Genomic DNA, 1,153,433 nt, shown 5'->3' with positions numbered 1-1,153,433 from the left:
GTACTATAATACAAGTAAAGCAGTGGAATTAGGATAGTTGTTGGCACACAGGCATGCAATAATGTAGCTCATTTTATTATTCTAATATTATATCTAGGGAAAGAGGCTTTAGAAAATTGTCTTGCCCAAGAACATACAGATAACAGTTGGCAGTGTTTGACCTTAAGCTTTGTTTTCCTGACTAATTCATACTCTTTATTTTTGAATACACTTTGCATTTAATGCCTCATGATTAACACTGAGGAGAGAAATGCAGACCTAGCTCCTGCTCTGAAGATACTTTCCTAATCTCTTCTTTTTTGTCATAATAAGCTATGGAGAAAGGGTATTGGCTTATATCTTACTTAACACTTATTAGATTTTATTCAAGAAGATTGGAAAGTTTTCACTGAATAGGTTCAAAGATATTTAAAGATTTTCACCGAATTTTCAAAAAGATTAAATTGATGAATAAAATGGCTTTAGTTGATAATAGCTTTAATGTGGGAGACTAGCAAACGTCAGAGTATTCCCACTGTTTTTGCAAACTGAAGACTTCTTGGACTGGACCAACGGAAGATACATGACAAACAGAGAGGCTCATGTGGAGGGGAGGAATGGGTCTAAGAGCATGGTATAAAGAAAGTACACAGCAGCATTTTCCCTTCATATGAATCTACTTCATTCTCTCTCCAACACTCTTCAATGATCCCCATTGCCAAAAGCTTATAATCTAAGATGCTTAAAAGACACCGAAAGGCTTTCCAAGAACTGAGCTTCCTCACTTCATCTCCCATCTGTCTCCCACTCCTTTCACTCTATGCTTGAGGAACACTGGACTGTTCAGCCTCAGACTAAGTGATTCTGTATATGAGTCATTGTTCCCCTTTGTCCTGCTGCCTGGGATACTTTTGACATCAATTATTTGCAAGACTGAAATCTACTGTCTCGACTCAGACTCATACCTTCCAGGAAGCCTTTGCTGATAGAGTTAAAAGCCCATTCTCACCCACATAGCATCTTTATTGTCGCTCTTATTTCATCATCCTAACTTTATGTGTTTTCCCCCTCTACTTCTTCATTTGCATTTCTTAGTCTTTCATGGAACTTGTCCTTTTTCTTCCCTGCTGATGATCAGTGGCCATATCTCTCTAGTAATACATCAGATCACTGTGGGGAGCAGGCAGAGATCCCCCACAAAGACTCACACACATGGAGCCTGAAAGTAACATTTTTCTCCTCATCTCTCCTCATCGCTTACTCAAACAGAAACATTTACCTTGGAAGATGAGATTTATCAAAAAGGTAGAATGCTCCTTTTATATTTTTATTTCTTATTTTTTTATTGCATTTTAGGTTTTGGGGTACATGTGAAGAACATGCAAGATTGTTGCATAGGTACATACATAGCAGTGTGATGTCCTGCCTTCCTCCCCATCACCTATATCTGGCATTTCTCCCCCTGCTATCTCTCCCCAACCCCCCACCCCTCTCTGTCCCTCCCCTATTTCCCCTCTACAGACCCCAGTGTGTGATGCTCTCCTCCCTGTGTCCATTTGTTCTCATTGTTCAACACCCACCTGTGAATGAGAACATGCGGTGTTTGATTTTCTGTTCTTGTGTCAGTTTGCTGACAATGATGGTTTCCAGGTTCATCCATATCCCTACAAAGGACACAAACTCATCGTTTTTGATGGCTGCATATTATTCCATGCTGTATATGTGCCACATTTTCCCTGTCCAGTCTATCATTGATGGGCATTTGGGTTGGTTCCAGGTCTTTGCTATTGTAAACAGTGCTGCAATGAACATTTGTGTGCATGTGTCCTTATAGTAGAAGGATTTGTAATCCTTTGAATATATACCCAGTAATGGGATTGCTGGGTCAAATGGAATTTCTATTTCTAGGTCCTTGAGGAATTGCCACACTGTCTTCCACAATGGTTGAACTAATTAATACTCCTTTTTTAAAAAAAATTATTGAAAATTATTTTTTCTCTTTCTCTTTTTGTGACTGCCAAGTATTTCTGTAGCAGAAAAATTTCAAAATCCCTGAAGCATAAGGGCATCATATAATATAGTATGCAAGTATCCCATGACCTGATTTTTGCTCAGTTTGTCAACATATAAATTTTCTAGGGACTCACCAATAAGTTTATTGTCCAGACAATCCTCTTGTATTAGAAGCACACTGACTGCCAATTAATCTTGTTATATATGGAATAAAAGGTCAATTCTGAGACTTACAAAAATCATAGATTCATTGAGTCTTAAATTTCTAAAGTGGTGGATCTACAAAAGCTTAGATTTTTTACTACTTTAAGCCAAATAGAAATCTTCTGTGAGCAAGAATGATTTTTGTTCCCTGTTCCTCCTCTGTTTGTGTCCCCTTTCTTCTCCTTCTCCCTACCCCTCTTCCTCCTCCTCCTCATTTTCTTCTACTCCTCTTCCTCCTCCTCTACTTCCTCCTTCTCCTCTTCATGCCACATATTACCTAAATAGCTCTGAAATGTTTTGACAATTTTAGTGATATAGAATTGTATTACTTATTTTCCCTCAGAATAGCTTTAATACACAGGTACTCAAATACAACTCCCATTTCTATAGATTTATTTCATAGAAAAAAAGCTTTATCTATCTTCTATTCATCATTAAACCTTAACTCAGGTATCAGCTATACAAGAACACATATATATGTATTTATCATATACCAGGTAGATTTAAATACATGCGTGTGCACACACACACACACACACACACACACACACCTTATATAGCTTATTTATTATATACCAGGTAGATCTATCTGTCTTTCTATTTATATATTTAAATCCCTGAAGCACAAGGGCATCATACACTATAGTATGCAAGTATCCTATGACCTGATTTTAGCTCAGTTTGTCAACATATAAGTCTACTAGGGACTTCTATTTATACGTAACTATATATACTTATAGTTACGTATAAATAGAAAACTATTAAAGATGAGATTTATAGACTCTGAAGATTGTTATGGTATTTATTGAAAGAGGAGGATTGTTCTTAGTATGTTAGTACATACTAACATGTGTGTGTGTGTGTATATATATATATATATATATATATATATAGAGAGAGAGAGAGAGAGAGAGAGAGAGAGATATCTACCTGGTATATAATAAGCAATACATATATTTAATATCATTATATTTAATATATTATTATATGTGCTATTCTTTTTTATATTTGCCATATTTATCATATATACATAATTGGTGATACATAGATATCAATATATACATATTGATATATATAGACATATATAGATAGATACATAATTGGTGACATATATATATGTAAACCTGATATGTATATCAATATAACTGGATGTAAATATATATATACATATATATATAGCCAATTACGTATCTGTCTCTCTCAGAGTCCCTAGAGCACTGCTTTCCAACTGCAATATAATGTGAACCGCAAATTTAGGTCATATGAAAGTTTAAATTTTTTAGTAGTCATATTAAAAACTAAAAAGAAATGTGTGAAATAATTTAAGTAATATCTTTTAGATAATATATCCAAAATGTTGTTTCAAAATAGAATCAATATAAACAATAATTACTGAGGTATTTTAAGTTCCTTTTCAGTACTAAGTTTTAGAAGCCTGGTGTGTACATTATATTTTCAGCACATTTTTATTTGGACTGTCCACATTTCAGATGTGTTGCTGGCACATTTGCCTAATGGCTCCTGTATTGCACACACTGGTCTAGAGGATAGGGAGTATTTTCTTTGCCTCTCTATTTCTTTGCCAGTGCAAAGAAACAGACCCTGTGTTGTAGGGGGTCCTTAATATATAGCTCTTACAGTGGATTGAATAAATAAAAACACAATTCAAATACAGAAAAATTATAAATATTAAGGATATAAATATATTTATATAAGGAAATTATACCCCTTTGTGATTGATATATTGGTTTTTTATTTCCGTAAGCTTGGAAATGAGAATTTTCTGGCACAGATACAGTATTTTCCAGGGAGGGCAGAGATTTAATTTAGTGGGAACTTAATGGCACAAGAGAGATTATTTAGTCTGTGGGAACTATTCATACCAACACTTTAGAAGTGGAGGACCAATAAGGTTTCTTGCAAGCATAGGATTTTATTGCGCTGATGGTCCAAGCAACATAGCCATGAATGCGTAGAGGTGGAATAGGGTTGGGACTGTATTTTCTACCCTCTCACATCTAAGCTATCTTGATAAATATTGAATTATTTAAAAGACAGACAAGTCTAGTAGGGTTCACAAACCGCATAAGAATAGCACTTTGCCACAGGAAGTTGACAGGTCTGCTATCATTCACTTTTCACCAGCTAAAGATCATTTTATTTGTTGTTTTGTTGACTAAATTCCATATACTCTATGACCTACACTTTTGAGTCAGCATCTCTCTGTTAATAAAGAGTTGCTCAGTTTCTATCTTTTTCCCCTACTCCCTGTCTCGTTCTTGTTCTTTGGCATTCCTCCTAAAAGTACTCAGAGACAAAGGAAAAATTCATATGATTCAGACATAATTAAGAGTTGGAGCTCTGTGTGGTGGCTCATGCCTGTAATTCCAGCACTTTGGGAGGCTGAGGCAGGTGGATCACAAAGTCAGGAGTTTGAGACCAGCCTGGTCCAACATGGTAAAACCTTGTTTCTACTAAAGATACCAAATTAAAAACAAAAATAGCCAGGCGTGGTGGCATGCACCTGTAATCCCACCTACTTGGAAGGCTGAGGCAGGAAAATCACTTGAAGCTGGGAGGCAGAGGTTGCGGTAAGCTGAGATCACACCGTTGCACTCCAGCCTGGGTGACAGGATGAGACTCTGTCTCAAAAATAAAAAAGAGAGTTGAAAGGATTTCTCTTAAAGTTTTGAGACTTTTCCTGAACCAGCTTGACAGAATTTTTGTGTTCACAAGATTATTGGTTTCTATTGTAATCTTCTCAGAAAACATTGTACTTATCCTCACAGTATTGCCCTGGTAAGAATATTCTTGTGACTTCTAATGACTTTGATTTCAGGGTAATCTTATAAACATCCCCAAATATTACTTATTTTGGTAGAACATTTTGTTTTCTTTCTGACATACTACACCCCTTAGTTCAGTAACCCACATTTATTCACAAGTTGTGGATTAACTTTTGCCTGTTTGCAAAATAATATTCACCTAAAAAGAAAATGATTTATTTTTATTTTTATTTATTTATTTTTTATTGTACTTTGGGATCTGGGATACATGTGCACATCCTGCAGGATTGTTGCAGAGGTACATATATGCCATGTGGTTTGCCGTCTCCATCCCCCCAACCTCCTTCGCCTACATCAGGCATTTCTCCTGGTGTTATCCCTCCCCAACTTCCCCACCTACCCCACTGTGTGTTGTCCCCTTCCCTGTGCCCAAGTGTTCTCATTGTTTGTCACCCGCCTATGAATGAAAACGTGCGGTGTTTGGTTCTCTGTTCTTGTGTCAGTTTGCTGAGAATGATGATTTCTAGATTCATCCATGTCTCTACAAAGGGCACAAACTCGTCGTTTCTTATGGTTGTATAGTATTTCATGGTGTATATGTGCCACATTTAAAAAAATGATTTTCGAAAGGCTTGAAGGCAGTTCCCAAAAGATGTTGAGCAATTAATAGTATTATTAGAGTGAGTATAACAGTGTCTCAAGGGAACTATTCCGAAATAGCATCTCTTGCTTAAGTGAAGAGTTTGGGTGTCCCAATACAAGTTAGACTCATTTCTAACTAACTCCGAGTTAAGAGAATATGCAGGTACTTTTCCTATTTGCATTTGACACCATCTTCTGGCAAGGCCTGTAAAATTATGGTACAGAGTATGATATAGGACATAATGTCTCATATATTGGTAGCAGACAATGAGACATCCTACATCTAGATTATAAGGTTTTACATGGCAAGCCTGAATTTACCTCAATTGGTTTGGAAATATTTTCTGCCTAACTGTGAAGTTGGTCTATATCCAACTTTACCCACTCTACTTTTTGCATAAGCTAGAGATTTTCTGTATATTTCTTTTTCCATTCAGTTCACCATCTGCTGATAGAGCACTCACTCTGCCAGCTGGGGCCGCAGACATGAGGCAAAACTGTCCTTTAGCATAAAGAATTTAAAGTTGGTTAGGGAACCTGATGTTTAAAGAGTTTTAATTTCTTAGAGTGTCAGCACTATGGTAGAGGGATGTAGTGGCTTGTATGATGCAAGATCATTTATTTACCAAATACTTGCTGTATGTGCACCATGGGGAAAGTACTCATGATATAAGTAATTGGATGGAATTTAGCTCCTAGGTGGAGTTTATGGAAAAGTGGAACATATAACAGATCTTGGTCACCAAGAAGAAAAGAACTCATTTGTTTCTCCAGAGTTTTCTCTCAGCTCAGATTGATCTGCATTTTAGGAAGAGTTTTGTATCTCTGGGAAACTTCTATTTCCTCTGGTTCTAAAATCTTCTGACCCTTCTGAATTGCCATATAATTCCATGTTTTCGTTCACTGAATTCAAATCTCTTTCTCTACTTTTTTATTCCCCTCCTTTTCTGAATATCTGTGATTCTGTTTTCCTCATTTACATTCCCAGCTCTTATGTTGATCTAGTGCATGAAACTTCTTACAAGTGAGTCTATGGCCCAATGACTTAACCATTGTAGATTACATTTGAAAATACACAAATGACATTCTATCTATGGAACAAATATTAAACTTTTTTTTTCTGGCTGTTGGAGTATGAGTATATCCCTTGTAATTCAGAGATACAAATTGTTCAGTCTATAAATGGTTTTGCATTTAAGATACATAAAAATTTACAAGCCAAAACCAAAAATGGCCCAAAGAAATTCTAAGCATTACTTTTGTTCCTTGTAAGATATTAAAGCACATGTGGCTGGTTGCTCTGTAATCTGAGCACTTTGGGAAGCTGAGGTAGGTTCCTTGAGGCCAGGAGTTCAAGACCAGCCTGGACAATGTGGCAAACACACCTCTCTACTAAAAATACAAAATTAGGTGAATGTGGTGGCATGCATCTGTAGTCCCAGCTACTCAGGAGGCTGAGGTAGGAAGGAAGATCACTTGAGCCAGAGAGGTCAAGGCTGCAATGAAACTAAGGTTGTGCCACTGTACTCCAGTCTAGGCAACAGTCTCAAAAAAATAAATAAAATAAAATAAAATAAAGCATATGCAATTTGTAACCTCAGCAACACTTTCATATCTCATTTTCTCTTCTTCATTTTTAATATACAATACTCAGGAGATTCTCTCATGCATGATCCTTCTAGTAACATCTATACAATATTTCTATTTCCAGTCAAGGCAGCTTTTATTCTACCTCCTATTCTGTTCTGTTTCTCTTTGTCTGTCTCTGTCTCTTTCCCTCTCCCACTTTCTTGTCTCTTACATATTATACAGATTGACTTAACCTTTTGTTTGCCACTTTAACTCCTTTTTTGGGCTTTCTCTGCTTTCGTTCTGATCCTGCATCATATAAGATTAAGAACTAGTCTGACCAATATTAAATCTTCTAGGTTGAGAAGAGGGGGCTGGCACTAAGTAGGACTCTCTTTGAAGGACTGGAGGAGTAAAAATAATTTGCAAACACTCCCATTTTGTATTTTTTTCTTTATATGTTTATATTTATAGCTCTCATATACAGCGAGATGAAACATTTTTTTTAATCCAAGGTAAACTGAACAGATTCTTTAAGCAAACCATTTACTTCATCCTGGTTTTGTATTAATAAACTCAGTGTAACTAGACCTTACACTTTATTTACAGCTCCCATTGCCATAAATTGATGTCCAAAAGCTTTGGATCCTTTCTTCATTAAAATCAAAATCTGATGTTCTAGGAATGGCAGTTGTTAGATGTGGCTTTGCCCCCAACAACATTTTCCAAATAATATGTTGCAAATGCTGAAATAGGGTGCCGGTGAGGAGTGTTCTGTAACAATTGGACAATGCAAACTGTGTCTTCGATAACAAACGAACACAATGACATCTACTGTTGGCTTCTCCAGTCTTTTAGCTTCCTGGTTTTCAGAGAAGGCTGTGGATGTTTTTCAAATTGGAAAAAGCCAGAAGGAAGAAAAACAAGCCTTGTTTACTTGAACTTTAGGTTGTTTTCTAGGAAATGTGCTTTGTTAGTTCACATTTTGCTTCATTTTCTCTGAATTTCCCAAACAACTATACTATAGTTTAAACCACACATTTTAGGGTTTAACAATAATTTTGCACTTGTTTGTTTAATTTCTGTCATCTGTGTGTCCCTTAACGACTTATAAAATACAGAGAAATAAATGTATTTTGCACTTATTAGTGAGACGGAGTTTCACTCTTGTTACCCAGGCTGGAGTGCAATTGTGTGATCTCAGCTCACCGCAACCTCCGCCTCCTGGGTTCAGGCAATTCTCCTGCCTCAGCCTCCTGAGTAGCTGGGATTACAGGCATGCGCCACCATGCCCAGCTAATTTTTTGTATTTTTAGTAGAGACGGGGTTTCACCATGTTGACCAGGATGGTCTCGATCTCTTGACCTCAGGATCCACCCGCCTCGGCCTTCCAGAGTGCTGGGATTACAGCCTCAGCCACCATGCCCGACCTATTTATTTATTTTTGATGCAGGTATCAAAAAGTTCTAGACTCAGTCAAGTACAGACATGAAATTGGATTAAAAAAAAAAAACTGCTCTCAAACCTGCTGTGTCAGATTTCCCTTCTCCCAGCCTCTGACTGGATCTCATGAAGTCCTACCTGTTCCAGCCACAGTTGGAGAGTCTCATTTTCAGGTTCAGATAAACTTTTCCATTCAAAACTTCTCCTCCTTTCAGATCAGAATTATCCCTTGGTTTCCATGATAGATCAATGGGAAAGAGGACGGTCTGTTCTTCATCTCTCTCTACCTCCTTCCATTTTCTTTCCTCCTTCCAATTCATTTTCCCCCTTCAATCCCGGTGATGCTTCTCGGTTCTCCAAGTTTAAGAAAGTGAAGAGCAATGAGAGGAATAAGTTAGTTTTGTTCTCTCTTGACTATTCAGTGCCTTCTGCGTGGCAGATGCTCAAAACTTAGGTGTCAAATGAAAATGGGAATATGTAAGTTTATTAAATTGTTTTATGATAAAGAAGGCCTTGGTTAATATGGCCTTTTATTTAGAAAAGTCTGGCGGAGAAAACTGTGAGGACACAATTGAGAACTAAGAGTAGCAAGAGGGGAAAAGCAGTCAAGAAGATTTCAGTGGATAAGACATTCAAATAATCAGAACTGGTAAAAGCAGTCAAGTGAAAGGCAAAAATGATTTATGAAACAGATGCACGTTTATTGATATGAATAAAATAGAGAAGACATGTGAAGTTGATTCTGTGTTGACAGAGGAGATAAAGGAGATACAGCCTGAAAGATCATCTGCCTTTCCATTTTCCAAGTACACATTCATTGAAATTTTCATTCACAACATATGAAGATTTGATGGAGGATTCTGTAATTGCTAGTCTCTATTCAGAGGTTTGATGTCAAGAAATAATAGGCAAACTCACAATAGGGATTATGTGTTGAAGGATAAGGAAGGAATATAAAGAAAGATAATGAATATGTGCTTTCATTTAACAAAAAACATAGTTAAGTTTTACAAACCTATGGGAATTTTTATTTCCAAAGGAGTTTGCTTATATCCCATCCTATTAAAGTTTAGCTAACATCTCTGACAGCATCAGCATGTTAATTGCTTATTTTTTGTGGCTTATTCTGTGGTCTACCAGACTGTTGCAATCGGATTTCATAACTTTTATCTCTGGTCGTATTTATTTAAAAATTGCTTTTGAGTGGCTTTGTATTTTGCTGTAAGTGTTCACAGAAACATAAGTGGATTTCTTTAAAAACATTACAAACTATGAAATTTAAATTTCTAATGAACAGTAAGTGTTTATTATAATGTGATATCTGTTTAGGTAACTAAGACTGCGGTAGCAAAAAAAGCACAGCTACAAGGTAGATATATTACATTAATCTTATTAAAAATTACCAAGACTGGAATATATTGTAATTATTAGACATTAATCCCTAGTCCTTGAGTGTCAGTGAAGGCTCCACAATGATAACAATAATCATCCTCATCAGATGTCATTGACCCTTTCCTCCACTAGTTCACATGGGGCAGCAACATCAGTTCCCTAAAGCATGAGATACTCACTGGTAAAGAAATTGTTGTGTGGTGTGGTATTTCTCTCTCTCACACACAAACAGACATGTCCACATTCCATTGTCTACTTCTCTACATCTGCTAGGTATGGACTACCTTCTACAATATACCAATCTTATAAAATACATAAAATCATATATTTGAAAACAGCTATACATTCTCAACACCAAGCCTATAATAGGGTTCAATCATACGGCAGCAGGAAAAACTCTGGCCCTGATAAGGGAGACAAGGGGCAATAGTCCTAAAGAGCTTTAGTACCAAGCCAGCAGACATTGGGAGAGGCTGGGAGAGGATTCATGCAAGTAGATTCTGAAGGCCTTTGATCAAGAAAGCTGGAACATAATGTTTAGTAAGGGAGAGTTTTTCAATTTGGGAGAGTTCTTCTGAGACCCAGAATTTAATGTCCTTGCAGAAACACCAGGTGATAATGCAAATGGGCTCTGGAGATGACTCCTGGAAGAACAGCAAAACTATTACAGGAATTGCTATGGCAGGTAGATTAAAATAAGATAAGAAAAGTCTCAAATATGTGGGCATACTTGGGTGAATATTCTATGCAAAGCCAGAGAACTCAGCAGAGAACTATGTCCAATGGGAAGAGGTTGAGATCGTGCACTAATTGAGGGTGATGCCATTTCCAAAGCCTATTTCCAATTGGTGCCAGTGTGGAGCTAGAAAGTTGTTTTAAGACTTGAACAAACAAGGGTTTTTTGTTTGTTTGTTTGTTTACTCTAAGCTCCTTTTTGAGTGCCAACACAATTTCTGTGGAAGTTTAGTAGCTTCTGTTCTGTTGCCAGACAAATTTATATACTAGTATTCACATGAAGGTTCATTTTTATATGTGGTTCTCAAATCTGCTCTTTTCCTCTTTCTTCATGTGACTCTCTCTTTCAAATTTAATGATGGCTGCTCTAAAGCTCCTGGAAATAACGTGCTGTAGTAGAAAAGCCTCACCTGTGGATTTCTGTTCGCCTTAGGTTTGAATATTCATGAGCCTTTTTGTCCAAATCTTCAATAGGCCTATATGTTGTCATTTGGTGTGATAGGTAGAATGCTTGCACCCCACTGCCATTTCCAAGATATCCATATCCCAGACCTGCAAAAATGTTACCTGATATAGCAAAGTGGACTTTACAGATGCAATTAAATCAAGCATTGGAGATGGAGCCAGTGTCCTGGATTATTCAGGTGGGCCCAGTGCAATCACAAAGTCCCTTATAAGAGGGAGTCAGGGAAACCAGAGTCAGAGAAGAAAATGTGTCATCAAAGGAGAAAGCAGAGAGATATGGAGCCATAAACCAAGGAAGGCAGGTGACCTCTAGAAGCTAGAAAACTTGGGGTCTGCTTCCCAGTAATTCAGGGCATTATCATTTGCTTCTACCACTCCTATTTCTTAAACACTTCAGCTTAGAAGTGGCATGTCACAATTCTACTTACATCCAGTATGTGGGTACTAGCCACATGCTGCTCAGAGATGCAGGAACAGACTGAGAATGACAGAAGTGTAGGAAGAAGAGTAAAAGCCTTTGTTGAACACATAGGAGTTTCTGTCATAGCCAGATGAGGTCTTCTTATGGAAGGTTTTTATCCTGCAGTATCAATAAAGGAACTAATCAAGGGAAGAGATAGTGAACTGCTTGACATAAATGAAATACTTAATAAATATAAATTAAATGAACACATGAGTGAAAGAAAAGGCCTTGGACAGAAATGAGTGCAGCAGTTTAAGAAGCAGAAGATCACTGAGAAAGGAATGAAATGAACGAAATCATGAATATTTGATGAGGAGGATAAAACGAAGGCAGGGACTTGTCAGATTTTATAGATGATGCTAATGATTCTGCTATTTGTTTTAGGTGTAATGAGATTCATTGAAGAATTCGAAGAGCAGAATGAGCAACAGATTTTCCTTAGTGAAAGCTTCTCTAGCTGCTACATGAAGCATTGGATAGACAAAGGTATAAGTGGATGTAAGAAGACGGATGTGTGATTGCCACAGTAGTTTTGTGGGGGAAATGGTAGTTATACCTTGGCTTAAAGAAATTAAGATGAAAAGGAGTGGTTACGTTTGATGTATATTTGAGAATTTGGGTCTTTCTTCCACTGGAGTCACTTATCCCTTCCAGTTTGAAATCACACACAAACACACACACACACCCCACATGTGTGCCAAAAAGTTCTCTTTTCATTATAATCATTGATAAATAATTACTCAATATTTTAATTCCAAAGGAGCAGCTGAGAGTGGGGACAGAACTGTGGAAAGTGTACATTACATTTAGATTAAGAAAGTTATATTGACAGCAAGTACATTGTCCTGAGTGCTGATTTTAATGGACTGACTTGCAATATGCTGAGAAGAATTCAAGGCCAAATTCAAGGCCAGAAAGACCCTTTATGTCCCCCGTGGTGACACATGTGCCATGTATTTGCATTAACATTTTGGAGGTGAGACAGAACGTCTTGTTTTTCCTCTGCCTCCGTTTTTAGATCTTCCATTGGATTGAGGAAGGTGAAAAAGGCATGGAAAGAGAAATAACATGCCAGGGGAGGGCACTCAGGCACTTACATCAGCTGCCTTGAGACAGTGAATTATAATGAAAATATTATCATAAAAGGGATACAATACATGGTTCATGATTGCAAAACCATATTGAAGTTCCTGTTTATTGAAGTCATGGTTCACATATGGTACATATGCATATTTGGAAATCTCACAATTGCATTTTCATGAAAGAAGATAAAGATACCAAATGCCGTACTAAGAGTATTTATTTGTTTGTCATTTATTTGCATGAAAATGTGGTAAAGAGAGAGCAATGCCTGGGCTGGGCAATAGCGTTAATAAGTCAGAGGAAAACCTTCTTTGTAAGAAGTTACATCAGAAGTTGCAGACTTTGATTTAGCATAAATTAATAACTGAAGACTAAAACAAAACACAGATGGCATAGAGTCAACCTAGAGCCTTCTAGAATCCTTCATTAAGAAAAAAATCATGAGAGAAAGTAAAGACTGACGGTCTCAAATCACAGTAACTCAATTACTCAAATCACAGATTCCTCCTTAACTCAACACTTACCTTGATTGAATTTTCATGATGTCAAAGCTTGTAGATAGTTGGATAATGAGAAAAAATGAGAAAAATGAGAAAAAAGGACAGTTTGATGAATAACAGAACCTTTGACTTGTCATCCAGATGTTTTGATCCATTAATGTACATATATTTTACTGTGGATGATAGTAATTTGGCTTCAATATGTTACATAAAAATATTTTTTAAAGACTAATATTATATACAAATATTGCAGGGTATCAACATCTAACACTCATCTTTGTAATTATCAACAATTCTGACATTTTGTACTATAAACATTTTGCCATGTTCAATGTTTCCTTGCCTTGAAGAGGCAGATGAAGCAGACCCCTAATCTTACTCAATGGCTATAGTGTGAGTATCCAGAAGAGGCAGGGGCTCTTGTAATCTGTTTCTTACCAAAAATATCAACAACTCCATCCAAATTTTTTGTTCTCATTTAATCTCAGTTTTTTCTCCTAAATAAATAAAGACATTAGGGTTAATAACTATAACACCAATACTTTTGGCTCTAAGTGGCAGAAACCTAGCTAATAATAACTTAAATATAGGCTTATGTTTCTTATATAAGTGGTTTGGAGATGACAAATTTAACACATGGTCAGTGGCTCTATGACACTCACACTTCCTGTTTGCTTGTCACCTCATGTTCATAAGTGGCAGCTACAGCTCCACACTTCGCACCTACGTTCAAGTCGGCTACTTGCTATGCTAGTTTCTTATATCAGAAATCTTTTTTTAAAAAATTAGATTTTTGTCTCACATATCAGCCACCAGAAATATGTCACATGGCTACCTCTAGCTGAAAAGAGAAATGTGAAAACAGAGACCTGGGCACATTTTTGCCCCAAAACAAAAAGAGGCTTTGTCTGCAAGGAGAAGGTGGAAAGTGACTATTTGGTATGCATCCATTTCTGCCACAGGGACCACCAAGGCCCCTTTCAGCTTCAAAATTGTGATGGAGAAAGTTATGCCACATAAAGTTTAATGCCATAGGCAAGCTAGTATTGGGAAATCTTTGTCCTGTTCTTGTGACTGGAGAGTTGCCTGGAAGTGAGAACTTTGGGTCCTCTCATTCATGATTACAAAATGTAACTTTCACCTAAAAAAATTACATGGTTAAAAGAAGTAACTTACACCAAAAGTATCAGGATTGCTTCTGAGTTCCTGGAAAGATTATCAGCACTACTGCTAAGATTCGTGAGCTCTGTGAGAAAATGTTTGCACAATTTCCAATTAAATTAGCTGTTGTCAAGATGTTGCTTTTTTGGTATGGTGGCCAGATGTATCTTTTTAATCTGATTGTACTCATGTTTTTTCTGCTTTTCTGAAAATGGTTATAGAGGAGTAATATTTTAAAATTTGGGTTTGACTCTCTAGATTCCTCCCATTTTCCTTGTGTGTGTGTGTGTGTGTGTGTGTGTTTAATAACTATAAATAAAATTACCATAGGTTCTTGAAAGTTCAACATAGAGAAACAAAACTTAGCTAGATTTGGAAGTGTTCAGGTATCTTACTGGCTATTCTCTTTTGCTGAATGATTAAAATCAAGTAAGTGTGTATGAATACAGAGAAGTTTAGGTTATTCAACCACTCACTAAACAAATATTTATAAAGCACCTTTGTTTATTATATGCTATATGGCAGGTATCGTTTTAGGCTGTAGGATTTCAGTGATAAACAAGATGGAACAAATTAAAATATAACCTTCATGAAGCTTATATTTTAGTGAATATATAGAAGTAAAAAGTAATGAACACTCAGTGCAATAGAATAGAGAGTGACTAGGTGTATTAGTCTGTTTTCATGCTGCTAATGAAGACATACCTGAGACTGGGTAATTTATAAAGGAAAGAGGTTTATGAATTCACAGTTCCACATAGCTGGGAGGGCCTCACAATCATGGTGGAAGGCAAAGGAGAAACAAAGTCACGTCTTACATGGTTGCAGGCAAGAGAGCTTGTGTAGGGGAACTCCCATTTATAAAACCATCAGATCTCTTGAGACTTATTCGCTACCACAAGAACAGTATGGGGGAAACCACCCACATGATTCAATTATCTCCACCTGGCCTTACCCTTGACACTTGGGGATTATTACAATTCAAGGTGAGATTTGGGTGGGAACACAGCCAAACCATATCCCTAGGCAAGGTGAGGGTGAGCTGCAATTTGAGATAGAGTGTTCGGTGGAGGTATATCAGTGACTTTTGAACTAAGGACTAATGTTTCTTCCTTCTATTTACACCAGCTGTCTCTACTTACTTTGCAAGATCCTTCGTAAACATAACTCTTTATAAAAGATTTTATCCTTCCACAGATAATTGAATTATTAATCATTTTTCTAAATAATTCCCAGTACACACCTTAGGAAGAATCCAAATTTTTGGAAGTTGATATACATTTACCTTAGGGGGAACCCTCTTTAGAAAAAAAATACTGTAATTGCAATTAAAAGCTAGATTCAAATGCAAACGTGTTAAGAAAAAGTACAGCAAATTTGGGTTTTTAAAACCTGACAAATAACATCACAACATTCGAAAAAGTAAAAAAGCAACAATATTTTTAGTAACTAATTGGTTAACACACCTCTACACCCATTTTCCCCATATATTTTGACTGCAGTTTTTGTTAAAATTGTCAAAACTCGATATTTTCTATAAAAAATTAAGATGATTTAGCTTTGCCTGTGTCATGAGAGATCAAATTTTTAATATACATTTAGAATGCCTAGAATATGCACATTCCCAGAAAATGTCCTCACTTTATAGATTGAGCTCTCACACACACACACACACAAATCTTCCAGTGGTGAACATTTAAAAAGAAAAGAAACAGAGCAGAGAAATTTGATTTTGATTAGTTATCAATTAACAAAATTGTCTCTTTAAAATTTTACTCCTCTTCGACGGAGGGGCCAAGATGGCTGACTAGGAACTGCTCCGGTCTGCAGCTTCCATCAAGACCAACGCAGAAGGCGGGTGACTTCTGCATTTCCAACTGAGGTACCCTGTTTCATTTCATTGGGACTAGTTAGGCAGTGGCTCCAACCCACGGAGGGTGAACAGAATCAGGGTGGGGTGTTGCTTCATGCGGGAAGTGCAAAGAGCGGGGCGGGGCGGTACTCCCTTCCCGGCCAAGGGAAGCCTTGAGGGACTGTGCCACCCAGCTGGGTTACTACGCTTTTCCCATGGTTTTTGCAATCTGCAGATCAGAAGATTCCCTCTCTCTTGTGCCTATACCACCAAAACCCTAGGTTTTAAGCACACAACTGGGTGGCTGTTTGGGCAGACACCAAGGTGCAGGAATTTTTTTTCATACCCCATTGGCACCTGGAACCCCAGCAAGACAGAATCATTTACTTCCCTGGAAATGGGGCTGAAGCCAGGGAGCCAAGTGGCCTTGCTCAACAGGTCCCAATCCCATGAGGCCCAGTACGCTAATACCACTGGCTTGAAATTCTCACTGCTAGCACAGCAGTCTGAAGCCGACCTGGTGTGATCGAGTTTGATGGGGTGAGGGGCATCTGCTGTTACTGAGGCTTTAGTAGGCAGCTTTTCCCTGATAGTGCTAAGGAGGCTGGGAGGTCTGGACTGGGCAAAATTTATCACAGTGCGGCAAAAATGGTTATGGTCAGACTCCTTCTCTAGATTCCTCCTCACTGAGCAGGGCATCTCTGAAGGAAAGGTAACAGCCCCAATCAGGGGCTTACAGATAAAACTCCCATCTACCTGGAACAGAGCACCTGGGGGAGAGGCAGCTGTGGGCGCAGCTTCAGCGGATTCAGTCATTCCTGCCTGCTGGCTCTAAAGAGAGCAGCTGATTCTGACAGAGGCTTCTCCCAGCACAATGCACCAGCTCTGCTAAGGGACAGACTGCCTCCTCAAGTGGGTCCCCCGTGCCTCTTAACTGGGAGAGACCTCACAACAGGGGTCAACAGATACCTTATACAGGAGTTCTGGCTGGCATCAGGCCAGTACCCATCTGGGACGAAGCTTCCAGAGGAAGGAGCAGGCAGCAATCTTTGCTGATATGCAGCTTCTACTGGTGATACACAGGTGAACATGGTCTGGAGTGGAACTCCAGCAAATTTCAGCAGACCAGCCGAAGAGGGGCCTGGCTGTTAGAAGATAAACTAACAAAAAGAAAGCAAGAACATCAACATCAACATAAAGGACCCCCGTACTAAAACCCCAACTAAAGGTCATCAGCCCCAAAGATAAAAGATAGATAAATCCACAAAGATTAGGAAAAACCAGCACAAAAATGCTGAAAATTCCAAAAACCAGAATGCCTCTTCTCCTCCAATGATCCCAACTCCTCTCCACCAAGGACACAAAACTGGACAGAGAATTACATTGATGAATTGACAGAGGTAGACTTCAGAAAGTAGGTAATAACAGACTCCTCTGAGCTCAAGGAGCATGTTATAACCCAACGCTGGGGCAGGAGAATCACTTTAACGGGGGGCAGCAGAGGTTGCATTGAGCCAAGATCATGCCACTGCACTCCAGCCTGGTGACAGAGCAAGACTTCTCAAAAAAGAAAAAAGAAAAAGAAAGAAACTCACTCAAAACTACTCAACTACATGGAAATTGAACAACTTGCTCCTGAATGACTACTGGGTAAATAACGAAATAAAGACATAAATAAATAAATAAAGACAACATACCAGATTCTCTGGGACACAGCAAAGCAGTGTTAAGAGGGAAATTTCTAGCAGTAAATGCCCACATTACATCAGAAAGCTGGGATGATCTAAAATGGACACCCTAACATTACAATTAAAGGAACTAGAGAAGCAAGAGCAAACAAATTCAAAAGCTAGCAGAGGACAAGAAATAACTAAGATCAGACCAGAACTGAAGGAGATAGAGACATGAAAAAACCTTCAAAAAAATCAATGAATCCAGGAGCTGGTTTTTTGAAAAAAAATTAGCAAAAGAGATAGACTGCTAGCTAGACTAATAAAGACAAAAGTAGAGAAGAATTAAATAGACACAATAAAAGTGGTAAAGGGGATATCACCACTGATCACATAGAAATGCAGACTACCATCAGAGAGTGTTATTAACACCTCTACACAATGAACTGGAAAATCTAGAAGAAATAGATAAATTCCTGGACACCTACATCCTGCCAAGACTAAACCCGAAAGAAGTTGAATCCTTGAATAGACCAATAACAAGTTCTGAAATTGAGACAGTAATTAATAGCCTACCAAACAAAAAAAGTCCAGGACCAGACAAGTTCACAGTCGAATTCTTCCAGAAGTGCAATGAGGAGCTGGTACTATTCCTTTGGAAACTATTCCAAACAATAGAAAAAATGGCACTCCTCCTGAACTCATTTTATGAGGTCAGCATTATCCTGATACCAAAATGTGGCAGAGCCACAACAAAAAAAGAATATTTCAGGCCAATATCCCTGATGAACATCAGTGTGAAAATCCTCAATAACATACTGGCAAACCGAATCCAGCAGCACATCAAAAAGCTTATACACCACGATCAAGTCAGCTTCATCCCTGGGATGTAAGACTGGTTCAACATATGCAAATCAATAAATGTAATCCATCACATAAACAGAACCAGAGACAAAAACCACATGATTATCTCAATAGATGCAGAAAAGACCTCTGATAAAATTCAACATTCCTTCATGCTAAAAACTCTCAATAAACTAAATATTGATGGAACATATCTCAAAATAATAAAAACCATTTGTGACAAGCCCATAGCCCATATCACACTGAATGGGCAAGAGCTGGAAGCTTCCCTTTTGAAAACCAGCATAAGAAAAAGATGCCCTCTGTCACCACTCCTATTCAACATAATATTGGAAGTTCTGGGCAGGGCAATGAGGCAAGAGGAAGAAATAAAGAATATTCAAATAGGAAGAGAGGAAGTCAAATTGTCCCTGTTTGCAGGTGACATGATTGTATATTTAGAAAACCCCATCGTCTCAGCCCCAAATCTCCTTAAGCTGATAAGCAACTTCAGGAAAGTCTCAGAATACAAAATCAACATGCAAAAATTACAAGCATTCCTACACACCAATAATAGACAATCAGAGAGCCAAATCATGAGTGAACTCCCATTCACAATTACTACAAAGAGCATAAATTACCCAGGATAATTACCCATCCTTACAAAGGATGTGAAGGACCTCTTCAAGGAGAACTACAAACCACTGCTCAAGGAAGTAAGAGAAACAAACAAATGGAAAATATGTGTACGCTCATGGATAGGCAGAATCAATATCATGAAAATTGCTGTACTGCCCAAAATACTTCATAGATTCAATGCTATTCCCATCCAGCTACCATTGACTTTGTTCACAAAATTAGGAAAAACTAGTTTACATTTCATATGGAAGTAAAAATGAACCCATATATACCACAAGGCTACAGTAACCAAAACACCATGGTACTGGTACCAAAACAGATATCTAGACCAATGGAACAGAATAGAGGCTTCAGAAATAGCACCACACATCTACAGCCAGCTGATCTTTCACAAACCTGACAAAGAAAAAAACAAAGCAATGGGGAAAGGATTCCCTATTTAATAAATGATAGGAAAACTGGCCAGCCATATGCAGAAAACAGAAGCCGAACCCCTTCTTTATGCCTTATACAAAAATTAACACAAGATGGATTAAAGATTTAAACATAAAAGCTAAAACCATAAAAACCCTAGAATAAAACCTAGGCAGTAGCATTCAGGACATAGGCATGGGCAAATACTTCATGACTAAAACACCAGAAGCAATTGCAACAAAAGCCAAAATTGACAAATGGGATCTAATTAAACTAAAGAGCTTCTGCGTGAACAGGCAACGTACAGAATGGGAGAACATTTTTGCAATCTACTTATCTGACAAAGGGCTAATATCCAGAATCTACAAGGAACTTAAACAAATTTACAAGAAAAAAAAACCCCATCAAAAAGTGGGCAAAGCATATGAACAGACACTTCTCAAAAGAAGACATTTATGCAGCCAACAAACATGAAAAAAGCTCATCATCACTGGTCATTAGAGAAACGCAAATCAAAACCCCAATGAGATACCATCTCAGGCCAGTTAGAATGGTGATTATTAAGAAGTCAGGAAACAACAGATGCTGAAGAGGCTGTGGAGAAATAGGAATGGTTTAACACCGTTGGTGGAAGTGTAAATTAATTCAACCATTGTGGAAGACAGTGTGGCAATTCCTCAAAAATCTAGAACTAGAAATACCGTTTGACCCAGCAATCCCATTACTGGGTATACACCCAAAGGATTATAAATCATTCTAATATAAAGACACATGCACATGTATGTTTATTGCAGCACTATTTACAATTGCAAAGACTTGGAACCAACCCAAATGCCCATCAGTGATAGACTGGATGAAGAAAATTTGGCACATATACACCATGGAATACTATGCAGCCATAAAAAAGAATAAGTTCATGTCCTTTATAGCAACATGGATGAAGCTGGAGACCATTATTCTCAGCAAACTAACACCGGAAAGGAAAACCAAGCACCGCATGTTCTCACTCATAAGTGGGAGTTGAACAATAAGAACATGTGATGGACACAGGGAGGGGAACGTCACACACAGGGACCTGTCTGGGGCTGGGGGCCAAGTGAAGGGAGAGCATTAGGAAAATTCCTAAAGCACGTGTGGCTTAAAACCTACACGGTGGGTTGATGAGTGCAGAAAACAAACCTGCACCTTCTGCACATGTATCCCAGAACTTAAAGTAAACAAAAAAAAAATTACACATCTGATGACTTGAAAGTTTTTGCACTGGTAGCTTCTGGATGAGGACATATTAAAATTGGTTTCTCTTCCCATTACCCACCTACTTCTGGTGCCTGGTGTCACTGGACATATTAGCATTGTAATACAACTTCTGGCCCTGCACATATGTGTCATAGTGTGTCAAACCCATACAGGTCAGCTAGTAAGAACTCTGCCTATAAGTAATATTTCAAATCTAACATAATTCTGTTTCACTAAACCGACAGTCAATTTCTCCGCATCCCAATTTCCCATTAGTCAGATCCCACAAACACTGGCCTGCATTCCAATTCCCCCTTAATATAAGGAGAATTGCGGCAGAGGGGAAAAGCAAAACCTAGCCACTGATGTTATTTTTCCTGGGGCAGAAACTTCCTTCTGTGCTCTTTTTCAGGTAACAGATTATATCCCCATCTCTTCAGATAGAGAGTTTTTGGAGAAATTTAAAGTATGCAGTTTAAAATTTGTAAGGGCCCCAATTAGTGCATACCTGACTCATTGGCCTTCTAGGTAGGCTCACGGTGAAAGATGGGGCTAAAAGCAGGCATTCTGTTCAGATTCCCTTGCCCTGGTATTTGAATGAAAACAAATCAACATGTATAAAACCAATTACCTTCCGTTTTCTATGAGTTGGGATGCTTTGGATTTCAAGAAACAGAAATTCCAAATCATGTCAGAACAAGTTACAAATCATGTCAACATGTATCTGAAAGGCCAGAGGTAGAAATAGGGTAGGATATAGCAGTTTATCAGTGTTCGCTCCAGTTTTAAGTGATTCTTTTGGCTCTACCATCTTGCTTGTATGTGGGTTCAATTTCAGGCTTATTTTCTTCCTGGTAAATTAAAGATGCTTCAGGTCTAATATCCATATCATGCTTCATCTTGTCTCCAAGATAATAGAGAGAGAGCTTCTATCATCTCAGACTTACATCCTCGTTGTATCCAGGGAAACTTTCTGTGCTCATTTTCATAGGCCTAGATATGTGTTCATCCCTGAACCAATACTTGAGGGAAGTAGGGGTAGAATTTCATCAATTGAACTAGACTGTTTAAATCTGTCTTTCCCAAGCTGATTTCACAAAGGGGAATGACAAGAGCAGATTCTAAGGGTATAAGATTTGGCTTGTAAATGTTCATACAATAGTGTTCAATTGAAAAAATTACTTATATATATATTATATGTGTGTGTGTTTGTATGTATGTGTGTATGTATGTATGCTTTAGGACTCTCCAAAAATTCTTTGAAGCAGATGTGGCCATCTCCATATTTTAGATGAGGAAACTGAGGCTCTATCTTTCATGGTTTTCATAGAGGAACTAAACAACGGAGCAGAGAACAGACTTCTTTACCTCAGTCTGTCAGATCATCTGGTTGAGATGCTTTGAACCACTATCCCTAGGCATTTAATACCTTTTAATGGCTTTTAATATCATCCAGAGAGTTGTATCTATGGAGAAGGGGCCTGAGACTGCAAAGATTTCATGGGGATTTCCTTAGCTCAAAGGGCAGAGTATGTGCAGCAATGGCATCTGTTTCTTGATGTCCAAATGTACAATATAGGACATAGTCTTTATCATCCAACAGACAATCAGACATTTGAGGCATATTTTCTACGTACAATTTAAAAATTTTAAACTTAATTTAATTTTCCTATAACAATTTTTGTCCTTTAATGGAGGTTTTAAAAATTTTCCCAACTACAACAACTTGAACAATGAACCTAAAGAGAATATGAAGTGGTTTCAAAGAGGAATGGGGAGCCAGGAAATTTTTCAGAAAAGTCTTGGTTCTAGCTCTACTAGTTTGTATGGTTTTACACAAGTTATATGACTTTTCTGGGTTTTTCTTTCACCATATTAAAATAAGAAGTAAGAAACTGCATTATAAAGTCCCTCAGTGTCCCAAACTAGAGATATATGTTGACTTTATGGGACTTGAGATTGTGGGTGACGGGAAGGGAATGAGAAAATAAAAGAAGATTGACAAACAGACAATATTTAAAAATCCATATTTATAATTCCTTTTCTCCCCTTTTTTGTGAAGGCCGCTTCGGGAAGGCCCTGTCAGTAGAGATCACCCAGGCGCAGAGCTGGTTCTAGGAAGGCTTCTCCCAGAAAGCTTCTGTGCTTGAAACTGAAAAGGTAAGAAAGCAAAATTGGATCCACATGGGACAGCCAAGAACCAAAATGGAGAGGAATGTTAAAACATGTTGTCAAAATAACAAGGGCTTTAAAAAGGCATTAGAAGCTGTAGAGACTGAGGAAATTAAAGTGAACACACACAAATGAGAGACCCAGGAAGCTGCTCGCAGGTGAGTGGATCCTGTCACCAGTGGTCCAACTCTTTTTATGTTCAGTGACATTTTGAATCATAATTTCAAATCCAATGATCATGGGGACATGGGGTTATTTTTGTAAATGATAAAAATGATGGAATTAGTGAAGTAGATGTCATATTGGAATATTTTAATATTTTGAATCATATTTAGTTTTCAATAGCACATCTTGCAATAGGTATGCCAAGGAATCTTCCGCTGAATTCAGAGTGGAAACTCATTTTTGTTGGTTTATAATAGGTCTGCCTCACCCCATGTGAGATAAAAATTATTGATTTTTGAGTCATCTATATAATTTTTAGACATTATATTAGATAAAAATATTTGCTGTGAGTTTGCATATGTCACAAACTATTGATAATATTTTTTACTTATTGTAGGAATATAGTAGAAAAAGATAGTTATATTGTTGGGAATTTTAACAGTGGCTTTATATACAGCCATTTAAAAAATATTAAATTCAGTAAACCACTAAATATTTTGCAATTTGTCTGTTAACTAGAATTTTTAAATCACACTTTGTTTCCAAAAATGTTTAGCTGTTTGTTGTTGCTAAAGAGCCTTTCAAATAATACATTGAGAGAGAAGTAAAGTGTTTTGCTGAACTTGTACTGTGGAAATCTAAACTTACTTGAAAGTTTAGATTTCGATCTTTATTTTTTGCCTTTCACTTGTCTTGTTGGTTGAGTGCTCTTCAGTTAGCTCCTTTTAGGTTTCTTTACTGGCTATTGCTGTTTTTAATGCTGAAAAATACCAGAAAGACAGTTTTCCTTCCAATATGGTAGAAGTCAATGAGGTACTTTACTTAGAATAGCTTGGGATTGTGTGTATGTGTATGCATGTGTATTTGTGTTGGAGGTGGGGTGGGTTGCTATGGAGAGTGGATGATTCAGTCCAGATGTGTGAACCTTAATTCTGCCCTGAGTCAGGAGGCAGGGGTATAAAGCTTGGCCTAATGCAGAAGAATATCTGACATTTGGGGAGGGGAATTATCTCTTACTTGAACAATTACATTAAATAGTAATGTATACAATTTTTTAAATATATACTAATATAAAATTTACCAATTTTGTATTTAGTAAACGAGTACAAGGTATTATATTCATAATGAAAACTAAAAGAAAGATTTCATAGAGATGTTTGAAAATTACTGAATAGTCGGTTAAGAACACTTTATGTTAATAGATTAAAAAGTTGAATATATACTGATTTCTAGTGACTTTACCTCCACATTACTGTGAAGATGTTTCTTTGTCACTTGCCATGGCATGGGTGGTTTATTTATCCTTTCTCTGTTGTTCATGTATATATTATATATTAGCAAGCTGTACTGGACAAAAGTTATATGAAACAGAAGTAGTCATCAGTCTCCTAAAGGAAATAAGCCCACACTCATCCAATTGCATATGTGGAATAAACCAAAACTTTCGAATCAGAAAGACCTGGAACAATAACATAAATCTACATCGACGATTTAATTGTGTTGCACTGTCAATAAATATGTACTTTCATATTAAAATAAGCTGCATAACTAAATTGAAGTTAATTTTTGAGGATTCATGAGAAAACTATTTGAAAGGAGGTATGTGAAAGGCACATTTTCTTTGAAACCTAAATAAAGCATGTTTGTAATGTAAGTAATGACAAGAATGATCATGCTATTGCAGAATGCAATAATAATAGGAATAATAATTGTTTTTCTGTGTAGTTGGAGTCACTGTAACAATGACTTTTAGGAATTGAAGGATCACAAGCATTAGCCAGTTCATTATGAAAACATAAAAGAAATATGTATTCTTTATTCTTGAGGAGGCCCTAAACCAGCAAAGTAATCTAAATGCAAGTGCTTCAAAGTACAATGCTACATATTCTCATCAGTAATAGAGCCTGACTTATTAATGTAAGCAGAAGCAGACAGGGTTATAGTTTTGTTTTGTGTTCTTTCCTAAAATTTATTTTCTTTATTACCAAATGCTGTGTTCATTTGCTTCTGGGAAGAGAGTGTGTGTGTGTGTGTGTGTGTGTGTGTGTGTGTGTAAGCTACAAACTCAGGACTGAAGTTTCCTTCACAGTAGAGAAAAAAATATAAAAAAAGAATGTTAGAGTGCTACATAAGCAAGACTCTATGCCCCATATATATTTAAGATAAAATTTTCCAGATGTGGAGATATGCAATGATGTCTCTCCGACAGATTCAGATCCGTAAGAACAAGTAATATGTTTCTTGTTGTTTCATTGCGCTGTTGTTTGTAATCACTGAGCATCTGGTATCCCAGCACAAGGCCTGGTACCAGAAATTACTATATAGCTATTGAATATATAGATTAGATAATTATTAAATGAGTAAGTATCTACCAGAGTGTATAGATGTTACCATTATGCACACCATGAGGCTAGAATTTAGTTCTTTTTTTTTTTTTAATTTTTTATTGGATTTTAGGTTTTGGGGTACATGAGCAGAGCATGTAAGACAGTTGCATAGGAACACACATGGCAGTGTGCTTTGCTTTCCTTCTCCCCTTCACCCACATTTGGCATTTCTCCCAAGGCTATCCCTCCCCACCTCTCCCTCCCACTGGCCCTCTCCTTTTCCCCCCAATAGACCCCAGTGTTTAGTACTCCCCTTTCTGTGTCCATGTGTTCTCATTTTTCATCACCCACCTATGAGTGAGAATATGCGGTGTTTCATTTTCTGTTCTTGTGTCAGTTTGCTGAGGATGATGTTCTCCAGATTCATCCATGTCCCTACAAACGACACAAACTCATCATTTCTGATTGCTGCATAATATTCCATGGTGTATATGTGCCACATTTTTCCAATCCAGTCTATTACCAATGGGCATTTTGGTTGATTTCAGGTCTTTGCTATTGTAAACAGTGCTGCAATGAACATTCGTGTACATGTGTCCTTATAGTAGAACGATTTATAGTCTTTTGGATATATACCCAGTAATGGGATTGCTGGGTCAAATGGAATTTCTATTTCTAAGGCCTTGAGGAATCGCCACACTGTCTTCCACAATGGTTGAACTAATTTACACTCCCACCAACAGTGTAAAAGTGTTCCTTTTTCTCCACATCCTCTCCAGCATCTGTTGTCTCCAGATTTTTTAATGATCGCCGTTCTAACTGGCGTGAGATGATATCTCAATGTGGTTTTGATTTGCATCTCTCTGATGACCAGTGACGATGAGCATTTTTTCATATGATTGTTGGCCTCATATATGTCTTCTTTCGTAAAGTGTCTGTTCATATCCTTTGCCCACTTTTGAATGGGCTTGTTTGTTTTTTTCCTGTAAATCCGTTTGAGTTCTTTGTAAATTCTGGATATCAGCCCTTTGTCAGATGGGTAAACTGCAAAAATTTTTTCCCATTCTGTTGGTTGCCGATCCACTCTAGTGACTGTTTCTTTTGCCGTGCAGAAGCTGTGGAGTTTGATTAGGTCCCACTTGTCTATTTTGGCTTTTGTTGCCAATGCTTTTGGTGTTTTGTTCATAAAGTCCTTGCCTACTCCTATGTCCTGGATAGTTTTGCCTAGATTTCCTTCTAGGGTTTTTATGGTGCCAGGTCTTATGTTTAAGTCTTTAATCCATCTGGAGTTAATTTTAGTGTAAGGTGTCAGGAAGGGGTCCAGTTTCTGCTTTCTGCACATGGCTAGCCAGTGTTCCCAACACCATTTGTTAAACAGGGAATCCTTTCCCCCTTGCTTGTTTTTGTCAGGTTTATCAAAGATTGTATAGTTGTAGATATGTTGTGTTGCCTCCAGTGCCTCTGTTTTGTACCATTGGTCTATATCTCTGTTTTGGTACCAGTACCATGCTGTTTTGATTACTGTAGCCTTGGAGTATAGTTTGAAATCCAGTAGTGTGATGCCCCCCGCTGTGTTCTTTTTGCTTAGAATTGACTTGGCTATGCGGGCTCTCTTTTGGTTCCATATGAAGTTCATGGTGGTTTTTTCCAGTTCTGTGAAGAAAGTCAATGGTAGCTTGCTGGGGATAGCGTTGATTCTGTAAATTACTTTGGGCAGTATAGCCATTTTCACGATATTAATTCTTCCTAACCATGAACATGGAATGTTTCTCCATCTGTTTGTGTCCTCTCTGATTTCGTTGAGCAGTGGTTTGTAGTTCTCCTTGAAGAGGTCCCTTACGTTCCTTGGGAGTTGTATTCCTAGGTATTTTATTCTTTTTGTAGCAATTGTAAATGGCAGTTCGTTCTTGATTTGGCTTTCTTTAAGTCTGTTATTGGTGTAGACGAATGCTTGTGATTTTTGCACATTGATTTTATATCCTGAGACTTTGCTGAAGTTGCTTATCAGTTTCAGGAGTTTTTGGGCTGAGGTGATGGGGTCTTCTAGGTATACTATCATGTCGTCTGCAAATAGAGACAATTTGGCTTCCTCCTTTCCTATTTGAATACCCTTTATTTCTTTTTCTTGCCTGATTGCTCTGGCTAGAACTATATTGAATAGGAGTGGTGAAAGAGGGCATCCTTGTCTAGTGCCAGATTTCAAAGGGAATGCTTCCAGTTTTTGCCCATTCAGTATGATATTGGCTGTTGGTTTGTCATATATAGCTTTTATTACTTTGAGATACGTTCCATCAATACCGAGTTTATTGAGGGTTTTTAGCATAAAGGGCTGTTGAATTTTGTCGAATGCCTTCTCTGCGTCAATTGAGATAATCATGTGGTTTTTGTTTTTGTTTCTGTTTATGTGGTGAATTACGTTGATAGACTTGCGTATGTTGAACCAGCCTTGCATCCCCGGGATGAATCCTACTTGATCATGGTGAATAAGTTTTTTGATTTGCTGTTGCATTCGGCTTGCCAATATTTTATTGAAGATTTTTGCATCTATGTTCATCGTGGATATTGGCCTGAAGTTTTCTTTTCTTGTTGGGTCTCTGCCGGGTTTTGATACCAAGATGATGTTGGTCTCGTAAAATGATTTGGGAAGTATTCCCTCTTTTTGGATTGTTTGAAATAGTTTTAGAAGGAATGGTACCAGCTCCTCTTTGTGTGTTGGTAGAATTCGGCTGTGAACCTGTCTGGACCTGGGCTTTTTTTGTGTGGTAGGCTCTTAATTGCTGCCTCGACTTCTGACCTTGTTATTGGTCTATTCATAGTTTCAGCTTCCTTCTGGTTTAGGCTTGGGAGGACACAGGAGTCCAGGAATTTATCCATTTCTTCCAGGTTTACTAGTTTATGTGCATATAGTTGTTTGTAATATTCTCTGATGATGGTTTGAATTTCTGTGGAATCTGTGGTGATTTCCCCTTTATCATTTTTTATTGCATCTATTTGGTTGTTCTCTGTTTTGTTTTTAATCAATCTGGCTAGTGGTCTGTCTATTTTGTTGATCTTTTCAAAAAACCAGCTCTTGGATTTATTGATTTTTTGAAGGGTTTTTCGTGTCTCAATCTCCTTCAGCTCAGCTCTGATCTTAGTTATTTCTTGTCTTCTGCTGGGTTTTGAGTTTTTTTTATCTTGCTCCTCTAGCTCTTTCAATTTTGACGATAGGGTGTCAATTTTGGATCTCTCCATTCTCCTCATATGGGCACTTATTGCTATATACTTTCCTCTAGAGACTGCTTTAAATGTGTCCCAGAGGTTCTGGCATGTTGTGTCTTTGTTCTCATTGGTTTCGAAGAACTTCTTTATTTCTGCCTTCATTTCATTGTTTACCCAGTCAACATTCAAGAGCCAGTTGTTCAGTTTCCATGAAGCTGTGCAGTTCTGGGTCGGTTTCTGTATTCTGAGTTCTAACTTGATTGCACTATGGTCTGAGAGGCTGTTTGTTATGATTTCAGTTGTTTTGCATTTGTTGAGCAGTGCTTTACTTCCAATTATGTGGTCAATTTTTGAGTAGGTGTGATGTGGTGCTGAGAAGAATGTATATTCTGTGGATTTGGGGTGGAGAGTTCTTTAAATGTCTATCAGGTTTGCTTGCTCCAGGTCTGAGTTCAAGCCCTGGATATCCTTGTTGATTTTCTGTCTGGTTGATCTGTCTAATATTGACAGTGGAGTGTTAAAGTCTCCCACTATTATTGTGTGGGAGTCTAAGTCTCTTTGTAACTCATTAAGAACTTGCCTTATGTATCTGGGTGCTCCTGCATTGGGTCCACATATGTTTAGGATCGTTAGCTCTTTTTGTTTTATCGATCCTTTTACCAATATGTAATGGCCTTCTTTGTCTCTTTTGATCTTTGTTGCTTTAAAGTCTATTTTATCAGAGATGAGAATTGCAACTCCTGCTGTTTTTTGCTCTCCATTTGCTTGGTAAATCTTCCTCCATCCCTTTATTTTGAGCCTTTGTGTATCCTTGCATGTGAGATGGGTTTCCTGGATACAGCACACTGATGGGTTTTGGATTTTTATCCAATTTGCCAGTCTGTGTCTTTTGATTGGTGCATTTAGTCCATTTACATTTAGGGTTAATATTGTTATGTGTGAATTTGATACTGCCATTTTGATGCTAAGTGGCTGTTTTGCCTGTTAGTTGTTGTTGATTCTTCATTATGTTGATGCTCTTTAACTTTTAGTGTGATTTTGGAATGGCTGGTACTGGTTGTTCCTTTCTATGTGTAGTGCCTCTTTTAGGAGCTCTGGTAAAGCAGGCCTGGTGGTGACAAAATCTCTGAGTACTTGCTTGTTCGCAAAGGATTTTATTCTTCCTTCACTTCTGAAGCTCAGTTTGGCTGGATATGAAATTCTGGGTTGAAAGTTCTTTTCTTTAAGAATGTTGAATATTGGCCCCCACTCTCTTCTGGCTTGTAGTGTTTCTGCCGAGAGATCTGCTGTGAGTCTGATGGGCTTCCCTTTGTGGGTAACTCGACCTTTCTCTCAGCTGCCCTTAGTATTTTCTCCTTTATTTCAACCTTGTTGAATCTGACGATTATGTGCCTTGGGGTTGCTCTTCTTGCAGAATATCTTTGTGGTATTCTCTGTATTTCCTGCATTTGAATGTTGACCTGTCTTGCTAGGTGGGGGAAGTTTTCCTGGGTGATGTCCTGAAGAGTATTTTCCAGCTTGGATTCATTCTCTTCATCCCCTTCTGGTACACCTATCAAACGTAGGTTAGGTCTTTTCACATAGTCCCACATTTCTTGGAGACTTTGTTCATTCCTTTTTGTGCTTTTTTCTCTGATCTTGGTTTCTCGTTTTATTTCATTGAGTTGGTCTTCGACTTCAGATATTCTTTCTTCTGCTTGGTCAATCGGCTATTGAAACTTGTGCATGCTTCGTGAAGTTCTCGTATTGTGTTTTTCAGCTCCTTTAATTCATTCATATTCCTCTCTAAGTTATCCATTCTTGTTATCATTTCCTCATATCTTTTTTTAAGTTCCTTAGTTTCTTTGCATTGATTTAATACATGTTCTTTTAGCTCACAAAAGTTTCTCATTATCCACCTTCTGAAGTCTAATTCCGTCATTTCGTCACAGTCATTCTCCATCCAGCTTTGTTCCCTTGCTGGTGAGGAGTTTTGGTCCTTTCTAGGAGGCGAGGTGTTCTGGTTTCGGGTGTTTTCCTCCTTTTTTCGCTGGCTTCTTCCCATCTTTGTGGGTTTATCCGCTTGTCGTCTGCATAGTTGCTGACTTTTCAATTGGGTCTCTGAGTGGACACCCAGATTGTTGATGATGAAGTATTTCTGTTACTTGGTTTTCCTTCTACCAGCCTAGCCCCTTCGCTGTACGACTGCTGAGGTCCACTCCAGGCCCTGCTTGTCTGGGGTGCACCTCTAGCAGCTGTGGCACAGTGAGGGATGCTACCCATTTCTTTTTCTGCTATCTTTGTCCCAGGATGATACCTGCCAAATGTCAGTCTTTTGGATATAGAGGGGTCAGGGAGCTGCTTGAGGAGACAGTCTGTACTTTTTTGGAGCTCAATTGCTGAGCTGTGAGCTCTGTTGTTCATTCAGGGCTGTTAGGCTGCTATGTTTGATTCTGCTGCAACAGAGCTCATTAAAAAAACCCTTTTTTTCTCAAATGCTCTGTGTTGGGTGGTTCGGGCTTTATTTTTCGATGTTCAATGAGGTGTCCTGCCCAGCTAGAAGGCAGACTCACCACTGTTTGGCTGCTGAGGCTCCGCCCTGCTGTTGTGTGATTCGCCCTGTTCCTGCAGGCTCTGCTGTGGTCTCCGCCATGCCCTGCGGTGGAGTCTCTTCGTTGTAGCGTGTTGCCTCGGCAACAGCAGGCTGCGTCAGCAGTGGGCTTGTATCTCAGTAGGGACGGGTTGCCTCGGCAACAGCTGGCTGCGTCAGCAGTGGGCGTGTATCTCAGTTGGGGCGGGTTGCCTCGGTAGTGGTGGACGCCCCTCCCCCACAGAGCGTCTCAGACCGTCTGCTAGGGATAGTTTGAAATCGCGGTTTTTTTTGTCCCACTGGGTACCCCGAACGCTCTGTCCCTGCAATCCCCTGGGGTGGCCTACTGTCCAAGTCTCGTTCAGTCTCAAGTCCAGCCCTCTCAAGTCTCAGGTTGCCAGTTCAACAGGGCACCCGGACAAGCGCGCCCTGTGGGGATTGCTGGGTAGGGCCGGCCGCCGCCGCCCCGGTGGCCAGCTTCGCCAGGCAGAACTACTGCCTGGCGTCCCGTGTCTTTTTTATACTTGGGAGTTTCCCCGTTCTGTGGTCAACAAAGATGAGTCTGGAAATGCAGCTCCGACTCACCTGTTTGCAGTTTCAACGAGAGCTCCAATCCTGGGTTGTTCTCACAGCACCATCTTGAGTCCTCCCCCTAGAATTTAGTTCTTTTGAACTTGTGGAAGAAAGTTTTTCTGTCTCTGGAGCTATGAGAAATTTGGAGCTGGACCCCATGGCATAAAAATAGAAAATGATTCTTACTGGTAATTACCTTGCCTTCAGCTCACAAACGCAGCAGGGGCTATGTGGATGAACTTGGTCTTTGTTTTTAGGAATATCTATTTCTGATAGCGGTCAAAGTGTTTAATTAATTAAACTTACTGTATTCATTTGTTATATATATATATATTTATATTTATTATATATATGCTTACACATTTATTTAAATTATCCTAAAATTATAAAATATCCCCAAACTATTATCCTAAAATTTATTAAATGCTGTAGCCTGGAATTAGCAGTGATTAACCTGATGGCACATTTTTAGGTGCTTTGAAGGAATCAGGTCAAAGTAGGGTGATCAATTAGAGAAAGAGAAAAAAGACAGAGTAAAGCTGTGAGGCATGGACATGTTTTGGAGGGGAAATATCAGATACTGCTCTGGGAGAGGAATCTGGTAGAACTAGGAATTACAGGACTTTGGAAATAACGAAATTCAGGTATGAAAGGAAATGTCACCACATTGAGGTCTGTGGGTACATTCACATGACATCCTAAGAAATCAGCATCTGGCATGTATGGGATCCTCCTAAGGTGGTTATTGTTGCTACTATTGTCTTCTTTTGCAACTACTGCTGTGATTGATACATTGCCCAATCACATTGTACATGAAAAAGCACTTCTTAAATGCCTAAGCCTTTGAAAATGTGATAGATGACATCTAAACTTGGCAATACTTGCAGTAATAAATATAAATTCAGTTCTTCAGATAAGGCATTTGTTCAGGTCAACAAAGACAATATATGATGAAACATAAGTTCATTTATTACCTGGTATAAATGCTGGGAATCTTATTCCCAGGCCATTTGACTCAGTGGCCTGAGTCTTGCCTAATTCTGGAATGGAATTGGAGGTCATGGTTCCAAGACAGAAATCATCTTGCCTCTAGTTGAGAATAAGACAGAGATCAAAAGATGTTTCCCAGCAGTGCCCACATACCCTAAGAATTGAGAGGAGGCTTAAAGAAAGAGTGGGAGTAAGAAATAGGACATGGTTTTCAGGTCTTACTTTTTGCCAAAGAAAATGAATGTCATTTTACTTGTTTTTTTAAGAGACACAAGTAATGTGTGAAGATGCTATTATTGTTGTAAAGGAGTTCTGACATTGAAAATTTATGGAAAAGGAGGCATCTTCAAAGGAGCCATAAATTTCTAATTTCTTCCTCAAGACTTGAGAACAAGTGTGGTTCTTCAATGCTCAGGACAATCTAATTTGGAAATGAGCTAACAGTTTCCTCTTGAGTAGCCTTCTCTATTGTTGTTAGTCTGAAGCAGAAATATCCAGAGAGGCCAAATGTGTGTTCCTGTGAAATGTCACTGGCAACAGAGGAGACAATATTTTGGCCAAATATTCAAGCCAAAACAATTTTTCATATGAATTACACAGAATATTAATATTCTGTTTTTCCTTATATGTTGGGCCAGCATTCTTTGAAAAGAGTTATTTTATGATTTTCTTTTGGAACATGGACTTGTTAATGGAAAGACAGAATGGGCTCTAAAAATATAAAGGTTAATAAAGTTTTATGAAGAAGATGTAAAGACCAATTATGTGGTTTCTCTAAAGTCTTGTTGCTTATCATCCTAGTATAAAAAGGAAACACGAATTGACTTTCTTAAGAAATGTTAGAACGGCAGCTCCCTTAGTTTACATGTTCCCAAATGAAAAGTATATTACTTCATGTTACCTAACTGGTGCTCATCATTAATACTTGCTGAAAACTAGAGAAAATAACTTGTAGGGAAGTTGAAATGGAAAAAGTAAGTCTAAACATAAACGTCAAATTCCGAAGCAATTAAACTATGGAAAAATTTTAAAAGTTCATCAAATTCGGAATTCGTTTAGACAATCTAGGGAAAATGATAAACTTACCCTTCTGATTTAATGACCAAGGACGCACACAGGAAGCGCTTATCTAAGTAATGGCTATATGGAGAGCACACAATTTATAAATAAGACATGAGTGCGAACATCAAAGAAAGAAGCGTGCTTTGCAACGGGGTAAAGAGTGAAAACAGGGCAGTTTACTCATTCCTTTTTTTCTTTCTTTTTTTTTGAGACTGAGTCTTGCTCTGTCACCCGGGCTGGAGTGCAGTGGTACAATCTCAAGTCACTGCAACCTCCACTTCCTGGGTTCAAGTGATTCTCCTGCCTCAGCCTCCCTGGTAGCTGGGATTACAGGCATCCACAACCAAGCCCAGATAATTTTTATAGTTTAGTAGAGAATCCTGAGGTCAGGAGTTCAAAAGGACCTCAATTCAATTCTGAGGTCAGTAGAGAATCCTGAGGTCAGGAGTTCAAAACCAGCCTGGCCATGCAGTGGTGCCTATTAGGTACCTAAATATAGTTTGGTATCTACTAGGTACCTAAAATGGTGCTGGGGGCTAGTGATAAAATAAGGAGCCAAAATGAAGGAAAGGAATATACGGCATAACTATCTCAAGGAAAATACACTTTCCTAGATTCTTCTCCACTCTACCCAGGACTTCAAGTGTGAAAACAAAACCTGTTGAACCTAAGATGTGTTTATATATAGGCAGTCTGCCCTTCTCTTTTAAACTGGTGAACTGATAAATATAATTGTATCTGTAGTTTTTAGGGTTCTGTGATTCTAAGAATCTCAGAAGAAATGATAAATCAAAACTAAAATCTGAACCAGATGCAAAGGACAAGTGCTGTTTTCTCCTGGCTTAATATATTGACAATATGCTGTCAAGATCTTTGACCCAGTTCTGTCAACTCAGAGAACACAACTGTCATAGAAGAAAACACACTATTATGTATTTTTCATAGCTACCCAGATGTACTCCACATTACCTTATGGCTACGGGATTCTTGATGTTCTTTTACTCTAATGTTGATTTTATTGTTACCAGATACTTGGCCACGTGCCTTCCGTTATCCAGGTTCATGGCCCAACAAAGAAAATAAAATTGGAATCATATTGAGTACCTACATTTGATGAAATAATGATACATAACAGAAATAAGAGGGATAGCACTGAGGAGGGAAAAATTGTAAGTGCTATCTCGTGAGGGCAGACACCCAAAAGCCAAGAACCTTTTAGAACTGAATTCAGCATTCTAAAGAAAGCTTTAATGTGGGAGCTAATTCCAGAGTCCACCAGGACAAACTGTACTTATATGTGATTCACAAAGCTTTGTTCCAAAAGGCTATGAGAAGGACCTACTGCATAAGTGATGAAATGCACACTCCTCTCACCTCCAAAACCTCATTGAACTGACTTTTGTCAAAGCTTGTCTGCAAGGTTTGATTTGAAGTTAGATTTTTAACACATTTACATATATATGTTTAATTTTGGCAGATGCTTTTTAGTAAATCCCTACACTCAGCAAATCATGCTAAACAAGTTACCTTAGAACATGGCCTTTCCTGTTGCTCAAATAAGCAATAGCCGTGTATTTAGTAACTTAAGATTGAAATGTTCAGACCATTCAGTTGAGCTTCACCACACAGCCTGCCACCTTCCCTGGCTCCTGAATTCTGATATTCTTTAACTGGCTTATTGAGTTACTACCTCCAAAAACTTGACAGATAGGAGCAATCAGTGACATACGTGCTTGTAATGGAAATGAATGTGGGACTCGAAGCCAGAAAACCTTAGGCGGAGTAACAGCTCTGCCTTTCATGAGCTGGAGAGCATTGAAGAGTTACTACCTCTCTGAGCCTCAGCTTCAGTATTCTTATCTATAAAAGGGAGAAGAATGCATATCTTGTCTATCTGATAAGATGGGTGTGATGACTTAATAAGAACGTATGTGGAAAAGCTTTGCAAATCAAAAAGCACTTTACAACTGCAAAATATTCTTGATGTGAAAATAACCCTTTAAAACTAAAACTTCACATTGAGTGCATTTGACATGTAATGTTGATATTTTAATAACTATTTTATAGACATTTACACAAATTCTAATTAACACACACTTCAATTTATTCTCAAATCCTTCTGATTTGGGGGAGCCCTGATGTGCTGTAATGTCCACGTTATTGACTGTTCAGGAAATATCAGGGGTAAGAACAAGATTAAGTCCTTTTATGTTTATATTTATGTTAACACAATTGAAAACCAAACACAGGATGGCAACCTTTGACTTCCTGATTACATAGTTCACTTTCCTAGCCAGAACATAGAAAAGTTCTTAATATACATTTTAAACTCACAGAAAGCATGGCATAATAAAATTATAGTAAGGATTCTCACAATATGCTAAATGAACATAGTAGAAGATATTCCAAATTATATTGGGGCCTACTGACAAAATACTGGGGAAAATATTGGCACTAGCTACATGAAGGTAGAGGACTGGCACATCCTGAAATCTGTGAGATAGTTTAAGACTTGAGACCATATGACACAGATGAGGAAGTAAAATAATCTTTCGTGGCTGGAGGAAAACCAGCATGCAAGCAAAAGAGACTGTAACCTGTCCTATTTTTTAGAAGACTTCATATAGAGTTCTTGTACTTTATCTCACAGTGTATCATAGCCTAGAGCAAATACACTTATTTCTGCTCAGTTCATCTTTATCTTAATTTATGGCAGATAATATAAATTATTTAATCATTTGAGCATCTCTTGAGTACTTGTTATATAGGCTAGGGCTAAGTTACACAAGATACATCTTCCATATTCCCTGTAATTGATATTTCATTATATAAAAACCTCTTCATGTTTTTAAATATAGTTCTTTTAACAACAATTTGTTGAGTTTCTGGTATATGTCGGGTCAAATGAAAGACGCTGGAAATATAAAGAAATAGCTACCTTTGTTTTTATTTATATATTCTATTTATCAATGTTTCATCTTTTTTTTTCTGAGTAAGGCCCAGATCCTTCAAGATTGTCTTTAGTTATAAATCTCTAAGTTATGACGCCATTTTAATAATTTCTGTTATTTGTACCTTAGTTCATATCCTTGAGGATAAAATAACTGTATGTTCATTAGCCAGCCATTGGGTTGGTTTCCTGTGGATTGTGTCCATCTCTGGCCTAATCTTCTGTGGTTTGGTTGTAAAGCAAGGAGAACTGTTTCTGTATAGAGTTATGATCAGAAAAGATGAAAATAGAGTTGTCAAAGGCCAACTGTGGTGTGGAGTATGCGCACCACACTCAGGAAAGATGTGACCATCTTTCCCCTCTGTCCTGCTCTGGTTCTATCTACAGTATTGTGATGTTTGGAGCATTTTCATTTTTGGAAACTAAAATCAAGATGAAGATGTTTCAAAGATTATCCAGGCCCAGTGCGGTGACTCACGCCTGTAATCCCAGCACTTTGGAAGGCTGAGGCAGGCGGATCATTTGACGTCAAGAGTTTGAAACCAGTCTGACAAACATGGTGAAACCCCATATCTATTAAAACAAAAACATAAGCCAGGCATGGTGGTGCATGCCTTTAGTCCCAGCTACTTGGGAGGCTGAAGGAGGAGAACCAAGTGAACCCAGGAAGTAGAAGTTGCAGTGAGCCGAGATCATGCCACTGCACTCCAGCCTGTGTGACAGTGTGAGATTCTCTCTCAAAAAAAAAAAAAAAGAAAGAAAGAAAGAAAAGAAAAGAAAAACGATTATTCAGGGGGATTGACTTGACAATTAATAATATTCTATGAGTTATGTTGGCAGATGTAAGATAAATAAAACTTGAAGACAAGAACCCATTAGTTGGATAAACTGAATAGGGTGGGATAATTGTGTCTACATTCAGATACTAAAGCTTTGCTATATGAAAAACATATCAGCTTAATTCTTCTTGTGTATATCAGGAACCATAGCATTAATATTTTAAAGTGCATTAGGCAGCTTCAAAAGAGAATGACGTGCATATTACTAGACATGGTCAAGCAAGAGTGACCAGCTGGTATATTGAAATTTATAGAACTAGAAGTTTATGGCATGGAAATTTGCAAAAGCATAGGTTTTAGACTCAGTCTGGTGCACAGTAGTTGCATTATTTAGGTATAATTTCTTCATTTGTAAAGTGACAATAATATTAGGTAGTATCTACTTACTAGGTCTATTACGTTTCATGAGAGTAATTCATGTGAAGGATCGACAAATGGTAAGCATTAGATGATCATTATTGTTAAATATCACTATTTAAATTATACTTATTTAAATTTTGATGTGTCATTATTTTTCATGTTTTCATATCTTCTAGTACATCTTCCTTCAGTTGAAAACTAGGACCTCACATTCTTTTTACTTGCTGCCTGTCAATTCTAGTTTTTTGGTATGCTGTATAGATATTCTGGAACCATCCCCGATGCTATGGACTGAATTGTGTTACCCCACAATTCATATATTAAGCCTCTAATCCCTCAGGTGATGGTATTTGTAGATGAGACCTTTGGGAGGTAATTAGGTTAAGATGAGATCATGAGGGCAGGGCCCCCATGATGGAATTAGTGCCCTTGTAAGAAAAGGTACCAGAGAGCTTCCTTTCTCTTTCTCTTCCATGTTAGGACACAGCAAAAAGATAGCAGTCTGTATGCCAGGAAACAAACCCTAATGAAGCCCTGCATCTACTTGCACCTTGATCTTGGACTTTTCAGCCTCCATAACTGTGACCAACAAATTCTTCATAGGGCCACTCAGTGTATGGTATTTTGTTATGGCAGCCAGAACTGACCAATACACCCTGCTTAATGATTTCTACACTAGTAATTTGGTTTTGCCTCCATGCTGAGTTTTTCCCAATGTGTTCTATGGTCTTTTTCAGTCATAAATGATCTAGACGCATCTTTCTTCAGTCATATTCTAAATAAAATGAGGTAAATTACAACAAACCTCAACCTCAAGTGCAAATTACATTCACTGAATCCGGTTTCAAAACTCATCTGAGACCCCAACATTTTTATTGCCTAACCATGAATAATTATATCTCACAGCTCACACATGTGGGCTCAAGAGTATCCACAGATTGATTCCAATTTCTTTCACTCAAATATTAAATGAACTGCAAGAGTTAAAAAGCAGTTACATAAATTCTCTAACACTCAATAAATAAGGACCAGGAATGATGGCACAAGCCTTATAATTCTAGCTGCTCAGGGAACTGAGATGGTAGGGTTGCTTGAGGGTAGGAGTTCAAGATAAGTCTAGGCAACATAGAAGACCCCTATCTCAATATGTATTTAAACACCAACCATATGCCATGTACTAGAGGGTACCAGAATATCCTGAAGGTTTAGGCATCTGTGCATTTAAATTCTAGCTTTGTCACTCATTAACTAATACGATTAGTGTAAATCACTAAAATTTTCTGTTTCATTTCCTAACCTTAAAAAAAAAAAATTAATGTTGGCACCAGGAGTGGTGACTCACACCTGTAATCCCAGCACTTTGGGAGGCCAATGTGGGTGGATCACTTGAGGCCAGGAGTTTGTGACCAGCCTGTTCAACATGGCAAAACCCCGTCTCTACTAAAAATACAAAAATTGGCTGGGTATTGCATGCCTGTAATCCCAGGTACTCGGGGAGCTGAGGCACAAGAATAGCTAGAACCTGGAGGCAGAGCTTGCAGTGAGCTGAGATTGTGCCACTGTACTGCAGCCTGGGTGACAGCAATATCGTGCCTCAAAAAAAAAAAAAAAAAAAAAAAAAGAAAAGAAAGAAACAAAAAGTGTTGTACTAGACCAGAGTTCCTCACTTTCAATATATCAACACAGTTGTGGGAACTACAAGTTACTTCTTATTGATAACCTTTAAAACACTATAATATCTGAAAATTTTTTGATGAAAATTCAGTTTTATCTCTATATCTCTATTAACTCCTTTCACCACTGTGCTAACAAATATTTTTGAGAGACATGAGCTGTGTTGAAGAGAATGTCCTGAAATGTGCACATGACATTGGGTATACATCAAAGTTTGTTGCACATGTTAGTATCATTTATGTTGTAGCCGAAAACAAACAAAAACCCTTTAGATACAGTGGGTATATGATGATCTATTCTTAAAGTTACCATGTCTAAGAATTACTCAATGAACTTGGTCACATACACATCCTGGTCTCCTACCCAAATATTCTGATTCAGAAATTCTAGAGTAGCTCGAATAAATTTACTAGCGCTAATAGTTCATGAACCACTTTTAAGAAACCCTGAACTGATGCTCTCTGTGGGACATTTAGCATCAGTGCTGTGATTCAGAGACCACTGCAGTGGTTCAGAACACAGGCATTAAAACCCATCAAACTTGGCTGTAAAACCTGGCTTTAAGGTATTCCTTCTATGTGATCTTCTAAAACCAAGGTAACTATCAACCAGTTTCAGCCTTACTTTCCTCATCTGTAAAAGTAAAGTAGTACAGAACATTATTTTCTCACATACTCTACCTGTACAACTAGCTGCTGTATATATTTTAGAATTTTGATTTTTAGATCTTAGAATGAGACTTGGCAGTGATAAGTGTTGAATAAATGTTGGCTATTACCATTAATCTACTATAAATATAAAATGTTTTAAACTTCTAATTTGTGATTCTTTTCAAATGTTAGTTTAATATTAAAAGCTTAAAAATAAAAATGTTATTTATAAAGAGATCCACTTCCACCGTGTTTTTATCACTATCAGAGATCTAACAGCTCACCCCATTTTCCTTAGAAAACGCTTCTGTTCTGGAGTTTGGGATCCTTTTGCACGGAGGGGTTATAGAACTTTGCAGAGTACACAAAAGCTGAGGCTTTTAGAGCTAGTGAACCAGAACATCTGAGAGGAGAAAGTCTAGACCATAGGTATACATTGGTTCACTTAACTTGGAGGAGGTAGGAGCAGCACATCCCCAAAGACATGTGACTACACAGGAGACATTAACTCGAATCAAGTGACACAATGGTACCTGGAAACTGAAGAGTTAAAAATTGTGCCTTGGGAGTTTTAAGGAAGAGGCCAAGTGCCATGGAGAAAGTGGTTTCTACGGACAGCATACAAGTGGAACATCAGCCCTTAAGCAGACCACACAAACTTCAACACCAGCATTTTCTAGGATGGATAGCTATCCATAGGCCCTTTCCTCCTAAATGTTCTGCACTGCATAAGCTCCCACATTAATGTGTTCTCCTGTGAATCAGAGAGAGACTCTTGGTCTCCAGGTCATGGATGAAACAATTTCCTGCCAACTTTGAAAAAGATTTATTTTGATAAAGAAAAATAATGTAATTTTAAAAAATCTGAGCATCATGGAGGATAATGGTATCCATTATATTTAACTATCCAAGGACTTTAGGAAAAGACTCTTTCAGGACCATACCCATGTCACATGATAGAGCATGGCCTGCTTTGCTTCATGTATCTGTTCTTTATTGCTGCAATGGGGTAGATGAGTGGAAAAGAAACTAATAACATCAAATGTTCTTTCCACAAACACCAAAAACATAATTGAATAAATTGGAACCATACGGGGTCTAGGGTTATGCTGAATTAGAAGGAAGGAAGCTCTAGAGAATGTGAAAGGCCCCGTAGGGTCACCTGTGAAAAAAATGGACACCGCCAGCAACATGAGATCGTGTTTCATCAGAAAGGCTTGACCAGCTAGAATGGCAAACAAGTCTAAGGGTGAGGCAGTACACTTTGAATGTGTACAAGTGGAGGCTGTGTTGAGAATACCAACATGCCAGAATGTGGCATGAGCTTGAATCCCAACTCTGCCATTTATTAGTTGTGCATTCTTGGTATAGTCAGTTTTCATTTCTTCTGTAGTAAAAACTGGTAATGTAATTGTCAATTGGGCAAGATTATTATAAGAATTATATGGATAATTCACATATGAGAATCCCTCATGCAGTACATGGCACATTTTAGTAATTCAATTGGTTCAAGCTATTTCAGTCAAGACCATTCAAATCAGGAGTAATTTTTTTTTAATCGGTCAAACATCTGGTTGTTTGGTGTTATCCAGACATGTTGGATTGACTCTTACTTTCCAACCAGATGTAGAATCTTTTTGTATCCATCAAGATACTTAATGTTGTGCAGACACACTAGGATTATGCTTTTAACTATGAAAGGACAGCCAGTGATGTGCTATGCAAATAAATATGCATGCAAAGACAAAAATAACAAATTGGGCCTAAAACGTTTGAGAAGCTCCGACTCTCTTTCCTCATACATTTTATCAAGTGTTCCAGGAAACTTAATTTATAGAGGAGATAAACAGCACTGAGATTGCCTTAAAATCGTTTATGTAACATTCAGCCTGATACATATGAGCAAAAAGCTAGGGTGGATGACCTGAAGAAAGACAAGGTGCAACCAGTTGTGCACTCTAGACTAGTGATTTGAAAGAAAATGAAATATAAGCAGAAACTTATAAACTTTTAAATCAGTGACACAACCTTGCTTTAAACTGGCTTCAGCCAGAAAGGAATTGTCCACATAACCCAACACTTTAAAAAATCCAATGACAGATCTGTGGTCAGGCTTGGTTACAACCAAAGACTCTACCACTGTCACTAAGACTTAACCTCTTTCTATCTCTCAGCTTTTTTTTTTTTTCATTTTGAACTTTTCTTTTAGGCAAATTCTCCTTTTGTTTTGATGATATGGCTACCAGAAACTATTCCGAATTCAACTTTCAGCAGCTCTATTACATCAACAGAAGTGAGGAAGATGCCAATTCCGAGTGGTATCAGTAGAAGTCCTGCATTTGGCCCAGTTGTACAGGCTTTAATCATTTTCCTGTTACTCTAGGAGATGGAACTCTAATTGATCTGTTCTAATATTGGATGGTAATAAGTCACCAATGGGAGAAATATTACGTCCACTTAAACAAAATGGACTGTGAGTCAGGGCAAAGATTAAAGAAAAAAAATAACAGTGTTGTTACTGAAAACGGGAGAATGTATGTTGTCCACTAAAGATCCTTTATGCAGATACAAATCTTGGAGGAAAACTTATATCATGTAAAAAATACAGAAGTCCAAAGCTGGTCTGATTTAAGAAGGGATGGTGATCAAGAGCTTTTCGCTCAGTTACTTCTTATCAATCTCCAAGAGGTCCTTCTGATAACATTAAGAGAACTCCATTTCTCCTCAGATTGACGTAGAAATAATCACAAGTGCCTCATTCAACCTTAAACTCTGGCTCAATAACATTTGCTGTCAATTAAACAAGGTTATTCATGTAAATTGTTTAGAAAAATGCTAGCATAAACACTCGGTAAATGTTAACCATTAGTGTTATTAAATCCATGTTATTAACTATTAATAATTATTAACAAAACTAATTCTGCCAACACTCCAAAGATTTCTAACACCTGTTAAGTGTTGTAAGTTCTTCCATGACTACTCAGTACAGTCACACCCATCCACTCTCTGTAACCTAAAATGCCTATAAAAGCAAGAGCCGAGAAGTTAAATAAACCTTTTTTTGCTGTCTGGACATTTTGATTGAGGTCCCAAAGGTAAAAACAATTACTATTAAAGTCCCTTACATTCTACAGAAAAGCTCTTAATCATACATGAAGGCAGTGCAAAGAAGTATCCCAAACATGTTATTTAGAGTATTTCTTATCATCCACCTCTGTCCATCATAAAAGACAAGCTAGGCATTTCATCATGGAAATTTATGAGTACTTCTGGGGAAGATTTTTCAGCCTGGCTGGAAATGGCATGCATTGATTCTTCCCCCTTTTTTGGGAGGAATAGACAGGCATAATCCTACCATCAAAAAAAGTAAGGGGGAGTTGAAGGGGCCCATTTATAGCAAGTGGGAACTGTTAGAAAGAGGGAAAAATTGCATCTCTTACACTTTGTCTAGATATTTGATGATAGGAAAGAATTTGTAGTTCCATCGTAGGTCACCATCAGAGAGACTCAGAAAGACATTTTTAGGAAAAGTTTATACTCCAGGGTGTATTATACGGGTAGTACTTTTCTTGTGTCAGAGCGATAATTATAGAAAGTACAGTGATTGGGTTTGAGCCATCTTGAAACGAATCTGACCAAAAGGGATGTTTCTGTGTCTGAATAACCATTGAAGTAAGAGTTTATACAACCTACAACCTGTGTCACTGGAGTAGAAATTGAGGGCACAATGGAAAAAAATCAGCTAGATTCAGCATTATCCCTTTCAGGGAATGGTAAAGTTACCAGCTATGATGATGGTAGGGGGCAGAAGGAATTCACAGTACAATAAAAGTCCCTTATAAGGACTTTTTATTATGTCCTTATATTGTTAGCCAGCATTTGGATATCTACTGGATGGAAGTCATTCATTCACCTCAGAGAAATATAAAAAACATCATACAAGTAAAAAATCATTTTGCCATTTTACTTGTTTCCTTTTTCCTGCTTCATACTTGAAACAAACAAAAAAAAAAACAGCAAGAAAATGGGAAAGGAGTATGCAAGGTCAGAGAAGACACCAATCACATCCCCCTTCCCCAGCAAGTTAGTGAGCCTGGGTTGAACACATACTGGGAGGAAACAGAGCGGGGAAAAAAGAAGAAATGAATAAACTAAATGGAACTTTTTTTTTCTTTGATACCAAGTCTCACTTTATTGCCCAGGCTGGAGAGCTGTGGTGCAATCTAAGCTCACTGCAACTTCTGCCTCCCAGGTCAAGAGATTCTCCTGTGTCAGCCTCCTGAGAAACATAAAAATTAGAGCACAACTTGTTGATAATATATTTCTATTTTAATACATAAAATGGAGCTATTCTAATAATTGAAAGTAACCCAAGATCTTGTATTTTCTTGATACTCTGACAAAGGGCAGGAATAAGCTTTGAAGAAAGTAAGACTATTTGCTGGGTTAGTGGCTCACATCTATAATCCCTGCACTGTAGGAGCTAAGAAGGGAGGATTGCTTTAGGCTAGGAGTTTAAGACCAGCCTGGGCAACATAGCAAGACCCTGTTTCTACAAAACAAACAAACATTAACCGGATGTGGTGGTGTGTGTCTGTGGTCTCAGCTACTCAGGAGGTTGAGGTAGGAGGATTGCTTGGGCCCAGGAGATTGAGGCTGCAGTGAGTTGTGACTGTGCCACAAATATTTGTAAATATTCAAAGATTATACAATTGTGAGGAAATGCTCATTAATGAGCAAAATTGTGCTATTCTAAAAATATGTTTGAGGCCAGACACGGAGGCTCATGCCTGTAATCCCAGCACTTTGGGAAGCTGAGGTAGGTGGATCATCAGAAGTTTGAGACCAGCCTGGCCAATACGGTGAAACCCTGTCTCTACTAAAAATACAAAAATTAGCCAGGCATGGTGGTGGGTGCCTGTAATCCCAGCTATTCAGGAGGCTGAGGCAGGAGATTGGCTTGAACCCAGGAGGCAGAGTTTTCAGTGAGCTGCGATCACGCCGCTGTACTCCAGCCTGGGTGACAGAGCAAGACTCTATCTCAAAAAAAATTAGAATGAAAATAAAATGAAAGTAAAAATATTTTTGAATGCCTCATAAAGAAAAAGAAAAGTCTTGGCTTTTAATAAAGAAAAGGATCCCTAGCCTGTGAAACTTCTTTGGGAAACAAAGAAAATATTTAATGCTGAAGAATTTTGTTCACAATTTATCTTGTGAAAATGGTGTATGTATACACACACACACACACTTTTTTTTTTTGAAACAGAGTCTCACTGTGTTGTTAGGCTGGAGTGCAGTGACATGGTCTCAGCTCACTGCATCCTCTGCCTCCTGGGTTCAAGTGATTCTTCTGCCTCAACCTCCCTAGCAGTTGAGACTATAGGCAAACACCACCATGACCAGCTAATTTGTATAATTATTTTATTACAAAAAATTATAGCTCACTATAGCCTTGATTTTCTGGGTGCAGGTGATTCTCCCACCTCAGCCTCACGAGTAGCTGGGACTACAGGTATGCACCACCATGCCTGGTTAATTTTTTGTAATTTTTGTAGAGACGGGTTTGCCATGTTGCCCATGCTGGTCTCAAACTCCTGGACTCAAGCAATCTGCCCAACTAAGTTTCCCAAATTGCTGGGATAATAGGTGTGAGCCACTGCACCGGCCTACTCTTTATTTTCTATTTTTGATTCATTGTATCATTAATTAAAAACCACAGGCTAATAATAACCATTTTACACATAACATTATTTGAAAGGTCAAATACAAGGAAAAAAACTAAGTTTTCAGATTCTTTTCATTATCTATACAGTTTTCAGATTCTTTTTATTATCTTTACAGTTTATTATCTTGTTATTATCTATACAAACAGGTTTTAGTATCTTCCCTTAGACAATCAACTAATACTTTTAAAATTTGTTTTGTTCTAAGCTCTAAGTGATATGTTAATACTTCTTACAATAAAAAATGTTCACAAATAATATTTTTGGAAGAATGAATTTGGTGGATAATTTCCTCTCCTTTGCGATATGTTTTCATAATGAGGAAATTTCCATTAGTGTAGCACATTGGTCACTTTATTTATTCCTCTTAATAAGAAAAGGAAGTGGCTTGTTTAATTAGGAAGGTTTGCAAAAAGGAACTGGGCATGCGTGATTGAACTCCTTTCTGTCTCTATTTTTTTTTTTTTTTGTCTTCAACTTCTAAGAAGCCCTAATTCATCTCTGATCTTCTATGGTATAACTTTTATGAGTATGGACCTCTAGAAAGAAGTCTTATGTTTGTGTGAGTAAGTATATGTATATCAGTCAAACTATTGTTACAATACACCATCAGCTTAACATCTGTTTTTTTAACTTGGATGGGAAATAAGAATATTATTTTCTACATCCATCAAACTCTAGAATGAATGAAGTTAAAAGAAAATACAAGCTATTTCTTGAAACAGTTCTGTTTTATCTCCAGGCTTGAGTATTTTATAATTAATTGGAAGTATCCTGGAAAGAGGTTATCATTGGTTATATATATTTGGAATTCACTGTTCTAAGGTAATATTTAAAGCTATAAGTGACTACAGTGTCCAGAAATAACATGAAGGATGGAAAGAGAAGAGGACCAAGGAAAGAGCTTTGTGGTTGAAGCCATGGACTATCAGGCAAGAAGTAAAGAGAGGAAGTGTCTATTAATAGAATGGAATGAAAGTGAGATGCAAAGTGGTATGCAAAGGACATAAGTGATATTAAGGAAATGAGAGCACAGAAGCAAAAGACATAGGAAAAGCAATCTTGGCATTTGTGATTTTAAATAGCAATTCGGTGTAACACATAGGCCGTGGTTATAGTTGTGGAAGTAGTAGCTGAAGTAGTCATGGTGATAACTACTGGTACTGAGGAAGATAAGGAATGGGAAATATGTAGCTTTGGATGAGTTATCTCTATCATATCCTAGTAATTGAGTATGATGGCAGTTTTTTGTGTGAAGTGGCTAGATTTTAGCAACATTGCATACTCTTAAAGAATGAATGAAATTAATCTATCGCTATTGAATGTGTTAAATGCCAGACACGATTCTAGGCACTAGTGATTCAACAATAAACACTGCTACAAGTTTCCTGATTTTCTTCTGCTTATATTGTAAGGCAGAATAAAATAATTCATAAATTAACATTTAAAAAGTCTCATGCTGATGGGCTTCATGCGGAGTTTAATAAAAGCTGTGATACAAAGTCACAGTGTGATATGGTTTGATTCTGTGTCCCCACCCAAATCTCATCTCAAATTGTAATTTCTACATATTGAGGGAAGGACCTGATGGAAGGTGACTGGATCATGGAGGTAGTTTCCTTCATGCTGTTCTTGGTGATAGTGAGTCCTTATGAGATCTGATTCTTTAAAAGTGTAGCACTCCCCCACCTAACTGCTGCCATGTAAGGCATGCCTTTCTCCCTTTTCAGCTTCCATCATGATTGAGGGTTCCTGAGGCCTTCCCAGCCATGCAGAACTGTGCATCAATTAAACCTCTTTTCTTTATAAATTACCAAGTCTTGGCCAGGTGCGGTGGCTCAAGCCTGTAGTCCCAGCACTTTGGGAGGCCGAGGTGGGTGGATCATGAGGTCAAGAGATAGAGACCATCCTGGTCAACATGGTGAAACCCCGTCTCTACTAAAAATACAAAAAATGAGCTGGGCATGGTGGTGTGTGCCTGTAATCCCAGCTACTCAGGAGGCTGAGGCGGGAGAATTGCCTGAACCCAGGAGGTGGAGGTTGCAGTGAGCCGAGGTCGCGCCATTGCACTCCAGCCTGGGTAACGAGCGAAAAAAAACTCCGTCTCAAAAAAAAAAAAAAAATTACCAAGTCTTAGGTGGTTCTTTGTAGCAGTGTGAAAATAAATTAATTCACAATTTGACTGGTACCGAAGAAGGCTTCCGTGCAAATAAGGAATGCCTTAGATTGATAAAAGACAATGCTGGGTTGGGTAGAGCATGTCATGAACCACACAGGAAGATGGGTTCTGGGTCCACCAGTCCTGTTGTGCCAGGAACTGATTCCAGGAATAATGGCTCTGCCTTTCCCTTCTAAGAAAGGAACAAGCAATCCTTTTAACTCTGTCACATTTATTTGTCAGTAAGTTTATATATGTTTTCAACAGAGTGGGACTTGACAACCAAATACATGTAAGTCAGGAAAAGGAGTCATGGTTCAATCTTTTCAGAATATTAGAAATGTACATCATGGCAAGTTATATAGTTTGAGTTGGGCATATTTTCCATTAACTTTAAAAGATGAGGAAATTGAGTCCCTAAAAAATGAGTCATTTAAAGCAGCATGTTGATTCTGGTGCTCAGCCCAGGCCAAGGTTAAGCTTTCTGGTTATACTTTATAACATTGGCATGTTCAGACTCATCTGACTAAGCCAAAGTGACATTTCTGGCTAATTTTGCATTACATATTGAACACCCATATTGCCCTGGCCACTGGATGGATTGACAATGAGAAATTAGGCTGTTAGAATATACAATGACTAACCACTAATATATATTCAAAGAAAACAATGTCAAACATCCAGAAATACACAATTTGGACTACATTTCAAAGTCATATTGAGGGCCCATCTCATAGAACCAAAGTGGAAGCTCACCAAAAGTATACTTATTTGGGCTTTGGCCATTTAGAAAAATGTAAGTTCCAAAGGCAATCACTTCAAGCACATATGGATTCTCTTTTTCCTTTGTTTCAACCCTCTTCACTTTCTGCTTAGTTGTCAAAGATAACTTGTACTAGCAAATAAAAAATGCAAATGTAGCATTACATAGTAGAAAAATATTAGAATGAGAGTAATATTTTCCACATTATTTAGAGATAGGGAAGGGAATAAGTACCAATGATAATTAGTGCTTTAGCAAAATTCATAAACTCCAGTAAGAAAGTTGCTTAGTCAAAAAAAATCTGAAAGCCTGTCAGAGTCTTAGATAAAGATAGGCAATATAATTTAGCTCTGTGTCCCCACCCAAATCTTCTATTGAATTGTAATCTTCAGTGTTGGGGGAGGGGCCTTATAGGAGGTAATTGGATCATGGGCGCAGTTTCTCCTTTGCTGTTCTCATGAGATCTGGTTGTTTGAAGGTGTGTTGCACTTCCTCCTTTGCTCTCTCTCCTGCTGGTCAGGTGAAAATGTGCCTGCCTCCCCTTTGCCTTCTGCCATGTTTGTAAGTTTCCTGAGGCCTCCCCAGCCATGCGTCTTATGCAGTCTGTAGAATCATGTGTCAATTAAACTTTTCTTCTTTATAAATTACCCAGCTCAGGTATGACTTTAGAGCAGTACGTGAATGCACTAATATAGATAGAAAGCATGTACTGTTTATGTTTATTTATAGAGATTGCAAATAGTTTATAAAATCATTGTATAAGGGTTTTGATCAGCTTGAAACCAAAACAGCTGAAATAAGACTTTATCAAAAGGTCTTCATCTGTGAAGAGAATGAGTGAAAGATTTAAGCTTTGGATATTTTGCTGTACACAGAGAGGGCATCTGACAACCCTTGCAAGAGGTATTCATGTTCTTACTTGAAGTCCTTTAAGCATTTCAAAGGAATGGAGCAGGGAAGGGGAAGCAGCTAATAAATGTGCACTTAGGTTCAACTGTGTATTTATTGAGGGCTTATAAACAAAAACAAATTAGACTTGGTCTGTGCTATCAGGCATTTATAGCCAAAAGAGAAAGGCCTATAAAAAGATGTTTTGAATAAAATATTAACATGGGGATAATAGAGGTTTGCTAAGGTTGTTAATGGAACGTGTAGGTGGGGGGATCATCCAACCTAGAGTAATAAGGAAAGGTTTCCTTGGAAGGCTGTGTATTAGCAATAGTTTGTTAATTTCTCCTGAAATTGTTCTTTTTAGTGACAGGGTCTCCTTCTAATACCCAGCCAGAATGCCGTGGTGAGATCATAGCTCACTGTAGCCTCAAACTCTTGGGATCAAGAAGTCCTCCTGCCTCAGCCTCCTGAGTAGCTGGGACTACAGGTGTGTACCACCACATCGGGCCCTCAAAATTGTCCTTTCCTATTCTAAACACTGACTGATGCTGTTATTTCATTTTAACTTACTTTGTATGTGATATACTCTATATGTTATTTACTCTATATGTGATATAGAGTAAGTAAGTTAAAATGAAATAACAGCATCAGTCAGTGTTTAGAATGTGAAAAGAATATTCAAAATCTAATGTACCAGATTCAGGGAGGTTTTATTCTTGAGCCCAAGAAAGTCTGTGACAATGGCCAAGACAAATTGAGCCATTACTTGATATGTAAGGTTCCAAATACATTTTCACAGGCTCCTCAAGGGAAACCCAGGCTAATTGTAATGCAGTCAAGGTATTTTGTTTGATTAAATTTACTTGGTATTATTATAAAAAAGCCAGTAAAGTTGATGAGAAGAGAATAATTTTTACCTTCGAAAACATGGACTACAAATGCTTTCTTGGGCACACTGTTTTTAAAATTTAGAATTATCTGTCTTTTCCCCTTAAGAATAGCCCTGTCTATAGCCCTCAAAACCAACTTTACTTAAGGTCATTGATTTAAGTTCTATTAAACTCTTCCAAATCTATTGGTCAACAAATAATTATTTGGCATAAAATAGTTGCCTCAAATGATCTTTCATCTAGGTACAAAAGTAAATTTGCATTTTATCTCAGGATCAATTAAAATATTAAAATTAAAAAACAATAAAAATTAAAGATATGTAAATACATATATTCTCAATCTATTAATGCTCAGGATTATACAAATGTGTTTAGCACTCACATTTCAGAATGTACTATGGGATCTACCTCCTCTTTGTGGAAATAAAAGATTCTTCAAGCTCAAAGCTCAGGTACAGCTGTTTGGCAAAATAATGTACACATAAATACATGAGAAGCCCATTTTGATGTTAAAGGTACATCCTTTTTATTTTTATCTGCTTTTTTATAATTTATTTTATTTTTGTGGCTTTTTCTCGTCTGCTTTTTGACTTTGGAAATAGTCGAAGAAAAAAACCCTCTTTTTAATATATTGCTTTCTAATGCTTCTCTGATAATTATCAAAAACTTAATGATGTACATGGTTTAATTACCAAACCAGATTTATTTTACAGTTCTAGAAGTCGCAATCCTAAATGAGTCTGACAGGGCTAAAATAATCAGAAGTCAATGTTTCCCCTGAAGCCTTCGGGAGGAATCTGTTTTCTTGCCTATTCCAGTTTCTAGAGGCTATCTGCTTTCCTGGGTCCATTACCCTGCATCACTCCAACTTTTGCTCGATTGCTGTATCTCCATCTTCGACTCTGACACTCCTGCCCTCCTCTTATAAAGACCCTCGTGATTACATTCAGTCCACTCAGATAATCTGGAATTATCTCCTGATCTCAAACTCCTTAAATTAACTATGTTTGTAAAGTTCTTTTTGAAACACAAAATAACACATTTACAGATTTCAGAGATTAGAATAGCTATTTTGAGGGATCTATGATTCAGACTACCATACAATAATTTAAGAAAAAAGGAATAAAAGTCCAGTAATTAAGAATAAAGAGAAGAAAAATTAATCTTTGAAAAAACAGTAGCTTTGAAAGAAATAACTATGAAGGATTCTTCTTTATTTTCCCCTCAAAATAATAAAAAACACAAAGGCACCAGAATATCTTCTTATTTAAATAGCACAATATAAATTCAATACAAATGAAATATAGAATTTTAAGCTTCTTCCAGGAAGTAGATGAATTTTTGCCAAGTAAGTCATAGTTTCTAGTTTGTTCAAGGACAAATAAAAAGCCATTCCACAATTTGATGAAACTATTTGATATACATGTAGAGAAGAACTTATTTAAAAGCACATTATCTGCCAAAATAAAATTACAATTATAACCTACCAATGTGAAATTAGACAGAAATTTCAAATCTAATTTAGAATCATAAGCTTGGAGGAATTACAGGCAACACCGTGTCCTAAATGTGCAAGACAGATGCTTATTTGTGCCAAAAGTCAATGCTCAATTATACTCTGGATGTCATCAGCTAGGATGCTACGGGTGGAGAAGTGGACTGGAAAGGGAAGATCAGATATTAAAATACTAACAAAAATGAGAAAAATCAAATCAAATAAAGTGATCTCCAAAGAAGCTAAAGAATACAAAAAACAAAACAAACTACCAATCACTGTCTACAGGGCTAACAATACTTGAGTATAGAAGAGAGGTAAGACATTGACATTCATTGAACATTCTATCATGTGTTTAACACTCCTCATGAATTATTTAATTTAATTATTTTGGGGATTCTGTGAGATAGACATATTCACACCATTATACAGATGAGGACCCCAGAGAAAAAGGATATAGCGATGAGATGAATGTCACATAGCATATTTGGCAGCAGAGAAAGAATTCTAAATTGGGTCTTTTACTTCCAATGCCCTTATTTTTGGCTTGCTCTTTTATGCTGTCACAAATTTTATGGAAAAAATGTCTTCTTATTGTAGTTTTTACCTTGAAAGATACACTTAAAACATAATAGTGTTTTTTTCAAGTTTACCATAGTCATTTAAAAAAAAAAACTATTGTTGGAGATAATATTGTGATGGGTAGATATGGTACCTAACATACTATATCAAAAAAATTGTCTTTTATGCCAACACTCTCAAAATTAAAACGAAATCTATTTTTTTTTTTTTTTTTTTTTTTTTGAGACGGAGTTTCGCTCTTGTTACCCAGGCTGGAGTGCAATGGCGCAATCTCGGCTCACCGCAACCTCCGCCCCCTGGGTTCAGGCAATTCTCCTGCCTCAGCCTCCTGAGTAGCTGGGATTACAGGCACGCACCACCGTGCCCAGCCAATTTTTTGTAATTTTTAGTAGAGACGGGGTTTCACCATGTTGACCAGGATGGTCTCGATCTGTTGACCTCGTGATCCACCCGCCTCGGCCTCCCAAAGTGCTGGGATTACAGGCTTGAGCCACCGCGCCCGGCCCAACGAAATCTATTTTTTAAAAATAACCCTAACCCTAACCCAAAACAAACAAATAAAAAATCTTTATCAAGTGCCAGGTATTGTTTCAGGAGTTAAATATCCAAGGATGAATAAGGCATGTAGAGCTCCTTGGCAAGTCACTGTTTCTGTGAGGGTTAAAGACAAATGATTATATTTACATTGATAATAAAGAGGGATGATTATCATGATAACATAATTTTGAGTTATGTATCCAGAGAAGGGCAGCTGACTTAGTTTCTAGAGGGCCAGCCATGCCTTCCCAGACGAAATGGCATCTCCAGTGAGATCCAAAGGCTAGTTAGGAGTATAGCTCTGAGTTAAGGTAGAAGCTGGCTCGGGGATGTTATTAATGTATCTTTATATTTCAAGCACCGCTAGTCAAGTGCCTGATGCACTTAGGTTTGCAGTGAATACTTGAACTTATTTTAGAAAAGAAATGTATAATGATGAGAACCATTCATATTGGCAGTTAAGAGGATATATGACTAAAATCTGTATCATCTGTAAAGATGTAATGCTCGTCATGAAAGGGGATGTTGGCTTCTTTCTTACACCCTGGTTTACTAGAACCAGGTACAGGAAATTCTGGAAAAAAAAAAACATACACACTTTTAAATATTTTTAATGGTGTAAAAAAAACTCTGAGACTTACTAGACCTTAGAATCAATTAGCTATATTTTACTTCTTTTCAAATTTCCAGTTTGTACCCAGAACATAGGCGAGTGCTGACCTAGTGTTCCTGTGCCTCTATGGCAATATTGTCCAATAGACCTTATTGAGATGATGGAAATGTTCCGCATTACTCAGTATGGTGTTCATTAACCACCTATGGCCATTGAACTCTTGAAAAGTGACTAGTGCAACTGAAGAGCTGAATTTTAAGTTTTATTTTACTATAAGAAATATAAGTATAAATATCCTACTGAACAACGCAGATCTATTGCATGAAGGAATGATGGAACATATTACTTTCTAGAAGAGGATCATGTTAAAATGTAAAAGGGTTCAGCTGAATCCAGAGTCTTATTGTTAATTTATATGATGTGAAGAGCATGCTCTTCTATAATAGATGTCAAGGGGTCAGAGTCAAGAACTGAATGTTGCCTAGAAGACAAAAGGTAGGCCGTAGTTTTGCAATTTATGAGGCTTAACACTTACTTAAGTGTTAAGTGGAGCTTGAATTAAGCTCCATATTGATCTTCCATTTAGTATCTATAAACTTTAGTCAAATGTTTTAACCTCTTTGAGCGTCAGTAGCCTTCCCTAAAAAGTGAGAATATTAATAACCACAAAATACCATATGCTATTTGAGTAGTTAAGTCTCTATCATGTATTAAGTTCTTAAGAGAGAGGAGTCAATTATATTTTCCAAGATTATCTGTCTCATTTAGAAGAAGAATAACTTGACCTTTGTGGTGCATTGCATATTGTGGATTCTTTTGTAGGTACTTTTGGGCAAGTCAATAAAGCATAAAATAGGAGTGGTTGTCAAGATGTGGATGGTGAGGTAACTACAGAAAGAAAAAAAACCTGCAACTGGTTAATTTCACACTACCCTGAAGAGCCAAAGTGGAACAATAACTGCATTTATCTATTACAAATCATGATTGAAGTTAAGCTGCTGCTAATCCTTAGAACTATTTCGACTTTCCAAGGGGGAGGGGTGGGAGAAGAAAGAAAGGAAAAGCAAACCCACACAGCTCTAGGTAAATCTTTGCAACTGTTTACAAGACAAAAAGAAACTCTCTACAAAAACTGAAATAAACAACATATGTTATTAAACTCAAAACACATGAAGGAATAAAAGAAAGGCACATATATTTTCTCAGTGTGACAGAGTCTAAGGCAAGTTTTTGGGTAAGTTGAATAAGGCCACAAAAAAGGCCTTGGCATCTTTCAAAAATCATTAAAATACCCCTTTCCCCCCTAAAAAGGATTTTCCTCTTTAATATGGATGCAAGACTATAGAATATGTTAAATTCTTAGAGCACACATCCATTATCATGTGGTGGAAACAGCTATAGCTGCATAATCTACATTTATAATTGGATAATTAAACTCTTTCCTGTGGAACCCCTGGAAACAGATGGGGTTTTTTCCCCTGAACTTATCTTTTTAGGTTTCATTATCATTAAAAAGGATAGTGAATATCATTCATTTTAGAATTAGTCTTTATAAACATGGATTGTCTGTATGTCAGTTTTCTATGGTTGGGTAATAAATTATCACACACCCATTTGTTAGCTTTCAGTTCTATAGTCTAGCATGCAGTAGCTGGGTTTTCTGTTAGAGTCTCCCACTGCCGAAGTCAAGGTGTCAGCTGACTGCATTTCTGTCTGAAGTTCAGGGTCCCCTTCCAAGCAGATTTCTGTTGTTGGTAGACTTTGGTTTCATGCAGCTATGAGACTGAGGTGAGCTCTCTGTTTCTTTACTGGCCATCAGCTGGGGGCCTCTTAGCTTTTTAAGGCTATCCACATTCTTTCTCTTGCGGGTTCCTCATCTTCAAGTCAGTGTAAAAGGAAAATCTTAGGGCCCAAAAACTGCTAATCTAAGGGAAAAGTCAAGTTGGGAACTGCTCGGGACAAACCTGCCTCCCATTCTATTCAGTCATCTCTATGCTCCCTGGGATAGATGCATATTCTGATTGCCTCCTTTGGAAAAGCTTATCAGAAACTCAGAGAATGCAACCATTTGTCTCTCACCTACCTGTGACCTGGATGCTCCTTCTCTGCTTCAAGTTGTTCCTGCCTTTCTGGACAGAACCAATGTACTTCTTACATATGTTGACTGATGTCTGAGTCTCCCTAAAATGTATAAAACCAAGTTGTGCCCTGACCATATTAGACACATGTTGTGAGGACCTCCTGAAGCTGTGTCATGGGTGTGCATCCTTAACGTTGGCAAATAGACCTCCTAAAACGATTGCTACTTGTCTCAATCATTTTTCTCAATTCATGTCAGCAACTGTGAAAATTCTCAAGCTGTGAATCTCTCTGACTTCCTCTTTCTACCACTAGCCAGAGAAAATTGTTTTTAAAACAGTTCATGTGATTAGATTAGACTCACCCAGATCATGTTCTCTACTGAGGGTGAACTATATCACATGACATAATATAATCACCAGGAGACAGCTCATCGTCTCTACAGGTTCCAGGGATTAAGGTGTTGAATCATGGGATTCATTTCTAGAATTCTGTCTGCCACACCCTGAGTGGTACCCACAGGACGTCTTCTGTTTAAATCAGGTAATGTCAGCAGCATGTGCTCTTTTATCTAAGTAGGTTTTCCTAATACAATTCTTTTTCCTATACCCCATTATTCCCTGAAAACTGAAAATTGAGTATCGGCTTAGTTCCTCTAATTCTGAGTATATTCATTTAATTAAAAATTTTTGAGCCATGCTATGTGTGAAGACATGTGCTAGATTCCGTGAACACCTACTTGAAGAAGACAAGGTTTTCTGCCCATGAGGAAGTTGTATCTTAGTTTGGAAAACGGATACACAAATCACTACCATAAAATGAAAATGTGCTCTACGTTATTCCAATTCCTATATGGAGAGCCTTCTCCTTATAACCCTTGATAGGTGAGTGATAGTCTCTTTAATGCAATGTAATGTAATGTAAAATACTCCATTACATTGAGGGGATTTACAGATGGATTTCACTACTTACTCTTGACCCTTGGGTTATTTACTTAACTTTCTTGAGCCTGAATTTATTAATGTATTTAGTGGAAATACCCAAACATACCTCATGGGTTTGTTGGACAATTATAAATAAAATAACACATATGGAAGTGCACAAGTAGCTCTTGGCATTTAAATCTCTGTTTCTCTTTCACAGAAAGTTTTTGCTAGGTAAACTTCAGTATTAACCATGGAAGTTCAGACAGTTCAGCAAAGTTCAGCAAAATGAGGAGTTTTATTTTCAGGCTCATATAGTTGCGGGAAAGATCTTCTCCAGCAACTGCCCTACCCATAGACCTCTCAGTCTTCCATTTATTGGGTTTTCACTAAGGCTGGATGAATATACAGGTCACTTAGAGTATAGATATAGAACAATAAGTATTTGCATTGTTTTGTTTTGCAAAGGCATTCAGATTACTTGTGGAGAGTAGCCACCTAGTATGTGAGGACAAGTATCCTGAAATCACACAGGTCCCAGAAGAGGGCTTAAAACAGTTGGTCAGTTCTTGAACTATTATTAAATCCCTTAAATTTCTCTCTAGAATTCTTACTTGCATGATATTAAATTGTTTAACAGATTTTTCTTCACAGGCAGATAAAAAGATTTTACACATAATGTCCAAATGACTCCAGGTTCTAACTTAGTGGGATCTGAATCAGTAAGATATTCATCAGTGTACATGTTCTTTCAGGTATTTTTCATGTAGGTTCTTTGCAAACTTGCAGAATTCATTCCATGAAAGACAATTTCTGCATTAGGCTTAATTCTAAGAAATTTGAACTTCCTGTGTTTATAAGTAAACCCCGGGAATTTGAGATGACAGGGCTCTTTGCCAATCTCCTGATAAGTGACTTTGGAAAGGCGAAAGGATCCAAGTATAAGATAAGGCCAAAACAACTGGATTGGGTTTCTAGGTTGCCTACACTTTGTCAATTTGTGACATTTAACTGTAAAGTTTATTCGCAGTAAAGTAATAGACAGCTCACAGTAACTTTCTGGTCCTGGAGTTGAAAAGAAGCTCAATTAAGAAAATTAAGTCTTGTCAGATTTTAGTGTCTCCCCTTCCATTCTTAATCAGGTTTCAAAAGAACAGAATCTTTTTTTTTTTTAGCTATAAATTTTAAATGTAAATTTTCTTGGAGTATACTGTATATGTGGAAAATACACAAATTACAAGTGAATACCTTCATTAATTTTCAGACAATAAACATCATCTATATTACCAGAATCCAGATTAAGAAATAGAATATTATCACAATCCTAGAAGCCTTCTTTGGCCTCCTAGTGGTCCCTACCCTTGGTCACCAAGGGCAACCACCATCTGACTTATAACCTCAGATTATTTTTGCATGCTATTGAACCTTATATGTAATTATGTTGGACATATATCCTAGACTAGACTTGTTCAATTACTGCATATGTGTGTATATTAGTTTTCTAATAGTAACAAATTACCACATATTTAGTCTGGCTTAAAACAGCACACACTTACTGTCTCACAGTTCCCTTGGGTCAAATGTCTGGGCACAGTTTAGATGGGTTCTCTTCTCAGGCTCTCACAAGACTGTGACCAAGGTTTCAACTGAGCATCATATACATGACATTAGCTCCACTCTTAGTCTTCAAGGCTACCTGCAACTTCAGGTAGTAATCTGATCTTTTTTATTCTACTTAGTGATCAATGCTCAGTAGCAGTTTAACAGAGAGCAGATGAAGATGATATGGATATTACCATCATTTTTAACACTTGGGGAATAATGTTGATCTGCCCTTTGCCTTTCCACGGAGGAGGACATTAGGAACATTTTATTCATATATATATATATATGACTGTGTGTATATATGTGTATGCATGTATAGGTATATGCATGTATAACTTACTACATATGTATGCTATACGATATAGCCTGTTTCTGAACAGGAAACCTGTTCAGCATGTGACTGTACTGAAAACTGTAGGCACTTTTTTTTTCTTGTTGCATTTTAGGTTTTGGGGTACATGTGAAGAACATGCAAGATTGTTGCATAGGTACATATGTGGCAGTGTGATTTGCTGCCTTCCTCCCCTTCACCTATATCTGGCATTTCTCCCATGTTATCTCTCCCCAACTCCCCACCCCCCGCTGTCCCTCCCGTTCCCCCCCCCAGCAGACCCCAGTGTGTAGTTCTCTCCTCCCTCTGTCCATGTGTTCTTCTCATTGTTCAACACCCGCCTATGAGTGAGAACATGCGGTGTTTGATTTTCTGTTCTTGTGTCAGTTTGCTGAGAATGATGGTTTCCAGATTCATCCATGTCCCTACAAAGGACACGAACTCATCACTTTTGATGGCTGCATAGTATTCCATGGTGTATATGTGCCACATTTTCCCAGTCCACTCTATCATCAATGAGCATTTGGGTTGGTTCCAGGTCTTTGCTATTGTAAACGGTACTGCAATGAACATTTGTGTGCATGTGTCCTTATAGTAGAACAATTTATAATCATTTGGATATATACCCAGTAATGGGATTGCTGGGTCAAATGGAATTTCTATTTCTAGGTCCTTGAGGAATTGCCACACTGTCTTCCACAATGGTTGAACTAATTTGCACTCCTACCGACAGTGTAAAAGTGTTCCTATTTCTCCACATCCTCTCCAGCATCTGTTGTCTCCAGATGTTTTAATAATCACCATTCTAATTGGCGTGAGATGCTATCTCAATGTAGTTTTGATTTGCATTTCTCTAATGAACTACAGGCAATTTTAACACAATGATATGTATTGGTGTACTTAAGCATATCTAATCATAGAAGAGCTGCAGTAAAATACAATGTTATAATTTTACAGAACCACCATCATATATGTAGTTTGGGATTGACTGAAATGTCATTATGTGATACATGACTGCATATATGAAATAAAACAAGCTTTAAGATATATCTAACTAGGCCGAGCACAGTGGCTCATGCCTATAATCCCAGCACTTTGGGAGGCTGAGTTCAAGACCAACCTGGCCAAGATGGTGAAACCCCGTCTCTACTAAAAATACAAAAATAAAAAATACAAAAAAATTAGCTGGGCATGGTGGTGGGCACCTGTAATCTCATCTACTTGAGGGGCTGAGGCAGAGAATGGCTTGAGCCCAGGAGGTAGAGGTTGCAGTGAACCCAGATCACACTCCAGCCTGAGTGCCAGAGAAAGACTCCGCCTTAAAAAAAAATACAATCACACACAGACGCACACGCACGCACACACACACACACACACACACACACACATATAACTACTCCAGAAAATTGTTCCTAATTTTTTAAGAGTAAGTCATGCACCACATTCTCTGTACCATGTTCCAATTAACCTTCTTTTACTTCTAATCTATAGAAATAACTATTTCAATTTCTTAGGTTATTTGGATTTTTTTGTTGTTGGAACATCTCTGCTACGATTCTATAAACTCCGAGGGTACTACTAACTTTAGAAGTCTATCATAATCATGTGGCCCAGGCCTTTCGTAGTCAATGGTCATTGAACTGAAATGAAATTATGATCATAGTTCTAAGTAGTAAATTTAGGTATCTGAGTTCATCAACAAATCAATACATGCATATGCCTTTATTGACTTCTATTTGGCCTAATTTACTGATACATTTCTGGGTCTAATATGGACAAAAACATTAGAAGTCTTAACATTTATTACAAGTCTGGAGACTATGTTTTCTTAGTCGAGGCAAACTTTTCGATTAAAATTACCCAGACTATAGCAAACTTAGTTATTGCTACTCTCTATTACCAAAGATTGAAATTATTGTTATAATTTGTGTCTTGGAAAGGCCAATGGCTTCTCTCTTCCTCTTTTCAGTCTGGCAGACTGTGACCATTTTACTTATAAGTAATGCATTTTCCATAAACATCAGTACTAACAAACATAAATGCAAAATCGTAAAAATATAAAATATTTTATGAAAATACTACATGATATAATAATCCAAATATACTAGGAAATATATCCATGATATAATTATTTAGCAGTACCACAGATTTTCAATACAAGCTGTATATATATAAACCATATACATAGTATATTTCCTCATCAATAATAGAACCTTGTCTCTAATAGGGTTTGCAGAAACAGCATATTTAAATAGTTTTTCCCTTTTAGAAAACAAAACAAAACACTTCATATCATTCTACATCTTGAAACTCTGCATTTCAACTCTTGTTTTAAAACATACTTCACAGCTTTATGTTTTACACTTTGGTAAAGAAGTCATTTATCTATAGTTATTCACTAACAGTTACAACAATAATCTAAAGTAACAGTTACGGATCTCCATTTAAAGTTCAGGAATGAAAGAGCTGGGATTCAAACACATGTCTGTCTTACACTTCAACCTCTTCTCCTTCTACTCTATGAGCTATAGATGGCAACAGCAAGTTATTAAGCTACTTACAAATTAAGATCCCAGACTTTTCAAAATTATACCACATATGTACACACTACACATCCACCAAAGATTTTCAACTTAATAAGTCGTAATGTATTACCATTAGTATGTTTATATGCTCTAATTTCAATTGAAAAATTTTTAATTGTAATTTTCAACCTAATAAACAGACTTTCAGATACTAAAAGCTACTACTAATTTAGAGCTACATTACCAGCTCTAAATTGATAAGAACATCAGTCTGAAAGTGTACATCATCCTTTGAAATGAAACATATAAAAAGATGTCTGTGTCAACTTTCATCCTTTGAAAGGAAACAAACAAAAAGATACCTATGTCAAAATGTCTTGGTCTTCACTCTTTTTGTTGTTACCCTGGATAGAAGATGGATCTTATGGTTTCAGATACATGTGAGAGGTGTGATCACTGACTGCAGGGAGGCAATAACGGTGGAGAAAGAAACTCTTTATCCTTAAGCAGTTGGCACTTTGTCAATGCAGATTGGGGCTAGTTCAATCATTGTTCTCCCAGCATAATAATCCCCCCACATGGATAGATGGAATTGTGTGGTTTGTTCCATAAACTTAAAACCTTGAGAATTTTTATTTTAAAATTATAGTGAGGATTTATAAAATAAATTACCATTTAAAAATTATTTATATAAGATTTATTGCACAGCTTGTTGTGATTGAGGGCTGTGGGGGAGGAGCTTCAACTGCTTCTCTCTTAACTCAGCTCAACTTCCCATTGCTTATTTTTGAAAATGCCCTGTGGACACTTTAGTCATCAAATAGTTATTGAAACCCCATGTAAAATAACCAGAACATTTGTATTTACTTTCCCAATGGATTATGCAAGGTTTCCAGAATAATGCGAAGTATACTTGGCTAGTTTGTTTTGCACTTTGTGAACTTCACATTAAAACAACCCACAGAAACCAACAGTTTTTAACAGTATATGAACCTAGCACATAGACAGCTTTGTCAATTAGGTCACTGACAGGAAAAAGCTATAGAACTAAAGTCCAAAGAATTGATTTTAAAAACAAACAACAAATAAGATGACCATCCAGCAAGCAGTAGGGTTATAGTCAGAAAAGTGCCTGTAAAACAAGAGTGTGAATGAGTAAGACCTGTGCTTGGGGTCAGATGGACAAGGGTTTCAGTACTACTCTGCCTTTTACCAGTCATGGGACCTCTGACGAATTATTTTTACTTGCCAAGCCTCACTATTCTTACCTTTTCCAAGTATAAAATAGGAAATAATGGAATTATAATGGCATTTTTCATTCATTTATCTTCCACATGTGTTGAGTGACTATTCTGTGCTATATACACTCTTCTGTTACCAGGGAAGTACGATGTTAAAAGCAGACAAGAGTCTCTGACCTCATGGAACTTACCTTTTAGTGGGAATGAAGAAAAAGATACACAGTAATTAAGTAAGTGCGTAGTATACTGAAAGGTGAAAAGAGTAAGTCTGAAAGATGGGGTATACTAGAGAAACTTGCTGTTTTAAGTAGTGTAACTAGAAAGAGCCTCAGTGTTATACCAACATTTGAGCCACTGTTTTAAAGACGAGGGAGTGAATATCCCATACTCAGGTGAAGAATTCCAGAGGGAGTGAAAGTGGATCCACATTTTTGGTCACAGTGCTCTGTGCTCCAGAATAAGAGCAGTTTGCTCCAAATACAGTTTCCTATTAGAATCAATGGGGTGGTAAGGCTCAATGAGACTTGATTCCAGGTGATTTCTCTAACTGGGAGGGAGTCAGAGATCTCCCTATTTGCGTTAGCATGTTAGAGTTAGAAAGACAATCACATGTGGCCAGTATCCATCATATATATAATAGCGGAGAAACAATTCAGAAATACTCTTTCAGAAATGGACAAATAGGGTTTTAAATCCTTAGACTGACAGTTTCTCTAATGGCTAAATTAGTCATGAGAACAGGAAGAGAAAGAAGTCTTAGTAATACTACTATGAATGAGCGTTTAAAATCAGACTTTCTTTGCTTGGATGCAGAAACACTTTCTTAATTAAAACTGGGCTCTGCTGATTCTTTTTGCAAGTTTTCCCCTTCACAAACCATTTGTTATTCTCCAGAAAAAGTCCATGCTAAGAAAGGCCCCATTCTAGAAAGTCTAGTTTATTACTATTAAGTTGAATATTGAGTTGCCTTTTTTTTTTTTTTTTTGTATTTAGGAAAGGCTTAGGAAATGCCCCTTGTCTTATGAGGGGCCAATAAACTTATTTGGCTATTTTCTCCCAATTACTTAATGAGAACCTGCTATGAATCATTTTGTAAGACAAATCATTCTCAAGTTTTCTGAATGTTTAGATGCTCCTATACTGTATTTTTTTCAGTATGGGAAACACCTGCTTCTTCAATAGGAAAAATAATTCAATGCTACTGGAAAATAACGCTAGTCACTTTCTTCTCTTTACTCTGTCCTCCCCAGGCTTACTCTTTGGTAGCCCAGAGAAGAACTAAGTTGAAGCAGCCATTAGAATGCAGTGCACCCACCACCATAAGTGAGTGCTGGTTGGCCTGCTGGTGACTTTTTTTAGCATTCTCACAGTTCACTCTAGTGAATGGAAAGGACATATCAGCAGCCCAAGTGGAACAGCTTGTGTTCACCATGTCCCTGGGAACACAGAAGGGAAAGTTCCTCCACCTCTTGCCCCACATGTATCTGAGCGTATGTGGATTTTGCTCCCTGCTTCTCCAAGGCATCCTCTTCCACCTGCTGCCAGTGTGATTCATTTTCTCTCCAAAGAATAACTGCTTGATCCTGTTCTTCTCCATCTCAGTTAAATTCACTTTCCCTGTGCAATTTGAAAGATATTCTACTTGTGTGTGCAAACATAACAGAAGCAAATATAGAGGCCACATTCAATGTTGTATTGGATTATTTGTTGGCCCACTCAGATAACTGTGAATTTATGGTTAGCACTTACATCTGGCCACTTATAACAGGATCCACCATATGAAGTCTGTCAGCCTGGTAACCTCAGGTCTGTGTGAGTCACAATCCAGATTGTTGGGTGAATACCACTTCCACCCATCCACCCACTCTACCTTTTAGTCGTACATAAGCCACCATGGAAAAGCCATGTTTCATCCTCTGGCCTGATCTGCAAAATGCTGCTTCAGCTTTTGCTCATTTATAATTCCAGGTTATAAGAATTATGTATAAATGCTAGTCTTACATCTGAGAGCTTTGGTTAGAAGATTTTGTCAGTAATTAACCAGGGCAATGACAGTATGATAATGCCTTAATTTCGCCTGCCAATAATAGTCAATTCTGGGGAAATTGGGGAGAATTATGGCTGCGTATTTTAGAAAGTGCAAACTTCACACTCTCATATACGAGGGTAAGCTACGAAAGGAATTTAGTAAATACCCTACTTAGAGTTAATCAGAAAATGCTGTATAACAATAAATCAAATCGGCAGTCATTTTGAGTCGGCATTGTGTGCCAGGCACTGTGCAGAGTACTGTGGAGGGTACAGAGGTGACTATCCACATAGGGCCTGCAATCTTGTAGAGAGAAAGTAAGCTTCTTTAAGTGCTTTCTCTGCTTGGAAACAGAAACGCTTTCTTGTTGGTTTTCTCCTACATTGTTGTCTACATGGATCGCTTCACTTTTTATTTGTTTTTGCTGGTTCCTCAGTCTATTTAGTCCTTGGATTTTTCTAGGACTCAGTCCTTGAATTCCTTTTCCATCTGCACTCACTTCTTTGGTGACCACACTCTGTAGCAAGGTTATTACTGCTATTTCTATGTTGAGGACTCCAAATTTATATCAGAAGCCTCAACCTATTTGCTGAGCTCTAGACTCATCTATCAAGCTGGCTACCCAACATAACATAATGGAAATCTTAAAATCGGCATGTCCATGAGAGATTTCCTTATCCCGCAGTATCAAATATAGCTGTCTCCATCTCTGTATTTGATGGATGGGAGATTTTTATGTTGCCCGGGCCGGCCTCGAACGCATAGCCTCGCCTCCCCAAGCTCCAAGACAACTGGCCACCGTGACTTCCCCAACTCTGTATCTCTGTATTTGAAAACTCAGTGCCATAAGTTGCTCAGGCCAACACTTGATTGTGTGTGTGTGTGTGTGTGTGTGTGTGTTTATGTGTATATTCAAAATTCACATCTAATCCATTAGTTTATCCTGACAACTTCATAAAGTTTGTGTATTTGTCCCCACCTAAATCTCATGTTGAATTGTAATCCCCAATGCTAAAGGTGGGACCTGGTGGGAGGTGTTTGGGTCATGGTAAATTCCTCATGGCTTGGTGATATCTTCACAATAGTGAGTTATTGACAGCATCTGGTCAGTTAAAAGTGTACAGCTTCTTTTTCCCACTGTCTCTCTCTTTCTCTCTCTCTCACATTTGCCCCTGATTTTACTATGTGATGTGCCTGCTCTCCTTCATCTTCTGCTATGATTATAAGCTTCCTCAGGCCACCCTAGAAGCTGAACAGATGCCAGCATTATGTTTCCTGTAAAGTCGGCAGAATTGTGAGCCAATTAAACCTCCTTTCTGGTAAATGACCCAGTCTCAGATATTTCTTTATAGTCATGCAAGAATGGCCTAACACATAGCTCTACCTTCAATATGCGACCAAAATTCAACCAGCTCTTGTCACCTCTACTGCTACCACCCATGGCTCAAGCCACTCAACTATTTCACCTGAATGGCTCTAACATCTCCAGCATGGAAGCAGAGTCAATTTCTTAAAAGCAAGACAGATCATGTTACTTCTCAGATTAACTCCATTCAATGACTTATTATCACAGATAAGGCAAAATTTAAAGCCTTTATAATAACAACTAAGATCCCACATAGTTTAACCCTCTTACATCTCAATTCTCATCTCCAATATCCGCTTTTCATCCCTTCCCACCCAACTTTTCACTTCGTTCTGGTCTCCTTATTGGTCTGCAACTATGTCTCAAGACCTTGATACTCAATACCTCCCCCAAACTTCTTCCACATTTATTGTATGTCAATGATCAAACATCTTTTATGAACAAAGCACTCTCTGATCAACCTGATTTAAAATGGCTTTTTAAATCCTTGACACCTCTAACCTTTTTTCATTGGTTATCTTTTTTCCATAACAACTTATCACTATGTGACATATGTATTTATTGGTTTACATATGTTTTTCCCTAAGAAAGTTAACCTTATTATCTGTTTGTTTCCATATCTCTAAAATGGAGATTTAGCATAGATGATTAAGGTAAGGATTAAAAGTGATCATATTTATAAAGCATTTAGGATAGCTCCTTAAACATGGTAAGCACTTAGTATATATTAATACTTGTTAGCTCTTATTCATAGTTGTTGATTGACTAATAAGGTGCCTGTCATTTGATACTTAACTAAAAAATGAAATAATTATTCTCTCAATAATATTTTATTGCATGTCTTCCACCTTCCAGAATCATCCGTAGGCCTTGGGAATACAAATATTAATAATAGTTTCTTCCATCAAGAAAAGCATTTTCTAGTGGAGAAAACAGACACATAAATCATGAATTTTAATACAGTGTAAAAATTATGTAATAGAGTACATAAATATATAGATACTACTTAATTATTTGTTTATACTTAGTGTAATAACTTCCATGTATAAAAGGGTTGGAGCCCTGGTATCAACTGACACCTTCATGCAACTTACGAGCTAGATTAGATTTTCCTGAAACTTTCATTAACATGTATGAAAGAAGTCAATATTCTTTTCTTCAAGGATCTGGCTTCTTTTTTTACTGTTCTCATTCAGCCCAAGTCCTTCCAAAAATTACAATTGGAGCTTCATAAATTTCAAAAGAAAAATAATGTGCAAAATCAACTGGAAATTATAGGGAGTGGATTATATCAAATAATAGAAAATTTTAGACCAGATACTTCTGTTCTTTTGAGCCATTTTTAGCCACTGGGACTCCTCTCTAAGCCATCCCCCTGTTCAGGCAGGGTCAGCGCAGAACCTTCCATGAATACTTTGTATTTTCTTTCCCCTTTTTGCCCCTCAATCCCCTCCTATACTTCCCTATTGACTTCAAAGAGAACTTTTTCTATCTTGCAGGAAAACTTATCTTTTTCTTATGTCCTATTCACCCAATTAGTTAAACACATCAAGATATTCACAGCAACAGGATCTGCTATTTATAGTATTAAAATTCCTAAGAAGACAACTGTCTTTACAGGAATTAATTTTACTGCTACTGGTACTACTAAATACAAATCTATTTATGTAAATAATGCTTATTGACTCTTTAATAACACTAGTATGATACTTTGCCCCTAGATAAGGTTTTAGCAAGATATATACTTATTTTTTCAACTAACTCATAAAGTCTTGCAACAAGGAAGTAAAAACAAAGCCCTAATCCTGAATCTGTTCACTTCTTTCAGCTCATCCTTAATATAAACTACCACAAAAAAAACCTGCGAGTACTTGTGTTGATCCTCAGCATTACTCACTGACCTTACTTTTCTTCATTTTCTATTTGTGCTTGTACATATACATTTCACTTTATCTTTGTGATGTGTTGTCCATCAGGAAGAATTCTTAAATCACCCTTGAAGTTTAGGGTGAGTGGTGCCAGGAGTAATAATTTTGATTAAGAAAATATTCAGGAACCAGAAAATAGGGGAGAAAGAGAAGGATACAGACTAAAATAGATTATTTATTTTCCTCCGTTTCTGTATGTAGAAAGAGTAAGTGTTGTCCTGGAGTGACACTCAATAGAAAACAACCTTTTGGAATTATGCCATTAATCTCTTTTCATGATCTGCTCACTACTTTGGTTTGTTCATATGCGCATGTTCGTGCATTCTCTCTTTTGAACCAGTTGGGCTTAGCAACCAAAGGAAAAGAGGGAAGCAGTAATACAGCCTGGGAAGGGACAGAGAAAGTTTTACAGAGTTGACAATAATTGGCTTTAATTCTAAAAGATGATGCCTCTATTTGTATAAAAATGGGTAAGGAAAATCAAGGTAAAAGAAGTAGAGATTGCAAAGGCACAAAGGGTAAAATCCCTAGGCTTGCTTTGAAAAGTGATATAAGTTAAGCCTTAAGTTATGGCTTTTAGCTTTGCAGAGATGAGAAGTGTAACTTTCTATCTTAATTTGGATTCCACTTGAAAAAGAACCTGAGGCAAAGATGAAAATACTTGTAGTTTACTGCTGTGTGATACCAGGAAACACATTTAAGGGAATAAGAGGGTAGGTAGGGAAGAGAAAGAAGCTACAGAAAGATAAATTGTGTAGCCATTTATCACTGTGGGCAGCTGGAGCTCAATCTCGTTAGGACATTCTGGAAGACTCCATGGAATATACATTCCAGAAGCCTTCATGGATTCCAAGGGCTGAGGAAATCGGGCATTTATCAACTAATTACCCCCTCATCATTGGATAAAAGCACTAGTTCTGGCACTTCTGGCTTGTTTTGTGCATGGGTCAAGTATTTTGTAGCAGTGAAAAGAAGCCTTTGGTCAGAGTTGCAAGTGTTTGCAGTAAGCAGCTTTCTGAATGTAGAAGTAAATTTGAGGTGGGGTCCCAAAAGTTTCTGCCAAACCTCCCTCTGACTTTAATGCTATTCTCCTACTCATCTGCCCCCTCCCCTCTCATGTTGGCCTCTACATGACTTAGAAACACCTTCAACAGGATTCTAAACACGTTGGTTTCTTTCAGGAGGAAATGAAGAAAATAAGTCCCATAAACTCTAAATCCCCAGCGCACATACTATTTTGATCTGATGCCCTCCTATGGACCCATTCATAGACCTGGTGGGTGTCAAAGTCATAGAATAGCTGATGAATTAAAAACGAGTAGAACAAGCTCCTCCTTAATAGAAGACCCAGAGGCTGAGAGCTTTCTTTCAATGAGGGTTTTGACAGTCTCCTTTGAAACAACCTTGCTTAAAATACAGCAGCTCATCTGTGTGGCTTAATCAAAGAATAAAGTACTTTACTATTTTTAGATTTTATAACATCAAAAAGAGAATTCACTTTAACTTTCAAATTCTTATTTCCCCTTTATAGTGAAATCGAGGTTGGAAGATCAAGAGTCCCTGGTATTTCTTGAACTGGTATTGAATAGCATTGTACTCAAGGAAGTTTCTGGTTCATGGTCAGTTCAAGTTAACATTTCTAGTGCATCCCAAGGTGACAATTTGTTACTGAAATAGATGAGATTTAGAGATCTGAGTTTGAGCCACAATTTGACATTAAATTGCGTTACCTTTCTGAGTATCAAGTTCTTTACCTGTAAATGGGAATAAAGGTAACTACCTAAAAAAATAATTGAAAACACTAAATATTTTATGTATATGTAAAGATATATATATATAAAGTACACAGAGCATGTATTACAAATAATATATATTCCATATATTATACTATATATTATTATATAAATATATGTGCATCAACTCCAAGGCTAAAACTAACTTTGTTGACCATAACTAAGTAATTGAATCTCACTAAGCACATGTACCAAATTTGTAAAATGAATTGGATTAGATTGATAGTTCTCAAGTGGAGGAATTGGACTTTTGTCATTGTCTGAGACATTCTTCATGGCCACAACTGAATGGGGTGTGCTATTGGCATTGAGTGCACAGAGGCCAGAGATGTTGCTAAGCATCATACAATATGTAGGATAGTCCCCCATAACAACAACAACAACAACAAAACGGGGTCAAAATGCCATGGTGCAAAGGTTAAGAAACCCTGAAACACTGCAAATATTTATTAACACTAAGATATTTTTTATTTCCTAAAATGTTATTGCTTACATAAATTATAAATATTTGTTAAAGACTAACAATTTCCCATTATGGTTGAAGGAAATGTCAAATCTTGGCCATGACCTACAGAGCTCTGTGCCTTCTGGCACTGGCCTGCTTCTCCAGCTTCGTCTCATGCACCTTTCATCTGTTATTCTTTCTGGTCTGGCCATACCAGCTTCCATCCTGATCCTTGCATTCCTTCCTTAGGATTTGGATGTCCACTTTACTAGAAATCTCCTCCAGATCTCTGCTTGTCTTTCTCATTTTATTCATCTCTGTGCTCAGATTTCACTTCATCAGACAAATGTTCCCTAACCACCTGATTTTCAATGCTTCCACTCTGCTGCATCTTTATGTACTTAGACTGCTTTATGTTTTGATCACTGTATTTTGTTCTCAGATTGACCCTAGCACCTAGGTACAGAAAAGCTACTTAGTAAACATGTGTCAAATGAATAAATGATTTGGGACCCCATGTTAGGCACTTTAAATAGAAATGAAATTCACCAAAAAGACTTATAAGAATTATACAAATTATAGATTTCTTTCCTTGTGGACACAAATAGCAGTTCTTTTCATATAATTGTCTGCAAGGATAAAGTTCTCATTAGGGAGATAAAAATTTACAGGAAAAGGCTTGAGGTTGTATTTATTTTGGAGACTAGTGATTGATAAAATAATACTTTCTGTGTGTTTGTTTTGGTTTGATTAGGTCTGTCTCAGACAGAAATTTCTCTCTTTCTCTCTCTGACATAGCCTGTGAGGTGCACCCTGACTCCTAATGAAGACAGCATAAGTATTAGTTGTGTTTGTGTTTGGGTTTTTGTCCCTAAAGCAAGGATTTGACAACATCAATTAATTTAACAATTTTTGGAATCAGTATGATTCATCCGGTGCTTTCTTTTATTTGGCTTGTTTGATTTACAGGAACACAATAATTGCTCCTGATTCATCCATGAAGAACTTTTTTGTGTGTGGTAAATAGAATCACCCTAAATTATACTAAGATTGGAAAATAAATCTTTGAAAAATTTTTAATATCCCCTGTGGTTAAAGTTTGGCTTTTATGTGCCAGAAATATCTAATTATGTTTATCAGCCTGCCTGTAGATATCAAGAACTGATAATAATCCAGTTAACATCTCCAAGTTTAACCTGATCTACCTTTAACTGTAGAAATAACCTTTTTTATTCTCAGGTTTCTTAGATTGCCTATATTTCTGACTTGCTAGGAGACTCTTCTAGCTTCCTGCAAGACTTATTCCATAGTCATAAACAAGATACCAAGCTAGTTACTAAGGAGAAATTTTTAGGCATCAATTTGTTTTTCTAATTATTTGTAATATGTAAAATTACAGAAATAAACATGCTTCTTCTACATGTTAAAAAAAGTATTTAAAAATTAAAAATATCAAGAGAATGAGAAGACAAGTCACAGACTGAGAGAAAATATTTGCAAAAGGTATCTGATAAAGGATTATTACTCAAACTGTACAAACAAGTCTTAAACTCAACAATAAAAAAATGAAAATCCCAGTTAAAAATGGGTGAAATATATGAACAGACACTTCAACAAAGAAGATGCATAGATTTAAAATAAGTATATGAAAAACTGTTCAACAATTGAAAATTAAAACAATGGTATCCCACTGCATACCTATTAGAACAGTGAAAATTCCAAACACTGGTGACACAAAATTCCAGCAAGGATGTAGACCAGCAGGAACTGACATTCATTGCTGATAGAAATACAAAACTGCACATCAACTTTGGAAGATGGGTTAGCAGTTTCTTACAAGACCAAACAAATCCTACTGAACAGGACAGCAATTGCATTCCTTTGTATTTATCCAAATGAACTGAAAAGTTGTGTGCACGCAAACATCTTCAGATAAATGTTTATAACAGCTGTATTTGTTATTGCCAAAACTTAGAAGCAAACAAGATATTTTTCAGTAGATAAATGGATAAGCTGTGGTACATCTAGACAATAGAATATTATTTAGTGTCCAAAAAAGTGCTGTCAAGCCATAACAGGACATGAATGAAACATAAGTATTTATTACTAAGTAAAATGGCCAATCTGAAGAGGCTACATGTTGTGTCATTCCAACTGTATGGTGATCTGGGAAAAGAAAAATGATGGAAACTGGAAAAAAATCAGTGGTTGCTGAGATTGGGAGAAAGAAGGAATGCTGGAGCAAAGAGGATTTTTAGAACAGTAAAACTGTTCTGTGTGATATCATGATGTTACATGTCATTACACATTTATCAAAATTTGTAGAATGTACAGCAGCAAGAGTGAACCCTAGTGTAAACTACAGACTTTGGTGATCATAATGTGTAGCTTCGTTGCAATGCATATGCCACTCTAATGCAGAGTGTTGATGATAGGGGAGGCTGTGGATTTCGAAGGCATGCGGTATTATTGGAACTCTGTACTTTCTGTCAATTTTGCTGTGAGCCTAAAACTACTCTAAAAAAACAAACATAAAAATATAGCCTTCTCTCTTCCTCGGTGCTGCCTACGGAGGTCACAGCCATCTCCTCCTCAGCATTGTGGCCACCCTCAGACCCCTTGGGAAGTCCAAGATCATCAAAAAGAGGACCAAGGAGTTCATCTCATACCAGTCAGACCGATAGATCAAAATTAAGCATAACAGGTGAAAACCCAGAGGTATTGACCACAGGGTTTGTAGAAAGTTCAAGGGCCAGATCTTGATGCCCAACATTGGTTATGGGAGCAACAAGAAAACAAAACACATGTTGCCCATTGGCTTCCAGAAGTTCCTGGTTCACAAAATGAAGGAGCTGGAAATGCTGCTGATATGCCACAAATCTTACTGGGCTAAAATTTTTCACAATGTTTCCTCCAAGAACTGCAAAGCCATCATGGAAATGGCTGCCCCACTGGCCATCAGAGTCACCAACCCAAGTGCCAGTCTGCCCAGCAAAGAAAATGAGAAGACAGCTCATGTGCACATTTTGTGTTTAAATAAAGCTGTAAAAACTGCCAAAAGAAAATAAAAAAATATAAAGAAAAGCTCTATGAATGGTGTTTTTTCTCCCTGTCTAGACATTGCATTTTAAAGGGAATAACTACCATCCATTAGAATTAATGCAAAAGGAATTTGGCAAACAAAAGACCTGAAGAAAAGCAGGTTCTGATGAGAAGTTGTACTAAATGATAATATGGTCTTTTGAAGTAGTATGTTTTCACCGAGATGGTCTGATAATTGATTAAATGACTGAATATGAATATTTTCTTAAGTATCAAGCAAAAAGCTTCAGTGTTTCCTCCATCCTCATGCCAGGTATATGGCATCTTCTAAATGGAAGCTGAAGTTTCTGAGCTTCTTAATTTTTCACAGACTTCTGCAAGTATGGGGGGCTTCCTGGCTTACTTTTTGCCAAAAGACTCAGGGTAATGACTTGCACACAGTAGGAATGCCATGAGTAGTTGTGTGTGTTTGGTTATTTGCTTTTCTGTATAAGCCAGTAAACACTGCAATTGCTTCACTCCTATTATAGGCTCAATAAGGAAACAGATTATGTTTTGGTTACCATTATAACATCAACACTGTCTGCACTATCTGCAAATAATTATAAAAAAAAGAATGCATAAGAACATTAGAACACTGTATTACAATTAATTAACCTTGAACTAGACATCAAACACTGGCTAAAGTGTTTTGGTTAAAGTTACAGTTCCATCCATTTTCTTTTTTTTTTCCTTATTTTTTTATTGCATTTTAGGTTTTGGGGTACATGTGCAGAGCATGCAATACAGTTGCATAGGTACGCACATGCCAGTGTGTTCTGTTTGCTTTCACCCCTTCACGCACATTTGGCGTTTCTCCCCAGGTTATCCCTCCCCACCTCCCCCTCCCGCTGGCCCTCCCCTTTTCCATCCATTTTCATTATCCTTTTCTAAGTTCTAAGTCTCCACTTCGTTATCTGAAACATGAGCAGAAATCAATTTGGCCTGCTCCTTCTAAGAGCTGCTCTGAGGATCTATCAGGGTAATGCAGATGGGAGACTTTGTAGGTGCTGTATCAATGCATGATCAGACATAGCAAGTCACCTTGACAGTGATCAGGGAAATAAAAATGAAGTGCCTGGGGAATGAAAGGAGGCAGAAGGAGCTTAATTTGCCAGAATTTCCAGGGGAGTATAATATGTAGTTAAGAAGAAATATTTGATAAACTACATGAGATAGTGAGTGGGGGATTCCTTATTATTCCTACACTGAAATGCATGTTCTACTTTCAAATAATGCTCAGAGAACTCTCTTCTAAGTGGGAAGTCTCCACATAATTGCAACCTTTCATTGATAGAGTGGTATAGAATTGTGAAGGTTCATTATTTTAGGTCACAGAAGATGAGTTTTCTCCAGCTAATCTCCTGGAAATTAATCAAAGACACAGATTATTTTTTTAAATTAAGACTCAGATGATTCCTGCCTGGCAAAATTCCAAATTACAAACCTGCCTTGGATGTACATATATTACAATGCAGCCTCACATATATTCATGTCAGAATCATATTAGGTTGTATTATACTTAAAGAATATTTGGCCTGTGTTCCCCAAAGTGAGAGTATATTAAGACAGGTCGGGCTAGGTGTGGTGGCTCACGCCTGTAATCCCATCACTTTGGGAGGCCAAGGCGGGTGGATCACAAGGTCAACAGATCAAGACCATCCTGGTCAACATGGTGAAACCCCATCTCTACTAAAAATACAAAAAATTAGCTGGGCATGGTGGCACGTGCCTGTAATCCCAGCTAATCAGGAGGCTGAGGCAGGAGAATTGCCTGAACCCAGGAGGCAGAGGTTGCAGTGAGCCGAGATGGTGCCATTGCACTCCAGCCTGGGTAACAAGAGCGAAACTCCGTCTCAAAAAAAAAAAAAAAAGACAGGTGGGACTAAGCTTAATTTTATCAGCCAGAAAGTTAATCTCACATAGCAATGAGGGGCAGACCTGGAGCCAGAACTCAGCATTCCATCTCAGTGTAGCAAATGTCTGACAGGTGATTACATTTTAAGTACTGATTCAAAATCACTAGACAGATCAGGTATTTGTATCACATTTTTTCCATTTCCCTCTCCAAACTAGACAGATATAAACTGTTAACAGCTTGCTAATGGATGTTGGAATCACAGCTCATCTTCGAGGGTTCTATTACTTATTCCTTAATTCATCAAACATGTATTAGATGCCTAAATGGTCCAAGCATCTGGAGTCACATAGGGAATTATAGTAAGTACAAACAAACACTGTGCATATGTGTGATCTGAAATGTATATTAGTTGCGGTACCAGAGAAGAAATATACCATTAAAATAAAACATTTGGTTCTTGGGCTAATTTCTAAAATAGGGTTTTTTTTTTCTTTTATGTCCACTTTCTATGTTTCCTCTTCATACTTTGTTGAATTAGGAAAGTAAAGTCACCAGAGATTTAACTACAGCCTTCCATTTCATTCAAATTATGCCTACTCACATCTTGATACTTTTTTTTTTTTGTTTTGTTACCCAGGCTGGAGTGCAATGGCACCATCTCGGCTCACCGCAACCTCCGCCTCCTGGGTTCAGGCAATTCTCCTGCCTCAGCCTCCCGAGTAGCTGGGATTACAGGCACGCGCCACGGTGCCCAGCTAATTTTTTGTATTTTTAGTAGAGACGGGGTTTCACCATGTCTGAAAACTTTAGAAAAGTTTAAAATAAACTCTTTCATATATTAATTCATTCAGAAAACATTGATTGATACCTATTATATGCCAATCACAGTGCTAAGTACTAGGGAGTAAAGACACAAATAAGAATGTTCTAACATGGTGAAACCCGGTCTCTACTAAAAATACGAAAAATTAGCTGGGCATGGTGGCACATGCCTGTAATCCCAGCTACTCGGGAGGCTGAGGCAGGAGAATTGCCTGAACCCAGGGGGCGGAGGTTGCGGTGAGCCGAGATCACGCCATTGCACTCCAGCCTGGGTAACAAGAGTGAAACTCCGTCTCAAAAAAAAAAAAAGAATGTTCTACGGAGCTTATTATTTGAAAATAGGCAGCAATTGAAGAGATAGCTTACAAGTCAGTGTGATAGTACAACTGAGGCACAGAGGGAGTACAGAGGCACTTGGGGCAGGGTAAGGTTAGTTGGACCTGTGAATTCAAAGAGGGTTCCCTGGAGAAAGTTAAGTCTAGGTTACACTAGAAAAGAAGAGTAGGGATTCAAGATAGGATGGGTATGTCAGAAAGAAGGATGAACATGCTCCAGAGAGCAGAAGCCAACAGCGAAATGGTGTGTCCTGGGAAATATAATCAATTCCCGAATGCTGGAGCAAAAAGTGCAAAGGGCAGAGCAATCAAGTTGTTTTAGACATTATTATCTTGGGCGGGAAAAAGCCCTCAGTTTGCATATCATCAGCTGAAATTTGCACAGGGTCTTTCACATTCTCAGGCCTTCCTTCAGACTAGTTACCTTTGTAATCATATAATTATGATACAGTTAAAAACAACAATGTTCTTGAAAAATATATGAACACACTTAATTTAGAATTAAATATATGACTACACAGATAAGATTGGAAAACCACTTTGAACTCTTTCTCTATGACCACAGTAAGTTTTGTCTAAGAGCTTTGCCCCTTCTTACCATTTTTCTCCCTAGTGTCTCTCTTATTTTCTAATAAGCTTTTCCATCTCTTCTTCTCTTTTTAAATTTTTATGTATGACCTTCTATGTCTGTGACAGCATACCCAACACAGACTTTCACCTGACCGAGTGGTTCTCAGCCTTTGTTTCCAGATTTCTTTAGAACTTCCTGTGGAGACTCCTTCAGGGTGACAGAGCCCATGGAATTCCAGGCTCAAGTTCTTCACCAGATCTCCGGCAACTTCACATAGATCTGTTATATAGATTAAAACTTTTCACAAGATTTCATTTGAAAAGAGAGTTATTATGCTTCATTAAGCCTTAAAATTGCTCCTTCTTGTCTAATTTTCATCTTTTGAGTCTAAATTAAGGCCCCCAGAGGAGAAGTGACAATATCAATACAACATAGCTATCTACACAGAACTAAATTCAACATGGGTCTACTCTTCTCAAATGCCCATCCCATTAGGTTATTCTAGGCAAGAGTATTTTTCTGCCATATTGCCCATACTAGGGACATCTGGGAAGTATAGTGACATGAGGGTCACCATGTGCCCAGTGTTTCCTCTCAGGAGCCGACTTAACTGCCTCTTAGACTTCTTTTATCCTGAATTGGAAACTCTCTGTCCATAATTTCTCTGTGTCATATTTAATTCCGTTTTGAAAACATTACCTAGGAGCTTACAGAAATGTTTGTGCTCAGCCCTGGAGACATAAGGTTAAATATATATGTATTTATAGTCATTGCAATGGAGTTTCTCACTGACTTCTTTGGGAACAAGGAATACAGACACGCATACATCTGACTCCTTCAATGAAGCAAGAGCTTCATTAGAGTATGTTGTTATGGATTAAACTGTGTTCCCCCCAAAAGATAAGTTGAGGTTCTAACCCCATGCGCATCAGAATACAGACTTATGTGGAATAGGGTCGCTGTTGATGTGATTCATTAAATTAAGATAAGATTACATTAGAGTAGGATGTTCCCCAAATCCAACATGGTTGTTATCCTTGTAAGAACATGGCCATGTGAAGACAGAGACACAGGGAGAAGATAATATGAAGGTGGAGGCAGAGAATGGCGTGAAGCATTTATAATCCAAGGAGCACCAAGGATTGCTAGACATCGCCAGAAGCTCAGAGGGAAACATGGAACAGATTCTCCTGCAGAGTCTCAGAAGAAACCAATCCTGTTGAGAGACACCCTGATCTTGGTCTTTTAGCCTTCAGAACTGTGAAACAATAAACCTGTCTTGTTTGAGTCTACCCAGTCTGTGGCACATTTTTCTAGCATCTCTAGAAAACTGATACACATGCATGAAGTTCACAGATAAAGAAGTCATTATTAGCTACCCTAGGGCTCCAGGCATACCCCTCTGGGAACAGGTACCCTTTTAGTTGGGCACTGAGCAGTGAGTAGGCAAGTAGGCATCCGTCAGAGGATAAAAAAGGGAGAAGGTGCATTCACAGCAGAGAAGAAAGCAGGAGCAAAGGACAGGATTTAGAAAGGTCTTTTTGTTTTTGAGCAACACTGAATAACCCTGTATAGCTACTACACAGAACTGGAGCTTGGGGTGCTTTCGGCAAAGCCTGTTGCAATGCACTTTTGCAAGAAGGGAGTTTACTTAAGTCAAGAAAAACTTCAAGTTTTGGAATCGTGTGTGTGTGTGTGTGTGTGTGTGTGTGTGTGTGTTTAAATATGTATCTATCCCCAGATGGTTTGTCTTTCTTTCTTTTAATTTCTTTTTAATTATGGAAGCTATTCACCAAGCATGTTTTTGTTTATCTCAAACTAAGTATACAGTTTCAACATATGGAGCATATTTTGTTTTGCTTCAGTTTATCTTAAGAAATCAGCTTTCCTAACTCTTGTTGGCAGTGGACCCAAATGATTTCTTACTTTTTATTTCTCTATTTATTTTCTCTTCTTCCTTTTCTTTCAACTATGACTTATTCCTATCTCCTTTTTAGCCTTCTTCCTTTCTTTTCTTCTTTTTCCTACTGGAACGTTGTAAAATATTTCCTGTGTTAATGAACTGCCCCATTTAGTAGCAGAAACCAATAGCTCCTTGGCTTGTAGACACTTAGTTAACTTAGAAATCACACAAACTGGGAATGGTGTTAATAAACAAGTCAGGGATATTATTTGTACTTTATAGTATCATGAATATGGCATTCAAATTTCTTCATAATCTGGATTCGCACCACTTGAGCTGGCCTGTTTGGCTTGATGCATTTCAAACCTCAGTGCGTTCGGCTCTTCTGTTCTTCCTTTCCTTGGAAAGCTTGTTTTCACCTCCTCAGCCTTTTGTGCTCCACTTATCCTTTAAGATGCAGCTCAAATGTCCCTCCTTTTAAACACATTTTATGGTGCTCCAAGGCAGAACTGATCATTTTCCCCTGGATTCCCCTGGAGCTTTGTCCATTCTTCTATTATAGCTTTATTATGCTTGGCATTTATTTTCGTGTATGTTTCCTCCATTGAACTAAGGCAAAAATGGTTTCTCATTGTCACTAAAGTTGCAGGGTCCAACAGAGTGTGGCTGGCACAGAGTAGGCTCTTTGAATTCTCATTGCGGAAACTCAGAAATGAAAAGAGAGGGCAGTTTTCCCCCAGGGAGTAAAGAGCTTGTCTTCAATTACCCTGCAGCTCTTCCTTAACATCATTTGCCTACCTCCCAATTTGAAGAGCCCTAGAATGGTCAGACACTGGGTACTAGATGCAGAAAGCCACTGAGAACACTGAGGGTAAGATTGATAGGGGAATTTGCCCTTTCTTGATTTGTACATTCGTGTAGCAGAAACTGGGCATCCATTGGATGTCAAATCCAGTGAAGAGGCATAGAGATCTATTCATGACCATTGCTGGACCAAAGGGCTCACACCTCCTGCCAACTCTAAAAACTGGAATTGGTTACACTATGCTGAGAAAGTTTCTAGGGTGAGAGGACTGTAAACAACTCATGGAGCCCGTAAGAAGCATAAGAAGGAGTAGTGGCACATGGGATGTACACTTAGTATGGCTGTACTCCCCTTAAATAGGTTTATGTCTTTCACCTTAAAACCCTCAGTGTCCAATGCTACAGAAACATGCCTGGGTTCTCATCTTTATGTCATCCTTATGATAGGAGACTATTCCTCCCATATGGAAATGCATTCTCAGAGAGGCCAAGGACCAGAGACAGAGCAGTTCAGGAGTGGTGGAGTTCTAGGGACCATCTCTGTGACTTTCACCCTGGTCTGCTTTTGTTTTTGCTCCTCCAACCTCATCCTCAGAAACCAGGTTATCTCTGATAGCAACAACAATATGCGAACTTTAGTGGTTTTTAAATATAATTATTATTATATTTCTTATTTAAGTCAAATGTTTTATTTAAACCTAATGTTAAACAATCTAAATAAGGAATTTGTTTGTATGTTTAGAAGGGAATTTTCTAGTTAAACATATGACAGATCTGGATCCTGAGTGTCAGGTCTCCATATGCAAGCCTGGAGCCTGAAAGTCAAAGTCTGAAGTTCTGCTTGCCCCGGCTGATCATCTCCCACCCCCCCGCCTGCATTCACCATTATCCCTGATCGCCCAGCAGAGCTTCCCCGGACAAGCCCCTCACCCAACCCTGCCATCTTAACTGCTTTTATGATCATGTGAATACCTCTCACCCATCCTGCAATCTGAACTGCTCTTCAGCCTCACCCCCACCCGCCATTGTAACTGAACTTGTGGTCATGTATACTCCTTGCCCCTACTCCCCACCACTGTAACTGATCTTACTCTGCGACACCCCTGCCCTCCAAAACACTACCTCAGACTATAAAGCCAATTCCTACCTTATCCCCTTTGCCTGTCCTTTCTCAAATATGGCCCACTTGCACCCAAGCGAGAAATAAAACGGCCTTCTTGCCCACACAAAGCCTGTTTGGAAGATCTCTTTATAAAATGCATTTAATATTCGGTACTATTAGGCGTGAATAACACTGAGGCTCTGAGTGTTTAACACATGGCTCATTTGGTAACAAATAAACTGCGGTTGCAAAGCCAGTGCCATTGTCCCTTGCTGATGCACACTTGCAGGCCCCATGCTGCCCTTCTGTGACCGAGGACCAAGTTTACCAGGAGATAATAGTCTTTATAAGCAACAGTCAACATTTTAAGTAGTACATGGCAGGACTCCTAAACTACCTAGGCATTTAAACCCAGCGTCCTAATAACTCTCCCATACCTCGTTGGAACCTGTATTCAGCAGGCCATTGTTCTCAGGTGTCCCGAGTGAAAGAGAATGGTTTTGATAAAGAGGGAAATGGGCCGCCATTCCTATCACCTGCTCTGGTAGGAGGGCATGGTCCAGTCCTAAGTAGAAAGCAAACACAGAAGGCAGGTGGGCAACAATCTCAGGCAGGGATATGTTTTGTTTCGCTGCAGGACTTTTCAGGTTACCAACACCAGCTTCCAGGCTTGCTTCCCTCTCCATTACCCTCCTCTCCTAGGGGAGAAAGTCTCCTCTGTTCTCTGGACTATAAGACAGCGTGGGTTTCTCTGGCTCTCCCCTCATTAGCCAAGGAGCACACATTGAAAATCTAAAAAATATGATTAATTCAACCGTGAATGCATACTGTTAGTCGGAGGGAAGTTTCTTTAGAAACAGCCAGGAGCTGCGTATTTAATGCTTTGAAGCACATATTCACCCCAGGAGTTAAGCTAAGTTCCACTGAGAGTTTTCTTCAGCTCTGTTAATGTTGATACAGAAGCTATTGTAAACCCCAATTTCACGCCGTGAAAAGATTCCTCTCTATGCTAAGACTTTAAGAATAGAGATGTTATAGTCTTTTAAATAAGAAACCAGCAGAACTCCCACAAACATTCACACTAACATCTTGCTTTCTAATTTACAAAGCACTCTCCATTGGCTGGCCTTGCCTCTTAGGCATTAAATCACAAAACAGCCGCATCAGTTAGGAAGAGTTTGTCATGGGAATCTTGCCCCCCAACCTGCTCCCAGCTCCACGGATCGTGCAGGTCTTTAAAAAGAACCATGTTTCCCCTGACCAGCAGCATCTGCTCCCACCATTGTCTATGTTAGGACTTCCCAACAAAACCAGGCCCACTCTCTCCACCTTTGTCTAGTTAATTTCATCTTATCCTTCTGTTGTGAGCCCAAAGGACATTTTTTTCAGAGAAGTATTCTCTGATTACCTGCTCCCTCCAGCATTCCTTATGCACAATCGGGGAATCATATTTCTATTTTCCAAGGTACTTGAAATCAATTTCTAATTAGTCATTTTTTTCAGTATGATTACTTTGATATCCGTCACTCTATTAGGTTGAACATTATTTCTGTGTTTAGCTAACTATTGTATCTCTAGCACATGTCGAACATATAATGGCTCAATAAATATTTAATTATTAAATGAGTGACTAACTCTCACTTTCCTTTTATAGTCGAGAAATTTGAGGCTCAGAGCAACATGCCCAATGCCATGGTACTTATAAAAGACTTTTGGGGGTCAGAGAGATTTGAACCCAAACTTCAGCATTGTCATTTATTCACTTGGGTAATTTTCTTTCCATCTCTGATTCGTTTTTCCTTTACTTGTTAAATTCAGATAATAGAAACTAAGAGGATTGTTGTAAGTTCTACAAGAGATAAATTATGGATGGTGCTTGTGTACTATTAATATACTCTTAAATCCATTGCATGCCTTTCAAGTCTATTAGCTAAAATTCCAATTCCAGTCTGTGAAACAACTGATTTCTATGTTGTCCCAAAACATCAATATATCTTCCTACAAGTGGAAAATCTGAAGCCCAAATAAAGTCAGTGCTAAAGGCAATTATCTCACCCTTTGCTTTCTTCTTTAGCTCACAATGGAATGACAGAAGAGATTATAAAGTGAATTTTTCAAGGCAATAGAAATGGAAACAAAACTAACATTTATTTAGTGAATTAAGTATCTCTTAAAATGCCTGGCATAATCATGTTGCTTTCTTATTTGTTCAGATTAGCAATGACTGTCTGAATGACAAATGTTCCGGAGAAATGAATTAAAAAATTTCTCGTGGTGAAACGAGAGTGAACTCACTGTGTTTTTACTGGCAGATTTGCTAAGGGATGGAGCTAAGGAAACAGCCAAGATGGTAGCTAACGATGTTGTCAGGGGAGAAGGCTTACGCAGTTAAAAAAAGAAAAAGAAACAAAACAGAGGAGAGTAAGCATCAGATTTCAAGAGATGTTCAGCTCAGGTTTCTTGACACTTAATCTCATGTTTGATCCACCAGGCCACCTGAGGTACTCTATAATATTATTATGTTCAATCTATAATTTATATCTTCTATATCATATTCCTAAGCTATTAAAGGCAGAGCACAGACCAAGGGTATTTATAGAAATTATACTACTGTAATAGCCAAGGAATATGAAAATACTATATTTCAAGGATTCTGTTTCAGGCTAAAAATGAAGGAAGGATATTGGAAACCCCACACATATGTGATTTAACATACATCATCTACTTCGTTTAACTTCAAACTGCTTTAATATAGTTACGTCCGAAGCAGTAGTTACACATATTTAAAGTTTTAGCTGGAGAGAGCTGATCAAGCACCTTGACCTCTGCAATGAGATGGTTGTATATAAAAACAGGTAAGGGAGTTGGAGTCAAATGGACCTGGGTTCAAATTCTAGATATGCCATTTATGATGTCTGTGACATTTGGGCTAGGATATGAAAAGCAAGGATGGGTCACAGGGTGGATATGATGTAATAAGTTTGAAAATTGTATGAATATGTCTATTTACTAATACCTATAATATAGTCTAAATTTAATAAACACTGGCTCTTTTTCCTGAAAGCATTTGCCTTTGATTTACTTAATTTTTTATAAACAGAAGAGAATAGATAAAGTATCTTTGAAATACTAAATGCTGTGCATCTGCCCTGCTGCTGAAAACAAGAAAGGAAACATGCTTTGCTCAGTAGTATGGTGCCACTCATCCTCTGTGCACCCTGATTCCTTCCTCCTCCTCTACCTGAATCTTGGCTACTTTAAGGGAAAAAAAAGTGATTAGCAGTGATCAAGCTCTCCCTTTTTCCAAAGAGGACTGAAGGTCCTACACACACATCCAAGCATGCTGGGGATCTTCATGGAGGAAAAGGACTCAAGGTTTTAGTACATACTCTGTATATGCAGACATACCAGTTACTATCTTTTTGTTAACTGAACTACAATGTTGGCGAGATGTGATAAAGTTGAATATCATTGTCTTGCTCCTGACTTCCAGGGGAAAGCATTTATTTTTTCACCATTAGGTGAGATTAAGTGCATAATTTCTGTAGATGCATTTAGTTAGAGTAAGAAATGTCTTTAGGCTGGGCACGGTGTCTTAAGCCTGTAATCTCAGCACTTTGGGAGGCCGAGGCAACTGGATCACCTGACGTCAGGAGTTTGAGACCAGCCTGGCCAACATGGTGAAACCCTGTCTCTATTAAAAATACAAAAAAAATTAGCCAGGTGTAGTGACATGCACTTGTAATCCCAGCTACTTGGGAGTCTGAGGCATGAGAACTGCTTGAGCCTGGGAGGCAGAGGTTACAGCAATGAGCCGAGATAGCACCACTGTTCTCCAGCCTGGGCAACAGAGTGAGTCTCTTAAAAACACACACACACACACACACACACACACAAGAAAAAGAAAAGGGAAAAATAAATATCTTCTATTTCTTGGTTGCTGAGACTTCTTTTGTCCAGAATGGATGTTGTAATTTGACAATTTTTCTCCACATCAATTGAGATGATCACTTTTTGTAATCTGTTAATATGGTTAATTAAATTGATGATGTTTAATACTAAAATATTAAGCCAATCTTACATTACTGGGATTAAATTATTTTTGATCTTGATGTATTATCTTTTTTACGTATGGTTTGATTCAAGTTAGCAAAGTCTTGTTAAGAATTTTTCAATCTATAGTGATGAGGGCTATAATTCTGTAGTATAGCTACATTTTTCTTCTAATTGCTCACTCTTGTTTTGGTATCACAAGAGTGATGACCCTACAACATAATTTGGGATATGTTTCTTCTTTAAATTTCTGGAAGAATTTTTGCAGAATTCTATTATTTCTTCCTTAAATACTTGATATAATTCACAAAGTTTTAGAGCGTGGAGTTTTCTTTGTGGGAAGGTTTTTCACTGTAATTCTGTTAAAAAGTATAATGCAATTTAGGTTATCTTTGTCTTCTTTCATGAATCTTAGAATTTATTGTCTTGCAGGGATTGTTTTCCCATTTAATGCAAATCGTTGAATTTGCTTGCATAAAGTTGTACATAGTATTCCATTATATACATACATCTTTCATTGTAACATTGTTAAGTTGTGTCTTCTTTCTTATATACTATTAGTCTGGTTAGGGCCATGTTAATTTTATTGACAATCTGAAAGAAAGAACAAAGTTTGGGTTTCTACTATGATTATCATCATTATTGAGACGGAGTATCCTTCTTGTTGCCCTGGCTGGAGTGCGATGGCACAATCTCTGCTCACTGCAACCTCCGCTTCCCAGGTTCAAGCAATTCTCTTGCCTCAGTCTCCAGAGTGGCTGGGATTACAGGCCTGTGCCATCATGCCTGGCTAATTTTTGTATTTTTAGTAAAGATGGGGTTTCACCATGTTGGCCAGGCTGGTCTCAAACTCCTGACCTCAGGTGATCCACCTGCCTCAGCCTCCCTAAGTGCTAGGATTACAGGTATGAGCCACTGTGCCCAGCCTGGTTTCTATTATTTTTAAAATTATTTTTCTATCATTTACTATTGTTTTTCTATTTTCTATTTCATCAAGATCCACTGTGTTCTTTATTATTCCCTTTAAGGCTTCTTTGATCTTTTATTCACTCTTCATTCTAGTTTCTGAGGATGGACACTTACTGATTTGAGAAAGTTTCCCTTACTCATATGGTTATTTGAGGCACTCCACATCTCTAATTCTGCTTTAGTAGTGTCCCACAAATCTTGACATTGGTATTTTCATCTTCATTCAGTTCCAAATACTGAATTTTAAAATTTTCTTAGAAATGTGCTATTTAGTTTCCCGCATTTTGTATTTTTCAGATATCTTTTTGTTATTGATTACAAATCTAATTCCATTGTGAAAAATGAACATACTTTTTTTTTTAAGGAGAACTGGTATTGTTTTATTTTTATGTATGGAAATCTCAGCAGTGTACATTTAACCCAGTTTAGTGGCAAATTCTTTAGCCTTTGCCTTTTCAATGGTGATGCGAGCCACGGACTTGGGACCCAGGACATTTCTTCCCCAGTGATGGCGCATCTCATCATATCTGTCATTGTAATTGATCCTGATCGTTTCCACCGGCTTAGCCAAAGCGCCTTTGCCTTCCGAGTTACCCTGTGTAAAGGCAACGGTGGTGCAGGTCTTCCTGTGGACTAGACGTCCCAGTCTTGCCTTCCCCTTGATAATGCAGTAAGGGACCCCCATTTTACGACCCAGTGCAGGCAAGAAGGCACCCAGCTCAATGGGATCCATGTGCAATCACCACCAGCTGACCTTATTGTTCTCCACCAAGGTGGTGACCATGTTAACTCCTGCTTGAAGGACAGGTGGTCTCTAAGTGGGGACGTCCCCTTTGCCAGCAGCTTTCTTCTCCGCCCGGGCCAACAGCCTCGGCTTCTTGTCTTGCTTTGTCTCTGGTCTATACTCCTGGGCCAGCTTAAAAGCAGCTGAGTAGCTGTTTGGCGGTCCAGGGTCTGGGTGAGCTGGTTATTGCAGGAGGTACTTTCAGCAGCTTACAGAGCATGGCTCTCTGCCGCTGCAACCTGATATAGTGGGGCCATCTCACAAAGTGGTGAGGTCTTTTTTGGGCTGGATGTCCTGTCCAATGCCAAAATTCTTAGGCCTTTTCTCAAACAGGGGATTCGGCACTTTCTTGGCCTCCTGCTTCTTCACGACAGCAGGGGCCGGAGCCACTTCTTCCCCTTGGCCTTCTTTCCTTTCGGCCTCTTGGGCTGCGCGGGGAGAGCAAACATACTTTTTATTACGTGAATTCTTTCACTTTTTTTTGTCCAGAGTATAGTGTATCTGGGTAAATGGTCTGTTTGCACATAAAAATAATCTGTATTGCACTATTGTTTGGTGGAATGATTTGTTAGTGTCTATTAAGTTGCTTAATAGTATTGCTTTCATCTTCCTTATCTTACTGTTTTTCTGTGTATTTTTTCAACTAATGAGTGAGCACTATTAAAAATCTCTGACTCTCATAGTGGATTCACCTACCTCTTCTTGAGGTTCTATTACTTTTTGCTCTGTTTATTTGGAATCTCTGTTGTTTGGAACCTAAATATTTAGAATTGTTATGTTATCTTGATAGATTGACTCTTGTGATTATGAAATTACTCCCTTTTCCCTAGTGTAATTCTCTGCTCTGAAATCTATTTTATTTGATAGTAATTAACTACTTTGCTTCCTTTGATTAGTGTGTCCCCCACCTTTTTAAGCTACTTCTGTCTTTATAAATAAAGTCGGTTTCTATATATAATGTATAATTGGGTCCTACATTAAATGCAAATATTTCTTCAATGTCTTCTTCTTTGCATTGTCTCCAATGATAATATGTTGTTCTTTTCTTTGTTCATTTTTATATAATATGTTTTGTTTTTAAATTTGGCTGATCCTAAGTTATTCTTTTTACTACTGATTTTAAGCAATTTGATTATGATGTGCCATATCAAGATTTTTATCTTGTATGAAACTCTTGGTGTTCATTTAACTTTCTGGATATGTGGAGTTATTGTTTTCAGCAAATTTGGAATATTTTGAGCAATTATTTCTTCAAAAATTATTTCTGTTTCTTCTCTCTCTTCTCATTTGAGGACTCATCGGGCCTCTTGAAATTGTCTCCCAGATCATTGATTCTCCATTTTTTTTCCAGTCTTTTTTTTCTGCCTGTTTAACTTTGTATAGTTTCTACTGGTGTTTTTAAGTGTATTCTAATCTGTGTTTTTGCAATGCCTGATATGGTGTTAATTCCATATCGATTGTATTTTCCACTTTACACATTGTAGTTTTCATCTGTAAAATTCAATTTTGGCATTTTAAGTATTTTCGATATCCTTATGTAATGTTTGCAATATTTCTTCTTGTTTCTTAAACATAGAGAATACAGTTATAATATCTGTTTAAATGTCATTTTATTATATTGGCATTTTATATCTGTTTTAATTGATTGACTTTTCCCCTCACCCCTCAGTACTGTTTATATTTCCTTGCTGCTTTACAAGCTTTGGAATTTTTTGCTGAGTACCACACATTGTCAATTTTTTTTCAGTGTTGGATGATTTTTTCTTCTGTGCTGAGACATGGTTAGGTTACATGAAAGTAGCATGTTCCTTTGAGTCTTTAAGTCTTATTTGACAGGAACAGAACCATCTTTAATATAAAGTTAACTTTCCCCACTACTAAGGCATAACTTTTTGAATACACTACCCAATGCCCAGTACATTACAAGGTTTCCCACTTTACTGGTGGAAACAGACACTACTGATACTATGTAAACCCTGGGAATTCTTTCGCTGATTCTTCCCTCACCCTTGGGTGCTTCTCTCTTATGTTCTCTCTCTGTTAAGCTCCCTTCTCTTTGATACTTCCCTGTGAACTCTTGCCATTTGTTTCTTTCTAAACTTTCTTCTTCCTCTCAACTCAGGCATATAGGAGAGCTCTACCTGGGCTCCCCCTTCCCTGTAATACAGCCTGGAAATGCTCTCCAGGCAATAATCCAAGACTGTCATAAGATTCACCACTTTTGTCTCCAGCTTTCAGTTATCATTGTTCTTCATTATGTCCTGTCCACTATGCTGAGAAGTGTAGTTTTACATCTTTTGACAATTTTTCTATTTTTTTTTTTCTGGAATTAAGGTAAATCCTGTCCATTTTACCCCACTTGGCAAGAAGTAAAAGTCACAAATCAGATCCGGTTATTAGTTTCAGTTCTATTATTTCCTTACTTTCAGAAGTCAGTAAACATAATAAAATGATTCATTGATTCAGATGAAGGTTGAATATCTACTTTCCAAACATTTTTTTCCAAATCATATGTAATATTAGTGTGAGTGGCTAGGACCAACTGGCAGGCATATAATGATACTAGACTCTGTAATGAATCAACATGGTTTTACATTGCTTCCCTCTTTAGAAAGTTCAACCACATAGGAAAAAACATTTGAAAACTTAAAAAAAAAAGTGTAGTATGGAAATGGTTTAACTTGATATTAAATTTTAAATAAGAAGTCATTTTTTCTATCATTATTTTCTTAGACAAAAATCAGAATAGCCTATAGTGGAAACAAAAACAGTAAGAAACTCCTTTTTGTTTACTAAGTAGAGTTGTATTTCCTATAGTTATTTACCTTCTTTTAAGAATTATAGTTAGTGATAAATATTGTATAGTTTCAACAGCTAGAAGGAGGATTTTAAATGTTTGTCATTCCAGTAAAACACAAATCATAGAAAGCAACCTGAAGGGTTTTGAATTTTTACAAAGAAATACATCAGATCATGACACTTAACTGCTTAAACCATCATAATGCATTCTATTGAATTTTGAATTTGAATTTCACATGATTCGTGTAGTGCAGTCCTATTATTTATATTAAAATTTAAACTCTGCATGACCTGCAAGATTGTCCTGGATCCATCCCTTGTCTATCCAATATCAAGTCTTACCCTTCTTCCCTTGGCCTGTAGTCCTTCTTTTTCTAATACTTACAAAGTTAGCGCATACAACAGAGCCTCTGTACAAGCCATTTCTTCTTCTGGAATAGACTTTTTTTTAATTACTGCATGGCTTTCTCCTTCTCAGATTTCAAGTTTCAACTAAAATATTACTTCTCTGGGAAGTTTTTTCTTAACACACTAGTTAATATTTTATGCTTACCCACTGTACTAGTCAGATTCTAAGATGACCCATGACAAGAATACCCCGTATAATACCCTCCCTTTGAGAATGAATGGGGCCTATAAATATGATGGGATATTGGTGTTACAATCATGTTGTTATGTGGCTCAAGGGTGTTTGCGAATATGGTTAAGGTCTCTAGTCAGTTGGCTACAAATTCCAAAGAGCAATTATTTTGGGTGATCCTGACCAGTCCAGCTCTTTAAGAGAAGAAATGGTCTTCTGTTTATATTGTAGAAGCAAATGATCACCTGATAGTGGGCTCTATGGAGAAAGTCATAGGGCACCAATCTGAGGCAGCTTCAAAGTGCTGAGAACACCTCTGGTCTGTATCTAGTAAGAAAGCCAGGACTTTAGGCTGCAGTGGCAAGGACTTTAGGCTGAATTCTGCCATCAACATAAATCAGCTTAGAAGAGGATCTTGAGTTCCACCTGAGATTGTAACTCCAGCTGACATCCTGATTTGACCATGGTGAGACCTTAAACACAGAGGCTAATTAACTTATGCCCAGAATCCTAGCCCAGGAATACTGTGAGTTCACACATTTATATTGCTTAAGCCACAATTTCTGGAAATTTGTTATGCAGAAATAGAAAGTTTTTACAACCAGAGCCACTTTCATTATTCCCACTGCATTATTTTATATTCTTCATAGCAGAAGACTCTTTGAAATTTAAAAAATATTTTTCTTGTTTACCTCAGTATCCACACGGAATTATACGTTCCACTAGAAAAGCAATTTTAGTTGTCATTCTGCAAGGTAGGTTCTGACCATTCTGGCTGTTTGAGACATAGATTGGAGAGCATTATAAACCTGTTTCTATTTTTCTGTTTAAAAAAGAAGAGCTAATATAGACTGTATAATATTGAGGTTTCTAAGTGGCACAAAATAACTTTTTTGGTATTCTTCAATTTGCTAAATAATTAAATATGAGGGAAAGACTCAAAGTTCTTAAAAATGAAAGAAGTAACATGCCAAAAATTCGCATATATCAGAGACATGCAGCTCTGTCATTTTTCAAAGAATACAGTTATTTATGGAAGCCGTACAACATTTCAGCACATAATTTTATTTTGCATCATATTTGTTTTTGTAGTTACTACAGTTATTGTGACCACATGCAGTGATGGCACCAGAGCATTCCTCTTTTGCGTTGTATGCCCAAAGAGATCATCATACCCAGGGCTTTCAGCAGATCTATTTTGTGAATTCTTGTCATTATTATCCTGAAAAGATAATCAGCAATTGCATGTGCTAAAAGAGGAGGCAATGAACGAACTACATGCTTGACTTTTGTACTCTTATGGAAAGAACTGAGCTATGGAATGCCCTTCCTTAATTTTAAGAAATAGCAAGAAAAAAAATGTATACTTCATTGTTTTTAAATCATTATACTTTCAGGCAACTTATTCTGTTGGATAAAAAGTTTTTCAAGCCCAGAACTCTGTGATTTATTATATTTATATTCATCTTGGAACTAAATAAATAAATGTTGCTTTTAATAACACCATGAATGAAAATGTATTGCACTATTCAGTACTCTTCCTGCCTGCCTAATTTTTGTGGCTGTTGGCAACTGTAACTTTGCATATGCAGTGTCACTGTTGTAGAAAAAAACAGGATCTTTCACACAACCAGGAAGAGTTAGGCACACAGATAATTTGAAGGGTGAGTGTCTTTGAAGGGTGAACAGAATTTATTGGGTGAAAAGGAAACAAAAACCCAGCAAAGCTACAGGGGTTTCTGTTAACAGGCCTCCATCTCACAGATTGAATCCCCAGCTACCACCCAGGAACAGGAGAGGCCAGGCTTCTGCCCCCTGCAAAGAGTGCAAATTCCCCGATGCTCCACCCTGTCCTCCCAGTACATAGGCTGGTGGGAGATTGTCTGCGACTGGCAGTCTGGTTTTCCAGCCTTCAGGCAGTTTTAGGCTTGAAGCAGAGTTTCACCAAGGGACCCTTGGGTGCCTCTTGTCTCTATCATCACCTTTTAATCCCAGGTCTTCAAAAGGTTTTAAGATTATGTTCAATAAAAATGTTCCATCTTAGGCTGGAAAAATGCTAGGTAAAAGCCCTAAAACCCAAACTGTCAATTTAAACCCTTTTTCATAAAATCATCTGGATGCATTTCAAGATTTCAAACATGGCAGACAGCCTCAGACTTATTCATTCCATATATTTTTGGTATAAGTTAAAGGTTTCTAGAAATAACTCCATCCAAAATAAGTATGTCTCCCATTAGATCTCATTGGTGCTTAAAATTATACTGTTAATTCATTTTAAAAAATGTACATGTGTGCATGTGTGTGTGTGTGTTGCTCAAGATGTACTGATTTATTGCTGGCAAATAATGGTGGTAATATAACAAATCACTCATTTTTTACATCCTGTTCCCTGAAAGAGAGATCCATTTTGACATGGTAAATAGAAAAAACATATTGAGGAGGGAATAAAAAGGTAATTCTAGGGTCAAACATTGTCTCCATCACTTATTACAATAATTATAGAAATAGTATTCTCAAATATAAATAAATATACAAGATTCAAATAAGAAAATCTACAAAGCTCTTATGAAATAAATCAAAGAATTAAATAAATGGAGAGGTATTCTATGTTCATGCAAAGAAAGACTCAATTTGCCAAGGTATCAGTTCTTCCCAGCTTGATCTATAGATTCAATGTAATCTCAGTCAAAATCTCAGCAAGCTATTTTTTGTGGCTATTAACAAACTGATTCTAAAGATATTACAGACAGGTAAAAGACTCAGAATAGCCAGTGTGATACTGAAGGAAAACAAAGTCAGAAGACTGATACTACCTGACTTCAAGACTTACTATAATGCTACAGTAATCAAGACAGTCCACTATCAGTGGAAGAATAGACAAATAAATCAATGAAACAGAATAGAGAGCCCAGAAATAGACCTGCATATATAGTTAAATGATCTTTGACAAAGGGGCAAAGTTGACAATTTTTTCATCAAATGATGCTGAAATATCCACGTACCCCCCCCAAAAAACAATCTAGATAGAGGCTTCACATGCTTTACAAAAATTAACTCAAAATGAAACACAGACCTGCATGTAAAATGCAAAACTATAAAGTGCCTGGAAGATAGTATAATAGAAAACTAGGGAGTGGCCTTGGGCTTGGTGATGACTTTTTAGATATGACATCAAAAAATATGACCCATGAAAGAAAGAATTAAAAAGCTGGCCTTCACACTGAAGTTAAAAAGTTTTGTCCTGCAAAAGGAACTGTCAAGCCAGGCGTGGTAGCTCATACCTGTAAACCCAGCACCTTGGGAGGCTGAGGCAGATCACCTGAGGTCAGTTGTTCCAGACCAGCCTGGCCAACATGGTGACACCCTGTCTCTATTAAAAATACAAATATTAGCCGGATGTGGTGGCACATGCTTGTAATCCCAACTACTTGGGTCACTGAGGCACAAGGATCACTTGAACTCAGACGATGGAGGTTGCAGTAAGCCTGACTGCACCACTGCACTCCAGCCTCGGCGACAGAGCGAGAGCCTGACTCAATATGAACAAACAAACAAACAAACAAACAAACACAAACTCCCACATTGTCAAGAGAATGAAAAGACAGCCACAGACTGAGAGAAAATATTAACAAAGGGCTTTTGCATGTACGATAAAGGACTGTTACCCAAAATATACCAAAATGTCTCAGAACTCAACAATAAGCAAAGAAATAATTCAATTAAAAAATTGGCCAATGAATAAAATCTAGTATTCAGTAGCACAATAGGTTGCCTATAGTTAACATAATATCTTATGTCTTTTGAAACAGCTAAAAGAGTAGAATTACAATTTTCTTAACACCATTAAAGCTAAATAAATACGGCCTGAGAAAGACTTCGTATATTTTCTTCCTTGTGAACTAACCATACTGTGACTTAACAGGTTGACCAGACTGAAAACCTCACTTAGGAGTATGCATCTGTAACAATAGCTGAGTTTTGGCCAATCCAAGCAGCCATTATTCCAGCCACTCATACACTGCTGAGGGTTCAAACTGTGTTCAAAATGTTCAAATAAGGCAAACACCAACCTGTAACCAATCTAGCCGTTTCTGTACCTCACTTCTGATTTCTGTATGTAATTTCCCCTTTTTGGTCTACAAATTTGTTCTAATCATGAGGCATTCCTGGAGTCTCTAAATCTGCAGTGATTCTGGAGGCTGCTTGATTCGTCAGTCTTTTTTATTCTTGCTCAGTTAAACTCTGTTAAATTTAATTTGAAGTTTTCTCTTAACAACACAAAAAAAAGGATAAGTCTTTGAGGTGATGGATATTCCAGCTCTCCTGATTTGATCATTACACATTTTATTCCTCTATCAAAACATTACATGTATCCCACAGATATACACACGTTACGTAACCACAATAATTTTGTTTTAACTGGCCAGTAACTTCAAGAGGCACCTCAGCAAAGAAGACACAAAGATGACAAATAATTACATGAAAATATGCTCTACATTTATTTTATAAGGGAAAAACAAATTAAAACAGCAGTGATATATCACTGTACATCTATTAAATAGCCAAAATCCAGAACACTGACAACATCAAATGCTGTCAAGGGTGTGGAGAAACAGGAACTCTCGTTCATTGCAGGTAGGAAAGTAATGTGCTGCAGTATCATTGGAAGATGGTTTGACAATTTCTTACAAAAATAAACGTACTCTTAATTATACAATCCAGAAATCATCCTCCTTGGTACATTCCCCAAACAAGTTGAAAGTTTATGTTCACACAAAACCCTGCACATAAATGTTTATAAAAGATGTAGTTATAATTGCCAGAATTTAGAAGCAACCAAGATATCCTTCAGTATGTGCATGAATAAATTAAACTGTGATCCATCTAGACAATGGAATTTTATTTAGCACTACAGAGAAAGGTGCTATCAAGCCACGAGAAGACATGGAGGAAGCTTAAGTACATATTACTAAACAAAAAAAAAAGCCAATCCTGAAAGCCTACATATTATATGATTCCAACTATATGACATTCTCATTAACTATGTAGAGCAAAGCTATGGAGACAGTTTAAAGATCAGTGATTATAAAGGAAGAAAGGCTGAGCACAGAGAGTTTTTAGGTCAGTGAAAACTACTTTGTATGATTCTGTAATGGTAGATATATGTCATTAAACGTTTGTCCAAATCCATAAAATGTGCAACAGCAAGAGTGAACCCTAATTTAAGCAATGGTCTTTAGGTGATGACATGTTAATGTATGTTAACAAATTAAAGGTTAAACTTAAATGAGATGGGTTGGGTACTTTTCTTGGTGGATCTTGTGAGGTTTTGCGCACATAAATAGATTGAGCTGTTATCCAAGGGGGAAGGCTTTCATTTTGCCAACATGAACTGATGTTATGAAAACAGCCTTCTGGTCTTCTGAAATGGGAGTATTGAGATTTTATTAATATAACTTAAATTTTTAGGTAAAGGTGCTAATTCCAAGACAAGTCTGCTTAATTACTTTTCTGGTTGAAGACATTTAGATTTCATTATAGTTTTTGTTTCCTTTTCTGAAAAGGCTTTTTCCTAAGAGAAGAAAATAAAATCCTTTAGTGGAGATGAAAGAATTGAAATAAGAATGGAATTAGCACTTTTAGAATGTAGATATAGATTGCAAAACAGGAATTTGATGGAAAGAAGACACTTAGACAGCTATCAATTCAAGAAATTAAATCCATGATTATTAGCATTATGTTGGGCTAGATAGTAATCTATCAGGATGAAAATCTCCATACCTTTAAAATAAGTAAGAATAATCCATACTTCATTGAATTGTGAAGATATCTGAGACAGTCTATGAAAATTGCCTTCTACAAAATATTGTTTACCCTACCTTCCCCCAAATAATTTACTTTATTTTCAATTTCACTGAAGTCTCAAGAATTATCATTATGATATTGGTTCTACTACTAGGCATTGTTGCAGTTGTATGGAAATTTAGGATGTGAGAACAGGATATACTATATGGGCATTTTAGAAAAATTTGATTTAGCTTGATAATCAGATGTCAATAATAATCAAACAATCTTATTAAGACTTAAATTTGTTGTTAATGAAAAATTAATCTAACTTGTGTTGTTATTCCAATATAACTTTTTTTGTATGATCTGTTAAGACTTACAGAGTTGTAAGTTTTTGGACTTAAATTCTGAAAGAGAATTGAGTGTGAAACACTTTGTGCAACTTCAAATTTGTAAGTGAAGAACCCAAGGTTGCATATTTATAAATGTTGTCTATGATCCAAGATAGGCTATGTGATTATATATGTAATATAATGTGAAATTATATATAAATAACCATAGATAAAAATCTAGACACTATGCAGCCTGGTAGCTGACTGTAAGTTCATCATCCAGGACACTTCTGCAACCCTCCCTTGCATTCTTTAAACAAACAACTATAAACTCTTCTTTAATATTTTTGCTCAATTTTTCTTCCTTAGTAGTTGTCCCTGAAACCAAAATTGTCTGATACTCACTCACCTTCATGGCGCAATGGAATGGAACGTACATAGAATTTCTTTAGTGTCACAGTTTCACATTTACAATTTGATCTTTGCATGTGTTACTCTCTCCCTGTTTGTAACACCTTTCCAGATACACTCCAACAGGGCAAGGGTTGGAGTGCTCCCAGTGCTATGCACAAATGTGGGCTCACTGTATATACTTAATAAATACCCTACTGAATCAGCAATAAGTTAAAAGCAAAATGCAATTAAATGCCATTTTGGCAATACCCCCCAAATTCTAGTTTCCAGAGAAATTTTCCTGACTACATTTGTCATCCTGGTGGTCTTAAGAATCATGTCAATCTTCAGTTTATTCCTAATTATAATTATTTTTAAAGGACTTCTGAGATATCTATTCCCCTATATCACAAAGCAACTGTGTCTGTGTGTGTATGAGAAAAGGAGAGAGAGACAGAGAAAAGCAAAGTGTTAAGAAGCAATGATTAACTTGTTGCAAAGAAAAGAAGAAATTCAAAAAAAGAGAAAACAAATACCATATCTGATGAAACCCTGAAGACATTAAAACAGCTTTTCTAAATATAAAATAACAATTAAAAGTCCAAACATAATTATTACTTTTTAACGCAGTAATACATGTCCATTCTCTGATTTGAACCTATGTGAGATAACTATAATTATTAACCCCATTTAAATACAATAAAGTATGGTTAATAACTCATGTGGTTCTTACTATTTAGCTAAGTACTCTGTATTAATAAAATATATACATAAATTAACTTAGTTAATCTTCACAAAGATCTAACGATACAGGTATAATTTTCATCACCTGGAAGTAGAAACAGTCTTAGAAAGGTACATTTAGCTTAATGTCATATAACTACTTAGTTGCTTACTCTGAATTTTCTCTCTCCTCACTTCCCACCTCCACAGAAATGTGTAAATGGTGACAGTAGAGCCAGCCTTTCTGAATCCAGAAATATAAGCCACATTTTAAGGGTAGTGGAGTCACTGCAGAAGCCTGGATCCTTGTATAACCTTGCGGGAAAATCTACCTATAATTGACCAACCATCTACTTGAGGTCTCTTATATTTTTCATCTTATTTAAGCCATTTTAGTTAGGAGACAACTTATTATAGGACATTGCCTGGTGTTCCAACAAATAAACTACCCATGAAGTGGCTTTTATTTGCTATCTTGGGGTTGGCTAAAACATTCTCAAACTAGGTAGAACTTAAGTTTCGGATGAAAGATCTTCATAAGCAACATCAACTGCCTTGTCACAGTAGCAAAATGGTGGCTTGCCATTTCTTCCTGGAAATTATATATAGTCAGAATGTACCATGCTTTAGCATCTCTCAGTTATAGGCTCAAATATCTAATTTTGTCATCACACAGGACCAGAGCCATCTATTGGGCTAGATTAAAATTAACCAAGATCAGAAGACAAATGTGTAAAAACATTAAATTTTTCATTTACAATGAGACATACTTAGTTTCACGCAACCAATTTATTTTCTTCATGTGGTCAAGATAAATGATGCCAGATAGTAATCAGAGACTACTGCATAGTTTTATCAGAACTGACCTTACTCAAAGTCTGTAAAATCAGCTCCTTGAGTCCCCGTAGGCAGATGTACATAGGAAGCCAAATTTTAATCAGGAGATTGCTTCATGAACCTGGAAGCAGATGTGGGGAGTCTGATGATTCATATGTCAAATGGTGCATCACACAGCAGTGATGTTCTTGGCAATAGGGACAGACATGAGATAGGACAGCTTTAACTAAGATCATCGTCACAATGCTATCAGCATTTGCAGATTTAGAGTGGCTTTATTATGAGGATCAAAAAAAACTCAAAGTCCAAGCAAAGGCTAAGGATTCACTTCTGCTTCTACAGGGTGTTTATTTCCACTGCATTTTTGCCCTCTTTTCCCATAATTCTTCCAATCCACTGAATATATCTGCTATTGGACTACTTTGAACTAATTTGTCATAAGTTTTCTCCTTTCAAAAAAGTTGATTTATTGCTTAATTCTCAAAGTACAATATTGTTTCAATTATTTCTGGGCCCAAATTAAAGCACCTAGGTATTAACAATAGAACAAAGTTCTCCAGAAGTTCATTTTCAAAGACAACATTAAAGTCTTATTTACTACAGTTTACCAAATTTCATCGCTCCTTGTTTTTCCTGCTGTGACATTTGACTTCATTTATTTTAGCTTTCTTAAGGCATTTATGTATTAGTTTATAATTTGGTAATTTTATACCTCTACTGTTCATACTTCAGTCTGCAAGTGCATGAGGGGAGGAGCTTTTTGCAATTCATTACTGTAGTGCCTTCAACACATAGGAGTATTTTTTCACAAACATGGGCTTAACAAACATTGGAACAATTGATTCAGTAAAAAAATAATAAGAACACCTGGGGCTGAAAGTGTGATAAATTCTTTCTGTCCATATTCCATAAGTAGGGGATCCTAGCTAACATGATGACAATACTTTTTTGTCAACATATGTCACCTTATACAGAACTCCTTGTACTCCTCAGAAGATAATTTAAAAGTTTTACTGTTATACGTGATATAATCACATGCTAACATAATCTTAACATTAATGGCCTAAAATGAATACTTAATATATGTTTTATCTCAATCTCTCCCAAGTATTTTGAAGTGCTAGCATTATTATTCTCCTTTTCAGCTGTAGAAACCATGGCACACTAAGGGCAAATCGTTTACTGTCCCCAGCCTGTCATTAAATCCAGGATGAGTGCCCAATCAGGCACATGTCAGAGCCTATGCTCTTAACCACTGTGCTAAGCTTTCTCTTTGTGTTAGGCCATTCTCACATTGTTATAAAGAAATACCTGAAACTAGGTAATTTATAAAGGAAAGAAGCGTAATTGGCTCATGGTACCACAGGCTGCACAGAAAGTGTGATGCTGGCATCTGCTCAGCTTCTGAGGCCTCAGGAAACTTACAGTCATGACGGAAAGAGGGAGCTAGCACATCACGTGGCTGGAGCAGGAGCAAGAGAGCAAAGGGGGAGGTGCCACATACTTTCACATGACTAGATCACACAAGAATTCATCCATTCTCATGAGAACAGCACCAAGAGGATGGTGCTGAACCATTCATGAGAAATCCACTCTCATGATCCAGTCACCTCCCACCAAGCCCCACCATTAACACTGGGAATTACAATTTGACATGAGATTTGGGAAGGGACTCAGAACCAAACCATATCACTCCTGTATCAGGATTTTCAGAAATGATCTAGACTAATTTCTTTACTCATAGGTATGAAATAATAAAGATGACTTTTTATAGGCATGCTATGACTAAAATGTTGTGTGTGTGTGTGTGTAGGTATCATAGATGGTTGGAAGTTTCTTCTTTTTAACCTTTATATTATATCCTACCTTTGTCCCATATGTTTTCTTTATAGCTCTTTTTTCTGTTTTATTGTCTGCATTTAGTTCCTTGCTGCGTACACACACACACACATTTCTCATTGCAAGGTTTTTTCCCAGTCTAGGATCAAATTTTGTTTTCCTTAGGAAGTTCCTTCTGACCTCATCCCACTATGTGAACTCTTAACATTTTCTTTTTCACAGCACTTATTTCCAGGTAATGCATCTGGTTCATTACTTATAGGTAAAAGTCAACTCCTTGGCATTGCCCAAATCCTTTGGAATCATAGGGTCATAATCTTCTGTAGTATTTTAATATAAATGGGTTGAACTTTCACTTTATGCATGAAGTTCAGAATATTCTAAATGTTTTGGAAAGTAATAAGAAATTTGATTTTTTCCTTATAACTTCTGTATGCAAATTCTAAATAGCTGCAATGCAAGTTGTTGCTACATCTTGTTGGCTCTACATTCTGACCCATTTTTACACCTCCTTCATTCTCATAGGATATAAAATCTAATCGTTTCCTGAACAGAATACTAGCTAGTATGATTCAGACTGCTGAAAAGTTGGGCGTAGCGGTAGTGATGGTAGTAGGGGTGGAGTTTTTCACATTGCAACACAGCAAATTAAATACACTCTTAGACTCGCCTAACCTTAAAAGTTTCTCAGCCATCTGATCTACTGTCAGCCTCTTCTACCTTCTCATCATCTCCACTGAGTCTTCTTTTCCTCTCATGTTTTCCTTTCTTTCTTACTCACTCTTTGTCGAGTAGTTTTCCATCATAGTTAACCGTTAGAAACATCCAGCGAGCCTTACAAAAATCCCAGTGTTTGGATCCTACCAAAGCAATAAACTCAGAAGTTCTGGAGTCCAGCTCAGTCATCAGTTTTTGTCGTTGTCTTTGTTATTGTTTAATTTACCTAGATTATTCTAACATATAGCCAGGTTTAAGAACCCTTCAATACATCCAGTGTATCACGCTGAGGTTGTGATTTTTCATATTAAGAAAGGCCACCAAAATATTTATGTAAATAAATACATTCTCTCCACCAGAAAGTCACTCTGACTTCCACCTGACACCTTCCTCTGACACTTCTTGACTTCCTGACTTTAATAAAAAATAATCTTCCCCCAATATTTGGTTGATTTATTGTGTCATTTCTTCTTTTTTTTTTTCCTTGCTAGATTCTAAGCTTCATGAGAACAGGATTAGGGTATGTGTCTTGTTCATTATTGTTTCCTAGAAGAGAAAAACACAACAAAATAGCACCTGAGGGAGATTAATCACTCATAAACATTTGTTGAACAAGTCAATGGATTTACAATTGCAGAGAATTTGAAAGAATAAAGAACAAAAAATATTTTATCTATTTAAAAATTGATGTGGAAAGAGTACAAAAAGATATACATTTTATATTAGTTCTTAATATTTTTATTAGTTAAAATATTTCCATAGTTGTTTGGGAATATAAATTTACATTATGAGTAACTTTTATTTCTCATAAAATTATGATACATGATAATTAAATTTAATTGCAAGCAAAGAATCTTAGAGGAAATTAGCCGCCATTAATCTTCTAGTCTTTCAAACACTAACTCTCAAACTGGTTGGAATAAGAAAAGGAATTCCAAACAGTGGGGGATATTATCAAATATATTTTCCCAACAGGAAACAGGCAAACAGATTTGGGAACTTCAGCGGGACGTGTCTAGCAAAGATTGGCTGCCATATGAGAACTGGGAAAAGGACACTGGATAATCCTTGTCTGATATTTATGTGGGTCTCCATAAAAGAAAGAAAGGGAATGGACTTTTCCACAGCTGAGTTCCAGATGTATCCAAAGGATCACATTTTACTGTCACTGATGTCAACTGTCTCCTGACTCCTTTCACTAATTATTACAGACTAGGCATTGTAAACTCACATCGTTTCGGGAAAGGGCTCTTGCAGATCTTAATGTATGGCAGCAGTCTGATCTCTGCTTCATAGCTAAATATTAATAATATTATTATAACTATATTAATATTAACAATGATAAAATAATTGTCATGTAATGAGTGCCTACTGTTCACCATGTCTTAATATACATCATATTTTGTAATTATTACAGAAAAACTAGCAATAGATTATCACTATCTACATTTTCCAGATAAAGAAACAAATTAAGAACCAGAAAGTATAAGGAGATTGTGTTCACAGAGTAAGAAACAGTTCCATAGAGACTAGAGACTCAAACTGAGAGTTTTGTTGCAGTAATTTTTTCTACAAAGCCTTAGAAATAAATTATTAAAGAATAAAAGTCAAATTTAAATGTGACCATGTTAATTTCAATTTTTCTTTCCAATTCCTGGAACTACATAATGTCCAGGCAGCAATCCCTTTGTTCAGATTAGTCTTTGGACAACCAAACCATCAAATTAGTGACCAACCAACAGTTGATCACAAAAAAGCGAATTGTTAGATTGGTCTTTGTGGGATCAAAACATACAGTTTGTTGATAACATTTCCATAGTGTCATTGATCTTAGCATGGGAACTGATATACAATGTTTAAATAAATTAAAACAAGAATTTAAATAAATTAAAACAAGATATGTGCCTTGCATATCTTATGTGGTTTAGTTTATATTACTTCTGAGATTTGGTTGTTAAAAACTACATATATTGATCTTGCTCAGCCTAAAACATGTTTTCTAACCTACTGTCTAAGAAAGGTTTCAGACATAAGAGGCAGGGAGATAGCCAATTCAAACCTTCTTCCAGATGTTTGGGTTTTGAGATACATAGTCAGTGCTATTTGCCAGCTGGAATGTAAGCTGGATTTGGGAAAAGATAATTTCCACCATGAAATTTGAATAAGTCATCACTTTAGCCTTAAGGGCAAGATCACTGACAGAGATCTAATCCCAAAACTGTAGAGAAAATAAAATAGTTTTCCTAAAAGAAGGATGCAGTATATTGGAGACCTGATTTCTCAAAGAAAGCGATTTTGAAAGATTGTTAAGGGAGGCACAGAAAATGCCTTATGCTGTGATGATTCTCTAGTTACTGATAGACAATTGTTATTTTCATATGGCAATATGCACAATATAAGTCCCTGCCTAGCTGCTACTTTTTGCGTATAATTGCATAACCAACTCTGAGACTTAGCCTCAATCTTTGATTGTGTTTCTGCAACGTGATTCACATTTGTGACTTATATTTACTAACCAGATCCCTATTTTGTTCTTCGTACTTGGCTTTTATTTGGGAAATTTATTTGGGGTCCCATACCTCTAAAACTTGGATCCAGCTTTATTTTTTTCAAACCAGTTGCCAGGAGCTGAAGTTCTGGCTCTGACACTTTGTCTAATGCCTGAGGCATTTTTAGCCAGTCATAGATTTCCCTGATAACTACCAGCTACCTTGATTCTTAGCAGTTGCTCCAGACTCCCATCCCTCACTAGGCCTCTAGGTACACTTCCCCCCAACCCCTACCTCATAATAAATACCTTCTGAATACCATCTTGTCATTAATCCTTTGCATTGGGGGTTATTTTTGAAAGACGGGACTTTCTTCTGGTACCTGTGGCTGCTCTGTTTCCTCCACTCATCACTCCCAGAGTTTTTCTGTTTGCCCTATCCCATTGCATCACTAAACTTTGAGCAGACATATGACACACAGGACCCCATAAATCCTAACTGCTGGATAGGCAGACAAATATTCCATTCTGGCCAGTGTGTGGGGTTGCACAATTCCACATGCCATATAGCGCTGCTGCTGGCACATTCTCTTTTACGAACAATTCCTCTTCCTGGAAATAATCACAACCAGAAGAATCAAATTTTGCAACACCATGGGAAACCACTTGAATAATACTGTGAGAATGAAGAAGATATCAAGTGTCAGTCCTGGGACTGATTTTTATTAGAATAAGAAAACTGTATATGTGCTGTCTTGATCACAGCAATTTCTTCCTGCCTATTTTCAAAAAATACACATGATGATATTGCTTCATGCATTTAGGTAAAGTGTCTACATTTTCCTTTGAAAAATTTGAAAACATCTGAGCAATGGAAATGTTTATTTCTTCAGAAGTCTTTGAAATTAGGATATGTTCTCACTTATTTCAGATTTAGCACACAGGCAAAATTCTAACCTGATTTTCTGGCTTCATATCAAGCTCCTTATCTCTAGATCGTATTTTGCCATATGCATTTTTGCTCCTGAAATCCTATGTCATGTACAATATTTGTCATTAAAATTGGAGTTATAAAAACATATGTATATATAGACATATGTATAGTCACATGACATTTTACAAAGTACATGTACATACAATATTTTATTAAGAGCCTCAAAGTGTACTGTAGATTGAATATTACCTTCATTTTTATAGACACAGAAACAGAAATCTCAACTGGAGACTTTAGCAAACCAAAAAACTGAATTTAGGTCCCATCGCTTCAAATCTCCTGCTGCTTTACCAGGTTCCCTTCACTAAGCTTACTGCCTTAGTCATCACGCCTTCTCTGTGTTGTTTACAATTATGGAGTACATCATAATTGAAATGTGTACTATAAAAGCATGACATAAGCTAAATTTTCAACAGAGTATCCCATCTGGTAAATTGTAATATTTTATATTTTACCTAACCCTTAGAAGCATTACTGATGTACCAGATGACTTGGGACAGAAAATTCTATTACCTCCCCTTGCCTAACATGGGAGAAGAAAGTATCAAAAGCACCAAACCTAAATAATGAAAATGCAGCACAATGAATTCATTGATTTATTCATTTAATTATTCAAGCAACACAGTTTGATTGAGCATCTCTTGAGTATCAGGCACCGTGATATAAATAGAGAGTACAGAGGTAAGAAAAAAGACAATGTTTACTCTGAATTGCCTATAAGTCTAGCGGTGAAAGCTGTAAATGCTTTTAATAGAGATACCCTCAAATGGTTATAGGGACTTAGAGAAAGAGAACCCCACTCTATTAGCAGAAGCATGAAAAGTTTCATGGAGAAAAAAATCACATATAGAAGGCAAAGGAGAAAAATGCCCATTTACTAAATGAGGAATTAAGATTGAAAGAAGTCTGTCTATTATGGCTTAAAATGAAATGGCAGCATTTAAGGAGATCCTGAAATCTTCTAAACAACTCCTTAAATTTGGTTCCTGAATGCGGAGCTGAAACAAGAATTTTGGTAGTTTATTTAGGATGCAATTTCAGGAATCAAGGTGAAGGAATGCAGAAGGGGGTCAGGGAAAGGCGGTGTATTAAGCTACTTCTATGTTGCTATAAGTAAATATCAGACACTGGGTAATTTTTAAGGAAAGACCTTTCATTGGCTCATGATTTTGCAGGCTGTACAAGAAGCAAAACAACATCTCCTTGGCTTTAGAGGAGGCCTCAGGGAGCTTTCACTTATGGCAGAAGGCAAAGCCAGAGCAGGCACTTCACAAGGCAAAAGTAGTAATAAGGTGGGAGAAGGTGAGTGCCACACATGTTTAAACAACCAAATCTCACATCTCATGAGAACCCACTCCCTATGGCACAGACAGCACCAAGCTGTGAAGGATCCACCCCCATGACCCAAATACCTCCCACCAGACCCCACCTCTGACACTGGGAATTCTATTTCAACCTGAGATTTAGAGGGGACACTTATCTAAACTCTATCAGGAGGAAAGCAATTAGTGGATGTCAAAACGAATGGGTTAACCCTGTGACATCAGGGGTTTGATTCTGCTTGGGATTCCCTGGGAGATGTAGAGTGTACCATAGTGTCGTCTCACCAAGTGTGAGGAAGCTGAGACCTATATTCACAGGCTTTACTCTTCAACCATTGAGGGTAAATCTTGGGGCATTAATTATCTGGACTTCTAGTTTGGTCTATACCAAGACCACACACATCAGAGAAAGCCCTCAAGTAGAGAGAGAAAGCAAATATTAACCTGTAGGGGAACCATGTATAGGCAGTCTCTTAGGTGGGCCAATTTAATAGCACTAGAATGAGGATCATTTTTCTTTCTACAAAATGTAAAACAGTCTATTCTGGCTGGGAGGCGCCAGTAGAGACCCCCTTGAGGCCACTGTGAATTTTAAGTCATTAGAGTTTTCCTCCTTGTCATCTCCTTCAGTGAGTCCACCTCCATGGTAAATCCAAAACATACCCAAAATGTATCACCCATGATGAAGTCTACTGTCTGCTGAGTGTCAGCTTTTAAAAGCTGGGGCATCCAAATTGCAGTCAACAGGCTTCCTTTGAATGCCCATGGGTCTTGGGAGAGCAAACTGTGTGGTTATTATTTGTCCTCCCTGGGACATGCAGTATCAAGAAACACCGCCTACCTTCCAAGGCTTCCATCTCTTTTGTTGCTCCAGATTGCAAATGACATCCTTGTGTGGGATGCATTAAGACCTTTTGTGTCCTGGTATCAGCCAGAGGCCTGCTCAATGTATGCTCTGGCAGATCTCATTATGAAGAATAATAGGCAACATGTTTCCTTAAGATTTGTTATCTTTTCTCACTCAGCCCCAGCCAGTATGTCTGCTGGGCATTTTCTGGGCCCTGCTTTGGTGCAATAATGAGGAAGGCAAGATAGCAGAGCAGCATTTGTTATAGGATCCCAGCTGCAAATCTGACATCTGCTGAGTATTCTGTAACTTTCTTTGAACATAATTAAATACAATCAGCAGTTTCCCTTTGCCTCCCACCATAGACCCCATTAGAAAAAAGGAACAATCTGACATCAAACCTATGTGGAAAAATGCTGAACAATGGGAGTAATTCAGCCTCAATTCATCCATCCATTACTGCTGAAGAAAGATGTGAATCATTATTTTCCTAAAAGCTTTTCTGCTGTTCTTTTTTTTTCTTCTTTCCTTCTTCTCCCCCTCTGAATTTCTTTTTATCCCTATTTTTTCTTTTCTTTTTTTCTGCTAGGGGATGGGGACTTACATGGCTCAGAAAGCCTCAGAGTGTCCATCCTTCCTTATATATGCGTGCACATATATATGTGTGTGCTGCTAGTGAGCTGAGAAAGAGGTCTGGCAAAAGAGGTCACAAGGCCCTTGTCCAGGCTCCACCCAACTCAGAACAAATCAGAAAAGCTGTGGGCACTGCTCCAGCTAGTACATCCCCTAATCTGGTCAGTGTAGAGCTCAACAAACCTTCCTTACTGAATAGATAGCCTCTCCTCCTCTGCCTCCAAAAGGCCTTTGGTGGCGTTGGTGCTGACACACACCCCTTGCCCTTGCTGTTGGGAGGGTCAGCTGGAGAGCTCTATTCCAGCCTCTCACCCACAGGAAGGCACTGCTGTGCACATCTTCACAAGATGAGGGATGCTAAGTCACCTTACTCACCCAGGGTCACAGGAATAAAAGGTATCAAGGGCCAGCCAGGCCCCACTGGACAGCAGAGCTGTTTGTGGACTCTGACACTAGACCTTCATGGCATCTAAGGGACTCAGGCTCCCTGTTTGCAAAATAAGACTGTTGAGACCTGTGAGCTTTATGCAGGTCCAGGTGCTATCCTTTCATGGTTCTAAATGGTAGAAGGGAAGAACTGAATTCGGAAGCTGGAATCTGGGCCAGGCACAGTGGCTCATACCTGTAATCCCAGCACTTTGAGAGGCTTAAGTGGGTAGATGGCTTAAGTACAGGAGTTCAAGACCAGCCTGGCCAACATGGCAAAACTCCATCTCTACTTAAAAATATAAAAATTAGCCAGGCATGGTGGTATGTGCTTGTAATCCCAGCTGCTCAGGAGGCTAAGGCAGGAGAATTGCTTGAACCCAGGAGGCAGAGGTTGCAGTGAGCCAAGATTGCACCCTTCACTCCAACCTGATCAAAAGAGCGAAACTCTGTCTCAAAAAAAAAAAAAATTCAGCCAGATATGGTGGTGCACACCTGTGGTCCCAGCTATTTGGGAGGCTAAGGTGGGAAGATCACCTGAGGAGGTGCAGGCTGCATGAGCCATGATGGTGCCACTTCACTCCAGCCTTGGTGACAGAGTGGGATGCTGTCTCACAAAAGAAGAGGAGGAGGAGGAGGAGGAAGAAGAAGAAGAAGGAGGAGGAGGAGGAGGAAGAGGAGGAGGAGGAGGAGGAGAAAAAGAAGAAGGAGGAGGAGGAGCAGCAGCAGCAGCAACAGCAGCAGCAGCAGCAGCTGGAGTCTCTCTGGAAACCAGTCTTTCTATCAGTGCCTCTCTCACCCACTCATATACACTGAGTACGAAACTTCCATCAGGAAGTACACTCCCTCCCTCCCTCCCTACCTCCCTCCCTCCCTCCTTTCTTCCTTCCTTCCTCCCTCCCTCCCTCCCTCCCTCCCTCCCTCCCTCCCTCCCTCCCTCCCTTTCTTGTTTACTTGTTTTCTTCCCTAAATATTTAGTACATTCCAGTACACATGTGATAAGATAAACAGGACAGGCATCAGGCATATACCCTTCTGAATTTAAAATTATCAATTTAAAATGAACTCAGAAACATAGCAGCATGATTAGTGGAGAAAGCATTGGCTTGGGAGTAAGATAGGACTGGTTATAAATGCTTCTCAACCATTTCCTAATTGTTTCATTTCACTGGGCCTCCTTTGCTCATCTATACAATGGCAAATGTAATTTTAACTTCACAGTGTTGTTGTGATATATAAACTAGTTAATAAATCTTAGCACATAACTCAATACATTATAACTTTGCTTTTTTCCTACTTGCCTCAAATAGTCCTCTGAAGGGGGCTAAATACTCTTTGTGCTCTGAATAAATAAATATAGAAAGAATATATGAATGTCTGTTGGTAAGATAATATAGTCCCATTTTCATAGAAACAAAATGTTTCAAAGCTGGAAGGAATGCTCACTCTACATAGACTGGAAAATAAGCAACCTTCAGCACTTATGCCTCAAGTCATCCAGCTAACAGAAGTTGAGAGTTGGCTGGAACTAAAGACTCAATAATTCTTTTCCAGTACTCTTTTCTATTTCATTGCTGTAGAAAGTCAATTGTAGAACATAAACAGCCAGTGCAAAGAAGAAATGGAGACCACGCTACCCTAGTCCAGCTTCTCTCTTACCAGGCTTTATTCTGACTAGATTCATTTAACTTTCTTTAAAATGTTTATTATGCAATCACTGCATTTTTGTGGCAGAAAACATTGATTGCTTACATAGTAGTCATCCCTTTCATTTTCTTTTCTGAGAAAACCTTCATTGCACATAAAAACTGAAATAATTTCTACTTCCTTTCCCAGCCTCTCTGAAGCTAGGACGTGGGCATGAAATTAATGTTGGCTGATGATACATGAGAGGATAAGTTCTGTTATTAACAATTTACAGAATCATCATTTAAAAAAAACATAAGCAAATTCTTTAAATCTATAATATTATCTTGTTAGATTTATTTACATGTTTACTTGCACAAATATACGTGAGCTCACACATGTGCATGCATGTGTATGTACAAGGTCACTTGAAATCAATATTTTGTGACTCGTTCATATAGTATTACTTTAATTACAATTTAAAATTATTTTACCCCATTATTTTGGCTATTCAATACTCTAATTTATGTCCAAATAGACCTATATGTAAGCAACTCTCTATTGTTGATCATTTAGCTTATTTCCAACATTTTAACTTACAAATAGCATTTTAATGACCATCCATATAACTAGTTATTTTTCCTTCCACAATTTATTAATTTTCACAATACACTGTATTTCTAATAGCATCACTTTACCCAAGATCCTAGAAATACAAGTCACTTTGATATAGTTTTACACTTTACAAAATGTTCTTACATTCAGTGTCTCTTTTGAGTTTCTCAACTACTATTTGAGGATGACTGGATGACTGTTATTAACTCTACTTTTTTAGATGACAAAAAGGAAGTCAGTACAACTGAGGCTTGCAATTGGAGTGGCTTCCTTAAGAGTCAAACTAGTATATAGCAAGCCAGGAGCTATCAGAGGCTTTTTTTTTTTTTTTTTTTGAGACGGAGTTTCATTCTTGTTACCCAGGCTGGAGTACAATGGCGTGATCTCGGCTCACCGCAACCTCCACCTCCTGGGTTCAAGCAATTCTCCTGCCTCAGCCTCCCGAGTAGCTGGGACTACAGGCACGCACCGCCATGCCCAGCTAATTTTTGTATTGTTTTTATTATAGACGGGGTTTCACCTTGTTGACCAGGATGGTCTCGATCTCTTGACCTCGTGATCCACCCACCTCGGCCTCCCAAAGTGCTGGGATTATAGGCGTGAGCCACCACGCCCAGCTATTAGAGGCTTTTTTCAACTCAAAATTCTAGTATCATACATCTTTCCTGTATTCCCATCTTCCTATCTGTAGGCTCAACTCCTCTGTTTTTGAAAAAAGAAGACATATGTCTGTGTTTTGAGTTTATTATAATTCAGTGGAGGAAAGTGGCAAGTAAATTGATGGTTTATATTTTCATACAAAAAAATAGAATAATTACAGAATTAAGGAATAGCTCTTAAATAATCCAGCAATGCTATGAAAAGCTTCATAGGAAAGCTAAAATCTAAAAAACATTTATTTCATATCACGTTTAGAATTCTTATTGAGGTGTTTAAAGTTTCCTTCAGGTATTATAACCTCATTGCATTTTCATCCTTTCTAAAACTTCTGTCTCTCTCAATCCTACTCATCATTTCAAATCTTATTCAAGGTTGATTTCTTTAACAAAATCAGGTTCAATTCCTTTGGTTGTTCTTAGAAAATACAGAATTTTCATAGCATATTGGAGGAGACTGTAACCCTCATTCTGTAAAATTTTTCATTTTCTGACCACAATTAAAGAAACAACGGAAAGATTTGGGAGTAATTCTCAAACAGACATGGTTTTCTAAGAAAGGACTTGAATTCCAACCATTTTGAAATGGTGTGACTCCACTGAGGTTTCACTCTAGTGTAGCCAAGTAAGTTTACTTTTAAACAAGTGCAACATTGCATGTTATAAAATGGAGTTTACGACTCCCGGGAGGGGACTCAAGATGGCGCTGTGAGAACAACCCAGGATTGGAGCCCGCGTTGAATTCGCAAACGGTGAGTCAGTGCTGCATTTCCAGACTGATCTTTGTTACCCACAGAACGGGGAAACTCCCAAGTATAAAAAGACACGGGACGCCAGGCAGTAGGTCTGCCTGGCAAAGCCAGCAGCCGGGGCGGCGGCGGCCGGCCCTACCCAGCAATCCCCACAGGGCGCGCTTGTCCGGGTGCCTTGTTGAACCGGCAACCTGAGACTTGAGAGGGCTGGACTTGAGACTGAACGAGACTTGCACAGTAGCCCAGCCCAGGGGATTGCAGGGACAGATCGCTTGGGATACCCAGTGGGATGAACAAAACCGCGATTTCAAACTATCCCGGGCAGACGGTCCGAGACACTCTGTGGGGGCGGGGCATCCACCACTACGGAGGCAAACTGCCCCAACTGATATACACGCCCACTGCTGAGGCAGCCAGCCGTTGCCGAGGCAACCCGCCCCAACTGAGATACACGCCCACTGCTGACGCAGCCAGCCGTTGCCGAGGCAACCCGTCCCTACTGAGATACACACCCACTGCTGACGCAGCCTGCCGTTGCTGAGGCAACACGCTACAACTAAGAGACTCCGCCGCAGGGCGTGGCGGAGACCACAGCAGAGCCGGCAGGAACAGCGCGAATCACACAACAGCAGGGCGGAGCCTCGGCAGCCAAACAGTGGCTAGTCTGCCTTCGAGCTGGGCAGGACACCTGATCGGACATCCAAAAATAAAGCCCAAACCCCTCAACACAGAGCATTTGAGAAAAAAAAAAGGGTTGTTTAATGAGCTGTGTTACAGCAGAATCAAACATAGCAGCCTAACAGCCCTGAATGAACAACAGAGTGCACAGCTCAGCAATTAAACCCCTATAAAGTACAAACTGTCTCCTCAAGCAGCTCCCTGACCCCTCTATATCCAAAAGACTGTCATTAGGCAGGCATCATCCTGGGACAAAGAGAGCAGAAAAAGAAACTGGTAGCATCCCTCGCTGTGCCACGGCTACTAGAGGTGCACCCCAGACAAGCAGGGTCTGGAGCGGACCTCAACAGTCGTACAGCGAAGGGGCTAGACTGGTAGAAGAAAAACCAAGCAACAGAAATACTTCATCATCAACATTCTGGGTGTCCACTCAGAGACCCAAACGAAAAGTCAGCAACTACGCAGACGACCAGCGGACAAATCCACAAAGATGGGAAGAAACCAGCGCAAAAAGGAGGAAAACACCCGAAACCAGAACACCTCGCCTCCTAGAAAGGACCAAAACTCCTCACCAGCAAGGGAACAAAGCTGGATGGAGAATGACTGTGACGAAATGACGGAATTAGACTTCAGAAGATGGATAATGAGAAACTTTGGTGAGCTAAAAGATCATGTATTAAATCAATGCAAAGAAACTAAGAACCTTGAAAAAATATTTGAAAAAAGATTCGAGGAAATGATAACAAGAATGGATACCTTAGAGAGGAATATGAATGAATTAAAGGAGCTGAAAAACACAATACGAGAACTTCGCGAAGCAAACGCAAGTTTCAATAGCCGAATTGACCAAGCAGAAGAAAGAATATCTGAAGTCGAAGACCAACTCAATGAAATAAAACGAGAAACCAAGATCAGAGAAAAAAGCGCAAAAAGGAATGAACAAAGTCTCCAAGAAATGTGGGACTATGTGAAAAGACCTAACCTACGTTTGATAGGTGTACCAGAAGGGGACGAAGAGAATGAATCCCAGCTGGAAAATACTCTTCAGGACATCATCCAGGAAAATTTCCCCCACCTAGCAAGACAAGCCAACACTCAATTGCAGGAAATACAGAGAACACCACAAAGATATTCCGCAAGAAGAGCAACCCCAAGGCACATAATCGTCAGATTCAACAGGGTTGAAATAAAGGAGAGAATACTAAGGGCAGCCAGAGAGAATGGTCGGGTCACCCACAAAGGGAAGCCCATCAGACTCACAGCAGATCTCTCGGCAGAAACACTACAAGCCAGAAGAGAGTGGGGGCCAATATTCAACATTCTTAAAGAAAAGAACTTTCAACCCAGAATTTCATATCCAGCCAAACTGAGCTTCAGAAGTGAAGGAAGAATAAAATCCTTTGCGAACAAGCAAGTACTCAGAGATTTTGTCACCACCAGGCCTGCTTTACAAGAGCTCCTAAAAGAGGCACTACACATAGAAAGGAGCAATCAGTACCAGCCATTCCAAAATCACACTGAATGCTAAAGAGCTTCAACATAATGAAGAATCTACAACAATTAACAGGCAAAACAGCCACTTAGAATCAAAATGGCAGTATCAAATTCACACATAACAATATTAACCCTAAATGTAAATGGACTAAATGCACCAATCAAAAGACACAGACTGGCAAATTGGATAAAAATCCAAAACCCATCCGTGTGCTGTATCCAGGAAACCCATCTCACATGCAAGGATACACAAAGGCTCAAAATAAAGGGATGGAGGAAGATTTACCAAGCTAATGGAAAGCAAAAAAAAGCAGGAGTTGCAATTCTCATCTCTGATAAAATAGACTTTAAAGCAACAAAGATCAAAAGAGACAAAGAAGGCCATTACATAATGGTAAAAGGATCGATACAACAAGAAGAGCTAACGATCCTAAACATATATGGACCCAACACAGGAGCACCCAGATACATAAGGCAAGTTCTTAATGACTTACAGAAGGACTTAGACTCCCACACAATAATAGTGGGAGACTTTAACACTCCACTGTCAATACTAGACAGATCAACCAGACAGAAAATCAACAAGGATACCCAGGGCTTGAACTCAGACCTGGAGCAAGAAAACCTGGTGGACATTTACAGAACTCTCCACCCCAAATCCACAGAATACACATTCTTCTCAGCACCACATCACACCTACTCTAAAATTGACCACATAATTGGAAGTAAAGCACTGCTCAACAAATGCAAAACAACTGAAATCATAACAAACAGCCTCTCAGACCATAGTGCAATCAAGTTAGAACTCAGAATTCAGAAACCGACCCAGAACCGCACAGCTTCATGGAAACTGAACAACTGGCTCTTGAATGTTGACTGGGTAAACAACGAAATGAAGGCAGAAATAAAGAAGTTCTTCGAAACCAATGAGAACGAAGACACAACGTGCCAGAACCTCTGGGACACATTTAAAGCAGTCTCTAGAGGAAAGTATATAGCAATAAGTGCCCATATGAGGAGAATGGAGAGATCCAAAATTGACACCCTATCGTCAAAATTGAAAGAGCTAGAGGAGCAAGATCAAAAAAACTCAAAACCCAGCAGAAGACAAGAAATTACTAAGATCAGAGCTGAGCTGAAGGAGATTGAGACACGAAAAACCCTTCAAAAAATCAATAAATCCAAGAGCTGGTTTTTTGAAAAGATCAACAAAATGGACAGACCACTAGCCAGATTGATTAAAAATAAAAGAGAGAACAACCAAATAGATGCAATAAAAAATGATAAAGGGGAAATCACCACAGATTCCACAGAAATTCAAACCATCATCAGAGAATATTACAAACAACTCTATGCACATAAACTAGTAAACCTGGAAGAAATGGATAAATTCCTGGACTCCTGTGTCCTCCCAAGGCTAAACCAGGAGGAAGCTGAAACTATGAATAGACCAATAACAAGGTCCGAAGTCGAGGCAGCAATTAAGAGCCTACCTCACAAAAAAAGCCCAGGTCCAGACGGGTTCACAGCCGAATTCTACCAGACACACAAGGAGGAGCTGGTACCATTCCTTCTACAACTATTTCAAACAATCCAAAAAGAGGGAATCCTTCCCAAATCATTTTATGAGACCAACATCATCCTGATACCAAAACCCGGCAGAGACCCAACGAGAAAAGAAAACCTCAGGCCAATATCCATGATGAACATAGATGCAAAAATCTTCAATAAAATATTGGCAAGCCGATTGCAACAGCAAATCAAAAAACTTATTCACCATGATCAAGTAGGATTCATCCCAGGGATGCAAGGCTGGTTCAACATACGCAAGTCTATCAATGTAATTCACCACATAAACAGAACCAAAAACAAAAACCACATGATTATCTCAATTGACGCAGAGAAGGCATTTGACAAAATTCAACAGCCCTTTATGCTAAAAACCCTCAATAAACTCGGTATCGATGGAACGTATCTCAAAGTAATAAAAGCTATTTATGACAAACCAACAGCCAATATCATACTGAATGGGCAAAAACTGGAAGCATTCCCTTTGAAATCTGGTACTAGACAAGGATGCCCTCTCTCACCACTCCTATTCAATATAGTACTGGAAGTTCTAGCCAGAGCAATCAGGCAAGAAAAAGAAATAAAGGGTATTCAAATAGGAAAGGTGGAAGCCAAATTGTCTCTATTTGCAGACGACATGATAGTATACCTACAAGACCCCATCGCCTCAGCCCAAAAACTCCTGAAACTGATAAACAACTTCAGTAAAGTCTCAGGATATAAAATCAATGTGCAAAAATCACAAGCATTCGTCTACACCAATAACAGACTTAAAGAAAGCCAAATCAAGAGCGAACTGCCATTCGCAATTGCTACAAAAAGAATAAAATACCTTGGAATACAACTCACAAGGAACGTAAGGGACCTCTTCAAGGAGAACTACAAACCACTGCTCAACGAAATAAGAGAGGACACAAACAGATGGAGAAACATTCCATGTTCATGGTTAGGAAGAATTAATATCGTGAAAATGGCTATACTGCCCAAAGTAATTTACAGAATCAACGCTATCCCCATCAAGCTACCATTGACTTTCTTCACAGAACTGGAAAAAACCACCATGAACTTCATATGGAACCAAAAGAGAGCCCGCATAGCCAAGTCAATTCTAAGCAAAAAGAACACAGCGGGGGGCATCACACTACCGGATTTCAAACTATACTACAAGGCTACAGTAATCAAAACAGCATGGTACTGGTACCAAAACAGAGATATAGACCAATGGAACAAAACAGAGGCACCGGAGGCAACACAACATACATACAACTATACAATCTTTGATAAACCTGACAAAAACAAGCAATGGGGCAAGGATTCCATGTTTAACAAATGGTGTTGGGAAAACTGGCTAGCCATGTGCAGAAAGCAGAAACTGGACCCCTTCCTGACACCTTACACTAAAATTAACTCCAGATGGATTAAAGACTTAAACATAAGACCTGGCACCATAAAAACCCTAGAAGGAAATCTAGGCAAAACTATCCAGGACATAGGAGTAGGCAAGGACTTCATGAACAAAACACCAAGAGCATTGGCTACAAAAGCCAAAATAGACAAATGGGACCTAATGAAACTCCACAGCTTCTGCACGGCAAAAGAAACAGTCACTAGAGTGGATCGGCAACCAACAGAATGGGAAAAAATTTTCGCAGTCTACCCATCTGACAAAGGGCTGATATCCAGAATTTACAAACAACTCAAGCAGATTTACAGGAAAAAAACAAACAAGCCCATTCAAAAGTGGGCAAAGGATATGAACAGATACTTTACGAAAGAAGACATATATGAGGCCAACAATCATATGAAAAAATGCTCATCGTCACTGGTCATCAGAGAGATGCAAATCAAAACCACATTGAGATACCATCTCACGCCAGTTAGAATGGCGATCATCAAAAAATCTGGAGACAACAGATGCTGGAGAGGATGTGGAGAAAAAGGAACACTTTTACACTGTTGGTGGGAGTGTAAATTAGTTCAACCATTGTGGAAGACAGTGTGGCGATTCCTCAAGGCCTTAGAAATAGAAATTCCATTTGACCCAGCAATCCCATTACTGGGTATATATCCAAAAGACCATAAATCGTTCTACTATAAGGACACATGTACACGAATGTTCATTGCAGCACTGTTTACAATAGCAAAGACCTGGAATCAACCCAAATGCCCATTGATAATAGACTGGATTGGAAAAATGTGGCACATATACACCATGGAATATTATGCAGCAATTAGAAATGATGAGTTCGTGTCGTTTGTAGGGACATGGATGAATCTGGAAAACATCATCCTCAGCAAACTGACACAAGAACAGAAAATGAAACACCGCATATTCTCACTCATAGGTGGGTGATGAAAAATGAGAACACATGGACACAGGGAGGGGAGTACTAAACACTGGGGTCTATTGGGGGGAAAAGGGGAGGGCCAGTGGGAGGGGGAGGTGGGGAGGGATAGCCTGGGGAGAAATGCCAAATGTGGGTGAAGGGGAGAAGAAAAGCAAAGCACACTGCCATGTGTGTACCTACGCAACTGTCTTGCATGCTCTGCTCATGTACCCCAAAACCTATAATCCAATAAAAAATTAAAAATAAATAAAAATAAATAAATAAATAATAAAAAAAAAAAAGAAAAGAAACAACGGACTGCAACTAGAATTAGTTATTATGCCTTGAATCAGGGATATAGAGACATCTGTGGCATGACCATTACCAAGAGAAGGTTGTTGTAATGATTCAGAAATAGTGGGATGGTAGCTTTCCGATGAATTTCCTCTCAATAGGTCACTTTTACTTCTCTTCAATATATTTCTGTCTTTGTAGCTCTCTGATACAGTATGAGTATTAAATAGCAACGGTCTTGCTGGTGAATTTTCATTTTTGGTTGTTTATTGATTGATCGAATGGTTTGGTTTTCCTCCATTTTATGTTATGTATAGACTTGTTTCATTGGCAAATTACATATCATGGGGGTTTGGTATGCATACTGTTTCATCACCCTGGTAATAAGCATAATATCCAATAGGAAGTTGGATATCCAATAGGAAAACCCTCCCTTTTCTCCTATACTCCACCCTCAGGTGGCCCCAATGTCTATTAGTTCCTCCTGTCTGTCCATGCATACTCAATGTTTAGCTCCCTCTTATAAATGAGAATGTGTGGTATTTGATTTTCTGTTCTTGTGTTAGTTTGCTTAGGATAATGGCCTCCAGCTCCATCAATGGTGCTGTAAAGAACATAATCTCATTCTTTTTTATGGCTGCATACTATTATATGGTGTATATGTACTACATTTTCTTTATCCAGTCTACCACTGATGGACATTTAGGTTGATTACATGTTTTTGCTATTGTGAATAGTGCTGCAGTGAACATTTGCATGCATGTGTCTTTATGGAAGAACAATTTATATTCCTTCAGTATATGCCTAATAATGGGATTGCTAGGTCAAATGAAAAGTCCGTTTTGAGTTCTTTGAGGATTAGCCAAACTGCTTTCCACAATATTCCTTCCATCAGTGTGTGAGTGTTCCTTTTTATCCACAACTTCACCAGCATCTATTATCTTTTTACTTTTTAAATAATAGCCATTCTGACTGATGTGAGATGGTATCTCATCCTCATTTTTATTTGCATTTCTCTAATGATTAATGCTATCTTCTTTTGAAAAGTGTCTGTTCGTATCCTTTGCCCTCTTTCTAAGGACGTTGTTTGGTTTTTGCTTGTAATTTTTTTTTTTCAGTTCCTTATAGATTCTGGATATTAGACCTTTTTTAGATTCATAGTTTGCAAATATGTTCCCCCATTCTATAGGTTGTCTTTTAACTCTGTTGATAGTTTATTTTGCTGTGCAGAAGATGTTTAGTTTAATTAGGTCCCATTTGTCAATTTTTGTTTTTGTTGCAATCGCTTTTGGCATTTTTGTCATGAAATCTTTGCCATGGTCTATGTCCAGAATGTTCTTTTCTAGGTTATCTAGAAAAGTTTTAACAGTTTTAGGTTTTACATTTAAGTCTTTAATCCATCTTGAGCCAATTTTGGTACATAATATAAGGAAAGGGTGCAGCTTCAGTCTTCTGTACATGGCTAGCCAGTTATCCCAGTAGCATTTATTGATAGGAGGTCCTTTCCCCATTACTTGTTGGTGTTCACGGTGTCAAAGATCACATGGTTGTAGGTGTATTGGCATTATTTCTAGCCTCTCTATTTTGTGTCACTGGTCTATGTGTCTGTTTTTCTAACAGTACCGTGGTGTTATGGTTTCTATAGCTTTGTAATATAGTTTGAATTCAGGGAATGTGATGCCTCCAGCTTTTCTGTTTGTTCGTTTGTTGTTTGTTTCTGCCTTAGGATTGCCTTGGCTAATTTGAGCTCTTTTTTTTTGTTCCATATGCATTTTAAAATAGTTTTTCCTAATAATGTGAAGAATGCCATTGGCAGTTTGATAGGAATAAGATTGAGTCTATAAATTGCTTTGGGCAATATGACTATTTTAACAATATTTCTTTTTCCTATCCATGAGCTTGGAATGTGTTTTTCATTTGTTTGTATCATCATTTACTTCTTTGAGCAGTGTTTTATAATTCTCATTGTAGAGATCTTTCACCTCCCTGGTTGGCTGTATTCCTAGGTATGTTACTCTTTTTGTAACAATTTTGAATGAAATTACATTTTTGTTTTGGCTCTCAGTTTGCAAGTAATTAATGTATAGAAATGCTACTGCTTTTTGTACATTGATTTTGTATCTTGAAACTTTGCTGAAATTATTTATTAGATCTAGGAGCTTTTGGCAGAGACTGTGGGATTTCCTAGGTATAGAATCACATTGTCTGCAGAGATAATTTGACTTCCTGTCTTCCTATTTGGATGCCTTTTATTTCTTTCTCTTGCCTTATTGCTCTGTCTAGGACTTCGAGGACTATGTTCAGTAGGAGTGGTAAGAGTGGGCATCCTTATCTTGTGCTGATTCTCAAGGGTAATGCCCATTCACTATGATGTTGGCTGTGGGTTTGTCACAAATGGCTCTTATTATTTTGTGGTATGTTCCTCCAATGCCTAGTTTGTTGAGGGTTTTTAACATAAAAGGATATTGAATTTTATTGAAAGGCTTTTCTACCATCTATTGAACTGATCATATGATTTTTGTTATAGTTCTATTTATGCGGTGAATCACATTTATTGATTTGCCCGTATTGAACCAAACTTGCATCTACATACTGTAAAATCAAACATACAATTGGACATAAAACAATTCTCAGTAAATTCAAAACAACCAAAATTATACCAAACATACTCTCAGATCACAGCACAATAAAAACTAGAAATCAACACTAATAAAATTTCTCGAAACCATTCCATTACATGGAATTAAACAACCTTTTCCTGAATGACTTTTGGGTAAACAATTAAAATTAAGGCATAAAACAAAATTTTTTGAAACAAATGGGAATAAAGATACAAAATACCAGCATCTCTGGGACACAGCTAATGCAGTGTTAAGAGCAGAGTTTATAGCTCTAAATGTACACACTAAAAAGTTACAAACATCTCAAATTAACAATCTAACATCACATCTTCAGGAACTATAGAAACAAGGGCAAACCAACCAGAAGACAAGGAACAGAGATCAATGAATCCAGGAGTTGGTTTTTTGAGAGAATAAGTAACATTGAGAGGCTGCTAGCTAGACTTATAGAGAAAAAAGATAGATGACCCATATAAGCACAATCAGAAATGACAAAGGACGTGTTACCATCAACCCCAAAGAAATACCTACAAATCCTCAGAGACTACTATTAACACTTCTGTTCACATAAACAAGAATCCTAGCAGAACTGGATGCATTCCTGGACACTATACAGTTTCCCAAGATTGAACCAGGAAGAAATTGAATCTATGAACAGGCCAGTAACAAGTTTCAAAGTTGAATTAGTGGTTAAAAGCCTACCAACCAAAAAAACCTCAGGACCAGACAGATTCACAACCAAATTCTACCAGATGTATAAAGAAAAGCTGGCACCATTCCTACTAAAACTTCCAAAAAGTTGAGAAGGAGGGAGTCCTTCCTAATTTATTCTATGAAGTCAGCATCATGTTGAGACCAAAACCTAGTAAAGACACACACACAAAAATAAAATTTCAGGCCAGTATTCTTGATGAGCATAGATAAGTTATCTTAATCTCAAAAAAAAAATCAGAAGAATTTTGCAACTAGAAAGAAAATCAGAAGGCTAAAGATATGCCACTTAGTAAAGAGAATAAAATGAGCTAGAGAATGGAAGAATATCTTCAAATATACTACAAATAAGAGGCTCCCTGAGTAGGTGCTAATTGACAAAAGGTCTACTGAATGAGCTGTGCTTTTGGAAGCCACTCATCCTGGGATCTCAGAGATATCTGCTACTATTTGGCAACATCCTGCTGTTGGAAATGATATGTAGCTTCTTGTCAATAGACTTCACTGTAATTAAAATCAATCAAGGCATTCAGGGGATTTTGAGAACTTTACTGGGTTGGCATCAGATCTATGGCAACAGAGAAAACGTGTTTTGGTTGACAGATAAGCCACAGTCCTAGGAATATTACTCAAGAACTCAGGAGTTGGGGGAGGACTCAAGATGGCACTGTGAGAACAACCCAGGATTGGAGCTCTTCTCATTGAATCCGCAAACGGTGAGTCAGAGTGGCATTTCCAGACTGATCTTTGTTGCCCACAGAACGGGGAAACTCCCAAGTATAAAAAGGACATGGGATGCCAGGCAGTAGGTCTACCTGGCGAAGCCGGCAGCCGGGGCGGCGGCGGCCGGCCCTACCCAGCAATCCCCACAGGGCGTGCTTGTCCGGGTGCCCTGTTGATCCGGCAACCTGAGACTTGAGAGGGCTGGACTTGAGACTGAACGAGACTTGGACAGTAGGCCAGCCCAGGGGATTGCAGGGATTGGGATACCCAGTGGGACGAACAAAACCGTGATTTCAAACTATCTGAGCAGACGGTCCGAGATGCTCTGTGGGGGAGGGGCGTCCAGCACTACCGAGGCAACCCGCCCCAACTGAGATACACGCCCACTGCTGACGCAGCCAGCCGTTGCCGAGGCAACCCGCCCCAACTGAGATACACGCCCACTGCTGACGCAGCCAGCCGTTGCCGAGGCAACCCGCCCCAACTGAGATACACGCCCATTGCTGACGCAGCCAGCCATTGCCGAGGCAACCCGTCCCTACTGAGATACACGCCCACTGCTGACGCAGCCTGCCGTTGCCGAAGCAACACACTACAACGAAGAGACTCCGCTGCAGGGCGTGGCGGAGACCACAGCAGAGCCGGCAGGAACAGCGCGAATCACACAACAGCAGGGCGGAGCCTCAGCAGCCAAACAGTGGCTAGTCTGCCTTCTAGCTGGACAGGACACCTGATCGGACATCCAAAAATAAAGCCCAAACCCCTCAACACAGAGCATTTGAGAAAAAAAAAAAAAGGGTTTTTTAATGAGCTCTGTTGCAGCAGAATAAAACATAGCAGTATAACAGCCCTGAATGAACAACAGAGTGCACAGCTCAGCAATTAAACCCCTATAAAGTACAAACTATCTCCTCAAGCAGCTCCCTGACCCCTCTATATCCAAAAGACTGACATTAGGCAGGCATCATCCTGGGACAAACATAGCAGAAAAAGAAACTGGTAGCATCCCTCGCTGTGCCACAGCTACTAGAGGTGCACCCCAGACAAGCAGGGTCTGGAGCGGACCTCAGCAGTCGTACAGCGAAGGGGCTAGACTGGTAGAAGGAAAACCAAGCAACAGAAATACTTCATCATCAACATTCTGGGTGTCCACTCAGAGACCCAAACGAAAAGTCAGCAACTACGAAGACGACCAGCGGACAAATCCACAAAGATGGCAAGAAACCAGCGCAAAAAGGAGGAAAACACCCGAAACCAGAACACCTCGCCTCCTAGAAAGGACCAAAACTCCTCACCAGCAAGGGAGCAAAGCTGGATGGAGAATGACTGTGACGAAATGACGGAATTAGACTTCAGAAGATGGATAATGAGAAACTTTTGTGAGCTAAAAGATCATGTATTAAATCAATGCAAAGAAACTAAGAACCTTGAAAAAAGATTTGAAAAAAGATTCGAGGAAATGATAACAAGAATGGATAACTTAGAGAGGAATATGAATGAATTAAAGGAGCTGAAAAACACAATATGAGAACTTTGCGAAGCAAACAAAAGTTTCAATAGCCGAATTGACCAAGCAGAAGAAAGAATATCTGAAGTCGAAGACCAACTCAATGAAATAAAATGAGAAACCAAGATCAGAGAAAAAAGCACAAAAAGGAATGAACAAAGTCTCCAAGAAATGTGGGACTATGTGAAAAGACCTAACCTACGTTTGATAGGTGTACCAGAAGGGGACGAAGAGAATGAATCCAAGCTGGAAAATACTCTTCAGGACATCATCCAGGAAAATTTCCCCCACCTAGCAAGACAAGCCAACACTCAATTGCAGGAAATACAGAGAACACCACAAAGATATTCCGCAAGAAGAGCAACCCCAAGGCACATAATCGTCAGATTCAACAGGGTTGAAATAAAGGAGAGAATACTAAGGGCAGCCAGAGAGAAAGGTCGGGTCACCCACAAAGGGAAGCCCATCAGACTCACAGCAGATCTCTCCGCAGAAACACTACAAGCCAGAAGAGAGTGGGGGCCAATATTCAACATTCTTAAAGAAAAGAACTTTCAACCCAGAATTTCATATCCAGCCAAACTGAGCTTCAGAAGCGAAGGAAAAATAAAATCCTTTGCGACCAAGCAAGTACTCAGAGATTTTGTCACCACCAGGCCAGCTTTACAAGAGCTCCTAAAAGAGGCACTACACATAGAAAGGATCAATCAGTACCAGCCATTCCAAAATCATACTGAATGCTAAAGAGCTTCAACATAATGAAGAATCTACAACAACTAACAGGCAAAACAACCACTTAGCATCAAAATGGCAGTATCAAATTCACACATAACAATATTAACCCTAAATGTAAATGGACTAAATGCACCAATCAAAAGACACAGACTGGCAAATTGGATAAAAATCCAAAACCCATCCGTGTGCTGTATCCAGGAAACCCATCTCACATGCAAGGATACACAAAGGCTCAAAATAAAGGGATGGAGGAAGAATTACCAAGCTAATGGAAAGCAAAAAAAAGCAGGAGTTGCAATTCTCATCTCTGATAAAATAGACTTTAAAGCAAAAAAGATAAAAAGAGAAAAAGAAGGCCATTACATAATGGTAAAAGGATCAATACAACAAGAAGAGCTAACGATCCTAAACATATATGGACCCAACACAGGAGCACCCAGATACATAAGGCAAGTTCTTAATGACTTACAAAAGGACTTAGACTCACACACAATAATAGTGGGAGACTTTAACACTCCACTGTCAATATTAGACAGATCAACCAGACAGAAAATCAACAAGGATATCCAGGGCTTGAACTCAGACCTGGAGCAAGCAAACCTGGTGGACATTTACAGAACTCTCCACCCCAAATTCACAGAATACACATTCTTCTCAGCACCACATCACACCTACTCTAAAATTGACCACATAATTGGAAGTAAAGCACTGCTCAACAAATGCAAAACAACTGAAATCATAACAAACAGCCTCTCAGACCATAGTGCAATCAAGTTAGAACTCAGAATTCAGAAACCGACCCAGAACCGCACAGCTTCATGGAAACTGAACAACTGGCTCTTGAATGTTGACTGGGTAAACAACGAAATGAAGGCAGAAATAAAGAAGTTCTTCGAAACCAATGAGAACGAAGACACAACATGCCAGAACCTCTGGGACACATTTAAAGCAGTCTCTAGAGGAAAGTATATAGCAATAAGTGCCCATATGAGGAGAATGGAGAGATCCAAAATTGACACCCTATCGTCAAAATTGAAAGAGCTAGAGGAGCAAGATCAAAAAAACTCAAAACCCAGCAGAAGACAAGAAATTACTAAGATCAGAGCTGAGCTGAAGGAGATTGAGACACAAAAAACCCTTCAAAAAATCAATAAATCCAAGAGCTGGTTTTTTGAAAAGATCAACAAAATGGACAGACCACTAGCCAGATTGATTAAAAATAAAAGAGAGAACAACCAAATAGATGCAATAAAAAATGATAAAGTGGAAATCACCACAGATTCCACAGAAATTCAAACCATCATCAGAGAATATTACAAACAACTATATGCGCATAAACTAGTAAACCTGGAAGAAATGGATAAATTCCTGGACTCCTGTGTCCTCCCAAGCCTAAACCAGGAGGAAGCTGAAACTATGAATAGACCAATAACAAGGTCTGAAGTCGAGGCAGCAATTAAGAGCCTACCTCACAAAAAAAGCCCAGATCCAGACGGGTTCACAGCCGAATTCTACCAGACACACAAGGAGGAGCTGGTACCATTCCTTCTACAACTATTTCAAACAATCCAAAAAGAGGGAATCCTTCCCAAATCATTTTATGAGACCAACATCATCCTGATACCAAAACCCGGCAGAGACCCAACGAGAAAAGAAAACCTCAGGCCAATATCCATGATGAACATAGATGCAAAAATCTTCAATAAAATATTGGCAAGCCGATTGCAACAGCAAATCAAAAAACTTATTCATCATGATCAAGTAGGATTCATCCCGGGGATGCAAGGCTGGTTCAACATACGCAAGTCTATAAACGTAATTCACCACATAAACAGAACCAAAAACAAAAACCACATGATTATCTCAATTGACGCAGAGAAGGCATTTGACAAAATTCAACAGACCTTTATGCTAAAAACCCTTAATAAACTCGGTATCGATGGAGTGTATCTCAAAGTAATAAAAGCTATTTATGACAAACCAACAGCCAATATCATACTGAATGGGCAAAAACTGGAAGCATTCCCTTTGAAATCTGGCACTAGACAAGGATGCCCTCTCTCACCACTCCTATTCAATATAGTACTGGAAGTTCTAGCCAGAGCAATCAGGCAAGAAAAAGAAATAAAGGGTATTCAAATAGGAAAGGTGGAAGCCAAATGGTCTCTATTTGCAGACGACATGATAGTATACCTACAAGACCCCATTGCCTCAGCCCAAAAACTCCTGAAACCGATAAGCAACTTCAGAAAAGTCTCAGGATATAAAATCAATGTGCAAAAATCACAAGCATTCGTCTACACCAATAACAGACTTAAAGAAAGCCAAATCAAGAGCGAACTGCCATTCGCAATTGCTACAAAAGAATAAAATACCTTGGAATATAACTCACAAGGAACGTAAGGGACCTCTTCAAGGAGAACTACAAACCACTGCTCAACGAAATAAGAGAGGACACAAACAGATGGAGAAACATTCCATGTTCATGGTTAGGAAGAATTAATATCGTGAAAATGGCTATACTGCCCAAAGTAATTTACAGAATCAACGCTATCCCCATCAAGCTACCATTGACTTTCTTCACAGAACTGGAAAAAACCACCATGAACTTCATATGGAACCAAAAGAGAGCCCGCATAGCCAAGTCAATTCTAAGCAAAAAGAACACAGCGGGGGGCATCACACTACCGGATTTCAAACTATACTACAAGGCTACAGTAATCAAAACAGCATGGTACTGGTACCAAAACAGAGATATAGACCAATGGAACAAAACAGAGGCACCGGAGGCAACACAACATACATAAAACTATACAATCTTTGATAAACCTGACAAAAGCAAGCAATGGGGCAAGGATTCCATGTTTAACAAATGGTGTTGGGAAAACTGGCTAGCCATGTGCAGAAAGCAGAAACTGGACCCCTTCCTGACACCTTACACTAAAATTAACTCCAGATGGATTAAAGACTTAAACATAAGACCTGGCACCATAAAAACCCTAGAAGGAAATCTAGGCAAAAGTATCCAGGACATAGGAGTAGGCAAGGACTTCATGAACAAAACACCAAAAGCATTGGCAACAAAAGCCAAAATAGACAAATCGGACCTAATGAAACTCCACAGCTTCTGCACGGCAAAAGAAACAATCACTAGAGTGGATCGGCAACCAACAGAATGGGAAAAAATTTTCGCAGTCTACCCATCTGACAAAGGGCTGATATCCAGAATTTACAAAGAACTCAAGCAGATTTACAGGAAAAAAACAAACAAGCCCATTCAAAAGTGGGCAAAGGATATGAACAGATACTTTATGAAAGAAGACATATATGAGGCCAACAATCATATGAAAAAATGCTCATCGTCACTGGTCATCAGAGAGATGCAAATCAAAACCACATTGAGATACCATCTCACGCCAGTTAGAATGGCGATCATCAAAAAATCTGGAGACAACAGATGCTGGAGAGGATGTGGAGAAAAAGGAACACTTTTACACTGTTGGTGGGAGTGTAAATTAGTTCAACCATTGCGGAAGACAGTGTGGCGATTCCTCAAGGCCTTAGAAATAGAAATTCCATTTGACCCAGCAATCCCATTACTGGGTATATATCCAAAAGACTATAAATCGTTCTACTATAAGGACACATGTACACGAAGGTTCATTGCAGCACTGTTTACAATAGCAAAGACCTGGAATCAACCCAAATGCCCATTGATAATAGACTGGATTGGAAAAATGTGGCACATATACACCATGGAATATTATGCAGCAATCAGAAATGATGAGTTCGTGTCGTTTGTAGGGACATGGATGAATCTGGAGAACATCATCCTCAGCAAACTGACACAAGAACAGAAAATGAAACACCGCATATTCTCACTCATAGGTGGGTGATGAAAAATGAGAACACATGGACACAGAAAGGGGAGTACTAAACACTGGGGTCTATTGGGGGGAAAAGGGGAGGGCCAGTGGGAGGGGGAGGTGGGGAGGGATAGCCTGGGGAGAAATGCCAAATGTGGGTGAAGGGGAGAAGAAAAGCAAAGCACACTGCCATGTGTGTACCTACGCAACTGTCTTGCATGCTCTGCTCATGTACCCCAAAACCTATAATCCAATAAAAAATTAAAAAAAAAAAGAAAAGAAAAAAAAAAGAACTCAGGAGTTTTGGCACTGAAAACAAAGGTACTTAAAACTATTGCTGAGGGGTATTTCTATAGCCTGAATCTGAGTTGCCAAACCATTATTGAGGGCCAAAAGACAGATAAGTAATAAAGACCATTAAAGATTGTGTTGGAAAATGTAAATTAAAAACTTATCTACAGAAAGTTTTTATATTACAGAGGACCTGACCTGTCCACACAGAGAGCCACAGGTTAGCAAGGAGAGTCTCGAGGGCCCGTGGCTAGCAAAATGAAGTTCTATATATTTTAATATAATCATGGGTAGGATGTTCCATCTCCTTTGCCATATTGTATTGATTAAATGAAATCGCAGTGCCTCCCCCACCCCACCAACTCAAGGAGAGGGGATTGCATAAAGCTATGAACAAAGACAGAATTCATAACTACCACCTTAGATTCTGTCTGCCTGGATAAACTGAGTTCTAAACTCAGGAGTCACCTTTAACTTCTACGCTTTTCATCTCTGACTGCTGTCACAGTTTCCTAATGGGTCTCCTAGCCTTTAATTTCACCCCTCCAGAAAACACTGTTTACTTAAAATCCAATTTTAACATGTCATCAACTGGCTGTGAAGGAGACAGAGACAGAGAGACAGATAAAGAGAAAAAGGAAGGAGGGAGGCTGTAAGAAAGAGAGAAGAGAAAGAATTTCTGTGGCTCAAAAATTACTCTGTTTATAGTTCTTTGTCTCAAAACTAGTAAAACACTTTGCCTTACAGTTCTATAATCTGTACCTTTTTCCTGATAATAAAATCGTATTTAGTCTTGTATTTTTTAGTTTTGTATTTTAGTCTTGTATTTTAGGCAGTTCAACCAAGGCCGCACATGGTGGTTCACGCCTGTAATCTTAACACTTTGGGAGGCAGAGGCAGGTGGATCATAACCTCAGGAGTTCAAGACCAGCCTGGCCAAGATGATGAAAGCCCATCTCTACTAAAAATACAAAATTAGCTGGGCAAGGTGGCAGGCGCCTGTAATTCCAGCTACTCAGGAGGCTGAGACAGGAAAATCACTTGAACCCAGGGGAGGGCAGAGGTTGCAGTGAGCCAAGATCATGCCACTGCACTCCAGCCTGGGTGACAGAGTGAGACTCCATCTTAAAAAAAAAAAAAAAAAAAAGACAGTTCAACCAAAACATTGGCTCAGATGCCATTATTGGTATATAGCTAAACTATATCTGAGCATTGATGTAAATAGGTATTTTTATGACAATTATTCCTGTGAGAGTGTTTCTAAAATTTATGTGAACTCTATTTATTAATTGCCTATTGCTTTATAACATATCATTAGAAATAAATGTCTTAAAATATTTTTTTAATCAAATCTCATATTCAGTAGGTTGGACTTCACTGTCCTGCTGAGGTCACCTGGGGCTACCGTCATCTGGTTGCTTGCCTCCTGGGGTTGAATGGTCCAAGAAAACTTCACTCACGTGTCTGATAATGGGTACCAATTATTGTGGAGACTGCTGTGTCCACATTTTCTCATTGTTCCAATAATGCAAATACGGAAGTTATGAGGCCTCTCAAGGCCCCACTGAGAAATTGCACAAAATCACTTCTTCTGTATTCTACTGGTCAAGGCGTATTGCAAGTCCAGGAGAAAGTCACAAGTCAGAGAAATCGACTTCTTGACAGGAGGAGTTAAAAATAACTTGAGGCCAATTTTAATTCAAATGCTTATAGCTAGATTTTAAATCAAGTTCTAAAGAGGTCCATTCAGTCCTTAAAATAATTATCAGAATAGAAAAAGGAGTTTATATACATCATTGATTAAACAAAGGAAACTTTAAAAAGAGAATATCGACCTATTCATTAATCATTATGAAAATATTTTGTTCTGCTAGATGCACTGACCTGAAGCTGGTACTGGGGGTTGTCTGCACAGTCCTGTGATATGAACCATCTATGGGTCTCTCAGCCATAGACACTAGTGCCTGTTCCAGTGGAAGTGGCAGAGGGTGCAATGGACTCAGTGGGAGTCCTTAGCTTTAATGGTTTAATGCTTTCTTTGTGCTGGTTGGCCTCCTTCCGGGAGGTGGCGCTTTCCAGAAAGCATCAGCTGTAGCAGTGTGGAGAGGGACCAGCCATGGGCAGGGGGTCCTAGAACTCCCAAGATTAAAGGCCGTTTGTCTTCTGCTATCAGAGTGGATAGGGAAAGACCATCTGGTGGGGATGGGGCTAGGCCATCCAAGCTTAGGATCTCCTTGGGCGGATCTTGCTATGGCTGCTGTTGGGGATGGGGGTGAGATTCCCAGGTCACTAGAGTTGTGTACCTAGGAGGATTATGGCTGTCTTTGCTGAGTCATGCAGTTTGTCAGGGAAGTGGGGGAAAGCTGCAGTCACAGGCCTCACCCAGCTCCTAAGCACATGGAAAGGCCTGTCTCACTCCAGCCGTGCCCCTTCTCAACAGCCCCAGTCTATTTCCAGGTGGAGGGCAAGACAGGCTTGAAAACTTGCCCGAGGCTATCTGCCTCCCAGTTACCTGAGAAAAGGGCTTTAGTCCTCCCTGGCCCCCAAGAAGATTCTGAGCTCAGACAGCCTAACCCTGTCCCCACCTGACCATCCTTCCCTATCCACCCTGGTAGCAGAAAACAAAAGGCATTTCTTTTTTTTTCTTTTTTTTTAATTGCATTTTTTTAAATTGCATTTTAGGTTTTGGGGTACATGTGAAGAACATGCAAGACTGTTGCATAGGTACACACATGGCAGTGTGATTTGCTGCCTTCCTCCCCATCACCTATATCTGGCTTTTCTCCCCATGCTATGTCTCCCCAACTCCCCACCACCAGCTGTCCCTCCCCTGTTTCCCCCCAACAGACCCCAGTGTGTGATGCTCCCCTTCCTGTGTCCATGTGTTCTCATTGTTCAACACCCACCTATGAGTGAGAACATGTGGTGTTTGATTTTCTGTTCTTGTGTCAGTTTGCTGAGAATGATGGTTTCCAGGTTCATCCATGTCCCTACAAAGGACATGAACTCATCATTTTTGATGGCTGCATAATATTCCATGGTGTATATGCACCACATTTTCCTTGTCTAGTCTGTCATCGATGGGCATTTGGGTTGGTTCCAGCTCTTTGCTATTGTAAACAGTGCTGTAATGAACATTCGTGTGCATGTGTCCTTACAGTAGAATGATTTATAATCCTTTGGATATATACCCAGTAATGGGATTCCAGGGTCAAATGGAATTTCTATTTCTAGGTCCTTGAGGAATCGCCACACTGTCTTCCACAATGGTTGAACTAATTTATACTCCCACTGACAGTGTAAAAGTGTTCCTTTTTCTCCACATCCTCCCCAGCATCTGTTGTCTCCAGACTTTTTAATGATTGCCATTCTAACTGGCATGAGATGGTATCTCAATGTGGTTTTGATTTGCATTTCTCTAATGACCAGTGATGATGAGCATTTTTTCATATGTTTGCTGGCCTCATATATCTCTTCTTTTGTAAAGTGTCTGTTCATGTCCTTCACCCACTTTTGAATGGGGTTGTTTTTGTCTTGTAAATCTATTTTAGTTCTTTGTAGATTCGAGGTAGTTCTAGGACCCACCCACTGCTGGTCCCTCTCTACACTACTACAGCTGATGCTTTCTTGCAGGGCACACCTGATTAGTGCCCTCCCCAAAGTTCTGGCCAGGAGGCTTCTCACCCTGTTCAAATTGTTAAAGTTCAGCTAGAGAATTCCTTCTTCCTGTGGAGTTTTACGCCCTGCTCTGCTGGCCCCCCTCCCAATTAATCCTTGTGGTGCCAGGTGAGAATGGGCTGCTTGGGGACCTAGTGAGCTCCCAGGGTTTTTCTGCTGCTTCCTCTATCCCTGTATTTCACTCACTTCTCTAACTTGACTCAGCTCCAGGTAAAGTTGTAAACGTCCCACAAACAGACCTTCAGAGCTTCTCCAGTGGGGGTGTGTGTTTGGGAGAGGAGGGTCCACCTCCTTTCCTACTTCTGCAGTTGGGGCACCCACAGTATTTGGGGTGTCTCCTCAGTCCTGCAGGAGCAGTTCACTTTCTTCAGAGAGTCTGTGGGTCCTCTCGGGATTGCTGGTTTTTTTCTTGCAGTCAATCTGGAGCTAAAATTCGCATTGCAAGCCTGTGCGTGCTCCTCTACCCAGAACTGCAATCTAGACCTGCCTCATCCACCATGATCCTCTTAATCCATGTCTATGTTTTTTTAAATCACATTTTAAAAATCAATAAATAAAAGGTTGAAAGTTTTTTCCAAAGAGTTAGTGTAACTGAAGTGAAAACAAAAATCTGATTTTTTTTTTAATCTTCAGCATGTGCTTTGCTAACCCTCCACAGATTCAACTGACCGTGACTCACTGTTTCTGTATCTGTTTTACATCAGTTTCCTATCCCCCTAACTAACGCTTCGAAATACTTTCACATGCATATACTTTCCTTCTTAAGAGGCAGGTAAGCAATTCTAGTAGGTCAGAGACAATTAAAAGCTGCAATGAGATATAGAATGGTGTTAAGAGATTATCAAAAATAATTTTTTTTTGAGATGGAGTTTCACTCTTATTGCCCAGGCTGGAGTGCAATGGCACAATCTTGGCTCACTGCAACCTCCGCCTCCCGGGTTCAAGTGATTCTCCTGCCTCAGCCTCCAGAGTAGCTGGGACTACAGGCATATGGCAGCATGCCCAGCTAATTTTGTATTTTTAAGAGAGACTGGGTTTCACCATGTTGTTCAGGCCAATCTCGAACTCCTGACCTCAGGTGATCCACCTGCCTCTGCCTTCCACAGTGCTGGGATCACAGACGTGAGCCACCACATCTGGCCAGAATAGAATAATTTTTATGATGCAGTCATAAATACTACAAGAACACTGAAAACGATGGTTTTGTAAATGATGGGATATGAAAATCAATGAGTTTTCTGTTGTATATATTTAAAGCTATATTTGTCAATATAGCATAAACTGTTACATAGGCTCCTCCAGTTTCTAAAGTTACAGTGGGCACACTATGGCCCATGCTCCAAATATAGCCCACCCGCTGCTTTTATCTATAAATTTTTATCGGAATACAGCCACATCCATTTATTCATGTATGTTGTGTGGCTGCTTTTGCTCTACAATGGCAGAACTGGGTAGCTTTTAGAGACCAAGTGGCCTACCCAATCTCAAAATTTTCCCATCTGGCTCTTTACAGAAAAGTTTGCTGACACCTTTTCTTGGTCCTTAGATTTTTTTTCTGACTGGGCCAGTGACAACAAAGGTAGCAAATAAAGACAGGAGACATTTATGGTTTAATGGGACTCAGATTTTTTTTATCAGAGTATTGTCGAAAGTTTTGGGTTTGGATTTTAGCTGGCCGTTTGCTGGCTGTGCAATTATGTACACGCTATTTAACCTTGAGTTATTTAATTTCTAAAATCCCTGTAACTTTTATCTCTAACATTAGGATGAAAGATGATAAATATTCTCGAACAACTATGTGAACTGCAAAGGTGCAGTACATTTGTGAATTACTATGAATTTTAGTAATCATCTAGTACTATTGACACATGTATATATATGTTTTAAATCTTTCCACAATCTGTGGAAGTGCAGTTCCTTGTCTTCCTGAAGTAAGGTATGGCTGCTGAGCTGCTTTATCAATGGATCGGGAATCAAACTGATTTGCGTCACTTAGCAGAAGGAGCCATCTGGTAGGATTTTGGAATATATTAGTTAAAAATTGAGAAAATCCAAATTGTGTTAATTTTAGTTAATAATAATGCATCAATATTTGTTGGTCGTGACAAAGATCCTTTAGTTACGTAAGATGTTTACAATAAAAAGAACAGTGCAGGTTTTATGAAAAGCCTCTGGACTACCTTCACAACTATTCAGTAAGTCAAAAGCTAGTCTAAAATTAAAAATATATGTAAAATATTATCTTGATAAGAATTCCTAGGGACTCATATTTTCTGAATAGTATCAAGATTAATAATAATTAATAATAATGTCAAGGCTTAAAACAAATTTTTTTTTTTTTTTGAGACAGAGTTTTACTCTTGTCACCCAGGCTGAAGTGCAATGGCACACTCTCAGCTCACCACAACCTCCTCAGGTTCAAGCGATTCTCCTGTCTCAGCCTCCCCAGTAGCTGGGACTATAGACACACACCACCACACCCAACTAATTTTGTATTTTTAGTAGAGATTGTGTTTCACCATGTTGACCACTACTGGTCTGGAACTCCTGACCTCAGGTGATCCACCTGTCTTGGCCTCCCAAAGTTCTGGGATTACAGGCATGAGCCACCACGCCCAGCCACAAAATTAGAGCACACATCAAGGATTGCAAAGAATTCTCAATCCTTTAGTCTGCCATTGTTCAAAATTCACTCCTCATTCTCTGACATGCATGTCAGTTTAATTCATTCATTAATGCACTAATTATTTCAAACAAATATTGTTGAGTAGCTGCCTTATAAGAGGCACATACCAGACACTGTAACAAACACAGGAGACAGGTTGATGAACAGTTTATGGGGTTTAGTTGAACTTAATTATTTGACTTTATTTGACCAAAACAAAACGGCCCTTGGTCTAATCTAAATTATATTTGCTTTTATTCTACTACTATTAATATAAAATATTTATGGATAAAATCATCAGTTTTTAATGGGTGATGATACTTAATTCAGGCATCTCTGCACCAGGCGTTCTTTGATATTTTCTTCCTGCCTAAAAGAATGGATATAAATCTCGACTGGCTGTCTTGGCTCAAAGACAGAATGCAGAGATCCTTGTTAAGAGATGAAGATGTAATGCAGAAGCAGGGAGCGCAGAACAGTGCAGGAGGACACAAACCAATGCAATTCCCTGGCGATAATTGACCATGGCCTTGTTGCTGAATGCATTTAAGACAGACAGAAACTTCTTACATTCAGTGACTTTTAAACAGAGATCACAGAATAGTAAAGACCAGAGAATGAGGAGTGAACTTTGAACAACTGCAGACTAAAGGACTGAGAATTCTCTGCAATCCTTGATGTGGACTCGGATACCTGAAACCAGCCATGTCAATGTAAGAACAATTGAGGTAGAGAGGAATGTAGCAGAATATGAAAAGTAGAAGAAATTGACAGGGTTTTAATTCTTAGTGCTGAAAAGTTTGACATTGTTACAACTATATACTTTTTTTTTTTTTTTTGAGACAGAGTTTCACTCTTGTTACCCAGGCTGGAGTACAATGGCAGGCTCTCGGCTCACCGCAACCTCCGCCTCCTGGGTTCAAGCAATTCTCCTGCCTCAGCCTCCTGAGTAGCTGGGACTATAGGCGCATGCCACCATGCCCAGCTAATTTTTTGTGTTTTTAGTAGAGACGGGGTTTCATCATGTTGACCAGGATGGTCTCGATCTCTTGACCTCGTGATCCACCCTCCTCAGCCTCCCAAAGTGATGGGATTACAGGCTTGAGCCACCGTTTGTTTTGTGAATACATATACCCTTACCCAGAAAGGCACACATGCACATAAGCACACACATGTGGGCACACACACACACACACACACACACACACACACAGGCCCAGTGGAATCAATCTGACAGTTTCTTTAAACTTGTCATTTAGGTGTGCCAGATAATGAAAGTGCTGTGTGGTTTTGTATGCTCTCTCACTATAGCACTATGAGTTTAGAAGTACTATTCTCATTAACAGATTAAAAACTCTTCAGATATGTTAAACAAACTCTCCAATATAATGCAACTAAGTAGCATTGGATTTAAATTCAAACCCATTTTACCAATACATAGAACAAAGATTCTGATCATCAGAGTAGGCAAAATCAATTTTGATCCCTGTACCTCCTTTGGAATGCTGCATTAGCCAGAGTTGTTCCTGTATGGTATACTGAATATAAAATACATATATTCTAACCAGCAAAGCTGATCATGATAGGCTGTTTGGAAACAGTGGAGAGTCTAATTCTTTGCTGTGATGTCTTTAACCTGGAATGCATGGGATGAGGCTGAATAGAACCCCTGGATCAAGACAGGACTTACTTGTGAAACAGCAACTACAATGGAGTTAGTAGAATGGTGTGTGGGACATGCAGCAGCCAGCCTGCCTGCCCTCTTTTCTTCCTTCCTTCCTTCCGGCCTTCCTTCCTTCCTTCCTTCCTTCCTTCCTTCCTTCCTTCCTTCCTTCCTTCCGTCCTTCCTTCCCTCCTTCCTTCCTTCTTCCTCCTCCTACCTTTCTTTTTCCTTCTTCCTACTACCTCCCTCCTGCTCTATCATCTGTCCCCTCTCCTCTCCTCCCTTCTCCTACTCTCTCCTCGTCTCGCCTCCCCTCTTCTCTCCCGTCTCTTCCCTTACCCTCCTCTCTTCTCCTTTCCTTTGCTTTCTTTCATCTTCCCAATCTACTACTTCTGTTATCCTGTCTCATCTCCAGCTTACTAATTTTTTTGGTAATTTTATAATTGAAAGATATCAAACATTAATATGTGGAGCACATTTTGAATGGTTCAAATAATTATAACAAAATAAACACCTGAGTAAACAATACTCACCCAACAGTTTTATATCCACCAATCTATTTTTACCCATCTTATTTTCCTCTGAATTTTCTGAATTTGAATTTTGCTTTATTTCCTTGCTTTCCTCATCATTTTGCCATCTACTTGTGTATCTCTATTTAACAGAGAGGTTTTGGTTGGCTTTTACTCATGCTTCTTTTACCAACATTACAGTTTGAGACTCATCCCTGTAAATATGGATGAATTCTTGTTTCCTGTGGTTACTATGGTGACTTATGAATATGTCACAGTTAACTCATTCAGCTGGACTGATCATTCAGGGTTTTACCCAGTATTTTACTAATAATGATGCTATAACTAGAAATATTCTGCCTGTCTCCTAATTTAGAGCATATGTTTTAGGTTTATCTAGAATATGCACTAAGGGGAGAAACTTGTATATTAAGACAGGAAAATGTTCAAATATATTAGGTAATTTTTTTCCCAAAAGTTGTTGCACCAATTTATTCTTCTACTGGTGGTGGGTAATAGTCTTAATAGCTTTACATACTCATCATCATCCTCATTTTATATAATCCAGCTGCTTAATCTTACCAATCTTGTATAGGCAAAATATTAACTTAGTGGTTTTAATTTTTATTTATCTGATAATATGATTGAGTAACATTCCATATGTTTATGATAATTTTGTTTCTACTGAGAGATGCCTATTTGTGTCTTTTCTCTTTTATTTTCATCCTTTTTCTTTTTAATAACGAGGAATTCTTTATTTGTTCTGAACATAAGATCTCTGTCAATTATATGTGTTGCAAATACCTTCTTCCTTCATGGCTTGTATGTTTCACTCTCTGTGGTAACTTTTGATGATTAAGAGTCTGTGTTTTTAATTTTAATGTGGTTAAATTTATCAGGCTTTTCCCTTATGTTTTATGTTTTTATGTCCATTATGATTTCTTTAAATATTACTTTTGGGGGGTTTGTTTCTGGTTTGTGGAATTGTATTTCTCTGTCACATGAGTAATACCCACAAAAGCCTGTTTAAACGTAGTCCTCAAGTTTTTCTTTCAATTTAATCGTTCTCAAATGTTGTTCTGACCTTCTCTTTTCCATCTTCTCATCTGAACTTTCTTTGTGAGATAGTACCATAACTAATTGAAAATTATCCTACACACCTCCAATGTTCAAATTAATAATTATGGTGTACTGGCTTAAATTTCAGCTCCATCCACCAATTTTACCTCACATATGATACGCTTCCTGAAAGGTCAGGGACTTCAAAACTCTTTTTGTTTGTCAACCTTGTAACCTGAAATCACAGCAGTCAGGCTCTGTGAATTCCTCATTTCATCTGTAGAGAAATATTTTGAAAAAAGTAAAAAGAAAGAAAGAATAAAAGAAAGATTTTCTTGTTAATCCCACACAGAGATACAGTCATTACTATCGTCAGATCTACATCAAGATGCCATCCTGTGCTCTGATTTTTAGACATAGTTGAATGGATTGTTTACCTTCAAAATGGTGCAACTAAATATCTTCAGGTTTCTGTCCAGCCATGCAATGCGGCTCTTGGCCCAGGCTTGCTCCTAACCACAAAAATCTCCCACCAAACAATAGATTCACAGAACTAATTTGCAATCTTTACAAAAGATACAAATAAGCTTCTAAATGTTTTTCCTCCTCTTTATGAAATGCAAAGCAGTATTCTAGAGAAATCATTGAATTAAAGTTGAGGTGATGCATATTCTAACCTTAACATTCATAATAGAATCACTCTCTGTGCCTTAGTTTTCTCGTCTACCAAATGAGGGTATGGATTAACATATATATAAATACTTTGCAATATACATATTCACTGATTCAGCACTGTTTCTGGAAATAAAGACCCTACAGTTTCAATTGGTCATCAACATACATCCTTCTTATTTGTTAAGCAGATTTATTCTGGGGGAGAGTCAGTACAGCCCCTCAGAAACCTGATATTTGGGACAGGGAATGAAGGTAGTTCACAAGGTTTACGTATAACTGAGCGCAGTTTCTTACTCCAGACATTTCTCATTGGCCTTGTTTGCTACCAGAGCAATTAACTCTGCGAAGCTTTATTTTCTATTGCATTAGTCAGTGGGCTCAGATAAAAACTTACAATATTATTTTCAGTATAAGTTTTCTTTGACTATAAATTGATATAACACATTTCAGATTCAGTGCCAACGAAAAAAGGACAGACAGTAGCTTGCCCTTATTTATGTTTCAGGACTCCCGGTGAGTGCCTAAATCTGAGGATAGTACAGAACCGTATATAGACTATGTTTTTCCCTATATATGCATATCTATAATAAAATTTCATTTATAAATGATGCATAATAAGAGATTAACAACAATAACCAACAATGAAATAGAACAGTTATAACAATATGCTATAATGAAAGTTATGTGAATGTCCTCTCTCTCTCTCTTCTCTCTCTCTCTCTCTCTCTCTCTCTCTCTCTCTCTCTCTATATATATATATATATATATATATATATATATATATATATATGACTTCTCTACATTTCCAGTATGGTGATCTCAGGGCTCCGAGAGAGAATACTCCAAGGAAGTGGAGTTGCCAGTATTCAAGAATTGGTCTGGAAGCCAATCTAGTGCTGTGCCTACAATATTCTATTAATTTTAATGAATCACAGATCACATCCAGATTAGAGTGAGAGGAGTGTCATTGCAGTTGGCTTCTTATTGGGTTTACAACAAAAGGGGGACAATCTGCAAGTGGATGGTTAATCAATGCATACAGCACAGGTTGGAGAAAGAATGAAGGCTGACAATAAGTGTCTGGTGAGAATAAGTATTTCTACTTTAATTTGAAATATTACCTACGAAACCAATAAGTTTTGGTAGCTAAATCATCAAAATCTGAAGGAATTCTATTTGAACCTTTGAATTATAAATGAAATATGCATCTGTACAGAAGTCTGTTCACTTATGCTTAATTCCAAACCTGAAATATAGGTTTCCTATAGCTTTTTTTTTCCACAGCAAATTTTTAGAAATCCAACTTTGACTAATGTACGGTGGAAGAAATAAAATGCAATGCTTGATATGAAAAGGGTTACTTGCCAAAGAATCCCAAACAAAGAAAGCTAGTCTGTATTCCTGAATTATCTTCTAAACAGCACATTTTATTTATTCTCTTGGTAATATGAGAATGTTTTAAATTTGAGAGCTGAGAAAGACTACTCTTTGGTACAGCTATAAAAGTCAGTGTTTATTGTATTATGACTATATAATAAAATATTTATTAATAATGATTCATAATGGAAAATATTGGTTTAGTTCAGTAAATAGACTACATTTACCTGTAATGTAATGTTACCTTTGGATGCCATGTAAGGAAACTTCTATAGTGGCAACCAAACAGGCATTATACACATAGGAAGGCTGAGAATTGGTGAAAATGCAGTCTTCTCTATAGCCATCAACCTTTCTCATAGATACAAAAATGTGAAATTATCAAGTCAACTGTGGAGGAAGGGATTACATCATCAGCAGCAGCTGAAACAATCTGTTCATTGGCAGTTGCAGCTGAGAAACTCTAATCTCCCTGACAAGCACCTCATGTCATCTAGGTATTCAGCTTGGCACCAAGGAAGATCGTTCTGTGAGTTAACCTCATTGCTAAGAAAGGGGAATGGCTTGTAGTGAACCTTGACATCAGACCTGGAAGATCTCCTCAGGGACAGCCTTCAAGTCCAAATTCTAATGTTTGTCAGAACATTGGAATAGCTTGTTAAATTGCAGAATCCAGCTTAGTAGATCTGAATTGGTACTGAGATGTGCATTGCTCATCAGATCCCAGGTAATGCTGATGGGGCCAGTCTATAGAGCACCCCTTGAGTTGCATGTCTATAATTAACATATCCCTTTATTGAACTACTACAATTGTGATAAAACTTGAGACTGAACTGAAATAATATGTTATGATTCTAAATGTCTTATGAGTAAAGACAGCAGTCTCGTTATGGAAATTGAATAAATCACAGGTAAAGTTCAATAATGCTAAAGCTAATAAGAACTTTACCAATTGTTTTGTAGATTAACTGAAATTAAGAAAGATGGCCCAGCTAATAAGTAACAAGTGTTAAAAGAAAACTTCAGACAAATTAAATTATGGAGTTTAATTGAGCAAGACAAAAAACAATTCACAAATTGGGTGGCCTCTAGAATCACAGTGGATTCAAAGAGACTCCAGGGATGCCTCATGATCAGAACAAATATATAGATAAAAGGAATTGAGGTACAAAAATCAGAAGTGAGGTACTAAAACAGCTGCATTGGTTACAGACTGGGATTGGTGTTTGCCTTATTTGAATACAGTTTGAACACTCAGCAGTATATGAGTGGTTGAAGTATGACTGCTTGTGTTGGCCAAGATTCAGCTATTGTTACAGACACACACTCGTAAGTTAGGTTTTCAATCATGTCTACCTATTAAGTTAGGGTACGTTTGGTTCACAAGGACTCAAATATAAAAGTGAGGAATCCGTCTCAGGCCATATTTAGTTCACTTTAACACAAATCATGAAAGTGCCATGCATTTGTTTTCTAAACTATCACCAGTTTGGTCTAAAATGGCTAGGTACCTTGAGAAGAAGCTATCAAATTGTATGAGATGGCACTAAAGGACGGATGATATCCATGACAGTTTTCCATAGAGCTGATCATAAAGGTAGTAACAAAAATATAGAATCATTATGAGGATATGTTTAGAACATTATGACATATTTTACCCTGATTGTAAAGAGCTCTTTTGTGTCATTTTTATGATAAAGATCTCACCTCAAAAAAAATAGATATCACATACCAACTTTCTTGTTTTGGCAAACCACTCATAGAGCTCTCTATTACAGAAGGAAATTGAGCATGAGATAACACGTCTCCACCTATCCGTGCATAGCTGTTAGATTCTTTCTCATACACACCCTTTGTCATAGGTTAAGCATAACATAGCCTCTAGCTAGCTTTCACTCTGCCCCTTAATTAGATGGAAAAATTGACTTGCACAGAAGAAAGACTACAGAATTTTACACTAAAGGTTTTATAATGGGTGTGTGTGTGACTGTGTGTATGTGTATGTGTTTACAAAACCTTTTTTTTTTAATAAAGAAAAGACTGGAATATGAAGTCAACACAATAAATCAAGAGAAGAGGTGACTGGGAGACTTTTCTTGAATGGCTTAAGGAAAAGGAATTTTTTCAGCAAGTTTTACAGGAGAGTCAGTCATTTGGTTGAGTGCATGCTTTTCCCAGAGAGGGACTGCGGAAATAAGGTGTAAGCTGCCCAGGTCTATCCAGATCAGTACTCCGCTTTGGCTGCTTCAAATGGATCTGGTCCTAGGACTATCATTTCCAAGTACAGGAAAGGGAATTTGCTTCCAAATAATACTTCCTCTCCTATTATGAATGCTAGACTTTCATCTCACATGAAGACACAAATTGCAAATGCCAGCACCTCTGATAATATCTGTCTTATTTTGCTTCAGTATTTGATTTAACTTAGTATTTCCAAATTGATAGAGGAGTACAATGCGCGTGTTACTGTGCGAAGTACCACAGCCTAGGAGTAACTGAAACATGCTCTTAATCTAGAGTCTCTAAAAGCAAAGCTCAGAGAAAGGATAAAACTACTGACACTACATTTACAAGTCGGCTACATGAACGTGCAAAAGAATAAAAAAGTGAAGCAAGTAAAGATGAAATTCTCTGAGTTATATTGCTGGCCACATACTTACTATAAGCCTCAAAGAAAAACCGCTGAATGTTTCCGAGGAATGTTTTCTAGCACAAGTAACTTTATCTGGAGGGGCTACTTAGAAGACTGCATCTCAGTGTAGTCCACAGGAAAGGAAGAAAGATGTATATGCCCGGATCCCTCTCATCTCCTTCTTCACATTAGTCAGGATTTGCCCCATGGAGGCCTCGTTCTTTTAAACTTCCTAGTCATATCTTCTGATCCCTTTAGTGGCCACTCAGTAGGGTAGATCCCATGTCCCTAGTATGATATTTCAGCTAAGTCCAAAGAAGGACACATGGCGTGAATATATGAATAAAGTTCAACCTAAGGCTTAACATTACAGTGCTGAATGAACAGCAGTGGTCTAGTATGGGAGGAGGTGGTGTCTGATTATGGACAAATGAGGTGGTCAAGGATATCCGAAGTGGAACAAATGGCTGTTTAACAGAGTAGACTCCTTACTGAACCCCAGCTCAAGCTCTCCAATAGAGAGTTTGGCTGGCTGCTATACAACATTATGAGACACCTTTTAAAATTTATTTATGATTTTGTTGAGAGAGAATAAAGACAACTTCACTCATTCCAGAAAAGGAAAACTGTAAGTCCAATCAGATTCATGACCACCTTCAATACCTTACCTAGTTGTCATCTCCTGGAGGCCTAAGGTGATAAAATACTACCAAAAGCTCCAACGTCTGCTCCTGAGTTGGTTCTAAGACTGTAGGTATTCATTAGATCCCTCCTCCACTACCCATTTCAAATTCTGCTCCCTCTCACGCAGTGATCTGGTATTTAGCACATCCTGAAGGCAGCTGGTTGTCCCTCAACTGTGTGTTAGCTGAATCATCAACAAACTGCTCTATTATTCTATCAGTCCAGCTGCTTCTGTGTGATCCTGTATGTGGTGGTGGGTCCATTGTTGAATCTTGTTAATAAAAGTATATTTTGCCCCAAGGCAACGTTATATGGTAGAACATGCTTATGAATAAGGCATTTAGTAAGCACGTGTTAGACTGCTGACACGGGTGATGAGAACTGGAGTCTGAGCCGGAAAAAAAAAAAAAAAAAAGGCATTTAGTAAAAACCGCTATATAAAGTATGGATCGAATGATCTAAAGAAAAATGGCCACCCATTCTAAAGGGCTGCTTCCTTTGAGGAATCCTGTTTAAGTCTCTGCTTCTGGCTAGGTGGGCATTGGATAGTTCTCACAGTGGTGTAGCTGACTAAGGTGCCATAGAAATCTGGGCCATCTGTTTATGCACTTATTAATGCCTTTCATAGCCATGTGAGTCTTCTCTCAAATGCGTTACTTCCATGGCATGATGGGTTTGCTGCTGTGCACACTCCATGTTAGGACTCAATGTCATCATGGGTAGCTGAGTGTTGCATAGTCATTTGATATTCCATGTCCCGGTGCTTCAATCTCTACTAGCACTTCAGGAGACATGTTACAAAAGAACACTTGTTTTCTACTCTAGACAGCATGGCTTTGCTTGAAACTACAGGTCTGCATTGTGACTTTCTTATTGGGTCTTTTTAGAGAATTTTTACAGCATCCTTATCCAGCACAGATACATTTTAAACTATCAGATATGCTAGATCATATTATTCAAGAGGCAGAGTAAACTTCCAACTCGCAGCTTCCCATTTTACCCAATAACATGGTATAATAGTCTTCCCGAGTGCAGTATCTGTCAATTCTAAAATCTAAAAAGGCTAATTGAATGTCATAAGAAGTACAAGGTACAGAAATTCAATCTTCAGAGGAGATTGCTGACATGCCCCAAACCAACGGACCCTTAAAATTTTAATCATTGTAGAATGCATGTCTTACTAGATCATCTAGGGACTTCATTGGATTCAGTTAGCATGATGTTGTCTATACCGTGGGCCAACATAGGACTGAAAAATCATTTGACCATGGATATATGTTGTTGGACTACTCACTAACCTCTCATTGGACAGAGATTATGAAGGGTAGTATGTAATACAATGAATAAAATTTTGTTTCTCCTATGCTTTAAGATGTTCTTTTTCCCTGTCCTTAGGATGGAGTTATTTTGTTTCTGTCCAAAAACTTTATTAAGTTATCAAGGTGAGTGAGAAATATTAATTAATTCTGTAAGAATAAGTTGATCTAGAAACTGAGACATTGTGGTTTCAGAGAAAATGTTTAAAATCTAGTGAGGGAAGGTTACGTACACACTCTAGCTATGAGATGGCACTGAAGCTCTATGAATCTCATACTATTTATCAGCAAAATGGAGCTATAGTACATAATTGGTCACATTTTAGAGTTCATGGTGATCACAGAACATGATTTGAACACCAAAGAAGTATTTGAAAATTTAAAAGCATGCTAGGCACAAAATAGATTGTAACTTTGTTACTATCACCCGTGCTAGACTTTCTCTCACTGGCTCCAGCTGTATCTTTGTCTCTTTGTCTAAGAACAGCCCATCCCTTATTCTACGAGGCATTGTTTGGATTAAATGGGGCTAATGTGAAGTTATTGCTTATGTTCAGAAATGTCCCTTATATGGTGACCATGTCACTTTGACTAGTTAGGTGACTCACGCTCCCAAATGGTAAAACCATTTGTGCCATTAGAATTCTGTATAGAGGCAGAGTCCTCATACAAGTATTGACTATTCATAAGCCATATGCAGGAAAACAGGACAACATTTAGTTGTTTAAATGTTGTGTTCCCTGACCTAGGGACCTAGCTTCTGCCTTGTGGAAGAAAACCAGGACCTACAAAGCAGCAATAGATCCAGAAGGAAGATGACATGCTGGAAATTAAAGTCAGTATATTTATATTCATAGTGCTTTTCAGCTTTTCTTTTCTACTCTTAGAGTCTTTTTCTTCTCTTCCAATGATGATCTAAGAATAATAAAGAAGTCAAGTTACAAAACTGGTTCCAAAGACACCAAGTTAAACGATAGGAAGATAGACAAATTAGAGAGCTGTGTATGTCTCCCCTGCTTCCCTCCCCTGAGGACAGGTTGATCTCCTAAAGCCAGGTAACACTCCCTCCACTAAAGAGGTAAGCGTTCCTCTGTGTGATATCTGGAAGAGAGGGAGACTCAGGGGTCAAGTGGAAGTTTCTTCTTTTCCTTTCTGAATAGAAAAGCATCCGTCATGGCATCAACTCTTGTTTCTTACAAGAATTTATCTCAGAAAGGCAGTCAAGAGATTTGTTTTGGGCTCTGGCCATTGACTAAAGATATAACTACCTCACCAGCTAAACCATTTATATGTCCTGGAAGCCATATAAAGGAGAACAGTTGATGAGTAATGAAATGATGAGTTTCAGTTTTTCCTCTGTGTATTTCAGTTTTGGAGAGACACCTATTGATGGAGGTCCAAGGCTGGGAAGTTCTGGTCAGAGCAGTCTAATGTAAAATTGAGAAATCCTGACTCCATTTCACATGCCTACTGCATTTTTGAAATCTGCAGAACATTTTTGTCATCCCATTCAAAACTCACCACAGTTTGCCATTTTCAGATGAGCATTCCCAGATTCAGGGTGGGCAACTGACTTGCCAAAGTCACACACAGATAGAGCCAGGAAAAGAACTTAAGCCTTCTGATTTTACTTTCAATGGCTTTCAAATATATTCAGCTATTTCTATAGTAGCAGCCCGGTGGAGGATAAGAGAGAAGACCAAAATTTAAACAGCAACTTAGTATAAATTTTTCCCTAATTTTCTTGCACAGACTCACAAGGATTACATGCCCCAAGCAATCTTTCCCCATTGAGTAGCAGCTATGTGACATATATGAGTGAAAATCACAGAGTACAAAAGATCTATAACAAAAACCCAAGCACTGACACTGAATCCTGAATAGGTATTATCCATCATAGATAATAGAAATCTTTACTAAAATAGATTACATAGATCATCTTGTCACATTCTCCTCTATTTCTAGTCCCCTATACATAGAACAGGAAGTTAATGGAGCTGGGAAAATGGGCTGCCTTCAGATTCCCTTTTCTGTCTGAAATGAATACTGTACAAGTCTGTACTGGATGAGCTGTGTGGGATTAGGGTGGGAACTGAGGAAGGGATTCAGTCCTCGTTCTGCCCCAGCAAGCTTAGCCATTGTTTACTGTCTGTTGGGGCCGCAATACCAAGTTGTGTTGATGTGTTGACATATTGGATGCCTCTGGAGCTTTTCCTGACACCAGGATGAAAATATTGGAGGCACAGCAGAGGAACAAGAATCTGATCATAGATTAGGTTTGAGCCAGAGCCTGATTACTGCAGTATTTCACCAAAAGCAGCTAGATGCCTTGAGAAAGAAACTTTAAGAATCCTTGCCTCTAGCTCAAAACTAAGCAACAAGGGATGCAAATATTTTTTGAGTAGTTGGAGTAGATACTATCTTTTTCCTTGGTGGGGGGTAGGGGGAAACAACATTTCTCATATCCAGCACTCACAGAGTCTCAAAGAACAATGTGCTTTTAAATAGACAGTTCTGAATTAGACCCTAGCTGTGATATAAACTAAAATCAATTACATCTTGTTCTCCGTGTTTGAAGTCCCTTATCCATCTCTGGAAAGTGTGTTTATTGAGTGTATCTGTCTTGTTGAATCAAGAAAAACTAATTTGTGTTTTTAATTTTATTTAGTTTTGAAGAAAACCATATGTGAAACTTCCCATTGAAATTGTAATAGGTAATAACTGGAAAAAGAGAAAAAAATCTAATATTTTTTAAATTTTACTTTAAGTTCTGGGATACATGTGCAGAACAGAGACAGGTTTGCTACATACATGTGCCACGGTGGTTTGCTGCACCTACCAACCTATCACCTAGGTTTTAAGCCCTGCATACCTTAAGTATTTGCCCTAATGCTCTCCCTTCCCTTGCCCCCTACCCCGTGACAGGCCCCAGTGTCTGATGTTACTGTGTCTATGGAAACCTCTAATTGTTTTAGATGAGGAATTTGAGGTCCACAGCTGTAAAAAACTTTTCCCAAAGTCACCTAAGCCCTTAGTGGCACAACTAGTAGTGATGGCTGCATTTATAAGTTGTTTACTACGCACCGGGTACTGCAAAGCACTTTATACAGTGTTCGCTTAAATTTTCATTATAATCCATCTTCTACAAATTAAGAAAGTGAGAATTATAGAACTGATTTGTCTAAATGATAATAAGTCACAGAAATGGGTTTCAACCTCAAGATGTGATATGAGCCAGCCATGACTGACTGAGTGTATGTTCTAGGTTGGAATTCTAGAGCACCCAATTTTCTGACTACTTTTTGAGGCAACAGTACTGGAGATCTGTGGTCCTATAATATAAAACGTCATGGGGTAAAAGTAATAGAAAAAGGGAAAAGGAGAGAGAAAGGGAGAGACAGAGTCTATCCCTTTGTTCTGTTCTCCTCCTCCCTTTCTCCCTTCATTTTTCTCCCTCTCTCTCCTGCGGTGATCCTAAACCTAGTCTTGAATAATTATTAAGTTTAAAAAAGCAACAAAAAACATACTTCAGATATTGAAATTATATTTTTCAACCTGCTTCAATGTTTAAGATACATTTATCTTCATTTTATTTGGAACCTTTTTCATTTCCTATATGGTTTGAGGTTATTAAGTGTCATAAAAATGTCTTACTTTTTAGAGCACTTTATTGTTTTAGCTTCTAGATCATTCTTTGAAAACACAGCTTATGTTGTATAACTCCTATACTAAATAAACCTTTAATATCCTTTCCTTTTCCCGTCTGATTTTGTGTGTTACTCGAAGGCTGGGCTTTAGGACTGTCCATTCTATACCCTCATCCTCTTCATTCTGATTGTTAGTGTCCCATGAATGGTGCAGTCACAACAGCCAGGCTCTCTGAGCTTCACTTTTCAGACACATATCTCACTTGTCTCCAAGTGTTCAGATATTCTATTGTTTTCTAATATAGCAATAAATTCTTTTTTCCCTCCTGTCTCTTCCACCATTTCTTGGGTAAAAAAAATCTCCATTGGGTGTGGTGGCTCATGCCTGTAATCCCAACACTTTTGGAGGCTGAGACAGGAGTCTGAGGTCAGGAGTTCGAGACCAACCTGGCCAACATAGTGAAACCCCATCTCTACTAAAAGGAGAAAAATTAGCCAGGTGTGGCAGCACATACCTGTAATCCCAGCTACTTGGGAGGCCTAGGTAGGAAAATTGCTTGAATCCGGGAGGTGGAGGTTGCAGTGAGCAAGATCGTGCCACTGCACTCCAGCCTGGGTGACAGAGTGAGACTCCATCTCAAAAAGAAAAAAGAAAAAAGAAAAAAAACCCCACAAAACAAACAAAACTCCACATATCCATCAAACCAAATTATAGCTCCTATGTTCCACATCCTTTTCCTGTCTCATCTTCCAAAAATAGGATTTGCTTTCTTCTTTCTGTAAGTTTCTGTAACACTTTTTTTTCTGGTTAATTTTTATAGGTCAGGTTCCCTATAAGGCAGATTCTGATGTGGAGATTTATATGAAAGACATTAGTGGGTCATTCGCTATAGATCAACAGATCTGAGGAAATGAAGTTACATAGGACTGGGCAAAACAGGAGTTAGGCTGCAATGCTCTGTCTGCAAGGGCATGGCCAAACCCACGGAGGACTCTGGAGCTGTAACAGCCTTTTGGAATTGTTCTAAATCATTGCAAGTGGAGCTGGGCTTTACATCTCTGTCCATCAGTCACTGGATATGGGGACCTTGGGCAAGGTGCCTGTCTCCTGTTTATGGCAGTAGCAGAGACGAAGGATTTAGCTGTGGGCTGTCAGATGTCAACACTCCCAGTATCTGGGAGAATGAGTGCTTCTTTCCCAAAAAGATGGGAGGAGGGAGTAGAAATGTAAGCACCACACCACAGTATCTTCTACATCAATGTACATGGAATTTGGCACACTCTGCTTTCTAGGTCACGCCTTTATCTCCTGGAAACTGGAAATTGTATCCTAAATAGTTCTTGAATTCCTTGCAGCTGTTAGTAAACAAGAGGTGCTTGGTAAATAATTTGCTGAGATGAATGTACTTCATGCTCTTTTACAGAACTTTCACTTTATTTTATTTTATTTTATTTTATTTATTTAAGACAGCATCTCTCTCTCTCTGTCGCCCAGGCTGGAGTGCAGTGGTAGGATCTTGGCTTACTGCACCCTCTGCCTCCCGGATTCAAGTGATTCTCCCACCTCAGCCTCTCGAGTAGCTGGGAATATAGACGTGCACCACCACACCCTGCTAATTTTTGTATTTTTAGTAGAGACAGGGTTTCACCATGTTGGCCAGGCTGGTCTTGAACTCCTGGCATCCTGTGATCCACCCGCCTTGGCCTCCCATAGTGCTGAGATTACAGGTGTGAGCTGCCGCGCCCAGCCAGAACTTCCACTTTAAAGACATAATAATAAGACATACCAGACTCATATTATTTCTGTTTTACAGAAGATAAAATTAAAGCTTAGAGTGATCATTGCACTTGGTCAGTGACACAATTAATTTAAAAGTTTCAATGTATTAACCTAGGCCTCAGGACTGTTGGGGTGATTGTCCTTGTGAAAAAAAAAAAAATTGTTCAACTAACCAAATACAAATAGTAGCTCCAAAAGGGCTACGGTCAGGTCAAGGGTTAATAACCTTCTTCCCTAAACCCCTTCTCAAAAATTCCTGCTTCTGGACTTCCCTGAGGTGCCTTAACTTGATAAGTTATTAGACTTCCTTTTGGCACATATTCGCATGCAAAGAGCCAGAATTTTCAACTGAGATTTAAAACAACTTTGGCCCATTGCCCAGGGCTCATGCTGTGGAGACAGCAATAAGCATCCTCCAAGAATTTTTAAAACAACCACTACGAGGAAGATGACCTGAAGTACAATTCCTAAAATCGTTTTTGGGAGACTTGCCAGAGTCATAACAACAGGTAAAGTCACAAAGAAGCTTTTTTACAACGTTTCCTTCCCTCTCTCTTCCCTGTTCCCTGTCCTATCCTCCGTTCCATGCCAACATTCTTACCCCCTGCCCTACATTACAGCTTAAGCAGAGATGGCCCCCTGTGATGCAGCCTATTTCTAAGAAAACACTGGCAAGCCCCTGCTGCATGACTTGAGCCATGCACATGAATCTGTTTATGTTATACAGATTTGGCCCGTTACTTAGCAAGCTTTCTCACTGGCTGTCATGCCTGAAGACCCCGGATGACTGGGGTAGAGAGCAGGCCTGGTTCTACTACCTACAGAATTGAGTTCTCTTGGAATCTTGATGTGCAGGAAGAGACACCCATGTGAAATCACATACTGTGTAATTATTTGTGCCCTTGCCTTCTTTAGTGATTGATGGAGAAGATATAGTCTTCTGTTCAATGCCAGGTCAATTGTCCTTAAATGTGACTGTTGCTATATCATTTCCCTGTTCGAAAGCCACCAGTCACTCATGCTCATCACTATAACATTAAATCCTTAGCCTAGACTTCCTGACCCTCTGCAAACTAATTTCAAGCTCTTATTCAAGTTCTATTATCTACTTCTTCTAGGCATGAGCACTACATTTCAACAAAAATTGTCCTATGTATTATTTTTGTTTTTGTTTTTTGAGATGGAGTCTTACTGCGTCACCCAGGATGGAGTGCAGTGGCATAATCTCGGCTCACTGCAATCTCTGCCTCCTGGGTTCAAGGGATTCTCCTGACTCAGCCCCTCGAGTAGCTGGGACTACAGATGCACACCACCATGCCTGGCTAATTTTTTGTATTTTTAGTAGAGATGCAGTTTCAGGTTTCACTGTGTTAGCCAGGATGGTCTCAATCTTCCGACCTTATGATGCACCTGTCTAGGCCTCCCAAAGTGCTGGGATTACAGGCGTGAGTCACTGCACCAGGCCCTTTATATTCTTATATTAGAAATACTTTCCAATTTTGTCAATTTATTGCCTCCTTCTCAACACACTGACCGCTGACATACAGTTTACGATTTCCCCAAACCCTGAAATTGTGATTAGAGAAACGATTATTAAAGTCATATTCTGACACTAGAAATTATCTAGTAGATTTCTAATTCTTGATGCTCAAGTTATTGATGTTTCAGTGACAATAAATTCAAATGCTGGACTAGAGAGGCCACATCTAAGTTTTCGCATACATCGTATTCATACTTTGCATTTTAACATAAAGGACACACACCAACAACACTTACATTTTCATATTTACACAGTTTTGGGAACTTTTTTTTCTTTTCTGCTGAAATTATATTTCTTTTTTTCTTTTCTTTTCTTTTTTGTGAGACAGAGTTTCACTCTTGTCTCCCAGGCTGGAGTACACATGTGCGATCTTGGCTCACTGCAACCTCCATCTCCCGGGTTCCAGCAATTCTCCTGCCTCAGCTTCCCAAGTAGCTGGGATTATAGGTACACACCACTGTGCCTGGCTAATTTTTGTATTAGTGAAGACAGGGCTTCACCATGTTGGCCAGGCTGGTCTCATACTCCCAACCTCAGGTGATCCACCAACCTCAGCCTCCCAAAATGCTGAGATTACAGGTGTGAGCTACCTCACATCATAAACCAAAACTTATTCCTTGGAATTATATTTCTTATCTATACTGGTTGAAATTTTACTGAAACTTCCAAGCCCAACTCAGATGCCACCTCTCCCTTGAAGACTTTTGCTGGTCTGCCTTGTCATCCTTATGTGGTTCACAGCACTCTGCCTTGTGTTACTATTAATATTTGTGTTCATATCTTATCCAGTCTCATTTAACACATTTTCTCGTGATTTTTGGCTCCTTGGATGACCCTCACTTGTGAACTGCCTATTGGAGCCCTTTGACATGTGTTTAAATTAAGCTGTTGTGTTTGTCTAATTTGTAGAATTTAATTATATTTTCTGGATACAAGTTGTTTGTAAGATACGTGATTGAAAATATCTTCCATTCACTATGTAGTTTGCATTTAGCTCTCTTAATGATGCCTTTTGATGAGTAAAAATTATTCATTTCAATTAAATCTAATTTATCAATCTTTCTATGGCTAGCAATTGTTCGTGTGTGTGTGTGTGTGTGTGTGTGCTCTCCTTTAAGAAATCTGGCCAGGTGCGATTTAATCCCAGCACTCATTTAATCCCAGCACTTTGGGAGGCTGAGATGGGGGATCACTTGAGGTCAGAAGTTCGAGACCAGCCTGACCAATATGGTGAAACCTGTCTCTGCTAAAAATACAAAAATTAGTTGGGTGTGGTGGTGCGCGCCTGTAATCAGAGCTACTCAGGAGGCTGAGGCGGGAGAATCACCGGGAGGTGGAGGTTGCAGTTAGCCGAAATCACACCACTGAACTCCACCCTGGGTAACAGGCGATAGAACAAGACTCCATCTCCAGGGGAAGAAATATTTGCCTAATCCAAGACCATGAATATTTTCCTCTGTGTTTTCTTTTAGAAGTTGTGCAATTATGTTAGGTCTAAGGTACATCTGGAATAAAGTTTGGTGTATGGTATGAGCAAAGTGTTATATTAATTTTTTCTTAAGTATGTACAGTTAAGCCCTTTATCAAAAAGATTCCTCTTTCCCACTATACTGCCATGGTACTTTTCTATAAATGAATGACAACGTTTAGGTCTATTTCTGGGTATTTTATTATTTTCCATTTGTCTATTTCTCTATCTTCATGCTAAAATTACAGTTTTTAATTAATGTTTTGTTGCTGCTGCTTTATTTTTAGACCTGCTAGCATGTGTATAAAACAATGTCTTCCAACACTGTGCTTCTTTTATATTTTCTTTGATATTTTTAAACCTTTGGATTTCTATATATTTTGGAAATGAAATTAGCTTTCCAATTTCCATTAAAAGAGACACATGGGGTTTATATTTAGAGTTGTATTGATTCTATAAATCTATTTGGGGATAATTTACATCTTTAAAATAATAAGTTTTCCAATGTATGTACCTGGCATATATTTTCATCTTTTAGATCTTTAAAAAAATTTTCTTTTAGTAATATTTTGTAGTTTTCACTGTAGAAGTATGGAATGATTTTTATTAAATTTACTCTAAGATATTTGATGTTTTTGATGTTTTTTACTCTATTGAAAACTTCATATGGTTTTTATCTTTTTCTCTTAATTTGTGATTTATTTCCAAATGTTAAACCAACATTTCATTCCTGAAATAATTCAATGTGATCATAATATATTATTGCTTTTCTATATTTCTGGCTTTAATTTCTAATATGTTGTTTGGAATTTGTTGTGTTCATATTCATTAGAGATGTTGACCTATAATTTATTTTTTCTTTTTTGCATGGTTTTTGTCAAGTTTTGCATTAAGGCCATGTTTGATCCATAAAATAAGTTGGCAAGTGTTTTTTATTTTTTTATTTTCTGATAGAGTTTGTTCAGGATTGATGTTATCTTTCTCTTAAAAGTTTGGTAGAATTCACCAATGAAGATATTTGGGGCTTGAGATTTCTTTCCAAAATGTTTTCAGTTAAGAATTCAGCAACTTCATTCACTTTTGCTATTTCTTTCTGTGTTAGCTTCAGTAATTGTGTTTTAATCTAAATTGTCAGGTGTATTACAATGAAGTCTTCCTTAATGTCTTCTTCTTACTTTGTGATCTGTGAGCTATCTAAGGATGTGTTGGTTTTAGTTTTTGATGCTGATGTTTTGTGACTTTATTTCTTGATGAAAGTCAGGGATTTATCAAATTTATGGGTTTGTATTGATTATCAGTCAAATTTTTACTTTACGGTAATTGTAGATTTACAGGTACTTGTAAAAAATAATACAGAGAGATCACCTGGGCGTTTTCCCTACCCTCCTCCAGTGATAACATTGTACAATATTACAGTTATTTTCCTTCAGCAGTTTGGGGATGCCATCCCAGAGTCTTCTGCCTTACATCGCTTCTCAAAGTACTTTGCTTCTTTATTTCCAGACTATTGTTCTGATTCCCTTCCTGCCTTGATTTCTCTCTGGTGTCTTATACAGTTATTCCTTTTTAACTTTCATTTTTGCCTTTTACCTAGATTTTATAGTTTTTAATGGTGGAAAAATTGGTTTTCTAAAAGTTAGTCAAATATGGTTGTATGGCTGATTTAGTCCAACATTCCATTTTATTTTAGTCCTTTACAAATAATGATGCAACATTAGTATTTAAAGGAAACTTACAGATAGATGCTCTAGTAGCTTCCATTGTATATTTTGTGGAATCCCAAAGGGAATGACCATTCGTCCATTACAGTGGATTTCCTTTTAGATGTTTTATGAATTAAGGTTATACCTAAAATCTTATTTTAAAATTTGGGTTAGTTTTACTGCTAAAACTGATTTTAGTGATTAATTAACACTAATTAAAAATAAGTGTTCTGGTGATTCCTTGCTACATAACAAAACGCCCCCAAACTAGTGGCTTCAAACAACGATTGCTTTATTATTATCTCTCATGTTTCTAGGAGTTGACTGGGATCAGATAGCTGATTCTTTCTTGAGGTCTCTTAGGTGGTAGCAGTCAGACAATGGTAGAAACTAGAATCATATGAGTATTTGTTGACTCACATATATGGTAATAACTAAACAGCTGGAAGTGGAAGCAGCTGGAGCTCCTTGGGCATCTCCTTCTCTAGGCATTCTTGACATCTACGTATTCTCTCTATCATGATGGCTTCGATTAAATGAATGTCCTTACACCTCCACTCAGAATTGAAAAGGTACATATATGAAGAGAGATTGGCAGAAGCTTGGGACTCTTTTTAATCAAGCCTTGGAAGTCCCACTATGCCATTTCTGCCACATTTTATTGGTTGAGTCACCCCACTGAGATTCATCCACACTCAAAGGAAAAGGGCACAGAGTCTGTCTAGTGAGGGAAATGTGGCAAGATCCTGGAAGAGCATATGAGATGAGACATATTCTTGGGGCGATTTTTGGAAAATACATTCTGGCACAATAGGGAAATTGGAGCCCTAATTAGAAATACAACACGTCTATGATATCCAGGCATATTAGCTCCGATTTCTAGATTTTTATTCAATATTAAAAAATAATTTTAAGAAAAACACAGAAATCTCTATAGAACATGTTTAGGCAAAAAGAGAAACTTTTTTTGAATTAAGTTCTTGTAAGTTAATAGAATCATTGCAAAAATGATAAAGAACAAGAATAAAGTGTTATAAAATACTTTAAGCACTAAGATCTGGCTGAATCAGATATAATAATTCTCTGATGTCTAAGAAGATTTTTCAAAATCCTTAGCAATACTTTTTTTTTTTTTTTTTTGAGATGGAGTTTCGCTCTTGTTTACCCAGGCTGGAGTGCAATGGCGTGATCTCGGCTCACCGCAACCTCCGCCTCCTGGGTTCAGGCAATTCTCCTGCCTCAGCCCCCTGAGTAGTTGAGATTACAAGCACGTGACACCGTGCCCAGCTAATTTTTTGTATTTTTAGTAGAGACAGGGTTTCAGCATGTTGACCAGGATGGTCTCAATCTCTTGACCTCATGATCCATCTGCTGCAGCCTCCCAAAGTGCTGGTATTACAGGCGTGAGCCACCATGCCCGGCCCCTTAGCAATACTTTTTACTAAAATTCCTGATCATAAAATGATATAAAAAACAACTTACATGTTGGGCACAGTGGCTCATGCCTGTAATCCCAGCATTTTGGGGGGCCAAGACAGGAGGATCATGAGATCAATAGATCGAAACCATTCTGATCAACTTAGTGAAACCCTGTCTCTACTAAAAATATGAAAATTAGCTGGGCATGGTGGCATGTGCCTGCAATCTCAGCTATTCAGGAGGCTGAGGCAGAAGAATTACTTGAGCTCAGGAAGCAGAGATTGCAGTGAGCCACGATCACACCTCTGCACTCCAGCCTGGCGACAGAGTGAGATTCTGTCCCAATAAAATAAAATAAAAAAGATAATACTGATTTACAAAGAGTTTTAGAGATTTGAGTAATTGTTATTAATAATATTACTACTATGTGTTCTTTATTGATGTTCCCTTAGCCTATCCTTAAATATGTATAATAACTGAAAGACCATGATTTCATAAAACAGTTCAATTTAGTTTTGTTTTTTGTTTTTTTTTTGGTGGTGGGGGGTGTTTAGTTTAATGGCTTAAAGTGTTTCTTACATTCAGTCAAATCCTTAACTCTTTACTTCTGTCCAATTCTGTTCTCTGGATCAGAGAGATAAGTCACTCTTTCTCCTGTGTGATAGTTGTTTATATGGTACATAAATAGATGTGGAACATTACACCAAAACTAATAAAATAAAATCTGAAGTGCAGATAAATAAAATGCAGTATTCTATACTTAGATAAAAAGAAAAAAATCCTCTCCATATTGAAAGTGTGATATTTATTGCACATTTACCATGCATGCTCCAGGAATCACACAGATTGAACCATTTAGTATGCTGGCTCTACTATTATTATAAATTTCCAGTTGAATAAGAACAAGGCCTAAGCTGTTTATGCATAAGACAGAGTCCAAATAAGACCATGTTGTCTGAATCAGCAGTCTTTTTCACCAGGCATAGCAATCATAATAGGGCAGCATCATAAAAGGGGAAACACACCATAACATTTACCCTAACAAAAAGCATTTAGTTAAGAGCATGTATATATCATGTATCCATTTTTGACCTTCCCACCAATTCATGGCTACTCTTCCAACACAAAAGATAATTGCAAAATGCAGTCCTCAGGAAATTATAAACAAGTTTACAAAGCAGTAGGAGTTATTTGCAGCTGACTTTTTAAATAAAAGAATTGTAGACTTATATCCCTACTTCTCAATCCTCCATTCCCTACAAAGGGAAGTTAGTATTTTAAAATATGTATCAAAACAAATTACTTATTTAACTATTTAAAATATTTATCAAAACAAATTACTTATTTAATCCCTCCAAGGGATTTCCTATGCATCAAGAAGTGAACAGGCAGCCTACAGAATGTGAGAAAATTTTTGCAATCTATCCATCTGACAAAGCGCTAATATCCAGAATCTACAAAGAACTTAAACAAATTTACAAGAAAAAAAATTAACAACACCATCAAAAAGTGGGCAAAGGATACGAACAGACACATCTCAAAAGAACACATTTATGCAGCCAGCAAACATATGGAAAAAAAGCTCATCATCACTGGTCATTAAAGAAATACAAATCAAAACCACAATGAGATGCCATCTGACTCCAGTTAGAATGGCAATCATTAAAAAGTCAGGAAACAACAGATGTTGGAGAGGACGTGGAGAAATAGGAACACTTTTACACTGTTGGTAGGAGTGTAAACTAGTTCAACCATTGTGGAAGACAGTGTGGCAATTCCTCAGTGATCTAGAACCATAAATACCATTTGACCCAGCAATCCCATTACTGGGTATATACCCAAAGGATTATAAATCATTCTACTATAAAGACACATATGTTTATTGCAGCACTGTTCACAATAGCAAAGACTTGGAACCAACCCAAATGCCTATCAATAATAGAGGCTGGATAAAGAAAATGTGGCACATATACACCATGGAATACCATATAGCCATAAAAAAGGATCCATTCATGTCCTTTGCGGGGACATGGATGAAACTGGAAACCATCATTCTCAGCAAGGTAACACAGGAACAGAAAATCAAACACTGCATGTTCTCACTCATAAGTGGGAGTTGAACAATAAGAACACATGGACACTGCGGGGGGGAACATCACACACTGGGGACTGTCCGGGGTTGGGGGATAGGGGAGGGATAGCATTAGGAGAAATACCTAATGTAGATAATGGGTTGATTGGTGCAGCACAGCACCATTGCACATATATACCTGTGTAACAAACCTGCACATTCTGCATATGTATCCCAGAACTTAAAGCATAATAATCATTTTTAAAAACCCTGAATTATACAGTATAAATTGTGAATTTTATGGTATGTAAATTATGTCTACAAATAATGCATTGGATTTTACCAACGTTTTTCCATATCTATTGAGATTACTGTTTTTTCTTCCTTAACCTATAAATGGAATGAATTATATGGTAGATTTTTCTGACCTTGCCACCCCAGAATTCATGAAATAAAAGCTATTGATATAATATTGTTTAAAAAGGAAAAAAATTATAGAATGGGATCATAGTTCAGAAAAGATAAAGTATTGGGAATATCCCCTACCAAAAGTAGCCCAAAAAACCTACACAGTGGAAAACTGTGAAACGTAAAATGCATAGTTGTGTTTATTAGGAAAGAAAAGAAATTGGTAGGAACGAGAAATAAAGATGTAAGTGAAAAGTAGGTTAAGCATGTGCTGTGAAGCTTGGTGAGTTTACAGTGGATTTCTCAGAGGCTTGTGTTTCAACATGTTCGAGGGAACAGGAAATGTGGAAATTATATCAATAGAGGTGATGAGGTTTTCAAAGAGCTGTGTTCTCAGGAATGTATAATAGAAAGAAATTCTGCCAACCACTGTGACAGATAACAAGAACACTTCTCTTTTTCTACTGTCATCTTGGTGAATAGAAGCTATTTCTTTAAGAAATCAAAGTGTGGGTATTTTTTTGTATATACTTGGCATTCACATTTATGCTACCTGCGAAGTCAGAGAAATGAATATAAAATGTCATTCTAGACAGATATTTAATATGTCTAGAGAGATTATATAAAAAGTATTCTAGAACATATTACCTTTGATAAAGTAAATTCTGACTCAAACAAAATAAGCAACAACAGAAAAAAAAACCCACTAAGTGTAAATTCTTACGGGTTTGTGTGATTGGAAGAACAAAAGGAGAAATAAAGAAAATTACATATCAGCCAGGTGCAGTGGTTCACACCTGTAATCCCAGCACTTTGGGAGGCCAGGGAGGTAGATATTTTGAAGCCAGGAATTCGAGACCAGCCTGGCCAACACAGTGAAACTCCAACTCTACTAAATATACAAAAATTAGCCTGGCGTGGTGGTACATGCCTATAGTCACAGCTACTCAGGATGCTGAGGCTGGAGAATCACTTGAACCCAGGAGGCACAGGTTGCTTCCAATCTGGGCAACAGAGTGACACCTGTCTTAAAAAGAAAGAAAAAGAAAGAAAGAAAGAAAGAGAGAGAGAGAGAGAGAGAGAGAGAGAGAGAGAAAGAGAAAGGAAAGAAAGAAGAAAGAAAGAAAGAAAGAAAGAAAGAAAGAAAGAAAGAAAGAAAGAAAGAAAGAAAGAAAGAAGGAAGGAAAGAGAAGGAAGGAAGGAAGGAAGGAAGGAAGGAAGGAAGGAAGGAAGGAAGGAAGGAAGGAAGGAAGAGAGAGAAAGAAGAAAGAAATGTATGTATCCTAAGAAGGTACAACCACATTTGAAATTAAATACTTAAAACTAAAATAATTTATTCAATAACATTTAAACATCAGTAAAGGCATGAAATCACAGAGTAGATATAGCTGGGGAAGATCCTGGTAAGGGGACAGATGGATCTGAAGACACTATGTTGAATGTAGCCTTGAGAAATAAAGCAAGCATAAGAGACATGTAGATTAAGCCAAATGTGGTGGCTCACGCCTGTAATCCCAGCACTTTGGCAGGCTGAGGCAGGCAGATCATGAGGTCAGGTGTTTGAGACCAGCCTGGCCAACATGGTAAAATGCCATCTCTACTAAAAATATAAAAATTAGCTGGGCGTGGTGGTGGGCACCTATAGTCCCAGCCAGTCAGGAAGCTGAGGCAAGATAATTGCTTTAACCTGCAAGGCAGAGGTTGCAGCGAGCCGAGATAGTGCCATTGCACTACAGCCTAGGTGACTGAGCGAGACTCCATCTCAAAAAAGAAAAAAAATATTGATGATGGTACAATAGTCAAAGTGATAAATATTGAAACTTTTCAATAAACAAAGCAGCACAGTATGTCTTCCAAAGGATTAATAAAAGATAAAATTTTTCTAAGCCACATTTTTAATGAGCAAGGACAATGTCAAAGATGAGGAATAAAACATAAACAGACACAGAGAAAAATTGTTTTTAAGTCAATTTGACAGTGACAGTTCACATCTCAACAGAGGTCATTCAGACTTAATTCTAGTTAATCAGCTCCAGCCTGATTATAAAAATGTATATTGGTCATAGTAAGAGCCAAGTCTTTACCTGAGTCCAATAAGGATATTGATCAGGAAAGTGATATGGTAATATTTGTGTTTTTGTCAGATTCGTTAGGATTGTTGCAATGTATTAGAGAGCTCTTTGGACACAGATTCAAGAAGAATCTTCTGTCATTTCCTAGCGAATTAAGGCCGATAAAATCTCTATGATTTTTTGAGTAACTTATTTATTTATAAAATGGAAAGTTTTTAAAAAAAAATCTATTCTTCCAAAGTCATGGGATCCTGATCAGACTTAAATATTATATTTATGTGGAATCACCTTTTACTCACAGAAACATAGATATATTACATGCATATTCTATTTAGAGTAAAAAATAAGCAATGTGGACATAGTAAAAGGGAATGAATAGAGTTACTTGACAGACTTTTTCCAAGTTTAAATTAGAATCTCGACAGCAGGGATGCAAACTACCCAGGCCTGTACAATATTCTGAAGACTTTTGTATTCATGACTTACAAATTATTGCAATCCTTTAGGGGGTATTACTAGATTTTCTGGAAAAGCCTCAGAATTGATCATTTGCAAACTTAGAAAACTATATCCTTAAGACAGAGAAGTACTGCTTCCAGCTCCTTAGGAGTGGAGAAAATCATGTTATAATATATATACATATGAAAATATCTTACAAAATTATGCCTAAAGACCTTTTAATCATAGTTGGGCTACTGCCGCTTTATGGCCAAGGTTTTATCCTGCGTAGGAAATTTTCCCAGAGATATAATGAGACAAAACAAAATTAAAATTATTAAAACAAAACCTAAGGAACAGAATGGAAGGGGATGTGCTTGTGTATAGTAGAATAGGGGCTTCATAGATAATCAGTTGTAATAGAAGTAGGGTTTCACAGATAATAAGTTTAGGCATGGGTGTAACTTTAAGACTTTTTGTTCTCTAACAGGACCTTAAATTTGCATGTTACTTTATGTTCATGTCAATCAATATTTGCAAGTCAATATTAATTGGAGTAATTATATCCATTGAGATGAAGATGCTGAAAATTACAGGATTGGGCAGGGGGCTCTTCAAAGCTAAAAAGTGAAAGAGCTGGGATTGGTTTTTTTTTGGCCTGAAATCAAAGATTCCTTTTTGAATATTGCAGCAGTGCCTACTGAATTTTGTTTCTTGTATCTTGTTTTAGAGATACTGTTAAGTTAATAAACTGTAAAGATAGTGGAGGTAGTTAGTGTACAAGGAAGTTAGAAATGCATTAAATTTAATTTTGATAATGACTTAAGAAAAAAGAATCCATTTAATAGAAATGTCCTTTATAAGGAATATAAATATTATGTTATAAGCACAGATTATGCCATCAACTAAGCAAGTAACTATAGGTCAAATTTTAATTTGTTCATTAAACAAAAACTTGAAAGCTTGTTATATGACAAATACTGAGCTAAGACAGGAGAATAAGAAGGTAAATTAGATATGGACTTCGTTGTTTTCAAGGGATTAATGGTCAATTGCAGTGAATCTTTTAGCCTTTATGAATCACACTCTCCTTCTCAAGGATTCTAGCCAAGAAAATTGTAGAGGCGATGTAGACTTGTATATAAAATTCTGTTTACAATTTCAAGGATTTACAGATTATACTCTTTTTCCCAAATGAAAGATATCCATAGATTCTCCAGAGAGCTCTAAGCCTCACCTTGGTAAATCACATCAGCCTGAAGTAATGGAAAAGAGAAACTGGTAATATCTAAGGTATGTATTAGTCCCAGTGGTGGACTGCAGCAGGGTATGGTGAACTCTGCTAACAAGAGGGCAGAGGCGGCTTCTGAAAGGAGGAGATGCTTGGGCGGAATCCTGATGCATGAGCTCAGGGGTGAAGAAGTTTCTCTGGAAATTTTGTTTCTTAAACTGTATTATTCAGGGCTTGAAGATCTCTAAGGTTCTTTTCATCTATTATTTTATTTTTTGATAGATTTCAAAAGATGCTCATAAGCTGATATTCTCTCATCCGTTGACACCTTTTGACCCCATTTAACACCACCATTCAGCTATGACCGTTCTCTCAAATAGACATACTCAGAACCGGCTTAGTAGAAAGAGGAGGTCTGGAATAAGACCTTACACCATTGCAAGGAAGAGTCTGTGACTAAACATGCCCCCTATTTGAATAGAGAATCCTAAAAAAATTTTTTTTTTCCTACCAGTTCCTGCCTTGAGGATGTCTCTAAATATTTTGCCAATAAAGAAGAGAAGCCTGCCATCTATGCTGCTGAAATTGTGGGCAGGGTCACCAAAGAGTGACCACACAGGGCAGGAACACACAAAAACATTTCTTAGAAAACAGCGTTTCTCCCATTTCACTTGAGACAATGTTTTGTTTTTGTTGAAGAATCATAGAAACTGCAAGTGAATAAGTTGCATTGGGTCATCTAACTTCACCTCCAGGGAACTGAGAAGTTGCTACAACATATTCATTCAATTCTTTTCCAGTTTCACATGTAGACTCCAACAGGGTTTGTCACCACACTTTCTGGACAATCATTCTGTGCTCCAAGTCAGTATTGCATGAATGTTGCTGTGACTTTGGAAGGAAAAGGAGAAACAGCCTCTAACAAAAACATTATTTGTAGGGGATGGTTAAGAAAGATTAACTTTTTATATAAATGTTAAAATGGAATAATGATAATGAAACTATATTTTTCTAAACTGAACCAAGGAATATTTCATAACTTTCATTAACCAAAGATAAAATTGTCTTCCTTCCTTCCTTCCTTCCTTCCTTCCTTCCTTCCTTCCTTCCTTCCTTCCTTCCTTCCTTCCTCCCTCCCTCCCCCCCTCCTTCCTTTCTCTCCCTTTCTCTTTCTCTCTTTCCTTTCTATTTCTTCTTTCTTTCTTTTTCTTTCCTTCTCTCTCTCTCTCTCTCTCTCTCTCTCTTTATTTTTTTGACAGCTCTGTTGCCCAAACTAGAGTGCAGTGGTGCAATTTTGGCTCACTGCAGCTTCTGCCTCCCAGGTTCAAGTGATTCTCCTGCCTCAGCCTCCTGAATAGCTGGGATTACAGGTGCCCACCCACCGCATCTGGGTAATTTTTGTATTTTTGGTAGAGACGGGTTCACCATGTTGCCCAGGCTGGTCTCGAACTCCTGGCCTCAAGTGATTTTCCTGCCTTGGCCTCCCAAAGTGCTGGAATTGTAGGTTTGAGCCACCATGTCCAGCCTGGTAATTATGTTTCTATTTTCTAATTGCAGCTGCACTACATTGAGTTTATTAAAGATTGTGAGATTATTGACTTCTGTATTTTTTTATTTTAAAAAATTTTGGCTTTTAATATACCTAAGCATTTTAAATTTGCAAGAAATTCATTATTATATGTATGTTCCAAAGGATGAAGATATATATGTATGATGTATATACACACACACATAAATAATCTGGATTTTGTTAAATATTTTACACTAATTTTCTCTCACTCCTCATAAAACACTTATGTATTGTATCGCTATTCTAGATAAATACCAAAAGAAACAATAAAAAGCTGAGCTTTAAAAAGGCTAACAGCTTGGTAAATTTTATAACTACATAACTCATAACTCAGAATGGAGTTTTGAGCTCACGTCTTATTTCAAATCTCTGAACCACTATCTTTTACTTTATATTTCTTTAGTGCCTTACAATATTTTCAAGTATTATCAGGAAAATGGTTTTTGATGGGCTGCCCTTATTTAGATTAGAGAGGAGTGGTTTTTACTGAATTTTATGTGCATAGAGAACTTGTTTTGCTCCAGAAATATATGGAGAGTATAGATTGTAGGTTTCAGAACCGGCTAACTTGGTTCAAACAACTTCTTTCTTTTTTTATCCCCCTTAGGCATGCTACATAACAGCTGTGTGTCTTTCTCAGTTTCCTCATCTATAAAATGAAAATTTTAAGCTATGTCCTTCATAAGGTAGTTGTGAAGATTTAAGTGGACATATATGAAAGGCAGAATATATTGTTCAGAATAAGCATGTGATTAAATATTAATTATAATATATTGTACTACATATTTATGATTATATTATGTTTATTAATGCTCTCTTTGCACTTATATGTTTATTATTTATATTATACTATATTTATGTATTCTAATTTATATTATTAATCATTATTATTGTACATTTCCCATCTTTGGTCATTTGATTTGAAATCTCTCCATCATACATTTCCTTTTGATCCTAAGTCTCTCATTTTCTGTGATTGGTTCATTGAATATAAATTTCTCTGAGAGGAATATCTGTCTTTGTTTGCAATCTTATTGTGATTAATTTACCAAATTGCATCCCCCTACCCATAGTTTGGAGAATGGATTCCAAACCGATGAATATAGAAATCTAGAACATGGTAGGCACGCAGAAGAAGATGCAAGGGGCAACAAATTAAAATTAGAGTGAATAGTCCTCCCAGGAAAAGCTAGCCTTCTTCACAGTTTGCCCAGTGTATTCTCTTTGTTGGCTGATAACTGATGTATGTGAATGAAAACATGACTTACAAATGAAAACATGGCTTTCGTTCCTCTCCTCTGAGTGCAAGATTTTTAAGTTTTTTCAATAGCTTCAAAGACTAGACAGTTACTTAAGTTAACCAGCTGACACTAAAATGTTTTTAGGGTTGCAATTATACAATCATACGCTATTAAAATATCTATTAGTGCTTAAAATTTATGCCTATGAGAGAACACTGGAAAAAATGTATTTCATAGAAATAAAGGAAAATAAAATTATTTGTACTGCCAATATTCAATGGAAAGCAAACTTAACATTTTGTGCTATACATGTTGAGGCATTCGTGTTTGTCCTGTGTTTTTCTCTGTTACTTTTGTACGCATATGATAAATTTTGTAACCCTTTTTTACATAATTACGTATCACACTTTTTGTGGTTACATAGTGTGTCAAACAACTTTAATGGCTTGAAACATTAGTTCAGTAGATGTTGTTTCCATATTTCATTTAGTCATTCTTCTAAATGCAACATTTATTATTTGTATATTGTTTTGATTTATTTTACTTATAAATAATACCATAATGAGTGTTTTATATATAAACAAATGCTTATTGAGCCCTGAATATGCGCCAGGTCCAGGGCTTGGCACAGTGGGATCAACACTGAATTTGTCGTGACTCAGTCTGTAAGGGCCTTAGAATCTACTGGAAAAGATTAACAAATACATCAGTGAATGCAATTATTGGTATAACTCAGTAAGCACTTTGATCCTGTGTTCAAAATTTGCTTTGGAAGCAAATCTACTTCAGTCCGGGTCCTGGGAAGGACACCTGATTGGGTAATGCTTGAACTGAGGTTAAAGTTGAATAGAATTCAACCAGATCAGAAGTGAGAACAGAAGACTTTTTTTTCAAGGCACAAAGAGCTTGAGCAAGTGTGCATAATCTGAGGAATATTAACTAGCCTAATATGTCAGGAGAAATGACTAATAACAGGTAACACATTTGACAGATGCTGTATTAACAACTTTACCTTCATTACTTGACTTAATTCCTGTATCATCCTTCTGGACACAGTGGAGTAGGTATTATCTTTATCCCCATTTTTAACTAAAGTGAAAAACAAAACAAAAGCAAACAAAAAACAGAGACTAAATGAAATTTCGTAACTTGTTTATACATGCACAGTGAATATGCATCAGGTCCTGGATCCCTGCAATCTGATTCCTGAGACCAGACTCAACCACCACTTCATTTCAAAGGTTGGAGATGGGATTACGAAGCTCTTAAATGTTAAACTACATCTCCAAAGAGAACTGTTTACAGATTGTCGGTAATGCAGTGGTATCACTAGATTTTTTTAATTTAGAAATGTCAGTAGGCATTCGTAACTCATTTGAGCTTTTTTTCAAGTATGTAAATAAAAAAACTTTTGTTTTAACATATAGTAAAAAAAAAAAAATTAAACGAGAAAAGAAGCATAAGTCCTAGATTAAGGAAGAGGTTTTAGAAATGTACAAGAGAAAGTTTAGGAAAAGAGAGTAGAATTTACCAGGCTTAGCATTAGATCGACTATGGATGTCTAAATTCAGTTCCCTACAAGATGTTCCCATAGTGGAAGTTTTTGTTCATGGGGTATGCATATTTTCAAGGATTTTGTGTATATTTTCAATTTTTATTTTAGTGTATGTGCCAGTTATTAAGCTATTGTTTCTCAGCAAAATCTCTTTTGTAATCTGTTTTGTGATGCTGGTTCTTTGTAAGCCATTTTCCCCTTGGCAGCTGAATTGCTGTGAGATCCTTCACCATGGCAAAAATTTGGTTCTAGTCTTGTCTATTATTTTGTGCAACTTTGAAAACCAGTTCCCTTGGACATATTAAGAAGTATCAGCACTAGATGGCTCCACCTGCTTTCAGGGGTCTCAGTGCTGGATCTGCAGGGCCACTCCTCTATGCTTCTGAATTTTCAATGCCCCCTTTTCCCTTTGCCCCAAATCTAGCAGTGCTACATCTTTCTTATCTCTGTGTTACCACGATTTCCTTTTTTCTCATTTTCTATTCTCCATCTCCTGCTATTAAATTTTCTCTCATACAGTAACAGGTATGGGTTCAGTTTTTCTGACCAGATCCCAATCTATATGTTTTTGTTTTCTTTGAGACGGAGGCTCTCTCTGTCACCCAGGCTGGAGTGCATTGGTGTAATCACAGCTCACTGCAACTTCTGCCTCCAGGGTTCAAGTGATTCTCCTGTCTCAGCCTCCCAAGTAGTTAGGATTACAGGTATGTGCCACCTAGCCTGGCTAATTCTTTTGTATTTTTAGTAGAGATGAGGTTTCTCCATGTTGGTCAGGCTGGTCTCGAACTCCTGACCTCAGGTGATCCACCGGCCTTGGCATCCCAAAGTGCTGGGATTACAGGCATGAGCCACCATGCCTGGTGTGATTTTATTTTTTGTTTTTTTTTTTTTTTGGACAGAGTCTCACCCAGGTTGCAGTGCAGTCACGCAATCTTGGTTCACTGCAACCTCCACCTCCTGGGTTCAAGAGATTCACCTGTCTCAGCCTTCTGAGTAGCTGGGATTGCCCAGCGTAATTTTGTATTTTTAGTAGGAACCAAGCAATTACAGCATCTCTGTTACCAACAATATATTTCTTAATTAATTAAATAGTAGCTTGGCATGGTAAGTTAAAAATTATTTAAGGATTTTAAAAATTATCCTAAGAATAACATTTCATTGTTTCTGTTAATTAATACTTAATAGTTAATTAAATATCCTTACTAGAATACATTCACATAATCTATAGCTTTGAATTGTGATTTGTTATGTTTGACTTGACTTAATGGGCCTTTAAATATGCCTACAAGTCATCCAAACTTATAAATCAATTCACTTCCTTGATTAATTTGTGTTTAAAAATATTTGCAATGTCAGAGTTGTTTGGTTTGGAATCTCAAATAGTAAATTTGTCTTTGGAGAAACTGTAGAGAATAAAAAATGTTATTAAAGAATCACAAAATTATAGTAGATACTAAAGTATAATTGAAGTAAATTGATAAATTTAAATTATACAGAAAACTGGGAGAGATATTAATACGTTTCTATTTATTTAAATACTTAAACTGTGTCTAAAAAAAACTGAAGCAGATAGGAGAGGCCAAGGACATCAAAGAATAGAAAAACAGAGCCATGTAAGGCTGCCTTAAGGGCTTGAGCTAAAGCAAACTGCACTTTTTCCCATTTTAACATTTCAGAAACTGGTAACTGAATTAAAATGTATATACTCATTTACTATAATTTTTTTATTTTGTCAGAAAATGTCAAATTGCTAGTGCATTATAGCATTTGAAGACATCTTAAGATGAAGGAAATGTGATAAATACGCATATATATACACATTTATATTGTGTATACATATATTCTGCGTAAGGTAATTTTCCTTTCGTTTTGTATATATTTTCAGTTTTGATTGCTCCTGTATGGTTGTTGATTTGGACTTTCTTTTCATTTTCTGCATTCTGTTTATTTACTCATCAGTAGGTGGACATCAGGGTTATGGTTATTTCTGATTTACCTAATAATATTTTTAAATTTTAAATTTATTTTTAATTGACAAATTATTATATACATTTATGGGGTACAATGTGATCTTTTGATATATATTTACATTGTGGAATCATTAAATCAATTCAATACATCTGTCACCTCACATACTTATGAATTTTTGTGGTGAGAACATTTAAAATCTAAACTTTAAGTAATTTTGAAATATACTATGTACTATTAATTATAGTTATCATTTTCTGCAATAGAATCCTAAAGCTTATTCCTCCTGTCTAGTAGAAACTTACTATCCTTTGGTCAACATGTCACCATTCCCCAGCCTCTGATAACCACCATATTACTCTCTACTTCTATGATTTTGACTCTTTAGATTCTACATATGAGATCATGTAAAAATTTTGTCTTTCTGTGCCTGGCTTATTACACTTAACATAATATCCTCCAATTCATCCATGTTGTCACAAGTGACAGAATTTTTGAAGTCTGAATGGTATTCCATTGTCGACATATACATTTTTTTATCCATTCATTTGTTGATGAATACTTTGGTTCTGCACCTATTTCTTAGCTAGTAGAAATAGTGCTACAATGAATGCAAGAGTGTGAATGTACTTTCACATATAGTTTCAATTCCTTTGGATATATACCCGGTAGTAGGATCATATGGTAATTCTATTTTTCGTTTTTCTGAGAAACTTCCACACTGTTTTCTGTAATGGCTGTATTAATATATATTTCCACCAATGATGTAGAAGAATTCCATTTTCTCCACATCCTCCTCAACACTTATCTTTCATCTTTTTGATAATAACCACTCCAACAGCTGTGGTGATATCTCATGGTGGTTTTAATTTGCATTTCTCTGATAATTAGTGATGCTGAAATTTTTTCCCCTTGTATCTGTTGACTATTTGTATGTCTTCTGCGAATTATCTATTCAGGTTCTTTGCTTTTATTCTAGTGGGGGTAATTTGTATTTTTGCTACTGAGTTCTTTGAGGTTTTTTTTTATATGTTTTGGATATTAGCTTCGAATCAGATACATAATTTGCAAACATTTTCGCCCAATCTGTGTATTTACTTTTTGCTCTTGTTTATTACTTTCTTTGCTTGCAGAAGCTTTTTAGTTTGTTTAAATTCTACTTCTTTATTTTTGCTTTTGTTACCTGTGCTTTTAGGGTCTTATCTAAGAAATCTTTTCCCAGACAAATATCATTGGACTTTTTCCTATGGACTTTAAAAACTATTCATAATACATATCATGTTATCATTTTTTTCTACCTGGGTCTTCTACAATAAGAACCTGACCTAATTTAAGGAAAGAGGAGGAACTAAAACATTTTAAAAATTAATATTATGAATGTTGACGAAAAGAGCAAAACTCACTAGAATATTTAAAGATGTTTATTTTCAGTCAAATATGAGTGACAAATGGCTCATGACACAGCCCTCAGGAAATCCTGAGAACATGTACCCAAGGTGGTTGGGCTACAGCTTGATTTTGTACATTTCAGGAAAACATAAGACATCAGTTAATATATGTAAAATATACATTGGTTCAGCCTGGAAAGGTGGGACAACTTGAAGTGAGGGCTTCCAGGTCATAGGTATATTCGAAGACTTTCTAATTGGCAATTGGTTGAAAGAGTTAAATAGTTGTCTAAAGACCTGAAATCAATAGAAGGAAATGTCTGGGCTAAAATAAGGAGTTGTGGAGACCAAGGTTTTTATTTTGAAGCCTCCAGGTAACAGGCTTCAGAGAGAATAGATCACAAATATTTCTTATTAGACTTAAAAAAAAAAAAAAAAAAAAAAAAAAAAAAAAAAGGTGCCAGACTCCCAGTTGATTCTCTCCTGGATCAGGTAAAATATGTGGAAAGAAAAGGTAATTCTCCACAGAATACGGATCTTCCCCACGAGAGACAGCTTTGCAGGCTATTTCAAGATATGACAAAGAAACATATTTGTGGTACAATAGTTAGATTTCCTTCTTTATCTGTCATGTGATATTATGCCAGAGTCAGGTTGGAAAGTAAGCCATGCTATATAGGGTTAAATAAAACCCTTCTGATGAAACTTTCTGGTTTGTGGGGCATGACTCCCCAGGCCTTTTAGATAGGAATTTGGGCAAGAAAAGAAAAAGGTCGGAGTTTAGTCCTCAAGAATAAGATGTGCTATTGGAGAATATACACATGTAACTTTCCATTAAGCCTAATTTTCTGTAAATTTATTTTTCCTCTTCTATGATTAGGAGCCTTCTCTGAATTAATAATGCTAAGTGAGTTTACATTTGAAGAACTGAAAAACTTCTAGTGAAAAGTGTAACAAATGTGCTGAAAATAAGTATAAATAGAGTTTCTAATATTTTCTTCCTTCAACTTAATGATTTTCAGATTTTTCACACATCTCCTGATCTGCATATGTTTTACTTTGGCGCCACTACATTGCAAATATCATGAAAGGATTAGTATAATGCCCTCTCTATATTATAACCCTCATATTGACATTAAGATTTTGATTTACTTATTAATAAACTGTTTTTTTCTTACCCTAAGGGTTCATATAGAGAAAAATTTGAGGTAAAGACAAGTTGGGAAAGATTAAAAAATGTTAAGAATTTTTCAAGAATATTGAGAAATGAGTAAGAAATAATACCTGTTTTCTTGAAACCTTATATCTAAGAGAACACACTGACTTGAAAGCATTTGAGTGTAAAACAAAGCTGACTGGCATACATACAAAATACAAGAATGTATAACTTGCTGTTGGATTATAAGTGTCAGAAAAGATCATTCTGCCTACAGGCTCAGAACAGATTTCAAAGAAAGGAGCCACATTTTTCCACTATAGTGTCATCCCAGACTAGCTCAATGCATATACGACTCTACATTGTGAGCGCCACATCCCAGTATAGCTCTTACTAGAGCTGTGGTATCTTGATGTTGTGGAACAACTGAAAGGAACCAAAATGTCAAGATCACAGCACATTTTTATTTTTTTATTTTTTTTGATGCCATCAGTTCTGTATGAATCCTGTGTGAGTAAGAAAATGGATAGAATCAGCCCCAGAGTATTTTTATATAAATTAGAGAAAATCCCTTTTCTCATTGCAATATGTCACAATCTCATGTCAATTTCAGTCCAATTTGCTCATGGTGGCAATCACAGCCATCATGATGGGGGAGGAAGTGTCTAGAGCCTAAGGGAGTCTCAAGGCCTCATTGTAAGACAGTGAATAAAACTGAAGAGTTAATTTTGATCAAAGGGGCTTCTCGGTGACTCGATTCAGACCATCCTGTTAAATGTCAACCTTATCTAAACATTTCACTATGTAAAGAAATGAACATTTTATATATTTAATAAATGACTGGAAAAATCTATTTAGTTAAATAAATATTTTCACAATTCAAATATGCAAATAAAAACACTGCTGATTAGAACTATGAGGAAGATTTAACCCTTTACCCCAAGGAGCTTAGAATTTATCCTAAATAGCTTAGGATTTAGATACAAGGTATGCCTGCCTTTTCCTATATTTTCAGGAAAAGTTGGTATGCATACTTTCTCAATATTCTTCTCCTCAGCCAGAGCCCAGTATTCTTAACAAGAACATTGAGAAAGAGGAACAACAGCAGAGAAACTGAGTCAAAACAAAAGCAGCTTAATAAAGATGTAATTGAGTCCTAAGCAAACTTACAGCTATCCTGAGATCCAGCTCCTTTAATTTTTGAAAAGTTTTTCTATTTTTTTTTTACCTCCCTATATATTCTTGTAACAATCCTCAGTTGATGATCAGTCAGTTCCTGCCAACTAGCAGCTTTACACTTAAACATCGTAAAATGACTTGCCCTTTTGATTACCCTCCCTTTCTTTACAAAGTTATCCATCAAAACTGTTCATTTTACTTGTCTTTGGTGATATGGTTTTCTCTCCCTCCTTCAACTTCTGTTTACTCTTAGAACCTGATTTTATGGAAGGAGATCCCAAGCAACTCACATTCTCTAGTATACAGATGATGATTTTCAAAGCTTGCATCACAGGAGAAGTATGAATGAGCTGATTGTTTCTAAGACATTTGGAAACTGAAATAAGAAGTGTCCTTTGCAAGTGATTGTGAGGGCTTCTTCTGTACAAGGTTTACCCTCTCAGTATTTAAATTTCCTCTGGAAGCACTTCTACTTGGCTTTCTTCACATGCTCTATCCCGCTAGTGCTAATGAGAACCTCATGCTCTCTAGTCTGAAAGGATTATTTCTTCTATATTAATGTAAAGTGTGTCATTCTGGGCCCTATGTAGTATTATTTGCTTTTCTTACTGCAGAATCTGTCATGTAGATAGTTTTGTAACATCCTGAGGACTTCATAGCTTTACATCATATTGATACTTAATTCCCTGGTCTCACAGTCCAGCCAGATATATTTGATTTACTAAGAAACTAAGCCTCCTGTCATATCCTGGTAAGATCTGTAAGAGATAAAGTTGAGATTTGAGAGAAAAGTTATTCTGGAAATGACTGTCTTTTCCTTGATCTTACAAATGATTCTGTTTGTTAAGTGATTAAAGCTGGTCTGGACAGACAGCAAACACAAGGGTAGATTTATAGCATCTAAAAACAATACCTTCAAAGAGTTTCTACCAGAATGCATGGCCCAGAGGCATCCCTTTGATTGATCTAAGTCCCTAAAGAGTTGCTTCAGCAACAAAGACTTATTATGCTTCTTTCCTAAAAGACTTTCACATTTTATGGTTTTGTACAAAAATATTGAGCAGGAATAAATAGGAATCCTGTAGCCTTTCCTTACCTGGATTGTAGGCATGCTGTGTCCTATAGCAAAATCAGCTACTTCACTCTCATGACCTTACGTAGATCGTTACTTATCCAGTTTACTATGTCAAAAGCCATTACCCAAATACACTTCTCTTCTGGGGAGAAAAATAAGCGGAATTTTACTACATATCTACGTTTTGGGAAGTGACAACTTAGCAACCGGGGGAAAAATGGAACAGGTATTTATTATACTCATTCCCAAGTACCAAAAAAAAAGACCTTTTCAAAAATGCCATCTTGGAAAAGCTTCTGTTTTTACTATTTTAGTACTTTGCATAAAATATATTTTTTAACTCTGCAAAATTGTCAACCTTGCTCCACAAAGCAGTATAATTTTTGAAGTCTTCTCGGGTGTTTTAGAAAATTCTTATCACCAAAGCAGATTCCGTATGTATTACTGTCTTCTTATAGTATAGATGGGATCTGTTTCACCATCTAAAATGTGATCTCTGTCAGTACAAGAATCATTTTGTTTTATATTGTTGTCTATAACATATTATCTAACAATGATGAGATAAGAAGTACTAAACTCGTGTTTTAACGAGGAACAAACCCAAAGCATTGAGTATTTAAGTATCTGGCCCATTTCACAGCAAAAAGCAAGGTTGTAATTGGAAGACTTTCAATGTTATAACTAGAGAAAGCTCCTAGTATGACGTTGTGAAAGGAAACTATCTTGGGCCCCCAAAATCACCAAGCTAAAGGACAAAGTCAAGCTGGGAACTGCTTCGGGCAAACTTGCCTCTCATTCTTTTCAAAGTAACACCTCTGCTCATTGAGATAAATCCATATCTGATTACCTCCTTTAGAGAGACTAATTAGGAACTCAAAAGAATGCAACAATTTCTCTTATCTACCGATGACCTGGGGGCCCCTTCCCTGCTGAGTTGTCCCACCTTTCCAGACCTAACCAATGTTCAGCTTACATATGTTAATTGATATCTCATCTCTCCCTAAAATGTATAAAACCAAACTGTTCTGACCACCTTGGACACATGTCTTCAGGACCTCCTGAGGCTGTGTCACGGTGAGTGTCCTCAATCTTAGCAAAATAAACTTTCTACCTTGAAGTGAGGTAGCAACTGATGTATCTCCAATTTATGGAAGGAGAAGTGGAGGCAATGATGGAATTCACCCAGCCTCCCATGACCACCCCACATAGTTCAATACTGGCTTCTCCACAAACTTCCCTTTCTTTATTGACACATGTAGTTTAAAAAATATCAATGCACAGACTTATAACCTCCTAGTATCAGATTTCCTCATTCCTATGCAAAAAGGTGTTTTCCCAGTGAAGTTCTCTGGGAGTTTCAGAGTTTAGAAATCAAATCAACTGTCAGAAAGTTTGTTCAAACAGGACTGAGATTATATTTAGTAGTCTGCAGATGTAGTGAGGCCCCGCTATTTTAACTCTTTAAATTGAGGCTGAACAATTATTTTTTATGTTGGAGAGGGGGACTTTGCATTTTAAGATTAAACTAAATGACCTGTAGCTGTTTTCCAAACCTGTGATCTAATTCCTTTATGATTATCTAGACATTTTTAGAAAGAAAATAAGGAGGGAGAGAGTTGAGACTTGCAAGACAAGTGTTCAAGTATTTCCAAGAGAAAGGAGTAGATAACCTGCCTTCTTGTAGCTTTGCCAAACCTGTTTTGTGGGGCTTATTCTATCTTGAAGGGAGATAGCAACTGAAGTATCTCCAATTTATTGAAAGAGAAGTTGAGGCGATGATGGAATTCACCCAGCCTCCCAAGATCACCCCAAATAGTTCAAAACTGGCTTCCCCACAAAATTCCCTTCTCTCTATTGACACATGTATTGAGTAAATATCAGCACACAGACATCTAACCTCCGAGTATCAGATTTCCTCATTTCTATGCAAAAAGGTGTTTTCCCAGTGAAATTCTCTGGGAGTTTCAGAGTTTAGAAATCAAATCAACTGTCAGAAAGTTTGTTCAAATAGGATAGAGATTATATTTAGTAAGCCAACCGTTTTGACAACTGAGAATGTGTTCACTTTGCTGCTCCCTTGCCAAATGTGTAACATATACCTGGTTATGTGCTGATGAAAGTTGACATTTACTCAAAGCTATTGGATCCTCTTCCAACAGAACTTATTTTTCAGTAAAATAAATTGAGCTGGCTAGTTTGGCATAGAATATAAAGTACTATATTTTTTCTTAATTCACTGGCTGCTTTTCTTTTTTCATTTTGTTTTGATTGAACTTCCTTTACCAAAAAAACAATTCCTTTACTTTAGATTTTTGGAAAGAGTTATCATTCTAACTTGGGCTGAAATCCAAAGAACTCCCAACTAATTAGCATATAACGCCACTTACCCTTAACTGTTATCTTTGTTGCCAGCCAACTGTGGATGTCTTGATGGTGATTGATTTCCTTGAGGCCATGACTTGATTGAAATTCCAGTTGCTGAGTGACACAGGCAGGGAGGCCCCGTCCATTGACTAGCAAGATACATACTGTGGATATGAATCTTTTCCCAACCCTGGGAAACTTTGTTCCCCACTATTGTAAATGTGTGAACGCCAAGCCAAAGCTCAGAAAATAGCAATGAATTCAGTGCTCAGGTAGGAATATGCATGCCAGTACTGAAAAGTAAAATTTTAAAACAGTGAACACTAATATATAAAACTAAACTTCTAGTACTTATTAAGCACTAATATATAAAACTGAACTTCTACTAATAGAATACAGGTTACAGATAACTCACAATAGACTACTTCTCTGGGTGTTGCCTTTGCTTATGGAAGCAGTCTTGCCTAAATTTGTGGGCCCTCCAATGGGCTAGCCCATATCCAGTGAACGACCCATGCAGAAGGTGTAATAGCCTGCCCAGCTTGCCTCAGAGCAGGACAAGTTGGAATGGCCACCTTATCTCTAGAACTCCCTGTGGGATGAGTGAGACCTCCATTACAACTGTATTACAGCTCAATATTTTCTTCTGTTGAGTCTTGCTCTTCTCATTTCCTTAGGGATCTGGTTGTTGGTAATACTTCCCAATAATCTCTGGCTTATAAATATCCATAGCAGAGTTGTTCCCAAGGAACCTGATATGAGAAAGATACTATTCTTAGAACTGGATGGTGATGGTTGATTTTGTTATAAAAATTGATACTCTGTCCTCTGCTTGCTTACAGTATAGTAGAAGAGAGAGAATGATAAGCAGCAACTGTACAGTTTTTTTTCAAAAGGCCATTTCTTCTCCTAAAGAGCAGAATTCTGTTGCCCCTTTTCTTCGCTTCCAGACTTCTACTTTAATCATGTCATAATGTATAATATCACTTTGTTGTTGGTGGTGGTCTCTTACAGGAGGTTATGAGCATTTTGGAGACAAGGGTTTAGTTGTGTTTATCTTCATACCTTGGGCGTACTGCCTGCAATAAATATGCCAGATGCTCAGCAGTTTGTGTTGAATTGAGAAATAAATTAATGAGCAAAAATAAAAAACATGCTTTATAGTGTAATACAAACATTTATGTCAATAGAATGATAAAATTTTAGAGAAGACATGGAATTTGGGTTTGGCCTTGAAAACATTGAGTAGGTTTAGGGCATATGGATGTTTCAGACTGAGAAAGCAACATTGCAGTAGTCATTTAAATTATACATTTTAGTTATAACAACAAAAACCTATTCAAGCTAATTTGAAGCAATGAAGTGTCCTTATTGAATTACAATAGTGTATTTCATGGAACCACTGGCCAGCATTTCAACTGCACCACATGAGGGCTCTAATACAAGAAACCACAGTTGTTGAGGTTGTTTCTCCAGAAAATCAGCTTCCCTTCTCTATTTGTCTGCTCACTCTTTTGTTTCTTCACAAGTCTTTATCTTTAGGTCTCTTCATTCAAGAAGAGGTTACTTGAGGCTGTGAGTACAAGAAGAGAGATAATTGCCCCAGCTGTGGCCAGATACCAATTCCAGGTTCATCTCAATGTAGCAAGGCAGGGCAATATTCAACCCCAGGTAATACAGAGAACACCACAAAGATATTCCTCAAGAAGAGCAACCCCAAGGCACATAATCGTTAGATTCACCAGGGTTGAAATGAAGGAGAAAATACTAAGGGCAGCCAGAAAGAAAGGTCAGGTTACCCACAATGGGAAGCCTATCATACTCACAGCAGATCTCTCAGCAGAAACCCTACAAACCAGAAGAGAGTGGGGGCCAATATTTAACATACTTAAAGAAAAGAACTTTCAACCCAGAATTTCACATCCAGCCAAACTAAGCTTTACAATCAAAGCAAAAATAAAATCTTTTGTGAATAAGCAAGTACTCAGAGATTTCATTACCACCAGGCCTGCTTTACAAGAGCTTCTGAAAGAAGCATTATACATAGAAAGGAACAATCAGTATTAGCCTTTCTAAAAATATACCAAAAAGTAAAGAGTATCAACATAATGAAGAATTTATATCAACTAATGAGCAAAATAGCCAGCTAACATCAAATGGCAATAATCTTAAATTTAAATTAACTAAATTTCCCAATCAAAAGATACAGCCAAAACCCATCGGTATGCTGCATCCAGACCCATCTTACATGCAAGGATACATAAAGACTCAAAACAAAGGGATGGAGAAAGATTTGTCAACCAAATGGAGAGCAAAAATAAATAAATAAAAAGTAGAGGTTGCAATTCTCGCCTCTGATGGAATGGATTTGAAAGAAAGAAAGATCAAAAGAGGACATAATGGTAAAAGGATCAACGCAACAAGAAGAGCTGACAGTCCTGGATGTGTACGCACCCAATACAGGATACATAAGACTTGTAAAGAGACTTGGACTCCCACACAGTAGTAGTGGGAGATTTCAACATCAATATTAGATAGATCAATGAGACAGAAAATTAATAAGGATATCCTGGACTTGAACTCAGATCCGGAACAAGTAAACTTAATAAACATTTATAGAACTCTCCACTTTAAACACACAAGATATGCACTCCTATCAGTACCACATCACACCTACTCACAGGTTTAAATGAAATATTGGTTGGCCATTATTAAGCACAATTGATGGTATAGAGGAGGTTTTCAATACCCATTTTTAGACTGCATTCTAGCCTGGGCAATTAAGCAACACCCCTGTTCTCTCTCCCTCCTCCTCTTCCTCTTTTTTTCTCTTCTTCATTCCTTTTTCTTTCTTTCTCTCTTAAAAAAAAGAAAAGAAAAGAAAAAATTCCAGGTTCAATCCTTAAGGTCAGCATGGGTTGTGGGAGATATTTTGGAAATGGAGCATGGACAAGCCTATACATGGACAGATGAGTAATAGTAGAGATGAGGAACTCTAGGAAGTGTTTGCTGAGGTGCAAACCTCATGGTGGATTACAAGAATTCCCATTGTAAACAGCGGTAATCCTCATTAAATTTAACAACTTCTTTTTTCAACTTTTAATCCTGTGTGTGTGTATGTGTAACAGAGTTGATTAAATGATTAAATGGTAGCAGCAGACTTCCCTTCAAGATTATGTTTAGATTAGACTGATGTACAACCATTTTTAGTTCTTTGGGTATGTTTAGTGTTAGGGAGGAGAAGTACAAAACCTAGTTTTGTGAGATCACCTTTTTGCTTAAGAGTTGTCACATAAAATTATCAAAATGGACAGATCCCAAAACAAGCAGACTCTAGTGACAAGATTCAATGAGAGGAGAGTGAATAAAGCATCATTCTCATCTTCTAAAAGCTCATAGACTAACAGGTGTTTCCATGACAGGAGGGCAGGGAATCAGTAACATGCCGATAAAATATTATGATGTCTTACATGCAGTGATAAAGGAAGAACAAAATCCTCTGAGAACACTTCTTCCTGCCTATAAAGGTCAAGGATGTCTCAACATAGAAGACATTTGATTTGTGTTTATATCAATGAGTAGCATCAGCCAGATGAAGCAGCAGAAAGGAGAGTTCAATAAAGGAAACAACACGTGTAAAACCAGGCCATGAACGACATCGTGAAATGTTTGAATAATGGCAGAACATAACCACGTTGGTATCAAAAACAAATTCAGTTTGTTTTGTGAGCATGTCAGGGTAGGGGGCAGTTAGACAAATGAGACAAGGAAAAGAATTATGAGCAAAATTTGAAAGGACAAAAGGATCTTCATGTTTTACCAAAGCACTCTGAATGAAGGCTTTTTAGGCCACTGGATGCCAAAAAGCAAGGTGTGGACGTGGGGGAAGATTGTGCCCGAATCAAAAGTGTGGTCTCATTGCCGAAGAAATGGGACCTGAGGTAGCTAGGAGAGAAACTCTAGTCCTTCTGTCATTAGACTTGTAGGAGAGAGGGAGAGTGGGGAAGGGAGGGAGGGGCGAGGGGAAGGAGGAGAAGGAGAGATGAAGGGAAGAGAGAAATGAGAAGCGGGGAGAGGTTTCCAATGTGTAAATCCTTTAAAGGAAAACCAAAAACAAAGTATTTTTTAAAAGTCTGCTCATTTCCACAGAGCATTAGAAAACATAATTTTGCAGTATACAGTATTGTCCCTAATGAGAAGTCGTGTATTGAACTGGTATTAATTATCTACAGAATGCCAAGTAGCCTGATAACATTTTCTTCTTATCTTTTCTTTAAAATTCTCAAACTTAAAATGAAAATGAAAAGTTAGCTCAAATGTCTTGTATACATAATTTACTATACACACAGTTCTTTTTAGAAGGGAACAGGTCCAGGCATACCACAAAGGGGCAGTGTGGCATCATGGTTAAGAACTTAGAATCCGAGCCATGGAGTCTGGGTTCAAAATCCTAGTTCCACTCATTTTTCACTGTGACCTAGGCAACATACTTAACCTCTCTGTGCCTCAGCACATTCAAAAATAGGACTTAAAAAGTACCTTCGCCATAGAGTTGTTGGTGTGAAGCCAACATATCTTGAGACAGGTCTCAATCAATTTAGAAAGTTTATTTTGCCAAGGTTAAAGACATGCCCATGACACAGCCTCAGAAGGTTCTGATGACAGGTGCCCAAGTGGTCATGGTAAAGCTTGCTTTTACAGGTTTTAAGGAAACATGAGACACCCATAAATATGCATAAGATATGCAAAGGTTTGGTCCCTTAAGGCAGGACAACTGGAAGGGGGGCTTCCAGGTAGGAAGTAGATAAAAGACAAAAGGTTGCATTCTTCTGAGTCCTTGACCAGCCTTCCCATAAATAGACAATTTAGTCTGGCTCAGTGAATCCGAATTTTTTACGTAAACAATAGGGCAGAGGAAGCAATCATATATGTGCTTGTCTCAGATGAGCAGTCGGATGACCTTCTGTCTTGTGAAGACAAGCCATCAGTTTACATTGCCAGGGTGAAATTCCACAGGATTGTTTTTTGGGGTAAGGATCTTGAGGCTTACAAGGAATTCCTTGTGGACAAATTATGAGGGAGGTATGTCGCTTTTTTTTTTAATCTTTGTAGCTTTCTTATTTAGAAATAAAATGGGAGGCAGGTTTTCCTGACGTAGTTCCCAGCTTGACTTTTCCTTTGGCTTAGTGATTTTGGCTTGCCCAGATTTACTTTCTTTCCATATTTGTAAGATCCAATGAGTGACTACATGTAATGGACTTAGAACAGAACGTGGAATATACTAAATAAGTTGTTTTACTTGTTGTTATTAGTATTAAGCTGAATTTGAAAATGCTTTGAATTCTCATCTCCCTTTCAATATAACTTGCAATAGATATGATCTTTTGTTTCTCTCTAATTTGTTTCTCTGTGTCTTTCAAACAAGCACTCTTTTGGGAAGGAGTCTTCCAGATAAGCGCCTCCGGAGTGACTTGAAGAATATCGCTTCCTGACAAGGGCAGAAGACAATTCCCAGTGATTGACCAGCAGTGATTCAGGTTCACTACCCAGTCTGTCACTCATGTAGTACCGGAGTCCAGCCAAGCCTAAAGGAACAAAAGGTTTAGGGTCAAACATTTAGAAATGCTCATTGTAATCATTAACTGGGGCACCTCCCCATATATGCTCTCACACTCTCAGCCAGGCATTACCTCTATTTCTGACTTGTCTTCTCACAGAATGTCAAGTTCTTCACCAGCAGACACTCTTCTCTACTTCTGCCACAATACCTAGAATATTGCTGGCCTCAAGCAGGTGTTCAGCAAATACATGCCAAACAACACTTCCTTGTAAAGCTTTGAAATGGAGAATTAATGGTTGACTAATGTATACAGATGTGGTATCTGCATCTTCTGCCACAATGCCTGTTTCAATGTTTCCAAGCCCCCCATGTCCTTTTACGGCAAACTTAAACTTCTGCAGGTTTTCCAGAATCTGCACAATTGGATTTCACCACAGCTAGCCAGTTTTTAATATGACGACGAAAAGAGCTATTGTTAAGTGCTTGCTGGGCATTGAGCGTTGTTCTAAGATATTTACCTCAATTATCTCATTTATTACTCATAGTGATCATGTAAGCTAGGTAATGTTATTATATTTATTGTATGGATGAGAACGGATGCACAAGGTTTTGGAGACACAAGTTCAGCAAGTAGTAGAGCTGGATTTTGAATGCTCCTTCCCCAGAAGACTGACTCCTGTTTTTCTCACTAAACTCCCATCCCCCTGGGATATCCCATCCTATCCAGTCAAAATAGTCAATTTCAAAAATGTACCATATGTATCTTCTCTTCTTGCTTTCACTCTTATTATTCCTCTAAAAATAAGGGTCAGGATATATTTGTCTCTTGGTTAATGTCTTACTGCCAAGCAGATTCCTCACAATACTCCACCTAGATAGGTTTTCACATTATCTTAAACCTTCTAGAGTAGATCATGCTTAATGAAGTGCTCTCATATATTGTTCATGTATGTTCTACCTCTACTAACAGTCTGGTTTGATGGCTTCTCTCCCTAGAAATATAACTTTCTTTCCTCTACTCTGTGACATGGGATCCAGGGCTAAATTCATTCTATTCTCAATATAGACTTCAGAATTAGTGGATTCAGCTGGGTGCAGTGGCTCATGCCTGTAATCCCGGCACTTTGGGAGGCTGAGGTGGGTGAATCACCTGAGATAGGGAGTTTGGGACCAGCCTGACCAACATGGAGAAACCCCGTCTCTACTAAAAATACAAAAAATTAGCTGGGTGTGGTGGCACATGCCTATAATCCCAGCTACTTGGGAGGTTGAAGCAGGAGAATCACTTGAACTCAGGAATCAGAGTTGGCAGTGAGCAGAGATCACTGCATTGCACTCCAGCCTGGACAACAAGAGCAAAACTTTGCCTCAAACAAACAAACAAAAATAATTAGTGGATTCTCAGGAATGCATTTGAAAGCACGCTGACCCTGAATTTCATTCTTAAATAGCAACCAGGGGGGAATCTTTACAGCCACTCCATACAAAAACAGTGACACCACTAACTCTTCTTTAGTGTCTATGTGGAAAGTCTACATGGTAGTGGCGGGTGGTACAAAAGTCGACTGTGGGGTTTAATGACTTAGGGGAGGCACCCAGAATGGGTAGGTGGGTGTAATTCACTGTGATTACATAACACCTGTGGTAGAATGATACTTACATTTCCATGGGTGTAAACAGAAAAAAAAATAACGTGAGCAGAGTCTGTGTCTTTCCCAATGCCCACTCTAACCTAAATGACAGGCACGCTGGAGATGATGCAATCGAGAGCCAGGAGTCACAATGAGCAAGGTACACACACCATTGCTCTAGAATCAGTTTCCAAACGTTGTTTAGCAACCTTGTCTCCAGTGTTTGCTTCCTTTCTAGGCTCTGGGAGTAAAGGTCTCCATTTCGTAACTGCAATACTGCTGCATCCAGTGTTCCTGTCAGAATTCCCTTTGGTAGCAATGAGCATTTACTTTACAAGCTTTCTGTCTGGGGAAGTTTTGGCTGGGTTAAGTGATGGACGTGAGCAGGACAAAAAATAACTGGACTCAAAGTTGAATGAAAAATTAAAATCTAAGAATTTGTAAAGCCAATGAATCCATGGTGGAGACATTTTTCCAGAAGTTTCCATGACTTCTGTATCTGCTATTCAAAATCTAGACTCAAGGCAAAGACAGAAGAGGATCTCTTTACTACCTCTGCTCACTGATTCCAGATGAAGTCATAAGCACGCAAAGTAAAAATTCAGGATCTGTTCCGTAACCAAGCTGACATGTGGCTAATCAAGTCTAGTGTGGATTTTGGAAAACGTATATACAATCTATTCAAAAATAGCAAATAAACACATGTCAAAAATCAAACAAAAAAAAACAGTTGCAAAGAAAACTTTACAGATTGTCTCTTAAGCATATTTATAACAAAGAGGATTAGATGAGAAAAAAACACTAGTCTAGTGGGCATTCAACTGAATTGAAATCTAGCCCAGAGCCAAATTCTTCCCCCTGCCTACTGTGTACTCAGGTCTACTAGTAACCTTATGCCACATAAATGGAGTTAAAGAGGACATTGGGGCATGGGTTTATCCAAGAAGAGTGAGAGGTTGATCTCAGCAGTTGAAGCCGAGGGGTCAGGACAGAAAGAACAATGAATGAACAGGCAATTTTTAAAATAGCCTGTGGGTCCTGCCATTTGGCATCATATCTGGTTTGATCTCTTTCTGTGAGTATTCACCCTCAGGTCCCACTTCCTCCCTACATCATTCCACTCCTCTGCATTTTTAAACCATCTCTGCTCACATCTTGTTCTGCATAATGGAGACCACACAGCAACCAAGTAGGGGTGATGCAAAACTCTGTTTAGAAAAAAGGTTATGTATGACATGAGTCAGAAAACAGTGCTAAGACAAGGATTCAATCCTAAAACTCACTGAATCTGATTCTCCCAGAGTGGATGTGGCTTCCTGTGAAAAACACTTCTCATATTATGGGATGCATTGACAACTCCTTTTATGCCAGCAGGAGTGGCCTGTGCCCTGAGAATATGTCAATCACTCTTTTCACCTGAAGGAGTCATCCCATTCATCTTCTCTGTCTTTATTTATACTTCACTCAGCCCATTTTTGTTATCCTTTCCAGTATTCTACATTCTGTGTCTGTGCAAAAGCTCTTCTGTTACTGGAGTCTAACTGCCTCTGGAAAGTTAGGTCCACTTCAGTTTAGTTATTTTCTTACTCCTTTGAGCTTCCAAAGCACAAAATTTTGTATGGAAGTTATTTGCCTTTTTGGTGCCATGGACATATTCACATTCCGGTGTCAACAGTCTCTCTTAAAAAGAACGCAAAAGGTTTTTAAAAAAAATATTAAATAACATACATAGCATCACAACACAGATCAATTTTATAGAAATATACTTATACGAATATTAAACCAGTGTGTGACATGTATATGATTATTAAGAAACTTAAAAAATAAGGCTTATAGCAAGTCTATTATTATAATTTTGAAATAGTGACGAACTTGATATTTTTAAAGGTTTGCAACAATATTGTCTGATGTGACAAACTTCAAATCTAGTGAGAATTTGTAGATACTACTAAACCACTGTGTGTGTGTGTGTGTGTGTGTGTGTGCGTGCGCGCACATGCATGCATGTGTCTGTCTATGTGTGGTGTGATATGTCTTCCTACATTCATAATGGGAAATTTCAAAATGCTAAATTTAGTTAGAGGTTAATGAAAACCTCCAATGGTTCCTAAAGTCCATTAGGTTGAGAATCCTTGATTTATTACTTATTATTATTTATTCATTGAATCCCTTATCATTTATCTTTTGTTGAAACTAGCTGGTAAAATCAGAGCAAGAACACACGGCTTATTCTTTCTCTACACCTCCTACAGAGAATGAACTCACTTTCGGGCCCTTGTAGGAACTAAACATGAAATTGTTGACTATACTGAAATTAAATTAAACACCAACTTATGCATAGCTAAAATGTGCCAAGCCAAACACAAGCATTACTAGAATTGGTTACTTATAATTTTATGCAATGTAAGTTCAATTTTGCCTTGTAATATACTTAATTGTTTGCTTTTCTATCTCTTCCAGCAAAATGTGCTTTCTTAGAGGTAGGTTCTACAGCTGCTTATCTCTGTTCAGGTAAAGGGAGCTCACATTAAAGCGTCAGTAATAGTATGTAGATGGAATGGGTTGTTTTAATGTAATGAGAGGGAAGAATTGATATGTTTCTCAAGAGAATAAGGGGAGCCAAAGTTTGATGCAAGAATTTGGAATAGAGATTCTTGGAAAATTAATATAAATAGGAAAGCTAAAGCACAATGAGTGTGGTTGGGGCTTGCAACATAATGTTCTTCCATTTTGTACTATATTGCAATTACATTGTATTCCCCTTTAGAATACAACATAATCTGTAATTGTCTGAAACGTGATAGAATACGAAATATGATAGTCCATAAAATCAGCCTTGAAAATACTAAGATATTAGTCACACTTTCATATATTCTGAAGAAACCACATTTTCCCTTTCACTCAGAGGGTAACAGCAAGATCATCCCGTGGTGTGATCCACACTTGGATATTACGCTCTTTATTTTTGTTTCTGGGAGTTTGGGTGAGACTTTAAAACATAGAAGATAGGTTCTGTGATATCGTGATACTACAAAGTAGATATCTTGATACCTTCTCCATGTTATACAATCAGTCACTCAACCCATAACAATGTCTCAGTAAACAGCCAGCATATACAATGGATGTCCCATTACAGTATAAGGGAGCTGAAAAATTTCTATTGCCTAGTGATATTGTAGGCATGGCAGCATCTTAGGGCAACACATTACTCACATGTTTGTGGTGATATTGGTGCACTTTTATACTGCCAGCTGTATAAAAGTATAGCACATATAGGCTGGGCATGGTAACTTATGCTTGTAATCCCAGCACTTTGGAAGCCCGAGGTGGTGGATCACCTGAGGTTGGGAGTTCGAGACCAGCCTGGCCAACATAGTGAAACCCTGTCTCTACTAAAAATGTAACAATTAGCTGGGCTTGGTGGTGTGCCCCTGTAATGCCAGCTACTTGGGAGACTGAGGTGGGAGAATCGCTTGAACCCGGGAGGCAGAGGTTGCAGTGAGCCGAGGTTGTACCACTGGCCTCCAGCCTGGGCAACAAGAGTGAAACTCCATCTGTTAAAAAAAAAAACCAGAAAGTATATCACATAGAATTATGTACAGTACATAATACTTGACAAGGATGATAAACAACTGTGTTACTGGTTTATGCATTTATGTTGTGATTTTAAAGTATACTTCTTCTAGTTATTAAGAAAGTGTTAACTATAAAGCAGCCTCAGGCAGGTCCTTCAGGAGGTAATCCAGAAGACGGCATTGGAGATGGTAGTTACATGTGTTTTACAGCCCGAAAGACCTTCCAATGGGACAGGATGTGGAGGCAGAAGACAGTGATATTGATAATCCTGACCCTGTGTGGGTCTAGATTAATGTGTGTTTTTGTGTCTTAGTTTTTAACCAAAAAGTTTTAAAAGTAAAAAATACAAAATTTTTACAGTAGAAAAAACTTTTAAGAATATCAAGAAAGAAAATATTTTTGTACAGCTGTACATGTTTCTGTGTTTTTTCTTTTCTTTTGAGACAGAGTCTCACTCTGTTGCTCAGGCTGGAGTGCGGTGGCGCAATCTCAATTCACTGCAACCTCCGCTCCTGGGTTCAAGAGATTCTCCTGTCTCAGCCTCCCGAATAGCTGGGATTTCGCCATGTTGGCCAGGCTAGTTTCGAACTCCTGACCTTAGGTGATCCACCCGCCTCGGCCTCCCAAAGTGCTGAGATTACAGGCGTGAGCCATCGTGCCCAGCCACATGCTTGTGTTTTAAGCTAAGTGTTACTGCAATTGAATCAAAAAGTTAAGAAGATTAAAAAGTTTATAAAATAAAAAAGTTATAGTAAACAAAGGTTAATTTATTATTGAAGAAAAAAATTTTCTATAAATTTAATGTAGACTAAGTATACAGTGTTTCAAAAGTTGCTAACAGTGTGCAGTAATATCCTAGGCCTTCACATTCATTCACTGACTCACCTAGAGCAAGTTCCAATCCTGAAAATTTCTATATATGTACCATTTTTAATGTTATATATCATATTTTACCGTATCTGTTTATATTTAGATATGTGTAATTACACAAATATTTACCATTGTGTTACAATCGCCTACAGTATTCTGTATAGTAATATGCTCTACAGGTTTATTGCCTAAGAACAATAGGCTATACCACATAGCCTCGGTAGGTAGTTAGGCCAAACCATCTAGGTCTGTGTGAGTTCCCTCTGTGATGCCGGCACAATGATGAGATTGCCTAATGACGTATTTCTCAGGATGTATCTCCATCATTGAGCAACATGTGACTACATTATCCTCAAAACTAAAATATGTGTTTCCAGAGAAGTAAGTTTATGGTTGTCCAGCTTATAGCATTGAGGTCGCTGGGAAGGTCATTGGAAACTGGAAATAAAGAACTGAAATTCTGAGTGTTAGACTACAGCTTCCCTAGTCAGGGATTTAAAAATTTTGGGGTTGCCAACATATGCTAATTGGCTGTCTTGGGATATACTAATTGGAGTTTCTATAAAGTGGTTGTTAAGAGCAGAGGCTCTGCAGTGAAACAGATTGAGTTTATATTTATTAGCTAAAACATATAATAGACAGCATGTTATCTGGATCATAAAAATTGCTTAGTGAGTACGAACATGTTATTACTGAATGGCTGAATGAGGTCATACATTGTGATAACATTTTAAAAATCAGAGTATGGGTAACTTCTACGATAAAATTTTCAAAAGTAACTAATAAATTGGCTGAGGGAATGTAATAGGATAGACCAATTATCCTTGGGGAAGAAGCTAATAGAAAGAGAAAGGCAAACCAGAAGAGGAGTTACAGGAGTTATTGGAAAACAGAAATGGAACTATGACAACATGGGGACATTCAAGTGTTACAGAGACAAAAGTTTTCTTTATTAAATTTTACTTTAAGTTCTGGGATGCATGTGTGGAACGTGCAGGGTTGTTGTATAGGTATACATGTGCCATGGAGGTTTGCTGCAACTATCAACCCGTCATCTAGGTTTTAAGCCTCGCACACATTAGGTATTTGTCCCAATGCGCTCCCTCCCCTTGCCGCCAACCTCCCTAAAGGTTTTAAGAAAAATTAAAACTGAGAAATTTCATCGACTAGATAATTAGAAGGAGACTGATAAAAGTTTTGTAATTTTATTAAAGTTTTGGAAATATCATTGAGGAAAATGTAAGAAATAGAAACAGTAAATACAGAGCAAACTCCCTGCTATCCTTAGCTGGAGCGCTCTGTGCCAAGTTGTGGCAGGGACTGGAAATAGATGTATCAGGCACTAAATGATGGATGTTGCAAGGTCGTAAAACATTTTTGATTTGGAGACAAAGCAAAAACCAAACAAACCTTTGGAGAAGGGGTGGAGGTGGCTGAAGATAGAAACAAAAAGTGAGTTAATTGCTGAAGCCAAGTCCCCAAAGGGATGGAAAGAAAGTACATTTAGTGTCAAATTGAGGGGTAAAATTTAGGAGGAGGGACATATCTTTTTCTGAGTCAAGAAAGATGTAAGAAATGTGTATGGTTAGAGAACATTAAAGGTCAAAAGCTGGTAGATGAAGAAGCTCAGACCAGATGACCTGAATCTACTCATTAAGATGCAAAGCATAAAGGTGCAAAGAGGAGAATTGCTGTCCTCTGTGGCCCAAGAACCAACCTGGAATCATCAAGCTAAATATTTTCTTCCCAAGAAGTCCTTGAGGTCAAAGAAACTGGGTTGGCACAGAGCTCTCCAGCTAAGGAGAGCAGGTAGGGATGACGATGAATGCAAATGAAAGGGATCATGTGTGAGGCAGCACTTCAGAAGCAGAACGTTCTAAGTGGCCAGCAAACAGTGCATGCATGTAGGTCAATTAAGATTTGCCTACTTCATTGTTGAATACAAATCCTAACAGTTAATGAATAAAACTGTTTTTGGAGTTTGAAGTTAAGACCATTTAACCAACTGCAAGAATAATGTGATGGAAAAGAGTTACTCAAATTTTATCTTTTGGCATGAAAAAGGCAAGATTTACAAATGCCCTATATAAAATCCAGCCTTTAAAATGCTAAGACCAGTTGGACATCAATAGAATTCTGACACATTCACGTAGAACAATTCTAATTCCACCCGGTTGCTCATTCCTTTTCTCACGTAATGCAGCGCTGACAGAGTGGCCACATTTCCCAAGAGCTCCCCTCAACACACATGTTTTTCTAATCTTGATTTTTTTAATTGAATATTTTATATTTACCCATTGGTTTTTTTTTTCTTTTTTTTAATGATGTGACTAATTCAAACTATGGCCAAAGTTTGACCTGGCCTCTGAGACAGAGTCACATATCTGCCTTATTCTTCTGTTCGTGAAGAACTTTTTGGAGACTCAGGGGATGTCGCTGCAAATAACTAGATACTCTCCCATAGGTGCCCAAGTGACAATTGAGATACGCATTTTTGAATAGAAGTCCATTTTGTTATTTCAGTATTCCTGACCTACACACTATTCTTCTACCTTAAAGGAAAATGCATTGTATTACCCCCAGCATATATAAATTTGTGAATGTGTAAATTTGGTTTTACAGAGAATCTTCCATTTCAGACTGAAAAAATAACTCTAATGTGTTTGTGGTGAGTTACTCTTTACAACATCCTTTGGCAATTACATGTAGATAGAAACATTTCATTTTTGACACATCTGAGTTAATCAGGTGGGTCTCTACTCTCTACAGAATGCAGGGTGAAGGTCTAGATGTAAAATGCTACAAAATAGTCACACCCACTCAGATTACTGGGTTTTTTTTTGTTTTTTGTTTTTTTCAGAAAAGCATAGATGATAGAATGGGTAAGGGAGTGGAGGAGGGTAAGGGGAATTAAAGAGAAATTAATGCAGACCAGATGTTGGATGGCAAGTTTTCACTCTGAGAATAATAAATGCAGGCATTGGGCTGCCAGATGAAGTTGGATACCAACTTAATTTAATAAGCAATTCTATGCTCTTCAGGGGGAAAGCCAGTGCCAATTGAGACAAATAATGATTATTTTTAAAAAGTGCATTTTCTTTTCTTCTCTTTCCTCATCTTTCATTTTTATTTTGGGAAAAACATATATTCTTACACATGATCAGAATTCACAGTGACCCCAACTTAACTGAGCTTTCAAAATCCGAGGACCATAATAACGAAGGCCCAACATCCCTGTGGTATCGCTTCTCCGGAGCTCCTTACAAGGGAGGAGTGCACGGATCAAGAACCCCCAGAGGAAATGAAAAAAAAACAAAAACAAAAACAAAAAACTGGGTTCAATCCCATTTGCTTTGTGGCCAGCAAGTGCCTGACTCATTTATTGTTATCTCATTCCTTAGTTGATGTTCTGGGAGGCTCTATTAAGGTAGTTACTTTTTCAGGTTCCAGAGGGGAAACTTGAGTACGGATAGGCTATGTGATCATATGAAGGATATAGTTGTAAGTAGTAGATGAAAATTCTGATTATCAGCCCCTGTACTACAAGCCCAATGCATTATTCATCCTCCCTGTATCTGCCATGCAGCTAATGCCAGCACTGGCTTAGTTTCATGTAACTGCCATGAAAAAATTATCATCAACATAGTGGCTTAAAGCAACACATTCATTATATTGTAGCTCTCTGCATCAAGTCTGACAAAGTGGGCAAAAATGAAGGTATCAGCAGTGCTGTCTTCTTTTATGGTTACTCTAGGGGATAATCTGCTTCTTTTTTTGTTTTTCTTTTCAGTTTTAGGACCGCCCACATTCCTTGTCTCATGGCCACCTTCATCCATCTTCAAAGCTAACAATGTAGCATCTCTCTTTTACTTTTTCATCACATTTCCCTCTGACTCTAGTTTTCTGTCACCCTCTTCCACTTTAAGAATGTTTGTGACCACATATGGTTTACCTAAGTCATCTAGAATGATTGCCCCATCTCACAAAACTTAACTATCTACCTGCAAACCCCTTTACCATCATGTAAGGTTACATTCATAGGCTCCAGAGATAAGGGCATGTACATCTTTGAAGCCATTATTCTGCCTACCACAAGCATACAATCTCTCACTCTCTCTAGTAAATATTCCCCACCACCCCATTTAACATTGTTCCCAGGATTCATCTGCAGTTTTTTCGTGTGTGTGACTTTTCTTCTTTTCACATTTCTGCCTACTGAATGTCGTTCTTGGTTCTTATGTTCTAGAATAAATCCATGGTTCAGAATTAATTCTCTAAACTAATTTTCTTCATTGCTTGTGAAAGTGGGTATAATGTTACTTAATATTATTGACAATGTTATTGTGTCCGGTTAACTTCTGGGAAATTAGGCTCTGAGAAGAAGGGTTTTAGGCAATGTATTTATTAAGCATTTGTAACCAGCATTTAACTAAGGAAAGGAAAGTAAGCATAAGTGGACAAAGGGAGAAGCTGAACTGCAGAGACCTAGAAATGGCCTCAGACTACCCAGTGGTGCGGCATTTGGAGCTAGAATCATTCTTCAGCGACGTCCTGAGTTAGCTGGAAACCTACACCTTTATTTCTGCATTGATGTCTTTGATTAAAGATTGCCTCTTTCTGCAGGCAAGGTAACCTCTAAAGAGCTTGCTATCTGTAAGCTGTAACCATCAACATCCTCAATGGCTGCAGCAGGTCCTTTGTTGAAAAGGGATTTGGTGGCATATTGCAGTGCCTGCTACAAATGTCTTCTGTCATGGGCTCATCTTGTGGTTTGTTTTCTCTTTTTCTTTCTGTTTTTCTCTCTTCTGGTGTTACAGATTGAATCTTCACATCTATCCAAAATGTATATGTTGAAATTTTAATCCCAGGAAGTAAATCACCAGATTTGCTGATATATCAGGGTCCACCAGACACTGCAGAAAGAATGAAAACATTACCTCGAAATACAGAAAGAAACTTGTGTCTCAAGAAGAAATTGAATTTGTCCACTGTGAAGACCCAGAATAATCACTGTGGCTGCTGTTTGTAATCAGACAAAAGAATTACCTTTACAATAAAGGACTTCCAAAATGAAAAAAAAAAATAGATGGGTTTTAGAGCAGTTTTAGGTTTAAAGAAAAATCAAGCAGAAAGTATGTAGAGTTTCCATAGTTCCCCCTCCTGCTAATTTCCTCTGGTATTAACATCTTGGATTGGTATGGTACATTTATTACAACAGATGAACCAGTGTAGGAGTGTCACATTATTTCTAACTAATGTCCATACTTTACATGATGGTTCAGCCTGTGTTGTACAGTTCTGTGGGTTTTGAAAAATGCATAATGTCATGTATCTACCAGTATCATACAGGATAGTTCACTGCCCTGAAAATTTCCCTATGCTCCACCTGTTCTTCCCTTCCCCTTTCCTCCTCTCAGCCCCAGGGCACCACTAAACTTTTCACTGTATCTGTAGTTTTGCCTTTTCCAAAATGTCATATACTTGGAATCATACAGTATGTAGACATTTCAGATTGACTTCTTGCACTTAGCAATATGCATTTATGCATGTCTTTTTTGTGGCTTGAGAACCCATTTCTTTTTTCTTTTCCTTTTTTGAGACAGAGTCTCACTCTGTCTCCAGGCTGAAGTGCAATGGCGCAATCTCAGCTCACTGAAACCTTCACCTCCTGGGTTCAAGCGATTCTCCTGCCTCAGCCTCCCAAGTAACTAGGCCTACAGGTGTGTGCCACCACACCCAGCTCATTCCTTTTTATCACTGAATAATATTCTCTTGTATATGTACTACAGTTATGTATTCATTTATTTATTGTAGGATGTCTTGGTTGCTTCCAATTCTTGGCAATTATAAATGAAGTTGTTATAAACATTTGTTAGCAGGTTTTGCGTGGACGTAAGCTATAAATAGATCTTCTAAAAAGGACACATTTTATTAGATCAGGAGAGTTCCCTTTTACTCCTAGTCTACTGGGATTTTTTCATCATGAGTGGATATTGGACTCTGTCAACTATTTTTTCTGCACTATTGAGATAATCATCTAGCTTTTATCCTTTATTCTGTGAATGTGGCATGTGGTGAAGTACATTGATTTATTCTGTAAAACATGCTTATAACAGCCATTGATTGAATTTTGAATGTTAACTTTCCATTCCTGAAGTAAATCACAATTGGCTGTATTGTATTATCTTTTTAATATATTGCTGAATGTGCTTTGTTACATTGCTTTTGCTTTGTCACGTTGCTTTTAACCCCCAATGTGATCTTATTGGAAAGTGGGGCTTTTGGAATGTGATTAGGTCATGAAAGTGCCTTCGTGAATAGGATTAACACTGTCATAAAGGGAAATCCAAAGCGATTCTTCTTTTCTGCCACGTGAGGACATATTGAGAAGACAACTGTCTATAAACCAGTGGGCCTTCTGTAAACACTGAGTCAGTCAGCTGGTACTTTGATCTAGGACTTCACCTCTAGATCTGTAAAAAATAAATTTTCTTTTCTTTTTTTTTTTTGAGACAGAGTCTCACTCTGTCGTCTGGGTTGGAGTGCAGTGGCACGATCTCAGCTTAATGCAACCTCCGCCTCCTGGGTTCAAGTGATTTTTCTACCTCAGCCCTCTGGTGGCTGGGACTACAACTGTATACCACCACATTCAGCTAATTGTATTTTTAGTAGAAATGGGGTTTCACCATATTAGCCCGGCTGATCTTGAACTCCTGACCTCATGATCTGCCCACCTTGGCCTCCCAAACTGCTGGGATTACAGTCATGAGCCACCATGCCTGGCCAAAAAATAAATTTCTATTCCTTATAAGCCACCTAGTGTGTGGCAGTTTGTTACAGCAGCCCAAACAGACAAGGACACTTAATACCTTTTATTTTTACTTTGCTGTTTTCCTTTAACCATTATTGTCTTACTTCCAACAGTTTTGTGTCTGTTAAGTTTGCTGTTTATGTATTGAATGTGTTCATTTTGGGTTAGGAAGAAGACACAGGGCATTCTTCACGGCTTACATACTACATCCTTTATTCTGAATATTATACGATCATACAACAGAAGGAACTTATGGCCAACAGCACATTTAGTGTGGTTTATAGTCCTCCAACAAGTATTTGGTTTAAAAGATTCTTGTGCTTAATCAATTGGATTTTCTTTTGTGGTCTCATTACATTTTGAATTTTTTTCCGTATTTCCTTTTGTTTATGTCCTTTTATCATCATATCCTCCTGCATTTCTCCTTCCAAAGACAGCCATTTTAGTGTGCATACTGGTATATTTTTGTGTTGTGTGTGTGTGTGTGTGTTGTTTCAATTATACATTGTTTTTCTGTGCACTACACTTACTATCTCAGATAACCAAGTGTAGCATGGGATCTTCTGCTAATATCGCCATGCTTCCCCTGACCCCAACACTAGCACTGAATCACACAAAATGGGAATCGGACATGCAATTTTATGCCATTAATGTATCTTTACTTTCAGCTATTTTTTGACATTCCCTTGATATCTTCCCAGTTCAATCTGTGATTCCCTAACTTTCAAAATGCAGCAGTCTTCAGTCTCTTCCTAGGTCTAGTTCCTGCCCATGGTTTCCTCCAGTCATTTCTATTATGTAAGTTATAGCAGGTTAAATCATCTAGTTTCACAGCTCCAAGTATGCTTGCAAACCTTTAATAATTTTTATTAGCTATCTTATTTTTTTAAAAAAATCTGGTTTCCATCAAAATTTTCCAAAAATGTGAACTTCTAAAATATTTTAGTTTAGGCTGGGCACAGTGGCTCACGCCTATAAATTCTAGCCCTTTGCTGGCTGAGGCAGGCAGATCACGAGGTCAAGAGTTTGAGACCAGCCTAGCCAATATGGTGAAACCCGTCTCTACTAAAAATACAACAAAAATTAGTCAGGCATGGTAGCTGGCACCTATAATCATCCCAGCTACCCAGGAGGCTGAGGAAGGAGAATTGCTTGAACCTGGGAAGCAGAGGTTGCAGTGAGCTGAGATGGTGCCACTACACTCCAGCCCAGGTGACAGAGCGAGACTTTGGACATTATTAATCTCTGATTATTACTGGAAATTACTATTTATCCCGTTTGGGCTGGTGAGTAGTCATGTGGCTATACTTAGTTTCAAAAGTGAAGGGAAATGAAGAGAAATAGCATCTTTAATCCTGCGTAAGCATATATCCAGCTAAAAACAAAATTTGTGTCACTGAGGAGGAAAGATAGATTGGAGACTTTGGCGAGAAACTATCAACCTCTTCAACAATTACTATAAATATAAAGTTTTTTTTTTTTTTTTTGAGTTGGAGTTTTGCTCTTGTTACCAAGGCTGGAGTGCAATGGCGCGATCTCGGCTCACCGCAACCTCCGCCCCCTGGGTTCAGGCAATTCTCCTGCCTCAGCCTCCTGAGTAGCTGGGATTACAGGCACGCGCCACTGTGCCCAGCTAATTTTTTGTAATTTTTAGTAGAGACGGGGTTTCACCATGTTGACCAGGATGGTCTCGATCTGTTGACCTTGTGATCCACCCGCCTCGGCCTACCAAAGTGCTGGGATTACAGGCTTGAGCCACCGTGCCCGGCCATAAATATAAAGTTTTGAATGAAATTACTATTGTGTTGATTGGTCCCAATTTTCCAGCCACCCTTTATTCATGCCTTTGGTAGTTTCTTTCCAGTGTCTCTAGACTGGACAAGGTGAGTTGTTTGGCTGATGGATTCTTTATAAACTTGCCACTAGCAGAGATTTTTAAAGTACTTGCAGCTGGGTGCGGTGGCTCTCACCTGTAATCCCAGCATTTTGGGAGGCCAAGGTGGGTGGATTACCTGAGGTCAGGAGTTCGACACCAGCCTGACCAACATAGAGAAACCCCGTCTCTACTAAAAATACAGAATTATGGCGCATGCCTGTAATCCCAGCTATTCAGGAGGCTGAGGTAGGAGAATCACTTGAACCTGGGAGGCAGAGGTTGCAGTGAGCCAAGATAGCACCATTGCACTCCAGCCTAGACCAAAAGAGCAAAACTCCAACTCAAACAACAACAACAACAAAAAAAAAAACTTGTGTGTTGCCACTTTCTCTTTTGAACCCATGTAATACCATGGAACAAGCCCAGACCAGTCTCCTGGAAAAAGAGAAAGCATGCATTCCCAGCCTCGTCATCCCAATTGAGGACATCCTAGAAGAGGTAACCCTTATACAATTGACATAGATAAATGAGCAGGCTCAGCTGAGATCAGCCACAGCTGTCCCTGATGGGCAGAGCAATCCAGCTGACTTATAGACTTAGAAGAAATTATAAATAGCTGTCTTAAGCCAGTAAGTTTCAGGGTAGTTTGTTACATCGCACAACAAATTGTAGCTAACTGATGTAAAACAGCTGTCTATGTTCATTCTCTTTGCCAAACAAATTAGCTGAGGCATGGCTAAGAATCACAATAAGTGCCTACTTGGGATATGTTTGAAAAACTAAGAAATAGCAAGAGCTGGAGCAATGTAGACTGTCGACTATCCTCTCCTTTATTTCCTAGTTCCATTCAATACTCCTGTGTACTTGTCACTTACAGCTGTAAGGTAAGCCCACTTCTAGAGAAGATCTACAAACTTATGCCTCACTTTACAATGTTTGTTTGAACTTTATGTAGGCCTATTTAGTTCTCCAGCAATCCCTCTCTCAGGTAGAACAAATTGATTAATCCAATAAAATACTCTCTTGTCATATGCAGTGCTCATGTCTGTAATTCCAACACTTGGGAGGCCAAGGTAGGAGAATCTCTAGAAGCCAGGAGTTCAAGACCAGCCTGGTCAAGATAGCAAGACCCTATCTCTTAAAAAAAAAAAAAAAAAAAAAAAAAAAAAAAAAACTCTCTTTGGTGTAACGTTTTCAAACTGAAGATTTATCTACATATAATTATGCAGTGCAAAATTTGGACAGATTTTTCAGGCTACAATATATTTCAGAATTAGATCATTAATCTATATGAATCTTAATACACTGCATTATTTTAAAGTGTTTACATTTGCAAAGTATTCACAGGGAATTATGAAGAATACTTGAATTTGAGAAATATTGCCCAAAGAAATGTTAATTTGTACTGATATTTCCATTATGGAATGACCAAAATTGAAGGATGAGATACTTTGTTGCACTTTAACTCATTTTAGAAAGACAGATGTCTACTTAATACACACACACAAAATACATGGATATACATCTGCAAGTTTATTCTTTTCTTAAATAAGTTTGCAAAGACATTTTTATTTTATTTTTGAGGCAAAGTCTCACTCTGTCACTCAGGCTGGAGAGCAGTGGTGCAATCTCGGCTCACTGTAATCTCCATCTCCCAGATTCAAGCGATTCTTGTGTCTCAGCCTCCTGAGTAGCTGGGACTACAGGCACGTGCCACCATGACTGGCTAATTTTTATATTTTTTGTAGAGACAGAGTTTTACCATGTTGCCTAGCCTGATCTCAAACATCTGACCTGAAGTGATATGCCTGCTGCAGCCTCCCAAAGTGCTGGAATTACAGGCACGAGTCACCACACCCAGCCAAGTCTTTATTCTTTTGAATAAAGACAATTCATTAGCATGATTTTTTTTTTTACCTTGACAGCTGGATGACATCAGAATAATTTTAGTTGCAAGTAGATCCCTTCAACAGTATCTTCAACAAATAAGGGTTTCCTTTTTTTCTTTTTCTTTTTTAAATAACAGGGAGTCTGAAGATAGCTAGGTGCTGGCATCAGGTCAACAGCTGAACTGTGTCAGAGTGACTCTCAGATTTTCTTAATCCTTTACTCGTGGTTAGTGGCTACAGATTTGGGTATCACACTCCTGGATTTTAAAATGGAAAAAAGAACAGCTCCAGTGTATTACCTAAACAAACATTTTCCAAGAAGCTTATGTTTTATTTGTCCAGAGTGTTAAAAGTTATATCTGGATGAAAGGAAGGCTGGGGGATATCATACAATCCTAGTGTGTTGCAAAAGTTGAAGTACATAAGGGAAATGAAGTGCTTAGCCGACTGTCTAATGCATAGTAAGCCTGACAAATGAAGTATTACAAAACCCGAAACAAACAAAACTACATTCAGTGTTTTCAATTTTATAATAGCATCATCTTTCATTGTACTATGTCAAAATTAAATAAGAAAATTTCAGAGGGAAATGTATCCAGTTCCTACTGTGTCAGGCATTAATCTTGGATTTGGGGACAAGTGAGAATAATGCAGACATCGTGTCTCTATTCATACAAATCACTTTTAGCAAGGGAAACCTAATAAGCAAACAAATGTCTTCAAGGACTGGTAACAGTAGAAACTCTAAGTAGGTTAAGGGGCAGAAAGTGATTTGTGATTGCCAGAGGGAATGAGAGGCATTGTTTCAGCAAAGATAGTAAAGGAAGATCTTTCTGAGGCAAGGAGAAACCAGATTGATAAGAAGTAGAGCATTTCAAACAAAAAGCTTAACTAGGGAAAAGGCCTTGAGCAGATGAAATGTTTTGTGTATTGGAACACATTTCTGCCAGTGTGGCTGAAAATCAGTGCATAGAATGAAGAGCAAAGAAAGATTAGATGAGCCAGTAAAATAGGACCCTGTTTATTTTAGGGCATTATATTTGAATATAGTATAATGGAATACCATTATATTTTAATCAGTACTGTTTGTGATTTGATAATTGCTTTCTAAAGATGCCATGGCTCCAATGTGGATGATAGAATAAAAGGCTGCAATATGGCAGGGAGACCAATAGGAAGCATCCATGTTGTTCTTGTGCTTAATCAATTGGACTTTCTTTTGTGATCTCACTATAATTTGAATTTTTTTTTCATATTTTATTCTTTATTTTTTAACATCTTTAACTCATCTATTTCTCTCATTTATACATGCAATGAATTGAGACATCCAGGATAATGTACCTTCAAAATATATCCTGAATCTGATCAGTGTATTTCCACTGCTACGCTAATATTTATATTTTTCACCTAGAACAACATAGATGCTTCCTATTGGTCTTCAATTTATTTATTATGTTTCCCTTGCTGGAAGTGATTTCTATAAATAGACAAACCATGTCTGGTTATTCTCACTTTTCCTCAAATCCAAGAACTCAATAAATCTCTCTCTGAAATTGTCTGATTTAATTTTGGCATAATACAATGAAAGATGATGCTATTAAACAATTGCAAATACTGAATAAAGTTGTTTTGTTTGTTTCAGATTTTGTCTTCATGTGGGTATATTTGAAGTATCTTTAATTTTGAGCTTTTATTGTGATGGCCGTGAATAAAATAAATGTCTGATTAGTTTCCTCTGTAGTTCATATTTTCTTCTCTGTAGTTTATTGTAATTAGCTACACTTTTCACTTTCTTATGAATAGAAAGGAAAAATTATGAGACTCTAAAATATAATATCTTCAAAGAGACCTACTTTATATCTTTTGCCTTTAAATCAACGTTTTAACAAATTGATACTTCGACATGTAGCTTGAGAAATCTCAGGTTTGTTTTTAAAAGTTCACTGCATGTTTTAGCCCCCAAGGATGAAGTATCAGAAACAGAGTTAAAATAACGCGTTTCTCAATTTAAAAATCTTTACCAAAGAATAAATAATTCCTTAATTCCTTGCTCTGTTTTGTCGTAGTTGAGTGTGTCACCATAATACAGAACCCAGTGGTGACATAATTTTTCTTTTGTAGCCTCTCGACTGGCTGAAAAGTAGCCAAATGAGTATCTGGCATAGGACTTCTGCTCTTGCTTGGGAAGCCGGGTACCAGCAGTTGAGCAGCTTGTTTAACTCCCCTGCACTCCTGCTTCAAGTGCTCTGTGCAGGGTTACACTTCAGCTCCAAGTACTACTTAATCACCTAAAAGAAAAAACCTCTTTTGCCCAGAAAGACTCCATTTGTCAGTATACCCATAATACCATCATTTCTGGTAAACAGGACCAATTGGAAAAGTTCAAGAACTTGCATAATTTCTCTGGCAGCAGCTACCCTCTGTGTCTACGTAGAACTTACTACTGGTGCTACCCAGAAAGGGGTAGAATGCCAGAGTCTTAACAGTGTGATGTGGTCTGGCCAATTCATGAAATAAAGCCTTTTCAAATTTTATAGAAATGTGTTATTTCAAAGCACCTTCACGCTGTTATATTACTTTCACGATGACCCTGTAGGATACATGTAAAGCAGACAATATCATTCTAACTTTACAGATAGAGAGACTAGCACAGAGTTCCTATCTCAATTTCCATATTGCTCCTAATGTCACCGGTATTTTCCCAAGCAGAGGACTTAGTGTTCTCTTGGAAGTTCATCTATTTATTACTTTTCAGAAGAATCTACTGAGTTCTCACTAGAATTTCTTTATAGTCCATTTCTGGCACAAGCATTCTAGACCACAAATTCTTTCCACATGCCTATATATTACTTCCATAAATTTCCAGATGTTCTCCCTAGCTGTGTTATCTTTTCCTTTTAAGCTGTGTTCAGAAGATAGACAGTTACAAGAGATGGGTCAAATGCAAAGAATGATCCAGAGAAAGAGAATGCCAGCTTGGTGTATTCCTGTTCAGTGTCACTGGAGATTAGAAGATAAGGAGTTGTATGAGATGAGGCTAAAGATGAAAGCAGGGGTCATATAGCCATTTCTATTCTATGCCAAGGAAGATTTATCCTGAAGGCATGAACTTTATTCCGAAAGCACGGGCATTTTAAGAGCTCTACATATGAAAATGTTGTAATCAAATATGGATCCTCAAAAAGCACACTCAGAAAACATAACAGTATACAGGGAAACCAGTACAGTACAAAGAATAGGAGATAATTTGAAAGTCTGTGTCAGTACTCTAATCAAGTCATCATGGTATTCTGCATTACAGTACTGCAATGGGGTGGATAAACGTGAGTTGCTTCCTGTTTAAAAGCATACAGCAAGTAGTTAAAATACATAGCTAACAATTGGGAGTAGAAGTGACTATTGAATAAATCAAGAATAATTCACTAACTGTGACTTGAGAACTAGTTTATGATGACATTCTTTCCTGAATTGGTAACACAGGAGGTAAGTTTCAATCTGGAAATGATAGGCTTGAGGTGGATACATCTAAATGGGCAAATGTCTCATGGTCAGTTATTTGTACACGACAGAGGTCAGGAAACATATACACTTAAGCGTCGTCAGTATAAATGGAGCAGCTGCTGAATGAATACACAGATGCTTGAATGGAGCCTGTCTAGGCAGGATGCTGAAAAGGGTACTGTTTATGTCATTTGCCTTTTCTAGTTTGAGCACCAGGTTGGGATAAAATATATCAAGTAGGTTCTCTATTTGGAACAGGTATATTTAATTTTTGTAAAATGCCAAAAAGGTCATATAAAATCTAAAAAAAACTAATATGCACAGTCAAGTACTTACTATCAACAAGGCATTATTTTTTAAATCATTTGCTTTTTATGTCATTAATCTACCCTGAAACTCAATAGTAGTCCCACTTTACAGCAGCTCAAATACATAAAATAAAGGACCCTCATAAGCTTAGAAATCCAAAGATGGAATCAAATTACATATAAAGTTTCCTGAGACTGTGTGATTAATTTACGTTTATTAATGATTACCATATATCTAGTATCACACTAGATATTGGGAGCCAAAGTTCATATTTTAATTATTTTATGTTAAGCTAGCTACAACGGATGCCCCAAATGGTAATATTAAGTATAAATATAGACACATATATAAGCAGATACCCAAAGTAAGCTACAACTCATAGACACCTAACCTTAGTGTATCCACCTAACCTCAGTGTATCCACCTAACCTCAGTGTATCCTCAGTCCCTCTGTACTGAGACCACACAGCAAGGAGCACCATCTTCTTGCTCCCACTGCTGCCGAATCTCCATCCAGTGAATTCCTTACATGGTGGTCTATGGAAAGTTAACTTTCTTAAGAGTGAGCAAGGTTAACAAAGACCTTGTTGCTTTCATGCTTTATTTCCTGTTTGAAGAAGTCTTCAGACTAACATTTCTGATTTCCTGTCTATATCCTATTTTTAAGGTAATACTATTTGGATGGTCTTTTCAAAGTTTAAGTGCTGCGTTCCCATGCTCTTTGCTCATAGAGATTGTTTATTGGGCTCCCTGGTTCTAATTCTAATTCTCATTGATAAGTGAGGGCATGATAACCTGAAGTAACTGGGATATTCTTTAAGTATCTGCTTATTTTGGATGTATCTAGATTTTTGTACCCTGACTCCACACTTTATTCTAGGAATTATCTGTTTTGTACTGATCATTTCTCCTTCAGATTGGTTTCCTCACAAAGGGCAGAGAGACTTGTTATTGGACTGCTGACTCTTCCTGTGTTTTGGTGAGTTTCTTAGTCCTGGGGTGCTCTCTGCTTCTCTGCTCTGATATCCATTTCCCACTCCTTCCCTGCTTTGCTCTGTGTCATAGAAGTCTGATCTCTGGTGAAACCCCGTCTGTACTAAAAATACAAAAAAATTAGCTGGGCATGGTGGTGCGCGCCTGTAGTCCCAGCTACTCGGGAGGCTGAGGCAGGAGAATTGCTTGAACCCAGGAGGCGGAGGTTGTGGTGAGCCGAGATCGTGCCATTGCACTCCAGCCTAGGTAACAACAGTGAAACTCCGTCTCAAAAAAAAAAAAAAGAAGTCTGATCTCTGCAGACCATATTTCTCTGGCTCCTGGATGGTTTAACTAGCAAATGGGAAGTGTTAGCAATAGGTTGGAGACAGGAAGGAAGGGACCGTCCAGGGAACTCTTCCCCTAGGCTCCAGGCAGCAGTTCCAATAGTGGCTGATTCAGCCTCAGGAATCTAGCTTTTAGAGGGAGTGCTGGCTCCCCGTCAATGACCGCTTTAACTTGCCAGTGCTAGGAGTGTTACCAGCTCTCTTCTGTTGTTAATCTTTGAGTTGTTTCGCTGTCCTCTGGCTTTTCGGCATTTCTAGTACTTGTACAGCTATTCTGTGGTGTTAAACCTCTATCACCAAACTACCAGGTGTGAACTATGTTTTCTTGACTGGTCCCAGCCTGTATGTCTTTTCTTCTACCTTTGACTGCATTGGAAACTTCCAGCTGATCTGAACTAAACATGGATAGGATAACGATGGTCTAAAAATAAAAGTATTTTCCCTTTCATTTAGTCTTGATTCTTCTCTCTCTCTCTCTCTCTCTTTTTCCCACACTCTTGTTGATTTTTCTTAAAGTTATTTTCTTTAGGGGGCAGAGCTCAGTGGCTCACGCCTGTAGGCCCAGCACTTTGGGAGGCCAAGGTGGGCAGATCACCTTAGGTCAGGAGTTCGACACAAACCTGGCCAACATGGTGAAACCCCATTTCTACCAAAAATACAAACAATTAGCCAGGTGTCATGGCGGGCGCTTGTAATCCCAGCTACTCAGTAGGCTGAGACGGGAGAATCTTTTGAACCCGGGAGACGGAGGTTGCATTGAGCCGAGATCACACCATTGCACAGAGTAAGACTCCATCACACACACACACACACACAAACACACACAAAACAGAACAACAACAAAACAAAATCTTCCCTTGCCTACTTTTTCTTTTGCATAATTAATCATTCTATCTTTCTGGAGTCCACATTTGAAAACATTTCAGGCATGTCTACATATACAGGTTTTAAGAATATTCATCACATTCTATATTTTAACAAAATTACATCTTTTTCTTCTCTCAAATATAATAAACTTTTGAATAACTTTTGTCTTAATCACATTTGAACTTCTAACAGCCTATTCACAATACTTCACATAAAATAAATGCCAATACTTGTTAGTTGAATTGAACTGAATATAAGCACACTCAAATGTTTAAATATCAATAGTAATTTCTTGTCACTTTAAAATATTGTTAGACGAATTCTTTTTATCTTTGCTTAGTAGGTAATGCTATTTCAGGCTCCGAAAGTAATGTATACTTCCATAGCATCCTGCTTGAAAGAAATTTATGGCCCAGATTCCATAAGATTATGATGGAAATAACTTCTAGTACAAAACCTGACACTTTGAAAGAGATCAACAAATGGATGCTGACTGAACGAATGAATTACCAATTACTGAAGCTAATAATAAACGATGTCATCCTGACTTGTCCTAGACCTGCACATTCTTTCTTCTACCTCTAATTGCATTGGAATCTTCCAGCTGAATTAACTGAATATGGGTATGACAATAATGGTCTAAAAATAAAAGCATTTTTAGAACTCCTATTTTATTCATATTTTCATCGTTAGGATTCTTGGTCCCAAATATTTTCTCATATGCTTTCAAAAATTGAATAAGATAATTTTTAGAGCTTGATTTTCACTTGCTTTGATTTCTTTGTAGTCTAAATATGAATTTTACTGGTAGAGGAATAGAAAATACTATGCTATGCCCTATGAAGTATTTTGGGGATACTACCTTTCGACAGTGCATTTTACAATGAGATTCTTTTTTTTTTTTTTTTTTTTTTCAGATGGGAGTTTCGCTCTTGTTGCCCAGGCTGGAATGCAGTGGCACAGTCTTGGCTCACTGCAACCTCCACCTTCTGGTTTCAAGTGATTCTCCTGCCTCAGCCTCCCAAGTAGCTGGGATTGCAGGCACCCATCACCATGCCTGGCTAATGTTTGTATTTTCAGTAGAGATGGGGTTTCACCAGGTCAGCGGGCTAGTCTCAAACTCCTGACCTCATGATCCTCCTGCCTTGGCCTCCCCAAGTGCTGGGATTATAGGCATGAGAGATTCTTTTTATCATGTTGTTAATATTTAGCTCGTGATAAAATCCTTATCCTTTGAGCTCAGGTAAAATTAAACTGTGTAACAACAGTTATCTTCTTACACATAGTTTTTTGTGTGTGAATATTTTGTAGGTAGGAGAGGCATCATATTTGTCTGTGTTTTTTTAGAGCTTCAAATCCAAACACACTACCCAGTGCCATTCATGTTGTTGAAAATGACAGGATCTCATACTTTTTATGGCTGAATAGTATTCCACTGTGAATATGTACCACATTTTCTTTATCTACTCATCTGTTAGTGGACACATAGGTTGCTATCAAACATATTGTAAAGAGCACCGCAATAAACATGAGAGTACAGATATCACTTCAGTTTACTGATTTCCTTTCTTTTGGGCATATACTCAGCAGTGGGATTGGTGAATCATATGGTAGTTCTGTTTTTAGTGTTTTGAGGAACCTCTATATTGTTTAAACTGTCCTCCGTAGTGCTTGTCCGAATTTACATTCCCCTCAACAGTGGATGAGGTTTCCCTTTCGCCACATCCTCACCAGCATTCATTATTGCCTGTCTTTCAGAAGAAAGCCATCTTGACTGGGGTGAGATGATATCTCATTGTAGTTTACGTTTGTGTTTCTCTGATGATCAGTGATGTTGAGCACCTTTCCATATACCTGTTTGCCGTTTTTGAGAAATGTCTATTCAGATCTCTTGCTCATTTTTTAATCCAATTAATAGATGTTTTTCAAACTTAGTTGTTTGAGTTTATTATATATTTTGGTTATCAATTCCTTGTTAGGCAGAAACGCTTATTCTCTCTCCTTTCTTTCCTCCAAACAAATGGAGTCTTCTCTCCGTGCTGCGCTGCCTGGAGCTGAGTAAAGGGTGACATAAGCTCTTTTGTGGCCGCCACCACTGGGTCTGTGCTGGGTCAGACCCAAAGCCAGCACAGCACTGAGTCTCGCCCAGAGCCCACAGTGACCAGTGCCTGGCTACCATCTGTCTTCACTCAAGGCTTAAGGGCTCTACATTTAGCAGGTGGGGAATCCAGACAGGCTTGGGTCCTTCCCTTCAGGGCAGTAAATGCCTCTCCCCGGGAAGTTCCAGAGATCCTGTTAGGGAGCCAGGGCCTCAAGTTGGAAACCTTAGGAATTTATCTGGTACTCTATTCAGCTGCAGCCGAGCTGGCATCCAATCCACAAGACAAAGTCCCCCCTACTCTTCCTTACCATTCCTCAATTGAAGAGTCTCGTTCTGAGGCCTCCACTGCCCCAGACCCACGATGAGCACTACCTGGCTACTCCGATATTCGCTTAAGGCAAGAGGGCTCTTTAGTTAGCTCGGGGTAAATGCTTTCAGGCCTGGATCTCTTCCTTCAGTGAACTGCAATGCCAGTTAAAAGGAAACCTCAGAAATCCATGGGAAGCTCTGAAACTGGAATGACGCTCAGGGATAGTTTAAGTGGAAGCACGAAGCCCCCTTATATTTCAGCATCAAGCAGCCACCCTATGAACACAGATGTAAGGGTGGGACCATACCGTACAGGAAGGTGGCTCCCTTCAACAAGAGGTACTATTAGGGTGGTGCAAAAGTAATCACAAAAGGCATTTTTCCACTTTTAATGGCAAAAAGGCAATTACTTTTGTATCAACCTAAATACCTGGGAGGGACTCAGCTTTTGCTTAACAGTAGCCTACATTTGTGGCAGAGAGAGAAAAACAGATCGCAGACCGGATGAGGAATCTATGTAGCATACCCAGCATCAACAGTAGCCAATCGCTGTTAAATCTAGAATAATTTTCACCATTTTTTTTCTATTCTGAGTAAAGTTGAAATCATAGAACAACATAGCATGAAAGAATCCTGAAGACTGTTTGTTTAGTTCCATGTTCTCATTTGATTGATGCATTAACAGTAAATATATTTTTAAGGACATAAAATATCAACAGGATTAAAATCAAAATGATGTAGACTGTTTCTGGACCTCTTGACTATTTTATTCTCTACTTTATTAGCACAGATCATTTTTGAAGTTGTGGGTTTTAGTCAAAGATTTCAGTTTAAAATGGGCCTGTACTATTCACTGGATGCAGTATATAATTTATAATTTAAAAATGTTTGCTGAATGAATAAGTAATTTAATAAAAGAAGAAATTCATGCAATAGCCCTGAAGGGTGGGAGGCATGAAATAGCCAGCAGTACTAGCTACATGAACCCCAGTTTCTTTCTAATTGCAGGTAATATCAACCTTGTGTTACAATTGTGTGGCTAAATTAAGATGTGCTAAGTGCTTCTCATAATGCTTATCACGTAGTCACTGCTTGTTAAATTCAAGTTGCTTACCCCAAATTCCTCTATGTGAATTTTAATGCCTGAATCTTGCTTGGAGACAGATATCCATAAGCCATGAATTAACTATAAAAGTGATCATTATGGCCTGAGCTTTGTACAATAAAAGTCAATTGTTAGTTTAAATTGGCCACTCTGTAAGATCAGGTATCCATAGCCATATAATGACCACATTCATGACCAGATAGTCTGGCCTTATTCTTCCTAACCAACTTTGAATGTATGACTTCCTAACCAACTTTGAATTATTCTCAATTGTAGTGGCCATAGTCTGTTCACTTTCCTGTGCTTGCCACATCAGTTTCCCTTTCCAGCCACAAAATTTGATGGTCCACTCTAGTATGCTCCAGGAAATGAATGGTCACCTCCTTCTTACAGAGCCACATCTGAATGTCTTTTATCCATTTTGCACACGAGGGTCTATGCATTATTTCATTTCCTATATTTCTTTATATTCTCTGAAGTCTTTTAGCATATACTAATACATGATATCCTCTTTTATAAATCAGATGTTTAGGAGTAATTTTTATACATAGTAAAATTCTACTTTTGATTGTACCATTTGATGAACTTTGACAAATTTACACTGTCCTTTAACCAACGCTGCCATCAAGTTATAGAACATTTCCATCACCAAAAAAAAAAAAAGTTTCCTTACGGCTCTTTGTAGTTAATCCTGTACTTCCCCACCCGCAACACCTGACCTCTAACCTTCTTTCTGTCTCCATGGATTTTGCCTTCTTCAGATGTCATTTAAGTGAAATGTACAATATGTGTTTTCTGACGTTATGCCTTTTGGATGTTTCCATATTGTTGCACATATTGAGAGTTTATTTTAATGGCCAAGTAGCATTTCATTATATAAAAATACCACAATTTGTTTATATATTTACAAAACTGAGGGCTGTTTGGCTCTGCTCCAATGTTTGGCTACTATGAATAAAGTTTATGTATTTACATTGGTCTTTATATGGAAACATTTTTCTTCGGTAATAATTCTGACTTAGAGTGCTAGGTTACAAAGTAGGTATATGTGTAACATGATATGGAAATGCCAATCATTTTTCCAAAATGCCTGTACTATTTTGCATTACCGCAAGCAATATATGAGTGTTTCAGGTGCATCACATATTCACCAAAGTTGGTATTGTCAATGATATTTTTCCAACTTTAGATATCAAGTAGGTATGTAGTGACATGTCATTGTGGTTTTAATTTGAATTTTCCTAATGACTAATTATGTTAAACATCTTTTCATTCGATTAATATTCTCTGGTGGAGTTTCTATTCAAATCTATTGCTTATTTTAAGAATTAAGTTATCTTTATATTAATTCCAAAAATATATATATATATATATACATATATTCTAAAACTGCCTTTATTAAATATATGTTTTGCCCATTTTTTCTCTAGTCTATAGCTTGGCTTTTCAATCTATTGACAGTGTATTAAGGGGAGCAGAAATTTTTACTTTTGAAGAAGCACAATGTATTTTTTTTTCTCTCCTAGGTTATGCTCATACCTGTTTAAGAAACCTTTGCCTAATCAATAGTCATGAAAGTTCCTCCCCCCGTTTTGTTTTAGAGCTATTGGAATTTCAGCTCTTATATATATAAGTTCATGATCCATTTAGGTGTTTCCTGTCTAAGCTGTGAGCTAAGGACTAAGGCTCATTTTTTTGCATATGACGTCCAATTGTTTCAGTACTATTTAGTGCTGTAAAATATAAAAACCATTCTTCCACCTTTGAATTACTTTGGTATCTATGTTTTATAAACAATAATATATATGTAGAGGTTTTTACCTTTCATTTTGGATTAATGGAGAGAGAAACATTTTAGAATTATATTAGAATTTAAACTCTGCCTCTATCATTTTCTAGCTGTGTTTTCAAAGCCCATTTATCATGAATGGGTATCCTGATCTAGGTGAGTACAATATGTAACTTTTGATGTTTCTTTTTAAGTCTGTGAAACAAATAAGATACATCAATTTTGTTTTAATCTAGCAGATACTAAAAACTGGTATGTCTGTTAATTTCCAACAATTTGTTAATCTTTCTTTCCTAATTAAATTGGTAGTCTCTTAAAGACAAGAGCTAATCTTTCTACCTCTACAACAGAAGCCACAAACTCCAGAGTAGAAGTTGGGCTCCAAGATTGAGAAGACACTGAGGAGGTTTGAGTCTCCAAGATGGGTCTTCCATTGAAGGGAATGATCAATGGTGTGTGAGCAAATTCTTAAACTAATCCCTCCTCAAGGGATGTCAAGAATGTTGGGATGTGACTACATTCTTGAATAAGACACAGTACTTTGTGTCACCGTCACCTCTTCTTTGTTAAAAGGACAAGAAATCAAGTGGTTCAGATCAATGATTTGATGGCATTTCGTTCTTTAAAACAATATATATATAGCTCTTGTTACCCAGGCTGGAGTGCAATGGCCCAACCTCCGCCTCCTGGGTTCAGGCAATTCTCCTGCTTCAGCCTCCTGAGTAGCTGGTATTACAGGCACACACCACTATGCCCAGCTAATTTTTTGTATTTTTAGTAGAGACGGGGTTTCACCATGTTGACCAGGATGGTCTCGATCTCTTGACCTCGTGATCCACCGGCCTCGGCCTCCCAAAGTGCTGGGATAACAGGCATGAGCCACCGCGCCAGGCCATAAAAGAATAATTATATTATTTTACAAGATTTCTTCTCTTTATTCCCACCACTTGAAATTAAATGTTTATTTAAAATGCGCAAAATTCCCATCCATAAACCAGGCAATGTTGCTGATTAATTCGGGAAGAATTTGTGTAAGAAGAGGCAAGAAATCATTGCTCTCAAGGAATTTGTTATTTAAACTAGATGCAGCTATGTTTCAAGGACAGATTGTTGAACTGAAAGTCAAACAGTTGAGCTCAAATTCCACTTCTGGTTTTTAATAGAAAACAAGCTGTTGACCAGTCTTAATGTCAACTTTTTGTTTTTCTGGAGACGGAGTTTCACTCTTGTTACCCAGACTGGAGTGCAATGGCGCGATCTCGGCTCACCGCAACCTCCACCTCCTGGGTTCAAGCAATTCTCCTGCCTCAGCCTCCCGAGTAGCTGGGACTACAGGCACACACCACCATGCCCAGCTAATTTTTGCATTTTTAGTAGAGACGGGGTTTCACCTTGTTGACCAGGATGGTCTCAATATCTTGACCTCCTGATCCACCCGCCTCAGCCTCCCAAAGTGCTGGGATTATAGGCGTGACCCACCGCGCCTGGCCTAATGTCAACTTTATTATTAGTAAATTGGTGCTAATTTTACCTTCAAAGGTCTTTGCAAGTCTGAATGAGATAGTAAATGTGAAAGCACTTTGTAATCATTAGTATCCTATACAAATGTAACTCATTGTTATTACTAAGACTCAAAGCCAAATTTAGAAAAGAATGTTACTTGTTGATCAATGAAAATGACCCCTGGAGACCTCCTTCCCCAAATCATCCCACATTCTATAATACTGGTGGTCATTTGGCCATATGCATTGCTTTATGTTAAGTAAGCCTTTTCAGGTTTTCATTTAAAATGGAAATGCCTTTCAGAAGAGGAGAGTAATAATTAAAGAAACAGCCTGCAGTGAATAGGTCTCAAGGACCTTATGTTAAATACCTGACACCTAGGCAATATTGACATGTATTATTCTATTCATTCTTTCTGACTATGCTGTCAAATATAAAAACATTGAGCCTTACAGGACTTGAAAAGAGTAGAAGGGGGAAAAAATAACCCTGGACACTGGAGAAAAATTTGTTGGAGATAAGGCAAAAAGTAAAAGAGTTTACTTTTCCAGTTGGTTCGAGGTAAGCCCTGTAACTAGTAGACATTTGGGATAAACTGCACTAAACTGATATGAAGAATTGCATATACTGAAGTGTACAGTTTAATGAGTTTTGGCATCTATAGATTCCCATGAAAATGTCAGTGCACTCAAGAGCACAAGTTCATCATCCCTTACCCTTCACCCTTCCAATTTCATCCCTCCCTTAATCCCTCCCGTCTCTCCCACTTCCCTCTTTCCAAGTAACTTCTGGTCTGCTTTCTGTCATTCTGCATTAGTTAGCATTTCCTAAAATTTTATGAAAATGGAATCATATTGTATGTATCTTTTTAAAAATCTGCCTCATTTCACTCTGTGTAATTGTTTTGACACTGATCCAGGTTATAGTGTGTACCAATTGTTAATTCCTTTTTATTACTGATTCACATTTCATTATGTGGATACCACAGTTTTTCCTTTTACATGTTCATGGATGTTTGGATGTTCAGCTATTACCGATAAAGCTGCTATGAATATAAGTATACAAGCCTCTGTTTAGACACCTGCTTTCATTTATCAGGTAATTATCTAGGCGTGAAATAACTGAATTGTATGTCTGGCATATTTAATTTTGTAAGAAATGGCTAGCTGATTTCCAGATCGGTCACACCAGTTTGCTTTCCCAACAGCCGTTCATTAGAGTTCCAGTTACTCCACACACTCTCCAGCAATTGGCATGGTTGGTGTTGATCATTTTAACCCTTCCTAATTAGTCAAAGAGATATCATTTTGACTTTGATTTGCATGTTAGTAATGACTAATTATATTTAAGAATCATTGTATGTGCTTAACTGTCAGTTATGTAAATCATTTTTGGTAAAGTGTTTGTCCAAAGTTTTGCCTTTTGTGGTTTGGTTTTGTTTTCTTATCACTGTCTTTTGAGCGTTATGTAGTTTGGATAAAACTATAAGTTATATGCTTTGCAAATATTTTCTCCCAGTCTGCAGTCTGTCTTTTTCTTTTCTTCACATGACTTTTGGAATTTTTTCTGTATACTCTATTCTGTTCATTAATATTTGTCTTCCTTTATACTAATATCAGCTTTTGATTACTATAGCTTTAAAAAAAGTTTGAAATCAGATAGTATTAGCTTTTGAACATTTTCTTCTTTACAAAGGTAGGATGGCCATTCTACCTCCTTTGTCTTTCCATAAGTGTTTTTGAATCTGCCAATTCAGTAGCAGAAAGAGGAAGACAAGTCCAGAGAATTTAACTGTGGCTTCTCTGAATGTATCAGTCAATTTGGGGGAGAAGTAACATCTTAATGTTGAGCCTTACGATCCAACTTTATTACTACTTTTTAGCAATATCATTATGATGTTTTTTGTTTTAGTTTTCTTTCTGTTTCTTGTACTTGAGATTTACTGAATTTCTTAAATCTGTGAGTTAATGGTATTATGATATTTGGAAAATTTGTGGGCATTATTTCTTCAGATATATTTTCTTTCTCCTACTTCTTTCAGGGACTCCAATTTTATGTATATTAGGTCACTTGAAATTGCTCAGAACTTGTTCATGCTTTAGTCTTTTTTTTATAATTCTCTTTTCCATCTGTTTTTCATTATGAAGAATCTCTATGTCTTCGAGTTCACTAGTCTTTTTTCCATAATGTCTAATTTATATATATAATTGATAGACCGGGGAGAGCGCAAACACAGTCCCCTACTACCACAAATTATGCAGTTGAGTTTCCCATATTTGGGGAAATTGCAGGGGTCAGCACATCCAGAGTGCAATGGATAAGCCTCGCCCTGGGAAAACCAACTTCGTGATCATGGTAGCTCCCCTGCCAAGGAAATTGTCTAATTTAGATTTAATCCCATCTAGTGTATCTTTCTATCTCATAAATTCTAAAGTTCATATCTAGAACTTTAATTTGCTTTCCTGTTTATATCTTGCATACCTTCACTTTTTATTTTATTTTCGAGATTTTGCTCTGTTGCCCAGGCTGCAGTGCAGTGGTATAATCTTGGCTCACTGCACCCTCCGTCTCCCGGGTTCTAGCGATTTTATTGCCTCAGCCTCCCAAGTAGCTGGAATTACAGGCATGCACCACCATGCCTGGCTAATTTTTTGTATTTTTAGTAGAGACGGGGTTTCACCATGTTGGCCAGGCTGGTCTTGAACTCCTAGCCTCAAGTGATCCACCCCCGCCTCAGCCTCCCAAAGTGCTGGGATTACAGGCATGAGTCACTGCACCCAGCCACCTCTACTTAATTTTTGAACATGAGGTGTATTTTCCTGCTATTTTGTAAGCATAATATATATTTTTTTTACTGGATGTCAGACTCTGTGAATTTTACCCTTTTGGTGCTATTTTTGAATTTCCTTTTTTTTTTTTTTAATAGCGACAGGGTTTCACCATGTTAGTCAGGCTGGACTCAAACTCCTGACCTTTTTATCTGCCCACCTTGGCCTCCCAAAGTTCTAGAATTACAGGCATGAGCCACTAATAAGGCGTGAGCCCGGCCTTATTTTTGCATTTCTCTAGTATATTCTTGAATTTTGCTCTGGGATACAGTTAAGTTCCTTGGACACACAGTTTGATACTTACAGAACTTATTTTTAAGATTTGTTAGGAAAGAAAGATTTTTAACAGCAGTGTTCCATCCAGGGCTAATTATTTCCCACTTCTGAGATGTGATTCTTCTGCATATTCAATTCAATGTCCTGTGAATCATGATTTTATTTCAATCTGATTGCTCAGAGCAAACACTATTCCTGGCTCTTTCTAGGCATGGGTTACCTGTACCTCTAATCCTTTCAGATTGTACTTTCTCTCACCTCAGGTATTTTCCTCATGAAAATATGCTGAACTATGTAACAAACCAGCATGTTCTGCACATATACCCCAGAACTTAAAGTATAATCATAATAAAAAAAGAAAGAAAATATGCTGAACAGTATCCAGCCGAATGCTGTTACAAGCAGGAGAGGAGGTCCTCTGCAGTTCTCCAGAGTCATCTTATTGCACAGCTCTCTTCTTTCTGGTTCTCCACCTTATGAACTCCAGTTGTCTTAGTTTCCCCAGAATCTTAACATCATTTTCTCATCTCAAATGCTCCAATGTACTTTATCTGAGTTTTCCTTTTGCAACCTGAATATTCTTTCAAGGCAGGAGACTGTGACAATCATAATGTTCACTTCATTATTTTCCTTCTTTCTTAAAGATCATTCTCCTTCACTGATGTTCAATGTCTGGCAAACTGTAATTTTATATCTTTGGTTGTTTCAGTTGGGAGCAAATCTGTTCCATTTTGCTTCCTCTTATCTGAAAGCAAAAGTCCACACACTATGCTAATTAGGTAATTCTAAGTACAGTACATAAACATCTCTCAAGAATTTACTTATTCCTTACACAATCTAAGATAGTTCTTACTGCTAAGTAGACCGCACCTCTGTCCAGAGAATGGCTTTACCATGATCTAAGTCTTACAAGGTTTTTGAATCCAGCCAGTAAGAGGAGAAGTGAGTAGAAAAGGAAGCATCGTTTATTAATTACTTGGATCTGGAAGTGACATCACTTCTGCTTACTCTTCATTGGTGAAGAGATGTTTCCACCTGGATACAATGGTGATAAGGAAAGATAGTCTCTTACTGAGCATCATCAGTATCTTAGAACCAACTGGAAAGGAAAAGCATAGATTTTAGGTGGGGAAGAAGACGACCCTACTATGTGGTATTTTAATTTTTCAAAACACTGACATTTTATAAAAACATTCACATACATTACTTCATTTTTTCCTGTTCATGTTGTTTAAAGTAGATGTTTTTAATGTCTTCCTCTTCCCCAATGTAAAGTTGTAGGAAATGAGACTCTGTGAAGAGATTTAACTAATGTGAGGCTTATCTAGAACAAAAGCAGTGTTTTCTGATTCCAGTTCAGTCATTTTCTATTATATCATGCTATTCCTCCCTGGGTCCTAGAGCAGTCAACCAGATTTAATTATTTATACCAAAACTAATATCGTCCTTCTGCCACAAAATAAAATACTTGACCATACTCAAAATGGGCTTGCATAAACTTTTAAGAAATTAAAGCTAGTAAATTACCATATGCTTTATTCTTACTTATTCTCAATTAATTTGGGAAGAAAGCAATTGAATAAAGTGAGTATATGGAATTTGGGTACTATAAACATTTTTGTACATTTTCAAAATTCTTGAGCCATAGCATATTATTTATGCCTGTCATCTTTGCAGTTAGCACAATGTTTGGGAATAAATACATAATTTATTTTTGTTTGAGCCCTTCTTATTAGAGCTGAGATTGGGTGAGAGGAAAAAGTAAAGGTAGAGGGAATTAAGTGTTTGTTCCTGGAGTTGAATACTGAATAGTTACATTTTTTTTTTTCCTTAGTGCATTTTGAGCAAAATAATCCCTAATTGCTTTATGTCCAAGTTTCTTCTCCCAAGAATATAGGTTGGATATAAACATTGTATGTTGTTGCATTTCACAAATAGTTATTTTACCAATTAGGAATCTTGCTTCTGTACATGCTCCAAACTGGTATAGCTGAGTGAGATACTAGCTTTCTCTGTGATGGTCCAGAAGCTCTTCTTTGGGCTTAGCATCACTTGGCAGTCAGGCCACTTGAGTAGTCAACTTTCCTCCTTCTTGGCTGACTTCCCCTCCAATTTAATAGCATAGCATAGTTCCTGCTCCACTGGAGAGAAATATAAGTGAATAATAGTTTTGTAACCAAAGAAACATCATGATGTCCATGCAAATCCTCAAGTCAGAATGAGATATACCCGCATGTCACCATGCCAGGATTTAGGGTTAGTTGAATAATGCATTTAACAACAACCAAAAGGCTGCCAACATAATTTAGTAGTTAAGGCAGGCAAAACCCCTCAGCTTGAACTTTATGTAGCCTAAATATTGTGCGCTCTTCCAACTGCCCAAATGGCAGGAAGAAAATGCTCTGAGCTACTACATGTTGTACAGAAGCCAAGGTGTACAATATTCTTTCCTTTGTCACATTAATCTTCTGATTCCCTACAGCCTTATGCAATATTTTTAAGTGCATGTTCACATTAAGTAATTAATATTTTATATTCTTATTATTCTATACAATTTATAATATTTTAAAATTATTATTTATTGCCCCTGATCACATAGGAAAATGAGGCTCTGGAATGGTAAATTTGGCTTTTGACTAAGATGAAACACTTGGCAACGGATTTACTCTGCTACCTGAAACAAGTTAACATCCTGAAATATATATTAGAAACAGTAGTTTTGAAAACACTAGAAATCAGGAAAAAAAAGGATGATAATCCCTGAGAGATGGGAAACAAAATGAGATGAGCATAAAGATTTGTCTGATTTACTGCCTTGAGATAATTTCTAGACTTCAATGCAGGAAATAGGAACTTAGAACCCAGAGAACTCCCTGAATTGAGAAGATGGTACTGGGTTTAGAAAGAAGAAAGTGTTAGAATTTGGAGAACTGAGAGACTCTGTGTCTCCAACAACAACAACGACAGAGATTGGCCTTCTAACAAATGTTGCTGGAATGACTAGTACCCATATGCAAAAACAGTCACTTTGGTCCATACCTTGCAATATATACAATTAACGCAAATTAAAGTACTAATTGTAAAACATTAAATGATAAGCTATCTAGAAGAAAACATAGAAGAAATTATTTCTGACCTGAGGTTAAGTGAATATGGATATAATCTTAAAATTATGGTCCGTAAAAGAAAACAAAAGCGATAAATTAGGATTTCATTAAAATTAAAAGTGCCTATATTTTAAAAAACTTCTTAAGAAAATGAAAAGATCTCTGTAAGATAAGCTTGAACAAGGAGACAATATGCACAAATCAAATATTTAATATGTGACTTGTGCCAAGAACTTCTAAAACTCAACGAAAAAGCAACTCAATTAAAAATGGGCAGAAGATATTAGCAAACCCATGTAGGACCAGAGTCCTACAGGGTTGTGGGCTATCCCCTATAGCTGCACTAAGACACAGGATCCTAGAAATAAAGAGACAGGACACAGAGGAACTGGAGAAGAGCAGCTGGGCTCAGGGGCCACGCCGCCTGTGAGCGGAGACAGGGGAGGCCCCTAATGTCCAGAAGTGTCTCCATTTATTAGGTACAAGTCAGGGGGAAGGGTCGTTAAGTGAGGTCACCTATAGGCTTCGTGATAGGACATACATAATCATGTGAGTAACAAGCAAGGGGGCCACCCCATTAGGTCACCTGGGCAGAGAGTTGGGTGGTGAGGAGTAGGGGGCTATGCTTTGCCCAGTAGTAGAGGGTTGTGTACAAGAAAGGGGAGGACCCACTCCCACATGGGCACCCAGGCAAGGAGGTGAGCTGTGTGCAACAAGTATCATGTGCAGCACTTCTTATCTACGGGCTGGAGACTTCGAAGGATTCTTAGAGAAAGATACTGTAAACCAATGCAGTGGGAGATGACAGACTTGTGTTCTTCTCTAAGATATTTTATGGGAGGATGATTTGAGCTAGCACAGAAGCGAGAAAAGGCTGACAGGGTGTACAGCTGCCATGACCCAGTCACCCCAGAGAGGTTCTTCTCCCTTAATTATTTGTGGGATCTCAGGCCTGAGGCCTACTTTCCACAGGAACTGGATGCAAGATGCTACAGCTCCTTTTTCAGGAGGAGAGGTTCTTGCTCCAAGCCTTCCATACAGCGTATGCCCTTTCAGGCAGGGACGCCACCACCTGGGTCTTTGGTTCTTGTCCTGGTCTGGCTGTTTTTCCAATGTACTTGCTTCCGCTCTGTGACTGCTCTAGGCATTCCTCCTACTACAAACTACTCTATGGTTATATAGAAGGATTATATAAGTCGGCACTAAATATGTCCATACAGCTCCAACTACAATACCTATATAATTATGTAGAATATATATATGATTGTATAGACTATAATATTTATATGACTATATAGAAAGACTATATGGAACTAATTGTGCTAGATATAAGTACTAAGTATGATTATATAAGCTAGATATATGTAAGCAGTAAGTTATACTTCAGGCACTAATTGTTCCAATGATAAACTAATACATTATTATATATAAAGGATTATATAAAGGAAATAGCTGAGTAATAACACTACAAACTAAGATATTCTTCAGGCACTAATTGTACCTGGGGTTTGTACAGCTCTCCTTCCTCAGTACCCATGTGGGGGGGTTACCCACAAACCCCTCAACAAATAATATGTATAGATAGTAACTAAATGTGTCAAAAGGTATTCAATGTTATTAGTCATTCAGGAAAAACGAATTAAAACCAGATTGGATTACCATTAAACACATATTAGCATGGTAAAAATTAAAGACTGAACATATCAAGCTTGATGACAATGTGAAGGGACCAAAACTTGAATAAACACTGGGTGGAAATGTAAAATGTAAATGACTTTGGAAATAAGCTTGTTAGTTTCTTATAATCTAAATGCATACTTACCACATGGCATAAGCTTCCCATCTTATATATTTATCTAGGAGAAATGAAAGTAAATGTCTATACAGTACATGTGAATATTTATAGTAGACTTATTTTTAATATCACAAAACTGGAAACAACTCATGTCCATCAATAGATGAATGGATAAACAAAGTGGTATATCCACACAATGGAACACTACTCAGTAATATTGATACAATGAACTATTGATACACAAAAATGTTGACATATGTTCAAATAATCATGCTGAGTCAAAGCAGTGGGTGGAGGGCAGAGTATACACTGTGTATATAAATAAGTTTTATTTATAAAAATTCTATATAATGTGAAATAACATACAGTGACAGAAAGCTAATCAATGTTGTCATCTGGGGATAACAAGTAGAGGTGGGAAGAGCCAAGAGGAAGACATTGCAAAGAGGAAAAACAATTTGAGAAGTGATGGTTATGTTCTTCATCTTGATTATAGTGGTAGTTTCAGGAGAATATACATATATATCAACAGTTAACAATGTATGTTATATGCAGTTCATTGTTTGTCAGTTATATCTCAAGAAACCTGAATGTCAAGTTTCTTCCATTTATCCAACAAATATCTACTGAGCATCCAACAGGAACTATCCAAGATATAGGTGAGAGTGAGTAATAGAGAATGGTCCTGATAGGTTCAGATCTTATGGAGAATATAAATTCTAAGAAGGCATTACTGCAAAATTTGATATATGTTATACTATAATAAATACATGTTATTACAAGAACACAGACATAACTTATTAAAGATTCTGTTGTCAGTATTGAACAACGCCATGCAGTTCTAACCATGCAGGTTAGTTAATCCTCTAGGTCACTGACACATTTGTTGAACAGTTTCTATATATCCAAATGGGTTTGCACCTTAAGCCCCTGCATTTTCCTGCCTTGAGGTTTTCCTTAGTTGTAGGGACATAATCAGTTATCACAGGGGCAGGCTTAAAAGCCAGGGGTGAAGAGAGAATGCAACCAATAAACTATGAGAATTGCTGTATAAATCCCCAACTTTCTTCCCACTCTGTGAGACAATCCTAAGCTATATTCCATATGATTTCTCAGACTAGCCCAGAGATTGAGACTTATCCACTCCGGTAAACTATCCATTAATATACCACTTAGAGGCGTGGTGTATTATACCTCCCTTACTGCTTTCAGGTTCCTACTTCCTCATTATGCTTCCCAGGATCACCTTCTCTAAGATCTACATGTACACAAACTCTGGTCCAGAGGTCTGATTTTTAAAGACCCTAAATTAAAGCATTTCTTAAATTGGTATTATTTTAATATATTGTATATACCTTTTTTTGCTGTTTGGAAAATAATTTGGAGGGAATATGCCCAATTTCATGTAGATAGATAAGCAGTAGGTAAACACAAATCTCTTTTCTTTGTGCTGCAGAGCTTTCCTGGGAATATAGCATTAGACATATGTTGACCAAATTCACAGATACAAGTGGGCTGTGATGGAGAAAATGCTTAAGGCAGTAAATCCATGCCTTGTTCTTGCTTCTGCCTCTAACTGGCTGGGACATCCTAGGCAAGATCACTGGGCATTAGCTTTCCCATCTGTAAAATTAGGATATTAGTCCAGATATTATCCAGGATTCTTTCTGTTCTAGCATCTTATAATTCTATAATTATATTAACTCAGAATTATTTTTTTTCAAAATGCATATGCGGAAACTTTTTGGAGATACTAGTTGACCTCAGAAAATATATTAAACAAGGTTTGTTGGACAGTGGGTTTAAAACCAGTCATGTCTTCCATAGCATTCCTAATTTTACGTTGCTGTTTATTTGTACTAATATAGAATAATTAAGGTTTCTGAAAGATAATCATATAATTAAAATGAGATATTTCCTTAGAAACAAAATACTGGTTCAAGCTTCAGTTCTGTGACAGTGTCATTAGGATCTGCCATGTCTCCTAATATTTTTTCATTATTTCCTAAAACTGTTAATGAAAATAATAATACTAATATCCATATTCAATGGTTATGAGGATCAAATAATCAATATAATTGATCACTACCTAAGAATTTCATATATATCAGATTTTGTTAAAATGTTCATATAAATAACTTACTTTGATCCTGTGATTGTTAATTTTGTGTTCTGGAAAATATTGGCAAAGAGGAAATATAACATGTACTGAAATGGTAAAGAAGCTTTGACTTAGAAAACTATTATGATGGGAATGTGAGTCATTTACTCTGGGAATTCTGTTCCCACATGTAAAACAATAGACAAAATTCAAGCTGTTGTATACATTTTGGTGAGAACAAAAATTTCACCATCTACCATTTCTTCCTCTATGAACCAATGCTAACTTCTGGGTTTTAGGCCTAAATCACTCACCTTTTTCTGTAAAGATAAGGGAAGAATTAAATTAACAAATATTTTAAAAAGCCATGTGGTCGGTACATGAAATAAATTGTACTTAATGCTCATAAAGACACGGTGAAGTAGCTGCTGTTATGTATATTTCAGATGAGGAGTCTGAGGTTGAGAGAAAAAAAATTTTTCTCAGGATCACGTATCTGACTGTTAGAGACAAAATTCAAATGCAGCTCCATCTGGCACTTACCAATGATTTATCCAGTCTCTGGTTACTGTAGGACAGCATTTTAGATTAATGAAACTATGTTTGGAAAATGTATACATACTATAATTATAGATGAAGGGAATCTCTGAAAATATGTGTTTTTAAGGTCCCCATCAAAATAATATTAAACCCCAAACCTAGGTCCTCTCTGGCCGTACTCTGACTCAATAGCAAGAGGAGTGGGAGGTCATTAGGGATGAACTACTCTCAAGAGAAGAAAACAGCAACCTGTGTGATCCAGGATGCATTTTCTTGTCTTTCTACTAAACTTCTGTCAGGCAGATATACTTATTTTCCACACAATGGGCAACGACTTCAAAAGAAGAACTAACATTCTATACTACTGAATCGAAAAGATTTAATATTCAGTATTTAGAGGCTTGTGAAATCCAGTGTTAGTACTTGAGTCTGTTATTGGTTGTAAAATATTACGTTGAGCCTTTGTAATTTTACAGTTAATTAGTTAATTACAACAAATTAGTGCTAAATATAATCAAGATGTTAAGGAATTTGATTTTATAATGAGCTCTATTAACTAATACTGGTGTAGAAACACAATACCATACATGTTTTATTCTTGGTTTCTGTTGAAACATTTTGAGGGACAACTAACATTCTTTAAAGATTTAAGACTATAGCTCCCATCAATAGCCCAGCTGGTAGAACAGAAGACTATAATAGTAACCTTAAAAAAATGCCAGCCAAGATTTTTATATCTTGCCAAACTAAGCTTCAGTTAAGCTTCATAACTGAAGGAGAAAAGACACCTTTCCCAGACAAATAATGGCTAAGGGAACTCATCAGCACCAGACCTGCTCTATAAAAAAATCTCAAAGGAGTTCTAAACATAGAAAAGAAAAGACAATACCTGCCCTTATAAAGTGACCTACAAATACAAAGCTCATAGATTTTATAAAGCAATTATACAATTAAAACTCTAAGGAAACTATCTAACAACACAATGACAGAAATCAAACTCACGTATTGATATTAATTTTGAATGTTAAGTGGCCTAAGTGCACCACTTAAGAGATACAGAGTGGTAATTTGGATAGAAAAATAAGACCCAATCATCTGCTACCTACTAGAGACCCACCTATTGGCTAAAGTAGCTATAGACTAAAATTAAGGAGTGGAAAAAGATGTATCACACCAATGGAAAATAAAAGCAAGCAGGAGTAGACATCCTCATATCAGATAAAACAGACTTAAAATGAACAACATTAAAAAAAGATTAAAAGGGACATCATATAATGAATGATGAAAGGTTCAATACAACAAGACTTAACTATTGTAAATATATATTTTCTCAAAATTGGAACATCCAGATTTACAAAATAAATACTACTAACCCCAAGAAAACAGACTGAAATCAATACTCTAATAGTGGTTGACATCATTACCCCACTGACATAACTAGACTGAACATCAAGACAGAAAGTCAGTAAAGAAACTCTGAACTTAAACTGAGCTATAAACCAAATGGACCTAATAGACATTTACAGAACATACCATGCAAGAATTACAGAATATACATTCTTCTCATCTGCACATGTAACCTTCACAAAAATTGATCATACGTTTGGCTGTTAAGCAAATCTCAATAAATTTAAAAAAAATGAAATCATATCAAGTATATTCTCAGATCACAGCAAAATAAAATGTGGAAGAATACCAAGAAGAACTCTCCAAAGCACAGAAGTACATAGAAACTAAGCAATTTGCTCCTGAATGACTTTTAGGTAAGCGATGAAATAAAGGCAGAAATAAAACTTCAGAGAGACACAACATACAAAAACGTCTGGGATACAGCAAAAGTAGTACTAAGAGGAAAGTTTATAACATTAAATGCCTACATCAAAAAGATAGGCATTTAACAACCTAATATTGCACCAGAAAAAAATCAAACCTGAAGCTAGCAAAAGAAAATAAATAACAAAGATCAGAGCAGAACAAAATGAGATTGAGGCCAAAAAAAATTTAAAGACCAACTAACCAAGAAGTTGGCTCTTTAAAAGGATAAACAAAATTGACAGACCACTAGCTAGATTAGCCAAGAAAAGAAAGATAAAAATTAAATAAGTACAATCAGAAATGATAAAAGCGATCTTACAACTGAAACTAAAGAAATACAAAAGATCATCAGAGACTACTATGGACATTTCTGTATGCACAAACTAGAAAACTTAGAGGAAATGGTTACATTCCTGGCAATACACAGCCTCCCAAGATTGAACCAGGAAGAAATAGAAATCCTTAACAGACCAATTATAAGTAATGACACTTAATCCATAATAAAAAAATTTTCCATCAAAAAAATAAGCCCAGAATCACATGAATTCACAGCCAAATCTTACCAGATATACAAAGAAGAGCAGGTATCAATCTTACTGAAACTACTACAGAAAAATTGCAGAGGAGATATTCCTCCCTAACTCCTTCTATAAAATGGAATCATGCTGCTATCAAAAGGAGGCAAAGACACAACAACAAAGACTGCACGCCAATAACCACGATGAACATAGACGTAGAAATTCTCAAGAAAATACGAGCAAACTGAAAAGATAATTATTCACAATGAGGTGGTTTTTTTCCAGGGATTCAAGCATGGTTTAACATTTGCAAATCAATAAATGTGATTCACCACATGAACAGAACTAAAAATAAAAACCATATGATCATCTCAATATATGCAGAAAGGCATTATATAAAATCCAACATCCCTCATGATAAATAATCTTCCACAAATTAGGCATCAAAAAAACACACGTCTGGCTGGGTGCCCTGGCTCACATCCATAATTCCAGCATTTTGGGAGGCAAGTGGATCACTTGAGGTCAAGAGTTCAAGACCAGCCTGGCTGACATGGCAAAACGCTGTCTCTACTAAAAACACAAAAATTAGCCAGTAGCTGGGATTACACCTAGTGTAATCCCAGCTACTCAGGAGGCTGAGGCAGGAAAATCACTTGAACTCTGGAGGCAGAGGTTGCAGTGAGCCAAGATTACACCATTGCACTCCAGCCTAGGCAAAAGAGCAAGATCAATCTCAAAACAAAAACATACATCAAAATGATAAGAGCCATATATGATAAACCCACAGTCAACATTGTACTTATTAGAGAAAAGTTGAAAACATTCTCGGATGTTCATTCTCACCACTCCTACTCAATATAATACTGGCAGTCCTAGTCAGAGCAATTAGGCAAGAAAAAGAAATAAAAGGCATCCAAATTGGAAAAGAAGAAGTCAAATTATCTCTGTTTGCTGATGACATAATTGTATGCCTAGAAAACCCTAAGGACCCTTTCAGAACACCCTTGGACTTGATAAATGACTTCAGTAAAGTTTCAGCATATAAAAGCAGTATACAAAAATCAGTGGCCTTTCTGATTTTTAATTTATGTGTACACATAATGTTCAAGCTGAGAACCAAGTCAAAAACTCAACTGCATTTACAATAGCCACAAAAACTATCTAGGAGTACATTTAATTTAGGAGATGAAAGACCTCAGGTGATACAAACAAATGGCAAAACATCCCATGCTCATAGACTGGAAGAATCAATATCATTAAAATGATTCTACTTCCCAAAGCAATCTACAGATAGGATTGGTAGTCTCTATCAAATTACCAATGTCATTTATTTTTCACAGAATTAGAAAAAGACAATTATAAAGTTCCCTACCAAAAAAGAGCCTGAGTAGCCAAAACAACAAAAAAGAACAAAGCTGAAGGTAAATATTGCCTTACTTCAAATCGTACTATGAGACTATAGTAACTAACACAGCAATGGTACTGGTACAAAAATTGACAAATAGATCAATGGAACATAATAGAGAACCCAGAAATGAAAACCACATGCCTAAAACCAACTGATCTTCAACAAAGTTGTTAAAAATAAACAATGGAGAAAGGATAGCCTATTCAATAAATGATACTGGGAAAATTGCCTCACCATATGGAGAAGAATAAAATTGGATCGCTGTCTCTCATTATGTACAAAAATTAACTCATGATAGAATAAAGACATAAACGTAAGACCTGAAACTATAAAAATCACTGGAGAAACCCTAGGAAAAACTCTTCTAAACATTGGCCTAGGCAAAGAATATATAATGAGGACCCCAAAAGCAAATGCAACTAATGCAAAAATAGACAAATGGGACTTAATGAAAATAAGAAGCTTCTGCACAACAAAAGATGTAATCAAGAAACAATCTACAGAACGGGAGAAAATATTTGCTAATTATGCCTCAGAAAAAAAGACTAATATGCAGAATCTGTAAGAAACTGAAACAATTCATCAAGAAAGAAACAACCCCATAAAAAACTGGAACAAGCATTTCTAAAAGGAAGAAATGCAAACCGCCAACAGTGTTCAACCTGTCATCAGAGAAATGCAAATTGTAACCACAATGAGATGTCATCTTTCCCTGGTCAGAATGGCTATTACTCAAAGTTAAAAAGCAACAGATACCAGTGGAGAAAAGGGAACATTAATATACAGTAAGTTAGAATGTAAATTAGTTCAATCTCTATGGAAAACAGTTTGGAGATTTCTCAAATAACTAAAAATAGAACCACCATTTGACCCAGCTATTTCAAAGGAAAAGAAATCATTATATTAAAAAAGACACTGGCACCTGTATGTGCATCACAGCACTATTCACAATAGCAAAGTAACAAAACCAACCTAAGCATCCATCAACAGTTGACTTGATAAAGAAAATATGGTATATATGCACCATGGAATACTATGCAGTCATAAAAAAGAATAAAATCATGTACTTTGCAGCAACATGCATGGAACTGGAGGCTGTTACTCTAAGTGAACTGATTCAAAAACAGAACACACAATACTAGTTGTTCTCACTTATAAGTAGGAGGTAAACAATGGATACACATGAACATATAGATTGAAATAATAATGGGAATTACAAAAGGAAGAAGGGAGGGTAGAGGTGAGGGGTGAAAAATAACCTACTGGGTACAAGGTTCAGTATTTGGGTAATGGGTACCCTAGACAGCCAATTTCTACCAGTATGCCATAGCCCACGTAAGAAACATGCCCATGTATCCTAAAATAAAATTTAAATTAAAAAAACTTAAGAGTATAAAAAATTAGAGAGAAAAGCCTGTATTTGGAGGAGGAATGTCAGATCACTTCATGACCAGTATTCTGTTCACTTCAATTGTAATTGATTCCTTACAAACATGCAGGTTTTTTCACTTGTTATGAATATTAATTCAGTGCTCACTATATTTTTGGCAAAGTTCTAGATCCTGGATTGCAAATTTATATAGGGTGATAAGGAAGAGTCTTTAGCAGAAAATATCATTGAGCAAATACCTGAAATAAGAAAGTAAGTCATACAGATGTGTATGTGTTCCTGGGGTGGGAGAAGTGCATAATTGCAGGCAAGGGAAGCAGCAAGTATAAAGGCCCTGAGTTTGAAATGTAATGGTATAGTCTGGGAAGATCAAATATGATTAGAATGCATTGAGAAAGTAGGCAAGTAGTAACAAAGACTATCAGGTGACCATTAACAGGAGCCAGATCATATAAAGCATGGAATACATTGTAATGACTTTGGATTTTATTCTAAGTAACAAAGAGAAAGACCCATTAGAGAGTTTTAGAATTTTTTTTTTTTTTTTTTTGAAACGGAGTTTCGCTCTTGTTACCCAGGCTGGAGTGCAATGGCGCGATCTCGGCTTACCGCAACCTCCGCCTCCTGGGTCTAGGCAATTCTCCTGCCTCAGCCTCCTGAGTAGCTGGGATTACAGGCACGCGCTACCATGCCCAGCTAAGTTTTTTGTGTTTTTAGTAGAGACAGGGTTTCACCATGTTGATCAGGATGGTCTCGATCTCTTGACCTCGTGATCCACCCGCCTCGACCTCCCAAAGTGCTGGGATTACAGGCATGAGCCACCGGAGTTTTAGATTATTTTTAAAGAGAGCAATTTAGCTGTTCTGTTGAAATTAGACTGTGGCAAGATAGGGAAAGGACAGAAGAAGGGGATCCATGTGGACAGTATTTGCAGTAATCTTGGTGAAACAGAATGACAATGTGGCCAAAGTGGAAGCACTGTAACAAAAAGTGATTGCATTATGCATTTCTTTTGAATGTAAACTTAAGTAATAATAAGGATAGGTCAGATATGAGATATTGGACAAACATAAAAGTCAAAGGTAATGTGACTCCAAGTTTTGTGAAAGAATGGACTTGTTATAAATTTGATGAAAATGGTGAGGATATTTTTTGGTGTGATGTGGGTATGAGAAGGAATCAGGAATTCAGTTTAGTATGAGATTCTATTAGACAAAAGAGTGGAGATCTTATGTATACATTGAATATACAAATCTCAAGAATAAAAGAGGTTTCTCATTATAAACATGAATTTGGAAGTTTTAAATAAATATATATTATCTAAAGCCATGAAATTTGATGAGATTATTAAGGGAGTGAATGCAGATAGACGAGTTAAGAAGTGTAAGGAAATGCTTCAGAGCACTCAGTTGTTTAAGTCTCACCTCATCTTTTAAGAGATGAAAAGGAAAAGGAGAAGAGACAGAATTAAGAGCTAACGCTGTAGGAAAAACAACAAGGGCAGTGCGATGTCTGGGACACCAAGGAAGGAGTATTTCATGGGGGAGTGTTAAATTATTTTGATGGATAAAAATGATGAGGAGAATGACGTCAGCAATATCGAAGTCATTGGTGACACTGACAAGGGTAATTTTTTTGTGATGCAGTGAGAAAGGCAAAATTCTGTTAGTAGTGATGCATTTAGGAAGAATAGGAAATGAGGAGCTGGAGACAGTCTGAACAATTCCTTAAAGGAACTTGTCTTTAAAGAGAGGAGTGAGTTGGGATGACATCAGTAGGATGGAAGTGAAATAAAGAGTTTCCCTTGTAATAAAATGTGGGAAACAATAGTGTGTGTATCCTGATATGATTAATTCAAGAAATGAAGAAAATTGAGACACAAGGTAGGGGGCAGTTGATAGAGCAGCATTCTTGGGTATGTAAAAAGTAATAGCTCAGAGAGGAAGAAGTAAAGCTTAATTAGGGGTATGAATGGCTTATCTTCTCTAAAGTGGGAGAAAGCAGATCATGCAGACATTGATACTATAAACTAAATAGAGATAGCAGTAGGAGTTTATGGAAATTCTATTATGAATAACTCTATGAGAATCTGGTGTTTTATGGCTGTCTTTGCCCTACGTGATAGAGATAATATGATCCACAAAGCCTAAAATTTCTACTACTAGGACCTTTTCAGATAAACATTTCCTAATCTTTTTTTTAAATTGCATTTTAGGTTTTGGGGTACATGGGCAGAACATGCAAGATAGTTGTATAGGTACACACATGGCAGTGTGTTTTGCTGCCTTCCTCCCCTTCACCCACATTTGGCATTTCTCCCCAGGCTATCCCTCCCCAGCTTCCCTCCCCACTGTCCCTCCCCTATTCCCCCCAATAGACCCCAGTGTTTAGTACTCCCCTCCCTGTGTCCATGTCTTCTCATTTTTCCTCACCCGCCTATGAGTGAGAATATGCGGTATTTCATTTTCTGCTCTTGTGTCAGTTTGCTGAGAACGATGTTCTCCAGATTCATCCATGTCCCTACAAAGGACACGAACTCATCATTTTTGATCACTGCATAATATTCCATGGTATATATGTGCCACATTTTCCCAGTCCAGTCTATCATTAATGGGCATTTGGGTTGGTTCCAGGTCTTTGCTATTGTAAACAGTGCTGCAGTGAACATCCGTGTGCATGTGTCCTTATAGTAGAACAATTTATAGTGCTTTGGATATATACTCAGTAATGGGATTGCTGGGTCAAATGGAATTTGTATTTCTAAGGCCTTGAGGAATTGCCACACTGTCTTCCACAATGGTTGAACTAATTTACACTCCCACCAACAGTGTAGAAGTGTTCCTATTTCTCCACATCCTCTCCAGCATCTGTTGTCTCCAGATTTTTTAATGATCACCATTCTAACTGGCGTGAGATGGTATCTCAATGTGGTTTTGATTTGCATCTCTCTAATGACCAGTGATGATGAGCATTTTTTCATATGTTTGTTGGCCTCATGTATGTCTTCTTTTGTAAAGTGTTTGTTCATATCCTTTGCCCATTTTTGAATGGGCTTGTTTTTTTTCCTGTAAATCTGTTTGAGTTCTTTGTAAATTCTGGATATCAGCCCTTTGTCAGATGGGTAACCTGCAAAAATTTTTTCCCATTCTGTTGGTTGCTGATTCACTCTAGTGACTGTTTCTTTTGCCGTGCAGAAGCTGTGGAGTTTGATTAGGTCCCATTTGTCTATTTTGGCTTTTGTTGAAAATGCTTTTGGTGTTTTGGTCATGAAGTCCTTGCCTACGCCTATGTCCTGAATGGTTCTGCCTATATTTTCTTCTAGGGTTTTTATGGTGCCAGGTCTTATGTTTAAGTCTTTAATCCATCTGGAGTTAATTTTAGTGTAAGGTGTCAGGAAGGGGTCCAGTTTCTGCTTTCTGCACATGGCTAGCCAGTTTTCCCAACACCATTTATTAAACAGGGAATCCTTTCCCCATTGCTTGTTTTTGTCAGGTTTATCAAAGATTGTATGGTTGTAGATATGTTGTGTTGCCTCCGATGTCTCTGTTCTGTTCCATTGGTCTGTATCTCTGTTTTGGTACAAGTACCATGCTGTTTTGATTACTGTAGCCTTGTAGTATAGTTTGAAGTCGGGTAGTGTGATGCCTCCCGCTGTGTTCTTTTTGCTTAGAATTGACTTGGCTATGTGGGCTCTCTTTTGGTTCCATATGAAGTTCATGGTGGTTTTTTTACGGTCTTTGAAGAAAGTCAATGGTAGCTTGATGGGGATAGCGTTGATTCTGTAAATTACTTTGGGCAGTATAGCCATTTTCGTGATATTGATTCCTCCTAACCATGAACATGGAATGTTTTTCCATCTGTTTGTGTCCTCTCTTATTTCACTGAGCAGTGGTTTGTAGTTTTCCTTGAAGAGGTCCCTTACGTTCCTTGTGAGTTGTATTCCTAGGTATTTTATTCTTTTTGTAGCAATTGTGAATGGCAGTTCATTCTTGAGTTGGCTCTCTTTAAGTCTGTTATTGGTGTATAGGAATGCTTGTGATTTTTGCACATTGATTTTATATCCTGAGACTTTGCTGAAGTTGCTTATCAGTTTCAGGAGTTTTCAGGCTGAGGTGATGGGGTCTTCTAGGTATACTATCATGTCGTCGGCAAATAGAGACAATTTGGCTTCCACCTTTCCTATTTGAATACCCTTTATTTCTTTTTCTTGCCTGATTGCTCTGGCTAGAACTTCCAGTACTATATTGAATAGGAGTGGTGAGAGAGGGCATCCTTATTTAGTGCCAGATTTCAAAGGGAATGCTTCCAGTCTTTGCCCATTCAGTATAATATTGGCTGTTGGTTTGTCATAAATAGCTTTTATTACTTTGAGTTACATTCCATCAATACCGAGTTTCTTAAGGGTTTTTAGCATAAAGGGCTGTTGAATTTTGTCAAATGCCTTCTCTGCATCAATTGAGATAATCATGTGGTTTTTGTTTTTGGTTCTGTTTATGTGGTGAATTACGTTTATAGACTTGCGTATGTTGAACCAGCCTTGCATCCCCAGGATGAATCCTACTTGATCATGATGGATAAGTTTTTTGATGTGCTGTTGCAATCGGTTTGCCAGTGTTTTATTGAAGATTTTTGCATCTATGTTCATCATGGATATTGGCCTGAAGTTTTCTTTTCTTGTTGAGTCTCTGCCAGGTTTTGGTATCAGGATGATGTTGGTCTCATAAAATGATTTGGGAAGGATTTCCTCTTTTTAGATTATTTAGAATAGTTTCAGCAGGAATGGTACCAGCTCCTCTTTGTGTGTCTGGTAGAATTCGGCTATGAACCCATCTGGACCTGGGCTTTTTTTGTGTGGTAGGCTCTTAATTGCTGCCTCAACTTCAGACCTTGTTATTGGTCTATTCTTTTAAAGAGATTGAAAATACAGAGTTCCAGCTTAGTCATTTATTCAAAAAATCTTTAAAAAGTGTCTATTATATACCAGGTTCTTTGCAAGGTAGTAAAATAAAAGCACTATAGAAATTGAATTATTGTTCCTTCCATTCTTGTTCCTGCTTGTAATGTCTGATTGTTTTCCTCAACACATGATTAAAGCAAAGCAGCTCCTGCCAGGATCATTGCTGATAACTTAAATGCCCTGAACACTGTCCTGTCTTTCTCTTATTTGTTCTCTTGGCAAATTTTGAGCACATTGACACTTACATATAGACTGGAAGGACCTACATTCGAAAGATCCTAAAGTCTTACTTTCATTCCTGTTTTTCTCTCTCTCTTTTACTAATATAAAACTGTACCTATTTATGGAGTACATGTGATGTTTTGATGCATGCATACAATGTGTAATGATTAAATTTGGGTTATTAGGATGTCCATCACTGCTACCAGTTATCATTTCTTTGTGTTAGAGACATTTCAAATCTTCACTTCTGGCTGTTTAGAAATATATAATACATTGTTGTTAACTATAGTCACTGTATTATGCTATAGAACTTTCATCTCCCTTTATGTGGACAGGGAGATGTTATGAAACTTAACTTTCAGGAAACCAGAGATATTCAAGGTTTCCTTTACAAATTACTGAGAGTTTGGAAGGCATTTGCCTAGATGAAATAATGGAGAGGTGTTGAGTTCATAGAAAGAAGTTTTAAAGAGTGATTTATACCAGAAAGAAATGCAATTTTAAGAATCATTGGCATATAGGTGCCAATTTAACCTATGGGAGTAGAAAAAAATGAAAAGCCTATGGATTATTTAAGAAAATTAAAAATAGCCAGAAGAAGACAGTATGGTACAAGTCAATTCAATTCAATTATTTTTCTCTGAGTGCTCTCTATTTGGTAGGATGGGTGTAGAATTTGAGCAAAAGAATGAAAGCTGAAAATTAAAGAGGAAGAGGAGGAAAACCAACCTCAACTTTCTTACATTACTTGGCAAAAAGAAGTATAATGTGGGTCTTTTTGGGGAAATTTACAAAATGCATTTAACCGTATTTTCATCACATTTTTATGAATATAAATTATTGAATACATTGTCATTATTACATTTACACAGCCAAGTCACTCAAGCAGTATTTTAACACACAGTTTATTCAGAATATTATATTCTTCATCTGTATTCATTACTGCTGTAGGCTACCCAAAAGTGGCATCTTTGCTTTCGTGAGGCCACTTTTAACCCTTTACATCTGACTCAGAACATGCCAAAAATGGCTATATTTGTTGAATGATGACCAAAACTTGTTTTAAGATTACGACATTCCCTTTTATTTTTTTACTCTTAAAATACTGTTTTCCATGATAACAGAATCAAAAGCAATGTTGCCCTATAGTAATCTTCCCTTTCTCTTGTTTCAATCTATAGTGAGCAATAAAACTGTTCACCTCTTAATTCTTACTTTTCCCACTTTTCTCTTTACAACCATGAATTTCATGTATAATGGGGGAATCTGTAGTTGCCAGGTTGGTGAGCTGGCTTCTGAGAAGCCTACAGTTTCACAAAGAAAGCAGACTTTGGGTATTTCTCTCCAATATATTTTTTTTAAATCCTACTCCTTTCAAATAAGGGAAAGGAAAACAGCTAAAAATGTGACCAATCTGATTAGAAAATTAAAAATCAAATGGCACTAGGACTTCAACAAATTATGAAAAATGATTTAAACTAAGAAATAAGTTTTTGTTCTGGCAAATGTAATTTTAGAAGCAAAATATTTTAATACATAGGAATGCTTTTATAATTGATTATTTTGGCCTTAGTTTCCTTGGCTACAGTAGGTAAAGACAAATAACTGTTTTACAAAATGCCATCCCACTCTGAAATAATATTAATGTGAACCAACGTTTCCCAACTTTGGCACTACTCACATTTGGGGCCAGATCATTCTTTGTGAGAGGTTGTCCTGTGTATAATAGGATGTTCACCAACATCCCTGGCCACCAAATGTTAGTAGTAGCCCCCAAGTTGTGACAATCAAAAATGTCTCCAGACTATCAAATGTCCCCTAGTGGGAGTAATGAGAACAATTAATCTAAATGTAAAAATACAATTTTATGTAATTAAACTATTGAAGGAACAATCTGAGAAAGAGATTTTAGAATTTTGGCTCATTTTGCTCTTGTTCTTCTGTTTCACCCACTCCTTCCCTCCCTCCCTCCCTCCCTCCTTCCTTCCTTCCTTCCTTCCCTGCCTCCTTCCCTCCCTCCTTTTCTCCCTCCCTCCCTCCCTCTCTCCCTCCCTCCCTCCCTCCCAGACTCTCTCCCTCCCTCCCTCACTCCCTCCCTCCCAGACTCTCCCTCCCTCCCAGACTCTCTCCCTCCCTCTCTCCCTCCCTCCCAGACTCTCTCCCTCCCTCTCCCTCCCTCCCAGACTCTCTCCCTCCCTCCCTCTCTCCCTCCCTCCCAGACTCTCTCCCTCCCTCCCTCTCTCCCTCCCTCCCAGACTCTCTCCCTCCCTCCCTCTCTCCCTCCCTCCCTCCCTCCCTCCCAGACTCTCTCCCTCCCTCCCTCTCTCCCTCCCTCCCAGACTCTCTCCCTCCCTCCCAGACTCTCTTCCTCCCTCCCTTTCTTTTCGTTTTTCCCTTCCTCCCTTTCTTGTTTCTTTCTTTGCTTCAATAGATGAACCTTTAAAATCAACACAAATTATACATGGAAGTCCACTATGTAAAATTTTACATGAAATTCCAATACATGCAAAATTCTAACAGATGGGCTGCACTCCTTGACATGGTATGATCCTGAGATTTACTGTTTTTGCTTTCTGTATTTGTGAGGTTTTGACATTTCACAGAACTTGCTGACCAGAGATGACTGCTGCTGTGGGGGTTAGCCCTTTCTTAGAGATAAGAAAGGACTTGGCTAAGGATACATCTCTCATGTATACAAACCAATTAATCCCTAGCCTATAGGCCCAGTTGCCTCTTTATCTGATTCTCATACACCAAGTCATTATTTCCTTTGCCCTAAATCATCTCAGGCCAGGCAACTAGACTACCCCTATAGCCCAAACCATGCTGGAATCATTCAAACCAGCCAGCCCCTGGCTGTTTACTCTGCCCTACCTTGCTTTTCCTGCAGAAAACTCGCTCTTGTCTTCTTTGTTACAGTAAAATAAATGTGGCCTGAGAATGACTTCGTACTTCTATATTTGAGTTTTTGTGGATGAACTGCTTCCTAGCTTCACAGATAGACAAGACTGAAAACCTAACAGGAGGATGTACCTGTAACAATAACTAAGTCTTGGCCAGTCCCAGCAGCCATACCTCAACCATTCAAACACTGCTGAGTGTTCAAACTGTGTTCAAATAAGGCATATGCTGAGCTGTAGCCAATCCAGTTATTCTGAACCTCACTTCTGATTTCCGTATGTCATTTCCTTTTTTGTGTCTATAAATCTTCCGCCACGTGGCTGCACTGGAGTCTCTGTGACTCTGCTGTGATTCTGAGAGCTGCCCAATTCATGAATAGTTCATTGTTCAATTAAACTCCTTTAAATTTATTCAGCTGAAGTTTTTCTTTTAACATCTCTTCAACCAAAATCTGGCACTTTCCCTGTAACCCTTAATGGCATGTGGTGACTCCCATTCTGGGGCCTATGAATGTAATAAACTTCCTCCTTCTGAGTGTTGTTCTCATTTTCTCCTGTAGCCACACTGTCTTTAGCTTATCATATCCAACATTTACATTCTGAGGACGCTTACCCTATTGACTCTGCTATGTCTTTTGATTATTCAGTACAGTGTCTTTTGATTATTCAGTACATGAGCTGTCTATATATTGGCTTCTTTTTCTTTCTTTTCTTTTCTTTTTAAACTGTACTTTAGGTTCTAGGGCACATGTGCAGATCATGCAGGACTGTTGCATAGGTACATACATGGCAAGGTGGTTTGCTTCCTCCATCCCTCCATCACCTATACCTGGCATTTCTCCCCATGTTATCCCTCCCCACCCTCCCTATACCCCACTGGACCTCGCCTAACCCCCCAAACTCACCCCAGTGTGTGACGCTCCCCTCCCTATGACCACGTGTTCTCATTGCTCAATACCCACCTATGAGTGAGAACATGCAGTGTTTGATTCTCTGTTCTTGTGTCAGTTTGCTGAGAATGATGGTTTCCAGATTCATCCATGTCCCTGCAAGGACATTAACTCATTGTGTTTTATGGCTGCATAGTATTCCATTGTTCTATGTGTCATGTTTTCTTTGTCCAGTCTATCATTGATGGGCATTTGGGTTGGTTCCAGGTCTTTGCTATTGTAAACAGTGCCACAATGAACATATGCGTGCATGTGTCTTTATGATAGAATGATTTATCATCCTTTGGGTATATACCCAGTAATGGGATTGCTGGGTCAAATGGAATTTCAATTTTCAGATCCTTGAGGAATCACTACACTGTCTTCCACAATGGCTGAACTAATATACACTCCCACCAACAGTGCAAAATCTTCTTATTTCTCCACATCCTCTCCAGCATCTGTTGTCTCCAGATTTTTTAACAATCACCATTCTAACTGGCATGAGATACTATCTCAATGTGGTTTTGATTTGCATCTCTCTAATGACCAGTGATGATGAGCATTTTATCATATGTTTGTTGGCTTCATATATGTCTTCTTTTGAAAATTGTCTATTCATATCCTCCATTCACATTTGAATGGGTTTGTTTGTTTCTTGTAAATCTGTTTTAGTTCTTTGTAGATTCTGGATATTAACCCTTTGTCAGAGGGGTAGATTGCAAACATTTTTTTCCATTCTGTTGGTTTCTGGTTCACTCTAATGATTGTTTCTTTTTCTGTACAGATGCTCTGAATTTTAATTAGATCTCATTTGTTTATTTTAGCTTTTGTTGTCATTGCTTCTGGTGTTTTTGTCATGACGTCCTTGCCTATGCCTATGTCCTGAATGGTTTTGCATAGGTTTTCTTCTAGGGTTTTTATGGTGTTAGGTCTTATGTTTAAATCTTTAATCCATCTGGAGTTAATTTTAGTGTAAGGTGTCAGGAAGGGGTCCAGTTTCTGCTTTCTGCACATTGCAAGCCAATTTTCCCAACACCATTTATTAAACAGGGGATCCTTTCCCCATTGCTTGTTTTTGTCAGATTTGTCAAAGATCAGATGGTTGTAGATGTATGGTGTTGCTTCCAAGGCCTCCGTTTTGTTCCATTGGTCTATATCTCTGTTTTGGTACCAGTACCATGCTGTTTTGATTACTGTTGCCTTGTAGCATAGTTTGAAGTCAGGCATCATGATGCCTCCAGCTTTGTTCTTTTTGTTTAGGATTGTCTTGGCTATGTGGGCTCTCTTTTGGTATCATATGAAGTTTTAAGTGGTTTTTTTTCCATTTCTATTAAGAAGGTCATTTGTAGTTTGATAGGGATACTGGTGAATCTATAAATTACTTTGGGCAGTATGGTCATTTTCATGATATTGATAAACATGGGCTTCTTAAACCTTCATAAATAAATTAAGATATGTATCATCCTCAAGTTACATATAAGGAATTAGAAACTTAGCTATTAAGTGCTTTTTGACATAAGTATTTATTCATCTCTGTTTGGAAGAGACTCTTCCCTTGAGCTAATTATTTTTCATGTTTTATAGCTCAATCTATGCATTTTTCATCTTGGTGAAATCTTTCTTAATGACTTTCTTAATTCTCAGTTCTATGTTCTTCTATTCCTAATATATTTCAATAACAAATATAGCTCACGGTCATTACTCTCACTACATAATAATATATGTTTTGATGATTATCTCTTCTACTAGTTCACATTTTTTTGAGAACAGGTTGTATAATTAGTTTTATAGTCAATGCTTTGAATAGAGCTATGAATATAGAAGCCACTATATAAATCTTTGTTGAATAAATGGATTAATTTTATCTTAGAATCTTCAAGTTATGATTAGGTTAAATTTTATAATAATACTTCAAAAAACTAATTACCATTTAAAAATAGGACAGTCTCCCTACCTTGCCTAAAAAGTCCTACTGAGTGCAAATCTCTAGATGAGAAAAAGTGTAGAGAGCTCTATAGAATTGCATCACTTTTTTTGGAAAAACAGTTATAGGACACATGTATTTCTTACTGATTGCCCACAGGCACAATCATCTTTGAAGGTAAAGGATGGAATATGATATTTCAGGGAATTTTAATAATAATGAGAAATAGAGTACAATTCATTGAGTCTTCAAGTAGAAGGAAAAATAGTTTAAAGTTTCCAAATTAGGGAAATATATAAGCCACCTGGAAAACACATGTGTTTTAAGCTCTGAAATTGAAGCAAATGAATTGGGGGAGATAAATTATATGGAAGGGTTTTTTAGAAACATAGATTTTAGGAGATCTTGTTGAAGTGAATTGTATTCTTACAAGAACCAAAAATGACTAAGGGCATAGTATCTAAATGCTTAGGCACTGGAAGTCAATGGTTACAAAAAGAAAGCTCTGCAGTCAGGTAGACAAAGATTTCAAGGTGGTGTTTTTTGGTAACTTGCAATTACCCTATTCCAGCTGCTTTGTCCTTGTGACTTCTCAGTGATTCCATTTACCCTCACTCTTATTCCCTAAAACTCTTATTATTTTCTATATTCTTCCCATTGTGGTCAGAGGACTGCACTGGAATCTGAAGGAGAAATGGTGTCATGCCTTAGCCAGGTAAACTTCTTTCTTTGACTCTGGAAATGAAATCCATGCTCTCACTTGATTATTTCTGTAAATTAGACTAAATGTCATTCATCAGGGATAAATGCTTCTCTATTCTCAGAAACCATCCCTAACTAAGATCACTAAAGCCCAGCATGCACATAGCACCCAACAGTGATGTAATGTGTGAACAATTATAAAATGAGTCACTCAAAACCTCTGCCTTTGCAAAAAGCCTTTCCTTTTAAAAACAGCATTTTCCAAACTCATTCTTCCTTTCTCTGCTTCGTAGGCTCCAGTGCTCAACATTCTACTGCTGATCTTTCTTGAAGTAAAAACAAATGCCTGGACTCTCCCAGCTGATTATGTTTGAAATTCATGGAAGGACACCTCTGCTATAATTATGTGCAAAAGTTGCATTTCTTAAAACTAGAATTTCTATAAAGACTACTAAAACATTAGGCACTGTGTCATTCTTACAATAGTATGAGGTAGAATTATTGCACTCATTTTAAGGATGATGGGAGCAAGTAGTAATACAGTGCTGTTTTTCCCTTCACCTACTTTTCAGAATAGCCCACACAACTAGATAAAAGAACAACTTAAGTTCAGAGAAGAGTTAGGCTTTGCAGTTTGGGATACTCAGCAAGGACTTCCCAGTGCATCCAGGGCCCAGGAAGGACTGCTTGCTCCCAGTAGACCCATAGAATTGATTCACAAACCCACGATGATGCAGATGATAAGGAATAGGAGCACCGTTTAAATCTAGGCTAATATGACCATATAGTCTCTGCTCCATCATACTGAATTCACTTCACACTCTCCAAAGCACATCCCTACTTACTTTATTTGATATGCACTGTAGCCATTTATGGTCTACTGTTTATACTGTGTCTTCCTAAATCTGGCTCAACATTTACTATTTCCTTCTGATTCTGATCACATTTTACATACTGACTACATTTCATATTAAATATTTCTCAATATCTGCAGAGTCAATGCCCACTGTGCTAGTTACATAAAACTAGAATCACTGTCTCAGGCATGTGCTTTGAAATCAGTTTTATGACAGATGCTGTAGAATGAAAAGATTTTTTTTTCATTACAGGTTTTAAAATCTCACTGGAGAGGCAGCAAATAATATCTAACAGAGTGAGGGGAAAATTATTATCACACATGTGCACACAAATTGGTAGTACAGATTTTGGAACTTTTGATTATTGGAATTCACAGTAAATGTGATGGTGCTCTGAGACTGAGATTAAACTGGAAAACTTAAAAAGAAATGATGCCTCACCAGGTGACTTTAGAAGAATATAGATTTTTATTTAGCAGACTGGATAAAAAGTATTGTGAGGGCTCTAGGGGTATTGAGGAGGGAAATGAGTGGACACTTCTGGGGTTAGTACAATTAATAAGGTATGATTAAGACAAAATTAGAGGTCCACATGTTTTCCAAATTGTATACCTTCAGTTCTGATGTCCTCTTTTATTTCATACATACATATCTAACAGTTTACTAGATGTATATATTTCATTTTTCTCAAATGAAATGAAAACTCAGTGTATCCAGGACCAAACACTTCATTCTCCTTTCCATGTCACGGAACTCTTTTTCAGGGTTCCTTATGTTTATGAAGATACTGTCTTCACTTGTAGTTGAACAAGCCAAAAAGCCAGTCATCAAGGTTGGCTCTTGTCTTTCTTTCAGCCTCTATAAGACTTTGGTCCTATAAAACAGCACCTAAATATTCTAGTGTCCTTCTGTTTTTTACTCTTATTCATCGCCCATTCATAAATCTCCTAATCCAGGTTACAATCATATCTTGGAGTACAGAAATCACCTTCGGATTGTTCCTCATATCTTCACACTTGCCTTCCTCTAAAATGTTAAGTAGTGTGGCAACAGTTTGGGTTTTTTATTTAAAAGAAAATTAGTCACATTCAATCCTAAAATTACTCATCACATCACCTTTACACTTATGTATACAGTTCTGCCAAAAATACTTAACTGGCTTCTCAGAGGAAACCTTAACATTCTTCAGAAGTGACAAATTGTCTGGTAAGGCCTTCATTTCCAGACTCGCCTGATACCACTGTACCCCTCCCTCGAGATGTTTCAGCTTCTCTGGTCTTTTACTTTTTCAAAAGAGATGAGTTGTGTCTCTTTCCACATGAAGAACATAATGCTTGCTCTCTTTGACTTCTCCTAGTTGCCCCAGGTGACCCTGAATTGTTTTTTGTTTTTGTTGTTGTTGTTGTTTTGAGATGGAATCTCATTCTGTGTGGCCCAGGATGCAGTGCACTGGCACAATCTCAGCTAACTACAACCCCTGCCTCCTGGGTCTAAGTGATTCTCCTGCCTCAGCCTCTGAAGTAGCTGGGATTATACATGTGCACCACCACACCCAGCTAATTTTTGTATTTTTAGTAGAGATGGAGTTTATTAGAGATGAAGTTTCACCAGGCTGGTCTTGAACTCCTGATTTCAGGTGATCCACCCACCTTGTGCTGGAATTATAGACTTGAGCCACCACACCCGACCTGAATTCTTTTTTTAAATCTTAAGATGATCATTTCTTTAAGTCTACAATCACTTTTTATTTAAAAAACAAAAAACTCTTCTCAACTCCTTAGATTAAATCAGAGTATTTCTAGAATAAATTAAAGTGAACAATAAACAACAGAAGTAGATTGTTAGGAGAACTGTGAACTTAAAGTCAAAGGCTTAAATTTGTTTTTATTTATTAATATTTTTGTGACATAGAACAGTTAGAAGAAACCTGAACAAACATTTCTCAAAAGAAGACATGCATATGACCAGCAGATACATTAAAAAATACTTAGCAACATTAATCATAAATGCAAATTAAAACCACAATGAGATATCACCTCACACCTGTTAGAATAGCTTTTATCAAAAAAGATGAAGAATAACAAGTGTTGGAGAGGATGCAGAGAAAAAGGAACTCATATAATTGTCGGTAGGAATGTAAATGAGTACAGCTCTTATGGAAAAAAGACATTATAGAAGTTCCTCCAAAAACTAAGACTAAAACTACCATATGATCCAACAATCTTACTTATGTTACACACATCCAAAGGAATTAAAATCAATGTCAAAAGAATATCTAGGCTCTTATGTTTATTGTAGCATTATGCACATCAGCTAAGATAAGGAGGTACCCTATGTGTCGATCAACAAATGAATGGTTGTTGATTGACACATAGGTTGAAAGGAATGAAAAGAAAATGTGGTATATACATAATGGGATACTATTCAGCCTTAAGACAAGAAGGAAGTCTGTTATTTTGAACAAGGATGAACTTTGAGATTCATGCTAACTGAAATGTGCTAAGTGAAATAAACCAAGCACAGAAAGACAAATATCATATGATTTCAATAACATGTAAAAATTTAAAAAGTTAAATGCATGGAAGCAGAGAGTAGAATGATGGTTACCTGAAGATGTAGGGAGAGAAGAAATGGGAAATGTTGCTCCAGGTATACACAGTTTCAGATAGACAAGAGAAATAAGTTGTGAGATCAATTACACAACAGGATGACTAGAGTGAATGTATTATATGTTTTAAAATAACTAACAGAATAAATTCCAAATGTTCTAAAAGGACACTGTTTGCAAATAATTTGAATCAGCTATGGGTACTCTTATGAAATATGAATGTCATGGCAATCCTATCTGCCAGACAATGTTACGTCAGCTTCAAATTTCTAACTGGAATATTTAAATTGAAATGAGGAGGTAACTGTACAAATCCTAAAAGAGTGTGTTGGCTGAATCTACTGCTCAAATTATTCATGCCTGGCATTGCATAATCATTGCCTTTACGTGTAACTACCGACCTCATCACCACGTCAGTGTTGGCAACTTTTCATGACAAGCTTAATATCCCCACTGCATTCCAACTGCCTAGAGCAGACCTAGGCACATAGTAGGTGTTCCATGTCTTAAATAAACAAATATGTACATACACTGAGCACAAAATGAAGAAATGTAGAAAATTATGTTTATTTTTGCACTTCTACCAGTACTCTCTTGCTTAGGAATCTGAAATAAATAGGGATATTCTATATGAATATCTGATCACAGTCTGACTGAGTGATCTTGGCAAAGCATTTCAGTTGTCTGCAATTTTACTTCTCCCAAAACCTTTATCAACAAAATTGAGTTGGAAACTTCTATTAAGCAAATGTTTGGGAGAAAGTGGTTTCTCCTGTTATTCATTTACCCACCAAAGAAGAATGTACAAAAAGCAGGCAAATGTACTTGAAAGTGAACCTCCTGAGATACCCTGATTGCTGCACACCTTTAATTCGATTTCCCAAGGCTTTAATTTCATTGGCTGCAGAACTGTATGAAGAAATTTAAGTTCTCAACTGTGACCCTTCCTCTCACAAGTCACTGTAATGTATCCACAATCATTCAACAAATGATTGATTTCTTGCCTATTGAGGCAAGAAAGTGACTGGGATATTCAGATTTTCACAAGTGTAAATAAGGTAAGTTTTAGCAGCCCCTTACTTGAGTCCGTTAAGTATGAATTATTTGTCTCTTGTCCTCAGTGTTTGATATATGTTTGTCTTCACATTAATCACTCATATTATTCATGTTTTTATTCACGCTGAGAGGAGTTACCATTTCCCTGCCATAACAATAAGCCCTGGTTCCCACAGGCTGCCACCTTTTTCTTTTATGGATCCAGTATTTTTCTCTCTTCTCTTGCTTTGATACTTCCATTGCACTGCCTTGTCCCAAAGTACCCTCACATATGCTGAACAAATGACAGTAACAATTAAATTTTTTAGAAGTTCCTATTCTACATGTCCTTTAAGTACAGCTTACGTTTCTGCTTCTTTGACTGCCATTATACAAACTCTTGTTTTATTCTCATCTTTTGCTTTCTCATGATTTATTTTATGTATTTATTTTACATAACATGTAAAGGAATTTAGAGGCAGGATAGCATAGTGATTAAAAACACAAATTCTGGTACAAGATTGCTGGATTTTCCATTACAGCCTCAGCTCTTCATACTTATGTAATATTAGGCACTGAATCATTGATGTTCAGCTTTTTCCAGCACTTTGGGAGGCCAAAGTAGGAGGATCACTTGTGTCCAGGAGTTCAAAACAAGCCTGGGCAACATAGTGAAACCCCAGCTCTATAGAAAAATCCAAAATTAGCCAGGCATGGTAGTACATGCCTATAGTCCCAGCTACTTGGGAGGCTGAGGCAGGAGGATCCCTTGAGCCTGGGATGTTGAGGCTGCATTGGGCCATGATTGCACCACTGTACTCAGACTGGGTGACAGAGTGAAACCCTGTCTCAAAAATATAATAATAATAATAAAAGAGTGCTTTTCATACAATAGACACTCATTATCACCATGGTTGTTATATGCATTCTCACTATTCTACCAAAGCTATATTATCAATAACACCGAGGTAACTCATAATTTTGGAATCAGTGGAAATTTGTCAACTTCAGTTTTCTTAAATTCACACTTTTAAAACATGGTCTTGGTGACCACTGTGTCAGTAAAAGTCCAGTGCAGAACCAGAAATCACTCTACATAATGCAAGAAGAATGGGATTGAATACTGGGTATTTGTCTCTTACAAACACATCTGAGGGGTTGGAGGAGTGGAAGTCAGGAAGACTTTGCCTTACTATTGAATCCAGAGCACTTCCTCAATGATATGACTCAGAGGTCAGGATGCGGCTTCTGCCCTTGCAACTTGCACCACTCAAATACCATCTACATCCATTCCCACCTGTGGTCTGGCCATGAGAAAACCAAATCTGATGACTAAACTGTTTCTAAACACTCATATTTCATGCTATTGCTTGTCAACAGAAACTGCAGCAGGAAGGAGTCTTATATTTCACTTCATCCTTTCCAATCTCAGGCAAAGGAGTTTTGGGTATACTATATATTATTTAGATTTTTGCTCTCTCATTTTCCCTGAAAGCTCTACCTTGAGAGCTTTAACTGTCACATCTATACAAATCCTATCAAATCCCAAACCCCAATCTGAGCATCTTAATCTAATTTCAAAATATATAACTCAAAGTCCTTTTAGAAATTTTTACATGCATGCTATACCCTAGCTTCAAATTCAGCATATTTATAGCATAACCAAACACAATCAAAACTAAACCTAAAAGTCAACTCAACTGTCTCTCTTTATATATGATTTTAGTTTTTAGTAGAGACGGGGATTTCACCATGTTGGCCAGGCTGGTCTCAAACTCCTGACCTTGTGGTCCTTTTGCCTTTGCCTCCCAAAGTGCTGGGATTACAGGCGTGAGTCACCACACCTAGCCCCAGTGTTTTAGGTGCAAAACCTCTGTTTATTGCAGTCTCAAATTTCGGCTACTGTTGCTTAATACATGATTAAATGGTAGAAAACATAAAACAATGAATAGACTGCATGTTTTTCAAATGCTCCTCCATAAAAACTAAAGTCTTTTGGGCAGGTGTGGTAGCTCATGCCTGTAATTCCAGAACTTTGGGAGGCCAAGGTGGGAAGATTACCTGAGGTCAGGAGTTTGAGCCCAGTCTGGCAAACAGGGTGAAACCCCATGTCTACTAATAATACAAAAATTATCCGGGCATGGTGGCATACGCCTATAATCCCAGCTATTCAGGAGGCAGAGGCAGGAGAATCCTTTGAACCCAGGAGATGGAGGTTGCACTGAGCCAAGATCACACCATTGCACTCCAGCCTGGGCAATGAGCGAAACTCCATCTCAAATAAATAGTCTTTTATTTTGTCTTTTCTTAAAAAGGGTTTTGCCTTACTTTATATCCTATAAAATAGCTGAACTTTATATCCCTATCTCAGTTTTATAAAATTCTAGTGAATTACAGTACATTTTTATATTTGATCCTACACATTTGGGAGTGCTGTCATCCTTTTATGAAATTGAAGAGTTTAACAAAGAGACTCATTGGATAGAAAGTCAATACAACATAAAATGTAAAATTATTGCTTCAGAATTAGATACAATCAGATTCAAATTTTATCTTTGACACTAGATGTGTAACCATGGAGAAATTACTCAAAATCTCTAATCCCCAATTTTCTTAACTTTAAAACAGAGATAATATGATGCCTGCATAACACAGAGATCATGATGAAGATCGCAATAATGCTACAATAAAGTGTTCAATGTAGTGTCAGTCTCAAAACGACGACGACAAATTTGGTTAATGTTAATACTATCACTGCTGATATTGGTGTCACTTCTCCCTTCTATTGACTATGTTTTAGAGTAATGCTGCAATTGGTATGATTTGATAGTCATGATTATACTTCTTTGTAGATTCAAAGGTATGAAACTGTTGAGAAACCTTCAGGGAAGTCTTGTACCAGGGAAGAATCCAGGGTAATGTAGGTAACAGATGGACGACGTTGCATGGATTGGAAGATGATCAGAAATAAATGGACCCGGCTCTAGTCCCCAGAATCAATGTATAAATAATGGTATTTCATGTGATATCATTTTTGTGGGGAGGGAGACTTAGATACTGAACAGAATTTTAAAGTAGTTGGCCTGAGTAACAGGCAAAAATAGCTCTGATCTCCTAAACATCATGGTATACTATGTCAAAATGTATTGAGAGAATGTGTGTATTGTTTCTTTTTAGTTCAGCAATGTACTACAAATATGTTAAACTGAACAACGTAAAAAAAGTCTCACAATACCTGAGAAAATGTCAGGCTTCACTTATGACCCTATTTCTCAGTTTAAATGGTGGCATTGATTGTATATTTACATAAGATAGAAAAAGCCAGCTATAATAATAAATTACACATCACCAGGCTCAGACATCGTCTTACAAAATATTGCAACAGATAAGATAAGGAGGTCTCTGTAACTCTATACATGGAGTCGGCTCAAGAAATATTTCTTAACTATATGAACAAAAGAATTAATGTATTAGTTGATGAACTTATTTGAACTTAATTTGCCATTATATTTTTAATACGTGAACTTTGAAAACATAGCTAAGTTCCTTTCCTGGCAAAATCAGTAGCTTTTAGGAACACTTTCCTCTCTATACCAGTAGCTCCTAGATGCATTCATTTGAGCGTAATTGCCCAGCAAATATGGGAGGCCACAGAAGAATGGACTTGATGAAATGAGAACATCACAGGGAGGAGGAAGTCATCACCAAGGCGTGAGCACATGTTGTTCCTCACCACACCAAGTGCACGCCAGCCTACCGAGCACACCCTGGGATATCTCACTCTACATGCATTTCTGGCTTCATTTGGGAGAAGCAACAAGTTGCCAGTCTTCCTCATGGCAGTAGGAGTCTTGTTGGAAATTTATATTATTTGGGCTTGTCTCCCCGTGAAACGAAAAGCGTGACATCCAAGATCTGCACATGCCCGTCCCACTGTGACCAGCGGGTGGGGCAGGGTAAGCTCTGCCTGCTTGGAACACCCAGCTCTTTAACGGGAAAGAGCAGAGTTTTGCAAGGCAGGGGAGCTGGGGGAATGTTCTAAAACCACACCTCTGCCTTTTGGCATTTTAAGTAAACTAAAAAGCATTCCATGGGGGCCGGCTTTTGGAAGACTTCTATGCTCTTGATGAATACACAACTTCGAGTTCTAACAGGAGGTCTCTTGCAGAGCTGGACTTCAGGAAGTGAACGCAGAATGACAATCTTAAAGAAAAGCCAATGCCAGGAGGCGGGGGTGCATTTGGAACACAAGAGAACAGAAGACAACAGTCTCCTTAGAATTTCTCTCAACCAGATAGAGACAATGACATTACAGACTTTTGAGTAGAGGAGGAAGCTAAAATGCACAGAAATATAACCTTGGTAGGAAGAATTGCATGCAGAAAGAAACATACAGATAAATTTCTCAAGGGATAAAAAAATAGAAGAACAATTACTTCCATTTGGGAGATACTTAAAGTTTTCTGGGAAAAATAGAACCTGTGAACAGCAGTCAGTAAATCATAAAGATGGTGTAGTTAGAAAAAAAAAAAAGCTGGCAGTATATATTTGAAGCCTTATCTTAGGGTAAGGTAATAACATGATACAGGTAAACAGTAAGGTAAGGAAAAATAACATGACACAAAATCGATACAATTGTAAGGTAAGAATTGATACAATTCTGTATCATGTTATTTTAAGTTACCTTACCTTTTACATGTATCATGTTATTTTACCTTTACTGAATTAAAAGTAATTGGAATACCATTCAGCAACATTTAGCTCAAATACCCCACTGGAATTTTAAATAGGATTATATTACATTTGTAAATATACTCGGAGTGAATGGATATCTTACAAATATTTAGTCTCAGTCTACAAGCTTATCCCACTGAATGAACCCACTTTTCTCTAATTTGACCAAGAAGAGTGTGTTGTGTTTTTGCTTTCTCACATATATTCATTTTCCATGGTTCCATCATGCAATCTGTTTTGTTTTGATATTGTTTGGATTTCTTGTCCTTAAAATATTATTGGGGTTGGAGTATAGGGATAAGATCATAGAGTGACTCTACAAAAATAATGCCTGCTTCTGTGGTTATTAGAATAAAGACCGTGTAGCCTCGAGACAGAAAGTATTTTCCAGTTATATTCACTCTTATTGTGTGTTTTCCTAACCCTTGCCACACTCATCTTTCTACATACCCTATGCCTTCTAAAGTCTAAAAACAAAAAGTTAAGACTCCTTGATTTAGAGTGGATTAAAGGGATAAATTTGTGTTGAGAAACGTATTCCCTGTGGAGAGACCATGTTTCTACCCACCTCACAGGGGCATAACCTTTGAAATCAGCCATTTCTGTGGGAAATCATGATTATAATCAATTTTAAATTTTTGAGTAAAATATGACTAAGAGAGAAAAAGACATGTATTATTTTTCTCTGAACCAATAAACCATGTCTGAATTTCAGTACCAACACCAAAGCATTATGGTCTCTGGAAAGAGTCAATGAGTTATCTCCATATTGCTTAAGAATTGAATTAATATTTTTATAGATTATTAACTGCTTCACAGACACTTTAGGATAATGCATAGATAGAGATGCTTTTGGATTTAATTTGAAGGGTTTTACTGAGATCTTGATGGCTGTTCTTGGACTAAGGGTTGGTGGATGTCAGATTAGGAGACCATAATCTATTTTGTCTAAGATTAGCTCTATAACTAATAGCTGCAGGTAAAACTGGTGGAGAAAGGCCCAACCCCAGTGTGAAATGATGATAGCATCTTGTGCAAACTGGAAGGGGGCTGGGCATAGTGACTCACACCTGGAATCCCAGCACTTTGGGAGCCCAAAGCAGGCAGATCAGGAGGTAAGGAGTTCAAGATCAGCATGACCAACATGGTGAAACCCCATCTCTACTGAAAATACAAAAATTAGCCAGGCATGGTGACATGTACCTGTAATCCCAGCTACTCAGGAGGCTGAGGCAGGAGAATCGCTTGAACCCAGGAGGCGGAGGTTGCAGCGAGCTGAGATTGCACCGCTGCACTCCACCATGGGCAACAAGAGTGAGACTCTATCTCAAAAAAAAAAAAAAAAAAAAAAAGGAAAGAAAAGACAAAAGCAAACTGGAAGGGGATCTGGTATGAGCAGCACTTGTCATTTACAACTCAGAACATAGTGTTCCCGCAAATCTCTCCCCATAAAAAGAAATATATGTTTGAAACAAGTTGTTTAAACCATATTCATTTGCTTTGAAACTGAACACTTAGAAAATGATGAGAAAATGTCAGTCCAGCTATTCTACATCATGTTTCAAAACCTATATAATCAAAAACTTTATTTTTAAGGAAAAATATGTTATTTTTATCTTACAAATTCAGTAACAGTCTTCATTATACTCACTATCAAATCTTGTACCATATGAGGAAGGCTGTTCCAATTGTATACCTGCTTTAAAAGAATGGGACGTGAATTATTACTTTTAAAAACTTTGGTAACATAAAAATCTATGTATCTTAATTAGAGACTTCAAAACAGCTTTTATTATATTACCATTACAATCAAAGCTGCATTTTTAAGTATAAATGACTGCATATCCCAGTGGCAAGGAACAGGGGAAATTGTTGGACCAGAAAGTAAAGCTTCTAAGAGCAAACAGCATTGGAAGAAAAATTTGCCTTAAAGCTATGGTTTCTCGTGTGGGGTATGACCAACACTCAGCGAGAATCACTTCCAAGGCTTGGTCCCACATCCCTGAGGTCAGAGGGAAGTTACTGGCAACATTTCTTCCATGTGCAGGCCAATTTTTTCTACATTCTATCAAACCTCCTTTGAGCATGGTGATGAGGCTAGAAAATGTTGAGGCTGAAAACCTGGAAATGCTGATAACAAGAAGGCCCAGTATTTCTGTTCTGAGAAATAATGACAGTCTTAGAGGAACAGCCATCCAAACCCAATGAAAGAAACTCAGCTTTCACTCAAGACTTTGACTGAATTACAGGAAAAATAAATGGAGTAAAATTTAATGCTGGCTCTCACTAACGCCAGTGCTCAATTTGTACTGAACATAGGGCCAATACAAGGAAACACAGAGCAACAAACAGTACCAGAGGCAGATCCAGGTTTTGTGAAGTCTGAAGTTTATGTAATTTGTGAGTCTCTCTTTTAAGATTCTTTGTTTGTTTGTTTTGTTGAGACAGAGTCTCACTCTGTTGCCCAGGCTGGAGTGCAATGGCACAATCTTGGCTCACTGCAACCTCCACCTCCCAGTTCAAGTAATTCTCTGCCTCAGCCTCATGAGTAGCTGGGATTACAGGCGCATACCACCATGCCTGGCCAACTTTTGTATTTTTAGTAGAGATGGGGTTTCACCATGTTGTCCAGGCTGGTCTTGAACTCCTCATCTCATAATCCACCTGCCTAGGACTCTCAAAGTGCTAGAATTACAGGTGTGAGCCACTGCACCTGGCCCTAGGAAACTAATTTTTTAAAACTCTACTTTTGCAAAATGTGCGTGTCCAATCAGCCAGCCACACACACTGCTATGGTCCCCTGAAGGGTCTTGGAAAGAGCACACACAGTTTACAGATGTGAAGATTAAGCTTCTTTCACTTCACAGTGTAGCCACTTCTGAGAGACACCTACATAAAGAAGGAAGAAATAAATGGGCTGAATGTCTGTCTACCTAGTACACCTGTGAGGAAAATTAAATGTGATAATATATCACCTACAGTACAGTTAGCATTCATTTTAATGAATTTTTATTTCTTCTCCCACCCTTCTTTTTCTGTTTTATGTAGATATCAACAATTGATTTTAAAAGACAAAAAAAATGTTAAGAGGAGTCTTTGAAGTAGTTCCATAAAGGAAAATCTGTAACATTTTTATGGAGATTTTTTGAAATAGGGGATATTTTGATATGGTTATCTCAAAGCTGGCATTTCCCAGCAGGATGGGGATTTTCATATGTTTTTAAAAGAACATTTGAACATAGATTGATTGATTTAGTATTAGCTAATATGGAAGATTTTGTTGCTGGGGAAGCAGACTCTGAGATGGAAATTAACATGCAGGAAACTTACTCGAGAGTACTCCTGGATTAAACTGGGGGAAGAGAAGCATATCTGGGCTGAGAGGGAAGTCGGGCAATGATGCAATCACTCTGAAGGCTTCAGCCAAACCCAGAAAAAGCTATGAAGATGGACTTGCTATTGTTAATCCTCCTGAGATGGTGTTTTACCTCCCTACATCAAGCCATCATGAGATGCAGGCTGCCCGTGGAAGAGCATGTGACCTTTATAAGGTAGGTCTTTAAGCCAGGGCAACTTTCAGAGAGAGCTAACGTGTGAGGACTATCATTAGGCTGCACTCCCAGCAACTGGGGCAATGGATCCTTTAGTTTTGCAGGTTGAAAATAGGAAACGAAGCAGAGTCCACTGGAGCCTACCCCTTGCACCATCCAGACTGACTTTTTTGAATAACTTCTGGAGCAGCTCCTCCAGGATTCTTCTGGGCATCTTTAGTATGGCAAACTGGAGCTCTTTTTTTCTGCTTAAATTTCCTTGTCTCACTGAAGCTGATCTCATGATGCTCATTATCTCCTTCCTTTTTCATCAATTTCAGATTCATCTTCCCCTTAGTTAGCACCTTTACAGGTCTAGGTGGCTTACTTGTGGTGTGACACAGATGCTCATCCCTGTGGTGTATAAGCCTCTGGTCACAATGCCATTCCCAGACTCTAATTACTGCATTCATTTATTTGCCATAAAAACTGGCCAAGAGTATAGAAAGAGAGGCTGAAATGGATTACCTCTCTGTCAAGCATATCCCTTCTGTTCGCTTTCTGTGTGAGCAGCCTCCAGATGATGGTCAATTATCCTTGCTAATGTGGTAACTTCTTTGCTTGGGGTCTCTTCTCTTAAAATGAGGAGACTGGAGGACCCAGGCAGAAATAGTAAGTTTAAATAGGATCTTTTGTTGTGCTGCCTAGTAAAATCATTCCTCCTTGAACGAGGGCCTTTTAACTGAAAGAGCCATTTTGAAAATGAGAAGCACAGATTTCCTAAGTAAGTCATTGGAAGATGATAAATGAGACTGTTCCTGCTGTCACACCTTGGCTTCTGGACATATATTTTGTATCTGTTGGGCCTGACAGAACCCAGCTTTCGATGGGCAGTTCTAGTCTTGCTCAGGCATTAATGTTAATACCAGGAGACCTTAACATCCTGGGGGATAGTAAGAAAAATATATGTTTGCATTGTGATTTTCCTATTAGGGTGCTTTTTACGGCTATTCAGTCCTGTAGCATCTGCCAGATTGATGGCCCAAGTGCAGAGATACTTGTATTGTGGCCTAGACATGATGCTGAGCACTTCTCCTGCTCAGTGCTTTTTAATTCATTCCATCATTTGCCATGGCCATTCTGACATCTCTACCTAATGCACTGTGAGCTGTGCATTGTCTCCAAACTTTTAAGAGCCATCCTAACAATGTGAAACTCTCATCTCAAAGGACTTTTGCTCAGAATTAAATTTGATTGTTCTCATATCAATAACAACTTTCATATTAAGTTTTAGATTCTGCTCCTCTTCATCATGTACCCCCAAAGTCCAGGCCCTTCTGTGTTCCCCAAGGTCCAACTGTACGATACAAATAGATCCTGAAGATTCTTTGGATGTATGTCTTTTGGTACATTGGTAGGCCCAGCATTTTCCTAGACAAATTACGTGGTGACAATCTTAGTTTCTAGTCTAGTGGCAAGATGGGAAAGTGGAGGCAGATTCTGGAGGTGGCTCACAATCTTATATAAGAAATAGGCTTCTATGTCATCTTCATGCAGGAAGCAGGGAGGGATAGCTTCTAAGAGTGTAGTGATGGTACAGAACACTTGAGAACTAGTACCAAATCCTACTAAACTTCTTTTTCTGAAAACAAAGGAGGAAAGAACATTTTCTAATTTAGTGTACAAAACCAGAAAAAAAATCACAAGAAAAGAAAACTGTAGTTCTACGTCCTCATCAACATGGACACACAAACAGGTTCATCAATCTGTAAGAATAATGGACCATTCTTGAGGGAAAGTATGCCTTCTATAAGGAAACTGAGCCCGAAGCCTGCATATGTGTTTATAATGTGGTGAGTTATTAATGTTAAAACGTACACAAATCTAAGAGAAAAATGTCACGACTGCCTTATGTTTTACTATTACTTTAAAAACAATTTAGTTGATTTCCTAAATAATTATATATAAAGCCTTCTGTTTGTGGAAAGCAAAATAATTTTCCCTCTTTGTTAAAGGGAACATATAGTATGGTCTATTAAATTCTATTAAATTTTTTTTAAAAAGCTAATATTGCCAATGATCTGCCTTGAGAAGAGATGGACTTCATGTTGGAAGGCTTCAGTTCGAATTTCAGCCTTTTTGAATGGAATGTTGGGAAAAGTAACAAGTTACCTATTTATGAATAGTTTAAAAAGTTACCATTTATGAACTCTAGGTAAATTTCCCACAGATATATCTGTCTTACCCATTGTCACATAGTGTTTGTATTAATAACTTATTTTTAGAAACACTTTCACTAAAAGAGCTGGGTATTTTGAAAAAGCACAAATTAATAAAAGTTTTGGGTTTTACCACTTCATGGAATGATCTTTGCATCATTTAACTTTCAAAATAGTTCCAGTTCCGTGGTACCCCCACCTGCATATCTGGGCAGATATCAGAATGATAGCTTTTAGGTTTGTTGTTTTCACTGCATTTACTGATTTATAGGGTTTCTCCGGGTATACAGTAGCTGTGACTTTTAGAGACAGATAAGAAGTGAACCCAAGCTAGAAGTTTTAATTGGTTGGGCATTTCAATGAATTCTAAAGAATATCTTTCTATTGGTTCATTCAGGATTAGCATAGCCAGTTGTCTAGACTCTCTATTTTTCCTTCATGATATGGAGCTCTTTATGTAATATATTCATTGCTCATAGCTAAAGCTTCATTTAGATGCAGGGAAGAACAAACCTCAGAATTTGCCTATCAAATTGTTTGTTGATATATTTCTTCCTTAGATTTCAACTAGAACTTTTAATCTGGCTAATAGATCTATGTCATTTATCACACATAACACTCATTATTCTTTTGCATGTTCCTGGAATCACATTTTCCTGTGTGCTTGGCCAGCTTTCCTTCTTGCTTCTAGCATGAAATTTGCAAATAAGATTAATTGGGCTTGGGAACCCATTCTGACACTTAGTGTGACTTTGACCTTTCTCTTGCTTCCTCTAAGTCTTATGCTTTTCTGGAATTTACACATTCCTGGGCCAACCCCAGGCTAAGAGATAATGAATCTTTGTAGGTAGCATTGAAATTTGGTATTCTAGGCAGGTATCTTTCTTTAGTTCTCCTAATGAATGCTACTGCTCCAGTCGAGGGGTGGTCAAATAGGAAAAATGTACTTCATGATGAATTTCTTAACCATTTTGTTCTAATGCAGTTTAATTTTCTTTGTATATCTTTCTAAAAATCAATACATAATACTTTAATGATTTCATCTCCTTTGTATTCTTACACATTCTCATAGTTACCATTTGTTATCTATTTTTGAATAAACTGATACTCATAATTATTTAAGTTCCAACATATTTTTTTCTTTATGTCTGCTCTTATTTTCTTCTGCCAATCTATTCCATTATATTGCTGAATATTCTATCTTTTTCTTTACTTTTTCTGATGTTTATACTTGCTTGCCATTTTCTGAGTAAGTTTATTCCAGCTCACCATTCGCCTTTCTCAAGAAGTCACTCAAGAACTCCTGCTTTTTGGTTTGAAAAAAATCTTTTTGGAATATATTTGGTATGCAAAAAAGATGTCAGTATCTTCAGGGTTTGTAAATATGTGAATTACATACATGATTACAAAGAACTAAATTTAAGAAAATCTCGTGTGAAAGTCAAAGAAGCTTTGTTTGTTAGAAATAAATTTGTCTTTGGGAGGCCGAGGAGGGTGGATCACAAGGTCAAGACATCGAGACCATCCTGGTCAACATGGTGAAACCCCATCTCTAACAAAAATACAAAAAAATTATCTGGGCACTGTGGCGTGTTTCTGTAATCCCAGCTACTCAGGAGGCTGAGGCAGGAGAATTGCCTGAACCCAGGAGGCGGAGGTTGCGGTGAGCCGAGATCGCGCCATTGCACTCCAGCCTGGGTAACAAGAGCGAAACTCCGTCTCAAAAAAAAAGAAAGAAAGAAAGAAAAAGAAAGAAAGAAAGAAAGAAAGAAAGAAAGAAAGAAAGAAAGAAAGAAAGAAAGAAAGAAAGGAAAGAAAAAAAAGAAAAAGAAAGAAAGAAAGAGAAAGAAATTTGTATTGCTTTAAAAAACTTCTAAAATTATAGCAATCCATATTTCTCAAATTAATACAATTGATTGTGCGATGATAGCTTGTATATGTATACATGTATGCTCACACACATACAGTGAATCAAGACATCTTAGAAGTAAGGGATATGACTTTTGTTACTGTGTTTTCTATTCTATACATTTTTTATTAAATTAACTGGGCAATCAATTTGTACATTTGATTTTAAGAAAAGGATCTTCGTTAATATTTTTGGGGTGGGTTGCAAATAATAAAAACTCACACAAAGTAGTGTGGTAAAATAAACATGTACATGTTAGTGTCTGTGTATCCGTATGTGTAAAGAACAGATGCAGAGTCTAAGGCAGTGGCTATGTCTTTCTGTCATTTCTTCTCCCACCTCTTCATCTGCTTTCTGGTGTAACTTCTCTTTTTATATTTACCTCCTTTGTCTCACTTTTTATAAACCTAGCTTCCTTTCATGTCTTCTGCTAAACTTCAATGCCCTATAGCTCCTGAATTCATGTCTTCCACCAAAGTCACACTTTTTATAGAGACTGACTAAAACTGGCATGTCTAGATTCTATACAGCTAGAGAATAATGTAATTAATTAGATTCATCCTAAGGAAGTTAGACTCATAAGAAATAAGCATTGCATTTACTCTTTGGGAAAGTTCTATGCAACAGAAACAGTTGTTCTCACCAAATTATTTCAGTTGCACATGCTTAGAAGCATTTTCTCTCTTCTAACTGGAAGAAGATTGAAATAGTTCCCCATGAGACTCACATGCTACTGAGATAGACTTCAACACTTTCTCTTCCATTAGTCTGTGTCAGCTACTAAAAGATAAGGGAATTTCTGGGGCTTTTCTCTAGCTGGCAAAGCTCCTCCATCCCCTTAATTTTCAAAGTGTAACATCTTTGGCCAAAGAGTACTGTATAGACTTTGGCCATCACTGAAACACTTTGATTAAATTATATGACCATGCGTGGTTTAAGTAGCGGTGGACAAAGGACAACATCACTTGCTGCAGAAGAAAACCCTCTGGATAGCTATGCTTCTGAGAGCATGAAAAGCCATTTCTCAGAAAGGTGGGGCATAGGTTAGCAAGACAGCAAAAAAAAAAAAAAAAAAAAAAACCCGTCTACTACTTGTCGTCAATCACCAAATCCATTAGCTCTATTTCATAATTCATAAAAAAAGTGTCTACCACACACACAAATAAATCTAATATTAAATCACATATATTTCAGATATTGAAAATAAACCTTTAGCAGAAATGTTAAGATGGTAAGAAAGTCAAAAGTGTATAAAATGTTGGATTCAAATTGCAACTGACTTGACCTCTCTTCAGCTCCAAAGAGCTGGCCCAGAAAGATGTAACTTTCCAGAATACTGAGGTCTTCAATACACCAAATTTGATAATTTAATCACACTAAACTCATACAAAAAATAAGTATTTCTGATTGAAGGGCTTTACCTTTTAGTAACATGTATTTGTTCAATATACATGTATAAGCATCTGCTACATTTTAGGCTCCGTCCTGAGGAAAAGATGATGAAGCAATAAAAAAAATAAAAAATGAGGCTTAAATATTATTTTTCTACATCCAAAAGGAAAAAAATTAAAATGCTGATTACCACCATGTATTACCAAGGATTTGGGAAGACAAAGTATTCTCTCACACTTTGGTATATGTTAGTCTGTTCTCACACTGTTGTAAGAACTACCTGAGACTTGGTAATTCATGAAGAAAGTAAGTTTAATTGACTCACAGTTCCACAGGCTGTACAGGAAGCGTGACTGGGGAGGTCAGGAAACTTACAATCATGGCAGAAGGTGAAGGGGAAGCAGACACATCTTCACATGGTGGAGCAGGAGAGAGAGAGAGTGAAGGGGGAGGGGCTACACACTTCTAAACAACTAGATCTTGTGAAAACTTTATCATGAGACAGTACTAGAGTTTCTGATGGGGCTAAACCATTAGAAACTACCTGCATGATCCAACAACTTCCCACCAGGCACCACCTCCAACATTGAGGATTACAATTCAACATGAGATTTGGGTGGAGACACAGAGCCAAACTATATCAGGTGTCAGTGCAAACTTTAGCAATCAAATTGATGAGGAATTTAGCAAAATTTAGTATAAATCAACATGCATAAACCCTGAAACCCAGTGCTACCAATTTTGACTCAAAAAAACAAGTCATTTAAGGGAAATGGACACATACATTCACCATGACATTGCTTATGTCATGAGGATTTAAAGGCAAACTATTAGTAGACAAATGTGGGGGGCTTTTAAGCAGAATGTCATGCAGGGGTTGGACATACCAGATGTTTATAAAACTATAAAATACACTGCTGAGCCAAAAACCAGCACGAAATAAATAAACACTTTGTACATATTAAAAGCTATATACATGTACTAACGATATTATACATGTATACATACATATAGATATAGACACACACATGTGCATACATACGCACATAAAACATTTGAGTAGTTGTTTCTTAGGAGCAAATGGGACTAGTAAGGAGGAAAAAGTAGGGAAACCAAAGCAAATGAACATATAAACAAAGGAGAATCCTTGTTCAGACCAAAAACACCCGAAACATAGTTGACCTGTTGTGTTTAAGCGCCGATCTCTACCTTTCCCCAACTTACACACACACATGCGGAAAGAAATTTCTTAGGCATCATGCTGACCTTCCTGGGATTCTTAAGAAAAATGGCATCATGCTGACCTTCCTGGGATTCTCAGTTTAGCACAGTAAATTTATCAACTCTGTGGACTGGAAGAATAATGTTACGCTGCCAGGGTACTGGTTGCCCATTCTGCCATGACTCCTCTTGAAACAGATTTGTAGAAAATCCAAAACTAGAACAATGAGATATATCAGCCTATTCTGCATTTTAATCTATTTTGGGAGGGGAAGAGAGTATTTTCTTTTTTAAAGTTCTTCTCTTGGCCTCCTTTCCTTTTTCCTTTTGTCCCCTTCCTTCACCCCTCAGGGTGGTGTTCTTGCACAAGAACAGATAAGGGTTTGTGATAAAAGCATTACTCATAGCCCCGGGAGCACTTGGATAAACATACTTAGGAGCAACTTCATTTATTTGGATTTATGAAAATATATTGCAGTTTTTATTGAGAAATAAATCTAAACCAGAACTGTTTTATAGAACTTTAATATACATAAGCTAGACAGCTAAGATGTGCCTCTAAGGGAGAGTGACAATGTTGTCTCAGGGACTCTCTGCTGATGTTTGTTACTCTCCATGTCCCCCATCACAGGGTACTCCCATGATTAACTGAGAGCATCTTTAATGCTTGAAGGTTTTGCAAAATTTGCCCAAACTTCAATTCCAGGTTCTCAGGCAGCTGAAAGCCTACCTTATGAAATCCACATTTCTTCATGCTTCTTTCAGCTTCATTGTTCTTATGTCCTAGCTTCCCATGTCAGTTAGTCCCAAGTCAGTATAAATGCACACCTGACCCTCTTGCTGTCCTTCATCAGAATCCTGCTCAACATTTCACTACTTCAGTACTTTTACTAAGTATCTGAAGGCAAATCAGGCAGCATCACACTAACAGCCCTTGAATATTTTATCCCTCATTTTTCCCTCTTCAAAAATCCAAACTCTCGAAACACCACTTTCACATTCTATATTCAATCACCTAGAAATCTTTTTCTTTTGTTCAAACTGTTTCTTACATATCACTGACAATATGAGAATCAGTGAACATGGTTTTTATCTTACAATAACTATAGTTGTTTATTAACATGTTGATTCAATACATTGTGGTAGGCAGAGGTCTTTGTAACCTCAATCCCAGAATAACAGGTACCCATAAAGCATTTGTTGGTTAATAAATTGTTTAATTAAAGCACAAAAGAATGCCAAAATAAAAAGGAAGCTAAGAATAATGACGTATTATAGCAACAGACATATGTAAAACCACTGATTTCAATGGAAAGCAATGTTATAAAATGAAAGGAGAAGTGTTTTAGTAATCTGTAAAAAGCAGTTTAATAAAATAAAGTATGATGGGCAGTAAGGCAGTTGTCTCTGAAGATGTTCACCCAGTGAATCATTCATGCCATATTTATAATCCTTGTATAGTCTTCCCTCCCTTGAATCTTACTAGTCTTCTGGTTTGTTTTTAACAGTGGAGTGTGTAGAATAGATATGGCATGATTTCTGAGATAAGGTTTTATGTTGCCTTGCAATTTATACCTGGATATCTTTGAGCACTTGTTCTCAGGGAAGTCAAATTCCTCTGACTGTAAGGCTCTGAAGAAACCCAAGCTAGCCACAGACAGAAGCTATACAGAGATAGAGAATAAGAGAGAGAGAGAGAGTGCGTGCATGGTCAGACCCCAGCCAACTGTTCCATTTGAGATACCAAGCTACAGAGCATCGAGTCCAGAGTTGAGAAGACTCTGGACCAGTCACTGATGCTGGCAAGTTTTCTTGGATGACTGGAATTCTAAATTAATTAAAATGTCACTCACCTTAAAATAAAATCATACTTGGGCAATGAAACTCATATTAAATAAATGTCCTGATTCTTATTTTCCCTTGCATGTGGTAGAATTTGTTTCTTTGCCTTATATGTATTTGTATTTGTGTATTCAGTTTTTCTCATTTTTAATCTCTGTTACTTCTCAGGAGACTTTCATCTCTAAGATTGTATGGGAATTTTTTCTGTCATATGTAAATTTATGACATCATGCCATCTTCCTCTCCTAAATTAAGATGTATTGCAGGGTTCTATTTCAGTTGAATTTATTTTCAAATTAAGTTGTATTCTCATCAAATTCGCCTAATTAACTAGGCCTTTTAAAGCAAATAAGTCCTTTTTCACTAAAATCACCTTTACCACACTTCTAAAATCTGAGAAAAAAATCACATACTTTGTTAGGCAAAATAATCTTTTAACATGAAATGTTTATAAAAATCATCTTATAAACATGAAAAACAAAATAGTTTAAATAATGACTAATATGGGAAGTTACTGATTAACTTAAAATTTTCATTTAGTGTTTTTCTGAATCTACTTTTTGTTTCAGCTCTTCACTATTTTTTCTGCCCAAGAGAATACTCAACAATTTTAGCCATTAACTAGTTCAGCATCTTGAGGTGATCGTGGTTCAGTTTCTGATTAGTAACTTCAAAGTGCAATACTCTGGCTTCAGGTGAAAGTTGCAACTGGATTTCCTAGGTACATTTTATTATAATTAAATAATTTTCTGACAGCCTGTTTTACAGCACACATACTTTTTTTCCTCCTAAAATTTAAGTACATGAGAAAAAAAAGTTTGCTGATATAGGAGTTTGGTTATTTGAGCAAAAGTTACTGCAGTATGATGAGGCTTTTGGCTAAGTTTACTGCAGTCACATCCAAGTATAAGAGCAAACAACATGCAGGCCTTTTGTACAGTTCCTGCTCACAATGCAGTGGGAACTTAACCCACATCGTCTCTTTCCATTTATTAATATTTTCCAAAGCAACAGGTTCATGGGTTTGTATTGCTGGATATATGTGGCCTCAATATTCTCATTCTGGCTGGAGCCCCTAATCTTTGATATAATCGGATTGATTTTTGTGAGGCACATTCTCATAAGTGCAATATTAAAAATAATGTTCTAACCACTTATATCTACCCTATATTATTCTTCCTTTATATGGCACTCAGTTTGAAAAACAATACTCTGTTGATTTTTTATGTGTTTTTAAAAACATAGCATTAATTTCTGTTGCTTATTTTAATTTTTCTCATAGGCCTTCAGGATGAGGTTTAGTCTAATCTCCTAAGACCAGTCAAAAGCATAATGGAAATTTTTCTTCTAAGTACCATGCTCTACCCAGTATCAAGCTCTTTCACACTCAGGTTTACGAAAATTGAGATTCCCTAACCTATCTTCACTGAGAAAATTATATTTCATAGGCCTTTTAAAATTAAATGTTGAAGATAATATTCTTCTCTTTGACCATGTTGGTTTGTGTGTGTGTGTGTGTGTGTGTGTGTGTGTGTGTGTGCATGTGCATAATTTACCATTTTCATTCTAATAAAATAAAACATATACCCTTCAATACTGTAGCTTGTGTTACTTTTAGTTCTATTTATAGGCTTCCTGCCCCTACTTATCTAGTATCGCAGCACCTCTCCTATTATTGAGGCAGGTTTTCCAATCAGAAGGTGAGCTAATACAGCTTCCTGAATACTGAAAATAGCCCAGTGGGACAATAGGACCACATATACTCCAGATGCTTTACCAATCCCTCCACTTGCTACATTTCTTCCTATCAGTCTTTGGGAAAGGAGAGCACTTCCTTCGTAATCACAGGGTGATAGAGTTCTAGAACAAAATAACCCAAAGTGATATGCAAGCATGCTTTGATTCTCACATGCTGAGTTAATTCTTCCTCCCTTGGGTTCCTGGAGCACTTTCTGCTTACATCTATTACAGTGCAGTCGTCGTGTTGAATCTAACTGCATATGTTCATCTACTCATTAAACATATATTTACTGTGTGTCTACTATATGCCAGAATTAAAACAGACACATATCCTCAAAGAGCTTCTAATCTAACAGTAAGCAAGTCAGTAAACAAGATAAAGCATGGATGTGGTCACTGATGCCTCATGGTATGTGTTTCTCATAAGAGATCATTAACAGTCGTGGTCCTTAAAAAAAAAGACCAAGCTTCAGACCCATCTGGGGATCAGGAAAATTCCCAAGAAAAAAACCATGAGAACTCTAATGAAGCTACTATGGGGAGCTTGTATATGGCAGTTAACAAAGATTCTTTCATCTATTCCTTAAAACAATCCAGGCAGGTAGAAGTTTTCTAATATAGTCAATTAGTAGAAAATAAATTAGAGGCTCAGAAAGGAAAAGATGCATATGGCAAACTTGAAAGTAATTTTGAAAAGCAAACATCCAAAACTTGCACCATAGAATTATTAAGTGTCCATTCAAAAAAACTATTAGAAAAATCCATTCTTTTCATCTGTGCCATGTTACCTTGGAAATAAGCAGTCCAGTATGATGTGTGATTTCCATTTTACATGGTATATATATTTATAAGCCTGTCAGCCCCTTCCAAGGTAAAGGGAAATCAACTCTCAACTCAAGTATTGTCTCTTCTCCTTTTGCAAGGAGTCCACCTCACTCTTACGCTCACAACTACACAGAGGCCTGGAGAAGAAAAGCAGAGACCACCTAAATGTTAGCATCTTCACCCAGAGCAGTCTTCTTATGTAAATATCAATTGAGGAAAAGGTTATGACTGGGCCTGAAACTGAGCATTTCCAAGTACCCTCCCTCCCCAGTCTCCACCAGACACACACTCCATCCATCCCACATGGGAATAAAGAGGCAGGATTAATTCAGACAGAAGACACATGCTCATGGTAAATGAAGTGGGAAACTTTCTCCAGGAGGCAATCTAGGTAAATCTGCCAGTGTTTCAGACCTCCTACTGGGGTATCCTTGAGGTACAAAGTAGGTTGTGAAGTTTGGACAAAGTGAAGTATATGAGGAGCCAAAATATTTCTTCTCAGGCCTCGCAGATTTCTGCTACAAAACTCACCTGGGGAGAAGATTCCAGCTGTTTCTCGCAGTGCCAGTGGTTGGCAGAAAACTCCACTACACAGGCTCCAAATGCTTCTTTGACAGATCGTGTATGAGAGACCAAATATAAGGATATGAGGGCAATATCCTGGGGGCAAATTCCAGGTTTTATTAAAAGTATAAGTTTTAAAGTTGAGGAATGTGAGTTCCATCCTAACTCACATATCTTGTAGACACAATCATTTCAAACATGCTGTCACCACTGATATCAATGGTCATCTATAAGGACCCCCATCCTTCCATGTGCCCTGCCTCAATCTTGACTATCAATGAGCATTGTGACTTCCGCTTCTCCATTCTCTCTTTAACCTATAACCTTAATTGGGAACACAACCCTAGAGTAAAATTGACCATCAGCGTAGAATACGTATTTTTCTTAATACAATGTTGTATGTGGCCATTAGAAAAAATACAGGCAAAAATGGTAAGAAATGGAAATGTGAGCAAGCAATAATAAAATCACTCAGGTTATTAATTAGAAACACTAGTTATGTATATATTTAGGTTGACAATGGCACTGCTACTGATATCCGTCATGATATTATGAAGTCCTAGTTACCACTTACCACTTTTTTTCTCTTTTTCTACTTTCCTTTTTTTTTTTTTTTTTTGAGACAGGGTCTGACTCTATCACCTAGGTTAGAGTACAGTGACATACTCACAGCTCACTGCACCTCCAACTCCTGGCTTCAAGTGATCCTCCCATCTTGGCCTACCAAAATGCTGAGATTATGGATATGAGTCACCACACCCAGCCAATTATCACATTTGGATACTATTTTCTTTTCCTTCCCAGAATGAAAAATATATAGGATTCTGATGATGGCTAAAGCAGTCTTTTATTGAAGGTTCAGGCTGGGCATAGTGGCTCATGCCTGTACTCCCAGCACTTTCGAAGTCTGAAGCGGGTGGATCAGCTGAGGTCAGGTGTTCCAGACCAGCCTGTCCAACATGGTGAAACCCTGTCTCTACTAAAAATGCCCCCCTCCCCCCAAAAATAACTGGGCCTAATGACTATCACCTGTAAGCCCAGCTACTCAAGGAGGCTGAGGCAGGAGAATCTGGGAGGCAGAGGTTGCAGTGAGCTGAGATCATGCCACTGTACTCCAGCCTGGGCGACAGAGCAAGACTCTGCCTCGAAAAAAAAAAAAAAAAAGAAAGTTCAAATAGTACTACCAGCAGGATAGGGGAAGGAAATAAGAATTTAAATCTCTGGTCTAATTATTTTATTAGTTGTTACCACACAAACTGAGAATGTCTATTGCTTAAATCCTTGGAGGAGGTATACATGGGGCATCTTCTGGTCCCTAACTCTCTCTCTTCATTCCTCATGACCGTGCAGTCTTCTGATACTTTCTTTCTCATTTGGTGTCTTGTATTAGAGTCTCTTTCGAGATGTGCCACACCTTCTGTCAGAAAAAAAAAAAATACTATTCCAGTTGCCACTTACTATCCATTTTTCAAAATTGTAATCTTCAGAGCTGCTAGAATTCTCTGAAAGTCAATGACTTCTTCTGCCCAGTTTCTGCTGGTTTTGTGCAGGGAATGAGGTAAAGTTATGTGCAGTGTTCCACCAACATGGGACGAATCCATTGGGGAGTTTCCTCTCTGGGAAGTGTTTTACATTTTCTTAGGGTTTCTGAAACCATGTATCTTACAACCTTAGAACTCATTGGCTTGTAAAATGTACCTATTTAACTGACATGATATAGTTCATTGTGTCTAATTAACACAAATTCATCCTATTTTTTGCAAAGTAATAACTCTGACCCAAGGGAACATTTTCATCATCTTTCCCATCTATACACATACACACAGACTCTCTCTCTCTCTCCGTGCTAAAGGTGAATTCATAAAACTTTCTGATTTCAATTAGAATAATTTTAAATTACCCTTTTCATAATTCCTAGGCTTTTTCTTGACGTCATGAGAAGTTTGCTGTTCACCTGCTATTTTCTCCCTCATACATATTTGTCTCAAAAAAATTTGTATGCTACTGCTTTACTTAACCAGTATTAATATCTCTCTCTCTCTCTCTCTCTCTCTCTCTCTCAATTTCTCTCTCTCCCACTTTTACCCACCCTCCCACCCATTCTCTTCCCATCCAATTCTATTCTATATGATGTTGTAATCACTCTCCTGGTAGCTGAACCTTTTTAAACTAACCACAGTTCTGGCCTTTGAATAACGTCCTAGAAGTGCCACATCAAAGAGTATGAAATTTACAAGTCCATATAGTAAATTAGCTTGCTGGCAGGTTGCATTATTTTTCACTCCTAACAGCCATGTTTCAGAATGCTTGTTTTTGCAAAACACTGGCCATTTTGACTTGTTAAAATTCTCATGCATTTGATAAGCAAAAATAGCACCAAATTGTTATTATATTTTATGCATGGATATGTAAAAGAAAATATGAAGATGGGTTTGGGGGGAAGGTAATTAAGAGAAATCGGCTGGGCATGTGGCTCACACCTTTAATCCTAGCACTTTGGGAGGCCAAAGTGGGTGGATCATGAGGTCAGGAGTTCGAGACCAGACTGGCCAATATGGTGAAACTCCGTATCTACTGAAAATACAAAAAATTGGCCAGGTGTGGTGGTGTGTGCCTGTAATCCCAGCTACTCGGGAGGCTGACGCAGGAGAACTGCTTGAACTGGGGAGGTGGAGGTTGCAGTGAGCAAAGATCGTGCCACTGCACTCCAGCCTGGGCTACAGAGCGAGTCTGTCTCAAAAAGAAAAAAAAAAAAAAAGGTAGAATCAAATAGTGAATGCAATACATGTTGTGTGTCTAATTGGGATAGAAGCATGCATTTTAAGATGTATGATGTTTTTTAAAAGTCAGAGTACAGAGCTTAATTCTTCCTCAGACACCTTGCTTTTTCTCATTGGTCTATAGAAACATGTTATTTTTATTTTAGCGATTTGGTAAGCAAAAATACACTTCACATTTCCAGACTTTTAGTAGATTACAAAGCATGTTTCCAACTATGCCACAGTTGTTTGATGGGCAATTTTGTTCTTATTTAAAAATGATGATGAGGACATCAGGGCCCAAAGAGTTCAGACACTTCCCCACAGTCACAGATCTAGTTAGTGCCAGATCCAAGGCTGCAGAGGAAAAGAAAAGAATTGATGCTTCTTTTTGCTCTACCTCCTGGGAAATTCCCACATTAAAACTGGCTCAGTGAGTAATGAATAGATTCTTTCAGAAATAGAGTTGTCACAGTCTGACCTAAGTTAGCAAGCTTTTCATTTTGCTTAGACAAAGAAAACAAAATGTTAGGCTGGCTTCTCAGCCTGAGGGCCTTGGAGTGAAGGAAGCTTTCTATAGTGGGGATCCTTTCAGCTACACTGGGCATGAATTAGCCTTCTAGAAAGCACACATTCTGCATGGATGTGGGCACATCCGGATTGTTATTTACCTTCACTAGAGGGCAGGTAACCCGATGCGATCACAGACTCTCCAGACTTTAGCAGGCAGAGCAGAAGAATGTAGATTTGGATCTTATATTTGTATAGCATCGTTCAGACAAGACTTTGGGAGCCAATTGTCAAAACTACCATGAAGCTGTGAAACACTAGCTGTCCCTCAGTAAGTACACAGGAGGCCCTGGACAACAGATGGAGAGTAAAAATTCCTTTTACAGATGGAGAGGAAATATCGTGAAGATGAAGCAGGTTCATAAATAATTGCCCAGGCTTAATTTGGGAGTGAGATGAAGCTCCTGAAATGAAGCTCCTGAACATGATATCTTAGACTCAAGGGCTGTAATCTAAAATTCTCTGAACTCTATGTGAGGGGAAAATCTCCAAGGTGATTCAGTCGTAGTTAGGATCCCCTTAATTTTTCAGGGTTTTGTCTATCTCCTCCCTTACAATGTTTTAGGCAAATATAATCTTATCTGATTTATACCAGAACACAGACAGGTTAGTATGATTATCCCATTTCAAAGATGAGTACTAGCAGCTTAATTCAACTGAAAAAGCATATATTGCCAGGCACCATTACTTTCTAAAACAAGTACTTCCTTTTCCTGGTAAAAAGAAACCTGTTTGTTTTAGTTTACACTTCAATAGGTTTGGATACAAGAAAGTATTCTGAAGTAAAGTATGTCAGATAATACTAAAGAGAACTGAAAGGTTTTAAATAAAAGTGAGAATTTGGGAGTTTCTGGGGTGAACATGGGGGATAAGAAGAAGAAATGGGAATAATTAAGAAGGAAGAAGATTCTGGAAACCACCTGTGAAAATTTCCCCTAAAGGATTGACTGAAGGTACTTTTAAGTATGATTTGCAAGTAACATTTATTTGTGTTTTGGGGGTCCTGTGATGTAAAACCCCCCTAATCTTTAGAAAACAGAAGTTCCTTGGAGAGATTGTTTTAACATGAGTAAATAGAAAGTAGGGGATAATGATGTGAAGTCATTCTTTTCCTTCACAAAATGGATAGCTATATTTGGGTAAGGTTCACGCTTGAGAATGTTAGGACTGGTTCTTCAGAACACCACTAGGTCTCTAAAGACAAGAAATCCCCAGAAAACAACTCAGCTATATTCAGAAAATCAGTGTACATCTAAGACGTCTGAAGAAAGAGAAAGGGCTGTTTTTCATCTGTTTCCATGCTTCTGCATCCAGGGCCCTCATGTGGAGAGAAGATAAAGATTAGGTAAAATATGGATACACATGTCTAATAAATATCTACTTATATAAGACCTAAATAGTCTGATAAATACAGCCATATGCCATATAATGACATTTCAGTCAATGCAGACCACATATATGATCTCCAAGAGATATAATCTATAAGAAGATTATATGTGGAGCTGAAAATTTATTATCACCTATTGATGTCGTAGCCTTTATAACGTCTTAGTGCAACATATTACTCCCAGGTTTGTGGTGATGCTCGTTTAAACAAACCTACTGTGCTGCCAGTCACATATGTATGTATGTATGTATGTATGTATAGCACATACAATTATGTACAGTACCTAATAGCTGATAATGATAATAAATGGCTATGTTACTGGTTAATATGGTTAATGTGTTTGCTGTACTATACCTTTTATTGTTATTACAGAATGTACTCCTTCTACTCATGAAAAAATCAAAGAGGTTAACTGCAAAACGTCCTCATTAAGGTCCTTCAGGAGGTGTCCAGAGGCAGGCATTGCTATCATCGAAGATGACAACATAAGCATGTTATGGTCCCTGAGGACCTTCCAGTGGTGATAATAATGATCTTGACCCTGTGTAGTCCTAGACTAACACCTATGTATGCCTTAGTTTTTAACCAAAAAGTTTTTTAAAATTTAATAGGAAAAAAGCTAATAGAATAACAATTTTGTATAACTGTTTGTGTTTAAATGTTATTTTAAAAGAGTCAAAAAGTTTAAAAGAAAATTTATTTCCAATTGATATCCATTTTCATGTCCAGAAAGATTAATTAAGTACAATTATATTTAGAGCACAGTCTATGCAATCATCCAGGTATGTGCACTAGGTGGTTTTCACTTGTAAAAGATTTGCCCATTTAGATATTTAACTACTCTGTGCTTGAAATTGTATTAGGGTGGTGTGGTGGTGATTATGACAGGTAAAAAACCAGAATCTTTACCTTTTCAAGTGAGGCCTCTAAGGAATATGTAACAAGAGAGGTATTGGGGGCATTCTAAAGGGCTTTTGGTAGAGGGAATTACATCTGAACTGGGATATGAATAGCTATTAAATGAAATTGTTAGAAGTCATTTAGTGGTAAATCAGTCACGTATTTCTTGAGTCTCAGTGAACAGCAGGCCTCGATCTATCTACATATGTGAAAGACAGTAAGTGTGCACTGCATGTGGTTTTAGCTTACGCATATCCAAAGGATATGAATTCGCTCTAGAGTTTTCTCTATGCAATGGTACCTTTTTGAGTAGAATTGTGTGATTTGTGATGGTGATGATGACAATAGGGGAAAAGAGGAAAAAGAAGATAAATAATGTGGAGGAGGAAGAACAGGAAGGAAAAGAAGAAGGAGAAAGAGAAGTAATTAGTGCATTTTGGCTTTTGTTGCTATCACTTTTAAGATTCCCATTTTTATGTGACCTCCCCCAACAATGATAAGGTATCATCAAAGAGAATTGACTGTCAAATTAGTTCCCAAATTAAACTACAGCAGAAAATATCTCTTGGGGAACTGAAGAAATGAGAGACCTAATTTTTTTATGACATTAGAGATCATTCATCCAACTTTCTCATTTTACACATAATGAATCTAGGGCTGAGAGAGTTGAAATATCAGCTGTCAAATTCCACAGTGGATTTGTAGCAGAGTCTTATTGAAAAATAATCATGGTATTCTATAAAGGTATTGTGTTAAAGCACAAAAAGAAATGAACTCTGAAAAATAAAACAATTATCATGTCTTCTTCCATTCTTTAATATTGTTTTCACAAACCACAGTGTCCTTGACAATTATAAATTGTCATATATTTGCATGGTGATTTTATTTTTATATCTTTTTTCTATTTGTTGCCTGAAGTAATTTAGGATACAGCTTTCATTTTACACCCTTTCATATATTTTCTATCTTTGATCAATATACCTCACTCACCCACAAAATTTGGGTTACTTATTTTATAAACAATGTGGAACTTATTGGCTCTTACAAATTACTAAAGATTAGTTGAGATAAATGACATGAAAACTTTAGATACTTTTTGGATGTGGTACTACAGTGGCTTAAAAAAAGAAGTAAAAACACAGTCACATTTTAGTGTTAAAATCGTCGTGAGGACTTTTTTCTCTGATGTTTGTTATAACCTGAGATATTACCTGACAACCAAAGTTAATGCTTTTAAAGTTGTTTTTTTTTAAATAAAAGCCCTAAGATTTTTCCACACAGACTAGATCAACTTTCTCTTTTAAGTTACCCTACAATTATAAAAGGGTAATATTTACAAAGGAAAACAATGAGGTCCTAGTATGAGTTTTGTTTTTAAATGGTCAAACACTGTGTTATAACTTTTACATTGAAACACACTTATTTAATTTTTATATTGATTATACAGAGGCATTTTCATTTAATTTTTATATTAATTATACAGAGGTATTTTCATTTAATTTTTATATTGATTATACAGTAGTATTTTCATTTAATTTGTATATTGATTTTACAGAGATATTTTTAGATTAAATATATGAAAACTGAGTTTCAGAGATTGCATCTCCTTATATTAGGTCACCAAGATTCCTTTTGTCTTTAAAAATAAATGTCTTTACCTTGACTTGTGTGACCTATATAATTCTAAATAAATTCGGCCACTGCCCATGTCTCCCCTCGGATTTTACCAGTGTTTACCTTTCTTAGTATGTCACACTGGCTTTCCTCATTAGATTTTTCCTGCGTTTCAGCCTTTACATCTTTTCTTCTCTTCTCTTGCCTCTTCATAGAGCTGACTTTGTCCCTTACTCAAATTTTAAGTTTCATGCCAAAATGAAACTTATTTTTGGAATAACTAGAGCAGGTTAAGGTGCACAGAATATGTGAAACAATGAACACTTAAAAAGGGAAGAAGTCAATAAAATGAATTAAAACCAGGTATGCTTCACAGGTCTTAATTTGGAATAACTAGAGCAAGTTAGGTGCACAGGAAATGTGAAGAAATGAACACTTAAAAATGGAAGAAGTCAATAAAATGAATTGAAACCAGGTGTGTTTCACAGTGCTCATAGTTTGTGCTCCCTCCTCCACTGCTCCCATTTTATTTGTGATACTCCCATTTTATTTGTGATATTACACAGGTAAGCCACACCTACTTGGGTTGACTGGGATTATCTCCTTTCTCTGAACTCTGCTGCCCTCTAGGAGGTATAAGTTACTTACTTATTGGTCAATACTTTATTATCATATAGTTTATCTTCCCATCTTGACTACAACCTATGTAAGTCATAGTTTGTGCCCATGATAATGCTAGAGGATTTCTCATCAGTGACACCATCATATCTCACTGGCCAGAACTGGACCCAGGATCCAGTGTAACCATCAGAAGGCCAGGAAGCGAAACTTGTCACATGTTCAAAGAAGGGAACAACCAGAGTATTTGTGAATACAAGCAATGACTTTGATGAGAAGAATAAAGGAAGAGAGAAGGAATGAGAGAGAGAAAATGAAAACAGAAAAGAGCTAGAGGAGTAGAGTGAAAATAGTATTTGAGGATTATATTGTGACAGCTTTTTGGATGTGTCAACTTGGTTAGGCTAAATCTCTAGTTACTCAACCAAACGCTAATATAGGTGTTGATGAGAAGAGATTTTGCAGATGCAACTAAAGCCCTTAATCAGTTGACTTTAAGTAAAAGAGATTATCCTGGATAATCCGGATGGAGCTGACTTAATCAATTGGAAAGCTTAAATGTGGGGCTTAGGCTTTCTCTGACTAAAGACGTAAGAAAATGGCTTCAGTTATAACTTGTTGAATAAAATGAACTGTCTTTTATAAGAACGGCACTTTGAACAACATTTAAAATTCATATACTCAGTTCAAATCATGAAATGATTAACTGCAAAAAGTTGACATTAATTGAATACCTAATCAAATGCAGTTCTAGAAGAATAAGCAAAGCTAAATATTCGAAAAGAAAGTGTGGGAACCAATCACGGAAGTGAGAAAATGTTTCTTTTCATTCTCCTAAAAAACAAAAGCAAAAGCAAAACAAACAAATAAACAAAAACAAAAAACCCACAACTTTTTCTTAGGTTTTTTCAGTAAAGGACTGTGGATAAATTACCAAAGTTCCCACTTCCCACAGCGTCCCTTGTAGAGATTTGGCTTTGGGGGACTTTAGAGCTAGTGGCTGCCAAATTTTGACTCATTCATCTGGGCAAGTGCCATAGAGACAGACTTCTGAGGATAGCCAACCTAGTGTTTTAATTCAAAAAGAGATTGTATTGAAAGGAGACACCTGAGCTGGTTGGTGCCCCTTTCCCAAAGGTGCTATTATGGCAGGGTCTTAAATATTCCATGTATCCTGAAATGCCACTGCATTTCTTGATGCCATAAGAAGGTCACAACAAGGAAGTACTTGGGGGAGAGAAAGGATGGAGAGCCAAGTTAGGAAGAACCAGAAATAAAAATATATCAGAATGTGGGAACTTCTCCTTCTTGTGGTCACCTCTTTTGGGAAACAGGGCCAAATGCTCCCATCTTCTGAACAAAGAGTTATGTACCTTACCCAAGAACTGCCGTTAGACATGAACTCAGTAGTCTTGGTGACCATGATCATTTAGCACCTGTCCCAAAATTGCATACTCTCTGGGCCCTCAGATGTAGGCAAAAGAAACTTAGATGTGTATGGGTCAAGAAATTATGGAGGTGGAAAAAGGAAATACACATGACTTCAAGAGAAAACCAACTTTTCACAGGTCATGTTCACATTGCATTGTCACCACCCTGATGGTCCTCAGAGCACTGATAATCTCATTAGAAGCAATGTGTGGGAACAACACACTCTCCTCTTTTTAGTATGAGAGTCCATATGTTTCATGGTGATGGGGAGAAAAGAAGCAGAAGGGATTTGAAAACAGATCATTTCTTTACAAACTAAAACCAATTTTATTCTAACTTGTGTACCGTGAGGGAGCTGTAAGTCTATGAATAGTTGGCAGAATGTTGGGGGTTAGATGCCCCAATTCACCATCTACATTTTGCTAGACATTCACGTAGGCCAGGGAAACGCAAGTTACAGTCCACAGGCCAAATCTGGCCCACAGCCTATTTTTCTGTTTTATTAGAACACAGTCATACTTGCTTATTTATATGTTATATTTTGTCGCTTTCTTACTACAACAGCAGAGTTGAAAATGGCCTGCAAATTTTAAAATATTAACATAAGATCCTTTACAGAGAAATGTTTCTTGACCTCAAGTCTAAATTTTAAGGCTATTTGGAAAAATAAAACATTACCCTTTCTTTGTCCACAAAAACCCAATGAACTTGAAATAGTTTATTTTAGAATAACCTGATACATGTTAAGAAATAAAGTATACACACTATGCTATAGGATCAAAGAAGATGAATGCTGAAGTAAGCCAGAGTAATCAATGAGAAACATTTCCTAGAGAATCTGATCCCTGAGTTTGGGTAAGTCACTTTTTATATGCCTATTATATGCCTGTTTTCTTTATTTATTGTATTTTCTTTCTAACCTTCTCCAACTCTTTCTAGCTTCTATCTATCATGTCACTAGCCCTCATTATCTTTCCCCTTCTGGTCTTTGAATCATTGTGTTGTATATATAAATGAAATGTATTAATATTTTTGTCTTTGAAGTCTGGGTTTTAAGATATGCTAGAAAAATCTTCTATTCTATGGCAAATATTAATATTTATGTTAACCATTGTATACATATGGATTTTTTGGCTTTGTAGATGCAGCTGTATTTATATATATGGCCAGAAAACATTTATAACATTAATTGTGTAATTCACTTTTTCTAGATTATATTAGAATTTTGCTTTTCACATCCATATATATTTTTCTAATGCTTAACTACACTTTGTTTTAATGAACTAACATGCCTTTTCCTGTACTAGTACCTTACATTTAACAATTATGAAAGTTCTGAAATCTGCCAATATTTCACAGGGCTCTTCTACTCTTATTGCTAGTTTGTTCAAACCTTCATTTTTTTAAATTTCATACTTATTTTTATAAGTATATTTTAGAATAATAATGTTTTCAAATACCTCTCCAAATTTCTTGCTGCAGTGAGTTTACTTTTAATTTATGCATAAAGACAGAGCAAACTGACAATTTTACAAATTCCCCTTTTTCAAATCAGAAACAAATACATCAGGAGTTATATTTTCTAGTACTACAATCTAGGTGTTCAGAGAAACTTCCTAGGTATAGAATACCTGAAATATTTATATATACATTTTGAAATATACGGCTGATCTAGCAGAAAAAAAATACTTCTAGAGGGAAAAAATCATAAAAAGGCACTGATTCAGGTAGGTGAACGACGTTAAATCTTTCATTCGTCTTGAGGATGTTGAATTGCCCTTTGTGGTGTAGCACCTTGGTTTAAATGGACTATCAGTCTAGAAATAAGAAATAAAGCCTAAGGTCCATGCAAAATAAGATGTCTGTCTGGTCAGAGACCCCTGCAAAACACCTGAACCCTCAGAAAGATAGCCCAGAGTGAATAAATCAGAAAACATGAAAACAAAACTAACGGGCTTATTCTAAGAAGAAGATGTAACTATGTTTAGGCATGTAAATAGTAGTAGGAATAAAGAATAAAAATTTCCCCTAAGATTTTCTAACTACAAGCCTGATTCATGCCTATTTTGAGAGAGAATTCACAATCGCTTCACCAGCTGAAAATACCACAAATAAAGATCTTTTAGATGAAAAGGTCCCTAGATAGATAGGCTTATATGAAGCTAGAGAGCCAAACACAAATTTAAAGTCAGAATATAAAGATAAAGTCTCAAGGACTATTAACTCACAATAGATTCATAAGGCACAAGCCAACAGGACCAAGATTAAGTTTTAATGTTAAATGACAGAATCAGAGACAAAAGCACACTGATGTTGGAAGTATCAGATACAGGATATACAATAATTGATTTTAGTATTTTAAAAGTTTGTACAGGGTATCTAACTAAACCAGAGGCTATCAACAATAACCTTTGTAAAATATAAAACAGAAAATTCAAGAAAATTTAGAAGTACAGAAGAATTTAAATTAGAGGCCAGGTGCAGTGGCTCACACATGTAATTCCAACACTTTGAGAGGCCAAGGCAGGAGGATTCCTTGAACCAGTAGTTTAAGACTAGTTTGGGCAGTATAGTGGGATCCTGTCTCTACAAAATATAAGATGTTAAAAAATTAGCTAGGCATGATGGCACGCACCTATAGTCCCAGCTGCTTGGCAGGCTGAGGCAGGAGTGTCACTTGAACTGGATTGGTTGCCACTGTACTCCAGGCTGAGCAATAGCTTAAGACCCCTGTCTCAAAAATAAATAAATAACATATTGATTATTAATCCGTTTAAATGCAATTGCAAAGAGAGTAATTTGAAGATAGATAGGTTTTAAAAAAATAATGCAGCACAGAAGGACTAAATGATAGACCTATGGATAAATATTAAGCTAGGTAATAATAGAATATGCATTTTTAAAACATCTATCTAATTGAAATTTCCAGAAGTCAGAATAGTAAAGTAAAGGATATATTTGATATAGAGTTGAACACTGTCCTATCTTTAAGAAAGACAGGATTACATATATGTTCATTGTATTTAGAAACCACAGATATTATAAAAATGGATGCATCAAAATACTAGAATAAACCAAAAAAATTATGACATTAAAAGGATGAACAAAAAAATTAGTCAAAAATTGGAAACAAATAGTTTACTTGCCATAAATATCATTTTGCCACAGTAAAAAAAAATAAGCCTTAAAAATGTCGAATACTATTTACAATACGAGACAAGAAAACAACTCTCAATTAAGATACATTTCAAGAGTAAATTAAGAATTCAGACATACAAAACATGGAAAGGTTTACTAATACAGGGCACCACGATAAAAATTTAAAAATATACTTGACGAAAAAGAAAAATAATGTCAGAGTAAAGGTAAGAGATGGAAAAAGAAAGGATGATGAACCAAAAACAGTAAACATGAGAAATTCAAGAAAAATCAAAATACTAAGGCCATGACACTGAGTTATAAATATGATAATGACACCTAATTTTTGGATTTCTAGATCAGAAGATGGAACTTAATGTCTCAACTCCAGTAGCATTTAAGTCAGGAGAAAATACAACCCACTTTATCCTAATATGCTTGTATTGTTTGAAATAAAACTGTTTTTTAAAGTTACATATAAATTTAAATACAACTAGTACCAGGGCTGAAAGAGTGTGTTAACTTTTAAGTTGATGAAGAGGAAAAAGTAAGAAGATGAAAGCCACAATACTACATTTAAAGAAAATGTCCATTAATTAGAGGACAATGAGGTATCTTTTTCACAAGTGTTTCAGTTTGGCTTCCTCTCTGACAAGCTGTCTCTTTGCTTTCTAGAATTTCCATTTGCTTTATCATTTCAAATAGGGTCTTTGGGTATAGCCCACTAGACCATCCCAATAGAGCTGGTTTACTTAGGAGTTTGGGTTTCCTTTCAACTCTTTGTCCAGCTCTTGTGTGAAGCTTTTTAAAGGTTAAATCGCTTGGCTTGGATGTCACCAAATATAAGATATAGACAAACCCAGACATGTAAAATCCTTTCATCTTTCTCTTTAAAACACACAGAGCCAACCACAGAATATGAATCCTACTGTAAACCCTTTAAAAAAAAATGCCCAGAAGGAAATGACATCTAGATTTATTAGGTGAGTAACATACTAAGGAAGTGACAGCAGAACCACAAAGAGAAGAGCAAATCTTCAGGACAGGACCATTTGGCAAGAATCAACTATGCCTGAATGTGATGCTGAACCACATCCTTCTAACGGGATAAGGTGCTCTGCTGGGTTGCATGGAGTTTTGTGTCTTCTATAAGCAAGAAGTAAAACAGACTCCATGGGAACTCGCTAAAACTCAAGCCTCATTTCCCAAGTTTATTTATTTTCTTATTCCTGTTGACTTTTAATATAACACAGTCACCCAAGAAGTTTTACACCAATTAGTCTCTGATTTCACCATTTCCCATCCAGATTTCTAACCAAATGTCTTCTCCTAGAACAAGTTCTGAAATCTAATCTTTATTTCTTTGACTGCCTAACTTGTTCTTTTATCTCTGCTTGTCAGCTCTGCCCTTTCCAGCCCAGGAAGTTGTTGATATCACTGAAGAGTGGTAAAGGGTTTTGAACAAGGGCCAAATTACTTAGGTTTAGATCTTACCTTTGCAATACACTAGCTATGTGTATAATCTTGGAATCTCTTAAATGTCCCTTTTCTCATCAGAATAATAGAAAAAAATAATCAGAAAATGGAAAAAGTGTATAAACATACAGTTCACAGAGGAAAGACAGCAAATAATCAAATATATAAATTATAAGAGGTGATTTTTTTGGACACAGTTTTCTTTTATCGAATTGTTAGAATTTTAGGACAAATTTTGGTAATATCTAGTAAGGGTCTGAGAATAAGAACTTCAACAAATTCTTGTTAAAAATAAAAAATAATTCTGACTTTTTGAAAATAATGGTCCTCTCTCTAAAGTGACTTTTAAAATGTACTTCATATGAATGCTTGCACATATGAATATGTACAATAACATATACATAATTAGATATTGACTCAGAATGTTATATTGGCAAATAAGCAAACATCTGAAATATATTAATAATAGAATATTATCATGCTATATAATATAATAATGTTATATGTAGCATTTATTATAAAAATGTTCTTCTAATGTATTGTGAAGTGAAAAAATAGGAACAACAAATAACGACCATATTTAAGAACAATATATAAATAAGAACAGTTTACATTTAGTGCCATTTTCTAATCACTGCAGGTCAAAGTAGGATTGGGTGCTGGTTCATTTATTTAAGTCAATGCTTCTCAAACCTTTGAGTTTCATTGGTCAGAAAATTTCACAAGCAGGCTGGGCACAGTGGCTCACACCTGTAATCCCAGCACTTTGGGAGGACAAGGCAGGTGGATCACCTGACATACAGAGTTCAAGATCAGCCTAGCCAACATGGTGAATCCCATCTCTACTAAAAATTCAAAAATTAGCTGGGTGTGGTGGCCTGTGCCTGTGACCCCAGATACTTGGGAGCCTGAGGCAGGAGAATCACTTGAACCTGGGAGGCAGACCCAGATGGCGAAGGTTGCGGTGAGCAAAGATCCCACCACTGCACTCCAGCATGGGTGACAGAGTGAGACCCTGTCGCAAAAAAATAAATAAATAAATAAAATAAAAATAAATAAAATAAAACCAAAATGTTATTTCAGACAAAAGGAAAAAAATGATTTTGAGGAAAAATCAACTGTTTCACTCTAGTTTTTACTGTTCTAATAGTAGGTTTCTAAAAATTTTGTCATAGAACTGCACTTTGTCATTTATGAAATACTGATTTGGATATTTCTCTTTAATTAGTGTCTATTTCCAGAAAATAGAGAAAAAAGAAGCATTTTATACAGCTAAAAAAAAAAAAAGCCAAACTTTAGCTGGGATAGAAATGGAAGCATTGCTCAATGCAGAAGGTAAATTTTAATCTTAGAACCAAAAGTTGTCTTGCCAATAAGCCATACCAGCAATTCTCAACACAGGCTGTTCACGGGAATCATCTAGAGACTTATAAAAGAAATCTGATAAACGGATCACATCTCTAGAGATTCTGATTCAACTAGTCTGGTGTGAGGCCCAAGCTCGATATTATTTTAACAGCTCCCCATGTGATTATAATAAGCAGCAAGAGTTGATTGTTACTGATCAAATCTGTTTTTTTTTTTTTTAGTAATGAGAAACAGTTTATAAAGTGAATTTTAACTTATTTTCCTTTTAAAATAATTTGAAAAACAAACAAAATAAATTAAAAAACAATAAAGCTGGAGTTCCCAGCAATAATATTCAAATATCTCATTTTGCCTTAAAATACTAAGGATCAAATAATTTAAATGACTTATGCAGAGTTGCAGGCCTATATTAAAATATTAATATCAATGTAAAATATATACATAAACTTTTTCTTTGTGTGAAGTTGATTAATATTTATTCTAAATATTAATTTAGATTATTAAATCAAAAAATATTAATCTTAATCAACTTAGATTAATATTTATTCTAAATATTATGATTTGAAGGCATCCCCCAGAATTAATAATGCATTCTTGCATACTGATTTTAAGGTGAAAACTGAGCTGCCTTTTAAAAAGAAACTTCCTCTTCATGAAAGACGACTTGCATTAGTATAAGTCAAGGGTGTATTTTCTAAATTGTTAAAATTTGAGGACAAGCTTAAGATCTGATGAATCAGAAAGTGTTGATTCTCTTTGAACTAAGTACCCCAGTTAACTTTAGACCAGTATTTCTCAAAGTGTGATACTATAAATCACACTTGTATTGATATCTTACAATAGTCCAAAATGTAGACTATTTTTCTGAGGATGGGATCCTGAAAAGGGCTGGTGTTACAACTCTCTTCCTGTTTCTGATTCAAACCAAAATTTCAGAACCATTGCTCCAGGTCTAAATCAGGTTGTCCTCAGACCAGACTTTGAAAAGCATGGCTCTAAGTTCAGGATACAATTTTATCTTTTTTGTTTGTTTGTTTGTTTGTAAACAGTAGCTGACTTTCCTCTCGTGAGAGCTAGATGAAACATTTTGCACAGGCACCATTTCTGAGCTAGGTATCGCTAATCCAATGCAGTGTGATTCCTACTTAGAAGCAGTGCCTTAGAAATCTTAGTTCCATTACACGAGAACCTGGTACTTGCTGATTAGGGAGATTAACAGAAGTAAACACTAGCTTTTAATCTTTTCTAGACTTTCAGGCTCCTGTAAACCCAGAACTCCTCCTTTACTGTCAAACTAGAGATAAAGAAGCTTAACTGACACACAATTCTATTTCCAATATTTCTGTGGCTTTTAAAATTCGCTGTAGGAAAATTGTTACAAAAAACTCAGATTGTTTTTTGAGTACCTGTTCTCTGAGATTTGTAGCTACTGTATTTCCATGTGGATAGTAAGAAATTTCTACCATTGCAAGACTATGGTAGCTATAGCCATATAAAAAGTGGGAGGCCATCATTGCCATGGAAAAACAAATACCAACCTGATTGTAATTCATGGTTAGGATTTGTGGAATACTTCTCCATCTATAATTATTGTTATGGGTTTTTTTAGGTAGAAAATCAATCATAACAGTATACAGAAGAAATTAATTTAATTTCTTTTTTCACAGTCAAGGCAACTATGTCTCATACTATTTCCCAAGTTAATTTTCTACTCTAACCAAGTGATTGTCTACTGGGTCCCAAATACGTAATTTTTATCTATATTTTACATTTTTTTCTCTGCCTTCTTAAATTTGACTTGTTCAAAGTGCAGCTTATTCTACAACCAGGCTATCACTTCTACTGCATTTTTCCATTACAATTTAGAAAATGGTGTTTGTCTTTTTTCTGAACAAGTATTCTACAGGAAGAATTTCGATAGCAGGATATCATACACACTTCTATTTAGAATTAGAAATAATTATGTGGTAGGTATAGAAGATTCTATCATAGGTATGCAGAACTGAATACAAACTGTCTTTTTATCTGAAAATAAATTTAGTCATATATATTACAAGCCCTAAGTATCTATGACCTTTATGTAAATAACTTTGCCTCTAAAAATTTGTATTAAAAATAGTCATGGGGCTACCAATACTTTAATTGTAATGATGTTTATATAAAATGGTTTTTTAATAGAAAGCACTTGAAAGCATCTAAATATTCAACATTAGAAAATGTTTAATGATGATTAGATAACTTGTAAAATTATAAATCGAATATTTGACTGCTTCACAAATACTTTCCATATAATATTTAAAAATATGAAATAGAAAGTTGCAAATATAATGGCCTTGTCTTGTAAAGAGTACATACGTGCCTGACACTGTTTGGGGGGTCTAGGGATGCAACACAAAATAAAATAGACAAGAACACGGAATTTATATTCTAGAAAGATGGAAAGGCTAAACATTTTAGGGAAACAGGTAATCATCAAATAATACTCTAACAAAAAAAGGTAATTTCAATGAACAATAGATAAGTTATCATGAAGAAAAATCTTATGGAAAAAGGACTGTTGTATACTTTAGAAATGGATTTCAAGTATATGCTATCTGATGCAGTGATTTTAAAAATCAATTTCATCAAAATATAGTTTGCATATACTATCATTAAATATGATAAGGGAAACACAATGATCTTTTAGTGGTAATTACAGGTAATTTTAATTTCTACTTTATATGTACTTTGATGTTTAAGCATTTCATTTTAAGTCCAGAAAGAATTAAAAATGAAAAGCAAACTGATTTTATAGGATGGTGTAGGAAAGATGTCTTAAATATTCCTAACTTCACCAAACACATCTCAACAATCAATCAAATTGGTCCACTTTTAGCTCTGTCTAGATATCAGACACTCCTTTGTAAAATAGTGTTTCAGATGGCAAATGTGTTCAAGGGACAGATGCGTTAAGAATAAAAGAAATTTTAGGCTGAAAAAGAAAAGATTGAACACCAATCAATCTTCAAACTCCTGTAGCCTATCATTTTGAAGAGGGTGTGACCTTATGCTACTTGCTTCCTAGAGCCAGTAGGTTAACATTAAAAACAGATTTGAGGCCCTCTAAGTTCCAGTCCTACCCTGAGATTCAATGGTTTTAATCAACTGAAGATGCCAGAATACACATAATACAGATGGGGAAAAGAGTTTAGCTTACACAGATGTTAGTGTTACACCAACTCATTCTCATCTCATATCTTTCGCTCCCTTCTCAAGTCACTGTCATTGTTGTATTATGTACATTCAAGTACCATTTACATCTATTCATGGCTTCCTTTTCCATCACTACCATAACGATTGAATCACAAAGTCTCTCAAACATTCTCATTCCAGTCCTCTCATATCCAACGCTGCTGTTAGCTTTCAAATCCTCATGCTTAGATTTAGATATTGTCCTTACATACTTGTCCTACTTCCAACTTCTACATATATTACCTTTCTAAAACACAAAGCTCATCACTTAATTCTATTTCTTCATATTATTAGGTAGTTTACCAATATTCAGAATTGTTATTTGCAACCTTTTTGATTTTAGGTTAATAGATGACAAATGTTTAGCAAAAGAAGAGCACTTACTTTAAGTACTTAACAAATATCAACTATCTTTTACATCAGTAATTTCCAGACCTCCTTCATATTTTACTGACCATAGTCATTGTTTCCATTCATTAAGAAAATGATAAAATAAAAATGAAAACAATAATGGATTCTTTAATGAGTCTGCAGGAATCCCAGAGGCATCTACACATATTTGAGAAATAGTAAAACAGATGTGTGTGTATGTGTGTGTGTGTGTGTGTGTGTGTTATGGTCCATGTTTATGTTCCCCCAAAATTCATTTGTTGAAACCTAATCACCAATATGTTCTGGTATTAGGAAGTGGGATCTTCTGATGGGTGATTATGTTAAAGGGTGGAGCTTCCGGGGAGCCCTTTAATAAGGGATAAGTTATGAAAGAAGGCCAAGGGAGTTTGCTCACCCCTTCCCCCATATACAGCAAGAAGGCACCGTCTATGAAAAGTGAGCCCTCACAAGACACTGAATCTTCTGTAGCCTTGATCTTGGACTTCCCAGCCTCTACAACTGTGAGCAATAAATTTCAGTTGCTGAGAAACTCCCCAGTCTACAACTTTTTCTTAATAACAGCCCAAATGGGTTAAGACGTTGTGCAACACAGTTTATGGACAGTGCTTGGTGCAGCTATATAGTAAGTTTGCGTTCACTCTCCACCCTGACACCACCCTAAAGTCAAAGAAAAGACTAATTAAATTAGAGATTAGAGCCACAATTTCATAAAATATTTTCATAATCTCTACCCATGAAGCCATAATCTTGCAATTTATCTCTAACCCTATTTACTTTTCCTAATATACAGTCTCCAGTTGTCAAGTATCACTGACTTTTCTTTTTCCACTTTCATGTAAGACCCCACTGACTTTATGTTTTATGAAACATATCATTTTATAGATTTATACATATTGATTTATTTTTCTTTCTCTCTGTACAGTGGAATACACTAGGGCAAGATTGTGGCTTTTATAATGCCAAATCTTAACCCATTATTTCCTGACACATTTATCACTTTGTCTACATGGCTGTTTTCCACGCAGGAATTGTCATAATCAAACACACAGGACATGGAAATAATTATTTAAGCAAGTATTAGAGTAATTAAAATATTCTCAATTTTACTTTTTTAGTTGAACAGTTTCTGATACTCATGTGAATCCCTCATTTCTTTTAGGTGCTGCAGAAAAAAATTAGTGTTTAATGTCATAACTAAAGTACATGTTTGGTGACATGTGAACATGTCACCAAGTAACTTTTTGGAATCTGCTTACCAATATCTGTGTCCAATATGATTTGTTATGGAACTGATGACAATTTTGTATTTTGCCAGAGAAATGGGCACTTGTCTTCATTCTACTTTTAGTTGAAAACAAACCACTGATGGCCAAAAAAAAAAAAAAGCCTCTGGTGACTCTCAGAAGTAAAATGTATTGAGTAATTTATAGTTTTAGTTAAGTCCCTACCATTTATTTTTCATTACAAAATGACCACATATAATTTGACATGTTTGTGCAACATCATTAATAGGACCTGCTCTAGAAAGTTCGGCAAAGCAGAGCGTACATGGATCTCCATATCAGCCATGCAGCACATAAACTCAAAACACTGAATGTCTCCATAGAAAAAGCAGATGGAAAAAGCTTCCATCATATTGGAAGCATAATTTCACCCTGGAGTTTTACAGTGAGTCACCAAATCTCATCAGAGGAATGACTATGCTTTGAAATCACTGGTGGAGATGCTTTAATCATTGAATACGTTGTTACCTTAAGGAAACAACATATAGCTGATATACTTTGAACACCTTCTTTGTGTAAAGCACTGAGAGTAATCTCTAGAAAAGAGGATAATAAAAGTGTTCAAAACCAGTTCGAGAAATAGGCTCTTACCATTCAATCAGTTGGTAATCTCTGTACCCACTAGCTTTACTCCCTCACTTTTCATTTGCTCTCCAGGTTTGGCCCCTATGTGATAGTGGATTCCACTACTTGCCAGTCTTCATTTAAATTCTGCCTTTTCCCCTGAACTTTAGTCTTCATCTGACTTACCACCCAGGAAAAGGTTTCATTCCCAAGAATGTGTGGGGACAGGAACCATTAGAGAGTCCTTACAATTTGACATATATTTTCTTTCTCAAGAGTGGTTAGCTGATTTGGGTAGATACACTAGGGGAGGATTGTAGCTTATATAAGGTAAGATGGGTGATGGAACTAGTGATCTGATATAAAGAACACCTCTAAAATGACACTCTTAGCTAAAATTCACTTTGTGTCTTCATTTTGTCACAGTACCTGTCAATGTTACAGGTATTGATCTATTCCACTGAATATGTTAATAAAAAATATGTACTTATCTAAATTCAAATAAATATGGGTTTATTATTTTCAACTTTTATCAGAATAATGTACAACCTCCTATTAACAGAATAAAATAAAGGAAAATTAGAGATATTTTGAGCACTAACCCCATAGAGATGGTTAAGAAAATAAAGATCAAAATATTCTTTAATTCTCATCCTGACTTGGAAATATAAGGTCTCAGGTTGGTCACACACTAAGGAAAAACAAATCTAAAATTAAAATCAAATTATATTTCTTGCCAAACATGAAAATAGTTTTCTATACATATGTTTTGGGAAATAAAGGTATCAATAGCAGTCATACAGAAGGATCCATAGAGTTCTCAAAGGGATAATATTTTAGCCTGAGAATCCAGAGTCCAAGGAAGGAATGGCTACTGAGGAATCTACTTTCAGTGCAATCCTTTAGGAGGGGAAGTCTTCTGGCAGGGTAGAAGAAAGAAAGCCTTTCCTATTTTTGAGGTTGGATTCCTTTGATCACTTACTTATTTCCAAGAGGAAATAGCAAAGGTGTGCTATGCTGATAATATTAGGGGCTTAAGATTATATTCTTGAGTTTAATAAGATCATGTTTATTGAACCACTACTATGAGAATAAGACTTACACTTGAAACAAATATGATTAGCAGAAGATGATTCATAATTATCAGCCAAATGGACTGCTTTCAGGTAAATATAGGATTGGCTCAAACCAGGCTTCTGTCTGTGAATATTTTAGACTTGGTTAATTCAGGGTATATATTTTTTCTTTCATCTAATTCATCTCTTTCATGCTCTTCTAAAGGTTTAGCAGGCATCTCTAACCCTTTGTGGTTTTCCCTGAAATAAACTTCACTCAATATTATCAACATTCATATTTTTATTCTGGAAAAATAAAAAAAAGGTTACCTAAAAATTACAGAATTCAGACTGAGACGAAGCCTTAGAGCACATTTGTGTTTCTGAATTAAAAATCTGTAAAAATAACTACCATGAATTCCTTTGGAAGTCTGAATAAAACTATGAGCACTCTTGTTCTGAAAGATACATGCATTCTTGTATATATGTGTAACATACACACACTTATCCATTTGATACAAGTACTTTGTTCACAAATTCCCCAAAGCCCATCTATGAATCCCCTGTGTTGCCAGACTCCGAGAGAACAATATTAGTTCTAGGGACTTTACAGCCTCTCTGCCTTTTACTACTATCTTTATGTTTGGATAGTGTGTCTGAAACAACCAGTTCTCCTTTATTTCTGCAAATTGAAATCTAAAATCCAAAGAACTCTAAAGTTCTTAGAAATTAAACTTGATTTTCCCTGTTGTCAGAAAACCTAGTTTTCCTTTGTTGACATGGTTGCTGTAGTGTTGTGGGGATTTTTTTTTTTTTAATTTTTAGATTTTCATTTAGTTTTTGCAGCTATGGTATAGTAATCACTGTAACTGGTAATTTGTTTTAAAGAAACTTATTTTTGGAGAAAAAAGCATCGAGTATATTAAATTAGAAAAAGAACAAAGTCTAAAATGAGAATCAATTTCAAATTTCTGGAATTTGGTAATTGAGGGAAGTAATATGTTACAAAGGAATGATCATAGAAAAGAGAATCAGAAAATCAAATTTTTATTCTTAGTTATATTCCCACCCACGGCCAAGTCTGTCTAGGAAACTGAAGAGTTTGAAACTTTTTTTTTCATTTTCTTTATTTCTTTTTTTCTTTCTTCCTTTCAATTTTTTTTTTCTTTTTTGGTTCAGACGACAGTCCTTCAATATATTCAGAAGCCCGACATCTCAGGTTGGGCTTTCACTGAGATGGAATTTCAATTAATAAAAGGGGGATTTTATTATTATGACCTTATTTTGCATGTGCTGTCTCAATCATGATCTCAGAACACTGATTTCACTAACAGAAATATTTGGAATATAGAATTATGGAAGGCTTTGTAGCTTTCTTTATTCTTAGAAGCAGCGCCCTTTGAATAAAATGTTAGGAGATTTCCTGAAGTACTTGGTAGACCCATTTTAAAGGAATGTTCAATTTGTCAAGAGTTTTGTATGCTAGTAAGAAAATAACTACTAAATAAAATAGATCTGAACTCCCAGACACAGCCCTGCCATTTGTAAGCCATGTGACCTTGGACAAATTCTTCCTTTTGTACCCTTAACATGAAGAAAATACTACTACTTTCTAAATTAAGGTTGATGTTAAACAAGTGTTCAGAATGGTCAGTTTAGTATTTAATACATAATAGTCAGGCAAAAATTAACATTTCCTCTTCCCCCTGAAGTAGTCATTTATATTCTCTACCTTTAAATTTTGCAATATATGAAATCAATGTCATAGACTAAACTGTCATTTAAAGAAGCTCAAAATTCTGCAACAAATGGACTCAACAGCTAATTTGGGCTTTTGCACCTGGCTTGCATTGCTCACAGTAGGCTACTTCCTTTAACACACTGATATCACCAGAGACATAGAACAATCAAGTTCCCATGTATTTTATCAGAGTCTGTAGTGCCAGGAAGAACTGGAGAAACTGATACTAAAAAGGGGACAAGCTTTAGGTCCTTTAAATATCTACATAAAGGAAGAAGCCCTTACAGAATCCGCATGCAGTAATTTCCATGAATGTTTAACTCTCCATCATTTCAACAACATTCCAGTAAGAGAGTTTTCTTTGAAACCGCACAATGTTAATAGTACTATATAAAGTTAAATCGACATAGCAAGACTTGAATGTTACCATTACTTACTGTCTGAACTCAGGCCCCCTTGGTTGTAATGTGTTCCCTGGGCTAATTTTTCTTACGTTGAAAGTAAGTTTTAAGTTTCAATATTTTTCATCCATGATTCCAATATCATCCTTACCTTTAGAGATTCTCCTAAGACTCTTTAAAAACCCAATACTATATCATACAGCTCTGCCTAGAGTGTGGTGGAAATTCCCATGGTGTACGTAGTTTTGTGGTCAGAAAACTGGGGCTTTTTCAGGCCTTAGGATGTTCTTTGCCTGCTGATTATTTTGGGGACTCCATATGACTTATTGCCTTGATAGGACATTTCAAGCACTTACCACATAGTTGTTACATAATGACAAATGAATATAAATATTATTATTGTTGCTTACCTTTCCCGGATTTTGAAGTGAGGAGGATAATGATGAAATATCAGGCAGTGTAGAAAGAGCAGCTTTATATGGCAACATCCTAAACTTTATTGGAAGAGAACACATCTGGCGCCCCAAAACCAGCTTGACATTGGCAGCATTAACCTAGATGTTAGGCAAAATATGAAAGATAAGCAAATATTTACCACTCAGGTCAGCTCTAAGAGAATCCTGACATCCTAGATGAAGTAGAGGCAGAGGATGAGAGAGAGATAAAGGGAGAGAAACCGACCATAGAAATTTAGTATTTGGCCTTGGAAGAGCCACCCTTTCGAAATTTAAATTAATATTTATTAATTTATTTCTAATCTATAAAGTAAGTAAATCTGACAGATGACCCACGAGTTCTGTTTCTGTTCTCTCATTTGACTCGACTTCTCTTTAAGTCTCCATAGACTCTGCTGCCAATTTAGAAATTATTCATTCCTGTTATCTAAAAATTTTCTTCTCATATTTTACCACTGTAAGAAGCAACATGGACAATACATTACACTAGGAAAGTAAATAGGTTTGTACTCAGTTGTTCTTCCCCAGTTCTATGATAAGCATGCATATTTTCTGCCCTCGTGGGCTCTGGTTTTCCCACACAAAGAAGAAAGTCAACCTTTCAAAAGCCAATTCATCAATGCATCGTTCGTTGAAAAACTAACTTAGTCAAAACTACGAAAATTCTCTTTAATGATGACTAATATTTTTATAGCTGTATAATCACATTACTAAAATAATGCTCTTGAATACATTTAATTAATATAAACTTTTAAAAAGCATTTTTAAAGGGATGCTTAGTTTGTCAATCCTGAAGATTACCGGATGACAGATTTTCTCCTAAATGTATTTTGCTTATGAGTAAATCTAAAATTTTATCATTTCTTATGTGGGGATGTCATTTTATATTGATTTCTTTGGAATTATTTAAAAAGTTGTTTCTGATTTTGCCGACATTTTAGCATTTTTATTTTAAGATTATCTCCAAATTTTGCTGACTAAAAATTTTGCCAAAGTTGTTCATTTTAATTATTTAGACAATGTATAATGATTAATATTAATCTTGATGGTTTCAACTATATTTAAAGATTTCTGCAAAAGGTCATTTGGCCAGCTTTTCTTCTGCTATTGTAACAGCTAATTAGAAAACATTCACTAGTTTCTGCCCAGCTCCCGGAGGCTGGATCTTGAAACCCATGCAGAGCGAGGGGCCCCTCTGCTGGCAGAAAGACAGACCAGAGATTCAATGCAAAACGCTATGTCTGGGCCTGCCAAGAACAGAGAAGCTTTGATGCAGAGAAAGCTAGGGAATGAAGAAAGATTTGAAAGTGCTCATGTTCTCACGTCAAAACTCCACACACTTCACTTTAGCCTTGCCAATCCAACTCACATGAATGGCTGCAGACCTTATAAGTAGATGAAGATAGAGATTTGAGTAAACTTGATAAATTATATGAGCTGGCTGGTTGGGTATAGTATTGCATTGGTTAGTTTCCAGTGTACCAGTAGAAATGAGAATTAAAGGCGGTAGGATGACATTCAGAAAGTTTTACAGAATAGTCAATTTTTGACCTGATTTTTGCCAGTTGAAACTGGAAAAGTGGATTCTAAGGGAAAGTAATACATAATTTTGATTTCGGGAATAGAATATATTCCAGATTGTGGTAGATGATTGGAGTGAGACGGGGTATGATCTGACAGAAAGGATCCAGTATAAATATTATTGCAATTGATCATCATGGATAAACTGACACAGGAGCCCTCATGTTGCCTTGTGCAGACTGATAAGATATTTATTTAGAAGATGGTCAAAAATGAAAGTTGGATTGTAACATAGTCCCACATCGCAAAGAAAGGAATATAAAAACAGGAACAAATATTATGGGAAAGGAATTATTTCTAGTTTGGATTTGTTAATTATGAAGTTATGGGATACATTTACAAAGTCCATGAACTATCAATTGGTTAGTGACTTGGTGATAGAACTATCTCAAACTTTTCCAACATTCAGCTATAATTGTTGAAGATGATTATACTCTGCAGAGACAGGCTTTTAGATAAGCATTTGCATTATCTATTTATTTGTGTTGCTTATTTTTTATCCTTGCCTCTTATTGACCCTTGGTAAAAAGGAAAAGGAAGGCAGTCTCCAGCTGGAAGATTAATCCCCCTAATATTATAATAGAATTTTAGAGAAGGTGGCCTGGTATTCAACAGGCATTCTAATCTTACTCAACAAAGGGGAATAAGATTAGAAAGAAGCTGAATTCAATGGTCTGTTAAGATGTGGATTAATAAGATGTCCTTTTTTTTCTGGCTAAAAGAGAATTTTTACTTCCATATCAGATCTCAACATATTCCAACAGGTTCCAATAAATATAACCAGTGAGCTGGGCAAGAAAACTATTTGTGTTCAGTTTCCTCAGTTACCACTGGGTGTGTCAAGCTGGTTCTCTTTCCACTGCATTCCAAAAACCTTTCATTTCAATGCATTTCTATTAATATATCATCTAAAGCAATCATTTTGCTATTTAAAGTTTACAGTTTTACTATGATCTGAATGTCTCCTAAAATATATGTACAAAAACTTAAGCCCTATTGTGGTGGTATTAACAGAGGAAACATTTGGGGAAGTGATTAAGTCATCAATTCTGATATGAATTTCATGCCAGCAAAGCCCACCATTCATTTCAACTTTTTTTCCACAGGTGAGAACACTCAGATACCCAGATAGGTTCAGTCACACTATCAGCAGATATCTAAGATAGATCCTTTTGGGCTGTTTCCATGTTTTGAATCATCTTTGCATATTTCTTTGAGTTCTTTCCACATCCCCTCTGCCCTACTTAAATTGTTGTGTCCTGAGTCAGTCATGAATTTCTAACAGAACTAATTGAATGGAATGTTATGGGACTATGGGATTATGCCCCTTTAACATATCTCTCAGTCACTTTTTGTTTTTGCTTTGTAAATGATGCTCTCTTATAATTTATTACATTTGTATCAGGTGTGACCTATCTTTGGACACCTAAATCTATCCCTGTTATCAAATAATATTTAGGCAGTGCTCAAGCTGGGAAGCTCTGTGTGATGCTCACTCCAGCACAGAAGCTAAACACACCAAGTATTATCATTCTAATCAAAATAATAAGAAATATGCAATGTTCTTTGCCTAGCTAAATAAAATCTTTCCTTTTAAGTCCAATGAAAGATTATTTTCTTCTTTTCCCAGAATATAAATATTAGCCCTATATTATTGAATCTCATCCCAGTGGCTGAGTTTTTACAAGCTTGCTCGGAAGTGTTCTGTTGTTCACTATTCACTAACATCCAAAACACTCATTCGTTACTCCACCCCAAGGGACTCCTTGGGAAATATCAGACAGCAGCATATGGCAGACATTGGAACCCAACCCAGACTCTATTTTTCCATATTACTGTCTACACATTGTGAGTGCCATAAAGAGAGCAGAGCTCTGTCACACGTTTCTTAATGGATAAAGGTAAAACAATCACAAAAAGGAAGGATATTGACCACAGAATATACTGTTCTAGACAGGATTGTTAACACTGTTCAAAACCACTGAAGCGAGACAATCTGCAACTACTTTCCACCTCCATCTAGCAACTTTACAATGCGTGGCTCTCATCTCTCAGCCATGGGATGGGGTTGGTTTCATTTGCAATCTGTTGGATTGTTAGTCCTGGGAATTCCAGACCTTACTTCTACAACATGCAGTTTTGAGCCAAAGGAGGTCCCTATAAGACTGTCCACAAATGACCCAGAGGTGTATACATGTTTCCTACCATTTCTCAGCATGCTGGGGGCATGTCCACTGAGCACATGCACTGGGCCTGCCTGCCAGAGAAGGGCCCCAGCTGGGCTAGGCCACCTACCTCTCTGAGCCTTTGGATTTTTTTTTTTTTAGTTTATTTATTCTTATTGATTATAAAATTGAACTGAAAATTTTAAAAGAAAAGGGCAAAGAAAGTAATTGTAATTACCCAAAACCTAAACTCAGAATTAACCATTATAAAAATTTTTTAATGCATATCGCCCTTCTTTCTCTTATACTGAAAGGAAGAAACAATATGTATGATATATAATAAACATCACATATATGTCAGGATGATGGAAAGAAAATTTGGGGATATAGATAGAAATTACATATTTTTTAATATTTTCTTTTTCCAAGACATACAAAATGTATAAAAAGCGATAGCATATTTTACTTATTGATAAAATATACACATCAGGGTATTGATCACAGGATTTTAAAAAGTTCCTTTTTTTTTTTTTGAGACAAAGTCTCACTCTGTCACCCAGGCTAGAGGGGCAGTAGAGCCAAACTAAAAATTGGAACATTTGAAAACTCTCGACCCAGACTGGCAAAATGCTTTCAACAATATTGAAAATGTATTTTATGTAGTCTTTGTTTATAATTTTAAAACCTATACCAGACAAACACAAATCAAATTCACAAATAAGCATATTATATAGATACCCATTCGCTCTCAAGCAAAGAAATTCAAATAAAACCCAATACATATGTATTAATTAATAATATATATAATGTTATATATACATAGTATATGTATGTAGTATACATAAGGTATATGTATGTATATATATATACTATATAAGCGTGTGTGTATTGACTATGTTTTTTATCAATTTATTTTGGTGTTAAAATATTTATGTGCTTTTATCTAGCAAATCCAGGCTTTGAAATCTGTTCTGGGGGAATATTTAAAGATGTGGCTTGAGACATATATTTATATATGCATATTCAAGCATATGCATGAAGGCATTGTTTATAATGGTGAAAAATGCAAAATAGCCTAATAAATAAAAAATAAAGAATGCATATACACTGTTTTTTCAAAATTCATCCAATGTTGTATGTCACCACTGCACTCCAGCCTGGGCCACAGAGTAAGACTTTGTCTCAAAAAAAAAAAGAAAAAAGAAAAGAAACTTTCACCAAGTTTTAATCATTATTAATGTCTCATATTAATCCGAGAAAGGTTCAGTTTCTTTAGTTTCTTCTTATAAAGTGCCGCTAAGAGAGACAGGAGTAACTAGTATTTTGTATCCTCAATAACAGAATCATCTTCAGTTGTAGCTGTTAAACAGATGAATTTTTTCCCTCTCTCTATTCAATATTTATGCCACCCACCTTTCACACTCTCCTAATCTACATTCCCCACCAATTCTGCAAAAGAATTTACTGACTGTATGTTGACTCCTTGACTTGACTCACAAAGGCCCTTCTAAAACGTAGCATGATTCACACAACTTTTTCTTCACATGTGTGCTGTAGGCTATATGCATCTGAATCAGCTACTGTGGGCTAGAATGATGCCAATATTTAGAAGGAAGCAGAGTGTATTGGTCCATTTTCACACTGCTATGAAGAGATATCAGAGACTGGGCTATAAAGAAAAAGAAGTTTCATGGAGTCAACAGTTCCACATGGCTGGGAGCCCTCAATCATGGCAGAAGGTAAAGGAAGATCAAAGGCACATCTTACAGGGTGGCAGACAAGATAGCATGTGCAGGGGAACTGCCCTTGGTAAAGCCATCAGCTCTCATGAGACTTATTAACTGTCACGAGAACAGCATGGGAAAAACCCACCCCCATGATTCAATTACCTCTTACTGGGTCCTCCCATGACACATGAAGATTATGGGAGCTACAATTCAAGCAATTCAAGATGAGATATCAGTGAGGACACAGCAAAACCATATCACAGAGGAAGAGAAAGTTCACAGAATCAGTTGTACCCCTTATCCAACCAGTCTGAAAGTTTATCTATTCTTGAACTTACAAGATAAAAGAGCTACTAAATGCTCTTCATGTCATCTAGTTTTAGTTGAATTTCTTTTGGCTTTCAAATCAAATAATTTACCAAAAAATATAGAAATTTAAACCAGGATTGGAGTGTTTTAAGTAACATACTGTGAAACAAGGAAATGATTGAAAGAAAATGAGCTATAGATTACTTGGGAGGAGAGGTGACAGGAAGCTCTATCTCGGGTTAGGAATTTGACAATATTTGTTTAACACTAAAAAAAGAGATGGCAAAATTAAAATCAACTGTTACTTGATTTTAGAACAACTACATAACAAAACTAGGAGGGTAGAAAACTTACTCAAAAAAATCACATCATGTTGGAATATGTTAATTGTTTCTTACAGACTTTAGAAGAATTCTGATAGAAAAGAAGCCATTTCAGCCTCGGCATCATACCTGACTTTGAAGAGATGACGTGCAGTGCTTTTCTTTTTTAAGTTAGGAGGATGCAGGATCAGATAAGCCCTTGGTCTCCAGGAATTAAACACAACAAAATAAAACATTTTGCTCAAAGCTGAGGTGCAAATAGACCAGCAACAAATGCAACAGGGATGAGTTTTCAGATTCAGGGATATTTAGAAAATAAGTAATGTTGATTATTTTTATCCCACTCTTCCATCATCTCCTTCCCTTGACTTCATAAATCAAAGGTAATAATTGTTTCCATCTAACAGGATACCTCCTGGTAAGAACCAACTTTTGAGCTATGCTTCATCACTCATGCCTGTTCTTTTACATTGCCCTTGGTAGAAATCCTAATGGATGTCATTAGTCTGAGGCCTGTGGGAAAGGATAGAAGGGACAGAAGACAATTGCCTAGAAAAAGAAACAAAAGCATGATCTGGATTCAACAATTATGCAGTTATAACATTTCTATAATTAGCTTCTAATCTATGGTATTATAATCAAATTGACTAGCTGCCTAATAGGGTAATACAATTATTCAGAGAAACTCCTAACAATTTTTAAGAAAGGTCTGAAATTTTTTAAAACTGCAAGGTAGTTCCTAGGCCTGCATAATTTAGCCCATCAATTGAAATGGATTGCTGTCTGTCCTTTCTTATGTTCACTTAAAATGCTCTGAGTTGCATCAATGACGAATAAAATTATCTCAGAGAAAACTGTGTGCTCCCAGATGACCAAATCAAAGAACTCACACTATTATCAGAAGAGGGATTATTTTTCCCTACCCTAGCCAAATAGAACGTGACATCTTCTATATACAGATATTTACTGTATTTGCTTTACCTGTCCTTGTTTATCTAAATTGGAGTTTTAATGGTGTTCTCCCTGTACCTCTGTAATTCTGAAGCTTTTTCAGTGACTATATTTACTTCATCATATGTTTCAGGATAATCAGGGAGCCACATTTGACCTAGACGAGAGGCATGAAAATCATCTCAAAATTCTTTACTTAGAGCTAAAAACAGTTATTAAATGTGATTCTAAATTCTAAATTATCTCCTTATGGAGGAGACGTGTGTGTGTGTGTGTGTGTGTGTGTGTGTGTGTTTGAATGATTGTATTATATGGTGGTTGATTATATGTGAATTCCTTTAACTGCAAGGTAGTTCCTAGCCAGGAACTAGTATTTGGTCGAATACTAGTCTAGATGTTGCTGCGTAGGTATTGTTTCAGTGTGGTTAACATTTAGAGTCAGTTGATTTTATGTAAAGTAAATTTACTCCTGTCTTGGTCTGTTCAGGCTGATACAACAAAATACCATAAAGAGGGTAGCTTGTTAACATCAGCAATTTATTTCTCACAGTTGTGGAGGCTGGAAAGGCCAAGGCCAAGTTGCTGGCAGATTCAGTCTCTGGCAAGGAACCACTTTCTGACTCACAGTTAGCATTTTCTCAGGTGCATGGTAGAAGGGTGAGGGTTTCTCTGGGGCCTCACTTATAAGGCCACTGATCTCATTCATAAGGTTCTGCCCTGACAACCTAATCATTTCTCAAAGGCTCCAATCCCTAATACCATCACTTTAGGGATTAGGATTTCAACAAATACATTAGATGGGAAGAGAAACTTTCAGACCGTTAACAGTTTCCATAATATAGGTGGACTGCAAGCAACCCACTGAAGGCTTTAAGAACAAACACTGAGGTTTCCCAAGGAAGAAGGAATTCTGCCTCAACACTGTAACAGTAAAATTCTATGTGATTTTTCAGACTGATGGATTGCCCTACACTTTCTGAGTTGCCAGCTCCACCATATTATAAGCTAGAGCATTAAAAACCCTCCCTCTCCATTTCTTCATCTCTCTCTCTCTTTCTGTGTGTGCATGTATTTCTGTTTCTCTGATGAACTCTAACTCATATTGTGTAAAGGTTTTTTTTCTTTTTATAAAACCATTTTATTATGGTACAATTGGCATATATTAAACACATTTAAAGTGAACAGTTTGGTAAGTTTTGACTCATGTATTGTGCTATGAATTAGCAGCATAAGTAAGGTAATAAACATGCCTGTCGCCTTGTAAATTTCTTTCTGCCTTTTGTAATCTCTTGCTTCCAATCTTCTCCTGACTATTTCCACGTCTGTGGAAAACCACTCATATGATTTTGTCATTCCACATGAGCTTGCATTTCCTAGATTTGTCTACAAGTGGTATCATGATCATGTGCTCTGCAAATCAAGACAATTTTATGTCTTTTTTTAGTAATCTGTAAATCTATTATTTCTTTTTTTTCTGTTTTTGTTTGTTTGTTTTGTTTTGGTTTGATTTGATTTTTTTGAGAGGAAGTCTCGCTGTCACCCAGGCTGGAGTGCAGTGGCATGATCTCGGCTTACTGCAACCTCTGCCTCCTGCCTCCCAGGTTGTAGCAATTCTCCTGCCTCATCCTCCTATGTAGCTGGGATTACAGGCACACACCACCATGCCTGGCTAATTTCTTTTTTTCTTTCATTATTGCACTGGCAAGAACTTTAGGTATAATGTTGAATGGGAGTAAAGAGTCCAACTTTGTCTTGTTCCTGATCGTAGGAGGAAAGCCTTTATTCTTCTACTACTAAGATGTTAGTTGGGTTTTTGGGTATGTTTGGATTCTGGCTTTTTAAAATCACTCTTATTGGGTTAAAATTATTCCCCCATTCCTTCATATTACTCCATCTTGGTTGGAAAAGTTCACCTTTGTGATCATTTTTGGGGGGGACTGCATTCTTGAAATAAGGGGTGATGGGGATTCCAGGTATTCAAAAGTGATATATGGTAGATAGACATTGTGCCCTGGTAGCAGTGAGACATCCATTTCTGTTCCCTATGATGTGAGTTCCAATCACAATATCTAATATTGCTGGACACAAGGATTTGTTCACGTGTAGGCATGTGACACATGAGGGGAAAATCAGACTGTTACCATAGAATTAAGGATAGTGGCCAAACTGATCTCTTCCCATTGTGTTTTCTAAAATAGAAGAATATACATTTGGGACTCCTAATATATATCTTATGTGGCCCTTTAAAATGTTTGTAATAAAATAAAATGAGACTAACCTATAATGGGATGTAATTATTTGTTTAACACTTATGGAATGGGTATTATGTGTCAGGTATATCCCTAAGCACTTTATAGAGTAGAATTGAATTGTGGGAAGATAAAAAGTTTAAACCTTCTTTGATATTCTTTTGTCTAATTATGGTATGGCATGTGCTAATAAATTAAATGGCTTTCATCAATTGTATTTTTTGCTTGGGCAAGTTTGAATTGAGATACTATCATTTCACCTGAAATGACATGTAACATTGTTTTAAGTAACACTGAGTAACTTAAGTAACTTAAGGGCAGTGACAAAGAAATCCACATTTTTATTCTCCATTCTTAGCACTTTGATGTAAAATGAGAGTTTCTTTTTGTTTTTACTTTCTTGAAAACACAATAAAAATTATATAAAGTGTGATAGTTGTTATATTTGTCAGTTGATACTCTCTTCTACATAGAAGAGAGAAGATAAGTTGAAAAAGATTGTTGATAGACTAACGATATTGTTTTAGCCACATTATTACTGTTTAAGAGTGCATTTTCTTATCTATTTGCATATTTAAAAATCAGAAGTACATAGTACAATTATTCTATTTTATATATAACAAAAATGTGTCAGACAAGCTGTAATGTAATGAATTAATGGGGATTTACTAGTATATTCTAATTTTCCTTTCCAGTTGGCATAGTCGTCTTTTCAAACATATTAACCTGACAATTTTAGAGATTTTTCTGGGAAGAATTAAATGCTTAGTCCTTTATCATGGTAAAGTATTCAGATCTGGAACTTAGTGCTTTTCAGACTGCAATTGTTTGTTAAAAATGTTGGTTCCTATTGATTTTTTTCCCTAACATTGAGTAACTTAAGGGTAGTGAAAAAGAAATCCACATTTCTATTCTCCATCCTTAGCATTTAACCAAGTAGGTATAGGCTTTTGGTAAACATTGGCTATATGACTGAATTCCTGGATGGTAGGATCTTCAAAATTTTCATGCATAAAATACTTACTTATTGCCTTTTAAAAAAGAATCCCAACTGTACTTCATTAAGCTTTAACTAGTGTTTTCATTAAGGCTCAACTTCAAAAACATAATACAAATTCTGTTACTAGGAAATGAGAAGTCCTTATGGGTACACTAGGGATGGGAGTAGGTCTCAGTGGGACATTTTTTATTCATTCAATTATTTGTACAAAGGTTGAATTCAAAACTTGTGGTTTCCCCTCCCTCTCATAGGAACAACCAAATAACAATGCTGGCTATTTTTACGGGTGCCCATAGAGGCCTTCCAGGATTCCCCGACACGATGCAATCCTTAACTCACGCAGGCTGCTGATGAAAATGCCAAGTATTGTTCGTGAGACAGGGCAGGATTGTGGATGCTACAAACCCATCTGTGGTTTTACTAAGTCTGTTGTTTTAAGAAATAGCCTTCTTTGTGACTTGCCTGCAATTTCAAAGAGACAGTATGTCAGTCACCATCAAGCAGACTTGGCATTAACATAAAGATGCAACAGCTGAGGCTGTGAGCTCATTACTGGAAACTAGGAATCACTGTGGTCAAGTGTTTCCCTCTCAAGTAAAAAGGAGCCTTTGAAGGAGAGTCTGCAATTTGCAAATCTTTGCTGAGAATGTGTCCTTTGAGGTTCTTTTTAGGAGCTGAATTTTATGAAATGCTGAAAATAGAACTTTAAATAATAATTGTAGTGGTCATAAGAATTTTTATTTTTCTAACTGTCCTCATATCAAGTTCTAAATGCCAACAAATCCACTCATTTCTTTAAAAGCCTTGGGTTTTCCATTTCTGAATGTAGTTATACAAGGTTGTGTTCTCTTATTCTTTTGTATTTGTGTTGGTGTTTGGGACATTTAAAAATATTTTCAAGTTAACCAAAATAATAGCAAGACTGAGTTGGAAGCACTACATTGATAAAGACAATTTTATATTTCTAAACTGTCCTTTATTTAAGGAACCAAAACTCAAATACTGAGGTCTCCATTAATCTTGAAGATAAATATCTTAAAAAGGAAAGAAAAAAAATACATTTTGTCAGCCATCTTTCTGAAAAACATTCCAACACTCATATCTTTCATTACTAACAATGTATAATCAACTGTGTACCTGGTACTGAGATAAAAACATATATAATGCAGGAAGATTTAATCTAGCAAAGAAAGTCATGTAAATACTCAATAAAGTAATGACAAACTGAATGCAACAGAAAAAGCTTATCCATCACCACCAGGTAGGTTTCATCCCAGGGATGCAAGGCTGTTCACATATGCAAATCTATAAACATAATCAATCACATTAACAGAACCAAAGACAAAAACCACATGATTATCTCAACAGATGCAGGGAAGGTCTTTGACAAAATTTATCAGCCCTTTATGCTAAAACTCTCAATAAACTAGGTATCTATGGAATGTATTTCAAAACAATAAAAGCTATGTATGACAAACCCACAGCCAATATCATACTGAATGGTCAAAAACTGGAAGCATTCCCTTTGAAAACTGGCACTAAACAAGTGTACCCTCTCTCACCACTCCTATTCAATATAATATTGGAAGTTCTAGCCAAAGCAATTAGGCATGAAAAAGAAAAAAAGGTTATTCAATTAGGAAAAGAGGAAGTCAAATTGTCTCTATTTGCAGATGACATGATCGTGTATTTAGAAGACCCCATCATCTCAGCCCAAAACTTCCTTAAGTTGATCAGCAACTTCAGCAAACTCTCAGGATACAAAATCAACATGCAGAAGCGTCCCTTTACTCCAACAACAGACAAACAGAGAGCCAAATCATGAGCAAACTCCCATTTACAATTGCTACAAAGAGACTAAAATACCTAGGAACACAACTAACAAAGGATGTAAAAGACCTCTTCAAGGAGAACTACAAACCATTGATCAAAGAGATAAGAGAGGACACAAACAGATAAAAAAAACATTCCATGCTCATGGTTAGGAAGAATCAATGTCATGAAAATGGCTATACTGCCCAAAGTAATTTATAGATTCAATGCTATCATTGAATCAAGCTACCATTGACCTTCTTCACAGAACTGGAAAAAAACACTTTAAACTTCATATTGAACCAAAAGAGAGCCTACATAGCCAAGAGAATCCTAAGCAAAAAGAACAAAGCAGGAGGCATCATGCTACCTGACTTCAAACTATACTACAAAGCTACAGTAATCAAAACAGTGTGTTACTGGTACCAAAATAGAGATATAGACCAATGGAACAGAACAGAGGCCTTGGAAGCAACAACATCTTGACATTTTCTACATAGTCAATCCCTCCATCACCTTTTAGTCTTTATGTAGAGAATATATTTTTACTACTTTCCTGGAAACACCCAATCATCATAAAATTAAATATATTATTGTATAAGGTAAAAATCTAATTTTCTTTCTCCATATCATTCATAGCTATTTGACATTATACACACTGCACACACTAACATTCTATCATCTATCATCTATCTATCTATCTATCTATCTATCTCTCATTTGTCTCTTTCCATTTAGATAGTCAGCTCCATGAAGTTTCCAATACCTGCAAAAGTTTCTGACAAACAATTATTATAGGTTCTCTTGGCATATATGCTCAGAAATTGACCTCAATGGACTTTTAGGCTCTTTGAGCCTGAGTTATGTCACATATGAAATGCATATAAATAAAGCCCACTTCATAATATTTCTATGAGGATTAAAATAAATAATATTTGTAAGTTTGTAGAGCACTGCCTGGTCCATTGTAAGTGTTACGCCTGTTTGCTATAGTTTAGACTTATTTCTATACTCACAATAATGCAAACTGCACCATCACTACATGCATTATTTTGCCAGAGCTTCTGTAACAAAGCACCATACACTAGGTGGCATAAAATAAGAGAAATGTATTATCTCACAATTTAAAAGGTGAGAAGTCTGAAATCAATGTGTCAATAGGACTATGCTCCCTCTAAAACCTACAGAAGAATCTTTACTTACCTCTTTTACCAATACTGATGGTTAGCTGGCAGTCTTTGTTTTTCCTTGGCTTGCAGCTTTAGTTTTTACATTGATGTCTGTTACTAGATTGTATTAAGTTCTTTTAAATGTATAATATAATATGAATTTCAAGTACTCATGTATAATAAATTTTGCAAAATCCTTTTCAGTATTTATTGAATGAATGTGAGTGTGTGTGTGTCTGTGTGTTTGTGTGTTAAGTCTGCTCATATGGTAAATTACATTGATAGATTTCAAATGCTAACCTAATCTTGATTCTCCATGAGGGTGGGTGAGGAAGAAACAGAGAACTAGTGAGCTGAATGATTGCTTTATAGAGCTCTCACAGGATGGAAGACATTACAGTTTCAACCAGAAAAAGTAGTGTTCACTGATCATTTGCAGCATTCAGGAAAAGCCCCAGAAACTCATGCTCTGTGTAGTGGAGTAAATTATGCCTACATCAAAGGTGACTGTAGATAACTCTAATAAGATTAAAAACAAATCAGTGAAAATAAAATTGAATAAAAACTAAGTTAACTTTTTTCCAGGAAGAGTTTTTTAAAGCAAGGAAACAGAATCTAGTTACTCAAAAATATAGATTCATAAAGTCTAGCACACAATCATGAATTAATAGAAATGCCCAGAAGGAGGAAAATGTGACAGACAACCACACAATAAAATAAGTCAGCCCACAGATCATCCAGGCAGAATACTAACAAAAATATCTGAGATGTAAATTTGACACTTGACCAAATGGACCTAACAGACATCTATAGAGTACTCCAGTCAACAAAAATAGAATACACATTCCTCTCATGTGCATGTGGCACATACTCTGAGATTGACCACACGTTTGACCATAAAACAAGTCTTAATAAATTTTTAAAAACCCAAAATTATACCAAACATACTCTCAGACCATAGCACAATTAAAAATAAAATTCAATACATAGAAGATCGCTCAAAAACATACAATTAAATAAAAATTAATCTGCCACTGAAGAACTTTTATGCAAACAATAAAATTAAGGCAGAAATCAAGAAATTCTTAGAAATAAATGAAAACAAATATACAACATGCCAGACTCTCTGAGACACAGCTAAAGCAGTGTTAAGCTTTAGTATTATAGTACTAAATGTTCACATTGAAAAGTTACAAAGATCTCAAATTAACACCCTGATATCACACTGAGAGGAACTAGAAAAATAAAAGGAAACCAATCTCAAAGCTAGCAGAAGAAAATAAATAACCAAAGCCAGAGCTGAACTGAAAAATATGGAGATGCAAGAAACCGTCCAAAAGATCACAAAGACAAAGAGTTGGTTCTTTGAAAGAATAAATAAGATTGATAGACCACTAGCTAGACTAATTAAGAAAAAGAGAGTGAAGATCCAAATGAACATGATCAAAAAAATGACAAAAGGCGACATTGCCACTGACTGCACAGATATACTAAAAACCCTCAGAGACTATTAAAAACACCTTTATAAACAAAACTAGAAAACCTAGGGGAAATGTATAGATTTATGTAAACATATAACTTCCCAAGGGTGAACCAGGAAGAAACTGAGAGCCTGAAAATTCATTATTGGGTTCTGAAATTGAATCAGTAATAAAAGCCTACCAGCCTCGTTTTTATTACTAATTCAAATGGAACAGACAGATTCACCATCAGATCTTCCAGATGTATAAAGAAGATTTGATACCAATCCTTCTGAAACTATCCCAAAAAGTAAAAAAGAAGGGGCTCCTACCTAACTCTATGAAGCCAGCATCATCCTGACACCAAAACTGGGCAGACAAAGCAAAAAATGAAAACTTAAGGCCAAAGTCCCTGATGAACATAGATAAAAAAAATTCTCAACAAATACTAGTAAACCAGATCAGCAGCATATCAAAAAACTAATTCACTATGATCAAGTAAGCTTTTTATTCCTGGGAAGCAAGTTTGGTTTAATACATGCAAATTAGTAAATGTGATTCATCGCATAAACAGAACAAAAACCAAAAACCACAGGGTTATCTCAATATATGCATAAAAGGCTTTTGATAAAATGCAACATCCTTTTATGTTAAAAACTATCAACTAAACTAGGCATTGAAAGAACACACCTCAAAATAATAAGATCTATCTATAACAAACTCACAGCCAACATTACATTGAATAGACAAAAGCTGGAAGGATACCCCTTGAGAATCAAAACAAAACAAGGATGGTCCCTCTCACCACACCTATTCAACATACTACTAGAAACCCTAGTCAGAGCAATAGGTAAGAGAAAGAAGTAAATGGCATCCAAATAGTAAGTGAAGAAGTCAAACTATCCCTGTTTGCAGATGATATGATGCCATACTTAGAAAACTCCCAGTCTTTGCCCAAAGGCTTCTGTAACTAATAAACAACTTTAGCAAAGTTTTATGATACAAAATTGATGTACAAAAATTAGTAGCATTCCTGTACACAAACAAAATTTAAGCTGAAATCCAAATCAATCCTACAATCTCATTCATGATAGCCATAAAACAAGTAAAATGCCTAGAAATACAGCTAACCAAGGAGGTAAATGACCTCTACAATTAGAATTACAAAACACTGCTCAAAGTAATCAGAGATAACAGAAACACATAGACAACAGCCCATGCTCATGGAAAGGAAAATCAATATTGCTTAAATGGACATATTGCCTAAAGCAGTTTACATATTCAATGTGATTGCTATCAAACTACCAATGACATTTTTTCACACAATTTGAAAAAAAAAAAAGATTCTAAAATTTATGTGGAACCAAAAAAGAGCTCAAATATTAAAAGCAATATTAAGCAAAAATAACAATGGAGACATCCCACTACCAGACTGCAAACTATACTATGAGGCTGCAATAACTAAAACGGTATGGCACTGTTACTAAAATAGACACATAGGCCAATAGAACAGAATAGGGAACCCATAAGTAAAGCCACATATCTACAACCATATGACCTTTCAAAAAGCCAACAGTAACAAGCAATGAGAAAATTACTCCCTATTCAATAAACAGTGCTTGGATAACTGGCTAGTCACATGCATAAGATTGAAGCTGAATCCTAACCTTTTGCTATATACAAAAATCAACTCAAGATGGATTAAACACTTAAATGTAAAACCTAAGACTGTAAAAACTGTAAAAAATCTAGGAAATGCCATCTGGACATGGACTCTGGCAAAGACATTGTGATAAAGACTCCAAAAGCCATGGCAACCAAACCAAAAATTAACAAGTAGGGCTTAATTAAACTAAAGGGCTTCTGCACAGGAAAAGAAACCATCAATATAGTAAATACAAACCTACAAAATGAGAGAACATTTTTACAAAGTATGTATCTGACAAAGTTCTAGTATCCAGAATCCATAAGGAACTTAAACAAATCAACAAGCAAAAAGCAAACAACCCCATTGAAAAATAACAGGATAGGACGGGACTCAAGATGGTGCTGTGAGAACAACCCAGGATTGGAGCTCTCGTTGAATCTGCAAATGGTGAGTCGGAGCTGCATTTCCAGACTGATCTTTGTTGCCCACAGAACGGGGAAACTCCCAAGTATAAAAAAGACACGGGACGCCAGGCAGTAGGTCTGCCTGGCGAAGCCGGCAGCCAAGGCGGCGGCGGCCGGCCCTACCCAGCAATCCCCACAGGGCGCGCTTGTCCGGGTGCCCTGTTGAACCGGCAACCTGAGACTTGAGAGGGCTGGACTTGAGACTGAACAAGACTTGGACAGTAGGCCAGCCCAGGGGATTGAAGGGACAGATCATTTGGGACACCCAGTGGGATGAACAAAACCGTGATTTCAAACTATCCCGAGCAGACGGTCCGAGACGCTCTGTGGGAGAGGGGCGTCCACCACTACCGAGGCAACCCGCCCCAACTGAGATACACGCCCACTACTGACGCAGCCAGCCATTGCCGAGGCAACCCGTCCCTACTGAGATACACGCCCACTGCTGATGCAGCCTGCCGTGGCTGAGGCAACATGCTACAATGAAGAGACTCCGCCGCAGGGCATGGCGGAGACCACAGCAGAGCCTGCAGGAACAGGGCGAATCACACAACAGCAGGGAGGAGCCTCGGCAGCCAAACAGTGGCTAGTCTGCCTTCTAGCTGGGCAGGACACCTCATTGGACATCGAAAAATAAAGCCCGAACCCCCCAACACAGAGCATTTGAGAAAAAAAGGGTTTTTTTTACTGAGCTCTGTTGCAGCAGAATCAAACATAGCAGCCTAACAGCCCTGAATGAACAACAGAGCTCACAGCTCAGCAATTGAGCTCCAAAAAAGTACAGACTGTCTCCTCAAGCAGCTCCCTGACCCCTCTATATCCAAAAGACTGACATTTGACAGGCATCATCCTGGGACAAAGATAGCAGAAAAAGAAACAGGTAGCATCCCTCACTGTGCCACAGCTGCTAGAGGTGCACCCCAGATAAGCAGGGCCTGGAGTGGACCTCAGCATTCGTACAGCGAAGGGGCTAGGCTGGTAGAAGGAAAACCAAGTAACAGAAATACTTCATCATCAACAATCTGGGTGTCCACTCAGAGACCCAATAGAAAAGTCAGCAACTACGAAGACGACCAGCGGACAAATCCACAAAGATGGGAAGAAACCAGTGCAAAAAGGAGGAAAACACCCGAAACCAGAACGCCTCGCCTCCTAGAAAGGACCAAAACTCCTCACCAGCAAGGGAGCAAAGCTGGACGGAGAATGACTGTGACGAAATGACGGAATTAGACTTCAGAAGGTGGATAATGAGAAACCTTTGTGAGCTAAAAGAACATGTATTAAATCAATGCAAAGAAACTAAGGAACTTAAAAAAAGATATGAGGAAATGATAACAAGAATGGATAACTTAGAGAGGAATATGAATGAATTAAAGGAGCTGAAAAACACAATACGAGAACTTCGCGAAGCATGCACAAGTTTCAATAGCCGAATTGACCAAGCAGAAGAAAGAATATCTGAAGTCGAAGACCAACTCAATGAAATAAAACGAGAAACCAAGATTAGAGAAAAAAAGCGCAAAAAGGAATGAACAAAGTCTCCAAGAAATGTGGGACTAAGTGAAAAGACCTAATCTACGATTGATAGGTGTACCAGAAGGGGACGAAGAGAATGAATCCAAGCTGGAAAATACTCTTCAGGACATCATCCAGGAAAACTTCCCCCACCTAGCAAGACAGGCCAACACTCAAATGCAGAAAATACAGAGAACACCAAAAAGATATTCCGCAAGAAGAGCAACCCCAAGGCACATAATCGTCAGATTCAACAAGGTTGAAATAAAGGGGAAAATACTAAGGGCAGCCAGAGAGAAAGGTTGAGTTACCCACAAAGGGAAGCCCATCAGACTCACAGCAGATCTCTCGGCAGAAACACTACAAGCCAGAAGAGAGTGGGGGCCAATATTCAACATCCTTAAAGAAAAGAACTTTCAACCCAGAATTTCATATCCAGCCAAACTGAGCTTCAGAAGTGAAGGAAAAATAAAATCCTTTGCGAACAAGCAAGTACTCAGAGATTTTGTCACCACCAGGCCAGCTTTACAAGAGCTCCTAAAAGAGGAACTACACATAGCAAGGAACAACCAGTACCAGCCATTCCAAAATCACACTAAAAGTTAAAGAGCATCAACATAATGAAGATTCTACAACAACTAACAAGCAAAACAGCCACTTAGCATCAAAATGGCAGTATCAAATTCACACATAACAATATTAACCCTAAATGTAAATGGACTAAATGCACCAATCAAAAGACACAGACTGGCAAATTGGATAAAAATCCAAAACCCATCAGTGTGCTGTATCCAGGAAACCCATCTCACATGCAAGGATACACAAAGGCTCAAAATAAAGGGATGGAGGAAGAATTACCAAGCTAATGGAAAGCAAAAAAAAGCAGGAGTTGCAATTCTCATCTCTGATAAAATAGACTTTAAAGCAACAAAGATCAAAAGAGACAAAGAAGGCCATTACATACTGGTAAAAGGATCGATAAAACAAGAAGAGCTAACGATCCTAAACATATATGGACCCAATGCAGGAGCACCCAGATACATAAGGCAAGTTCTTAATGACTTACAAAGAGACTTAGACTCCCACACAATAATAGTGGGAGACTTTAACACTCCACTGTCAATACTAGACAGATCAACCAGACAGAAAATCAACAAGGATATCCAGGGCTTGAACTCAGACCTGGAGCAAGCAAACCTGATAGACATTTACAGAACTCTCCACCCCAAATCCACAGAATATACATTCTTCTCAGCACCACATCACACCTACTCAAAAATTGACCACATAATTGGAAGTAAAGCACTGCTCAACCAATGCAAAACAACTGAAATCATAACAAACAGCCTCTCAGACCATAGTGCAATCAAGTTAGAACTCAGAATCCAGAAACCAACCCAGAACCACAGCTTCATGGAAACTGAACAACTGGCTCTTGAATGTTGACGGGGTAAACAATGAAATGAAGTCAGAAATAAAGAAGTTCTTCGAAACCAATGAGAACGAAGACACAACGTGCCAGAACCTCTGGGACACATTTAAAGCAGTCTCTAGAGGAAAGTATATAGCAATAAGTGCCCATATGAGGAGAATGGAGAGATCCAAAATTGACACCCTATCGTCAAAATTGAAAGAGCTAGAGGAGCAAGATCAAAAAAACTCAAAACCCAGCAGAAGACAAGAAATAACTAAGATCAGAGCTGAACTGAAGGACATTGAGATACGAAAAACCCTTCAAAAAATTAATAAATCCAAGAGCTGGTTTTTTGAAAAGATCAACAAAATAGACAGACCACTAGCCAGATTGATTAAAAAGAAAAGAGAGAACAACCAAATAGATGCAATAAAAAATGATAAAGGGGAAATCACCACAGATTCCACAGAAATTCAATCCTTCATCAGAGAATGTTACAAACAACTCTATGCACATAAACTAGTAAACCTGGAAGAAATGGATAAATTCCTGGACTCCTGTGTCCTCCCAAGCCTAAACCAGGAGGAAGCTGAAACTATGAATAGACAAATAACAAGGTCAGAGGTCGAGGCAGCAATTAAGAGCCTATCACACAAAAAAAGCCCAGGTCCAGACGGGTTCACAGCCGAATTCTACCAGACACACAAAGAGGAGCTGGTACCATTCCTTATAAAACTATTTCAAACAATCCAAAAAGAGGGAATACTTCCCAAATCATTTTACAAGACCAACATCATCCTGATACCAAAACCCGGCAGAGACCCAACAAGAAAAGAAAACTTCAGGCCAATATCCATGATGAACATAGATGCAAAAATCTTCAATAAAATATTGGCAAGCCGAATGCAACAGCAAATCAAAAAACTTATTCACCATGATCAAGTAGGATTCATCCCGGTGATGCAAGGCTGCTTCAACATACGCAAGTCTATCAACGTAATTCACCACATAAACAGAACCAAAAACAAAAACCACATGATTATCTCAATTGACGCAGAGAAGGCATTTGACAAAATTCAACAGCCCTTTATGCTAAAAACCCTCAATAAACTCGGTATCGATGGAACATATCTCAAAGTAATAAAAGCTATTTATGACAAACCAACAGCCAATATCATACTGAATGGGCAAAAACTGGAAGCATTCCCTTTGAAATCTGGCACTAGACAAGGATGCCCTCTTTCACCACTCCTATTCAATATAGTACTGGAAGTTCTAGCCAGAGCAATCAGGCAAGAAAAAGAAATAAAGGGTATTCAAATAGGAAAGGTGGAAGCCAAATTGTCTCTATTTGCGGACGACATGATAGTATACCTAAAGACCCCATCACCTCAGCCCAAAACCTCCTGAAACTGATAAGCAACTTCAGCAAAGTCTCAGGATATAAAATCAATGTGCAAAAATCACAAGCATTCGTCTACACCAATAACAGACTTAAAGAAAGCCAAATCAAGAACGAACTGCCATTCCCAATTGCTACAAAAAGAATAAAATACCATGAAATACAACTCACAAGGAACGTAAGGGACCTCTTCAAGGAGAACTACAAACCACTGCTCAACGAAATCAGAGAGGACACAAACAGATGGAGAAACATTCCATGTTCATGGTTAGGAAGAATTAATATCGTGAAAATGGCTATACTGCCCAAAGTAATTTACAGAATCAATGCTATCCCCATCAAGCTACCATTGACTTTCTTCACAGAACTGGAAAAAACCACCATGAACTTCATATGGAACCAAAAGAGAGCCCGCATAGCCAAGTCAATTCTAAGCAAAAAGAACACAGCGGGGGGCATCACACTACCGGATTTCAAACTATACTCCAAGGCTACAGTAATCAAAACAGCATGGTACTGGTACCAAAACAGAGATATAGACCAATGGAACAAAACAGAGGCACCGGAGGCAACACAACATACATACAACTATACAATCTTTGATAAACCTGACAAAAACAAGCAATGGGGCAAGGATTCCCTGTTTAACAAATGGTGTTGGGAAAACTGGCTAGCCATGTGCAGAAAGCAGAAACTGGACCCCTTCCTGACACCTTACACTAAAATTAACTCCAGATGGATTAAAGACTTAAACATAAAACCTGGCACCATAAAAACCCTAGAAGGAAATCTAGGCAAAACTATCCAGGACATAGGAGTAGGCAAGGACTTCATGAACAAAACACCAAAAGCATTGGCAACAAAACCAGAAGAGACAAATGGGACCTAATGAAACTCCACAGCTTCTGCACGGCAAAAGAAACAGTCACTAGAGTGGGTCGGCAACCAACAGAATGGGAAAAAATTTTTGCAGTTTACCCATCTGACAAAGGGCTGATATCCAGAATTTACAAAGAACTCAAACGGATTTACAGGAAAAAAACAAACAAGCCCATTCAAAAGTGGGCAAAGGATATGAACAGACACTTTACGAAAGAAGACATATATGAGGCCAACAATCATATGAAAAAATGCTCATCGTCACTGGTCATCAGAGAGATGCAAATCAAAACCACCTTGAGATACCATCTCACGCCAGTTAGAATGGCGATCATTAAAAAATCTGGAGACAACAGATGCTGGAGAGGATGTGGAGAAATAGGAACACTTTTACACTGTTGGGAGTGTAAATTAGTTCAACCATTGTGGAAGACAGTGTGGCGATTCCTCAAGGCCTTAGAAATAGAAATTCCATTTGACCCAGCAATCCCATTACTGGGTATATATCCAAAAGACTATAAATCGTTCTACCATAAGGACACATGTACACGAATGTTCATTGCAGCACTGTTTACAATAGCAAAGACCTGGAATCAACCCAAATGCCCATTGATAATAGACTGGATTGGAAAAATGTGGCACATATACACCATGGAATATTATGCAGCAATCAGAAAGGATGAGTTTGTGTCATTTGTAGGGACATGGATGAATCTGGAGAACGTCATCCTCAGCAAACTGACACAAGAACAGAAAATGAAACACTGCATATTCTCACCCATAGGTGGGTGATGAAAAATGAAAACACATGGACACAGAAAGGGGAGTACTAAACACTGGGGTCTATTGGGGGAAAAGGGGAGGGCCAGTAGGAGGGGGAGGTGGGGAGGGATAGCCTGGGGAGAAATGCCAAATGTGGGTGAAGGGGAGAAGGAAAGCAAAGCACACTGCCATGTGTGTTCCTACGCAACTGTCTTACATGCTCTGCTCATGTACCCCAAAACCTAAAATCCAATAAAAAATTAAAAAAAAAAAAGAAAAATGACAGGATAACACCAATAAACACTTCAATTTATAAACAGAAGAAATGCAAAATATATTCAATGGTCCATAGCAATTCTGAAATATCATAAGACAGATACGGTGAAGGACTTTTACTGTGTGGCTAGTGTAGGCTAAATATATAAAGTTCTATAAAGCCCAATGTATTCTCTTATTTTAAGAAGGGTAATAGTGATTGATAAATCTTAACCAATTTTTAGCCGTAATAGGTAAAATCCATGAAACTCAAAAATATGTGTGTGTGTGTGTGTGTGTGTGTGTTACTTTTTAGTTGTAAGTTTACCAGGATGACAGTCACTTTTTAATGTTCATGGAGAAACACCTTAACACAGAAAAAGTGTCACATTGCTGTTACAGCACTAATAGTAGTGATTCAGTATGAGAAAGCATGATGGGTTGGGAGTAACAGATACTGAGATGCTGTGGACCAGCAGCAGAAACATGCCACTCACAGGAAGGAAAGAGAAAAAGTCACCTGCAGAGCAGGGATATTTCAAAGACAGAGAGATCAACTATTTTATTCATCAGGAAATTCAGCTTTTGAAAAAATAAACATAAGACATAAAGCAAGAAATTTAAAATTTTGAACTACAGTCTAATTTAACGTTTTTCCTCTTATGTGTCTTAGCCAAGAAAAGATTACATAACCCAAAGTTAACAGTGACTGATTTTCCCTTTTCTTCTCAAAAAAACTTTTAGTCTGGTTTTCCATTTCGGTCTATGAACCATTTGCATTAATTTTTATATGGAGCATGAGGACTGGACCATAGTGGAAATGAATAGAAATCAATAATAGAATAATGCCTAAAAAATAAATAATTAAGTCTGGGTGTAGTGGCTCACACCTATAAGCCCAGCACTTTTGGGAGGCCAAATCAGTATGATTACTTGAGGCCAGGAATTGAAGACCAGGCTGAGCAACATAGCAAAACCCTAACTTTACAAAACAAAAATATAAAAGGTAAGTTAAGATTAAAGAAGACTAAAATGGAAATGCAACATAAAACTTTGGAATGCAACTAAAATAGTGCTTAGAAGAAAATTTATAGCACTAAACACCAATATCAGAAAAGACCCAAATTAATGACATAACGTTTCACCTGAAGAAACCAGGAAATGAGAAGCAGAAGAAAGAAAACAATGATCATAGTGGCAATCCATAATATAGAAAGCAAAAAAACAATAGAGAAAAATAACTGAAGACTGTATTTTTTTTTTTTGCTTTTGAAGATCAAAAAATTGATAACCTCTAGTCAAAGTGATCAAGGAAGAAAAGGAGATGATACAAATTTAATTCCATTTTGTTTATAGGATAGATTACATGTGCTTTCAATTCTTTTAAAATACTGACACTTTTCAACTGACAAGAATAAGGTTAAACTGTTTCAAGACATCAGTAGAGAGTTTATAATGGCATTTAGGGGTGGTCAGACTGGAGTACTTCATGAGTGGTGAAAAAGGAACACAGGTATGTGACACATTAAGTATCAGTCGAAGTACCACCAAGTGCTCAAGTTCGATATGAACTAGATGGATCAGATTTCATGTTTCATCTCTACCCACCCATTTCATCCCTAGAGCAGCCAGAATCAGCAGAGCAGTTGGGAAAAACATTTAGCTTTAGACAGCAAAAGGGATATGATGTTTTATGGAATGGTAATAAAGACTGTTACATTTAATGGAATAGGACATATTTAAATCAAATGAAGATTTGAAACATTATTAGATCTTCTTTAATATCTGGAAATATGTTTTATCTAATATCAGAAAGGAAAGGGAATTAATGCAGTCTGCCAGGGACAAAGTAAGGTCAGTTTGAGGGATTTTTTTTAATATGGTTGGAAAAAAAATAAAGCTTTTCTGATTGTTACACATTAAGTTCAACCTGTTCAATATACTGATTCCACAGATAGTTTTACCAATGGTGAAATGAACTGACACAGAGAAGGAGCATATCTTTGATCAAATAAAGCTGAAATAGTACCCCTCATGGACAAGAAGCTAAGATTTTTCTAACACCAGGATGGACACACAATCCTTGAGATTCAGAACATGATAAAACTTGTGCTATTCAAAAGAAACTATCCACAGAGTAAAGACAACTTACAGAATGGGAGAACATTTTTGCAAACTATGCATTCAACAAAGACCTAATATTCAGCCTCTATAAGGAACTTAAACAAATTTATGAGAAAAAAAAAACCTCTAAAAAGTGGGCAAAAGATATGAACAGCCACTTTTCAAAAGAAGACATACAAGAATCATATGGAAAAAAATCTCAACATCACTAGAGAACATCACTGATCATTAGAGAAATGCAAATCAAATCCACAATGAGATACCATCTAATGCCAGTCAGAATGGCTACTACTAAAAAGCCAAATAATAATAATAATAACAGGCGCTGGCGAGGTTTGTGGAGAAAAAGGAATGCTCATACACTGTTGGTAGGAGTGTAAATTAGTTCAGCCATTGCTGAAGACAGTGTGGCAATTTCTCAAAGACCTAAAGAAAAATGTACCATTTGACCCAGAAATCCTGTTAGTGGGTATACATCAAGAGAAATATAAATCATTCTATTATAAAGACACATACACATATATGTTTACTGAGGCACTATTCACAGTAGCAAAGACATGGAATCCACCTAAATGCCCATCAATGATACACTGAATAAACACAATGTTGTACATATACATCATGGACTACTCTGCAGCCATAACTTTTAAGTTCAGGGGTACAAGTGCAGGTTTGTACAAGGCCGGGCATGGTGGCTTACACCTATAATCCAGCATTTTGGGAGGCCGAGGCGGGTGGATCACGAGGTCAAGAGATCAAGACCATCCTGGTCAAAAAGGTGAAACCCCGTCTCTACTAAAAATACAAAATTAGCTGGGCATGGTGGCACAGCCTGTAGTCCCAGCTACTCGGGAGGCTGAGGCAGGAGAATTGCCTGAACCCAGGAGGTGGAGGTTGCGGTGAGCCGAGATCGCGCCATTGCACTCCAGCCTGGGTAACAAGAGCGAAACTCACGTCTCAAAAATAAAATATAAAACAAAAGTTAAAAAGTAAAAGATTTTAAAAGTTCATGCTGTTCATTTTCAGGGAAGGGCTTAGCAACATTCATGGAGTCCCTATACCTTAGAGACAGCATCATTTTTTCTCTTCTTAGGGAGTCTCTCTGATTAATTCTTATTCAACAACCCAGATTTGCTTACTCTTCTTGTTGGTTGGGATGTGACACAGAGGAGAGAAATGTGAATTTATACATGTGACCTGCAGGGAGAAAAAGCATAAACAACACATATGCTTCTGATTTTTATTTCTTTATTCTCATACAGAAAATAAATATTAAGAGATACAAGTTAAAAGAGTGCTCCTGGTAATTGAAGAAGTACTACGAGTAACTCCTGTTAATATAATCTAAAATTGATATAAATATATAAAACATTAAAATACACATTTCTTTACATTAAATTTTCCCTTCTTAGTAACAGTATCGTTTGTTTCTTTGACTCTGGAAATTCATACACCTTCTTCAGAAAACTCAGTGTCTTATGAAAAGCTTTTAAGATTCTGCAATTCTCTCAAATAAATCGGAGTTTTCTTTAATTCATCACATAAACAGAACTAAAAAAAACCACATGATTTATCTCAATAGACTCATAAAAGGCCTTTGATAAAATTCAACATACCCTTATGTTAAAAACTCTCAATAAAGTGGCTGTTGATGGAACACATACCCAATATTATACTGAAAGGGCAAATGCTAGTCTCAAACCCCTAGCCTCAAGTGATCCTCTCACACTGGCCTTTCAACGTGCAGGTTAACAAGCATGAGCTGCCATGCCCAGCAAAGGATCAACATTTAATTTTTTTTTTTTTTCAGAAAGACTATTGGCATTTTCACAGGGACTGAACTAGATCTGTAGATTTATCTGGGTAATATTGACATCTTAGCAATATCATGTCTTCCAATCCATTAATATGGGCTGCTTTTCACATAGTTAGAGTTCCCATTATTTCTTTCAACTATGTTTTGTAGTTTTCAGTCTACACATCTTTAACTTCTCTGGTTAAATTTATTCCTATTTATTTCATTCTTTTAGATGCTATTTAAATGAATTGATTTCATAAATTCTTATACTGTTGAAATTTTAGCATCCTTTTTATATTATACAGGCTAATCTTTTGATAGATACATGGTTTGCAAATGTATTCTCCCAGAAAACATAAGGTGAAAACTTTCATTACCTTGGATTAGATAATTATATTTCAGATATGACACCAAAAAATAAACAAAAAAACTACTAAAAGTAAAAATACATTAAATGAACTTCAAAATTAAAAACTTGTGTATTTTATAAGTACTTTTTTCTTAATGGACACCATTAAGAAAAATTTTTTTTAAAGTTCACATAAAGGGAGATAATTCTGCAACACATGTATCTGATAAGAGTTTTTGTGCCTAGAAAACGTAAAGAACTATTAAAACTCAATAATAAAAAGAGCTACCCAATTTAGAAATGGGCAAAGATTTGAATAGATATTCCTCCAAATAAGATATACAAATGATGAATAAGTAGATAAAAATGCTCCACATCTTTAGTCAGCAGAGAAATACAAATTAAACCACAGTGAGACACCACTCCATACCTACTAGGATGGCTACAATAAAAAAGACAGACAATAGTAAGTGTTACCCAACATGCAGACAAAGTGAAACCCAAATACACTGTTGGTGGAAATGTAAAATGATGCAGCTGGGACTTTCAGAGGCATCTCACCTAACAAGTACATCAATTGGAGAGTATTGGCATCTTAACAATATCAGGCTTCCAGTCCATGATATGTGAAATCTTTCCATTTATTTTCTATGCACAGATTTTTTCTATAGTTTCCAGAGGATAAATTTGACATTTATTTTATTAAATTTATTTTAAGCATTTTCTTTCTTTTGATGCTATTGAAAAATTCTCAATTTCACTTTTGGATTGTTCATTTCTATTGTATAGAATAAAAATTCACTTGTTAATTATTTTTATTTTGCAACCTTAATGAACTAATTTATTAGCTCTAATTCTCTCTTTCTCTGTCAGTGTGTGTGTGTGTGTGTGTTTGTATGTGTGTGTGTGTGTTTGAAGAATATACTCTACACAATTTCAAAATTTAAAAAAAATATTGAATCTTGTTTTATGGACTAGTATGTGTTCATGGCATGATTGTGCCCATTATCTAAATCAGGAAATGTGGAAGCTAAATAGGCAGCAAAGCCAATGACATACGAAGTTTACAAATTAAACATCAAACAAAATATATAATTTTTCAAAGTACACAAATATGCAGATAATGCCAATGAACTCAAAAAATTAGCATATAATGTTCCTATCCTTCCTGATTTTATATGCTGTGCCTATCTATAGCAGCTTCCCAAACCCAGATATTTTGGTATATATATTTCTATATGACCCATTTCATATTTTGGGATTTTTATTTTTTTCTTTCATGAATTATTACATCTTTGCCTTATGCTTGAATACCCATAACTAGATAATATAACATATATAAAAATGTGAAGATAAAGCACAATGTATGGATACTATATTTAGTATATCCCCATTCTTTCTTTGTCATTACAGATTTACATCATTTTTCTTCTTTTATGGCCTGATGTTGGATATATACAACTTAAGCACTCATTTATTTGTGTTTTAAGCATTACTCACAGCTGTAGATATTCCCATTAAGTCTCTTTCATTTTTTGCAATGAAGTACTTCAATCTCAGGATTTCAATAGCTTTTGTCTTCCTCTTGATGGTATGTTCCAATGTGAGATTTTATAATTTTTTAATTAACAGACTAGAGATTTTTCAAACTAATGACTAATCGGTTCAAACTAATTTTCAAAAAATTTTCAAATATTTTCTTGTACCAATATTATCAATTACCATTGAAGCTTAATCTCTTCCTAGAGACACTTTTATATCATATGATAATAACTCAAAGATTAAAATATCTTACTCTAGTGAAAGAAAACAATATGGAAAATATGGCAGTCTTTGCGCATCACAAAGATATGTCAATCATCTGGTCCATGCCAGGTTTTGTGTTAGTAGCTGAAGTTAAAGGAAAATAGGTACATCTATTATTGGAAACCCTACTAAAGAAGAGGCTTACATTTGTACCCTAAAACTAGTAAATGCTAAGCTAGAAATGTGCAAATGTTTTGGGGAATTATTAAAAGTATTTACCAAATGCAACTTGGGAGATGATTTGTAGCTTCCTGGATAAGACAAAAACGCAGCAGAACTACAAAATTGTGGGAGTGAATGTGCAGCAAGCATTAAGGATGACATCTATTGTTCATCCTGGATTTTTCTGATGGATGCTGATGATTTTAACTTTGGTCATGTGGAATTTGAAGTATGCTGTGGGCCCTACAGAAGGAAATGTGTAACCCTCAGATGAGTATCAGATCCTTGGGGAAAATTTAAAAAAATTAAATCAGGGATTGATTTTAAGGAGTTAATTTTGGTATCTATCAGGACAACATCTGTACTTGAAAGAAAAATTAACAAAACTTCCAGAACCAAAGCTAAGAAGTATGCTACATGTCTATGTGGGTGTTTATGTGTTTCTGCTCTTAAAGACTTCTAGATTTAAATTTTATATTCTTGTAATTGCTGGGATAAAAATGAATTCAACCATGAAAGTTCATGTTGTAAAACAAGTTTAAAATCTTCAACACATTAATGCTTGCCTGTAGTGTCAGAACCATGTGCTTCTCTGTTCCTGATAAAAAAATTATCCTCTGTTACCACTGGCTTCTGGACAATTGCAATAAATATGACATTGGCAGAAAACTTTAGGGTGAAAAGAAGAGAACCCTTGAATATCATGTTTTCTTGGTACCTCTGGCAGTGGCTGGGTCTCCATGGTTTTAGCTACTGCCCTCAACATAACATCTATCCCTATTACAGTGACCTCAATTAGCTTACAACAGAGAACCATTACCACCTCATTTTCCATCATCTTCTTTCTGTATTCTATATTTTATTCAATTTTATAGATTTCTAATGAATACTTTTTCCATTTCTAAAATCCTCTTGGTTTTTCAATTTCAACTAATCATTGACCTCCTTTTCTGTATTTTAATATTGAATATTAAGTTGGCTTAAGACAGGTATTATTTCTCATTTACAGCTTAATCAATAATCCTATTTATATTTACTACCTAGTAGGTATCTAATATAATAGTTACTGAATATATTGATGAACAGCTTTCAATGAGGGAAATTAAATTGAATTAAGCTATGTATTCTATTGGTACTATGAGCATTAACAAAGCTAACTGAAAATCTTTTTGTATTGTTTGGGTTTTTAAAAAATGTATAAATTTATAGGGTACAAGCATAGTTTATTGTATGTATAGATTATGCAGTGATTAAGTCAGGGCTTTCAGGGTACCCATCACCCAAATAACTTACATTGTACCCATTAAGTAATTTATCATCATCCACTCCTCCATCCTTCTGAGTCTGCATTGTCTATCATTTTAAACTCTAAGTCCACTGTATACATTGTTTAGCTTGCACTTAAAAGTGAGAATATGAGGTATTCGTCTTTCTGTGTCTGAGCTGCCTCAGACACTGAGTTATCTCTCCAGTTTTATCCATAATGCTGCAAAAGACATTATCTCATTTTTTTTTTATGGCTGAAGAGTATTTCATTGTGTACACATGCCACATTTTCTTTATCCAGTCACCCAATAACGAACACTTAGGTTGATTCCATATCTTTGCTATCGTGAATATGGTTGCAATAAACATATGAGTACAAGTATATTTTGATAACATAATTTATTTTCCTCTGGGCAGATTCCCAGTAGTGAGATTTCTGGATTAAACAATGCTTATATTTTTAGTTCTTTGAGAAATGTTTGCACAGTTTTCCATAGTGTTGTACTAATTTACATTACCAACAATGTATAGCGTTCTTTTTTCTCCTCATCAATAGCCATTCTGACTCATTCAAGATGATATCTCACTGTGGTTTTACTTTGCATTTCTCTGATGATTAGTGATATTAAGAATGCTTCTATATGCTTATTGGCCATTTGCATGTCTTCTTTTGAAAAATGTCTATTTCTGTCTTTTGCCCACTTTTAAATTGGATTATTTCATTGTTTTTGAGTTTGGCACAGATATTGTAGAGCTTGACACAGAACTTTAGTGTGAAATCCTGAGAGTTTCACAAATTTGAATTTAAATAAAAATATGCTATTTGGTAGGTCCATAATTGCAGAAAATAAACTTTAAAATGGTAGAAATAACAAGCACTTATTATTTTAACTATCGATTATTTTAACATAGTTTGTCAACACTGGGTGAGACCAAATTTGTATAGGGACCAACTGTAATCCCAGCTTTTTGGGAGGCTGAAGCGGGCGAATCACAAGGTTGGGAGATTAAGATCATCCTGGCCAACATGGTTAAACCTTGCCTCTACTAAAATACAAAAAATTACCCAGGTGTGATAGCACATGCCTGTAGTCCCAGCCACTCAGGAGGCTGAGGCAGGGGAATTGCTTGAACCCACGAGGCAGAGGTTGCAGTGAGCCAAGATCGCACCGCTGCACTCCTGCCTGGCAACAGAGCTAGACACCACCTTAAAATACATACATACATACATACATACATACATACATACATACATACATACATACAAAAATATAAAAGGAGTATGAAGCAAGTGGAAAATGGGGGAGATAGTGCCAAGGTGGAATGTACACACTTTAATTGAAAGTTTTCAAATGCAACAAATAAAACAAATTTATTTAACCTATTAGTGATGGGTTTTAAAGTTTTAATTATGAAATTACTTACGTTATCTAGCTGAAAGTGAATGCTAGTTAATGGCTCTTCCTTTAATAATGGTATGTTCTTGAAATAAACATGCTCTGAAAAATAATCTTCTAAATTACTGAAGGAAATTGAACCTAAGTTATTTAAATGAAAGAGATTTCACACCATATAACATGAAGAATACTGCATTAGAAATTTCATTGTTCTCAGCCTTCTGTTCGCAGATATGCCCTACCTCTGCCTTGGAGTAGCGATGACTGGAAGAGGATCTGTGGCAATGTGCTTCAGCATTGGAAGACTATGTAGTCATGAATTCCTACCTACTGAAATCAGGTAAGGCTGAAGATTCCTCTGAGAAATGCAACTGGAATTGCATTTCTAAGTGGAATCTCAGTCTGCCTGGAATTTCCAGATGTACATAAGACTAAATCAAATGTCTATTTAAAGAAATTTCAGCAACCTCCCTCCCCACATCTGAATTTGTATATTTAGTGTATTATTCTTACAAACCCAAAGTTCTCTTGGGTTGTTTTAAAATAACAACCAATAGCTAATTTACAATAAATATTATTATGGTGTTACCACCTAATGTCTTATAATCAAGACCTCCAAATTTTAGACTTATTTTATTTATATATTGAGATGGACTCTTGCTCTGTTGCCCAGGCTGGAGTGCAGTGGCATAATCTCAGCTCACTGCAACCTCTGCCTTCCTTGTTCAACCAATTCTCCTGTCTCAGCCTCCCAAATAGCTGAGATTACAGGTGCCCACCAACATGCCTGGCTAATTTTTGTATTTTTAGTAGAGACAGGGTTTCACCATGTTGGCCAGGCTGATTTCAAACTCCTGACCTCAGGTGATCCGCCTGTCTTGGCCTCCTAAAGGGCTGGGATTAAAGACATGAGCCACCACGCCTGGCTGACCAAATTTGAGATTTATAACTTTCATAGTTGAAAGTGATAAAATCCAATGGTGGAATTAGAATTGCAGGCTCCAAGGCAGAGCGATACACCATGATCGATCTCTCTCTCTCTCTCTCTCTCTCTCTCACACACACACACACACACACACACACACACACACACAGCATTCCTCTGCTTTGTTGCCAGAGATAATCATCTGTGCTGTTAGCCTTAAATTAAAACTAAAATTAATATATATGTATATAACACATCTTGATTTTCTGGATTAAAACTCTCAAGTCTCACTCCCAAAACATATTCTTTAACATAGATAAGGCAAAGTAGTGCTTGTCATTGTTTGATTTTTATTTCTTTTCCTCCTTTTTGTAAGCTCTTAAGGGACAAAAGCTTAAAAGAGAGCAAAAACAATGTGTGACATCATAGCGCAGTGACTAAACATGTTCTCAATAAATAAATAAATACAAAAAAGGAGGTAAAATCAGAAAGGTTGGAGTCAGGAATATTTTACTTTAGACATTGATTTATTAACTTAGGACTTTATCAACCAAACTGATGTAGTCTTTGCATGTAAAAAATATTGATGAAAACTAAAGGAGTTAACAGAGGAAAATAGTACACTAACTGAAAATGCCACTTGTAAAGAAAAATATATAAATTGTGTAGATAACATAGAATACCAGTAGTAATAGAGTATATATAAACAAACATATCAGTAAATATATTAAATGTAAGTTGATTATTCTAAGTAAAAATCCAGGATAGTTAGTTTGTATAAAAATAACAAATCCAACTTTGTATTACTTACAATATGAACATTTAAAATGTAATGTGTAAAAAACAGTTTGAATTGAAAACCATCAAAAATACATGGTATTCAAAACCTAACCAAAAGAAAGATATGGTGATACAGATATCATATAAAATTGGATTTGATGAAAAACATTTTGCTGGAGATACAGTGCATTATTCTATAATAATAAGAGGTAACAAAATAGGAAGGCATAGAGACTTAAAATCATGTATATCTGAGATCATAGTTCAAAAATATATTAATTAAACACTGAGAAAACTAAAAGGATAGATAAACAAATTCCGAATCGTATTTTGGAATTTTAACATATCACCTTCAGGCCAAAGGCTTATTCAAAGTAAGCACTTGTGAACATCAAAATTAACTAAATTGACCAGATTGACATATTAAACTGTTATGCCAAAAGCTCTACATGATTATTGTATAAAGATAATGCATAAAATGAGACTTGACTAATTTTAAATGGCTGAAATAGTATATAACCTAAATATTAACCTAGAAATCAGTAACAGAAACTAGAAAATTATTTTATGTTAAGAGATTAGTAACCCACAATACATTTCTTTAAAGAAAGTATTTTTGCACAATACAGTATAAACATAGAAAACAATTTTGAATGAAACAATAACCAAATATGAAATATCAAAACGTGTGCAACTTGTGCAATAACCTAAATACTAGTTAGAGTAAAATCTACAGCTTTAAAAGCCTGTGTTAGAAAAGATGAAAGGTAGAATATATGTTATTTTTTCCTCAAAGCTAGGAAAAGAACAACATAATATATCTAAAGAAAGTAGTAGAAATACCAGCAAGTTTGTTTGTAAAAATTGTAAATTGATTCGAAAATATTGTATGTAAATGCCAACTGACAAGAATAGTCAAGAAGATCCTGAAAAAGACTAGAAAATTCCCCTTTCATACAGTAAGATTAATTAAAAGCAATGGCATTTAGCACAATACAATATTGATTTAAGGATAGACAAATATATCAATGAAACACAATAGCAAATCCAGAAATAAACACACATGTAGATGTTAGCCTGACTTAATGACAAAGACAATATTGCAATGCAGTGAGAAAAGGATGGTCTTTTGGAAAAAAAAAAAAGCCTGTGCTAATTAGATATGCCTATAGAGAAACATTAAACTTGGCTCATATGCTGCACACACACAAAAAAATCAATTCCAAATGGATTACATAGCTAAATGTGACAGGTAAAATTAGAAAGATAAAGGAATGATCAATAATCATAAAAGATAATTGTCATGGCTTTATAATAGAGAAAAATGTTGAGTAGAACAAAAAACTCACAAAAGAAAATTTTTAAATGAATAAAATAAGCTAAAGTATAAGTATGAACTTCTGGTTGTCAAAGCAGAACTAAGATGCTGAGAAGGCAGGCCATGGAGAGATGGATTATATCAGACTAAGGATTAATCAGCATATATCAAACAAATCAAAACATAAAATGCCAATAGAAAAACGGACAAAATCTTGATGTGTCTTCACAAAATTGGATATCCAATGTGACCAATGTGTTGATAATGGTTAAAACAAACTATTAGCATCAATAATTGCAAATTATATTTAGTACATGATCCCAGCTTACCCCCGCTAGAATAGGTAAAATGTGAAAGAAATTTTAGAAAATCAAAACTTAGGAAAAACAATGGGACATCTTAACAATATTGACTTTCAATCTAAGAACATGGACCCCTTGAAAGAGATGATGAACAACTCTCATACCCTGGGAAGGAGTGAAAATTGGCAGAACCCCTTTGCAAAACTCACTGCTACCGTCTATTTAAGTTTAATCTATTTATACCCTATTTTCCAGAGATTTCACTGTTAAGTTTATAATCCACTGAGAAGTCTAACACATATATCAAAAAACATATATGAAAATGTCCATAGCATCACTATTTAACTCTCAAAAGAAACTGACCCAAATTTCCATCAATATAATTTTGATATGTTCAAACAATAAAATACACATGGCAGTAAGAATTAATGATCTAAACTCTAAGTGGAAAAATAGATAATCTCACAAGAAATTGGTGAAAGAAGACAGACATAAAATGGTATATAAAATGAATCCATTTATATAAAGACCAAAAGCAGATAAATTTTTATATTTATTATTGGATATCAGGAAAGCATTTACCACTCGAAGGTGGGTAGTGACTAGAAGTGAGTAAAAGACCCCCTGGAGTGTTGATAATGTTTCCATTATTGAGTTTCCATGTTTAAAAACTTATCATATATTGTTCTGTATGCATTTTAAACTGAAATAAATTTTATTAAATGTATAAATGATCACAGATCTCCTAATAAAACTATAGGGAGTAACTATGAAATCTAACGTCAGCATTTTGACAATGTTTTATTTATATAACCTGGGGGAATGTTGGCTAGTATAACTTCTGTACTAGAGAACTGCTATCTAAGTACAAAATATTCGTTAAGTTTAAATTACTTGATATAATGCCAAAATCTGCCTTGACTTATTAAATTTTACCAATTACTAATAAAGATATTTGTAACTGAAAAACAATTTTATTAAAATTCTTACTTAAAGCCAAAATTCCTTCATAATGCATGTTAGTAAAATGGCACAGAGCCAGATCATTCATTTAATCTGTTAAAAGTAGGGGGAAATGATAACTTTTAGCCTCCTTGAATTAACATCACAGAGACAGACACTAGGAACATATCAGTGAATAACACAGACAGATTTTTGACCCAATAAATTTGAAAATTAATGAGATAAATTGACAAGAATTAAGTAAACTTTTATTAAAAAAACAAACCAAGCTCATAATAAGCACTCGGAAGATAATAGGCAGGTAGCCATAATGGAGCCAGGTGGAGGGTGCTATGGGAATTTTATTCCCCAAAATCCATATGGTACAGCCTAAGCCTCAGTGTGTCTATATTTGGAGTATGGAAGTAATCAAGATTAAATGTGGTCCTAAGTGGGAAGCCCAAATTCCACAGAATTAGTGTTCTTAAAAAGAGATCTCAGAGTGCATCCTCTTCCTCCCTGCCCTGTGAGGACACAAAGAGGCAACTGTCTGAAAGCCAAGAAGAGAGCCCTCAACTAAAACCAAATTGACTAGCATCTTTCATCTTTGACTTCCAACCCTCCAGAACTTAAAAAATATATATATACATTTCTGCTGTTTAATATACCCAGCCTATGTAGGCCACCCTCATCGGTAACAACACAGCCATCCAGGAGCTCTTGAAACGCAATGCCGAACAGTTGACAGCTATGTTCAGGCACAAGGCCTTCCTGCACTGGTACACGAATGAGGGCGTGGATGAGATGGAGTTCACCCAGGCTGAGAGCAACCTTAACAACCTGGTGTCAGAATATCAGTAATACCAAGACGCAGCAGCTGAGGAGGAGGAGTTTGAGGAGTGTGCTGAGGAGGAGGTGGCCTAGAAGCTTCCTTCTCCAGGTAAAGGGAGAAGTAGTGTGGATTCTTTAGTGTATTCTGATAGCCACTGTTACTTCTTTGTACCTCTTTGAGTCTTTACGTCTCCTCCTGCTACATTTTAAAGCATTTTTATAGTGTGTAGTTTGGCCTAATAAAGTATTTTTATGGCAAAACCAAAAAAACAAACAAAAAAAAACCATTGCTATGACAGTCTAAGCAGACTAAGATGGGGGGAGGGGTGGGGATGATACTAACAATGGATGGACATTTCTTAGATAAGTTAATTTAGAGTAGATCAATTGGCAGTTGTTCCCATTTATTTCCATTTGTTCCAATTTGTTAAAGATTTTTTTAAGTATAAACTAAAGACCCTGAGCTAGAGAAAAGTTTGGCATAAGAAAGTATCATTGGTATATAGTTAGCAAGGAGAAAGAAAATGAAAATTACAGCCCAGACAATCATACAGAAAGCCTAGTTTGCCATGGTAGCAACTGAATTTATTTTAAGGGCAGTGTGAAATCACTAAAGAGTTTCAAAAGCAAAAAGAACTAGTTCAAATTCCATTTATCAATTTGTATGCTATTTTGCTATTGGTGAGTAAGTCTTTAATATATACATTTAATATTGACAGAATTCAAATGATACATTGATCATATTGGGTTGGAAGGAGGTAACAAGAATAACTTTAAAAAACAATTGCTGAGAGAATGTATTACCATTAGACCAGTTTTACAAAAGATCCACAAAGGAGTTTTAAACAGAGAAATGAAAGAATGATACATGCTACCACAGAAACACACTTACGTACATAGGCTGCGATCCCTATAAAACAACTACATAATAGAAACTACAAACCTCACACATCAGTAATAACTTTGAATATAAATGGTATAAATGCCCTACTTAAAAAATACAGAGTGGCAAGTTGGATTAAAAACAACATCACCAGTTCATCTACTGTCTTCGGAACACCCAGCATAGAGTAACAGCACCAGTAGGCTCAAAGTAAAGGGTTGGAGAATAATCTATTATGGAAACAGAAAACAAAAAGGAACAGTGGTCACTATTCTTATATTAGATAAAACAGACTTTAAACCAACAACAGTAAAAGGAGGCAAATAAGGGTATTACATGAAGATAAAAGGATCAATTCAACAAGAAGAATTAACTATCATAAATATATGTGTACCCAAAATCAGAGAACCAAGATTCATAAAGCTAGTATTTCTAGACATACAAAGATTTAGCAAAAAATAATTGAAGGGAATTTCAATACCCCACTGACAGCATTAGACAGATCATCAAGGCAGAAAACAAATTCTGAAATTAAATTTGACATTCGACACATCGGATCTAACAGACATCTACAAAATACGCTATTCATTACCCACAGAATATACATTCTTCTCATCTGCACACAGAACATACTCTAAGATTGAATATATGCTCATCCATAAAGCTAGTCTCCACAAATTCAAAAAAGTTAAAATCATACCAACCATACTCTCAGACCACAATAGAATGAAAATAGAAATCAATACCAAGAAGATCTCTCAAAACCACAAAATTACATGAAAATTAAACAACTAGCTAGTGAATGACTTTGGAATAAACAATGAAAGCAAAGCAGCAATAAAAAATTCTTTGAAATAAATGAAAACAGAGCCATTACATACCAGAATCTCTGGGAAGCAGCAAAAGCAGTGTTAAGAGGAGAGTTTATAGTGCTAAACACCTACCTCAAGAAGTTAGCAACATCTGGAACTGATGTTCTAACATCACACCTAGCAGAATTAGAAAAACGAACAAAATAACCCTAAAGCTAGCAGAAAAAAAAGAAATAGTTCAAATCAGAGCCAAACAGAATGAAATTGAGACCCCCAAATCCACACAAATAATCAGTAAAACCGAAAGTTGTTATGTGAAAGGATAAACAAGAACAATAGACTACTATAGATAAACAAAGGGAAAAGAAGATTCAAATAGGTACCATCAGAAATGACAAAGGTAATATTACAACCAATTCCACAGAAATACAAAAGATCCTCTCACACTATTATGGACACCTCTGATTACAAACTACAAAATCTAGAGGGAAAAGATAAATTCCTGGAAACACACAACCTCTCAAATTGAATCAGGAAGAACCTGAAACCCTGAACAGACCAATGTTGATTTCCAAAATTGAACCAGTAGCAAAAAACCTACAAGGCAACAACAAAGCCCTGTACTAGATGAATTCACAGCTGAATTTTGTCAGACATACAAAGAAGAGCTGGTAAAAGTTCTACTGAAACTATTCCAAAAAATAGAGGAGCAGAGACTCCTCCCTAACACATTCTACAATGCTAACATCACCCTGATACCAAAACCTGGCAAAGACAAAAAAGAAAAAGACAAGTACATACCAGCATCCCTAATGAATACAGATGCAAAATTCTCAAAAAAAAAAAAAAAAAAAAAAATCCCAGCAAACCAAATCCAGCAGCACATCTAAAAGACAATTCACCATGATCAAGCAGCCTTGATTTCTGGGATGCAAGTTTGGTTAAACATATACAAATCAATAAATGTGATTCACCACATAAGAAAAAGTTTAAAAAAATACCATATGATCATCTTAGTGGAGGCAGAAAGGCTTGTAATAAAATCCAGTGTCACTTATTGATAATAACTCTCAAGAAACTTGGTGTCAAAGAAACCTACCTCAAAATAGTAAGAGCCTTCTCTGACAAACACACAGCCATCATCATATTGAATAGGCAAAGCTTGAAGCATTCCTTTTGAAAGCTGACACAAGACAAGGATGACCTCTCTCACAACTCTTATTCAGCATAGTGCTGGAAGTCCTCACCAGAACAATCATACAAAAGAAAGAAAATTCACCCACATCCGAACAAAAGAAGAAGAAGAAGGAGAAGGAGTCAAATTATCTATCTTCACTGACTATATGATTCTATACCTAGAAGACCCTAGAGTCTCTGTCAAAAGGTTTTCAGAAGTGATAAACAATTTCAGTAAAGTTTCGTGACACAAATCCAATGTACAAAAAAATCAGTAGAATTTCTATACAACAATAGCATTCAAGCTGAAAGCCAAATCAAGAACATCATCCCACTTACAATACCAACACACAGACACACACACACACACACACCCCAGGAATACCTCTAAACGAGGAAGTGAAATATCTCTACAAGGAGAACTACAAAACGTTCCTGAAATAAATCATAGATGACACGAACAAATAGAAAAACATTCCATGCTTATAGGGGAAGAATCAATAATGTTAAAATGGTCATACTGCCAAAGGCAATCTGGAGATTCGACACCATTGCTATCACTTTATCAAAAACCAGTGTCATTTTTTACAGAATTGGTTAAAAAAAAAAAACCAACTATTCTGAAGTTCATTTGAAACCATAAAAGAGCCCAAATAGCCAAAGTAATCCTAAGCAAAAAGAACAAAGCTGGAGCCATTATACTACCTGACTGGAAACTATACTATAAGGCTACAGTAACCAAATGAACGTGTTACTATCCAAAAACAGACATAAAAACGAAGAGAACAGAATAGAGGACCTGGAAATAAAGCCACACACATACAACCATCTGATCTTCAACAAAGTCAACAAAAATAAACAATGGGGAAAGGAAACCCTATTCAACAAATGGCGTTGGGATACCTGGATAATGATGTGCAAAAGGATGAAACTGGACCCTTACCTTTAACATATACAAAAATTAACTCAAGATAGAGTACGAATTTAAATGTAAGACCTGAAACTGCAAACATCCTAGAGTACAAACCTAGGAAATACTTTTATCAACATCAGTCTTGTCAAAGAATTTACGGCTGAGTCCTCAAAAGCAATTCCAACAGCAACAATAAAAAATTGGCAAGTAGGGCTGGGCGCGGTGGCTCACGCCTGTAATCCCAGCACTTCGGGAGGCCGAAGCGGGTGGATCACGAGGTCAACAGATCGAGACCATCCTGGTCAACATGGTGAAACCCCGTCTCTACTAAAAATACAAAAAATTAGCTGGGCATGGTGGCGTGTGCCTGTAATTCCAGCTACAGGAGGCTGAGGCAGGAGAATTGCCTGAACCCAGGAGGCGGAGGTTGCAGTGAGCCGAGATCGTGCCATTGCACTCCAACCTGAGTAAGAAGCGCGAAACTCCATCTCAAAAAAAAAAAAAAAAAAAAAAAAAGGCAAGTGGAACATAATGAAACTAAAGAGCTTTTGAATGGCATAAGAAACTATCAAAAGAGTAGTAAACAGACAAGCTACAGAATGGAAAAAATATTTGCGAACTACACAACTGACAAGGTCTAATATCCAAACTCTATAAGGAACTTACATTAACAATCAAAAAAACAAACCCATCAAAAATAGGTAAAGGACATAAAAAGACATTTCTCTAAAGACCTGCAACTGGCCAAAAAGAAAAAATGTTCAATATCACTAATCATCAGAAAAATGCAAATCAAAACCACAATGAGATACCATCTCACAACAGTCAGAATGGCTATTACTACAAGTCAAAAAATAACAGATGCTGGTGAGTCTGCAGAGAACAGGAATACTGTTGGTGGGAATATAAATTAGTTTAGCCACTGTGAAAAGGAGTTTGAAGATTTCACAAAGAACTTAAAACAGAACTACCTTTTGATCCAACAATCTTATTCCTGGATATATACCCAAGGTAAAATAAATCGTTCTACCCAAAAGACACATGTACTCATATGTTCATCACAGGACTATTTACAATAGAATAGTTGATCAACTCAACCTAGATGTCCATCATCGGTAGATTGGATAAAGAAAATATAGTACATTTACACTATGAAATATCATGCAGCATAAAAATCATTGAAGTCATGTGCTTTCCAGCAACATAAATGCAATTAGTGGTCATTATCCTAAGCAAATTAACCATAGCAAGAAAAAAAAAACAAATACCACATGCTTTTACTTATAAGTAGGAGCTAAATATTAAGTATACATGGACACAAAGATGTGAGCCATGGACACTGGGGAGTGCTGGAGAGGGGTGAGGTTAGAACTGCCTAGTGAGTGCTATGTTCACTGCCTAGGTAATTGGATCATCGATATCCCAAACCTCTCAGCATTACAGGGTGCTCCCATGTGACAGACCTAAACGTATACCATATGAATCCAAAATAAAACTTGATATTATTGACTAATAAATACAGTTGATTTATTGCTAATAAATACAGGAACACAATTTTTCTTTAAAAAAAGAATAATTACAGCGACAAATGTCAGCTTCAGAAGAAAAAAAATGTCAATTGTAATAGGATTTTTTTGTTTATTTAACATATTTTCTCCTTTTATAGGTCTACTATTAAAGGTACATTTATATTTATTAGCGGTCTAGAAGCATTTCTGGGCTCCTTAATATTGTTAGCCAGACAGTATTTTGCACCATTACTAATTATTACATATGGCATTCTGCCCATTTTGGCCTCCACATCTCTCTTCTTTCCACTAGAAATCCCAACTCTTCCACACATTGACACCATAAAAGATGTGGAAGAAAAGGTGAGCAGAGAGTTTTTTTAATTGCTTAATTTTTTTTTTTTTTTTTTTTTTTTTTTGAGACGGAGTTTCGCTCTTGTTACCCAGGCTGGAGTGCAATGGCGCGATCTCGGCTCACCGCAACCTCCGCCTTCTGGGTTCAGGCAATTCTCCTGCCTCAGCCTCCTGAGTAACTGGGATTACAGGCACGTGCCACCGTGCCCAGCTAATTTTTTGTAATTTTTATTAGAGAGTGGGTTTCACCATGTTGTCCAGGACGGTCTCGATCTCTTAACCTCGTGATCCACCCGCCTCGGCCTCCCAAAGTGCTGGGATTACAGGTGTGAGCCACCGCGCCCGGCCAGCTGTTTAGTATTTTTAATGGCATTTTTTATTGAGTACAGACATGGAAATGCATAAAATAAGTCACTTTTATTTCATATGGAATTTGAATACTTGAATACAGTTTATCACAACATTTAATGTTTATGCATAAAACATAAACAAAGATGTTAATATAAAATAATACTTATATTTTAACGATGAAATAATAAGAATAAATATAAACGTTACCATTTCACAACTGCTCACATGAGAGAAAAAAATTAATAACTGAATGGGGATATGTATAAGGCACCTAGAAAGGGAAGAAAAATGATAATAAATGGTTACTACTTCTTTACAAATCAATCTCTGAATTACACTGAATGCAACTGAAATTACATATTTTGATTCTTGCTTCAAGATATTCAACTAGATGCAGCCAGGAAGAACATGTCCCATCTAGGTACAGGGACATCAGCGGGACTGTTGCACTCCTAACAGATCTTCAGAGGGAAGGCATTGAGAATGAAAGCAGAGAAGACACAGATGCTGGGATGAAGAGGGAGGAGGCTGGAAACCCTGCATGGGGCTAGTATACATCAGGACTTGTTCCTTGCCTTGAACAACTCCTGCAGATGGGGGTTAATTGAACTGGCAAAGAGCAACCTGCTCTGGCCACAGGCCTCTGGAATCCCAGCAGGAGGAAACCTCTTTACCAGCAAGGACACTTGAGTTAACAGGGAAAGCTGCTTACAAAAGTGGTAGGGGCAGAACTCCAGCTGGTGTGGCACTCACAGGGTTTGGTATCAGAGTGCCTGTAGTGGAGCACAGCCAGGGATGCCTATCCCCTAGGCTCCACTTGATCCTATAGTAAACTTTAGCCCTAGGGGAACTGTTGGACATGAACTCTGCTGGGCAGTCTTGCCCATGAGATCAGGTGGTCCAACCTGAGCACCACCTCATCTGCTGGCCTCTCCTGGGGCCCTAGCCTGACTATGCCTGCTTGCAGTGCAAACCCCAAGTACTTTCCAGAGGTCTGCATCTTAGCTCCTAAGCTTGTGGACTGTGCCTGACCAGCAGTGCTCCATCAGAGCACCCCCTCCTCCCCACTCTATTAACCCACCCTCGCAAACACGCACCAGCCCATTTGCACTCTCCCCACACTGCAGCCTCCCTTGTGCCACTTTGCCTGCAGGCAGTCACCCACAGAGAGTTCCCACATCATTTTGTCAGCATGGTGTGTGCAGGAACAGAAGACCTTCCCTTCCCTTCCTCTCTGACACACATATACATGTGCTCCTTATGTGCCACTGGTACCAGCATGAGTGCACCCCTATCCCTGCTGCACTGAATTGTCTTCAAAGCATTGGTCAGCACGGAACCTACCAGCCCCACTCCCACCAATGCCCCAACCCTGTGCTCACATTGCCAAAGGGCTGAAAGTAGCACAGAGAGCTGAACTGTGAAACTGCTGCTGCTGCTGCTGCTGCTGCTGCTGCTGCTGGCACCTGTGAATTCGGATGGATCCTGCCGCCACTGCACTGCAATGTGCTTTGGCTGGCACCACTAGTCAGAGTATTGTGACTAGTGGTCTGGGGAGCACCTCAGCCCTCCAGCGACAAGTTCCTAACCTCGATGAGACAGACAGCAAGACAAGGACCTGATACCAGTCCCCTAGAGTAACTGCTTTCAATCCAGGAGTCCTAAGGTAAGCCTTAACATCCTAAAATCTTTCAGTAAGAAAGCCAGTCAATGGAACCAACCTTATTCCACAATCAAACCACCAAGGTCATCAAATAGGATAAAAGAAAAGAAAAATCCATCCAAAAAACAGCAACTTCAAAGATTGAAGGAACATCAACCGTCAAAGATGAGAAAAAACCAATGTGAGAACTCTGACAACTCAAAAAGCAAGAGTGCCTTCTTTCCTCCAAAGACTGCACTGGTTTTGTAGCAAGGGTTCTTAACCAGGCTAAGATGCTGATATGACAGAAATACAATTCAGCATATGACTAGGAATGAACATCATCAATATTCAGGAGGACACTGAAATCTAATCTAAGGAAGCTAAAATCACAGTAAAAGGACACAGGAGCTAACAGACAAAATAGCCTGTATAGAAAAGAATGTAACGAACCTGATAGAACTGAAAAACTCTACATAAGAATTTTATAATTCAATTGCAAGCACACCTTAACAGTGGGATAGACCAAGCTGAAGAATGAATCTCAGAATTCAAAGACTGGCATTCTGAAACAAGGCAGTAAGAAAAGAATAAAGAAAGAAGAATAAAAAGAAGTGAACAAAATCTCTGAGAAATATGGGATTATGTAAAGAGACCACATCTACAATTCATTGGCATTCCTAAAGGACATGGAGATAATGGAAGCAATTTTGAAAACATATTTCAGGATATCATCCATGAGAACTTCCTCAACCTAGAGAGGCTACCATTCAAATTCAGGAAATGCAGAGAACACCTGCAAAACACTTCAGAAGAATATCATCCCCAAGACACATAATCATCAGATTCTCCACAGTAGAAATGAAAGAAAAAATATTAAGTACAACTGGAGAGAAAGGTCAGGTCACCTATAAAGACTAACTAGTCACTCATCAGACTAACAGCAGACCTTTCAGCAGAAACCCTACAACCCAGAAGAGATTGAAGGCCCATATTCAACATCCTTAGAAAAAAGGGATTTTGATCAAAAATTTCATATCTGGCCAAACTAAGTTTCATAATGAAGGAAAATTAAGGCCTTTTCAGGCAAGCAAATGCTGAGGGAATTTATTACCTCCAGATCTGCATTACAAGACTTTCTAAAAGCAGCACTAAATATGAAAAGGAAAGACTATTACCAGCCACTACAAAAACATACTTAAGTGCACAGACCAGTGACACTATAATGCAACCACATAAACAAGTAAGCATAATAAACAGCTAGCAACCTGATGACAAGATCAAATCCACACATATCGACACTAACCTTCAATGTTAACAGGCTAAATGCCTCAATTAAAAGGCATTGGGTGGCAAGCTGGATAAAAAAGCAAGATTCAATGGTCCACTGTCTTCAAGAGACCCATCTCATATGCAGCGATATCCACAGGCTCAAAAGAAAGGGATAGAGACAAATCTACCAAGCAAATGGAAAACAGAAGAAAGTAGGGGTTGTAATTTTAATTTCAGATAAAACAGACTTTAAAACAACAAAAATGAAAAAAAGTCAAGTAAAGCATTTACATAATGATAAAGAATTCAATTAAACAAGAAGACCTAACTATTCTAAATATTGTAAAATATTGAGGAGGAAGGACCCCTTCTTATCTTATTCTGTGAGGCCAGCATCATCCTGATACTGAAACCTGGCAGAGACATAAGAAAATAGAAAACCCTTGATGAGCATTGATGCAAAAATTCTCAACAAAATACTAGCAAACTGAATACAGCAGCACATGAAAAAGCTAATTCACCACAATCAAGTACACTTTGTCCCTGGGAGGCAAGTTTTGTTCAACGGTGATTCACGAAATAAATGTGATTCACCAAATAAACACAACTAACATCAAAAACCACACAATCATCTCAATAGAGGCAAAAAAGACTTTTGATAAAATTTAACATCCTTTCATGTTAAAAACTCTCAACAAGCTAGGTATATTGTAGAAATACACCTCAAAATAATGGGAGCCATCTATGACAAATACACAGCCAACATCCTATTGAATGGGCAAAAGCTGGAAGTCTCCCCCTCGAACACTGCCACAAGACAACTATGGCCTCCCTTACCACTCCTATTCAACATAGTATTGGAAGTTCTGGCCAGAGCAATTAGGCAAAAGAAAGAAATAAAAGGCAACCAAATAGGACAGAGGAAGTTGAACTATCCCTATGTGCAGACAACATGATTCTATGTTTAGAAAACCCCAGTCTTAGCCCAAAAGCCCCTTAAGCTAATAAACAACTGAGGAGCAGTTGGGGGTTACAAAATCCATGTACAAAAATCACTAGCATTCCTATACATGAACTACAGCCATGCTGAGAGCCAAATCAGGAATGCAATCCCATTCACAACTGCCACAAAAAGAATAAAATATCTAGGAATAGAGCTAACCAGACAGGTGAAAGATCTCTACACTGCCAAAAGAAATCAGAGATGACACAAACAAATAGCAAAACATTCCATGTTCATTGTTAGAAAGAAGCAATATCATTAAAATGGCCATACTACCCAAAGCAATGTACAGATTCAATGCTATTCTTATCAAACTAACAATGACATTATTCACAAAACTAGGGAAACCTAATTTAAAGTTTATGTGTAACAAAGAAAAGAGCCTGAATAGCCAAGGCAATTCTAAGCAAAAAGAATAAAGTAGAAGAAATCACACTATCCTACTTGACTTGAAACTATATCACATGGCTAAAGTAATCAAATCAACATGGTACTGGTACAAAAACAAACATGTGGACTGATGGAACAGAATAGAGAGCTCAGAAATAATGCTGCCCACCTATAACTAACTGATGTTGACAAAATCAACAAAAACAAGCAATGGTATTCAATACATGATACTGGGATAACTGGAAAGCCACATGCAAAAGATTGAAACTGGACCCCTTCCCTATACCATATACAAAAACTAGCTCAAGAGGGATTAAAGATTTAATTTAAAACCTAAAACCATGAAAACACTGGAAGACAACCTAGGCAATACCATTCTGGACATAGAAACTCATGACGAAGATGCCAAAGCAATTGTAGCAAAAGCAAAAATTGACAAATGAGATATAATTAAGAGCTTCTTCACAGTAAAAGCTATCAATCTAGTAAAGAGACAACCTGCAGAATGGGAGAAAATATTTGCAAATTACGCATCCGACAAAGGTCTAATATCCTGAATCTATAAGGAACTTAAACAAGGTTACCAGAAAAAAGCAACCCTATTAAAAAGTAGGCAAAGCCCATGAACAGATCCTCTTCAAAAGAAGGCATACATATGGCCAACGAGCATATGTAAAAAGCTAAGTATCACTAATCATTAGAAAAATGCAAATCAAAACCACAGTAAGATACCATTTCACAATAACCAATTTTTTTGTTTTTGCTATTTTGAGATGGGGGTCTTACTCTATTGCCCAGGCTGGAATGCAGTAGCACAATGTTGGCTCACTGCAACTTGCACCTCCCAGGTTCAAGCAATTCTCCTACTTCAGCTTCCCAAGTAACTGGGATTATAGCTGTCTGCCAGCACTCCTGGCTAATTTTTGTAATTTTAGTGGAGACAGGGATTCACCATGTTGGCCAGGCTGATCTCAAACTCCTGACTTCAAGTGATCCACTTGCCTTGGCTTCCCAAAGTGCTGGGATTACATGTGTGAGCCACTGTGCCCGGCCACAATGGCTGTTACTAAAAAGTCAAAAAATTATAAATGCTGTTGAGCTTCTGGAGAAAAAGGAATATTTATATACTTTTGGAAGGAGTGTAAATAAGTTTAACCATTATGGAAAGCAGTGTGGCAAATCCTCAAAGAACTAAAAGAAAAATTACTATTCAACCCAACAATCCCATTACTGGGTATGTGCTCAAAGGAATATAAATTATTAGACAGCTGCACACATATGTTCATTGTAGCACTACTCACAATAGCAAACACAGGAATCAACCTAAATACCCATCAATGGAAGACTGGATAAAGAAAATGTGGCACATATACACCACAGAATAGTATGCAGTCATAAATAAGAATGAGATTATGTCCATTCCGGTAGCATGGATGAAGCTGGTGGCCATTATCCTTAGCAACTAACACAGGAACAGAAAACCAAATACCACATGTTCTCACTTTTAAGTGGGAGCTAAATGATGAGAACACATGGATGCAAAGAGAAGAACAATAGACACTGGGGCCTACCTGAGGATGGAGAGTGGGAGGAGAAAAAGGAGTAGAAAAAATAAATATTAGGTACTAAGCTTAGTACCTGAGTAACAAAATAATCTGTACACCAAGCCTCTGTGACACTCAATTTACCTATATAACAAATGCACATGTATACCCTTCAACCTAAAATAAAAGTTTAAATTTTCTTCAGAAACTTTTCTTCTGTATTTTTAACTTAATTGTTTGGTGCAAGAGGCCTAGTTTTTGGCTGATTTGGGCCTTCAATATGCTTTTGCTAAGCTTAATTATTTTTAGCTTTTGATTTAGGGAGACCCATTACTCTTCTTTGCTTGAACACTTGTTAATAGGTTGTTAATTGAAAGGTTGTTTATTGGCATAATGTCAATATTGTGTCTCAGGAAAAAGGGAGGCCCAAAGAGAGGAAGAGAGAAGGGTGAACGGCCAGTGAGTGGAGCAGTCAGAACATGTGGAAAATTTACCAATTATTAAAGTTACCATCTTCTATGGGTGTGGTTTGTGGTGCCTCAAGCCAGTTACAGTAGTTACATTGAAGATTCCTGATCTCAGATCACCATAACAGATATAATAATAATGAAAAAATTGAAATGTTGCAAGAATTACCAAAATGTGACCAAGAGATTGGCACTAACGCATTTTCTAGATACAGGGTTGCCACAGACCTTCAATTTGTGAAACAACAAGAAACATATCTGCAAAGCACAATAAAATGAAGTGTGCTTGTGACAGCTTTAGGTGAGGACATGTGAGATTTACAACTTGTTATCTAGTGTTTTTGCCCCAAACACTTATTTTTACCCTTCTGGTAGGCAAGGCTTCTTGGGGCTGGCTGCTTAGGCCTCTGTGATTCCTGATTAAGGAATCCCCATCTTCAGACGTGTAAGTTTTACATATCCCCACATTGCAAATTAGTAACCATTCATCCATCCACAATCTACTGTTTCTCGTTGCTTCAGTTATAAAAGGAGCAAAAATCATGCATTCCATTTGATAACTATTTTAATTCTCTTTTAGACAAAAGAAAAGAGCTCTGATTCCTATGAACTTCTGATTCCTCCCTTGTTGCTGAGTTTTGCTTTTTGTTTTTCACTCTTCTCATTTGATACTAGCTAAAACGGAAATGGAAAAGGGCATGTCATCCTGTATAAGGAGATATGGGGTCTGCCTCCTGATACATTGTCTGTTTGACCTTGGCCAAGTTACTTAATATTTTGCAGACATAGTTTTCTCACACATAGTACGGGAATAACTTACACCAACAAGGTCAGCTAGTTGTGATGAGGAGATGACAAATCTGAATGGTTAGCAAACTGTCATGTGAAATACAAATAACATTGCTTTTCTGGAACCATTGCATTCCTCACTGACATTTAACTCTATTTCTTGATTTCTTTCATTTCAGAGACAGATTTTGTATGAGAGAAGCACCAAGAAATGTCCTCTTGGAAAACACTGAGTGTTAAGAGTTCCATGAATGATTTTACTGATTAAAAAAAAAAAAGGAGAGGTTCTTAAAGCATCAGCCAAACCAATTTCTCTCCCTCACTGTAATACAAAGCTGAACTTTAAAACTTGAATAGAATCATTGTTACATTTTTATTTTAACATTTGGTAAGATAATTTCTGAAATCAGGAAACCTAGTTTCCAAATTATACACAGGCTTGCATTAATTGCTGTATCAGAGGAAACTCCAAAAATCTTTCAGAAATGTCATTTATGCATATGTCGATGTGTATTTCCTAATGGCTTTCAGAATGAATGTTAGGATCCTATGGAAAATAGTCAACATAAAATTGATTTGTGAAATAGGACTTTCAAATAAATTTTCATGTAAATATAGAAGAACAGTGTACAAATTATAAGTACACATTTTCATGATTTTCATAAAATAAACACACCCATGTAACCAATGCCCAAATTAAGAGCTCTATTACCAGAATTCCTCGGTCTCACCTCATTTTTCACCTAGTCACACTCCTCACTCAGAGAAACTGCTACTGGATTGCTAAAGCTATCACTTAGTTTTGCTTGCTGCTTTTTCTTGATTTTTTAAATATTGAGGTATAATTTACATATAATAAAATTCACAGATCTTAGGTGTTCAGTTATATGTTTTGAAAATTATATGCACTCATTTAATGACCACCCAAAACAATAAGAGAACATTTTAATCTTTTCAGAAGTATCTATCATGTTACTTTCAAATCACTTCTCCCTCCTGCTCCTCACTCAAAACCTCCATTATGCGACACGATTATTTTCTGATTTTTGTCACCACAGGTTAGCTTTCCCAATTTGGGACTTAATAGAAATACAATCACACATATCAAATTCCATTGCACCTATTTTCTTTCAGTCAAAATCATATGCTTGCAACTCACCCATGCTGTGTGTATTGATATTTGGTTTTATATCACTGCTGGGCAGGATTCCATTTATGAACATAACACAATATGATTATCCATATTCCTGCTGATGGACATTTGGGTTATGCCCAGATTTGGGCTATTAATCGACAAAGCTCTGACAACTGACAACAGGATTACAGGATTTCCTCTGTAATCATTTTATGTACACAGTCTTGGGATTTTTAGCTAGTAAATGGGCAAAAAAGAAAAAGAAACAAAGTACTCACACAGTATAAAGTATGAAATAAAACTGTCCCTTTTTTAGATAACATGATTGTCTGCCTAGAAAATCACAAGAAATCTACACAAAAAATTATTGAACAAGTATGTGGATTCATCAGGAATGCAGAATACAAAGTAAGCATATAAAAATTAGCCACATTTTTATACACAGGCAATGAATATGTGGAAAAATAACATAATGGCACTTGTAATCATTAAAAACTGAAAGTTAAATGCAGATCTAATAAAATACATACAGGATTTATATGCTTATAACAAAAAAGTGCTGATGGAGAAAATCAAAGAAGGCCTAAATAAATAGAGATAAACTATCTTCATGGATTGGAAAACTTAAGATAGTAAGTATTCCAATTCTATTTTATCAAAATTCTGGCATTGCTTTTGGAGAGTCAAATTATTTAAGCATTTTTATGGAAAAGCAAAGAAACAAAAATAACTAAAGCAAATATAAAAAATACAAATGAAGTGGGATAAATCACTTTACCTGATTTTCAGTCTTATATAACTATGTTAAGAAAACTTGTGGGATATTTGTGTAGTTAAAGACAGACGTAGCAGAATAGAGAACCCACGAATAGGCCAACACAAAATTGTTCAACTGAATTTTGACAAATGTGTAAAAGCAATTTAATGGAGGAAAGATATCCCTTTTAAGGCATGATGCTGGCATAATTGAGTATTTATAGCCCAAAGGGTTATGGGCAAAGAGTATAGAAAAATATGTGGTTAGATAACTACTAGCTACCTTTAGTTAGCAGAATATTTTCAAACTTTATTTTAAGCCCTTCAGAAAGGCATTTCCCCTTCCCCCTCTACTTTTTCCTCTTTTTTATTTTATTTCATTTTTCTGAGATTGCAGATTGGAGGCATGTTTAGTGTGCTTCTCCCACTTGGAAGGGCAGAATAGTTTGTAGAGATTTATACTATAAACCATCTTCATAAGAAGGAACATAGGGACTTAAAGGAAAACCAAAAGAATCCACAGACTCTTTGAAAGAAGTGGCAGGCTGCAGCCTATTCTATGAGTAAGGTAAAAAACTAAGTCTCAAGAGTGAGAGGGGGAGATAGTCTCTAGGATATACATCCCCGCTGGAAAATTTGAAAATCCATTTCAAAGAAGACGGCCTTCTTAACATAACCCAGAGTTGGAAGTAATTTGGGGAGCAGTGAGAAATAATAATGAATTAACCCAATCAGATGGAGATAAAGAAAAAAGAATAAAAAGAAATAAACAAAGTCTCCAAGAAATACAGGATTATGTAAAACAGCCAAACCTAGGAATAATTGGTGTTTCTGAGGGAGAAGAGAAGTCTAAAAGTTTGGAAAACTTATTTAAGGAAGTGATTAAGGAAATCTTCCCTGGCCTTGTTAGAGATTTAGATATCCAAATACAAGAAGTGCAAAGAACTCCTAGGAAATTCACTGCAAAAAGATCTTCACCAAGGCATATATTCATCAAGTTATCTAAAGTCAACATGAAGGGAAGAATTCTAAGAGCTGTGAGACAAAAGCATCAGGTAATCTATAAAGCAAAACCTATCATACTAACAGCAGACTTCTCAGCAGACATCTTACAAGCTAGAAGGGATTGGGGTCCTATCTTTAGTTTTGTTAACCAGAATAAGTGTCAGCCAAGAATGCTGTATCTAACAGAACTAAGCTTCATATGAAGGAAACAAAGTATTTTTCAAACAAACAAATGCTGAAAGAATTTGCCACTACCAACCCAGCACACAAGAAATGCTAAAAGGAGTTTTAAATCTTAAAACAAAAGCTCAATATGCACCAAAGTAGAACCCCCTGTAAGCATAAAACTCACAGGGCCTATAAAAGAGTAGCAAAATGAAAAACACAAAGTATGTAGGTAACAACTAACATGATAAATAGAACGGTACCTCATATCTCAATATTAACATTGAATGTAAATGGCCTAAAGGTTCCACTTAAAATACACAGAATGGCAGAATGGATAAACATTCTCTAACCAAGTATTTGCTATCTTCAAGAGACTCACCTAAACACATAAAAATTCATATAAACTCAAGATAAAAAGATGGAAAAAGATATTCTATACAAATGGAAGCCAAAAGTAGGTAGGAGTAGCTATTCTTACATCAGACAAAATAGATTTTAAAGCAACACAGGAAAAAAGACAAAGAAGAACATTACAAATGATGAAAGGATTATTCCAACAAGAAGATATTGCAATTCTAAATGTATACCTACCTACACAGAGCTCCCAAATTTATAAAACAATTACTACTATATCTAATAAATGAAATAGCCAGCAACACAATAGTAGTAGAGGACTTCAGTATTCTTCTCACAGCACTAGACAGATCACCAAGACAGAAAGTCAACAAAGGAACAATGGACTTCAATGATAACCTAGAACAAATAGACTTAGCAGATATTTATAGAACATTTTTCCTAACAACTGTAGGATATACATTCTTCTTATAAGTGCATGGATAGACCCATATGTTAAGCCACAAAACGAGTCTCAATAAATTTAAGAAAATTAAAATCACATCAAGTATCTTCTTAGACCACAGTGAAATAAATCTGGAAATCAACTCAAAAAGAACCTTCAAGACTATACAAATACATGGAAATGGAATAATCTGCTGTTGAATGATGTGGAGTCAACAATGAAATCAAGAGTAAAATTTAAAAATTCCTTGAAATGAATGATAATAATGACACAAGTTATTCAAAACCTCTGGGACATGACAAAAGCAGTCCTAAGAGGAAAGTCAATAGTATTAAAAATCTACATCAAAAAATCTGAAAGAGCAAAAATTGACAACGTAAAGTCACATCTCAAGGAATTAGAGGAACAGGAACAAATAAAACCAAAGCCAGTAGAAGACAAGAAATAACAAAGATCAGAGCAAAACTAAATAAAATTGAAACAAAAAATTACAAAAGATAGATGAAACAAAAAGCTGGTTCTTTCAAATTATAAACAAAATTGATTGACCATTAGTGAGATTAACCAAGAAAATAAGAGGGATGATCCAAGTAAACTCAGCTAGAAATGAAACTGGAGACATAAAAGTTCATTAAAGGCTACTATGAATATGTAAAGGTACATACACAAACTGGAAAATCTAGAGGAAATGGATAAATTACTAGAAACATACAACCTCCTAGATTAAATCAGAAAAAAATAGAAACCCTGAGCAAACCAATAACAAACAGTGAGATTGAATCAGTAATGAAAAAATAGCCAACAAAAGAAGTCCAGGACCAGGTGACTTCATAGCTGAATTCTACCAGACATTCAAAAAATTGGGGCCAATCCTACTGAAACTATTTCAAATATAGAGAAAGAGGGGATCCTCCCTAAATTGTTCTATAAATTCAGTACCATCCTAATACCAAAACCAGTAAAGGATATAACAAAAAAAAGGAAACTGAAGACCAATATCCCTGATGAACATGGATGTAAAATTCCTCAACAAAATACTAGCTAACTGAATCTAACAGCACAACAGCAAGATAATACATCATGATCAAGTAGGTTTCATCTCAAGGATGGAGAGTTGGTTTAACACACACAAGTCAGAAAACAAATAAAAAAAATAATTAAAAACAAAAACCACATGATCATCTCAATGGAAGCAGAAAAATCATTTGATAAAATCCAGCATCGTTTATGACAAAAACCCTCAACAAGCTAGGCATAGAAGTGACTTACCTCAAAATAATAAAAGCCATGTGTGACAAGCCCACAGACACATCATACTGAATGGGGAAAAGTTTAAAGCATTCCCACTGAGACGTGGAACAAGAGAAGGATGCCCACTTTTGCCGCTTCTATTCAACATAGTACTGGAAGTCCTAGCCAGAGCAATCGGGCAAAGAAAGAAGTAAAGGGCATCCAAGTCGGAAATGAGGAAGCCAAATGGTTGCTGCTCACCAATGATATGATTGTATAACTAGAAAACCTTAAAGATTCACTCAAAAGCCCTTTAGATCTGATAAATGCATTCAGCAAAGTTTCACATTACAAAATCAATGTACAAAAATCAGTAGCACTACTATATACCAACAATGAGCAAGCTGAGAATCAAATCAAGAACTCAATCCCTTTTACAACAGCAGCAAAAAATAAGACAGACAAACAAAACCCTTGGAATATACTTAAGCAAGCAGGTGAAAGAACTCTATAAAAGAAAACTATAAAACACTGCTGAAAGAAATCATATATGACAGTGTTGGCAATCATTTTGGCACCAGGGACCAGTATTGAGGAAGACAACTTTTCCACAGACTGGGGTTTGGGCGGGTGGACAGGGAGGGGGTTGGTTTTGGGATGAAACTGTTCCACCTCAGATCATCAGGCATTAGATTCTCATTAGGAGCATGCAACTTAGATCCTTCACAAATGCAGTTCACAACAGATTTTGCACACACTTCTGCAAATGGCACTCCAATCTGCTGTTTTATGCCTATATTACCACTGGAATCTATGGAATACAAGGGCAGGAGCAGTGTCTTATTATTATCATTATCATTATTATAATTATTATTATTATTGAGACAGAGTCTCAGCCTGTTGCCCAGGCTGAAGGGAAATGTCACCATTTAGGCTCACTGTAACCTCCACCTCAGACATTCAAGCCATTCTCCTGCCTCAGCCTCCCAAGTATCTGGGAATATAGGCATGTGCCAACATACCTGGCTAATTTTTATATTTTTAGTAGAGATGGGTTTTCACCATGTTGGCCAGGCTGTTCTCCAACTATTGACCTCAAGTGATCCACCTGTCTCAGCCTCCCAAAGTGCTGGAATTACAGGCATAAGCCACCATACCCAGCCATCTTTTTTGATCTCTGCTATAATTCTAGTGTCTAGAAAGCTCTCTGGAACTTAGCAGTCTCACAGGATTTAAAGTGCTAAAATAAGCCAAATTTCTTATCAAATATCTCATTTTTTAACCCAGCAACAGATCTTCTGACACTATTTTCTGCTTTCAGTTGCATCTGAACTTGTTTTTATTTACATTTTTCAATCAGATTTAGTGTGTGATAAACAGCCACTCAAATCATAGTTACAATCCTATGAGAATCTAATGCCCTCACTGATCTGACAGGAGGCAGAGCTCAGGCAGTAATGCTCACCTCCTGCTGTGCAGCCCGCTTTCCAACAAGCCACTGACTGGCGCCAATCTGCATCCTGGGGGTTGGAGACCCTGATACATGACACAAACAAATAGAAACTCATCCCATGCTCATGGATAGGGAGAATCAATATCATGAAAATGACCTTACTGCCCAAAGAAATCTACAGATTCAATGCAATTCCCATCAAAAAAACCATCATCATTTTTCACAGAGCCACAAAAAAAAAAAAATCCTAAAATTTACGTGAAAACAAAAAAGAACCCACATAGCCAAAGCAATACTCAGCAAAAAGAACAAGTCTGGAGGCATCCCATTACCAGACTTTAAATTTGGTAACTACGAGGCTGTAGCTGCCAAAACAGCATGGTACTCGTATAAAAATAGGCACTTAAACAAATGGAACAAAATAAAGAACCCAGAAATAAAGCTAAATACTTAAAGCCAACTGATCTTTGACAAAACATACAAAAACATAAATTGGAGAAAAAAATGCCTTATTCAGTAAATGATACTGGGAAAACTGGCATGCTACATGTAGAAAAATAAAACTGGATCTCCATCTCTCACCTTATACAAAAATCAGCTCACGATGGATCAAAGACTTAAGTCTAAGGCCTGAAACCATAAAAATGCTGGAAGATAACATTAGCAACATTTTCTGAACATTGGCCTAGGCAAAAAATTCATTACTAAGACCCCAAAACCAAGCGCAACAAGAGTAAAAATAAATAAATGGGACTTAATTAAACTAAAAGTTTCTGCACAGCAAAACAAATAATCAACAGAGTAAACAGACAAACCACAGAGTGGGAGAAAATATTTGCAAACTCTGCATTCAACAAAGGACTAATATCCGGAATCTACGAGGAACTCAAACAAACCAGCAAGAAAAAAAAACTTATCAAAAAATGGCCAAAAACATGAATAGACAATTCTCAAAAGAAGATATACAAATGACCAACAAACATATGAAAAATGCTCAGCATCTCCAATTGTTAGGGAAATGAAGATTGAAACCACAATGCAATACTACCTTACTCCTGCAAGAATGGCCATAATTAAATAAAAGATGTTTGGCATCAACGTGGTAAAAGTTTAAAGAGATAACTAATATAGCAAATATATATATATATACACAAATAAATATGAAACAAAACATATAACAAATATATAAATATATATTTCTTTTAAAATGATGACGTGGGTAGGTAGCAAGAAATATTAATAAACTGTGAAGGGAGGGCATTAGAACACTTTGTCTTCAGGTAGAACAAACTGTAAAGGGTAACTAATGTTCCAGAATCTGAATGCTAGTATCCTTTGACTTCTCAAGTGTCCTATGGTGCCAGGGTGAGGATTAGATTTCTCTTCTATCACAGATAACAACAGCCAGATTTACACCTGCTCTAGTCAAGGCAAACTTTACCTTTTAGTCTCAATTCTCTCTTGTCCCTATTCCCCAAATTCAGAGGAAACAGAAGAGTAAATAGGGTAAGCAGTCAAGCACAGGAAATTAAACCTGCCTCACCCATCCACACACATGTCCAGGCTGGTCCACGAAAATATGGAACATGGTCAGTACTAAATTGGCTGCTGGTTGCAAGAAAACCTAAATTGAACCTGAATTTTGATGTTAGATTTTACTGAACTATTTAATATCTACAAATTTGACTATCCTATCACTAGAATCTAATAAAGAAAACAATGGAATATTCCAGATGTATTATTCAGGTAGAGAAGGAAGTTAGATAAAGGTTTTGAAATATGGTTAAAAGCAAAACAAAACAAAACTTGTTTCCTGAATGGTTTACATTAAACTTAATCTGTTCATTGAACTGGTTAAACGAGTAGTTTTGCCAAAGCTAGTAGTTAACTCTCACTTATTCCTTGTCTCCTTACTCTCTTTGCTGGTTTCTGTCTGAATAGATATTTGCCCACTTCAAGGATCCTGCTGGGAAGAATAAAGATTCTAAATTTGTCTGTTTTAACTTAGACGTTTTTACAGCTCACAAAATATGTTATATGTAGTCAACCTTCAATACTTAATATAAACTGATGCCATGACTATTTGCTTCAGAGGGTTTCCTGAGAATAGAAATGTATAATATGTCTTTATTTTTTTCTAGGATGAGCATGTTTTCTTTTTGGGTTGTGATTCCTTTTTTCTTGACTGGCTAAACGTCATCTCTCAGAACTCTATATCCACAATTTTGTCTATTTCCCACTCAGTCCTATAAAGGTGTTGCTGCTTTTTTCAAAACACAACTTAAAGGGACACTTTATGATAGGTTTTCCAAGCACGGGACACTCCTGTTCTGCACTCATTTCTAGGAGCAGCACTCCAATCTGCTGTTTTATGTCTTTATTCCCACCAGAAGCAATTGAATATAAGGGCAGGGACAGTGTCTCTTAATCTCTGCTATAACTCCAGTGTCTGGAAAACTACCGGGAACTTAGCAGTCTCTCAGAGTTTAGGGCATTAAAACAAATAAAACTTCCTACCAAATACCTAGTTTTTCTTCCCAGCAACACATCTTTTAACAATATTTTCTGCATTCCGTCGTGTGTGAACTTAATGTTTTTATTTACATTTTTCATTGGGATTCAGCGTGTGATAAAAGCCACTCCAATCATTGTCACGATCCATATTTACAGCAAGGTAAATGACTGGAACACCGTTAAGTGGCTACTTTGCCAACAGGTGAGTTTCGACTTTTAATCTACAGGTGATTCAAAGATAATAACTAAGCAATATATTTGTTAAGAACAATGACATGCTGAAGGCCAGAAGTATATTTTTCAACAAGCAAAAAGTGACTGGGAAAGTTTCAAACCAATAAATAAAAAAGATGTATTGTTCAAAGAAGGAGTAACGCCTAAAGTCAGCAATGATAGACTTTCAGAAGTTAAGACAAATTAGAGGCTTTAAAAGTTTAAGAAACCAGAGGAAATTATGGTAACATTCTGTAATAGGACTGAAATTCGTAAATATGCAAAGGTAGGTGTCATGAAGGTAAGGAACGAAGAGCATAGAGGCATAAATTGGTTGCTTAACAATCACATGAGGGTATAATGAAAAGAAAGGTAAAAATGCTTAGATTCTGAAAGACTTTGAAAGACAAGCTAATGAGATTTTATTTTCTTCTTGGGTCATAGGGTGCCAAAAGTGTTACTGATATTTTCTGTGATATGATGGAACTCGGTTTATGAAGAAAGACTTGTCAGGAGCAAGAAAGGAAATTGGAGGACTGTGAAATAATAAATACACAGAAACTACACCAATAACAAACAAGAGAGGAAACTCTGCAATGTTGTAGGTATTTGGATACAGTCATAAGTGATAATAAAATATTTAAAGATGTTTATAAATGGAGTTTGCATATCTTAATTCTGTAAGTTAAGAAAAAAGTTAACATGGTAGAACCTTGAAAATTTATAGAGCAATCCTGATCTTCTCTTTTAAATCTAAGCACAAATACTGTAATGATTTAAATAAATGCTTTAAGCATTCTCTATTTGATTGCCGATTGAAATTCTTATTCTCTCTTTCAGTTGTAGAATGGATTTCAAGAAAACATCTGCCCACAATCACAAGAGTTCTTTCCTGTTGATTAGTAGTGGCCAGATTTCACTGGCTGGATTGGTTTTTGTCTTCTGAGAGTGGCACATACTTCAGCTCATCATCTCTGTGCCATATTTTGCCTTTTTTTCCGTGGTATGTTTAATTTACTTTATAGTTATGTTAGTTTATGGACCCTAGGAACTGAAGTTTTGTCATGTTGTTCTGGTTATCTGTTACTTTGTAACAAACTTAGTGAGTAAAAGAATAATGGTTTTTTTTCTCCCTCATTTCTGTAGTTTGACTCAGCTGGGCATTTCTTCATTGTGATGCAGTTAGATGATGGATGGGCTGCACCTGGCCCAGTATACTGAAAGATAAACTGTCACATGTGCTACCATGAAAACAAAATCTTTAAGCATATAAGACCTTCCTTTGGTTGACATAATAGAAAGCTCACCTGTAATAGGTAAAAAAAAAAAAAAAAAAAAAGCTAATTTTTAAATTAATCTTGTTGAGACTGTTATATTAATAACATGCCATACATGTCAAAATGAAATTGATAACAGAGTCAAATGAATGATCAAATGGAAGTATTTTGAAATAAAGATTAGGAGAAGAAATCGTATTAGAATTTCTATGTGAGTAGTCAAGTGAGGATACTTAAGAGGTATTTCCAGTAAAACACTTTTGCATCTTCGGATAAATCTACATTGCCCAAATTATGTAACGCTAGATTTGTTTTATATCATTTAATTATTTGTATATATTCTAATTATCTAGTGGGTTCTCCAATGTTTCATCTGTTTATTTTTTCCTGTTATTTTTTTACTTCTGTTTATTATATATCAAATTTCTCATAGTGATTTTTAAGTCCTGGTGCGCTAACTCCAACATCTGTATCAAACCTGATGCTGTGTATGGTGTTTGAATTTCTTTTCCTGTTCAGTCATGTGCACCTGTTTCTTCCACATGCCTAGTACATTTTAAAAATCAAATTATCAACATTGTGTATAAAAATCGAACAGGCTCTATGCAATGTTACCTACCTCTCAAGACGGTTTACACTTCCCTCTGCTGGCCAGGTAGAGAGGCAACTGTTTATTATAATCCAACTATGTGGCAAGGCTCAGTCCACCTCTGACACATGCCTGAAAGTTTGTTGTTTTTTTAATGAGGGCCTTATGTAATCTCTGTAATATCTCTTATTGTTGTGTCTGAATTTCTAATTTAGTTTCCCAAGACTACTCTGCTCTGTTTTTCAGATATTGTTTTGTGTTTAGCTTCCCCTACCACTTTGTATGTAGCAGTAACCATGAGGAGAAAAAAAATGCGACATGCTTGAAACCCCCTTGCTAAGATAAAAAGTTCTAGAACTTTAACTCCGGGTTCCTGCATATGCCCAGAATTGGAAAGTCTTATATTTTCATTTATAAATGACTAAAATATGCAATACATATGTTCTGTGATAGCACAGCATTTATTGCCAAAGAACTTGAGAGAAGCAAACACCTAGAAAAGCCTTATTGAGGAAGTAGATATTCTGCTTAGTTGCAACTGGATAGAGAATACATGCCAAATTGTGCAGACTGAGAAGAGCTACATCATTTAAAAGGGAGTTTTCTGACTTCGTCTAGATTCCTCTTAAAATAGATTCTAGGACAATGATCTATGGTTCAAGCTTTTTTTTTTTTTTTTTTAATTTGGGATGTGACCCAAGGGATCATGAATAGGAAAGTAGATAGGAGAAGTAAATCAATATAGGGCGTGTAAATCAGCAGGGTACTACTATAGAACCCGAGGTTCACTCTCCCTAGGGGCTTCTGGGAGACTGTGTTAGCATGCCTCAGAGTCGTGCCCCCTAAGTAGTAAAAAGATGGAGGATGTGTTTCCCAAAATGGTTAACTTTCTGGCACTTCCAATCAGCCCTGTGCAAACACTGACTTTACTGTTGTGGTCAGAGAAAACCCTTTGGTGGTGGACACAGATACTTGTCCTTAGAAGCCATCAGAATGTATGAGAACATTGGGTAACAAAGGAATAGGCAAGGCACTTATTTGCTACAATATTCCAGATGACATGAAGGCTACCTTGAGGGTTTTCTACTGGCTAATCATACAAGAAGTGAAATGAATGCTGTAGTCTGTTTCTGTAGTAGTAGAAATAAAAATAAGTGTTCAGAGATAGATACACTAAAAGTAATGTAGGAAAAGAGTAAATTGGATGATGTGCAGAGACCAAAATTTTATGTAAAATCACAGGGTTTTGAAAAAGTTTAAATTACAGCTTAAGAAATTTGGGTAGTAACCTGCATACAACAGGGCATAATTGAGTTATTGATATTTTGTGAGGTATGACGAAAATATTTATTTAGAAAAATAATATGTCAAGAGTAAGAAAAGGAGAATGGAGAGATGGGCATTAACATTGTACAAGTGTACTAGCTGGTATCTTAGTTCATTTAGGCTGCTAAAACAAAATATAACAAGCTGGGTGGCTTTTAAACAACAGGAATTTATTTCTCACAGTGCTGGATACTGGAAAGTCTAAAATCAAGAGGACTTCAGAGTCAGTATCTGGTGAGGGCTCACTTACTGGTACACAGAAGGCCTCTTTTCCTCTGTCTTCATATGGCAGAATGAACGAGCTAGCTCTCTGGGGTCTCCTTCATAAAGGTTCCAATCCCATTCATGATCTCTACTCTCATGACCTGATTACCTTCCAAAAGCCTCTACTTCCTAATACTATCACATTGAGATTTAGGGTTTCAGTGTGGGGGGATGACACAAACATTCAGACCATAGCAACTGGTTAGTCAAATATTTTAAAAGACTGAAATGCTGTAAAAATAAAATGGATAGAGAAAATATGAATGAAGAAGAAGGAATGGAAGGTCTCATTATGGAGGATGGTGAAAGAGATTATGGTCCCTGATTAAAGTTATAGTGAAGCCAGCAACAAAGCTGGAGAAATTTAATGGATAAAGATTTGTTTGAAAAGAGTCAGTCCAATGAATCGTCATTGAAAGCTTATTATCGTCCAGACATAGCTAGCTATAATAGTTTTCCTTTATCAGGGGATACATTCCAAGATCAGCAGTGGATGCCTGAAACCATGGATAGTGCAAAACTCTAAATATACTGGGCTTTTTTCCTATACCTATGATAAAGCTTAATTTATAAGTTATGCACAGTAAGAGACTAGCAAAAATAACTAATAATGTAAAAGAACAATTATAACAATATGCCAACATTGCAACTCTTGTACTTGGGGGGCATTATTAAGAACAATAAGGGTTACTTGAACACAAACACTGTCTCAACAGTCATCTGGTAACCCACATGGCTACTAAATGACTAACGTGCAGGCAGAGTATAAAGTGCAAAGACACTAGACAAAGGGATGATTCACATCACAGCTGGATGGAGAGGCATGAGATATCATCATGCTAATTAGAATGGCACACAATTTAAAATTTATGAATTATTTCTGGAATTTTCTATATATTTTCAGACAATGGTTGACCTCAGACAACTGAAAGCATGGAAAGTAAAACTGTAGATAAGGGGCCAATACTATACTGATATTTGTATGATATATAGAAACTATCTTGATTATACAAAGTTTGCAATCTTTTTGGAGAAATGACATTTATTAGAATTTTTCCATATGTTGGTGTAATTATAAAGAGAAAGAGAGAACAGAAAGTATAGCAGACATCTCCCAAGCAAGATATTCTCAGGATAATTTATACAATTGTACATTGTTATAATTGTTATACAACTATACAATTTTACATTGTTATAATTGTTATACAATTATACAATTTTACATTGTTACAATTGGTACAATGGCATATAAGATTTTTTTTTTTTTTTTTTAGATCATTTACTTACTCTGGTTTTCTCCCACATTTGGCTGGAAATCCAAGTTGTTGGCTCTTTTTTTCCTGTTCTTGGCACTCAGGTACTTGTTCAGTTTTGCTCGAACCTTCAGTTTACTGTGCAATAAATTTTCTTATGTCAACATTATTGGGGACGATATACAGCATTTATCTTGTACTCTGTAAGGTTGACTTCATTCTTGTCCTTTCTCACCTACTCTGTTCAAAGTTTTTAGTACACCTTTTATGTGACTATCTGTTGATACTTTTCTTAAGTTATAGAATGCATTCCAATCAATGCCAGACCCATGATGCTGACAGTAACATCTCTCCCTATGAACTCTGGCCAGGTGTTGCTAGCTGGACTGGCTTATGTTTTCTGACACTGGCACATGCTTCAATTCCTTATTTCTGTGCCCAACTTTGTGTTCTGTTTCTCTGACATAAAGACTTTTTTGTTTTCTTTGTGAAGATTAGGCACTGAAACTTCAATAAACAGAGATTGCTGGTCACTCTTCATCTCCTTATTTGATTTTTTTAAATGTACAGGAAAGGCCTCAATGTATAAATCTAAAAAATTCAGGCAATGCAATAAATTAAACATTCAATCAATTAAATTTACCATGGGTTCCTCACTCATACACCTCACTCATACACATACTCCACAACACACACACACACACACACACACACACACACACACACACACACACACACACAGAGAGAGCGAGAGAGAGAGAGAGAGAAATAATTAATAGGCAGAATGTTTCTTATCGAAAAAGAAATGTGGGATTAATTGAGCAACGATCATAATTTGGAGGAACTGAAGCTTACAAGACATATGGTGGAACTTCATTAAGGACAAGACAGGAAGATCTTTACAATATAAAGGTGGCAGTAGATTCCAAAATGTGGGGGAAATTTGAGGCAATAGTTTATTTAACATTAGTAACTTCTTTCTCACTGATATGGTTTGGCTCTGTGTCCCCACCCAAATCTCATCTTGTAGCTTCCATAATTCTCACATGTTGTGGAAGAGACCTGGTGGGAAATGATTGAATTAGAGGGTGGGTTTTTCCTGCGTTGTTCTCATGATAGTGAATGTGTCTCACCAGATCTGATGGCTTTAAAAATGGTAGTTGCCCTGCACAAGCTCTCTTTTTGCCTGCTGCCATCCACATCAGATGTAACTTGCTCCTCCTTGCCTTCTGCCATGAGTGCATGTGGAACTGTAAGTCCAATAAACCTTTCTTTTGTAAATTTCCCAGTCTCAGGTATATCTTTATCAGCAGCATAAAAACAGACCAACACAGTAAATTGGTATCAGGAGTGGGGTGCTGCTGAAAAGGTACCAGAAAGTGTGGAAGCCATTTTGGAACTGGGTAACAGGCAAGGGTTAGGACAGTTTGGAGGGCTCAGAAGAAGATAGGAAAATGTGGGAAAGTTTGGAACTCCTGAGACACTTGTTGAATGAGTTTGACTGAAATGCTGATCATGATATGAACAGTGAAATCTAGGCTGAGGTGGTCTCAGACAGAGATGAGAAACTTGTTGGGAACTGGAGCAAAGGGGACTCTTGTTATGTTTTAGCAAAGAGACTGGCAGAATTTTGCCCTTGCCTTATAGATTTGTGGAACTTTAAGAATGATTTAGGGTATCTGGTCTAAGAAATTTCTAAGCAGCAAAGCACTCAATAGGTGACTTGGGTGCTATTAAATGGATTCTGTTTCAAAAGGAAAACAGAGAATAAAACTTTGGAAAATTTGCGGCCTGACAATGCAATAGAAAAGAAAATCTTATTTTCTGAGGTGAAATTCAAGCTGGCTGCAGAAATTTGCATAAGTAATGAGGAGCCAAATGATAACCACCAAGAAAAAGAGGAAAATGTTTCCAAGACATGTCAGAGACCTTTGTGGCAGCCATTCCCATCACAGGCCTAGAGGCCTAGGAAAAAAAAAGTGGTTTCATCAGCCAGGCCCATGGCCCAGTGCTGTGTGCAGCCCAGGGACTTGGCACCTGCATCTCAGCCACTCCAGCCATTTCTGAAAGGGGCCAACATAGAGCTCAGGCCATGACTTCAGAGGGTGCAAGTCCCAAGCTTTGGCAGCTTCCACATGATGTTGAGCCTGTGAACGCACAGAAGTCAAGAAATGAGGTTTGGGAACTTCCACCTAGATTTCAGAAGATGTAATGGAAACACCTGGATGCCCAGGCAGAAGTTTGCTGCAGGAGCAGGGTCCTCATGGAGAACCTCTGCTAGGGAAGTGCAGAAGAGGAATGTCGGGTGGGAGCCTGTACACAGAGTCCCCACTGTGACACTGCCTAGTGGAGCTATTATAACAGGGTCACAATCCCCCAGACTCCATAAAGGTAGATCCACTGAATGCTTGCACCATGTGCTAGGAAAAGCCATAGGCACTGAACAACACTTCATGAAGGCAGCTGGGAGGGAGACTGTACCCTGCAATGCCAGAGAGGTGGAGCTGCCCAAGACAATGAGAAGCTACCTCTTGCCTCAAGGTGAACTGGACATGAGACATGGAGTCACAAGAGATCATTTTGGGCCTTTAATGACTGCCCTGCTGCATTTTGGACTTGCATGGGACCTGTAGCTCCTTCATTTTGCCCAATTACTCTGACTTGGAATAGCTGTATTTACCCAATTCTTGTACCCCAATTGCATCTAGAAAGTAACTAACTTGCTTTTGATATGACAGGCTCATAAGCAGAAGGGACTTGCTTGGTTTTGGATGATACTTTGGACAATGGACTTTTGAGTTAATGCTGAAATGAGTTGAGATTTTAGGGGACTATTAGGAAGGCATGATTAATTTTGAAATGTGAAGATATGAACATTTTCATGCTGCTGATAAAGACATACCTGAGACTGGGCAATTTACAAAAGGAAGAGATTTATTAAACTTACAGTTCCACGTGGCTGGGAAGGCCTCACAGTCATGGTAGAAGGGAAGGAGGAGCAAGTCACATCACACATGGATGGCAGCAGGCCAAAAGAGAGTGTGTGCAGGGCAAGGCCCAGTTTTAAAATCATCAGATCTTGTGAGACCCATTCACTATCACAAGAACAGCATGGGAAAGACACACTCCCATAATTCAGTCATCTCCCACTAGGTCCCCCCCAACCAACAACACATGGGAATTATGGTAACTACACTCACTCTCTCTTGAAAATTACAAAACCAAACATCAGAAATGCTGCTTCCAAATATAATAGTGAGAGGAATGAAAAACAAATGATCAGTAAAATAAAGTGTAGGTAAGTTAACTATTGAAGGAGAAAAATGACTTCAGTTCTCACCAGAAGCACTCCTGATAATCTGGAAATGTTGGGGTGTTCTGCAGAAGTCTCACCACCAAGGGAATCAAGGTCTCTGTAACTTCTTATCCTGTTTTGGATTGGCCTTCTACTCCATTTCACTGTCTTTGCCTCTCCTCAGAAAGGAAGTCATCAGAGTCTACCCTTTGACTGTATCTGGCAAATTGGGTAAAGCATTAAAGAAAATGAAGAGAGTGGCTCATTTCAGAGGAAGAAAAGGTGTTAAAGAGAATCTGCATATTGAAGTGAGAATAAAACAGTGATGCTTTAGAATTTTAAGAAAATCAATAAAAATGAATTGTGTGACCAACAATCAAAGGATAAAAGCCACTAAAACAAAAAATATCAAGTCAAAATACAGACAATGATGTTGAGCTTTTCTGGCCATGTCATTAATTCTATTAGGAAAGAAGAAAAAATGCTGCTATTTGCACACTACTAAAGATAGCTTGGCTGAGGTTGCATTGTATGTGATAATCACACAATGTAAATTTATTAAAAATGAAATTGTGGGAGTCACTTATCAGTTCAGGAAAGCTCCCTTGGAAGTTAGATGATGGTACTGATTTTAATGAACACCAATATCTGTCATTTTTCTTCCTATATTTCATATGGTCTTTCCTCTCAAATGTCTTTTTATTTCATGATTTTAGGGGCACAGATTAGTACAAACCACAATGCTGCTATGCTGCTGCAAAGATACTAAGAGAGGATTCACAACTGATAGAAAAGGTTTTGTAATCATTTTAAACTTGTGAGCTGGTAACTGAATAACTGTGATGACAAAAACTAACAGTGGACGATAATTGAAAAACATGGTTCCAAGAAATAACAGCCTATATTTCAATCCGACCCTTAGTGAATACATTATATGGAATAACGTCATTGCGAAACCACAGGCAATCTTCACAATGTTTCCACCATTGTTTGCACATCTCAATATGGCTTGGTTCTGCCACATAAAATTATTGCAGCTAAAAAAGTAAAGCATTTGAAGAAGGCCAGTTTTCCTCCTTCTACTCCCAGCAGAACTTATGTATGGCACTTTTTGGATATTTTGGGGGAAAATTAATGGATGAAAATGGAATCAGTGAGCTAAGACTTGGAAATATTCTTAATTCATAAAGAAATCACCCTAGAGTGTAATAAACATTGTGCCAGGTACCAAGTAGACAGCTATGACTAATTGTGCTCAGAAACTCACATATACATGAAAAAATATAATACACAGTGATATAAGGAAGGTATAAACAATGAGCCATGGAAATAACAAAAAATGATTCCCCCAAAGAAGTTAGTTTGTGGAATAAACTTTGTATTATATAAGATTTGATTTGTACTTGCCATTTAACCTCATTTAGTTCTAAATTTCTCCCACATAAAGTGGGAGTGATATTAGTAATTGCCTAACTTTCACACAGGATTTGAAAATAATTCAAGTAAGATGAAAATTGAAAATTCTTTATAATGTGGAAAGAACTACATGCATTTCCAATTGTATTCACACATCTTTCTAACAAAGAAATATTTATTTTGTTCTCAAGTAGGATTATGAAATGATGTGGAGGAAAATATGAAATAATTTTGGGGTAATGTGCATCAATGAATGCTTGTTACAGTTTTATTTTTCCCATCAGTGTTTTCTTTTTCTTTCTCTCTCTCCCTCTCTCTCTCCCCATATATATAATTGCATTTTTTAGGTTCTGGGGTACATGTGAAGAACATGCAGGATTGTTGCATAAGTACATACATGGCAATGTGGTTTGCTGCCTTCATCCCCCGTCATTTATATCTGGCATTTCTCCCCGTTATCCCTCCCTAACTCCCTACCCCCGCTGTCCCTCCCCTAGTCCATCCCCACAGACCTCAATGTGTGATGCTCCCCTCCCTGTGTCCATGCATTCTAATTGTTCAACACCCACCTGAGTGAGAACATGCAGTGTTTGATTTTCTGTTCTTGTGTCAGTTTGCTGAGAATGATGGTTTCCAGATTCATCTATGTCCCTACAAAGGACACAAACTCATCATTTTTTATGGCTGCATAGTATTTCATGGTGTATATGTGCCACATTTTCCCTGTCCAGTCTATGATCAATGGGCATTTGTGTTGGTTCCAAGTCTTTGCTATTGTAAACAGTGCTGCAATGAACATTTGTGTGCATGTGTCCTCATAATAGAAAGATTTATAATCCTTTGGATATATACCTAGTAATAAGATTGCTGGGTCAAATGGTATTTCTATTTCTAGACCCTTGAGGAATCGCCACACTGTCTTCCACAATGGTTGAACTAATAATTTACACTCCCACCAGCAGTGTAAAAGTGTTCCTATTTCTCCACAACCTCTCCAGCATCTGTTGTCTCCAGACTTTTTAATGGTCGCCATTCTAACCGGAGTGAGATGCTATCACAATGTGGTTTTGATTTGCATTTCTCTAATGACCAGTGATGATGAGCATTTTTTCATGTTTGTTGGCCTTATATATGTCTTCTTTTGCAAAGTGTTTGTTCATATTCTTTCCCCACTTTTGAATAGGTTTTTTTGTTGTTGTTGTTTCTTTTAAATCTGTTTTAGTTCTTTGTAGATTTTGGATATAAGTCCTTTGTCAGATGGGTAAATTACAAATTATTTCCCCATTCTGATGGTTGCTAGTTCACTCTAATGATTGTTTCTTTTGCTGTACAGAAGCTCTGGCATTTAGTTAGATCCCATTTGTCTATTTTGGCTTTTGTTGCCAATGCTTTTTGTGTTTTAGTCATGAAGTTCTTGCCTATGCCTGTGTCCTAAATGGTTTTGCCTAGGTTTTCTTCTAGGGTTTTTATGGTATTAGGTCTTCTGTTTATGTCTTTAATCCAACTGGAGTTAATTTTAGTGTAAGGTGTCAGGAAGGGGTCCAGTTTCTGCTTTCTACACATGGCCAGCCAGTTTTCCCAACACCATTTATTAAATAGGGAATCCTTTCCCCATTGCTTGTTTTTGTCAGGTTTGTTAAAGATCAGATGGTTGTAGATGTGTGGCATTGCGTCCGAGCTCTCTGTTCTGTTCCATTGGTCTACATCTCTGTTTTGGTACCAGTACCATGCTGTTTTGATTACTGTAGACTTGTAATATCATTCTAAATCAGGTAGTGTGATGCCTCCAGCTTTGTTCGTTTTGCTTAGAATTTACTTGGCTACACGGGCTCTTCTTTTGGTTCCATATGAAGTTTAAGGTGTTTTTATCCAGTTTTGTGAAGAAGGTCATTGGTAGCTTGATGGGGATAGCGTTGAATCTATAAATTACTTTGGGCAGTATGGCCATTTTCACAATATTGATTCTTCCTAACCATGAGCATGGAATGTTTTTCCATCTGTTTGTATCCTCTAATTTCGTTGAGTAGTGGTTTGTAGCTCTCCTTGAAGAGGTCCTTTACATTCCTTGTTAGTTGTATTCCTAGGTATTTTTTTTCTTTGTAGCAATTGTGAATGACAGTTCATTCTTGAACTGGCTCTCTGTTAGTCTGTTATTGGTATATAGAAATGTTTGTGATTTTTGCACACTGAGTTTGTATCCTGAGACTTTGCTGAAGTTGCTTATAAGTTTAAGGAGATTTTGGGCTGAGACGATGGGGTCTTCTAAATATACAATCATGTTGTCTGTAAATAGAGACAATTTGACTTCCTCCTTTCCTAATTGAATACTCCTTATTTCTTTTTCTTGCCTGATTGCTCTGGCTAGAACTTCCAATACTATATTGAATAGGAGTGGTGAGAGAGGGCATCCTCGTCTAGTGCCAGATTTCAAAGGTAATACTTCCAGTTTTTGCCCATTCAGTATGACATTGGCTGTGGGTTTGTCATAAATAGCTTTTATTATTTTGAGATACATTCCATCAATACCTAGTTTATTGAAAGTTTTTAGCATAAAGGGTTGTTGAATTTGTCAAACACCTTCTCTGCATCTAGTGATATAATCATGTGGTTTTTGTCTTTGGTTCTGTTTATGTGGTGAATTGTTTACAGACTTGTGTATGTTAAACCAGCCTTGCATCCCTGGGATGAAGCCAACTTGATTGTGATGGATAAGATTTTTGATGTGCTGTTGCAATCGGTTTGCCAGTATTTTATTGAAGAATTTTGCAACTTTGTTCATCATGGATATTGGCCTGAAGCTTTCCTTTCTTGTTGAGTGTCTGCTGGGCTTTGGTATCAGGATGATGTTGGTCTCATAAAATGATTTGGGGAGGATTACCTCTTTTTGTGTTGTTTGAAATAGTTTCATAAGGAATGGCACCAGCTTCTCTTTGTACGTCTGGTAGAATTCAGCTGTGAACCTCTCTGGACCTTGACTTTTTTTGGTTGGTAGGCTCTTAATTGCTGCCTCAATTTCATACCTTGTTATTGGTCTATTCAAGGTTTCAACTTCTTCCTGGTTTAGGCTTGGGAGTGCTCAGGTGTCCAGGAATTTATCCATTTCTTCCAGGTTTACTGGTTTATGTGTATAGAGTTGTTTGTAGTAATCTCTGATGGTGGTTTATATTTCTGTGGAATCTGTGGTGGTATCCCCTTTATTGTTTTTTATTGCATCTATTTGATTGTTCTCTCTTTTCTTTTTTAGTAATCTGGCTAATGGTCTGTCTATTTTGTTGGTCTTCTCAAAAAACCAGCTCTTGGATTTATCAATTTTTTGAAGTGTTTTTTTGTGTCTCTATCTCCTTCAATTCTTCTCTAATCTTAGTTATTTCTTGTATTCTGCTAGCTTTTAAGGTTTTTTATCTTGCTCCTCTAGCTCTTTCAATTTTGATGATAGCGTGTCAATTTTAGATCTTTTCTTGCTTCTCATGTGTGCATTTATGACTATAAATTTTCCTTTAGAGACTGCTTTAAATATGTCCCAGATATTCTGATATGTTGTGTCTTTATTCTCATTGGTTTCAAAGAACATCTTTATTTCTGCCTTCATTTCATTGTTTATCCAGTCAATATTCAAGAGCCAGTTATTTGGTTTTCATGAAGTTGTGCAGTTCTGAGTTTCTGAATTCTGAGTTCTAATTTGATTGCACTGTGGTCTGAGAGACTGTTACAATTTCCGTTCTTTTGCATTTGCCAAAGAGTGTTTTACTTCCAATTATTTGGTCAATTTTAGAGTAGGTGTGATGTAGTGCTGAGAAGAATGTATATTCTGTGGATTTGGGGTGGAGAGTTCTGTAAATGTCTATTAGGTTTGCTTGGTCCAGGTCTGAGTTCAAGTCCTGGATATCTTTGTTAATTTTCTGTCTCATTGATCTGTCTAATATTGACAGTGGAGTGTAAAGTCTCCCACTATTATTGTGTGGGAGTCTATGTCTATTTGTAGGTCATTAAGAACTTGCTTTATGTATCTGGGTCAACCTGTATTGGGTGCATATATATTTAGGATCATTAGCTATACCTGCTGCATTGATCCTTTACCATTATGTAATGTCCTTCTTTGTCTCTTTAGTTCTTTGTTGGTTTAAAGTCTGTTTTATCAGACACTAGAATTGCAACTCCTGCTTTTTTTTTTTATCTCCATTTGCTTGGTAAATCTTCCTCCATCCCTTATTTTGAGCCTATGTGTATCCTTGCATGTGAGATTGTTTCCTGGATACAGCATACTGAGGATTTTTGACTTTTTATCCAATTTGCCAGTCTGTGTCTTTTGATTGGGGTATTTAGCCCATTTACATTTAAGGTTAATATTTTTATGTGTGAATTTGATCCTGCCATTTTGATCCTAGCTGGCTGGTTTGCCCATTAGTTGATGCAGTTTCTTCATTGTGTTGATGCTCTTTACCATTTGGTATGTTTTTGGAGTGGTTGGTACTGGTTGATCCTTTCTATGTTTAGTGCTTCTTTCAGGAGCCTTTGTAAAGCATGCCTAGTGGTGATGAAATCTCAGCAATTGCTTGTTCATAAATGATTTTATTTCTCCTTCAGTTATGAAGCTTAGTTTGGCTTGATATGAAATTCTAGGTTGAAAGTTCCTTTCTTTAAGGACGTTGAATATTGGTCCCCACTCTCTTCTAGTCTGTAGGGTTTCTGCTGAGAGATCTGCTGTGAGTCTGATGGGCTTCCCTTTGTCCATAACCTGATCTTTCTCTCTGGCTGCCCTTAGCATATTTTCCTTCATTTCAACCCTAGTAAATCTGATGATCATGTGCCTTGGGGTTGTTCTTCTTGAGGAATATCTTTGTGGTGTCTCTGTATTTCCTGGACTTGAATATTGGCCTGCCTTGCTAGGTTGGGGAAGTTCTTCTGGATAATATCCTGAAGAGTGTTTTCCAGCTTGGATTCATACTCTCCGTCACATTCAGGTACATCTATCAAACGTAGATTAGGTCTTTTCACATAGTCCCATATTTCTTGGAGGCTTTGTTCATTTCTTTTTACTCTTTTTTCTCTAATCTTGCCTTCTCATTTTATTTCATTGAGTTGATCTTCAGTCTCTGATATCCTTTCTTCTGCTTGGTTGATTCAGCTATTGAAACTTGTGTATGCTTTGCCAAGTTCTTCTGTTGTGTTTTTTGGCTCCATCAATTCATTTATACTCCTCTCTAATCTGTTTATTCTCGTTAGCATTTCGTCAAACATTTTTTCAAGGTTCTTAGTTTCTTTGCATTGGGTTAGAACATGTTCCTTTAGCTCAGAGAAGTTTGTTATTACCCAACTTCTGAAGCCTGTTTCTGTCAATTAATCAGACTCATTCTCCATCCAGCTTTGTTCCCTTGCTGGTGAGGAGTTGTGATCCCTTGGAGGAGGAGAAGTATTCTGGTTTCCAGTGTTTTCATCCTTATTGTGCTGATTTCTTCCCATCTCTATGGATTTGTCTACCTGTGGTCTTTGTAGTTGGTGACTTTCAGATGGGGTCTCTGAGTGGATGTCCTGTTTGTTAATAATGAGGCTATTTCTTTCTGTTTCTTAGTTTTCCTTCTAACAGTCAGGCCCCTCTGCTGTATTATTGCTGGAAGGCCCCTCCAGACCCTGCTTGCCTGGGGATCACCTGTGGTAGCTGCAGAACAGTAAGGGTTGATGCCAGTTTCTTCTTCTGCTATCTTTGTCCCAGAAGTATACCCACCAGATGTCAGCCTGAGCTCTTCTTTATGAAGTGACTCTTTGGATATATGGGGGTCGGGGAGCTACTTGAGGAGACAGTCTGTCCCATATAGGAGCTCAAGTGCTGAGCTGTGATCTCTTTTGTTCTGTTCAGAGCTGCTGGACAGGTACGTTTAAGTTTGCTGCAGCAGAACTTGTAACCGCCTTTTTTTCCCCCAACTGCTCTGTCCCAGGAAGGTGGTGCTTAATATTTATAAGTTCCTGTCATTCTGCTGCCTTTTCTCAGAGATGCCCTGCCCAGCGAGGAGGTAGACTAGTCACAGTCTGCCAGCAAAGGTGTTGCTGAGTTGTTGTGAGCTCTGTCCAGCTGCTGTGTGAACTTCCTTGCAGTTTTGTTTATACGGGTATAGTTAGAACTTCCTCAGTAATGGTGGTCTGCCTCAGTAATGGCAGACTGTCTCTGTAATGATGGACTGCCTTGGTAATGGCGGACTGCCTTGGTAGTGGTGGACTGCCTCGGTAATGGTGGACGCCTTTCCCTTCACAGAGCTGGACTGACCCGGGTCCAGCTGTGCTTGCTGTGAAACTCTCAATCCAGAGCATTTCCGACTGCTGGTGTTTGTGGGGGTGGGACCAGCCAAGCCAGATCACCTGGCTCCCTGTTTCGGCCCCCTTTTTTTCAGTTGAACGGGTGACTCTGTCTCCCAGGTGTTCCAGTTGCCAGTTGAAATGGCACCCGGATTTGTGTTAGTTTTTGTCAGAGATCCACTGTGCTGGCTGAAACAGCCACACTGGTGACTCATGGTGCTTTCCTGCCTGGGAATCTCCTGGTCTGTGGGCAGTAAAAATTCATTTGGAAATGTGGTGATCACTCAGCCTCTGCATTTTTGCTGGGAACTGCACTCCAGAGCTATTCCTATTTGGCCATCTTGGATCTGAGTCCCCATTAGTGTTTTTAATGTGTGTTTCAAATTACTTTCATTTTGAAGATTTTGCAATCTATGATGAAAAAAGAACTTGTTTCTTTCAGACATAGTTTCAAAGAAAAAAAAATCATTGTCAATTCTTTGTGTGCAGCATAATCTTCTTCCTGTGTTTGCTGAAGTTTGTCTTCTCACATTATTCTTAATTATTAATTTTGACATTATCAAAACCGCACTAACTACATAGGTTCAATAAACTTGGTTTTATTGAGGAGGAGAAGTAGAAATATATGTAATTAAAAAAAAAAGAAACTCTAGACCTAGTATTTTAAAGTATATGTGTTTTTTTAGTTTTTTGTTTGTTTGTTTTTGAGATGGAGTCCCAAGTCTCTCTCTGTGGCCCAGGCTGGAAAGCAGTGGCATGATCCTTGCTCACTGCAACCTCCTCCTTCCAGGTTCAAGCAATTCTCCTGCCTCAGCCTCCCGAGTAGCTTGGATTACAGGCATTCATCACCATGTCCGGCTAATTTTTGTATTTTTAGTAGAGACAGGGTTTCACCGTGTTGGTCAGGCTGGTCTTGAGCTCCTGAACTTGTGATCTGCCTGCTTCAGCCTCCCAAACTGCTGGGATTAGGACTTTGGCTTGAGTCACCACACCAGGCCAAGTATATGTGTTTTATAGAGATTTGTGGGAAGATTAATTAGCAGAAATCTGAGTGTTTCATGGAAGACTCTAGTAGAATAAAATTAATTGATAGCACATTTTAGGAAAGAAGACCAACTCAGTTACATTAGGAAGCAATATTCCAGAATGAATAATAGCATCATGTTTTGAGTTATAGAATCATGCCAAACTTCTTGCTATAACACTTAGTAACTATGTAATATTAGGTAATTTGTTTATCCTGTTATAAAATTGTAACAGTACTTCAAAATGTTGCTTTACAGTTTATATTTACAACCTTCAACAAATATTTCTTTGGCCCCTTTGTTCATTATTCTAGGCACAGTATATCCAGCAATGCACAATATAGATAAAGCCTCTGCTCTCATTCTTGAAGGAGAGGAAAGTAAAAAGCAAATAAATACTTATATCTTAAAGTGTGGCAAACATCACAATGTAAAATAAGTCCTTGTTAAATTATAGAGATGAAAAACAGATCAGTTGTTGTCAAAGATTGAAGAGAAGGGAGGGTTAAACTGAAAATCCCAGAGATAATTCTTGTCCTCATCAAAAAACAGGTTGCTTGGCACAAATGTCTTTGTATTTCTCATATCATTTGGACTTTCTGTAACAGTGAAGGAGAAGATAATGTTTTTGACTTTGGTGTTATGTATTTGTATTCTAAGTATGGTGTATCCATAATTAAACAATATGATAAATATTTAAAATGTAGAAATAACAATAATAATGTATTTTAAAATGTCCTTTCATGCTCTATTCTCTTTCACAGATTTTATGTAATTTTTTCCCCTTTTTGGTCTGATATTTGACTCACAAAATTTACGGAGTTATATGTTTTTCTCTCAGGGTCTACTTGGAGTTGTGGACTTCCCAACAAAATGTCTTTTATTTTCTGCAATGAGAGTCCTCAAATGTGTTAATAGCTTTTGTCCCTTTCTTAGCTGATGTTCTACCTTAGTCAGACATTTGTTCCCCAAGGTAAGAATGGCAGTTTGGGGAAGAATGACAGTTTGGGGAGGATGTTTATCACAGTATGTAAATATTTGTTAAATAGTGTTTTTATGTACTGATGATATTAATGTGAGGACAATAACTTCACGTAGCTGGGTGGCATGAGCTAGTATTTTAACATCAAGTGCTAATAAAATAGCAGGGTTTAATATACATTATATTTAATTTAACTGCTTATAAATAAATATATTAATGCATTATTTTATAATGTATCAGTTATATCATATAATGCAATAAATTCTAATATAAGTTATATAATTGATATGTCATGTAATATAGTTGGTCTACAAAAATAATTTTTTATATATAAACTGATATAAAATATAGTTAATTGGTTTATATGTAAAAATTAATATATAACATATTAATTTAATTGATATGTATGTAATAAATCGATGGTACTGAAACAGGAAAAACTCTAATGTTTATTTTCCTTCAAGAAATATTTACTTATTATTAACATCACTAATTTCAGGGTGAGGCTGGGCTTTAGATAAAATTGATAAATTATACAGGTTTTCTTTGCCATGCAGAAACTTGCTTTGTGGAAGGGAAGTGCATAAAACATCATTAAGTGTAAATTGCCTAATACTAAAAGATTTGATTTGGGTTCTTTGAGAATACATAGAGTGATCTTTTCCTATCATTGGTGTAATAAGAGTTCCCAGATAAAAAAAGAGAAGAGAAAACAGTAAGACATTGAGCTGTGAGCTCTGCATAGAAGAGTGAGGAAGAAGTCAGGGATAAGCTCTAGGTCTCCCACTGGCTGGCGATGGTTGGCGGTGCCATTCACTGAAGGGGAAAAGACAAAAGAAGAAGGTTGGAAGATGGATAATGAATTCACTCAGAGGCATGATGAATTCAGAATGCCTTTTGTTAAGGTTGGCTATTTAATTTGTCATCCAGACTGTAAGCAAAGGTGAAATGCAGTTGACAATTACACCACTTTAGAAAGTGATATTTGGAACTGTCCTGGACAAACTGATCTATGTAAGCCTCAGAGGGGACTCTTCAGCAATAGTCACAAGCAGCAGACAAACAAGCATTTAAGTACATGGATGACTTGGAGTATAAATTTGATGTTCCTGATAGTACTAGAAAAGATTGATGAAAATTATTAGAAAATTAAAAGTAGGATCCAAGCTGGGAAAACCATGTGTAGATGATGAAGAATTTACCAGTTGAGGCAAAGAAACATAGTAGACAATATCAAAATCTTTAACACTTCAAAATAGTACAAATCAAGAGCACAAATGGAGAGGTGGGTGTTGAAGATTAAATATAGTAACAGAGAAAAGTATTTCCTTAATTTTGTCTGATAGACATCAAGCTGAATGTGTACATCTGATATAAGGGAAGTTAGTATATCTTTTGGCATTAAAAGGGTATAGTAAATATCTGAATTTTGACTGAGACAAACAGGAACTGGGAGCTTAGGCTATTGGGGGGAATCTTTTAAATAATTTGGCTGTAACACAATGATTTATTCAAAGAGAATATCTCTGAGTTTCTCTAAGTCCCAGCTACTTTTATGCCATATTTCAGGAAAAAATACAGTCAGTGGACTTTTAAAAATCTAGCATGGGTACCTAATCTTCTCAATGGTTTGAGAACATAAATCCATTATCAGTAGGTATAGAAATTGCTTATCCCTTCACCCCATTCTCTTTGCAAATACAGGTGAAATTAGGAGATTATTTCTAATGTATGGTACTTTTAGAAGTATTAACACTCAACTGAAGTTCTCTAAGTCAACATTCTAGATGCCTTGAGGCACACTGCAAAAATCATTGTACCCCTATTGCCTAGCCATGGTCAGAGGGAATTTTCATTTCTTAAAAGACACAGGCCTTTAATTACATTCAAATTAGATAAAAATTTTAATAGCTACTCCTCGTAGTAGTTTACCTGGAGTTTGGTGGAGAATGTTTAAGTGGCTTCTATTTCAGACTCTCAGGAGCATAATGCTGGGAAATTAGCTTTTCTATTAAAAATATCTGAATAAGAGAATAACGATAACTCCATAGATGCAAGAAATGTTAAATGGAAACATGTAACCCACAAAGAAGTAGCAAGTCAGATAGTTATTGGACAATCTTCCCTCAACACTTTTCCATCTCTTGATTCCTTAGATAAAAATTTAATCAGTCAGAAGGATTCTTTTTTCAAGAGTTTCTTTGTACATGTTTTTCTAAAATATTAAACATGGGTTATTATATATTTAAATATATGGCAAACTCACTAAGCTACATTTTAACGCCAATACAAGATCACACACAAATTCAAAATTAATACAGAATATGTCGAGAGGTGAATCCCAAACCTGCAGTTGTTATATGTATGATAAATATATCTATAATAACATAGATAGATACCTTAAATGTTCCGTAAATTTGTGGCAAAATTGTTTTTAGAAAACAAATTAGCATAAAGAAAAAATATTTTATTTTAAAACTCTACTTGAAAATCTAATAGAAGTAGATATAGTAATACAATATAGCAAATGTATGACTCCTATTAATTGTAAGTACCTAAAGACTATAAAAGCTACAACATTATTTAAGCTAAGACTTGGGATTTATCCTTAACTAGATGTAATTTCTTATGCTCTCAGTTTGATCATCATAACAAAAATGATTTGAAAGGATCTTTAGGTGTAGCCAAAAAGAAAATTCAGAGCCAGGTGCTATGGCTCATGCCTATAATCCTAGAACTCTGGGAGGCTGCAGCGGGTGGATTACCTGAGGTCGGGAGTTTGAGACCAGCCTGGCCAACATGGCAAAACCCCGTCTCTACTAAAAATACAAAAATTAGCCAGCATGGTGGTGGGTGCCTGTAGTCCCAGCTACTTGGGAGGCTGAGGCAGGAGAATCACTTAAACCCAGGGGGCAGAGGTTGCAGTGAGCTGAGATCACACCACTTCACTCCGGCCTGGGCAACAGAGTGAGACTCCATCTCAAAAAAACAAACAAACAAACAAAAAAAACAACAACAACAAAATTAGAACTAGAATAGTAGATGATAATGAAAACCAGATCAACAAACACAAGCTTCCAAAGTTCATCTTCATAATTTTTACTGAAATCCCTCACTCATAGAGAATGCTATGGAATATCTTCTGGTAAAGGACCATGTAAATTCAGTAACGTTTTCCTAATTGCAAAACACTAAGAGCTCTGAAATCAGGTAAATTTTACCTACATTATTTATCAGTAAAACCTGACCTGTCTATAACTCATTTGAGGGAAATCCCTACCTAAACTACTTAACACATTTCAAAATGTTAATCCCTCAGAACATGAAGAGGACAACATTTTTCTGCTTAAATATTAAAATGAGATTATAAGAGTATTGCAGACGCTACTGGAGTATATGGTATATGTATTATATTACCTTTTATAATCTAAAAATTATTGAATTCTAAAACCAATGTAGTATTGAGAACTTTAGCTATGACCTATGGAACTCTGTTATCAACTTCTCATGGCTATGCTGGGATTCAGGGAGCTACATGTTTTGAAGGTATCTGTCCCGGGTGCTGTGAAAGAGAAAATTTCTGTTTTCTTACTCCTTTTCTTTCTTTTACATGTAAACTTTTCTGTACAACTAATTAGGAACTTCCATGAATTAACATTTTATGGTAATTAAATTGCATGTTGGAAAAACCTTGGTATACTTTTGGAATAACCCAAGTCTTAAAATATTACAGAAATGAATGTACTCCTTCTGTAATACTTACTAGGTGTGTGATGATAGGGGACAGACTTAATCTCTTCTGATTACAGTTTTCTTCTAGTTCTACTTTCACTAAGAAGGGGCCTAGTTATATTTTGCATAATGTGTCGTACTTATCATCTCTCAGGCACAGGACCAAAATCAGAACATTAACAGCAAACTTTGGTGGAACACTCCTATGTGCCAGTCAATTTTCAAATATTTCACACATATTGTTCATGTAATCCTTACAAGAACTCTTAAATAGTACTGAAATTGTTCTTGACATATTATGTAAAAAACAGGTGCTTTTAATAATCATGCTAGGATAACAGTGATAAACTGAGAGTGTCCTGGAAAACCAAGGTGTAAAATCATCCTACCTTATACATTACAAACTAAAGCAGAAAGCTACTAAACTGTGAGTGACAGACCTAAGATTTTAACCCAGGCAGTCTGAGTTTTGAGACTTCACTTTTCATGACACTAGAATATTGCCAACACATTTAGTCAAAAGTCTTGTAAAAGGTGGTTTTTATTCTTTTTTTGAATATATAAAAATGGTGATCCATATTCTTTTTATAAATATATCAAAATGGAGAACTATAAAGTATAAGTCAAAGACATAAGGCTATACTTTTTGGCTTTGAGACCACATCCATCTGGGAAAAATATACACACACACATACCATAATGAAGCTAAAGCACTTTGCATGAGACTTGAACACTTTATATCTTTAAAAGTTGTTAGTTCTCATCCCATTTCCTTAAGCTTGAATATTTTGTACAAGCTGGAAACTGTCTTATATCTTATAAGATTCTGTCATGGATCTGCATTCAGTTCACTCCTGGTTACCTCCTATAAACCTGTTTGCTCAGTTGTAATGTAAAAGTAAAAATACTGTGGTCTGATGTCCACTCATCCAGGCATGAGTGTATCTTTCAGTCAGTATTATCCATGGCTGACACATTGAAATGTAAGAATTTCTGCTGGGTCTGGCAGAATCAACTGCATTACTCTGGCTTGTGATTTGGACCCATTGGGATGAAGACCCTCAGCAGGGCTTCAGCTGTCAGGTTTATGGTGTTGTTGACTTCAGATTTGGAGTGATCAAGCATTTATACGTTCTGATGGTGGAAAGAGATGGCCGCTGGCAAGTTATCCACAAGATCACAAGGGGATGACAGGATATTTAAAAATACACTAAGGGTAATTTTCAAAATCTGAAAGTTCCCACTGTTGACTGACTACCTATTATAGAACTTCACCAAAGGCCATGATATCAGCTGTAGAGTAACAGATTTTCCAGTATAGAAATGACAATCATAAAAATATAGATTTAATTAATTAAGAAAATGTTTTCCAGGCCAGGTGTGGTGGCTCCTCCCCATAATCCCAGCACTTTGGGAGGCTGAGGCAGGCTGATCACTTGAGGTCAGGAGTTCAAGACCAGTTGACCAACATGGTGAAACCCCATCTCTACTAAAAATACAAAAAATTAGCCAGGGGTGGAGTAACATGCCTTAAATCCCGGCTACTCAGGAGGCTGAGGTAGGAGAATCACTTGAACCCGGGAGGCAGAGGTTGCAGTGAGCTGAGATCCTGCCAGTGCACTCCAGCCTGGGGAACAGAGCTAGACTCTGTCGAAAGAAAAAGAAAAAGAAAAAAAAAGGAAAGGAAAGGAAGAAAACCAAACAAAATAAAAGAAAATGTTTTTCTAAACTAGAAAGTTTAAAAATTAAAGCATTCAGGTATTATTTTTAACCAGTAAAGTTTATTTTCCTATATTCTTAATAACATACTACAATCTAGTTGGATTATTTTTACTTCGCTGAAGGAAACATGTCCTATTTTATGACAGAGATTCCAAAGAAGAAACATCCCTGAGCAGACAATTGTGTTGAATTTATACCATTATTAGCAAATTGTAGTGCGTGTACATTGTAATATGTTACACTCAGCTCTCGGGAAATGGTGGTTTAAAAAATGTTAATTGACAAAAATTATTGTAAATATTTAAGGAATACCATGTGATGGTTGTATAATGAAGCTCGTGATCAAATTATTTAACACATTTATTACCACATATGCCATATGTTATTTCCCCCGAACCTCATCTTTTAACTGAAAGTTTCTACCCTTTGACCAATATCTCCTCATTTCTCTCTTCCCCTAACCCTTGGCGAACACTATTCTACTCTTTGCTTCTATAAGTTCATAATTTTTAGAGTCACATATAAGTGAGATCATACAGTATCTGTCTTTCTGTGTCTGTTATATTTCACATAGCATAATGTCCTCCAGGTTAATTCATGTTATTGCACGTGCTAGGATTTATGTCTTTTCCATGTATGTGAAAAAGTGCTCAACAACACTAATCATCAGAGGAATGCAAGTCAGGACCCTGAAGCAACATCACATGAAAATGCTAATCTCAGTAACTATATGCCAGTCCTCTTAGTATTGCTTGGCTAGGACTCAAAGATAATCCAAATAGCGCTGAGATTAAATGTTGCAATTTTTGTGAGCTCCCTTCTAAAACTTAAGGACTATTTAGGAGGATGAACAGCCAGTTATGCAGAGATAGCTTTAATAATTGCATACAGTGGATGAGTGCACTTAAAAATGGACTTATGAAATGAAATTCTTTTGTTATAAACAAAGAATTAGGGATGCTGACAACAGGAATTTCAATAGACAATAAACAGGGAAGGTAAAACAAAGACATAAAACGTACCCAGAGTGGCAATCTGCAGGGGATTGCAGAGGAACAGTGGCTCCCATTCTAGTCTACAGTAAAACCTACTAAACCATTAAATCCTAAAACAAGCAGGTATAAACACTAGAACCTTCCTGTAAGTACTGCTAACATTCTAGTCATTTATATTCTGAGCACATAACAGACTATTCCATGTATGATCACACGAAAAATGTTCATTGAGCTAGATTTGAGCGACTACTACTGTAAGGTCACAAAATGCATGCCTTCACTTATTAAAATTCATGTGTCCTTGACAAAAATAAATAATAATTCAATGAATTAAATTTTAAAATAAAAAATTAAAGGAAGAAAAGAACATAAAAGGTGCTTCCATGAGTTATTTCATTTGCAGTGTGTGTGCTCAGGGTATTCAAATAACCTCTCAGTAAGAGAAGAATATTAGTGAAATTAGTATAATTCTAGCTTTAAAATGTGTATTTTTGTACAATTTGGACTCTAAACGCAAGACAGCACTCCATTTAGCACTCTACACAAAAGCAAACATTTGTTACTACAGTTTTGCAGAAATTATACAGGACTTACTTGTAGGCAATTTGTTAATCTCCAATCATGACTATATATTTTAAGGACTATTTTAACTTCATAAGCCTTTATATTCATCAGCTGACTGTAGAAATGTTTATCTGAGTTGATGCTACCAGACTCTACTTTTATGTTTTGCTAACCATCCACAATGCCAATCGATCTTCCCTTAATACAGCAAATATGCCTCCATTGAAGTTTAACATTGTCATTTTATTTTCTAATTACTCTATATCACTCACTATTTTAAACATTCCTTAGGGATTGGCGACTCCACACTTTTATTTATAAAATTAACAGGAACTTGTCAAATTATTTCTAACCTTTGTGGATAAGTTAAATGTTTACTCTTCCAGGAAGCCAGCACTATTTACTCCAGCCTTTCACATTCTTTCATTTGATTGAATGACTTTGGAGTTACATGTCTAAAATTCTCATCTGGCTTCTATTCTCTACTGCCAATGCATTGCATTTAATGTCCACATATTTTGAACTCTCTCCAGGGCAATTTTAAAGCCTTTCATACAATAGGTACTTAGAGGGTTATGGCTGGTTTCTCATTTACTTGGTGAGACTTATTTGTCGGAAATGAGATCACATATAGAAGTAACCAGAATAAAACATGCTATACAAATACCCTGTGTGAATCATTTCAGGAAATGATAATCACATATTCTGTCCCACTGAAAAAAAAAAGGAATATAAAACAGTAGATAATAAAAAACTAAAAATGTCAACCATTAGGAGATCATAAATTAATTAATGAGTCTTATTTGGATATTGAATGACAATTTATAAATCATTTTATATCATTGACTGCTTGTTATATTTTAGGCACTGTATCAGAAGTGGTCAAGGCAGATACTGCCTCTATCCTAAAAGCTTAACATTTTGATGAGATTATAGGCATTCCATAAGTACTTAGAATGTAAGTAGCTGGAAATATGTTGACAGATAATAGAAGTTTACTTTTCCTGCCTTTCACTGCATCCAGAATGTTTTCTTCACCATCCTGGCAACAGCATTAGGTTTCTACAGAACTGTCTTCTAAGGGGATCACATTTCTAATTTTGAGATTGAAATAGACCTTGGTTTTAAAAATAAGTCATCTTCTGATATTCAAGAATCATTTTAGTGCAAAACATGTTATTATTAATATTGTTATCATTTTTGTTTAAAAGACTGAGAGCTTAAAATGATTCCATGCACAGAGGTAATAAAAAGAAAGCCATAAGTCAGACAAATGATATACGATGAGATGAAATAAATGCAAATATATACTGAAATGGAAAATTGAAAAAAAATCTTACTAAGTGGAAAATAGAAGCTGGGCAAAAAAATACAAAAATAAGAAGACAGCTTAGAAAGCACTGTGGACCACCTACACCTTATTACCATTCCACTTTTCCAACCAAGTTCTTGGCTGCAGATTGAGAGTAATGGAAGCTCGACGGAACCATTAATAGACCTTATTTGTGCTTTGCTTCTGGGATATACAACAAGAACTGAGAAACTCTGCACTTCTGTTTGGGCTAGGATAGAGTTTGAACAGTGGCAGAACAACTCTACAGAGACAGCCTGAGCCACAGCCCAAAAGACTTGATGATTCTGAAGTGGCAGGGGAGAATATCTAATTTTTTTGTGTGTGCTTTCAGAAGTGAATAACTTGACTGAGAAAGTTAGAGTATTCTCCATAATTAGAAAGATGAAGTGGCAGAGTGCTAGAGTCTTACAACTAGAATCTGTGATTTAAAAACTGGGACATGAACCATTTCTGATGCAACCAAGTTTAGACCTAGAAGCATATGTAGCATCTCAATTTAAAGAAAGTACTAAGGCAATAATTGCCTAGAATAGGAATCAGCAAACCACAGCCTCTGGGTCAAATCTGGTCCATGGCCTCTTTTTGCAACTAAAGGTTTATTGTCACACAGCCATGCCTACTCGTTTACACATTGCCTGTGGCTGCTTTCTGGCTGCAGTGGCAGAGCTGAGTGGTTGTGGCAGAGACCCATGAAGCCAAATGTTTACTGTATTAGGCAATTCTTGCATTGCTATAAAGAAATACCAGAGATGAGTAATTTACAAAGAAAATAGGTTTAATTGGTTCATGGTTCTGCAGGCTTTACAAGAAACATGATGTTAGCATCTGCTCAGCTTCTAGGGAGGCCTCGGAAGCTTACAATCCTGGTGGAAGGCAAAGGGGAAGCAGCCTCATCACATAGTGAAATCAGGAGCAAAAAAGAGAGCTAGCAGGGAGGTGCCACATACGTTTAAAGGATCAGATCTCATGTGAACTCAGAGTGAGAAGGCCGAAGCCATTCATGAGGAATCTGCCCACAGAAGCACCTTGAACCAGGCCCCACCTCCAACACTGGAGATTACATCTCAAGATGAGACTTGGAGGGAACATCCAAATTACATCATTTACTATCCTATGACGCCCTTTAAAGAAAACTTTTCCACCTCTTGGTTTAGACACATACCACTACTCCTTTCCCACAAATCTAGACGTCTCTTGAGGGGGGAAAAAAAGAAGATATTAGAGACTGAGAATTTAACCTAAGAAGAAAGAATAACCTATATGTGCTTGAATTTATAGACTTGCGTATGTTGAACCACCCTTGCATCCCTGGGATGAATCCTACTTGGTCATGGTGGATAAGGTTTTTGATGTGCTGTTGCAATCAGTTTGCCAGTATTTTATTGAAGATTTTTGCATCTATATTCATCATGGATATTAGCCTGAAGTTTTCTTTTCTTGCTGAGTCTCTGCCAGGTTTTGGTATCAGGATAATGTTGGTCTCATAAAATGATCTGGGAAGGATTCCCTCCTTTTGGATTGTTTGGAATAGTTTCAGAAGGAATGGTACCAGCTCCTCTTTGTATAAAATTTTGTTTGAGAATGTGTTGATTACAAATGCCTCTCATTACGTGCTCTGCTTAGGTTAGCTTACTTACTTTTTCCTTTTATTTCCTGTAAACTTTTCTGTCCAACTCAGTTGTCCATTATATGTTGATTTAACATTTTACAACACTTGTATGCATACTTTATCTAGTCTACTGAAATAAATATAGTATATTTTTAGAAAAATGTGATGTTTAAAGTGATATAGAAGGAGAAAATACTCCTAGCTATACCATTTATTAGCTATTTGAAACGAGCTTTCTTATCTTTTGTTTGTTCATTTGTAACTTGGAAGTATATTTGTTCCATACAGGTAGAGAGAGAATTAACCATTATTGCTCATTTACCAAGTACTATCAATATGCCAGGATAATAGTTAAATCATTCATATAGTAAGAATAGAAATAAGAAAACAAGAATATTAATGCCTATTATTTATTGAACACTTAATAATGCCACGCACTTTTCAAAAACACATTATGTGCACGAACTCACAAAATGTACACATCAAGGAAAAGCTTTAAGTTGCCCTCTGGTCAAAGCATTTATCCTTTAAATAACTCCAGCAGAGACTTAGGAGAAGATGATAAAAGTACTGAATCAAAATTTGCAAAAATTAGACTTCCCAAAGATTATTTACAGAGTGCATCAGTGGAAGCCAGCATGGCAAAATAAAGGCACTGGTTTGCGCATACAGAGGGATAGTCGGTAGCTATTTTTTCTGATATTTGCTTTAATATATTTGAGCTGTTCAAACTCTACAGCTTCAGACATGAACAGATTGAATCAAATGATTCCCAGGACGCCTCCTAGTTTTCTGATTCTAGAAGTAGAAACAGCCATGCTAATTTCAAGTTGTGCTGTCCACTCAGGGTGAAGTAAAGGAGTTCTATTGTATCTATCAACAAATACTGTTTTGAAGACCTGCCATGGGCCAGAAACTTTTCTAGGTAATAAAACACAGAAATGAGTGCAAGGAATTTTCCCAGTTTCCAAGGATCTTACAGTCTCTGGAGAGACAGAGATAAGTAAGCAGACAATTGCAATACAGTGTAGTGCATGGTTGATAGGTGATGAAGAAGCAAATGCTAATTCACAATAAGAGCTCTAATGCTTCCTGTTGAGAACAAAGCAATTCCCTTCCAGTTCCTTTTCTTAGAGCATTTACTTTAGAAAATTTATATGGTTTTTCTCTGTCTTTTAGATATGTATGTAAATATTTTTACAAGTCAAATAAGTTTCTTTAAGATCCAGGAATGTCCTTCTTAAGGACTTGGGAACCACCTCTTTGTAAGCATCAAGGATGATTAAAAAAAAAAAAAAAAAAAAAACAGGTCGGGCGCGGTGGCTCACGCCTGTAATCCCAGCACTTTGGGAGGCCAAGGCGGGTGGATCACGAGGTCAAGAGATCGAGACCATCCTGGTCGTCAACATGATGAAACTCCGTCTCTACTAAAAATACAAAAATTAGCTGGGCAAGGTGACGCGTGCCTGTAATCCCAGCTACTCGGGAGGCTGAGGCAGGAGAATTGCCTGAACCCAGGAGGCGGAGGTTGCGGTGAGCCGAGATTGCGTCATTGCACTCCAGCCTGGGTAACAAGAGCGAAACTCCATCTCAAAAAAAAAAAAAAAAAACAAAAAAAAAAAAAAAAAAAAACCTCTATCTCCCAGTTTCTGTGGGAGAGGAAAAGCCTCATTTTAGTAGGAATGTCTTTACCTAACTACTTTCTGTGATAAATATATGAGAAGTTTTTCTTTTGATTAAAACCAATTAACTAAAACAGTCACCCCAAATACAAGGTGAATTTAGGGTGAACATGTATGACAAATGGTCATACATCATCTGTCCTGGGAGCATATATGTAATGAGCTGTATCTGCTCAGCTATATAATATGGTCTTTCCATCTTTTAGAACGATCATCTCTTAGCGAAGCGTCTGTGATTCACATCATATTCTGGTAAAATGTTCATTCAATAATGAAATTGATTTTTCTTTTCTCCTCTATCTTTGGGCAATAGAGCTCACAGAGAGAAAGAAGAGGAGAATGGGAACAAACTCATCTTTTATCAGGAATCTACTCCTTGGATGATTGTATCAGTATATTTTTACACTGCTTTTAATAACGGCCTGAGACTGGGTCATTTATTTAAAAAAAAAGAGATTTAATTGACTCAGCTCAGCATGGCTGTAGAGACCTCAAGAAATGTATAATCATGGCGGAAGGTGAAGGGTAAGGAAGCTACCTTATTCACAGGGTGGCAGGAAGGAGAAGTGCTGAGAGAACGGAAAAGAGCCCCTTATAAAATAATCAGATTGGCCGGGCACAGTGGCTCAAGCCTGTAATCCCAGCACTTTGGGAGGCTGAAGCAGGCAGTTCACGAGTTCAAGAGATTGAGACCATCCAAGCCAACATGGTGAAACCTGGTCTTTACTAAAAATACAAAAATTAGCTGGGCATGGTGGTGTATGCCTGTAGTCTCAGCTACTTGGGAGGCTGAGGCAGGAGAATTGCTTGAACCTGGGAGGCGGAGGTTGCAGTGAGCCAAGATTGTGCCACTGCACTCCAGACTGGCACCTGGCAACAGAGTGAGACCCTGTCTCAAAACATAAAATAAAATAAAATAAAATAAAATAAAATAAAATAAAATAAATAAAATAATAATAATCAGATCTTTGAGAATTCACTCACTATCCTAAGAACAGCAAGGAGGATACCGCCCCTATGATTCAGTTATCTCCACCTGGTCTCTCCCTTGACACATGGGGATAATGGGGACTATAATTCCAGATGAGATTTGGGTGGGGGCACAAAGCTTAACCATAACAATCACTAACCCATTCCTGCAATAATGTTATAAATACATTCATGAGGATGAAGCCCTCCTGACCTAATCACCTCTTAAAGGCTCCACCTGTCAACAACATTGCACTGAAGATTGAATTTCCAACAGATGAACTTTGGGGAACACATTCACACCATAGCTCTGTTCAAACACTCTACCAGCTCCTCACTTTCAATCCACCAATCAACTAACTGATCAATCAGTAGCCATTTACAGAGTATCACCTGTCAGCAAGGCATCCAATTTGGTGTTATGAAGAACATAGCATATAAGATGTAATCCCTGCTTGCAAGGATTATCTGACACTCTTAAGAGTTGTAACTAGAACTCTTGTGACTATTGTGACTAGAATGTAGCATAATAATCTATTGGAACTGACCTAGTGAATACAGCTCGATTGCAACCTATATTTCACAAAGTCCATAACTGCTGGAACCAGAAGACAAGTTTAAGCCTACCTAGTTCCAGAACCCCGGAAATACCACTGCTGCACACTCAATATTATCTCAAGTTCTTGAAATTTTAGTTACTGACTAATTTATTTACTTGTATTCTTCCATGCCTAATGCATGCATTCGCGCCCAATTTACTGACTTACTGATTGCATGTTATTTGCAAAAGTAATAGTAGTTGTCAATACCTACTTGAAAGGCATTGTAACTACTTCCCCAGACCCATTACTTAAGGTTTAATCATATTCTCAAAGGAGGCTTCCCTGACTGCCTAAACATTCAATAAGTTCTTCCTACTCTAAAAATGTCAGGATGCTTGCTGTTTCACGTGTTTAGCTTGGCATGTTTTTTGGTACATGGTTTATTTCAGTAATGCCAAATCTGAAAAGAACATGGACAGAGGTAACTGAAAAGTAAATACTAAACAAATGTATCTATGCATAAATTTATTCTGGGCATGTAGATAAAGTGCCCTCGCACACAATGAAGTTTTTGTAAAGCCAGCATATGTTCCGTGAATTAACATATGCTCAGGTTCTAATATTACTTAAAAATATTTGTTGTCTTGAATTAAATTGAACCGATGGAACAGAGTGCAGGGGGTAAGATTTGTACACATTGTAAAGCTAGGAGAAATCATCACTGTTTGTCTGAATCCAGATGCCTTTCTCTTTGCCAGCCATCATAAAGAGAAGCTGAGAATTCTTGAGAATTTGTTTTCTTTAGTAATGGGGTCTTTTCATAAAACGGGGTAGGGACAATTGAAAAACAAAATGTGCAAGTAAACAAATCTCATTTTACTTCGAAGGGCAATTATACCAAATGTGCTTTCTAAGCTAGAGTGATGTTAATTAACAAAGTGCTTTGTATCTTTTGAAGGTAAACTCTCTCAGGAATCTATTAGCATTTTGGCCATGTGGGTTTTCTGTTAAACTCACACAGATGACAGGCCACTACTTTGCACTTCTGCCTTGATTAGTTATGGAGCAACCTCAGTGAGAGCCATAGTCAATGTCTTTCTCCCAGAGATCCACAGCCAGCTTCTAATACTTTAAAAGTGGTAGAAAGGCTGTGAGTTAACACAACAGTGGATTTTCCTCAGAGCATTGGCTGCAATTATAGGTTTTAAGAGGCAAAAGCAATAACCTACACCTTACTTAGACTGAGTAGAATACAAAATGCTAGCTGGGGCCTTTGAGTAGTTTATAATGTAACAAGTCACTTGCTTAATAACTGTTAAGTCAAATAAATATATCCCCTCCCCAAAAGCAGTTTATATATAACAAGTAAAGGAGAAAAGGGAAATGACGCATTGATGCCATGTAAAAGTTCTAAAGCAAAGATAAAATATCAAATCATAATTACAGAAAATAGTTCAGAGAGTTCATTGTCAGAGAGTTGTTTTCTTGTTACTTATGTGTTTTATTTACTTATATATTTTTGATATGAGTCCCTTACCTAATAAATAATTTGCAAATATTTTCTCTCAGTATGTGGGTTGTCTCTTCACTCTGTTGTTTTATTTGCTATGCAGAAGCTTTTTCATTAGACCAATCCCATTTTTCTACTTTTGTTTCTGTTACCTGTGTTTTTGGGGTTAAATGCAAGAAACCATAGTCCAAACAATTCACACAGATTTTCCTCTATGTTATCTTCTAGTAGTTTTACCGTTTTAGGTCTTACATTGAAGTCTCTAATCCCTTCTTAGTCCATGCTTTTGTACAAGGGGTGAGATAAGGCTCCAATTTCATTCTTCTGCATATGAAAAACCAATTTCCCCAACACCATTAATTGAAGAGGCTGCTCCTTCAGTGTAGTGTATTTATAATACTCACAATATAAAAATAACCTTAGTGCCTATCAACAGATGAATGGATAACAAAAATTGATGTATATATGCAATGGTATACTATTTAGCCTTTTGAAAGAATGAAATTCTGTTATTTGGAAAAACATGGATGAATCTAGAGGACATTATGCTAACAGAAATAAACCAAGCACAGAAAGACAAATATTGCATAATCCCACTTAACCATACAATGTAAATATTTGAATTCATAAAAGTAGAGAGTAAAACAGTGGTTACTAGGGGCTGGAGGGCAATGTTGGTAAAGGCTACAAAGTTTTAATTATACTGGAAGAATAACTTCTGAAGATGTATTGTCCAGCAAGTGAATATAGATAATAATGTATTATATATTTCAAAATTGCCGAAAGAATGGATTTTAAATGTTCTCACCATAAAGAAATGATAATTTTGTGAGGTAATGGATATATTGATTAATCTGATTTGCTCATTCCACAATGTATACATGTATCAAAGCATCACAGCGTATTCAGTAAATATATATAATTGTTATTTGTCAATTAAAAATAAATGCAAAATTTAAAATGAAAAAAAAATTTATCTTTTTTGAACACTCTAATTTTTTAAATTCCTATTAAAAGAAAAGATACCTAGTAGTCTAATCTAGGAAATAGGGTAAGGTAATCTTAAAATTAGGATTTAGCAGTCTAAAGGTGGTAACTGTAGCTATACCAGTGGAAGAGATTCTAATAAAAGCACGTAGAATAAGAATGAGACCTTGTGGAAACCTTGAGAACACGAAAGCAGTCCAAATTATTGTTTTGGATTGGGGTGAAACAGAATTGGGGTAAAACATTATATTTATTCAAGATGATTGATTTCCTGTAGAAAGTGGTTATTGAATCTCCCACATTCCCACCTAGCCTCAATTCTTGCTCCTATTAACTTGCCAAAAGCCGTAAGATTAAAAAAAACTAGAAGTTAAGGCCTCCAGTTTTTATGAATCTTTTTTAAAATTCAAAATGTTCCTAAAACAACTCTGCATTAGCTATTAACATACAGCATAGGTGAGCACACCAAACTACTATCTTTATGTCTGGAGAAAGCTTGGCTTTGTATGGTTCTATTACCAACAAGGTGGGAGTCCACCAAACTGGTATTGAATAATCAAATTTGCACCTCTAAGACTCAACCTGGAGTATTAATAATTGTACAACTCCATGCCTACCTGATTTGTGCTTAACTCTTACTAATTTTCACATTCTAACATGGTATTACCTGGTCCGTATCCACCTTTGTTGCCTCAATTGGACTATTTCCCTTGTTCTGATCAATAACTTTACCTTTATGCTCAAGTTCACTACTTCCCTCATCAAACTGCTCTCTCAGACACCTGCTGATCTCAACTCTATTGTTTAACAAGACTCTTCTTTCCCTTCCTCCTCCTTCCCTTCTTCCTCCTGTTTCTCCTACTCCTTCTTCATGAACTTTACTCATAGACAGTTCTTTTTAGCATAGAATGACACTCCCAGCCTCTGATCTTTTGCTGCCTCAGAACTTGGGGCATGAGTGATGGAACACAATGCCAGGGCAGAGTGGAATGGATTACAGTGCAGGACACTGTGTACCTGTGCATCAAGGAGTGGAGGAGGGGGACGTGATGGCGGTTTGTAGTCAGAAAGCAATGAAAGGGCTTTGCGTTCTTTTGTGGGAAGAAAAAATATTCAAGAGAAGTGGAAGAATTTTGAGGGGCAATAAGGTGACTTTGTTCTACAGGTTTTGTAGTGAGAGTTGTCTCAAAAAATAGTATTTTCCACTTGTACATTGAGGGAAAGCAAAGGAGGTATGATTATGTTTAGTGGAGTGGAACATGTTAGGAACATTTTGAATGAAAAGGGCTCCAGTTCAGTGGAGCTGCTAGATCATTCTCACCTTTCCTCCATTGCCCTGAACCTCACTACATTTTCCTTTCTCTATATTCTGAGCTCATCTGGTGAACTTGCCTGGTACCTATTTGATCACTCCATCCTCATTAGGTTCTACAAGGTTTCACCTGCAGTGTGACACCACCGATATTCACAAACCACTTTTTATGTGCCAGGAAGTCTTCTAAGTCATATTCATGCAAGATCCCAATTAGCACCTCAATAACCCTGTAAGTCAAGTCATTCTTACTCCACTTTACAGTGGATGAAACCTATGCACATAGAGGAAAAATAACTTCTTCCAGATCATACAGCAGTCAGTAATAGACATCCTCCTTATGGCCATCAGGTTTTCAAGCTATCTCTTGCTTTTCCTGTCTTCCTTCTTTTTTCTCCAAGCTTCTGTCCTGTCATCTTTTATTTCACCTTATTTCCTTTAGCAAGATTTTTTGACTGATCAAAAGCCCCATCCCTTACCCCTTTAAGCTCTGATTCACAGACATCTCTTTACTTTTAACATAATTTATGGGCTGAGCACAGTGGCTCACTCCTGTAATCCCAGCACTTTGGGAGGCCGAGTTGGGCAGATAACCTGAAATCAGGAGTTTGAGACCAGCTTGGCCAACATGGCAAAACTCCATCTCTACTAAAAATACAAAAATTATTTGGGCCTGGTGGCACGCACCTGTAATCCCAGCTACTCAGGAGTGTGAGGCAGGAGAATCGCTTGAAACTGGGATGCAGAGGTTACAGTGAGCTGAGATGGCGCCACTGCACTGCAGCCTGAACAACAAAAGCAAAAAAACTCCATTGCAAACAACAACAACAACATAATTTATGTATTTGTAGTAGGCAAGTCAGTGTCTAAACATCATTAGTAAGATGTTTTTAATTGGTTATGTATGCTTAGACAGGATTGATGGCCATTGAAATTGCCAATCTATTCTTTTACTGAGTAAAAAAGGACAACCTGTTTTATGCTGTCATATGATTCTTACCTATGGCCATGAGAGGCAGTATGGATCACAAATGAAGAGTGAAGACTCCGAAGGCTGTCGTGAAGACGTAATGAGTTAAAACATGTGCATGTAAGAAATGGTTTTTATTACTATGAAGAAAATACCTTTTACTAATACTGCATTATACATGCCAGATGACAAAACCTCTCTATCCGCCTAGCAAGTTCAAGTAACACTTAATAACATTGTTCAGTATTTGCTCACTTAGGCACACAAACTGTATATTCATTATTGTTAGTGCCAGTGATTTTCTCTTATTTATGAAAAGTATATATACTGATCTACAATTTTTAATAGGACAGTCAAATGATAAGTAGACATAGTTGAAAATATTCAAACCATTATTTATAAGCAATTGGCTGTTTTTTTTTTAAAAAAAATTAATGTTTAAGCTCCTAAAAAGAGAAACATACCTTGAGACACTGATTTTATATAATTGAAATGAACTCTAAAGATAAGCTAGGTATTTATTTATTCTCCATGAGGCCCAAAGAGACCCAATGAGATACTTCATGGAATGTCCCTAAAATAGAGACAGAGGCACATGCTGGGCAGAAACAAGCAGCCATGATTTTAATCTCATACTACCATTTTGAGCAAAAAGCTCCACTTTTATCTGTTTTACCAATTTTTCCTTAAAATTTTTAGAGAAGCATAGAATAGCCAAAAAGTTAGAAAAAATTGTCATTCTCCTTTAGTTTATAAATAGTATGGCAGACAAAGAGAGATGTACTCTTTCCCCGTGACACATAGAAAATTACAGTAAGTAGCAAATTCTAATTCTAACACCTGGTGCAGAATCTTCCCAGTATTCCATACCACCAGCTTTATCAGTTGTAGTTCAAGAGCTCTCAATATGGGTAGCTGCTGAGTGGTGCAGGACAATAATGGAAGAATCCTTAAATTGAGTTCTTGGGCATATATGGCATCTAGTACATTTAACTGAAAAGTTAAAATCTATTATCAGAAATCAAACAGAGGATGAGAAAGTTTTCTGAACAACAGACATCAGACAGTAGGTTAAAAATTTTTGTCTGTCTGATCCATCCCTCCTCGCTGGGCAGGGCCTCCCTGCAGGAACTTCAGCAACTCCAGCTAGGGGCTTAGGGACGGAACTCTAATCTCCCTGGGCCTGAACTCCTAGGGGGAAGGATGGCCATGGTCCCATGGACCAACAGACTTGGTCTTTCCCTCTGCTATCTCTGAGGAAACTGAGTAGCACAGATGAGTGAGTTTCCCCTCAGTACAGCACACCTCCTCCACCAAGGGATAGCCAAAGTGCCTTGTTAAGCAGGTCACAGATCCTGTGCTCCCTGACTGGGTGAGAACCCCCAACAGGGATCACTAAACATCTTATACAGGAGCATTCCTACTAGCATCAGGTCAGTGCCCCCCAAGGACAGAGATCCCAGAGGAAGGAACGGGTACCCATCTTTGATATTCTCCAGCCACTTTATGGAACATCTCCAGGTACCCAGGTTAATTGGACCTGAAGTAAACCCCTTGCAAACCTCAGAAGCCCTCCAGAAGAGGGGTTTGTTAAAAGAAAAACAGAAAGCAACAACAGCATCAACAAAAAAAGTCCCCACAAAACCCCATCCAAAGGTCAGCAGATTGAAACTAGACAACTCATGAAGATGAGAAAGAATAACAAAAAAAAGTGCTGAAGACTCAAAAGGCCAGAGTGTCTCTTCTCCTCCAAATGATTGCAACACTTCTTCAGCAAGGGCGTAGAACTGGGTGTAGGCTAAGATGGATGAATTGACAGAATTAGGCTTCAGAAAGTGTGTAATAACAAACCTCATGAGCTAAAGGAGCATGTTCTAACGCAAAGAAGCTAAGAGCCATAAAAAAGGTTACAGGAGCTGTAACTAAAAAACCGGTTTAGAGAGGAAAATAAATGACCGGATGCAACTGAAAAATAAGCAGCACAAGAACTTTGTGATGCAAACACAAATATCAATCGCTGAATTAAGTGCAAGAAGGAATATCAGAGCTTGAAGACTGTCTTGCTGAAATAAGACACTCAGACAAAATTAAGAGAAAAAAAGAATGAAAAGGAATGAACAATAACTCTGAGAACTATGGGACTATGTAAAAAAGACCAAACCTACGACTGACTGGAATACCTAAATGACACCAGGAGAATGGAACCAAGTTGAAAAACACACTTCAGGATATCATCCAGAAAAACGTCTCCAACCTATCAAGACAGGCCAACATTCAAATTCAGGAAATCCAGAGAACCCTAGTAAGATCCACAAGAATATCAACCCCAAGACACTTAATCACCAGATGATTCTCCAAAGTCAAAATGAAAGAAAAAATGTCAAGGGCAGCCAGAGAGAAAGGCCTGGTCACCTACAAAGGGAAGCCTATCAGATTAACAGTGGACCTCTCAGCAGAAACCCTACAAGTCAAAAGAGAGTGGGGACCAATATTCAACATTAATAAAGAAAAGAATATCCAGCCTAGAATTTCATATCCAGCCTAAGTAAGCTTCATTAGCAAAGGAGAGAAATAAAATCCTTTTCAGATAAGCAAGTGCTGGAGAATTTGTCACCACCAGGTCTGCCTTGCAAGAGATCCTAAAGGAAGCACTAAATATGGAAAGGAAAAACGGGTACCAGTCACTGCAAAAACACACTGAAGTACAAAGACCATTGACACTATGAAGAAACTGCATCAATTAGTCTACAAAATAACCAGCTAGCAACCTGATGACAAAATCACATTTACACATAACAATATTAACCTTAAATGTAAATGGGCTAAATGCCGAAGTTAAAAGACACAGACTGGCAAACTGGATAAAGACCCATCAATCAATGTGCTGTATTCAAAAGACCCATCTCACGTGCAAAGACACACACAGGCACAAAATAATGTATGTGTCACATTATTATATTATTATAGGCATGAAGGAAAATTTACCCAGTAAATGGAAGGCACACAAAAGCAGGGATTGCAATCCTAGTTTTTGACAAAACAGACTTTAAATCAGCAAAGATCAAAAAAGACAAGAGCATTACATAATGGTAAAGGGATCAATTCAACAAAAGGAGCTAACAATCCTAAATATATATGCACCCAATATGGGAGCACCCAGATTCATAAAACAGGTTCTTAGAGACCAACAAAGAGATGTAGACTCCCACATAATAATTGTGGGAGACTTTAACACCCCACTGTCAATATTAGACAAATCATCAGGATAGAAAATTAACAAGGATATTCAGGACTTGAATTCAGCTCTGGATCAGATACCTTGATAGATAACCACAGAACTCTTTACCCAAAAACAATAGAATATACAATCTTCTCAGTGTCACATGGCAGTTATTCTAAAATTGATCACATAATGGGAAGTAAAACATTCCTCATCAAATGCAAAAGAACTGATATCATAACAAACAGTCTCTCAGACCACAGTGTACTCAAATTAGAACTCAAGATTAAGAAACTCACTTGAAACCACACAATACAAGGAAATTGAACAAGCTGCTCCTAAATGACTGCTGGGTAAATGATGAAATTAAGGCAGAAATCAAGAAGTTCTTTGAAACCAATGAGAACAAAGAGAAAATGTACCAGAATCTCTGGGAAACAGCTAAAGCAGTTTTAAGAGGAAAATTTATAGCACCAAATGCTCACATCAGAAAGCTAGAAAGATCACAAATTAACACCCTAACATCACAGCTAAAATAACTAGAGAAACAAGAGCAAAAAATCCAAATGCTATCAGAAGACAAGAAATAACTAAGATCAGAGTGGAACTGAAAAAGATAGAGACACAAAAAAACCTTTGAAAAAAATCAATGAATCTAGGAGGTGGTTTCTTGAAAAACATAATGTAATAGATAGACTGCTAGCTAAAGAGAAGAATGACACAACAAAAAATAATAAAGGGGATATCACCACTGACTCCACAGAAATTCAAAACTATAAACACCTCTGCTCAAATAAACTAGAAAATCTAGGAGAAATGGATAAATTCCTGGACATATACATCCTCCCAAGACTAAGCCAGGAAGAAGTTGAATCCTTGAATAGACCAATAACAACTTCTGAAACTGAGACAGTAATAAATAGCCTACCAACCAACCAAACAAACAAACAAACAAACAAAAAAACCCAGGACCAGATGCATTTGCAGCTGAATTCTACCAGAAGCACAGAGAAGAGTTGGTACCATTCCTTCTGAAACTATTCCAAAAAATTAAAAAGGAGGGATTTCTCCTGACCTCATTTTATGAGACCAGCATCATCCTGATACCAAAACCTGTCAGAGACACAACAAAAAATAAAAACTTCAGGCCAATATCCCCGATAAACATTGATGCAAAAAACCCGAATAAAATATGCACAACCAAATCCAGCAGCATATCAGAAAGCTTACCCAGCACTCAAGTCCTCTCTTATTTCCTTGAGCAGTGGGTTGCAGTTCCCCAAGAAGAGATCTTTTACATCCCGTGTTAGCTGTATTCCTAGGTATTTTATTCTCTTTGTAGCAATTGTGAATGGAAGTTCATTCATGATTTGGCTCTCTGATTGTCTGTTGTTGGTGTTTAGGAATGCTTATGATTTTTGCACATTGTTTTTTGTATACTGAGATTTTGCTGAAAGCTAACCCCCCATGATGCAAGGTTGGTTCAACATATGAAAATTAATAAATGTAATTCATCACAAAAACAGAGCTAATAACAAAACCACATAATTATTTCAATAGATACAGAAAAGGCCTTCCATAAAATTCAACCTCCCTTCATGTCAAAAACTCTCAGTAAACTAGGTGTTGATGGAACATACCTCGAAATAACAAGAGCCATTTATGACACATCACAGTCAATATCATACTGAATGGGCAAAAGCTGGAAGTATTCCCTTTGAAAACTGGCACAAGACAAGGATGCCCTCTCTCATCACTTCTATTCAACATAGTATTGGAAGTTTTGGCCAGGGCAATCAGGCAAGAGAAAGAAATAAAAAGAATTCAAAAAAAAAGAGAGGAAGCCAAATTGTCTGTTTGCAGATGACATGATCCTATATCTAGAAAACCCCATCATCTCAGGCCAAAAGCTCCTTAAGCTGATAAGCAACATCAGCAAAGTCTCAGGATACAAAACTAATGTGGAAAAACCACAAGCATTCCTAAACACCAACAAGAGACAATCAGAGAGCCAAATCATGAATGAACTCCCATTCACAATTGCTACAGAGAGAATAAAACACCTAGGAATACAGCTAACAAGGGATGTAAAAGATCTCTTCACAGGGAACTGCAAACCACTGCTCAAGGAAATAAGAGAGGACACAAACAAATGGGAAAACATTCCATGCTTGTGGATAGAAAAAATTGATATCATGAAAATGGCCATACTGCCCAAAGTAATTTATAGATTTAATGTTATTTCCATTTAACTACCATTGACATTCCTCACAGAGTTAGAAAAGCTACTTTAAAATTCACATGGAACCATAAAAGAGCTTGTATAGCCAAGACAATCTTAAGCAAAAGAACAAAGCTGGGGACATCACACTACCTGACTTCCAACTATACTACAAGGCAGCAGTAACCAAAACAGGATGGTACTGGTACCAAAATAAACACATAGACAACTGGAATATAATAGAGATCTCAGATAGAAGACCACACATCTACAGTCACCTGATCTTTGACAAACTTGACAAAAACAAGCAATGGGGAAAAGATTCCTTATTTAATAAATGATGCTGGGAAAACTGGCCAGCTATATGCAGAAAATTGAAGCTGGACCCTTTCCTTATACCTAATGTAAAAATTAACTCAAGATGGATTAAAGACTTAAATGTAAAACCCCAAATTATGAAAACCCTAGAAGAAAACCAAGGCAATACCATTCAGGAAATAGGCATGAGAAAAGATTTCATGACAAAGGCATCAAAAGCAATTGCAACAAAAGCAAAAATTGACAAATGGGATCAAACTAAACTAAAGAACTTCTGTGCAGCAGAACAACAGAGTGAACGGACAACCTACAGAATGGGAGAAAAATTTTTACAATCTATCTACCTGACAAAGATTTAACATCCAGAATCTACAAGGAACTTAAATAAATATACAATAACAAATCAACTCCATTAAAAAGTAGGCAAAGGGGCCGGGCGCGGTGGCTCAAGCCTGTAATCCCAGCACTTTGGGAGGCCGAGGCGGGTGGATCACAAGGTCAACAGATCGAGACCATCTTGGTCAACATGGTGAAACCCCGTCTCTACTAAAATTACAAAAAATTAGCTGGGCACAGTGGTGCGTGCCTGTAATCCCAGCTGCTCGGGAGGCTGAGGAAGGAGAATTGCCTGAACCCAGGAGGTGGAAATTGCGGTGAGCCGAGATCGCGCCATTGCACTCCAGCCTGGGTAACAAGAGCGAAACTCCGTCTCAAAAAAAAAAAAAAAAAAAAAAAAAAGTAGGCAAAGGATATAAACAGACAATTCTCAAAAGAAGACAATTATGTGGCCAACAAACATATGTAAAAAAAGCTCAACATCTCTTATCATTAGAGAAATGAAAATCAAAACCACAGATGCCATCTCATGCCAGTCAGAATGGTGATTATTAAAATGTCAAAAACAACAGATGCCGGTGAGGCTGTGGAGAAATAGAAATGCTTTTACACTGGTGGTGGGAGCATAAATTAGTTCAATCATTGTGGAAGATAGTGTAGCAATTCCTCAAGTATCTAGAACCAGAAATACCATTTGACCCAGCAATCCCGTTACTGGGTATATACCCAAAGGAATATAAATTATTCTATTTTAAAGATACATGAACGCATATGTTTATTGCAGCACTATTGACAACAGCAAAGACAGAATCAACCAAAGTGCCCATGAATGATAGACTGGATAAAGAAAATATGGTACATACACACCATGGAATACTATGCAGCCATATAAAATGAGATTATGTCCTTTGCAGGGACATGAACAAAGGTGGAAGACTTTATCCTCAGCAAACTAACACAGGAACAGAAAAACAAACACTGCATGTTCTTACACATAAGTGGGAGCTGAACAGTGAGAACACATGGACACAGGGAGGGGAACAACACACACTGTGGCCTGTTGAGGGGTAGGGTGAGGAAGAGCATCAGGATAAATCGCTAACGCATGCAGGATTTAATACCTAGGTTATGGGATGACAGGTGCAGCAAGCCACAATGGCACAAATGTATCTATGCAACAAGCCTGCACATCCTGCACATGTATCCCAAAATTTTAAATTTTAAATTAAATATTTTAAAAAATTTTTGTCTGAACAGACTTCAGTGAATGTCAGGTTAAGGCAGAAGATAAAAAGAGACAGTGATATCGGGCACAAAATCAATATTAATTTCAAAAGAGCTATATGATATAATGAAAGGGATAGGATACAAAAATCCAATGAAGAACCTGGAATTGGTATCCAGAATCCAACCATGCAAAAGTGGGAAGCATGCTAAAAAGGAAATCCAAAATAATGAATAGTTCTCCACCCATAACACAGCAATGTCTGTCTGTGAGCCCAGGATCAAGGTGAGTTCCTCTTTGCTCTGTGTTTATTCAGAGCCCCAGAGGTACATCTTAGTCTTCTGCTAGATTTAAAACCAAAGAGGGACAGGATTTACCCTTGGACTTCCAGGTGGGCTGAACAGCTGTTTAAGGTTGGGATTTAGCTTGTGCTGGATGCAATAATTAGTCATGATAGAGAGAACCTCTTGTTTCCAATAGATCCCAGAGAATCCCTGGAGAATAATGAGTACCTTCATTAAATCAAAACATAATAGTTTTGTTTTCCATATGTTGGCTCCAATTAATGGTCTTCTTACTTATGCTGAAACAAGCCAACTCTCTCTCAATATAAGTTTTAAAAGGCCAAGAAGTGGCTAACAATATCTAACATGCTCATAGCTCAGAGCTACTTCAGGCAATGCCAGCTTATTTCTGACATAGGACAATAGCAGACCATGTATGCCCACTGTGGACAATAAATAATATACCCATAGCTGAATATTATTCTGGAACAATTTGGCAAGATTATTTTCTTAAGGTGAGTTAATTTCCTCAATTTTGCTTGGCTTTTATTGCTTTCTCAAAATTCAGACACATAATATCAAACAGATGGCTTCAACCAGTGAATAAATAGGTCATGAAAGAATTCTGTGTACTTCATTGTTGTGGTTTATGGCTAAATACAGCAATCAGATTTTGTTGAAACCCAGATAAAATTGCTGGTTTCACTTTGTTTCAATTCCAGGTGATCTGGAAGAAATAAAACTTCTCCAGGAGCATGTGTTCTTGGAATCCCTTCTTCATGTAATTTGCCCAAGAAAGTCATTCAACCCTTTGAGGTTTTCTAAGCTGTAGCTTAAAAAAAAAAAAAAAAAAAGACTAAGGAAAATCTTTATCATTATACATGCAGAACAAACATATTAACGAATTAGTTACACAGATATCACAAAGAATAAATGGGGAGAATGCAAATGATAAAGTAGGAAGGAAAGGTATGAAAACCCTGGAGAGGTGGTGTGGGTACTAGAAATGCAAAGCTTAAGTCTGCATTTAACAAATACAGACACTGAGCACCTCTCAGTACAAGAGCTGCTCTAGAAGGCAACAGACCACATTCAAACAAACTTTCCATAAGGGATTATATTTTCTTCTCTCTCCATTCTGAGAATCAAATTCTGCAATAAGATTGTCAACCATGGTCCTTTCTATATATAACTACCTGAAGAAGTTCTTTATTGGGATTTTATGAAAACCACAGAGAATTTGTTGATACTTAGACCCATACTATGTATTAAGCTACATGAGGCATACCAGTCAGATAATATACTGATTTCTAAGAAATTAGGGAAATATAATGACAGCAGTAACCGAGAGAGTTTATGTCAATCTAAAGTGGCAGATGCTGCTCACTTCCAGCCAAAGCTGCCATGCATTTTATGCCAAGACTATAATTTTTTCAAGAGAAACTAGAAATCTTCTTTCCCAAATTACGATAGACAAAACCTGATTGACCACCCCCAATTTTTGTGTTAAACTGCCTAATTTGCAAACAGATTGTCTGAAACCTGGGATGTGTAGGCCCCACATCACTGAGTGACCTGGGAAGAAGCAATGAACCAAGGAGTGACTAAATCTGAAGAGATCTGTGTAGCTACTTGGTCTAACAGTTTCACCTATGTAAAGCCCAAATGGCATCCATTATCCCTAGTAGATAGACTGTTCAGCCACTACTTATATATCTTCAAGGAAACTAATTGGCGAATTTATGAAACGTTGACACGTATACTTAAATAACACCTCAAAAACAATGTGGTTCACTATCATGGCCTCTATTTAGACCTAGTAAACTAGAACCAGAAAATTGATGGACTCAGTATTTTCATGCCCTCTGGAAGCATTTTGGTTGCTACACGCTGCTTGAAAGGGGGTCAGTAGAAGTGTTCACCAAAAACTGATAATTATACTATTATTTACATAGTATATAACATCATGTGCATTATATATAATGAAAAAATATACAAATATTTATTTAATGCAGTTCTACAACCTGAATTGGATCTTGGAACATAAAAAATACATCAATGGAAAAACTGGTAAAATTCAAAAAATGTCTACAGTTTAGTTAGTAGTAATGTGCTACTATTAGTCACTTCTCTATTTGGACAAATGTGCCATGGTTATCTAAGATGGTAACATTACAGGAAGCTGGGTGAAGAGTACATGAAATTTGTGTAATGCTTCTGCATCTTATCTGGAATTATTACATAATAAAAATTAAAATACATATTTGCAGTTTTACAGTTTCAGATACTACATGAATTGTATTGAATGGCACCAATTAAGAGAAACATAACAAAACTTAGGCTAACACAGAAGGAAAAGAGGCAGCTCCAGTAAAAGAACCTGAGGTTCTTAATTACCAGCTGGAGACTGGAAGATGTAAACCCATCAGGTCGGTAAATTAAACAGACCACATTACAAATTTGCAGCTTGTAATCACTAACTGAAACATTTGTCAGGTTATTCAATTTCTTTCCATTATTAATTCAGTGATAATTGGCGGAATGCCTATAATTTGCCAGGATTTATTCTGGGTTCTGGGAGATTCACGGGTAAACTACAGTTATATTTCAATGTGTGTATCTACCCCCCACTCCACGTTCCTGTCCTCATGGTGCTTATGGCCCCAGCTGGAGATACAAACAGTGAATTAGCACACAAAGCAATTTCTGTTTAATTCAGCCCTAAAGTCAACAGTATAACCCATGCCTCCAAGTAGTCAATGTTCATACAGATTCTGAAAGAAATTTTAAAATAGCATCTTATTTGTGTTTTAATTATACCTGCCAAATCTATATGTAGTCAATAAAGGAATTAGAAAATTTTCAATTGGATCCTCCACTTTATCCCATTAGCTCTTTCTCTCAACTTTTTTTTCACTATTGTATAGTCTCAATTCTTTAGAACTTTCATGTAACTCTCTGTTCTCACAGTAGTCACAGGATATTTTTCCTGCTGTGCCTTCTGTTGTGGGTTTCTCATTTGGGGCAAAAAGAGACAAATGATAATATCCTGCCTATATGTAGAATAGTCTTTCTGTCTTTCTACAGTTTTTCTTTTGTTGTGTGCAAAGTTTATTTTTATTTATATATTTTTTAGACAGGGTCTTGCTTGCTCTGTCACCAAGGCTGGAGTGCAATGGCACAAACAGGGCTCTCAAGAGCCTCAACCTTCTGGGCTCAAGCAATCCTTTCATGTCAGCCTCCCAAGTAACTGGAGCTACAGGCATGCACCACAACACCCAGCTAAGTTTTATATTTTTTGTGGTGTTGGGGCATTGCCATGTTGCCCAGGCTGGCCTTGAACTCCTGGGCTCAAGTGATTCTCCCACCGTGGCCTCTCAAAGTGCTGGAGTTACAAGTGTGACCCACTGCACCAGCCTGTGTGTCATTCTTATGACCTACTTTAAATTTGCTTATCCTTTTGGAATTTATGCATCATTATATACTTCTTTAAATTATTTTCGATAAAGAATGGCAAGATAGCATCTTCTTTACCATATTAGTTTCTTAGGGCTGCTGTAAAAAAAAATAGAACAAACACAGTAACTTAAAACAACAGAAATTGATGCTCTTGTGGTTCTGGAAAATAAAAATCTGAAATTGAGGTGTTGGTAGGGCCACCTTGCTTCTGGACTCTCTAGAGAGAATCCTACCTTGCATTTACCTAGCTGATGATAGTTGCCAGCAATCCTTTGGTTCCTGGCCTTCAGCTGTATTATTCCAATTTCTGTCTCTTTCTTTACATGAGCTTTTTCCCTGTGTGTGTGTCTGTGAGCATTATGATTAGGGTCCATCTTAATCCAGTTTAACCTCATCTCAACTTGATTATATCTGCAAAGTCCCTATTTCCAAATAAGGTCAAATTCACAGGTACTGGGGGTTAGAACTTCAACCCACAATATTTTCTTACCCAGATGGGCATATGAAAACCATCATAGTCTTTCAGCTTACATAGCTTTATATCCAACCAGAAAACACTCATTTCACTATTGTTACAGTGGGTAGCTAGTCAGGTATGCACAGGACAGGATAGAGCCCCCCACACGCACACAGCAGAAGTGTTGGGTGACCCCATGATCAGGCAGTTGTTAACTGTCCCTCTCAAGTAATAATTAGTCACAGCTGGCACCAAGGAAAGGCGGTCTCCTAATAGATAGAAAAGACCTGATACTTGATCAGCAGCTTCCTGATAAGATCTCAGGAGCTGGACAAGTGGGCTCAAGCGTGCACATGCAGGCAGTCCACCCCAAGGGAAGAATCAGGGGAAAAGTAACACAAGACCCCGGAATTATGCCATTGTATAAAACCTCAAGTTAAAAGGTTAAACTGTGTACTTGTCTTTCAGGTTGCCCATTTGGCCATCTTCCAAAGTGTACTTTCTTTCTTTTCATTCATGTTCTAAAGTTTTTTTTAAATCAACTTTCACTCCTGCTCTACAACTTGCCTTGGTCTCTCCTTCTGCCTTACTCTCCTCAGTTGAATTCTTTCTTCTGAGGAGGCAAGAATTGAGGTTGCTGCAGACCCAAATAGATCTGCCACCGGTAACATATTTCGGTGCTCTGTAACTTGGATACCTTCCACCAGTGACAATATTATTCAACACATTATTCAATCTCACTAAAAAGGAAACTCTTATTTATAACATTTTGATATGGTAGAATGAAGTAAAAATTGCAGTGGCTTGGAGGATAAAAAATGAGGTTTCCAGCCCAATGTCCTACCTACCATTCTAAGGACCACAAAATGCAAAGCATATATCAATTTTGTTCAATTTGGCTTGAACTCTACTTCCATCCCTTGCCAAAGCCCAAAGCCCTCCCATGACATGTATGGATTGTCAGCTACCTGCTTCCCCAGATTTCTCTCTGATTCAGCCTTCCTGCTTCAAGTTTGTTGCTTTAGTACTGCCTTGAGACTGTCAGAAAAAAATTGTGAAATACTTTGAAATGGGCAAAATTATCACTGGGCATTTTGTCTAATACACCCTCTGGGTTATCTGCGTCCTTTTGGTCTTTGAGCTATTTTAAAATGCTATAAGTTGTAGAAAATGATAATAATACTAATGATTCCTGTTCTCTCTCTCTCTCTCTTCTTTTCTTTCTCCTTCCTTCCTTCCTTCTTCCCTTCCTTCCCTTTCTTTCTTCTCTCTCTCTCTCTCTCTCTCTCTCTCTCTCTCTCTCTCTCTCTCTTTCTTTCTCTTTCCCATACATCAGGTTTCACTATGTTGCCCAGACTGCTCTTCAACTTCTGGTCTCAAGGGGTCCTCTCTCTTCAGCCTCCCAAAGTGCTAGGATTACAGGTGTAAGCCACCACACCTTGCCCAAAAATGCATTCTTTTAATTTATGGAAATGCTATTGGTTCCCCTCTTCCCACTAGAAGAAGCCAGTTTTGCACATGTTCATAAAATAAAATTCTGCATTCTTGTCTGTCTTTATAATTTGAATGAATATCCTTGGAACCTTCTTTTGAACTCCTCTTAATATCTTAGTTGTTCTGTCTGTAATTAGTGAATTATGGAATCTTTGTTAAAAGTTCATTTTATTCTTGCACAAGTCATGGTTTTACTTTATTGATCAAATTATCATTGAATAAGGCAAATCCCACTCCCTCTAATTCGAAATGAAATATATTCACCTCAAGCATTTCAGGTAAGTTTGTCAAAGTCTGGGTGGGGAGGGAAACATGGCAAAGAACCTTCCATGAAGTCTCTTTATGCCTCCAGATCTTGCTTACATTGTCTTTCTCTGGCATCCTTAACTTGAAAATATTCATCCATAGTGTCTCCAGGATTCCACAGTATTCATGTCCTGGAGACCAAGTAACCACTGAAAGGGTCTTACCAAATCATATTCTCAATGAAAATAGATCTCTTTTTGAAAGAATTTCGAGTTCATTTAAAGAAATAAACTGTCTTCAAGAAGAAAGGTTTCAAGCTTTAGTCACCTCATTAGCCAAACAGGGCTTATAATCATTATCTCATAGGAGTGCATAAGATTTAAACATGATAATTTGTAGAAAGGTACTTATGGCAGAAGCAAAGAGAGGAGATGCCATAAATTTTGATTGAACCTTAAACCACTTAGATTAGATGTGATTGGAATATATATTTTGTCTAGAGTTTATAGTCATGGTCTGTTCAAAGATCTTGGATGCTGACTATTCAAATACTTGTCATTTTTCTAAGTCAAGAGGAAGTTATGTTTCACATCCATTTTTATCTATCAATCAAGAATTGTTCCCAAAAGGAACTTCTTTCTCCCTGCTTTCATATACACAAATAATGCATGTCACTCATCTGCCAAGCAAGGCTGTACAATTTCTGTTTAGTCTGAGTGAGGCCCTGCCTGGTCATCCTCTTTTGGTTATGCCATTATGAAACAAAACAGTGCCCTTCTTCCATGTCCCCATGTGAACTCAAGGCTTGCTTTTTTCCCCCATTAAACCAGTGAAACTTTTTAGAAAGTTGGGAGTTACAGGAGGAAGAAGAACCAGGAATATCATGAGCGACTTTAAGTTAAATTTTCAATCTGTGTCTATATTAGTCCGTTCTCATTCAGCTAATAAAGACATACCTGAGACCGGATAATTTATTAAGGAAAGAGACTTAATTGTTCCACATGGTTGGGGAGGCCTCACATTCATGGCAGAAGATGAAGGAAGAGCAAAGGGATGTCTTACATGGTGGCAAGCAAGAAGAACATGTACAGGGGAACTCCCCTTATAAAACTGTCAGAGCTCATGAGACTTATTCACTATCAAGAGAAGAACATGGGGTAGACCCACCCCTACAATTCAAATTACCTCCCGCTGGGTCCCTCCCATGACATGTGAGAATTAGGGGAGCTACAATTCAAGATGAGATTTGGGTGGGGACACAGCCAAACCACATCACTGTCAAAAATCTAATTCTCGACAGAAATCATTCCTCAGGTGAGTCTATATTTTTAAGCCCTGCTATTTCCTAACAATTCATTCTGGGCAGTCTCTTTGAATCTCAATATCCTCATCTCTAAGATATATACCATTATTTTTCATTTTCCTTCCAACTGCTGAGTCTGTCACCAGTTTCATTCTTACCTAAACTTCTCATATTTCAAGAAGGCCCCAAATCTGAAGGTCAAGAGAAGTGGAAGAAGAAAAGTAATTGTGGTGAAAAACTTACAGAGGCAGAGGAAGGACAAGAAAAGGGAATATTTTCCAAAACTCAGAAAGAAACTTGCCATTAGGGTGAGGTTTATAGCCTTTAATGAAACATAGGAATGTTATCAATAGAGCATCCTTTTTTAGCATCCCCTTTATGGTAATGTTTTTGGTGTAGATTAACTCCCAGCAATAACTACTAATTAGCAACTTTGGCCTGAACAACTCATTCTAACAAAATATTAGGGCTTTGGTTATACGTATACATCATAACCAAAATTAGTTTGTTAGTAAGAAATTTTTCAAAAATAATAAAACTTCAACTTTGAGCTTGAATTTCTCTGTGTGTATCATTAGGTTGAACTGTGCCCCTCATTCCAAACTCACATGTTAAAGTTCTAACTCCCGGTGCTTTAGAATATGACCTTATTTGAAAAAATGGGTCACTGCATATGTAATTAGTTAAGATGAGATCATTAGGTTGAGTCATACTCCAATACGACTTACATATTTATTAAAAGGGGAAATTTGGACACAGACAGACATACAGGGAGAATGCCATGTGAAAAAGAACGCAAAGATCGGAGTGATACTTCTACAAGTCAAGTATCATGAAAGATCGCCAGCAAACCACCAGAAACTAGGAGAGCAGCAGGAAAGAGACTCTTCCTCTCAGTTCTCAGAAGAAGGCAATGCTGCTAATACCTCGATCTCAAACTCTAGCCTCCAAAACTGTGAATAAATAAATTTCTATTGTTAAAGCCCTTCAGTTTGTGGAACTTCGTTTCAGCAGCCTTAGCAGCTGAATACAGTGTGTTATAAAAGTAAGCAAAGATGTTATTGTATCACAATGATAAACAGCCAAATCTGTGCTAATGATTTTTTCCAGCTCACCTGCTGACTAGGACAACAGGGTGTACTCAGCACTAGTACTACATTGTTACGCAAGTCATAGATGTTCCATACAATCAGGCCAAATAATAAGACGAAATCCCATCTCTACTAAAAATACAAAAAGCTAGCTGGGTGTGGTGGCAGGTGCCTGTAGTCTCAGCTACTTAGGAGGCTGAGGCACAAGAATTGCTTGAACCTGGAAGGTGGAGGTTGCAGTGACCCAAGATTGCAGCACTGCACTCCAGCCTGGTCAACAGAGTGAGTCTCTGTCCCCACAAATAACTAACTAAACAAATAAATAACAGACCAATGTTAAAGGCTGAATGGTCACAATGTTATAATGTTATTTTGGTCACAACACAAACGTAATTTGATGTGAGATTATAACATGATAATTTGATATGAGACCACTGAATGTTTAGCAGCTTTTAAGCTCTCTCTATTAAAAAAGAGGCAGCTAAGAAATCACCATCACTATATTTTTTCTTCGGTTCATCTGCATTTTATTTTAAATAAGAGCTCTGTGGACCTTGCATGGACATTCTACATGGAATGTCCAGTAGATTATCATCATCAAATTATCATTAATGCCATGCACTGTTTACTGAATGGGTAGAATGATAAATATTAATATCTCCAAGCATAATTGTCTAATATGAATTGAAATGTTTATATATTTATAATTGCATCTTATCAATCTAGTGTGTTCTGTTAGAATGACCTACTAAAAAATCTATAAACTATGCTTTGTACATCATACAGAGAACCATAAATTTCCAGTGGTAAATTAATTGCATTAGTAGCCCCAATTAATGACTTCTCTCTATATTAATGATCTTTATCTGTACCTTCATAGTCCCCTTCCTCCCTGCTTTCAGTCTTGGCTATAGGACTTGCTTTGGACAATGGAACAGTAATAAACACAAACAGATTTAAAAAGCATGTTCACATTTCCACTTCCTTAAATCCTTACATGGACATTGTGACTTTCATGAGAATATGCCTCAGCTAACTTCCTAGAGGGATATGGCATGTGAAAGAGAATTGAATCACCAAGAAACAAATAAAAAATGATAAATTATCATTGTTTTAAGTCACTTCATCTTGGTATACCTTGTTACATAACATTATAGTGACAATTGACAACTGATACACTTTGTCTCTAGATTGCATTTTCCATAAAGACAAAGACAATGTTTATTTTGTCCACCACTGCACACCCTGGCGTACAGGAAGAACTCAATATATCAATTTTTAATAACTTGGAAGAGTTGTTTTATTAATTTGGAAGAGCAAGGACAAAAAGCAATGTTTTCCAAATATTTGAGATTAAATATGGACTGATTTGTTTCAAAGTATATAAGGAAAGAGAAGTAGATTAAGGTTCAGGAAAATACATATAAGTTTATCTTGGAAAAATCCAAGGCAGTATTAAGAAATCATGAACACTGTGGCCAAGCTAGTATTTGGAATTAATCCCAGATCTATCACTTAATAATGTAAACCATGGCAATTTATATAATCTCTTTAAGTATTAATTTATTCATCTTTAAAATGGTGTCATTAGTTTCTATCCATAAGCTTTTGTAAGAAGGGAATGTTATTTCAATGTCACCTTCACAGAAATTTCTTGACCATACCAACCACATATCTTATTGTCACTGATGTAGTACTGCAACGTTTGGGTTCATAATTTTACATATATATCCATATGTGTGTTTTCATATATATAGGTGTCTATATTCATATACACATATATGTGTTTGCATGTTTATAAATTTGTAAAATTTGATAGTTTACTTATTACCTATGTCTTACATCTATGTTGATTTTACACATCATTCTACTCCTAGATGCATAATACCTAGCACATTGTAGCTGCTCTATAAATATTTATATACTTAGTAAGTTAATTAACGACATATTTATACAAAAATGTAGGACTATTACCATAATGCAAGTACAAAGTGCTTAATAAATATTAATTATAATCACGATACCTCTAACAAAGGGTGAGCTATTTTATAAGGGCAGAAATACTAAATACAATGATCGTGTTTCAGAATTGCTGTAGTAAAATATCCTGCACTAATTGGAATTTGGACTCATTTGATAATATTCTGAGAGCTTCTGACCATGAGTTTTAACCAACAATAAGCAAATATAGAGCAAGGCAACCTCACAAAGACAAGCACATACCTAGAGAGAAGAAGAAATACTAAGACAAAAATAATCATAAAGATAGTCCCCGACTTAGCTTCTGATTGGCACATTTGACCTCTTTTGATTTGAGCGTGGCTTCCCAATGTCCCCAAGTTGAACATTCAATCTTTTGACCTCTTTTGATTTGAGCGTGGCTTCCCAGTGTCCCCAAGTTGAACCACCAAAAAAGATCTTAGATAATACAGTGACAATTCCCAGTCTCTTGTCTTACCTTGATCTAAATTACTGACATACTAAATAATTTATAATATAATGGTTAATAATTTTATATTGGCTTTCCTGGATATTTCAGTAGATTGTAAATTCCTTAAGGACAAGACTCATAGTTTTTTAAAAATATTTATATCATCATCAGTTAGAATATTCAGAAAGTGAGCTCTCAGTAGGTATATATCAAGTGGAAATTTATCTAGAATATTTAAAATTGTCCAATTGCAGAATATGTTAAGAACCCTACCAATTACAATCTCTGTGATATAGCATAGCTGTCAGTAATTTTGAGTTGGGGTGTGCTTTTGTGTAAGAATGAAATCATCTTTACTTTGAGTTTTGTTTGGAGTCACCTGTAGAAACCTCTGGGCCTTATGGTTTTCTGAGTATGAAACTTTTAACTAGGTACTCAATTTATTTAAATACAATTAGATAATTCAGGTTTTTAAATTTCTACCTGAGCCAATTTTGTTAACTTACATTTTTTCTAGGAATTTAATCATTTTGTCTAGCTTTAAATAAACTGACATAAAATTTGTAAAACAACGATCTTTAAAAAATCTGCTGCTTTTGAGTTATGTCACTTCATTTCTAAAATTATTTGCATTTTCTGTTTTCTTGTTCAATTTCAGTCAAGTCAGAGGCTTAACAATTTCATTAGTTGGCTCTTTGACAAGAGCCAACTCTGGCTTTGTTATCTGTTTTAGGAATTTATACTTATACTTGCTATTCTAGTACAGCATCTGGTTGAGTCTGAAAGTCCTTCTTCAAAAATGATGTAACAATAATTACTAAGCATGTGGTTGTAACCTTGATAGTCCAAGTATAGAAAACCTATTGGCTAAGAATAACTCTAAGGGAGGCTTTTGAAGGTATTTTACAATAGCAAAGACTTGAAACTCACCCAAATGCCCATCAATGAGAGACCGGATAAAGAAAATGTGGAACATATACACCATGGAATACTATGCAGCTGTAAAAAAGGATGAGTTTATGTCCTTTGCAGGGACATGGATGAAGCTGGAAATAATCATTCTCAGCAAACTAACACAAGAACAGAAAACCAAACACCACATGTTCTCACTAATAGATAGGTGTTGAACAATGAGAACACATGGACACAGGGAGGGGAATGTCACATACTGGGGCCTGTCAGGGGTTGGGGTCTAAGGGAGGAATAGCAGGGGTTGGGGGGATTGGGGAGTGATAGCATTAGGAGAAATAGCAAATGTAGATGATGGGGTGATGGATGCAGCAAACCATCATGGAACGTGTATACCTATGTAACAAACCTGCACATTCTGCACATGTATTCCAGGACTTAGAGTATTAAAAAAAAATCCAAGAGGAAAAGTGAAGCTCTGAAAAAGAAAAAAAAAAGGATTTTAGCAGGGCACGGTGGCTCACACCTATAATCCCAGCACTTTAGGAGGCCGAGGCGGGTGGATCATGAGGTCAAGAGATCGAGACCATCCTGATCAACAAGGTGAAACCCCGTCTCTACTAAAAATACAAAAATTATCTGGGCATGGTGGTGCGCACCTGTAGTCCCAGCTACTCGGGAGGCTGAGGCAGGAGAATTACTTGAACCCAGGAGGCAGAGGTTGCAGTGAGTCGAGATCATGCCATTGCACTCCAGCCTGGGTAACAACAGTGAAACTCCATCAGAAAGAAAAGAAAAGAAAAGAAAAGAAAAGAAAAGAAAAGAAAAGAGAAGAGAAGAGAAGAGAAGAGAAGAGAAGAGAAGAGAAGAGAAGAGAAGAGAAGAGAAGAGAAGAGAAGAGAAGAGAAAGAAGAGGAGGGGAGGGGAGGTGAGGGGAGGGGAGGGGAGGGGAGGGGAGGGGAGGGGAGGGGAGGGGAGGGGAGGGGAGGGGAGGGGAGGGAAGGGAAGGGAAGGGAAGGGAAGGGAAGGGAAGGGAAGGGAAGGGAAGGGAAGGGAAGGGAAGGGAAGGGAAGGGAAGGGAAGGGAAAAAAGAAGGAGAAAAAGAAAAAAAAGGATTTCCAGATAATCGGAGCATACATAGGTTCAGGCTTTTGACCAGGCTGCTGAGACAACTTACGCCCACACAAATGTGGGAATTGTGTTATTATCAGGAATAGAAAGAAAGATAATTAACTAGCTACTCTTAACGGGTTTCAGTCTAGTGGAGGGAAATCTCCTACACAATTAATAATTATATCCTATGATTTATTATAAAAGAGATATCTAGCAGTTGCTAGGAAAACATGAGTTTCTAGATCCTTTGTTTTCTTAAATATTAGATCTTATAGAAATCAAAGCAGACTTTCTTCAGGAGATAGTGCTTGAGATAAATTTAGAAAATGGTTCTTAATTTGATGCTCCTAGAGTATTAAAGTTTCTAATGTTATGCTCCAGAGAGTTAGTACTTTTTCTGTCAAATTTTGTGCACATTTGCCTTTGTGGCTCATAAATTTTACTGGGTACTCAAAAGCAGTGATTTTAAATATATAAATGTATAATTATAATCATATGCTCATAAATACATATATATTTGAATATATAGTTATATATATATGGGTGTACACATGTATGCCTGTGTGTGTAATTACTGTTGAAAGTTACAGCAGCCTGAATAAGGCTTCATTCATATGTAGTGAAAATGAGTGACAATGTGCTTGGAAAGGTAGGCCATGGCTTGACCTGTGTATTAGTTCATTATCACACTGCTAATAAAGACATACCTAAGACTGGGTAATTTATAAAGGAGAAAGTTTAATGGACTCACAGTTCCACATGGCTAGGGAGGCTCCACAATCATGGCAGAAGGTGAATGAGGAGCAAAATCGTCTCTTACATGGCAGCAGGCAAAAGAGCTTGTGTAGGGAAACTTCCCTTTATAAAATCATCAGATCTCATGAGACTTATTCACTACCATGAGAATAGCACAGGAAAGACCCAATCCCATGATTCAATTACCTCCCACTGGGTCCTTCCCATGACATGTGGAAATTATGGAAGCTACAATTCAAGACGAGATTTGGGTGGGGACACAGATAAACCATATTATTCTTCCCCTGCCCCTCCCAAATCTAATGTCCTCACATTTCAAAACCAATCATAACTTCCCCACAGTCCCCCAAACTTTCTACTCATTTCGGCATTAACTCAAAAGTCCACAGTCCAAAGTTAAGACAAGGCAAGTCCCTTTTGTCTATGGGCCTATAAAATCAAAAACAAGTTAGTTCCTTCCTAGATACAATGCGGGTACAATACATCTGTGCTAAATGGGGGTTATTGGCCAAAACAAAGGGGCTACAGGCCTCATGCAAGTCTAAAATCCAACAGGGCAGTCATTAAGCCTAAAGTTCCAAAAACATCTCCTTTGACTCTATGTCTCATAGCAAGGTCCTGCTTATTCAAGAGATAGGCTCCCATGGCCTCAGGCAGCTCTGCCCCTCTGGCTTTGCAGGGTACAGCCCCCAACCCAGCTGCTTTCATGGGTTGCCACTGAGTGTCTGTAGCTCTTCTAGGTGTATGGTGCAAGCTGTCAGTGGATCTACCATTATAGGGTCTGGAGGAAAGTGGTCCTCACAGCTCCACCATGCCAGTGAGGACTCTGTGTGGGGGCTCTGACCCCACGTTTCCCTTTTGCACTACACTAGAAGAGGTTCTCTATGAGGGCCCTGCCCCTCCAGTATACCTCTGCCTGGACATCCAGGCATTTCCATACATACTCTGAAATCTAGGCAGGGGTTCCCAAACGTCAATTCTTGACTTCAGCACACCCACAGACCCAACACCATGTGGAAGCTACCAAGGCTTGCATCCTCTGAAGCCAGGACCTGAGCTGGACTGTGCCCCCTTTTAGCCATGGCTGGAGTGGCTGGGACACAGGGATCTAGGCTACATACAGCAGGGGGTCCTTGGGCCTAGCCCACAAAACCATTTTTCCCTCCTAAGTCTCTGGGCCTGTGATGGGAAGGGCTGCCCCAAAGGTCTCTCACATGCCCTGGAGACATTTTCCACATTGTCTTCGTGATTAGCATTTTGTTCCTCATTACTTATGCAAATTTCTGAGCAGGCTTGAATTTCTTTCCAGAAAATGGATTTTTCTTTTCTACTGCATTGTCAGGCTGCAAATTTTTCAAACTTTTATGCTCTGCTTCCTCTTGAACATTTTGTTGCTTAGAAATTTCTTGTAAATTTTTTCTGCTAGATACCCTAAATCATCTCTTTCAAGTTCTAAGATTCACAGATCTCTAAGGCAGGTGCAAAATGTCTCTTTGCATAGCAAGAGTGACTTTTACTCTAGTTCCCAACAAGGTACTAACCTCCATCTGTGATCACCTCAGCCTGTACTGTACTGTCCATGTCACTATCAGCATTTTGGTCAAAGCCATTCAGCAAGTTGCTAGGAAGCTCCAAACTTTCCCATATCATCTTCTGAGTCCTCCAAACTGTTCCAATCTCTGCCTGTTACCTAGTTCCAAAGTTGCTTCCATGTTTTTGGGTATCTTTACAACAGCACCCCACTCTACTGGTACCAATTTACTATATTAGTCTGTATTCATGCTGCTAATAAAGACATACCAAAGACTGGATAATTTATAAAGGAAAGAGGTTTAATTGACTCACAGTTCCACATGGCTAGGGAGGCCTCAGAATCATGGCTGAAGGTGAATGAGAAGCGAAAAGTCTTGTCTTACTTGGCGGCCGGCAAGAGAGCTTGTGTAGAAAAACTCTCCTTTATGAAACCATCAGATCTCATGAGACTCATTCACTATCACAAAAACAGCATGGGGAAGACCCACCCCCAATTAAATCACCTCCCATCAGGTCCCTCCTAGGACACATGGGAATTATAGGAGCTACAACTCAAGATGAGATTTGGGTGGGGACACAGCCAAACCATATCAACCTGTAACCACATCTGATTAACAAGAATTACAAACAGTTTGTATAGAAAAAATTATTATCCATGGAGCAGCAACTTCAGATGGTTATCCATACTGAAGTACAAATATTTAATTTTTTCTCACCACAAACACAAAATAAAGCATACTTTTAAATTCTACAAAAAGATTGAGTGCTTATTGCCTATTCTGTGCTGAGCACACACAGATGAACACACTCAGTTTACTGGAATGGGAGGAATCCTAGTGCACTGAAAGAAATGCAAATAATGACAAAGTGCAGAGGGTGCTAAGATGCAGGTGAGCCCTGTGTGATGTGACATCCAAAAGAAAGAGGCTTAGAAGGGTTCAATATTCTATGTGTGTTCAAGGAGATTTGAGCAACTCCCAAATTTCTCTGGAGGCTCAAATTCTAAGTTCTAGATATGTGATCATTCTAGTGATATCAACAAGCCATTTCAGAAAAGATGGAGGAAAGAAAAGAAGGAAGGAAGGAATGGAAGAAAGAAGGAAGGGAAGGGAATAAGAGAATGGAGGGAAGGGAAGGGCAGGGGTAAGGAGAGAGAGAGAGAAAGAGAGAAAGAAGAAAGAACGAAAGAAAGAAAGAGAAAGAAGAAAAGAAAGGAAGGAAGGAAGGAAAGAAGGAAAGGAAGGGAGGGAGAGAGAGAAAGAAGGAAAAACAAGGAAAGAAAGAAAGAAAAGAGAAAGAAAGAAAAAGAAAAGGAAGGAAGAGAGAGAAAGAAAAAAACAATGAAGGAAAGAAAGAAAAAAAGAGGCAGAAAAGAAAGAAAGAAAAAAAAGAAAGAAGGAAAGAAGAAGGAGGGAAGGAAAAAGAAAGAATAATTTGTTCCTAGAACAGAATGTGTCCACCAGGAACAAAATTCTAGGAAGCCTTGAGTCTGCTATTTAAATGTATTTGATTTGCCTACGTTTTATGCTGCTTTGCCCAATATTAATGTTCAAATGAAAGGACTCTTGTCACTGATCGTTGTTTGCTTTGGCCTTGGCCTCTGAAGTTTTACTTGGCCTTGTCAGATACTGACTTTGCCCTTGGCTGTTTCACTTGCAGCTTTTTTTTTATTATTTATTTTTCATATTCTGTCAACAGAATGAACCCATATTTCTTTGCAGGAATGAAACATTAATTGATTGACAGAAGTTTGGAAAAATCTTTCACAGCCCATGGACAACATCTGTTGCAGATAAGCATGAAACTAAAGTGGACAAAAATTCATCTTGATGCTGTTGTCATTGTTGTTGCTGTTTGTTCGTCCTTTAGAGAAACACTCTGTGCTACCGGTTGCCAGGTAGGTTGAGTGTAGTGGAAGTTGTAGTCGAATCTGGAAAGAAAGATTATAAATATCTCAAAACTCTATTTTCCCATTATAAGAGTGTGAAGAGAGGAGGATTAAGTCATTACCTGATAATAATCGTGCAACTCAAAAGAAAAATAAACACCATGTTAGAAGAAACAAAGAGAAGAAACAGAACATGAATAACTCCAAGAAGGACGGGAAATAAACTATCTTCACTTATTTCTTAATATATTGAGTAGAGGAACCTCTGGACATTGATTAAGATCCAAGTAAATACACAACTGTCACTAATTTGAATTTAACAATGAGTGAAGGAGAGAGCTGCCTATAGACTATTTCACATGAGATGCAGGGAATGTAATGAACAGAGTATGATGGCCTGGGGAGCTGGACAGACCTGGATTCTAACTCCAGCTCTGCTTCTAGCTGGCTTAGTCACATTGTGGGACTGACTTGATCCCCTGGGGTAAAAACTTCTACCACAAATTGTATAGAAGTTAAATAAAAAATGTCTCAAAAACACTCAATGCAGCATCTGACAAATACTCCATGGTAATCACAGTTACTTGAGAAGATCTTCATATGACCTCTCCCTACCTCTTCCTCAAATTTCCCATCACCAATAAGATCAATATTCTATTATTGGCCACTCAACTTGTCTCCACTAAAAGATAACCCTTGTAAATCTCAAGAATTTCTAGCAAAACTCGGTAGAAAGTTTAAAGTGGCCATTAGTGAAATATCTAAAAGAAAAAAAAAAAGAGGAAATTCAGAGACCCATCCCCAATTCCCCTCCCCGACAGGACCATGCTTATAGTACCAATAGAGAGGGAAGTTTCAGAAACAGGAAAGTTTGAGAGTAAGTAGAACAATAGCTCAGCCTTGGCCACATAGGGTCCCTGCTACATACCAATTTCAAATAACATTTCCTGGTCACTTGGGGTTGCCAAGTAATGGAATATATTTACTTTATACTCCCTCATTTAATCCTCACAACAACCATTGTAGAATGAGGAAAAAAAAGGCTCAGAAAGGCAAAGAGATTTCACTTGGGCAATAAAGCTATTAAATATCAAATCTAGAATTAAAATGTAAGAATTCAGTTCTCATACTTTTTCATCTACACAACAGGTAGCTCACACAGGAACTCTGGCCTCAATCTTCCCCCTTAGCCCACTAAGTGTAGAGTTCTAGAGATCTGTGTGGGGAAGTTCTTGCCAAAGGGCATGAAAGGCTCATCAGTGAGGAAAGCTGGAGAGGGAAAAGGAGATTTTGTCTCATCCCTTCTCCAAAGCACTTTGCCTAGAAGAGCAGTGATGTGGGATTTAGAAAGCCCCTTCCTTCTCTGAATGTGAAAGAGATACAGAGGTATCTGGAAGAGACAAAAACAAAAATCAGAGATCTCTTACTTTATGGCCTGTCCCATATTTTTTTTTCTAATTCTAATAACCTCTCTTCTTCTTGAATGATGTTTGATAACTCATATCTTCCAGGATGCTTTGTAGAAGAGCTGGGTCACTACGAAATCAACAAGGTAAGTGAAACAAGGAAACTAATTTTGTCTACACAGCCTTGGTCCTTTCCTTAAACTGAGTAGGTTCCCATGGTGATGGCTTTGCCATTTTATCACATCTTTAGAGGTTAGGCTAGGGGAGCAGAAAGAGTATGCTTTAACTCCTGGGTTCCAGCCCATTCAAGTCAGCGCTGAAAGTAATTTGACTGCATGATTTCTCTCTCCCAAATGAACAAGAACTTCCTCACCTGCCACACCCAGCCAATCATGAATCCCTATTGATACCACTTCTTTTCTATTTCCTGAATCTGTCAGTCTACCTTTTGCAATCCTTACCCACACTTCAGACGACTATTATTCCTTCCAGGGACTATTACGGTATTTTACTATTGTAGAATTTCCCTGCCTTAAATCTCCCTATTCCTTCCCACTCTGTCTATTATTCATATAGCAGCCAAAATATACATCGGATCCAACATGTCCCATCACATCCTACCTTAAAACCCCTCAGTAGTTTACATTTGTGCTGAAATAAAATGATATGATGGGTGGGGATGCATTATTCAAGTATTTGTAAAAAGAAATAAAGAACATATTTACATTAAATCAACAGTGCTTGCAATTTTCCCAGTTCTACACTTCCACTATCATTAAGATGAGAGAGGCTGTTGTCTATCTTGAAATGTTTAATGATAGTGGTAAAAATAGGGATGACAGGAAGGCTTCTGGGTCATTCTATAATAGAAAAAAACAAAAAAGAGAGAAACTTCCTGGAGTGGGATGTCAGTGGGGAGGAATGAAAGGAAAGAAAAAGAAATATATTGGGTATGTTGAAAGAGTGTTTGGGGAAGTTTGAGGCCCGAGACTAGAGGACTTTGGAGATAGCTTCTACGTGTATAAAAGATGGAGAAGGAAGAAGAGGTAAGAATTTTGCTATGGGTGATGAATGCAACCTTCACTGTTGGTGTTTTGTGTTTTGTGAAGTGTAGTGAATAGTCAGCTATCATTTATTTGATTGTTTTCTTTCTTTAGAGCAGAACTGATGTGGCTTTGAATGCCACACCAAGAAAAATTTAGCTGACTTGACTTTATAAGACTATTTCCACCCAAAGTTTTTATTTCCCCTAAAATTCTCAGAAACACAAGCACAAAAATGTTTGGATTAAGCCTCAGCAGAACTGGCTGTGGTTATTACTACAATCCATTAGGTTGTCACCCATTCATGTGGTACAATCATTTGTTACCCCGTAATTTGTTTGTTGAGTCTCATCAACAGGGGCACAAGATACTCTGCCCCAAATTGCTCATTTATTCTCTCAGCAGCCTGATTACCACAGTATTTGCTGGAGAGAAACTAGAGCCAAGACTAATGGGGAAAAGCATATTTCTGTAACCATTTCCATATGAGAGTCATTATCATTCCAAACCTTCTCTATTGTTGGAAGATCTGGATTGAAAATATGTATACCATGTTTGTTACAATCTTCCTAGTCTGTTTGATAGCACCAGTGTCCTGAGAAAAATAATTATACCCACTGCCCATCCATACACTAACCCAGGCACTCATTCACCATATTAACTAGATAGACAAATGGTGTTGCTGCTCCTGTTGATGATGATAATGATGATGAGATGGATGGATGGATGGATGGGTAGACGGATGGATGGATGGATAAATGGCTGGACAGAGAGATACCCAGGTGATAGAATATGTACACATAAAGCATCCACGGACCTGATTTTATTTGACTGTATCAGTTTTAATAACTGTATTATTAGATAATAATAAGTGCTAATCAGAGTTAAATGTTTTCAAAATTTTATAACATCATAATCATTTTAATACAAATAAATACACAAATCAGAAGATAGCCATTGTCAAACCATGTGCCCTGGGCTGTTTTCAAAACACCACGGCCATAAACAGCAACATGAAATTCCACTTTGAAAACTGGAAGCCTGTGAAATTCCAGTTTGAAAATTAGTCGCTGTAGATCACCAGGAAGGCCCTGGGTCCTATCCCCTCAGGAACCTGGGCTGGTGAAAGTCAAGCACTGGGCTCAACAAAAAACAGTACTACTCTTTTCCTGTTTACCAATAGAGGACAAAGTAGTTGAGAGCCCTGGCATTGAGGTCAGAACTGGGCTGGCTCCCAGCTTGGCAATCACTAGCTCTGACATTGGGCAATTTAATTCCCCCCATCAAAGCCTCATTAAACCAGCCTGCAATAATAGAGATCACAACCCCACCTCCTAAGGTCTTTTTGAGAATTAAATAATGAAACCCAAGCTACAGTACTTGCAGAATACTGAGTGCAGAGCAAGTTTTTAAACTAATGTTAGTTATGATTAAAATTATTCATACCCTCAAAGGCAATGCATGAAATAAGGGGTCAAAGGAAAGGGTACCTTCAACTCTTGCCAAATATATGATATGAAATGTAGTAGCTCAGAGCAAGAAAGCCCCTTCATAAGCAAACACACTGCTGTTGCCTTAAAATACATTTCTTTAATTTTTTCATACATCTGAATGAAATGAGACTTTTTTTTCCCTATTCCTGCATTGTTTTCCGTTTTCATCACATATGTAAACAATTGTAGAACGTAACATCTCACATTGCTTCGGGTTTATCAGTGGTAAAGCTTTTGCTGGTTCTTTCTCACAGATTTATTTATTAAACCATCCCTTTTGTTTATCTTCATACTCTCTCAGTCACTCTCATTTCTTATATTTTCTTATGTTAGAGTCTCATTATCACTCCATCTAAAGAAGACGTTTGTTGGGGGAATACAATGCCTACCTATTCAATGTGAATAACTCTTAAGGAAAAATAATACATTCTCAAGGTACAAAACTCAGAAAACTCACATGGGTGACGTCCAGAATAACTTTTGCTAAATTTTCATCATTTAAAATTATTACATTTCTTGTTTCATCTGTAACTTATTTACTGATTTTTACTTTAAAATTTTTGTTCTTACTACTCATTTTTTTCTATTTTATCTTATATATATTTGATATTAAATTCCATTTTTTGTAAAATAAATTCCAATAGCCAGATGTATTAGGAACCCATATGGCAAAAAATAAAAACACCTTTGATATAGCTTCTTTTCATGTTCTTATAGGGAATTAGAATTGAGGAGCTTTCTATTGATGACATGTAAGCATGAAACATAAATAGACCTGCACCCCTACTATGTATATTAGACACCTCGTATACCCCACCTCACAACCTCTGCACATTTCTTACTCTAGTATTACTGTGGCATCCAACGCCAGGCAGATGTGACCCAGCAGCATCTTACTACTCCCAGACTGAGTATTTCTTGCATTTTGTTAGGACATTACAGCTGCTGTGAGCGATGCCTGCAGGGAGCTATACAACCATTCAAATCCACATTAGCAAATCTGCATGAGTGAGCAAGTTACTCTGCGGAATCATCCTTGAGAAATGAGGGATGGGCACAGGTGAGTAAGTCCTTTCCTTTGCTGTGTCTCAGGCAGACAATTCTGACGCACACTTCACACAGTTCCTCAGAGATTCCTGATGGGGTGAAGTTCCAGGTGCCCACTGCAGTAACCAGTTCAACAGCAGACAGTTGTAGTGGCGTTCCTTCTTGCCCTGTTACATTCTTTCCAGTTCCTTGAGAACACTTGGAAAATAAACTGGTGAATGCTTGTCTTAGGCTCTGCTCTTTCTATTCCAAAACTTGCGCCAACATGTTATATCTGCTTGAAAATGGGAAGAAAGTTGTTTTCTCCCGCCTTATATTCTTCAACTCCTGGTTCGAAATTCAGAGATTTTACTATCAAGAGAACTAGGCAACGACTCCATGCTCATAGTTAGGAAGAATCAATATCATAAAAATGGCCATAGTGCCCAAAGTAATTTATAGATTCAACGCTATCCCCATCAAGCTTCCATTGACCTTCTTCATAGAACTGAATAAAACACTTTAAACTTCATATAGAACCAAAAGAGAGCCTGCATAGCCTAGACAATCCTAAGCAAAAGAACAAAGCTGGAGGCATCACGCTACCTGACTTCAAACTATGCTACAAGGCTACAGTAATCAAAACAGCATGGTACTGGTACCAAAACAGAGATATAGACCAATGGAACAGAACAGAGGCCTCAGAAGCAACACCACACATCTACAACCATCTGATCTTTAACAAACCTGACAAAAACAAGCAACAGGGAAAGGATTCCCTGTTTAACAAATGGTGCTGGGAAACCTGGCTAGCTATGTGTGGAAAGCAGAAACTGGACTCCTTCCTGGCACCTTACACTAAAATTAACTCCAGACGATTAAAGATGTAAACATAAGACCTAACACCATAAAAAACCTAGAAGAAAATCTAGGCAATACCATTTAGGACATAGGCACAGGCAAGGACTTCATGAGTAAAACACCAAAATCAATGGCAAAAAAAAAAGCCAAAATAGACAAATGGGATCTAATTAAACTTAAGAGCTTCTGCACAGCTAAAGAAACAATCAATGGAGTGAACTGGCAACTAACTGAATGGGAAAAAATTTTCACAAGCTACCCATCTGGCAATGGGCTAATATCCACAATCTACAAAGAACTAAAGCAGCTTTACGAGGAAAAAAAAAAAAATGAACAAACACGTTCAAAAGTGGGTGAAGGTTGTGAACAGACACTTTGCAAAAGAAGACATTTATGAGGCCAAGAAACATGAAAAAATGCTCATCATCACTGTTTATTTAAAAAAATGCAAATCAAAACCACACTGAGATACCACCTCACACCAGTGAGAATGGCAATCATTAAAAATCTGGAGACAAAAGATGCTGGAGAGGATGTGGAGAAATAGGAATACCTTTTTTTTTTTTTTTGAGACAGAGTCTCACTTTGTTGCCAGGTACCAGGCTGGAGTGCAGTGGCACAATCTTGGCTCACTGCAACACTTTTACACTGTTGGTGGGAGTGTAAATTAGTTCAACCATTGTGGAAGACTGTATGGCACTTCCTCAAGGACCTAGACATAGAAATTCCATTTAACCCAGCAATCCCATTACTGGGTATATACCCAAAGGATTATAAATCATTCTATTATAAAGACACATACACACATGTTCATTGGGACACTGTTTACAAGAGCAAAGACCTGGAACCAACCCAAATGCCCATCAATGACAGACTGGATAAAGCAAATGTGGCACATATATACCATGGAATACTATGTAGCCACAAAAAAGAATGAGTTCATGTCCTCTGTGGAGACATGGATGAATCTGGAAACCATCATTCTCCGCAGACAAGCACAAGAACAGAAAAGCAAACACCGCATGTTCTCACTCATAGGCGGGTGTTGAACAATGAGAACACATGGACACAGGGAGTGGAGCATCACACACTGGGGTCTGTTTGGAGGTGGGCGGCCAGGAGAGGGACAGTGGGGAATGTGGGGGTTGGGGAGGAATAACACTTGGGAGGGATGTAGGTGACAGGATGGGGATGGAGACAGCAAACCACCATGGCATGTGTATACCTATGCAACAATCCCACAATTTCTGCACATGTACCCCAGAACTTAAAGTGTAATAAAAACAAAAAAAAGAAAATATGGGAAGAAATATTTTTTTTCACACCTTCTACTCTTCAACTCCTCGTTCAAAATTCAGAGTTTTTACTATCCAGAGAACTAGGCAATCACTTCTGCACTGTGTGGGGGATGCTCTCTAAGGGATCCCAATGTTGTGTTATCTCCTACCTCTTCTTCCACACATCAGTATCTCTATACATGGGTTACAGACTGTGACTCCTAAAATGATAGGAGAAATCATAGGGGATGGACAATGGCGGGAGAAAATAATGAGAGGAGAGGCTATCCTGTTGAGTCCCAGAAGTCTCTATAAATTTGACACTTAAGGTCAGGAGAGAGATAGAAAGGCATAATGGGCAATATAGGTTTTCCTACCCAATTTCAATTCATCAGAGGCTGATCAAAAAGACCTCAGCTAATCCAGCATGGCTGCCATCACTGAATAAATTCAAAACACCAGAATTCCTGTTTGTTTAGCATATTCTTACTTGGGAAGGAAAGGGGAAGGGGAAGGGGAAGGGGAATGGAAGTCAGGAAAGAAAATCACTGTAGTCATGATCTTTATAGGAAATTGGGGGTAAATATAATGAAGAAAATGCAGGGGACACTCAAGTAGAAAGAAGATCTGTCATACCTTGAAGCTAATATTTACAAATATTTTTACATGCTTTCTTACAAAATTACAAAGCCCATCAGTATGGGGTCCTTCCCCAACACTCACACTCTTCAAAACTCATATATTATGAGGTTTTAAAAAATCTATCTACATACACCTTGATGAAGTGTGTGTGTGTTGTGTGTGTGTATCTTTCAAAAGGAGATATATGTCCAAGTATGCAAGCTGCTACCTTGAAGAACTGTACGATTTTTTTGAAACTGAAAAACCTCCTGGCCACGCTCCACAGCTCATGCCTGTAATTCCAACATGCTGAAAGCTGAGGTGGGTGTATTTCAAGGTTTCAAGACTGAAGGGCCACGGCCCCACAGGGTCATGGGGTGTCCCTTATTGCTGTGTTGAGTGGCAGGATCCAAGAAATAGAGACAGGACACAGAAGGACTGGAAAAGAGCACCTGGGCTCTGGGGGCCACGCCACCTATGAGCAGAGATAGGCAAGGCCCCAAACATCCAGAAGCGTCTGTATTTATTAGGTACAAGGCAGGAGGAAGAGTCATGAGTGAGGTCATCTATAAGCTTAATGATACGGAATACATAATCATGTGAGTAACAAGCGAGGGGGCCACCCCATAAGGTCACCTAGTTAGAGAGATGAACTGTGCACAGTAGTAGAGGGTCGTGTACAAAAAGGGGGCCTATCCCCATTAGGTCACCGAGGCAAGGAGGTGAGCTGTGTGCAACAAGTGCCATGCACAACCCTTCTAATCTAGGGGCTGGAGACTTAAAGGATTCCTATAGAAGGATGCTGTAAACCAATGTAGTGGGAGATGACAGACTTGTGCTCTTCCCTAAGGTATTTTATGGGAGTATGATTTGAGCCATCCCAGTAGCGAGAAAAAGCTGACAGGGTGTACAGCTGCCATGGCGCGATTACACCAGAGGGAGAACAACTTCTCCCTCAGTTGTTCGTGGGATCTCAGGCCACAAGAACTGGATGCAAGATACTGCCACTCCTTTTCAGGAGGAATAACTCTTGCTCCAAGCCGGCCACGCAGCAGGTACTGAGTGCTGCCATCTAGGTCCTGACCTGCCATATTGCATATGCACTTTCAGGCAGGGGTGGTACTGCCTGGGTCATTGGTTCTTGCTCTGGCCTGGATGTTTTTCCTGTGTACTTGTTTCTGCTCTGTGACTGCTCTAGGCATTCTTCCTACTATATTCTGCTATATGAATTTATACAAAGATTATATAAATCAGCACTAAATATGTCAGTTCAGCTCTGACTACAATCCATTATATGATTATATAAAAAGATTATATAAAACTATGGTTTTATATATATATATATATATGCTAGATATAAGATTATATGAAACTAAGTATGATTATAGATATAAGTTAGATATAAGTAAGCAGTAAATTATACTTCACGCACTAATTGTGCCTGGAGTCTGCACAGCTCTCCTTCCTTGGTGCCCATGTTGGGGGTCACTCACACAAGACTCGAATGGGAAACATGGCAAAGCCCCATCACTACAAAAAAATATATACAAAAATTAGCCAAACATGGTGGCACATGCCTGTGGTCTCAGCTACTAAGGAGGCTGACATGAGAAAACCACTTGAGCCTGGGAGGTCAAGGTTTCAGTTTGCTGAGATCACACTATTGCACTCTAGCCTGGGTGACAGAACTTTTGCAACAGTCTGTCACACACACCAGACACAAAAGGAAATCTCCTGTGGGCTTTCGCTATGATGTTTCTCGTGGAGTGTTTCCCTCTGAATGCATCCTCTATATCCTCTTTGTACCGACAAAATTATCTTATTCTGCCTCTGTCTCTGTGTCTATTTATCTATGACCACCTCTCTCTATGTCTGTTTCTACATCTCAGTCTGTCTTTAACTCTGTATCTTTCCCCAACCTTGGCTCTTTCTCTTTGTTATGTAGTTTCCCTGACTATAATATACCCACAAACTGTCTCCAAATCTAATCCCAAATATAGTGACTTGATGTTGAATTAGATATAGGCAACTTCTCTGTCTTCTGTCAACTCAGTGTGAAGTTTCCCTCCTTTCTATGTAAGGAAGTAAATTATCATCTTAATCTTTATTTTTCAAATGCCAGTATGATCATCAGAAATTCCCTTTTAGCCAAATTGGTAGTATATTAAACTGCTTTTCAATTTACAGTACAAGTTTCCCACAGAACTAACATGAACTACACAGTGAACTCTAGTCCCCAAGCGACACTAACGTTTTTCACTTCCAAAAAACCAGAAGCTTCTATGTGATGTCTTTACTTTTTGAAACAGAGAATAGTTAAGATGGATTCCAAAAACAAAAATGATTTATGTTATTTGATGACCAACTAAAATGGCAAAATCTTATTTCATTGTATGATCTATATAAAGAATTAAGGATACATTATTTCATTAACATAAGTGCCTTAGGAGGAGGAAATCTGGAATTGGTTTAGAAATCAAAGCAGAAATGTTCACGCAAGTCCTAAGCAGGGTAATGGCAGGAGGACTACTGAGTCACTTTTGGCAAAATTATCAGAAGAGTTTAGATTTTCTGAAGAGTGGATTTCATTCATACTGTATCCACATGCAAAATAGTTTCAATCAATTTAACTAGTTCCCCTCAAAGTTAAATTTATTTTCTTTTTAACTAGTCTTTTTTTATTAATGGATGCTCTAAGCCTCTCTTAACTCCTTGCTAGCTGGAGGTCTTAAAATTCACTCTCTCTGGTGACCAATGCAATCAGGAAGTAAGGGACCAGAAATGAAAGTGCCTGACTGAATATGCTGGTTTCCTTTCCCTAGAGTGCTAACCCTTAATACACAGTAGAAAATCAGCTACTACCGTTTACATGTTGTAAAATAAAAGCATTTAAAATGATGAATTAGCATCAAATAGAAAGCTCTTTCACTTTTTAAAAAGTATGTTGGGGAATTTATTTCTCTTATATTAGGAATAAAATCTTGAAATCTCACTGCCCATTCACTTGGCAACTCAGGCACCTACACAGATTTATGATAGGACTTTTTTCTTCTAATTCAATATCGAGGGCTGTTTGGCCAGAAATGACTCTCGCACCTGATATGGGGAAGCAAATCAGAATTCTACTCTAATGCACACTTGATAAAAACAAAAAAAAATGTAGTAAACTTTCAACCACAAAAGACCCTGGGTAGCTTATCAGGTAATGGAATCCTCTGCCTCTAGGCAGGGCTGCAGCAAAGCTGCTTGAACCCAGTCTACTTAGGGATGGATTAAAAATGCCATCCAGGGATACTGTCTACTTGACATCAGTCACTGATGTGTTTTGAATGTTTTCTTCATCTCAAGTAGACTTCTTTTTTCTGTGCAGCACCTTAACCCAATTATTCCAGTGGCTTAAATGTGAAGGCATTTAGATTCATTGCAACTCTGACATAAAACTTCTGCTGAAGATAAATTCCTGTTAAAGTTATTAAGGTTAAGTTCATTGTATCCCCTCTTCAAATATCCAGATGTTTGGCATCATGTAAGAGAGAAACATCAAAATAATTGCCTATATTTTCCCTAAATAATACATCTCTTATCTACCTCACGTAAAGAAAGATTGTCTGTCAAAATCTGAGATCAGACATTTCAAGGTATCTCAGTCTGCGGTCAGAATGACTCCTTCCATAGGGAGAAGGCATATATATTCATAGACAGCAGGGGCCAGCCAAGTAATTCCTCCCCATTCAAAATTTTATAAAACATGCAGTAGCTATTTTTTTAACCAATGGAGAGTACAACGAAAAAGAGGAAATGATAGATGTTCATGTTTTTACATTAAATAATTTGATATTGTCTCAAAATTATCAATAAGCATGAATTATTTTTATAATTTAATTTTAAAGTAAAAACATAGTTACAAAAAATAGCCTTTAGGGATATGCATTAGCTATGACAATCATCAAAGACAACCACTGGCTTTGTCATCCTTTCAGTCATGGGCAGTAGTCATCCCTTGGGACTTTTTAGGGCGATAACACTGGAAAAGAAAAGCACACATAGCCTGGAAGTTCTGGGAAGCAGTGAGTTCAGAAGTCAAATCAGAAAACTCAAGTCTAGAGGTTAAAGAGTATATGGATTAGACTACATCTCCAATTCACTGGAAAGAAAATAGCCAGGAGTAGGACATCAGACCTACTCTGCCTTCTCATATCCTTAGCACTATCATTCAGTCCTATTCTGTTCTTCAGCTCATCTCAGTTAGGACAAGACAATTTTAGGAGTATCAGCTTGTGGGTCTGAAATGTGTGATGCTTCCATTAACTCATATGCATTGAGCTTGAAGAAGTCCTGTGTTTCCATCCACTCACTGAGCCATAATCTTCTCACACCGATTTCTTTATTAACTTACCTTCTTCCTTACTTCCTGTTTGTTTAGCATATTCTCACTCTGAAAGTGAGACTAGCCCAAATCTTGAGAACAGACTCATACATTGAATGGGAAATCCCATTCAACCCTTTTTTGGAAGATGAATTTCCCTGTGAGATGGTTTTGATGATAGATTGAGGTAAGGAGAGCTTCTCAACTATCATAGCACAGCTTTCATTTTGTCTGAGTTTTCAAAGGCTTCTACATCTTTACAATCAGTTTTAGGCAAGTGGAAATTTTTTTTAAATGATTTTATCCAACCCACCCATTGATATTTAACCATGCCTCACTCAAGGTCAGCCATGGCTTCAGGTTCTACTTCCTGGTCTCTGCCTCTAACTGAGGAAGACTTTTTGGTTTGGAGAAGCTGGAAGGAGTCATTCTTTCCTCCTATCCACCAATTTACTGAAGCTTGACCTTTAGCAATTAATTATCCCAGCTTTGGTTTTTATCTAGGATGACCAACAGTCCTGATGTATCCACAGCTGGCAGGTTTCCTGGAATACAGAACTCAGAACTGAAACAGGGATAGGCCCATTTCTGTGTCATCTCAGCTGTGGTTTTGAAAATTACCTCTGACACATTCTTACTATAAAATTGGCCAGATAAATTCTAGTAATTAACTTTGCCAGGTGAATGTAGCTAAACTCTGAAATATCAGGCACCATTTCCGAATTGGTCCCTGCAGATTTCATAGTTCGTTCTAATTAAATAGAAGACAAAATTTCTTTTGTTTTGATTTGTTTCCTCATGTTTTTAGCACTTAAAAATTGATCTGTAATAGTAAACCAATGTTTTAATTTTCTTTACTTAATTACCAATGAAAGTAAATGTTTCTGTGTTTGAATATAAGTCTTCCAAACAGAAGTCAAGTTTCAGTAGTAGATACTGGGGTGCACCTCCCAGAAACCCCCTTCAGGATGAAGGCACCCATTCCCCCACCTTCTGAGAGTATTGGCAATTGATGGTTTACAGCTAAGTGCACCCCCAGAAATTGACCTAGATCACAGAAAAATGTCTCACCCATCGTTATACCTCTTCCACAGAGGCACGACACATTTAAGAACTGGTTAATGCAGAAATACAAAGGCCTACCTCCTTGTTTCAGTTGAAGTCAACTCTAAAGGGCCATTTATGGTACAGAGTTCCAAATAGTATCAACTGATGCCACAGCTGCAACTGCATCATAATTCAATTTCTTCACTTTGCCCTTTTTTCTAAATTTTTATATATGTTGAGTGTCAGAGCACCCTGTAATAAAATTTCTCATAATTCTCCATCTCAAAGTCTTCCCATGAATCTCAATTGAAGACAGTTTCCTAACATATCTTCAGATTCGATTTATATAGTGGTAAATGGTGGTCAGATGCCTAGCTGGTATTTTAAAGGTTATAAATGCTTCTATCCACTCTATTTGATTGACTTCCCATGAACACCGTAGAAGTATATATAGCAAGTCAATGACATTTGCAAAAGCGATTACAAATTCACTTGCATATTGGCATATTAGAATTAAGAAAAAATTGATGTACTTTGATGAGAAGATAAAAGTTCATCACAAGAATTATAAATAATTGTATTATCAGTGGGTTAATCACTGTCATGCTTTGTCCACATAATCATAGCTTACACCTGTTGTCTAAAAATATTTGTTAGTGATGTCCCTTTTAATGCTCAAACAGATCCCAATTTGGACAACAAAATAAAATATCTGCTTACGTTGTTGTAAGAGATTCTCCTTATTTTATATGTTGATAAGCATGAGTGTCCTATTTATTATGAGGAGATGGACAAATATTTTCCAAAAGTATGCACCAAGAGTCAAATCACAATACATTACTAAGGAACAGTGCTTTCCTCTCTATGAATATGAGCAAATGGAGAGCACAGACTGGAATAAACTCAAAATCTATTTAAAGTGAAGATTTCCAGATACACACTAAGCCATGGGTTTGGAGTCTCTTGCATGCCACTGATATTGCTTATTATTAACTCATGTTTTACCATTGCTTCTCTGGCAGAGAATCATATCAATTGCCTGTGGCTTTAATAACAATACTGGAAAGCTTTTGTTTCTAGAGCAAGTACACCATTTGAAAGCTATTAGTGTGTCATCAACATGCTATAACTTGTGAAGCTGTTCTTAGAAGTTCTCAGAGACATTAAATTCTTCCATGGAATTAGCTGTTGATTCTCTTGACTTTACAATGATTGAGCCCTTAGTGAAGTTAGATATTGAAATCAAAGAGAGAAAAATTTTATATCACTGAGGGGGAAAAGGAGATCACATAAAACAATGTCACTTTGCAGAAGTGAGTACAGATGACTGTGCAATATATGAGACCAGATAGATGAAAAGATGGCAGCCATAAAATCAAAATCCAGCCTAGCTCTAATGTCTTACAGAGTTTATTATAGCAAATTGTAATAAAAATCTTCCATTCACTCAGCTCTTACAAGGTTTTAAAGAGAAAGTAAAAAATAAAATAAAAGGATCATTTTCTGCACATTGACTCAATTCCCCTCATTTGATTACCTGATTGTTTCTTAAAAGTTGTAAAAATAAATGTATCATAAGTTTCTGAGCTTTTCTGGCAAGGTCACCAACTGACCTGGAAGAGGAATAACAGTGCTGGAGAAGAGATAAATCAGTCCACAAAGATGTCGTCAGTTGCCTCTACCTTTCAATTTTATGCCCACAGAAAGTGATGAGACAGAGTTATGTTCAGAGTTACGTGCACCACGGTGAAGCATCAAGAAGCATTGGACACATGGATTCCAGAGCAAGAGCACTGAGAACAAAAGGAAGTTAATTTTTTGGACTCCTAAAGAGACTGCAATAAAATAAATGGTGTGGGACAGGGAGATGTACGAAAAGTTTGGAAATGCAATTAACTCAAGGTTAAACTCAAAAATGTTTGTCAGCTGTGACAGAAGGAAGCTGTGAGCTTCCAGCTGAAGCTGACTCCACTTGTGCCCCGAATATAATATTATAATTGCAAAAAGGTTACTATCTTCTTTTCCTAGAAAATTGAACCCAAATAATGATACTACACATAGTGGGGTAACATCCAACACCTTACACAAAAATTAACTTCAGATGGATTAAAGATTTAAACATTAAGAAACACCCTAAAGGCAGAGACCTGACTTTGTAATAATTGCTGTGAGAGATGAGGAAGGCACAGCCTGGAGGTGTTTGTGTCTTCCAGAGTAAGGAGCCCCTGGTTTTCGTGAGCAGTGAAGTGTAGGAGGATGCCTTTGCAAAACTTAATCTGGAGTTTTGACATCTAAACTTACATTTTCCACTAAATAGCAATGTAGGAATTTGAGGCACCATAGAAAGAAAGAAACTGGGCATAAAACCGTGTACCCTTTAGGAAAACGGTGTACCCTTCAGGAAATTGGAGAAAGTGTCAGTAAGTGCTGCTATCCAGTGAGACTCATCTGTCCCTTAAAGTCCATGTAGTGACAGCTCAAAGGATAAGTTCCTCTGAACCTGTCCACAGCCACAGAACCCAAACACTCTGCAGCAGGAGAAAAGAATCTTAAAGTTTGGCAATCATTAAAGCTAGTTCCTGGTATAGAGTTTAGTAGTCTTTTCTGAAGACACACAAGAATCTAAAATAGCTTTTGTTTTCTGAATAGGTTTAATTTTATTTTAGATAAAATTCACAATTCAACAGAAATATCACTTGACTTTGGGTTAGGAAACTGAGGTATGAATCTAATCCCACCATTCACTCTTTGAACTAAGTGCTTTATGCATGTGATCTCATTTAATTCTATAAAGTAGCATTATCTTCATTTGACACATGAGAAAAATGAGACACAGAAACACTTATATAATCTGCCAGAAGCCCCATCAATAATAAGGGGAGTGCCAGGATTGAACCCAGGTGTGTCTCACCTCCAAGCCTTCTTCTTTGTCTATCCTTTGTCTAATCTTCTCATCATACAGGTGTAAAGAGCTAGCAGACATGAAAGAGTAGCTAGCTATCATTCAATTATTAGATATTATTGTTAATAGCAATAATTGAAGCAAACAAAAATAATATTCCACTCAAAATAAGTACAGAAGAATAAAATGCCTAACATTTAGTAGTACATTTGATAGGCTCTAGACTTGATACATGTATACATTACTTATAATACTCATGATCTGTCTGATTCTTTATTACAGCTTATTAATACTGAATCTATGTGATACTCTGGAGTATAAAGAAAGAGAAAGGCCATGGCACCTACCCAGTTTGACAGCGGTTCATTTTTGAGTGGCAACAAAGGAATCCAGTAGTCATACTTGAAAAATGATGCTATAAGAAGCGATAAATGTGTTGTCACACTCTGGCAAAAAAGAAAAAAAAAAGAAAAAAAAAGAAAGCTTTTATTGGGTTGAAGCCCTGTGTTCTCCAGATTGAGTATTCTCCATTTCTGGAAACTTCATGATTTTCTTCTGTGGATATCTGTCATATGTTCTGTCACACAGAGACCCCAATCATAATCCAGATAACAGAAAGTCTTGAATTCCAAAAGATGAACCAGGTGCTATGCTAACATTTTCATTTGAATAAATTGTAACCAAAATTCTTTTTAAAGATTTTTTAAATTTAAAAAATAAAAGCTTTATAAAGAAAAGACATAGGAGATTAACTTTGCAAACCTGAGTTAAAATATTTCATGGAAAATACCCCCAAAGCCCTAACCATAATATGTATATGTTTGCACACATCTACACAAATACACATATTGTAAATCATAAAAATTAAAAAATTTTTTAAAAGACACAATAAAAGAAAATGAATAGGCAAGACACAGACAAGGAGAAAATATGACAAATACATATATGTCACAAAATGCTTTTGTCTAGAATATACACAGAACTTCTACAACTCAATAATAAAAAAGAAAAACAACCAAATGAAAATGAAGAAAACACTTAATAGACACTGAATAAAGAAATACAAATGGCTAAATAGGAATGCTTGTGATTTTTGCACATTGATTTTGTATCCTGAGACTTTGCTGAAGTGGCTTATCATCTTAAGGAGATTTTGGGCTGATAACAGAAAAAAAGAGAGCCAAATCATGAGTGAACTCCCATTTACAATTGCTACAAAAAGAATAAAATACCTAGGAATACAACTAACAAAGGATGTGGAAAATCCTCTTTAAGGAGAACTACAAATCACTGCTCAAGGAAATAAGAGAGGACACAAACAGATGAAAAAACATTCCATGCTCATGGTTAGGAAGAATCAATATTGTAAAAATGGCCATACTGCCCAAAGTCATTCATAGATTCAATGTTATTCCCATCAAGCTACCAATGACCTTCTTTGCAGAACTGGAAAAACAACACCTTAAACTTCATATGGAACCAAAAGAGAGCCTGCATAGCCAAGATAATCCTAAGCAAAAAGAACAAAGCTGGAGGCATCACACTACCTGACTTCAAACTATACTATAAGGCTACAGTAATCAAAACAGCACGGTACTGGTAACAAAACAGAGATATAGACCAATGGAACAGAACAGAGGCCTCAGAAGCAACACCACACATCTACAACCATCTGATCTTTGACAAATATGACAAAAAGAAGCAATGGGAAAAATATTCCCTGCTTAATAAATGGTGTTGGGAAAATTGGCTTGTGATGTACAGAAAGCAGAAACTTCCTGACACCTTATACTAAAATTAACTCCAGCTGGATTAAAGATTTAAACATTAAGACCTAACACCATAAAAACCCTACCAGAAAAACCTAGGGAAAACCTTTCAGGACATAGGCATAGGCAAGGACTTCATGACTAAAACACCAGAAGCAATGGCAACAAAGCCAAAATAGACAAATGGGATCTAATTAAACTTAAGAGCTTCTGCACAGGAAAAAAAACAATCATTGGAGTGAACTGACAAGCAACAGAATGGGATAAAATTTTTGCAAGCTACCCATCTGACAAAGGGCTAATATCCAGAATCTACAAAGAACTAAAGCAGATTTACAAGAAAAAAAAAAAAAAAACTCCATCAAAAAGTGGATGAAGGATATGAACAGACACTTTTTAAAAGAAGACATTTATGCAGCCAACAAACATATGAAAAAAAGCTCGTCACCACTGGTCATTAGAGAAAGGCAAATCAAAACCACATGAGATACCATCTCATGCCAGTTAGAATGGCGATCATTAAAAAATCTGGAGACAACAGATGCTGGAGAGGATGTGGAGAAATAGGAACACTTTTACACTGTTGGTGGGAGTGTAAATTAGTTCAACCATTGTGGAAGACAGTGTGGCACTTCCTCAAGGATCTAGAAATAGAAATTCCATTTGACCCAGCAATCCCATTACTGGGTATACACCCAAAAAATAATAAATAGTTCTATTATAAAGACATACACACATATGTTCACTGCAACACTGTTTACAATAGCAAAGACCTGGAACCAACCCAAATGCCCATCAATGACAGACTGGATAAAGAAAATGTGGCACATATCACCATGGAATACTTTGTAGCCATAAAAAAGAATGAGTTCATGTCCTTTTAAGAAACATGGTTGAATCTGGAAACCATCATTCTCAGCAAACTGACACAAGAACAAAAAACCAAACACCGCATGTTCTTACTCGTAAGTGGGTGCTGAAGAATGAGAACACATGGACACAGGGAGGGGAACATCAAATACTGGAGTCTGTTGTGGGGTGGAGGGCTAGGGGAGGGATGGCAGGGGGTGGGGGGTTGGGGAGGGATAACATTGGGAGAAATGCCTGATGTAGGTGACAGGGGGATGGAGATAGCAAACCACCATGGCCTGTGTTTACCTTTGCAACAGTCCTGCAAGTTCTGTGCATGTACCCCAGAACCTAAAGTATAATCATAAAAAAAGAAATACAAATGGTAAAAACATCATATGGAAAAGTGATCAGTATCAGTCATGAGGAAAATACAAATAAAAAGCAAAATGTGATACTACTACAAATTCAGTAGAATTGTGAAAAATATATTTTTTTATACTCTGATAATATAAATGGTGGCAGGGCTATGACAAAACCAGATTCTCATAGGCTTTTTGTGGAGTACAACTGGTATAACCATTTTGCAAAACTGTTTGGTGGCTTCTTACAAACTTGTGTATTTCCCAACATAGATAAAAATATATTTTGACATTATTTTGCAATGTTTGTAGCAACTTTATTAATAGTAGCCAAAACTGGAAACAATCATAATGTTTTTGTATAGAAGAACAGGTAAGAAAACAAAAACAAAAATAGTACATTGGTATAATAGGATATTATGCAGCAATCAAAAGGCTAATCTACTGAGATATGAGACAACATGAATGAATTTTTAAAACACTATGCTGAGTAAAATACCCAGACACAAAAGTATACATACTGTATTGTTCTATATACATAGATATCTAAAAGAAAAATATGAATTTATGGTAATAGAAATTAGAGCAATGCTGATCTCTGGTGGGGAGGCAATCGACAAAAGTGGAGCCTGAGAAAGTTTCTAGAGTGATAAAAATGTTTTTTTATCTTGATAGGTGTGTTGGTTACATGCATTCATTTGTCAAAACTGAACAGTTTGATTGAGATCTGTGCATTTCACTGTGTGCAAATTATAAGTGAGTAATGATAAGATACATGGAAATAGTGAAATAAATTAAGTGGATCTTGAAGAAGTAGAATTTTTTATCACTTCTGAGGAATTAATACTTTAATGGTGAATTCTCATGTCCTGATTTGACAGAGGAAATGAGTCTAACACCAAACTGAATATGTTGGAGGATGAGACATGCCTTTGAAGTAATTATGAATTTCCCAGACAGATGAGGGGCAGGGTTTAAAGGAAATGAAGTACCAGCTTTGGAATCCTCATCTGCTCCCCACTTGGTGTCCTCCAGAAGCATAACCAGGGATTTGGCATTAGACTCACACACAGATGGGAGGAAAACCCTGCAAATGCTCTCAGCTCTACATGCATGACTCCTGCGATAACCCACAACCTCATCAGCCAAATTTCACCCTTAAAAGGCTTCTTTGTTTGCAATCTATCCTATAGGGTATGATTCATGATGTCCTCAGTCTATGACTCTACTCTTCATAATGACTGTGTCAACTCCATGACTGTGTGTTATTGCCCAATGGGCCAGATTCTCATGCTCTATCTTAACTCTCAGGGAATCCAGGATGGAACAGAGCCCAAGTTAGTAGTGCTGATAGCCACAAATCTTCATCCAAATGCCTATGTCAATTTCAGAGCCCCCGCAGAATGTGGGTGGCCAGAAATATATTTCTCTGTGGCTACTACACCTACTGACTGCATAATTTCCTACTAAAAGTTATTTCCCTATTGATCCTGAATTGGACAGATCTGTAATAGACTAAACTATGGTAAATAAGCATAGCTGATCTTGCATACTGGAGACATAATATTGGTGGTTTCTATAGAAATTCAATAGCATAAGATAGGGTCTATTTGCCAACCCTCACCCATTGGCTCTAGCTTTCTGGGTCGCATTATGCCCAGGTTTAGAATAAAGAAGATTAGTTCACAGTGATTTCCACAAGGTGAAGTGCTAAAGAGAATAACAGTACACCATGCTACCAATTTGCCATCTCTGGTACTATTAAGAGAGACAGAAACTGGCTGTGAAAAGACCCTGCCTCTGATCCTAAATCTAACATGAAATAACTCTGTGACATGTGAAAATACTGCATCATTGTGGTTCTAACTTATTCTCAGGAAGAACAAAAAGGTAAACTCATTAAGAGTTGATCTCTAAACACCACTCCACTTACATTATTCTTTGAATCATCAAATCTGCACCACTTTCCTTATAGGTAGGTTCATGTCTTCCTGCTTTTTCACTCAACCCATAATACCCTTTAAGGGTACAAAAGAATATACACAAAAAATCAAAACAAAAACAAAATGTTATACATCCTTATCAATTGCCACCTTTTAAAATTCCCTCCATTAAAAAACAATATAATTTGGATGACGAGTTTGGCAATGTTTTAAATCAACATGTCTCCGACCCACCAGGGATTGTAGACTGTAAATTTATGCTATCATCCAGAATTTGGGGTCAGGTGCAGTGACTCATGCCTGTAAACCCAGCACTTTGGGAGGCTGAAGCAGGAGGATTGCTTAATCCCAGAAGTTCAAGAACAGTCTGGACAACATAGCAAGATCCCATCTCTATAAAAATAAAAAAAATAATTGGGAATAGAGGTGCACACCTGTAATTCCAGCTACTTGGGAGGCTGAAGGCAGAGGATCACTTGACCCTAGGAGGTAGAGGCTGCAGTGAGCTATGATTGTGTCACTACACTTCAGCCTGGGGGACAGAGTGAGACTTTGTATCAATAAAATATATATTTTCACTATTCTATTGTGTTTGTTTCCTTAAGGAGCATACATGAATATTTTCTCCATGATAATATTGTCAGATGCTTTCCAGTTTGCAAACCATTTTATCTTCATTCTTTTATTTGAATCACACAAGTCTATAAAGTTGGTAGCAGGTTATTATTACCTCATTCTATGGCTGAATAAGGATTGGGAAAATGAAGCAACTTGAACTGAACCAGCAAATGGAAGTACTGAGATTGAAATACAGATCTTCTGGCTAATCTAACATTCTCTGCTGTTGGAGAATAGGACTTCAAGTCTTCTACTTTCAAAGCCAATGGTCTTTCTACCTCTCGAGCTGTACTAATTGGTTCACAACCTAAAACCACTGGCTATATATCTGGAGTGATCAGAGGCTAAGGAACCATTTCCCTGGGTAGGGACATGATTGAGGAAATTCAAGCACTAAAAGACTTTTTTTTTTTTTTTTTTTTTTTCTGAAACAGAGTCCCACTGCATCACCCAGACTGGAGTGCAGTGGCACAATCTTGACTCACTGCAGCCTCAACTTCCTCGGCTCCAAAGATCCTTCCACCTCAGCCTCCCATGTAGCTGGGACTACAGGTATGCACCACCACAACTGGTTGATTTTCTGTTTATTTTTTATAGAGACAAAGTCTCACTATGTTGCCCAGGCTGGTCTGGAACTCCCAGGCTCAACCAAGCCTCTCCTTTTGGCCCCCCAAAGTGCTGAGACTTACAGTCATGAGCCACTCAGCCAGAAAAGATGACTTTTAAGATTTATTCAAGACCTAAAGTGTTAGGATCAGCTGAATGACAAAAATAAATATCTTTTCTTTCCATTGTGTCCAAGTGATTTTTTAAAAAAGTTTTTGCAGCCCTGTGCTTTTGTTCTTTCTTTCACTGCATTTGTTTGATTTTTATACAAGTCAGGTAAAGAAAAGATTAGGGATTCACATGTGAAAAAGCTTGGATTGCCATAGCAAAGCACTTGCATTGACCATTCAAGGGAAACAGATCCCTAAACAAATTAGGAAGATTTTGAAAACTTTGTACCACCACCTGTTGTTTGCGGCCACCATCGGCATCAGGGCCCCTACTCTCCTGGGTGCAGAAGCAATATATTCATAGAAGACATATTTTTGTTTATGTAACTAAAGGATAGAGGAAGGTCATGTAAAATTAGTTATCAGCACAAGAATACACAGGAGCAAAAAAAAAAAGAGAGAGAGAGAGAGAGAGTCATTACTACAACAATAACCAATCTTTTATTAGTATTTTCTAAATACTAAGCCATGACTTTTCCCTGGACAAAGGTTCCATCACTATAAAGAGGATGGCTAAAACATAAACCAGCTTTTAATGACTATTGAAAATCTGTGTGTATGTGCATGGGTATGGATATGTCTATGCATGTGTGGTTATTTCAGTACTTTTAAAATTTTCTGTCCCACACACATAAGTTATCAAATGGAAGCATTAATTGTTTTAAAGAGATACAAATCAACTCTAAATAAGTTGCCATTCTTCAAATGTTGACTATGATAACAAAAATAACAGTTAAAGCTAAAAATGTTAAGTCTGAAAAGAAATTATAAGCCTAGGAATGTGCTTTCAAAAAGAGGAGTAGTAAATAACTTTTATTACTTGGAGATACATTCTGTCAATACGAGTTTATTGAGGGTTTTTAGCATAAAGGGCTGTTGAATTTTGTCAAAGGCCTTCTCTGCGTCAATTAAGATAATCATGTGGTTTTTGTTTTTGGTTATGTTTATGTGGTGAGTTATGTTTATAGACTTACGTATGTTGAACCAGCCTTGCATCCCTGGGATGAATCCTACTTGATCATGATGGATAAGTTTTTGATGTGCTGTTGCAATCGGCTTGCCAGTATTTTATTGAAGATTTTTGCATCTATGTTCATCATGGATATTGGCCTGAAGTTTTCTTTTCTTGTTGAGTCTCTGCCGGGTTTTGGGTATCAGGATGATGTTGGTCTTATAAAATGATTTGGGAAGGATTCCTTCTTTTTGGATTGTTTGGAATAGTTTCAGAAGGAATGGCACCAGCTCCTCTTTGTGTGTATGGTAGAATTCAGCTGTGAACCCATCTGGACCTGGGCTTTTTTTGTGTGGTAGGCTCTTAATTGCTGCCTCGACTTCAGACCTTGTTATTGGTCTATTCATAGTTTTGGCTTCCTCCTGGTTTAGGCTTGGGAGGACACATGTGTCCAGGAATTTATCCATTTCTTCCACATTTACTAGTTTATGTGCATAGAGTTGTTTGTAATATTCTCTGATAATGGTTTGAATTTCTGTGGAATCTGTGGTGATTTCCCCTTTAAAGTTTTTATTGCATCTATTTGGTTGTTCTCTCTCTCTTATTTTTTATCAGTCTGACTAGTGGTCTATTTTGTTGATCTTTTCAAAAAACCAGCTCTTGGATTTATTTATTTTTTTGAAGGGTTTTTCATGTCTCTATCTCCTTCAATTCTGCTCTGATCTTAGTTATTTCTTGTCTTCTGCTAGGTTTTGAGTTTTTTTGATCTTGCTCCTCTAGCTCTTTCAATTTTGATGATAGGATGTTAATTTTGGATCTCTCCACTCTTCTCATATGGGCACTTATTGCTATATATTTTCCTCTGAAGACTGCTTTAAATGTTTCCCTGAGATTCTGGTATGTTGTGTCTTCATTCTCGTTGGTTTTGAAGAACTTTATTTCTGCCTTCATTTCATTGTTTATCCAGTCAACATTCAAGAGCCAGTTGTTCAGTTTCCATGAAGCTGTGAGGTTCTGAGTTAGTTTCTGAATTCTGAGTTCTAACTTGATTGCAGTATGGTCTGAGAGACTGTTTGTTATTATGTCAGTTGTCTTGAATTTGCTGAGGAGTGATTTACTTCCAATTATGTGGTCAATTGTAGAGGAGGTGTCATGTGGAGCTGAGAAGAATGTATATTCTGTGGATTTGGGGGGGGAGAGTTCTGTAAATGTCTATCAGGTTTGCTTGTTCCAGGTCTGAGTTCAAGCCCTGGATATCCTTGTTAATTTTCTGTCTGGTTGATCTGTCTAATATTGACAGTGGAGTGTTAAAGTCTCCCACTATTATTGTGTGGGAGTCTAAGTCTCTTTGTAAGTCATTAAGAACTTGCCTTATATATCTGGGTCCTGGAGAAACATTCCATGTTCATGGTTAGGAAGAATCAATATTGTGAAAATGGCTATACTGCCCAAAGTAATTTACAGAATCAATGCTATGCCCATCAAGCTACCATTGACTTTCTTCACAGAACTAAAAAAAACCACCATGAACTTCATATGGAACCAAAAGAGAGCCCGCATAGCCAAATCAATTCTAAGCAAAAAGAACACAGCGGGAGGCATCACACTTCCGGACTTCAAACTATACTATAAGGCTACAGTAATCAAAACAGCATGGTACTGGTACCAAAACAGAGATATAGACCAATGGAATAAAACAGAGGCACCGGAGGCAACACAACATATCTACAACCATACAATCTTTGATAAACCTGACAAAAACAAGCAATGGGGAAAGGATTCCTTGTTTAATAAATGGTGTTGGGAAAACTGGCTAGCCATGTGCAAAAAGCAGAAACTGGACCCCTTACTGACACCTTACACTAAAATTAACTCCAGATGGATTGAAGACTTAAACATAAAACCTGGCACTATAAAAACCCGAGAAGAAAATCTAGGCAAAACCATTCAGGACACAGGAGTAGGCAAGGACTTCATGACCAAAACACCAAAAGCATTGGCAACAAAAGCCAAAATAGACAAATGGGACCTAATCAAACTCCACAGCTTCTGCATGGCAAAAGAAATAGTCACTACAGTGAATCAGCAACCAACAGAATGGGAAAAAATTTTGCAATTTACCCATCTGACAAAGGGCTGATATCCAGAATTTACAAAGAACTCAAACAGATTTACAAGAAAAAAACAAACAAGCCCATTCAAAAATGGGCAAAGGATATGAACAGACACTTTAAAAAAGAAGACATACATGAGGCCAACAAACATATTAAAAAATGCTCATCATCACTGATCATTAGAGAGATGCAAATCAAAACCACATTGAGATACCATCTCACGCCGGTTAGAATGGCAATCATTAAAAAATCTGGAGACAACAGATGCTGGAGAGGATGTGGAGAAAAAGGAACACTTTTACACTGTTGGTGGGAATGTAAATTAGTTCACCCATTGTGGAAGACAGTGTGGCGATTCCTCAAGGCCTTAGAAATAGAAATTCCATTTGACCCAGCAATCCCATTACTGGGTATATATCCAAAGGACTATAAATCGTTCTACTATAAGGACACATGTACACAAATGTTCATTGCAGCACTGTTTACAATAGCAAAGACCTGGAACCAACCCAAATGCCCATCGATGATAGACTGGACTGGGAAAATGTGGCACATATACACCATGGAATATTATTCAGCAATCAAAAATAATGAGTTCTTGTCCTTTGTAGGGACATGGATGAATCTGGAGAACATCATTCTCAGCAAACTGACACAAGAACAGAAAATGAAATACCGCATATTCTCATTCATAGGCAGGTGATGAAAAATGAGAACACATGGACACAGGGAAGGGAGTACTACACACTAGGGTCTATTGGGGGGAATAGGGGAGGGTAAGTGGGGGGGAGCTGGGGAGGGATAGCCTGGGGAGAAATGCCAAATGAGGGTGAAGGGGAGGAAGGCAGCAAAATGCACTGCCATGTGTGTACCTATGCAACTATCTTGCATGTTCTGCACATGTACCCCAAAACCTAAAATGCAATTAAAAAAAAATTAAAGAGGAGTCACTCTGTCTGGGAAGAGAAAATACAATCTGTTTCAGAAAAATATAAGAATGAAAAGACTGGAATTCCACAAAAACTATTTCATAAGATCAATGGAATAAGCCCAAGTGTGTGAAGATCAGTTACCATTCAGCTATACCAGAGGAGGAGGTAAGCAGACATTCAGGTGCAAAAATCTTCAATTCTTCATTCTTTTTATTTCTCCCAAATATAAATGAAGTCAATGTCTACACAACCTCTGAACTTAAAATGACTTCAATTTTGTCGTGATAATAGGAATTGTCATACACGCCAGGTTTCATAGACAAAGCCAAGTTTAAATATTATGTCACACTGAAGGAACTAATATAGAAATATCAGTATCTCAGCAAAATGTAGCTGATCTAGTTAATGCAGCAAACCTTTAAATGAAAATAAACCTAAATCATAAAAAAATGAGAGCTACCAAAAATGGAGATACATAAAAATAATTTACATTATTCATGGAAATGTTTTCATAATGTACACATACCCACACAAACACACACAATAGCTATATTCTGTATGTCTCTACTTCTAACTATTTTAAATAGGCTGGGCATGGTGGTTCATGCCTGTAATCCCAGTACTTTGGGAGTTCAAGACCAGCCTGGCCAATATGGTGAAAACCAGTCTCTACTAAAAATACAAAAATTAGCCAAGTGAGGTGGTGGGTGCCTATAATTTCAGATACTCTGGAGGCTGAGGCAGGAGAATCACTTGAACCCAGGAGGCAGATGTAGCAGTGAGCCAAGATCACACCACTACACTCCAGCCTGGGTGACAGAGGGAGACTCCATCTCAAAAAAGAGGAAAAAAAAGTATATGTAGGTAGTACGTATCTAATTATAAAATCTAAATTCTTTTAAGTATAAATATCCTCACAATTCTCACTTCAATTATGGACTTAAAGTGACATTATAACACTAGTGACTTTTTAATGGTGCTATTGCATTTACTTTGGCTCTAGTTTGGAATTATTTTAAATATAGTTTAGATTATTTTAATAGAAAATTCCCTTTTATACTCTGGATGAGTACCAATATCAATAAAAGGAGTGTGTTGTCAGTCAGGGTTTTCAACTGTACTATCCTTCTTCAAAGAAACACAGAAGTCCTTAGGGAACATTTTTATACTTAATGTTGCTGTGGAATGAATGTTGCTCAGTGTGGGAAAAATGTGATCATAGCTCATAATCACAGACATGCAGTTATCTGACAGCTCTATAGCATCCAGAACTCCCAGAAACAACAATCACTTAAGATTTTTTAATAGAGTCTGAGGTAAATTAGACATTCTTTGAATAAATTATTTTAAAACTTAGTAAGATTTTTTGTAGCATCTTGATAGAAAACGTGACTGGGAGATAAGCCTAGAAAGGTAGTTAGAGCCATAGAAGATTATAAATACCATATAAAGAAATAGGTACTAAATTCTATCATTTATTTATCAGCAAAGATTTATTGAGCACCTACTGTGTGACAGACACTATGCTAGGGTGCTTGGGATATAGTGATAGACATGTTCTACTCAGTTCCTACCCTCATGAAACTTACATTCATTACATACATACATTTTTCAACCCACTGAGAATCAGTAATGACATTCTCAGTTGGCTGAAAAGAAAATATTAACTTTCAAAGCAAAAGGTAAATAGAGGTAATTCCTGCAGGCAAACAGAAACCATAAACATGTTTTCAGCATAGGAATAGAAGAGGAACATTTAAGATGCGGGGAATAGTAATAACAACCATCCTCTCTACCACCAAGTTTAGAATGAGCTGACAGGCAGACACAAGAATCAGACAAATGGAAATGAAAATTTCAGTTCTATTGCTGATAAATATTCACTGGAGAAATGGTTCAACCTGGCCCTGCTACTGGATTTTCTAAGATCCCTGTAGCCATCAAGTCTAGCTTGGGATAACCCCCTCATGAAGAAACATGGGTTTACTGAGCTAGTTCTCCCCAGATTACAGCCTCATATTCATTTGCCCCAAATATGTCAACCTCCATAGATGAAGAGAAAGAGAAATTGTCTCTAGCCCTATCTCCAGAAGGCAAACCACTTTTCCACTCCAGGAAGGAGTATCTCCTACCACTAAGGCAGGAGAAGGACATACTACAGCTAAAGGTGGCAGATCAAAAGAGAGAACCTTCAAAAATCTATGCCTTTTCTAAGTATCACAGATGAAATATCCATTCTCTTCCCTTGGTAAGGACAAAGTACTAGATAGGGGGACAGACCAAAAGGATTCCATTACCAGAAGCCCTCTCATAGAAAAGAAGAAATGGAAACAGCCCCTCTCCACAACTATGCATTAGGCTGAAGGGATTAAGTGATCTAGTGTAATGTAAAAAGAAAAAAAAAAGATCTATGGAAATTGAAATAGGCATTTTTAAAACCATTCCAAAGATGAAAACCCTGAGATCCAGAGCAATGCAAAAAGTCACTTAAGTTCATCAGCATGAAACTGGTCTCCAAACTTAAGTTAGGTGATCCAGTATCTAAGCTCTTTCTACATCTACTTCCAAGCATCCACGGACTTGTGCAGGTCCATGCCTTCTCCAAAAGACAAAATCATGATATCGATGGTTAAATTTTTATTGGTTTTATGATTTTATAATTGATTTATAAATTTGCTTTGATTCTATAGTTACCTAGGAGCTTTGAGCACAAGAATTTTATAACTATCTTTATGCTGCTTATGCTCACATAATATTAAAGTGAAGAAATCTCAACAATGAAAATATATGAGCTATTTTTATCTTTTAAAATGGCAATATACATGATTCATATTTGAGAATTATTACTCGAGTCCATAATGCATCTCAAGAAAATGACATTTCTCCCAGAAAATTCTGAAAGGGGTATGTGGTATGGTTTCTGAGAAGTGATTAAAAAATAAGAGATTTGTTTGGAGCTTGTTTTAATAAGAATATAAGAAATGTGAAACTACAGTATTAAAGATATTGGGTCTCACTATGTTGCCTAGGCTACTCTTGAACTCCTGGCCTCAAACAATTTTCCTGCCTCAGCCTTCCAAAGTGCTGAGACTACAGTTGTGAGCCATGGCACCTGGCCTGCCGATTTTAATAATAGTCTCATAACCAATCCTTTGAGTCTAGAAATGTTTTATATAAAAAAATTCTAATTTTTCAAAAGCTATATAGCCTTATCACAAGGAAATAGAGGCAAAAAAAAAATGCTATCTGGACCTAGAACTCAGAAATAATGAAGAAAGGCTGAGTTTTAGGGATTTAGGTCTGGGTTTCACCACTAGCCAATATCTTCCTTGCATAAGTCTATTCACTTCCTTAAGCATTGGAATTACTCCTGTGTAAAATGAGAAGTTAAAGAAATTCAGAAAGGCCTCTTATAGTTCTAATATGCCATAATTCAATGGTAAACTTAGTTTGAATGACACATGAGTAAAGGTTAAAATTAAAATGACTTGTTCAATTTATAGAGTCATAGAATGAGATTTGGAAGAGACCTCAAAGATTACCCAGGGATCGTAAAAATCTAACCTTGGCATTGTGAGATGACAGATTTGTTTCTAAAGAGAATGTTATGCAATAAGTAATTGTAGCCAAAGATTTTTTAAATAAAAAGCATATGAGAAGAATATTATTTTTGTTTCACTATTTTACTTCTGAAAATACCAGACTGGGAGAAAAACATGTTTTGTCATTATTTCAGAAAGAGAACTACCATTTATTTTATGCTTATTATTTTGTGGGTATTTTGATAGGTATTTCACACATTTCTAAATTTAATCAATCACAACTAGCAGTGGCTCGCACCTGTAATTCCAGCACTTTGGGAGGCCAAGGCGGGTGGATTACTTGAGGACAGGAATTTGAGACCAGCCTGGACAACATGGAGAAACCCCATCTCTACTAAAAATACAAAAATTAGCTGGGCATGGTGGCAGGTGCCTGTAATTCCAGCTACTTGGGAGGCTGAGGCAGGAGAATCACTTGAACCCAGAAGGTGGAGGTTGCAGTGAGCCGAAATGGTGTCGTTGAACTCCAGCCTGAGCAACAAGAGCAAGACTTCATCTTAAAGAAAAAAAACAAACAAACTTATAAGTTGTCTTAATATCCATGTGTAAGTTATCAGGAAAATGGAATTCAGAGATGCAAAAACCTATGTATAGGTTATTTAATTGATTCAAATTGAATATCTAGCAAGTGCAAATTCATGTATTTTCAAGCTAAGGCTGATTTGATTTTAAAATCCATGCTCGTTTTATGGCATAACTTGTCTCACTTTGAGATTAGTCTTGACAAGCACCTGTGTATAGGCTATTTAACTAATTCAAGTTGAATATCTAGCAAGTGCAAATTCAGACATTTTCAAGCCAAGACTGATTTGGATTTAAAATCCATGCTCCTTTATGGCATAACTTGTCTCACTTTGACATTAGTCTTGACATTGTTATTTTTATACAATGTGTATTCTTGGCATGCCTTACATTCGAAGCCAAGAGATTAGGAGATTCATCTCAAATAAGGAATATGCCATTGCATTTCATTCTATCTGATTGTTCATTTCTTCCTTAAAAATATGTCGATCCACAGAAAAAATAATCTATTTAACTAATACTCAGCCTCCCTAACTTCATATGATATTGTCTATAAAAGATACTCTGGAGTTACACTGAAATTGTTTGAAATTTTCCAGTTATTTTTATCCTCCATTGGTTATCATCATAATAGCCTTAGATCTCATAGTTATGTCAGATTTCTGGTAGGAAATTATAAAGGTGCATAAAGCCAAATATTTTAACTCTAGAGGATTTACACCTACATTTTTCTTCAGTTCAATATTCATTGTTTTATTCTGCATATCCTAATATCACAGGTTAGATACTTCTCAAAATATATCTGTGGCCATGTGTGGACTGAGATTTTTGTCTTTGTTTACACTCCTTTTAAGTGTATGTTTGAATGTTCTTTTGTCTTAAGTATGTGGTTATTTAAGAGAATGTGAAATATAAGTAAAATTTTATTCAGACTTGGAAATATGAAACAATAGCTGTTAGAGTAGAAAATATGTAATATTTCATATCACATCTCCAAAACTAAATTATCATATTAAGATACTTCCAATTGAAAATTTGGGTAAGTATCTTCTGGTTTTGGCAATATGGCTACTCTTAGATACTTAAACATGCTACATTAAAGTGGCCAAAATGAAGGAAATGTGTATATATATGTGCACTTATCCATTAGGATAAAATTAAATAGATAAATAAGATTAAATAAAACACACCCACCTCTACATACATCATAGTAAAACTGGAGAACAATAAAGAAAGAAAAGAGATAATGAAATAGCCAGAGTAGAATCAAATAGCCTAAAAATCTATTGATTATCACAGTTACAGTTGACTTCTCCTGAGGAACAATGGAATTCAGAAGACAATGGAATACTATCTTTAATGAGATGAAAGGAAAACATCCAAACCAAGAAGTTTACACTTAGCAAAACTTATTTTAAAAAATGACCTCAAAGATATTTCTAGGAAAGATAGAAATATTAAAAGGATGTGCATTAAATTATAACAATGGTTATTTTTGAGCATTGTGATTGTCACAATATTATATTTATACATAAGTGTTTATGGTAAGACATAGGTGGGTATAGCTTTGCACAATAATGCAGGATCATAAAAACTACATGCAAGCTGAAATCTCACAAAGTGACCTTAATAATCAATGGGGAAAATTAAAATGGTTCCATGACCTTTAAAACGTTTTGGTCAAAACATTAAATAATTTCTTTCTGTCAGTCATAAATATACAGCAAAATGAAGAAAACAATAAAAGTAGCATTTATTAAATACCACGGTTATTGAAAACATTAGAAACTTTGAGAATAAAAGTATCTTATTCTTTGTAAAAACTTATCGAGAGTGGTTTGGACAGTACTTGCCTTCTCATTGTATAAATTATAATACAGCACAAACATATTTTTCATGTCTTGACAAATTTTAATACCCAATTTTAAGTTTACATCAGCTTACAGCATTGTATCTTTTGTGCTTTCAATGTCATAAGAATTGTTTGATACGGTATTTTTTTGCCAGCATCACCTCCTCTGGCGTATCTTTTGTCATGACCACTTTCATTTATGTTGACAAGTTCCTTTTCACTAAATTTCTCTAGCTGTGTATCTATAGTATCTCAAACAACAGTAATGTCAAAATTCTCACAGGCACTATTCATTCTATAACCCCATTTACACATGATTCAGGTTTCACTGGCATCATTGTTGTTTTTTATTTTTTTTTAGCTGTACTTTCACCTTTCCTGGCCAATTGTCCTATGGTTTCTACTTTTGTAAAATGCTGCACAAGTTTATTACTGGAAGACTAGGGTAAATACTACATGCTTTGCCATTTATAGATAAAGTGAACAACGGGTGTCCAGTGACCAGTCACTGTCAGACTTTGAAGAAATAATGTGATTGGTCACTGATTAGAACAGCATTGGTTATTTTCACATTCATTTGTAGAAGAAAGAACTAGGAGCAAAGTTTGTATTTATTAAATTACAGTTAATACAGTATGGTTACTGAAATTTGGTCTGTGTTGATGTAAGACTTGTATATTTAAGTAAACCACAGCAAATGAAATTTGTGCATATCAGAAACATGCAAAGTGAGGATGCTTACATATGATAATCTATGATTCAACCATATTTCCTACAGTTAACATGTATTACTTTTGTAATAAATATGGCAACTTTCATACCAACAAAACTTGAGAACGTTTATTGCCAAAAGTCATTAAGAAAAGTAATTCTAAAGGATTGTGCTTCTAATAGAAAGAAAGTAACACCAAATGCGAGATCTGAGACACAAGAATGAAAAAAGAGAAAAAATATTGTAAATATGTGGGTATATCTTTTTAAATGGCCTTATTAAAATGTAAATCGTGAATAAACAAGATAGAATTTAAACACTGGAAAAAAAATCATTAATTTGGAAGAGTTGTGATCAGAAATAAATTATTCTAATATATTTTATTGTGCAGAAGAAAAAGATATCAATGACTTTCAGTATTGTATGTATGTTAAAACAGCTAGGATAAGTAATAAAAGAACATAGAACATGTACATTCCCAAAAGATGGAAAAGAAAAAATAGAAGAGAAATAAATTAGAAATTTAAACAACACAGACAGAAAGAAGGGAAGAGATAAATATAAAATAACCAGAAAAAGTAGAAAAGAAATAGTAAATTGGAACTACCAATATCTATTTCACACATTGCATGAAGACTAAATAATATAATGCATGTAAACATTGGGTTTACAAGTGACGATTGGATTCCAGGCATGTATCAGGTGTTTATTTTTTTATTTTATTTTATTTTATTTTTTGAGACGGAGTTTTGCTCTTGTTACCCAGGCTGGAGTGCAATGGCACGATCTCGGCTCACCACAACCTCCGCCCCCTGGGTTCAGGCAATTCTCCTGCCTCAGCCTCCTGAGTAGCTGGGATTACAGGCATGCACCACCGTGCCCAGCTAATTTTTTATAATTTTAGTAGAGACGGGGTTTCACCATGTTGACCAGGATGGTCTCGATCTGTTGACCTCGTGATCCACCCGCCTCGGCCTCTCAAAGTGCTGGGATTACAGGCTTGAGCCACCACACCTGGCTCAGGTGTTTAATAGATGTTAGTTGAATCTGAATCAGAGGTTCATCATGCATGTGGGATGAAAGAGGAGTTTTCCTTCTTCTAAACGTTTGAGATAGATCTTAGAGCCAGATCAGATTTGAAAATATGTGAATGCAACATTAGCTCTACAATATTAAAATGTGTAATTGCTTATCTAAAATATAGGATATTTGCGACATGTAGAATTTGCACGCACAGTACCATCATGATACATTTGGTTTGGGTCTACAATTTTGGTTTGGGTCTACTGATAGAACCTCTGGGTGCTCCAACTGGCTGGCCATGATGTTAATACTAAACTCTTAAGATAAACAGGGCCTTAACTCTAACAGCCCCCACTGGAGTTTTTCTTCACTAGGATGACATCCATGTCCATGTCTAAGGGAAAAACACACACCAGTGCCTGTCCTCTCTTTCTTAGAGATCTTAAGATCTGGAGCAAATAAAACTTGGTCCTCCTTTGATGATGGGTGGGGAGGGTTCCTACCTTAGAATACAGAATTTGATTTTGGATCTGGTAACTGGACCTAGTTTCAAGTGAGTTGGAAATCACTCAAGACAGTGAACTGGGTTGAAATAGACAACTGCGATAAAGCCCAGGGAAAATTAAAATTATTAAAATTAGGAAAAGTTACTGCCATGAAAAACATCAAAGAATTTTGTTGCTTACCCTAGGAAAATAAAAAGGTTCATCTTGGAATATGATATATTTAATAAAAATTATCCACTCCACAGAAAACTGGTGGTTGACAAAAAACAGCTTTTGGGTTTCATTTAAGAATACACATGGCAGAGATTTTCATAAGGCACTAAGCATAGGTTCTCTCAATGTAAAAGTAAGTGAAAGCAATGTTACCAAGAAAGGTCATGAACCTTCTTTCTCTGAAGACTTTGGGGAATAAGAGAAGAAAAGGGAGAACTACTTTTCCTTGAACATCTACTTATTATGTGGCAAGGTAAGATAAGGAAATAGACATAAGTTTGCTAGACAATATAGGGGCATGGATAGAAAGGTGATACATAGATAGAGAATGAGACACAATAATTTCTGAACAACCATTTGAGAATGAAGAATTACCCATCTCATTTTACACTAGATAAAACTAAGAATCAGAGATATTTAGAATTTTTCCTAAAGTCATACTACTATGCAATGAAGGATCCAAGATTTCAGTTTAGGGCTCTCTGATGGCAGTTTTTCTGTCCTTAACTCCATCCCTACCTGCAGGTCTCTTTGAGCTGATTTCACTGAATGCAGTCCTGCCTCCAAGTGAGTGGTAGAATAGTAGACAACCCAAGCTTTTCTAAACTCATACGTTAAGATTATTTCAGTGCAGAAGTGGCAAACATTCTCTGTAAGAATCAGACGGCAAATATTTTATGCTTTGCTTGCCATATGGTCTCTGTCACCACCATGCTGCCATCATTGCATGTAAATAATCATACATACCATAAATGAATGAGCCTTGCTGTGTTCCAATAAAACTTCACTTATGGACACTGAAATATGAATTTTACTTCATTTTCAGGCATAACAAAACATTAATTTCCTTTTGATTTTTCCCAACCACCTAAAACTGTACAAAATATTCTTAGTTTGTGGGCTTTACAGACAAGGAAAGCAGGTTGGATGTGGCTGATGGGCTGTAGTTTGCCTACTTTGTTTCTAGAAAAATCTAATGGAGGCCATTGGCCTCTGTAACTTTTATTGCCTAGTTTGTGGAAAATGAAAGCAGTCTTCTTTGGTTAGGCAGCTAAATAAAATCTGGACTGGAATTTGTTCGAAAACAAGTAGTTTTAATGAATGGTCTCCCTTTATCTATGCTTGGCAAGATTGTTTGTAATCAGGCATGTTATTTGGATTAAATTTAGCAGTCGGAGGTAACCACACTAGGCATTGGTTCATTAGCTTCACAATCAGAAGCTTTTGGCATCAAGGATTTAACAGTCCCAAAAAGGCCAATGGTTAGAAAGAATGAGAATTCAATCTTTAATCCCAAATTCTCCTGGAAAAACACAGAATGTCTAAATAAATATTATTGACAAGTCACTTTTCAAAAATAAATGTAGCTGGAGAAAATATGAAATTCATGAAAATGAAAGTTTAACAAGTATGGGCATATCTTGAGCTCCTGGGGATTTAAAAGAAGATAGACAATTTTCTTAAAAGGTTTAGGGATTAGGAAAGAGCACAACATCATCAGATTTGAGGTCCTCAGTGATTTCAGTCCTTTCAGTTCTAATTCAAACAAACTTGAGACTAATGATTCTGACCCAATGGGGTTTACAGCAGGAAAATACTCATGATAATTTTAGGTTGATTAGTTTGTTTATATTGCAAAGATTTTAGGAGATAATTATTGCACAAATCCTCAAGTCCTATTTATATCTGTACCTGTTGAATAAAAGCAATCATGAAAGACAGCTTGAGATTTGCTGCTTCCTCTAAAATCAGAGTTCTGGACTCAAACTAAAGTTTCTATTCAATAGCTGTTGACAGGAATAGGGACTACTTACTTCTTGTTCCTTCTGGAAAGAGATATCAGGCCATTACTGGCCTTAAATATTCCTGCCATTCATCCAACAACTTGTCAAATGTCAAATGTCTATTTTGCTAGTACACACATAAAAACAGGTAACACATTTTATTACTAACATATGCATAGCTTGTTTTCTTGCACTCAGGAGTTGTGTTTGATAAATGTCTAAAAGAATGATTTAATTTAATCAATGCATAAGTGACTTTACAACAGAAGAGATTTTTGTTGTCCAAGTTGAGTATTAAGAAGTAGTATTCATATTCTTATGACTCTTTATTTTATAGAAATTCTTATTCTTATGCATTTCCAGGGGCTATTGAACACTTCCTTTGTGCCAGTAGCTCATTTTCCCATGAGAGAAGTGCTAATATAATTCTTGTTTTACAAACAGGTAATTGAGACCAAAAAAAAGATGAGTAAATTGGCTAAGGTCATGCAAAAGGGAGCAAACTAAGACCAATACCCCATTTCTTTTTGACTTGTAACTCTAAGCACATTACTACTACGCAATGCAGCCTCTTGTTCCACAAGCTTCCCTTTTTCTTCCCCACTGAAAAGCTGACTGGAGAACGATCACTTATACACATTCTTCTGATCAAAATCACCATCACTCCCATTCTACTTCAGAACATTTCTGAGGAAAATGGGAGATCTCAGAGGCATATACAAATGAAAAATACAGGAAAATAAAAGTGGCTGGGGTGGGCTTCAGGTAAACAAGTCTCAGGAATGCTTCCCTTCTCTTTTATTTCTTCCGTTCCTGGTATTAACCTATACATGGGTTCTATTTGCCAATTTCCAATCCTGTTTTGTCCTTACAGAATGCCTTTGGTTGCCTTTTTAGATTTTAAGTCTTTCTTTTGGGTGTAGAGAAGAAGCAGGATGAACAGTGATTTATCATGCCCTTAGACAAGAACTTGCCAAGCCTAGGATCAAAGATGCAAAATGTGAATTAGCCAAATATGCAATACATTTTCAATACAAGAACAATTTTTTTTATGTTGGGATGGAGTGTGTAGAAGACAATAAATGTCTCCTCTTTTCTTAAATATTTTTTAGGAAGTAAGCTCACTTTTCTACAGAGGATGATTTGATTAATGGTGTGGGGTGAACACACTCAAATACAGATAAGTTTGTTGCAAAAGATCACATAGGCTCAGCCAAATAAGCACTCAATAGAGCTTCAGTGAAAAATAAATTTTAAAATATGGTTCCCTACTTCAATTTGTATGAACTCCGAATATCTTTTCTGTGAAATATTTGTTTTATAGAATCTGATTGTGCCTGCACATTCTACATTTGGATCAAGTATTAAAGGAGAAAAAAATTTCCCCAACAAAGTCAATAATAGTATAACAAGTCATCATGCACTAATTATGTAAAACAGAGACCACAAATGTGCAACTTACAGGCTTGTTTAATCTACAGGCATGTTTTATCAGGGACAATACTATTTTCAAAAATCTGATTTTCTAATATTTAAAAATTCATGTAAAAACCTATTTGGAGTTTTTAAAACTTCTCAAATGATAATTTATATATACTGACAATCAGCCGCAGCTGAATAGAGGCTGGCTCCAGAAGACGAAGTGCACACGCTCCAATTTAACATCGTACATTATCTGCCGGGCCCCAAAGAACTTGAGATCTCAACCCACTGACAGAAAAAGTTGACAACTTTTCATTTAATTATACTCTGTGTGAGGAGAAAAGATAAATCCTTAAAACTTTCAAATATGTTGAGATTTTACACCATAAAAGAGTTTCTTCCATCTTTACCCTTGTCATATTAACTCCCTTCTATGTTAGAATACTTCCATAAAGAACATCTGCTTCATAGGCTAGGCATAGTGGCTCACCCCTGTAATCCCAGCATTTTGGGAGGATGAGGAGGAGAGACAGATCCCTTGAGCCCAGGAGTTCGAGACCAACCTGGGCAACATAGCGAAAACTCCGGATCTACAAAAAATACAAAAATTAGCCAGGCCTGGTGCTATGCGCGTATAGTCCAAAGTACTCCAGAGGCTGAGGTGGGAGGAGTAACTGAGCCCAGGAGGTCAAGGCTTCAGTGAGCCATAATTGTACTTCCAGTCTGGGTAACAGGCAGAAGACCCTGTCCCAAAAAATAAAAAAATTTTAAAAACCACTCTTAAAGAAAGTAGGTCATATCCTTTACGTGAAGTTTATATGAAGAAGCTAGGAACATCTTTAGATTCTTGAAGAAATGGGAAAATTTGAATGCCTGTTCTATTATATATTTGATATTTGCCTCAGGGATTATTGAATGGAGTTCAGTTTGCACTATTGGCTTACACCGGTCAGTTAGTTAAACTAATTATGAAACATCTTTTGGCCTGATTATAACAGAGCAAATAACTTGCACATAATAAGAGGGTGACTATGGTAGTTGTTTGAAAAGTTTTCCAACATAGGAAATCTTTTCTCCTACAGAATCTTACATAATCTAAAATGTAAAGCAGATAAACTCAATGTTGCTGCAATGAAGAGAGATTTCACACTCTTTTAGAGCAACTGCACAACTCTTAGGACACAACAAATAAGGTTTTTTGTTGTTTTTGTTTGTTTGTTTAGAGATGGAGTCTCAGTCTCAGTCTGCCAGGCTAGAGTGCAGTGGCACAATCATAGTTCACTGCAGCCTCAAACCTCCTGGGCTCAAGTGATTCTCCTGCCTCAGCCTCCCAAGTAGTTGGGATTACAGGCACAGGCCACCATGCCCACCTATTTTTTGTTTTGTTTTAATTTTTTGTAGAGACAGAGTCTCATTATGTTGCTCAAGCTGGTCTTGAACCCCTGGCATCAAGTGATCCCTCCTCAGCCTCACAAAGTGCTAGTATTATAGGCATGAGCCACCACACCCAGCCCAAGTAAGATTTTGAAAACCATGGCAAAAGATTATACTTTATAGTTGTAAGTTACTTTCAGCTCTAAATATCTATAATTTGCTGACACTAGGGTAACATCTGTTTCTCATAAGTCCTCTTACTGGTCATATGACCTTGGCAGGTATCTTAATGTCTTTGAGCTGCTTTTTTTCATACAATAGGATAATAAATGTGACTGTAATATACAGAAAGAAAGAGACATACATGTGTGTGTGTCTGTGTGCATCTTGGGTCCACTTCTTCTCCATCATCAATATAATAGGTTTAGATAAGGTTGATTCCATTCCCTGATTCCAAAAGTGACACAAGACACAGGCTGAAGCTAGAAAAATCATGTCTAGGAGCTGTCAGGAAAGTGCTGCTTTTCTGGAGTTGCTGAATCAATAAAATGTAGATGATCCGAAGCTATATTTGCAGGCATATTTGCCACTACTTAAATAAAAACCTACCTGAGAATGATGCCAACAGAAACAAGGAAAAAAGAGGGAAAACTTGCTGACTGTGTTGCTTAAGCATCTGGATCCATCCATGCCCAGAACTATCCCAGATTTTGTTAAGTTACATGAGTGAATATATTTTCTTAATTTGAAAAGCTAGTCCTATGTTGATTTTTCTTTCATTTGCAACCAAAAAAAGGCTAATAACAGGATCTTAACTATCAGGTAGCTCTCTAAAGATTGAATTAGGTAATGAAAATGGAAACAATGTATATTTTAAGTGCTATCTTTATTTTCCTAAAGTCAGGTATTTTATGACCCATCATCCTCACTCAAAAAGAATTTTTATCTATTACCATCAAATTTCACAAATATTACTATTTCTGATTCGAGATGAATAAAACAACACTGTGTCTACTTCGTAGTTATAGGTCATAGTTATTTCAACGTCTACTAAGATTTAATATATAACTATTTCCAAACAGCAGCAGTTCTGTCAATTATGCTATGAATATATTCACTACCAATGTTTGCCAACAGCAAGTAAGTCACAGATGACAGATCATTGGAATTTTTCAGATTACTTTTGATTTGCTGAATGCCATGGCCCTCTCCATTTCTAGACTGTGAATAGGTTTATATTAGAATTCTAATGTATTGTAAAACACAGAAATGGACAAGATCAGGAAGAAAAGTTTGGGATGTAAAACTAGAAAAAGACTAAAAAAGAGTTTTTGATTACCTCAAGAGTATTTGAAATGTAGAAGCCTACTGTTATCATAGAAACTGAGGGAGAAGACTTCCAAGTATTTCAAAAGTTACATAAAATAGAGATGAAGATGGGAAAATGTCCACTGGAATGGTGATCTATGCTAGAGTATTTTCAGTACAGTTAAAGAGGTGGAACTAGAGTCAATGGAAAAAAGAATGAAGGAGAGAGAAGGAAGTGGAGGTAGTGATTACTGACTGTTTTTTGAACATCTGCAGATGAAAAAGAAGACTGAGCTTAAAAGAATTTTTTTTTAAAGTTAATGAACAGATGGCAATTGACCCACCACCATATATTAATCTAATTCATACATCATGCAATTGAGTTAAAAACTGAAACATTCAAACAGCCTCTGGACTGTTCTGATAATTCATGAGTTCAAATAGTCTATTCTTGAAGATAGAGATAATTCCTTCTAATTATTTGAATTTTCTACATCACCTAGCTCTGAATGGAGCAACGTGACTGCAGGATTGAAATAACCATGTGAATAAACCAATTAAAATGCTAATTCTGTCACAATTAATTAAAATGATTTCAGATTATCTTAGGCCTACTGTGCAAGAATTCTTTTAAAGGAAGAAAACTCTGAAGTAACGGAACAAATTTGAAGGATTATTTTTTCTTTAAGCATCCAGGCATAACAGATTTATAATCAGCAAGCATTAATTCACAAAATGTGTCTGACCAGAGAAAATAATGTCAATTCTTTTAATTAAAACACTAAGTTTATGCCTGAAGGAAAAGGTTATATGGATTGCATATTAGTATGTGAGGAAACAGTTACAAATCTGAGCATAAATCTTTCTTGGGTATGTCATACCTGCTGTCCATACTGTCTTAGGTCTAGTTTTCTGGAAGCAGAGCCTAAGGCAAGAGTACCTGTGCCAGGTGTTTATTAAGGAAGTGCTCCCCAGGGAGCTGGTAATGGGAATAAGGAAAACAGAAGAGGGAAAGGGGAGAAGCCAAGAAAAGATGAGATTTCAGGCCGACTCCCAACCTTACCTGGCCTGCTTTACTCTTATACCAGCCAATCATTGGTACAGGCCACTGCCTGATGGACAGTCAGGCAGTCAGTAGGTAAATTCCCAGATGGAGGTTAGAGGAGAATTCCTGGTGGGAGAGAGTGGCTCCAATAGCTCAAAAGTAATCCTCTAATCAAAGCTGAAGGTTCTAGTTTAGGAGCAAAGCACAGAATTAGGCTGATGGGTGTATAAAACCAGTATAAGGGATCAGAGAGAATCTAGAGAGAGTGCCAGCACTGCTCATATTCTAGAACAGCTACTTTGGAGCGGCCCATTCAGCTCTCTTCTACCCTCATTCTGTTAGCTCACTCAGCCTCTCTTCCACCCTCATTCTGTTAGCTCACTCAGCCTCTCTTCCACCCTCATTTGTTAGCTTATTCAGCCTCTCTTCCACCCCATTCTATTAGCTCATTCAGCCTCTCTTCTACTCTCATTCTATTGGAGAAGGTAGAAAGTCAAAAACTTAATTTTGCTGATTTCCTTGCAACTAAGTTTCTGTATCAGAAATAGGATCTATGAGATGTGGAAAGTGAAAATGCAGTGGAGAAATTTTGGTTATTGTTGCCATCTAGCAAGGTCATAATAAATATGAGTATTCCTGAGTAGTGTTATGATGTGCATTCCCCAGTATTGTGCAGGTCAAAAAGCAGTGGTGGAGCAGCAGAAAGAATAAAATACTTAGGAATAATCTTAACCAAGGAGTAAAAGACTTTTACACTGAAAATTAGAACGTATTTTTAAAAGAAATTTAAGACCCAAATAAGTGGAAAGACATTCCATATTTGTGGATTGGAAGACTTAATATTGTTAAAATGTTCATACTACCCAAAGTAATCCAAAGACTTAATGCAATCCCAACAGCTGTTTTTACAGAATAGGAAAAAAAAAATCCTAAAATTTATATGGAATTTTGAAGATTCCTAAGTAGCCAAAACAACTTTTTAAAAGAACAAGCATAACTGAAGGTATCAAATGTTCTGATTTCAAAATATACTACAAAGCTACAGTAATCAGTCTGGTTGTGGCATAAAGACAGACTATAAACCAGTGAAACAAAATAAAGATCCCACAAATCAATTCTCATATATGTGGTCAAATGATCTTTGTTTGACAAGCAGAGCAAGGCTACACAAGGATGAGAGAACAGTCTCTTCAACAAATGGTGCTGGAAAAATTAGATCTCCTCATGCAAAAGAATAAAGTTGAACTCTTTTTTTTTTTTTTTTTTTGAGACGGAGTTTCACTCTTGTTACCCAGGCTGGAATGCAATTGCGCAATCTCGGCTCACTGCAACCTCCGCCTCCTGGGGTCAAGCAATTCTCCTGCCTCAGCCTCCTGAGTAGCTGAGATTACAGGCACACGCCACCGTGCCCAGCTAATTTTTTGTATTTTTAGTAGAGACGGGGTTTCACCATGTTGACCAGGATGGTCTCGATCTCTTCACCTCGTGATCCACCCACCTCGGCATCCCAAAGTGCTGGGATTATAGGCGTGAGCCACCGCACCCAGCCTAAAGCTCAACTCTTAATTGCACCATACACAAAGATGAACTCAAAATGGATTAAAGACTGAAACTATAAAACTCCTAGAAGAAAACATAGAGGAAAAGCTCGCTGGCATTAAATTTAGTAAAGATTTATTGAACAGGACACAAAAAGCACAGGCAAGAAAAGCAAAAACAGACAAGTAGGACTACATCAGACTTTAAAACTTAACACAACAAAAGAAACAAGAGTTAAAAGGCAACTTACAAAATGGAAGAAAATATGTGTGAACCATATATAACATAGGGGATTAATATCTAGAATATCAAATAACTCCTACTACCTAACAACAAAAAATAATAATTCAATTTAAAATGGGCAAAAGATTTGAATAGATATTTCTACAAAGAAGTATACTAATGGCCAACAAGCATGTAGAAAGATGCTCAACATCACTGATCATCACAAATCAAATCTATAATGAGATGTTACCTCATATCTATTAACATGTTAACTAGCAAAAAAAAAAAAAAAAAGATAACAAGTGCTGGTTAGGATGTGGAGACTGGAACCTTCATACACTGTTGATAGGAATGTAAAATGGTGCAGCCACTATGGAAAACAGCATGGAGATTTATCAAAAAATGAAAATGGAAGTACCATGCGATCCAGCATTCCCACTTTTGGGGATGTATCCAAAAGAACTGAATACAAGGTCTCAAAAGAGGTATCTGTACTCCCATGTTGGTTGTAGCATTATTCATAGCAGCCAAGAGGTGGAATAATCTAAATGTGTATCCACAGATCAATGGATAAATAAAATATGTTTTATACATACAATAGAATATTACTTTACCTTAAAAAAAAAAAAAAAAAAAAAAAGGAGACTGGGCACAGTGGCTCACACCTGTAATCCCAGCACTTTGGGAGGCCCAGGCAGATGGATCACCTGAGGTCAGGAGTTTGAGACCAGCCTGACCAACATGGAGAAACCCTGTCTCTACTAAAAATACAAAAAATTAGCTGGGCCTGGTGGTACATGCCTGTAATCCCAGCTACTTGGGAGGCTGAGGTAGGAGAGTCACTTGAACCCAGGAGGCAGAGGTTGAGGTGAGCCGAGATAGTGCCATTGCACTCCAGCCTGGGCAAAAAGAGTGAAACTCCGTCAAAAAAGAAGGAAGAAGGAAGAAGAAGAAGAAGGGTGGGGGAGGAGGAAAATCCTTTCACATGCTACAACACGGGTGAATCTTGATGACATTCTAAGTGAAATAAATAAGACGGTTGCAAAAAGACAAATATGCATTGTTTCACTTATAAGAGGTATCTAAATAATCAAACTCCTAGAAACGGAAAGTAGGATGGTGTTTGCCGGGGGCCGAGAGGAGAAGAAAAAGGGAGTTTTGTTCAGTGGGTATAAAGTTTTAGTTCTGCAAGTTGAAAAAGTCCCAGAGATCTGATATATTGCAGTATGCATATAGTTAACGCTACTTAACTGTACACTTAAAAATGATGGTAAATTTTATGTGTGTGTTTTTTACATTTAAAAAAAAAAGCATTGGCAATGGTAACGGCTACTTGTGCTGACCTCCTATTACCGAGTTGAACCTCTGAGTGTTTATTCTCCAGGTTCTGGTAGTGGCTGGTTGGCTGTATAGCTCTAGCTGCACCTTAGACGGTCTCCTCTGGAGCAATGGCTCTCATGTTTTAATGCAGTGCACACAAATCACTGGGGATTTTTTTAAATTAGATTCTGATTGTTAGTCTGTGGTAGGTCCCGAGATAAACAAGCTCCCAGGTGATGCAACGCTGTTGATTCTCAGGCCAGACTTTGGGTGTCAAGGCTCTAAGATCAATTCTGTATAGTTCACTCTATGCCAAGTTTTATTCTGGGTTAGTGCTGGAATGGTTAACTCAAGGCAAAGTGTATGTTTTCATTAAGCTTACGTAACATCGGTGAGAGACAGTCAACAAATAAATATCTGTATCAGGTAGTGAAAAGTGCTCTAAGGCAAGAGGCTGATAGGTTGATCAGAGATGCAGGTTTAATCAGTCACTAAATTTGATGCATAGATGGAATGATGCCTGGGTCTTAGAGAAGGAACCAAGTGAGTGAGGCAATTGTGCTTCTCATGATTGGAAGGCCAGTCTCACACATGCATGGAAAGCCCAAACAGGGAAGAAGTGGAGAAGGACCAGGTAGGTGTCTTCCTCACCCTGAAGGTGCTGGTCAGGAAAAGTGAGTCTTAGGACATTTGCCTTAAACAGCCAGACAACCCAATAGACAGATGACAGGACTTTGAAGTCTGGGGAAACCTTTACAGTTGTAAATATAGGCAGCATGGCAATAAAGTCAAGGTGAATTAAGTAAGAAGGGTGAAAAGACAGAAGAGAAAGAAGAAAGAATAAGAGGAGGAGTTTGAAAAAGAATAGATGAAGAGAAGATTCAGAAGAAATGGTAAAGACAAGAAAGTGGCTGTCTGCAAGTTGTGAAACTCCACCTACTGATAGAAGTTTCTGTGTTAAATTTTTATAGAATCTTCTCTTGTAGGAGATAGCAAAATGATCCAATAAAGTAAACTGAAGGGGTGTTAGGATCCTTATATTTCACGCCTAATTGTGTGACCTCAGGCAAGCCACAACTTCAATGAGCCTTGGCAGCACAACCGTTTAGCCGTATCTCCTAGCAAGAAAGAGGTATTCAGAAAATATTAACTCAAGTGGCCAGTGTTGAACCAATGACAAATAAGAGAACTCACTAGGATTTACAGGCCATTCATTCTCCTCTTATTTGCCATTCTGAGGTGAGTTTTTTTTGGGGGGGCCCTGTTAGCCCCAGAAGAGACTTTCTCTGAAGCAGAAGGGTTAGTTTTGCACTTGGATGAACTGTAATACTGCATCTATCCACACTGTTTTCATTCTCTCTCATCTGAAGTCTTACTACAGCTATACCTATGGCACATTGTCGCACTTAACTTTTTCTAGTTTCAAGTAATTATGTATAGTTATCTTTTATTCATTGACTATATTCCATCTTGTTTTATAAGCATTTCAAGTTTGTTTAAAAAGACACAAATAATAAATGAAAGTGTAAACTTAAAAATAATGTCCTCAGAGTAGAATTAAATCGAGGGTACGAACAGATCAGATTCAGGAGTGAGATTAAAAGTAACATCAGAGCCCTCATGCTTTTGGCTCTGAGCTTTCTGACAGCCAAACGTATGGCTGACCATTTTCCGAAATGGGAAAGCTGTCCATCAAACAACTAAACAATTACTTACTAGAAGCATAGCACATCTTACTTCCATGAAAATCTTGCTAGAAAGGACACTGTGAGATATAATGATCTACATCCTTAAGAGACACAAAATGGAAATTCTTACTTATACTCTTCAGAGTAGCCTGATGTATCATGCTGAAATTAATTCAACAAAATCAATTCTGGGATAACTGCGGATATTGGAACAATATTTCCATTCGTGTTTAGATTTTGTCACACTTGGCTAATTATTTTAAAGGCTGTATAATGGCATTTAATGGGGGAAAAGAAGAGTCTAACAGTGAGGCAGTTCTGGATTTAAATGCCGCCCCCACTGCTAAATAACTTTGTGGCCCTGAGCAACATTTTAATGCTGCTGAGCCTCAGTTTTCCCACTTTCTAGATTAAATGATGAACAGGAAAGCAGCTAGCATGGGGCCAGGCACGTATTAAGTTCATTTTCTTTCTTCGAAGTGGGTAGCACAAGCCTCTGGAATTAGTAGGCACTCAATAAATACTTGCTCAACTGCATTGAGGCCTCTAGGATACCCTGCCTCTATTCAGTCCCTGGGGTCTGAACTGACTCATGGCTAAGTCCCTCAGGCCATCCTCAAAATGTAGATAGCTCAGTGTGAGATTCTCTGATTTTTCTTAAAACCTGATGCCGTGTAGGCAATGCTGTGAGATTGTAGGGGCCTTAGAGTGGGCCGTTTCTAAAAGGGTTTCCAATGACCCCTGCTTCCTGGTATTCATGGCCTTGTGTAATCCCTTTACCATTGAGTGTGAGCTGTATCCAGTGATTTGCTTCTAATGAGTAGAATGCTACCAGGTGACAGGATGTTACTGCTGAGATTAGCTTACAAAAGGCTAACTTTAATCTTGCTAACATTGCCTTCCCATCACCCTTCTCTTCCTTTGTCTCTCCCTCTCTACACACACACACATACACACACACACACACACACAGTTCTTCTTGCCTGCTTGCTCTTACAGAGTTGCCACGTTGTAAACTGCACTGTAGGAAATCTCATGTGGCAAAGGAGGGTAACCTCCAACCAACAGCCAGTGGTACTGAAGCCCTAAATCCAGCAACTCTTGAAGAACGGAATCCTGCTTTAACAACCATGTGCGTGACTTTGGAAATGGATCTTTCCCCAGTCAAATCTTTAGATGACTGCAGCCACAGTTAACAACACCTTGATTGCACCCTGTGGGAAAAGCAGATGGCCCAGTTAAACTGTGTCTAGATCCCTGCCTCACAAAAACTATGACATAATAAATGTGTATTGTTTTAAGCCACTAAATTTTGGAGTAATTTTTATGCAGCAATAGATAACTAATATATTCCTTTAGCCCAGTGGGCATAAATTCCCATCCCTGCTCTGACCTAAATTTCATTGATTCCTAATGAGTACAAGATAATCACAGACAAAATAGTAATAGTAATAATGGGAAAAAATATTGTATAGCAAAGCTAATTTGTGATTTGCAATTCTCTTGATTTTAGCTGGTGTTTTCGGCAGTAAGGGAAGCTCTGTGATTAGTTTTTGATTCCCTGAGCTTGCATTCATAAGTGACTCTCAACTGGATTCATGAAATTTGAGCTTTCGTTCCATTTCTGAATGGTCCTCCAGCTATTCTCTTCCATAGAGCTTCCTGGAAAAGTCCTTAAAGTGCAGCTCTAGCGCCACAGGCATTAAGAACATAGTATTACTATTAGCCTGGCAAATGCATAGAATTATAGACATTAAGAAATCAATCCTCAGGGCCAATCTATAGAACAATCCTGGAAGTAAAAAGCCTTTCCATTGAGAAGTTTTGTGCATCCATTAAATAAGCAGATTTCCCCTACCAGTTTCTCTCTTTCCCTCTGTGAGGCCTAGAAAGATGCATCTACTTTGTTTTCTGATGACTCTTTCCTACCCTATCCCAGCTACATTCCCCCCAACACACACACACGCACACACACATACAACTGAGATTTTACATGTAGGCAAATAACCTTTAGGAATAAAGAGGCATTTTTGACACATTGAAAAATGCTTGAAGAATGTGCATTCTTATAGGACCTCCTATAATTTCTATGCACATGAAACTCGTGAAGCACAGCACCTACTTCAGTCTCAGAGTTTATCATTCCTTCCTCGTAGACATCCATGAATTGTCCAGACAATATAGACTGATGGGATTCATTTCTGAATCTTCCTCCATGTTCTTCTTTCCCCATCTCCAACCTGAGAAGGGTTTGAGTAGACGCTATTTCCCCGGGGTGCAGGGGTAGTCAACAATTATCTAAGAGAGTTAATTTTATGTTCTTAATAAGTACTATATCTTTTGAATTTTAACTAATGTATGTGGAAAATCTTTAAAAATTGAGAAAATATTTGGAAAAAACCTTGTAACTTCCCAGCTAAGCAGTTACCATTTAGATATATCATCGTCTTTCCTTCATGCATATGCATAACACATATTGAAATAATAAACAGTAAATATACAAATTCAGTTCTTAAGGTAGAACTCAATTTATACTATTTATATTACTTTTGTTTCAATTAATAAACAATAAACATTTCCACCTGCATTAAATAGTCAAAATGTGACCTTATTGTCGCATGGTACTATAAGTTATATCAGGTACACACTATTGATTTAAAAGAAACATGCACATATCCTCCAAAAAACTGAGACATTATTTAAGCATTGTCCTATTTTCTCTAAGAATGGAACAATGCTGAGCATGTAGTAGATGCCTTCAGTAATATTCCTTATACTGAAGACAGGATCTCTAGTCACCTTATAGATATTTCATTAAATTTTCCCTCATAAAGGGTTATGTTAACAAAGGTCTTCAATCTACATATAATCAGTGAGTCCAATAAGATTCAGTGACAGACTGTATTTTTTTTTATTCATATAGGGTTCATGTTTCAAGATGGTTTGGGACTATTGTGGTAATTCCCAGGGAACTTCTGACTTGGTATAAGTTCAGTACAAAGAGATGCATTGAGGTAATACCACAAGTGGCAGTGGTATCACTACAATTCGGGTGATTTCTAGATACAGTTTCATATGGTTTGGCTCTGTGCCCTCACCCAAATCTCATCTTGAATTGTACTTCCCTAATTCCCACATGTTGTGGGAAGGATCTGGTGGGAGATCATTGAATCATGGGGGCAGTTTCCCCCATACTGTTCTCATGGTAGTGAATAAGTCTCAAGAGATCTGATGGTGTTACCAGGGGTTTCCGCTCTTGTGCCTTCCTCATGCTCTCTTTGCCTGCTGCCATCCTTGTCAGAGGGAACCTGCTCCTCCTTGCCTCCTGCCATGATTGTGAGGCTTCCCCAACCTTGTGGAACCGTAAGTCCAATTAAACCTCTATCTTTCGTAAACTGCCCAGTCTTGGATATGTCTTTATCAGCAGCGTGAGAACAGACTAACACAGAGCTCATCTGATAAACCTGCTAATTGCTCTGACCAAATTTTAAAGTAAAGTCTTGTCTCTCCCAAAGTCCTACATTTCATTATTTCATAAAAACTCATCTCTGTGTTAAGGAATCTGTTTCATGTCATAATGCCCTTTCAATGACAAAAAATTTTTTAAAAAGAATGAGTATCAGAAACCTAGCTCTGACTATTGGACTTGTATCTAGAGAAAGGTATCTCAACCTTGGCACTATTGGTATTGTGGGCCACACAATTCTTTGTCTTCAGCAAATGGGGTGTCTCGTGCACTGTAAGAAAATTAGCAGCATCTCTGGTGTTTTTTTATTGTACTTTAGGTTCTGGGGTACATGTGCAGATCATGAAAGATTGTTGCATAGGTACATACGTGGCAAGGTGGTTTGCTGCCTTCATCCCCCCATCACCTATATCTGGTATTTCTCCCCTCATTATCCCTCCCCATCCTCCCCATCCCCCACTGTCCCTCCCCTAGCACCCCGCTACTGACTGCAGTGTGTGATGCTCCCCTCTTTGTGTCCACATGTTCTAATTGTTCAACACCTACCTATGAGTGATAACATGTGGTGTTTGGTTTTCTGTTCTTATGTCAGTTTGCTGAGAATGATGATTTACAGATTCATCCATGTCCCTATGAAGGACACAGACTCATCATTTTTTATGGCTGCATAGTATTCTAAGGTGTATATGTGCCACATTTTCTTTATCCAGTCTATCAATGATGGACATTTGGGTTGGTTCCAGGTCTTATTGTAAACAGTGCTACAGTGAACATACATGTGCATGTGTCTTTATAATAGAACAATTTATAATTCTTTGGGTATATACCCAGTAATGAGATTGCTGGGTCAAATGGAATTTCTATTTCTAGGTCCTTGAGGAAGCGCCACACTATCTTCCACAATGGTTGAACTAATTTACACTCCCACCAACAGTGTAAAAGTGTTCCTATTTCTCCACATCCTCTCCAGCATCTTTTGTCTCCAGATTTTTTAATGATCGCCATTCTAACTGGCCTGAGGTGGTACCTCAATGTAGTTTTGATTTGCATTTCTCTAATAATCAGTGATGACGAGCATTTTTTCATATGTTTCTTGGCCTCATGTATACTTTCTTTTGAAAAGTGTCAGTTCATATCCCTTGCCCACTTTTGGATGGGTTTGTTTGTTTTCTTGTAAATCTGTTTTAGTTCTTTGCAGATTCTGGATAGTAGCCCTTTGTCAGATGGGTAGATTGTAAAAATTTTTTCCCATTCTGTTGGTTGCCCATTCACTCTAATGATTGTTTCTTTTGTTGTACAGAAGCTCTGGAGTTTAATTGGGTTCCATTTGTCTATTGTGGCTTTTGTTGCCATTGCTTTTGATGCTTTAGTCATGAAGCCCTTTCCTATGCCTATGTCCTGAATGGTTTCACCTAGGTTTTCTTCTAAGGTTTTTATGGTGTTAGGTCTTATGTTTAAATCTTTAATCCATCTGGAGTTAGTTTTAGTGTAAGGTGTCAGGAAGGGGTCCAGTTTCTGCTTTCTGCACACTGTTAATACTTTAAAAGTATCAAAGATAACTTCATACAGAAATAAATTATGTTTAGATCCTTGACAAAGAAATGATAGAGGTGGGCTGGGTGCGGTGGCTCAAGCCTGTAATCCCAGCACTTTGGGAGGCTGAGGCAGGTGGATCACAAGGTCAAGAGATTGAGACCATCCTGGTCAACATGGTGAAATCCCATCTCCACTAAAAATACAAAAAATTAGCTGGGCACAGTGGCACGTGCCTGTAATCCCAGCTACTCAGGAGGCTGAGGCAGGAGAATTGCCTGAACCCAGGAGGCGGAGGTTGCAGTGAGCCGAGATTGTGCCATTGCACTCCAGCCTGGGTAACAAGAGCGAAACTCTGTCTCAAAAAAAAAAAAAAAAAAAAAAAAAAGAAATGATAGAGGTGATTTTATCTATGGAAAGCTGGGCAGTTTTTGTTTGTTTTTCTGGTGACCTGCATAAACCACTGCCTTGAAAAGATCATAGAACCATCACCTTATTATACCTCATTTCTCCCTCCACCCAACTCCACCTGCTAGTTCTTCCCAGGCCTATGAAACCAACAGACAGAATGCTTCCTAGATATATCTTTTGGTCTCACTTCATGGCCTCAAGGTTGGATGTCTCAGGGTCTCTCTTTCCTAATGTCCCCTTGAGCCCTTGTGTAAAGATGGTTTCTCACATCTAGGCGGGTATTCTAGTCACTTACCTTTCTCATCAGTACTCCATCAAATCCGTTCACACTACCTCTTGCATATCAGGAGGATAAGGTTTTAAAATGAATCAGAAAAGCCTGCTGATTTATTTTGACAATATTTTCTATCACCGAGTTACCTGAGGACTTAGCCAGTTAATTCATGTGTATTTCTGAATCTCTCCATTTCTCCCTAAGAGAGGGATAGATATTCTCATGAACACAATTGCATGCCTAGATGGAGACTGGATTACTTTTCAGGCACTTAGCCACTGCCTGCAGATGCAAGTAAAAAATATAGACACAGAAAATCATACTGTGTCAGTGGGTTACTTATAGCCTTGGCAGCCTTGATCTTTAAGCATACCTCTAAAGACTGTGTTTTTCTCATTTAGGAAGGTTGAAAAAGTAGATGCCTTTGAAGCTAGAGACAGATGTAAAACTCCTTTACATCTAATACAGTTGTCTCAGACCTAAAAGCAATCAAAATCAAATAGAATGAAAGGCTTTAAATTTCTCACCATTTTAGCTCTTTGTTGAGAAATGTCTTGCAATGGATTATTGTCCATACATAGATATTTCTTCCTATTTTGCTAGAGTGCTTTTTGTTTGACTTCAGAAAAAAAAGACAGATACCCAAAACTAGCAGGAAAAGAATAATTTTCCCTTATATCCCAGATTTGGGCATTTTCTTATGTTTTTTAACTTTTATTTTAGGTTCGGGGATACACGTGCAGGTTTGTTATATAGAGAAATTCCACGTCACAGGGTTTGGTGTACCTATTCTTTCATCACCCATGTATAATAAGCATAGTACCGGATAGTTTTTTAATGCTCACCTTCCTTACACCCTCCAGCCTCAAGTAGGCCCCAGTGTCTATTGTTCCCTTCTTTGTGTCTATGAGTACTCAGTGTTTAGCTCTCACTTATCAGTGGGAATATGTAGCATTTGGTTTTCTGCTCCTGGGTTAACTCGCTTAGGATAATAGCCTCCAGCTTTATCCAAATTGCTGCAAAGAACAGGACCTCACTAATTTTATGGCTATGTAGTATTCCATGGTGTATATGTACCACATTTTCTTTATCCAGTTCAATATTGATGGGCACTTTGGTTGATTCCATGTCTTTGCTATTGTGAATAGTTCTGCAATGAACATACGTTTGCATGTGCCTTTATGGTAGAATGATTTATATTCATTTAGGCATATAACCAGTAATGGGATTTCTGGGTTGAAAAATAGATATATTTAAAGTTATTTGAGAAATTTCTAAACAGCTTTCCATAATGGCTGAACTAATTTATACTCCCACAAGCAGTATATAAGCATCACCTTTTCTTTACAACTTCTCCAGCATCTGTTATACTTTGACTTTTTAGAAATAGCCACTGACGGTTATTTCATTGTGGTTTTAATCTGTATTGCTCTAATGATTAATGATGTTGAGCATTTCTTCATATATATTTTGGCCATGTGTGCATCTGCTTTTGAAAAGTGTCTGTTCATGTCTTTTGTCCACTTTTTAAAAGGGCTGTTTTTTATTTTTATTTTTTGCTTGATTTGTTTAAGTTACTTATAGATTCTGGATATTAGACCTTTGTCACATGTATAGATTGCAAATATTTTCTCCCAGTATAGGTTGTCTATTTACTCTATCAATAGTTTCTTTTGCTGTGCAGAGGCATTTTAGTTTAATTAGATCCCATTCATCAATTTAGGGTTTTGTTGCCATTGCTTTTGGCTGCTTCATGATGAAATCTTTGACAGAGTCTATGTCCAAAATGGCATTTTCTAGATTATCTTCCAGAGTTTTAGACTTTGATGTCCTTAATCATCTTGAGCTGATTTTTCTATATAGTGTAAGAAAGAGGCCCAGTTTCAGCCTGTTGCATATGGCTATCCAGTTACTCTGGCACCATTTATTGAAGAGGGAGTTTTTCCCTATTGTTTTTATCAACTTTGTTGAAGATCAGATGGTTGTAGATTTGCAGCATTATTTCTGGGCTCTCTATTCTGCTCTATTAGTCTGTCTGTTTTTATACCAGTACCATACTGGTTTTGCTACACTAGCCTTGTAATACAGTTTGAGATCAAGTACTGTGATGCTTCATGTTTTGTCCATTTTGCTTGGAAGTGCCTTGACTATTTGTACTCTTTTTTAGTTTCATATAAATTTTAGAATAGACTTATCTAACTCTGTGAAGAATGTCATCGATAATTTGACAGGAATAGCATTGAATCTATAAATTGCTTTGAGGATTATGGCCATTATAACAATATAAATTCTTCCTATACAAACTATAGCATTTATTTCCATTTGCTTGTGTGTCTCTAATTTCTTTTGCCAATGTTTTGTAATTCTTATGATAGAGAGCTCTCACCTATCTAATCAGCTGTATTTCTATTCATTTTATTCTTTTGTGGCTATTGTGAATGAGATTGCATTCTTGATTTGGCCATCAGCTTGGATGTTTTGGGGTTATAGAAATGCTACTGATTTTTGTACATTGCTTTTGTATCCTGAAACTTTGCTGAAGCTGTTTATCAGATCTAGAAGTTTTGGGGCAGAGACTATGGGGTTTTCTAGGTATAGAATCATATCATCTGCAAACAAAGGTAGTTTGGCTTCCTCTCTTCCTATTTGGATGCCTTTTCTTTCTTTCTCTTGCCTGATTGCTCTGGCTAGGACTTCCAGTACTATGTTGAATAGAAGGGATAAGAGTTGGCATCTTTGTCTTATTTCAGTTCTAAAGGAAATTTTTTCAGGTTTTGCCCATTTGAGATAATGTTTGCTGTGGGTTTCTTATAGATGGCTCTTTGTTATTTTGAGGTATGTTGCCTCATTGCCTACCTTGTTTGTTGAGGTTTTTAACATGAAGTGATGTCAAATTTTATCAAAAGCCTTTTCTGCATCTATTGAGATGATCATGTAGTTTTGGTTTTAATTTTGTTAATGTGATGAATCACATTTACTGATTTGCATACGTTGAACCAACATTACATCCAAAGGATAAAGCCTACTTGATGGTGGTGGATGAGCATTTTGACAATGCTGCTGGATTCTGTTTGCTAGTATTTTGTTGACGATTTTTGCATCAATGTTCATCAAGGATATTGACCTGGAGTTTTCTTTTTTGTAGTGTCTCTGCCAAGTTTTAATATCAGAATGATGCTGATCTCATAGAATGAGTTAAGGAGGAGTCTCTTCTCCTCATTGCTTTCAGAACAGCTTTGCCAGTTCATTGTTTTACCACCTCTTCTTCATATATCTGATGAAATTCAGCTGTTAGTGCCTCTGGTCCTGTACTTTTTTGTTGTTGTTAATAGACCTTTTATTATAGATTCAATTTCAAATCTCATTATTGGTCTCTTCAGGGACTCAATTTTTTTCTGGTTCAATCTTGGGAGATTGTATGTTTCCAGGAATTTATTTATTTATTCTGGGTTTTCTAGTCTCTGTGCATGCATAGAGACTATGTATTACTCTGAGATTTTTTTGGTTTTCTTTGGGATTGATGGTAATGTCCCCTTTGTCAGTTCTGATCATGTTTATTGGAATCTTCTCTCTTTTTTTCTTTAATAGTCTAGCTAGTGGTCGATCAATCTTATGTATTTTCAAAAACTGGACTCATAGATATTTTGTATGGTTTTTCTAATATTAATTTCCTTCAATTCAGCTCTAATACTGATTCTTTTCTGCTAGCCTTGGGGTTGGTTTGCTCTTGTTTTTCTAGTTTTTTTTTTTTTTTTAATTGTGATGCTAGGCTGTTCAACTGCGACATTTCTAACTTTTTTTATATGGGTGTTTAATGCTATAAACTTTCCTCTTAACATTGCTTTAGGTGTGTCCCAGAGAGTCTGGTATGTTGTATCTTTGTTCTCATTAGTTTCAAAAAATTTCTTAATTTCTGCCTTAATTTCATTGTTTACCCAAAAGTCATTCAGGAGGAGGATGTTTAATTTCCATGTAATTGTATGGTTTTGAACAATTTTCTTAGCATTGATTTCTATTTTTATTGCATTGTGGTTCAAAAGTGTGGTTGGCATAATTTCCGTTTTGGGTTGTTTTTTTTTTTTTAATTTGCTGAGAATTGTTTTATGGCTGAGAATTGTTTTTTGGTCCATTTGGTCAAATATCAAGTTCAGTTCCCAAATATCTTTGTTAGTGTTCTTCTTAGATGATCTGTCTAACACTGTAAGTGGAGTATTGAAATTTCCCGCTATTATTGTGTGGCTAAGTTTCTTCATAGGTCTCTGAAAACTAGCTTTATGAACCTGAGTGCTCCAATGTTAGGTGCATAGATATTTAGGATAGTTAGGTCTTCTTGTTGAATTAAACTCTTTACCATTATGTATTGCCCTTCTTGGTCATTTTTTATCATATTTGGCTTGAAGTCTTTTTTGTATGAAATTAGAATAGCAAATCCTGCTTTTTATTTTTCTAATTGCTTGGTAAAGTTTTCTTCATTTCTTTACTTTAAGCCTATGGGTTTTATTGCATGTACAATGGGTCTCTTACAGACAACATACATTTTTTTTTCTTGCTTCTATATGCAAATTGCCACTCTGCCTTTTAATTGGCCCATTTACATTCAAGGTTAATATTGATATATGCAGATTTTATCCTGCCATTGTGTTCTTAGCTGGTTATTTTGCAGACATGATTGTGTGGTTGCTTTATAGTATTAACAATCTATGTACTTGTGTGTTTTTGTGGTGGCTAGTAATGATCTTTACTTTCCATACTGAGCACTCCTTTAATATCTCTTAAGACAGGGCTGGTGGTAACGAATTCTCTTAGCATTTATTTGTCTGAAAAGGATCTTATTTCTCCTTTGCTTATAAAGTGTAGTTTGGCTGGATATGAAATTCTTGGTTGGAATGTATTTTCTTTATAATTCCTGAATATAGGCCTCCAATCTCTTCTGGCCTGTAGATTTTCTGTTGTAAGGTCTGCTGTTAGCCTGATGGGGGTCCCTTTGTAAGTAACCTACCCCTTCTCTCTAGCTGCTTTTAACAATTTTTCTTTCAGTTTGTCCTTGGAGAATCTGATGACTATGTGTCTTAAGCATGGTTGTCTTGTATCTCATAGGGGTTCTCATCATTTCCTGAATTTTAATGTTGGCCTCCCCAGTGAGCTCGGGGGGAAATTTTTATGAATGATATCTTCAGATATGTTTTCCAAGTTGTTTGCTTTCTCTCCCTCTCTTTTAGGGATGCCAATGAGTAATATGTTTGTTCTTATAATCCCATATTTCTCAGAAGTTTCTCACATTCTTTGTTGTTTTTTCTTTATTTTCATGTGAATGAGTTATTTTGGGGAGGAGTTGCTCAAACTCTGAGATTCTTTCCTCAGCTTGGTCTATTCTGCTTCTGAAATTCTTGAAATACATTTTTCATCTCTCTCAGATCAGTTTGGTTCTTTCTTAAAATGGCCATTTTATCTTTCATCTCCTATATTATTTAATTTCATCTTTTATACCATTTAATTGTATTCCTTAGATTCCTCAGATTGGATAGTTTATTTTCATCTGACTCTACCTTCATTCCTATCCATATTCTGAATTCTATTTCTGCAATTTCAGCCATTTTTATCCTGGTTAAGAACCATTGCATGGAAACTAGTGCAATTGTTTGGACCTAAGAAGACACTCTGGCTTTTTGAGTTGCCAGAGTTCAAGCTCATGAAAATAGCTAAAATTCAAACAGACAAGAATGCAGACCAATTCAAACATTGCTAATGATAATATATATTGTTACAACTATTGTATGGTTACTTTTGATTTTTCCTTCACAACTAGTAAGCAATTGGAAGAAACACTTTATGAGAATGCAAACATGTTGCTTATTATGGCTTGTGTGTACCTATGCAACCATCTTGCAAGATCTGCACACATACCCCAGTCTTAAAGAACAATAAAAAAAATTCTGTCTAGATTAAACATTTAACTGACAAGTTTTGCCTGAAACACTCTTTATTATAATTATAAAATGATGAATTTCCATACCCCGTATTCCCTCTATATTTTCCAGTTAGCAAGAACTGTGATCAATAACTCCCTTCATCCCCATCTACCTATCTATCTACCTATTTCTTATTAAGATAAATTAGTAGATTGCTGATTTTTTTGATGTCTGATGATTTACTATAGTTGATTATTTTGCGCTCAAATTGTCCCAGATTTTGCCAGTAGGAATCCCCTGTGTCCTTGGGATATGCCCCAATATTATTATTATTATTATCTCTTTTTTTTTTTGAGACGGAGTTTTACTCTTGTTACCCAGGCTGGAGTGCAATGGCGTGATCTTGGCTCACTGCAACCTCTGCCTCCTGGGTTCAGGCAATTCTTCTGCCTCAGCCTCCCGAGTAGCTGGGATTACAGGCATGCGCCACCATGCCCAGTTAATTTCCTGTATTTTTAGTAGAGATGGGGTTTCACCATGTCAACCAGGATGGTCTTGACAATATTATTATTATTATTATTTATTGACCTTTTGACACCTCTTTAAAATTTTTAGTAGCAAATTCAGCAGGGATGCATTTCTTCTTTCTATGAACTCTTTAATATCTAAATCCCCCAAGCTCTCTCTTATACCTGTCTTAGCCCCCTGCTATACCAACACATTCCCACAAAGGAGAAAATTATTATTGCAGCTTTATTCCCAGTACCTATGGTATGATATGCACCAGGTGCCCAACACACACACATGCGTGATCTCGCTCTCTCTCTCTCTCTCTCTCTCACACACACACACACACACACACACACACACAATTTTCCTTCTTTCCCTTCTTCATGATCAACCCTATAAAGGTAGCCATTATCTCCCAAATTTCTGTTTCCTTGGTTCCCAGAACAGTGCTTTTCATACAGCAGGTACTCAATAAGCATCCATTGAATAAACAGAGAACATCGAGAGAGAGAGAATTTTTAATGATAAATTTTAAAATGTTGGCAATGCTGGGCAATGAGGTGTAGAGTGTGATGTGAAAAGACCAAAGCTCAATGTGTTGTTTTTCCAATCAGCTGTCCCTTTTGCATGTGGTAGTGACAGTGATTTCTGTGGCCAATGCCCAAGTTTCCTGAGTGACTCTGGCTTGTTGCCTGAATATGCTGCCAAGAGCTAATTGCCTTTCAAGCTGCTCTAACAGAAAAGACAACTGCCATTTATTGAGTGTATGGCATGCTCCAGGCTGTGAGATGGATGGTGACCTTCCTTCAATCTGTTCTCTGGACGGTAATAGGAGCCAAGGAGTGCACCGTTTGTGACTTCAAATGACTTGATATGTTATGGCAAAAATTATCTACACATCTTTCTTCAAAACATGGAGCAGCACAGATGAGATGCCATGATGGTTAATATTGAGTGTCAACTTGATTGGATTGAAGGATGCAAAGTATTGTTTCTGGGTGTGTCTGTGAGGGTGCTGCCAAAGGAGATTAACATTTGATTCAGTGAGCTGGGAAAGGCAGACTTACCATTAATCCGGGTGAGACCATATAATCCACTGCCAGCATGGCCAGAATAAAAACAGGCAGAAGAAGATGGAGAAGTTAGACTGGCCTAGCCTCCAAGCCTACATCTGTCTCCTGTGCTGGATACTTCCTGCCCTCAAACATTGGACTCCAAGTCCTTCAGCTTTGGGACTCAGACTGGCTTTCTTGCTTCTCAGCTTGCAGACAGGCTATTGTAGGACCTCATCTTATGACCCTGTGAGTTAATACTCCTTAATACACTCCCCTTTATATACATACGTGTGTGTGTGTGTGTGTGTGTGTGTGTGTATCCTGTTAATTCTATACCTCTAGAGAACCTGACTAATACAGACACTTAAGAAGCATATTTTCCTGTGTTAGAAACACATTTCAACTCTACAGATAATATCTAAGAGTTTGAATTAAAGATATATGAAAAAAACAAGAGAGAGAATAATTCTTTTCTAATACTTGCAAACATCATTAACAAAGGAAATCTTTAAAAATAAAAAATCATTAAGATCATTTAAGATAGGGCAACAATAATTTTTGAAACAATGAAACCAAGAGCAAATTCAAGAGTTATAGTCCTCAGGAGTCTCCCAAGAGACACAACCTACTATTTTTGAAGATGAATTTACAAGCTTTTAGTACCTAGAAATGAAACCTGGAACCACACATATGAATGTCCAATTTGCCCAGGAGTCACCAAAGGGACCATTCACTTAGACACACCTTTAATTCAGAATTCAGCCAAGATCCTGAACCACTATGATCACATATGTTTTGTAGTCCAACTACAAAGCAAGAAATCCTGAAATTTACCAATTTTAACAAAATGTATTAGTTCGTTTTCACACTGCTGATAAAGACACACCTGAAACTGGGAACAAAAAGAGGTTTAATTAGACTTACAGTTCTACATGGCTGGGGAGGTCTCAGAATCATGGCAGGAGGCAAAAGGTACTTCTTACATGGTGGCAGCAAGAGGAAAATGAGACAGAAGAAAAAGTGGAAACCCCTGATAAACCCATCAGATCTCATGAGACTTATTCACTATCATGAAAATAGCATGGGAAAGACTGGTCCCCATGATTCTATAACCTCCCCCAGTTCATTCTCACAACATGTGGGAATTCTTGGATATACAATTTCAGTTGAGATTTGCGTGGAGACACAGCCAAATCATATCACAAGACTATATTCATGATTAAATATATGGCATCACACAGAACCAGGTACCAGAAAAGACTGCATACAACTGTACATTGGTAGAGGAGAATTTGGTATTCAAACTTTCTTTGTGCTTTGTTTAGAAGAAATTGTTAAAGAAAATGTGGGGAAGAGAAAGAGAGCCCATAAATGATAAGAAACAATAGAGGAATACTTGAAAACTCTGTAGAAGAAAACCTATTATGTCAGAAAATTCTTCTGCAGATTAAGAAGAGTAGAGCATCAAGAGTCTGAGGGAGGATCCAAGATGGCCAAATAGGAACAGCTCTGGATGGCAGTTCCTAGCAAAACTGCAGAAGGTGAGTGATCACTGCATTTCCAAATGAATTTTTACTGCCCACAGACCAGGAGATTCCCAGGCAGAAAAGTGCTACAGGTCTTCAGCATGGCTGTTTCAGCTGGTGCAGTGGGTCTCCACACAGAAATGGACATCAATCCCAGCACTGTTTCAACTAGTGACTGGAATGCCTGGGAGACAGAGTCACCCATTCAATTGAAAAAAGGGGGGCTGAAACAGGGAGCCAGGTGATCTGGCTCGGCCAGTCCCACCCCCACAAAGACCTGAAATGCTCTGAATTGAGAGTTTCACAGCAAGCACAGCTGGACCCAGGAAGGTCCAGCTCTGTGGGGGGAAAGGCATCCGCCATTACCAATGTAGTCCACCACTACCAAGGAAGTCTGCCATTACTGAGGCAGTCTACCATTACTGAGGCAGTCTGCCATTAATGAGGCAATCTGCCATTACCAAGACAGTCAGCCATTGCAGAGAGAGTCTGACATTACTGAGGCAGACCACCATTACTGAGGTAGTTCTAACTATATCCCTGTAAACAAAACTGCAAGGAAGTTCACAAAGCAGCTGGGCAGAGCCCATGGCAGCTCAGCAATGGCTCTGCTGGCAGACTGTGACTAGGTTACCTCCACACTGGGCAGGGCATCTCCGAAAAAAGGCAGCAGAATGACAGGACTTTATAAATAAAGCAACTGGGGGAAAAAGGCAGTTATGAGTTCTACTGCAATGGACTTAAACATATCTGCCCAACAGCTCTGAATGGAACAATGGAGCTCACAGCTCAGCACTTGAGCTCCCATAAGGGACAGACTGTCTCCTCAAGCAGCTCCCCAATCCCCATGTAAACAAAGAGACACCTCATAAAGGAGAGCTCAGGCTGACATCTGGTGGGTTTCCTTCTGGGACAAAGATAACAGAAGAAGAAACTGGCAGCAACTCTTACTGTTCTATAGCTGCTGCAGGTGATCCCCAGGCAAGCAGGGGCTGGAGTGGACCTCCAGCAGGCCTACAGCAGGGGGGCCTGACTGTTAGAAGGAACACTAAGAAACAGAAAGAAATAACTTCATGAGCAACAAAAAGGATGTTCACTCAGAGACCCCCAACTGAAAGTCACCAACCACAAAGACCACAGGTAGATAAATCCACAAAGATGGAAAGAAACAAGTGCAAAAAGAATGAAAATACCCCAAACCAGAATGCCACTCCTCTTCCAAAGGATCACAACTCCTCACATGCAAGGGAGCAAGCTGGATGGAGAATGAGTCTGACGAATTGACAGAAACAGGCTTCAGAAGGTGGGTAATAACAAACTTCTCTGAGGTAAAAGATCATGTTATAATTCAATACAAAGAAACTAAGAACATTGTAATAGGTTTGACAAAATGCTAATGAGAATAAACAGCTTAGAGAGGAATATAAATGAATTCATGGAGCAGAAAAACACAACACGAGAACTTGGCGAAGCATACACAAGTTTCAATAGCTGAATCAACCAAGCAGAAGAAAGGATATCAGAGACTGAAGATCAACTCAGTGAAATAAAATGAGAGGAAAGATTAGAGAAAAGAGAGTAAAAATAAATGAACAACACCTCCAAGAAATATGGGATTATGTGAAAATACCTAATCTATTTTGATAGCTGTACCTGAATGTGATGAAGAGAATGAATCCAAGCTGGAAAACACTCTTCAGGATATTATCCAGGAGAACTTCCCTAACCCAGCAAGGCAGGTCAACATTCAAATTCAGGAACACAGAGAACACCACAAAGATATTCCTGAAGAAGAGCAATCCCAAGGCACATAATCGTGAGATTCACTAGGGTTGAAAGGAAAAAATGCTAAGGGCAGCCAGAGAGAAAGATTGGGTTACCCACAAAAGGAAGCCCATCAGACTCACAGCAGATCTCTCAGCAGAAACCCTACAGACCAGAAGAGAGTGGGGACTAATATTCAACATCCTTAAAGAAAAGAACTTTCAACCTAGAATTTCATATCCAGCTAAACTAAGCTTTATAAGTGAAGGAGAAATAAAATCCTTTATGAACAAGCAATTGCTCAGAGATTTCATCACCACCAGGCCTGCCTTACTTCCTGAAAGAAGCACTAAACATAGAAAGGAACAACCAGCACCAGCCACTCCAAAAATGTACCAAATGGTAAAGAGCATCAACACAATGAAGAAACTGCATCAACTAATGGGCAAAACAATCAGCTAGCATCAAAATGGCAGGATCAAATTCACACATAACAATATTAACCTTAAATGTAAATGGGCTACATTTCCCAATCCAAAGGCACAGACTGGCAAATTAGATAAAAATTCAAAACCCATCAGTATGCTGTATTCAGGAAACCCATCTCACATGCAAGGATACATATAGGCTCCAAATAAAGGAATGGAGGAAAATCTATCAAGCAAATGGAGAGCAAAAAAAAAAAAGCAGAAGTTGCAATCCTAGTCTCTGATAAAATATACTTTAAACTAACAAAGATCAAAAGAGACAAAGAAGGTCATTACCTAATGGTAAAAGGATCAATACAACAAGAAGAGCTAACAATCCTAAATATATATGCACCCAATACAGGAGCCCCAGATACATAAAGCAAGTTCTTAATTACTGACAAAGATACTTAGACTCCCACAAAAAAATAGTGGGACACTTTACACTCCACTGTCAATATTAGACAGATCAATGAGACAGAAAATTAACAACGATATACAGGACTTGAACTCAGACCTGGACCAAGCAAACGTAATAGACATTTACAAAACTCTCCACCCCAAGTCCACAGAATATACATTAGTCTCAGCACCACATCACACCTACTCTAAAATTGACCACATAATTGGAAATAAATCCTTCCTCAGCAAATGCAAAATAATAGAAATCATAACAAACAGTCTCTCGGACCACAGTGCAATTAAATTAGAATTCATAATTCAGAAACTAACTCAGAACTGCACAACTTCATGGAAACCGAACAACTGGCTCTTGAATGTTGACTGGAAAAACAATGAAATGAAGGCAGAACTAAAGATGTTCTTCAAAACCAATGAGAATGAAGACTCAACATACCAGAATCTCTGGGACACATTTAAAGCATTGTCTAGAGGAAAATTTATAGCAATAAATGCCCACATGAGAAGCAAGGAAAATTCTAAAATTGACATCTTATTGTCAAAATTGAAAGAGCTAGAAGAGCAAGATTAAAAAAAAAACACAAAAGCTAGCAGAAAACAAGAAATAACTAAGATCAGAGCAGAACTGAAGGAGATACAGACACACACACAAAAAAAACACCCTTCAAAATCTCAATAAATCCAGGAGCTCGTTTTCTGAAAAGACCAACAAAATAGACAGACTACTAGCCAGATTAATAAAAAAGAAAAAAGAATCAAATACATGCAATAAAAAATGATAAAGGGGATACCACCACAGATTCCACAGAAATACAAACCACCATCAGAGATTACTACAAACAACTCTATGCACATAAAGCAGTAAACGTGGAAGAAATGGATAAATTCCTGGGCACTTACACCCTCTGAAACCTAAACCAGGAAGAAGTTGAAACCCTGAATAAACAATAACAAGGGCTGAAGTTTAGGCAGCAATTAATAGCTTACCAACCAAAAAATGTCCAGGTCCGGAAGGGTTCACAGCCAAATTCTACCAGACATACAAAGGGAAGCTGGTACCACTCCTTCTGAAACTATTCCAAGCAATCCAAAAAGAGGGAATCCTCCCCAAGTCATTTTATGAGACCTACATCATCCTGATACCGAAACCCGGCAGAGACTCAACAATAAAAGAAGACTTCAGACCAATATCCATGATGAACATGGATGTAAAAATCTTCAATAAAATACTGGCAAAGCAACTGCAACAGCACATCAAAAAGCTTATCCATCACAATCAAGTAGGCTTCATCCTGGAAATGCAAGGCAGGTTCAACATACGCAAGTCTGTAAATGTAATTCACCACATAAACAGAACCAAACACAAAAACTACATGATTATTTCAATAGATGCAGAAAAGGCCTTTGACAGAATTCAATAGCCCTTTATGTTAAAAACTCTCAATAAACTAGGTAACAATGGGACATATTTCAAAATAATAAAAGCTATTTACAACAAATGCATAGCCAATATCATACTGAATGGGCAAAAACTGGAAGCATTCCCTTTGAAATCTGGCCCTGGACAAAGATGCCCTCTCTCACCACTCCTATTCAATATAGTATTAGAAGTACTACCCAGAGCAATCAGGCAAGAAAAAGAAATAAAGAGTATTCAATTAGGAAGGGAGGAAGTCAAATTGTCTCTATTTGCAGATTACATGATTGTATATTTAGAAGACCCCATCATCTCAGGCCAAAATCTCCTGAAATTGATAAGCAACTTCGGCAAAGTCTCAAGATACAAAATCTGTACAAAAATCACAAGCATTCCTATTCACCAGTAACAGACTTAAAGAGAGCCAGATCAAGAGTGAACTGCCATTCACAATTGTTACAAAGAGAATAAAATACCTAGGAATACAACTGACAAAGGATGCAAAGGACCTCTTCAAGGAGAACTACAAACCACTGCTCAATGAAATAATAAAGGACACAAATAGGTGGACAAACATTCCATGCTCATGGTTAGGAAGAATTAATATCATGAAAATGGCCATACTGCTCAAAGTAATTTATAGGTTCAACAATATCCCCATCAAGCTACCAATGACCTTCTTCACAGAACTAAAAAAAAAAAAAAACACCTCAAACTTCATTTAAAACCAAAAGAGAGCCCACATAGCCAAGTCAATTCTAACCAAATTGAACAAAAAAAGAGCAAAGCTGGAGGCATCATGCTACCTGACTTCAAAGTATACTACAAGGGTATAGTAAGTGAAACAGCATGGTACTGGTACCAAAACAGAGATATAGACCAATGGAACAGAACAGAGGCTTCAGAGGCAATGCCACACATCTCGAGCCATCTGATCTTTGACAAACCTGACAAAAATAAGCAATGGGGAAAGGATTCCCTGTTTAATAAATGGTGTTGGGAAAACTTGCTAGACATGTGCAGAAAGTAGAAACTGGTCCCCTTCCTGACACCTTACACTAAAATTAACTCCAGATGGATTAAAGACAAACATAAGACCTAACACCATAAAAACCTTAGAAGAAAACCTAGGTAAAACCATTCAGGAGATAGGTATAGGCAAGGACTTCATGACCAAAACACCAAAAGCATTGGCAAGAAAAGCCAAAAGAGACTAATGGGATCTAATTAAACTCCAGAGCCTCTGCACAGCAAAAGAAACCATCATTAGAGCGAAACAGCAAAAAACAGAATGGAAAAAAAATTTTGCAATCTACCCATCTGACAAAGGACTTATATCCAAAATCTACAAAGAACTAAAACAGATTTAAAAGAAAAAACAAACAACCCCATCCAAAAGTGGGCAAAGGGTATGAACTGACACTTTACAAAAGAAGATATATATATGAGGCCAACAAACATGAAAAAATGCTCACCATCACTGGTCATTAGAGAAATGCAAATCAAAACTACCTTGAGATACCATCTCATGCCAGTTAGAATGGTGATCATTAAAAAATCTGTAGATAACACATGCTGGAGAGGATGTGGAGAAATGGGAACACTTTTACATTGTTGGTGGGAATGTAAATTAGTTCAACTATTGTGGAAGACAGTGTAGTGCTTCCTAAAGGACCTAGAAATAGAAATTCCATTTGACCCAGCCATCCTATTACTGAGTATATATCCAAAGGATTATAAATCATTCTATTATAAGGACACATGCACATGTATGTTCACTGCAGCACTGTTTACAACAGCAGAGACTTGGAACCAACCCAAATGCCCACTGATGATAGACTGGACAGGGAAAATGTGGCACATATACACCATGGAATACTATGCAGCCACAAAAAACGATGAGTTCATGTTCATTGTAGGGACATGGATGAACCTGGAAACCATCATTCTCAGCAAACTGACACAAGAACAGAAAATCAAACGCCACATGTTCTCACTCATAGGTGGGTGTTGAACAATGAGAACACATGGACACAGGGAGGGGAGCATCACACACTGAGGTCTGTGAGGGGGTACTAGGGGAGGGACAATGTGGGGTAGGGAGTTGGGGAGGGATAACATGGGGAAAAATGCCAGATATATGTGATGGGGTTGGAGGCATCAAACCATATTGCAGTGTATGTACCTATGCAACAATCCTGCATGTTCTTTACATGTACCCCAGGACCTAAAATGCTATTTTATATATATATAAAATATATATATGTATATGTATAAATAAAAATACATATTGTTTTGGCCGGCACAGTGGGTTGCTCAGATTCCAGTGCTTGGAATCAATAAACTGGGAGTCCACTCAGAAATCCAACGGGAAAGGCAGTAATTGTAAAGATGGCAGATGGATAAATTTAAAACAAAGGGAAGAAACCAGCCTAAAAAGGCTGAGAATACCCAAAATCAGAACCCCTCTCCCTCTACAGGGGATTACAGTTCCTCAGCAATGGAACCCACCCTGATGGAAAAGGACTGTGTGCCATTATCAGAAGTAGGCTTCAGAAGGTGGATGATAAGAAACTTCTGGGAGTTAAAAGAACTTGTTCTAACCCAATGTAAAGAAACTAAGATCTTTGAAAAAGGGTTTGATGAAATGCTAACAAGAATAGACATATAGAGAGGAATATAAATGAACTAACAGAGTTGAAAAACACAACACAAAAACTTAGTGAAATATGCACAAGTTTGAATGGCCAAATTGATCAAGCAGAAGAAAGGATATCAAAGGTCGAAGACCTACTTAATGAAATAAAACAAGAAGACAAGATTAGAGAAAAAAGTATAAAAAGGAATGAGCAAAGTCTCCAAGAAATATGGGACTATGTGAAAAGACCTAATTTATGTTTGATAGGTGTACCTGAATATGACGAAGAGAATGAATCCAAGCTGGAAAATACTCTTCAGGATATTATTCAGGAAAACTTTCTGAATCTACTGAAGCAGGACAATATTCAACCCCAGGTAATACAGAGAACACCACAAAGATATTCCTCAAGAAGAGCAACCCCAAGGCGCATAATCATTAGATTCACCAGGGTTGAAATGAAGGAGAAAATACTAAGGGCAGCCAGAGAGAAAGGTCAGGTTACCCACAAAGGGAAGCCTATCAGACTTACAGCAGATCTCTCAGCAGAAACCCTACAAGCCAGAAGAGAGTGGGGACCGATATTCAACATCCTTAAAGAACAGAACTTTCAGCCCAGAATTTCATATGCTGCTAAACTAAGCTTCACAATTGAAGTAAAAATAAAATCTTTTATGAACAAGCAAGCAGTCAGAGATTTTATTACCACAAGGCTGGCTTTACAAGAACTTCTGAAAAAAGCGTTATACATAGAAAGGAACAACCAGTATTAGCCTTTCTAAAAATATACCAAAAAGTAAAGAGCATCAACATAAAGAAGAATTTACATCAACGAATGGATAAAATAGCCAGTTAACATAAAATGGCAGTAACCCTAAATTTAAGTCGACTAAATCCCCCAATCAAAAGATACAGCCAAAACCTAACAGCATGCTACATCCAGACCCATTTCACATCCAAAGATACACAAAAACTTAAAACAAAGGGATGGACAAAGATTTACCAACCAAATGGAGAGCAAAAATAAATAAATAAATAAAAAACAGGAGTTGCAATTCTCGCATCTGATAAAATAGATTTCAAAGTAACAAAGATATAGTGGTAAAAGGATCAATGCAACAATAAGAGCTAATGATCCTAACACCCAGATACATAATACTCATAAAGAGATTTAGACTCAACAAGACAGAAAATTAATAAGGATATCCAGGACTTGAACTCAGATCTGGAACAAGTAAACTCAATAAATATTTATAGAGCTCTCCATTTTAAATACACAAAATATACATTCTCCACCTTAAATACACAAAATATTGATCGGCCATTAATACCCATTTTTAGAATAAAGCTACATTCCCATTCTCTCTCCCTCTTTTTCTTCCTGTCCTTCACTCTTTTTTTCTTTCTGCCAAAAAAAAAAAAGAAAGATAGTATATCCTCAGCAACATACAAAAAAAAGAGAGGAGAGTGGTTAAGTCAGTGTCTCTTACGGGAATGAGCTTGAGCTTCAAGATACTTTTCTTGCTGTGAGTGTTGTGAAAAATTTTATAATCACTGGGTCTCAGTTTCATTATTGTAAGTGTAGAATAAAATATGTGATCAGTCTCATAGTCTTTACCTCAACTCTGGATGAATTTATAAATGAAACTAGAAGCCTGAAGCCACTGAAAAAACTGTCACCTCCAGTACCTAATCGCTTACGTACTGGAAGGGATAAAACCCTGAGCTGGTTAAAATTTGTCAGTAGATAAGGAATGGGTAATAAATATTTACATACAAAACAAATAAATTCTATCATTATTCTATATCATGTCATCAGAAAGGTGAACAAATCTAAAACTTAGATTTGGTTTAATAGGTACAAGAACTTGTAACCTTGAGAGTTTTTTTTAAATTATAGAAAACCACATTATTAAAATATTTGTTGTAGAAAATCACGTTGGTCCACTTAAACATGAAAGTACCATCACAGCAAGTTGGCTTCACACTTAAGCCATTAACCATAACCTTATTTCAGTTAGTATGCATACATTTCTAAAATTAGGAATAGAAATAAAGACACTACTTTTTGTAAAAAGTAAAATTAAGTGACTCCAAAAAACAAGCTTTAAAACAACACAAAGTCTCAGTTTGCCGCTATAAATAGGACTTTCCTTGTAGGCCATTAAAAGGATTAAATGAGATAAATGTGTAAAGTGCTCTGTGACGGCGTGTGACACACAGCAGGGATTTTGTGTTCTATTACTATGTTAGTCAGCAACTAGGATGTGTTCCTACTGTGGGCTGAATTTCATCCCCTCAAAATTCATATGTTCAAGCCTTAACACCCATGTGACTGTATTTGGAGACAGGTCTTTTGGAGATAATTAAGGTTAAATGAAGTCTTAAAGGTGAGGCCCTGATCCTATAGAACTGTGAGGGGGCGGAGGGAGAGAGAGAGAGAGAGAGAGATCCCTGTTCTATCTGCTAGATGAAGATACAGCAAGAAGGCAGCTTTCTATAAGCCAGGAAAAGAGCCCTCACTAGAAACTGAATCAGTAGGCACTTTGATCTTGGACTTCCCGGCCCCTAAAATTGTGAGAAATGCATTTCTTTTGTGTAAGTCTATGGTATTTTTTAACGGGAACTCAAGCAGACTAATAGTCTCCATACTCTGATACTCCATATCACCAAATTCCCTTTCCTTACACCCATCACTCTTTACTATGATATGTTTAATCAAACAGAGTGAAATAATTTCCTCTTCACAGTAGGAGAGAAGTATGGTTTATAATTAGCCCAGTGCTTCAGGTCTGTACAACTCCAAGTCTCTCTATCTAACATGGGCTGGTTTCAAACTGCCTTACTTTCTTAAGAATCAGTTTCTCAGGTGCGGCTTTCACATTTGAATCCAAGAGTATCCTTCCATATATGTTTATAGCCCAAGTCTATGTATTGCCCTCTTCAGGTTGTGGTAGAAAAAAATTTTTGCTCACTTGGTGTAATAATCACAGTCCTCCAGGGAGACAGAACTAATGGGATATGTGCATATAGGGAAGGGAATTGATTCGGAAGAATTGGCTCACACAATCACAGGGTGAAGTCCCACAATAGGTCATCTGCAAGCTGGGGATGAAAGAGGCCAGGAGTGGCTCAGTCTGAGTTTAAAACCCTCAAAAGCAGAGAAAAGGGAAGCTGACAGTGCAGGCTTCAGTCTGTGGGCTTAGGCCCCAGAGCCCCAGGCAAACAAATCACTGGTATAAGTTCAAGAATCCACAGGCTGAAGAACCTGGAGCCTGACGTCCAAGGGCAGGAGGGCAGGAAGAACAGAAGGAAACATGCAGCATGGGAAAAAGATAAAAGCCAGAAAACTCATCAAGCCAGCTCATTTCACCTTCCACCTTCTTCCACCTGCACTGTTCTAGTCACACTGGCAGCCAACTAGATGCTGCCCACCCACACTGATGGTGGGTCTTCCTCTCCCCTCCACTGACTCAAATCTCAATCTCCTCTAGCAACACCCTCATAGACACACCCAGAAACAATACTTTACCAGCTATCCGGGCATCCTTCAATCCAATTTAGTCAATACTTAATATTAACCAACAGATTTGGTAACTATAAAGAGTTTCATTTGGGCTATCCAAGTAGTTACCACCATCCCTACAAGAAGTGGATCTATCCTGCTTTAAATCATACATCCATTCATTCAGTGCTTGCCCCTCAAATGCCTCACGGTTGAGATAAGAAAGTTCTTGGGAGGAATCTCTAGCTTCTTTTTGCCACTCTGTAGAAACCTATGCTATTTAATTCTCATGTGCTGAAGTTTTTTGTTCATCCTCTCATTTAGTTATTCTCATTGCTTATTAAAAATGCTTTAGGTATAAAATTCATGACAGAGAAAATATTTTTTAATTTAGTCTTGGGAACAAACAAAAAAGAGAAAATATTTTTTAATTTAGTCTTGGGAACAAACAAAAAAGGCAAATATATAACTTAGAATTATAATAAATACTGTAAAGAATAAAAGGCATACTATGTGTGATGGTTAATACTGAGCGTCAACCTGATAGGATTGAAGGATGAAAAGTATTGTTTCTGGGTGTGTTTGTGAGGGTGTTGCCAAAGAGATTAAATTTGAGTCAGTGGACTGGGAGAGGCAGACCCACCCTCAGTCTGAGCACCATCTAGTTATCCGTCAGCATAAAAGCAGGAAAGCAAAGAGAAAACTTGCTGAGTCTTCCAGTCTTCATCTTTCTCTTGGATGCTCCCTGCCCTCGACCATCAGACTCCACTTTCTTCAGCTTTTGAACTCTTAGACTTACACCAGTGATTTGCCAAGGTCTCTCTGACCTTCAGCCACAGACTGAAGGGTACACTATCGGCTTCCTTCCTTTTGAGGTTTTGAGACTCAGACTTCCTTCCTGGCTCCTCAGCTTGCTAACGACCTATTACAGGACTTCACCTTGTGATCATATGGGTCAATTCTCCTAATTAACTTCCCATCATACATGCATTTATCCTATTCTGTCCCTTTAAGGAACCCTGATTAACACAGTATGAGAGTTTCTCAGTGGGGCAACCAGAATGACACCTCAGTTGACTTCAAAGAAGGAAAAGAGAACACATGGACACACAGAGAGGAACAACACATACTGGGAACTATTGGAGGAAGGAAGATGGAGGAGGGAGATGATAAGAAAAAATAACTAGCAGGTACTAGGCACAACAGTTGGGTGATGAAATAATCTGTCTAACAAACCTGCACATGTACCCCAGATCATAAAATAAAAGCTAAAGTTTTACAAAGATATTTAAAAAAAAAATAACAAAAATAATAAAGGAGGAAACAAAGATTTTTATACAAAGATCTAGGCTGAGATGAGAATGTGGGGCAGTGTTCAGGCAGAAAAATGGCCTCTCCAAGTTTCTGCACTGATTGGAGCTGAGTGGTCTGGGAAGGAATTAGCATAAAACAATGTTGGATAGATCATGTGGGGTTTTGTAGAACAAGATGAGGAAGGTTTTTCTTTTTAAATTCTAAGTGCAATTGAAAAAATTTTGAGAATGTAACCAGGAACATTTTGTAACTAGATTTGTGTTTTTGAAAATCACTCTCACTGCTCTGCAGAGTGAGTTGTTGGAATAAGAAAATAATTCTGTTACCAGACAGCAAATTTGACTGAAACTCAGTAGAAATAGCAAGATTAATATGTGTTCCCGTCATTAACTAGAAAATAGTCAGGTCTGAGTTCCAAATGAAAAAGGAACTGAAAGAAACATGAACCCATGGGTAGCTCATGTCTACATCAATGTGTGCGTTCAAAAACTGCTGAATAAATAAAGGAGCTAAAGTTCCTTTTGGTTCTATGGGGCAAAAAGACACATTTCCTCTCTATGTTAAGTTACCCCATGAGAATTGGGGAGGGGTGGACTTTTGCCATTTTCTTTCCTTTGAATTCCAGAATCAGAATAAATGGGATTTACAACAGTCACATGTGCCCTTATTAGCAGACGTTTTGTATATGTTCCAGAGCAACAATGAGTAGTTACATTGGATATGACTGAATGTCTCATTCATTATAATCACCAGAGATTCTGACATGTATATTTCAGGATTAATATCTTTAGTTTCGAGTTTTCCAGCACATCATAATGACTGTTTCACAACTGAGTCAACTGAATAGTTACAGAAACTGTTACACACACACATGTACACACACACACGTGCACACACACATGTACACACATACACACATGCATGCACGCACACACACATGCAAGTTTAGGGATCTGCGTTTAAGGGCAAATATGAACTAAAATATTCTCCTCAATAAGTCTTGGGTAGTTCTTTAAAGTTTGCACTTTCATCCTCTGGGTCATAAATTTAATGAGATTCTTGGAGAATCTTCACCTTTGAATTTGCATTTATGTTTATCCTTTAAAAAATCAAGAATTCTTTTTTGTTCAGGTTTATTTTGATAAATGTATGTAACACTGATCATTATGCAAGCAACATCACACAATGTTTGAATATTAAACTCAATATAAAGTCTTTATTCTAGACCTAAATATCTGTTTGAATATTGTAACAACTTTCAGAATATCTCTTCTTAGTGGACTAATAGCAAGCCATATTTAAAAATATTTTATTAGTAGATTTGAGGTCAACAGAAGCCAGCATAACCAAATTTACACTTAGGGCTATGCCAAAAAAGAAAATCAACCTTTAAATTCTTGTAACTTTTGGCTATTTATTCCAATAATTAACTATGGAGAAGCACCATAAATAGTGTTTTTTCTACAAAATTCCAAATCTTATCAATAGTGTTTAGAAACCACAAAATTTGTAATCAGTACTTAAACAGCTCTTCAAACTTTCTATTACTATGTATAAAGCATGAAACCTAACAAAAAGAGATCAGCATAAAAGGTTCAAAAAATCAGAATCTCCATCAGTTTGACTGCCTGTTTTCTTTCTTTTTAATTAAATATATTCGTTTAAAAATAAATAAGATTATATTTCTCTTCAGAATTAGTTTCACCTTTTCTCTGTTAATTTCATCAATAAAAATTTGGGAAAAAACCATGACTGTTAACAATATACCCTCTAGGCATTGTTATCAAGTCATTTTAAATTTAGGTTTATTACAAAAGTCAATTTGAAGGTCTAAATTGTTTTAAAAATATCTAAAAAGTAGCTCTGATTTATCAGTTTCTTTTTATTTAATTGGGTCACAGATAACAAGCATGGGGTATAAAAGGAGGAACAAAAAATGAGAAGAAAGAAGAATGTGGAGGTGAAAGAAAAATGAACAGAACTATATAGAAACTTTGTGTGTGGGAGAGATGAAAGAAAAGAAGAAAGGACAAAGTATTGTGGGATGTGGCTGTCTAGGACTAGCCATAAAAATTTGACAAAAAAAAAAAAAAAGAACAGTGGCTTTGATACTGATTACACCTAAGAATAAATACAATTTTGAAAAAGAAACTCAGGAACAATGTAGATGTAAAGACATCAGTGAAATTATCACTGGTGCTAAAAAACGGACTTGCCAAATTATTAGCTTTCCAAACTACTAACGTTCTGCACATTCTAACTTGGCCTTACTCCTTTGAGACAAAAATTGAAAACCCAACTTACTAAAGAGTTAGAAATCACCAATTCTAAATAAGAACATTTCACATTTATATTCTTACAGCATACCCCATCATGGGAGAGGAAAGAAAGATCGATGCAAATTATTTCCAGTTATGCTAACCTTCAAGACTTGTCACCAGGGGCAATTTTACGATATATCATTGGCAGTTAGGGTTGGCAAGTGGTCAGTACTTCCTTCCCAAACAACCTTGAACCTCTACAACAGCTCTCTTACTTAGAAGGATTCAATCAATTGTTATAACAAATGTTCTATTTTAATTTTATAACTAAGTTACTCAAATTAACCAAAAAAATCTAATTTTTGAGACATGCATCTGATGGGTAATTATGAAAGTGTGAACCCAGAAAGAAATTCAATATTGGAATGAGAAAATCATTTATTTTCATAAAAATTTTGAAATGATCATATTTTCATTAGATCTTGCCAAACTTTATTCTCAAGAGAAATAAGGGTGAGAGTAGAAGGGCAATGTGATGTATAAGGCGCTTTGCTAAGAGCCAGAGGACTGGAGTTCAGTCCATGATTCCTGTGATGACTTGGTATGTGTCCAGAGCAGATTTCCTCATGGCAGCTTTGATATCACCAATAAATTGGAGGCCCAACAGAAATGCCTGTTAGACTTATTCAGTGTTGGTCATAATCATATCAGTCATGAGAGGGTTCATTTTCTATCAGATGTGACATGATAGGATTTTAATGAATTTTATTGTATCAAAAGGAGAAGTTTTCCCATTGAAATAAAAGTTTACTCCTCATACTGCTACGTATTTATTCATTCTAAAAGATAACTGACCCTCCACTAGTAGAAGGGCATGATTAAAATTAGTCACAGGACAAAGAAGTTTGATTTGACTTTGTCAAACTACTTCAGTGACTAGCATTTCAAAATTTGTGCCACTTGGACAATTACTCTATATCCAAAGGTAAGATGTAGAAATTAGACTTGTCAGCCTTTCTTTTAAGCTTCTTACACAGCTACTATTTTATGCATGTGTTGGGCAAAAGAAGAAATCTATTCTAATTAAAGTTAATACAAGAACCCTTTGAAACAATGAGTGACTCCACTTACATCTGTTAAAAACTTTCCTGATACAAGGAAACAACTAACGAAATACCAGAGCCTCAAAGTTGCTGCATTATCACTGCCTTTCACAGGAACTGCCTGAAAGTTGATCAAGACATCCTCAAAGCACTTGTCCATTTGTCATTGTTAGTACGTTCCTAACCAAGGACTTGCTAGCCCCCAATAATAAGGTGGTTGTAAGCACAGCAGTGTGAAACCCATATAGCATGAGTAGTGCAATCCTGGTGATGCAGTAGAGGGCTACCATTTCCTACCACTTGTTTATATTATGCTTCATAGTGTTTTCATTAGATTTCATTGTCAGCGATACATTTTGGATTTTTGTCTTTTTTTATTATTATACTTTAAGTTCGGGGGTGCATGTACAGAACATGTAGGTTTGTTACATAGGTATACACCTGCCATAGTAGTTTGCTGCATCCATCACCCCATCGTCTACACTAGGTGTTTCTCTTAACGCCATCTCTCCCCTATTTCCTCCACCCCCTGCTATCCCTCCCTTGGCTGCCCACCCCCAAGCAGACTCCAGTATGTGATGTTCCCCTCCCTGTGTCCATGTGTTCTCACTGTTCAATGCCCGTCTATGAGTGAGAACATGGGGTGTTTGGTTTTCTGTTTTGTGTCAGTTTGCTGAGAATGATGGTTTCCAGGTTTATCCATGTCCCTGCAAAGGACGTGAACTCATTCTTTTTTATGGCTGCATAGTATTCCATGGTGTATATATGCCACGTGTTCTTTATCCAGTCTATCATCAATGGGCATTTGGGTTGGTTCCAAGTCTTTGCTATGGTGAACAATGTCGCAATAAACATACATGTGCTGTGTCTTTATAATAGAATGATTTATAATTTTTGGATATATACCCAGTAATGGAATTGCTTGGTCAAATGATATTTCTATTTCTAGATCCTTGGGGAATCATCACACTGTCTTCTACAATGGTTGAACTAATTTACACTCCCACCAACAGTATAAAAGTGTTCCTATTTTTCCAGCTCCTCTCCAGCATCTGTTGTCTCCAGATTTTTTAATGATCTCCATTCTAACTGGTGTGAGATGGTATCTCAATGCGGTTTTGATTTGCATTTCTATAATGACCAGTGATGATGAGCATTTTTTCATATGGTTGTTGGCTGCATAAATGTCTTTTGAGAAGTGTCTGTTCATATCCTTTGCCCACTTTTTGATGTGGCTGTTTGTTGTTTTCTTGTAAATTTGCTACCATATGTTAAGCGCAGGAACAGGACATGGAGAACAAGAATAATAGAAGAAACTCCGTATTCTTGTATATTATATACTCTCACAGGGTAGGAGGATAATGAAATAGGCAACTCCCATGCTGTATAATAAAGATAATAGTAGAGGAAGTTCAAGAGCAACCAGCAGGAATATCCAACCCAGTCTAGGAGCAGCAATTGAGGCATGCACAATTTCCATTATTAGCAGATTCTGTATTTGCAAAATCATTGATCACTAAAATGTGCTTGGAACCCCAGAAACAATACAGCACTTTCCCATCATTTACAGACATGCTCAGAGCGGTGTGCATTTTGACTGCCTCAACTCATATGTTCTCAGGTGAGCTTGAACAAGGTGAAACTCTTCCTCCTTGTTTCAGCTCTTATACAGACTTGAATGGAGGGTGGAGATGTAGAGGATGCGAGCTCCAACACTGGCCCAGCTGAATTGGGTTTGAATCTCAACTCTGGCCCCTGTGAGTAGAGCAGCTTCAAGCAAGTCACTTAACATTTCTGGACCTTTCTCTCTCTTTTGTAAAATAAAGAAAACAGAATCTACCAGAATGAGTTATTTTTAAGATTTAAGATTATAATCATTTCATATATATCCTCTAGGAGCAATAGTTTAATATCTGCTAATTTAGTGTTGCACCAACTTTATAAAAGATAAATAACCTTAAATAACAAGAATCAGCTTTAAATGCATAGGTATTAAAAGCCCCCCAAAAAAACATTAAAAAAGAGGAAAAAATTTCAAAGGCCAGTGGTAGCTGCTGCCTTTGAAGAACTGGAGATTCATAATGAAAATTGAGCTTCATGCCCAAGGAAGAAAGTGGTAAAATATAAAACCCAAGCAAACAGAGACAAATTATAAAGAGCTTATTGTGATCTTGAAATGAAGAGCTTAGAATTTATCCTAATGGGCACGTGAAGCTCAATTGAAAGATTTTTATTAGGGGAGTTCCACGGTTAGATGTAACTCAAGAAAATTGTACCAAGAGATATAGATCTACCATTGAGGAGTTTTGAGGTTTGATGCTACTGATGGCACTGTTTCCAGAAGAAAATGGGACTTTTTGTCATAAACATTACTGAAGAGAGAAAATGAAGAAAAAGTAGAACAAAGAGCCAGGAGACAACATAATGGAAACTATCAGAAATAGAAAAATAGTCTTTCTTCTAGGAAATCATTCCAGGTTCCACATGGTAAAATATAAGGTGAGCATAAGCAATATGACATTACACAAAGCTGAAGAATCAACTTCCAGAGAAGCAGAAAATGTTTTAGAACAGCTGGAGAAAGGAAAAATCTGAATCATAGCCCAATTATGTCAGCCAGGGTAGGAAAGTGTCTTATGTAGTAAAGCAAAGTGTCTTACTCTTAATATCTTCGGTATATGCTAATGGTTTTCTGGAAAGGTGAGCTGTAGATGAACTCTAAGTAGCAAGGCTCTTCACATTGTATAAACCCTAACCTCACCAAAAGGCACACATAGGGTCCAAAACGTCTGTGCATTTTTGAGAAAGAAAAGGAGAAAGGAAAATATTTTCCACTTCACAGACCAAAATGAAAATTAATGTTGCCAATAATTTCTCAATGTTAACTTTATACAATGGAGCTATAGCAACTATTTCCCTGCTTTATTTTATTTACGACAGGATTGGAAAAAGAGATATGTCAACCTAGCTAGATTAGTTGAAGTTTAGATTAGAGGAAATTTCTTAAATTTTTTAATCTGTTAACATCAGTAAAAATTTGAAGAATATTCTTTAGTCTTCCCCTAAAAAACTATGAATTTCTTGAAGGTGAATACTATGTATTGTTAATGTATTCTAATTTTTGCCACCTGACAGTCCTGGGACCTTGGGAATGTTGTCCATTTTCTCTGAGCCTGAGTTTCCTCATTCTAAAATGGAAATATTATATAAATTATAGGACCATTGTGAAGATTAAGTGAAATAATAAATGAAAGTAATTATTGCATAGTTAATGGTCAGTCAACTTAGATATAGGATGATGATGATGATGATGATGATGATGATGATGTACCTTTAACACTTGTTATAATGTTTACTCCACAAAGGAAACACATGGTGGGTGAAGAATGGAAGGTTAGATGACTGATATATTATGTCTACTCAACTAAGAAGATCCTTAAACAGTGCTTTAATGTACATTTTGTGAGTGTTTTGAATGAGTTAACTGGTCAACGTCAGCAGAAAATCAACATATTTTAGCTACCATCAAATTTGTCTGACGAGCAGAGCCAAGCATAGGAGAGATGTTCTAAACCAGCAATAAAAATAAAACCTGGATATGAAATGTGTAAATAATATGGACCATTAATAAAATCCCATTTATTTTCCTAAATTTCCTACAAAGTATTCTTCTTCTTCTTTTTAATAGATCTAATAAATGAAGAAATTGAGTCCTGGAAAGAGGAAGGAATTGGGATGACCCTGAACCAGGCAGATGATATATATGAATGGAGTAGGCTGAGTGTGGAGGAATAGTGGGAATTGTTGTTGCATGAGATGACAGTATCCCAACAGGAATAGGGCTTTGAACTTTCCAAGAGAGTCTGGAAATCACAGCCTTAATGTGAAATAGCCTAATGCATATTCTTAGTCCATAAGCCAATGCAGCCACCCAACATAGAATATTTGCCTTCAACAAGTTGGGGGCTGGACACAGTGGCTGATGCCTGTATAATCTCAGCACCTTAAGAGGCCCAGGTGGGAGGATTACTTGAACCCAGGAATTTGAGACGAGTATGGGCATTATAGTGAGACCTTGTCTTTACAAAAATAAAAATACAAATTAGGTGGGCATGGTGTCTTGGCACCTGTGGTGCTTTTCAGAAAGCTGAGGCAGAAGGATCACTTCAGCCCAGAGGTCAAAGTTGCAGTGAGCTGTGATCCACCATGCAGTGAGCCACTGCACTCCTGTTTGGCAATAGAGTGAGACCCTGTCACAAACAACAAGAAGTAAACTGGAACAGAGCCAGGCACCTCAGACCCAAGTCTTCAGCCTCTTTATTTGGTGTGCTCTCCTTATAACACTCTCCTGGATGAAGACTACATCATGTGTATATGAGATACCTAAAAGATACCAAGAGGGCAGCCAGACGGCAGAGGGACCTAACAAGATAGCTCTACAAACAAGCAGAGAGAAAAGAGGTGCTTATGGAAGACATTTTAAACATGATTGTCATCAGCAATAAGACTAACTCCTAACATTTTCTCTCAGCAAGATTCTTTCCATTCGATTTACTGGAAAGGAAAATTACACAAGAGAAACCTCTCCTTTCAGTTTCATAACTGTTAAAGTACACAGCAAAAGGCATTTCAGGACAGAAATAGAAGTAAAAAGCCAGGTACCCCAGGGCTTTTTATTATGTGTGTTTGGGGTCTTTATATATTAATTTAATAAAGAGTTACTGAGGTGGGGAGGGATAGCCTGGGGAGAAACACCAAATGTGGGTGAAGGGGTGAAAGCAAACAAAACACACTGCCATGTGTGTACCTATGCAACTGTACTGCATGCTCTGCACATGTACCCCAAAACCTAAAATGCAATAAAAAAATAAGAATTAAAAAAAAAAAAGAGTTACTGGGTATTTCGATGAGCTGGGCACTGAGCTTGATGCAGTCAGGCCAAGACTTTCAATGTTTAAGAGGCTTGTGTTTTATGAGGCAACAGACTTGGTTATAATACAATGAAAGCCAGCATAAAAGATGTTTGTGCTGTTACCAAAACACCACTAAAGTTTCCCCAGCTTGACTCAACTTTAGATACATTTCTTCCTGACTAGAGGGCCCTGATCTTCTTTTCTTAGAGCATTTATGGTAGGAAACTTTTAATTTTAAATTCATTCCTGACCCTTTGAGATGCAAATCTTCTCCCAACCTCCTGCGCCTTATACAACCCAAGAATGTCTTTCTCAAGGACCTGGAGGCTGTCCCTTTGAAATGTAATCATCAAGAAAGATAGAGACCCCATCTCCCAGTTTCTATGAGAGAATAGGACCTTAACTTAGAAAAGCAACAGTTAGCAAACACAGATGGCCTAATCACATTGACTAACCACCCTGCTAAAGTCTTTTAGGAATTTTCCACTAGCTCATCCAGTGCTCGAAAATCAGACTGCTTTTGTTTGAGCAGAATTGAGTTCAACCTTCATCCTCTATTGCAAAAGTCTTAAGTGAAGTCTTCCTTACCTGGTGTAGCTTTCTTGTCAGCTTGGAGAGGGAGAACTGAGTCCTTAGTAACTGAAGAGGAAGTATACAAACTTGATATAAGAGCAATTAAGCAGGAACTTTTGAAAGATAAATGTAAATTGCACTCATCAGAATGATACAAGATACTTCAAGCACGGAATCTGCCCAGCACCATCACAGAGGCCTGAGAGAGGCATGCTTGGAAAATGTCTTGAAATGACTTGTGGGCTGTGAAAAAGCTGATGCTCTTATTGTGAAAGTCTCCGTGGCTCTTATTTCTCCTCAAATTCTCCAATTTTGACTTCAACTTTTCATTCTAATGTAATAGTTACCTTAATTTTTTAAAAGACGAGATCTGTAATGGGAAACAGTCCCAACAAGAATTCATGTAATTCAGTAATCGACTAAATCCCCCAATCAAAAGATACAGCCAAAACCTAATGGTATATCCAAAGATACACAAAGACTCAAAACAAAGGATTGGAGAAAAATTTACCAACCAAATGGAGAGCAAAAATAAATAAATAAACAAAAAGCAGGAGTTGCAATTCTCACATTTGATAAAATAGATTTCAAAGCAACAAAGATACAGTGGTAAAAGGATCAATGTAACAATAAGATACATAAGACACTGCAACAATACCCAGATACATAAGACCCATAACGAGATTTAAACTCAACGAGACAGAAAATTAATAAGGATATCCAGGACTTCAACTCAGATCCGGAACAAGTAAACTCAATAAATATTTATAGAGTTCTCCATTTTAAATACACAAAAAATTGATCAGCCATTATTAATACCCATTTTTAGAATGAAGCAATATTCCTGTTCTCTCTCCCTCTTTTTCTTCCTCTTTCTTCCTCCTTCTCTCCTTTTTTTACTTTTCAACATCCTAGTTCCTCACCTCTACTCAATACATTCCTCTGAACACCTGAAAAAAAAATTCAGCAAATAAGCTAATATTTATTGAGTGCCTACTACATGCCTGGCAAACAGATACAGGTACCCTAGTTATAGAAAGGGTTGAGAGAAGGGGTTCTGCAGTCAGTCAATTTGTCTTCAAAGCAGCACTTTGTGTGAGGTGTGTGACTGTGAACTTGGGCAAGTGACCTGGCCTCTCACGACTCTTCTGTTTTCCTACCTGTAAAATAGTTGTACATAATTTTCTTAGTTGTTAAAAAGACTGAATGGATTAATACAGTCAAATAACGTATAACAATGCCTGGCACATAGTAATTGCTTTAAATCTTAGCTATTATGTAAAATTTATTAAAACAAACCTTTAACTATATTTATGGCTAGCTAATGCTCTGATCACAAAAACACTATTGCCAAAAGTGAAGACAGGAGAAGTCATTGCTTTTAAAAACAGCTTTTTGTATACCTCTTTTCTGAATATTCTCACATTAGAAAGAGGGAGAGTTCTCTGCCAATGGAAAACCCTGGCTTCTACTCTCTCACCATAAACAGCATGGTACAGGATCTTGTGCTTAGTATAACAATTTCACCTCAACTCTGCTCAGGGATTCTCTCAGCTTCCACTAAACTGGAGTGTTCTTGCTGCTTGGCCCATCAGAGTTAGTTAAGGAAAGACCTGAGTTCACTTTCTTGTCACCTCGCAATCTATGAAATGTGATATGTCTTCATCTTCTTTAAATTCTACTCCATTCTACAATGGAAAGAGAGGGGAGAGAGAGAATGGAAGAGTACGAGAGGGAGACGGAATGGTGTGGAGAGAACAAGCATGAGCAAGCAAGGGCGATCCTGTGACTAACCTGGAAGCCAGTTTTGCATCATGGCTAAACTCATAGGTTCTGGAGCTCGGCTGCCTGGGTTAAAACCCAGCCCCATAAGCAATGTGACCCTAGGAAGATGACTTACCTCCCTGTTCCTTAGTTTTCTAACCTGTAAGTCACGGGTAATAACAGTACTCACATCATGCAGTTGTTGCAAAAATTAAATGAATTACAGTATAATATAAAGCACCTGGAGCTGAACCTGGCACTTTCAGCTAATCATTAATCTAATTAGACTTCCCTGCTGAAATTCTTCTCTTCTCCATAAGCTTCCCATTTTTTTTTTTTTTTTTTTTTTTTGCATTTTAGGTTTTGGGGTACATGTGCAGAACATGCAAGATAGTTGCATAGGTACACACGTGGCAGTGTGTTTTGCTGCCTTCCTCCCCTTCACCCACATTTGGCCTTTCTCCCCAGGCTATCCCTCCCCAGCTCCCCAACCCACTGCCCCTCCCCTATTCCCCCCAATAGACCCCAGTGTATAGTGCTCCCTTCCCTGTGTCCATGTGTTCTCATTGTTCATCACCCGCCTGTGAGTGAGAATATGCGGTATTTCATTTTCTGTTCTTGTGTCAGTTTGCTGAGAATAATGTTCTCCAGATTCATCCATGTCCCTACAAAGGACACGAACTCATTTTTGATTACTGCATAATATTCCATGGTGTATATGTGCCCCATTTTCCCAGTCCAGTCTATCATCGATGGGCATTTGGGTTGGTTCCAGGTCTTTGCTATTGTAAACAGTGCTGCAATGAACATTCGTGTGCATGTGTCCTTATAGTAGAACAATTCATAGTCCTTTGGATATATACCCAGTAATGGGATTGCTGGGTCAAATGGAATTTCTATTTCTAAGGCCTTGAGGAATCACCACACTGTCTCACAATGGTTGAACTAATTTACACTCCCACCAACAGTGTAAAAGTGTTCCTATTTCTCCACATTCTCCCCAGCATCTGTTGTCTCCAGATTTTTTAATGATTACCATTCTAACTGGCGTGAGATGGTATCTCAATGTGGTTTTGATTTGCATCTCTCTAATGACCAGTGATGATGAGCCTTTTTTAATATGTTTGTTGGCCTCATGTATGTCTTCTTTTGTAAAGTGTCTGTTCATATCCTTTGCCCATTTTGAATGGGCTTGTTTGTTTTTTTCTTGTAAATCTGTTTGAGTTCTTTGTAAATTCTGGATATCAGCCCTTTGCCAGATGGGTAACCTGAAAAATTTTTTTCCCATTCTGTTGGTTGCTGATTCACTCTAGTGACTGTTTCTTTTGCTGTGCAGAAGCTGTGGAGTTTGATTAGGTCCCATTTGTCTATTTTGGCTTTTGTTGCCAATGCTTTTGGTGTTTTGGTCATGAAATCCTTGCCTACTCCTATGTCCTGAATGGTTTTGCCTAGATTTTCTTCTGGGGTTTTTATGGTGCCAGGTCTTATGTTTAAGTCTTTAATCCATCTGGAGTTAATTTTAGTGTAAGGTGTCAGGAAGGGGTCCAGTTTCTGCTTTCTGCACATGGCTAGCCAGTTTTCCCAACACCATTTATTAAACAGGGAATCCTTTCCCCATTAAGCCAAATTGTCTCTATTTGCGGATGACATGATAGTATACCTATAAGACCCCATCGTCTCAGCCCAAAAACTCCTGAAACTGATAAGCAACTTCAGCAAAGTCTCAGGATATAAAATCAATGTGCAAAATTCACAAGCATTTCTATATACCAATAACAGACTTAAAGAGAGACAAATCAAGGACGAACTGCCATTCACAATTGCTACAAAGGGAATAAAATACCTAGGAATACAACTTACAAGGAACGTAAGGGACCTCTTCAAGGAGAACTACAAACCACTGCTCAACAAAATAAGAGAGGACACAAACAGATGGAGAAACATTCCATGTTCATGGTTAGGAAGAATCAGTATTGTGAAAATGGCCATACTGCCCAAAGTAATTTACAGACTCAACGCTATCCCCATCAAGCTACCATTGACTTTCTTCACAGAACTGGAAAAAACCACCTTGAACTTCATATGGAACCAAAAGAAAGCCCACATAGCCAAGTCAATTCTAGGCAAAAAGAACACAGCAGGAGGCATCACACTACCAGATCTCAAACTATACTACAAGGCTACAGTAATCAAAACAGCATGGTACTGGTACCAAAACAGAGATACAGACCAATGGAACAGGACAGAGGCATCGGAGGCAACACAACCTATCTACAACCATACAATCTTTGATAAACCTGAAAAAACAAGCTTTCTGATTTTTTTGACAATTTTTTATTCGAAATTAATGCTCTGAGTACTGTGAGCTGAATGAAAACTGATTCTCCTACACATCATCACACAGACCAAAATGAGTGTTCCTTTGTAGTTGTTTCTCTCACTAAACCTTAAATTCTTCATTAAACCTTGTAGTTCCATATCTAGCACAAAGTTGGTGGCCAGTAAATGTTTGTTAATTTAATTATACATACTAAATATACTATGCAAATTTAATTATACATAAAATATATTATACTAATTTATAATAGAAATATTAGTTCAAAAATACTTTAAAATGTATTACATTTATTTTTAAATGACTAACAAAATGCATAATAAAGCAAAATAATTCATTCTGAAAAGTATTTGAAATGGAAATAGTATACCTGAATTTCATTTGCCTATGAAATTAAAGGATACTATACACTATAAAAATGCATAATGTTTATTAGTTTATAACATAATATGGGAAGAGAAAGTTTATATCCTATTGACCTGCCTCTGTTTTGTCAATTTCAGAATTATTCACTGTATCTAGATATTAATGAAGGCTGTCTTGCCAAAGCTTTGTAAAGAAGGAGGGTGAGTTGTCCCCCTGTGAACTGATTAAATAACAAGTACTACTCACAGAGCTGTTCTGATTCTTGTGAAGCCCAAGACAACACTAAAGCAAGAATGTCTAGTCCTATATGAGAGCCACTACCTTGGCTATGAGGTCCTATCTAAAGAATGGATAGCAGCATCTCTAGAGAAGCACTCTGAAATTAACAGGAGGCCAGAAATGTATGCTATTATTAGAATTGATCAAATAGTCTCGGCTGGCAAAGATGAAAAAAAGATTTACAAAATTGAATGTTTCCTCCTAACTTTCTAGTGAGTTGGGACTTTGGGAGGAATCAGAAAGATACTGGCAACTGGAGAAGTTTTAAAGTGTAACAGTAAATAGGTAACTGGAAAGATGTGCCTATGAAGAAAACTTCAGAAGAGTGGCATAGGATACCACAAAGAACCAGCAACAGTTGTGGAGTCAAAACACGTGGATAAAAAGTAAAAACTAGAGTCTGGTGACTGAAAATTATTAAAGATAATTATATTCAAGAAGACAGAAGTTGTGTGTGTGAGAGAGACACACAAGGAAAATAAACAGACATAAAGTCTACTGGGACTGTGGACCATAGGATCATGCAATTACCTTCTCTGAGACTCATGAAAACAGTGGATAGTCTTTTTAATCAACGTATCTCAACATAAATAGTCTTTCTGAAAGTAAAAAATTAAAGACTCAACATAGGGCACCTATTAGTTGCTATTTATCCATTCTCTTAAAAAATATAATGAGAGACACAAAGAGATAAAACTACTATATTTGGGTCATAAAATTCATTAAAGGAAAACCTAAAATTTGAAATTCAAGTCTCCTAACTATAAATCTATGCCTTTTAAGACCACAACCAATGATTACATTTTTCTTTTTCACTTAACTTTAAAGAACACTTTTAAGTTCATGGCAAAACTGAGCAGCAAGTACAGAGATACTGACTGTAGCCCCTACCCCTGCATCTGTACAGCTCCCTTCATATCACCATTCCCCACCTGAGAGGCACATTTGTTACAATTTATGAACCTACATTGACCATCATTATTATCACTAAGTCTACAATCTACACTGGGGTCACTCTTGGTATTGTATGTTTCATAGGCTTGGAAAAATAGATAATGGCATATATCCACCATTATACTATCATAGAGTAGTTACACTGCACTAAAAATCTTCTATGCTGCACCTTCACAACCATCTTATCCCCCTAAACCCTGGAAGCCACTGATCTCTTTATAGTCCCATAGTTTCACCTTTTCCTGAATATCACATAGTTAGGACCACACAGTATATGGCGCTCTCAGATTAGCTTCTTTCACTTAGTAAAATGCAGTTACATTTATTCCATGTGTTGTTGTGGCTTGATAGCTCATTTACTTTTAGTACTGAATAATATTTCATTGCCTGGATAGACCACATTTTATTTATCCATTCACCTGTGAAGGATATTTTTAATGCTTTCAAGTTTTGACATTATAAATAAAGTTGCTCTAAACACTCATGTGCAGGTTTTTATGTGGATGTAAGTTTCCAACTCCTCTGGGTAAATCTCAAGGCGTATAATTGCTATATCATTTGGTAAGAGTGTGTTTGGTTTTGTAAGACATTGCCATAGTCTTCCAAAATGACTGTACCATTTTACATTTCCACCAGCAATCAGTGAGAGTTCCTGTTGCTCCACATCTTTTCATAGAAATCAAGCATCATTTATGAACGGAAAGGATATTCCCTCATAGAGCTTAGAGCATAGTGAGAAGACAGACAATACCAAGTAAACCAAGAAAACCCCCTAATTCAAACTGTGTAAGTGCTACGTACAGAACACGGTTCTGAAACAGAGAACACTGAAGTAGATACCTGTTTAGACAGAATAGTCTGGAAAAGTCAGTACAATTTAAGCCCTACCCCAACCCCCCTAAAATGAGGAGAATGTAGGCATATGAAGGTGAGAAGTAAGAAAATTCTAGGCAGACAAAAGGCTTCGTAAAATATTCAAAGACAAGAAGGAAGTTGGCCTCAGCTTGTTGGAAAACTAATAAAAAAGTGTATGTGGTTAGAATCTACAGAGCTAAAGGCAGCCTATGCAGTCTCATAGGCCAAGATAAAGGATGAGGATTTTATTCTATGACTTGGGTGTCAATGATTTGACTCTTAAAAGTTGCATGGTCCAATATTCTTCTGTAAACTAATACTCTGGAGCTATACGGAAAGTAGATTAAAGAGAGCTAAGAGTGGAATTGGGGAAACTTATCAAGAGCCTATTGCAAGATTTTGGCCAAGAGAATAAGGTAGCCTCAATGAGGGTAGCTCTGGTAGAGATGCGAAAAATAAATAAATGATTCAATAAATATTAAGTAGATAGAATCAAAGGACTTGATGATTGAACAAATAATGGATGGTAACAGATGGAAAGTTCAAGGATGTTATCTAGATTTCTTTGACAAGAGATAGAGTCTGAAGAGCAAAAGATTCCAAAGAGAAATCAAAGGTTCCAATTCCACGTATTAAGTTTGAGGTGCCTGCTATTCACTCAAGAGGAAATGAGAACACATGAGGTGTGGAGCTCTGAAGAAAGGTCCATATTGAAGACTGATAATGAGACCTATGTAATGTATAAAGGCTTGCAACGGATGGAATCTCTTCAGGATACAGAGTTCAGAGAGTGAAGATCTGCCTTGAGCTTAAATGAACAGAACATTAATAGCCTGTTTTCACTCCTTTCAGATATCACTCCTATTGCCTCAATCTAGTTGTTTATGTAATCATGTCTTTCACTATGAATTTTGCTTTAAAACCAAATAAACCAAATTCCTTTTTTAATTTGGATCCTGTTAATTTAGAACTCTTGATAACTAGGAAATGTGTAGTAAAGAAGTTTACTTTTAAATTATGTAATGCAAATTAGAAATGTTTCTCCTATTTAAGTATTTTAATCCTGTTTTATAGTTATCTCTAGGCATATAAATTCCAATTAGCATTTATTGAGGACTCATTTTTGAACCAGATGCTATGCTAAATCTATTGGTTTATTTCCTTATCATATTAATAATTTCATTAATAATATAATGCTATTATCTGGAGTTTTATATGCAGAGAGATTAAAAAATCTTGCTTACAGTTGCAAAGTTAATATGAAAGCAACTGAAATCAAATGTATAAATTGTAATTCCAGGATCCCATTTCACCACTGAGATAAGCCACTTTTATTTAACTCTTATATCTCAAAATATTTTCAATGAACACTTACAGCTTCCCAGAGAAGTAGGAAATACAGGATAGAGATTTTAAAACTTTGAGATTCACAGACAATATTTGACTTGCCAAATGCACACTGTCAGAGCTGGAGAGAATATCTGCCATAGTGATGCTCTTCATTTATACTTGATTGGGAAAGACTTTGTAGATATTGAAAAATGATTGGAGGCACGTGGAAGACAGTGAATTACAATTGAATACATGAAGTTTCATCCCACCCCCTTTTTATTACTAAAAACTCAAAGCCTAGCCAAGTGTCCTTCTAAGGTTATTTTCCTATAAACCTAAATATTCACCTATCTCCCTAGATTACAAAGCACTATTGTATTCAAATGAATTGCAAATAGCTTCAGTCTCCTCAATGGAAAGAAGGAAGGAAGGGATGGAGAAAAGGAGGAAAAAAGAAAGGCTCTATTTGCTTGATTAAAAGATCTCTTTCTCATAATAATTCACTCTCGCTTTTTCAATACCACACAATGTTTCTCAAGGAAACATAAAAAGTGGACATTGTTCAATTTTTTAAAAGCTCACCAAAAGGGCTGTTTTGTATGTTGAAGTCCAAATGACCAGCAGATAATGAATTCTTTGGATCCCCATTGTTTATATGAGCCATGTACTGCTGAATGATCCTTACTTTTTTTGAAGTTTCTATTTCAAACAATATCTTTTCTTTTTTTTGGTTCTTTATAAAATATATTAACCTTAATTTGTAAAAAAAAAAAAAAAATAGTGGGCAAAATTTTGTAACACGCCTTGAAACTACTGGAAGCAACAACAGATTGGGAACTCCCTGGTGTAGCTGCAGCCTGAATCACTCAATTGTTTTGCTGTTGTGTAGACATCGCTTCCAGGGCCAGTGATGGATGAGCGATGGGGTCAGCCTGATTCTTCAAAAAACTCATGTTTCACATGGCAGCCAAGGTCAAAAGACAAAGCTGGCTGGATCTCTGCACCTAACATATCATTCCTGTTCTTTCGAGGGCTCTGGGGAGGACCTTCAATGTGGGGCCAGGCTTGCTATCAATCCACTCATTTTCTACTCCCCCATTCAAGGCACATTCTCACCTCATTTCCATGATAAACTCTTATGTTCTGGCCATCGTGTCAAAATGCCACCCATGTTTAGTGTCGAAACAGAAAAGAGAGATTTTGTTTGGCTGAGTTAATATGAATGTATTTAAAAATCCCACATAACAAATGTTGTCTGATTCAACCATTCCATTTCTTCCCAATCCTACTTACTGAGAAGTATACTTTGGCTCAAATGAGTATTAACAAGGAAATCTATGCTTGTGGTGACTGCTCTGAATGGGCTCCATTCTTACAGAAAGTCGTCTATTATACCAAAAGGAAAAAAAAAAAAAAAGCCTGATAGGTTGGAGGAGAGTAACTCATAAAGATGTGCTGACAGTTCTGAATGAATAGCTTTCCTCCTCTAGAGCTTCAACTCCAGTTGGCCCCCAGGCTCAGGGAACCTGAATCCCAGAATCCCAGAACAGCAGCCACATCCAGCTAAATCCTGGAAGTGATTAGAGAAGAGACCTCCTTCCTGAAAAAAGCAGTTTTCAACTAGCTACATGCTGTATTTTTTTTTAACTAGGGGATAGAATAAAATGAAGTTTTCAGACTCCAGGTTAATAGGTCCCCGATTTCTCTATCTACAAATGGCCTCCTGCGTTTGGTGCATGATACATTAAATGGAGCCACCATGTTGGAATAGTTGTGGGCTACTCAGGAGCAGAATAAAAGCGTGAAGCCTATGATGAACTGAGATTAGATACTATCAAGTTGTTGTTTATCATGACGACAAAGCAGAGGGATGGAAGGTGAAAACATAATGAGGGCTGTTGTCCTGATGTGTAGCATGATGGAAAGTAAAGAGCCCTGGTGGAGAGAAATAAGTCCTGTATTCAAGTCCCGGGTCATTGATAAATCTGAATGACACTTGACAATGTATTAAGATTAGCTAAGTCTCAATTCAAGGGAGAAAAACAGGTGGTTCCTTGCTGAATTTAGGCACTTGACTTTTTATTTCATTTCATTTAGTAATTTCATTTGTTTATTCATGTTTGCCTTAGATAGTCTTTACAACATCAGTTTGAATGCTTTTGGCACTGGGCATTCAGCCATACAAAAACAGACAGAGTCACTTCTGTCACAAAGTTGAAATTCCATCGCAGGGGATGATGGTTGCAGACAATTAAATTAACAAGCAAATAATGTGTCAGGAATTTAAGAGTTATGGCAGAAAGGGCACGGGACGAATGCTAAAAACCAGGATTGCATTTTAAGATCAAGTTTTTAAGTGAGGCCTTACTGACTTGGTGTTATTGGAGCAAAGACCTGAAAGAAAAGAGGCATGTCATGGACATATCTAGGGAGAAGATGTCAGAAGAGGGGATGCTGAGAGACAAGGCTTGAGTGGTTAATGCATTTGGAGTGCCCTAGAGCAGAGTGGAGCATGGGGAATGTTCGGGGGATGATGCTGGAGTGGTAGAAGAGGGAGGTCAGATGACACAGGGCCTTGTAGTCCATGGCATAAACACTGGTGTTTACTCTGAGTGCAGTAAGAAACGTTTAAAAGGTTTTTTTTTTTTTTTCAGAAACGTACAAGACTTCCCTTTTTTACTTAGATAAATATATACAAGATTTAGCATTTTAATAATTTTTAAGTGTGAAGTTCTGTTGCATTACGTATATTCACAGTGTTGTACAACCATCACCATCGTCCATCTGTAGAACAGTTTCATCTTCCTAAACTGAAAATCCAATGCCATTAAACACTAGCTCACTGTTATGTCCTCTCCCAGTCCCCGGCAACCACTGTTCTCTATGGGTTTGACTACTCTAAGTACTCCATAGACACAGCATCATACAATAGTTGTACTTTTGTGACCGAGTTTTTTCACTTACCACAATGTCTTCAAGGTCCATCTAAGTTGCAGCATGTATCAGAATTTCCTTCCCATTTACGGTGAATAATATTCCACTGTATACATATATTACATTTTGTTTATCCATTTATTCATCAATAAATTCTTGGGTAGCTTCCACCTTTTGGCTATTGTAAATAATCCTGCTATGAACATGGGTGTGCTACAGTGACTTGATGTTACAATTTATAATCATTCCATATACTTTTGACAATCCTGACTTGTGTCCGACAATTAATGTAATCCCATTCTACCCATTCTGACATGTAGACACTATAGTAATATATTTTCCCTACCAATCTCCTCTTTCCCCTTTACCCCTTAAGTACTTCTTTAGGAATACTTAAAGTATCTGGGAGCAGATCTTTCTCCTGAGGCACCACGGTGCTATATATGCATTGTTGAAAACAATTAATACTGAGACTCCTACTTATAATCTTTTGAAATCTGGGAAATTTTTTAGCAAAGAATTATTTCCATCACTATAACTACCATTACTACCATTCATAGCAACTGAAACACATTTGTGAAATACTCAGTAAATAGATAAATGGTAACCTGGATCTAGTCCCTCAATTATATACATGGAACAATTAAGCAAAATCTCTTAATTTGCTCCTTGTAGTTAGTGTCATTAGTAACAAGAATCTCTTTTTATTATTTTGATTTTTAATTGACACATATTTGTACGTATTTATGGAGTAAATAAAATGTGACATTTTAATACATGTGAATAGAATAGTGGTTACCCGTAACTGGGAAGAGGAGGGGGAAGAGAGGCATGGTTAGTTGGTAGATGCAAAGTTACAATTAGAAAGAAAGGATAAGTTCTGGTGTTCTATTGCAGAGCAGAATGATTACAGTCAACCTCTTAATTTTACAGAATCACTTGACTACTGCATTGAAAATACACTGGAGATTGATAAGTGTAGTTGCAACAAAGTTAGAAAGGCATGGCTAAGTCCCCATAAACAATAATGGTAGCTTGGATCAGGGTGACAACCAGGGAGGTGATGAGAAGGGAGCAGATTATAAAGATACTGTGAAGGTAGAGCCAACAGGTTGCTAAAGAATCATGTGAGATGTGGGAGAAATTTCCAAGCTTCTTAGCCTAAGCAAGACATGAAGTTGTTATATACTGAGAACAGAAGAACTAATAAGGTGCTATGTTTGGAGAGAGGAAATCTGGAGTTTCTGACATATCAATTTTAAAGTAACTATAACACATACAAATGGAGGGGTCAAGTAGGCAGTTGGGGATTGAAGTCTGGAATCCAGAAGACAGATTTAGGCTAGAGATGAAGTTTAGAAGTTAATGTTTTTAAAGTATTTGAAATTGACAGACCAAATGAGATCAGCTAGAAAATGAGTGTAGATAAATAAGAAAAGAGGTCTAAGGACTTAGGGAGATACAGAGATAACACCCTTTGATATCTACCCAAAGATAATGAAAATCTATGTCTATGTCCATGCAAAAACCTACACACAGACATTCATCACAAATTTACTCATAATTGCAAAAAATTGGAAGGGATCAAAATGTCATTCAATAGGTGAATAAGTAAATAAACTGTGGTACATCCAGATAATGGAATATTATTCAGCACGAAAGAGAAATAAACTATCAAGTCAGGATAACACATGGAGGAAAGTTAATGCAACTTTAATTACCAAATGAAGGAAACCAATCTACAAACCAATCCACAAACCGAAAAAATGCTAGCTACAGTATGATTCCAATTCCATCACATTCAGGAAAAGGCAAAACTATGGAGACAATAAAAGATCAGTGGTTGCTAGGAGTTGAGGGGAAGGAGGAATTAAAACAGAGAACAGAGGCTTTTCAGGGCAGTGAAGCTACTCTGTACGATCCTATAATGATAGGCACATGCATTATGTTCAAATCCATAGCATGTGCAATGCCAAGAATGAACCCTAATGTAGACTATGGGACTCTGAGTGATGATGTATCAGTGCAAGTTCATTGATAATAAATGTATCACTCTGGTGGGGAATGTTGACAGTGGAGGAAGAAGGGTATGCAAGTGTGGGGCAAGTGGTTTATGGGAAATCCTTGTACTTTCTACTCGATTTTAACTGTGAACCTAAAACTGCTGTACAAAATGAAGTCTATTTTCAGAAAGAGTATTGAGAATTGGCCTGTGAGTTAGGAGGGGACCTGAGACAGAGTGACATCCCAGAAGTGCAGTCATGGAAGTGACTAAAACATCCCATTTCAGTGTTAACCTGCCTGACTCCCACTCTATTCATCTAAATCAGAGTTCCTCAAACCTTTTCTGTGATGGTCCAGAGTATGAATATTTTCAGTTTTGTGAGCTATATGGTCTGTTACAACTGCTCAACATTGCTATTACAGTGCAAAAGCAGCCACAGACAATACGTAAATGAATGACTGATATGGTTTGGCTTTGTGTCCTTACCCAAATCTCATCTTGAATGAGATATCTCCACCTATTTCTCTATGGCCCATAATTCCCATGTGTCGTGGGAAGGACCTGATGGAAGGTAATTGAATCAGGGGGTGTTTACCTCCCTGCTGCTGTTCTTGTGATTGTTACTGAGTTTTGACAAGATCTGATGGTTTTATAAGGGGCTTTTTCCCCTTTGCTTGGCACTTCTCCTTGCTGCCATCATGCTAACAAGAATGTGTTTGCCTTCCCTTCTGCCATGATTGTTAGTTTTCTGAGGCCTCCTAGCCATGTTGAACTGTTAGTCAATTAAGCCTGTTTCCTTTATAAATTACCCAGTCTCAGGTATGTTTTTATTAGCAGCATGAGAATAGACTAATACAATGAGCATGGTTGTATTTCAATAAAATTTTATTTAAAAAACAGGTAGCATGCTGGGTTTGGCCACAGGCCTTTAATTTGCCAACCCTGATTTCAAATGGTGGATTTGGGCCAACGGATTCATAAAGCATTAAATTATACTCTAAAAGTATACAAAGTCTGTTTCTACGAAGACAGTCTAAGAGGAGTTCTAAGGAATTTACATTTGGATTTAGAATGTGTGAGAAAGGGACAGACATACACATCCAAACACCCATTCGCCCTTCCTATAACAAACCTCAAACTCCTCTTCTATCAGTCCTAGCATCAGAAAATATATAAAACAAATCCTCTTTCTATGGGTCACAGGAATAGAATTTTCATTTTACAGCTCTATTCATTTGGCAAATAATTGAGCTGATGTCCCACACTTTCCAATAATTTATCATGAAAGACACATTTGTATCATCAGAAGAAGAAAGGTGGGAGGTAGAAAGGTTAGAACCAGTACCATGTACAGATCTCTGCATTGTTGTTCAACCTCGGGCCTTAACTTACCTGAAAGGAGACTTCTCTATTAAAATGACACATTTTCTTGTGAAAATCTTGGATATAAAAACAATATGTTCCTACTCCAATCTCTCATCTAAATGATACCCATTTTCAGGAGACCCTTTAAGGAGTCTCAGAATTTCCCCAAGTTTCTAGCCAGAGTTTAGATAAACAGTCTCTATAATCACTGCAACTACAGCAATGCTTCAAGTTCTGCTCCTACCTGCCTGTCATCACTGCACTAAACTTTTTGTCTTGGGCTTTACTTGGGCTTTCTCTTTTTGTTCCCTTGAACAAGTAGCAGTCTTACCAGGTCCACCTGATTCTGATTTAGCTCTTCCTGCCAGAGATGCTCTGTGAGGTGGCATTCCCTTGGCTCCAAATGAGACCATGATGACATATCCCTACACCATCCCAGGTCCCCCAAATTTGCTTCCAGGGCATATCTAAAGAGGATATGGGGCAAAGTGCCAAACACAGTACAACTACATATTGAGAGGTCCTTCAAAGCCTCTTACAGTGTTATTCAACTTCACCACCCATCCTCCTCCCTACATGATAAATAAGAGAATTTCAAATTCCCTTTCTGGGTATATGTTTCTCTCATTAACTGTGTTTCTCTCATTAACCATACCCCAGGACAGGGCTAGGGAGGACCATGTGAGTTGCAATAGCACAATGACCCCTGGTGGACACAAGAACTGAGTGAGTGAAAGAAATCTCAAGAAGGCAGATCTTGGAAATAAGAACTCACATGGAGAAAAATCAAGACTCCGTACTGTGCCAGTTTCAACTTGTATCAGCTGCACAAAAAAACAGACAGATGTCTTTTGGCAGTTGGGTGTACCAAGTGAGTTTAGGCCAGCACTTAGAGTGTGATGGGCTGGAAAGGACTGTCTCCCTATTTCTTTAAGATGGAAATGATAAATAGGGAGACACTCTTCAGGTACTCCTCCAAATAATTTAAAGAACACTACAAAACAGCACTAGGTCCCTGTGGTGTCTCTCATGTTTAGGTTTGTGTTTGTGGGGACAGTGCTCAAAGCACTGCCAACTTCCTCCTATTTGAGCTTCAGTGGGGAGTACATTATCCCCCATGTGGTATCATGGTTGGGGCAACAAGGTGCGTGACTAGGAAGCCAGACCTGAATTCAAATCTCTGCTCTGCCATTTTCTATCTCTGTGGTTCTGAATAAGTTGCCTAATTTTTCTGAGCCTCAATTTCAACCTTTCCAGGAAGGGGATAAAGATGTCTACTTTGCAGCAGTTTTGAAAGACCTGCAGGAATATGTATGTGATTCATTTCCCATTAAAGGAGGCTACGTATTACATAAAAGTAGGACTATTTACAAGGACAGAAATGTATGTAAATATTTACATCTTGTTCTGAAAATGTACATTTGAGAAATGCACATTTTAGAACAAAATATAAATAAATGTCACTATGTTGGCATTCATTAATAGATACAATATTTGCTAGATCAAACAGTTTCATTCTCTGTTTAATTCTCTCTGGCTATCTCCCAGCCTAGACAAGAATGACCTTACCAGAAATTCTTTGACTTGAGTTGAAAAGTCCCCAACGTGCATTCACACCTCTGGCATGCTTCTGAGTATCAGAAAAAGCCAGGTTTCTAACACACAAAGATAAGGCCTTCAATCAAGATTAGAAGCTTATGAATTACATTTTCACCTTTTTTCTTTACCTTTTCCTTAGTAATGTAATCTTCCCCTCCTTATATAGACAACCATAACATCTCACTCCTATTTTCATTACTATTCTAATTTTCTTTCCCTTGACTTCCTACTTGAGTAATGCATTCTTGTAAGGGATGTGTTACCCAGGGACTTATATTATGCAGAGCTCACATTGTTCAAAGCAAGCTAAGTATTTCTGTTTACCAGCTAAGTGGGAGGAAGTAAATACACTTTACTATCTACTAAGTCCCTTACCTATGGAATTCTCCTCTTCTTAGTGAATTTTTAATTTGAAAGGTTTCACATTATTTCTAGTTGTATACATAAAACAAGGCTTCCCTAGAGCTTTTGTAATCTCACCATGTCAAATAAGCATGATTCAAATTAGCATAAGGTATGATTGTGTTTATACCATTTGGAGAAATTTCTTTCCCATGACCCTTCCTGAACTATGTCACAGAAGATAAGGGTAAAAACTGCTGGACTTAAAGAGACAAAAGGAGCTATAGTCATGAGTGAAGTGGTCACCTCTGAGCAGACACAGACAAGAGGGAAGAGAACCCTTTGAGGTGTCTGTAGTTTGTTCCCAAATCTTGCCCAGTCAGTGCTCTTATTTTATATTTAACTGAGTTAGGATTCAAAAAACATTGATTACGTGTTTACTTTGTGCCAAGGACCCACCAATTGCTTTCACATTACACAATTAGCATTAGCTCCGACTCTATTATTCTCATTATACACACTGAAGAAAGAGAAAACAAGACAGGTTGAGTTTTATAAACAAGAACACACACGTTATAAAAAGCAGAAAGAATTTAAACCCAAGTTTTCTAAACCCATCTCTTTTCAATATTCTATACACTCCAGTACCATTTTAAAAATCTACACAGGAATGAAATGTTGGAGGAGGGAATAGAATGAGAGAAGGGGAAATTATAACAAAATGCAATTTTCTTTTGAGATGGAGTTTCATTCTTGTTACTCAGGCTGGAGTGCAATGGCGCGATCTCAGCTCACTGCAACCTCCGCCTCCTGGGTTCAAGCAATTCTCCTGCCTCAGCCTCCCGAGTAGCTGGGGCTATAGGCTGCGCCACCATGCCCAGCTAATTTTTGTATTTTTAGTAGAGACAAGATTTCACCATGTTGACCAGGATGGTCTCAATCTCTTGACCTCATGATCCACCCGCCTCAGCCTCCCAAAGTGCTGGGATTATAGGCGTGAGCCATTATGCTCAGCCAACAAAATGCAATTTTGAAATCAGAATAATTTATAGTTTTGAATAAAGTATTAGTTGAGAGGAGAAAAAAATCAAGTTGGTTTTAGTTGTTCAGTAGTTATGATGCACTATGTAGCTCATGTTCAGCATGAATGTGTTCAGTGTTCATCTGGTGAAAAAACACTCTCATTCAGTACTTAAGTTAGACATTTATTGTATTTTATTCATTGCTTATTGGGTCAGTGGGATAATCAGCTAGATGACTGGCTGCCAGGTGACTTGGTGTAAATCATTCAATTAAAAATAGCTATCCTTAATGCCCAGGGCTATCTCAGGATCTTAAAGATTATTTCAGTAAGGGACCCAGTCCTGGATAGCACACTATACACACATCAAATAGGTAGATGATAGAGACAGATAGATGATTGATTGATGGGTAGATAGATAGATAATAGATAGGTGGGTAGATAGATAAAATAAAACAGGCACAGGGCTTTGTGAAGTGAAACATTCCATGTTCCCTTCCTTCTTTACCTTTTGAATATAGTCCTAGTTATTTAGGACCAGGTTTTAATAATGATACCATGCTCTTACAACCCGCCAATTTCAAATAACCCTTCTAGTCTGGCCCCACATGTTTCATGAGCTTCACAGCCACACCAGCTTACCCAACAAAACCACTCCCCAAGAGACATATGCAGAAGGACAATGAGGAAAGAACAGGCCTACCACATGCACAACTCCAAGGGGCAATGACCATAGAGTATCGCTTCCAACTGGTTCCAACCTCAGGACTCCAAGAGAACATATAGAATCTTAAACTGGATAGAATCTTAAACCTAGAAAGAATCTGAGCAATCAGTCCAATTACCAGACTAAATAGGTGAGGAAATGGTGGCTCAAATAAGTTGGATGAGATTTCTAAACATGGGTACACAGTGCAAGGGCTAGAACCCACCCCTCTGCAAAATATTCTTCCTGATGATATCTGCAGGGGGCAACAATTAACACACAATTCCTGTGTGTATAGTATGTCAACTATTTCATTCATTTTATCATTTGGGAAGCCTTGTTTATTAAGTACTAACATACCAGCAAGTTTACTTAATGAGAAACTGGGAGGATCTTCTATGCATCAAGAACTGTAGCACATTGTGATGGTTAAGAATGTGGGAAATGGAGTCATACAGACCTGAGTTTGAAACCTGCCTCGATGTTTACTAGCTCTTTGACTTTTGACAAATTCGTCTCTGAGTCTTAGTTTCCTCGTCTGAGGTCTTGATGAGAAAGAAAAGACATTCTGTCCATCCTGTGTGTATGTACATGTATATTCCATCTGCTTCATCATTCCAGCTCTACTTCCAACAAGTTCAAGCCTCAATTACCTCTCATCTGGACTCTTCCACCAGCCTGCATCCTATACAAAGAAGCCGTGATGTCCATCAGATTAGATAATTTCACTTCTAAAAATCCTTCAATGAATACTGCACTCAGAAGAAAATACAAATTTTGTGCTTGGCTTCTAAATCTTGCATGGCTGGAAAATTTGCCCACATCTCTATCTTCACCCACTGTTTCTGCTCACTACTTCTCATTTCACTGGCCTTTGCTTATTGAGTTTACAACGTGCAGAGCACTTCTCTGTCAGGGGTTTTGCATATGTTGATTTTTCTGTCTAAAAGTCTCCCTCCAATTTTACAAAGCTAGTACATCTTCATCCTTCAGCCTCAGCATCCTGTCCTACCACCTTATCTAAAGCTGTGCTCTATCTTATCACTACGGCTCCCACATACATAGTGCAGGTTTTTGCCACACAAAGGAGATTGCACAAGTTTTACCTATACAAAGGCCATTATGTAGGTTGTACCTACACAAAGAATACTGTGCAGGTTGTACTTACACAAAGGCATCCAACCAAGGATGGTCTGCAGGAGTTGAGCTCTAGCTCTCTTCTCCCCAAACTCTGTAGCCTATGCCCAGAGAAAGTGTCATATTCTAATTTCCTTGAAGAGACACACAATGGACCAACAGTGGCACTATCACTTGATTTATTTTCTTCTTAGAATTTTCCATATTATTTTATTTATGACTTTATTTTTGCTTTCTTATTTATCGGTCTGCCTATTTGAATCCACTGCAGGCAAATAATGATAGGTCCTATATGTTTGTTTCATTTACCATTACTGAGAGTGGGCACAAAAGAAATGAGGTTTGACAGAAAACACCAAAAAACACAGTGAAACTACTCTGATGGAGGAAACAAATGGGACAATGATGGCTACACAGAGCAAGAGGCACAGATGCTTACAGCTAGTGAGAAGAACAAGTTTCCCTGACTTCCATGTCTCCACGAAGACATGAAGCTGCCAATGAAACTGCATGTACAAAAACAAGATCTCATTAAAACAACTGCCAAATATAACAGTACATTGTGCTCTTATTTACTAGGTGCAGGAAATTGTGTTATTTATCACCACCAACCCTTAACCAACCTCCTGGTAGAGCCACAGCTCTCCTACACGGTGTTTGTGGGGAGTCCCCTCCCCGCTCTGCTGTAAGGCCACCCAACAGTTCCCCTGTTTTGTTGCTGTGGTTTGAGCCCTCCCACTTTGATATTAGCCTCATTAAAGCAAAGGAAAATAAACCCAGGGTCCTTTTAAGTCCTTGTTTGAGATCACCACTCTTACCTCCTCCTGAGCCTGTCTTTCCAGCTTTTCTAAATTAGTCTCATTAAGATATACCATGTCTTCTTTGGAGAAACATCTGTTTAAGTTCTTTGCTCATTTACGAAAAGCCAGTCACTGAAGGACAAATATTGCATGATTCCTCCACATGAGGTATCCATAATAATCAGAGACATGAAAGAAAAGGAATACAATAGTGTTTGCCAGGGACGGGGGTGGGGGCGGGGGTGGAAACGAAGCACTGTTGTTCAGTGGATATAAAGTTTGTCACACTAGATGAATGTGTTCTAGAGATCTGCTCTACAACATAGTGCCTACAGTTGACAATAAAATACTGTACACTTCAAAATTTATTAAGAGGATAGCTCTCAAATTTCCTTACCACAAAAAAGCGAAGGTGTTGGATATATCATTACCTTCGTTGTGGTAATGGTTATCACAAGGATTTGCAAACTCATCAAATTGAATATATTAAACATGTGTAATTATTTTTTTTTAATTGTGTTTTAGGTTTTGGGGTACATGTGCAGAACATGCAAGATAGTTGCATAGGTACACACATGGCAGTGTGTTTTGCTGCCTTCCACTCCTTCACCTACATTTGGTATTTCTCCCCATTTTATCCCTCCCCAGCTGCCCCCTCAGCTGTCCCTCCCCTATTCCCCCCAATAGACCCCAGTGTGTAGTACTCCCTTCCCTGTGTCCATGTGTTCTCATTGTTCATCACCCGCCTATGAGTGAGAATATGCGGTGTTTCATTTCTGTTCTTGTGTCAGTTTGCTGAGAATGATGTTCTCCAGATTCATCCATGTCCCTACAAAGGACATGAACTCATCATTTTTTATTGCTGCATAATATTCCATGATGTATATGTGCCACATTTTCCCTGTCCAGTCTATCATCGATGGGCATTTGGGTTGGTTCCAGGTCTTTGCTATTGTAAACAGTGCTGCAATGAACATTCGTGTGCATGTGTCCTTATAGTAGAACAATTCATAGTCCTTTAGATATATACCCAGTAATGGGATTGCTGGGTCAAATGGAATTTCTATTTCTAAGTCCTTGAGGAATCGCCACACTGTCTTCCACAACGGTTGAACTAATTTACACTCCCCCCAACATGTGTAATTCTTTGCACATGCATTATACTTCAATAAACCTGTTAAAAGTAAAAATGTACTATGAATTTGTCAGGCACCTAGAATTGGCGGTGGGAGGAGTTTTGCAGATAAGCTTTTATATTCTTTGCCATTAAAGAAACTTTATATTCTTAAAACCTGTCTGTTAGCATCCATTTGACAACAGCATCACTTTACCCACGAACAAGGGCCTGGAGTATGGGGGACACTTAATAAATATTTGCGGTATGAACAGAATGTAAGGTGCTTTTAATGCACAGGCCTGGAAGTGATGCACATTACTCTACCCACACTCCATTGGTTACAACTCAGTCATTGGGACACATTAACTGCAATGAGCATTGAAAAATGTATCTGGTTTTATTCCCAGGAGAAAAAAGAAATTGATTTGGTGAAGAGCTAGCCAATCTTCACCACATATATGTTCCCTGGTTTCACATTCAAAATCCCAATTGGCAAAAATATGTACAACTATTAGATATCAGGAAAAAAAAACTCCTCTTGAATGTTATTTAACTCTAGTTCATCAGGTTTTGTTCAAAAATGGGTCCTATTAAATGTCATCAAAGAAGTTGAAATTCCCTAATCCATTAAAGGAAATTACATATAGGTCAACCAAATCGGGAAAACTAGCCCCTGACTTGCTTGAAGAAGTCAAGCAAGTGCAAAATCAACGATTACGTCTTAAAGAGCTAGAGGAAGAAGAAAAGTAGAGAAAGATGATCATAAAATGTAGTTTTAGAAGCTGAAAACAAAGAAATGGCATAAAATCACTATAAGTATTCTGTTGTCCCTCTGAAGAAGATGCACATAAATATATTTATGAGCAAGATCCACATGTTTTGCAAAAACAATGAAACTAACAAGCAGCACAGAAATTACATAGTTTTCCTAGGCTGTTTCCTAGGTTGTTTTCCAGTGTATGCATCTGAGCAAGGATTGGCACAATTAAGCACGGAAAATAAGACAAAATGAGGAATCGTCTCATAAAAAAAGAGTTATTACAAAAAATACCAAATGAGTCAAGTGGAAAAGTTAAACTCAGGATCCAATGATGGGATCATGATGTAGCCTACTTGACTTCTGTTTTCCCTAAGCTTTCCCAGCAGAAACTAAGGTGAAAAGGGGAAAGTATCACACTTCCCATAGAGTATTAAGTTAAAATCACCTTGCAGAATGGATCATACTGGAAGCCTTAAGGATGACAGAAAGTATAAAGTAAGAAGTAGCAAAATGATGATGAGAGAGAGCACTGGTCCAGGAGTGAAGAAACACAGATCCTAGTCCTTATGCCTATGGGCATATAATGTTGAGCATGTTACTTGCCCTCTCCAGGTTTCACATGTGGATTTAAATAACCTGAAAGCATCCTTTCAGCTTGACCTTCTGTGATTCCAAGAAAACGTTCAACCTTCTCAGGTTGCTCTGAATCTTGAAGCAACTACTTTAGATGAATAAATAAGTGAAGTCATTGTTGAGACAACTAGTTTAAATAAATAAATGAATCAAGCCATCACCATTGTAAACATCACTGCTTTAAAAAGATGTTTTTGTTCAAATATATTATTAAATAGAATGCTTGAACAGAGGGAGCAGGACAGAGATCAGTTTGGGAGTATTATAACCTTATAAAAATAATCCGGAAGGATTTGCTATTTATCCAAATAGGGAAAAAATAGAAGCTCAGGTAAGCAACACCAAAAAGAAACAAATGAAAAAAGATACTGGTTTTGCTTCAGATAGTGACCTATCATATGAACTAGTTATGCAGAGTAACAGCAGTCTCTTACCATCCCTCAAACTTAAATCAATGAAGGGAAGCAAAAAGAGGAACACAACCATATCCAAATTAGCTGAGCATCAGAATGACCATGGTGTTGAGCATACAACCCTTTATAATAGTACTTTTGTGTTTGAACAATTGAAAAACCACTGAGCTAAAGTAAAAAAATTTTAAAGACTTGATAGGCAGATGTACTGGTAGAATTTCCTCTCTTTAAAGATTCCAAGAAAAGGAAAAGATTTCCTTTCCTAGGAAAGCTAGAAAAGGGTGGGTAGTTTTAAATTGTTCCTGCTTTTATGCAAGGTTTACCCTGTTCTCTTTTTTTTGGCAATAATAAAGCTTTGTAATACAAATAATTTAAAAGAGGTGTTGTTTCATGAAGACTGAACAATTCTAGAGACTACATGTGTTTCAAGTGTGTGTACATGTATAACTGTATACGTATATTTCCAGGGAAGGAGCCATTTGGAAGTCTAATAGTGTAGGGCATAAACAGCTATTTCATTTAAAAATTTCAGGAAACCTTTAAGGAAACAGAGCCTCAGGTTCTTGATAACAAGCAGGTGCATCCTCAGCAGCAGCAAAAGACATGGCTATTGCTGAGGATGCACCTGGTTGGTATCAAGAAACTTATCAGCTGTAGGTAAAACCAATGAATGCCCCTTTGAGAAATGTTCCAGTCTCTCTTTCTGAAACTCTGGTGCTAAAGCTTACCTAAAAAACTTCAGAAACTTTCCAAACACCCCAGGAGTGTGATTCTATCAAAAGACCCTCAAATTTCCTTATCATTCATTCTGGGGATTTCTTGGTTCCTAAAATAAAAAATAAAATCACTGTTTGCAAATCTCATTCATAGAAATGAAATGCCTCATCTCTTACTTCAGAAAAAAAGGTTTGATTTTAGTAAACACTAATTTTCTTATTAACTACTAAGGGAAAGCCTCTATTCTTTCTTGCAGTGGTGCGATCTTGGCTAACTGCAGCCTCTGTCTCCCAGGTTCAAGCAATTCTCCTGCCTCAGCCTCCTGAGTAGCTGGGACTACAGGCATGCACCACCGCACCTGGCTATTTTTTTAATTTATTTATTTTTAGTAGAGACGAGGTTTCACCATGTTGGCCAGGATGGTCTTGATCTCGTGACCTCATGATCTGCCCAGCTCAGCCTCCCGAAGTGCTGGGATTACAAGCGTAAGCCACCATGCCCAGCCACCTCTATTCTTTCTTAAGTGGTTTACTGTGAAGGTCTCAGAAGGCCTACACTATCAGAAATTACAGCAGTAAATCCTAGGAATTAAAGATAATGTGTAACTTAAAGTACAAAGTTTTTGTACTAATAGGTTTATCAGAGTTATTCTTTCTGAGATGTATTTCACAAAAACAAACTCATTTCTTCTAGGTAGTATGTTCATAATTTTGTTCAGAATGACTTCAGCAAAAACACTCGCAGCTGAAAATGTGCCGAAATTATTTACTACATGAAATGAAGAAAAAAACTAGATGGAGAACAAATACTTCCATTATGAAATTTCCTTGTTACTCCTCAAAGTCAGGCTAGTGAAGTAGACCAAATCAAAAGTGTTAAGTTAGTCTTTGAGTTTTGTTTGGGAGACAACCCAGATTGTATGAAATGCAAAAGCAGAAGAATCAAATGAGCAAGAATAAAATTAAGTGGAAACTGTCAGAACATGAATAATGACTGTTTCTGCATCTGCACAAAGGCTCAATAGACATAGGACAGTTTCAATTAAGCTGAATGTGTAAACACCTGTGTTCTAGTCCTAGTTTCTTTTTCATAATAGATATGTCACTTTGAACTGGTCACATAATCACTTTATTCTTCAGTTTCCTCATTTGCAAAGGAAAAAAAAAATCTTCCTATGTGATAGCCTGTTTGTTCGGACCAAATGTGAATGTAAGAGTGCTTTGTAAATTCTAACACAGGGTAAAACTGTTCTCCTTGACCACACAATATTTCCAAAAATGAAAAAGTGAATAAATTGCTATCATTTAAAAATTGGTAAGATAAATCTAGAGATTTAATGTCCAGCATGAAGACTGTAGTTAATAATATTGTATCACATACTGAAAATTTGCTAACAGATTTTAGGTGATCTTAATACAAGAAAAAAGTGGTAATTATGGAAGGTGATCAATATGTAATTTTGTTGAACTGTACTAAGCGTTTGACTATATATGTGTGTATATCAGAACATCATGCTGTAACACCTTAAATATAACTCAATAAACAAGGGAAAGTAGAACAGTGGGATCATATCAAACTCAAAAGCTTCTGCACGGCAAAGGAAAAAATTAAGAAAGAGAACCACTGCCCCCACCCACTGAGAGAAAATGGAGTTAATGTCCAAAATGTATAAGGAATTCAAACTATTCAAGAAAACAAACAGACCGATTTAAAAATGGGCAAATAAAAAAGAACGAGATCATATCTTTTGCAGGAACTTGGATGGAGCTGGAGGCCAATATCCTTAGCAAACTAATGCAGGACAGAAAATCAAATACCTCATGTTCTCACATATAAGTGGAAGCTCAATGATGAGAACTTATGAACACAAAAAAGGAAACAACAGACACTGGGATCTTTCTGAGGTGGAGAGTGGGAGGAGGGAGAAGAGCAGAAAAGGTAACTATTGGGTACTGGGCATAATACCTGGATGATGAAATAAACTGTATAAAAACCCCCCCATGACACATGTTTACCAAACACTCACATGTATTCCCGAACCTAAAATAAAAGGTAAAAAACAGAAATTTAAATATAAAAAGTAAAAATGGGCCAAGAAACTGAATAGATGTTTCTTAAAAGAAGACAGAGAAATGGCTAACAGATAAATAAAAAATGTTCACCCTCACTAATTATTAGGGAAATGCAAAGCAAAGCCAAATGAGCCATCACTTCACACTTGTTACAATGGCTATTACCAAAAGTGCAAAAGGTAAACATTGGAGAGAATGTGAAAAAGTGGGAACCCTTGCATGCTGTTGGCAGAAATGTACATTAGCACAGCCATTTTGAAAAACAATGTGAAGGCTCCTCAAAAAAGCTAAAAATAGGCCAGGCACAGTGGCTTGTGCTATAATCTCAGCACTTTGGGAGGCCAAGGCAGGTGGATCATGAGGTCAGAAGTTCAATACCAGCCCGGCCAACATGGTGAAACTGCATCTCTACTAAAGATACAAAATATTAGCCGGGTGTGGTGGCATGTATCTATAATCCCAGTTACTCAGGAGGCTGAGGCAGGAGAATCACTTGAACCCAGGAGGCAGAGGTTGCAGTGATCCAAGATTACACCATTGCGCTCTAGCCTGGGCATGACAGGGAGAGACAAAAAAAAAAAAAAAAAACTAAAAATAAAAAAACTAAAACTAGAACTACGATATGATCCAGCAATCCCACTTCTGGGGATAGATGCAAAGGAATTGAAATCAGTATGTCAAGGAAATAATCACACTCCCATGTTCACTGCAGCATTATTCACCATAGCCAAAATATGGAAACAACCTGAGTGTCCATCAACAGATGACTGGATTAAAAAAAAATGTGCTGTGTATGCCTCAAGGAATACTATTCTTCCTTAAAAAAAAAAGAGAAAATTTGCAACAATATGCATGAACCTGGAGGACATTATGCTAAACAAAATAACCCAGGCACAGAAAGACAAATAGCATAGGATCTCACTTATATGTAGAATCTACAAAGTCAAACTCATAGAATTAGAGATTAGAATGGTGGTTACAGAGACTGCAGGAGGGGGGATGGGAAAAGAGATGTTGATCAAAGGGTGGGAAGTGTCAGATAGGAGGAATAAGTTTTAGTGATCTATTGCACAGCATGCTATTGTTAATTATAACATATAGCATATTTCAAAATTACTAAAAGATTTTAAATGTTATCACCACAAAGAAAAGTATGTGAGGCAATGGATATGTTAGTTAGCCTAATTTAATCATTCTGCAATATATATGTACCACAACATCACAATGCACCGTATACACATACACAATTGTCTCTCAGTTAAAAATAAAATATGATTATTAAGTTAAAAAAAGAATATTTTTTAATTGGGAATGTTTCATATAAAATGTATATTTCAGTCTTCTCTTTAAAAAAATCAGACATTCTAGCAACACTGGCACCATATTCCTACATAGCACAGTTGTCTGGAAGTGAGTACTAGTGCTCCCTGGGAACAAGACACTCTTCAGTTTACTTAATCCCTATTACCTTACTCAGAGCCCACCCACGTACCCTGCTGGGGCTTCAGGTTTTAAGTTTACCTGCCTCCCTAAACCAAATAAATAAATAAATTGCAAAGGAAGACTAGTTTTTAAGGCCAAGAGTTAGTAGATTTCAAGTGTGAATGGGTTTATATGTATCAAGCTGTGACTTGATACATATATCTGACTATCACTACTAATTTAGAATTTCATTGCCTGGATTAGATTTTGATTCTGGGATCACTAAAAATTACAGGAGATGATCCATATACCACTCCTGTGCAATGAAAGTGTATGCCAATAAAAACAAACGAAAAACATGCTTTTTAGAATGTAGTTATTCGTGCTACCAAACAATGTTAGGAGACAGACAACTTTGCCAATAAGTATTACAACCACTTTCCTAAATTTAACTGCAATTGTCTTTACAAACAAAATGTTAAAATCTGAAAAACACACACTATGTAGTTGGGAAATTATTTTAAATCCCTATGCAAGAAGGCTTAAAGCAACCAACAAATTTGAAGCAATAAGACATTTTACCTTGAGAATCTTAAAAAATCACCAGATATTGTTCTAGACAAGCTAACCTCCCCCAATTGTACCTTTAACTGCAAATAACATTTTTGTCTTAGAGGTAGAAATTAATTCTTCAAGTCCAAAGCCAAGTCCTTTTGACTATTTCAAAGAACAGAAGAGGTGAGGTTGCTTAAACACAGACAACAATATGCCATCCAAAAATGGATTTGCCATTAGGAAACATTTCAGATTCAAGAGCAGAAATTAACCAACCCTCTTCTTTTCTAGTGGGGAGGACCCTGACCATTGTGAGTTAACAGACTCTAAGTAGAGGACCTTAAGACTATGTGTAAAATGAAGCAGGAAGCAGAAGACTACAATGATGGATGCCCTGGATAAGAGAGTTACCAGTTTAAGAAGGCAGAAAGGCAAGAGTTCCTGGGAACACATTGCTCCAAGTCTTGTCTGACTTCAGATAAGATAGAGTGCTTCTGGCTTATGGGACCAAATGGAATCAATTAAGGGTAAACACACATATACATGACACTAACTCATCTAATGGGATTGACAGATTCATTTTCTTTCTTTCCTCCCTCCCTCTCTCTCTCCCTCCCTTCCTTCTTTTGTATTTTGTATTGCTCATTTTCAAATATTCTTGGTTCCAAATGTTAGCTTCCATTTGCATAGATATGCCATGGGACAACACAGATGATCTACCTTCTCTGTGAGCCTCTCTGCCTCTGACATCACTTAATACCAGAGAAGCCACAGTGTGCAACTCGCCTTTTCCTGCAACTGGACAGTAGGCGTCACCTGTTCTCTGCTTATTTTTTTTTTCAGTCTAAAATGGATGCACATAAGGCCTCAACCACTTTTCTATTCCCAATTCTAAAGCTTGTTTGTCAGGAAAAATCAGTTCTACGTGAAGGTACAGCTCCTGAATCTAGTCAAACATAGCAGAAGAGATATCGCCACAGACTTCATGATTTCCACAGGTTTACTTCAGTGGAGTTTGATTGTCTGTCTACCAACTGTCTTTCTAGCTGGTGGTTGGTTGCTTTACTGGTTGGTTGGCTGGTCGGTTCGTTGGTCGGTCAATCGGTTAGGATAACAAGAGGTCTTTTCTGGTTATACATAACCTGAAAGTTATTTTCTAGAGAAAAAATCCAGAAGGGAATATAAACTTCTCCTACCATGTAATGTGTAGTCAGGAAAGTGCAAAATAGTGAGAAGTTCTGACCAGCAAGGGGGGAAGAACATAGACATCAGTTTCAAGAGATAGTAGCTTTGAGTTTATTTTGTAAAATACAAAGTAATTATTAAAATGTGGGGATCATGGACACTCTTTGAAGGCACTGAGGAAACCACGAGGCTTCTCTCCCTAAAAATGCACAACATTAGGCATTTAAAAAATCTCTAACCCAATCCATAGACTTCAAGAGGTACATGGACCTCAAATGAAAACCCAGAGTGAAGAATGTAAATAAACATGCATCTGTTTTTAATCAAAATCTTGGTAGGAACATCAGTTATACATTCAGGATGTTAACAGAAAATCTGTCAGAGAGACTTTTGTTATATGAAAATATAATTTTGTATACTGTAAATACATATGATTTTTACTATTAATAAAATAAAGAAAAATATTAAAAGAAAAATGCATAATGATCAGCCAGGAGAGCTTAATATGTTAAAATATGTTCAAATTTTTCACATCTATAGACCAAAGAAAATAAATCATATGAGCACCTTGATTACTGACATCTGATAAAGTTGAACAATCAATCCTATATATGTATATATACATGCTTTAAAAAAGAAGTTTTAGAACCTCAGAATGAAAAGATCCTTCCTTATCATGCTGAAGAACGTCTATTTCAAATGAACAACCAACATAATACTTACTATTCCTATGATCTCAAGAATTAGTCATATTTCCCACTACAATCACTATCATTAACCATTATTTAAATTTTGGAGATAGTCACATCCAACACAGAAAGATAAACAGAGAGGGAGAGAGACCTTTGGGTAATTAACAACTGAAAGACCAAAACTTTTGTGCAACTTGGATTCAAAATGCTGGTGCACCAAAGGGATTATTATTTATTGTTCTCATTTTAAATATTAGAAACTGAGGCCTAGAAAGGGTAAGTTGCCCAAGTTTATGGCTAAAAAGTAATAAAGCTAGAATTCTAATGTACCAAAAATCTAGGCTAATGGTGGCCCACTTATATACTCAGCAGGGTTCATAAGCAGTAAGTTTTCTTTTCCTCTTTACTTTGTAAAATCACTTAATTTTCATAGAGCATTTTATATCTTCATTGAAGTTCACATGACATCAAAAAAAGTGAAAAGTTCCATAGAAAGGCAGAGGAAGAAGGAAGATCATTTTGTCTTCAATCGAGGTATGACTATTATTATTTTAAAGACACTGCCTAAATATGTAATATAATGAAAAAAAAGCATATAGGTATCTAAATCCTTGCATTCTTGCTAAATCTCTATCAGCTACTAGCCAATAACTTGTCCAAGACTCATTGTCTTCATATACTGAAGGTGCTGACATATTTTCTAAGATTCTATGAGCCTGTGACTCAAGTTAGTGATAGAGAACTTTGGAAGACAACCTGAAGTTTAAGGTTCTGCCAACATATCATTCCAAGGACTTGTCCCTAATGGGCCAAGAAAGGACTGGGTGTCCCATCTGTGTTCCCCTGGAGTCTTCTACTTCTAACACAGCACTTATTATACTATTTATGTGATCATCTTCTTATTTCCCTTATTAAAATGTAAGTTCTTCACATAGACACAGGGAGGGAAACATCACACACAGGGGCCTGTCAGGTGGTCAGGGGTAAGGGGAAGGGGAGCATTAGGACAAATACCTAATGCATGCGGGGCTTAAAATCTAGATGATGGGCTGATAGGTGCAGCAAACCACCATGACACATGTATAGTTATGTAACAAACCTGCAATTTCTGCACACGTTATCTTAGAACTTGACGTAAATTTTTAAAAATATATATATAAGTTCTTTGGACACGGGCCTGGGTCATTTTACCATTTTTTGGAGAAGCAGAACAGCATACGGGACAAGAGCACAGACTCTGAAACAAGACTGCATTGCCTTTCAGATCCAAATCCACTGTCTCTAGCTTTGTGTCCTTCGGAGAGTTAGCCTACCACTCTTTGCCTTGAAATCCTCATATGCAAAATGGAGATAATGATGACACCTAACACAGAGTTATTGTGAGGCTTATGTAGAGTACGGCATGTGAATCATTTACAAAAGGAACTGACACCTAATAGATAATAAAGTCAAGTATTATTATCACTGGTGTCTGGCGTTTCTGGTATGTAGTAGATGCCCAGATAGTTGCTTTAAAAAAGTGAAAGATTGTTTTTATAACATTTAAGATGTGAAGCCAAAAGACTTCAAATTAATGGCAAATGCCTATGACTTTATTTTAATAAAAAATGAGGTGCTTCTATTACCTAGACTCATACTTTATATTATCCTAGGATGTATGTAAGAGCACTGTTGAGTAGTAACTTAAAATGATCTTGTGGCTGCTTTAAGGTTTTAAGCTCTGGTGAAACCCTGCCAAAACTTCACAGATTAGAGGTTGTGACAAAGGGAATCATCCCAATTGCCAGCCAGCTACCTTGGGTTATATACACAAACAAAGACTCTAATAGGATATGGTCAGATGAGAGACTTGGAAGCGCTATGAAAAACCACTATGGCATGACATTTTCTGACAGGAGCATGGCCTCAACTCTTCTCTCTGGGTAGTGAGCCTTAATTTATGAAAGTTCCTGTCTTGATAGGTTTTGCATCATTCTTCAGTGCAAATCCCTCCATTCTGTTTCCACTTTGTGCTTGGGTATGTGAGTGATCATATTTTCAGTTTTCCTAATACAGTGCTAACTTAGTTGTAACAATAAGCCCATTTAGAACAAATTTAGCTTGCAAATCGTGTTTTGGTGTACCACATCTTCAGCTAAATAGACATTATCTATCTATCTATCTATATATCTATCTATCTCTCCAAAATAACTTTCAGAAATCTGTGTCATGGTGTCGAGATAAATAGCTCCATATTTTAGCTTCTCTGTACTCAGAAAAAATAAAATCCTAATAGCAAGTTCTTAATAAGTATTTCATGAACAGTACATTTAAAAGGGAGCATTTTTTAAAAGTATCCAAAAGATCTGAACTGCTGTTTCTCCAAGAAATAATTTCTATGCTTCATAAAGAAAATTGTTTCATATACCTTTAAGCTCGATTTTCTTCAACAGACATCAGAGTAGGAAGGTACCACCCTGCTTCATGAAGTAAGCATAGATTCTTGACTATGTACCCTCTCTAGAATTTTGCCCTGAAATTAGGGGAGATAAAAAAGCGGCTGTCGGGACTCACCTCCTTGAGCGAGTGTCTTGACCTCTATGAGCTTGAGTTTTTCTGTTAACCAGAGGACTGCCAACTTACCATTCCACTCTAGTATCCCATACTCCTATAATCTCACCTCTGTCAATCATTAGATCAAATAAAACAATTTGCCTTCCTTCAACTCAGTAATTACCAAACTACACTGACAAAATACATAGCATACATCTTAACTTTGAAATATTTTGCTTCCAACATGGTTTCTTAAAACAATAATGATGCAGTTTAATTTGTCAGGTTGACATTAAATTGTTTTCTCAGCTGTGTTAAGCAACAAGAATCAGTTCCACACATTTATCACATGGACTATGATTTATAATTCCTGATATTTTCTTTCACTTGTATATTTTAAAATTTTAATTCAAACGCCATTTCTGCACCCCCCAAGTATCACTCCTTTAAAAATTTTCTTGATATAATACCTTGACTATATCAAGGTACAAGAGGAATCTTCAGATATACCCTCTTACGTTACTTCAATATATATTCTTTCCAGTTGTAGAAAATGAAGCAAATAACATTGAACATATAATGCTGCATATGCATTACAATGAAAGAACCGTCAAAGCTGCTTCAAAAGAAAAAAACTCTCTTAACAATTGGTCTGTATGCTCTCAGTAAGGCAACGCCAAATGCTGACAGGCAAAAACGCATTAACTTGCAGTGTGAACATATTTTAAATAAGCTTAATTGTGCAAGAAATTAGATCAAAGTCTGATTTTATAAGAAAAGGCAGAACTTTATCCAAATTTCCTTGTACAGTGGGATGTGGTCTGTTTTCAGAGGTTGAACAATCCCTAGATTTCCGTTCAATAAAGACTCTGATGGGATATGGTCAGATGAGAGACTTGTGCAAGACATATTCATCCCAGTGTCATCGTCACCACCACTACCACAATGCATGACTAGCCCATCAAGAAATAAGAGGCCTGGTGAAATCAGGTGGTTAGCTAAAAGAAGGAGAATATTCTCAGGCTCTTTTACATATATCTTTTTAATTGGATTTTCAGAGATTTTCCCAAGGCTAAGAGGGAAGACCATATCATGTTTTCTAAGGAGAGATTTTTGATTACTTTGATTACTAACAAAGGTAGCAATGAAAACAGATAATAGAGGGCATAAATGGGCACTTTAAATAAAATAACACCTTAGAATAACCCACAAAAAATGACAGGGTAAAATAAGTTGTTTTTTATTTAGGGAGAAAAATATTGTTTTCAAAACTAATCTACACATGTAGCACTTTATAAAGATGTTCTGTGTCCTGTAGTGCAGTGCTAGCATGAATTAACACAAGTAAGTCAAAAGGCTGAAAGATAAGACGTTTTTATCATTGCATTTGCTTCTAAATGCACAGCTAAAATTGGAGTCAGTTTCAGTTATTCTGTTAGAACTCAAAGCAGTGGTTCTCTCCTCACATGTTGTGAACATACATTAGATTATCCACAAGTATTTCCTGAATGAATGATGAAAAACTGAACATTGTTTATCTATTCAAGTTATGTCTAGATACCTCCTGCAGTCTGAGATTGCAGTCAAGGAGCAAGATGCTGATAAACATGCTACTTACTATATGATACCCTGAGAAGAATTTTTTAAATAATACTTTTAAGTTCTGGGACACAGGTGCAGAATGTGCAGGTTTGTTACATAGGTATACACGTGCCATGGTGGTTTGCTGCAACCATCAACCCGTCACCTACATTAGGTAGTTGTCCTAATGCTTCCCTCCCCTTGCCACCCACCCCCCCAACAGGCCCCAGTGTGTGATGTTCCCCTTCGTGTGCCCATATGTTCCCATTGTTCAACTTCCACTTAAGAGTGAGAACATGCAGTGTTTGGTTTTCTATTCCTGTGTTAGTTTGCTGAGAATGATGGTTTCCAGCTTCATCCATGTTGCTGCAAAGGACATGAACTCATTCTTTTTTCATGGCTGCATGGTATTCCATGGTATATACGGTGCCACATATTCTTTATCTAGTTTAATACTGATGGGCGTTTGGGTTGGTTCCAAGTCTTTGCTATTGTGAATAGAGCTGCAATAAACATACGTGTTCATGTGTCTTTCTAAATGCTACCACAGGTTTTGTAACCAATGAATTGCATAAGCTGGAATTTGTAAGATATAATTACAAAAGCAAGTTTTACCTTTCCACAAGCATCTTTATCTCTACACTTAGATGAAAATTCAGGAAGCTTCATAACTTGAACTTAGAAAGCTGCATCTTTGTCTGGTATTTTACTTTGATATTTCATGTCAGTTGGATCCAATTGCCACAGTTGAAATTTCAAATTCAGTATCTTGTTACTTACCTAGAGCTTGTGCTTCACTTTGAAATTTTTGTTATGGAAAGAAGAGTGATTTCTGCATTATTTGGGAAAAATGCTTAACTTGAGGAGGAAGGGGGAACAGAAGAAATGAGTGCAGAAAAATGTTTTAATGGAACAGAGTATAATAAGCTGTAATTTTTGGTGTCATACCACAGTCACATGGATTACTTTGACTTTCAGTAATTATAAAAATAGACCAAATATGTGTACATGCATGTGTACCCACAATCATATGCACACATTCTACTTACTCTTACAGAATTAATTGGGAAACTTAAGTCTTCCATAATTATTTTTCAATATGAACTTCATCAGTGATGTAAAAAAGAGAGCATCAACATTCTAGACAAAACACAAACTTCCACATAAAGAAGTGATAGACTGAAACTTTTTTAAAACTGCGTGAAGTAGCTGTTATCACCTTTATTCTATCTCTACAGAGCAAACGTAAGAATTAAGAATTCATTTAGAGTGTGTCCTACAGATTTTATACCAAAAAAAAAAAAAATAGTGTATGAGGGCCCGCTCCTCAGTAATAATGCTATCCGTGCACTGTTGCCGGGACTTCCCCGTGGCAGCTTATTTTCTTTGTGTTAACCTAAGATTATCTGATAGAAAGCAAGGCGTCTAAGAGAAGCAATGCATTCAGCTGTTACTCAGACATCCACATCTTAATGTGTACCAGAGTACTGTTTGTGTATCAAAGTATCAGATTTTTTTAAATTTTGAGACAGTCTTGCTCTGTCACCCAGGCTGAAGTCCAGTGGTGCCATCTTAGCTCACTGCAATCTCTGCCTCCCAGGTTCAAGTGATTCTCCTGTCTCAGTCTCCAGAGTAGCTGGGATTAAAGGTATGCACCACCACATCAGACTAATTTTTGTATTTTTAGTAGAGATGGGGTTTCACCATGTTGGCCAGGCAGATCTCAAACTTCTGACCTCAGGTGATCTATTCACCTTGGCCTTCCAAAGTTCTGGGATTACAGGTGTGAGCCACTGCACCCAGCCAGAATTGTCATATTTTAGATAGCATCCTGTGTAGCGAGCTATAACATTAAGTGCTGAGCACTGCTTAGAATGTAGGCCTAGATAGTTAATTAGGAGTGGAAAAGTGCAAGAGATGGATGAGGATTATGAAAGTGGATCCTAAATATTTCTGTATTTAATAGGTATCTCAATGATTAAGCTAAAATACATAATTTCCTCTTCGAAACTGTTCCTCCTTCATTCTACTCTCCTTCTTAAGTGACACTACCAGTTATTCACCAAGTTACTCAAGTCAAAAAGTCTGTGAGTCCTCCTAGATTACTCTTTCCTTTAGCCTCCAGATCAAATTCCACAGCACATCCTATTGTTTGACACCATCTCCATATAATATCTGATATCCACAAACGTTAGTTGAGTCAATCAATGAATTCATTTTGGTTGGCTTATGCTATACCTACATGATGCTAATATACTTAGAAGCAAAGTAAGAAACACAATCAATCACCCAGATATTTTAGGCATCGAAGATTAAACCTTGAGACACTTGAGAATATGCAAATAACTTGGTTTCTTGCTGCATAACCTGAAAACACATCAGCAGAGATATGCAAACTTAGATTGTCAAGTTCTCACAGACTGAGTCTTGGTAAGACTTACTCTTCTTAGTCAATTCTAAGTATAGCACAGTGCATACACTGAATATTAACTGTAACTCACTGAGTGTCTGCCATGTGCCAAGCACTTTGCTCTAATGTTCTTGAGAGCAGTAAACAAGACACAGCTCTTGCCCTCATGCAGCTTACATTCAGGTGTTTACTTTGTATGAAGAAGTAGTTGGACAAAATTAACACAGTAGTAAAAGTGAATAAGTTAACATATAATTATTTGGTTTTATAATTGCCTGAGAATTTTTTTTTAAATGAGATCCATTAAGAGTTGTTTTATTTGTCTTTAATATGTATCTGCTATGTGTCAGGTACTGTCCTTGGTGCTAAACATACAGAAAGAAAGAAAGAACCATTCTGCCTTCTAGATGTTCACTATCTAATAAGAGAAATTGTATGTATATAAATAAGCATTTCACAGGCAATAAAGAGAGAAATACACATCCAGGATTAACTAGATTGAGAAACCATCTCTTCCTATTTGAATATGAAGAAAAGATTATGAATAACATTAGCTATAAACTGATGCCAATAAAAATTGTGGATTAGCATGAGAACCTAATTATCATTTTACTAATCATAATGATTTACACGTATTGAGCGTTCACACACAATGTCAAGTGATGTTCATAGATTATACAACATGATTCTCATTCACGTTCTATGAGGTAGGTATTATTATCCCCAACTTACATATGAGGAAACTAAGTCTAAAAGAACTTAAGTAATTTGCTGACACTAAACTTACATAATCTTTAAGTGGCTTAGCTGAGATTACAAAGATAATTCAAGCATTTTCCCCACAGTAGGGTTATCTGAGATGGTCTTCAAAGAAGAAATATTTTTTAGACATTCAGAGAGTGAAAGGAAAGGCATTCCAGGTATAGCAAATGGTTTTTATTTCTAACTAGGACTGGATATAGGCCTCGCTCAGAAGAGTAGGAGACAAATCTTCAGTAATCAATGCTGAAATCAAAATCATGTGTATTCACATACATGATTATAAGCCCCTGTTCAACAAAGAGAGAAATACATACATGATTTTAGATAGATTTCTATAGATATAGTTTTTATTGAAATTGGCTTTGGATATCCAATTCTTGTTTTAGGTTTTCTGAAAGTCAAGACTGAAAAGTAATAACATTAAGAAGGAGTAAACACTCTAAAGAAGAATTAATCAGAAAACAATGGGTTATATATTTGGCAAGGAAACACAAAGGAAGCTCCACTTTGCCAAAGAGACTTAAAAATAAAAATATGTTCCCACAAGGCATAGCATAAAATTGACAAGATCTTACTCAAGATTATGAAATAGCTCAGAACCACAATATCAACACTGAGAAATACATTGTTGAATCATCTGCCCTTCTCTTATGAAAAAACAAACAGACTGGGCTTGGTACATCAGAAAGAAAATCCACAAATAATAGAGAAGAATTCAGACAGACCACGTATAGCTAAAACAAAACTCCTTGACCATATACAGAAAATCTTGAGACATGTACAACATTTTAGTATCTTAAAAGATTAAAGATTTTCACATGGGAATGGAGTGTAGTTAATTACTCATATTTAGAGTTTCTATATCATAACATTCTTGTAGTTGGGTGAGAGTCATTTTCATAGGTAATCTGATTAACAATTTTGACCAAAACTCAGATGATCATTTTCTTTTCAAAGAGAAAATTACCACATCTTCCAAGAAGGAGTTGCCCAACATCTCGGAAATGAACACACATTAAATGGCAGACACGTTCCAATCATCCATGTAAATCATGGAATTCAGTGTTAGTTTCCTAAAATGGGAGTTTTCATCCTCTGAAAATGTAACAGACAAAAAGCTTCTGTTCACATGTATAATACCTTGCTCTCTCCATCCTGAGGAACGAGGACCAACGTACCTGATTGGAGAGCCTGGCAGACAAATATGAACACGTCTATCTCAGAAGCCTTTTCCCTTCTATTTTAAAATCTACGTGTACATGGAACCAGTGAATTTGGTTCTGGTCTTTACACTGGAATGTAAGAACCTATGAGTTAGGTCTCATCTGCTAGAGCTCTTTATTTCTGTGATTGCTGTATTGGAGTTTCTGTACTAAATGTAAGGTGTCATTTCCGCTTACCTTCTCTGTAGAACTCAACTTCTACTGGGTTAACTCTATGTCTAGAATTAAGGAGGTAACAATGGAAGGCTCCATTTCTTGGTGAATCCAAGGAGCATTCTACAATTCAGTTTACCAATTATAGAGCTAACATTTATAAATCTCTATCTCTGTGATTCAAGAAAATTTGAGTTATTTTAGACCCATTGACCTAAGTACAGCTGAATATTAAATCAAAAGACTTAATTAAACAAAACAAATAGAATTTATTAATTCATCATATAATTATTGTGTTTCTCTAAAGTGCCAGTTACTACTGTTTCTGTTGCTGAGGATACAGCAGTGAACATGACAAATATGAGAGTAAACACATGCCCAGTTAAATGCCTGTTAATGAGCTATTCCCAGTAAAATAAAATGTGCTTTGCCTAATGTCATTCAAATTCAGTGGTGGGAGGGGAGTTGAAAGCACATAGAATTCACTGCTTCATAGCAATTCTGAAATCCGGCTAGGCATATATCCTTTGATGATGATGCAGTCCTACTGCCTGGGACTTTGTGATTCTTGACCTTTTATTCTGTCATCCTTTTTTTTCTTTTTTTTTAAACAAATGCCCTGTGTTTTCAGTTGAATAGGTTTTACAGCTTTCTTCTTAGCCAAGAAAAGTGTGGAGCTCTGAGAGCTCTTTTCATTTTGAATTGCCACTGTCCTTTTAAGTTCAATCTGATAGAACTTCAACAATATGGTTCTCTAATACTACATATCATCTGTGAACCCATTTCTGGCAGATTTAATTCATGATAAATTAAGTTTAGTCCAAACAAACAAAAAGCATGTGAACCTCCTATGAATCCTGCAATTTATTTCAACAGACAAAAGTTACACCCACAAATCTCTTGGAAACTTCCTCTCTGACCTGGGTTGAGAACTAGATTGTTGAGCGTCAATGCCATTTATGATTTATCTAATTGAAGAGGGTCTCTGAGGTATGCCTTAAAACTTTCTGAAGTCTGAGTAAAAGATTTTGCAACTATGCTTATAAGTTGATCAAAGAGGAGAAACTAGGTCCTACCTCTTAAGGTAAGAAGCAGAAGATACACACAAAGAAAGAAGAGATTGATGACAACCATGTTTGTAGACTATTTACAACAAAATTCCTTTATTATAAACATATTTTATAGTATAACAAATAGAGAATAGAAACTACCTGGAATTTTAAAAACTACTACAGTCAAATCATATTTGTTATATTGTTTTAATCTGTTTCCTCAAGCTCTGTTATTTTCCTTCCCTTGCTTACTCATTATTTTACAAATGCTATAATACCCCTAACCAGATTATTAGACAATAGAAGGTAGAAATTTGCCCTGTAGTATTTTAGATCTTTGGCATCTACCAACCCTCTAGATGTAGTCATTCTTCAAAATGTAATTGCATGTTCAAGCAATAATTAAAATTTCCTATTTTTATATATAATGTTATAAAACATCTTCAGGTACATTAGATCATTTACATATATTATCACAATTGGTATACAACAAAAACCTGCAGCTCCCAATTCTTTTGCCAAATAGAGATGAAAAATCTAGTACTGGAGGATATTGGAGCATCAATGGAACTTAGCCTTGTCCTGAGCTCTATTACTGCTCCTAGCTCTTCTTCCCCAATTTCTACTAGTTGATTTCACTCCCCAAAGTTAGTTACATATACATATACTTCATGACATGATACTCTAAACTTGTGTAAGCTATAAAGTACAACCAGAATAAGAAGATGAGGATTCTTTCACACAGTCCTTTTCCAAAGAGTGACTATTGCCCATTTTCCTCAGCAATATAAAAGCAGGCATTATCATGTGGAAATTTCTTCTTAGGGATCCCTTCCACAATAAAAAATGAATATTAAGTTTCTCCTTTAAATTTTGATGTATACATGACTATATCTACACAGTCCCCCACTGGTGTTTCAGAAAAGCAGGTCTATCTGAGTCAACATAGCAGAGACAGAAGAAGGCATGCCATTTTCAAAGCTGAACTATCAAAATAATTACATAATGGCTTTTGCACCAACCTAATATTAGAGTTCACCATCACCTCTCCGCCCAGTTTCCTGTCACTAAATGATCAGCAGAGAGAAAGAGAGAGACAGTGGGATATACACATATTTTTTTTCTAGGCCCTCAAGGGACCACAGCCTTCTATTTGTGATAGTAATAATATTAAGCTATCTATAAGTGAAATATGCCTAACTGAATTCAGCCCCAGATAATGAGACTCATTATACAATAATTAAAATTCACTACTGAGCAGCTCTTTTCCTAAGACATTGAAATGCAAATACATTAATGCCTTCATTCATACCAAGCCTTTACTAGGGATCTGCCATATGTAAGACGCTCTGCTGGGAACTAGCGATTGTGTGGCAGTCATAGGAGTCTGCTCTTCAGCTACTCCTTCAAGAAAGAAGCTGGTGCAAGGACTGGAGTGAGTGGACAGTGTCTAACTACTGCACTCTCTGATCGACTGTGGTATTCACGCAGAGGACATGATCTCATTGAGCTGCTCCCAACCAGTAACCGAGGGCTCCAGGGTTATCACAGCCAAGTTCATTCCCACCCAATGTGGGAGTCCTCTCGCAGGTGATCTTTTCTCTGGAGCTTGCAGTCAGCCTGGCTGAGACTTACTCAAAGGCATCTTATAGTCTGAGAATCTTTCTACTCAGTCTCCCTTTCTTTCCTCTCCCCTCACAGGAGTCAGACCTGCTTCACAGTCAAGCAATCTCCAACGATTCCCACTGCTTCACCCCTTTATCCTTCACACATGTTCCTAACTCTGTCTTGGTGTCTATTTCCCATAGGATCTGAACTGAGACAGATCATAAGAGGTGTTAAGATCCATTAACAAGGTAGGTCAAACAGTTTCACTGTGAGCAACTCCTCCTATTCCTCCTCACCCTGTCCATTTCAAAGACTAAGGTAGAATACAGAGCACCAGGCTTCCTTGGAGTCCATAATGTGCCTAACTGAATTCAGCTCCAGATAATGAGACTTATTATACAATAATTAAATCTGAAGAGCTTGAAGAACCTTGATGTTATTTAGCCCAATCTCCATATTTATTTAGCATCTTTTCTACAGCATTTTCAAAAATTTAAGCATCAGTTTGAGCACTTCTGAAGACTAGAAGTTTCACAATCAGTAGGACAGTCCAGGCTGTGCCTGCGCAACTTAGCTCCTCCCTTTGTTTTTTGTTTGTTTGTTTGTTTGTTTTTTGAGACAGAGTTTGGCTCTTGTTACACAGGCTGGAGTGCAATGGCGCGATCTCGGCTCACCACAATCTCCGCCTCCTGGGTTCAGGCAATTCTGTCTCAGCCTCCTGAGTAGCTGGGATTACAGGCTCGTGCCACCGTGCCCAGCTAATTTTTTTGTATTTTTAGTAGAGACGGGGTTTCGCCATGTTGACCAAGATGGTCTCCATCTCTTGACCTCATGATCCACCTGCCTAGGCCTCCCAAAGTGCTGGGATTACAGGCGTGAGCCATCGCTCCCTTTGTTAAACTGCCTCCTCGTTACTTCTCTCCACTGTGATTAGTTTTGTCTTCTAGGATCACTCATAATGGGTTTGTGTTCTCTTCACATAGTGATATTGAAGGGTAGATGCCTACTTAACCTTCAGATACAATATACCTGCTTCTTCCCGATGGTATCCATTTGATAGGATTAGCAGAGTCATAATCATTAAGCTTGTCCCTCTTTTGACACACCCAATTTCTCTATGTCTCTCTGAAAATGTATCACCCACAGCTGCAAATAATCATTGTCTATTCTGCAAAATCCACTGTCACTGTAAGCACCACAAGGGCCGATAGCAAATCCCTGCTTTTTATCACATAGTTAATTCATGATAGAAACTCAATGTATGTTTACTGAATTAAAGAGCTTTTTGAACAGTTTATTGAGCAAAAGTAATTGAAAAGGATACAACACAGGTCCTTTGGCTTTAGTCAAGATGAACCCTCCATGTTCTGTCTGAACATCAACTGTCTTCATGGTAGGAGACCTTCTATCTCCTACTTGGCTGAAGGGTACAATAATCTGAAGCAATTCCTATCCTTCTAATCAAAGTGACAGGAAGAATGCAGGCAAGATATTAGAATCATTGAGGGCAAGTGAGCCTGATTACTAGTAAGTATATCTCAAAAAATATTCTGAAATCCTACCAGTTTTGAGAATCATCATTCCCTCTGAGTGTAGACTGAGTAGAATACGTAATTAAAGAAGAAAAATATTTGATCTTAACTTTCATGGATGTTTTCAGGATATTTTATTTCTATTTCTTTTTGGGAATAAAATAATTAGAACATCATTTATCTTGTTCGCCATGATGCTTTTATGGTGTTAAGAGTGAACTATTTGGGGGGATTTTTATGTCATCTTTTGCACATGCACAATATACTTGTACACTATACTATGATAAGCTACACCAGACAACATAACTAGGTATATGTTAAAGTAGAAGAGTAAATAGGGAATATTTTTCTTTGGGGTACAGGGTGAACCTAAAGTAAGTTTAATTAATATTCTTTTCATTCTTTAATTTTAGATTTAGGGGTACATATGCAGGTTCATTGTATAGGCAAATTGAGTATCATGGGGTTTAGTGTTCAGATTATTTTTCCACCTAGGTAATAAGCATAGTACCCAATAGGTAGTTTTTTTATCTTCACCCTACTCTCTCCCTCCACTCTCAAGTAGGCCCCTGTGTCTGTTGTTCCCCTCTTTATGTCTATGAGTTCTCATCATTTAGCTCCCACTTATAAGTAACAATGTGTGTTCTCTGGTTTTCTGTTCCTGTGTTAGTTTGCTTAGGATAATGCTCCAGCTTCAACCACGTTGCTGAAAATAATATGATCTCATTTTTTTGACTGTGTAGTATTCCATGGTGCATAAGTACCACATTTTCTTTATCCACACTACCATTGATGGGCATTTAGGTTAATTCCATGTCTTTGCTATTGCAAATACTGCTTCAATGAACCTATGCATGCATGAGTCTTTGTGGTAGAAAAATTTATATTCCTTTGGGTATATGCCCAATAATAGGTCTGCTAGGTCGAATGGTCATTCTGCTTTGAGGTCTCTGAGAAATCACCAAACTCTTTTTCCACAGTGGCTGAACTAATTTTTACATCCCACCAGCAGTATATAAGCATTTCTTTTTCTCTGCAACCTCTCCAGCATCTGTTATTTACTGACATTTTAATAATAGCCATTCTGACTGGTGTCAGATAATATGTTATTGTGGTTTTAATTTGCATTTCTCTAATAATTAGTCATGTTAAGCATTTTTGTATATACTTGTTGGCTGCATGTATATCTTCATTTGAAAAATGCCTGTTCACTTCCTTTGCCCACTTTTGAATGTGGTTGCTTCTTGCTTGTTAAGTTTCTTATATATTCTGGATATTAAACCTTTGTCAGATGCATAGTTTGAAAATATTTTCTCCCATTCTGTAGGTTGTCTGATGAGTAAACAGACAACCTACAGAATGGGAGAAAATATCTAGTTTCTTTTACTCTGCAGAGACTTTTCAGTTTAATTAGGTCCCATTTGTCAATTGTTTTTTTGTTGCAATCACTTTTTGCATCTTTGTTATAAAATCTTTGCCAAGTCCTATATCTAGAATGGTATCTCCTAGGTTATCTGCCAGGGTTTTTATAGTTTTAGGTCTTACATGTAAATCTTTCATTCATCTTGAGTTGATTTTTGTTTATAGTATAAGGAAGGAGTCCAGTTTCAATCTTCTGCATATGAATAGCCAGTTATCCCAGCATTATTTATTGAAAACAGAGTCATTTACCCATAGCTTGTTTTTGTCAATGTATTTTAAGATTATGATTGCAGATGTGCAATCTTGGCATTGTATTTTGCTCCAATGGTCTATGTATCTGTTTTTGTACCAGTGCTAAGCTCTTTAGGTTACTGAAGCCCTGTAGCATTGTGTGAAGTTGGGTAATGTGATGCCTCCAGCTTTCTTGTTTTTGCTTAGTGTTGCGTAGGCTATATGAGCTTTTATTTGGTTTTATATAAATTTTTAAGTAGTTTTCCTAATTCTGTAAAGAATGTCACTGGTAGTTTGATAGCAACAGCACTGAATCAGTAAATTGCTTTGGGAAGTATGACCATTTTCACAGTATTGATTCTTCCCATCCATGAGCATGAAATGTTTTTCCACTTGTTTGTGTCATCTCTGATTTATTTGAGCAATGTTTTGTAATTGTTATTATAGTGATCTTTCACCTCTCTTGTTAGCTGTATTCCTATGTATTTTATTCTTTTTGTGGCAGTTGTGAATGAGATTGTGTTCTTGATTTCACTCTAAGATTGGATGTTTTCAATGTATAGGAATTCCACTGATTTTTGTGCATTTTGTACCATGAGACTTTGCTGGAGTTATTTATCAGAATAAGGAGTTTGGGGGCCAATATTATGGGAGTTGTCTATATATAGGGTCATGTAATCTGAAAACAGGAATAGTTTGACTTCTCTCTTCCTATTTTGATGAATTCTATTTCTTTTTTTTTTTTTGCTTGATTGCTCTGTCTAGAACTTCCACTAGTTGTTGAATAGCCAAGACAATCCTAAGCAAAAAGAACAAAGCTGGAGGCATCACGCTACCTGACTTCAAACTATACTACAAGGCTACAGTAATCAAAACAGCATGGTACTGGTACCAAAACAGAGATACAGACCAATGGAACAGAACAGAAGCCTCAGAGGCAATGCCACATATCTACAACCATCTGATCTTTAACAAATGTGACAAAAACAAGCAATGGGGAAAGGACTCCCTGTTTAATAAATGTTGTTGGGAAAACCGTGCAGAAAACAGAAACTGGACTCCTTCCTGACACCTTACACTAAAATTAACTCCAGATGGATTAAAGACTTAAACATAAGACTTAATACCATAAAAACTCTAGAAGAAAACCTAGGCAAAACCATTCAGGAGATAGGCATAGGCAAGGACTTCATTACTAAAACACCAAAAGCATTGGCAACAAAAGCCAAAATAGACAAATGGGATTTAATTAAACTCCAGAGCTTCTGCATAGCAAAAGAAACAATCTCTAGAGTGAACTGGCAACCAACAGAATCGAAAAAAAAATGTTTGCAATCTACCCATCTGACAAAGGGCTAATACCCAGAATCTACAAAGAACTAAAACAGATTTACAAGAAAAAAGCAAAAACAAAAAAAAACAAGCAAACCCATTCAAAAGTGGGCAAAGGACATGAACAGACACTTTTCAAAAGAAAACACATATGAGGCCAACAAACACATAAAAAAAAAAAAGCTCATTATTACTGGTCATTAGAAAAATGCAAATCAAAACTACATTGAGATACCATCTCACACCAGTTAGAATGGTGATCATTTAAAAATCTGGAGACAACAGATGCTGGAGAGGATGTGGAGAAATAGGAACACTTTTACACTGTTGGTGGGAGTGTAAATTAGTTCAACCATTGTGGAAGACAGTGTGGTGCTTCCTCAAGGACCTAGAAATAGAAATTTCATTTGACCCAGCAATCCCATTACTGGATATATATTCAGAGGATTATAAATCATTCTATTATAAGGACACACACACACACGAATGTTCATTGCAGCACTGTTTACAATAGCAAAGACCTAGAACCAACCCAAATGCCCATCGATGATAGACTGAACAAGGAACATGTGGCACATATACACCATGGACTACTATGCAGCCATAAAAAACAATGAGTTTGTGTCCTTTGTAGGTACATGGATGAATCTAGAAACCATCATTCTCAGCAAACTGACACAAGAACAGAAAATCAAACACCGCATTTTCTCACTCATAGGCAGGTATTGAACAATGAGAACACATGGACACAAGGAGGAGAACATCACACACTGGGGTCTGTTGGGGGGACTCGGGGAGAGTGGGGGGTAGGGAGGTTGGGGAGGGATAACATGGGGAGAAATGCCAGATATAGGTGACAGGGGAATGGAGGCAGCAAACTACATTACCATGTATGTACCTATGGAACAATCCTGCATGTTCTGCACATGTACCCCAGAACATAAAGTACAATTTAAAATAGTCTTAAAAATAAATAAAGAAAAAAGAAAAAAAATGAAAAATAAGAAAGTATACTCAAATAAAGCTTTTGGTTTTTCTATCCATCTATTTTTCCATCTCTTCAGTATAACAGAAGCAATCAATGTGATTTCTGACAGTCTAACCACCTTGACACTGGTGAGCAAAGATTCTCTACCTCAGGTACAAAGCAACCCCCAACCCCTGTCTTTGGTTCTGCATGACTCCTTAGATCTTTAGGAAGTCCAGAGATGATAATATCTCTGGAATTCAGGTAGTAAAAGCACAGAACTAAGGTATCTATACCTGTGATACTCATGGGCCTGGTTTTCTGCAATTAAGTAGAAAAAAAGAATAGGAGGTCCTATACTATCATTCACATTCTTCCACAGAGCTTACCACTATCATAAATTTGGAAGTATTTTGGCACTTCCTGTCCATTAATTAAAATAACCCTTTGACCACTCTTGCTGCAAGTCTTTTGTATGCATATTTTATTAGCTAGAACCTGAAGGGTAAGAGCTAAAGATAAATCTGAATTACTTAATTAATTTAACTAATAAGTTAATTGACTCAGTGACAATATTCATTCCCTAGTTGTTTTGGAAATAGGAAATTTAGAAAACATTTCCTAAACAGTGACATACAAAATACTATTAATAATTCCAAAAAGAGCAGTATGTGCTGTTTTTAAACATAAAATCTATAGTCAACTATGTTTGGGAAGTAAGAGTTAACAAAGTTAAGCAGGTTTTTTTTCCACAGCTTTTGATATCTAAAGCTCACTGCAAATATCCAAGATAGAGGTGAAGTTTATAATAGTTCCCACAATGATTTGCTCATGAAACTTGTTTGTTTTAAGTAGAGAATATTGGAGAGAGGCCCTCCCATAGAATCTTACTTTGAAAAAGTAAGATTTTAGATTTACAGTAATTCTACAGAGCAAACACCAGTTCTTAAAAGAACAAACGAAACCTCAATAAGAACCCTACTATATGCTGGACATCCTGCGTGACAATGAAAAAATTAAAATAAGAGAAAGTCTCTACTTTCTAAGAACTTATGTCCTGATGGAGAGGTAAGAACCAGAGAAGACAAGGTAGAAAACCAGCCAAGAGTTTGAGGCATCAGGCCTGATATGAAAAGCAGCTCTGCCTAAGGCTTTAGGAGAAAAAGAAGAGTGGCATGGGAGGAATTTATGAGAACTAAAAGATGTTTCTGGAAAGTATATTCCATGCAAGACAATGTGTTAGATATATGACATATTACAGTTCATATAAAAGTTCAAGAAGAACCTTACCAGAACGTGAATATCCTTTCAATAGACTTCTCTTGAAGTGACTGCAGATTAAACTGGTAGGAGGAAGGAACAGAATAAAATCAGAAGTATGATATTATGGGATAGTCACGGCTCATCCCAATGTTTGCAGCAAGAGTGGCATTGCACAGCAATGAGGAGCTCATCACACCTCACAGATGAACATCATTCAAACAGTGGAAGTATTGAAAGAAAAAGTTGTAAAGCCACAAAGAGGGAACTTTACTGCCAACTTGGAAGGTAGGCGGAAGAAACATTTAATTGGGAGAGAAGTTTTAAAAATAAATATGATAGCATTTTGAACCAAGAAGTATTTGAGACATCTCAACAAAAAATAAACTATTTCCACATTATAAAAAGTGATTTTTTGAACTGCTAGCCAGAGAAATCAGGCAAGAAAGAGAAATAAAAATTATCCAAATAGGAAAAGAAGTAAAACAATCTCTCTTACTGATTATATGATTATATACCTAGAAACCCCTAAAAACACAACCAACAGGCTCCTGCAACTTATAAATGACTTCAATAAAGTTCCAGGATACAAAATCAATGTCCAAAACTTAGCAGCATTTCTATGCACCAATAATGTTCAAGCTGAGAGCCAAATCAAGAAAACAATCTCATATACAATAGCAACACACACACACACACACACACACACACACACACACACAAATACCTAGAAGTATATCAAAGCAAGAAGGTGAAAGATCCCTACGAGGAGAACTACAAAACATTGCAAAAAGAAATCATAGATGACACAAACAAACAGAAAAACACTCTGTTATGTTTTTGGATTGGAAGGATCAGTATTGTTAAAATGGCTACACTACCCAAAGTGATTTAAAGATTCAATGGTATTCCTATAGATCTACCAATGTCATTTTTCACAGAACTAGAAAAAACTATCCTGAAATTCATGACACCAAAAAAGAGCCCAAATAGCCAAAGCAAGCCTAAGTAAAAAGCAATATAGTGGCATCACACTACCCAACTTCAAACTACACTACAAGGCTAGAGCAACCAAAACAACATGGTACAAAATCAGACACACAGATCAATGTAACAGAATAGAATAAAGAAACTAGAAATAAAGCCATACACCTACAGCCATCTGATTTTCAACAAAATAAGCAATAGAGAAAGGACTGCCTATTCAATAAATGTGCTGGGATAACTGGACAGCCAGATGCAGAAAGGGGAAACTGGACCACTGCTTTTCACCATAAATGAAAATAAACTCAAGATGGATTAAAGACTTAAATATAAGACCTCAAACTACAAGAATCCTGGAAGAAATCCTAGGAAACAACAGTCTGGACATCAGCCTTGGAAAAGAATATGACTAAGTCCTCAAAATCAATTGAGACGAATAACAAAAATTGACAAGAGGGACCTAATTAAACTACGGAGCTTCCGCACAGGAAAAGAAACTATCAATCAAGTAAACAGACCATCTACAGAATGGAAGAAAATGTTCACAAACTATGCATCTAAATAAGGTCTAGTTTCCAGAATTCATAAGGAAATTAAACACATTAACAAGCAAAAAACAACCCCATTTTTAAAAAATGGCAAAAGATGTGAACAGACATCTCTCAAAGGAAGGCATACAAGCAGCCAACAAGCATATGAAAACACGGTCAACATCATTAATTACTAGAGAAATGCACATCAAAACCACAATGAGATACCATCTCACACCAGTCAGAATGGCTATTACTACAAAGACAAAGAGCAACAGATACTGGTGATGCTGAAGAAAAAAGGAATGCTTAATCAATGATGATGGGAATGTAAGTTAGTTCAGCCACTGTAGAGAGCAGTTTGGAGATTTCTCAAAAAACTTAGAACTACCATTTGACCCAGCAATCCCATTACTGGATATATATCCAAAAGAAAATATATCATTCTTTCAAAAAGACACATGCGTGCATATGTTTATTTCAGCACTATTCACAATCGCAAAGGCATGGAATCAACTTAAATGCCCATCAATGACAGACTGGATAAAGAAAATGCGGTACACATACACCATGGAATACTATGCAGCTGTAAAAAGGAACAAAATCATGTTCTTTGCAGGAACATGGATGCAACTGGAGGCCATTATCCTAAGCAAAGAAAAAAACAAATATCAAATATTCTCACTTTTAAGTGAAAACATGGAAGCTAAACATTTGAGACAGACATAAAAACAAAAGATACTAGGGACTACTAGAGGAAGGATGGAGAGAGGCAAGTGTTGAAAAACTGTTAGGTATTATGCTCAGTACCTCAGTGATGGATGATTTATACTCCAAACCTCAGTGTCAAACAATATAACAGGTAGCAAACCTGAACATATATCCTTGAATCTAAAAGTAAAGTATAAAAGTGTCTTTTAAAACAAAATTATACCATGGAAGTAGCAAAAACTGTTAAAGGCATTCATGGGCAAGGGGAATTTCATTGAGACTGCTGCAGCTCTGAGAGTTTTGTACCCAAGGCATTCACTGTGCATGGGTTTGTGCAATAGCGATTGAGATGGAAATCATTAGGGGAGTACAAATATGTTGCAGAACTTAGATAAGGTAGAAATTTGGAAAGATTGAACTTTTAAGTGACTACAGATGAAGAGAAAGAAAACTCTGTAATTAATGTATTGTCAGCTCCAAAGCAAAAGTGCCCAGTCTTGCATAAAGTTCATCATGGACAAGAATGGGGCAACCTAAGAAATGAAGTTATGGACCTAGACTAAGGAAATGGAAAGGAAGGGAATCCAAACTGCATGTATGACCAATGCTCCCACCAAAGGGCTTCAGCCAAAAATAAATACACTTGGCCCTTCATATCCAAGCTTCCGCAACAGCAGTTTCAATGAACTATGCATTGAAAATATTTGGGGGAAAAAATAACAATAGAACAATAAAAAATAATACTAATTTTTTAAAATACAGTATAACAACTATTTACATAGTATTGTATTAGATATTATAAGTAATCTCCAGGTGATTTAAAGTATATGGGAGGATACATGTAGGTTTTATGCAAATACTATGCCATTTTATATAGGGGACTTATGTACCCATAAATTTTGGTATTGGGGTCATCCTGGAATCAATCCCCTATGGATACCGTGGGACAACTGTAGGGGCTTTCACAGGCCTCATGAAGTAGAGCAGGCAGTACCATAGCTATCTTTTATTCAAGGGTTACAATAAGACACACATACAGCCTATTGAAAGTAAATTTGAGATTTTACAACACATGCACTTCAGACTGATCCAAACCAGATTTACACAGTTGATTGCAACTGCCAAGGACAATCATTCTATCAAAATGACTGTGTCCATTCTGGAAGCACTTCAAGTCTGTTCATCTTTCCTCTTCCCCAGTAAATGTTTTTATGTGGAGTGCTTAATTTTTTTCTTCTCTACTTTTCAGGCAACAAACCCCATCTTTGGTAAATTAACACATGACAATTTTCCAACATCAGTGTTTCTTTATGGGTCTATGCAGGAAGAGAAGCAGAATGAATTGATCTCCCTTCTTTTTACAAACTTGTCTCATGATTCTGACCCACATTTGTTCCTCACTTCCACAACCCCTTTTGCAGTAAGTATATATATACCACAAATTGTTACCCCTTTATATGTGGTCAGATTGTTCTTCACTCCTCAAAAGCTTCCCATGGCTTCCTTCTCACACTAAATAAAAACGAAAAGAAAAACTATCTGAACTCCATACTATAGCATTATTATATCCCCATAGGAATGCCCTCTCTGACCTTAGTCTTCCCCGGCCTGCCCTGGCGTCCTCCACTCCAACCTCCCTGGCCTCCTCGCCCTTCCTCCAGCCAGCTCGCTCCCCTTAGCCTTTGTACTTACCATTTCCTGCCCGGCATGCTCTGCCTCATCTCCCAGGTGGTTTTAAGTTCATTTGGGCTCCGCTCAGACGTCACCTTATCGGAGAGCCCTTCCTTGACGGCTTGATGTGAATAACATGCCACCTGGATCCCATCCTTACCACTTGATACAATGTATATTTGTTTGTTTATTGTGTCTCTCTGCCCAGGAATCACAGTGTTTATGTATAATGCCGTGGCTGCTCAACTAAATGGGCTACATTAATAGACTGAAAGGTCTGTAATTATTTCTTCTCTGTATATCTTACCTGACTCACTTATGTGATCCCCCTAGGTCACAGGCAAAGCAACCTGCCTGCCCCTTTCATCTACCCCTACGGGTGGAGACAGACAAGTGGAAATTAGTCTGCCCCAGGAATTATTCAAAAATCCCATCAGAGGGCTCCTGTCCTATGCTTGTTTCCATGAGTAGACCCTCTCTCTCATCCCAGACAGCAAAGAGCCTTATGCTGGCAGATCCCTGTGCCCAAGGACTCCCCTCACCCCACCTACGCCTGTATGAGTAATGTACCTTTGAAATGCTTGTGGTTACTGACTCTGGTATGGTGTGTACGGACATTCGCTACCTGCAACAGGATGGCAGGGCAGCCCTGACCAGAGGCAAGGTTAGTCTGTAACACCCTGCCACCATCACAGAGCACCCCCAGGCAGAAGGAGACGGAAGACTCCACCATTATCACCCTGATTCAAAAGCCTTCTCTGGGAAACTTCCTGAATCTGAACTCAATCTGGCTTTCAACCCTCTCAGTTGCTAACCTCATTACTCATCCTACTATTTTCCTCTAGTTTCTCCCTGGGATGCCATATTAGGCCTTATTGACTCCCCTCAGGAAAGGTCTCAGTTTCAGTCTGATTCTGCTGCCACTGACCACATGTCAGTGGAGGAGACAAGTAAAGTGACACCCCAGGAACACGTCTTTGCTCTGAAGGGTTCTCTGCCATGGAGAGACAATGAGAATCCAGGTTTCCATAAACAATAAATATTTTCATTCTTCATAGCATGTTTAGTCATTTTCAATTAATCTTGTTCTTGTTTTTATATGGTTTTCAACTAAAGAACTCCTTCGGATATTTCAGGAGTCACAAAATCAAATATCTGTAGGAACCAGACAGGTATCCGCAGTGTGAGAAGTGGCTGGGTATAACACAAGAGATTGTTGAGACTCTGCCACTATGCACTGCAGACCTTACCTAGGGTCTTTGTAATTCAAGCATGTTTAACCTTGTTCTGTGATGGACAAACAAAAGAGGAGCTCATGGGCTACTAGATTAGAGCCCCTGAGATAGGGTTAATGAAAGGTACTAGAATCAGATGGGACAAACAAACCATTTGGACCAAGGTAGTGTTTTTCAACCTTGGCCACACATAATCACGAAGACACTTTAAAAAGTACGGATGCCAGGACCCTGTCCCTAGAGATTCTGACATATTACTCGGGTTTACCCAGGGCATCAGAGACTTTGAAAGTTTTCTGAATGATTCTAATGTATAGCCAAGTAAGCACTACATCCTCAAGAGTCCATTTTAATACAACTTACTATGTTTCTGGTAACATAGGTAAAGTCTATCCATCCAATCCTTCTTTCCAAAGTAGTCAATATCTTATTTAATAACAGATATCACAAATGTAGAAGAAAATCCAGTTGTTTAGAAAAGAAACAAACTAAATATTTAGTGGACTAGAGATTTCAGAGAAATACAGGGCATTATTAAAGTTTTAACGTAACAGCCAATGCCTAACCCAAAGTTTTCCCAACAGAATCTTAGTAGAACAAAATACTTTAAGCACATGACATACACCCTCATTACATGTCCAAAAGAACTGGTATTATTTCAGAAAGAACAACTCATCTCTAAGGGCTTGAGCAACATTTCTGGAATATCTTGACATTAAAAGAAACTATGTTTTCTTTGGAAGATTTGAGGGCACACATACCAGGAGGTTCATTTCATTCTAAACCCATGGATTTACCCACAGATGTTGTAAGCACCAACCCCCTCACCACCTTGTGGTGAGAATGATGAAACGGAAATCCTGCAATATAAGGAAACTGTGCTTCTCTACTGGAGTCATGGGATGGGAGACTGGATGAAGTCAATTTTCAGTGGGTTCACTTCTTTTTTGTTTGCCAATGAACCACATTCTTTGAGGGGGGAAAAAAAGCAAAAAAAAAAAGCGATTTGTAGAAATGTCTTCCATTAATAGTTAGGACCTTACATTTTTGGAAATTGCTACATTGAGATTCCTGGATGCCTTAACTGTGGGTTGCAGTCCTTCTCAACCAAGCTAACCTCATCTAGAAGCATAGAATTCATAGAGCTTGGCCGGACACAGTGGCTCAAGCCTGTAATCCCAGCACTTTGGGAGGCCAAGGCAGGTGGATCATGAGATCAAGAAATCGAGACCACCCTGGTCAACGTGGTGAAACCCCGTCTCTACCAAAAATACAAAAAAATTAGCTGGGCATGGTGGCACGTGCCTGTAATCCCAGCTACTCAGAAGGCTGAGGCGGGAGAATTGCTTGAACCCAGAAGGCGGAGGTTGCGATGAGCCGAGATCGCGCCATTGCACTCCAGCCTGGGTAACAAGAGCAAAACTCCGTCTCAAAAAAAAAAGAATTCATAGAGCTTGATGATCCTGCAGCTCTCCTTGGAAAGAAATGCAGTCTAAGAGAGATAATCGTATTTTGGTGTTGCTTATGATGAAGGGAATCACTACCTGCCTGTTACCCACACAGTGTAGTGATCATTAAATCTCTTGTTGTTTTGAATAAAGTGAAAGAGAATGTACCATTGTGCTTGGTGGGATGTTCAAAACAAGGAATGTACAGTAAAGTACATTTAGGGAAGGTGCACAACGTATCTCCCTTTCATAGATTCATGAAGCTAGTTAGGATAGTAAAGCCTAGGGGACGAAGAGGGGGAAGAGGTTTCAAAAAAGAATATCAGAATTGTTTTCTTTTCTTTTAAATTTCATCAAGCATTATAATCCATGGAATTAGCATTTAGGAGTGTACATCTTTTAAAACATTCTGTGTTTAGGGCAGAACATTGTGCTCCACAGCAGAAAGCCAAGGATCTGGTCCCTTATTTGACATGAGCACCTGTGTGACTGTGAGAAACCACTTAAGTTCTCTGTTTTAAGTTTACAAAACTATAAAAGGAAAAATTTTGGATTAAAATTCTAGCCTGGAGCTTGGAAATTTCTGGATTCCAATAATTTATCTACCATTCAATATTAATTCAGATCCAGAATCTCTTATTCATAATTTCAAAATACAAAAATGTTCTGGAAATTGAAAGGTTTTTCTAATTATTTTGTGACTAAATCTGGCCTGAACTTATGTAAGCATATATATATATTCACTTACCATGAATATATATATGCTTACATATTCACTTACTATGGATATACATATATTCATATATATATGCTTACATATTCACTTACTATGGATATACATATATTCATATATATATGCTTACCTAAGTTCAGGCCAGATTTAGTCATTATATATATTCACTTACCACGATCATTCATCTATTGGGTTGTAAACTGTCCAAGTGTTTTGTTATAGGGTGCCCCTGACCGTGCTGTAGCTATCATGTAAAATAAGTACTTGCCTCATATTACTTTTCTAAAATCTGAAAAATTCTGAATTCAAAAACTGAATTCTAACATTCTGAATTCTAATTCTAATATTCTGAATTCTAATATTCAAAAACTATTACTTTTCTAAAATCTGAATTCAAAAACAGATCTGTCCCTTAGGGTTTCAGATAAGAGACCATTAATTTATAGGAATACTTTGATCATCCTTACGTATCAGGCATTGTTCTGAATGCTTTAAAAGTATTAACCCATCATTCTCTATCACTGTATGAGGTAGAAACTGTTATTCCTATTTTCAGATATAAACACTAAGACACAAAACAGATAACTAAATTTGCTTAGAGGAACATAGACTGTGATGGAGCCAATTTACTAATCCAGGCAGTCTGTCCTACAGCCTGGCTTTTGACCACTATGTTAGTCTTATAAACACCTTTGGTTTCCTCATGTGTAAAATGGCATTAGCAACTACCTTTCAGGAAAAAACAACCAATTCTCAACGGCCTTTGCAAAGGAGAATCCACATTGAACAATCAGTAACTTTGATATAGTATTGTATCAGTTTTGTACAGGAGTGCAAGGGGCGACACAGCTAACTGAAAAGATCCTACATGAAGCTGGTTACTACTTTTCATCTAAAGCATTCCCACTCTCCTGTGTAATTTAGACACCAACATTACAATGGTGCTATGCCCAGAGGCACATTACAAATTACCTAAAAACACATTGCAACATGCCATTTAAAATGTAAATGAAACACTATAATCTCCAATCAAAGCAGTTTAATATCAGGAACTGTGAAGTTTGGGAGCTGATGTATAATGAAGGAATTGAGGGTCCTTTTACCAGCAGCTGTTCTAACAGGGCACCCCATGATAAACACCTAAAAATCAGCCGCCTGCCCAAACCGGGGTAACAGCTGGACCAGCCACCAGGGAAGTGGAAAGGCAATAAACCAAATAAGCTTGATTTATTTTTATACCTCCTCAGGGCTCTGTATATTTTAGAATTCAAATATATTTTGCCTTCCAGGTGCATTTGATTTCCATCTTGGAGTCTAATCTCAGAATCCAGTCTGGTCTTACCTTCTTCCTTATTTCCATACTACCTTTACCACCAGTCTGTTTAGCATTACCCTCCTGACCTTAGGCTGATTGTCTTCAATTAAGCCTAAGGATTTCCTCTTCCTGGACCAAAGTCAGGTTACAGTGCAGGAATAATAAAAGACTGAATGGAACTGTAGTATCATAGCCAGAGCCCCAATGTCAACCTTTTGAAAACAACCTGACTGCAGATACCCCATCCCACTGGGAGACTGAACACGGTGGCATTGCAATCCACCAGTTTCAGAGAATTGGCATCTGTGCCAAGGAATGTTTTCTCTAAGAATCTGGTTTCTCATTAAAAGAATTGGGCAGAGGGAACCAAGAAGAAAAAATGGTAAGTTAAATCAAAATATGATATGAGTTCATTTAAAAAAAAACTACTGTGATTAATCATACTACAAGTCATTTAATATGTTTGGAAGAAATTCAGAGCAAGTGAATTCACCAGCACTTTCAACAACTGTATGCTCTCAAAAGTAATCAATGCACAGCACATAAGTTAGGAATGTTTCTTAAAAGCTTCCATGATATTCGCCTTAATAGGTATAAAATGTATACAGGATAAGGAAATAATTGTAAGTAGAGTCACTTGTTGTCATTGAAAGTAGAATCTTACCTATATTTTAATACAAAACCAAGAATGGTGAAACATCTGTGCTTTACCAAAGACAATGAAAGACTAAGAAGGCAATATTTTAAACAATGCACATTTGGGTTTTTTGTATAACATTCTCAACTATCTCATCAGTAAAAATCCTCAGAACACTCCTGGGAAATAGGTAAACAACACGGAATAGTTTCTACTCCAAAATTAAATCCTATCCTTGTACTCATAACTCTCTCTCTTCCCCACATCCACAATCATGGAGAGCCTGAGACTGGGGAGTTGAGAGCAGGAAGGAATGAGAGCAGACAGCAGCAACATTTAGACCAGTAAATAAGTATGGATGGCTTTGTTCATGAACACCAATGTTTTTATTTTTATTTTTTGTGACAAGGTCATGTTCTGTTGCCCAGGCTGGAGTACAATGGCACAATCTCAACTCACTGCAACCTCCACCTCCCGGGTTCAAGCGATTCTCCTGCCTCAGCCTCTGATGTAGCTAGGATTACAGGTGCACACTACCATGCCTGGCTAATTTTTGTATTTTTAGTAGTGACAGGATTTTGCCATATTGGCCAGACTCATCTCGAACTCCTGACCTCAGGTGATCCACCTGCCTCAGCCTCCCAAAGTGCTGGGATTACAGGCATAAGCCACCACAGCCAGCCTGCTCATGAACATTTTATTTGCAAATCTTTCCCAATCCTTTCATTTATTCCAACACATTAGGCCACCTACCACCTTCATGCCCTTACCCTTTGCTGCCCATCTCAGCATCAACCCAATCCTAAAAGCACGTATGTCAATAAACTAAAAATGTAACAAATTTCTTTGTTACCAAATAAGTATATATTTAGCCTCAACTGTGATTGATTTTGCCCATCCTGTGTAGTTCCTGTGATAAACCAGGCCCTCCCAAACAATATGGCTCTAGACTGCAGTACCTCACCACTACTAATGGTGTCAACACACTCATCTGTGGCATTCCTGCAGATCGTGTCTGTTCGACTGCTTTGTCCCTCCTTACCTGATGCATTGGCCTTCTCTGCTTTGGTCCTACTTTGTCAACCCTCTTTCTTAGCTGCTGGACAGGTAGCCTGATTTTGAATGTATTATACTGACCTAGATTCTGTCACCTCTTCAGGAGACAGCTTCCAATCTACACCTTCACAGGATGAGAGGCACTCTATCCCCATGCCAGTCCTGCCCTCCGCACTACTATCAAGCAGGTTTTTCCTCACCAAGGTACTGTTCAGCAAAGGAAAGAGATTGAGTACAACTATTGAATCTTATGGCTAGAAGAAATACTCTTTGCAATGAGCTGAAATTTTCAGTTCCTGATAAAGATGCTTGGTATCATGTACTTCATACCTAACCACTAGCCTAGAGTCAGGAAAACTTATCTTTACCAATCCATTTGCCCTCACTTCTATGGTAGGAATTCTGTATTTGCATTTGTCTCCTCTTCCACTTTCTCCTGACTTCTAGCCCACACATTCAGATGGTTTAACTGCAATGTTGGTAGAGTTTATTTAAATTTTACTCAAGAGTTGAAACACGTGCATTTGCCTAACTTCATATGAAAGCAGAAAGATGAACAAACTATAATCTTAAAATTGATTTGCAGCCTAACAGAGCCACCCTGTCTCAATGAATATTTTAAAACTTTCCAATGTTCAGTTTAAAAGACACTTGTATTTGAAGCCTTTTTAATCTTTTCATTTTTAACTCTTTCTTCATTTTTTTGTTTACTTCAAAGAATCCAGGGAGTCAATTCATTAGGATGGATGGATAATGAAATTAATAGACAATTGCTAAACACAAACTGCCAGGTACCTATGCACAATTTCTTGATTATCACTAAGGTAACATGAGAACATGTGCTCTTTACTGTACAGCTTTGCCTTGTCAGGATAACTACACACCTTTACTCCACCATCTAGATGGTATGGTGTGAGCTTTCATAACTAAAGGGTAGATGCCTAGCCGTCTTGGGGGAAAATTACATTACCTGCCTCCCCACCTCTACTCCCTCAATCACAGTTCACTGGGCAATGGGTGGGCACCAATGCCAAATTAGACTAATAATCTCAAGTCTTTTCTTGAAATTTCAACTGGAAGTGAAGGATCATTCCTTCTGTGTGGTGGTAACTCCAAGATGAAAATCTTAAAACCTATAAGGTGGAGGAAGATGATGAGACAGAAAAACCACATGCAGAAAACAACAGAGACAAGAGACACAGCGTTACAATAGTGCTGAAGACCCTGCTTTCTGTTTTTCTCAAAGCAGACGCTCCCAGAGTCCTATTGATCCCATACTCCGGTTTTGAACACTACTTTGATGCTGTGAACTTATGACTTCTTCATTTTGTCCTAAGAAAGTCTACATTTGGCCTTGACTACTTATACCCAGAAAAAAACCTATATATAGTTTATTGATTAGATACTGCTATATAACAAACCATTTCAACACTCATTCATAAACTAAAAGGTTCTTCTGGTCTCAGTTGAGCAGTTCAGGACTTGTTGAGACAATGGTTTTTTTAAGCTCCAAAACTGAGAAATGGGTGAAAGAGTAATAGTTAAAGTTCAGTCTCTTAGGATGAACAAAAGCAAAAGTGTGGCCCCCACATGCACTGTCACAATATTTGAGGGGGTTAAGGCAGTGATGCCTGGAACCAGTTCATACTGGCTCAGCAAGAGCCCATGGTTAAATTTTTAGAAATTTGTAAGACAGTTGTTAAATACAGGTATCTATAGTGCTGAAATATAGGGTCATGAACATTTCAATGCAGGTGTCAATGGGATAACTACGTCTAATGTAGGCTGCTTACTTTTTTAAAATAATTTATTTTTGAAATAAAGGTAATACTCAAAACTCATTGTTTTCTAATTATTTTATAAGATCTCACTATTATCTATGCTTTCAAGTTATTCATACCTATATTATCTCAATGGTGGGTATGCTATATAATCAGATGTAATTAACTATATCAATGTGATGTAATTAACTATATCAATTACAACACAGCTTGAAACAGGCTATGGTGGGAGTATTTATGTCCTAGAAATCATAAAATGCTAGGAATCAGGGTTTGTTTTCAGAGAGCTAGTTTTTAAACCTTTATCAGTCCATCACTGGAATAAGCCATTTCAGATTTAAAATGGCACAGGATAAATTTTTTGCTAAACAAATAGTAAACAAAATGTCTTGGGGAAAATAGACATCTTTACAATTAAGTAAAGAGAGGATAAATGAAATCTAAGAAGTATGGCTGTAAGGTAACTATAACCTCCCTTGACACATGAAACTAAAATTAAACAGGTAAAAAGTATAATTTGGGGAAAATTACACTGCCTAAAGAACCACCAGCGTGGATTAGACATGAATGTGCTATTTGAGACATAAAACCAACATTGGCTTCCCCAGTTGTCTACAGGTAGATGGTGAGCTACAGTATCATTCAGCTCCTGAGTAAGGCATATTCGCCACTGCCCTCTTCAGGCCAGAGAGAATAAAGGAGAGTAAACTCCCAGAGGGTGGACCTAAAGCTCACAGCAAACACTGAGTAGGGAGATACACACTCCCCACAGACTTATCAAGGAAGATTCCCCACTCTGAGTCAGGAAATCTTGGTAATGTCTACCCGATAGAATTTCAAAATTGCTTCAGAAGGCTGACTACTATGTATCTCTCATAATTATGCTCTGTGAATGCAAGTATTGGTAAAGATAACGTCCGTTTTCTATCTTTCATATTAATTGTGTGGAGTTGGGAGTTAGTGAGAGGAACACAGCAAGAAGCCTTCTTAGTCCATAGGTCTCTGGATCAAGAGAAGCCACATTCAAACCTAATATAAAAGCCACTGCTTATCACTTCCTAATGCAGAAATCATCTTACATAATCAGAAAGCCTGTTTTTCAAGCTGAGTGATAGAAATGGATTGAATTTGGGAATTGATTCCTTTGAGGAGGCGATAAGTGTGTTCAGCACATAGCAAAAGAGTGTGAACAGGATATTGCATGACCACAAGTGTAAATGGTGGTAGCCACTATTGCTGTCTATCAAATATTTTCACCCCTTCTCTCATGCATTGGTGGGACTATATTTCCCCAAATCATTGAAGATGGGTGTGGCCCATATAACATGGAAGAGAAATATGAGCACCAGTAGCACGGGTAAATGTAAGAGCAGTGAGCAATTTATTTCTTCTTTTTTCCCTCTGCCACAATGGCCAGCAATATTCCAAACAGTGGCTACTTTCTATCAGCATGGGTCCTAGAGAGGATAAGATGGAGAAAAGCTCTCAGCCAACCCAGAAAAAAAGTGTAATATGAGCGAGAAATAAGCCCTGTGGTTTTCAGCAGAGATTTTGATATAATCTGGCCCATCCTGACTGGCACAACCACAATTCCATATTTTCTGGCAAAGCTTCCCCAGAAGTAGATAAAGCTGCGTTATATCTGATTACTGAAATATATGCCAAGGTATATTGCATACCAAGAAATGCAACTGAAGGGAGGAAAAAGTTGTCAAATCCAATGAAATAATTTAAAGAAATTTCAAGCAATGAAGGGCTGGTGTGACCGAGCTATGCCTCATTCAGGACTGCCACTACGTTATCAAATATTGATTTGTCTAAAGTTCACATGACTCTGAAGAGAAATTGCTTAACTTCTGATGTCAACATGAGATTCAACTGAAAAAAATGACAAATAGGAAAGTAGCAACATCAAAATGGAAGAGTACATCAGCAGTTCGGAAGGTAAAGGGCATAATAGTGGTAAAAAAAAAATCTGAGTTTTAATAATTAAAAATATTTAAGTGTGAGATATGAAGAAGTTCCTTCTTATATATAAAAAGTGATATGTAATAGAATTCATAAATCTAAATACATCAAAAAGAGCTCTTTTAACCATCATGACTCAAAATTCAAAATGTCAGGAAAGTATCGTTCACATTTCAATTTCTAGGATCACATCTTCATCCTTGGTGATACATAAAGTAATGATGCATCTTAAAAATCAATGGTATCTTAGCATTAATCAAGTAATAGAAAAGTAATAATAATCACTAATAATGACTACAGGATATGGCTGAATGCTAACATCGTAATTTGTATTCAAACGAGCCATTTACTCCAAGAGAGTAAAACAATTCGACTTTCAATACATTTTTCTTAATGAGAGAGAACAAGGCCCACCCAACAATAAAATACCTTTCCCACATGATTGTGGTTCAAAAATATGTACACACACACACACACACACAGACTTATCAAGGAAGATTCCTTTATTATTTTTTGGTTATTTTGTAAGTGAAGAAGGTAGAAAAATGTTTTGCTATAGATATACTTTGATACTTTCTTGGAAGTTACAAAGGAATGACATATTGGATGGATAAACGTGGTACTTTGACTTTCCCAAAAACTAAATAGAGGCAAAAATAGGAAATAAATGACTGTAATTCTTTCCTGGGAAATATTGAAAAATATTTCAAATAGACTCAACTCTCATTATAGAGCTAAAATTACATCAAATATACAGTATATAGGTATGTGACTACATTGCAGAATGTAACTACCATTAGAATGAGAAAGACAAACAGAAAGAGATTGATATTGAGATTGAGAAAACCCTGGGAAGCTGTGCGATGAAGCAGAATTAAAACGTGAATTTACAGACCCCAAAAGTTAAACAGTTAAAGTGATCATGTGTGAGTGTGTGTGTGTGTACTCATTATGATGGTTCAAGTGTAAACTTCCAATATAGGCCTACTCTTTATAAGGAATTTATGAAAATCTGAGCTAGATGAGGCCCATGATATCAGCATCAGAATTATCCAAGTTGCTTATTAAACTTCAGATTCCCAAGCATCATCCAGTCTTGAGTTGGAGCATGGGGTCTGGAGACCTAGCTTGGATTCCTCAGTAGCGGACACTGAGACCAGAATGGGTAAAAGAAAATGAGACAAGGTTATGAAGATACCAGTACTGAATATGTAATGAGAAGGTCACTGCTTCACACCTGGGGCTGAATCTCTGTGTGGGTCTGGGAGATGCCATAGAGCAGTCATTCTCAAATGTTTTGGTCTTGGAATCCCTTTGCACTCTTAAAAATTGTTGAGGACTCCAAAGAGTTTTTGTGTGAATTACATCTATTGATACCTACTATATTAGAAATTATTAGAAATTAAAACTAATATTTTTTAAACATGGGAATTCATAGGGATGACATTCTCACCTGTCAGATAGCCTCTGGGATACTTCATTGTACCCTTGTGATAGTATGAGAGTGAAAGAGGCAAGTGATACCTTGATAGTAGGTCAAAAATCATTTCGATCTCAAAGACCTTCTAATACAATTTTAGAGACCTTCTAGAGGTTCCCAGAATACATATTGAGAACCACTGGTGTAGAACATATTTCAAAGTTGTACAATTTGAAGAATACGGGAGTTGGGGTATTTGTGTCCCAACTCTCATTCCTGAATGTTTGAAGGTGTACTAACTCCCTGGAACTTCCAGGCTGCCATGCACACAGGTCGAGTATGTTTGTTTCTAGAGCCAGAGGGAAAGTTCCCAAGCAGAGAGTTATGGATGTTTGTGTATAGAGTCTTTGAGATACACAGGAAGATGAGATGCCCAAGGAATATGTGCAGGGCACTGACAGCAGCTGCCACACCTGCAAACCTCCATCATGTTTAATTTAATGCACACCAAAGCTGAAGTACCACTGCTTTAGGGTCTAGAAGAACCATCTCTGATTCCGTTCAACCAGTATTCCTTTTTGTTTTCATCTTACTAGTGTGCAATGTGATGATTACACTTCTACATAAAAGCATTTGATATTATTTTTAGAAAACAATCAGTCTCTCAGTCTACAATGGTTCGAAGTTCAGACCATTAATTATGGAGTGGTTCTCAATTGTGTTTCTTATAAGGTTTTGATTTCTACCAATATGCTTTACAGAAATTCTATCATCTGTAATTCTATAATTAATTGTTTTATTCATTTACTACTAAAACTCAACCCTGTCTCTGTCTCTTCACTATCCAGTAATCCATGTCTCTGTATTTCTCCTATAGTAGAGAAATTTATAGTCCCTAGTATTGGATCCAAAAGGAAAACAGTTCTTAATTATAAAGAAAAATTTTTGTTAGTCACTAACAGCACTGCTTGTCCCAGAGAAAAGAAGGGAAGGTTTCTAAGATCTTTCAACTCCATTCTCAGAAATACTAAAGGAGACAAGATTCAGGTCAGGCTTCTTTATCTAGAAACAAGAGTGGTTATCTGGGTTCCACTTGCATTGTGCTGGCCGACCCAGAGTCCCTGAGTATGAAGGAATGTGCAGGAGAGTTAGAGGCAGTGGTGTGCTGGTGACTCTTTGCACCAGCTTACAAGAGCTGAGTGCACATTTCTTTCCAACACTGCATCAGCAATGTCTAATTTGTAGCTTGAAACCTCCCATGGAGGGAGTACCAGGGGTATTTATACCATGAAAACTGGTGAACACTAAAACTCAGACCCTTTTGTTTTCTATTGGCCAGCTGTTAAACTTTTACCTGCACACCACAGGTAAGGAGTTCCAGTAATGTGAGGCTCTGCTTGCATGAGCAGCTTTCTTCTCGTCTAGGTATCTTCCCCAGGCTTATGCCCTCTCCAGTCTATTCAGGACAAATAGAGCACATTCCCTCTCCTGTCTACCCAGGACAAACAGAGCTCCTTCTGGGATTTTGAGATATTAGAATGGGCTGGTCACAAATCTTTCAGCAATGGCCACATAATACCCTATTCTTATGCCTAAGTGATCCCTTAGCATACAGAGATGTATTTGGAGTTTCCTCCCAGAGTAGCACCAGTCCTTCTTTCAGGAGTTTTCCTCACCACTACAGCACAGAAAGGCTAATGGAAAACTCAAACATCACCCTATTTATCATATTTTCATTCTGCTGGATGAAGAGGTGTCCCTTCCCTAAAGAACTCCATCCTATGGAACATCTAAAGAGTCCCCCGTGGATTCTCATGAACACAGAAGAGATGGAGTCAAACCACTGTGCTTATTCTGATCAATGAACTTATCACTGTTACCCCAGGTCACAAGTCTCCATCTTTGCAAATTCTATCATACAACCCCTCGCATTGCTGTGATTTTTCTTAAGTAAATAGAAAGAAAGGAAGACTATAACTTAGAAACCTGACTGATGAATATCAGAAAGGTTTTATACTATACGCCTTTTTAGGCTCTTACCGTGTCTAAGAGATACTGAGTCCTGCAGAGGTATCATTATCAGGAGGGTGAAATATAAAGAAAGCGATTGACCAGGGAGGTGAGCATCCACGAAATACAGTAGAGCAGGACTAACTCTAGCCTTAAAATGAACCAGCTTTACCACTCTCTTTTTTATGCAGCATTTCTCCTTTTAACAGAAAAACAATTGGGGTCTAAGGCTTGTTCTGCAACTTGCTTTCCTTTGGTTTATATCTACTCACAGAATGGAAGTTTGAAAAGTTCTGAGAGTCACCTTAATTCTAATTTTTCTTCAAATCATCATTTATGGTGTGCTTGCATGGTTGTGTGATTCAGGAATGGCTGGTCTCTGTTAATCTTGCTGTCGGATGTATCAACCATGAAAAATAACTGCCTTGGCCAAGTGGCCAAAACATTTTTTAAATAGTTCCATTGGCCCAAATCATTGAAACAGCGTCTGTCTCCCTCTATAGGCCACGTCTCTTACACCCAGTTACTGATCAATAAATGGAAATCTATTATAAACAAAGATGGGTAAGAATGTGACAAAATTAGTGGTTCCTCCCTGGAAACCACGTGTCCCTGTAAATACAAACCTTGAGTAACAGAGGTCTCCAGTATCTCTTTTATACAAGCTGTGATCTGGGGCGGGGCGGGGGGGAATATCTTTTGTATTGATGAACAATATTAGAATGATCAAAGAAAGTACTCAGTTTGATTCAAGAGGAAAAGGAAGGGAAAAAGTAATAAGTGCCCAAGAGATCGTAGACCCAGGTGGCATGGCTCACTGGATATGACTGTTAAATATTCATTCCATCCTCTCACACACACACAAACACACACATACCACACACACACACGAAGAAATCCACAGCTCCAGGTAAAAGTGTTTCAATAAGATGCTCAGTTCTCTGATCACACTGCTGCTGGCTTGTTATATTATTGGACGAGCTGACTTTGTCCCACACCATTCCTATCGTGACAAAATGTAATGCTACCTGCTTCCTCCCCATCTCAGCCATCATGGTACAAGCTGCCTCACATTACGAAACCTTCTCTTGACAGCTGTAATCAGAAAGTAAGTAAATACAACTCTGCTGATGCTTTTCACAAGGATATTGAAGGGAAAAGTCTGTCTGGGTTTTTCAGCACCAGGACTAAGAGATGCACCCACTAAGTCCTCAGAACCCAGATCTCTTCCTTCTAATCAGCTCAGATAGAACAAAAAGAACCAAGCCCCTGGGAGGGTTGCTTTAATGTACAAGTGTGTGTCTATGCATTTAATAACTTGATGCTAAAGAATTAGATAAACAAATTATTCTGATGTTGATAAATAGATTCCACCCTTCAACCTCTTCTCATCGGGATGACACAACTCTCTCCGTCATTTCCACAAATAACCTCTTGACAGCATAGAAGATATTTCCAAATGTCTCACTCTTTTTGAATGTATTTCGGCAAACACATTTCTTCCAAAGGGAGAATTTTGGCAGCTTCTTGGAGTTGACTAAAATTTTAGGGCAACAGCAAACAGTTAAAAAACTATATTGAGCCTCTGCTAATAGCAGAGTAACAGGGAATGTGGTGGTAGTTGAAAGCCCAGGTAGAACTGGGTTTGAACACCAGCTCTGTCACTTACCAGCTGTGGACTTTTATCAAGGCATATAGTATTTCTGTGCAATAATATCTCATATAGAAAATGTAAATGTAATATCCATTAGTCAGCTATATGAAAATTAAATGTGATAATCCATGTGAAAGCTTAGCACTGGGCCTGAGAGCATTTCATAAATTATCAATATTGCTACATGCCATGCACTTAAGATCCAAAATGAAGAGAAAAAGATCAGTGCTCTTAAGGATTCCAGGTTTCATAATGAGAATCTATTTAATTACATGAGGTCATGTTGGAACCATGAGAACCAAGAGAGAGTGGAGTTTTGTGAACAACTTTTGGGATACCTTCCCAATCTCTAAGACCTCAACCCACTCACAAGAGTGGCCTCCAGAAGTCATATCTGTGCCACACAACCCTTCCCTCTAACTTTGGCTTAGTGGATTTAATCAGGGAAGGACATTTGACTCAGGCCAGGACAATGAGATTCTAAATTCTTTTTTTTTTTAATTGCATTTTAGGTTTGGGGGTACATGTGAAGAACATGCAAGATAGTTGCATAGGTACACACATGGCAGTGTGATTTGCTGCCTTCCTCCCCTTCACCTATATCTGGCATTTCTTCCCATGCTATCTCTCCCCAACTCCCTACCCGCTGCTGTCCCTCCCTTATTTTCCCCAACAGACCCCAGTATGTAGTGCTCCCCTCCCTGTGTCCATGTGTTCTCATTGTTCAACACCCGCCTATGAGTGAGAACATGCGGTATTTCATTTTATGTTCTTGCGTCAGTTAATTCTAAACTCCCAGGACTTTCTCGAATTTAGAATCTCAACCAAGAGTATTGAGGAAGTCCTTATGAGTGGACTAGAAAATAACACATAGACCTCGAAACAAGCATGTGGAATGAAGGAGAGAAATCTGGTCTTCAGAGAAAGATCACTCTGCAGATTAAAAAAAAAAAAAAAAACAGGTGAGAATAGAGGAAAAACTGGTCTTTTCTCTCCTGAGGCCTGACTACTTTCTGCTTTTAAATTATTTGAGACATCTCTATACACATATGATATTTTCCTCTTTCTTGCTAATGCTAGAAGAGGTTGGTTTCTCTTACTCTCTAAAAAAAAATAATGCCAGGTGGAAGTTTTGCTTTCCTTTTGGCCAAAAATGGCCACTGAACAGAGGCTCCCAGAAGACAGCATAAAGTCCACAGGCTTCCATGCTTCTGGTCTTAACAAAATAGTTCGCTCTATACTATTTTGTCCACAATAGTCCGATACTAAACTTCCCCCAGTAGATATATTAGGCCTAATTATGCTCACATCTCCCAAATCCAGTCCACATTGCTCCTCTGAACTACATATAAATTCAATTGCATACTAAAACTAATCATCATCCATGAAGCACTGCTCTAGGCATTTTGCATACAATTGTTTTATATAATCTTACAACAGCATTACATTATTCCCATGTTACATATGAGGAAACTAAGGCTTGAAGAGTTTAAGTGACTCACCCTAAGACTTAGGGAAGCAAGGGAAAGGATCAAAGCATGTTGGACTCCACCCCAAGACTGAGCTCTTTCCTCTCCTATACGTTTTGTTTGTTTTTGGGGTTTGGGTTTTTGGTTTGTTTTTCAGATGGAGTCTTGCTCTGTCACCCAGGCTGGAGTGCCGAGGTGCAATTTGGCTCACTGCAACCTCCACTTCTCAGGTTCAAGCAATTCTCATGCCTCAGCCTCCCAAGTAGCTGGGATTACAGGCGTGCACCACCATGCCCAGATTTTTTCTGTTTTTTAATAGAGATGGAGTTTCACCGTGTTGGCCAGGCTGGTCTCAAACTCCAGATCTCAGGTAATCCGCCCACCTCAGCCTCCCCACTATGTTTCTTAATAGCTTCTCAAGGATGTCCCATAGTTCCTCATGATCAATGAATTAAAAATGAGTTCATCAGTCTGAATGTGGCATGGAAAAAGTTTAAATCCTGGTTCCATTTCTTAACACTTGCATGATCCAAGCAGTCATTTAAACTCCCTCAGGTTCAACTTATTCATCAGCAAACTCAGTCAATAGTTGCTGTTCTACCTACCTACTCAAGACTGTAGGGGAGATAAAGGAAGTTGATACATAGGTAAGGACTGTATGAATACTGAAAAAGCATGCCAATGATATACCATTATTATCATTTAGGCTTCATGGTTTCAGCATTTGTACAATTAGGAAAAAACACCTGGGCTGGGTGCGGTGGCTCGTGCCTGTAATCCCAGCACTTCGGGAGGCTGAGGCAAGCTGATCACGGGTCAGGAGTTCAAGACCGGTCTGGCCAACACACTGAAACTCCATCCCTACTAAAAATACAAAAATTGGCTGGGCATGGTGGCAGTCACCTGTAATCTCAGCTACTCAGGAGGCTGAGGCAGGAGAATCGCTTAAACTCGGGAGGCAGAGGTTGTGGTGAGACAAGATCGCACCATTGCATTCCAGCCTGGGCAATAAGAGTGAAATTCCGTCTCAAAAAAAAAAAAAAAAAGACCCTAATGTACATCCTTTTCAGAATCTTTAGGTAAAGACTTAAAATGTGTGTGAATATACTTTATAAATTCTGAAATGCTATGTAAACCTAAGAAGCATATTAATTTAACCTTGAATCATTGCATGATTGTATCAGGTAGTTGGTGATCTCATAAAGTTTGTAATTACTTAGGGAAGGCAGAAAGTTTAAGAAAGTAAGGACATCACGCCTTAAATATGATATGCAAGTTCTCCAATAAAAATATCTTTATCTGCCTCTTCTGCTATTGGTCTCTGACTTTACCTTTACCTGAAACCTTCTCTAAACCCCTTGTGGAACCACTTCCTGTGGTGCTATGCGACGGCCTACTTAGCCTTATGTATAATTGCCAGGCAAGTATTTGTTTCTGTGTTCCCAGTCTCCTTGGGACTATGCTCTGGTTGGCAGCAAGGTTCATGGCTTATTCTTCTTCGTATCATCAGCACCTAGCCAGGTTCGCTGGGCTGAAGTTTCAGTAAACTCATTCATTCATTCATTTAACAAATACTTACTGAGCACCTACTAGGTACAGACACTGAATATGCATTGCTGAATAAAATAGAAAACCCTTCCCTCCAGGAATTTATATTCTAGTTGGGATGGAGCTGGACAATAAACAAATAAGTAAAAAATATATTATCATAGATGGTAATAAGCACGGTGGAAAACAAGAGATTAGAAAAGAGAAACGTGGAGTATGGGGAGAGGAAATGGTTTCAATTTTAAAGAGGGCTAACAAGGAAGGCCTTAGGTGGCTGTATTCATTTCCTATTACTGTCATAATAAGTTACTACAAACTTAGTGACCCAAACAATATAGATCCATTGTCTTAAGAGTTTGGTAGGCCCTAAGTCTGACAGAGGTCTTGCTGGGCTAAAACTGAGGTGTCATAAAGGTTTTATTCCTTTCTAGAGGCTTGTATTACTCCATTCTCACACTGCTAAAAGAAATACCTGAGACTGGGTAATTTATAAAGGAGAGAGGTTTAGTTGACTGACTTACAGTTCCATATGGCTGGGAGACCTCAGGAAACTCACGGAAGAAGGGGAAGAGGCACTTCTTCACGGAGCAGCAGGAGAGAGTGTGAGCAAGAACGAGGAAGTGCCACATTTTAAAACTGTCAGCTCTCGTGAGACTTCACTATCACGAGAACAGCTTGGGGTAAACTGCTTTCATGATCAAATCACCTCCCACTAGGTCCCTCCCTTAACACGTGGGGATTATGAGGGTTACGATTCCAGATGAGATTTAGGTGGGGACACAGGCAAGCCTTGTCAAGGCTCTAAAGGAAAATCCATGTTTTGCCTCTTCCAACTCCTAGAAGCCACTCACTTTTCTTACTTTCCCTTTCCCTTTTCTCATCTTCAGAATCAGCAATGTTGCATCTCTCTGAATGTTATCCTGTATTGGTATCTCCTGATGCAGCTTCTTCTACTTCAGTCTTCCTCTTTTAAAGGCTCGTAATTACATTGAACACACCGGAATAAATCCAGGCTTCTTCCCCTATTAAAGCCAGTGGATTCACAATATTGATCCATCTCCAGCCTTAATCGCTCTTTGCCATGTAACAAAATATATTTACAGGTTCTAGAGCATCTTATGGGGGCCATGATTCAACCTATCACAGTGACATTTGAGAAAAGATGTAAAGAAGTTAATGAATGAAGCCTTGTGGATATTTAGGAGGCAAAGCTTTCCAGGAATAGGGAAATGTGAAAACCGGGGCTCTGATGGTGTGTACTCTTGGCATGTTAGAGGAACAGCAAGGAGGACAGTATAACTTGAAGAGTGAGAGAGCAGAAGGAAATGAAGTCAGAAGTGTAAAAAGGGAAGATATTGCTGTGTCTTGTAGGCCTGGTAGGTGAAGTAAGGACCCTGAGTAAAATGGAAATAACTGAAGGAAGTTTACAAGGAGAATGGCATGATCTAACTGAAGCTTTAATAGAATTCTGCTTGCTACTCTGTTGATAATTTACCTTAGCAGTCAATGTCAGAAGCAGGAGACCAGTTAGGAGAGCAATAAAAAAACATGGTGAGAGATAATAGTGACTTGAACCTGAATGAACCTGAATCCAGTAGTAGATATGGTAAAAAACAGTCAGATGCTATAAATATTTTGAAAGTAGAGCCAACAGAGTTTTCTGATAGAATTAGTTATTTGGTGGGAGAGAGAGGCCTTCACTGGCTTAAGCACTTGGAAGGATAAATTGCCTTTTACCGAGATGAGGATAACCACAGGAGGAGCACGTTCCTGGAAAAAGATTAGGAGCTCAGTTTGGGACATACTAGGTTTAAAAAACTTATCAGATAATCAAGTGGAGATGTCCAGTAAGCAGTCAGAAGAAGCCAATATATGTTATTTAAATCTATTTGATACCCAAGGGAATGAATGAAATGGGGGAAAGCGTTTAAGGATTGAATAAAAATTAAAGGAATGGAGAAAAGAAGGAATTTCCACTTTGGAGAAAGAGTAGTAAACCTAAAGATAATTATTTAAAATGTACAGATATGACAGCAATTGGCTGCTTTGTCCTTCCGTTGTTAAAATCTCATAGAATTGCAGAACATTATTTTTGGAAGAGTCACCAGTAGACATCTTATATCTTAAACACTCAGTACACAGTACCTAGCAGATGCCCAGTAATTATTTTCTGTATGAGCTACTGTATCTAGTCCAACACCCTCGGATTGTATGTTAGAATAGTACACGGGCTCCCCTTCACACACACTTCTGGGATCTACTCTTCCCTACTCCTCAGTTATTTCACAGGAGCTGCCATATTCCTACATGACCCCATGCTTCTCTGGCCATGGTTGATTTATTCCTCCATAAGTTTCTAACCCAAGCTGGGCCAACCAGAGCTTTTTCGTAGGATTTTGTTTAATTTTTTTAAATTAGAGATGAGGCCTAATTATACTGCCCAGGCTGGTCTTAAACTCCTGCCTTCAAGTGATCCTCCTATACATCTTCCTTGAGTCTCTGTAAGCAGGACTGCTCTCAAATCACAGCTGAGAGATGGGTGGCAATGGATGTGTTAACTGATTTGTGGCAATCATTACACAATGTATGTGTATATCAATCATGCTGTACGCTTTGAATGTAGGCCATCTTTACTTTTCAATTAAATATTTTAAAATTTAAAAAGAAAAACGAGTATCACCCACTCCTAATTGTTTCTGAGGCTCAGATGGGTCCCTGTTCTTCTTGAGTTTCATTGTTAAACATTTTATTGAAATCCATGAGTCAGCTAATTCCCCTTTATTGGACTTCTCTCATTATAGCCTGATGATTTGCAACCTAGAACTCATACAACAAAAACCTGAAAACCAGAGAAGTGAAGTCTTTTATTCACAGGTGATATCTATAGTTGGTGAGAAAGTCAGGAATCAATAGGGGTTTATTCCCCAACGGAATTCCCTTTGGAATCTCCCCACTGAATAATATAATCCAAATGATGAGTCCTACCTTAAACTATTTCCTGTATCTATTCCCTTTTCTCCATTTTCACTGCCACCTCCCTAGTCCAAGAAACCATCATTTCTCACCTGTACTACTGTTTTCATTGTGCCAAGAATAAAAACAAAATGCTTTAAAATTTGATGCAGTGCTCTACAATGCTTGCTTTTCTGGCCTCAGTTAGCTGTCTCTTCACCTCACTCAATGTGTTCCAGCCATGCAAGACTTCTTTCAGTTTCTAAATCTTGAGTTCTTTCTCCCTTGGAACACGTGTATACCTATTTTCTTTCTTTTTTTTTTTTTTTTTTTTTTTTGAGACAGAATTTCACTCTTGTTACCCAGGCTGGAGTGCAATGGCGCGACCTCGGCTCACCGCAACCTCCGCCTCCTGGGTTCAGGCAATTCTCCTGCCTCAGCCTCCTGAGTAGCTGGGATTACAGGCACACGCCACCGTGCCCAGCTAATTTTTTGTATTTTTAGTAGAGATGGGGTTTCACCATGTTGACCAGGATAGTCTCAATCTCTTGACCTCATGATGCACCCGCCTCGGCCTCCCAAAGTGCTGGGATTACAGGTGTGAATCACCGTGCCCGGCCCACCTATTTTCTTTTTCTGGAATGTTTTCCCTTGACTCTTTGTGTGACTAGCTCCTCAACTTTCACCTCCCTGGCTGCTTACGGGGACATCCTCTACCACCTATTAAGTAGGCTCCTACCCTTTATTCACTATCTTAGCACTTTGTATTTTTCATAATACTTTACTTGTTGTACAATTTTGAATTTGAATTAACATTGTGTTTGCTTAAAAAAAATCTCCCAATAACCTGTAAGCACCATGTGGGCAGTGAATTTATTTGTGTTCCTCACTACTACAGACACACGTCCCCCAGCCAAAAACATAGCATTCAACTTGACTCCTCAGTATCTCTCACACACTATGTCCAATCCATCGACAAATGCTGTTGGCTCTAGTTTAAACATGTATTTCAAATATGGACACTTCTCTTCATCTCAGCCACTACCACTGTAGTCAATGTCAATATAATCTCTTACATGAACTAAAGTCATGGCCTCCTAGAAAGTCTTCCTACCTCCTCTGTTGATTGCCTAAACCCTATGACTCCAAAGCAGCCTAGAGATTCTCTTAAAAATATGAATGTTGTGGCATTCTCTTCTTTAAAACTCTCTATTATCTTTCTATTATTAAAAAAAATGTATCCAAAACTTGGAAATAAGAAAAGAGGGTGATTATTTGTTACTTCTTTTTCTTTTCGGGTTTTTTTTTTTGGTATTATGCTTTAAGTTCTGGGGTACATGTGCAGATCATGCAGGTTTGTTACATAGGTATACACATGCCATGGTGGTGGTTTGTTTCATCCATTGCCCAGTCATCTACATTAGGTGTTTCTCCTAATGCTGCCCCTCCCCAATCCCGTCACCCCCTGCTATTCCTCCCCTTGCCCCCCACCCCCCAAGCCCTGGTGTGATGTTCCCTTCCCTCTGTCCATGTGTTCTCATTGTTCAATATCCACTTATGAATGAGAACATGCAGTGTTTGGTTTTCTGTTCTTGTGTCAGTTTGCTGAGAATGATGGTTTCCAGTTTCACCCATGTCCCTGCAAAGGACATGAACTCATCCTTTCTTATGGCTGCATAGTATTCCATGGTATATATGTGCCACATTTTCTTTATCCAGTCTATCATTGATGGGCATTTGAGTTGGTTCCAAGTCTTTGCTATTGTGAGCAGTGTCACAATGAACACACGTGTGCATGTGTCTTTATAACAGAATGATATATAATCCTTTGGGTACATACGCAGTAATGGGATTGCTGGGTCAAATGGTATTTCTATTTCTAGATCCTTGAGGAATCACCACACTGTCTTCCACAATGGTTGAACTAGTTTACACTCGCATCAACAATATGAAGCATTATTGAGGCTTACCTAAGAATTGTTTATCAAAGAGAATACACCTTAATTTGTCCTTGATACTTACATTTCACTTAAAGCCCAAATTCTAGGAAGTGACATGTTAAATTGTAGATTTCTGTCTGATAGAAAAGATAAACCCAAAGGTTACAGATATATTGTCCTTCTGCCATGATTGTAAGTTTTCTGAGGTCTCCCAGCCATGTGGAACAGTGAGTCAATTAAACCTCTTTCCTTTATAATTCACCCAGTCTTGGGTATTTTTTATAGCAGTGTAAGAATGGACTAATACAAGCCTCTAGAAAAGAATAAAACCTTTATGACACCTTGATTTTAGCCCAGTGATACCTCTATTAGATTGAAGACTTACTAAAGGCTAAGACAATGGATCTATATTGTTTATGTCACTAAGTTTGTGTTAACTTATTATGACAGTAATAGGATATGAATACAGCCACCTAAGGTCTTCCCTGTCAGCCCTCTTTAAAATTGAAACCATTTTCCCATCCCATACTCCATGTTTCTCTTTTCCTTCTTTTTTTTCTCTTTCTTTCTCTGCCTCTGTGTTTTTGTTTCTGGTTCTGGTTCTTGGCCAGGTTTGGTTCTGGTTTCATGATGCCCCACTCATTTTCAGATGGATTATTATACTGTAAAATATAGGAGACTGAACCTCTCTGGACTATAAGTTTAATAAATTAATTATTAGACTAATCATATTATCTGACATTCATCAAATGTTTATTATGTACCAGGTGCAAATACAAACACTTTATATGAATTATTTAATCTTCATATCAACTTTACAAAGATATATTACTGTTTCCATTTGACAGATAGAAAAAATGCATGCATACATATACTTTTGATTGTTAGTTGGTTTCTAAAGTAATTTCCACATACATTTCACATATATTACTTCACCTTGATAAAGACTCTATAAAATTGAAAGTGTCATAATTATTATCCCCATTTTACAGATAGAGAAAGAGATCCAGATACTAGATGGCTCATCTGAAGTCCCAAGTTTTCTGCTTTCAAATATAGTATTTTTGCTTCCATACTATACTCTCTTATTTTTGCTCTCTACCAATGAGCAAAAATTTTAAAAAAAGACATCACAACAAAACTCCCAAAAAATAAATAGAAAGAAGTTGAGGACTATACTCAGGGAAGAAATTACCTTAGATAAATCATCAGGAGCCAACTGAAATTTTTGAAAAAAAAAAAAAAAAGCTAAGTCTTTATTATAAAAATGTCTGCTACATTTAAAATAAATAAATACAGCATACACATTAAAACCAGAATATTAAACAGAATCTTCTTATTTTACCTTGGAGAGCACAAAGATGTTTTCTAAACTATTGTACATTGAAAGCATCAGCAGTAGTTTTGGGTAACTTCTGAAGTGAACCAAGAAAAGTCAATTTTAAAAATATATATATTTTGACAAGCTACTACTATTGTTCTTAAGAAATTATAGCTCTAACTTGAGCGAGCTCCAAAGGGGTTTCAATTAAAGTAAATCTCTCTTTGCAGGATTTAAAAATTAATGTTCACCAGACTTCTTGCCAACTCCACAGGAAGAAGTAACTTAAAGTCCAAAAATATGCTTAACATTAGATTCAAGTTACATGTCAATCTGAATGGAGGGAATATAATAACCCAAGAAAATGGAAACTGAATTTCCCTAAGAGAATCTGTACATTCACTAAGGAATTCTACTTCACATTGTCATCATATCTGAGATTTGGAGATTTGTATTAAGGGCAAAGCAAGACAAGATTTCAGAGTCAGACACTGAAAAGTGCTTCTATTGAGAGAGAATGAGGTTGAAGATTACTAAAATTGAAGTAATATCAAATGAACTTCTCAATCTACCCAACTCAGCTCTCCTGCTCTCTTAAAGAAGATGGTGGATGGCTACATATTAAATGGTGATTCACCTTTTATTTCTTCCTTCTTTCAAATTATATCCTAAAATACTTCTACTACTTCTAGAATATTTTTTGCTTGTGATATTAAAAGTTCCTATTTCAGTTTGTTCTTCAAATTACAAACCTCATCATTCTGCTTTAGTCATCCAAAAAAACATATTGATGTATTGGGCACTCACTGTATGCCAGGCTTTTTCCTTTTTTCTTTTTCTGCTAGATTCAGTATATTTAGAAAGACAATCTATCTCTGCTGCCAATATGTTTATTGGTATATTGTGAAGAAAACCTGCATTTGCACACACGCACTCACACACATATACAGTAATATGTGACAAATGCTAACTCATACTCCTCATAGAGGTTTTCTCTGACGTTTTTATAAGGCTACCACCACCCCTCTGCCCTTCTTGAAAAACACCATTAGCCACATTTCTACCAATCAGACCTGTAGCCATTTTTATGGCTTAAAGTTTACATCAACCCTGGGGTGAACACAGTGGAAACCATGGGTGGAGGGGAGTGCTATAAAAGAAATCAAGACATCAGCAAGACCAACATCAAGAATTTTATTTTTTTTATTGGGGACAGGGGGAAAAGTGGAGCTAAGTTGATACACCTGCTGCATGTGGCTTTACCTTCCAAACTTTGGAGATTTAGAGATTTGTATTGAAACAAGCCTCAGTTCAAATTCCGTCCTGCCTCTTATGAGTACCACAATCTTTTAAAAAATTTTTATTCTCCTATGCTTCAATTTCACTCACTTGTCAAACTGAGATAATAGTACTTGCCACACAATGCCAAAACCCCAAATAATGCGATAATACATGTAATAGACGTAGTGAGATCCCTGGCATGTAATAACTATGTTGGAAATGGTAGATATGGTTATGATTATTCATGGTGATTACCAAATATTTATTCATCCATTCAGCAAAGAATAGTTAAGCTTATACTGATGTATTTTCTCAATTCTGAGACCAACCCTTTTCCACATTTCTGCAATCAAAGCACATTAAATATACATAATAGTTTTTTCCTTCTGCAAAGATGTCTATTAATTTGCTGATGTATCATACAGCGACAATGTCCTAGATCTAGCCACTGTGCTAGAAAGTGGAGGGTGACAAAAACAAGTAAGCCCCTGCCCCTTTTACAGACCTTAATGCCTGGCAAAGAGACCACATGACTTCAGCCTTCAGCTTCAAAATTCTGAGCTACCATTACGTGCTTCCACATGCGGTCCCAATTGTTTGAAAAACTGGAGGTATCACAGATCACTTTGAGAATCTGATAAAAGTTTTGGGCTTCCTCTACAGGACAAAAGTACACATAAATATGAGTTTTACAAAGAATCTTAGGAGTTTTGTAGACTCTCCAAAGACAATCCATGGTGTCCCCTATAAAACATAGGGAAGAATCCCTGCTTGCCCTCTGAGGAAAAATTCCCAGTTATTCTGCAGGTCACTTCTGTGGTTCTGTAATCCCTGCAGTTTAAGCCTAAGTATGTCCTAAAGACGAGGAGTGGAGTGTAAAGCTAAGAATCACTGGCTCAGAGAGTTCTTGACAACAGTTTATGTTGGGCTGGTAGCCAAAAGAATCCAATGTAAGAGGAGAGAAAGGGGGTTTACATCAGCCTTAGGAAAAGCAATGTACAACTCATTACTTTCTTCGTTCATTTAGCACAAGTCAACCAACCACAGCATCAATGTTTGATTTACTCTCCCTCTACGATCACCCATCTTTGTCACTTCATGATCATTACTCTAAATCTAGACTTGTGATTTGGCTGCATCTCAAAACTTTAACCATAAATATCAATATAAATGCATATTTTCTAGAAGAACGACAAAATCCAAAACAGTTTATTTTCAGGAAACTAATGTGCAAATGTATCATTATAATATCCTTTTATCTACAATTTATAAAACTCTGGTCAAAGTGTTTGTCTAAAAAAATTTCTGGCAGGACACTGATAGGAGCCTCTAGGCTCTCTCTTCTTTAACATAGGCAATTCGTCAGGCTACACACAAAAGCACCCAAAAGTCTGCAATGGTTCTCTTTACATAAAGACTTGGAGCACGCAGGGGTCTTTTTTAGAAAGAGAAATAGAGGAGAACCCCAAGGTCAGGGCGCTATACACAGAACAAGGATCTTAAAGCAGGAAGAACTCACTTGTAACATGCTCATTGCAAGAGCAGAGATGAATAAAGCCAGACACCAAACCTGGACTCCCATGTCTAATTATTAAATCCAGTCAAGAAGATTGAAAAATCTATAGAAGACTAGAAGTGGACATTGAAGTTGAGTATTGAGTCAAAATTTGGAACAAAGGAAGAAATTGCATAGTTTAGAATATAAATGGTGAAAAGGGAAAGTAGGTAAAATGGGTGGTGGGAGCCTGACTTGAGAGATGATCTCAGACACCATCTGGATTTTGCAGCTTGTTTTAATGACTATTTGAGATGTGTTGCTTGTAAGGATGGATTTGGCTTACAGATCTGCAAATGGGGTCATAAAAATGCTTTTTTAATATGTGTAACTTTTTTAATAGCAGGGTACTTTTAAAAGCTATAGAAAAATCTCATGGTGCATTGAATTCTGAAACAACATATTACATTTGGAATATCTTAGCAGATTCCAACAAAGCTGAATATTTTAGTTATATTCATGATATTGCTTCCTATCTATTGGTTACTTCCCAGTGGCTTATAAAGCCAGGGTGTGTTTATAAATAGAGTCACATTCTTTCATTTGTGACTCCTTTCTTCACACACACACACACACACACACATATGTATACATATTATGACTATATACATACATATGCAGTCATATGTCTTCTGATTTAAAAATAATAATAAAACATGTTGCTGGGCCCTAGGCATCTCATGCATAATTATATTAAAAAGATCCTGGTTGTAAACACTTTTTTAGTTTTTGGTGGAACCCAATTCCTAAAGCTGAGGCTGAAAAAGAGACTCTAGGATCTAAACACAAAGGGAAAGGGTTATGGAGATAAGACATAATGTGGAGCATTATCTATACCTGACACAAAAGAAAAATGGAGCATGTCATCTCTTGATGTAAGATTTTGCACCCCATGGCTAGAAATGTACCATGTTTAAAAACAACTAGAGAACATGTCTCAAAAGCAAATGCACAGAAGATACCTTGGTGATTCTCTACCAGAGGTGAAATAACCCCACTGGGGGCTCCTGGGTAAGTAGGAGGGGGTTGGTTATCATTATAACCAGGAGGAATTTGCTACTTTTTTATAGGTGGGGAGAGCCAAGGATGTTAAATGCCCTACAATGAGTGGACAGTCCACCCAATGAAAACTGGCCCAGCCCAAGAAGTTAATATCACCTCTATGAAGAAGTCATTCAGGTTGACTTAGAAGACAATGTTTAACAAAGAGAAAAAGAATAAGAGACATTGTTATCTCTCTTGGCTGCATATGAACAAACTAGGCAATAAAATGTTCTGTTGAAAGATGGGTCATGATTGAAAGTAATGTTAGTTGTCACTAACCCTCTTTATGACAATTCCTTCATCTCTAAATGGGAATGATAGTAATTACTTCATAGACCTATTAATATTTCATCGAATTAATATATTTGAAGCATGTTCAATAATACCTGGCACATAGCAATCTCTAAATAAGACATTTCTATTTTATTATTTCTAAAAAAATTGAACTGTAAAAATTTCCTTTGAAGACAAGTAATTTTTATCTTTGCTTTTGAACAGAAGGCAACCAACACCTGTTCAAATAGCCTTGCTTCCACAATGCAAAGGTTTTCCTCATTACCATAGACGTTTTTCTCCTCTCTAGCTCCCTAACCCCACCCATCCACGGAAATGTCCTTTCCACCAGACCCTAGTGCTTCTACCAGCAGATTTCACAGCCCAAGGGGATTGAGAAAGAACAAGCTGTCTCTGCCAAAACATGTCTACCAGAAATCATCAGACCTGCTCTGGCCCCAGCTGTACTCTGAAGCCACAACTTAGGTAATTAGCAGTGGCCTTTGCCAACCTGCTGAGTTCACAACTCCTGGTTCTGCACTGCTCCAGAGCCTCCTGAGTCAACTCTGATGCCACAGCATAAGAACTGCAGTTCTGCGTGGAGTTCTTTCTTGGGGATGGCTCCAAGGAACTTACAGGGGGGTGCAGCCCGTCGGTACCACAGGGCCTGACATCTCCCACGTTGCAGTCTGATTCCTTAGCATCTCCCAGAACACTGCACATATGGTGCAGGTATAGCCATTTGATTTGACAGGACTCTTCAGCTTCATTTTACCACAAACTAAGAGACTTGGAAGATTTTCAGAGCACAAGGCTAATGACAGTTTGGGGAATCCCATAATTTATATCCTGATTATGTCTTAATCCATTGACAAAAACAAGACATATAAACAAAAACCTAGTTTTTAATCCCAGGAGCCTAATTTCAAGTCAGTACATCAATCTTAACAATGAGGGGGTTAGAGGAAACTGAATCCGAGGTGAAGAGTGTTTTCTAAATTCTAGTGCAGGCTCCACATCCACCTAAGGAAAAGAAAGTCCTGACTCTGTAGAAAAAATATATTCCCTTTTAATAGTATGTACCCATAGGATAAAATAATTAAAATTGGTTAGAATCTTGGCTCTACTGCTTACAAAGTATGAGATTTATGCAAGTTTTCGGGCTTCTCTGAGGCTCAATTTCCTTGTCATCAATTAAGATAATAGTATTGGCTGCCTCATAAGATTGCCATGAAGTTTAAATGTGATAAGATACTTCAGTATTTAACAAGTACTTGGCACACAGAAAATCCTCAATAAAAGTGACAGTTAGTATAACTATTATTATTTTCATTAGCATCATGTTTATTTTTTTTTTTTTGAGATGGAGTCTCACTCTTGTCACTCAGGCTGCAGTGCAATAGCACAATCTCACCTTACTGCATCCTCTGCCTCCCACATTCAAGCAATTCTCCTGCTTCAGCCTCCCAGATAGCTGGGATTACAGATGCCTGCCACCATGCCTGGCTAATTTTTGTATTTTTAGTAGAGTTGGGGGTTTCACCACGTTGGCCTGGCTGGTCTTGATCTCCTGACCTCGGGTGATCTGCCCACTTCAGTCTCCCAAAGTGTGGAGATTACAGGTGTGAGCCACCACACTCAGCCTCATTAATTTTTTTATTACATTGCCTCTCAACCAAATAATTGTGGGTCCACTATTCTTTAATTTACCAAATATTGATTGATCACCTAATATGTGTTAGGGACTATACATGATGCAGACAGAAAAGTTCTCTTTTCTAATGAGGTATACACTAGTGTGTGTGTGTTATAATACAAAATATATATTTGGTCTTTGTTTCTAATCTGGTGCCTAGCACAGAGCTCCTAAAACACAATTTTCTGAATGATTTAAGTACCTTTCATTATTCATGCCGGGAGCAGTGGCTCATGCCTGTAATCCCAGCACTCTGGGAGCCTGAGGCAGGTGGATCACCTGAGGTCAGGAGTTCAAGATCAGCCTGGCCAACACGGTGAAACCCCATCTCTGCTAAAAAATACAAAAAATTAGCCAGGCATGGTGGCAGGAACCTGTAATCCCCACTACTCTGGAGGCTAAGGCAGGAGAATCTCTTAAACCTGGGAGTTGGAGGTTGCAGTGAACCGAGATTGCGGCACTGCACTCCAGCGTGGGCAACAGAGTGAGACTCTATCTCAAACAAAGAAGTAGCTCCTTTTGACCATATCTGAGCTTATGCTAAGGAGATGACTCAGGGTGGGAGGGGAAGGGGAACAAGGAAGGAGCTCCACAGCTTCAGGATGAGGGCTGGTCACCAGAGAAAACAACCACAGGATTAGAGGGTTAGAATTTTCAGTCACCAGCCTCCAGAGAGAGGAAAGGGACTAGAAATTGAGTTCAACCACCAACAGCCAATGATTTAATCAATCATGTTGCCTACCTAATGAAGCTTTCATTAAAAAAATCTGAAACAAGGAGTCTAAGGAAACATGGGTTGGTGAACTCATCATTATGCTGGGAGGGTGGCACACCCAAAGTTCTATGCTCCACCCTCCACCCCACTTCCCACTCCCTCCCCCACTGTCACCCCACACACTGTGTGCATGTGCACATACACACACAGGCACACACCCCATCCCCAAACCTTGCCTCATTCATCTGTTTCATTTGACTGTTTCTGAGTTGTGTCCTATATGATAAACCAGTCATTGTGCGTAAAGCCCATTCTTGAGTTCTGTGAGTCCTTTTAGTGAATAATGGAACCAGAGAAGAGGGTCCTGGAAACCCCCATATTTGTAGCCAACTCAGACAGAAGCGTGGGTAGTCTAGGCACCTTGTTTGGGACTGCATTTGAAATGGAAGTATTCTTTCAAGACTGAGCCCTGTTAAACTCTGGGTAGCTAGTGTCAGAATTGAATTGAATTGTTACCCACTGTTGCCATCAGAGAATTAGAGAACTGGTTAGTGTTTGGAAAAAAACTACACAATGTGTTTATTGGGGTGGTGGTGGTGAGAGACAGTAAACAAAGAGATAGATAGGACTCACTTTTACAAAATAAATGCCATCATACCAATAAGAGTGGTACCAATAAAAGTAGCAGATGTGGTGGCCACATTTGATATGGTGGTAAGGGAGGCCTCTCAGAAGAGGAAACACCATGCTAAGTGCAACAAATATATGGATCATTGAAACCCTAAGCATTTAGCAATATATTCTTCATTTCATGGAAAAATATGCTGAAGAAGAGAGTTTAGATCATTTGCATTGGTCACCCAGCAAAAAAAAAAGTGCTAGAGCTAGAATTCTAACTTAATTCTGTCCCATCACTCCAACATCCCTTACCTATTTCAATCTGGTCCATGCTGTCCAGTGGAGCTTCCCAGGGACAGTTCAATTTCTGAGCTATCCTCTGATGGATATGTGACTATTGAGTGCTGGAAATTCAACTACAGACACTGAGAAACTGAATTTTTTTATCTTTTTTAATTTTCATCATTTGAATTCAAAGAGTCACATGTAGCTAGCGGCTTCTATCTTGCAAAGTGACAGTCTAGGATTTCTTTCTTGTGTGACAGCTCCCATCGCTTGGGTTTCTGCCTGATGTTCTGAAGCTTTCTGGACTCTGAGAAAGATGTCGGCTGGCAGCAAACACACCTGCTAACGATTAGCTACCCTCAACCCCCCACAGGCCTGTGTCATTCTAATTAGTCACTGTGTTCCAAACATGGGTATTAATTCTCCGTCTTTATTTCATTTTATATTTTATATACATGTTTTTTAATGGTAAAAAAAAAAACTGCGACGTTTTAGGCACACACAAATGCCAGAAGCCTATTAATCCGAAGGTGCAAGGGAGATGCTGATTGAGACCACATGGGCATTTTCTTAGAGCCAACCTTAGAGAAAAGAAAGGCGGTGTGAAGGGAGAACCTCTGCTGTATCATATGGCTGCAGCTTTAATTATTAAGAAGTAAGTGATGTTGTCAGGCAAGCCTCACAGACAGTGACCATGGATGAATTGACTTATTATACTCTTTCTGCATAAGTCCCAAAAGCAAAGATCAGCACTGCGAATCATAAAACAATGCCACAGTCCAAAACCATGCTCTGGAACTTTCTGTATTCTGATTGACTGACATGAGTCACGCTATGTGAACACAATATAGCTTATGTGTGATTCAAAATCCATGTGTTTCAGACCTAGCACAGCCACTCAAATTTGCTAAATGACTTGGGAAAAACATTTACCTCTCTGAGCCCAGCTGAGAGAGGTAAAATGTAGATAATAACAAAACCAGCTCTTTTGGTGTTTGCTGAAAATTAAAGGAGATAATAATTGCGTAGAATGTAGCATTACATTGGATATTAATAGTGAATATGCAAAAATGAAGAGATTGAGAAGGCAAGGTGGCTGATTAGGTGCAGCCAGGTGGAACAGCTGCCGCCGAGAGACTGAGGCAACTGGTGCACTCCCAACAAATCTTCAGAGGGAAGGCATTGAGAGTGGACGAAGGGAACCCACAGAAGCTGGGCTGAAGGGGGAGGAAGCTGGGAACCCTGCATAGGACTGCCTTGCACTGAGAAACTCCTTCCTGGCCCCCAACGACTCCAAGGGAATGAGTGAGTTGAACTAGTAAGGAGCAACTTGCTCTTGCCACTGGCCTCTGGAATCCTGGCAGAGGATCCAGAGACATTCTTTGCAGAACTAGAAAAAAACTATTTTAAAATTCATATGAAACAAAAAAAAGAATCCAAATACTTAAGGCAATCCTAAGCAAAAAGAACAAAGCTGGAGGCATCATGCCACCTGGCTTCAAATTATAGTAATATAATTTGAATTATATTATATTCAAATATATTCAGGGCTATAGTAACCTAAACAGCATTTTATTGGTACAAAAACAGACACATAGATCAGTGGAACAGAATAGAGAGTCATCATAGACACTTGAGTTGGCAAAGAGAAATAATAAGAGTAGCATAGTAGCTAATGCAGAGCCCAGAGGGTTTGGTGTGGGAGCATCTGCAGTGGAGCACAGCCAGGGAAGCCCATCTCCCTAAGCTCAACTTGCTGCCATAGGAGACTTTAGCCCTAGGGGAACTGTCCCATCTGAACTCTGCGGGGTGGCCTTGCTTATAAGATGAGGCCAGTCTTATCTGAGCCTCCCTTGGATGGCTAGCCTCTCCCAGGGCCTCAGGCTGACTGCACCTACTTGCAGGGCAGCCTCAAGCAGGGGTGAGAGGGGAGGGAACTGCATCATAGCTCCTGCACTGACAGACTGTGAGTCAGAAGAGAGCTCCAGCAAGATGACCCCCAGCAACACACCAACCCACCCACTCGCTCCCCACATTGAAGCTTCCCCCAGGCTCATGGCAAGCCCCCACATTGCTTTGCCAATGTGTGTGTATGCCGGAGGGTTGTGTCTTCCTTGCCCAGTCAGCATACCTGTGTGCATGCACCCTGCCCTGCCACTGCTGAGGGAATCCACTCTACCCCCCACAAAACCTACCCCACCCCCAGACCACCATTGCACTTGGAGCCTTGGCAGGCACAGAGCCAGTCAGCCCTGGCTCTGCCTGGACCCCACCTTTGCAGGAACTAGGTACAGGGAACAGTGGACCCTCCCCACTCCTGAGTTACCATCCCTGCCTGTGGTGCACAGATAGGCCTGCTATCACCAGCACCCCGCCCCTATGCTAAAATCACTTTTAGCCCATCAGTGCACACAGTCACCAGCAGGGAGCCCCCAAACCCCCAGCCATGCTTCCTCTACCACTGCTGTGAACTTTCATATGACTGCAAGCACCCTGGCACCAACTAGCACCCTACTGCAGCGAAAGAGCATGCACTCTGCCACTCTGCCATTACCGCTGCCTCTGGCACATGCAAATGAGGACAGATCCTGCTGCCACAGCACAACAAAATGTGTTGGATGACACTACCCAGCAGAATGTAGTGACCACCAGTCTGGAAGCAGCTTGGGGGCTCTCCCCAGTGCAGTGGATTCTTAACCTTGAGGATCCGAAGAACAATGTCAGGGCCCAATACAAGTCCTCCAGAGTCAGAGCACACAGTCCAGGATTTAAGAGCTGAGCACTGACCCCCTAAAATCTTCCAGAAACAAAGCCAGTCAGCTGAATCCAATTCATACCACAATCAAGTCTTCAAAATCATCAAATAGGTTTAAAAAAATCCAAAGTTCTGCAGCTTCAAAGACTGAGGAATCACCAACCTACAAAGACGAGAAAGAACCAGTGCAAGAGCTCTGACAACACAGAGCCAGAGTGCCTTCTTTCCTCCAAACGAGTGCACCACCTTTCCAGCACAGGTTCAAACCAGGCTGAGAGGGCTGAGAGGATAGAAATAGAATTCAAAATATGGACAGGAATGAAGATCATTGAGCTACAGGCATACAAGGAAGCTAAGACTCACAATAAAATGATACAGGAGCTGATAGACCAAATAGCTAGTATAGAAAAGAACATAACCAACTTGATACAGCTGAAAACACACCACAGGCATTTCATAACGCAATCACAAGCATTAACAGCAGAATAGATCAAGCTGAGGAAAGAATATCAGAGCTTAAAAAATGGCTTTCTGAGATAAGATAGATAAGAATAGAGAAAAAAATGAAAAGTAAAGAATAAAACCTCCAAGAAATATGGGGCTATGTAAAAAGACCAACTCCATGACTTATTGGAGACCCTAAAAGAGACTGAGTGAGTGTAAGCAACTTGAAAAACATGTCAGGATATCATCCGCGAGAATTTCACCAACCTAGCTAGAGGCCAACATTCAAATTCAGGAAATGCAAAGAATCCCAGTAAGATACTACACAAGAAGATCATTCCCAAGACATATAATTATCAAATTTTCTGAGGTTGAAATGAAAGAAAACAATGTTAAAGGCAGCTGGAGATAAAGGTGAGGTAACCTACAAAGGAAAGTCTGTCAGACAAACATCAGACCTCTCAGCAGAAATCCTACAATTGGGAGCCTATATTCAATATTCTTAAAGAAAATTGAAAAGCCTAGAATTTCATATTCAGCCAAACTAAGCTTCATAAGCAAAGGAGAAATGGGAACATTTTCAGACAAACAAATGCTGAAGGAATTTATTACCAGACCTACCTTACAAGAATTCCTGAAAGAATCACTAAATATGGAAAGGAAAAACCATTAACAGCCACTACAAAAACACACTTAAGCGCAAAGACCAGTGACACTATAAAGCAACCACACAAAACAGTCTGTATAATCACCAGCTAATATCATGATGACAGGATCAAATTCCTACATATCCATACTAACCTTGTACTGAGAAACTTGAAGCAAGGTACAGAACAGCTGGATTGATTACAGGTTGGCATTTGCCTTATTTTAACATGGTTCAAACAGTTGGTTACATTTAGCCAATACTCAGTGATTGGCACAGATGTAGGCTATGGTCAATTTACACTTCAACTTGTTATAGTTCATGATGCACTGAAAAACTTTTACACTGAACTTAAATATGTAAGAAGGCAACTTTAGGCTAAACTTGAATAACAGCACAATCAAATTAGAAATCAAGACTAAGAATTTCATTTAAAACCATAGAGTTGCATGGAAATGGAATAATCTGCTCCTGAATGACTCTTGGGTAAATAATGAAATTAACTCTGAAATCAAGAAATTCTTTGAAACCAATGAGAACAAAAACACAACATACGAGAATCTCATGGGCACAGCTAAAGCAGTGTTAGGAGGAAAATTTACAGCACTAAATGACCATATCAAAAAATTAGAAAGATCTCAATTTGACAACCTAAAATCACACCTAAAAGAATTAGAGAACCAAAAGCAGAAAGACAACAAGAAATAACAAAAATCAGAGCTAAATGAGACACTTAAAACCATTCAAACAATTAATAAATCTAAGAATTGGTTTTTTGAAAAAAGTTGGCAAAACAGGTAGATTGCTAGCTAGACTAATAAGAAAAGAGAGAAGATCCAAATAAACACAACTAGAAACAACAAAGGGGATATTACCACTGACCCCACAGAAATACAAGTCAGCATTAGAAAATATCATGAACACCTCTGTACACATAAACCAGAAAACCTGAAAGAAATGGATAAATTCCTAGACATATACACCCTCCCAAGACTGAGGTGGGAAGAAATTAAATCCCTAAAAAGACCAATAATAAGCTTCATAATTGAGTCAGTAATAAATAGGCTACCAAGCAAAACAAACCCAGGACTAGACAAAGCAACAGCCAAATTCTATCAGATTTACAAAGAGCTGGTACCATTGCTAATGAAAATATTCCAAAAAACTGAAAAGGAGAGATCCTTCCCTAAATCATTCTATGTGGCCAACATCACCCTGATACCAAAACCTGGCAGAGACACAACAAAAAAGAAAATTCCAGGCCACTATTCTTGATGAACATTGATGCAAAAACCCTCAACAAAATACTGGCAAACCAAATCCAGCAGCACATCAAAAAGCTCATTTGCCATGATAAATATGCTTTATTCCCGAGCTGCAAGGTTGGTTCAACATACACAAATTTTAAAATGTGACTCATCACATAAACAGAACTAAAAACACAAGACACATAATTATCTCAATACATACAGAAAAGTCTTTCAATAAAATTCAACATCCCTTTATGTTAAAAACTCTCAATAAAGTAGGTGTTGAAGGACATACCTCAAAATAATAAGAGCCATTTCTGGCAAACCCACAGCCAACATCATACTGAATGGACAAAAGCTGGAAGCATTCCCCTTGAAAACTGGAACAAGACATGGATCCCCTTTCTCACCATTTCTATTTGACATACTATTGGAATTCCTTTTTACAGCAATCAGACACGAGAAAGAAATAAAGAACATCCAAGTAGGAAGAGAAGAAGTCAGGCTAACCCTGTTTGTAGACATGACACTATATCTAGGAAACCTTATAGTATTGGCCCAAAAAACTCTGTAAGCTGATAAACAACTTCAGCAAGGTCTCAGGATACAAATCAATAAATAAAAATATGTAGCATTTCCATACACCAACAGCATCAAAGCCAAGAGCCAAATCAAGAACATAATCCCATTCATGATTGCCACAAAAAGAATAAAATACCTAGGAATGCAGCTAACCAGGGAGATGAAAAAAATCTCTATAAGGAGAACCACAAAACACTACTTGAAGAAATCAGAGATGACACAAACAAATAAAAAAAATTTGCACTCATGGATAGGAAGAATCAATATTGCTAAAATGGCTATACTGCCCAAAGTGATGTATATATTCAATGCTATTCCTATCAAAGTACATTCTTTACAGGACTAGAAAATGACATTCTTTGCAGAACTAGAAAAATCTATTTAAAAAATCATTTTGAACTAAAAAGGAGCCCAAATAGCCAAGGTAATCCTAAGCCAAAAGAAAAAAGCTGGAGGCATCATGCTACCCAACTTCAAACTATACTACGGGATTACAATAACCAAAACAGCATGGTATTGGTACAAAAACAGACATGTAGACCAATGGAACAGAATAGAGAGCTCAAAAATAAGGATGCACAACTACACTATCTGATCTTGGACAAAGCTGACAAAAATAAGCAATGAGGAAAGGACTCCTTATTCAATAAATGGTACTGGGGTAACTAGCTATTTGCAGATTGAAACTGGACTCCTTCCTTAAAACAAATACAAAAACTAACCCAAGATGAATTAAAGACTTAAATATAAAACCCAAAACTATGAAATCCCTGAAAGACAACCTAGGAAATACCATTCTGGACATAGGAATGCACAAAGATTTCATGACAAAGACACCAAAAACAATGGCAACAAAAGCAAAAATTGACAAATGTGATCGAATTAGGCTAATGAGCTTCTGCACAGCAAAAGAAACTATCATTAAAGTAAATGACAACCAACAGAACAGGAAAAAGTTTTGCAAACTATGCATCTTACAAAGGTCTAGTATCCAGCATCTATTAGAAACTTAAACAAATTTACCTAAATAAATAAAAGAATTCCACTAAAAAGTGGGCAAAGGACATGAACAGACATGGTATTGGTACTTTTTAAAAAAAAAAAGATACCTGCAGCCAACAAACATATGAAAAAAAGCTCAACATCACTGATCATTTGAGAAATACAAATCAAAACCACAGTGAGATACCATCTCACACCAGTCAGAATGGCTATTATTAAAAAGTTAAAAATAACAGATGCTGGTAAGGTTCCAGAGAAAAAGAAACACTTATACACTAATGGTGAGAGTGTAAATTAGTTCAACCATTGTGGAAAATAGTGTGGCCCTTCCTCAAAGACCTAAAAACAGAACTACCATTCAACCTAGCAATTCCATACTGTGTATATACCCAAAGGAATACAAATTATTCTATCATAAAGATGCTTGCATGGGTATGTTCATTCAAGCATTACTGACAATAGCAAAGACATGGAATCAACCTAAATGTCCATCAATGCTAGACTGGATAAAGAAAGTGTGGTACATAAACACCACGGAATACTATACAGCCATAAAAAAGAATGAGATCATGTCATTTTCAGGAACATGGATAGAACCACAGGTCATTATCCTTAGCAAACTAATGTAGAAACAAGAAACCAAATATCACATGTTCTCACCTATAGTAGGAGCTAAATGATGAGAACACGTGGACACATAGAGGAGAACAACAAATACCAGGGCCTACTGGAAGGTGGAGGGTGGGAGGAGGGAGATGAGGAAAGTCAACTCATGAGAACTAGGCTTAATACTTACGTGACAAAATAATCTGTACAACAAATCCCTGTGATAACAGTTTACCTATATAATAAACCTGCATATGTAACCCTGAACCTAAAACAAAAATTAAAAAAAGAAAAATAATAACAACCCTCACCTCAATAAAAAGTGACACCGCCACTGAAAAATAGTAAATGTTCAAAACAAGTGTTTTGATAATAATGATGATAACTAAGAAATTATTGTTTTCATTGCATGGCTATTCTTCCTTCTAGATTTTAATAAATATTAAAAAACAAATGCAGAGCATGTAATTCATAAGAGATACTCAGCTAGATGTTTCAGTATGGCACACTGAGTTCTCATGACAACTCTGTAAAGTCCACAGGGATCTCCGCAAGAATGCTGAAACTGAAACACAGGGAAGTTAAGATATTATGCAAGGACACACACAACCAGGTTGTCTAACTCGAATTTCTCAATCTTTTCTCTCTCTCTCTCTCTCTCTCTCTCTCCATTACCAATAATTTTTTATTAAGATCTTCACTACTGTTCTTGAATCTTTTAACCGTATCTTAAAAAACAACTTTTTCTTAATGATTTATTTTTTCTTTATATGAACTTTAAGTCACAATGCATATTTTTGGCAATTCTTGTTCTCCCTCTGTCTCTCTTTCCATCTTTTTCTAGGGCTTGCCACTTCCTTGCATTAGGCTCTGTTAAAAGATAAACTTAGGCACATTAACATTTTAAAGGTTTATTTGAGCAAACAGGGATTCGTGAATAAGGCAGTGCCAAACCACAAGCAGTTTGGACTCCACCGAGGAAATGAGAGGGTAAAGCTTTTATAGGGTGCTGGATGAAACAAAACAAAGAAAATATTTGATTGGTTAAGCAGAAAATTCCTGGTTAAAGATCACTTAATTGTTTCTGATTGGTTAAGCTTGTTTTGTTTTACTATTTACAGTGAGTTGGGTTTCAGTTTGCTTACATAGGAACTCAAGGCACTGGAGCTGTCTCAGCTCTATAACCTCCCAACTAATTATTGTCACTGCTCCACCTTTTTTATTTTTTAATACAGGGTCTCTCTCTGTCACCCAGTCTGGAGTGCAGTGGCTCAATCATGGCTCACTGTAGCCTTGACCTCTCAGGCTCAAGTAGTCCTCCCACCTCATCCTCCCAAGTAGCTGAGACTACAGGCCTGTGCCACTACACCTGGCTAATTTTTATTTGTTTGTTTGTTTTGGTATTTTTTGCAGAGATGGGGTTTAGCCATCTTGCCCAGGCAGGTCTCGAACTGCTGGGATCAAGCAGTCCTCCCCACTGGGCCTCCCAAAGTATTTTGATTACAGGCATGAGCCACCATGCCCAGCCCACCTTAATTTTACTATCAGCCACTAACTCTAAATATGGGACAAAGAAGCTAAGGACTCCTTTTCTCTAACTTGACTCCAGAAGCTTGAGGTAACAGCTCCCTGAAAAGTCCCAACAAGTAATTCTGGATTTTCCTAACAGGTATCTCACATGTACTCAGAAATGTAATAAATAATAAACAGGGATGCCTCACCTACTGTGACACTTGGAGAGCTGGTAGCCATCACTCAAGAAATCAGAACACGAGAAGATGGCATGGTAGGAGCAACTCAGGATTGCAGCTCTCAGTGAAGGCGCAGAGGGTGAGTCCAAGCCGCATTTCCAGATGGATCTTTGTTGCCCACAGAATGGGGAAATTCCCAGGTGTAGGAGAGACACGGGACACCAGCACAGCCCTTTCGGCTGGCGTGGCTGTTTCAGCCAGCCCCGCAGCGCAGCAGCACTCCACACAAAACGCACTGGTCTGGGTGCCCTGTTAAACTGGCAATCTGAGACTTGGGAGGGCAGATTAGCATATCCATCTGATTAAATGGGACTTGGACAGTGAGCCAGACCAGGAGATTCCCGGGAAGCGACATTTGAGCCAGCGCAGTGGGTCACTGAATGGGAAATCACACAGATCCTGGTGCCATATGAGCAGCCAACTGAAACACCTGGGAGAGAGTCAACTGCTCAACTTAAAAAAAAAAGAAAAAGGGCTCTCAGGCAGGGAGCCAGGTGATCAGGCTCAGTGGGTCCCACCCCCACAAAGACAAACAAAATGGCGATTCAAAACACTTGGGGTTGAGAGTTTCACTGCGGGCACAGCTGAATCCAGGACAGTGCAGCTCAGTGGGGGAGGGGCATCCGCCATTACCGAGGCATTCTGCCCCTACTGAGGTACACTCCCATTGCTGATGCAGCCTGCGGTTGCCAAGGCAACCCACCATAACAGAGAGACTCCGCCAACAGGGCAGAGCCCACAACAGCAGGGCAGAGCCTACAGCAACAGGGCGGACTCCACGGCAGCAGGGTGGAGCCCACAGCAGCAGGGGGGAGCCCACCACAGCAGGGCAGAGCCCATGGCAGCAGGGCGGAGTGCACAGCAAGAGGGCGGACCCCACAGTAGTAGGGCAGAGCCTTGGCAGGCAAATAGTGACAGAACTGCCTCCTAGCTGGGCAGGGCAGTGCAACGGATACTCATAAAGAAAGCCCGGACCCCCCAAGACAGAGCACCTGAGGAAAAAAAGGGGTTTTACAAGTTCTGCTGCAGCAGACTTACACGCACCTGCCTAACAGCCCTGAATGAACAACGGATATCACAGCGCAGCACTTGAGTGCCTATAAAGTACAGACCGTCTCCTCAAGCAGCTCCCTGATCCCTGTATATCCAAAGAATCACCTCAAAAAGGACTGATCAGACTGACATTTGGCGGGCATCATTCTGGGACAAAGATAGCAGAAGAAGAAACTGGTAGCATCCCTCACTGTTCTGCAGCTGCTACAGGTGTACCCCAGACAAACAGGGCCTGGAGTGGACCTCAGCAGTCATACAGCAAAGGGGCTACACTGCTAGAAGGAAAACTAAGTAACAGAAATCCTTCATCACCAACAATCTGGGTATCCATTCAGAGACCTAATCGAAAAGTCAGCAACTACTCAGACAACAGGTGGATAAATCCACAAAGATGGGAAGAAACCAGTGCAAAAAGCAGGAAAACACCAGAAACCAAAACACCTCACCTCCTACAAAAAACCAAAACTCCTCACCAGCAAGGGAACAAAGCTGGATGGAGAATGAGTGTGACAAAATGACGAATCAGACTTCAGAACGTGGATAATCAGTCACTTCCGTGAGCTAAAAGAACATGTTCTAAATCAATGCAAAGAAACGAACAACCTTGAAAAAAGATTCGAGGAAATGATAACAAGAATGGACAACTTAGAGAGGAATATGAATGGATTGAAGGAGCTGAAAAACACAACACGAGAACTTCGCGAAGCATGCACAAGTTTCAACAGCCGAATTGACCAAGCAGAAGAAAGAATATCTGAAGTCGAAGATCAACTCAATGAAATAAAACGAGAAAACAAGATCAGAGAAAAAAGTGCAAAAAGGAATGAACAAAGTCTCTAAGAAATGTGGGACTATGTGAAGAGACCTAACCTACGTTTGATAGGTGTACCAGAATGTGATGAAGAGAATGAATCCAAGCTGGAAAATACTCTTCAGGATATTATCCAGGAAATTTTCCCCAACCTAGCAAGGCAGGCCAATATTCAAGTCCAGGAAATACAGAGAACACCACAAAGATATTCCGCAAGAAGAGCAACCCCAAGGCACATAATTGTCAGATTCACCAGGGTTGAAATGAAGGAGAAAATACTAAGGGCAGCCAGAGAGAAAGGTTGGGTTATCCACAAAGGGAAGCCCATCAGAATCACAGCAGATCTCTCAGCAGAAACTCTACAAGCCAGAAGAGAGTGGGGGCCAATATTCAACATCCTTAAAGAAAAGAACTTTCAACCCAGAATTTCATATCCAGCCAAACTGAGCTTCGTAAGTGAAGGAAAAATAAAATCCTTTACCAACAAGCAAGTACTCAGAGATTTTGTCACCACCAGGCCTGCTCTACAAGAGCTCCTAAAAGAGGCACTACACATAGAAAGGAACAACCAGTACCAGCCATTTCAAAAACATACCAAATGCTAAAGAGCATCAACTAATGGGCAAAACAGCCAGCTAGCATCAAAATGGCAGTAGCAAATTCACACATAAAAATATTAACCCTAAATGTAAATGGGCTAAATGCACCACTCAAAAGACACAGATTGGCAAATTGGATAAAAATCCAAAACCCATTGGTGTGCTGTATCCCAGAAACCCATCTCACATGGAAGGATACACAAAGGTTCAAAATAAAGGGATGGAGGAAGATTTACCAAGCAAATGGAGAGCAAAAAAAAGCAGGAGTTGCAATTCTCGTCTCTGATAAAATAGACTTTAAAGCAACAAAGATCAAAAGAGACAAAGAAGGTCATTACATAATGGTAAAAGGATCGATACAACAAGAAGAACTAATGATCCTAAATATATATGGACCCAATACAGGAGCACCCAGATATATAAGGCCCTTCAAAAAAATCAATAAATCCAAGAGCTGGTTTTTTGAAAAGATCAACAAAATAGGCAGACAACAAGCCAGACTGATCAAAAAAAGAGAGAGAGAGAACAACCAATTAGATGCAATAAAAATCGACAAAGGGGAAATCACCACAGATTCCACAGAAATTCAAACCATCATCAGAGAATATTACAAACAACTCTATGCAGATAAACTAGTAAACCTGGAAAAAATAGATAAATTCCTGGACACCTGTGTCCTCCCAAGCCTAAACCAGGAGGGAGCTGAAACTATGAATAGACCAATAACAAGGTCTGAAGTCGAGGCAGAAATTAAGAGCCTACCACACAAAAAAAGCCCAGGTCCAAATGGGTTCACAGCCAAATTCTACCAGACACACAAAGAGGAGCTGGTACCATTCCTTCTGAAACTATTCCAAATAATCCAAAAAGAGGGAATTCTTCCCAAATCATTTTATGAAACCAACATCATCCTGATACCAAAACCTGGCAGAGACTCAACAAGAAAAGAAAACTTCAGGCCAATATCCATGATGAACATAGATGCAAAAATCTTCAATAAAATACTGGCAAACCGATTGCAACAGCACATCAAAAAACTTATCCATCATGATCAAGCAGGATTCATCCCAGGGACGCAAGGCTGGTTCAACATACGCAAGTCTATAAACGTAATTCACCACATAAACAGAACCAAAAACAAAAACCACATGATTATCTCAATTGACACAGAGAAGGCATTTGACAAAATTCCTTTGTCAAAATTTAGCCCTTTATGCTAAAAACCCTCAATAAACTCGGTATTGATGGAACGTATCTCAAAGTAATAAAAGCTATTTACAACAAACCAACAGCCAATATCATACTGAATGGGCAAAAACTGGAAGCATACCCTTTGAAATCCGGCACTAGACAAGGATGCCCTCTTTCACCACTCCTATTCAATATAGTACTGGAAGTGCTAGCCAGAGCAATCAGGAAAGGAAAAGAAATAAAGGGTATTCAAATAGGAAAGGTGGAAGCCAAATTGTCTCTATTTGCAGATGACATGATAGTATACCTAGAAGACCTCATCTCCTCAGCCCAAAAATTCCTGAAACTGATAAGCAAGTTCAGCAAAGTCTCAGGATATAAAATCAATGTGCAAAAATGACAAGCATTCCTATACACCAATAACAGACTTAAACAGAGCCAAATCAAGAACGAACTGCCATTCACAATTGCTACAAAAGGAATAAAATACCTAAGAATACAACTTAAAAGGAACATAAGGGTCTTCAAGGAAAACTACAAACCACTGTTTAATGAAGTAAGAGAGGACACAAACAGATAAAGAAACATTCCATGTTCATGGTTAGGAAGAATCAGTATTGTGAAAATGGCTATACTGCCCAAAGTAATTTACAGAATCAATGCTATCCCCATCAAGCTACCATTGACTTTCTTCACAGAACTGGAAAAAACCACCATGAACTTCATATGGAACTAAAAGAGAGCCTGCATAGCCAAGTCAATTCTAGGCAAAAAGAACACAGCAGGAGGCATCACACTACCAGATCTCAAACTATACTACAAGGCTACAGTAATCAAAACAGCATGGTACTGGTACCAAAACAGAGACATAGACCAATGAAACAGAACAGAGGCATCGGAGGCAACACAACATATCTACAACCATACAATCTTTGATAAACTTGACAAAAACAAGCAATGGGGAAAGGATTTCCTGTTTAATAAATGGTGTCGGGAAAACTGGCTAGCCATGTGCAGAAAGCAGAATCTGGACCTTCCTGACACCTTACACTAAAATTAACTCCAGATGGATTAAAGGCTTAAACATAAGACCTGGCACCATAAAAACCCTAGAAGGAAATCTAGGCAAAACCATTCAGGACATAGGAGTAGGCAAGGACTTCATGACCAAAACACCAAAAGCATTGGCAACAAAAGCCAAAATAGACAAATGGGACCTAATCAAACTCCACAGCTTCTGCACAGCAAAAGAAACAGTCACTAGAGTGAATCGGCAACCAACAGAATGGGAAAAAATTTTTGCAGGTTATCCATCTGACAAAGGGCTGATATCCAGAATTTACAAAGAACTCAAACAGATTTACAGGAAAAAAACAAGCCCATTCAAAAATGGGCAAAGGATATGAACAGACACTTTACAAAAGAAGACATACATGAGGCCAACAGACATATGAAAAAAATGCTCATCATCACTGGTCATTAGAGAGATGCAAATCAAGACCACATTGAGATACCATCTCACGCCAGTTAGAATGGCGATCATTAAAAAATTCAGAGACAACAGATGCTGGAGAGGATGTGGAGAGATAGGAACACTTTTACACTGTTGGTGGGAGTGTAAATTAGTTCAACCATTGTGGAAGACAGTGTGGTGATTCCTCAAGGACCTAGAAATACAAATTCCATTTGACCCAGCAATCCCATTACCAGGTATATATCCAAAGGACTATAAATCATTCTACTATAAGGACACATGCACACGAATGTTCATTGCAGCACTGTTTACAAAGACCTGGAACCAACCCAAATGCCCATTGATGGACTGGACTGGGAAAACGTGGCACATATACACCATGGAATATTATGCAGCAATCAAAAATGATGGGTTCGTGTCCTTTGTAGGGACATGGATGAATCTGGAGAACATCATTCTCAGCAAACTGACACAAGAACAGAAAATGAAATACCGCATATTCTCACTCATAGGCGGGTGAGGAAAAATGAGAACACAGGGACACAGGGAACGGAGTACTACACACTGGGGTCTATTGGGGGAAATAGGGGAGGGACAGCAGCGGGGGGAGCTGGGAAGGGATAGCCTGGGGAGAAATGCCAAATGTGGGTGAAGGGGCAGAAGGCAGCAAAACACACTGCCATGTGTGTACCTATGCAACTATCTTGCATGTTCTGCACATGTACCCCAAAACCTAAATGCAATAAAAAAATAATAAAAAATAAATAATAGACAATTATAGATAGGTGATAGATATATATTGATTGATTGATTGATAGGGAGATGAAGCTTCCCTGTGGTGTCTTATTTCCCTCCTGGTGCCATACCAGTGGGTGTCATTATGTCCACCTGCCATCCCCATCCTTTGGGCTGTGGCAACCTAAAATAAGAACATCTGGATGCAGCAGACATGCCCAGACCCTGCTATAGATGCACAGGAGCCCTCAGGAGAGCAAGCCTCACAGTGCTATGGCAACAAGTGGCTCATTTTCTCAGAGAAGCCAAAGCAGAGCCATTTGGTGACTTGCAGCATTTTAAAATAAGAGAATGTCTCATTCACTCTAACTTACACTGCTAACTGCATCTCCCTCTCCATTTCAGTAGGACTCAATTACACAGATGCTCCCCAACTTATAATGGGATTATGTCCTAATAAACCTATCAGAAAATGAAAATATTCTAAGTCAAAAATGCATTTAATACTTCTAACCTACTGAAGAGAGTAGCTTAGCCTAATCTACCTTAAACAAGCTCAGGACACTTACATTAGCTTACAACTGGGTAAAATCATCTAAAACAAAGCATATTTTATAATAAAGTGTTAAAATCTTCATGTAATCCACTGAATATTCAAGTACAGTTTCTGCTGAATGCATATCACCTTTGTACCATCCTAAAGACCAAAAATCTTAAGTCAAACCAAGATAAGTCAGGGATCATCTGTATTTATGGGGATCTGGCTTGGAAATATAATGTCAGTGAAAAATACTAGAACACACCATGAATTCTGCATCCATACTGAGGAGGAAGGTGAACTAGTCCCCTAGCATCATTCTCCCCAATTCTTCCTTAAGTGTCTCATCAGTTCCTCAAGTAGCAGGGGTTCAGGGAGACTCACATTTCAGTTATCCAAACAAGCCCAGGTAAATTTTCCCTAGGCTCAAGCCAAAGCACCTCTTAAAAACTGCTGGGTAAAATCCAAAATTCATTTCTAGGACCAAACACATACAAGGAATTCTGACTTGCATGAGAGAGAGTACGATTCACCCTCAACCAGCCCAGCACAGAGAAGTCTTTCAACACCAACACACTTTTACATGTATAGCCCACTCACCGTTAAATTCCTTCAGCCAGAGTCACACAGTTCTGTTGTCATAGAAAACACCTCTGGGCATACTAATTTTTCTTGAAGCCCAGCAAAATAATAACTTCCCAGGCCCTTTCAAAGACCTGCTCAGTAGGCAGGTTTTTGTTACATGAAGTGGGAGTGCTGGTTGACCTTATAAGCATCATCAACCTTCAGGATGCACAATCTGAACTTGTGGTGGACCAGTGTAGCCCAAACACCTCCGTAATAGTGACAGTAGTAACAGCTCTGTTTAATGCGACATAGTTTTCAAAACAAATGAGAGATATATCACTGTCATTCTCATTTAGAAGATGAGAATGCTGAGACACGGGTTAGCTAATTCACCCAAGGCAAGCTGGGATGAAAAACGAAGGCTGGGTACTTGCCATTTATTCACTGCCCTACCTGTTCCCCTCCCCGCTTCTTCAATCTTCTATTTAAATTACAGTTTCAGGCGGCCGGGCGCAGTGGCTCACACCTGAAATCTCAGCACTTCGAGAAGCCGAAGTGGTCAGGAGTTTGAGACCAGCCTGACCAACATGGTGAAATCCTGTCTCTACCCCCACCCAAATAAAATACCAAAATTAGCTGGGCATGGTGGCACCCTTGTAATCCCAGAGATTGCTTGAACCTGGGAGGCAGAGGTTGCAGTGAGCCAAGATCATACCACTGCACTCCAGCCTGGGCAAGAGTGAGACTCAGTCTCAAAAAAAAAAAAAAAAAAAAAAATTAGTTTCAAGTCACTCTCTGATCTCTACTTCTGGAGGATCACGTGGTTTTGCACTTTTAGCACTAATTTTTCAATGTTGGTCTGCTAATCACTTACCCTGAGTGATTCAAAAGAAGCATAAGGCAGATTCTTACCTTTGAAAAGCTTTCAATCTAGCTGAGGCTGTGACCAAGGTGTTTGTTGACATCAGTGCGGGCCAGCAAAAACAGGCACTTTAAAAAGGAGAGGTTGCTGCCAAAAGGAGATACTTTAAGACAATGACTATCTTGGAAATAATCTTGTTTCTCTTTTTATCTTCATTTCCAGAAAGCTCAAAACCAGATCTGAAGTTTAATTATCTCAATTTATAATTTCCCTTGAAGTATACAGAGCTGTGATATTTTCATTCTCTCACAGCACTAGGGTGTGGGGGGTAGCGTAATTTGTTATTTCTATTTTATATCTTTGCTGTTATATGTTCTACTGACACCTTAATGAAATTATCTGAGATAAAAGCTAATAATATTATAATGAGAAACTAAAACTGTTAAGGGATACAGTTTTAAATTTATTTATACTTACAGTAACATAAAATTTTTGCAACAACTTGTAAAAGTGAACACACTACAAAAGATGACAATTAGGTAAAAACACATAATAGAAATTAAGTTAAGGAGCAACAGTAGATAATTCCAAGTGCTTGAGGTTAGCTGATTATTATAATTGACCATAATTTTTTTCTTTAAATTTGATAACAGCTGACATTTGGGGAGAAGGAGAAAAAAGAATAAATACATTGTGTTTATTTTCTGATGAAAGACCACATGCCAAAGTGATCAGTTCATACTGAGATCAGCAGAAAACCTTTGAGCACATATTGAGTGCCCAGGACATATGCATATACATAAAAAAGATTCGTATCTATAATAAAGTGTTTCCCCTGCAAATATGGGCAAAAGTCATATTGAGGTAATTCACAGATGTACCAAAAGCCAGATAATATATTAAAATATGATCGGCTTTATTGATAATCATAGAAATTTAAATTAAAATAATTAGAAATCAATTTTACCTAGCAGATTGACAAAAAAATTAAGGATTGTTAATATGTTAGTATATGTTGTGAAAAAATGGTCACTTACTTTCATTGTTAGTAAAAATATAAACTAATTCAATATTCTGGAAGGGGATTTGACATTATCCATTAGAATTTACAAGGTGCATCCAGTTAAATGAGTAATTCAACTTCAATTAATCTGTAAAATCTCTCTTACCGAAATAATTGCACTTGGGCACAAAGATGTTCAACGCAGTATTGTTTATAATAGCAAAAAGACAGAAACAATAGAAATCTCCATCAAGTCATTTCATCATCACACTAGGTAACACAATGCAGCCTTTAAAAAGGGGGAGGGCTTTTAAAATGAGGAACTGAATACTGAGGAATTGAATATTGAGGAACTGAATATTGCATTGTCATGAAAACCTCTCCACAATGTAGCACTAAATGAAAAAAAGTTAATGAATAGTTGTCATAGTATGATCTCATTTATGTTTTCTGAAGGGCTGAATAAGTGTGTGTATATGTACATATTCAGGCACAGAAATGAATAAAAAAATGGTGTAGTGGATAGGTTATGAAAGATAGTCATTATGTCTGATGAGGGAAATAGGTGAATGAAGAGATGGTTGAGGCTGAGAAGGGAGTAAGAAGAAGGGTGGACACAAGACTCCGTATGCTTTGGTAATATTTGAATTTTCAATGATGAATACTCATTCACCAATACTATGTTATTTTTGAAATAAAATGAATTAAAAGTAACTAATTACACTGCAGTATGAACATGTCACCATTCTCGTCATTACTGATTAACTAGACAGCTAAATCACCCAGACTGACTATCCTGCATTCTGACCTGGCCACTCCCAAGAAGTGCATCTACACATTTCCACTCCCTTATGATCTGAGATTCTCAGCATTTTAAAGAATGTTAAGAGTCATCCAATCAATTACTTATTCAGTGCTTGAAACCCCTCTTAAATCTCTGCAAATTGATCTTGCAGCTTTTGTTTGATGCCTCCTCTAGTGACAGGGTTGTTGCTTTTCATGTCTTTCTACTCTCCCTTTCACCAGCTCTGATGGAATGGACTCCCTTGTCTTAAGCCACGATATGCCTCTATCCCTAATCCTACATGCTCTTCTTTTTGTTCTTTTTTGTTCTTTTTTCTCATTTTTCTTTTTCTAATGGACAGATAATAATTGTTTATATGTACTGGGTAAAATGTACGTTTTGATCTATGTATTCATTACAGGAAGAGTCAATCAAGCTAATTAATTATAGCCATCACCTCATCAATTTATTATTTTGTATGTATGTGGTAACAACTCTAAAAATCTATTGGAGAATCTTTAAAAAGCCCATCTCATAGAAACAGAAAGTAGAAAAGTGGTTACCAGAGGCTAGGAGAAGAAGGGAAGATGGAGAAAGGGGAGATGTTAGTCAAAGGGTACGGTTTCAGTTAGACTGAAGGAGCACATTTTAGTGAACTATTGCACTGCATAGTGCCCTTACACTACTCTGAATAGAGCTTATAGACCCCTCTTCCTCCTGAGAAGGAAGGCATTCTCACTGTATACCACCTCCCACTCCAGGTGAATTAGGAAACCTTTCTCTCTACCCAGTGACTTTCTCAGCACTTACCACACACTTAACGTAATTGTCTATCTACAAACGTAGACTGTAAGGCTTGAGCAGCAAGTACTTTTTATCCCAGTACCTAGGTCAATGTCAGGCTCACAGGAGGTTCTCAGGCCCTATGGTGTAGTGGTTTAAAGTATAAACTTTATAATAATCCATCCAAATATCAAGCCCCTTTGCTAAATATAAGTTCTCAATCAGATTAAGCAAAACTTTTGAGGCTTCATTTCCTTGGTGATGACAAGGAGATAAATACAGTAATATCTACTTCACAGTTTGCTTAAGAATAGGAAATAAGAATAACCAATGAATGAGAGAAAGAATGAGTGAGTAAACCCATCTACCAGACAATTTCGTATAGATTCTCACTATTCCCAAAAACCCTCCTTGTTCTCTGGAATTCTGATAGTGCTTTCAAAAGAAGAAACCACTGCTTAGATTTGGCTAGGACCAACCTGAATTCAATCAATTCTAAAACAAAACCAAGAAAGAAAAAAAGGAAGCCTGCAGCAACCAGTCACTACTTTCAATTTTCCGAGGAGGTAGGAATATGGATAGGATTGATCTCTGTAGCTTATTTTTTGAATTTGGGACAAATCTCAGATCTCATCTGTGGGGATTTCACAGTATAGCAATGAAGGGTTAAAACTTATATGAACTTCATTTGAACTTTGTATGGACTCCTCTCTTTAAAAATTTTTACTTTAAACTTTGTAGTATAAGAAGAACATGCAATTTAAATTAAAGAATTGGAGGAGTTTTGGGTATTTTTCAGCCTGAGTCAGCAAACTCCAAAGGCCTATAATTAGGTTTTCCCTCTGTTTCTTTTTAATCATTAAAACCATGAATGAGAATAAAGCTTTATCAGATAGATTGCCTACTCATCCCTTAAGACATGGATCTATTATAGATGCAAAATACTTTCAAGGATATTTTGTAAATAACTTCAAAATATTCTGGGTTGGCCTAGCAGATTTGGTTGGCTTTTATTCTGGTCTGTCCCATCCTTATAAATAATTCTAACCACAAAAATATATGATCATTCTTATTTTTTACCTAAAAATGCAGATTCCAACTCGAGGAAACTGGCTCTTTATTTTCTGATAATAGTTTCTCAAAATACATTTCTAAAATATAAGAAAAAAAATTATTGCCGAATTTCAGGCCTGTGGTCTATCTGATAGTGACACCAAAAGGTACATTTACGGTAAGAAATGAAAATGATAGTTTGCAAAATCACCTCTAAGACCTATAATTTCTCTTAATAAGTCATCATTTTTAGGCTATGTTCACATGGCCCATACACATCTGACTTTCTCTAGGATATGCAGTCTAATTTATCTAGTGGGAAATACACAGGTGGGATCTTGGTGCTTCTGATTCTAAGCAACATTATGGAACTCAGATGATGTGTTTATGCATCATTTTCCTTATCTATGAAATGGAGCTTTAAAGATGGTCAGGTGAGGGTAAGGAAACTCCCCCAAGACCCTTTACTGCGGGTTTGAGTCATGGATTCTGTAACCTATTCCCTACACCCACCTTCCCCTATATCACATACCCGTTATCAAACCACCCCAGTGAGCCACACACTGTGTGACACTGAAAAGGGGAAAATAATAAAGCTGGTCTTTGAGATCAGAGAAGGAGAATTTAGTCAGCCAATTGCAGACTCACCTGCCTCTGTATGACATATATAACAGATTAAAGAAATTCACCCAATAGTTATCAGTAACTTATATTGTAAGTTTATGTTCCACATAAATAAAAATTATTTTACAAACTGTATTATTTAAATGCTCTGTGATAGCTACCTCTTCAATCAATTGCATCTTTAAAAATATTTAAGACAAATAAGATGATCAAATTGTAATATATCAATATCAAACACCCCTATGGAACTGGAAAGTAATGTAATCACTAGGCGAAAGAGAGAGAAACAAACTTCCCTAGTCATGAATTAGTTTTGTTGGTAAAAATGTGGTTTCTTCATGGCCCCCCCCAAAAAAGGGTGATTATAAAACAAATTACATGACCTAGCACATAATAATTTGCAACATACCATTTTCTTAGGTGATCAGTTAAGACTCTCAGTGATGTTGTATAGTTACATAGAGTACGTGTATGTTGTACAGATAAAGATATAGTCTAAGTCTGTCACAGTGGTTAAGAGTCTTGCACAGGTTCGCTCAGTTAGCAAGTGGAAAAGTAAAAACTCCACTCTTGTTATATCTCTTGTTATATCCAGTACTTCTTCCCCAATGCCAATATCCTGCCCCCTCCCCTCATCATGAGATAATCTGCTCATGACACTATTCACCCAGGGAAGGCTAGAATCATCCCCACCTGCCACCACTGGCTTTGAAAAAGTTCTAATGAAGATCGAGTTTGACTTCAATGACTCCAGCCTGTCTATTCTATAATGTTTTGCCATAGCTTCAGCTCCCATTTTTTAGATGAAAAAATTCAGCCCTAGAAATAATAACTTTCTGGAGATCTCACAGTCTGTTCATACACCAGTTGAGAAGCAAATCCACGCCCACCTTACTTCAAACCATGCTGAGTAAAGCACAGTAGTTAAGAACCCTAGATTTGAAATCAGAGGAGTCTGTTTCAAATTCTTGTTCCATCAACCACCAACTGTGTGACTGTAAACCCTCAGGAGCCTCAGTACCATATTTTCTTGTAGTTATTCAATTAAATTATATGTACAATATAGTACCTTAAAAAGTAGCTAAGATATAATTACAATACATCACGTTGCTTTAAAGAGATGTATGATGGACTACAGGATTTTAGGCACTAGATTTGTGTTGAAGCTTAGGGGGTCCTCTCAAAATACCAAAATTCACATCACATAGAAATATATATGTTCTGTAGGGGGCAGAATCAGGAACAGAACCGTAATAGGTCTTCACGTTCAGGAAGCCACCACCATGAACCACCATCTCCTGCCCTAGAGCCCAGCTCCCTTCCTGCTTCAGCAGCCCAGTGATTCCCTCCATCCTGAAGTCAGCGCTGTAGAGAATGTGGGGAAGCAGCAGTTTTGAATGGATAAGCACAATAATGCAAAGCAGACAGGTCTCTCCAGGTACACTCTAGACTCAAAGATGAATGGTTCCCTTTGCAGATAGAGGTCACCAGGATGGCTATCAGTGCTAGGAAAGGATGGCCCCCTCTCATAATGTGAGATTTACACAAGGACAGACACCCTCTGTCACATAGAGAAAGGGTGAGGTTCCCCTCAGGTCTTCAGAGTCCCAGTCATGTTCCCCAAAGTAAGGATCTAAAAACAGAAGAGGGGTTTCTTATGATTATTTATTTGCTCTTCCTGCCTCCTTATTGTCTAAAGGCAACTGACACTGATTCATAATGCCAGGTCAGCCATGCCACATTCACCACCGAGCCCGTGATGGAAATAGAGTGGGTGATATTTTACAGAGCTGATAGCTACCTTGCATAGGGGAAATAAATGAGAGGAATATGCCTGCATAGTGGGCATGCAGCTGGCCTTGGGCAGTGATTCCTTTAGTATTCTTTTGGCTACAAGTAACAGAATATCCAAATAAAATTGGTGCTATGGAAAAAAAGTGGTGCTATGAACTGAATGTTCATGTGTCCCCTAAATCCATATGCTGAAACCCTAAATCCCCTAGTATTTGGAGATGGGGCCTTTGGGAGGTAATTAGGTCATGACAGTAGAGAATGATGGGACTGGTGCACATAAGACAGATGTGGGTGTGAATCCCAGGCTGTGTTAAGTTGGGTAAGTAACTTAAGCTCTCCAAGTCCCCCGCTTTAGCTTATGAAATCTGTCATTAAAATGTACTATTATTATTACCATCCATTGTTATTATGCATATATTTCTACCGTCCACATTAAAAGAGACACATTAATTTGTTCACTATATTTATGAGAGTATATTCTATATTTCTCATTTGCACCTCAAGATCCACTTTCCACCCTTCTACTCTGTGGCCCAGAAAATCTGCTATAATCTGTGTCAACATGTTCCCTTGCCCTCTAGTTTTCAGTTTTGTTCAACTGAAGTTGAGAAGCGGATATCAGAGATGACAGAGAATGAGGACTGAGTGTCCAGTCTCCTGCTCTGCCAGGATGCTATGGGTTAGCTATGTCCCTTTACCAAAAGCCACAGCTCCTATCACAGTATTCTTTTCACATATCTCTCTCCAGGTTACAGTAATTGTTCTCTCCACTTGCCTCTTCTGTACTGGATTTGATAATGGCGCCACACGCAGTGCACTAAGATACTGCAGTATGCCTTGTTGATTTCCCCCCTGCCTACACCTTTATACACAGTCTCTCTCTTAAATTCTCTGTAATTACCCAATTTGAGTCAGCCATCATTTTCCTACAGGGACCCTGACATACATCCATAAACTCCATAATTAGATCAAAGTAGCATTCCAGATAGCCATGACCAAGACACAGAAGCAGAAAATCAATGATTCATCGGTGCCTTTTTCTATGTATAAGTCCCTCTCCTTGGAATCTTCACCGTTTCCATCATAGCAGTCAACCTTCTATCCCTAACCAGAAGGTTATTATTAGGTCCAGACACTAAGCATTTGTTCAATCAACTTTAACCTAAAATATTGCTTAATTTTTTTGCAGTTAAACTGTGTTTAATTTCCCTTTCCTTCTTTTCAGAATGGCCTTTATACTTCCTTTTTCCTGTTACTGCCAACACTAGCCCTTCCCCCTTATTAACAGGGTCTCAGTTTCATGCTAGTATGAGGCACTGGTATACACAAGGAGATGGCTCCAGCCCCAGGGATAGATCATGATTGAACTTCTCCAGTCACCGCAATCTTCTCAGCCAGTGATGGTTTAAGGTGATAGCCATGTGTGCAAGATCTAGACTATGGTAAATGAGGGGAAAATCTGAAGAGGGACAGGGGAAGCAGGATGTTCGGAGAGATTTTGCTTCTTAAGAAAAAGATACAACAGAGAAAAAGTTCTTTTCCTTTCTTCTTTCTTTCCTTCCTCCCTGACTTTGATGTTGTTATTTGAAAATGTGGTGTTTGAAGTTTAGTCAGTCATCTTTTTACTGGAAGTCAAAAGAATCAGAAGGAAGCTGACCCAAAGCCCTAATGTCACTCAGCTTCTGAATTAGCCTCCCTCCAACGAACTCCAGATTTCTTGTTGCATGAGATAACAAAGCCCTCTGCATGAACCACTTGTCTTAGTTTGAGCTGTTGTAACAGAATATCATTAACTGCATGGTTTAAAAAGCAGATATTTATTTCCCACAGTTCTGGAGAATTAGAAGTCCAAGATCAAGGTGTCAGCAGATCAGATGTCTGTTGAGGGCATTATTCCTGATTTGCTGATGCTCATCCTATTGTGTCCTCACCTGGTGGAGATCAGAGAGGAAGCAAGCTCTCCATTGTCTTTTCTTGTAAAGGCACCAATCCCATGATTCCCTACTGTCATGGCTTAATTACCTCCCAAAGGCCCCATCTCCAAATACCAGCCCCTTGGGGATTAGGGTTTCAGCATATGGATTTAGAGGACACATAAACATTCAGTTCATAGCACCACTTTTTTTTTCGTAGCATCAATTTTATTTGGATATTCTGTTACTTGCAGCCAAAAGAATACCAGGGGAATCACTGCCCAGGACTAGCTGCATGCCCACTATGCAGGCATATTCCTCTCATTTATTTCCCCTATGCAAGGCAGCTATCAGCTCTGTAAGACATCAAATGTGTCTTCAAATTCCTGAAAAAAAGAATGAAGATGAGAAACTCATCAAGTGTTCTTTCTATGCTAGGGCCCAGGGTCCCACACAGTTAAGACTCTGGCTTCCTAATCCAAAGATCAGTGGCTTCAAAGCCTTTCTCTTTCCTTTTGGGATAATACAGGTAAGACAGTTCTGTCTTGTAAACATTAATAGAGACCAAAATTGGGGGCCAACAGTGTCTTCATGTTATTTTATCCAGCCCTAGCATACAAAAGTTGTTAAATAACTATTTAATGGATAAAAAGGTATTTTCCATTCATTTCACATAGAAGAAACTCATTACGATCAGTAGAATTAGGTTTGGCAGCAAATGACAAAAGAAGTAACAGTAGATTAAACAAAATGGAAATATGTTTTCTTCTTATGTGAATATAGTTGAGTTCGGAGCCTTCCTAACCCTTCCAGCCTCCTTCTGTCCCATTGTCCCACTGTCTTCAATGTGTGTTTTCACCATGTGCTGTAATATTTCTGCTCCAGTTCTCTCCATCACATCTGAATTTTAACCAGCATAAAAGAGAAGAAGGGAATGGACACACCACTTATATTAGGGATCCTTCACACAGTTGCAAATCCACTGACCAAAGCTCCACCCCATCGATCAGAACTGAATCTCCAGGCTTTCCCTTGGTGCTGGATGTTTTCTGTTTGTCCTTTCACCACATTCAACTCCACCCTTTTCTACACTGTCTTGTGCTGTCAAGAGTTTACCCAAATTGATGGCATCAGTGGGCCCCTGGCCTTCTGGCTTCTGCTGAGTGCAGCCAGTGGGAGACACACTCAGGAAAAGAGGAGGTGAAGGAGGGTAAGACCAGCCCTCCAGCTTGCTCTCTTCTAAGTCTATATGGGTTGGCACCATGCCTCTATCTAGTGCATGAGCAAGAATGGTCTACTTCAGGTTGCAAACAATAAAGGCTACGTTATCTGTAGATAATTTAAAAGCAATAATAAAGTGAAATAAAAGTCAACCGACTTTTTATTATCACCATGCACAGACAATTCTAAACAATGTCAATAATGAAACACTCTTTCTGCCAGGGACAGATCATTCCCATCCCCACCCCTTCCCTAGGGAAACCACCGCCACTCCCAAGGCACAGTTCCTGTCAATCACCCCTTCCTCAGTGACTCAGTGACTCTGGAGGTTTGGTGACCATTTCTTTCCCTGGCTTCTCAGGCCTAGGGTTGGCAGCAGCCCTCTGCATATGCTCCACTGAGTTTCTAAGGACCCTGCACACACCTTTGTAAACAGTCTCTTTATTAAACTCTGGTCAGTTATCCAGTTTCAGGGTGCATACATTTCTTACTGACATCCCAGCTGATACTACCAGCAGCAAGGAAGTTTTGATTCTGAAGTGGTAATGAGCCAAAATAGAGATGTTATTATTGAGGAAAAAAATGGATAAAATAAATATTGGAAGAAAATCGATCTCTGCCACCCTCATTTTTCTCTTTTTTCCAACTTGGAATTGAGAAATCTACCAAAGGAAAACATTCTTCTGATTGTTCCCAAAGCTTTCACTCCTCTAACAGCTTTTGCTACTTCCCTCCAAGGAAGCTTTCAAGGAAACTACCTCGATGAGTGCAACTGAATGATACATCCAATTTCTAGCCCTAAAGCCAAGTGAAAGGAATTTGGCTCAGTCCCGATCTCCATTCGCAGTGTTCTTCAGTAAAGATTGTGTTGGTATCACTGTCCAAGTCGCCAAGCAGCCTGGAACCCTAAGCAATTGGAACAGACATTCTCCAGGGTGCCATGGCAGCCTCTACCTGCTGGATAGCTTCCCTGCCCCTAGGAAAGCTGAAAGCAGAACAACTTGGCCTCATCCCTACACCCACTCACTCTGGAGGTCTGCTAACATCCATGTCTTTACCCACGTTCTGCAAAGTCAGGCCTATCTACACCAGCCCAGCCTTGCCTCCTGACCTGGATCAGTGCCCCCACAGGAGAGCAACTTGACAGATCCTGTTTCTTAACCTTCACTCCAGCAAGTGCTCACTTTTAGCTTGTCATTCTCCACACAGCCACTGCCCTGGAGTATGAGTTTTATTACAATGAAAGCAATGTTTAGAGGCAATAACATGGTTTAGGATGAACAATTAATTGAAGAATTTTTGTTTCCCTCTCAATCTCCAAAATAAAGTGTCCAGTAAATTTGGATTTCATTGTCTGGTTGCAAAACAACCTGCCCTGGGGGAGCCTCTGAAAGGAGTCTCCTCGCAGTGATGAGAGGTGCTTTTCAAAGCCATGTCACGGTCATGGTAATCGGCAGACAGATCCCTATTGTGCAGAGCCCGGCTGCAGGGCCCACAGGGCAGGGCTTCCTGTGAGTGGGCTGCTGGTTGCTTGTGGTTGCTACAACAGAGCCTCAGAGAGAACTTTCTGGAGGGCTCAGTGTTCAAAGTCCACACAAACCTGAAATCAGGTCTCAGTTCTGCTCCCTGAGGTTGACTAGAAATGCCAAGCTCTTCAGAAAGTGAGACAGAATATTATCCAGGGAAATGTGGAGGGTGAGTTTTGTTTAGACTGGTTGTTTTCATGTCTGTGCCAGACACTTCACACACACACACACACACACACACTCTCTCTCTCTCTCTCTCTCTCTCTCTCTCTCTCTCTCTCTCTCTCTCTCTCTCTCCACCTCTGATCCTCACAAGAGCCCAGTGAGATAAGTATCACTGTCCTTGTTTGCAGAAAAAAGAAGCTGAGGCTCAGAGACATAAATAACGCTGTGGCCCCTCAGCAGCTGGGAAACAGAACAGTGATTGGAACTACGGTTGACCTGACTCCAAAGCCCCATCCTACAGTCCCCCACCCACCTTTCCAAGAACTATGAAGAGGTCCAGAGGTAAGGCCCGGTAGATATAAACCTTCAACTCTGGCCTCCAGGGGTTGAAGTGGGCTGCACAGCAGACCAAGTTGCTGCCCTGGAGACAAAAACAATTATATCATCACGGATAGCATCACAGCAGTGCAGGCCAGCTGCTTGAGCCAGGTAGATAAGGTAATAATCAGCAGAGGATGAGAAAATAAGACCAGATGGGTTTGTCAGTTATCCTTTGCTATATGACAATCCACTTAGAAACTTAGTGAAGTAAAAGAGCAAAATTTATTATTTCTCATGATCTGTGCTTGCGCTGGTGGTTCTGCCCCACTTTGTATCCCACAGGGGTCACTCATGCAAGTGCCTCCAGCTGTAGGCTGGTATATTTTGGAAGTTTAGAGGCCTCTCTGAAGAGTTTGAGCCTTGGTGCTAGTTGTTGGCTGAGGGGCTTCAGTTCTTTTCTATGTGGTCCTTCATACTGTGTGGCATTTTACCTCTCAGGGTCTCTCCATGTCCTCCCTCTTCAAGAGGATAGCTTGGACTTCCTTACATCATGGTGGCTGACTCTGAGCAAACAAAATCAGAAGCTTCCAGGCCTCTGAAGAGCTAGTCCTGGAGCTGACAGTGTCATTTCTGCCACATTCCATTAGTTAAAGTAAACCACAGGCCAGCCCGGATTCAAGGAGAGGTGAAATAGACTCCACTCCTAAGTTAGTGGGGCAACTGGTGCACAGAGGGAGGTAAGAACTTGTTGACATTTATCTTTGGAGAAAATCACAGTGGATATGCCCCAGATTTCCTCAGGCAGCATATACCCTGCAGAGGCTGTGGGGAGAAAGCTGTCTCTGCAGCATGGTGAAGAGGCTTGTCTAGAATGCCAACTCTAGTGATAGGGTATGGCTGCCTGGGGTGCACAATGAAAAGGCTTCTGAAATAGCATCTAGGATCAGCAGGAAAAGCTTCTCAACTAGTCATTCATTCACTCATTCCTCCTTTGTTTGGAAAAATATTTATCAAGTACCTCTGTTGTCCTGCTCTTCCAGGCACTTGGGATAAAACAGTCAAAGCATAAACCAGCACTACCCCCTTTCTCAAGGAGTTCATCCTCTAATAAGGGAATCATTCAATAAATAAATCAATGTGTAATGTGTTAGGTAGAAATTAGTTCTATGAAATAAAACAAAATGAGTGAGTAGTGATAGGAGACTGCTATGGTCTGAATGTTTGTGTTCCTCCAAAATTCGTGTGTTAAAATCTAATCCTCAATGTGAGGATATTAGGAGGTGAGGCCTTTGGAGGTGACTGAAGGATGAGGGTGGTATCCTCATGAGTGGTATGAGTGCCCTAATAAAAAAGGCTTGAGCCCTTCCACTATGTGAGGACATGGCAAGAAGCCACTATCTATGAGGAATAAGCCCTTACCAGACAATAAATCTGCCCACACCTTGAGCTTAGACTTCCCAGCCTCCAGAATTGTAAAAATAAATTTCTGCTACATACAAATTAGCCAGTCTAAGGAACTCTGTTACAGTATCAGGAACAGACTAACACAGAGGCCTCTCTAATAAGGTAACATATGAACAGATGCATGAATGAAGAGAGAAAACTGGCTGTGTGGGTTAGGTAGTGAAGAACATTTTAGAGGGAATGCTAAAGGCAGAGGCTGTAGTGCCTCAGTCCGCTCAGGCTGCTACAATAAATTACCACAGCCTGAGTGGTTAAACACAAGCATTTATTTCTCTCAGTTTTAGAGGTTGGAAGTCGAAGATTGGGGTGTCAACAGGGTCAGGTGCTGCTGAGGGCCCTCTTTCAGGTTGCAGACAGTCAGCTTCTTGTATCCTTACAAGACAGAAGGAGAGCGAGAGAACTGTCTTCCCAAGGGCTCCCAGTGACCTTATTATCTCACCTCTAACACCATCACTTAAGGAGTCAAGATTTCAATAGATGAATGTGGGAGGATACCAGCATTCATTCTGTAACACCTAGGAAGGGCATTCCAGGCATATCTGAGGAATCCTGTGGCTTCAGCAGAGTTAGCAAGGAGAAGAGTGCTGGGAAAGGAGATGAAGGCAGCAGGGGCTGGAAATGATGCTCTGTTGTAGGTGGGTGAAGATGTTCCAGCTATGTTCTGTGTTGGCGCTGTTCGATAGAAATGCAGTGTGAATCATGAATACAAATCACATATGTCATTAAAATGTTCTTACACCTACATTTTATTTTATCTTTCATTTTAGGTTTGGGGGTACATGTGAAGGTTTGTTACACAGGAAAAGACATGTCATGGAAGTCTGTTGTATACATGATTTCATCATCCATATATTAAGCCCAGTACTCGATAGTTATCTTTTCTGCTCCTCTCCCTCCTCCCACCCTCCACCATCAAGTAGACCCCAGTATCTGTTGTTTCCTTCATTTTTTTTTTTTTTGACAAAGTACCACTCTGTTGCCCAGGCTGGAGTGCAGTGGTGCAATCTCAGCTCATTGTAACTTCTGCCTCCCGTGTTCAAGCGATTCTCCTGACTCAGCCTCCCAAGCAGCTGGGACTAAAGACACATGCCACCACACCCAGCTAATTTTTGTATTGTGAGTAGAGATGGGGTTTCACCACATTGGACACACTGGTCTCAAACTCCTGACCTCATGATCCACCCACCTCAGCCCCCCAAAGTGCTGGGATTACAGGCATGAGCCACCACACCTGGCCTGTGTTACTTCTTTGTGTTCATAAGTTCTTATTAGCTCCTACTTATAAGTGAGAACACGCGGTATTCAGTTCTCTGTTTCTGCATTAGGTTGCTAAGGATAACAGCCTCCAGCTCCATCCATGTTCCTGCAAAAGACATGAACCCATTCTTTTTTTATGGCTGCATAGTAATTCCATCGTGTATATGTACCACATTTTCTTCAGCTAGTCTGCCACTGAATGGGCATTTAAGTTGATTCCAGGTCTTTGCTATTGTGAACAGTGCTACAATGAACATTCACATGCATGTGTCTTTGTGGTAGGACGATGTCTGTTCCTCTGGGTACACACTCAGTAATAGGATTGCTGGGTTGAGTGATAGTTCTTGCTTTGAGCTCTTTGAGAATCACCATACTGCTTTAACCACAATGATTAAACTAACAGACTCCCACCAACAGTGTATAAATGTTCTCTTTTCTCCACAACCTCACCAGCATCTGTTATTTTCTTTTTAATGATAGCTATTCTGACTAGTGTAAGATGGTATCTCATTGTGATTTTGATATGCATTTCTCTAATAATCAGTGATAATGAGCTTTTTCTCACACACTCGTGGCCACATATTTGTCTTCTTCTGACGAGTGTCTGTTCATGTCCTTTGCTCATTTTTAAAGGGGTTGTTTTTTTCTTGTAAATTTGTTTAAGTTCCTTATAGATGCTGGATGTTAAACCTTTTTTAGATGCATAGTTTTCAAATACTTTCTCCCATTCTATAGATTGTCTATTTCTCTGTTGGTAGTTTCTTTTGCTGTGCAAATGCTCTTAAGTTTAATTATATCTCACTTGTCAAATTTTCCTTTTGTTGAAATTGCTTTTGGTGGCTTTGTAATGAAATTGTTGTTTCTATGTCCAAAATGGTATTACCTAGGTTGTCTTCCAGATTTTTTATAGTTTTGTGTTTTACATTTAAGTCTTTAATCCATCTTGAGTTGATTTTCATGTGTAGTATAAGGGAGTGGTCCAGCATCAATCTTCTGCAGATGGCTGGCCAGTTACCCCAGCACCATTTATTGAATAGTGAGTCTTTTCTTCATTGCTTGTTTTTGTCAGTTTGGTCAAATATCAGATGGTCATAGATGTGTGGCCTTATTTCTAAATTCTCTATTCTGTTCCATTGGTCTATGTGCCTGTTTTTGTACCAGTATCATGCTGTTTTAGTCACTGTAGCCTTGCAATATAGTTTGACATTGGATAACATGATGCCTCCAGTTTTGTTTTTTTTTCTTAGGATTGCCTTGGCTGTTCAGGCTCTTTTTTGGTTCCATTTAAATTTTAAAATAGTTTTTTTCTAGTTCTATGAAGAATGTCATTGGTAATTTGATAGGAATAGGATTGAATCTATAAATTACTTTGGGCAGTGTAGCCATCTGAATGATATTAATTCTCCTTATCCATGAGCATGGGATGTTTTTTCATTTCTTGTGTCTTCTCTAATTTCTTTGAGCAGTGCTTTGTAATGCTCATTGTAGAGATATCTCACCTCTCTGGTTAGCTGTATTCCTAGGTATGTTATTCTTTTTATATATAACCACATTTTTTAAAGTAAAAACAAATAGGTACAAACAAGTTTAGTAATAGATTTTGTTTAATGTAATATATAAAAAATATTATTCCAACATGTAATCAATATGAAATTATCAGAAATTTTACCTTTTTCATAAAAAAATCTTCAAAATCTAGTGTGCATTTTACACTTAACAGCACATCTCAGTTTAGACTAATGGTATTTCAGTAGCCACCAGTGGGTAGTGGCTACCATATAGGACAGTGCAGATCTTTAGCCTATAAAGCAGTATTTTTCATACAGAGGTATCTCAGAATACTGGTCTTGATATGTTAATAAATACACTGGAAAATAATCAAATAATGTGGTCTGTGCTCAAAAAAATAAAAGTGGAAAAATACTAGTAAAACAATTGTAAAATGTTTTCTTTCAGTAGAACACCTCGGAACTGTTGATATGATCATTTATTCTAGGAATCTCGTAAAGAGGCAAAAACTAAAAATAAAGGAATCAATCTATGTTCTGGAGTGCCATAGGAGCCTTCCCAGAGAGACTTTGGAGAAACTCCTACCATACCCTTTACAAAGCAAGTAAGCTCTAAATTCCCCAGTTTCCAGATCAGCAGTTCTACAATCATTTGTATTTGTCTCCTTACTTATCATTTAATATACCTCAATTGAAAAAGGGTTGTAAAGCTTTTCTAAAACCCCATGGGTCCTCTAAACAGCTTTTACACACACCTCAGAAGGTGGCCTTAGATGCTGAAAGTGTTCTTTAGAAAACAGCTTTGCAAAGGAGCTTGGGGGCAAACCTCACATGACACAGCCTCCTCTTCGGTGCAGACTCCCCTTGTCTTTGTTGTAGGCACAAGGAGAGCTGTGAGCACAGCCTGGTGGCACCTTACCCAAAACCTTTACCCTCACAGGCATGTGGCTGCTCTGATCTGGGCTGTTTATTCATGAATGCCCAGTTCCTTGTGTTCCCTTCATACAGGAGTGTTCTGCAGTTTAAAGCAAACCTGACACTTGAAGGACTAAGGCTGTAATTTCTGTTCGTACTGGGCAAGTGTAGCCCAGAGGTCTCCTAATGGCAAGTTGTCTCTCATCCATTTCCACCCTTGAGCATGCAGATACTCTGTTTAGTCCCTAAAAGAAAAGGCATTCCATGAGGCATTAGTGAGAAATATATATTTAATTAAAGACTCATACACTGTTGGTGAGCGTATAAATTAGTTCAACCATTGTCGAAAGCAGTGTAGTGATTCCTTAAAGAGCATAAAATATAGAACCACCATTTGACCTAGCAATCCCTTATTTATACTCCTTTAATACCCAAAGGAATATAAATCATTCTACCATAAAGACACATACATGCATATATTCATTACAGCACTATTCACAATAGCAAAGAACTGGAATCAGCTTAAATGCCCATCAGTGATAGACTGGATAAAGAAAATGTGGTACATGTACACCATGAAATACTATGCAGCTATACAAAAGAATTAGATCATATCTTTTGTGGGAATATGGATGGAGCTGAAGGCTATTAGCCTTAGCAAACTGACACAGGAACAGAAAAACAAACACCACATGTTCTCACTTACAAATTCTCATCATTTAATTCCCACTTGTGAGAACTAAATGATGAGAATGCATAAACACAACGAGGGAAACAACAGACGCTGGGGCCTAACAGAGGATGGAGAATGTGAGGAGGGAGAGGATCAGGAAAAACAACTAATGGGTACCAGGCTTAATACCTGGGGAATGAAATAATCTGTACAACAAACCCCATGTCATGAGTTTACCTTTGTAACAAACCTGCACATGTACCCCTGAACTTAAAATTTAAAAAGAAAACCGTGTGTGTGTGTGTGTGGGGGGGAGAGAGAGAGAGAGAGAGAGAGGCTAACTTTGTAGCATATGAAGAATGTCTGTACCTTGATATGATAGTTATATAATCAATATACTTGGTTTCTTGATCACTGTGCTTATTTTTTTCAAACTCTAACTAAAAATACTTAACTAGTTTAATTCTATTTTAGAAATTATCATTTTAGTTTATATTAATTTCGATTATATCTTACTGAAAAAAATTTTTAAAGACTTTTTTGGAGAGAGCAGAGTTTAACAAACAGTATTTCACTTTAGAAAAATTCCTGTGAGGCATGTTTCTTTTCACAAAATCTCTCCAGGGTGCTCCACCACTATACTGACTTACCCGTTTTCCTTCCTGTCTGTCTGAGTGCCTTTGTGTCTCATTCTGTGTGTTCTGTATGTCTCTTTATCCTTCTCAAGTCCTGTCTCTCTATCTCAATTTCTGTCACTTTGTCTCTGTTTGTCTCTCTGTCTCGATCTCATTCTCTATATACTCCATGTCTCTTGTCTACCTCACCCTAGCCCCAGCCTTCCCTACAGACAGCCTTCAGTCTCCTTCCATCTCATGGTTTCTGAAATGCTCACTTTTCTTAGGAAGAGCCATTTAGCTCTATCCCAGACTCCCACTCTCATCACTCAATACTCTAACCTGTGTGCGGTACTAGAGATGATCTCAAGGTCATGATTTTGATTGCACATAAGACAATCATAATGTGTTTTAATTCTTTTATCTGTCTCAAGCATCATTCCCCCAATGACACTTAAATCTATGAGTTAATTATATATCTCTTTATTTGCTGCTCATTAGAAGCCCCTGGATTGAAGTCCAGCTCAGCCACTCTCAGCTTTGACCTGTGTCATCCACTTAACCTACTGAATGGCTCTTTCCATATAGCTAATACATGGGCTGTAACAACTCTGTCAACAAGTTTTTGTAAGGTTATAAGTGAAAGTGCTTATTTCATCTCAAAACATTTTACAAATGTAAAAGACTGAAATCACTGCAGCTACTGCCTTCTGGTAGAAGCAGAAGCTCATAACAGCAACAGACAAGCTATGCACAAAAGTGAAAATAAGTAAGGTAAAGAGGGAGACAGGGTAACCAGCTAGCCAGGGAAGGTATAAAGGGAAGAAGCATCTGAGCCCTGATGCCTAACTCATGTGAGTGGCCTCTACACATTCTGATTGCATACTACATCCATCAGGGTCCCAGTGAAAAACAGATAACATGTTCAAATTAATCTGATGACAGTTTATTAAAAGGACTATTTTCAAGATGTAGCATGTGGAGAAACTTCATGAGAAAGAGCAGTATCCCAGGACTAGTAACTGTGAGGACTGGTACCACCACTTCTGGTCCTGAGGGGGAGCAGGGTAGGAGCACAGACCAGAACCTGGAGACAGACGGCCCTATGGAGAGGGTTGCTAGACAGTCGCTGTAACCTTCCATTGAAGAATGCACCCAACCTATGGGAATATCTCAGAGAGACAGCTGAGAGAAAAAATACCTTAATCCCACTCTCTCTCCTCCCTTCAATGTCTTGTCAGGACCCAGCATTGGCCAAACCCAGTTAGAAACCACAGAGGGCAATGAAGACATTAGTGTGGTCCATGCAGAACAAACAGCCTCCTAAGGCAGAAATCAAAGTGAAGAAGCATCCTCCCCTCTGGAGCATGGATGCGAAGGAAATAAAAAGATGTATAGCACACTCACTCCCATGTATAGATAGATCACAGATATGTTGGGAAATCTACTTGCGATTTGCCTGAGTCCATGAGCTCTGAGGAATTCGGAAATCCTAGAGGCATAAAAGCCTATCTGACAACGAGAACAAGCAAAGGTAGATAGGAAAAATCGAGCAAGGGAGAAAGACAGAACCATGATGAAGTGCTATTGCAGAAGCCAGAGAAACCTACAGCCAGCCATAACTGAAGCTAGACTGTGAGCTGATAGATACCATTTTTCTTACAGAGTTTATATTGCCTGTTATCAAATGAAGCTAAGGGATTCCCAAGGATGTTGTCTTACTATAAATGAGGAACCTGAGATGCCAAGAAATCAATTAACTTGAAAAAGCTCACATGCACACCAAGTGGCAGAGCTGTAATTCTATTCTGATTTCACCTCCAAAGTCTGTAGTTTGTGCACTCTCCACAATGAGACCCCATGATGCCCTGGAGTCTCTGGTTCTCTGAACCCTATTGTGGCCAAAGACTGTCAGACATGCTTTTTCCACTTGGGCCATAAATGTCTTTAGATGACAGATCCCCCTGGGGACACATTCCCATGGAACTCTTCCACTGTCTTGCACTTTTCTTTGTCATGCGTCTACACTGTCCTAATCTCCAAAAGCTGTTCTTCACAATCTAAACAATGAAAAGAAGTAAGAGCTGTGACTATGTGGTAAAGAGAGGAAAATAAATCTTGCTGATTTGAGACACAGCTACAAGACAAATACCCACAATAGCCTTTGGAATAAATGACAAGTTCCATTCTGAGAAGTGGCAGAATGCCATATTTTCACAATGGTTTCAACGTGAGCAGCCTGCTGGGAGGGCAGTGTTGGTGACGCTTTCTGAAAAATCCTTTTAAAAGATGCAGCATGCTTTTCCACTTACAAATTTGTTAAGAAAAGGGAGAAAATGTCATATAGGAAAAATAATAGGACTTTTGAAAACGTGAACAATGATATCCATTGATAAAATCATGAATGTAGCTTTTTAAAAAAAATGGAAAGAAAAAAAGTAACACTTCCTTTTCCCTTGGTAGAAATTTCAGAACACAGCAGTGTTCTAGGTCACAGAGTACATTCTATCTTAGTAACCGGATGCTCACCTTGTGGCCAAAACACTCAGACAAGGAAAAGACATAATGCACAATGGGGAAACCCCTAACAGCTCCTCCAAATACATACACACACAACACACATACAACATACACATACACACACAACATATGCACACACACAGCATACACATACACACACAACATATGCACACACACAGCATACACATACACACACCACACATCACACACAACATACACATCACATGCAATATACACACGAACACATAACACACATACACGTACACAACATGCACACAACACACACAACACATCACACACACAACATATACACAACATACACATACACACAACACACACATCACACACAACATACACATACACACAACATACACACATCACACACAACACACACATACACACATGTGCATGCACATGACACACGAACACACATCACATACAACATGCACATAGCACACATAACATACACATCACACACAATATACACATGAACACAACACACATACACAACATACACACAACACACACATGCAACATACACAAAACACACATACACACAACATACACGAATACCACACACAACATATACATACACACAACATATACACACGAACACACACATGAACACACAGTACACAAATCACACACAACATACACACATCACACATATACAACATACACACAGACATAAAACATATACATCACAAACACAACATACACACATGTCATGCATACACAAAATACACAGACATACACATCTTTCATACCCCAAAGGTTTTTGGCTTGTTAACAAATTAACTTAAATGAAATCAGTCTTAGAGGATGAACTCTGGCAAGCCAGGGGCTGACCCAAATGCAGCAGGAGCAGAGAGTGCGCTGACTTAGAAGATAGAGAAACATGAGCATTAAGTTTATCTCTGGCCCTTGGAGTTCCTCTGAATATTGAGAAAATTGCTTAACCTGTCCAAGCCTCATCTATAAAATCGGGATTTTAATGGTTATTATGTTGGCTTGCTACAATGATTCAGTAAGATAACATCACCAGTGTTTCAAAAAAGTAGTGGGTGTGGTGACTCATGCCTATAATCCCAGCACTTTGAGAGGCAGAGGCGGGCAGATTCCTTGAGCCCAGAAATCTGAAACCAGCCTGGGCAATATGGCAAGACTCGGTCTCTACAAAAAAATACACAAAATTAGCTGGGCCTGGTGGTCTGTGCCTGTACTCTTAGTCACCTGAGCCCAAGAGGTCCAGGCTGCATTGAGCCATGATTGCATCACTGCACTCCAGCCTGGGCAAGAGAGTAAGACCCTGTCTAAAAAAAAACAAAAACAAAAAAACCATAAAAAGTAGTTATTGTTAATTACTCTCCTGTAGGGACTGCTCAGGTCAGGTCTCTCTCATAAGCCTTCAGGCATAGCCCAGTGGTTCAAATTCTGGTGTAGTCAACTCTTAGCTCTCTAACTTAAAGACAATCAGATTTTGCCACATGAGAAATGACCACAAAATCTCAGTGGTGTGCAACAATAAGCACTGATTTAGCCTGAATGACTGTGGGTCAAACAATGGTCAGCTACTCCAGGCCGGGCTCAACCAGCTGCCTCTTCTGATCTCTGCTGCCCCTGCTCACACATCTTCCTTGGCCAGGAAAGGTTGCCTGAGGTGGCTTTCTCCACATGTCTCCTATCCTACTCCTGGAATCAGCAAACCATATGGCCCAGCCCCTGGGCATGTTTTCATGGCAATGGCATAAGTACAGGTAGGTGAGCAAAAACATTCCAGGTTTCCATAGCCTAAGCTTGACATAGGCACATCATCACTTCTGCCATACTCAGTTGGCCAAAGTCCATCTCAGAGTCAAACCCAAAGTCAAAGACCTTCAAAATATTCCCCGTCCCATTCACGTGAGGAGCTACAAAGTTACATAGGAAAAGGTGTACACTACAGGGAGGCTAAAGAATTGGAAAGGGGCTGGGCGCAGTGGCTCAAGCCTGTAATCCCAGCACTTTGGGAGGCCAAGGTAGGTGGATCACGAGGTCAAGAGATCGAGACCATCCTGGCCAACATGGTGAAACCCCATCTCTATAAAAATACAAAAAATTAGTATGGTGGCATGTGCCTGTAATCCCAAGCTACTCAGGAGGCTGAGGCAGGAGAATTGCCTGAACCCAGGAGGAGGAGGTTGCGGTGAGCCGAGATCCCGCCATTGCACTCCAGCCTGGGTAACAAGAGCAAAGCTCCATCTCAAAAAAAAAAAAAAAAAAAAAAAAGATTTGGAAAGGATGGCATGATCTGCCATAGACTAGCTACATAATCTCTTCGTTGTTTCATCTGTAAAGTAGGAATAATTGCTACCTACATAATGGGTTCTTTTAAATATTAAATAATTCAACACACTGTTTGGCTCACAAGGAGCACTCAAGAAAAGTAAGCTAATATTTTTAGTCAGTGTAGTGGTAGCATGAGAGGGGTGGTGCTCTGTTATGCATTTTCTACAGTGTTTTGGCATGCTTCATTCATTCATTCATTATTTCTATAATATTAACTAATTCTATGATATTTACTAAACCATGCACCATACACTTTATCACTGTGCTGACCACACAAAACACTGATGTCAGTTTGTATTTGCATAGCATTTTTATACCCAGAATCAAACTGATCAGTACAGTTTTCCTCATGATCTCAGTGATCTCTATCAAACAAGCAGCAGGCCAAAGATCAGAATCTCTTAAGTCAAGATTCTGTATCTAGGTATCGGTATAACTTCAAGCTGGGACCCTCCCTTCATGTCTCCTTCTCACTCAGAATTCATGGATTCTAAAATATTTTAGTGAAGCATCACAGTAATCCCATGCCACATCAAATACTTGGCTCTGTCCATTCTCTTATTTATTTACTTATGACAGTTGTAATAGTCAGTTCTCACACTGCTATAACAACCTGGGACTGGGCAATTGATAAATAAAAGAGGTTTAATTGGCTGAAAGTTTCACAAGCTCTACAGGAAGCATGGCCGGGAAGTCCTCAGAAAACTTACAGTCATGGTGGCAGGGGAAGGCAAAGCAAGCACATCTTCACATGGCCAGCAGGAGAGTGAAGGGAAGAGTGCTACACACTTTTACCCAATCAGATCTCATGAGAACTCACTCGCTAACGAAAACAGCAAGGGAGAAATCCACTCCCATGATCCAATCACCTTTCACCAGGTCCCTCTCCCAACATTGGGAATTACAATCCAACATGAGACCTGGGTGGGAACACAGAGCAAAACCATATCAGGAGTTATGTGTGGCTTGTATCCTGAAGGATAAATGGGTATTTTCCTGGAGAAAGAAAGAGAAGATCAGAGAAGGAAGGGCATTACAGGCAGAGACACAGTGTAAGCAAAGTCACATGTTGACAAACCTCAAGGCACATGGAGAAAGTACAGTTCAGTTATAAGGCATTAGTTTCAAGGCTGAGATGGAGGGAGATAATGTTGGAGAAGCACTCAGGCATTTATGAAGGATGACTTTGTATGTCATGTGGAGAAACTTGGATGTTAGATTATAAACAGTCAAGTGTCACTGGAAGGTTTTGAAAAGGGGCAGGATGAGGATAACTTTGAACTTCCTAACGGGCCTCCTGCTAGCTGTGTGGGAAAGGGTTCTGAAGAGTGTCATATCTTCATAAGGACACAGCCAGCAACCATTCTTCCACCTGACTACTTTGTAGAGATGAAGTAGATGGAAGGGCTGAATCTGTTAAGGTTTGTCCTGTCCTTAGGAACAAATGAGATGAAGGGATTCATTATACCAGCACAAAAGCAGGGCCTCATAAGAAGGTCTGAATAGAGCAACCCTGAGTTACTGAACTGCAAGAAATCTAACAGGGTGTTTCATCATCCCTCATTAGAGAAGAGAAAATCATTGTCTACCTTATGGAATTGAGCTGCCTCAGGTGATATAGGAGCCTCCTAAATCCCAGACCTGTTCTTTCCTCACCCCCATTCAGACATCCCACCTCCTCTGAGGTCAACAGGGTATCTGAGTACTTGCTGTGTGCAGGCGCTACAGAGGTCAGAGGACTGAATACCCGTTTTTGTCTCAGTAACCCCAGAACACTATGAGTGACGGCATCTCCTCTTTCTAGGTATGGCCTTGGGAAGCTCTACTTACCTCACACTCCTTGCACTCTGTGCCCCCATGGAAGCCAAAAGGACACAGACATCAAGGGCATGCAAGGCCGGTATTAGCTATCCCAAGAGAAGAACAGGGTCCTCCATCCAAGAGAATGTCTGGGAGTGACACAAAGGCTAGTGTTGTATTAGGAGGTCACTGAGAAAAGAGAAGGTGTGATCTGTGGTTCTGAGAGAGCAAGATCAGTATTAGAACACATCAGAGACACCAGGAGACCAGAGAGGAGTCACCGAGGCAGCTCAGCCTCATCTATTAATCTGTCCAATGGACACTGTCTTCATGGTGCAAACTCTATTGCAGTTTCTATTCCCCAGACATCTGAAAAGCCTGCCAGCACCTGACTTCTGCCTCTGAACTTAGTCTTTGCTATATTAAAGAGGCTTCAGGGCCAGGCGCAGTGGCTCATGCCTGTAATCCAAGCACTTTGGGAGGCCAAGGCGGGTGGATCACCTGAGGTTAGGAGTTTGAGACCAACCTGACCAACATGGTGAAACCTAAATACAAAATTAGCCAGGCATGTGGCACATGCCTGTAATCCCAGCTACTCCGGAGGTTGAGGCAGGAGAATTGCTTGAACCCGGGAGGCAGAGGTTGTGGTGAACTGAAATCATGCCATTGCACTCCACCCTGGGCAACAAGAGTGAAACTCCATCTCAAAAAAAAAAAAAGTTTCAGCCTGACTTCTTGGTTTGCACTTAGCGATCAATCAGTGCATATTACCTTGACCCAGCCATTCAAGGGCTCTGGGACTATTTCTCTCATCTAAAGATCAGATTAATATCACCAGCCTACTCACTTCCCACTTCAAATTTATTCACAATTCTCCCATGTCCTCAGCAGACACTTCACTTAAAATATACCAAAGGGAGGACCTTTGCTATAACAAAAAAGCAATTGTTACCATGAATCCGAGGAAAAAGAGGGAGGATTTAAAGGATAAGTCTGAAGAAATACATCTGTGGTTAATAGCCTCTTGGCAAATAATCTTTTCTTGTTTCCCCCTAAGGTATGTGGAAAGACATAGTGTATAATTAGACGAAAAGGCTCTTTTTAGAGAAAGATTAACTGTGAAACAGGTAGTTCAAAAGATAAAAGGCAGGAAACCTGCTTCTATTCCAGCTGAGTTGCCCCATAGGGTTTGTGCCAACTCTGTGGGCTTTGAGACTCTGCTCTAAAAACAGAGAGAATTGGGCAAGGTGATCCTCTAGGTCTAGGAGTCTATGATTTTAACCCAAAATCAGATTAAGGAAGATTAGAAATCAAGGTTCATGACCGCAGAGGAACTCAGACTGTCTAGGTTTCATTTAGTCCCTTTATTATTTCTTTTGTAGTTTCTTTTTCTTTCCTAATGATAAATCTGTCTTCCTACAGCTTAAAAAAAAAAAAGCCACTCTCAGAGGAAGGTCTGTAAATCAGTGGGATAAAAGGGGACAAGAAAAATCTGCACAAGGATAACACCAATGGTGAGAATCTAAGCAAACTTACGCCCCCAGCCCACTTCCTAGTAAGAAATTCAGGCCAATTATAGAACTTCTCAGAGGATATCAGGGTTCAGAACCACCCACACATCAGGCCCAGGACTGCTCTGGCCTGTCTCCTATTGCTAGCTGGCTTCGCATCTGATGTAGTCAAGAGCTGCATCACACATAGATGTGGAGCCAGGCTGCTCTCATATCCTGAGAGGTTCCCTTGGCTTGGGAGTTACATGGCAACAAATGCGAAAATAAATGTTTCTACTGAGAGCTTCAATGGATGTCAGATTTCTTGCAGCCAGTTTTAAAATAAATCTAAAATCATTTTTCCATTGCTCCTGTCTATATACCAAAGAAGATACTTTAACAGGCTCCTAAATTAGTTAGACATGTGAGTTTAGAGAATTTGGCCATTCCAGGGCCAACTATAAAAACTGAGTAACTGTATATTACCTAGATACAACAAAGATGCTCCTTATAGAAGAGGAGATCTTATTTATAGTATAATTTATATGTTCTAGGTACCAAGCTAAGCATTTGATCCTCACAGCTGTTTTCTAAGGAAGCACTTTTTTTTATTAATAGACTTTTTTTCAGCAGTTTTAGTTTTACAGAAAAACTGAGTAAAGGTACAGAGTCCTCATATGCTCCCTATACTCCCACCTCCATTTTCCCTACTATTAATATCTTGCATTAGTATACTATGTTTGTTAAATTGATGAGTCAATGTTGCTACATTGCTATTAAGTAAAATCCACAGATTGCATTAAGATTTACTCCTGGTATGCATTCTATGGATTTTGACAAATATGTAATGTACAATCACATGTATCCACCATTACAGTATTATCCAGAAGAGGTTCACTGCCCAAAAGAATCTCCTGTTCCCCACTCTCCGCTCCTTCAAAACCCTGGCAACCACCAATCATTTTACTGCCTGCAGAAAGCATCTTTATTCACTTTTAAAGAGGAGGATGCCAGATCTAAAGGGGTTATGAAATTTACTCAAGTGGGAGAGCGAAGATATACTGGGCACAGGCCGACCAGAGTCAAGTCTTCCCACTCCGCATTTATGACCCAACAGCGTCTTCCTGAACACCGCCAAGGGGCCAGCCCGGCACAAGTGCAGGTTGTGGAAGCAATACAATGACAAACAAAGCAATGGAGGGTCCACTCTCGGCAAGTTCAGAAATTCGTGGAAAGCAGGCATTCTAAAATATTGATAAAAAAAGAAGACTGAAAAGATCCATCTCTAGACTCCCCAACAAAAACAGCTTTTAAAAATTGGGCTTTCTTATTAAATTGTCTGAATAAAGGACTTTATTGGTTCAAAAAAAAATTGGAAATAGCCCTGAAGATATCATAAAAATGACTTTTCAAGAAATTTCCAAGAGATTCAAGTTTGGAGGAAATAAAAAATGCACAACAAGGCAACTTTATTCACAGTAGCCCCCCAAATTATAAACAACACAAAAGTCAATCAAAAGGGAAGTGAATAACGAATTATAGTTTAGCCTGGAACTTGAATACTACTCATCAATACAAATAAATAGTCTAAAATAAATATTCTACTGGTACATACCCAAACATGGATCCATCTCAAAAACAATTTGCTGAGTAAAAGAGCCAAACAGAAAAGAGTACATCTATATGATTCCATTTACATGAAGGTCTAGAAAAGCCAAAAACGATAGTGACAGAAAGCAGATCTGTGGTTTCTGAGGCCAGGGGCAGGAGGGGAAGGACTTGCAATGGGGCCTTCGGGAATTGGCAGCGGGGTGGCGGCGGGCGGGGGGGGGTTTGATGGAAATGTTCTGTATCTTGACTGTGAAAATGGATACACAGTGTATATATCTGTCAAAAGTCATCAAATGTTACACTTAAAATTGGGCCATTTTAATCATGTAAATGTGCCCCAAAAAGTTTATTTTAAAAGACAAAATAGTCAACAATTAGTATGTAACTTGCTCCTGATGACTCCATTATTTCATCCTTAAGTATTTATATCCATCTATTTTTGTCATGTGACTTTGCATGCCTCCTTAAGATCAAGCACGGAATACTTCTCCTCTATTATGCGCACATTTCATTTCTCGCCGCTTGAACATATTTCTCCCCTCAATGCCCAGGTGATGTCTCTGTGAAGCTTCTCTTTACCAGTTTCCAGAGCCATTGCTTCTACTTCTGCCTCCTTCTTCATTTATGTTGCCTGCCTTGTGTTGTTTTGAAACCCCAAAAACACAGAATTATGTTCATTGTAATCCTTGCTTTGAGATATACTATCACCATCAGTTTATACATAAACCTCTTTCATTCTCTTATATTTTTAAACGTTACAATAAACACCCTGAACCTACTGCCAATCTAAGAACAAGAGCATTACCTCTAACTGAGGTCTTTCCATGTGTTCTCCCAGACCCCTTCCTTTAAGTCCTCTTGAGATTGTATTCATAGCATTTATTACCACCTTGCTTCACTTTTTTTTTTTCACTTAAAGTGTGCAGATTTTTTTCCTGTTCGGTTTTTTAATTTTACTTAGCTTCGATTTTTCTAAAATGGGTATCATGCTCTACTGGGTCCCCTGGGATAAAATGTCAACGTAACACAGTTAATCCACTGTAACAGATGCATTGTCATCCATTGTTTACACACCCACAATATTTGTGTAACCGGGGGAGCATACCCAGTTCCCAGAGCTTGGAGGTTCTTGGCTTCTCTTACCCTGAAGAAGGGAAAGGGGCCCCAGAGGTGCAGTGAGTTTACCACTCAAATAAATATCGCAGACCCAAAATCTCTCTTTGCAGAAGAGCAATTTATTAGACAGAGCGAGAGAAAAAGACAGAGAGAGAGACAGCTCCCATGCTATTGTGAAAGGGGAACCCAGAGAGAAAAATCCGTTCAGGTAAGGAGCAGCTGAAGTTTTAACCCATGGTATATGCAAGGCTTGAGAAGAGCAGGTGTGTGATGGAAAAAAGATGGTGGATTTGAGTGCTAGTTTAGTTACTCACCAAAATTACTTTGTCTGAATCCCAAGCTTCTTTTCTGTAAAATAGAAACAGTAATAGGAACTTCTTAATAAGGCTGTTATAAGAAGTGACATATAAAGCAATAAATAAGGCATGGCATGGCTCATAGAAAGTATTCAATTTGTTATTATTACTCGTATTGTTCTTATTAAAAGTTTGAAAGGAGGTCAATGATCGTAGCTTTTCCATTTCTAGAAAATATGAAAAAAAAAGTTTTTCTTATTATTCACAAATGTTCCAAATGTAATTTTATAAAGAAGATAAGTAAGACATAGTATGTGGCTAATTTTCTTATATTAACAAATGACTATATACATCCAGAAGATATTGAAGAAAGTAAAGGTATGATACACTTTTCTAAAAGGTTATCACTTCCTCATCACAAAAGTAACCTTTTCTCCTCTAATGGTTTGCAAAATTTGAGAAGCAATTAGCATTAGCTTGTAAATTCTCACATTCTTATGCTGTACAACCCACTAATTTAATCTTAGGATATGGCCGCAGAGACACCCATGTACATGTGTGCAAGAGGACAAACACAGCATGTTCATATCTGAACTATTTATAATAGCAAAATCCTGAAAGAATCCTGAAAGTCCAAGAAAGAAGATGGTCCAAATGAGGGAATGTGTTAAAGAAACTCTCGGCCGGGCGCGGTGGCTCACGCCTATAATCCCAGCACTTTGGGAGGCCAAGGCGGGTGGATCACGAGGTCAAGAGATCGAGACCATCCTGGTCGATGAGATGAAACCCCGTCTCTACTAAAAATACAAAAATTAGCTGGGCATGGTGGTGCGTGCCTGTAGTCCCAGCTACTCGGGAGGCTGAGGCAGGAGGATTGCTTGAACCCAGAAGACGGAGGTTGTGGTGAGCCAAGATCCTGCCATTGCACTCTAGTCTGGGTAACAACAGGGAAAGTCCGTCTCAAAAAAGGAAAGAAAGAAAGAAAGAAAATTCTCTTCCTGGGTCCTTGAGGGGTGTGGTTTCAAAGGCAGGAATTTCCCAGCTCCTTGCCTCCATATGGAGACCAGAGGGGGTTCAAATATAAAGTTCTTTGTCTCAGTTTCCCGCCTTGAGGGCCAGGTAGAGAAAGCCAGGTGGGGTCCTTTGTCCCAAATCCTGCTGAAGGTGGGGCCCCTTTGTCCCAAAATCCCACCGAAAGCTCCGGGAGGAGGGGACCTCTGTAACAGGTTGTGGACCAAATAGCCAATCTGGTATCAGAGTCAAAGATCAATCACTCCAGAGGAAGTTTGAAAGAACTCCTCTCATTGGACGAGAACATGAATGGGGTGGGAATAACTCAAGGGTTAAAATTCAGCTCCTTCTTACCTGAAAGGATTGCCCACTGTATATCTGCTATATCCAAAAGTAAATACGTTCTGTCTTGCTTCCTCATCTTCATGCATGTTGTTTTTCTGTGCCTGGTATTCCTTTCTCCTTTACCTCTATCCATTCTTAACCTAGCCAGCTTCTACTTATCCGTGAGGTCACACCTCTGAAAAGCTCTAGGTGGCAGAAGAGTGACTACACTGGACCACATACCTGGTTAACAATAGAGCTGAGGTCATTACCTCAATTTCCTGAATCTATAGCACCTAACATCCCTTTGCCTCTTATTTTCTCCAGTGTCGTCCCAGCTCTATCCCTGAGGATCCTTGGTCTCTCTTACCTACCATCCTAGTTTTCTCCCTACTCAACTTTTCTCAATAATTCCCTTAAAACAAGCATCTTTACCTGTTCTAGACTCTTTATAACTCCCCTCCCCCTCCATTCATATGTTGAAGCCCTAATCCTCAATGCGGCTGTATTTGGAGATGAGGCCTCTAGAGAACTAAGGTTAAATAAGGTTATAAGCTTGGGGCCCTGATCCAAGAGGACTAGTGTCCTTTTAAGAGAAAGCAGAGAACTCCCTCACTCTCTGTCTTGGTGTGTACATAAAGATGTCATTGAGCACACAGTAAGATGATGGCTATCAGCAAACCCGGGGGAGAGCCCTCACCAGAAACCAAATCTGCTGGCATGTTGATTTGGCACTCCCAGCACCCAGAGCTGTGAGGAAAAAAAGTTTATTTTGTTTCAACCATCCAGTCTATGGTATTTTGTTATGGCAACCTGGGCCAACCAAGACACTATCCCAAAAGTGAGAAAAGTAAAAGTCCAGTCCAAAGAAATCGTCTCCACTCATACAATGTCAGTGTCTATCAGTGGGTCAAAGTACTCCCCATTAACATTGGCTGGTCTGGACCCGAAGTAATGAAGAAATCACACCATTCATTCTGTATTTCACCATCCATTCACAGGAGGTATTTGTTAGCAAAACAACTCTTCAGCCAGGAATCTGACTTTTATTTTCATGATTTATGGGAATAAAAACTAAATGGCATAATCAGTCACCCATCAAAAACCTACTGCTAGTTCTTGTCACAAGCAAACACGACTGTAAGGGTGTTTGGTCCAAGTGGTCCTCAAACATGGTTTCTATATCAATGTTGTGTAAGCCAAGTCACTGTGTATTGTCCTATGCAAGCTGGCTACTGAGAAACTTTCCGTGAGGGAATTCAGGTTTCTGACCAGGTAATCAAGGCTCTCTAAACATTCCCTTACATAAGCAACCAGGTGGTGTTGTAATCCCATGGTTGAGAAAACAAGAGATGCTTTCTCAGGAAAGGGACCGCCCAGAACTGCCATGATTGTTATTTTCCAGTGTATTTGTTAGACATTTAATTTGTGTTTGTTACCAGCATATTTATTAGACATTTATTTAGTGACAAACTTTTTTTAAACCCTGGGACTATAGACATAGTCCCTATCCTCAAAAACTTAAGTTCTGATAGGAAGTAGAGAAGTAAACCATCATTGCAATATGGGTAGGATGTACAGTGCTATACTGAAAGTGGGTTTGAACATGAATGGTGACACTGAAGTAGGACTATCCTTTAATGAATGATATTGCTTTTCACAATGCCAATATGTGGAAATGCCAAAGAAACAGCCTCCAGTTGAAAAAGAAAAAAAGACTTTCTTAATTGTCAAAAAGGAGATGGACAAAAGGAAGTGATTGTCTCATCCCTGAAAATATTCAAGCTAAAACTGAAAACCTATGAATGCAAGGGAGTTTAACATAGTACTCAAAAGTATAGGTATTAGAACAGATTTCTCCCTCTTGGAACTATTGATGTTTTGGCTGTTTTGTTGTGGGGGAGGGGGGAATGTCCTGTGCATTGAAGAATGTTTAGCAGCACCCCTGCCAGTAGTACTCACCTATTCCCAGTTGTAACAACCAAAACCATCTCCAGATTTTGCAAAATATCTCCCAAGGCTGAATTGAGGAGGGCAAGCGAGTGTGTTCCTCCTGGTTGAGAACTTCTGGAACAGAGGAAATCAGGAACGAGTTTGAATGTTGGCTGTAAAATTTTCTTGTTGTGTAATCTTGCACAGGCTACCAATCTCATTAAGCCCCTGTTTTCTTCTCAATAAAATTGAGATAGAAGACACCACCTCACAGCTCAGAGAGAAGAGTTAGGAAATATTGAAGGTAAAAACAAATTATAGCTGCAGTTATTGTTGATGTCAAGTTGGCAGTCGCTGAAGGCAGAGGAAGAGTAGATGGGCCACATTTAAGGTTTCTTCCAAACTGAGATTTCCTAATTCTAAGTGAAACAACACCTAATTCTTTTATCTAGATTTGTATTAATCTTAAATACTGCTTCTGCAAAAAATATATAAAATATCTCATTGCAGGGAGACAGAGATTTTTATTACATTTGGGTAATGAGGAAACATTCGCTGAGTTACTTGAAAATCCAAATGCACTGTATTACTAGAGCAGGTTCTTATCTCCCATATCTCCCATTCACTCTTCCCAATTCCACCCATGTTGACATTCCATGCATCGCAATAAAAGAGTGTAGGGAGTGTGCTTGCAGGCTACCTGCTGCATGCCAAGCACAGTGCTGAATATTTCACATGCATCACCTTGTTTGATCCAAAAAGAAGAACCACTTTCTACCTAGCATCTAGATGTGGATGAAAAAAAGCCCATCCTTGATGCCCTTTAATATAGGTTGGATATTTGTTCCCTCCAAATCTCATGTGGAAAGGTGATCCCCAATGTTGGAGGTAAAGCCTAGTGGGAGATGTCTGGGTCACAGGAGTGGATTCCTCATGAATGGCGCAGTGCCCACCCCCCACAGTACAGTCAGTGCTTGCTTGATTCGTTCACAGAATAGCTGGTTGTTTAAAAAGCCTGGACCCTTCTTTCTCTCTCTTGCTCCCTCTCTCACCATGTGACATGCCAGCTCCCCCTTCACCTTCTGCCAGAAGTAAAAGCTTCTAGAGGCCTCACCAGAAGCTGAGCAGATGTTGTGTCATGCTTGTACAGCCTGAAGAATCATGAGTCAAATAAACCCCTCTTATTTATAAATTACCCAGACCCAGGTATCCCTTTATAGCAACACAAAACTGACTAACAAACCCTCTCGCCTATTTGCCAAACTTATTTCTTCACCTTTAGGATCCCCTTCTTGTATAGACATTTCTCTTTCATAAGCTTTAAGCCATTCATGGCAAGATTTAAGTCACATATAAGAATAATTTTAAAGTGGATTTTAAAAATCCCATGTTTACTTCATTAACATTAATTTAATCAACAAATATGTGTTGTGCCTTTATGAGCTGGGTACTATACTAGGCATTAGGGTTTTAGGGAAAGATTCTATATGATCCTGGACTTCAAAGAACTCACATGGAGTATTCCAGGCCACAATCTCTAGATTCTAATTCAATTGGTTGAGAATCGGGCATTGGGATTATTTAAATTTTTCAGGCAATTCTAATGAACTGATATATTTGAGAATTACTATACTGCATTGGATCTCTCTGTATAGTAGACAGACTGCCCTTAGCCAGCTAGACATTCAAACGCAGCAGATGCAATAGTGTCTATAACTATTGGCTTCACTCCTAAACCATGGATATATCTGGTTCAGAGATCTCTGAGTTCCCACCCAGGTCAGAGAGTCTACAGTCTAACCACTGCAGCAACAATCACAAAAGGATGTGACATTTGCTCTTTTATTATGACTACTTAAAATACTCTTGCCGAAAATGTCGGTCACCTATCGAGCAGCTAAACTTTCAAATTCAGCAAATTTGAGTTATTCATGATATGAATGATATGTAGTCATTGGGGAGAAACATATCTAAAGCTAATTTCTTAAAAGCAATGTTTCAACAAGAAGGACCCAGAAACTTTTTGGGTAAGTCATAAATTTTGCCAAATGATATTAAAATTATTTTATTGGTCTTGTTTTCCCCCAAACAATTTGGAGGGTAGGCTCCCTGGGAAGCAATCAAGACAGTTTCTCCCATGTGCTTGGAAATGAAAACTTTTATTCCAATTCTCATTGTCAGGAATAATTTTTGTCTAGTTGTGACTTACGGATGGTCCTCAGGATCAATGACTCTTTAGCAAAATGGGCCAATTCAGAGGAATAGGTGTTTCTTCATGTTATTTCCTCCTTTCTGTCAGATAATTTAGATAGTGATGGAGTGGAGCTCAGAGAAAAAGGTATTTTATATCTTATTAAGGAAAAATTTATCCATCTATGTCTTAAAAGCACAGTTGAGTATATCAGCATTGCAAATAGCAACCAGCCCATAAACCAGGTAATGGCTCACCAGAAAAGAAGGTTTGGCCAGTGTGAGTTCATTGGCTCAGACCTAAGAAAAACTTCATGTTTGTATACTGTTTGGAGCTTGTTTAATTATACCTGTCTTTTGTTTGTTTCCCAGATTGGACAGGACAAAGTCACATAAATAAAAATGAATACCATCAACGTACATTTTAATTCTCTTCTGTCTTTCTTCTATCTTGACATTTGTGTGTATGCCAAAATAGCCCTGGTTATTGCCTCATAAGAATGACACAACGTGGATGGAGAAGGTCCAGGAAAAAATAAATTGATGACCGAAAGATTTGGCAAGCTGCCATGTGAAGACAGAGAGTCAACAAAACAAAACAAACGCCATAGGCTGAAAAGGGATACGGCTGAAATCTATTAAACTATTACAGATGTGGACATATAGTTGGTTCAGCAAAAATCTCAGATACCAGACTTTGAGAATACCCACCTTGAATTCCCGAGGAAGAAATTTATATAATGAATTGTACAGTACTTTCTGACAGACAAAGCAATAATTCTATGAGACTAGATTTTATTTCAAAACTAAAAACCCTAAACCTAAGATTTTAACTGACCTCTGCCAAGGTTGCTCTGCTCGTATATATGAATATAAATCATAATAACATCTAACATTTGTTAGGCTTTTACCGTGTGCTGCCTACTAGGTTAAGCATTTCCATGTTTTATTTTGCTCTTTTAATTTTAAAACAACTTTTTAAAATTCAGTACTGTTATTATTTGCATTATACAGTGAGGAAGCTTAGACTTAAAGAACCACATGAACATCTCAAAATTAGATGGCTCGTATGTAATGGAAGGAATTTTGTAAACCAGGCCACCTGATTTCAATATTTATACTGATCAGGCCAACTAATTCTAAAACCCCTAAGCCATTTTACTTCAGTGTATATGTATCTATATACGTATCCCCAAAAGTATTTGATTAGAGCAACACACACTTAGTAAGTAGCAACTTTGAGGTTAAAATTCAAAACTTGAATACAAGCTTATAATTCTTTCCTCTAACCCCTTGTTACTTTATTTTGAACAAACCAAGGGGAGTTTTTATATCGTAGATGGTAAAGTAAGCCTTGTTAATTAAAAGTAATAATACAGGCTAAAATATTAAGTAGCTTCATGAAGTGTTGAGATATGTTCATGTTTGACATAGGTTATCAAGAAAAGTTGGGACATTGTAGCACATCTTCATCAAGGAACATAGCTGTCCCTCTTATACCATATCCATTGCCAGAGACCGCTGTCTAGCTCCTAGGTACAGCATACAAGTAGTTCTCACAGTTCTGGAGAACAAAAAGCCAGAATCACACAAAGCAAAACAGAAATATGGACCAATAAAGCTGGCTCAGCCTTTAGATGGGACCTGGTTACGAAGTCACCAAGATCAACTTTATCAAGGCCCAAGATCTCTGGAAATTACAAAGTCTTCCACTTCACTCTGGTTATAAGGCTTTCTTGAGAGGGAAACAAAAAGTCCTAGAGTCCAGCCTTCCTTACATGGACAAAGTTTCCTCCAGCTATGTACCTGTGCTTACATGCTAGTCATGGTTGACGACTCCTCCTACTTCATGCCTTCACCGCTGTTGTTCAGTTGACTCAGGTCTACTCTTTACCTTTCAGTCTTTGCATGCTTCTCTCCATTCTTGCTTTCTTAGAAATTTGGATGGCTCACTCTGATTCATCTTTTCCCATATCCACAAGGATTATAGAATTCCAAAGGATTAATGAACCTAGAAAAATCTAATAAATACAAAAGCTTTGGCAAAATAAGTTTCTTTCATCTGTGGCCTTGAATTTAAGACTTATGTTTGGCACAGTTTCATGGGATACATTTGTTCTCTGAAAACATTCATTGTTTTCAGAGCAATGTATTGCCATTAACAAAAATACAGAAAAGTATCCTTGAAGCCATTTAGTTATTCAGCACAAATCTAGGGAGCATTTGCTGTGTATCATGCATGAGTGAGGTATTGTAAGAAATATGAAGATAAGCAAGACATCAAGAAATATGAAGATAAGATGTCCTGTCATCAAGACAAATTTTATCTGGTAGAGGAAACAAGATTCCTTACTGCACTAGCCACTATAACATGGAGTAGAAAGTTTCAGCAGTGAAGAAATCGTATCACCACTTTGCTGTTGTGCTTATTAAATAAGATCATGTATGTAAAATTAACTGCTATGGAAGGCCAAAGACAAGCATCCACCCCCTCACTCAAGATACAGGGACCACAAGCTGAGTGGCAGTGGAAGTGTGGGTGACTAGGAGGAGATCTCAAGAAGCTATATGTGACATAATATTTCAAAATGCATCCAAGACAAAAAGTTTCCTTAAAAATAACATTTTTTCCTACCCTTACATCTCTCCTTACTCTCCTGCAATTAGTCTGAAAGGCCTTGCTGTTTCCTAGAAACCTGGCCTGTAATACAGTTAAGAATCCATTCTATGGGAGAAGTCTAGAGTCACAAGGTTTAGGAGAGGAGAAGACGGTCCCTTTGAGAAGGTAAGATAATGGTTTTGTGCTTTGCTTGGGAGCCCAGAATGTCAAATACTACCTCTGCTTCTGACCCAGAATGCATAGAACAGGAAGGAAGGATGTTCATCAAAACTCAAGCTCCAGTAAGCTCCGCCCCTAAACCCCAGGATCAGAGCATCTTGGGATCAGTGTTCAGCAAACATCGTTCCATCCAATGTGTGTTTCCTTCAGCTGCTGGGTGGAGTTCATTGAAAACAACGAACCCTGGGCGGAGGGACACACTACAGCAAGTCAAAGTGGGGAGTTGTTTGAATGTGACACCCACTCCCCTCCCTGTCTCTTCCTCCCTCTTCTATCTACATGCAAATTATGGCTTTCAGTATTCAGGCAGGGGAACTGAATGATTTAGTTCTATTTGTTCTTTTTTTCTTTGTACAATTTCCACACTTCTGCATCGAAAAAAGGAAGCTCTAGAGGTAGCAACAAGCGTTTCAATAGAAATTCATCTATCAAACATTCTTCACAGGCATTTCACATCTCCTACGGTCTTGGCAACACTCCTCTGGGGTTCATTCCATCCATCCAATTTTATGGATGAAGACTTAAGACTCAGAGAGAACAAGGGACTTGCCCACACTGACACCATAATGGATGATGTGGGATCCATTGCATCCATCCAAGTTTATACATGAAGACTCAAGTCTCAGAGAGAATAAGGGACTTATTCACCATAATGAGTGATGTGGCAACTCAAATACCCTAACTCCAAACTTTACATTCCATTTTCTATACCCCAAGACCTCAGCTGTGGTTTGAATGTGGTTTGTCCACACCAAAACTCATGCTGAGACTTGGTTCCCAATGTGGTAAGGTTGGAGGGTGGGCCTTTTAAGAGGTGATTAGGTTATTTAAATAGATTAATATCTTTCACCAAAGATTTGGTTAGTTCTCTCAGGAATGGATTAGTTCCCATGAAAGTGAGTTGTTGCACAGAGAGATTGCTCTCATGTTTGCCCTTTCACAAGACTAGTTGCCCTTCTGTTTCTCTGCCACATTTTGATACAGATGCAGCCAGAAGCCACCAGATGCAGCTACTCAATCTTAAACTTCCCAAGCTGCAAAGCCATGAGCTAAATAAACCTCCCTTTTTATAAATTACCCAATCTCAAGTGCTCTGTTGTAGCAACATAAAATGGATTAAGATAGCCTCTTTACTGAAAACATCATGATTCCAGTTAATTGAGAAAGCAAATTGAGCAAGCAGGAAGTCAATTCCTGAAGGTAAAATAACTCAATAAGTCAAAAATTAAGTACTCATTAATGTAATATCAGTTAAAGGAGACCGCAAAAGAGGAATATAGGAAGTCTTTTGGGACAATAGGCTTCAAAAAATTCAAAGAAGATATAACTGATTCTAACTTATTTATCCCCCTCACTCCTATCTCAAAGACCTTGGTTTTTCTTCAAAAATATTTGTACAAAAAGCACTCTTAGCTAAGAAGATTGTTGCAAGCAGGCTGTGTAATTTCATGCCTTTAAAAGAAATAATCACAAGGTCATCCTTTTTAAGAAAAAAACAGCTCTTTGGATTATTTATGACAAGAGCCACCATGAGCTGAGAGCCTGCTCAGGTCCAGGCACTGTTAGAAAGTCCATCGTTGGCTCATTTGTTGAGGAATGCGGATGGTTTTTTGCTTCTTCTCAGTAGTCTCTCCACTGAGACTGTGGAGATGGCTGCAATTAGGCATATCCACTGTGAGATGGCTGCAATTAGGCATATCACCTAAGGGATGGCAGGTCAGAACAGCAAAAGAACAACAAAACGAGCTTTGTCCCTAGATTCTGGGACAGAATCTAGAAAGGAACAACTATCACCTGAGCAGCCCCAAGCACCTGAGTCCTCTAAAGAAGACTTTCCTCTAATGTCAATGTAAAATCACTGAAGCACCATTCCTTACCAGCCAAAAGAAATTCAGTGCCCTCATAATTATTTCTGAAAATTCCTTTGGGTAAAAAAAAAAAAGATGGCGATTATCACCTCTTGCTCGTCGCTCCAAATTCCAGCTAAAGTTACTATACTGTCTGGGGCCTTCTGGGCACCTGCTCTTTCTGGCTGCTGTCCCTTCCCTGCACTGCTCTACACGGACACAGCCCAATCTCACATCCTTTGTTCCTACAATATTATTAACTCAAGTAGTAATCACCTAATATTGGACTGCAAATATCACTAAGCTTAGAGTTCCCATCTCAGATGAAGGGTCGCTCTCTGACTTTAGGCCATCTCTCTCCTAGGGCTTAACCCAGGACTGGGTCCCTTCTCCCTGCACCAACTCCTTCCCTAATGTGTTAGTTAATTTTATTTATCAATCTGATTGGGTAATGGGGTATCCCAGATACATGGCCAAACCTTATTTCCAGGGTGTCTGTGAGGGTGTTTCTGGATGAGATTAACATTTGAATCAGTAGACTGAGTCAAGCAATTGTCCTCCCCAGTGTTGGTGGGCTTCATCCAATCCACTGAAGGTCTAAATAGAATAAAAGACTGGATAGGAAAGAATTCTCTTTGTCTCTGTCTGACCATCTTTGAACTGGGACATTTTCTCCTGCCTTCAAACTCTGATTTAGACTAGAATGTACACTATTCGGTTTCCTGGGTCTCAGCCTTACAGATCCTGAAACTTCTCAGTCTCCATAACTGCTGAACAGTTTATAATAAATTTCTTGCACATCTTTTAATTTGAAATAAATAAAGCTTGTATTGTTTCTGTTCATCTGGAAAACTCAGACTAATGCACGTACCCAGTAAATCTTCTCCTTTCTAACCCCCTTCCCTCTTCTCTCCTGAGTCTGCCCATTGCAGGGCAGAAGGAAAGACACAAAATTTTCTATAGCTTTATTATGCAAAGGAATTTTAACATCGTATTTGTTTCAGTCCTTGGCACCTAGACTCTCTCTGGGCCTTCTTATGGAAAACAAGGGGTCTATTAGGCTGTTTTCCTGAATAATTGAGTGGCTCTCTCTCCAATCATATTTTTTCCCTTTACCCTAGCCTTAAAATTCAGGCAAGAATATAGCAGTCTTTTGATTGGTTGATTTTGTCTTTCAAATTAGCACCCTTTATTCTCCACTGTTAACATCACTCTGTCAGAGGTAAATAATGGTAGCTACCCCTTCCTTAGGATTTTATTAAATGCTTTTCTAAACATTGTTTCAGATGCTCTTCACATAAATAACTATGTGAACCAGTTATTATCATCTCCATTTTATAAAAAATACAAACTTAGATTAAGTGATGGCTAAGGTATTGCAGTTGGTAAGGGAGAAATCTAAGATTGACTCTGGGACTTTTGACTATGAGGCCAATGTTTTTTTCACTATGTATAAGCTTATTAGTCACACACACTAACATGAAAACTTGGAAATCTCAGAGTTGGAGGACATGGTAGAGACAATATTTCTGGATCAGCTACCAATATAGGAAATTTCTCCACAGTGTCCCAAATCATACAGGAAATATCTAGGCGGCCAGTGTGTATGGAGTTCAGTGAGTGAAAGGAATAAAGAGAGAAAGAAATCAGAGAAGTGGCTATGGCCAGATTAAGTAGAAAAGGCAGTATTTGGATCTTCCTGAGTTCCCTCCCAGAGTGCATGAATTTCACCTCTGCTCTCTGCACCCTGCAGACATGGAGAGAGAGAAAAGACCTAGACAAACAAGCATCAATAATCTCGGAATACAGACAACCTGGATATTCAGCTGTAGCAGTCATAATTTTAAAGAAAATTGGTACATCCATTTTTTTAATGTCATCTAAGTGGAACTTAAAATGTAGAAATCTTGCTGTTTGGATGTGTGATGTAATTCAGAATTGAAGGAAAAAATGATGCCTCCCTGGGGTCAAAAGAAACTCCGATACACAAGTTATTAAAAGCCATCCCTTTTAATAGTCTGAACTAAATTCTTCCTGCTGTCGTTTAGACCATTCCTTCTTGTTTTATTCTAACAGAAGGTAATAAACCAGGTATTTTCCTTGTAAAATACCCTCTGAGGAACTGCATTTCCAGGAGAAATTCTGCCAGGTCACATATGACAAAAGAATAGAGCAGCCTGGTCCCAACGCACATCCCCAGATGCTCACACAGTCACACATGTGCATATACATACGTGCACATGCAGAGACAAGCAACAATGATTGCCGGGCTGTCAGGCTGGGTGCCATGCATTTCTCACAGCATGTTTTCAATGATGCACATAGCAATCCAAAAAGTGGAAGAGCTCTCCTCCAAGCCCAAACCCTGACCTTCCCCTTCCCCACACACCTACCCTTCCACTGCTTCTCTGGCAGCACCACCCCTGCTGCAGGTGAACAGCCCAACTGCTCAAGGTCACCTGACCTTCACAAACACCATGAGGGAACAAATCTCCACATGCACACTCCACCCATGACCAAAGTCACAGGGCCCCATTGGACATTTTCTTCCATGCAGATGTAAAGAGTCCAGAGTCTTACCCAAGTCACTGGGAATGTTTACTAGTCCTCTGATCATCACACATTTTCTTCCAACTCCCACACTTAAAGTCATTCTCTTTTCTTACTACTTTTCTCTTCTTTCACAACCAGGTGTGCTGGTACATTTGTGCCTCTTGATTCCTTTTCTACCCTTTTCTGTCCTATGAGCCTTAAGAGATCAACACCCTTGGGGAGGCTGTGTCACCCAGGCTCCCTTGTCCTCTGGTTTTACGTTGAGTTTGACTGAGAGGGACAGCAGCAGCAGGAGAGACACCAAGGTGTTTTTTTCCATGTCCTGGTCCTGCCTAGACACTGCAGCTCCTGCTAAGCGCCCCCTCAATGTTCTTGTTAGGTTTCTTAACACTATTTCCTCTCCGGGTTCCTTCAGTCCTGGAGGTGGTAACAGCTTCATACTGTTCCTGGTCTCTGGGAGCATCAGCATCCTAGGTTGATTTCCTTAATTCTGATCATACGGCTATGCGTAGAGGTCCTTTATTAAAAGCTTTTCTAGAACCTTATTAATATACCAGACCTAGTCTATTATCAGGTGCTTTAGTTCCTAAATGAAGGTGATGACTTTTCCCTTGGGTCATGAGTCCAGTCCAACTGTCTCATTTCTAAATAGTCACATTTACAAACAACAGGTCAATGTTCTCAAGGCTCCACCCACATGATTTCTTTCCTGTAGTCCTGACACTCAGCTTCTTCCTGAATCTAAAATTATTTATTTTTTCAAATAATATTTACTGAGGACTTAAGGATATCAGCCACTGTAAATACAATAGTGCGGAAGACACAGTCCTTGTTTTCAAGTGCTTGCTTTCCAGTGAAGGAAACAAAAAGGGAATAAACAAGAAAAATATTAGGAAGAAACAGAAGAAGAACAATGTAACTCAATAGAAGGGACAACTAATGTAATCTTGGGGAACCAAAAAGTAATGCCCAGTGCGAGATTTAACAAATAGGAAAGTACTCCAGCCACAGTGGCCCATGCCTGTAATCCCAATCCCTTTGGGAGGCCGAGGCAGATGGATCACTTGAAGCCAGGAATTCAAGACCAGCCTGGCCAACATGGTGAAACCTTTTCTCCACTAAAAATACAAAAAGTGCCAGGCATGATGTCAGGTGCCTATAATCTCAGCTACTTGGGAGGCTGAGGCAGGAGAATTGCTTTAACCCAGGAGGAGAAGGTTGCAGTGAGCCAAGATCCCATCACTGCACTCCAGCCTGGGAGACAGGCGATACTCTGTCCCAAAAAAAAAAAAAAAATAGGAAAATATGATACAGGAGAAATGTAACTGTTAAGACAGAAGGAAACATGAGCAGATATTCTGAGACAACATGGCCCGGAGAACTGAGAGTGCACAGCAAGGATAGTGTAAGACAGAGTAAGAAAAACGAGCTGGGGAGAGAGGAGGCAGATCACAAAAGCTCTTAGAAGGAGTTGGACTTTATCCAAAGAGCAATGTGGAATCATTGAAGGGTGTTAAGATGAAAAATACCACAATTATATATTTTGAGAAGAAAACTCAAAAAGTAAAGTAGAGAATAGACTGGAGGGAGCAAAACAAATCGAGGCACAAAATGGTGGTGGCCTAACCTAGAGAGTTTCAGTGAAGATGGGAAGAGGTGGGCAGGATTATGAAACACATCTAGACACTGGGATCAATAGGATTTAGCTATGTTCAGGATGTATGAGATGAGGAAGATGAAGAAATCGATAGTCACACCCAGACATGGCTTAAGCAAGAGTATGCTGGAACCACTCCCAGTGATGAAAAACCCAGGGGAACAGAAGGTCAAGGGTTAATATCCCCTCATTAATAAAAGAGATGACTAATAAATAAGATATTTCCTAATAAATAAAAGCAATTCTGCTTTGAGGTCCAGCCAGATCTCAAACTCCTTGAGTTTGAAGGCGATCACTCGTCTCATCAATCCAGAATTCCTATTCTTCTTACCCACCACCAACCCCCACCTCTGAGCTGACACTGAACGCCTGCCTTCCAAGTCCCAAGAAGCAACCGTTTCCCCATATAAATGTAATTCAAGTTCAGTTCGTGACTCTAGCCAAGGTGGTGACCCCCAAGTCCCCTTTAACATTCGAGTAGGGATTATTTTCAGTAAGCTGTAGCCAAACGAGTAAAGATAAACATTCCCACCTGGAGGTGAAATCAATCATGTATTCAGCAAGTGAAGGGCTCCTGCTTGGAGAGTAAAACATGATGGAAAGAAGCAGCATCTTCTGCTAAGAGCAGGTGCACCTAAGCTAACAAATACTCCCACCCCCTTTCCCATTGAGTTTGAAACCCTTTCCCAAGGCTCAGGAAAAATCTAAATCAACCTTCCTTCAGCCAAAGCCAAATCCCTGCCAAGAGAGTGACAAACGTGTTCATGGACCAAAGCTGAGTTTTCAGCTCTGCTATTCTCATCAGCTACACCTGTGACTGAGCCCTTGCTCTCTCCCCAGTGACAGCAACCAGCTAAGGAACACACAGGACTCATTAGGAACTGGACATCAGTGTTCTCTGTCCTTCTTGGCCAGTGCCTCTTATTCACTTCACTTCAACATACATTCACTGAACACCTATTATGTGCCAGGTTCTGTGAATAGCTGTTCGTCTAGAAAAAATATGAGCAAAGTTACTTCTGCACTTAAAGAAATAACTATTTGGAGGGGAATAAAGACATATACTATATCATCATAATATAGTGGATAAGTAGTGTATTCTAAATGCTAGGGAATACAGGTGAGGAAGCAATAAATCCTTCCTAGAATGATGAGAAGTGAGGTAGGGAACATTAAAAAAAAGTAAAAGGAGGGGTGAAATGAAGAGCATGGCAAAGGAAACAGGAAATGAATGTGCTGTGGCTGGAGCCTGGGGCTTCATTTGCCATGGTGAGAAATGGGCTTCAGCCTGTAAGCACAGGGAAGCCCTGAGCACAGACAGTCTCGGTTTATAATCCTTAGACCATGGAATGGAGCCACTCAAAGGGTGCTCTGTAGACCTCACCCACAGATATTAGCCCACCAAGGTAGGCAGCAGAACTGAAAGTGGGCCTTTAGAAACTTCACATTGACATGACATTCAAGCACGTGATTGGTGGGCTCATATCAGTATGAAGACCAGTTTGGGTGTGGTCACACTTCTTGAGTGAGTCTCATATGCTTTGAGCTGGGAGCTGATATTGCTTAATGGCAGATTGAAATTTTTTAAAAAAAATATGTAATTCTTGTCCATAGGTAACTTGGGAAGCATTGTTCCAGAGGTTCCTCAGTTAGACTTCATAATGTCCTTGGCATTATTTGTAAATGTAAAATTGTATTTGTGTGTGCTTTCTTTCTCAAGAGAGAGCCCATAGCTTTCATCAGATTCTCACATAGATACCTGATCAAATGCTTTAAGAGAAATTGCCTTAGAGATCATCAAGAATGCAGTGGCTCATGCCTGTAATCCCAGCACTTTGGGAGGCCAAGGTGGGCAGATCACCTGAGGTCAGGAGTTAGAGACCAGCATGGCTAACATGGTGAAACCCTGTCTCTACTAAAAATACAAAAATTACCTGGGTTTGGTGGTGAATGTCTATAATTCCAGCTACTCAGGAGGCTGAGGCAGGAGAATCACTTCAACCCAGGAGGTGGAGATTGCAGTGAGCTGAGATATTGCCACTGCATTCCAGCCTGGGCGACAGACTGAAACTCCATCTAAAAAACAAAAAAAAAAGATTTCTTTTGTGTGTTAGAAAGAACCTCCTGGGCATTAAGAGTAAGGAATGGTCCACACACATGGACAGTTTCATCCAGCCCTTATTCAGCAGATACGCTGCTGCTCCAGCTTCCCAGACATCACACCACATGATGAGCACCATGGAAGTTCCTCTCCACAAATGTGCTCAGAAAAGAGCACAGTTATAAGATGCTCTTCCCTGGAAAAACAGCAGAAAGTCCACTTGGAAAAAACTGATCCCAAACAAGGAATTCAATCCAACAATATTTATTGAGAACGTATTATAAATAAAAGGCACTATATTAGGTGAGTTGGGATCATTCAGGGAACAGATTGGGGAGGGTGGACCAGCCCCCAAAGGGATGGCATTTCTGGGAGCTCTATTCTAATTCACAGTGTTACTTAGAGGTGATCTTGGTTTGAATTTCTCCAGAATAGGATTGAGTACTTCTTGAATTGCCTGTAAACAAGATTTTCATATTTTTTCAAAATTTCAATCTGCCATCAATCAATACTAGTTCCTAAATAGTGATCCCAGGAAACACTATGAGGGGTGTGGAGAAACGAAACATGGGGGGAAAAAAGGCAGACCAAGAATTGGTCTGTAACTGCCCTATTAGGGCAGTTTTCACTGAAGCTTAATTCTACTAGGAATTCCGGAAGTCAGTATAGACCAGCACCTCAGAATTATTGGAACTAAGGACAAAGGAGATAGTTATTTACACACAAGCATGTACCAACCATTAGCAAGGGCTGATGAGCATGCAGGTATTTGGGGCTCCAGCCTTACGCAGTGGAGGTTGAAGAGCCATTCCTACAGTGGTAAATTCCAAGAAGATATGGGCAGAGCAAGGACAGTATTTGCTATCGGGCCCTAAACTTTTGAATGCCTAATTCATTCTTTTGTTCACTTATTCATTCATCCATTTATTCATCATCAATGTAATATGTCTCCTCTGCCAGGCAAAGGAACTGGGCGTTATGTAAACACAGAACTTCAGAATTGAAACTGACCTCAGAGTTATTTGAAAATGCAATTCATTGGGCCTGACCTACAGAAGTTTTAATGCAATGGATATGGCATGGGTCCTGGGAATTTGCATTTTACCAAGCACCCCAGGAATCCTTGGACTACACTTAAAGAAACTTAGAATCTAATTACAAGTCTTTCAATTTATAAATAAAGAAAATAAAAATCAAATATAATGATAATAAAATTCCTATCATTATAAGGTTTTCACACCTTTTTGTGTCTTCGCTTTCACTCTGCCAAGATCTTTCTTCCCTCCTACCTCTTGGTTGCTTATCAAATTATTACTTATCCTGAAAGACCCAGTTCTGGCATCTCTACTTCTAAGGAATTTAATAACACATATCTTTGCTTATTAAACTCCTATTACATAATTTTTTTGTAGCTATCACCACATTTCCTTATAATTATTTTCATATATGCACATACCCTCCACTAAAAGTTTTCAGGGTAACGTTTATGACTTACTCACCTCTCATCTCCAATAACTGGCTTAAATGCTTTCTTGATCCCAACAAATTAGATCTGATTGATTAACCTGGATCATAGAACGTTATACCCATCAGAGAGCACAGGACATGACTTACATTAGCTCCAACTTGAGTAGTGTGACCCATCTTATAGCCATGAGGGATGCAGGAGGAGACACAATGATTAAAAATCACCTGGATTCCATGGAAGTTCCCTAGAGGAAAGTGACATGCTGTCACTGGAAGAAAGAGGCAAAACTCTCGAACAGCAATTGCTCTCTGGAGCTTAATTCTACTAGGAACTCCAGAACTCAGTGTAGACCAGCACCATGGTTCTGCCACTTATAAAATGAGATCATTAAAGAAGTTTTCAATCCATAAAGTTTTGCATGAATCTAAGTATCACGCTATCTTCACGTTTCCCTTCCAAAGAAACTAGATGTAGCATTACCAGTGTGGTAATGAGAACAAGGAGGGGACTACAGAAGAAGCCGTCTGAAACATTTTTTTCCATGGGTGGAAGGTTGAAATGCTTTAGAGCACATTAAACAAATTTGTAAAAACCCAGATTGGGCTGCTACCCACTTAATTATAAAACTGTCAACACCATGATATCACTCATCGTAACTCTGGAATTATCATTTATAATGATCTCTACAGGCTGGTCAGTTTCTTTTTATACTACCAATTCCAAGGCTTTATCATTTATCTTTCATATTTGAAGTTTCTTTGGAATACCTAACAAGTGCCATAGGGGGGTAAAAAGAAAATCCAGTTAATTCTCAAAAGATTGCAAATAGGTGAGAGCCTGTACCTGCTTCTTTGGCTTCCTTTCCACATAATATATGCTTGTTACACCCTGTCTTAGTTATCCTGTGAAGGGCGGGACTCCCAGGCAGAAATAGGCAACGTAGAAAATGCTATAAAATAAGGTCTCACGTCTCTTTCTTTTCTCAACACTGGGATCTTAAAGAGCAAATCTTACTTAGTCCTAATATGTTCAGGCAACTCCCTGAGAACAAACACCTTGTCTCTCTGGTTTTCTGTTATATAATCAGTTTCTTATATGGTGTCTGAAACATAGAAGGCACATATTAAATCTATCAATGAAAAAATAAATAAGTTAACAATTTCTAAAAGAGTTATTTCTTTTACAAAAGAATTAAGAAAGAAAAGCATTCTAAAAAGTCAAAAAACTTCAAGTCATCAAGAGTACCTAAAATATAAAACTATATAGCACTACACACACACACACACACACACACACACACACACACACACACTATACAGATGCAGCCCTAGGTTGACTGGTAAACCACTTAAGGCAGGGGTCCCCAATCCTGGTCTGTGGCCTGTTAGGAACCAGGACACACGTTACAGAGCTCCTTGTTGCTCTCATTACCGCCTGAGCTCCACCTCCTGTCAGATCAGCAGCATTAGATTCTCATGGGAGCATGAACCCTATTGTGAACTGCACATGTGAGGGATCTAGGTTGCATGCTTCTTATGAGAATCTAATGCCTGATGATCTGTCACTGTCTTCCATCACTTCCAGATGGGACTATCTAGTTCCAGGAAAACAAGCTCAGGGCTCCCACTGCTTCTACATTATGGTGAGTTGTATAATTATTCATTTTATATTACAATGTAATCATAATAGGAATAGAGTACACAATAAATGTAATGTGCTTGAATCATCCTGAAACCATCCCCCTTCCCACCACCCCATTGTCTGTGGAAAAATTGTCTTCCATTAAAGAAGTCCCTGGTGCCAAAAAGTGTGGGGACCACTGTTCATGAAATTTTAACTAGGAAGGGAGGTAACATGTGGCTTGGATATGCATGTCTGTCATCTTCTAATCTATTGTGATATTCTGATGGGCTGGATGCCATGATACGTCTCATGGGCCAAGTGAGACAGGCCACCCACCAGCTTGAATCAGAACTGACTGCTATGTGCATTGATGAGACTTCCCAGATAATAATCTTGTCACAATTCAAAGTTTAGTCTTTTTCCCTTTTTATCTTGTTACCTTTAAAAAAAAAAATTGAGTAACCTGCTCTTTGGAGAAAATTTATTAAGTGGAAGTAAATAAAGGTAGGAAAGGTGCTGTTTATTTGATCTTTTGTTTGCTCAACAAATAATTCTGAGGACTGTTCTAAGTGCTAGGGATATAGTAGAAAATATCCCTAGCACTTAAAACAGTCCTTGGATTAGGATACTTTATTTTCTGCTGTATTCCTAGCAGTTACAATGATCCTCAAATTAATTAATAATTAATAGATCTAGTAATCCATTCTAATGGATTAAAAACTCTATCCCTAGGGAGCTTATATTCTAGTGGGGAAAGTAGGCAATAAACCAGTAAACAAATCCAGGTCTAATAAAGGCTAGGAGGACAAATTCTGAACTTTAAAAGGCTTAGGGTCAATTTAATAAAGGATCCCTGGGGAAGCCCTTCTACTCAGTTGACATGTAGACAGAAAACTGAAGGAAGTCATAGCACTAGCTGAGCTAATTTCCAGGGAAAAGCATTTCAGCCAGTGGGAACAGTAAACACAAAGGCCAGAAGCAGGAGAGCTTCTGAGATACTTCTACATGAGAACCATGTAGGAGGCCAGAGTGATTGAAAGTTAGAGGCAAAGTGACTAGAGATCAGTGGGTTAAAGCTGGGGCTTCTAAGCCAAGGAAGGACTTTGACATTTACCATAAGAGAGACCAAAAGCCTCAGGAGGATTTGGATCTACAGGATGGTCTCATTTTATCTTCAAGATAATCCCTTCTGAATTTGTACACTAAGAGACTGTAGAGGTCAAAGGCAGAGAAAGGGCCTCCAGCTTGAAAGCTATCAGCATAGTCCAGGTGAAAGGTCAGTAGTGGCTTGGACCACAGTGCAGCAGTGAAAAATTAAACTTGCAAATGCACATAAGGCACTTGGCACAGTGTCTGGGACAAAAGAAACCCTTGATACCCACAGCTGCTATTATTAATCCTGTTATTATCCTATTTTACTGCATGCCTAGAACTGGAGATACAAATCCCACAGGTGAATCATTGGCCTTCTGGGGCCTGAATGAGCCTGCCACTTGCTCTCCCTTATAGAATTCTTAGGTCTGATTTTGGCTGGTTAGAAAACTTTGCTTGGTAGTAATCTGGTACTGATAACATTCTTGGAAAGGACAGCATCATTGTGTTTCTAACACAAATTAAGCACAGGACCCCTGGGGATCTGAAGGTTTTCTTCTGGGCTGTGTGTTTCTGAGTGTGAGTGAGTGTGTGGGTTCTGTCTTAGGCAACTCGAGCTGCTGTAACAAAATACCGTAGACTGGATGGTTTAAACAACAGACATTCATATTCTCAGTTCTAGAGGCTAGAAGTGCCAGATCAAGGTGCCTTCAGATTCTTTTTCTAGTGAAGACTCTCTCTCTTCCTGGCCTGTGAAAGGCCAGGATCTCACTGTACACTCACAGTCTTTTCTATGTACATTTGCACAGGGAGAAAGAGAGGATAGCAAGCTCTCAGGTGTCCCTTTTTGTAAGAGTATTAACCCCATCATGAGGGCCCCACCCTCATAATCTCATCTAGACCTAATTACTTCCCAAAGATCTCATCTCCAAATACCACCATATTGTGGGTTAGAGGTTTCAACATATAAATATAAACACAATTTGCTGAGAATAATGGTTTCCAGCTTTATCTATATCCCTGCAAAGGACATGAACTCATCCTTTTTCATGGCAGCATAGTATTCTATGGGGAGGGACAGCATTAAGAGAAATACCTAACGTAGATGATGGGTGATGGATGCAGCAAACCAGCATGGCAAGTGTATACCTATACAGCAAACCTGCAATTTTGCACATGCACCCCAGAACTTAAAGTATAATAAATATTAAAAAATAAATACAATAAAATAAATAATAAATAAATAAATATAGACACAATTTAGTTCATAGCAGGTGTACGCATCCAGCCAAGGACTGTCACAAACACCCAGTAACTAGCAACACCTGCTTCTGTATGTGCTTGCTTTTGCTGGTGTAACCACCATCCCTGACTTCTCTGTTCTCTCCCACCTGTGGAATTCCATGGAGTTTCACTCTCCACACACCTCATTATCCCTTTGCCATACATGCTAATTCAGACCTGGATAGCTGGAAAAACAATCCACTCCTCCTTCCCGCTTCTCCTGGACTTCTTAGCTGCCCCATTAGGGTGGGGATGTGGTTCTACCTATTTGCTGACTCACTTTGATATCTTCCAAATGTTCTCATAAACGTTAGAGAACCCATCTGGGGTCAGGAGAAAGCTCTTAGAGTCGAGGTTGCTTAACTGAATGTCATGTGTGATTAAGGAAGACTGATGACTTGCAGAAGTACTTGCTGAAAGTTAATGGTCTCTGGCTCTGGGTAGAGGGAGAGAATGGTGTTCCTTTTAAACCATCCATCTTTTTCAAGTGAGTTCTCTTCCCCCAGTGAGCTTTTGAAAGCCCCTCACCCCGGTGAGTACGTTTGTTTGTTTGCTTGTTCTGCAGCAAGTCTTGCAATGGAGCCTTTGAGAGACATAATGAAATGGGAATCAATGTAGTACTTCTCTCTGAAAACAGCCTCCAGCACCCATCTAAAAGCAGAGAGGAGGAGAATGCAATCATCAGATGACAAAATGGGATTCATCTATCAATTGTGACATTGCAGCTGTGGAATTGTGATATATCATGGGATTTGAGTCAGAAATAATTGAGCTGCAGTCCTGGTTTTATTCTGCGATCTTTTAGCTGAGTGATTTTTATTACTTGAGACGCCTTGAGTCTCCGTTTCCTGATATTTTTCACAGATCTTTACATGCGCTTCATGTGCACGCAGTGCACTGGTGCAGGATTCCATGTGTAGCATGTGAGGTCATAGGCTGGTGGGCGGTCTTATCCAGGCAGACACCACAGCACTCTGTCAGCACTGGCGGCTGCTTGGACTTCATTCTTATATACTCCTGTACTTGATTCTTAATAGTAACAACATTCAATCTGTTATCAGAATTCTTCCCACAAAGACTTCAGGTTTTATTGCTAAATTCTATCGAATATTCAGGAAAGAAAAAAAAATCAACCTTATAAAAACTCTTCCAAAAAATACAAGAAGAATAAACATCACCTCGCCCCCAACTCATGTTATAAGGTCAATGTAGCCCTGTCACTAAAATCTGGAAACAATGTGTAAGAAACTGTAACACACACCAGTGTTCCTCAGGAACTGCCTGTAAATGTATGGGCCCAGCTATTATTCCCTTTCACAAGTGGGGAAAGTAAAGTGTGGAGCAGATACAGAACCTTCCCAAAGGCACATAGCTAAAAGGTGGCAGGTCTAGAATATCAACCTGGGTCTCTCGGACTACAGAAGACTTGCTCTTAACCAGTATGTTAAGGGGCCCTCCTTCTACTAACAATGCTTATTGAACAAGTTTGAATTTGACCTTGGGAAGGTGAATGAGGGAGGCAGCCTTCTTAGGCCATGCAAGTGACAGCCTCCTGAACTTGAGCATCGAGGCTCCCTCACCTATTGTAACCCCTGACCTTCATGGACACTTTATGTTCCCCTCCCTGCCTGGCAGGGATTTGCTCACCACCAAAAGCTGCACACTCTGTTTTAAGATCCACAGTCCCAGTCAGTAAAACCACCAAGGTCACAGTTGTTCGAGTTTTAATCCCCCAGAGGCTTTCTAGAACATATGTTCTAGAAAGACCCAGCTTAAAGTCAAATAAATACTGAGGTGGTTTGACACATGGCCAGTGCATGTCTTGCTCATTAATGAAATGGGGTCCTGCAAGCAGAGAAATGGGTGTGAGCAATTAAGTAGAAGCAGCAGGAGTTCCAGGCTCATGGCGCCCTTCCCAGCCTGGCTCCTCGTGTACTCTTCAGCAATCCCCCTTGAACCTCAGAGGGAGAAGGAAGGGATGCTGGCTGAGGTTTATGGGGGCTCATTTCACAGAATTTCCCTACTGGCCTGTTCCCTGGTTGTCACCCCAAACCCAGACCTGTGCCCAGAAAATGAATGGCTCCTACTCTGTTCTACCCAAGTCTGGGGCAGTCCCTCCCAAGAACAGATTTCTACCCTCAACCACATAACCTCCACAACATATCAGAAGTGACTTCAGCTCCAAAAGCCAGTCTCATTTATCCGCTCACAGGCAGAGGTCAGAGGGCACTTCTTTTACATCAAGACTAGACATTGTCCCTAAAAGATGAGCCCTCTGAAATCTAAAACCAGAAGGGAATATCAAAATACCACTGAGATCCTTCACTTCCTTGGTTAGGTATATTCCCAAGTTACAAATGCCTAACAAACATATATTAAAAAGTTCAACATCACTAACTATCAGGGAAATACAAATTTAAATCACAATGAGATTTAAATACAAATTTAAATCACCTTACTCCTGAAAGAATGGCCATAATTTAAAAATTTAAAAATTATAGATATGGGCCTGGATGTGGTGAAAAGGGAACACTTTCACACTGCTGGTGGGATGATAAACTAGTATAACCACTATGGAAAACAGTATGGAGATTCCTTCAAGAACCAAAAGTAGAACTACCATTTGATCCAGCAATTCCACTTCTGGGTATCTACCCAGAGGAAAATAAGTCATTATATGAAAAAGACACTTGCACATGCATCTTTATAGTGCCATAATTCATAATCACAAAAACATGGAACCAGCCTAAATGCCCATCAATCAATGAGTAAATAAAGAAAATGTGGTATATAAACACCATGGAATACTACTCAGCCATGAAAAGGAACAAAATAATGGCATTCACAGCAACCTGGATGGAGCTGGAGACCATTATTCTAAGTGAAGGAACTCTTCAATGGAAAATCAAACATTGTATGTTCTCACTTGTAAATGGGAGCTAAGGTATGAGGACACAAAGGCCTAAGAATGATATAATGGACTTTGGGGACTTGAGGGGAAGGATAGGTGGGGACTGAGGGATAAAAGACTACACATTGGCTACAGTGTACATGCTTGGATGATGGGTACACCAAAATCTCAGAAATTACCACTAAAGAACTTATCCATGTAACCAAAAACACCTGTTCCTCAAAAACTATTAAAATAAAAAAACACTGAGTCTCCATGGAATTCTACAAGATCCCAGAAAAAAACTTTTTATTCCCTTATGTATTCCTGTTATAAACATTTACTAAGGACCCATGCTAGAACTTTCTCCTAGCCTTTAACTTACCTTTGTATCAATTCTTAGAAAGCACCCCCTTCCCCAGGCAGGTGCAGCCCAGCACAAGGGTGTGGCCAGAGGAATTGAGACTCACTCCCTAGTACCTAAGAATCTCATTCTACCACTGCCCCTGTCCTAAGCAGTCCTACACAGTTGCATCACCCGCCAGCCTCTTTACAATGAAAAGCATTTGAGCCCAAAACACCTAATCAAACAGCAAAGGCAGAACCTCATATGCCCACATTAGCATTTCATAGAGAAAGTGTTGAGGAAGTTCAGAGAAAAGAATATCATGAGGTTGGAATTTAATAACAAATTGAACAGAAGAAACAGGAACTGAACTGGATATGGTAACCAGCCTCCAAGAGGAGCCGATTCCTCCTTCCTGGTTTTCAATGACCTTTGGAGTGCTCCTTCTTATTGAACAGGGCTGACTTGTGTTGTCAATGGGACATGCAGAAATGATGCAGTGTGACTTTCAAAGCTAAGTCATAAAGGCTATTAAGGCTTCTGTATCACTATCTCTGAATTCAGTCACTCTGGGAAAAGCCAGCTAACCTACTGTGTCATGAGGACACTAAAGCAGCCCTCAGAGAGGCTGACATGGCCAGGAACTGAGGCTTCCCACCAACACCACATGAGGGCACCATCATGGAAGGGAATTCCCCTGCCCCAGGCAAGCCTTCAGATGACTGCAGCCCCCACTACATCCTGACTATTCTGACTACTCCCTCATGAGAGCCCCTGAGCCATGGTAACAAAGCTGAGCCACTCCCAATTTCCTCATGCAGGGAAACTGTGAGGCAATGAGTGCTTATTTTAACAGGCTAAGCTTTGTGGTAATTTGTTACATATCAATAGGTAACTAATGCACTGGGCCTTAAGGAAGTCAAAGGACTTCAATGCTCATAAGTGGTCACGGGACCACTAAGGGTCTCCTTGGAGAAGACTGGCAGTAAAACAAAGGAGAGACATACTCAACATACCCACCTGTTGGAATAGAAGCATGCCTTGCACAAAGGATGAGAAGTCCTCTATTTGAATATCTCTTAATAGGGTGAAAATTCTCCTGAGGGAGAAGAAACTTGGTTTCTAACTGGAGCATCTCCAGGCCCTCCCCCAGAAAGTTGGGCAAAGTACTTCCATAGCACACCCAGGAATCTCCTGCCTCTAATTTCATAGCAGCAGTTTGAACAGGGAAGATAGCTTAATAACTTCGAAAAGAACTCAAATGCAGAAAAAAATATGCTCTATGCTACAAAAATGGTCAGCCCTGGGTACTAGGATGAGGCAATGAAGGGCAGGAACACGATGGGGAGGAAGACATTTACCATTTGCTTCTGAGAATCTGTATTGTTTAAGTTTTCATAACAAAGGGGTAAAAACAAATATATTCAATTCTACTCTAGTCAGCACATATGATTCTAAACTTGCTTTAAGAATGCAAAGTCAAGAGTAATGGGTAATTTGGTCAAGATCACTAAGACTGCCTGTCTCTTCCCCTTTATATTTGGGAAGGCTATGTCATTTTTTCTGAATGAGAAAGAAAGAACTCCTTCTTGCCTCCAGAGTAGGGACTCTCCAAAAACCAGTTTCCATGCTAATGGAGGAAGTATAAGAAGAAGGGATTCTGTCCTCCAGAGATCTACCAATGGGCAGAAAGGGGAAAGGGGTGTTTGCTTCTTACAGACTCAAAATATGAGCTTGCTTTGCTGACTCTCAGTTCTCAGTGGGGGATTCCCAAAACCAGCTCCCCAGCTGGGCCAATGAGGAAAGCTCTTCTTTTAATTCCCAGGGGACCTGGATTCCCAGGGAACTGTTTAGAAATCACTTCTTAAGTCGTATCAAAAAGCCTTCAATTTCATATTCAAATATGTTTAAATATGTTAATATATTTAATATGTTTAAATATATTCAGGTGAAAGAGTATAACCCCATTTTAAAGATTGCATGATAACAAGGCAAGAGAGCTGAAAGTTCACTGTAGTTAAAACTGAGGAGATGCACTTTATGTAAATGTAAGGGACATTTCAGGATGAAAGCTATAACCTTAGGACAACTGATCCTAGTTACCAGAAACACCACTAAAGGAAACTGGAATCAATGAAGTTTGTTCTGAAGTCTGCAGGCACACAGTCCAATCTAAAACTTTATTTTTCTCTGCTTTGACGTAAGGATGTAAGAAAGTGGGGATTCAGAGGTGGGGGTCTTAGGAATGCTAATATACCATTTCCATATGAAATTGTTTAAGAGTGTTCTTAAAAGACAGAATAAAAGGATGGAAGAAAAGCTGCCATCACCCAGGTGTCCAAAGCACCATGGCCAAACTGTGCCTGAATTTGCATCCCCAAGATATTTAGAATCCAAAAAAATTTAGGCTGACTTAAGCTCCACAAGACCTAAAGTCAAGCAAACATTAGCTTAGAGTCTGAGATGGAGAACGTGGAAAATATTTAGGCAAAAATAGTCCCCGGTGTCCAAATTTATTTAAAGCATGTCCTCAATCATAGATGCCTTCTAAATGTATAACTTAATGTTTTATTCATGTTAACATTTTTAAGTTAAGCTAGACTATGGTATGTTTTTAGTTTATTATGACAGGAAGCCAAGTTTATTTAGATCGCACATTATTGCCTAGTCACCCTTGTATAGCTGAGAGGCAGCTAAGGGGGAGAACAACAGACTACAAAATGCAGCAACGTAAATACAAAGAGAGAATCAGCACAGGTCAACATAATGGAGATCTAAGGTATGGGAGAATATGCCAGCCATACCCCAGCCTTGTTCTTCTCCTTCCAATTTTGTAAAGACAGAGAGATCACATTAAGGCAACTCTCACCCCGCAACCATTCTCCATATCTGCACAAGCTTAAAAGTACTTAGTAGCCTCAGAAACCAGCAGGGAGACATTCAATTGCCTTGTGGGAATGACATAATCCTCAGTAGATTTATACATGGAGGGAATTGTGGCATCAGCTATTTCACTACTGTCCCAATATACAAAGCAGTTGTAAGTAACTCTCAGTTCTTGACATGTGCTCTTCACTGAGTGGTTTATTACTATTAATTAATTAATGACAGATTATATGATTGTCAAAATACTCACTGCCCCTCCACATGGGCCCATCCCTATCAGAGGGTTATACTCCCCACCCCAGTGGCATCATCTATGGAGATGTGACTTGCTTTGGCCAATGAAATGCAAGTGAAAGTGATGTGACTCTGGTGGCTTCTGACAGAATTTTCTGGTTCTGCTTCCCTCTTGCCCATCTGTCACGATACCAGCAATGCTTATCACAGAGGCTGCTCATCAGCCTGGGTCTCCACATGTAAAGCCAAAGCCAGACCAATGATAGAAATGCACAATGAGCCCGAAATAAAACTAATTAGAAGTCACTGAGACTTTTTTAAGTTGACAAATAAAAACTGTATGTACTTATGGGGTACAACATGATGTTTTGATCTATGTATATGTTGTAAAATAGCTAAATCAAGCTAATTAATTCATCTATTACCTCATACACTTAGCTTTTTGTGGGGAGCACACTTAACTTCTACTGTCTTAGTGATCTCAAGTGTGAAATACATTGCTATTAACTGTGGTCACTAAGTCATACAATAGATCTCCTGATCTTCTTCTCCGTATGTCACTGAAATTTAGTATCCTTTCACCAGTATCTCTTCAATCCCCCAAACCCCACACTCACGTCCTGGTAACCATCACTCTATTCTCTGCTTCTACAAGTTTGATAAGTCACTGGGATTTTGAGGTTTTGTGTTACCCCAGCATAGGGTAGCCTAACTTGTCTGAAATGTAACCATAAACCAGATGGATCCCTGCCTTAGCACACTAAGAAAGGGATCAGAGGGAACTAAACACCTGCTAAGCCAAGTACAATTCTAATATGCAGTGTATAGCTCCCTCCTGAATAACAAGACACAGCACAGTCAAATATCGAGAGCCTGTGGACTCCTTAGGGAACTGTGCAGCATCTCCTATCCTTCAGACATTCTTTTACAATGCTAATAATTGTTGCATATCTGTATACCAACTGTATCACTATTTAATATTTTCTAATTTGCTCATGGTGGTATCCTAAATAAATCAGTTTCATCCAAAAAAACTTCATAGCACCACAATCAATGAAAACCCACCATCATTTATCTTAGAGTTGGAAAAAGACATACTTTTTAGAAACTCACCTATATCCCATTTTGACTCTGTACATAACACCCATGCAAATCTTCTTGGCACCTGAGAAACACTGCTGCAGTGAGCTGGGATAAGCACTAGGGTGAGACCCTGAGGTTCTGGTTGAGGCTATGTCACACATTATGTAATCTTGGACAACTTTCTCAGTTTCCTCAACCATCGGTGCTAGCAGCATTCCAGGAGCCAAGGAAGCAGGATGCTGATAGTCTCCAGCGGGCCCTGACTGTGGGCTGGTGTGTGGAACTGCTGCAAGCTTTCTTCCTGGTGGCAGGTGACATCGTGGATTCACCCCTCACCTGCCAGGGGACAGATCTGCTGGTATCAAAACCCAGGCATGGGTTTGGATGCGATCAATGATGCTATCCTTCTGGAATCATATCTCTACCGCCTGCTGAAGCTCTACTGCTGGGAGCAGTCCTATTACCTGAACCTGATTGAGCTCTTCCTGCAGAGTTCCTATCAGACTGAGATTTGGCAGACCCTGAACCTCATCACAGCCCCCCAAGGGCAATGTGGATCTCGACAGATTCACTGAAAAGAGATACAAATCTATTATCAAGTAGAAGACAGCTTTCTACTTATTCTATCTTCCTGTAGCTGCAGCCATGTACATGGCAGGAGTTGATGGCAAGAAAGAGCACACCAATGCCAAGAAGATCCTGCTGGAGATGGGAGATTTCTCTCCAATTCAGGATGATTACCTTAGCCTCTTTTTGGACCCCAGTGCGACCAACAAAGTTGGCACTGACATCCAGGACAATAAATGCAGCTGGCTGGTGGTCCAGTGTCTGCAATGGGCCACTCCGGAACAGTACCAGAGCCCGAAGGAAAATTATGGGCAGAAGGAGGCCGAGAAAGTGGCCTGGGTGAAGGCACTATATGAAGACCTGGATATGCCGGTCATTTTTTTTTTCAGAATGAGGAAGACAGTGACAACTATATTATGGGTCTCATTGGACATTACCCAGCGTCCCTGCCCCCAGCTATCTTTCTGGAGCTTGCGTGCAAAATCTACAAGTGGAAAAAGTGACCTAGAGACTGCAAGGGCAGGGAGAGGAGATTGTCAATAAATAAATTATTGTATAACCTTAAAAAAAAGTTTATACTATAAGGCCCTCTCAAGCTCTAACATTGTATCATATACAATTCAGAGCTCTTCCTCTCTTCTACTATGGCTGATAACAATCTGTATTTGTAAGATCACTAGTAATCTTAATGGGAAAAAGAGAATTTAGCTAAACTACAGGATGGTTCCTATTTATGATCTGTTTATATTTCTCTGCCAAAGAGAGTCTATCAAAATTATAAAGCCCAAACAAGAACACATATTATTTCATCTTTATTTATGTTTTGCCAACAACTTCTTACTATTAGTTAAAATTTTCTTATAGTTCCAAAATGATATTTCTCCTCCCATCCCCATGGGGTGACTTTATTTCCCTCTGTGGTTTAGCAGGAAGGAGGAAGGAAATCATAATTCCACTCAACAGGCAGATGCTGGCTGTTAATCAGCAATAAATACCGTATTTGTGATGCAAAGCAAAAAAGTAGCTCTCTATTATGAGAACGATACCCTTTATACTAATTCCAGGACTTCAAATCCTTTCATTGTCCAAGTTCAGAGGACTCCCACTCTTCAAAAAATGAACATATATAAAACAGGCTCACATTAAAATGACAGAGTTTGGAACCTGAAAGGCACCTTGGGGATCATCCGGTTCATTAACATGTTATACAGATGAAGAAATTAAGACCCCCCAAGTCACATAGAAGCAGCAGAACTGGGATATGATTCAGGCTCCAAATTCACAGGTAAGGGGATGATACACTCAAGAAATAAAGCCTCTGCCAGGTTCTATTTGTTGTTCTTTATTCAAGTGAATTGCCTCTCTTGCCCTCAGTTTAAACATCTGCAAAATGGGGTCCTTACTGTCTACATTGTCAGGCTATTCTAAGAATCAAATGAGATATATTAATGGGTCTCAAATTTGAAGGTTCGAATGAATTCCCAAATTTTAATTCAGTTGTCCAGGGAAGAAGGGGTGGGCAAGGCATAGGATTCTACATTACTCATAGTCTCCTAGGTAATGCCAGTTCTTCGATAACCAATCATGTCCTGGAAGTGATTCACCAGTAAGGGCTCTGAATTCCTGGTCCTGCTGGTATTACCATAGCCACTGCTGCAACTGGAGTTATGGCTAGGGACAAGGATGGGACAGAGGTGCCAGTGGAGCCATACAAGAGATGTCACAGGCCATGCAATGAAGGCATCTTCAGCCTAGATGCCAAGCAAAACTCTCTTCCTGCTGATGGGGCTATAACAAGTGCCTGGCACCAAACAAAGATTCTGATCTCACATTAAGAAAACAGCCAGATGACCAAAAAAAAACCCACAAAAAAATATGAAAACACTACAAAAGCCTCGAAACTCAAGTGAGAGACAGAATGAAAAAAGAATTGCTAGTAGCACCTTGTAGCAATTTCTAGAGTGCACCATTATCTTGCCTGTGAGCTTTGTAGCAATTTCTAGAGTGCACCATTATCTTGCCTGTGAGCTTGGAACCTGAATCATATCCCATCTCTGCTGCCTCATAGCTATGTTACTGGGGGACTTTAATTTTTTTCATCTTTATAACCTTACCTAATGGGCAGACAGCCACCATACTGCAGAGGAACATTATTGGAGGGTTTTACAGACTACGTGTTTATGTCTCCCAAAAATTTCTATGTTGAAGGCTTAGCCCCAAGTATGAGGTATTAGGAGGTAGGGTCTTTCAGGGGGAGATTAGGACAGAATTGGTGGCCTTGAAAAAGAGAAAAGAGACACAATAGAGTCAATGTCTCTCTCTCTCTCTCTCTCTCTCTCACCACCCCCACTACCCTACCATGTGAGGATTTGGACTTCCCAGCCCCTAGAATTGTGAAAACTAAATGTCTGTGGCCTAAGCTATTCCATCTATGATATTTGTTAGAGCAGCATGAACTGACTAAGACAGAGGGGAAAATACTTCTTTAGCCATGAAACAGATAAAACGTTAAGGCTTAAATGCTCTCCTGTGGGCAAGTACAAGCTCTAAGCTGATCATCATCATATTAGTGCCCTCGGCCATGGAACACATTTGAGAGTGAAGAGAGTTTTATTCAATACTTATATCACGAAAAGAGGAGTGATCCAGTACAGCCTGTGCCAATCAGGCCTTATGTTACCCTACATAAAAATACAACTAGAAAGAGGACTTCTAGAACTTTACAAAGAAGCAGGAGGATTTTACAAGTATTAGAAATTAACTGATATCTATAGCTATTGGGTCTAAGCCTAAGTCTGAAAGAGTATCATATTCATCAAGAGACATGACAGCCTAATTGTTAATATCAGCATGGGTCAGAAAACTTTTTCTACAAAAAGGCAGCTATTAAATATCTTAGGCTTTGTAGGCCATACGCAGTATCTCTTGCACACCTTTGTTTGGTTTTAATTCTTTAAAAGACAGACAAAAAACTCTCTCAATAGGCTTCACGCTACCTGAATTCAAACTATACTATAAAGCCACAGTAAAGAAAACAGTTTGGTACTGGTATAAAAACAGACACATGGGACTTCTGACTCAAGATGGTGCTGTGAGAACAACCCAGGATTGAAGCTCTTCTCATTGAATCCGCAAACGGTGAGTCAGAGCGGCATTTCCAGACTGATCTTTGTTGCCCACAGAACGGGGAAACTCCCAAGTATAAAAAAGACATGGGACGCCAGGCAGTAGGTCTGCCTGGCGAAGCCGGCAGCCGGGGCGGCGGCGGCCGGCCCTACCCAGCAATCCCCACAGGGCGCGCTTGTCCGGGTGCCCTGTTGAACCGGCAACCTGAGACTTGAGAGGGCTGGACTTGAGACTGAACGAGACTTGGACAGTAGGCCAGCCCAGGGGATTGCAGGGATTGGGATACCCAGTGGAATGAACAAAACCGCGATTTCAAACTATCCCGAGCAGACGGTCCGAGACGCTCTGTGGGGGAGGGGCGTCCACCACTACCGAGGCAACCCACCCCAACTGAGATACATGCCCACTGCTGACGCAGCCAGCCATTGCTGAGGCAACCCGTCCCTACTGAGATACACGCCCACTGCTGACGCAGCCTGCCGTTGCTGAGGCAACACGCTACAACGAAGAGACTCCGCCGCAGGGCATGGCGGAGACCACAGCAGAGCCGGCAGGAACAGCGCTAATCACACAACAGCAGGGCGGAGCCTCGGCAGCCAAACAGTGGCTAGTCTGCCTTCTAGCTGGGCAGGACACCTGATCGGACATCCAAAAATAAAGCCCAAACCCCTCAACACAGAGCATTTGAGAAAAAAAAAAAAAGGGTTTTTTAATGAGCTCTGTTGCAGCAGAATAAAACATAGCAGCCTAACAGCCCTGAATGAACAACAGAGTGCACAGCTCAGCAATTAAACCCCTATAAAGTACAAACTGTCTCCTCAAGCAGCTCCCTGACCCCTCTATATCCAAAAGACTGACATTAGGCAGGCATCATCCTGGGACAAAGAGAGCAGAAAAAGAAACTGGTAGCATCCCTCGCTGTGCCACAGCTACTAGAGGTGCACCCCAGACAAGCAGGGTCTGGAGCAGACCTCAGCAGTCGTACAGCGAAGAAGCTAGACTGGTAGAAGGAAAACCAAGCAACAGAAATACTTCATCATCAACATTCTGGGTGTCCACTTAGAGACCCAAACGAAAAGTCAGCAACTACGCAGACGACCAGCGGACAAATCCACAAACATGGGAAGAAACCAGTGCAAAAAGGAGGAAAACACCCGAAACCAGAACACCTCGCCTCCTAGAAAGGACCAAAACTCCTCACCAGCAAGAAAGCAAAGCTGGACGGAGAATGACTGTGACGAAATGACGGAATTAGACTTCATAAGATGGATAATGAGAAACTTTTGTGAGCTAAAAGAACATGTATTAAATCAATGCAAAGAAACTAAGGAACTTAAAAAAAGATTCGAGGAAATGATAACAAGAATGGATACCTTAGAGAGGAATATGAATGAATTAAAGGAGCTGAAAAACACAATACGAGAACTTCGCGAAGCAAACACAAGTTTCAATAGCCGAATTGACCAAGCAGAAGAAAGAATATCTGAAGTCGAAGAACAACTCAATGAAATAAAACGAGAAACCAAGATCAGAGAAAAAAGTGCAAAAAGGAATGAACAAAGTCTCCAAGAAATGTGGGACTATGTGAAAAGACCTAACCTACGTTTGATAGGTGTACCAGAAGGGGACGAAGAGAATGAATCCAAGCTGGAAAATACTCTTCAGGACATCATCCAGGAAAATTTCCCCCACCTAGCAAGACAAGCCAACACTCAATTGCAGGAAATACAGAGAACACCACAAAGATATTCCGCAAGAAGAGCAACCCCAAGGCACATAATCGTCAGATTCAACAGGGTTGAAATAAAGGAGAGAATACTAAGGGCAGCCAGAGAGAAAGGTCGGGTCACCCACAAAGGGAAGCCCATCAGACTCACAGCAGATCTCTCCGCAGAAACACTACAAGCCAGAAGAGAGTGGGGGCCAATATTCAACATTCTTAAAGAAAAGAACTTTCAACCCAGAATTTCATATCCAGCCAAACTGAGCTTCAGAAGTGAAGGAAGAATAAAATCCTTTGCGAACAAGCAAGTACTCAGAGATTTTGTCACCACCAGGCCTGCTTTACAAGAGCTCCTAAAAGAGGCACTACACATAGAAAGGATCAATCAGTACCAGCCATTCCAAAATCACACTGAATGCTAAAGAGCTTCAACATAATGAAGAATCTACAACAACTAACAGGCAAAACAGCCACTTAGCATCAAAATGGCAGTATCAAATTCACACATAACAATATTAACCCTAAATGTAAATGGACTAAATGCACCAATCAAAAGACACAGACTGGCAAATTGGATAAAAATCCAAAACCCATCAGTGTGCTGTATCCAGGAACCCCATCTCACATGCAAGGATACACAAAGGCTCAAAATAAAGGGATGGAGGAAGATCTACCAAGCTAATGGAAAGCAAAAAAAAACAGGAGTTGCAATTCTCATCTCTGATAAAATAGACTTTAAAGCAACAAAGATCAAAAGAGACAAAGAAGGCCATTACATAATGGTAAAAGGATCGATACAACAAGAAGAGCTAATGATCCTAAACATATATGGACCCAACACAGGAGCACCCAGATACATAAGGCAAGTTCTTAATGACTTACAAAAGGACTTAGACTCCCACACAATAATAGTGGGAGACTTTAACACTCCACTGTCAATACTAGACAGATCAACCAGACAGAAAATCAACAAGGATATCCAGGGCTTGAACTCAGACCTGGAGCAAGCAAACCTGGTGGACATTTACAGAACTCTCCACCCAAAATCCACAGAATACACATTCTTCTCAGCACCACATCACACCTACTCTAAAATTGACCACATAATTGGAAGTAAAGCACTGCTCAACAAATGCAAAACAACTGAAATCATAACAAACAGCCTCTCAGACCATAGTGCAATCAAGTTAGAACTCAGAATTCAGAAACCGACCCAGAACCGCACAGCTTCATGGAAACTGAACAACTGGCTCTTGAATGTTGACTGGGTAAACAACGAAATGAAGGCAGAAATAAAGAAGTTCTTCGAAACCAATGAGAACGAAGACACAACATGCCAGAACCTCTGGGACACATTTAAAGCAGTCTCTAGAGGAAAGTATATAACAATAAGTGCCCATATGAGGAGAATGGAGATATCCAAAATTGACACCCTATCGTCAAAATTGAAAGAGCTAGAGGAGCAAGATCAAAAAAACTCAAAACCCAGCAGAAGACAAGAAATTACTAAGATCAGAGCTGAGCTGAAGGAGATTGAGACACGAAAACCCCTTCAAAAAATCAATAAATCCAAGAGCTGGTTTTTTGAAAAGATCAACAAAATAGACAGACCACTAGCCAGATTGATTAAAAAGAAAAGAGAGAACAACCAAATAGATGCAATAAAAAATGATAAAGGGGAAATCACCACAGATTCCACAGAAATTCAAACCATCATCAGAGAATATTACAAACAACTATATGCGCATAAACTAGTAAACCTGGAAGAAATGGATAAATTCCTGGACTCCTGTGTCCTCCCAAGCCTAAACCAGGAGGAAGCTGAAACTATGAATAGACCAATAACAAGGTCTGAAGTCGAGGCAGCAATTAAGAGCCTACCTCACAAAAAAAGCCCAGGTCCAGACGGGTTCACAGCCGAATTCTACCAGACACACAAGGAGGAGCTGGTACCGTTCCTTCTAAAACTATTTCAAACAATCCAAAAAGAGGGAATCCTTCCCAAATCATTTTATGAGACCAACATCATCCTGATACCAAAACCCGGCAGAGACCCAACGAGAAAAGAAAACTTCAGGCCAATATCCACGATGAACATAGATGCAAAAATCTTCAATAAAATATTGGCAAGCCGATTGCAACAGCAAATCAAAAAACTTATTCATCATGATCAAGTAGGATTCATCCCGGGGATGCAAGGCTGGTTCAACATATGCAAGTCTATCAACGTAATTCACCACATAAACAGAACCAAAAACAAAAACCACATGATTATCTCAATTGACGCAGAGAAGGCATTTGACAAAATTCAACAGCCCTTTATGCTAAAAACCCTCAATAAACTCGGTATCGATGGAACGTATCTCAAAGTAATAAAAGCTATTTATGACAAACCAACAGCCAATATCATACTGAATGGGCAAAAACTGGAAGCATTCCCTTTGAAATCTGGCACTAGACAAGGATGCCCTCTCTCACCACTCCTATTCAATATAGTACTGGAAGTTCTAGCCAGAGTAATCAGGCAAGAAAAAGAAATAAAGGGTATTCAAATAGGAAAGGTGGAAGCCAAATTGTCTCTATTTGCAGACGACATGATAGTATACCTAGAAGACCCCATCGCCTCAGCCCAAAAACTCCTGAAACTGATAAACAACTTCAGCAAAGTCTCAGGATATAAAATCAATGTGCAAAAATCACAAGCATTCGTCTACACCAATAACAGACTTAAAGAAAGCCAAATCAAGAGCGAACTGCCATTCGCAATTGCTCAAAAAGAATAAAATACCTTGGAATACAACTCACAAGGAACGTAAGGGACCTCTTCAAGGAGAACTACAAACCACTGCTCAACGAAATCAGAGAGGACACAAACAGATGGAGAAACATTCCATGTTCATGGTTAGGAAGAATTAATATCGTGAAAATGGCTATACTGCCCAAAGTAATTTACAGAATCAACGCTATCCCCATCAAGCTACCATTGACTTTCTTCACAGAACTGGAAAAAACCACCATGAACTTCATATGGAACCAAAAGAGAGCCCGCATAGCCAAGTCAATTCTAAGCAAAAAGAACACAGCGGGGGGCATCACACTACCGGATTTCAAACTATACTACAAGGCTACAGTAATCAAAACAGCATGGTACTGGTACCAAAACAGAGATACAGACCAATGGAACAAAACAGAGGCACCAGAGGCAACACAACATACATACAACTATACAATCTTTGATAAACCCGACTAAAACAAGCAATGGGGCAAGGATTCCATGTTTAACAAATGGTGTTGGGAAAACTGGCTAGCCATGTGCAGAAAGCAGAAACTGGACCCCTTCCTGACACCTTACACTAAAATTAACTCCAGATGGATTAAAGACTTAAACATAAGACCTGGCACCATAAAAACCCTAGAAGGAAATCTAGGCAAAACTATCCAGGACATAGGAGTAGGCAAGGACTTCATGAACAAAACACCAAAAGCCTTGGCAACAAAAGCCAAAATAGACAAATGGGACCTAATGAAACTCCACAGCTTCTGCATGGCAAAAGAAACAGTCACTAGAGTGGATCGGCAACCAACAGAATGGGAAAAAATTTTCGCAGTCTACCCATCTGACAAAGGGCTGATATCCAGAATTTACAAAGAACTCAAGCAGATTTACAGGAAAAAAACAAACAAGCCCATTCAAAAGTGGGCAAAGGATATGAACAGATACTTTACGAAAGAAGACATATATGAGGCCAACAATCATATGAAAAAATGCTCATCGTCACTGGTCCTCAGAGAGATGCAAATCAAAACCACATTGAGATACCATCTCACGCCAGTTAGAATGGCGATCATTAAAAAATCTGGAGACAACAGATGCTGGAGAGGATGTGGAGAAAAAGGAACACTTTTACACTGTTGGTGGGAGTGTAAATTAGTTCAACCATTGTGGAAGACAGTGTGGCGATTCCTCAAGGCCTTAGAAACAGAAATTCCATTTGACCCAGCAATCCCATTACTGGGTATATATCCAAAAGACTATAAATCGTTCTACTATAAGGACACATGTACACGAATGTTCATTGCAGCACTGTTTACAATAGCAAAGACCTGGAATCAACCAAAATGCCCATTGATAATAGACTGGATTGGAAAAATGTGGCACATATACACCATGGAATATTATGCAGTAATCAGAAATGATGAGTTCGTGTCGTTTGTAGGGACATGGATGAATCTGGAGAACATCATCCTCAGCAAACTGACACAAGAACAGAAAATGAAACACCGCATATTCTCACTCATAGGTGGGTGATGAAAAATGAGAACACATGGACACAGAAAGGGGAGTACTAAACACTGGGGTCTATTGGGGGGGAAAGGGGAGGGCCAGTGGGAGGGGGAGGTGGGGAGGGATAGCCTGGGGAGAAATGCCAAATGTGGGTGAAGGGGAGAAGAAAAGCAAAGCACACTGCCATGTGTGTACCTACGCAACTGTCTTGCATGCTCTGCTCATGTACCCCAAAACCTATAATCCAATACAAAATTAAAAAAAACAAAAAACAAACAGACACATGAATAAAGGAATAGAAAACTACAGCATCATAAAATATTCCTATGTAACAAAACTGTACATGTACCCCCAGTATCTAAAGTAAACGTTGATCTCAGCACTTTGGGAGGCTGAGTAGGACAAATTGCTTGGCCCCAGAAGTTTGAGACTAGTCTGGGCAATATGGTAAAACCTCTTCCCCACAAAAAAATTAAAAAAGTAGCCAGTATGGTGGTACGCACCTGTAGGCTCAGCTATTCAGGAAGCTGAGGTAAGAGGATCACTTCTGCCCAGGAGGTCAAGACTGCAATGAACCATGATTGGCACTATTACACTCCAGCTTTGGCAACAGAGAAACTCCCTGTCTCAAATAAATAAATAAAGTAAGTAAGTTGAAATTTTATTGAAAAAAGAAAAGACAACTCCAGCTGCTGAGAATGCCATTTTTCCAGGTGATAATTTAATCACCAGAGAATTTGAGATTGAGAACACCTTGGTCTTTACCATCCATAAACCTGGATGATACCAATCACATCAATAGGCCACTGTGGAGTGTCAGAAAGCATGAGACTGTGGCTTTTATGACAAATAACTGACTAACAAGAATGCTGGGGATGGAATGGGAGTGAGGATGTAAGCTTCTAATATCTCACAAAGTCCTGCCATAACTCTTAGGACCTAAGCTCAAAACAGCCTCACCCTTACTATTCATTTTAAATCATCAAATGAATCTGACAATTATTGAGCACCTATTATGTGTTGGGTACCATGCTAGATACTCTTCATATATTAACTCAGCGTACTCATAAGAAACTTGTGTGGCCAATGCCATCCCCTATTTTACAAATTATGAGCTAGACCCAGAAAAGTTAAGCACTTCACTTGAGGTCATACAACCATAAGTAGTGGAGAACATATTTAAATTCAGGCCCACTCAACTTTAACACCCAAACTCTTTCCTCTACACGATCCCTTTCCACTCCAGCATACTACAATTCTGAGCATTTCCTAAGTATCCCCTGGGGTTTTAGAACTGTCCTAAATGCTACGTGAAGAACAGAAGGAGCGTAAGTATGAAAAAGTATGAGAGTGTTCAAGAATTTTTATTGTTCTTAAAATAGAAAATTAAGTATGCAGTTAAGTGACGTTAACTCTTACGCTCACCACAGTAAAGAAGACAGAATTTTTAAAGGGCCCTTTTATCAATTACATGTCCCAGATATGTGTTAGGAATTACGGTCAGCCTAAGCATCTGCCCCCAAGCAGCTTTCTCTTGCCTGCTTACATGAATGCAGAAATAAGGAATGCCTATGCACACTCACAGCGACTACTGAACAGTTTCAATTAGCAGCTCAATCCTTTGGTTCAGATACATTAAGATTAGACTAAATTAAACTAGATAAAGAAGCCGGAGGAAGTAGCTAAGAATGTGCACTCAAACTGATCGATCATGGCTTTAGTCAGATTGCCTCAGGTGTGTTCTCAATAGCCTCCTGCAGGTGTGTTCTGCCTGTTAAGCAGGTTGACTTGGTTGACAGTAGTGCACTTCAGACTCTAATGAACACACACACAAATCACCTAGGAACCTTTTCAAACTGCAGGTCTTAATTCAGGAGGTCCCAGTGATGCCAGTGCAGCTGATCCACAGACCACGCTCTGATGAACAAAGATCCACAGATAGCTCGCTGCTACCAAAAAAAAATACAAATATATTGGTCTCGTTTGTGATGAGTCTTCTAACTATCATAAGATTTATCATAAAAAGTTGTTTCTTAGGCAATTCCTTTCCTGAGGAACACATTATACTTCTTCATGCAGATTTATGCTTTCTCATATATCCAGGGAGCCTAGAAACTTCTCCCAGACATATTTAAAAAGCTTTCTGTCTTCCCGTTCACTGGTCCTTTCAATTAATGAATATTTTATTATTTTACTGAGTGCCTACAACATACCAGGTATTGAGCTAGATGTTAGAGACACAAAACGAGCAAAAACCAATGCCATCTTTGTTTTTATGGAGCATAATATTCTAGTGAAGAGACAGAAATAAATCAGCACACAAATAAAATGTAAAATGCTATAAACAATATATTCCAGACACAAAAGGGAAGAATTTTCAGAAAAAACAATGATCAGGGTGGCATCTGAAGGATAAGAAGGAAATAATAGAATGAAAGAGCGATCCAGAGTAGGGAATAAAAAGAGATTTCTAAGCAGAGGCATGGAAAAAAGCCCCATGGTAGAAGAGAGCAGAGAAAACTAGAGTGCCTGAATGCAGAGACCCAGGGAGAGTATTGCACAATAAGACCAGAGTAGGAGATAAAAGTTGTTACATGTGGAGTCTCATAAGCCAAGTTAAATTTCCTCCGTGTCTACCAATAAAGGAGTTTTTAAACTGTTTTTAACATAGGCAAATGCACAATCAGAATTGTTTCTAAAAGATCAACCTGGCTGCCATGCAGTTTATTGGTGACACTAGTGTCAGTCGTAAGTATTCATCTCAATTCTATGTCTTCAGAAGACTCACTAAATTGAAATCGTGCACCTTGGGAATGGTGAGACATAACTTAGTATATATGTGCCAGTTATCATAATTCCCTCTCAGCTCTAAAACTGTCCTTCACTACCTGCTGAGATGATGAAGATGGGCCCTTTAATCATTTGTTTTCTTCAAGGAGCGTAATAGTGTGCTTTGTCAGTAGAAACCACTTGAGAAACATTGCAGACGCATGAGACTTCCCTTCCTAGCTGGACTCATCTCAGTAGTCTCCTACAACATATGCAGTTTTCTCTGCAATATCCAGTCGTTGTCAGGACATGACATCTTCCCGTTGGCAACTTCCTCTGCAACCCCATCAAGCAGCTTTACAATACATCCTGCAGCACCACTCAGTGGACAGTTTTCTCCCACATGCCAGGCAGAGATTCCAGCAAGTCCTGCCAGTGTGATCCTTTAGCAAATTTATCCCCCATCTTGTGAGCCATGGCCACACCCTCTCCAATTGGGTCTGTATCTCAGTCCAGAGTGGAGGTGAGGCTCTTCCCAGGGCATTCTGTCCCAGCCCCAGGGATTGTGGCTGCCCCTGTATCTGCTATTCATCTATTCTTCACAGTTCTCTGTACCTCTTATAAGCCAATTCTCCAGTTCTTCCAATCTACTATTAAAATTGTTTATGTTAAACTTTTCCTATTCACATTAGTGTGTAGTTTCTGTGTCCTGATTGGACCCTGACTGACATAATATTCCATTCTCAGATTTCTAAATCTTCAAGAAATAAGCTAAGTAAATGTTGATGGATTTCTCTGTGGTAGAATGATTGGGACAGTAAAACAAACATTACTTAGGGCATTTCTGTTTGGCTTTAAGCTAAAAGGAGCGAAAGAAAGCCAAAAGGGCAGAAGGAAGAGAGCATCTTAATATTTACTAATCTCCTATGTGCCAAGCCCTTGTACATTTTAACTCACAAAACCTCACCCTAAATCTGTGAGAAAAGTCATATAATTATCAATTACAGTGAGGAAAGTGAGGCTCAAAGAGGTGATGGCACCTGTTCAGAATTATACAGCTGTGAGAGGCAGAACTAGAATTTGTCTCATTCTACTACTTGATGCTGCCTGTCAATTACATTGTCTCGTTTTAAAATATTTGTTTATATACTAAGTCTTTCTTATTTGGAAATCCAAAGTCTTACTTACCTGTGCAACTTCCACTCAAAAAGCAATATTAATATTGAGTCTACACAGAGAAATACACACACACATAGCAATAAGCAATATTAATAGAGTCCACACAGAGAAATACACACACACATAGCAATAAGCAATATTAATAGAGTCCACACAGAGAAATACACACACACACACACACACACACACACACACACACACACACACCTAGCCATGTCATCAGATTCCACTTCAGTCAGTCATTGCTTCTTTACGTTAATTCAACAACGCTCATTAAATACTTCGCAGCATCTTTCAAGTGTGCATCTAAAATTGATTTTTTCAGCATTACTTCCCCTCTGCATAACCTCACTACTCATGTGTGTTTGATTATTTGACTCATATCTGTGGTTTTTTTTTCTTTTATGTAGCTATTTTTATGCCATTATTTTTCCCAATAAGTAAAGATGGTTTTTGACACAGATAAAGCTGCAGATTCATCAATCGCTCAATAATTCACCAACCACCCCTCTGCCATGCCCTGTGCTAAGAGCCAGGCATATGACTATGAAGAAGTCACACTTTGTTTCCACTCTTCAAGAGCTTTCAAATCAACTGGAGAGACTGACTCTGCACAAGCTATTACTTGTGTGATAACTGGTAAGAAAACTAAATTTGAAAGATCATGAAAATAATAGCTTTTTGTGCACAGAATCTGTTTCTGTCCAGAATCTTCCAGACAAAATGTTCCATGATAAATGCCCACCATTAAGTCATTATGCCAGAAGAAGTTACCCTGTCTCCACAAGCCTCAAAGCTCCCACCCTCAATGATCTGTGGAAGTGCTAAGACTATGGGCATTTCTTCTGATCCACTTTTAGATCCAGAGAAAAAGTAGAGTTACTCTCCACATTTCCCAGATTCTTGACATTTTCATCATCCATCTTGCTCACCATCTAAAGACTCCCTGTCTGTTGAGAGGTTAAAGATAGGAGGAGGAAACTAGGGATCAAACCTCGAAGACTCATCCTCTGCCTTAAATTTGCTCATAACTCCAGCCCCAGGATCCAGGGGACACTGAGGTGCTTGTTGGACAAGTATGTGATTGTTTCAGGAAAACAGGACCCTGAGAGGTGAAAACTTAAAAGCAAAAGACCAAGTATCCAATTTATATTTCAACATATATCAGACCAATAGCCAGGTAATTTTCTTAAATTTGATATTTCTTCTCAGACTTCTAAACCTTAGCCAACAAAAATTCCTGTTTTGAGTATCCACCCCTGATTTCCTTTTGGAAGTGAAAGATTTGACTCTAGTAAAGATGGAATGCAATGTCGTTGGCTCTGTCAACTCAAGCAAGAACAGGGCTATGTAGGTTTATGTCATAGGTCTAGCATGTAGTAAATGTATAGATTACAGAAAATATACATCAGAAGTCAATGAGTGGACTCCTGCTGAGAAACAGATCGAAGAGGAAGAAAGACCAGGATATATTCCCCACAGGTTGTGTTCCATGTACTTAATTTGCCATTAATGAGAAGAAGACTGTAAGCAGGAAATTATTAGTCCTCCAGTTCTCCAATTCAATCACTACACTAATATTTATCACATGCCTACTATTACCAAGAAAAACCAAAGAAGCAGAAATAGGCTTAGAAAAGCAACATAAGAAAAGGTGGTGGATACAATCCATGCATGACTAAGCTATCTTACACATTTTACTTACATTATTATATTTAATCATCATCACAATAATTTCACAAGTGAGAAAACCGAGGTTCAGAGGTGTTGAGAACTTACCCAAGCTCACACAGTTGATCAGTGTCAGAGGTGGGAACCTATCCCTTGCCTTTTGATTCCTTTGCCCTCAGTCTTTACTACAACACCAGGCTGGCTTCCTGTATCTCAGATGGAAAAGGGTTGAATGCTGTGACTCTTAACTATACTCAAGGCCCAGAAACACAAGTTATTATAGTAGGTTGGAAGATTCTGAGTCCTGAAAATCATGACAACTAGAATTGGTCACCATTTACCTTAGGGTGACCTATGGTCATACAAGTCAAGAAATGTGCAGGAAGATAATAAGATAGACTGCAGGTTAACTGCAGAAACTAAGGCAGCCTAAAACACCTGGTTGCTCATGGTCTGTCCAGCTGACCTTCCTTCCAACTGCAAAGCCTCTCACCCTGGACATTACTACTCATTTGTTTATTCATTCAACAGATATCTAAGAGGCTATAGATATTTGGGATATGGATGTGTTTGCTGCTTTTGTGGAGTTTACTGTTGGTTAAAGCAATAATGACACAATTAAATACATTAAATGCAAGTGACAGTAAGTGTTATGAAAGAAAAGTAAAGGGTTGGATGAGAGCTTTGGCTAGTGGGTCTGATTTAGATGGTGTATCTGGCAAAGTCTCTATTAAAAAATGACATTTATACTGACTCCTGAGGAATGAGTATCATTTTACAAAAACATGGGAGAAAGAGGTTCTCAGACAAAAAAAAAAAAAAAAAAAACAAACATGGTCCCAGATGGCTCTCACACATCTGGTTTATCTGTTGTCCACTAGGATCGCAGGGGCCACTCAGCCAAATTTCTCACATTATGCCATAAGCTGGTCTAGGCTTACTCATGCAGTTACTGTGGCAGGCAGCAAGCATTTCTATACACCAATAACAGACTAACAGAGAGCCAAATCACAAGTGAACTCCCATTCACAATTGCTACAAAGAGAATAAAATACCTAGGAATACAACTAGAAAAGGATGTAAAGGACCTCTTCAAGAATTACAAACCACTGCTCAAGGAAATAAGAGAAGACACAAACAAATGGAGAAACATTCCATGCTTATGGTTAGGAATAATCAATATCGTGAAAATGGCCATACTGCCTAAAGTAATTTATAGATTCAATGCTATCCCCATCAAGCTACCAATGACCTTCTTCACAGAACCGGAAAAAATCATCTTAAACTTCATATGGAACCAAAAGAGAGCCCGCATAGCCAAGACAATCCTAAGCAAAAAGAACAAAGCCAGAGGCATCATGCTACCTGATTTCAAACTATACTACAACACTACAGTAATAAAAACAGCATGGTACCAGTACCAAAACAGAGATATAGACCAATGGAACAGAACAGAGGCAATGTCACACATCTACAACCATCTGACCTTTGACAAACCTGATAAAAACAAGCAATGCGGAAAGGACTCCCCATTTAATAAATGGTGTGGGGAAAACTGGCTAGCAGTGTGCAGAAAGCAGAAACTGGACCCCTTCCTGACACCTTACATTAAAACTAACTCCAGATTGATTAAAGACTTAAACATAAGACCCAACACCATACAAACCTAGAAGAAAACCTAGGCAAAACCATTCAGGACATAGGCATAGGCAAGGACTTCATGACTGAAACACCAAAAGCATTGGCAACAAAAGCCAAAATAGACAAATGGGACCTAATTAAACTCCAGAGCTTTTGTACAGCAAAAGAAACAATCATTAGGGTGAACCGGCAACCAACAGAATGGGAAAAAAAATTTGCAATCTACCCATCTGACAAAGGGCTAATATCCAGAATCTACAAAGCACTAAAACAGATTTACAAGAAAAAAACAAACAAACACATTCAAAAGTGGGCAAAGGATATGAACAGACACTTTACAAAAGAAAACATATATGAGGCTAACAAACATGTGAAAAAATGCTCATCATCACTGGTCATTAGAGAAATGCAAATCAAAACCATATTGAGATACCATCTCATGCCAGTTAGAATGGCGATCATTAAAAAATCTGGAGACAACAGATGCTGGAGAGGATGTGGAGAAATAGGAACACTTTTACATTGTTGGTGGGAGTATAAACTAGTTCAACCATTGTGGAAGACAGTGTCATGCTTCCTCAAGGACCTAGAAATATAAATTCCATTTGACCTAGCAATCCCATTGGGTATATACCCAAAGGATTATAAATCATTCTATTATAAAGACACATGCACACGTATGTTCATAGTGGCACTGTTCACAATAGCAAAGACCTGTAACCAACCCAAATGCCCATTGATGATAGAGTGGACAAGGAAAATGTGGCAGATATGCACCACGGAATACTATGCAGCCATAAGAAAAACGGAGTTCATGTCCTTTGTAGGGACATGGATGAATCTGGAAACCATCATTCTCAGCAAACTGACACAAGAACAGAAAATCAAACATTGCATGTTCTCACTCATAGGCAGGTGTTGAAAATGAGAAAACACGGACACAGGGAGGGGAGCATCACACACTGAGGTCTGTTGGGGGAAGCCAAGGGAGGGACAGCGGGGTGGTGGGGAGGTCAGGGAGGGATAACATAGGGAGAAATGCCAGATGTAGGTGACGGGAGGATGGAGGCAGCAAACCACATTGCCTTGAGTGTACCTATGCAGCAATCCTGCATGATCTGTACATGTACCCCAGAATTTAAAGTACAGTTTTTAAAAATAATAAAAATAAGATGGTTAATTTTTTTTTTTTTTGAGATGAGTCTCCCTCTGTCACCAGGCTGGAGTGCAATGGTGCAATCTCGGCTCACTACAACCTCCGCCTCCTGGGTTCAAGTGATCCTCCAGCCTCAGCCTCCCAAGTAGGTAGGACTACAGTTGCGCACCACCATGCCCAGCTAATTTTTGTATTTTTAGTAGAGATGGAGTTTCACCATGTTGGCCAGGATGGTCTCAATCTCTTGACCCCGTGATTGGCCTGCCTCGGCCTCCCAAAGTGCTGGAATTATGGGCGTGAGCCAACACTCCTGGCCAAAATGCTTACTTTTTTAGAGACCTGAGCATGTTTAAATGCTAATGAGAAAGAACCAGTAGCAAAGAAGGGAAGACATAAGACACAGAAGAGAGAATGATAATCAGTAACTTTTTTTAAAGGATAATTGTCCTAGACTTTTTTCTTTCTGGGTCCTTATCTTCTGGACTTTGTCTCCACCAGTCTCAGGCACTTCACCTAAGCTTGCTGTCAGGGCTCCTCTGGGCTAGATGGCTGCACACTGAAGCTATATCTTCCATGACCACCTGGCCTGGACAGCCCCACCTAGCCACTGGCCACTGAGCTTATCACTCACATCTTTCTCATTCTGCACTTTGGAAAGGGCAGTTCAGCTCTTTTAACCTTTCAGTGTGAACTTGGAGAGAATGATGAATTTCCCAAGGAGAGCCACCATCCTAGAAAAAAACAACCCCCTCACTCTAGTCCCAACACATCTTACCCCCCATGGTCTCCCCTGTTTTCATCACTGGAAGGCAGCCCTACAGAAACCATACAGCAGCATTAAAAAACAGGAAAAGAACATTTTGTTGTAAACAGGGCAAAGATGCCAAAATGTGCTAAACCCATTTGTATATAATGAATGAAGACCAGGAACAGTCGTCATTAAGGCCTCTGAACATAGAAAGCAAAGAAAAGGAAGAGAGAAAAGGCTCTTCCCAATATGCATTTGTTTGGTTGATTGTAATGGTTGTTTCTCATTCTGGTTGTTTATGAATAATAGCGATCTTCGTTTCCTTAAAGATGAGCTAAACAAAATGATGCATCTTGAAATGATCACTCATTTTGCAGGAAGGGAACATAAGTAAAACCTAAAAGCCTGTTCGGCTGCCTTTCTTCCAAACTCCCTTTGTATTTGCAGTATTTGCCAAAACATATTTAATCCTATAAAGCCCCAAGATGCACATTTTTTGGCTCATGTATAGACAGCCTTATTCTATTGGAAAAAGATGCTGTATGTCTTCCATTTCCAAAGCAAGCTTCTCAGAATGGTCTGGCTGAGAAGAGCTGGAGAAAAACCACAGAGGAGGGTCTATGGATCTGTACCAGATGGCCAGTCACATAGTGCGTGTCCCGGGAGAGGGTCATGAGAAGCTGAAAGAAATCCTGAAAAGTGTAGTGGGCTACATTTGCATGATGGCCACAGGACCTGCTGGAGGAGATCAAGGCTTCAGGAGGAACTCAGTCCTGGGGAGTGATGTAAATCACAGAGATGGTGCTCCCTGCCTTGGGAAGGCCTCTGTACACCTCACATAGACCTGCCACCAACACAGAGCTTCAAATTCCTTAGGAAGATTAACACTCTTCAGATCCACCCAAATCAACCAGCAGACATCGCCATGGCTACAGTCTCCAAATCCTACCCTGCAGAAAATCACTTTAAGGTCTCTCCAAAAGGCTACTGGAGAGCAGGGCTCTGCTCAAGCCCTGCTGAGTCTCTCCAGAGCTTCACTTTTCTTTGCTCTTAATTTTATTGCTTTTAATCCATCATGCAACTGCTTGGAGATTGGAGAGCCCACTTCAATGTGCCAGAATGGGATGTAACCAATGTAGATGTAACCAATGTAGACTCTACCCTTCCTTCCCTCATCCCCTCATGTACATATCTGTGTGTCCCCACTTCCCTTCTGTGTGAACTTGACCTTGGGAAACAAGGAGAGAGAACTCTTTGTCTCAAATTCCTCATCTGTAAAATGGGGAAATAATGCTCACAGGATTGTGGTCAAGTTAGAGTGCATGTACCTAAGACCTTAGCACAGTAACTACTGACCCACAAAGTGTTCAGTACATATTAGCAGCTATTACCTTTTGGTTGTTTATTAATGTTGTCGCTTTTGCTATTTTCCTCAGATAGTCTTCAGTCTCCTTGAAAGCAGAAATTGTATTTTTTTCTTATCCATATCCACAGTGGGAAGCACAGTGTCTTACAAATTCACATTCAATAAAAGCTTGTATAAAAGAAAAGAAGGAGGAGAGGGGAACAAGGAAGAAAGGAAGAAGGGAGGGGAAATAAATGAGAGAAGGGAGAGAATAGGCAACAAAATCAGCTCATATATACAATTCGGATAGCAGTAGAGAGAGAAAACCCATCTTGACCCACTGAAGCAAAAAACAATCAATAAAACTAATATGACAAAGTTACCTACAAAAGGGAAGCACGTAAGAGCTAGATATGTTCAGCTCAGCTCTGCCTCTCATCAACTTGAAATCTTGGATAAACCCCTCATCTTCTTTAAGCCTCAGTTTCCATATCTCTAAATAAAGAAGGCTGAGTGGCATGATTGCCAAGCTTCTTTCTTGCAAACAGCATGAATGTCTATACTTCAACGTTAATATAACCTTCATGGAGTGTACCGTTAGCCTAGAGAAGAGTTCAGCCAAGGATGAGCAGGATAAGAAAAATGATGGTGAGGAGGTCCCCAGGTTAAACACAGGGAATCAGAGTAGAGTCAACCCAACTAAAGGAAAACAGCAAACTGGAACATACTGAACACTGACGATGTTCCCAGAACTAGGTGAGATTTGCTTATGTGTATTCTTTAGATCATTAAATTGAAAAGTCCCCAGATAATTTTTCAGCAGAACTCAAGACAATTTTTCAAAGCCAGTGACTCAAATGGGAAAGAAAGAGAAAAGAAAGAATACAAACTCAAACATGGCTGACACTTCAGAGATATAAGTGAAAAAGAAGGGGCTGCTACAGGTATTCTGTTATGGAATCACAGCACAAGAAAGTATCAGCAGTTTATCATCAGGAAGGGCACTGTTGGTGGGGCCCTCATAAACTGAATTGTGGAGCTGAAACACTTAGTAGAAATGGTTTACTGATAAGCTCTGCTGCCTAGAGCCAAGAATTAAAAAGAAGAGTTTGATTACTGAAGTCATGTTTTCTTTCAAGAAGAATCCAATTACAATTCACACTTGACTTCAACATTTCCCTGCCTTTTCCAACCCCTACCAGGGGCCAAAGGCACCCTCTAAAATATATACACATCCGCCTCTCTGACTTTTTTTTTCCAGTCCTGATCGCCCATCCTTTCCCTTAAAACTGCGTTCTAAGGCAGCATTCCCAAACCATTTTGGCACCAGGGACCAGTTTTGTGGAAGAAAATTTTTCTGTGGACTTCGTTGGGGGTGGTTCAGGATGAAACTGTTCCACCTCAGATTATCAGGCATTAGCTTCTCATAAGGAACACACAACCTAGATCCCTTACCTATGCAGTTCACAGCAGGGTTCATGCTCCTGTGAGAATCTAATGGCAGCACTGATCTGACAGAGGCAGAGCTTAGGCAGTAATACTCATCCACCTCTCACCTCCTGCTGTGCAGTCCGGCTCCTAACAGGCCATGGACCAGTACCAGTCCAAGGCCTGGAGGTCGGGGACCCCTCTTCTAAGGTATGTTCCATATAAATATACCTCTGAGATATTGCAGATCTGGTTCCAGACCACTGCAATAAAGTGGATATCACAATAAAGTGAGTCACATGAACTTTTTTGTTTTCCAATGCATGTAAAAGTTAATTAAGAAAATTTGATGTATACATACGATGTTTAAAAACTACCATTCAACCCAGGAATCCCATTACTGGGTATATATACCCCAAGGAAAAAAATCATTCTACCAAAAGATACATGCCCTCACATGTTTATTGCTATACTATTCACCAAGAGCAAAGACATGGATTCAACCTAGGTGCCCACCAACAGTCGGTTAGATAAAGAAAATATGGTACATTCACACCATGGAATACCACGAAGTCATAAAAAGGAATGAAATCTGAGATGGGCAGATTGCTTGAGCCCAGGAGTTTGAGACCAGCCTGGGCAACATGGTGAAACCCCATCTCTACCAAAAAAAAAATATATAGTAACACAAAAATGAATTTGGCATGGTAGCACATACCTGTAGTCCCAGCTGCTTGGGAGTACTGCTTAAGCCTGGGAGATGGAGGCTGCAGTGAGCTGAGATTGCATCACTGCACTCTAGCCTGGGTGACAGAGCAAGACTCTGCCTCAAAAAGAAAAAAATGAAATCATGTTTTTTACAGCAACATGAATCCAGCTGGAGCCCATTCTCTTAAGTGAACTAACACAGGAACAGAAAGCAAATACCTCCTGGTCTCACTTATAAGTGGAAGCTAAATATTGTGTATTCATGGCCATAAAGATGGCAACAACAGACACTGAGACTACTTGGGTGGGGTGAAAGAAGGAGGGAGGGAGGAAGGAAGGAAAGGAGAGAGGGGTACAAGGGCTGAAAGGCTGTCGGGCACCATGTTCAGTACCTGGATGATAGGATCACTTGTACCCCAAACCTCAGCATCATACAATAAACTCAAGTATTCACAGTTAAGATAAGGGGGGAAATATATATCTATACACAAACCCAAGTAACAAATCTGCACATGTACTCCCTGGATCTAAAAAATAAAAATAGAAAAATTAAGAAAATTTGGTGTACAGATACCATGGAATACTACTCAGCCATAAAAAGGAATGAAATGATGTCTTTTGCAGCAACTTGGATGGAATTGGACGCCATTATCCTAAGTGGAGTCACTTAGGAATTGAAAACCAAATATCACATGATCTCATAAGTAAGAGCTGGCTATAAGTGCACAAAGGCATACAGTGGTATAATGGACACTGGAGATGACGAAGAAAGGAAAGAGGGAGGGGATGATGAATAAAACATTACCTATTGGCTTCAACATGGACTATTCAGATGACAGGTAAACTAAAAGGCCAGACTTCGCCACTATACAATTTATCCATGTAACCAAAAACCACTTGTACCCCTAAAGCTATTGAAATAAAAATATTTTTAACTACGTTTATACTCTACTGTAATCTATTAAGCATTTGGTAGAATTATATCAGAAAAACAAAACACAGATCTTAATTTTAAAATACTTCATTGCTTATAAAGTGCTAATGATCATCTGAGCCTTCAGTGAGTCATCATCTCTCTGTTGGTGCTTGCCTCAATGCTGATGGCTCCTGACTGAAGCACCACCCTGATCAGGGTGACTGTGGCAATTTCAATAAGACGACAATGAAGTCTGTCACATTGATTGACTCTTCCTTTTATTAAAAATTTCTCTGTAGCATGCAATGCTGTTTGATAGCATTTTGCCCACATTAGATCTTTCAAAATGGGAGTCAATCCTCTCAAACTCTGCCACTGTCTTATTGACTAAGTTTATGGAATATTCTAAATACTTTGTTGTCATTTCAACGATGTTCACACCATCTTCACCAAGAGTAGGTTCTATCTCAGCAAACCACCTTTTTTGCTCATTCATAAGAACTCATTCCTCATTCATTCAAATTTTATCATAAGGTTGCAGCAAATCGTCACCTCTTCAGGCTCCACTTCTCATTCTAGTTCTTACTAATTCTGCCACATCTGCAGTCATTTTCTCCACTAAAGTTTTCAGCCCCTCAAAGTAATCCATGAGAGTTGGAATCAACTTCTTCCAAACTCCCATAAACATTGATATTTTTGAGCACCTCCCATGAATCATGATTGTTCTTAATGGCATCTAGACGGGTGAATTCTTTTCAGAAAGTTTTTCATGGACTTTGCCCAGATCCAACAGAGGAATCACTATCAATGGCAACTATACCCTTATTAAATATTTTTCTTACATAGTAAGACTTGAAAATCAAAATTACTCCTTGATCTGTGGGCTACAGAAGGAATGTTTTGCTGGAAAGCATAAAAGCATTAATTTTTGCATACATCTTCATTAGAATTCTAGGATGACATTGTCAAGGAGTAGTATGTTGAAAGGAATTTTTTTTTTTTTTGATACAGAGTTTCACTCTTGTTGCCCAGGCTGGAGTGCAATGGCGCGATCTCGGCTCACCACAACCTCTGCCTCCCAGGTTCAAGCAATTCTCCTGCCCCAGCCTCCTGAGTAGCTGGGATTACAGGCACACGCCACCACACCCAGCTAATTTTGTATTTTTAGTAGAGATGGGGGTTCTCCATGCTGATCAAGCTGGCCTCGAACTCCACTCACCTCAGCCTCCCAAAGGGCTGGGATTACAAGAGTGAGCCACTGCCTCTGGCCATTTTTCTTTTTTTTTTTTATTATTGTATTTTTTGAGACAGAGTCTCACCCCATCACCTAGGCTGAAGTGCAGTGGCACGATCTCAACTCACTGCAACCTTCACCTCCGAGTTCAAGTGATTCTCATGCCTCAGCTTCCCAAGTAGCAAGAATTACAGATGCATACTACCACATCCAGCTAATTTTTGTATTTTTAGTAGAGAGGGAGTTTTGGCATATTGGCTAGGCTTGTCTTGAACTCCTGACCATGGGCAGATCACTTGATCTGCCCATCTGAACCTCCCAAAATGCCAGGATTACAGCCGTGAGCCACCACACCCAGCCAGGAATCTTTTTTTTCCCCATGCAATGGGTCTCAACAGTGGGCTTAAAATATTCAGTAAACTATGATATAAACTGATGCGGTTTTATCCAGGCTTTGTTTTTCCATTTACAAACCACAGGCAGAGTCAATTTAGCCTAATTCTTAAGGGTCCTGGAATTTTTGGAGTGGTAAATGAACATTGGTTTCCATTTAAAGTCACTACGTGCATTACTCCTGACAAGAGAATCAGCCTATCTTTGAATCTTTGAAGCCAGGAATTGACTTCTCTTCTCCAGCTATGAAAGTCCTAGATGGCATCTTCTTCCAAATGTAAGACTGTTCGGTCTACATTGAAAACCTGTTTTTTAGTGTAGCCACCTTCATCAGTGATCTTAGCAGGGTCTTCTGGATAACGCTGCAGCTTCTACATCAGCACTTGCTGTTTGACCTTGCATTATGTTATAGAGTCAGTTTCTTTCCTTAAACCTTATAAATCAGTATCTGCTGGCTTCACATTTGTCCTCAGCAGCTTCTTCATCTCTCTCAGACTTCATAAAATTGAAGAGAGTTAGGCCCTTGCTCTGGATTAGGCTTTGGCTTAAGGAAAGGACGCGGCTGGTTTCGTCTTCTGTGTAGACCACTAAAACTTTCTCCATATCAGCAATTAGGCTGTTTAGCGTTCTTGTCATTTTTCTGTTCCCTGGAGTACACTTTTAATTTCTTCAAGAATTTTTCTCTTTGTACTCACAACTTGGCTGTTTGGCACAAGAGCCATTCTTTCCTGCCTATCTTGGCTTTCGATGTGCCTTCCTCACTAAGGTTAGTCAATTGTAGCTTGTGATTTAAAGTGAGAGATGTGTGACTCTCCCTGTTCATTGAACACTTAGAGGCCACTGTAGGATTATTAATTGGCCTAATTTAAATATCACTGGGTCTCATGAAATAGGGAGGCCTGAAGAGAGGAAGAGAGAAAGGGGAAAAGCCAGTCAGTGGAACAGTCAGAACACACTCATTTATGGATTAAGCTCATCGTCTTAAATAGACACTGTTCATCATGCCCCCAAACAATTACAATATAACATCAAAGATCCCTGATCAGAGATAAATAATGAGAAAGCTAGAAATAATTCAAGAATTACCAAAATGTGACAGGGACATGAAGTTAGCACATGGCACATGCTGTCAGAAGAGTAGGGCCAATTGACTTGCTGGACATAGGGTTGCCAGAAACTTCCAACTTATTTTTTTAAATGCAATTATCTGTGAAGCGACACAAGTGGAGCATGATAAAGTGAGATATGTCCATATTCCTCAGCATCCTCCCAGCCCCTTGAACTGAAGACTCATTTGAACAGTCTGTCAGGGTCCACCTTAAACTTAGCTGAGGGCACCACATCCTGCGGTCCAACCCAAGATCCCTAGGAAATTCTCCATCAGCTAAAGCTCAAAGTCCCAGGCCCCTGCCAGGTAGGAGTGTGTTTTACACGCTCTTCTCGTGGGTTTTATCACCTAGTCTAAGAGTGTGGACAAGTGCAGAGTGAATGAACTGGGCCAGAAAATCCTCACCTAGTTTTACAGGATCCTCACCACGTATCTATTAGCAGGTCCGGGGGCAGGATTTCCAGTGATTTTCAGAGAAGGGTAACTCACCCTGGGAGTATATATGCTTGGAAGGAGGTATGCTTGGAGCCTACTGGCCCTCTTTCAATTTGTTGCATGCCGTCTTTGCTCGTGCTTGTCCCTCTTTCTGGAAGATCCAGAACTTCCCACCTTCAGCTAGCTTTTACCCCTTATTTATCTGTTCAACTCCAGACTAAGCATTCTCTCAAGGAACTTTCCCTGACCACCCAGTCTGAGACAGGCTGCTTTCCAGTACCGTGTTTCTTTATTTCAGAAAAACTGAAATACTCAATTTACAAAGATGAAAAACTCAGTTGACAAATAGGCATTCATCAATGTTTCATTCATCAATCTGATATCTGTCTCCTCTACTATAATGTAAGCTCCATTAAGAACAAGCAGCTGTCTGTTCTTGCATAATGTCAGATGCATACGGACTTAACAAATACTTGTCAAATGAATAAATGAGCTCAGAGAGGCAGAGAAGAAAGTGCCTAGATCACCCCAAAACTGCACAGAGTTGACAGATACTCTGAGGTTGACTGCACCACCATCTTGGCCCCAGGATTTTGAGGCTGCAGTGATGATTGTGGTTACTTGGTTCACTCTCCCACTGGCAGGAAGCCCAAGCCCTGCAGCAATGACTGCTATCTAGACACTACCCATTCACTCAACCCCACAACGCATGTTGAAATATTTATAATTTAATATCCAAAGGGCCAGGGAATCCTTAGGAGAACTGTCTAAAGATGAAAAAAAATTCATTTTAAAATGCTATAAACCAAGTGACCTTGGCCATATGACATAATGTGCCTACCACTCCTTAGAGAACGTCATCAAAGTGGACTATTCACGTGGAACAAAGGACTCCAGTGATGCTAACACTGCACATTCTGATCTTTCCCCGACATTCAACAAAGAAACAAGATGCCTGTGAATACTAAAACTTCCGAAAGTATTTCCATATCAGGATTAACAACAGATGAAGTGCTGTGCCAGAGGAAATACTTGATTCTCGGAACTCTTGAAAGGATGGCTGGATTGTGTGATGTATTGATAGCAGAGCAAACCGCAAAAAAGATAAAACATTACCAAAGAATGAAAATAATATATATCACAAGAAAGAAACACATGGAATAATCTGTATAGAGCCTGAAGAGTACTTAACACCCACCATTCAGCCATTCCTTCCAGCCACTGTTGTTGGCAGAGGAGTAAAATGTACTGGGCATTGATGAATTGGACTTTCATTATAATTCCAATTTCAGCTCTGCTACTTGCCAGCTTTGTGCCATTGGGCCTCCATTTCCTCATCTATAAAATGGAAGTGAAGTTACTTGCTTCACAGGGTCATAGCAGGAGTTGGTTAACTGTGACTCTTGGGCCAAATATGGCCCACCACTTGTTTTTGCAAATAAAGTTTCATTGAAATACAGCCACGCCCATTTATTTTCATGTTGTCTCAAGCTGTTTTCATGCTACAACAGAGTAGTTATGACTGACCATAGGACCCACAAAGCCTAAAACATGACCTGCCAGACCTATGCAGAAAATGGTTGCCATCCCTTGCTTTAGACTAAGCATGTGCTATTTTTCTGCCTAAAATAACATTTCCCTGTTTCTCTTCACCTAGCCAATATCTTCTCGCCCTTCAGTCATTTCTACAGCAATATTCCTTTACCTCCTAGATCAAATTAAATCTCTTCCTCTATGTTCCCATAGCAACACTTTGAATAAGACTCATCACATTTGTCAATACTGTTCCCCGTCTGCCTTCTTAACTAACCTGTTAACTCCATGACAGTAAAGGTGTTGGCTGCATCCTATATTCTTTCTTAGAAGATTCCAGTAAGTATTGTAGTTGGTTTCTACACAATTGTACACCTCCATACTGCTACCCCATCTTTGGCAGACATTCTTGGCAGTAGTCAAAGTTTTATCTAATACAGAAAAATTCCAGTTCAAATGAAAGCCATTTGAATGGAGAAGACTTCAAAGTCCCTATTGCAATTAACAGTGGTGGGCTGTGGCAATCAGCCAACACTATCACTGGGATTATGCTTAAAGGGCTCTTTCTAGGACTTAACCAATGTTATCCAACATCTACTCTATGAAGACATTATTTACGTACTGTGGTGAATACAAAGAAATATAATCTATTCTGCCCATTTTATCCAAGGCCTACATTCTGAATTCAAATCTGAAGCCTAAAATTTCACATTGAATGTCCCTTTGGAGGACAGCATGCTAGAGATAAGTAAACCATCTCCCAAGAAGCCCAACATCATCATTTTTTTTTAATTTAAGAGCAGATTAAAATTTTCATGGTCAAGCACCAGATGAAAAAGCCAGGTTGTTTTAGGGGGCACTACATGTGAAAATACTTAATTTTGAGTGCCAGAATCATGTCCAGTGTGGCAAGTGGGGGAGACATGTAATAACTGAGACCAACTCACCAAAAAGAAGATTCAAACTTCACATCATCCATGTGACCCTCACTCTGGGAAAATTTCCAATGATAGAATGAGGAATGGAACTGTCCATACAACTTAAGTTGCTCAATCAAGCCTCTCTCTCTCTCTTTCTCTCTTTCTCTCTTTCTCTCTCTCTCTCTCTCTCTCTCTCTCTCTCTCTCTCTCTCTCTCTCTCTCTCTCTCTCTCCCTCTCCCCACCCCCCAAACACACACTCAACCAAATCTTCATGATTTAAATAAATCATATGTTTCTGGCTGGGCGCAGTGGCTCAAGCCTGTAATCCCAGCACTTTGGGAGGCCGAGGCGGGTGGATCACGAGGTCGGCAGATCGAGACCATCCTGGTCAACATGGTGAAACCCCGTCTCTACTAAAAATTACAAAAAAATTAGCTGGGCACAGTGGCATGTGCCTGTAATCCCAGCTACTCAGGAGGCTGAGGCAGGAGAATTGCCTGAACCCAGGGGGCAGAGGTTGCGGTGAGCCGAGATCGTGCCATTGCACTCCAGCCTGGGTAACAAGAGCAAAACTCCGTCTCAAAAAAAAAACAATCATATGTTTCTATGTTATGACTCCAATTCCACTCTATACATGTCTTCCTTCCTCTTCTAGTTAGTTATCAACGCAGAACAAGTTAACCCAAAACTAGAGACTCAAAGCAATGCTATTATCATGTTCATGATTTTGTGAGCCCACAATTCAGGAAGATCTCAGCTGGGGGTTCTGGCTGGGGATCTCTCCTATATTGTAGCTGGATTTTGACTGGGGCTGAAGTTGTCTGAAGGTTCAGTAGGGCTGATGTCCAAAACATCTCACTCACGTGGCTGGCAGTTGATGCTGGCAGTAGGCTGAGGGCTCAGCCAGGACTGTCACTCAGAGCATCCCCACATGGCTTCTCATGGGTACTGGGGCTCTCCCAGAATGGAAGCTGGATTCTGAGAGAGGAAGCCCGAGAAGTAGTGTCCAAGAGCAAGTGCTCCAGTAGACCCACTAGGAAGCTGCAGGCCTCCTCCTGGCCAAGCCTCTGAAGTCACACAGTACCAATCTGTACATCCTACCAAATGCTAGTAAGTAAGGCCAGCACAAACCTAATGGGAGGGCAATTAGACCTCACCTCTCAATGGGAGAGAAATACGTGGCATCTTTACTCAGCCATCTTCCACATGGAAACCCTGGCCCCACTTTCATCTTTCCCAGACTCTTACAATAATGCATGGCCAATTACTCCCCAACACACACATGTAACAAAACCAAATTTATGTATACACAATCACAAGAGGATTTTTCATAAAAAATATCTAACTAATCATGTATCCAAATCATGATTTGGATAAATCACACTTAAAACTCAGCGAAAACTTCCACACCTGCAATGTCCATGCATGACCAATTCAGAACTCAAAAAGAGACCCATGCTACAATTTTATCACCAGCCATAACCAGCCAGTTACAGTGTACTTAGAAATTTATCTGTAGGTGATGCTGGTTGAGTAAAAGTAGCATATTAAGTCTATAGACAGAATGAATATGTGTGGAGAGTGTTATTTTCAAGGTGATTTCACGTTTTAGTACCAACAGCAGGCATGAGTCATAGGCATCCCAAAAGCACAGCCTGAGATGAGGGTTTGGTTGCAGAGTTTATTTGGGAACATTGTGAGGGAAAGTGAGACAGGGAATAGAGGCAAACCAATAAGAGCACGTCAATGAGCAGCTACCACTGTGGGCCTGGAGCTCAATCCCACTGCATGTCTCTCAGAGCACATCTCAGGGTTCCCCACTGAGTGGGGAGGAGGCTGCCCTGACTCCCTCCCCATGTTTATTGGGGTAACTCATGGTACATTAAGTCCTTGGCAATCCCAGTGTATTAGTCTGTCCTCACACTGCTATGAAGAACTGCCCAAGACTGGGTAATTCATAAAGAAAAGAGATTTAATTGATTCACAGTTTTGCATGACTGGGGAATCCTCAGGAAACTTACAATCATAGTGGAAGGTGAAGGGGAAGCAAGACACATTCTTCACGAGGCAGCGGGAAGAGAAATGAACGCAGGAGGAACGACCAAACACAAAACCATCAGATGGAACGAGAACTCACTCAGTGTCATGAGGAAAGCCTGGGGGAAACTTCCCCCAATGATTCTATTACCACCACCTGGTCGCTCCCTTGACACCTGGGGATTATGGAGATTACAATTCAAGATAAGATTTTGGGCAGGGACACAGCCAAATCATATCACCCAGCTTTCCAGCCTGCCATACACATGCATTGAGCACCCTCCCAAGGCAAGAGCTCATCCTAAGAAGAAATACACAGAAAGCTGTCGGTGTACGGACAATGGGATGAGGGGCAGGGAGACACCCACAGTGTCTGCTTGCAGTGTTAAGAATTCTGAGCCTTATCTTTATTAATTCCCACAATAATTCTGTTGTTATATGTTGTTGCTATCTCCATTTCACAACTGAGGCTCAAAGAGGCTAATTAATGTGTCCAAAGCCACACAGCAGATACCAGTTAGCCTAATTCCATCCTCTATACTGAGCTGCATCTGAAGGCCAAGAGAGAGTAAGTGACTTGTCACAATCAGAAAGAAAAAGCATCATGACCTCCGGCTTGTCAGCACTTTTTGGTCATCTCTCACTGAGCTCCATGCCCTGCAAATGCAATGTCTAGTGAATAGCTTAACCAAAAACGTTTACATGTTTTTTGACTCAGCAAAGCAGACGGTACATGCTATAAATCAAAACACATGTCATCTGTACTATACATTAAGAACTAGGGCTGCTCTTGGTACCCCCAGCTGCGTGGAAACAACCCAGAAGGAATCTCCTTAGCAGAATCAGAATCTGCTTTGGATGCAGAGAAGAGAAGGGTAACAGAGCATAGACTCAGCCAAGAAGAGCTCCCTCAAGGGCTTTGCCTTTCCTGGAATTCTACTTAGGAGTCGCGGCACTGGCTCCACACAATGGAACTGCAACTGAAACAGAATTTCTGAGCAGCAGCCTGAGTCAGGGGGATGAATGTTTACTAAGACAAAGCTGGACCCTGGACAGGGACTGGCATGGATCTGTGGGGAGTTGGACAAGGGAGTCCTGCTGGACCAGAACAGAGTTGAGCAGTTGTAAAACGAATGAGTAAACAGCAATGGAAAAAAACTAACATTTTTTAAGCAGTGACTAAGTATTCAGTAAACTCCCCTAGACAGACCTCATATCACACCCACTATAAAGGTGAGACTGTGATGATGAATCATTTGAATGGGTCACACAGCTGGTAAGATCAGAGTTTAACCCTTCCCAGTGTGCTGCACTCCAAAATTCATTCTATTAGACCTCATGACCTCCTTCATGCGTTTAATGAGCTCCTACTATGTACTAGATTAAGTAAGCCACACGGTGCTCTCCTTGCAGATAGAACAGCACCTGGGAGGCTGAGGCAGGAGGATTGTTTGAACTTGGGAGGCAGAGATGGTAGTGAGCCAAGATCACATCACTATACTCCAGCCTGGGTGACAGAGCAAGACTCTGTCTCAAAAAAAAAAAAAAAGAACAGTACTTTGTTAAATGTTTGTACTCAGGGACCAGCACAGTGCCTGGCCCTAAGAAAATTCCTCTGGGGTTGCCCAAGATTTCATAGGCGAACAAAACCTGCATGCAGAAAGAAATGTATGTAACCGATATTGGAGTGTTTGTACAAAGGGGTTTCCAGGCACACGTAATCACTCAGAGGCTTCTGCAGAGAAGCTAGATTTGAAAGGAGGTAAGAGAATTGCTGTGCTAAGGACAGAGGAATTCCCAGTAGAGGGACAGAGACCCATACTCAGGAACGGGCATGACATAGGAGACAGTGAGCGGACCCGTCTGGCTAGAGCATGTGGTTTGCGTAAAAGAGAAGCAGGAGAGAAATGTAGAAAAGTTAGCTTTGCTTACACCCATCCTTGAATAGCAGGTCACAGATTTTGGAATTTTAGGAAATAACAATGAAATTAAACAGATGTTTCTTGTGTACCAGACACTGTTCTCATAATCTACAGCAGGATTTCTCAGCCTGGATGCTACTGACCTTTTCAGCCAGATAAATCTTTTTTGTGGAGTCCTGTGCATTTTGGAATGTTTGGTAGCATCCCCGGCCTCTGCCCACTAGATGCCAATAAAACCTTTCCCCCAGCTATGACAACCAGAACTGTCTCCTGACGTTGCTAAATGTCCCCTAGAAGGCAATAGCACTCCCAGTTGAAATCCACTGCTCTACCTGTTAAGTTACTCCGTTTTTTATGGCTCTGTAACATAGTTACTATTAACTCTATTTTATAGGTGTGGAAACTGAGGCATGGAGAAGCTGTGTAATGTGTGCAGGTTCAATGGGCTTATAGCAGCACAGTCAAGAACTCTGCCAGGACCAATTCATTTAGAGCCCATGACTTACTCACTATGCTACGTTTAACATGTCAAAATATTAAATTTTAAAAGCACAAAATGCAGTAAGTCCTGGACTTACAATTATGTAAAATTTGTATGAAATTACATGACAACCAGTGACAGTGCACAAAAACATCATGATCACCAACATCAAAGGTTTAAATCAGAGACGTAAAATTATGGGAGCTTCATTTTTTCTTTAATGGTGTTAAAGTCATATTTTTCAATATAAAAATATATAACTTTAAAATCTTTTAATATATTTATAAATATAAGTGAAGCATTTGATGGACCCTAGGCAATATCACTAACATTATTTCTCCACTCATTTTCAAGATTCGTTGGCTAAAATCAGTTTGCTGCCACTCATTCTTTTGAGACTCAGCTCAGGAATTACCTCCTCCTCCAAGAAGTCCTCTATAGTTTCTCCTTCACTCCACTTCTACGTGAGGAGTGGCTTCATATGCTCATTTTTACTGAGGTCAGAGCAGCATCCTACTTTTCTTAATTTCCCTAACACACTAATTTCTTTTTTTTTCATTTTTTTAAATTATACTTTAAGTTCTGGGACACGTGCAGAACGTGCAGGTTTGTTACATAGGTATATACACGCCATGGTGGTTTACTGCACCCTTCAACTCATCATCTACATTAGGTATTTCTCCTAATGGTATCCCTCCCTCCTCTAGCCCCCCATCCCCTGACAGGCCCCAGTGTGTGATGATCTCCTCCTTGAGTCCATGTGTTCTCATAGTTCAACTCCCAACACTCTAATTTCTTACTCAATATGTCTTTCTTTCTCCCACAAAACTGTAAGTTCTTTAAGGCTAGAAAAAAATTCTTTCAATAATTTAATCTCCAACTACCAACACATCTGGTGTGACAGTGGATGTGCTTGAATAAATGCTTGTCAAATGAATAAACAAGCATGCTTTTGAGGAGTTCGGGGTCCCAGGTCCAATCCACTGGACAGCACAGGCACTGAGTTCTGCTCCCAGGCCATGGCTGAGCCTCACACTCCAGCCTGAGGACAAAGCTTGATGAGTACCATGAACACATGGGACACAGGGAAGGAGAATGAGGAGGTTTTGACATCTTTCTCCCAGCAGCCCTGCATGACCTCTGATTCCATTAGATTCCATACATCTGCCTTTGGATGGTGTTTTAGTCCATTGTCACACTGCTATAAAGAACTACCTGAGACCGGATAATTTATAAAGAAAAAGGTTTAATTGACTCACAGTTCCACATAGCTGGGAGGCCTCAAGAAGCTTACAATCAAGGCAGAAGACAAAGGACAAGCAAGCACCTTCTTCACAAGACAGCAAGAGAGAGTGAGCGAGGGAGTAGCTGCCAAACACGTTTTAACCACCAGATCTCATGAGAACAACTCACTCAGTATCATGACAACAGCATAAGGGAAATGGCTCCCACCATCCAATTATGTCCCATCAGCTCCCTCCCTCAACACGTAGGGGTTAACATTCAAGAGTAGATTTGGGTGGGGACACAGAGCCAAAACGTATCAGATAGAGAGAAAAAGCAGAAAAATGACACTAAAAGGGAAAACAATTCAAGCCTTTGCTTAATACAATACCTGTGTCTGTGAGGTCCTCTTCAAGCACTCCGAGCAGTGTGTCCTGTGTCTCTAACACAGGGCACACGAGGGTCAGGAAGTCGGCTCTTCCCAATTAAACACCCACAAACTCTAAAATTAAGTTCCATAGTGACAGATTCTATTTATCAAACAACTACAATGGGTATATAAGTAACAGCTCCTTTTCATCAAATACATAATCCCCCAAATAATTACACTCTAATTTACATTGTCCTAAATCCTCACAACAACGCTATTATTATCCCAGTGTCAGGCATCCATCTGTCTCAGTTCCTTTATCTATCAAATGGGATAACAATGACTGTTTTGTGGATTTCCACAACCATTCAATGAATTTATCCACATAAAGAGCTTAGAACAGAGTCCAGCAGGGCCAGGCACAGTGGCTCACTCCTGCAATCCCAACACTTTAGGAAGCCGAGGCGGGCGGATCACAAGGTCAGGAATTCGAGACCAGCCTGACCAACATGGTAAAATCCCATTTCTACTAAAAATACAAAAATTAGCCAGGAACGGTGGCATGCCTGTAATCCCAGCTACTCAGGAGGCTGAAGCAGGAGAAGCACTTGAACCTGGGAGGCAGAGGTTGCAGTGAGCTGAGATTGCGCCACTGAACTCCAGCCTGGCGACAGAGCAAGACTTCATCTCAAAAAAAAAAAAAAAAAAAAAAAAGAGTATCCAGCATAAAATAAGCACTCCATAATAGTAATTATTATTGTCTCCTGTTTACAGATCACGAAACTGACACAATCGGGATTCACCCCTCTCTCTATCTTTGTCTGCCACTCTTCCCCTGGAATGATTTACCAATCAGGTTAAGTATCATAAGGGAAACTAGCGAGGGATTGTGTCCAAGGCAGCTGGCTTCAGGGCCCACCTGGATCCCACGGACAGAACCAGAGAGTGCTGGAGGCCCTTGCCTCCCGTCCCCTGTGCTTTGGTGCCCTCTGCTGGTCTGAAAACTCCACTGTTGGGAATTGGTGTGCGCATGGGGGCATGAAGAATGAACCAGGGTCCATCTGCTTTTTGCAATAAAATTGCCCTGTATCTAGGTCCATCCATGCCTTTTACTTATTTATTTTTCATATAAAGGAATCAGAATGGCAGAGTTTTGAGACTAAGCTTTTAAGGGAAAACTTTCACGGTAACAATACTAAAAGTTAAAAAGAACTTTTGTTTACTGGTAGCATGCTATAAGCAAGGGATTACAGTATACAGTTTCTCATTTAATCCAATTTAGGCTGGCAAGGCAGCAGTGTAAGGAAAAGGGCAGCAGTCTACGAGGCAGAAGAGGAGTGCGCATCTGGAGTACAGAAAGGGCGGTCATTGCACGCCCAAGTGCATACACACCTATTTTGATATACTAATACATAGCTTCACTACTTTTTAGGAACATCTGTGATCTAATACGATTTATGTTTGAAGCTTCCCAGCAAAGTGCTGGATGGTTCTCAACAAGGTCAGTGGAGCATTCTAATGGAAGAGGAATTCACACCCATTATTTGAGAGTCCACCCTGGGGCAAGCACTTCATAGATGATATTTCATCTAAGACAATAAGGAGGAATTTTCATTGCCATTTTGTAAAGTTCTGAGAAGCTGGGCAACTTGCCCTCAATCATGCAGCTGGTGTGTGGCAAAGTTGAGCTCCCCTGCATGCCTCTACCTACCAAACTGGCAAAACAGTGACTGCTTTGAGAGCACTCACTTCTCGAACATGGAGCACTTCTCCCTCAGTGAGTGCAGGCACACAGGACCTCAGAATTCCTGGCCACACCAGGGAGGGAGTGAATGCTGACCCACACTATCAGTGACTCTGAACCAGACAACATGACACTCTCACAGCTCCTAAGAGGCAGCCTTCACTGCTGCCGTCAAAGGGAAAGAAAAGAACATGCCTTAGAAGGGGAAAAGCTTGATTCTGAAGACGAAATCAGATTGGCTTTCCTGAGGTGACTCGGTTGCTCTGAATCATCCAGTGAAAACAAGCACTTTGCCATCTGGTAATTACCTTGGGGCCAAGGTGTCAATCCCTCTCCTTCATCCTGCCCTCCGTAGGAAAACTCTAGCCCCTGGGTGGTCCAGATGGTCAGAGGCCTTTACACAATGAACAGAGGCCGCTGCTCCATATGTGACTCCTTTCCACGGAAGTCCTCCCATGAAAAACTACAGGCAAGAAGATTTCCCTTCTCATAAATGGCTCGTTAGAGAGTCAGCAACTTCTGGAAAGGAACTATCTGTGCCCCACCCCCCACCTCCATCTCCTTTTAATTAAGGAGTCCAAAGTTCCGTGCTTGCCACCACTCTGTTCATTGCTAAATAGGAGGCTCAAAGAACTATCGCCCTCGCCAGGAAAAGGGGAGAATCTGTTAATAACAGGCTTTGTTCTGCCTCAGCGGTTTCTACCCTTTCTCCATTCCTTCTTGCTGCCTGACAGTATCTGTCCAGAGAAACATCCCCTTGTTGGATTTAATACAGAAACCCAGGGATCTCCCACTCACTCCCACACCAGAGAGTCCCTAACAGCCCTTGAGAGGGGTGAAATCCATTAGAAGAGGCCATAATGTACAACTAAGAGGGTTTGATTACCCTGATTCTCCAAATCCTATAGCAGCTGGTACTTTTTTTTTTTTTTTTTTGAGACGGAGTCTCACTCTGTCACCCAGACTGGAGTACAGTGGCATGATCTTGGCTCACTGCAACCTCTGCCTCCCAGGTTCCAGCGATTCTCCCACCTCAGCCTTCCTAGTAGCTGGGATTATAGGCACATGCCACCACACCTGGCTAATATTTTGTATTTTAGTAGAGACGAGGTTTCATCACCTTGGCCAGGCTGGTCTCAAACTCTTGAGCTCAGCCAGTCCTCCTGACTTGGCCTCCCAAAGTGCTGCGATTACAGGCATGAGCCACCATGCCCAGCCAGTGGCTCCTCAGAAGTCCTAGACAGGCTCCTGCCGATTGCTTTGTCCCAAACTTCTTTCTACTCACATCAAAAATTGAAAGACAACATAATACAGTGAAAGAACAGAGTAATATCTATGGGCCTCAGTTAGACAGGAGTTCATACTCCAGTATGTATGACTTGGGATACTCACCTAACCTCTCTGAGCCTGTTTCTACTCTATGTAAAATAAATAAATAAAAATAAAAATAACCATGCAAAAGATTTATTATGATGATTTACCCATTAATGTACTTTCATGGCAAATAATAAGTATTACTAAAATTTTGGCTATACATTAATATGGATATTGATATTAACATTGATTTTGTTATTGAGATTATATAGATGTTAATGGTACAGGGCAAAAGCAATAGTCGTATATGCCTTGCAGCCGAAATATATAGCTGATCATCTACAGCAGAGACTGGAAACTTGTCCAGTATTGACGTGTGTGGTCAGGTGATTCTTTGTTGTATGGGGTTGTCTGGAATATCGTAGGATACTCAGAAGCATCCCTGCTCTCTACCCACTAGATACCCAACAGTACCTTCCCTCCAATTGCAGCAACCAAAAATGTCTCTTGTCATTGCCAAATATCTCCTGGGGGGGCAAACTGCACATCATCGACGACCCCTACTCTACCATGTCCTATGCCAGTCACTCAACGTCATAACTTCAACGTTCTTCAGTGGCAAAGCAAAAACAAAAGGAACTATCAATCAAGTGACAGATAATTTAATGTCAGCTCATTTCATTCCCCACAATACCATGTGCTATGCCCACTTATAGATGAAGGAAATGAGAAACCCACATCCACCTAATGGCAGAGGTGACCAGCAGCAAGTGAAGGTCAGGGTGTGTGACACCAGCTGAGAAAAGAGAGGACGGAGGCTTGTTCACAGGTTAAAGAGAAGCCAGAACAAAAGTGAAGGCCAAAACTCACAGAAAACAAACAAGAGAGAACGACTGTGACAAAACTAAGAGATGAAACCAAAGGGTCTAGGCCTAACTATAGTGCTTTAATGCAGGGTGTGGGGTCTGCAGGCGCTGGCCGGAAGCCCAGCCGGAGAAGTGAGTGACCAGCCCTGAGGTTTTCAGGGTTGTTTAAACCTGAAACTGCGGAGCGGTATCTTTACCCCCACAAAACGGATCTTTCTGGGTCGATAAAGATGCGCATGGTCAGCTGGAGAAAAAAAAAGGTAGGAACTGAATAGAAATGTCAGATGAATGCTAGAGACCTTCTACGAGGACTCTAGATCTAAGCCAGGTACCGATGGTTTGCCTGTTTGTGTGGAATTTTCACCCTGAAATCTGTTCTGCTGGAATAAAGCAGGTTGTAAACACTAGCCTATTCACTAAGACTGTTATTATTAGATGACTCACCAAGCAGGAAAGAGAGGGAAGAGGAAACAACCGGTGTGACCGACTGCGGAGGAAAGCCCGGCTCCCTGAGCTCAGGGGAGATTGGAGATGAAAACAGGGATGCTTCGTGCCGGTTGACTCACAGCATCTTGAGCGCTAAGCCAAGCCAACCATGTGACTGTTTGGGAATGGGGGCTCAGATGGAATAGTTCTGGGGCATAGGTCTGTAATTGACTAGTGGCAACCCTGGGTGGATCACTTTTCTCCTCTTAGCTGCAATTTCTTTATCTTTCTGAGCCAGGTAATAGCACCTGCCTTGAGCAGCTGGTTAAGTACCTAAGGTGTTAAAGAGAGAAGTGTGTAGAAAGCAACCTCAATACCTACCTCGGTTGAAGAAAAGAGTCTTGGGGGCCTTCCTCCATCATTAAAATAATAAGACTGGGGCTCATGGGCCCAGCATCCAGAGTCCCAATTATGAAAGAACCAACTGTCAACTACTCCATCTGAGAATCCACATTCACAAATTCTCTTACTGTCTTCCGGTAAGAGAAAGTCCCTCTGTCCCATTCATTTATTCAAAATCCACATTCCCAGGACAGTTGCTTAAGTACAATTCTATATCAAAGGAAGAAATAAATTATAATTATAACTCAATACTCACTCCTTTCATGCCTTGAGAATCCCACTGCCATCCGGTTCTAGTCTCCCCACCCTGATCCCCACCCCTGGCCAAAGACATAAACACAGGGTGGGCTTCCATCAGCCTTGCCTTGTCTTTTAGGGACAGAAGAGAAAAACCAGTCTTGCCCTGTTTTCAGGAAATAGGTCCAAATAAGTTCTCAAGCACGGTGTTCAGAAAAATATGGCATATTTGGTTAAGCACATCCTCCTTCCATCTCTGAATCCAGGGGTAGCCATGAGGGACATTTTATCCATATGTTTCTCATTTGTTCAAATGTAACTCACTAAGGCGCTGCTAAGAAGTACAAGGCCAAGACAGGTTTGCGTGCTATATCATTTATTAATTTCACTTTTACTCCAGAAGCAGTAAATCATATTTTCCCGAGAGCAAGCAGTATCAACCCTCAAAATATTTACGCTTGAACCAAGCACAGAACTTCCACACTGCGCCGTGGTTGACTCGTGCAGAAACACACACCCCAGCTGTGGGAGGGTAAGATTCTCTACTGAATAGCTTGAAATGAGCATATCCAAAAATTATGGTGGCATTTTACAGTTTAAAAAAAGTGTATTTCCATAAAACATACCAAGTACAAAATATAAAATGTGACAATATCTTTCTGATTGTTGGAAATATACAGAAGATGCCATAATTCTCAAGTAGAAGGAAGAAATAGATCAGAGTTCTTATGGAGTGTAACATGTTTGTGCTTGTCAAAAGAGGAGTTGAAATTTGAAAAAGCTACTATAACGGAGAAATATTACCTCTGCCTTCCTTTAGAGGTGTTGAATGTGTTTCATACTGATTCATTTGTTTTCTGTTTCTTATTTTCATAGTTAAATCTGTTTGAATTAAAAGTGGAAAATTACTAATCCAAAAGTCTACCATTTCTATCTAGTCAGTTTAAATGTCTTTCTATTTCTGCCTTTGCCATTTTTTAAGAGTCTTATATCAGATTAGACCTGTAATCTCTACTTAAGTGTCAGTTTTTCTTTTCTTCCTTAAAATTGAACTTCCCGGATGGTAAAAGAAAGAGAACAGGAGATTTGGAGCCAAGTAGAAGGATTCGAATCAGCTCGACCACTCCCTAGCTTGGGCAAGTTGCTCCATCTTTTGAAACCTCAGCTGCTCTATTTGTCAAGTCCTTATCACCATCTATCTTGCTTCTAGAACTAGAAACTCTGTCCATTACTTATTACCCCTAACCATGAAGCTTCCCAATAAAAGAGGAAGATTAACCTGAAAATAGATCAGAATGAAGGTTTGAGGGGAGGGCAATGAGCACAGACCTAATAGATCCAGGACATAAAAGCCAAATTTCCCCAATTTTGCATAGCCTCTCCAAGAGTTGATGCCTCTTATGTTGTCAGTGCAGTGACTTATTAAATAAGAGGAAACCAGGAAGCAAAAAAAAAAAGAAAGAAAATCCTATTTTGGAGTAGACAAAATCACACACACATGCAAACACATGCTGATGTCCACGTTTTAATCCCCAGGTCCTGTAAATATGCTACTTGACATGGCGAAAGGAATTTGCAGCTGTGATGGAGGATCTTGACATAAAGTGATTATCCTGGATTATCCACCATGGCCCAGTGTAAACACAAGGGCCCTTATAAGTAAATAAGGGAGGAAGGAGGGAAGGAGAGTGAGGGATTTGAAGGTATACTATGGCTGGCTTTGAGGATGGAGAAAAGGTCACCAGACAAGGAATGCAAGTGACTTTAAGAAGTTGAAAAAAGCAAGAAAGTAGATTCTGCCTTAGAACCTCTAGATAGAACACAGTCCTTCCAACACCTTGACATTAGCTCCATGAGACTGATTTTGGATTTCTGACCTCAAAAACTGTAAAAGAACTGTTGTTTTAAGTCACTAAGTTTGTACTAATAGTAATGTGTTACAGCAGCGATGGGATTCTAATGCAGTTGGTACTGAAAGCTGCATGCTGGGTGGTCAAGCTACATTTCATATGCATTCACCAGCAGTCTAGGGGTGCCAAAGGGAGGAGAGAAGCCTAAAGAGTCTGTCTCCCATGAGAAAAGCCTTCGGGGCGGGATCTGACAAGCTCTTCCTAATCTGGGTTCCTCTCTGTGTTAGTTATTTATTACGTCATATCACTCTATCCCCAAAATACAGCATCTTAAACCAATACACATTCACCATCACATATTGTTTGTGGGCCAGGAATCTCATCTGCTTCAGGGCCTCTCACAAGACTGCAGTGAATGTATCCACTGGGCAAAGTCATCTAAAGATTTGACTGGGAAACATCTACTTTCAAATTTATTCAGTGATTATTGGCAGGATTCAATTCCTCCTGGGCTGATGAACTGACAGCCTCGGTTTTCAGCTGGCTGTTGGCCAGAGGCCACACCCAGTTTTTTGTCACTTGTGCCTCTGCAATATCATAGCTGCTTTAACAAAGCAAGCAAGAGTAAGCAAAAGTAAGAGTTCACCAGCAGAACACAAGTCACTCTCTTTCTTAACTTAATTACAGAAGTAACACCCAAGACCTTTACTGTATTCTGTTCAGTACAAGTGAATCACTGGAGCCACTAACAAACAATGGGAAGGGATCACACAAGGGCATAAATACCCAAAAATAAGCATCACTGGGGACCATGATGAAGGCTGCCTGCCACACTCCGGTACTGGAGAAGCAAGTCAGACCATACTGACCAGTTCCCCTGTGGGGGCCATTTGACCAACTTCTAACCAATGTAACATGAACAGTATAAGGTGCAACATTTCCAGAGTCCTTTCCTCTGCCACCAGCAAGATGCAGACAGAGGCATGATGACCTTGGAAGCAATATGTTGAAAATGGCTGAGCCAGGAGATGGAAGGAGCTTGAGGGGCTAAATCAGCAATTGAACCAGGGGTGATGGGAGGGCAGGAGGCAGGGAAATAGAGAGCATCCCCTAATCAAAAATATCATTTTGGACTTTAAAGCAGAAAAAAAAACTTTCTATTGTGTCTGAGCCATACAAATTTGGAGGTGGTTGCCTCTAGTTTAACATTACCTAATATATGTCTCCTGAAGGCTATGGAGTAAAAAGGGCCATAAGGGATGAAGAAGCTGCATCACGTAGAATTGCAGAGAGAGTCGGAGTGATCCACATGGTCCAGGCCTGTGCTGCACACAGTGAACTTCTCCCAAGGATACACATGTAGAATTTACACATAGCCTTTATCTAAATATTCAGAATAAAATATATTCCAAAAACTACATAAAAATGGTTGGTGTAAATGTATTTCTTATGGAAAATGGTGATGGACAGAGTCTGTCATCCAAGATAGAATGAATTCCATCCAATCTGTAGAAATTATACACAGAACAAATGTACAATATCTACAACATAGAGGTAAATTCTCTTTAATATAGAACGGAAAAAAGTAACACCCAATGCAGAGAAAAGCAAAATATTGAAGACAAAGTAAAATCCAGGAGGTCAGAGAAATTATGGAGAAGGCTCCAGATTGTTACCAGCCATAAATGTGGAGTTTTAATCATTTTCAACTAAATCTCCAAGGGACAATGTGGTCCTAAATGTCATCTGGGCTTGATGTGACAGAGATCCAACAGAGGACAGAGGAACAAGGATGAGGGCTCAGGTTAATTCTAGGAACTTGTGCATATACAGCCCTCTGTGTTTAAGAAATGAGAACTACAGTAATAAGACTTGGCCCAGACTGACCCAACTTTTCAGGTAAGTGACCCTCCTGAAAAGTTCAGTGACGGATCTTATGATGAATAATCACAGAGTAAAGACAGAACCTCAGTGACCAGAGTTCATTCCAGGAAAAGTCCCTGAAGAATACCTCACTCCTGATTGACTCTGGTCCATCAATAGCAACAATTTCGAACAGCATAAAACTTGACCATGTCATTCACCATCTTACAATCTCTGGCAGTTACGAATGTTCATAGCATACTTCAATCATCCATCTCACCTGAATTGCCACCTCAAAACTTCTGGCTGATCCTCAAAGTGAAAACGACCATGAAAAGAAGGACATCTGACACCCCAGAAACCATCAGAGCCTACCAACAGACTGTTTGAAGGTGACTTCAAAAGATGAGTTTCAGATATTTTTCAACGAGCCGTGCTGAGGTGGCAATTGTGTAGGGTATGAAGGGAGAGCCTCGGAAGGGAATTAATCATGGGAGGGTTATGGTTCAATCAAATCTATTTATTTTTTCAGTCATCAAACTTTTGTTAATCATGACCATTATAGGAGGGAGTTGACGAAAGGCAGGAAGCGTTGCTTATTTCAGTGAAAAATAACTCAATCAAAGCAGAGTTCATACACTGACTTCAGAAAGGGTGACTTCCAAAGACTTAACAAGGAACCACATGCTGGTTTTGGTGTGTATGCTGTCTAGTCCTTCTGTGTGTTCTCTATTTTACCCAGAGACTATATATTAGGCAGATAAGTAGGTACATGATTGATAGATAGACAGGTAATAAACCAGTTCATGATAAGAAAAATGAACATTGGTGGAAAAGAATATGAATAGGGTAAGAGGGCAGGGTGAGGGGCCTTCATTCTGTTAATACCTTAACTTCTGTTAAACAGAGAGTTTTATTAAAATATTTAGCTAAAATCATTACATTTAAAACCACTTTCATGCCAGCATCACCTAGTTTATCAATACGCCCTACACTTCTTTGACTACCCCGCCTTACTAACTTTTCCTGCTTTTTCTTTAGCTATGGACAAAACATAGTCTTCTCTGCTGACAATCTCATTGCCCTTTCTCCACTACACCTGCAATCCATAAAAAGTCCATTGAAAATGGGTAAGGCGCTCCATTTGTCTTTAGACATTGTCAGATACCGTCTTGATATGTCATCACAGCTGTTTCAGTTTGCAACTTACATCCTTCCTCCTTTCCTTTGTCTTAATGTCAGATTTCCATTTTATTCACCTCATAATACAAATGTCCTCTGTCTTAAGATGCCTCAAATTTATTTGGAAGAGATGACTGAACAATTGATTAGTTTCTTCAAGTCCTTGAAGAATGTTCTTTCGCCATCACAATTTTTTTTTTTTTTTGGTGTATTTCTTCAGTTTGGTCTTATAAGTTTTAGATTTCTGTTTTCTCTCCTTCTGTATCTCAAATATCTCCTTAAAGAGCATGAGTACTAAACACCGGACCACTGTATCATGCTCCTGACGCTGGCCACAAGATTTTTCGATTTCAAGGGCCTTAACATAATAACAATTACATCCAGCTTTCATGGAACATTTAATGTGCAAAAGATTTGGGTCTTATCATTTTTACACAAATTACCCCCTCTAATCCTCATTATGATCCTTTAAAGAAAGTACTGTCATTATTATCACCCTACATTAAAGATAAGGGAACTGAGGCAAGAGAGGTTGAATACATTTTCAAAGGTCTTAAAGCTAGTGAGTGATGAAGCCAGGATCTGAAGGCCGCTAGCCCAGCCCCAGAACCCTTGCTTTTAGCCACCACACCACGTGGCTTAAAAGAGGAGGAGTCAAAATGAGCCTCCCCTGAATGTTCTCACCCTCCCAGACTAGCTTCTCCCATCCATGACCCTTTCTGTGAGTAGAAATGTTACATTTCACATACCCAACGACTTTGTACTTTCTCCTCCACCCCTCACCCCCTCCAAACTGTTGATCCTGATATGTGGGCTTTGTTCATTTGCCCTAGAACTTCTTTGGTGGTCCACTAGGTTTTTGTTTGGTTGAAATACTCTATCACTGGTTACTTAAAAATATATCACATAGAAAAGTTAAACATGGATGTTCCATAATTACATGGATATTATTCTAAGTAGTTTGAAAACTTCAACTGTGATATCCAAGGACAGTAATGGTCTCTCCCTCCTTCTCTCACATCCCACCCACCTGAGGACATTGCGTTTTCAGTGAAAAGTCATGCCTATACCTGCCGTACTGAATACTCAAGGATGCCTGAGAGGACAAGGAGAGTAAGAAATAAAAAGACTTTTAGTTATATAACTATGACATAGCATCAAATTATGAACTGGATCATTAGCTCCACATGACATGGGTTACCCTGTCCTCAATCTTCTCCCCATCTTTAAAGGATGAAGGCACTAAGTGCCTGAGATCCTGTGGTGTGGCTGAACCCTCACCTGCTGAGGAACTAAGGAGGTCTCTAGAAGCCACATCCTCTTATACCATCACATATCCTGGATCTTAATTGGCATCCTTTGGACCACTGGTATGCTGTCTGGAAAACAGTGAAGTAAAAGGAGTCTGGTCATCGTGTTTGTCAGTCTCAAACTCAGACCAGTCTTCACAATGCACCCTGGCTCTGATGCATAAACACCCACACATTTGTCAATATGATTCAGACTTGCATTCACATATATAGTCTTTTGTTTTCTCTCTAATTAAAACAGAATCTCACTAAGTAGTAATTATTGTTTTGTGAATATGATGTCAGGGCTGGCTTAAAGGTAATTATACTAAATTTCTCATCCTTTGCTGGACTTTTCATCTCATGTTAGAACAGAGATTACAAACTGGCTCACTCAGTCCTCCAAACCCTGTGAGGATACCTTCCCACACTCTAGGCTAGAAAGCTAAAAACTACATTTTCCAAACTCACTTGCAGTTAGGGCTTTCCATTGACTCAGCTTCTCTCAAGCAAACATACCGCTGTGAGACCTGAAAGGCAGAAAAGGCCATCAAGAAGCAGAGCCCCACAGCTCCTCTGAACCCTGTGGTAGACACGTTTAGCTTTCTATAGCCAATTTCTCTGGGGTCCTGATGTCCAGTGTCCACCTATGCAATAGCAAATACAACAGACAGGTCTATTTGTATCCTGCATATCCTTCAAAACTTCTTTACTGAGTTATCACTCTCCATCACAAAGTTTTGCATCAATTTTCTTGATCTGGTCAGTTGCATCTAATTTGATATTTTTGAAGCTAAGTGCATCCTGTGGCCGATGGGTCCTAGAGTGTTCCTTTGCTAGGATTTCATCTCAGAAGCCATCACCTCTCCAAGAAGCAAGACACAGAGAGGAGTTGAATGCAAATGAGAAAAAAGCTGAATTTTCCTTACTAATCTCAAGATCACCTTAGAGTTGATCCTGTTGAAATTCAGATTTGTGAAAGAAATAAACTGCATAGTGGTCACTTAGACATCATTTATTTTTCACTCAAAAATATTTAATGGGTGAATATGTTAAGTGCAAGGGATGCAATTCCTGCTCTCCAGGAGGTCACAGTTTAGTGAAAGAGACTTACAAGAAAACAGGAAATGCTGGGTGAGAGGAGCAGAGTGCAATGGAGGGCGGAGGGCACCCAGCCTAGGGTTGAGGGCTCAGAACAAGTTTTCCCTGAGGAAATGACATCCAAGATGACACTGAAGGCTACATTGTGGTAACTGTAAAAAGTGAAGCAGGGCTAGAAAAATAGTTATAGGTGGCTAAGCACAGTGACTCCTGCCTGTAATCCCAGCACTTTGGGAGGCTGAGGTGGGTGGATTATCTGAAGTCAGGAGTTCAAAACCAACCTAGCCAAACATGGCAAAACCTCATCTCTACTAAAAATACAAAAATTCACCAAATGTGGTGGTGGTCAGCTGTAATCCCAGCTACTTGTGAGGCCAACGCAGGAGAATCATGTAAGCATGGGAGGCGGAGGTTGCAGTGAGCCGAGATGGCACAACTGCACTCCAGCCTGGGCCACAGAGTCAGACTCCATCTCAAAAAAAACAAAAACAATTCTAGGCAGTGGGGACAGCATATGCAAAGGCCCTGAGGTGAGAGGGTTAAGAGAATGACTCTCTTGATGCTTGATCCAAACTGTCCTGAGTATGAGGTAGTTTTTTTGGAGACGGAGTTTCGCTTTTCTTACCCAGGCTGGAGTGCAATGGAACGATCTCGGCTCGTCGCAACCCCCACCTCCTGGGTTCAGGCAATTCTCCTGCCTCAGCCTCCTGAGTAGCTGGGATTACAGGCACGCGCCACCATGCCCAGCTAATTTTTTTTTTTTTTTGTATTTTTAGTAGAGACGGGGTTTCACCATGTTGACCAGGATGGTCTTGATCTCTTGACCTCATGATCCACCTGCCTCGGCCTCCCAAAGTGCTGGGATTACAGGCGTGAGCCACCACGCCCGGCCTGAGGTAGTTTTATATTAAAGCCAAGGCCAACAGGTTAAGCAAGGTCCAGATTACAGAACTTGTTTGATGTACTTGGTTTAAACTTGATCTATTTCAATTTGAATGAAACATTTTCTGGCAGACTATATTTTGGTAAAGAAAAGAGCATGTATAAATATAATGTACAAGCAAATAAGAGAGCCAAGTACAAGGATGTGGGATGCCTGAAAGCAGTCAGGGAAGAAAATATGGCAGGAGAGATGAAAACTGCAACAAAGAGCCACTAGGAGTCAGTTTTGACAACCATTCAAGTTTACACATAGCTGGTCCCAAACTTTTGGGGGTCCAGAATCTGTGCACAGTTTAAGAGAAACCAGAATGTCCACCGTGGCTTCATAGATCTCCTATGTGATGCAACCCCAGGAGAGAAGGGGATCTGGTAAAAATTCTCATCACAGAACTTGCCTGCAACAGGACAGAAGGGCAGAGTCTGAGAGAACAGGAGGGGTAAGATGTTTTCCCAATAGGAAGAGCTGGTGCTGCCTCCCAGGTCTGGCTTGTGTGCCTCCAGAACCTCTCCAGGGCCCTGCTGGCTGCAGCCCGTTGTGAGTGAGTTGTCACAGGAGGGAAGCCCTCATCTGGAGCTCCGAGAAAGGAAAACCAACACAGGGTGCTGACTGGGAGAATTTATGGCTCATCAATTCTCCATTCCCTATTGAGATCAATGTCCTCACCACAGCTCACACAAAGACCTAGTCCACGCCACTGGCTTGAAGTGATGTAAAATTAAAAGGTCGTTTTTCAAAGATCTCATTCCAGAAAGCCAAAGCCAAGTAAAATACACAATTACTTCCAAGCTGAATACCTCGCCTGGCAAGCTCTCCCACTCTCCAGCTGTAGGCTGGACTTTATTGTCTCAATGCATTAATTGACTTTTAAATCCAAACTTTATTGTTTCTTCTATAGGGAAATGTTCCAAAATTTAAAAGAAAAAAATTAAAAGCTTTCTCGCATACAGAACGCAGTAATAACTTGTGGTCTGAGAAGGTCTAAAATCAAACCACTATTTTCTTTTAACCCTTGGCAGTTCTGAACAGAAAGAGTAGGCTCTATTCCCTAGCTAGGATGTTTATCCGGAACACCACGTTTGCAGGGAAGTTGCTTTGGGTTTGAATTCCAGCTCTGTCACTTACCTACTGTGAGCTCTTAGAAGCTCACTCGCTTTTCTGAGTCTCAATTTCCCTGTCTTTAATGGAGATGATAATAAGCGCTTCCTCTTGAAGTAGTTGTGAGGCTTAAGTGAACAAAGCAGTGCTAGTGCCAAGCACAGGACTCAGCGCACAGTAAGAGCTCAACACACAGCGGCTGGCTGTTTAGTTAATTGGTTATTTCTCTGCTATGGGGCAACCCAGCCGACAAAGGCAGATGCAAACAGAGCCTGGAAGGTCAGAGTTCTTATTGGATTCTGATTTCCACTGGCCACCAGCCTTCAGAGATGCCTCCTTGGTGATGCTCAGGGAAAGGTAAATGAAAGGAAGGTCCAAGAGCAAATGAAAATAATCTCAATCAATCAATAGATACTAGTCAATGCTTTCCACATACACATTAATGTATTCTTCCACTGCCTCTACAAATCCCAAGCTCACTTCCAAATGTCATAAAGATTAATATGAGGAGAGGACAAGAGTCGGGCACCTTGCTGCGTGTCTGCCCACCTGGGCTTCTTCTCCATCCCTCCAACAGGGAGATATCCTGAGTAGATGGGAATCTCAAAGGCTGTTGAGAAATTCTTATTTTCATTGCCTTGTTTTCTGTGTCAGTTCAACCATGGGAAGTTATCCTGATGGAAATCTTACCCACTTCCCTCACCCATCTTGATCCCCTCCTGGAATATTGGTAAAGAGATGACAACATTTCCTGAGACAAATCACGTACAGATTTGAGGTGGATTGTGAGGCTGAGCTCATGGTTGTGGGGTTCATGAGTCTGGCACAGGTTCCTGAATGTAAGCAAGAGCCCTCGGATTCGTTTTTTTCTCATCTGATATCCATGGCTACGAAGAAAACAGAAGAGTGCCTAGCTCGGTACCTGGTATGTGATAGGTACTCATAAACATTTTCTTAACTAAGCTGGACTGGAAAATGGTTTTCAAATGAGCTTTACTCATGCACACACACACATACACACAACCACACACACACAGTCTTATGCTTGTGCCTGCTGCAATACATCATTTAAAAGGAATGAAGCACTAATATTGCTATAACATGGGTGAACCTCAAAAACATTCTGCCAAGGTATTATGCTAAGTGAAATGAGCCAGTCACAAAAGGTCATATATTGTAGGATTACATTTCTATGAAATATCCAGAATAGGTAAATCCTTAGAGACAGAACGGAGGGTGGTGGTTGTCAAGGGCTAGGGGAGTTGGGAATGGGGAGTGACTGTCCAATGGCTAGGGGTGTCCTTTGGGGGTGATGAGAATATTTTGGAACTAGATAGAGGTGGTGGTCGCATAACATTGAGAATGGTCTAAATGACACTAATTTGTGCATTTTAATGACTAAGTGTATGTTTTATGAATTCCACCTCAATTTTTTAAAAAATGAAGTCTCCTTTCTTTTTTTTTTAAGATCCTCTCTGAGTGTTCTTAGTCTGCCTAGCCTTCTTTTCCATCAGGGGTGGATCAGGTTTTGCAGACCTGAACCTTATAGGAATTGGGGAGCTCACTTAAAAATGCAAAGCTATACAAAATCGAATACAAAAGTAAATATTTAATTGATGTGAAAAAAGAAATTATGACAAAGTATAAATTTTAAAAAGGGAATACTACAAACATTATAAAATCCATCCAAAAAGAAAGCATGCCATCTTTATTAATGCTTTGCTTGGCATGCATCCACAATAGATTTTTGTACATTTTTAACTACATATGTTTTGATTACCTCTTTGATCACCTAAAGTATTTTATAATATTATCTATGGAAGAAATAGAAAAATAATCCAGTCTTCTTGCAGTACAACTGATTAAACTTTGTATTTTTATTCTTAGTTTAGAAGAGTTCCTTTCAGCTTTACAACTCAGTACTGGTAATGTTATGCAAATTACAGGATTGTGGCAAAATTTAAGAACACCTCTATCAAGTTTATTTCATATAGAAATTGTAAGACTGGAGAGCTTTGAAGTTTCCTTGCATGTCACTTATGAAGTGACTACATTTAAATACTCTCACACACTTTCTGTGCCAGGCACCCTAGGAGGAGTTCAGTTGCCAGGTTAGCTCTGTCCCTGAATACTGTGTTGGGACATTGGTAAGTCAGCCCAGCGGATAGAGGAAGTATTCCTGGAAGCCATCTCAGCTACAGAACAGCCAGTCAATACGAAAGTACACAGCAGCAACTTCAAACCACATAAATATTAATATACCGCACTAAACACAGACCAAATGTAACTCCAACTCAGTTTCCCCCTAGCAGGATGCCAAGAATGCCTGTGACCCCTTAAGCAAGAGAAGGAAATATGACACCCTGAGGAAGGATGAAAGTGGAAAAGAGCAACAGTCCTAATCTAGCTTCATTCAAATATCTTAACTCTGCAAATTTTAAAAAGCAAATAACCTTATGTTCTATAGGTTGGATATTTGTCCCGGCCCAAATCTTATGTTGAATTGTAATTTGCAGTGCTGGAGGTGGGGCGTCGTAGGAGGTGTGTCTGGATGGTGGGGGCAGATCCCTCATGGGTTAGTGCTATCGTCCTGATAGTAAGTTCTCTGGAGATGGGGTTGTTTGAAAGTGTGCCCCGTTCCCACACTCGCTCCCTCTCTCCTGCTTTCTCCGTGTGATATGCCTGCTCCCACTTTACCTTCCGCCATGAGTCAAAAAAAGCTCCCTGAGGCCTCCCGAGAAGCCAAGCCAAGCAATGTCGGTGCCGTATATATACAGCCCTCAGAACTTTGAGCTATTTAAACCTCTTTTCTTTATAAATTGCCTAGTCTCAGGCATTTCTTTACAGTAAGACAAGATTGGCCTAATACAATGTGAACATTGCTGGAGCCCCTCTATGCTTGCTCAGGTGAGAGTCCGGAGACTTAAGCTTCACTGGCTTCACTGTAGAGAGGGGGAGCATGTAGCATCTTACCTTATCTTTATTCTTTCTTATAAACAATGTTTAATTTTTAAGAAAATAAAACATGCATATAGAAATTTAAAAGTCAAACAGTACTAAAGCTTATTATAAAAAGAGCATAATTTTTCCCTCTCCTAACTCAGCACAATTCCTGATCTTCCCAAGTCCCTACTTTCAACTCTTATAGTCACTTTTCCTGGTATGCATGTCATTATTTCAAAACAGTATGCTTTTTCTGATGTCTTTGGAATTACCCACTTTGGACATTACCTATTTGCTTCCCGTTGTTAATAATGAAAATTTTATTCTCTTTCACCAATAACTCACCCTGTTTCTTCCTCCTTCCCCCATACCAATAGTTTCTCACCAAACTTGGAGTAGAATCCAAGCTACTTTCTCTAGATGACAAGGCCCCAGTTGATCTGAACTGTGCCTTCCTCTCTGGCCTCATCATCCACCACTCTCCCCCATGCCCACTACAACCCAGCCACATTCGCTGTCTTCTGGCGTCTCAGAAACGCCAAGCTTGCTCCTGCCTTAAGGCATCTGCTTATTAACTTTCCCCGTGATCCTATCATCCCATTCTCATTCCCAAACACTCGTTTCTCTACACTTTGTTGTATTTCAGTTGTGTTCTTTTCTTTTACTCTATTCCATTTTTTTAATAAGTTGACCCCAATTTTTTTTAACAAGTCATCATCCTCATTCATTCATTTAACAAATATATTTGCTAGGCCTTAAACTAGGCGCATGGGATAGAGTTAATGAATAAAAGAGGTACTGTGTTTATTTGCACAAGCCTTACAATCTTGTGGGGAAAACCAACAGAAAGAGAAATTCGCATGAGGTGCGATGAGCATCATTACGAGAAGTTCATAGGAAGAGTCCTACCCAGTCCAAGATACCAGTGAAGGTGTTCCAGGAGAAGTGGCGTTTACGTGGAGACTTGGAGAATGGACAGAGCAGCCCCGTAGAGTGGGTGGGGAAGAGCCCTGCAGGGAAAAGCAAGTTCAAAGATGTAGAGGAAAAATAGAGTGGTGCAATCGAGGTACTGAAACAGGTCCGGTTAAATTTTCACCCTGAATCTCTGCCTAGGGAAATGAGACACCCGCTGTTCCCAGCTTACCTCTGGCAGCAATAATTTATTAATATTGAGCTTTCAATAAATAACAGCCTTCATTATTCCTACACTGTGAAATAAAGTAGAAGACATTACTAGTTGCCAAGAATATACATCTGCAAGGATGAGTCCTAAATCCAAGTGAAATCATGATCCTACAAATTAATCATCCTGACTACTTGCCTTTAGGAAAGAAATGGTCATATTGACCACTCCAGAAAGTGGAGCAACCTAGTAGTTTTGACTACCAGGAATGGTGCCTATGATGCAAGAATATCAAAATAATTACAATAGGAGGACGTACCAAATTCTTAGTACTTGCATACCATTTTTCTCATCTTCACCATAACTCTACAAGGTGGGTGTTATGATTCCTCTTGTGTGCATGAGGAAACTTAGCTCAGGGAAGAAGTTAAGCAATTTCTTTAAGGTCACATTGCCAAAAAATAACTAAGTTCAAATGTTCTCATTCCAAGTCTGGTGCTGTGTCCATGATACCACATTGGCAAAGTGGGCCTTCTAGAACCCTCCATTAATCTTTCTTAAGATCCCTTTGTGACCCCTGTCTAAGCAGAGAGTGCCATCATTCTGACCCCTATTGCTACATTTTAGGTAATTCTCCAAGCTCTGAAGAAGTTTTTGTTTTCTATTTCTTTTCTTTCTTCCATCAAAACTTACCTGTCCTGATTCTTCCCTTAGTACCCTACCCTAAAAGCAGTGTGTATAGTAGATTAAGGGTCAGACAACTAGGCTAGATATGTGAATGTGTTCCCTTCTAGACATTTAATCTCCACATCTATCAAATAAATTATTGTACATATTTAGATGGGATCATAGATATAAAAGCTCTATAGAAACCACTGTGAGGGCGCAGATAGGATGAGCTCATTCAATAAAGTTTTAGTGGATGCTAATGACTTAATGAGGTTTGCGTTTGAAGTGAAGACCTTCATTGCCTTAAGAGAATAACTCCAACTAGCATTTCAGATCTTCAAGAAGCCACAGTAGAAGGTACTCCTTGGAATAAGATTATGGCATCAAAGGCCAGGAGTTTGAGACCAGGCTGGGCCATAGAGCAAGACCCTGTTTCTCATTATTAAAAAATAATGGGCCGGGCGCGGTGGTTCACACCTGTAATCCCAGCACTTTGGGAGGCCGAGGCGGGTGGATAACGAGGTCAAGAGATCAAGACCATCCTGGTCAACATGGTGAAACCCCGTCTCTACTAAAAATACAAAAAATTAGCTGGGCACGGTGGCGCGTGCCTGTAATCCCAGCTACTTGGGAGGCTGAGGCAGGAGCATTGCCTGAACCCAGGAGGCGGCGGTTGCGGTGAGCCGAGATCGCGCCATTGCACTCCAGCCTGGGTAACAAGAGCGAAACTCCATCTCAAAAAAAAAAATAAAAATAATGAGCCTGGTGCAATATCACATGCCTGTATTCCCAACTACCTAGGAGGTTAAGGTAGGAGGATCACTTGAGTCCAGGAGTTCTAGGCCACAGTGAGTTATCATGGCACCACTGCACTGCTGCCTCTAAAAAAATAAAAATAAAAAAAGGAAATAAATTCTTTTCTAAGCAAGGAAATATGTTTATTTAAAAATTTTGAAGTATAGTCACTCTCAAGTCATGGTAGAGGATGAAAGAAAGGAGAGTGTCTTGACCAAAAGACCAATGAAGACTCTACCACAGGAGTCCAGCTGCGTTCACTGCGTTCTAACTCCCAAGCTAATCCAGGGGAGAAGAAGTCATTACATGAAAAAGAGACTTGCATGTTTATAGCAGCACAACTCACAGTTGCAAAAATCTGGAACCAACACAAATGCCCAGCAATCAACGAGTGAATAAAGAAACTGTGGCATATATATATATTTACAGATATATATTATATATATTAAATATTATATATCTATAATTTATAAATTATAGATATATATTATATATATCTATAAATATATATATATCTGTGGCATATATATAATATATATATATAATATATGTGGCATATATATTATATATAATAAAATATATATTATATATAAAATAAAAACTGTGGCATATATTATAGATATGAATAATGTACATATATTATAGATACGTATAAATATATATGATCAAATACTACTCAGCCATGTGAAGGAATTACTTAATGGCATTTGCAGTGACCTGGATGGGACTGGAGACTATTATTCTAAGGAATTAACTCAAAAATGGAAAACCAAACATTATATGTTCTTGCCCATAAGTGACCTAAGCTATGGGGATGCAAAGGCATAAGAATGACACAATAGGACTCAGTGGGGAAAGGGTGGGAAGGGAGTGAGGGATAAAAGACTACGATAGGGTGCAGTGTATACTGTATACTGCTCAGGTGACGGGTGAGCCAAAATCTCACAAATCATTGCTAAAGTACTTATTCATGTAACCAAACACCACCTGTTCCCCAAAAACCTATGGGAATCAAACATTTGAGAAAAAAAAAGAGAGAGAGGAAGAAAGGCTGTTGGCTAAGCTGCCAGATGTGACTGATATAACCCATGAACAAGATCTAATGATCACTTGGAATAGAAGCAAAGGAGTTGAGGGTATCTCTAAGGCTCAGGAGACTAAACAGATGATGATCCCATTAGCAGAGACTGGAATCTACTGGTAGTTTATTATTCCAGAGACTCACTGCATTCAGTGTTTTATTGCTCCTATAATGACCCTGTGCCCTTATTAATGCCTTTCCCTCTTATGCCTGCCATCTTCTGTTCACTTCCCCACCCCTTTCCTTATACACAGATAGAAAACTCATGTAAATTCTCTCTCTCCTCTATCTCTCTCTCTCTCTCTCTCTCTCTCTCTCTCTCTCTCTCTCTCTCTCCTACTAGCCACTCAGCGGTATAGTGCCTTACTCATATGTACTGACTCTAAACCTGTAACTGTCCATCTCAATTCACAGAAAGGTTCAAGGATAGCCCAAGAATCAGCCAGAGCAACTTATTAGAAAGTTAAATTTCTGTTGACCACCCCTCTGGCTTCTGATTCAGTGGGCTTGAGAGGTCACCAGACTTGGGGACCACAGTGAAAAATGACTTATTTCACTAGGTAGGAACAGCAGGTAACAGAAACATGTCAAAGATGCTAATGGAAACCAAGGCCAGCCCTGTTTGAATGCTTCTAAACATCCCCCAGTAACACAAAGTATTTGGAAATTCAGGGCTTGGTGTTTGATGAGAAACAGGATGCTGTTGCATTGATGCCTTTCTAGTCTTTACTCTAAATGTGATCTTTTATCAGAGGCACATATGTTTTCAATACCTTCACATGTGGCTGCAGTTAGATCAGGAAACAAATTCCCTACTAGTTGAAAGGTTTGGCCTCTCTTTCACGCCCACTGAGCATCAATTTCTATCCTCTGTTGGAAAGACCCCAGGGAAATAATTAATCAGCCTGCCTGCTTGCAACACTTCCAGGGCTTGGGTCACAAGAAGTGCACTGTTCCCAACAGATGGCAGAGCAACAGCCTGGAGACCCTCTCCCTCCTCCAGTCGCCACTGCCTCTGTGGTCAGCAGTGCCTGCCCAGTTACTTCCATAAACCTTCTCCCAACACAGCTCTGTGACTCTAAGGAGAAATCCTTCCTCTCCACATCCCTAGGGCTTTTCTCTGATCCTCCTGGGTAATCTGTGTTTTAGTTCGAGGTCTTAGCCAAGCAAGTATGGTGGGTGATATCATTTATACCCTGGAATTAGGCACAGATTTGTCTTCAGGTGATCAGGCCCCATTAGCTGCCTCAGTTTAATCTCTTAATAGATGACTGGCAGCTGGTGCAGCTGGTATAGCGTGAACTGAGTGTATCAAAGGCCTTTGCTCTTTGATACACTCTTTGCTCTCCTTAGAGAACAGTTCTTTGCTCCCCTTAGAGCCACAGTCTTGGCCATATGAATTTGTAGTTTCTCCCACTAACATCTTTGAAAATGGACTGAGGTTAGCACTAGCTTTGGCCAACAGTATATTCACAAATGTGGCAGAAGCAGAAATGTTAAACCACACTTGAGTGATTGGGCTTGCTCCCTTCTGTGCTCTTGCATCATGTTTGGGTTAGCTTGGTGAAAGATGGAAAATACTGAGTCACTCCAGTCGTCTCAGCTGAGGCCATCCTTGATTAGCTGACATCCAGCCAGCCCCAAGATGTGGGAATGAGCCCAATCAATGCCAACAGAAGACACTTGGCCAACAATGCCAAACATGTCAGCAATAAATGCTTATTGGTGTATGCTGCTGAGGTTGTATGGGTTGTTATATGACATAATGATGGCAATATATCATTGATCCATGGTCCAAAAATCAAAGAAAACACTAATCTTAGAGTATCAAGTCCAAGCTTGTCAGCAGAGAATGCAAAGTCTTCACATTCTAACCACACACATTTCTCCTCCCTCTTTGCCCAACACTACTTATATACACCTGTGCTCTAGCCATGCCAAAATACTGTCAGTTCACCAAATGAACAGGGATATTTCATGTTTCCATGCCTTTTCTCATTCTGTTCCCTCTGCTTGAAATGCCCTTCCACTCATGAGCCTCTTCATCTTTCATAGGTGTTCTCTGAACATATAACGTGCACCATCCCTATGGCTAATGCATAGCCCTACTGTTAGGTTTAACTGTTAGCATAATATTCATTTACATGGCATAAACTTTTTATATAGTTGTACATATAAAACAGAAACTCAGTCATATGCACCATTTTGCCACTGGTGCTCAATAAAATATCATTCAATGAACAGTTAAAGGCATAAGATGCATAGAATTGGGAGAGAGCTGGAAAGGGCCACCAGGAAGTGTGGCTGACCATGGGGTTGAGTTGTAAAAGCACTTACTCAGAACCCATTCTATTTGTCAATAACTTCAACTAATCTGGAGAGATGATGCATAGAGTAGTTTGGATCCATGAGAGGCGGGTCTATGACCTGCTGCTTCTAAGCTACGGATCTTGGGCAAGGGAATTATGATATTATATCGGAACACCTGCCTGCTCATCATATCAGATGATTGACATCATGTATCTCAGAAAAAGCCACTGGTTAATTTTCAGAAATACAACAAACAGCTTAGCATCACATTCAAGACCCTTTGCAATCTGAACCCCAAGTTATCATTGCTGTGTAGAGTATTGAGATGATTATTTTATGGCTGGGCCACAGTGCCCAGATATTTGATCAATTTTGAGTTGGTCCAATACTGGTGGACTCTGAGTCAAGCAGATGATTATCAATAATGTGGGTGGACCTCATCCAACCAGCTGAAGGCTTTAATAGCACTAAGACTGACCTCCTCTGAGCAAAAAGGAATTCTGCCAGCAGACAGTCTTTGGACTTGAACTGCCATTCTTTCATGGGTCTCCAGCCTGCCAGCCTACCCTGAAGACTTAGGACTTATGGAGCCTCCAAAACCTTGTGAGTCGATCCTTAAAATAAATCTCTCTATTAATATATACATACCTTGTTGGTTTTATTTCTCTGGAAGACCCCAACACTGGTCTTGATAAGATCATGGGCTCTCTATCAGAAATGAGGGTTCAAGACCTGGATCCAACATCTACCAACTGTGTATGTTGGAAAAGTTACTTTCTCTCTCTAAGACTCAGTTTCCTGTTTTTTAAAATTGTAATAACAATAGCCTCCTCAATTCTTGAGCCATAAATTACATGGCATGTAATCTGGTATCTCTGTCCATTTGCTTCTGCTACTTCCTTGCCTGTCATAATTTTGCCTTATGTAATGTCTACATAGATACATGTTACTTTTCCTTCCATATCTGTGGTGGTTTTAAAAACATGTCTACAAATTATTTTATATTCCTTCCTTTACACTTAATTCCCTCCTCTTCAGTAGAGGCAGAACTTAGTGGGTTGCTTCTAATGAACAGACTATGACAGAAGTCATAGAGCATCCCTTCCCAGATTAGGTTATACAGTTACTGTCATTTCCATCTTGCTCTGTCTCTCATCACTTACTATGGGAGAAGCCAGCTGCCTGGCCACGCATGGCCACATGGAGAAGCCCGTGGCAAGGAACTGAAGCCCCCCACCAACAGCCATGTGACTGAGCATGGAAGGACATTCCCTAGCCCGTTCATGACTTCAACCCCAACCAACAACTTTACTGTAACCTCAAGAAGCCCTGAGGCAAGATCACCCAGGTAAGGTACTCATGAGGGCTTGAGCCTCAGAAACTGACTAAGATAACAAACACTTTTTATTTTAAGCAAAGAAAAGAATTCAATGGATAGGCCATAAATAGATGAATGGACAAGCAAAGTGAGGTATATATATATAAAACAGAGTATTACACAGCCAAAAGAAGAAATGAAGTACTTACACACACTGCAGCAGAGATGAACATCAATAGCATGATGCTAGTGAAAGAAGACAGACACAAGAGGTTACATATTGTGTGATTCCATTTATATAAAATTCCCGTAATAGGTAAATCTGTAAAGACAGAATGCATGTAAGTGATCGCCAGGGAATGGGGAGAGAGGGAAATGAAGAGTGACTGCTAGATGATCATAGGGTCTTCTTTGGGACCTATAAAAATGTTTTAGGACTAAATAAAGGTGATAGCCTTTACCTAACTCGGATGGTTTGTTGAGAATTCCTAAATACCACCCTACAGAGGTTAATGCTATATTATAGGAATTTCACCTCCATTTTTAGTGCAATAATTATCCATTTGGTTAGTGAATAGAGAACTATTAGTGAGCTTAAAATAGATAACTAGTGGTGAATTTTAAATACATACAAGAAGAAATTACCTAGATGCAGAACAGAGAGAGAAAAAGTTGGGAAAAGTGAGCCAGGGGTTAAGAAACTTGGACAATAGAATGAGAACATCTGACAAATACCTAATCAAAGCTCCAGAAGGAGAAAATAAAGACAAATAAAAATCTTACATAAAATGTGATAAAATGAAAAAACTCACTTCTTATATATATAATGGCACTTTGGGTTCTGGGGTACATATGCAGATCATGCAGGATTGTTGGACAGATACACACATGGCAATGTGGTTTGCTGCCTCCATCCCCCATCAACTATATCTGGCATTTCTCCCCATGTTATCCCTCCCCAACTTCCCTACCCACCACTGTCCCTCCCCTAGTCCCCCCTAACAGATCCCAGTGTGTGATGCTCCCCTCCCTATGTCCATGTGTTCTCATTGTTCAACACCCGCCTATGAGTGAGAACATGCAGTGTCTGATTTTCTGTTCTTGTGTCAGTTTGCTGAGAATGATGGTTTCTAGATTCATCCATGTCCCTACAAAGAACATAAACTCATTGTTTTTTGTGGCTGCATAGTATTCCATGGTATATATATACCACATTTTCCTTGTCCAGTCTATTATCAATGGGCAATTTGGGTTGGTTCTAGGTCTTTGCTATTGTAAGCAGTGCCACAATGAACATACATGTGCATGTGTCTTTATAATAGAAGGATTTATAATCCTTTGGATATATACCCAGTAATGGGATTGCTGGGTCAAATGGAATTTCTATTTCTAGGTCCTTGAAGAAGCACCACACTGTCTTCCACAATGGTTGAACTAATTTACACTCCCACCAACAGTGTAAAAGTGTTCCTATTTCTCCACATCCTCTCCAGCATCTGTTGTGTCCAGATTTTTTAATGATCGCCATTGTGACTGGCGTGAGATGGTATCTCAATGTAGTTTTGATTTGCATCTCTCTAATAACCAGTGAAGATGAGCATTTTTTTGTCTGTTTGTTGGCATCATATATGTCAACTCAGTTCTTTTTTATTCTAACCACAACTGCTTTCATTGCTTATATTCTAGGATGTATTTACCATTTCATGCCCTGTACTTTTATATATTACAAGCATAGTTCATGTTATTACATGGTCCTCTTAATTATCATTTTACTAGTATATAACATTCTACTACGTGGTTTTATAATAATTTAATAAACTATTCTATTGCTTAGACCAAGGGTCAGCAAACTATAGTTCATGAGGCAAATCTGGCCCATCACCTTTCTCCATATGGTTTCCAGGCTAAAAACAGCGTTGACATTTTTAAATGGTTAGAAAAGAAATCAAAAGAATAATATTCCATGATGTGAAAATTATATGAAATTCTAACTTAAGCTTTTTAAAATAGAGTTTTATTGAAATACAGCCATGCTTATTCATTTACACATTATCTACGGCTTCTTGCACAATATAATAGCAAAACTGAGTACTAGAGAAAGATGCTGCATAATTCAAAAAGCCTAAAATATTTACCATCTTGCCCTTTGCAGAAAAAGTTTGCCAACCTCTGGTTTATACAATTCCAATTTCTCACCGCTAGAAAACAATACTCCCATGACACCTTTGTGAATAACTCTCTCCTCCTTTCAGATTATTTTCTTGGGATAAACTCCCAGAAGTGGGTGTGAGTCAGAGTATGAGTACTTTGCTGGCTCTCTAGGTGTGATGCCAAGTTGCCTTCCACAGGATTGTACCAATTTTCACTCCCCAGAGGTTTGAAATGCCAGTTGCTGTGCACAGTACTTTGAAGATGCAGTACCTAACCCTGGAATGTTCTGAAGCCTTAACTGCTCCCAGTCTTAGAAGTGGCCACATGTATGACTGTGCATTTTGTCACAATCCAGTCTAAAATGCAGGCACATCCTGCAGACAGTTGCTTTTTGAAAGAAGGTAACCACAACTTAAAATTCTCAGGACTGAGGCTTGTCATCTTCATTTTCTGACAAAACAAATACTTCTTTGCATCATCATTATCTTTCATAGGACCAATTCCTGAGTAGGCACATAATCTCAGTTTCTATATGCAAATTAATAAAGTCTCTTCATCCTGGAGATGAGCATGACTTAGAAAAAAAAAGTCAAATGTTCATCAACCTTTCACATTTCCATTCTATGTGTTTCTCTGCCCTGGACTGAATTGCATGAATCCCCAAAAAATTCCTATGTGGAAGCCTTACCCCCCAATATGATGGGGTTAGGGAGTGAGGCCTTTGAGAGGTAATTAGATTCAGACAAGGTCATGAGGGTGCAGCCCTAATGACATGATTAGTACCCTTATAAGCAGGGACATTAGAGGGCTCTTATTCTCTCTCTGCCATGCCAGGACATGCTATCTGCAAGCCAGGGAGAGGGCCCTCACTGGGAAACAAATCAGCTGGCACCTTGATCTTGGACTTCCCAGCCTCTAGAACTGTGAGAAATAAATGTGTATTGTTTAAGCCACATGGTCAGATATTTTATTATAGCAGCCTGAAGTCAGACATTCCCCAAAACTCTCATTTTCAACATAAAGAAGCAAATGTTCAATGTGATATATTTATTGTATGAAATCACTTGGCTAATTAATAATACACGTATGACAGGAATCTCCTTCAAGTTTCTGCCATTGTCCTCTGTAGTTCATCAGTGTAGGAAACAATACTGAATAAATCGAGCTCCCCAGTTAGATTTTTCTTGGTTATGCACAAGGATACATTAACCTAATAGTGATCAAATTTGAGAACTGAAGTTCTGATTAGCCTCAATTTTATGCATTTGTAATCACCCAATTGGATTTCCTTGCCCCCTGCCTAGATAGAGCTGATTCATCAAGACAGAGGAATTTCAATAGAGAATGAGTTTAATTCACACAGAGCCAGCATTTTATTCAAATTAGTCTCCCCAAGAATTCAGGGACTGGGGATTTTTAAGGAAAATTCAGTGGCAAGGGATCAAGTAGTGGGGAATGCTGATTGGTGGGGTCAGGAATGAAATCATAGGGCCTTGAAGCAGGTTCTTCTTGCTGTATTCAGTTCCTGGGTGGAATCACAGAACTGGTTGAGCCAGGTTACCAGTCGGTGGTGCCAGCTAGTGCATCAGAAGGCAGGGCCTGAAAAATATCTCAAGCACCAATCAGGTTTTACAACAGTGATGTTTTCTCTAGGAACAACTGGGGAGGTTTAGAATTTTGTGGCCTCTAGCTGTATTTCTCCTAAACCATGATTTCTAATCTTGTGGCTAATTTGTTAGTCTTACAAAGGTAGTCTGGTCCCTCTGCAAGAGAGGGTTTGTTTTGAGAAAGGGCTGTTATCATCTTTGTTTCACCATTAAACTGTAAACTAAGTTCCTCCCAAAGTTAGTTAGGGTTATACTCAGGAAGGAACAAGGGCAGATTGCAGGTTAGAAGCAAGATGGAGTAGATTAGGTCAGATCTCTTCCACTGTAATTTTTTCAAAAGTGGTTTCACATCCACATACTATACTTGAGGAGTCCCAAATGTACAGACAAGAAACTGTTATCCAACAGTAAGAAGGCAATAATTTCTCACTTTAAGTCCTTGTAGTTATTGCCATGGCATATCTAAAATGATGAGGAGGGCACAAAGAGGAGGAGCAGTAAGAAGCAGGCAACTCAAGTTACTTGAAGGTGCGGCACGTGTCCCCTGTGAGATTGTGCTCATAATTTTTTTTCTTTTCATCATCTATGTTGAAGACAATTGACAATTTTATTTGTCACGGTACAGTAGAAGCAATCACTTAATTTTTTCAACTCACGTAGCTAGGCTTGTCATGTCCTTCCAACAGTTCTGTCACATTTCCAAAAGTCGCAAATGCTTTTCTAGCAGGAAAACAAGTGTATTTTCCTCCCTACCCCACCTCCGCAGGCCTGCTGTCACTAGGCCCATTCCCAGAGACTACCTTGACAAGCTCTGAAAGCAAATCAAAGGGAAGAAACCCCCGACCCCGGTCCCCAGCGCTTGCCAGCACATATCCTGTCAGCTTCCGCTGGCTGGCATGAGCAATCACAGGCATGTTTCTGCTTTAGCGACCCCTGACTCCTGCATGAATCTCTCTGAAATTTGTCCAGAAAAATGAGCTGGAACCATAGACTTAACTCCTGTCCCTACTGTACAGATTTCGTTAGAAAATCCACTTGAAAAAACTTCCCCTGCCCCTGATCAATCTGTACACAAAGGCAGCAATTGAGCCTCACGCCTGGAAATCAAAGTGCGGATTATTGAATATCAAAGCCCACAGTGGGAGACCCTGGCCCTCCAGCCTGCTCCAGTCCTCCCTCCTTAGGCTGCCTTCTCCCTTTTCTCTGACAGCTTCTACCTAGATGCCCAAACCTCCCTCCTGGATTGTTTCCTCACTCATAATTAAATTCTGAATGCATCTAGTTCACAAAGGATCCTTGGTAACACTTGATCAACAAGTGCTGAGCACCTACTATGGTGTTCTGGCCATCTCTGAGGATTTAAGAACTAATACAACACAGCCCTTGCTTATAGTCTAGAGAGTGAGAAAGAAAGAGGAAAAAAATAAACAAAATTGTATACACAGTTATGGTGCAGCCTAATAAGGACTATAACATATATCTAAGGTGTATTAATTTTTCCTAACTCACTGTGTATGTGATCCAAAGATTGGGGTTTTCGAGATCTAAAAAGAAGCATTCAAATCTCAGCTCTACTATATAATATTGGGGAAAATTACTTAGTTTATCTAGGTCTCTATTTCCTCATCTCTGAAATGGACGTTAAAATGATACTAAGTTAATAGACTCTGTGTAAAATTTAAATAAGATAATATTTGTGCTTGCCCCCTGCAAATCCTAAAGAACCTAGGAATCCTAGACATGGAAGAGAGGCTAAGCCTTCACTTCTTCACCCTGGGAAGGTAAAGAACTTTAGGAGCCTCCAGTTTTGTGCAGTCTCTACACAAAGCCCTGCTCAGCACGTCTGCTACACTGAACAGAAAGGGGAAGACAAGAACATGCTCTAGACATGGAAGAGAGGCTAAGCCTTCACTTCTTCACCCTGGGAAGGTAAAGTCCTATGTCAGTCCTGTGAAGGAAGGTCTGGGAGTCTATTTCACACAGCAAGTAAAAAGCAAAGTAAAAAAGTAAAAAGGCAGAGCTGTATTCACCAGAGGCCCTAGGTTAAGCCTAAGCTGTTCTCTTCTCATAGGTCTGGTTGTGCCTCAAGGATGGATTGTGGTGAGGAGGAGCAATAAGTCTATTTTGTGGTTTGTGCAGCAAGAGAGCCAGAAGCTACAAGTTGAATCCACATATCCCCATCCCCAGGTCAGAGGAGAATATGAGGCTACCCAGTACCTTTTCTGTGTTGGGCTGCCACCTTGGCCCCCCATACCTGCCACCTGAGCCTTAGAGAGAGGGGGCTTCAAGAAACAAAAGAGCCACTTCCACAATCAGTCACACTGAGCTATAACACAAGGTGGTCCTACACTGAGACCGAAGCAATAGCAGGTGTTAGAAATAAATTTTCGATGACACAAATGAAATAGTACTTGAACCTAAATTTTCTCAGCGATGCAATTTGATTCTATAAAAGGGTACATCTCCTGGATTGGGCAATGGCAAGAACATACTTGAACAAGGGAAGGGAAGGTGTTTTATCCCTGATGCAGGTAGCCCCTACTGCTGTGTTGCTCCCGTATTGGCTAGGGTGGGACCACACAGTCAAAGCTAATTCCAATTGGCTATTTTAAAGAGTGCAGGGGTACAAGTCAGAGTGGTGGGATGAGCAGTTTTGGTGAGAAAGATGGTTATGGAACAGGTGACTAAAGGTGACTCACGTCAGAACAAGTGATCAGGGGTGACTCAGGACAGAGCAGGTAAACAGGGATACAGATGTGAATACTGATGAGAACTAATGGGAAAGTTGTTTACTGAAACTAGAGGGAAGGAGACAAAGAGAATGAGGAAGTTAAACTTTAAAATGGAGAACAAAGAACAAGGAAACTGAACATACTGATGTACTGATTTTTTGAAGAGAAACTTAGAACTCACTGTATTTAACACAGGTGACCCAAAAGTGGAGGAGGGGTCTCCTCACTCCACTGAGGAGCATGGCAAGGCTTCTGCAGCCCAGCCATGGTGGTGCTGAGTGATCTGGGGCTGGCCCAACTATGGCTTACTGGCAAGGCAACTTAGCCTCAGAGGCCTGGGCTAGGCACATCGTCTCAGGAATGCAGACCCAGAACCAGAGCAGGAGAACAAAAAAAGGGCGGGTGGCATGGCAACAGGACTGAGCTTCTAACCACACAGGAGCCATCACCTGAGCTTTCCAGAGACTTGGAGAGAACTCTCAAGGGACCTGGTGGGAGGGAATCAGAGCCACACAAAAAGCAAGATCCCTGCTGTTACTGTGACTTTGTTTTTGTGCCCTCAGTCTGGAGCAGCCTGCAACACCCAAATTGCAGCTACTCTTAAGTGTGTTAAAAGTAGATTCCTGAGAGTAAACCTGTTGTCATGTAAATTCCATCTGGAAGTAAAGGAAAAGCAAAAGAAACCCTGCTCCTCATCTCCCTGCCTTGCCTAGGAGTTTTCACGGGTGAGGCTAAAGGTCACAGTCCATTGCAGTGACAGAGGAGGGACACCCAGAGGTAGATGTGGGCAGGAAAGGAGCAGGAGAAAGGCTGCCCAGAGATGGGAGTGGGGCTGTGCAGGAAGAGAGCATGGAAACTGTTCACTGGCAAAGAAGTGCAGGGCAAGGGCCTGGATGCACTTGCTATTCCAAAACAGCCCTGAAGAAATTCAACTTTATGTCTCTAATTAGGACAGCGGTGCAGACAGCCTGTGGAGTGAGTGGATAGCCTCACCACAAAGCACAAGGTCTCTCTGTCCATCGCTGAAGGACGTGAGGCACTGCTCTTGTGTCCGGGATCATGATTAGGCTCCTGCTGGCCGGCTCCCGCTGGAAGCACAGATCTGAAGGAACGCACATCACAACCTCCAAAGTCAAACATCTGGGTCTTTAGAAGAAGACAGGCTGCCAAGAAGAGTTAGCTGGTAAGCTTTAATAGAGCAAAAAGCTGAAAAGCCCAGCTGTGGAGCCAAGCATCCAGTTAACTCTGATTCTTGCTTGAAGCCTGTTCAAACAGACGCCCTTTCATTCTTGATGTAGAAAGAAGAGCTTTGCTCGAACTTTCCACCATTAATTTCACTGCACTGTAGAAAAGAGGAAGTCTTTCTTTCCTCAACAAAAACAAAACATTTACCCAATAATGGAGCCCAGATCAGGCAAAGGCTCACCATGGGCCTGGGATTGGAAACCCAGTACTCACAAATAAATCTACACTGCTCCATGCTGAGTAGCTTCCCCCGAAATATTTTCCTTTACTCCCAGAACAAAGCCCTCTTCCTCTGAAACAGCAATCCCACACAGTCCAAGGGCCCAGGGGGCAACTGGGCTTATCCTCTTCATTTCCCCAAGGTGCACAGCACAGTGTCTGCACAAAGCCCTGCTCAGAATGTCTGTTACATTGAACAGAAATGGAAAGACCAGAAAATGCTCCAGAAATGGAGGAGATGCTGAGCCTTGCCCTCTTCACCCCGGGAAGGTAAAGTCCTATGTCAGGAGTCAGCAAACTTTTACTGTTAAGTACATAGCAAGTGCCGAGGCAGAGCCGCGTGCAGCAGGGGCCCTGGGTTGAACCTAAGCTGCTTTCTTGCAGGTCTGGTTATGCCTAAAGGAGGGATGGGGGCAGGTAGCCACAGATCTATTTTGGGAGACTTGGGGATTCAGCATGTACCCCAAGAGAGTCATGAGTCAGGCATACACATGGGATCCACACAGAACCCACCCCCAGGTCAGAGGAGATTCTGAGGCTACCCAGAGGCCTTTTGTGTGTTGTGCTGCCTCTTACTGTAAGAGGACATGGTGAATATGTTAGGTTTTATGGGCCAAAAAGCAAAATCAAACATTTTAGCATATGTATACATAACAAAAAATAAAACATATTTTTATAATGTTTTCCAATTATTTAACAATGTAGAAACCATTCTTAGCTTTTGGGCACCATATAAGAACAGGCAGCTGGCCAAATTTAGCCTATAGGTCACAGTTTGCCAACTCTGGCCTATGTCCTCAGCTACTTCACCAAGGTCCATCTGCCTTTTTCATATTTCAAATGTCTAACTTACTGAGTTTTATGTGATCAAGGCAGAATAGAATAAGATGCAATGAGCTATCAGCTTAATTTCCACATCATTAAATGCTCTTGTTCAACCTATGTTCAAACAGGTTGAAACACAGAATGAAATTTAGCTCCTTATCCACTCTAGCTGAGCCTGTTTTAAAATGTATGTAGAATGTTTGGAAAACCAAGGAGTTTTCACCTAAGGAAGGACATCAAATTTTCAAAAGTTCCTGAGTCATGATAAAATATCAGGGGAAAGGAATTATCCAGATCCATATCCGTAAACTATTAGAATAAACAATAATAACCAGATACAGTGATCTTGCTCTTTTGAATTATATTCACCTGAATTCAAGAGCCAGCTCTGTCTCTCATCATCTGTGTTATCATGGGCAAATTACTTAACCTCTCTGAACCTCCCTGTCTTCTCTGGTAAAAAGAAAATAGGCTATAATGCCAGCACTTTGAGAGGCCAAGGTGGGCAGATCACCTGAGTTCAGGAGTTTGAGATCAGCCTGACCAACATGGTGAAACCTCCTCTCTACTAAAAACACAAAAATTAGCTGGACGTGGCAGCAGGCACTTGTAATCCCAGCTACTCGGGAGGCTGAGACAGTAGAGTCACTTGAACCTGGGAGGCAGAGGTTGCAGTAAGCCAACATTGTGCCATTGCCCTCCAGTCTGGGCGACGAGAGTGAAATTCCACCTTTAAAAAAAAAGAAAAGTAAAGAAAATAGCAAAGTTTATTCTATTGCAGGATTAAAAATAACATGAGGAAAAGCAAAAGATCCATGGATGTTTACTAAATGACAGCTACTATTTCCAGTAGATTTTTAGCAGTGAGGATACTGGGAACTGTATAGCCTATCTCCTGGCAAATTGCACCTTCCATGATGAAATGTGAGAAATGGTTGGGCAGCCCCACACTCCTCAAGCATCCAATGGTAACACAAATTTCTGTTTTTCTCAATCTTCAGGGAAAAGATATTTAAAACAAACTTTAGCTAAGCATCATTGATATTAATGCTGTATAAATAAGAACTTTATTTCTACAATGTCATGTAATCCTTGCTGCAACCCTGGAAGGTCAAGGCAGATGTTGTCTGTAGTTTATACATCAGAAAAAAACAAACAAAAAATTGGACTCAGAGTCAGAGAATCTAAGGTTGAATCTCAAGCATGTCAAGTTTTGCAACATAAAACTCGAGCTTGTTATTCTACCCCTTTTAGCCTCAATTTTCTTGTCTGTAAAATGAGTTTCTGGTATTCTGAGAGATTTTTATTTGAAATGTCTGCCCCAGCATCTGGAACATAGCAGGGGTCGATACATTCTAGTTTAAACTGTGTTGGCAAATGAAAAAATAAGACTGCAGTAGAGTGCGCTGATGCACACTGCTTCAGGCCATTGGTGATAAGAAGTGTATCAGACAAAAATGACCTAAAAGTCTCATTGTCTTTGCAGAAGTGATTATCAGGGGTCTGGTAAATTCCTTCCATCTCTGAATGTACAAAATTGCTGCCAAATCCCAGAGTCTGCTGACCTATTTGGAATGCTTTGGTCAGACTAATAAAGACAGTCTTGGATTCTCAATACTTTCCCCTTTTTCCATTTAATCTGGAGTGCTAATGCAGTGTGTCTCACTCTATTAGTGAGTGACCTGTAACTCAGGGAAGATGCACAGAACAAATACCTGATCTCCTCCCAGTAATGACTTACTGGAATGCGTGTTTAAAAATGACCCATTTAGCAAAATTTTCCTGAGCACCTACTATATACCAGGCACATGCTGGACACAACAGATACAAAAATGCATAAGGCTAAGCTATGCCCACAGCCTAGTGGGCAACACCGGTTTGTAAACAGGTACAATATAATGCGATAATGATTATAATTAAAGGACGATTAAACAAAAATAACTAACTTTTCCATGGAGAGTTAAAGATTTCACAGAGAAGAAAACATTGACTTTGGTTGCTGGTATGGTTTGGCTGTGTCCCCACCCAAAATCTCGTCTTGAATTGTCATCCCCATAATCCCAGCGTGTCAAGGGCGGGACCAGGTGGAGGTAATCAGATCATGGGAGCAGTTTCCCCTGCTGTTCTTGTGATAGTGAGTTCTCACAACAGCTGATGATTTTATAAGCACCTGGCATTTCCCCTGCTTTACCTCACACCATCCTGCCACCCTGTGAAGAAGGTATCTGCTTCTCCTTTGCCTTCTGCCAAGATTGTAAGTTTCCTGAGGCCTCCTGAGCAACATGGAACTGTGAGTCAATTAAGCCTCTTTCCTTTATAAATTACTCAGTCTTGCCGGTCACAAGGTCGGGAGATCAAGACCAGCCTGGCCAACATGGTGAAACCCCATCTCTACTAAAAATACAAAAATTGGCTAGGCATGGTGGCACATACATGTAATCCCAGCTACTCAAAAGGCTAAGGCAGGAGAATTGCTTGAACCTGAGAGGCGGATGTTGCAGTGAGCTGAGATTGTGCCTCTGCACTCTAGCCTGGCAACAGAGTGAGATTCCATCTCAAAATAAATAAATAAATAAAGCAAAAATAAATAAATAATAATACATTATTGCTATTTTCTGAATATTGGTGTCCCCCTTAAAATTTACATGTTAGAACCTAACACCCAATGTAATAGTATTAAGAGGTGGGCCTATGGGAAGGTAATTAAGTTATGAAGGCTCTCCCCTTCCCTCATGAATGGAACAAGTGCCTTTATAAAAGAGGTTGAAGGGAGCTGTGTTTCCTCTCCCACCCTGTGAGGCTGCAGCAAAAAGGTACCATCTATGGGGAAGAGGCCCTCACCAGACATTAAATCTGTTGATGCCTTGATTGTGGACTTCCAGTCTCCAGAACTATGAGAAGTATATTTCTGTAAAACAATTACTACCATCAAAAATCTTGACTCCCTCTGCCTCTCTTCTCAGCATCTACAGAACTGGCTTCATCCTGAGGCTGCTAATAGAAACTGGGCCTATAGTCTTCCTGGTTCACCTCCAGCATGGAATAGAATTCTTGGTTTGGGTCTGATAGAACCATTTTAGATGATGTCATGTTACGTCCCTGAATCACTGACAACTGCCAGGGACTGTCGTGTGCTGATTGGCCAAGACTAATTAGGACCTATCCATGGAGTGGGGTAAGGCCAGCCTCCTTTGAGTTCCTAAGAAGGAGGTAGATGTCTTAGGGAATCAGGATTCTGTTAGGAAGAAAGATGTAAAAAAAAAAAAAAGAAGTCTGGGACAGCAGCTTGCAATGTGCCCCGTATAAGCATGTTAATGACTCAAAGTTTAATTCTGTAGGACACAAGGAGCCTACAGAGCACTGACATGATAAGATCTGATTTTAGGAGGTGTCACTCTCTCCTCATTTTTCTCCCACCTTTCTGATCACCTCTCAGTGTCCAAGGTAGACTCTACTTCCTCTCTACTTATAGATGTTGCTACTTTTCCAAGCTTCTATCCTCAGGCCTCTGCTCATCTTTCTAAGACTTCCACTAGCCTATTATGCTAATAATTCTACATCAGTACTGTTAACACTGAGTTCCCTCTAAAGCTCCAAATGTCTGTTAGTGACTGGCCAGTGGTCTCTTCCACCTCCCCTCCATCTGTTTTTGGCACCCTGTGCGCCTGGATGCAGAATCCTGGGAGTTTCCCTAGACTTTCTTCTCTTGGACCTCACAACTGATCAGTTATCACGTGCCATCTTTTATGCCCCCCAAATATCTGTGTCTGTGCTTGATCATCTCTTACCAAGGTTACACAGGTGACATCCTCAATGGTCTCCCTCCTCCTTCTTTGAATCCACTTCAAGCCATTCTCCACCCTGCAAACAGGGGGATCTTTCTAAAATACAAGTCTCATCTTGACACTTCCCTACCTAAATGGCCTGTCACCATGTTCACATTATGGTCCACACTGCTGAGCATGGCATTTAAGTCTCTTCATGATCTTGTTTCTCTACATGTCTTCATCCTCATCTCCCATTGTCCCCTCCCAGCCACAATCTGGCCATGCTAAACCATTGCAGCCCAGGCTTCTCGAATCTCTTGTGAGAAGCCTTCCCCAGCCCCTTGTCTTCCTGCCTCACTTCTACTCATGTGATAGCCCTGGTTCCAAGGTCACCACCTCTGTGCTCTTACTATTCCTTTTTCTCTTCTTCTTCATAGAAATCACCCAAATGTGTTGTAATTGTGTGCTCACTTGCCTATTCCCCTTAGTAAACTTGACTTGAAGGCAGGGGCTTTAGCTTCACCATCTCCGCATCCTTAGCCCCTAATGTAGGATCTAGTACCTGTTTGTCATATGAATGAATGAGACCTAGAGAAATAAATGTATTCTTTTAAAGTTATTCATTCATTCGACAAATATTAGTCAAGTGTCTACTCTGTGCCAGGTATTGTTCTGGGTGTTAAGGATGTGGCATTGAACGATACTCCTATCACAAAGTGGACATTCAGGGAGTTATACTCCAGTAGAGTTTACACTGATACAAAGAGGCAAAGACAGAAACGGAATTTAAAAATACAGAATGTCCTGGTAGTTCATTTGTTTCCTTATTCATTTACTTAGTTTAACAAGCAACCCTCTGCCGGCCATTTTATTCTTTTCATTACACATACACACACATACACACTCATCAAATACTGATTTCTCATCTGTGTCTTCTCCCCCACCCCCCAACCACCCCCCTGACAAAATTACAAGCAATGTGAATTACTTAGTAAATATTTGTTGAATTCATGATATTTGGACAGATGGTTAACTATGAAAGGCTGGGAAGCAAGGGACAGAGTCTGCCCCTTCAATATGTTCTGATATGTCTCAATTTGTGATGAATAAGTTAGAAACAAAAGAAAAATCTATAACCGCCATTCTTCAGACACTCTTGTTAAGAGGACAGTGGAGTCATTTCCTAGGTCAGATTCTCCTCCATCAAGTAGGAAACCTATGGATTTTGCAGAGCTTTGACCAGCTTGTTCCTGAGCCCTGGAGTCAGTTACATCCTCCGGCCTTCCTCTCAGAGACAAGAGCCACAAAGGACATGATGAGCAATGAGGCTCCTTTCACCCGGAATGGGGGGATTCCCCTGCGCCTGGAATGGTACAACCAGCCAGCACCAAGGGGGCTGAAAGTCCCCCATGGGGCCCCTCAGGCTCTAGTGAACTCTTTCCAAGGGAAAAATTCTTGACATTCCATCTCCTCTCTGGAAACTCTGGCACAAAATTCGGCCTGTCCCCAGTGGAGATATGCACGCCATTGTGATCTCACAGAGTCCCATCTGCGGTTTTGAATCCCTCTTATGTGGGAGAAGAGTGACTGGGCTATGCTCCCAGCCTGAACCCTCTTCTTTGAAATTGATGGGAAATTCATATCAAATTCCAACTTCCTCCCAAGGGCTCTTTTGTTTCCCGTCAGGACTGCTCTGTCCTTATTCTCTGATTAAGGGACGTGCAGCTAAGGCTTATGGGGTACAGGTAGTCCCAACAAGGAGCCCGTGTATTTCTTTTTTTTTTGGAGACACAGCCTCACTTCATCACCAGGCACCAGGCTGGAGTACAGTGGTGTAATCTCGGCTCACTGTAACCTCCACCTCCTGGGTTCACGCAATTCTCCTGCCTCAGCCTCCCGAGTAGCTGGGACTACAGGCCCACACCACCACACCCAGCTAATTTTTGTATTTTTAGTAGAGATTGGGTTTCACCATGTCAGCCAGGATGGTCTTGATCTCTTGACCTTGTGATCTACCCACCTCAGCCTCCCAACCATGTATTTCTTAAAGTCAACAACTCTTAGAACTGGAAAGAGCCTAAACTTAAAGAGTCACAGCTGCCCCTTATTCAACAGACAAGAAAACTGAACCTCAGGTGTGCTAGTCAGCTCAGCACACCATCACAAAATACCACAGGTTGGGAGCTGAAACAACAGAAATTTATTTTCTCACAGTTCTGGAAGCTAAAAGCCCAAGATCAAGTTTGCAACAGGCTTGATTCCTTCTACCACCTCTGCCCTGTGGCTTCTCCCCATGGCCTCACGTGGCCTTTCCCCTGTGCACATGCATCCCTGAGGGTCCCTTTTTTGTGTCCAAGTTTCCTCTTCTTGAAATAAGTTCCACTAGTTAAGCCCTACCCTCATGCCCTCATTTTACTTTAATTACCTCTTTAAAGGGCTTGTGTCCAAATACAGTCATATTCTGCAGTGGGGGTGTGGGGGTTAGGGCTTCAAAGTATGAGTGGTGGGGGGAACACAACTTGGCCCATAACCCCAGGAAGCTCATAGGTTTCCCCAGGCCATCCAACAACCACCTGGATCTCAGCATCCAAGTCTCAAAGAGACTCACTCTCACCACCAAATTCAACGTTACACCCTCTCACACGCTTTGTCACCCCAAACCCTATTTCATTTTCTTCATAACCCTCATCATTTTTCACCAGGAGAAAAGCTACATGTAAGGCTTTGGAAGAACACCCAAAGTCCTTACCTTAGCCAGCAAATCCCTAGCAGGATGGAGTCCCTGCTACCCTTTCCAGTATCAGCTGCATCACACTCTCCCTCTCCTGCTACCTTCCAAACACCCTGGCCTGCCTTCTGTCCGTTGAAAGAACATGCCAACCTCCTTCCCACATAAGGCCTCTGTACTCACTGTTCCATTGACATGGCATGCCCTTTCCTTGCACAGTTTCTTGCCATTCAAGTTTAACCTTAACTACCACCCCTTCAGCAAGGCCTTCTGGGACCAGCCAACCTAAAGCCACTGCCCAGTTACACGTAATTGTGCCAACACATCTGAACTTTCTGCACAGCCGTCTTCACCCCGACGCTTTCCTTGTTACTGTCCAACATCTAGAATGGAAGGGCAGGAGGACAGGGGCTTTCTTTGTCTTATTCTGCACCATATCTTCTGTACTTAGAACTGTTCCTTGCCCCTTGTCAGTACATTGGTACATTTAACAATTCAGAAATTTTATTTTTAAAATGATAGAATAAATGAATGAATCATGAGCTAGGACAGACTTTCTCAGTTGCCATACTGTTGACAAATATTAGGGTTAGGGGTACAGACTACAGGTTTGTGTCCCCAAAATTCATGTGTTGAAACTCTAACCCCCAATGGGATGGATTTGGAGGTGGGGCTTTTCGAGGTAATTAGGTTTAGATGAGATCATCACGAGTGAGATTAATCTCCTCCATGAACACAAGTCGAAGGCAGCTGTTCACGAGCCATGAAGTAGCCCTTTCTAGACAGCAAACCTGCCAGCACCCTTACTTTCCAGCCTCCGGACCAGGAGCAGTAAATGATGTTTGAGCCGCCTGTCTATGGCATTCTATTTCAGCCGCCAAACTGACTAGGACAGCCAGATTGCTCAATGTTGTGGGCGCTGTCCTGAACTTTTTAAGATATTCAGCAGCACTCCCAGCCTCTACCCACTAGATGTCAGTGACACCCACTCCCCGGTCATGACAACCAAAAATGTCTCCAAACACTGCCAAATGTCCCCTGGTGGGAGACACATCACCTCAGTGAGAACCATCCATTAATTAGACTGTGAGCTCCCAGATATTAGGAACTGTATCAGAAACCATCAGATACCTAGTACACAATAGGTGCTCAATAAATGTTTATTGAAGAGAGAAACATTGAAGTTTCACAGCGGCCATAAAAACAGACTGACTGGTCCAGACCGGTTTCCTTCAATAGGATTTGGCCACTTACTATTTACGTGACCCTAACTAATTCACTTAACTTCTCTAAACCTCTGCTTTTTCATTTATTAAACAGAAATATCAAAAATTCCTACACTGTGATCCTGCCTTCCAAACCATAAAGCATAATGTAAAGTTAATATTAGTTATTTGTTGATTCCCAGGCTGTCATTTTACTGCCTCTTGTTAGCTCCTCCGGAAGTAACTTCAAAAGAGCATATTACCTCCTAATTACCAAGACCCTGCTTTAGTATTTACCTGGGCCCTCTTGTCTCCAGAAGTTGGGGGCACTTCCTACATTTTGTACAGTTATGTCTCTCCCTCTCTCCCTCTTTTCTTTAATTTCAGACTCACAAACAATGTCTCTGTCTCAAATGACTCTTAGGGAAAGCTTTGCCCTGGGCAACTTTGTCACAGGGAGACCTGAGTTGTTTGTGATGTTCCTACTTCATGTTCTTCAAAAACGGTATTTTTCACCTTAAATATTAATCTGAATCTATGACCTATTAATGTCCCAACCTTTCCTCAAGAAGATGCGACACAGAATTAGTCAATTAGTCATTTTCTCTGTCATCCAATAATGACATCTTGTTTTTATCTCTAGGATAGCACATCTCATTGTATCTCATATCAGAAGAGTAGATACATCTTTACTTCTAACTAGACTGTGAGCTTCTTGGGGAGAGGGTGGATCCAAGGGTGTTGGGACAAGAGATTATAACCTATGCCCTGTGCCCTTCTGTCACCATATCCAAGAAGGAAAAAAATAACTATCAGAAATATAATCCCCTAGGAATCATGAAAGTACATGAAACCTGCTTGAGATTAGGAAAGACAAGTCATATTTCTATGAATTCTAAAACAGAGTACAATTTACAGTATGCATTCTTTTTAATCAAAGCCAAAAAAAAGAAAGCATACACAAAGATAAACTCTGAGTGCCATCTCATGGGGAAATCCACCACTGCCCCATCAGTGCCATCCACACAGGGATGAGGGCCCCATGCAGTCCATAGTGATGTCCACATCACTCTCAGTCAGCCTCAACCCCATTCCCTTGGCAGCCTAAGTCAGGGCAACAGCCTCAGCAGCAGCAGTAGCAGACAAGGTCTAAGGTGAGCCTCCTGCAGTCTGGATTCCATGATGCCAGGATGACTTTGGGCTCACCACGTGGCCTCTAAACCACAGAAGCCATCACTCCAGCCTCTGTCATATGTCTTGGCCCTTCCCTACACCTGTGTCCTAGCTCCATGTCCTGCTAGAGCACAACACTTCCCTGAACCTGAGCTTTCTGAGTGAGAAACCTGTAGCCAAAGTAGCTCACACTGCCTTCCTCCCAGCTCCGAGTCTGCTGTGAAGAGACCAATCGCCCAGAGCCTGAGAGTATTGCCAGCCTCCTGGACCCTCCCCTTCCAGGGAGGCCTCACTTTTGGATTGGACCTCCCTGCCCAAACACACAAGAATGTGCTACATCCTTTGGACACTGGGGTTTAGGCCCCTGGCTGCTCCATGGGGCAGCTGCCCCTGCCAGTTAGTTTACCCAGCATCAGCCTTCTGTCTTTAGCTTTTTCTCCATCCTGGCCATGCTGCTACAATCCCAACATGCCTCACACCTAAGCTCATATAAGTTTCAGCACATCCACTGAGTCAAAGACCCCGGCATGCCACACAGTGGTCCTCTAGCCAGTTCATGATGATTGCTGGGGACTCAAGACCAGCAAGTCCAACTGCATCATGTAGTGTCCTACGATGCAGTCTGACACATAATCATGAAGAACGATGCTAAAGACCACAAATTCAAACACCTCTCAGAGTCAGGAACAGAAGTAACTGAATGGCATGGGTCAGGTGTTAGGCAATCCAGGCTGCAGCCAACTGCCATGCGTACCCACTAGGAGGGTTATTTTATGTGTCCATTTGTCTGGGCCATGGTGCACAGATACTTGGTCAAGCATTATTCTAGATATTTCTGTGAAGGTGTTTTTTTTTTTTGATAAGATGAACATTTAAATCAGTGGACTTTGAGGGAAGCAGATAACTGTCCATAATGCAAGTGGGCTTTGCCAATTAGTTAAACAAAGACTGACCTCCACCAAGCAAGAAGAAACTCTGACAGCAGAGTGCCTTTGACCCAAACTCTTCCCTGATCTCAAGCCTGGCAGCCTACCCTGTAGATTTTCACTTGCACCTCCACAATCGTGTGATCATGTGAGCCAATTTCTTAATCTAGATATATAGCTAGATAGGTGTGTGTGTGTGTGTGTGTGTGTGTGTGTGTGTGTGTTACTGGTTCTACTCTGGAGAACACTGACTTATACACCCACCTTAATAGACCAGCTATTACTATTCAGATAAACTAAGTGAGAGACCAAACGAAAACATGCTTAGACCACTGCCAACCTCTGGGCCTTCAGTTGGGATGTTTCAGCAAAAACTGAGACAAATCAAACCAGAAGCTGTTCTCAGCCAAAACTGCAGAATCTCTGCCGATCCAATTCAGGAACATCAAATCCTTCAGTTCCCATGCCTCCTCCAAATCTACGTTCCTTTTCTCTCCTTCCTCTAACCATAGTTCTCTCCACTCTATCCTCAGCACTAGTTCAGAAGGGCAAACAGATAGTATAATATTTATACAGACCAGGAGCATAATCATCACAATAATCCAATATAATAGAGACAAGGATCCTCCCCAGTTTACAGATAAAGAACAGGCTGAGAGAAGTTCAGTAACTTCTCCAAGATCACACAGTAAGCAGAGGTGTGAGAGATCAGAGCCTGGACTGTCTGAGACCAGAGCTCCCAGTCCACCAAGTTGGCTTAGTGAAGATTCTCTCAAAAATACTCATTTTCAGAAACTCGACCTGGTTTGCTCATCTCCAGTAAAAGATGATGAGACAACAATCTCCTGCAGCAAGCCATAGGGGCCATCTGGGTTCACTATATCACACAGGCAACACACATGTGAAACTCATTGGAGTTCTCCAGCAGAATAACAACTTTATCACCACAGTGTAACCTGAACATCCTCCACACAGCTGCAGTCAGAGCAGTAAATCAAAAACTGAAATCTGATCCTGACACACCCCTGTGGAAACCCTTCCTGTGACTTGGGGACCTCCTGTCTCTTGTCAGTATTTGCCCTGAGAGGCAGAGTGAGGCTGCATCTTCAGATGGGGACCAAGTAACCACACTGGAGGGGGAAGGAGGTGACACAAGGGCTGGGTACCTGCGAAGCCAGGAAAGGTTCGCAGTATTTGGGAAGGTCCCACAGTATTTGGGAAGGTTTGAACAAGTGGGGGCAGCCATATTCCTACAGTGTCCTTCTTGCTAGTGAGGAGGATGACGTGGGTTCTCTGTGCCCTTTCCGAGTCACATGTGTAACATGAAATCATCGCTTCCCAGGGAGGTAGAGCCACTAAGCTTCCCCTTTAATCTTCCTCAAATGCAGGTAAAGAGGGGTTCTCTACCTCTCCATGGATAAACGAAATCTGACTGTAGGTGAAAGGGTTACTCTTACCCAAGCCATTTCTCAATCTGGCCTCATAGGGGACATCAAGAGGCCTCCAAACTGGCTTCAGAGTGATTTTTGGCAAGAGGAGGATTAAGAGAGGCCAGGCTTTCTGCCAAATTTTGTTCTTGTGAAAAATCAGTTAGCCCATTCTGACCAGACGTATAAAATAGCCTATAATAAAAGTCTCCTGAAAATGTTGGGGGAACTTTTCCATCTTTACATGCTAAGGTTATAAGAGAGTCATCGAAGCACAGAATTAGTCATGCAAGCTGTGGAAACCAAACATCTAATCAAGCCAAAAAAGGAAAGAAAGGAAATGCTTAAAGCTCTGTTCTCTTTGTCTCTGTTCCCTTCTAGTTGTTGCAAAGGTCAAAGATTACTTTCATAAATCTGTTTGATATGTTGAGATGAGGCAGTTGCAGAATCTAATTGCTTGGAAAAGATAATTTGGTGGCTACAGTCAGTAGCAAGTACAGCCTACATTATGCAATCAATTCCGCCCCGAGAAGGACACCTGAGAATCAGAATGTGGGGACTAAATGGGCCTCAGATTCTTTGAAATGGGAAACCGGATGCCTTGAGGTGAAGTAACTTATTTAGAAGAGCACAGCCAACTATGAGTGAAATAAGGTATCCATACTCTAGGGCATTTTTATTTTCCATATGTCAGCAGTCTTCAAACTGGGCTACATTCTCATAAAGACCTCCCTCGACATATGTGGGCACAAATATAATGAGTTTTAAATCTAGAATTATCAAAGGTCCATTATTTTATAAAATTGATCCGTGTAAGAAAGCACCTGAGGCAACAAGCCAGGTACCTTCTCCCTTCCCCATTCTGCAAAAAAAAAAAAATCTAAACAACAAAAAAATTTTCAACCATATAAATATGTAGCAAGACCAAGGTCCCAAACAAAGAGACAATTCAAAATTGCGATATCTACAGAGCATTCATTAATAAGAAAATATAGTCCTTACCCATGTTTATCACAAAGGAAAGCAATTCCAATAAAAATATTTTACTTTCATGACATGTAATTATTTATTAAAATGCACAGTATATATGCATATGTTATTTTGAATAATTATAATGATAACTCGATCCAAAAGAAATGTGTTTTACAACTTGAAGCCTTGGAGTCACAGGAAACAATTTTTGTTTCTAAACATATTTTCTTTTACAGAAATGTTTCGTAGGTTGATCTATAGAATACCTCCAAACATAAAAATATGTTACAATAAGAGAAAACTCAGTCACAGGAATAAAGCGGAAATACAATTTTTATGGTTTGAAAAACATTCAATGTAGAATTTCCTATTAAATAAAAGCCCATTCACGTGACTTTTAAAAATTAGATAGTGAATGTCAAGTGACTATGACATCTTTATGCCACTAGATTGATTTTAAAGAGTGATATATTATTTCATATTAAAACATTCAATATTTATCATATGGGAGACATTTCATCCTTTGATACTATTTAAATTTATGAAGAAAGAATTCATAAGTCGATTTAAGAAAAAGGTAAGGGAGTACATCATTTTTTCATAATACATTTATGGGACATGGAAGCAAAGACTTAGAGGACCACTGCTTCTTACTTTCTTCTTGGATGAGTAATAGAATTGTTGATCAAGGAAAAACAGTTCTGTACTTGGAACCCTAACCTGCTATTGGGTAATCTGTTACTCAGAGTAGTGTGTTAGTAAGCAGAGATCAGCTAGATGCTCAGCAAACCCATTCTTTCTTCCTGGAAACACTGTTAACATTTCTAACACTGCATTTGGATGAGGCCATGTGACTGGTTTTAGCCCAAGGAGGGTGAGAAAATGTGATGTGTCCTTCCAGGCCAAGGTGGTTAAGAACAATAGCAATATACTTTCCCTGTGCTTCTGTCTTCTCATCTGTCAGCTGATGACACCAGTGAACTTGAAACAATGTATTAAACATGGTGGAGCACAAAGTGGATGGATTCCTGAGAGACTGCCTGGAGGAGCTGCCCAGAAGAACCTCCTGACAAAGAATAACTGCGATAAACTTGAGGTCAGCAGGAAATATGTGCACACATGAGCATGTATGTGTGTGTGCATGAAACTACTGATTATCCTCACACTTCTACTAATACTCTGATTATGATTTGATTCAGAAGTGTGCCTTTGCTACATTGGAAGGTACTCTGTTATCCCACATGGCTGGCTTCAGTTAAACCACCATTTCCATTTTGATTAGTCTGAATTTCACACAAACATCAAAACCATAGCTGTAATTAGTTTAGTTGGTTTATATATTGACCAAACTGGTTCCATTTAAGTAATCAAACATTCATTTTAGTTTATAACTAAAGCTTAAGTTTTACTCTTTGAAGAATCCAAACACAATGATGGGAAGTGTTCTAATCTCTAAACCCCAGGAAGTCTAATCTAGGTATTCATCTTTTTAACATTACATTATTGTAGCAAATCTACGCAGGTTCTACTCCATAGGGTGACAGTAGTAGTATTCTGTCTGCCTACAACATAAAATCCAAACATTTAGTATGGTGTGATGGTTAATTTCATGTGTCACCTTGAATGGGCCATAAAATGCCCAGATATCTGCTGAAACATTATTTCTGGAGGTGTCTATGGGGTGTTTCTGGAAGAGATTAGCAACTGAATTGGTAAACTGAGAAAAGCAAATGACCCTTCCCAGTGTGGGTGTGTGCATCATCGAATCCTTTGAGAGCCTGAATAGCGCAAAAAGGCAGAGGAAGGCTGGATTCAGTCTCCACCTGACTGTTGAGCAGGAACATCAATCTCCTCCCGCCCTTGGTGCCCCTCTCAGGCCCTCAGATCCATGCTAGAATCTACACCATCAAATCTCTGGCTCTCAGACCTGCAAACTACACCACCAGCTTTCCTGGGTCTCCAGGTATAGGCAGTAGATCATGGGACTCTCAGCTTCCCTAATCATATTAGCCATACCTTATAATTATCTCTTTGATAGATAGATAGATAGATAGATAGATAGATAGATAGATAGATAGACAGATATCTCCTATATTTGTTCTGTTTCTCTGGAGAACGCTGACTAATACATGTGGCACTCAAAGTCTTTTACAATCTGATCCTAAAGTGCCTTTCCAGTATTATTTCTCAATACTACATTTATGCTTCTTGTATTCCAGCAAAAATTGAATTTTGCTATTTTATTATGTTCAGTATAACTATGATTGTTAGGCAACATTTCTAATGAGTCTAAAATCAATATGCCAAGCATATCAGTATTCCCCAAACTAACATTATGGGAAAGCTTTCAGAAATACTCATTCCAGGTTAAAAAAAAAAAACAAAACAAAAAACAAAAGGAAATTATTTCCTGCTCATATAAATTTGTTTCCTTTTTTATTATTATTATACTTTAAGTTCTGGGATACAGGTGCAGAATGTGCAGGTTTGTTACATAGGTATATACGTGCCTTGGTGGATTGCTATAAACCTATCAACCCGTCACCTACATTAGATATTTCTCCTAATACTATCCCTCTCTTAGCCCCCCACCCATCAACAGACCCTGGTGTGTGATGTACCCCTCTCTATGTCCATGTGTTCTCATTGTTCAACTCCCTCTTAGGAGTGAGAACATGTGGTGTTTGGTTTTCTGTTCCTGTGTTAGACAGTGTGGCAATTCCTCAAGGATCTAGGACCAGAAATACTATTTGACCCAGCAATCCCATGACTCGGTATATATCCAAAGGATTATAGATCATTCTACTATAGAGACACATGCACACGTATGTTTATTGGAGCACTATTCACAATAGCAAAGACTTGGAATCAACCCAAATGCCCATCAGTGATAGACTGGATAAAGAAAATGTGGTACATATACACCATGGAATGCTATGCAGCCATAAAAAAGGATGCATTCATGTCCTTTGCAGGGACATGGATGACATTGGAAACCATCATTCTCAGCAAAATTCACTTGCTCATTTAACAAAATTAAATAGATGTCAGTTTGCCTTTAAAGAAAGTGCCTTCTCAGAGCTCTTAATATGCTAATATTTAATTAAAATCTCTAGCATTTCCCAAAATTTATTTGCTTTTAGGTCCCTTTTCCCCAGAGTATATACTGACATCTGCAGAGCACAGTTCAATTTCTCAGCAGCTTCTGAGATGCCCTAGGACACCTTCTCTCCAGGCCCTTCCTCAGGCTGTTCCTTTTTGGACAAACACCCCCCCCCGCACTCTCTCAACCTCTGTCTCCATGGGTCTGGGTCTAAAGCTTCCCCAGCCTTCAAGGTTCAACTCTCTACCTCTCTTTTGCAGCTTTCCGTGGAGCCCCCACCCCTCTGCTTGGCTTCTCACTGCTCCTCTATTAGTCTCCTCCTCACATTCTACCTTGTTTAACTCTACCATTCACATTTTACCTCCTTCACTAACTGGTAAGGTCTTTAAAGCAAAAACCAAATATTAGTTCTTTGTCAGTGCGCCAGCACACAACATTTTGACACAGTATATGCTCACTAATTTTTTTTTTTTTTACTGTAATGATTGACACTTCAAAGCATAAATCAACCAAGCTGAACTTCTAGTGATCTAACACATAAGGCCTGGCTTTTGCATTTATTGGGTGACCCTAAAAAGTTTGCAATATTCAATATAGACTGGTATGCCATGTCAAGGCCAAGTTTCCTTAAGCAACCACTGGCAAGTGATGCTGTGGGATATAGGCGAAAAAAAATCATGTCATTGCCTCGTTACTTTAGCTTAATGTATTTCTGGCTAAGAAGTAATTTCATGAGTCACCAACTTCTTTTCTATGGCACCAGTAGCTACTTACACAATGTAATAATGAAAAACTGTCATTTGAAGCAGCAACAAAGGAAAGATCAAGTTCTGACCCATGCTGAGTTTTTGGAACAGCTGGACTTTCTGCAAGCCAGGTTGACACTGTGGGGAATGTTTGTTCTGGCCCTGACTACCAAGTCTTCAAAAAGAAGAGCTCACATTTTACTGCCCTTCAGTCAGTATAATGGTTTAACAGACATTCTAATTCAATAAGCCAGTTGGTATTTTTTGAGCCCAGCGCAATCACCTGTGTTTGCCAGTTGCTTTTAAGAAAGGTAATTTCAGTCCGGGCGCGGTGGCTCAAGCCTGTAATCCCAGCACTTTGGGAGGCCAAGGTGGGTGGATCACAAGGTCAAGAGATCGAGACCATCCTGGTCAACATGGTGAAACCCCGTCTCTACTAAAAATATTTTTTAAAAATTAGCTGGGCATGGTGGCGCGTGCCTGTAATCCCAGCTACTCGGGAGGCTGAGGCAGGAGAATTGCCTGAACCCAGGAGGCGGAGGTTGCAGTGAGCTGAGATCGCGCCATTGCACTCCAGCCTGGGTAACAAGAGCGAAACTCCGTCTCAAAAAAAAGGTAATTCCAAAAAAAATAGTTGTATGAAGAGATATGAAAAAGGCCTCTGTGGCAAAGTCTGCTACTTGTCTTTAATACCCTTGTTCCCGTTCCTTATTAGAAACAACACTCCAATTTTATTGGGGGCAGGAATGCACTCAGCTAAAATTCCAAGTTTCCTCATCTCCTTTTTCATTAGACATAGCCATGAGACAAATTTTGGCCAATGGTGGGTAGAAGAGCCTGAAGGCCTTCCAGAAGGATTACTTAAAAACAGCTGACTCAGCCAGGAAGGTTCATCCCTTTTGCCCTTCTTCCCATCCTCGGTTATGTTACCTGAGATGCTGCTGTAACAGCTGGAGCTCCAACAGAAGTCTTGGGCCATGAAGTAACCTTGAGATGGAAGCCTGGAAGCAGAAAGATAGAAGGACAGGAGCTTCTTAATGATCCTATAAGCTTATGCCTACTCCAACTTTCTTTTACATAAGAAGATAAAAATTTTAAAATAAATTGTTACTTAAAGGTTTCTGTTATAAAAAGTCTGTCTTAATCTATCCAAGTTGCCATAACAAAATACCACAGACTGGGTGACTTAAGAGAAAGAAGGCTAGAAGTCCAAGGGCAGGGTGCCAGCATGGCCAGATGCTCACGAGGGCCCCATTTTCCTGGCATGCAGACAGCTGCCTACTCACTGTGTCCTCACATAGCAGAAAGAGAAAACAGGTCTCTCTCTTTTCCCCTTTTTGTAAGGCCACCAATACTAATGGATTAAGACCCCATGCTTATGACCTCATTTAGCCTTAATTGTCTCCTAAAAGCCCCATCTACAAATACAGTCAAATTGGGGTTAGGGCTTTTTCATGAATTTGGGGGCAAACAAAATTCAGTCCAACTCAGAGCCCATCAGGACCTGGCAGGTTTATGTCCACAACATTAAAGTAAATCTCACACCAACACTGTCTTATCCAGAAAGTTCACTCAGCCCTCCCGGTGAATTCAGTCTACTTACAATTGTTCTTTTCCCTTGTGCATCCTGCCCCTTCATTTAGGCAACCACCTGGCTTTACCTGCTTGCTTCTAGATTCCAGCCTCCTAGATTTCAGCTTTATTCACAGTTCTCTCTACATGCTGCCATGGGTTTAGAATCTGCTGATACCTCAAATGAGGAAAAACTCTCTAATATAGCCTCTAGCATTGCACAAACCCTATCAGCAAAGCTGGATCTGTTGCCTAGATACTACTCTAAATGGGAAAAAAAAATCTAGATGTCTGTGGATGGACAGATAGATGCCAAGGCTTCCATAGACAGTCGTGCAAGTTGTGCACTGCACCATTCTAAGTGGTGCCATTCACATCATAAGCGATCACTCATCTCATTCACCTATGCATGACCTATGCTGTATAAGTAGCCTGCTATCCACCACTAAGCAGGCAGAAATCAGAGTTGAACTAGCCATGCTGCAGGGCCCTCTGAACCACTGAGAAAGGAGGAAAGGAGAGCAAAGATGAATTATCAGTGTGGGAGCAGGATAACTGAGAATGGGATGGGGTGAATATTATTAGCATGCAGGTATGAGCAGTTGTAAGGTAGGATGTGGAATAAAATCACTGTCATTCCTACTGATAATAATTGCATGTCATTATTATAGCACATTCATCTATGTCTTCTAGCTTAAGACTCACAACTTCCTTTATAGAAATTATTATTAATACAATTTAATAGATGAGAAAATGAAGACTCAGAGTTAGATGACTTGCCTAAAATTTATTGGTCTGGAAGAGGAAGGACAGTGCTTAAACCCAGGGTTTCCTGTTCCCAGACTGTGTTCTCTCCACCATGTGCTCACACATCGGTGGTTTGGGAGCCAAGTATTATTCTCATACTCATTTTATTATTAAGGAAAATTAGAAAAACAGGTAGTTCTATGTATTTGTTGAAGGAAAATGAAAGAATCTGAGATTTGAGCCAAAATCTGACTCTGGATCCTGGGCTTGTGTCACAAATAGCATGTTACATTTCTCAAAGCATCCTTGCCCACCTCACCTTCCACTAACATACTTGATCCTAATTCCAGTCCCGCTTTTTTCTCCATGATGGAAAGAGCATCCTAAAAACAGTTGAACTATAAAGAATACACGAGCCTAGTACTGATGAGAAATGTGATTTGGACACAGCTTCAGAGCCCATCAGCCCACCTTCCATTCTCAGTTGGCTAGCCATGTTTTTTGGGTGTGCACTGACTGCTCAGCATGACTGCAGGCACAGATCCGTGCCATTGAGAAAAACACTCTTCCAGGGAGACCAGCGCCAATCCGTGCAGTCTGGGGCCAACTTTAGCCAATAAGTGCTGCCTGGAGGACCATGCTGAAACCAACTTGTAAGACATTATCCAGTTCAGGGAAAAAGCGGGAAGAGGGGGATTATCAATGCCTGCTATGGAGACATTGATCATTGAGAATGGGGAGGGGTGGGTATTGTTACCCTGCAGGCTGATGACGCAAGCACATAAGGATGGAATCATTTCTAGGGCAAAGAAGCCAAAACCAGAAGGTAAGACTCAGGACTATCACTAGGAAGGGTTGGACCAAGGACGATTAGATTGTAACCAGTAGATCACCCCCTTCCTCTGTCCTCTGTCTTCTCCCTATAACTCCCAATAGTCACAGACTTACGAACGTGCACATGCACGTGCACACACACACACTCTCTCTCCTATGAAGCCAGGTCACATGAAGGTTAGGAAGACATTAAAGGACAAACAACACAATGTTTGTGTGAAGGAGGAGATGTGTTTGATGGGAAACTAGGGTGGTCCTCCCAGCTTTGCCTTTGTTAGGAGCTTATTAGAGGAAGATAATTTTAGAAATGAAACCTTAATATTAGACTTGACAGAGATAGAATCTGGGTAAGCCAGGAGATGAGACTTTGAGATCTCAGAAGCACCTGAAGATTGAACAGCAGGGTCAGGGCTATCACTCACAAACAGTGCTAATATTTGCTCCAGTCAAGGCTTGACCACTTTCTCTTAACATGTGCTTTACAAGGCTGGAACAAGGACCCAAAGCACATATCTGGACAAAGACAGGGGACAAGCAAAGGGGGATTCAAAAAAACAAAAATGTGGGAAATGTTTTTACCTAGATCAGTTTTTGTGTTGGTTTGGTTTGATTTGGTTGGTTTTTTTTTTTTGGTCCTGGTCTCTGTCTTAGCAGTTCTTGTCTTGGGAACATGGCCTTTGACACCAGAGACTTTTGAAAATTTATGGTCCAACTTCACTTACCCACCAGCCATCCCCAGCAGGAAAACGAGGTCCAGAAAGGTGGTGTGGCTTGTCCAAGGATATACCAGCAATCCATGTCAGAGCCACAGGCAGAACTTAAGCTACATGTGTAGAAGCCCATCTTTAAAATACTTATAGAAGCCTCTTTTAAATGCTTTCTAAATAGCATGAAAGCCACCTTTTTTCCCCTGACAGCTGCCACCTGCCACCCAGAGTCACTACCCAGCTTCTCAAGACTGCTCAGCATGTGTGGGGTCTCCTGGGGACCAGTGTATCAGACAGGATTGGGTTTGGCTGCATATAACAGAGCAGCTAAAAGTAAATGTGCATATTGCTCACTAATGAAAAAAAAGTCAACAGTACATAGTTTAGGGATGGCATAGGAACAATACAAAATTGTCTGGGACTCAGGCTCCTACTCTTGTGCCAGACTACCAACTCTGGAGGGTAGCTCAGGTTCTCATGGTCCAAGATGCTCTGCTAGAGTGCCAACCTACACCTATGGCAGTAGAAGGGAGGTAAAGTTTAAAAATAAAAAGATACTCTTCCCTTTAAGAACACTTCCTGTGCTCACTGACAACCCTTATCTCATTGGTCAAAACTAAAGTCAATCAAAAGCTTCCATCCCAGTTGCAAATGCAAACAAGGGAGGTAGTCATTTAATTATTGGCAATATGCCATCTCCTTAATAATGAGAGGAAAGCAAAGCTAGAGAAACAATGTGGGTTTCTGCCATACTGAGGACTAGTCTCCACATGACAGGAAACGGACAAGAGAAGACTCATGCCCCAGTGGCATTTGAAGACAGAAGACCATGAGTTAGCACAAAGGAGAAAGGAGAGTTTTCCACAGAGGTAATCTCATAGGCAAACGCCTAAAGGAAGGGACATTAAAAGCTAATATAATAGGATATTAAAAGCCAATGGTGCTGGAGAACAGCCTAAGGAAGCGGGTATACAGGTAGAATGGGAGAGGCATTTGATAACCTATCAAGACCTAACCGCTCAGTTTTTTGCACCATTTCAACATTTATTGTGTGCCTACTGTGTGACAAGAGCTACACGTACTTGTGTAAGAAAGAATGAAATAAGCCAGGTATGGTAGTTCATGCCTGCAATCCCAGCATTTTGGGAGGCTGAGGCAGGCAGATCACCTGAGGTCAGAAGTTCAAGACTAGCCTGGCCAGGTGAAACCCCATCTCTACCAAAAATATAAAAATTAGCCAGGCGTGATGGTGGGCACCTGAAATCCCAGATACTTGGGTGGTTGAGGCAGGAGAATTGCTTGGACCTGGGAGGCTGAGGTCACAGTGAGCCAAGATCATGCCATTGTACTCCAGCCTGGGTGACAAGAGTGAAATGCTATCTCAAAGAATAAGAAGGAGGAGGAGAAAAAAGAATGAATGAAATAGCCACTAAACTTATGAAACTTAGACTCCAGAAGAAAAAGAAAACACATCAACAGACCATTGCAGTAAAGAATGATGAACACAAGGTCAGGAGATTGAGATCATCCTGGCCAACACAGTGAAGCCCCATCTCTACTAAAAATACAAAACATTACCCGGGTGTGGTGGCAGGTGCCTGTAATCCCAGATTCTTAGAAGGCTACAGCAGGAGAGTTTCTTGAACCTGGGAGGCGGAGGTTGTAGTAAGCCAAGATTGCACCACTGCACTCCAGCCTGGCCTGCGAGAGTAAAACTTTGTCTAAAAAAAAAAAAAAAAAAAGAGTGATGGAGATGATGGTAGAGAAAGTTCTATGCTAGGGAAGCACCGAGAGGCACTTAACACACACTTAGGTCAGGGAAGGCAGAGGCCACCTGTAAAAAATGATTTTTTAAAAAAAAGCCATATAGCACAGGGTTAAGGAAAAGGCTCTATGTCTGCGTCACCAGGTTCAAATCCTAGCCCCACTTCCTAATAGCTGTGTATCTTGGTAAGGCATTTATTATCTCTGTACCCCAACCTCCTGATCTATAAGGTAGGAATGCTAATGGTGATAGTAGCACCTATTTGCCAGGATTGCTCAAAAGTTCAAAGGAGAAGGACTCCACATGAAGTCCTTAGCGTGGCATCTGGCATAAAAATAAGTGCTCTGTGTAGATGAGTTATAAATAAGATGATTATTACTAATGCTAAGAGCTAAGGCTAAGTAGGAGCTTGTGGGGAATGAGAAAACAGAGGTACAAACAGAAGAAACAACTTTTTTCTAAAGACTCGAGTCACGGAGAATCAGAAGGAAGGGCACAGGTGGAGAATCTGAGAGAGGACGCTGAGGAGGTAAGCACAACAGGTCATGCAGAGAGTTTCGGGCCAGGTAAAGGCATCTGGATTGTAACCAAGAGCAAAATAGGATATCATCAGAGCAGGGAAGCTGACATAACCAGGCTTCCAGCTTAGAAAGATCCCTCTTTCCAGCTTAGAAAGATTCACTACCATGGCATGAATAGATTGACCAGAGGCAACCTGAAAAACCAGGTGCTGACCATGAGACACTCATGGTAATCCTGGGGACAGATATTGCACCAGACATAATTATTAATAAAAGCTACTTTTATATTCTTTTAAATGTCCTTATTTGGAGAATAAATTATGGCATCACTGAATAGCATCCCATATATACAACCCTATCAGGACAACAAGCAGAAAACTGGGACTCTTCCACCAGCCAAACCAAGCTATATAGTCACTCATCCTTCTGAGTGACACACAAGAATCCCCTATCCACAATGTAAGTAGTCTTACTGGGACCATTGGTGCAAGTTCCAGGCAGTGAACCCATGATTCAAGGTAAGATGGCTGAACTCAGTTCTTTGAATTTGACCAGAAATGATGGAAAACCCTAAACACCAGAAAGAGCACTTTCAGTCCAGCATCATCTCCCAGTTATACCATCGAAGCATCCTGATTCCTAGACCTGTGGCGGCATTGTTATTTCTGTTCTTTTATAAACCTACCTCTCCCTTCCCATCAATTCTGTGAGCTACCTGATGCCATTGCAATATATTCCTTTTCTGCTGTTAAAAATCCTAATTGATAGAATGACAATCAGGTTTTTACTAACTCTGTGTCTTTGGCCTTAGTTTTCTAATCTATAAAAATAATATAATGCACAGGAATTGGCCAAGATGGCGTGGTAGGAGTAAATCAGGATTGTAGCTCTCAGTGAAAATGCAGAGGGTGAGTTCAATCTGCATTTCCAGACGGATCTTTGTTGCCCACAGAATGGAGAAATTCCCAGGTATAGGAGAGACACGGGATGCCAGCGCAGCTGTTAAGGCTCACGCGGTCTGTTGCAGCGCAGCGGCACTCCACACAGAACGCACTGGTCTGGATGCCCTGTTAAAATGGCAATCTGAGATTTGGGAGGGCAGATTAGCATATCCATCTGATTAAATGGGACTTGGACAGTGAGCCAGAGCAGGAGATTACCGGGAAGAGATGTTTGAGCCAGCGCAGTGGGTAGCTGCATGGGAAATCACACAGATCCCGGTGCCATATCAGCAGCCGACTGAAACACCTGAGAGAGTGTCTACCGTTAAACTAAAAAAAACAAAAAAAAGAGGGCTCTGAGGCAGGGAGCCAGGTGAACAGGCTCGGCGGGTCCCACCCGCACAGAGACAAACAAAATGGCAATTTGAAACACTCGGGGTTGAGAGTTTCACTGCAGGCACAGCTGAACCCAGGACGGTGCAGCTCGGACTGTGCAGCTCAGTGGGGGAGGGGCTTCTGCCATTACCGAGGCATACCACCCCTACTGAGGTACACTCCCATTGCTGATGCAGCCTGCCATTGCCGAGGCAACCCACCATAACAGAGAGACTCCGCCAACAAGGCAGAGCCCGTGGCAGCAGTGTGGAGCCTCGACAGGCAAATAGTGACTAGACTGCCTCCTAGCTGGGCAGGAAGGTGCAATGGATACTCACAAAGAAAGCTCTAACTCCCTGAGACACAGCATCTGAGGAAAAAAGGGGTTTTATCAGTTCTGCTGCATCAGATTTAAACGTACTGGCCTAACCGCCCTGAATGATCAATGGAGCTCATAGCTCAGCACTTGAGCTCCTATAAAGTATAGACCACCACCTCAAGCAGCTCCCTGACCCCGGTATATCCAAAGAGTCACCTCAAAAAGGACTGATCAGCCTGACATTTGGAAGGCATCATTCTGGGACAAAGATAGCAGAAGAAGAAACTGGTAGCACCCCTCACTGTTCCACAGCTGCTACAGGAGTACCCCAGACAAGCAGGGCCTAGAGTGCACTTCAGCAGTCCTACAGCAGAGGGGCTAGACTGTTAGAAGGAAAACTAAGTAACAGAAATACTTCATCATCAACAATCTGGGCGCCCACTCAGAGACCCAATCGAAAAGTCAGCAACTACTCAGACGACAGGTGGATAAACCCGCAAAGATGGGAAGAAACCAGCATAAAAAGGAGGAAAACACCCAAAACCAAAACACCTCGCCTCCTACAAAGGACCAAAACTCCTCACCAGCAAGGGAACAAAGCTGGACGGAGAATGAGTGTGAAGAAATGACGGAATCAGACTTCAGAAGGTGGGTAATGAGAAACTTCTGTGAGCTAAAAGAGCATGTTCTAAATTAATGCAAACAAACTAAGAACCTTGAAAAAAGATTTGAGGAAATGATAAGAAGAATGGACAACTTAGAGAGGAATATGAATGAATTGAAGTAGCTGAAAAACACAACACGAGAACTTCACGAGGCATGCACAAGTTTCAACAGCCGAATTGACCAAGCAGAAGAAAGAATATCAGAAGTCGAAGATCAACTCAATGAAATAAAATGAGAAACCAAGATTAGAGAAAAAAGCACAAAAAGGAATGAACAAAGTCTCTAAGAAATGTGGGACTATGTGAAGAGACCCAGCCTACGTTTGATAGGTGTACCAGAATGTGATGAAGAGAATGAATCCAAGCTGGAAAATACTCTTCAGGATATTATTCAGGAAAATTTCCCCAACCTAGCAAGGCAGGCCAACATTCAAGTCCAGGAAATACATAGAACACCTCAAAGATATTACGCAAGAAGTGCAACCCCAAGGCACATAATCGCCAGATTCACCAGGGTTGAAATGAAGGAGAAAATACTAAGGGCAGCCAGAGAGAAAGGTCAGGTCACCCACAAAGGGAAGCCCATCAGACTCACAGCAAATCTCTCGGCAGAAACGTTACAAGCCAGAAGAGAGTGGGGCCAATATTCAACATCCTTAAAGAAAAGAACTTTCAACCCAGAATTTCATATCCAGCCAAACTGAGCTTCAGAAGTGAAGGAAAAATAAAATCCTTTGCGACCAAGCAAGTACTCAGAGATTTTGTCACCACTGGGCCTGCTTTACAAGAGCTCCTGAAAGAGGCACTACACATAGAAAGGAACAATCAGTACCAGCCATTCCAAAAACATACCAAATGCTAAAGAGCATCAACAAAATGAAGAATCTGCATCAACCAACAATCCACAGAATGTACATTCTTCTCAGCACCACATCACACCTACTTTAAAATTGACCACATAACTGGAAGTAAAGCACTCCTCAGCAAATGCAAAACAACTGAAATCATAACAAACAGTCTCTCAGACCATAGTGCAATCAAGCTAGAATTCAGAATTCAGAAACTAACTCAGAACCGCACAGCTTTATGGAAACTGAACAACTGGCTCTTGAATGTTGACTGGATAAACAATGAAATGAAGGCAGAAATAAAGAAGTTCTTCAAAACCAACGAGAATGAAGACACAACATACCAGAATTTCTGGGACACATTTAAAGCAGTCTCCAGAGGCAAATATATAGCAATAAGTGCCCATATGAGAAGAGTGCAGAGATACAAAATTGACACCCTATCGTCAAAATTGAAAGAGCTAGAGGAGCAAGATCAAAAAAACTCAAAACCTAGCAGAAGACAAGAAATAACTAAGATCATAGCAGAACTGAAGGAGATAGAGACACGAAAACCCCTTCAAAAAATCAATAAATCCAAGAGTTGGTTTTTTGAAAAGATCAACAAAATAGACAGACCACTAGCCAGATTGATAAAAAAGAAAAGAGAGAACAACCAAATAGATGCAATAATAAATGATAAAAGGGAAATCACCACAGATTCCACAGAAATTCAAACCATCATCAGAGAATACTACAAACAACTCTATACAGATAAACCAGTAAACCTGGAAGAAATGGATAAATTCCTGGACTCCTGTGTCCTCCCAAGCCTAAACCAGGAGGAAGCCAAAACTATGAATAGACCAATAACAGGGTCTGAAGTCGAGGCAGCAATTAAAAGCCTACCACACAAAAAAAGCCCAGGTCAGATGGGTTCACAGCCGAATTCTATGAGACACACAAAGAGGAGCTGGTACCATTCCTTCTGAAACTATTCCAAATAATCCAAAAAGAGGGAATCCTTCCCAAATCATTTTATAAGACCAACATCATCCTGATACCAAAACCCGGCAGAGACTCAACAAGAAAAGAAAACTTCAGGCCAATATCCATGATGAACATAGATGCAAAAATCTTCAATAAAATACTGACAAACCAATTGCAACAGCACATCAAAAAACTTATCCATCATGATCAAGTAGGATTCATCCCGGGGATGCAAGGCTGGTTCAACATACGCAAGTCTGTAAATATAATTCACCACATAAACAGAACCAAAACAAAAACCACATGATTATCACAATTGACACAGAGAAGGCATTTGACAAAATTAAACAGCTCTTTATGCTAAAAACCCTCAAGAAACTCGGTATTGATGGAACATATCTCAAAGTATAAAAGCTATTTATGACAAACCAACAGGCAATATTATACTGAATGGGCAAAAACTGGAAGCATTCCCTTTGAAATCTGGCACTAGACAAGGATGCCCTCTTTCACCACTCCTATTCAATATAGTACTGGAAGTTCTAGCCAGAGCAATCAGGCAAGAAAAAGAATTAAAGGGTATTCAAATAGGAAAGGTGGAAGCCAAATTGTCTCTATTTGCAGACGACATGATAGTATACCTAGCAGACCCCATCGTCTCAGCCCAAAAACTCCTGAAACTGATAAGCAACTTCAGCAAAGTCTCAGGATATAAAATCAATGTGCAAAAATCACAAGCATTCCTGTATACCAATAACAGACTTAAAGAGAGCCAAATCAAGAATGAACTGCCATTCACAATTGCTACAAAAAGAATAAAATACCTTGGAATACAACTCACAAGGAACGTAAGGGACCTCTTCAGGGAAAACTACAAACCACTGCTCAACAAAATAAGAGAGGACACAAGCAGATGGAGAAACATTCCATGTTCATGGTTAGGAAGAATTAACATCGTGAAAATGGCTATACTGCCCAAAGTAATTTACAGAATCAATGCTATCCCCATCAAGCTACCATTGACTTTCTTCACAGAACTGGAAAAAACCACCATGAACTTCATATGGAACCAAAAGAGAGCCCGCATAGCCAAGTCAATTCTAAGCAAAAAGAACACAGCGGGGGGCATCACACTACCGGATTTCAAACTATACTACAAGGCTACAGTAATCAAAACAGCATGGTACTGGTACCAAAACAGAGATATAGACCAATGGAACAAAACAGAGGCACCGGAGGCAACACAACATACATACAACTATACAATCTTTGATAAACCCGACAAAAACAAGCAATGGGGAAAGGATTCCATGTTTAACAAATGGTGTTGGGAAAACTGGCTAGCCATGTGCAGAAAGCAGAAACTGGACCCCTTCCTGACACCTTACACTAAAATTAACTCCAGATGGATTAAAGACTTAAACATAAGACCTGGCACCATAAAAACCCTAGAAGGAAATCTAGGCAAAACCATCCAGGACATAGGAGTAGGCAAGGACTTCATGAACAAAACACCAAAAGCATTGGCAACAAAAGCCAAAATAGACCAATGGGACCTAATGAAACTCCACAGCTCTGCACGGCAAAAGAAACAGTCACTAGAGTGGATCGGCAACCAACAGAATGGGAAAAAGTTTTTGCTGTCTACCCATCTGACAAAGGGCTGATATCCAGAATTTACAAAGAACTCAAACAGATTTACAGGAAAAAAACAAACAAGCCCATTCAAAAGTGGGCAAAGGATATGAACAGATACTTTACGAAAGAAGACATATATGAGGCCAACAATCATATGAAAAAATGCTCATCGTCACTGGTCATCAGAGAGATGCAAATCAAAACCACATTGAGATACCATCTCACGCCAGTTAGAATGGCGATTATTTAAAAATCTGGAGACAACAGATGCCGGAGAGGATGTGGAGAAATAGGAACACTTTTACACTGTTGGTGGGAGTGTAAATTAGTTCAACCATTGTGGAAGACAGTGTGGCGATTCCTCAAGGCCTTAGAAATAGAAATTCCATTTGACCCAGCAATCCCATTACTGGGTATATATCCAAAAGACTATAAATTGTTCTACTATAAGGACACATGTACACGAATGTTCATTGCAGCACTGTTTACAATAGCAAAGACCTGGAATCAACCCAAATGCCCATTGATAATAGACTGGATTGGAAAAATGTGGCACATATACACCATGGAATATTATGCAGCAATCAGAAATGATGAGTTCGTGTCGTTTGTAGGGACATGGATGAATCTGGAAAACATCATCCTCAGCAAACTGACACAAGAACAGAAAATGAAACACCGCATATTCTCACTCATAGGTGGGTGATGAAAAATGAGAACACATGGACACAGAAAGGGGAGTACTAAACAGTGGGGTCTATTGAGGGGAAAAGGGGAGGGCCAGTGGGAGGGGGAGGTGGGGACGGATAGCCTGGGGAGAAATGCCAAATGTGGGTGAAGGGGAGAAGAAAAGCAAAGCACACTGCCCTGTGTGTACCTACGCAACTGTCTTGCATGCTCTGCTCATGTACCCCAAAACCTATAATCCAATAAAAAATTAAAAAAAAAAAAAAAAAGAACACAGCGGGAGGCATCACACTACTGGACTTCAAACTATATTACAAGGCTACAGTAATCAAAACAGCATGGTACTGGTACCAAAACAGAGATATAGACCAATGGAACAGAACAGAGGCATCGGAGGCAACACAACATATCTACAACCATACAATCTTTTACAAACCTGACAAAAACAAGCAATGGGGAAAGAATTCCCTGTTTAATAAATGGTGTTGGGAAAACTGGCTAGCCATGTGCAGAAAGCAGAAACTGGACCCCTTCCTGACACCTTACACTAAAATTAACTCCAGATGGATTAAAGACATAAACATAACACCTGGCACCATAAAACCCCTAGAAGAAAATCTAGGCAGAACCATTCAGGACATAGGAGTAGGCAAGGACTTCATGACCAAAACACCAAAAGCATTTGCAACAAAAGCAAAAATAGACAAATGGGACCTAATCAAACTCCACAGCTTCTGCACAGCAAAAGAAACAGTCACTAGAGTGAATCAGCAACCAACAGAATGGGAAAAAAATTTTGCAGTTTACCCATCTGACAAAGGGCTGATATCCAGAATTTACCAAGAACTCAAACAGATTTACAGGAAAAAAACAAACAAGCCCATTCAAAAATGAACAAAGGATATGAAGAGACACTTTACAAAAGAAGACATACATGAGGCCAACAAACATATGAAAAAATGCTCGTCATCACTGGTCATTAGAGAGATGCAAATCAAAACCACATTGAGATACCATCTCACGCCACTTAGAATGGCGATCATTAAAAAATCTGGGGACAACAGATACTGGAGAGGATGTGGAGAAATAGGAACACTTTTACACTGCTGGTGGGAGTGTAAATTAGTTCAACCATTGTGGAAGACAGTGTGGCGATTCCTCAAGGACCTAGAAATAGAAATTTCATTTGACCCAGCAATTCCATTACTGGGTATATATCCAAAGGACTATGAATCGGTTTACTATAAGAACACATGCACACGAATGTTCATTGCAGCACTGTTTACAATAGCAAAGACCTGGAACCAACCCAAATGCCCATCGATGATAGACTGGACTGGGAAAATGTGGCACATATACACCATGGAATATTATGCAACAATCAAAAATGATGAGTCTGTGTCCTTTGTAGGGACATGGATGAATCTGGAGAACATCATTCTCAGCAAACTGACACAAGAACAGAAAATGAAATACCGCATATTCTCACTCATAGGCAGGTGATGAAAAATGAGAACACATGGACACAGGGTGGGGAGTACTACACACTGGGGTCTATTGGGGGGAATAGGGGAGGGACAGTGGGGGGGGGAGCTGGGGAGGGATAGCCTGGGGAGAAATGCCAAATGTGGGTGAAGGGGAGGAAGGCAGCAGAACACACTGCCATGTGTGTACCTATACAACTATCTTGCATGTTTTGCACATGTACCCCAAACCTAAAATGCAGTAGTAAATAAATAAATAGAAATAAAGAAGCACATTTTTACTAACAAAATATAATAATATAATGCATACTGTCTCGGTCTCTTTTGTGTTACTCTAACAGAAAAACATAGACTGCCTGATTTATTTTTTTTTTAAAGAAATTTATTTCTTATTCTTCTGGAGGCCCGGAAGTCTGAGGTCAAGGAGACACACCTGGTAAGGGCCTTCTTGCTGCATCATCCCATGACAGAAAACAAAAGGGCAAGAGAGCAAGATATCACACTTGGAGCCACAGGCCCTTTCATAATCAGCATTAACCCATTTATGAAGATGGAACGTGGACACCTCCCACTAGGCCCACCTCCCAAGACTGTTGCACTCAGCATTAAGTTTCCAACACATGCTCTTGGGGGATATATTAAACCATAGCATATACCTTATAAAATTGTCTTAGACATAAATGAGACAATATATGCCAAGTGCCTGGCTCAGCACCTGGTTCAAGAGTAAGCCGTCAGCTAATACCAATTTTTTCCCAACGTTTCTTTAAGCTAATATTGTGTAGATTTGGTTTTGATATTTCTAACTAGTATTTAGAAAAAGTAATCATTGGAATTACATTATTTATTTTATTTATTTTTAAGACAGAGTCTCACTCTGTCACCCAGGCTGGAGTGCACTGGCACAGTCTCTGCTCACTGCAACCTCGGCCTCCCACGTTCAAGCAATTCTCCCACCTCAGCCTCCCAAGAAGCTGGGATTACAGGTGCCCATCACTGCACTCAGCTAATTTTTTGTATTTTTATTGAGATGGGGTTTCACTCTGTTGGCCAGGCTGATCTCAAACTCCTAACCTCAAATGATCCACCTGCCTCAGCCTCCAAAAGTACTAGGATTAGGGACATGAGCCACCGCACCTGGCCAGAGTTAAGCCAAGATGCATCATGATGTCCAACTGAGATTCAGTTGTACTCCTGAAAAAGTATTTTAAAAAATAGGTGAATGGAACATTATGTGTAATGTTTCTTTCAGTAAGAATAGTCTAAGTTGTGCTGCAATAACAAACAACCCTAAAAATCTCAGTGGCTTTTAACAACAAATGTTTATTTCTTGCTCACAATACATTTTCATTCTGAGTTGGGGGGTGCTTGGCTCTGTGCATCCTCACCCAGTGTGTTAGCCAGGAAAACATAACTCACGGGGTATATACATAAAGAGAGATTTATTTTAAGGAATTGGTTTGCATGGTTGTGAAGCTGAGAAGTCTCAAATCTGTAAGGCACACCAGTAGGCTGGAAATTCAGATAGGGATTCTATGTTGCAGTCTTGATAAGAATTTTTTTTGGGGGAAACCTTGGTCTTTGTTCTTAAAGCCTTCAGCTGATTAGATGAGGCCTATTCACATGAAGGAGTATCACCTGCTCAAAGTCTACTGATCTAAGTGTTAATCATACCAGGCCAGGTGCGGTGGCTCACACCTGTAATCCCAGCACTTTAGGAGGCTGAGGCAGTTGGATCACAAGGCCAGAGTTCAAGACCAGCCTGGCCATATGGTGAAACCCCGTCTCTACTAAAAATACAAAAAAATTGTCTGGTCGTGGTGCCCAGCACCTGTAATCCCAGCTACTCCAGAGGCTGAAGCAGAGAGTCACTTGAACTCAGGAGATAGAGGTTGCAGTGAGCTGAGATCATGCCACTGCACTCCAGCCTGGATGACAGAGCAAGACTCCATCTCAAAAAAAAAAAAAAAAAGTTAATTGTATCTAAAAAGTACCTTCACAGCAACATCAGGGCTCGTTCTTGACCAAACAACTGAACCCAACAGCCTAGCCAAGTTGACATAAAACTAACCAGCACACCCCAGCCAAGGAATCAACTACCCTCTCAAATGTTGCCTATCATTATGACAAAGGAGGAAAAATCATGGCAAATCACACTGGCTCATTTCCTCCCAGAGCTGATACATTTCACTTTCACTCATAGTTCATTGACCACAGCAAGTCACACAGCCTAATATTAATGAGGCCAAAAAGCAAAATCTTAGCATGGGCCCAAAATAGAGCCAAGATACCTATAAACAGCCTTAATGACTACCACAGTGTCATAATCTCATTTTAATTTTTAAAAATAATGCCATCTCCCTTAGTCTTTCCTTTCTTCACTGTGTTGGCTGAAGTCTTCTGTGTTCATAGTACACAGAGATTCCCTTAAAGGAAGATGGGATGAGGGAGAGCCATTGATAGAAGCATCTCTCATTAGGCTTCTCACCACCTCTCAGCCTCTGAGAGTTTAATCAGAGAGAGGCCCATGAGGTTTTGAATCATCCACTGTGAAATCAGCAGCACCTTCTCCTCTCATATCATTCCAGAGTTTGTCATGTGCATTGAGAACCTAAGAGACAGAGAATCATATTTTTTACAAACAACAGGCAGAAATGGTGCAGATGGAAGAGGCATCTAAGTTATGATTTCTGAAAGGATTTTCGAATGTCTTTATCCTGCTCTGGGGCTTGTGCCAGATTTCCCTCCTGTATTCGACTAGGGGAATTTTCATAGACAATTTATATAAAACAAGGATCTGTCCCTTGGTGCACAGTCAGCTCAGGGAGTAGCCACTTTCCCACATTCTGCTTCCAAAAAGTAGATTGGTCGATTTATTTTAACCTATTGAGGCAGCCAACCTGAATTAGCATCGCTGGGTGCAAATAATCTAGACTTCTCCTCAAAAAGAAAAGAAAAAAGTCTTTTGGTTGCAAAAAGCACGCAAAAGTTGGGCTATTCACTTTATATTCAACCCCCTTGTTGGCAATAGGCAGCCTAGAAAACCTACTGAGAAGGCCATAGACAGATACCAGTGCCCATGTGATACCTTGGCAATAAGGGTCTCCACTTCACAGATGTGCTGAAGATCGCATGAGCTAATGACACCTGTGAAGCATTTAGCACATTGCCTAGCCATCGCCTTGCTCAGTGGATGACAAATGTTCTTATGGGCAATTTTGTTCTGGAGTTGAATGTAGCTGCTCAGGGCTGGGCACCTAGAGGGAGGTAATCCAGAGCTTGACTCCAGACTCAGAAATCATGGGACCCCAGGCAAGGTACTTAACCTCTCTACACTTCCATTTCCCAATTATACCATAGAAGTGTCCTGATTCCTAGACCTGTAGCACCATTGTTGTGTCTGTTATTTATAAACCTAGTTCTCCCTTCTCATCAATTCTGTGACCTACCTGATACCATTGCAACACACTCTTTTTCTGCTGTTAAAAATCCTCAATGTTGCAGCAATACATTCCTTTTCTGTTGTCAAAAGTCACTCATAGTGATCCCCCTCTCAAAAATAGAAATAAACATAGTGCACAGCACCTAAGATTATTGTGAGGATGAAAAATTGACATAAACAAAGCACTTAGCGACTGCCCTCATGTATAATCAGTTCTGTTAGCCCCAGCTAACAAGGAAGTCAGGACCCCAGCTCAGCTGTGGTTCCTCTGCTCATTTCTTTTCAAAATGGTAATAGCTTTTTTCAATTTTTATTAGTATTATTATACTTTAAGTTCTGGGGTACATAACATGCAGGTTAGTTACATAGGTGTACACGTGCCATGGTGGTTTGCTGCATCCATCACCCCATCATCTACATTAGGTATTTCTCCCAATGCTATCCCTCCCCTATCCCTCCACCCCCTGCTATCCCTCCCCCAGCCCCCCACACCCTAATAGGCCCTAGTGAGTGATGTGCCCTTCCCTGTGTCTGTGTGTTTTCATTGTTCAACACCCACTTACAAGTAAGAACAAGAGGTGTTTGGTTTTCTGTTCTTGTGTCAGTTTGCTGAGAATGATGGTTTCCAGTGTCATCCCATTGTTTTTTATGGCTGCATAGTATTCCATGGTGTATATGTGCCACATTTTTTTTATCCAGTCTATCATTGATGGGCATTTGGGTTGGTTCCAAGTCTTGCAAAACAGTACCATCTTTTTAAGGAAGTAATCTCCAAATTCTGCCCAAGGACCCCAGGTATCTTTGAAGGAGGATGGGGAAAGTGAGACAAACAGGGCCTTACCCCTCATGTCAACAGAAAAGTCCTGCTTTGATCTATTCCAAAAATGGAGATGCTCAGTACAATTTTATTCTCCAAAAGTGCTCCTGTAAAATGATATTTGAACATTTGTTCTTCCAGGTCACCACTCATCTTCTCATTCTTAAAATCATTGAAAATGAGATAAACAAAAATAACCATTTATTATTGATTCTTTTATACACTCATTTATTCAATTTTTTTATGGATGTGTAGATTTTTTGAGCAGGACCCCAGAGTTACAGCCTTGAACAAACAACACAGTCACTGGGGGCCTGCAGGTCATTTTCCAGGCAGACATAGACACGGAGACGGACCATGGTGACCCAGGTGTTAGAAGCCTTATGCTGGAGGCAGGTACACAAATGCTGAATGAAAAGAAACCATCCAAAAGTCTTTGGGGGTCAAGAGAGAGTTCTGTGGAGAACTGTGTAGAAACTGAAACTTAAAGGGCTGGTACGGAGGATGGGGGGAAGAAGAGGGGACGATTTTTCTAGGTAGAGGCCCAAAGGTAAGAGAGAGCATAATAAATACAGGAATAATTGCCCAGCAATTGGGAACACCAACAGATAGGACAAAGGAGAAATAAAGTATCCCAAAACATAAGGGTCCAAGAAGACCCAGCTAAAGCCCCTCCTATCCAGATAGACGTTTCGTTTGGAGCAGATCAGGATGTGAATTCCCTTAACAATTCCAGCCAAGAAACTGGCATCCCAAAGTGTCCCCTCCAAGGAGCAGTTTCCTGAATGGTTCCTGGTGGATTGAGTGAAGGAAAACTCTTTTGCTGCTTGGGCTTGAAGGCACACATGGGAACAGGCAAAGATGGGCACCCCAGGAGAATCCTGCCTGAGAAAATGCTTTCTCCTGCCCCCCAGAGCCTGTCCCACTTGCCCCTGGAGGTGCAAGTTCCTGAATAAAATCACTGAGCTGTGGAGAGGAGGTCTTTGCAAGACTTTTAAAGTCAAGTTCTCCCCCAGACTGGGATTGGGAAATGTGAAATTTGCTTATTGAATTCAAGCTTCCCCAAGCAGGTGCAACAAGTGTGAATGTTCTCAGATTGTGAACAAGGTCTTGACTAATTCTCACCTCATACACCCAGCCTCCAAGCCAAGAGTCACAAGGTTCAATTCTTCATGCATCCCCGTGAAAAGCCAAGGCAAGCATCCCCTGTGGCAGGAGCCCGGGCATGAAGTCAGCGTGGAGGAGGGTTGTTATCTTAATGATGTTGAGATCATAATAATTACAATAATAGTAATAAATAATATTTACTAAGCACACACTCTATGACATGTAGTTATAAGCACTTTACATAAATCAAATTAACTCATCTCAGAAACTCTGAAGCCAATACTACTACTATCCCAATTTTACAAAAACCAAAAGATGTCCAGAAAGGTTATCTGTAGGTGGATAAGGAGATAGAAAACCACAGAGTTTGCAAAACCTGTAAAACAAAATAAATAACATCCATACAGTAAAATGGTATCATTTGTACCAGAACTGACTACAGGACCTCAGATTAATCACCACACACGGACCTACTCAGAGGCATCTAAGCATATTGGGACCAATCAGACTTGAATGAGCAAAGCTAAAAGCCATGACAGAAAGTCAAGGAGAATGTGAGGGACAGTGTGCCTGCCTGGAGGGCATTCGGGAAGGTTTAGGGAACAGGTGAGGCCTGGGATGTTGAAGGATGGGCAGGATGTCATTCCAGGTTAAGAGAAAAAGAAAGAGGGAGGGAGGGAGGGAGGAGACTGTCTGAGGAAGTGAGGGAAGTAGATGTGGCCGGAGTATTGGCCACACCGGGATTCCCAGGCAGAGCGTCAGGCCCTCAGTAGACGCCAGAGGACCCTCCCAGTTTATCTCTAGAGTAACTCAGTTTTTAATCTGCTTTATCTTTGGGCTTCTGTATGAAATTGAAACAATTCATTTCATTTCCATTTTTAAACCTGAACACTAGAGAAAGCATAGAGGAGGAAGAGGAAACAAAGCAGGAATGGTAAGCTGGGAGAAAAGCCTGAGAGCTGCGGTCAAGAACATCAAACCACAGCATTCCCACCGCCCCTCTGCATCCTACCGCCATAGCAAACATCACTGGTGGAGCAGATATCCCTTTCCTACTGTGCAGACTCCAAAGCCTTCCACAAACATCAGTGACTCCGCATCAGAAGTGAGGCATCACAGAGCTAAGCAAGGGAGTATGGGCTTTTTTCCTATGACAACAGAGAGCATGTTTTTGAAACAATGTCCCTAAAGGTTCACTGATGTCTAAATAATGCTACCGCGATGGGGCCATGAATCCCTGGCCAGGCCTCACTTGTAGGCAATCTCATCCCAAAGAGAGCTTCACAAATGGCTCCCTAGGTGCCCTGATCTTCCCTCCTACAAGGTCCAGATCCCCAACAATAAGTTAATCAGAAATAAGAAGAGAGAAAGGACTTCCACAGTGTCCAGAAGGCCAACCTGGACTGGCTCTTTCCCCTCTATCACACAGTGAGAAGCATTCTTCATTTATTACGTTAGCAGTGGAAATTTGGGGATCCAGGAGTAGAGTTAAAATCTATGTCTCCCAGTCCAGAGATGGTAGGTGATGGGTTAATGAGGCTGCCACGGAGGAGAGGTATGAATGATGTTGAGAGGTGATGCCAGCAGCAAGTAAGGATAAAGGGTTATGCGGAATCCAAGCTTCGCCTACTCCTTTGGGTGTAAAAAGCAGCATCTAGAGACATAACTGTGCTCTGCTATATAAGCTGTGTGACCTTGGACATGTCACTTCACTTCTCTGAGCTTCAGATTTCCCATTATATCTTGGAGGTAATTCTTTCACTTAATGCCCCACCTCACAAGGTGTGTAGGGAACATCTGTTGCTTGTTCCCTTTTCTCCTGTCAACAACACAATTTACTTTTTACCCAGATTTGAAGGGCCTTGTCATCAAGGTGCCTCCATAGTCCCTTGACCAAGGATGTGTGTGTGTGTACTCCAGACTGGACCCATCTGACACCCTTACCCCGAATTCCTGAGCAAGCAAATGCAAAACTGAGAGTAGTTAGAACCAAGGCACAGCTTGAAGAGATGACCCTTTCATTCCTGCTCCGCCATCCCAGCCCCAGAGAGCTCTGGGTCCTCCCATTGTGTGACCCAGCTGCATCTTTCAAAAAAATCTCTCGATACTTAGGTGAGCCAGGGTCACAAAGAACCCTGGCTGACACGGAGGGATTGAATGAGGACATGATGTGTGGAAGCATGCTTAGACAACATAAAAGACGTATACAAATGCCAGGTGGTATTCTCCAGAACATTCCACAGTGTCGGCCACCCCATGGTCTTATTAAATGATTGTTGAAGCAAGACTGTTGAGTGTGTCCTCTGCTCTTGGACACAACCTTCAGAGATCCTTCTGGCCTTTTGTGCTCATGGACAGAGCTACTCACTATGTTCCTTTTACATTTCCACCAGAATGTGTCATCTTTATCACACAACGCTCAAAGCCTTGTGCCTCTTTTCCCTCTCTGATTTACTTCCTTTATTTCAGATGCTCATTCCTCAACAGACTAATTTAAAATGAAAAGCCATGGGAAGCAAGGCAATATTTTTGCCCTCAGTTCACACCAAAAATCTGTGAGATAATGACAAGTGATGACCAGATGCCCTTAGGACTTTGCAACTAGCCAGCTTTGTGAAAAAGCAAGTCATTACTTCTCTGGACCACAGTTTACTGCCTGTCAAATGCTGGTGTTAAATGACAAAATCTCTAAGGACTCCTTTAGGGAAATTCTGTGAAATGATTTGGCTCCACCTGGCTTTAATGCCACTCAGTCTCCTGCGTTTCCTCTTTAATGCAAAGAGACTGTGGCATCCCTCTCTGCCAATACCATTTCAGGTCTGTATAAGTATTCCTAAAACTTTTTTAAACTCCAGAACAATAAATCTGTTTCATTGAAAACATCTATAGCATTCTTCCTCAAGGAAAATATCAGACCTCAAAAAGAAATAAAACCTCTACAACAAAAACTAAATCAAACAATTTAATTAGACATCACAGAAAAGCAAAAATAACTGTATTCGATTTTATTACAGAAAATATGAAACTGAGAATTTTCCCAAATGCTTGCAGCATGCTTGCAAGCTGTTCAAAGAAAAAAAGAAAGTGTTCCACAGTGCCATATTAAAACATAATAATAAAATAAAACTGCCCAACATTGCACAAATACATCTATCTCTGTAAGGTGAGTTCTCAAAATAGATCCTTCACATCTCAACAAGTGAGGTTGCCCTTATGAGAAGCTGTTCTTTTTGCTGCAGAAATGGAAGCACTAAACTTTGAATGGCCTCTTGTTGAAATATCAAAGTGGTTAAGGCCCCCTGGCTTTCGAGGGGAGGAGAAGAGAGCTGGAAAAGATTAAGTATCCTTCATTTACTAGATTTTGATTTCGGGGCTTCCCGTGAAACCAGAGCAGCCTCGTCACCAGCCTGGCAGCCCTTCAAATGTCATCTTTTCTGCTCCTAAGACAAATCCATATGTCAGTACCAGCAGAAGCGGCAGAGATCCCAAGAACTGAGCAGTCCTGGCCCCACAAAAGTGGAATTTGCTCCAAAAGCCCTGATTGTAAAAGCTGCCATCAGGCAAGGAGAAAGCAGAACTGGAGCCCAGCAGGAGCACGTGGACACTACCCTCAGAGGTTGGCCAGAGCCCTGCAGACAGACCCCTCCTGAGGGCTGTTGCAGGGATCCCATTACCTTAGGAGGGCAGGAGAGGTTTTTTGTTTGCATTTGGGTCCCCCTAGTGGAGTAGCGAAAGTGCACTGTCTTGGTCTGAAGAAGGCAAGTGGTGAGATGGAACCTCCTCCTGGGTAAGTTAAAAACAGCTGCCAACACTTGTGATTGCCTTTGCCTTCCCTTCCTCGGAGTATGCAAACAACTCCGCAGCCAAGCAACCCATCAGCATGTAATTCACACCTACTGTCTATCCAGCTTTGAAGGGCAGGGGAAGTGCAGGTGAGACTGGCATCATCTCTGTCTCTCAGGGTGGTCATAATAGGGTGGGAAGGATGACGCAATGATTAGCAAACCTATACCTCACATTTAATTAGTGTTAAGCTTATACATGAAGTCCTGTCATGTAACGGTCCCTAGAGAAAGCCTTGAAATCAGACTGCCTACCAGTTCCTCTGCCTACCAGCTCAGTGACTTCGGGCTTTTTCATTCAATAGATATAAACTGAACACCTAATATATACCAAGTACAGGCCTGGCAGTAAGGATACAGCAAAAGAGACCAAAAAATACCTTTCCTTTTGACTGTATACTCTTCATTAGTGAACAAAAAAAGGTTGCTCAAAGAACCTATCCTATAATATTGTGAGGTTAAATAAAATAACCTTAGCACTTAGGCCTGGCACATGCTCAAACCTCAGTAATGTTCGCTTTTGTGATCATTCTGATTGACCCTGGAGCCTTTATTTTGCTTCAGGCCAAAGTTGTACATCAAAGGGACGGCCATCCTGGGCTGGAGTCCAACAACTCCTAACTAGTGAACCACAAACATTTGGGGCCTCCAATGATAAGTAAAATACGGTTGTTTGGAGAAGAAGCTACTAATGCAGATCTGATGGGTCAAGTTCTCAGACTTTTACTGGGCCCCATTTAGTGGTTGAGGAGTTTCCTGTGTGTAAATAGGTCATGCATATGTCTGTCTGTCTTAATTCCAATGTACCCTCCATCTGTACTGCCTTAGAGTCCTGCTCATATTGTTCCTCTCTTCATATAAGCGTGTTGGTCATGGCTCCTGCCCCCCATAAGAGTAGACATAATGGTATAGGATTCCATGATATGGATTTGGACTTGTACAGAGGTGGGAAACCCCATGAGGCCTAAAGCCTAGTGTGTCTTTTAATAGAGCTTTTGCTGGAAAGCACTATGGGGGAATAGGAGGCACTGTCCCAGTCAATGAAAAGGTCTTACCATTTGGATATTTCTCATCTTCAAAACCTCAAGGGAGTGAGGAGTGACTGAATTGGCAGAGCAAGAGGAGTGACTGAATTGGCAGAGCAAAATCTTGCGTTTTGAGGTCTATGTTTTTAGACACTTAAACCTCACCCATCTCCATTCCTGAGAAAATTTCTGTTATCAGGTCTCTTTGAGCCATTATACTCTAAGACCCAAGGTTAAGAGGCAGAGGTTAGCCTGTGGCAAGAGAAAGCAGAAGAAAATAGTGAATGGAGAGCATGACTGTGTTTTAGGATGTTAATTATTTTAAGTGGCATTAATGTGATAGTTTTCTGAATATACTTAATAAAAAATAAAACATGAGGCAAAGAGTAAAATGTGACCTACCTTTGAAATCAAAAATCTAAGTTAAAGATCCGGTTCTGCTTTTGTGATAGACAATGGAATTACTCCCCGGTGACTCCCAGGCAAGTGGAGAAATGGTTTCATGTGCCTCCCAGGCACATGGAGAAATAGTCCGTTTCTTCTCCCTTGAAGTTAGGTCAGGCCATGTGGTTTCTTTAGTCAATGAAGTGTGAGTGTAAGAAATTTTATTTCCTATCCAGTGGAAGGAAGCATTTAAGAACCAGTGTGTGGTTCTCTATGTTCTATGAGTTCTTCAGTAACTCTGGAAGCACTCGTTAACTTAAGATTGAAAAAGCCTGGAATCATCCAAGCTCACAGTGGACTTTGCACAAATAATAAACTTTTATGTTATGAAGCCACTGAGTGTTTTTAGGGTAGTTTGTTACTAAGCATAAGCTAGCCTGTTATGACTGACACAACCTCTTACTAACTGTATCGTTTCAAGTAATTGACTTAATCTCTTTCAGGTCCAGTTGACTCATTTGTAAATGGGGGTAATAACAGTCCCCAGCATTATGTGAGGATTAAATGTTACAGTGTATCTTTGAGGACTTACTAAACAAAAAAGTACTGTAAGAATTAAATAATTTAATTCAATATCTGTTAACTGAGTGCCTCCTATTGTCTAGGCACATTTGAAACACTAGAAAAGCAGAGATAAATGAGTAAGCCCTCTACCCTACAGGAGTTCATACAATTTGCACAAATCACTACACTTGTTCTCTGAGCATCAAAGGTGAAAAGACAGTTTTAGGAAGCTCGTAGTTAAAGAGGGAAAAGCAGACAGATATGAGGAATCTTTCTCTCTCCCCAAAGAATAAAAGGGAAGAAGTGAACAGTAACACTCCATCTGTTTTATTCAAACCTACAAAAGAATGCCCAAATGGCCTAGCAGCTGCCTGAAAAAAAAAAAGAAAAAGAAAAATGCAAACAATCCATTTCAATTAATTTTTGAACTCCATTGTCTACTTTCACCTTGATCTCCTTGCCTCTCTTTCTCTATATATACCTCTAACCTGGACTTCTCTGACAGGCTTCTGACAGGCAATTCTGTCAGTTTGACACTTCCACCTGGATGTTGTAAAAGAATCTCTATTTCAGCAAATCTAACACCAAACTTAGCATTTCCCCCTGGAAATACCAGCTCTTCTTCCCCCTCTCTTCCAACGTATCCAGCCTCTGATATTCGGAATATCACTGTCATCTTTAATTCTTCACCTTCTTCACACCAAGTCCCAGTAAATTTCCAAATCCTAAATACTCCACCTCCAAAATCTCTTGCAGTCAGTGTTTTCCTTCCTATGCCTACTGCCATTCCTATGCTATTGCAAAAGTGAGAAGTTCCCCTTTGATTCATTCTACATTACTCTTTAAGTGCAGGTATGATCTTCTGTTCTAAAACCTTTAATAACCTTCCATTTCCTACCAAATTAATTCAAACTACGCACTCAACTTAAGGTCTCTCCATATCCTGAAAATCTTTTGACAAATATTTGTTAAGTACCTTTTATGTGCCAAACCTACCCATTGTCCAAGCTCTGAGGATGCAGAGAGAAGTAAGATCGGTCCCTACCCTTGAAGAGCCTCTTGTCTGGATGAGGGACTATGGTGCCCAAGAAACACATCTGTTAGGTCTCCTTTGAGAGAACCTGCTGTAGGAAAGACAGTTGGCAGGCCCATCCATGACCTCCAGGAAAGCCAAAGCCACACTTCCTCTTGGGCTGCTCCTGGCCAATGACTGAGCATGGCCAGTCATTAAAGCCAGTTTGTTCCTGCCCAATGTGAGGTTTTTCTGATGGGCAACTTTGGCTCAGCAACTCTCCATTGGCCTGGCTAATGAAACCCTTAAGATCATGCCACAGTCTTCTTTGTTTTTTTCTACTCAGTCTGGCCTGCTTTCTCTCTTCATACGTGTCAGACCGGCATTGAGGTCTGAAGGTCTGGGTCACTCATTCCCTTCTCCTTTATCCTTCACAGGCATTCTCCCAATAAATCAATCCCACACCTAATTTCATCTCTGTGTCTGACACAGAGTCAGTCATACAAATGTGGAATTTCGGTTTGGCATGGTGAATGCTGTGTGGCACGGTAGCCACAGAGTGACCTGGGAACACAGACAAGGAGTACCTCGAACTGAATCCAGAAAAGGGGAGCTTCAGGGGATGTTAGGACATGAGACCAGGCTGCTCTGTGAACGATGCAAGGTTCATTTCATTTGCTTCCACTTTCCTAAAAGTACTTTACATACATATGTGGAGCCCGAATTTTTATTCCATATACCCACAAACTTATTTTACCATTGTTGGGTCAATTTTCCACATTTGAAGTCCAATTTGAAAAACAGAAGTTCCAGGTGGGAGTTCAAAATATTCCCTCTATTACTAAAGGACAGAAGGCTGAGGTTTCTTGTGACAGCCAAATGAACTCTCCTCCTTTCGGATCTCCTGAGACCACTGGTGTCTACTTTATATTTTGCTTATAGAAGTCTCTGAAATGGTTTAGAACAAAACACAGGTGGTCTAAGTAAACTAAGTGGACATATCCACCCAGATGCAGGCAGTAGAATTGAATGCACCAAGCATTCACTGGAAGAACCAAGAGGAACAGACTTCCTGAGGATAGCACATTCCCAAGAGGAAGAAGGGTAGATATGGTTGAAACATGCCCAGTCTGTGCTTCTCACAGATGCCAATCAGGTATGTCACTTTATCTTTTCTGGAGTGGAGAAAGGTCAGAAGTCAAACTGAGTTTCTTTAACACAGAAGAAAACATAAGACTTGGGGGAGAAATGTTCTCTAACATTCTTTAGCATTTTGCTGTCAACTCGATCATCTTTATTGTTAAGTTCATAGTCAACCTTAGTGACCATGGTCCTCACAGGACTCACCAAAATATGAGCCTGCATCTACCGTACAAACGCCACCCCTGGGGCCACTAATGGGTGATTTAGATATTACTTCCTGAAGGCTCTGAAATGCATCAGAGCACAATCAAAATTCAATCAATGGCAGGATGACTCCAGATCCAAGTCTGCAAATTCACTCCCTAATACATTGCCATATCACATTATGTACCACCACATATTACCCAATGTAGTGTAGCAATGAGATTAAATGACCACAGTAAAATGATCCAATAACGAACCGCATTGAGACATTTACATAATAGAATGATTAAAACTCAGAAACATTCCCTTATCAAATTCTTAGAGAAAAATATACAGTATACCCCAAAATTAAATCCTCCTAAAAGTTAAAGTCTAAAGATATTCAAAGCTGAAGGAACTAATGTCCAAAAACAATGTATTTTGTCATTGCGTATTAAAAGCCCAAAATCCGTAGTCTTTCACTGCTATTAAAGCAAGTTTCTATGTGACCACCAAATAAAAGGTGAAACTCTTAGGCTGAATTATTTTCTAATATCATCACCAAAACAGTGCATGAGAAAAATGCATATATGAAACTGAAGTAAATATTTAGTCTGCTTGGCTAAGAAGGACTAGGTTTTTCCTAGTTAACTAATCAGTCTAACTAATGGCTAACTGGACGGCTAAAGAGACAGTGACAGAATTGCCAATGTTTTAAAGCCCGCCTGGAGGGGAAAAACACTTTTGCACCAAACTATACAGACAATAATTTAATATTGAGTTAGGAGTACCTTCTGGTTGAGCCAGAAGCCACTCTAGAATCTTGCTGTGATGATAGAATCATCTCTCTGTCTGTGGCAATAAAAGGCCCAGGAGGCAGGAATTGCCGCTGATATACTCTATGAGCCTTTTCATGCTAGACTGAGAGTACAGCAAGTTCAGGAACCTCCTCTTCTCACTTTCCATTATACAGGGCATGTATATTTCCAGCACCTGACACAGTGCCAGTTACTGAAAAGGCATTGATTAATATTGTTTCATAAATTCATGACATTAATAGGCATTTGCTACTAAAGAGCCAAACTAGCTAGCATCCACAACAAGGTAAAAACAGTCAACCCAATGGTACATGGTATTTCTGATGATTCTTCTCTCATTAAAGAGAATTTTTCTAGATATTGCTTCTTCTTTGATTACAACCACCAACAAATGAAGCCAGGCTGCATGGCTCAGCTCCTGGTATATACGAGACATGCAGGGTTATTTGGGTTGGATTCTAATTTCACAAATCTTATCACAAGCAACAAGCATGATTAAAAACTTTAGCCATCTAGAAAGCAAAAACTACTTGTTTTTCTTTTTCTGAAGCTTCTGGAGTGGGGGAAAACTAATGTTTTATATAAATAACCGAGAAAATACAACCAGAAGTTTTAGCAATTGCCTGACCCAATCCTCAGGCCACATCTTCAGTTCCTGCCCTTCCCCATCTCTCTTGCCCTCTGGGTAGCTTGCTCCACACTGGTTTCCTCTCTCTGCCCTGGCACCTGCCAGAGAAGAAGCAGATGCTCATCTTGGCTAGCCCCACATGGCCACAGCAGGCATTCTGGTCTCTCTGCTTCCTGCCTCGTGTGCATGCCCAGGTGTTGCGTCAGAGAACTTCAAGAGCTAAAGCACAGCCTTCGCAAGTCAGTCAGATGGAGCCAGCCCTACAAAACATCAGCTATGACATTCTGCCACCTCTGGTCTTCTCCACTCAGGAATCCCTGTTCACATTCCACACTGTCCCCTACCCTAGTACCCTCAGATCACTGATGCTCTTCCGTCATCACTTCAGGTAAACCTTGAGACCACTGCAACCCAGGCCCAAGGCCTCTGTCTTGTGACCTTTCTGGCTGAGCTGCTTGATCGAAGAAGGCAAGGTAAACTTGCTTTGAGAGGGCAGCTAGTGGGAATATATCCTCTCCACCATTGGCACCGGTTCCCAGGGTCTCAGGAGCTCCACACACCCCTATAAGCTCCAGTTGCCTCTCCTCAACCTCATCATTCTCTTGCAAGCCTCCTGCCATCTTTTGCCCAGCTGTCCTACCTTCTCCTCCAATCCCAGTACTGTCACTACTTTTCCAAATGCCCAGCCTTGACTTGGTAACCCTTCCCTGATAATCCCACAATATTTTGGACTTTTGTCTTGATCAGATTCCTGCAAACTGAGATTGAGATGGAAATCCACATGCAGGTAGTTTATTGATGAGTCTGCTCAGGATCAACACCCAGAAGACAGAAGAAGCAGGACTGAGCTGAGGGAGAAGCTGATTGTGATACAGTCACCTCATCCCAATCCTATGGAGAAGTATGGATCTGAGATGGCCATTTAGAGTGCCCCACTTTGAGACACAGACTGGCCTTGAGGAGAGGATGTGCTCTTGGGTAAGGCTGCTTTCTTCCAACTAGGGCAATTCCTAGAGAGAAACTCAACTGAGAACCACCAGCAGCCAACACTCCCAGCAACTGTAGGAAAGGATGCCTGAATCATAAAGGGAGATCTGGATAGCACAGCACAGCATCCTCTGCACAGTGATTGCATTATAATGCAAAATCTTTGTTCTCTCATTTATCAAGAGGACAAAGCCCTGGAGATATATCAGCAGGGAGCTTTCACTAGACTGTGAGCCTTTCAAAGACAGAAACCATCTCTTTTCTCTCTGCACCTGATATATAACAATCACACAATAAATAATTGCCAAATGAATTAATAATGTGATTGCAGAGGGCCTGATAAATAACTTTTCTTTTCCCATCCAGGTTCAAAATAATTTGAGAGACAGACAAATCAGACCTATGGAGCCCAAAATATCACCTTTCTTACTGACAACAGGTGCTGCTAGAGAATGTGGATTTCATTTGTGGGAATGTATAAAAAAATAAATGATAGGAAATCTCAAAGTTAGAAAGACTTTTCCACCCAGTCCTAAGCTGTATAGGAAAACCACACGCCTGCCCCCAAGCACATGGGAGGGGGCAGAAAAGAGCCATCTTCTCTGGGACTCTAAGTAGAGGAAAAAGCTGAACTGAGAATAATGCTCAGTGTGTTCTCCCACAATTTACTATGAGAGATAAATCACCATCCTCCCCTGCAAGGGAAGGGGAAGGAAAGAGCAGGGCATTAGCCTAGTGGTACCCCCTCCATAAATACGGATGCACCAGGATTAGGGAAGCTTTTTACCCCTAATAAATATGTTCTGCCCAGACCCAGCTGAAAGCTGTCCAGTCCCCAATTCCAGTTATTACTAAGGCCAGGTTCACTCACAACCCTGTCATTTGCCTGAGCCAATGTTGCCCTCTTGTTCCCGCTGAGAGCAAGTGCTAACAGGATTCTCCCACAGCCTTGAATTCTTACCTAATGTAAATATAAGAACCTATGAAAAAAATTAGGCATATTAATAGAGATTCATAGTGTGAGTAATTTAGGCTTAAATCACTGGTAGTAAATTTGAAGCATGTGTGTTTACTATGGAAATAACTCTCTTCAAACTTCCTGTACTGGGTACTAGGAACATTTTCCTTGAAACTCGGGGTAATCTCTGGCATGAGGTCAGTGGCCAAATGCCAGGGAAAGCCACCTTTGGGGTAATGATAATATAATTCTCTTGACTGGATTATAAGATTGGGAATTGGCAGCACTCAGATATGAGTTAAACAGAATGAATTCGGTCTACGGCAGTAAAAATAAATCAGATTTCTCCCCAGTACTGTACTGGCAACAAAAGGTGCATAACTCAGTCCCATAAGGATGAGAAAATTAGGTTTGCACAGGAACTAGGGCAGAGAAAGAAGGCAGCATGGTTTCTAGTCCAGGCTCCAAGCCTGAAAAGAATCCCAATTTATGCCCCCTTGACAATGGCTTCTCTGCTTCCATTTAAGGTTGGCAAAGGTCTGGTTTCACGTTTGGGAAGAACAGGTAGTTTCACAAATTGCTCACTTAAATGGCACGCAAGAGTTTTCATTTCCCAAAGATTGGAGACCATTCACATTCCTATACATTGAATTACAGCTAGAAGAGAAACTCCAGAATCTAAACTGTTCCCTTGGCTCAAATTAAAGCCAGGACTATGAGATCTACTAGTTCAAAAGCTCCCGATGACACACAGCTTTCTAGAAAAATATGGACAGAAGGGAAGGCTACATCCCATACTCTGGGTTGTGAGCAGAGAATATCAATATAAGATGCATATTAATGAAATGCAAATTAAGATTGGTCACATATTCCTGTGCTTGCAGTAAAGGACCACAGTGTTGTCTTTCCTAGGCAAACCTGTCTCCCTCTGGAACCTGGTTCTAACCCCAGCTTTGTCTTGGGTAAGTCCTAAGACTTTGAGTAAGTTAGTAACCTGTCTGGACTTCTGAATTTCATCATTTGTAGAATCATCTGACAATGATAGTTCAAGACACTTTCTATTCTAGAATAACATGCCTACAATATGGGAATGTCTACTGCTAAGCATAACTACTTGCTAAATGAAGTAATAAATAAGAGAAAAAGTGATTGAATGAGCAAATACATTAATAAGTGGAAGCTCAGTAGCTTGATAGGAATATGTCTGCCCATTGGGCCATTCTCAATCAGGTTTGTGCAAGAGAATTTGTCTTAAAGCTCTAAGATGCGACCATATGAAATAAATTATTCTCTCTATGCATCTATAATGGTACTAGCTAAGTACCAACTTTAGGAGAATTGAGAAGGTCATCCAAATCATTGCTCATGTTCTGTAGTCCAGTTGAGAATGACTGTATGACTATTGAACAGCCAACCAATTTGTCAAGGAGCCAGAATTTGTAGAAATGTCCATGAATGAACCAAGTCCATCAGCAAGTTCCTCATGTGCTGTGTGATCTGGAGATAGGTCCATTCACCATCCCCATAGCGAGTACATAGAGAAGGATGTGGGCTCAAGAGACAGAAAGTCTAGAGTTCTTATCCCAATCCAATCTTGTTGTTCCACCCACAAGCTTGCAACTCCAAGCAAATTACTTCATCTCTTGGAGTTTTGATATCCACGTTATCTTAATTTGGGATTCTCCAAGCACAGATCCTAAAACAAGGATTTTGGTACAAGTAGTTCATTCAGGAGCTGGCCCAAAAAAAAGCATGGCATAGCACAGGGTTTCCCAGCTTTGGCATTATTGATATTTGGGGTCTGATCTTTGTTGTGGGGAGCAGTTCAAGCACTATAGAATGTTTAGCTGCATCCCTATCCTCTACCATTAGATACTAGTAGCAGCCCTCCCACTCCAGTTGTAATAACCAAGAATGTCTCCAGATACTGCCAAATGTCCTCTGAGAGAAAAAATCGCCCCAGTTGAGAACCACTGATATGGTAGAATAGTACTATCTTTGGCCCAGACTTCCCCATCAAGATATCCTAGCCTAGCATTTGGGAGTGTTGGATGCTGAGTGATCACAAAGGATCCCCCTTCTGGAAACTGCTCTTGGTTGAAGAGTCCTGCGTCACATCCCAGGTTATGCCTCTTTTCTAGGGGCAGCCTATATCCAATAACTGGTCAGTGCCAGGGACATAAGGCTCAGCCCCCTTACCTCAGAGTAGGACAACCATGAAAGGCCATCCTTACTCTAGAGCTTGCTGGGGGATCAGCAAATCCTCTATTGCAACTGCATCCTTGTCTTGTTTCAGATCTTAGAGAAAAGGCTTTCCATTATTCCCCATTCAGTGTGATGTTAGCTGTGGGTTTGACATGTGTAGCCTTCATTGTTTTGAAGTATGTTCCTTTTGTACCCAGTTTGTTGAGAGTTTTTATTGAAAAGCAATCTTGGATTTTATCAAATGCTTTTCTAACATCCATGGATATAATGATATGGTTTTTGTTCTTGATTCTGTTAATCTAATATATCACATTTGTTGATTTGCATACATTGAACCATTTTTGTATCTCTGAAATGAGTCCCACTTGATCATGATCATGATTAAAAAGATCATGATCTTTTTAACGTGCTGTTGAATTTGGTTTGTGTATCTTGTTGAGAATTTTTGCCTCTATGCTCATCAGGGATATTGGCCTGTAATTTGTTGTTGTTGTTGCTGTTGTTGTATCCTTGTCTAGTTTTTGTATCAGGGTAAGGCTAGTGTCATAGGACAAGTTTGCAAATATTCCTTCATCTTCAATTTTTTGGAATAGTTTGAGTAGAATTGCTATTAGTTCTCCTTTAAATGTTTGGTAGAATTCAGCAGGGAAGTGGTCAGGTCCTGGGATTTTCTTTGATGGGAGATGCTTTACTGTTGCTACAATCTCAGTACTTATTTCGGGTCTGTTCAACTTTTTTATTTCTTCATGGTCCAATCTTGGTAAAGTGTATGTCTCCAGGAATGTATGCATTTATTCTAGGTATTTCAGCTTGTTGACATATAGTTGTTTATGATAGTCTCTAATTATCTTTTGTATTTCTGTGATATTAGTTGTAACGTCTTCTTTTTGTCTTTGATATTTATCAATTTGGGTCTTTTCCTTTCTTATTTTGTGTAGCTAAAAGTTTGTCAATTCTGTTTATCTTTTCAAAACACAAACTTTTTATTTCATTAATCTTTTGTGTTGTATTTTTAGTCTCGACTTTATTTCTGCTTTGATCTTTATTATTTCTTTCCTTCTACAAATTTGGGGGTTGGTTCATTTTTCTTTCTCTTATTCTTTGAGATGTATCATGAGGCTGTTTATCTGAAGACTTTCTGCTTTTTAATGTAGGGTTTATTGCTATAAACTTCTCTCTTAGTGCTGCTTTTGCTGTATCATCTTGGTACGTTGGGTTTCCATTTTCATTTGTTGAAGTAATTTTTTAATTTCCATTTCAATTTCTTCATTGATCCATTCATTGTTTAGGAACATTTTGTTTAATTTCCATCAATGTGTACCATTTTCAACATTCCTTCTGTTATTGATTTCCAGTTTTATTCAATCATAACCAGAAAAGATACTTGATATGATTCTGATTTTTTAAAATTTGTTCAGACTTGTTTGTGACCTAACATATGATCTACCCCAGAATATGTTTTATGTGTTGTTGAGAAAAAGCCATAATCCACAGCTCTTGGATGAAGTATTCTGTAAATGTCTGTTAGGTTCATTTACCCTAGGGTGCAGTTTACTCTACTGTTTCTTTGTTGATTTTCTGTCAAAATAATCTTCCTCTTGCCATAAGTGGGGTTTTGAAGTTGCCTACTGTTAATGCATTGCAATCACTCTTTCAGGTCTTTTAAAATTTGTTTTATATATTTGAATGCTCCAGTATTAGATACATATGTATTTATAATTATTATATCATCTTACTGTGTTGATCCCTTTATCATTGTAAAATAGTCTTCTTCGTGGTTTTCTTTTAAAAAAAACTATTCTTGGTTCAAAGTCTATTTTATCTGATATAAGTAAAGCTACTCCTGCTCTTTTTTGTTTCCATTTGAATGGGCTGTCTTTTGCCATCTCTTCACATTCAGTCTGTGTGTGTTTTTATAGGTGAAGTACATTTCTTACAGACAACATATAATTGGAACTTGTTTTTTATCCATTCAGCCACTCTCCCTTTTAATTGGAGAATTTAATCTATTTTCAAGACTATTATTGATAAGGAAGGATGTATTATTGCCATATAGCTACTTGTTTTCTGCTGGTTTTGTGGATTCTTTCTTCCTTTTTTTACCCTCTCTTACTTTCTTGGTGGTAAAGTGATTTTCTCTGGTAGGATATTTGGATTCCATGCAATTTATTTGTAGCATATGTATAACTGGTTTTTGCTTTGTGATTACCATGAGACTTAAAGAAAATTTTTATAGTTATAACAGGTTCTTTTAAACTGATAGTGACCTAACTTTGATTGCAAAGAAAAGTAACAAAAACAAACTCTGTACTTTAACATCATCCTCCTACACATTTTGATTTATTGATGTTTCAATTTACATCTTTTTTTATTGCCTAGTTTCTAACTAATTATTGTAGCTCTTATTGATCTTAATAGTTTTGTCTTTTAGTCCTCATACTTAAGATGCAAGTGGTTCACTTACCCCAATTACAGTAGTATTCTGAATTTGTTTTTTCACCATTGAATTTAATATCTTCAAATATTTTCTTGTTATACACTATGATTCATTTTTTTCAGATTGAAGAACTCTTTTTAGCATTTCTTGTAAGACAAGTGTGGTGTTGATGAATTCCCTCAGCTTTTGTTGGTCTGGGAAAATATATCTTTCCTTTGAAGGATCGCTGTCCTGGGTACAGTATTCTTGGTAGTAAATTTTGTTTTTCCTTCAGCGTTTAGAGTATAACATCCCACTCTCTCCTAGTTTTCAGGGTTGCTGCTGAGAAATCTGCTAAAAGCCATGTTAGAGCTCCATTGAGTGTAATATGCATCTTTTCTTTTGCTGCTTTAAGTATTCCCTTTTAGTCTTTAATTTTTGTTAATTTAGTTATAATGTGTCTTGGTTGGGTTGAATTTGATTGGTGACCATTAAACATCCTGTACCTGGATGAGGTCATCTTTTTCCAGATTTGGGAAATGTTCAGCCATTATTTTCTTAAATATGCTTTTTAGGGTTTTTTATCACTCATATCCTTTAGGAGTATTTATTACTTGGAAGTTAGTGGTATCCCATAATTCTCTTAAACCATCTTTACCCTTTTTGACTCTTTTATCTTCTTGCTTCTCATATTGGGTGATTACATATATTCTGTCATCAAGCTTTCTGATTCTTTCCCCTGTTTAATCAACTCTGCTGTTGAAGCTTTCTAATGAATTTTTCAATTTTTTTTTTTCAGGCAGAGTCTTGCTCTGTAGCCCAGGCTGGAGTGCAATGATGCAATCTTGGCTCACTGCAACCTCCACCTCCCAGTTCAAACAATTCTCCTGCCTCAGCCTCCCATCCTAGGACTACAAGCAAGCATGACTATGCTGGATAATTTTTGTCTTTTTAATAGAGATGAGGTTTCACCATGTTGGCCAGGCTGGTCTCGAACTCCTGGCTTCAAGTGATCCACCCACCTCCACCTCCCAAACTGCTGGGATTACAGGCATGAGCCACCATGCCCAGCCCAGTTGTTGTATTCTTTATTTCTAAGATTTATGTATTTTTTAAGCTCTTTCTATTTATTTGTCAAATTTTTCCTTTTGTTTCTAAATTGTTTACCAAATTTTATTTAGTTTTCTATATGTATTTATTTCCTTATTCTCTTAACTTTTATAAGAGAATTATTCTGAATTCTCTGTTCAACATTTCATAAATCTTCCATTTTTCTGGGTTTGTTGCTAGAGCTTTGTTGGTTTCTTTTGGTGGTGTCACATTTCCCTGAATTTTCACAACTCTTGTAGCTTTACATTGATACCTGTGCATTTGAGATCACAGTCATCTCTTCCACTTTTTACAGGTGTTATTTGGTGATTGCTACCTAGTATCAGAATTTACACACTGCCCTGTTGTTTCTTCTTATTCTGGGGAGGGCTTATGATGAGCACCAGAACTAAAACACTGCACTGGAACTAACTCACTACACTGCCATTGTTTACCAGCCTGGGAAAGACTTAGAGTGAACAACAAAAGTTAAATGTTTCCCCAAAACTATATTGCTGCTGTGATGTCATTTCTCAGTCTGCAGAAGATATAAATGGGAACTGGAAATCAATCTTAACCTTTTAGCTGCTTCTGGGTCAGGGGAAGGCACCACATTAGCACTTGGTGACACACCCAAATCTCATTTTGAAATGTAATCCCCAAAATTGGAGGTGGAGTCTGGTGGAGGTGTTTGTCATGGGGGTGGACCTCTCATGGATGGCTTAGGCCATGCCCTTGGTGATAAGTGAGCTGTTACTCTGAGTTCACACAAGATCTAGTTGTTTAGAAGTGTGTTGCACCTCCACATCCCTGACCATACCTATTCTCTGTCTCTCTCTGTCTCTCTCTCTCTCTCTCTCTCTCTGTCTCTCTCTCCCCCACCCCTTGCTCCTGCTTTCACCCTGTGATGTACCTGCTCTGCCATGAGTAACTTTCCTGAGGCCTCCCCAGAAGTGAAGCAGATACTGGCATCATGCTTGTACAACCTGCAGAACTGTGAACTAATTAAACTTCTTTCCTTTATAAATTACACAGTCTCAAGTATTTCTTCATAGCAATACAAGAATGGCCTAACACACCTGGGCTTTGTGAAAAATCCATACAGGGATTTGGGCCTTCCAAGAAATTGTGTCCCTGTAGCACTATGGCGCCATTAGTCTCTCAAAAGCAGCATCCCCACTGATCAAAGGGCAGAGTAGCCACCAAGAGCTACATGACAGTTGCTGCTATTAGTACCCTTCTCTCTGTCCCAATTCACCCCAAGTAGTTCAGCCCTCCTAGTGTTCCCAATGATTCCAGCAGGATGAGATTATAGTGGGCCTCCCATAAGATTCCCAGACCAGAGAAGAAATCAAATGTCCACTTCTGATTTCTTCCTCTCACCTTGGAAACTGTGAGTCTAGGAAACATTTTTGTGTGTGTCATTATACTGGTTTCAGGGAGGGAATGGTACAATCTGAAATGACCAAGTCTCTTGCTATTCACAGGTTCTCTCGATTCTGTGGGTCCAGGGGGGTTTTCTGCTTTCCCTATAAGTTCTGGTAAAATCTGGGAGTTATTCTTATATTTGAATAGTTTCTAGTTGTATTTTATGGGAGGGTAATGCCAGGGGATCTTCTATTCTGCCATCTTGCCAATGTCTGTCCCCTAAAATGGAATTTTAGCAGCTGGATCCCCCCTCACTTGGTTGGAAATAAATACCTCATCACTGGTAGCAGTTGGAGTACTGAGAGCTCTGGCATGTTGACATTGTAATTGTTGAAACTGTCACCTGTTCTGAACTGGATGAGATTCCTACAAAAGGTAATGCACTGGCTGGTGAATAGACAAAGCATTAAGAAGTGCAGGGTAACTGAAGTAGTAATTAGAAGTACAGTAAAGTCAGATGACTGTTGCTGGGTGCTATAAATTCATTAGAGAAAGACAATGAAAAGTTGAGATGATTCATCATTATTAAAAGGTAAGGAAGGAAAGTCAGAGGGTTTTCTTGTCAGTGAGCAAAGAGACTCTCATCTCCTACAGCCAGAGAACAGTAAAAACGTAATTATAGGCCAGGTGCGGTGGCTCAAGCCTGTAATCCCAGCACTTTGGGAGGCCGAGGCGGGTGGATCACGAGGTCAAAAGATCGAGACCATCTTGGTTAACCTGGTGAAACCCTGTCTCTACTAAAAATACAAAAAAAATTAGCTGGGCATGGTGGCGCGTGCCTGTAATCCCAGCTACTCGGGAGGCTGAGGCAGGAGAATTGCCTGAACCCAGGAGGCGGAGGTTGTGGTGAGCCGAGATCGCGCCATTGCACTCCAGCCTGGGTAACAAGAGCAAAACTCCATCTCAAAAAAAAAGAAAAAGAAAGAAACATAATTATAAGGTCGTGGGACTCCATAGAAGGTTGACATCAAAACTGCAGCAAGGCTGCCGCGTCTGGTTAAAGCTCTGATTGGGAAGGAATAGAACCCTGACACCTGTATGGAAACAACTGGGTCAATGCACTGAGGAATCTTGAAACACAAGATCCTCCTAAACCTTCTGGACCTGAAGGAGTAGCCCATTCCTTTATGTTATAGGCCAGCACTCCACCCTATCCTCTACCCCTTTACTTGAAGACAGTTTGAGTGCAGAGGTCTTCAAATGCAAGACAACAAATGATCCCCTCAGAATGTCACCCCACCTCCCCTCCTGGCCACCAGAACAATAATTAGGGTTGAGTTACAACATGATAAATCCAGGGAAGCACTAGGCCTACTATAAAAGGGCCACAGGCCAAAGAAGATACTGGTCCTCATCAAGATACATCAAAGGAGCCAAGAAAGTCTGTACAGGACTGGATCCCAAGGGCCTGGATCAAGGGGGCAGGGTGTGAAGCTGGATAAGAACTTTATTGATATAGAAAATGATGTAACAATCTGGCAACAACCACAGGGGATGGTGTTGCTATGCATCTTGGATGGCTCCTGAAAGCTTGAGGAAATTGATAGCTCACCCTGAGGGAGGTACAGATGTCAGAACTTCTTCCAGACAGTGGAGGAAGGGGTTGAAAGGCTCAGAGAAGTAGGTGTGTAGTGTTGGTATAGTACTTGTGGTGGGCACACCATTACATGACCCTCAATGAGCCATGTCCTTGTATAATCCCTCCCCTTGAGTGCAGACAGAACCTGTGACTTGCTTCTAGCCAATAGTGTCTGGCAAAGGTGATGGGATAGTCATTCTACGATTATGTTACATAACACAATGCTTTAGTTTGGCATCCTGGAATCAGAGATTCTCCTGCTGGCTTGAAGAAGTGAGCTGCCATGTTGTGAGAGGTTCTGCAGGAAGGAACTACAAATCATCTCTAGGAACTCAGAGCATCACCCATCTAACCATCAGCAAGAAAACAAGGACTTCAGTCCTACAACCACAGGAACAGAATGCTGCCAATTAGCATATGAGTTTGAAAGAGGATCCTAAGCTCTAGTTAGAAGTGCAGCCTGGCCAACACTTTGACTGTAGCCTTATGAGACCCCAAACAAAGGACTTCAGTTAAACCATGTCCAGACTTCCGACCTCCAGACACTATGAGAAAATAACTGTATGTTATTTTAAACTGCTAATTTTGTAGTAAGTTGTCATGTAGCATAGATGACTAGTGCACTGCTTAAGGCTGGAAAACCCACCAGCCAGTAATGTCCATGATGGCCCAGAGGGTGCCTTATTTAACAATGTCATGAGAAATATGTTCACGAGGTGGGACACCAGCACCACGGGGATGTTCAGTGGTGGTCATCTTCTGTGGGTCACAGCTGAAGCTATTACAGATCCCCCTAGTAGTAAAGGGACTGATTTGGTTTCAAAATAATGAAAGCCATGTAGCAATGTTGAAGTATCAAAAATAAACTGGTCATCATTACTGTAATGAGTGACAAGGTTAAAATATCAGCCATGGAGCCTGATCCACAAAGTTCTAAGGGTACTTGGAGTGGAAAAAAAAATGTGTGTAGGGTTTATGAGAAGATAAAATAAAAATTACTGCATGAAAACTCTAGTGTTCTACAGCAGTGGCCCCCTACCTTTTCGGCATCAGGGACCAGTTTTGTGGAAGACAGTTTTTCCACAAACAGGGATAGGAGATAGGGGAGGAGTGGGCATGGTTTCCAGATGAAACTGTTCCACCTCATCAGGCATTAGATTCTTATAAGGAGTGCACAACTTAGATCCCTCACCTGTGCAATTCACAATACAGTTCCTGCTCCTATGAGAACCTAATGCCAGCCCTGATCTGACAGGAGGTGGAGCTCAGGTGGTAATGCTCACTGACCCAACACTCACCTCCAGCTGTGCAACCCAGTTTCCAACAGGCCATGGACTGGTACCAGTCTACAACCTGGGGGTTGGGACCCCTGTTTTTTGGTAATTTCAGGCTATTCACAGGAGAGAACAACACACCATGCAAAAATAATCCCACACATGCTACACATGCTAGTAAAGATGGAGCATATAACCATGGACATCAAATGATAGTGCAGCCATCATAAGCTGGATTCTTCCACACTCAAGAAGTCAGGGCAACCCAGTAGCAATCCACTACCACATAGCCTGAGTTAGAATTCCCTTGGCCTGGATGAAAACTGTCCACCAAAGCTTCAAGTGACTTCCTTGGTGGATGAGTGCTGATGACCCAAAAAAAAAAAAAATTCTGTAGAATATTTAAAGGAGGTTTATTCTGAGCCAATATGAGTGACCATTGCCTGGGAAACAGTCTCAAGAAATCCTGAGAAAGTGTGCTGAAGGTGGCTGAATTACAGTTAGTTGCATACATTTCAGGAAAACAAAAGTTACAGGCACAGACATAAATCAATACCTGTAAGGTATACATTGGTTTAAGCTGGAAAGGCAGGACTTCTCAAAGAGGGGGCTTTCAGGTCATAAGGGGGAGACAGACAGACGGACAGACAGACAGATGTCTCCCATATATTATACATATATTTCTCTCTGCTGTTTTTTTTCTTCATGTGGATATATGTGGAGGGCGGGAAAGATTTTTAAATCAAATAACAATAGGATATTACAGCCCCTAAAAGGTAAAATTTACCAGTGTATACACACTCTCAAAATGTCATCAAGACAGCCTCTTCACAAATATTGAAGGGACAGTTAGCAAATATCGGCACGGCAGCATTTCTTCTTATTTACCCAACATAAACAGCACTTGCTCTTGCCGCTGAGCAATCAGTTCATTGTAAGATCGTATCATAGCAACATTCAGCCAGAGAACTTTCCAGAGCATTGAAACATCCTTCTGGGTGGCTACAGTTGCCCTAGCAGCAAGATGGAACAGAACAAAAACACCCAGCTGGTGTTTTTGTGGTCAGAGCACCGGGCCTTAGAGACCTAAATCTGCCACAAACTGGACACATGATGGAGTAGCCTGGACTATATCCATTCCTTCATTTATTCAACAGATATTTACTGAGCATCTGCTAGGTGTCCAGGCTCAGAGCCACTGTGCAGGGGTCAATCTCTAAAGTCTTTTTCAAGTCTAACTGGAGACTCAGAATGGCACATTTGTAGAGCTATGGAAACATTTATCAAAATTAGCATCTCCCAACATAGCCAAACCCTTGATTCTCTTATAAATGACTGCCTTGCACATCATCTTTCTTTGTAAAAAGAACACAGTTGTTCTGAGTCCTCTCCTTGCCCATGGAGAAGAGTTCAACAATGGAAATGGGCAAGGATGGAAGTGCATCTGTCTGGGCCACTGAGTCAGCCAGACTCCTCCCAGCTCCTAGTCCAGTCTCTGCTCTCTTCTCCAGGGAAGCACACCCTCTCTGCCACTTTTGGGCTGTGGAAGCTGATTAGCATGTTGCACACTTCAGCAAACTGAGCTTTGGAATCTCACTTGTCCCCTCAGCAAAATATCAGGTGGAAGAGGAACAGATCTGAATGCAAAGGACAATTGCATAATTTGCCTAAGTCCCAGGACAGAAACACCACGTGACTTTGCTAGTTTGCTTCTTGTCTTTTGCCCTTTTCCCTAGCAAGCCTAGAAAAGTAATCCCACAGCCTAGCAACTAATCCCACATGTGACATTTTGGCAACTGAGGATGCTTTCTTCACATGCTGGAAAACTGCAACATGGCTCCAAATTGAAATGCCTTTTGCCTCTCATTACCATATTAAAGGGTTTGAGGTTATGAGTTGAGAGGGCACTTTAATTGTGCAAGGAAAAGAAAAGGTCATTCTTTTATATTCTGTACCTGACCTACACTTCTTCATGGGCCTCATTTCACAGAGGAGTAAGGGAAAATAATAAACTTACCAACCGAAGGTCTCCCAGACTCTTCCAGTTTAAAACAGCCTCTTTCAAGCTGAGTCACTGGGAGGCAAATGCTCAGTTTTTCAGGGCTTTTTCATGCCTGGGTGCAAAGGAAAGCTTTCATCTTGCAGCAGCTAGGGATGAGACCTCAGAGGTAAGATCTCCTTCATGTAAGGTGAATCTTCCCTTGGAGGCAGCTGAGCTGAGCTGGTCCCTGGGACCCAGCATAGGTATCTCCTCTGGCACAATGAGTGCCTCCCCATCCTTTGGGGCAATAAGCTGGCACCTGCTGCTGATGTGTGTGGTCCTGGACCTTTCATCCAGTCAAGATGTGTCTGTACAATTGCTCCTGAGCCGAGCCTCTGCTGACTCAGCAGTTATTTCAGGCTCCACAGCTCCTCTGCTGGATTCTTTTCCCACGGCTGTCATAACAAGTTACCACAAACTACGTGGCTGAAAACAGCAGAAATGTATTCTTTCACAGTTCTGGAGGCCAGAAGTCCAAAATCAAGGTGTTGCTAGGGCTGCTGTTCCTCCAAAGGCCCCTAGGGAAGAATCCTCCCTGGTCACTTCCATCTTTGGATAGCTTCCAGCTCTCCTGAGCTTGTGGCAGCATCCTCACTGCAATGTCCTCCTCCACCTTCACACGGCCTTCTTCCCCATGTCTCTGTGCCTCAAATCTCCCTCTCCTTTTCTTTTCATAAAGACACTACTCATTCTATACAGGACCCAGCCTAAATTCAGAATGATTTTATTTCAAGATCCTTAATTACATCTAAAGACTCTATTTCCAAATAAGGTCACCTTCATAGATACAAAAGATTAGGACTTGGACGTATCTTGTGGGGGGCCAGCATCAATCCAGTACACCCTCCAAGGGCCAACTGGGAACTACTAATTCCATTACCACTCTTATCCCTATTTGCAGGCTGCAGAGAATCAGGAGTGCTGGTTCATCAATGGAGATGTGTCCCTCAGCTTTTTCTCACCCACTGCCCAGGTGCTGTGATGACGCTGGACTCTGTACATCCTGGGAAGCCTGGACAAGAGTTGTTTCTCCTCTAAGATGCATTAAAATTTCTCTGGAGTTTCAAGCAAACCCTCCTACTCCTTGCTTCTCTATGCTTCCTCATCCACCTTTCTCCCCTACATTCAGCCTCATCTTCCCCCTTCCTTGGAAGAATGTCTTGAAAGTAAAATGAACTCAAATTCAGAAAACCTGAGTTTGAACTCCAGGTCAGACATTTATTAACTATCTATCCTTAGGCAAATCATTGCCCCTATTCTGAATTACTCAATGCCAGACTCCAACTGTGACAGAGACACCCCGGCCTTCAATCCCCTCATTCAAGTCAGCAAGCCCCTTTCCACCAAGGAGAAGTCACCTGCCACATAATCTTCATTGAGCCACAGCTCCAGCTGCCCTGACACCTCCACCTAAGGGGAGAAAACCGTGCCTGCAAGGACCACAGCTTGTGAGCTGCCTAAAGGTGTCCCCTGCCCATTCTCATTACAGGACTAAGTGGCTTCCCAGTGGCCCCAGCTCAACACTGGGCCATAACCTTAGGTGATTATCCATCCTCTTCTAAGGGACATCGAAGGCCTTTTTTTTATCACACTTCACATCCTCCATCATCTCAGGCACCATAGGAAGTCCCATCATCACATGATTTTTGTTTTTGTTTTGTAGACATGGGTTTTGCCGTGTTGTCAAACTCTTGGACTCAAGCAATCCATCCTTTTCAGCCTCCCAAAGTGCTGGGATTGCAGGCGTGATCCACCATGCCCAGCCCCCATCATCATATGGACACTTATTTTCATACTGCTGGTGCATCCACTAATTAAAACCACCTCCCATCCCTCATCTCCCCTCAGAACCTTTCCACGGAGCCCCCCGAACTCAGGCTTTCACCAGCAAACTGCCTTTCATCCTCAACATTTTCTCTGAACATTCCAGTCACCTTCCTCTACTAACTAAAATCAAACCAGTTCCTAATGGTTCCACAGTCTGCTCAAGCAGAAATGATTATTTTTCTCCCCTAGCCCTTAAGCCTCAGGGTGTGGAGGTGGGGCAGTGATATACTTTGGATGTCGTTCGTTCCCAAATCCCATACCGAAATGCAATCCCCAGTGTTGGAGATGAAGCTTGGTGAGAGGTGACTGGATCATGGAGGTGAGTTTCTCATAAAGGTTTAGCACCCTCCCTTTGACACTGCCCTTGTGATAGTGAGTGAATTCTCATGAGATCTGGTCCTTTAAAAGTGGGTGGTACCTCCCCCCTCACTCTTACACTCCTGCTCTGGCCATCTCATGTGGCCTACTTCACCTTCTGCCATGAGTAAAACCTCCCTGAGGCCTCCCCAGAAGCTGAGCAGATGTCAGCATCATGCTTCCCATACAGCCTGCAGAACTGTGAGCCACTTAAACCTCTTTTCTTTATAAATTACCCAGTCTCAGATATTTCTTTATGGCAATGTGAGAAAAAACTAATACAGGCAGGTGTCCTCTTTGCTCCTCGTTGTTTGTTCCAAGCTGTTTTTCCTTCCTGTTCCATCAGAAACATACAAAACCCTCACCTCCTTTGAAGTTTACTTTACCATTTTATCATCACTTCCTCTCATCTTCTCATAACCTCAAGCCCCAATTCATAATTCACTGATGACTTCAGTGCCTGGCTCATGGTCTGCCACTTCACAACCCCCCTTATCATTCCCAGTGAGTTCAAAATCACATAAATGACCTATCCAACACACCTGTCTTAAACTTCCTTGACTCCTTAACTCCAGCCATTTTTCTTCCACCCCATCACATCCGACCATTCATGTGAAATAAATAAATGGTGGGAGAAGCTCATTTTAAAATGAATTAAACAGCCAGGGACAGTGGCCATACCTGTAATCACAGCACTTCAGGAGGCTGAGGCAAGTGGATCACCTAAGTCCAGGAGTTTGAGACCACCCTGGCCAACATGGTGAAACCTCATCTCTACTAAAAATACAAAAATTAGCTAAGTGTGGTGGCACATGCCTATAATCCCAACTACTCGGGAGGCTGAAGCACAAGAATGGCTTGAACCCAGGAGGCTGAGGTTACAGTGAGCAGAAATCATGACTGCCCTCCAGCCTGAGCAACAGAGTGAGACTTTGTCTGAAACAAAGAGAGAGGAGAGAGAGAGAGAGAGAGAGAGAGAGAGAGAGAGAGAGAGAGAGGAAGGAAGGAAGGAAGGAAGGAAGGAAGGAAGGAAGGAAGGAAGGAAGGAAGGAGAAGAAAGAAAGAAAGAAAGAAAGAAAGAAAGAAAGAAAGAAAGAAAGAAAGAAAGAAAGAAAGAACAGAATTAAACTATATGGAGAGATAAAGCCTTTGCTCAGGTGAAGTTAGTGCACAGAAGTGAGGCTGAAGCAGAGTCAGGAAGACCTCCCAGAGGAGACGCCACTGAGGAGAATTTTGATATATAAGCAGGAATTAAAAAGAGATGCATGAAGGAAGGGGATTTTATTTAGAGATGGTAGATATACAAAGACACAGAGTGGAATGAATTGTGGGAATAGGTTTATTTGATTACAGTGAAAACTTTGAGGAAGGGGGCACTGAAAAAGAGGTGTGGAGAGACAGGCAGGGAGTAAATCATCAAAGGCCTTGAATGCCAAGCCAAAGAATGCTTAGAGAATACTAATCTGAGAATGCTTGGAGCCATCAGTGGTTTATTTTGGGGTAGATAGCTTCCAACAGTGGTCACCAGTGATTCCTTCCCTCCCTGTACACGCATGATGCTCCACCTATCAAGAGGTAGGATCCCTTTCCGTTCCCCTTGGACCTTGCCTGGCCTCACGATGTGCCTTGTCCTGTAATTTCACTGGAGTGTAATTTCACTCCAGAAATTACACACTGCCATTTCTGGAGTGAAACTTGAAGATATCAGGCAGCTTGCTATAAAGCAGCTAAGATTCCTGAATGATGCGACACCATGTCGGGAGAAAGGCCATGTGAAGGAGCAGTGAGGTGCCAGACATGTGTGTGAGACCTCCCTGAACCTCTCAGCACAGCACAGCTGCCAGATGGACACAGTTGGATGTGTGACTCCCAGCATACACCAAGAAGAATAGAACTGCCCAGCTGAGCCCTGCCTGCATTCTTGACCCACTAAATCATGAGCAATGGTGAATCATTGCTGCTTTCCTGATGATTTGTTATATAGTAGCAATAGACAACTGAAACACACTTCATTTTATCTTCAAAATAGTACAAGGATGTAGTATTTCCTCCATACAGATATGATAAAAATGAGGCTTAGCAAATCACAGAGCAATAAAGGATTCTAAGAGGCATCCAAGATTGAACTCAGCTTTTACTGACTGTAGAATCCATCACTTCTGGGCCTCAGGGAATAACCCTGCTATTTCACTAAAAGTTTGGATATAGTCAGCCTCTATTCTGATTGATCTGGGGTTCCTTCCAATTACTCAGGGCCTTTTCTTTACTGGTTATTAGATATATGGAATACTGCCCTTGCCCGGGAGCACAAGATTATGAGGCAAGAAACATAACCGCCTTTGGAACATGTTGGAAGTCTTTCCAGTTTACAGAAAACATCCCCCAAGTCTTGTTTTCCTGGCCTTACCAACCTGCCTTGCTTTGGATACAATCCGTACCTGAGGGTGAGGCCCAGAAGTGACATCTGGTCCTTCCGTGTCTCCACGACACATCTCATACACAATCAGAGATGGCTGTCAGCAGGAATGCCCTACAGGCCAAACAAAAATGCACACAGTAATAGATGAACATTTCCTTTTCTTTGCCATTTCCCATCTTTCTCTCATTTTTATTCATAGCTTTTGCTGTCTGTTTTATTACATGGGAAAGCCCCTTGGAGTATCATTCGGAAGTAAAATTTTCATTTAATCCAAGGGATCACTCTTGGAAACAGGTTTTACTTCTTGTGCTTGAAGCTGGACAGTAAACAAAATGCTTCTGTTTTTCCCAATCCTAATTTCTAACCTTTCCCTGTGTCTTCACGGTCAAGGGAGCTAACAAATGTGTACTATGCCCCATCACTCACGGAGACTTTGCCTAGAGCCTGGATGGAAAAGCAGATACTTCTGCTTAAATTTTACTCAACACACTCACAGAAGAAAAGGCAGTGAACTAGTTATGCTCAGGTAGTTGTCTCCAAGTATTTAGGGAGTTGTTCTCCCAGATTGAGTGGTTCTAGGAATAAGGCACAAAGTATTTAGTTCTATGACAGTTTCAGTGCTCAGCAAAACAAGACAGGCATTGACTTTGGAATCAGAACATTCAGGCTCTTCTCAACCCATTTCAATCAGACGTTTGCCCCCACCATGTAACAAAGTCACCAATGGCATGTCAAGGTCACTAGTGTCCGCACCTGACCAAGTCCAACAATGGATTTTAATCCTCATCTTACTCAATAGCACCAACTGACACTGCTAATCCTTCTTTTCATGAAACACTTTTCATCCTGGGCTTCTACGCAGTCCCACACTGGTTTTTTCCCAATCTGTTTCTTCCCTCTCTCCTTCACTGGATTCCCCTCTTCCTCCTGACCTATATAGATTGACAGGTCCCAGTCTCATTTTCAGCCTTCTTATTTCCTTTCTCTGCTCTCATTCTCTACGTGATCTCCTCCAGTCCATGGCTTCAAAGTCAGTCTGCATGATGAGGATGCCCACATTTTATCTTCAAATCAGTGTTTCCCTTATTAGAAATGTCCAAAATGGAATTCCTAATTTTCCCCCTTAACCCTGCTCCTCCCTCAGAATTCTACAATTCAGCAAATGGTACAAATCCTTCACTAAGGTGCTCAGACCAAAACCCTGGAGTTTGTCTTAACTCTTCTCTCTTTCATATCCCACATTTATTCAATTAGCAACCACCTCAACCATTTCCACCCTAGACCTAGCCAGCTTCATTTTTTTTTTTTAATTGTGACAAGGTCTCACTCTGTCACCCAGGCTAGAGTTCAGTGGTAAGATCACAGCTCACTGCAGCCTTGACCTCCAGGGGTTCAAGCAATCCTCCTGCCTCAGCCCCCCAAGTAGCTAGGGATAAAAGTGTTTGTCACCATGCCCGATTTGTGTGTGTGTGTATTTTTTGCAGAGTCAGGGTTTCACTATGTTGCTCAGGCTGGTCTTGAATCCTAAGCTGAAGTGATCTACCTGCCTTGGCCTCCAAAGTGCTAGGATTGCAGGCATTAGCTTCTGCACCCAGACACTGGCTATGTTTTTGCCTTGATTATTGCAATAGCCTCCTGTGGTTTCCAGGAATCTGCTTCTCCTTTCCCAGCCCACTGATACTAGGCTTAGCCACATGATTTGCTTTGATCAGTGAAATGTGATGGAAATGACACTTGTCACTTCCAGGCAGAGGAGTTCAGAAGCAGCATGTGATTCACCATGATCTCTGGAGACCATCAATGGCTCCAGAGGGAGCTGCTTCATCAACCTGGGTCCTACAGTGAAGATAATGCGGAACAGACCTGCCAACATGGAGCATTGTTCCCGTGGCATTACTCAGCCCATCCATGAATACACCGACCCACTTGACTTTCTACTTCCATGTCACCGCCCTCCCCAACATCCATCCAGGAAATTCTCCACATAGTAGTCGAAGGAATATTTTGCAAGGGTAAATTAGATCATGTCATTTCCCGACTCCAAGTCCTCCAAAGACTTCCACTTAACTTAGAATGAGATCCAGCCTTCTCATCCTGTCCATAAGCCCCTTTAGGGTTGAGTTCTAGCTCACCACTTTGACTACATCTCTAGTTCCCTTCCTCTCACTCTTTTCTGACACTGAGAAATCCACACTGGCTTTCTCTCTGTTTCTTTAATATGCCAACATTCCAACATCAGGGATCTTGCATTTGCTGTACCCTCCGGGATGTTTGTCCTCTAGATCCTTGTATGACTCCCTCACTTCCAACAGACCCCTGCTCAAATGTTTCCCATCCGAGAAGGTTCCCTGCATACCTGGTTTAAAATAGTCCGTTTCCTCTTCCCACATGGCTACCTGCTATCTCCTTCCTCTGCTTTATTTTACTTCATACCACCTATCACTACGAAATAATGTATTATACAATTATTTTTCTGTTTGTTGTTCATCTCTCCTACTAAAATGTAAATTTCACAAAGACAGGAACTTTCTCTTATTCACTATTAAAATTCCTAAAACTTATAACACTGCCAGGTACATGGTAGACTTCAAAAAAGTATGTTTGTTTTGAATGAACAAATAAACAAACGAAGCCTGAGATTTTTGCACTGACTCTCTGCATGCATGTGGGAAAGTTATTTCAATTTTTGAGTTCAGTTGCCTCATCTGTAAAATGGAGACAGCAGTCCCTGAATTTTCTACTTTATAGGGTTATTGTGAGGACCAAATCAGATCGCGACTGCAAGTATGCCTTCCAAACAACAAAGACCTTTGGAAATATTACTTAGGATCCTGGGATTATTGATACATTATCCTCTTTGAGATACCAGGCAAATTTCTGGCCAATCTCTGAGAGAGAAAACTGTGTCTCTGGTGGCCGTTACCTCTTTTTTCTATTATCATTTCCCAAAAATATGGTATATGTTTTTCTCCTCCTGAATCCAGGCACTTCCTCTTATTTGTAGGGCAGGAAGAGTAATACAAACCTGAGTTATCTCCAAATCTGCCAGAGCTACCTTGGAGGAGTTCCTTAACCTTCTGAGGCTCAGATTCTTCATCCATTAAATAGCGATTATGAAGAACTAATTTCATAAAGCTATTATGAGGCTGTAATGACTTATGCATATGAAGAACTTTGAAGATTGAGTGGGATATGTGTTAGTGGGATTCAATAAGTGTTAGTTGTTGTTATTCACTTAACTATTGACTGACTGTGCAAATGATGCTTCATACATTTTTGTATGTAAATCAAATGAGAGAATGTATACCCACTACTTAGAATGGTTCCAGAAGCCTTACAGGTGCTTAATAAATAGTAGCCATTATACTATGCAGCCATAAAAAAGGATGAGTTCGTGTCCTTTGCAAGGACATGGATGAAACTGGAAACCATCATTCCTAGCAAACTGACACAAGAACAGAAAACCAAACACTGCATGTTCTCATTCATAAGTGGTGTTAAACAATGAGAACACACAGACACAGAGAGGGGAACATCACACACCAGAACCTGGGGGCTGGGGTGCTAGGGGAGGAATAGCAGGAGGTGGGGAAATTGGGAAGGGACAGCATTAGAAGAAATACCTAATGCAGATGACAGGGTGATGGATGCAGCAAACCACCACCATGGCACATGTATACCTGTGTAACCAACCTGCACAATCTGCACATGTGCCCCAGAACTTAAAGTATAATAAATAAATTTTTAAGAATATAAGCAGTAGCAGTGGTGGTGGTGGTGGTGGCAGTAGTTCAAAGCGCTTATGAATTTCAATAAATTTTTAAATGGTCCATGGTCTCTTGATATAATGTTATTCTTCTCCTTTTCCAGCATTGTGGTGCTAATTAGGAGACTATTACATAAACCTCTTCCCTAACCAGTTCAGCAAGTCACAATTGGCACCTAAAAGCATCAGTAAAATTGCTAACATTGTAAATCCCATGGCTACAGTCCCTATCCACCCCAACCCTGAAAAAGAGATCTATGGGTACCGGTCACAATGTAAAAGTCAAAACCTGACTACAGTAAGTTTGTAGGGGCCCTGGCATTGCTACCTGCCTAGGAATTGATGACCTATGGTTTTCAAGCTCTCCTATAAATAGGAACTGGGTTCTTGGCATAGAGTCTCCACAAAGTCACCACTGCTCTGCTACCTAAATAGAGATATCCATCATTCTCTTTCTCTAAGTATAAAATGGAATCCAAACTTTGGTCAAGCTTTCAAAAGACATCCTTCTCACTCATTCTCCCCAAAGATCTCTGCTTTGCTCTGAGAGAGTGATACGCAGCCATACCAACTTCCTACATCTATTATCAATTCTGAAAATGTTCCCATTTCCTTTGAGCTACATGCTAAAACATCTTCTCACTCTCACCATAAAATCATTCAATGCTACAAGAGGATATTATAGACTTCCACATAAAGGTAGCGGATGGAAATAAACATTCTTTCTGCTCCCTCCAGAAATTCCAATAAAAATTACAGCAAAGGAAATTTTTTTTTAGATGGAGTTTCACTCTTGTTGTCCCAGCTGGAGTGCAATGGTGTGATCTCAGCTCACTGCAACCTCCGCCTCCCAGGTTCAAGCAATTCTCCCACCTCAGCCTCACAAGTAGCTGAGGCAACAGGCACCCGCCAACATGCCCAGCTAATTTTTGTATTTTTGTAGCGATGCGGTTTTCACCATGTTGACCAGGCTGGTCTCAAGCTCCTGACCTCAGGTGATCCACCCACCTCAGACTCCCAAAGTGCTGGGATTACAGGCATGAGCCACTATGGCCAGCTGAAAATTTTTTTTTTTAAGTATTAAACCTCAATGAAAAAGATAACCAGAAAAAAACATGAAAGAATAAATCTGGAGCTCTAAAAAGCAGTTGAACCCATGATAACTCACTTAGCAGACCTAAGAAAGCTGAACCCCAAGCTGACAATAAGAGCAAGCCCAATTTTCACTGCATAATCCCAGGGTACCACTGGACATAGGTAGAAAGCTGAGTCTGTTGACATGATGACTGGCTGGAAGTGTGTTTAAAAAGCAGGCCGACCCTCCCCAGGCCCCTCATCCTGCCCCTTCCCCAACCCAGCCAGCCGAAGATTTATTCCCTGGAAAGGATAAAGCATAATGGGACCACATACAGCATTGTTGCGGGCAGAGACAGTGTACTGAACTCAGGAAGATGAAGTGAGATGTCACACACCAAATATGAGGACCTCAGCTCTCAGAGCATAAGAAGCCAGACTTAACACGCTGCTTGCCAGAGACTGAAGCACACCTCTCTAGGAAGTGTATGTACTTCAAGAAAAGATATAGCAGCACTAATAACAGAATTCCCCTGGAGAAGCAGATTGGCAGATTTACCTTACAAGTGGTGAATTCAGAGTCAACAGGTTCCACCCCGCAACAGGCTGAGTTTCTAATTTGCTTTTAAGTGTCTCATTTCAAAGTGTGAGCCTTAGTTGATGATCACCAGAACTCCGAGGAAATTCCCTAACTTGAAAAATACTGTTGACCCTTTAGCAACATGGAGTTAAGGGTACCAACCCCCATGCAGTTGAAAATCCGCATATAACTCTTGACTCTCCAAAAACTTGACTACTAATAGCCTACTCTTGCCTGGAAGACTTATCAATAACATAAACAATCACTAAACACTTTTTTATGTCATATGGATTATATATTGTATTCCTACAATAAAGTAAGGTAGAGAAAAGAAAATGTTATGAAGAAAATCATAAGGAAGAAGAAATGTGTGTATCATTTGTTGAGTGGAAGTGGATCATCACAAAGGTCCTTACCCTAGTCATCTTCACGCTGAATACGCCAAGGAGAAGCAAGAAAAAGGGTTGATCTTGCTGGCTCAGGGGTAGCAGAAGCAGAAGATAACCCACATATTAGCAGACTCAGACAGTTCAGACTCACGTTGTTCAAGGACCAACTGTAAAAGGCCAAAATATTAGGAGGGGGGAAAAAAGCAACTTATAGAAAACTCTGCAGAGAATAAAAACTTCGAAAGGAAACTATTACCAACATCCTCAGACAAAAGGAGAAGTTATTCTAATTTCTTAAATAAAAACAATATTCTAGCAAAAGGAAAACAATTATAAAACAAGAGAGTAATTACAAATTCAAATTGACAGCTAGGATGAAAATTTCAGTCAAAGAGTTAGAAGGTAAATTTAGGGAAATCTCTTAGAAAGTAGAATGAAAAGTCAAAGAGATGGAAGACATGATACAAAAGACAAGAAATACAGAGAAGCAATCCAGGAGCTCATCAACCGAGTGACTAAAATTGCAGAAAAAGAACTTGAGAAATAGAAGAAAAAAGACACAAGAAATCACCCAAGACATTTCTCAGTATTGAAGGGCATGAGTTTCTAGACTTAAAAGGTGCAGTAAATAGATAAAATAGATAAATAAATAGTACAATAGATAATAACTAGATACATTTAGATACAATAGATAATAAGTAAAATAGTACAATAGCTAAAAATAAATTCACACTAAGTTCCGTTATCTTAAACTTTCAGAACAATAGAAATAAAAGAGGCAATTTTAAAGCTTTTTGGAAGAAGCAAAAATGATTGCTCAAAATACCAAAATGACTGTGGGTTTCTCAATAGCCACACTAGAAGAAAACAGATACTGTAACAACGACTTTAGAATTCTGTAGGAAAAAATTATTTCTAGCCTAGAATTCTACACCATCAAAGTTAACAATTAAATATTTGGATGGGATACAAACGTTTCAGACATAAGCTACTGGAGATCCTTTCGCAGTTCATATGCATGATGATTGGGTGTTCATGTCCATGCGTGAGATGTGTGTCTCCCTCAAACCTTGTTATGATGTTAGCACATTTCCCATTTGAGGTGAAAAAGGGAAAAAAAAAGAAAGCTACTAGATAAGTTCGAAATGAGGAGGCAAAGCAAGAAAGAGGAAGATGTGGAGTCTGGGAAATAAGAACATCAATCCAAGAAAGAGAAAGGAACTCCCAGAGATAAAGGCGAAGGGAGATCCAAGTACAGCCATGTACTCAGCCTGGAAATAAACTAGTCCAGGTTGGAGCAGCTCAGTAGGGCACAGGAAAGATGACCAGGAGATGGCCTCGTTGCAATACCTGACATGAGTGTATTGAGAGGAAATTTACACAGCTGAGGAGAAAGTTTGGAGTGAATTAGTGAGAGAAAACGAAACAAAGGAAGAAAACACAATACAACAATTAACACCAGGAAAACCTAAAGATTGTGCAAGGAAGTAAAAGCAAGCACATTTCAGCTGTGAAGAGTATTTATAGGGACAGGAAAATACACACACTGAATATTCTGAGCAAAATTAGGAAATGACAGTAGTGGGATAATGGGAGCATGGCGGTGGCGGGGAGGTCAGGAATTGTGCATGATAGGGCATGGTAGAAGTGGGCTAAATTAAAATGAGATGAGATAAAGGCAAAGAGAGACCCAAGTACAGCCATGTTCTCAGCCTGGAAATAAACTAGTCCAGGTTGGAGCAGCTCAGTAAGGCACAGAAAAGATGACCAAAGATGACTTTTGCTAAGTCAATACCACAAACTATGGAAGTGTTATTGTTTAGAACAAAGAAAAATCATAATGCAGGGAAGGGATCTCAGAGAAAAGAGATGAGAAATAGGTCTTGAAAACATGGACTGGATTTGAATGAATGGAGGAACGAGGGAGTTCCAAATGCGGATCCAGGAAAGGAAGATGTCATCTTGGCACCATGAAGAGACTGTAGGTTTCAGAGCCCAGACTTTTGAGTGAGAGGCTAACAGTTAATGCTTAAAGCATTCAGCAAAAAAGAAGGAGTACTATAAGCATATAGCAGTGACACGGAGGCAATACCAAAATAATCAGCTATAAGAGTTGAATGTGTTGATTCTAGGAAGCAGGAAATGATAGATCAAGAGAAGGGTTTATTGTTTCTCATTATGCCTTCTAAAATTATTTGACCCTGAAAACTGTGTATGCATATAAAGCTAATCCAAATTAAAACTAAATTTTAAAATGATCACACGTCAACAATAAATTAAAAGGATGATTTTAATTTGGCTTCCCTTTTTTATGTGCACACATAGACACACGCTGCCATTTGGACAATACATTTTGTAAAGCATCTAAATGCATGACAATATTTCAGAAAAGTGTTAATGATGGCCTGAGCCAATCTGTCTTTTGTAAATAATTTCTCAGGCAAGTATACTAATTAGAGCTAAGATACGCAAATGACACAACAACCCACCAACAGAGAACATTTGCTGTTCATCTATTGAATATATAGCAATAAATATTCAACATTCTGTGGGGTAAACAATCAAGTGTAAGATGTGGTTTCTGGCATTATGGATTTTATGATTCAATTAAAGACATGGAACATAAACGTGTAAAGTTAAATGACAGTACAAAATTTACAGTAACATTTCATTTAAAAAGTAAAAGATGTTACAAGATAATACATGACTTTTGCTAAGTCATCACCACAAACTACAGAAGTGTTAGGGTTTAGAACAAAGAAAAATCATAATACAGGGAAGGGATCTCAGAGAAAAGAGATTAGAAATAGGTCTTGAGAAAATGGGCTAGATTTGAATAAGTGGAGGAATGAGGGAATTCCAAACATGGACTCTGGAAAGGATGATGAGATTGCAGGTTGCAGAGTCTAGATGTTTGAGTGAGAGTCTGCTCACCGGAATGGAAAGGCAATTAGCCTTTGGCCTGAGGAAAACAACTTATTCAGAATAAAGTATTTCTATCACCCACAGTGAGGACAAGGATTCAGTCAGATGTCCTGTTGGGATGTGTAGCCATCATTTTATAAGCTCAAAAAACCCCAGGAATGGCTTCGAATTCATGTTACAGACCCAAATTCCCTGGAAACAGCAATTGCCTCTTAGCAAAATCATTAATTAGGGCATTGCCTTGATTCCATTGTGAATAATAAAAACACGTGCACAGACTTCTGTACTTTGATGAAAGCATCAGGGTGTGATTTATGGGGCAAGATGCTCTCTGGGGAATATAAATATGTAAGTCTTACATATTTATTAAGTTCAAACACATTACCTCTTCAATGGCTTTCAAAACTAAAGTGACCTCGGTTCAGCCAAATAAATAGGACAGACACGTAAATTAGCAAAAGAAGAGCTCTGACATTTATGCGAGGCTTAGATCCCACAATGGACGAGATCTGGATCAGTGGGAAGTCAAACGCCTTCTGTATGTAGCTATTGCCAGACAAATCTAAATACTTGGTAGGCACTCAAAAAAAAAACTCTTACTGATTTAAGTAATTAAAGGGGGTCTAGTGGGCAGATGCAAAAAGACAGAAGTCACATCACGAGGCAAGACTGCAACAGGAGTCTCTAGCCAGTTCCAGAAGAGCAGGTGGTTATATTCATCAGTGCCCAGAAGAGGGCAGCCAAGAGCTGCTCAAATGGAACCTTCCTGGCAAGGATACCCACTGGCACCAATCAGGGAAAACTGTCCTCTTCCCTGCACAGAGAACAGAATCAGCCCAGAACTAATTGGTGAAGAAGTTTGGGGAGAAAAAAAGCAGGGGTGGGAAACATGGACTAAAGATGTCCAAGACAGATGAAGAACCAGACCAAGAAGAATTATGAAGCCAGAGAATGGAAAAGCAAGACAGCAGCCAGAGGTCAAAGGAACAAGGTGCAACTCTGACCATGCCACTCCCCTGCTCAAAAGTTTTCAGCGGCTCCCTACTATCCATCACACACACTCCTTAGCCTAACATTCAGGGCCCCGCTACAATGTAACCCTGACCCACCTTAAGAATCTTGGGATTTGCTAGGTTTTCTATCATACACTTAAGTTTCCAAGCAACCCTATGTCTTTCTTGTGACTTTCCTCCTCTGCGTCTTTGTTCCTTCTGTTCCTTCACTCCTCTAAAAATGAGTGGCCACCACATGCTAGTGATGGGAGGGAGGGATACAGGATCAACCAGAAGAAGTACCCACCTCACAGCTGCCAGGAAGAGACAGAAACTTACAGGGCCATGCAATACAGTGAGGGAGGCAAGAGTGGACAAGGTGGAGAGAGAAGCAGCCAAATCAGGCTGTCAGAAAAGGCTTCTTGGAGGAGGTGACCATCCCCCTGAAATCACTCTGCCTTTCCTCTCCACTCATCTAAACCTTCAGCGCCTGAAGAAGAACCATCTGTTGTTTTCATCTGCCTGCCTTTCCCCACTCCTGGTAAAGTACTCCATCTCCTCCTTTAGGAAACTGCTCCCTACTCCATCTGCCAAGGAGGCTGATATGGTAATGTGCTTGACCATATCACCCCATCCCCTGGTCCACAGCGGTTGGTTCAAGGAAGATCCTTCAAGACAAAGACAAATTAATCAGATGCCTTCCCGGGAGTTTTCCTCTCCATTTTGGAATCAGAGGAGTAGCTAGCTTTCTTATTCCCCTGGACTGGAGGCTGACAGGGTAGATTCCAGAGTTGTTGGTGCCATGTCCCTTGCCCCATGGAGGATTCTGAGAGAATACACTGGGAAGAGAGGGAGATAATTGACACTATACAAATCCCAGAATTCAGTTGCCCTGAATTAGGGCTAGGCCTCCGCTCCACTATGAGCAGTGAAAGCCCAATTCCAGAGCTTAGCCAAAGGAGTTTGTTTTTCTTGGGTAGCAGGTGATTAAAAGGCCAGTGGACAAGCCTTGCCGATCTGGCTCCATGATGACATCAAAGACCATTTTCCTCCACCACCTTCATCACATTACCTTCCTGGTACTCCAAGATGACTGCTGTATCTCTGGGGGTTCTATCCACACTCCAGACTGGAAGGGCAGAAAGCATGTGCCCATTAAGTGAATCCTGTTTATCAGAAAAAATAATGTATTCCCAGAAATCTCAACCTGTATCCTTCTGCTTATATCTCAATGTTCAGAAAAGGGTCACATGGCCAGCCCTCACTGCAAGGAAATCCAGAGAGCTGAGTATTTGTAATTGGGCACATTGAGACATATTGAGAGGAAATACACGTCAGGTGGGTAACTGGTGGTATCCGCTACAGCTCCTAGATGTCTTTGTACACATCAGGTAGGTAATGGTGGCCTGCATAAACCCACACATTCTCCTTTTTGCTTGAGCTAGTTGGAGATGGGTGTTTGTTTGTAACTTTCAATCAAAAAGCCATGGCTAAGATACTCACCAAATGCCACCACCACCACCGTAGAGCCTCCCTGATCCCACTACATCAGAATGATCTTGATGTCTTTAATTTCCAACAGGTCCTTTTCCCACCAGCAGCCTAAGGGAGAGAAATCACAGGGACGAGACAGTCACACCTAGGCAGCCAAACCCCGCCCCAACAGCCAAAGCTGGCAGAAGAACCTGGCCAGCAGGATCCCTGGAATCTAGCTCTCTTCTCTCTCTTGCTTCACCTGCGGGGGGCCACAACAGAGCTGTTTCAAAGCCATCAGCACCATGAACCCAGCCACTGCTGTTGACCCCATACCCTGAACCCAGCAGTAGATACTATCCAGGGCTTGTTGCTGGCGGGAAAGCAGGAGACAGCAACAGCCCTGATTTGCCACTAAAACACTTAAACATCATGAGATACAGCTACAGGATGAAGCACTAGAAATGAATAAAAAGAGAATGAGGAAGCTCTGGGTATATTAATGTGAAGCACTTCTAAAACCATCACTAAGAGAAAAAAAGTTAAGTGCAAAATGGTGTCCATATGAATATGAGATATGTAGATAGGATATATACATATAGATGAAATAATCATTTGTGATAAAGGAAAGAAAAATAATATCTGCACAAATATTTGTACCTGATCTCTAGGATAAACAGTTCAAGAGACTGGTGCTTTTGGCTGCCTCCAGGGTGAAGAACATGAAGGTTACAAAATAGGAGGGAAATGTTTCTCTGTACGCTCTTTAAACCTTTTGAATGTTGGACACTAGGAGTCAACTATCTATTTGAAAAAGAATGAAAATACATTTCTATAAGCAAAAACAGTACAGTTTGTGCTGGTATGTCTGGTTTGTTTGGTTTGGTTTGGTTTGGTCCGGTCTGGTTTGGTTTGGTTTGGTTTGGTTTGGTTTGGTTTGGTTTGGTTTGGTTTGGTTTGGTTTGGTTTGGTCTGGTCTGGTTTGTTTGGTTTGGTTTGGTCTGGTCTGGTGTGGTTTGGTTTGGTTTGTTTGGTTTGGTTTAGTTTGGTTTGGTCTGGTCTGGTTTGGTTTGGTTTGGTTTGGTTTGTTTGGTTTGGTTTAGTTTGGTTTGGTCTGGTCTGGTCTGGTCTGGTCTGTCTGGTCTGGTCTGGTTTGCTTTGTTTGGTTTGGTTTGGTTTGGTCTGGTCTGGTCTGGTCTGGTCTGGTGTGGTTTGGTTTGTTTGGTTTGGTTTAGTTTGGTTTGGTCTGGTCTGGTCTGGTCTGGTCTGGTTTGCTTTGTTTGGTTTGGTTTGGTTTGGTTTGGTCTGGTCTGGTCTGGTTTGGTTTGGTTTGGTTTGGTCTGGTCTGGTCTGGTCTGGTTTGGTTTGGTTTGGTTTGGTTTGGTTTAGTTTGGTTTGGTCTGGTCTGGTCTGGTTTGCTTTGTTTGGTTTGGTGTGGTTTGTTTGATTTGGTTTGGTTTGGTCTGGTCTGGTCTGGTTTGGTTTGGTCTGGTTTGTTTGATTTGGTGTGGTTTGTTTGGTTTGGTTTAGTTAAGGCAAAACAATAGGAAGGATGACATTGGCAAACTGGACTGGGAAGAGAAAAGGAAAACAGAAAAAATGAGCATCCATTTAACAATAAAATAGAAATAGTGTTTGGGCAAAGGGATGCTTTTCTCATATCGTGCTTGAAGCATTTACAGACATCAGCTCTTTCATCCTCTCTTTGCTACAGCTGTGGAAAAACTGATTCAATTCCTTCCAGCTTAGAGCTAAGGAAAAGCCTGAAGAGCTGAGTCTCAAACACTGCCCCATTTCCCCCACCTGGCCAGGCCACCCCATCCTTGCTCAGTCTGTTTACTGTGTCTGCAATCTCTCGCCTTTCTACTCCTTCCATTCCAAGGAGCTGCTCCAACACCTACACACCTTCTCTATTGAAAATAGCTGTTTCCTTAGACCAGGCACTGGCCTTTTCTGAAAAGAGTCAGGTAGTAAATATTTTAGGCTTTTTTTTATGGCCATTCTGTCTGTCATAACCAGCCAACTCTGCTGTTGTAGCATGAAAGCAGTGATAGATAATACATAAACAAATGGGCATGGCTGTGTTCCAATAAAACTTTATTCACAAAAACAAACAGGCTGTAATCCAGAACACTGACAACACCAAATGCTGGCAAGGATGTGGAGCAACAGGAACTCTCATTCATGGCTGGTAGAAATGCAACATGGTACAGCCACTTTGGAAGACAGCTTGGTGGTTTCTCACAACACTAAACATACTCTTGCCATATGATCCAGCAATTGCTCTCTTTGGTATTTACCCAAAACAGTTGAAAACTTATGTCCACACAAAAACCTGCACATGGATATTTAGAGCAGCTTTACTCATAATTGCCAAAACTTGGAAGCAAACAAGATTCCTTCAGTAGGTGAATGGATAAATAAACTGTGGTCTATCCAGACAATGGAATAGTATTCAGCACTAAAGAAATGATCTATCAAGCCACAAAAAGACATGGAGGAAACTGAAATGCATATTACAGAAAAGACCACATACCATGTGATTCCAACTATATGACATTCAAGAAAAGGCAAAACTATGGAGACAGTAAAAAGATCAGTGGTTGCCAGGGTTCATGGGGAGGGAGGGATGAAGAGGAAGAGCACAGAGGATGTTTAGGGCAGTGAAACTACCCTGCTGATACTGCAATGGTAGATACACGTCAGTATACATTTGCCCAAACCTACAGTATGTCCAAACACCATGAATGGTCCAGAATGTAAACCACAGACTCTATGAGTGATAATGATTGTCAACATAGGGTCATCCGTTGTAACAAATGTGCCTCTCTGGTGGGGGAAGTTGATAATGGGGGAGGCTGTACATGTGTGAGGGCAGGGAATAAATGGGAAATCTCTATACCTCCCATTCAGTGGTGCTGTGAACCTAAAACTGCTCTAAAAAGTAAAGTCTAGGCTGGGCACAGTGGCTCACACCTGTAATCCCAGCACTTTGGGATGCTGAGATGGGCGGATCATGAGATCAGGAGTTCGAGACCAGCCTGGCCAACCCCAGGGAAACCCCATCTCTAGTAAAAATGCAAAAATTAGCCGGGCATGATGGCACATGCCTATAGTCCCAGCTTACTCAGGAGGCTGAGGCAGGAGAATCGCTTGAACCCAGGAGGTGGAGGCTGCAGTGAGCAAGATCACGCCACTGCACTCCAGCCTGGGCGACAGAGCAAGACTCTGTCTGAAAAAAAAAAAATAGCCTATGTTTTAAAAACCTAATAGGTGGTGGCCATATTTGGCCTACAGGCCATTGTTTGCTGATCCTTCCTTTGGACTCCAGGGAAATTTGCCGTCAATGACCATCGTTCACTGCATTACTTTATAGTAGGTGGATGTATACATTTGCTGCCCTCAGATGCAAACACTTCAAAGATAAAGACTTTCTCTTCTTATCCCATCCACTAGCCTGAATACTGATGGCATTAAATTGGCCTGAAGTGATGTGACCCAGCTGCCAAAGACAGAACACAGCTCAGAGCTTCATCTTTCCTGGGGCATGTCTGTAGCATCCAAGACCAGCCCTTTGACCACCTCTCCACCATAGGCCCTGAAAAACAATGTCCCCACCTGCCCTACTACCTGGGTACCTCGCTTCCAGAAGCTTCCAGATGAGCAGTCAGAATGCTTTCTCTAAGTGTTTGGTAGAGGGTGTGGATTAAATAACTTTTAAAGCAAAATTCAAAATTCCAATGCAACATTGCTCAACCTGGCTGCCACACCTCCTTCTCTCACATGTGGCCCCACTGGTTTGCAGTCTAACCGAATATTTATGTTGCTGGTACTTTTTTAGCCCACTTACAACATGCAAATGTAGCAAACTAGCATTTACTGAGTGGCTACTACCTGCCAGTTGCTCTGAACATCTTAAAGAGACGTCCAAGGGAAAAAGTGGATTTTGACTTTCCATGGTGTGCTTTGAATTTTTTACTATGTATATTATTGTACTTTGTACATGATTTCAGATTACACATGTAATCCTAGCACTTTGAGGGGCCAAGGCAGGCAGATCACTTGAGGTCAGGAGTTCAATACCAGCCTGACCATCATGGCAAAACCCCACATCTACTAAAAATACAAAAATTAGCTGGGCATAGTGGCACACACCTGTAATCCCAGCTATTCGGGAGGCTGAGGCATGACAATCACTTGAACCTGGGAGGCAGAGGTTGCAGTGAGCCAAGAGCACACCACTGCACTCCAGCCTGGGTGACACAGCAAGACTCTGTCTCAAAAAAAAAAAAATTATTCAGTCTCAGGTATTTCTTTATAGTGGTGCAAGAACAGCCTGATTTAGTCACATTCTGTCAGAGCTCCCTCTGCACCTGTGTTTGGTCCTCAGAAAGTGACCAGTGTGACTGAGGAACTGCCTTTTTTAAATTTTTACTTTAATTTATGTAAATGTAAATTTTAAAATATACAATTCAGTTACTGAAAAACTTTATGTTTAGAACAATGCAGAGGTGACTCTATTGTTTCAATTGTAAATTTTATAAAATTGAAAACAGATCAAACATTTTCTTTGAAAATTTAAGTTCAGATTGAGATGTGTCATAAGTATGCAATACATGTCAGATATTGAATATTCAACACCAAAACAATGCAAAATACCTCATTCATAATCGTTTGTATTGATTAAATGCAGAAATGATGCTTTAGATCTCTTAGGTTAGATAAAATAGATTAGTAAACTCCATTTCACTAGTATCTTTTTTCTCTGTTTAATGTGGCTACTAGAAATTTTTTAATTAATGTGTAGTTTACATTCCATTTCTATTGGACAACACTCTTCTAGGCGATTTCCCAGTTGTCCTTTGCATTGGGAAATGGGCCAGAAATTTTGGCTGCTCCTGGCAGGCTGCCCTCCTAGAATTAACAGAATAGCATCCTCAGCAGAAACTGCTCAGCCTTTGAGGCTCGGGAGATGAAAGGAGAGAGAAAGGAGGTGCATTGGCAGGAAGAGCTGGGCCTGACTTCCTTGGAAAAGCCAGCCCTGGTGCCAGTGCCCCACCCTCCCCGGGATCCCTGTGAGACCACAGTGGGCCCTCTCTGGGTGGTCCAGGGATGGTAAGCACATGGTGCAGGCTCTCCAGGGACACACACCATAGAGGGATTCATGCAGAGGCACAGGATGTGCAGAATCATCTATTATTATTCACCCGAGAAGGCCGGGACTTCAAAGTTGAGGTGGCAGGGAACAAGGTTGGCAGGGATTCAGACCTCTCTCCAGCTGGCCTCTGTGGTGGCTCTGCAGAGTCTAGTGGTGACTGAATCTACTAAGCCAGATGCATAAACTTGGGCATCAGAATCCCTCTCTGAGTCTTGGTTTCCATCCATAAAATGAGAGAGTTTACAACCTCTACTTTAAAATGTGATAACTCAACACAACCGCCTTTTTCTCTACATAGCACTGGCAGAGTTGCAGGGCTCCAATCAGGCTCAAGGCCAGGCCTTTATTTTTCTCCTAGAGAGCTCACGCAGGAGTTCATTTCCATGCCCCATGCCCAAGGCCAGGTGTCCTTGAAACGTAGCCAAAAGCTTATTAAATGTACACAGAAGGGAGGGCCGCTGGGGCATGAGGGCCAGCTCTGCTCAGCATGGCCAGCGCCAGCTGTGTAGCTTTCTGTGATCCATCTCCTCAGGCATCATTTTCCCTGCCTCTGGGGAACACCTCCATTCCAGAAGGCTCTGAGTTGGAAATGCACAGGATGAATTTGGGCACATGTCCTCAGTCACAAATGCCAACAGAATTGGAATATCCAGCAAAGTGCTTTCCAGGCTCCTACTGCCCAGAGCCCTGGGAAGCCAGACAGTGGTGAATCCAGGAGTGGAGGTAGAAAGAGCTGTGCAGTGGAAACCCAGAAACTCAACTCCACCCAGGACTCAGCCAACTGCTAACTCAGTGCCATGGACAAAAGAATAACAACATGTGCGTGCGTGTGTATGTGTGTGTGTGTGTGTGTCCCTGTGTGCCAGGCCCAGAGAGGAAATATCACCATGAGTAAAGAAAGAAGCCCTTGCCCTTCTGAGGCTTCCACTCAATTATAAGATAAGAAGCACAAAAGCAGTGCAGATAGAGTGCAATGGCGAAAACATAGATGACAAGTTTGCCTACAACTACAGGGACTGGGACCGATTTCCTGCCAGGGAGGCATTTGGGAGAACAAACAAGTGCGAAGTGCCCGGGAGGAGAGACCAAGGAGGTTTCACGGCATCCTCTCAGAATACCAAGTTTAGTTGACCTCTTTCTCCTCTGTGTAACTTTCTACAGCAGGGAGTTGACTCCTCCCTATTCTCTGAGACATAAAGTCTGTTTCAAAGAATTCAAGGCTTGATTGTTCATACTTACTGTTATTGCATTTATATCACTATCAAGAGCATTTGTGATGGTCTGCTACCAGGTTGCTTAGTGCGTGTCTTGTCTCTCCAACAGCACAGTCAGGGAATATGTTCAATGCCTTCTCTTATTCCCTGCCAGCCTGCCATACAATCTCTGAGTTGGAAGGAACCCTGGAAATCATTCTATCCAGTTCCCCATCTTCTCTCTCCCGGAGGCCTCTGCAAGACTAATAGGAATATCGTCTGCACCTTTATTCTGTGTTTGTGCAAACAGGATGTTAAAACAGGTTCTGTTTTAGTATTAGCCGAGGCTCCAAGACACCAAGACACCAAGAGTGACTGCATGCCATTTCTAAGGAAGGTGGAAGACCACAAAGACTTAGATGGGAGTTAGTCAAGAATAGGTTGTTTTGTTTTGCTTTGCTTTGCTTTGTTTTGTTTTTTGAGAAGGAGTCTCACTTCTTCACCCAGCCTGGAGTGCAGTGGCACAATCTTGGCTCACTGCAACCTCCACCTCCCAGGTTCAAGCAATTCTCCTGCCTCAGCCTCCCCAGGAACAGGTTTTAAGACCCCAATCTATCACTACCAAAACTTTAAAGAATCTGGAGCTGGGATGGGATTAGACAGGATTTGGGGAAGGAGCTGCCAATGCTTAGACTCCCACCCTCCTTGGGAGAGGCTATTTCTTTTCACCTCAAGCCAAGGCAAAGGGGCTTCCATGAGACCTCCTGAAAGGCTTGCAGCACGTTCCCTGGGTCATGGGAGACTCCCTAGGTTGATGTCTGGCTCACCCTGAGCAGTCTAAAGGGTGAGAGATGGCGGCAGGCCAGATGCGCTGAGGGTGGATTGAAACGAGGTAGTTGTGTTGAGGAAGACTTACTTTTCCAAAGTTTGTCAGGGCAACGGAGGTGTGAGTTTCCCATGGAGCAGAACTGGCCTAGGAGATGGGGCACCAGATGCTGGGGGCTGAGGCAGAAGCAGTGAAGGAACGATCAGAAGAGATGCATGCTCCCAATCAAACAAAGGCAGGTAAGAGGCGGTTGCTGCAAATGACCCATGAAGGGACCCATGAGGTGAGTCATCTGTCAACCCCAGATGGCTAGAACACCACCGGTGGAGTGAGTCTCTTCCCACCCCTTTCCTCCTCTCTTCCCCTCTTGCCCTAGCCAATCCCGGAGAAGCCAAGGGGTGGGGGAAGTATGGAAGGAAAATGGAAGCACCAGGTGAAGAAAATAGAGGTGTACAGCCCCACAACCTCTTTTCACTGCAGGTGCCAGCCTAATGCAGCAAAGCTGGGAGAGAGAGGAAATTTTCATTTGCAATGTCCATGGGAGGATTTAGGGTCCTTACCCTGAAATGGACATATCAATTACCAATGAAGACTGGGGTTTTGTGGAGGAAGTGACCAGATGATGTTTTCTTAGGTAAGAGTGACAAAAGATGTCATGGAACTTGCCCCACTTTTATCAAGGAGCAGAATAAAAACTGCAGAGCAAGCTTGATGAGACAGTGGGAGACCAAAAATGCACTTCATTTCTGTTTCATCCTGCAAGTCCCTGCTTATTCAATAGGATGGTGTAATATATACACAATTTCCAAAATTGGGATCATATGCTACCTGGTATTCAAATCTTTTTTTTCTCAAAGAATAATATATCATGAAGTTTTTCCCTTGGAAGAAAATATTCATCTGCAAGTCGAACATACCACCATCTGGACATGCTGCAATTTATTTGCCCAATATCCTATCCAATGTTTGCTCTTGCAAATCATGCTAAAATCAAATATCCTATGCATAACTCTTTGTTTGATTTGACATATTTGATTCCTTCCTAAGGATAAATTCCAAGAAGTGGAATTGCTAGACTAATAGGTAGAAACCTTTTTAAGGCTTTTTATCTCTATCATCAAAGAGGCACGGGATCTCGAAACGCGTTTTCAGTAAGCAGGACTGAGCTGTCCAAAAAAAGGCCTGAAGAGGCTGGATATGCCCTGCAGTCTGTGTAGCCGCACTCCTGTGTCAGAGGGAAGCACGACAGTGACTATCAAGGAGGTTCTTCCACAGCTATATAAGGGGCACGAGAATCACACCTAACAAGCCCACTCCATTTTTTTCTACTATAAAATATACACACAGAATTCAAATGATATACACACAGAATTCAAATTATATTCACAAGAGTAACTCTTGTGTCGATGCATCTTTTCCTGACTCCCTCAAGGGGTTAATTTCAGGGTGTGAGGGCAGTATGGAGTGTGGTCAAGAGCATGAATTCTGGAGTCAGACAGCTTGGCCTCAGCTCCATTGTAGACTAAGCCTGTTACTGGAGCAAGTTACTTCTCTCTGTCCTGAGTTTCCTCATTCATAAACTTTCCAAATGTGAATAATTCCTGAAAATGCTTTACCAAGTGCCTGGAACTCAGTACATGCTCAATAAGTGGTGTCATTAGTTACCATTTTCTGCTCTTATCCTTAACAGAAGAACTGAAGCCAGATCAGCTAAATCTGTCGTTCTCAATTGGGAGTGACTTTGCCACCTGAGGTATATTTGGCAGTGTCTGGAGACATTTTTGATTGCCACGGCATAGGAGGGAGGAGGTGCTGCTGGTATCTAGTGGGTGGAGGCCGGGGACACTTCTAAACTTCCATGTACCAGACCGACCCTCACAGCAGAATGTCAGTACTGCTGAGTTTGAGAGTCCCCGAGCTAACCCATCCCTGGTGCTCACCTGGGTGCCAGCTCTCATGTGAAGATAGGCACTGCATTTCTGTTTTGTGCAATGACATTTTTGTGTGGCATTTCTCTCCCACTATCTCTGAGGTCATCTGGTATACCAAACAGGCAGGACTGCCCACACCCGCTGTCTAGCACTCCCAGTGAGAGAATAGAGAGGAATCTAGTCACCAGGGGCATTCACAGGCTTCGGCTACAATGATGCTGCATAACAATTACAAATTTCTGACACACACAAAATAAGCATTTACTTGTTGCTCATGGCTTTGAGAGGTGATTTGGACAATTCAGCTTTAGGTTATGGGTTAAGTTCAGATCTTCATGTCCAGAATGTATCTCATTCTGGAACCCAGGCTGAAACAAAACCCCAAGAATGTGGGTTCTTCCCATGGCAAAAGTCACAGAAGGGCAAGAAGTAACAGCAGTGCCTCCTGAAGCACAGAACTGGCACAGTCCCTTCAGCCACGTTCCATTAGCCAAAACCCATTTGTGGCCCCGGTTACCAACAGGAGAAAGGTGCACTTTCTCCTGTAGGTAACCGGGGCCACAAATGGGTTTTGTGTACACTCCAAAGTATACGTGGCGGAGAAGAAAGCGTAAGGCTCTTGGATCTCTGATAATGCATGGAGCTGCCTTCGCAGCCTGTACCTACTACCCATCTCCAAAATATTTCATATGAGACAATAGAGTCTTGTATGTTTAAGGCTTTGAAGTTGAACCTCTCATTTATAAACAAACTTGATTTCAAAACATACCTCAAGGATTCCCTGAGTTCACTGGCTGAATACACTTTCATTTCAGTGTATTATACAATCACCTTCCTGTTGGCCGTTCTGGTGTTCCCTACCCAGCCTGAAAGGACTGAATAAAACACCTCTCACATCCAGGTCAGCCTTTTCATTACAGTTGCTAGTCTCTTTCTTCTGAAAACCTGGGGGATGGGGGAGGGAAAGATAAAAGAAGAAGCCACCAAAGAAGCCACTATAGAAGTGTCGGGAAGTTTTTATACATTCAGTTACCAAACACTGGTAACCGGTGAATTCTGTCATCTTTCTTCTGGGCAATATTAATATTTGACATTTTGAAACCGCAGTCCTTGAGCACAGCTGTTATCCTCCACTGCCTCTGGAAACTCCTCCCTGGTTCATATGGAAAGCAACCGTTTAACTCCCATTCCCTCCCCAAACCTTAGCACTCACTGCCATCCTTTGTCCACTTCTGTCTACTTGATATATGCCAGTTCCTCTGGCTGCTGTCCAACTGCAGGACTTCTGAGCTTAGCATGAAAAGCCCTCAAATGATCCTGCCCCACCCTCTCTACCAGACTCCACACATCAAGTCCTTTAATCACTTACTCTAATTCCCCTTATCTACACCTGCCTCACACTCATCCAGTATGTCAGTGGAACAATGAGGCTTCCAAATAGAGGTAATTTCTCCCACTGCCCACTCTCTGCATGGCCAGTGAACTGACAGAGTCATAAAACAGGGCAGAGATCGCAGAGTGCCTCCAGGGCAGTGGTTTCCAGTGTTTTTATTTTAAACCTGGAACTCTTTGTTCACATGAAATCTTAGGTAAAGCCAAATATGCAAAGCAGGTAAAGACAGAGCCGTTTCAATGGAAGGGAGATGGTGACAGCAAGTTTGGAGGGAACCCAGCCCCACTCCCGCCCCTCAGCAGTTTTGAAGGGAACCCGTAGAAACCCAAGTATCTGAGTCCATGAGTGCTCTTCCTTCTTCCCTCTGCTCAAACGCTCCTCCTCCAGGGGTTTGCTCTGATCATCTCCTCATTCCAATCAAGCCTCCAGACAATGTCACCTTCCCTGGCCACTTATCCAAAATATCCCCCACTCCACATCACTCTCTATTCTTGCAGGCTGCTCTAGTCTTGTGTCAGCTCAAGAACGGAATAACAAATGTAAACTTTGCCAGGCACAGTGGCTCACACCTGTAATCCTAGCACTTTGGGAGGCCAAGGTGGATGGATCACCTGAGGTCAGGAGTTTGAGACCAGCCTGGTCAACATGGTGAAACCCCATCTCTATTAAAAACAAAAAAATTAGCCAGGTGTGGTGGCAGGTGTAGTCCTAGCTGCCCAGGAGGCTGAGGCAGGAGATTCTCTTGAACTCAGGAGACAGGGGCTTCAGTGAACCGAGATCGTGCCACTGCACTCCAACCTAGGTGGCAGAGTGAAACTCCACCTCAAAAAATAAAATAAAATAAAATAAAGGAAAGGAAACATATATGAGAAAGTGAAAGGACAGACTGGGACTGGTTGGGAGAGCTGTCAAACTGCTGTGAAGATCTGCCCCGAAGTGAAGGAGAGAGGGAAGGAAAGGAAGGTGGGAGAGAGGAAGGACCATAGACTATAATACACTTCTACAAAAATTCCAGCAAGGCCTTCAGAGAGTACTCAAGCCACAGTTTCCCATCGAAAAATCCCAAGTCGGCCTCAGTGTCCCTGCCATGCTGAGACATTGAGGGGAACCAGTCCCAGCGCACAGTGAGCGATGCATTCCAGAATGCAGCTGTGGGGGTTCTCAGTCACTTCTATACTCTGCTGTGTGAGTTCCCAGAGGCTTATTCTCGTGGCCACCACAATTTTCCTTCATAGTGCTTTCACTATCTGACATTGTATTTCGTATTTATTTGTTTATTATTGTTCCCCAAACCAAAATGTAAACTCTATGACAACACGGGTGGCCTGGCTTGTTCCCTACGGTATTCTCAGCTCCTAGAACAATATCTGTGAAATAAAAAGCAAATATTTGTTGGATGAATGGACAGGTACAGGGATGTTTTATGGGCTTCCATGGAGTTATAACATGAAGAAAATAGTGTAAAGATCTCAGAGTTGTATTGTTAATCAAAAAGGAAAACAACGGCAACTTTTCATCTTGGGAAACATCTTGGAGAAAGAACAGACTGCAGTTGACAGGGCTCAGGAACGCTGCTGCCTGGGGAAAGAGACAGGATTCACAAAACAGGGGAATTCGGCCAAGTGCTTGAGTATACCAGGTAGTTTGTTGTTAGGTTGCAATGCATCTAGGCTGAGAGATGAAAATTTGCTTTCCTGAAACTAAAAGGAAGCTCATGGCCATGAACATGCAATCTAACCTCCTCCTCTTTAGAAAACAGAGAGAGACCAGCCTTCCTTTGCATGTGATCGTTAGTGATCTAGGTATGATGCGATCCCCATAACATCCTTCAACCTGCCCTGCACAAATCCTCACGGTGGAGCACTGTTCTTTCAACCCCTGAGATCTAGATCGTGTGAAGATCTGACTCCACTATCTAAATTTCAGAGTCAGAAGATATGAGAAGACTCGTACTTACGTTAACAAGGGTGTAAAAATGTGAAAGGGAAATGGTTTCTCTATGAGTCAATATTGGAATTTCAAGTAATTTTTTCCCCTTTCTTAAGAGCAAAAGAGAGCAGGGACAGTGACTCACACCTCTAATCCCAGCATTTGGGGAGGCTGAGGTGGGAGAGTGGCTTAAAGCTAGGAATTTGAGACCAGCCACTCTTCCACCTCAGCTTCCCCACATTTTTTTAATTAGCTGGGTGTAGTGATGCACACCTGTAGTCCTAGCTACTCTGGGGCTGAGGCAGCAGGACCACTTGAGCTCAGGAGGTGAAGGCTACAGTGAGCTATGTTAGCACCACTGCACTCTACCCTGGTTGACAGAGCAAGACCCTGTCTCAAAAAAAAAAAAAGAAGAACAAAAGAACCCAAATGGCATACAAGAATGTCCGCTCTTAGTTACAGGGCTTTCCAAACTACAAAGACTTCCTTTGGTATGAGAAATTCAATGAATTTGTTTAAAAAACCATAAAATTAAATGTATATACTTAAAGGACTTGGACTGCCAAATACATTCTTCAAAATGGCTTTGCCTTTTTGATTTGCTGCACAATTTTTAGCCAAAACTGGTGCAGTACTCTAAATATTCTAATAAAAATAGAATCTCACAGACCTCCAGAAGGCTAATGGTGACCTCCAACTTTTAATAACAGAGCTGAGGACCAAGGGAAAACCAAGTGGTTTGATAGATTCAAGATCATGAAAGCAACATTAATTGTCTGCCCACTGACCCAGGGAAGAGGTTAGAAAAGGGGCCACAAGGATAACAGCAGGAAAGGAGACAGGCCCAGCATGGAGGAGGGGGGCTGAAGCACCCCATCACCCCTTCCTTTCCACACTTTTATCTGACACACACGCTGGGCTGGGTAGTAAGCTTTCATGTAAAGAAAAGTCTGAATAAACAATTTGAGTAGCACTAGTCAATTCCACTGAGATGATGTAACACTTGTATCTGATTCTTCATTCCCATAAATCCTGGCTTGTTAGTCATGTAACATTCCCTGACATATTTTCCACCCTTCAGCACTCAGGGACTCTCTCCAAAATGGGACAGATGTTATCTGGCACTCACCCTTTACTGGAGCTCTCAGTGGAAAAATTATGCAAAAAAAAAAAAGTATTTCAGTGAACATTTACTGAACTCTGACTCTATGCTAGACCAGAGATCATAAGATCATCCATCCCCACAAATAACTTACAGAATAATAGAAGAGAAAGTACACAGGCAGTGTGAACATAGTATGCTGAATCATGTAGAATGTGTTTGCCTGCAAGTAAGAGAATACCGCCGCCCCTGCAACCACCACAAAAAAATTGTGACTTAGACATAGGGGGTTATTACTATATCTCACATATCCAAAAATCTGGGAGAGAATATTCCCAGGTTGGTTTGCAGTTCAGGAATGGTAGGGATCTGGTTCACCATCTCTATGATTCTCTCGGCTTTCCCCTCATAGCTTCAAGATGGCTGCTGTGGCTCCAACCATCACATCCTCACAGAACTACATCTAATGGCAGCCATGAAAAAGGTCACTCCTTTGTAATCATGGAGGAAAATCTTCCCCAAGAATTCCTTGGCAGATTTCCCATCTTATCTCTTTGAGCAGAATTAAATCACATCCCCAGACTTAAGCTATAAGGCAGGTTGGGAAAGAGACTATCAGTTGTTTTCAGCTTTGGTTGAGAGAGACAAATTCTGCCAGCAAGGAAGCAGGCAAAGGAGTGGTTGTAGGTGAGTGACCAACATGGTCTGGCATACATGTCAGGGGCAATGACAGACAAGCATAAAGCAGGCCATGGGAGCATGGATGAGGGGCACCTGTCTCATCAAGAGGAGGCTTCCTGGAGCTGGTGACTCCTGAGATGAATATTAAAGAGAAAATAGGATTTAGTGAGATGAAGATGACAATAGAAAGGATGGAATGGACTGATGTCCCAGGTAAAGGGCCGAGATGAGCAAAAGCATAGGACTGTAAAATAATAAGGTGTGGGCACCAACTTAGTGTCACTACAGCAACTAATGACGGGAAACAAATCTTGTGATGTCTCAGAGGCCCGGTCATAAGGGCCTCCAGGGCTGTCTGAGGAGCTTAAACCTGCAACACAGGCCAAAATTTGCAAACTTGGAGGCTGGAGGCCAAATCCAACCTCCAGTCATGTTCTGTTTGGCAGCCACATGGGGTTTGCATTCTGACCACGAATGACTGGAGGCAGGGCATACTCCAGGGATGAACACTGGGTCTCCCCCTTTCCATTGTCTTACACCTGGACTGTTTCTCTAAGTTATGCCGTCAGCCTGCTCCCTCATGGCTTTTGAGTTCATGCTCCTGAATAGGCTCTGGAGAGCCATTTAAAGGTCTTACAAAGAGCAACGGCACTATTCTGTATCTCACTCTCCTATCATTCCTTCTGGCGGTATCGAGACATTGGAGTTATGAGGACCAGATTGGAAGTAGAAAGACTGAGTAGAGATATATTTTTCAGAACTGTTGGTCGCCAGTGTCAGAAAACTTACTCAAACCTGCTTAAATTATTTAAAAACAGATATTAGTTCTAGCACTCTTTAGAGTCCAGGATTAGTTTAAGCCTCAAATATGGCTAGATTCAGGGGTAACATGATGACAGTATGTCTCTCCATCCTGCTTTCTCATGTTGTGACTTTATTCTCAGCCAGGCTCTCTGCTCATGTAGAACATGCTCCGTGGCAGCCTCAGACTACTGTGATCCTAAAGGTCAGTTTTTGCCAAGAAAGGAGAGCGTCTTTCCTGATAATTCTGACAAAGGACCCAGGTTAAATGAGGCGGCATGTAGAAGAATAAATAGATAAGGAAACAAACAAAAGTCCCATGAAATACTTTGATTGGCCTGGCTGGGTCATGTGACCGTTCGTGATCTAAAACCCAGTGCTCATATAAGGAGAATATATGGAACAGGATGAACAGTCACCAGAGGGTGGAACTTCAAGGACTCCATGTGAAAGTATGAGCGAAGGAAGAGAAATCTGCGAAGAAAGGGTGGTCAGAGAATCAGGAATAAAATCCGAATCAAATGATATCCCAGGCACAAGGAAAGAAATATTTAGCACTGAGTGGGCAACTCTTTCAAATTCAACTAAAGTTTATTTCATCAAATTTTTTTTAAAAGAACTGTGATGGATTGCATTGGTAAAATGTTGGAACTACTTTTGGTAGAGTTGGGGACTTGGGGCAGGTTGAATAGTTGGCCATACGTTGAGGCATGCATAGAAAAAGGAAAAGCAGAAACAAAACTGTAGATGACCTAAGAATTTCTGTTGAAAGAAACAGTATGTCTTTTCATGGCTGTAAACCATGAACTGATATTTCACCAAGGTAAGATATTTTTGGCTGTAGTGTTTGAATTAGCAGGTGGGAAGGAAGCCTGAAAATAAAGAAAAGAGAGTTACTTTTTAATTTTTTTATTATTTAATTTTTTTTTAGAGATAGGGTCTTGCTCTGTCACCCAGGCTGGATTGCAGTGGTGCAATCAAAGCTGACCTTAGTCCCCCCCTTCCCAGGCTCAAGCGATCCTCCACCTCAGCCTCTAGTGTAGCTGGGACCACAGGTGTGCACTACCACACCCAGCTAATTTTTTTTAAGAGATGGGGTCTCAGTATGTTGCCCAAGCTGGTCTCAAATTCCTGGGCTCAAGTGATCCTCCTGCCCCCGCCTCCCAAAGTGCTGGGATTACAGGCATGAGCCACCACACCTGGCCAACTGTTTTAAAAAGAAAGATTGAATTACAAATAAAGATAACTACTAGAAGCATCAAGTCAAGATACATGGCAGCTGAGAACTCCTGAGGCTTGTCTAAATTCTTGTTTTCTATGTCTTTCACTTTTGTGGTGACTGAAGAAATAGGAAGCCCCACTAGCATCTGCTACAGCCATTCATTCATTCATTTATTCACTCAACAAATCATTAAGCCACAACCTGGCCAGGCACCAGTCCAGGTGTTAGCAATCAAGCAGTGAACAGAATTGGCAAAAACCTGATTGCATGGGTATTAAATGCCCCCGACACCAGATTCTTGGCTCTCTCGCCCTCCTACAGACCTGACCCATGCACTTGGCTTCCAGCTCTTTCTGGGCTCTACAGGCAATGTACCCAGGACACCAGGTGCCATCTCCAGTAGCTGAAAGTTTGGTTCTCTGGATTGTTCTAAACTTTTGAGTTGCTCACTCATCACCCGACAAAGGGTGAATACAGTCACACCTTTCTCCTCTCACCATATTTTTTCCCTTTCTTTTAGAACGTAGAGGATAGAAAATAACAAAATTTTCCCCACCTGAAGCTGCCAGTAGAATTCCCAAAATAAGGTTAACTTCTCCAGATGACTCACCTAAAAATCTCTCCACACTTCTCTTGTGCTGCTGAGAAAACAACTAAAAGTAGCTATTATTCTGGAATGTAGTGAAGATCAAAAGTGGACATCGAACTTGTTATGAGCAGAGAGCAGGAAGACTTGAGAATAGAGACTCTGGACTCAGACTACTGGGGTTCCAATCCTGGTGTCCTCACTAATCAGCTTTCGACACCGAAGAGGAAACACAGATGGAAATCCACCCTGTCCAAGAAGCAGCTTCCCACTAGAAAATGGGAATAAGAGTAATAATAGCAGGCACATCAAAGAGCTGTGAAAATGAGATGTAGTCATCCATTAAAGTGCTCAGCCACAGGACCACGTGGGCTGAGAGCTCAGGTGAGGGTGCATCCCACATGAGAGTTGGGGACTACAGCTGAATGCGAAAGGATGAATCCAGTGTTCACTACATGCTGAGAAATAATTACTTAATACACTCTCCTACTGACCCACCCCGCCTGAATATAGAGAGGCAGGAAGGATAAGATGTCCCTGACCACTTCAGAAATTAAGGTTGGTACAATTCGTTCTTCATTCTTCATGTCTGAGGCCAATTGGCTTATGTCATATATTTAAAGAAAATCTATCTTTCTCTTAAAAACAACTCAGTGCAACCATTAGGTCAAAATTACAGCTAAAGATTGAGTTCCTGCAAAATGTCAAATAAAATGTCTTACCACTTGTGACAAACAGCTGCTGCCTTCTTCTCCAAGGTGGAATCAAAGGATCTTATTACCTTAAATGAAAATGACTAAAGCAGAATTATTTTCCTTTTAATCTTTTTTCCCTTCCGTGGAAATTTACATAAGATGGAGCTGTAATCCATTTCTTTCCACGTGTCAGAAAATCTCCACTATTGTGGTCTCCATGGCAGCAACTCCCATCCTGAGGCAGAGGCTGTTTCACCCCGCAGGGTGCACTGGACTTTTATCTGGTGAATGCAATCAATGTAGACAAGCACATTGGATGACACAAACTTGGGGTTATTTCTGATTTTGAATTCCGTGTGTGTTTTGGCTCTCTGTGTTGATCAACGGCGCCAGAAGAATTCAAGTCTGCCTGTTACTTTATGATGTGGTGAAATGGCCTGAGAAGCCCCCTGGCATTCTGAGTGCTGGCTCTCGCTCTATACAGATGATGCTGCACTCTCCAGGTTTCTAAGGGGGTGATGCTACTGACTCACTTTCTGGGTCAGTGGGGACTTGCCCATCAAGCTGTTCTGGCCGCCGTGGGCCGCTCTTTCTTAGCTTATCTTTTTGTGAGGTTCTGAAACACGCTCACCTGTGGCCACTGAATGGAGTTAAGCCCGTGGTGGGTGAGCTATTGTGAAGCTGAATTCGCACAACCAAATGGGAATTAAACCCGTGATCTGCCCTCGTGAGCGGAAACCAGTGGAATGACCGTGTCCAGTGCTCTCAAGGCTGGGTCAGGCTTTTCTGAAATGGGAATTTAAAGCCTCCATTTGTTTTGTTTTGTGAAAGAGTCTGTTTAGAGGGTGAAAAGACAACCTGCAGGCTGGGAGAAAATATTTGCAAGCCACATATCTGACAAACATTTTGCATCTTTTAGAATATATAAAAAACTCCCAAAATTCAACAGTAATATAAAAAATCCAATTTAAAAAATGGCTGAAAGACATGAACTGATCTTTCACCAAAGAGGATAGGCAGATGGCAAATAAGCAAGAAAAGTTGTTCAATACCATTAGCCATTAGGAAAATGCAAATTAAAACCATGATAATATATACCTACACACCACTTCGAACAGCTAAGATTTTAAATAGTGATAATATCAAATGCTGGTAAGGATGCAGAGAAACTAGATCTCTCATACATTGACAGTGGCCATGTAAAATAGTACAGCCACCATGGAAAACAGTTTGGCAGTCTCTTACAAATTAAACACTTACCATACGACCCAATGGTCGTACTCCTGGCATTTATTCCAGAAAAATGAAAACTTATATTTGGCTGGGCGCGGTGGCTCAAGCCTGTAATCCCAGCACTTTGGGAGGCCGAGGAGGGTGGATCACAAGGTCAAGGGATCGAGACCATCCTGGTCAACATGGTGAAACCCCGTCTCTACTAAAAAATATACAAAAAATTAGCTGGGCATGGTGACGTGTGCCTGTAATCCCAGCTACTCAGGAGGCTGAGGCAGGAGAATTGCCTGAACCCAGGAGGCAGAGGTTGCTGTGAGCCGAGATCGCGCCATTGCACTCTAGCCTGGGTAACAAGCACGAAACTCCATCTCAAAAAAAAAAAATAAGAAAACTTATATTTACACAAAAACTTTCATATAAATATTCATAGTGTCTATATTCATAATAGCAAAATACTCGGGGAGAAAAACAAATGTCCAGTAGGCAAAGGATGGAACCAACTCTGGTACCTCTACACAATGGAATACCACTTAGCAACAAAAGCAAAGAACTCTCGGTACATGCAACAACCTGGATTGACCTCAGGCATTATGCTTAGTGAAAAAAGCCAGTCTGGAAAGGTTACATACCTTTCAGATCTGTTCCCATTTATCCAACACTCTTGAAATGACGAAACAATAAATAGAAAGAGCACAGATTAGTGGTTTCCAGGGAGCAGGAGGATGAGCAGGGGAGGAATACAAACAGATAGAATGGAATTTATTTTTTAAGACTGAGTCTCACTGTCACCCAGGCTGGAGTGCGGTGGTATGGTCTAGTCTCACTGCAACCTGCGCCTCCCGAGTTCAAGCGATTCTCCTACCATTACAGGTGTGCGTCACCATACCTGGCTAATTTTTGTATTTTTAGTAGAGATGGGGTCTCACCACATTAGCCAAGCTGGTCTCGAACTTCTGACCTCAAATGATCCAGCCACCTCAGCCTCCCAAAGTGCTGGGATTTCAGGCATGAGCCACCAAGCCCAGCATGAATGGAATGCAGAACCATGATGGAAGAGTTCCATGTCTTGATTGGGATGGTGGTTACATGAATCTATACATGGGATAACATCACGTACAACAAATGTAAGCTTAAAAATGCTGAAAACAGAGTAAAATCTGCAGTGTAGTTCAACTCTATCCATGCCAATTCTCTGGTTTTGCTATTGTACCACAGCTTTATAAGATGCCACTTCTGGGGGAGGCTGAGGGAAGGGTATATGCGACAATGTACTCATGGCCCCTTTCTGTGAGTTGATAATTATTTGAAAATACAAAGTTACCAAAAACCTGCTACCCATTATTGTCTATTCATTCCTTCATTTATTCCCTTAGTTATCCATTTATGACATTAATTCTAATGAAAGCTAGCCCTGTCAAAAAAAGCTTAAACATTCAGCAGATCTTCTTTGTTGTATTCTCAAAACATTGCTGAGATCTGTCCTAGACCTGCCAGTGGGCCATCTGGACCCTTGTCTGACACTCAGTCTCTGACAAGATGCATCAAGGATGGGTGTGATTGTCTTCCATGGATAGGGCTGTAACAAAAGCATCTTCAAGTCTCTGGAGACTCACTCTTGCCCCATCACTCATGAACATATCCACAATCTTAAAGGATTTTATATTTTCAAACAGTGCTACTTTTAAAGGTAATAAGTTACGTGCCAGGTACAATGGCTCACACCTCTAATTCCAGCATTCTGGGAAGCGGAGGTGGGAGGGTCACTTGAAGCCAGGAGTTCAATATCAGCCTAGCAACACAGTGAGACCCTTGCCAGTACAAAAAAAAAAAAATTAATTAGCCAGGTGCGGTGGTACACACCTAAAGTCCCAGCTGCTTGGGAGGCTGAGGTGGGAGGATTCCTTGAAGCCAGGAGTTTGAGGTTACACTGAGCTACAATCATGCCACTGCACTCCAACCTGGACAACAGAGAAAGCCTCTGTTTCAAAAATAAATAGATAAACAAGACAAGCCTGGCCAATATGGTGAAACCCCATCTCTACTAAAAACACAAAAATTAGCCAGATATGATGCCATGTGCCTGTAATCCCAGCTACTCAGGAGGCTGAGGCAAGAGGATCACTTGAACCTGGGAGGCAAAGGTTGCAGTGAGGTAAGATCATGCCTGAGCAATAAGAGCAAAACTTTGTCTCCAAAAAAAAAAAATTAAGTAAGCATAGCATGGCATGGCATGGCATGGCACGGCACGGCACGGCACGGCACGGCACGGCATAGCATAGTACAGCACAGCGTAGCATAGCATAGCATAGCACAGCACAGCATAGCACAGAACAGCACAGCACAGCACAGCACAGCACAGCACAGCACAGCACAGCACAGCACAGCACAGCACAGCACAGCACAGCATAGCACAGAACAGCACAGCACAGCACAGCACAGCACAGCACAGCATAGCATAGCACAGCACAGCACAGCACAGCATAGCACAGAACAGCACAGCACAGCACAGAACAGCACAGCACAGCACAGCACAGCATAGCATAGCACAGCACAGCACAGCACAGCATAGCACAGAACAGCACAGCACAGCACAGCACAGCATAGCACAGCACAGCACAGCACAGCATAGCACAGCATAGCATATACTGGGTATTAGAAACTTTTCAGCTCCATTATAATCTTATGAAACCACCATTGATATATGCAATCTATTGTTGACTGAAATGTCATTGTGCAGTCCATAACTGTATTGTGCTGCGATTGCCCTATCATTCTCTTATATTTATACAGCTTTTTTTCTAATTCATTTGAAAGTAAGCTACAAAATCCAGCCATGCTTCCCCTAACATTTCAGTGTGCATCTTGAATAAATATAGACATTCTCCCAAATAATCACAATACCACTATCAGATCTAAGAAAGCTAACATTTATTTGGTAAAATGGTGCCATTCAATAAGTCACTTACCTGTAAATTTTACCAATTGTTTCTAATATGCCTTTTAAAGCTCTTTTTACTAAGTTCAAGATTGTGCCTCTAAAAAATAAAAATTTAAATTTCATGTTTGCCACCATCTTTGGAAGCCACTTGCACTTAATATTTGTACAACTTTTACCCTTTGGAAACACTTAGGTGCTCCTCTTATTTGAATCCAGTGAAATTTGATAAACAAGTTTATTCACAGGCATCTTTTCTATGCCCCTCATGAATTCATAGCATGTACTCATTTCTTCTTAAAGCTTTGGTCTCTCTATACTGGAATCCACCTCCTTTGAGCTCATGCTCAAATGTAGGTTCCTCTTAATAATTTAGTTTTTCTTTTTCTGTGTGTCCTTTATAGGTCCTTCCTTAAGCAGTGTAATGACTAAAATTGCACACATCCCTCCAAGAGCCAATCCCCATAGGCTTTATACTAGATATACAGAACACACTTTCAGGATTTAGAACCAACAAAGGCTCTTTTACATGCTAACAATTTTAGGAGCTATAAATTTTCTTCCAGACTTTTTCCTTGCCTTAAACGTTTTTACCAATTGAGAACTGCATAAAATGAACATCAAGAGCAAAACATCAGAGGAACTAAGAGGCTATGTCCCAAGAACACCAGACAGCAGGAGAAGTGTTTCCCAGGTGACCACAGCAGGCTGCCACAAAGACCATGGAGGACTGAGGGTGGCAGACATTTACATAATGACATCAACATATTTTAGCTGCCAGCTGTGAGCTGTCTCCATTTCTTCTTTCACTTGCTCCTCAAAGCGTGAGGCCCAGAGTGACCCCAGTTTGTTGACACCCCCCAGGGACAACCCTGAAATGAACTGGAACTTCAGATTGTGTGTATAATGTTTCTCTGAATAATGAGCAGGATTTTCTTGGCCTGACATGAAACACACTGGGCAAATATTTTTAGCAAGCCATCTATAGTGAATATTACATCCCTTTTTGGATAGGCAACTGAGAGCCAGCATTTCATGGTTCGATTTAGTTGGATTTGTCCCTTCGTTGTGTGTTTTTACACATTTGCCTTTCATGAACTTCCTCTCTCTGTGGTTTATTTACTCAGTTGTTCACTCATTTCATGTCATGTCTCATGTGCTTAAAATGGACAAGTCCTTGGGTTATGCTTTGTGGACACACCACAAACGTAACTAGGACATAGTCCTGGCACTCAAAAAGAGGCCTGCTTTGTTTTTTTCTTTTTGAGATGGAGTCTCACTCTGTCACCCAGGCTAAAGTACAGTGGCATGATCTCTGCTAACTGCAACCTCTGCCTCCCAGGTTCAAGCGATTCTCCTACCTCAGCCTCCTGAGTAGCTGGGATCACAGTTGCCCACCACCACGACTGGCTAATTTTTGTATTTTTAGCAGAGATGGGGTTTCACCATGTTGGCCAGACTGGTCTCAAACTCCTGACCTCAGTTGATCCACCTGCCTCAGCCTTCCAAAATGCTGGGATTACAGGTGTGAGCCACCACACCCGGCCTGAGGCTTGCATACTCTTTGGTTTTTTGGTTTCATTTTGTTTTTTGAGATGGAGTCTTTCTCTGTTACCAGGCTGTAGCACAGTGGCGTGATCTCGGCTCACTGCAACCTCCACCTCCCAGGTTCAAGTGATCCTTTTCCCTCAGCCTCCCAAGTAGCTGGGACTACAGGCACGTGGCCACCAGCTAATTTTTTTGTATTTTTAGTGGAGACAGAGTTTCACCATGTTGACCAGAATGGTCTTGATCTCTTGACCTTATGATCCACCCACCTCCGCCTCCCAAAGTCCTGGAATTACAGGTGTGAGCCACAGCACCCGGCCAGATTTGCATTCTTTAAGTAAGGCACATGACCCAGCACATCACGTACTCCTGGCTACAGTGATTGGCTCACAGATTACAAATGGCCAAAGATAGTCATCATGTCAGAGCCCAAGAAGACTCATATAAGCTCCATGATGACAGGAACCTCTTCTCTGTCCACTTCAGTATCCCCGGCATGTAGAAGAATGCCTGGTACATACTAGGATCTCAATAAATATTTTTGAATTAATTAATTCCATGACTTTTGTTTGTGTTATTGAGAAACAGGCTACGTCTTTCCTGCTGCACCAGAGAATTCAGAAGCTGAAGCTGCCATCTTGCTACCAAATGGAGTCTGAGACTGCAGTCAACAGATTGCAAAGCAAGCAGAAAGAAGAGACGTGTGATTCCATCATGTGAGCCTTGAATCTTGCTGTGCCTGGGGCCAGGGCTCCTTTGGTCTTGTTACATGAGCCAACTTTGCATTTTGTTTATGCCACATGTGAACAGGTCTGTCACTGTTTACTGACCGAGTCCTAACTAAAAACATTTTTAAAAGTATCCTGCCTACCCATAAACCAGAGCATTTCAACCCCTTGACAAGGAAAACACAGGGCCAAGACACAGAGAATCAGAGTTTAATGGGGCTGCTTTTCATGAAGCTTTGCTTCTGATAGGTAGGAAGAGCAGGCTCAGAGAGTAGGGCTGTCCTATAGCCCAGCCTCCAGGGCTGATGGGCTGGGATGAAGTCATGTGGGCCAGTAGAAAGAACTCAACATAAAGCCAAAAAATAGGAACTTTGGACTTAGTTTTCTATTTAAGAGCTCTGTGGCCTTGAATAAGACAGTTGACCTCTCTGGACTTCAGTTTCCTCCAGTATGAAATATGAATAACTTGGTTTAGGTGATCAGCTCTACAATGGGTGTGACTGCCTATGCCTCTCTATTGACATGGGACTTACTGCTGCTGCAGCTGCTGCCATAATAGTTGCCCCGGTGATTACTGGTGGGAGCAGTCACAATTCTGGAGGCCAGAGATCAGTGTTGGAAGCATTGGCTTCTCCGAGGCCTCTTTCTGTGGCTGGTAGGTAGCTGTCCTCTCCCTGCGTCTATCCCTGGACCACTGCAGGGATAGGGAGGGCAGAGGTGATGATAAGGCTTGTAATGGGGGTGGTGGGTCCTGTGGTGCTGGTGAGCTTCCTAATGAGAAGAATTGGGGCAATGAAGGAAGGCTTGTAAGAAAAGAATATTCAGACATGGACAGTCACAAAGGAAAGACTGACCATCTGAGAACACAGGGAGAGGACAGCCATCTACAAGCCAAGGAAAGAGGCCTCAGGAGAAAACACATTGCCAATACTTGGATCTCTAGCCTCCAGCATTGTGAGATAATTAATTCCTGTTGCTTAAGTCACCTATTCTATGGTACTTTGTTATTATGGCAGCCTTAGCAGATGAATACAGGGTCGCATTCATATTTCTTTACTCTTGCCAGTTTATTCCAACGTTCAGTGGTAAGAATGATTGCCCTCTAAGGTAAACTTACACTGCCCAGTCCCCATTCAAGACTGGCCACATTCCACCTATCTAACCACAGATCCCACTTCCCTATAAAAGTTCCCAACTGCAGTGGGAATCTTCAGAATGTGACTCTTGAGAATGCCATGCTAGTTCCTGATACAACTCACTCATTTGTCCCTCCTGGCTTTTCTTCACTCCCAAAGTCTACTTTGCCCTTCTACCAAACCAAATGCAATGCAAACCTTTTACAAGCATGTACTTGAAAGGTGTCTTGATACCTTGTAATAACCAAGTAACATAGTTTTTAAAAAAGTGACTGTCAAGGCCGTTTACTCCTAAGCAGGGAAAGGAACAGTCAGAGAGAGATGTACTTTAGCTTCCCAACCCATCCCTCAAGTTACTCCAACGAGGAACCTATCTAAACCACCTTTCAAAAGCTTGGCTCTAAGTTTTCAGAGAGCTAGTGTAGGTGTTTTCATGTTCAGGAGGGAGAAGTTTCTTTCTGCGGTCCTCGTTTGAGGGAAACATGAATGAGTTGGTGAATCAAAGTGGCAATCTTTTTTATATTTATTTTATTTTATTTTTATTTTAGACGCAGGATCTCAGTCTGTCACCCAGGTTAGAGTGCAATCATAGTTCACTGTAACCTTGAACTCTTGGGCTCACGAAATCTTCCCATCTCCACCTCCTGAGTAGTTAGGACCACAGGTGCACACCACCACACTTAGCTATTTTTTTTTTTTTTTAAAGACAGGGTCTCACTCTGTTGCCCAAGCTGGTCTTGAACTCCTAGCCTCAAGCAATCCTCCCTCCTCAGCCTCCCAAAACAGTAGAATTAAAGATGTGGGCCACCACACCCAAATCTGGCAATCTTTAAGCTGTGTTCTCAGTTTCCTTGGACAATTTTCTTTGCCACTGATGGCCCTGCTAGTCTATGAAATAAAGTTAATGAAAAGATATGTTCCTTAGTGATTAAGAGCACAGATTCTAGACTTAGAAGAGCTTGGCTCAAATCTCAGTGCTTCAGCTTCCTAACTGTCCAAAAGAATATTCTAAACTTGGGAATGTGCAGAAGAGATTATTGAGTGATCTACCAGTACAGAGCTGGGCTTTCTACTGACTAGTCGATTTTCATCTCCATAAGGGCAGAGGTTTACTTGTAAATTTTGGTTCAGTGATGATGCAAAGAATTTAACTCTGGTAGTAGAATAAGCCCCAAGCGTTACAATTGATAGCCCTGTTGGACATTAACTAGCTTTCTATCTCACCCAGTAATCTTTTGGTATTAATTTCCTGTTGCTGATATAACAATGTAACATATCTTAGGGTGTAAATATAATGCAAATTTGTTATTTTACAGTACTAGATGTCAGAAGTTCAAAATCAGTTTCACTGGGCTAAAATCAAGGTGTAAGAAGGCTTTCTTCCGGAGGCTCTAGAAGAGGATTCGTTTTCATCTTTTCCAGCTTCCAGGGATTAACTACTTTCCTTGGCTTATGGCCCCTTTCTCCATCTTCAAAGCACCTCACTTTAACCTCTGCTTTTGTTCTTATATCTTCTGTCTCAGCTGACACTTCTGTATCCCTCTTATAAGAATGCATGTGATTACATTGGACCTACCCAGATCATCCAGAATAATCTCCCCATCTCAAAACCTGTAATTTAATCACATCTGTAAAGTCCTTTTTACTTGTAAAGTAACACAAGTAACATATTCACAAATTCCAGGTATCAGGATAGAGTTTGTTTGTTTGTTTGTTGTTTGTTTTGCAGAGGGAACGTTACTTAGCATACCACACTTGCCTTATTTTTGTTGCTGTTAAATTGCTGCATATATCTAAATTCTCTAATGCTCTTTGGATAAGTTTTAACTTCTTATTGGTTCTCTCATTGCTTGTTGAGTTTAATAAAATCTTTGACATGATATCATCTTATATTTACCTGAGAACTGTGATTTACATCTTTGAAAATTACACTTAACATAGCTCTGTGGCCCTAAGCAAGTTGCTTAATCTCTCTTAAGTTTCAGTTTACACATCTGTAAATGAGGATATTAACAATAATAATACTTAACTTTGGGGGCTGTCATTGTTGGGAACAAATAAGACAATGCATGTAAAGTAATCAGCCCAATGCCTTGAAATGTTAGATGGTGATGCTGCTGCTGATAATGGTGCTGATGATGCTGATGATGCTGATGCTGATGGTGCTGATGCTGCTGATGCTGCTGCTGCTGCTGATGATGATAATGGTGATCCTGATGATGGTGATATTGATGCTGCTGCTGACGATGGTGATGCTGACAATGTTGATGGTGGTGACAATGAGGCCGATGCTGATGTTGATGAGAACAAGTGTTCTGACCCTCAGTGTTTTAACATCCCCTAAATGAAAATATTGTGTTCAGTGCTCTCTATTTTCCTTTGTAGTTCTTTCTAGCTTTATGATCAGGGCCATCAAATATCAGGTACGTTTTATTCAGTTTGCAAAAAGGTAACCCCTCTAGATGAAAAAGGCAATGCAACCCCAGACAGACCACTTGGCTTAGCAAAGGGGTGCTCGCTAGTTTGGGGTCCTCGCTTGTTGTCCCAACTGGACTCCTTTGTGGCGTGCACAAACCATACAAACTATACAGGGAGGCCCTGACTGATTTTTAAACAAATCGATGACAGTGATGATCATAGGAAAGACTCCACACTGTTCTCTAGACAGAAGCAGAGTGATATAACAATAATCTGAACAGAAAGGCAAAATTTGCCTTTGCATTGATTTCATGCCAAAACATGGCTGGTTGCATCAGACAATTGCTAGGAAACTTACTAGCATCAATAATCATATTCCTATTCACACACACACACACACACACACACACACACAACCTAATTCTGCCCAGAATAAATGAACAGTCATCATTTAACAACCTAACTAGACAACAGTTCCTCCATGGCACATACAGTGATAGATGAGGCTCTCCATGCAAATGTAACCTGCAGCTATAGAAGCACTTACCACACGATTCTTGAACTCAGGGTCATGTTTACACTGTAAATATGTAAATGTTCTATGTAAATATTTATTCTCACTCTATTAAAAAAGAAGAAGAAGAATGAGGCTTAAGATGACCAAAGCAGACTTACTATGCAAAACATGCTATAAATCAACAGCGTCTGAATCTCCAGGGAGCTTGTCAGAAATGCAGAATCTCAGGCCCCACCCCAGCCCTGCTAAATCATAATCTGCCTATAACAAGATTCCTAGGTGATTCAAATGCACATTGAAGTTTTAGGAGCATTGCACTAAGAACTTCTAAATAAGAGAAGAGGGTAGTAATATCATTTGGAATAGCTGTTCCTTTGGAAAAGTCACACCATTGCAGCAAACCATTAGAATATCAGAAAAGGGAAGTCACTGAACGGGTCTTTCAACAAACAGTCATTGAGGGCCTGTTATGTGCCAGACAGTACTCTAGGTTCTGGGGGTACAGCAATAAGAACAAAAATGAAAGAACCCTTCCCTCGAGGATCAAATGAATAAATAAAACAGAGCATATAGTTTGTCAGGTGATGGAAGCTCCTGTGAAGAAAAATGAAATGGGATAGGGAGGAAGGAAATTTTGCAATTTTAGATAGTATAGTCAGCAGTTGATATTGATACAGAGACTCAAAGGAAGTGAAGAGACAAGCTATGTGGATATTTCCTGGAGCAGCATGAGAGGTAAAGCAAACAGCAAATACAAAGCCCTAAGGGGGAGAAACTATAGCATGTCTATATGCTGATGAGAAGGATCCATTGATAATTGCTTGAAGGAGAGGAGAGAATTGCCAGTGATGTTACTGACGGGTAGAAAAGGATGAGATGTAGCACACAAAAGGAGAGGCCATCCCGAAAGAGGAGCATGGAGAGTTTGATCGTTATCATGTGAGGGAGAACAGAGCCAATGTGTCCAAATGTGAGTAGGCTGATGGATAAAATGGTGGGAGCACCGGGAAGTCTCCTCTACTGTTTGAGATTTTTTTCCCTAATATAGGAATCTGGTTTATCCATTGAGGGAGAGGAGAAGAAGATTATTAAAAGTATGGGAAGAGAAGATAAGGTATGAAATAGCTGTCTAGAAGAGGGAACAACTATGGATATGTGTGCTTGTTAGGCAGCCTTGAGTCCACTTTTGTGATGTGTCAACTTCCCTTGTTTTTCTCCAGCCATGTTCATTTTCAAGTCTGGAGATGGGGAGAGAGAGGAGAGTTGGATTTAACAAGGGTTGAAGATTTGCCAGGCACCTACAATGAAGTGAGATGGGGGAAATATGTTGAGGCCCCAGGCAAGGGAGTGATTTCTAATAAAGAATCATGGAATTAAGGCTAGATTTTAAAAAGACACGAGGGCTCAAACAAAATAAGGGATGATGAATACATAACAGGATCACTGGATGGTGGGTCCCAGGAAAGTCAAACAAACATTGAGGTCAGGGAACTGGAAGAATTAAAGGAAAGTTAGAATATGATGGAGAACAGGATTCTGGAAACTGGGACTGTGAAGGTGATACAATTAGTAGTCATTCTATGATCCAGGCTGTGACACTCATTATGGCAGCCACTAGCCAGATGAGGCTGTTTAAATTTTATGAAAGTTAAAACTCCAGTTCTCAGCTGAACTGGCCACATTTCAGGTATGCGATGGCTGCATGTGGCTAGTGGCTACTCTATGGGACAGTGGAAGTAAGAACCATTTCCACGGTTACAGAAAGTTCTACCTGGCAGGGCTGTTCTGGGGCATGACTACAGGGATTCATTGGTGAGGGAAGGTGAAGGGCGAGATCATCAGAGGGCACTGGATTATCTACATAAATATGGAAATCATGAACAATTGGAACAGGAACAATTCTAGAGAGAGTGCCAGTGGTCCAGGAGCTAAAATCTTCAAGGTGTCAGGAGAGTGAGGTCAGCAATTACTACTGGGATGATTTAAAACTTCATTTTTAGCGAAAAGAAGAGGGGTCACAAGAGAGCATGTCTAGGCCTATTAGCCAGTCAGGATGGTGGGTCAGGGCTACAGGGAAAATGATGTCCTCAGATGAAATCCAGTTTCTGTAGGAGGAAGCTGTAGGAGGAAGAAGGTGAACAGGACATTCAAAGACGGTTGAGGAAAGAGGAGATTTTGCTGGTGGCTAACCATGTGTCCCAGAGTGACAGTGGAAGGGTTTCAGGAGTCAGGGTACAGTGAGCAATGAGTTCATGGAAGGGGCTGTGCAGAGCAGCATGGGCAGGTGACCCAGGAGATGAGCAGTCCCAGGAAGCAGCATTTTGTGTATGAGCTGGGGTGAACAGCAATAAAGGGCACAGGGAAATGGATCCTGACAGCCCTAGAGCATGAACCAGGGAAGCTGTGAGCGTTCAAGTAGGAACAAGACTCTAGCCAGGAGCACAAAGAATTTAGAACAGCCTCTTCATTTCCACTCAAGGTGGCACGGAGGCTAGAAAATGATCCAGAGCTCTGGGTATCTCGCTGTTGGCAGAGGAGGATGGAAGCCTTGGAGGGGCGATCTTTCCCAGAGAACATGGAGCTCCTTCTTGACTCCTTAAACCTGCCCCAGACTAGAAATGTCTTTGTATTAGAGTTTTCCTGGTGAAGGGGCTGGTGTAAGGCAGCCTTCCAAGTCCCTACACTGGCAACCTACGCTAGCCCAAAGCCTGACCTGATAGGCACTTCTCTAAGTCTGCATGCTCAGATCCTCAGGCTTTCCATGTTCTGTCACCTCTACCTAGAAGTCTCCTCTCCCTTTTCCAAGCCAAGGAAACAGTCACACTCTGCTGCTTGAAGATATACTCCTCATTCAAACGACTGACTTTGTTCATGCATCCGTTCATTTGTTGAATGAATACTAATTGAATACCAAATACTAGTTATCAGTATTTCTTAATACTCAAGAGTATAATCAAGTATACTGATAATTACTAGTTATCAGCATTTCTTGAGTATTACTCAGTACTAAATACTGAGTAGTATTAGCATTAAGTATTAAGAAATACTGTTTCTTAATACTCAAGAAGTACTGATAACTAGTAATAAGAAAAGAAATTCCATAAATTTCATAAACGTATTCATAAACTGGGGTTCAAAAACAAGCTCTACCACTTATCGTTTGCATGAGGTCCTTAGACATTTCTTTAACCTCTCTGAGGCTATTTTCTCTCCTGCAAAATATAGACATCAATACCTCTCTTACAGGGCTAGGGGAGAAGTAAGTGAAATCATCAAACTGATTCATGAACGTGCTCAGTGCAATGCCTGGCACAAATATGAATTCATTAAGTGTTTGTCATTATTAGTCATAAATGTTTTGCCAGTGCTGCACTAAGTGCCAAGGATGTAAAGAGATGGTATCAAAACCAATAAATTTTCATTATAATGTAATTTCATAAGAGCTACTTCAAAGAGATGTATACTAATACTATTGAGTATCATGAAGTGATGAATTCCCAGGAGTGATATCTGGAAAGGTCTTCCAATGACTAGGAGTCTTAGTCAGCTTGGGTTGCTATCACAGAATACCATCGAATGAGTGGCTTATAAACAACAGATATTTATTTCTCACAATTCTGGAGGTTGTAAAGTCCAAAATCAAGGCACCAGCAGAATCGGTATCTGCTGAGGACCCACTTCTTGGTTCTTAGATGGCCGTCTTCTCACTGTGTCCTCACATGGCAGAAGGGATCAGGGAGCTCCCAGGTTCTTCTAATATAAACATTAGTCCCATTCATGAAAGTACTTCCCTTGTGACCTAATCACCTCCCAAAGCGCCCACTTTGGATATTAGGATTTCAGCATATGGATTTTGGAGAGTACAAGCATTCAGTCTACAACAGAATCTTTCTCCAGCTGGAGAAAGGGAAACCATCGCAGGTTGAAAGAAGAGCACGGTGCGTTGGAAGAGCACGGTGTGTCCACACGCCTGGCAGAAGCCACAGAGTGGAGCGTGCATAGAACAGAGTAGCAGGAGGGGAAGCTTGAGAAGCAACGGGTCCCTTATGGGGCAGGCACATTTGCTTTCCCAGCCCTTCTGACTTGATCTTGTGAGCAATGGCAGTTGCAGTAAGGATTTAAGCAGAAAAGCACGATGATGAGGATTTTGGCATCAGAGTGGAAGACAGGTCAGGGGAGGAGTGAGACTGAAGGCAGGGAGACTGTTTTAAGAGGCTGTTGAAATAATGCAGGTGAGACAGTAAGAACCTGAACAAGGGCATTGGCAAGGGAAACAGAAAACTATATAGGAAAGACGATTCTGAAGTAAAACCCACAGGACTCAGGGATATGTTGGGCTGGATGCAGGGATAGGAAGATAAGGAAGTCATTCGCCACCAGCCTATAACTCACATAGCTGCGGGTTGCTGAGACAGAACTTCAAAATGTCTTAGTGAGTGAGAGCCCCAAGTCTAGGGAAGCTTGAAAGTTACTTAAAATATATCTTGACTCCCTACTGAACACTTGAGCATTTCCTGACAATCATGTAATGATTAAGCAAATAGTCATTCTTTGTTCTCAGAAAAGACTGTAAGACTATGTATCTCTAATGCAAATATAACATTATATTCCCATAATATTAACCATTATGCAATTTGCATGCTGCAAGAAATATAAAACAAAGAGTATGAGACTTAGCAGAAGAAAAGGTCTACTTCAAGGAGGAACTTATCCTTAAACAGAGCCTTAAAAGAATAAGCAAATTTTTGATGGATAAACACAGGCACTCCAAGATAGGGGGCAGCTGCCTGAGCTGAGACAGGTGAGCAGGAAAGCATTTCTCAGGTGGGTTCTGAAAGCCCCTCATCTTGTGAGATGGCCCAGGATGAAAGGACTCATGATCAAATAAACCTGGGGTTACAGCCCACTATGCAGCCCCTCCCTTGGAGTATCACAATACTTTTGACACAGTAAAGATCTTTAGAAGTCCTGTAATGAAAAGTAATTTGCCTGGTGACAAAAAGCAAATCACTGGTTGCCAGGGGCTAGAGGTGGGAATAGGAGGATTGATTGCAAAGGGGCACAAGGAAGCACTCTGGGTTAATGGCCATGGTAGGTTACAAGGGTATAGACATATGCCAAAACCCATCAAACTGTACACATGAAATAGGTACACTGTGCCTCCTTTAGCTTGATTTAAAGTAATAATAAGTTGTTTTTTATTTGACTTTGAATAACTTTTTTATTCTTCTCATTAGGATTCCCTCAACAGGTCTATCTGTTGAAACAGCATCTGGAGAAACACCACTGTTTTAGTTTCCCATTGCTGCTGTATCATATTATCACAACCTTAGGGCTTAAAGCAACACATATTTATTATCTTACAGCTCTGGAAGTTAGAAATCTGCAAAGGGTCTCACTGTGCTAAAATCGAATGTCAGCGGGCAGTGATCTGTCTCTAGGAGGTAATCTGTGTCCTTGCTTTGCCAGCTTTCAGAGGCCACCTGCACTTCTTGGCTTATGGCCTCTTCCTCCATATTCTAAGTCTGCCATCACATCACTCCAACTTACACTTCCATCCTCCAGTCTTCTTTTTTCCTCCTTTTTTTGAGATAGAGTCTTGGACCCCTGCCCAAGCTGGAGTGCAGTGCATGATCTCAGCTCACCACAACCTCCACCTCCTGGGTTCAAGTAATTCTCATTCCTCAGCCTTCAGAGTAGGCACTCTTGTGCCTCTGCCCCTATATCCCATGCCTGGGATCACAGACATGTGCCACCATATCCAGTTAATTGTGTGTGTGTGTGTGTGTGTGTGTGTGTGTGTATTTTTGGCAGAGACAGGGTTCCACCATGTTGGCCAGGTTGGTCTTGAACTCCTGACTTGAAGTGATCAGCCCACCTCAGCCTCCCAAAGTGTTGGGATTGCAGGTTTGAGCCACTGCACCTGACCCCAGTCTCCTTTTCTGACTCTGACTCTTCTACTTCCCTCGTTTACTCATAAGGACCCTTGTGATTTCACTAGGCCCACTCAGAAAATTTAAGACAATCTCCTCATCTCAAGATCCTTAGCTTGATCATATCTGCAAAGTCCTATTTTCTGTGTAAGGTAATACTCACAGGTTCCAAGAATTAGGATGTGGACCTCTCTGATGACCATTATTCTGCTTATTAAAACTATTTTTAGTATAAATCAAGAGAAATGAATAATAAGCCTGGAAATGAAGGCTGAAGCCATAGCAGGATAAAGAACCAGGACTTTTCCAGCTAAGAAACAGGCAGGATTTATTTACTTTTGAACTGGTATGTTCACATGTCTTAACATTTGAAAGCTGTCACAAGATATAAAGTAGAAATTTTCCCTTGTTCCCAACCATCCAGTTTCCCTCTCTGGAGCCGACAAATACTACTTGCCACTCTTTAATGTATTATTTCAGACATTATCCATATCTATATATTTTTATTTTTTTACACAAATGGTAGCATAGTATAAAAAATTATTTGTAACTTTCTATTTTGCCCTCAACGATATGAACTTGTAGATCATCCCACAGGAGAATGAAGACTCTCTTTATTTATCTCTATGGATACATAGCATTCAATTGTATAGACCAGTGGTTCTCAACATGGTTGTTCATTAGAATGACATGGGAGGATCTTGGAAAATCCCCAGGAGTTCCAGTTATCTATTTTTCTGTAACAAACCACCCCAAAACTTGGAAGCATAAAACAATAATCATTTTATTATGCTTGCAATTTTGGGAGTCAAGAATTTGGTCAGGGCATAGTAGGGACAACTTGTCTCCACACCACAGTGACTGGGGCCCTCAGCAAGGGTGGTCGAGATGGTGGGAATGACTCAGTTAGAACCATATATGTGGGAGCTCTGGTTCCACATCAGCTGAAATCCTTGGTGATTCTCTATATCATGTCTGTTGTGGCTGCAATGTCCAAGAAGGCTTCTGCTATGGTTTGGCTGTGTCCCCACCCAAATCTCAACTTGAATTGTATCTTCCAGAATGCCTACTTATTGTGGGAAGGACCCAGGAAGAGGTAATTGAATAATGGGGGCCAGTCTTTCCCATGCTATTCTAATGATAGTTAATAAATCTCACGAGGTATGATGGGTTTATCAGGGGTTTCTCTTTTTGCTTCTTCCTCATTTTGTCTTGCTGTTGCCAGGTAAGAAGTGCCTTTCATCTCCCGACGTGGCTCTGAGGCCTTCCCAGTCATGTGGACCAATTAAACCATTTTTCCTTTCCCAGCCGTAAGTCCAATTAAACCATTTTTCCTTCCCAGTCTTGGGTATGTCTTTATCAGTAGCATGAAAATGCACTAATACAGTAAACTGGTACTGGTAGAATGGGGTGTTGCTGAAAAGATACTCAAAAATGTGGAAGCGACTTTGGAACTGGGTAACAGGCAGAGGTTGGAACAGTTTGGAAGGCTCACAAGAAGGCAGGAAAATGTGAGAAAGTTTGGAACCTCCCAGAGATTTGTTTAATGGCCTTGCCCAAAATGCTAATAGTGATATGGACAATAAGGTCCAGGCTGAGGTGGTCTCAGATGGAGATGAGAAACTCATGAGGAACTGGAGTAAAGGTGACTCTTGCTCTGTTTTAGCAAAGAGACTGGTGGCCTTTTGCCCCACCCTAGAGATTTGTGGAACTTTGAACTTGAGAAAGACAATTTAGGGTATCTGGTGGAAGAAATTTCTAAGTAGCAAAGCATTAAACAGGTGACTTGGGTTCTGTTAAAGTCATTCAGTTTCATAAGGAAAGCAGAGCATTAAAGTTTGGAAAATTTGCAGCCTGACTATGCGATAGAAAAGAAAACCCCATTTTCTGGGGAGAAATTCAAGCTAGTGCCAGCTGCAGAAATTTGCATAAGGAGCAAGGAGCCCAACGTTAATCCCCAAGATCATGGGGAAATGTCTTCAGACCATGTCAGAGACTTTCACGGAAGCCCTTCTCATCACAGGCCCAGAGGCCCAGAAGGAAAAAGTGGTTTTGTGGCCTGGCCCAGAATCCCCATGCTGTGTTCAGCCTAGGGACTTGGTGCCCTGTGTCCCAGCTGCTACAGCCATGGCTAAAGGGACTCAACATAGAGCTCAGACTGTGGCTTCAGAGGGTGGAAGCCCCAAGCCTTGGCAGCTTCCACATGGTATAAGCCTGTGGGTGCACAGAAGTCAAGAATTGAGGTTTGGGAACCTCCACCTAGATTTCAGAAGATGTATGGAAATACCTGGATGCCCAGGCAGAAGTTTGTTGCAGGAGTGGGGCCCTCATAGAGAGCCTTTGCTAGGGCAGTGCAGAAGGGAAATGGGGAGTTGGAGCCCCTACACAGAGTCTCTACTGGGACACTGCCTAATGGAGCTGTGAGAACAGGGCCACCATCCTCCAGACCCCAGAATGGTAGATCCACTGATAGTTTGCACTGTGCACCTGGAAAAGCCACAGACACTAAACTCTAACCTATGAAAACAACTGGGAAGGAGGCTGTACCCTGCAAAGCCACAGGGGTGGATCTTCCCAAGACCATGGGAAGCCACCTCTTGCATCAGTGTGATCTGGATGTGACACCCAGAGTCAAAGGAGATCATTTTGGAGCCTTAAAATTTGACTGCCCTGCTGGATTTTGGATTTGCCTGGGCCCTGTAACTCCTTTGTTATGGGCAGTTTCTGTCATTTGGAATGATTGCATTTACCCAATACCTATACCTCCATTGTATCTAGGAAGTACCTAGCTTGCTTTCGATTTTACTGGCTCATAGGCAGAAAGGACTTGCCTTGTCTCAAATGAGACTTTGGACTGTGGACTTTTGGATTAACGCTCAAATGAATTAAGACTTTGGGGGATGGTTGGGAAGGCATGATTGGTTTTGAAATGTGAGGACATAAGATTTGGAGGGGTTAGGGGGAGAATGATATGGTTTGGTTGTGTCTCCATTCAAATCTCAACTTGAATTATATCTCCCACAATTCCCAGGTGTTGTGGCAGAAACCCAGGGGGAGGTAATTGACTCATGGGGGCCGGTCTTTTCCATGCTATTCTAGTGATGGTTGATAAGGCTCACAAGATCTGATGGGTTTATCAGGGGTTTCTGCTTTTGCTTCTTCCTCATTTTCTCTTGCTGCCACCATGTAAGAAGTGCCTTTCACCTCCTGCAATGATTCTAAGGCCTCCCCAGCCACATGGAACTGTAAGTTTAATTAAACTGTTTTTACTTCCCAGTCTTGAATGTGTCTTTATCAGCAGCATGTAAATGGACTAATACAGCTTCCTTACTCACTTGCCTGCTGCCTGGACCACTGGGCTATGTGGGCTGTAACAGCTGGGGACAGATGGGTTTCTCTCTCTCTCTCTCTCTCTCTCTCTCTCTCTCTCTCTCTCTCTCTCTCTCTCTCTCTCTCTGTCTCTCTCTCTGAAGGTAGCCTGGGCTTCCTCACATCGTGGTGGTCTCAAATAGTTGAATTTATTACATAACAGCTGAGTAACCCCAGAGCTAAAGTTTCAAGAAGCCAGTGCAGAAGCTACTAAGCTTCTTATGCCTTAGCCTTGGAGGTCCCAGACCATCCCTTCAATCCCATATTGTTGGTCAAACAAATCCCTAAACAAGCCCAGGTTCAAGGGAAAGAAAATTAGACTCCACCTCTGAATAGGAGGAGAATTTGTAATCATCTTAATGAACCACACCCAGCTGACCTGAATGTGCAGCCAGGCTTGAAAACCACAGTTATAGATCCACCATAACTTATTATCCAAGATACTATTGATGGATATGCAGATTGCTTGAGATTTTTGGCTATTGCAGGTGACACAGCACTCAGCGAGTACTCCAATCATCATTTCACACATGAGAAAGTAGGTCTAGAGGGTAGATTGGGTGAAGTGAAATTGGTGGATTAAATATTTGGTTATGGAAGTTTCTGAGCAGTAAAGTGGCACAATCAGGGCTGAACTTCAGGATTTCCAATCTGTCTGCACCACCCAGGGCAGAGCAGTGGGAAGGAGTGGCTGCTGGCAGAGAGACCAGGCTGTACAATGTCAGACTAGCTGGGATAGAGATCATAAAGTGGAAGCACAGATAGGAAGGAACAGATGGGAGGGATCATCAAAATGCAGTCGTCCTCATTAGCAAGTGGTGGAAGACAGAAGTTAATTTGGTGATGAACTTGATGATACTGATGATATGTACTGCAGTGGTCATGACAGGTTTCTTGGAAGAGGTAAGACTGGAGATGGAACGTTCGGTATGAGGAGAATTTTAATAGGCGGCAAGAAGAAAGGAAGACAGCCTTTTCACTGGCATTTCATTTGGTGCTGTTGGAAGATACAGAGAAAGCTCTGTTTTGAGATAAATTATCCAACTCAAGTATATCAGGCATAGCTAGTGCCTGTCACACAGCAAGTGTTCAAAAACAGGATGCACTATTCCTACTAATAGCAAGTGTATTCCTCTTAAAATTCCTTAATATAGGGGGAACATGACTTTTGGTGACAATTATGATCACTCTCGTTATTTCTAAACAGCTGCATGTGCCATGGGAAAAGCTTTGGCTGGGCCGTAGATTTGTCACCCATCGGCCCAGCCTGAAGCAGATAGTGGTTTCTCCTGCATAATGTCCTATAGCCACCATTGGTTTCTCTCCCTTACATTGGAATATCAGTGGGAATTGATACTGGCTAGACAGAGACATCCCTAGAATTCCATTCTTGACCAACTATCCCCCTTCCAGACCTAGTACTTATCTCCATGTCACTCCCAAAGCTGAGAACAGGAGCTGATTTTCTTTGGGGATGCATTAACAGACAAGTCCTCAGAGCAAGTATCAAATGAATCCTTCTGTATTCCAGGCTGGAAAGACCTTATCTAATAAGTTGTTTCCATTTTAGGTGATGTAAAATAACAACAAAAAAACCTAATATCTGGATAGTACATTATGATATAGTTAGTCCTACTCATCCTTTGGGCATCAGCTTAAAAGTCACTTCCTCCAGGAAGTCCTCCCTGACAACCCTGAGACTGTTCACATGCCCCAGTATGCACTTTCTTACACCCTGGAGCTCCCTTGCCATAGTAATTAATGCACTATTGCTATTCTTGCTTATATGTCTACCTCTGCTGTGGAGAGACTCTAAGATAACCCCCAGTAATTTTACCTCCTATTCTTCATGCTTTGATATATTCCCCTTTCCCTGAGGGTGGACAGGACCTGTGTCTTGCTTCTAGCCAATAAGGTGATAGAATGTCACCTCCAGTATTATCTTATGTTATGTTAGACTCCATTTCAGCAGACTGGACCAAGAGACCCTCCTTGCTGGCCAAGTGAAGTAAGAGGTCAGGTTGGAGAAGCCCATGTGGCAAGTAACTGCAGGAGGCCTCTTTGTTTCCATGGGTGGTCTCCAGGACCTGAGGGTGGAGTCCAGCCAACAGTCAGCCAGAAGCTGGGACCTGCAGTCATACCATGGTAAGAAAGGCAATACTGCTAACAGCCTAAATGAACATGGAAGCAGACTTTTTCCCCAGGCAAGCTTCTGCTTAAGAATTCAGCTCAGTAACATCCCGACTACAATCATTTCAGATCCTGAACAGATAAAGCAGCTAAGCCAGACCCAGACCCCTGTCTCACAGAAAGTGTAAGATAATAGTGTGTGTTGTTTTAAGCCTCTATGTTTGTGGTAATTTGTGATGCAGCAATAGAAAACTAACACATTCCCCCACAAGATGCATGCTCTGTGAGAGGGAGACCACAACCATATTATCCTTCACTATACTCCCAGCAGGTCACACCTTGCCTGGCACACGGTAGGTGCTCAACAAATCTTTACTGGATGAATGACTGAATGAATGAAGCTGCATCAGTCTTACAATATTTACAACCATTTCATAAGGAGGATTATTTTAATTCAGGTTTTACTAAGACTGAGAAAAAAGTGACACATCCAAGAACATCTAAGATTCATATAGAAAGAGAAGAAGTAGGACTTAAACTAGCATCTCCTGGGGCCACATCCCAAGTTTATTCACTAAAATCAGAGCTATAAGAACATTGTTGGCTTTCTACCTTGGCAGAGCCAAAAGAATCCTACACAAATAATTATAATTTTACCTCACTTATACCCAGAACAGACATCACTAATCAATCACAATACTTTTAGGTGAAGTCCATCTTCTAAACCTAACCTTCTCAACTCAGGATTTCAGTATCCATAGCAATTGACCACAGCTGGCCAAGGAGAGGAAACCTACTCGTAATCCAAATGCTAAACTGTTAGTTAGACTCTATACCTTTATGTAACTGATTGCAGAATTTATTCCCAGCAATGCCTGCAGAAAAAACTATGAAAGAAACAAAAGTCTGAGCATAGAGAGGAGTAGGATTTGGGAGAAGAAAAGCCAAGAAAAGAGGCTGGGGTAGGGAAAAACAAAACAAAACAAAACACATGTTTCTAGAACTTTCTCTGCAGAGGAAAGCCTCTCACCATTTTCAGGCAGGAAATTCCACCAATGATGCATGCTACAGCCGGATTCTCTGGTGGCTGAATTCCCTGAGTCAGCTGATGAATTCTTCCCTGTACAGTAATTGGCTACAGCAATTAGATTCCCCCTTTTATTATTCATATTGGGGTACCATGACATACCCCAACTTCTCTCTAAACACCCAGCTGATGACCGCACCAAGAGCACAATGGATCGAACATTTGTCACGACTGATATTTTCATCGTTTTGACAATTAAGGTGTATGTCTGCCTGAGGGACTGCAGTTATAATATTTTAAACATTAATCTCCAAAAAGAAAACCCAACTGTTTGAACAAGAAGTATGTATTCTGCCATAAAAGTGATGGAGCCTAAAAGTAAGAACAGACTGGAAAGTGAGAAAAACAGTCAATGAATTAGTTGTTCGGTTTTTACTTTATTTGTTAATAAATTTGTTAAATCCATTTTGCTCTAGGCTTTGCATAGACCAGGGTTACACATACATTGTGCTGACAGTACCATCTATCTTGGCCATGGCAGGCATTACTAATTAATCACATCTTTCTTTTCTTCCTGAGCCCCAGCTTGGTCTTGGAAACCATCCCACTACGGAGCTCCAGGCAGCCAATACCAATCTATCATTCTGGATCTCAGGGCAGAACTCCTTGCCATCCAAGACTACAGACACAGCCCCAACTCAAGTTATCAAGCAGTAAAGTTTTAGGATTAAGATGGGCACAGACACTGGACTCAGAGTGCCTGGATCTGAAGCCCACTTCTGCCGTTTACCAGCCCTTCCATGCCTGGGTTGTCACCTGTAAAATGGGGATAATAATAGCACCTACATCATAGAACTACAATGATGATTAAATGAATTAAGATACAAGTGTTGGAAGAGTACCTGGCAAACATAAGCACTGATCTTTCTTATATTTGGATACCTTGATTTCCTTTGTTCTCTGTGCAAAATCTAGGTCTTCCACTAGGCTACAAGCACTTCAAAAGCAAATGCCATGATTTATCCTTCTTTGCATCTCCACCGCTTAATACATAATAGGAGCTGATTCTGTATTTGTTAAATTGTTGAATCAGACTCTTCTAGCCAGACTGGCACACTAACTAACCCAACCCCTTTTCTTGCAGATTTCTGCCTCCTGTCTCTTCCATAACTTCCCACCCCCTTATTCCTTTAAGGATCCAGATTCCCTCTCCACTCTTCCCACCTCAATCCCATTCCACAAATATTCACCTGTTTCCTACCCATCCTTTAGAGCCTACCTGGCTGGATGGAGTAGTCATTAATTCATTCACCAAATAGTTCCGTCTCTGCCTTCTGGGCACATTGCAGAATTTTACTTCCTGCTCTTCTCCATGTGGTCAGCTGGGGCCAGAGGAAGAGTCTGACACATGAGTGGAGAATCTGGTTGCCAGTGTGAGGCCCTGCCAATCTCAGATCTCTCTTCTGTCACCAACAATGCTCCCACTGGCAGCTGCCCCACAGTTTGATTTATAGTGATAATGAGTTGGGTGATATGGTTTGGCTGTGTCCCCACCCAAATCTCAACTTGAATTATATCTCCCAGAATTCCCATGTGCTGTGTGAGAGACCCAGGGGGAGGTAATTGAATCATGGGGGCCAGTCTTTCCCCTGCTGATGGTGAATAAATTTCACAAGATCTGATGGGTTTATCAGGAGTTTCTGCTTTTGCTTCTTCCTCATTTTCTCTTGCCACTGCCATGTAAGAAGTGCCTTTTGCCTCCTGCCATGATTCTGAGGCCTCTCCAGCCATGTGGAAATGTAAGTCCAATCAAACCTCTTTTTCTTCCCAGTCTCAGGTACGTCTTTATCAGCAGCATGAAAATGGACTAATAAAGTAAATTGGTACTAGTCGAGTGGGGCACTGCTGAAAGGATACCTGAAAAGGTGGAAGTGACTTTGGAACTGGGTAAGAGGAAGAGGTTGGAAAGTTTGGAGGGCTCAGAAGAAATAGGAAAATTCAGGAAAGTCTGGAGCCTCCTAGAGACTTGTTGAATGGCTTTGACAAAAATCCTGATAGTGAAATGAACAATAAGGCCCAGGCTGAGGTGGTCTCAGATGGAGATGAGGAATTTGTTGGGTTCTGGAGCAAAGGTGTTTCTTGTTATACTTTAGCAAAGAGACTGCTGTTCTCATGATAGTAAATTTCAAAAGATCTGATAGGTTTATCAAGGGTTTCTGCTTTTGCTTCTTCCTCATTTTCTCTTGCTGCCACCATGTAAGAAGTGTCTTTCGCCTCTCACCATGATTCTGAAGCCTTCCCAGCCATGTGGAATTAAACCTCTTTTTCCTTCCCCGTCTCAAGTATGTCTTTATCAGCAACAAAAGCAAACTAATACAGTGGGGCAGAGCCACCAGTGCACCAATCCTGGGCTAATAGCATGAATGAGAAATAAATCCTTCTTTTTTTTAAGCCACCAAAGTTTGTTGTTATTTTTGGTTTTCCGCACCATCATTTAATCTATCCTGATGGATACATTATCTTAAGGTCAGCATCCTCCTTTAAGCCCGTTCCAGCTACCCTGATCCACAGTGATTTCTTCCAAAGAGCAGGAAAAAAAAATCTTAATTCATATTTATCCCAGAACCTAACGTAGAGTCTTGCATATAGTTATTGCTCATTAAACAACTGTTGCAGAAATGAGCAGCTATTAATCTCTGAGACTCTAGTTGCCCACTTGTAAAACAGGAAAATCAATATTTTGTACTCCATCCTTTGCAGGGCTATTGTGGGGGCTCAGCTGGAATTATGTGTAACAAAGTGCTCTGTGAACTATAAAATGGCAAACATCTCAAACATTATTATTAGATGATAAACTACTGAAAAATGTTCTCAGGATTCATTCATTTGTCATATACCTGGCACTATTCCAATCTGATAATGAATTGCCTCCACACACACAGTTATTGAATTCTGTTGCTGTTTTTAAACCTAGGAACAATGATGATAGCCAACCCCTACTGAATGGTCAATGTATTACCAGCCACTGGCCTGGGTGCTTCCTATGCCATTATCACTCACAATCCTCAGTCATAGTAGAAAGAAACCATTTGGATAGCTTGATTCCCTTGTTCTCTACTACAGTAACTCTCAACATTGTTGATAGGTTCTTGGAAAATGCGACTTTAAGCAAAACAGCATATAATGAAGCCAATTTCACCATAGACTAATTGATATAACCAAGAGTTATGTTCCTATGGCATATTTATGGTCACAGAAATCTCACCAAACTTCTAAATAATGACCTAAAACAGTTGTAATATTAAACATTGAAATCTCACCAAACTTATAAAGATCTAAAACACTTCTAATATTAAATATTGTAATAAATGTGAGCTATACAGCCAGGCGCAGTGGCTCACACCTGCAATCCCAGCACTTTGGGAGGCTGAGGCTTGCAAATTACTTTAGCCCAAGAGCTCAAGAGTAACCTGGGCAACATAACAAAACCCCACCTCTACAAAAATACATACATACATATGTGTGTATATATGTATGTATGTATTATATAATTTTATATATATAATTAGCTGGAGGTGGTGGTGCACACCTGTAGTCCCAGCTACCTGGGAGGCTGAGATGGGAGGATCACATGAACCCAGAAGGTCAAGGCTATAGTGAGATGTGACTGTGCCACTGCACTCCAGCCTGGACAATGAAGAGACTCTGTCTTAACAACAACAAAATGTGAGCTATAGATACATTTGAGAACATTAACTAAAAACAAGTAAGATGATTTTTTGGCCAATTGTCCCAATTCAGGGTCACCAGTAGGCAGCTGAGGGCATAAGACGGGAACCAGGCGTGGACAGGGCACATCCCCTCACAGGGTGCAGTCACACCCACTCATGCTGGAACCATGTAGACACGCCAGTTCACCTCATGTGCACAGCTTTAGGATGTGGGAGGAGACCCACATAGACATGGGGAAAACATGCAAATTCCACACAAACAGTGGCCCCAGCCAGGAATCAAGTTTTTTTCTCATCAATGTTATAACAAAACAACATTGAACAAATGAAACAGTGTTACTGGAGGAGCTGCTGTATATGTCTACTTTATAGACAGAAAGACCAAGCTTTAAAAATGCTAGGTTGTTGGGCACGGTGATTCACACCTGTAATCCCAGCACTTTAGGAGGCTGAGGCAGGAGGACCACTTGAGGTCAGGAGTTCAAGACCAACCTGGCCAACATGGTGAAACTAGTCTCTACTAAAAACACAGAAATTAGCTGAGTGTGGTGGCACATGCCTGTAGTCCCAGCTACTCAGGAGCCTGAGGCAGGAGAATCACTTGAACCCAGGAGGCAGAGGCTTCAGTGAGCCAAGACTATGACACTACTCTCCAGCCTGGGCAACAGAGCAAGACTCATCTCTAAATAAACAAGTAAATAAATCAATCACTCAATAAAAGTGCTAAGTACTTTACCCAATGCCAAATGGCTAGAAAGCGGCAGAGTCAGGAACTTGGTAAACAAATCTAAGTATTTTGACTCCTTGGAATAGAACCCCATAGCTGCACCTCTGTTCTATCTCCTGAGGAAAGTGTAAACCAACCACTCTTCGAATGGCATGGAGGAGCAATGCAAGCTCAGGTGCCCTTAGTGGAGCCACTGAAGGGACAGGGAACACTGTGTAAAGTAGACTGCTGGGACACTCATGTCCCTGAATCATATGGGCTGAGCTGCTGCCAGGCATTTTCAAATGCACACCCATGCAGATGAGTTCACTCCCAATTGAATAGACTCAATATAGAGAGTCACAAAAAAACAAAGTAAGCGTCTACTTTGCACTCTGGAAAAATTCATGCCATTACAAGCATTTAATTAGTGTCAGCTTCATGGATATTCAACCAGGGCAGCCACATGGGGTCTGAGCCCAGAAGGCCTCATGCTTGGGCTTTAAGGCTCTGCAGTTGCCATCTTAGAATTCTCAAATTTTATCTTGGAGTTCGTGTTTTGTGAGTAAAGTCTGATAGGACAACGTAGCATGCTTTGGAAGCCGAGAACCTTAGCTCATACACGGTCTCACCGCCTGGCATCTCCGTACTTCCCAAGGGAAGACACTCAGTTACCTGCGCCCCCACCCCTGTGATCATGCCCATCCTTCCCTGTTCTCACCTGAGCAAGGCATGGGGAACGTCTGGGGAGATTGCTGGCATTTAAATTCCCTCTCCTACATTTGCCAGCAGTATCATTTTGGACATAGTTAACCTCTCTAAACCTCCATTTCCTCATCTGTCTGATGAGGATAAGAATGGTATCTGTTTCAGGAGGTTGTCAGGATTCAATCTGAAAACCCCTCTAGAGCATTTAGCCTGGTGCCTGCCACGTAGCAGCAGCTCAGTATATGGCAGGTATTCACGTTTTTTACAACAATCTCTGAGGTTGATATTGTGAGCCCAGTTCACAGATGAGAAACTGAGGCCTGAGAAGCAGGTTATGCACCCAGGAGGCTCCCAAATGGAAGATCCCAGGTACAAACCCAGAGCTGCTGGAGTCTAAAACCCATGTGCTTGGCCACCCTGTCACACTGCCACTCTCATGGAAGAGGACCTCGAGGCCTCCTTCTGAGTCTTTTAACCACAGCCCTCTGAACTTGGGGTCTGACAGGGCCTTGTGGCTCTCAGAGTCCTGGTGGGAATCAACATAACCTACAGGTAATGACTGTGGCCACCATTGTGGGTGAGCCCCAAGAGACCACTCATGTCTGTTTCATGGTCCTGGCCCAGACAGACGCTTAATATGTCCCTTTGATGAAAATCCATGTAGCTGTTAAGGCAGGAAAAGCATTCATTTTCCCTGCACCTACCTAATATTTGATGCCGACACTGAGCGGCTGGAGGCAAGCAACAAGAATGATTTAATAAAAGCGCAATTGAAACGAAAGGCAAAGGAGAGAAAGTGAGAAAGGCAGGCCAGGCACCAGCTAAATGTTTGAAACCAAGGCTTTTATGTCTTTGAAACGGAATCTAGGAAAATTGCTGCACACCGTGTAGCTGGTTGGAGGGCTTTTTCCTCTGGATGGTTGCATTGTTTGGGAGCCCCAATCTCTCCTCTCACAGGTTGGGAGTGCAGCCCTGAAGTCTTTGTGCAGCAGGGTGTGAGCGAATCAGTCTTGGGAGCTGGCACGGCCCCGGGCCTCGCATGGAGTCCAGGCCAGGCTCTGACACACTGGGGAGTGTTGAGACGAGAGTGGGTGTTTGCTGACAAGCAGCTTCATGGGAATGCTCGCCTTGGCATTTCTCAGTGCTGAATCAGGGAGAAAAGTTGGGCAGAGTGCCTGTGAGGCTCAACACACACACACACACACACACACACACACACACACACACACACACGGAGAGGGAGAGAGAGAGAAGGAGGGAAGGAAGGACAAGGGGAGGAAAAACCGAGGCAGAGTTAAGACAGCAAACACCACACAAAGCAGTAATGGCAATAGCAAAATTATCAATACCTGAAGGCCTCTGAGTGCTTTCAGTGCACTCTCCCTAGGTGTCCTGGGGAAAGCTTTATGCATAAGGAAACCCCTGGAGGATCCTTATATACATCTACTTATATACACATATATATATATTTGGCACACGAAAAAACTCACGCCTGTAATCCCAGCATTTGGGGAGGCAGAGGCGGGCGGATCACTTGAGGTCAGGAGTTCGAGACTAGCCTGGCCAACATGGTGAAACCCTATCTCTACTGAAAATACAAAAATTAGCCATGCATGGTGGTGGGAAGCTGAGGTAGGAGAATAGCTTGAATTTGAAAGGCAGAGGTTGCAGTGAGTTGAGATCGCATTACTGCACTCCAGCCTGGGTGATAGAGCAAGACTCCATGTCAAAGAGGGGGGGGGGGAGAAAGAAGGAAAAAAGAAAGAAAAGATTCAGAGCTGCTCAGCTACCTGGTAGCTGAAACAGAATTCAAATGCAACTCTAACAGCAAAGCTTGATGCTCTTACAGGTCTAACCCCTCATCCCACCCCAACTCATGTGAGCCTCATCCTCCCTTTGCCTTCTTCCCACAAAAGTTAGGCAAAGCCAATCAGATGGGAAATAAAGCAGACATTATGAATGGTATTCACCTCCTCAGACAAACTGGGAGGAAGTGAGCAGCCTCCAAACACAGGAGTCCAGGTGGGCCTCAGTCAGCACTGCATGAAGCAATCCTACGCCTGACTCTAATGGAGAGAGAAAAATCCAGATTTTCCTCTTCTTCCCTGATTGTGTCATCTGGAGCAGCACCATCCCACAAAAATATAGCGCAAGCTACATACCGTAAATATGACTTTCTAGTAACCACATGTTTAAAATGAAACAGGTGAAATTAATTTTAATAATATGTTTCAATGAATCCAATATATTCAAAATGGTATATTTTCATTATTTAAAATGTATTTAGAAGTATCATTATTTAAAAGTGTCATTTTATTTACTTTCAAGTATCATTATTTAGAAATTAATGAGCTATTTTGCATTCTTTTTTCATTCTACATCTTCAAAATCCAGTATGCACTTTGCAATTAGACCACACCTCAGTTCAGACTAGCCTAGGTGCATGTTGCTAGTGCCCACTGTGTTAGACAGGGCAGGTCTATGGAATACCAAAATATCCAGGTGAACACAAGCACAAATCACATAACCACAAAGGACTCCACATAACCAACAAATGACTCTACATAATGAAAAGTGTTTTTTAAATTATCATGTAGAAAAATTGACTTATTGATGTATAGTTCTGTGAATTTTAATACATATAGATTCATATAACCTCCATCATAATCAGGATACAGAGCACTTCCATCATCCCCAAAGAATTCTCTCGCTATCTTTTTACAGTCAAACCCTTCCACCTTCCCCTAATCCCCTCCTCATCCCCTAATCTCTAATCCCTGATCTGTTCCGTACAAATGGAATCATACACTATGCAGTGTTTTGAGACATGCTTCTTTCACTTCGCATATGCTTTTGAGATTCCTGAAAGTTTATTGTGGGCATCAATAGTTCATTCCTTTTTATTACTGACTAGCATGACATGATGTACACAGACCACGGTTTATCCCTTCACCTGCTGGAGGACGTTTAGATTGTTCGGGATGATTAAAGTAGAGTTGCTATGAATATGTGTACAGATTTCCTATAAACTAAGTATTCATCTCTTTAGGGCAAATACCCAGGAGGACGACTGCTGGCTCATGTGGCAAATATGTGTTTTACTTTATAAGAAATTATCCAATTGTCTTCCAGAGCAATTGAACTATTTTTTATTCCCACCAGTAACATGTGAGAGTTTCATCTGCTCTGTATCTTAGATAGCACTTGGTGTTATCGGTATTATTTATTTTAACCATTCTGATAGGTACGTAGTTATATCTCATTATGACTTTAAATCACTTTTCCCTAATGATTAATGATTTTGAGTATCTTTAATATGCTTCTTTGTCCCCCACATGTTCTCTTTGATGATATGTCTAAATCTTTCACCCATTTTTAATTAGGTTATATATTTTCTGAGTTTTGAAAATGTTTTGATATTCTAGATAGAAGTCCTTTGTTAGCTATATAATGTGGAAATAGTTTCTCCCAGTCTGTAGCTTCTTTTATGTTCTCTTAACATTCTCTCACAGAGCATAATTTTTCATTTTTATTATGTACAATATATTGATTTTTTTTCTTTTATGGATTATGCTTCTGTTACTATGTGTAAGAACTCTTTTGCCTAACCTCACACCATATTTTCTAATGTTTTTGAATGATAAATCACATGTTTAATAACCAAGAGGTTGTAAACATCTAAAGAAATTCAACTGTGGGTTTTAGTTGTAAAAATCCACACTGTCACGAGGATTCATTAATTTTCCACATAGATAAGGAAAATAAGTAAAAAGCAATCACTAGTAAAACAAAGATGAATAAGATATGGCCCAGAATAGTGGCTGCCATCAGTTTAGGGTCTAGGGCCAGTGGCTACATGAACATCATCTGTAATCTTCAATCTAGCATTTCTGTCCCCATTTTACAAGAAAGGAATCTAAAGCTCGCAAAAGTTAAGTAATTTTCCACAGCCAGGAAGTAGCAAAGTCTGGATCAACTAACTCCAAAGCCCTCACAAATGGGATGGTTTCTTTGAATTCTAGCAACAGAAAACAGCTCTACCTTCTTAAGGGTGGGAAAATAAAGTAGTCCATAGGTATTTTGTGGAAGCAACCCAACAACTGAACCACCAGCTGTTGAAAGGGGAAAAAAAAAACAAAGAAGTTCAAGGATCCAGAGAGCAGGGGAAAAAAATAGATGTTGTCTTCCAGACATCTGTTTCAAATGAAGCATCTTCAACTCTTTTTAGCCCTTGCATTTCTCCTTCTGGTTCCCTAGAGCAATCGTCTGACTGACCTATCATGAGTCATGTGATCACCTTTTGACCAAGGAAGAAGAGAACGCCATGACTGACAGTCCAACCAAGACTGCGCAATGAAGAACACAGGCTTCTTTCCCCGTTGAAAGAAATACTGAGATGCTGTTAGCAGAGGAAAAGGGAAAAATGGATCCTGGGATTAAAAAAAAAAAAAAAGCAGAGACCCACTAAAGTAGTGACTTTCAATTTTTTTGACCATGTTGCACATTAAGAAACATATTTCACCAACATGTGAGCATCTACACACACAACTGAAATGAAATTTCCATATAACAATTTGCACCTTGCAATGTATAATACAGTCTGACACACATCCACTTCCTTTCATTTTTAGTAAGTGGATTTTAAAATCCACAGTGGGTCACCACCTGCATATTGGAAAACACTGCCCTCAACTGTGAAAGATGTGTGTTCAACTATGAAGACATAAGGTATGGAGTTCTGTAATGCAGCCCCTCAGAGAACACTGGCAGGTCCATCTCACAAGACAGATGTGTGAACCCGCGTAAGCAAAGGCTGATGAAAGGTAGGTATTTCCCCATAGAAGTGGACCCTAAGACAAGGATTTTGGTCCAAGTAGCTTATTTTCAAGGTGATACCAGGATGCACAGGAAGCAGGAAGTGAGGCGGGGAAGAGAGGAAAGCCAGCAAGAGGCCACATGGATGTTCTGTCACTGGGCATCTAGGGCTCAGCCACACAGGGGACCTCTGAGAAACTGTGTGGAACATGCCTCCAAGGAACAAGGAAGTCAGGTGTTCATCCACTGCGATGGTTAGTATTGACCATCAACTTGATTGGATTGAAGGATGCAAAGTATTGATCCTGGGTGTGTCTGTGAGGGTGTTGCCAAGGGAGATTAACATTTGAGTCAGTGGACTGGGAAAAGCAGCCCCACCCTCAAACTGGGTGGCACAATCTAATCAGCTGCCAGCACAGGCAGAATGAAAGTAGGCAGAAGAACGTGGAAAGACTAGACTGGCTCAGCCTCCCAGCCTGTATCTTTCTCTTGTGCTGGATGCTTCCTGCCCTCGAACATTGGACTCCAAGTTCGTCAGCTTTGGAAGTCAGACTGGCTTCCTTACCCCTCATCTTGCACGCGGGCTATTGTGAGACCTCACCTTGTGATCGTGTGAGTCAATACTCCTTAATACACTCCCCCTTATATCTACATCTATCCTATTCATTCTGTCCCTCTAGAGAACCCTGGCTAATACATCGACCCACTGTCATCCCTCCATGATAAAGGTAGAAACAAAGCCATTAACTTCCTGATGCTTCCAGCCTGCCCCACGTGAGGGCCAAATGCCCAAGACCACGGAACACCCTCAGGCAGAGAGACAACAGAAGCTTTGGGCTGGAAGGGAATTGTCTGCCAGTAACCTCTGGGCTGAGCTAAGTGGATATAGTTCAAAGGTCTCCTGCAAGATATAACTAGGAGGCAGAAATAGTAGCTCATTGCCAGCCATTTCAGGAACTGATTTCAGCCCTAAACACCTGTCTCCCTTCCCAGACCACGCCTCACGGTCAGGTATACCCCAGTTGTCCGTTGCACCTTGGAATCACCAATTCCCTGATTTCTAAATTTACCAAGCCCTTCTCAGCCCTTCTTCCTGGTTTTCCTGCCTCAGCATTGCTGAAAGAAGACAGGAAATCTGGCATACCTGGTTACTCACTGGTCCTACCTGGGCCCTCTGGTTCTCAGCCAGTGTCCCAGAGAACATCTCATTCTAAGCCAAAGATCTCTGCCACAACGTTTCAGTCCATCTTCATTCAGCCTTTCCCTCCTCTTAGAGAAGATGGCCCTACTCTTGTCAAGGTGCCAAAGAAAACAAATATCCAGGCAGAGGGAAGGAATCTGGTGCATAAACCTTAATTAACCACCTACTGTTTGTCGGCTTGAAATACAGAAGATAGACGGACTTTGGGAATCAAATCCAAATGGATGGGAATAGAAACAGTGTTGAGAATAGAGGAGCGAACCCTTAATCAGCAATTCCCAAGGGCAGCATGTCTTAGCCCAGGCTGCACAGGCTCATGTGAGGAGTTTTAAAGAGGACCAGTTCCCAGCAGGTGATAGGACAGGTCCCAGGCATCAGTATATTTTTAAGTTCCCCAAACGCTAATGTGAAGGGACTATAAGACGGGACAGGAAGGAAGAAATAGCATTTCATGTGTATGTGTCTTGTTTTCCGTTTGTTTACATAAACATTGTTATCTCATCCAATGATGTCAACATTAGATTTTATTGTACCCACCTCAAAGGCAAGAAAACAGCATAACCGAAAAACTGGCCTAAGTTCTCATTGTCATGAGCAAAAGAGCCCAGATCGCCATTGAGGACTGCCTGAGTCAAAAGACAATGACTCTTTCTACCCTCATCACACTATCCCCCAAGTAAAATTTCAATAAGATCGAAGATGAGAGAAAGGGGACAGAAAAAAAAAATCAAAAAATAGGGTGTCACTGGATAAGACAAGGCTGGTCTATGTAAGACATGAGGAGAGGGCTCTGTGGACAGCAAGAAACCCTAGATACCCCAAGCTGTTTGTGGCACCAAGAAAAATGGGGCAAAACCACAAAAGGGGGGTGGAGTACCAACTAACCCTGTCCCAGTGTTCCCTGAGCCTCGTCTGGCTCTGGAGGATGTCTCACATCCAAACTCAACGGGCCGTATTCCTATCAGACTCTGTACTGTGACTTGGAACATCACACCCATCAGCTCAGGTTTGAGAGCCCCTCAGCGTGGTTAATCTTCATCTCCTTTCTGGCCTCCAGACTGACTGTATTCAGCTGTGAGAATAAACTGACATCACGGCAACCAGCCTTTCCTTATTTCTGCAAGTCATTTCTCTCTTCTCTGTGACTGCTTGGCTCTCTAAGCTCGGCAGCCCATCTGGTTGAAGGGATATCCTGCTGTTTACAGCCTCCTCTGGGACTGCTCAAAGACAGGAGAAACCCTATCCATTTATACTCCTCTGTGTTTGCTCCACGGAACTGAATTTTATTTAAGCATCACATTTGGAGAAGTAAAAGACATTTGTGTGTTTTCTTTCTTGTGTATTTTTCAGCAACAAGATGCCCAATAAATTAAAGCAATCCTTAAAGGAAAACCAAAACCAAACTCTCCCAAGTACCGTGCGCTCCCAAGTTCCGTGCGCTCCCAAAGTCATAGAGCACGTTTTAGTGACTATCAGAAAATAGTAGAGCTGGAAGAAGCCCTATGAATCATCTCTTACATGGGGAAGTTGATGCCCAAAACAGGAGAGTGAGTTGCCCCATGTCTTGGTACAAGGCAATGGTAGAAGTGGAACCAGAACATGGGTGCTTTGGCCTCATGTCCCCAGATGGTGTTTTCCTGGGCAGGGGCTGCATGCTGACGAAAGACAGAAGAATACCATACTGAAGGTTGAAAGTGGCTTTCATGAGCCTGGAAGAAAGTACAACTGGTGCCAAAGAAAACAGCGTATTTAAAACCTGCTGGCTGGCCAGGTGCAGTGGCTCACACCTGTAATCCCAGCACTTTGGGAGGCCAAGGCAGGAGGATCACCTGAGGTCAGGAGTTTGAGACCAGCCTGACCAACATAGAGAAACCCCATCTCTTCTAAAAATACAAAACTAGCCGGGCATGGTGGCAGGTGCCTGTAATCCCAGCTACTCGGGAGGCTAAGGCAGAATTGCTTAAACCTGGATGTGGAGGTTGTGGTGAGCTGAGATCATGCCACTGCACTCCAGCCTGGACAACAAGAGCAAAACTCCATCTCGAGGAAAAAAAAAAAAAAAAACTGCAGGCTTAGCTTCAATAGTGATGAAAACAAAGTAATGTTTGCTATTTACCAACCTATCACTCCCAAGTTGACTAATGCAAGGGCCACCATATCACACAACTCTAGGGGGCTCAATTCATACTGTCCTGTTAACCCATATTTTTTAAAAGCAGAAGAATATTAGCTATCAACAAATATTAGCTATCCTTTTTCTTGTTTGGTATTAACAGCCAGAACCAAAGGCAATTATTGACAAGTACAATATTCACTAAAAATAGTCACTTAACAGCAATCCAAGAGATGTGGCTCTCAAAATTCAAAAGAATGAATCTATAAAATCGAGTAGATCACAAAGACTTCTAAAAGGACATTCGGCAAGACTAAGCACTCACAGGTGTTAGCTATGTAGCAGGCAGCGTTGTTAGAAGTATTTTACACGTGTTAATCCTCACAACAGCTCAATGACCAAGGTACTGTTGTTAGGACCCATTTTACAGATGAGGAAACTGAGAGGAGGAGTCATCCAGTAACTGGTGAGTCACATCGCCAATAAGTGGCAAGAGGTGATTCAAAGTCAGCAATCGCCTCTCAACTCTGCAGCCTTGACTACCAGCATGGCTCCTTCTGTTATTTGCTCCTGAGAGTTGGCAGGCAGTTGAGTCCTGCTCCATTCCCCTCAAATCACTGCAGTTGACCGACATAAAGTTTGCAATGGGGCTGACAATGAGGAAAGGATCTGGCTCCAGCATGGGAGGACCCTTAAAAGGAGGGAGACCACCACAATTCGACTCTGAGAAATCTAGGAAGGATTGGTGATATCCTTAAGGAGGCACAGGCCAGAGTCCCTAAAGTCACGGTGAGCATTCAAAGGGAGGTCCTGGGCCTCTGGGAGCTCTACCCTTACCCCCATATCCAACTCTCCAAAAAAGGCATATAGAGTTAAGAAAAAGAAAAGAAGAAAATTAAGCTCCTCCCCAAGAGGCCAACAGAAAACATTCAGAGTAACTCAAGACGTCCTCCAGCCTTTCTGAACCCAGCAAAGACAGGAGATATTTTTTAATTCATCCCGCTCTGCAACCTTGAGCAATTTATCTAATTTCTCTGAACTTTAGTTGCTTCATCTCTATAAAGTTCACACCTACCTCATACATGTATATTACACACACACACACACATATGTTGTGGAAATTAAATTTGACATAATTGGTGAAAAAGGCTTAGCACAATGCTTGCCACCTGGTAGAAGACCAATAAATGATAGCTTTCATCTGCCCTTTTGGGACAAAAAAGGACACTGTTAGGTTCCTACCAAACATTCATTATTCATTATTTCCCAACAGCCCCTCAATTTCAAGGTTACAATATACCCAAAACACAATATCACTTCCCCAGACACCTTGGCAGTTAGGGTGGGCACATTTCAGTTCTGGCAAATGAGATGTAAGAAGAGTATTTGGGAAGCAGAGGGGTATCTTCCGGGAAATCTGTTGCTTCCCTAAAAATAGGAGGAACAGACTCAGCTAGCATTTCCTTTGACCCATGCCCTTTGCCCTTTCTCTTCTTCCTATTTGAAGGTGCAGCAGCCATCTTGCCACCATGAGGACAAAACCACAGGCCGATCACAGGGATAGAGAAGGGTCTTGGGTCCTAAATAACATCCTCTGATTCTCACACCAGCTCTACATTTTTTACCTCTTGACTTGTCAGGTTAGAAAAATAAACCCATAATAGGTTTTCCATTATTTATAGCTGAACACATTCCTAACTGGGATTTATCAATCCCAGTTTTATATATTGAAATAGAAAAAAGCATAGAGACTCTGGGGTGTTCATCCAAGGTCACGTAATGAATTGAGTGGGGGCAAAGTCATGCCTGCTGAGTATCCAAGTCTTAAATGTCCACTCCCAAAGCTCTCAAAATAGAATACATTTCACAAAACTTATCTTTATGTCAAGAATCAGAATGACCAGTGTTATAAAGCATTTATAAGCCAGTTGTGCTGGTATGTAAGAAGCTTTCTTCTGGAAATTTAGGTAGTCAAAATATATTTTTTTAAATCATGGATTTCATTTAATCTGTGCAAGTGGACTTTTCAGTCTAGGGGCAAATCACACATGAAGCTCAGAAGGGGAACCGTTAATCTACAGAACCCAGATCCATGTCTCTGGAAACACAGGGAAGCATCCTTGAACCTTCCAAAGAACATCATCCTGTGAAATCAACAAATAGAGCTGCCTGCCCTCATATCTATCCTAAAGAAGATACTGGATTTGCAAAAGACATGTCTTTGACCTGCTAATAAATATTTTATAACCCTGATCTTTTAGGAAATCAGGATTGAATAGCACTATCTCATAAATACGAGCTTTGCACAGTAAAATTGTTTGGGCTTAAATGTATCATCTGCCTTGTGTTGTTACAATTTAATGAAAACTATTTGCTGGACCCAAAAAATGTAATTAATAAAACTATATCCAGAATTTCTGGCTGATGATTTGCATATGCAACAGAGCTGCTTGATATGAGTTTTGTCAGCATCTCTGGAACTTTGGGATCCTTGGGAGAAAAAAGTCTACTTCTTTGATTTAGAAATAGATGCATCCTTGGAACTGTCCAGGTGAGTGTAGATAGTGGTGTTTAGAAGTCATCCCACCACCAAGCAATGGACCCCGAGTTGGATGGCTTCATAGTGATTCTCGCAGTGGCCTTGGTTATACTCATGAACCCGTTCTCCTGGCCAGGTTCAATTGGCCCAGTGTAAAAACATATGACCCAAGATGTGACAGATTCTCTCTCATGGAAAGTTAAGACTTGAACAAGAGACATAGTGATGGGAAGTCTTTAGAATTGATTAAACTGGCTGGCTGCAATCTACTACCGCCAGGGTCCCAGGGCCTCGTTTAGTTCCGGCCCTTCCTAAAATCCTCTAATTCTCTGAGCTCACCCAGTAAGGAACTAAGGAACACCTCCTTTAAAACTTGGGCTACACTGAGTCTGTTTGTTTCTTAAAACCAAAAGAATCCTAGGGGACACACTTGACACTATTACGTACCAATTTGTAGGGTCACAGAGCCAGAAGGAAACACAGAAGTTCTCCTAGTTCCTTCCTACATTTAAGCAGAAATAAGCAGTCCCAATCTGGGGCAAACAGGTGGCAGGGAATCTTCACCTTATTGTCTTCAGGCCTCTAAGGAAAGTGGCTTCAACATTCGGCCCTCAAACTCTACACCAAGAACCTTTTCTTCCCATGTTATTTCTTGGCACCCGTTGTGGTGCCAGCAGTGTGACAAGTGGGCTGTTGTATGGGCTTTGGAGCTAGACTCCCTGGGTTGGAATCTGATGCTGCTGCTTTCTAGCTGTGTGACTTGGGGTATTGTTCAATCTCTCCATGCCTCAGCTTTCCCTCATAAAAAGGGAATAAAATTATACTGTTCGTTATGTGGGGTTGTTGTGAGAATTAAATGAGTTAACCCACACAAAGTCCCCAGAACAGTGCTGCATCCCAACTTCTCCCACTGTCTCCTCTTTTGTATTTTAGGCATGCCAGCTTACACATGCTCTTTCCTGCTTAGAGTCTTAGGGAGGTCTTTGTACATTCTATTCTTTCCGCCTGGGAGGCTTCCTCTACTCCCCATAGCCACTCAGTGATAAATGGCAAAACTGGCCCCAGTTCACCACCCCTCCCTATAACCACACTCTTTGCTAAGTGATTGTATAGCTCCTCCCATCAGCAGGTGGAGTCTACATTCCCAACCCCTTAAATTTGTACTAGTCATGTGACCTGCCTTGGCCAATAGAGTTGAGCAGAAGTGGCACTGTACTAGTTTTGATCCTGGACCTCAAGAGATATTGCATGTTCCCATTCTCTCTCTCAGAACCCTTCCAGCCACAAGCCTAAGCTAGCCTGCTAGATGAGGGACACATGGGCCAGTTTCCACCCATTATCCCAGCCCACGACTAGCCAATCCCTTGAAGCAGAACCACCTAGTTGACCAGCATCTGATCATCAAGGTATAGTGGTCTCACCGCACCAGCTGAGACCAGAAGAACCACCCAGCTGAACCCAGCCCAAATTGCCAACTGACTGCATTACAAATCTAAATAGGTAATTATTGTTTCAAGCTGGTAAATTTGAGGGGCGGTTTACTACATTGTGAAAGCTAACTGATATATGCCCTCTCTAAGCCTGTTTCTTCAATGATAGGACAGAAATAATAAAACCTACATCAAAAGTACGTGTAAATACTGAAAGAGATAATGCTTCCCAAGTGTCTATGCAGCAGTATTATATAGCTATAAACTACCACACACATCGTAATGATAATACTGAATTATTTACATTGCCTCTTATCTGTATATTTGACAGCAATGATATCTAATGAATGTGTTGTTGTGAAAAACTGAGAAAATATGTGAGATACTTAGCACCATGTCTGACACAAACAGAACATCAATAAGGTTATTGATGAGCTGCTGTTAAGCATTACTACAGAGTCTCCACTCCTTCCTTCTCTCCCCGTTACAATCCTCCACCACCACCACCACCTCTTATCTTACCTCCAGCCCTCAGAGTTCCGTCACCTTGATGAATGGACGTTGGCTTCCAGCCTTCAGTCTGACACTGGGGCACCTCCAGCCTGCACAGCCCACCTTATGGGAGAAGGCATCGGATTCCCTGGGACTCCTTGAACGTACGCCCAGTTGTAAACTTCAGCCACTAGGGGGCAGCCTCACCCTCCATCCTCGGGAAGCCGGACCTGTCACGTGGGTTTTTTCCCCCTCTTCTGATCGTGCAGTCTGAGGGCCCAGGATTTGGGAAGCCCCCGTTGGTCCCGCTGTCTGCGGGTCACACCTCCACTGTGGCCACTCACCTGTTCACATTCCCCCTTCCCTCCTGAGTGGGGAGCAACCCATCCCCCCACCACCTTGAGCAGATACTGGTGGCAGCACCTCCCCAGCTCAGGGCAACCTCTCAACCTGCGTGAGTGGTTTCATAATTCATGCCTGCCCATCAGCGGACAGATTTAGCCTGCTGCCTGCTGAGTCTGAAAATACTGAATATTAAAATATCCCAGACGCTCGCCCTTCTGACGCCCTCGCCTCTCTCAGCTTTACATGCAGTTGGCTGCACAAACAATTCCAGGGACACACATCAATTTGTCAATTAAGTAGGGTTTGAGCACTCGTATGTGTAACTTTCATCAGAACAGGGGAAGGCGTATGCAGGGCTATGTGCTCGGTGTGTGACCTTGAAGCAGTCTTAGTCTTGCGGCTTCAAAGCCAGTATATTTTCTTCTACATCGCACTGCTGCTTAAACTCTCAGGGACCTTTTTGTAGCACTGTCTGTGATCAAAAGAAATGGGAATCCAATTTGAAGGATTTCACCGAGCAAAGTAGAGCAAAAGACCTGAAGAAACAATCACTGCCCAACCAGGACAGCAATAGAGCAGTTCCCAGGAATGGAAGCCTGCTGGGAATGAGGATGAGGAAGCAGAGAACTGTCATATTTGGTAAAGAAAGGGGCGTGCATGTGTGTACATGTGTGTACATCACACCCTTTTTGAGTCTAGCTGACATCTGTCATGTACGTCGAAGACTGCCAGGTATTTCCTGCCTTCGATGGTGAGTTTTAAACTTTCTACTCAAAGAACTTCTGTGCCTTTGCTAAGCCACACACCTTTGCTGATATCTAGGAATGACCAGCAGCAAACATGGCTATAAACAACAGAAAATGTATCCTCTCAATCCTGAAGCAGAAGTCTGAAATCCTCATGTCAGCAGAGCCTGGCACGCTCCAGGGCTCCTGAGCAGATAAGTCCTTGCCTCCTTTGCCTTCTGGCATCTCCTGGCATTTCTTTGCTTGTGGCAGCATCACTCTAAGTTCTGCCTCCATCCGCACAGGGCCTTCCTCCCTGTCCCTGTGTGTGTCCTCTCCTCATCTGAGGACGCTCACACCGAGCGTGAGCATGATCTTCTCTCAATCTTGACCTTAATTTATCTGAAAGGTCCTATTTTGCTGATATAATAAAATGTCTTCTACTGGGTAATTTATAAACAATAGGAATTTGTTGCTCACAGTTCTGAAGGAAAGGCTCCAGCCAATTTGGCCCCGATGAGGCTTGCTCTCTGCTTCAAATATTGCACCTGCTTGCTGGGTCCTCACGTGGCTGAAGTGGTGAACAAACTTCCTCAGGCCTCTTTTATTTTTATTTTATTTTTTATTTATTGAGATAGAGTCTTGCTCTGTCGCCCAGGCTGGAGTGCAGTGGCCAATCTCCGCTCACTGCAACCTCTGCCTCCTGGGCTCAAGCAGTTCTCCTGCCCCAGCTTCCCAAGTAGGTGGGATTTGCCCAGCTAATTTTTGTATTTTTAATAGAGACAGGGTTTTGCCATGTTGGCCAGTCCGGTCTCAAACTCCTGACCTCAGGTGATCCGCCCACCTCGGCCTCCCAAAGTGCTGGAAATACAGGTGCGAGCCATGGCACCCAGCCTCAGGCCTCTTTTATAAGGGGCAATGATTCTATTCACGAGGGCTCCACCTTCATGTCCTAATCACCTCCACAGGCCTTACCCCTTAAAACCAACACATTGGGGATTTGATTTCAACACAAGCATTTTGAGGGAACACAAATATTCAGACCAGAACACCAAATAAGGTCACAACCTGAAGTTGAAGGCGGGCATGAATGTTAGAGTGTCACTATTCAGCCCACACGGCCCACTTTGTCTCTCTCTTGAGTTAACAGGAGGGTTTGCTCTTTCTTGGGAGGACTGGAACGTGGTTGAAGGTAGTATGGTTAGTTTAACTCCCTGTTGTGACCTTAAGCAGGCTTTTTACACAAGACCCTTTGACGGGGTTCAGTAACGAGGCTGAAGGAATTTGGTCCCCAATACCTAGAACATGCCCAGCAAACCACACTTGACAAAGCTCAACATCCTATTTACTGTCTACATTAGCTGTGTGAGGCAGACAGTTTTAACCCCTCACTTTGCAGAGGAGAAAACAGGCTCTAGGTGTGAAGTGACTGTCTCAGGTCTCACCAACCACAAGAGGCAGGACCTTCAATCTAGGCTTTCTGATTTCAGCCTGGTGCCCCAATCCACTGCACCCCACCTGTGTCTCCTGTAAGCTGAAGACACCCCTTGTAAGGAAGAGTAACCAGATATATGCCTTGTGCCTGCTGTCCCAGGATACATATTATTAGCTCTCCACTTCATTCCCAGAAGTGTCCCACTTGGACAGTAAGTTATATAATTACCTGCTTAGCAGTCTTGGACACAGAGCTCCCTGTCTCTGCCCTAGGTCCAGCCCTCACTGTGTTAGGCTATGGGGCACAGTAGTATTTTTCTCCTTCTGTTTTTCTTTTCTTGCACACAAGATTTATGACAAAGAAGCATATAGATCGTTCTACTATAAGGACACATGCACACGAATGTTCATTGCAGCACTGTTTACAATATCAAAGACCTGGAACCAACCCAAATGCCCGTTGATAATAGACTAGACAGGGAAAATGTGGTACATATACACCATGGAATACTATGCAGCCATCAAAAATGATGAGTTCGTGTCCTTTGTGGGACATGGATGAACCTGGAAACCCTCATTCTCAGCAAACTGACACGAGAACAGAAAATCAAACACTGCATGTTCTCACTCATAGGTGGGTGATGAACAATGAGAACACATGGACACAGGGAGGGGAGCACTACACACTGGGGTCTGTAGGGGGAAAATAGGGAAGGGACAGCAGAGGGTGGGAGTTGGGGAGAGATAGCATGGGGAGAAATGCCAGATATAGGTGATGGGGAGGAAGGCAGCACATCACACTGCCATATGTGTACCTGTGCAACAATCTTGCATGTTAATCACATGTACCCCAAAACCTAAAATGCAATTTAAAAAAAAGAAGCATGAAGCTTTGCCAAAGTGGGGAGTGGTATATTACATTCTTCAAGGAAGCCAGGATGGCCCTTAATTCTCTCCATACTTATCTATCCTTGGGACAGATTGGGCTGGGTCAAGAGCCAAAGCAAGAATCGGGAATGAGCTTTGTTCCCAACATGCACCACAATGCAGAGACTTTACAATCAAACCTTCTCCACCTGGCCTCAGAGAGCTCCAAAAGGCTGGATGTGCCAAAGTCCCATAGCAGCTGTTCCAAAGGCTCTGCAACAGGGTCACAAGACAGAACCAAGTGGAGATTTAAAGAGAAGAAAGAGCTCTATGGAACAAAACCTGACATTACACATCAAAAGCTTGAAGCAATATATGTGTGTGTGTGTGTGTGTGTGTGTGTGTGTGTGTGTGTGTAGGGTGTGTGGGGTTTGCTGAATCTAGAAATGATTTTGAAGGGATACACAGCAGAATGTTACCCGTGCTCCTGGGATGGCTCCATGGATGGCTTGGAGAGAGAGTAAGGGGACTATCACTAAAGAAACCATGCATATCTACTTTTTTATCCTTTTTTAAGTACAACTCTCTTATTTAGAAGTTTTTTGATTGGCCAGTCAAGGTGGCTTATGCCTGTTATCCCAGCACTTTGGGAAGCCATGGGGGGTGAGTCACAATGTCAGGAGTTCAAGACCAGCCTGGCCAACACGGTGAAACACTGTCTCTACTAAAAATAAAAAAATTCGCTGAGCATGCTGGTGCATGCCCGTAATCCCAACTGCTCGGGAGGCTGAGGCAGGAGAATTGCTTGAACCGGGACCTGGGAGGTAGAGGTTGCAGTGAGCCAAGATCGCGCCACTGCACTCCAGCCTGGGCCAGAGAGCGAGACTCCATCTCAAAACAAAGAAAAGAAAAAAAAAAAAAAAGCTTTTTATTGTGTAACTGTTTTTGCTCATCGATTTCAATGCAGGAATTTAAGTTGAAGAAAGAGTTAACCTGTGCACAAGGCCGAGCTGACAAGCATGTGCTTGGAAGCTTTGCTTTCTAACGATAAAAACTTAGTCCTGAACTCATTGTCCAGTAATAGGGTGTAGTCATAATGGAGAATTCCACTCAGCTGTTATACAACTTTTAAATGAAGATTTATTGACCAAAAGAAAGATGATTGTCACACATTACATAGAAATAAAGCAACTTTCACGTGTGGGTATAATCCAACACCATGTTTTAAATCTCCATTGACATGTAGAAATACACAGATATTATTATTAACAATCTCGGCCACACTGCCATGTGTGTTCCTACGCAACTGTCTTGCATGCTCTGCTCATGTACCCCAAAACCTAAAATCCAATAAAAAATTAAAAAAAAAACAATCTCAGCTATATTATCATTGTTTATTTTACTCCAGCTTATTTGAGTTTTCACATTTCTGCAATGACTAGAAATAAGGAGAAAGTTGATTTGACAGGGTGTCAAGAGGTATAGCCAGGGTGCCCTCTGAAACCTCTTGAGGTGAGTGTGGCACCCTGTGAATTCCTGCCCCTGTTCAAGAAGGTAGTTTGGCTCCCATTGTCCCTTGGGGCAATTCCTGCATAAGAAGTTTCAGGAGGAAACTGAAACGGAAAAAAACATGGGAGATGTGGGGCCCACAAGCCCCTGCCCACCCTGCCAGTTGCTGTGGAGGGAAATGAGTGAGGAGGGAGAACTGTGACAAGCCACACCTGGGCTGATGGGGAAACGCAGGTTTTCATGTGGTTCTGGCCAATCTCCCATGTCTTCTACCTATGCCTCTCAATCACCTAACAGAAGCAATTGTAAGAATTTTAAGGGGTAATGTTACAAAGCACCAAGCCTAGCGCCAGGCACACCAGAGAGTGCAATGGGTGAACAGCCATATCAAAAGCTGGGGATGGAAGGGATGGGGGAAGAAAAATATTTGTGAGCATCTTCCATGAGCTACCTTTATGAGCCTTCACAACAAGAACCTGGAACGTGCCTTGTGGTTACTCCCATTTTACAGATGTGAAAACTGAGGCTTAGAGAGAGTAAGGGGTTGGCCCAACATCATTCAGGAAATTGGCTGAGCCAACATGCAAACCCTAATCTGCCTGCATTCAAAGCCGCTTCTTTCCCCACCCAGGGGACTTCGCACTCGGGCTTTTTATATAGAGGAGGTGCTGGGACTAGTAAAGACATGAACCCACAACACGCACAGCTTGTGGCAGTGCATAGACTTCAGCAAGGCCTCTTTAGCCTTGAAGCATGTGACACATGAAGAAACTTGAGGCCCACACCCCCTCAGAAAGAGTCCCTTTTGAAACTGCAATTTTAGCGATGTGCTAAGTCATGGTGCAGCAGCTCTTTCTTCCATGCAAGACACATCTCTGTTTATAATCCCATTTATACCAACAAGAATTCTGAAAGGAGGATGGAAGAGAGGTTCTGTCATTTTACAAAGAAGGAAATTGACTTGCTGTGTGACCCTGAGCTAGTGACCTCCCCTTTCTATATCTCAGCATCCCTACCTATGAAACAAGGAGGTTGTACCATAGTTACCCCAAGTTCTCTTCCATGTCATGAGTCATTCATTTAACTTTTTACCAAATATTAAATGATATTAAAATAAACACCTGATTTTTCATGTCTTTGCCAATTTGTCTCCCTTCAAACAGAACTGAGCACCTCTGCCTTGGTCTTCTCCTGGTACCCAGTTCTCACCTCTACTCCTGGACTTAGCACAGGCTGCTGCCACTGGCTCACATAAAAAGCCACTAGAGGAAAAAGGCCATGTCTTTCCCCCCAGAACTGCCCCGTCTAATATGGAAGGCACTGGTTTCTGTGGCTGCTCAGCACTGAAAGTGTGGTGAGTCTAAACTGAGACGTGCTAGAAGCATAAAATACACACTGTATTTCAAAGACTTAGCAAGCAAAAAAAAAAAAGAAAAGAATGTAAAAACTCATTCATCATGTTTACACTGATTACATGTTGAAATGAGAATATTTGGCTATGATGGATTCAATGAAATAAATTATTAAAATTAATTTCACCTGTTTATTTTTACTCATTCAATGTAGCTACTAGAAAACTTAAAAGAAAGTGTGTGTGTCCTTGTCTTATATTTCTGTTGAACAGGGCTGTCTGGAATGCTGAAGCTTAGACTGATGTTTTCAGAGAAGTGATTTCTTAAATGTTGAAGAATGAATGTATAGGCAGGCTCTCAAATTCTTCCTTAGAAATTTGACTGTAGCCCTTAGTTTCAAATTATCACCATCACCATCTCTTTGTCATATGCACACAACTCTTAACATTTTGTATCAGAGAGACTAGTTGAAAATTGCCATTAAATGCAGCCAGGAAGAGAAAAACAAGCACTATGGTTACTCCAGCAGGTACTGATTGAGGATTTGCTATTGCCGGGCACCTCTAGAAACAGGGTCAGTGAGCAAAGTGGACATAGACCTTGCCCTCGAGGAAAGCAGGGCAGGGGTAAAAAATAGCAAGTTCATGACATTGTATATGAGAAGACGATAAATGCTAAAGCAAAAGAGAACAAAATGGGGGTTAGGGAGACTAGGCTGCAATATTAAATGGGTCGTCAAGCAAAGATTTGAAGGAAGTAGGGAGTGGTCAACTGACTACCTGGAATAAATGCATTTTTAGGCAACAGGAACAGCTAAAGAGACGGGCTTCTGGTGAGACCATGTAACTGAAAGGAGTCAGGAGACCCAGGCTGGCATCTCTAAGCCTCAGTTTCCCCATGTCATATAGGTCTTTTCTGTTTAGGTCCCGCACAGCTCAAGCACTCACGACTTCACCACCGACATCCTTCAGCACTGTCAGTGCCCGTCCACGCCCCCCACCATCCCTAGCAGAGGCTACAGACCGTCTCTCTGGTTTTCTGAATTCTATAAAGAAAAGGCTGCACCTGTAGCAATGGCGGAGGGATGATCAGAAACAGATACAACTTATTTATAGATCAGGACAGTCTGTGGGCTGCTTTGCAAATCTGGTGAAGCAAATCTCTATGAAGAACAGCCAGCTGCTGAAAAAATGATCCCAGAGGAGCCTCTCAGTTCACCTGCCAGCCGGCGGATCCCTCTCCACTGAGGTGGTTAGGAAATGGCAGGGTGGAGGCAAAGCCCCTCCCAATTTCGTGCTAATTGGGTTCCCTGCCACCACTCCGTTCTGCACTCTGCATGCGGGCCTGAGCATGTTATTTCTGTGCTTCACCGTGTGCCATCCAGTGCCTCCAAGTACCAAGTTCTAAGCAGGACAGATGAAGTCCATCACAGCCTGGCCTTGCCAGTCGCTGCAGCTTCGATTCTCTTTTCTATCTAGACCCTTCCTGACACATCCCACTTTCCCTCCAAGCCCCTGTGCAAGACTCACTGCCCCAACAATCTCCTCCATCAGCCCAAGATGTCTCTCTTTCCTTACACACCTAGCAGACCCCACACACTCCTCACCAAGGCATCAGCACAAATGTGTCCTTCTCTAAGGTTACAGATCCTGGAGTCAGACTGCAAATCCCAGCTCAGCTACTTTGTACCACATGTCTAGGGAGAGCTGCTTACCCCTCCTAAGCTTTCGTTTTCTCACTCATCAGACAGAATAAGATACTACACACCTGTACCTATGCAACAATCCTGCAAGATCTGCGCATGTACCCCTGAACTTAAAATACAATTAAAAAAATAGTACATACCTAGTGGAGTTCTAAGGTAGAGTGGTCCTGTGGGCGTGAAGAGCTTATCATGGTGCCTGGCATGCAGGAAGCACACAGTAAGTGGTGATGCTGTTACCACCTTTTAAATATTATTAGCTGCTACGACTACCACAGCTCGTGAAACAGAATGAATCCTCTCTCCACTGTGTTCCCATATGTCTTCATTTGAGTTCCATAAACTTGGTGTTGATTCCCTCAGAATCAGACTCTGTAATAAGGACTTGGATGCAAAGAGTTTATTTGGGAAGTGATCCCAGGAAGACAAATGAGGAAATGCAAGAAGTGAGACAGGGAGGTAAAAATACCAAGAAAGCGTGTGCTAATGAGAGAGTTAGCTCTGTGGTCAACTGAAGCTCAAACCCACTGGGCACCCCTTAAGGAGGCATCTCACTTATCAATTAGGCAATGAAATGCTGAAGACCCATGTCTGCCCAAGTCTAGCATGTTTCAGAGAAATAGACCACTGCTGAAGGGAACCACTGCATAACTGGATGTCAAATATCTGTCACAAAACCTTCAGAGTTTGCAAATGCTTTGACTTAGCAATTCCACTTCGAAGACTTTATCCTAGGTGAGTAGCCATTGATGTATACAAAAATACAACAAAAGAATTTTTATTTCCAGGATTGTTTATAATAGCCAACAACAGAAGAGCCGATAATTAAATCATCCTTCATCTCCATGGTGGAATACTCAGCAGCCACGGAAAATGATTTTGTGCAAGAATATTTAATGTCGCAGAAAACTGATCACAATGTACCATGAAGTCATTTTTAAAAGCAAGTACATACACACACAAATGAATGTATATGACATGACCTAATAAGAGTTTTAATGATAGTTTAACGTGATACATATACACGCACAAAGACCTGGAAAGATGATGACTACAAATGATGCCAGTGGTACTAATTCAGTGTTTGAATTGCATTTTAATTTTCTTGTTTTTTTCTGATTGTAATTTCAAAATGTTCTCCAGTATTCATGTGTTATAGGGATCCTCTGACAGCACCCAAGCTGCTGCCTGAGAGAGGCGATGAGAAGGCTGAGCATCACCCAGATTGCTGCCTGTCCAGATGGGTTTGTATTTTCCCCTAATAGGAAAGGTCATAGATCAAGCTCCTCCAGGAGCCTGGCTTGCCTCCAGTCATAAAGGAGCCCATCTGGGATGTGTGGATCTCTGAACACATGCGGGCTATTCCCATGAGAGAACATAGCCCACAATCAGAAAAGAACCCCAAGCCAGGCACAGTGGCTCATGCCTTGTAATCCGAGCGCTTTGGGAGGCTGAGGCAGGTGGATCACCTGAAGTCGGGAGTTCGAGACCAGCCTGACCAACATGGAGAAACCCCATCTCTACTAAAAATGCAAAATGAGGCAGGCATGGTGGCACATGCCTGTAATCCCAGCTACTCAGGAGGCTGAGGCAGGAGAATCACTTAAAGCCAGGTGGCAGAGGCTGTGGTGAGCCGAGAAAACGCCATTGCACTTCAGCCTGGGCAACAGGAGCAAAACTCCATCACAAAAAAAAAAAAAAAAAAAGAAGAAGAAAAGAAAAGAAAAGGACTTCAAATGTTTTGGGATTTTTTTTTTCTCAGTAAAATTTCTCTATCTCCAAATTTTAATCATTGAACTAGGACAACCTGCTGGTTTATGTTTCCTGAAGACTGATTAAAACAATTTGATTCTATGAAGTTACCAGTAGATTTTAAAAGGGAAAAACTGCAATATTTCTACTAGGCTTTCTAATCTCTGTTCCTTAGGCCCTTTGCAAGATCTTATTTCTGTTCTCCTTTGAGGAGGGAATACAGGATATGTACAAGGAAAGGAGGGGACTGCATGGAGAACCTTTCCATTCACTGGGAAGTTTTTCTCTAGCGTGAGAAGAGGATGAGGATGGCCTCCTCTCTTCACTGGTTTTTCTCTCTTAGAGGAACTTTTATTTCTTTCATCACTTTCAGTACCCCTGTCTACTCCCTTGACGGCTGCCCCTCTAAGAGAAGGAGGCAAGCTCCTATAACTGACTGGAGCCTAAAACATGATCATCAGACCGTGTTTCACTGGCAGGTAGAGCTACCGGACTCTCACTTTCTGCATCTGCACACGCAGCCCTCTTCCCAAAGGAAGCCTTCTCTCTGTGCCTGATTCTCTGCCCTTTACTGGATTTGTCATGCAAGCTGGCCATCCCTACCCCTATGGCTGTTTAGGTAAGTGGACTAGAGATGGCTCTGCATGGCCAACCAGTCTAGACTTGAGGGAACAGAGAAAAGGTGGCCCCATTTTCTTCAGACCTAAGGCTCTGATCTCCTATCCAGCTTTTATCCAAAAAGACCTTTATTTGCGGGTTTTATGGTACTGGCAAATCATTGTGAAAGCTCATATTTTGTTCCTCATTTGACTGCTGTTTCTTATATACAACTTGGCCAGGAATCCATGGGGTAACAGGGACCAGTAGAAGGATTTACTGTCATCCTGAGCAGCCTTTAAAGTGGACACCTGCTGCATGGCTGGCATTGTGTTGGATGCTGAATACACAAAGAAGACACTGCCCTTGCCCTTGAGGGGCTCATAGCCTGTGGGAGGAGGCCGAAGTGTAAGCAAATAAGTGTGACAAAAGGTACAACATAGTGTGATAAATAATGTAATACAAGAATATACAAAGTGCCAGGAGAGCACAGAGAAGGAGAAAACTCATTCAATTGCAACAGAGGGATTGGAAAATAGGCTGGGAAGGCTTCAAAGAGTAAGTAACATTTAAGCTGCATCTTAAAGAGCAAATAAAAGAAAAGCAAGACAAGGAGATTCCAAGCAGAAGAGACAGTATGTGCAAAGAAAAAAAAAGCGGGGGCAGAGCTCTGGGTACACTTTCCAGGAGGGTAAGGAATAGACACTGGGTTCATTGTGATTTTCTTATTGTATTAACCTGTATAAACTCTTTATAAATTGAAGCGGTCATTCCTTTGTATTTTAATGATGTTAATCAGAGACTTTATCATCTGCAGTAGTGTATGGAGGTTACAGTGGGGAAAGCCTGGAAAGAAAGCTGTCGGTCCTCTCAGAAGCAATGTAGGCGGAGCAGGTAGGCGCAGCAAGGGTATATGCCAGGTCATGGGGAAAAAGAGGAAGTCAAACCAGAAGGTGACTCTGCTGCATCCTAGTGGGGTGCCCTTTGTTCCACCTCATAGGGGGGCAGTCTAGAAGGGGCTTCAGGCAATGAAAGGATTGGCTGCCTATGGAGTTTTTAGGGGAAAGATATAGACATTTTGAAAAGTATTATCTTCTTCATCACTTCCATAAAGCCCTACTCTTCTGGTGGAATTCCAGTTAATCAAATTTCAGTTGAAAAAGCCCTTGGTAATTAGAAAATTAGTCAATTTTGTAATATGTGCTTGACCATTAACAAGGGCTTCATGGAGAAGATGGGATTGAATTTGGTCTTGAAGAGTGTAGAATCTGGGTGCGTGGGGAAGAGATGGGCACAGCAATCCCAAGAGAAGATTCCTTCATGCTCCTGCTAACTGCTGTCTCAGCTTAGCACCCTTTCTTAGGTAAGTCATTTCTGGTTTCAAGTTAACAAAAATTAACTTAGTCTAGCTCAGTGAAAAGAGGAGGAGGTATGGGAGAGAGAATGGGTGTCTCACAAACTGTCACCTCAGTTCCAACCGCTTGCAAAGACTTTGCTCGAGGTCTCTCTGTTTCAATCCTAGTTCTCAGAAACAGATTTGATTGGCCCACCTGGAGTCACAGGTTCAATCCCCGCTAGTCAACTCTTGTTAAAGGTCTGGATTTCATGGAATCAACCTTGCTGCTTGGAGCCAAAAAAAAGTCAGAATAAGCATATTCACTGTAACCAAATTGAGTTCTTTTAGGAGGAGAGAGACTACATCTTCGAGGTTCCTTCTGTCCTAGAGCTAAAGATGCAGCTGAAACTTACGATTGATTAGAATCCTTAATTTGGTGTGGAAAATAGGAGTTTTTAGGGGAAAGATATAGACATTTTGAAAATAGAGTTGCCAGAATCAGCAAATAAAAATACCTGATGTCCAATAAAATTTGAATACTTAACCTAAAAGCATTTAGTAAAATTTGAATACTTAACCTAAAAAGCGTTCTGTGAAATATTTGAGACATACTAAAAAATTCTTCATTGTTTATATGAAATTCAAATTTAACTGGGCATCCTGCATTTTATCTGCCAACCCTAGTGGAAAGGCAATACTTTTGCAGGACTCTGAATTCTTGACATTTCCACAATAATGATCACAACTCTGGGAATGTAAATGCCTGAGACAGATGTAGGGGGTTGCAATATGCCAAATTGAGGACACTGAGAGTGAAGCTGGCACCCTGAGCGAGAGAGGTGGATCTGAATAATTATCAGTGAATTAAATTGCTTTGTTGCAGAGAGTCAGCTTATTAAATATGCATTTCAATTTTGGAGTGGTTGGCTGAAGAATTCGAGTATCAACAGATGGGAAATCTCTCACTGCAGCCGCGACCTTTACCTGTCATGCCCGTTCACAGGACCACAGGCAAGAAGACATTATTATTCTCCTAAGTGTCATTCTCCGGAGGCTTTGGACAGGGAGCATGGAGCTTCCCTAGTGCAGGCTGTGCTGGGATTGTGGCGAGCCACATGGCTACCTTGATGGGCACATGGCCTCTTTGGCTTATGCTAATCTTCTCATGACGTGGCTCTTCCCTCTCTGTGAAAACAACACCATTCTCAGTGTTTAACAAACGTGAGTCCTGGTCCTGCCACTGTCTCTCATGAGCTTTATGAGCCAGAGCAAATCATAAAACCTCTGTGCGCCTCAGTTTCCTCAGTTGTTAATTGGGGATAATATTACCCATCTAACAAGGTCATTGGCTGGAGTCAATGGCTCTCTGCATATGTAACTGTAACAGTCCCTCAAACTTGCCCTAGTCTCTCTCCTCCTATTGTCTGTGTTCCCAAGGTGAGCCATTTTGATAGTGTCCTCCTAGCTACCTTAAAAGGCATGCTTTGCTAAGCTCTTGCTGTGGAGATTTATTATTCCACTGTCTCCACCTCTGAGCCACCCAGCTTGTCGGCATCACAGCATAAAACAGATCCATGTTAGCCAGCCCCAGCAGGGCTCTCCCTGAGCTCAATCATCCTTTTACTCTTTTCCAGCAGGGCCACAGCTCAGAGCTTTTAAGACTAAAACACAACGTGAGGTTTTGTTTGCACATTGCAAACATGACCAGGAAGAAGAATAGGTAGATGGGATCTTGCCCTGGGAGCCTTCTCTAATCCCTGAGAAGAGAAGGGCTTCAAGAGGAGATGAGAAGACTGCCTTGATGAGGGATTTTCTGAAGTATGGGGGTCCTCACAGCACTGCTTTGGGGTGTAGGTGACAAAGGGTGACTAAGTGTGTGATGGACACTAAGATACACCAGGATCCAGTTCCCAGTCCCCTTGCACTTGAGTGAGATGCTGTGTCTCATTCCCATGTATTTAATTGCCCGTACAAACCCCTCCAAAATCCTCTTTTCCAGGGAATATCTACAGAGAGGCTGAGCATTCCAGATGGTGCTGCTCCAGGCCAGTGGAGGCTCTGTGACCCTGGCTTGCAAAGTTGTCGTTGAGTTACACAGGGTCCACAGCAGGCGTTGCAATCCACACACAGATGTAGGTCTGAAAGTGTCATCAGATTAAAGTTTCCAAGATGCACAATTTACCTTTATTATATCCATTGTGCTCTAAGGTTTTCTATTTTATTTCATTTTGCTTTTTTTATATTCAGGTCAACCGCACTCAGTAGATTTCATGATATGTGCTGGGACTTCAGACTCCCACTCTGCTACTCTCTCTAGCAGTGCTGACCTGCATTCTGCTGGTCACCCTCTACAATTTCAGATCTGTTTATGTTCAATTGTTCAGTGTCTGCTTGTACATTAGGCTCTGATCTCCACGAGGGCAAGGATCAGGTTTGTGTTGTTTGCTCCTCAGACCCAGCACTGACACTAAATGAGCCCTCCTAAAACCTTAATTGACAGGTTAAAATATATACAGAGAGATGATATTGCTGCATCTTCTGTGAATGTATTAGTTAGGTTCTCCAGAAAAACAGAAGACAGAGAGAGAAGATTATAAGGAATTGACTTATGTGACTACGTAAGCTAAAAAGTCCCAAGATCTGCAGCTGATAAGCTGGAAATCCAAGCAAGCTGATGATGTAAGTTCCAGTCCAAGGGCAGAAGATCGAAGTCACAGCTCAAGCAGTCAAGCAGGAGGAATTCTTACTTGGGGGAGGGTCAGTGTTTTTGTTCAATTCTGGCTTTTAACTGATTGGATGAAGCCCGCCCACATCAGGGAAGACTATCTGCTTTACTCAGTCTACCAATGTAAATGTTAAATTCCTTTAAACCCGCCCTCACAGACACACAAAGGATATGTTTGAACAAATATCTGGGCACCCCATGACCCAGTCAAGTTGACCATTAACCATCACAGTGGACAACGTTAAATTTTCTATTATGGATGTATCCTGTGGTAGAAAGAATGATGGGTCCTAAATAGCCACATCCTACTCGCTGGAACTTATGAATATGTTACCTTCTGTGGCAAAAGAGACGTCATAGATTTGATTAAGTTAAGGACATTGAGATGGAGAAATTATCCTGAATTATTTGGGTGAGTCCAGTGAAATCATACAGGTTCTCGAAAGCTAGAGAACCCTTTCTCAGCTGTAGTCAGAGGAACTGTGACTATGGAAGAATGGACAATGAAAAGCAATGTGGCTGGCTCTGAAGATGGAAGAATGCCCCTGAGCCAAGGAATGTGGGAAGCCTCTAGAAGCTGGAAAAGGCATGACCAAGGCAGCAGAAGATTCTCTCCAGAGCCTCCACAAAGGTGCACAGCCCTGTCAACACCTTGATTTTAGCCCAGCAAGACCATATCAGACTTCTACAGAACTATAATATATTAAATCTATGTTACCATTAAGCTTGTGGAAACTGCTTATGCCAGTGATAGAAAATAATACATATGAGGCCAGGCACGGTGTCTCACACCTGTAATCCCAGCACTTTGGGAGGCCGAGGTGGGTGGATCACAAGGTCAGGAGTTTGAGACCAGCCTGACCAACATGGTAAAACCCCTTCTCTACTAAAAATATTTTTAAAAAACATTAGCTGAGTGTGATGGAGCACGCCTGTATTCCCAGCTACTCAGGAGGCTGAGGCAGGAGAATTGCTTGAACCAGGGAGGCAGAGGTTGCAGTGGCCAAGATTGTGCCACTGTACTCTAGCCTGAGCGACAGAGTGAGACTGTCTCAAAAAAAGAAAATAATACATAACTATAATTCTAAATTGTAGCCAAAAAATACCAAGAATTTATTGGGTACTTCTCTAAGGGTTCTGTGTATTTTAACTCATTTGACCCATACAACAACTCTATGAGGGCAATGTTACTATTATCATAATTTTATAGAAGAGGGAACTGAAGCACAGAAAGGTTTCATAACTTGTACGAATCCGAGACAGTCAAGCTTGGAAACCTAGTGCCTCCCCACAGGCTGTGCTTCTGCTCTTACAGTGCTGAGAATGGAAGAGAGAATGCCAGTGAAAGCCAGTTGTGTTCTTGGCAGGGTTTTCATTTGAATCTAAAGTGTTATTTATATTTTACATTATAAATAACGTTTTATATTATATATTACTATTATTACTCTAATAATAATAATTACTCTTTTCCAACAGGGCCACAGTTCAGAGCTTTTATGACTAAAACACAATGTGAGGTTTTGTTTGCACATTTCATGCATGACCAGGGAGAGGAATAGGTAGATGGGATCTTGCCCTGGGAGCCTTCTCTAATCCCTGAGAATTGCTTCAAGAGGAGATGAGAAGACTGCCTTGATGGAGGATTTTCTGAGGCCTGGGGGCCCTCATAGCACTGCTTTGGGGCCTAGGTGATAAAGTACCACCCTTGACGTTTGAACAAGGCATAAGCACAGAGAAGGAAATCATGACTTCTGAGCATTCTTTTGAAGTCAGCTACTTACTTACTTATTTATTCATTTGTTTGTTTATCTATTTATTTATTTATTTGTTTTTTAAGACAGCATCTTACTCTTGTCCCCCAGAAAAGAGTGCAGTGGCATGATCTTGGCTCAGTGCAACCTCCACCTCCCAGATTCAAGCAATTATTCTTCCTCAGCCTCCCAAGTAGCTGGGATTACAGGCATGCACCACCATACCCAGCTAATTATTTCGTGCTTTTAGTAGAGATGGGGTTTCACCATGGTGGTCAGGCTGGTCTCTAATTCCTGACCTCAGGTGATCTGCCTGCCTTGGCCTCCCAAAGTCAGCCACTTCTTAATGCCACCATTATTCCCCGGGCATGGTAAAAAACACTTGACAAACATTGTCTTGTTCCATCCTCTCAAGAGCCCCTGCAGTAATTATTGGATTTACTACGCTTATGTTTATGAGGAAACTGAGACTCAGAACTTAGATAACTCACCAGCAGGCAGAGATAGTGAGTGGCCCCGACTTCAAGGCTGAATGGTATTTTTCCTTCTTACATCTTTTCCCAAACTGTCCCGCGGTCCCCACAGTGTCTTCAGCCACTGAAGAAAACCAGTCAGCTTAGAAGTCAGGGCCACTCACTAGCTCTACCTGTTGAAGAATTACCTAAGTTCTCTGAGTCTTAGTTTTCTCAACAGGCTTTGGAACCACAGTGGAGAATCAGAGAATGTGAGCACTGATGCCACTTGTGGCTGGTTTCTGTGCCCAAGCCACAGCCAAGAGTCATGGGTCTTAACTCCAGGTATACTGACAAAGACTCTCTCCTTGACCAAACCTCAGACAGGCTCCTCTGAGCCCTCTTTTTGACCAAACCTTGACCTAGCCCCCAGGCCAACCCCAATTTTGTCTTTGACCTGCCCAGCCCAGTCTTAGCAAAGAATTCTCTAAATTATTCCCTTGCCCTTGATATCTGATCAAGTTCCTCATCCCAGACCTATGATGTCTAAGACCTTGGCCTGTCTTTAGCCATATCTTTGATGTCTCCTCTCAATAGTTTTCCATCCACTGGCCCTGCACTCTGCTCCTTGCTATAAATCCCCACTTGTCCTTCCTGTAATCAGAGTTGAGCCACACCTTTCTCCCCTTTTACGATAATCTTGAATAAAGTCTTTCTTACTGTTTTAACAAGGGACAAAATAATTTTCTTCCTTAACAGCTAATTTATATCAACTGGGATTTTTTTTTTTTTTTTTTTAAATGAGAAGGCCCATACCACACTTAAGACCAATAGAATCAGAATCTTGGGGATAGTTCTATTGTGGAGCCAGGGTTGAAAGCCACTGGCCCAGACATTCTGTGTAAGTCTCCTTTGTGATGGAGAATCCAAGAGCTGAGCTGAGTTTCAGACTGGTTGATCCTGTACCTTCTTACCAACTAGGTCCTGTACATTCTTACCTTCATTCCTTCCCAAAATCAGTGTAGTAGTCCATTTTCACACTGCTGATGAAGACATATTTCAGACTGAGTAATTTATAAAGAAAAAGAGGTTTAATGGACTCACAGTTCCACGTGGCTAAGGAGGCCTCACAATCATGGTAGAAGGTGAAAGGCACAGCTTACATGGCCGCAGGCAAGGGAGAAAATGAGAGCCAAGTGAAAGGAACTTCCCCTTATAAAACCATCAGATCTTGAGACTTACACATTACCATGAGAACAGTCTGGGGGATACTGCCCCCATGATTCAATTATCTCCCACCAGGCCCCTCCCATAACATGTAGGAATCATGAGAGCTACAATTCAAGGTGAGATTTGGATGGGGACACAGCCAAACCGTACTTATCAACCTCTCCCCACTTGAAACAGGCTCCTTCAACCAGCTACAATGGGCTGCATCTCCTAAAACACACCATGCTCTGTCTTTCCTTCATACATTTGCTCACACCACCTCCTTCCCTAGAAGGCCTGCTCCATGCTCCCTATCACATGGGAAAGAATTACTTCTGATTAAGACCTCAGTTGAAACACCCCTTTCTCTAGGATAACTTCCCCAATCCTTTCCAGGGATACAATGATCTCTTTCTCCTTTCTGTCCCCACCACCTCATCAACATGACATCATCACATCATCCTCCATATCACACCTGAGACATTGATTGCCCCTGCATTCAAGCCCTGACTGTGTATAGAACAAACCACAGCATGGCCGAGTTCATTAAAACCAGAAACAGCTCCCACCATATATCCTGGCTAAGGGCACGGTAGGACTTAATAGTTATGTGAATGGATGTTCAAAAATCACTCATCTAAAATTAGTACCAGCAGCATGTGAAGACAATAACAAAAGCTTTCATCAGATGAAATGAAGCTTATTATTTCTGCCAGGAAACTGCAAACTTGGGTAAAGCTCTATATTGAACACATAAATTGTTGTTGATATCATCAAATATTAGGAATCCTACAACATGGAGCATTAGGTTTAGAGTCCAAAAAACCTGAACTATAAGTGAACTCAACCATTTTCTGAATGCATAACTTTGTGAAAGATACTTAATCTCTCTGAGCCTCAGGTTCTTCATCTATAAAATGGGGATTATAACACTTTACTCACTTCCTCCAATTGTTTTAATTGTTAAATTAAATAACTCATAATAAAGCATATTTTATTAAACTACAAAGCCTTCTACAAATGTAAGAAAGATTTTTAATATTTTTTCTTATTAACTGTGGTTTTCTTTTTCTTAATTAGTGTCAACAGTTTTACAATCATATGAAACAGATTGAGATGTCCATTCAGGAATAATTAAGAAGAAAGATTTATTTTAGAAGAACTGTGGGATGTTGTTAGAGGAACAGTATTTTTTTTCTTTCTTTTCTTTTTAAGGAAAGAATATGCAAATTGCTTTTTCTTGATAAGGTTCTTCCATACAAACTGTAATTTTAAAAATCTTGCACCTAAACAATAGTTATATTTAGATTATAAATAATAACTAAGGGGAAAGAATAGCTAAAGAGAGTAAGTAAGGGAACTGATGTGTTTTGCTTTGAGAATGAAAGGGAACATCCTTAGGAAAAAAAAACAAACACAGTGCACCTGCTTGTATATAGCATCAATTAAAATGCAAAAAGCAAATCAAAGAGTAAGTATTCCCTGATCACGCTCTGAAGTTAAAATAAGTCAGTACGATTATTCAACAGATGATTATTGGTGTACTAACCTTCTTACATGTACAAAATATAGACTAGATCCATACTTCACTTGAAGCAAGGCAGGGGAGATCAGATGAAAGAATAAAGAAAAGTAATTTTAAACTAGACTCCCAAATGTATAGAGTCTAGAATGAATGCCACTGTGCAGTCTGGAAATGCTAAGCCTCACAGGAAGCCAGGTCAGTGCAGAAACAGTAATCTGAGAAATTAACCAACATGGATGTCATCACCCTAAGTGATTATTAAAGATATGAGGTGGTGAGATGACACAGCAAGAGAGTGCAGGGTGAGAGAGGACCTTGAGCCAATATTCTGGAAAATTCCAACCTTTCAAGGACAGGGTGTAGCAATGAAAAATCAGTGGTAACTGGAGTGATTGCAATTTCATGGTGCAATGGGAGTGCAGGGCAGAACACAGTGGATTGAGGTAGGTGCAAAACAAGGCATTATCCTTAAACCTGTACTCCAGGTAGTTCCACAGAAGGCAGAAGCTACTCTACTCTCTTGCAAGCAAAAGTAAGTATAGAATGATGAGATGTTGGGGCACATACTAGCAGCAGGACAATGGAAGCTCCCTCTGCCCAAAGGGGAGCATCTCTCTGACAGCTCTTGAAAAATCTTTTGCCCCAAGCTAGAGAACTTCATTAAAAGCCTAACTCCCCACTCCATTCCCAACCACACACAGAGAAATAAAACATTTGATCTGGAGACCAAACATTCCAGTTTACACCTGTTGTCCAAGCATAACTGATGGCTGGTGACATCCTCTTCCACTCCCTAAAGTATCCCAGTTTGGAAAGTAGATGAGTGGTTGCCAAAAGTGAGGAATGGTGGAGAAGGAGTTGGTAGATGTGACCCTAAAGGGATAGGTAGCAAGAGGGAGATCATTGCAGTGATGGAATAGTTCTATGTCTAGGTTGTGGCAGTAATTACACAAATCTGCACCTGTGATCAATGACACAGAACAATGCACACACATTGTTCCCATGTCAGTTTTCTGGTTTTGTTGTTGTACCCTAAGAATGTCAAATGTAATCATTGGGTGAATGGTACACATGTCCTCTATGTACTGTCTTTGCAACACCTGTGCATCTATGATTATTTAATTATTAAAGGGATTATTTTTAAAAAAGAAAAAATAGCTCCAGCAGCATTCACTGAGTGCTGGAGCAGGACTTTGCAGACCTAAGGAGATTTGTGTGCAGCCAGCATTTGCTTGGATCCGTACAGTTGCTAATAGAAACATAGATCACTGTTGCTATAGACATGATGCTGGGGAAGACCCTGTTCTTTGAAGTTTGGAATTACAAGACGGAGAGGCCAAGAATTCTCTGTAACTCTTTTATTAGCTCTGATGCAAGAAAGAAACTGTTCCTGCATGAATCAGCAGGGAGAGATGTAGCATGTGGAAATGGATCAGTGCATGCCCCAAAAGCGGCTTAAAGACAGCAAAGGAGATGAGGAAAGAGAACAAAGACATCTTCTGTCTATGAGTTTCATCAATGTTCAGGAAAGGAGACAATTAGCGCTGAACGCCAAGCCCACATCATAGTGCAGCCACAAACACATTTAGCTTATTTTATGTAAACACTCTTGTGATTTTCAACCACTCAATTTATTTTTAGTGTCACAAGTTGAATAATCTTATCAGGTATCGCTAATAACCACTTTTTTATTGAATGTTATGTATCTACACCATTCACGTGTCATTTTACTTCGATCCTCACATGAACTTACAAAGTGTATATTATTATCCTCGTTTTTCATATGAGAAAACTGAGATCCAGAGCGGTTAAGTAACTTGCCCAATGTCACATGGACAATAAGGGACCAGGGTGCAAGTCCAAGTCACTCCGATGCCAAACCTGTGTCATCCCACCATGCTATGCTGTCTCTTGTGGGATGAGATTACTCAAGGGTAGTGAAAGCGACAGGGTCACGTGAGCTGGGTGGAGCCACCTGATGACTACAGTCACGGTCCCATTGGTAAGGTGGGCAGAGAATGGCATCTGAATCTTCTCTGTGTTCTATTCACCCCTAGTGCCAGGACAGCAAGAAGTCTCTCAGTTGCTTCCACCATTCCCTCTCTTCCTTGAAGGTCTGAGTGACGAGGAGAGGAATCTTGCCATCCACACCTGGAGCCATGTGCTGACCCCCTTCTTGAGAGAGCTCCTACAGGTCCTATGGATCTAGTGCAAAATCCTTCACCCCCACCTGTGCCAATTCACCTGCAGATGCAGGAACATTAGGTGTGGTATTTGTCCATTTTCACACTGCTAATAAAGACATCCCTGAGAGTGGGCAATTTGCAAAATAAAGAGGTTTAATTGGACTTACAGTTCCATGTGGCTGGGGAAGCCTCACAATCATGTTGGAAGGCAAGGAAGAGCAAGTTACATCTTACATGGATGGCAGCAGACAAAGAGAGCTTGTGCAGAGAGACTGCCATTTTTAAAACCATCAGATCTCATGAGACCCATTCACCATCACAAGAATAGCACAGGAAAGACTCACCCCCATGATTCAATCATCTCCCACTGGGGTCCCTCCCACAACACATGGAAATTATGGGAGCTACAGGGTGAGATTTGGGTGGGGACACTGAGACAAAAATTTTCAGGCACGATACGTTAAACTGAAACCCTCAAGGGATGGCCAAAGTCCTCAGCAACTAATGAACACAGAATAGAACCAGAACAGAGAATAGAACTAATGAACACAGAATAGAACCAGAACACAGAACAGAACCAGCTAGGAAGTCTCTTTCTCACACCCTTCGGGTGGATGGCATCTGCCTTGTGTTAGAGAAGAGAATAAAGAATTTTCCTGGCCTGAGGACATCTCTAGCAAAGGGTCCAGCTGAGAAAAGCCTGCAAAATCCACTCTCACAGCAAAATTTGAGGTCAATGGGCCAAGTTATTAGATCAGAAATTATGAAGCCAAGAAAGCAAGGAAAAGCAGCAGAAACGTGGCTGACATCTTGACTAAAAGGCTCGGCAAATAGTGCCAAGAATTTTGTCCTCCATTCACAGGACTCTGACAGGCAAATGAGATGTCTTCGGGTCCAATCATCGGAGTGACAAGGTGAGGTTAAGCGGGTCAGAGGCCTCTCAGTCTCCCTCCTCAGACACAACTACAGAAAAAAGAGACTATGAACAGTTACTGGCCTAATAAGATGTGCATAGACTAGCAGCTATGATTCATCCAAGTTTATACTGTAGGCCCTGAGATAAGTACTTGGTACACATTTATCTCACTGGATCATCACAACAGCCATATAGGTCAGAATAATTATCATCTCCATTTTACAGGTGAGGAAACTGAGGCTGAGAGAGGCAAAACAATTTGCCTAAGATTTCATTGATAATAAGCAATACAGGCAGGATTTGAACCCAGGCAAACTAAACTCCTGAGTCTACATTTATAACAACCCTTATTCTGTCTCCCACATGGTTAATGAAGGGGAGGGAGGGGGTTGGGGTGGGCAGAACCAGACTCTAGGTCTGTCCAGCTGTAAAACTCTGGCCTACTCAAAACATGGCATATACGTGGTTTCTTGGAGTCTCACGCACACACACACACACACACACACACACACGTGGACAATAATAGCATGAGTCAATGAACACTTGCCCCATCTCTGCCTCCAACATACGTATATGTTGCTTTAATGTCTACCTTTTGTGTGTATGTCTTTATAACATGTTCTTCCAGGCTGCATGTCCAGGAATCAGAAAAACCCAGAGTTGGAGTCTCAGGGCTCCCTCCATGTTACTTTATATGAGAATTGCTGTCTGTGGAAAGTGAGACACAGCCCGTCAAAGCCACCAGTAAGTACCCCGTGAATTCTGGGGCAGGGCCACCCCCAGAATGGATAAGTGTTCACGGAGGAATCTAAGTCCAGCCAGACCCAGGACTTGCCCTGGCCTCCTCACCCCACCCCACTGCCACACACACTTCCTTTGCCGCTGTGTGGCATTAGGAAAGTTACCGTCACGGTATTCAAGACCAAAAATTTGCCAGCTTTTGCAGTTAGATACCTAGCAAGTTTCAAAAATTCTGGACTCTGAACAAGTGAGGCGAAACATCACTGAAATAAAAGCCTCAGGTATTATTTGTAAAAAATAAAACTCCTAGAAGAGCAGCCGTGGGGTAAGTAACTTATGGATGACCCAAAGGGGAGGGGAATGGAGCAAGAAACTGATGGGAGAAGAGAAGCCTCAGGTGCCTGAGCCACACACTCCCAGAAGCAGAAGTGGGCATCCCAGGTACAATAACAGCAACCTAAAGGAGAACCAGCCAGGAACACAAAACCTGCCCAAGGTGGCACCTGGCAGCTTGACTTTACGGGGTTCTGCCTTCCTAGGCTCATCGTAGGGCCCTGTGCAAAGGCTTCTTACACAGGCAGAGAGGTTGTTCATCCCAAACATGAGTCTCATGGGTGCAGTATCTTTGGGGCCAACTCCTGTGCACCTCTTCAGGATCACATTTCTCTTGCCGTAGAGCCCCAGGGAGGAGCGGCCCAGGTTAAGGCCCCAGCGACTTCACCAGTGGGTCTGGACTGGGTAGTATCGAGTTGTTAATAATAATAATAAACAAGACTCATTAAGAGCTTAGTATGTGCCAGGTGCTGCTCTAAACACTTGCATGTAATAACTCACTTAATCCATAGACAAGATGGAGATGATGTCATCGTATTTATCATGTGAATATTAAAAGAGATGACACACAGTGTGTGATTTTGATTTTTGTGAAATTGATGATAAGGATGATCATAGTAGTGGCGCTTGTGATGGTGGCGGCAGCGGCAGTGATGGCAGTAACGGAGGTGACGGTGATGGTAACATGCATTATAGTGTAGTGAGTAAAGATATACACCAAGACCTGGTTCAAATCCCAGCTCTACCACTTAGTCATGGTGTGACCTTAAGCAATTCAATTCATTGAGCCTCAGTTTTCTTATCAGTAAAATAATAATATATCTATCACGGTATTGTTGGGAAGAGAGAATGCATGTCAATGCATGTCTTAGCACAGTACCTGGTACTTCATACACTAGTGGTTACTGTGGGAGAGGACAGGAGCGACAACGGCAGCAGCAACAATGGCAACGATGTCGGAGCTTCTCCACAGTGGAAGGGGAGCTTGTGATCACACTACACAGCCCTTCCAGCAGAGACAACCTGAGGAACCTCCTCTCTGGGAGAATGTGGTTGTCTGTCTGTCTGTCTGTCTATCTGTTTGTTTGTTTTTGAGATGGAGTTTTGCTCTTGTTGCCCAGGCTGGAGTACAGTGGCATGATCTCAGTTCACTGCAACCTCTGCCTCCTGGGATCAAGTGATTCTCTGGCCTCAGCATCCCAAGTACCTGGGACTACAGACGCCCGCCACCACACTTGGCTAATTGGGAGAACGTTTTTCACCAGCTATGTTTAGTTCCAAGTACACAAGAAGACCTTCCAAGCCATTTCAGGCACCACTCACTTAACCATTAACCAAGCTGGCCCTGGCCACACTGGGAAACCGACAAAGGTTACCTCTGGTGTTATTGTATCACTTTCTCACCCCTTGCCCTGGCATCCTGGGGCCTTACACCGACCCCTAGTCTGCTGGGACTCTACTTGCCTTGCCACATCTCCTTCTCCCTCCCGGACCATTGCTTTTATCCTTCTGTGTCCAGTCAACACTTGCCATTTGAGGTTCTATGGCCTTGAAGTTAATAATAATAATAACAGCTGACATATTAATACAATAGCTAATATATATTGTGTGCTTACATGGATAGGTGTATGTAATCCTCACGATTATCCTACAAGTTGGGTGAAGGTATTAGCCCCATTTTACAGGTGAAGACACTGAGGCTCAGAAACGGTAAGTAACTTTTCTTGGTCACAAAGCTTATAAATTGCCAAACTGGTACCTCACTCGAGACATGTTTGATTTTGTAGCCCAGGTTCTTTCTACCATATGATGCTGCCCACCTCGCAAAGGCTTAACCCACAGGACTGAGAGTATTGAACAGAACAGGTAGGATGAAGAAGAAGCTATGGGGGTAATAATGCATTTGGCTGATTCTCAAATCCTAGAAAGGAACTCTCCACCACTCACTTTTCTCTAGACCCTGTGCTGCCATTGTCATTGCCCAACTCTTGTGTTTACTATGAATCTTAGTATGACGTGTCAGCTCCACGTCCTACTACTGCTTACTCTTAAATGGTGTGTCTGCTCCACGTTCTACAACTTGCTTGCTCAGAAAACAGACTTTTTAAAATATATTGCAGCATGTGCTTATTTCCAGTAGTTCCACTTCTAAGTGGCTAAGAGGTTTTTGTAGAAACTGAGCAAGAGATAACAGTAAAAAGGGAGTGAATGCAAGCACTGGGACCAATGTTTCCTACACTGAAGACGGTAACAACTGCTATCAGTAAGATTTAAGAGGCTTTTGTGATCTAGACCTCAACTCTCGCATTATACCATTCTGGGACCCTTTACGATAACAGCAAAGGATGATTTCCAACTCCGGGTAACAGGCAAGCTGGCAGCCATGCGGATGCAATTGCTGGCATTCTCCAGGCAAGCCCAGGGCTCAGTGTATAAATAGAAAGCAGTGGTCATTGGGAAGCATGCTTGGACTGAGGTCATCCTCCCCCGACACCATCATGGCATGCCCCAGGCGAGTGCTGGGTCCACATCTGCTCCCCACAACCAGCCTGAGTCAGGAGAACATGATAGGTGGCGAGCGGGAAGCCAGAAAGTTGACTGGAGAATATCACCTGGGAAAAAGGAAAAGCAACAAGGATGATTTAAAAATGGCAGGAACCAGCTACGATGGGCCAGGTGTTGCTTTAAGCTCTTCATATGAATTGCTTCATTTAGCTCTCATAATCACCATGACTGCTGTTATCTCCATTTTATAGATGAGGACAAAGGCAGTACACTGAAGAGTCGGGCTTCCATTCCAGGAGGTGAGTCAAGAGCTCCTAACCTTAACCACTGCGCTTTAGTACTCTATCTGTGTTCCAGCCCTCAGGGAGAAGTGAGGACTGGGGGTCATTAAATAACAATGTTTAGGCCCCTTTGTTATTTCCCCTCAAAACCCCCAGCCACGGAAATCTTTTGTCTACAAGACAGCACTTATTATGTAATGATGGATTCTTTGTTTTCTTGAAGTCTTGTGTGGCTTTGATCCATGCCCATCAGTATGCACCTCCCCTCCCCCCCCACCCCTTCTCCCCCTGCGATGCATTTTCATCAAGGACAATTGGGATTTTCACTGGGCTCTTTTACAACCTGTGAGTAATTCTCAAAGCACCCAGATCACCCTGCGGACTCCAGACTGAGAGTCACCGGCCTAGAAGCAGAGGTCAGGCACTGTCCAGCTCTCCTTGACACACTACTAGGTCACCTTTTCACTTAAAACCCAGCTAAGTAGTGTGGGCACGACTATCTGCCTGAGAAATAGAAGTGAGACATCATGTCAACAACAATTATAATTATCATTTATTAAGTGTTATGCCGCTGCAATTTAACTCTTCAACAACCCCATGCGTTGAAGAAAGTTAGCAGCTATTATTATCCCTGTCTTTCCCATAGGAAACAGAGAGTCAAGGAGCTGAAAGTACACACCTCAGGATCCCCAGAGAAAAAGTAGCTGAGTCAGTATTTGTACTTAGTACTGCCTAACTACAAAGCCCTGCTCCTAGCAGCAAGGCCACAGAGATGCTCCTAAGGAATAATAGGAATGTTCCAGAAGCAGCTCAGTTCAGTAGATATTTATTGATCATAAACGACATGCCCCGTACCATATTAAGCCTTGGAGATTAAATAAGATATAAATGGTCCTTGACAAACAGAGCTTAGAGTTCAGTGAAGGCAATTACAGAATTTACTCAGCCAACAAATATATATTGAGCATCTACTATATGCCAGAGCCAGACACAATTCTAAATGTTTGAAGATGCAGCAGGAAACAGAAAAGGCAGGGATGCTGCCTTCATAGGTGAGGACGTTTCAAAACAATGGAATTAAGCATTTTCGACAGGTAGTGGATGAACTGAAAAAAGAAACAAGAGTCCTACCCTCAGCCCCAGCTGGGACGTTCTAACTGCCTTTCTAGCACTCCGGGGAGCCATCCTGCTCCCAGCTGGAAACCTGGCCTGCCGAGGGGCAGTCACCCCTTCCCCCCCCCCCGCCCCCGCCCCTGCCCCCGTCAGCTCCTGAGTCACATCCTGGGAGGGGACTGAGAGGAGCTGACTGGTATATGGTGCTGTGTAGATAATCCCCAATTGCACTGGGTCCTCAGAAACTCTCCAATTAACATAGGGGGCCGTGAAGTTCTTCTCCTCAAAAGTGCTCCCAAGGAGATGAATTTTAATTCACTTTCCTTTCAAGAGTAACTGTGTTGGCAAGCAACATTTTGTCACGGGAGGATGAGCAGAAGGTGTGTTAAAGGCAACAGGATGATGCTAAATGTTTGCTCCACAATGTTTAGGAATAAGGGAAGCTTTTTTTAAATTAAGTGCCTTAGAACTGGAGGCAGGGAGGAGGGGCATGGTTGGAAGTTTTCACATGAACCAACAACAGATGTTCTGTCTACAGTCTGGGGAGTGTGAACTACCACGGAGACTACATGGAGCGCATGGCGCCTGTTTGGAGAGGCTCCATAACCACCTGCTGTGAGCAGGACATGCTTCCTCAGCATCTGAGTTAGGGTCAAGGGGTCAACCTGAACTGATAAGCCCCAATGACCATTTCTTTCAGGCTGGGCTTGGGACCTCAGAGGACCCCATGACTAAGCGCTGGCCCTGCGTGTGCTGAGTCAGCACAGCCATCCTCCTGCCAAGGGGCACACATCCCACTGAAACGTGAAGTTTCCTCTTTCAAGTGAGTCCATTTGGAGCACAGTCTTCAGTAAATGGAGAAGCAGCAGGTACTGCCACAGCAAACTCAAGCTGGTCTGTACTTGGTGGAAGTGTAGACACCCCAAATTGGTCCATCCCTGTCTTTCCTGAGTTTGAGGTGGAGAAACTGAGGCCCAGGAAGTTAAAATGAATTGCTCGAGGACACACAGCAGGCCACATCTACTGAATCTTTCTTGGGGCTATTTTCACATGTCATACTTGAAGTTTCAAACTTTCATGAAACTTTCCAAGTTCGAAAGACAAACCCTGTGGAAGCCCTGTGTTAGTGCTGATTGAAATGTTTCCTTGATTTCTCTAAAAGGGACATGAATTATGATCCTTTAAAGATCCAGATTATGCCAAAAGTAGGCCTTCCAGTCAGGCTGTCCCTGCAGTGCCTAGTTCCCTTTGTAAGAGCAGCCGAACATCATTTATAAGGCAATGCTAGCATAATCACCATCAGACAGGCTCAAAGTGCTTATGGTAATCCTAGAGAAATAAATGGCTTTCAAATCCCATAGTTAGAGCTTCTGCCTGCAAGAAACAACTAAAAACCCTGAGTATTATATGCAAAACAAACATTAAAAGACTGGAGCTTGAAGAGAAGGAGGTGGACCAGCTAAGAAACTCTGCACCTGAGGAAGGAAGATGGACCGGGCAGTGATTTACTCCCTGGGTTTTCTTTTGCCTGTTACACCTGGACTTGCAGTTGAAGAAGCCAACTACCTGCAAACACTAACAGGCACAGACAAAAAAGTCCCAACAAAATTCAACCAAAACCCACTCTCTCCAGAAAGAAAGGGACAGCCTAGCAAGACAAAAAACTTTTAGATAATAATCACTCCTCTCCAGCCAATTACCACAGAAAAACACTGTGGTCCTGCCCCCACTCATGCCAACAAAGGCAGAGTAAGGCATTGAGACTTCCACCCTTGTGGGGCTGTGCTAAGGATAGTATCAGAAAAGGCAAAGACAGGATCAGGACTTTTACTACCATTCGTCTCAGTGGAGACCATGTGGAGAGACTGGACTTCCAACTTCATCCAGCAGTAATGAAGTGTCCCTCTCTTCTCAATAAGGTGGCAGAGAGGTGAGAGTTTCAGCATAACGCATTAGTAGCAAGGTCATCCCCATCGTGGTATCACTGGAACACCTACCCCTGCCCAAAAGTAACAGGTAGTTCTTCCCTCAGGTACCTACAGAGGCCAAGTGGAGAACCTGGACTTTCACCCTCACCTGGTAGTAACAAGGCAGAGTCCCTCTTCTTCCCCTGCCAGAGTAGTGTCAAATTGAACGAAAAAACAATCACTAGATGCCAACACAGAGATGATGATTATGTTAGAATTCCATGTCAATGATTTTAATATGCCCATGGGTCAAAGAGAAGGTTTCAAATGAAATTTTTAAAATTACATTGAATTGAATACAAATTAAAATCAAACATGAAAATCTGTGGGTCACAGCTAAAGCAGTGATTAGGGAAATTTATAGCATTAAATGCATACATAAGAAAAGAAAAAAAGAAAAGTCTCAGAATAGTAACCTCAGCTTCCATCATAAGAACTTGGAAAAAGAAAAGAAAAATTAATTCAAAGCAAGAAGGAATCAAATACTAATTGCTGTGGTTTGGTGGTGTCCCATCCCCAATTTTGTCTTAAATTGTAGCTCCCCTAATTCCCACATGTTTCGAGAGGGACCAGTGGAAGATAACTGAATCATGGCGCAGTTTCCTTCATACCATACTCATGATAGTGCATGAATCTCACAAGTTCTGACGGTTTTATTAGGGGAGACCCCTTTTACTTGGTTCTCATTCTCTCTTGCCCACTGCCATGTAAGAAGTCCCTTTGCTCTTTCTTTGTCTTCTACCATGATTGTGAAGCCTCCACAGCCTCATGAAACTCTGAGTCCATTAAACCATTTTTTCTTTATAAACTACCCAGTCTCTGATATGTCTTTATCAACAGCATGAAATGAACTAATACACTAATGTAAAACCAGAAGCCAATATAATAAAATTGAAAACAGAAAACCTACTTCTTTAGAAAGAACTAAACACTAAAGAGCTTCTGCACAACACAAGAAACTATAAACAGAGTAAACAGACAACCTACAGAATAAGAGAAAATTTTTGCAAACTATACATCTGACAATGGTCTAATATCCACTATCTATAAGGAGCTCAAACAAAATTACAAGAAAAAGAAACAACCCTATTAAAAAGTGGGCAAAGGACATAAACAGACAATTCTCAAAAAAAACGACAGAACATGCAACCAACAAAGATGAAAGCAAGCTCAATATCACTGATCATTAGAGAAATGCAAATCAAAACTACAGTGAGATAGCATCTCACACAAGTCAGAACTGCTATTATTAAAAGTCAAAAAATAACAGGTGTTGCCAAGGTTGTGGAGAAAAAGGAACACTTATACACTGTTGGTGGGAGTGTTATGGAAAACAGTGTGGCAATTCCTCAAAGATCTAAAAACAGAAATACCATTCAACCCAGCAAGTCCCATTACTGGATGTACACCCAAAATAATGTAAATCTCTCTATCATAAAGAAACATGCCCACGTAAGTTCGTTACAGCACTATTCGCAGTAGCAAAGACATGGAATCAACCTGAATGCCCATCAGTGTTAGACTGGATAAAGAAAATGTGGTACATATACACCAGGGAATACTAAGCAGCCATAAAAAATGAGATCAAGTCCTTTGCAGGAATGTGGATGGAGCTGGAGGCCATCATCCTTAGCAAACTAACTCAGGAACAGAAAACCTAATACTGCACATTCTCACTTATAAGTTGGAGCTAAATGATGAGAGTACATGGACACATAAGAGAGGAACATACACTGGGGCCTACCAAAAGATGGAGGGCCAGAGGATGGAGAGGATCAGGAAAAATAACTAATGAGTACTAGGCTTAATACCTGGGTGATGAAATAATCTGTACAACAAATCTTCATGACACGAGTTTACCTACATAACAAACCTACACATGTACCCCTGACCTAAAATACACGTTAAAAAAAAAAAGAGCTATGCAACTGTAAAACCTCTAACAAGACTGACAAAGGAAAAAGAGAGAAGACACAAATCACCAATATCATGAATGAAACAGAGGATGTCATTACGGATCCTGAAAACAAAGGAATAATAAAGGAATACTATGAACAACTCTACACACACAAATTTCATAACTGAGACAAGACGGTCCAGTTCATCTAAAAACACAAGCCACCACAGCTCACTCAATATGAAACAGATAATGGTGATAGCCTTACAATATTAAGAAAATTGAATCAATAATTTTTAAACTCCCAAAAAAGAATTCTACAGGTCCAGATGGTCTCACTAAAGAAACTGCCAAATGTTTAAAGAAGGATTATCGTAATTCTGTACAATGACTCCCTGAAAAATAGAAGTGGGAACACTTCTCAATTTGTTTTGTGAAGCTAGTATTACCATCATCTCAAACCCAAGGACAATACAAAAAAAAAAAACACTGCAGACCAATATCCCTCATAAATACAGATATATTATTAGACATAGTCATAGAAATCCTTAATAAAATATTAGCATATATAATTAATCAATATATGAAAAGGGTATGGTGTATATATGACCAAGGAGGTTTTATTCCTTTGATACATGACTGGTTCGATATTTGAAAATCAATGTACAAACATGACATAATAAACATAATCCACTACAGTAACAGGCTAAAAGAAGATAATCCTATAATCAAATCAATAAACACAGACACAGCATTTGACAAAATTCAACAGCCATTCATGGCTAAAAGAAAAAAAAATTCAGAAAATAAGAATTGTGGAGGATTTTCTCATCTCGATTAGTAGGATATGCAAAAATCCTATAACGAATATTATGCTTAATAATGAAAGACTGAAAGCGTTCACTCTAAGATTGGGAGCAAGGAAACTGTCCACTCTCACCACTCTTATTCAACATAATGCTAAAAGTTGTAGCAAGTGCACTAAATTGCAAGAAGGCAATAAATGGTACATATTAATATATTGAAAAGAAAGAAATAATGCTGTTCCTGTAGAAGACATGATCGTTTATGTAAAAATCCCCAAGGAATCTACCAAAAAATTCTAAAACTAATAAATGAGTTTAATAAAGTTGCAGGATACAAGATAAATATACAATCAATTATATTTTTATGTATTAATACTAGCAGTGAACAAATGGATACCAAAATAAAAAATGCAAATACTGTTTATATTCAGTCGAAATTAATAATAAGTATACAAATAACAAAGCATATAAGGACTTATATGCCAGAAACTACATGACACTAATGAAAGAAATCAAAGAATGTCTAAATAATGTAGAGATATATTGTATTCATGGATTAGAAGACTTAACCTAGTAAAGATATCAGTTGTCCCCAAATTGACATCGAGGTTTAATCCAGCTCCTGTCTTAATCCCAGCAAAGATTTTTATAGACATAGACAATATTATTCTAAAATTTATAGAGAATGCCCAAAAAATATACCAGCTAAAATAATTTTGAAAAAGAAGAATGAATTGGAAGGAATCAGTTACAAGTTTCAAGACTTACTATATAGCTATGATCATCCAAAGTGTACGGTACTGGTATAGGGATACACACGTAGAATAATGGAACAGAACAGAGAATCCAGGAAAAGACCCACACCTGTATCCTTAGCTGATTTTTGACAAAAGTGCAAAATCAATTCAATGAAGAAAAGAGTTTTCTCAATAAATGTCTGGAGCAATTGGACATCCATAGGTGAAAAAAGAACAACAACCTAAATCATATAAAAATTAACTCAAAATGGATCACAGACTTAAATGTAAAACATAAAAACTATAACACTTCCAGAATAAAACATAAGAGAAAATCTTGGCCGGGCTCAGTGGCTCATACCTGTAATCCCAGCACTTTGGGAGGCCGAGGTGTGTGAATCATGTGAGGCCAAGAGTTGAAGCCAACATGGCAAAACCCCATCTCAACTAAAAATACAAAAAGTAGTTGGACTAAAAATACAAAAATAGCATGCCTGCAGTCCCTGTTACTCAGGAGGCTGAGGCACAAGAATTGCTGGAGCCCAGAAGGCAGAGGTTGCAGTGAGCTAAAATTGCACCACTGCACTCCAGTCTGGGGAACAGAGCAAGACTCTTTCTCAAAACAAAACAAAACTAAAACTAAAAGAAAAAAAAAAAGAATGTGTTAAAAATAAGAAAATCTTTAGAATCTAGAGTTTAGGATCTAGGGCTAGGCAAAGAGTTTTTAGACATGATACCCAAAGTATAAGTATAATATGTAAAAGGAAAAGGCTCAAAGTCAGACTTGATCAAAATTAAAAATCTTGCTCTGTGAAAGATCATGTCAATAGTATGAAAAAGCAAGCTATAGAGAAAATATTTGCAAACCACATATCCAAGAAAGGACTAGTATCTAGAATAAATAAAAGACTTATCAAAACTCAACAGTATAGAAACAAATAATTCAATTAGATAATGGGCAAGAGACATTATTTTTCACTTTCAGAGAGATACAGATGGCAAACACATCAAAGATGTTCAACATCATTAGCCATTAGGGAAATGCAAATTAAAACCACAATGACCAAATTAAAACGACTCCATACCTATCAGAAAGGCCAGAATAAAAAATATTTACAACAAAATGCAGGCAAGTTGGATGACTCATACATTACTGGTGGAAAAGCAAAATGATACAACCACTCTGGAAAACAGTTTGGCAGTTGCTTGCAGAATTAAACATGGACTTACCATGTGACCCAGCAATCACGCTCCTAGGCATTTATCCCAGATAAATGAAGCCGTAGATTCATACAAAAACCTGTACACAAACGTTTAGCACATCTTTATTTGTAATAAACCCCAAATGGAAACAATTCAGATGACCTTCAACACATAAATGGTGAAACAAACTGTAATACACCTAAAACAGAGAATGCTCCTTAGGAATAAAATGGAACAAATTACTGAAAGATGCAACAACGGGGATTTATCTCCAAAGAATAACCAAAGTGAAAAAAGCCAGTCCTAAAAGGTCACAGACTACATGATTCCATTTGCATAAAATTAGTTCAACCATTGTGGAAGACAGTGTGGTGATTCCTCAAGGCTCTAGAACCAGAAACACCATTTGTCCCAGCAATCCCATTACTGGGTATATCCCCAAAGGATTATAAATCATTCTACTATATGCACACGTATGTTTATTGCAGCACTGTTCACAACAGCAAGGACTTGGAACCAACCCAAATGTCCATCAATGATAGACTGGATAAAGAAAATGTGGCACATATACACCATGGAATACTATGCAGCCATAAGAAAGGTTGAGTTCATGTTCTTTACAGGGACATGGATGAAGCTGGAAACCATGATTCTCAGCAAACTAACACAGTAACAGAAAACCAAACATTGCATATTCTCACTCATAAGTGGGAGTCGAAAAACATGGACATAAGGAGGGGAACATCACACACCAGATCCAGTGGGGGCTGGGGGGCTGGGGAGCCTGGGGGGCTGGGGAGGGATAGCATTAGGAGAAATACCTAATGTAGATAATGGGTTGATGTGTGCAGCAAACCACCATGGCACGTGTATACCTATGTAACAAACCTGTGCATTCTGCACATGTATCCCAGAACTTAAAGTATAATTTTTAAAAATGTCTGAAATGATAAATATGGAAATGGTGAACAGATTAATGGTTGCTGGTGGTGTTGAAGGGGACAGGGATGAAGAAGTAGGTGTGGCTATAAAAGGGCAACATGAGGTATGCTCTGCTTGTGAATATGCCAGTGTCTCAAAATAAAAAACTTAATTAAAAACATAACTACAAAAAAGTCATGTTTCAAAGAAGCAAAAAACAAACAAAAAAAACTTTTAAAAAGACTGCATTAAAAAAACAATAAAATCCAAATAAAGCCTGTACTAGTCTTCCACCAATATCAACTTCCTCATTTTGAAAACTGCACCGTGGCTTTGTAAGATGTTATCGTAGAGGAAAACTGGGTGAAGCGTACATATGATCTCTGTGTACTAGTTTTGCAGCTTCTTATGAGTCAAACTATTTCAAAGTGAAAAGTTGTCACTTAAAAAAAATTTTTTTAATTAGCCAGGTATGGTGGCATGCAGTTGTAGACCCAATTACCCAAGAGGCTGAGGCAGGAGGATTACTTGAGCCCAGGAGTTGGAGGCTACAGGGAGCTCAGATCACACCACTGCACTCCAGCCAGGATGATAGAGCGAGAACCTGTCTTTAAAGAAAAGAATAAATCGAATAAAAAATTTTAAAATGTTTAATATTCTTGAGTCTTAAAACAGAGAGCCCCCAGGGGTACATGTGACCACCGCAATGCAGAAATATAAAAAACTGGAAAAGATTGGGGAAGGCACCTGCTGGACATTGTTCAAGGCCAAAAACTGGGAGACTCATGAGATCGTGGCTCTGAAACAGGTGAGGCTGGATGACGATGCTGAGGCTGTGCCGAGTTCCGCCCTCTGGGAGTTCTGCCTACTCATGGAGCTGAAGCACAAGAACGTCATCAGGCTTCATGACATCCTGCACAGCAACGAGAAGCTGACTTTGGTTTTTGAATTCTGTGACCAGGACCTGAAGAAGTATTTTGACAAGTGCAATGGTGACCTTGACCTTGAGATTGTAAAGTCCTTCCTCCTCCAGCTGCTAAAGGCCTGGGATTCTGTCACAGCCGCAATGTGGTACACAGGGACCTGAAGCCCCAGAATCTGCTAATGAACAGGAATGGGGAACTACAATTGGCTGATTTTGGCCCGGCTCAAGCCTTTGGGATCCCCGTCCGCTGTTACTCAGCTGGGGTGGTCACACTGTGGTACCACCCACCAGATGTCCTCTTTCAGGCCAAGTTGTACTCCACAGCCATCAACATGTATCAGCCGGCTGCATCTTTGCAAAACTGGCCAATGCTGGGTGGCCTCTTTTTCCTGGCAATGATGTCGATGAACAGTTGAAGAGGATCTTCCGGCTGCTGGAGACACCCACTGAGGAGCAGTGGCCCTCCACGACCAAGCTGCCAGACTACAAGCCCTACCCAGTGTACCCAGACACAACATCCCTGGTGAACATCGTGCCCAAAGTCAATGCCACAGGGAGGCATCCGCTGCAGAATCTTCTGACATGTAACCCTGTCCAACATATCTCAGCAGAAGAGGCCCCACAGCACCCCTACTTCTCCAACTTCTGTCCACTCAGCTGCCAGGCTGGGGCCTGGCCTATTTAAGCCCCATCTTGGAAGGGGCAGAACAGTGGGGGTGGCCAGTGTGCTGAGCTCCAGCTGTGCTGGGCCCAGCAGGCGTGGGGCATCTGAGCCCAAGTTTCTAACTCCCTTTGTGGACTTTATTTAATTTCATCAATTGGCTCCTTTTCCCCCAACACACACACACAATTTAATATTCTTGTTTTGCTACCTTTGATCAACTCTCAAAAGACCACAGGCAAATCATGGTCCCAGTGGCTAGGTTTCCACTATGTAGCTACCTTCCCACTGCCCCTGGAAGCACACTTTCCGCTAAGTGCACGTCAATTATAAATCAAAATCCTCAACTCACATGTGCAAGGCTTTTCACTTTCTTTACTTTCTATGACACAACTTCCTTTGTGTGTTAAGGTCCTATTCAGCCAATGTTGTGTAAACGATCTCAGACAGTTCAACTCCTAACCCTTGCTCATTTCCCCAGGGAGATGGTTTAGGTTCCGGGACACAGACAGCCTGATATCAACATGGGGTGGGGGACAGGGAGGGGGAGCAAGCACTGTCCTATGCTCAGAGTGTCATCTGTGCACCCTGCTGTCTTAAGGAGCCATCACCCCATCATTCCTCATCTACACCATTTGTATTAGTGTCCTAGGCCTACTGTGAGAGATTACCACAAACTTCAGAGTTTAAAACAACACAAATGTGTGCTTTTATAGTTCTGGAGGTCAGAGGTCTAAAATGGGTCTCAAAGGATGAAAATCGAGGTGTCCGCAGGGCTCCTTCCTTTTTGGAAGCTCCAGAGGAGAACCTATTTTCTTGCCTTTTCCTCTTTCTAGAGGCTGCCTACCTTAGCCGGGAGTGGTGGCCCATGCCTGTGGTCCCAGCTACTCAGGAGGCTGAGGTGGGAGGATTGTTTGAGCCTAGGAGGTGGAGGTGGAGGTGAGCTAAGATCACAGCACTTCCCTCCAGCCTGGGTGACAGAGTGAGACCCCATTTCAAAAAAAAATGAAAAATGTTTAAAGGCCACTTACATCCCTCGCTTGTGGCTGCATCACAGGGACCTCTTGCTTCATGCTTATGTATTTTTCTCTGACTCTGACCTTTTGCCTCCCTCTTATAAAGAACCTGGTGTTCATGTTAGAATCGCTGGATAATCCAGGATAATCTTCCCTCTCAGTATTCTTAGCTTAATTATACCTGTGAAATCCCTTTGCTGTGTAGGAGGACATATGCACGGGCTCCAGGGACTAGCACGTGGACCTCTTTGGGGTCATTCTTCTTTTTCTATTTTTTGAGACAGAGTCTTGCTCTGTCACCCAGGCTGGAGTGCAATGGCGCGATCTTAGCTCGCTGCAACCTCTGCCTCCTGAGTTCAAGTGATTCTCCTACCTCAGCCTCCAGAGTAACTGGGATTACAGGTGTGTGCCACTACACCCGGCTAATTTTTGTATTTTTAGTAGAGATGGATTTCACCACGTTGGCCAGGCTGGTCTCAAAATCCTGACCTCGTGATCTGCCCACCTCAGCTTTCCAAAATGCTGGGATTACAGGTGTGGGCCACTATGCCCAGTCTGAGACCATTATTCTTTTTTTTTTTTTGAGAGGAAGTCTCACTCTGTTGCCCAGGCTGCAGTGCAGTGGCTTGGTCTTGGCTCACTGCAACCTCTGCCTCCCAGGTTAGAGCGATTCTCCTGCTTCAGCCTCCCTAGTAAATAGGACTACAGGCATGCACCACCATGCCTGGGGTCATTTTTCTATGGACTATACCGCCTTGGGCACTTGGGACCATCTCGGGCTCATCCCCCACACTGGTTCCTCTTGCTGGATTGCAAGAGTGTGAGACAACCATTTTATTATGCACACTATGTTGTGACTCAGGAATTCAGACAGGACACAGTGGGAATGGCTTGTCCCTGCTCCAATGATGTCTAGGGCAACAGCTGGTAAGACCCAATCCCTGGGAGTGACTCAACAGCTGGAGGCTGGAATCATCTGGAGGATTTGTCACTCTCATGTCTGGTGGTGGATGCCAGCTGTTGGCTGGGACCTCACCTGGGGCTGCTGACCTGGGGCCTCTCCTCATGTGCTGAGGTCACCTTGCAGCATAGCAGCCTCCAGGGAAACAGACTTCTTACACAGTGGCTCAGCTTTCCAAAACGCAAATGTCCCAGCAGACACAGTAGAAGCCTCATTGCCTTTTGCAGCCTAGCCTCAAAAATCACATAGAATCATTCATTTCTACTGCACACTATTGTTCAAAGCACTCACAGACCCAACCATGTTCAAGAACAAGGGAAATAGACCCTACATCCTATAGGGTGACTTTACCACCTTCCATCCTAGAAGTACCTAGATTGAAGGTGGTAAAGTCACTTTAAAGAACAGCCCAGGGGAGGGAGGACAGGGTTTTCTCTACATGCTGCATTAAGCAACCACTTTTCTCTGGTGTCTCTCCTCCCACCCCCAGAACTCTACGTGGAAATGGCTCAGGTCTTCTGATCTGATCCCACAGTCCTTGGGGGTGGATGTTGCCCCCTCCTTGGGGTTTGTCCAGAAGGCAGGAATCTGCAGCACTCTCATTACTATCCCTCCAACTTTTTCTTCTTCGCTTTAATCCCAAAGTCTGAAGCCAGGCCAAAGTCAGCCAATCAGGCATCCATTCCGGGTGTGGGAGGCAGAGGGGAGAGGCTTCTTTTTTTAATGTTCTCTCTAAAATTTATTGTCCATGTCTTAAGTTCTTTCCATCCCTCTAGGGATCCACATTTTCTAAACTAGGAAACCAGGAGTTTGCTCAAAAATGCAAATTTTACCTCATTTCTTCTCCAAGGGAAAAGCTTCAAAAATTCTTATCTCTACTTGGATGGGGTAGAGAAGAAGGTCAAGGGAAGTATAGTGATGGAGGTGATCCTATTACCAAGCATTTCCAAACATGTTATCTTGCCACTAGTACAATTCTCACAACAGCCTGTATCTTCTGCTGAGATTTCCAAGCACCTCTTTCCTGAATAAATAATACCCATTTTCCCATCCCAGGATGCAAATAAAATAAGGAGTACATATGGGGCCCAATAAATCATCTATCTTCATCACTGTTAGCAGCCACGCTGAAGGAGGGGTCATAGGTCGGTACTGTGGACTAAATGTTTGTGTCCCGTCAAAAGGCACATGTCGAGGCCCTACCCCCCTAATGTTTTGGTATTTGGAGATGAGATCTTTGGGAGGTAATTAGGGTTAGATGAGGCCATCAGGTTGGGGTCCTCATGATGGGATTACTGACCTTATAGGAAAAGATGCCAGGGACCAGGCATGGTGGCTCATGCCTGTAATTCCAGCACTTTGGGAGGCTGAGGCGGATGGATCATGAGGTCAGGCGTTCAAAAACAGCCTGGTCAACATAGTGAAACCCAGGATCTATTAAAAATAATTTTTTAAAAAGCCTGGCATGGTGGGGGTGGGCACTTGTAATCCCAGCTACTCAGGAGGCTGAGGCAGGAGAATCACCTGAACCTGGGCAGCTGAGGTTGCAGTGAGCTGAGATCACGTCACTGCACTCTAGCCTGGGTGACAGTGCAAGACTCCACCTCAAAAGAAAAAAAAAAAAGAAAGCTTGCTTGCTTGCTCTCTCTGTTTCTGTCTGGCTTTCCTTCTCTTCCACCCCTGCCATACACACAAAGAAGTCATGAGAGCACATAGCAAGAAGGCAGCTGCCTAAAAGTGTTGTTTAAGCTACCCAGCTGGGCATTTCTTATGGCAGCCTGAGCTGACTAATATAATCTGTTAGCCATGTGGGCTGCAAACACACAACCCAGAATGAGGCTGGCATACCCACACAGGTGCAAGCCGTGCTGCTGCAACTGTCCCAACCCAGGCTAAGATGCAGAACAAAGGAGACTCAGGGTCTCAGGGGAGTGCCCCTGGGAGGAAGGGTGCAGCTGAGGCAGACATTTCCCGAGTCAGAGAAAAGCAGAAATATCCTCTGGAGAAAACTTCTCCTCCTGGAAACCAGGAGTGGGGAAAGGCGTTCCCCTTAAATGTCATCTGTGGCTGCTGAATGATGCATGCTTTCATTCACTTACTCATTCAGCAAACATGTACTCAGCATCTACCCTTTATCAATTGTTTATTTCTGTGGGGAAAAAAACTGCCAAAATCTTAGCAGCATAAAACAACACAAATTCACTATCTCATAATTTCTGTAGGTCAGAAATCTAGTCATGTCATCACTGGATTCTCTGCTCAGGGTCTCACTAGGCTGAAATCAAGGTGTCAGCCAGAGCTGTGCTTCTCATCTAGGTCTCAGGGTATTCTTTCAAGCTTATTGGTTATTGGCAGAATTCATTTCCTTGTGCTTATAGGACTGGGGTCCCAGGTGTCTTGTTAACTGTCAGCCAGGGTATGCTCTCGGCTTCTAGAAGTGCCTCTCAGGTCCATCTTAGCAACAGAAAACCTCCCTCATGTAAAATCCCTCTCATCCTTTGAATGTCTCTGACTTTCCCTTCTGCCACCAGCCATAGAAACCTGTCTGCTTTGAAAGGACTCAGGTGATTAGATCAGGCCTATCCAGATAATCTTCATAATCTCCATATTTTAAGGGCAAATGATGTGGCACTTTAACAACATCTACAAAATCTTTTCACAGTAATACCTACCTCCATGGTTGATTGAACAACCAGAGACTGGGAAGCTTGGGGGCCATCTTTGAATTCTGCCTACTATATATCCCTTGTGAGGCAAGAAACAAGGACACAGAGATGACTATGGTGAAATACTCATCTACAAGGGACTTATAGTAAAATAGATACAGCAAATACAAAGAAGTACCTAGATTATAGTAAAATGGATACGGCAAATACAAAGAAGTACCTAGATTATCGGGCGATGATTGCTAATTCAAGGTTATGTGCAAGGTTCTGTAGGACTTCAGAGGATTAACTGTCATTGGGAGAGTACGGGAAGGCTTCCTATAGAAAGTGACATTTGATCTGTGTCTTGAAGGACCAAGGAAGAGGGAAGGCATTCCAGGTAGAGGGTGCATCATTCTCAAAGATGGAAAAGACCATGGAAAATCTGGGGAGTGACAAGGAACCCAGTGATGCTAAATTGTAGAGGACAAGATTGGAGGAGGCAGAAGACTGGGCTGGAAGTGCTGCTCTTGACAAGTTTATGCAAGATCGCACCTGCCACCTTCAAGAGCAGAAGTAGAAAGCAATGAAAGACTGTAAGCAAGGAGGTGACCAAGCAAGATCTATTATTTTGTTTTGTTTTGTTTTGTTTTGTTCTATTTTTGAGACAAAGTTTCACTCTTGTTGCCTGGTCTGGAGTACAATGGCGCAATCTAGGCTCACTGCAATTTCTGCCTCCCAGGTACAAGCAACTCTCATGCCTCAGCTTCCCTAGCAGCTGGGATTGCAGGCATGTGCCACCATGCCCGGTTAATTCTGTATTTTTAGTGGAGATGGGGTTTCTTCATGTTAGTCAGGCTGGTCTCAAACTCCCGGTCTCAGGTGAACCACCTGCCTCAGCCTCCCAAAGTGCTGGGATTACAGGTGTGAGCCATTGCAACCGGCAAGCTCTGTGTTTTGATGATAGCATGGATAGTAGAGGTAGAAACTGGAGCCAGGGAAATGAATTAGTTGGTGTTTACAGAATTTCAAGTTCCTCGAACTGTCTTAGTCAGTTTAGGCTGCTACAGAACAAATGACCAGACACTGGGGTGGCTTAAACAAGAGAAATCTATTTCTCACAGTTCTGAAGGCTTGCAAGTCTGAGATCAGGGTGCCAGCATGATCAGGTTTGGGTGACAGCCCTATTCCTGGCTATCTTCTTGCTGTGTTCTCACTTGGTGGGAAGAAGGGAGAGAGGAAGTGAACTCTCTGGTGTCCCCCTTTATAAGTGCACCAATCCTGTTAAAACGGTAAAAGTTCTCTTGTCCCCCTCTCAGGGCATGCAATGAGGGTGTGGCTCACTGCTTCAGTGCCCCAAGCTCAAACCTCTAGGGGAGCATACAGACTGGCAGGCTGTGGGGCTCCAACCCCACGGCAGTGTCTAGGGATGAATGTTTACAGCTCCTGAAGCCCCAGTGGGCATATGTTACAAGGTGCTCTTTTAGTTTAGCCGTCTATAGGAGGCTTGTGTTAACCAGCTCAATGAGACCCCCTTTCTTATCACAAGGACAGAGGGATTTCTATATTCTGGTGTTTCTTGCCTTGCTGTACCGAAAGAATTAGATCATACATGGGCTTGGAGAATGAGTGCAAGGTTTTATTGAGTGGAAGTAGCTCTCAGCAGATGGGAAAGCCAGAAGAAAGATGGTTTTCCCCTGGAGTGGAGCTGCTCAGCAGCCCAACCCTTCTCATCTGGCTGCCAGTGTCTAGGGTTTTTATAGGCCCAGGATGAGGGTGTAGCGGATCAGGGTGGTCTTGGAAAATGCAATATTTAGATGCAAAAGCAGAAGTGCCTGTCCTCACCTAGGTCCGTAAAGGTGGAACCCTAGCCTTTCTCTACCCAGCACTCAGTTATCACCATCATGAAGGCCCCACATTCATGATCTAATCACCTCCCAAAGGCCCCTGTCATTCCCTAATACAATCATATTGAGGATTAGGATTTCAGCATTTGAAGTGGGAGGCAAGGGAGCACAAATATTCAGCCCTTCAACCCATGGCACTGATTCTTATGCTCTCAGAGGAAGCAACATTATAGTAGATTCATACATGAAGAACTGTGTCAGGTAGCCAGGTGTAAGTGGTGTGAAACATGTACCACTGGTACCATGTGTGGCCATGAGATGGTTTTCAATGAAGTGTGTCTACAGCACAAAATAGCTCTCACTCAGAGAAAGTTACAACTTGTCAATTCTCTTCCCATCCTTATATTAGCTCAAGAAAAAATTCTGTTTGATGCTACCCTGTCTCTAATAACTTTCTAACACCTGTCCCTTCCGTCTCTACCTTCTGCAAATAAGAGGACCTAGCTAGCTCAATAGTGCTGTTTGTTTCCACACTTATTTTTGCTGTTACCTTTCACTGACTGATTTGAAAATTCAATACTGGATTTTCTTATTTCTATTGTGACAAAAGCCTTCCTCAGTATTATTAAATAAGTGCATTTAAGTTTTTAAAATGTGAATCAATGTAAATAAAATGTTTTTAATTTTTTCTTTTTTTGAGACAGAGTCTTGCTTTGTCGCCCAGGCTAGAGTGTAGTGGTGCAGTCTTGGCTCACTGCAACCTCCACCTCCCGGGTTCAAACGATTCTTCCACCTCAGCCGCCAGAGTAGCTGGGATTACAGGCACTCACCACCACACTTGGCTAAGTTTTTTTTCTTATTATTATTTAGTAGAGGTGGGGTTTCACCATGTTGGCCAGACTGGTCTCAAACTCCTGACCTCAGGTGATCTGCCATCCTCAGCCTCCCAAACTGCTGGGATTACAGGTGTGAGCCACGCACCTGGCCAAATAAAATCTTAAATTAAAAATACTATAGGCAGTACCTTTGCTAGGAACAAAGTTGGTGAAGGTGGTCTGCATATGAGTTAATTTGCAAGCCACAAGTATAGTGGGAAGCAGACAGGATTTGCAATCAATCAAATGTGGGCTCGAGACCTGCTTCTAACTTGTCAGCTGTTTGGCCCATGGACAATTCACAAACTTCCATAAACTTCCATTTCCTCCTACAAACTAGGAAGACAATATACTATCCAGAAGGTTGTTTTAAAGATTAAATGACACAAAGTATAAGAAGCACCTCCCGGGCAGCCAGGTACATAGTAGGCACTTGCAGTCCCCATCACAGTGTATTTACCTGAAGAATGGAAACCTCTATTCCTGGAGGAATTCCTCTATTCCTCTATTCCAACACCAAACAGGAACTTAACTCCAGCACCTACTGGGTATCTATGCTTGATAAATGAGTTATCTGCTTAGGATCTGGAACCTATGGCAGGGGATCCTTCATGAGCAACAACTAAAATCAAGAAAGGCTTTGATTTGGGCCAGGCATGGTGACTCATACCTGTAATCCCAGCACTTTGGGAGGCTGAGGCTGGCAGATCACGAGGTCAGGAGTTCGAGACCATCCTGGCCAACATGGTGAAACCTCGTCTCTACGCACATGGTGGGGCATGCCTGTAGTCCCAAATACTCAGGAGGCTGAGGCAGGAGAATCACTTGAACCTGAAAGGTGGAGGTTGCAGTGAGCTGAGATCGCCCCATTGCACTCCAGCCTGGCAACAGAACAAGACTCCATCTCAAAAAAAGAAAAGCTTTGATTTGGAGAGTGGGCCAGCTCAAGAATCATGGACCAAGAGGCCTCTCTACCTGCTTGTCCTGGACTCCATTATTTCACAATGCTATCTATATTCTGCAGAGCTCGGGGGAAGTAGATCTAGAATATTCAGATATATGTACAAATAAAGACATGGATAGTAACTCCTCTTTTAGTTATCTATCACTGTGTAATAAACCACCCCAAAACTTAGTAGTGTTAAACAACTACAGTTTTATGATCATCTCATGATTCTGTAGGTTGACTGAATGGAGCTGGATGGTTTTGCTCTATATTATGTCAGGTGAGGCTTGAGTCAACTGGGAGATCAATTAGGCTGGAGCATCCAAGATTGCTAACATCTGTGTATTAACCAGAACCTCAGCTGGAGCTATTGTCCCTATCATCTTCATTTTTGTTCCATGTGGCTTCTCCATGAAACTTGGGCTTCTCACAGCATAGCAGCAGGACCCTAAGAGGAAGGAAACAGAAACTGCTAGTCTCTTAAGGCTTGGATTTAGATATCTCAGAATATCACTTTCATTGCATCCGAAGCAATCACAGGACCAGTCCAGATTCTAAGAGAGGGGAAATAAACTCCACCTCTTAATGGTGACGCATTTTTCAAAAAGGGAAGTAAAGGATTGAGAAAAGCCATCTTAGAAGACTATCTACCACACCTCCTAAAGCTTTCACTTTTTGCAAAAGGTTTTTATTCTTGAAATATATGTATATATATATATATGTACCTAGGAATTTATCCTAAGGAAGTAATCACAGATGATTCAAAAGATTTGACACAAGGTTGCTCACTGGAATAAAATTGAAAACTACCCAATGTCCAACAACAGGGGACCAATTAAATCCAATGGTGATTGAGGACACTGTTTTAAAAGTCCATTCTCTGGGAAGCAAGTCAAATTAAGCTTAAATCCCAACTCCATTACTTAGCCTCTGTGTCGTGTTGAGCAAGGAACAGTACTTAAGCTCTTTAAGTCTCAGTTTCTATATCTGTAAAATAAAGATAATATATAGATTTTTGTGATGATTCAATGAGATAGCACATATAAACGGCTCAGCACATAGTGAATGATCAATAATTGTGAACTGCTATTATTTATGATAGTCATTAGTGCTATCATATTAGTGAAAATCTTTCCCATTCTTTACATTGCCAGGCAAAAATATTTCTACGGATCTTTACAGTTAACTTTGTGATTAGTTCTGACCAATGAGCTGTAAGTGAAAGTGGCATACGCTACTTCCTGGCTGAACATTTACTTGTCTAACATTATTGATTCTGAAGCTCCTAAATCCTGTCAGGTAAAGGTCTGTCTACTCCATGTATGCTTAAAGCAAACAGGGATCATAGCACATAATGCAAAAGCCACCCTTGTCTTATTCCTCTTGTTTTCTCTTTATATGGTGCAAGTTCAGTCCATGTTAAACTCTGAACAATTTAAAGACACTGCAACACATCAGAAGCCCCTCATCCTTGCTAGCATCCATGAGATCCAAGTGCTCTGAAGATATGAGAACCTAGCAGACCGTTTAGAGGGTTACCTGGCTTCCCTCCAGCCTGGCCCATTCCACCCTATATACAACCTGTCACCCAGCCAGAAGCAGGTGGCAATGAGGTGGTGGCAAGGGAAATGGCTTATGGAAAGCCCTCCTAAGTGATTGATCATCCAGAGGAGGTGCAGCCTCAAAATAGGAATCGCTTCGTTAAGGTTTGGGTAATTTCCATGGAAACAGACAGAACTAGACTTATTTTAAAGGGGGAGGGGGCAGGGAGTGGAATGGCCTGGAAGGGGCATAAGGCAAGCGATGTAAAAATGTTGAAGTTGGTGTGGCGGGGCGGGGCAGGACAAGGTAGGGAAACGGGGGTCTCATATTTTTTTCTTTTCTTTTTACTGTTTTAGTTCACCCTGGGTGAGGCGGAGGTGGGGAGATCAGGCAATTCTGATGTTGATAGCAAGTAAATTAGGTTCTTAGAGAGCATGTATCAAATGAGGTTAAGAAAGACGTGGCCCAAACGATTGCAGTCATCGAGAAGTTAACAGAATCCTGTAAGAGCCCCATCAGGTCGCCTTTCAGGTCTGCGAGCATCACGCAAGAGACTCCTTCCCAAGATAGAATCTTGTTTTATGGGCAATTAAAATGCAAACAGGCAGACCCTACATCAGCAATAACCGAACAAACAGGTGCAGGCTAGTAAAAAAGTGTTGCATATGAGCTGTTTTAATTTCTGTTGTAAAGGATTTCTGGGGAGCCAGCGGGTATGTCAGAAATTAGAGCCCTGGGCCAGAACTTATAAAAACCTTTTAGCTACTTCCTTCTCCTCAGCCTCGGAAATGAAAAAGCCAAAAGGTCAGCCAGCGCGTCCGCCACCCAGTCAGCCCCAAGGCCAGCAGTCCTCACCGCTGCACACGGCCACCTGTTGATGCCCTCGCGCCCAGAGCCGAGTTGCAAACGGCCGCTAGAGTTCGTTCTAATTCCCTAGAGCAGAGCTGGCCGGGAAGCCCCGACGCGCTGCGCCTGCTAATCTGCAGCGCGGGCGGGGACTCAGCAAAGCCTCCCAGCCCCAGGCTCCCTTTGTTTACTCGCTGCGCTCGGAGCTTCGAAAGTAGCCCCCACACCGCATCCCCTCGCCCCCGCCCGGGAGCTGCCCAAGCGTCCACAGTCCAGCGCAGGGGAAACAAGGTCCATCTGCGCAGGAACGCGCGGCGCAGACAGGTTGCCGCGGGAGGTTCCAAGGTGTGCTCGGATCCCGAATTTCTTAGAGCTCTTTAGCTGAGCACTGTGGCCGGAGCTCGGCGCCAGAATGCAAGTTCACGGTTCCAAGGCCGCGGGCGAAGGGCACTGCGATCCCCGGCCGCCTGTGCTCTCAGGCGCCGAGGGGAGCCGGGGGGGGGGCGGGGGGAGGGCCTGGGGGTCCGCAGTGAGAGTTCCGCTCCGGCTTGGAACATCGGAGTCCCAATTCCGAAAGCGACCCGCCTGGCTTCCCAGGGACTTCCCTGCGAACCCCGCAGGGGTGTGCATTGCTTCGAATCTGAGAATTCCTGCGAACGCGGGCTCTACCAGAGTTTAAGTCGGCCCCTGGGGCGTCTGTTTGTTTATCAGCTCTTAAGGGAAAAAGTTTGAGGATCTTTAACCAGCCTCAGACCCAGCGCGGGCGGAAATCCCGGAATCTCCCCAGGCAAAAGTGATCTAACTTCAAGTCGTTGTATAAGTGGGGGCTCCTTCCCTTCCCTACGCCCCGCCTTCTCAAGATCATTCCGGGAGTAAAATGCGTCTCGCTCAACAGAGTTTTTAAATCGTTATGCTTATTTTCCGGAGCCTGCAGGCGGGCCAAGGCACACGCAATGCCCGGGGCGCGTAGCGGCCCCACCCGCGCGCAGCCCCACGCAGAGGGGCCCGGGGCCCGGGTGCCGCCAGAGCCGGGCCTGCAAGCGCGCCCTTCGGTCCCACGGTCCGCCACTGCACGTGGTCAGGATCAACAGTTTGTTGAGCTCATCAGTGACACCTTGAACTTTTCATAAAGAAAATGGGTATTGCACCAGGAGGGTTTGGCTGCGGCCGCCGCGCGGGGTCGTGCTTAATATTCAATGATCTCGCTCGCGCCTCCCCCTCCTCTTCTCGCAGAAATTCCACCGAGTCCGTTACTGGGCTCAGACTTTTAAGTTAATTTACCGCCCCCCTACCTTGGCCAGTAACCAGCGCCTTTAGGGCTAGCCAACCCCCAAGCTCCCGCCTGAAAAAATGACATTTCGCCGGCGTCTGCGGAGGGGGCTGAATTTCACTTTGTAACTTTCTGCGGAACCCGAGCCCGGGTGGCAGCTCGGGTGGTGGTATCGTATGCAAATACGCATGCTGACGTTACAGATCATGTGGGTTTTGGCGTAGATTCCCCACTGATCGAGGCATTTTTTTCCCCTTTTTTTTCCTTTTTTTTTTTTTTCTTTTAAAAATTTTGGCCACAGTTCTCCGTACGGGGGCTTTTTCTGTCTGTCTGTCTGGCTGGCAGGCTGGCTTTCCCCCTCTTTCCCACGGAGCCCGAGCCTGGCGCCCGGTGGGGAGTGGGGAGTGGGTGGGGGGAGCCAGCAGAGTTCCATTTTGGAACGCCCGTGCCGCGTCTCCGCGTTCCCAGCCCGGTTCCCCGCGTTCCCAGCCCCGGCGCAGGTAAGAAACTTCGCCTCTGCGCGGAGCCCCCCCCCCAGCCGGCGCCGCCAGCCCCGAGCCCCGCACGCCGGGCGCCGGCCACTCCAGCCCAACTTTCCCACCGCCGCCGTTGCCGCGGCTCCCGAAAATGTGTTGTTAATGGGACTTGGCCGGGTTTGTGATTGGAAGAGGGGTACGGAAGGGGGGGGTGTGCAGGCTCTTTTTGCGGGTGGGAGGAAATGAGCGGATACAGAGAGGAAAGGAGATTTTTTTAAAGAGTTTTGATTACAAGTTTGGATAAATGGGAGCCAGAGCGAGGAGGAGGAGGAGGAGGAAAAACATGTCTACGTTTCCCTATGTCGACATAAGCCACAAAAAAATATGGCGTCCGCTTTCGACAGGGCGTTACGTAGACCCGACTGTTTTTATTTATTTATTTCGTGGCCGTCTCCCTCCCTTCTTGGCCAAACTGCGGCGCTTTGTGCAAACGGGGCAGGTCCCGCGGGGACTCCACCGGGACGTGGCCCCGTCTCCGCGCGTTTTGGCAGGCGGGGGGCTGCGTGTGTCTGCTCCCCTCCCTCCCCCTCTCCCCTCGCTCCCCTCTCCCGGTGACGATTCGCCGTAACGTGGTGGCAGGAAGCATGACGCCGTGGGCCGAGGCTGCCTCTGCTCTAGTCGCTCCCGGCGGCTGCAGGCAGCGGGCGCGCAGCGCGGGCGGCCGCCGAGCTACCTGGCGGGGGCAGGGCCGGAGCGCGACGCAGTCCTCACCCCTGCTCAGGTGCAGGGGGTGCCGAGGGGAGCCGCGGGACCCCCAGCCCTGCTGTCCGCTGCCGGCTGGCCCGAGCTTCTGCCAGCCCGAGCCCACGTTCGCCGCCCACCCCCCGCCCCGAAACGGCAGCTGGCGCTTTTCGTCTGCCCCACGAGAGGTTAATCTTTGTTGGTGTTGCAGCTTCTTTGTGGCTTCCCTAGGACTTGGTATCCTCGGCTTTGCAAACTTGCCCTTTTCCCAGCCGCTTTGCAGGAGGCTGCGGAGACGCAGATGAGCGGAAAGTTGGAAAGCAGCAGGCATCACAGGACGGTCTCTTTGGCCTCGTAGCTGTGCTGAGACTGGGAGGCGGAGGAAGAGGGTTTGTCAGGCTGGGGAGAAAACTTGATGGGGAAGCCAAATTGTGATTTGTTCAGGTTTCCACCTGATTGATAGGCTTCAAAGCCAGTGGGGGCTCTACCTTCAACTGTTTCGCGGTGCCTTTTGTTTGGGGCGTGGAGAAGGATGAATCCGGACTTTCCCTCGACCCCTCCCCTTTTAAAGACTGGTTGCTCAGCTTGGCCCCCTGGGACACTGCCTTTTAGGCCCTGGAGTTCTTCCCCAACCTGCTCTCTGATCACTTTCTCTCTTTTAAGTTAGCACATCCTCGGGTCTCAGGCAGGCCCTGAGGAGCAGAATGGAGGAGTTAGGGGGAGAAGATTCCTTCCCCAGCACTTCTTGGATTGCCCAGACCTCCCACAATTACCCTCTTAAAACCACACACACACACACACACTCACTGTCTCCTTTATATAGGGCGGAAGTTAATGCCTGTAGAAGCGAAGGGAATGAGGTTCTGAGAGCTCTTCCAGATTTGAGTCGAAAGGTGATTTTCTGTTTATGAGGGCAGCGAGTTTAAGCAGTTCACTCCCAGGGCAGTAATGTCAAAAAGCGTTTGGATGACGACCAAGTGGAATAAATATCTTGTAAAATGGGATGTTTAATAGTAAAAATAGATTAAGGGAGCCGTCAAGTGGTTGAATGGGACTAGCATAAAGGTTTAAGTTTAAAGGGAAAGTTACATAAAGCTGTAGGCACAGCTTCTTTTAAGGCCAGAAGGGGAAAAAAATCTACAAGTAAGGCTGAAATGTGTCACTGACAGTAATTGGACCGGTGATGTGTGGAAATATCACTTTTTGAATGCTCTGCTCGGGGCGACTGTTGTCTTGTGCACTTGTACCTTTCTTTCTAGCCAGGTTTGCTGTCAGCTAAAGGATGCACCCGCAGATCATGCTTAAGGGGAAAATGCAAGAAACCAAGGTTTTAGGGCACATCAGCTATTAATGTCCATTTAAAGGGAAAAAAAATGCCACCCGTTTGTAGGCGCTAAAGAAAGGATATTCCTGGTGATGTAAGTGCAGTGTATCTTGACATGCTGAAAGGTGACCCCCCCCCTCCATGTTTCTCATCCACATCAGGACCATGTGATTTGGCCGGATGCTGTACACGTATCAAAAAGAATCATGGCAATGTTTGATAACAGTTACTAGCACTGTTACAGTGTGAGGCACGATGCTGTATATTTTACATGCTTTAGCATTGAATTCTCACCACAACCCTGTGAGCTAAGTACTATTATTATCTTTCGTTTATGGTTGAGGAAATGGAGACTCCCAGAGGTGAAGAAACTTGCCTGAACGACACAGCAAAAAGCAAATCCAGGCCTAAGTTCACAGCCTTAACCAGTCCATTATAGTAGCATCCAGATACGTGAAGTCACAGAATAAAAAAGTAAAGGCTCAGGTACAGGCAGAAAAGAGGGAACAGTAGCCACCATCCTGATTTCTGAACACCAGAATTTACCTGGATTTTATTCCTTTATTCATTTATTTAGCAATTGTGTTGATTTTATTGATTCAGCGACTGTAATGTTCATTATACTAATAAGAACCCATAGTCATTGAGCACTTTTGTATGCCAGGCACCATCCCAAGTGCTTATGACTAGACTATTTTGTCTTCATGACAACTCTGATGTAAGTACTCTCATTCTCTCCTTTTTCTAGATGAGGAGGCACAAGCCCAGAGAAGTTAGCTAACTTGCCCAAGACCAAACAGCTAGTAAGCAAAGTGGCATCCCCAGAACACACACACTCTGCTGTTGCAATGCACAATGCATAACCAGATGTTATGGAAATGCTGGGGAGACAGAGCCCCCTCATAGCAATGCAAAGCACTGCTTGCTCCAGGCACCGTGGAGACCTCCTGCCCTCTAGGAATCTGGGCCCACTCCAGGGAGGCACTCATTAAGCCAAATCAAGCAGGCTTAGTTAAGTGCTCTAATTGAGAAAAGTAACCACTGTGGAAGCAAAAGGAAAGGCATGAATCATCTACCCTGAGGGGATCACAGAGGATCTCCTAGAGGTGGGAGCAGCTGACCTGCCCCATGAATGAAGAGGAGCAATGTCTGCAGGTGTAGCAGATACCATTGCATTCAGCTGCTAACAGCAGAATCTTGACTACCAGTGACTTAATCAGATACGGACTTTTTTGTGTCAGACAATGGGTTGGTGGGGGGGGGGTAGGTGGTGAAGGGGGACGATGCCTCAGCTGTGCCATTGGAAAGCCAGACTACTTCTTTCTATTCTACCATGCTTAGAGTGGAGGCCTTTGGTCTTAGATTTACCATCTCATGGTAGGAAAGTGGCTGCTACATCTCCAGGTCTCACATTTGCATTCCAAGAAAGAGAAAAAAAGAATGAATGAGGCTCAAAGAGCTTTTACCCAGTACAGCGTGACTGCTGTATCTGGAAAGGGGCATCTCTCTCAGGGACTTCTGTCCTTTGCTCATCAACCAGAGTTGTGCCACATGGTCACTCCTGCCAGGGAAGAGCAGTCAAGTATTTTTAGTTGTGCCCATTGCTGTCATGAACAAATTGGGGTTCAACCTATAAGGCAGAACGGGTGAAAGGAGGAATGGTTGTTGAGTTGGCAGGGAGGGCATGTGCTGCCCAAGAAGAGAAGAGAAAGAAGGGCCCTGGGAGCAGTGGGGAGGTACCCTGGGGAGGTGGAGAGGGGGATGCAGGGAAGGCTGTGCAAGGAGATGATGCCAGGCTTGGGAGTGGACCTGGAGGAGGTTGGATTTTAATCTCTATGTACTAGGGAGCTATGGCAGGTTTCTGAAGAGGGATTGTCACGTGTTTTGGGAAGGGAAGACTAAGACTGACAGCAGAATACCTTGTGCAGACAAACGAGCTTGGTTCTTATTTGAAATAAAATGAGTTCTGGAAAGTTTCAGGCCAGGGGACCAGTTTTGCCTTAGAGCAAAAAGAAGACAATGTGCAATAAAGAAGTGAGGGATGATTTTCTTTTAAGTCCTGTCACTAAGAATCCAAACTTAACCTGATGTGAGTCAGCTGTCCTTTCTGGATAATTCAGTTAATGGGACTGGAAACGCTGGAAGGGGGTACCATTTACTCTCCAAACACTACACTGCCCTTTTTCCTGACCAGGGCTCCTGGGCCCCAGCTGCAGCTCCACCACTCACCTTTGGCTGTGACCCTCACCACTGCTTTAAATCAAGGGGATGATATCAGAGGATGTCAGAGGCCTTCCCAGCATCAGTGACATCACTGCACTCCAGCCTGGAGAATGCAGAGGGCCAGCCTCTCTGATTCTCTTTGCTCAGGGTATTACCTTTATGACTTTGAGCTATTACTTACCTCAGTTTTCTTATCTCTGAAATGGAGATCATTTTAGTAGCTGCGGTATGAGTTGTTAGGAAACCTAAGAAATTTGTAAAAAGGCTTAGCATACACCTCACACATGAATTGTGTTCAACAAATCACATCATCACTGCAGTCACCTCAAGGAAGTGACTTGATTGTAAATTTGAGCTGCCGAGTAATTAGCATGTGTGGATTTCATCATCAATCCCAGGGCCCTGAGCCGTCTCATTGTCATTCCCCTTTTGCCTCCCCCCACCCCCAGTACACACATACACTCATTCTGTGGCAAGTCTGAGCAACTGCTGAAATGGAAACCTGACTCTGGAATATCACAGCGAGATGCTAGTGCGTTGTTCGGATACTGCAATGTGGTGTGTCTTGGCCATGTCCAGATAGTGCAGCTCAGGAAGGTATGCTTGGCTGTGCCCTTTGATAGACAATAAGGTGGACCTCATGTTCTGTATTGACAAGATTATTTCATTTTGAACTGAAAAAATGTTCTCCTGATTCCCCTCCCCCACCCTTCTCGAATGCCCCTACCCTACATTGAACAGGTTGTGATTTTAAGAACAGCCACCCACAGTCTTCTTCCTGTTCTTACACTTGTATTTATGCAGTTAGGAGGGGTTGATTGGCAGTGATTTTGTGTGTGTGTGTGTGTGTGTGTGTGTGTGTGTGTAACAGACCCCAGAAGAAAAACATTCCTGACAACAGTATATCAATTTCCACCCAAACTTTAAGATGGAATAGAGACACCAGGGCCAGAACCTGTTTTCTTGCTAATACCTCTCTTTACCCCTTGGTGAGCAATATTCACCTGTTAAAAGCCACAGTTCACACCCTTTCTTCCTTTTTCTCTTCCCCACTACTCCCTAACATTGGAAGAAACACTTAGTGGAGATCAATCTTGTTACACAGTGTTTCACTGCAATGATATTTAACACATAACAGAATCTGCAGTGAATGAAATTTTTGTGCTATTGATCCATGGGGGCTCAAATATGAAGGAATGTGAGCCAGGCATTCATTACAGTGTAAGAGATCTGTGGTATATTTTAGGGGCGCACATGCCTAGTTTGGGATGGAAGAGCAGGGAGACCATACCGAGTTTATCTTGCAGAGGGAAATCAGCAAAATCCTGGGGACCATTTCCTGTTAAGTTCAGGGTCGGGGAATAGATTCATGGATCTCTGGGGCCTCAGGGAGTAGCCAAATTGAGTTAGCTCTTTCTTTAGAAGGAAATCCTCCTTGTTGGGGGCCCAAGGGCCACTTGTGTGAGAGAGAAAAGGAGCCTGCTATTGAGGAAGAGAAGAAGGTTATGAATGAGAGTTTCAAGGCTACAGCCTCTCCTTGCCCTGGTTGGATGCCTGCAGCTGCAGGGCTTGAAAACATCTGCAGAACACCGAAGAAGGACCAGAAGTCTAAGTTAAGGAGGAAGCAGCAGGCACTCATGCATGCCTGCATACGCTGTGCAGAGGTGACCGTTTAAATCAGTGTTGCAGAAAAGACTCAAGAAAAACACTCCTCAGCAGGCCTGACAGTTATGCCTCCACAGCCATGTCATCCCCCAGAGCCTGGTCCACTCTGGCTGGTGAAACTGAACAAATACAAAGCTCCTTACACAACCAGCTGCACAAAGCTCCCCACATACCCAGACACAGCACAAGCACACAATGTTCACTATGTTAGGAGCAGCAAGAGCCCCTAAAAAGTAAGCACCTACTATGTGCTAGGCACTGTGCTAAATACTTTCCCTTCATTGTGTCATTTAATCTGACCCTGAGGAATAAATTGAGAGCCATGGTGTAATTCCACTTAAAACATAGGAAAAACAGGCTGGCGAGGTGGGTCACACCTGTAATCCCAGCACTTTGTGAGGCCAAGGCAGGTGGATCACTTGAGCTCAGGAGTTCAAGACCAGCCTGGCCTACATGGTGAAACCTCATATCTATAAAAAATTAAAAAGTTAAAAAAATTAGCTGGGTGTGGTTACACACACCTGTAGTCCCAGCTACTTGGGAGGCTGAGGCAGGAGGATCACTTGAGTCCGGGAAGTCAAGGCTGCAGTGAGCCATCATGACATCACTGCACTCCAGCCTGGGCAAGAGAGCAAGACCCTGTCTCAAAAAAATATAAAAAGATAGGAAACCAAAGTGCAGAGGGGTTAAGTATTTATTCAAGGTCTTAAAGAAGATAGCAGAGCCAGGATTCAAACGGAGGTTAGTCTGATTCCAGAGCTTACATACAACTGATGTTGTATGTAAGTCTCCTGGAGGCCTGGCCCACATCAGCCTGGAAGAGGACGTGTGGGGAGAAGGGATGGTTTTAGATCGTGCTTTGGGATAGTCTGATTGCTTTTCTGTCTGATAAGGGGTGTAGGGATACGTGCCTGCCTGCTAGAGCATGCGCGCACGTGTGTGCACGTAAGAGTTTAGTCAAAACAGGAGAAAATAACAAATCCGTGCCTGTTATCTACAGCTCCCCAAAACACTCCTCCTCAAAAAGGGGCCATTGTAAAGCATCTATCAGTGTCTCCAACAGAACATTCTCCAGGGGCATTGCGCCCTCTGCCCTCTCCTCCCAGGGTCTGGAGGGAAGGAATCCCCGTGGGCCAAAAGCTGCAAAGTTCGAGCTGGAGGAGAATCTGGGTGCTCCTTTCAGGATGCCAGTAGCCTCACCAGCCAATGGGGGAAGGGGGTGGAGGAAGCAGGCGGAGGGAGAGTGGAGAATGGCTATGTTGCTGTTTTTATACAATAAAAGAGGATCATTGTAATTGGGAGCCTTTGAATCATAACACGTCTGCCTATGGCTCTCCCCAGCTGCAGAGCCATTTAGTTAAATAGCGCACAGAAAACTCCTTTCAGCTGATACTACGTTCCCGCTGTTCCTAAAATATGAGACTGGGCTGAATTGCTCTGAGGACAAAGCCATCTCAGCCCCCACCCCAAGCTCCTGGGTGTACCCAGAACCCCCTAGGGATCTCCATAGCCTGTGGAGGAGGAAGTTTTGAACTTATGTTCATTTGCGTGGCACCCTGTCTTTTTGAAAATAGATTCTTTAAGATATTTGCACACAGCCTGGTCAGAGCTGGATGTCATGGTGAAGTTGTTCGTGGCAGTGGCGGTCTGGAGGGAGTAGAGAGAAGCCAGGAGGTCAGCACGGGCAGTGATGGGGTGTGCCTTTGCTTTTGTGTGGAGCGGGTAGAGAGATAATGCAGTCATGTGGACTGACAGATAGAAGCTAGAGAGACTACCTTCTGGCCAAGACATTTAGGGGAAAAGATGGGTTCCAGGCAGGAGAGGATTGAAGTGCCAGCTCTCTCCTAAGTTCTCCTAATAGAGAACTCTGCGGTTTTATTATCTTGTAGAACTGCCTGTAACTTTCTTCCGGGGAACTTGGTGTTAGAAAATTGATTCTGAGCATGTGGTGAACTTCTGCCAGAGACACATAGTCCAGGAAAGCCCGAAGACTGCACATTGTTTCCAAGAATCGGGGCTCTTGGGCAGACAGAGCCACAGAACCGAACCTGTCTTGATCACTTCACAGTTCAGGGTAAACATTCCAAAGAACAGAGAATTTGCATTCGACAGTGTGAACTTGGACAGTGCCTGACTTTGGCGCTTTTAGAACGGGATCTATGGATTTCCTTATACAAGGCATATAATGTCCTCTGGAATCAAGGAAAGTGGATTTTGAAGGATGAGTCTGATAGCCACATGGCGCATTGGTAAGATCCATGAATGCTCTAGCTGAAAAAAATGTTTAGGGATCACATAGCCCAGCTTGAGGAAACTGAGGCACGGAAGGGTAAAATATTGGCCCAAAGTTGCACAGTCCTACAGGCATGTATTATTTTTCTCCTTCTCTACAGTCTAGCTTAGGCCCTTCTGTTTCCTCGGGCAGCCGGCCCATCACAGCATCTTCCCTCCCCACTTCCATTCCTCTTCCCATTCAACACTCAGTGCCTGCCAGAGGAAGAAAATAATGTTCCTGCCTTCAGGAGGTTCGCAGTCCTGGGCACTCAGCCACCCTATCTGCTCATGCTAGCCCTCACTGACATCACAGGCACAAATTCTACATGCGTTTTGTGGGTGTGCTCAGGCAATCCTAAGAGATGTTGGGATTCTGTTTTGGTTTTTTGTTGTTTTTGAGATGGAATCTTGCTCTATTGCCCAGGATGGAGTGCAATGGCACATTCTCAGCTCACTGCAACTTCTGCCTCCCGAGTTCAAGCAATTCTCCTGCCTCAGCCTCCCAAGCAGCTGGGACTACAGGTGCGTGCCATCACGCCTGGCTAACTTTTGTATTTTTTTTTAGTAGAGACGGGGTTTCACCCTGTTGGCCAGGCCAGTCTCAAACTCCTGACCTCAAGTGATCCTCCCATCTTGGCTTCCCAAAGTGCTGGGATTACAGGTGTGAGCCGCCGTGTCCAGCCTGATGTTGGGATTCTGTTATTCCCATTTAACAGACAAGAAAGTACAAAGTGGGGAAGTTCTTTATCCAAGAGTTCTGGAAGCCAGACGGGCTTGCACCACATCTGATGTTCATCAAGCCTGGGCATGTTTAACCCCTTCTGCCCTCCATGCACCTGTGGCTCTAGCAAAGGGGCTGTGGCCCCTCCTCCATGGCTTAGAACCCATGGCTGAGCCACAATCCAGCACTAAGGATAAAAGCACGGACAGGCGTGCATTCAGGGTCTTCCTCTGCCAACGGTCTTCCTCACCCATGATTTTTCCCAATTTATTGGATGCTCCAGATATCTGCATGCCGTAGCCCATGTCATTTGTACAGCAACCCTACTGATACATATTCATATTAACCCCTAGATAATATGAAGGTCAGAGCCAGAACTCGACATAGGTCTTTGGAATCCAAGACTTGAAGAGTTTCACCCACATCAGGCAGGTGCCTGCAGCAACTGCTGCAGGCAAAATAGCTGATTGGGAGACCTGTGTGGGCACGGGCAAGTCCCTTAGAGACACAGGAGCATGGGTGACTGCCCACTTTAGTTCCCCCAAATCCCCCTAAAAATGAAGGCACTTCAAGGGAATCTAGGCAACTTTTCAGTGAGCAACAGATACTGACTTGAGCGTAAGTATTAAGATGATGTATAGGGGCCAGGTACAGTGGCTCATGCCTGTAATCCTAGCACTTTGGAAGGCCAAGGTGGGTGAATCACCTGAGGTCAGGAGTTCAAGACCAGCCTGACCACCATGGCAAAACCCCATCTCTACTAAAAATACAAAACTTAGCCAGGTGTGGTGGTGCATGTTTGTAATCCCAGTTACTTGGGAGGCTGAGCAGGAGAATCGCTTGAACTTGAGAGGTAGAGGTTGCAGTGAGCTGAGATCATGCCACTGCATTCCAGCTTGGGTAAAAGAGTAAGATTCTCTCTCAGAGAAAAAACAAGATGATGTACAGGATACTCTCAGGCATTGCACAATGCTGTGCCACGAGTATTATTATTAGCCCTATTTTCTAAAATAGCATTATTGAGATATAAGTTACGTACCCAAGCCTCACCCACTTTAAGTGTAAAATTTATTGATTTTTAGTATATTTACAGAATTAAGCAACATTACCACAATATGACTTTAGAACATTTTTACCACTCCAGAAAGAGACCCTGTGTACTCATTAGCAGTCTCTCTCCATTCCCGTTTTCTTCCACTCCCACCCAGCTTAGCCCAAGCCCTGCACAGCCACTAATCTACTTGCTGTCTCTGTAGATTTGCCTTTTCTGGACATTTTGCATAGGTGAAATCATACACCATGTGGTCTTTTGTCTGGCTTTTCTTCTTTCCCTTTGGAGGTTCATCCAAGTTGTTGCACGTATTAGTGTTTTGTTTCCTTTTATATCCTGTTATGTGGATATACCACATTTTGTTATCTATTCACCAGTTAATAGACAATCAGGTTGTTTCTGCTTTTTGGTGATTATGATGCTGCTGCTATGAATGTTTGTATACAAGTCTTTATTTAGAGATGTGTTTTCATTTCTCTTGGGTAGATACCCAGGAGTGGAATTGCTGGGTCATGTGGTAACTCTATGTTTAACTTTTTGAGAAACTGCCAAACAGTTCTCCAAAGCGGATGCATTGCTTTTATGTTCTCACCAGCAGAGTATGAGAGTTCTGATTTTGCCGCATCTCTGTCCACCCTTGGTATTGTCATTAGCCCCGTTTTACAGGTGAGGGAACTGAGGCACAGAGAAGGGAGGGTCCCATGGCTAGGGTGGAGGAGCAAGACACACACATCTTCCTGGTTAGTGGACTGCCCAGGACCAGGACTAGAGAAAAGCAAATCAGGTACCCAGCGTGCGAAATTGAAGGTGGCACCCACTCTCGGGTTCATACAAGTGCAGAGTGGCACCTGAGAGAGAGTGCGTTCTTAAAGTTTCCTTCCTGGGTACTTGGTTTGCAGCATACCTCACCCTAGTCCAGGCTCTGCCACCACTCAGCTCCTAGTGTATATGGCAGTGTGCTCAGTGTTGTGGGGTGAACACAGAGATGGCCACACCGCTGCCCCTTCCCTGGAGTACTCACTGTGGCTGGAGAACCCACACATCTGCAACTCCCACAGCTAGCCTGGCTAGACTTGCAGAGCTGAATTGCTGCTCACAGGGTTGCTGTGAGAATGACAGGGGATCATACCTGTGAAGCACTTAGCTCAGTGCCTGGCACCTAGGCATGCCCCAGAAGTGCTAGCTGGTGTCGCTGTTGTCATTGGCAGATGTCTGACCTTAACTCCTGTGAGGATGCCTCTAAGTCCCTATAGGTTGAGGGACATCCTTGTGCCTTGCATCTGTGGTGGGTGGTCCCATACTATCCCATGAAAGAAGAGGCCATTACCCAGGGACCAGGAGGTGGCCTGGGACAAAGGAAACTGGACATCCAGGCCTTCCTCAGCCCCACTGATCCTGACCTGGGCCTCACAGGTCCCAGCCACAGAACCCAGAACTGGAGCTCATGGGTTCTGCTCTGGGCTGTAGATACTCCATGCCTGGCTCTGTTATATCCTAAGCCAGAGTGTATTGCCACCCACCCCATACATGAGAAAACACCTGCTGGATGATGCTTGGGACACCCATGGTGAGCAAGGGATGGGCTGGCCTTGGGTTGTCTCTGCTGAATGGTCAATCCCCCAGTTTTCCCCAGCTGGGAGTAGGGGCCCTATCAGTAGCCTTTGTTGTAACCAGCTCAGTCTGCCGGCCTTTCAGGGTTCAGTTCGGGGAAGGGAGTACTAATTGATCTGTTGTAGATTTGGGAAATAACTCTGAGAATTCTAGATGAATAAGAGATGCTTTGGTTACAATGATAGAAGTGATGAGAGCCTTCTTGCCAGTTTGGTCAAAGGCTACGTAGATTCCACAAATGGCTTAAATGGACTCACCCCTCTTAATCACAGACGCTCAGGGGGCTCTGCCTCTGGGAAATACTGCTTGCTGGCAGGACCATGGGACCAACGGCATCAGACCTCCTGCTGCCACCGTCCCCAGCCCTGTGCGCATACCATGTCCTGGCGCCCACCTGCTGGCACACCCTGAGTGTGGGCCATCTGCTGCTGGGAGATACCTTTTGTCATATACTGTCCACCAGTCATTGTAAATGTGGGTTGGTGCCATCCTGAGTCCTTGAATTTGCTGAACTCTGGAGCTTTATGTTTGATTCTTACCTCCCTACCCCAACCCCCTGACACCTGAGCACCTGGGCACCCAGCTTGCACTGAATGATTGCTCAATAAATACTTGCTCAATTGATACACAGAATTCAAGAAAAGAGAGTCTGGGTATGTTGAAATAGGAGTGTGACATCTTGCACAAAAGTGAATAGAAACTTTTCCAGAGTTGACTTCTTTTTCATCTGTTTTATTTTGCTTTTTTCTAACAAGAGGGAAGGAGGAGGTCTTATTGGAAGGAATACATGTTGTGTCATCTGTCACCAAGCTCTCCCTTCCCCCTTTCTCCACACCACTGAAGTTCTAAGACACAAAATTTGTTCATGTTTCACTAACTGCCCAAAAACTTCTCCTGGTGACTGCTTTCCTAGGGGTCACAAACCCAGATGCTTTCAAGAACTTTGCAGGTAGCATGAAAGAGTGAAGAGGTCAAGTGTAGAATAGTAGGAAACAGTGGGAGTGGGTCAGAGTAGAGAGCATATGTCCAATCTAAAGATATTTAGATTTTTTAATGGACTCTCCAGTCCACTACAGACTGACAGTTGTAATTTCTGACCCATAGGATCAAGTCCAAATTCCTGACCCTGGCATGGTGGCTCTTTAGAGCTGAGCTCTACCCACCAGGCATGCTTTGCTCTAAAGCCTTCCTCGTCTTCCCCAACTTCAGTTATATCAGACTGACCCCTGAACCCCAAAAGCACTGTCCTCTCTCCCCTTTCATTCCTTCTCTTCAGAAAAACTCCTGTAGTTCCTTTTTCCCAGAAAGACTGTCTCCAAGCTTAGCAGAACATACTTTTTTCTACTCTAGAGATATTTGTTCTCTCCTCTAAGAGGTCAATGTCCTATGGAAATAACCTGTTATCTTAGCTGATGGGTTTTGATCTATTTGTACATCTGCCTCCCTGAAATACTACCAGCCATTCCTCCACCCCAAGGGAAAGGTTCCTGTTTGTCTCTGTATTCCCAGCACCAGCACAGGGCTGGCCCACTTCATAAGCTCAAAATGAATGTCTGTGGAATGATTGGATGGTTATATGAATGAGGAAGTGGCTCTTTCACTGCAGCCTGTAGGGAGTTCTATGCTCCTGGATTGGCACAGGTGCAGAATGAGTTGCTGCTCGCTGCTGCCCCTGGTGGCAGGTCATTGCCACAGCTTGGAAGGACCATTACTGGACTATTTTGTAAGGAAGCAGTCAAGGCAGTGTCTATCTCAGGCCAGCTTTGTCCCAAGTTCAGGCGCTCTTGACCTATCTTGGCCAACCTGCCCACCTCTCTGGCCCAGCCCTGCTGCCCTGTCTGGACACCTGGCCTCTGGGTGCAAGCTGGGTCCACTTCCTCCCTTGGGCTTGGCCTCATCCCTTGTTTCCTCTCGTGAGCACCGTCTCCACCCTCCTTTGTGGCACACAGAGCCCTCTCACAGCTGTCCTTGCAGGATCTTTCTGCTACTTCCAATACTAAACTTTTTCCTTTTTTATAGAGTCTGAACTTGAGACCAAACTCTATCTGAATCGTGGTAGGGAGGCAGGATGTAAGCGTGTTAAGTGTCAGCCATTGAACCAAGCATGTTGTATACTATACCTTGTTTTATATTATTTAATCTCAACGACCCCCTTTTGTAGAAATTTTTATACTCATTTTACATATAAGGAAATTGAGGCTTCAAAGAAATTAACTTGCTCGAGTCACACAGTAAAAGGCAGGGCTGGGATTTGAAGCCAGGTCTGAGTGACATCTGAGCCCATATACTTGCCCTGTCACAGTGCTGGACTGTTACGTAAAGGGCATTAAGATTCTTTGTTAAGGCCAGGCGCGGTGGCTCGTACTTGTAATTCCAGCACTTTGGGAGGCCAGAGTAGGAGGACACCTGAAATCAGGAGTTCAAGACCAGCCTGGCCAACATGATGAAACCCTGTCTCTGCTAAAAATACAAAACTTATCCAGGCATGGTGGAGGATGCCTGTAATCCCAGCTACTTGGGAGGCTGAGGCAGGAGAATTGCTTGAACCCAGGAGGCAGAGGCTGCAGTAGGCTGAGATCACGCAACTGCACGATGGAGTAAGACTCCACCTAAAAAAAAAATAAATAAATAAGTCCTTAGCAAGTAGGATAAGTAGACACTGGCCCTGGCTTTCCCACCAGAGTTTAAGATTTTGCTTTGAGAGACCACACAACAGAAACTAATAACAGCATCTTTTTCCTTCCCTTTGGAGGCACTGCTTAGCACTAACACAGCTTCTCATCCTCAAGACACTTGTCCTCTTGCAGTTGTCACCAGTGGGATGGTGGGGGACAAAAACATATATATTTTTTGAGACAGAGTCTCTGTCTGTTGCCCAGGCTGGAGTGCAGTGCAATCTCAGCTCACTGCAACCTTCACTTCCCAGGTTCAAGCGATTCTCCTGCCTCAGCCTCCTGAGTCATTGTGATTACCGGTGTCCACCACTATATCTAGCTAATTGTGTGTGTGTGTGTGTGTGTGTGTGTGTGTATTTGGTAGAGACGGGATTTCACCTTGTTGTCCAGGCTGGTCTTGAACTCCTGACCTCAGATGATCTACCCGCCTCTGCCCCCCAGAGTGCTGGGATTACAGGGGTGAGCCACTGTGCCTGGCCAATTTACTAAATCTTAATCATCTTAGTGTGCCATGTTGTGTAATAGGAAAATGTGCTTGGGATTCCAGTCTACTATTTGCGTGTGCATATGCCCATGTTTAAGTAATAGAGAGTAGCAGACCATTCTGTAACAACTGTATGTAGGGGAGAAAATCCAGTTTCCATTCTCTCCCTTTTTAAGTTCTTTGTGGAGCCACTCTCCTGAAAACAAAAGTCAGATTAACAAAAGAAAAACAAGCAAACATTTATTAATTCGTGCTCTGCCCATCAGGTGGGAGAGGCCTTAGTTCAAAAGTATTTCTTTCTCAAGGTGGTAGCTTAGGAACCTTGCTTAAATAGTATTTTAACAAAGAGCCATAAATCCTATGTAGTGACAAGACAAAGAAGAGAGCAGTTCCCGTCTTGAAAAGGCGGGAAGATGTGGGAAGACAGTAAAATCTGTTCCCAGATTCCTCGGGTGCCTGCTGGTGCCTCCAGTAAGGAAGGATTTGTGTCCTCTCATCAGGCAGACGCAGGCTGGCAGGGCGTTCTTCTCCATTGTCAGTGTCTCACTTACTGATCCTCAGTAGTTTGGAGAACAGTATTTTGGATTCCTTCAGGTGCAGGAAACCTCTGGGATGGGCACTGGATGAGATATGTGACTAGTCGGGTTAGGCTAAGCTATGAAACCGTGGCAGATAAACCCCGACATCCCAGTGGCTTCATAAGGCAGAGTTTCTTTCTTCCTCTCATGAAGCCCACTGAAGGACGACAGCTCTGTAAGGCAGCTTTCCTCCAAGCTGGGACCTGGGGATCCATGCTGCTAAAATGTTGTAGCCACTTCATTTGAAACAACTGGCTTTCAGGCTGCCAGAGGAGAGGAAGAGAAAAGGAAAGGGGTACATACCCACTTCTAAAATTGCCACTTCTGTTCACACAACTTCGCGTAGCTGCAAGGAGCCTGAAGACTGTGGGGGAAGCACGTGTCCATTGGGCCAGTAGTGCCTGTTTCTGCCCAGAGAGCCCTGGGCTGGCTGTGCTGCCTCGGCAAGCATTGTGCCTTGTTTTCTCTTCTGCTCACAAGGCAACCGGTTTCCCTTCTACCTCTAACAGGATTCCTGAATCCAGGCCCACAAAGAGTTTCGTGGCAAAGCCCAGACCCTAACAGAAGCTTCCCGACCCTTAGTCCAGTGCCGTCTTTGACACTAAGGACAACGCTCAACTGTCCCTCCCAACGGGATGTGAAGGAGCAGTCCTGGGCTCTGAACTGCCACCCAGACATTAAAAAAAAATTTTTTTTGCAGCCTATTTGCCTGTCTTACGTTTTGTAGGATACTATTACAATTTGGTTTTACATTGAGCATCCAGTCTGGCATAAAGAAAATTAACATTTAATGAGCCTCTAATTACTGCCAGCACTAATGATACTGAGCATAACAATAGTCATGCTAATGGCTGAGAGTTACCAGGAGGGTTCAGCGTGCCCGGCTGATTCTCAGAACTACACAGATTAATTAATCTGTATACTCCACCCAACTCCCCTGGGAGGGCATCCCTGTGGTTCTCCTGAGAGAGGCCTAATTATCTCTATGGAACAGAGAAGGAAACTGGGGCTTGTAGAGGTGAAGCAACACAGTGAGGAAGGGGCAGAGCCAGACCGGTCTAGCTGATTTTAAACCCAGCGCTCGGAGGGTACACGTATGTTGGGGAATACAGAGAAGGTCAGGGTTAAACGCCAGCACTTGAAAGTTTTCTGTGTATTCAGCTACGCCTATGCATTCGGGGTGTATCAGAAGTGTTAGGGATGCCGGACCCTTTGTTCGTTCCAGCAGGAAATATTCCAGCCCCTACTATGTGTCAGGCACCATGCTGATCAGGAGGGAACCTACAGAGGGAGCTACTGCTTTCAGTCTAGACTTTTGTTTATTCTCCACTGAAGTTCCTTGATTTTTAAAAACATCATTTAAAGGTAACTGCAGATCTTTGATCTCATGTTCTGCCAAGGAATGGTGGTGTGTTTGAATTTTGGCTCTGAATACATTGCATCGGGCAGATGGCTGGGCGTGTGATGGCTCACACCTGTAATCACACTTTGGGAGGCTAAGGTGGGGGGATCACCTGAGGTCAGGAGTTTGACACCAGCCATGACCAACATGGTAAAACCCTGTCTCTACTAAAAATACAAAACTTAGCTGGGTGTGGTGGTGCACACTTGTAATCTCAGCTAATCGGGAGGCTGAGGCAGGGGAACCCAGGAGGCGGAGGTCGTGGTGAGCCGAGATATTGCCACTGCACTCCAGCCTGGGCAACAGAGTGAGACTTCATCTCAAAAAAAAAAAAAAAAAAATACAAAAATTAGCCAGGCATGGTGGTGTGTGCCTGTAGTCCCAGCTACTTGGGAGGTTGAGGCAGGAGAATCACTTGAACCCAGGAGGCGGAGGCTGCAATGAGTGGAGGTTGCAGTGAGCTTAGATGGTGTCACTGCACTCCAGCCTGGGTAACAGAGTGAGACTGTCTCAGAAAAGAAAAGAAAGAATAGGATCCTCTTCAACCAGCTGATCCTGTGATTAACCAACCAGGCATTTGTTAGTTACCAATTTTGTACTAGTTCCTGCGGTGAACAGTCAGCCCACCACGATGACAGCCAACATTTGAGATCACCTAGTCCAATCCCCTGGGGTTTTTGTGGGAGAGGATTTGGAGGCCCTCTGTAGGTTGCGCATTGTCCAGGATTCCTCTGCTACTTTAGAATGTGCCCATGTTAAAGCTGGCTCCAGAACAACAAACCAAGCCCGTGACACAAACAGTGCTCCCCGCTCCTCTCCACTTACATGAAGGAGCGAGCACGATAGAGTGTTTCACCACTCCCAGCCCTTTTGATGATAAGCCTCTTCTTTTGATCCTGATCACCACCTACAGTGCGCAGGGCAAGAGAGCCAGTCAAGCCTCATCTCCCCACGCAGCTGCAAGTTTGAGGGAGGTGGGTTAGACAGCGGCAGCTCTTCCCTCCATCACAGAGAAGGAAAATGACACGTACAAAATAAAACGCTAACTAGCCATGGACCTGCGCTAGCACCCTGTGCTTTTGGCTTCTGTGCCACTAATTTTTTTTTTTTTTTTTTTTTTTGCTTGTTTTTTAGTATCAGAATTTCATGCAAAGTTTTCTGACAGCTAATCATTTAAAATGGGTGGCGGTAGGGGGTGAAAGTTGCGGGGGATAAGAATCCAGAGAAGTTGCATCTATTAAATATTATTTTGGTGAACTTCCACTTTTTTTTAGCTTGTTTTAAATTCTGGAATCTTTGTTCCCATAAAAATAATACTGTGATTTGCTTATCTCCATGGAGTACAGGACTTGGTTGTGGCACTGATAATCCATGACGGAAGGCTGAGGGCTCAACCTCTGTGACTGAGGAGCTCCTGGGGTAGGTGACCTGGTAGCATCCTGAGCTCCAGGAAGCATCCTTCTTTCTCAGATTCTGGAGGAGATTCCTGTCCACCTTTCTCTCAACCCTCCACCTTTGCTTTGTAGGAGTAAGAGACCTTAACATTTACTTTTTTTTTTTTTTTTTTGAGATGGAGTTTCACTCTTGTTGCCCAGGCTGGAGTACACTGGCGCAATCTTGGCTTATTGCAATCTCTGCCTCCCAAATGATTCTTCTGCCTTAGCCTCCCAAGTAGCTGGGATTACAAGCATATGCCACCACACCTGGCTAATTTTGTATTTTTAGTAGAGACAGGATTTCACTATATTGGTCAGGCTGATCTCAAACTCCTGACCTCAGGTGATCCACCCACCTTGACCTCCCAAAATGCTAGGATTACAGGCATGAGCCACTGCGCCTGGCCTAAATTTACTTTTAAGAGAAGAAAATGCTCTTTGTTCCCTCCTAGCTCATCTGGTACAGCAGGAGTCAGCTTGTCCTGCAGTTCAGATGGCCTTGATAGCAGAAGACACCAGTCACTGTTATGTCCTTTTCATCCCAGCCCCCAGCACATCCCGCCCTCTTCCCCTGTCCTGGGTTTGAATAGTAGCTATAGCCAGAGTCATGGTCGTCCCTAGTGTTTCTGCTATGAGGCATCCCCGTAAGGAAGCTGGTGTGTGGTTGCAAACCCTGGCTTCTGCAAAGACTGGAAGGGAGTCTGTGTGTCCTGGACAGCATAGTGGAGCCCCCGAGCTGTGGCGGGCACCTCTTGTGCAGAGGAGGTGCTCAATAAATATCTGTGGAATTTCTGAGCCAGGCAGTGTTGATGGACCCACAGTGACACTTAATCAGGACACAAGTGATTGGAGACTTGGCACATTGGGGATTTGCCCTGGCAACTGATGAAACATCTTTGCCACATGTGTTATCAGTAATCCTAAATTCAGTTTCACCGTGAGTGCTTGATTTAAGCATGAGAATGCTGTGGTCACTGAAAAGCCAAGTATTTTTGAAACCAAGGCAGAGCGGGGGCAGGCATTGGGGAGGGAAAGAGAGAGAGGATAGAGAGAGAGAGCGAGAGGGAGGCTGCAGAAGCTAAAGGACTAAGAACCTCTTTCGCCTTTCAAAACCATGTGGGGAGCATGCCTGAAAGAGTTGTCAAAACAAAAGCAACAACTGGAGTTATGGCTTGTGTAGACAGGTGCACGTGCCCGCAAACATACAAACATGCAGAGCCAAAACATAGCACAACTCAAAAGTTAAATATTTTTGAGCCTTTTGCTTGACGGTACATAGGTATTTGTGTATAACTTTAACAGCATGAAAGGCACATGGAAGCTGATGATCAGTTTTGTAAGTTCCAAATTGCAGGTGATTCAACTCTGCAAATCAAGGCTTTCAATGAGTGAAGAGGCTATACATTTTCTGTAGTGTTTGGTGGCTTGTTTGTTTAAAATAACCTATGAAAAAATTTGTAATTCTAGGTTTGCAGAAAGAGACCATTTATTGCTAATTACCTACTTCATTATAAGTATCTGTAATAAAATTCTCAGGGCACATTGGGCAAATTATTTTAATAAAATAATTACTTAAGTAAACATATTCCTGCAAATTTCCCATAATGACTCTGTGACATGGAGTTTCCTAAGTTAGGAATTGACAGCTGTCCTCATGAATAGGATTTTGACATGGGGCTTATATTTGAGGATCCTGGAAACACAGGGAGGTGTTTTCATTTCAGAAGACAAATCAAGAGACTAAGGAGTCAGGCACGGTGGCTCACATCTCTCATCGTAGCATTTTTGGAAGGCCGAGGTAGGAGGATTGCTTGAGGGCCCAGGAGTTCGAGACCAGCCTGGGCAACATAGTGAAACCCTTTCTACAAAAAAAAGCCATGCTTGGTAGCGCACACATATGGTCCCAGCTACTTGGGAGGCTGAGGTGGGAGAGTCACTTGAGCTTGGGAGGTCAAGGCTGCAGTGAGCCATGATTGTACTGCTGCACTCCAGCCCAGGCAACAGAGTGAGACCTCATCTCAAAAACAGAGATGAAAGATGCAGAGATGTTTCATAATATCCTCCCTTGCCCTAAACGCACATCTGGAGGAAGATGACTGCCAGTTCCGGACACTCTGGCTTTCTGTTTAGATGTGCCGACATGGAACTTTTCTACGATTCTGAAATAAGTATGAGACCTGAGAGAAATTCCATATGCAGATAGGGGTCTGGGATCACCCTGTCCAGCCACCCACAGCTGCTGACTTTGATTGGGTCATTTATCTCCTCTCTGGCCTCAGTTTCCCCATTTAGAAAGCGGTGGTGGCTGTACAGTCCCTGGAGTCACTTTTTTTTTTTTTTTTTTTTTTTGAGACAGTCTTGCTCTCTACCCAGGCTATAGTGCAGTGGCACAATCTCGGCTCACTGTAGCCACACCTCCTGGGTTCAAGCGAGTCTCCTGCCTCAGCCTCCCGAATAGCTGGGATTACAGGAGTGTACCAACACACCCAGCTAATTTTTATATTTTTAGTCGAGATGGGGTTTCACCGTGTTGGCCAGGCTGGTCTTCAATTCCTGGCTCCAGTGATCTGCCTGGCTTGGCCTCCCAAAGTTCTGGGATTATAGGCATGAGCCACCATGCCCAGCCTCAAGTCACTTTTCTTCTCAGCAATCTTCAGCTGGGTTGACTCTGCCCATCCCTAGGTGGCAGGGTTCTGTGGCTGTCCTAGCTTCCTTGCATGGCCTCTTGACTCAGGCCTTTCTGGACCTTGTATGTAAGGACTTGCCTTCCCACCCATATTGCCCCCACAGAACATGTCATGGCATTTCTGGAGAAAGCCCATGTGGTATTAAGCAAGCAGGCTGCCTTGCATGGCCCCTGCTAGTCCAAGCCAGGGGATATCAAGGCCATATGTCAGCAACTGATTTATATGGAAGCTTCAGGAAAGGGAAAGAGAAAGGGGGCAGAGGAGCAGGGCAGGAGATGTGTTCCAGGTCTCAGCACCTGCCTGGTTAAGTGAATGGGTCGTGTCAGTGAGGAGGCAAGCTGGCAGGAGCTGCCTATTCACCCTTCGTGTTTATTTACTGTTCTGGGCATCCCTGTTTCTCTTGGGAAGTCACTTTTTCCAGGGCTGGAGGAGGATGGCAGGCTGCCACCCAAGAATGCTCCCCTGCACCCCACCCAACCCCCAGTTAGAGCTCCAGGGCACCAGCGGGTGGCAGCAGGAGATGCTTTTAGAAATAAGAAGGGCGTCTGCAGGTGGTGTTGGGGGCAAGTGTGAGTGGTCAGCCCAGATTGAAACTCCCTCCCCATCCCCTGTTCCTGGAACAAGGGTGGGGGCTGTGGGGTTTGAAGACATAAAAGTGAAAGCTGCAAAGCAAAGGCAGCCAGATTTCCCCTACCTCCCCCCACCCTGCCCCTAACAAACAGCTCGCTCTTAGGTAGTGGCGGTGTGAGCCAGGTTTGTCGGTGTCACCACCTGGGGCCTTTTTGTTAAGGATCCTGATAGTGGCCCTGGCCCCGCCTCGCTCAGACATGCTGCTGTCTGCTGCTTCTCCTACAGGCTTTCACTGGTAGAATTCATGTCTTGCCTCTTCAGTCTCAGCTCTCCTGCCACCTCCATCCTTCCCCATCTCTAGACTAGGATTTCTCCATCTCAACTCATTTGGGCCTGGATCATTCTTTCATGAGGGGCTGCCCTGTGCATTTGTAGGGTGTGTGGCAGCATCCTTGGCCTCTGCCAGCTCCATGCTGGCAGCACCTCCTCTCCAGCTGGGACAACCAAAACTGTATCCAGATTTTGCCAAATGTGCCCTCAGGGGCAAAATGGTCCGTATCTCCTCTTCCCCCATGGAGAACACCTGGACGAAATCACACCCTCTGTTTTATCTTCTTCACTGTGTGAAATGGTCTTGTTTTCTTTTGGTCCCAGTAGGGCTCCCTGGCAGCTTATGATCCTCACCTGAGCTTCTGAAACTCCCAGTGCCCAGCCCCACCCACATGATTAAATCAGAATCTCTGGCATATCGGTGCACATTAGAGAAGCTTCCCAGGTGAGCCTGCTGGGTGGCCTGTTTGAGGCTGGCTGCTGTCTCCCCTCCCCCAGAGGAGAAGCCATTAGATGGAGGGCCGGGGCAGGCTTTGGTCAGTATATAGAATAGTGCCTGGTGCCTGGCAAGGACTCCACACTATAAGATACAATGAATGAAAAATACTGCAGAAAACCCGTCATTGCTGGTAGATGTTTGTAGGGCGTCTTTCATTTTTGTCATTTATTCAACCATTTATTTATGTATTTATTTTTTGAGACAGAGTCTTGCTATCACCCAGGCTATAGTGCAGTGGAGCAATGTCGGCTCACTGCAACCTCCGCCTCCTGGGTTCAAGTGATTCTCGTGCCTCAGCCTCTCAAGAAGCTGGGGACCACAGGTGTGCACCAGCTAATTTTTGCATTTTTAGTAAAGACAGAGTTTCACCTTGTTGGTTAGGCTGGTCTCAAATACCTGGCCACAAGTGATCCGCCCACCTCGGCCTCCCAAAGTGCTGGGATTAGGGTTGAGCCACCATGCCCGGACCCATTTATTCAGTCATTCATTCAACATTCGTTAAGAGCTTGGTAAGTGCCTGTTGTGGTGCTGAATGCCAGGGAGGCAAAGATAAGGAAAACCTGGCTCCTGTCTTCTGGGAGTCTCCAGTCTCCTGGGAGGCACACTGGCGGGTGCACAGGGTGGCCCATATAGGGAAAGAATTGCTAGGCTGGAGGTAGGCAGAAAGCAGTTCAGATGTTGAATAAGTAGTGCCTGAATAGACACTGGAAAGGCGCCCAGTGTCTCCCAGTGAGACGTTTTACTTGCATTTTCACACTTGAACATCATCACAACCCGGCACCATTTCCGAGCTGAGGAAACTGAGGTTCTAGGAGGTCACCTAACTCTCTTGGGGTCACCTGCCTATCTGTATCCCAGCCTGGATTCAAACCCAGGTCTGTCTCACTCAGAAGCCCATTTTATTTCCAACATACAATGCCATGTCCAGAGTTGAAACTAGAACGCAAGGCCGTGGATTTCCTTGTGCACCCAGCGGCCACTCTGTTGCCTCAGTATGTGCATAGCTTAAACCCACCCCAGTCATCCCCCAGCTGTAGACTCCAGGTGTGTTCCAGCCCCTGGAAGATTACCTCTGAAGTCCCTTCATCTAAACTCTTGCATTCTGTGATGCTAAGAATCAGGCTGTCTTAGTTTGGGTTCCCCAGATGCAGATCCTAAGGCAAAGCTCCAAGTGCAAACAGCTTATGTGAGAAACGAAGGGAGCTCTGGGGGGTGGGGGGGCGTTGAGGAGAGGAGGTGAGACCTGGAGAGAAGGAAGCCAGGAAATAGAGGGTTGTCAAGCAGGTGACCACAGTGGGGAGCTCTGGGTGCCAACACAGATCACATGCCTCAGTGCTGTCCCACCTGAGTATTGAGACGGGTGTGGAACCTGTTCACCAACTCCCATCAGTCACTGGCCGTGGGCTGCTCCCAGAAGGAGCGTAATTCTCCGATACTTCAGGCCTGGCCTGTGGGGAGCAGAGCAGCCACTGAAAATCAGAGTGACCCCCCAACCCCAGCAAGGAAACATAGGTACTGACAAGCAGAAGTGAGGCCAGTGTTCACTGAGGTGGGAAGGACAGGGGGACGTGGGCCAGCCCCATAGCATCTACTGTGGACTCAAAGGAGCATCTCATGAAGATCTTTCTTTTTTAAAAGTTGTCAGCGCCCCTGTGGAGCTCCTGTTGCATACAGAGTTCCATGCCACTTTCAAAGGTTTGAAATACAACGTAAGAGCTTCTGTCCTAACAGAACTGGCTGTTGTGGGTAGATTGCCGGAGCAGCCCCGTATAGGCATCATCTCTCTACAGACATCAACATCACAATGTCTCAGGCGCATCTCCCCGGCTCAGCAGTCGTGGCTCCTCATCACTGGGACCCAACCTCATTACTCTTCCCTGTCCCCTGCCTTGACTTCTCTGCTCTGGAATTTTTTAACTGCTTGTAGGTCCTGAAAAAAACCTTTCTTTCTTTTCTTTCTTTTCTTTCTTTCTTTCTTTCTTTCTTTCTTTCTTTCTTTCTTTCTTTCTCTCTCTTTCTCTTTCTCTTTCTCTCTCTCTTTTTCTTTCTTTCTTCCTTTCCCTTTCCTCTTCCCTCTTCCCTCTAAACTTGCACATTCCAGTCCCTCTTCCTTGTTGCCAGAGAAGTGCCCTGTCTTTCACGAGTCTGGTTAATATCACCTCCTCTGGGAAGCCTTCTGTAACTACCATTCTCATCACTAGTTCCCAGGTGAGCTTGGCCTTTGCACCATTTCCTGTTCTTATTCCTATCAGAGTAGTCGTCACATACACTATTGTAATTGCCTTTTTACTCACCTGCAAGCTTTCAGGAAGTCAAGGATGAATGAGTCACTTTCAATGGCATTAGAGTGAGACCAGGGAATGAAAGCTAGACCTGAATCTGAAACTCGGCTTAACTACTTCCTAATTGTGGGGCTTAGGTTGAACTGTGTGCCTCAGTTTTTCTATCAGAAGAAATGGGCACAATAGGCTGGGCATAGTGGCTCAAGCCTGTAATCCCAGTACTTTGGGAGGCCAAGGTGGGTGGATCATGAGGTCAGGAGTTCAAGATAAGCCTAACCAACATGGTGAAACCCCGTCTCTACTAAAAATTAAAAACAAAAAAAGTAGCTGGTTATGGTGGCTGGTGCCTGTAATTCCAGCTACTCAGGAGGCTGAGGCAGGAGAGTTGCTTGAACCTGGGAGGCAGAGCTTGTAGTACGCCAAGATCGCGCCACTGCATTCCAGCAGCCTGGGCTGCAGAGCGAGACTCCATCTAAAGAAAAGCGCACGATAAGACTTTGTTTACAGGAGTTTCTCGGGCCCTACCCAATTAGAGCCGCCTAGAAAAGCAAGAGGAAACCTGAGAGCTGAGAAAGTCATCACAAGTTCAATCCAGAAAAGGAAAGCTTCTGCCCAGGTTAATTTGTATGCATTACAGAAAACTCATGAACTCTGCCCAGAACATGGTGTGTGGGGCACCGGAGTTAGGGCCGCAGCAGGAAAGAGATGGCACACACAAACAGTAGTGAGGACTGAGTAAATGGAGGGTCTGATGACAGAGGAGAGTGGCGGGTTAAGCAAAGCCAACAAGGGAAAGGGAAGTACTGGGCTGTAACTCCTGAAAGTCCTACCTCCGCTAGGCCCGGGTCAAGATGAAGGGTGGCCACTGGAACTCAAGCAAGGTGTAGCTGTAGGAGAGTGACTGTCCCACATGACACTGAAGAATAGTCGTTTTACTCGGCTGACATTTATCTTGTGCCACTTATGGCCAGACACTGTTCTAAGCACGGTAACTCACATAAGCCTCATTTATGGAGTATTACTGTCTGCCCCATTTCACAGATGGGAGAGCTGAGGCACAGATGGGAAAGCAGAAGAAAAGCAGAAAGATTAAGTAATTTTTTCTAGGTCTGATGACAGGGGAGTGGGGGTGAGGATAAATACCCAGACCTCCTGTTCTTAGACTCTTTGACCTCATGCCAATTCATCCCATTGGTAGAGCTCACTGGTAGAGGGTGGAGGGCGAGGATGTGCACTCACACTGTCCGCAGGATGGAGAAGGGTGGACAGCGGAGCTGGGCAGCACAGGAAGGAGGCCTTGGTGAGTGGAAGCTGCTATTGTCGCTGCTGCTGCTGCTGTCATTGTTGGATCACCAAAGCCTGGGACGATGCCTGGATCCTACTGGGCAGGTGCAGGTATTTTCCAATTTAATGAATGAACCATTGACCTATTAGCCACAAATTATAGCAACATCGCTTGGATCCTGAATAGTGTATTTATTGAAAAATGAAATTGAAAATATTATCCTTTTAAGCTTCTGGTAATGGAGGAAATGGCTCATTCCTAAGAGTTTTAATAATATTACATATTTGTTGACTCAGGGAAGTCTCTCTGACATTTATTCAGGATTTCCAGACTGCATGGGAAGAAAAGCAAAAACACTATAATCAGCATTACAGGTAGAAGTAGGAAAATAGAGTTTTCCTTTCAAATTGAAGTGTTAGGCACTTGGAAATAGGCTTTCACTTTAGGTGGAAAGCTTAACACACTGCCTGAGACCACCCAACCAGGGATTTCTGAAAAACACGTGTTATGCCCTGAGCACCAGGTCAGGAGTGAGACTGTGGTGGGTGATAAACAAAGGGCTCAGGACTGACCAAGGGTGTTGGAGGCCAGGCTGGCCACATACAAACCAGGAATAAGATCTGATGCTTACTGTGTGCTTTTATGTGCCAGGCCGCCTCCTGACATATATGACCACCTTCTAGAGTGAATCCTGCCATTAGACCCATTTTGCAGTTGAGCAAACTGAGGCACTGGGAGAATAAGTAATTTGCTGAAGGTTACCCAGGTGGTAAGTGGAAGACTCCTAACTCTGGACTGTATCTCTTAACTGCCACGCCTACTCCCTCTCCATTAGAAAACAACAGAGATGAGCTCTTAGCTTTACCCCTTTTTATTTTACAAATGTTGCTCAGAGAGATATCGGGACTTGTCCAAGGTCACCCAGCCTTGTTATTGGGAGAGTTCAAATGGCCTTAGTGCCTGCTTCTAACTCTGAACTATCCTGTCATCTTGGGCAGGTCACTTCCCTTTTCTCAGTTTATCTACTCATCTGTAAGATGGAGCTAATAATTATGCCTTTAAATACTTTTAAGGGATTAATGATCATTTCCGTCTTGACTCCACTTAGATGTGAGCACCAAATTTATAGATATGTATGCCTCAGGTCAACTTCAGGGTGCTAAGCAACGACAATACTCCTCTATTAGTCCATTCTCATGCTGCTGATAAAGACAGGCCAAAAACTGGGAAATTTATAAAGGAAAGAGGTTAAATTGACTCACATTTCAGCATGGCTTGGGAGGCCTCAGGAAGCTTACAATAATGCTGGAAAGGGAAGCCAACGCATCCTTCACATGATGGCAGGAATGAGAAGTGCCGAGCCAAAGGGGGAAAACCTCTTTATAAAACCATCAGATCTGATGAGAACTCATTCATTATCACAAGAACAGCAGCATGGGATAACCACCCCCATGATTCAATTACCTCCCACCAGGTCCCTCCCATGACGTGGGAATTATGGAAACTACAATTCAAGATGAGATTTGGGAGGGGACACAGCCAAACCATATCAGCTAGTAAGTAATAAGCGCATAGAGCACTGGCTCTGGTCAGCAGAGTTCAAAGCACAACTGTTTTCGTTTTTGCTTTTGAGACGGAGTTTCACTCTTGTTACCCAGGCTGGAGTGCAATGGTGAACTCTCGGCTCACCACAACCTCTGCCTCCTGGGTTCAGGCAATTCTCCTGCCTCAGCCTCCTGAGTAGCTGGGATTACAGGCACGCGCCACCATGCCCAGCTAATTTTTTGTATTTTTAGTAGAGACAGGGTTTCACCATGTTGACCAGGATGGTCTCGATCTCTTGACCTCGTGATCCACCCGCCTTGGCCTCCCAAAGTGCTGGGATTACAGGCTTGAGCCACCGCACCCAGCCCGAAGCACAACTGTTAACGCAGGTAATTCATTATTTATAATCCATAATTCTCACTGCACTCCTTTCAGATTTACAGCTGACGAATCTATTACAGAGAGGAGAGTGACCTGTCAGATTACCAAAGATAGTAATGTGAACCTGACTAGCCTGCGTTGGAGCTCCAAAGTGCTTGGTAGACAATTAACAAATATTGTCAATGTTGTTTCATTTTGTGCTGCATGTACTTTTTCTCCAGCAATAGCTATAGTCACACACACAAAAAAGGAGATTTGTTTCTTATAAAAGCTGAATCTGGAAGGGACTGATCTTTTTTGCAACCTCCTAAGAGAGATGGTGATAAATGCCATGAGTTCCAACCTCACAGGAAGAGAGACCAGAAGCTGTGAGGTTCTTGGAAAGGAACAGAAGGGTCCAGGAGACTCAGCCCCTGAAATGATGTTGGCAGTTACATCATAACACAGAGATGGGAGATGTCTGCAGTGGCTGAAGGAGGAAACCTGAAGGCACTAGAAGGAAGAGTTGGGGCTGGGCATGGTGGCTCACACCTATAATCCCAGCACTTTGGGAGGCCGAGGTGGGCGGATCATGTGAGGTCAGGAGTTCAAGACAAGCCTGGCCAAAATGGAGAAACTCCGTCTATACTAAAAATACCAAAAAAAATTGGCCAAGCATGGTGGTAGGCACCTGTAATCCCAGTCACTGGGGAGGATGAGGCAGGAGAATTGCTTGAACCCAAGTGGCAGAGTTTGCAGTGAGCCGAGGTCGCACCATTGCACTCCAGCTTGGGCAACAGAGTGAGACTCCATCTCAAAAAATAAAATAAAAAAGAGGGATTGAAAACCTCACAGGAAAAACAAAACTCACTTCTGCATAATCCCACGCTGGTATTTAATTATGCCCACCGTGAGTGCTTTTAGGCAACAAGAAACCAATGTGCCTGAGGGAATCCGAGCCACATCCTTGCCCCATATGTCACACCTGGGGCCTGAAGTGTAAGAGCAGGACCTGGACAGAGGCAGAAGTGAGTTTGAATCCAGGATGCACCCCATGCCAGCTGTGTGACAGCCACTCTGCTGCCATTTCACCATCTGTAAAGGGAGATCATCATTGTATCTACATCATCCAAATTGTTTGAAGCTTACAAGAAATCCTGTAGTGGCGTGGTGGCACACTCCTGTAATTGCAGCTATTCAGAAGGCCGAGGCAGAAGAATCACTAGAAACCAGGAGGCGGAGTGGCCTGAGATCACGCCACTGCACTCCATCCTCGGCGGCAAAGGGAGACCATTTCCTAGTGGAGGAAACTAGGACGTAGAGAGGCGCAGAGGGAAGATGACGAGGAGACAAAGGAAAAACACAGCACTGTACAAGCCGAGGAGAGGGGCCCCAGAAGAAGCCAACCCCGTCCACACCGCGGTCAGCCTTCTAGGCCCCAGGACTGTGAGAACATACATTTCTGTTGTTTAAGCTGCCTATTCAGCAATACTTAGGTATGGCAGCCCCAACAAACTAATCCAAGTGGTAAGCTTTCTGTGATGTGTATTTTACCACAATTAATAAAAAAAAGAAAAAGGAAATCCTGTAGTTAGAGAAATCTCTGAGTTTTCAGAAAGAGTTAGAAAAGGTTGACTCTGGGGAGTGTGTTGGGTGGGGGTATTGGAGAGCTACTTTTCATTAGAAGATGATGGTTTTTCATTATAAGCCCCTGTGGTGCTTGATTTATTGACCATGAGCATGTATTTCTCTGCTTAAAAAAATATATCCGGTGGCTCACGCCTATAATCCCAACACTTTGGAAGGCTGAGGTGGGTGGATCATGAAGTCAAGATATCAAGACCATCCTGGCCAACATGGTGAAACCCTGTCTCTACTAAAAGTACAAAAAATTAACTGGGTGTGGTGGTGCGTGCCTGTAGTCCCAGCTACTCGGGAGGCTGAGGCAAGAGAATTGCTTGAAACTGGAAAACCGAAGTTGCAGTGAGCCGGGATCATTCCACTGCACTCCAGCCTGGTGATAAAGCGAGACTCTGTCTCAAAATATATATAAAATTATATATATATATATAAAATTATTTATATATATATTAAATTATTTATATATATATATAAAATTATATATGTTTTTAAGCCTTTTAAGAGATCACATAAATCCAGCACTATGCACAAAGTTTGGTAAAGAGTAACAGTTTCATAAATTAAGACCTGAATGCTAGCTCTAGAGGCCATTCTGTGTGCAGACTTAAGAACTGGTAAAGCTACTTATGAGCTATGGTGAAACATAAATACCCTTCATCTCTATAAACATCAGTTTCCTCTTCAGTAAAATGGAGGGGTAGTAACACCAGCTTCCCTGGCTTGTTTTGAGTATTAAATGCGACAATACAGGGAGAATGCTTGGCCTAATACCTGAGACCTTGCACACATACAGTAAGTGGTCACTACCATTTCGCTGTGGTCAGAGATAACCTGAAGCTGGGAGCGATAGTGAACATGTTGGATGATAGATACAGCTTCCTAAAAGATCTCAGCAGACAAAAAGAATGGAGCAAATGTAACAATTCAGAGAACAGCATCAAGTCCCACACGAGCAGGAAATGTAGCCCTGAGGTGTCACGTCCTGCATGGGTGAGGCTCTATGGACAGCAGGTCCTGGAAGGGCCAGCAGTAAGGGGTAGGACGTGTATATATTTTTTACCAGGATCAGTAGCAGCTCCTCTCCCCTGGGGTCACAAACCTCACTGCAGAGTCGTGCCCATTTTGGAGTGTTGTATGTGAAGTGGAACATCTACAGACTAGCATGTCAAAGGGGAGTGGCTGGGATTATAGACAACTGAACCCAGGGTACCGAAAGTTTTACTTTTTAAAATTGGGAATGTTTGATGTTAGAGTTTTCGGGGTCAGTAAATGGTACAGCCCTGTTACCTGACCAGGTTCAAAATCAATTGAGACAGACATAGGAGTTGAACAAGTGGAGATCAAAAAAATATCCACTTTGGGTTGAGTGCAGTGTCTCACACCTGTAATCCCAGCACTTGGGGAGGCAGAGGCAGGTGGATTGCTTGAGCTCAGGAGTTCAAGACCAACCTGGGAAACATGGCAAAACCTCGTCTCTACCAAAAAAAAAAAAAAAAAAAAAAAAAATACAAAAGTTAGCTGGGTGTGGTGGCACATGCCTGTGGTCCCAGATACTGGGAAGGCTGAGGTAAGAGAATTACTTGAGCCCAGGAGGTTGAGGCTGCAGTGAGCTGAGATTGCACCACCACGCTCCAGCATGAGTGACAGAGCGAGACCCTGTCTCAAAAAATAATAAAATAAAAAAATCTACTTTGTTACTGATAGAACCAGACTAGAGAATATGATGCACAGGGTTGTTGGTCTTTCGAATGCTCCCTGCCTTGCATCCACACCGTGGAAGAACCCGACAATGGGAACTGGGAGCCTGGAAAACAGACACACTGACCCGGGACCAGGGCCACTGCCACCCTCTGATAGGGGGAGACAGAACAGAAAGAGGGAGTGTGTCTGTGATGTCTGCAGGAGAGTAACTGAGTTGAGAAATGGACCGTGAGTGGCCGTCACCTGCCAGTCAGGCCTTTACACCACTTTCAGCGGGGAAGAGAAGGCAGGTGGGATGGTGACAGGTCCAGAGTGTTTGCGTAAAGACCCTTCCTCATGGAAAGAAAATGTGTGAGGAGTAAGAATCCCCCTTTCACATCTAAGAAGGCTGCCAAAAATTTAATAAGCACTCTCTTTGTGTATCACTGATCTTCATGCATTCATTTAATAAATCATCAAATATCTATTGATCACCTGTTTTGTACCAGGTTCTCTTCTCAGGCTCTTAGGTTCAAAACAGAAAGAGATTCCTTCTCTCGTGGAACTCAACATTTTTGACCTGGGGAGAGAGAGAGAGTAAGCAATAATCATCATTAGTAAGGAAATCATAGACTATGCTAGAAAGTGATAATTGCTATAGAAAAACAATAGGAACCTAAGACTTGAAGGAAGTGGAGGAGTGAGCCATGGGGCTTTCTGGGGAAAGAGCATTCCAGGTGGAGTGACAGCTGGTGCAAAGACCCTAAGGCTCCCGGGAGCATGCCTGAGGGGCGTGAGAAAAGCGAGGAGTCCAAGTGTGCAGCAGAATGGGCCACGCATTCTGGACATGTGGGAACCAGATGGGAAAGAGCCTTACGGGCCATGGTCAGGACCTCATGTCTTTCAGCGAGTGATGTGTTATGTGGTTCACACCCCGTAGCAACTCTGTGATAGTTGTTGTTCTTACTATCCGTTTTTTTATGTGACTAAACTGAGATGCAGAGCCAAAAGCCCCCTTTATTTTATAACTGAGAAAATTCATACCCAGAGTAGGGAAGCAACTTGCCCAAGGCCACAGAGTGGGGAAAATGGCATGAGCTAGGACTTGGGTCCCGTGATTCTTGGGTCAGAACCCTTTCTCCCACATCTCTGCTCCAGAAATTAACTTCCTTTGAAGGAGGTAACTCTGGGCCTCTCTTGAAGATTCAGATGTAGATCCTGGAGCTCTTAACACTGTGCTTTGCTGCCAGATCTTCTGTGTTGACTACAGTATTTCCTTCCTAGGAAGAGGTTTAATGTGGAAAACCTGAAAGAGGCTAACACATTAAACATGTATATTAGTGAATCTTGGAGGAGGGAAGGACGGCCATTGACCAGTGACATGGTGGTGACACCAGTCATAGTAAATACTGACACCAACTGATTGCTTCCCATGTGCCTGGCCCTGTTGTAAGCTGGTGACGTGTGATAGTTTACGTATTCTTTACCACCACTCTGAGAAGCAGGTACTGTTACTACCCTCATTTTACAGTTGAGGAAACTGAAGCAAGAAAGATGAGCTAATGTGCCCAAGGTCATAGCCAGCTTAAGAGTCTGCATTCAACCTCACAGAGGTATGAATGCTGCTAAGAGCAGGGAAGGTATAGCATCTGCAGGATTCGGATCACCAAGAGCATGTGTTCATTTCCCATGGGTGTCTAGGGAATGGATCAGCGCCACCTTTCAGTTTCCTATTTCTTACCTGAAAGATGCACCTCCCTTATAGCTTCCCATCAGACACAGAGACTTTCAGAGCTCGGCTGGCATGATGACTTTGAGACGCCTCCTATGAAAGAAGTCGCCAAGTAGATGCCATCTCTTATCCCGTCTCTGACATAGAGCATAACTGTTTCTACTTCCTGCTATTTGAGTAGAGAAGGAAGCCATCCCATGGATTGAAAACAGAACTCAGTACGGGCTGAATATCTCTTATCCAATGTGGTTGGAACCAGAAGTGCTTCAGGTTTTGATTTTTTTTTTTATTTTGGGATTTTTGCAGAATAGATATCAGTTGAGCATTTCTAATAAAAAAAATTCGAAATACAGAATGCTCCAGTCATCGTTTCCTTTGAGCATCGCGTTGGTGCTCAAAAGTTTTGGATTTTAAGGCATTTTGAATGACAGATTTTTTTTGTTAGGGATGCTCAACTTGTATATGCTAATCTGCTAATTATGATGATGATTGGGACTTATGTAGTGCTTATTCTCTTCAACAGACTATCACAAACAGTCATTCCAAGGTTTCTGGGCGGTAGACATTCTTGTCCCCATTTTATAGATGAGAAAGCTGAGGTGAATTGGTGAAGGCTAAATGATTTGCTTAGTCATACTACTGAAAAATTGCATGGAGAGAGAAGACTTGAACCCCAATCCAGACCCAAAGTTTGTACTACTAATCTATGCTGGCTGAATAGCTGCACTCTGAATATAGCCCTTGCAACTCCCAGAGGCAACAGATCATGAAAGCCACATGCATAAAGAGCCATGGCAGCTTCCTGGGAGTTTCTACTTAGACTCAAAAAATATTAAGCCAGTTTCTAGGATTGGCTCTCTACTAAAAAGATTGTTTTTATTCTCCGGGAACTGGCTGGCTGCATCTGTTTCACTGTTGGATTGCTGAAGGGTTGACACGCATTGGCCACATTTAGGAGTTCATTTTGATATTTCTGTTGTGAAAAAGCACATACTGGTCCTCAGCATCTATATGACTGTGACTATTTTTCTCTCTTCCATTACACGCAACTTTTGCTCACAGCCTGCTTGGCGTAATTGACACATTGGCTCAGGCCACCAAGACTGCCAACTTGGAGCCTTGGATTAGTTAGATCAGTTATGACAGATGTGATTATTTACAAGAAAATAGAAGTCACTATAATTAAACCTTCTAAGGAGTACATTTGGGTGGAGAATGAGAAAGCATGAGTTTAATCTGGCATGATGTGTTTGGATTTCAGCCCTGAGCAGGTTCTTCTCTGGCCCATGAAAGGAGGTGTTGGGGTGTCTGACACCCTTCATAGACACTGGCATCTCTCAATTCTCCTGACACAGTGTTTGATAAATGAAAAGGCCAGGTGGTAGAGCTAGCATTAGATGGGGTACCCAGTAGAAGTGGATTTAGTTCTCAGCTCAGCCACTGGTCCCTGGCATCAATTTTTAACCATAAATGGGGAGAAAAGCATAATCCTGGCCAGGCACGGTGGCTCACACCTGTAATCCCAGCACTTTGGGAGGCTGAGGCGGTGGATCATGAGGTCAAGAGATTGAGACCATCCTGACCAGCATGGTGAAATCCCATCTCTACTAAAAATACAAAAATTAGCTGAGCATGGTGATGCGTGCCTGTAGTCCCAGCTACTCAGGAAGCTGAGGCGGGAGAATCACTTGAACCTGGGAGGCGGAGGTTGCAGTGAGCCAAGATCACACCACTGCAACTCCAGCCTCGGTGATGGAGTCAGACACTGTCTCAAAAAAAAAAAAAGATAACCGTAATTCCTACCTCATCCTAGGTCTGGGAAAATTAGCAGTGATAAAGTAAGACAAGTGTCAAGCATTGTGCCACTGAGGGTTAGCTGTTCCTGCCTTTCCTGAGCACACCACTTAATCTCCATGAGTCTCGTTTTTCCATCAGGAAATACAGATGATAATTATCTCATACAGTGCATGCGAGGGTTGGAGGAAATGAGGTAGATGAAAGGGGCTTCATAATCATTTGTTGCTGTTTCATGCCTGTCTTTCTGTTAGGATTTTTACATATATCTCTAATGGTTCCCATTTATTGTATGCACCGTGGCCTAGGCACTATAGTGGGCAGGGTCGGCTTCTCCATTAGGTACAGAAGGCACAGTGCCTTGAGTCTAGGATACTTTTAGGGCCCCAGAAAATGCTCATTTTTATTGCTCTTGAAATCAGAAGGAAAAAGTGAATATAAAATCGAATATAAAAATAATAAATACAGGCATCCCTGGTTTTATTGCACTTCCCTGTATCATGCTTCATAGATACTGTGTTTTATAGCAAGAGAACTAGGATTAGAAGTGGAGCCTGAAGATGTGAATGAATTGCTGCAATCTCATGATAAACTTAAACAGATGAAGACTTGCTTATTATGAATGAGCAAAGAAAGTGGTTTCTTGAGTTGGAATCTACTCCTGGTGAAGATGCTGTGCACGTGGTTGAATTGACAACAAAGGATTTCGACTATGGCTTGAACTTAGTTGATAAAACAGCCACAGGGTTTAAGAGGATTGACTCTAATTTTGAAAGAGTTTCTGTGGGTAAAATGCTACCAAACAGCATCTCATGCTACAGAGAAAGCTTTCGTGAAAGAGTCAAACGATGCAGCAAACTTCATTGTTATCTTATTTTAAGAAATTGCCGACCAGGTGTGGTGATGCATGCCTGTAATTCCAGCACTATGGGAGGCTGAGGTGGTGGAACACCTGAGGTTAGGTGTTCAAGACCAGCCTGGTGAAACCCCATCTCTACTAAAAATACAAAAATTAGCCAGGTGTGGTGACACACACTGTAGTCCCAGCTACTTGGGAGACTGAGGCAGGAGAATCACTTGAACCCGGGAGGCAGAGGTTGCAGTGAGTTAAGATCGCACCACTGCACTCCAGCCTGGGTGACTCTGTCTCAAAAAAAAAAAAAAAAAATTGCCATAGCTACTCCAGCCTTCAGCAACTCCCACTCTGATCAGTTAGCAACCACCACTGCTAAGGCAAGATCTTCCACCAGCAAAAGGCTAACGAGGCAGATGATTATTAGCATTTTTTAACAATGAAGTATTTTTAATGAAGGTGTGTACATTCTTTTTAGGTATACAGCTGTTGCTTACTAGACTACAATACAGTGTAAACATAACTTATTACACTAGAAAATCAAATAATTCACGTGACTCACTTTATTGCAATACTTGCTTTATTGCAATGGTCTGGAACTGAACTCTCAATAGCTCCAAAGTAAGCCTGTGGTAATAAACATAATAGTGAATCTATCATATATCCATCTTTATACTGATACCGTTGAAAAGCCTAATTTTTATTTAGTTATTCTTTTAATAGAGGAAGGTGCATAGGGCTTACAGAATTCATATGCAACCTTGGTTGTGGAAGCTTTACAGATACTAGCTCAATCATTCTCAGAAAGGTTTTTCTAATTCTCATTTCACAGGTGAGGAAACCAAAGCTCAGGGAGGTTAAGAAACTTAACCAAAGCCTACTAAGAGGCTATGTTGGCAGTCTTCTACACACCAATTCAGGGACCCAGGCTCCTTCCCTCTGGTGGCTTTTTCTCCCTCTAGTCCTGGGAGCTCTCCATGCAGATGGTGGATGGGGAAAGAGAACAAAAAGTGGAGGATTTTTATAGGCCGGGCCTGGAATTGGCCCACATCACTTCCACGCACATTCCACTGGCCAGAATGCAGTCACGTGATCACAGCTAACTGCAAGGAAGATTGGAAAATGTGTAGCTGTATGCTTGGGCTAAAGAAAGGAACACGGATCTTGGGGAGGTCTGGTGCACACAATGTCTGCGTGCTTTCCACACCCTTCTGAGCTGATTCTTCTCACTCTTAGCTCCCACAAGTTCCCTTTATGGGCCTTTTTATCCTGCCCCACTTGCCCACTCAGTGCCTAGCACCAGACCTTTGCCTACTCAGGACCAGTTGCTACGTGAGCTACTAGGAAGAGGAATGCATTGGGGACCTTCTCAGGCCAGCTTGAAAAGGCTGCAACCAGATATTATGTTCTCTCTACTGCCCAATCCCGGGCCACAGGGCGCTGCTGGGCACGTGCAGAAGCCAGGGACTGCCTCCTCAGCATGGGAAAAGGGGCTGCACAGAGGGTTTCAGAGGGCCAGGAGGAAAGAGGTTTAAACTGGAGTCTTGGCTACACTGTGAAACTTGGGCAAGGCATTAGTAGTAAAGGGGCAGTGCCAGACAACCCTGCAGCACTAACATACCACAATCCTAGGATTACTGCCTGTTGCCGGAAGGGTACTGTGTGACCCTGCCCGAATCCATCAAACACGCGGCCTTTGAACACCCATAATCCTATAAGACAAAGCTGCGGGAGCCAGCTGGAGGCTAGATGGCCAGTGGGCACGCCTGAAACTGCTGGGCAGGCCTGGTGATGACCCTGGTGATGGCCCGGTGGTCCTGATGTTGGTGGGCACCCAACTCCTCTAAGATCAGGCCAAAGCTGTCTATTTTGAGATCCTTGAGTGGAATCAGAATATCTCCCTCCTCCAGGAAGCCTTCCCAGATCATTCAGCCTTCAGTGGTCCCACTTCCTCAAAGCTCAGGGCATTTGTTATCATTCTACCTAAAGGTACTGGCTCTCATAAGATTTCTCTTCATCACCCCCTTTTTATTTGCTCTTGGCCTAGGAGGCAAGGAATCCAGGACCATGTTTAGAGCCAAGTGAGCCAGGGACTCTCCTGAGCACTCTGTAAGCATCATACACTGCAGGGCATTTAGTCAATTCTATTTCATCCAGATTTACAGTCAGACTGGGTTTCTGTAAAGAGAATTGGTACCCAGGCACCATCCTTCTCTTTCTTTATATTTGAGAAAAGTATACTAAGGAAAATTAACAAAAAGCCATTTTGCCTAGTTATCTGAAATATTCACAGTCATACTCCTCATGTCTGTAAGGTGAATACAGCCATGTTGCATCCCCATGTCTGTATCAGACATAGCGCAGTCTCAATCAGAACTGGTCATATCCCTTTGCTGCTATTGGCGAGCTAATGGATGCTGGACTTGCTCCCTCCTCTCCCTCTGCCTGTTTTCTCCTCCCTCAGATCAGGCTCTGACTGTCGCTAGCTTGAGGGGTGGCCATGAGGTCTAAATGAGGGCAGATCTGTATTGAGACAGCACTTGGCCCGGGGCTCTCCCCACATTCCCTCTTAGTCTCTCATACAGGCGCAAAACCTTGCTTTAAAAATGTATCTTACAATGAAACTTGGCATCCAGGACGCACCCTGTGAGGAATTTGTTTTTGTTTTAATGCTGAGGACGTTTGCATGAAAACAGGATCTTCGTTGCTTAGGAATTGATCAACTCCTGCTGCTGCTTTTCCCTGCTGAAGTGCCAGTCCCATATTTGTCACAGGCAAACGAGTAACTGTAGGGATGGCCGGGACCTCCACAGATGGAGGATGGCGGCTGCTCAGGGGAAGGCAACGGCCACAGAGTCAAATGGGAGAATCGGGAACCCATCTCAAGCAGAAGCGAGCTTACAGATAGACCCCGTCCTTAGCCATAGCACAGCAGGACTGAAGATTTTTTTATGAGTCTAGTTTGCTCTAGATGCTTAGGGGAGAAGAGAAGGAAGAGGGAAGGCATTAAGACACAACCTCCACCTGTAAGGAGCAGAAGGCCTTCTTGAAGGACAGATGGGAGCCAGTGCATGAGAAGACAGTGGTTGGACAGCGTAACAGTGAAGACCCCATGCAACTGAGAGGAGCCAGTGCCTGCAGCGGGGAGTCTGGGAGTAAGACTGGGATCTGCTACCTACCGCCGAGGTCATCTTGGGCCGGCTGCCTGGCTACTCTGCACCCCCGCTTCCTCACCTACGGAATGGCACGCATCCCACAGGGGCCTTATGAGTTGCTCCATGCTAAATGCATGGCATAGAGTAAGCTCTCCAGCAGTCCAGACTGTGCGTGCTCATACTAGATGCTCCCATCCTAAGAAAGAGATACCCAGATGGTTGTAGAAGGCTTTTTAAAGGAAGGACTTGAACTTGATTTGAAAGGAGGGGAAAAAGATGACCAGAGACCTGGGAACAAAAGTGTTCTTGGCATTTGAGTGGCCAGACCAGGACACATTTGCATCCTCCACAGTCAGTTCCTAAGGAGGTTTCACAGACACTGTCCAAGAAACCAAAGTAGAATTGCCCGCACAAAATTGGAGTAGGTGTCCTGCTCCATGCGGATCCCAGTTCATTTTTGGCCTCAGCCTGGCCCCACAGGCTTCGGCATAGAAAGGAGGAAGTAGAGGAGAGCCCAGACTGGGCACTGCACTGGGTCAGGCCCCTCCTTTGCCTCCAGGCTTGGCTTCTAGAAGACAATGAAGTGGTTACATCCAAATACCCACAAGAGGCTGGACACCTTTCTCTCCTGTATCCTTAACATATGCTAATCAAAGCTGAGAGCCTGCAGAAAATGTCTGCTTGGCCAAAGCCCCGCACCCTCAGCTTGGCTGGCCTGCCCATCCTCTGCAGGCCTCCCTTCCATCTGCCTCATGAAGGGCGTCCATAAATCCAGCTTTCAGAGCCCTCTGGGGTTGGCGAGACTGCCGTGAGCCTCAGTCACATCATGATGGAAACAATTGAAAACCACTTGGCAAAAAGAAGGGGTGATCTAATGTTCGATAGCAACAATGCGTTTTTTTTTTTTCTTTGCCATTCTCACTCAAATCCAGGGGGAGAAGCCGGCTGCTCTCCAATCCCTGCCAGGTCAGTACCCCCAGGGTCCCTGACTCTTGTCCCCTGTCCTGGAGGAAGTCCAGGCTTGGAGCTGGCTGTGGCCTTCTTGCAGGCCAAGGAGGAGCTCAGGCCCCTCAGAGGCAAGAGAGAGAGCCACAGGGACCTGCAGAGAGGCCCATATATAGAGCCTGGGGAATGTGGGCCTCTGGCAGGCGGCCTGGAAAAAATGGCCGTGTTCTGAGGGTGAACGCCGCCGAATTATAAATAGCACCCGCCTCCCTCCCCTTCAGGCTTGCTGTGTCTGTCACTGGAGAGTTGACAGTTAAAATTCAAGAGGACTGAGCAGGACAAGTGAGTGGGAGCGGGGGATGGGGGAGATACTGGATTGTGCAGGAAGCTCAGCTGCTGTCTTGGGACTGATACGGAGAATTGTCACCAGACGACGGGGCTGAGAGAGGGATGCATTTGGGGTGGCAGAATGACTCCTGATTTTATGCATTTTTTATGAACTGAATAAGAGTGGAAGGAAAACTAAAGGAAGCTCCATCTCCATAAGATGGTTTTATGGGAGCTTTAGAGCCTTTAAAAATAATAAGAATAAAAATCAGCTGCCTTCAAATATAAAAGGTGTGTCTCTGGTTCCGAAACGTCAGCCACCCTGGCTTCCAAATCAAAGCCGGTGATCAGGTGCCCACACAGGCCTATGACTTGAGCCTCCTGCCAGAAGGCGTCTTTGTGTGTTCTTGTGTCTCCCTGACATGGAAGCAGCAGGGGTGCTTCCTCCTGCTCCGAAAACCTCTGCACGTTGTGCTCACCCAGCAGAGGGTGATGAATTCAGAAGGCATCAGAAATAAGGGAAGGAAGGCGTGTGCAGCCATGGTGTGGAAAGCCACACAGCCATTCACACCTGGGTAGCAGTGAGGGGTGGGCAATGTTTCAGCGAATTCTAGGCTCTGGAGAAGGGGTACGCTGGTTCTGTAGGGACCAGGAGTCCCTCTTTGTGTCATTGGCTCTGCTGGCGTCTCCTGGAGACCAGCTGCCAGGCTTCCTGACTTGCTGCCCAGCCCTGCGTGGACAGGAACTAGAGTTCTGCTAGGCGCCAGGATGGGGTGTGATGGAGGTGCCCGGGGGCTTGTTGGGGGCTGGGCCAGCTCCGTGGGCATCTGTGCCTCCTCCGTGAGCACGCTAAGCTAGAGTAAGGGCTTATGTCCTTTGTTGTAACAGTAGGGGCTTTGGCTTCCATTGCAATGATTTACAAATAGGTTAATTTATTGGCTTCTCTCCTCCTGCCTTAATAAATCTCATATCTTAACGTCCTTTGGAGCCTTGTTTGAAATGAAGCACTTTAAAAAAGGAGCACGCAAGCCTTTGCTATCTTTTGGACACTTCTGAAAAGAAGATCCCGGACCCCACAGGATGCAGGCAACACAGAGACGTGAGATGAGAGTGGGTAGACATTGGAACGTGACAAACAGCGCTGCTACAGGCGCGACTTTATTTATTTATTTATTTAGAGACAGTCTCACTCCGTCGCCCAGAGTAGAGTGCAGAGGCGTGATCTCGGCTCACTGCAACCTCCAATTCCTGGTTTCAAGCGATTCTTATGGCTCAGCCTCCCAAGTAGCTGGGATTACAGGTGTGTACCACCACGCCTAGTTAATTTTTGTATTTTTAGTAGAGACAAGGTTTCACCAGGTTGTCCAGGCTGGTCTCAAAATCCTGACCTCAGGTGATCCACCTACCTTGGCCTCCAAAGTGCTGGGATTATAGGTGTGAGCCACCATGCCCAGCCTAGTGTGACTTTAAAACTGGGCTTCTCGAAGCCCTATTGAGAGAGGACACCTCAGAGACCCAACAGAAAGGGGCCTTACAGAGCCTCGCTCTTTTGTCAAACAAAGCAGCTCTTTTCTTACTGGCATTAGGTATTAGATTGCATTTCTAAAAAAATGAATTTCATGACTTAAAAAACTTGGAAACCAGTGTCATAGCTTTACTCCATGATTTTAGTACTGAGCGAGTGAAGGCCCAGAGAGGGATGGGGATTTTCTGAAGGTCAAGACTTCCACTTGGTTTGCTGCTGTGATGGCGGCTCTTGTTTTGGGAATGGAAATCCCAGAGGTTAGGACCAAAAGGGACCTGAGAGAGCATTTTATCAACCCCTTTCCTTCAAAAACTGAAGCTCAGGGAACAGTGGGATTTGCTCAAGGACCATAGAGTTGCAGAGCTCAGACTTGAGGCCATCTATCTCATAGGAGACATGCTCATAAAAGGAGGCGTGGTGCACCCTAAAAAGCCCAAATGGCAGGATTTGCCCTGATCAAGACAGCTTCCTAGAGGAAGTGGTAACTGAGCTGAGCTGAAAAGATGCTGGTGACAAGAAGGTGATGAGAGCCTCCCAAGCAGAGGGACTGCTCCCAGGTTTGGTTTAGTACTTGTCTCCCCACTCCTGGGAAGCAGAGGTCCGGAAAAGATGACAGCTCTCAGGGGGTAGACCTTTCCCATCTGTCTCTGCATTGACTTCTTGCTGGGAGGTGAGGCCTGTATGTGGGCTCTCGGAGTGCTCCTCCGGTGGGCGCGGGGCCTGGTGGATGGTGAGTAGAGGCTGCTCCTGGGAGAGGCATTTCTGCCGGAGCTGGGCAGGCAGTGGCTCGGGTGGCAGGCTGGAAGGCTGGCTGCAACAGGACTTGAATACATAATGTACCTCATCTGATTTCAGCTGTGGGAAAGTCCAGACAGCCTCCTCTAGATAGGAAAGGACATTGCAGGGACAGGTGGCTTATTTTCTATAAAATTCCCTATGGATTCCTTAGGGAGAATGTTAGTAACCCTCTTAGGGCATGTACTTTCCATGAATGCAGCGTGTGTCCTGGTCTGGGTCCCAGATCTTGTGTCTGGTCTTTGCGTGTTGAATTTAATCCTTTATCAAGACAGAAGGAAATCTTGGGCAAAGATCCCTGGAACTGGGGACCTTGATCATTGTCTCTTGGCCTCACTTTAAAATGAATAACACGTTCTTTAGAACAATGTAACATCCTAGGAGAAGGATTCCTGTTTTTATACTAGGCTCTCTCTGACATGTGAAAAACTAGCATCTGCTCAGGCCTACAGAGGCCATCTCATCTAACCATGGGTTAAATGTTCTCCATCTCCATGAACCCTGCAGAACCAGCGTGAATCCAGAGCAGCTGGGGAGAGTATGTGCTGTGCTTTGCCAATCCTCAAGTCAAGCAGAGACCTCCCAGTGGGGATGGGTGAGGAGACTGCTATATGAAAGGTCTTACTTTGCATCTATGAGATTCAGAGTCTCCGTTCCAACATGAGCACCTGGGTCTCGGGAGTATGAAGATGCCAGCTTCTGCTTCCATTGTCTCCATGCCCGCGTTTCTCAAAGCATGTTCTGAGAAGCACAGACCTGAAAGATGCTCTGTGACAAAGAGGTTCCCTTTTCATTTCAGTTTGGGAAATACATGCTGATCTAATGCATATTAGATCTGTGCTCAGATACGGACACCTCTGAAGGGTCTTCCCAGGCCAGTTACAGCTGCTGTGGACACCTTCTATCTACTCATCCTGCTCAGTTCTTCAGAGTAACTTTTACCTCCCGATTTCCTATTTACCTGTTGACTTTTGCACAGTCTGTCTTCCACACAGTAACGATGCTGCACGCTTAGGGCCCTTGTCTGTTTTGTTCAGGACTGAATCCCTGGCACCTAGAACATTGTCTGATTTAATAAAATACTGTGTCTAATGAACACATGAATCACTTCATACATTCAAACACCCAGAACCCCTCCATACATAATTCCATTTAATTTTGTTGAGCTCAATATTTTTTCAAACTTCTTTCCCCTTTCCTTTCATGCCTGTCTCATCTCATCACTTAGTCCTGAGTCAAATCTGACCCTCTGAGGCCAGCCTTGTCTGCCCTATGGAAACCTGCTCTTTCTCATCACCAGGATGCATTTTCTTTATGGCACTAATGACTGGCAGAAATTAGCTTGTGTACTTATCCATTTACCTGTGCAGTGGCTCACTCCCTGATCTCAGCTCCATGAGAACAGAGACCTTGCCTGTCCCATGCACCACTGACTCTAAGGGCCTAGAACAAACTGGGCCTGGGAAATGCTCAGTAGCGATTTGCCGCATGGAGAGCTCTCTTCCCATGAACCCTCACCAACAGCCCATAGAACTGAAATTCCACTAACATGCTTAGGGATATGCTGTTCTCTGTCAACCCTCACAACAAGTTGTCAGCCATTATAGTACGGTGGCTGTTCCCCTGTTCCATCAAAACACAAAGTGTCAGAACTGGAAGGTACCCTAGATACCGTCCAGCCCAGGGCTCATGTTTTCAGAGGAAGAAACAGAGAGTCAAAGAGGATATTTGGTACCCAACATAGGGCCAGTCCCCCATCTCTGGATCTGATTCTCCTCCTGTATTAGTTTTCTATGGCTGCTGTAACACATGACCACAGACTGATGATAGAAAACAACAGAAATTTGTTATCTGACATTTCTAGAGTTTAAAAGTCCAAAATGGACCTCACGGGGTTAAAATAAGAGTGTTGGCAGGGTGGTTCCTTCTGGAGGCTCTGGGGGAGAATCATTTTCTTGCCTTTTCCAGTTTCCAGAGGCTGCCCATATTCCTTGGCTTCCAGCCCCTGTCCGTCTTCAGAGCTGCCAGTTGAGTCTTTCTCCAGCCACATCATCCCAACATTGACTCTCCTGCCCGGCTCCTTCACTTATAAAGACCCTTGTGGTGACATTTAGCCTCCTGGCTAAGCCAGGATCACCTCCCCATCTCGAGATCCAGAACTTAATCACATCTGCAAAGTTTTTTCTGCCACATAAGGAAACATAACTGCAAGTTCTGGGGATTCGAATGTGGACCCCTTTTGAGGGTGGCAGGGCACTATTCTGCCTGCTGCACCTCCAGTCATGCCATCTGCCTGTTGGTGTATCCTCAGACACATGCATGTTCTCCCCCAGTGACCCCCACACTTTCCCCCACCATCACAGTACCTGTCACATTGTTTTATAGCTGGCTTAGTGCTTGGCGGCCTGATTGGGTCATGACTTCCTCATGGCCGAGCCTTGGTCATCGTTACACCCAACCATCGGCACATCCCTGGCACTTGGTAAGCATGCAAGTTGTTCTGGCTGCCTTTTCCTGCACCCCATCCCTGTTCTTGTTCAATGAACATAAAGCACCTCCCTCCAAATCCTCGTTTTTGAGCTCTGCCATGGGATCAGGCCTCTCCCAGGTCAAGAGAGATCCTGGCCACCATATTTTAGTCCATATTTTTAGTCTCCTGACATATGAAAGTAGAAAAAAATATTGAAACTAGATTACAAAAATTGTGGGTTTATAAAATATTCAAATCAACAGCTGTCTCTTTTGACGTCTAAACTGCTACGCAATAGAACTTTAGGTGTGGTGGACGAGCTTATCCCAAGATTTGTATGTAAGATATGTTATTCGGGGGATCTTATAGGTGGTATTGTCCCAAATTCAGACTGCTGTATTCAGCTGTGTCTTGCGTGGACTGTGTCAAAAGTTTTAATTCATGTTATTTCATGAATAAGAGGTCTAGTCCAAGAAGCTCTCCTAGTCACACCCACTGTCCTCCGGTCTCTGGCACTTCGAGAGGCCCTGATTGGAAAAAAGACTGAAGGAAAACCTGTAGGGTATGATTTAATACTCTGGGTCAGACCTTGGACAAGTCACATCTCTCCTGCAAACTCCTGCGTACTCACCTGTCAACCAGGGACTCGGAGCCCATGACCTCTAAGTTCCCTTCTTACCAACATCCTTGTTTTAGTTCAGGCTGCCATAACAAAGTACTATAGACTGGGTGACTTCAACAACAAACATTTACTTCTGGAGTCTGGATCAAGTCTAAGATGAATGTGCCAGCAAATTGGAATCCTGATGAGGGCCCTCTTCTTGATTTGCAGACAGCTACCTTCTCATGTGTCCTCACGTGGCAGGGAGAGGGAGCAAAGCCCTGCTCCCGCCTCTCCTTCTTCTCATAAGGACACTAATCCCATCATGAGGGCCCTACCCTCCTGACTTCATCTCAACCTAATCACCTCCCAGAGGCCCCACTTCCATATACCATCAAATTGGGTGTTAGGATTTCAACATGAATTTTGGGTGGACACAAACATTCAGCCCATACTAATTCTGCTACCTGGAGGGATCTTCGGTAGAGTCTGCTGCCTGGTTCTGGTCAAATCTATCCCGCTAATGCAGGCATGACAATGATTTAGCTTCCGGTCTAAATTAGAAGGTGATCACATCAATGTCCTTCTGTTCCCAGACACTCTGGCAGTGCCTCTTGCTAGCCCCATCATTTGTAGCTTCATAGAATCCCAGAATATTAGAACATTGGCTCTATCTGAGGTTCGGAGAAGGTATCCTGCCTTCCCCATGTGTCCAAGGTGGGGTATGCATCCCAAGTCTCTCAACCGCTTGCCCCCTAATATTTTTGCTGTGCCATGGCAAGCTGAAAGAGGTAGGCCAGTCTGCTACTCTGCAGTGAATACACTTGAAAAAGCACGGGGAAACCCTGATTTTAAAGGAACTCTGATGGCGTTTGGAAAGAAAACAGGAGCCAAAAATGTTACAAACAATTGAAAACAATTTCTATGTTTATGCATTATGTGCTTTTCTGTTTCTGTGTTCTACTTTATAATAAAAATATATCTGAAAAGTCACAAATACACAACACTGAATAAATGGAGCTTCAGGTCCTTGAGTAAGCCAAGAACTGTTCACTTCTTTCCTGAGCTCTTTTGGGCCTGCTCTTATCCCTCCCTTTTTCCCCAGGCCTCGTGCCCACCAAAAGCCCCTCCACACCCTACAGCATCTATGCCCTGGACTCGTCCATCTATTCATTTATTTGCTCATCTACTCATCATGTAGTTATAATGGTCCTACTGTATTTAATGTGCCCTATAACCCTTAGGTTGCCCTTGATGACACACAGTGTGATTTAATAAAAATTGCACAGACCTAGATGTCCAGCAGAGAGACCTGCACTTGCTTCTCTCTCTCTAGTCCTCAAATTCCTCATCTGCAAGGTAAAAAACCTGTCCTAGGCCAGGCTTGCAAAATCAAATGCATGCAAGGGCCTGGCGGGTCAGTGGCTTGAGAGAGGCTACCTAGAGGTAAGTAATAGGGAGTGGTGGTGACTTTGGCAAATTAGAGCCTATGTCCAGTCCAAAAGGGACAATTGCCAATGAGCCCCAGCTGATTGTTTCCATGCAATATTGTGGGCTCAGGGAGGCCAGATAGTCCCTTTTTAATTTTTTCAAGAAAAGATGGAAATCTTTATTTTTATGAGACATGTTCAAGATGTTTAAACCATTGGCTGAAGCGGGTAGATCACCTGAGGTCAGAAGTTCAGACCAGCCTGACCAATATGGTGAAACCTGTCTCTACTAAAAATACAGATATTAGCTGGGCGTGGTGATGGATGCTTGTAATCCCAGCCACTCAGGAGGCTGAGGCAGGAGACTCACTTGAACCTGGGAGGCGGAGGTTGCAGTGAGCCAAGGTCATGCCATTGCACTCCAGCCTGGGTGACAGAGACTCTGTCTCAAAAAAAAAAAAAAAAAAAAAAAATTGCACAGGTCAAAGAAAACCTGTCTAAGTGCTTAATTCAGCCCAGCCGCCAGTCGGCAAGCCTTGAGAGACTTGGTAGATTGCATTCCGGCTTTCCCGCTCTGCCACGCATACCTCACTTCCTTTTTGTCTGGCTGTGTGTCTCTCCCACAGCAATCAAGCTATATTGTTAGAGTTAAGCATTTAGTTGTCCTGGGAAGATAGTCGATGCTCAATTAACTAACTTATGCCTAGTGTTCCATTACTGGAACACTAAATATGTGGAGTGATTTAGATCCTACTGCTCAAGGTCATCACCAAGGTCTTATTTTCCACTCATGCAAAAATTCAAAAAATTGTAACCTCTGGCATAAGTGGGTTAATAATAGCTATAAAGGCCTAAATATATGTGCTGTACTCCTGTATTGTACCCTCTCCACCAACACTAGTTCAGAACTGGGTATACAAAATAGTACCCAGTAGTATGTGCTTATTTAATAACTGGGAGCTGCAGCTTTAAATTGCAGAATAAAATAGGTTAAGGCCAGGCACGGTGGCTCACGCCTGTAATCCCAGCACTTTGGGAGGCTGAGGCAGGTGGATCACCTGAGGTCAGGAGTCCGACACCAGTCTGACCAACTTGGAGAAACCCTGTCTCTACTAAAACTAAAAAAGAAGCCGGGTGTGGTGGCACATGCCTATAATCCCAGCTATTCAGGAAGCTGAGGCAGGAGAATTGCTTGAACCCGGGAGATGGAAGTTGTAGTGAGCCGAGATCGTGCCATTGCACTCCAGCCTGGGTAACAAGAGTGAAATTCCCTCTCAAAAAAAACGGGGGGAGGGAGTGTTATAAAATAGGTGCAAGAAGCTGTGGTTTTGGCAAAATGGCTCTAATATTTGGTAAAGAAGCTGATGCACCTGAAACCTCAAAGAGAGACTTCCGGTCTGTAATTTATCCTTCTCCATATGCAGGTAAGCGAAATAGAGTCCTGAAAAAGCAGGACTATATCGTTTGTCAAAAACCACACTGCACCAACCCCTGTGGGCCTAAATTAATTTACTCCTCCAAGCCATACATTCCTCTCTCTCCCCCTCTCTTTATTTCCTCCTTCATTATCCCCGACTCTCCAGGAGGAGTTAACAGACAACTCAAGGATACATCTCACCAGCGGCAGGACTTGGGCTCTGGGCAGAAAAGAAACCCATTATTCCCGAATCTGTGACTCTAAGGGTGATCACACCTTCTGTAGCTGAAGGCAGTACAAAGAAACACTTGAGCCTAGTGGCATGGCCCTATTCTCTTCCCTAGAGGGAAAAGGGGCCATTATTCTCGCCGTGCCCCATTCCCACCAGCCCTGGGTTTAGCAGGTTCCACACTGGACACTCCAACAACATATTAGCATATTTTGCATTTAAAAAGGGCTTGGAAAATGAATTAAATGATTGGCATGGTGTTTCAAACGATTTTTTCCAAACTACTAGTAATTGTGTGGTTTTGAAATTTGCCATTTCTGCCTGCCATGCCCTTGGCTCTGGCAGCCAGCTTAATCAGGAGACACCGTACCAGGCGGGGGCATATTTTAAGGCTCGTGATACCCAGTGATTGTCGGAACACTACCTGGAGACTTGCTAAAGAGAACCTTGTCCTAGTTTTTCAGCAGAGCTTACAGTTCGTTTGCTTTCCTTACAGAGCTGAGATTTATACCAATTAGAAACTGCTGCTTATGAAAGGGTCTGGGTCAGCCCTTTGAGACTGCTGAGGTGCCAGGCAGTGTAGACACCATCCGAATCCTGACACGGAGCTAACAGGGGTACAGCTTGGGGGCGGTGCTAGGGTGTGTGCTTGTTTACAGCGCATGGCACTGCTCTAGCCAAGAGGGCTGTGTATAGGGGCAATTGTCTTTGGAATGGTGGAAGCTTCTGGAATGTGCTTGAAAAATCAGGTCCAACTTCTTCATTTTTCAGGCAAGAGAGAATCCAGAGAGACTGTTTCATGTACAGGGTCACAGCCATTTTTACTCTTCTGTGAGAGTAGAATTCAGATTGACTTTTAACATAGGTTTGTTAATTTTACAGGTCCATGGAAAAGAAAAATTAACCGGGAGTTAAGAGTTTTAGGTTGAACAGCGTTCCTAGGTGGAAGTGAGAAAGTCTGGGTCGGATGAACTTACAAAATGACAAGCTCTTGGGGTACCACAGGCATTTTTATTTTTATTTTATCTTGAGGCAGGATCTCACTCTGTCGCCCAGGCTGGAGGGCAGTGGCCCTATCTCGGTTCACTGCAATCTCCAAATCCCAGGCTCAGTTGATTCTCCCACCTCAGCCACCCAAGTAGCTGTGACTACAAGTCTGTGCCTCCATGCCTGGCTAATTTTTGGGGTATGGGGGTTGTTTTTTCCCATGTAGAAATAGGATTTCGCCATGTCATCCAGGCTGGTCTCAAACTCCTGGCTTCAGGTAATCTGCCTGCCTCAGACTCCCAAAGTGCTGGGATTACAGGTGTGAGCCACTGCACCCAGCCTACGCAGGCGTTTTTAAACAACTGAGGATTGTTATTAATGAATATAATTAATGATAACAGTAGTAATAATTGCTAACATTTGTGTGCTTTCTCAGTCTCAAGCACTGTGCCAAGTGCAGGACATGTGCTAGATGACTTAATTGTCACAACAACTCTGTGAAGCAAGTTGATACTAAAAGAGCCCTGTTTTACAGATGAGAAAACTGAGGCTCAAGAAATTAGTGACCCAAGGTTACCCAGATCTGTGTGACTTCAGAATCAGAATCTTCAGGGGAGAAAAAAAGAGAGAATCTGACTCTAGAATCAGAATCTTTAGGAGAAAAAAAGGAGAGAATCCATACATAAATGATTAAGAAATGGGATTCTCAAGGCGGGGAGCCCTCTTTAAAGTGTTTAGGTTGGTGTAAAAGTAATTGCAGTGAAACAACTGCAATTACATTTGCACCAACCTAATATTAAAGACAGAGACGATGAAATAGCGGAGAGCTGGGCCAGGTGTGATGGCTCACGCCTGTAATCCCAGTACATTGGGAGGCCGAGACAGGAGGATCCCTTTGAGCCCAGGAGTTCAAGACCAGCCTGGGCAACATGGCAAGACCGTGGCTTTACAAAAAATTTAAAAATTAGTTGGGCATGTTGGTGCACAACTGTAGTCCCAGCTACTCAGGAGGCTGAGTTGGGAGGATTGCCTCAACATAGGAGGTCGAGGCTGCAGCGAGCCATGATCTCACCACTGTACTCCAGCCTGGGTGACAGAGTGAGACCCTGTCTCTAATTAAATAAATAAATAAATAAAGCTGGAACACAGGAGAGACCCAAGGGCACGTGGAGAGTGCCAGCTGTGAGAGCAGAGGCGAGTGTAGCATTCATGGAACCAAAGCACCCCTGTGGAGTGGACAGAAGCATAGACCTACAGCTTAGGGATGGACAAAACAAAAATTCCTGTTTTTTTCAGGAGCTGAAGATAGAGGAAATATCTGTACAGTGCATGAGTGTGTGTGTGTGTGTGTGTATGTGATGTGGAGGAAGAGGCTCTCACACACCAGGAGACTGGAGGGAGTGTGCATTCTTATGCTGGCTAAGCATACGGGCCATGACGCGGTCACTACGTGGATAAGAGTGACAGAAGAGAAACCAAAACCTAGCAAGAAAGGGAAAGCTGCGACCCACAAATGTATCTAGCAGTGTGCGGCTAAATGCATGGCAGGAGATGCTGTCCCTGTGACTTACCTTGTTTGACCAGAGAGCCCCTCGTGCTCTGTGTAATAACTGGGTGGGGCCACAGGCTGGGCGGGGATGTGCTGGCGGGAGCCCTGGTGGTCACGGGCACTGATAAGGGGCTTCGCTGAGGGAATGAGTGGTTCATTTCACCTCAGGTGTGTTCCCACACTTCATGGCACTGATGGATTGTGCCTGCGCAGGGGTTCTTGGAAGGCTCATTCCAGGTGGGTCTCATTGCGAATATAAATGAAGTACAACAGGTCTGGGCTCTACCCAGGGTCTTGTGGGCTGGTTTTTATTTTATTTTGCTCAGAGCCCAGGAGATGGCAGATAATTCATTTATTCATTCACTACAAATGGAAGACATTGATCTTTTTTCAGTTATTAAAACACTGTATTTCACCAAAAAGGAAACATTTACTTAACTCTGAGCCATTGGTTAAATAAAATATTATAAAACAATTTGAAGTTTGATTATGAAGACTGTATAATAGGCTGGGCGTGGTGGCTCATGTCTGTAATCCCAGCACTTTGGGAGGCCGAGGCCAGCAGATCACCTGAGGTCAGGAGTTTGAGACCAGCCTGGATAACATGGTGAAACCCTGTCTCTCCTAAAAATCAAAAATTGAGCCAGGTATGGTTGCCCGTGCCTGTAGTCCCAGCTACTTGGGAAGCTGAGGCAGAAGAATCTCTTGAATCCAGCAGGCAGAGGTTGCAGTGAGCCGAGATCATGCCACTCACTGCACTCCAGGCTGTGTGACAGAGTGACCAGAAAGAGACTCCATCTCCAAAAAGAAGACTGTGTAACAATAAGGGTAGCTGCTTGCATGGGACATTATGTAAAATGAGGAATATATGTAACGTATGTGTAGTGGAATAACATCTTCTGAAGGCATACAGATATGCCCAAAGTCAGAGAGATCAAGCAATGGCTTAAAGTCACACTGGCTGAGCCAGGATTCATCAACCCAGGAAGGATGTGTCCTCTTAATCACAGCTGTACTAAACTACCAAGGCTATCTTATGATACATTCCAGCTTCAAATCTGCAAATCCAAAGCAATTTGTTCAACTCTGCAAAAGATGCATTAAACAAAGCCTGTTACCTTTCACTGTCATGAAAGAGCTTCAAGAACTTTTAACAATGCTGAGACTTGGGTGATGAGCTATCCTAGCCTTTTCCTTACTTTTCAAAGTTTATTTAATATGCTTATATTCACTTTATAACGACACGGACACACCTACATCCATACAAGTTAGGGAGAAAATGAGAATAAGAACAATGTGAAAACTTTCCCACCTCATTCTCAGAGTTGGGGGGAAAACATTTCTATTTGAGCACTGTTAGGAACAGCGCATGAAAGATTGGTTCCACCTTCAAGTGCTGAGGAACAGGGTAGAGGCCAAATACACAAGCGAGTTTCTGTGACAACAGCTGAAAAGCAATAGCTGTAAGAGTTGCATGCTCTGAATTTTCAGAGTGCCAAAAGGATATAAAATAAATGACCCCAGACAGAATTCATCCTGACAAGCTTTCTGCCTATATTAGGTGAGTTTGGAGAGGCATTTGGAAGTAGCAATGGCCCTCCCTCGAGTGGTGGAAGGAATGGCATGGACAGATTGGGAAGTGGAGCCCTGTTGGTGATGAAGAAATGGGTTTGTCACTAGGGAGACTCTGAATGTGCCACATGGAGGGATGTGAGCATGTTAAGTTTTCAATATTGTCAGAGGTGTTTGAATTAGAGCAACTCCATCTTGAATAGGAGCTGGGTAAAATGAGGCTGAGACCTACTGGGCTGCATTTCCAGATGGTTAGGACATTCTAAGTCCCAGGATGAGCTAGGAGGTTGGCACAAGATACAGGTCACAAAGACCTTGCTGATAAAACAGATTGCAACAAAGAAGCCAGCCAAAATCCTCCAAAACCAAGATGGCCACGAGAGTGACCTCTGGTCTGGGCATCCTCACTGCTATACTTGCACCAGCACCATGACAGTTTACAAATGCCATGGAAACGTCAGGAAGGTACCCTATATGGTCTAAAAAGCAGAGGCATGAATATTGCATCCCTTGTTTAGCAGATCCTCAAAAAACAACCATAAAAATGGGCAACCAGCAGCCCCGGGGGCTGCTCTGTCTATGGAGTAACCATTATTTTATTCCTTTACTTTCTTAATAAACTTGCTTTCACTTTACAGACTCCCCCTGAATTCTTCTTTGTGCAAGATCCAAGAACCCTCTCTTGGGGTCTGGATTTGGACCCTTTCCAGTATCTGTATCACTGACCATCAAAGGAAACCCCATCTGAGCGACAGGTACCAGATCCCCATCGCTAATCTTGAGCCCCATCCTGGAAGTCACTTGTAATGTGGAAAGTTATTCCGTAAGCTGGTCCTGCCGCTACTCCTGCAGCTTTCAGACACCCACCCACCTTTCCAAAACCAGACCCAGGTTAGTGTGGTCGCCTCCTGGTGACTTCATTTGCATTTGGTGGTCAGATCTGTCAGGTTGTAATTCAACTAAAGTAATCGTGCAAATTCCTAGTGGGTTTTACAGGTGGGGAATAGAGGGTGAGAATTTGGGATTTAAAACTTGCATTTCAGAAATACTGTCACATTAGAGCTTCATTTCAGTCCCTTGGGGTGGCCACCAAGTAAACAGCTCAATTTCCATCCCTGCTGGAGGTTACAGAATGCAGCATTCCCACTTGCCAACAGATAATGTCTCCTGTCTTTGTCAGCGCTTAATGGCTTTTAGTAGAGTTAAGGCTGGGAAGAAAGGGACTGACTTCCTCTTATTGGGTAAAATTGAAACACTGGGGAGACAATTCCATTTCAGACAGACCCTTTCCTTCTCAGATTACTGATCCGAAACCCAGCCAACTCCTTTTCAGCTCATTCAGGTAACTTGGAAGACAGAGGGCACCCGCCTGGGGGAGGGGAGGGGAGGGTGGAAGAGCCAGTTGAGCTTTGTGTTTGGGATTTGTCAGCAGAGAGGAGATTTGCATTTCTAATTAGAGCCCCGTCCGTCCGGGTGTGCTTCAGCCCAGTGGCTGCACATCACTGCGGCTCTCCAAGTGCTCTGTTTGCAGAGAGCAAGGGAAGAATCTTCTCCATAAACAAACAGCTGTGGGAAGAGAGTAGAAAGCACAGGATAGTGGGGTGCCAGGGGCAATTCCTGGGTATGAAGGAGCCTTTCAGATGGCATTGCAGCAAGCCACCATGGACACCCTGGCGAATACCCCTCGTGTCTATCCCTCACATGCCCTTTGTCTATGTAAGAGAAACTCATTACATGTTCGACTCTGAGATTTGGAGATTTGTTGTGATTTCTCCAAAAATAAGTAACGGGGCATGTCAGTCACAGTGTGTTTATACAGCAGAAAACTGGGAAAAGAAAACAAAGCTCAACAAGAGGTGAATGGTACGATAATTGAACAGTTAAGTAAATAAATGGTTAAATACATGGTGGAAACCCTTCCATCATACAGGAAGTCTACAGTATTTAGTAATCTGATTTTTTTTTTTCTTTTACTGGTAAATGTCAAATGAAAAATGCAGGATTCATATTGTATATATAGTTTTTTGTTTTTTGTTTTTGAGATGGAGTTTTGCTCTGTCACCAGGCTGGAGTGCAGTGGTGGGATCTTGGCTCACTGCAACCTCCGCCTCCTGGGTTCAAGCAATTCTCCTGCCTCAGCCTCCCAAGCAGCTGGGATTCAGGCACGCACCACCACGCCCAGCTAATTTTTGTATTTTTAGTAGAGATGGAGTTTCACCATGCTGGCCAGGTTGGTCTCGATCTTGACCCTGTGATCTGCCCACCTCAGCCTCCCAAAGTGCTGGGATTCCAAATGTGAGCCACTGCGCCTGGCCTATAGTTTTTATTTAAGAAAAAAAACATGCACAATGAAATTACAGCAAAATGTTAAAAAAGTTGAGAACTTCAGAGATCAAATCAGAAATTATTTTTCTTGCTTTCATTTCTAAATGCATTCCAAAGGGGCTTTTGTGTGTGATTATAGAAGTTATATGTTGAAGCAGGGAACCACCCTATACCCTCATTACTTTTTTTCCTCCCTTCTTTTTTATCTTGGGCACACACTAGAACGTGGCCTTGCTCTCTCTGGGCCCATCCACGCTCCATTCAGCCAAGCATTCTATTGCTAACAGAGAGAAAAGCAAGTTGCAGAAGCCATGGACAAAACCTGAACGTTTCCAACTTCCCTCACCCCATCATTCACTCACCCGTTAGTTCATCTAAACCCCTCTTCCACTTGTTTATATTTTTAGCTGGTAGAGCCTCTCGGGCCCAATGAGTTCCATGTGTTTTCCACCCTCCGTGTGAAGTGGCAGAGGCCTGCCCGGCTCGTATCCTCAGATGACCTCCTCTGTCCCTGTTTTTTACATTTCCAGCATTAAGGGAACAAAATAAGAACCTCCATGACACTTTTGCAATTAGCAAAGCACACGTACGCACATAGTTTCGTAAAACTGTAGAACTTGGTGTTGGAAGAGTCCTTAGGAATGGTGTAGGTCAGTGTTTTCCTGAAAGTCCACAATATAGGGAGTATTTCCAGAAATCACTGGAAGTTGTACAGTCCCCAGAATATGGTGGCAGTGGATGCTTAAAAATATCATGGTCGTGGGGGCGTTGGTTTGGTTTGGTTTTTGCTTTGGGCTACAGTTGGATAACAATGGTTACCTTGTTTTGTTCAGAAACTCCAGCAGTTATACACATGCCTGGTTATTTTGTTAACAGAGACGTTAATTAATGTATGAGAGACAGAGTCTTTTAAACCTTGTGTTGTGGACAAGGTGGACATTGATGGGACTCTGCTATTCTGAGCTAGATCTGTGAGTGGAGAGGGCAGGTATATTCTGGCTCTGCCTGAAGGGTGAGAAAATGGGCTTCGAAGTGGCTCCCTGACCCCGGCAGAGGAGGCTGGTGCACGGGGCCATCGGACTAGAATCCAGATTGTTGGACTCTAAGGGCCAGGCTGTCTCCAGGGTACCTATTCTGCCTTTGTTTAAACCAACTTCCTGAGAGGTACTTTCTGCGCTGGGAATAATTTAGTAGATTTTGAATTTGTGCATGCTCCAAGTATGGTCTTTCTTTCCGGACTGAGTCTTCTGTTTAGAAATGATTAATTATTTTAATTTCCCAAGTCCTTTACCCTTTCCACAGTTACTCTTTCCTAACTGTAGAAATACAGACTTCCAAGTTTGGTAGAGTATCGTGGGAAAGAAGGTAGGCTCTGGAATCAGACAGCCTGGGTTCAAATCCTTGCTCTCCCACTCGCCAGTCCCCAGTCCCAGGTTTAACTTCTCTGTGCATTAGTTTGCCCAGCTGCAAAATGGGAATAATGATAGTATCTGCCTGAAAGGGCCATCGTGAAGATTAACCGATGTGATGATTGCTCGTCATTACAACACACTTGTAAAGAACTTGACGTTACTCTTGTCATTATATTGCATGGAAAAGTCATTACAAGCGCAGAACAGTACTCGTCCAAGGCCTCATGCTCAGTGCACACTCAATAAATATGAATAGTCACCATAGTCACTGTCCTTGTCGTTACTGTTGGGTTTTTTTTTCATGGAAGGACCCCTGCCATCACAGCGTCAGCTTAAACTCATTTTGCTTTGCTGGACCTGTGACCATTACTTCCTTTTCCGTGTTGTTTGCTTTATCCTTTAGAGGAGAATGATTAAATCTCTCCCATTCTGTCAGTACCCATTTTAAAGAGCAAGACCCGGAACTCCAGTGTAACTTGCTCAAGGTCAAACAGCTTGTGAGGGCAGAATGGGAGGAAAAGCCCGAATCTCCCAATCACCTGCCGACAGCTCTTTGTGCCATGGTGCCATGTATCCTCTGCATGCCTCCTTTTATCTTCCACACCCGGAAAACAGAGAGAAGCAGGAGAATCCACCAGATGCATGAAAACCCTTGTTCCGTGCACTGAGCACTGACTGCTCACCTGGCCATCGGTTCGTGTCTGTCTTTTCTTTTAGCAGGAGCATTAGGTGCTGCTGCTCGGAGGAGTGCTGTTGGTTTCTGCATCTCCTTCCTCCCTGCCAGTCTTCCCCGAAAGCTCCCTGCAGGAGACCACCAGCCCTATCAGCCCTACCAAGAACTCTCAAATGGTGGAGTGAATGACAAAGGCACTAGAAGCCTGGGGATAGCGGGAGTCAGCTGGTGGCTTCTGCCTGGTTTGAAGCCCTTGTCCTTCCCATAAGCATTTAGCCACCTGTGAGGCTTCTTCCAGGTCTCTAAGGCCTAGAAATCTCCCGGTCCACCACTTCCTGAGCACACCTTGCAAATGCCAGACATTTTGAGATTGCAAAACCCACTTCCTGCCTCACAGTAGGGAGTCAGGAACAGACCGTGAACCAAAACACAGGGTTCTTGCACAGACAGAGCACTTGGAGGTTTGGGGGTTGGGGCAATCCAGGCAGAGGGGCAGCCTGAGCAGAGGCACGGTGTGAGTTCACACTTAGCATGCAGCGGAACGCTTCATTGTTCTCTGATTGCTTGGAGGATATCTCAGCCCTCCAGCTAGAGAGAACAGTTCTGGCAAGACCGGGTGATGAAGCCTCCCTTTCCTCCCTTGCCTCCTGCATTTGCCGGGCTCATTAGCAGGTTAGAAAGCCTCTTCATGAATGTGATTGTATTTGAGCCTCCCAACATCTGTGTGAGATCAGATGTTATCCCCCATTTTACAGACGAGGAAACTGAGACCTGTAGAGGGCATCTCAGGGGCTCAGCTACCCAGGACTGAACCTAAACTTGTACTGAGGTATGAAGTCTGACTCCAAGTCCACTCCATATGGTTAACTCTGGGGAAATGTGTGCAGATGTAGGGCTTGACTGTAGATCCCACTCTTAGAGACACGAAGAAGGAACAAACAGGTGAGCACAAGCATCTTCGGCTACGGCTGCCTGTGTTTTTCCCTATGCAAGGAAAAGGAAGTGGGGAAGAGGGTTGGAAAAAGGGAACTGCCGTGCCGGCACTGATCTCTTGGGGTGCCGGGAGGCCTCTACGAGGAGGCTTCAGAGTGCTCATTCTCTTGGGTTTGAAAGGGTAGGGTGGGAAGGGTACAGTGGGAAGGGTGCTGGCTTTGGGAGTGAGGCCTGCAGCTCAGGTTCCAGCTCTTCCAGGCATGAGTAGCATGGACTTGGACAGTCATGTCTCTTTGGGACTCAGTTTCCCTAGTTGGAAAATGAGATGGTTGTAGGAAGTTCATCTCGTAAATCTATAGGCCTGGCATTGAGAACATTGGTCTTCAGCACCTTCTCTCTCAGGCCCCCAGCCCTGCCAGGCCTGCTTCCCCAGCCCACTTCCCACCACATCCATCCCCAGTTTCCTTCCAGAAACAAATTCTCCTAACAAACTCAACCTCTGGTTCAGGGGAAACATCAGGGAGCTTGTTAACAAGCTGACTCCCAGGCTTTGCCCCACAACCTAAAGACTCTGAACCCTTCTGGAATTTCTGATGTTCAGCCAGCTTTGGTAGTTGTTGCCTGTGCTTTGTGGTTCTTAAACTCAGTAGGCGCTGGAATCACCTGGGGGTGTGTGAAATGGCTGGGCCTCACCCCCAGAATCTCTGATTCAATAGGTCAGGGTGGGTGAGGCCCCAAATCTGCATTTCTAACAAATTCCCAGGTGATGCGGGCATGACACTTGGCGAACCATTGCCCCAGCTCATTTTCTGAGAGCCCAACTAGCAGACCATCAAAAGAACCTTTACTCATGGGCCGTGGTTGCAGGTGAGCATCCCTGACAGCATGGGAACTTTTGAACAGAGACCCTCAAAATGATTGAGATCCTCACAGCAGCACCTACTGTTGACTCAGACCTATTACATGCCAGACTCTGCGCTAGATGTCCTAAATCGCCGTTTCTTATTCTTTTACAAAAATCAAGGATCAATGAGATTAAGTAATCATGTAAGACTATACTTATTACAGACGTGATTAGGACTTTCTAGAGCAAAATGTGGGCCATTTTCTTTACCTCACTAGGCCTCTCTTTGTCATCTGAGCCATGAGTGACTCTATGATGGGAATTTCAAACCAGGTTCAGACAGGGGTCATACCCAGGAGTTTTTGGTTAGAGGGGCCTTTCATTAGTTTCCCACAAATTGCATCCTACTGGTAGCGGCCTTTGGCCCCCTCCATGAGACAGCACTTCTGAGTGCTTGCTTTTAAGGTACCCCTCATGTAAACAGGGATTGTTGCATCTGTAGTATTCTGAGCTCTTTCGGTGGAAATGGTGAACTGCTGGCGGATCTGGGAACATTCCACCTTAGTGGGTTTCCGCCTGGGTTCTGGGCGGGCTGATGTTCTGTTTGGCTGAAGGACCTTGGGAAAGAGCTGTTGGCACTGGATCCCAGGGAACGTTCACCGGCTAGACAGACGTGGAGGAGCTTATGTTCTGATCAAAACACTTTCGGCTGGTGGGTCTTAGTGGGGGAGCTGCTTTCTCACTAATTTGTAAAGATTCATCTGTTGTAATAATAGGAAGCTCATGGATTTGTAAAGAAGTTTAAAACAGAGTAATTAGGAAATACAGGTGGCTGTGAGAGCTTTTTCTATCCTTAGCTTTTTGTTCTCGCTCTTCACACACACACACACACACACACACACACTTGTGAACACCCCATGCTTGTGATTTTCTTCAGTTAATTTTACATCTGCAGGGACCTCAGGAAGTCCTTCAAGCCATCTATGCCTTTCCTGGAGAATCTCCTACTACATCTGCCTGTGCTCTCTTCTATGCAAAGGAAAGCAAGCGGGAGGAGGGAAGGAAAAAGGAAGCGCCTTGTGCAGGCATTGATCTCGTGAAGTGGCCAGAGGCCTCCACAGAGGCTTCAGAGTGCTCATTCTCTCTTTCCGTTTTGAAAGGGTAGACACACGTAGGTCCTAGACAGGCTCCATCCACACCCTTCAAGGCAGCTGGCAGCTTGGTAGAATCAGTTGACACTGGAATTGGTGCTGAAACTTGATGATGCTAACCCAGGGTCCACTTATTAACCATGCCACCTTCTCTGAGCTTCGCATCGCCAATCTGACCTGCCCGTCACCCAAGGAAGATTTTGAAGGCAAAAGAGATCATGGATGTAAAAGTATCCCTCCAGTCTGGGATCCGGAAAGGACTCTGGGAATCTAGAGGTTTCGATTTACTAATGATAGAACTGGGCTCCAGAGAAAGGAGGTAACCTGCCAAAGGTCACAGGTGAGTGAAGCAACCAGGGAGGTGGAAGAAGGTTGGGGTGAAGGGAAGACTTTGGGAATTTTTCTAGGAAGAGCACCCTCATCAGTTTCTAAAACAGAGCGCTTTATGACTACTGTTTCTCGCTGAGTGTCTCTCTCTCTCTCTCTCTCTCTCTCTCTGTGTGTGTGTGTGTGTGTGTGTGTGTGTGTGTCTCTGTCTCACACAGTTTTTGGTTTAAATAGCAGAATGGCAATGACTGCTCTTTACGGGAGAGAATCACACTCTTTTGCACTGACTACAAGGAAACCTACTGGGCATCATTCAACTTTGCAAGTTATAACATAAGACATGAAACAGTAAAGCAAAAAGCTACAGAGAATCTATTGCCCGACTACCTTGCATGTGCGGGGCTTGGTGGCCTTACACCTGCCTAATGCCCTGCCCAACTGTGTTGTCCCTATTACTCTTCTACAAATACACGCATTCCTGGTCTCCCTGTGCCCAAACACACATAGGGCAGAATCAAAGACCATGGGCTACACACACACACACACACACACACACACACACACACACAGAGGAGGAGAATTGGAATTTTATTTCTCACCACCACTGTGACCTTGGGCAAGTTACTTAACCTCTCTGAGCTTCAGCTTCCTCATCTGGACAATAGTAATATTTCCTAACGCTGTTGTGAGGATTAACCAAGGTAAAGCATACAAAGTGCTTAATACAAGGACTGGCACAAAGTGAGGTTAATAAACGTGATCTGCCACTATTGAAAATGTTGGAGACGACATTGAAGATCACATTATTGTCATTTTCGTAAGAAAATTAACTGGTTTATAATTTAAATGAGATCTCACTAAATTTCTAGCAGTCTGACTGCATAAATAAAACTCTGGTTTTCTACCCAGGAAAGAACAAATATTGTCCAGATTATAAGCACACCCTAGCTGGGCTGTTATCTCTGGAATGCTGAGATGCTGTCACGGTGGTCTCCAATAATACCTTGTGTATATAAACATTCTTATATCTGAAAAGCATATAGAATTACAAACAATGAAAGGTACGGATAGAATGGAACTGGAAAGCATGAAAGCAAGAGTGTGAACACAAAAGCCCAATTATAAGCAGGGTAAAAGTTAAAGGTACTGCACTTACAGTCTACAGAGTGCTTTGGGCGGGGCACAGTGGCTCACGCCTGTAATCCCAGCACTTTGGGAAGCCGAGATGGGCAGATCACCTGAAGTCAGGAGTTCAAGACCAGCCTGACCAACATAAAGAAACCCCATGTCTACTTAAAATACAAAATTAGCCAGGCATGGTGGTGCATTTCTGTAATCGCAGCTACTCAGGAGGCTGAGGCAGGAGAATCTCTTGAACCCAGGAGGCGGAGGTTGCAGTGAGCTGAGATTGTACCATTGCACTCCAGCCTGGGTAACAAGAGTAAAACTCCGTCTTAAAAAAAAAAAACCAAAGTGCTTTGTATGTCCCCACTCCTGGTGGCCCCACAGCCAGCCTGGAAAGTAGATATTACTCTGCCCACTTCACAGGTGGGGAAATTGAGTTTCAGCCAGGTGGCAGGACCAGCATCCAGAGAATAGTGGGAAATGCTGAGTCAGAAGAGATAGGAAAGGGCTACAACACATAGGGCCTGGAGGACTTGGTAGAAGACTTAGGATTTTGTTTGGGGTTCAGTGGAAAGCCTTTAAGACTTTACACAGGAGAGTGCTGCGACCTGATCTACATTTTAAGATCAGCAGCCAGAGTGGAGAAGGCAAAAGTGGAGCCAAGGAGGCCACTTGGGAGGCTGCTTTGGAAGTTCCAGTAAGAGATGAGGGCAGTGCCCATGGAGATAAAGAGAAGGGGATGGATTCAGAGATACAGAGAGGGTCCAAAGGTAGCCTTACTAAGGAATGGATATAGATGTTGGCAGAGAGGGGAGAAAACACGGTTTCCCAGTGGGTTGCTGGGTGGTTGATTTAGGGTGTCTTCAGGAGAAACCTGTTGGAGGTTGGGGGGAGGGGAGTCGAGGGATCCTTGCAAACTAGTCAGGTCGCAGCAACCGAGGCATGCACTTTTGCACAGAGTTAAGTTCCCTAAACATGCACCCTTCTCTGGCAGAGAGCAGGTCTTACTGTTTTGCTCCTGGGCATTGAATAAATGCTTTCTGTGAGCTGAGGGAGCTCAGGCCCACTCCACTCAGTCTGTCTGTACAGAATGGTGCTGCCAGGGAACCAGGGAGCAAGTAATGACTCTTCTCAGAATGTTGGGCCTGATACAAGAAACAAACAAAAGCCCCTGATGTCCTACCTTCTAATGTTTCAGGCTCCGGGTGACTTTTTATTTTGCCAGTCTCCATGGGATCTTTCCTCTGCTCATGTTTGAAAGTGAGTTTTTTTATTTGTTTTAATGTTGTTACCCAGGCCTTAAATAACCTTTGTCCTACGATGGCTTCTGGAAGGATGAAGCCTAAGTTAGCGTAAAAGTAATTGCAGTTAATACAAAAATTAGCCAGGCGTGGTGGTGTGCGCCTATAATCCCAGCTACTCAGGAGGCTTAGGCAGGAGCCGGGTCAATCACTTGAACTGGGAGGTGGAGGTTGCATACAGTGAGCCAAGATCACACCACTGCATCCAGCCTGGGCAACAGAGCAAGACTCCATCTCAAAAATAATAATAATAATAATAATAATAATAATAATAATAATCGTGGCTTTTGCCATTGAAAGTAATGGCAAAACTGCAATTACTTTTGCACCAATCGAATAATAATAATGTCAACACTAACAATAGGCATTTATAGAGTGTCATCCCATTCAAAGACGTCCCTTATATACACTCCTTGATTTTAGCCTCATGAAAATCTCTGAGGTAAGATAAATGGCATGTGTAGCTCTATTTGAGAGGCCAAGGAACATAGCAGCCAGGAGCATGTAAACGACAATAATAGCTTGTTTCATTGAAAGAGCTGAGCTGGATAAGGTACTCAGAACAGGGCCTGCAGTATGAATGTTCGATGATAATGTTGTTATTGTGATCCATCTCCAGATAGAGAAACTGAGGCACGATGAGGCTATGATGTCCCCACACTCAGTATTGGAATCAGTTTCAAGTTGTGTACACTCTGGTGTTCCCAGACGCCACCCTCAGAAGGCCACAAACTCTATGCGGCTTTTGGGGACATGAGTTTGCACAGGAAGGCCTCTGCCAGGGCTGGGTCCTGGTGAAATTCTTCTCTCCTCTGTGAAGCTTCCCCACCTCTCCCCCAGCCTGAAATCTGTACTTCTCCTATCAAGTCTGCCTTCCCGCTAAGAGGGGTGGAGCTCACTGTCTGGGACCACTCTACCCTGTCCTCCCCACCCTGCCTCCTGCCCCAGGTGGCCTTCCCTCTGCCTCTCACCTTCCAGTCCTCTACCCAGTGCCTTTCTCCAACAGGTTTCTGCAATCAGGAGTACCCCAGGCCCTGAGGACAGGCCCATTATGTGTCACTGAGCCCAGGTCCCTCCTCAAGGGTGGGTCTTGGTAACAGAGGCCTTGTTTCATACCTTGTCACTCTCCATCCCTATGTGCCAGGCCCAGCACCAAGCCCAGAGCAGGTACTGTGACACTCTGTACAGCTGGCTTCTAAAAATTGAAAAGGATGGTCATTACCAGAACCCACCTTCGCACATGGGGGATGTGCTCCTAAAGACTGACCCCTCGAGGAGCGTGCCCTTTATTCCAGAGGTTCCTGGGACCCCTGAGAATACCTCCCCACCACCACCCGGCACCACGCTGTCCTCCCTGGTATGAGCCAAACTCTGCCCTCTGAAGGTGGCTGCAGTCACACCTGAGGAACCGGGAGTATGACTTCCCATCAGAAACACAGTTGAGGGGAGACAGGTCCTCAGCACAGGAGGCACTTAGACGGTAATGATCCCGGCTTTACTCTTGGCCTCATAGCATGACTCCGAAGACGGCTCCAAACACGGCCTTCCCAACATGTCCTGGGCAAGGGCCACATCACCGGAGTAAAGGTAGAAAGTCTACCGCAGGGAGCTCTTTTTTCAAACAATGGCTGTCCTTTGGCTGGCTCAGGTGAGCGAGTGTGTTTACATTTTGGCCTCAAAATATATGTTGAGGAATGAATGAGTGAGTGTAGCAGTGCGATCTCATCCCCTCACAGCTGAAGCATGGGTTTGAGAGACAACGTGCATGTGTGTGCCTGTGAGAGAGAGAAGGGCCGCTGAACCAGAGACGGTCTCTTTTTCGGAGACAGCCCGCGGACCGCGACACCTCTTTTCAGTTATCACTGAAGAAGGCGAAAAAGACGGCCGGAGTCAGCCGCCACGCTCCTTCCTTTGCTTCTTCCTCTCCCCCATGGCCTGCACATTTGTTTCAGCCCAGCGGCTCCCTTCACTGACCTGAATTTAATTATTTTATTCTTTATAAATGGAACACTTCCCCTATCCCCTATTCTCAGCCCCCCACCACCCCCCAAATTGACTGACCTCCCCTCATTAAGAGTTCTGAGGACTCAATTTTGTGTGGAAGATGTTTGGGTCCCGTTCACAGGCCTTGCTTGTTTGCAGGTCCCACTGTCCATCTCTGTTAAAATAATGAAGATTTGGCCAGGCAGGGGGTCTGGAAGGATGTTTTGCCTGAATTTCCAATATCTGCGTTTCGTCCAGCAAAATATTTTCCCGGGCATTGGTGGGAGAGGAAATGGACAGTCGCTGTGTCTTCAGAGAGCAATTTCTAGCCGGCTGGCAGCGGTTCTGAGGCCGCCAGCACACCCTGCCCCCCGCACTCCTCTGATCTCCATTCTTGTGGCCAGGGTGGGGTCAGAGCCAAGAGATTTTCAGCATGGGTATCATGGAAAGAGGAGGCAGTGTTGACATCCAAACTCTATGCAGTTCCTGAGTGATTGTGATGAGTGCTGAGGTGCCGCTAAAACCTGTTGACCGAGGCTGCTACCACCAGGGTCTCTTCCTGGCCACGTGCCTGTGAACTAAAACCACTGGGTTGGATGGAATTCTCAGCAAAGCCCTGAATCCATTTGGTGGTCACCAAGGAGCATGGGACGGCTGGGCAGGGACCTTTCTGGGTTTTTCAAGGTGGAAAGGTGGGAATCGATAATGGGATGGGCCTCTGGCCTCCCTGCCGGAGGCCCGAGAGAACCTGGTGCTGCCGTTTACCAGCTGTGTTCCTTGTGGCTCTGAGTCTCCGTTTCTTCATTGGAGACATGAAGTTGATGCTGCCTATCTGCTGGGTGAGCAGCTCTGGAGCCACATTCCCAGCTCGGCTGCTCACTTGCTGTGTGGCTTTCGGCAAGTTGCTTACTTCTCTGTGCCTGGTGTTCCTCATTGTATTAGTTTCCTGGGGTTACTGGAACAAATTAGTACAAACTGGGTGCGTTAAAGCAATAGAAATGTATTCTCTCATAGTTCTGGAGAATCAAGTGAACGCCAAGCCCTATTCCCTCTGAAGCTCTAGGGAAAATCCTTTCTGGCCTCTTCTGCTGCTGGGCTGCCGGCATTCCTTGTAGCTGCATTTATTTCTTCCATCTCTGCCTCTGTCTTCACGTCCCCTTCTGTTCTGTCTCTGAGTTTCTCCTCTGGGTGTCTCAGGTGGACGTTTGCCATTGGATTTAGGCCCATCGGGATAATGCAAGATGATCTTATCTTGAGATCTTAATTACATCTACAAAGATTCTTTTCAAATAAGCTCACATTCACGGGTTCTGAGAACTAGAACACAGACATATCATTTGGGAAGCCACGGTCAACCCGCTACACTCATCTATCAAATGAGGATGGCATCAGTGCCTAGCATGCTATGGAGTTTACATGAGCGAATGTGTCTCGTGCCCCGCACACGGCAAATGTTTGTTCTTTTCATAATCCATACTGAGCCACAATTCCATAATTACCACGATCATCACCACCATCATCATAGCCAACTTTCATTGAGAGACTTTCTAAACTTAACACATCTAAAATTAACTCTTGACTCTTTCCCAGTCTTCAACAGCTCAGTAAATAGTACCTCTGTTAACCCCAAAACACAAGCCAACATCCTACGAATTATCCACATTTCTTCTTTTTCTCTCACACTCCATTCCATCCAGAAATCTTGGCTGTACTGTCTGCAAAGTAGATCTCCACCCCAACCACAGCCTTCCAAGACCCCTGGGTGGCACCCCCCCAGCTGCCCTTCACGTTTTGATGGGTGTGAATGGCACCCCTGGACACATATGAGCTTCACTAATGCTGCTTCTCACCGCCTCTACCACTCAAGACATTCCCCATTCAAGACACCACTACCGGCCAGGCGCAGTGGGATACAATTGTAATCCCAGCACTTTGGAAGGCCAGGATGGGCAGATCACCTGAGATCAGGAGTTCAAGACCAGCCTAGCCAACATGGTGAAACCCCATCTCTACTAAAAATACAAAAAATTAGCCTGGCATGGTGGTGCATGCCTGTAATCCTACTCAGGAGGCTGAAGCAGAAGAATTGCTTGAGACCAGGAGGCGGAGGTTGCCGTGAACCGAGATCACACAACCACACTCCAGCCTGGGCGACAGAGTGAGACTCCTGTCTCAAAAAAAAAAAAAAAAGCCACCACTGCCTCTCACATGGATCATTGCAGTAGCTGTTGGCTGTTCTCAGCTTTATTTCTTGCTCCCAGCACCCCCTTATCTCCTGCATGTACCCATGACTGTCAACTCTCCTTGGAGCTATTCTTTCAAAACATCAGTCAGATTTGTTTCTCCTCTGTCCAAGCCTCAACTCATTCCCCCATCTCACTCAGCAAAAGCCAAGTCTTCCCAGAAGCCCCACATCCTCACCTGCCCCTCTGTCACTCTGCTGCAGCCCCCGGACCTGTGGCTCACTCTGTGACACCGGTCACCTGTTTCGGCATTTGCACTGGCTGTGTTCTCAGCCTAGAACACTCTTCTCCCAGCTATCATGGTGGTCTTCTCCCTCACTGCACTATTGCTCACATGTTTCCCAAAGAACTCCACTCTCACCCACCAAAACATGAAGAGCACCTGGGGGTTGCAATTACAGGGGTCCTGGAAGGCCGTGGTTGGGTTGGAGATCTATTTTGCAGACCGAATGGCCAAGATTTCTGGATGGAATGGAGTGTGAGAGAAAAAGAAGACGTGGATAATTTGTAGGATGTTGGCTTATTTGTTGGAGTTAATAGAGGTACTATTTACTGAGCTGTTGAAGACTGGGGAAGAGTCAAGAGTTGATTTTGGACGTGTTAAGTTTGGGAAGTCTCTCAATGAAAGCTGGCTATGATGATGGTGATGATGATAGTGATGATTATGAAATTGTGGTCCTGCTTAAAAGGCACCCCCTCCAGGAGGCCCTTCCCTGACAATCATAGCTCTAACAGCACCCCATCAATCTCCGTCCCTTTATTCTGGTTTTTCTTCAAAGCACTTAGTGCTGCTGATCTTGCTGGTCAAATTGTCTGCTTTCCCCATTACACCCAAGCTCCATGAGGCAAAGGGCTTTGTTTTGACTCCTCTAGGATTGTCAGCACCTGGCACGTGTGAGCCACATCATAAACATTTCCTGAATGAGGGAATTATTATGGGCTAGGATCTGGCTTTGTATGCATGACCTCATATCTCCCAGCAGCCATGTGAGGTTGGTACTGTAATATCCTTATTTGCCCCAGGCTTGGGGGCTCAGAAAGAGTAAATAAATGTTCCCTGGCTACCCAACTAAGTCAGTGTTAGCAGCAGAATCTGAACCAACTCATCTTACTCCAGAACCCACTCTCTGAATCACCATCTGTCATGAGGCAGAAATGAAAGACTGTAAGTGAAAGACATTTGGAAATGGAAACGTGCTGCCTGAAAGTACCAGAAGGACAGCGGACGCGCCTGCACCGTCTGGGCACATCCCTCCGAATTGATTTGGTTCTCCTTCCTGTCTAATTTTTTAAATTTTGAGAACTATTTTTGCTGCCTCCTGGATGATACAACTTGAGGTGGTAAGAAAGGTGTCTGCAAAGCATCATTGCACACTGTTGAGTGACTGTCAGGCTCTGATGGCTGGGAATGCCCTAGAAATGGGCACCCAGGCTGCATGAATGTACCCTTTATTCCAAAAGGTCATTTTACTTTTCTGCCTTTAATAAACATGGCATACTGACTAGAATCAAATATTTTGGCATAGAGGATATGCAGAGAGTGTTCATCTGAGTCAAGATTCGTTTATTCCCAGCTCTATCACTAAAATACCTTGTGGCTTTAAACAATAGTGACTCTTATTTCTGAATCCTAGCAGGCGGTAGGCACATTCCAAGTGCTTTACACTTATTAACTCATTTAATTCCACAAACCTCTCTTGGAAGTAAGTACTCTTATTAATACCATGTAATAGTCATCACTGAGGCACAGCGATGTTAAATCCCTTAGCCAAAGTTCCACAGCAAATCATTGGCAGGCCCGGGATGTGAACTCAGGCAGTCTGTTTCCTGGGGACACTTCGTAACCAAACTGGTTCTCTATTGTGACTCTCAGCTTCTTTATCTGTAAATTTCAGGGAATGTACTCTGTCATAGTTTCCAGCTTGAAAAAAATCCATGCTTTTGAGACTGAGAATCTGGTAGGATTTTAGAGTCATGGGTGTGAATGCAAAAAGAGAGTAAGAGAATGGGCTAAGACTGGGCAGAGCCGAGAACATTACAGACGGGCTGAGCTACGGGCTCCCTTTCTGACCGGTTCTTGCCTGCATCTTGTCACACTGTTGTTTGCTACTTTTCTTGCCTCGGTGGTTTGTAAGAAATAAGAGCCCCAGGTACACATCTCCCCTATCCACTCTGTTTGGGCAAAGGAAAATGAAGCCCTTATGGTCACCTGGTGTATTTAACTTTAAAACAGCCTCATATCTCTTTTCTTATTTAATTCACACAGAAATCCTATGTGCCAAGTCACGGATATTCCCATTTTATACACAAGGAATTGGAGACAGGGGTTGAGAAAACCAATATTCAGGTCACATTTACCTCGTCCTGACTCTTACAGGTACTTCCTGGGTCCTATCCCATGTTTTTTTCTACTTTACTAATTTTTTTTTTTTTTTTTGAGATGGGAGTTTCATTCTTGTTGCCCAGGCTGGAGTGCAATGGCACCATCTTGTCTCACCACAATGTCTGTCTCCTGGGTTCAAGCACTTCTCCTGCCTCAGCCTCCCAAGTAGCTGGAATTACAGGTGTGTACCACCACACCCAGCTAATTTTGTATTTTTAGAGACGGGCTTTCTTCAGGTTGGTCAGGCTGGTCTCAAACTCCCAAACTCAGGTGATCCTCCTGCCTCAGCCTCCCAAAGTGCTGGGATGACAGGCGTGAGCCACCGCGCCTGGCCGTACTTTTCTAATTCTAACAAACGCAGCCTTTGATCACTCTCAGCTACCTCCCACACTGGTGCCATCACTAGGTGGGTTATATTCATGATGATGATATTACCCATGATGGGGAGCCTTCTATGTGCCAGCAATTTTTGTGGGGGCTTTTCACATCATATTTCCTTCTAATCCCTGCAATTCTCCTTTGAGATGCCCAGTGTTATGATACCCATTGTACAGATGAGGTGAGATGCTTAAGGCCACACAGCCCCAAATCAACACATGCAGACATCACATAGGTAGGAAGTATGAATCCAGCATCTGAATGTGTTAGCACAGAGGGTTCCTCCCTGGCTAAAGCCTTCTGGAACTCCTGGTCATACAAGACAATGTCCAAATTCCCTGGTGTGGTGTGTGTGCGCCCCTGAAGCCACTGCCCTGCCCCTTGAGCTCACGAGCTGACTCCACATTCATCTTGGCCACACTCAGCCAGGCTGCTTCTCTCAGCCGCACCCTTGCTCTGGACCTCACCCCTCCACTCCCCTCCTTGGAATTCATACTCTCCAATCCCTCTCCGGCTGGCGATTTCCACCCATCCTTCATGGACCAGGCCAAACACCACCTTCCCCATGCAACTTCCCACCCACCATCTCCCTACACCCTTTTCCCTGCCCCATCACCCCTCCCAGGGCATCTGCACCACTCGCCAGCAGAGTCACAGGCCCCTAACACAGCCCATACTCCGTGGGATGCTGAACAGCGGGAACAGGGAACGTGTGCCCCACCTAAGGGCATCTGATGCCTCTTTTTTTAACATATTACTCCAGCACAACAAAACATCTTTGTGGCATGTATTTGAACCATGAGCCACCAGCCTGAGGCTCCTGGGAGCCCCTCAGTGAATGGCGTACTTCTCTACCTGGTCAGTGCTCTATATGGTCAGGCTGAGCCTCCCAGGCCCCTGAGGAGTGGGAGCAGCCACCACTGGACAAGCTGAGGGATGCTGTGTGGCCCTTAGTCTCCCCTCCTCTCACCGCATGCCTGGCGCCTCCTGGACTTCTGATGCAAGGCCTCATACCTCTTGAGGAGTGGGAAAGGGGGCTGCATTGGGATGTAGAACCCCAGGTCCTCACCCTACACACTTGGATTCAAATCCAAGGACTTCTATGAATGCGGCTTTTCTGGCCCTTGGTTCCATCATCTACAACACAATGGGATAAATTGGGAGCTCTCCAAGGTTCCACCCAGTGGGAGCATTCAGGCACTTCTTTATTTCCCTCCTTGTAGCTTGGAGAAACTGAGGTTGAAAGAGCAGGGGACTTTCTCAGAGCCAACCAGTTGGAGGTGGGACTGGAGCTCCTGCCCTGGCCAGATCTTCAGCCTTCCACCTTGCTCCAATGTCCTGACTCCTCTCCCCAACCTTCCAGTCCCTGGATGCCTCTTTCCCTCCTTCCGCCCTGCCAGTGTTTCTCACCTGCATGACTTGAAGGTCAGCCATGCCAAGAGTTGGTCTTGAATCAGAACCAGAATGGGAACTCCCTGGGCCCTGGTCACCTAGGTGTACTCACTGGCATGAAGCAGGCAAGGCTTCCTCTAGCTACCTCCCGTTTGAATCCTATGCATCTTTCAATCCAGCTCCCTCGGCACCTCCAACCAGGCAGCCCTTCCAGGGTGCCCCCACAAGAGACATCATCTGAATAAGCCCTCCCATCCATGACACAGTATAGTCCCCCTGTGGGCATTTTCATTTCCTTTTAAATACTTGTATGTACACTGTAGCTCCTCCACATGATTTCAAGCTCACTGAAAGCAGTAACCAAATTGCCTCCATTTTCCGATGCCTACCACTCATCTCTGCTTCAACACCTGATATAGTATTCTAAGTGTCGGACACATATTTGTGGAATAAATGGAGGTCTCTTCCTTCAGAATGAATGGTCAGGTATATAGGCATCCATCCATTCCAGGGCCAGACTGGGTTGAATCTTAGCTCTGGTCTCTGTGCACTGTGGGACCTTAAGTCAAGTGACTTAACACTTTGGTGCCTCTGTTTCCTCACTTGTAAAATAGGGATAATCATAGTGCCTAGCTAACCAGGTAGCTCTGTGGATTACATGGGTCATCATGTAAATGACATGCTTAAAAGAGTGGCCAGCAAAAGCTGTTAAATTTTGGCAATTTTTTTTATACTGTGAGTTCTGGGGTACGTGTGTAGAACTTGCAAGTTTGTTACATAGGTATACGTGCCATGGTGGTTTGCTGCATCCATCACCCCATCATCTGCATTAGGTATTTCTCCTAATGCTATCCCTCCCCTAGCCCCCCAACCCCCAACAGGCCCTGGCAAATCTACATGCAAGTTTGTATTTGATTTTTTGAAATTATATGATACCACCTTGCAGTTCGAGTTGGGCCTCAGCTAGCTGCCAAGCTCTTCCCATCCTTGCATGTTCTGCATCTGCCTCACATATGCACAGCCCAGGTCAGAGTGTGCCCCAAGCAACACTCTGTCTTGGAGCAAGGGGTCAGGGAAGGGAGAGTTGGATTCCCAAATCTCTGTCTTAACTGCCTGCCAGTCTGGGGCTCGTGGCCACATTAAGTGCTCTTACTCAATTCATGTGACTTGACAAATTTGGAATGTGTTAGGGAAAGGAAGTTTTTCCAGCTATGAGTCAGTACATTGATATACTCACACACACACACACACATTTTTTTCTTATAAAAAGTTCAGCGAGAATCATTTATGAGGGTAAAATGGAAACCTCTGGAAATTTTATTTAGACCCTAATGCCAAGTAATATTTTAGAAATTTAATAAAGGGTTTGAAACAAGATACAGTTGGGAGAAAACACAGCTAGCTGCCTTCTCCTTTTGTATTCTCAGCTACCGTGTTGTACACAGGAAGATCCAAATGACATGAGTTTAATCTCATTCTTCTTGAATACTCAGATTTTTGCTAAACATAATCAGGGAATAAGAGATGTGTAAAACCAGGGATGCCAAACCGGTATCTATTAAGCACCTAGATGTACTGGAGAGCCGTGAGTGGGGGTCATATCCCAAGTTCAAGAGGCAGTATAGGGGGAAATGAAACAATTTGATTCAGACAGGCTTGGGTTCGAACCCCAGCACCTCATTTCATAATATTATCTAGTCTCCATCATATTCCATTTTATGGATGACAAAACTGAGGCTCAGAGAAGATCAAATATTTTGTTTCTGGACACAAAGCTCTTAGGTGGTAGAAACTGCATTCTAAACTGAGTCTGTCAGTCTCTAGCCAAGAATACCCTGTCTCCCTATGCTAAAGAAAGTGGCTTCCAATTATTGTTTCTCAGAGTGGAGTTTCCATACCAGGGAGGGAGGCAGACACACCCATTGTCAAAGATGATGTCTGTAGATCCTAACCAGGCACAGCTTCTGGGAGACCAGTGTCTTCAGCCACTTTCCAAGCCGTGGCTCTGCATCCTGCCTGTTAGGGATTAGGAAGAACCTGGTTCCCCCAGATTGATCTTCTCCTTACCATTGTTTATTTTAAGGAAAGAAACCACCACCCACCCAGAGGGCTTCTGTTTTCTGGTTCACTCATCTCTTTTGTGAGAGCTCACTTTCATAGACTTCCAATCTTGAGGGAGCTGTGTCTTTTTCTCAGAAACAGGAGCCATAATAAAAGGTGCATTTATTCATCTCATATCTGTCAGCAGCCATGTTGGAGCCACAGTTACCCGAGGCAGGGCAGAAGGAGGCGCAGGCCAGGTACCAGGGAGATTTTTCCCCTAAACAAATCAGATCACCCTATGGTTGTCCCTTCTAAAGATCATGGGGTGCCTGGTGGTGCTTCTCAGATTGCTGGGGAATCTGAAAGGGGCCTGGGGGTGAACAGGACACATCCTTCCATCTTACAAATACTTTTGAGGGCCACCATATTCCGGGAACCGCAGACACAGAATCCAATTCTTTAGTGGCTTCCCATCACACACAGGTGAAGACAGAACTTCTTGAAAGGACTCCAATCCCTGGGGCCATCTGGCTCTGCTCTTTCTCTGGCCTTCTCGGCTTCAGCCACTCTGGCAGTGGCCAGTCTCTGGGGTCCACCGTGTCCCACCCGCCACAGCCCACACATGCCCTCTGCCACTCGTTCAGCTTTTCTTCCTCTCCCTGCCTGGTTTGTGCTGCTTGTCCTCCAGGTCTCGCTGCAATCTGCTGTATCCTGTGCCTATCCGTGCAATCCTGCCACACTGCATAGTGCTTCAGTGAGCACAATAATGTCATTGAAGCCTTTATCTCGAGCTCAACTCTAAGGCCAGGGTTCGCCTAATCTCCCCATGGCCTGGCCCCTAGTCAAAGTCCCATAAAGAGTTGTTGAAAGAATGAAGAGACATCAGTGAGCAAAATAGATGCTGCCCTTGGCAAGTGACACTGTCACAAATGGAAAAAAAAAAAAAGATTCTTGCCTTCCCAATGCTGGACACGTACATCTTCCTAGAGTGTCAGTTGTCAAATGATACTTGACAACTTTGAGGGAGAAATATTTTGAAACAAATACGGGTCAATTCTAGAGTTGAATTCCACATCCTCGTAAATGTCCAAGATGTCAAGCTGCGTCTACACACCCCAGGGCAGTTGGGAACACTGGCTCTTCTGTCCTCTTAGGAAAGCTTGGTTGAAGTTAGGTTGTGGCTATTGGGAGAGATGGCCCAGTTTTCCACAACTCCAGTTACGCAGCCACAGTGGAAGAGGCATTGTGGGGAAGAAAAATGAAAAGATGGTTCAGTCAGGCCTCAGTTCCAGCCTCCGTGTTCAACTTTCTACTCTTACGACTCTGGGCAACCTTTTTAACCTTGCAGATTCAGGTTTACTGTCTATATAATGGGAATGTAAATGCCTGCAGTTGCCGCTGCTATGGAAAAGCATAGAGCTTCCTAGCACAGAGTGTGTGCGGCGGACATGGTGGCCATCATGTGAACATTTGCAGATTCACAAATGACCACTGTGGTTTTCTTTTTCCATATGAACAGCATTTTCTGCCCTTCTGAATTAAAGGCTGTTGTTAGGGAGCAAAGTGAAATATTGCGGGGAACAAAGACAGGTCACTGAAGACTGCACTTCCGGCTTGCAGAGTGAGGGCTGAGCCAGGACTCCACGGAAGTCGCTTGTAGCTTTCCACCGTTTCTGAGCTTGACCTTGCTCTTATTTCTGGGCTGGGCTGGCTTCAGCCAGAGCTGGTTTCTCCCTCCGCATGCTCCCTGGCTGCACTCACACCTTTTCCTCAGTTTGGACACCTTAGGACATCACTGTGTTTTTACTAGACCTGGAGCTTCTTACTCATCTGCTAAATGTTTGCTGAAAGAGAAGTGGAATGGGATCAATTTCTTAAGAGGGAGTGACCCTCCAGGAGGGCACTTCTCTTCTACAGGCCATTAAAGTCGCTTCCCTGATTCTCCTGGCAATCTGACAGGCTTAAACTAGGCCAAAAGGGAATATGTGGGGACTCATGAGGAAAATGCCACTGGCTTATTTTTCCTTATTGTGATTTTCTCCATCTGACCAGTCATTTCTGGCAAAAGGAGTTCTGAGCCAGGAAGGTTGGAAATGTGTATGCATTTGGAGCTCAGAGGGCACTAAAAGCCCTATAATTCAGGTTAACTCCACTGCCCTCCATGTGCAAGAACAGTAGGCTCCACTCGGCATGCACTGTGGCCTTGGATTCCCCTCCACGAGTCAAGGAGGCAGCTCTGGTTAGAGCCCTGCCTGGCTGAGGAGACCAAAGTCCGGGAAGGTAAGTGATTGGCATAAGGACACAGAACACATGTGTGTGAGAAGCACGACCAGACTCAGCCCTGCTGTCTCCAAGAACAGTGCTCTTTCCACCATGCTCCATAGGATGTAGTGGGGTCTAGCGGGGTGATGGTGCAGCACTGGGTTCAAGGAGAAGTGGAGAAAACAGAACTGATTCAGTGAGAGTCCCTAGCTCTGAGAATAATTCACGGTGCAGCCCAGCCAAGTCGCTCTGCCCCGTGTACTCCAGTTGCTGCCTAGTCAGTTGAGGATAATAACAGGTATTGTTAATAACAAGAACAGTTAACACCTGCTCACGCTGTTCTAAGCACTTCATATGTATCACCTCACTCAATCCTGCAGGGGAAGGTGCTGGTAATTAGGGAAAGAGTGAGGGCAGATCATTTGAGAGAGGTGCTAGCATGACTAGCTATGTTGTTGTGGAGCATAATGGGTTCAAGAAAGAAGAAACCAGTGAGCCAGGAACACGGTGTGGGGAGGGGATGGGGAGAGGTGAGCAGGCAGCAGCCTCACAGGGCTGCACAGGCCTTGGGGTGGGGAGCATGATCTTTGCCCTGACACAGGCAAGGAGTCTGTTAGCTGCCCCTGTCTTGCACATCCTCTTTATACATAGTACCTTCTCCCACTCAGTCTATTATTTGTCTTTCTCCATTTTTATGCCATGAATTTCTTAAGGGTAGGGACCAGGTTTTACTTATGTCTATCTGGTACTTAGCAAAGAATCAGATATACATGGGTACCAATGAATGACTGTCAATTAGATATTTAACATACTCAATATTTAATAGTAACATGTTCAATGTTTAATAACTGTGTATATATAATACATTTAAGTTCTATATTGACATTTGTACCTGTATCAGTCTGTTTTCACAGTGTTGTAAAGAACTGCCTGAGACTGGGTAATTGATAAAGGAAAAAGGTTTAATTGACTCACAGTTCAGCATGGCTGGGGAGGCCTCAGGAAATTTACAGTTATGGTGGAAGGGGAAGCAAGGCACCTTCTTCACAAGGGAGCAGGAAGGAGAAGTGTGAGCAAAGGGGGAAGAGCTACTTATAAAACCATCAGATCTCATGAGAACTCACTATCATGAGAACAGCATGGGGAAAACCACTGCCATGATTCAATTACTACCACCTGGTCTCTCCCTTAACAAGTGGGGATTGTGGAGATTACAATTCAAGATGAGATTTGGGTGGGGACAGAAAGCCTAAGCATATCAGTACCCATAATGTAACTTCCATTATGCAAGCATTTCTGCTACTAAATGATAGATATATGCATTTCTCTAAATCCTTGCATTCTGAAAAATTCAAAAATTGCAGAGATTTGGGAGACAATAAGGTTGCAGCACACGACTCACAATTCATGCAACTCTAACCACAGTCCTAGTGATGATTATAGCATAGTTAAAATGGCATGCTCAATTTTGAATTAAAAATACATTAGTAACTTGGGGACCTAAGTAATCATAGATAGGGCTGTAGTTTACAAACAAAAAGGGGGAACTCAAAGGCAAATAGCTAGAGAAGGTTTGAGGCTGCTGGGTTACATAGGCAGGAGCGGACAGATCTTCATCGGAAGTTACAGGTACAAGAGCAGCTGCAGGCTTTGCTAAAATGTAGCAGAGAGGAGTGGTCTAACATGGCCTTTGCACAAATATCAGGGAGAAGTGAGCACCAAACTCTTCTAAGACAGCAAATGGCCATGCTGAGCCAAGAGGAAGAGCATGGAGTCATCTATGGCTTACTATACTCAGCCGTGTCTGGGATCTTTGCATCCAGCTGCTGTTACTTGGTGATGCCAAAATGTTAATGCGCTGGAAACATTTGCCTGAGAGCCAATACTACGTCCACATTTTATGGACATCATTCCACTGTATACCTTAACTTAGCTGAACTATCTTATGGAAGAAAGTGCAGCAAAACGAATGACGTCTAATGTAACATATGCTCATTGGTAAGAATGCCAGCTGTCTAATTTACATTGAGAAAAGTACTGGCCGTGCACCCTGCATGAGTTGTGGACTGTTTTCCTCTTGGTCTGAGAGTGTAGAACAAGAGCATATGGAGTTGGGAGACACTAAGTCTAGAATATCATAAATCTGTGCTGTGATGTCCCCCTCCTCATCAGGAGCAGCTGGACTACACTGATTGTACCTCTGCACTTGGAGTCGGAGGATAGTCACCCCAGCCTGTCTGATAACTGTGTGACCTCAGGAAAGTCAGCTAACCTCTCTGTTTTCCCAACTGCAAAATAGGGCTAGTGACATGCCCCTTAAAAGTAAGGAGCCGGTTAGCTGGTGGATAAAAAGCTCTTTCTAAGCTACGAGGGGCTTTGGAGAATGTTGTTCTTCTCACAGGTCAGCGCTGGAATGCTCAGGTTAGCTTGTCTCCTGGGGTGCCTCCTCCCACTGGATGGTTAGTTCTAAAGGGCAGTGGGCAAGAGCACTCAACTTCTTGGAATCAAAATAAATTAATCACTGAGATAAACTTCAGAAGCTCAAATTCCCCTGCAGGAAGGAGGTCCAGAATTTTTAACCGGGGAATTTTGCTGGCCCTTGACAAAACTGAAGAGGTGGGGAAGCCTGTGGCCAGTGTTCAGTGCCTCCCTCCCTGAGTGCTCTGCCTGATACCTGGGGCCATCACTCATCTCCAGGACTCTAGTCACCCACCACCTGTGGCTGGAACCCCTCCCTCAGCCACTCCCACAAAGCCAGGTCTATCTGCTCCTTTCCCCAAATGATAGGAAAGGAACACAGGCTTTGGAACCACATGAACGTGGCTTTGGACCACTCACCAGCTCCACATCCACGGTGGCAAAGTTGTCACTTTTGGAGCTGGTTTCCCCATGTGGAGAATGGGCTGCAACTTCCTTCCATCCTTGATTAAGAGGATGAGACGCCAGCACTTTGTAGGCTTTAACCAGCCCAGGAGTCACCTGGAGGTCTCTTTAAAATGCAGGCTGCTCCCATACCATAGGGCTTGGTGGGGCCAGGGACTCTGCCTATTCAGAAAGCTCCCAGCTGGTGCGACTGCACGCCGAATAGCAAGACCCCAGCTCAGGTGTGTGAGGCGCCCGGCGCGTGGTAAGTACTCAGTCAATAGAATCTGCCACCTTAAGGTTTTCTTTCCACCAGCGAAAAGGTTCTCCTTTGAAAACAGGAATGGATGAAAAGAGAAAGCTCTGCTCACCACAGAATTCTTAAAGAAACAAGAAAAAACAAGTTTGGCTTTCAAGGCAGCCTGGGTGTGGGGAGTGAGAACAGTGTGCCCTCCATGGCAGCTCCCCAGCTCGGTGGCTGCTCCATGCACATGTGCGCCGCAGGTGGCCTCTGCCCTGCCTGGTTAAACCTCTAGGGCTCAGGCCCCAACTTGCCATGCTGTGAACATATCCTCAGAGCTGGGCACAGGCCTTTTTCTTCCAGCTACAGCTCTTCCCGAGGAATTTTCAAAGCACACGGGGTTCGCTTGGCAGGAGTCTCCCAGGATATAAATACGCTTTGGGGGCTTTTGTTTTTAAGCACTGCGGTCTCTTTTCGACTTGAGGCCTGAGCACAGAGCTTTCCCCCTTCGCCCTCACCAAAATGCAACCATGAAGGGCCGCTGCCAGGAAGACTCCAGGAGACTCTGAGTGAGGTTAAAGAGAGGCCTCCCGCACCCCTACCCCCGCTGATTTTGCCTTTAATTTCGCTCTTCTGGAAAGCCTGCTTCTCCACAAGCTGCTGACTCATCCAGGGCTAGGGTCTTTTTTTTTTTTTCTTTCTCAGAATCGCCACAAAGCCCAGAGATTTTGAGGTTGGTTTAATGAGCGGCTCAGTCCTCACCATTTCCTTTTCATTCATCTTCCCCACCTCCATCCCAGTCCTCCATTGACTCCGTCCTGCTGGAATAGAGATGGACACCCAATTGCTCTGCCCTGCTTCTGATATTGAGTTTCTGTCCTCTGTAGGTTTGGATGCACCAACTGCTCTTGGAGTAAAAAGATTCCCAGGATGTGAGCCACACGGGACCGGTGAGTACTGTCGCGTTTGGCAGTGGTGGGGCCTAGGCTGGGTCTCAACAAGCGAAAGGAGAGGGGTGGGAGGGGCAGCGGCAGCTGAGATCTGGCAGCTCTGAAACTGTATTTCCATGCACATGTACCTAGAAACAGTACAGGGCTGAGAATCTAGGTGTGAGTGAGTCCCTTGGAATCCACTGGGTTCCTGCCAGTCCCTCCCCGGGAGCACTGGAGTCTGCAGGTAGCGGGGCTGCCCTCCCTCTGCTCTGATGATGGCAGCTTAAACTCCCCATCCAGAGGGCATGTGCTCAGGAGTGTTTCCGGCAAACCTCTAGCCAGGGCTAGGGAGATATTCTTAACACAGAGAGGGAGCTACCTGGCTCACACCAGTTGGGAAACCATGGCCCTGAGGAGGACAGACAGGAAAGCCACCTTTGCACATTTGAAGGACTGTCATGAGCAGGACAGAGGTGGAAAGCTGTTGACTCCACCTAAGGAAACATTCCTAACAGAAAGCTATGCAAGAGTGTAATAGGCAACTTGGGGAGCAGAGGGAGTTCCCTGTTGCTGGCAGACTTCAAGCAGAGATTGGAGAAACATCTGTGGGACATTTCAAAGGGGAGAGTGCAATGTTTTACAGACCCTGTTCCCTGGTGATCTAGAATGCTGTGAGGGACAGGCAGTGGGAGGAGGGAGAGGGTGGAGGGAAAGTCTGAAAGAGGGAAGCTTTTGAACTCATGCCTGCAAACGCTCAGCACTGCCTCTTTTAGGTGCAGGCAGCCGCCAGATGAGATGACCCTCAGGTCTCTCCTACGACTGTTGCCCATTGAATGGCTGTACCTGAGATAATGCCAGACAATGCACAAATCATAGGCATGAGCCCAAACACCTACTGTATGTGGTCAGGGAACAACTCCCAAAGCATGATGGGAGTTCTGCTCAGAGGCTCTGGGGAGCCTCTCCCCTGCCAGGACCACCAGAAGAGTTTCTGGCTAGTCATCCCATCAAGGGACTTGGCCCAAATCCAGACCACAAAGACAAGAGGAAAAGGCACTGGGAAACAGGTGCCAAGACTCACCCACCTCCCACTCCCCAGGGTCCCAGAGAAGGCAAAAGCAGGTGTGGTTCAGGCAGGTGGCTTGGCTTCGCCAGGAATCGGGGGCCTTTAGGCAGGGGCAGTACCACATACTCCAGTGGCCAAAACCTGGCCCACTGACCGTGAGAAAAATTGCACTCCAGACGCAAATGGGGAAGTTACACAGGAGGGACACCCATCGCGCTTGGGAGGGTCTGAATAATAAGCACACAGGTTCCTTTGTGCTTTGTAACTGGGTCTTCTTCCCCTGGGGTCTGGGTCAGCTGCAACAGTAAATATTTACCAAGGGCCCCTGAGGGGAGGGCTCTGTGGGAGGCCAGAGATGGTGTTTTTCTTTAAGAAACTGACAGCCTGGATGAGAATCGAGTTTGACAGTGGTTGCACACAGGCTGTATATTCAGCTGAGCCCTGTTTGCTGTTGGCGGGGGCAGGGAAAGGAGGGAGAGGGGAGGGCTGAACTGTGACTTGGCATGTTTTTGGCAAGTCTTTAAGCAGGAGTTGAACTTTGAGGACAGGTGTTGTGTGCTTGCAGTCACAGAACCTGGCACGTGGTAGGTGCTCCGTAAATTATTGTCAAATATAGTGATGAGGAGGCAGCCCAGGGAGGCAATGTCTGTGGTTCAGAATTCCAGTTTCCCATCCCAGCTCCTCCACTAGCTGTGGAACCTCATGTTTCAGTCTCCTTCCAAGATGGGGATAGTGGTAGTTCCTACCTCATAGAGTGGTTGGGAGGATTCAATGAGTTAATTCACATGAAGCTGCCAGTCCCTCATGCCGGGACATAGTAAGTGTTCAATAAACATTAGTCCTTATTCTAGATATGGGACATGAACCCGGGTTAAGGCTCAATGACAGGAGAGGAAAAAGCAGTGTAGATTGGAGGACAAAGCACTAGGCTCTGAGTCAGAAACCCTGGCATAGCTGCGGGGCAGGGACAAGGAAGCAGTCCCTCATATTGAGTGCATTCTCTAAGCTGGAGATGCTGTGGAAATCTGTCAGGGTAGCACTGATTTTCCTGCTGGCTCCCTCTGGTCCCTCCTGGTTGAAAGCAGAGATGGCTCTGCTATTTATTCCTAGCTGTGGGCTTCCTGGAGAGTGGAGTGACCTCACAGAACACCCCTTTTTCCCAGTGAATGGGGACTTCCTTCCCATCCTCCTTCCCTCCGGGAAGTAGTGGTGAAGACTGAAAAACACCAGCACAAAAGAAAGATTCTGTTGATACAGATGGAGAATCATTTAAGACCCCAGCTTGGGTAGTGTGGTCTCAAGCCCCACAGTTGCCTATGCCTTCCCCAGTGAGGTCTGACTGTCTCCGTGGCTGGAAGACAAATAGTGTATCGCCAGATTCCCACAGTGATGATTCACTCTGCAAAAGGCACTCCCCACCACCCCAGGATTTGGAGCATATTTCAGATAAAAATTGCATTTGCCTGAAACACTTGTCAGGGTTACATTTCTTACATTGGTGGTAGACTTGGAACTATGGAATGAGCTTGCTTAGGAGACTGCCTTTTGGCTCCCTTGCCCCATCTCACCCAGACCCTAGCTGGATAGCAGGATTGTAATGTAAGCCAAATTGGATATGACACAAACACAGCCCCTGTGCCTAGGGGATCTAAAACTATTCTAGTTTCCTTGTCCCATCACCCCGCCCCAACATCTGTCAGGTGGACACAGCCTCACTTCCAGCTTGGGTGGGAAGGTGGATGGCATGAGGAATGAATTGGTCATGGCTGCCAGGGGCATCGTGCTGAGAAGCATGCTGGGGTATATCCAGGAAAGAGTATTCTGCAGTGGATTACTGATGTCTGCTGAGGAGGCAAGAACTATAGCATTCCTGCCACTTTTGGGCATCCCTAGATAAAACAATTTATTTATTTTTTATTTTTTAAATTTGTATCGCTCTGCCACCCAGGCTAGAGTGCAGTGGCACGATCTCAGCTCACTGCAACCTCCACCTCCTGGGCTTAAACAACTGTCCTGCCTCAGCCTCCCAAGTAGCTGGGATTACAGGCACACACCACCACAGTGGCTATTTTTTATTTTTTTATTTTTAGTAGAAACAGAGTTTCACCATGTTGGCCAAGCTGGTCTCGAACCCCTGACCTCAAGTGACCCACCCACCTCAGTCTTCCAAGGGCTGGGATTACAGGCATGAGCCCACCACACCCAACCCTTAGACAAAACGATTTCTAAGTCTACCTTCCTGCATCATACTTTGTGGTCTTATATTAGCAACCTTGTTTTATAACAGAGGGACAAGGCATAGCCAAACCTCATTAATCTGGACCACATTAGGAACAACCCAGGTGAGTGAAAAGTCTTCATCCCATGGTGTTGCTGCAAGCAGGTGGGCTTTCTTACCTTTCCGTCCACAGACAACTCAGCCCAGCCCGGCTAACTGGTGCTAATGCAGGAGCCACAGGACCCGTGCTTAGCAGGTCTGACCACATGGCCGAATGCACCTGACCTATACTTTTATGCCACTTACTCTTTTTGCATGCTTAGGAATAAATGCCACTGAAACTAACAAAAGCAGTGTGTTTTTTGAAGTAGAAAATCATTCAATGGGCAGCTTTGCTGCTATTTCAAATTGCCAAGGAATTTGAATTAGAGAGACTTTGTACTAGCTAGGAATAAGCTGTTTTTCCAGAGTTATATGCAGAAGATGAAACAAAATAGCCCATAATTAGGTTTCCTCTGAGTTTCCTGATCTGTAAAATGGGGAAATAATACATCTCGCTGGGTTATTTGGGAGAGTAAATGAGATAAAATGTGGAAGAGACGTAGCATACAACCTTGCTTACAAAAGATGGTCAAGAAATGCTATTTCTTTTCCCCCGTACCACCTCCCATCTATATTCACACTGAAAGCATAGCTTTTTTCTTGCAATATGTTCAAGAAATGATGTTACAGCTAGATTTTCTAAAATAGCATCATACTTTTCAAATGACTCCTGTTGGCTTTCAGAGGCTCTTCCTTTTTATTGCTGATGATTCTTCAATGAGTAATGTCTGCTTAAATCTTCAGCTTGAGTTCCTCTGCTCTGGTCTTCTGGGTGGAATAGCTCCAAGGGTCCTGCCACGCATGTGGACGAATGTCTTTGTAACATGATTGAGACTGTTAGCGGGTTTCTATAGTAGAGAAACCCTACATGGAGACTGTAGCGGGTGTAGTCATACAGTGATTCGCCCATTCCACATCTTTCCCTCAAGACGGCAAGTGTCCACACCTGAATTCTATTCCCGTTGTCAGGAGAGTCAGGACAAGAAAGCTGATCTAACGCCAAATTGACACCATCCATGTATCAGAAGGATGGGCTTTACTTGTTAATAACAGGTAAGAAGTTTGCATTGAAAATCTTTTTTCATCCTTAGTCTCTGAGACTCTTCAGGAGAAAGATTAAGTTTCCGCTTAAAAAAAAAATCAGTCGGGTGTAGTGGCTCATGACTGTAATCCCAGTACTTTGGGAGGCTGAGGCAAGTGGATCACGAGGTCAGGAGATCGAGACCAGCCTGGCCAACACAGTGAAACCTCATCTGTACTAAAGATACAAAAAATTAGCTGGGGTTGGTGGCACACACTTGTAATCCCAGCTACTTGGGAGGCTGAGGCAGGAGAATCGCTTGAACCTGGGAGGCAGAGGTTGCAGTGAGCTGAGATCATGCCATCGCACTCCAGCCTGGGTGACAGGACAAGACTCCATCTCCACAAAAAAAAAAAAAAAAAAAAATTCAAGGACGGTCTCAGTGGCTCACAACTATAATGTCAGCACTTTAGGAGCCTGAGGAGGGAAGATTGCCTGAGCCCAAGAGTTTGAGCCCAGCCTAGACAGCACAGGGAGAACCTGTCTCTACAAAAATATGTTTTAAAAATTAGTCAGACATGGTGGGGCCCACCTATGGTCCAAGCTACTCAGGAGGCTGAGGCGAGAGAATTGTTTGGTACCAGAAAATCAAGGTTGCCGTGTGCTACAGTCATGTCAGTGCACTTCAGCCTGGGCAACAGAGTGAGACCCTGACTTGGAACAAAAGAAAAACCAAGACTAATGAAATCTATGTGAAGCAGAGAGAGGGACCCACATGGCCGGAGGAGCAGCATCCCTCATCACAGAAGCAGAGACTCATTAGGACTCCTGGGTTATTGGCTGAGAGCTGGGGCTCTAAGGCAGGCGACAGACAAATGCACCTTTATTCTAGCCACCTCGAGCATCAGCCCCCAATCCTCTTTGACCTGTAACCTGGTGAGCTGGATGACACAACCTTCCTCTTCTCTCTTGTCCTCTCCCCTGAGGCCTAGAGCAGAACTTCTCCATAGCCTGTTCTCTGCCCCTGAGGGCAGAGTACAGCTTTCTTACCTTTCAGTCCATAGGAACTGAAAAGAACCAACTGAGAAGCCACCTGCCTCCTTCCCAGGAGAAGGGAACCAGTGGCCTTCCAAGGCTTCATGGGCAGGGCAGAAAGAGGAAGGTAACCCCATCCCGCCCTCCCATTGTCCCTCTGAGCCTCTACTCTGTAATGTGGTGACCCTGTTGTGGATCCCTCTCTTCATCCGTTTTTTTGAGATGAAGTTTTGCTCTGGTCGCCCAGGCTGGAGTGCAGTACCATGATCTTGGCTCACTGCAACCTCTGTCTCCTGGGTACAAACAATTCTGCCTTAGCCTCCCAAGTACCTCTCTTCTTATCCAGCTTCAAACTCTTCCTTCCTGAGGATGGAGCTGGAGGACACCGTGGGGCTGGAGAGGAGGTCTTAAGATTATAGTGCATGGCCAACATAGGCCTCCTTAGGAAGCTGTCGCCCGGAGGCCCAGGCAGGAGCATCAGAACTCAGTGAAGGTCCCGCAGCCTCCTCTGAGGCCCTGGTCTCCTCTCTGAGCATCCATGGATCTTACAGTAGACACATCCAATGTGAGGTAGTATTGCAGAGTCATTGAGAATGCACTTTGGAGCCAGACTGGCTCCTCAGTTAGAATCTCAACTCCACCTTTGCTAGTCCTGTGATTCTGGCAAGTTATCTAACATCTATGTGCTGTGCCTTCCTCAGCTATAAAATGGGTTCCCTCATAGGGTAGTTATGATGACTAGATGAGTCTATGGAAGGTGCTTGGGGAAGTGTCCAGAGTAAAAGTGTTCGTGAAAAACAACATCAAAAAGTAAATGAACACAGAAGTCAGTATGTCGTTGATCACTGGATTGACTTCAGCAAGATGGTAAGTTTCCTACCCACAGAATCGAAGTCTTTCATTCTGCCTGTGGGTTCAGGGAGGCTTTCAATTAGACCCTGAAGGAGGGGAAACCTGGGCAGAGGTGGCAGAGGTAGACAAAGCTTGGACATTTGAAAGCTTTGGGAAGTTATGTGGCTGGAGCAGGTACAGCCTCAGGGGCAGCACATGGCAGTTGAGATGGGCAAGGTCCAGTATTAAGAGTGGACTCAGTGTAGCTAAGCTAAACCGAAGAAATGAAGAAAGAAGTGAGAGGGCACTTCGTCCTTCTCTGCAGTTCAGCTAAAACTTGGCCCTAAGTGCCCTAACCTGACCCCCGTTCCATGATGTTTCAGAGCTCAAAGTTTCTTGGCCAAGGAAATGCTAACACCTAGAACTCATAGATACCGATACTTCAGTGGATATTTCATTATATTAGTCAGATTTTTGGTTACAAGATGGAAATTCAATTCAAATTGACATCAGTGTAAAACAAAAAGGCGGTTGGTTCGTGTAATTGAGAAGTCTGAGCTGGCCTGGCTTTGTGCCCAGCTGGATCCCAGCAATGTCTGCAGGCATCGTGTCTCCATCTCTCGGCTCAGCTTTCTTCTGTGTGGGATTTACTGAGACAGGTTTCCCCCACCGACAGCCAGCAGCTTTTCTCAGCAACCCCCGTAGAAAGAAGACTGCGCTTCCAGAGTGCTCCTAGCAAACGCCCTGGAATTGAGAGACTTGGGTCACATGTCCATCCCTAAGCCAACTGCTGGAGCCAAAGGGTGCACAGTGCCAGTTGGCCAGGCTTGTGTCACGCACTCCCACCGGGCATTGTGGGACCACATGCACCAAGAATGGGTGGTGAGGAATTGGGGAGAGAAGAAACTAAAGCCAAAGCGCCATATGTACGTCCTGCAGAGCCTTGAGAGCCTTAAGGAAAGGACTGACTGTGGCTGTAATTCTCAGAGCAGACTCAGTGGGGAGCATTGAACCTGGAGCTGGCCTTTGTGGTCCAGAACATATGTGAGAGTGAAGGCTGGGCAGGGAAATATTTTCACAGAAGTGATAGTCTACGTGCAGGTCTCCCTCTGTAGCACGCTGCCCCACAATACTGAAATTACATTTAGATGTGTCATCTCCCCGGAGGCACTTGGGCCGTGTCCTCTGCATGCTTCCATTTCTCTTCACTCCCCTGCAGCCCCTGGGCTGTTGCCTGTCCGCACCTGGCCCCTGCACAGTACTCAGGAGGTGGTCACTGGTTGAGCAGCATCAGAGTGGGCGTGCTGAGGGCTCCTCATCCTGCAGCCGATGCAGGATGCCATCTTTGCTTCAGGCAGTGCTCCCACTCAGGTGAATTCCCTGGTTTGTATTCCAGATGACTGTGTGTTAGATCTGATGGCTGCTCTAACAAATTCCCACAAGCTTAGGCTTAACACCAATTTATTATCTTACGGTGCTGGAGGTCGTAGTCCAAAATGGGTCTCACTGAGCTGAAGGTGACAAAGTACATTCCCTTCTGGAAGCTCTCAGGGAGAATCCATCTTCTTACTGTCCAGCTTCTGGAGGCCTCCCGAATTGCTTAGCTCAGGGCCCCCTTCCATCTTCAAAGCCACCAAAGGATGGTTGAGTTTTTCTCATGCTATAGAGCGTGACAGCATGCAGTTTCTCAGACTCTGACGGCTTCCTACATCTTTAAAGGACTCTTAGGATTACCTTGTGCCCACCCTGATAATCCAGAATAATCTCTTTATCTTAAGGTCTGATGATTAGCAACCTTAATTCCACCTGCAATCTTGTTTTTTTTAGACTAGTCAAGTGCAGTAGTGAAAAGGGGAAAAGAGTAGACAAGGAGTTCGATCTATAACTGACTGAAAAATCCACTGAGAAAACTGACTACCTTCCAGTCAGCCTCCATCTGCAGTCTTCATTCCTCTTTGTCATTTAACTTAAAATATTCACAGGTTCCAGGGATTAGGGCATGGTATCTTTGGGGGCCCATTGCTCCGCCTACCACAGGTATTTTTATAATCATCAGTTCTAATATTTATCCAGCACTCAATACCATTTGCTAAGTCCTTTACAAGTTTTGCTCTTGTCACCCAGACTGGAGTGCAATGGCACAGTCTCAGCTCACTGTCACCTCCACCTCCTGGCATTCAGGTAATTCTCCTGCCTCAGCTTCCCTAGTAGCTGGGATTACAGGCTTTCGCCTCCACGCCCAGCTAATTTTGTGTTTTTAGTAGAGATGGGATTTCGCCATGTTGGCCAGGCTGGTCTGGGACTGCTGACCTCAAGGGATCCACCCACCTTGGCCTCCCAAAGTGCTGAGATTACAGGCATGAGCCATCCAGCCATTTAATCTTCATAACTACCAGGAGGTACAGTAAACATCTCCATTTTACCACTGAGAAAACGGAGGTACCTAAAAGCCAATTATCTCCCAGAGAATCTGCACAGACCCAGTAAAAAGTAGATCACAGTTCTGCCAGACCCTAAGGTCTGAGCTTCTAGCTGGAGAGTCAGCTGAGTCAGGGGACTCAGAATAGAAGAAAATGGAGATTCTTTTCTATGTTCGCAGTTGGGGATGGGGCAGTGGCAACGTTCTCATGTGCCAGACCACCCACGTGGGTTTATGTCCCAGCTCCATCCTTTACTAGCAATCTGACCTTGGGCAGGTCACCCCACCTCTGTATGCCTCCCTTTCCTTGACCGTAAAATGAGTAGACAAGGCTATAGTGAATCATGGCTGGTTTTATTTTTATTTTTAAAGTCCAACAAATTCCTGGATCCAGATTTCTCTCTTTTATGCATATCTTCATCCTGCTTTTAGAGGAAGGAAAACCCATATATACATCTCCTTTTATTTTGCCTTCCTTTTCTCCTGTCTTTACTCAGAAGGCAGCAGGGCAGGGACCAGCCAGCTATGCCTGTCTCTGTTTGGCCTGTGGGCTAAGAATGGTATTATATTTTTAAAGGGTTATAAAAAACAAGATGTGACAGAGGTTGCATGTGACCCACAAAGCCTAAACTACTTACTATCTGACCCTTTACAGAGAACGCTTGCTGACCTCAGAAAGAACATGGGCGGTAGTGTCAGCCAGACCTGGGTTCTGGTGCTGTACTGGATGGTAAGGACTCAGTTGGACCTTTGGGTCATGAAAGCACCTTGGGGTCTTCCCACAGTGGTGGCTTTCACAGCACTGTAGCAACAGCAGCAGCGCCGGCAGCACTGGCAGGTGCGGTGGTAGTACACGTCATGTTGGTATTTCCTGAGCATCATCTTCCTTAATCCCCTCAACAATCCTCTGTGATAAGCATGGCTATGAGCCCCTTTTACATGTGTGGAAACAGAAGCTGCCGGAGGAGTGGGTCCCCCACCCATGGTTACACAGTGAGATGGGACAGAGCCAGGATTGGAACCTAGGCAGCCTGACTTGAAATTTTTCTACGTTGCCTCCCTATCGTTGCCATCAGCTCTCCCTTCAGGCAAGATAAATCTTTGCCTTCCCTTGTTTTCTTCCCTGACCCCTTTTCCCTAATTCTCTGGCAAAATTCATTTTCACTGTAAAAGGGCAACTGAAAAATAGAAGAGCTTTCAAAACAGCTCTGACACAGACATCTGTAATTTTGGTTTGGGCATTCATCCATCCATCTCATTCATCCATCCATTCCTCCACCCACCCACCCATCCATCTATCCACCCACTCATCCCTCCATCCCTCACCCACCCATCCCCCCCACCTACCCATTCATCCATCCACCCCCCCCCATCCTTCCCTGCCTCCCTCCATCCATCCATCACAACACAGCACCAGGAACTCTTAAGAACTCACATCTTTGACACTGACAACCAACCTGGGCAAACCCAAGCCCCTGGGTCCTCCAAATTCATTGTTACCAGGAAACACAGAGGGAAGCTCATTAAACAGTACCAAGTACTTGATTAATATTCTGCAATTCAGGCAGCACCAGACTATTTCAGTGCCCCCTCCCCTTACCCGGTTACCATGACAATATTATTTTACCAAACAGCTCCTTAATATTTAATGAAAATTATGCTCCTGACAGACGAGCAGAAGAGTAACTGAACTACAAAGGGCTTACACGGTCTGCCAGGACATTTTGCATGAAGCCATCAGTTTCCCCCATCCCCAGATGCTATTTGTTACCAGAAAATGCAAGTGTTCTGGAGGCTGGGCGCCAACAGGATGCCAGGCCTTGGTTACATGCAGCAATTGAGGGTTGTCACTTTTTTAATGCAGAATGTCACAACGGCTCCATGAGGACGGGGTAGCGTGATAGCATTATTAAACACTCCTTTGTACACCGATCTGCTAATTTCATCCCTGCTTGCCTGCGGCTACTGAAAGCCTTGTTTCAAGAGGCAGCTTCCTGTGTCTTGAATCGAGCCGGATTGTAAGACTGGGTGTAGAGAGGCCTTGCCTGTGTGCACCAGAGTGAGAAGGAGCCCATCTTTCCTCTGCAAGGAGACATCTGTCCCACCCAGTCAGTTCAGCAACAAGCAGGTGCAGGGATTGGGGGACCCAGGCCTCTGCCCTCAAGAGGGTGAATGTCAAGACAGAAAAGGCCACGGACATACTGACCATTCTGTGGCCTCCATCACTAGGTTGATAGGCTTATGTTCCAGGCACTGTGCTAAGCACTTGAAAGCAAAAATTCATGACACATCCCAGATCCCCAATGAAAAAGATGAGTGAATAACTGTGACAAAGTGGACAGAGGATGGCAGTGGCAGTGGGAGGCCTATTAGCTGTGTGACCTTGGGTAACTTACTTAACCTCCCTGTGCCTCAATTTTCTCAGCCATAAATTGGGGATAATAACACTATCTACATTAACCATTGCCATGAGGTTTAAAATGAAATAAACACATAAGAAGCACTAGGACAGTACACAAAATACTTAAAACAGTGGGCACATGGTAAGCAGTAAATAAATGCTTGCTAGGACTGCAAGTTGCCATGGTACCATGCCAACAATTATAATAACGGCTAACATGTAGTTAGTGCTTACTCCGCCCCGGGCACTATGCAAAGTGTTGGAGTCGTACTACATCATTTAAGCTTCACAGGCAACCCTGTGAGATAGAGACCATATCATCATCATTATCCTCACCTTGCAAATGACAAAACTGAGGCTCTGAGTTTTTGGAGAAGTTTTGCCCCAAGGTCCTGAGGCTGGGAAGAGGGGATTTGAATCCAGCTGTATCTGGATTTGCTGCCTCACTGAAACACGAACTACAGTATCACAAAAAGCACACAAATGGTGGTACTCTGGGAACACAGGGACCTCGCTGGTGGGGACGGGGAGGGCTGTCCAGTGGAAGTGGCTGCAGGTGCCTTGAAGGCCCATGCATCATCCTGAACAGAGACGATGGGACTGGAAAGTGGAGGAGCAATTTTTTTTTTTATTTTGAGACAGAGTCTCACTCTGTCACCCAGGCTGGAGCACTGTGGCACGATCTCAGCTCACTGCAGCCTCCGCCTCTTGGGTTCAAGTGATTCTCCTGCCTCAGCCTCCTGACTAGCTGGGACTACAGGTGCACACCACCACACCTGGCTAATTTTTGTATTTTTAGTAGAGATGGGGTTACACTATGTTGGCCAGAATGGTCTCAATCTCCTGACCTCATGATCCACCTGCCTTTGCCTCCCAAAGTGCTGGGACTACAGGCATGAGCCACTGCACCTGGCAGTGGAGGAGCAGTTCTAAGAAGGAGGACTTGGGGGGAGCGAAGACCTGGAGGAGGGGAACTGTGAGCTGCATTTGGAGAAGGAAGCACCATCCGATTTGATTGACTCTTCCACAGGCAGATGCTTGGTAGCCAGTGGGAGCTTATCTTAAACAAATATGACCTATTTAAAATATACATTGGATTTTTATTTCAATAGATTGGAAAAGGAAGAGTGGGACATAAGGGGGAGAGTAAAGCTTGTAGAGATTTCCACTCCCTCCTATCAGGATTTTGTTGTGTGGACTAGTATGAGAATGTCTGTAACAGTTCTGTGTGTGCGTGTGTGTATCAAATAAAAACACTTCTTACCAGTACCTCCAGTAGCAAAGATAGAGGCAAAGAAAGGAAAGCTTGAACAGTGTAGTAAAAGACAATCAAAGTCATGGTATGTTACATTTAAAAATATATGTGTTTGTGTGTATATGTGTATCAGCTACTTAGTGCCACAATAGTGCTTCATGGCAACTGCCCATAGACCTCAGTGGTGAAAAAGAAGCAAGGCTTGTTTAGCACGATCGTCTACAGGGTTCAGTTGATCTCAGCTTGGGTTGGGATTGCTCACATACCTAGGTCATTGAGGGGGTCCTGCCAATCTTAGCTGGGGTCACCCATATCTTAGGGGGTTTTCTGAATGTTGGCTGATCTAAGATGACCTCTGATGGGATGATAGGGGTGAGTTGACAGCTTCACACATCATTCACCCTCCAGCAGTCTCACTCATGGCAGAGGAGTGAGGGGTCCTCTTGCAGAAAGGTACAAGAGCTTTTTCAGGTCTTGGCTTGCATCGCATCCTTATTATCCAATGAACCAAAGCAAGTTACATGGCTGAGAGTCTGTGTATGGGGTGTGGGGAGCATGGGGACTCTAGGAGGTGACATGTCAAAAGGAAGGAATACAGAGAAAGGTAAAGCACTGGGACTGTTACTACTACCAGTAACTTGTTTCTGGAAGTCTACCTCATGAAACCTTCAAGCCACATGGAGGAGTCCTCAAAGTCCCATGTCTTTGGGATATTTACATAATTTCTTCTGCTCTAAGAACCATGAGGTGAACTTGACCTCAAAGTGAGACCTTGACACGGGGCATTTAACTCGGTATCTGTGTCTTTCACACCACACCTGATCCCTGACCCAAAGTGTCTACAGAGACTAATGAAACCCATCATTAGAGGAATGGGGACCGGCTGTGCTCTCCACAGTGCCACAGTTGGATGTGTTACTTCTCCTAAGCAGCTTCCCTGCAGAGCAGCACAGCACAGCCTCGGAACCCAAGGTTAGCCTCGTGCCCCTCAGCAGATCTGTCACCCAAGGTTTCCTGAAAGGCAGTCTGCCTAAAAATGGAGCTCAAATGAAAGAAAGGCCTGACTAAGGTTTTTTGTTGTTGTTGTTATGATTCTGCATCTTTTTTTTCCCATGGTAGCCCAACACTTTGGGTTTAGTTCATACTTAATACTTTCTACAACAAATACTAGCATTATTCCCATTTCACAGATGAAGAAAGTGAGGCCCAGCTTAAGTGACTTCCTCAGAGTGGCAAAGGCAGATGTTACCCCAGCCCTATTTCTGTCTCTAACACCACCAATCTCTAATTCAGCCCTCGGGCCACTTTCTCACATACTCTTAAGACTGTGTTCAAATCCTGATTCTGTTTCCTGCCGACATGTGGCCTTGGATATGTCACTTGCCCTCCCTGAGCTTCTGGAGAAACTCTTACCTTCCCAATAGTGTCGTTATGAGGACCTAACTTAGGGACTAAGAATCTTGAGTGCTGCCCTGCAGTTTGGAATGTACCCAGCACTATCTCATTTAAGCCTTAAAACAACATGAGAGAGGTACTGGTGTTACCTCTTTTTTTTGTTTGTTTGTTTTTTGAGATGGAGTCTCACTCTGTCGTCCAGGCTGGAGTACAGTAGTACAATCTCGGCTTACTACAACCTCTGCCTCCTGGGTTCAAGTGATTTGCCTGCCTCAGCCTCCCAAGTACCTGGGATTACAGGTTCCCGCCACCACGCCTGGCTAATTTTTTGTGTGTTTTTAGTAGAGATGGGGTTTCGCCATGTTGGCCAGGCTAGTCTCAAACTCCTGGCCTCAGGTGATCCACCCACCTCAGCCTCCCAAAGTGCTGGGATTACAGGCATGAGCCACCGCACCTGGCCATTATCTCAAGGTCCCCCCGTGGTGGGGCTGGGACTCAGAAGCAGGCTATCCTGTCCAGAGCCTGTACACTCTGCCCTCTTCCCTCTTTCCTGTGGAAAGGCTCAGCAAGGACATCACAGATACTCTCTACCCTTGTCTCTTTGGAACCTTGAGATAGGGATGCTCATGAGGGGCCAGTTGCTGTGGCTCATACCTGCAGTCCTAACACTTTGGGAGGCAGAGGTGGGCAGATCATCTGAGGTCAGGAGTTCGAGACCAGCCTGAGCAACATGATGAAACCCCATCTCTACTAAAAATACAAAAGTTAGCCGAGCATGGTTGTGCACATCTGTAATCCCAGCTATTCAGGAGGCTGAGGCAGGAGAATTGCTTGAACTCGGGAGGCAGAGGTTGCAGTGAGCTGAGATCATGCCACTGCACTGCAGCCCGGGCAACAGATTGATACCACCTCAAAATTTAAAAAGAGAGAGAGAGATGCTTGTGAGCAAGAACATGCCACAGCGGAAGTCCAGGTAACACCCTGGATATTACCCTAAAGAGCATCTAAAACAGATGCTGCCCAATCACCCCATCACTTACAATAGGAAGTCAAGTTAGAGAACCCTGAGTTCTCAGTGGCTCACGCCTGTAACCCCAGCACTTTGGGAGGCTGAGGCGGGCAGATCATGAGGTCAGGATTTCAAAAGAACCCTGAGTTTATGTCCCAAGAAATCACAGGAGAAAAACTCACCCAGGGTTTTAGTGCAATGAACCTGAATGACTGACAAAGCAGTGGCATCATCTCTCTGAGTCCTAATACTTGATTAATGCCCAGTGACCTACGTGACTGAGTGCCTGATGCGGATGGAATATCGCTGACAGGTCATTTGCTGGGAATGAAAGCGTGGCTGCTGGATCCGTGCAGGAGCACTCAGGCCCTCCCCTTCATCCTGAGGTGTCAGTATCTATAAAGTTTCTCTAAGCACCTTGACATTGGAGCCTTTTAACTCCTGGAGGGAGGTCATAGTGGAGATGAGTGTCTGTATTTTACAGCTAAGCAAACTAAGGAGGTAAAGGCTGATGCTAATTAAAGCTCTATTTCTTTGCCTTTGATCAAAATCTTAGGTTCGTATCTGTGGCCCACCATTTACCATCGGTGAGATCTTGGGCAAGTTATTGACTTCGTGGGCAAGTTAGTGCCTCCATTTTATCCTCTGTAAAATGGGGATAATTGTATTTACCTCTTAGAGTTGTTATGAGAATTAAATAAATTAATCCATATAGTTTCACTCAGAACAGTGTCTGGAATAAACATAGGAAGTGTTTGGTAAATGTTACCAATTTAACATTACTGTGTGCATTTTAATCACATGTAGAAATGGAATAGAACTTGATAAATATAGTTTGAGGCATGGGGGTGAAACCACAAAAGGCATGTCACAATGAAAACATTTACGGGTCCATTGGAATAGATGGCTTGCCCAAGCTCACCCTGCAGGTGACGGACCACATGGGGACTAGAAGCCAGCTTCCCTGATTCCAAGATCCATACCCTTTCTTCTTTTTCAAGCTACCTGACTTCCTGAGAAGGGGCTTCTGTTTTATCCCTAAATCAAGCCACTGCATGACTCTCACTATACAAAAGTACCTGCATTCCTATGGAAACCCCCATTTCCTTAAAACTTTCAACAGCAAATTTCGTGGCACTGTGCACCCAGATTTGCATTAACCATGCAAGAAGGATACAGTTTGTTTCTAAGAACACTTAATTAAGCAGTAGGTTTAATTAACTTAAATCAACCTCTCTGCCTGCTCCCATGTTTCCCCCGCTCAAAAGAGAGGACTGCTTTAAGTATAGTCCCTCACTGGAAGTTCTGATTTTAGCAGTTTCTAATCAGACTCAAAATTGCTAGCTCGTTGTCTCAATCTGCCCCTGAGATACCAGCCTTCCCTGTGTGATTCATCTCCCCTTGCTTTGGCCACGTTTCAAACATAGACAACCATCGCACTGCAGTTTATCTTGTTGTGGTTATTGTTCGTGAATGGAGTGAATGGAGACAATAGCCTCTATTTGCATTGTTCTTTAAGCACCCACCCCACATGTACAAAGACACATGCATATACACACACACACACACACACACACTTACACTCTTCTCTCTTATTTCCCAAGCCAGTGGATAAACTTTGCCCTTCCGCAGTCACCATGACTGTGGTCCTTTGCCTCTATTCTCAAGAATCTTTATGATTATTTTTGCAAGTTTTTTCTTCTCTCTCAAAAGAATAGTGACGCACCCCAAACTGGACAATAATGAAATATACAGAATTGGACCTTAGGTCCCCTAGACTTTCTCCCTTCTCTCCCAAGTTCCCGGAAACAAAAGCAGTGCTGGCTACTTCGTGAGTACTCCTCAGCCACCCTGGTACAGACCCCACCTGAGTGGTCTGCCCACTCCCAGCCTTGGTGTTTGCAATCTTTCCATCACACCCCAGACAGCGTTATCTTTTAAAAATACAGACCTAGAGGCTAGGCACGGTGGCTCATGCCTGTACTCCCAGCACTTTGGGAGGCCAAGGCAGGAGGATAAGTTGAGGCCAGGAGTTCAAGACCAGCCTAGCCAATGTGATGAAACCCCATCTCTACTGAAAATACAAAACTTAGCTATGTGTGATGGTGCATACCTGTAATCCCAGCTACTCGGCAGGCTGAGGTAGGAGAATAGCTTGAACCTGAGAAGTGGAAGTTGCAGTGAGCCAAGATGGCACCACTGCACTCCAGCCTGGGCAGCAGAGTGAGATTCTGTCCCAAAACAAACAAACAAAAAAATCACATCACTCCCAGGGATTGTAACCATCTGAGAGCTTCTCATTGCACTTGGCCTGATGTCTAGACTTCTTTATCTGACTAACCAAACCCCCCAAGACCTCGCCTTGCCCTTCCTCTCCACCCTCGTTTCCTCCCACATCCCCTCATCTGCTATGCAGCAACCATGCAAGCTTTCTCTTATTCTTCAGATACACCAAGCCGGGTTCCACCTTATGGTTTTGCATTTGCTGTTCCCTATGTGTGCAATGTTCAACCTGAGGCCAGGTTCCCTGGAAAACAGAGACTGACACCATACTCATAACACCTGATGGATGGAGGAGATGGAGGTGGGAGGGGGATGCGTAATCCCAGACAGCAGCAGGAGGGAGAAGGGAAGCAAGAGAGAAAACAAAGCCTGCAAATACATTACTCAGCTGACCCATCACTTCTTGAGAAACTCTAGCCAGTTGCTCTGACACATGGGATTCTTTGGAGCGGCAATATGGAACACACTTATACCATAATGCAACATATGTATTCCCCAAACCATCACACTATGCAGAATTGCACTTTACAAATCACAGGGCTTATGGGGAAAATGCGGTTAGGGACACAATACTAGAAAAAAAAAGATAATAAGGCAGTAACATAGTTTTACACATCACATATGGTTTAGAAATACACAAACAGTACAGTAAATACGGTACTTCACCTTGCAGCAAGAAAGACCCATTTGTGGGTGGACCAAATGTCAGAAAAGTTTCAGATTGTGAGTTTCTGTGAAGTTGTGGAAAGTGGTTGAAATCAGATGAACATCGAAACACCAGGTGTGGATGGGTTTGGTTCATAATGCGCGACGTAAATTGAAGTGGCTGGTAGACATTTGAGATAAATGCGTGTGTGTATTTTGTGTGGAGTCATGTGCCACTTATGACAGGAATACACTCTAAGAAATGCATTATTGGCCGGGCGCAGTGGTTCATGCCTGTAATCCCAGCACTTTGGGAGGCTGTGGTGGGAGGATCATGAGGTCAGGAGTTAGAGACCAGCCTGGCCAATATGATGAAACCCCGTGTCTACTAAAAATACAAAAATTAGCTGGGTGTGGAGCTGCTTGCCTATAATTCCAGCTACTCGGGAGGCTGAGGCAGGAGAATCACTTGAACCTGGGAGGTGAAGGTTGCAGTGAGCTGAGATCGAGCCACTGCACTGGCAGCAGGGGCAAGACTCCATTTCAAAAAAAAAATGAAAAAGAAATGCATAATTAGGCCATTATTAGTGAACATTATAGAACAAACTCACAAACCTAGATGGTATAACCAGCTATACACTTAGACTGTGTGGTATAGCCTATTGCTACTAGGCTACAGACCTATAGAGAGCATATTACTGTACTAAACACTGCAGGCAACTGTAACACAATGATAACTATTTGTGTGTCTAAACATATCTAAATATTGTAAAGGTACAGTCAAAATACAGTATCGTAATCGTAGGAGACCACAGTACACAGGGGTCTGTCATTGACTGAAGTGCTGCTATGTGGGGCGTGACTGTTTCCTATATGGCTCCGTTCAGTCGGCTGGTTTTCTGTGCTCACCTACTGTTTCTCACTGATAAAGGTGGGCACAAGCAAATGCGAGATTCACGGTAATTCAACCTGTTTTCTTATTTGTCAGTCACGTTGGAACAGAGTTTTCAAGCATGCATTACAGCACAATTGACAGTGCTGTGTCTCAGAGGAAAGTTCACTGGGGTGGAAAGAGGGAGGAGTTTGTCACCTCTTCCCTTTTGTGCTTCTCGCTGTGGTCACAGAGCCCCCCACCAGCACTACCTTGCCTTCGCATGGAGGAGCCAGAGCCCTTGAGTCAGTCAGGTAGAACCTAAGCACAGAAGCGGCAGCAACTCCCTTTTTGTGGGCGTCCGCTGGCCACAGAAGCCTGGTCTTCACCGAGGGGAAGGGGTGACGGAGGAAACTGGCGGAATCAGGAGCACATGGTGGAAATACAGGGTGAAAGGGCCAAGCAGAGCTGTGGGAGCACATGCGCCCAGGCCAGACGGGCCCTTTCAGGATCCTTATACGTCCAGCTTCCAGTCCTTCAGAATTCTACTTAAGGAAAATCCTTCAGAAGATGGAGGCAAGTGCCAGAAACAAGGTGGTAGCAACACCGCAAAACTCATCCATGGGGCTTTGGAATTTCCAAAAAAAATGGGAAGCCATTGGAGCCGGGGAGTGATATGATCTGATTTACATTTTTTAAATATTGCGCTGGGGCAGTGTAAAAAGACGGATTGTTGGAGAACCAATGTCAAAGCAGAAGACTAGGCAAGAGGTGATGATAGCTTAGACCAGCACTAGACAAGCACGGCTGGGGAGACACAGTCAGATCCAGGATATACTCTTCAGGAAGAGCCAACATGGAGCTGCTGATGGAGAAACCAGGGCGAGTGCTAGAGCCGACTGTGGCCTGTCGGGACTTCACTGGCGAGACCTTTCTGGCTCAAGGAAAAGTCACTGGATTGCAGTCAGGAGACAGGCCTCAGCTAGAAGAATGATCTTTGGCAAGTCAGTGGAAGCTGAAACTCATCAACAGGTTGAATTTGTCATCTTGAGAGGAACCAGCCAGAGGCCAGTCTGCATGTGTCAGCATTTGGTTGTGATCAAAGCAAACACACGGAGCGAGAGTGAAACACAGGGAGACGTCAGGGGACGGTGGGTACCCCCGCTCTGCCTCGTAAAGAACAGGCCGTCTCCTAGAGCATGGGGAGCTTTCTTGGAGTTTTTGGGTGGCACAGAAATTTCTCATCATAACAGCAGTGACCATAACAAAATATTGAACAGTGGTTCTCAGTAGTTGCTTGGGTGACCGCGAGGGATCCATTTTACCTCCAAAGGGACATGAGGCGATGTCTAGAGACATCTTTTCTTGTCACAATTTGAGGCAGGGTTGCTACTGGCATCCAGTGGATGAAGGATGCATTAAGCTAAGCCTTCTACACCACCCATGATAGACCCCGTCAACTAAGAGTTATCTGGCCCAAAATATCAGTTCTGCCAAGGTTGAGAGACCCTTGAGAATACCATAAACATTCAACATTGCAGGAATGGGTAACTCCTTTGAAGCCTGCTGCAGAAGCGCATAGTCTATGGCACTGGCTGTGTGGCCAAGCGGGCTCCGCTAGTGTCTATGCCTGATCCACACCCTTCTTTATATATTTGGGAGGCATTAATGAAGAATTGAGTACACATACATTTGGGTCAGGGTTTTTGAAAGGCTTCCAATTCAGGGGAAAAAAAATAGACAAATATACCAAAATGCCAGTAAAAGTTAGGTAATATGTGCTAAAAATTAGAAGCAACCAGAATGCCCTTCAGTAGGTGAATGGATGAACACACTGGGATGCATCCATCCAGTGGGGTGTTATTCAGCCATAAAAAGAAAAGAGCTATCAAGCCAAGAAAAGGCACGGAGAACCTTCAATGCATATTGCTAAGTGAAAGAAGCCAATCTAAAAAGGCTAGATACTGTATGATTCTAACTATATAACATCCTGGCAAAGGCAAAAATATGCAGACAGTAAAAAGATCAGTGTTGCCAAGAGTTCAGGAGGAGGGATGAATAGACTGAGCACAAAAGATTTTTAGGGCAGTGAAACTGTTCTGTGTGATACTGTAACAGTGAATACAGGCCACTGTGCATTTGTTAAAACCCATAGAACCGTACATCACAGGGGTGAACGTTCATGTAATCCATGGACTTAGGTTAATAATAATGTATCAGTATTGCTTCATCAGTTGTGACAAATGTGCCCTGCCAATGCCAGATATTCATAATAAAGGAAACCAGGAAAAGAAGGGGAGAGGAGGTATATGGAACCCCTCTGTACTTCCTGCCCTTTTTTTCTGTAGACCTAAAAGCACTCTAAAAATCAAAGTCTATTAATTTTTTACGTTAAGTAATGTGATATGACAGAATTAACAAAATTATTGTAATCATCATAATAGCCAACACTTATTGAGTGCTTCCAAAGAGGCAAACACATAATAGAAATTACTGTTGGAGAAGTTGTAACAGAAGAACTAAGAAGGAGGAACCGCTCTTCCTTAATGAGCACTTCCTCAGGTCCAAGCAGACAAATATTTGAGCCTTTTATATTTGGTCCGCACCACTGCCCATCAGGCAAGGACCTATTAGAGTCTTTATTTTATAAGACAAGAAATGAAGGCTCAGAGAGGTTAAGTCATGTGCCCAGAGTCACAGAGCATCAGAGGCAGAATTTGAACCAGATCTAATTGACTGCAGGGCTCGTGTACCTGACACTGTGCTCTCACACCGTGTGTGTGTGTGTGTGTGTGTGTGTGTGTGTGTGCATGAGTGAGTTAGTGTGGGAGTGAGTGTAAAGTCACTTGAGTGGGAATGTGGGGGTGTGAGCACATGTGAGTGTGTGACACAGAGGGAGATAGAGTTGTGATTCATCAGTGTGGGTGAAAATAAGAAATAAACTTCGGCTGGGTGTGGTGGCTCATGCCTGTAATCCCAGCACTTTGGGAGGCCAAGTGGGTGGATCACTGGATGTCAGGAGTTCAAGACCAGCCTGGCTAACACGGTGAAACCCCATCTCTAAAAATGCAAAAAATATATATATATATAGCTGGGCATGGTGACAGGCACCTGTAATCTCAGCTACTCAGGAGGCTGAGGCAGAAGAATAGCTTGAACCTGGGAGGCAGAGGTTGCAGTGAGCCAAGATCACGCCACTGCACTGCAGCCTGGGCAATAGAGCAAGACTCTGTCTCAAAAAAAAAAAAAAGAAATGTCAAAAATGAAAAAACATGTATACATACATACAAATGTATATACACATAAGATAGATGTGTTGTGCAAAAGTAATTGCAGTTTTTAGCAATTTCTTTGCACAAGTGTACTAAAGATTAGAAGTAACCAAATAAAAGAAAATGGAAAACCGGAAGTGGTAGAAGGAGCCCCTGGCAAAGGGCAAGGAGCCGCGTGGCCTGGAGCTGCCTGGAATTGCAGGCCTGGGCTTGGGCTGAGGAAGGTTTTCCCAGGTGGTCCCTGTCCTGCTTCCCTCACTCCCCATCCCCCGCCCTGTGTCTGGGTCTCTTCCTGTGGGTGTTGCTACCCTCTGCTGCCCTTGCCGGCCAGGGCTCATCAGGGGACAGTGTGCAGCAGTGAGCCAGGCTGACCAGTGTTTGCACTGGGCTCTAGCCAGTCCGAGAGCTGTACTGCAGCCGGCCTCCTGCTGTGGGTGGTCCTAGATTACTTCTCTCACCCCAGGTTGGCTAGAGGGTTCCAACCCACACAGCAGGAGCCCCCCATCCACCCCTTCTCCAGGGTTGTTCTCTTTTTAAAAGGGACTAAGAGGACCAGGCAGCAGTCATCTCATTCTTCAGTAGGGCCAAGCAACTCAGGATCCCCAGAGCTGCATCTGAAACTGCAGACAGAGCCTGCAGAGTTCAGAGTCCAGTAGTGGGATTGCTAGATTATATGGTAGTTCTATTTTTAGCTTTTTGAGGAAATTCCATACTGTTTTCCATAGTGGCTGTACTAATTTATATTCCTACCAACAGTGTACAAGGGTTCCCTTTTCTCTGCATCCTCACCAGCATTTGTTATTTTTCAATGATAGCCATTCTAACTAGGGTGAGATGATATCTCATTATGGTTTCAATTTGCATTTTTCTAATGATTCGTGATGTTGAGCATTTTTCTCATCTATTTCTTGGCCATATGAATGTCTTCTTCTGTGAAATGTTAATTCAGAACAACTGCCCATTTTTTAATTGGATTTTTATTTTTGCTGTTGAGTTTCTTGTATATTCTGGATATTAATCCCTCATTGGATGAATAGTTTGCAAACATAGTTGACCCTTGGACAACAGGGGTTTCGACTATGTAGATTTACCTATTCACAGATTTTATTTCAACCAAATAAAAATAGAAAATAAAGCATTCACAGAATATAAAACTTGCATATACCCAGGGCCAACTTTTCATACAGTGAGTTCCTCAGAGCTGATTGCAAGACTCGAATATATGCAGATTTTGGTATAGGTGGTGGGGGTCAGGGAGGATCCTGGAATATGACTGTATTTTCTCCCAATCTGAAGGCTGTTGCTTCACTCTGATTGTTTCCTTCACTATTCAAAAGCTTTTCAGTTTGATATAATTCCACTTGTCTGTTTTTGCTTTTGTTGTTGTCTGTGCGTTTGAGGACTTATCCATAAAATCTTTGGCTAGACCAATCCTGAAACATTTATCCTCTGTCTTTTTCTAGTAGTTTCCTAGTTTGGGGTCTTACATTTATTTCTTAATTCCATTTTGAGTTGATTTTTGTATATGGTTAGATATAAGGATCTAGTTTCATTCTTCTGTGGTGGATATTCAGTTTTCGCAGCACCATTTATTGAAGAGACTCTCCTTTTCCTGATGTATGTTCTTGGTGCCTTTGTGGAAAATAAGCTGGCTGTAAATACATGGATTTATTTCTGGGTTCTATATTCTATTTCATTGGTCTATGTATGTTTTTTAATGCCAATACCATCCTGTTTTGTTTACTATAGCTTTGTGATATATTTTGAAGTCAGCTAGTGGTATCTCCAGTTTTGTTCTTTTTTCTTTAGGATTGCTTTTGCAATGTGGGGTCTTTTGAGATTCCATACTAATTTAAGGATTTGTTTTTCTATTTATGTGAAGAATGTCATTGGTATTTTGAAAGGGGTTGAATTGAATCTGTATATGTCTTTGTGTAGCATGGTCATTTTGACAATACTAATTCTTCTAATCTGTGAATATGAAATATCTTTCCTTTGTTGTTTCTGTCCTCTTCAATTTCTTTCATTAGTGTTCTATTGTTTTCTTTGTATGGATCTTTCACATCCTTGGTTAAATTTATTCCTAGGTAAATACCTAGGAATATTTCTTATATTATTTCTTATAGCTATTGTAAATGGAATTGCTTTCTTGATTACTTTCTCAGCTAGTTCATTATTGATATATAGAAACACTACTTTTTATTTTTTATGTTGATTTTGCATTCTTCAACTTTACTAAATTTATTTATACTTTCTAAGAGTTTTCTGGTGGAGTCTAGGTTTTTCTATATGATATGATCTTGTCATCTTCAAACAGTGATAATTTTACTTTCTCCTTTCCCATATGCAAAGCATATGCTTGTATTTTGTTGAGGATTTTGCATCCATGTTCACCAGGGATATTGGCCTACAGTTTTCTTGTTGTTGTTATATCCTTATCTGGTTTGGTATCAGTGTAATGCTGGCCTCATAGAAGAATTCTCTCTGTTTTAATATTTTGGACTAATTTGAGAAGAATTGGTGTTAGTTCCTTAACAGTTTTGTAGAACTCAGCAATGAAGCTACCTGGTCCTAGGCTTTTCTTTATTGGGAGGCTTTTTATTATTGATTTAATCTTCTTCTGTTCAAGTTTTCTATTTCTTCCTGGTTCAGTCTTGGTAGATGGTATGTGTTCAGGAATTGTCAATTTCCTCTAGGTTTTCCCATTTGTTACCTTATAGTCATAATGGTCTCTCATGATCCTTTTATTTCTGTGTTATCAGTTGTGATGTCTCCACATTTTATTCTGATCTTATTTACCTAGGGGTGTGTGTGTGTGTGTGTGTGTGTGTGTGTGTGTTATCTTTTAGTCTAGTTCATGGTTTGTTGATTTTGTTTACAAAAAGCCAACTTTTCATCTTTTGTATTTTTTTAATCTCTATTTCATTTCTGATCTGATCTTTTTTTTTTTCTTCTACTAATTTTGGATTTTTGTACTTGATTTTCTAGTTCTTTGAGGTGTATCATTAGGTTGCTTATTTGAAATCATTCTTTTAGATGTAGGTGTTTATTGCTATAAACTTCTCTCTTACTACTGCTTTTGCCGTATCCCATAGGTTTTGGTATGTTGTGTTTATATTTTCGTTTGGTTCAAGAAATGTGTCAGTTTCTTTCTTAATCTCTTCATTGAACCAGTGGTCATTTAGGAACATGTAGTTTAATTTCCTATATTTGTACAGTTTCCAAAGTTTTTGTGGTTGATTTCTAGTTTTATTCCATTGTGGTCTGAGAACATACTTGAGATGATTTTGATTTTTTAAATTTGCTGAGACTTGTTTTGTGGCCTAATATATGGTCTGTCCTGGAGAATGTTCCATGTGCTGATGAAAAGAATGTGTATCCTGCAGTTGTTGGATGAAATGTTCTGTAAATGTCTGCTGGGTCTATTTGGTCTATAGTATAGTTTAAATAGATTGCTGCTTTGTTGATTTTTACCTAGATGACCTGTCTGATGCTGAGTGTGTGGTGTTGCAGTCTTCAGCTATTATTGTATTGGGGTCTCTCCCTTTCTCCCTTTAGGTCTAGCAATGTTTGCTTTTTATATCTGGGTGTTCCAGTGCTGGGTGCATATGTATTTACAATCCTCATATCGCTTTGCTGAATCCATCATTATATAATGACCTTCTCTGTCCCTTCTTTCAGCACTTTGATTGTATCACCTCATTCTCTTTTGCCCTGTAAGGTTTCGGCTGAAAAATATGCTGTTAGTCAAATGGGAATTCCCTTATATGTGACTTGATGCTTTTCTCTTGTTGTTATAATTCTCTCTTTGTCTTTGACATTCGACAGTTTGACAATAATGTGCCTCTGAAAGTACCTGTTAGGTTGAATCTACTAGAGAACCATTGACATTCCTAGATCTGAATGTCCATATCTCTCCCAAGACTTGGAAAGTTTTCAGTTTTTATTTCATTAGATTTTCTGTGCGTTTTCTCATCTCTCTTCCTTCTGGAACCCCTATACTATGATTATTTGTTCACTTTATGGTATCCTATAGGTCCTGAAGACTTTTTTCTTACTTTTTTATTCCTTATTCTTTTCTTTAAAAAGGTTTGACTGGGTTATTTCACATCTGTTTTAAGTTTAGAAATTCTTTTTTTTTTTCCACTTGATCTAGTCTATTGTTAAAGCTCTCAATCGTCATTTTTGTTTTCTTGATTGAATCCTTTGGCCCCAATATTTCTGTTTGGCTCTTTTATATATCTCTTTCTTGACTTTCTCACTGAAATCATGAATTATTTTCCTGATTTAATTTAATTTAATTGTCTATCTGCATTCTTTGTATCTTGCTGAGTTTCTTTAAGATCATTATTTTGTATTTCTCTTCAGGTATTTTTTAGATTTTCTCTTCTTTGGGACCTGTTACTGGAAAATTACTGTTTTCCTTGGAAGGTGTTGTGCTTCCTTGCTTTTTCTTATTTCTGTGTCCCTGTATTGATATCTGTGTATCTGGTGAGACAGCTGCCTCTTCCAATTTTATATTCATATGCAAAGACTTTTCCCTTTAGATGCATCCTATAGCATTGGTTGGGTAGGTGCTTTGGCTTTGGTGTGGGGGTGGGTGCAGTAGTGCAGTCTGCATGTGATTTCTTTGGCTGTAATCACGTCAGAAGTGCCTACAAATGCTTAAGTGGCCTAGACTGCAGGTTTTTGTGGAGACAGTGGCATGGCCTTTCTGGGGGCAGGGGATGTCAGGCAGGCTGATTCTTGGGCTAAAGGGTTTATACACTAGGTGCTAGGCAATACCACTTGAGAAGGCAGGACAGTGGCCTTTTCTCCTTTGAAGGTGTTAGAATAAATTGCCTTGTATCACCCAGTTTCCCAACAGCTTCTGGCCAGGTTGCTCTGTATAAAACCATGACATAAAGATCCAGCTGCCCTGCCTGACATTTTTACATCCTTTATAAGGCAATGCCATGCATGGGGAAAAAAGGTATCCATTCATCTCTCTCTTTAGCCATTTTTCTGATTCTGCTTTGTCATTTTTAAAAATCCATCTTAGTATTGTGACCTCCACCCCTTACCCACTCACAGAGAAGCCCACATGATAACACAGGTTTTGTCTTGGACATCTCTGTCCTCCTCTGTGTCTGGGATAGTGACTGACACACAGCGTGTTCTCAAGAAATGTTTGAATCACAGTACAGAGAATCAGTAACCGTCTGACTGACACCCTCCCCCCCCCCCCACCGCAGAAAATTCAGCAAGGCATTTTTTTCTCTTTATTCCACATTTCAGCTGTAGCCTTTTGTAATTCTCATATTGTTTTTCAATCACCAGAATTGATTTCCCTCATCCCTCTCCCCAGGGTCATCGCCAGTGAACTGTATTAAATTGCAATTAATGTTGACATTTGTTTTCCTCTTGCTCTCTCCCTTCTTTAAAGGGGGCACACGGGTGGTAGAAAATTGAAGAGCCAATAGTAATCACATCATAGGGGAGGTGTGAGCATTGGCAAGGGTATTTGCAATTAAATTAGATGACACTTTTGCTGGTGGAGAAATGCACTTTCTGAGGAAGGAACACCAAGTGGGTGTTACCAGCTTAAGGCAGGCTGGCTTCTCTTCAGATGAGCTTCCAGGAGATGCTACTTCATAGCATGGGAAGAATGTGTGACCACTGGAATTATTTCCAGCATAATTGGCTTTGCATGGCTGAAGTTTTAGCAATCAATTTCTATAAGTCCTTTTAAAATTGGAAATCATAAACAAATCTGTGTGCTGTCACTTTGTGGAACTTTTTCTGTACTTTTTGTTGTTTCATTGTTCTTCTCACTGCTACCTAGCCAGCATCCTGATGTCACAGAAGTGGACCAAATGTTTTCACACCCATTATGTTCTAGATGCTCTGTTAAGATGCAGGGCAACAAGGTAGATGCCATCCTTGCTCTTTAAACATCTGCAATCTAAGACCCAGACAGTTTGGATATGATGTGGAAAAGAAAAAAGCTCTCACCAAGATAATCATAGAAGAAAGGAGTATTCTGCATTTGGACCATCAGAACCATGCAAAAAAATCTCCCAATAGATTCTAATACCCCCAGCCTTCCCACCTGCTAACCCAGACCCTTCCCAAAGAATAAGCTTTATTAAGAGTTTCAATCAGCTCACTCTTAATTTTTTTCTTTCTTGCAATCAGTGATTCATCAGCCTGCAATTCATTAGGATTACCATTGTTGTTGATAATAGCACAGCTGGGCACTCTGTCTCAACCAGTAGCTCTCTGCTGACAGGAGGGGTTGATGGCAAATGCAGAGGTGGGGAGTCCATCCTGCCTGAAGCTGAAATGCCTCAGAGATGCAGGACTGAAAGAGGCCAAAGGAGCCAACAGTCTAGATCCAAAGTCCCAAGTCCCATTACTCTTCTGTTCTCCCTGGACTGACTCTAGACCTTCCCACAGATTCTTACTAGGACTCTTTTTTTTTTTTTTTTCTTAAGGGCATATTGTTTTTAAAAGGGATGAGCTTGGCCGGGTGCAGTGACTGGCGCCTGTAATCCCAGCTCTTTGAGGCCAACGTGGGTGGATCACGAGGTCAAGAGATCGAGACCATCCTGGCCAACATGGTGAAACCCCATCTCTGCTAAAAATACAAACAATTAGCCAGGTGTGGTGTGTACACCTGTAGTCCCAGCTACTTGGGAGACTGAGGCAGGAAAATCGCTTGAACCCGGGATGGGGAGATTGCAGTGGGCCAAGATCATGCCACCGCACTCCAGCCTGAGCAACAGAGAGAGATTCTTCTCAAAAAAAAAAAAAAGAAAAGAAAAAGAAAAAGAAAAAAAATGGGGGGAGGTGGATGAGCTCTTCTCTAAGAATTATTTTACTGCCTACCCTCTTCTTCAGTTTCCTCCTGCAAAAAAATGAGCATAACAAGATGTATTTCATGGGATTCTTAGGATGATGCAACAGGATAATGACTATAAAGGCCTATGACACAGTGGTGTAGGTAATTGGCATTTTTGAGCAATAGTTCTATGTTATGCATTGTGTATACCATATTTTATTAAATCTCTACAGAAATACTGTGAAGTAATTTTCATTTGCTTATTCTTAAAAATATATTTATTGAGCATCTATACATGTTCAATATTATGCAACATGCTAAGGCTGCAGCCATAAGCGAAACAGTTTTTCAGCTGACAAGGAGCTTACATACTAGAAGCAGCTGTTATACCATTTAATAGACTAGGACATCAAGGTTCAGAAACATTAAGTCACATAGCCACCTGTCTGGCGCTGAAGCCAGTCCCTGCTCTGCTGCCCTCTACCTCCTTGTGTTCCTGGTCTAAGTACAGTACTAGGTATGAAGGGAGCTTTGTAAATGTCTGAAGCTTTCTCAACCCTTGCTTGGTTGTGCTTAAACTTGGATATATGTCATCAGGGAAAGAACAGTGTCTGGGAATTAGGAGATGATAAATGTAGACGATGTGTCCAAACTCAGAAAAGTCACTTAACTTTCAACAGCCTTAATTCCTGTGGCTGTGAAATGGGGGTACATATACTATTGATACTTAAGGTTATGATGGATTTCCAGGTACCCAGGGCATGGGAATGCACTTTAGAAACTGATGTCCTGAGCCAGTATGAGTTTTTCCTTGGCAACTTGATAGACCCTGAGTGTCCTGGGAGCCTGTTTAAATGGCACTGAGCACTGGAGTCACTTCCAGATCATGAGAGGCAAGAGAACATGGTAGCTATGAACCATGTCAAATTCCAGCATCCCACTTACTAGTTTTGTTACTAGCCTCACTGTGCCTCAGTTTTGTCACCGATTAAATGGAAAGAAAAATAGTACCTACCTCATATGGTTACCAGAATGAAATGATCTTTTAGGGGTAAGAGTAACGAACCATGAGGAGTCAATGCTTTTGATCACCATAGTTTTATTCTGAAGTTTTATTCAAAACCCTACAATTCTAGACATCACTGATGATTACATTTTTTGGTGTGAAAGTCAAGTCTAATTGTTTCTGAAGAGTATTATATCTCGCTGTTTGGTTTTGGATTTATCCCTTGCAGACTGAGAGGTTTTTGTTTTGTCTGTTTATTTTCTTAATGTAGTGTTTAGAAATTTAATGGAGCAATTTAGTTTCCATTTACTGAAATAGATTATCAAAGGAACAGGAACACTAAAGATTAGGTTCGCATTTCAGAGTATCGCCTCACATATGATGTGATTTTTCATGTTTTCCTGACCAAAAAAATTAATGAGAGTTTATATTTCCTTAAGCTGGTCCATGGCGAAGCCTCTTGCTTCATGCCCGGCCAACTCTCTGGATAACTAAATGGTTGGAAGCGGGGCTAAGAGGGTAACGCAGGGATAAATCCCCACCCAGCATGTCAGGACAGCTTGGTTCTTCTTGCCAGATGTGGTGGCCTAGATCACTGAAAGGCCACATTTTTGGCTTAGAGGCCTCAAGCAGTACTACTCAACCTAGAAACCAAAACTCATGCAGAGCAATCATGCTGGTCCACTACCTTCAAATGAATGAAACACTTCAGGATGTTAAAAGAGAAATCACCAAGGTATGCTGACTGATTTGTCCACATCGTGAAAATAAGCCACCATTTATTCAGATCTCCATGCACGGGACAACCCTTGCCTAGGTGCCTTGTAGTTTTTACAAGAAACCCATCTTATAGATGAGGAAACTTAACCTGATCGAGGTGAAGTGACTTGCCCAAGGTCACACAGCTATGAAGTTATTGAGTGAGGTCGTCTTTGTTCCAATGCTCTTGTCATTTTGTTAAGTCACCAAAAAGAAATGAGGGATGAGGAAAGAGTAGAAAAAGCCTCAGGGAAAATTGATGGTGATGGTGGTGGTGGTGGTAGAGGTGATGGTGATGGGATTCATCCTGATAGTGGTGAGATCATGACCCATTTTCAGAAAAGGATCCAACAACCACTTAATAGGTACATATTCAACTCTGGTTAAAGAAATGAAAAAAAGGAGTGAAGTTTACAAGCCTAAATTCCCAATCTCAGAGGCAGAACTAAGCCCAGTTCCCCCACTTCTGATTGTCTTCCTCTCTCTCCCTCGTCTATCACAATTTCCACGTTGTAAGGTTTTTTTGGCTTTAAATCCACATAGGAGCTAGCAATCCTAATATGTCTTGGCCACAGAAAAACACTAGCAAATGATACTTATTAAGCACTCTTTGTGACCAGCATTGCTCTAAGTACTTACCTGTGTTAACTCATTAAAACTTCACAATCATCCTTTGCGACAGATCCCATTATCATAATCATTTAACAGATAGGGAAACTGAGGTGGAGAGAGGGTAAGCCACTAGCCGAGGTCACTCTGCTAGCGCGTGGGTGTGCTGGGGCGCATGGCCAGGCAGGCCGGCTCCCAAGTCTGCTCTTCCCCTCTTCACCTTTGAGCTCCTGCTCTTGTTCTGCAGAACCCGCTCCTGGCCTTGTTCTTCTGGTTGTAGCAGTGGTTTTGCACAGACTTGCCCAATACCCACTGGAGCTTCTCACAATTTAATAGAAGCCCTGGTGTCCGGGGTTAGGGATTCAGTCAAAGCCATGGAACACCTATGCAACAAATGTGTATTAAATCCCTCCTGGCCCAAAGCACTGAGCTGGACACTGTAAATCCAAGTCCTCATCCAGGTACTCATGAAATTCCATGTTTCCTGAGGGCTGGAATGCATTTTCTATTTTTTTTCTAATCTCCCTCCTCAGAGCTACAACCCCCTCTAACTCCTACAAAGATCCTCTTACACCCTCTTTAGCTCTCCCACTTAATTTTTCTTCATAGCACTAGGAACATTTCCTCTCCCTGACATGTATTTTATCTGCCTTTCTTCCCCACTTCTACTCAGTGAGAGCAGGGCTTTGTTCTCAACACGGAGCCTGTGTGGCTCACAGTAGGTGCTCAGTAAATGCATATCAGTGGTCGAAGCTCAGACCTCATATTACCTTTTCAGTTGGAGCCAAACGGGATTGATTTACAATTGCACAAAAAGAGAAATGTTTTAAATAACAAGCCCTTTGAGGCAATAGAAAAAGGTGTATCCATTTATGGCTTCACTCAACACATCCCCTTTCGCAGATCTTTACCCTGAAGAGAAATGCTGTCATGAGTTTTTTGCTGCATTTGCCTTACCTGAGTCTGAGGGTATTGGGTCTTAACCTCCTCTTAACCCAATTCCGCAGTCACACCTCACACTCCACTTGCTGATCTCCTGTCTTACATGGAAAATCAATGTATTTCAAGTAGGAAACAACTAATACAGAGAGGTTTCACCTGAGGTGGAAATTATGCAGGCAGCTTAATGCAAATTGGAGGGAAAAGCCAAAAATAACGTGGTGTTAGCTAATACAAGCGTGCTCATAATCTCACGCTGCTGCTTTCCTCACTGGGGCTGTAGCAAGGTGGGCTGTGTGCAGAGCCCAGTTAAAACTCACATTATGTTGAGTTGAGGCATTTTGGGAAAGGACGAAAATGGAAAGATGAACTGCTCACATTTATCCTGATTTGTAGCAGAGGCATTAAGCTTTTTGTAGCTTTCCTTGTATCACGCTTCTCCCTCTATTAATACTCCCCATCCCCAACCTATAAAGAGGGCTCTGGAAACAGGAGGATGATCATGGTGACTTTGTCCATTTTGTGTTGCTATATGGGAATATCTGAGGCTGTGTAATTTATAAAGAAAAGAGGTTGATTTGCTCACAGTTCTGCAGGCTGTACAAGAAGCATGATGATGCCAGCATCTGCCTCTGGTGAGGACTTCAGGCTACTTCCACTCCTAGTAGAAGGCCAAGGGGAGACTCATGATTTGTGCAGAGATCACATGGCAAGAGAGAAAGCAAGAGAGGCAGGGAGATGTCAGGTCCTTTTTAACAACCAACTTTTCGAGAATTATTAGAGACTCACCCAGAAGGGGAGGGCATTCATCTATTTATGAAAGATCCACACCCATGACCCAAACAATTCCCAGTAGGCGCCTCCTCCAACCTTATGGATCAGATTTCAACATGAGTTTCGGAGGGGTCAAATATCTGAACCATAGCAAATGGAAACCAGTTTCTAGTTACAGTGACTTCTGCTCCTCACACAGGAGTTCTGATATCTGAGGCTCAGTGACATTCAAAATACATTGGCCCTTAATTTTGTCCTGGTGCTAGATTTCAGATGGTTGTTTTCAAAGGTTCATAAATGGGAGTTGGTGGCTGTCCATGAGGCCACATAGTACCACTGAGTGTGGTCAAGCATGTAGTAGTTGCTAACTATATTCTTCCTCCTCCAGGAAGCAGCAGGATTGCCATCCATTCTGAACGGGAAGCTCTGAGATTCCAAATGCAGAGCCGTGCATGTCTGCCTTGCAGAGCATGCACTTATCCATTTGTAGCACTCTCCTGGCAGACTGCCGTTGCTTTGCCACAATACGCTGCTTCCCATGTGTTGCGTGTCAATTTTCCGTGGCATGGGCAGATATTTTTATTCTCATGGTAATATATTCTCAGGAGTATGAAGAAAAAAACTAGCTGATATAACTAGCTGATACAATAAATATAACTGTGATTTATTGGTTATTGTTGCTTAAAAATATGTTAGAATTTACAGAGTGATTTGATCTTTTTTAATCATTAAGCGAAGAGTAACATACATGGTATTTGTCTAGAGTGCAGCTCATAATGGTACTGTGTAAATGATGGAAGCTGAAGAAATCATGCTAGGATGTGAGAATTTTTAGTTACCTTAAAAACCACCATGCATATGGTCTGTCTACCACTACCCAACCTACCTTCCCTACTTCTGGAAGAAAATATCAGTGTGCGTCTGGATCACCTGGGGGTGTCCTAAAAATGCAGACCCCTCCTACTCTCCCCAAGAGAGTCTGCTTCGGTGGTTTTGAGGTGAGGCCAAGAAATCTGCATGTTAATAAGCTCCCAAGCTGGGTTTCTAGGAGGAGATTCTAAGACCTTACTGCTCAAAGCACTGTTTCAGAATGTGCTCCCAAGCTAAGACAGGTCTTTGGCACAGCATGCTCACTTTCCTTTTTCCCCTGGTGATCTTTGCTCTCTGGGAATCAAATCTCCTAAGACCTAATTTAGTTGTTGCGCAAGGCTTCCTCCTCAAACCCACTTGTACATGCAGATCTGGGGGCTGCTTGGCCAATCCAGAGCTCTCAACCTCAATATTCCTGACATTTTGGGCCGCTAGTTCTTTGTTGTGGTAGATCATCCTTGCACTATAAGATGTTTAGCAGTGCCCCTGGCCTCCACCTACTAGGCACTACTAGCACTCATACCCCAACCCCCATCTTGTGACAATCAAAAATGTCTCCAGACATCGCCAAATGTCCCTTGTAAGGGGGAAAAAACTCACCCAACATTGAGAACCAATGGGCTAAGTTGGAGTCACTGAAAACTCAAGTTTCCAGATGTAAAAAATATGCTCCAGTAGAAATTATTCATTGTGCTATAGCCCTTGAATTTGTATTCTGCCTTTTTTTTTTTTTTTCAGAAGCCCTAGGCCTATGCTATGTGGGAAAAAAAAAAAAAAGGATGTTTTATGAAGTGAGTAAAACAGAATAAGTAGCCTGCAGCCTAGCTTAAACCTACTTTAGATGTGCTTGCGCATTTGTCTTCGTGGACTGGGAAAGTAGCTGGAACAGATCAGGTGGCTAATGGGTTCCCCTTCTAAGGGAACTCAACTGAACCAACATGTATTACAGGCTTACTCTGTGCTCGTTACTGCAGAAGCTGTTGAGGACACAAAAAGGAGTTAGATTGAGTTTTCTCCCTCAAGAGGCTTAGATCTTTTAGATAAAGCCAGGCCAGTGCCCCAAAAGACACAGCAGACATAATGGTTTTTAGTGACATTGCCTGGGTTCAAATCCTGCTTCACTTAGAACAACTGTTTGCCTTGAGTAAACTGCATCATCTTTCTGTCCCTGTTTCCTCAGCTGTACAACTGGGGATAGAAATAATACCTACCTCGAGGAGTTGCTTGGATGATTGTACAAATTCATATATGTAAGGACCTGAGGACAATGACTGACATATAGAAGGGGCTATCTTAGAAAGCCCAGTGCTGAAAAGCAGGCCTTATGTCAGGAGACTTGGGTTCACATCCCCGCTCTGACTCTTCTGAGCTTGGGCAGGCAATGTAATCTCTTCAAGCTTCAAGTCCTTCATCCATGAGATGGGATGATCATAGTATTTACCCCATAGGATAATGGCAAAGATAAAATGAGATGCTCTAGGGAATGCCTACCCCAATCTGATACATAGTACTGAATGATGTTTACTTGTTGTTATTGCTATTATAAATAGGTTTACCCCAACCAGCCAAACTCAAACCAGAAGCCTACTTCAAATGAAAAATAAGTCTGCCATGAGCCCAGACAGCTGCATCTTTGGGTCAGTTCCCTAACTGTACAGAAATGGTCATAGGAAGCTGGATTCCCAAGGCCTCCTGGGTGGGCACAGAACTCACTCCGGAGCTGGTGAGACTCATGTGCACAGGGCCTCAAACAGGGCATCCATCACCACAGTGGAGCTGTCTCCATCTCTAGGACCCGTAGGCCTTTCCCCAGGTCAGGACACTCCTCCTAGATGGGTGACTGCTTCTCTTAGCCCTCTTCTAAGCTTATTCTTTTTTTAGATATATTTATAACTTTGATTAGATTCTCTGAATTCTGCCTACTCTCCTGCTTCTTTCTTACTGGTGTTTAAGATAACTTTGCCCATAGCTAATCTTATCTTCCTGGCACTGAATTTCTGTTTACTTCTCAGAGTTCTGCCAAGAGATTCATACTGACAGGCAAGGGCCTTTAGTTATTCTTTCCAAAAGAGTATTTATCAGGTGCGCATGCATGCTGTGAGACAAACATGAAGCATGACCCAGTCCTTTATGAATTTAAAATCTAACTGACCTTCGGTAATCATCAGTAAAAGGGCCAAATCCTGAACTGGGTGTCCATTTCAGCTGGAAGGTATTATTGGAGAACATGGGCATTGAGAAATGGGTCCTATGTGCAGGGATGGAGTGAGGGGAGCAGACATGCCAGGCAGAAAATAAGCATCTGCCTTCAAATGAAGGGGACCTCTGGGTGAAAAGAACACAGAGGCTAGAACTCTGAAGTGTCCATTGCCAGGCTAACAAGTTTGAACTTTGGTCTGAAGACAGTGTAGAATCATAAAAGACTTTCAAAGGGGAATGACATATTGCTCTGGTATCTCCTGGTGCTGGCTTTTCTCCAAGGCGAGAAAGATAGAGCTGGTATTGACACACCAGAGTAGATAGAGGGCTGGAAAGAGGGAAATGAAAATTGCTAACATTGATGAACCATCACTTTCGATAAAATGGAGTAGACACACTTTGTCTATTTCTCCCACTGAGTACAAGTAAAAACCTTGGGCATTATTTATAAAACAAGCATAAGACCCTGAAAAGTAGAAAGAAGAAGGCAGATTAACTAGGGACCTCATTACCCTCGGAATGACGTGGTGGTGAGTTCTCTGGGTTTTTGTTTCTTGTCTTTGTTTGCTTTGCTTTGCTTTATCCTAGACTTAGAGTTGAAGAGGCCATCAACCACAAATGCTAAGGGGCCCAGACCCCTCCCAACAAAAGGCCCCAGAAAAGCCTGCTCTCTCTAGCCAAAGAATCAGGAAAGGGGCAGCCTGGAAAGGCTGAAAACTTTTAGACAATAACTGTTCTGCCAAAGGTCACAGGAAAAACTGTGGTCCAGCCACCACTTCCACCAGCAAAAGTGAAATGCGGAGCCTAGAATTCCACACTCACCAGGTTATAGCAAGGCTCCCCAGTATTCCCCTTCTCTCCAGCAGGGTGATGTTAGAGAAGGCCAAGGGGGGAGTAGACTTTCACCACCTCACTGGTGGTGACCTGGCCTTACCCACTCCCTCAGTGTCAGTTGAGGTCATGTGGGAGCAGTAACAAGACACTTCCTGACTCCTCCCAGTCAGAGAGAGGTGTCAATGGAAGCTCGTCAGGAGCTGGAACTCCCATCACTGCCCAGTAATGAGGAGATTCCCCCTCAAGTGTCAAGGCCAAATGGGGAACCTGGACCCCTACTTAGCTAGAAAGCTAGCTAAAACAGAAAGTTTAGATAAGATCCAAAATCTTATCACCCCGTTTCAGTTTTCAAAGTCACTCATACCAAGAACTAGGAAGATCTCAAAATGAATGATGAAAGACAACAGATGATAAAACTGAGATGCTAAAGAAGTTAGCATTTTACAGATTATAAAGCAGCCATCATAAAAATGTTTCAATGAGCAAATATAAACATGCTTCAAACAATAAAAAAATCAAAATTCTCAGCAAATAAATGACATAACCATATGGGAATTTTAGAACTGAAAAATACAATAGCTGAAATTTAAAACCCACTGAATGACCCCAACGTCAGAGCCAGTGGGGCAGAAAAAAGAATCAGTGAACTTGAAGACAGAACATTAGAAATAACCTAGTCTAAACAACAGAGAAAAAATAGACTGGAAAAACAAGAACCACTCAAAGAAATAATGGCTTAAAACTTTCCAAATTTACCATAAACCTACAGATTCAAGAACTAGATGAACTTTATACAGGATAAATCCAAATAAATTTACAATAAGATAGACTGTACTCAAATGTTTGAACAACCAAAGACAAAAGCCCTTAAAATCACTGAGAGTGAAACACCTACTAATGAGAAAAACAATATACATGGCAGATTTCTAATCAGAAACCATGAATGCCAGAAGGAAATGGCACAACCTTTAAAACACACACACACACACACACACACACCTGTCAACCCAGATACCTATATCCATCAAAAACTCTCTTTCAGGAATGAAGGGGAAGTCAAGACATTATCAGATAGATGAAGGAAAGCTAAGAGGATTTTTAGCCAACAGCCCTTCTATAAAACAATGGCTAAGAAAGTTCTCTAAAGAGAAAGGAAATGATAGAAGGAATCTTAGAACATCAGGAAGGAAGGAAGAATACAAGGCTGTTTCCTATTCTGCCAAAAAAAAAAGCAGAAGATGTGAATTTTGAAAAGTGAAAACAGTCTGAGTCTCAAGATGCGTGTGAGAAGAAAGAGAGAAATGACTTGGTCATGCCCATGATAGAAAAGCGGCTTAGGTACCTGATGAGAGAATACAATAGATAGTTGATACATTAGAATTCTTGTCCTTTGAATTAGGATTGGGTTGGTGCAAAAGTGATTGTATTTTTGCCATTGAGAGTAATGCAAAAACCGCAATCGTTTTGCACCAACCTAATAGAATAAAATGATTTGAGCTAAAACAGAAATGCTAAGCCACCCAGCTTCTTCCCATTTTCATATTAAGCTAGATTTGCACAGCTTCTCTTAGAAACCTAAAACACAGTTTAATTTACCTTATGCCATGTAGTTTCCTGCAAGAACAGAGTCTCATTTAGAGAATGAATTAGAAAATGTGCAAAAGTAATATCATTCAGTTCAAAATGTACCTATCTAAACTCAATTTGAATATTGGCTTAAGCAATTATTATAAACCCAAACTATGGAAAATAACTGGTTTTCATAATGGTGAAAAGACTGAGACATATTTAACTCCAATAACTATTTTTTAAATGAGTATTTGCTATAGAAGTTGAGACTGTCAATTAAATAAAACTATAAAATAAGGCTAAAAATAATAGCTAATGTTTGTTGAGAGTTTACATCTCAAGGATCTGTTGCATTTAAAATGACATTTGGTGCAGCATCTATGAGAACTTGGAGATAACCTGTGAATCCATCATTAGGGGAATGGCTTATGCTACACTGAGACAATGAAATCTGTTCAAGAGGATAAGCAGCACTGTGTGTGTTGATGGGGAATCATAGCTGTGACACATGGTTGAGTGAATAAAGCAAGTCATGAATAATGCATCCAGTGCCATCCCTTTTGTGAAAAATAAACTGCATATGTAGGTGTGTTTATGCAGGGGAAAATCTTATACATTAAACTGTTAAAAGCAGTTACTTCTGGGGATTGGAAATGGAGAAGCAGAGATGGGAGATACTTTAAACACTTTTATATCACATAATTTTCTTTTCTTTTTTTGAGACAGTCTCACTCTGTTGCCCAGGCCGAGTACAGTGGTGCAATCATGACTCACTGCAACCTTCTCCTCCCGGGTTCAAGTGATTCTCCTGCCTCAACCTCCCAAGTAGCTGGGATTACAGGCGCACACCACCATACTAAGCTAATTTTTGTATTTTTAGTAGAGTCGGGGTTCCACCATGTTGACCAGGCTGGTCTCAAACTCCTAACCTCAAGTGATCTACCCCCCTCAGCCTCCCAAAGTGCTGGGATTACAGGTGAGAGCCACCACGACTTGCTATAATTTTCATAAAAATCATATGCAGCTTGTGAAATTAAATGATATAAGTGGTTTCGACTTAAAGGTGACAGCAGAAAGTCCCATTCGATGGCAGTGGTCAATCATCAAGTTGCATCAACCCATCTGAGCCTTAGTTTCCTCATGTGGACCCAGAAAATCTGAGACAGGTCTGTTAATTTAGAAAGTTGATTTTGCCAAGGTTGAGGATGCGCCTGTGACACAGCCCAGGAAGTCCTGACGACATGGGCCCAAGGTGGCTGGGGCACAGCTTGGTTTTATACATTTAGGGAGACATGAGACATCAATCAACATGTGTAAAAAGTACATTGGTTCGGTCTGGAAAGGCGGGACATCTTGAAGCCGGGGCAGGAAGGAGCTTCCAGGTCACAGATAGCTGAGACACAAAGGGTTACATTCTTTTGAGTTTCTGACTAGCTTTTCCAAAGGAGGCAATCCGATACCATCTATCTCAGTGAGCAGAAGGGTGACTTTGAATAGAAGGGGAGGCAGGTTTGCCCTAAGCAGTTTCCAGCTCGAGTTTTCCTTAGTGATTTTGGGGTCCCAAGATAGTTTCCTTTCACACTTAAAATAAGAAACCTCCCAGGTGTATTAGAAAAATAGAGCAGGTAAAGCTTCTTCCTAAGTGCCCATTCAGCATGAAGTCAGTGCTGCCCCAGCCTCTTTGTTCTAATGTCCAGTGCTCCTGAGTTAGGTCAGAGGATGTTTTCCCATGTATAAAATGGCTAATGACGCTACCTCATCAGAGCGTTGCGAGGACTAAATGAGATGAAAGATGTACCAGGTGCCTGGCTCTCTCAGAAGGTGGTAGTGATATTAGTGTCTTTATGCCACTCCCAGCCCAGCACCAGGCTTATGATAGGCACTACAGAGGGTTTGTTGTTGTTGTTGTTAGTCTGAACTGAACTGATTCTAATGGAGCCTATTGCTGCATTTCCCAAACGTGTGATCTCCAGATAGTTTAGAGGTTTGCCTTAGATAACGTAATGTAATGAGAGAGTCCACAGCAAAAGACGGAACACCTGAGTACATGCTTGCCCAGTGCCTCTAAGTCAGTTCATAGGGCTGTGTGTGCTCCCTGAATGAAATGGGAACGAAAATCCTCGCCCCCACCCACCTCCCTCCCCCATCCACCACCAAAATCTCACAAGGCTGTTGTGAGCACAAATGGAAGGGCAAGAGTTGGAGCATGTGTAAGCTATAAAGTCCTTGTTTTACATGGACCACCGTGGTGGGCGGTCATCAAGCTGCTTAACCTCATCTGAGGCTGTGGTGGTCCATGTTTCCATAGCATGGAAAACCCTTGCTGTCACTGTCTCCCTTTTGTTTGACCTGAAACCTTAACAAGTATGTTTCTCACTCCCTCTCAGCATCCAGGCCTCAGAGACCTGGGCTCCACAATGAATTTTTCAGAGTAGTGAAAAGCCACTTGCCAGTGTATTGACTGCGGCTAGGGTAAGAACTGTGAAGTGAGAAGGCAGAGGGAAGACTTGCTTGCACCTTCCAAAAAAGAAGGCAGTTCTTTTTCAAAAGTAGATGTTGGCTCTGGCTCCGAGCACACCTCCCAGGCTACCTGAGCTCCGTGTGCAGCTGGAAACTTGCCCTGCCCCGGGGGCTGGTGGAGACATTACCTTTTCAAGTTTCCCTTGTGGTTTCCTCCCTTCCATCGCCACCAGTTGGTTCTAACTTGTTCTATGATTTAGAACTTCTACCAGATTCCAGAACTCTGTGGCAAGGCACTGAGACAATGGAGGTCAGAACTCAACCACATGGTGGCTTAATTAAGGATCATCTGATTTGGGCGTAGAAGCAAAGAGGAGTTAGCTTTGGTTTTAAAAAGTGACCCAGGTGTGGTGTGGTTTATGTCTGTAATCCCAGCACTTTGGGAGATTGAGGCGGGTGCATCACTTGATGTCAGGGGTTCAAGACCAGCTTGGCCTATGTGGTATCTACTAAAAATATTTTAAAAAATAGCCAGGCATGGTAATGCCTGCCTATAGTCCCAGCTACTCGGGAGGGTGAGGCAGGAGAATGGCTTGAACCCGGGAGGTGGAGGTTGCAGTAAGTCAAGATCGTGCTACTGCACACCAGCCTGGGCAGCAGAGTGAGAATCTGTCTCAAAAAAAAATAAAGGGGAAAAAAAAAGTGGGGCAGGTGTTGGGGGATAAGTTTGTGAATACTCATTGCTCTTTATGTTAATTTTTAGGTTTTGCATCCCTGGAGGTTTCTAAAAATAGATGAAACACCCAACACTCTTATTCACTCGCCTTCGGGCTGGGCAGACAAGCCTCCTCCTCTTCTTCCCCTACAACCTGTTCCTCCTGATTCCCTCTCACTCAAGCAGAAACCTGGGAGGTGCCAGGGTGTGGCACTCACACTGGTCTCCCCGTCCACTCCAGCCTCTGGAGTGATCCTGATCTTCTGAGCTCCATCCGTTGCCACTGACCTGGGCATCTCACACCTGGCCTCTTCCAGAAGCCTTGGGCTTCACCCCTTCCCATTCATCTTGCACCCTGCAGCCAGGGCAATTTTGGAAGACACAGATCTCACCGTGCTTCTTGTCTGCCTAAAACCCTGTTTTCACTGGCTGACCCAGGAGTCCAGGTTGCCCAGTTGCCCAGTTGCCCCTCCCACCGGCTCACCTCTCAGTGGGAGGGCAGCCTCTCAGAACAGATTTGCTCTCACTTCCCTTAAACACGCCACACCTCTGAGCCTCTGCTGTTCTGTCTGCTCAGACACCTTCCTTTCCTCTCTCGTCCAACCGGTAAATCTCTGCTTGCTTCTAAGAGCCCAGCTCAGGAATCCCTTCCTCTGAGAAATACATCAAAATGGGGAGGGAAAAAAAAATCAGAGCTGGACAAAAGACAGGAGTGACCTGGTAATAATCATAACGACTTTCTTAGATTCAGGGCACTGCCCTGGACCCATGGCGTTACCTTATTCAATCCCCATCATGACTCTAAAGATAGATCCTAGCATTATCTTGGTTTTGCAGATGAGATCATAGGAGTTGAGGGTTAGTGACATGCCGTAAAACACAGCCAATTCATTGTAGAATTGTGATGGAAGCTTCAGTCCACCTGATGGAGGTTTGCATTTTTGTCAGCTGTAATGCCCTGCCAGCTAATGCGGTGTTTCTCAAACAGCCAGTCACGATGTGTCTATGAGTTGCAAGATTGGTTTAGTAGGCAGGGCTGGCTGTATGATGTGTGGGGCTCAGTACAAAATGAAGATGGGGCTGGGCGCGGTGGCTCACGCCTGTAATCCCAGCACTTTGGGAAGGTGAGACAGGTGGATTACAAGGTCAGGAGTTCGAGACCAGCCTGGCCAATATGGTGAAACCTGTCTCTACCAAAAATACAAAAATTAGCTTGGTATGATGGCGCATACCTGTAGTCCCAGCTGCTTCAGAGGCTGAGGCAGGAAAATCACTTGAACTTGGGAGATGGAGGTTGCAGTGAGCTGAGATCGTATCAGTGCACTCCAACCTGGGTGACAGAGTGAGACTTTGTCTCGAAAAAGAAAAATGAAGATGCAGGGCCCCTGTTCAAAAGGCAGGGAAAGCTTTTTCCTTTCTTTGGCAGTCTCTCAGCTTGTGGTGTTTTTTTATTTGTACTTTAATGCCACACTCCCTCAGGCACAGGGTTACTGGTAGGGGAGTATGGACCAACCCTCACCCTGGGAGGCTTGCCTGATCAAGACCCTTCCGCAGCCGGTGTGCAGGCCCCTGCCAGAGGTAGGTGGGGTGGGGGAGGAAATAGAGCCACTGACACTAACCAGGGGCAGGGGAATGGGGTGGATGGCCCAGAACCCGGGAAGTGGGGCAATGCCTCCCGTCAGACCTCACTTAGCCCAAAATCAAAGAAAAATTGATTAAGAATTTCGAGATGGTGACCATAGAGCATTAAACCCCAGGCACAGGGCCACTTCCAGAACACCAGCCCTGCCCACTGTATGGGCTACATGCTCCTGTTATAAATCATGACAAGAAGTGGTTTCAAAATGGAATAGAAAATAATAGGAGATGTTAGAATACACCCAGCATAGTGAAAGCAAGTATGACATTGTCCCCTTGGGGTTTTTATACATCAGTCTAAACACACGCAGGATGACCTCATAAAACATGCTTCTCACTGTGGGTCTCAGAAACCTCTGAAAACCAGCAGGGTTGCCCCATAGTCCTGTCGGGCCACTGGTTAAATCTCTGCCACTTTGGAGCTGTTGTCCTTCCCTAGTGGTTCCTGGGGGTAGAAGGGGGCTTTGCCAGGTTGGGGGTAGGGGTGGAGGTGAGGTGGGCAGAGTTGCAGGACCAGTAGGCAGCCTCCTGTCTCTTTAGCTCCCCCTCGTCCTGCAGAAGGCTTCATACCCTGCTTTCCCCACCATCAAGTGTGCCTGCCCGCTGCTTCCTCTCCTCTCCTCCCCTCTATTTTCCACCTGGGACCAGGGCAGAAGGAGAGACTCCTCTACAAGGAGATCCTGGTTTCATGGGGAAGGGAACAGCTGCTACCAGCCAGAGTGGACGTGTGCAGAAGGGAAGAGACAAATGTTAGGTCGGGAGCAGTGGTTCATGCCTGTAATCCCAGCACTTTGAGGAGGCTAAAGCAGGCAGATCACCTGAGGTTGGGAGTTCGAAACTATCCTGACTAACATGGAGAAACCCCATATCTACTAAAAATACAAAATTAGGTGGGCATGGTGGCGGATGCCTGTAATCAAGGCTACTTGGGAGGCTTAGGCAGGAGAATCACTTGAACCTGGGAAGCAGAGATTGTGGCGAGCCGAGATCGCACCATTGCACTCCAGCCTGGGCAACAAGAACAAAACTCCATCTCAAAGAGAAAAGAAAAGAAAGAAATGTAGTGGGACTATTTCCCTGAACAAATATTTATTGAGGGTTTCCTGTGTGCCAAGCTATATGCTGAGCCCTGGGGACACAGCAGTACAAAAGAAGGATCAAGGTTTCATCCTCATAGCACTCACAGGATGGTGGGGAAGACAAGCCTTAAACAAACAATCATAAATAGACCATGGAAGGAAAAACACACAGAGCTATAAGCCTATATGGCAGGACTTACTCTCATTTAGAATGATCAGACCCAGTTTCCATGAAGATGGTACATTTCAACTGACTCTTGAGAGATGAGAGGGGTTGCAGGTAAAGCTGTGGGGTGGGCTAAAGGGTGGGAGTGAGCCCCCTTCCAGGGGCAGGGAACAGCTCCACTAAGCCTCCAAGGCCTGGAGAGGACAAATGCACTTGCAGAGCTACCCCTGGAATCCCCTGGCTAAGGTCTGGGAGCCCAGGTGAGAACAGGAGACAGGCACTCAGGGTTCTAAGTTTCTGGTGGCCTGAAAGACTTTCCCCACATTTTTGCAAATTGGGTTCATGAGAATGGTGGCGGGGCTTTCAGTGGTCATAACCTTTACCCTCACCTGGCTGGGGTTTTGCCAATGTTGCGCTTTTCCAGTGTGTCACTGCTAATACACAGTAAGGACTCAAGAGTGGGAGTCAACCCTGAACGGCAGTGGCAGACACGGCCCAGGAGAGGCTTTTCAGTGCCCCTCCAGACAAAAAGAAAATGCCATCTGTCATGTCCACTGGCCACAGGCTGGCCTGAGCACGGGGTGTGCTGGACAGCACATGGGCATATCCTTTCAGAGCAGCTCCTCACATGAGCCCCACCAATGGCATCATGCAGGCTGCTCTATGTGACATCTTGGCCATTCCGTTCAAGATGGACATGTGATAGGAGGTCGGGGGGTGGCTAAGTGTTGAGATTCACTCGGGGTTGACTTAGAACCTCTGTAATGAATTTATACTAAATAAATGTAAGAATGTGAAGGGAGTCTTGGTGGGTCGAACCATCCCTAGCCCACTTAAATTACTGTACTGGTGTCAGAGTGCATTCATTCATCCGTCATTAAGTCAGGGTCTGCAGGACAGACCTCAGCAGGTGGTAATTGACGTCTCAACTAAGAAACAGAATTCCCAATAGCACAGATCCTCCTTCAGGAGCCTCATCTGTGACACTGAGCCACACATCCAGAAAATTGCCCTTTAGACAGCATTGTTGTATTCTGAGACCCTGCCAGCCACCTTAAATGCCTAATCTCCTAATTAACAGTCCTTTGCAAAAGGCTTTTAATCTCCATTTTACAGATGCTGAAACTGAGGCTTAAGGAACCTAAGAGGGTTTCTCAAGGCCACATATTGATTTGTTAGCAAATTCATAAGCACCTACTATATCCCAGGTCCTCAGAATGCATCGGGGCAAAGCGAAGGGTTCCTTGCCCTGGTAACCCTATTGTCTAGGAGGAACCAAGAAGAGGTAGGAATTTAGATTTAAGAAAAAAATAACAGCTTTATTGGGGAATAGCGCACATACCATATAATTCATCCATTGAAGGTTTATTGTTCATTGGTTTTTAAATATAGTCATAGAGTCATGCAACCATCACCATAATTATAGAACATTTTTATCACCCCCCCAAAAAAACCCTATACCCATTGGCAGTTACTAGTCTGTTGCCTCCAATCTGCCCGGCCTCCAGCCAGCTCTAGGCAACCACTCATCTATTTCTACCTCTATCAACTTTATATGAATGGAATCATAGAGGAAATGGTCTTCCATGACTGGCTTATTTCACTTAGCATAGTGTTCTTAAGCTGTGTACATGTTGTAAGCGGGTATCAATACTTCATTCTTTTTTTATGCCAAAGAAGATTCCATTGCATGGGTAAGGCCACGTCTGGTTTAGCCAGGCATCTGTTAGTGGACATGTCCACTTTTTGGCTGTCATAAATAGTGCTGCTATGAGTATTTATACGTAGGTTTTTGCAGGGTAAGAACTCAGATTTCAACCCAATTTTACCCTACTCCAAAGCCTAACCACTATACTCCTCAGCAGTTTTCATGTCCCCAAAAATAGTGCCTTCCAAGGAGCCTGCCAACTTTGAACCTAGGTATGTGATGAAGGCAAGAAGTCATGATCACCTGCTATGGCCTTAGCTGAGCCTGGTAAACTTACTGGCAGGCCTTGGAGGCCTTAGGAACGAGGCAATAGGGAAGCTTTCCAGCATTTGTGTTGCTCCTCCTGACAGGGACAGGCAGAGAACAAAGGCTAAGGCCTTCTGTCCTGAGCAACTCTAAACTCAGGGGATTCAGGGGCTGGTTTAGAAGTTTGGGCACCATCAGCAGTGGAGTTTAAATGTGGCACCCTCTGACTTGGACTTACTACCCTGACCACAGGGCATGTGCTTCACGTCACTTATGGCTCTTTCCTGAGCCAGTGACCTCCTTACTTGGTCCTCTCTTATGACAAAGGAAGTGTTGTGACACCATCAATTGTTGATAGATAGAGAGCGGGCTGTGTGCCAAGAGGCCAAGCCAGCAAGTCATGAGTGAATCCAACTTATAACAATGGCCTTCATGAGAGTAGCTGGCTCCTGGAGCAAGCCTTTTCTGATCTCCACCCCATAGAATCCATGTACTCTATTCTCTAGTCACCAATAGTAGTTTCACCTCCCTTTGTTCACAGAACTTAAGCCATTGACTCATCCCTGTCTGAGTTTTTATCTACTTCCTTCCTCCCAGAAGCCAAGGAGAAAAGATTGCCTGTTGTCATATTCCAAGGACCTAGCACAGCTCTTGGCATTGTCATTGTGGAGGTACTTAGACAAGTCTGTAGAAGGAAGCAAGCCAGCCAGCAAGTCATGCTAGGGAGCCACTGCTCTCATCCTGCTGCCTGATCCTGAGAGCCCGTGCTCTGCCAGGCTGCCTGAGCCAAGGTGGCCATGTGTACAAGCCAGAAGGGACAGAGAAGCACTTAAGGCGCGTGAGCCTCATAAGCCTAGGTCACCATAACAATGGTGAAGTCGGGGGAGAAGGCAGCAGAGTGGGCAGGAGCCAGAGCAGATGGTGTTTGCCTTCGACTTTGACTGACAAAGCACAAGGGCCCTGGTGGTTATTTCTCAGTCGTGCCTCCAGGCCCCATTTCAGCCCTGGCCTAGTTTCAGTCTCATTACCGGGTGCTGCCAGAGGAAAATGCTTGCCCTGTCCCTGGCTCCCAAGACCTGCTCCTTCAGGCCCATCACCTGGCATTTTACCACTTCCCAGATTCACCACTTATCAAAACCCCAACTAATTAAAACTCGCAACCAATTTTCTTTCTTTATTAAAGAGTAGACTTCTATTTGCTAATAAATCTCATGCACTCATTCAGACTTGTCCATCAGCTCCTGGAAACGTGCTTCTCTCTTTATTGCTTTGTTATCTGAGCTTTTTCATCTCTTCCTTGGATTTTGCTGATGTTCAGGGTCTGTATCTGTAATTCAGTCATTCCTAGAGGTTTAAACTGCGTGGGGTGGCATTTCTCACTCTTTAAGATTGTTTCTGCTGCATTAAATATTTTAATATCCCCAAAGAGGAGCATCTTGCCTTCCTTCTTTGCTATCACCAAACCTTAGTCTAGGCTGCATCTGTCACATCTACTTCCTGCCACCGTAACAAGGTGTGCTGTGGCCCTCCACCCCTCCTGGTGACTTTCAGTAGCAATGGTGCTCTCGCCTTTCTCCGAATAGCTGTTATCGTATTAGAGTTCTAGGGGACTGGAGCTGAAGGACGTGAGAGATCATCCCATCCAATCCCTGAGCTTTACAGATAATGCAGTGAAGACCCAGAGCAGGATGAGCCTGCAGGGACCATGGCTGTGAGTGACAGCACTAGGAGGAGCTAGTGTTGAGGTTCCTGATGCCCCCTCAAAGGCCTTTACCATGTGGATGCCTTCCCAGAGTTAGAATGGATAGCCAAGGGCCCAAGATCTTATGAACATGGCCCAGTCATGCTAATATGAGGTCTTTAAGGCTGACTGACGGCGCCATTGATGCTATGATGACTCCTGTGACCCACTCGTACACCTCTGGAGGGCCTTCCAGAATTAGGAAACCTTAAGTAGCTGGAAAATCATGAAAAATGGAAGGATGATCAACCCCTAAAGTGCCTAACTAACCTAAGACATTCTTCTATCGTTTCTTGTTCCAGCCTCAGTTGACAAGCTATTGGACTTTGTAACCAACCTTGCAAACCTATGACCCCTTCCCAGCTTGCAAAAAACCACCCTAAACCATAACTTCTGTAACTTTCCACTGCCTACCCTAAACCTACAAAACCAGCTTCTATCCCACCACCCTTTGCTGACTCTCTTTTTGGACTCAGCCCACTTGCACCCGGGTGAATAAACAGCCTTGTTGCTCACACAAAACCTGTTTCAGCGGGTTTTTCATTCAGAGCATGTGTTTTAACAGCTATTAGGGTGGACGCCCCTTAACCCATCCTGCAGCTGCTCCCTCCCACTTCACTCTGCTGCCCATGGACTCTACCACCATCTTGGTGTCTCACGACCCCAGTGGACAGTATGTTCCCTTTAAACTTGGAGATCTCCCTGAGTACCTCTTGTAGATCATTTGTGGGAAATAGCAAATAAATAGAAATTTGTTAGAGGTCCCATCCAGATCCTTTGAGGATTTCATGTGGAAAATCGTTCATCTCTTTCCGCTTTTGATTTCTTGGCTTCACGCTGCAAGAAAACATTTCCTCCTTCAGTTATGGGTGATTAATAGGACCACATCCAGACTTTGGGTTCTAACAGCATTGTGAAATTTCTCTGGAGAGCAAATAAAAGCAGAAAAGACTCCATTAGTGTCTCATTTGCACTAATTGTTCTTTGCTCAGTTCTGGTGGAGTCTTACTTTGTGATGGCAATGGGAAAGGATTTGTTTGTGGTGCTGGGAACTCTTCCCTACTGCACAGTGTTCTAAAGACCAAAGAAAGTGATCAATAATATTTTGCAGGCAAGGAAAGAGGGCGATGGAGTTTTAGCTCTCCAGCTCTTTCTAAAGTCATGCTCCAGGCCCAGGGCCCTGGTGGCTGTCTTCCTCTCCTCCTGGACCTCCTGCAGCCCATGGGACACACAGCCAGTAGACTCTGGTTCCAGGACCATCTCTCACCCAAGCCCAGGCACCTGGGGGAAGGGCAGATGGGCCTTTTGCCTCTGTGGGTATCAACAGCCTGCCTTGAAGTGCAAATGGCAGGTGTTGGCTCCTCCGTGCCTTTGAGAGCATCCGCCTGGCTCTTTTATGAGATTACAGACGCTTTCATCTCAGCTTTGCCCTGGTTTTCCTTCTTCCCAGCAAGGCTCCAAAGACTGGCAACGAGGCGAGAACAAGGAGAGGAGGCTCATTCCTGGCTGTGTCCCTGCTGGGTAGGGCAACCCGGCCTGCACATCTTCCAGCCGCGTCCTTTTGAGCCATCGAGGCTGAGAAGGGAGCACAGAGGACCAGGTTAAGAGGGGCCCTTCCCCTTGGCGCCTGGAGGAAGTTGCATTGCATCCTGGGAACGCTCTGATCATACCCTTTGCTTTGTGCCTTCCACTTCAATCCAGTGGAGAGGGGCTTCGGTGCCTTTCTTTTTCTTTCTCTTTTTTTCCACCTAGAGGTACTTTTTTGAGGCTCGAGGCTGAGAACATAACACATCTCCTGCCCTTTGGCTTTATGTGCATATGTACACACACACCCTCAGTTCTTTGCTGTATTTGCTCGTAATCTTGCTTTTCAGATTTCCTTCCCTTCAAAAAGCCCAAGTAGTTTCCTTCCCATATTGTTCTCAGTGAAAGAAAAGAGAGCATCTCCTCTCTCCTAACTCCTAATTCCCTCTTCCATCCATCCTATCATTTAACCTGTTCTTCCAGAGCCAGGACTTTGCGTCTGCTCCTGACATCCACATCCCTTCCAGATCTGCCTCCTCACTCCCCACCGCTTCTGGCTTCGTCTCCTGCCACTGTCTCCTGACCTCCATCCACCCCAAGTCTGCACCCTTTGCTGACCCAGCCTTCTATTTCATGCCTCTGTTTTTTTCACTCATGCATGTCTCCTGATTTTCAAAACCCAATTTGCAACTGTGCCTGGCTCAACTCTTATCTCTGTGAAACCCTCCAGCACCTCTGTCTCCCGTCCCCCACCAGGCAGCCAGTGATGTCCTCCCTGTCATCCAGAGTCATCCCATGCGATGTTATAATTACGACCTGTGTTTCTCAGGGCTCCCAGCCTTGGGCGCCAAGTTGGGTCACTGTGCAAAAGGCTTTGTCTTTATCCACTGTAGCGGGGCCTCCAAGCGGGTCACAGCCAGTCCCCTATTTCTGGGAATCCTCAGGGAGAGCTGCAGGTGTTCTTCACTCTAAAAAGGCACCAAGAAACCATTTCCTGCCCCTGCTGGAGTTGGGGGTCCTGTCCCTATACCCATGAGACCACATGATCTGCCAGAGCCCCTCACCCACCACAGTGTCCCCCATGCCCACCACACCCAAGCCCACAGTGGATTCTACTGCCATGAGAATCCCTCTCCCCCAACTCCTCATCTCTCCCCACTCCATGTTACTTTCTACCATGGAGCCCTAGCACTGCTGCCTCACACAGTGATTTTTATTAAGACAGCTCTGTCCAATTATACTTGTCCCATACTCTTGAAATCAGACATGAATCCTTGCAAGGATGACCTGATGAAGATGAGGCACAAGGCCGCGGTCAGAACTGCATTTCTGTCTCATGACTAACACAGTCTTCTTAAGTCAGGGTATGTGCCTTCCTAAGGATGAGTTACTTCCCCCAAAGCACCTTGGGTCTTGAAATTTTAAAAACCACTATCAAGCCTGTGTTGCCAAAATTCCAAATGTGCCCTGACATGGCTGGATCCTAAAACAAACAGAATATAGGCTACAAAGGCACACATACCACCACTGCGCATTCCTCACCCAGAACAGACATGACCAGTCAATCACATCACAGGTTCTGCCTAGTAAGGCCCTCAGGATTCTTCTAAACACACCGCAGACCTCATCTCTACTCCGAAGGCTTTCTGGATCATCTTGATAGGAATGATCCCACTCTTTTCTTAACTTTCATAGCCCTAAAGACTCTGCTACTCTTTTCTGGGCTTATCTAGATTGTAGTAATAAGACTAGTGGCTAATCTTTACTGAGCTCTCAATTTGACCCAGGCACCATTCTAAGTGTCTCTTATCAAACTCATTTAATCCTCAGTCATGTGAACTAAGTACCAATCCCATGTGACAGATGAGAAACCTGAGACACAGGAATTATACTGTTCCAAGTCAGACACTATATCCCGACCACCTTTGTCATTTCAATCATTCAACCAGCATTTTTATTAAGCACCCATGTGTGCCAGGCACTGCAATAGGCCCTGGGGACGAAAGCTGGACCTAGCATGGTCCTGGGATACAGCCCTTTAAAAAATCATTTATTTTGAAAGTTGCTTTTATGGGGAGCTTAATTCAAGAATGGGAGTGTTGAATTAAAGACTGAGAGAGAGGAAAGCTCATGCAGGAGTTTTAAATGAGTGGGAGAAGGCCAGGTGCTGTGGTTCATGCCTATAATCCCAGCACTTTGGGAGGCCAAGGTGGGTGGATCACCTGAGGCCAGGAGTTTGGGACCAGCCTGGCCAACATGGTGAAACTCCGTCTCTACTAAAAATACAAAAATTAGCTGGGCCTATTGGCAGGCACCTGTAATCTCAGCTACTTGAGAGGCTGAGGCAGAAAAATCGCTTGAACCCAGGAGGCAGAGGTTGGAGTGAGCCAAGATTGTGTCATTGCATTCCAGCCTGGGTGACAGAGTGAGACTCCATCCCTAAATAAATAAATGAAATGAATGGGAGAGAAGACAATAAAGCTGGAGTCTGACTAGCATCTTTTACTCTCCCTGACACTCCTTTACTCCTTGTCGAACCTCACTCCTACCCACCAAGACTCCCATACCCAGCTGATGGCATCGGAATTTGTTGAAGGAGCTAGTGTCACTGTTCTGACAGAGGCAGCTTCTCCCAGCCTTGCTTGGGATGTCAAAGCCATTGCACGTGACTCTCTTATACCCCTAGGGGTAGAGCCATCACCCTAAGCCTCACCAGGATTGACCGTGGGCTGATCCATATCCCCAAAGCCTCTGCCTCCCCAGCAAATTTGGCCAAGCTGTTTTGCTTCCCGGAAAACAAGAACTGTCATCCTGGCTTCCAAGTCCCAGTGTGTCCGCCTCCTTGCCACAGCCACCACCCTCAGTGCCTTACCCATCTTGCCTTTGCCTTGCCCCCATCCCACTCCTGTTACACTTCTTGCCTTGTCCTTGGAGGAGACCATGGTTGATTCAGACTTCTTGGCCAAGACATATTTCAGGCTGCGCAGGCCAGGTCTCCATGGCAAGTACTCAACTCTGCTGTTGAAGCATAAAAGCATTCATGGGTCTCAATAAAACTTTATTTACAAAAACAGGAGACAGGCCATAGTTTTCCAGCCCCAGGCCCTAGCTGCTCTCCCACAGGAATATCCTTCCTCCATTGTCATTTTGTAACATCTGTTGCTTCCTGGCCTTTGAGGCTCAGCAGTAGTCTCACCAAGCCAGGCAAGCCTTCCTCCCCAACCTCACTATCATCACAGCACATTCTAATCTCTCCCGTCAGCCAGCTCTTCTTTCACTTTTTGATGTTTTGTTTTGTTTTGATTTTTGAGGCAGAGTCTCACTCTGTCACCTGTGTCAGACTGCAGTGGTGCAATCTCGGCTCACTGCAACCTCTGCCTCCTGAGTTCAAGCTATTCTCCTGCCACAGCCCCCTGAGTAGATGGGATTACAGGTGCCATACCTGGCTAATTTTTGTATCTTTAGTAGAGACAGGGTTTCACCATGTTGGTCAGGCTAGTCTCGAACTCCTGACCTTGTGATCCACCTGCCTTGGCCTCCCAAAGTGCTGGGATTACAGGCATGAGCCACTGTACCTGACCCTTCTTTCACTTTTATTTTGCATCTGCTACTCATCTCTTCCTCCTTCAATGCTTAGCTCCTTGAGGTGTGCATCTTGCGTTTTTTCATATGTACATTAGCTGTAGCCCTGTGCTGGATTCATAATCAGTACCCAGTAGATGACAGACAGTTTTGAAGATTTGTTTGATTGCAATGTCTGGGGAAGGCAGTGGTTCTCAGTCTGTTTTTTTCTGCTCCAACACATGGTGGGAAGCATGACCGTCATTCATTCCTCATGTATTTCTTGTGTACTCACTACATACTAAGTGCTCCTTTTGTTTGTTTGTTTTTTAATAAATCATGTGCCAGCTTCAAGCTGTTACCAGCACAAATGTGTGAGGTTGCCACACTTGCAAACCAGTGGATTCAGATACAAAAGAAATTTTTAAAGATGAGAGGGTGGTGGTAATGACTAGTCAAGCTGTATCTTCAAATTTATAAAGTACTTTGCATCTGTTGTCTCATTTAATCATGACAACCTCAGAGGTGAGTGGTAGCATCCCATTTGCAGATGAAGATACAGGGTCCAAAAGTATGTGGCCTGCCCAGGGTCACACAGCTTCTGAGAAATGGAGCTTCGCTGAAAAGCTGTGCCATCGTGTTTGCTCTCTGAAAACAAAATAAAACCACTTTTCTGATTCTGTAGAGAATAATCCAGGTTATTGCAGAAATCATTGAAAATAAGCAGAAAATTAAAATCATGAGAAATTCCTAGACCCATAGACAGCCAACATTAACAGCATCTGCATATTCTTACAATTTGCATGTTTTTACACAAAGTCGAGTTGAGGCCCAGCTAGGTGGTTCACACCTATAATCCCAGCACTTTAGGAGGCCGAAGCAGGTGGGTCACCTGAAGTCAGGACTTCAAGACCAACCTGGTCAACATGGTGAAAACCCATCTCTACTAAAACTACAAAAATTAGCCGGGCATGGTGGCACATGCCTATAATCCCAGTTACTTGAGAAACTGAGGCAGGAGAATCGCTTGAACCTGGGAGGTAGAGGTTGCAGTGAGCCGAGATTGTGTCATTGTACTCCAGCCTGGACAACAAGCACAAAATTACTTCTCAAAAACAAAACAAACAAAAAATTCAGATTGAATCCTGTTGTATATACTGGTGTGTAGCTGCATTTTTTTTTTTTTTTTGGCTGCTTCTTTTGATAACTTTAGTACCGCTGCCTTTTTACATTAAGATATAATTTACATCCAATAAAATTATGCTCTTAGTGTACAGTTCTATGAGTTTTGACACACCCATGCAGTTGAATAACCACTACCAACTTGAAGATACAGAACTGTTCTATCACCCCAGAAACTCCCCTGTAGCCCTTGTAGTCAACGCCCACCTTCAGACCCTGGAAAACAATGGATTTGTGTGATTTGCCTTCTCCAGATGTCACATAAATGGACTCACGCAGTGTGGTGCAGCTTTGTTTTTCACTTAGCATTATAGGCATGTGTCCACATGAGGTTTTATACTCTTCAGATGCATTGCTTTCTAATGACTACCTGCCCCGCCATGTGCTCTCCAGTTCACAGCCCCAGACTCTCAGAGACTAGAAATGAGAGGTCGAGAGCTGCGTTGAGAAGCATGAGGGCAGGATTGATGTGTTGAGCACAAGTCACCTGCAAGAGGAGATGTGCTGGCTCTTCTGCCTTCAGGCCGAGGGGGGTGGTCTCCGAAGGGGTGGGCTGGACAGCGCGCACACCACAATGCACAGCACCAGCATTCACATCCTGCTTTGTGCTGTTAGATCCCTTGCTTATATGTGGCACCTTCTGGATTCTTGGTTTCAGATTGAGTTTCTTCAAGGAAGTGGAGATAAGAATGTTCTCTTACAGGGCTATTGTAAGGAAGGAAGGAGATTTTTTTTTTTTTTTTTTTTTTTTTGAGATGGAGTCTCACTCTGTCACCCAGGCTGGAGTGCATTGGTGCTCTGCTCACTGCAACCTCCACCTCCCGAGTAGCTGGGATTACAGGCGCCCACCACCAAGCCTGGCTAATTTTTTTTTTGTATTTTTAGTAGAGACGGGGGTTTCACCATATTGGCCAGGCTGTTCTTGAACTCCTGACTTCAGGTGATCTGCCCACCTCAGCCTCCCAAAGTGCTGGGATTACAGCCACCACACCCGGCCGGAAGGAGATGATTTGTGCCCAAGTTCTGACCGCAGGGATGAGCAATTGGGCTGGTTTTTCTTCTTCCTCAACCCCACCACCACTGCTGCCTCTCCCCTGGGGGTTTGGATCCGCAGATCTTAAGTGCTCTCACCACAAAAAAGAAGAAAAAGAAGCGTGGGCATGGTGATTCACGCCTGTAATCCCAACACTTGGAGGCCAAGGTGGGAGGATTGCTGGAGCCCAGGATTTTGAGAGCAGCCTAAGCAACATAGGGAGACCCCATCAAGAAAGAGAGAGAGAGAGAGAAAGGGAGAGTGAGGGAGGGAGGAAATGAGGGAGGAAGGGAGATGAAAGAAGGAAGAAGAAATGGCAACTATATGAGGCGATAGATATATCAGCTCAATTGTGGTGACTGTTTTACAAGGTATACCTATATCAAAACAAGTTGTACACCTAAAATATATACATTTTTTACTTGTCAAGTATACCTCAGTAAAGTTTGGGGGAAAAAAAGAGAGATAAGTTGATGTTAACCCAAAGTGTTAAAAACAGATATCACCTAGTTGAAGCTGCTTCCCTGTGTCACCAAAAGGATTAAAAGAGAATTAAAGAAAAAGAGCACTTCAGGGAGAACAAGTGATAGGCTGGAAACATACACAGGGGCCTGCAGAACCTGTGACTGATGATGAAGAAGGAATCCCCCGGGGACAGGCTGGGAGCACGGAGCTGGGATGACACTTGTAGCTCTTTGAGCTAAAATGGCTCAGGCATCATCTGCATTCGTTGTGGGTGCTGAAGTTTTAGAACTGTTTTCCCCACCCCCACCAACACCTTCATCCTCCTCCCGGGTCTGTCTTAGACTTCTCTCAGCAAAGCAGAGTCCGTATCCTAGTGTGTTGCTATGGAAAGAATGGCAACATCACTGTGAGTTCATGAAAAAAAAAAAAAAAAAAAGGAAAGGAAAAAAAGAAAAAAATAGGACAAGCAGGATTTTTTTTTAAGTGTTATGAAACTGGAAGAAAAACTGTTCCACCACTAAATATATCCACTTACAAAATCAGCAGATGTTAGGGAAGGGCTCGTACAGTCAGTCCCTCTGTCCTGCAGAAAACTCTTAGCAGAGCATCTTCATAGCCATTGCTCCTGTGGGACTCTGAGAAGCTGTTAGGTCTCGGGGCCAGCGGCTATAACCTTCCATGTTTGCCAAATGTAATGTGGCAGCCGCTACCTGGGAGACCTCTGAATAACTAGACTGCACTTTGTTTCAGCCTTCCTCCTGGTCCTTCTTCTCCATTTCCTCGTCAGATCACCCCAACTTTGACCTTTTTGGAGTTCCTTCAAAAAGCACAGCTTTTGAGCCTGGGTTTGCATCCCAGCTTTGCCTTGTACTGGATGTGGTGCTTGGATGGATTACTCAACATCTCTGAGCTTTCAGTTTCCACATACATGAAACACTTACTGTGAAGGGGTAGTAAAGTTTAACAGTAACACATGAACCACCTAGCAGGGTAGTCACCTTAAAGGTGTTAGTCATATTGTGTCATAAAGATTCTCTTCCCTTCTAGTAACATTTTCTAGCTGCCTAGTGGACTGCTGGGGACTGCAAAAGGGGCAGTTCAGCCTCTCTTAACCAGCTGACAGAGCCAACCAGGTGACCCCATCAGGTGTGGACTCCACCGCAACCCGAGACCCTCCTCAGCATCTTTCATGCCTTCCCAACATTATTTGTCAGTGTAAAAGTCTAGATAGAAAGCATCTTCTCACACTCCTGATATCTTGGGTCAGCCTCTGTTCTGGTGAACTGCTGTTGCATAGCAAACCACAGCAAAACCAGGAGTTGCAGACAGAAGTTTACGACTATTATATCTCCAGTTCTGTGCATGAGAAGTTTGGATAGACTGTAGTAGTTATGGCTTGTCTGTACTTCAGGAGGCCTGGGGGCCTCAAGTGAGATGGGCCTAGAGTAGTTGGAGACTGGCTGAGCATCTGTCTCCCTGTAAGTGTAGGTTGAGCTTCCTCACAGCATGGTGGCCTCAAAGTAGTTAAGTTTCTGACTCCTCCAAGGAGAAAGAAGCAGAAACTGCATGTCCTCTTAAAGGCTTTGGTCCAGAACTGTCATAGATTCACTTCTACCATATTATATTATTCAAAGCAGTCACAGGTCAGCACAGATTTAAGGGAGGTAGGGATGGGAACATGGACCCCATCTCTCAGGGAAAAAAGTCACACAACTTGCAACCACCTTTAATCTTCCACAGTGTCTGCCACGAAGTCACTATACCCACCTGCCTGCTGGTCCTGGAAGGAAAATCTGAGAAGCTAATGGTGGAACCTGAGAGCAGCACTAAGTGACAGGACCAACATCACTCAACACAGGCAAAGGCAGAGCTCAGATAGCACACCTTTCAGAGTAGCTGGCTTTTTAAAGAGTTGTCTGCAAACCAGAATTCTGGGATGGCCCCTAATTATGAATGCTCCGTGGGTACGCTCTCTGACAGATTCCTATCGATAACCACCACCCCTCAATTTCTCTGTTGTAAATGCCTTTATACATCAAATTTGCTAAAAATAAGGCATTTCCATTCCAAGTCATTGTGTTCTGTCTTGATGAAACATAGGGTCTCCTGGAATAGAAGATCCAGAGGGCAATAGTCTCAGTGCCCAGAACAATGCTGGTGTATATTAGGCACTCAGTACATATTTTACTGAATGAATGATCAAATGAACCAGGTGGCCAGTCAGTGAATATCCAGTGACCAGACAGAGAAAACAGAAGGTCCACCATACCCCATATGCTGTGGCTTCTGATCCTAAGTGGTCAGGGATTTGAGGGTCTCTGAGTTGTGGTCTCAGTTGTTTTGGGGTCTCACAGTTATTGCTGTAGTTGTTTCTACTTCTGCTGCTAATAATATGGGAGAATTCACAGTTCTGTCCTCCTCCTCTGAAGTTGAGTCAATGACATCTTGCTATTAAGAAAAATACAGGGGCAATTACATAACTTACTCTGCATTAAGTTCTTACAAGAACTCCTAGAGAGAAGAAAAGGGGACCCCACTGAAAAGCTTACTAGTTGGCTATACAAAAACAGTCCCAGCATCTGCCTGACCAGGCAAAGTTATCTTAGGGTGAAGACACCAGTTATCTTGTGTCTTCACCCCAAGCTAATTTTGGAGTAAATTAAACTGATTTGGATGGCCCTTGGTACACAGTTGTGGCATGAATTACTAGTTGATTGTTCCCCTTGAAATCAAATAATTGCCAAATGAGGTTCTTCGTAGGGTCTTGCACAAATTGCACTAGACACCAAGAGATGTGCAGGATAGAGGAGGACGCGGTGATACGTGATTGATGATCCGTAACTGCTGATAGAGCACCTGCTGAGCAGGCCCCAGTGCTTAGTGCTATGCAAGACACAGTGATGAAGAGCACCAGGTTCTTGCCCTAAATGAGCTCTTGACCACTGGGTGAGAGAAACACCCACACAGATAACTCTAATAGATGTCTGTGAAAAGTTCAAACTGTGTTCTCTGCTAGTGGAGAGAAGAGTAAACAATCTGACGGAGGGAATCCAGACGCACTGTTGTAGGAGAAGGGACGTGAGCGAGGCTTTGAAGATAGGTTAGAGGTTGGCCTTTGATAGGAAGATTTTGGAGAGAGCACTGGTTCAGATAGAGAGAACAGCTCGAGAAAAGCCTAGAGGTGGAGGAGGGCAGGGCAGGTTTGGAAATAACCAGCAAATGATCTTTGAGTCAGAAGCCCAGGCTCTCTAAGCAAGGCTCTGAAGACAACTTGGAGGAACGCAGACAATATCTGGGGAGTGCTAGGGAGCCAGGGAAGGGTTAAGAGAAGGGAGTGGGGTGTTTCAGCAGATCACAGGGATAGAGTGGAAGGTTGATTGGGAGGCCATTGTGACCACAGGTGGAGAAGTGGACATGGGACAGAGTGAGGGACACACACAGAAATGGACTTTCTGGTGACAGCTTACGTGAGATGACAGCCCAGATTTATGAACCCACCTAACAGAAGAACCGAATGGGAATAGCCCCTCATATCAGTGTCCTTCACAGAAGCCACACACATGCTCCCCAGCTCAGATCTCCTGGGAAGTGGCTAGCCTGAGACCAGTGCTTCTTAAGCTGGGCTGCACACTAGAACTGTCCAGGAGCTTTAAAATATATATAAATGCCTAGGCCCTACCTACAGAGAAACTCTCTGAACTGATACAGGGTGAGGCCTGAGCATGGGGGTATTTAAAAGCTCCTCTGATGCCAGTGTGGAACAGAGGTTGAGGGCCCTTCCTGGAGAAATGTCTTCCTGTGCAAAGACAGGCTGTCTGGCTGCTCTCAGTGTGTCATTAGATATTAATTTGTGTGGCTTCTTAATTAAAGGCTATGTCCCACACTAGATGGTCAACTCTCTGAGAATAGGGATTGTAATAGTTTCCTGTGACTGCTGTAACTGAGCCTCTAAAAGGCCATTTCGTCATTCTGTCAAGCCAGCGGCTTCAGGGTAATGGGGAACATGGGAAGACCAGCAAGTTCCGTGGCCCATCGCTGCACTGTAGCTGCGGTTGTTTACTCTCAGGTGGCAAGTGCAGATCTGAACCATCTGTCAGCCAGGCCCCAGTGTGTTTTCTTCCTCGTTCAGCCGGTTCTAGGGAACTCCTCGTGCGGCATAGGCATCAGCATGGCCACGCTCACTCGAAGGCTCTGGGGGAACATCTGTTTCCTTGCTTTTCCAGCATCTAGGACTACATTCCCTGCATTCCTTGGCTCACAGCCCCTTCCTCCATCTTCAGAGCTAGTGCGTGGCATCTTCTCTGTGACTCTGCTTCCCTCTGCCGCTGTCACATGCCCTTCTGCTCTTCTGTCTAGACTCTCCCTCTGCCTCCCTCTTAGAAGGACACTGAGGATTGCATTTAGGGCCCACCCATATCATTCAGGATGATCTCCCCATCTCAAGGTCCTTACCTTAATCATATCCACAGTATACAATAACAACTTTGGGGCATATAAGATAACATTCACAGGTTCCAGGCATTAGGACCCGGGTATCTCTTGGAGGACCATGATACAGCCTACCACAGGGATTATGTGTTTTCTTTGTAGCCTCACAAACTAGTACAGCACCTGGGACTGGGTGAACCGTGACTAGTGATGAATAGACAGTGTTGTATTAGTCTGTTCTCATGCTGCTAATAAAGACATCCCAGGCCAGGCACTGTGACTCATGCCTGTAATCCCAGGACTGTGGAAGGCCCACGCAGGTGGATCACTTGAGGTGAGGCATTCGAGACCAGCCTGGCCAACATGGTAAAACCCCGTCTCCACTAAAAATACAAAAATTAGCCAGGCGTGGTGGTGTATCTCTGTAATCCAAGCTACTTGGGAGGCGGAGGTGGGAGAATGGCTTGAACTCGGGAGGCAGAGGTTGCCATAAGCTGAGATCGTGCCGCTGCACTCCAGCTGGGTGACAGAGTGAGACTCCATCTTAAAAAAAAAAAAATACCCGAAACTGGGTAATTTATAAAGAAAAGAGGTTTAGTTGGCTCACAGTTCCACATGGCTGGGGAGTCCTCACAATCTTAGTCAAAGAGCAAGAGACGTCTTACATGGCAGCAGGCAAGAGAGCTTGTGCAGGAGAACTCCCCTTTATAAAACCATCAGGTCTCGTGAGGCTCATTCACCATCACAAGAAAACAGGAAAGACCTGCCCCTGTGATCCAATTACCTCCCACTGGGCCCCTTCCATGACACGTGGGAATTATGGGAGCTACAATTCAAGATGAGATTTGGGTGGGGACACAGCCAAACCATATTGACAGATCAAGATCCCATTAGAAATCAGACTTAGGAATCCAGAAAGAGCGCTGGAGGCAAGCTAGGGAGCACCAGGCACAGGGAATTTAACTTGGTGGCTTCTGAAATACACATCAATTCATGCCACTCTCCACTGCCCTCAGGATAAACACTACTGAGTTCCTGCTTCCCCTCTTCTCCTCTCACTGCTTTCATAAAGTCCATACTGACCCTAAAATTGCACTATCAGTACTTCTGTAATTTTCTTTTTCTCCACTAGACTTAAACTCCAAGAGGACAGCTCTAAGCCAGGCTCTATTTCCTCCATCTCACTTATCTCCCCTGCTCCCACCAGGATGGAAGCTGGCACTTACTAGGTACTCAAATATCTGTTAAATGAATAGAGGAACTACTAATAGGTTGATGAGAACCCGACAACCTTGCTTTTGAGAATATTGGCTTATCAGGGGAAACTGGATTGTTTTGTTCACTACTGTGTCCCCATTGCCTAGACCAGGGTGTCTGGCTGGCAAATCATCAAAAAATATTTGACAGAGAGAAGTAGGGAACATTCAAAGAGCCTGTGGGTTGGGGGACAGAATGTTCAGGGAGGAGAGAGTGTGAGGTTTGGGAAGAGCCTTGGAATTACATCTTAGGAGAAGAGTTAGGATGAAATTCAATGAGAATGGGGAGCCAGCACGGATCATTACTGAAAGAAGAAATGGTTAAGATCAGAGTTTAGGGGAGATTTGCCTGGCAGCAGGCACAGGGCAAATTGGGATGGAAGAACTTGGGAAGGAAGGAAAGTCCTTCGATTCCCATAATCTAGGCAAGGTGTGAGGACAGCACGGAGTAGTGTGGAGACATCTAGAATGTTACAAACAAATGACAACAGAGCTTGGATTCAGATTGTAGGAGAGAAATCAGGAGCTAAGGCCTCACACCCTGGGCCCAGCAGCGGGAATCCAAGATGACTCTGTTAACCAACCTGAGTGACAGAGCGTGGTGCCCCCACAGGTGTGGGAAAGAAAATGAGGAAGCCAGGTGATCATTTTGACTTGGGACAAGTTGGGTTTTCCATAAAGATAGGACATCCTATTATTTTTATTACGGTTGTTACAATTATGATTTTTATTATCTTATCGGTTAACATTATTGAATATTTCCTATACACCAGTTGTGTTGTTCACTTTTCTTCAATCAATATTCGATTCCACAACAATCTTTTGTTAGTTTCTATTATCTCCATGATACAGATGAGAAAACAGATTTCCGTTTGTTTCTGAAATGTGCTTTCCCTCAAACACACCAAGTTATTATAACTTTTTCTAACGCGACCCATGTGGCACTGGGAGCACTAACTTTTTTCGTTTCTTCCCCTATATGCCTGCTTTTATCAGCCAGAGCTCCTTGACCAGATTTGCTCATTCTGTCAGCCAAGAAGCAACCCCACTTCTCATTTGTGTGTAGGGTTTTGCTTCTTCATATCCGTATATGTCTATATATTTTGGCCAAGCTTCCCTACCCAGGGTCATTGCATCTTGGAACATTAGGACTGACAGTTGGATCCCAGCACTTTGGGAGGCCAAGGTGGGCAGATCACTTGAGGTCAGGAGTTCAAGACCTGCCAACATGGTGAAGCCCTGTATCTACTAAACATACAAAAATTAGCCAGACATGGTGGTGCACACCTATAAGCCCAGCTACTTGCGAGGCTGAGGCATGAGAATAGCTTGACCCCAGGAGGCGGAGATTGCAGTGAGCTCAGATTGTCCAACTGTGCTCCAGCCTGGGCGACAGAGTGAGACCATGTCTTTAAAAAATTTTTTAAAAGACAGCTGGGAATTCCTCCGGAAAAGGATAAAGCAAATGACAAAGACATGCCTTCCATGTCTGAAAAAATCCACTCAGTGTTGTTTTGTTTCTTGTCCTTACACATACCCATAGCTCACACTCTGTCTCAAAATCTGTAGCGTACAGAGGTTACTAGTATAAACCCAACTCTATGGTTCTATGGGAAGCTATCACTGCCACATGGCTGTGAAATTGACTAACATGTTCTTGCACCTAATGGAGTATCAAAGGGGCCAAAGAAGGACCTAGTTTTGGTCCCCAGCTGAATTCAGCAGGCCGGCTCCATGCCGTAGCTCCTGTTTGTACAGAAGATAACAGTCTTTTCATTACCTGCTTCTAAAACCTGGAAGGTAACAGCAGAGTGGGTATAATGAAGGCTCTGAGATAGACTGCTGAAGGAACCTCTCTTCAGCCTCAGTGGCCTCCAGGGAAAACAGAGGTCCTAGCATTTCCTGCTCTGCCTCCTTAGGGCTAAGAGGCTCTTGCAAGAGGATGCATGTAAAAATGTCCTGTGGGCTGTATTGCACACTCGGGACCTGAGGGATAGTTATTACCATCAGCAGCATCGCTGTGGTCGTTATTGCTGCAGAGGCGATGTAGAGGACTGCTGCAAAAAGGAACGAGCAGCCTGGTGACTTTCTACAAAAGAGCAACAGTTTACAGAATTGCTTAGAAATGTGAGTGGGATTGTGAAAGAATGGACAGCCCCCACAGGTTCTTTCTCAAGTGTAAATAAAAACTCATGCCTTTTTAGATCCCTTCCACACTGGACAGACTTGGTAAGAATTTTGCCTCCGTGGTGAAGGTAATCCTGAAAAAGACCTTCTCCTCCCACTTTTTGGTGCATCCCACACATGTCCTGAGAGACATTTTTTAAAAATTTTTGAGACGGAGTCTTGCTCTGTTGCCCAGACTGGAGTGTAGGATTCAAGTGATTCTCCAGCCTCAGCCTCCCAGATAGCTGGGATTACAGGCATCCTCCACCATGCCCAACTCATTTTTGTTGGGTGGTGGTGGTGGTGGTGGTGGTTGTTGTTGTTGTTTTCACAAGAGACAGGGTTTCACCATGTTAGCCAGGCTGGCCTCAAACTCCTGACCTCAGGTGACCTGCCTGCCTCAGCCGCCCAAAGTGCTAGGAATACAGGCGCGAGCCACTGTGCGCTGTCTGAGAGACCTTCTAAGAGATGGAGAACAGGGGTGCTGGGAGTATTGTCAGGCCCATGGGAAGTAGGGGGACTGGCTGGCGCACTGGCATCCACCAGCTGTTGGTCTGTCCACCAAGACATCACACCAGCAAGGTCAACCAGCACCATCCCTTTTTCAGCCCAAAGCTGGTCCTGGCGTTATCAGGGGAGGCCTCCCTGGCCTGAGGGCTGTGCCAGGTCTATGCAGGGTATGTCTTCCGTCAGGCTGTCAGGGGTCCCCTGCCAATAGCCCCCCAGCCTATGTACCTTTTCATGGGCTATAATACCTCTCTGATTCTTGTAAAATGAGCAGGGCTGAACAACACCGGGTCCAGACTTGCAGCCATAATTCCCCTGGCCTTCACCCTGCCGGAAACAGAAAGAAGCTGTTCTGTTGTGTTAGGACACAGTCGTGCATGGGGCTCTGTGCCTGCAGCTGCCTGCAGCCTCCAGCAGCCACAGGGATTATGCAGAGTTTGTACACTGCTGCCTGCATGGGAAGGGCCAGAGTTTGTGCAGTGGGCCTCATGTTTCTCCCAGTTAGGCTTGGGCCCACAGAGGAATCTGCCACAAGACATTCATCTCTGATAAGACTAAAGACAGGAAGGAAAGAAGAAAGAGAGAAAGAGGGGAGACAGCGGGTAGATACTGTTGTACTCCCCATGCCATCTGATCCTCGCTGCAGTCCTAGGAAATAAAAAGAAAAATATTTGTTAGTTCCACTTAAAGACAGATTTAGCTCCAACAGTTTCAAAGTAAGATCCTTCACCTCTCAAAGCAGGGGTTCTACAGAGGGGTATGTAGCCGAGGGTGTCAGTCACATATGTACTCAGTCATTATACACTGTGGCGCAGGAGTCTTCAGGAGATTCTCACCCCAGCTGTCCATCACAGTCACCCAGGGGACTTCAAAACCTACTGATCTTTGGCCCTACCTTAAGATTCTGATGTAATTGGTCTGGGGCATGGCCTGAACACCCAGGATATTTAAGCAGATGTGATTTCTGATCTTAAAATATATTTCTGGAGAATTAATGAATGGGAGAAGGAAACGAGCGGGAGCCCAGGAGAAACCAGGCAGGAGGCCTGGATGAGAGATAATGGTGCCTTGGATCAGGGTGGTCGTAGTAGGAAATGAGAGCGGTGGATGAACTGTAGACCTGATTTGGAGATGACGTGGACAGTACGAGCTGGTATGTGTCTCTCTAAAGACGATCATTTTCAAATGTGGAGCAGAGGCAGTCATCATCCTAACTGTGGCAATTTCGTGGAAACTGAAAACAATAGCAGATCTTGGCCTTGTGAATCTTACGGGATGGTGCTGGGAGTTCTAGCTCACTGTCCATTCCCAAGAAACAGCAGCAGCTCAGCTTCTCCAGGGCTGCTGGAGGTGGAGTGAGAGGAACAGCACAGGTGCAAACCGAGCTCAGCTTGCCCTTTGTATTAGTTTCCAGTGGCTGCTGTTACAAATTACCACAAATTTAGTGGCTTAAAGCACCACAAGTTTATTCTCTTAAATTTCTGGAGGTTAGAAATCAAAAATCAGGCCGGGCACAGTGGCTCATACCTTTAATCCCAGTATTTTGGGAGGCTGAGGAGGGTGGATCACTTGAGGTCAGGAGTTCAACACCAGCCTGGCCAACATGGTGTAACCCCATCTCTACTAAAAATACAAAAAAATTAACCAGGCATGGTGGCATGTGCTTGTAATCTCAGCTACTCAGGAGGCTGAGGCAGGAGAATTGCTTGAACCCAGGAGGCGAAAATTGCGGTGAGCTGACATCACGCCACTGCACTCCGGCCTGGACAACAGAGTTAGACTCCATCTGAAAAAAAAAAAGTCAAAAATCAGATGCACTAAGCTAAAGCCAAGGTGTTGGCAGGCCGGCTCCTTCTGGAGGCTCTGGGGAGAATCTGTTTCCTTGCCCATCCAGCCTCTGGTGTCCACTTGTGTTCCTTCTCCATCTTCAAAGCGCTTCACACCAACATCGGTTTCCATCATTGCATCACCTTCTCTGTAGTCAAAACTCCTGCCTCCAGAATCTCTCGAACCTAGGAGGTGGAGGTTGCAGTGAGCTGAGATCACACCATTGCATTCCAGCCTGGGTGACAAGAGTGAAACTCCATCTCAAAAAAAAACCTCCTACCTCCTTCCCATAAGAACACTTGTGGTTACATTTAGGGCCCATGTAGGGAATTCAGAATGATCTCTCCATCTCAAGATCCTTAATAACACCATCAAAGCCCCTTTTCACATCATCCAAATCCCATTTGCCATACAAGGTAAGATTCCCAGATTCCAGCAATTAGGACCTGGATATCTCTGAGGAACATTTTCCAGCCTACCCCACTGTGGGTCCTGTGCAGAGAGATACAGAAACACCGCCTCTCGGTGTGGTTTGAATCTCAGTGGGTTTTGTCTGGGATTTAACTGGCTTCAGTGAATAGCTTTGTGGAGGACATTCTATCAGAGAATAAGAGTAAACCTTCACCCTTTATCCAAGGCTTTGAGATAAAGGGAAGTCTCTTCGAGGTAGAGATGAAAGGGGTTCAAGGGAAGGCTGCAAAGGGTGGCCTGGAGGCGGGGATGGAGGGTAGAATGGAGAAAGAGATCTGACAGACAGAATCTAAGAACTGCTGAAAAGCCCTGTCTCGCCCTGATCCGTGCCTGGGGAGCAGAGAAATCTCATTCCTCTCCCGGCTCCAGGAAGATGGAGTGTGCACGAATCACCCACGAGGAAGGAAATGAAAAGGTTACACCAGGAATTGTCAATATTATAAATCCCTCTAGTCTCTCAGCCTCGCTAAATGTTTTGATAGCAGAGTTTGATGGATCGTAAATCAGAGCAGGCTTATCTTACACATTTGATAGTGCCTTATTTATGTATGTATGTGACACATAAAGCCAGAATTGATTCTTGTTTCTTTCTGTCTTAGCAAGATTTATTTTTTCTGCTTTCAGAAACACATCACTCTTCTCTTTTCCGTGTTTGTGGGCGTGTAGGTGTGTGTGCTTGTATATGGTGGCAGCTGTTATGATTCTTTCTATACAGAGAAAGAATACTTTGCCTGGGAGAAGATTATAGCATCAGGAATTAACTGCAAAAATAATAAAGCCACTTTGCTTCAAAATATGTCTTAATCTTATTGCTTTAAAAAAGAACAAGCATATTGCTCAGAGAAAGGGGGGGAGTAAAGGCGTTATAATGTGATCGATTTGTGGTTTGAAACCTAGGTAGATACACATGCAAAGACAGTTTCCTGAATTTCCTGGCTCAGGAGGTAGAGTCATGAGCTACCTCGATCTCCTCAAATGGGTCAAACCAGCCTCACCTTTCTCATACTCTTTCTCACACACTAATTTCAGCTTTATAGTACATTTAGGTTTGGGCACAGTGGTCCATGCCTGTAATCCCAGCACTTTGGGAAGTCAAGGCAGGAGGATCACTTGAGCTCAAGAGTTCAAGACCAGCCTGAGCAACATAGTGAGACTTTGTCTCCATTAATAAATAAATAAAACATCTATTGGGGCTGGCCTTGAATCAGCATAAACATTGTTACTGTTTATTGCACGTTTGCAGGTACCTGGAGTTATGACGGAGTCTTACAAACATTATACCATTTAATCCTCACAGCTCTGTGCAGTGGTCATTAGCTCCAGATAAAATTTATTTATTACAGATAAATAAACCAAATCTAGAAGAACTCACATATCTTGCCAACCTCCTACAATTGGAAGTGTCCGAGAGAGCTGTAATTCAAACCATTGTGTTCTGATTCTAAAGCTAGAAGACTTACCCACTCTACTTAACTGGCTTCTCAAGGATCAGTTCAGTCCAAAACACCCTGACCTTGCCATTGACATTGAGGACAGACAGCCACCTCTAGAAGACACTTCACTCACCTGCCCAGACACACAGACCACAAACGCCCTTCTCTTACCATATTTACATTCTATTCCTTCACAAACCTGTGGTTGACCTTGACTAATGAATAGGATAGGTCACCTCTAAGAGTCTGCCCACGCTAGTGCCCTACAGACCTTCTTGATTCTGGCTTTTCTCCATCAGCTTCTCGCATCAAAGATGGAGCACGGCATTTCAGTGCAAAGTTCTTTTTATTTATTTATTTTTATTATTTTTTTTAATTTTTATATTTTGAGTCGAAGGTTCGCTCTTGTTGCCCAGGCTGGAGTGCAATAGCGCAATCTCGGCTCACTGCAACCTCCGCCTCCCGAGTTCAAGCAATTCTCCTGCCTCAGCCTCCAGAGTAGCTGGGATTACAGGCATGTACCACCATGCCCAGCTAATTTTGTATTATTAGTAGAGATGGGGTTTCACCACATTGGCCGGGCTGGTCTCAAACTTCTGGCCTCGGGTAATCCACCCACCTTTGCCTCCCAAAATGCTGGGATTACAGGAGTGAGCCACCACGCCCAACCTCAAAGTTCTTTTTATAAGCTATCAAGACAGTGCATCATTTTGACTACTTCAAAAAGCCATGTGCTATAACTTTATCTTTTATCCAGTTTATGAAAACTATTATTTGGAATTAAAATTCCTTCTGATATTTGATCTGGACTCACAGATGACTTTTTTTCCTCTCTCTCTCTGTCTTTTCTCCCAATCTGTTTGAAGTTCTTATCTCATATTTATTCCTGAATTGTCTTAAGTAGGAGACAGAAAAACTTATTTCCATTGTAAAACCATTGCGGAGCTTTGTTTTCATGTTGAAAAGGGAAAACACATTTCAGTGGAGCTTTTTAAGACCTTTCATAAAAGTACCTTTGGGAGAATATGAATTTTAAATAATAACTGAATAATTTGAAAATTATTTTGTAGTGAACATAAAATTGGCACAGGTGATAAGTGAGCTGCCTCCTCTGTTTTCACTGACACTCATTAGTGTGTCAAGGCTGTTCCTATGTGTAGCTCTCTGATACCCTCTCCTCAAAGAGGCTTTCCCTGATTATGTCATTGAGAGGCACTTTTTTGTCACCATCATATCATTTTTAAAACCTCTCTGCATAGCACTTACTACTATAAGTTTTTTGATTTCTGGTTACTTTCTGTCTCCCCTCCTTGACTATGGGCTCCTTGAGGGTAGGAATCTTATGCCTTATTCCCTGAGTATGTAAAGCAGCATCTGGCACACAGCAGACACTCAACAATGAATGGATGAATGAATGAGTGAATGCCTGAGCTATGTTTGTATTTCTATTTTAAGAAAAGTAGATCTTCTGCTGTCAATCCCTTTTAAAACACCAGGAATGTTTGAGGAAAGGAACAGGGTGGTAAGATGCAGATTGCTGGTGACAGGTGCCTCTCACAGCTCACGCCCTGTACGCACAGGGAGGTGTTGAAGACAGGGATGATGGATCAGATTCGTGTTTAGAAACATGACGTTCAGTCGTGGCATCGGTTGTGAGGTATGGGGCAGCAAGCAATCTGCTGCTAAAAATAAAGCCTGAAAGTCTGTGAGTGACTTACTTTTCTTGATTGCCAAGGACTCAAGGTTATTCCTATTAAAATGTCATCTCAGTTATGTCCTGAGATTCTTTCTTAAGGGAGAGTGAAAGGTGTGGAGTGAGAGCCAACACAACAAGGATGACAGGTAACCCTGACAGAATGTTACAAATAGGCATGCCAGCCACCATGCTGTCATGGCAGGAAAAGGCTGAAGATTGCTGTTTAGAAAGGACTGGTGGCATGACGAGGCTGGCCTGAAACTGTGTCTGTCAGGATGTTTTCAGTTACAAGTGACAGAAAACCCCATCAAATTGGTTTAGACAAATTGACATCGTGGAAAAGTCCATGAGTGTGTTGGACTGGGACACGGTGGGATTCAGTGGGACATCATCGGGATGGGTTCTCTGCATCTCTCAACTCAGCCTTCAGCTCAGCACTCAGGCAGGTTCTCCACTGTAGTGGCAACATACCCACTGGTGCTTCTTGGCTCATATTCAATGCCCTCAGCAACTCCCCCAGAAAGGGGGACATTCATTCTCCCAAGCCTCCAATAAAAGCCCCAGAATGGAATCCCACTGGTTCTGACTGTTCCACTTGGGTCAGGCTTTTTCTTAATCACTCACTGTTCCTGGAGGCGACAATGTTCTCTCTGGGCAGGACCAAGTCACATGTGCAGCACTGGGGGTTCCATCTGGGCCAGGCATGGGTAGGGGTCTTTCTCCAGAAAAACTGATAGCCGTTGCCAGAGGAGGGAAAGGACACTAGACAAGCAATGCCTGCGTCCAACCGGAGGCCCATGGGTCAGGCCAAGTGAGCACTTACTGCAGTTGTGGAGGAAACTACCGAGGAGGACTCCACCTGGGGCAGAGGAATGAAGAAGTAGGAGACTTCACAGACTTCATGAAAGCAGAGGCAGGAAGGTCTGGGGCATAGCAAACTACAGGATGGGAAAGAAGTGGAAGAGCCAGTGGCATCCTGGTTTCCAGCCTGAATGACTGAGTAGATGCTGGTGCATTTGTTTGGAATAAGGAACATTACAGAAAGATCAGGTTTGGGAAGCAGGTGATGAACTTGATTCTAGATTTGTTAAATCTGAGGTCCATGTGAGAACCTCCACTCTTTCCCTCAGTGGTGATTATAGATGCACACAGCATGCACTTGGAAAGACTCTAAAAGCCATCCAGCTCAGCTGCTGCCAAGTTTCCCCTTCTCCTGATAGGGATGAGTGAGTAGACCTTGTTCTCCAAGTGAAATTGGATCATCTATCATCCATTTCTGGGGGGGCGGGGGGGTCAGTCTCATTCTGTCACTTAGGCTGGAGTGCAGTGATGTGATCTCAGCTCACTGCAACCTCTGCCTCCCAGCCTCAAGCAATTCTCCTGCCTCAGCCTCCTGAGTAGCCGGGCTTACAGGTGCCCACCACCATGCCCGGCTAATTTTAGTATTTTTAATAAAGACAGGGTTTTACCGTGTTGGCCAGGCCTCCTCCTGGGCTCAAGCAATCCACCCGCCTAGGCCTCCTAAAGTGCTGGGATTACAGGCATGAGCCACCACGCCGGGCAGATCATCTATTTTTTACTCATGCATTATGTTTCTTGGTTTTCATGAATCATTCTGACTTTGCTTCAAAAAAAAAAAAAAAATCAGCTTTCAGTGGAGAGTGACCACCCCAGCCTCTGTCCAGTTATAAATCCCTCTAGTCCCTCTGGTCTTCTTGCCAGACGCCTGCAGCTGGGAAGGAAGGTCTGGGGCTCTGGAGAGAGGGGCCGGGGCTAGGAAGGTTGGCTTGCTAGATATCTGCAGGGATGAGCTCACATCTTTGGGATGGATGAGTTCAACAAGAAGGATGGAGAGGAGAGGGATGAAAAGAGCCAAGGGCGTGGCGATGCACCTACTGACAGCAGGAAACAGCAGAGGAAGCTGAGGGGCCGGGCACGGTGACTCACACCTGTAATCCTAGCACTTTGGGAGGCTGAGGCAGGTGGATTGCCTGAATCTGGGAATTTAACACCAGCCTGGGCAACATGCTGAAACCCCGTCTCTACTAAATACAGAAAAACTAGCCAGGTATAGAGGTGTGCACCTGTAGTTGCAGCTATTCAGGAGGCTCAGGCATGAGAATTTTTTGAGCCCAGGAGGCAGAGGTTGCAGGGAGCTGAAATTGAACCAATGCATTCCAACCTGGGCAATAGAGCAAGACTGTCTCCAAAAAACTTAAGAAGAAGAGGAAGCAGAGAAGGAGACTGAGATCAAGAAGGAGCAGCCAGTAGAGGTGTTTTGAGGATGGCCATTTGCCCTGCAAAGTCAGTCATGTGGGATATATTTGTCAGCTTAAGAGAAAATTGTCAACAGAGGTGGGAGGGCAGAATCCACAGAGGCGAGGGGCAAAGCATGCAGTAAGAGAAGCGGTGAACAGATGTAATCATAAACTTCCTTTGAGAACTTTGACAGTAAAATCATTTTAACAACAGGTACCCTCTAGCTCATCAAAGATCAGGCACAGAACCAAATATACTCTAATTAGCTCACTGGATACTCTCAGCCATCCTTTGATGTGGCTGCCATTTTCAACTCCATGTTACAAAAGGAAAGGCTGAGGCTTCAAAGGATTAGGGGAACTTGTCCAGGGTCTCTCACCCATGGCATGGAACCAGACCTTGAAGGCACATCTCCCACTCAGGAGCCAGACCTCTTCACCTCTGCCATAGGATAAAGGAGCTGGTACAATGATGTGTAGATGGTGGTGGAATCGAGCTGTCATGAGAGATTTAGCCTTGCTTTTCATGTTTGCTTTGCTTTGTTTGCCTTTTTATGGAAACGACAACCTGAGGTGTTTTTAACCCAAAGGGAAAGGGACCCAGTTCAGGGAGATGGGAGTTGACAGAGCCCATGAGTGCTGGGCTGGAGGCCCAGTGGAGCGATTAACCCTTTAACAGGGAGACCAACTAGCTCCTTCTAACTGGCGGGAAAGCACAGAGATGCTCAAAGATGGAAGAGGTGAGCTGGATCTCAGCAAGATCCAAGGCAAAGTCTACTAAAACAGAGAGGCAATGTTGGGAAATTCATATTGGAATAGTTACACAGGAAATTCAAGAGGTAGGAACAAAAGATGAGTAAGAAACATCTCACAGCAGCGTGACCAGGTGAGAGAGCTAGCAGAAATGCACAGGATACAGAGGCTGGCTGCTGAGAGGTGCTGTGGAGGAAAACGGGGTCTGATGGGGAGGAAGGGTGGAGCAGTCCATCTGAACATCAGTTTCCCAGTCCCCATACCACTCACAGTAGGTTACTCACCAAAGTCACCCTTTGATTAGATCCAGAACACACCAGTGTCAAAGGTCCTCATTCAGGCCAGTCTGCAGGTAGAGATTCACCCCATTTTACAGCTGCAGGAACTGAGGGTGGCCATAGTGAATTAACACATAGCATTTGGTGTTTTCTGGCTTGCATGTGGATTTGGGGGCTGTGGGGTGGGCACCAAGGCTGTGGCCAGAGAAAAGTGGATTCCCAGTAAGGGATGAAGCCAGGATTCAAACTAGGGTGCTGGCTTCGGCCTGTGCCCCCTTCCACTGAGCTGGTGGACACTCATGGTGGGCACTGATGGAGAACAAGGCCCCTGGAGGCCAAGTCTTTACCTACTGAAGGGTCAGAAGGGTCTGAGCTTTGGAATTCAATGTTTTGCAGTAAATGAGTAAACTCTGGTCTCCAGGTTCATATGGGTCCAGACCCAGTCTACCTTCTCAGGCATAAGTGGCTTCCCCTGCCCCTGGGTACTGACTACCCTGTCTGAAGCCACCACCCTGTCCCACCGCTGGCAGGACACCCAGCCTCCTCTCAGAGCCCTGTGTCACCCAAATGCATGGCGATGCTCACACTGCCGGCGGTGTGAAGCAACCACAGACCTCACTTCAAATTTCCATTGGCCATTCATGAAGCTTTTTTGGTTAGAAAGCATCATGCCTGCTTTCTTCCTAACAAGAGCTTCTCAGAGAAGCAAGTTGAAAAAGACATCACAATTCAATTAAAATCTTCCTCCTTTGAACACTCCCAAAGGGGAAGGCCACTTGGAATTTGTGAGAAATCTAACTTCCTGATACACACAGTATCTGAGCCTCAGTTTCCTCATCTGTAAAATGGAGCTCACAGCTGTCAGCTGGTATTCTGGAAATAATAGAGATTATGCATGTACGCCAGGTGTGATGGCTCCCCACCTGTAATCCCAGCTCCTTAGGAAGCTGAGGCAGAAGGATCACTTGAGCTCAGGAGTTCAAAACCAAGCTGGGTAACATAATGAGACCCTCCTCTCTCTAAAAAAAAAAAAAAAAAAATTGTTTTAATTAGCTGGGCATGGTGGCATGTGCCTGTAGTCCCAGCTACTCAGGAGGCTGAGGTGGGAGGATCACTTGAACCCAGGAGTTTGAGGTTGCAGTGAGCCATGATCATGCCACTCCACTCCAACTTGGGTGACAGTATGAGGCCTTATCTCTAAATAGAATAAAATTGTAAAAGATTGTGCATGTAAACAACATTTTAGTACTATTGAGTTTCCTTGATCAACAAACCCCTTCTTTTCTTTTTAAAAATGTGTCAGTTTGAGCAACTAAGCAATACAAAAAGTTAAAACACAAACACAGATAACGGGAAATCGCTTCGTACATCTCAACTTTCCCAAATCACCAACTCCATTTCTGTGGATCTTATTTATAAAGACGTTTTATGCCATGTTATCAAGCAACCAGCATTCTGTTTTCTTTTTCAGGATTGTAATTTTGTACAATTCTTCCCCCATTTCTACCTCGTCCTCCAAATTGTCTGTCATTCCCTTTGGGAGTATTAATACGGTATTCTACTCCCTGGCATGGCAGGGAGCTTTGGCTGTTTGTAACTTTAGTTGCAGAAAAAAAAGAAATACAGCTATGAACATCTCTGTGTCTTCATGGGACAGTGTTTCAGCACAACCAGTTCCGAATTAGAAGAAGCCAAGTGATCTCTTAATTCCAAAGGTGGCAAACAAGGCTGCACAGTTGCATGACTTCTGATTAAAAATACAGATTCCCAGGCTCTGCACCTGGAGGCTTGGGTATAGCAACTCTGGACTGAGATTTGGGAACTGGTGTTTTTACAAAGCATTCCAGATGATGTGTGATGGTTTTGAAGCTACGTTATAGGCCCAACCCCAAAATTCAAATTTGGATTTAAGGTGGAATGAGGAAAAAAAATCAGAAAACTCAGGAATTAACTCTCAGTCACCAGTGACCTTTCAAAAGCAACTCTGTTTAACAGATGAGGAAAACTAAAGCCAGGACGGATGAGGATATTGCCAGGTTGCCAGAGCTCAGAGCAAAGCCCAGGCCCTCTGCTTCGTAGCATCTAATTCCTCCCGCCCTGCCCCCACCCACCTCCCTTGCCACTACATAGCTATCCAGCAGAATGCCTTCTTGGGGGTGACATGTTGTGATTTTAAAACACAAAGGAGCAATTCCTGCCCCTACTCCCTCAAAAAAGATCTACCCTTGATGAACCAAGGCAGAATCTGTTAACGGCCCTGTCAGAAGACCCCACAAAGCTAAAAGCATCCTTTTTGGTTTTGATGTCTTGACAAGATGCTTCCTTTGAAAGCTCTCAGACAGCCCTGTTATTTCTTCTGACAGCCCCAGTGAAAAGCTCTGCAATGAGAGGAGGCATCCCTGTCAAAGCCCGGAGGTGTGATTCCCTGAGAGCGAGCAGCTCTTGAGCGCTCCCTGGGCTCAGAGCACGGCTGCCCTCTGGGTAGACCCTTGGAATCCAGGCTCTGCAGCTCCCTCCGGCCTCTGATCCCCCAACGGCTAGAGATCCACTGCTGCTGGAGGGCTCTGCAGTCTGACTCCTCATCTCCCCCAGATACCTCCCTAGGGAGGTCAAGAGCAGAGCCACGTAGCATCCTGACAGCCAGACCAAGCCAGCCACCTTGAGAATTTTCCAGGGGCTGGTCTGGCAGTTTGATCCATTTTTACCTTCTCCCAGGGGCTTTAGGCCACTTCTAGGGAAAGGTTAGGAAATGCCACTACCTGTCTCTGGAAATGACAGTGGGAAGGAGAAAGAACAAAGGATGCCAGGTGGGGAGGAGGGTGCTTCTTGGGGAGCCTTACAGAGCCCTGTACCTTAAAGCTTGCCACACCTGCATAGCAGCATCCTCACCTAGGAGCCTGTTAGAAATGCACAGTCATGGCCGAGCGCTGTGGCTCATGCCTGTAATCCCAGCACTTTGGGAGGCTGAGGCAGGTGGATCACGAGGTCAGGTGTTCGAGACCAGCCTGACCAACATGGTGAAACCCCGTCTCTACTAAAAAACTACAAAAATTAGCTGGGCATGGTGGCACGCACCTGTCATCCCACCTACTTGGGTGACTAAGGCAAGAGAATCGCTTGAACCAGGGAGGTGGAGATTGCAGTGAGCCAAGACTGTGCCACTGTACTCCAGCCTGGGCAACAGAGTGAGACTCCATCCCCCCCAAAAAAAGAAGAAAAAATGCAAAATCATGGCCAAGCGCCATGGCTCACACCTATAATCCCAGCACTTTGGGAGGTTAGGAGTTCAAGACCAACCTGGCCAACATGGTGAAACCCCATCTCTACTGAAAATACAGAAATTAGCTGGGCATGGTGGCACACACCTATAATCCCAGCTACTCAGGAGGTTGAGGCAGGAGAATCAATTGAACCCAGGGTGCAGAGGTTGTAGTGAGCCGAGATTGCACCACTGTACTCCATCCAGCCTGGGCGAAAGAGTGAAACTCTGTCTTAAAAAAAAAAAAAAGTACAGTCATAGGCCCTACGCCAGACACAGTGAGTCAGCATCTGTATTTTAACACAATCCCTAGGTCTACACATAAAGTTCGTATCCCAGTTTTACTGCTCCAGGCTGTGTGACCTTGACCGAGCTCCTTAACCTCTCTAAGCCTTAGTGTCCACCTGGGGTTTCTGAGAAGTAAAACTTAGCATTTGGCATATACTAAGGCTTCAGTGAATGTTGGTTGTCTTTACTGTTGGGGAATTGATTAAGGGAGAATCAGAGTTGTCGCATTCAAACCCCAATTGTCCAGCCATTCTGTGGTGGGGAAGAAAGGCCAAACTGAATGGGAGAAAGTTCCAGATGAAAAGTGAAGAGCTCCCAGCATCTACTTAAAGGAGAAACTTGGAGGTGGGAGGGAAGGATATCTCTCAGCAGCCTGGGCCTTGACCATTTAATTTGGGGTTTGCTGAGATCATTGTTCAGCTGCCTTGTTTGAGGATTCGTTCTTCATTGATGTACCTCTCTTCCTGCCAGCCTTACCCCACAACCTTGCATCCAGACCCCTCTGTTTCCAGGTACCTGCCCAAAAAGCTTTGACCCTCCCTTGCCTGCAGGCCAATATCCCAACTCTCTGGCTCGGCTTTCCAGACTCTTCACCCTCTAGCCCCAGCCGAAGTTGTTCAGCCTCCTGCATGCCTCCTGCCTGCCCCTCTGTCACACCCCTGCCCCTTAACCTCAGTCCTTGTCATTCCTCAGATGTTTTCTTGCTTTCTGTCTTGCTCCTGCTGTCTGCTCTGCCTGGGAAGACTAGGTTTCCTCTGATAGGAGTCACTCTCACGTTCCTCTACCTCCCAGAATTCTTCTCCGGCTTTGAAGCCCTGCTTATCCAGGACAGGATGTGTGGTGGTGTGCCAAAAGCACAGGGTCTGGGCAGACTTTGGTCAAATGCAAGCTCTGCAGTGAACTAGCTGTGTGACCTTAGGTGAGACACTCACCCTCTCTGGTCTTGGTTCTTTCATCTGCAGATTGAGGGTAGTCACAACTGCTTTGCAGAGTTGTAAAAACTCGCCAAGAGAGCATGCAGAATTTTTATTAATTGTAGCTATTACCATTTTACTTCTAAGAAGAGGAAAGTTACCTCCCCTGGAAAGCTTTTATGTACCCTTCCCCAACCCTGCCCTACAAAATTAAGTACAGCCTCCTCTCTGTTTCATAAACTCTTTCTCCTTCTTGTATTTGCAGCATCCACATGCTCTGCTGTCACCTACTCAAGGAGGGAGTCCCTGACCACCCTGCTTAAATCCTGAGGTTGCCCCTCTCTACACCTTTAATGCATTCCCTGTCTTACTCTCCTCCATGGTGAGCTCTGCGTGAGCCACAATTTCTATCCATCTACCGCTGTATCCTGGGCGTCTAGAACAGCGTCTGGCACCACTAGGTGCTCTATCAGTGCTTGTTGATTGCATGAACCAATCACTTTCTGTGCCATCGGAGGGTGCCCTGCCCAACTGTTGTAGGATGAATTATGCTCCCCTAAAATCCGTATGTTGAGGTCTTAACCCCCCATGCCTCCGAATGTGACTGTGTTTGTAGATAGGGTAATAAAGGTAATTAATTACCCTAACTCTAAGGTTACATGAGGTCATTAGGGTGGGCCCTAATCCAGTATAACTGGTGTCATTATAACAAGAAGAACTTAGGAAACAGACTCCCACAGAGGGAAGATCTCAGGAGGAAGACAGTCATCTCCAAGCCAAGGAGAGAAGCGCTGAAAGAGCCCAACCCTGCTGGCACCTCGATGTCAGAGTTCCAGCCTCCATAACTGTGAGAGAATAAATTCCTGTTGTCTAAAGCCACCCAGTCCGTGGTGCTTTTGTCATGGCAGCCCTAGCAAACTAATGTACCAGCTACAAACTCCTTGAGGACAGAGCTGCGGCATCTTCATCTTTGTGCCCCCAGCTAGCCACAGGGTTCTGGCTCATACTCATACTCAGTAAGCAAGGGTCTAATTGAATTGCATTCCACTCGCCACAGGGAGGGTAAAGATGGAAGAAGCACCTTGCGGCGAAGGGAGATCCTTGCAGAGACACCAGAAACAGCCTCTTTGTCATTGTCTATGTAGACTGATCATTCCTCTTTTATATAAACCCTGTCTCTGTCTCTGCAAAAAGAAAAAAAAAAAAAAAAATGAACAAACAAACAAAAAACAAGGTATGGATTCCAAGGCAGTTCATTCCAAGGCATTGTCACGGTGTCATTATGTTTAGGGTTTCTTTGACGTGCTTAGCAAAGGCTGCAATGAATGAAAGGAAAACTGAGTCAAGGTCAAAAACACGTAAAGACAGCAAGAGTGTATTTGGAGCTCCAGGTTCCTTTCCATGTAACATGTGCTTGTCACGCTCCTAGTTATCCCATGAGGAGCAGGACTTCAGACGGAGATGGGCAACACAAAGAATAGCTGTCTTACCTCTCCTCCCCTCGCTTGGGAACCAGAATCTTAAACAAGTGTGCTCCATCCTGAGCAAGCTCCTGAGTGCAGGGCTGTTTCTTGCTCCAGATAAGGATAGTCTGTCTACAGCCTTGCCACCCTGAATGTACCCAATCTCCTTAGACAGGAGATAGTGTGATGACTGGCTGGAGTCTCCCCACCGCTGGGCCCTGGGTGACACAGCCCAAGGGAGAACTCCCTGCTCCCTTTAAGTGTTTTCAGGTTGGCACAAGATGTGACTGTGCCCAGTTGAGACCTGCTGAGACGCTGGCCCAGGACAAGAACCATGACTTCGCAGCAGGTCTGCTGGGACATGTGCCACTCACTATGGAAGGGACTGTGTTCGAGTTTTTTTTTTTTTTTTTTTGAGACAGAGTCTTGCTCTGTCACCCAGGCTGGAGAGCAATGGTGTGATCTCGGCTCACTGCAACCTCCACCTCCTAGGCTCAAGCAATTCTCATACCTCAGCCTCCCGAGTAGCTGGGATTACAGGCACACGCCACAACACCCAGCTAATTTTTGTATTTTTAGTAGAAACGGGTTTTCACCATGTTGACCAAGATGGTCATGATCCACCCGCCTCATCCGTCCAAAGTGCTGAGATTAGTGAGCCACTGCGCCCAGCCTAGAGTTTATTCTTAACATGTATTTTATGTATTCATTCATTCACTTATTTTTCATTTTTGCCACATCTAACCCAGGCATATCATACCTGAAAACTTTGCTCAAAACACTTTAGCCTTCATTCCAGCAAGGCCTCATGGTGCTGGTCCTCACCTTGCTGGTGCCTCACAGGCTTTCAAAATGACAGATGCCAGCATCCTACTGTCCTTCAGACACCCAATCTCTGGTGCCAGGATCATCCCTCCAAAGTCTGTGTTTCTTGCAGCTCCACCAAGAGAACCCTAAGAAATAGATTCTCAAAAGGCTCTATGTTTTCTCAGCTCTCTTTCTTCTCTCTTTTCTTCCTTCCTCTTTTCTTCTTTTTCAACGGCTTTGGTTTGGATTCCTGGTTGCTGAATGAGTTTTAGATGATGCTTTTATTTTCAACCACAGTTTCTGGAACACTGAGAAGTTTCCAGGACATTTTACCACAATTCACCTCATTTTGGGGGCTCACTTGTCAACAGATTTAAGTACTGTGGGTTATGTGGCGTTTCTGTAAGAAAGGTCTTTCCTCCTCTGACTCTACTCCTTCCTGATGTCTTTTTCTCTGTAGGAGGAAAGTCTCTTCCCCCTTTCTTTTGAAAAATTTAACTCAAATGTCCCAAGCCCCTTGGCCAGATGTTCACAGCTGCATAACCACATTCTGCTGTGTCAATAGTACTCCCCACAGAACTGTAGCATCTCTTTCCCCTTACAGAGTTCCTGCACTCATGTGACCCCAACATACATGTTCACATGTGCGCACATACACACACTACTGAGCATTCACAGATTTATCATACTTCATCACTGAGCTGCAGTTCCCAAGCAATAGCCTCCCTGCAGTTAATTTAATTTCTAATGCCTAGTACCATGGCTCATATCTGTATTCCTAGCACTTTGGGAGGTGGAGGCAGATGTGTCGCTTGAGCCCAGGAGTTCAAGACCAGCCTGGGAAAAAGGGTGAAACCCTGTTTTTGCAAAAAGAAAAAAAAAAATCAGGCACGGTAGCTTGTGCCTGTAGTCCCAGCTACTTGGGAGTCTGAAGCAGGAGAATTGCTTAAATCCGGGAGGCGGAGGTAGCAGTAAGCCAAGATCGCGACACTGTACTCCAGTATAGGCAATAGAACAAGACTTCATCTCAGAATAAATAAATAAATAAAAATCTTTCTGCCTTTATGGAGTTTCTGCTCTTGAACGACGCTGTCCAGTAGGACTATGCACAATGACACAAATGTCCTTCACTGTGTCAGACAATAGCCACCAGCCACATTTGCTTCTTGAACACTGGGAATGTGGCTAGTATGACTGTGGTACTAAATTTTTAATCTTATTTCATTTTAATTAAACTCAAAGGCCACATGTGGCTAGTGGCTACCATATTGGACAGCGTGGTCCTGGAGGGAGACACAAATGATAAACAAGTAGATGGACACCTGCTCCTCTTTTAACCGCAAAACACTGAAGTATGATGTCAGCTATTGACAAGTGCTGTGAAGAAAGCCATGCAGGGTGAGGAAATGAGAGTGCTGGGGGAGGGGGGGGCATTGGTTTACAGAGGGGCGGCTGTCAGCAAAAGCCTCTCTGTGCGAGGGTGACTTTTCAATGGAGACCTGAAAACCCAGCTGCTCTCAGGGTAGGATGCTCTGGAAGAGGCGCTGTGAGGGGTGAGGTCCTGACAGAGCCACTAGAGCGTGAAGAGCAGTGGGAGAGGGAGCAGCGGCTGGAGCTTACCAGGTCTTGGTGGTGCTGTTGCTGGAGATGAACTCTGAAGGAGTGGCAAGTATTTGAGAGGTGAGATGTAGAGTCTGAAGATCATAGCAGATGGAGGTTGGAGGTGGCAATTTGGGCGTGGTCAATAAAAAGAAACGGCTGCCCTCTTCTATGGTTTGCCCGGTTCTCTCCTCACTGCTGCCTGAGGGGCCCGCACCCCACTGCTGATAAATTTGACCAGTCTACAAGTGCCAGTGCTTTCATCTTAGAGGGGCCAGTTTCTGGGTTCACAAGGAGGGAGTGCTGCTCTCCCCAGCCCTGCCCAAGTGTGTCACCTGAGCCCCAAGCAGGTGGGCGTGGACCTAGGCTTTCAGAATTGTTCGTGAAAATCGCCTTTATGCCCTCTCTTCAGTGGGATTCAAACCCAGGCCCATGGGAGGAGCCAGAGATGATATGCCATCTCCTGTGTTCCCTTCCCTTTTCTTCCTTTCCTGGAGGCCAGAGATCTTTGCTTCAAAACATGTCTCCTGCCTTCTTTAGCCTATCAGCTCTCCAGCCTGGGTTCTGGGTTCTGTTAACCAAATAAGCAAATTGTTGCTGTGCCTCCAAATCATCATTTGTTTAATGCAGCTCCAATCAAAATTCTAATCGAATTTTATTTCGCAGGTGATATTGACTCATGAGACTAGATTATCAAAATAACCAAGAGCTGTTTTGCAAAAAGAAAGAGTAATGAGGAGGAATTCTACTAGATGTAAAAATGTACTCAAAACTTACAAAAATGCTTTTAGAAGCAAGGTTTAAGTACAGTATTCAATAACTAGATCAATACACAGAGTAGATAACCCACAACCAACCCTAGTAGATATAAAGTTTGCATATGATAAAGGAGGTTTCTCAAAAATTAGTTAGAAAGGCAGTAATAATACATGCTGCTGATGGTTGGTAACTCTCAAGAAAAATGGTTCGAATTGTGTCTTACAGCTTAACCGAAGATAAATTCAATACCAGATGAGTTAAATATAAAATATATAGTTAAAACAGTTTTAAGAAAATGTAGATTAATATATTTCAGCTATCAAGGCAGGGAATCACTTTCTAAATCTAAAATCACAATAAAGCTACAAGAGAAACAGGTAAATGTATTAATTAAAAATTAAAATTTTAATATGTTAAACATTAAAAATATACATAATATGCACACCTGAAAGGTAAATGATAGGGCCAGGCACGGTGGCTCATATCTGTAATCCCAGCACTTGGGGAGGCCAAGGCAGGCAGATCACCTGAGATCGTGAGTTGGAGGCCAGCCTGACCAACATGGAGAAATCCCGTCTCTACTAAAAATACAAAATTAGCCAGGAGTGGTGGCACATGCCTGTAATCCCAGCTACTTGGGAGACTGAGGCAGAGAATTGCTTGAACTTGGGAGGCAGAGATTACGGTGAGCTGAGATTGCGCCATTGCACTCCAGTCTGGGCAACAAGAGCGAAACTCTGTCTCAAAAAAGAAAGAAAAGAAAAGTAAATTATAGACTGGGAAAAGTTTTGCGATAAACATAGTAAAGGATTGGTATTATTTATGTAAAGAGAATTCCTGCAAATTCTTAATAAAAACCACTGAGCACCAAAATATAAAAATGACATAAGCAGACAATTCACAAAAGAATATAAATAGTGAACAAATATTTGAAAACAGTTCAACCTTATTGTCAATCAAGAAAAGTATAAACGCATATTAAAACAGTTTTCTTGGCCAGGCAAGGCTCACGCCTATAATCCCAGTACTTTGGGAGGCAGAGGCAGGTGGGTAGCTTGAGCCCAGGTGTTGGAGACCAGCCTGGACAACATGGCAAAACCCCATCTCTACTAAAAATAAAAATAAAATGATTAGCTGGGCATGGTGCTGTGTGCCTGTAATTCCAGCTACTTGGGAGGCTGAGGCAGGAGGATTGCTGGAGGTGGAGGAGATGGAGTTTGCTGTGAGCTAGAATTGTACCACTGCACTCCAGTCCGGGCGACCGAGCCAGACCCTGTCTCAGAAACAAACAAAAATCCAGAAAACTGTCTTTCCCTATCTCATCAGCAAGGCTTTTTAACATTAGCATTTTACATAGACTGGATTGTGAGTCAAGCCCTCTCCTACACTACCAAGGAAAGGCCAATTCAGGCCAAAATTCCGCCATATGGGTCAAGAGAACCACTTCTAGGCATCCATCCAAAGGTAGTTATCAGAAATAAGGATTAAGGATATTCACTGCAGTTTTGTTGATAAGAGCCAAGAACTGGAAATAAATGTCCAACAAAAGTCCAATGGCTATTAAAAAAGGATGAGTTCATGTCCTTTGCAGGGACGTGGATGAAGCTGGAAGCCATCATTCTCAGCAAACTCACACAGGAACAGAAAACCAAACACTGCATGTTCTCACTCATAAGCGGGAGTTGAACAGTGAGAACACATGGACACAGGGAGGGGAGCAACACACACTGGGGCCTGTTGGGGGATGGGGGGCAAGGCAAGGGAGAGTGTTAGGACAAATGCCTAATGCATGCGGGGCTTAAAACCTAGATGACGGGTTGATGGATGCCGCAAACCACCATGGCACGTGTATACCTATGTAACAAACCTGCACGTTCTGCACATGTCTCCCAGAACCTAAAGTAGAAAAATTGTTTTAAAGTCCAATGTCTGAACACATCATGTGTGGTATACTCCTACAACATAATAACATGCATTGTAGGGATATACCACCCATGATGATTTTATCACGTGATGAAATAATGATTTTTAAAATCATTATTTTGCTCACTATTCATGGAAACAGCAAACTGTTCAAGTGAATTGAACTATAAAACTACAATATTGGCGGAAGGGGGGGCGATTGCTTTTTTAATGCTTTTCTGCATTTTCCAGATTTTCTGTCATGATTTTGCTTTTATGATACATAAAATGTTCATATCTGTTTCCTAGCACCTGAATAAATTTCACTTGCCAGCCCCGGGGAATCAGCTTGCTTCCGAGGTACTATACATAAAAGCGGCTTACACGGCCACCATCTGCGACATTCCCTGTCGCCACTTCAGAAGATTTTAGTATCTGTCTACTTTTCCTGTATTCCTTTGTCTCTAAACATGAAATGGTGACCCTCACCCATGTTTGCTTGAGTTGACCCTGTGTTCACCTCCTTCCTGAACAAAGGAAGAGAAGAAGAACATGACCTTTCATGTTTGTAAATACTTTCACACCATCTGGACATACATAGGTGTTTGATTTGGGTGCCGGTTGGGATGGGTCATGGGAGCCACTCATAAAGAAGTGCCAGTTCCTTTTGCATTGTAAAGAGACACTGACCCTGTCTTTGTTCTTTTCCACAGATACGATGTTTCCTGGTATGTTTAGTGTTTGGTGCCATTGCAATTTTCTGTGCTGAAATCATTCTGAAAACTCAAACAGTAGACTTCAGCATACAAGGAAAGCCAAAGCCATTTGAGAGGGAATAAAGCCAAAAGCCTTTCATCTTATTCGTTCCAAGAATCTCACTGCCCCCTCTCCACTCCCCTCCAAAAATAAGCCATTGCACCCAGACAGGCAGCATGGCTAGCAAACGGAAATCTACAACTCCGTGCATGGTTCGGACATCACAAGTAGTAGAACAAGATGTGCCCGAGGAGGTAGACAGGGCCAAAGAAAAAGGAATCAGCACACCACAGCCTGACGTGGCCAAGGACACTTGGGCAGCAGAACTTGAAAACTCTTCCAAAGAAAATGAAGTGATAGAGGTGAAATCGACAGGGGAAAGCCAGTCCAAAAAACTCCAAGGTGGTTACGAGTGCAAATACTGCCCCTATTCCACGCAAAACCTGAACGAGTTCACAGAGCATGTCGACATGCAGCATCCCAACGTGATTCTCAACCCCCTCTACGTGTGTGCAGAATGTAACTTCACAACCAAAAAGTACGACTCCCTGTCTGACCACAACTCCAAGTTCCATCCTGGGGAGGCCAACTTCAAGCTGAAGTTAATTAAACGCAATAATCAGACTGTCTTGGAACAGTCCATTGAAGCCACCAACCATGTCGTGTCCATCACCACCAGTGGCCCTGGAACTGGTGACGGTGATCCTGGGATCTCAGTGAGTAAAACCCCCATCATGAAGCCCGGGAAACCGAAAGCGGATGCCAAGAAGGCGCCCAAGAAGCCCGAGGAGATGACCTCCGAGAACCACGTGGAAGGGACTGCCCGCCTGGTGACAGACACAGCTGAGATCCTCTCAAGACTTGGAAGTGTAGAGCTCCTCCAAGACACATTAGGACACGTCATGCCTTCTGTACAGCTGCCACCAAATATCAACCTTGTGCCCAAGGTCCCCGTCCCACTAAATACTACCAAATACAACTCTGCCCTGGATACAAATGCCACGATGATCAACTCCTTCAACAAGTTTCCTTACCCCACCCAGGCGGAGTTGTCCTGGCTGACAGCTGCCTCCAAACACCCAGAGGAGCACATCAGAATCTGGTTTGCCACCCAGCGCTTAAAGCACGGCATCAGCTGGTCCCCAGAAGAGGTAGAGGAGGCCCGGAAGAAGATGTTCAATGGTACCATCCAGTCAGTACCCCCGACCATCACTGTGCTGCCCGCCCAGTTGGCCCCCACAAAGGTAACGCAGCCCATCCTCCAGACAGCTCTACCTTGCCAGATCCTCGGCCAGACTAGCCTGGTGCTGACTCAGGTGACCAGCGGGTCAACAACCGTCTCTTGCTCCCCCATCACACTTGCCGTGGCAGGAGTCACCAACCACGGCCTGAAGAGACCCTTGGTGACTCCCCAAGCTGCCCCGGAGCCCAAGCGTCCACACATCGCTCAGGTGCCAGAACCCCCACCCAAGGTAGCCAACCCCCCGCTCACCCCAGCCAGTGACCGCAAGAAGACAAAGGAGCAGATAGCACATCTCAAGGCCAGCTTTCTCCAGAGCCAGTTCCCTGATGATGCTGAGGTTTACCGGCTCATCGAGGTGACCGGCCTTGCCAGGAGCGAGATCAAGAAGTGGTTCAGTGACCACCGGTATCGGTGTCAAAGAGGCATCGTCCACATCACCAGCGAATCCCTTGCCAAAGACCAGTTGGCCATCGCAGCCTCCCGACACGGTCGCACGTACCATCCGTACCCAGACTTTGCCCCCCAGAAATTCAAAGAGAAAACACAGGGTCAGGTTAAAATCTTGGAAGACAGCTTTTTGAAAAGTTCTTTTCCTACCCAAGCAGAACTGGATCGGCTAAGGGTGGAGACCAAGCTGAGCAGGAGGGAGATCGACTCCTGGTTCTCTGAGAGGCGGAAGCTTCGAGACAGCATGGAACAAGCTGTCTTAGATTCCATGGGGTCTGGCAAAAAAGGCCAAGACATGGGTGCCCCCAACGGTGCCCTGCCTCGACTTGACCAGCTCTCCAGTGCCCAGTTAACCAGTTCTCTGCCTGGCCCTTTGCCAGCAATTACAAAAAATCAAGAACAGGTTCATCTCCTGAGGAGCACATTTGCAAGAACCCAGTGGCCTACTCCCCAGGAGTACGACCAGTTAGCGGCCAAGACAGGCCTGGTCCGAACTGAGATTGTGCGTTGGTTCAAGGAGAACAGATGCTTGCTGAAAATGGGAACCGTGAAGTGGATGGAGCAGTACCAGCACCAGCCCGTGGCTGATGATCACGGCTATGATGCCGTCGCAAGGAAAGCAACAAAACCCATCGCCGAGAGCCCAAAGAATGGGAGTGATGTGGTTTCCCAATATTACAAGGACCCCAAAAAGCTCTGCGAAGAGGACTTGGAGAAGTTGGTGCCCGGGGTAAAACTAGGCAGTGAGCCAGCAAAAGACGGTTTGCCGGCAAAGCCCTCAGAGGCCACCTCAGACCGGTCAGAGGGCAGCAGCCGGGACGGCCAGGGCAGCGACGAGAACGAGGAGTCGAGCGTTGTGGATTACGTGGAGGTGACAGTCGGGGAGGAGGATGCCAACTCAGATAGATCAGATAGCTGGAGTCAGGCTGCAGCGGAAGGCATGGCGGAACTGGCCGAATCTGACTCCGACTGCGTCCCTGCAGAGGCCGGCCAGGCCTAGACAGGTAATTCCACCTGCTCACCCAAGGCAGCAGGGGAGAATGCAGCTTACTTTCTTTTCAGTGCCAGAATTAATAGCGGCTATAGGTACAGAGATGTTGACACAGATGATGGCTTTTTTTCTGATAGTTAGCAAATAAGAATGGTGTATATTGATCATGTACGGCATGTTTTAAAATGTGTTTACCTAGTGGGATGGCTCAGTCAAGCTGACTCACCTGTGCATTACCTCACATATTTGTTCTTGCAGTGGAAGGGTTTGGTTTTGTGTTTTGCTTTGTTTTGTTTTTAGTGACAGAGTCTTGCTCTGCCACCCAGGCTGCAATGCAGTGTTTGGATCCTGGATCATTGCAAGCTCAAGCAATCCTCCCACCTCAGCTTCTCAAGTAGCTGGGACTTCAGGCACCTGCCACCACACCCAACTAATATTTTAATTTTTTGGTAAAGACGGGGTCTTACTCTGTTGCCCAGGCTGGTCTCAAACTCCTGGACTCAAGTAATCCCTTTGCCTCTGCCTCCCAAAGTGCTGGGATCGCAGGCATGAGCCACTGAGCCCAGCTGATGAGTTATTCGTAAAGGTTCTTTGGAAAAAAAAAAGAGAGAAAAATGGGGACTGATGGAACCTGTGTCCTCATTTGTAAGGTTGTGCCCAGGAGTGACCACCGCTGGCTATGGCCTTTTTGGATGCCAGCCTTCAGGCCTGGCCATTCTGAAGTTTAGACGTGACTGTGAGAAAACACATCCTCCGTCTGTGTGTTTTGCGTTTGTTGCCGTAAAAAAACAAACGTGAAGAGGTTGTTTCTTTTTCTCTTATTTTTCCTTTACTTAATGGATTTTTTAAGAATATGTGTCCGTGTTTACTGAATCAAAGACTTGAGGTTATTTATTTTCATCTGAAAAGGCTTTGAAAGTGCTTGATATTTGCCTTGGCAGGGCTAAAGGATGGTGCCACTGTGCTTGGGTCCCCATAACCCCTTAAAATCTGGAAGAGCCGGGTGTAAATTAGGCCTGTAGAGCCACACAAGCTGGGGGGGGAAAGCGTGGTTTCCATGGTTACTAATGGCCGTGTCATCCCCATAATGGGACAAGCCACTGAAGCCCTTGGTGTTCGGCTTCCTAAGAGGTCAGTGCAAATCGAGGCCTGAAGCACAGCAGCTCGGTGGTGAGTTGAAAGGGGGGCGGTGGCAGCGGGGTGGCAGCAGGAGGGCTGTGGGAGGGAAAGGAAATATTACAAGGAGGAGGATGCACAGTGTACCCAGGTAGGCTTCTCCAGAGGTCACTTAAAAGGCCACGGAATGTGCCTCCCAAGTTATCTTTACAAAGGAGAAAATAAAGGTAAGAACCTCCAGAATGATTGGTAGGGTCCCAAAGGCAGCCTGGAAATGACCACACCTCTGTCTTAATGAACTTGGACAACTTTGGCCTAACACGTTGCTCATTAATTCATTGATTCAGTAATAAAATGAGGCAGCTGGCAAATCAATGAAATTCTCCAGAAACCTTGTTTTAACCAGTTCCATCTGCTATTAAAGGAGCCCTTTAATGAGTAGCCAATCCCAGAATGCCGTCTTTCTCCTTTTTCCTCCCACTTGCAGGAGGAAATGCCCAGGTGTCAGGGGTGCCTGCACAGCCCAAAGGGGAGGGCGCCAGTGGAAGGAGGGGGATAGAAGTGCACTGAGGTCACCAATGGCAGCAACCTCCCACCTCTACCTGGCTACCTCTGGCCATTTTCCCACCTTCTTAGAAGACCCTACCTGTCTAGCCCACACCTCCCTCATTAAAATAAAGCAGTGATTTTTTTCCTTTTTTCTTTTTTTGTCCACATGAAAGCTCGTTGCTTGCCCTATCTTCTTTTTTTTCGGATGGAGTCTCACTCTGTCACCCAGGCTGGAGTCCAATGGCACAATCTTGGCTCATTGCAACCTCCACCTCCCGAGTTCAAGCGAATCTCCTGCCTCAGCCTCCCAAGTAGCTGGGATTACAGGCATGCACCACCCAGCCTGGCTAATTTTTGTATTTTCAATAGAGAAGGGATTTCTCCATGTTGGCCAGGTTGGTCTCAAACTCCTGACCTTAGGTGATCCACCCACCTTGGCCTCCCAAAGTGCTGGGATTAGGTGTGAGCCAGTACATCCAGCCTCCCATCCTTGATCTTTTCCCATCCATGACACGTGTCTACATGGCTGCTTTTTCTTCCCACCCCAGAGAAGACAATAGGATTCAGTTCTATTCAGTACCCTCTGAGCACCTACTGTGTGCCAGCTGCTACTCCAGGTGCTAAAAACAGTGCCATGAGAGAGAGAGACAACACAGTCCCCATTCACAGAGTTCAGGCAGGCTAAGGAGAACTTTCCTTTACTCATCATGTGATATGTGTTATGATGGGGAAGGGCACGGCTCCGTTGTGGGGCTCATAGGAGGAACACCCCATGGGGGGTTAGGGAGCTTCTTGGAGGAAAGGACATCCAACTCACAGGATGAGAAGGAGTTAGCCAAGGGCACAGATAAGGAAAAGAGTGGTCCAAGTGGAAGAAGTGTCACAGGCCAAGGTCCAGAGACAAGAAGAGGAATGGCACCATTGAGAAACCAAAAGAGGCTTGGCATAGCCAGAAGGTAGAGTTTGGGTTCAGTGAAGGATAGGAGGCAAACTGAAAGCAAACTCAGTGATTTTCCGTAGCAAGCAAAGCTATTCTGAATGAGTGTTTGCTGAATTTGAATATAAAGATGCCCATTGTCTCTGTATCCCAAGGGAAGCTTAGATGGCACTTCCAGGACCCCATGGCTGAGTGAGAGGTTGTCTAGGGGTGGCAGTTCTCCAGAGGCCCCTGAGCCCCCCTGTCCCCATCCCTTCTCTTCCAAGCTGTACCACCATCACCAGTTGAAAATGCTCATGTGGGTGGTTCTGTTACTGTGCCTGATGCCCCAGTGGCCCAGAGAAGACAGTAATGAGGGAGGGAATGTTAAAACCATAGAGAAAACCTTTGGGGAGGAGCGATGGAATGATGAGCAAAGGCCGCCTGAATAGCAGAGGTCCAGGTAGGTGCTCTGACCATGGTCTAATTCTCCTAGGGAGGTCGTTTCTCTATATTTTTATAAACGCAGAAACAGATTCAGAAACCAAAGCACTTCCCCACGTTCCCCCAGCTAACACATCAGTTTGTCTCCAGAGTCCTCACTCTTCCTCCTGCCATCTCTACCTTGTTATTTATGACATAAATGTTCCACTTCTAGTTGACGCCCCCTTCCCAGGACAGGGAATAGCTGTGTCCACAAAAAAAAAAAAAAGGAACATGCAGGAACCCCACTTTATGTTTAATAACAGTAAATTCCCTCACTGTGAGCTAGAAAACATCCCTAAACAGGATGCTAAGATCTGTTCCACACACGGCAACATGAGATATTTCTGATGGCTCCCTGATATTTCGAAGATCCATCGTTTTGTTTTGTTTTGTTTTGAGACAGAGTCTTCCTCTACAGCCCAGGCTGGAGTGCAGTGGTACCATCTCGGCTCACTGCAACCTCTACCTCCGGGTTCAAGAGATTCTCCTGCCTCAGCCTTTCAGGTAGCTGGGACTATAGGCACATGCCATCATGCCCAGGTAATTTTTGTATTTTTTTTAGCGGACATGGGGTTTCACCATGTTGGCCATGCTGGTCTCAAACTCCTGACCTTAGGTGATCCACCCGCCTCAGCCTCCCAAAGTGCTGGGATGACAAGCGTAAGCCACCGTGCCTAGCCATTGGAGGTCCATTGTATCGAGAAAGGGACCACTGTCTGCACTAGGGATGGCATTGAAAGTTCTCTCACATCCTGGACTCCTTAAAGGAATCTTTCAATTTAAAGGGGTAAAAAATCTCTCCAAATTACTTCACAGTTTTCATGAACCAAACACATGAGACTCTTGAAATTCATAAATATTCAGTGATGTCCCTATTTAAATACATATTTAGGAACCTGCAGTTCAGTTCAGTTATGACACATATAATAATCCTGAAATAATTCAGTTTTCACTTTATAAAAGGTGTTATGCGATGCCCAAGAGGGTGCAGAGGGAGGAACTTGAGCAAGCAGCTGAGAGCTGGCTCTAGGACTAGATTTCCTCTGTAGGTGGTAACCATCTCTCCTGCAGCCAAATCCCTCTACTCTGTGTTCTGCAAGGCTTAGGACAGCATTTGACTCAGTCCAGGCTCATGTCAGCCCTAAGGTTAGACACAAAGATAAGGAATACTTCCCAGCCTTTGAATTGTGTTGCCTTGATTCAGTCCTTGTGTCTGAATAATTTTTGAGTCATTCCATCGAGGGATCAATCCTAGGAAGAGGCTGAAAATTAGATTTATTTTTTATGAAAAATGAGTCAACGTACTTGAGCAAGACATTGTCAGACATCAGCCTTGATGTTTGGCAAATGGAATATCCTGTTACTTTTGCTAGTGAGAGTTCCCATTGATTGACACCCACTGTGTGCTCAGCCACCTTCTAAACACGTCTACTAAGTCATTTCAACTTCATAACCACCCTAGGAGGTAGGTACAGCTTTTTCTCCATTTTATAGAGGGCAAAACTGTGGCCCAAAGAAAATGAGTGACTTGCCCTTTGTTTCTCAGCCAACAGCTGGAAGACCCTGGAGGCCACCTATCTACTGTCAGGCCAGTGCCTGGCCCCAGCCACTATGGTCCTTCCCTCTCCAACAGAATCACCACCACCATAGCCCAGACCAAACAGACAGTGTGGTCATTTCTTGCTTTTGTGTGGGAGTGGAAACTAATCCACAACATATTCATTCAGCAAGAACTCTAGAGAGCCCTCTTTGTGCCAGGCACTGTGCTAGTCTGTGTAGATTTGCCAGAATGACCAAGACACAGCCCCTACCTAATCTCTGTTTACTAAAGGTGAGAAATGGACATAGAAACACCTGTAAGCTCATCCACTTGTTTCATGAGAGCAGTGCACACAGAAACCGGAGGAGCTAGGAAGGGGATAGGTGGCTTTTCCAACAAGTTGTCTGATTCAGAACCTTCCCACCAACCCACATGTGCAAGCCACCTTCCCATTTATTTTAAACAAAGAATTCCGAGGCTCAGGAACCTGCCAGAGTTCACTCAGCCAGTGTCTAAAATTGACTCCAAAGCTCCAGCCACCACCTTCACTGCCTTCCGATTTCTGTCAGCAATTTCCAACTCCTGATGATTAGGGATGGCTTTGGAAAAGAGGAAAAAATTGTGAAATGTCAGAAAGATATTTGCCATGGTTCGGCTTGCTTAAAATTGTTAAGGCTGGTTACAATTTAAAATCCAGAAGAGGCATACCCTCACCCTCTGTTCAGATTAGCTGTCCAAATGCAGACACTTGAATGAATGAATGAATAAATGAAAATATTGTTTCCCTCTCTCCTGTACCAGACCCTTACAGGCAGGGGCCATATCTCATTAATCTCTGAATCCCTAGTTTAGATTCAGAGCAGATGCTGAATAATGGTTTATTGAACCAACTAGAGATTTTTAAAAGATAGTTGGGATCTAGTATTTCAGTCTTTTTGCTTGTCCTCATTTTTTCCCATCACTCAATAGCCCCCGTGGTTGACAGAAGTGAGAGGAGAGGAGTTGGGTACAGTTTGCTTCCCATGTGTGTGAGAAGCTCAAGGGAAAGGTCTGTTGGAGAAAGTGTCACCAGATATTTACTGGTGATGCTTCTCAGGGACTGCCTGTTAGTCCAGCTTCCCTCATGCCTAATGGGGAGTTAACTGATACCACTTCCATTTACTTGATTCTGGAGCTTCATACCCCAGGAATTCTCACTGTGCTTTGGGAAGCTTGTAGAAGCTTAGCTGCCATGAAATCCAGCCCCCTCATTTTCAGAGGAAGGATGTAGGCCCCAAAGAGGTGAAGTCACTAGTCCAGAAGCATTCCTAATAAATGACTTGGTTCATTCATCCACCAAGTATTTGCGGAATGTCTGCAGTGTGCCGGGCTCTGGAAGGCAGTGTGCCCAGCACGTTTCTGCCCTCATGGAGCCCTTGGTCTAATGGGAAGTGAAGCTTTAACCAATCTTTAATCAAACAAAAAGGAAAGTTGCTATACTGATCTTTGGTGCCGTTAGAATATAGAATACGGGAATTTGATGATTTGAATACTGGATTTAAGGTTTGGGGAACACTTCCTAAAGAAGTAATGGGGCCAGGCACAGTGGCTCATGCCTGTATCCTCAAATCCCAGCACTTTGGGAGGTCGAGTCAGACAGATCACCTGAGGTCAGGAGTTTGAACAAACCTGGCCAACTTGGTGAAACCCTGTCTCTACTAAAAATACAAAAATTAGCTGGGTGTAGTGGTGCACACTGATAGTCCCTGCTACCTGGGCAGCTGAGGCAAGAGAATTGCTTGAACCCAGGAGGTGGAGGTGACAGTGAGCCAGGATCATGCCACAGCAATTCAGCCTGGGCCACAGAGCAAGGCTAAAAAAAAAGAACAACAGAAGAGACAAACTCCAGGGGAACTGAAAGGTGGCCATAGCGGGCATGACTTGCCTGGGCTCACATTTCACAGAAGGGCAGGGATTAAAAGCCAGAGTGTTAGGTAGATTCACATATAATCAAAATTATCCTTGAAACTCCTCTGTCTCACCAGCAATGGAGATTACGTGGTTCATTGGGTATAACCCTAGAGAAAGTTTGACGCCCTCTGAGATACTCAAGCTAGGAGCAAAAGGAAAACCAACTTGCAAATGTCCTGAGCGTTCAGACCTTTCTGCCCTGGTAGAACATGGAGGATGGATGGTGGAAAATTCTAGAGAACCCACATGCCTATACATTTTACTTTACTCTTTCTATGACCTTAATGCTTACTGTATTAGTTAGCTTAGGCTGACATAACAGAATACAGCAGACTGGGTCACTTAAAGAACAGAAATGTATTTTCTCACAGTTCTGGAGGCTAGATGTTCACGAGCAGGACACTAGCAGGGTTGGTTTCTGCTGAGGCCTCTCTTCTTAGCGTGCCAACATCCACCTTCTCACCGTTTCCTCACATAGTCTTTGCTCTGTGTGTTCACACGGCTGGTGTCCCTTCTTCTTTTTCTCATAAGGACACCAGTCCTTTGAGATTAGGACTTAATTGTCCCACCCTTAATTACCTCCTGAAAGGCACTATCAGATTAGAGCTTCAACATATGAATTGAGGGAGGATATAATTCTGTTCATAATGCTTACAAACAGTTGTCTGTTGTAAGGATTAAGTGAGATAATGTAAATGAAAGCCCCTTGTATTAGGCTATTTTCATACTGCTGTAAAGAACTGCCCAAGACTAGGTAATTTGTTTATTTATTTATTTATTTATTTATTTTTGAGACAGAGTTTCGCCAGGCTGGAGTGCAATGGCGCGATCTCAGTTCACTGCAACCTCCGCCTCCTGGGTTCAGGCAATTCTCCTGCCTCAGGCTCCTGAGTAGTTGGGATTACAGGCATGTGCCACCATGCCCAGCTAATTTTTTGTGTTTTTAGTAGAGACTAGGTTTCACCATGTTGACCAGAATGGTCTCGATCTCTTGACTTCGTGATCCACTTGCCTCGGCCTTCCAAAGTGCTGGGATTACAGGCGTAAGCCACCGTGCCTGGCCCCAACTAGGTAATTTATAAAGGAAAGAGGTTTTAATTGACTCACAATTCAGCATGGCTGGGGAGGCCTCAGGAAACGTACAGCCATGGCAGAAGGGGAAGGGGAAGCAAGGCACCTTCTTCACAAGGTGGCAGAAAGAAGTGCCAAGGGAATGGGGAAGAGCCCCTTACAAAAGCATCAGATCTCATGAGAACTCACCATCAGGAGAACAGGATGGGGGAAACCACTGCCATGATTCAGTTACTTCTACCTGGTCTCTCCCTTGACACATGGAGATGATGGGGGTTACCATTCAAGATGAGATTTGGGTGGGGACACAAAGCCTAACCATATCACCCCTAGAACAGGGTTCTAACATTAGTACCAATAGATACTACACCTGAACTTGCTTACTGCTCTCTCTCTCTCTGGAGAAGAATGTGGCCCCTGTTTCTTGCCTTTCCAAGTTGACCTTTTCTGTTGGGGCCCCTCCTGTTCATGCCAGTGGGTGTTAATTTCATGTCAGGAGGGAGTCAGCCTGGGGTGTCTAGAACGGTGACACAGGGTAGTACTGCTGAGCACTCACTCTTCCAGGACTACTCAGGTACTTTGCATGTGCTGACTCATACTCACAGTCACACTCCAAGGTCCACATTAGTTTCTTCATTATTACTATTATTTCAATAGTTTTTGGGGAACATGTGTTGGGCTACATGGATAAGTTCTTTAGGTGTGATTTTGGTGCACCTATCACCCGAGCAGTGTACACTGCACCTAATGTGTAGTCGTTTATCCCTCAACCACTTCTCATCCTTCCCCTCAAAGTCCCCAGAGTCTATTATGTCATTCTTATGCCTTTGCTTCTTCATAGCTTAGCTCCGACTTATGAGTGAGAACATATGATGTTTGGTTTTCCATTCCTGAGTTCCTTCACTTAGAATAATGATCTCCAACTCCATCCAGGTTGCTGCGAATGCCATTATTTCATTCCTTTTTGTGGCTGAGTAGTATTCCATGGTATATACATGCCACATTTTCTTTATCCACTTGGTTGATGGGCATTTAGGCTGGTTCCATATTTTTGCAATTTTGAATTTTGCTGCTATAAACATGAATGTGCAAGTGTCTTCTTCATATAATAACTTCTTTGCCTCAGGGTAGGTACCCAGTAGTGGGCTTGCTGGATCAAATGGTAGTTCTACTTTTAGTTCTTTAAGGAATCTCCATACTGTTTTCTGTAGTGGTTGTACTAGTTGACATTTCCACCAGCAGTGTAAAAGTGTTCCCTTTTTATCATGTCCATGACAACATCTATTATTTTGATTCTTTACTTATGGCCATTCTTGCAGGAATAAGGTGATATGGAATTATGGTTTTGAATTGCATTTCCCTGATAATTATTGATTTTGAGCATTTTTTCATGTTTTTTGACCATTCATTTATCTTTTGAGAATTTTCTATTCATGTCTTTACCCCACTTTATGTGGGATTGTTTTTTCTTGCTGATTTGTTTGAGTTTCTTATAGATTCTGAATATTAGTCCTTTGTCAGATGCACAGTTTGTGAATATTTTCTCCCACTCTGTGAGTTGTTTCTTTATTCTGCTATTTCTTTTGCTGTGCAGAAGCTTTTTAATTAAGTCCCGTCTATTTATCTTTGTTTCTGTTGCATTTGCTTTTGGGTACTTGGTCATGAACTCTTTGCCTAGGCCAATGTCTAGAAGAGTTTTCCTGATGTTATATTGAAGAATTTTTAAGGCCTCAGGTCTTAGATTTAAGTATTTTATTCATCTTCAGTTGACTTTTGTATAAGGTGAGAGATGAGGACCCAGTTTCATTCTTCCACATGGAGCTTGCCAATTATCCCAGCACCATTTGTTGAATAGGGTGTCCTTTCCCTACTTTATGTTTTGTTTGCTTTGTCAAAGATCAGTTGGCTGTAAGTGTATCTAGTTCCTCTATCCTGTTCCCTTGGTCTATGTGCCTGTTTTTATACCAGTACTATGCTGTTTTGTTAACTATAGCCTGGTTTGAAGTAGGGTAATATGATGCCTCCAGACTTGTTCTTTTTGCTTAGTCTTGCTTTTGGCTATGTGGGCTCTTTTTTGATTTCATATGAATTTTAAGATTTTTTTTCTAGTTTTATGAAAAATGATGATGGTATTTTGATGGGAATTGCATTGAATTTATAGATTGCTTTTGGTAGTATGGTTATTTTCACAATGCTGATTCTACCCATCCATGAGCATGGGATATGTTTCCATTCGTTTGTGTCATCTATGGTTTATTTCAGCAGTGTTTTATAGTTTTCCTTGTAGAGATCTTTCACCTTTTTGATTAGGTGTATTCCTAAGTTGGTTTTTTTGGGTTGGTTGGTTGGTTGTTTGCAGCTATTATAAAAGGAGTTGAGTTCTTGATTTGATTCTCAGTTTGGTCACCCTTGGTGTATAGCAGTGCTACTGATTTGTGTACATTGATTTTGTATTCTGAAACGTTACTGAATTCATTTATCAGATCTAGGAGCTTTTTGGATGAGTTTTTAGGGTTTTCTAGGTATACAATCAATATCATTAGCAAACAGCAATAGTCTGACTTCCTCATTACCAATTTGAATGCCCTTTATTTCTTTCTCTTGTCTAATTCCTCTGGCTAGGAATTCCAGTATTGTGTTGAATAGAAGTGGTGAAAGTGGGCCTCTTTGTCTTGTTCCAGTTCTCAGGAGAACTGCTTTCAACTTTTCCCCATTAAGTATAATGTTGGCTGTGGGTTTATCATAGATGGCTTTATAAAACATTAAGGCATGTCCTTTCTATGCCAATTTCGCTGAGGATTTTAATCATATAGGGATGCTGGATTTTGTCAAATGCTTTTTCTGCATCTATTGAGATGATCATATAATTTTTGTTTTTACTACTGTTTGTGTGGCGTATCACATTTATTGACTTGTATGTGTTAAACCAGCCCTGCATCCCTGGTATGAAACCCACTTGATCATAGTGGATTATCTCATTGATATGCTTTTGAATTTGGCTAGCTAGTATTTTGTGAAGGATTTTTGCATCTATATTCATCAGGGATATTGCTCTTTAGTTTTCTCTCTTTTTTTTAATGTCCTTTCCTGATTTTGGTATTAGGTAATACTGGCTTCATAGAAGGATTTAGGGAGAATTCCCTCTTTATCTTTTGCAATAGTTTCAGTAGAAATGGAATCTTTTTTTTTTTTTTTTTTTTAATGTCTGATAGAATTCAGCTGTGAGTCCACCTGGTCCTGGACTTTTTTGTTGTTGTTGGCTATTTTTTCATTACTCATTCAGTCTTGCTACTTGTTATTTCTCTGTTCAGAGTTTCTATTTCATCCACATTTAATCTAGAAGGGTTGTATATTTCTAGGAATTTATTTATCTCCTCTAGGTTTTCTAGTTTGTGCTCATAAAGGTGTTCATAGTAGCCTTGAATGATCTTTTGTGTTTCTGTGGTATAAGTTATAATATCTCCCATTTTGTTTCTAACTGAGTTTATTTGGATCTTCTCTCTTCTTTTTTGGGTTAATCTCACAAGAGGTCTATCAGTTCTTTTCAAAGAACCACCTTTTTGTTTCATTTATCTTTTGTGTTGTTTTTGTCTTTTAATTTCATTTGATTCTGCTCTAATCTTTGTTATTCTTTCTCCTGCTGGGTTTAGATTTGGTTTGTTCTTATTTCTCTAGTTTCTTGAGGTGTGAGTTTAGATTGTTTATTTATGCTCTTTCAGACTTTCTGATGTAGACACTTAATGCTATGAACTTTCCTCTTGGTACTGCTTTTGCCACATCCCAGAGGTTTTACTCAGTTGCATCACTCCTACTGTTCAGTTCTAATAACTTTTTAATTTCCATCTTAATTTCATTGTTGACCCAAGGATCATTCAGGAGCATATCATTTAACTTCCACATATTCATATAGTTTTGAATGTTCCTTTTGGAGTTAATTTTCAATTTTATTCCACTGTGGTCTGAAAGAGTACGTGATATAATTTTGATTTTCTTAAATTTGTTAAAACTTGTTTCATGGCCTGTCATATGGTCTATCTTGGAGAATGTTCTATGTGCTGATGAAAAGAATGTATATTCTGCAGTTGTTGAATAGAATGTTCTGAAAATATCTGTTAAGTCCATTAGTTCTAGGCTATTGTTTGCATCTGTTGTTTCTATGTTGACTTTCTGTTTTGATGACCTGTCTAGTGCTGTCCATGTAGTGTTGAAGTCCCCACTATTATTGTGTTGCTGTCTATCTCATTTCTTAGGTCTAGTAGTGTTTTCATAAATTTGGGAGCTCTAGTATTAGGTGCATTTACATTTAGGATTGTGATGTTTTCGTACTGAACTAATTATTTTATCATTATATAATGTCCCACTTTGTCTTTTTTAACTGTTGTGTCTTTAAAGTCTTTTTGTCTGCTATAAGAATAGCTACTCCTGCTTGCTTTTGGTTTCCATTTGCATGGAATATCTTTTTTCACTCCTTTACCTTACATTAATGTGAGTTCTTATGTGTTAGGTGAGTCTCTTGAAGACAACAGTTAACTTGGTAGGTAGACTTTTATCCATTCTGCCATTCAGTATCTTTTAGGTGAAGCCTTTGGGCCATTTACATTCAATGTTAGTGTTGAGAGGTACTGTTCTCTTCATCCTTCTAGTTGTTGCCTGAATACCTTGGTTTTTTTTTTTTCATTGTGTTACTGTTTTATAGCTCCTATGAGATTTCTGCCTTAAGAAGTTTCTATTTTAGTGTATCTTGGGGTTTTGTTTCAAGATTTAGGACTCCTTTTAACATTTTTTGTAGTGCTGACTTGGCAGTGGGGAATTCTCTCAGCATTTGTCTGTCTGAAAAAGACTTTATTTCTCCTTCATTTATGAAACTTAGTTTCCCTGGATATACAATTCTTGGGTGGTAATTATTTCGTTTAGGGAGGCTAAAGATAGGATCCGAATCCCTTCTGGTGTACAGAGTTTCTACTGAGAAATCTGCTGTTAATCTGATAGGTTTTCCTTTATAGGTTACCTGATCCTTTTGCCTCACAGCTCTTAAGATTCTTTCCTTCATCTTGACTTTAGATAACCTGATGACCATATGCCTAGGTGATGATCTTTTTGTGATCAATTTCCTGGGTGTTCTTTGAGCTTTTTGTATTTGGAATGTCTAGATCTCTAGCAAGACCAGGGAAGTTTTCCTTGATTATTCCCTCAAAAAAAATTTCTAGACTTTTAGATTTATCTTATTCCTCAGAAACACCAATATTGTTATGTTTGGTCATTTCACATAATTCCAAATTTCTTGGAGGCTTTGTTCATTATTTTTATTAGTTTTGTCTTTGTCGTATTGGGTTAATTCAAAAGCCTTGTCTTCAAGCTCTGAAGTTATTTCTTCTACTTCTTTGAGTCTGCCGTTCAAACTTTCCGGCGTATTTTGTATTTAAGTGTGTCTTTCTTTTCCAGAAGTTGTGATTGTCTTTTCTTTATGATATCTATTTCTCTAGAGATTTTTGATCCATATCCTGTATTGTTGTTTTAATGTCTTTAAATTGGTTTTCACCTCTTCCTGGTGCCTCCTTGAGCAGCTTAATAATAAACCTTCTGAATTATTTTTCTGGCAATTCAGATTTCATCTTGGTTTGAATCCATTGCTAGAGAGTGAATGTTATCTTTTGAGGGTGTTATGGAACCTTGTTTTATCATATTATCAGAATTACTTTTCTGGTGCCTCCTCATTTGGGTAGACTGTTTCTGTGGAAAGATCTGGAACTCAAGAGCTGCTGTTTAGGTTGTTTTGTCCCATGAAGTGATACCTTAATGCGATGTGATGGGATGTGATGCAGTGATGTGATGTGATGTGATCCATCTTCAGGTCTCCCAGCCTTGGATACCATCACCTGCTTCAGTAGAGGTGGCACGGGAGTGAAGTGGACTCTGTGGGAGTCCTGGTTGTAGTTTTGTTTAGTGCACTGGTTTTCTTGAATGCTGGTTACGCTAGCAGTGAAGTTGTCACATGGACAAACTCAGGACCTCTGGTTAGCCAGGGTGTTGCAGACAGTGGAATTAGCTGCTGTTTGCTCCTTTGAAGCAGGGTTGTTCTGTTATGAGTTGCTGTAATGGCTTGAATTGGTTGGCCTCCAGCCAGGAGGTGGTGCTTTCAGGAGAGCTCCAGCTGCAGTAGTAGAAAGGGATATAGTCCTGACCTGCATTGGCCAGGATGAGTACTCAGGTTTCTCAGGCAATGGGCAGAGCCGTAGAGCTTCCAAAAGATGATGTCTTTTGTCTTCAGCTACCAGGGCAGGTAGAGACAAACCATCAGGTGGGGGTAGGGTTAGGCGAGTCTGAGCTCAGACTCTCCTTGGGCAGGGCTTCACTTTAGTTTCTTGATTTAGGGCTGATAAGAAGGCAATACAGAGAGGTAGCTCATTCAAGTCTTTGAGGTAAAAAGTGGTGGAGCTGGAATTTAAACCCACACCCACACATGTAAGCACTTTGGGGAACCTGCCTAATAAGTTTAAAATACAATTCCATTTGCTCTGATTTTATTAAATTCTCCAATATGTGCTGATAGGCCAGGAGCAGGAAGAACAATGGCCCTTCTCATTCTTGCTGCCTTTGAGCCTCCATGGAAGCAGCTTAGGGAATGTGTACCTGGCCTGGGATCTCAGCAAGTTCCCAAACCTTGAGGCCCTTAAACCACTGCAGGGAAGGAGAGCTTTGGCGGGATGCGCCAAAGCTGAGCCAAGCCTGGTGTACGGACAATTTGGGGTGGCACAGAGTTTTCGTCATCTACTAGGAGGTTGCTTAATCATCCTCCATGCCAACACATTTTCCCTTTTTCAATTCTAGTTAAAATCAGACTGTGTCCCCTGCCCTCATTAAAAGAAATGAAAGTTTGAAGTCAAATATTATGAAGCAGGCCAGGCACAATGGCTCACACCTGTAATCCCAGCACTTTGGGAGGCCATGGCGGGTGGATCAGCTGAGGTCACAAGTTCGAGAGCAGCCTGGCCAACAGAGTGAAACCCTGTCTCTACTAAAAATATAAAAATTAGCCAGGCATAGTGGTGAGCACCTATAAGCCCAGCTACTTAGGAGGCCGAGGCAGGAGAATCACTTGAACTCGGGAGGTGGAGGTTGCAGTGAGTTGAGATCACACTACTGTACTCCAGCCTGGGCAACAAGATTGAGACTCCATCAAAAAAAGGAAAGAAGGAAATATTATGACGCAGGCCAGGTGCAGTAACTGACATCTGTAATCCCAGTACTTTGGGAGGCCATGGCAGTCGGATCAGTTGAGGCCAGGAATTCAAGACCAACCTGGCCAACATGACAAAATCCCAACTGTACTAAAAATACAGAAATTAAAGCCAGGCATGGTGGTGCACACCTGTAATCCCAGCTACTCGGGAGATTGAGGCACAAGAATCACTGAGCCCGGGAGGTGAAGGTTGCAGTGAGCCAAGATCATGCCACTGCACTCCAGCCTGGGCGACAGAATGAGACTCTGTCTCAAAAAAAAATATATATATATATATATGGATTGCTATAGAAGTAGACAGTGGAATGATGTTTACCAGGGCAAGGGGCAGGAGGATGTGGGGAATTTTCACTCCGTAGGTGTAAGATGCAGTTATACAGATGAGTAACTTCTAGAGATATACTGTACAACATAGTTCCTGTAGTTAACAGCAAGATATTGACTTCAACATGTGTTCAGAGGGCAGATCTCATGTTGTGTCCTTACCTCCCCACCGCCCCCCAAAACATAGACACAAGTATGCTTTTGGAGGAGTTTTACTTTGCTGCTGGATTGTAGTAACAATAACATGAGTGTATGCATATGCCCAAACTCATCAAATTACATCCATTATGTGCGGTTTTCTGCAAACCACTTATACCTCAATCAAACTAGGGCAAAGAGGGAAAAAAAATGCAACCAGAAAGAAAAGACGTTACTACGGAGAAACTACAATTAAACTGACAGGTTTATCTGTAACAAAAATAGGAGCCAGATGACGATGGAACAAAATGTTTAGCAGATAACAGGCACTCAGCAAATGAGCAATAAACCTTGCTACACCTCTCAAAAAAATATTATGGAGAGATCATAAATCACTCTCTCGGTGTTTGCTTTCTTTTCTCATGGAGTGCAGTGTTATTCACTCCCAAGTCCCTAGGCCCGGGAGAAAGTTCTCCTGGGAAAATTAAAGAGAAACAGAAACAGAAAGCTGTCACATGGGAAAACAGTTTTTTTTTTTTTTAAGAGACCAGCTTCACCCTGTTGGTCAGGCTGGTCTCAAATTCTTGACCTTGTGATCCACTGCCTCGGCCTCCCAAAGTGTTTGGATTACAGGCATGAGCCACCGCACCCGACCCATGGGAAAACAGTTCTAATGTTTTTGTTTCTCCAATGAGGAAAGTAACAAGAGAAACAGATTTTGCTAAAGAATGAGTACTTCTTAACATTCCAATTTTCCCCCAAGATAGAAAGGGAGGGTGGGAGGCAGTGGGTTCCCATCCTGGGAAGTGTTCACCGAGAGGCTGGATATCACGTGGTAGAAATGTCCCAGGGGGCCATAATGAAATGCCTGTCCAATGGCCTTGCAGCATCCTCCGGGACTCTGAGAGGTACTCTAGGATGAGGCACTGGCCCTCTGCAGGGTGACTGTCTCTGACCAGATAATAGGACTCTGAGAGAAGCCCAGGGGAATTAGCAAGAGCCACATAGCGCAAAGCACTATGTTTTAGCAATGCTCTGAAAAAACAGCAATGCTAAAATGTGGACTTTGTCACCACCCTTGGATCACAGCCACTCCTCTGAGAGCACTATGCTCGCTGTCCATTTTCCATTCATTGGCAAATGCCTGTTGAGTATAACACGTGGGCCAGACTCCACAGGAAGCGGACCGTAGAGTCAGCAGAGAGAGTGATGGGCACCATCCACGTCCTCCCAGGCCTCACATCCACTTGCAGTTAACCAGGCAATCTGAAGACAGCACCTGGGCGGCAGCGTCTAACAGGGACATCTGATGGTGGGGTCTGGGAGCAAAGGTCTTCCTGAAGAAGTGGCATGCTAATAGAATTTGCTGCCTGAAGTGGGGTGACTGGGCCTCAACTGTGTCCCTGACTTCCGGGGGTTAGCAAGGACCCCACGTATGAGCAGGTGAATCCCCAAGGGTGGAGCAGATGCATGGAAGAGTGGCCCAAAGCCCAGGCCGGAGCCAGACCCTACAGGCCCGAGGGCTAAAAGAGGTCAGGGCTTTGTCCCAGAGCAGATAGTGAAGTCAGGGAAGGCCAGTGGGCAGAAACAAGGGAGGACAGCCTCCACCCACGTGACCACATCTCTGCCGAGGGCCTTCCGAGGAGGACACCCCTGAAGAGGGGGCAGGTCCCTGTCTTCTGTTGCCAGCATCTTTCTAGTCTCCTTTTGAGACTTCTCAGCTCCCATAACCTAAATCCTGTCCACTACTCACCCTGGAAAAGGTCAAAGGAGAAAGTCCAAGTGATTCTGAGGATGTTCCCAGGGCCCAGAGCCATCCATACACATCTGAGACCTTTGCAAAAGCCACGCAAAGTAAAATTGGCTTTGTCTCCCTTTTCTCAAGCCATTCTTTTGGCCTTGCAGTCTGTGTGTATATGCTTATTGTAAGAGCTTTGTTCATCATTTCTTAAGGAATGTGTCTGATGTGAGAGTTGGGGATGTTTGTGCATAAGAAGGTACACAAGGAATCGTAGAAACACATTGCCCAATGGAGAACCACCTTCATGTTGAGCTTTATCTTAAAAGCTGGAGTTTTTTGCCAGTCACTTGAAGAGAAGCGTTCAGTGCCATTTATAATATGAGAGAGAAGATGGTTACACTCACCTGCACACAGGCGAGCTCACTTATACCTAAGGCCCTAATTGAATGCCTGGCCTTCCTCAAGAAAAGTGAAGCCATCTTTCTTGAGCCCCTGGCCAGCACCAGGACGTGCATGCTTTGCACCCTGTCTGTAACCCTGCCAGCAGCCCATGGGCTCTGTGCAATGGAAATGGAAGTGAGGCTCTGGGAGGTTAAGTAACCAACCTCAGCACATAGCTAGGAAGTAGCACATCCTGGATCCCAGCTTCCTCCAACTCCACAACTCTTTCCACCCTACCCTGCAGTCCTGTGCTGACGTGATGTTCTTCAGCTGGGTTAGGAGAAAGAGGATCAGTAGCTGTCTCCCCGCCCTTGGGCCTTGTCTCCTAGGATCTGGAAAAGTGTTCAGGCAGACATCCAGCCAGTGGCAGCCTTCCTCCCAAAGGTGCTGGAAGACCCCATTTGCTGTGGAAAACCCTGGTTTCTTGGAAAGCACAGGCAGAGGCTGGTCGTGGGCTACTGTGCCCACCCAAGGAGTTCATGTGGCTCTGCCTGGGATCAGCAATAGGGCTCGTGGTCCTCACTGGGTGCCCCAGCCCCCTACCTTTGAAGCAATCATGCTCTCTTCAGTTGCCACCTAGCTCTGTGCACGGAGAGGTTGTGCATGACCTGTGCAGGACCCAAGATAGGTACAGAGAGGAGCAATTAAGAATCGGGAGGCTCTGAAGTTGAACTGGCCAAGCTGGAATTGGGCTCCACCACTCACTAGTTACCTAATGATACCCACATTTGATCTCTCTAGGCCTCCATTTCTTCATTGTGAAGTGGGTCTACTAATCACCTGCTAGTCACTGTAAGGAGGAGATGAGAGGAGCCATATTACCACTTTGCAGGGTGACTGGTGCGAGAAACTAGCTACTCTCACTGTTGCGGGGAGAATCATGATCATTCTTGTTTTTGACTCATGCCACTGAGCAAGCTGTGGCCTAGGAGAAATCGCTTTCCTCCTGAGCTTCCTTTCTTTTTTTCCCCTGGTAAAGTGAGTGATCTTGGCCACATCACCTGTAAGGGTCCCTGAAGTGTTTACGACTTGGTGACTTTGGCTGGATCACTTTTAGGTGGTCCACAGCCTAAGGACACCCTGGAATCTGGTTTTATCTGCAGACTTTGCTTTTATAAATTGGTTTCTTATCTCCAGTATTCAATCTTACTCCCAGGAGCGTCTAGGGAATGTGGGTTCGTTTAACATCCTGACGTTAGGCGTGAATGGCATTATTGATGATTGGCTGATGCCTTTGGCTGAGAAGTCCGCTCTTCTTACTGTTGGCCCCTTGTACGGCAACAAAACAAAAAAAGCCTTCTCAGCCAGAGAAGTGGCCAAACAGCCTTCCCAGGAGGGAGGCAAAGAAAAGGCCATTGGCTCCGGGAATCTACAGGTCTGAACGACTTCTAGCCTGTCGTGGAATATTGGCTGTGTCCTCTACAGACCTGAGCCTGGGATCCCTTTCCCAGGATCTCTAGATCTTGGGAGGAGACAAAGTTAATGATGGAGACCTATCCTCATTTCCTGGACCTACCACGAAGTATTGCAAACTGGATGGCTCAAAACAATGGAATTTTATTGTTTCACAGTTCTGCAGGCCAGCAGACCCAAATCAGGGAGTCTGTGACAGGGTTGCTTCCTCAGAAGAGCTGTGCGGAAGTCCGTTCTGTGCCCGTCTCCCAGCTTCTGGTGTCTGCTGACAGTCCTTTGCATTCCTTAGCTGGTAGATGCATCACCCTCGTATCTGCACTCAGTCATCACATGGCCTCCTCCCTGTGTGGGAGTCTTCACATCCTCCCTCTATGCACATCTGTCTCTGTGTCCAAATTTCTCCTTTCTGCAAGGACAGCAGTCATGTTGGACTAGAGTCCACCTAATGGCCTCATTCTCACTTGATTGAACTGCACTGCCTCTGCACAGGCATTTCTAATAGGGCAGCATTCGGAATTAGGACTTCAATATAGACTTTTGGGTGGGGGAGACACCATTCCACCTATAACAAGGGCCTTGGACTATTTTCATTACTTCCAAGACATAAGAATTAAACAGCTCTTCCTACCGATTCTTAGTAATTCTGTTTAGTAAGAGCACAGACTCTGAGATGACCTGGGTTTGAATCTTGGCTCTGCCACTTACTCACTGTGTGATCTTGGGTAACTCATTAGGCCCCTATGTGTTCAGTTTCCTCAACTGTAAATTGAGAATAGTAATAATATTGACACCTCTTAGAGTTGATATAAACATTAAGTAAAAACACATTTGTAGTACCTCAACTTATCACTACTCTATATCTTACCACGTTTGGAAAAGGCTCCACCTAATAAAATCAGTGGAAGTGTCTATGATACTTACCATGTGCTACCAGGCAGTATTCCAAATGCTGTTGTATACATCAGCTCATGGCATCACCACAGCGACTTTCTCAGATGAGTGCTCGTGTCATCCCTGTTATACAGAAGCAAAAACTAAGCCCTAGAACAATCAAGTCATAGAGGTACAGCCCTGCAGACACTAAGGGGAGAAGTTAGGACCCAAATCCAGGCTTGTCTGACTCCAGGGCCTTTTAGGAGCCATTCGGACTGGTTGACTTTATAGGAATAATAAAAGGGTCTTGTAAGGATGAAAAGAATCACAGGCCACCACCTTCACTTGCCCAGAAAGTCATTCTGTTTTCAAATGCCTGATTCTGGAGGCTTTTCCTATCATGGCAGCCTGAGTGTGCTCAGAAAACGCACTCCTTTCTTTACAATAGGCCCAGCAGGTGAAGGGCATGTGTCTCTCTTCCAAGCCCCAGGATGGCTTTGGAAGGCCCCCCACCCCAACCCAGGAGAGTCAGGAAGAAGCAAATCATGATGCCTTCCCCTCAGGGAACAATGGTCATTTGCCTGACTTCTTGACTCTGGTTTCGTGTCTTCTAGGGAAGTCCATTAGAACTGTGCTGATGAAGGGGATGCTCTGCCTTTGAAGAAAGAAGAGATGGTCCCTCCCCAGCCGTGGGCCACCCTCACCAGTGACTCCAAGTGGAACTACTTAGCTCGTGTGTGCCTGGAGGGTGTGGGAAGCCCAGCAACTCTCAGATGCACCTCCCAGAGGACCGGTGGGAATTGTTCATAGTGCCAAAGTCCTACTACTGCGTTTTCAATGGGTCCTTGTACATAGTTTGCTCCTCTGCCCTAGCCCTCACCTCTTGCTATACTGGAACCGATTTGTACAATGTGGGAATTTTGTTATCTTTTTAATCAAGGGCAACTTCCTTTTCCAGCACTACCATTGTAAGGTTTTTATCAGGAGGGCGGGCTAGCCTTGCTTTTCTCTTTTTCTTTTCTAATTTTTATTTTATTAATTTGGGGAAGGGGTGTTAGTATTAGTGCCATGATATCTACTGGATTTTAAGTAGGGAGAACTTGTTTTTAAAGGTAGGTTGAAATTTAGGAGATATCTCAGCAGGAAGGGCTGAAATCTATGCCTCTGTCTCAACTTGGAGAGAGGTGACAGATAGTAGATCTTCCAAATCAAATTCCTTTCCAGTTCTTCCCCTGGCTGCCTTTTCAGGGGGTCCCTGCCTTAGTCCCACACTAGGCTTTCTGAACTGCCAAGAGGGGATCTGGCTTCTCCACTGCTTGGCCTCTTGGGCCAGGCTGGGCCCAGCCAGCACTGGGAGAACTGGGTAGCAGGGGGCTAACTTCTTTAAGCACCTCTCTAAATACCAGTAGCAGAGGCTCTCGCCTCTATGAGCATGGTCAGTACTATTGTGACATTAAAACAACAAGATCTTCCTATCTGGAGGGTACAAAGGTGAACAGCTTTGCTTTTCATTTCTCTTTTCACTGCCTTTTCTCGGTGTGGTATTTGACAAGATTTCAGCTCGAAGCCTCACCATGAATTGATTTTTTGTTTGTTTGTTTGTGTGTGTGTTTGTTTTGGGGACAATTTTAGATACCCGAGTGCACTTTTCTTCAGTTAGTCCTAACTTTTAAGGAAGGAAAACGAAGAGACATATCTGGTGTACATGTCGCAATATGAATTCTGGTTGCAGCCCCTCCCCCCTCCCATTGGAGTACACCACACAAGTCAAATGCTAGGAAGTTTGAATAAAACCAATTTTTCTAACTTGTTGCTCATTTGTTGTAACTCAATAAAGCAAAGACTAAACATTTTTATAACCTTTTCCTCTACGTCGCCTTCTTTATTGTTGTCTGGCTCCCAAGGACTTGACATAAGGGTTCTGACTCGGGCATCGCCGGTTTCAAATTCATACGGTCACATTTCTCATTTCTCATTTCTCATCTTGCAGGGATCTGACATCACAAACTTTAAAATCAAGATATAGACCCGGGACGGTGGCTCATGCCTATAATCCCAGCACTTTGGGAGGCCGAGGTGGGTGGATTACCTGAGGTCAGGAGTTGGAGATCAGCCTGGCCAACATCGTGAAACCCCATTTCTACTAAAAATACAAAAATGAGCTGGGTGTGGTGGCATGCACCTGTAATCCCAGCTACTCAGGAGGCTGAGACAGGAGAATCACTTGAACCCGGGAGGCAGAGGTTGCAGTGAGCCGGGATAGTGTCACTGCACTCTAGCCTGGGCAACAAGAGTGAAACTCCATCCACCCCCCTCAAAAAAAAACAGGATGTAAGTGTTGTCATAGGAATCTTCAGCGAATCTCTTTGACACAGAGGAAGTTATAGGCCCTCCCTTCTCCAGGGTCTCACGGATTGATTCATAAAATAAGAGAAGAGCTTCAGAGTAGGGATGAGAAGCCCCTCAGTGTGCAGGTTTGCCCTTGGATGACCTGAGCTAAGTCACTCCCCTCTCCTGGGCTGCTGGTGAGTGGTAGCTGGGACACCGCCATTTCTCTGAGAAGGTGGCTTTTAAGTACCTCTGCCCTGGTGAGGTTTAAAGAGTCCCTCACTCTTTGTGCCTGACACTTGTCTAGACCAGTGGTTCTCAAAGTTGGTTAAAATGTCTAATAGGCAGGTCTGGGGTGAGAACTGAGAATGCGCATTGCTAACAAGTTCCTCACCTCAGGAACCTCTGGCCTAGATGCTTCATTTTTACGGGAACTTACAGACTTTTGGCCAGTTCATCTTAACTTAGGGTGTGTTTATTCTTCAGATAAGGGGAAAGACCCACTTCTCAAAATATAGGAAACACTGAAAAATTCAAGACTTGAAAGGGCCTGGCCTTCTCTGGGGGATGCCCGCAGTCCCCATCCTGTGGTTTACCATGACAGCATCCTCATCTCTGCACATAACCCTCACCACACAGCCCCGGGATTCACGTGGTCAGCTTGTCAATCCCCGAAGCTGAGAGCAGGGGCCACAGATTTTCCATAACTGTATCTCCAAAATTAGCCGGGCACAGTGGCGCGTGCCTATAATCCCAGCTACTCAGGAGGCTGAGGCAGGAGAATTGCTTGAACCCAGGAGGCAGAGGTTGCAGTGAACCAAGATCACTCTGCTCTCCAGCCTGGGCAGCCAAGCAAGACTCCACCTCAAAATAAATAAATAATAATAGCTATCTTTTTTATTGAGCACTTATTATGGGTTGGGCTTTGTGCTGAGTGCTTTACATATGTTTTCTTATTTTATCTTTACAACCCTATGAGATAGGTGCCCCATTTTGCAAATGAGGAAACTGAGGCTTAGTGAGGTTTTGTAACAAGCCCAAGGTCATGCAGATTCTAAGCGGTTGTCATGGAGCCTACTATTTTTGCCTATTATGTGTCCCTTACCCACTGCTTCTGGTTAAAGCAGACCCTTTTCTATGGGAACTGCCTTCCCCATTCCAAGAGGCTGTGCTGTGACCATTGACGGACCTGTTCACGCACGTGATCCAAGCCTAGCCAATCAGAGTTCCTGTCCCCTGGCCCTAGTGATGGCATGTGGACCAAGCGGGGCCAACTGAGCCTCTTCCTGAGAGACGGCTGTAGAGAGAAAAAGGCTCTTTCTGCTTGGGCAGCCAAGCTACATTAAGAAGATGTGGGCCTGGGGCTGACTGCAGCTATTTTCTTTGCCATTGGGAGGATGCCTCTCTACAAAAGATGAAACCTCAGAGAGAAAAACAGTAAAGCGACTATTTGCTAGAATTACAGTTGTTGGAGTATGGCATAGTAGATAGGTTGCTGGAACAAAGAAACACCAAAATGCAGTGTTTGAAACAAGACAGAAGTTTATTTCTGTCTCAGGCAACAGTCCAGGGTGGGCCATCAGACAGTGCTCCATAGAGCCATTCAGGGACCCAGGATGCCAGGCAGCCCTGCTGTCCTCAGCAGGCACCTTCCATCTCGAGATCAGAGCCAACTGCTTCATTTCCTCATCCACGGGGCCAAAAGTCCACTTGTACGTTCCAGCCCTTGAGAAACATGAGGGCAAGCAACTTCAGTTTTCACGTCATGAAACAGAAACTGGTCACTTCTGTTCCTATCCAACTGGCCACAACCTAGACATGGTGACACATTGATGGAAAGAAAGGTGGGGATGTAGGCTCTGGATAGGTGGCCAAGAACCAGCAGCGAAGGGGCTCTGTACCCAAAAGAAGAAGGGGAGAGTGGATATCAAGGACAGAGCAATCTCAGGTCAAGTTTACCTTCACCCTCTCCAGTAACATGAGCCCAGAATGAACTATTTATGTTTTCAGCTGGTTTACTTGGGTTGTTGAAACTTAAAACCAAAAATCATGACCAATATAGTCTTGAAGCCTCTGTCTCCCTGACTGGTGCTGCCAGGGGCTAACGGGGCTGAATCACAGAGGAGAAGGTCCTGGAGTAGGTAGAATGGAAGGGACTGGCAGGTGAGTGCAAGATGACATCTAAAGAGGGCTTATTCAGAGTGTCAGACCCACTAGATGAGAAATGAAAAACAAAGAAAGAGGCCTTGAGCAAAGGGCCACAAGCCCAGGTCGAGTCAAAAGGATGACAACAAGTGAGTTTCAGCCTTCGGCCATGAGTGAAGTGGGCCCAGGTATGTCTTTATTTCTCTTGAGTTCCAGTGACTTCAAGAAGCAGAAGGTAAGCTGGCTAAGTGCACAGGCTCAAGTCATGCTGCCGGAGGTCAAATCTCAGCTCTGCCACTTACTAGCCGCATGACCTTGGGCAAGTCACTTATTCACTCCGTGTCTCAGTTCACTCGCCTGTAAAATAGAGATAATAATTGTGTCTATGCATATCATGGCAGGCACCATGAGTCAGTATATGGAAAGCATTTAGAACAGTGCCTCATATCTATTAAATTCTCAGGGTTGCCATTGTTATTCCTGGCTACATAATGCACAGATGGATTGACTCAAAATGATAGGGATGGACAGACTCCCTCTCCCTTTTTATGAATATCAGCGTCTAGCACAGTTGTGTTGTTGGAGAGTTCTTGTCCTTGACTGAGAAGCCTTGCAATCCTGTGGCAGCCATTGACTGTGAGCTCCAGTTGCCCTGGAGATAGCTGCTGTCAATATCTATCCTCAGACCTCCCTCACCACTTCCTCATTCTCCCTCAGTCCCCTGTGCTCCCCCAGTCTGTGGCATAGGCAGGATGCAAGGATGCCTTCTCCTTAATGAACTCTGCTCACACTCCAGATGCCACACTCCACCCTGTCCATTATAAGAGCACCTGGTCTCCCTCTTGTGGTCTCTGCTCAAGTGTCACCTGCCCTCCATGACCCCGTCTGCAGGGGTGGGACTAGGGTGAATCAAGGAACGTATCTAAGGGTGCAAAATTTAAGGCAGAAAGATCATGCAGCTGACAAACCCTGCCCTTGCAGAAGCCTGAAAGTGGATGCCTGCCGAGATTTCTCATCCGGGTGCCTCGTGTGCCTCACTCTAGCCATGACCCTGCCTACCCATCATGCTTTTTTCTAACCATGCTTCATTTTCTTCCACCTTGCTTTTCACAACATATCATCGTGTATCTATTTGTTTATTGCCTTTTTCATCCCACTATATTGCAAGCTCCATGAGAGTAGGGACTATATCATCATGTTTCCTCACTGTATCCCCTGTGCCTAGCAAATCATCTGGCACAAGGTAGATGCTCCATAAATATTTGCTAATGGATGAATGGATGAATAATGGATGGGTAGATGAATAGGTTATGAATAGATGGATGACAGATGGATGGATGAAGATTGCCAGCTCTGCAGTCTAACAGCCTGAGTTTGAATCCCAGCTCTACTGCTAACCAGTTAGGTGATCTTGTGGGAGTTACTTAGCTGTTGTTGGAGCCGTGGTTCCTCATCTGAGACCCGGAGATGATTATACTCACATAATAGGTTTGTTGTGAGGTTTCACTGAGTTCATGCGTGCAAAATACTCAAACACAATAAGAGCTCTACAAATGTCCATTCCCCTCCCACCGCTCTAGGCAGGGAGTACATCTGGCCAAGGAATGTGATGCCTGTGCCTTTCCATCGCTGGATGGGAAGTTTGTGTGAGGAGTACAGCCAGGAGGAAGTTGGATCCAGGTCTAGGAAATGATATTCCAGACGTGCTTCTGGCACTGGAGACGTTGCCATATCCCTTAGCATCACTCTACCCCCAAATTCTTCCCCAACCCACAAATGTTCCAAAATTCCAACCTGCACTTTTCTTTAAAAAACTTAAAAGTGGCTGTGGCTACCTCATTTTCTGGTTCCTGCCTGCACTGCCTTCCCTGCCTGTGCCCTCAGCACCTGGACCTTCCCCAGAGCTCATCACCCACACACTGTCTTGTCCTCCTTCCCATTAATGAACATCTCCAGCACTCTCTCCCTTGACAGGTGGCTGCCTTTTCCTCCTGCCATTTACTACCCTTGCACTTAAGCTTGCCACTCCAAAGCAATTTAAATAAATTTTTCAGGCAAGGCAGTATGAGATGCTATCAAATGCTTGAAGGACCCAAAGAAAAAGCCTCTATAATTGGTGGGGATGGAAATACACAAGGAAGATGGGTGTGTTCTTTCAAACACCCAGCAAAATATGTCAAACTATCCTCCTCCACTGGAAACGATTAAAGAGTGGCAGAAACTAGGAAGGTGGTTCTTAGTGGGGTTAGATGGACAGGAATCTTGGTGAGGTGGAAGAGAGTGGGGCATGGAGTGACCATCCGCTGCTTCTGTCTGCCCTGTACCTCTTGCACTCCTACTCCTTCTTGAGGATACGCTCCTATCTCCCTCCACTCATCTCATTCTGGGGGCTTCCCATCATAGTGACCCACTCCCTTTCCTACAGCAGTGAGCCAAGGCACTCCAGTACCCTGTTCAGAGTCAGGTACAGTACCATGCATAAGACTCAAACAGGCCCAAGTCAGATACTGGGGGAAGAGCTTCCTTTCCCATTTAGATGGTAGGTGTGATCATGTTAACCACCAGTGGCCAAAGCCCCTGCCAGGGAGAGGAAGCCAGAGAGAATGAGGCCAAAAAAATCAAGAAAAGAGGCAAAGGAGCAATAAAGGATGGAGCAAGAGGTGATCATGGTGGTGGTGATGATGGCAGTGGTGACGACAATGTGGATACCATGTGAATCTCTGGACTCTGCCATTCCTAAGGCCAACTCCTTGTCTTTCCAGTTTCATAAAAACCAACGTATTTTCCTTTATAGCTTGAGCTTAAAACCTTTTGAGTTGGGTTTCTGTCCCTAGAAACTCAGGGAGTTCTGGTGGGTTAATGAAATTGCAAGATAAAAATGAAAGGAAAGACAGCAATTGCAAATAGCCGTGTTGGCTAGTGGCTTCAGTATTGGATGGTGCAGTTCTTAGTCCTTGCCATGCAAATGTGCTCCAGGATCAGCAGCACAGGTATCACCGGGAGCTTGTTAGAAATGCAGTATCTCATGCCCCTACTCCAGACCTGCTAAATCAGATTCTGTAATTTGACAGGATTCCCAGGTGATTCACATGTTTGGTAAAGTTGAAGAAACCCAGCTCTGAAGACACTAAATGGCTCCTCCCCAACCTCCTCCAGCACACTCAGGGATGGGGTGGCAAGTCTAACAAAACGTCACTGGCCTGTCTGCAGAGGGTAGACCATAGGGCCTGGGAACAGGGAGGCAGAGGAAGAACAGGGCAGAGAGAACATGGTCCACCAGCTGATGACACACTGTCCTCCTAGGCCACCTGGTACACAGCCACTTCCAACCAAGTGCTTGGAAATGACAGCTGTCACTGGCCTGTCACAATACAACCCAGAGAGAACCAGGATAAATGTCAGCTCCCTCCTACTAGCCCCTGAAAGCTCCTGTCTGCAACATCTCACAGCTGGACATAAGTATAAAGCACAGCAGAAAAATTATCATTGCCCTGGGCAGAAGAAGGGGGTTGATCAATAAAAATAAATTAAAAATACTTCCTGAGCACATCCCATGACATGCTGCAAGTTGAGTATCCCGTGGAGTGTAGGAGGCATCCTGTTACTTTGAGGAACTTAAAATCAAAGGGGAGACCAAAATGTTCACCAGTAATTCTGAAACCTTCATCCATAACAGGCCCCCAAAGCACTACAGACTGCCCTAATCTCCTTTTCTTGCCTAAATTTTACCTAATCCCAGTTGAAGTTCCACCAGACCAAATAAAGGTAAATACGGGGTGACAGAGAAAATGAAAGGAAAGACAGCAATTGCTGTCTTAAATCCAGAGAAACTGGATTTAAGAAAGACACATATTCCAACTGGCCCTCAAGGAACTCTGTTTCTCTGAACTCCTGGAGCAATTCCCACCAATAGGATTTATTTAGGTCTAAGCACATATGGGTTTAGTTGTTTATTCTTCTCTCTGTGTGAGGCTCTTCCCAGTCAGAAGGTGTGCTGAACATCAGTTTTCATCTGTCCCTTCCCTTTCTCTTTTAGTAGCAATACTCATACCCCTCCCCATTGGAGAAGTCTTCTACGGCCCTGTTCTTTCCCTGTTCCAACTAAACACTGTTGCTGTGCAATTATGATTGTCTGTCTGTCCAACATATGAGCCAAGGACCAGGTCTTTCTCTTTATATGCTAACATTTAAAGCAAACATACATTCAATCATGTGTTGTATACATAAATCTGTACCAATAATACCAGAAATTTAATTAGACTAGGGAATGATAGTAAGGTATTTGAAAAAAATAACTTGTGAGAAAATACCCATGAGAGGATAAAATAATGTTCATCACTTCCTCCCTTCACCTCATCTGCCTAAGAAAACCTCTCATTGACAGCCCAATTTCCCTTTCTCCCCATCTCCCCAACAGAGCACTGCCCAGATTTTTGGAGTGCACAGTCAGAGTAAGCAAAGAAGGACAGTACCGGAGAGGAGGGATGAGAAGTAGAAGGACATCGAGAAAAAGGTTAATCAATCCACCTAATAAAAACTGGAGAGAGTCAAAAGAGGATGTTCAGGAAGTAGACGTCACTGAGACTGCTGGCAAAGGACATAATCCTTCAAAGTTTTGGTTAATAAAGAGCTTCCAAGGGTGGGATATGAGAAAACTGGGCAAGAGTCCAAAGACCATGAAGACATGCCGTGGATTAAACATGGAAGCCTGTTTCATGTCCTCTCAGAAAGATGAGGGGAAAAAAATAATTATTTTTTAATCATATTTTGTTTTCTTTGGGCTGTGCCTCTATAACTGCCTCTAGGACTGGGTCACGTGGGTCACAGCTTCAATGGAGCTACGTGAGCAAGACATTGCAGTAAATGTGAAATGCAACTGGAAAACCAACTGAAAATATATCATGCTATCAATAGGATACACCTCAATTTCACTACCTATTTCCATGGTCCATACTCATCACCACTTTTGCCGATGCTATGCTCTGCGTGGCAGAAATTCTTCTGAGCCCTGGAGTAGTCAGAAACACAGTTAAACAGCAGAGGACAGGTGGCTCCATCATCCTATGAACTATTCATGGCAAGGCCATCCCAGGATTCACGCGCTGTGATTTTGGCCCGTTTTACCACTCATGGGTTCCATAACTCTGGACAAATCAGTCACCTCTCCTCATGGAGCCTCAGTTTCCTCATTTGAAAAATGAGGCGGTTTAGACCAGATGACCATTAACAGATGGTTCTGACTCTGAGACTCTATGATGTCAGCAGCCTGGGCCAACACACCTCTCAAAAGTGTCCAGGCTTCAGTTTCCTCCCCTTATCCTCAACCAAAGCCTTTCCGGGAGTTTTTAGGACAGCGGGGAGTTAAGTAAGCTTCTGGGCAATAGCACTAAAGCTTTTGAGCAAAGATTGTCAGCAAGCCCCCCTGGGGAACTTTGAAGACGCATCTGTGTCCATAAACAGTGTTTAATTAAAAAGCAGTGTACAACAGAATGGAAAACTGAGAAAGAGGCTGATGAGGAGTATTTCTCCAAACCCAGAACATATCACTCTGTGTCTCTCCTCAAACAAACTGCATTCACAATAGCATTTGTTTAAACACACACAGACACACACACACACGGGCACACACAGACACAGACACACACACACACACACACACACACGCTTTGTTTGGGGTCATCTAACCACCTGCTCTGGAAAGACAGCTGCCCTTGCTCTGTGCCTGGACAGTCTCCTAGGCTCCCAGGACGTCATCTCCACCCAAGAGAGGTGGGTGAACCTTCCAGGGCCAGCATGAGAACCAGGCTGAGATCTGGGTCGGCCTTAGCAGGATAAATTTCTCTCCAAGGGATTTTTAAGTCCATGTATGTTCCAGAGAAAGTCTTACATGGTGCTTCTGCCCTACTTCTGTGCCAGATCACCAGCATATTACGTAAGAATGGCTAGGTCTCCAGGAAGGACGAACTCTCATGGAACATTAAAATTTTGATCCCCTGCCTTGAGAAATTGCATAATATTCCACATCAGATGAACAAAGTTTGGAGAACTTCAGCACTCTTCAAGACTGGATGCAGGAATCTACCCAAAGATACATATCTACTAAGGGTCAGAGCCAGGATTGAAACGCAGATTTCTTTGAAACCAAGGCCCATACATTTAACCACAATACTCTAGCCACTCATCAAGCGGTTGTCATGGCTCAGAACTAATTACAACTTTGTTAACAGCACAGGGGAACACATACATTCAAAATGGGCCGACATATTGGCATATGTGCCCAGATGTTACATTCCCTGAGGATTTCTTCAAACACTTTCAGGTCCAGGGGAGTGGATAGCCTTCCTTTGTAGGAGTCTTTCTTTCATGTTTGCGGTCATGGAAGGCTGTGTGGGAATGAGAGGAATGGGTTGGAGTCGCCCTTTCAAGGAGCCGTGAAGAGGAATAAAAACAGACTTTAAACAACACAGGTATCAAATGACTTTAATGATCAACTCCGGTTTACTCCTAAGAATGAAGGACCAGGAGACCAAGGGAATTTAAAAGCCACATCATGACCTGTAAAACTTTGCTTTATGTGATTGCTTAATCCATTTGCCTCCCTAAACCAACTTTTCCTTTTATTTCTTCTTCTCATCAGTTGAAGGAAGCTGAAAAGGTGATGGAATGTGCAGCCTCTGTCTCTGGCAGAGTTCTCACACACTGTTTTATGATTATCCATCCACATGACTATAAGGTAAATATCTTACCTTATCCATCTTTATGTCTTCAACGCCTAACACATCATAAGGTGTTTGATAAATATTAGCAGAGGAAGGAAGGAAATAATTGACTGGATGGAGATAGAGAAAACAAGGATTTATATAACTTGCAAAAATTAGCAAGAGCAGTATATAAATTTAAGATTTTTCTTACATAATAACCAGGAATGATATGTGGTCTTGACCAATTGTAAGACATTTGGAGGCCAGGCACAGTGGCTCACGCCTGTAATCCCAGCACTTTGAGAGGCCAAGGTGGGCAGATAACCTGAGGTCAGGAGTTCAAGACCAGCCTGGCCAGCATGGTGAATCCCTCTCTCTACTAAAAATACAAAAATTTAGCTGAGTATGATGGTGCATGCTATTCAGGTGTGGTATTCCCAGCTATTCAAGAGGCTGAGGCAGGAGAATTGCTTGAACATGGGAAGTGGATGTCACACTGAGCCAAGATCACACCACTGCACTCCAGCCTGGGCAACAGAGAGAGACTGCATCTCAAAAAAAAAAAAAGAAAGAAACAAAAGAAGAAAAGGCCGGGCACTGTGGCTCATGTCTGTAATCCCAGCACTTTGGGAGGCCGAGGCGGGCAAATTATGAGGTCAAGTGTTCGAAACCAGCCTGACCAACATGGTGAAACCCCGTCTCTACTAAAAATACAAAAATTAGCTACTCAGGAGGCTGAGGTCAGGAGAATTGCTTGAACCCAGGAGGCAGAGGTTGCAGTAAGCCAAGATTGCACCACTGCACTCCAGACTGGGGCAACAGAGTGAGACTCCATCTCAAAAAAAAAAAAAAAAAAGACAGTTGGACATTTGGAGGTCAATGGAGAAATTTGAATATAGATGGATCTTAGATAATATTAGGAAATTATTATTAACCATTAGGTATGTTGATGGCATTGGAGTTGTATAGGAAAATGTCCTTATTTTTTAAAGATGCAAAATGAAGAGATGAAATGTCATGAGAAATATACAATTTGCCTTTAAATATTTAAAATATTTCAGAAAAAATGATGAATGATTAACAATGGTTAAATCTAGGTAATGGGTATACATGTGTTTCTTACAGTATTCTCTTTGCTATTCTGTGCACTTGAAAATTTTCATAATATAAAATTCCAGTAAAGCAGTTTTCTAACATAAACAAAGTACAATTATCAAATTCAGGAAATTATCGTTGCTGCGATTATCTTACGTCCAGCCTATATTCCGGTTTTGCCAATTGTCTGGCACAGCCTTTATACAAACTTTTTATTTCCAGGATCCAATTCTAAGTCACATTTTGTGTTTACTCATCCTGCTTCGCTGCTCTCTTCCAGTGTGAAACAGTCTCTTGGCCTATCTTTGTTTTCCATAGCCCTGACATTTTAAAGAATAAGGCTCACTGTTTTGTAGAATGTCCCTTAATTAGCATTTATCTGGTTGTATCCTCCTGTTCCCGAAGACTACAGGACTTTTGCAGGAGTGCATGTAATGACCTTCTCTTCCTTGTCTTTTTTTTTTTTTTTTGATGGAGTTTCACTCTTGTTGAGCCTGTTGGAGTACAGTGACGTGATCTTGGCTCACTGCAACCTCTGCCTCCTAAGTTCAAGCCACTGTCCCGCTTAATCCTCCCGAGTAGCCGGGATAACAGGCACCCACCACCATGCTGGCTAATTTTTGTATTTTAGGAGAGACGGGCTTTCACCATGTTGGCCAGGCTGGTCTCGAACTCCTGACCTCAGACGATCCACCCATTTTGGCCTCTGAAAGTGCTGGGATTACAGGTGTGAGCCACCGTGCCCAGCCTCTTGTGACCTTCTCATTTTAGCATGTCAGCAGGTTCCACATGTCAATTTGTCCTATTTTTTTTAAGGCAATTTTATAACTTTATTTGATGTATTTGACGATCAGCGAGATTAGTTCTCATCCACATTGACTATAGATTTTTTAAAGTGGTAACAGGTATATAGGTAACCAAAGTATGAGCTTATTTGGCGAATCTTCATCTTCATTATGTTTTCTGGACAACCACACACCGATTCGGTATGGGACATTCCTTATTCCCTTAACCCAGACAGCTTTGTTGAGCCTGGTATCAATGCACACATCTGGAGTTCCCATCTCCTTCCTGGCAAATTTCTGAAGCTCTTTGAGTGCCCCAGGGGCACGCTTGTCGAAGCCCACTCCATGGATGCCCTTGTGAATGCTGATGGTGTATTCTCGGGTCAGCACCTCGTTGATGGCAGAACGGCCCTTTTTCTTCTCACCCAATCTGTCCTATTATTGGTGATGTTGATCTTGGCTATTTGTTGCAAGTGGTTTCTGCCAATTTCTCCACTGTAAAGACACCTCTTTTTCTCCCCTGTAAATGATCAGTCATCCCCAGGAGAGGCCTTGAGACTGTATAAACATCCTATTCCCCAACATTTCACCCCAACATGGCACCCAGTGAGGATTCTTGCCTGAATCCTTAGTACTTCGATGACTGCAGAATGGTAATTTTCTAGCTTGATCGTTCCTTCTACATATATTGGCTGGTATTCTATTTTGAAGAATGCCTTCTCCCCCTGCTGCTTTGTTAGCTTCTGTATGGACTAAAAAATGTGGTTTTAAAATATAAACATTCCCATGGGAGTTTAGAGAGGTGTGTTCCACATTCTAGCATTTTAAAGTCTTAACATCAATTTCTTCTGCCTCTATCATCATGTGCATCAAAGCATAATTGTGAAAGGAACTAAACCAATATTACCCTTTCCCCAGCACCCTATCTTGGGTTGCTCACATATTCATTCAACATGTGCAGGGCAGGTACTAGGGGCCAAAGCCCCTATACTGAATCTGACCACGACCCCACCAGTGAGGAAGACAGAAGGCTAAGCAAATAACTTCATTTCAACTCCATGGGAGCTGTCACAGAGCAGTGAACAAAGTGCTCCAGTGCAGAGCAGCAGAGGAAGGGAGACAGCAGGGGCTTCACCAAGGAGGTACGTTCAGTACTATCTTGAAGAATGAATAGGAGTTGCCCAATAGGGATGGGCAATGGGCCTTCCAGATGTGATTGGAGATAAGATTTAATGATCCTAACGTTTGGAGATTGTGGGATTGCCTGGCTGGATATGAAGATGGATCGCATCTTCATGTCAATAGATACGAAGACTATTTCTTACAGAAATGGCCTCTTACCATGCTCACTGTTTTATAACCTGCTCTTTTCATTTCATGAGTCCTTTCCATTGTACAAACAGGGCGTGATTTATTTAACCAATCCCTTACAAGCAGACACACAGGTTATTTTCCATTTTCTTGCTACTATAATCTGGATTTATTCTTCTTTTCCCATTTATCTGATTGTTTCCTTAGGATAAATGGAGAGAAGTTTTTGGCTCCAACATCAAAGCCAAACCAGAAGGATTCAAGGCCTGCCTGAGTCCTAGGCAGCAGGGTTGGCCAGGCTGTCGTTTTTCCTTATCCATGCCTGATTCCCGCAGCAGGAACAAAGCTTGTTAGGAGACTGCCTCCCTGCCTGCCTGAGCCGACTGTGTACCAACCGTGAAAGCCAGGTTTCAACTAATGACTCACACCAATTATTGCCAACCAAATGATTTAAGACTCCAGGTAGGCACATTGACATTTTCCAGACATGAAAGTTAGAGCCCACATGGACTAATATCCTGTCTCCAAGAAGCCAGAAAGAAAAAAATATGAAGAATGGAAGGCTTTAGAAGCCATTCTGCCGACGGATAGGGAAGGAGATGGCCCGGAGATGTCGCACATGGTTAGTCAGCACAATGCAGCAATACGAACACAAACTTTGAAGCCAGGTTATTCAAATCCTGTAATTTGGGGCAAGTGGCTTAACCTCTCTGAACTTTGGTTTTCTGAAGTGTGAAATGAGAATATAATGCCTACATCACAGCATTTTGAATTGGACAACAAATATGACGTGGCCAGGTGTGGTGCTCATGCCTATAATCCCAGCACTTTGGGAGGCCAAGGTGGGCAACCACCTGAGGTCATGAGTTCAAGACCAGACTGGCCAACATGGTGAAACCCCATCTCTACTAGAAATACAAAAATTAGTAGGACATGGTGGCAGGTGCCTGTAATCCCAGCTATTTGGGAGGCTGAGGCATGAGAATCGCTTGAACCCAGGAGGAGGAGGTTGTAGTGAGCCAGGATGGTGCCACTGCACTCCAGCCTGGATGACTGGATGAGAGAGTGAGACTCTATCCAAAAAAAAAAAAAAAAGATGCACTGATATAGTGCTGGGCAGTTAAGAGTCCCAAGAGGAAATGTTATTCACCACAGGTGACTCGACTGAAGAGACTCCATCACAGGGACATCTTAGACAGTGTGGCAGAGTTCAGAGGACAAGCAAGGGGTGCAGAGGCACCCAAAGACTAGTGACAGTAGGAAGCCATTGTCACCTCTAGGGCTGAAGGAATGCACAGAGGGAAGATGTTACCAGAACCCAGAAAGAACGAGAGCCATAGAGAGAGGGCCACTTAGCTGAAATTGTAGCTATAGTTGCTGCTGATGACACAGCATCAAAACAGAAAGATAATGAAGAAAAGCCCAGTGCTCTCTCTCTCCTCCTCCCTTCCAATCCCTTTTGAGGGCTTCCCAAGGCCAAGTTCATCCAGAAACCAGCTGACAAGGAATACAGGGTGATGCAGACCCACCCAGATTCAGGTTTCTGTTTCAAATGGCATAACATCAGGGACACTGGTTGCGTTCAGCAGCACACACAGCAGAAACCAGCTGTCCTCCAAGGCTGTGGTAGAACAGAGTCCCCAGAGAAGATACAGCCTGAGAAAGGCAAAAACTTCCATGGTCTCAAGTGGATTCCAGCCAAAAACACAGGTAAGCCAGCTATCAATTCAGGGACACCAAAAGGCAAGGTGTTAAAATTCATCTAACCCAACCACTCTTGTTTCAGAGATGAGAGAAGAGCAATTCAGCATGGGTAACTCATTTACTTAAGGCCATCTTCTACTCGGTTACAAATCCAGGACCAGAACTAAAATATTTTGATTCCAGAACCAGCTTTTATTCCTTACAAACATTAGTATTGCAACCATACATCAAAGTGAGTTGGTTTCTGCTAGAGCTATCAATGAACTTGTTGCTAAAATCGCTGAGCCAAAAATGGTTCATTGTTCCTTGTAAACTTTGCCTGACATAAGCTATAAGAAACCAGAGTAGACTTGTCTTTTGCTGGCTCAAGCAAGCAAGAGGTACAAAGAGTCTTCTGATCTCAAGGAATAACAAAGGACAAATCCTCCTCCAATTTCAAGTTAAAATTAACAGCCCAAGTTCAAAGTGAAACTTGGTAGAGGAGAAAAGAAGCTGAGTATCCTTAAAGGTGGCGGTGGTTGCTTGTTGGTGTCATTGCTGGTCTGCTCATTTCATTTCTCTGTCACTGCAACTTGCAGCCCGGTTTCTTGACATTTATTGAGCACCTACTCTATATTCAGCTCTGTATGATATGCTGGGGATATCAAGATAAATAGGATTCCTGTCCTTGAAACATTTGCCTGCCTATTTCTTTATTCTCTCCCTCTCAACACATGTATGTGTGACAAAGTCAACCACAATAAACAATAAGCACTGGCCGGGCGCGGTGGCTCAAGCCTATAATCCCAGCACTTTGGGAGGCTGAGGTGGGTGGATCACGAGGTCAAGAGATCGAGACCATCCTGGTCAAAAAGGTGAAACCCCGTCTCTACTAAAAATACAAAAATTAGCTGGGCATGGTGGTGTGTGCCTGTAGACCCAGCTACTCTGGAGGCTGAGGCAGGAGAATTGCCTGAACCCAGAAGGCAGAGGTTACAGTGAGTCGAGATTGCACCATTACACTCCAGCCTGGGTAACAAGAGCAAAACTTCATCTCAAAAAAAAAGAAAAAAAAAAACAATAAGCACTTACATCTTTTTTTTTTTGAGATGGAGCCTTCCTCTGTCATCAGGCTGGAGTGCAGCAGCACGATCTCAGCTCACTGCAACCTCCTACTCCCTGGTTCAAGCAATTCTTCTGCGTCAGCCCCCGAGGAGCTAGGATTACAGGCATGTGCCACCATGCCCAGCTAATTTTTGTAATTTTTTTTTTTTGAGATGGAGTTTCGGTCTTATTACCCAGGCTGGAGTGCGATGGCGCGATCTTGGCTCACCGAAACCTCCACCTCCTGGGTGCAGGCAATTCTCCTGCCTCAGCCTCCTGAGTAGCTGGGATTACAGGCACGCGCCACCGTGCCCAGCTAATTTTTTGTATTTTTAATAGAGACGAGGTTTCACCATGTTGGTCAGAATGGTCTCAATCTCCTGACCTTGTGATCTGCCTGTCTCGGCCTCTCAAAGTGCTAGGATTATAGGCATGAGCCACCACGCCCAGCCACACTTACATATTTCTACTGATGACAGAAGCAGCCTTCAGCAGCCAAGGATTATCACTGGCATGAGTTTGCATCACACCCAATTATTTTTACAGTGATTACCTATAGAGATAAGCCTATGTGTCTTCATCCTGCAGGGCACAGAGATCATCGCTCCTTCCTCTCATTTCCCTTGACCCTTTGTATAGACCTCTGTTATTGCATTTTTCATCCTGTCTCCTCCATCAGAGTCCGCAGGGACAGAAATCACATCCTAGTTATCTTGTAGCTCCTGTACCCTAGTGCACTGCTTGGCACATAGTAGGTGCTCAACACATGTTTGCTAATTAACTGGTGAATGGCTGAATTGTTGAATGAATCGATTATGAAAACCTGAATGGATGAGTGTATGATCAGATGAGTAGGTAGATGAGTGGATAGGTAGATGTTTTAGGTGCGTCAATGTGTGGAAGACTGTTGAGTGGGTGGACAGTTGGACACTGGGTACGTGGATGACAGATAAATGAATGGGTAGACGGATGTTTGGATGGATATAGGTAAATAGGTAGACAGGTGAGTTGTTGGTGAACACATAAGGTAAACTATTTTGAAGACATTTATCTGGCCAGGCATGTTGGCTCATGCCTGTAATCCCAGCACTTTAGGAGGCCAAGGTCGGTGGATCACCCGAGGTCAGGAGTTCGAGACCAGCCTAACCAACATGGTTGAAATCCTGTCTCTACTAAAAACACAAAATTTAGCTGGGCATGGTGGCAGATGCCTGTAATCCCAGCTACTCGGCAGGCTGAGGCATGAGAATAACTTGAACTCAGGAGGCAGAAGTTGCAGTGAGCTGAGATTGCGCCACTGCACTTCAGCCTGGGCAACTTAGAATAATATCTACCCTGCCTACCTCCTGAAATAATGCCATACTGAGTAAGAGGTTATAATAACTACATAGTGTGGTGAGAAAAAAATTTTAGGATCAAAACCCCTGAGTCTGACCTTGGCCAAAATTTGGCCTACCAAGTCTGCCACTTAGTAGCTGTGTATATAATTTGAACAAATTCCTAACCTCTGTGGGCTGCCCTCTGTTCAATTCTAAAATGAGGGTGATCCAGTAGACACCACCCTAAAAACTCTGGTGGTGATTGTGATAATTAAATGAGGTAATATACTAACAGATGTAATCGTGCTTTGTCACAGCAAGCAATGATGGTGATGAGAATGGTGACAATGATGGATAACGTAGGTGGCTGTCGTCTGGCCAGTGTACCTAAGGTAGAAATATCATGTCTTTCCCATTGAGCTTTGCTATCCTAGACCCAAATCCTCCAGTCTCAGCCCTCCCAGTTCCCTAGACTAGAGGTGGTCCCATCTATTGCAAGCCACTTCATCTTTCTCCTCCCCTGGATTCAGTCATCCTCTGCAGCAGCTGTGCCTGTGGGACCTGAGCCCACTCCTACAAAGGAAAGCAGAGGAATTTCTGGTGGTGGGGGGTACCTCAGAGCAGTGTGGCTGGAAAAGCCTTCACTAATGATTACTGTCTGAAGCACTCTTGTATTTATTTTCTTAGATATTTGAGGAACACATCCGCAATGCCAAAACACCCATTCAATACTTAATGAATGCTTACTTTGGGTCAGGCACTGTAATTGCTGGGGAAACAAAATTGAATGATATAGGTCCCTATCCTCAATCGACCCCACTGGTCTGTGCCCTCAGGAGGTTGTAGGCACTCCAGGACTTCATCCAGTCACCCAGGACCCGGCACAATGTCAGCACACAGGAGGTGCTCGATTCACTTCTGTTAAACTGAAGGAGGTTAGTCTGATGGGGGAGGCGGTCAAGTTATCAACAACTTCAGCAGAGAAAACTGTGAAAACAGACGGAGAGGGCACCAACTGCAAAGCAGACGTCATGATCAGCGCCCTAGGGGAGGTGCCACCTGAGCTGAGTTCTGAAACAAACAAGGATAAACCACAAGAAGAATTAGGTGGGAGGGGACAGAGTGTGGCACAAAGCCATCTGATGCAAGCTCAGCTTTTCCTCTCTCCCACCTAACTTCCACCTGCCTCTTCCTGCACTGTGCCTGAGGGTTTTGTTCTCCAATGGGAAAACAAGCTTCACTGAATCCCACAGAAACATCATTGTGAAGCCTGCTCTGGTCTCCTGTATGGAGGGCAGGTGGAAAATGACAGTGGGCCTCCCTGCAGGCTTAACAAACCGAGGAGAGAGCATCAGACACCGACAAGGAGCAGGGACCAGAGAGTAGGAGAAGGTGGAGGGTCTGCGGGCAGAAGCAGCTCCCATTCCTGCAGGGACCTTTTCCCCAGCTCTTTGAGGAGCACAAGGCCGGGGCAGAGTCCACAGAGTCCCAGAGGCAGCCTCTCCTCTGGGCTCAGGTTAACATTGGACAAAGGCACTGAGCCTTACGTGCCTTGGATTTCAGAGCAGGTGACGCAGCCACTCTTGGCACCTGGCACCTGTAAATCAGCCTGGAGCTGGGCTCAGGGCCAGCTGCGTCTCTCCTGGGGCACAGCATGCGTTCCTCACTGCTCAGGACAAATCCAAACCCCTCAGCACAACATGACTGGCCTCCACCTACCCTCCAGCTCCATCTCTCCCATCCCTCAGCCTTCATCTACACTTGCCTCCAATTCCCCAAACACCCCGTTTCTCTTCCTCCGGACCTCTGCACGGCTGTCCTCCTCCACCTGAGACGTTCCCCCAGCCCTGCTCCTTTATGTGGCTGACCCCTGCTCCTCTTCTAGGTCTCAGCTTAGAAATCTCTGCTTCCAAGAAGAAAAAAAAGAAAAAGAGCAAAGGAAAAAAAAAAGAAATCTCTGCTTCCAGAAGTGCCCTAGATTCACCTCAGGTCCAAACGAGCTGCCTCTCCTTCAAGTTCCCATCGCATCCTCTGCCTTTTCAATGCCCCTCATGCTGGATGTTAATTGCCTCAATATGTGCCCCTGTCCTTTACGAGGGCTCCCTCCAGGCAACAGCCATGTCTTTTTCATACTTACATCCCCAGCACCTAGTGCAGTGATGGGCCTGTGTGAACGTGCCAGGCTAAAGGAGCAAATGAATGTTCTCCCTAAGGAATCAACTGATCAGGACAGAGAGGAACCAAGGTGTGTCTGTCTTTCTTTGGGGTCCAGGAGTGGCCCCTCTACACAGAAAACCTGCCTATATATATATACATGTATACACATACACACACACACACACATATATATATATATGTATATATATGTATATTTTTTTGAGAGAGAGAGTCTCATGCTGTTGCCAGTGGTGGGATCTCTGCTCACTGCAACCTCCACCTCCCGGGTTCAAGCGATTCTTCTGCCTCAGCCTTCCGAGTAGCTGGGACTACAGGCCCATGCCACCACAACCAGCTAATATTTGTATTTTTAGTAGAGACAAGGTTTCACCATGTTGGCCAGGATGGTCTTGATCTCTTGACCTTGTGATCTGCCTGCCTCAGCCTCCCAAAGTGCTGGGATTACAGATGTGAGCCACTGCACCGAGCCAGTACCTTTCACTTGCAAAAATTAATTGGAACCCAACTGACAAGAGAGTCTAGAAAATATGGTTTCTCAGGGGCAATGGTACAGGAAAAACGATAAAAGGGCAGGTATGCAGCTGAACACCAACAGACAACAACTGATTCAGCATTAGGGCCACTAGAGCATAAGGGATATGCCTAACAGGCCCTTGCTAAGAAACATAAGCACAATGGACCTTTGTCATGTTTTCTAGCTGCGCGGCACTTTTGACAGTCTTCATACACTTGGGGCGTTCCTGCCTTCTATCCCAAATAGACGGTGTGATTTCACTCTGCCAGCCTCTCTTGGGCATCGGCTCCACAAATCAAGTACACAAGTAGGAGCTGCTAGAATGGAAACAAGCGTGCAAGGAAAGAAGCACCATGCAAGATCTGTGTTCTGGGAGGTGGCCGTGGCTGCAAAGCCGTGTTCTTGCTGGAGAAGGGGCAGCGGGGCTGGGGCAGCATTCACATCTCAGTCCCATTGAGGCCCTGGTACAAAAGGGGTCATGAGGCTACAACTATTCCATTTAATACTCAGTGGTGGCAGTTTCTTCATCAGACCAGTTCTGCAGCTGTTATGACCCTGATTTTCCAGCCTTGCCAGTGATTTTCTGAGTTACCCAAAAATCTTTTTAAAGAAACATTAAAACTAAAGTATAATGTTCTTATAGAAAGGTAGGCACATCATGAGTATAAGCTCAACACATTTTCATACAATCATCACGCATATCAGTAAGCAGAGCATTACCAGTACGCCAGATACGCACCCACATTGGCCTCTTCCCGTAACTCTCCAAATGTAATCACTAACGGAACTTCTAATGCCACAGACTTACTTTGTCTATTCTTAAATGTTAGACAAATGGAATCATACAGTATGTGTATATTCTTTAACAGATGGCTTATTTCACTCAACGTTACATTTCTGCTACTTGCCAGTGTTGCTATCAGTGGCAGTACTTCGTTCATATTCATAGCTGTATAGTATTCCACTGCGTGAAAAGCTGCAATTTACCCATCCTATTGCTGTTGGACATTGGGTTGTTTCTATTTAGGCTTATTACAAATAATGCTGCTCTCGGCATTCTTATACATGTCCTTTTTGTACATTAGATTGCTGGACAGTCATATGAGGGGAGCAAAACTAGGGCTAATACAGATTTTTTTTTTTTAACTTTAAGTTCTGGGATACATGTGCAGAAGGTGCATAGGTTACATAGGTATATATGTGCCATGGTGGTTTGCTGCACCCATCAACCCATCATCTAGGTTTGAAGCCCCAAATACAATAAATACTTGCCCTAATGCTCTCCCTCCCCTTGACCCTACCCTCCTACAGCCCCTTATGTTTGATGTCTCCTCCCTGTGTCCATATGTTCTCATTGCTCAACGCCCACTTATGAGTCAGAACATGTGGTATTTGGTTTTCTGTTTTTGTGTTTGTTGAGAATTATGGCTTCCAGCTTCATCCATATCCTTGCAAAGGACGTGATCTCATTCTTTTTCATCACTGCATAGTATTCCATGGTGGATATGTGCCACATTTTCTTTATCCAGTCTATTGCTGATGGGCATTTGGGTTGGTTCTGAGTCTTTGACACTGTAATTAGTGCTGCAATAATCATCTGTATGCAAGTGTCTTTATAGTAGAATGATTTATAATCCTTTGGGTATATAACCAGTAATGGGATTGCTGGATCAAATTATATTTCTGGCTCTAGATCCTTGAGGAATCGCCACACTGTCTTCCACAATGGTTGAACTAATTTACACTCCCACCAACAGTGTAAAAGCGTTCCTATTTCTCCACGTCCTCTCCGGCATCTGTTGTTTCCTGACTTTTTAATAATCACCATCTGATTGGTGTGAAATGGTATCTCATTGTGGTTTTGATTTGCATTTCTCTAATGAGCAGTGAGCTTTTTTCCATATGTCTTTTGGGGCATAAATGTCTTCTTTTGAGAAGTGTCTGTTCATATCCTTCACCCACTTTTTGATGGGTTTGTTTCTTCTTGTAAATTTGTTTAAATTCCTTGTAGATTCTGGATATTAGACCTTTGTCAGATGGTTCAATTAGAAAAATTTTCTCCCATTCCTGTAGGTTGCCTGTTCACGCTGATGTAGTTTTGGTTTTTTTTTTTTTTGGTTTTTTTTTTGCTGTACAGAAGCTCTTCAGTTTAATTAGATCTCATTTGTCAATTTTGGCTTTTGCTGCCATTGCTTTTGGTGTTTTAGTCATGAAGTCCTTGCCCATGCCTATGTCCTGAATGGTATTGCCAGGTTTTCTTTTTTTTTTTTTTTTTTTTTTGAGACAGAGTTTCGCTCTTGTTACCCAAGCTGGAGTGCAATGGCGTGATCTCGGCTCACCGCAGCCTCCGCCTCCTGGGTTCAGGTAATTCTCCTGCCTCAGCCTCCTGAGTAGCTGGGATTATAGGCACATGCCACCATGCCCAGCTAATTTTTTATATTTTTAGTAGAGACGGGGTTTCACCATGTTGACCAGGATGGTCTCAATCTCTTGACCTCGTGATCCACCCGCCTCAGCCTCCCAAAGTGCTGAGATTACATGCTTGAGCCACTGTGCCTGGATTTTTATGGTTTTGGGTTTTACATTTAAGTCTTAAATGCATCTTGAGTTAATTTTTGTATAAGGTGTAAGGAAGGAGTCCAGTTTCAGTTTTCTGCATATGGCTAGCCAGTTTTCCAAGCACCTTTTATTAAATAGGGGATTCTTTACCCATTGCTTGTTTTTGTCAAGTTTGTTGAAGATCAGATGGTTGTAGATACATGGTATTATTTCTGAGGTCTCTGTTTTGTTCCCTCGGTCTATATATACCTTTTGGTACCAGTACCATGCTGTTTTGGTTACTGTAAACTTGTAGTATAGTTTGAAGTCAGGTAATGTGATGCCTCCAGCTTTGTTCTTTATGCTTAGGATTGTCTTGGCTATATGGGCTCTTTTTTGGTTCCATATAAAATTTAAAGTAGTTTTTTCTAATTCTGTGAAGAAACTTAGGAAATTTTAGTGAAAAAAAGGTGATTTGGGATTTAAAGCAAGTAGAAGTTGAGTGTGATGGCTCATGCCTGTAATCCCAGCAGTTTAGGAGACCAATCACTTGAGCTAGTTTGAGACTAGCCTGGGCAACATGGGGAAACACCATCTCTCTTTTTAAAAAATACAAAAAATTACCCAGGTATTGTGGCACATGCTTGTAGTCCCGAAGGCTGAGGTGGGAGAATCACCTGGGTCCCGGAGGTCAAGTCTGCAGTGAATGATGATCATGCCACTGCACTGCAGCCTGGGCAACAGAGTGGGACCATAGCAGAAAGAAAAGAGAAGAGAGAGAGAGAAAAACAAGAAAAGAGAGGACAAAGGAGAGGAGAGGAGGAGAAGAGGGAGGGAGAGAAGGGGAGGGGAGGGAAGGGAAGGGGAGGGAGCAGTGGCTCACACCTGTAATCCCAGCACTTTGGGAGGCTGAGGCAGGTGGATCACTTGAGGTCAGGAGTTTGAGACCAGCCTGGCCAACGTGGTGAAACTCCATCTCTATTAAAAATACAAAAATAGCCAGGCATGGTGGTACATGCCTGTAATCCCATCTTCTCGGGAGGCTGTCACTTGAACCCAGGAGGCAGAGGTTGCAGTGAGCCAAGACTGCAACACTACACTCCAGCCTGGGCGACAGAGCCAGAAGAGATAGGGGTGGGGAAGGGAAGGGAGGGGAGCGGAGAGGAGGGGAGGAGAAGAGGAAGAAAGAATCATTTCTCACAGTGGCCTTGGAAGCTGCTTCCCTGGGCCCACAGCATCCCCTATAATAAATGCCACAAGGGTGAGGCTGGTGGTGAGTGAGGCCACTGGTCTTTCATTGCACTGGGACGCGGCAGAGTGAGCAGAGTCATTGCCTCCCTGGCCTCAATTTCCTCATCTGCAACAACCACACCAACGTCATAGGCTGCTGTGGGAATCAAGCTGATGACTGATCTGAGGAAAGGGGAAGGAGGCAGGGAAACTGATGCGCTGGGGATGGTCTGTGCCAGATGCTTCTCAGCACTAGCTCACTGAGTTCTCACAGGACTCTTATGAGGCGGTTCCCCTTCTTCTAGAGCTGAGGAAGCTAAGGCTCACCGAGGTTTAACAGCCTGCTGGAAGTTAGAGAGCTGGCAAAGGGCAGTGTCGTCATTACCCAGGTCTGTCGGATGCCCTGGGCCATGCTGAAGAGCGAAGGTCAGGGTTTAGGTGCTGGAACTACCTAGTTAGGGAGCCCCTGGCTGCCCCTGAGCTCAATGTCTTCAACAACAGGGGCATGACAGGCCCCTCACGGGATGATTGTGAGGCCTGATGAGTTCCTGGTTGTGAAGGGAAGGAGAACTAACATTTCTGAGGAGAACCCAGTGATTTACACCTGTGGCCTGATTTAATTCTCACAGTAGCCTTGCAGGTGGGAGCTGCACTTCCCATTTGGAAGTGAGGGCTGGATTGTTTCCTCCTAATTCTGGCTTTCTGGGTGTGGTAGGAGTGAGTAATGCAGAAGACCCAGAGGGAATCTAGCTTCCAGCTGCCCTAACCCCTCCTGGAGGTTCCAGTTCCCTGCGGCGAAAAGCAGCCCCATCAGAATCACCGGCAAAGTGGATGAGGAGGCCTGGTCTGCCTGCCTGGAGGCCAGCTCTCAACTCATTGCATTGTCTTTGCTCACACACAGAGACACACACACACATTCATGCACACACACAGGCACATACACATATGCACACACAAAGACACAGAGGCACACAAAAACACACACATGCACACACACATGCAAACACGCATGCACACATGCAGGCACATATACACATGCACACCAAAGATGCACATGCACACACAGGCACACACATGCAAACACAGGTGCACAGGGATACACAAACATGCACACACAAAGACACATAGGCATACACACATGCAAACACAGGCACACATGCACATGCACACATATGTGTACACAGACACACAGGCACACACATGCAAACACAGGTGCACAGGGATACACAAACATGCACACACAAAGACACACAGGCATACACATATGCACACACAGGCACACATGCACATGCACACATATGCATACATAGACACACAGGCACACATGCACACACAGACACAAAGGCACATACACACACGCACACCAAAGATGCACAGGCACACACGCACACACAGGCGCATAGGCACACACACATGCATGCACACACAGGCACACACATGTATGCACATTCGCATCCACACACGCATGCACACACACACAAACACACATGCACACACACAAGCACACGGGCACAGGCACGCATGCACACATAGGCGCACAGGCACACAGGCGCACACACAGGCATGCATGCACACATATATACACACGTGCACCCTGCACAGCATGCTCCCCTCCCCACTCCCTGCCACCTGCTATCAAGAAAGCCACTGTCAAATTTTCGAAATGCTAAAAGACTGCGTTTTTATTTTTCAAGGGCCGGTTCCTAATCACAAGAGGCCACTTAGTCTGAGTGGGGCCCAGTAATGTTGATTAATGATTACGTATTTCTCATGAGAGTTGGGAACTCAACTCTTCTCTCACCTCAGCACCCTCCCAAGGTGCACATTAATCAAGACCGGCTGCAGGTGGAGTTAGAGCCATGACCATTAACCTTTTGGCAAGAGCGCACCAGGTCCCCAGCACGGGAGCACCCCGAGTCCTCTCTGCAGTGGTCCCACTCCCAGACCCTCCCACAAAGGGCCGAGGTGGGGGGGGTGGTGAGCGAGCTTCCTCCCCCTCCAGCTGCCTGCCTCTCCCCACGAGGACTTGAATATTAATAAGATCCCACACTCCTCCAGATAGTTCATCTTAATGATTTTTAAGGGTTTTTCCTTAATTCCCTTTCTCTGTGTGACAGATACAAAAATTATTAATGAGTGAATGTTCCCAGCTTCTCCCACACACACTGTCTCTACAGGAAATTTGATCTTCGCATATTCCACGTCCCCCACGGCCTCCACTTCCTCCTCAGGAGAGCTCCCTTCTGGCCAGGTCTGTTTCAAGTTTGAGGGATGAAGGATCCAGACAATGGGGCTGACAGTGACCGAACTAGAGATAAGGAGGTAGCAGGTAAAGGGAGAGGAAAGCTCAGATTCAAAAATGTGGGTGTGGGGAAGACTGTTCTTGGAGGTGAGGAGCCAGGGGCTCTAGCACAGCCTCAGATGTGAGGGAAAAATGAAATGAAGCAGAAACAAGGATTTTAGGGAAACGGGACCACAAAGTATTACATTGGTGCAAAAGTCATTGCAGTTTTTGCCACACAGTACTCGCATCCTCAGCTCATACAACCACTTTGGAAAGCTGATAGTTTCTACCAGGGCTGGACATGTTCATACTGTGTGACCCAGCAATTCCCACTTCCAGGAATTAGGTACAATTAGTATATCCCCATCAGCTATGCATCCATGCACTCACTAAAGATGTATACTAGAACATTCATATCAGCACTATTCATTGTATCTTAAAACTACCCGGTCAGCCATCGTGGCTCGTGCCTGTAATCCCAGCAGTTTGGGAGGCCAAGGAGGGCGGATTACCTGAGTTCAGGAGTTCGAGACCAGCCTGGCCAACATGGCGAAACCCCCTCTCTACTAAAAATACAAAAAAATTAGCCGGGTGTGGTCGTGGGCACCTCTAATCACAGCTATTTGGGAGGTTGAAGCAGGAGAACTGCTTGAGACCAGGAGGTGGAGGTTGCAGTGAGCCGAGATCATGCTATTGCACTCCAGCCTGGATGACAGAGGGAGATTCTGTCTCAAAAAAATAAAACAAAACAAAAAAAACACTACCCAAAGGCTCAACAGTAAAATGGATAAATAATGTCATATTCATACCACAAAAGACGATACAGCAACAAGAATGAAAGTACTGCAATTACATACAACAACGTGGATGACTCTCACAAATACGATGTTAAATATTAACTAAAGAAGCAAACACAAAAAATACACACAGTATAAGTCCATTTATATAATATTCAAAAACTGGTCTATGTAAGTACAAGTCAGGATAGGTGCTCACTTGGGGAGTTGATGACTGGAAGGGAATTCAAGAAGCCTTCTTGGGGGCTGATAATGTCACCTATTCTTTTTCTTGAGATGGAGTCTCGCTCTGTCACCCAAGCTGGAGTACAATGCCGTGATCTCGGTTCACTGCAACCTCTGACTCCCAGGTTCAAGCAATTCTGCCTCAGCCGTCTGAGTAGCTGGAATTATAGATGCCCGCCACCATGCCCAGTTAATTTTTGCATTTTTAGTAGAGACAAGGTTTCACCAAGTTGGTCTTGAACTCCTGACCTCAAGTGATCCATCCACCTTGGCCTCCCAAAGTGCTGAGATTACAGGCGTGAGCCACCACACCTGGCTGATGTCATCTATTCTGATCAGGGTGCTAGTCGTATAGGTGTGCTCTGCTTGTAAAAATTCATCAAGCTGTTCATCTGTTCTTTAGACTTCTGCAAGTAAAGATGTGAATTGTGGATAACTGGTTTTGTTGGCTGGGCTGTATTTATGTGAATGTGATACTGTGCTGAAACAATACTTTGTGTTTTCCACACTTCATTTTCCTCCTATGCATGCAGAAAGACTTACGTTTCTGGGTTTCCCTGTGGTTAGTGGGGCCATGTGAGGAGTGCTGGTCAATAGCATGTGGGCGGAAATTATGCATGCTACTTTCAGCCTGGCCCCTACAACCTCCTGCACAATCCTCCCCTTAATCTTTCTCATTCTATTCACCACCTGCAAAAAAGTCAATGGAGCATCCTTGGAGATGCTGGACCAATTGATAGTTCTTATCATGGCACAGGAAAGAGTTAAAAAATAATAATCTCTGCACTAAATGAAAGGAGAGCCAAGCGTGGTGGCTCACACCTGTAATCCCAGCATTTTGAGAGGCTGATGCAGGCAGATCACTTGAGCCCATGAGTTCAAGACCAGCCTGGCCAACATGGTGAAATCCCATCTCTACTAAAAATCAAATAATTAGCCAGGCATGGTGGTGTGTGCCTGTAGTCCTGGCTATTTGTGAGACTGATGAAGGAGGATTAATTGAACCAGGGAGGTCAAGGCTACAGTGAGCCGTGATGGTGCCGCTGCATTGCAGCCTGGGCAAAAGCGCAAGACTCTGTCTCAAAAAACTAAAAAAGAAAAATGAAAGGAGCCTGAGTACCTGAATAACTGCATGGAGCAGAGAGAGCCCCTGCTGATAACACCACCCCACCTGCCCATCCACATTGGTCTGTGACTGATAGATTGATTGATTGATTTTGAAAGAGTCTCCCCCTGTCACCCAGACTAAAGTGCAGTGGCCCAATCTCAGCTCACTGCAACCTCCACCTCTGGGATTCGTGGAATCCTTCCACCTCAGCCTCCTGAGTGGCTGGGATTACAGCCACGAGCTGCCACACTCAACTAGTTTTTGTATTTTCAGTAAAGAGGGGATTTTGTCATGTTGGCCAGTCTGGCCTTGAACTCCTGGCCTCAAGTGATCTGCCTGCCTTGGCCTCCCAAAGTGCCGGGATTACAGGTGCGAGCCACCACGACCAGCCTTGGACTCTGATTTAAACAAGAAATATATCTCTGTCGTAATATGCAATGGAGATGTGGGGATTGGTTTGTTATAGTTGTTAGCCTAACTTGACTCTCTGACTAATACCTAATATGCCTGACTTGGATCCTGGGTCTCCAAATGGAAACTTCTCTGACTTATAAATGGGAATGAAGGGAGAAATACATATTCTTCACTCCTTGGGTTTCCAAAGAGAGGCAGTTTCCCATAAAAGAAAAGTAAATAAGAAGCCCTTAATTTTTGTCCCAAGGGGAGGCCTATGTAATGGGTGAGGACATAAAGAACCAAGCTCAGACTATATACAGCCAGCTGCCTTCTCTGCTTTTCCCCATGGCAAGCCTGCTGCAGTAGACACTGTCCTTGCCTAGCTGTGCCAGTGGCCAGGAGAGTCTTTCAAATTCTGGGGTTCAGTCTCAGAAAGTCCACATGGCTACACCCCTAAGTTATATCTTCCAATCCAGCCTTTCTCAGAAATAGCACTAACATTTTTTATCTAACAATTGTGCTTATCTCTCAGTTGATTCCAAACTCAGACAAAAAGGGGAATTTATTGACCCCTAAAAAAACAACAAAGACTAGGAAAGACGCTGTGCCCTGCAGTAGAGGCCCAGAAACTAGGACAAATTAGAAAGAATCATTTTTTTTAAGAGACAGGGTCTTGCTATGTTGCCCAGGCTAAAGTTCATTGGCTATTCACAGGTGCAGTCATAGCACACTGTGGCTTCAAACTCCACTGGGCTCATGTAACCCTCCCGCTTCAGCTTCCTGAGTAGCTTGAACAATAGGTGCGCAATACCACGCCCAGCTTGAAAGAATCCTTTTTAACAAGAAAAGTCAGGAACGTTTCACAGGATTTGTTAAAGAATGGGGGCATAAAGGGACTGAAATGAGGGTTGGAATGGAGTGGAAACAGCACTAGCCATGACCCCTCTCTTCCTTCCCAATTTAGGTCAGCTTCACTGGTCTTTTACCTGTTAGGATTTAAAATTTCATTCAAGCAAAGAGTACTGTCTAAAAATAGTTTGAAAAATCTCTGATTTAGATCATCTTTTCGGTACCCTCTGGCCTAAAGGATCTTTGCATTTATATAAGAAACCAAAATTTGGCCAGGCGCAGTGGCTCACACCTGTAATCCCAGCACTTTGAAAGGCCAAGGCACGAGGATCACGAGGTCAGGAGATCGAGACAATCTTGGCCAATGTAGTGAAACCCCATCTCTACTAAAATACAAAAAAGTAGCTGGGCATGGTGGCACATGCCTGTAGTCCCAGCTCCTCGGGAGGCTGAGGCAAGAGAATTGCTTGAACCCAGGTGGCAGAGGTTGCAGTGAGCCGAGATTATGCCACTGCACTCCAGCTTGGTGACAGAGCAAGACTCTGTCTCAAAAAAAAAAAAAAGAGAAAGAAATCCAAAATTTTATTTTTGCAATGTTTTGCCAATGACCAGTGGTCTATAACAAAAGTAGACCAATATTGGGATGTAGAGAGGAGCCTAATGATCAGCTTCTAAATTAGTTAAAGCTTCTTCAGGGAGCAAAGAGATACATCCAGCCTATCTTTGTTGGTAGAGTGATGGTGCTCAACCTTTTTAAAAATATTTTAAATTTTATTTTTAATCTACTTATTTATTTTTGAGACTGGATTATGAGACTGGCTAATTTTTGTATTTTTAGTAGAGACAGTGTTTCACCATGTTGGCCAGGCTGGTCTCGAACTTCTGGCCTCAAGTGATCCACTCGCCTTGGCCTCCCAAAGTGCTTGGATTACAGGCATGAGCCACTACACCCGACCATGGTGCTTCTGTGCTGGACAGAGCCTAAATGGCTCACCTGAAGTGATGAAATGTGACTACCCACGTCCCTTGCCAGAGATAGAGTTCAGAGTGGGCCATGTATGAAAGGCAGAAAGGGGCACGTTGCACTGAAGGAACAGAGACGGTCGTGAGGAGGTTAGTATACTACTTAAAGGGGTGGATTAGTTTCCTAGGCTGCTGTGATGTGAAACCACATTGTAGGATAATTTCTATTGGTTCACAAACTTGATGATGTGAACCAATAGAAATTATCCTACAATTCTGGAGTTCTCCAGTTCTGGAGGCCAGAAGTCTGCACTCAAGGTGTCAGCAAGACACACGTCTTCAAAAGGCTCGAGGGAAGAGTCTGCGCCTTGCCTCTTCCAGCCTCTGGTGGCCCCAAGTGTTCTTTGGCTCATGTGGCTTGTGGCCACATCACTCCAATCTCCACGTCCATGGTCAAATCACCTTCTCCTATCTATGTGCCCGTGTTTTTTCCTCTTCTCTCAAATCCCTTATAGGACACTTGTCATTGGATTCAGGACCCAGCAGGATAATCCAGGATGACCTCTCCATCTCAAAACCCTTACATGAATGACATCTGCAAAGACTTTGTTTTCCAAACAAGGTCACATTCATAGGTTCTGGGAATTAAGACATGTAGATGTCTTTTTTTTTTTTTTTTTGAGACAGAATCTTGCTCTTTCACCCAGGCTGGAGTGCAGTCGCATGATCACAGCTCACTGCAGCCTCAATCTCCTGGATGGAAGCAATCTCCCACCTCAGCCTCCTGAGCAGCTGGGGCCACAGATGCACACCTCCACACCTGGCTAATTTTTCTTTTTTTTTTTTTTTTTTTTTTGAGACAGGGTTTCACCATCTTGGTCAGGCTGGTCTCAAACTCCTGACCTCAGGTGACCACCCGCCTCAGCCTCCCAAAGTGCTGGGATTACAGATGTGAGCCACCGCGCCCGGCCCACTTGGCTAATTTTTTATATTTTTTGTAGAGCTGAGGTTTCGCCATGTTGCACAGGCTGGTCTTGAACACCTAAGCTCAAGTGATCTGCCCTCCTCAGTCTCCCAAAGTGACGGGAGTCCAGGCATGAGCCACCACTCCCGGCTTATTTATCATTTTGTTCCCCCATTCAACACACTAGAGAGGGTATATCAGAATTTGAGTAGTATGTACATAGAGAATAAAATTAATTGTTTTTTTTGAGACAGAGTCTCACTCCGTCATCAGGCGCCAGGCTGGAGCGCAGTGGTGCAATCTCGGCTCACTGCAACCTCCGCCTCCCAGGTTCAAGCAATTCTTCTGCCTCAGCCTCCCGAGTATCTAGGACTACAGGCGCGCGCCACCACCCCCAGCTAATTTTTTTGTATTTTTAGTAGAGACGGGGTTTCACATGTTGGCCAGGATGAAAATTAATTTTTTTAAAAAACAAAATCCACTGTTTCCCTGACCTAAAGTCTCGCTTTGTATTTGCTACATAACTGATAAACCTTTCTATGGTGGGTAGGTCCGATTAACTGCAAGGCTTTTGTTTCACTGAGTACAGAGGTTTGGGGCCAAAGAGCTAAATCACTCATGCCAAGCTTTCTGCCAGGTGTTGAGAGTGTGATGATGAATGAGACAGACACAGTACCTGCCCTCAAGCATGGGAAGTCCCTTTCCCTGGGATGTTCAATGTCAACACTCTCCACCCTCTCCCCCCAAAATCTTCGACAAAGCACACACCTGTCTCCTCTCTCTAGCTCGTCTACTGAGCTTGCAAATGCTCGGTAGACAAACTAGAGAGAGGAGACAGAAGGAAATACTGTCTTGTACTGGGCTGGAAGGAAGCAAAGCCAGAGGCTCCTCACAGGAGCCACACACGTGGCTTGCATGCTCTAGTGGGCCAGGTAGGGCTCTTCAGGCAGCCAGCATCCATTTCCTCCTTCTTATGGCCAGAGCACTTTGATTTGCTTTTTGGAAATTTTCCTCTCTCCTGTTGTGGGTACTCATAATGGGACTGTCAGTCAAATGTTTTTCCCTGAATTCCTAGCCACGGGAGAGGCACCAGGTCCAAGCTGGGTCAATGAGTCTTGGGAGTTGAATCCTAAAAGGGAGATATACAAGAATAGAATCAAAGATGAAGCTGGTTTAGCCCAGCAAGTGGTGTGATGAGATCAATGCCTATTGCCTGGATCCCTGGTCCCCTGTCCACGTGAGGGTTCTCAGCAGGTCCTTAGAATCTGTGAGCTATTCTATATCCTTCCAATAAATTACCTTTTGCTTAACTTAGCAAGGGTCCTTTTTGGGTACCTGATGCCTGTGATCATGAAAAGCCCCAATCCCTCCGCCCCAGTAAGGGGTCTGGGCACCTACAAGAGGAAACTGGCTTAGAGCAGATGAGGGCCTGGCTGTGGAGACAGAGGTGTCTTACATCCTTAGAGGCTCTTCTACCTCCAGACAGTAATAATCAAAATCCAGAGGCTCCCTTAAACTAACAGTGACTGTCCTTCATCAACAAGGACACTTAGAGTATCAGTGCCAGCCCTCAGGAAAAGGCCAACACACTGACAGCGAAAAGAGAGATCAGATTCATCTGGGTCAGGTTAAGGCTTCAAAGGACACACTGAGCTCAGCAAACATTTCCTAAGCAATCCCTACGCCTTGCACCTAGATTTAATTCTGCACTCCCTGTGGGTCTCTCTGGCCATGATGACATGGCAGGGGTTTCTCCTTCTTTCTAAATATATGTGGATTTGCACAAGCCACTGGGGAATCCCTCAGGGGAGAGAAAGCTAAATTTAGACCTTCAATTAATCTTCCCAAATGTTCTTGCCTGGCTTCACTCTGGACCAAGTCTCCTTTTGCCCAAATCACCGCGGTACTCATACCCATTAGCAGATTACACACTACAGATAAAAAGAAGCTGCTTTGCTGCTCATTGAAGTATTTTAATTTAGAGTCCATTCTTCCCATTATCTCTAACCTGTTCTAATATCCTATTTCAGGGGATTATGATTCCCTTAGATGAACAACAACAAAAAATCATTCAATGCTCCTGGGAGACTTGGCCATTATTAGCTCTCTCCCTAAGCAGGACAAATACCTACACAGGCCAAATTTCAGTTCAATGCAAGAAACACCTAACACCTGTATGTGGCTGGCAGGACTGTGCTATGCACTGGGAAACGGCTGTAAATAAGATGCAGTCCCTGTCCTGAGGATGTTACAAACCACAGGAGACATACTAGGCAAATGATCACAGGTGGGACAAGTGTCACAAGGCAGAGACCAAGGTGCCGGTGACTATGTGAGAAGACATTTCACCTTGCCTACAGGTCTAACAGGCCCCTTCTTGATGAAATGACATTTAAACTCGGCCTGGAGGCTGGCGAGAGAATCAAGAGAACTGCTTCTTCTTCACTGGGGCCTTATGCAAAACTGTTCCCACTTCAGGAAGATACCATATTTTAAAAGTTCATTTTCAGCCGGGCGCAGTGGCTCCTGCCCATAATCCCAGCACTTTGGGAGGCTGAGGTGGGTGGATCACAAGGTCAAGAGACTGAGACCATCCTGGCCAACATGGTGAAACCCCATCTCTATTAAAAACACAAAAATTAGCTGGGCGTGGTGGCACATGCCTGTAGTCCCAGCTACTCAGGAGGCCAAGGCAAGAGAATCGCTTGAACCCGGGAGGCAGAAGTTGCAGTGAGCCGAGATTGCACCACCGCACTCCAGCCTGGCAACAGAACAAGACTCCGTCTCAAAAAAAAAAAAAAAAAAGATTCCTTTTCATTCAAGTTGATGGATTTGGGGCACTTAATGTTTTGTCCATAGAAATATACTTACAAATAGTGGCTAGGTTTCCAGGTTAGGCTGCCAGCACCTAATTATCTACAATGGCTGCAGCACCAACAGCCAGAAATAGCATTTTATCCAGGTTGTGGTGAGCCGAGATTGCACCACTGCACTCCAGCCTGGAGGCAGAGCAGGACTCCATCTCAAAAAAAAATCTCAGGTTTAATGCTTGTGTATAGCCAGATTTTAAAACTGTCAATTAAAGGCTGATTCATAAACTGGCACATCAATGCTCAGTGCCCAGGTGCGCCCCTGAACATGGGGTTCCTACTATAACAGCTATAACAAGCAAAGTTGATGTGAGATAAGGGGACCCATGGGAAGGAGCCTAGGCTTAAACCACACATATAAATCATGGGAAAGGCTGGGCACAGTGGCTCATGCCTATATTCCCAGCACTTTGGGAGGCTGATGCAGGTGGCTCACCTGAGCTCAGGAGTTCGAGACCAGCCCAGGCAACATGGTGAAACTCCATCTCGACCAAAAATACAAAAAATTAGCTGAGCATGGTGGCACACACCTGTGGGCCCAGCTACTCAGGAGGCTGAGGTGGAAGGATCGCTTGAACCCAGGAGGCGGAGGTTGCAGTGAGCTAGATCGTGCTACTGCACTCCAACCTGGGTGAAAGCGAGACCCCATCTCAAAAAAAGAAAGGAGAGAGAAAGAAAGGGAAAAAGAGATGGAGGGAGAGAGGAAGCAAGGAGGGAGGGAAGGAAGGGAAGGAAGGACTGAAGAAAGAAAGAGGTAAATCATGGGACGTGGTATTCCCAGCCAATTCTGATCACCAGAGTTACTCTGCAAGGCAAACAGGTGGACTGCCAGTAAACCCATTTGCTCAGCCCCGCCTTCTCAGATACAAACAGTGTAAAGTTCAGAAAGGAGTAACTTCTCCCAAAGCCTATTTATTCAGAGTGTTAAGTTACTGCTGAAAGTTTAGAGGGGCAGGGACCTCAGAAACAGAGTTGGCAATAAACAAAGATATTGGCAACTGCAACATGGCCCATTATGAGGTCAGTGTCATTCAAAGCGTAGCTTAGAACACAATGATACTGGCAGTGTGTCCTTCTAAATAAGCAGGATCTTTTTCTACTGCTTCAGTATTTACCCAGTAATAGAAAAGGGACATACATACAGCCTGGTTCCTGTCACCTCACCTTGTGCTGAGTGAAGTTGGTCTGTGGAAGGCCAGAGATACAGACTGGGATGGTTCACCCTCAAGAAAAAAAAAGGCTCAGGAATGTCATGGCACCTGCTGTCTAGTTTGTGTGTGTCTTACGACGAAACGGTATTAAACTAATTTTATAAAGTTCCAGGGCTCAGATCCTTGGGTAGAAGCTACAAAAATGCCATTAAGCATACTACAATCAGATATGACTCCTCATCCAAACTTAGGAAGCATCCTCCTTCACTAAAATGAAATCCCAGGAATTCTGCTTCCAGGAATTAATCCAGAAAAAAATACTGGGTACTTCCTAAATGCTCTTCAAGAGATGATTGGTTACATAAATGATACGATATCCAAGAGACAGTACAGCAGGGATATGGAAACTTAACACAGACAACCTTTAAGTTGCACATTTTAATTTACAATTTTTACTGATAAAAAGGATTAGTTTACAAAAAGGGAAGTCCTTTATACAAAATAAGGATTTTTTTCCATTTGTAAAGAGAATCCACTGACATGTTTTGCCTTACCAAGTCAAAACTCAAATCACTTGTTTTGGTAAAATTATTCCAGAAAGATAATCCAGACAAAATCAATAACGTCATCAGCTTCCTAACCATGTTTAAGAGGAATAACTTCATGAACATTTTGCCCTGAACAGAAGAGCTCTAAATACTTGTAAACCTTTAGGAAAAAATGACTGCCCTTAGGCAGCTGACTGGTAAGAGTGTACACCACAGACTCTGGGTCACTCGTCAGAATCTTCTTACACATACTGTGAGTCTCCAGGCCTGTACAATGAGTGTACATGCAACATCATTGGAATAATGGCCTCTAAATTTTACAAGTAAACTTTATTGTGACCACAGGTCAACAATAAAACATATGACAGCTAAGGTTCAGACTCTCCCCACCTATTTTATCATATAAATTAAATATGGAGAGGTACACACAAACTCTATTCAAAATGAGAAGCTGTTTGCCAACTCTCATTTCCTAGGAAAACACACATCACACTGTTTAAGGGCGGGGCGGGGGGGAGAACAGTCATACTGTTAGAGCACAATGTCTCCTGAAAAGAAACTGATCAAAATGTTTGAAGCCTTTTTAGCTGCCTCAAAGTATGGCAGTCACTAATACTGCTCCTAACAGTCTGCTTTCAGCTAATGCCATCAAATAAAATAACTGTGTGAAAAGCCATGGCCTTCAAAAATCTTTATTTGGTTATGAGCCAAGCTCTGATGGGAAAAGCCCACCTATGAAAAAAAAAAGTTGTGGGTATTGAAGCTGGTCTGATTCACAGAGCTCGTACATTCATGACTCAAAATAACAGCCCCTCAAACCCAAATGATTCTAAAGCCATTATAACCTTAAATCATGTGTGATTCCCTTAGATGTGCTTATATTAATTCGCTTTAAAAAATGATCCACGTGCAGACAGGAGCTGCACCTTCCTCACAATCAATTGAAACATGACAAAAAAATGGAGGGTAGGCAAAAAAAAAAAATGACATTACTTAAATCGAGTATGAGGGTCTCTCCTCTACCTTACTCAATGAACACATATCCAGAATGAAAATGAAATGGAATCAATGCCCAGGAGCCTCTCAAAGAGAGCATCTCCCTTTAGCCGACATGATCACCTAACACAAAGCAACCCAACTACTCTGGGTACACACAGCCAGTAGGCCCTACATGTGAAAGGCAAAGGGGCTGCATCTCCCACGGTTTAAACCCAACCCTGTGTTAGATGCAACGCCACTGCAGTCTCATAGGAAAAAAACAAACAAACAGCAAAAACCCTCATATCTCATTAATACCAATCTGTGGTCCTCACTGACTCAGTGGTGCTTTTTTTTATAAAAACACATCGGAAGAGGTGGCAAATGGTGACAACGGATGTCAGGTCGAAGCAATTCCAAAAGCTGAGAAAAGCGCTTCATCCGCTGCTTCAGTCTTCTCCCCCTATTGCTACAGTCCTGCCACCAAAGGGGGAAATCGTGTGAATATGATTGTTGTGACCAAGCCTTGGCAAAAGTCAATAAATAAGAGAGCCTGTCAAAAGCAGAACAATTTTATGGGCAACCTCTTCTAGTTGCAAATGTGGAGGGTGGGAAAAGAGGGAGGGAGGCATGTGTGCAAGAAGGAGATAGGGTCCTTTTGAGAAAGGTTTGGTGACCCCGCCCCAGCGCCCCAGTTCGGTCCCAGCAGACTAGGACCTGCTAAACCCATTATTCAGATGGAAAGGGGAGAAGAGAAGACACCAAAAAATGTAGTCAGTTGTGAAATTTGCACAGTTGGTGTTTGTTCTTCGTAGCAGTAAGGACTTGAATAAGAATCGTGAAAATTGTGGAACACTTGTATTTTTCTTCGGGATTTAAAAAACTTTTGTCTTGTACTGAAAGACTACATTCAGTGCGGGTCAGGTCCAACAGTGTTAGCTAGAAGGCGGTTGTTAAGCGCACCCAGCACTGGGAGGGAAGGTGGCCTGAGATCGGCTGCCTGAGGCCACCCCTTCACTGGTCTCCAAGTCGAAAGCCCTGGCCCCAGTTGTGTCTCCCGCCTCCGCCATTCGGATCAGCAGCTCGCCTCATGCTAGCAGGGGGCACGCCAAATCCTGACACTCCTCCCCTCCTACTGGGCAGCCAGTGGTACCTGGTGCAGAAAGATAGGGACGAAAAGGGAGAAAAGAGAACAAAGTCACTTCCACGTAGTTATCTGAGCTCCGAGAATACCTCCCTCTCCTGCTGTTCCCATGGCATGTCATGTTGAAGGTGGTGAGTGACAGTATCTTATTTAACTCTGTCTTCTCTGTACTCAGCTCAATGACCTGACCACTGACAGCATTCGTGTTTCATGGGTTTTTTTTGTTTTTTGAAACAGTGTCTCGCTTTGTCATCCAGACTGGGGTACAGTGGCACAATCTCAGCTGACTGCAACCTCCAACCTCCTGTGTTCCTGCAATTCTCCTGCCTCAGCCTCCTGAGTAGCTGGGATCACAGGCGTGAGCCAACATGCCCAACTAATTATTTTGCATTTTTAGTAGAGACGGGGTTTCACCATGTGGGCCAGGTTGGTCTTCAACTCCTGACCTCAGGTGATCTGCCCATCTTGGCCTCCCAAAGTGCTGGGATTACAGGCATGAGCCACCACGCCCAGCCTCATGTTTCTTAAATGTATTAAGATTTCAGCTAAATTCACACTCTGAACGTTTTTTTCTCTGCTTATAAAAGTAATCTATGCAGAACAGTATGGAAACAAAAATATTACACCCACAAGCCCAACAACCAAAGAATGACTGATAGCATCTTGGTACTGCTAAATATGGATCAAACTAGATCAAGGATACAAAATAAATTCACTTTCAACGGACAAATCCACAGCCTGTGTGTGAGCCTTGCACAGCATTTCCAAAAGGCTCTCAGCTGAGCCCATCAAAGGAGACTGGGGAAGAAGCTTTCTATGTTGGAAGTACGGGTATGTTTTAAAATGTATTCAGAATCTGCCTTCCAGCTACATCCTTCCCTTCTCACAGATGGTGGGAAAGCTGGGGCCACAGAAGGTTAGATGATTTCCCACCTTAAAATTAATAAATGAAGAGTTCACAGAACAGCTAAGAGAACATAAACCCAAGCCTACACTCTCAATAGCATTTTCCAACTATTTCCCATCCTTGGCGATTTTATTAGTAAACTGAGAATGTGTTTAAACCTATTCTACTTATCAGATCCTCATGTTTAAAAATTTCCTTGAAAGCAGAGAGCATGATCTGATACCTCTGCTTAAACCCCTCTCGGCAGCAAGGTAAGCCATGACAGGTGACTTGTCCACAGCAGAAACCCTGAAGAGGACAGGCTTTATACTTGACCTTATTCTAGAGTGGTTACTATGTGAGCTTCAGTGAGCATTACCTTATACCAGTTGCTGCCTGCTTATAAATTCATCTGATCTTCACAACAACCTCATGAGGTGGGCATTACTATTACTCCTGTTTTATAAACAAGAAAACTGAGCCAACACTGAGTGAAGTGCTTCAAAAGTGACAGGATTCCAACCGGGGCAGCCTGGCTGCAGAGCCTGCGCCCTGCGCTACTTGTTATACATGCCTCCTGCCTGGGAAGGGACAGCAGTCAGTGACCGGAGCCTGTTGACATCACACTTGATACCTTAATGCCTCTCCCCGAAACAGAAAACAATCCCTTTTAAACACAAAATGTACTGTGTACAGAGATGTAACTACTTCTCTAAATAGAAAAGGGTACTACGAATGGATCAGCACTCCATTTAGAAAAGTGGTTGCATCTCCTTCTACTCATCACCCGCATTTTAATCAAATACAGCTTTACCGTTTAAATCGAAATGTATTTCTAAGCACTGGTTTCTCAACATCCACGCCTTCCGGGACAACGGTATTCCTCCAGAGTATGTCATAAAACAGAACCCTGCAAAAGGCACTGCCAGGGCTGCCTTGCTTTGCTACTCACTCTAAGACAATATGGAAGCCATCTCCACTGCTTAAGTAGATAGCGAAATTAAATGCAAGTAATTAGTATAAAAAGATACCCAATTATACATAATCAACAAAAATTCATGGTGATTTCAAAGCAGTTACTGCTTTTTCAAGGAGCTATATTTTGTCATCTGATCTGTATGCAAAATTTAACAGAAAGACTTCCACCAACGGAGAAAGTTCAAGTTGGAAGGCAGACGCCAGTGCTCTGCTGATTTTGCCACTAGAATCTTGTATCCTGTGTTGCCCACATTTGAGAAGTATCTACAAGCCGTTAAGTTAGAATATGGCCACTTAACGTAGAGTAACTGTTGGCTGCCCCCCAAAAGCACCAAGCTTTTTTTAATTGATGCATCTGCCATCCTATTTGATAAACCTAGATCAGAAAGCCAAACGTGCTGTTATTATGTCCTTTGATAATTAGAAACCAGATTGGTCATTTGTTTTTTTAGCTTGAAGGCAATTTCAGGCTCAGAAGAGAAACAAGTTTCTTTTTATTCTCTTAAAGAAAAACACACACAGCACGACCACCAATATGATGTATTTCTGTATACTACAGTTCACGATTTGAAATGTCTTTGAAAAATATAACCCTACACTATAAAAGGAAGGGGAGAAAGATTTACTGCCCTCACTGATCCCTCAGAAGAATGACAGAACTGCAAAACATCAAAATTAGCAAGAAGTGAAAGAGTTTGGTTTGCTTTTTTAAAAACTTTTAAATGTAAGCTATTGCGGCATATCCCTGACATGAGATTAGGCACGATTGTCAGGCAGGCTGTGACACCCAGATGGTGATTTAACTGGTCCCTTCTTCAACAGCCTTTTGCCTCACTCGTGTGACAGAAAAGTCACACAACTATTACATGCTTTTGTGTGTAACAGTACGCATCTCCTCTCACCTAGTCAAAATCCTGCTCTCCTACCCCCACCTTTAAGAATATGGCAACTATCACGCCTGTAATCCCAACACTTTGGGAGGCCAAAGCGGGCAGATCATGAGGTCAGGAGATCAAGACCATCCTGGCCATGGTGAAACCCTGTCTCTACTAAAATACAAAAAATTAGCCAGGCATGGTGGCGCGCGCCTGTAGTTCCAGCTACTGAGGAGGCTGAGGCAGGGGAATCGCTTGAATCCAGGAGACAGAGGTTGCACTGAGCCAAGATCATGCCACTGCACTCCAGCCTGGCAAAAAAGCAAGACTCCGTCTGAAAAAAAAAAAGAATATGGCAACTAACTTTACTTACTAAGAACCCACAACTGTGCTCCCAAAAGTGTATCTTACTCATGCAGTCCTGTGAGACCTGGGCTTCCCCACAATTTACAGACTTGCAAACTGAAGCTTGGAGGTTTGATTAAGTAACTTTCCCAATATAAAAACTGCCATCTGAGGGGACTAGGATTCAAACCCAAGTTGGTCTCAAAACTCAGAGCTTTTGCCCTTAGCATTCCACTTCAGTAAACCCTAAAAGCAGATCAAGAGCACAAACTCCCAGGAGGTTGGGACTATACAAACCTCAAGTCTCTCATTTTAATGCTGGACAGTCCTGTAAAATGTCTATTCCACAGTATTTAATATAAAATTAAAATTGCTGACCAACAAGCTAACTTACCCTTCCTTGGGCAAAATCATGAGTAAAAACTGATGTACCAAGAAAAGACACCCTGCGCCAGGTGTGGTGGCTCACGCCTGCAATCCCAGAACTTTGGGAGATGGAAGCAGACAGATCACCTGAGGTCAGGAGTTTGAGACCAGCCTGACCAACAGGGAGAAACCCCGTCTCTACTAAAAATACAAAATTAGATGGGTGTGGTGGCACATGCCCGTAATCCCAGCTAACTGAGGCAGGAGAATCACTTGAACCTGAGAGGTGGAGGTTGCAATGAGCTGAGATGGCACCATTGCACTCCAGCCTGGGCAACAAGAGTGAAACTCCGTCTCAAAAAAAAGAAAAAAGAAAAAACACCCATTTCCCCAGCCCACCGCCTTGCACTATAGAGTTGTATCAGGTCCTCCAGCAGGCTCAGCAGGCTGAGATGCCTCCTGTGATGCTGGAATCTAGTCATCAGTGGTCCCTGGTAAAAGAGCTCCAGGAAGGTAACTGAGCTGAGGCTTTCGTCCCTGACTTCCTATGACTGTGTGACTAGGGTAAGTCATTTGTTGCCTCAGATTTCTCCATCAGATGGGGTGTGGGGGTAAATCCTACTCCTCATGGAGCTCTTATGAGGATGCATTAAGAACACAGGCAGTAAAATGTTAGATGAGACAGGAAAAAACACTTACAAAAACTGAGGTGTGGATAGAAAATTTCTTCCTCCCAAGTCCATTGGGTATCTGAACATTAGGAAAAAATACAGATGTCCAACAAGATTTCCAATAAGCTCATTGACTACCCTGCAAAGAGAGCAGAATTAGTTTAAAGACATTCAAGCAACACAGTGAGATGCATCAAGTTTTAACCAATAGCATAAGGAAGAGAGCCTTCAAGGCAGCCCATTTAGTCCCTGGGAATCTGTGAGAGCTGACAATGAGCCCTTTTGTAGTCTGAGTGGCAAATGCATTCTGAGGGAAACAGGAAATCAGTTCTACTGAACCAATGAGGCCCGCCGCTCTTCAAGGCCAGCAGCCCCTCTGACATCGCTTTCAAGCACCAGCCCATCCTCAAAATATTGTTTTTGCTACTTCCTGCCTCAAGAGTTGGGGAAGTTGCAAAGCAAGCTTCTGAATGCTTTCAGTCATGAATACTGTATTTGCAAAATGTGGGCAAACATGAAAGCTACCAAGAGAGAAGTGTGGGAGTAAGGAGAAGAGGAATAATAAATGCCTGTTCCCCTTTCCCGGAGCCATTAAGCACCTATCTCCTGCCTCTTGTACCCTTGGGTGTAAGACACCACAGAGATCACTTAGGAAAGCTGACTTGAAACCGGTAATGCTAAAATCAACGCTGACCTTCTTCAGTTTTCTCATGAAAACTGAAGCTTACATACAGGTCACCTCGAGGTTGTATAGATCTACTGTTACTTGTACATACTGTCTTTGTCTTCACCTGAAACATGATTCCTGTCAGAGACAAATCAACCCCTGCAACTACTTCCAGACTTCGCCTTCCTGAGTGGAAGAGTGGCTTTACCAAGCTCAGAACATGCTTTGCCCTATGCAATCTGCTCCATTCATTCACTTCTCTAGGATCACACAGAGCAAATATGTCAGATACACAAAGAACCAGGACTATGAAAATCGATTAAAATATTGAAAATAGCTCATAGTACAAGAAATGGGAGTTCTGGCTGGGTGCAGTGACACAGGCCTGCAATCCCAGCACTTTGGTAGACCAAGGCAGGCAGATCATTTGAGGTCAGGAGTTTGAGACCAGCCTGGGTAACACAGCAAAACGTCATCTCTACAAAAAATACAAAAAGTGGCCAGGTGCAGTGGTGCACACCTGTAATCCCAGCTACTCAGGAGGCTGAGGCATGAGAATTGCTTGAACCTGGGAGGCAGAGGTTGCAGTGAGCCAAGATCATGCCACTGCACTCCAGCCGCGGTGACAGATCGAGACCCCATCTGGAAAAACTAAATAAATATATAAATAAAAAGAAAAAATGAAGAAATGGGAATTCTTAGAGAAGCTGCATCTTGGTGTCCTCCCTTTAAAATTCTGCCTGGATAAATTAAAGGTATTTCTATGTCTAGTTCTAATTCCTGGCCAACAAACTGGATATTTGACCCTGGTGGGCCAAAAGTTCTGTATTATCAGGCAGGTGCAGTGGCTCATGCCTGTAATCCCAGCACTTTGGGAGGCCAAGGCAGGTGGATCACTTGAGGTCAAGAGTTTTGAGACCAGCCTGGCCAACGTGGCAAAACCTCGTCTCTACTAAAAATAAAAATAAATAAATAAAATAAATAGCTGGGCATGGTGGCGGGCCCCTGTTAATCCCAGCTACTCAGAGGCTGAGGCAGGAGAATCGCTTGAACCTGGGAGGCAGAGGTTGCAATAAGCCAAGATCACACCTGAATGACAAGAATGAAACTTAGCCTCAAAAAACAAACAAACAAACAAAAACAAAGTTCTGTCTTATCAAAACCACTTGCAAAATAATATCCTATCTAAGAATCGAGGTTTCTACGACTGGTCAGCAGTTTCCAAGGCATTCTGGAAATGCCTTATGAATATAAGACACAGTAATTTTATACATAGCTCTTAGAGGAGTCAGACGCAAATTAAGTCTATGTTTGCTCAATCTGAACAGTGAATCCAGAAATACATATTTGTTCCTATGCACATAGAGGAACATACTGCGTGTAACAATACATTTACGAAATCACAACCATTCAATATTCAATGCGCTTAAAGCCCTAAGATCTAATCAATTAGATGAAGTGAAATTATTCCATAAGTATATGGTTCTAATGTATCAATGCTGAGATTCTTTAAAGTTGTAGAAAGATTAGAGAAAGATTACTTCCAATTAAATATATCTAATATCACTTACGAGCCTCCGATGATATAGTTGAATCCAAGGATAACCCAGGGTAAATAGCAGGCCTAGGACAGAATGAACATAAACAAATGTGAGTAGCCACATCCAAAGAGGACACAGCTACTACAGGACTGACACTGACAAGGGCTTTATAGAAATCCTCTGGAAGGTCACTACAAAACTTCTCGGGTCAATCTATTATTCCCACTATACTTAAACCTTCCTATCTAAAACTATACTTACCTGTGTATTTACAACTGGAAGGACACAGTACTTTGCCCACAGATTTGATGCAATACAGGCCCTGCTGAATTACTATTAACAGCTTCAAAAAGTAGATGAGTGTCCTACAGATGCTACTAAAAGCAAGGCCCGGCCAGGCGCAGTGGCTCATGCCTGTAATCCCAGCACTTTGGGAGGCCAAGACAGGCAGATCACAAGGTCAGGAGTTCGAGACCAGCCTGGCCAACATGGTGAAATCCCGTCTCTACTAAAAATACAAATATTAGCCGGGCATGGTGGCACATGCCTGTAATCCCAGCTACTTGGAAGGCTGAGGCAGGAGAATCACTTGAACCTGGGAGGTGGAGGTTGCAGTGAGCCAAGATCATGCCACTGCTCTCCAGCCTGGGCAACAGAGCAAGACTCCATCTCAAAAAAGCAAGGCCCATGATAGAATGACACTAAGGTTCCAGCCAACAAATTGTGACAAATAAACATACCCTATCTTTTTAGTTTCTTCTTTTACATATCTTGTGAAATTCCTCTACATTTTTATCTCATTACACATTGATATAACTAATACTCTCCCAAATAAGAAAGCTCTCCAGATGAACTCAACATTTGAGCCCCTTACCAAATTCAAGACATCATACCAAGAGCTAAAGGAGTTGTGAGAAACTTCACAAACTAGGAAAGAGAGGGTTATACTTAAATAACCTCACAGCTACATATGGTAAGTACTAAAGAGGAAGACAAAGGATTGAAAAAGCCCCAAGTAAGACGCATTCTAGGCAGGAGACTCATGAAATATGTTCAGTTCCAACTCAAATTAAGAATGGGTGGGATTTATATGAAGAAGAGAATCCGGATGCTACAGGTGGGACATCCGAACATTGGAAAAGAAGAGAAGTGTTTGGGAGCAGAAACAATCCGTCTCAGCTACAGTGTAAAGCAAGTAACAGGGAACAAGGGAGTGTTAAGATTTTTAAAGGCAGGGTTTCACATGAGTTATCTCTCCTTCTCTCTAACACACACAGGTAACATAACTCAGGGACATATCCCTGAGGGGCCCAAGGTACAGAGGGAGTGAAGAAGAAATGAAAGCCAGCAAAGGACTCCCCAATAGCTAACAGAGCTGAGATTGAGGAGGGCAGAAAGGGGCTTGCCTATGGTATGCTGCTCTGCAGTGACCTCTCCTGGATAAGTCAGAAAGTACATCTCTGGACTGAAGAGGGATTTCTGTAAGACTAACAAAAAGGACACTTTTCCAGCCAAGGTAAAGTACCTTAAATCGTGTTCCAAACCAAAATGATACAATCATGTCTCTGTTCAGCTGGGCCCAGACATAAAGTACTGACATGATCAGAGGAATCATCAGCAACTGCAAAAGAAGATGACATGTAAAACCCAGGCTCCAGAGGCACTTTAAAAAAGTGTTTATCTACTGTGCTTTTTACCCCTCCTCTTCAAAAAATCCTCATCTGGGTAAAGGGAAACTCACCTGACCAGAATTATAAATTGATCCTATTATTTAATTTATCATGCAATGAATGCTACAAAATCCTATAATAAAACACAACAAAACTATATTGTTTTAGATGGATTCAGAAACATAAGAGTCAAGCTCTGTTATTTACAAAAAGCAAGCAACGAAGCATTACCATATAATCTCAATTTTTAAAAAACGTCCCTAAACATGCCTAGAAGATAGATAACCATTAGTGCCAATGTTCAAACACTAAAAAGAAGGCAGAAATGAACAAGGAAAGCAATGATTTAGATAACTCATGTAAGATCTTCAAGCTGACTTAAGATCTTTAAAATAAATCAGCTATAATTCAAAATACCACATAATTAACCCTGAATAGTTAATGCAATTTCAACTTCTGACAAAGGCCATTAATAGTATATTTGAAACATATAAAAGGGCAAATAGATAGTTTAAAGGGACACTTACCTGCATATCCATTGTTAATCCAGTAATCTTGGTTGGTAAAGTTAAAGATCAGACATAAAAGAAGCATTCTGTACCTAGTCAAGACTGATGTGGTTATTTTCCTCCCATTTAAAAGTTCACTTGGCCAGGTGTAATTTGGCTCATGCCTGTAATCTCTGTACTTTGGAAGGCCAAGCAAGATAGGAGGATTGCTTGAGGCCAGGAGTTCCAGACCAGCCTGGGCAACATAGCGAGACTCCATCTCTAATTTTTATATATATATATATATTTTTTTAATTTTAAAAAATTAAGTTATTCCAGTGTTCTGAAGGAAGATACTTTTCTATAGTTCAGATTGCTTAAAATATTCCACAACACGAAGATATCTAATCTTCATTATGCATGTCCCATTAGGTGTCATGACAAGGATAGGTAGAAATCAACAGCTCCAGCAGATGGTTTAGTCTGGTCATCTGACATCCTTTTTCTTTGCCATTGCATGTTAACATCTCTCCTTCAAATAAAGAATGAAGACGCCTGTATCCTTTGAAGGAAATAATCATTTTACTTACATTCTCAGCGCTCTATGGCACAGTTAAAGTCCAAAATATTTATTTCCTTCCCTTAAAGGAGGGGAAAGGGCATCCACAGTGCCACATTTGCTGGCCCTTGGCCAAGTTTAAATGGAAGCTGAGCCCAAGGGCAACTTTGAGCTCACCAATTCTGCACAGGACCTGAGACATCAAAAGCTGCTGTTGCTCTCACCATCTCTAAGAGTCCTACAGCTGGGGGACTGCTGACAACTGCTATTCAGACAGAGCAGAGAAACATACTGTGCCCCTTCCCAGAGCTGGGTACTTTATAGAGAGACTGAATTACTATAGAGGAGGACAGCAATGAAGTCAGAAAAGGATGCTGGTTGTAAATTAATGTTCTGATAAGGACCACAGATTTCAAAAGCTGTCTCATGGCATGGCCTCTCTTTGTGCCTCAGTCAACAAGCTGTCACACATGAGAACACAGAGAACTGGGAACAAAAAGAGGGAACAGTCATAAAACTACCCAACCAAAGGAGGAAAAAAATGCACAAAGGCAACAGCTAAGAGCATCACTCAAGGGCTATATGATTTACTACAGTTTAAAAAAAAAAAAACTTTTATTATTCTTATTAACTGCACTCAACAAAAATGCAAATACTATAATTTGAAATTTTTATAGAATATGATCTATTTCCCCAAACCTGGAAAAAACTGGTTTATTTCTGGCCCCAAATCACAGATTGAAGGATACCACGATGCAAATCCAGTTAAAGAGGAGCATGAATAAATAGTCTGCTGGCCTCCCATCAAAAGCTCCTGGAAACAAAAACAAGCCAAATGTCATGGTTCAGAATTTCAGAACAAAGTAACATCTATGAAGAGAAACACTTCAAAAAGTTATAGAAAAAGTCAAAATGAGAACATTTTAAAAATCACTCATCTCTAGAAAAGAGAATTTTTTTAAATATCTAAACAATGTCCTCAATAAAGCCCTGAATCAAAGTCACCTGAGTAAGGCTCCTCTGTGCTCTCCTAATTGAATTCCAGTAAGTGACATGATCTGATGACCACAGGCTAAAACAGACCCAGAGGAAGTACAGTCAATTCTGCAGCTATGAGTCCTGCATCCCGAAGACCAGTGAGGCCCCCCAAGCTCCCTCCCAGCCCATCAGCCTTTCCTTCTTGGCTCTCACCATGATCTGATGGCTGCATTTGGGACTACATGCCTGATCCCTGGCCTCCCCCACTAGACCATAAGCCCTGTTGGAGGAGGAACCTCTTTTGTCTCCTGTTGCATCTCCTCCAGCATAGCTATGCTGGGAGGTACTTACCATTATCATTAGAAACACACATACACACACACGCCACCTGTCCCACACTGGCCTTAGATAAAGAAAAGAAAGTCTCTGTCTTCCAGGGCCTTACAGTCTACCAAGAGAAAACAATGTGGGGGACGTAGGGAATAAAGCATCAGCCAAACCTTGCCATAGCCTCTGACTCAGCCCTCATACTGCATCTCTGGCAGGGAGAATGGAAAGACCTATGACCCACTTCTTACACATGAGGAGTTAAGGTCACATGACCAAAGTCACAGAGCTTGTTAGAAGCAGAGTGACATCTAATTACTAGCACAGTGCTCTTGTCACTGCCCCATATGCCTTACTGGGCAGAATAATCAACAATGGCCTAGCTCTCTCTTTTTTTCTTTATCTTTTTGAGACAGAGTACCACTCTGTTACCCAGGCTGGAGTGCAGTGGCACAATCTCTGCTCACTGCAACCTCCGCCTCCCAGGTACAAGCAATTCTCCTGCCTCAGCCTCCCAAGTAGCTGGGATTACAGGTGTCCACCACCACACCCAGCTAATTTTTGTATTTTTAGTAGAGAGGGGTTTCACCATATTGGCCAGGCTGGTCCTAGCTCTGTGACAAGCATGCTTCCTAATGCCTTCAGTTACGAGACTTTAAGAGAAGCGAAAAAAGAAACAGAAATGACTGTACGATCACTCTAGCTTGAAAGTTGCTTTCCCTCCCTGCTTCACATCCCTCACAGTTACATGCCATAGCTAGTCAGTTTAAAAAAAAGAAACCCAACACGTGTCAATGAGGCAAAAAGATATATCTAAAAGAAAATAAGTTTCCAACAAAAATGTCTTTTCCTCTCCTTTATTTCTCCCTTGATACCCTGAAGCACACTTTGGCCAGTGTTAAGCAGACCTAATGCTAGAGGATCACAATGATGAATCAGAGCTGAAATTCTAACACAATTTCTCAATTTTAATAACAGCTGTGCTTCCTTTGATGTGGCTTTGGCTGTCTGATTCCTAAGGAGTCTTTAGACTGAGTACTTAAAATATTGTAATCATATAAATATGGTACTATATTATCTGGCATGCTTGCAACTGAGAATTTACAAATTAACTGGTTTCAAATTACAGTCTTCCAGTTCAAATCAGAAACCTCATAAATAAGCCAACTCTGCTATATACCTAACAATTTAGCCAGGCAGGAAAAGATGCAGGTGGCAAACATTTTGTTAAGACGTTAACTTAAAGCTTTGTGGTTGAGAGAAAACCAAGTGAACCTGGGTTCCAGTCCTAGCTCCGTTAATTCAAAGAGCTTTGCGACTTTTGGGACATGTCACCACCACTCCAGATCACTGTTTTCTTATCTATGAAATAAGGGCGTTAAATAGAATGATCTCAAAAGTTCCTCTCTACACATTTATAGCAGCTATTATTCATAATGGTCAAAAAATGAAACCAAGTCAAATGTCTATCAACTGATGACTGAATAAATTAAAAAAGAGGTATATCCATACAATGAACTCTTACTTGGCAATAAAACAGAATGAATGCTGTTAAAAGAAAGTCAGAGCGGGGAAAAAAGAAAAACAGAATGAAGTACTGACACATGCTATATGAAAGAATCTTGAAAACATTATGTTATGTAAAAGACGTTAGGTCACAAAATACAACATACCGTATGATTTTGTTTTAAGAAATACCCAGAACAGGCAAATCTAAAGAGGTAATAAGATCAGTGGTTTTAGCTGGGTACAGTGGCTCACACCTATAATACCAGCACTTTGGGTAGCTGAGGTGGGCAAATCACTTGAGGTCAGGAGTTTGAGACCAGCCTGGCCAACATGGTGAAACCCTGTCTACTAAAAATACAAAAATTGGCTGAGTGTGGTGGTATACGCCTGTAGTCCCAGCTACTCAGGAGACTGAGGCATGAGAATTGCTTGAACCTGGGATGCAGAGGTTGCAGTGAACCAAGATAGCACCACTGCACTCCTGCCTGGGTGACAGAGTGAGACTCTGTCTCAAAAAAATAATAGTAATAATCAGTGGTTTCCTAAGGCATCTGGGGGAGGATGGGATTAAATGAAAAGGGAGAGGGGTTGCTAATGGCAGGGTTTTTTTGGGGGGTGGTGAAAAATTATAAAAATGAGTGTGATAATGACTGTGCAACTCTGTCAATATACTAAAAACCAATGAATTGTGCGTATTTTAAATGGGCACATTGTATGGTATGTGAAGTATATCTCAATAAAGCTGTTAAAAAAAATGCCTCTCAGCTCAAGCATTTCAAAATGCCCTATAGTTGGTGAGTAGGGAATGAGGGGGCAATTTATAAGAATCAAAGCAAATAAAAGAGACCAGTGACCTAATAATCCCACAAATTTGTCCTAAATTGGTAGTCAGGGAGAGTAACGTTACAATTTATTACCTGACTAGGTAATAGGGATGGGTAAACAGATTCAAAGACTTTAAATACGCACAAGCAGACAAAAATAAAAAGTGGCCATTGGCCAGGCGCGGTGGTTCACACCTGCAATCCCTGCACTTTGGGAACTCAAGGCAGGTGGATCGCTTAATGTCAGGAATTCGAGACCAGCCTGGCCAACATGGGCAAAGGCCACCTCTACCAAAAATACAAAAATTAGCCAAGCATGGTGGTGCACACCTGTAATCCAGCTACTCAGGAGGCTGAGGCATGAGAATCGCTTGAACCCAGGAGGCAGAGGCTACAGTGAACCGAGACCATGCCACTGCATTCCAGCCTGGGTGACAAAGTGAAACTGTATCTCAAAAAAAAAAAAAAAGGTCATGGAATTATTGCAATTTAGGTTTAATAACAACATTAGAATTATTTTTTAAGTCCTTACAGTTCAGAGCTAAATTCTGAAGTATTTATAAATGATCTGGCATTTTGCTTCAGATAATCAGGGGCAGAGGACAGCCATAGATACAGATAAAACAAGACTGCCTATCAGATCACTATGTGAGGTGATAACCGTTAGATGGTTAGGGAGGGTTCATTCTGTCACACACTATGACATGGATGAACCTTAAAAACACTGTGCTAAGTGAAAGACGCCAGTCACCAAAGGACATATGAAATGTCCTGAATAGGTAAATCCAGATACATGTAAAGTAGATTAGTGGTTGCCAGAGGCTGGGAGGAGGGAAAGAGGGGGTGAAGAGTGACTGCTTCGGCTTTTTAGGGGGTGATGAAAATGTTCTGGAATTAGACTGTGGTGATGACTGCATAATATTGTGAATATACTAAAGACCACTGAATTGTACACCTTAAAATGGTTAAAATGATGAATTTTATGTTATGTGAACTTGGTCTTAATAAAAAGGGTGCATTGACTTTTCCCTCCACTTCTGCATGTTTGAAAATTTCCCAGAGTAAAATTTTAAATAACTGATCATAGATCATCCATACTTAATCTATTTTACTATTGATATAACATTTACTATCAATATAAAAAAATTACTCCAGCTGGGCACAGTGCCTCACGCCTGTAATCCCAGCACTTTGGGAGGTAAAGGTGGGGAGATCTCTCAAGTCCAGGAGTTCAAGACCAGTTTAGGTAACATGGTGAAACCCCATCTCTACAAAAAATATAAAAATCAGCCAGGTGTGGTGGTCTATACCTACACTCAGAGCTGCTCAGGAGGCCAAGGTGGCAGGATCACTTGAACCCAGGCATTCAAGGCTTCAGGGAGCCATGACTATACCACTACACTCCAGCCTGGGTGACACAGCAAAAAAAAATTACTCTAATAACTTAATCTTCAATTAAGCTATACCAGAAACGTAGAATGCTAAATACTCAGTATCATAACGGGTCCAACCGGAACAAAGGAGAATAAAAATCAAATATTCTGGTAGATTTAAAGATCAAACCCCTGATATGGAGGTGAGAGGCCTAGCTGTCAGTTTCACTTCTGCCAAGTTACTTCACTTCCTTGAATCTTCTATTCATCTTTTGATAAAACTCAGGAAACTAAAATCGGTTCCTCCCAATAGTAATATAATAGTCTGTAACCTTACACTTTGTATTAACACAATTTATTTATTTTCAAAAAGAACCAAAATACCTATCCTACTATTTATTTGCAGTGATGAGCCTGATTCACAATTCTCAACAATATGAGCACTGACTTCCATTTAAGGGTAGTTCAGAGTTCTCTACCCTGAGCTAACAGCCTGCAGGTTTACAAAGTCTCTGAAGTCAGTCAACCTTTTCAAAATCATTTCAATTTAACAAAATTATATCCATTTTAACACAGTATATATAAATTTTAACACAGTATATTCATGTAATGTTTCTTTAGTATAAGCACTCAGAACAGCATGTAAGGTATTGTAGGAAATAAATGACAATTCATTAAGACACTTTTAAGAAAAGATTTTTAGAAGGTATCCATAACATTATATACGTTGGCTAGACACAGTGGCTCACACCTATAATCACAGCACTTTGGGAGGCTGAGGCAGGCAGATCACTTGAGGTCAGGAGTTTGAGATCAGCTTGGCCAACAGGGTGAAACCCCATCTCTACTAAAAATACAAAAATTAGCCAGGCAAGGTGGCAGGTGCCTGTAATCTCAGCTATTCAGAAAGCTGAGGCAGAGAATTGCTTGAACCCTTGAGGCAGAGGCTTCAGTAAACTAAAATAGCACTACTGCACTCCAGCCTGGGTGACAGAGCAAGACTGCTTCAAAAAAAAAAATTACATAGATACTCATACCTGACAAACTACCACATATTATTAAATCTTGGCTATATACTGTATGTTAGAGTTGAGTTTTTCAATCAGAGAACAAATCAGGCTTTTAATTACATAAATTCGTGTTCAACCCCAATCTAGGAGGCATATATACTGCAGCCCAATTTTGCACTGAAGGACAAGGACTGCTGTGAAAGAAATGAGTGAGACCACCAAAATTTATGACAGGCACACAGCTCAGCCACTAAGGAGATGGGCAAGACACGTCAGCCTCTGATCTGCTGCATCTATAAAATGGTAACACTGCTACTTATACCTCAGGATGTTGTGAGGATTAAAAATCGAATCATCGGCCGGGCAGGGTGGCTCACATGTGTAATTCCAGCACTTTGGGAGACCGAGGTGGATGGATTACAAGGTCAAGAGATCGAGAACATCCTGGCCAACATGGTGAAACCCTGTCTCTACTAAAAATACAAAAATTAGCAGGGCGTAGTGGCACTAGCCTGTAATCCCAGCTACTCAGGAGGCTGAGGCAGCAGAATTACTTGAACCCAGGAGGTAGAGGTCGCAGTGAGCCAAGATTGCACCACTGCACTCCAGCCTGGCAACAGAGTAAGACTCTGTCTCAAAAAAAAAAAAAAAATCAAATAATTTACATGCCTAGTACAGTCCAGGCACAGTCACTGAGCATTTATTATCCTTAGGTAATTTCATTTCATAATGCTAACTGCCCTCCAAATCTCTCCAAAGTAAACACATGGATTAGTAAATTAGAAAGAAACAATACTTATCAATAACTATGGGTATCATACCTGTTTCAAGTCGTGTAGAATACTGATATAAGAAATATAAATTGACCAAATAAAGAAATCCAGTTCCTGGACCCACAGGGAAATAAAAGGTGGCAGTAATTGGCCTCCAAACCTGTCCAGATCAAAATAAACACAGCTATTAGTTTCTGTAAGCCTGGTTTTTTTTTTCCTTTTAACTAAACAAAATTAACCCCTGCAAAGCATGCTCCTCAATGTGTTGGAGTGACACTACCAACACAATTCAAAAAGACAACTGAAGAAAAGTGTTCATACCAATTACAATCACACCAATTTGTAAATCAGTGGAATAAAGCAACATCATAAAATAAGCAACAAATACTTCTAAACAAGTTGAAACAAAATCAATACTATATGAGTACATGGTTAGTCTTTACTGAGATCAGGCAACCAACTAAGCATCAAAAATAAATTACAAAGGCCTAATTTTCGACAATACAGTAATGCCTCTATTTAGGGAAAGAATATTCTGGAATGACAAACCTTGTCCAAAAATGCCACATTCAAAGGTAGAAGTAAAATAACAATTTTTTTATTCAAACCAATGCACTAAATAGGCAACAGGGATACTTTTTCTTTAAAAATATTTCCCCCCAACCAGAAAAAAAAAAAAAAAAAAAGAATAAGGGTCTAAAGTAACAAGTAGGCCAGGCATGGTGGCTCATGCTTGCAATCCCAGCACTTTGGGAGGTCGGGATGGGCAGATCACCTAAGGTCAGGAGTTCAAGACCAGCCTGGCCAACATGGTTAAAACCCCATCTCTACTAAAATTACAAAAAATTAGCCAGGTCCGTGGTGGCAGGCACCTGTAATCTCAGCTACTTGGAGGCTGAAGCAGGAGAATCCCTTGAACACAGGAGGTGGAGGTTGCAGTGAGCCAAGACCACGCCACTGCACTCCAGCCGGGCAGCAAGAGTGAAACTCCATGTCAAAAAATAAAATAAAATAAAGTAATAAGTAAACATCACTCCCAACCTCCAGTCTCCCGTTCCCTTTCCAACAACAGCTGATCAATGTCTTGTATTTCCTCTAAGAAATATGCGTTACTATTATTCATTCTTCTTTATTCTACTCACTATTTTATACTTGGTTCAATCTCAACAAAATATTTTTATTGGCTTCATAGTACTCCTTTTATGTGAAAGTCTAAACTTTTGTTTAAACTGTTATAATGACACAATGAATATTCTTCTATGTCCTCTTTGTATGTGTATATACAGAATAAGTTCCTGTCAATAAATCTGCTAGAGCAACAGACATAGCATTTATTTTGGTAGATACTGCCAAATGCCTACAAAAATGTTTGTTCAATTTATACTTCCTCCTAAAAAGCAGAAGAATGGCTGTCTTCTCTCCATACTCTCACCATTTAGTGTATTATCTGAAAACTAATTTTTATTTGCATTATGAAAAGTCAAGCACCTTTTCAGGTTTTAAAAACCTGAGCATCTCCTATATTCATTTTTTCTTCTGGATTTACATTTTTTTTTTTTGTTGCCCCAAGATAGAATCTGATGCCCAGGCTGGAGGGCAGGGACATAATCTTAGCTCACTGCAACCTCCACCTCCCGGGCTCAGGTAATTCTCCCACCTCAGCCTCCCGAGTAGCTGGGACTACCAGCATACACCACCACACCTAGCTAATTTTTGTATTTTTTGTAGAGACAGAGTCCCATGATGTTGCCTAGGCTGGTCTCGAACTCCTGAGCTCAAACAATCCACCCATCCCGGCCTCCCAAAGTGCTGGAATTACAGGCATGAGCCCTCACACCTAGCTGCATTTCTTCAAACATTATGAAATTTCTTTCTCAAGCGTTTTCTGATCTGTCATTAGACTTTCATGATATTTTTGCTGTATTTTGACATACAAAGATTTAATTAAATGTAGGCAAATGTACCCATGATATATTATGTTTGGAAAGTCTCTTTGCTCCAAGAATGTAAATGCTCATGGTTTTATTTCAGCACTTTCAAGGTGCATCCAAGGAATGAGGAAGAGATTCAACTGTTTTTCTAAATGGTCACTCCATTTTCCCAACCCCATTTACAGAGTAACTCACATTTTTTCCTTTATATTAAGGTCTACTTTAACGCCATTCTGTTTGGAATTGATTCCTATGCCAATATCAAGTTATTTTAATTTCTGTGGGGTTTTTTTCTTTTTCTTTTTCTCTTTTTCTGAGACAAGGTATCAGTCTGTTGCTCAGACTGGAGTGCAGTGTAGTGATCACAGCTCACTGTAACCTCAAATTCCTGGGTTCAAGCAAGTCTCTGGACTCAGCCTCCCAAGTGGCTAGGACTACAGGCATGTACCATCACACCTGGTAATTTTTTTTTTTTTTTTTTGAGATGAGCTCTCCCTATGTTGTCCACGTTGGTCTCAAACTACCAGCTTCAAGTGATCCTCCCACCTCAGCCTCCCAAAGTGCTGGAATTATAGGCATGAGCCACTGTGCCTAGCCTAATTTCTACTCCTGCTATATTTTAATATCTGGTAAAGTGAAATAGTTAAATAATATCCCCCCCTTATTTTCTTCGACAATTGTCACAATTTTCTTGGTTAGTCTCAATATTTTATTTCTCTAAATGAATTAGAACCAATACTTTATTATATCAATGTGATACTGATATAATTCCCAGCCAAGAAGTCTTTCGTAGCTTTTAGAGTTGTCTACAAAGCTCTTTCTTTTTATACCTATTTATGAAAGCTGAGTATCTTACTGCCTGCAACATTGAAAACTGAGCTTCTGCCAGGCGTGGTGGCTCATGCCCATAATTCCAGCACTTTGGGAGGCGTAGATGGGCGGGTCACCTGAGATCAGAGTTCAAGACCAGCCTGACCAATATGGAGAAACCCCATCTCTACTAAAAACACAAAATTGGCTGGGTGTGGTGGCTCATGCCTGTAACCCTAGCTACTTGGGAGGCTGAGGCAGGAGAATTGCTTGAATTTGGGAGGTGGAGGTTGTGGTGAGCCAAGATCACACCATTGCACTCCAGCCTAGGCAACAAGAGTGAAACTCAGAAGGAAACTCAGAAAGAAAGGAAGGGAGGGAGGGAAAGGAAGAGAGAAGGAGAGAAGGAAGGAAGGAAGGAAGGAAGGAAGGAAGGAAGGAAGGAAGGAAGGAAGGAAGGAGGGAGGGAGGGAGGGAGGGAGGGAGGGAGGGAGGGAGGGAGGGAGGGAGGGAGGGAAGGAAGGAAGGAAGGAAGGAAGGAAGGAAGGAAGGAAGGAAGGAAGGAAGGAAGGAAAGAAACTGAGCTTCTTGGGATTCCCAAGCATACAACCATCACTATAAAGAAACTTTCGTATCTTATTTCAATTCATGTCTAATTCACTGGCTAGCACCCCAACCAGAACAATGCTAAATAGTGATGGAGTAGATGGCCTTCCTAAACTTTTGGAAATGCTGGCCTTTGGAATGAGAGCTATGCATCTATCTCATTGCGCACTAGCATGTACCAAGCACAAAAGACATGGTCCCTGAATTTCTCATAGTAGTGGGGGAGGCTGTCAAAAGAAGGAAGAGCTGGCACAAGGGAGGGGACATGTGGACTTGTTACAAAGGCCCCAAGAATTGCAAGAGCACAACAACTGAATGGGTACTGCTAACAATTTGAGTGTGGCTGGAATGGGGGACATCAGTTACAGGGACTGGCCACATACAGACTGGCCAGTTACATTCTCCCAGCATAGGAATGTAACCCTCAGAGCTTAATTCCTTGTAGAGGAAAAGGCACTGTACATACCTAAAAAGTGACTTTCCAAGAAACTTGTATTAAACCAGAAAAATAAAATAGGTTAAAATCTGTTTTTTTCACAACTTTATCACAGAAACAGGATAGTTTAATGGAAAGAGAGCTGGAGGTGATTTGAGAAGGCCTGTGGTTAAGTTTTTGCTTATGAGTCACCACTTCTGAGCCTCAATTTCCATAGTTAATGTTTTTTTTAAAGAAATCAATAAATTAGTGTGCTACTCAGCTTATTTACATGCACTGATTCAGGAGATGTATTTTACAGATGAGGAAATAAGATGAGAAAAGGTTAAGTATCAGCTAGTAAGTGGTAGAGCTAGAATTTTATCCCAGTCTGACTCCGAAGTTTGTGCTACTAAGCCCCTATTTTTACAATCCCTCCCACAAGTGACGTCAGTACTATGAGGTACAATTCCAATGAGTGTAAGTTTTCACTACTACTACACTTGTATAATCCTGAAATGGACTGAGAGTACAATTCATTGTCTGTGCTTAAGAAAAGCCCTGAGAGTAAAGACCAGAAGCCAACCCTCCTAAGTAGCCCTGGAACCTTGGAGAAGCATGGACCTTTGAGTTGGCTTCTTTATCCACCCAATGACATTATCCTATGACTTCTGCCTTCCTTATCTTACAGGATGTGTAAAAGGATGGAATTAAGAGAGTGGATAAAAAAAGATGCTTTGTAAAAAGAATTAATATGTGTGGGTGTGTTAACTGTATTATCACAATCTTTAGGAAACACTCGCTAACTGGTTTTATAAATTCATATTTCAACTACCCCCATATTCCTATAAGGTGCTCAAGGCCTGATTTTGGAAAAAAAACCTCATTTTTGTCTGACTACATTTTCTCTAATGCTGATGACACAAGGCTATTTTTAGTCACTGCTTGCACCTGTTCTTTGAATATCAGTGTCTGTCAAAATACCTCACTTCTTTTCCCTGTTCATTAAGCTTACCCTTGAGTTACACTTGCTTCCATTGATCTAAAAGACTTAATACTATTTTTGTATTACTTTAAAATTATAATCTGAAAACACCAGAAGACATCTTATCTCTTTAGAAGGATACAGCATAACATATTTCTGAAATCACCATTTTAAGTATCCAACTAAATCATTTTTTCCTCTACCTGAGGAAGTATGTAAATAGTAAGGAGAAGAAAATTGGCTTTCTGTTCAGTGCCAGGAGTAGAGACCCATTTTCAACCCTGGAAAGCCTAAGAGGCAGCCAAGTGCGGCACAAAGAGCTATGACTTTAGACAGAGGACTGCCTGCCTCGCACTGAGAGGACTCACAGGGGAGCAGGGAGTATCTCATTTTAACTCCACAGCAATCCCAAGGCCAGACTTATAATGATCCCAGTTTTTTCAGGGGGAAAGTTGGGCCCTAACTGGAGTTCTGGTAATCTGCCCAGAGTTCCTCACTTAATAAGGACATGTAGCCCACGTGTTCACTGATATATACACTCTTCAAGAAGACATAAGACATTGTTCCTCAGTTATGAGTCCAATAACTTGAGAGTATGGGTTGCAGCCATCCTTTAACTAAATCTCCTAAACAAATCTGCTACTGTCATAATTACAAATACCATTCAGAGTCTAGAAGGGTTTTTTTTTTAATTTTTAAGTATGAAAAGTGAATACTTGTCTGAAATAAGAATCGCTTGATTTGGACTTAAGTATGTATCAGTCACCAAGCAAGAAAGATGATGAGCATCTGTGTGACAAATGCTGGTTTAGCAAACTGTGGCCTTTTTTGCAGGGTGGGGACACAATGCGTAGGCAAGAAAAGGCCCCTTCCATTCATTTAAACAAATGAAAGGCACTTCATCTTTTAAAAGAGCAAAAGGAAGCCATCAAATCTGCTCTTAAGTATATAGGCAACAGAAATTACTATTTATACTCACCAAGAAGTACATATGTTCACCAAGACATATACTAGAATGTTCATAGCAGCAATATTCTTAATAGCTAAACTGGAAACTGCCCAAAAGGTCCCTTAATAGCTGAATGAGTAATTTAATTGCAGTATGGTCCCATCGTGAGCAATCTATAACCACATGCAACAATATGGGTGACTCAAACATAATGTTGATAAAAGCAGCTAGACACAAGAGTACATACTTTATAATTCCATCTAAAGAAAGTATAAAAATTGGCAAAAGCAATTGATGGTAATAAAAGTCAGGAGCATGGTTACCCTTACAGAGGACAGTGAACAGAAGGAAGCAGAAGAAAGGCTTTAGGGATTTGAAATGCTGGCTATATACGTGTTTTGAATTTTTAAAAACTCAAGCTATAAACGTATTACACATATACTTTCCTGCTTGTATACTGTAACTCAATAAAAAGTTTTTTAAAAAGCCACAATCTAATGGGCAACATTATTATAGACTACAGAACTGTTTAACGTGGACAGGACTACCAAGGAAAGATTTTAAACTGTATGTACCAAGACACTTGCCACTAGAGGTCTATAGCCAAACCTTGGTGTATACAGAACTTCTATGCAGCCGGGCATAGTGGCTCACGCCTGTAACACCAGCACTTTTGAGAGGCCGAGGCAGGTGGATCACTTGAGGTCAGGAGTTCGAGACCAGCCTGGCCAACATGGTGAAACCCTGTCACTAATAAAAATACAAAAATTAGCCGGGTGTGGTGGTGGGTGCCTGTAATCCAAGCTACTCAGGAGGCTGAGGCAGGAGAATCACCTGAGCCTGGGAGGCAGGGGTTGCAGTGAGTGGAAACTGTTCCACTGCACTCCAGCCTGGCAACAGAGCAAGACTCTGTATCAAAAAAAAAAGAACTTCTATGCTCAGCCTGTAGTCCAAGTTCATTCTCCTCCCTGCTATGTTGAAATCTCTCTCTTCCCCAATACACCCTTAAATCAGTCTGCTAAGGTTGCTGTCATCAGGTTAAATGTGATACTATAAGCAAAAGCTCGGCAAATGTAAGTACCAGGCTGAATCGCAGAATTGGTTGGTACCCATTTCTTATTCCTGGAAACAAACTAGAGAAATTGAGAGTTCACATCTTCCCACTGCAAGTCAGGATGCTTTTAAGGAGACAAAGCAGAATAATCATACAGCAGTTACATTTCAATTTAAATTACTAATTAAAATTAGAATCTTACTGTCCAGGAGAGAAGGCAATATGGTACAAAGTATTGGCTGATAAATAAAAATTGGCAACTATTTTTTTCCCATACCAACTACACAAGAGGTAACTATTTTTGAATAGCCTATGTATCAGGCTATTTACTGGGAATTACAAATATTTTTCTATGTGTTCTATATACTAGAGGCGAGAAGTAGATAATGTATTTCCTGGATTTGAAGTTACTCATTCCTGTGTTTCTGAAACTAGAGTGTCTCACAATCAATATACTTGTTTAATGTAATTTCTACTCCCCTGCCCCCCCAAAAAAAGGTTGCATTAAATTGATGGGGCATCATATAATCGATGGTGTCTTAGAACAAAGTTAATAGGCTATTATATTATCCTCAGATCCTAAAGAAATTGAGGCTCAGACAGGATAAATAACTTGCCTAAGAGTACACAACTAGCAGGGGGCTGAGCCAGGGCTGAGCCCATGATTCAACTACTTGAAATCTTACAGACTTTCTGCTCTGATAGAAAAGGAAAAATCATTTGCTATGATTGATTTGGAAGAAATCACTTTCAAAAATGTTTTGCTACATACTTAGTTATTTTTTCCTAGATATTATGCAAAGGAGTGAAACAAGAGAGCTTAGAATGATCTTTGACTCAACAAAATAGAAACTGAAACTGAAGTTGTCTAGAAAATGGGGGAAATATTTATCTCAGGATGATTGCTGGAGTTCGGCGAGATAGCCTCGGGGCAGCTGTAACGGGTGATGTTATTTTGACCAAAGAAATGAAGCAGTACCGCCAGGCAGGCAGCCCTGGGAGGTATGATCTCAAAAAGCACAAAGGCAGCAGGAATTGCCACCTCTCGTGCAGTTAAGCAAGGATTAATATGAAAACATTTCATTATTGTGAACTGTTTGATTGATGAACATAAATCTGAGGGACTCGGAATAGGGAAAAATTGTAGACGACAATATAATAAATCTCAACACACACCTGCTTCAACCTATCCAAACTAAAGAAATAACATAAACCTCAGAGTTCCAAACCAACAAGCTACACAAAGGAATCTATAGCTGAGGAGGAAAAATAACTTGTCACTTCCAACATAAGCACACAATTCTAAATCAGCCCCCATTTGTACAAGCTGCAAAGATTCCTTTTCTAAGGAAAAGAGGAGCTTTCTAGCACGAACTCTGCTACAGTACACCTCACATTGTCCTGCACAGCAGCCTTTCCTTGACTGCTTCATTTGCAAATGAGTTCCTCCAGGTGGGTCTGAAAGTTAAATGTGTCCAAAATCGGGGAGAATCGTGGTAACAGGAAGAAAAGACAAGGTACAGCTGTTGGTCTTTCACACCTGGGCAGTTTGTACGCTGTCCTGCTTCCTGCTGGCAGCTTCTCCCAGCCTGGGGATAACAAGCTGAGAAGAAATAATACAGGGAAGATGATAAAATTGTGGAAGATGAGACAAGAACGGTGACTCCTTCTAATCAGTTCACCACTTTTAACATTATACACCCGCAGCCTGGTAGAGAGGCTTATTTACATTACTGCTTTATAATGTGCTTATATATATTGTGTCATCACTAATACAACTACACAAGTGAGGATTTTGCAGAGGGCCAACCAGCCGGTTTTGACCAGGTCCTTCTCACACAGTAATACGCCACCATTGCTCCCTGCGAACACACATTACTCAACAAGCCACCAGGAACAAAGTACACAACATTCACTCAGCCAACAAAGATTTATTAAAGTAAATAAACAGAACAGTATGCAATTCCAACCGCCCTCCAGAATCATTTTTTTTTTTTTTTTGAGACGGAGTCTTGCTCTGTTGCCCAGGCTAGAGTGCAGTGGCGTGATCTCGGCTCACTGCAATCTCCACCTTCTGGGTTCAAGTGATTCTCCTGTCTTAGCCTCCCGAGTAGCTGGGATTGCAGGTACACCCCACCACACCCAGCTAATTTTTGTATTTTCAGTAGAGACAAAGTTTCACCATATTGGCCAGGCTGGTCTTGAACTCCTGACCTCATGATCCACTCGCCTCAGCCTCCCAAAGTGCTAGGATTATAGGCATGAGCCACTGCACCCAGCCCAGAATCATATTTTTATGTCCAACTGCTCCCTTGGCCTCTCCACACGGAGGCCTGAAAAGCATCTCAAGACTTAGCATGGCCAAAACCTAATTCTTCATCCATACAAGCCCCCACTCCCAAGCTAAGCATCCTCGACCATTCCCCATCTCCGTCAAGGGCCCTGCCATCCACTCAGCTGCTCCTGTGAAAACAGTAGTATCTTTCAGTCCTGCTTGCTTCACCCGCTCACTCTTTAGATCCATTTAGCTGTAATCTTGTCCCCTCTGCCAAGTCTGTGCCCTTTTCTCTCTCTTAACAGCCATCAAACCACCATCTCTCTGCCCTCCTAACTGGATTCATCTCTCTCATCTCATCACCCACCCCTTCCTCCTTCAACCCCCTCCATACACACACAAAGTCCACTCCACAGAGTAGGTGGGGCAATCTGTCAGTCCTTTGTTCACAAGGCTCCAAAACTTCCTAGTGCCCTCAAAATGAAGTTCAAACCTCTTAGCATGACCTACAAGACCCAACTATGAATTAGCTTTAACCCACCTTTCCATCTTAGCTTCACCACACCCAGCCCTGGCTCTCTCCCTGCCTTCATCTACTAATCCTCATCCTACAGCTGACCCTGTACCAGCTGGAAACCCAGTCTTCTTTCTGTTTCCAGCTCCTACCTCCGAGCCTGTCACTTACTAGTCCTTCCTGGAAGGTTGTCTCCAGACCCAGATCTACCCAAAGCTGGCTGGCTCCTCACTATTCCAATTTCTTCAAATGTCTTCTCTGAGGCCTTTCTGGGTGGAACACCCTATCAAATATTACACCCCTTAAATTGCATGCCTCTATGTCTTCACAGGATCTGAAACCTTTTCAGTCAGCCAATATATATAAGCACCTACTATGTGCCAGGCACTATTCTAAGTAACAAGGACATTGGTGAACAAGGCAAAGATGCAGCTTTCATGGAGCCTTATTCTCTGAGGGGAAGCAGACTAATAAATACCAAGGGGTGAGATGTAGCAAGGAAATTGAAGGATAAGGGAGTGGCGTGAAGGAGGGGCTATTTTATGTAAGGCCATCAGAGAAGGCCTTGTCAATAAGATGGCATTTGGTCAGAGATCTGAAGAATGTGAGGAGGTAAACAAGTGAGCCACAGTTATCTTCCTCAGGCAGAGAAACAACATGTGTAAAGGCCCTGAGGAGAGGTCCAGATAAGCACTGAAGTAACAGCAAGGATCTCACTGTGGAGCCTAAGGCACGAGTTGGAGAGTAGTAGGAGATGAGGTCAGAGAGGCAGCAGGAGGCCTTGCAAGCCACAGAAAGGACTTGGATTTTACTCATTAAGAAGACATGGTGGAGACGCATTGGCTCACGTCTGTAATCCCAGCACTTTGGGAGACCAAGGTGGGTGGATCAAGAGGTCAAAAAAATCAAGACCATCCTGGCCAACATGGTGAAACCCCGTCTCTACTAAAAATACATAAATTAGCCAGGTGTGCTGGGGCACGCCTATAGTCCCAGCTACTTGGGAGGCTGAAGCGGGAGAATCGCTTGAACCCGGGAGGCAGAAGTTGCAGTGAGCCGAGATCACACCACTGCACTCCAGCCTGGTGACGGAGCAAGACTCCGTCACAAAAAAAAAAGGTAGGATTCTGGACAGAGAAAATGACAGGACTTGATTTATGTTGTTGTTGTTGTTTTTCATAACGTGATTAATGTTTTAAAAGGATCACTCTAGCTGTCTAGAGAAAAGATTGAAAGGAACCAGGCTGCAATGATAATGGCTGGTAACAGAGAATGAAAAGAGACTGTATTCTGGATACATGTCTCCAATAGAGTCAACAGGATTTGCTGACAGATTGAGTAGTGTGAGGAAAAACAAGAAAAATAAAATATGACTCCAACAACTAACTTCGGCTCTTCTAATAATGGAGCTGCTATTCACTCCTAAGGCAAAGGGGGAAAGGGGATTCAGTTTGGGACACATTAAGTTGAAGACGACTCTTAGTCATCCAAGTCGTGATTTCTAGTAACCATTGGATGCACAAATCTGGAAATCAGGAGACAGATCTGGACTGAAGATATTTACACTTACATTTCAGAATCTCCAGTTTATAGAAAGTATGTAAAGCCCTGAGGCTGAATGAATGAGACCACCTTAAGCTAGGGAGAGTCTACAGAAAACGTCCTATAACTGATTCCCAAGGCACATCCTAACATATAAGTCAGGAAGATAAGGAACCAACAAAGAAAACCAAGAATTAATACCCAGTGAAGAGAGAATGACAAGAGAATGTTATCCACAGGCCAAGTAAAGGGCTGAAATTAATGTCAGATATTGCTATCTGACTGCCACTGATTAAAGTTTTAAATCAGAATTTGGTGACTACAGATAACCTTCAGAAAACTAGCACTCTCTTGCCAGAAATGTTACTCTGGACTGTTTCCCTCATGCTTAAGAAAATAACAAGGCAGGCGGGAGCGGTGGCTCACGCCTGTAATCCCAGCACCTTGGGAGGCCGAGGTGGGTGGATCCCGAGGTCAGAAGATGAAGACCATCCTGGCAACATGGTGAAACACCGTCTCTACTAAAATACAAAAAGTTAGCTGGGTGCAGTGGCACGTGCCCGTAATCCCAGCTACTTGGGAGGCTGAAGCAGGGAAATTGCCTGAACCTGGGAGGCGGAGGTTGCAGTGAGCAGAGACTGCGCCACTGCACTCCAGCCTGATGACAGGGCAAGACTCCGTCTCAAAACAAAATAAATGATAACAAGGCCTTCCATTTCTGGACATATTTACTCTTTGCCCATTCCTTCGTACATTCTATTACTACGTTGGGGATACTAAATTTGGGCTAGAGAGAAATGCAGAAAAATACACTCATTCTATCTCTGACTTTAAATAACTTCTATAAGGAAAAAAAAAAAAAAACTCCATTCACGTGAAAGAAACTCAGCTAGAAGTTCGTGAAGTTGACACCCACAGGCGACCCACGTGGGTGACAGATGGAGGTCAGAGGGCACTGCTCCAGGCGAACCTAATCGCCAGCGTCCAACAGATTGACAACTACCACCGACTATTCTCACTGCTTCCTTGACTGAGTGCGGAGAGCGAGAAGCACAAACTCAGTATACTGGAGAAGTCAGACCCTCCCCACCAGGTCAAGTCCACGTCTCCAGCTATCCAGGTCCCGGCTCCAGGCCCGAGCCTCCCCCTGCCCAAAGGACCCCCGCTCTAAACCGCCAGCGCCGGACGCACTACAAATCCCAGCAGGCACCGCGCTCCCGCAAAATGCCGGCCTACGCTCCGCCGCCGCGGGGCCGCCTGGGGCCAGTAGTCTCCACGCCCCCCGTCTCCGGTAAGTACCTGAAAGCGATAAAGGAAGGCTTCAGGCCAGAGGACGAGGTAGGCCGGGCTGATGAGGCCGAGTTTGCTGACCAAGGGCACCGCGACGCTGGCGGCGAACCAATAGCGCGTGATCGCGGGGATGCTCCTGAACCAGTCTCCGATGTCCGACATCTTCGACCCACAGGTAGCCAAGATACACACGGCCGCCCGACTCCCCGTGCCAACCCCCTCACGACGCGGCCGGCTCCGCGACTGTTAGGTCTCGAGGTGGAAGGGGCAGAAGCCGCGATGCAGAAGGCGGGGACGGGCAGACGTGGCGCCACCGAATTCGGACTAGCGAGGCAGCCTACTGAGGCGAAACTTCCCCTTCCGGCGGCCGCGGACTACGTGACCAGAAGTCCCGCCGCTTAAAGGGCGAGCGCCGATTTTAGCGCCTGGCCGAAACTAGGTGTCCTGGGGCGGAGCGAGGTAGGGCGACAAGACTGGTGGGGAAACAGTGGTTGCCAGGAGCAACGGCAAAAGCTCCAGCCAATGGCGAGGCCAAATGCCATTCACAAGTTCTCAGAGTTTTAACGCGGCTGGGTCCTCTGGGAGAGTATTTAAAGGGGATGAAGGCAAATAGTCTAGTTCTTCGTCTGCTCACTCATTCCACAAGTGTTTGTCGGGCACAGTTCTAAACACAGGGTGACAGACGACTGCGCCTGTCACCGCTATCGTGGTACCCTCTCTTGATCTTACATCCTCATGGGGATTATTTATAAACAAATAGATAATGATGTAAGATAATTTCAGGGAGTGATTAGAAAAATAGAAAAATGAAATGAGATAATGAGGTAGAGTGACGGGGTGGGGGAGCGGCAGTGTGAGGACAATGACTACTTTAGGTATGAACAGAGCCAGCCGGGCAAAATCTGGGGGAAGAGTTGTCCATGCACAGAAAACAGCCGCTGTAACTAGGTTGGAATGTTGGAGGGACTGAAAGCCAAAATGATCCATCTTGTCTAATCCATCTTGTATAAAAAGGAATCTTTAAAAAAAGATACTGGCCGGGTGCGGTGGCTCATGCCTGTAATCCCAGCACTTTGGGAGGCCGAGGCGGGCGGATCACCTAAGATCAGGAGTTCGAGATCATCCTGGCCAACACGATGAAACCCCGTCTCTAATAAAAATACAAAAATTAGCCAGGTGGAGTGGCGGACGTCCGTAATCCCATCTACTCAGGAAGCTGAGACAGGAGAATCGCCTGAAGCCGGGAGGTGGAGGTTGCAGTGAGCCGAGATCACACCATTGCACTCCAACCGTGGGGGACAAAATCAAGACTCCGTCTCAAAAAAAAAAAAAAAAAAAAAAAAAAAAAAAAAAAAGAAGGAAGGAAGGAAGGAAAGAAAGAAAAGATACTGAGTAAGTAGTTTCCTGTTGTTTTTGGATTTATGGCTTACAATTTAGGGTTGCTAAAGTCTTCCAGTAAAGACCACCAGGAACAAACCCGTAGTCAACAAAGCGAGATTTATTTATTTATTTATTTATTTATTTATTTATTATTTTTGAGACGGAGTTTCGCTCTTGTTACCCAGGCTGGAGTACAATGGCACGTCGGCTCACCGCAACCTCCGCCTCCTGGGTTCAGGCAATTCTCCTGCCTCAGCCTCCTGAGTAGCTGGGATTACAGGCACGCGCCACCGTGCCCAGCTAATTTTTTGTATTTTTAGTAGAGACGGGGTTTCACCATGTTGACCAGGATGGTCTCGATGTCTGGACCTCGTGATTCACCCGCCTCGGCCTCCCAAAGTGCTGGGATTACAGGCTTGAGCCACCGCGCCCGGCCTCAAAGTGAGATTTATTAACTTGCTACAGCAAGGCAGACTGCCCTCCAGAGGAACCTCAACGCCTCTTATCAAGCAGAAGTGTCATTGGATTATGGGAATGGGAGGAATTTTGGGTAAAAATTAAATGGAGCAGTGTTTGATAGGCTCAAAGCAAAGCAAAGCTGAGGTGTGTAGCATCAGGTTAACATCATACCTGAGTTAGAGGCTCTTTCCTTGGAAATTTCAAAGTTAAGACAATTGTGAAATGTCAGGTGTGAAAACTCTATCTAAAGCTCTGTACCTGGATTGAAAATCCTGTGTCAAACTGACCTGCATGGCTCAGATGCTCTGGACAAGAATGGGATGTTCCATTCACAAGGAAAGAATTTCAGACAGCAGAGTTTCCAACGTTCTATAATTTTAGAGAATATTGTCAGCACCACATCTTTGATGTTAATAAACAAAAAGTTTTTGCAGAACAAAAGGCATTAAATATTCCACAGTGCAATGAAGGTATGCAACATTTGGAGACCAATGGATAGCAAATATATGAAGAACACAGCCGGCGGGAATATAAATTGATACAGCCTTACAAAAAGATAATTTTGATATAAAATAAAAGCTAGACGGTTATATAATACTTGATGATACTGCCTGAGGTTTATTCTATTTCCCTCTGCTACCACCACCATTGTTTTGTACCCACTCCTCAAGGGCTGAAATTAATGTCAGATCTTGCTATCTGACCTGCCACTGATTAAAGTTTTAAATCAGAATTTGATGACTACAGATAACCTTCAGAAAACTAGTACTCTCTTGCCAGAAATGTTAATCTGGACTGTTTCCTTCATGCTTAAGAAAATAACAAGGCAGGCCGGGATGTACTCATACCCAAGGTACAATGAAAGAAAACAGGGGCTATCTGGCTTAGCCCTTAGGTGGAGGGCTAAGGAAAGTTTCTGTGATAAACTCATAAGTACACGTGCATGAGAAAAAGACAAGAACAAGAAAAGCGTACACCCAGTATCTGGCAGTGTTTATTTCTAAGTTGTACTCTAGAATTCTCAGAGAATGAATGCTCTGGGATTCAACTTCAGGCTTTAGAAACACGAAAGTTTAAATCACAGCAACGGTAGGCCAGGGATGGGGGCTCACTCCTGTAATCCCAGCACTGTTTGGGAGGTTGAGACAGGAGGATCACTTGGGCCCAGGAGTTGGAGGCCAGCCTCAGCAATATAGCAAGGCCCTGTCTCTACTAAATAAATAATAAATAAATAAATAAAATTATGGCAACACCACTTATTAGCAATATCATGGTATAAAAATCACTTAACCCCTCTGTCCTTCAGTTTATCTGTAAAATGCAGAAAAGAAGAGTAACGGTAGTACTGAATTCATAGGATTGTCATAAGGATTTAAATGAGCTAGATATGTATCCAGTACTTGAAACAATGTTATTACTATTCTCTTTTTTGCTTAGCTGTCTTTTTGAAATGTTTTACTATAAAAATGTATAACTTTGTAATTTTTAAAAAGTTAATTAGTAAGGGCACTTGCCTGCCTGCAAATTGTCCTACCCTAAGGATAGAGAAGCTATTTCCAAATGACAGTGGATATTCACCAATGAGAACT

The 1,153,433-nt window shown here is 40.6% G+C and overlaps 2 protein-coding genes, 2 long non-coding RNA genes, 3 other non-coding genes and 2 pseudogenes across 15 annotated transcripts; 4 read left to right on the top strand and 5 right to left on the bottom strand.

Annotated features, from left to right (window-relative positions):
* Positions 1 to 86,454: 86,454 nt before the first annotated feature.
* On the bottom strand, positions 86,455 to 87,272 carry LOC144579689 (large ribosomal subunit protein eL8 pseudogene; annotated as a pseudogene).
* Positions 87,273 to 143,273: 56,001 nt separating this feature from the next.
* On the top strand, positions 143,274 to 143,344 carry LOC118148696 (small nucleolar RNA SNORD104). Its single transcript, XR_004735612.1, has one exon. It is a non-coding gene; the product is annotated as a small nucleolar RNA SNORD104 (small nucleolar RNA).
* A 48,183-nt stretch (positions 143,345 to 191,527) lies between these two features.
* LOC144579768 (uncharacterized) lies at positions 191,528 to 847,859 on the bottom strand. 5 transcript variants are annotated; one of them, XR_013528135.1, is made up of 8 exons: positions 847,443 to 847,859; positions 789,217 to 789,315; positions 731,301 to 731,371; positions 633,001 to 633,142; positions 620,011 to 620,115; positions 616,732 to 616,765; positions 286,789 to 286,932; positions 191,528 to 192,089 (listed from the first exon to the last, which is right to left on the bottom strand). It is a non-coding gene; the product is annotated as an uncharacterized LOC144579768 (long non-coding RNA). The 5 variants fall into 5 exon arrangements; XR_013528134.1 differs by lacking the exon at positions 633,001 to 633,142; XR_013528137.1 differs by lacking the exons at positions 191,528 to 192,089; positions 286,789 to 286,932; positions 633,001 to 633,142 and adding an exon at positions 324,283 to 325,031.
* On the bottom strand, positions 212,771 to 212,934 carry LOC118148730 (U1 spliceosomal RNA). Its single transcript, XR_004735641.1, has one exon. It is a non-coding gene; the product is annotated as a U1 spliceosomal RNA (small nuclear RNA).
* LOC118148711 (small nucleolar RNA U13) lies at positions 784,794 to 784,899 on the top strand. The gene has a single exon (XR_004735627.1). It is a non-coding gene; the product is annotated as a small nucleolar RNA U13 (small nucleolar RNA).
* Positions 847,860 to 883,005: 35,146 nt separating the features above from the next.
* Positions 883,006 to 883,909, top strand: LOC100394447 (cyclin-dependent kinase 5 pseudogene; annotated as a pseudogene).
* Positions 883,910 to 896,144: 12,235 nt separating this feature from the next.
* Positions 896,145 to 1,084,445, top strand: ZHX2 (zinc fingers and homeoboxes 2). Of its 2 annotated transcripts, none has more exons than XM_008983306.5 (4): positions 896,145 to 896,333; positions 975,520 to 975,582; positions 1,060,065 to 1,062,801; positions 1,083,201 to 1,084,445. In XM_008983306.5, the coding sequence occupies exon 3, from the start codon at positions 1,060,284 to 1,060,286 to the stop codon at positions 1,062,795 to 1,062,797; it is 2,514 nt and encodes an 837-aa protein (XP_008981554.1). In that variant the 5' UTR covers positions 896,145 to 896,333; positions 975,520 to 975,582; positions 1,060,065 to 1,060,283; the 3' UTR covers positions 1,062,798 to 1,062,801; positions 1,083,201 to 1,084,445. The 2 variants fall into 2 exon arrangements, with proteins under 2 accessions (XP_008981554.1, XP_035133058.1); XM_035277167.3 differs by lacking the exon at positions 896,145 to 896,333 and adding an exon at positions 975,089 to 975,365.
* Positions 928,578 to 932,379, bottom strand: LOC144579767 (uncharacterized). The gene is made up of 2 exons (XR_013528133.1): positions 932,315 to 932,379; positions 928,578 to 928,689 (listed from the first exon to the last, which is right to left on the bottom strand). It is a non-coding gene; the product is annotated as an uncharacterized LOC144579767 (long non-coding RNA).
* Positions 1,084,446 to 1,086,436: 1,991 nt separating the features above from the next.
* On the bottom strand, positions 1,086,437 to 1,150,347 carry DERL1 (derlin 1). 4 transcript variants are annotated; one of them, XM_017965618.3, is made up of 8 exons: positions 1,150,015 to 1,150,347; positions 1,137,683 to 1,137,794; positions 1,131,590 to 1,131,654; positions 1,130,321 to 1,130,347; positions 1,129,649 to 1,129,744; positions 1,128,154 to 1,128,206; positions 1,125,944 to 1,126,054; positions 1,086,437 to 1,087,416 (listed from the first exon to the last, which is right to left on the bottom strand). In XM_017965618.3, exons 1-8 carry the CDS (start codon positions 1,150,165 to 1,150,167, stop codon positions 1,087,404 to 1,087,406), a joined length of 630 nt encoding a protein of 209 aa, XP_017821107.1. In that variant the 5' UTR covers positions 1,150,168 to 1,150,347; the 3' UTR covers positions 1,086,437 to 1,087,403. The 4 variants fall into 4 exon arrangements, with proteins under 4 accessions (XP_017821107.1, XP_078209387.1, XP_035133440.1 ...); XM_078353261.1 differs by lacking the exon at positions 1,086,437 to 1,087,416 and adding an exon at positions 1,110,951 to 1,110,981; XM_035277549.3 differs by lacking the exon at positions 1,086,437 to 1,087,416 and adding an exon at positions 1,119,548 to 1,124,867.
* Between the last annotated feature and the right edge of the window lie 3,086 nt (positions 1,150,348 to 1,153,433).

Source organism: Callithrix jacchus, chromosome 16 (genome assembly GCF_049354715.1).
Source record: "Callithrix jacchus isolate 240 chromosome 16, calJac240_pri, whole genome shotgun sequence".
Classification (NCBI taxonomy): domain Eukaryota; kingdom Metazoa; phylum Chordata; class Mammalia; order Primates; family Cebidae; genus Callithrix; species Callithrix jacchus.
This window is presented reverse-complemented; position numbering and strand designations above follow the sequence as displayed.

Coding starts and splice junctions, on each gene's coding strand:
- DERL1 (XM_002759258.7), bottom strand. CDS start 1,150,167: ATGTCGGACATCGGAGACTGGTTCAGGAGCATCCCCGCGATCACGCGC. Junction 1,130,348..1,131,589: donor TTAACTGGATTTGCATCGTG/GTATCCTTCAAT, acceptor TTACCAACCAAG/ATTACTGGATTAACAATGGA. Junction 1,121,804..1,125,943: donor CTATCCACACCTCAGTTTTT/GTAAGTGTTTTT, acceptor TTTCTGCACCAG/GTACCACTGGCTGCCCAGTA.
- ZHX2 (XM_008983306.5), top strand. CDS start 1,060,284: ATGGCTAGCAAACGGAAATCTACAACTCCGTGCATGGTTCGGACATCA.